The following is a 1,153,433-nucleotide window of genomic DNA, read 5'->3' on the forward strand; positions in this document are numbered from 1 at the left end:
AAAACTGCAAATATCGCTCTCTGAAAAGGAGAAGATGCAGAAAGGGTCCCTGGCATTTAAAGCTGTAACTTGTGTTCTTCTGCCATTATTAAAGATGCACACAGCCATCTGCAAACCATTTATTTTTTGCAGAGTTCACATTGTCCCATTGCTTTGATTAATAAGGAGCAATATTACACCTCAGCTGCTTTTCAGAAAGATGCTATTTTGGAAACCTAATTAATACTCATTCCACAGTTAGCTTGAGGTGTTCGTTAGTGCCAGATACTGAGTTCTTATTTGTTTCTCATTATGTGGAGAGTATTGCTTCTCAATGCCAGCGTTCTTGTTTTGCATTTTGGAATAACCTTTCGACACTCCTGCTTGCCACAGCCCTCCCTTCAGAAGAGCTAATAACACCTGTCATCATTATTTTCACATGCCTGTTAATGTCTGTTGAGGACGTTGTGGGCTATTTACATAGATAGGCTATCCTGCTGCACAGCAAATATTCCTGCTATTTTCTGAACAGTTGGGCCAAAGAGAAAAGCAAAATTTAGAAACTTGGAAACTCAATTAAAATCTCAGTTTACCACTAAGGGTCAGTATATACTAGGCAAATAAATCATTACAAAATTGAAATTGTGGGTATGGCCTAGCAGAATACCAAATAATTTTTCTGCTCAAATCCCCCCGGATTATTTAATAAAAACCACAAAAAATCTACAGCAGTATATAGACACTGAACTTGTATAAACTGCATCAGCCCACTTTGATGAAACAGCCTGAGGTTTAGCAGAGGGTGCACAGATATCTTGCTTGAGATTTGCTCCCAGTGCTGCTATCCTCACAGGAGGATAAAGGAGAGAATAGGGCAAAGCAGACGGCATTTAGCATCAGCTCAGTTGCCAAGTATAATGCTGTGCATGAAAAGGTTAAATGTAATTGCACATGTCAGGAATCAACAGAACAACTGAGGCTCTTTCTGGAGCTCACTCTTGCTCTGAGCTGCTATAGAAAAAATAATAAAAAGAATGAAAAAAGAACATCTGTGGGCCTGGGTACTAACATGGCTGCAATAGGAGAGGAAGAAAGGGGAGTTTGAGGGACAGCATGTTTTAAATGTGCCCTTACATTGTCCCCCCAGGGTTAGTGGACAGACAAAGCCTTATTTTCTGCAGGAATAAGGTCTCTCATGAAAAAAACAAAAAAAAACCAAAAAAAACCCAACTTGTCTCAAAAGAAAAGAAATGAGGAGGAGAGCCCTGCACCAAGCAGGACATTTTGTTGTACAGTGTCAGCTGTACAAAAGCAGACCTGCAGCCTGCACCAGCCCTGCTTGGGTCCCTCCCCAACCATCACAGCCTACCCAGGCCAGCTCTGGAGGGAGCCACCCAATGCTTCACCTCCTGGAGTAAAAGAAATGCTTTTTTTAAAGAGTGAAAACCACCACCAGGCTGGCCCTTGATGTTACAGGAAGCGCAGATGAGCTGGAGTCCCTTCCTTAGTGACTGCCTGGACCCTGGACACCACGAGAGGCCTTTGTCCAAGCACAGGCAACAGAACCTCTCCTGCAGCCCTGCCTCAGAGCCAGTGTTGGATGTGACACTTTTGGTAAAATAACACCAACAGTGCAAGAACTAATGGTGATTTTTCAGTTTACATTACTGGGGAGAAATAATGGTGCTATGAGAAGACAATGGGCAAATCCTTGAACACTTTAGCAGAATTTATAACAATCTTAAAAAAAAAGGCAAGAAATCCAGTAATTAAATTGATACCAGGATAATAGAAGCTTTCCTGTACAGTCCACATCATATTTTCCCAAAGGTAAGTATGTTTCAGCCAAAATCTATGGTTTTTCTTAAGCAAAATTCTTCTCACTTCAGTGGAAACTATACTTTAGAAAGCATACTTTAGAATGCTTTAGAAAGAAGTTTTAAATCTTGACTCTTTATATCTACTTAAGTGTTATCTGATTTTGCGCCTGGAGAATAAACAACATATACCATTCTGAAAGTCAAATACAGTTCAAACTAAATCTGGGTGGGGTTTTTCTCCCCTATTATTTATGAAGTGCAATTATACTCAAGTCCAACTGTCAGCCTGAAACAGCAGGTGATGAATTCTCCAAGCTCCTACCAGGTGCTTTGTGTGTTGCCTTTGAAATGCTGAGATCTCACAGTGTTCAATACCTTGTCCTGATATCCAGTGTTGTAAATCATGTCCATGCTTTCATTTGCTCACAGGTCCTAGACAGTTCTCATCTGCAGCCTGTGGGTACTAATAACCAGAAAAAGCCATTAATATCCAAAGTGATTTATTAGCTAGCAGCACAGAGAGATGGTGTGAGGTTAAACACCAGTGGGGCAGCTTAGGAGCACTGTGGCAAAGAGCAATGTTGTGAAGAGCCTGGTGCTGTGAGCAAGCAAAGCCATGGCAGAGCTGGGACCAGAGCCCAGCTCCTCTTGCTGCCGTTCCACACCTGACCTGGGGCCACTCAAACAGTTTCTGAAGGGTCATTTCCTTATTTTTGTTGTTGGGGACATAAAAAGCTCTCAGTCCTGTAAGTCCTGTAGTGGCTCCTGTATAATTGCAGAGTCCTTCTTTAGTCCTTCTTGCACACCCTTGCTGAGCTGGAGTCATGGATCCTGTCTGCAGTGTTTCTACAGAAAATGGAACTAAAGAGGGCAGGATGCAGAGATACAGAGGGAGGAAAAAAGGGCTCTTAAATATAAAGAAACACTAGTGGACAGATCCTGTTCTCAGCAGGTTTTTGTGGAAGACCTCAGCTTGTGAAATCAGTCAAATCACCATGCAAGGCATAGACAAAAGGCTCTGTGTTTTCCTATATTTAATAGATTTTATTATTTTGTTTGTTTGTTGGTTTTTGTTTGTTTGGGGGTTTTTTTGCTAGCTCAGCCCTTTAAAAGAGATTTGCATCAGTGGAATGTTGAAGTGAAGACAAAACTTTTGTATCAAACAATTAATAAAAAATGACAGTGAATTCATTTAAAAATCTACCATTGATTGAAAAATCAAAATAATCTGTTAAGTGTGACTTTGAAGAAACATTTTTTTCCCTCCTCCACCTTATTCCATTTTATGCCATAGAGTTTTTTTGGTCCAAAAAATAAAAAGGATGGTATGACCCATTCAGCCAAAACCCTGGGACTTATTCCCAAGGTGAATTTGTGCAGCTTGTAGTGCTGTTGCTCACTAGCTCATATTGAGCTATAGGCAGGGCAGGAAGGCTGTCACCTGTCCTGTTTTTCATATTATATATGAACATTTCATTTTATATGTTCATATGAACATTTCATTTTATATGAACATTTCTCTGTAGCAAGACAAACCTTCTGTACAACAATCTTGTCTAAATTAATGTATTATTTATTTTGTACCTTTTAAATCACTTTTATTTACAATAAGCCTTAGATACAGCTCACACGCAGTAGTTAAGCTCTGGCAGTACTGACGTCAGGGAGCCAACACATTTGCAAATTACATTTCTAAGTCATAGAAAATAAAAGAAAAAAATGACTTTAAAATAACAGTTTTGTCTCGGGGCAGAAGGGCCCCAGGACACGTGTGCAGAGCCCCCGGTGGGGACAGGACACGGCGGGGCCGAGGGCAGGGCAGGGGCTCTGGGCTTGGGGCAGCTCCGTGCTGGCTAATGGCCCCACTCCTCTTCCCGCTCGCCAAGTCCCTCTTCTTCTTCTGGAAACACTGACTCAGTCTGACTCTTCAGATGCTTAATCCCTGAAAATATAGAAGTCATGGTTAAGGTTGTATTTGGCTTGCATCAGGTATTTTTTTTGTGGAGGAAGAAACAGAAAACCAAAATACGGGCAAGTTTAATGCCCATATTTGCTCCTTTTTTCACAAATGTCTTAGTTCAATTCATATGGTGGTGTATTTGCAGCAGAGGTATTCTCTTCCTTGAATAAAGGTTCTGAACAGTATTTGCTTCTTTTTTCTTTGGTAAGCCTTGGTCAAGTTTGTGTTGAACACGATTGCAAAGCTGTCCTGAGCCAAAGAGAGAGAGGCTCTGTCCTGACAGAGAGGAGACTGCTGGCACCAAAGCTGTGACCACACTGGATAATTTCTTACTTGGTGAATGTGTTCTTTTGACCTCCAAATACCATGAGGGGCTGGATGAAAAGGGTAAATACCTATCACAGGATATTTGGAAGTTCAAATATCCTGGTTTTGGTTATATCGAGTTTTTCATTTGAGGGAAGTTATCAAGTACGTACTGATGGATGGTTTCAGCCAACAAATGAAGTGGACTTTATGAAAATGAAGAAAATTACAGATATTTCCCTGTCTTATGTTCAGTATAAGGAAGTAGACTTCAATGAATGGGCCTAAACCCATTTTAGCTCTGCCTTGGTGTGGTAGAATTCAAGCTGGAAAAGGAAGCAACATCAAGATAAAAAGATGGCAGAGAGACCAGACAGGAAGAGTTGCTGTTTTCAAAAAACCTAAACAGCAAATGTGCAAGATTAGTCTTGGGGTCTCTCAGTTTATGACAAAGTGGGAACATAACTATTGATCAAAAATGCATGATTTGAACAAATCGTAAGCCTGAATTAAGCTATTTTCTGATGCCATTACCGTCATTGCATAAAATTATTTTTTATTTCATTAAAGATCATACTTAGCTCTAGTAACCATCTCTAACTGTTAGGAAAAATGTTTCTCTACCAGCTCTACATCTAACAGGAGCCCATCACTCTCTGCTGGGCTCTGGGCTCCTCTCTCTCTTTTCTTCCATACAAATGACAGCACACAGTCTCCTGGGAATCTGTTGTTCTGACATAAACCAAGCAGATACATTAATGCTCCAAAGCCACAGCTCTTGTGAGTGTGCCCTGCAATAAGCCAGCCATTTCCAATTAAGAACTGTGATACGTGAAAGTGCTCAGCTACTACCAAGCTCTTAGCAGCTCCTCTTTAGCAACACCCTTTAGTAAGACAAACACTTTGAATATGGTTTCACCTCACTACAGGTTACTGGACATTTGTTTCCAAATTATGTTGTGTTTTTAAGGTAAATTTGTCTGCTGTTTTTTCCTCTGCACTTACAGAGCCATTTCTTGCACAATCCACAGTACTCACCTAACAGCTGCTGTTCAGTACTTCTGTCAGGAATTGCTGGAGCCAGAGTGAATAATTTTTTTAGGGAGCTTTTCAAAGATGAGAAGGGCAGAGTTATGGACAGAAGAGAAGGTATGTCATACATGGTATGATGAAACCACGGAACTCTATTGTTTGTAGGAGTGAAGGCTTTTGGCTGTGTGGTTTAATTGCAATATTAAATATGAAAACTGTAGCAAATGGAGAGAAATTACATCACTGAGCATTACCCATTGATTTTTGCATGGCAAGTAGCTATTGATCTTATTTAATGATTTTTTCATAAGCTCCATTCTGCAGCCTGCTTTCACCTCTGCCAGTCATTTTATGCTAGTGTCCCTTGGAAGTTTCCTTCTCTGGCCAGTAAGTGCCCAAGACTTCATATACTTATATATAAGCCTCAAGATGTTCTCACAGCATCAGGTTGTCAGCATGAACAACTTGGTGTGGCATTATGAAATAAGATGCTCATCTACACAATGGAATAAATTAGTGTGAATTGACATAGAGGAAATTAAATTCCTGTCAGTAACATATGAACATGTATCACAGGAAATGCGGGTAACTGCCCTGAAAAGATACATTTCCTGCACAAAGCTGCAGACTTTTACAGTGCACAAAATGGCCTGGAGTATTAAAAATAGTTAAATTCCAGCCATCATACTCCTGGATTAAAAGCATATCTAGCCACATAACACTGCAGGAGCCCTCAGCGGCTGCCAAGGGTGGTGAGAAGGCAGTGGAGCTGGGCAGGTGCACCCTGGCACATTCAGCCACAGCTCCAGAGCACAGGCTGCCACAGGGGCTCTCCAGCGTGGCTCCAGTGGGGTTACTCAGGCTGTGCCCTGCCCTTTGTCAATATGAACACTGTGACAAGCAGGCAGTGAGGTGAAACCTCAGAGTGCATTGCTGGATCAGCTCAGCATCTTTGCTTAGCAATATCTGAATTGTTTGCTGAAAGGTTACATTCTGTCAGAGACAGTAAATATTCATTACTCAGGTCATCTCAGCCGTTTTTACAGCCACAGCTATGGCAACACTAACTTATGAGAAAGGATATTTCCTTCTCATATTTCCAATCTTTGTACCAGTGACACAGCTCATGCCCTCAGCTTTCTCAGCTAGTAACCAAGAAGGACCAAAATGCTGTAGATTGGGGATTATTTCTGTTCACTGATTGATCACGGTGTAAAGATGGGCATGAAATACAGACTGTAAGATTTTACTTGTAGCAAAAAAGCAAAACAAAGCCAGGATATTTTAGAAGAAATTGTTTGTATCTAAGAGCACATCCCAGTTAGAAACATCAAGTTACTGATTCCACATAAACTGCACAAACTTTACAGTGTCAGTAGCAAATAGGGAGGACTGCAAATGCTGATCCATGGACTCACCCTGTCCCATCAATGTCCCCTTTTCCAGGCAGTGAATTTGTGGGCACTCAGTTTCCTGAAGAGCTGTGCCTGCCCTGTCCTGATGCTGCTCCGTTTCTCTCTCTGGGTGCCCTGCCCTGCTCTTCTTGGGGATGGGGCTCACAGGGTGCCACCCCTTCCACTGTCCCCATGAGCTCCCAATCCCCTCTGCACCTCACCCAGCCCCTGCTTCAGTGTCACACCCTGCCTGGGGCTCTGCTCTTCACCTGGGATGTCTGGCAGCAAAAATCCCCTTCCAGACCAAACACTGCCCCTTCTCACCACTGCCTGAAAATGTTTCATACCAACAATGTCTTCACACTCATCCTTATGTTACTTTAAAGCAAAGTGTGTCTGAACACTGCTAAAGCCAGCAGGACAAGAATTGTTTTTCCTCGAAGGGTTTATGTTTCACTGCAGGTAATTCAATACAATTAATGTTGATAAACAAACCCATAATTCCAAACCAGATTGAGCAGCCATACACAAATATAATTTGAACTGTCGATTCTTTTCAGCTGAAGTCATTGTCTCAAAGAATATTTGTAGAATTCTAGATACTTATAAATTATGAATGGGAATGGGACAATTTTGTGTCATTTTTGCAGTCACATCACATCCATGCTGCTTCATCAGCAGCTGTCTTTTAGCTTCTCTCCATCTAACCAAAGCACCAGCTTAGAAAGCTAAGCAGGGTCACAAGATTTGAAACAACCAAGTGTTCCTGAATTAAATATCTCCTGCAAAAAAAAATTTAAAAATATTCAAGTAATTAAGGCAGCTCCCCATCCTATTTAACACTTCTTCCTTCACTTTGCTTCACTGCCCAAGGAAGGGTGTTGACATTTACCAAACTCAGGATTGAAGTCTGGTTGGCAGCTTGAATTCCCTAAAGTTTGAAGGGTTATTTAGTTTTACGATTTGGAGCTGATCCTCTCTCTATCAAAAACACATTTCCAGATTTGCAGAAAGCAGTGAAAGGCACAGATAAAACAGGCTCATTTTCAGCGTTTCAGAACTCAAATCACTGAAATAATCATGCAAATAGACCTGGCCAAAGAGGATAACAGCTAAATAAAAACATCTCAGCCAGTGATAAATTAATTGTTTTCTATTTTCCTTAGCAAAAATGAGAATATCAAAAGAAATATCATAGATTCATACCACTAAACAGGAAAAAGTATTATTTTTTTAAATGGTACATTCTGGTTTGCGTTTACCAGTTAAATATGTTTAAATTACGTTTCTCTGATGTGTCTTCCTTATAATGTTTTTTTCCCAATTCAAGTTTTGATTTAAAATATGCCAACAAAACAAATGAACAAACAGACAGAAAACACAAAACCCAAACAAACAACAAAAACAACCAAATAAAAAACCCCTCAAATTAACATCACTAAATCCAGCATCCACCACAGGTCTTTGGCTGGGCTGGGTGCAAAGGAAAGCACTTGGGAAGAGCCAAATGAAGCTGGCAGGTCTTCCAGAGCATACATAGGGATGTCCCTGCAGTCACAGGAGAGAACAGCAGCTGCATCAGGTCAGGGGCAGCTTTGGGGCACCTAACAGCATCCTGCCTGGACCAAGGAAAGTCACCCAGAAGATGAAGGTGTCTGGTTGTGAATTGTGAAAAGACTATTTTCTGACTGGATATAAGGAAGAAATTATTCCACTGAGTGTATTTAAGTACTGGTGTGAATTCACAGTGAAAATGTGATGTGTCTCTTCAAGATTTTCAGCACTGAACCAGACAAAGCACTGAACAACCTTGTTAAACTTGGTGCTAATTCTGCATTATGCATCAGGTTGAGCTATGGACTTTCCCAAGGTTCCTTGCAACCTAAATGACTGGATGATTTTATGAAATCAAAACTCAGTAAATGCATCTTACAGTTTATAACAATGTATTAACATTAACTGCCTGGGCTACACATTGATCCACTTGGGAGCTTCAAATGACTCCTTTCTCTGGAAAAGTGATGAAGTGTCTAAGTGCACCAGTCAGACTTATTTTAGGAATAAGATTCCTCTTCACTCCTTAAAACCATGGGGCCAGACTAAATCAATATTTCTGTGCTGATTTTGGAAAGCATACAAACTTGTAATTATGTGCTCCACTGTGATTATATATATATATGTATGTGAGCTATATATGTATGTGAGCTATATTATATACACATGTATGTGAGCTACATATTTCTCAAACACAAGGGGTGAAAATAATGAGATTAAAGTCAGTGAACCTGGAGCATTTCTTTCATGTGACAGATGCACCCAGGAGATCCCCAAAATCTCACACAGAAATTACACCCCTGTTGTGGCCACGTGCATGCAACTGCAACAGAAAAATGTAATTCCTGAGAAGGAGGCACAGAGCTGCTCCTCTGGGGATGAGTCCTGGCACTGCTGCTGGAATGGCTCATCTTCCCTTGGGGGCCTCAGGGCACATCATTGTCTCAGTCACTGCCACAGTGTCAGCCTGAGGGTGCTGACTGCCACTGCCACCAAAAGAATGTGCTCAGCTGCCTGCACATGTAACAGGTTAAGAAACCACTGTGCTAATAAAACCAAGGCCGATGCACCCTGCTTCACAAGAAATGCCTTTCTTGCTCAGCTGGGCATCTGCTCAATGGGAGTGACATGGACTCTCTACACTCCACAAGATGTTTTGCCAGATGTTTCCAGAAATATCTGTCCTGCCTGTCCCTGCCATGAGCACCACAATCTAGCTCTGACAGGCACAGGACACAGTGTCAGCTCTGAAAAGCATCAAATGCTTCCTGCTCTTCCCACCTCCAGCAGAAGCTGAGGACCATCAGAGGCTGCAGGAGCAGCTGCCTGGCAGAAACCTACTGTGACAGAAGCTGAATTATTATTGAAAACTTTTCTTCTCTGTGATGACTTTCAGTTCAACAGAATAGAGCTTCACTAGCCTCCATTCTCGGCACTTTCTGCTTCACAGAAGTTTAGAAAAATCCAGTTTCATCATCTTCAAATGTTCACTGTCGGGTACACACCAGCTACACTGCCTGATTTATTCAAATGCAAGAAATACATGTCTTGTCTTCTCTCTGCCCCATCTGGAGAAGATATCAGAAACACAGCTGGTCATGGAGAAACTCAAAGCTTACCCATCTCCTAGGCATTTCTTGATCAAAAATTTGATTTTTTTGGCTGGAACAAAATTAAATCCTACTATGTATTTTTTTTTAAATTTGTTTTTTAAAACAGCTGAAATGCAGGAGGGCATATATTCCATACAGGAGCAGAACAGTAAGAAAAATGCTATAGTTTCCCAAAAACTATTTTGAGCTTTCTCTTGTTTCCTCTTTGCATAAATGACCTGTTATCTCTCTCCTTCATCTGTACAATCAGTTCCTGAAACCTTTAATCCATTTTTACTTAATTGAGTGGTTTAGATAAGCTCTACTTGCATACAAGTCAGAGTTCAGTGCTTAAGCTTTCATTAGTAACTCTTAAAAAACATTAACCCTACCTGCCTCCCCTTTTTCTCTCTCTACCATTCAGCTCACCAAAAATGATGCTCACTGTTTCCACCTTATCAGCCCTTCTGCTCCCATCCTCCATTCCCTTTGATCCAGCTGCCCTTGGACCCAGTCTCAGCATTCGGGCCAAGTCCCAGTGACTTCCCTCCCTGTTCTTTCCAGCTTGCTGATATCTTTGCCTCTGACAATTTTTGCCTTGGCTCTCCTTCCCTGTGGTTCTGCTGTTGTAATGCCTTTCTCCTTCCCATTCTCTGAGCCATTTTCCTTTCTGTCCAAATTAAAACTCTAGACTGTGTCTTCTTTGCAAGCTCGTGGAAGTCTAAGATAGCACCTCAAAGGGTCAAAATCAAGCTCTTGATCTGAAGCCCTGTTTAAAGCATTCATCTACCATGAACAACACTGTCATTTTTTCCTGGTATTTAGGCTTACACATTTCTGATTTCCACTCTTCTCTAGATCCCCATATCCAATTGTCAGCTGAGTCTTTCATGGTTTTTCTTGTTTAATGCATCCCATATATCCAGACTTTGAAGCTCTCCTTTTTCTGGGATCTTCACTACCACCACATCTCCTTCTCCAAGCTTCATAAATGTACCTTTTCTCCTGCCACTACTTTCGCCCTTGAGTTTCCTCCATTGATTCCCTCCAAAATATTTCAGACTAATGGTGGCTATTTATGCTTTCAAGGAAAATTAAATTTCTTCATATATTATGGGCATCCTCTGTACATAAATCAGGAAATAATACAGCTTTGCTTCTCAAATTGCTAGGCTTTTCTATTAGCATTTTTGTTCCTTCTCTTAAGTTCTGGAGAGATACAACTATCTGCCTCCATGGCTATATCCAAATCCTCAAAGCCCTCAGTTTTGGAATTTCAGAAATACCCGGAGAACATTTTTGTTGCCAACCTGCTGAGACAAAGACTGTTGCTTTCCTCCCTAAAACTCTCTATCTGTTCCTGGGCTGGATTGCTACACCCTAGCTGGGTGTTCCCTGGTGCAACAACCAGCTTCTGTTAAATGTTTGAACAAGGTTTATGTGGCATGGCCTGAATTCCTGGTGTGGGTTCCCAGATGCTTCATTAACCTCAGTATGATATGACAAGAATCGTGTACAGTCATCAGTGGATGATTACTGAGTGTGAACAAAGAGCCAGACAATTGCTGGTGTTTATATGCAAACACAAGATGCATTTTTCACATCTTTTCTTGTGTTTCCTCATGCCCACCCAGCAGAATGGCTTCAGTCTGACAAGCTGGCAGCTATTATTTCATCTGCGGATGCTCACATTCAATAATCAAACCAGATGACCTGTGGCAGGAGGTTAGTCCTGCTTCCAAGCAGATCTGGCAACAAGAGCCCAGCCTGTGTGTCCTGAAGCAGCCACTCTCTTGGGTGGTCTCTAAGCTCCTGGGAGTTCAAAGATTATCAAAAAGTTATCTGTTGCTGCTCTCATTGCAAAGGTTTCGTACCTTCTTGATGATATCTCACAAGCAGCTCCTCACAGCACTGACTCCTTCCTCTCTGCACAGCCAACAAACTCCACCTCTCCTCTCAACCAGCCAACCTGCTCTTTTATAATACCCCTCTTAACTGGATCCAGCTGTGGCCTATTAAGAGCAGACTTGTTCATAATGCTTGATAATTAGCACAGCTGTAACTCCTTAGGGGCCAGATTACCTTCACCACTGTCTCTATTCTCCTACCTTTTATCTAACCACAGTTATCTAGGACACCACAGCAATAAAACACAACAAAATACATGGTCCCAGGCCTTGGCAACTCCCATGTGTATGAGTGAGTGAACAGAAAAAAAAACACAAGGGAGGGAAGGCAAAATAAAAATAAAGGGATGTGGAAAATTTTGCTTTATAGATGTTGGTAACTGTGAACAGTCTGCTTGATACAACCTTTGAAAGTTTTCTAAAATTTGGGTTGTTCTTTGTGGAGAAAGACTGAAAAATGAGGCACTGTGCAACAGTCTCAAGGGACTCTGAGTGGTACCCATGCCAGAGTTTCTGTTAAGCAAGGTTTTACAGAAGCTTGATAACAACATGCAAGGGTGGCCCTTAATCCTGTCGCCAATGAGTTTTAATATAACCAGGTCTTTTCTTTATTACACAGACCTTGGTCCCACTCCTCCAGAAATTAATGAGATTTTCTCTTACTATTGCTAAAGAAAGAAAAGTCAACATAAAGAAAGAGTCATTGATGTTAAGTTCCAGTTATAAAGACAAAACCCCAGCTACTGTTTATTTGCAATGAATTTGTGTAAAATACTGTACAACAGTAAATTGCTGTTGTATGTGGCTTTAAAGTTTGAGATATGAGAGAAACAAGTTGGTACAAAAAGTAGGTGCACTAGATATTTTCAAACTCCTGTTTACATTAGCCTAGAAAAAGCAAAGTCAGGCTGTCATTCTGTAATTTACCATTGATATAAATGGTAAATCAGCATTCAAAGACAGCAGATATGGGGGACCTCCAACATTTAGAATGAAAAGAATCTGGAGCACCAATGTGGCAGTTTAAACTAGGCTGACATTATAGCAATATGGAAATAATAATTAAAAAAACCCTCCATGTGTTGTATTATTTTGTACCTCAGCTCAAAATGAGGAGAAAAAAATTCTCATTTGTGTTGTGATTATGAGACCAAGACATTATTCAGCCTTGCAAGTTCATTTACTTTTTTCCTCTCTCTAATATGCATGACTAAACCAAAACAAATGATCTGAAGCATTGGCAAATATGACAGGTTTATGTAGGTCACATATCTGATCTGGAGCAGATCAGATCATCAGCATATTCAGCAGGTCACCATGGCCCTGTAGAGGTTTGTGAATGATCATTCAGAAATGCAGCAACAAAGTATGACTAATTTTCTAAATGTCTGCTGGTTGCTGCTAACTCTTCTCTTAGCTCAAGTCACACAATCCTCAGTCGTCATGGTGAGCCTTTTAAATGACAAATGTTGAGGCTCATTTGAGGCTACTTTCAGTCAAAAGGCTCACTGTTAAACTATCACAATGAAGACTGTATGAGGGCAGCAAAAATCATGTTGCAAATGTCTGGCTACTTTCCAGTTTGTTCTCTGAGACATCACTTTCCACTTTCCATGTTTCCCTCTCAGAATGGCTTGAAGCAGCACTGGCTCCTTAAGAGTCATGTGAAGGAGCTTCTTGCACAGAAAGGCTTTTGTTGGCCCTCCACAGGCTGGCCAGAACATGCACTGGAGAGAGAGGTCAACTTTGCCATGGCTGAAGGGACTGCATCTCCCATGTACAGCAGCCTAAAGAGTAAACAGAGAGGTTTCTGTTGCCCCAGGCAACTTCTCCTGGTATGGAAACATCTTGTTCTGCTGGTCCTTGCTTCCCCTGCTGGCCCTCAGACTGCAGAAGGCAGCCAGTCTTCAGAGACGAGGTGAAGAGCAGAAGCTCCTGCAGTCAGCCAGCAAGTGGGTGACTTTACCCTTTGGAAAACCAGAAAATATTAATTAGCTGGTTTTGTGGAGGATGGCTCTTGGTCAAATACCCCAAAAACTTGATCAGAAAAACAGGCAGAGGTGGCTTCCACAGCAGTGATGAATCCAGGCAGCGCTGCAAGGCTCTCCTCCCCATGGCTCCTGTGCTGCTCTGACCAGGCAGCTGGGACCAGCAATCAGGAGAGGATTAGAGCTTTTCAGCTGACACTTTTCCATCCCAATTTTTCACAGCTAAAAGACAGGCTTAGAACTGCTGGTAAGCGTGCTTGAATTCAACCAATGCAAGCAGACTTTCAAAGGTGCTGTGCTTTGATGGGTCCTGGGAAGCTTGTTAGATGGTCAGAATCTCCTCTGAAAAAGCACTTGTCTGGAAGCCAGATCTTACTGGGCAATGTGTTCATTTGCTGGAATTGCTAAGCCCTCACTTTTAACATCAGCACCACTTTCAGTCAGGCAGCTGTCTGCCTGAGAGTCAAAACCATAGGACTGGCAGAATTGTTCCCTTATGTCGAAGGATTGCAGTAATTCCACCAAATAAAAGGCCACATTTTCAAACCTCTAATCAGCTGCTCCATAATAACAGAAGTCAAAAGCTCTGCTACTGTCACAAATTATGTGTTAGAGCTCACTGGCCTTAAAAGTTAGTGAGAAGCATTTTCTAAACAGAGCTTCTTTAAATTAAACCATCTTACACTTTCACAGGCAACTTCTGTCATTCTTAGGATTAACCACAAGCTTCTCCAGCCTATGTATCCAGCTGGAGCCACTCTGTAGCCTGACTATCTTAAAATAAGCCAGGAGGCTAAAAGTGGGAAGTAAGTTTTACAGCTAGAAAATCACATCAGCAAAGATTTGGGAAAGCTGATGCTAAAGACAGTGTGAAACAATGCTCAGTATTTCAGCTACAGAAGGTAAGTCTGTTTAGAGGTAGGGACAAAATTTTAGTTATGTAGACTGCTATGTACAAAATAAAATAATTATCTCAACCTATGTGCTGTAAGTAAATAAGGGAAAAGTTAAGGATAATTAGATAAATCTTAACTTTTGGAAGAACTCCTAACTGCTGCATTCTAAAATATAAGCCATTGTTCAACCTCAAATATGGATCAAGTGTAGTATTAGGTTGAAGGCTGTGCTTTATGCCAGAGGTTCAGTTATAAAAATAAGGGTTGTTTCCAGGCCTTGAAATCAGTGAGCATTTACAAAAGCAGTCCTCCACTTGTCTCTAGGAACAAATGCTTTGTTCACAGCTACTGTTCCTTTCACAGAGGATAAAACAAGAGAGTTCTACTCCCAATATGGTAAAAAATTAACTGGTAACTTCTGTGTGAGGAAGTGAATCAAGTGTCATAATTTTATTTCCTCTAATCTGTTCCTGCTAATAGTGGCAACCAAGAACAGTTTCCCCTTTATAATATTTTTTTTTTCTTGTGTTCTTAATGGGAAATTTCTGACTGTCTCTCCTGGCCATTTCTCTTACTACAGCACAGTTATGTCTGTAGATATTTTTGTCCCAAACTCCTGCTTGTGCTGTGCAAGCCAGCCTTCAAAGCAAATGCCTAAGCATTTGTAAGGGATATGCCTTCAACAATTAATTCTTGGGGAAAATGCTGTATTAAAGAACCTGTGCTGAAGGAGTCTGAGCTTTTTGGACCTTACATGGCCTGAGATTGCACCTAGCTGGTCTGTGAGGCTGCACTGTGACAGAAGAGCAGCATCACATTTTATTCATGCCATATGCTTTAACTTGAAATTAAATGACGTCCATTCAAATGGCAATTTTCGTTAGGGCTTAAAAAATATATTGGCTGGCAGAGCTCTTTTCATGGAGGGGAGAAATGGAGCTGTGTGCCTTAGTTCAGGACCTTGCAGTGAGTGGGGCTGGCCATGCCTCACTGCTGGGAAGGGCTGGGCTGGCTGGCCCAGAGCAAGGCAAGCCCGCTGCTGTTCTGGCAGCACAGCCAGCACAAGCAAGGGGAAAAAGGAAAATGCACCTTATCTGCAAATTTCTGAGCAGTAGGAACAAAGCCTAGCAATTTTTGCTGTGATTTACTTACAGTGATTTGCTCCCCACACAAAAAGCGATGCACTTGTCTGTGATTCCTTGTCCAGCCAGCAGAGAGACATCCAGGGCTTGATTTTTAACTAGGCAGTCTGTAGCCCAGTCAGTTTAAGCAGGATGACTTGGTTTAAGCAGGATGGATTCATGCCAGAGCACTTTTAAAAATGACAGTAGCAGGCTTCAATAGCTGAATATTTGCACTTCCTTGAAGTGCACTTCCTTGAAGACAGACAATTTAAATTTGTTCGTGATTACGAAAATAGCTCTGAAATTTTGCCGTTCCTTTTAGGAAGAGAAAAAATACCCACCAAAAAAATTAGCAATACCAGAACATTTCATTGTGCCTAGTTTGTTAAACATAAAAATGTAGACATGCTGCAGGAAAATTAATTTTGTTTTTATACACATTCAAAACACAGTGGAAATTAAGGGGATTTTTCATTTAAAACCTAACTAAAAATGCTTTACAAAACATTTTAATCTCCCCAACTTCATAAGCCATTTCCAAGAAGCTGTATTTCAGGCATTTGTATCTGACTTCATTTTTTAGTGGACAGCATTATCCAGCTGCTCACTTTTTCCTGGACAACTGCACTCTGGGTCTACATTTTTGTTTTTGACTGACATGGGAATTTTTCTGAGGTCAAGAAACCTAAACAGTTGAGAAAAAACTTATTTCCACATCCTTAGGGGAGAGAATCCCTGAAGAAGAAGAGGAGGCTGGGATCCTGAGAAGCAGAAGCCTGAGTATGTGATGGAGTGAATGAAGTCCTGTGTGTAATCCCTGAACAGCTTTTGCTCCTTCTGTTTCACCCCCAGGTCTGGCAGGACACCCCCAGCATTCTGTTCAGTTTATATTTAGATCCATATTTTCTATTTTTGTTATTCTTTTTGTGGGTATTATTTCTTTCCATGATCTGGGGCAGACACAAAAATTATTAGTTAATAACAGATGTAAATTTCTTGCTGAATACTCTGTGCAGCCAAAGACTTTTAGGGCTAGTATGAAAATATTTCCAGTGAGTTTTCCAAATGAAGACAGGAGCAAAATCTTTGCTGGTCACCCAAAATTCTAAGGTGGTGTTTCTCTGCTGTACTTCCATGTACCAAGTGGCTTTCACTTTTAATTAATCCTGTCTCTTTCTTTTGTCAGAAGTCTATAAGCTTCTCTGTTAATTTGATGATTAATTTCCTACTGAGTTAGAATTATAATCTTCTTTGTGGTCCTTCCTATGATGACAAAGGAGACAGGATGTTGGCATCAGCATAACCTCACATCAGTAATATTGTAAATGTTGAAATTACTTCTTCTTTTACATATTTTATAAGCAACTTCAAAATTAGAAAAACCTTGTATGATTAAAGAAGTTATTGATAGGCCAGTGTTTTGCTTATTATCCCCACTGCAGTTGTTTCTTGAGTGGCATACAAATAATAGGCCATTACTATTTTCTTCATATTGCCCTAACAAGTCCAAATTTTTGCTTCTGAGATGTTTTGCTAGCACACAGTGTCACCCATCCAAACTGACACTGCAGAGCTGCCTTGCAGAAGCAGGGAATGTACTTCCACAAAAGTTGTCACCCACTGGACTGAAAGGTGAAGCTTGGATTTGGGCGGCTGTGGGATGGTGTTTTCACTGATGTGGTCATTTCCATGTCGTGAAGGGTTTAGTCTGTACCAATTAGCTCTCATCCAGATCTTTTGGGAGAGGAGAAAAATTAAAGCTTTAGTTTGACATCTCTAATAATATTTTAAATTTGAAATGTTTTCATTTTAACTTGTTCAGCTTATAGACAACTGAAAACCTACCTGTGTTACTGTGCAAAACGCCATAAATTGCTACAATCCAGTTTATTTCCCTTGATTCCAGGGATTTGTACCCTTACTATGTTAACATTGTTCCTTGAAGAAAAGCTCTCAATTTTTCTGGGAAGCACAGTGAGAATATCAGTATATTCAGTTTAATTGGGGAAAATACAGACAAAGAACAGAAAAGGTAGACTCTCCTCTATAGGTTTAGACGCATCCAGATCACTGCCACAGATTCTTTAAAAATTAGTTTTTACTAATTACATTAGTTTTTACTTCTTACATTAGAGTGAGTTGAAATAAAAGTCAGGCTCTAACCTCATTCCACCACTGGAATGCAGGTGAAATGTAGTAATAACCCCACAGATTTTAAGCTGAAATTAGTCAGATTTAATATACTTCCACTCCTTGTAATGTTCTTTCCATTCAACAGTGGAGCTGCACTAGGAGTCACCAGAGGGAGCCTGCATGCCAAAAATCCCACTGTTTTTCAAAAAACTCTTTTCTTTCAGATTGCAAGAAAATGGAAAGTTGAATTTACATAATTTCTCCTCATTGCTGAAAAAAAAAAGAAAAGAGAAGGCTGCTGCCTCCCTTTGCCTCTGTAGGGATGGCCAGCCCCTGGGTACTGGGTGCTAGGCCAGGGAATATATATCCATGGAATAACAATGGTTGTTCTCAGGTTTTGTGAGAGCTGAAAAACCTGAAGTATCCTCCCTTCTGTTTGAAGAAAAACTAGCAGCTACATCAGATGAGAGCTTTTAAACAACATCCTCCTGGCCTGTGCAGCTCACAGGAAAATGAATCCCTTTTCAGGTCCATATGCTAGCTGCAGTATTTCCTGTGTTTTTCTGGTCACAGTCACACACATAATTCATGTGAGCACTCAGTCCTAGCTGCAGGCCTGAAAGGATGTGGTTGAAATCTTCAGGCTGCTCGTGTTCTTGTCTCCATGCCAAAGCTCTGGTGGATGGTTTGGGAACTCTGTGTTCCTGCTATACTGGGCAATGTTCATCTCAAGGGGTGAAGGAAGGTAGAAATTATGGAGGGGAGAAGAACCACATGGCCTTCTGTAGAAAATTTTTGGTTTTGACAAATTCAAATAGGCATCCACTTCAAAAGGAAAAAAAATCAAATACTAAAAACCCAGAAAACATCCCCACCACAAGAAACCCAGCACAGATGGTCCCTAAATATCAGAAGCATTGTTTATCTATGCTTCTCTTAGTTTAACCACAGAGAAGCATAGAGAAACAATGTTCAGAAACAGAGATGTCACCAAGCTAATGTGCTACTGGGACTCAGGGTGAAACCTGAAGTAAAGGAGCTAATGGTAAGCTACTGTCCCTGGAAGAGCAGCTTGTGGCCTGGAGCCACTCTCATGGAAATTGTCGCCCTGATCCCAGGAGGACTCAGAGCAGGTGGTGAGAGCTTGGCTGATGGCTGTGAGCCTGCACCCACTTGCACACGCTCAAAAGGACCAGCACAGCTGATGGAATCGTAGCTGGAAGGTCGTGGGATGATTTTGCTGTGTCAGGCTAATGCCACTCCTCAATGCACAGTGGTGCCTTTCATGTTATACAAATTCACTATTAACCTTGAGCTTGCCTGTAGTCATTCTGTCTTGAAAGCTCTGCCTTTTGGGGGTGGGGATTTTTATATATGGAATTTGACTGCATGGAGAGGAGCCATTAATAGACAAAGAGGGACTGTAGAAATATGCAGTTAGTTACAAATGCAGGGAAGGCTTTTCTTTTGAAGGGCAAATTAAATGAGACAGCAGCCCACATACTGTGGAGATATTTTAGAAATACACTCCTTAGAGAGGCACCTCTGTATGTATATCCTGCATCTACCTGCAGAGCACCCCAATAGAGACTGAGCATTCCCCCACTGCTCCCCAGCCATGATCCGGGCAGAGCTGCAGGAGGAGCCAAGGGTGTGAGTGAGCCCTGACAGAGGCACTTGCCCTCACTGTGTGCACAGTCCTGCCCTGCCTGTCTGGGAGATGGCAAACACTGAACAGGAGCAGCAATGTGTAATCTAGGTCTTCATTCTGCCATCTTGCTTGGGATCAAATTCTGGATTTACAATGCTTTAGATGAAACAGAGGGGCAATTATTATTTATTACAGTAGGGCTGGCTGGAGTCAGTGTCTGCCATGTGGCTTGGTTGTTAACCTCCAGCACAGAACATACAGCAATAAAATTTAATGCCCTGTCAAATGGCTGACTTCATAAGACTCTTACATGTTCTCCTATAAAAATATTATCTTTTCTTCAAAAGCTGCTTCAATTCAGAACACAACACTGCAAAAATCTTTGCAATTTCACTATAAATACATCTTGTAAAAAAAATAACCAGAAAAACACATGCTGCCCTTCCCGGGATTTCTACTTTACATTTTAAAATATGTACTATGACTCCCATATTTTTGTTCTATAGTATTTTATGTTGCTAGCTCTTAAAAGGTTAACTTTTTACTGTCGTCTGTTACTGCTTAGAAACAGTATGATGTTTACACTGCCCTGTATTTAATACAACAATGCTTAATAACACTATTTACAAGTCATAAATTCTGTTTCACAGCACTTTTCTAAGATTAGCTTCTATCATAAAAATAAAGTTGTACCTTTAGAAGGAGGCCTGTTTAGCATTCATTGCACAAGATTAGAAGGAGCTATCAGATACGTGGGTTTCACACTGAGCCAGGTGAGGCCAGCAGAAATACTCCCCCAGACTTTGGTCTGTGTTGGACCACACGTGGTAATTTAGGCACTGACATTAGTGCTCAACACTTCAGGTAATAGTGGCTATAACACAAACACCCCAGTTTTTCCGTGGAACAGATGTCAAGCTTAGTCTCCACTGGACACCTTGGTCTCGCTATAGGTACTGCAATATTTACTGCAGCCAAGGCCAGAACTATTTTGAAGCAGGAGCTGCCAGCTGTGTGAAATGAAATGTATTCAAAGCTGCCAACAGTAAGAAATTAAATACAGAGTACAGCAGTGTCTGCCAGCGTGTTGGGCAGTACCATAACAGTGGCAGCCAACTGAACTTGAGATGGCAGCAATCCGATGTATCCCTGTCACCAACTCAGTGATTCACTAATTAATTTAACTTTTTTTTTTCTTAATTGTATCTGCTGTCATCATCCTACTGCTCAAGTCTGAGGAAGGAGAGAGGAGGGTAGAGGGAGGGGGAAAGAGACCAGGCACCAGAAGGTAACATCTTGGTAAAGATAGCCAGGAAATTCATTCAAGGCCATTCTGCATCAAGTGGTGTGGCTGTTATGCACTGACTAAGATGTGGATAAGAGCAGTATCTAAATGATTAAAAAAAGTAGTTTGGGAAACAAAGCTGCACCTCTTGTGACCGAGTTAGGGACAAGTTAAAAACACAATGATACAAAACTGCAGCACAATTCTTCTATTCCCAGTTCTTCAGCAGGTCCAGACTGTTGTGGGCCTTCCACTCAGGAAATGAAGTGCACTGATGGCATTTTGTCACATCACAACAAGTGAACAAACAAGAGCAGTGCGCATGAAGAACAAGGCTGAGTTTAGCCTTCTGTTAACCAAGAAACAACCCACTGAGACAGATTTTCTACTTAAAAGGAATGTGGTGGAGAGCTGGTACTACCAGTCTAAAGAAGAGATGTTTCTCCAGGGACATGGCAGCTCTGCTAAGGCATTCCAGCCTCAGGAATTGCTCCAAACACTGGACGCTGCCTGGTTTTGTGCAGCAGTCCTAGCCCCCTGCCCAGTAGTTATCACAGCCATTTAGCCTACTGGAAAAGGAAGGAGGTCCAAAATACCACTCAGGACTGAGAGGATAATTGAAAACCATCTCTATCCCCTGTTCTGGCCACATGGCTGATGTGCAGCACAATCATCTTTGAAAGGATCATTATTGGAGAGATTGGAAAATGTAATAAGCTGAGTCAAAGTGACTCACCCACATATAAGAAAATTTTGACTGGGCACCAGCTCAATTTGTGAATTTTCACAGGCCTGGCCTTGATGTTTAGAAGCCTGTGTAAGATGTCTGATGTTATGGCTAACATTAATTTCCTAAAAAATTTAATTTAAGCCCATGTATGAAGCAGAAGTAAAAAAGACATGGTATTTTTCTTTCTAGAATAGTGGGATGTTTGGTATTCTTACACTGATGTGTTTAGTTAACACTAGAAGCTCTTTGCAGAGTTTGCCATGTAAAAAGGAAGCCTGTAAAATGATACAAGTTTTTGTAGTGACTGCTAAAGCCTTAGAAACTTAATTCTTGTGCCACTTGAAGTAAATTTAGCCTGAGATTTTTGTTCCACAATGATTCTCATGGGCTCCAAACTCAGTGCTTACCATACTGACAATAATCTTTAATGTCTCCAGACTCTACCCGTGTTCGTTGTTAACCTTCACTCACAAAGTAATGAGATGCATCAGACATCGTCAAGCTGGCCTAAGGGGTTACAAATTTGGATGAGGGCCACATACTCTACTAATTGCTTCTAATAAATTACATATTTCAGGAGGGACATCATGATTTTAATCATTTATTCTGCATGTTGTTTCCTTTGGAGAGAAGAACAAGCAGGCACTAAACAAGCAGAGCATCCGAAATTCATGGCAGAAGCTAGAAAGAGCTCATTTAATATCAACCATCATTGTAAATACTAGAATTATGCATGTATCAAATCCCTGGGTCTGAACACTTTGGGAAAAGCTGGTGAGTTCTGGTTGTTTTAATGACTCAAACAAAAATAATGTCTTTGAATGTTCCTTAGATTTATAACAGCTCTGATTTAATCCCATTTCAAATCTTGTAGCTGGGGCCTGGCTCAGGAAAAGGCCTTTGTTTTTATGCAAAGAAAAATACATTAGGAGGGGAATTTAAAGCTTTTGTTTCCCAAAAGGCTGAGAAGGAAAACAGTCAAATGTATTTCTTACTTGTGTGGGGAATGACTTTAATTATGATTTGATGGCTCCTCATTGCAAAAGTGGTCCAGTGAACACAGACAGCTACAGTAACTTTCTTTAAAGCCTGCTGAAATTAGCAGGATCTTGATCTGATCTGAACAGCCTCTTGCAGAGTGAACTAAGATGAGTGAAGTTTTCCTATTTCCCTGACCTCTAGCACATCCAGGCTAGCAGACTCACTGCTGATGAAATCCTCAAATCGCTCGGGAACCTGCACTTCCTTCACAGGGGGAGACCTTGGTGGTGTTTAAATAGCCACTAGTATTAATAGCAATAGCTGGTAGATATTGTGGGGATCTGGGACCTCTAGGGAGCAATGCAGGTTTGGGAACAGCTCAGGCTGTCTTCTGTTAGTCTGTGTAAACCTTGCTTCCTGCCACTGCCGTCGGCATTTCCTTCCAAGGATGAGCTGAGCTACCAAACAAAACATGACTACCTGGGAGAAAGAAAACCTGCCTCAGCACGAAGCATGCCTGGGCATGGAAAGCTGCAGCTGCAGCTCTGAGACTCAGATGTGCTCTTTTGATTTTCAAGTGGCAATGAGACACTAAGGAAGCACCTTTACCTGGGGTAAGTGCAATCCACTTCTGCCTTGGCAGTCTAAGGTGCCTTCACTTGGTCCCTCTCTATCCAGACGGGTTATCATCTCATTTTAGACTTCTCTGGCAAGCGTGAGGGTAAAAAATGAGCCTCCAGCAAGACTTCCAGGGGCTCCTCTAGCCCACCAAGCAGAATAATGAAGACATTTCTGAAGATGCTGTTTGTGCTTTGATGGATGGATGGACCTTTGTGCTAAAGCAGCTGGACATCTACTTTGGAAAAGGATCAAAGGATTCTTCTTGGCTTTGTCATACAGAAGAAGCAGATTAGTAAATAGGAAAAAAGGCCTTACACATTGAGAACTGACTGGAAAAGATTGCCCAAGGCAAAAGCAGTGACTATTCAAATTGCAAAACATTCCTGTGGTTGTTTTTATAGTATTTTTCATAGGGAGGTTCAAGCCAACCTTCACACATGAAGAAGAAGACCTCAAAAGATAAGAAAATTTGAAGTTCAGCCATAAAAGTGCATGAATAACAGAAGAAAAACTGACATAAAGAGGGGAACTGGAGGTGATGAACCCGTAGTTAAGATTGCTGCTAAACATAGAAAAAAACCGTGACAAGAGGTGAATCACAACATACAGAAAATAGAATGGATTCCTTTGGTGCAATCTTCAGACCCTGACTTTTGCCAACATTGCATGCTACATACCAGCATGGAATTAAACACTAGTGAGGCAGGTTAGGAAAGAAATATCTGTGAGAGCAAAATGGAAAACCTCTTTGACATCCATTAGCTTTGGTAATATAATACTAAGAGGCACACCATGCTCAGCTGTTATCTGGTTGGCCAGCTGAGTCCCTCTCCAGATTACTACTTAAATCAATAGCTCTCACATTGATTTTTCCAGCACACTGTATTCCAGTAAAAAGAACAATGCCCTGAGATGAGTCAGCTATTTGCTCTGTCTGTAGGAACTCTGGTGTGTTTTTGTTTAGGAAAATAAAAGCAGGAGCCAAAGTACACACAGATATGCAGTAATAAGAACCTGCCTGTTGCACCAGGTTTGCTGCAGCAGCCACAGCCCAGCCTTGAGCTAGGGGAAGTTTCTGTAATGATGAAACTGAAATATTTAGGGATGGTCTTAGACAGATAATAATTTTGAATTTTAGTTTAAGGCAGAAGGAAAAAATATGCCCCCATATATATCAAAGAATAGAATCACAGAATCATAGAATGATTTGGGTTGGAAAAGACATAAAGTTCATCTCATTCCAGCCCCCCTTCAATGGACAGGTACTCTGCCCACTAGACCAGGTTTTCCAGAGGCCCAACCAACCTGGCCTTGGAAACATCCAGGGATGGAAGTCACAGCTTCTCTGGGCAATGTGAATTCCTCATCTGAGCAATTTAACTAAGAGGCTGATCTCCATATATTTACCATGATAGGTAAAACCTCAGCAGTACTGCATTTTTTTGTATGTATTTTCATGAATTTGCATATTTCATGTACTATAGGTCTGGTATTGTAATCAGTCATCACCATTGTCTGATGTTCCTTCTGCTCTTTTTGACCATGCCACCAATTTCCCATTTTATATGGGCTTCCATACATCAACATTATTTCCTCTTTCTCTCTCCTGCCTTGCCATCAATACAGAAACCAGCAAACCTTCTCTCACCCAGTTTTGTAATTATTTCAAGAAACTTACAGAAAACTGTAACAAAACTATTTTCAGCTATTTGGAGATTTGGAGTCAGGCTGAAGTACAGCTCTGCCCACAGTTTCTCTTGATCCCTTTCTGCTGCAGGCATGGAGCAAAGCTCCTGCCATGGCCCCTTGTCTTTCCCACAGCTGCTGTCTCAGCTTCCAGGCTCAGTTCTAGTGCCTGCAAGCTTGGCTTATTTCTGAGAACTTTGAGTTAACAGCAGCTACAAACTACTAAAATGCCCCAGAGGTTAACGAATTAAAATATTTGTCCCTCTTCTCCACTCTATTTATTTTTTCCAGCTTTAAATGTAAGGCACCAGATTCCAGTCTATCCCAGCTTCCATTAGTAACAGCCTCAGAGGGTATGGAGCAGACAAGGAGCTGTGAAGAATTTAATTTTTTTACTTTACTGTATGTCAAATACCATATTATGAATATACTGTGGGAAAAACAGTGCACAGGAAATGTATGAGTATATGCTCAAAGCTGAGGAGGACTGTGCAACTGAGAAGCCTGTTATTCAGAAAATACTGTTGAATAGTGTTCAACAGTATCTTCAACTCCTATAAAAAATCCTAAAATAATTTAAATCATTACAAAACCTCTGTATTTCTCAGTAGAAGCAGCTTTGTGTATTGCATAGCAATGTGTATTTCACATTGCTATATATTTGCCTCACAGTCTCTCAGTCCAAACAAAAAAAAAATCATGTTTTCATATCAGTGAAAAGGAAGAATAATGAATTTTCTAACAAGTAATTTTTAAATTTAAAAGTTCATATTTTTGATAGCAACAGTATGGTAAAGCTGGATCAATCCAGCCAGTTTACAGGAAGGGTTATCAACTTCCAAGTGTCTACTTGTGTATCTGGGACTGTGGTGTAATTTAGGGTGCTAAGGCATGCAGTTCTTGAGAGGAGCTATGAGGACCTGTTTTACACTGCTCTTCATTTGCACAGCATTTGGTTTAGGCTTGTACAGCAAAATAATTCAGCAGTGAGATCAATAGGTATTGCTATCCATGCAAAGCATTTTCCTTCCAGAAAAAATATTGAAATTGAATATCATAAGATTATTTCTAATATCCAGCACACGAACTTCAGGCTATTTTGGCAAACAGAGTCTTGTTCAGGCATCTGAGTGATATTTTAACTGTGGTTAGGACAAGTGCTAGAGAGCTGCAGCTACAGAATGAGACACATAGAACTGGCTGATACGGTAGATTACCTCATGACAGCAGCAGTATTTCACACAACTAATCAGATATCCCAGGTAATAAACTGTGTTAAGCAGACAAATGGAAATTTACGTATTCATTATCTATCAAGAGACACCTGGCAGGATGGCTTTAGACCGCACTCTGAAATAATCCTGCTCTGACAAGTGTCAGCCAGAAGTGCTGCTGAATCACCACAGGTCTTGCTTCACTGCAATCACCATCCAGTCAAATTCTGTTCAGAACTACATAAGAAGCAAGGCCTAAATGTAGCTGTTCTGGTCACTGATGTTTTGCACATATTCCTAAAAAGCATGTTATCCCTCAAAACTTTTATCAAGACTTCTCATTTTTCCTTATCTTCCCAAGAAAATCTTTACACACCCTGTTGTCACATACCCAGAGCACAGTTTTTGTTGCTCTCCTTTTCACAGCTGCCTGGAAATGAGAGGCAGAATAAGGGGGAGTGGTTTCAAATAAGAAACAGAGGGCTCTATGGGGACAGCACCAATAGAATCTACATATTCAAGAAGCTCAGTTCATAGTTTTGCATTGAATTATCTGTTATAGCAAAGTAATCAAAGCATAAAAACTTTTTTTTCCCCCCAAGCAAATACATTTGCCCCTGCAGCAAGATTCTGTGCTGAGGATGGGGAGATGGTGAGCGCCAGGCAGGTGGGCAGTGCCAGGCAGTGCGAGCAGAGTGTGAAGGCAGCGATGGCTGGGCACCACCCTGTGGCACCGCTCCGGTGCCACTGTCCCCCCCAGGAGCCGTGCCAGGGCCCGGGAGGAGCTCACGGTACCTTTGAGGGCAGGCGGGGTGAAGACGCTCTGCTTCCTCTGCTTGGGAGAGGCGCTCTGCGACTGCGGGGACAAAACAGAGAGGGGCAGTGAGACACGGGCACACAGAGAGATTCCTGCTCCTGGCAGCTCCGTGTGCACCCTTCTGAGTGCCCATCAGAGAGCTCCTGAGGAAAACATACCGTGTACAGCTGATGCCAGCTGCCTGGCTGTCATGTGTACAGGATAACTAAGACAAAAATATGTGTTTAATGGACAACCTTTATGGCTCCCAGGCAAAACAGGCCCAATACTACTGAAAATTACCCTTCACCCTATAAAATATTGTGTAACATAAAGTTAGGATAGCCTGTGCTTTTAACAGCCTGCGTAAATGATTCTCATAAGGCAAATAAATGTCTATGTATATTAAAATAGTTGCAAGGTTTACATTAGCCAACATTCCAATTACAATGTAATCAGTGATTATGTGCATGTGTAAGGTGGTACTGAAATATTAATATATACATTTTAATATAAATAAGTGGAAAATCCCTCCCCCTGTACCTTTTCAATGTGTTCTATTAAGCCCAAGATAATAATTTCAGCAGCCAATCACTCAGCATTTAACTGAGCCTCATTGGAGTGTTGTATTTACTTAAACTTTGTGTGGCCCCAAAATCGCATTTATGCACAAAAGATAAATTATTCCAAAATAATGGCAGTAAAATTACATATAGAGTAATAATAGTATTGTTATATTATCCCAATACACATAGAGTAATAACAGTATTACCACATGATATTAATGTTTAGTTAGCAGAAACTAACTGGAATACATTCAGTGCTAAAGCAGAGCAGCTTTGGCAAAATGAAAGCAGCTAAATTGGTGTCAATATTACAGCAACATGAATTATGTCTACATAAAAAGGACAATAAAGCCTCATACAGTACATCCTCAGCTAGCTTTGGAAGACCTAAGCACCATATCACACTCCTAACCAAAAGGTTAAGGGAAAACTGTGTGTAACCAATCTTTTTTTTCCCCTCCTCATTTAATCAATTTCTAGTTGTAGTAATGATGTTACCTTTACCCAAATATTTGCTAAAAATGTCTAATATATACACCATGAATTTTAATCAGATCTATTTCTTCATGGAACATTGGAGACATGTTTCACACAAGTAGGGCTAATCCTATTAACTTAGCTTATCACAGTGGATAGAATGATAACATTTATAAATAAAATATTGTCTTTGGAAAGAGAAAGCTATTTATAAACACTATGGGATAGCTTGGTGAACCTCACACCAGTAAATCTTTATATGTTTGTATTGGAGTTCAAATTTGAACCAATCAATACCTACTGCTATTTAAGGTGCTGCCTGCTGCGCTGAGCAGTGGGTGAAGGAGAAAGAGATCAGGGAATTGGAGGAACCATGCAAGGGGAGGTTAGAAAATGAGATCAGAGGAGCCAGCTTTCAACTCTTGTGCAGACAACACGACTGCACTGCCTGCTGTAGGCTTGACAAGTGATGGAGAGAGCAGAGAGCTGTTGGAATGTTCTTGTGCCCAGCAGTGACCTGCAGATCCACAGAACGCTTGGCTGGGGTGATCCAGGGTCACCTTGGCTGTGCTGTGCTTTGGCAGGGCATGGCACCAAGGCAGAGGGGAAGCTTACCCTGCTACAGGGAGCTGGCAGAGCACACAGCACGGCTTGACACAGCCCTGCTTTGAAAACAACGGTTCTTAAAAGGCTGTGTTACTGCAGATGGCATGACAATGTAAATAAAAGTATCCACCAGGATGAATCAGGGAGTTTCCAAGTGTTTTTTTTAGCAATAGAACTATTTTAACAATAAATATGTTTAGAAAAAATAAAATCACTTACCTCTGCCTGTGAGATGTTTGTTCTCTTCTCGTCTTTTTCTGGAGAAAAACATATGAAAAGAGAAAAGTTAATACAGAAGCATTTCTCGGGGGTAACATTTGTAACTCTGCCATGAACCTACAGCACTGCTGTAAATAAGAAATTGACCTTCTAATTTACAGCTTTTCTTTCTCATTTGTGCATCTCAGAAAGCCAGAGGCCCTGATTAGCATTTAGACATAAAACTGCATCTGAAACCCTTAACTCCCATTTTTGTCTGTGAATAACAGTGAGCAATGGAGTTCCTTCAGCAGCAGGTCCTTTGTCCTGGCTGGCAGCAGGGCTCTGCACTGCACGCTGGGCTCTCAGGATACAGGACTGCTTTGCCCAGGGACTGAGCTTTCTTCTACTCTTGGCAAACGGAGTGAAGCAAATTCACAAAGGGTTCTACTGCACTGAAATGATTACAAGAACCTCACCTCAGTTCAGTTATTCATATACCAATACTGGTACTGAAAAGTGCCTTGCAGTAATATGTAAAATTAACAAAACAAAGCTTAACAAAGAGCTATCTTTCACCTTAAAAAATTTATGACATTACCAGACTGAAATTTTTCCTGAAACTTTTTTACTTTTTTTGCCTTAATTTGCTTTAGGCTACATGTATGGCAGAATTGGCAAAACTTGAGACTTCTATTAAAAATAAGCCTCTGAGAATCTGTATGAACAACTAAGATTGTATGACACAGAGGAGGCTCAAGGCTCTTCCTAACCATGGCATGTAACCAGTTTTTCTATAAGCTAAATTATTTCTCTGCTGTTGTCTTCATGTGGTTAATGGCCAGAAAGTATCTGTCTTCTGCTCATGATTTCACAAATATTTGACAAAGATCATGCAGGATATTTGATACACAGTAGTTTGGAGTCCTAAAATAAAATGTCATTAAAAACATAGACATCAATCTCTCACTGTTACAATGGACCTTCTAAAATTTTCCACTGGCAGATATCAGTGTGTGATTTTCACTGAGGTGGGACAGATCTGTAACCATAGGTCTGAGCAAAGAATTAGGCCTAGGCAATATCATTTCATCTCACTTATTCTGTAGATATTGGTCTCTTGTAGTGTGCCGTGTATGAGGGGACAAGCCAGTCCATGCAGCTGGATCTATCACATTTTCTATCACATTCTTTACCATTGTCTCTGTGCATCTTGCAAACATTATTTGATTTACCAGATTTTTCAATATCTGTATTCCCCATTATCTCTCTCTGAAAGATATTAAAATCACTCAGGGTTAAAAAGTGTAGTTGAAAACAGGGCTGATTACTAAAGCATGATCCCACAGACACAGAATTAGACAAGACAATCAGGAGTTTCCTGCCATTGACATTTGTGTGAACTTTGGTAAGGTCACTGATCTCCTCCTGGACTTCCCTACCTGTAAATAAGTATAGCAGTGTCTATTTCAGTATAGAAGTGTCTATTCCAGCCCACAAAACACCTAGGGGTATGAAGTCAGGCTGGTAAAATGGGGGATTATTTATGTGCTTGCAGCCTTTCTTATTGGTTGCATACCAACACATCAATTAGTCAACATTAGACTTTTCTTTTTTTAATTCAGGATACTGGATTCAGCTTAAATGCTGAAATTTGAATAAATCAGGGACTTTCAGGAAAGAACAATGAAGAGTAAGTTACATGCCATTCCTTCCTGAAGATCTAAATTTGCCCAGATTAAAAATATATTTTGTGAACCCAAGGTGCCGCTTGCATAAGGAACAAAAACTGACAACAGTAGCTTTGTTTCAGGTCTTGATCCTGAGAATGTGCACAACTCCAACCCTTTGGGCTCGCACATTTAGTGTTCTGAGTGGTGTGACACTAAAACTGTCAGAACTGGAATATTTGCAGCCTTTCCCTTCAGCCAGCAGCCTTTCTATGACAGGCAGCTTTGGTAAAAAGGACTGGTCCTGTATGGAGTTAGAGAAACCATTCATATCCACAGGGCAAATAGTGCCAATGAGAAGCATCAGACAATGTGGACACTTAAGGACAACCTGTAAAATCACATAAACAATTTTCCAAATCAGCAAACAGAGATTGGAAAGTAACCTAGGGGACAGAAAGATACAAACTCTGGGCAGGAGCCATGAAGTGTTTCAAGTGAGTTGTGAGATGAAGGGAAAGGTACAGCTGGCTGGTCCTCACAGACCATAACACTGTTCATGGAACACAATATACCTGTATTGTATTCCAAATCTCAACATACAGCTTTTTACCAGTATAACTTATTCTAGGCTGCTCTAATCACTAACAGGACTCTAATCACTCAAGTAATTTCTTGGCAGTTTTTATGTTTTTTGTTTTAAAGAGGTGTAATAGAATGTGAAGACCTGAGAATGGGTTTGTACATACCCAAGTGGAGGTAAGTAAAAACAAGACTGGAGCTTTGTTTAGAGACTTCTTCTCACTCATGCTGAGGAAAAAACAGTCGAGGATTTTCCCTTGTGCTGGGTGAATAATGTTTGAGCCTAGTGTGAGCCTTACCTCATATAGGCTGGACCATCACCTGGCAAAATAAACAGGATTTAAGGTGTTTTTCTGTATCCTCAGATAAATAAATATACAATGAACGGTTCAGTCTAAAGGGTATTCCCATCAATCCATATCTGTGCACAGACTTTCTGAAACAAAGCCTTAGTTTTTTAAGGAAAGTCACTTCTGAGAGCCTATCTGCCTGCACAGACCACTTTCAGAATCAGAGTGTTAAGCTTTAGCCTTTACCCAGGGCCAAACCTCACCCTCTTGCAGGGAAACCATCTATTGTGCATTTCCATAAAGTTAGCACTGATGATAAATGGAAGAACCAAATACTGATCCTAACCTAAATCAGCCAGTCTGCAAATAAATAAAGGCTGAGAGGGAGGCAGGGGGAATGCATGCTCTTTTGGAGTCAAATCCTTTTTTTTTTTTTTTTTTTTTTTTTCCCCCAAGCCATAAGAAACAGCCTTTTCTGATTACACTGAAGAGGGGCATCAGGTACTTCACTAAAAGATAACGTCACATATTATTAAGTGCTAACAATTAAGGGTAGTTTTGTTAAAATATTTGGTGTGTAATTTCCTTCTTGGCGGGGAAACGTGTAAGACCTGCCAAAATAGTTTGAAGAAGCACCAGTAGCTGTGTCCCAAACAGGGCAGGGGAGCTCTTTGAATCTTCACTGGCACGTCCCCCAGCCCTGCTGACCCAAGGAGCTGAGCTCCCCCAAAGGTGTCCTCATCTGAAGCCAGAGAAGAACCCAGAGGAAGGAGGCTGACTGCAGCTGGAATGAAATGTGCTTGGTGGTGCAGATCACTCCTTCCATGGCTCTCCCCTGCCGTGCAAACATCGTGTCCGTGCTGGGGGGAGCTTTGTGGTTGTTTTAGAGTGAGATCAAAATTCATCTGCCTTGCTTCTCCCCCTGGACAATGTTAATGCACTCGGAGCAGCCATGCAGGGCCAGAGGTGACCTGTTTTAGAAGAGCTGGCCTCTGATGTCACCCATGGGCTCTGCAGAGGTCTCATCCAGCAAAGGCTTATCTCATCCAGCTAAGTACCCTGCTTGCTTTCCCCTCAGCAAGAGCAAATAAAAGCCTTTTCTGTGGGATTCAGTCAGGCACTGGAGAAACAGAACAGGTCAGAGGCCAGTTTTTACACCAAAGAAACTCAGTAAGAGGCTGGTATAATTGTTGGAGAAATCTTCTGTTAGAGAGTTTAGAATTCTCCTTGGGAAAACAGCTGAGTAGATAAAAATCACAGGTGGCTGATAGACTTGGACTCAGGCAATTTTAGAAACTAAAACCAGAAAATAAACCTTCATTCTCCTGCCGTTTAGTGGGAGAAAAAGATGAAGTTTTTAAAAATTATGTTTCAGTCATTTCACATTTCAATTTTTCCATCAGTAAAAGAAAATAAGTATTTTTTTATCTATCAGTTTACTGGTGTTTGACTACCACCACCATCTGTATTAGCCATTGGTATTTGTAAAACAAGCTCACTGAACTCTGATTTAGAAATTGACCGACATAATACTTGTTTTTTCTGCTATCACAACTACTTTTCCTTTCTTCTAGAAATCATAGTAAGATCAAAAAGTATTTAATGTTTTCTTTTTGCCACAGTCCTAACTACATATTGCCACATCATCTAGCATCTCATTGCTTTTTACTAAACCACTGAGGTAGGAAAAGAAAAAAAATTCAGAAAAGACCATGATAAAAATGCTGACATAGCTAATTGTTTGATTTTCTCTTGCTGGTTCTTATTTGCCAGTGTTTATCAATGAGAACTTGACTATGGGTTTAGATGTCATTACATTTAATTACAAAGAAATATCCGGGTAAGCCCTCCTGGAGTGAGTATATGTTTCTGAAACTATTCCCATTGCAGAAGAGCTCATTAGATCCCGAGAGCAGCTGCTGTGGCAGGCAGAGCTGGGAGCTCTGCTCCCCTCCTCACTCAAGTGCTGACAAGAGAGAGCCTGTGCTGCACTGCTGCTGCTGCATCCCACTCACTAATCAGCATCTAAATTACTGCCTGGCCCTTGAGGGAGCACTAATAACAAGATTTGTATAGCAAGCATTAATGAAAACATAGGGCAGAGAGGAATTTGCTGTACACAGAGGCATTTGCGTGCCTATCTGCCCTGTCAGGCCTTGCAGCTCAGGTGTGTAGCTTGGGGAAGGTCCCACACTGTGCTGACAGTGCTGTCACCAAGGGACCTCTTGTCCCTCTGTCTCAGAGATCATAGCACAGCTTTTCCCAGCTAGCTCCTGTCTGTAACCAGCCCTTCGTGCTTCATTAAAATACTGCAGGCCAAATGAATCTGCTCTTTGGACATTTCTTTTTTTTCCCAAGTAAATCAGTTTTCTAAACAACCCTGTATTTTCCACCTTCAATATTCAAGTAGCCATTACTAGTACTGAGAGTGGAGGCTGCAATCTCCTTTGTTAGACCAAATACTTCCTCATGGTGCTCAAAGTCAGCCACCAAATGAAAAAAACAATCATTGTTTTCCTCTTGATGCACACAGCAGGATCTGATCCAAACATCTCTGATCATACAGGATCTAAGGACCCCCTTTAAGCTTCACAGACATAAGAATATGAAATAAAACCACGTTTCACAAGCTACAGAGATCAAAATTTCTTTAAAACTTGCATTCTGGTAAACAATCTATTTTGGAAGAAGCTGGAGACATTACAAACCTCAAATGTGAATCTGAATGTATTTGTTTACATCACATGATTCTCAGAAAGGAATTATACTGCCTGATTCACCACCTTGTTATTCCAGCTTCATGCCAGACTCATGGAAATCAGTCTCATTTCACTGGCATGAAACTAGAATACAAGAGTGATGAATAAGGTCTGCAGCCTTACCACAGAGCAATCACGAATTATTACAACAAGCGCAAAAGTCATCCTTCTCCTAAGCATTTTTGTTCCAAATTTTTCATTCTCCCTCCCCAAAATACATGATAAATATTAATAAAAGACAAATTCTAAACAAGTACCATAAATCAAATATAGCTTCTCAAGGTATAGTTTGAAAGAGAAATAAAATTTGATTATTTTCTCCCTTCTTAAAAAAGGACTTACTTTTCTGCCTCTTGTCTTGGTGTGTCATTTCTGCCCGACTTTGTGGCTTTCTAGTTGCTGCCAGCTCTGTAAGGCTTTATTCTGATACTGCCCTGGCTTTGAATGACCAGACATAAAATGGGTTTTGTGGAAAAAGCTGTCATGAAAAGAATAGTTCCATGCAGAATTTTCTTTTTCTGAAACACAAGAGGCCCTGTCCTGCTCCATGAGAGAGGGTCAGGTGAGCAAGGCACTGGGAACAGAGTCCCTGATGTGAAGTCCTGGATATGGGGATAATTCCAGATCTGGAAGGTCTTCACAGAGAGGTAATCAACCCAGGAAGAAAGTCTGTTTGGACACTGATGTAAAGATTTGCTTTAATTCACAACATAAACAATGCTTGAATATGTCTTCCAGTTGCTTTCTAAGCAGCACAAACTCCTCTGGTGAAGGAAATGGAGACAGCTTCCAAAGAATGACTGACTACATAAGATTAACCAAAAGGAGGTAAGTATTTGTTCTTTTGATCTCTCAGATGAGACATTTTCTGGACCAAAGAAAATTCTCTGACTAAATTTCCAGGAGTGACTGTGAGCCAAACTTTTCATGCAATTTGCAGCTGACCAGTGTGGACTCCTGGCACCAGAGCTGGAGGAGCCTCTGGCAGGAGCACAGGGTGTCACTGCAGGCAGAAGCTCTGGATCAGGGTTTCCCTCCACACTGCTTTGAAGCTCCCTAAAATTTACTCATCCCAAAGAGATACTAACAGCAAAGTATTTCTGTTTCCAGCATGGTAGAGTTGAGTTCAATTAGAAATCTGGGGTGTCTGCTACTGTCTGACCCTTGGCAAAGAGGAGTTCATCAGTGCCTGGCTCTGCTGGGTGTTAAGGGGAGCTGAGTGGTGTTTCAGGCAGAATGAGCCCCACGGGAGTTCAACACATGCTCAGTGCAAATCCTGCACCAGCAAAGCAAACTGGGCAAAGGGGGAGGTTGGAGAGAAGTGAAAGACAACCATTTTATCACTGACTTCTTTAGCTCATAAGCAACAGCAAGTTTTGCTATTGACTTAAAAGTAAGTATTTTATCCTACATATACAGCATGAACTGGTGAAAAAAAAAAAAGAAAAGAGAAAAGACAAAATACTTTCTCATTTACTAAATAGTTCTAGAGTTAGTGCAACTGGGAAAGAACCTTAGCCATACATAAACTGCCTCTTAGTAAAAACTCTTGCTCATTATCTAAACTAAGTAATAACAGTCATCTCAATATTCACTACACCATTGAAGGGCCAGGTTAGTACATTCAAATAAGTGAAAATAAATGAGACAAAGTGAAGAAAACTGCTGGGATTACTGATGTGAAATTTAAAATCTTTGGTCTATCGGGAAAGCTGTTAGTAAACTTAAGTCTCAAAATAAGTAAAGTAAGACTTAAAAGATATTTGATGGTCTACACATGACTCTTTTATGCACAGCTACTTAGAATGATTAAAATCTCCCATTTAGATTGAAACACACATTAGGGAAAAAAAAATCCCTTTTTCTAGCAGCAAATGCAAACCAGGATGATACAGATTTTCTGGCGTGAACCAAAAGGAAACTGGACAGCCATCATTTCTGGGTGCCCCAAGCAGTGCTGGAGGGTCAAACTAAACTACAAGGAAACCTTAGAAAATTTGACTTTCACAGACATACAGTACAAGGCAAAGGACAAAGACTGCAAAGTAGACTTAAATCACAAAATGTTGTCTCAAAGTTGTCCAGCTGTGTAGAAGGAGAACTCACCTCATTGTGAGGTTGCATTGAGATAGGGGCTGTTCTGACACAACAGACACCAATAAAGATTGCTATTTGCTGCTGGACCAAGGGCAGCTACCACACTCATGGCATACTCTCACCTGGCCTGAAGCCTGGCAAGGAGAGACAAGACTCACTTGGAGGAAATAGGAGAGCAGTGGAGATAAAAAAGGGTTTTGAGAGGTTAGAAGGCCAGACCTGTCAAGAAGCTGCTGGCAAATACTCAGAGAAACAGGTTCAAAGAGCAGAAACATGAGTCTGCAATGGGTGTCCCCAGGTAAAACAAACTACCTGACTACTAAATTTCTTGTTAAAGATTGCTACTGTTTAACAAATGTACCCAACGCTCATACTCAAAAAACTTCCCAAGCACCTTGCAATTATTTTTGTACATTGATGAAGTCATAAAAGTGTTATTAGTTTGTGAAAAGACTTAATGATGTCATTAAGTTCTCTCAACAACAGAAGGAAGAAAAGTACCTTGAGCAGACAGCTGCCCAGGGCTGTGAGTCCATCAGTAACACTGCACAGTATTAGTAAAGTGCTACTCTCCATCTGCTTGCTTGCTTTAGCTTCAGTCTGTGCTCAAATGACTGAAGAGGCTGAAGATCTAAATACAATACTGAGGCAAAGATCATGTAGTAAAATTAATTATTACCAAAAATATAGTGCAAGCAAATCCCAGGATAAAATTTTAAACCATTTTTTAATAACTTCATGTGCAGGAATCAGTTGCGATGGAAAATGGCTCAGGACTGACCTACCGATCAGAGTCTTTGTATCAGTGTTACAGCTGCAAATGCCATCACTGTGAGTGGTTCCTTTCTTGGCTGGGAGCTGTAGGAATATTCTAAGCTCTAAAATAAAAACCAGCAGCAGCAGCCAAAACCAAAGAAACCCCAGCCAAACTTTTCTTAGCATGCTATAGCTCATAAAACCATTTAAAATGTATCCTATCTGAATGTGTTTGTACATTCTGGAAAGTGACATTTGCCATGGGAGAAGAAAACTTACAAAACAATAAAAGTTTTCCTTAGCCAGTGATTATTATTGCTGTCTTAGCAATTTCCTTCCTTTTGGAATAATACCTCAAGGATTTCAGTAAGAATGCTTTGTAAAGCTAGTCCTGGCCAACTGCTTGTGGCTTGCTTGTGGTTAGAATGCACATGCAGAGAGTTCCTCACATACATGTATCATCTTACATGGGACTCAAGTCAGCTACTAATAATAGTTCTTCTTGGGGGTTAGGACCCTTTTTACAAAAAAGAAGATGCAAATATCAGTTCTGTAAAGCTGTTGCTGGGTTTTCCAGGGTTTCAAAGAGTCAGCAAAACCAGGTTCCATAATCTCATTCTTGCCTTAAGCACAACTAGGTGGGCTGGAACAGCCCAGGGCAATCATTGTTAGCTCAGAATAAGTCAGCTGTAATTTCCAAAGGCATTTTTCAGAATTTCTACCAACCTTACTACATACCAGAGACAGAGGGGACTGTGGCTTTTGTTTCATACATCTTCATCTGTACTGTCACAGTCAGACACACCTTGCTCTGATTTCTCTGGAATGAGCCACATACTCCTATGGGATATGCTGTACACATTAAAGCCCGAGTCACACACCAGCCTGGCATTTCAGGGGGCTTGAAAGCACACCCCTTAACAGGAACAGCCTGCTTGCTGTCTACTGTATTTCAAAAACAGACAGTAAAAACCTAATGTTGGTTAAGATCAAAAATCTTCCTGGTCACAATTCTTTAAAGGTCACAATTCTTTTTTCTCCCCTACTGCCTGTTCCTCCTCCCGCTCCAACCTTTTAGTTCGTCAGTACAATTCCACTTGGAAGAGAAAAGGACACAAACTAGCACTTAGTAATACAAAGGTGTTGTTCTCAGACCAACTGGGCTTTCAGGTGAAATGGCTCCCTGATTGTGCAGCTGTCCTGCAGATCCTGACACAAAAGGGAAAAGGCAGATCATGTGCTTCAGCTGATCCCAGAGAAGCTACTCTGTGGAGGTGGCCAAGGAAAGAGCAGGACAGGCTCATCCAGATCTCTGCTTTCTACCACTACCTGAGAACAGCTATGGCAGGGAACTCCAGAAAGACTTGAAGGGAATGTTATCCCTACATGTCACTGGGTGGTGGAGAAATGTCTAGGTTATGGGGTGTCCAGGTTCCAGGATAAGCCATGCTGTAGGGTGCAATAGAGCTCAGTGCTGTATTGAGCTTTCAATCTGCCTTGCTCATGTCCATTTTCTGTTTCTTATCAGAATGAAGGACATGGCCTCAGGTAGAAAGCACAACCTTTACAATGCACCTTCATCTACTCAGTACTGCTGACTCTGTTGGTGCAGTTTGGTTCCACAAGATGAATAATAGCAACACATCAGTTCTCTGTGGGACATCTGCATGCTGGGTATCCCATGGAAAACATGAACAAAGAAGGAGCAGGTCACTGTGCTTCAATTCTGCTACTCTGGTAGTGTCTTGATCCTCCACTGAAGACATTTGAGAAAATTGTCAGAAATTATTTTAGATACAGACACAGAACTAAGAAGTTTTGAAGGGGAGAAGGAGACAACAGAGCTCCTTTCAATAGACATAAAGCTTAATTCTACCCCAGAACTGCTTTGGTTACTGTAAAAAGAGACCTGACTGGTCCATCAGATCTTGTTTCCACCAGCTGATGACACAGGCAGCTCAGACTCACAGGAAAGCAAAGCTAAGCTCTGAAGCTCCCTGCACTCTCACTGAGTTTCTGCAGCCTTCTGCAGCTGGCAAAACCTTTCAGGACTGATAGGTTCAATTTATTTAGTCTCTGCTAGCTTTAGGTCCAGATTCATTAAATTCCCACTTTTGATGTATTTTGAAGTGAAGCTTCAACTCAGTTATGCCATATAAAGAGTTAAATTCTGTCTCTAAAAGCTCAATAAATGGGCTACCTTGATTGATGCTTTAAGTGCAACCCCTTCCCAATATTCTGAACATAATGAGGTTAGTGCTAAAAGCTGGATTCTCTCTCATCTATCTGCATTATCTATTTATTCCACACACGTCACCATGGTAAATGAGGGCTGCATTAAGTACTAAATAGCAGAGGTCAGAAAAACCCTGTGCTGTATTCTTTTCCCCTCAGCAAGACTGAAACATCTATTAATGGATTTTAGTTTATTACCTGATGTAAACTAAAAAATACACTGAAAATACCAGTATTAGCACGTTATTGAGGTTTGATTTAAACATAATCTCAAAAAACCCCATCTTGATATTCTTATTTTAAAAATTTTATCTTATAATGTTTAAATAGACTCAGTTTCAAATGTTCTCTGAAATTTTTTTCCATTAAATGCCCCTGCCCACAAAGAAAACCAGAATCTTTGCCACAGGCTAAACTAGATATATTTTGATCCAAAGTCTTTTTTTTTAAAATGCCATCAACACCCCAAATTGTATGCTCATGTAGTTGTATTAAATATAGCTTAAGTATTTTGACTATAGGAAGTCATTTCACCTGGGCACTTCATTTTTAAACTAGAAAACACAACATCTATTCTGATTTCTCAGCAAAACAAACTATATGAGGTATTTGGCACAGTGCAAATCTGCAAAGAGCTCCTCTTTACAGACAGCAGAATATTTATCCTTATGAATGCAATGAAGCTAGAATCTGTCCAGCTGACTTCCTCAGCAGGTCAGGCAGCCGTGCCCATGGCTATTCCCCACAGGGCAGGGCTCTGTGGTGCTGTACACACCGAGGTGATAACAAATGTAAACATTCCAAAAGCTTATCAGGCCTGACGCTGAATGATCAAGCAGCTGGAGAGCTGTAACGTGAAGCCATGTACATTAAAAAAAATTTGCAAATAATCTCCTGGGGTGGAAGAGGGCTGTTTCTATGGTGCTTTTGTATAAGGAACAAGGAAAACAGATGAAGAGTACAAAGTTCAGCCTCTAAAAATACCACATTCACTTTCAGATAGTTCCATGGACATTGACCCTTCCAACACAACAGCAATGGGAGGCAGGGAGCAGGAGGAACAAGTAAAATCATGGTACACATTAGAAGTTTATCTGCACTGGTAAATAAATACTTATTTCAATTCATTTCTTGGGTATTCAAGGCTGGAACAAGAGTAATGGATTAATGCAATTCCATCCATACTGTGAGCAAGTAAAGCTCTTGGGGTTTTGGCTTTATGCCCTCTCAGCTGCACCACTTCTCTGATGTAGGCACAAATCTGAGTCCTGGTTGTGAATATCCAACCTCTATTTCTGTCCTCCAGAGCTCTCCCAGGCAGGGTTTGCACCCTGGACTGCCCCATCTCACAGAGGGGCAGTAGGCTCTGCTGAATGGGAGTGACTCATTCTTGTTTTGACTACATTTACTCACTTCAGCCAACTAGGAGAAATTGGTTTATATGGGTAAAATGTACATGTACAGTCAATGAATAAACACGAAAATGAAGGAAGCATGGATAAAAATAAACATGAAAAATTCAGTAAAATAAGTGAATTTTGACCAGAATATACAAAACAGCTTTTTGTTTTGACTGTCCCTGTGTAGCTGTCAGACCCTTCACTGTTTGCTGGCTAAAGAGACAGCCCAGACTCTTTTTGGCCTCTATATGAAATAGTACATGTTTCCTGCTGTTTCACACTATATGGTTTACACAACTGCTAAAATATTCACAGGGAATGTTTATATTTGTGAATTACTGTGTTCAGGACGGCAAAAATTGTGAAAATACAGCTGGCTGCTTTGGTGATAACCCTCAGTCTAGGCACAGCACTGCTCACTGCACCCAACCAACCCTGGCCTTGTCCTCCAGCCTGCTGCCCTTACTGCACTGCAGGGAGCATGACAGCTCTTCTGACAAGTGATGACATATAAAATCCTCATCCTCTCATGAAAACGGAGCATCCCATGAAATGGAACGTTTTCATGAATGATGAAAAAATCCCTTTTTAAAATTCCTTGTTTCTTTCTGAAGCCTGTGAGCTGTTCCTTCTGGGCTGAATAGAGAACAGCTCAAGCACAGGTTCTTGACATTTTTTTGTTTTACTTTTTTCCAAGTCCTTGAGCTTTTACTTTTCATGGAGTCTGTAATTACATTGCATATGTGTGAGGAACTTTAGCCGTGCCTTGTCCCAGGGAATTCTGTGGGTAACCCACATGAAAAAGCATGTGAGCATAGTGTATATAGGTAAGAAAAAAGGGATGCTCTCTGCCACTGAACATTTGCAGTCACATGTCATCCTGCAAACAGCAGGATAATTTCAAGCACAGACATTTTTATCTCTGTTCTGTAACCACTATCACCCGTCAGGTCTCACACAATGTTTACTTTACATATTTCATTGTTTGGCTGTGTCAGATAGTCCTTTCCAGCACAGGCTGAAAGCACACAAAGGCCCTCACTGCCTTGACAAGACGTGCCTAATCTCTGAACATCCTGGTGCCATCAGTAATGTACCCTGGGCTATGCCAGCCCTCTGCTGTGAAGGGACCCAAATGTTTTTCATTTCTTACTGAAATACCTCCACAGACTCCTGGACTGATATAAAGAGAGACAGAATACTTAAATGGCATATACATTTAGCATATAGAAAGACCAACTAGTTTGACCAAAAAAAATAAATACAGCTAATGACAGTTTTTATTCATGTACTGCTTTTCTGTCTGCTCTATTACCACATTAGAAGCCTAAATTTGCAATTGAAAACAGCTGCTATTTGGCTTACTCACTCTCTAGTTCTTGGACCAGAGTAAGCAGTATGTCCTACCAGGATCTCAATAGTCTGAAAAACATATCAGTTTCCATGAACTCTGAGACCAAGAGGTTTCTGCTGAGATTTTTCCCTGAGAAAGTATAGCAGAACTGCTTGACAATGCTCAGAAACACCTGCCTCCTACGAAGTAGGTATTTTCTTGAGTTCAGTTTATTTTGCCTTGGAAGAAAAAAAAAAAAAGTGATCATTAGATCTAAACCCAAATACATTCATTCACCTAGAAGCATGATCCAGCTAATATTAGTCACAAACCTTAATGCTGGGCAAAGTGACTCACATTAATCCCATCAAGAATGTGGTGCTGGTACAGTTTGCATCAGCAGAAAAGCACATCTGTCTGTGGTAATGAGATTTATTGTGCAGGGAAAGTCCAGGAGTGTCTAAAACCAATTTAGCATTAAAACCTCAACTACTTTGGGTCGTCATGGAATTGACAAAGGTGTAAGGACAGATTTTCCTTCCACCACTCACCTGGCTGTGTTGTTTGCTGCTGGACTAAATACTGAGACTGTCCATGAAGCATCTCAGCAGAGCTCTGGGGAAGTGACAGTAAGCTGAAAGGCATGGATCCTTTCTGGATAACCAAAATCAGCTAGGAATGAAAAAGCAAAACTGCTAATGCCCAAACACAAGCTGAGGGCACCTTCCTTGTTTGGAGACAGGCACAGATTGCTTTTCTTCAAGTTATGATTTCCAGCATTCAGTAAGCTCAGATGCACTGTGTTATACTGGGAAGGTATGTCTTATATTGCTTTTGCAGTCATAATATATCCTTACTGCTTTGAAATGAGGTTTGCAAAGCCCAAAAAGGCAGCTGTATTTCTAAACACAAAGCAACATTTACATTACAAGCAAAGATGTCAAAACAGGCAACAAAGCAGAAAGGGGAGTTGGAAACAGCAAATACATAGAAAATTTAGATACACAGAAGTTTATCCTAATGTTTACTCATATTCCAATGTTTCAAGAAGACTAAACACTTTGACATAAGCTGAAGAGCCTTTGCCAGCCAGACTGTTTGATGTTGTGCTGGCTCTGTGACAAAGCCAGGCTGTACAGGAACGCTGGCATTGTTTTCTGATCAAAGTGAGCCCTAATGGTATTAAACCTGAGTTGTGGTCGGACGTGCTCTCTTCCCTCAGCCATCAATTCTCTACTCTGCTACCAGCTTCTTCTTGAGCTGTTGCATTATGATATTCTGCTGTTTTAAAGCATGCTCAAACTTTTATTTCAGCTAATAAGAATTGATATTACCATATTTTCTGCCATGCTGGCATGGAGACAGGAGATTGTGCATACACAGAAAAGGCTGCTTGTGATGGTGATACTCAGTTTCTGTTGACTCCAGGGGTATTGCAAGGGGAAAAGGAAGCAGGAGAGTTTTAACAATTTTTGGATTAAACAATTGTGTAGTGTAATAGTTAAATGCCTTTAAAACTAATCATATGCTTATGTTATTTTTACAAAAGGCAGATGTAGAGCACTATAGCAGGATGTGAGTGGGTTACCCCTGTAACCCATGCACCACCCTCACAGGATGAGATGCTGCCCATTTGTGTAGCTCTCTCACTTTATACTTGACTTTGGCTTCACAGATAGTAAAAGGGTCTTATAATTTCGAATAAAAGGGAACTGATTTGCTATTACAAAATCAAACATCAGATGCTCAGAAAATACAGCTCCACTCATGGCAACTGAAGCACAAGAGATTACAATGACTTCATAATTCAGGTCTCAGTTTGCTAGTGCTAGTTTCTCTGCTCAAATGTGACACAACTCATCTAAGACGACTTTACACAGAACTTACAGGTAGAGTTAATGGTTTCTGCATTGTTATGTTGCTTCACAAGGTCATATTGTCCACTGCAATCACTGTTGCTGCTGCAACTCAAATTTCTCTTTTGTTAACTGTGATTGCACTTCTATATGATGCCAACCAGAGTGAGCATAGGGAAATGTGAGAGTCAGTGACGCTACAGGCTGGATATGAGCTCCTGTAGTCACATTTATCACCTGACTTTAAACCATTCAGTGTGGTCTAACTCTGTCTCCTTGAAAGCAAGGAAGCCAAGTAGACTCTTATAGTTTTTGAGCAGCTGTCATTGGTTTAAAATGACTTAGGCTTAGTAGATATTCCATCTTCACTTTATAGCACAATTGCCTGACTTAAATAGGTGAAGACATATCCCTACCAAAGCTGTAACAGGCATCAGGGATGGATGAGAAGACTTAGTAGAAAACAACTTTTAGATCTTCTACAGAACAACTCAAGCTGAATTTATTATGAAGTTCTTAAATGTCCAAACACATTTTATTGCCTTCTGGTTTCCAGATGGGTGTGCATCCAGAACACCAGAATACCACAAATATGCTACTTTTTTTTCCCAGCTGCAATCAGAAGCAGCTGTAACAGAAGGCTATAGAAAAGTCTGATTCTTAGAGTATGCCTGTCTCTCTTTTTCAAAAAAAGAGAAGTTTAGATAACTTGAGTAAACTTTGTAGGGGCATCCAAACATTTAGGATTGCATTAGGACACACATTTCTAACTCTTGGAAGCATATCCTTCACTAGCTCCTTGCTCCTGATGCAGGAAGTGGAATACTCCAGTGGGTAAAATTCAGGGGACAGGACTCTCATTTAGCCCAGCTCTAATAAAAAAGGGTGGCTCTGTCAGTATCACTGGAATTCTCTACCGCTCACTTTTCCCATTGTTCCAGGGAATCACACTCCTAAAGCAATTTGTTGGATTGTCAAGTTAGCACCCCTACTTCTTTTTTTTAAATTAACTGCATCCATTTGCAGTGATGAATTTACTATTTTTGGAGACAAATTTTATTCAGCATCTCCCTGAATTCTATTCAAAATCCAGAAACTGATCAGCATTTTAGGGTTTAATCAGCAAGGTGTCAAAGAGGCCCTAGGACCAGCTGACTCTGAAAGCTGAAGGCGCACAACCATCTCGGGAGCTGTACAGCACCTTGCAAGATGAAGAACACAAAGGCTTTATTTGGTATTTGCACATCCATTGTAAACCTATCGTCTGCCTTTCCAACCTGGCTTTACTGTCCTTTTACTCAGCAGACTTACAGAGCTATCTGCACACTCCCTGTACAAAACACTTGCCCATTTTAAGGAAGTGACCCCTATGGAAATCTGCATGAACTTCATGGTGAAGGGCAGGAAAATGAAGCTGCTTTGAAAGTTTTAATTTTTATCTGGCTTTATGGAAAATTTTAAATTAGGACAAGGTTATTATTTAGCCAAATAATAAAATCATTAATATTAGTTCCCAGTATCTAGAAAGAACAAATAACATCTAAATAAACAAATCTAAGTAAGTGAAGGCAAATACTAACTCATGGGCTTATATGGAAGTTGGCTGAAACCTGCAGCAATCCTGACTCATAATAAAAATGATTTATTTAAAGACTTATTATGAACATTGCAGGAAAGGTGATAACAGACATGTACCACTTTGTTTACAGTAAAATTTCCTGTAAATTAAAGAGTTCTTATTCTTTGTTTGGTTTTGATTTGGTATTGTACCAAGTATCTGTTTATAAAAGGAAATATGACGGTACAAAGTGTACAAAATGAATTGCAGAAGAGATTAACAGTCAAGGTGAATTTGCTTCAAATTAAGTCCTAGCAAAACAGACAGTGTAGATCCCATTATTATCCTATATAGGTAAAGAAAGTCAGTTCAAAGCAGATCATTCATGCACCATTTTTGAGAGCTGAACTACCCGAAATTCAGGATAGAAAGTTACTCTCCAAAAAGATTTAAAAAAAATATTCAGGTGACTATGAGATATGGCAGGGAAAAAAATGTTGCAGAGCACAACAAAGGAAAAGTTTGATATAAAGTAGGCACTGTGTTCCAAGGGATTAACTATTGAGGATTTTCCCCTTTTTGAGGAGTTTTTTGTTTATAACACTCCCTAAACAGCTTATTAAGGAATCTTTCTGAAGTCCTATTTATATGACAAAGTATGTCTCAACCTCAAATCATCCCATCCCAGGGAATCTTCTGTGGGAACTACTGGATGAAGATAATGTAGTCACAGTTGGAAAAGAATAATGAAATAACACTTTATATATTTTATCAGGAAACTAGAAGAGAACCTGTTTTTCAGAAACAACTCCTTGGGTTGAATTAACCAGCCTGGACCCAGCCTGGTATCTCTAGAGATCAGACTTCATGGATCTCCAAGGTCTCCACCCAGGGAAAGAAAATATTTGTGGATGGAAGAACTGGATCTGGGTCATGTTAATTCTCCTCCTACAAATAACCAAGGTTGACATGGAGGATAAAATTGCGAAATCAGTGACATTATCTGAAGGCCAGGAGTTACCTGTGATCGTGGGGTTTACTCCAAAACATCCTAAGATCTACTGTTTGATATTTAGACCTAAAAAATTAATGCTGGATTTTAAACTCGTGTAGTTAATCAAACCAGTTTGCAGCCAATCCTGTGTATACAAGTTCAGTGGTGTAGAAGGTATGTTGGCACTCACCTGGGGGCATGTGCTCATTCATGATGACGAGTGATGCTGGCGTAGGCCTTCTTTTCCTGATCTGTAACAGATACAAACCAAGAAGAGTCATTAGGGCCCATCAATTGCCACACACACAAAGAAAAGCAAAGCAAAAAATCTGTCTGGTGTCCTCTAGAGTATAAGTGAAAAAGGAAACTATTTCAAGAACAGCAGCACTTCACTGTCTTACTGACAGCTTGTCTGGTCTGACAGCCATCAGGGTCATGCTGCTGCTTGTTTAGAGAGAACAAAGGCATGGGGAGAGCTGTCCAAAATACCTTTAGGATTTGTAATCATCTTGACTTCAGTTTTTTGGATATGTATTGCTGAAAAATATCAGTCATATCTTAAAATATTGACATTTAGCTTTGCATCAGGAAGATGATTTCACAGTTTCTGAGCTTGTATGTGCAAATATGTAGTACTGCCATAGCTCTCTCAAGTAATAATTAATAATATTTTGCAAGTGCATTTCAGAGTTTTGCAGGTATGCCTTCCAATGAACTCATGTTCCAAAACTGTTGCCAGAGGTGTTACTGCAGTAACAGTTCTTTAACTAAAAATACTCCAGTATTTAAGACCTTAAAAAGAGTATTTCCAATATAGCAGATTTTACATACCAATACATAGTCCTGAATTGTTTGTAAACTCTGATTTCTTCAGTTTATCTGGGTAACTACTTTTGTTCCATTAACAGTGCCTGAACTACATGCTATTGGAATACCCTCTTATAATGCACACATTTGCACTGAAAGCTTTGTGTTGCTTCACAAAAGCCTCCAGGCCTGATATTCTATTGAATTTAAGACAGGGACCAGGAGCATTTAAGCTAGAAACCATTCTGACACAAAACCTCAGTGTCAGTGCATTTGTTCTTTTTTATTTGCTGAGCCAACATCTGTATTTAGCTAGGTTCAAATTTTGCTTTCAGAGGTGTAAATGGAAAGTTACATCATCAGGGTTAATGGGTTTATTCTAGATTAGTGTAACTGTAGCTGACTGTAGAATTTACTATTTTAATTTCATCACACACCCACAGTGAAATTGTATAGCACTTGGAATCAAACTCACAAAAAAAAAAAAAAAAAAAAAAAAAAAGGACTGCTCATAAATACCAGGCAGAAAATAGTCTACAGCATTTCAACAGCCATGGGAATTCCAGGAAATCCTAATCCTATGGTTCTCACTGATTTCAGAAAGATGCCAAAACACATTCTGCTTGAATTCATTGCAGAACTGTTCTGTAAGGGATGGACATCTCATAGTTCAGGAGTGCCTACGGACAAATGAGGACCCACAACAATTTTTTTCTGCACCCTTCTAATGTTTTGCATTCAATGGTCACTCCCAACTCATCGTTTCCTGGAAAAGGTCTCTGCCTTTTAAGAGAAAACATCAGGATATTCAGGAAACCAGACGACTGTCTTAAAGGCGCAAAGAATTTCATGGCTGCTGGTATGGAACTTTCAAGGTTATTATATTCCCCAGGTGTCATCCAAAATCAGACGTACCCAAATAGAAGCAAATGTTGAGGACAACTTGCACAGAGAGAAATATACTGGGTCACCTAATTAAGATTTACACAGTTTTCTCACAAGACTGCCTGTGACCTTTTATTAGGCACATCTGCACGTAGTAGATGTGCCTAATAAAAGGTACACAGTAATAGATATATTTTCCTCCTTAGATGTCAGTACTGAGATATATATATATATACATATATATCAGTACAGTGTATATGTATATATTATTATGTGTATCTTTTGGGAGTGAGTTAAAACCTAAAATAGCACACACATTATTCCAAGAAGGACATAAGTACAGCATATTTCCACATGTATATATTTTTCAGGCATGTAAAATACCATAAAAATGACTTAAAAACTGTAAAAACTCATGAGAAATACAGGAAGTAACTGAAATGATGACTATTGTGCAAAATGTTAGTTGTATTTTCTCTTGTTAAAATGCAAGGTAAATAAGATGTCTTCTTCCAAATATTTCTCTTATTTACCTATTATGAACTTTATGCTTTGTTTTATGTACATATAATGCACGTGAATGGATTTGTTGAGAATATATTCATTGAGTGCATTTATGTGAAATGCAAGTATTAGGGTAGAAGCGCAGTTACAGAAAAGGCACAAAAAATATACATTAATAAACCTACCCGAGGTGAAGAAGCCTTATTCTGGCTAGATGACATAGTCTTCTCCCTCTTTAAGTATATCAAACATCACTATAACCTCCAGAGTATTTAATCTACAGTTTCACCAACATAAGCTAGAAAAGCCTTTAGGCCACACATATCCCTTGTGCTCACCCACATCCTGCCCCATTCCCTCCCCATTCCCTTGAAACAGTGAAGGAAACTCATCCTCCTTACCTGCTCAGCTGCCTCGGGATCTATTTGGCTCTGAAACAGGGGCACAGCAAACTGTATTTTTTTGGGGCTGTTGGGCTCCATGGTGATGCTGAGGTGAGCCAGACGAGAGAAGAGCTGGAGCCTGGTGTGTGCCTGTGCCCCGGCACCGTCCCCACGGCCCGGCTGGAGCTCCGCAGGAACAGCTGTAACTCCCGACTTAGCCCGGGAATCTGCGCCAGCCGAGCGACTCCCTTGTTCCACATCCACAGAGATGCCACTGGCTTGGCTGTTTTCTTTTTTTTTTCCCCTCTCCCCTCTCTTCAGCAGCCCTTCAGATCCTCTCAGCAGAAAGCTGAAAGGAACAATAAGCTAATTGTGTACCAGCTCACTTCCACATATGCCAAGCATTCACTCAGAAGCTAATTGAAAATGCAATACTAGCATTGCATGGCCTGGAGCCTTGGGATTTGAAAAAGAGGATCTCTCCACCGTATATTACTAACTGGCTGCTCAGAAGTGCAATGCAAGCTCCCTCTGAGTATTGCTGATGGGCTCTTAATTATTGATGAACACAAATCAGGAAGTTTTCAGATTTTGGGGGTGGAGGTAGCAGAAGGGGTGGATTCAAAAATTCGATCTCTGTTGCAGTGTGCCAGAACCGCTCTCCTCTTTTCACATATCAATTCCCTTTGCTCTTTCAAATATTTTTTTAATCCTACAGTTTTAGACTTTACTAAATCTCACAGGAAGATTTTTGGTGATGATGCTATGGAGTTGCCCACAATTACATGACACTTCTCTGGTGGGTTTGCACCTTAAGCCTGGTTTTCAACTGTGATTTCTTTTGGTGGGCTCCGTTTCACGTGACTCCAGATTTGAGAACACTCACATTTGAGCCAGCTCTCTGGGCTCCCTCATGCTAAGCACATCAACGGGCATCTCATCCTATCCAAGCAAACTGGGATATAGTGTTTACTCAAGATTACATTTTCTCTCCATTAACTCTAGAAAAAGGAAAGATGATTCAGAGTAGTTAAATGACTTTTGGATGACTAAAATTCAGAGACTAAATCCTACTCAAGGGTACAAAATCTGTGCCTCATTCCAAGACCAGGAAAATCATTTCGTCAATCATATCAATATTACTCCTTTGTGAATATAATTGATTTTCACTTGTCATTTTACATTAATTCAAAAGAAGCGTGTGAAACGACATCCAGCAATCATTGATCTAACCTACCTCTTTGCAAAACTCAGAGGAATTTGAAAATGTTCTTTGTTCAGGCCACTGAGAGCACTGAGGATTCTCACAGTTCACCACAGGCTGATTGAGTCACTGAGTACTTTCCCACCTGTGCCAGTGGAGGAGGTGGGGAAGGAGCGAGGATTGTGGGTGAGAACTGGCCAGACACAGAACCAACCAGCAAGGCAGATATGAAATACTTGTTTGGCTTTGATTTTACAAATTAAAATCATGGCACATTATTGGAACACCAGGCTGTTTCTGAACAGAGGCAGGCAAGCACACAGGCTAGCTGGTTTGGGAAGGACCTAATGAAGCTTAGGAGGTGAGGATACACTTTAGGTTAAGGATCCAGTTGGCTCAATGATCAAAAATAACTCTCAACGAAGGCCAAAATTCCCCTCCTCATCCAAATCAAAGCTACTGTGAACCATAGTGGTTCCCAGCTGACAGCTAGTAGCTGGCAACTTTCCTGTGCAATTTCTTATGATAGTTTAGGTGGCATTAACTTAGACTTTTGAATCACAGAAGAGTCTGATTGGTCAGGACCTTCTGGAGATACTTGATCCACCACCCCTGCTCAAAGCAAGGTGTGAGACCAGGTTATTCTGGGACCTCTCAGTCTGAATCCTGAATGTTTTTGGTGCTTAAGTGAAATGCTTAGCTTCACTTACCACAACAAATGAAAGAGAGTCACAAAACACTGATATTCAGCGTTTCATATGACCATTTTTAAGCCTTCACTATTCGTACAAAGACAAAACATAATTTGTTTTACAGACTTCCACAGTTAGAGCAAGAGTGCAATTGTAAAAGTTGTGGTGGCACAAGGAAGCCTTAGGCACTAAAGTAAGAGAGGCACACTCTGCTTTCACCAGGACAACTGGAGAGTTGTTTTCAGGACAGTCTCATTATCCAGTTTCACAAGTCCTTCATGCACAGATGTGCCATTATCTTCAACTATAGCTTCAGGCATACCGGGGTATATATACACACCACATACACAGGGTTACAGGGAGGACATAAGCAGGGATCTGAAGTTGTGGCTTTCCTCTTGAACTTTGATACTTGAAGGAAAATAATGTTTGTTTTTGCCGTGAGATACCGTGAAAAAAATGTTTTCCAGATGCATTGCTACTATAAATATTAATAAATTGTATATTTTAAATATCAAGTTTCTCTAGACAATATCTGTTTTCCATAAAATATCTATTCTTGATGTCTATGAAACAATGTATTAAATTATACAATTGTAATTCTAATGTGTTTTACTGATCACAGGAGCTATAATTGTCACTGCAAAGGCTTAACATTTCTTATGTTAATGATAAAGTAATTTTTAAAACTATATTCAGACAGTAGAAATTTATTAAAGTGTTAAGCACTCAAAGGATTATAACAGTGTGTTTCAGCTCTAGATTGCTGGACATTGCTGCCCAAAGGAATTGTGTTGCAAATGCATTTTTATTAATGGTATATAAGAAAAAAGCTCAACAACCTTACAAAAATCCCAAACCAACAAAACCACTTTTTGGCATCTTCTGAAGGGACACAGACAACAGGACAGACCAAAACACAAGGACTAATCCTTAATGGGGCTGGCTAGGATTGGGAGAGAGGCTCCTAAACAACCTGATGAGGAGGAATTTGCTTCCTGCAGCTTTTCTCCCTGTGCCTACTTGGAGCTGGCAGCCCAACAATCTTCACATGCACTAATACAATAACAGCATTTTTAAAACAGTGTAAGAGGCATAGTGAGAGAGCACTCAGATATAGCATTTCAGGATGCCTACCTTGTCTCCCTCTTACACCAATTTGCAGCATTAGAAGCCTGCAGGCAAAGTGTGCTGGCATTTTCTATAGACTGCATCATAGTCTGGGGAGAGCTGAAACACATTTAAGTACTGACACATCCTTGTAGTTCATCTTCTGTTTTTAGTGCACTCCCCACAATTTCAGTTTCAGATGCCTTCATGATTCAGCTAAAACTATAATGGAATTAAAAATAATAGGAACTGTCCAAGATCTTTCCTTCCTATGTCATTCACTAAGTTCTGGTATGAAGCACTGCCATTTAGAATATCCGGCTGTAGGGATGAGCTGTGGAAGCACTCGTGGCATAGCTCCTGCTTGAGCTACTTCCCTGGTGTCTTAGGAAATGTTTATATCTTGTTTCCAGCCAAAGACAAGACTTCTGGGATGGCAATTCAAGGGTCTTGGTTCTGCACTCTCTTTGCACAATTTTTGTTGGGGCTCTGATCTGCCTCAGCTCCTCTGGTGTGGTCAGAGACTACTGCAGCATCACTCTGGAGAGGAGAGCTGGTGTTCCTTGTAAAACAAGGAGCCTGCTTAAGGCTTTGGCTCCTAAATTCACCAGTGCAGATGCAGAGAAGCACCAAGTTACAGTACCCTGATCCAACAGGGGGCCTTTGCAGAGCAAGGGCTCAGCTTGGATGTGGCAATTCTCCTAGACACAACTTTAATCCCCATTGTAGCCACTGATATGTGAGTGGTTTAACAAAGATATGTTGACCTGTGCTTCCCCTGGGCTCTCCAGCTGCCCTCTCCTCACAGCACCATGTCCTCAGCATGGTGCTGGGCAGCCCAGCAGCATCAGAGGGAGAAACACTGCAGAGCACTCTGGCTTTCTGCTACAGCCAAAAGGGCTTCAACGTGCCACTTCCTTCTGCCTTTTCCTAAAAAACTGATGAACAGCTTCTTCCCTGCCTCTGCCCAGGCAGGGGCACCAGTTTGCCCTTTGGGGCTCTGCACTGTGCCCCACTCATGGGTGCTAAAATCAGACAGAAGCCTTCCAAGAATAAAAAATTGCATATTCAAAATGACACTGAAATTTTCCTTTCCAAACAGCATTGCAAACAGGGTGACTCCCACTGAGCTGCTGGAAACACAGTCTGCTATTTATATATAGAAAATGCAAAGAATTTAAAATTTGCCAGGGCGGTAGAATGCAGAGCAGATCTCATCTGCCTCATGAGTACCAAGTGCTGCCACAGGCAGGTCAAGAAGAAGAACAGAAAGTCTTTCTGAGCAGTGACAGAGTCAGTGGGACATTCAGTGAGAGTTGTTGGCCTGGTTACAGTCTAACCCAAATTTCCATTGCCAGTTCTTATCCATAGAATATCAGGTTTGGACTTGTTTATGTACTAACTATATATGTGGATACATAAAGCCTAGATAAGTAAAAAGATACAGCTATTTCTATTTACACAAGCTTTTTAGTTAAGATAATAAATAATTCCTCAGCAGTATGGCTTTAATCAGAATCAGTTTAAAGTTAGTTTATCTGACCACAGAAGAACTTACACTGCCTATTCCAGTCTTCCTCTGATATTCACAGCTCTCCACACTTCAATGTAATGTACAAACATTTACTGCTAGATCCTATCCACTACCATCAATAGAATACACACATCCAAAACATAGGAAATGAACTGGATTAAAGGGACGTGACCTGAGTACACAGTCAAAGGGTTCTTGCCTAATATGGTTCAATAGTGCAGAAAGCAAAACTCTGGAACTCATTTTAGGAGGGTATTTCGGCAGGAAAAGATGCTACAATTTGCTTCCTTACAAAGAACAGAGTAAATCTAATACATCTTTCAATAAACAGAAATGTGTAGTGTACACAGGTTTGAGAATAAAATTATATTATTTCCATATTAAATCTTTAATGCAAAAGTTGACTGACTATATCACTGAATTAAACTGAAATATAAAATTCAGTTGTTACTGTATTTTTTAAAACAAGAATTAAAATAAAGGACACATAGAAGATAAACCAAGGAATGAATTTCCACAGTTTGAGTCTGATTTAGAAAACTCCTGTGCAAACACACATTCCCAGGCAGAAAATGAAAAGTCACCAAGTACCCACAAAAGCTCCGTATGCCAATTTCAGAACATGTTCTTAAAATTCTCATTTTGAATTTGAGACTCTTCAGATGTCCCTTTTTTCTTGCCTCCTCCTCCTCCCCCTCTGAGAACGTGCTAGACCAAAAGGTATCACAACAATCCTCAAGGCCCTGCCTGCAGCATCTGCAAGGGAGGGACTGAGACACACCAGGCATGCCTGGAGGACAGGATCTGGCTTTTGTGACCTGGGCAAGGTCGCTGAGGCACAATTATTTGCTATTTTCTATAGAGGTGCTGGGAGCAGCAGGAATGGGACTGCTTTATGAGTAGGGACAAGCCAGGAGCCAAGGCTAAGTGAGCTATCTGGTATGAAAATATCACAATGCCTGAGCAAGACCTACCTTTCCTAGATTGAACTCAGGTTAATCTGATCCGTAACCTTCTCTGGCACTGAGGTCAGGCTGACAGGCCTCTCCTTCCCAGGATTCTCCTTCCAACACTTCTTGCAGTGGGTGTCACACTGGGCAGTCTCCAGCTGGTACTTTTCTGGTTAACCAGAACTGATGACAAATGATGGAGAGTGGCTTGGCAAGCTCTTCTGCCAGCTCCCTCAGTACTCTTGAGTGAATCCCACCTGGCCCCACAGACTTGTGAGGTTTTACTTGGCACAACAGGTCACTAAATACTTCCTCCTGTATTGCATGGGGCTTGTTCTGCTCCCTGTCCCTGTCTAGCAGCTCAGGGGGCTGATTGCCTAGAGGATAAGTGCTCTGTCTGTTAAAGACTGAGGGAAAGGAGGCATTAAGTACCTCAGCCTTTTCTTCATCCTAGGTGGCGATTTTACCCCCCATGTCCAATAAATGATGGAACTTTTCCTCATCCTGCCTCTTTTTGTTAATGTACTTACTTTTTAGTATCTTTCACAGCAGTGGCCAGATTGAGTTCTAGCTGAGCTTTTGCCTTGTATTTTTTTTCTACATGATCTAATGACACCCTTGTGCTCTTCCTGAGTTGCCTGCTCCTTATTTCAGCCTCTTTTGTCCTGAGTTCCAGTAAAAGCTCCCTGTTCAGCCAGACCAGTCTTCTTCCCCACCAGCTCTTCTTCCAGCACAGGGGACGGCCTGCTCTGGTATCTTTGAGTTTCCTTCCTAAAGTATATCCAGCATTGCTGGACCCCTTAGTTATTAAGGACTGATTCCCACTGACACTCTCTGAACCAGTGTCCTGAGCAGGCCAAAATCTGCCCTCTACAAGTTCAAGGTTGAGGTTTTGTTGATCCCTCTCCTTACTTCATCAAGAATCAGAAACTATCATTTCGTGGTTCTGTGGTTGAAGGCTGTCTTGAGCACAGCATCTCCCACCAGCCCTTCTTTGTTTGTGAACAGATCTAGTGGGGCACCACCCCTTGTAGCCTTACTTACCAGTTGTGTCAGGAAGTTGTCTTCTGCACACTACAGGACTACCCCCTCTCCTCTGCTGGAATTTCCAGGAGATATCTGGCAAGATAAAGCCTCCCACAAGAACACAGGCCAACAATCGTGAAATATCAGGCAGGCACTTATCAAACAGTTCATCTGCTGTCTCATCCTGGTTGGATGGTCTGTAACAGACTCCCACCAGGATTTTTGCCTTGCTCTCCTCCCCCCCCTGATTCTCACCCACAGGCACTCAACCTTATGATCACTATCCTTGGCTCTGCACAGAACAAACACCTCCTAATGTACAGAGCCACCCTGCTGCCTCTGCTTCCTGGCTCATCTCTCCTGAAGGGCTTACAACCATCATTGCAGCACTCCAGCCATACAAGTCATCCCAGCACATTTCTGTGAGGAACACTATGTCCATGCTGAACAATGGCTCCCAGTTCCTCCTGTTTGTTACTGACACTGTTTGCATTGGTGTGGAAGCACATCAGCTGAGCTATCAATTCCACCCCAGCACTGCCACGCTGCCCCTAGGCCCATCGCTACTGAGCCTGGTCTTCTCTCCCTCCCCCTTCCAAGCCAGCTTAAAGCCCTCTCAAATCACCATTACCAACCCATGGGCTAGAATCCTTTACCCCTTTTAGCCAGTGAGCCCAGTCTGTCTCCAACGAGCCTGGTGCCACATGGACCATCCATGACTGAAAAAGCCAAAATGCCACCAATGGCACAAGGCTTTAAGCCACATGATCAGGTGGGTGCTCCCATTACTCCTACAGCCAACTGGCAATGACAAAGGTCCCTGTCATAGCAAACTTTAGAAAAGCATGCAAAATATCTCTGGCAATACTGTCTGCCTTTATTCACTGCAAATTTGGTTGACCAATATTTATCAGCCACTAATAAATCTGTCTGAATCTGCATATAATCCATACGAAATTCCAGGCTGGCAGAAAAAAAGACAACACTAATTTGCAAGGAAAGTAGCAGTCTGAATCATTAAACAAAATAAAAACTGTCCATGCTCAGAAAACCATTATGCTAAGTCATGCAGGAAAGGCACATGTTCAATAATGATGGCCTTTCCTAAGGCACAAACAATTGTCAATAGAAGTTGATACCAGCTCAACTTAACCTATATGACACACCCACTAAAATAATTTTTTTAAACAGTTTATAGGCATTTCTATATATAAGTGTCACTCAGAAATATTATCTGGAAGTGTCTTTAAGAATGGTAAAGATCTGTTATCCAGATTATGGAAAAACTGGTACTTTTATATCCATTAGTTTTAGTACAGTTTTTAGAAACGTCATTTTGAAATGTCTTTATTTTAAATTATAGCCAAACCTCAAAAATCTGACTTCCATCAGCTGGATGAAAATTTGGCAGTACTTTTCATTTCTCAGGATATATTAAACACTAGGGTTTGCACTGCTGAGATCAAATGTTCTTACAAGCTACATGAAGTACCTCAGAAACTCTGGGACATTACCAGCAAGTGACTTCTCTTGAGGGAGTAGCAGGAAGTCAGGCTGCTGTCTCCATGGAAGATGCTGCTGGCAGCTCCTGCTCAACTGCCACCATCTCCTGAAGTGCTTTCCTCCATCACTCCCTGAGAGCTGCAGCTGTCACCTTTCTTGGAAAGTCGCTGTGAGCAGCTCAAAGGCACAGGACCTACATAAGTGGTCAAGAGTGTTAATTGATCTGGCTGAGGGACAAGGGGAGCAGGCTGAGTAGGTTTTGGGTTTCTGCATTTGCAAAGGAAGGTTGCAGACACGTGGGTCTGGCTGGCTGATCTCCTGTGGTGTTCTGGAAAGGAGCTGCGTGCTCTTGCAAGCTGCAAAGCAAGGCAGAAATCTACTGCAACTACCACCTTGTATGGATTGCCATGTATCAGTGCTGCCAGAGTCGTATTTCAGCTTTTCAATGTGCAGAATAAGGTTTTCAAGAAAGCCCTGCCTCTACTTACAGGGAAAAACTCTGATGAGAGGTCACCTATCAACTTCTTGGACCAGCAACAGAAACCCATAACTTTAAGACAGTGGTTTTAAGTGCCAACACTGCTCTCACATTTCAGGGTCCTTGAATATCTGAAAGCTTTTTGGAAAGCCAAGTCCCAAGCTTTCCTGCTGTTCCCCACTCTGTCTATTGTTTGATCAAATCTATCTTATTTTGCTTAAGAGTAAACCACGCACAACTCAAAACACTGACACAAATTATAGGCAAAATAAATATTTTATTGGTTTAATATACACTTTTTAAAGAAATCAGCCCTTGTGTGTCTTCCTAACACAATTTAAAATTTTATAAACTTTTTCATATAATATTGTAATATTTGAAACTATTTTGATTAAAGACCTTGACATAGTGTGAAGAGTTTTAGTAGATGGAAAAGGCAAAGGAGTAAAGAGAGTTCAAGCACAGCCAAAAGGGATATTACATATCCACTAAATGTCTATTTGGCCACATAAAAACTCCAATGACTTCCAATTTTCTCCATTGGAACAATCAGATATTCACCAGGCTGACTGAAAACACACTCTGTGAGGGATGGAGAAGGAAAAGAGATTTTTTTTCCATTTTCCCCACAATATAAGCAAGGTCATTCATGCATTCCAAGTTGCAAATCCTAATTGCTTTCAGAAGATAGCATTTTTATTGCATTTTGGTTAATATGAAGCAGAACTTCTCTTGGTATGACTGCAAGTAGTCAACACCAAAAAAAACCACCCCAGTGCTTAAATAAGGCACTTTCCTATAAAGGGATGAGCAAACAGCAAGGAAGCGAATAAAATTAGTTAAAAGTTGTCTTCTACACAAAGATAAGGCTTTCAGTGTCAGAACTTTAAGTAGTTTTAAGAGTAACCTCATGTCATTCTACCACTCTGCTCATAGTAACCGCCTCAAGAATTAACAGCAATTTGTGTAACAGGATTGTTTCCTTCTTTTGAAGTGGCACTAAGTAACAGCAGTGGAAACCATTATTGGTTATTTCAAGCTCTTAAAGTGGATCAGTTATTGCACAATAAACACCTCATAGAGGTCAGTGTTTTGGGAGGGGTTGTTGTGGGGTTTTTTCTAATTTTTTTTAAAAAGCTAGGCTGAATGTGTACGTGTTATTTATAAATTGGTTATGTCTGGAAATCTTCAAGTTTCATGATGCATCATTAGACAAAGAAATTAGCTACATAAAAATTTACAACAGGGACATACAAATAAATACAAAACCTTTCAGAGTGACACAATTTTGTGGATGCTTTAAGGAAAGTAATGTTAAAGTGTCTAAGTCCTTACAGATGAACTCAAGGAAAGGTCCACATCGGAGAACCCAGCGCCAAACACAGTAGCCCATCTCAGCAGCTTTAACACTTCCTGAAGCAAAACCAACTTGACACTTTCACCGGTGGGTGCTGCCCAAAGCAGAATCCCACAGCACTTCTGACGACATCCAACCCTAGAGAAAAAAAAGGAAGATGAGGACCTAAATTAGATTTTTGGAGGTCTTTTATGTTTAAGTATGTATTTTGATACTATTCATATCTAAGGCAGGCAAACTGCAGAAATCCTCTTGCATGATGCATTCACAAAAAAAGTCATCACAGAGCACACTAAAACTAAAAATCAAGGACCACTCTATGAAAGCTGACAGTAGAATGGGCCAAACTACCAACCAGCTGACTTTCCAAATCTATCCAGGATTATCAGTATTCTCTGTATTTAATGAACTTCAAATTTGATCACTTATGCTTCAAGGAGAAAATGCAAACAAAGCAAAGAATGACATTCAACACAATTAAAATAAAAATAAAATCTGGTTCTTGCAGATCCCCAAAGATTACCTGTAGTACCAGTTTCACGGCTGTGCATCCTGTTTTGCAGTTGCAGATCTGCTTTGTGGTGATACAGCTGCTAACAATCCACTTACTATTTCTCTTCTTATTTCACCAACAATAGATTCCTTGATCTGAAAGGGATTAGCCAAAGTTTAAAGGCCAGTAATTTATATAAACAATGGATAAAACTAAATGATATTGCAGATATGTTTGACCACGAACATGTACCACTAAAATCCAACTTTCAAAACTGACTGGAAAAAACATTAGAAGAATGAAAAAATAACTGTAAGTAATTTTGAAGTTCTTGCAAATTGTATAAATGAAAACCAAACTAGTTCTATATTTCCAGATGGTAAATATATTTATGTTTTACACTTAGGATATCTGGTTTTATGCCAAGAAAAGAATAAACTTCAAAGTTCTGAAGAAAAAGTTTTAGGATATATACATCAAAAGTATCCCAAATGCACTACTTTTTGACAAGCTGTTATTCTCTTGAAAAGGAAGGCAGGATTGATCTCCTTCACAAATGGATTACACTGTAGAACAGGTCCAAGTCCATGAACATAAGCTGTTGTTTTCAAATAACTGAAAAGAAGACAAATCCTAATTGCATACTTTCAGCAGGAAAAACAAAGAATTTCAACAGTTGCTCACATCATCAATGGGCCACAGGGGTTTAATCTATGCCAGTGAAGGCTATTTTTTCACAGGATTGTGACAGAAACATTTACTCATTAAGTTTTATATAAAACACACCTAGGAGTTTCCAGTTGCAGGCATGTGAGTGTGGCTGAGGCTACACCAAAAAACAGCAGAGCACTGATTGCTACAGCAAAGAAAACAAAGGAGAAAAGGAGGCAAAACACAGTTCTACAAGAGCATATTATGCTGGAAAAGAGCAGGGAATGAAAAAGAAAACCAGTATGGGCTTCTTGCAAGTACAATAAATCTTTGGCACCAACTTATTTTTTTGGATGGTCTTCAGGAGGGACAAGTCAAATACAGTTCCAAGGACAAAGGAGGACAACAACTGTGAGAAGGTGCAGGGGGGTAAGAGCCAGAGCCTGGCCTAAGGTCACACAGAAGCACTCAGCATCCCAGTTAAGCAATACATTTTTCTTTTTCATGTTAGTCTCCCCTTTTCCCGGTGCGTCAAAAGGATTAAGCAACAACGTCAGAAGGGTGGCAGCAGCATTAGCAGCAGGTTATTTATCCCTTGTTCTCTTTGGCAGGCAATTCAATCCCTAAACCATTAGTGTGGCAAAGTTCCTCATTTCATTACTACTTTGCATCAAGCAGAAATTCAGAGACTGTAATATTATTGGGAAACACGTTTCCAGTTGGGTTGTTTGCTGATTAACAGACAAAAGAAAAGCCATTGTGCAATAGAGCCTGTTTCACCAACAGCTGAAAGTCCAGAGGATGTCTATGCTGATGCACACACTGATGTACAAAGCTTTAGAACCACTGTCAGCATAGTAAGGGCTCTGGGGTTTAGAAATGTAGGCACAGGGAAACCTGCAGACTGTCCAGAAGGCATAAGAGAGGCCTCCACCTTTCTTCTTCAGTATCCCATGGGGTCTGTGAGTATGCTACAGAACAGTCATTTTGTACCCTTCTCTCAACAGACAGACGAAAATAAACCTCACTTTCCAAAAAAAAAGCTCATAAAAACTTCCCAAATTAGCATGTAAATGATCTAGTATGACAGACAGTCTTGTAACAAAGTAGAGACTGGAAGCAAAGCAGCTCCTGTTCTATTCTCAGCTCTTCCAACAGCTTCTGGCTTGACCTTGATTATTTGAGCCCTCTGCTTCTCACCTTCCTGCCTGGACAACAAGGCCACCCTCCATTGCCTCTTTTCACAGCCTCTGCTTCCTCCCCTCCAGACTCAGCAAGGTCACTCCTGTGTGCTGAGCCAGCACTGACTCCTGCAGTGACTCAGTGCCACGCGTGTGTCGTGACCAATGGCCAATATTTGCCTTTTTCATTATAAATTATTTAGGGCAAGGTGCACCTTCTATTTGCGCTGCAGAGGGCACAGCCCCCTGCCAAGGCTTCCTCTGTACAGAAGACAGAAAAGCAGTCAATGAATGCTCCATCAATTACTTTTAGCAAGTGAATGAAAAATTGATCATTTGAAAAATGAGAGAACCACTCATTTATGCTACGTTGATAAAACACCAATACTCAATATTGCATTGGAAACACAGGATCACTCTCATTTTTTAACAGTAAACCAGTGACCTCTCTTCCTAGAAAAGAATTACCATTACTGCAATATTATGTTGCTGCTAAATAAAGAACTGATTGAGAGTGAAGTGCACCACTTGTTGCAAATCTGGAGATAGGTGCTCTTCACTGACCAATGAAAAATGGGAACCAGGCTTTTCACAGTGCTTATACTTCTGATCTTTCACAGTGCTTATACTATCTGAAGTAAATTTTCTATAATTAGAATTGCTTCCTACTCTGTTTTCTTCCCATGCCACTTCTTCATGGCAGCAGCTGCTGAGATTTTATGCTCAACATAATAAGATGAGGAACCCAACACCTGCACACATGAACAACCTACAGACATTTTGAGGGATGTTGAGCTAACATGGATGTGAATGGAAAAGGGATGATTCTCTGTCAGACCATCTCTGTCCCATTAAGACTCATTACAGCCTCTTAAAGCAGATGATGACAGGAAAATTATACATTTCCTTCAAGTGTAACTTCATTAAGTTTCATTTATAATGAAGAACTGTTAGCAAAATCAGAACTTCCACTGCTCATAAGCAGAAAGATCTTTAAACTAGAACATCTTTTAAACTGGAGAAGACCAGAGTGAGAGAGCCTCATGGCCCTCCTAGTGACTGTGACTTACACAAGTCAAGCAGTAAGTACTTCATGTGATAATCCTGTGGAGGCCAGGCTGTATTTCATCAAGAGAGCTACTGTTTGCTATTTTAACACTTCATGGTGCTGAATGTTTTTCTGAGGGAGTTAGTCCATTAATGCCAAAAGTTAACACCATGGGTTTTTTCATGGAACAAATAGTTACAGGTCAAAGTTCACATGCATTACAGCCCACCCAGGCATATCACACCCACTGCCTGGCTTCTCCCTCCCCAACATAAGGTCACACAGCTACAGAGAATGGGAGGAATGAGCAAGGGTTTAACATTTGTGAGTGCATACATCAAGAATGCATCCTACCAGATTTCTTTCTTTTGACAATGAAACTGGAATTCCTTAGCTAACAACAGGGCTATTAAAGCAAGGCACCATTTCAATTTATGCTCTGTTTTAACTCTTATGAAACAATAAAGATTTTCCTGATATATGTTTAATACCATGTTCTGGCTCTGCAAAATCTACCAAGTGCTTTGAGCCGACACATCTCCACTCTGACCTGCAAAACTCCTCATGCTGAGAATGTTGAGTTGCTCCAGAACCCACTGCCAATGAAGTCAAACTGAGGGACAATCTCTCTGTGTGCTCAAATATTCACAAAGTGAGTCAAGCTCTCTTGTTTGCTGACTACTCATCTTTGAATAGTAGCCTCTCAGTCCAGTGTTGATTCTTTCAGCATTACAATGTCCTCAGCGCCACACAACCCAAATAACAATCTCTGTGCAAAGAGTACACATCTTTATTTGCTGTCAACTAATGAAGCTAAAGAGGAACTTTCACAGAGGCTAACCTCAGAAAAAATATTGACTGAAATAATTCTGTCCTTTGACTTCAGCGTACTTTTTTTTGTCTCTGCTGCTTTTGGAGTACTTTTGAATTACAGATCTCCTTCCTATCTCAGTTTCTCCTTTAGCAACCCTCCACCATGGCACCACTGCCCTGACACATGGATTTTTACAGACAACCTGGATTCAAAGGCCATCCTGCCTTCACTGCAGAATCAGATGCACAGTGCAAGGTGTGCTAAATATCTCACGTGCCACTCTTCTGATGAGTGGCATGCATCTCATCCATTTCACAGACAAAGCTCAGGTAAAGCTGGTTCCAATTATCCCCAGCCTCAACACACGCAGACCTGGAAGGTACCACAGCATTACAGCCTGGCCTGTTGTACATTTCTAAGCATGACATCTTACCTAGCCTTCAGTGGTCTATGGCAGAGCCATGCAAAAGCTTCAAGGGACAAGCTAAAGGCTAAGTGTCCAGTGACCCTTGGCTAAAGTCTAAGTGCTCCTTGTGAAGAAGAGGGAATAAAATCTACAAATTCTTGATTCCCATTTCTGTATTCAGAGCTAAGTTCGCTCCACTTTTTCACAGGCACTTCTTTTCAGAACAAGTAGTTTCTTTGGCTTCTTTTCCCAGTTATATTGCCAGAGAGCTTTTCTGTCATGCCAGTAACAAAACACACAGTTTTAGTCGTGTTTCTTAACTTGGCCCACAGGAAAAATAACCATCACTTTCCTCACTTTCATTGACTGCCAATAAAACTAGTCCAATACAATTGGTCCAAAATCACTCAAACTCTGAAATAACTTCCCACCTGCCTTCAGCCTGTTTCACTTACATTCCTATAGTCCTTAGTGGTTGTGGTAGAGAGACTAGAAAATACACTTTGCATTTACTACAGCATTGTTTCAGAAACATTACTTCACCACTCAATGAACTCCAGTTTTAACAAGCAAACATGACAGAAATTTTCACTTGGGAATCTGAAATACTGCTGCTTAACCAAGTAGTAGAGACAGCAAGTTCTTTCCCAGCCATACTTAGCTATTAATTTACATGCTAACCACTACCACTGAAGAAAAGGTCCACTGCTTTGCACATAAACAGAGCTGTGGCTCCAACACCTAGTGACGTGTTCTGAGCTTTCAGACACAGCACAAGAACAGTATGGAGCCTTGGCTGGAGAGGGAAGAGAAAACCTCAGTGGACAGGAGTTACAGCCAGCCTTGTCTTTAGGTTTCAGAAAACTCAGTTCAAACATCCCAGATCTCAGCCCCTCCTTCCTCACCTCCCGTATGACTTGTTGCAGCTCCTCCTGCTCCACTGCTTTGTGGATTTCATCAACTGAAGGCATGAGAGGGATTTTTTCAAGTTTGTGCTCCACCTCTGGCTTGGAGTCTGCAAGATCCTCAGAGCTTTCCACTGGCTGTCCAGTGCCTGCTCTCAGCGGGGGAGTTGGTGTTAAGGCAACAGAGGCTCGGTACAACTTCTTGCTTTGACTCTTGGCTCTTCTACCTGTGTGACCAGAGCACACTGAAGAGGAATCCGAGTTTCCATGGGAGAATACCGACTCTGTACCCTCTGCTGGGAGAGTTTCCAGTCCAAGCTCTCCCAGTCCTAAACCAAGTTCAGACTTCAGAAATGACTGCTCTCGAATAAGCTCAGAGACCTAAGGATTCAGAAAAGAAACAGTCCCGGATAAGCAAACAAAAAAGTCTCACAGAGACATAACTATGTTTTCTTGCTATTTATTTAATCACTTACTCATTCCCTCCATGCAACAAATACAGCTATAAAATAAATATATCCTTTGCCTTTATGACTGCAACAAAGAGGATCATGAAAAAGAATGTGCCTTTTTATAGCCAACATAAATAAAAATTGTGGCTCTTCCCCAAGCCACCGACTTTTGCAACATGTAGACATCTTGCCAGAGCCATTGACAGACATACACGTAATGGCTTGATTTTCATTTGTTTGTTCTTTCCTTTCTGCAGTTTTTGAACTACTTATTTTCAGTAGCAGAAAATGCTCAGAAATAAAAAAAAAATAATTTTCCCCAGAAAATTCATGAGGTAGTACCACCATTTGTATCAACTAAATGAAAAAACATCTCACTTCCACGTATTCCTCTTAAAAGCTAACAAGCCTCTACAGCCACTTACATCTATAGTTAAACCTGCTTAAGGAAAATTGCAGCTGTTTTCAACAAAGCTATTTAAGGGAATAAGCATTTCTAAAATTATGTGTCAAATTAATCTCCTGCAACCTATTTTAAAGTAAAGCCTTCCTGGTTCTTTTCATCAGTAAAACACAGAGTAAACACTTACTGGTTCAATGACGTTCAATGGAGAAGGACACGACAAATTATCAGCACTTCTGCTTCCATACATACCCTGAAAAATTAAGTTAAGTTAATGCACTTAGGACTTTCTTAGAGCTCTCAGAAACTAGCATATAAACATGCTGTATCTTAGACAAGTTTCTGTAAAACCAGAAAGTTGGAAACAGGAAGTGAAGCTGGTTGGAGAAAGTTAATTTCAGTCTTTTTTAAAGCTGGCCCTCTTCTATAAAAGGATTTACAAATAAAAAGTTATACATGGTTCAAAGAATGCAAGTTTGGCTTGAGATCACAGTAATACCATATTTTCCTGTTCTTGGGTTTCAATTTTTTTCACCATGACAAAATACTGAAGAGGAAGATGTGGCCTGTGCCTGTGCTACTTCTACAGAAGATGATTGGCTAAGAAAGAGAAATGAAACCCAGGAAGAAGATGTGACACTTTTTGTCTGTGCTGCTTTTGTTTGGCTGATGACAGATCCACAGCACAAAAAGAGAGAAAGAGAAAGTGTATTGCCATGCCACCAATAAACATAGACAAATGCCTTTTATCCCCCTTCTTGTGCTTTTGGGGAGTGTTTGTGGGAGCAGAGCTTCTCCCACTGTTTGTCAGGAAGCCATGTCTTCATCTGAAGGAGCTACAAAAGGCAACAGAGGAAAAAACTCATAACAATGGGATTTTCCCCTTTTTATTGTTTTGGTTTGGGGTTATTTTGTGTGTGCAGGATTTTTTGGTGTGGGTTTTTTTGGTTTTGTTTGTTTGGGTTTTTTGTTTTTGTTCCCATGGACTGGCAGAGCTAAGAAAGAAAGCACACTCTGTTTCTTGGGAAAGACACACTGTGAATGTCTCATCTCCCTGCCCTCATCTCTCAAGAAAATCAGTGTAGAACTCCAGAAAGCCCATGCTCCAAGGATTTTTGACATAAACCCTAGCTACCAAAACTGTGAAAATCCAGGGTCAAGAAGAGGAAAAAGAAGAAAGCGCTGACAGAAGAGGTCTGCCTTTCTCAGCCCTAAAACCCCACAAGGTATGTGCTGACATGTATGAACACCAACAAAGTCACACACCTTTTCCCCAAGGTGAAATACTGACTGAAAATGAGAAAATATGACCCCTGATACTCCCGGCATCATTAGATTCCATCCCACTCTAAGAGTTATAACACTTGCAAGTTATTATTTGTCCCTGCTCATTGCAGGAGGGTTGGACTAGATGATCTTTAAAGGTCCCTTCCAACCGAAACTATTCTACAATTCTGTGATGAACATTACAAAAAACATAATGCTCTTGCAAAAGTAATATTTACTATGTGTGCCTGAGGTCTGTAAGGTGAAGACATGTGCAGACTTCTGAGCTGGTCTTCCAAGGCAAGCAGACGTTCTTCCAGCTGCATCTCCAGCTCCTGTAGCTCCATGCGGACGGACTTCCTCAGGCTCTGCAGCTGATCGGCTTCGAATCTACAGCAAGGCATCACAGAAACAACAAAAGCATTCACTGCACTCAGCTGCAAGAGGTGACTGAGCAGGACAGTGCCACAGGTAAAGGACTTCATACAAGGGAATTCAAAGCAGAACACAGAAATGTTAGCTGAATGCCTACATGGCAAAGAAGTCTTTTACCATTTATAGAAAAGATGTATCAGTCTATAGAAAAAACAAAACCATACAGTGTACCACACAACATTCTCCAAAAATTTTAGCTTTAAATGCAGAAGAAATCAGTATTTCTACACATATCTAATCAAATTCAATTTAAAACTGATAAGAACAAGCACCAGAGAGTAATGCAGTAATCACGTTACTTCTCCTGTGTGGTTATAGATTCGCCAGCACGCACAGCTACGTTTTGGCCAGGAAGCCACAGTCTAAGGCAGCCAACTGATTTCAAACATGTTTACTTTTAAAATGATAGGCCAAGAGCTGATTCAACTAAACTAAATATATAATCAGTTTCAAAAATTGTTCCAGATCTGCTGCTGCTGTAACTCCTGGCGAGCACAACCACTCAGAGCTAGAATATGAATGCCCTCTGTAGCCTGCTGAGTAGCCACTGAAAGTTGGAAAAGTATCTGAATGCTAAGTGTTCATTCTTTATTTACACCTATGAAGATGGGAGTGATCTAAAATCAAACCTTTAAGATTTCTTTCCCCTACAATATCCTATGTTCAAGTATCCTATGATAACAACACTGAAAATCTGCAGCTGTAGAACCACTTTGGAGAAAGTGCAGAAAAAAAAAAATTAGTGAGAAGTAGGGATTGGAAGAAATAAAGAGTAAAAAACTCTAGAATGAAGATGTATAAAGAAAAGAGTAAACAAGATTTTGGAAAAAAACCCCATCTCCAACCCTGTTCAAATTGAAACAAATAGATTTCTTGCTGATTTCAAGAGCAGTAACACATTTTGTGACATACCAGAGTATTTTCTCTTTTTTGTTTTTTAAAAAAATGTCATTTTACCTTTCCTCCTCTGTCATGTGCTGATAAACCGTGGTCTGTTGACGTAACATAGTCAATTCCAAATCCATCATTTGGGTTCTGAATAAATTTAGATTTCTCCTCACCACTTGTAGCTCCTGGAAAGTATTCTGGGGAAATAAAAATATAATAATGAATTACATGGAAAAATGAATTAAAGTTAGTTTGGATCCTGAGCCACATTTGCCCAGATGAGCCCTTTGAGCTAACAGCGCCTCAGCAACTTCAGCACATGATGGAAGCTGCATGTTGTGCCATCACAATGCCTCAAGAAAACAACATTTGCAGCCATATCATACCAGCAAACACATGAAAGTGTATTTAGATTAATTAATTTTTAACATTGTTTGCAGGAAGCTCTCTCTTGCGGACAAAGACAAGGAACTGCCCAAAGTTAGCACAATCAGTGATACATTTAGGATGTTTCCTTGTATTTTATTTTGACTGAGTACCACTCCACAAATAGGGTCACTTACTTCGTAGAGAGGTAGAATGGATGATCTCTGAGTAGTGTAACCAGTGGCAGCTGAAAGATCCTGACCCCTCATCACTGGGTACTAGGAGGAAGAAACAAACAATTTGAAATGGGAAAGGTATCCTTTCCAGACACTCCAAAAGCAGGCACTAAACCACAACCTTTCTGGCATTGAGATTTCTGAAATCTGTGGAAATACTGTGTTGTAAATAGGCAACCTTACAAAATGTCAGCACAACTTCTTAACTGACACATGTGCAACAATTTATGCTTGAAAACTTATTAGTCTCAATTGTCTCAGCTAATGACAAAAAGAACAATTCCAAAACCAGAACTGAGAAAATTAAACTGTGTCCCATTTTGAAATCCTGATTATAGTCAAATTTGTCATGGGATTTTCTTAATTTCTTAGTTTGGGGAATTTTTGCTCATTTTGGTTTTCAATCTCACTATGTTGCCTACATCCAAAGACCCCAGCTTGCTAATGATCTCTCATGAAAACAAGATTGAAGAATTTCTATTTGCGTGTTGCAACAAAATATGGAGCAAACAGATAAAATCCAGAGGTTTGTTACATGTAGAGACACAGCACAACAAAGAATAGCGGAAACAGCAAAAATGTTTACCTTCTCAAACATGAAACACAGCTTGTCTAATATAATTTTGAAAGAATTTAAAGGACTATTTATATGCCATGGAAAATGTGAAGCATGTTCATTCATATAGAGAAGTTTTGCTCCAACATGATCATATCAAGGGGATGGGTTTATCTTTCCTCTGCCAGCTTTCTCTGTTCCCTGTTCTATCAGCAACTTATCTAGTCCTCCTTATTCCCTCTTAAAATCAGAATCACATATTTAAACATCTCAACATTTTCTTTAGCCATTGAGTATGCTATGTGCCAAACCAATCTCTTCTGTGAGACGGATCAAGCCCCCAAAATGAAACTAGTTTAGACAAAATATGGTGGAAGAAGAACAAGTGGGCTAAATGTTATTATCCCCTCCAATGCTTTTTTTTTGACTGAACAAGCTTGAGTACTGGACATAATACAGAGATTTCTTTTTCATCAGAAAAGGTGTGCGTGGTAGAAGTACTGAGCACACTGCAACCTTACACAGATCAAGGCTTCAACTGGTACACGTGGGAGAATTCTCTAGAGAAGGTTAAGTTCTGCAAACACTTTCTCCCAGGCACACCATGAACAGCACCTTGAGCAATGGTTGACTTAAAACACAGGTGACCACAGCTTCCTGCTGCAGAGCTGGTCACAGAATCAAATCTTGCTCTGAGAAGCAAGGCCAGATAATAGAACCAAAGGAAGACTGGACTCACCTCTAACTTCTGACTAGTGGCAAAGTCAATAAAATAACAGGGGCCCGAAAAAGGCCACTACAGCCTCCCAACTGCAATATGGTGCAGGCAGGCGCATGCTTGCTCTTGGGTTAAATGCACAGAAATTTTAGGTCTACAACTGAATAGCATTCACATATTCATACATAAATGAGCAGAGTCTGTAACTGCCTTGCCCATACAGCCTCCAGCAGGAGCTTGCAGGATCCTAAGTTGGATCCTGGATGGCAAAGGAGGAACAGCTGGCAATCAGGAGAGGAGGAGCAGAAGGTGTGCCAGAAATTGGTAAAATTTACGTGCTTGCGTTCTCAAACTTTTCTTCTCTGAGTGATGAGATGGGTAAAATTTCACATGCTCTGACAAAATCAATTCTTAATAAAAGACTGATGGTATCAAGAACATGTTGGCTAGCTCCAGAGTTGCAAGTGGAAAAGATTGGCACAAAACAGCACAGAAACACACAGAGATCAATCACTGACATCATTATTGAAGTTTTGTGACTGTAAGGAAAAAAATGCACTTTTAACAGCTAGATGAGAAGTATGTCAAAGAGAAGAGAAATCAAAGGACTGACCAGACCATTCTGTGATTCTACAAATATGCATTTTTAAATATAAATCTAATGATTCTCATCTTAAAATAAAATAATAGCTGATAAAGAGTACACTGTTCCTCCCTCCCATCCAAGCATATCCATAAAAGCTAAAAAATAAAAAATACTGGAAAAAAATCACTCTAGATCAACTGGAACAAGGAAACATTAAATGCAAAGAAAGTGGAGCATTGAAAAGATGATCATAGAATCACAAAATATATTGAGTTGGAAGGGATCCACAAGGGTCATCAAAGTCCAACTCCTGGCCTGCACAGGACAGCCCCAAGAATCACACCATGTGCCTGAGAGCATTGCCCAAATGCTTCTTGAACTCCATCAGGCTTGGTGATGTGACTCCTGTGGGGAGCCTGTTCCAGTGCCCAACCCCCCTCTGGGTGAAAAACTTTTTCCTAATATCAAAATATCTGAATCTCCCACCTTTGAAAACTTCAAACTTGCCTGTTTAAACAGAAGCTCCTGAAACAGTAGCAAACCAGACATGAACAAAATATCTTTCTTTTCCTGATCTAGTTTAATTGATTCTGATTTAGTTTTGTTGAACTACACAAAGGAACATTCAGGTTATCACCTTGGTTTGGTAAGTATAAAATAAGGAGCCCCTTTGTCCAGGAGCAAAACTAGGCTTCCTCTTACCTGCGAGAGGTTCTGCAGAGAGTTTCTGATGTCATGTAGGACCCTGCGTAGCTGCATCTCCACAGTGGAGGGTGGGTTCATGGCAGGAGGACGATGAGGAACTCCATGCCTTGGAAAGAAGGGGCAGCTGAAGGGGGAAAGCATGGCACTGAAGGAAGAGCCAGAGATGCTTGGGATACTGTGGGTGCTGAGCGTCCTCATGTGCTCACACAGCGGCCTGTCCTGCCACTCTGTGGGGAGGGAATGCAGGGAGCACGTGGAGCGGGACATGGCTGCTGGCATGTGCAGGGGGCAGCTCTGTACCCTGGTGGGACTGAGCTCCTCAGACTGCCCAGCCTGAGGCACCTCTTTCTTGGAGGATGAAGGTGCAATAAACAGCGTGGATTTGCACACAGGATGGCTGGAGGCTGCCTCATCCTCACTTCTGTCATTCTCAGATGCTGCTTCCTTGTCCTCCTCCACTCGTGTGTACTTGTAGGTGAAAGAAGGAGGGCTGCAGAGAGTCTCTTTTCCTGGAGTTAACTGAACATTCACAGAGGACACCACTTTCACTGGATTCAGCAATGCAGTTGGGAGAGACTGAGACCGCCTTAGAGGATAGCCCGATTCAGCAAACCAGAGTCTCTGCTTCCTCAGAAGATCTTTTGACTTAAGCAGAGTGCACCTGGCCTTGGAGTCAGGTGAGCTGATGATCCTCATCTCAGCTCTTTGCAAGGCAACCTGAACTCTGTCCACAGATGATGTGGAGGAGCCATCACCTTCCAGAGATTGCATTGATTTGAGGATATGGTGTGTGTGATACTGAGGAAACTCAAACACACTGCCTTCCTCTATCAGGTCTGATTCTTTGTGCTCACTGGAAATGTCTTCCTCTTTAGAGCTAACCTCTCCTTGGACTGTCTCTGATATATGAGATAACTTGCTTTCTTGTCCTTGATTTTGTTCAGTTTTACAGTCACTAATTTTTCTGTCTTCACTCCTTCTGCTATCAGAAGACGCCCCTACCTTTCGTCTCTCTACTTGAGAGATAATATCCTCTTCATCATCGTCATAATCCTCCTCCTCATCATCTTCCTCCTCCTCCTCCTCGAACTTATCAAAACAGGGCAGTTCCTCGGCTATTGGTGTCTTCTGTTCCTCACTGTGTGATGTCACAGTTGTTTCACTGTCACAGCTGTCAGCACTGCTTCCCATGCCCTGCAGAGACTCCTGAACCTAGGAAAGATAGGAGACAGCAAAGGAGTGACCATACTGGAGACTCAACTACTGCCTTCTCAGGAGTCAGGCCAAAAGTCCAAGAACACCTTCACGGGGCATTGGGGTGAGGAGCAGAAAGAATAATGCACTCAGTGTGCAAGAAAAACTGTGAAGAAGAACAAAGAAACCATAGTATCAGATACATTAGGAGTACAATGAAGTATGCCTTCAAAAGGAGGCTTTTATTTTTCCAAAGAGAAAATTCTTCACACATTCCTTTGATTTGACAATACATTCAATATTCTAAGAAGAATAAAAATGGCAAAAGTGTAAGAGCAAGAAGAATACAATGCTACTATTTTAGGTAGTGATGACAAACAGATAGCTGGGTCATGGCATGGTACAAAGCATTTCCCATTTAAAAGGTTCACAACAGTGAAATGAAGGGTAGCATTAGGAAATGTATACAGAGAAGTGAGGAGAACTGCAGACTGCAGTGAAACTGTGTTACAGGACAACACCAAGAATGGGAAAGCCAGTCTGCCCATAAACGAAGCCTGTTTAAATAAAGAATTGTTGAAGACTGAAAATACCACGTTAGGAAGTTAATCTCAGTTGAAGACCACATCCGGTACTATTCGCCCATTCTTCCTTTCTCCTGATACTTCTTCCCCTTTTCATTCTAAATCACAGTTTAAACCAGAGCACATAAATGAGGGATTTACTAATTTAATAGGTAACAATTGGCAGGAAAAGCATTTCAGAGAAAGGAAAAAAGAAGAGATCTATTCATTGAAAAGCATATTCCTGAAGCTGGCCTGACTCACTGCTGTATTTACAAGTGCACAAGACATTTCCCTAAGAGTATGTGGTATAAAGTACACTCTAGGAAACTTACCATAGCTTATGCATGAACTAGAAATTTTCCCATCTCTATTTTCTGCAGTTTTTGCTGCCATTGGGATATTAATTATTAGTCCCTTCTAAAGAGATTATTTATGACGTTTGTCAGGCAATAGTTCCTTCTCCAACCATCTAGAAGATTTCAGCCATGAATGTCATCTTCACAAGTACATACCTAACATTGCACTCACTAGCACAGCTACTAATTATTGTGAAAGAATGTGCACATTCAGATGGTTTTCAAATTAAAGGTACTATTTGAGCAAAATATTATAATGTGTAGGTGAAATCACGTGGGCAACATGTGTGTCTACCTGTGTCATAATCCTCCATCACATTGTTCAATTATGAGTAAAGCATAAGAACTTGGATGGAGAATTCTGGCTTCTTTGGTAACACAAAACCCCTCTGCAGAATACCCTATCTCAATATCAAAATCTCCCTCAGAAATCTTAATTATGGAAGTCAGAGATGAAAGGCAATATGGTTCAAATTTTAAGTTCTCTCCTGAGTTTCAGAGGAAGGCTATGGGTGCTAGAGTCAGTAATTTAACAGTAGATGGCACTAAATTACCATACTTTTAAGAAATATACTCCTCTGTATCCCCTTCATATTTTCACAGGTTCTCTTCTCCAGCTGCCAAGTTCTCATTTTCCCTAGCTGCATCATTCACCCATATTTTCTGAATTCAGCTCAGCACTTGGTCAGAATCAAGGAGTGAAGGTGGCAGAGGATAGCCTAGCAGCTCCACAGCACAAACCTCATGCAGCCTCAATACCCCTTTTCAAAACAGCGTAAGAGAACACAGAAAAATCTCTTCCCTTTACAGCCAACACAGATAAACTCCAGCAACATTCCAGTGAAAGGGTACTTAGCTGCAACATAGTTTTAGTAGGCTCTTAATCAGATTACAACCAACATAAATATCAGGAGTGACCAACTCTCCTCTGAGTCACATTCTAACATGCCTGTCAACTTCAGTGCATTCACAGCTCTGTAGAGAGCTGGACAAGTATGTCAGATGATCATGCTCTTTGCAGGGACTCAGGATCATTTTTCCCTTTATTCATTATTACTCCCTTTTTTGCTCTTGGAAAGCATTCAGCTGATGTTTAAGGGAGATAAAGACTAACACTGTCTTGGCTTTTATTTTGGTACTCAGTTGAAGAAGTACTAAATCAGAAAACCCAGAATTCCAGTACCAAAATAAAAAAGCAACACTGATGGATGAAGAGGGTAAAAAACTCTTCCTAGTAACTGCCAAACAGCTTTTAAAATGCATGGTGGGAGAAACATATGGTAACATAAGAAACAGTCAGCAGATACAAGCTATAGAAATGAAATTGCTGGAGATACCCAGAATCCCATCTACTCCTTTGGCTGTGGTCTAGGTCTCAGGAATAGCTGGCCTTGGGAACAGGGTCCAACTCAAGGCTTTTCTCTGGCTGACTGACAGGCCAGTCAAATCATGGCTGTTACTCTGTGAATGTTTTAGGAGAACCAGGAGAACAGCGCTCCAAAATACCAGATACAATGCTGTGCAAGCATGTGTATTGAGCAGTCGCCTAAACACCAGTCTGGAACAAAGCTTTCCCTAAGACATGAGGTCTCTGGTCAGCATCACAGCAATTTCTGGGACAAAGATCAAAGAAACTGGAACAAGAAAGAGCATGGAAGGTCAAGATCAACTAAAATTAGTCTATCTTCACAGTAAAGCTAGTGTGAAATTGTTTTCATTTTCTGTCAGTTGGTAATTAAAAAAAGAAAAAAGAAAAAAAATGCAAGGAGTGGAGGAGAGAAGAACATGGGCAGTGGGAAGGCAAAAATGATAAAAAAATGAAACAATCAGCAGAATAGCTATAATCCTTCAAGACCTCAATCTCTACCCACTACTGAGAGGAATCAACAGTAAGAAAAGATACACCAGTAACAGCAAACAGAATATACTGAATTTACACCTTATTCCAGTCCCAAGTATACCCAGATTAACCTACCAGAAAGCCTTTCAAATTTGAACACAGGGACTTGGCAGGTCCAGCTCTGAAAACTGATTTTATAGATCTAGACTGACAGTCACAGTAGCAGTCAAACATCAACATCCCTCCTACCCTCCCTACTGTTTCACACTGATCAGGAGTATTTCAGCCACAGGATGAGAACCTTACCTGAAGCTGACTGAATGGAGAGCAGTCTGTAGAGTCCTCAGCAAAGCCACTGCTGTCAGAGTGCTGACTCGCTGTCCTTAAGAGCTGATCTGTTTGAAACAGCCAAAACCCAACTGCAATTACTTTACAAATCACAGCCTTTCAAGACCAATCCCATTCAATACAAGCTTTCCTTTCACAGCAAAGTAACATTAAATGGTAATACAATTGCTTTTCAGGTTCCACTTTGAACAGAGAAACAACTTGTTTGTTTCAAGCAATATCTCTCTCACGCAAAGCCCTGCTTGTGAAACTTCAAGCAACAAATTTTTACATTTTTCCTTCCTGTGCTGTGGGAAAAAACCTCTGCAGATATTCCCACTGTTGGAGTTCTCCTTTCACAAAACTGAATCACTGATTAATTCACACACAGGCAGTGGAAGAGTTGCTTTTGTTTTGAAAAGTACAGATTTGACACCTCTCCTGATCATGGAGATACTGAAGATCACTGGTCTCCTACCAGCCTACACCAGCCCACACACCCAAAGGGACAGCATCACATGGGCACAGAGGGCCATGGGGAGGACTCTGCCAGCTGCTGGAAAGTGTCTTCCACTGGGTTAGTGGACAAATGCAGAACATCCCTTACACATCAATGGGCAATCTGCCAAAGCACATTTCCAGTGCTCACTTCATACATGAGATAAGAGCCTTCTGCTTGTTCCTTTCTACTCTTATTAGGTAAGCATTAAAATAGCCTAAAGAGGCTCTAAAACCCTAAGTGCTTCCCAGGAGTGATTTCCTCTGGTGCAAGCACTGCACTCACTAAGCAGCTTTGCAGGGAGTTCTCAGCAAGCTCTGCAGCACACTATTGCATGCGTATCATTCCTGACTGGACACAGGAAGCACCCACCAAGTGCTACCTTACGGCACCAGAAACATTTTACTCAGCCTGAGGTGGGCAACAACCTTATCTCACCTTTAGATCTCAGCAGAAGTATAAAATCTTGGAAATGGGAAGTAACTACACTGGCCTGTAGCCCCAGACCCCTGCCACCTTCTCCTCTCCAGCCTTAGGCGAGAGCTTGCTGCCGTCTTCTCAAATGCAGAATTTTGTCCCATTTAAATGCAGTCATATAATTAATCCCAGTTCACAGCTCAATGCATTGTCATGCATTATGAAAACTGTTGGATATTCACAACTAATTTTTTTTAGTATTAATTTTGATAAACATTTTACCAACACAGAAGAGCCTGCACAGCCTGTGAACACCAGTAGAGGCAAACTGCCCACTAAGCTTCAGTATCAGTGATGTCACACAGCTTTTAGGGAGTGCCTTTCAAATTGTGCTGCTGCTCTGTTATCATGGTAGCCACAATATCCTGCGATGACAAACAACTTTTTTACCTCAAGACAGACATCCCCACCCAACTCCCAGTAAGGACAATGGAAATTACTTCCCTGAAAACTGGATCTTATTAACTGACCAATTCACTTAATACAGCTGAAAGAGCAGCCATGAACAGCCTGCCACTGCAGCTGAAGCTGGGGGGAAGCTGTTACCTTCTTCAAGGTGAATAGTTATCTACTTTTGTTGCCAGACACTTCAGCCTCCTCTGTCTCTTTTTTTATCTGGTGAATTTTAATAGAAGAGAAAAAAAAAAAAAACCAAACAAAAAACACTACTGGTGAAAGCCTTAGCCTCTCTTAAGGAAAAGATCCCAATTAGTTCAGATAAAGCAATTCACCAGTGCATGTGTTGGCATCTGTTTTCATGTGCATGTACTTCATTACTGTTCAACAGAATACTGACCTGCCCTACTGCTTCCTTCTCAGTCAGTATTTCCTTTTCAGCTATAGAAAGGAAAATTACTTCTATATGTTTTCTGAAATCAATTCTTGGGCTTTTCAGAGACACAGTACTAAAGTTAAAATCAGTCTTTCAGATAATTTTCTATAGCACTGGTTATTTATGGACATGCTTTCACAGCCTCACAGGACAGATACCACCAGGCAAGGGATCAGCCTACAGCAGTCATTCACACCTGCCTCATTTATCAATGGCAAGTGACTGGCACAGTATGAACAGATTCAAACTGCCTTGGTTCAACCTAAGGAGACCTATCCCCTTTATACAGTTATCGCTTGATTTCTGTGCTACAGAGCTGCTAGGATTTTTTTAACATTCTAAAGCAAATAAGAAAAGACGTTTTCCGAGTAGTCATCTGCTACCATACCTTACCCTGGTCCTTTGCAAGTTCTTAGGGCTCTCCACAACACCACTATGATGTAAATGCAGTAAAAAATTATAAAGAGCTTGAATCTCTACTGAATCAGTAGTGAAATGACTTCTGTAAAGACTGGAAATACCAACTAGTACACTGGAATAAACAGATACTAATGATATCCACCCTCTTGACAAGACTGATCCAGCTATATAGCCTGCTCTACAGCACCTGGATATCTCTCAGATTCAAACAAACAAGGGGAAAATAGGAAAAGACTTCAAAAAAAGCTACAGAGTTACATCTGGCTCTTGACTCAATGGCCTCCTAGCAAAGGAGAACCTTAAGACAAGGAGTTTGAGATGAGATATGGGTCCCCTCTCTTCACCTCGAGTGCAGAAAATTCAGCACCAAAGGTTGGTTTATAAGGGACAGGCTGGGATCATCCCTTGCCCTGTGCAACCCCAGCAAGGCAACTGTACCTTCTGCTAAAAGGTACCACTGCACAACACTGACTCTGCCGCTCAAAGCTACTGTCAACACTGCACAGGGGAAATCTTCTGAACTACTGGGAGGAGGCCAGGGCAGGATAATAACGAAAGTGTGGAAGAAGGAACCAGCTACAACAAACAAAACCAGCAGGAACAATCAGACTCCCATCCCAGTTTAACAGAACACAAATGAAAATGCTTATTGGATTGTTGTTTTAAACTATATTTTAAAAAAATCCAAGTATATTTGGGCACTGAATATATGTTAAAAAAAGTGTATTCATAAATAATCTAAATAAAATGAAAATGTTCTAAACAAAGAACACATGATGAAGAAACAAGTCTGTGGTTTACAAAATGTGAGAGCAGATTCATCAGAGCATCCCTGTCAGGGAAATGATTAGTTCATCTTTTGTAACAAAATAATGGGCTACCAGTGTCAGTCTCACCTCTTCTGTGACATTTAACTGCTCACACAGAAGAGAAGAAATATGTGGAAACTGTCCATAACATTTCAACATTTGTTTCTTATACCTGCAACTTGGATAAGTTCTAATGCATTTTGTATTTTATAAGATAATCATTAAACTAACATTCCCAACTTAACTATGAGGTATTTCATTATGGGATTAAATATCAGTTGTCCCTTCTTTGCATACTGATCACACCATGCACCCCAGCACTAACAAAACCAGCCCAATAGGGAGCCCTGCTGCAAAACCTCTCTGAGCCCCTGGGGATTTCCTTGCATCTGGACAGATAAGCGCAGACTCCCACAAATACTAAATCTGTTCCAGATGTTTTCTTCTCACTCCCCCATCTCCAGCCTCCTGTGGAGCTGCACCCACAGAGAGCTATAAATACAATAATATATTAAGGACAGGAAGTGCTGATGATGTGCTTTCTTTCCTTTCAAGGATTAAATTTGCAAAACCAATAACCGTTTTTGACTATCAGTGTAGGATGCCTTAAAAGAAACAGGTCTGTGGCTACTCAAAATTTCAGAGCCATGTTGATGCCAACAACCAGACATTCAGGAATTGCAGGGTCATGAGAATACCTTTTCCTCTAGGCATTGTACCTGTATTTGTCTTGCTTTTGGGGCATTTGTTTGGAATGGAAAGTGCTGCTGTATGATATGTTAGAAAGAATTTTGGTTTTGCACTAACAAACCCTTCTACTAGATAACTTTGCAATATGCTTTTTTATACTTTTTTATAGTGGACATTTAGCAGTGCTGTGTGTTTGCAAACTAGCTGAAGCTTTTCATTCTTGTGCTCCCAAAAAACAACAACAAAAAAAAATGAGATAAGAAACATGCTTTAATTGCAAGTCTAAGCAACAACAGACTGTGTTGTTCAACTGCAATAGTCAACAGTCAGCCAGACTATTTCAGTAGGAAAGAGAATCTCTTTTTTTTTTTTTGAATACTTCACTTCTTACTAAAGGCCCTCTCAATGGTTTTGCCTTACAAACCATTGTAAATTTCAGAGAAAGCATCCATAGCCCTCTGTGTAGATGTAAAACGACACTGCAAGGTTTCTAATAATCTGTACCAAAGAATACCAACCCTACTAATTGACAAAGAAATACCACCACATAAACAAAGAAGTAGAGAAGTATTCCTTCAGGGGAAGTATTCATCTGGAACAAATCTTTAGTTTATGTGTGCTTATGCACCATAGAGACAAAGCCACTGAAAAAGGTGGGTTTGTATAAGGACTGTCAACTGAAATCACATTGCAACAGAGGACCTGTGGTTGAATTTCATGCTGATCCCACCTGATAAAATTGCTAGTGAGAGTGGCATTTCACATTCAGACACAATGGCCAGCATTTTTGATAACTGACCACTAACTTTGGATGCCTTCTAATTTGGTGAACATCCACACACTGAAAAAGCAGGCTGAAGGGCCTCTATGTTGTCTCATGTTGGACAACTTGCAAAAAAAAAAAAAAAAAGCAGGCTATAGTTTTTTACATTCTGGGTAAGTTCTCCATCAAATGTTCTCCCTCTTGGCAACTTGACTGAAATCCACACAGAAAAAAGTCCTAAATGTTTTGCATCTCCCAGGTGAAATACAATGCTGGTTTCGGACTAAATTTTAGCAAATGTGCAGGCATTGATACCCTTGTCATAGAAAACTCTAGGCAATGCCTGCCTGCCTGATAATAAAGTGTCACCACTAACCTGTGTGAAGTATTTTCAGAAATAGGAGGGACATAGTGCCTGGGAAACATGACCCAGCACAGCCTGCTTCTGTCAGACTGAAGTCCCATTGCTAGAGCTGTTGGTAGCTTTCTGCAAGTACACACAGGACCATTCACTTTTCTTTCTTGTGAGGTGGAAGAAGAGGGTAAAAAGGGTAAAATAACAACTGGGAGCAGAAAAGATGAAAAAACGTATTTTTTCTCCTCCCTGACTGCAGCTCCTGGTTCCTTAACTTGGTTTGCTCTGCAAATCTGGAGAGGCCAGGCAAACAGAAGACCTACCCTACAAAGACTGCACCTCTTTTCATGTAGTCATGTAAAGCAGGCGGAGGAAGGAGGAAGCATGTAAGGAGGAAGTACTGGGAATGTCAGAGATTCAGTTTCTGGCAATCCTTAGTGGCTTATATCTGCAGCAGAGGAAGCTTAGTGAGTACCAGGCTTTGTTGTGCAGAGTACTGATGGACAAGTAGCACAAGATACCACCAATAACCAGGCATCACCCTCCAACACAGCCCAGGGCACTCTCAACCATGTTAATGCAATTCAGCTGACAGTTCACACTGTGCATTTGTGCAAATGCAAATAAGATGATTTCTGTTTCTTTAGACAGGTTTTTCTGCCTCTTTTAAGTATCTAGAGATGCTATTCATGTTTCACTAAGAAATTGCATGCATCTAAGCACCTCCCTAAGTGCAACAAGCTCTAGTTCCTCTTTAATTAAATGTATCAGCTAAAGAATGAACTTCACTTGCTGGTACTGAGCAAAGTAACAATCACAAAATAAACGTAAAAATCAGCTTTATCCCTCTCCCAAGCCACAAAACACATAAATAAGAATTTGAGATGAAAGCACAAACTAAGTGAACCACAACAGCCAGTGCACAGCATTCTCCACGTGAGGGACTACAGTTTCCACGTGGGTGTAGACACACTAGTTTTCTGTGCAGGCAGCCTGCAGACAGAGCAGTAGTGCATAGGAAAAAGCTGCACGTATCATGCAATTGAGGTTTAAAACAATGTAATTTCAGTTTAAATGGGTACCTTAAATTACAGGATCTACTAAGGGAAAAAAATCCCACACAGTCTGAATTAACATTTCAGGCCATCTGAACTCTCATCAATTATACAAAAGTGAAAACAGCCAGTGAGGTTAGAGGGCTGTTGTCTTGCCTGTAATTTGGTTGCCACTTTGTAGTAATTTTCTGTGATTTAGCTAAAAAAGAAATGCAGATCTTTTTTATTTCTAGAGAGAAAACAAACTTTAGAAGCTTAAAATATCTGAATCAGCCTTTCAGAGATGGAAGGACACTCAGCAGGCTGCTGTCCTCACAGATGTTGCAGTCTACTCACCTTTCCTTGACTTGGTCACTGCTAGCTGATGTGTAGCTGAAACGTGAGGTAGATCCCCCTCTGTACTCTGGATCTATCAGGAAGAGGAGATGAATATTTTGTCAGGCCAACTGGAATATATTCCTGTGCTTAAGAATGCCTAAGCTATACACACTGCACATGCAGGAGGAGGTTTTGGTGGTTTTTATCTCCAACTGAACAGCCTATACCGATGGAAGGAGCAAATTGTGATCCCCTTGAATCAATTTTCACCAGGCATTCAGCAATGCTCCTGGAGGAGATCAGTGGTCCTTGGGCAGCACCTCCCACACAGAGCACAGACCTCCCCTCGGCACGCAAAAGACCTGGAAATCACATCCTGTGACAACACAGAGCTCTCAGTTCCTCTTTGACAAAACACAAAAATTACTGTGTGACAACACCTCTGACCACCTTTACACTACTGTCTTTTTCTGGTCAGAACTCGTGGCCCTTCATTTGAATAGAAAGAACAAGTACAATACACGTAGAAAAATGTATCAGGAGGTCAACACTCGTGGACTGTCATCTGCTGTCCTACAACTATTTCCTACAAGCCACCAGTCAGACCCAGCCCCAGCCAGAACTTACTCCAGACTTCACCATACCACCACTCATGGAAATAATTTGTATAAAAAGAATATAATGAATTCAGATCCATGCATGTTTCAACTGGGAAGTTTAAAACTACGTAAAATGAATCCTTTCACTCAATAACTTCGTGAAACATAGTCTTTTTAAGAAAGCAGTTCTCAGGCAAATGTTCAAACAATGAAAAGAATATGCCTAAAATCTCAACAGCGAGGCCTTTGTTTGGTTCAAAACCTAGAAAATGTTCTCTCTTTTTGGGTGTGAGCCAGAAAAAATCTAATGGATCACACGCAAGTCTACATGCACAACCCCCCTATCCAACTATCCCCAACCCTTCCCTCTAATGGGCTGCCAGCCCAGTTTCAAAATTGTCATGCCAGGAATTTATCTCAATTTTTTATCAACTTAAAATGTAAAAATCTAGACTCTGATGTTGATAAGCCAAAATTAGCATTTGGCTAAAGAAGAGCCAAATACTAATTTTATATACTTGCATTGATCTCATGTATATAGCAGCCACAAGAGTGTGTTTCCTTAATTACAAAGGTTTTAAGGAATACTTGGCCTAAACTTTTCACCATTAATAAGTGAGCCTCATTACTTTTGCACAATAAACCTGGTGGCTTCCGTTCTTTTAGGAGATGAAGGCTGTACCAAAGGGGAAAATCCTTATTTCATCCAAGTGCAGGGGACCATAGAAGGGGCTCACCATTTAAGATTAGGAAAAATTTAACTTGTTTTTTTTTTTTGGTTGGTTGGTTGGGTTTTTTTTTTTTTTGTTTGTTTTTTTTTGTTTGTTTGTTTGGTGGTTTGTTTTTTTTGTTTGTTTGGTTTTTTTTTTTAACAAAGACCAACAAGTAATCATACAGACAGTTTAATAAAACTGGCCTTCCAGGAAAGGTGTCTTGATTCTCTCAAACCTCAAACCAGTTTCTGATGGCTCAATTTGCAGCATTCCAAAAGTTAAGCCTCTTCTCATTTAAATACCATGCACCTCCTGTCCTTGGCTGTGAGACAGCATTCCAACCGTGTCCGCAGCACAGTGCGGCTCCTCAAGCACACAGAAGCTCCTTCCCCATCGCTCCAGCCAATACTCATGCTGCTAAGTGACCTTCAGGACTGTCATTGGCCACCTCAGGAGTGGGTGTTTGGGGGAAATCCTGCCCTGACTCACTCCCACACTAGCTATCTTCACAGCCACAGACTTCCGAAGGGCACGCAAACCTCCAAGGCATTTGTAAGCCTTGGAAAGAACTTCCTTGATATATCTGTCATCTTTCTTATGCATAAGAATGCACTCCAAGCCAAGCTAGGAAAACAGGGGGAGGAGTTACTGTCACTGTTTCTAACACAGTTTATTGTTCATTAGACCCTGCTTAGAGACGCACAAAAATAAAATCCCACTGCCAGGAATTGTTCTAAAATGTCTTCAGCAAAACTGAATCCCTCCCTCCTAGCGACCTGTAGGCAGTTGATAAGTATATACTATATTGCATAAACAAAAAATCCACCACAATCCCATCCCATATCACATGCTGTCTTGCCAAAACAGCTGTGTTTATGCCTGGCATCACCACACAAAGTGTGCAACCAAAACTTCGCAAACACATCACACTTGCGCAGAATTCAGCGAGCCTTTCCAGCCAGCTTACTCTGAAGGAAAATTCCACACCTCTTTTTAATATAAACACATGTATATACATGTATGTAAAATACATTAATTGTTATACTTTTGCCCAGGGGCACCAAAAATTGCTTTCTCCTCTGAAATATACAGCAAAATGCATTGCTGCTCAGTCCCATCCAATTGTGCCAATGCAAACATTTTTTGTAGCTACACAAGCTGTATCAAGAAAATTATCTGGCTGAAAACTAAGCCAGGAAAAAGAAATAAATCAAAATATACTGAGTTTCTTTTTCCCCTCTCAACTGGACTAGTCCTTTGTTCTGGTTCAGTACATGTCCACACAACATGTGGGTAGGACACACTGGAATGAACAAGTGCTATGAACCACAAGAGGCTTGATTACCTTTTTTTTGCTTAATGAGTGCCTTCAGCCACAACATTAGTTAATCTAGAAGAGCTTGTCATGACAATATGACACCAGACACAGTACCTACAAATCATCACTTCATAATTCACTGTAAAATTCTGGGGCGTTTTCTATCCACTTGCTTTCTCCGTTTCACTGCTAAAATCACAATATCCTTTGTTTTATATATCCATTTCACACTGACAAAAACTCAACTGCTGAACTTTTAACTTTTAACAGTCACATTGAAATGTGTCCACAAAAGCACCTACTCATTTAAGAATATTGAGAAAGTTCTTACAATTTGAGCTGCAAGTCTATACAAAAATTGCATTCTTGAATCTGTAGGTTGGATGTTTACAGCCTAATAAACAAATCACTTACAGGAACCTGGGAATTAAAATTCCTTTGGGACAATTATCAATATGAAAATGGATATCTGCATATATGAAGATGTTAAAAGATACCTAGCATAGACTTAGTAATTAAGTCATTGCCAAAAATCATGTCAGAGTGACTTTCAATGTGCTAATTTCCAGAGAACAAATAAATCAACTTAAGAATAGATCCTTATCAAAACTGAAAGTTGCACAAGATGAGCACCTCGCACTGTATGAACTCCTCTGTTCATTGCAGCAAAACTCTTGCTTTATTCACAAATTTATCTTTAATCAACATCAATAATACTTCTAGGCAACAAAAGTAATGATTTCTAGTTAACAATTTAAGTAAAGTAAAAACTAAACACACAAGGTTTTGCTGCATACAAAGCCTAACCTAGATTTACTTACACAGGGAAACCTTCCCAGGAGTTATGCCAGTGATAGCAATTACATGAATTTGATTTTAAAAAAAAGAAGAAAAAAGAATGAGAACTTTCCCACTGACTTAGGAACAACAGCAGCAGCAGCACCAAGTTACTTCATTACGAGGATCAATTAGAGCAGCCTGCAACTGCTGAGAAAGCGCAACACTCAGAGAATTTAAAGTATTCCTGGAGAAAACACTGTTAACTGCACAGGAGGGAACATTCCTGTGCTGGCAGACAGGGAGTTATGTAAACTGTATGCACAAAGAAAGTCATGTATCCTCACCCACCTCTTCCATCTCAAAGGAGTCCTTCTGCTGCAGCATTAGGTTCATTATGGACGGGTTTGCCAGGGGAGCGCAGGGGTCTCTCCCTGGTGATGCTGTGCACAGTCTCTGTGTCAGGACACTGCTGTCGGAGGTACTGGAACTGCTGCTGAGGCCTGGCGAGTCCAAAAGACCGGGTTCTTCGCATGGTCTATCCTGGGCACTTGCCAACCTGCCACCCTGCCCGTCTGCTGGAGGCACAGAGCCCTCCTGTGCACAGCCAGCTGCAGCAAGGAGGTGTGCAGGTCTCTCTGCAGCCTTTGTCTGACTGCCGGCTATCTCCTCCTTCACAGGAGCCAAAAAAGAGGGACAGTCTTTCTTTTTAGGATGTTTTGGCAATTTAGATTCATTTTTAACATCATTTTCTTCACTCCCTACTTCAGCTGGACTTTTCCCTTTTTCAACAGGCGAAGGACTTGAGGGGCTGCTGCCATCAGCTTGCTGTGTGCCACACAGATTGAGTTTGGACAAGGTCTTCATTAACCGACTGGCTGTGTTGCTGCGATTCAGAGGGGGAGGGCTGGATGCCTCTTTGCTGGAAGACACTGAATTCATACTACCAATTTTCTGCAAAGGAGTCCCAGAGACTTGAGAATACAAAGAAGAAAAAGCATTGGCCACAGTAGTAAGCACTTCAATCTGACGGAAACGACCTGCACAGGAACAAAACACATATCTGAAGAGGGAATTTGATCATAATGTCTACCCAACCCCACAAATCTCCTCCCAGTTTTATCAGGGGCCTCTAAGGCTGAATGAACACTTTCTAGGCCTATAACATGAAAGTGATACCCTACTATGGAAAAAAAGAATCTTTACTAAATGCACAAGAACAGCATGCAAAGTTACCCCAAATTAAATCAGTGGCATGTGTGTGAATGCAAGTTAATTTACGAAATGCTAGAAAGGAAGTGTTACTCAAATTGCTCTCTCCAGCTACAAAAGGACAGCTATGCCCTCATTTCAGCAGCGCTCATTACTGATCCAACAAAGCTCTTGTCCAAGTCCATAGAAATACTGCCCCAGATTTCAACAATGACAAAAATAGGTCACTGCCACCCAGAAAAAAATCCCACCCAGGGACTGAAGAACACCAGAAACAGAAGGATATTGCTATTTGTTTCAGTGCTCTAAAGCTGCAACAGAAAAAAAATATGAGAATGATACAAACCAGAAGGCAGCATACCTTACAGGATGCCTTTTATTTCCCTCCCCCTCTACAAATCCTTCCACTCACCCCAAGGAGTACCACCCTGGTGGTCATCTCTTGCCTATTTAAGACCAAGCAAGAGTTTTATTATGAATTCTGAATGGAATGTTGCCTTTAGGCTGTAACAGAGTTTTGCCAGAATATTAGATATACACCTCTTTCAGAGTTGTTTACATAGTTAACAAACTCATAAATAAACTGTGCTTCAAAATCATACTTACTTGTTAAAGCAAAACTTGGATTTTCCACTTCCATGCGCTGTATTTGTGCATTCAAAAACACTTTGATATCTATCCCTCTGGCAAATGATGATGAATTAAAAAATCTCGCTGGAATTTTTGAAGCAATATCTGGTTCATCTCTTCCAAACCCAAGGTTATAGAGCACTTCTTCAGGATCTTCCTCATAAAGCTCCAGTAATTCAGAAACACTAGACAAACAAAAGTTGTTAAAAATCTACATGTGTCTTTTAAGATCCAGTCCCTTCTATCAAACTGCTAACTCAGCCCAGTAACCACTGTGGTTTACCAAACTTTTGACTCCTACAACTCAGACTAGTTTTGGAACTGTAGAGATCTCTGCATCTAAAGTTTTTGTTCCCATCATGAGCGCCATTAGCCTAGACACATCACAGATCCAATCCTGTAATTTCTAAAATCAGTCCTATTCTGCAGAGCTCAAATTTTAAAATGCCACTAAAAGTTCAGGCATTTTTAATGTTTAGGTCCATTTGTTACCATTTACTGAAAACCACAACAAAAGACAAACAGAAATTTTCCAAGCAACCAAATGAAAATTCCTTTCTCAGCTACTAAATGCAGCAAGGCACATAAAACAAGCCAAGTCCATTTAACTGAGAAACAGACCTTTTAAGCACAGTTTTACCTTGAAACAGTCGCGCTGCTTTTTCCAGAGCCGGTAGAGTTCATACTTCGCCCCTTCTGATGGAATTGCAGCCTCCTGTCCTTTGCCAGTACACCATTGCTGTCAACACAAACAGAGAGGACTCCTGTGATAAACCTCTTCTGTTCAGCGACTTGATTCTCTGTCTCACTGGGGAGCTAACCCGCCAGCACTGCAGAGTTTCTCTTTTCCCCTTCAGTGTTATCTGGTTTATATTAGCCATGTCATTTATTGAAATACAGAAACAAAAGCAAACCCGGGCCACCTCAGTAAAAATGCACATAGACGTATGACTTTGAAGGCAAATGCGAGCTGAGAAAACAACCCCTGATCTGCCCTCGCTGCCCCACCCTCCCTGTTCCCACCCTCCTCCAGTAAGGAAGCCCAGCCTCGGGTGAGCTGTCCTTGCCCTGCCTTTTCCTGCCTCCCCTGGGCCACTGCCTCTTTCAGCAGGACCACCTCCCCATGCAAGGCCACCCTCTCCACGCCTCGGGCACCCTGCTCACCCCCGACAGAACCTGCCTGGACCTGGCTGGGGAAGCTGAAGAGGCTCCGGGCACAGGGAAAGGAAGCAAGATGAGCTCCAGCCCACACTGCTGGCCAGTCTCCTTCCCAACCCCAAACTATTTCTTCCCTGCATCTGGAGAAGCCGCCTGAGCACTAGGTGGTATCCTGGGTTCAGACATACTTTTCCTGTTAATCTCTCTGAGGAACAAACTGTTCCCCCCCTGAACAGCCACCAAGAAACCAAAGGTGGCAGAGGATTCACCTAAGAGTGTATATTTATTTATGGAGCCCAACCACAGGGGCTGTGCAGTATTCACTGAAGTCTCAGTGGAGTTTTAGTTTCAGCATATTTATTTAGAAGTTCTAAACATCTCTCTTGTCTCAAAGTCTTTTTTCCCTGCTCCCAAAACACGTCTGCTGTGACAGGCAAAACTAATTTTCCCTTCAAATTTCTGAAACAGTGAGCAATCAGTGAGGCAAAGAAGGTTAATCATGCTACATTGCTAAGATGTGTCATTTCTCTGTTTTCCTCCTGCTACTCCAAAATCTATGTCAGGTCTGCTGAAAGAATATAAAATCTTAATTTGTTTTTTTCTGCACCTCCTAACGACTCTTTCTGTGTTATCTGAATCACTTCCTTCATTCTCATGTAAACAGACATAAGCAGAAGAGCTTCAGCTCTGTGGTAGCCCCCAGGACTTCCACCACCCATTCTCCCCTCTGCCCTTCAGTATAAATAATCCTCTGAAGTAAACAAACACAAAAAAAGGATGTTTACCATGTTTCTGTTTGGGTATCACTCCGTAATTGATTAGCTGTAGAGAAAGAAGAAGAAGTTATATCCAGACCTCTTCAGAACTATACTTCTCACAATCAGTATGAAGAAGCAGACAGTGAGCACATTTACCAACAGTCTTGCATAAATCAGGTTTTACTTCTTCCATATGTGATTGTCAAGGGTTTCTAGTATACAGCTGATATAAAAAATGATCTGGTTTATTAATGCTCTGTTTAAAATTAAATCTCATATGGACACACATTTACATCCTGTCATTAATCTTATTACTTGAAATTTAAATTGTGATAAGCTGGTAATTGTTATATAAACCATTTATTGCTTTGCAACTGCAGAATGATTACCAGCTGCAGGGCTGTTCCTGGGTGGGAAGGGGAAGAGGACAAGCAGGCATGCAAAGATTGCTCCAGATGAGAATGTAAAGAATATAAGGAAGGCAGCTGGCCCCAGGGCCAGGTGCTGAGACTATCTGTTCATCTTTTCATCAGTAAAGTAGGGCAGGGCCCTGGCTGCCTGAGCTGTGCAATACATGGACCAAGCGCAGTGAAGCCCTTGGTGCTGATGGGGCCAGCAGATGTGCTCAGAGCTGACAGGGCAGGAGGGATAGGTGACAGGGCTCAGAGTTGATAGACTCAGGAGGGAGTCTGTCTGCCAGGTACCAAACACCTGGTCACCAGGCTGACAGCACTTTCCACAGCTGGATCACATGGGAATGTTCCAGGCAGCACTATTCTTTCAGAACTGAACTTCAGACTTAAACTGTCAATTCCCCAAAGAGGCAACTCAGCATTAACAATTTACCCCAGGAGACAGGCAAGGAGCACGTGTCTGTTATAGCAGCCCTCAGAATCGGCTATGAAAAGAGTGATGTCACACAGAGCCAGCAAAACCCTGCATCTCGACCTACTGTGCCAGCAGGGTAAAGTCAGCAACAAGGAGTAAAACATGGAAACCTCTCAGCCTCTCTCTTGGTTTCAGAGACATCACAAAGAAATGTATGCAAAGGAATGTATGCAAAACACAGATCCCACATCTCTTCTTTTTAATATTCTTGTCTATAATATGAAGGTAAGCCTATCTGCAAGGATTATCCAGTGACTAAGCTGAACATGGGTTCATGGGTTTTACCAGCTCAGCAGTGGGCTGGGGTTATGGGTCCCTGCCCAATGCCCTCTGTACCATTCACACAGGGCTCTGGCTTGCATCTGGACTCAGGCAGTCACTGCTGCACAAGGGCAGCCCATTCATCCCAGCCTCAAAGGGGCTGTCTGTCTGGCAGGGCACGCAGTCCTGCTCCAAGCAGCTCTGTTGTCCCCTTGTTCTTCGATGGGAAGCAAAGCCCAGCAGAAACATCCGCATCATTATCCAGAAAACTCAACCAGCAATTCCAGTACTGGGATCTTTTCATCTGAACAAGCTAAATCATGCTAAAGACCCACAAAAACCAGCAGTCCTTGGAAATTTTAAGGAGAAAAACTGAAAAGAAAAAAGTGACATGATGTACTAAAATCCACTGATTCTTGTGTTCTTGGTCACAGGCTCAGACCCTTGGATTACCATTACACAGAAACTTTTTCTATAAAATCTTTGTGCTACAGGCAATATAACAAGTGGAAAAGACTGTCAATAGGAAAATTTAATCCCATTTAAACTATTGCAGTAAGAGACTAATTTACTGTTTTTCTATTATTATCAGATCAAGATCATCACCAGATAAACGTTTTTTTTTCCCTTAAAAGTCTTAAATCTTTAAAAATTAATGATATTTCCTACCTCCAGGACTTGTCCCACTATTCTGACACTACTGGCAAGACTAACATGGAAGGAAAGAGCTTTCTACTACACCAGTTCTGGCATTTAGCAAAAGCTGTAATTCAAAAACATTTAAAGCTAAACTGGGAGTTTTGCCTTTTTTTTTTTTAAACACTGAAAGCAGATAATGCCTTGTATCCCCTGTCCTACAGATAATCCCAGGACCTGGGTTTGTGAGAGTTTTGTTTTTTGCTATTTTACAAGATACTTCTGTTAGAACAGAAGCCACAGTGCTTTTACTAGCTGGTTTATGGGCACCTCTGATCTATGATCAACATCAAGGCTAGAAGTCTTTTTTTGCAAAGTCCACAGGGAACAGCCACATCTCCTTCCCCTTAAAAAAGGGAAGAGAAAGAAAAGGCAAGCAGCTAGCAACAGAAGAGTGTATATTGTGGTTGATCCAAAATACTTACTCAGCTTTGGTGCTTTTCACTTTTAAAAGCACTTCGCTCTTAATGGGTTTGCCTCGTGGCTGACAGAATTTCATTCCTCCTTTCAGAAGCTCACACATGCCACTCCCAAGGGATTCAGTGGAAGTGGGGCATGCATGGCTGCCAAGAGTAACCCATGGACAAGAAGAGCAAGTAGGAGAAATCATTTTCTCATAGCCTTGGTAAGTGTTCCAGGCTGTCCTGTCATTGTGGGTATTAAAATGAGAGGGCAGAAGCAAATTCAGGGCCGCCTCTAACTTTTGGGTCAGAGACCCAGAGTGTTTAACTCCAGCAATAGTCTAAATAACTTCAAAAACCAAATCTTCCTGCATTTTTTTGTGGGCTTCATCCTCATTTTCTAGCCAGTGCTGTCATTCAAAATAAAAATCAGATGACTGAGAGTAATTACTTTTGCTAGAAAAAGAGTCATAATCTGCCACACCCACCTTCAGCTCCCAGGGATAAGTCATCTTCAAAACTTCCTCCATTTCTCACCAGCATGCCTGAAAACATACAGTTAGCACTTCAACAACTACAATGCTCCAATGTTTTCCTTCCAGCTGCTTATCTAAAGATATTAGCAAGACACTGCATTTGATACAAGAAATAACCAGACTTTATTTACAATCTCTGCATTACTCATGCAGTTAAAATGCATTAAGAAGCAACAAGTTACATTTCAGAACATAGCAAAACGATTTTGAAAGGGAACAACTACAACACTGCTTTGGTTTTGCACTCAGAAACACCTCCAGGTCAATGTGTGAGCAAATTAACTTCAAGTGGGAACCTGGAGGTACCACTCAGCACATCTGTGCCTTCAGCTGCTGCGTTATCTATCCTCCAGACATCTTACCAGGTGAATCCAGAGTCTGAGTCCAGCTGGGGCATTCCCCTCCCACCTTCCTGTACCAGATTAGGAGCTGAAGTGAAGACTCCAGGCACAGCAAGTAATTCTTCTTCACCTTGTCACTACCTGCACATTCCCACTGTACTTTGAACTTTAGTACTCAGACCTGCTCAAATAGTAAAATTTTCAGGCGTGGCAACCATAGTTATTAGAGGCAGAGACTGCCTAATGCTCTCCAGTTTGGAGACAAAATCACCTCCCTGTTTTGCACACCTGGGAGGTTTTCTAGAGCTTACTAAGATCTCCAGAAACCTATTCAGGTTCTTTTCCCCCTTCTCCAGTTTCTCAGGCACAAATTCTCTGCTGTGAGAATAACTCTGCAACACTGACCGAGCTTTGGTTTGCTACTAAAGACACCAAGACTCACATGAATGTCCTTGAAAACACAGTTTCCAGCAAAAGAAATTTCAGTAGGTAAAGCCCTTGCTTACCCTTCAACAGAGGATTGCTTTGCTCATCCAGGGAGGCTCCCAGAGGCGTTCTGAAACCACAGAAGAGATTAACACTATTTAAAAAACTTGCTGCTTCATGTCCTTCCTTACAGCATGTAACAAGCTTGTGATAGCAGCAGTCGTCCCTCCCTCCCTCCCTCCTTTCCTCCCTCCGCCCCCAGAAAGCACAAACATCTGACGACTGGCAATAACTTCCTAAACAACCCCCAGCCCTCTAAATAAATACACCTTGCAGAGAAAAACAACAAAATCTAATAACTGCAAAGCTCAAACGCCTTCAGGAGTAGCAGCCCCTGCTGAGGAAAATCATGGACTTCTCAGCAAAACACCCAGAAAAAACAAGCATAGATTTTTGAAAGGATTAATTCAATCTCATTTATGCAGCAAAAACTGTTGCCATTTTTCTACACATTTAAAACTTTTTGGAGAGAGGGGTGAAAAGCTGTATTTGATGATCAGGAAGAATCAAGATAAAAAATTTTGACAGCTATGTTAGCTGTCACTTCTCAGTTCTGATGCTTTACAGGCTGTTCACACTAGTTCTTTTTTGGATGATCCCTCCCATAGCTGTTGCCTGAAGGGCAGGGGATTTGCCGAACCTCATGGTGCTTCAAAGGAGCAGCAGAAGCCTCACAAATGACAGGTCCAATCCCACTCTGGGTTCACACTGTATTTGTTGATACTAGCTAGATGTTTCCACATCTTGTCTCTCAGACATGTTTAACCAAAGCCTTGTCACTTCTAAGCAGCACAGCATTAACTTTCAACGCTCAAAACAAATTCAGAAATATAATACTCATAAAGAAGGGAAAAGCAGATGATTTATGCACCTACATTATGTATGTTTCATTTGGATTTTTAATTAGACAAACACATAAACCTACCCAAAGACCTGAAAGTAAACAGTGCTCTGATATAGTATTTATTTTGGTGCCATAGCCAAATTAAGCAAGGAAAGTTTGCATCTGCTTTCTAACAGACCTTACACTTCACAACCTTATTTTTCTTTCCCTCTGAAAAGAGCTCACTCTCTCCAGATGCAGCCTGCTGATATGGAGCAAGCTCACTTCAACACGCCTTCTGCAAAGCAAAGCAAAGCCAAGCCCCACCGTGGTGGGACTCCAAGGCAAACAGCCAGAGCATCCAGGTGCATAAGCACATTCCAGGTGACAGGACACACTCTGCTGAGGCTCAGATCTCCTGCATTTCTGGATGTCTGTCCAGTCAGACAGAGTCTGAAAAAACTTAGGCTATATTGTCTAAACCTGTCAGGCTACAAGAAGCCTTGTGTTCTGAGGTAATAACCATGCTGGATGTTTACTCCTTGGCTCTGATGGGTGCACTCCCAATCTTCTCCCTCTCCTTTCTTGGTGACTCCCATGCCTCTGTGTTTTTGATGTAGAAACCTGCTGGCATTGACTTTGACAGCCAAGGTCAGTGCTGCATGCAGTGGCTGGCAGAGAGCAGTAAAAGCATCCATCAAAGCTGGCATTTTCCTTTCGAAATTAAGTCTGTCACCACTACAGCACATTAGCAGCTACCAGAAAAGCATCCTTGTCAACAACCCCTTGCTGCCCTACCTGCACGGCTGCACACAGCTGCCATTCACCCCCTGCCTTTGAAAAACTTGCTCTTAAGAACTAGACAAAACACGACTTTAAACAATGGAGAGGTACCCTAAAAAATCCTTTTGGACAACAGTAGATAGCTCTGCCTCTCTGCACCAGGCTGTTTTCCACCAGCAAGGCCCAGGGCTCTGTCTCAGAGCATCCCTGTGCACTTGGGAAGGTTAGGGCTGTGGGACCCTTCCCCTTGCTGTGCCCTCAGGATGGGATCTCCCTGCCTCACACAGCCTCAAGGCTTCCTCTCATCCCAGAACTTTGTTCAGCTACCAGCCGTGGTCAGGTGGTCTCTCAGAACAAGGCAAGGGTTTTGCACTGTGCTGTGGAAGTGTTTAAACCTCAGCTTTTAAAACCTTATCTGGGCAGAAGCCATGTTTATTTTAAACTTGAGGCAAAAAATCTCTTATTTCTGAGGCATTTAAAGAACTCACTTCCTGCATATCTGCAGGAGATGGCTCATAGATACCTCCCACATCCCCTGTATTACTGGCAGAGTTTAAATATATTCAATCAAAATAATACACGTCATCACAATAGTTGACAAAAATTTCTTTTTATCTATCAGTATAATACAAACACTTGTGCTTCAACTTTAATGAGCTTTCTTATTACTTCAAGATGCCTTTTCAAAGTACTGGGGAGAGAAAAAGAGGCCTTTTTCAAAGGCATGCGATTCCCAAAGCGTGAATGAACCAGACACTTTGAGTAACATCTGACACTTTTTATGCCTCCATAATTCTAATCACAGTATGATAAATACTTGCTTTTTTTTGCTTTTGGGGTTTGCTGCTAGTTATTTCTTTACAAAAATCCCAAAACAACAAAATGGGTATCTATCAAGGTAAATAACATGGGAAATTAGGAACCCTCCTCTCCTCTACAGCAGATGTGAAACAGAGATGCCAAGTAATAAAAGCCCCAAATCACTAACATAAGTATCAAAGGACAGCTAGTAATTCTTTTCATCCATATTAGAACACTATTGATGCCTTTGGAAACAAACAAAGGAATAAAACTTATAAGCAGATCTATTTATGCAGTGGATTGATATTAAGGTTTTTTGTGCTGCTGCCAACTCAAACCAGAAAACAGGATTTTAGAAGTGCCAATTTTCTTCTGATTTCACAAACACCTATAGAAACTCAGAAAATGTGAAGGACTACTTTAGAAAATATGTAACAGAAAAAATATTGTATTCAGTAACTGAATCTTCATTTGTAGTAATAGCTACATGGTAACTTTCTATGGAGCTAACTTGTAAGAATAAGGTTGTGCCATGAACCAGAAATAGCAGCTCGGTTTGTGTATGCTCACCCTTTTTAGCAATCAAAGCTTGACAGCAAAACCAGTGTTATTAAACAAGCAAGAAATTTCAGGGAGAACAACTTACAAATTGTAAATTTCACAATCGTTATTTTTAAACCAAACACTGTAGTATCTGCAGAGCCATTCCGTTGTCCTCTGTTAATGCTGTTCTCTTTTTCTATGTACATTGTTATCTAGATTTCTATACATACAATCACTTACAACACTGCAAATTGAATTATCATTTTTCTGCACATGCTAGCAACTGCTTGCATGTACATTAGGCACAAAAAAATTAAACTATTCTGCAGTTTAGAACACAAGGAACTGTGCAGCCCTTCACAGGCAGCTGGGACTGCATCTTCCAGACATGAACTGCAGATGCTGGCACCCTGCACACCACAGAGCAGAGGCTAACTCCTGCCTGAACAGCATTGTTTAGGAAATCTGGTTTTAAATGTCCTCCTGAGCAGAACACAAGATTCCTCTGAAAATACTTACAACAGTGAATAGCTGTACTTTAAAAGGCTACTATGCAAAGAGAGCAACAGGTTTCACAAACATGACTTACCTAAATTTGTGTTTCTGTATTAGCAAAGGGAAAGTTAACTTTTGCTTCATTTGATATTTGCAAAAAAAGCTTCTCATATTTTGGGAATCAACTGCCAGAGATGCAAGCACATTCCACAGAAATGTATGGTGCCAGTTTTGACAACAGACAGTTACCACAGCACAGGTATGAAACTGCAAGCTTTGTGTTATTACTCAAGATTTCTGGCCTTCTATTAGATGTTCATGTTGTCAGTTTGCAGCTTTGTGCTATTCCTTAAATTCTGTATGGAAATGTTAAGGACTACAGGGCCAGGGAAGGTTCAAGAGAGAAATCCTGCAGATTTAGACACAGTGGCAGCATCAGGAAGAATATCTTCCCCAACGGCCTCTTTCCCCTCCGGTCCTTACATTTTTTTGCCCTCCCCACTCAAAAAATCCTTCCAAGAAAGCACTGAATTAACAATACTGATTTTAAGAAAACTGCTTAGTAGATCAACAGGACAACAGATCTGAGTTAAAATAAGAAAAATATTCTCTCATTCTAGCATTTTGGAAGAATGGTCTGTCAGGTCTGAACATTATATTTTAGGGATTAGTAAATTTCAAGCCTGTAGCTGCCAACACCCTATCCAAGGCACAGCCTTGAAGAAAACTACATGGAGGATCCTGTAGCTATAAAACAACCCACACTTCAGTTACATACAGAGTGAGATCAGTCAGCTGCTTACTGGATCAAGAGATCACAAAGACACAGCTAATCTCAGTGGTAAATTCTTGCCTTAACATAGCTGTTCTTAAAAGGAGAAAGAAACCACAAATATCAAATAGCAGAGGTCTTGAAATATCACTGTCAGCTACTGGAAAGCTAATTGTTACCTTCTCCCCATCAACTCTGCCTCCAAGGGCTGTTAGGACTGCATGGAGAAAAAGACAGGACAAAAGCAACTGCTACTAATGTAGCAGTTGTGCTTTTATGTGACTGAGGATGAAGAAAAAGTAATTCCATCAATACCTGTTCTAAACACCAAAGATTATTTTGCAGTAGTAATAGAAACGCAGAATACATACACCATGCCCCAAGTTAAGGATAGAAGACATTAAAAGACTCAGATGAATCAAGTTAGTCTAAACTGTGGCATCACTCCTGAAGGCCCGTAAGCACAGAGGCCATGCCGCGGAAGCACCGTGTCTTGAAATCTGCACCAAAAACCAGGCAAGGAAACGGCGGAAGCTTTAAACTGGAGCCCCTCGGTGAGAACCACTGCAGCTTCCAAAGTAACGCTGCCTTCCCGACCCGCGGCTGAGTTCCTCCCGCGGCGGCTGAAAGCATTCACGGGACGCCAAGGAGAGGAGCGGTGCCGAGCGCCAGCTCCCCTGTGCCCACGCGTGCTCGCGGCGCCGCTCCGGTGCAGCCCGGCCGGGAAGCGGCGGTGCCAGCGCCGGTGCCCGCTCCGCTCCGCGGCCGCGCCCGCCTCCTTCCCTCCCTATTCCCCTCCCTCCCTCCTTTCCTCCCTGCCCGGCCCCGCTGCCGCGGCGGGAGCACCCACCTGCAGTCCTTCAGCCATATCGCGATCTTCTCGTTGGGAACGCTGTGGCAGCCTTGGGGGCAGAGCGGGAGAGAGAAGCCCAGCGTCAGTAAGAGCGAGGCCGCCCCGCGGGGTCCCGCTGGCCCGCGGGCTGCTGCCCCCGGCACTGACCTGCTCCTGCGGCCAGCGGCAGCTCGCCGCCGCCGAGGTCCTCCTCCTCCTCCTCTTCCTCCTCTTCTTCGTCCTCCTCCTCCTCCTCGCCGCGGGCCAGCGCCGCTGCCGAGAAATCCTCCGCTTCCGACGCCTGCCAGGAGTCGCGGCTCTTGGCCCAGGCCTTCCTCTTCTGGGTCGCCCCTTGCCACTCCTCCGCCGCCGGGGGCTGCTCCATCGGGGCGGCGGCGTCGGCGGGCGCTTCACGCCGGGAGGCGAGTGCCGGAGAGAGCCAGCCTGCCGGGCGAGCGGAGACGTGCCGTCCGTCCGGCTGTCCGTGCGCCCGGCCGGGGGGCGCGGGGCCGCCGTCCAGCAGCCCCCGGGAGCGCGGCCGCCCCTCCCCGCGCTCACACGCCGGCCCGCCCGCCCCAGACCCGGCCACCGCCGCCCCCCGGCCGCCCCCGGCCCCGCAGGTGTCCGCCCCGGCTGGGCGGACAGAGAGCTGGGGCGGGCAGAGCCCGGGCGGCCCGGCTGCCCGCGGTACTCACATGTCGCGCCGCGGCGAGGCGGCGGCGGAGGCTGCGCCCGCCCGGGCTGCGGGCGGCGGCGGCGGCTCTGACTTCCTCATACCGCTGCGGGATGAGAAAACTCGGCGGCCACGTGACGGCGGCGGGGCCGGGGCAGAGCGGGGCCTCCCGCCGGGGCCGGGCCGCCGCCTCGGGCACGGATGCGGGGCACGGATGCGGGGTCGGGCCCGCTGGCGCTGCGGCCCCTCGGGCCCGGCCAGGCTCGGAAGGGCCGCCCCTGGCCTGGGCCCGTAGAGGATGTTTCCAAACTACAAAAGATGCAGAGCAGCCAGGAGGGACTTTGCAGGGTTTTATCCTGGGGGAACGAGAGTGGGGAGGGGAGAGAAGGTTCAAGGAAAAGATACAGGATGTGTAATGGGTACACACAGCCTGACTTCCAGGGGTGCGAAATTAGATCAGCATAGGCTGATTGGGCATGGGCTGGGGGCTGCAGGGACACCAGGAGCATCAAACCCACCCTCTTGAAAATTTTAGGTTTGAAGCCTTTATCGTCTCCTTCAGGATGTACTTAAGCCACCAGAATCAGTGATAAACCCAGCAAAAGATGAACCAGTCCCCATATGTGGGAAGGAGGTGCTGCACAAAAGGCTGCTTTCACTGTGGGGGCCGAGTGCCATTGCTTAAACTCTGTCTCCTTGAGGAGGAGACCAGCCTGACAGCAGCCCTGGCTGGGTCAGGCACTGCGGGCATGGTGGGCCAGCTGGTGCCCACCCTGGATGGGCAGCAGGGCGCTGCCATCCTGCGTGGGGTCACACATCGCATCCCAGACACTGCCGGAGGAGCCCTGCACACTCAGGGAGCTCACCTGCACCCACAGGGCCCGGGAGAAATAAGCATTTGAAAAAGGTCTTTTACATCGTTTTCATGAAAAGATGCTGAGTTAGTAAGCACAAGCAGCAAAATTAACATGTGTTCTCTGGAGATGTAAAACTGGTGCTGGCAGCCAGGCATACGATGTACTTCATGTTTAAAGGCGAATCTGCCTTAGGAAGAAAAAGGTTAATGGTACCCAATCAATATTCTTTCATTATCTAGTTTTATAGTTAAAACCTTTCAAGGAATTTCTGTTTCTTGTTTTTCCTAAACCTCTCTAGCCCACTGACTACTTTACACATATACAGCCTTGGTAAGGTAAATTTCCCCTAGCCACAAGTCAATTTCCTAAACACACTCTACTTTTCTGAATGGTTTGTATCGAAATAAAACCAGAAGAATAGTAGCACAAAGAGCAAACAAAGTGTATTTGTATTTAATTTGACCCTGAAAGTACACATCATTTCTGTGCATGTTTTGAGATGGTATTTTTGAATTTTTTTAAAAAAGATCAAACTGCATTTGAATCTTTCCTGTTGATCCTCAAAATAATCAAATAATTTTCTCAGCAGGGCATGTTTCACACAGTACAGGATTTGCATAAGCTAATATGGAGCGTGTCCTGAGCCACGGGTGTCCCAAGGGGTGGGTCAGAGGGTCCTGCACCCTCCACCACGGCGTGCTGGGGCTTGGACTTTGGTTGAGGCTCCTACAGGTGTATTTATAGTACTGGAATCTTAAAATCTGATTTTTTCTGGCTTTGTTGGCAAGCGCCTAGCACAGCATTTCTTCACCCTAATGGCCCGTATTTCCATTTTATGTGTATGCATAAATAGATGTACCTGTTAAAAAGCGGCCCTTTGAGGTTGAGCTGCCTGGATGAGAGCTGTAGGAGCGGCAGGGAGGGCCTAGAGAAGTTTAACCCCTGCCATTGTTTGCTGCCTAAGAGGGAGCAAAATTTCTTCTTGAAAGTTACAGTTTCACTGGCACAGCTAAGGGTGAACAGTTGCAAGCTAAAAGCAGCTACTGTCTGGCCGTGCCAATACATCCTTAAGGAGTTCTTAATCCACAAATTACTGGCATTATTGTCTATAATTGCTTGTCTGTTGTGACAACACTTACTCAGAGAATGTCAGAAATGTAAACAGCAGCCAATAGCTTTTTGCAGTGAAGTCCTGCCAGTACAGCACTGGGCTCTCTCTGTACCTTCATACCATACCAGCAAAATCCCTTTTGTCTCTATATGAGTAAGGACTGCACAATCAAATCCTATATTAAGTAGAACATTTTTCAAGGAAAATATGTGGCTTGTTATTTCTTTTAATACTTGTAATCAAAAAGTTTGTTCTGCAATAAAATTTTCTCCTGCTTCAGAATGTAATTTGTTAGTTATACTTCAAAGCACTAATTGATTGCACTTAAAAATCACATCATCTGGTCACTTAAATTAGACCAACTTTCCCCCCACACCCCCAATTTATTTTTAAACCATTCAAATTAAACATTATGTAGGCATTAATTAGATCAGGGATAAATTGTGCTTTACATTATGTTATAAATTCCTAAAGGAAGATTTATAACCACAGTGCTATTATCAGTTCTGCTAAGTACTACCAAATAAAAAAACACATAGACACACACATTTTAAGATTAATAATAATTCTCACATTTGTCATCTGGGTGCTGGCCCTGGGCATATGAATATGTGTGTAAATACACAGAGAAATACAATTTAGCCCAAAAAATATCACTAAGTCACTGTCTTTTCTTAAAAGAACATAAACCTTTGAAGTGGACTTAATGCAACTTTTGCCTGCAGAGAATTCTTTCAGATGCAGTATTGCGTGAAAAAATACAGTCCTACATAACTCAAAGATACAAATGATCTGCTTCCACCAGTTCCCATGGGCACTTGTTCCCATGTCTGAGTGCACTGTAAGGAGCATTTTCCTGCTACAGTGGGCTAGGCTTCCCCATGCTTCTGAGCACATCATGTCCCTGCTAGTTCTGTCCATCAGGAGAGCCTCCAGTGTTCAGGAAGGATTACACAATTTATCTATATCCCTCCCTACAGTATGGAGAGATAGGGATAAGCCTCTGGAAACCAAAGAAATATTTCCAGGTGCAAATCTGGGCCTGTGGTAGCATGGTCAAAGCCTATGCTTTGTCCTCTGCTGCCTTCCCAGGATCTGCAGGCATCCAGTGCTGGAGGAGGATTGGAGGAAATGGGTTCAGAATGTTCTGGTGAGATCTGGACTGGTCAGATTTGGAATCTGTTTCCTCTGTTTTCCAGCTCAGCTGAGGGCTAAGCCCACTCCCTCAGGATGACCATCTACAGGAGGAGCAGCCATCAAAGCTCCATTGGCAGATCTCACCACAGGGAAGACAATGTGACAAATGGGTTACACATACAGGAGCTACGAGACTGAGTAATTAGGAATAGGTTTGTAGACAAAAAATAGAAGGAAAATGAAATATATTTTTGAAAAAATTAAACCCCCAACAAACCAAAACAAACAAGAAAAAAATACCCCCCCCCAAAAAAAAAAAAAACAAAAAAATACCACCAAACCCCCCCCAAAACTCTCTCTGTGCCTTATGTCTTCCTTTGACAGGAGTAGTGGGAGTTATTTCACAGGTGTGCATTCAGAGATGTAGTGCAATATGACAAAAACCTTCTGTTGGTCTTTCACGTGGCAGTAGAACCGGTTCTTGACAGGGGGAGAAACTCCATGCTGCTGCCGAATGTGGTTTGGTCCTGGGACTTGCAGCTCCAAGTCAGCAATGTTTCATGACCACAATTGGATTTCCATATTATTGGCAGACAGAAGAGAGGAGGAGCTAACAAATAGTTCACCTTTGCAAGCATTGTTACAAAAAAATATTCCTACATAGTAACAAAACTATGATAAATACTGTGCAGTTATTTGCTTTGGCAGGGTCTGTGTTTGAGAGCTGGAGAATGCATGAAGAAACACACAACCCACTGTCATGCACATCTTTAAAGTTTCCACAGCTCCATTTTAGAAAACGCGCTTTGTCAAATTAAGCAATTTCTTTCCAAGCCAAGATTATTTAAAAAAAAAAAATTTAAAAGTCTGCTGAGGACTCTGCTATGCTGTAAATGAGAAAGACAACCTGGCCAGACATGGGCAGTATTTATTCCATGTCAAGAGAAAGGGCCCACCAGTGCCTTTTGCCATCTTCTGTTCAAATGGCCCACCACAGGGGTGGGCAGTTTTGTCTCCTGGCTTTTCCACCCTGCATCTGCAAAGGACAGCAAAAGGCTGGAAGTCAGTCCTTGCAGAGCTCTTCCAGGGTGTTGGTAGCTGGGAAGGTGCTGCTGCCTTTCTTCAGGCAGATTTGGCAACTTCCCAGCTTCTCCATGTATATCTCACCTCCCTGGTCCTTCTAGGTATGAGACCAACCAGCACCTTTGTCTTCTACAGAGCATCTGTAGTTTTCTCTCTACCACCAGTTGAAATGCCTCTTTTCTTCTCTCTTTTTTCTTATTCTTTTTTTTTTTTTTGGCCTTTTAAGCCATTGTCTATTATTTTAGGCCTTTTGAAGGCCTTTTCTCTCTCACAGTGCTGACACCAAGCACACCCATAACATCTGAAATTTCAGAACTTTTGGGGATTCTCTTAACATAATTAAAAATGGGAACCTCGCTTGTTTTTGTATCATCCTGTCTTGCCAGAACCAACCTGAGTAACCAGAGTGCCATGTTGCTAAGGCAGAATGGACTGTCTCTTTTTATCCTATAAAATATCTATAACATAAGACGATAAATAATCAAAATTGTGCCATAGAACTATAATAATATGCATGCCACAGTTTTCCTAAATTTTTATTTTTAAAATTACATATTTAAAGAGAAATGCTGCAAGTGAAAGATAATTACATCTAGAGTATCATTCAGCTATCTTCCTCTGTGAAGAAAAGAAATATACTTAACTTGGAACCATTACTGTTGCCAGACAGATGTTCTCTCTCAAATATGTAGAGTAGAAAGGATGGAAAGTAACCTGGCAGTTTTGCTCTAATAAATTAAATTGTTAGGACAGTGTCTACAGCATCTACATCTTTGCCAGTCATTTTGTTTAAACATGAGTGATATGCATGATGTTTCTATAAGGTAAGAAAAAAATGCATTAAAGTTAATGCAAACTACATCTCTTCAGGCTCTTTTCAAACCAAACGTTGTCTGGTTTATTAAGCTGCTTGTACTTCTGGGACCGCTTGCAGGAGTAGGAAGGAGGAAAAAGCCACTTCCGCCAGGGCGTTTACAAGAGCTATAGCATAGCAAGAGGAAGTTTCTAAAGGAAGAGCCGGATATCTGTACTGAAGTGGATTACAGCTGCACCACCAAGTCAGATAGACAGAACTGAGGCCAAGTACACATAAATGTGTGAAAACAAGCAGCGTGGGGAACAGCTAAAAGCAGCTTTAGATCTCTCAAGAAGTAAATGCACTTCATGTCACTGAATTATGTCAGTGGGTAGCTGCAATTTTTGATGTTCGTATCTTTACCAAGAGATCAGGCAAAGGAAATAAATCCACAGGTTCAGGAAATTAAGGGGTTTGTTCATTTTAAAGCAAATTCTGTGCATTTTCTCATTCAGTGCTGTCTTTCTTTAAATTTAGTGACTGTGTTCATTCCCTTTCTGAGCACTGCCCATCCGATATTATGGCACTGGGGCCATGTCCATTTATGCATCTGTCTCTTTTACTGTAGGAGTCTGTTCTCTGCTTTTACAGTTCAAATACATTAAGATGGTAATTTCAAATACTGCTACTGCTCATATGTTTTAAATCTTATGTGTTCCAAAAGGCTGATAAAGGGACTACACATAAAAAATAAAGGGGAGAGAGAAATATTTATCTGCACTTAAAATATCTTTCTTTATCTTATCTTTCAAAGGCACTCAGCTGATATTTCGTCCTGTTTCTGCTCTCATTGGGATCCCTGATAAAGCTGTGTGTGTTTAGGGTAATTAAGCTTTCTAAAATGCATTGAGATAGGGAATAGGCATTACACTGTCCACACTCACAGCAAACTGCAGGAATACAAAACAAGGGAACACAGCATATTGAGATCTGAGCAACTTACTCTACATTTCCTTCCAAATCCATTTAGAACACTCACTGAATTAATTTTGGTTTTTGTAATGAATCAGTGAAATAACATTTCATCAGCTCCAGAATGAATACAGTCATATTTTCTATGGATTTGGATTGGACATTTTTGCTTCCATTAAGTCTTTCATCACTGGACCATTTGTAATCTGTCTCTTCTATATATTGCCTATTGGCAGATAATGAGCAACTTCATGGTGCAACCCTTGCATCTCAGTTCTGCAGCTATCTATATCGTGAAGTATAATGAATACTTAGCATTGAGTCCTCTTCCCGCTCTAGATCTGGGCTGAAATTGGCCAGTGAGATCAGGAATTATGACAGGAGGAGGAGAAGAAAAGAATCCATTTAATACCTGTTTTCATAGCAAATGAGATTAGCAAACAAAGTCAGAAAGCTGGCACAAAGGCTGTCCATAGGCAAGCCCAGAGGACATGTCCCTTTCTTATCATCTGCTCGTGAACAGCTCAGGGTGCGTGACTAGAGTTACTTTTGAAAATGTGCTGTCAGATATTTACCCAATGTGCTAATTCATTTCTGAGCTTGACTCAGCTCTAAAATTAATGCATTTCCTTTCCCTGGGCAGTACAAGGAGTTCCAGAGTGATAATAGTATTGACTTTAAGGCGTTGACCAAGTTATCCTATAGCTGTGACAAGTGGTAGAACAAAAAGCATCAGGAGAAAATTCTAAACAGAAACTAGTAAGAGTTCCCAAGCAAAACCACAGCTGAGGTGGGCTAGACAGTCTTAATAAATTCACATTATTTGCTATAAATCTCATTCACTCAGTGCTGAAACATCAGTTTAAATCACTGAGCTCAGAAGGGCATTGGTATCCATTTGATCCATGGCAGCAGTAACATGGGAGGGAGGGAGGGGATCCAGGTGTTACAGCTCTTTTGAGATAACCTTTGGCCAGTAACAGACTGTCAATTAAAAACTGCTGTAGCATGCAACAGAAGAAATTTGTTTCTGCATTTAAAAGTCCAGTCTATAATCCCATTAAAATGAAGCTGGAATAAGAGGAAGAAAATAGTGGTTTTCTCTTGCAGTATGCATTAACATAACTACTCTGAATTTGGGGGTAGTCAGAGAATTGGGTAAAGGCCAAATTTCCTGCATGAAGCTGCCTAATGACAAAGAAGCATGTTTGACTCCACAAGCTCTTCCACACCAATCAATAAATTCTAAAGAAAGATTTATTTATACAATTCAATAACTCCTTGATGAGACACTATGCTATTTCAACTCTTCAGACATTTAATGGTCAGATGGTATCATGCTAAAGAGGATTTTCCAGTCTAACAACTCTATTTCACTGTATGTATTTTTTAAATGTTCTTAAATGGATAGTCCAGTGTTTGAAGTACAGGATATTTCTTTAGCTGACTGGTCAGAAGCTGGTCTGATCCAGTAACAACCAACAGCCATTCCTGGCCTGCAATTCCTTGGTGACTTACACAAATTCATTTGATGTGCTCAGCAGAAGTAGCTGCCACTGGGCAGGAGGCCAAGCAGCGAAAGCGCCACATTTTGCACTAATCAGGTGCTTCATTTATGGCTGGCCAACCCTTTGTGCAAGAAGTCCCATTAACCTTAAACTTAGCTCCCTAAAGGGCATAGCAGAGGCAGGTAGTGGTAAACCTGACACCAAAAATAAATGGGAGCAAAATTTGTCCTGTCTGGAGAAAGTATTCTGTTACAAGGAAGTTCAAGCCTTCTGGTGTTATCAGAGGACTTTATCTGTTCAGCTCCCTTTAGAGCATTAATTAATTCAACTCACATAGTTCCAGTCCCTGAATCTGCCATCAGCTGTCCATATCCATTTGACAGATTAAAATATTAACTGGAATTCCAAGTGCAGTGTCCAAAAATATAAATGCATCTCTTGAAAATTAGCTGTCAGCTAATTTTCCTTCCTTGCTGTGCACTGGGAAGCATCAATGACTGCATGTTCCCCAGGAAGCTGGTTAAATCCACAGAGCTCTTGCTGCAGTTTCCCACTTCCCTGCAGTCAGGCAGCACTCCACACTTTGGTACCTGGGCCCCTCTCCAAGTACACAGTCATTTACTATGGGACTGGTTCAATTATCACAGGTAGAAAATTCAGGCTGGTGGATATGGAAGGGTGAGAAAAAAACCTGTCCAGCTAAAGATGAGGACTCCACCTTTTGTGTAAATAAGTTAGTTTGAATAGGGGAGATGCTACAGAACACACTAGCTGAAGGAAAAGAACATGACATACTTTTCCAAAGGCTCCTATCTGTGCTGCTATAGCAGGACAACTGGACTGTGGTGGTGTGTTTGGTGCACATCCCTCTTTTCAACAAATTCCTAATCTCATTATGGGAAGGAATGGATCAGTGCATTTTGAAGTGGGGCTTCCTGACAGGAACAATAATTTGGTTTTAAAACACTGTTCAGATCAGTTAGGCTTCACTAGCACTGGAAAACACAAATTAAAAAGTCATTATTAATGTTGAAGATTATTTTGACCCCTCCATGAATGGAGGCAGCTGGTTTTTTACCTCAAAACATGCCATTTGTGGTCCTCCCTTCCTCTGTACCACACTCTGTAGAGATGAGAGGTGTTGTACATTAATGTCTGACATGTATCGAGTGCCACTGCTGCCACGCTGATGCCCATCAATCCTGTCCTGCCACATGCAGACCTCTCAGAGCTTTTGACTCACGCAAAGCTGGAGGAGGGCTGTGTATCTTCCTGTCTTCCTACAGAAAACATGCTCTGCACTCCTCAAAACACCCTGGGACACAGCAAGTTTGTGTCTGGGTGTGCCCTGAAGGGACACAAGAGACACTACAGTAGGGTCTTCCTCCCAGAAGCAGTGGAGGTGGCTCTGAAGCCTGCCATGGCACTCTGCAGCTTCAAGGAAAGGCTGAAGTTTTCAATGGACAGGAACTGCTCCCAAAGTGGTCAGATGAAGGTAAGAAAGGCTAGTGGGGGATAAGAGAGACCCCTTCCTCCATCTTCCATCCTCTGAAGGAAGTTCCCCAAGACCATCCAGGTGGTTTGGCGATGCCACAGTGCTAAGTAACACTGCAATAACTTTTTTCTTTGTGGCAACAGTTTTTTGAGAAATGTTTGAATGGCATCACCAAAAGATGCCTCATGGATACAGAATTTCATAAGGTGGATTTGATGAGAGAGGCAAGGCTTACCATGTAGGAAAACTCATAATTTCAATCACCATTACTGAATATATTGAAATCTACACTTCACACAAAACAATGGCATCTCTAATGAGAACGCTCCAGCACCTCAGTTTCACTGCTAGCTTTATCATCCATTCCTTCTCATGCATGGTTTTTTTAGTGGCTGTGTGCCCTTGTGCACACAGGAGAAGATCACATTCACACAGAAAGACTTATCTGTGAAATGCTGAGGTCATTAATCGCATGAAGCCAGCAGAGCACCACAGGAAACATGTCTCCTTGCTGTAAGATGGTCTTGTTTTTGTGCAGACAAAAAAAAAAAAAAAAAAAAAAAAAAAGAGACTGTCCCAGCATTTACTGATATGTAGCTCTTTGTTTTAAAGATTACATGTGAAGGAATAAGTGTCCTGGCACTGGTAAGCACACCATAGGCTAGGAGGCTTTTATTTGCTAGTTATTGTTTGTCTTACAAATGCTAAAGTGAAATGACGCAAGTGCCCTTTTTGTTGTCATATTGTTTGTTTTAGCTTTCATTGGATGCAATCCAATGGTACCTTTACGTAGGCTCCTGTATAATTAAGATAGTGTGCACATTCTCTGAAAGGAAATCATTAAGAGCCTCTCACGGAGAATGCACTGATTTCCCTGTCTGTGCCTTTTAAGTGGGTATTGCTCACACTCCATCAATTAACTTCTTGATAGTCCAGGCAGACTTCAAAAATTAATCCCATGTTAAGCTTCCAAAGCAGCTTTCAGCTGAAAACATTCAAGCTACTTTGCAGGCTATAATTCATTTGCTACAAACATGAATTTCTTGGTTTTTTCCAATTATAAGATGTTCTTCTCAGAAAAAAGAAAAGAAAAAAAAACAGGAAAAAAAAAAAGAAAAACAACCAACCAAAAGCCCAACTTTTTTTTCCGCAGAAACACTTTAGAATCTGGGAGGTTTTGAGGTTTTTGTTTGTTGGTTTTTAAAGTAAAACAAAACAGAAAAACAGCTCTGTAAATCCTCAGATTGGTAGGTGCCTTGGTTATAGATATTAAATCAAGAAATCAAGAGAAACAGGTAGATTATTGGGAAAGGAACTCTGGGGTTTAACTGAACAAAGAGGATAAAGTACAATTTCACTGTATATTTGCTCAACTGAAACTGCAAACACAAGGCATAAACTTTCCCATTGCCTATAAATAACAACCATCCATTGCAACAAACTTCTCCGCCTGTGTGTGTGCTCCCAGCAGGTGAGATGTGCCCTGATATCAGGCTGCCACTGCTGAGAACCTGCCAGGCTGCTGTGCAGCTTAGAACCTGCTCACCTGTGAGCTCCCCTTGGGTGCTCCTGCTCTCAGACTGCCCTGTCCCTGCTACGCCTCACAATGGAAGATGTTCCTCCTCTAGATCTAAGGGGAAAGTCAAGAAAACCTTGTAAAACTAAACCATGCTTGTGATGCTGGAGCAGGAAAAGCTCTGCTGCTGCTGTGCTCACCTGCCTTTATTGGGAGTTCAAGCTGAGGATTGAATTTTCTCATCTTTAAATCCTACCCAAAAATTTAGTAGACTTCAGGGGAGATTTGACATCTAAAACTGGTTTCCTGAGTAATAACAAATAAAAACACAATGTACAGTTACTACAGGCATATTTGCAGATGATCAGTGTGCGACAGTAAAAAATTATTATTGAAGAGGTATTTGGTAAATTCTGAAACCTGCAACTGAAGTCGAAACAGTTGTGCATTAAACCAGGACCTGCTTGACTGAACACGCTTGAGCTAAAATTGTATCAAAGTAGTTACAAAACCTGATTAAACAGGGCTTCATTCCCACATGCAACTCCACCTTGCTGCCTTGGCAGAGTCGTAAACCGGTAACACCCTTTTGCTGGGTTTCACTGAGCTCATTAGCAGTTAATAATAGCAGAGCAAAGGAGTTCAGTTTGTTTCCATCACACTGATGGTGTTTAGGGAATCGATGCCCTCTGACAAAGGGTGATGGTTCAAAAAACACATTTTGCATCAGCTCCTGTTTCTGTCTCACTCCAAAGGCAGCAGCGTCAGCACCGAGGATCTGCTGCCCGCAGTGACAAAATTCAAACCACCCTGCTCATCCACTTCTGCCCGGTGAAAGCTGATTTGCTTCAGAAATAGGTCCCAGGGCACTCAGCAGTAAAGACTGATAAAGCACTCCCACTTCAGAAGTCTGTCAGAAGAGGAAATAAATAACACTAAATACAGATCACTATTTTTTGCAACATCCAAATGCAGACACTTACAAGTCTTTTGTGCATTGATTTGTATCCTAATATATCACTTCTTGAAAACGAATGCTGTGACAGCACTTACATTGTGAATATATACATCAGCTGAGCTTACTGCTTGCTGGAAAGTTAGGTGCTCAGCTTTCAACTGTGGGGCCTTCCAGCTAAGCTCCTATTCACCTCTAAATACAGTGTATAAGGTCTCAAAAACTGTGATTAAGACAATTAAAATAAAGTAGTGAAAAACACCATCCAAACAAGTTTCATCTCTACATCAATGACATGCAAAAAATGTAATTGCAATTGTATTTCAACCTCTCGCCCACTTTTGGAAAACAGAAAACCTTTATTCCACCCCCATTCTTTGCAAAATTTCTATGCTGCTTCTATTTAAATGAAGAAAGAAAAATGTGCAACATTTTTTCAGACCAGTCACAGTATTCCAGCCTCAGGAATTTGTCTTCATGTAAAATCACCACAGCTGCGGGGCACTACCCAAGTATTTTCTACCCTTTGCTAAGACATAGGAAATGGATAAGATAAGGGAGGTGAAAGAGAACAATTCTGCCTCCTAAACATCACAAAAATAAGAGACTGCCAAATAATTCTTGCAAAAGTATATTAAACACTGCTAGATTCTTGACTCTCCTGCTCTTCCTTGATGGCACCAGTTTGCTGTATAAATGGGATTTTAAATAGTTTAACCTTTCCAAACTGTTTGCCCTGGAGAGAGAATTCTGAACTATTCCAAGCACTGCAGGGACTGTCCCCACCAGTTTCCAAGGCACATTATGCATGCTGACACTCCAGAAGGACTTTGGGAGGGAGTTCTTGTCCTTGGGCACAGCCAAACTTTACTCTTAAAAGGAGTGGGGACAAAAAGACACCTCAGAGCTCTGGGCACCCTCCTCACAGGATGATAAGGCAGCTTCAGAGAAAAAAACTCTAAACTTTTTCAAATTGGCCCATTACCCAGAGCTTACAAAAACCACCATGGAGTTGTGGTATGTTTAAGAAATGAATATATAGGTACTATCTCCCAACAACCAATAGCAAAAATTTTTTACAAGTCCAAACATCTTAAAACCAGTGAATTGGGAGAGGCAGTGCTGCTCCTAATTAGAAGTGGCAAGCTGCTTATCCCCTGTGCTGGGGATGGTTTTAGCAGATGCAAAATGTACCTGATAACTTGATTTCTGTTATTGCTTTCCTCTAAAAAATATGAAAATTAAAATAATTAAAAATAAAATGCAAATCTTTTCTTCCAGATCTGCTAAATAAATAACATAATGATAAATAAACAAATGGAATCAGCTAAATTCCTGCAGGTAGGTTTTCTCCTCATAGAGAATGGTATGTGTGCTTGTTTCTTCTGAATTTTAAGCTATCAGATAAGCACTAATAATCCTGTCAGTTATATAGATTTACAATCTGTTTTCCCATAAAGCATTAATCCAAAAGGAAGGAGGAAATAAAGCAAAGTCCCTTTAAGATTGGTGCAGCATTCACCCCCTCAGGCAGTGGATATGGGCAGAAATCTGGCAGACCTCCCCAGGCTGGTCAGAAGACCAGATCTGCTGACACTTGGGACCAGAGCTGCTGCCAGTGCCCCCATCTAGGCTTGCACACAGTGTCTGGGGCAGGCAGCGGGCACTGGCAGCAGCTCTGGCCCCAGGGGTCAGCAAATGTGGTCTTCTGGCCACAAACACTCAAGGCTTTGAAAGGAAAAAGCAACTGGTTTTAGATACCTGAACAGTTGTGCCAGAAGACAAAGAGAGTGATGCTCAAAATTCACCCATTTTTTTCCTTTTATCATAAGCCAAAACTTTGCCATAAACATGCATTATTTGAGAAAAACCATTAACTTTGTTTTGTCTAATTAGCTAGTTCCACTTATAAAAACTTTCATTGGTAAATCTTCACTGATAAATTGCTGAAATCTGAAATCAGATGCACACTCAGCAAAGGTGTTTAGCTTAGCTTATTATCTCATAATAAGCTAAGAGAATAAAATAGAGAAAACCACCTCTTAATTCAAAAGAATTGCCCAAGTAAGCAATGGGCTAGCTATAGTTATGCAGTTTACTATATTAGGTAGGAATCAACTGATTATCAGTTTCCTAGTAACTTTGGAGAATCAATTTACATAATCTACTGGCGCAACCATTTTCTTCCCAGGTGGAAGATGCTTTGTGACTCATGGACTGGCAGCACAGCTGCTTTTTGTCTTGTTCTGTGACCTGCCTGGGATATAAAGTAGTTGTTGGAGCAACAGGCACAGCTGCACTACATCTGAATGCTCCCACTGTGAACTCCAAAGCTGTCTGACAGTTATGCAGCAGAAAAAACACAGAACATGAAAATCTTTGGCACAGGGCAAGTCCATCAGCCCACATGCCAGAGAACAGGTTGGACACTGTGCTGACACTGTGTGAAAGCATCTGCAAGCGGATATTCCTGAGTCTCCAACTTCTCCTGCTCTTTGGACATTTTTAAAGTAAATCCTTTTTAATTTGGCATATTTAGGCCAAAGGCAAACAGTTGATATTGTGGGGTCTTTGTGAAGATTAGCTGGTGAAATCTGAAATCAGATGCACCAAGAGTCACTAAATTGCTGCTCTGCCATGAACAAACCTGTGCAGCCCTACCTACACCCGTGAGGAGAAGCTGCCTGCCAAGTGGGCAGATTGTTTTCTTATTTTCTTTCACATTTTCAGTAATGCATATAAACCTTTTGGTTTGGTGATAGGACACCAAAGACCTATTTCCATATCCTGAAGGAGAACGCTGGAATAGTCTCCATTTTATGCATGGCCTTATTTTCCTAGAAGAACTTTTTATGGGCAGAAAATCCCAACAAACAAGCCTGAAGTACACTAATTTTGAAAGTTCAGGTTTCTGAGTATTTACAGCTAGTTCCTGTGTTTGTACTGGTGATAGTTCCTTTATGGGCTCAATATAGGGGACGCACCATCCAGTGCTCATGAGATCACAGCATCCTGCCAGGCAGGCAGAAAAAACCTCGTGTTCTCTAACTGGGGAGGTGAAATGTCCCAAGAGCGTGAAACCAGGCTTCTGATCTTAATCTTGCTTTCATGGCTACCCTTATACCTTCAACCTCTGAAAGTCCCTCCAACATGGACAAATCCAAAAATACTTCAAGCTGAGCACAGCAGCTGCTGGGCACAAGGACAGCATCTCTGCAGCTGCCCAAACCAAGACAAAAACATCATAAAAATGTGCAGCTACGAGAAAAGGAGCAGAGGGCATTTTCCACTACTATTCTGGAAACAGGGTCTTAGCCAGTGCTATTAGTGCTCCATCAATCACTGATACCACTGTGGGCTTATTTTAGTAAAAAAATATCTTAGAGAACAAATGAATCCTCCTTCCTTTTGCTAGCTTACCCAGATGAAATATTACATAATAAAATATTAAGAATGCTCTTGTAGTAAGGACAGGACCAAATACTCAGGAAAATATGATATGGTGTTAAAAGGAAACCTCCAACCTCCAACTTTCCTTCTTGCATCCTGAAGGAAAGAGTGATAAAAGTGGATTTTAATTATTAACTCGGATTAGCTATCACAATACCTGAGAAATTGCCATATGGAACATATTCCAGTATAGCTTTTACTCTTAATGGCCTCGAGCCTTCCAAGAAACAAAATCTGTGTTACATAAACTGATATCAAAGTGGCCTTGCTTTTCCTTCCCCTAGAGCTACAAATACATCAGCTATGCAAGAGCCATTAATGTGCAGTTAATATGTCCAGTAAAAATTTTAGTGAAACATACTGTGGTTGCTTGAAATAAGTGTTTGGATGGAATAAGGTTATAGTAGTGGGAGACTTGAAGCAGAAATTCCAGCTATGTTACCCTTTCACTTTTATTTGTTCTCAACAAAGTTCCTGCTGCGATTATGGCTGTGCTTTAGGCCGGAGTGTGAAGGATGCAAGGCATGAAGAACTGTGCTATTCAGCCCTTTAATTATTCAACTCAGCCATCCCTAAACATTGACTAGTAATATCCATGAAAAGATGACACCTTCTTTATATTTTGCACAGATAGAAGAAGTAAGAATCAGAACCAATGAAAGGGACATGAACAACACAGGCATTGCCTTACAGTCTCTATGAGGCAGTATCAAGTTTCCATCACTATTTTTCAGATTAATGTTTTGTACTGGAGACACAATTTTGGTGCTTGTAAACATATTTTTCCTTCCGCAAAGTTGTTAAAAATAATAGCACATATTTATATGAAAGCACCAGGATTAAAATAGCACAAGCTGATTTCCTGTTTCTCCAAAAAGCAGTGTGTATGGGCAAACCAAGGCAGGGCTTCCAGAAGTGCTTGTAAAAGGTTAAAGGTCAGTGTCCTCTGATTTTAAGAGATGGGTTTGAGGAGAAGAGAGAAAGGAGAGCTCAAGAGAAATTATTCTGCAGGTTGTGGCCTAGCTGCAGGAGATCTGCTTTCAAACCTTCTTCCACATTCCTTCAGTAAAACAAGCAAGGACCCATCACAGGCCCAGAGGACAGGTATACAGTCACACACAGAATTTTGGTTAGCAGAAGGGGATAGTGGATGAAGTGGATCCAAACTCCAGCTGCTGAGCTCTGGGCTAGTGAATGTGCAGAGCCATAGGGAGCAGTGTGGCTCTGTGCCTTTTCAGTCAGGTATAGCACTAACAAATGCAAGAACTCACTGTTTCTTCAGTGTCTTTTTGCTTACAAAAGGACATTCCTCACTATTTTTCTCTTCAAAGCAAGTAAAGGCTTTTCAGAAAAAAAAAACCCAAACCCTTAAATGGATGTTGCAGAATGTCATGATGAGATTGACTCTAGGAAAGGCATGTTGTATACCAAATGCATCCTGGGTGAGGCCAATGTTTTACCTTTGAATGATGGCATACAGTGAATTCATTGGCAGGCTCAGCAGCCCATACTTCTTTCTGAATAATCACAATCTGACTCTGAGAAAAAGCTAAGATAGAACACAGCAGTAATCCTCAAAGGTTCACACACTTCCACATGTGCACAAGAAGACACAATGGCAAACAAATCCCAAACAGAATAGCCCAGCTTTTATTTTTTTCATAGAGCTCTTACCTCTTCATAACCAGACACTTCTCAGTGTTCTCTACCTCCTCCTCCTCCTAAGAAAGCATCTGAATCAGTTCAACCTAGAGTGGAAGAGGGGCTGAATAAGGGAAAAAAAAAAAACATGTAATTTTGGCATTTGAATAAATATGAACATTGTTTCTGCTGTTTAATTTCTATCAGATTTGGCTTCTCTGTTTGTTGGGTGTCTTTAACAGCTGTTTATTTGCACACAGTTGTGCAAGTTTTTTTACAGCTTGTTAAGTTAGACTTGAGACGACAGCATGTGGTTCCCTTCAGACATAACTAACTTAAAATAACAAAGCCCAAGAATTCCTTCTTAAGAAGCTCAAGACCATTTGTTTAATGTTTGAAAAGAATTAGGATCCTGTAATTTCAGGCTTTGTTATGAAACGGGTGAAAAGTTTCCTTCGTATTACCTGGCTGGATACACTCTGCAGCTGTATCCCACTGCAGAACCACCAAAAAAGTCATCTTGCTCTTTGTGTGCTGGTTGCAGAGAAAATTCTGGATACAAATGTATTACAGCCACACGTAACACACCTTAGAGGAGGGGTGACTGCATGAAAAATAGCTGAAACGTGATGGCTTTAAGAAAAAGACAAACCAACCAGCAAACAAGTGAACAACAGAATATTTTTCATAGCCCCACATTCTTACAGTTTAAGGAAGTGTCAAATCTGGAAGAAAATGCAATTTTACTTATCTTAAGCACAGTAAAGAGAGAAATGCCATGGAGGTGACAGCAGTAAAAACAAGCATTTTCTCAGAAGCCCCTAAAGGGTTTTGCTGTAGCTGAAGGTTGAGAAGAGGGGCACAGGGGTCAGCAATGAACTGTTATAGCCAAGTGCCAGCCAGAAAAAGAAAACAACTGAGACAAGAAAGATATTTGCAGGAACGATAAGAAGTTTTTACTGTAACAAAGGGCAGCTTTGTTCTATGTAGCTGATAGAACAATATTGGCCTTGGAGATCCTTTGATTTTAAAACGGTTCTTTGCTAGGCAAAGATACATTTTTGGCTGTTCAAGTGTGGGCAGGCACTAAGAGAAAGAGGCACAGGGATGTATTAAGTACTGCTCCCTGGCTTGGGAGAATAAGTCAGCTTGAAGATAGCAGAGTAAGAACAAGCACTTCTGAGAAGTCTGACAAGCAAAAGATCAAAAGGCTTCTGCTTCAACTTACCGTTTCCCTTTAATGGCTGTAGGCTGAATACATGATTCCAATCACTCGCTCATGCTTTTTTACCCCCATGTATGGGCATTACATCTCTTCAATCCAGACCTTTGGAGTTTTTCCCAGCACTGTGAAGGCACAGAGTATATTACTCTTTTTACATTTAGCTACTGTATGTTCAAATCAAATACGTCTAATTCTTAATAATGGATACCTTGAACCCACAAGCAGGCTGCTGAAGAATTACTTTGGTTACATAGGAAACCAGTAAAAACTAATACTAGTACTAAAGACATATTTGTGTCCACCTGTTCTGACTAACAGATTGTTGGAGGAACACAAAACATGATAATTTAATCCTGTAGCTTGGACAGAATATTAAAAATATTTGCTTTTTGAAGAGTGAACTTGTGGTTTAATAATGTAAGGAAGGGAATTCCAGCTGAGTTGTCCAGTACCTTCTAATTGAAAGAAGAGATACACCTTATAGACAGCTCCAGTTACAATGAAGTATTGATAAAAAAGAGCTGTAATATTATTTTCAGGCACAAATTAATCTCTCAGGAGTGCCAAGTTGCAATGTTTATAAAATGCCAAGAATACTCTTCCATTTTATAGCGAGTAACTACATTATCTTGCAAATCACATCTCCTCGGGCCTACTGTATTACAGCCTTAACCCACCCCACAGTTTGTCTGAGCATTATGATGACAGCCCCAGCTGTACTGTGCTGAGGCTTGTGGGATGGCTGCTCCATTTGATGGCACAGGGGGAGTTCAGCTGCAGGAATGGAACTGGCAAACCCAAGTCCAGTCCTCACATCCCCTGTGCAGTGAAAGGCTTCGACGCCTGTGGTTGCCATGTACAACATCCACATGGAAGAACACCTGAAAAGCTTCTCCAGGTGCTAGCACCATCCAAATGCCAGATTATAGACCCAATCTGCTTTGAAGTGAATGTCTATATCATTCTCCAGGGAACTAGCTTACCCCACAGGAGCTACTCAGGGCTCAAGACACGGACTCTGAGTCTGCTCTTTTAAAAATACCTTTGCTTTCCCAGCATCCACACAAAATATAGCAGCAGCTTCTGTCTGAGCAACCAGAAACAAAAACTTTTATGTGCCCTAGGGGGAAATCTCTCTTATGGTGAGACCACAGTGCCGGACCCTCTTGGCCCCATGCATATCTTATTGGAACACCATGGCTTCATGGTCTTCACAGGGAAGGGTGAAAGGGTCCCTTTAGCAGAAGAGCTGCAGAGTTTAATGGTTTCCTGTCTAGCAAAAATGTGAACTGCAGTTCCTTTTGTCTGCAAATGGTTCTGAGCTCATTTCTCACATCCCAGCGAGGGCCTCCAGGTTGTTCAATAACAATGCTCCCTTCTGCAACCTACTGTAATTTTCAATGACAGTAGGGATGCAAGTTCTGTGCTTTTTGCTGACCTCCTTTTAATCACTGAATCTTACTAATCCTCACATGACATTTCACAAATCAGCCCCACAGGCAGGCTCTGCATGGGGGATCCCAGGTGGCAGAGAGCCTGATCTACGAATGCAGTGGCTCTGACCAGGCTGAGTGCAGCTCCCAGAGCCTACACAGCTTGTCTGGCAAAAACATGGATACCCATGGATGTCTGGGTGTGTGCAACTACTGGAACTCTTGGAGGCTAATCTTAGATGCAGGTGAATACATCTGGCCTTAATTTGCATTTTTGCTCTCTAGATCTCTAGTGGCCCGTGCCACTGCTCTGGGACAGGCAGCAGGGCAGCCTGGTGACAGCCACCAGCCCAGGTCAGCAGGTGAGTGGGAAAGGGTACCAGGAGAGGGAAAGGTTGCTTGCTGAGCACACGCAGGCAGACCTGGCATTCCTCAGCACCGAGACTGCCGGGGGAGCTTCTGCTCCCCCCTGAGCTCAGAGCTGAGCACCTCGAGAAGCTGCAGCCCTGATCAGCCCCTGAGGTGTGGTACAGAACTACAGAGCACAAGCACCTTAAGCAGCTTAAGTAGCAAGCTGGTGGACTGGGAGTAGAAAGGTGAGACATCTGAGATGGAAACAAACAGCTGGAAATACAAGAAGGCACGGGTGACTGACAGAAGTGATGACTGCAATTTAATAAACAAATACCTCAATTACAAAGTGGAAAATACCATAAAAAGCACGCCACATCAGAAAAGGTTATCAAGCATCCATCATCCATTCAATTAAACATTCATAGCTCAAAGTTAATCATAATTCTTGGCTTGTTAGTCTTGTGAGTTAAAGATTCCGGATTTCCTGGCCCATTTTATGTCAGAAAAAGGACAACAAGACATCACAATCACTGGCATCAGGAAACAAACTCAAAGTGTAGCTACAGCACTCAGAATACATGAACAGAATTTCTGACAGTACCTGGCAGCCAACTTGGAATAGATTTATTATTAGTCTATTAAAACTTTCTGACAGCAATCGTCACTTAAATATGTATCTTCCCTTCTTTTCATCATGAAAATCTAATTCCCTTCCTGAAGGTATAAAGTTATTGGCAGAACTGCAGTGCTCTCTTTAAATGTTCAACATGTTTGAACATCAGCTGTTGTCTGCTGGTACTCTCTATCCACTTGGGGCTGAGCTCGTTCCTCTCCTGTCAGGGAAAGCTTGGTTTACCAGAACATCACTTCCCAAACCTGCAGGACAGCAGGAGGATGCTGAGGCTGTGAGCACAACTCTGCATTCTCCAAAAAAGCTGTCTGTTTCTTGGCAACAGGAAAAACAATCTCTCTCAATTCATGCAGTCTAGTCCACATCTGCTGCTAAAACATTGGAGGGAATATTTGAGCCCTTTCAAATTGTTGATAATGAAATTACACAGACAACAGATTAGATTGTTCATTTGGAAATGGGTGTAATTAATAGCCTGGACATTTTATTTGTACCCTTTCTAAAGTTCATGATTCAAGTTTCATTTCCTTCCCCTTCTGTAGCATCTCTTGCTGCAAAGTTATGAAAAAGAAAGGAGGGAAAGACTTGTTTGGTTTTTTTCCCCTCAAGTAATTCAAGGCAGATTATTGGAATTTGTGTTAAAATATACCTGCTCACTTTATGGCTCAGTAAAAGTCACATGCAACAGCAGGTTTGGAAGGTCATTTGATAGTCTTGTGTCCAAGGCTCATTCTGACCACGGCATTGTGTTTCATCTGGCTATATTTTTACACATATATATTTATTCTTTTTCACATGTTGTTTGTTCTTTCTACTCCTCACACTTGTGAAACACTAACACTTGTCATACTCCTGCCTTACAGTTTACAGGCAGCTCTCTCCATTTTAAGGTTTAAAGAGAGGAGGTGGGAGCTTTGCCTTTTAGGCAAAGTTCAAAAGTTGGCAAATATTCTTTATGAGCTTGTAAACACATTTATGTGACTAGAAGGAACTGTCAGACATTTCTAGCCATGAGAGGAATGCACTCCCCTCAGTCTACTTAATGATATTCTAAATCTCTTTTTCCTACTATGATTTTCATGAACTAATTCAATTTTTAGATTCTTACAGCACAAAGTCACTGCTTAAGACCAAAAAAATATAATTCACAAGTTCATTACTTACCTAGAAAACAATATTAAGTAAATATCATTAAAAATATATACCTTGGGCACAGGAGCTCTAAACTTCTACAAGGAAGCAAACCTTCACCAGGAGTTTCATGAAGGGGCTCCTCATAGAGCATTACAAACATGATTCCTGATCTGCTCTATCCATGAACTTCCTGATATTTTTATTATGTCATCAAGTAAAACAAAAAATAATTCCTATCTTAAAAATAACTATTGCTTCCTACAGTGCCTCTTTTGGAGTGAAAGCTAGAGAAAACTTTGATTACAAAGGCGTAGCTCTTTCTGAGACACTGTTTAATGAAGCCACTTTCGTTTCCCATTGAACAGCCTTTCACACTTACATTTTGTTGAATGACAAACAATAGCCACAGGGAAATTAAACACTGAAATCTGCAGACACTCTGGAACAATATTTGTTTAACAGCTGCCGAACTCTGGAAGTAACAGCAAAGAGTATTATGTAAGAAAATCCTGTAACCCAAACAGACAATATTCTGGTTAACATCACATTGAGGCTCTACTTGCTTCAAACACCAGTTGTTACAAGAAAACAATGTTCTGCTGAGGATCCATGGTGCAGAACTATTTGTTCACTCCAGAAACGTAACAACCTAGAAACGTTCAATCAATCAAATTCAGGTAAATAGATAATTGCTATTGCTTTAAAAGGAAACAAACATATAATACAACAGACGACTTGGTCTTGCTTCACCTTTGAAAAAAAATGTTACTGGAATGATGGATTGTACACTAGATTTTTCCAGTCTTCAGAGCTAAAATTGAATCCATAAAAATAGATCTGGAACCATCAAGAGCTGTAAATGCGGACCTGGACAAAGAGTTGACAGAAATAAATGTACTAATTGGACCTATATTTCTTAGCAGAATGTACCAGATTTCATGCCATGATTGTTTTATGATAGTAAATGGAAAACAAACTGCTATTGTTTAATCTTGGTAAATAAAAGATATTTTTATGAGCATTGACCCAGAAAAAAGTTGACACCTTGCCAAATAGGTATGTTTTTCCACTGCCACCAGACATTTTAAACTAAATTCTGAAGCTGGCCAGTAAATTAACATAGTTTTAAGTGACATCATAAATTGTATGTTTGTTTGGCTGTTACCAGAGATACTTCAAAAGTAACAGTGAAGAATTACCATTTCAAGAGAGGCCAGACAACCTTTATCAAATTAGTAATGCTACTTATTCATACCAGATAGATGACATTTCAAATAATTATCCAAACTACAAATAATTCAATTAAGTCAGTGCAACACTTCAAATCTGGGTATCAAGTTTTACTCGAATTGCTTCAGAGGGCTTTTAGACAGCCTTGTAGAAAATCAATTAGGTAACAGAACACTTGGTAGAAGTATATAATTTTTTTAATAAATCAGTATAATCATCATCCATAACAGTTAAAAATTCCTATTAAAAAAGTTGGAGCTCCCTTATCTACTTTTATGGAGTTTCACTTAAGTACAGTCAACAGTAAAGTTTGAATTCAAGAGACTTGATCATAAATATGCAACTAATGAAGACAAATGCAAGGAGAACACCTTGTCTTCTGCTTAAAAAGAGTACAAAATAGTACCAGTGGGGAAAACAGAGTTTATTCCATTAAACCAAGAGTCACTTTTCCATCAGCTTTGTCAGAGTTACTGCATATGACAATATCATCATCTTAGCTCACCCATTAGTTGATTTTACTGGGATTAAACATGTCAGTTTTATGCTGCTCCAGGATGGATGTTGTAAAAAGAAAATCAAAGATCTTTTCCTGACATATTTTTCTTTCCAGCAGAAACATAGCTGGATAATTTTTTATTTAAAAATTCTATGACTGTCAATTGTCATCTCACTCCAGCCCCTTGAAACTTTTTGACCACAGCAAAAATGGCAGTTTTCCCCCTTTGTGCTGTCCTGAGGGAACTTCTTCCATCACAGCGTAGTGTACATCCCCCTCATCTCATCACCTGTGCATGGTCACAGGTACACGCTGTGTTAGCAGATGTGGGGCCAGAGCCACACAAGGTCCTGAGCCAGGCTTTGCCAGCACCACATCCCTGACACAAGTGAACAATGCAGGGACTCATTCAGCTCAGGGGAGAGTCGGATGGGACAGGCAGAGAGAAAGGAGGCCCTTCAGCAGTTTCTCTTGCATTTATACCTGAGCCCTCTTTCAGAAACACCAATGCTTTGCTCTAGACAAGATTTTTATGTACTTTTTTTTTTCTGTTTAGCAACAGGTAGGTTGCCTTCAGCTACAGACCTCAGTGCACGGGATAAGGGCAGGAAGTATAGAGCTGGCCATTCATGAAGGGTAAAGCCAAAGATCAAGATAAAATATGTACAGTTTCAGCTGCCAACATTGAGGCTGAGCAAGTAAGTAAAAAACCCCTCTAAACAGAGGGATAAAGAATGTCTGTTTTACTGACCTTAAAGGTCCCTTGAGTTGTCTCTGCATTGTAGCACAGGAAATAAGGTCTGGCCTGGGACTGCTAATTTCCCATTTGCTTTTAATCTTCAAGAATATGACAACAAGTTTGATGCTCACAACACCAAACCAGCAAGAAACATGAGCCAACACTAGAGGAAAGACAGGCAAAAGGACTAATCAAAAGCATCCCCCGCACTCCTTGTTCTCTTAAAAATCTGTTAATAGAGGTGTCTTTTTAATGCATTCACTTCATCTGACTGGTTAGGTGTTTCTATCTTTACAGTTCTGTTAACATCTCAGTAACAGAATTTGGCCAGACAATGTTTAACTGTGCTGGACTGCATTTTTTAGCTTCTGCCATGTTGTCCTTTCAAAAGCTGTTATTCCCATAGTACCAGTAGAGTCACTTGGAAGGATCTCTTGGAAGAACACTTCTACCGTGTTCTGTTACCAGAAGCCCAGCATCACGGGACCCAGTTTTCTGCAGCCACTTATGGAGTGTCTAACAAATCTCACAGGAAGTCATATGCCCTGGCTCTATCTATGGCTCTGCCACTTTTGAAATGGATAGCACAGATTTGATGGCATTGTCAGACCTTTGCTTCCTTGAGAGCCGCAGTGCTCTCTCTCTCCCCACAGCTGAGGACCAGCTCCCACAAGCAGGCTCCATCCAGCACAAGGGATCTGGTACCGGGGTGCAGGCGGCTCCTGCTGGAGCAGCTCCTGCTCTCCACTCTCCTCGAGGTTTTCCTCCTTTGTGATTCACTGCTCACACACAGCTGCAAAGGGCATTAGTGGGAGAGATCCAGATGAACATCACTTTGTTTTTGTGACACTGCAGTTTCCAGTTAAGTTTATTTAGGGTTATAATGTGGCCTCTGGTGAAGGCAGAGTCTCAGTCACTGCCTTGACAGTGCTGCAGATGCAGTGAAAAGCCAACACATGCCCAGTGTGTCATGAAAGATAATCTGGATTTCTGATGCATTCTGACACAACCACTGTGCAGCAGCTAATGCTTTTATACAGACACCTCCAGAGAGGGGATGGTTTTGCACTGCCTTTGTTATTTAACCCACCACAATCCATGGGACAGGTGATGCAAACGATGCAAACTGCAGCTGCATTTCATGTGGGTCCTGCTTTCTGATCCACATTATCCTGCTGCCCATGCTTGGAAGCAGAGCAGAAAGACTTGCTCCCTGCCCACACAGAAGTCTGGTTAACTTACTTCAGAGCATATCTTGGGTGTAAACCAACATATATGCAGTGCAAATAACTCATAGAGATTTGAATCCCTTCATGAGAGAGGGAACTTTGCAAGGCAATTAAACAAATTTACATGATTTTCTTTAGATTCTTCTGCTTAATGTTATAGCTCAGACAGCAGTTTCACAGGTAGTCCCTCAGGAACAATTCAGTCCAAGAACTAATTACAATAAACTTTTTAACCCTGGCTAATTTTTTGGTGAATGCAGCTTGTCTTTCTGAACAGTGAAAAATCTTGTTAAGCTCAGACCTTGACAAAAGCAGCAATAGCTCTGCAAAAAGATAGCTGTAGGTACAGTCTGTATGGCTGTTTGCAACATTCAATTTGCAACCTGGACAAATTGACTTTGTGTATCTTGTATGCTCTTATCATACCCTTCATTAAATTTCTCACACCAGCCTAACATGCTCCCAATTCCACTGAAATATTTTAATGAATCACATTCAGCTCCAACTTATACTAGAGATCCCACCTACTTACACAGGATGAAATGCAGCCCTTTTTGCAGCCAACCACACCACAAAAAGTCCCTAAAAGGTTGCCTGTGGTGCCAGTGTAAATTGAAGACCTCCCCAGCCCATGCTGTGCACATTCCCATCCCTGCTAAGTATTTTTAGCAGCATGCCAATCTAACTTCAGGTACTGAAGTGTTTGCTTCTTACATGTTCCTCTGTTTCTTCTACTTCTTAAGATATAAAAATGAAGCACTTAAAAGTTCTTAAATAAATATAAACTCCCATGTTATTACAGGCCATTCTCCATTACAGGCAAAACCTAGTGTTCTCTAGAATCCTGGAGTGGTTTGGGTTGGAAGGGACCTTAAAGGTCATCTAGGCCAATTCTCCTGCAATGAGAGGGGCAAATTCAACTAGAACAGGTTCCTCAGAGCCTGCCCAACTTGGCCTTGAATGTTTCCAGGGCTGGGGGCACCTCCCAGCTCTCCGGTAAGCTGTTCCATTGTTTCACCACCCTCACTGTAAAATTGTCCCACTCGTATCCGGTCTAATTCCACCCTCTCTCAGTTTAAAACCATTGCCCCTATTCCTGACTCAATCCCAGTTGGAGAGAACTCATTTGTTCATCTCACTCTGTGTGCCAGAGACCTCTAGGTCACATCAGGCAGAGCAGTGCAGGCTGCCTGTGCCAGCACAGCAGTGGCCCTGCTATTCCAGGCTCCTCTCCCAGGAGCAGCACATGCAGCAGCTCCTCTGACAGCTCTCAGCTAACACAGCATTTCTGTACAATATCCGTTTTTACTCTTGCGTGCCCAAAAATTTCAGTGGCAGCACAAAATGAATGCAGAACAATAGTGCATTAATGCTTCAAACTTGGGGAGAGAGATTGCCTCCCTTTGGAGGGGAAGGGATCCGTGTGTTCCCACAGTCCTGTGCTGAGGAGGGGGCTCCCCAGGAGGGGAGGGCACCCCTCCACCAGCCCTTCCCCATCTGCCTGCCCTGGCAGGGAGGGCAGAGCTCGGGCTTCCAGCGTTACTTGGTTACTTCCAGTGAAAGGAGCTGGGCTTTGCTCAATAGCCATTGAGTGCATTCCTCAGATTCTTTTCTTCTGTGCTTTGTAAATCGGAGTTGGAAGTTATTGCTGAAAGCACAGGAAGTTTAAAATCACCTTTTTCAGCCTCCTGTCACCTCAGGGTATTTTTGTGACAAACCGACCCAGGCTTGAAGGATGAAACACCTTTTATAGCCCCAGTAACAAAACAATTTACAAAATAATGAATTACTGACCTTACCATACTCTCAGCTGGCACTCTTGGGTTGGTAAGCAGCCATGCCCATGAGCACAAGTTGTGCCCCTGGTAATAAGAGTTCAGCTGTCCCAGGGGCCAAGGGCTCCTTTGTATCCATTGAAAGTGGCATTTTAAAGACCAGCATGGTACATCTCATCCACTGAAATGAAACAAAAGTTTTCCATGATCAAGAACTGCGTTTTCAGTGTTCACCTCCCTACTAAGAACAACACTAATTAAAACTCCCAGGGGAATTCAAAATTGAAATCTGGACAACCGGGACACAACTGTGTCCTGCAGGGATAGAGGGAAAATCCAGATGATTAAGGCAATTGTGATCCACAAGAAAAGCACTTAAAAATATTTATCCTGTATTAAATATTTAACCATAAGCAAAATGAGGAATAGGTCAAGTGTTTACTATAATTCTCTTCCAGAATTTTCTATTTAGGGACAGAACCACAGTCTAAGGGGCAACACACTGACCACTGCTGGGATTCAATCCCTGCTCCAATGCAAAGGGTGCTCCAAAGCACCTCGGCAACATCCAAAGCCATAGGAAAAAGCCACCCTGCACTGCTTGCTGACAGGCAGCTCCTGTCTGTACAGCTTCAAACTTCCCACCTCCATAGCAGAAGGACAGAAGCCCCTGGCAGAGACAGGTGACCCTGAGTGCAAATGGAGAAAAGCCAACTCCCAGAGAACCAAGCAAAGGGCACCAAGCTCTGTGTCACGGAGGGACTGCGGTGCCAGACTGAGCTCCACAAGAAGTCAATGCTAAGTCAGGCCAGGAAGCAGAAATCAGGATTCCTCCTGCCTCTCCTTGGATCAGACCTCATCCTCCCAGAGCTTTCTAAGCTAAGTATTTCAATTTATGGTTTGCAACATATATTTTTTTCTCCTCAATTTTTTCTTCTGATTGCATATTTTTGTAGAACTTCTTCCCTTACTTATTCAAATACTGGCTTCAATTTTCCCAGAAAATAGTTGCTTTTGATTTTCTTGTAGATACTTAGGAAACTGAATCTATAAAGGAACAAAGACCCAGAAAACTTTATTTTCACATTCATTTAAGGATTTTCAGTTCAAAATTGGAGATAAAGGAAGGAGATTTTATCCAAGCAACTTTTTAACCAGAAAGCTACTATAAATTATGAGAGTATTGCTAAAGGTCAGCATGCTATAACCAAATTCCAGCCGGTTAAATTACTGCTATACTGCGCTTCCAAGAAAATCTGTATTCAACATCTGTTTTCTTTACAGGAGATCATTAGGAACAGGCAGCCAGAGTCATAGTCTCATTCTGCACTTACCTCAGGTTTTGAAAGAACAGATCTGTCCCTCTCTAGACGCAAGACAAGATTACAACCTGGCCTTGTAGGACTTGGTCACTACTGTGATGTTTTAGAGTTGCTTTGGAGTCAGACATTACCCAAAAAACAGCATTAATGAGGAAAACAGGAAGGGGAGCTGGAGACCAGCCAGCTCTGCTTCTCATCATTTACACTTGCTGCTGTTCAGACTAATTTTTTATCAAGTCAGAGCAGATTTGTCTTTATGACATAGTTGACAAAAAACTTCCTGAAAAAAAAAAAATCTGTGGCTGATAGTCAAATTAGGAATCAGTGTGGATCCCAGCATCCTGCTACTTCTGCAGAGGTCAGTACTCTAAAAAACCCAAACCCGAACACATGCACATCTCAACGAGCTCGGCAATTACTTAAAATTATGGAAAGCAACTGTTGCTGCCTAGCATGTGCTAAAACAATTGTTTCCCAACACTCTCAATTTGTTTTTCCAAGACCAGCACATGAAGTATGGAGACATCTGGATATTTCAAGGTCAGTATGGTTATGGATACAAATTCAACAGCAAACCCACGTTCTGCTCTGCAAAAGGACAGGCCTCTCTGGGCACAGCCTGAAGCAACTAGACCAGAAGCATTGCACATTTCTCCCACTCCTGCTGTCATGTGCACCCTCTTCCCATCCCTTCCTTGCCTCCTTTTTGGTTCCTCTTCTTGACTCTGACACAAACACAAGGCAAAGACTAAGAGTAAAGCAGATGTTTCTGGATGTGGTGACAATGTTGAAAATGCTCAACCTCTGTCAGTGTTGTCATTATGGAAGTATTTGATGTCACACACAGAGAAGAGTTTTCACAAGTAGAAATACCAAGACACAGAGGGAAAAAAAAAACAACCACAAATAAAACTGAGGGGCATGAGTGTGTCTGAAACGACAAAGTGCCTAACATTTTGGGGGAGTGTCCTTCCTGTGGCTTACTGTACCTCCAACAGCTTTTTCATCCCAGACCTGATGTTGTAGCACCCATCACAGGAGACTGGTCGCAGGGTTGTGGAGACTTTAATTCAAATATATTAACTACCTGTTTTAAAGACTGGTTGGGTTACACGGAACAACAGAGATAAAAACTGCAGAGGAACATCCAAACATCATGACCATCCAAGGTGACACACTGATTTTTTACACAAGTTTTCAAATTATCACATTTCTTGTTTCCTTTATTCTTTCTACATGAACATCATGTTGCTACAGTGCAGACAATTTTAAAATGAGAGTTAAATCTGGGTCTAGTATAAGGAGAAGTTTAGCTTACTACAGGATCTTTTTTAGTTCTTGTTTTGTCTTTGAATTATTTATGACCTTTAAAAAATGTCTATTCCTCACTTGACCCATATGCAGCATATTTACTTACCCTCTAACTGGCTATGGAGCTTATTAAAACTAAGAAAGTTTTTGTAGTAAGTTTTGAGCTGTGCAGGACTATTGAAATTTTGAACCCACATTTCAGATCCTCAAGTGTTTTCAGGAAGAAATGCTAAGGAATAGTTCAGGTAGAATACAGAGTGAACAGGTGGACTATTAAAATTTGGTAGGGCATCATTTGAGATGAGGGAGAAGATATAGAGTAAAACTCAGGCAAGAGCAGGGAAGCAGAAGGATTCGTTATATAGTGCTTTAAAGATCAGTGATATGAAGGTGTACCCACAGCTGCACATGCCCACCAGGATGGGGCTTGGTTTATTTTTCAGTAACAAGGATTATCTGAAATGAGCAGACCAAAGAATCTACTGCTACTCAGCAGTAGCACAGCTCCAACTGCTCTATTTCATGGAGTAGCTGCTGAATTAGAGATTGTTCTACCCAAGGGTGGTCATGGTTTCCACACACTGCACTGGATGTAAAGCAGCCTCCCAAGCAGCCCCAAACTTCCTTTTCAATTTGCATTGTTTTGTACGATTCTTTGCTTTGTTTCTCCCTACAACGGAAAAGAGGATTAAACAACCCCCTCCTTCATAAAACTGAAATTTTTAATAAGCTAAATGCAAAAAAAAAAACACCAACAAAAAACAACCAAACAAAAGATCCCACCAACCGAAAACCAAAAACCACACACCCTTTCACTGCTTCTTCCAATCAAAAAGACAGGCGAGATGTTACCTGGATTTAAATAAAAGTACTACTGTGGTTTCCCCCCGCATAGCTCATCTCTATTAAAAGATGAGGTCGTTTGCACTCACATCCCAAAAGGAACATTAAGGCAAATGCAGTACATTAATGTTAGATTTTAAAAGGTGTGTCCAAGGCAGAGTGTCCAAGGCAGAGTGGCACAGCAGTACACACAGACAGGGACTTTCAGAGGCAAACAAGCATGAGGGCCTTGGCGACAGGACAGTCACTCCTCACATCCCCTGGCAGGCCCCCTGTTCAGATCCTGGGTGATCAGTGAGTGATTGACACGGCAGTGACCACACAAGCTCTTTCTGCAAGGGGTGTTGATGCCTTCACATGGTTTGTGGTATCAGTAGCAAAGCTGTGGTGAGCAGAAAGTTTGACCCATCCTTCATCCCTGGTGAGGCAGAGCTGGAGCAGGTTGGGAAGGCAGGATGCAGAAGCACAGTCAGACCTGCTGTTTGGAAAAAGGGAAGTGTAATGCCACTGAAAGGACCTCACTTCTTTCATGTTACAATAGAGAAGTTCAAATCCTGACCTTTGAAGAGACTTTCATCTGGAGACTTTTTATTTTCACATGGATGAAACAATCACAAGGAATAACCTTTCCTTTTATCCCTCAAGAAAGTTTCAAGCTTAGTTAGCAACAGTTATTTCTATGGCAACAGACAGATATAAACACAGGATTATAATGTTCAACAAAGGATCAAGAAAAGGAAGAAATAGGACTTGAAGAGGGAAGTGTCTGGAAGACCTGAAAAAGAAGGTAGAAAGTTACTAATTTTCTTGAAATTCATATTTCTTCTTACTCTCAACAGGACTCTTTTTGGTAGAAAATTTGAATAAAAAAAGGGAAAATGGCACAGGTCTGTACACTGCTTTTTGCTGCAGGCATAAAGGAGTCCAACAGCTGGGGTCACTGATACTTGGGACAGAGCATGACAGAGTGCCTTGCTTGGAGGGCACTTCTCACAGAATTAACTTTGTGCTAGAAAGCACATACTTTTATTCAGTGAATTCTGCAATAGAGATGCAATCTAAACCACACACACCTGGAAATTTAGAATTCTCACATACACTTCTGCACACTAAATGTAGATGAGCAGGTAACTCTAGTGTTGTCAATCCAAAACTGGTGTTTGAGGAAAAGCACAGATGATACCTTCTAGAGTTTACTTTGCTGTGGGCAAAGCCACCACTCCCCTTTACCTGTGCAGCCATGTGCACCACTCCCAAATGTGACCACTAATAACACCACAGCAGCAAATCCTTGGCTGCTTGTCCCAGCATACAGAGCTGCAAAAACCCTCACACAGTGCTGAACCCAGTTCTGTACAAAAAGCAGGTATTCCTCTCTTGTTTCTCCTTCCATTTGCATCAGCAGGGTCAGCTAGACCCCTTGGCAGGGGCAGCCAAGGGAGCAGCTGCCCCAAAGGGTGCCCAAGGGCCCATCCCCATCACAGCCTGGCTGGGGAGCACCAGGGGCTGTTCCAGGAGAGCTGACCCCCAGCTGCAGAGCCTGTGTGGCAGCCTGGGCCAAACACACAGGGCCAGGGCTCAAATTAATTTTGTGCAGGCAAATTCATTTTGTGCAGGTACGCCCAACCAGCTCAAGCTGCAGTCACTTTTTTGGATTGCTCTACAGCAGACATTTCACAGGAACATCTGTCTCCTTGGGGCCCAGCCGAAGGAAGAAATGTTCCTTTGGTGGTTTTGGGTTGTTTTTAAATCACCACCCTCATTTATCCTAGACACATAGTTCTGCATGAGGCAGGGAAAGGAGGAAGGGAGAGCCCAGCCTGCAGAGCCTAGCAGGGTCTGAGGCACAGCCTGGTTAGCAGAGGGGTCTGGGAAGAGATGGGTACCTGGGAAGCTCCCAGCAGGCAAAACATGAGCCAGGCCATAAAGAAAGCTTTGAGCACTCATAGCTAATCAGGGCATGCCAAGAGAGTGAAGGTCATTCCTCCTGAGACATAAGCAATGAGGTCAGAAAACCTTTTCATTTGTAGAGCTAGGAGGGAAGAGGTGTCCAGCCCACTAAAGAACAATGCAGGAACATCTGCTGCAGGCTGACCAGCCACTGGACAGTTTGTCAGAAAGCCAATAACAATGATAGCGATGAAATAATTGAATAATGTTGCCTAGAATCAAAGTGGAAAAACCATTAAACATCTTCTGAAGCTTGAAGTAACTATTTATTCTCAAAGCCAAGGAGGATTGAAAGAAGCATATAGTGCAGGCAGGCCTAAAGGCAGGAAGGTCTCTGCATCCTTCAGCACCTTTACCAAGAGAGGTGGTGTGCCTCATTATTCACTGGTAATACTCCAGGACTTGGAGCACCTTTTTACTTTTAAAAAGTCCCAGTGAAAGTTCTCATTTTGCTATCCAGGCACAACAAGTTGTCTTTTAAAAGTCAGATGCAAAAGCCCTGCAATATCTTGCTCACAAGTCAATGACAGTAAATAGCGCCAGGCAGAAGAGAATGACAGAGCCCAGAGTCATCACTAACTTAGCAACAATTCCCTGTGTGCCTGGAGTTACTCTCATCACTTCTAAAACTTTAGAAATTAATCTATCTCTTTGCACATGGATAATTCACCCAGAGACTGATTTACTGTACAACTGTCAATGGATCCTCAGTGCTCCCATGCTTTGCCTATTAAAACAATTCCAGTTGCTGTGAAGGACATAAGAAAGGATGACTGTTTCCAAATTGCTTTCCAAAGAAGTGGAAGCTGTCATAATATTTAACCTTTCCTCTATTCTCCCACCGACACGCACCCCTCCCCACCCCGCCCCGCCGCTGGTTCCCACACCCCAGATATGAAGGCAGATAAGGAGGCTCCCCCTCGCTGCTTCCTGATGGTGAGTCACGGCTCTGAGTCAGCCTTTGTGTTCCAGGGAACCTGGAAGGCTTTGAAACCCGCTGTTGATTTTGGCAAAACTACCTCTTCTCACTTTGAGGGTGAAACGATTTACACACATCGGTTTTGGTCTGAAAATAGCTGCTGAGATGCAAACAGCAAGAGTATGGCCAAATATTTTCTTGTCCTTGCACTGCAGGAGCAGAACCCTCCCTGTCCTGGGTCACAGCTGCACTAAAGTGAGCCACAAAATAAAGTGAGCTTAAACCCTGGTGGCTCGAGGAGGATGCACCCACAGCTCCTCTTCTGAGCACAGAAGGCACCACTGCCCATGACTTCGGACACAAACACCTCTACAGTGACTTTGCAGGGCAGCCCCTCTCAGAGATGAGCAAGAAATGTGTTGGATCACTGTCTGCTGCCCACAGTCAGGTGAGCTGAAGCCAAATAGTGCCAATTCCACTCCTGGAATTACTAAGGCAGGCTCCTTCCTGCTCTGTGCTCCCGGTGCATTCCTCCCAGCAGAGTCAGGCACTCTCCAGCAGCTCACATGAAGGGCCCTGGCTCCAGGAGATGCAGACAGAAGTGTCTTGTCACAGACAAGAGTTTGCCCCAGCTCAGTTGAGACTCACCAGTAATGAGGGAAATTCTGGCAAAGACACCTCTCAAGAATCCCTGTGTCTCTGCCTAGCCCTTCTCTGTCTGCACAGATCAGCACTTTGTAGTTATATTTCTCTTGTTCTTGGCGGAGAAAAGCTGCCATATTTTTATTAACGTGTTTGAACATACATCGGCTGCTCATCTCAAACAGTCATCCAGTTCTGTGCCTACTTCTGTATCTGTTTTACAAAGCCTTTAATTAAATTAATTACACTTTAACATACATATTTTCATTTCCTTTTGCAATCCTATTTCAGACATCTTTTGATCTCTCATTGTAATTCCAAACTACATTCCTTCCCTTAGTGTTTGGTAAACACCTTTTCTTGGGCCAGATTTATTAGCATTTAAATTATTTTCTCACTCCAGGACTTGTCTGCTATCCCTTCTTCCCACAGTATGGCAAGTCAGGCCATTTCTAGGTTAAACCCTAAATTCACTGGTAAGTCTTAAAGCATAAGTATGACTGCATAAAGAAAACAGAAAAAAAATTATCTGTAAAAAGAACAGCAAGTTGCTGTACTTCCTTTCAGAGTATAGCTATTGCTGAAGAAATTATTTCAAGGAAATTAAATTTAATATTCTTTAATAGGTGTTTTGCATGATAAGGCAAAGAAACTTGAAACATGCCAAAACACATGAATACAGTTAAAATATCAGTTGTCACAGCAGTTTAAGTTTGCTTCAATGAGTTTTAAGAAGGGTAATCCTTATGTGCTAAAACACAGGACAGATTTTAATCTTAATTTTTAATTTGAGCATGAAAAACAGAAGCAGTTTTCTTCTCCCTACACATCTCTGTGAAATTGTTTCTTTAAAAACAACCTACCAAAAAACAGTGCTACAAAGCACTTTTAACTAATTTTTAAATTCTACATGTGTTTATTCAAAAATTTTACTACTTTTAAAAAATGACTGCACACTTTAAAAACCAAAGTGAAATATTTCAGCTAACCAGAGATGTCCTTTCCACTTCCACAAGTCTTGTCCAAGCTAAGCAAAAAAACCCAAAAAACCAAAAAGAACCGCAAAAAAACCAAAAAACCCAAAACCAAAACAAACCCAAAAAAGCCCAACCAAAACAGTTTGCTCAGTTCTGCACATAAACAACTCCAACAAGTTATGAGGCATCAGATCCTAAAAATTCAGGTACATGTTTCTTAGTTGGGACATTCAGATAGAAGTACATTTGCAATATTTTAAGCTTCATTTTCATTGGCTAAAGGACATATTTCACCATGATGAATAAAAAAAAAAAGAGTGTTAAAATTCCAGCTCTTCTATAAGACTGCAGAGAAAGTCCTTGGCTTTCACATCAGGTGAATTCAAGGGTACGTGGGGGATAAGGGTCAGACCTACTGATGGCAGGCTAAAAGTTTCACATGCTTTTACTTATCTCTGTATTTACTAAAGCAAGTCTACATGCAATATCCTTCTAATGGGGGGTAGAAATAACAGCAGTTCACACCTTTACCTGACTAGAAACAGCTCCATTAAACCACTTCACTGCCTCTGCTGACAAATTCACTTACAACTCAAGGGGATATTTTAGCTGAATTCATTTCCAAACCAAAGACAGGCCACTTAGGTTTACATCAATCAAAATTAGCTCTCATTGGGCATCATATAAGCAACATTAAAACACACATTGTACAACTGGTTTTCGCAAGCAGACAAGTTTTTATCTTGCTAACTTGTTTCTTATCCAAGAGGACAATATTTTAGCTTGAGCCTCACCTACATTCCTTCAAAATGCACCTGCTTTCCTCACTGCCAGTAGTGTGTGAGTGCTGTGAGCATTGCACCACGCTGGGCTCTCTCCTGGTATCAGCAGGTATCACAGACTGGTCTATCTGAACCCCTCGAGGATAAACAAACAGGGCAGGATCTGCTCCTACAGGTCTGGGCTGCAATCACTCCCAAACTTGATTGCAAGCAGAAATCCTGTTCTTCTACAGTGTTTTTCCAATTTATACCTCTAAAATCCCTCAAGTAATTCCCCATATGACACTGATGCAGGGCAGCAAACAGCACATAAGACAATCCTTTGAGGGCCTCATAGCCATTTGTAGACTGAAATAGGATGGAAAAGCAACACGGGAGCGGCCAGAAGAAATGCAACATCACTTCCCACAACAAACAAGCTCTTTTCTATTTGGCCTGCTGCATCCAATCCCATTTTCCTAATCCTCTATGCAGGTTGCAAAAGTGTTCTTGAGACCCAGTGTATCTGATTTCACACAGGCACCTGTAAATGTAGGGCACTGATACCGGGTATCTGGTCTACTTCAGCAGTTTCAATTAACTCCATAAAAACTTATTTGGAGCCTAACCTTTCATTATACAAACAGGACAAAAACAAACTCAGCAGGATGCTGGTGCTTCTATTTATGAAAACGAACCACTGCGGAGTAGTATATGGTCCAACACATCATCATATAAATCCAGATTTCATCTGAAAACAATGACATGCTCTTAAATTACTGGGCTCTTAAAGAGTGACTACAATGATTCTGATGTTAACTTTTGATACAGAAAGTGGAGAAACAAATGGAAAAGATAATTGGAAGACTATTCAAGAATAGGAAAAAACCCTAAAAATAGTGAATAAAAATATACAGTGAAAGGGAAGACTGGGAAAACTGGAAGCTGTCACGATAGGGAATTTCCCTAATGATAATGAATGCAAGAATGAGCTCATAAGCAAAATCAACAAAAGTCAAGGTGACTTCTTGTGAGTTTGAGATTCTCACATTTCTGCCCAATGAAAGATTTTGGTCCTCAGAGCCCCAGGGCCACCTCAGAGGTTTTAGGCTTTTGAAACCAGAATGCCTTCTGAGCATTTGCACATGACTACAGAGCAAAAATCTACCCCAAAACTGAAGGTCTTCTCAGTTACCCCTGAGGAAATGTGCCTTACCCCTATCCCTTAAAATACTGCACATTTTACCCAAGATATATCTAAGGTGAAGTGCTTAGGTGGGAATACTTAAATCTCTTGGAAAAGACAAGGAGAGTTCCCTACACTGCAGGCAGAGAGGTGAGATGCTACTGCAAGAGGTTACCTTATGCCAGAATATTTATGACCCCCTCACCCTGGCTTTTGGAATCCCTTCAGCACAGAGGGAAGCCAACTCATGGATAAGTAAAAGAGGCAATAAAATAAAGACAGATGTGGTCTTCCCAGCTCTCACTGTCCTGCAGGAAAAGACACAAGTGGTATGGAAAGTGCCATAGTTTATACTTCTACATGCCCAAAGTGATTGTGCAGACTGTGGCTAGCATTGCCTGAAGATACTGTTTACTTCATATTTCACAGGGTTGTCATGTTAACAAGCATCTCTTCCATGCTGAAAAAGCTTGTGTGTCAAGAGAGTTCCCCAGTGCTGATGAGCAACACTTAATGCCATTGGATACTACTGATGTGTAGCTGGCACACATAAGCTTCTTTTGCACCAAAACATCAGAAATCCTCTTTTGGGGCCGGAGTCCGTAAGCTCTGGGTATCGTTAAAACATAGCAATTATCACTGATAGGCTCTGGCACAGATTCTTAATTTGCTGTGGGAATGTAAGTCCTAACAAAAAAAACTTTCTTCTGCTGCAATATGCAAGTTTCATATCTTTAAAAAAACCCCAAAATTTGAGTAGAAAAAAGACCTACACCCATTCTTTCATAACTTTCCCTCCATTATTTGCTGTATTCCATTGTTCAGAAACAATGGAGATGCTTAAAAATATATTTTTATGCAAGCTCTTTGTGATAAAAATAACTCCTTTCACAATTCACATTGAAGGGCAGCAGGATTCTTGCTTACCCTTCCAAACAAACCTGCATGTGTTTGAGCAGCTCTTGCTGCCCCACTGTCTTCCCCTCTCTAAACACTGACACAGAGGGAGATAACTGAGCTGGGGGAATGAGCTTGCTGCTTTGTGTGCGCACGCAGCAAAAATGAAAAGTAGGTTGTTTGATGTTGAGGGTGAATTGAACTGATCCAGACCCCATTATTTATGACAAGCAGTACATATTATTGACCAGTGAACATACAATAATAATGTAATCAGCTTCCATCTAAACAATTACCTCCTTGTCACTTCCCATCCAAGTTCAGGAGGTGGCACAGACTCGGGAGGGCAAAGGGTTGCAAACAACAGGCACAGCTCACTGTTAGGGCTGCATTAACCCTCTGCAGGCACATTTCTGGATGCAGCAAGCAGCCAAACCCAGCCCACAGCTGTACCCAGAAGAAGGCTACATTTCTACATTCATTAACATTTGTGGAGTTACTCATTAAATCCTGAGGCAAGTGGTGTGAACCTGTCTCATTCTTCAGCAGATAGATGATATGTCAGCTCCTGTTCACTGGGATCTTAACACCACACGGAGAGCAAGGCACAGGTTTTATATTCAATACAGGACTCTTCCTCACCTTGCCAACTCCAGCTTTGCACTGGAGAAGGAGCCATCATCCAGACTACTCTAATGCAAATACAGCACAACCTGGGACTCCTGTGCAGCTGCCTCTAACTGGCATCCTGCAGGCCAATTCAGCTCCAAGGCCAAAAAATCCTGCTAAGTTTTCTATTAACAATTTAATTAGCATTTCTGAGTATGCTTCTCAGGGAAATGTTTTATCAGAAAGTTACTCTGCCTTGATATAGCTGCGGGGAAAAAGCCACATCCTTAATTGGTAGAACCATATCAATCACATCTCAGTGTATTCAGTCCAGATACTGTTATACTAGCTACATAGAACCTGGTTTGATCAGATTAAAATCGTTCTGAGAAAATAATTTGTTGAGACTGACACAAGAGAAGCTTTAGTAATATCCAGTGAATAAAAACCATCTTACACCATAGTATACCTTTTATTTACAAGCATTGTGTTATGCGACTGAGAGAGCCAGAAACCAACAGGTTTGGCACAAAAGAAACTTTATGCCTTAACCACAGAAGAGAGGATAGGGAAGGCTCTTTGCAGCTCCTTGTTCAGCACTGAGAGCACTCACACAGGAATCCAGAATCCAAAAAATCTTCCAGATTCAGAAAGGACACTGTCCCTCTCACCAGGAAGAACACACTGCAGAAAGGTACTCGAAAGCAGCGTGCCTCAGTCTGCATGTGCTCCCTCACAGATGCTTTCATCGATCAGCCAGGCACTCAGGTTCCTGGGCAGGTTGCACACAAAGGTGGTTTCTAATCCCACATGAACCAGATCCTCACATCCTCGCCAATTCTTTTTGTTTTTTGAAGCAGCAACAAAAAAGTCCTCCCAGACCCTTTCCTAAATCCCTGTTTCCCCACCTACAATCACTTACTCAGAAGAGTACACTAGTGACAGCTCTTTGGCAACTCAAAGGATGGTTGAGTTGAAGAATTACAGTTTCTAACTTCCCCCTTTTCTACTGTAGACCCAAAGTCCTCATTGTTTTAATTTAGAGGAGAGATTAGTACCAACTGTGTTTTGCCTCTTATCTTTGCTAAACAAAAAGGTTATATAATGTTTCAGGAAATGAGTTCAAGTGAATACAACCATCTTTTTCACAGTACTAAATGCTTAAAAAAGAATCTGGTTTGTCCATTCTGGCAGCTTATGTTTATTCAAGACAGACAAGGCACAGGCAGTAAAAAAGCAAAAAAATCCCTGAGCTGTAGTACAAAAAGACCGGTTTAAAGTAATTTTCTTGTCTAAAATTCTATAGCTCTTTAAAACTGCAAAAGCAGGTGTTGCTTAGGCTAGTAATTTTTGTGATGGTGCTAGTCTACTGGCATGTCTGAGATGTTCACAAATTCATATTTTAGAGACAGAATTATTATTTCACAGGCCTATTAAGGACAATGTTAAGAACACAAATAACTTTAAAAGAGTACTGATACACATGACACAAATAGAACCTGCCATAAGGAAGATCTTGGGGTGTTTCAGGATGTATGACTAAGAGGGAAGATAGAAGAAAAGGCAGCTAAAGGCAGCACAGTGAGAGCATTCCTCTCCATTGTTTTGAAATTGTTTATCAGTTTTCCATGAATCACCAACTGCACTTTAAATATCAGTGCTTGTATTCTTCAAGAGACTATAAATACAGCCAGTTTTCTTTGCCTGTTCCAGAGAAAGCTGTGAAAATTGTGACTTCTGTTCCTTATATATAGCAATGATGGGGTGTTGTCACAGGACTGCAAGAATGGGTTTTGCTTTTTTGAGATGTGAATGACAAAATACTGCTGCATACTCTCACATCCCTTTCTGATGGACAAGAGCCTTATCAATCTGTTTGATAATAACACTCTTGATGGTTTTTTGACTGGATTTCTTTCCCTCTTATGACTCCAGTTCTACAAAACGTCACTGGTTGTATTGGTTTGTGTTTTGTAACACCTTGGAAGTTTACATCTGCATGACTCCATTTCAGCTAGTGGAGCTTTAAACCCTTTTGTTGGCTTTTAACAACCTCAGCCGTCTTGTACTTAGAGCTGCACTCAGGTGTTTCCTCCAAGTGAGCAAAGTCAGAGTGGAGCAGCTTGTGCAGTCACACAGCAGAACCAAGCAATTGATCAATCCTTTCCTACACAATTTCTCACAGGATGAAAAAGTGGGAAGAGTCAAACTACTGAGAGCATAAACACAACACAGAGGAGCTGCTAAACAGCAGACTTCTGTCTCAAACACCAAGACCATCTACTTCCTTTCAGACTTCAAAGAAAACACAAAAACCTTAGGTTTGGTCTCCACTAAAAAGCCTTTCCCTTGCAGTGTGATGAACCTGGAATCCACACTTCAACTATCTCATGCAAAGTTATCCGAGGATTTAGATTAACGTTTCTTTGCCAAACTTTTAAGCAGAAAGCAAACAATTCTGTGCATAAAAGAGCACAGTTAAGGAACCTTTACATGCCTGTCCTAACAACAGGAAAAATTAAGAGCAGGGGAAATAGACTTGGGGCTGCATTTCTAGTGTTATCTGAGGTCTACTGATACATTGGTCTATTTTCCAAGCACTGTGAAGTGACCCTTAATATGTTTCCACAGTCAACCTGGCACATCGTAGAGCAAATAAATAATACTGCACTGCAATTGTTTGATGCAGGTCAGATCTTCAAAAACCTGGAGGATGCTTTGAACAGTGATGAAAGAATACTGTGCCAGCCTGTGCTGGGGACAGGCACTGGAATGTAGGTGGAAATGGATAAGGAATTACAAGAAAACCCTACTGAATTGTAGATATTTCTCTTCCATGGATCAATACAATTTCCAAGGAATCAAAGATTTTGAAGAAAAAGCAACATATTGTGTGCATACCTCTGAAGAGAGTGAGGTGGTAGTTGTATAATGCACATACCTAAAAGGATTAAAGGAAAAAAGTCTTCAAAGGAAATATTTGTGCATTTCCTTTTAAATTACTTTATGGGGAAAATAGGTTATTAAATATTTTATAGTTGTGTTCTGTACCAAACTCCATCTGTTTAGAGTTATATTATGTCTAAAGTTTTTTTAAGGGTCATAGTATTTGTAATAAGAATGGTAACTTGACAGTATAACTGCTTTTCATGGAAACCTGTGTGGATTAAGGACTTCCCAAGCACAGACCAAATGACAACACTTTAGGCTGCAGCTGTCCCTGTTCCAAGAGACAAAGCACACAGATACCTTTCCTTCCCACTGTGGCTGCTGGAAAGTTGTGGGGTTTCTGCATTAGTCAGCACAAGTAGAACTTGTTTTTCTCATTAATTGCACCAGCAGGGTATATAATAAACAGCTGCCTCAGAGGAAATAGGAATGAGAAGGGATAAAACAAAGGGAAAGTCCAGTGTAATGAATACAGGGGTTCTGTTCCACCATGTTCATTCTCTTGCTGGCATTTGTGAACAGAAATAAAAATCTCAGTATGCATACAGCCACTAACAGACTGGTGGGCTGCAGTATTCCCAAGGCACATCATTTAGCCCACAGATGAATACTGAATGTGTGTTCCTGTCCCAAAACTTTGCAGTCTCAGTGTAAAATCTGAGGCTATTGTTCAAGCACAGCCTTTGAGGAGGAGTTTCTAAGCTTAAGGCAAGGACACAGATCCTTCCCAGAGAGGTGCTTGAGTAGGAGTGTGCAGTCATGGTCCCTAAAGAGAAATACCCAGATACAGACACAGGGTAGAGGGAAATACCTTCTTTCAGGGGTACCTGCTTTAACAGGAATATGGTTTTCCCATTTCAGAAAAGAGAACATTTAGTATCTAGAACAGCTTAGCAAAAAATGAACTGAATGCCCTCCTACCTTTATTGTTTGTTTTCTCCCCTTTCCTTCAGCTGCCCTACTACAAGAACTGCAGGAGTGGCAGGTTCTGCTTCACATGTATATATACTTCTATAAACAGTGATATAAAATCCAGGCCCCTCACCCTACATGCAAGGAACTTTTCCTTTATTTGAAATGAAAACTTTTAAAATAAATTTTAATGGGAAAAAAAATCCCCATAACTTTCTCCTGGAAACCACAGAGTCTACTTACATTTGAGAGTCAAACACTAAATTTTTGATGGTATTAAACTGAAAGTTTCAAAAAGAAGTATCCAAATTAATTCAAGTGCATTAGACATCCAAATTCTAATGCATGCCAAGTGTTCTTTAGCTGCTTCAAATACCACAGCATAAGTATAAAATTCAAGACCTAAAGTGCAAACTTTCTACCCATAAAGAAAGTGAAATTGCTTAGGAAACCAAGTTGTGAAGCTATTCTCTACCTTACCATTTCCTTCCAAAACGTTGGAGAGGTTTAACTTTCCTCCTTGGTAGGGTTGTGGACAGTGCAAAGGCAGAAAACCATCAGGGCTGAGAGCAGCATTGCACAGCACCACCTGAGAAAGGAGCAATGATCTCTGGCTGTGCTTAAATAGGGCCCAGGCAGGGGGTGTGGGGTCACAGATGAGGCTGAGCAAGGTTGTTAAGCTGCAGCAAGCCCTCTGACAGACACACACAGTATGTGCTTGAAAAATTACACTCTATCTTTCCAGTTTTTCAGGGCATTTTCCTTGCTAATGTAGATGAGGATGCTGCTTTCCTTACCACGGCAATAGAAAGCACTAAGAGGGAAATTTTCAAACAGGCTTGTCAGTGAAAGTTATATTCTTTAATATATCACTTCTGTACTTCCATAAATCTCATCCAGAGTGGAAAAGTTTTCTGAAAAGGGGGATGAGAGGAAGGAGCCTTAAGACTGTTGCTTTTCCCAGTGACATCCCTCTGTCCTCTCTTGAGAACTCCCAAATCCTACGCCAGCTGAATGAACCAAGCTGAGTGCAGTGTGGCCATGGCAGCCAGAAAGAGTGACAGTGAAATGGCAGAAGAATTGGGAGGGAGTAATTTAAGCAGGGAGGAAGAGGCCTCTCCCATGGGCAGTGGTTGTGCACTGGAGAAGAGCCCTGTGCCCCCCTCACTGTTGGTTTTGTCCTGCAGCTGGGCCACCATGGCCGCTGGCTTTGCTGGGCGTGCTCTGGGCACGGTGCAGGGCTCGTGCGACCAGGAGAGTCCCTGGGCTGCCTCGTGTAGTGTGTGGCATTCCTGGCCATAATGAGCTTTGCACTGCCAAAATAAGCTATGCTGTCTCTTTTTAAAACTGTCCCCCTCTCACTGTGTTATTAAAATTATATCAATGTCCCTTCAGTCTATGGGTCAGTGGGTAAATCTGCTGTCAATTACCAAAGTGTGAATGAAATGAAGAACAAATGGTCTAACTTCATCAGCGTTGTTTTTCTCTTCTTCCCCCAGATAATAATACCTTAAAATAGAATGCCTTATTAACCACAGACCTGAAGGTTAATAAGTACATCAACAAAACAAATGTAGTAAATTAAAACAATGCATTAACATTCATTAGTATTTCACTGTTGATTCCCAAACATGCTGCTATTGCTATTGTGCTATTATCAGGCAATAATTGTTATGTCAAAAGATAGGACCCATATGGTTCAATGAGATCCTCTGGGAGCTTCTGCTGTATGAAAGTCAATCAAAAATACAATTCTATAAGGAAAGATGTGGACACAGGAGAGTTGCTGTCAGTATATGCAACCCATGTGAGAGGCCCAAGTGACTGTTTTAAATAAAAGTTTTTAAATCTAGGGAAAAAAAGAAGTGAGAGTTAGAAAACTAGCAGTAAAATCAATAGGTTTGTTCAGAGTATCTAAAACTCAAATGCCAGTCTTTGTCACACTGGATCCTGTTATCCAATCAATAGAAAATACCCTCTAACACCTCAGAAAAATTCAAATTTTATACATATTTTTCTGCACATAATAACAAATCCAGATGAGCTAAACCAGGCTGCACTGAACAGCACTTATCCTCTGAAATACCCACAACTTTTAGGTGAGGCCTGAATAAATAGAAGGTAGAGAACATAATGCACTGAAGATCCCAGCTGAAGTTGTCTGCCATCCAACAGTAAATCCTGTCTTATGACTCAGGTCCTTGTGGTAAACAATTAATCCCATAATTAATTTCTAACATGTCATAACATAGGAGATGGACAAATATCTGGGCTGCCTCTTCTCCTTCAGCTCCCCTTGTCCTCACATATCTTCTGGCCATCCTGCTGGAAGGAGTCAGGACAAGCCAAAGGTATCGTGCCTTGGCTTTCAGTGCCCTCTGAAGTCCACCTGGGACCAGCGTGTCCAAAAGTGCTTTTGTGGCTTGCTCCCTGCACAGTGCTGTGGCACCTGGCTGTGGCAATGCCATCTTCACAGTGGTTATTGCCTCATGCCCTCTGCAGCCTCACCACCTTCTCTTCACCTGCAGCTTTGCCTCCTCTCCGTTCCTTCTGCGGCTTTTCCCTGTGCCCAGGAGCAGAGCAGGTGGTGCCTGCCCTGCTCTCTCTTCCCGTGCCTCCAGCCGAGCCGCAGCCTGTGCAGCTTCCAGCAGCCCCCACTGTCACTCTGGCTGGCTCGTGCTCCCACAGAGGGCTCCTTCATATCTCTGCTGGTGATTCATAGGCTTTGGGGGGCCCTGCAAATGAACAGAAGCCATAACTGTAGCGCCTTGGAACAGCCCTCAGATTACATCACCGTGTTTGCACTTTTATGTCTCCTTCACGAGTTCATTATGAATTTCTGCATGCTCCTGGGGTCAGTGTTTTAAGAGCAGGGGCTGTTGTGCCCAGCTCTATCTCGCTGTTCTATCTGGCAGTTTGTATTTAGCAGGCACACACGGGCTGGGAAGGGTTGCGTAAGCTGGTTGCTATGGCAGGTTTCTATTCACCATCTGCTTGACTGAAAAAATATCTTTTTCAGTTAGCACGCTGGGTCTGGTGTTTGCATCTTTTGTTTCCTTCCAGATGCAATCTCAGAAACACAGGAGGGGCTGTGAGGCTTTGGAGGGGAGGAAAGGCCTTTTGAAACAGCTCTTTTACCCAGCTAAAAAACACATTGTCCCCGCTTGGACACTGCAGGAAACTTAACGTCCTGAAAAGCCACTTTCCCTGTACCCAGCTACTTTCCATGGCTCTGCTTTATCATAAAGGAGATAAAACTGCAAACCTCTTTCTATATATACCTTCATCCTGTTTCTGGGCTGTTTTCCTAAGGAAACCAGGATCTGTGTTCACCATCACCTTTTTCCCTCCTTCCCTAGCTGCTCTTGAGCCTCTGACTTATTTCTGCCCCATTTAGAAGACATAAAATTAAGTTCCCTCATTTCACAGGAAAGGGGAGAGGCCTATTAATGACCTCAATGAGAGATGTGATGTAAGAGTCCACCACTTGCTAGAAACTCAGGAGGCCACTCTGGAGATGCTCTGAATGCCCTCCTCACAAAAAATTGTTTTATTCAGAACTTGCAGCTCAGCAGACTGAAATACACACAAGTAAATCCATAGGAAACTGCTCATAGGACTGCCCTTTTCCAGAAAGTGTCTCTGGCTAAGAATACCAAGCAGAAGCAGAGACTGGACAAGCAGAACCTCCCTACAAGGGCCAGGATGGGCAGCAGCAGCAGCAGCAGCCCAGGTGATGTGTGGTGAGATGTGTATTTCTGGAGGACACAAACCCAGAGTCCTCAGGGGGTAAAGCTTGTTTTGCACATCAGCTTGAGGACAGGCAGGCTGGAAAATCACAGGTGAACAGCCAGAGGAGCTGAGGTCAGGCACACATCATGTTAAGTGCCGAAGCAGCCCCAGAACTGGGATTCATCCGACACCACAGACTGGACAAAAAGGGGAGCAGCAGAAGCCAGGGCTGCTGATTCCCTCCAGTGAGAGCTCCTGAGAGCAGCCTCCCAATGGCCAGGCTGCATGAGACAGGGTGTACACCCTGCCACAGCCCCTGCTCCAGCAGCACTGGGTGTTCCCCACACACCACCTCTTCCTTCCATTCAGCCCGGGGAAGGCATTGCCATGCACAGCCCGCTGCTGGCTCAAGGGACTTGGCACCTTTGCCAGCCCAGCTCCTGGAGGATGAAGCTAAACCAGGCCCCAGATGTTTTTTTCTGTGAGACAATGGGACAGCTGTCGGGAGGAGAGATGTACCAGCCACAGTTCCCCACGGTGGCCCAGGTGCTGGCCCACCAGATGTCACCTGGAAGGTGACCACCAAGGTGATGCACAAAACGTTTCTGAGACCCAGGTTATGCTCTGCAGGAAAGAACCTGGTGCCCTATGCCCTTTGGCTGTTCACAGGGTGTAAGGCAGCCTCAGTTGTTCTTGAGCACATCCCACTGGCAGCTGTAATTCACTGCCATAAGTCCATAAGGACAGATCAAATTGTGTTTTCTTCTTATTTGCTGTTCCCTCAGTCATGGCTCACTGTTATCTAATTTTGCTGGGAGAAATATTACATGCTTCAAGCACAGCACAAAGACTGAAACTTTTATTTTTAAGCTATAATAAACTAAATGTTTAGAGGAGAAAAGCCAAAGGTAGCATCTACTCTCACGGTGTAAGGTTTTAAAGCAGAGCAAGCATACACCTCCTGCAGGATGCATAACCTAAAATTTGCTTTGAGGGTTGTAACTTGTTTACAAGGTTCAGCCAGAGCACAAAGCACAAAGCAAGCATCTGGCCATGATCCCTTTGTGCACTTTAGCAGCCTGCAAATAAGATCTAGCATTTATATGTATTTATAAAGCAAAAATAATCAAAACAGCTTTCAAAGGAAAGTTTTCTCTCAAAAGCTTCTGGCAGCTCATCAGCAGCACTCAGACTGTGCTGTGTGTCTCACAGGCTCCACCCACTGAAGTTGTAATATTACCTACCTCAGGAAGTCAGGTTTTAGGTTATAGGTACACAGATAAGACAAAAGAAGTTTTTTTAAAAAAAAGTGAAATGGGAAAATAGTGGTGCTGCAGTTAATAGAGTAATCCTCTGTAGAGATTCCCATCTGCCTTGGCACGGTCTGGAGGAGGCAAACACTGTAATCTGAGCCATACATACTTCAGTCAACTTCTTGACTTCCAGCTCTGGTTAGGAGCATTGTATCCAAGCAAGAGTGAAGTCTTGAGGAGCAGAACACTTAACACCACATTTCTCCTACTTATGTGGAATAGTTTATTAAAATCAGTTCAGTCATTGATACGTGCTGAGGTTGTTGACCATGGTATGAGCCATGGGGCTCGGCCAGAAATTACCTTTAAGGGAAAAAAACCAATAACAACCAGCAACATGAAAAAAAGACCTTATATCCCACAGGTATTCATTTTGCAGGAGTAAGAGGCTAGACCTGCAATCACAGTGAGGATCTGTCAGTCAGCAGCTGCCAGAGCTGCTCCAACAGCTGAGGGGTCTCTTACGCACCCATACAGGCACAGGACCTCCTAAGCATTTTCTTACATCTTTCATGGAAAGCTTGGAATAAAGTGGAATCTTAAACGTTGTGCTTTGGCAGGGGGATCACAGCCTAGAGAGATGTTTTTGGGCCACAGTACCCAGGAATGCAGAAGATGCAGAAAGGAGGATTTGGATATAGTTGTGCTTCCTGGGAGGATCATGCCACTGTATCCATCATCTGCCAGCCAGCAAAGCTTCCTCAGGGAGTGTTCATTTTGGCTCAGAATGGGATTATCCAGTTCCCACTCTCTCCTTAATACAGTGCATACATTAGAACAGCTGACGTGGGAGAAGATTTAGTTCTTCACTGTCAGTTTCTGCTTTGTGAGTTAGCTGGTGCTAACACCCGGTATTATTTTAATTCTTCAAGGAGACTTGCACCATAATAATAATATTATTTTTATATGGAATATTATGGGAGGTTCATGCTCAGGTCCTTCTCAAACTCTTTCTTGGTCATCTTTAAATCTGAGTGCATACATTTTATATTCAGTAACTACTAAGTGGTAGTTTAAGGCAAGTTTTTTTTCATTCACAATGAATCTTACCTTTTGATATGGAGGTCTCATTCAAACTGGGTTGAATCATTTTGATTTTGCTATCTCAAATCTTTGTTCTCCAATAAAGATATATTTTTAATATGGTTTTCACCTTCTAGAATCTAAAAACATGCAATCTTTCCCAAAGATTACTTTCTTCCCCAATATTTTTAATAATTATTTCAGTGATATGAGTAGCAGTGTGTACAAAACAAGGCAAACACAATCTGCCTGCACCCAAACCCAGGTGGAGGTGCTGTCTCCAGAGCATCCCCAAGCAAGACAGAGAGTAACAGCACCAGGAAAATGCAGAAGAGCCTTGGCCATCTCAGGGCTCTTGCTGAGCAAGATCCTGGCAACATCCGCTTTTATTGTCTGCTGAGTTGCTTGATTTGGGATAAGATAGGTATGCACAGGGTACATGGTGTACAAATAACTATTGCTTGCTTTTCTTCATGATATTTGTGGCTTTGGTTTCCTTTGCAAGGTCCAGCTTGAATCCAACTCTGTGAGAGAAAAACTACCCCGAGAACGGGGAGTGTCTATATCAAATCCACTAATCCACTGGGAAGACTAAATAAGACAATCTTGAAAACAAGAAAGAAATATGTACCTGTGCCTAACAGGTATATATCTCTCTGTGAATAAAAGTAGAAAGCAAATTAAACAAAAACTAAAAAAAAAAAAAAAAAAACAACAAAAAACTTAAAAAAAAAAAAAGAAAAATAAACACTTTTTCCTGAGAAAAGTATTGTAATTAATTCTGAAAATGTATTCTTAGAGAATAGTGTTCAAATCCTCCTAGAGTTTTCCCATGACATGGTAAGGGAGTTTCAACAGGAGTAACAGGATATACAAGTGCATCTGTAAATATGCAGCTGTAAATTAATGACCTACAAGTTACTGGGTACATTGTGGACCGAAATAAGAGCTCAGGCAATGTTTGATGTTGGTTTTAAAGCAGATTTAAAGTAAAAAATGGGACACAGTTCCAAAGAAAAGTTCAGCAAAACCATTTCAATATGTCAGACAGACTACATTTTACTCTCTCCATTCCCAGAAGAGTGAGAGTTTCTCTATAATTTCCAGGGGAAAATCACACATAATATAATCCCTTGGTAAAAAGAACAGACCTCACAGTGCAAAGGAAAACAAACTTTATTCCCCAGGTGAAGATTAAACAATTTTTTTTCTCTTAGAAAACATATCCATTCTTCAAATATTAAGAAAATTAAGGAATAACAGCTACAATAAAAATAAACAAAGAAAACAAATAAAGGTACAAACATATTTTGTAAAAATATGCAAAAAAGTAAAATTCTGTTCAAAGGGAATTTCCAGTCTTTTTTCTTCCCTTTTTTTTTTCTTTTGAGAGCTTGAGTATATGGTGGTATATGGTATAGGTTCCAATTTCTCCCATTCATAATTTGCCAATGGCATCTCTTTTTTTTTCCTTTTGGCACATAATTCCCTTTTTCTGCCCCAAATCCAAAGTCAGCATGTAAAACAAGCCTTTGTGAAGCAGCAGGTTGTGACAAGCAGCTCACTTTTACTATCAAGACAAATGATGTATTAAGGTCGCATGTTAAAAAGCATTAGAATGTGTCCAAAACTTATCCCATATGTTTTGAGGCTTTCACCACAAAGAACCACCAAGTAAGAACATATTTTCCTGCCCAAGCAGACAATTTTTTCCACATCAGCTGAGTGTCTCTGTTGTTTCAGCAGGAGCCTTATTTCTTCCATCCGTGTGTGTTCACTGCAATTTGTCAGCTACAGGATTGGTTTTTTGGAGCCTGAAACCTGAGCACTTCCCAGGAAACCCATAATAGCAGGCCCTAAGTCATGCTTATCATGTGTGGACCACCATTGCTTTGGGTCTTTAATGCTGAATACCCAACCAAATAATAAATTAGATTGAGAGGGAAATCTTCAGGGAGGAAAGAACTGATTCAATTTAATTACAACAACATATCTTGATTATTTCTTGTATTATTACTAAGATTCTGCACTTAAACAAGTAATCTTTGTCCTAATAATCAAGGTCATTTGTCCCTGTGGGTTATTTCCTGTCTGAAACAGAGTCTGGAGCTGTGCAAAGGTGGTGGGCTGAGCCTGTGGTGATGGGAGCAGAGACAGCTTTTCATCAGAGCCATGCAGGAATGCACCTCCTTCTCAACAGTAAAACCTTGCTGGGATCATGCCAGGATCACCTGCAGTGCTTTCCTTAATGCCATGAACACCTGTGAGGACTCTAGAGGGGGAAAGGCAGTGGGCACACCAAGCTTCTGCGGTGTCAGGAGGAAAACCTGGAGACTCTCTGAGCAAAGCACTGGAGTCCTGCAGTTCCTCTGGCACCCATGGACTCACAGATGAGCCCCACAGAAATGCTGGGACAAGCCAAAATCCCAGTGGCACTGTCCACTGGCTTATGTGACTGTTTCTGGCCTCTCAGGCTGAAACACCCAAACTCCACGTGCCTCCCCTCTGCCTTCACTCGGGCGAGGATCCCACGCGGGCAGCGTGTGCGTAAAACACATCAGAGCATTTGAGGCATTCCCATAAAAACTACACTGGTATTCCGTAGAAAGCTGGGCAGACCTCCAGCTATCCTTGCTCCTTCATGAAGACTCCATGATCTCTCTAGGTCCTTTTTGGAGCTTCCCCTCTGTGCTGATGCTTATCAGCACAGGAGCCTGCCTGTGTTTGCACTTCTTCACTTGAATGACACTTATGCACTTTGCAAGGAAACTGCACCATAAATGCAGTTGTGTTGTTGTTGTTGTTATTCCAGTTCTTATTATTAACTTAAGAACTGCTGAAAAATGGGTCGCAGTTCCTCAGGAATGTGAATAAAGTTTTTTCTCTGGGAGCTCGAGGGCGGCCCAAGCATATCGGCAAATGGAGGAGAGGAGTAAACAAGTCACAGCAGAGAAACAGCAGCAGAGAAATAGGAATCTGTTAGCTGCAGCACCACCAAGTGTCAGCACTGAAAACACCACATATCGGGAAAATATCCAATTTCCACAGGAATTGCAGGGGCAAATATTTTTAACCAGCTCATTGGCATCTAAATAAAAACAGTTTAATTTTGAAAAGTTTTGAAAATCAGTTCTGAAAATTGTCAGTGTCAAAGAAACCTGTAAGGCTTCTTCCAAGAGCCCAAATGCATTAAGTTCTGACAAAGTAATATCAGGACTTTCAGAAAATAAAATATATTTCCAATTAATGAGGGAATAATTTTAACAGAAATTTAGATTAAAACTTCTCAGCAATTTAAATGGGTTCGTGTTTGTTAACTATACAGGCACAAGCACACCCCCAAGTACGCAGCTACTGCCGTAAGCTGCAAGGTGTGCAGGAGTCACTGCCTTCAGCACAGGTGGGGATCTGCTTTGTGTCACAGGGACAGACACAGCCCATGGCAGCTGCCAATGGAGGCTGCTTCAGAGGAAATCTTTCTCTTTTCTGAGCGTGTTATGTTATTACACACGTGTCAGAGATACAGCTTGTAGCTGTAACTCCCTTCTCTGTGGGAGGGAACACAAATGCACCTGCTGGTCCAGTGTCACATGCTCTGGCCGCACGCTGACACGCCAGGGTGTTCCCTCAGGGCTCTGGTCACAGGAGATGGAGCACGGCCAGCGGCTCCAAAGGAGAGGTACCTGCCTCTGCCGTGTCAGCAGCTGTCAGGGACTGCATAAAGGTGACACCACTGCTTCTATTCTTCAGGGTGTAGTAAGCAAAAAATACAACTGGTGACTTTTGTTTCAAGCATTGTTAGATTGTCAGTCCCTTACTGCTAGCATTTATCTAAGGTGCCTTTACATACTTCCCAGACAAACCAAAAAAGTATCCTTCTACTCCTTTGAGCTTGTTTTTTTGATCCAAAATTAAAATCTTCAGCAGGAATGAAGAGACATGCTAAAACAAAGAAACTTTCCCAGCCCATCTATTTCCATGGCACATTTTGACAGTGAAGCACTCTCTATTGTTTCATGATTTTCATTTCCTAATTTGTCTTGCCTGGCTGCAGCTTCACACTGCTGTTCATGCCAGTGCCAGTACTGCACACTCCCCTGCTGAGCATCTCTTCCTTGGCAGAGTGGGAGAAGGCAGAGCATCATGTTACCACGGCTTCCAGCCAGTGCTGGGCTGGGAACTGCTCTGGTTGCCACAGGAGGACATCCCTGTCCTTCTGATTAATTATGTCACCTTCTGAAATGGGACAGAGTCTCCCAAGTCTCTTGTGCAAGTCTGAAAACATTATCATAGCTCATGGCAATGGAAAGGAGACATTGAAGTCAAACGCCCGTCTCAAAATGCTGTGGCCAAGCAAGATGAGTTGGAAACCACTGTACTTTTCTTGGGGTGTCCATCCCACGATGTCCACAGGAGCCTGGAAACCCCCAGCACCCGCTGATCTTTGTGTGTCTGTGTGTGTGCCTTCTAGATGTGGATTCCCCGTCCTGTTTTTCAGAGGCAGGTTCAGGCCAGACCTGTCAGCAGCTTCCTGGCTGCATGAGGCAGGGGGAGAGTTCTGTCTCCTTTAACTTCTGAGAGAGCAGCGAGAGCCCCGGTGAGCAGCGGGTGGCCGCACCGGGGTCACAGCGAGCACAGCGGCTCACGGCCACGGCGGCATCCTGGGGACCATGCACCACCTGCTGCCCAAAAATTTAAACTCTTTAAATCCACCGTTACGGATCTCCAGCTAACTGCAACAGGCATCATCTAATAGTCTGGAGTAACCTGCAAATCTTAACTTGCTTCTGCAGAATTTCAAACATTAACACTAGCCCTTACCAAAGCCCAGAAACTCATGGCTACTTTGAAGTATGTCACATCTATCAGTACTAGCCCTGTGTGCACTTTGAAATCCATGCTACTGCTCTCTACTCTGTAACTAGAGCCCTTAAACAGATAAGAAAAACTGTTGCTAAAGTGACTCCAAAATTAAAAATATCACATTAGCTTCTCGTAACTTCAGCTTGGTATTTTTTTGTATGGCTACCCAAAGCCAAATCTTGACCCTAACTTCCAGGAGGGCTACACAAAACTCCAGGTGAAATGTTAATTTTGTACCAGCTCTTTCTCCTCTCTGAAGAGACCTTGCAAGAACACATAAACCTGATCCTGCAGTCCTAGTTGTCTCATATTCCCCTAAAGCCTTCACAAAAGCAAAGCAACACCACTCCTGACTGAAAAGTAAGAATAAGGCCCCAGATTCATGAGGCCAGTCCCCAGTGATCTCATGCAACATTGCCAAACATTACAGAGGATACCCATCTGTGAATCCTACTGTCCTAACTCCTTGTACTTATGCTTACTCTTGGTCTTCTAGAAAGCTCAAGATCACCTACAATTCCTGCAAAATAGAAATACATCATTAAAACCCAGCCTTGAACTTGCCTCAGAGTATCCTACAGATAGGAGAGAGAAATGTGCTGGTCAGTATTTCATGTCCCCTTAATTCTACCTGTAAGTGTAAGCCCACAAGAGGGAACGCAAGACTTAGGTGGAAATTAAGAATAAAGGTATTCAATTATTTTCCTATATGACTGTTTGGGAGGACACCTCAAGTAACCACAGGAAACTGCTGCTGAAGTCTGATTTTCCAGAGCTTGTGCTGAACTGCCCTGTTGCTCATGTAATTTGAATGAGACCACTACATGTTTCCAGACCTACTTACTTGCAGCCTTACCTTACATATAACCGGTAAGATGTCTCCAAAATACATTTTCCAAAACCTAGTGTTAACTGTCAGCCCATGGGTGCCCAAACACGTACGGCTGCTCTGAGTTTGACAAGACATTAACACAGGGCTATGTCAATCCCGTGGCTCTGCAAATCCTGCAGAGCCACGGGATTGACATAGCCCTGCAACTGCAACACTTGTTTTTCCAGATCCTAAACTGAATCTTAACTTCAAACCCTCCTTTTGTTTTATGAATCCTCAATTTTTATGAATAAATTGCTTCTCAGGGACAGTTTCCTGCTTAACTCCGAGAAAGTTGCTGGACTTGGGAGGGAAAAGACCCCCAAAGTCCTGAACTTGAGCTTTCCAGTTCTCTCTGTGCTCAGATTTACAGGTTAAACCCCTCCCAAACCCAGATTTTCGGATTTTCTGTAACATTGTCCAGCGGCCAGGCAGTGGGCTGGCAGTCAGGGAAGGGCTGAGAGACCCGAAGGCAGAGGGGGCCGGCCGGAGGAGCCTCCCCGGGGCGGAGAGTCCGCCCTGCCCGGGAGAGGGAGCTGCGCGCCCGCTGCTGCCCCGGCTCCGCTCCCGCTCTGCCCCGGCTCCGGGCCCGTTCTACCCCGGCTCCGCTCCCGCTCTGCCCCGGCTCCGGGCCCGTTCTACCCCGGCTCCGCTCCCGCTCTGCCCCGGCTCCGGGCCCGTTCTGCCCCGGCTCCGCTCCCGCTCTGCCCCGGCTCCGGGCCCGTTCTGTCCCGGCTCCGCTTCTGTTCTGTCCCGGCTCCGCTCCCGCTCTGCCCCGGCTCCGCTCCCGCTCTGCCCCGGCTCCGCTTCTGTTCTGCCGGGGCTTATCTCCCGTTCTGTCCCGGCTCCTCGCCCGTTCTGTCCCGGCTCCTCGCCCGTTCCTGCCCGGTTCCTCTCCCGCTGCTGCCCTGGCTCTTTACCCGTTGCTACCCCGGCTCTTTGCTCGTCTCTGTACCCTCCTCTCCCGTCCTTTCCCCGGCTCCTTTCCCATCCCTGTCCCGGCTCCTTTCCCATCCCTGCCCCGGCTCCTTTCCCATCCCTGTCCCGGCTCCTCTCCCGTCCCTGCCCCGCTCCTCTGCCTCTCCTGCCCCGGCTCCACGCCCCCGGCCCCGCATCGCTGCCGGGAGGCGGCTGCACCAGCCGGGAGCCCCGTTTCAAACACACCGCGATTATCTGAATCCCAGTCTGACCGCTCTGTCGGTTCATGGCTCTGCAGCAATCAGCTGTGCTGCACGGAGCGCTGCGGGCCGAGCGCTGGAGACCAGCAGCCTGTCCCTGTCCCTGCGCCTTCCGCCAGTGGCACAGCTGAGCGCGACCAGAAGTAAAGCAGCAGGTGAATAGTACCGAAAATACAAATTTCAGTTTAGAATTACCCGAAAAATAAAGGGAAATACAGCGAGAGAAACGGAAATCTATGCAATTGGCACACAATGACAGCAAAGATACAAACTGTGATATTGAAATGTGAGGAAAACAACCCAAATTCATCGAAGATATGACACTGATCATTTTCAAGATGCACACTATATGAAATACAAGATGCCGAAGTGGTTTACTAAGCTATACATTCAGGTGCAACACCATAAATAAATGCTAAAACCACAGAGAAAAACCATATTTTAAAAATTCCTAGAAAATGAAAGCTAAATTCGAAATCTGTTTAAGTATTTAATCGAGGCATACATAAATTAACATATTTTAAATAAAGACAAGGAGAAAACTAGAAGACATCTTCCGGGAGCACAGAGAAAACCCAAACAATAATAGGTAGCACATAAAAAATGAGTAACAGATGGACCAACTGGAGGATTGTGCTTAATGTAATTAACATTAGCACTTACTGGTAACGGTTAATGGTCCTATACCATCACACCTCCCAAAACAAAGCCTGATCAGGGACGCATCAAAAGACATGAAGTGAACCCTGAGGCATAAGTGCCATTTAGATCGTGTTGAAGACATTTTCATCAATCTTCACGAGAAGTAACAGCTATCGAAGAGAGATGTGAGCAAGTTTCCATCCTGTACTCTCTACATTTTCTTAAGTAACTAGACTTTTAGCCAAAAATATTATATATGGCTAATTTCTTCTCATGTCTGTGCTGCTAAATCTGAAAGATTTACATTTCGTCAGCTTTCATTCAATAGTGGAACCTATCTGAAAGCACCGTTCTGCATTTTAAGACAGGAGCATGAATTTACTGAAGTTCTTCAGGAATCCAAAGAAATATTTAGTAATACCAGATAAGTGTTTAAATGGTGGAAATATTAATGTCACTAGAAAATCCTTTGCATTTTTTATTAAAGTTTGAAAAAAGTTTTCACATGAAGTTGCTAAAGTGCCTTTTTGTCAGTCACAATTATAGTTCTATTCAAAATAGAAAACTTTGAATGAACTGATTGTTTATTCAGAAAACAGATGTTATGAATAATAATTATATGAGGAAAAACCCTTTTTGCTCATAAGATCTTGTATTTGAAAGCTTATCAGTGTTGTAGGACTTGAGAAAACTACAATGTGCTTTGCTAGGCAAACCCAGATGGCATTCACTAGGTACTGTGGCTGGTTTCCTTTTAGCTTCTTCTTCATCATGTTTGAGAAGAAAATGAAAAAAAAAACAAAGCCTTAAGTCCTTCCTAAAAGCAAATACTACGGAGGAGAGACACCTTTCGAATTATTTCGTATTCACAAGCACAGAGCCGGTGTGTGAATGTGATTTTTGCTTTCTCGGGTCTGCCGGTAGGACAGGTTCTTCAGTGCCATCTTCTGGTGGGCACGACCGGCAGGGTGACCGCCTGTGGAGCCGAACCTCATGGAGGACTGAGAGGACGAAATGTCAACATAGATATTTATTTCTGCCAACTTATTGAACAGAATTACACAATCTAGCGGCAGATAATTTTTTTGTGTGTGTGTGTATGAATTGTATAATTTGTACCACGATTTGTAATCCTCCAGTACACACATATATATACATATATATGAAAAAAATATATATATTATATTACTTATATGGAAATAAATGGAGAACACAGAGCATTACTGCTTCATGTCTACAATATGGGAGAATTTTTTTTTTCAAATAAATGGAAATGTGAAGATGGGGGTTTTGTTTGTTTTTGGTTTGTTTTTTTTCTTTTTTGAGGGGAGTTAGCTTTCTTATTTTCATCATTCATATAATAACAATTTGCTCTATTGAGTACACAATAAAAGGGCATCTCCATCTTCTCTACCACAAAAAAACAGGCAATTTTTGCAAAGGAGAAGAGGGTTGCTGTCGTTATAATCACTTTATTGCTGACTTCACATCAACTCCTCTGTGCCTTTTTCAATTATATATGTGCTGAGCTGGACTGAGGACAGAGGTGGAGAAAAAAACCAAATTTGTGCTCAGAGATTACTGCACTTGCAGAGCAGGACAGAGCACCCACAGACAGAATCCTGGAGCTGTGTGAGCATGGCATTGTCCTGGCTGACAGGCAGGGGGGCCTGTTGAGGATACAGCAGTGACTGCTGCGAGCTTCCCTGGCCCCTGCAGATCACGGAGCACAGCAGCACCTCTCTGCACATTTTAATTGTGCAAGACAACTGGCAGCTGGTGTAAGTTGGAGATATTCTTCATCTTCTCTAATTTGTTTTGGAAGTTGATTGGGAATGCAGGAGGCAAATGAGCACAGAACTGGCTCTAAGTTACCTTGTTTCACATCCTCCCCCACTCCTCCCACTCATCTGCGCAGCTCTGCCCCCATGGCCATCCATCTCTCCACCACAGCAGTAATACACACAAATGAACTTCAAGCAGGTGCTCCATTTCTTCTCTGTTGCCTGTAGGAAGTAAAATATCCGATCAACTATTTTTTGCTTCCCTTAATATTCTAATGTCTGTATGTCACTAAAGGCTTGTTTTCAGTCTCTTGTAAACTACCTCACCATGATGGTCAAGAATATTATCTTTAATTTGCATCTCAATGCAAAGAAATGAAGATATGTTCTCTTGCACTTAACTGGAAACAAAACAAAGCAAAGCAAAGCCTTGCTTAAGTTGCCTTTAGTATAAAGTCTATTTAACAATTTCAATCCTTTGTAAAAAGAATTCATAGAAAATACTAAATCTTTTTCTCAAATAAATGTTAGCCCTAAGGTTGTTAGAAGCAACTTCTGATGGTTGATGCATGAAGTCCTGTGCCACTAGTGATGGACACTGAATGCCTCCTTCTCTGAGTCTGATGTGGACTCTTGCCTGTTTCTTCCCAAATATTGCTGTGAATCTTTTTAGAGAATTCCCTCCAACCTGGTCTTAGAGAACATCAGTATTTGGATGGATATTTTCTTTTATCTGGCCAATAGAATAGTTTTAGTCAGCATCCAGTTTGGTTGCTGACTAAAACAATTCTATTGGCCAGATAAATGAAAGCTGCCATCTCTTCAAACTGAAAATGTAGATCTAAGCAGGATTGTGTGTCTGTTTTTCAGAGTGAACGAGCACAGGTGACACATTGGGGTTAACTTGGAGTGAGAATGAAACACGTTGCAGATGGACAATGCAATGGGTAGGATGACATGGTCTTAGGCTAGCCAGGGAGACTTCAGCTTCTCTGAAGACCTCCCAGGGATCATTTTTTCAGAGATCTAAAGTAGGATAGGCAGGACTTCCCTTCTGCCATTCCTAAAAAGCTAAAAATGAGGAAAAGGACTAAATACTGTAAATTTAAAATCTGGACCAGATCAAAGGTTCATGTAGCCTGGTAATGATGTTTGCAGCAGGTTAACAAGGAGCAGAAAATGGTGCAGTGCCGCCAGTCATGATGGCTCATTGCAGAACCACATTGCAGCAGAAAAAGTGAGGGTCTCCAGCTATTCCTTTTCCCCCTTTCTCCCTGTCCTTGTTCTCTCCTGGCTGTGTGCTTCTGCTTCTTATCCTGCATGTGTGAAGGTGTTTGTCAGGTCTTCTATGAGCCAATGTAGCCAGTTCAGTGGCAAAAGAGTTTCCTAAGCTGGGTCTCAGGGACACCAGGTCCGTATCAGAGGATGGAGCAGATTACACCAACAAGAGCAAAGGGAAGAGAGAAACAGAGCAGTAGGCAGAGGGAGTGAGCCTTCCCCCCGAGCAGCATCAAGCTGCTACATCTCCCCAGCAGCACACGGTGACATACTGCCCTGCAGTCACCACATGGCTTTTACCGAGCCCTCCAGTGCTACTCGCACCTCCCTTGTCACACTCAGGCTCATTTCCTCACTCCTTAATCCAAGGGTGGGAACACAACAGTGCTGCCAACCATCGGCCAGGCTGACTCCTCACTACTGCTCCCTCCTGTTCACAGCGCCTACTGAATGAGCTGTCCCAAATTTTCAACAGAAAATTTGAAATCAAGGTGATCCAAGAAACTTGTAAGTACTTGTGGGTCTATAGTAAAAGAAATGGACTATAAATTACTTGAGATAGAGTAAACCTGACACCGCTGAAATTGCCAACCCTTTTCAATAATAAATATTTTAGATGTACAAATCTTTTGGAGGTAGAGTTGATGTGAACCTTGACCCCCCAGTTTAAAAGAAAATCAAACAAAAACAAACAACCTGCTGACAGTTGCTTTTCAATTCTGGACAAGTGCAACCTTTAAACTAATTTTGGAAAGAATATGTAGTCATTCTCTTTACTGATAGTTTTACAGAGCATCAGTCTACCTAGAGATGACATGGATACTACAGATGATGGAAGAACTACAGATGATAGTTTGAAATAAATAATTTAAAAATACATCATAATGTTATACTCTTAATATTCAGTTTTAAAAATGGTAGATCTCATTCTCCATTGTCTTGTCATTGGTTTTGATGTTTTTTGTGTTGCTGATAAGATTCTGTAAATACCACAGCATGAAGTCTGAGGATAAACATACAGAAGTACAAAAATCATGGATTTCTTCTCCGCTGCTTCACATGGGAAATTGTCAACTACATATCTGCAAGACATCTGAAGGGTGACCAGGTGAGAATTTCCCACTCCTGTTGGAAGGAGAGGTTTAACACTCATTTCAGCAGTGACCCCATTCTGCAAAGCAGTGGAGAGCAGGGTTATTTCTCTTGTTCAAGTGAACATAAACAACTGGATGCTCCAGCAAACTGACAATAGACTGCTAAGAAAGGGCCAGATGCTGTTATCCATTTGCAAGGGTGAAGAGGGACAAAATGAGTAAATATTTATATTATCATAGTGGCATGTAACTGGAGCTCAGTTGTAGAGAAAACAGTGATTTACAAGCATGTTCCTCCTCTCTCGGGAATCCACATAAACCAAGCAAAGGTTCAGCACTGAGAAAAAAACCTCTGACAAAAAGACTAAGCCAGATGAGAGAGCTATAGGTTTTTAGGACATACTGGGCATAGTTTTCTCTGGGCTCAGATGATGATTTGCAGAGAGAAATGTTTTCCTGGGCATGAGGCATCACAAATTAACAGGAAATATCTACTTGGCACACAAGAGGAGTAAGTGTGCATTGTGGCACACAACTTCCATCCCAGCACCTCAGAAATAGTCCCACCCAGAGCTTTGGGCTAAAGCTCAGCATTAAGGATGTCTGTCTGCAAGATTACTCCAGCCAGAACATCCTTAACTGTTGCATCACTGCCTGCTCATGCCAGAACTCCACTACAGCCAGCCTTTCTCCAAAGAACGCCTGACAGGCTTCAGTGTGGAGACCATTCCTCACCTACTGCTTTTTTCAAGCTTCTCCACACTTCTCCCACAGTCACTTAGAGTCACGGCCATCAGTTCTCCGACACTGAACACCTCACCCAGGCTTGCATCTTCCCTCCTGAAAGATCACAGAAAGTTAATTTTGCACAAGAACATACAATAAAATATTTTGGGGTTTTGATATATTTTTGATCCTCGAGGACATTTGCCTTTGAAAGTCCGTGGAACGTGATTGCAGTTTATTTATGTCTAGGTTGTGCTTGGTTTCAGCCCTAGGCCTTGATATATCCAAACCTTCTGTAGGTGAATTTTAAGATTGTCTCCAGACAATGAAGGGCAATAAAATCACTCTCTGCAGGAAGTGATCTAAGAACAAAAATGTTTTTTTGGATGACAAGATACCCTTTTTTCTGTGAATCTTTGCAGTGAAAGAGGGCAAACAAAGTGTGCTATCTAATACTTATCCTGTCCTTTGTGGATTAGAGGTTGAGACACCTCCTCAAGAAACAGAGAAGAAGCACATCATGTCAGTGTAGCTTGGGATAATCACACTCATAGCTGGGATAGTCAATGTCCCAGGAGCATCTCTGAAAAGCAGTCAAAAGTGGTGACACACACTCTCAGGCATTTGACACAATGTTGTGAGCTAACAGTGATAGTCATGGGGGTAAAAAGGAGCAGTAACAGGAATGGCAGAGGAAGTCAATCTCCTAAAATGTGGTGATGTGTGTAGCTAAGAATATCCTCATATACACTTAAAGTGCTTAGCAAGACTTTCAGCTGAGATGTTACACTGTACTGTGATGGGAAATGATTCTCCATCGTGCCCAGCTCACTGTGGAGCACTTAAAGCACAGATCCAGGTGTGAACTCACTCCAAGAGGTAAAAACAAAGCCGCATTACGTAATAAGATTTAATGATTATTTGAATCTCTTTTTCCATCCCTGTGGATCATTGATTTAACCTTTCTTGTTTTGTTCTCAGGATATTGCTTAAACAAGTAACCATGTTCTGAGATTAGTCAGGACCATTTTTGTGTATAACCCTTTAAGAGCATTTTGGCTTTAACTTTCTTCAATAAAGGAACGCTAACAGAAGCAATAGTTTTGCTAGGAAGTGCAAAATGTTGGCAAAATATCAGATTGGATGGCCATAGGGAACAATACATAAGCTTTTATGTGCACAGCCTGGGGTTCAACTACTATTTTCTCTCAGAGGAAAACAAAAGCAGACCTTTTAAAGCCACCACTAAGGAGATTTCTATTTAGAGAATATGCAATAACTCATATTGAGACAAGATTTTAATCTCAGCAAAGCTTTGGATAATCTGCTGGCACCTGTGTTTGATGCTCTTCCACCCCATTGCTCTGCTTAGACTGAGGCCAAAGGCCAGATCCTGCAAGTGTGTTTGTGGCAACAATCCTGCTTATGTGAGGGAGAGTTTTAGCAGAAAAGAGACAAAGACTGGTCAGGATCTGCCCTTGAAAGTATCACCTGTTAGGAAATGACACCAGTGTCATCATATTTTATATTCCTTTGGAGCCTTGTATTCTTTTTAACAAGCACTGTACCAAGTAACATTGTGCAGCCTTGCGCTGCCTTGCTTGAGGACACAGTGTGAAGAATAGACCAGTCAGTCTGAAAGAACCAGGAGAAAGGTAATATCTAGGATCATTTTAGGAAGAATTGGGAAAGATTTTTTCACATGTAGATCTCAGCTGCTGGAGGCTGTGCATCAGCCTGTGTGTGATCTAGAGAGATTTTTGCAGAGGTTTCATGACACAAGCAAGCAGGGATGGGTTTGGTACTGTGTAGATACCATTAGAGATGCTGTGGAGTCTTGTTGCTGCTGAGGCCTCTGTATCCAACTGAGATGTGAGCTCCAGTTAACAAGAGTGATATTTGTACAAATTCAGCCTCTGCAGCTCAAGGAAAGAAAAAGAAATGTACAAAATAAAAATGGGCTTGGGTTTGATAATTTGGGCACACAGCGAATGATGCTGTAAAAGGGGATAATGTGGCCAGGCATAGGAAAGAAAAGGAAAAAAAATCTACATTGATGTATTTTACATAGATACGTGCATCTTTCATCCCTTAAAAATGAGCATTATTCATTTGAAAGGGTTAAAAATAACATCGGATTTCTCTCCTTCTTTGATTCTGTGATTCATGCATCCCATTTTAAAGTCTACACCCTGTGAAGAGGAGTGCATTACCAAGGAAAGAGGCTTGCCAGGGACAGAAGGTAATTTCCCGTAGCAGGTGCGTACAGCAGGTGGTACACAGTGTACCTGCAACGAAAAGGTAGATTTAGGCTAAGATTTTATTTAATATGGAAAACTTATTGCATCCTGAGCCACTACTGGGGATGTGCCAAAAATCGTGTCTGCAGCATGATTTATTACGTGAAAATACCACCGAACTAATCAGTGGAGTTACTAATTAATACAAATCTGCATTTTTGCATAAGCAATTAGTGCAAAGAGAGTGCAATGAAAGAGGAAGTTTGACTCATTTAATCTCGGTGTCTATTCAAGCGGAAAGACCCACTAGGGCAAGGCACTAGGATCTACATTTGGATTTTTTTTTCCTTTTGATTAGTTAAAGGAACTAAAAGGTCAAATTATCAATATTTAATTCAAATGGAAATGCATTTGTTCAAGAGGAAAGAAAACACTTTATTTAAACAAGGTGGGACTCTGGGGGTAAATGCCTGGATCAAAAATAATTAGGTTTTGCAGTTACAACAGCATCTAAATCCCTTCTGATAAGAATCCTTTTTCCTAATAACAGAGGTGGTTTGACACCGATAGCAAAGAGTGCTGACGCTATTTAAACTGTAGCTCAGGAGGTAGCCGGCCTACCAATACAATTTAGACATTTGCTTTAATGGTACGTACTTCTCTGATTTGGTTTTTTTTTAATCAATTTGAATTATATTTTAAATCTATTGTGATTTTGTAATTGTGTGCACTTGACTAAAAGAGTAATTTAAAAAGCTGATAATTAAACCTTGGTGGTGATGTATTTTCCATTAACTAAATAGAAGTTTACATTTATAGAATTAAAATAACAACAGCATTTATCTAGCAGGGAAAGGCTCAATAAAATTAATACACTGAGTTTTAAGGGGGGAAAGAGCAGAAAAGGCACCTTAATCAGCCGTGCCAATTTTGGAGCGCACTGTATCCTAGAGAGAAGCTACGAAGTGCGGAGCGGTCTCCGCACCGAACCGGTACCGGCGCGGCGCTTCAGGGCGCTGCTCTCCCCCGGTGACTCCCGAGCCACGGCAGCCGGAGCAGGCCGGCCGCAGCTCGGGGTGGTCCGGGCAGTGGGGCTGCCCTCTCCTCCCGTCCCCTTCCCTCGCCGCGGCCTTTGGAAAGGGGCGAGCGGGGGAGCGCCGCGGGCAGCCCCAGCCGCCCTTCCCGAGCCCGATCCCCGCGCTCCGGCCCCGCGGCGCGGTGGGACACAGGGACAGCGGGGACAGACGTTTTCCCCTCTCTTTTTTTTTTATTCGTGTTTTGTGTGGGCGCCTCTCTGGAGAGGGAGAACAGGAAACCTGGCAGCGAAAGGAGAAAGCCCGAGCAGCCCGGGCTAGCCGGGCAGTAAATCACTCGCTCAATTATAAGCGCGGCTTCCTCTCTCCAATAGCTCCAAGCTATTTGGGGAGGCATCTTTTCCCCGCACTCTCGCAGGTGCAATATGAATCAATTATCTTAATTAAGATAATGCCGCAAACCCAAGAGATTTTCATCGGGAGCGGATTTCGCGCTCCGGACCACTGTAAGGCGTTTCCACAGCGCTGCTTCCCCCGCAGCAAGCCCCCCTCCCGCCCGGCTGGGACAGGGCTCGGAGGGGCCGCGCTCGCCGGGGCCGCAGCGGGCCCCAGGCGGCCCCGGGACCGCCTCCTGCCGGGGCCGGGGCCGGGAGGCGGCAGCTGAGGCGGGAGCGGGGGCGGCCGGGCCGGCCGGAGCTTTGTTGGGACGCGTGCGGTTCGCGTGCCGCGCCGCGGGAGGAGGGGAGCGGGGCGGGAAGCCAGCGAGGGAGGGAGGGAGGGCAAAAAGGAAAAAGAAAAGGGAAAGGGAATGAAAATTTAAAAAAAGAAAAAAGAAAAGAAAGAAAAAGAATAATAAAGGGAAAATGAAAAGACAAAAGGGAAAAATGTAAAAATCATTAAAAAGAAATAGAGAGCGAAAAGAAAATCAAAGGATTCGGGAGGAAAAATAAACAGAAGCCGAATTAGAAGCCAGATGGAGAAGGAGGAGTCTGTAGGTCAGGGAGAAAAAAATAGGCACGCTTGGAGCGATAAAATCAAGCGGTTGGGGGGAGAGGAGAAACAGGGAAGGTGGGAAACTGGAGCCGTTGAGCCAGGGGACGGCCCGAGCAGGGGAGGCAGAGCCGACTGCCTGCGAGATCGGGAGGAGAAGCAGTGCCCAAGCAGCGGGAAGGAAGAAGAGAGAGCCGCGGGGCCCCGGCCCCGACGGGCGGCACGGGGCAGCGCCTCGGACCTGCCGGCCCGGCTCCTCCACGGCCCCGCGGGGACCCTCGCCAGTCACGACTGGGACGGGACGAACCGGGCTCGGCGGGTTTAAGCCCCTCTGTCCGACTGCCTGCTTCTTTATTTGTCTCTCTCTCAGTTACCTGCCAATCGACAACGTGTTGATTTTATCTTGCTCCCAGGGAAGATGACTGTGTTCATCACACACAGAAGCACACGAGCACCCCAAAGTTCTCACGGCTCCCCGAGATCCAGTTTTCTGCCGGTGCCCTCCCTCCCAATATTCTTTCCCCAGCGCCCCACATTCCCGGGCGTATTCCCAGACAGACCTATTCAAAGGGACATTTTCCAGCAACCGAGACAGGGCTGGACCAGACCCGTCTCTCTCCGGCGCTCTCCAAACCTGTTCGAGGCTTGGAGAACACCGCCTCCCAAACGCGTCGGTTCCAGCAGCTCCCGTTAACGGAGCCAGGGTACGGGCATGCTCCCGGAGCCTGGAGAAGGCTCTCCAGGGGCAGGGGCCATCCATCGGCGGGTCGGCGGCGGCGCTTCCCTCCCCGCTGTGCCCCGGTGCCCGGGGGTGCCCCGCTCCGGCCCCACCCGCCCGAGCTGGTGGCACACACCGCTGCTGGCCCGCGCCTCCCAGGGAACCGGGCGGCTTTGCCGTAACAAAAAGTAGCCGGTCGCCCTCTGTATTTGATTACCGAGAAGGCGAACATCCCCGGAGTCCCCTCCTGCTGCCCCGGGCTATGTAGGTCACCAACAGGAGAGAAACGTTTTAGAAATAACCCGACCTGGAAAATTATCTTCCAAATCCACCTCCTCAGGGCGGAATGATTTGTTTCGCATTTAAAGCCTCGAGAGGTGAAAATAATTTTATTTTTATTGAATAAATATCAGGATAATGCGTGTGGGTAGCACAGCTATCATGCGAGGGGGCTATCCTTAAAGAGCACCCCTAAGGTTTGGCGGCGCTTGCAAACTCCGTCGAGGCGCTTAAAGACTCTAAAGCCGCGCCACTGGGCGTCTTTCTTCCAAACTTTCCGTTAACCGGCAGCATTCCCACCGAAAACCCGGGAAAGCGAGCCGGCCTTTCCTCCAGGCGTTAGGACAGAGCGGCAGGTGTGTGTGCGTGCGTGTGTCACAACAGCACCGGCGACAACCGGGGAAAGAGGAGGGGGCTTGTGGCGGCCACAGGGCGAACACGACAGGGACGGGGAGTCTCGGGGGGTCACCGGCGAGGGCGGTAGGAGATGTAAGGGTGGGGGGGCGGCGGGGACCCTCGGTGGCCGCACCCCAGAACAATGGGAACAATGCGGCGGTGCCGGTGCGGTGCCGGTGCGGTGCCGGTGCGGTGTCGGTGGCTGTGGCGGTGCGGTGTCGGTGCTGTGTCGGTGCTGTGGCGGTGCCGGTGCCGTGGCTGTGGCGGTGACAGATGGCGCGGCCCGCGGGTCAGCGCGGGCGTGGCGCCTCGGCGGGCGGGCGCGCGGCCGCATACAAATAAGGGGCGTCACGTGGGGGGGGGCGCCGCCGCCGCCGCGCGCCTGACGTGGGCGGCCATATGGCGCGTGCCACCGGGCGGGGCGGGGCGCGGGGCGGGGCGCAGGCGCGCGGGGCGCGGCGGCCGCGCGGTGCCCGGGTCCCGGTGCCGGCCCCCCGGCGCGCATCCTCCGTCCCGCTATATAACGGGGGAGCCCGGCGCCGGGCAACCTCGGGAAAAAAAAAACCAGCACACGCACACACGCGCGGCGCCCTCGCACCGAGAGCTGTGCCGGGGTTATGAGACCGTCACCGCGCAGGAGAGGCTGAGCAACGGAGGTAACGGGAAACCGTGTTTTACCCCCGCGGGAAAAGGGTTCGCGGCGGCTGCCGGGGTGGGAGAGGACCCTGCGACGTCGGGGCGGACGGGACATGCCTCTGCCGGAGCGGCTTCAGATTTTATTGTCACTTGCGGTCGTTCTTGCTGGTGTGTGCGGGCACACCTGTATCCATCCATCTACGTCCGTGTGTGCATACACACGCACACATATATATATATATGCATGTGTGTGTGCGTCCTTACACACATTTACATATGTATATGTGCGTCCGTTTGCATATGTTAATGCGCTTCCACCGATGCTGCTCCGAACTTTCGGCTCCCTCTGCTCCGCGCAGCGCGATGGCCGCGGTCCCGGCGCAGGCTGTGCCTCGGCGGCCGTGGGCATTGTTTCCTCCCGGTGTGCCCGACGCTGCCGGGGAGCGGTCGCAACCCCACGCGGGAAGCGGGGGACCGATGCTCGTTTGCAGCAGAGGGGACGACGGAGACGGGAAGCCGGGGCCGGTGCCGCACCTGTTACCGCGGGCAGGGCACCCGGTGGCAGCCGTGCGGACCGAGGCGGGCCCGGGAGCAGGTGCTGGGCGCCCGCTGGGGCGGCGCAAGCCCCGCGCAAGGAGGCGGCGGGGGGGAGCCGCGGAGAGCGGCGGGGACAGGCGCCACAGGCGCCATCCGTCCCTGCAGGTGCCCTGTGTGTGTGTCCCCCTTCCCCTATTCGGTAAAAATGTTTGAGGATTTTTTCCGGAGAAAAACAAAACAAAACAGCCCACGCTTGGTTCTCTTGCGTCGTGCCGCCCGGGCTGGCTCCCGCACGCATAATCTGCTTATATTCCCCGCTAATATCGGCGAGTTACATAATGGTATTTGAACATATGTCAACTTAATTACAAGGCAGAAACGCGGAGACAATTAAAAGTTTGCCCTGGCACGGTGGGGAACCCGGGGCTTCCCTCGGGAGGGGGCGGCGGGACCGGGGAGCGAAGCGCGGGCCGCTTCTGCCCGCGGGCGGTGGCGCGGGGCCGCGGCCGCTGTTCCGGGTGCTGACACGTCTCTTTCTGTCCCCTCCGCCATGCAGAGGCTCACCATGACCAAGTCGTACAGCGAGAGCGGGCTGATGGGCGAGCCCCAGCCGCAGGGCCCCCCGAGCTGGACGGACGAGTGCCTCAGCTCCCAGGACGAAGAGCACGAGGTGGACAAGAAGGAGGAGGACCTGGAGGGTCTGCACGCCGAGGCCGAGGAGGACTCCCTGCGGAACGGAGAGGAGGAGGACGAGGAGGACGACTTGGACGAAGAGGAGGAGGAAGAGGAGGAGGAGGAAGACGACGACCAGAAGCCCAAGAGGCGGGGCCCCAAGAAGAAGAAGATGACCAAGGCGCGCATGGAGCGGTTCAAGCTACGGCGCATGAAGGCCAACGCCCGGGAGCGCAACCGCATGCACGGGCTGAACGCGGCCCTGGACAACCTGCGCAAGGTGGTGCCCTGCTACTCCAAGACGCAGAAGCTCTCCAAGATCGAGACCCTGCGCCTGGCCAAGAACTACATCTGGGCGCTCTCCGAGATCCTCCGCTCGGGCAAGAGCCCGGACCTGGTGTCCTTCGTGCAGACCCTCTGCAAGGGCCTGTCGCAGCCCACCACCAACTTGGTGGCCGGCTGCCTGCAGCTCAACCCGCGGACTTTCCTCCCCGAGCAGAGCCAGGAGGTGCCCCCGCACGTGGCGGCGGCGGCGGCGGCGGCGGGCGCGCCCTTCCCGGCGCATCCCTACCCCTACCAGTCGCCGGGCTTGCCCAGCCCGCCCTACGGCACCATGGACAGCTCCCACCTCTTCCACCTCAAGCCGCCGCATGCCTACGGCGCCGCGCTGGAGCCCTTCTTCGAGAGCGGGCTGGCGGAGGGCGCCAGCCCCGCCTTCGACGGGCCGCTCAGCCCGCCCCTCAGCGTGAACGGCAACTTCTCCTTCAAGCACGAGCCGGCCGCCGACTTCGACAAGAGCTACGCCTTCTCCATGCACTACCCCGCCGCCGCCGCCGCCGCGCTGGCCGCCGCGCCCGCCCACGCCGCCATCTTCCCGCCCGCCGCCTCCCGCTGCGAGATCCCGGTGGACGGGCTGGCGCCCTACGAGGGCCACCCGCACCACGAGCGCGTCCTCAGCGCCCAGCTCAACGCCATCTTCCACGACTGAGCCTCCCCGCGCCGCGCCGCGCCGCGGGCAGGGCCGGGCCGGCCGCGCCCCGCCGCCCGCCACCGCCTTGTTTACAGGGGGCGGCCCGGCGGGGCCCGCCGCCGCCTCAGGCCGCCGCCTCGGGCCGCCGCCGCCGCGGGCCCCCTCGCCCGCTGTCTTTGCTTCCGCTCCTCCGAGCGACGCTGTAAATTGGGGTAGGGGCATTGGGATCGCGTCAATTACCTGATCGGGATAACAAAATCACAAGCAATAATTAGGATCTATGCAATTTTTAAACTAGCGATGGGCCAATTACAAAATATATATGAAATCTATATTTTTCAACCAACGTTTTACTACTTGTTACCTTTCCCATGCTGAATTATTTTGTTGTGATTTTGTACAGAATTTTTAATGACTTTTTATAACGTGAATTTCCTATTTTAAACCATGCAGCTTCATCAATTTTTATACATATTGGAAAGGTAGAATTATATCTAATTTATACAAAATGATTTAACTAATTTAAACCAGCAGAAAAGTGCTTAGAGAAGTTATGTTGCCTTAGCACTTCTTTCCTTTTCAAATAGATGAAGAAGAAAAAAAAATGCACAATCCGGGCAATTTCTTTCCCATCCAAGTCTCTTTTTTTCATTCTTTTTCTTTTTTCTTTACTTCTTTTTCCTTTACCCCGTACAATAAGAACCAGATCCCCTAGGTCTTGAGAAGATATAAGAACGATAGACTTATTTTCTATTAAAACATATCATTTCAACACATTACTTGCACAAACTTGTATATAAAGATTATAAGCAAATGCCAACACCCTTTTTAAATCGAAAGCTGCTTGACTATCACATACAATTTGCACTGTTTCTTTTTAGTCTTTGAACCCCTTGGCATTCCGTGGTTTTGGTTTGTTGGATTTTTTTCTTGGTTTTGGTTTGGGTTTGGTTTTTTTTTTTTTTTTGTTTTGTTTTGTTTTGGTTTTTTTTAAGGATAACTTGAAGATGTTAATGTTTCCAGGCGCTATAAATGCATGATTTTATACATGTTCACAAAATCCGTGGTTGTCATATGCTCATCTTATAAATCTGAACCGAAATCTAATCAGGTTGTTAAAGTCGGGCTATATACCTATTGTAGTCGATTAGTACGGTAGCTTGAAACAAATTCAAACCATTTAATCCGTAATTAGAACAATAGCTATTGCATGTACAATGCAGTCCAGAATAAGTGCTGTTTGAAATGTAACGCTGGTTCAACTGGAATCAATCTGTACTGTAATTTTGTTTGTAATCCTGTATATTATGGTGTAATGCACACTGGGATTTTAGAAAAAAAAAAACAAACATCCATCCTTTGGCAACAACATAGTATTGAACATTTGGTCGAATGTTGCATTTTTCCTTAAATGTGATTTTTTTTTCTTAGTGTAAGTAATTCCTATGGGATTATTGTTTTATTCGGATAGCTCATGAAAGGTGCGACACTTATTATTTGTAGAATAAAATTGGACTACAAAAAGGACACGGATTCTTTACTTACCTCGAGGAGCACCCGGGGCGGGGAGGTGTTTGTTTACAGCGAACCCGGCTCTTTGCAATGCTGATGTGTTGGGTGAGGGGAGCGGCGCCGGAGCGCGGGGAGCTGCGGCTCCGCTGCACCGGGCTCCCGGGCAGCTCAGCCCGGCCCGGCTCTCCCTGCCGGCCCCAGGGCTGCCCTCAGCCCCGGCCCCGGCCCCAGGGCTGCCCTCAGCCCCGGCCCCAGAGCTGCCCTCAGCCCCGGCCCCAGGGCTGCCCTCAGCCCCGGCCCCGGCCCCAGGGCTGCCCTCAGCCCCGGCCCCAGAGCTGCCCTCAGCCCCGGCCCCGGCCCCAGGGCTGCCCTCAGCCCCGGCCCCGGCCCCAGGGCTGCCCTCAGCTCCGGCCCCGGCCCCAGGGCTGCCCTCAGCCCCGGTCCGGACCCCGGCGTGGCCGCAGCAGGTGCACCTTCCCCCCGCAAGGCAGACCTGGACCCGCGCTGCCGATTCATCGTCCCCTCCTCTTTCCCAGACGGGAAACGTGTTCCTTTAATCTTCACTGATTATATTTGAGGCTTAAGAAACCCGGAGACGCAACCTGCGGGAGAGCAATTCCCCTAATGACCAGGAACAATTATCAACAGGTCTTTGCCTCCGACCATCAGAAAGAGATTTAAGACGTTACCTGAAATACTTTATACGAAACGTGTAACAAAGCGCAGGTATTGCATAAATATTTCAGCTAAACCCAGCAGAAAGTAAACAAGCTTTCCTATGGATGAGGGCATTTTTTTCCCCCAGGAGAAATCAAGCTTCTGGCGCCTACTTGAAAGGTGTTTGTAGCTACGGAAATCCAACGTGTAAGCACGGCAATCCTGTCCTAGCAGTTCAGCAGCCTCTGCTGCCAGGCTTCCCCGTTAAAAACATGCTAAAATTTAATTGCCATGCTGACTGATGCATTTTGAAGCATCTCCCTGCATTTTGCCAGAGCTTGTAGCTCCACACTTGAAAACTGTTGCTGAATCTGAAATGAAAGAACGCAAAAGGCAACTTTTCAAGCACACATTAACATTTCCCAGCCAGTGGCAATACAGGTAAGTGTGCCCTGGATAACCCGAGGGGGATAAATGAATGACGATTTTTCAGATAAAATTGAAAAAGCTGACCCAGGCTTGCATGCCTTTTGGTTATGCGCCTTCTTCCTAAATACAAGGATTCTTCTAGTCAGTCAAGGGGCAACTCACATGCCACCATCTTTTATTCAAAGGCAGGCACAGATGTTCCTTCTGCAGGGGAGGTTTTAATTTATGAAAATGATATTGTTTATGCATGAATGCACTCTGCATAACACACAGTACTTCCATCTGATGAGAGAAATACCACAGAACCAGTGCCAATGTCAGGAACATATTCTGCAAATTTAGTCGCTTAAATGTTTAATGAATATTTGGAAGGCATTTCCAAAGCACAAGAAACCTTTTCAATTACCTTTTCTTTTTCCACTGTTGATAACAAAATTCAACTCTTCCAGCCAATGCAACCTACTTAAAAGATCTACCTAGGCTATCTCAGAATTTGCTACTGAAGTAATGTTTTAATGTTATGAGCAATCTAATAAAGAAAATTAATTAGGCATTTTTGTAACTAGAGGCTCTAATTTACAAATCACTTGTGAGTTTTCTTATTTCAGTTAGTTTTGGGTGGTTTTTTCCCTATCACCACCCTTATAAAATACTGGAGACCTTCCCCCCTCCCCCACTTTGCTGATGCTTGTGATGTCTCCGTGATATTTCTTTCATATTATTAACATCAAGCCAAATGTTGAAATTTCTGCTCCTGACTCCCACAGGAAGGTCTATCAAGGTCTCTTTTAATGGAAAGAATTACTCACACTGTTCCTGTCCTATGAACATATCGCTAATTAACTAAGGCTGTAGTGGGATTATCCAACTTCCGCATGCAGAGAAAACTCTGGGGTTGATTTGTACCCACACACACACACACACTGGGTCAGCCAGCACAGGCCTAAAACTCTATTTTTAGGGCTGCTTGTGACCAATGGCCTTCCCTTCTTTATGACAGGCTTGTGAGAGCAGAAATTGCTCTGCCAGCAGCGCATGCTTGAGGTTAAATCTGCAGGTACAGTATACAAGAAACAGGCATGACTTGCAGCTCTTCCCTTCTCGGTGTTCTGGAACAGCAGAAGAGGTTCTGTGGAGGCTGACTGTGACAGACACAGCTGAGGAGTCTGAAATGGTGGAATTCCAGGTTACAGCCACAAGATGCCTGGGAGGCTGAAGCCTGTGGTTTTACCTAGCCCAAATGAACAATGTGCCTGTACAACATCAGACCTTGGCACAGGGCAAGGTGAAGGGAACTCCATTCAAGGAGAATCAAGATTCCTGAATTCACCAGAAGAAAACAGAGAGCCTCTTTCTCCAAAAGATACTGTTACAGAATATTAATAAACTAACATGGAGAAGCAATATGCAATTCCAGGGGTAATAAGGATTAATACAAATAATAATAAACTAAGTACCGAGAGCAAGAAAAACAATTCTTTCCTATCCTCTGTAATAGTAAAGAAATCTTGCAATTATTTCAATATTGTAACTGATTAAAACTAGATCCACCATGACCTTATCAATTGCTTTTGACATATTAAAAATGTGAGTCTCTTTTTAAAAAAAATACAATACTTCTTTTCAGAGAACCACCTTGTCAAACGGTTTTAAAAATTACACAATTACGTTTCATTCTCTTTTATATATATAAAAAGTATCTTAAGATTAAACAAATCAAACAAATCCCACTAATTTCTCACTTGTTTCTATTGAGGAAGAACAGGAATGAAACTTGGAGTTCTGCCTGGTGCTGTATCAGGCAAAATATGCAGAAATTTGTCTTCATTTCTATTGACCAAGATGGGTTGTATGGTAATTATTTCAGAAATTATAAATGGTTTACATTCTTTCCTTAGCTGAAAATCCCATATTACAAAAAACCCTAGAAAAATATAGCACATAAATACATGCTGAAACAGTGAGATGAAGATCTACAAATACACTAATATCTACGTAAGTGTTTTTTAAATAATTCATATATGTATTTAACAAACTGTCAGAAGCTATGCAATACAAAATTAAAACTGACAATGCTCTCAAAGCATTCTCTTAAGTATTTAGGTTGCCTACAGGGTATGTAAAACATAGAATATCAGCCCTAGTTTTCAGTTCCCTAGCTTGTAGTAGTTTGCAGCATAGTTAACTGCATTTTGCATGAAATAAAATAGAAACAACTAATATTTACATGTTTACCAACACTGCACTGTCACAGAGCAACAGAAAATAAGATTCAGAGGCAAAAATTTAGCTTAAAAAGATAGCATACCAACCTTAATGCAAAGAAAATACAATATATTCTGGTCAATACATTCTCATTTTATATTCTTCTTATTACCACATTTTCTCTATTGTTCTGATTAAGATTAATTTCAATTCATGGGAGTATCAGGAATGGCTGTAACTTCAGACTGCGTTTCTGCAGGTTTTTGTACCTGCATAATAATTTTACTTGTTCTCTTTGCAAAGGTTTGTCCATTTCCTTACCGACTTTTCTTTCTTTGTTCTTTAGGCCTTCCTTCTTTTGAAAATTTGAAGATGTATAGCAAGAGTAATGCTCTCTTCTACTGACCATTTATACCATTTTCCTTCAGAATAATTTATGACTTTGTTTATCATGCAAAAAATTTGGTGTTCTGCTTAATGTCACTTCTTCATCGGAAACCAACTCAACAGAGCTGAACTAATATTAAGAGTTACAAAAGGTTATTTTCTAAAGTAGAAATGTAAGAAGGGAGCATACTTAGGAGGGCTAATTTCTGTGAATGAACAGCTGAAGTACAACTGACTATACACGAAACCCTCATTGTATAAACACACACTGTAGCCAGAAAAACATAGAAGCCAAGGGTGTGCTGCCAACTTCAAAATTCAGGTTTCTCCAGAAGGAAATCTCCATTAGCTGCAGAAAACAAGTCAGCTACCAGAAATGTTCATGCAAAAGCTCTGGAATGGGGACAAGATATTTTCCCCAGAGTGTCCCCTCATTGCTTCTTGTCTAAATTCCTGTTCCTTAGCTTGAACATCACATTTCTTATGAATCCAAAACTGGCCTACTAACCTAATTGCATTTTTACAGACACTTTTTTGAGGTGAGAGAACATATTTTCCAATAGCAAGGTTTACCTGCTTGCCATCCTTCAGTTAACACTAGCTGTACTTCCCTCACTCACTATTTCTGTCACAGTTGTCCTACCTCTTTCTTCACAAGGTTCTTTTGGAAAAGAGTTCTGAGGCTCTCACTTCTTCTTAGCATCTAGAGAGCGAGGGATGCTTTCCAGAAAGAGACAGAGAAACCTTTCTGTTGGTTAAGGAGAGCTTAGCTCCTCTCCTTGTTTCCTGCTACCTCTTCTCTTGGTCTGTAGGATGCTTCCCTCTCCTAGGCCATCTGGTTGTGCTCAAGGCCAGCACCCTGACCTGGGACAAAACCTCCCCTGGGTCCACATTGCTGAGAGCAAACTCTAAAACACCACAAGGGAGATGTCTCCTCCCTCATGTAAGATCTGTGATTTAGGAGTGGCTCTTAACTGTGGTGTCTGCCTTCATCTTGCAGCCATGTCTGTGCCATATCCAGGTCCTGACCCACAAACTCGATATTCTTGCCTGACTTTGGACCTGCCTTGATAACACAAGCTTCCCTGGTGGCTGCTGGGCTAGCACTGACGCTGGCTACTGCCACCTGACCTGACCTAATGACTCTGCTTTTCAGCTTGATGCTGGACCTGCCTTGATACAAGGGGTTTGTCTGGCTGTCTGGGCTCTTGTTGAACTTAGCTACACACAGTTCTGTTTACCTTGGTCAGGTGTATGGGATCCTACCTGACCTGTAATCACTCTAAACTCCATTTCCTTTATGAAGCATCCTTCTCCTACTGTTCCTCAGAATTCCTCCTCTTGTGTTTCTGACTGTAAGGCCCATGAGGCCACTACTGAGCCTCAAAAACCCTGAGCATCCCCACCTGCAACCCCATCACCCAACCTACACATGAGCCTGGAGCTTTATTCAAGTTCCTTCTGGGACTACAACTTTTTCAATTCCAGATGCTGTGTGATGCTGCTCTGCAGCTCAGCCCCAATCCTCACCTGGCTCTGAACCCTGCTGATGCAGACCTGCCCCTGGCTGATGATTTGGGTCTGGGATGGAGTCTAACACCTCCCCAGACTTCCTTGCTCAGGTACTGTTGCAGGTAGGCTCAGGGCTCCTTGCTGCTTGAATGCCTACTATACAATTCCTACTGATTGTCTTGCATCTTCTTTCTCTGATACGAGAACATCACAGAAGATACCACTGATACCATCACATCAATACACACAGCCATTTCTTACAAGAAAGTTAAAGGGAGTTCTATGTGTGAGAGTTCCAGCCATAGCCTAGAAAAATTGATCAAATTACACTGCTGGACTATTCCATGCATTTCCAAATTCAATGTGCAAATCTGAAACTGTTAGAATAACTTCTTTGGAACCTTTCCCCCCAGGAAAAAAGTGTCTGTCTCAGATTTACAAAAAATTGTGGGCATTGAGGATTTGTGCAGCAAATCACAATGAACAGACTTTTATGGTTGTTTTTACTTTGTAGAGTTCTCTTACTATTTTGTGTTTTTATCTAATACATTTAGTACCTTAACTGTTACTGATTTAATAGACTTTTCAAGTAATGCCTGTAAGAAGGTGTTAGAAGTTTTAATTACATCAGTTGAAGGATATTACAAGTCTCTTAGGAACTGCAGTAGTTTCCCACTGGTGGTACTGAAAACAGTATTATTTTAGGGTTCTAAGGCAGTTATCAGTTTACCCTTTCCTCTACCTTAAGAGAACTTATCTGGTGATAATATATAAAATACACTAGGTGGTATAGGCGAATAAATTGTCCCAGAAACAAATACAAATGACTGCAGGCAATTATACAGGGCATATGGCCTCAAAAGAGATTTGACTATATCTAGCTTCATATTATGCTTTATCTTCCAGTTCATGATTTAGCTTTCCTTTTGAATGACATCAGTGCAAACACATTAAAGATAACTGACACCAAATAATAGGCCCAAATTTAATTGGTTCATCTACTGCTCTATCAGAATGATAACAAGGCAAGCTTGTTTGGCTCGCAGTTTTTCTGGCCTCATCACTCATTTTTTTGCTTAAAGATATTTTGAACAAACTTCTACACTCTACACATAATTTCAATTGTTTATATCTTATTCTACATGATAACTTTGCAGTTATAAAAGAAGACCTAAGGGACAAAATAAAAACCGAGGCAATTACTAAAACTTTAAGCAAACATATACCTTATGTGGTTATGTGATTCAGAGAGGCAAATTGGTGAGGGCTGCATTTCAGTAAAAGCTGTGTTAATGGCTTGATGCAAACTGCAAACGGGTTGCATATTTAACAAAAATTTGGAATGTACTTTAAACATGGCAAAGTAATAGATGGAAATAAGTATCAAAAAGTTGTACCATGATGACCTTAAAAATGTGTCTTAAACCCCATCTTCTCAGCTACATAATAAGTAGCTTGGTAGTGGTTTTTATGGAATTATGAAAGAAGGTAACACGCCTTGAGAACATGCATCATCTTGTGAGCTATTGGCTGGTTTGACTGTAATCAACATTTCTCTTCTACAAGGCTAAACATCACAGGATACTCTAACATGTGGTTTAAACTGTGTTTTGTATCCATCAGCAAAGGGCAATGCTTTCAATTTATTGCTTTATTTCTCAGAAGGACAGCTACATTTGTAGTGTTACAAACATTAAAGATAAAATTACTGAACTTCTTCTTTCAGAATATCCTTTTCACGCCCTAGTAAGCCACCATGCCATTATAAAACCTTATAAATGTACAAGTTTAGCCCTTACAGGCTCAGAAGCACCTTATAAATAGGAGTTGGCCCTGTACTCTAACGTGATTGTCATCAGTGAATCTTACAGCAGCTGTGAGTAAAGCTGTCGTACTTCCAAGCAGTGAAGTCTATAACATATAGAGCAAGAGTAAAGTGGTCTTCCTCCCCTGCATGCAAGCTCTGAGGATGAAGTATGACTACACAACCCTTCTGGGTATTATTTCTGCACTGGCCCACTTGATAGCAGATCTGCTCCAGTATGAGACAGTATCAGACTCCGAGTCACTGTTTTGCTGGAATGCAATATTTTGCATTCTTATGAATGAAGGGTACAGCTGGATGATGCCTCCAGCCGGGTTTATGGCAATAATCTGTTTTGCAGCAGAAACGCCAACATGGTATTTACATTAAGGTTATGTCAGATTCATGACTTGTGAAAGATTCAGTCTTTATAATATGGAAGGGCTATTAGAACTTCACATCGTAGTTTTCTAAAGCTAAGTAACAGCAATATTATAATGATAACAGGAAAGTGGAACACTTGAGACTCTGACAAGGAAAATTAATTTCTGCAGCGGGAGCGTTCCTTCCTTGGAGCAGTGAGTGAAGAGAGCACAGCGCTGAGATGCCCGAGCGCCTTCGGGCGCTGTTCCCCGCGGGCAGCGCGCCTGGCGCGGGTCCGGCCGGGGCCGCCCTGCTCTGCCCGGCCCGGGCGGGCCGCGCGGTCCCGGCACCCGAGCCCCGCTGTGCCGCCGCTGCCGCCCGAGGCCACCGGCCCGGCCGGGGCGCCCTCCCGCCGGCCCCGGGCGGTCCGGCCCCGCCTGCGGGGCGGGGCGGGCGCTGCTGGGCGCGGCGGGGCACAGGCGGAGCGGAGCGGAGCGGGGGTGCCGCCGTGCCGCCGCCATGCCGGGCGCCACCGCCCCGCTCCCCCGCCCGCAGGGCCGCGCCCGGGCCGCGCCCCAGGAGCGGCGGCGGAGGGTGGCCCCGCTGGCCGCGGCCCCGCCGGCCCGGGCCGGGGACGAGCCGCTCCTCAGGGGCATCTTCGAGATCGGCAAGAGGAGCTGCGACGTGGTTCTGAGCGCCCGGCGGCTCCGCTGGAGCCCCATCCTGCCCGAGAGCCCCACAGGTGGGACGGGGCAGGGGTGTCCGCCCGGGCCGGGGCGAGCGGGGAGAGGCGGCCGGGGCTCTCCGGGCAGCGTCACCCTAGACCGGGATTGCAGTAAAGTGCTTAAAGGCAGTGCTGTCGGGCACCTCTGTTCCCTTCGAGGTTACTTTGAAGACTGAAAAGAAAAAGAAATTGTTCATAACGCTTTGCGTGTCTTGTACATGTACCAGCTCTCTCTGGCAAGAATCTTGTCTTGGTGGGTTGTTCGAAAGGGACAGAAGGTAGAGAGCATGTTTTCATGGCCTCTTTAGCCCCAGGCAGAGCAGTAAGAGGATTTGATTTTGTTTCTGCGGCATCAACTTTTCCCGGCTTATACCCTTTGGCAGGTACATAAACGAGAGCGCAGAGAGGAGAGTGTGGTTTTGCGGGGTGTGCCCGAGTTTTGTGTTGAGGCTTCTGTTGCAGGTCGTCGTTGCTCTGTGGCGTTCACACGGCAACACGCTGAGAAAGTGTGGATTTGATCAAGTGAAACAAATTATGTACAAAAGTTTAAGAAGCAAAGGAATGCTGCTTGAACGTATCCAAATAGATATTTTTTTTCCCTAGGAACTGTGAAAACATATACATAGTTGTAAAACTGCGTACACACTCCTAAACTCCTAAAAGTGCTTGTTTATTTCAGTGACCTCCCAGTGTTTACATGAAAGAGAAATCAAAGTTGTATTCAGGAATGCTGTTTCCAGGCAGCGTGTTTGCCTTCCGGGACGGCATGGTTACCTTGTCCAGGCTTAAAATACCACGTTTATTTTAGAAGTGTATTGGACAGAACTTAAAAGTTCTTATAGGGAAGATCTCATTGCCACAGAGTCAGCATTTAGAGAAGCAAAGAAGTAGTCAGATGCTCGCAGGTGAAGTCATTATGGTTCATTAGTGTGAACATGTTGGGATACCGGAGCTGCCGAAACTGAGCAAATACACAGTCATGCCCTGCTGTTGACTCCTCTGCTCTGCACGGTGTCACCGTGTTAATGCAGTGCTGCTCTCACACTTAAATACCCACGTTTGAGCCGGACCACTGAGTTCTGATTGCCCCTGCACCCGATGTGGGGCACAGCCCTTCCTCCTGGGGAGCCAGTCTGGGTGTCTGAAGTAATGCTGCTAGTGCTGAAGGCTCCTTCTCATTTGGGACTATCTGCAGGTCTCTGTGTATGGGATCTGTAATGTGATTTATTAATTATTTAGTTCTGCGTGTAGAGCTCTAATACGAGTGTCACTTTATGTTCTGCCTCCTTTAATGTAGGTTGCACTGCCATATATCAGGAACTAGGGTCTGTAACTTTCTTGTAATTGTCATCACTGAAGGATATTAAGGTTCAGACAGGAAGAATAGATTCTAGTGTGTATTGCTCCATGCTTTCAGAGATGGGGAGTATATTCTGTGGTTTGAGATTTGTATGTTTTTGGCTTTTTTTGGTTTTTTTTTTGGCTGGTTTGGTTTGTTTGTTTTCCTAGGAAAAATTCACCCCTCTCAGTGGCTACTTTCATACAGACATCAGAAACTTTTCATAGCTCCTGAAAGGCAATGACGTGTGCAGTGCCTATTGTCAGACCTGTAGCAGATGGCAGGACTTCAGGAGTCCTGTGGAAAGCAGCACTGACAAACTGCTGCCAGTTTTATCAGGATTTGGGCTTTTACTGCACATGTATTAAATATATGCTAAAACTTCTTTCTCTGACAGTTTGGTTTTATACTATGTGGCATTGAGCTGCTGAATAGTTTCATTTTTCAGAGGCTGCAGTTGCAGCAGTCAAATGCAGATTCTGGAACTTGAATGTTTTTTGCTTCCCTCGTTCTTGGCTCCCAGCAGCACTTACCCTGGGGTGTTCTGTACTGGTGCTGGGAGGAGCCATCTGTGGTAGGGTCTCATTCGTAGGTAAGTACAGCAGTGGAGTGTTCAGAGATGGCTAAAGGCTCTCTGGACAAGTCTTTCCACTGGGATTTGGCTTATGCATGTTCTCTCCAACCCAAAAGCTTCCTCATGGTGTTTGCCTGAGGCTCTAAGAGGTCAAGTGAGGTCTTCATGCTTTGCAAGTGCTGCTGAATGTCTCTTGCTTGGACTATGTAGCAATTCTTCCTATTTTGGGGAAAGGTCTTTCTTCTCTGGCAATTGCTACAGTCTGTCAAAATCAGAGAACTTAAGGTAGTTGCTTTGTTCCCTGTTTCCTAATCTCCTATCCCCCGTAGTTCTCCAGATGAATTCCTGTCTTCTTGCTGAAGTTGTCATCCGCAGCTCCGTGGTTCTGATTGTTTGTTCTTACAAGTGTTAGTTTGTGCAGCCCTGGCTCCTCCAGATTCTACCAGAGCTCAAAGCTGCAGCTCAAAGTTCCCAAGCAGGGGGCGTCTGCTGTGCCTGGGCTCATGCCACAGTGATGTATGTGTAGTTCTGCTCCACTGTGCTGTTCCTGGGGGGGCTCTAGGCAGCCTGATCATCAGGAGGACTTCCTTCTTTACTCTGTCCTAGAGTTCTGCAGCTTCCATCTCCAAGAGGTTTTTGGCTACCCATGCTTGCTGATGATTTTTGATGGCTTCCTTTGTTATTCACTCTACACCAAAGTTCCTACCTCTGAAATAAGCATGACCCATTATGAATTTTGTGTTATTTTTTGTTACAGAGCTTATGGCAGAAGTGAGTCTTGGGCAGGCCTGAGGGAGTGAATGTGTCAGGTGGGAATGTGGGCAAGCATGAGGCAGGGCTCAGCTGCCCCCTTGGAAAGGCTGCAGCTCCAGCCTGGGTGCGCAGCTGAGCCCGTTCTCCTCCCTGGAGGCAGAACCCCCTGACCCATAGCTGGTTGCTTGCTCTTAACACTGCACTGGGTCCCTCAAGGAGACACAGGGCTCGCAGTCAGTAGTTTTAGTAGTTTTTTTCTCTAGCTTCTTTCTATGTGGCATTCGTATGTTATAATAATGGAAATTAAGAAAAAGGCAAGTCTTCTCTATTAATATTCCAGCCCTGAACTGTGGAGGTTCTCATACTGAGTGCTGCTTCAAAACTGTAGCAAACTATCTTAAGTACAGATTTGAATATTATATGTGATTTTTCTAAGTTCCCAGAAGATCATTTGTATCCTCTTTATGCATATGGGTTGTTAAATAAAATCTTTAATTCTGATAATTTTTAAAGTCTCCAGCATGTTTTTAGAGTTTGCCACAGAGTTTCTGGATTAACAATAATTGCACTTTTTCAGCAGATTTCTGCCAGGTAGGAAGTGTAACAGAACTGGAAGTTGTCCAGTGCTTTACCAGTATTGATCATCCTGAAAAACTTTGTAAGTGTAATTTCTTGTGTGTTTAGCACTAAACTACTTCAGTTTAGTACTACACTGAATGAGATATGAAGTTATTCTCTGACTAAATAGTGCAGGCTGGGCTGACTATTTGGGTAATAAAAGTAATAATTTGGATAAAACTTGCTTTTTTAAGTATTGAACATAATTTCTAAATTAATTAATGAACTAGCAAATAAGATCTTGGAGCAGTCCAGAGGCTAATATACTATTGAATATATATTTCACAATGAATAAAATAATATATATTTTTATAATGAATTTAAACAAATCAATATATTAAGTGTACTACTCTTATCTATAGTGTGCTATAGTTCTTGTTGCTATTAATCTAAAATTTAGATTTCTAGATATTCTATGTAAGTGCAGCAATAAGGAAAAAGAATCACTGATGTATTTCAACAGTGAAGAGTCAGCAATAAAGGACTTAAAATTAATTCCGAGTGCATAGTGGCCTGTTGCCAAGGCTATTTAGGAACAGATGTGGCTGAAATAGATACCAATAGTCTGTTTGGGATCTCTAAAGTAAGACATCTGTCAGTCTATCGGTCAGTCAGGAATAATGGAAATGGAAACTGGCTGTTACAAAATGTGAATTACTGAAGTTCCAAGAGGACTGAAGTCAAAGCTTTTGATTCTACTTCTGACATGTACAGAACATATTTTCTCTAAGTGGCTTATCTGTTATCCAAACAGAAAAACTATTTTTAAGGAAGACACGTAAAAAAGTATGAAGTGTAACTGAAAGTGAGGTGTTCATGTGCCACATTTATATATGGCTTTAAGATGTGAATTGAAGGAAGAAAGCATGCAGCTTTAAACAATCTCATGGTGTCTGAACTTATAGGACACTCAAATTTTTTTCCAGGAAGTTTGTAAAATTAATGTCTTTTAGAAAAATGCTGCATGAAGCTGCAAAATAATTTACTAATCTACAATGTATTACGGAAATAAGATATACTAATTAGAGGAGTCTTAAAATTTGTTCTTTATTTCAGGGGACTTTTGAACAAAATATTTGTGGTGGGGGTTTTTTTCCCTTTATCAGAAGATCAGTTGATGTGTTTGTGGCACAACTTGGTTTTTTCATTCTTTCTGTTCTTTCTTGTATTTCACACATTTATGCACCTCTTTGCTTACATTGAAAAGGGCTAACATCCTCTGGATACCTAATAGGGCCTTTTATATGCACTTTAATTCTCCAAAGAGAGGGATCAGATATTTAAATCTTTGTTTCAAGAAAAGAAGTTTCTATGCTAGTTCTTGAAAATTCTATTTGTGTGTTCAGGTTTGCATGCACATTAAGTTCTACTTATGGTAGTGAGTTGGATTCTGGTGCTATGGGAATTTGAAATAACAGGATTTATTTAGCTTTCATAGAAAGTAAGCCTTCTTCATGGCCTGTTTGATGCAAAACTTTCTGTTGGTGAATTTGTGGTTTGTGTTATCTTAAAGCTCTTGTAGGCCATAAACACAGCAAGTTTTAGGCTTGGATAAAGATGATGGGTTTTGCTTTTGTGGTTGGGTTTTTTCCTTTGTTTCTCCTGTAGCACTGTGCAATAATTAGGTCTTTGCCATGTTCTATGATTACAGATAAGGCTGTGCTTTGCTTTATTCCTGTGCTCTTGCTGCCTGGGGTGCCTGGCACGGCACGCTGGGCACCATCGGGCAGCTGGCACACCAGGAACAGCCAGGCCTGGCTGCTGCTGGGCTTTGGCCGCTCAGCAGGGGGATTGGGGGAGGATAGCTGGGGATTGGGGGGCAGTCAGGAGCGCTGTGGGGAGGGTGAGCCGATGTGTTATGGGAGTGCAGGGGTTTGGGGCAGTGCCCTGCGCGGGTGGGAGGGATTTGTGGGTGCTGTGGAGAGGGGTGTGAGTGAACGGAGGGGACTCTGGAGCTGTTGCTGGGCTGACAGGAGACATGCAGGGTGATGCTGTGGTGAGAGGGGGGTGTGTGATACAGGGTGAGGAATCACTGGGAGTTAGAGGAGACGTAATAAGGTAATGAGGAGTAGAATGTGAATTTTTTTTTAAAAAAAGGTATCAAGGATCTGTAAATTTCTTGTTCACACAGTAGTTCGCAACTCTTGACTGTGCCTTTTGGGCAAAGGTGTGCAAGAGTCAATTGATGGTCCTGCTTATATAGCATGATGGAGAGAATCCAAAGGTGTATATTAAAAAAGAAGTTGATGTGCTAACCAATTTTTGATGCCCAGGCTAGTGATATTTTCATATCCACAATGATGCTGTAACACTGAGTCCCTTTCTCAGTTTAAATTATTGTTCTTTTTAAATTATTGAAGAATATGCAGTCAAATCCCTTACCTAAGTAGGGATATGCAGTCAAATCTCTTATCTCATTTTCTTAATTATCCTGGTTTTGGCCCTTCAGAAACACTAATTTTTTTAGCCCCTCTTTCAGATGCTAGATGCTGTTGTATTCTTTCTTTGATTATCATTTTACCATATCATCCCTGAATCTGTACACATCTATTGTGCACCTTTGTCTTTTTCTGTTGCATCAAATGATGCCTGCTTATCTTAACTTTTAATCGTAATTAATTGGAAAATGCATGGACATGCATTTTTCTCCTGCAGTTGCAAAATAGAAATAAAAGCAGGGAAGTCTGTCATCTGCTCTTGTTGGAAGCAATAACACTAAACTTAGAGAAACAATTTTCCTCTCCTTGTAAATGTCTTGTTAATTGTGTATGTCACAGAAGCAGCAGGTAAATAATAGATACTGTTACAATTATGTAAAACCCAAACAAATAGATATTGGATAGAAGAAATGCCTTTTTGTTTGCTGTTTAATTTAGTTATATCTGGCTACATTATGCACTGCCATTAGAAGGAAGTTTTTATTCGGGACATGCAGTTCTCCAAAGGTATTTTTATCCTACTAAGACAATTTGTGAAAAAGCTTAAGTGTCTGAAAATCTGAGAACATAACCTGAAGAACAGAGTAGTCTGTGTGCCTTAACATTTGTGGAACTAATGTTTTCCTTTTGAGGAAATCAGTGGTCCTGGTTTTTATGACTTATGTTGTAACAGTATGTGCAGACAAAAAACCATAATGTGTTGAGTATCTGATACATGTATTACCATATTGCCATAAGGAACTGCTATTATGTTAGACACCAACTGATTTCGTGATAGTGTTGGATTTCTCTCACATATGCTTATGTTTTTGTACAGATGATCCTTTAGGAACATCTGCTAGTTTTGTGGTGGTATCTGCTGTTTCCTTTCAAAATTTGACCTTTTTGTCGTTTAGTGCTGTGACTGCTATAGAATTGTGTTTTACCAGGCTCCTTTTCTAAACTGATTCCTGTCTCATAGACATTAACTGTCCATTTTTTGGGTTGTGATTTTTTAAAAACTTTTTAAACTGCTGACTTGAAATAAGTTACTAGAACATCTTCCTTTCAATTGTTCAGGTTTAAAAAATACTGGTGTCTGTGGACTAAAGGTGTGGATGGTACATCTCAAACTATTTCAAGTAGTTTTGGAAGTCTTGTCCTGCAATTTATGAACCCTTTCCCCTTTAGCTGAAGAGCAGATTTGAACTGTAAAACCAAGTGTTATAAAAAAAATTTGCAGTTGTAAGCCTGAATTTTTTGTGTGAGACTTGATGTCAGGTAACCTACCTGTAAGGGATTTGATGAAACACAATTCACTTATGTTTAAAATCTGGTAGAACTTCCTCCTTTCCCAATTTCTCACTTAGTTGTTAAAGAAATATATTAAATCACTGACAACAATTTTTTCAATGACTTGGTGTAACTCACAGGTCTCCAGTCCAGCACGTGGCTATTTCTCACCTGTGTGCTGCAAGTTTAAACAAATGGTCAGTTCATTAACAGAATTCAGTGCTGAACTCTGAATTTCCTGGCTTTTGCCTGTTTGAGCGACGTCAGATGGTAGTTAGTTGGATGCTTTTCAGTACTGAATAGTTGCTGTAGTTGTCAGTTTATTTGAACTGTGACAATATATCTGTTCTGCCAGTCCATACACTCAAGTGAATATAGGAAAGTATTCTTTGTGAGGCTCTCAAAATGCAAAGCAACAGATGTTATGTACTCCACAATTATAGGTATCCTGGAAACAGATCTTTACACAGTGCAGGCAGTCTTGGAAAAACAAAATTTGACACGTGAATGATCAAGTTAAGGGTAACAGCAATAATCCTTATGACTAAATATAATGCTGTTTTGCACATACTGATCTGAGTTTGGGTAATTCTTATGTCACCCTCCTGTCATTTGACAAAAGTTTAAAAATTATCTTGTGGTTATATTATTCTGCATTGTTTTAGTACAGCATAGTAGAAATAGAATAAATATTCTCACTTAAAAATAACATATGAAAATGGCTTTTGAAAAAAAGCCTATGTAATTCTAATGAGTGAAAATTCTTGTAAATAAATTGCTAACAGTAAATAGGAAAAAATTCAAGGTGACTTGCTGGGTTTCTGTGTGGAAATAGCACATCTTTGCCTGGCTGATCTGTTGACTGTTCTGAAGATGGTTCAAAATGAGATTGCTCCTGTCCAAGTCCTCTCCCTGCTCTCCTGTTGGTTGCATGGCCTTTTGGAGACTTGTCAAAATGCTCTGTCAAGAAAGGTACTGGAAGATTTCACACTTGGATGGTTTTGGGTTTCCCAAAGGCCTGCTCTGTCACATCTGTGTAATTTAACTTGGAGTGAGGTGATTAGCTAGGGATCAAAATTATCGTGCTGCCAGTGAATAATACACTTACAGTTAGATGGCTGTAGATGGTGGTAACTCATGTTAGCATCAAACTTTGAACAGATTTTGTTCTGTGGATTCTGCAGCTGACATTCTCTGGTAAATATAAGTGTATTGTATGTTACCGTGATTGGGAAAAGACTGTATACAGATGTATTGTTTTTATTTAAGGAAAAAGAATACTCTGAGTATTTAATGTCAAATGTAATGTTTCTTGGACACTTGACTGCAACACACTCATTAAACAGGGCTAGTAGTAACTGGAGTTGGTTTGGAAAACAATGCTTAGCAGAAAAATGAGTACCTGATCAATGTTTGTTTCTTTTTTGACTGTAGTACAAGTCAAAATTAAATAAAAACTTTTTTTTTTTTTTTTTTTTTTTTTTTTTTTTTTTTTTTTTTTTTTTAGGATTTACATTCGCTAAGTAGTTAATTATTTAGAATATGATGGAAATGAGCAGGTGGTGGTTTTGGAATTTTGTCCCTAGGTGTCACTTATTTTATGGAAACCATTTGGGGAAGGTACAGACAAAAATCAGTACTGAACTTATAGTGATTTATATGTATATGAATGTTTGTCTCACTTAAAGCAGATACAGTTTTTTTCATTAGCATTTAGAATTATCGATTTTTTGTGGGACTAGAGGAATAAAGTAAGTTCTTTCCTACAGCACAACTTCAAAGACATGGCAGTTTTACAGATTTGACTAGGCAAGAGGACAGCGAGTCCAAGAGTGGGGGTAATTACACATAGTGTAATTATTAGTGTATCGATCTCTTACTTGAATGCCATCAGCCTGGAATAAAGATCAGGAGCTGTAGCTATACCATTCCTAATGTGTATGATTATAGGTTTATCATGTGGAAAATGTCATCTGTCACTTAAACAGTTGTTAGGATTATTATGTGAAGGATAATTAGAATGTAAGTAGAGGCTAAAGCAGATGTTTGTATGCTCTATAAAGCAGCAGTTATTTAACCACATCTTGGATACTGTGTGCAGTTCTGGTGTCCTCAGCAAAGGCAATGTGGGACTGGGGAAGGTTCAGGGGGTGACAGTGGGTAAAGGTACATAATGGCTTATGGATGGGAGTGGCAGACTAGGCTGGCATTTTTTGGTCTGAAAGGAAGGTACTTGAGATGGGGTCTGGACCAAGTAGATGGCAGTTCTGCAACGTAAGAAATATGGTGCTTCTACTAAGGCTGAGCAGAACCAGGCTGAAAACCAAATGAATAGCTAAGAGAACTGTAAAACTTGCTGCCGAAGGATTGCTAATGCTAAAAGATTTTGAGGCTTCAGATGGAGATGGAAGGCCTCATTTTACTGCTCTTAAATGTGTAGAAACCACAGTCAGTTCAGGGTGTCCCAAATAAAAACAGGTGGGGAATGGAAAAGTACTAGTGGGAAACAGAATAAATGCTTCCTTTATTCCTTCTCTTCTTTTAGCATCTGTTTATGGCTGTGGTTTGATATAAGATACTGGGACAGATGGAAGTTTTCTCTGTCCTGGTATTGCTGCTCTTACATACCAGAAACCAGTTAAATTATATTTAAATGATATTTTGAGTAAGAGCACACACATCACTAGTCTGCAATTCCACCAGTGCAGTGCCAAGCAAGATTTAATGATAAAATTTGAACTTCAGTTTGCCTAGCCTTCCATTTGCAAGGTACCTCTTTTTATTGGTGGAACAATGCAGTTTAAAGAAAGTATGTTCTTTGCCTAACAAAATATCAGGAGTTAGTTTTATTAAATGTTGGTTAAGAATTACAGTGCAGTAGCAGACTGTATAGGAAACCTGAATTTCTTACCTGTAATTCCCTTGAAAATATTGTTCATATGACTACTTTTAATTATTATAGTATTGGGTTTTTAAATATATTTATTTTTGTTATGGAGAAAAGAAGGTAAGTTCCAAAGACATAGTTAGACTTGGATAGGATAAGAGTCTGAAACAACTGCAAATGTTGTAGTTTGATCAACTTCAGAATAGGGAAAAAGTGTAACTTTGATATGCTTTGAATTTATATTTATTTATCCATAAATATATTTGAGAAGATTTCTGATGTTTACAGAAGAAAACCCTTAATATAAACCATCCATTTCCATTTGTTATGTCAGCCACTGAAAGATGTGTGCCAAGATATCAATACTGATTATTTCTTGAACACAGGTGGTGATAATTTTCTTGCACTAATTCACTTTATGGCTAAGTCAAAGATTATTGTATGATTTGGAACATGTGGCTGGATATGTGTAAAAACTAATATTTGTTTAATTTACTTTTAAACAAGAAAAATAAGTTTAATATTGTGATAGAGGAAGATTTGGATGGAATAGTAACAAAAACACACTGTGCAAGGGCACACTGAAGAGTTTGAAGATGCATCTCTCTGTTGCTGTGTGGGTGCTCTGAACTGGAGTTGCTCCCTGACTCTACCACCATATGCAAGATTGTGATGCTGTGAGTAAAATTCATAGCATCTGCAAGTAAGATACTTACTTCAGCCTCATAGTGGTAATCCCTGTGCATATTGGTGTAATGCTAGCATTGAAAAGTTTGGGGGAGTAAAAATGTGTGTGTATTATGGGAGATTTGAAGTGCATCTCTGTTATCTGACGTGTTTATTCAACAGTGAAGACTGATCAGAAACTGACTTGTTTGTTTGTTGTTATGTGTCAATCAGTAATATTTCTGTTTGTTTTTAGTACTTAGTACCAGGGTTGGGAATGGATATGTAAATGTGACGTGCACATGCAGTTACCATACTGGAGATAGCAGGAGCTGGTGGTAAATGCCAAAGAACTTCCTTAAAGTACAATGGAGAGGTGTGTAGGAAGTTGTTGGTGCATGCCATGATGGAAAGCAGACATTGTGGAGCATTTTAGAATGGGTTTTTTTGGAGGGGTTTTTTTGACAAGTGGCTCTGTTTTAAAGCAGTCAGAAAATAGGTAGGTTTCTGCATATATACTTAGTATACTAATTTAGATTGATATAAAAGTGCAAGTTATCTCTATACTTAATTTTGCATTTCATGATACTTAATGTCAACATTTTATTAATAAAGAATTTTGTGAATTCTGCATGTTCTCTGAAATGCATTTACTTGTACCACAAATGGAGATTCAAAATGGAGATCTCCAGATTTTTGAGAATCTCATGAAAATTTCAAACAATATTTTACATGACTCAGTGCCGTTTATTAATTTCTGAATGATATAACAACATAAGATATTAAAACAACTCTAAAGGCTTCACCTGATAAATCTGAGTGTATTTTAATTTTCAAAATAGCATTACATATAATTTTTTATACACTAATCAGGTATTCCCTAGAATATTTTTTCTGCTAAACATTTTGTAGACCTGTTGATAGACTTTATGCATGTGTGATGCAATGGACCAAAATTTAAATTATCTCAAAGATATTTCTTATCCACAATTTTTGCTTGGCACGGGCGTGTTGCAGTGTGTGTGCAACAGAACAGTCCTGCTGCTCGATGCAGCGAGCGTGCCCTGAGCTCAGTGCATATCCACGGGCACAGGTGGGTGTCCTGGTGGCACCACGCAGGGAAACACATGGCACTACACTACATGGGGCAAAGAGCACGCAGTTGGAATTCAAAATCATTCTATGGATACCTTGGAAATTTGTGCTTGTTCATGTACGGGTTGTAATTTCTGAAGAGGGGGTGCGTGTTGTTGTATTGAACATTTGTGAGACAGACAGCCCTCTAATGTAGTTGTCCTTACTTTCTGCAGAGAGGAGCTATTGTATGAGCTTGTTTATGTCAATATTTTAATAATTTATCTTTATAACTGCTTTTGGCTATATTTATAGTAACATTGGCACCCTGTGTACAGAAGATAAAATCAGTGCTGAAAGGAAACTTGCATCCATCTGGAAGCAATAAACTTTTCTAAAAGACTGCACAGTGTTACTTAATCCTGTGATTTCTCACTGTGAGTGAAATTAAGGTTTGGTTCAGTTGTGTCACATCATATTGGTATCAAATCTTTTGTGAGAGCTGTGTCATAGTGTTAAGCTACAAAAAAAAAAAAAAATTGATGACAGTCTGAGAATGTAATTTCCTCAGTCACAGAATTATGCATCATTGCAAATGGAGTCAATTCTATATAATAAAAAGAATTGTAATGAAGTGTTGTATTTTGTAAGCCTTCTCTTTATATGAAGTGCTAATTTGTATACTGCACAATTGACTAAGAATACCTTAAATACGGTGTTGCGTTCTAAGTAATTTTTGTACTGTACATCTGTCATGTAATAGAAATTATATTTTTGTTATGAAAAAATATTTTATAAAATTAGAGAAATATGAACGCTGTCCATGAGGAGAAAGGAGTAAAAAAAAAATCTATATTATAAAGATAATCTAATAAAATTCTGTGGTTTTTTGGTGATTTTCTTTTAAGTTTGTTACAAGTATGGTGTACATGAACCAAATAAGATTCATTCACCCCTGCAGGCAAAGTGGTGTAGCCTGCATTCTTCCTGTTCCTAAGTGGCAACTGAGCATTGGGGTGAGGGAAGGGGTTTATGCTTGTCACAGGATTCTGGTGGTGCTATTGCCATCTCTTGCCCTTGGGCTAGTGCAGGAGATGCAGATACAATGATACAAAGGATCACAGAGTTTCCTTCATAAATTTCTGAAAAAAAGGAAATAGACCAGAGATCAATGAGGATAAAGCCAGACATGTGGAAGTTTGTGGATGAGCTCATCTAGCAGCTGATAGCTGTGCTTTGATAACTAAAATCATGACTTACTAGGGTACATGAATTATCATCAGTTTACAGAAGGAAATGGACTTGTTTTTAGAATGGGCTGCTTGTTCTTTTTTTCCTGAAGAAAATATTGAAAACCTTTTCCAGAAAAGACTGAAATTCAGATATTTGAGACATATGAATTCCCCGAACACTGGTATTAACAATATGGATGGTTTGTAAATCTGTATTTGAGGCTGAGGCAGATCTGGTGCAAGTAGGACTCCAAGTAAAAGTAGTTGTTAGCTTGTATTAATCAAACTCAGTAATGTTATGTGGCCATAGGAGGCAATTTGCTTCCCCACTTCCCCTTATTTTCTGAAATGACAGAAATAATTGCTGTGATTGTAACATAAATTAGTAGGTACCAAACACTGTGTATGTGTGAGATGCTTTTGAGGAAATGTAAAATTAGGCTCATGTTTCCTCTTTGGGGATCCTTTAGTATGTTTCAGTTCTGCCAGCCAATTCTATTAAATCATTTAGGCTACTAGATACCAGTCTTCTGTTTATTTCAGAAATCTCTCTCAAAATAATTTCCATTTTATGATGGGTGTATGCTTGGTCAATCATTTAATCTGATACATATGTTTGCAGATGTTTTCGGAAATGATGGAAATCAGTAACACTTTTTACCATGTTGTTACTCTGAAGTTTCTACCATAAATCCTCTTACTTACTAAATGAAAAGTCTTAAAGTTTAAGCCACTAAACGAAAGGTTTGCAGCTACTTGTTAAATCATATTATGAAATTAGGCAGTATGTGGGCCATATTCTTAATATAAAATGTAGAGCTTTCTATAGTACATTTCCAGTGACCTCTTTCTTGCTCTGGTGTTAATAAGAAAGTGTAATTATTAAAAGCAAAGCTTTTGCTTCATGCATCCTCTCAAATGCTTCAGGATGGAACCAGTTGTTGTCTGCCTTGCTTCCTTTCAGCTTGCCTTGTTGTTCTAGCATTATTCCCAATAGTGTTATTTTTGAATTCATCATCTCCCTCAAATGTATTTGTAGAATGAAGGGGAAACTCTCCCTTACAGTGAAGCTTTTTCTCTGGAAGAGCATTAGGCCTTCTGCTAAAGCTTCAATCACACTTTTTTGACAGAGGTATTTATTGAATAAGCTATCTGACTTCTTTTCAAACTGCCGGTGTCAGTATGTTTTTCTAATGAAATTCTGCCATTAGCCTGTAGTTAATAGGCAAGGTATTTCACTGCTCTGTGTGAGAGCTGAGTCAAGACACTAATGAAAGCTTGATGGATAGATGTCTGATGAGCCTCATTACGAGAGGAAAGGCCTTTTCCATGGCCTGCTGACCAGGATGCAGCGTGTGAGCATCACTCTGAGATGTGGTCATGCTCACAGGGGAAGTCCCCAAGCCTGGCCTTTCTCCACAAGGCTCCAGCAAAGCCAGCCTCTGAGCTGAACTAAGCTATGCTCTTGTAGTATGGGATCCTCTTTTCTTTTGGTTCAGCCAGAATTAAGTAGTTTGGTGATGCTTGTTCTTTTCAGAAGTTTGCCTATTGCTGTCTTTTAAAGCTGTAGTGAAACCTAACCAAATTTTAAGTGCTTGAGTCTGATCCAGACCAAGATTTCAAGGACTACACCAAATGTTCCCTAAAGCTGCTCTGCTTTCAGTTATTGTTTAGAAACAAGTGAAATTATTCTGTTATTTAATGTAAGCCTTTATCCCATGACTGAGATTTGCATTGGACAATTACCTGGGTTTTTGGCTAGTATTGTGTTGAAAAATTGAAACCTGAAGTACAAATTTGTTTTGGAATTTTATTTTTTAGATATGTCCATTATTCTTCATAAAAATATTATTTTTACAGGTAGCTATCTGTGATAGTAGTTTAGACTTCTTTAACCTAGAATAGCGAATAACTCCTTGTCCAGTGAAACATAACTGAATGTGTAATTTTTGTTTTGTAAAGTGGAGTTTTATTCTGAGACTTATTTTTTTTTAATGCATAAGATGTCACTAGAGCTCTAAAGAATTAAGAGAAGCCACTGTGCATCTTTTCCAGTTCTTACTGACTCTTGCTGATCTGTGTGATCTTTGGGGAGTTAGCAATTGGAAGTGAAAATGCAGAGCAGATTGGCTTAGCCCATGTTGACTTCCTGCTGATGAAAGGAGACAGTCCCAATTCTTCCTTCTTCCCTGCTGTGAATTTTCTTAGCACTCAGTAGCATCTCTAGTTTTACAGGACTTGGGTTGAACTGATTGTACGAAATTGTGTGTCAGAAGACTAAGCAAGGGCAAAAGCGGGCAAGCTCTGTTACTTTAGGAGTTGATTTGACTCAGATGGGTTCTGCCCAGAGCCAGGCTGCAGGAAAAGGGCTGGGCTGAGCAGTCATGGCAGGGGAGCCAAGGGAAGGTGTCTGTATTGAGAGAGGATTAGCAGGAAGGTATTGCCTTTGCTTGGCAAAATGCGTCACTTCTCCCTAAGATTCTCTAGAGAAGGAGCATGAAAATGGGTTGTATTCCTGTCAGATGTTTTTAAGCTCAGTTTTCTGCCCTGAAGGAATACAGCTGCTGCTGCAAGTGAATAGCTGCCATTAAAAGGTGAAGTGAGTAGTTGCACCCTGCTTTTTCTCTCCAGCTCTGCACAAACTGAGATGTATCTCTTCAGCCCCTTGTAATACTTTCTGAGCTCCTTGCTGCTCCCAAGCAGGCCATTGCATGCAGTCTGAGAAGTGTATTTCTAGATTAGGGCCTTGCTTGTGTTAAACTTCTCCTGTAACACCTTTTGAAAGGACTAGAGTAATGTAAAACTAATCTACAAAGAAAAAACAGCCCCTCCCCAACCTGGTCCTGGCTGTACCATCTTCTCCTCAGCTTACTTTTGGCAAGCAGAAACTGGAATTTTGCTTTCTCTGCTTGCAGAAGAGAGTAAGAGGCATAGCATCAAATTTTGCCAGAAGTGTTGCATGACCTATCTTTTTGATATAAGAAATCATTCAAAATTCATGTGTTTTGAAATAGCTTTTCTGTCTCATGTTTAGAGTAGTTAAATAAGTGCTAAATAACCAGAAAAGCTTTACACTTTTTCTTGGCTTTTCTGGCAAGAATGATCATATCTGCTTTTCTCACTGCCAGCCCTTCTTAATCAATAAGTAGCTGAAAACTGTGGAGGTTTTATGAATCAGCTCATGCTGCTTTCTGTGCTTTGCTGATTTACAGTGAGGGCTTAATAACTGGTGGACTAATAGGTGCTGGTTTATAGGCATTAGGTATTATATTAAATATTACTAAACATAGGTTTATAGACATACTGTCAGAAATAATTTAATTTTTAATTATATTTATTTTATTTTTGGGTTTATATTAATCTAGTTATGTTCTATTGTATGTCCTGAATGGTTATTTTGAAAGTAGTGTTCATACAATATAGGATGGTCTATTATCAAGTTTTATGTTTACAAAACATTTATTATAATAATACACTTCATTAATAAGTACTGATCACTGTATTTTCTTTAGTATGGTCTGGATGATTTTTTAAAATTTCTAATTATTTCTGTTAAGTTACACCTTATTCAGCTATATCAATCAACTATTAAGGATGTAAACTTTGAGAAAGTAGAGAGACTAAAATGTGTAAAAGATTTATTTATTTGTTATAGTCAGGAGGGCTAGGTATCTTGCCAAAGGTCATAGGAAGCATTTGTGACCAAGGGAGTCTCTTTGCTTTGTGTCCAGTTCTTGTACTTGAATTATTGTCACATTTTATGTGTGTTTTCTGGTATTTTCCATGTACTCCAGATATTTGTTATGGAAACCAAGTCATTAAGTACCACATCTAGATGTTGGGCTTCTGTGTTAAGGTAATTGTCAAAAAATTGGTTCCTTGTTGAAGCGTTGGTGTTTATATTTAAATACCACATTTTCTTTAAAACTTTTCTATTTTTCAGTTGTACTGCTTTTTCTCTTTGTGTAATTTTCATAAATTTTGTGGTAAACATGAGGTATTTAACACTCTTAACTAATTAAAATTTAGTTTACTATTTACAATTAAACTCTTGTTGAGTGTATTAGTTCCTCATCTTTTGATTTAGCTCAGTGTGGTTGATTCAGACATAATTTTTTTGTTAAGTAAGAGACTAGACTACCATAAATAGGAAAAAGTAGGATAGTCTCATTGCTTGAAATTAGTGAGAAGATAAATAGGGGCATAAAACTTCCTAGAAATTCATCTATCCAGGCGGGTTTTTCTTTTTTTTTTCATGATGTATTTGAAAAAAAAAAAAGTGGACATGTGCAGAAACTGTGAGTACAATTAGCGTCAAGCAGATAAATCCAACTCTAATCCTGTTTACGCTCTACATCAGACAGATGTGCTGAGATTGATTCAGACAAGCCCTTGGCTTATAGTAACTTTTTTTTAAAGTGCCATATATTCTGGTTTTGTTAGATCTTTGTTAAATGTTAAGTGCTGTTAGTTTTGCTCTTCCCTAACGCCTGTAACCTACTTTATGCAGGTTATTCCCTCTCTGCTTTCATGATGACAGGGCTGCCTGGTAGAAGAGATTATCTTTATTCCTTGTAATTAAATTGACTTTTTTTTTTTTTTCAGGAGATACAACAATGGGAAGTGGGTACTGAATTAAATAAATAGCATGATATCTAATAGATGTACACTTAAATCTCTTGCAAGAACAGATGGTACCCAATATCTTTCTGAGTAATGTGAGAGGACAGTTAATGTCCTGAAACTGCTCGCAATAACCAACATGATACTAACGAGCCAGTACGGTTTTCAAAGTTTAAAAAGTATTTAATACAATATGTACTTTATTGTAAAAGTAAGCTTGGTTGTTACCTCATTCTAGAAATATGTTATAAACACAGCTCATGACCTAAATTTTCTTTTTCTCTGTTGTTTTATAAAATTTTACTGCATTTGAGATGGTCTTATTTTCAGTAAGCAGAGAAAATGAAAATTATAGAATATGCCTGGGATTTTATGCAGATTTCATTACAACTTCAGGAAAAAATAGGCTGTCCTAATCCTACTAGCTAATTCAGCATTTCCTCTAGAAATTAAAACTCAAAAATGATAGTTTTTTACAATTCAGCATTCCTAGAGTTTATATCCTTTTCCAGGATGCATCTGGAAATGTATTCCTGTAAAACCAATAAAGTCAGATAGTGGTTTTGAAAGTCTAGTGCTGCCTAGTAAGAATGTTATATTTTAAATATCAAAAGTTTTGATATGCATCTGAGCAAAATAATTTGATAAATACAGAGTAAGAGGAAGATGCACAGGCAAGTAAATAACTGGCTGAAATAGTCATGAAAAGAAAATGCAGAACTTACTTGGCTTAAGACTAAATGTCATTTTATGAAAGCTAGTGGGAAATAAAAAATGTTTTATCAGGCCTTCATTTTCCTTGACTTGTGCAGGATAAATAGACTAATGTTTGTAACTTATATGTGGTGTACATCCATAACATTGGCAGAATAGAGTTCATGATATCCTTAGCCAAACTATGTTAAATCCAAAATATGATTTATTTTAAAGAATGATTCATTTAAAAGCATTTCAAATCAAGCCCACTTAGAATATTTGTATTGGTCTGGGAAAATGAATGTTGCAGCTCAGTTATTGCTACAGAATGGTTGTGGTTATATTTCCTTTCTCCTAAAACATGGAGGTTGTGTGCTGGCATTTTCAGTGTACTGGATGTCTGACAGTGAGACTTTGTGAAAAAACCTAAGCAGATCCCCTCAAAAATTCTGTTCTAAAAGTTAAAACAAGTCTTTAATGTACATGTTAAACTATTTAGTTCTAGATAATTTGGGACATCACCAGTCAGTTTTTCATTTCAGGCCTACAAAGACTATTTACCCTTAAATGTTTTAGAAGAGCAGTACAAATTGTGACAGAAATGAAGATCTTGGGTTTGATAATGTTAGTACCAAGTTTGTTTGTACAATGTCCACTTTGAGTTTGTGTAAAATTGTAGTTCAAATGGAATCATACAGTACTTTTCCCCCTCAGTTCCCTCATTTTTAAAGGATACATTGACTGAAAATACTTTTAAAGCAGTTGTTACAGTACTTCAGGATTTATGTTGGGTTTTTTTAAAGAAGTAATTAGGTGAGTTTTCTCCTGTTTATTTGCTGTATACTTCTGAAAATATGCACTACAGACGATTTCCTATGTACTGTCTCAATGCACAGTACCCTCAATTACTTGTCACAGTATTCCTGCTAAGAGCGGAATGATTTCAGTCCAGTTTTGCACCTTAGTAGCTGATTTATGGAGATATTAGGATGATAGAGTATAACAAGTTGGGAAAAATATGTGGGAAGTATAACAAGGTGATGCTTCTATTTGTCACAGGTTATTTGGTACAGAACACGAGAAAATGAATTGGTTGAGAATTGTGAGGAGATGTCATATTGACTTGAGCTTTAGCTGTGTTAGCATGGCTGAGGAGAAGTCATCCAGGATTCCTGGATGGAGAAATGATCACTGCAGAGCCTCCTTCCAGAAATGATGTTGAGATATGACAGTATCAAACTGTTAAGAGATTTGACAAAGTCATCTTTTTCCTGCCCAGAAAAAGTATGTGACTTTCTGAAACCCTCAGCTTCATGTTGTCTAATGAAGTAGGGGGTGCTGTCCATCTTTCCCTGCGTGACAATTAAAATAGGTTTTCCCAACACTCCAGAACAGCATGTAGGAAATATTCATCAAACAGAATTTGCTACAGTTTTTGCTATTGAGAAACCAGAGTTGTTGCTAGATCTGGGGAACTTTTCTGCTTTCTAGCATTTCTTGCCTTGGGCTACAAAGGGACCTTTATTGATGTGCTGTATCAGATCTGCTGTAATTACAAAGAAAGCAGGGAAGATTTTCTTTCTGTGTCCAAAGAATCTGATACCTACAGGAAGGGTGATATTTTTCCTTCAATTTGTGTATTTGACATTGGTTTTGAGGAATTGGAATGCAGCTCAAGAGAGCAGAAAAAAGAGAAGCCTGTACCATAGTGCCTCAGTTGATACATCTCCAAAAGGCACTTGGAAATGGAGTGGTAGCATCTGCAGCCACAGCACCCACGCCAATAGCAGCCCCAAGATAACAAAACCTTCCCTTAGCTAACACAAATCTCCCCTGGGATGAAGATCTTGAACTGTCAAAAGAACTTTTTTGAAACTGTTTTCCTTGTCTTCTAAACTGAATTCATAAATCAAAAATGTAAGCAGAGGGGAACACAGTTTTGGCTTATTTGTCTATTTTTCCTTGACTCTTTTCTGATACGTTTCTGCTGTAAACACAAAAGGTAATGGTTGTATCAAATGAGAAAATATAGTGAGCATATAATCAGCTTGGGTCATAGCACACTTTCTGATCTATGATTTACAAATATGACTGCTATGATTGCTATGATTTAGATGAATAAAGAATTTGCTTTTCAAGTGCAAATTCGAAAAAAGACTGTCTTAGAGTGTGAAATTTTATTAATTTTTTTGAACACCAGAAAGCTGAGTAAATAACCTCTTTGAAATTGTTTTCTTTGTACAGCTGGATACATAACAAAGTTGGTAAAACAAAAGACCAATGATTGAGGGAAATTATATGCTTTGAGTTTCAATGCAAGCATGAACAGATGCAAGAAGTGAACCTAGAGATGAAGCCGTAACAATACTTTCAGTTGTTACTCCCAATCACTGTAGTAATGCTTTTCTTTATTTTTTCCCCTTACAGGTGATTCCAGTGTGGCTTTACAGACTCAAGAGGAGATTGTTGAAATGAAGGATGTCTTTTCAGTAAAACTGAAACGTCGTCGTTTTGCAGGGCAGAAGAAAGGTGGTACTTTGTTGGGTATCACAATTTTTAAATGTTTGAATAAAGAAGAGAACAAGCTTACAGACTGTGCTATCCATTTAAATAACTTAAGTGAAGATCATTGTCAGTCATGGTTTAGACATCTGAAGGAAATTTTAAATGGTAAGCATTCACTAGAGGTTAATGTCGTATTTATTTCTATTGGCAATACATGAAGCTGACTGAAGCTCAGAAGCATCTTGCCTGTGGAAATTAAAACACAGATATGAATCTTATTTCTGGCAAATGTTTACTACTGAAGTTTTACACGGTGAAGTGTAAAATCTAAGAAAATGACAACAATTGACTAATGTATATGTAAAAATAAAACAAATTGATGTTGTTTTTGGAAGAGTTTTGGAAGCTACTGAAAAGAAGTGGTTTTCTTTATTCTGACTGAAGAGTCTTCTGGGAAATCTGCTTCTGGAAGAAATAACACATTTAGTTGATATTTTCACTTGAAATTGCATGACACCTGATAGTACTACAGTAGCTGCACTTCTGGGAACTCTTCAGGAACATTCTGGTGACAGTTTAGGAAATCCCACTTGAGACCTCCGTATTCTTTAGGAGCCTAATGGGAGAGACTCTCCTCATCTTCGTAAATTCACAGGTGGCAGTGCTCTTAAGGATCTGTAGGACTCTTGTTGCATAATTTGATACAAAATTTATTGACAATAATGATGGGATTCAATTCTTTATTTTAAAAGTATCTTTCTGTGTTTGCCTAGGCTAATGCCAATTTCAGGATGCTTTGTTTAACCAGTTGTAGGGTTGCTTGGTTGGTTTTTTTAAATTTTATTTTATGAAAGCTCTATCAAAATTATGAAAAAAAAATACTCACTGTATAGGGGAAAGAACCCCACAAGGAATCCAAGCCTTTCACTGTAATTTATATTTGAAAGGCACAGCATGTAGCACACTTTTGATTTAAATAACCAAAACTACATCCCTTCCCCAATACCAAACTCTGATTTAACTCCAGAAGGTGCCTCTGTTTACAGATTATAGCAAATTAATATTTTTATTACAGAAGAAAAGCAGTCTATCTTGTGACACGCTATTAGAACTCCAGCTGAATGGTTAAGACTGAGCCAAATTATAGAATTCAAATCTTGTACATCTGTAGTGTCTTTAACAACACTTTGAATAAGAATTTATGGTGTACTTCTACTGAAGTTTCACAAGCAGATATTAAAGAAACAACGTAAGTTCTTAATGGTGCGTTCTTGCATTGTTTGTTTAAAGTATGCTTTGGATTTTCCCAATGAAGATGTGTATTGAAAAGTGCCTTCCCTTTTCCCCTTTTGAAAGACTTTATCATGAAATACCTCAATCTGCAGAAGTGCCAGGATTCCGGTAGATCTCCAGCTACCCATAAAGGCAAAGACATTTGCATAAGGAGCAAATGTCTGTTTTGTACCTAGATTACTCTCCATCTATCAGGAGCAGTGATACCATATGTTCACAGAAAAAAAAGCTGCAGTATCTCTAGCTCAGGTTGCCTTGACCTCGAGGTGCAGTCTGTGTTTTATAGCTTTGTAATTGGAAGCCACCTGAACCTGAAAAAAAAAGTATTCTGTGCAATGCTGTTTCAAGTTCTTGCTTCGGTCTTTCTCCAGAAGCTCAGACCTTGTACAGATGTTTTCTGAATCTCTGATCAGTACATTTTTTTCTCCTTGCCCTCTACTTCAGGAACAAACAGGACTCAGAGAGATGATAAACCAAATGAAACCCTCATCATACCAGTTGTTAATGTGTATATTATTCTAAGTCTGAACTAAAACTATATGATGCAGCTGAGTTCTGTTGATTTCTTGGTGGCTGATATTTCTGTGTGAAACAGTAATGATTTTTTTTTTGTAATAGTGCTGGAGTCATCCTTATTAATGAACTCAAATTGGCTGCTTCTGGTTTTATCCTTCTGAAGTAGTAAATATTACTTCCCTGCACTCCCTCCTCCCCCAGTCTGTCTGATCACAAAGTAATTTTTCATTAACAGCTGCATTATTTACTTGAAGGATTTTTTTTTTATTGTTTCTGGGCTGGATCAAATTAAAAGCAGGTGATTTATCAAAGTAGAACATATATATCTATTTGGTCAATAATATTTAGACATTCTGACAAATGGGAGTACGTGTTACTAACAGGTGTGTTTCCTCTGCAAATAAATTAAATTTCTACTTGTTTACCTTACTCTTTGACAAGTTTTTAGGTTTTTATGCATGTACATTAATTAGGGAACAACAATAGTGAGTTTATTTGTGATAGTATGAGAAAAAGTTTATTTGGAGTTTTCTAATGAAGATTTTATTTCTTCTGAAGTTTCATGTACACAGTTTTCTTTTTACAGTGTGATCTGTGTCTGGCATGACACATGTCATGCCATAAATGGTTTTTCCCTGTTCGTTTTTATTATCCTCACAGTGAGTGTCCTCTCTTGCTTTGACTTTGTGTTCAGAGTACTTCAATTTAAAATTTAACTGAGCTGTAATTTTTTTATGAAGCCTGTTATCATGTAAATGAGCACACACAGATATAAATGTTTAGAATTTAGTTACAGTGACTGCTATTATGGTTCTTTCTGTGGGTGTGTGACAGGGTAACAAAATATATGTACCACCATCTTCCCCTATTTGACAAAGTTCTTATTTTCTGCCTGCTGTTGCTGCTGTTCCAGTGCATGCCAGCTAGATACGAAGAGCTTGCTCACTGATAGAGTGTTCCTGAAATCTGATCTGTACATCACATGTGTGTTAAACTGCTGTAAGATGACCACTGCCATCTTCATGCACCTCTGGAGCCCTGGCTCTGGGCTGGCTCCTGTAAGGCCCCAAAGGACAGTTTAGACAGGGTCTAGTGTGCTGTTATCTTGTGCCAGCCCTGGTGCACACCCCACTATCAGTGATTTCCATTTATACGTCACATCTTTTTGTACAGGATTTACAGGCATGGCATGTGGGGACACACTGTGTCAGTAGAATTCACTGTTTCATCCAAAATCCTCTGCACGTGCAAATACACAGTGGTTCTGAAAGGGTTGAGGCAGGCTCAAAAATGAGAGAAAATGTACAGTTGTCAATGCTCATCCATTTTTTTAACAAGATAAGACTTACTAATAGCTGATTTGTAAAAGCTTTACTTAAAAACTCCTTAAACTAACAAAAGACAATAAATGTGGTTAAGAACAAATGATAAAGTAGCAAAAAAAGCACAAAGTGCATTTTATTTTTATCTGCTGTTCTATAGTATCTATCACACAGGGATTTGATATGAAAGCCTGAAACTTCATGCATGAAGTTTTAATTAAACCATTAATGTTAAACATTAACTTCACTTAGTTAATATTAACAGCGGTGTCTCCATAGTTACATCAACGACTCTGTCTCATGGTGTTAGTTTTTCTCATGTATAATATTCCTAATGTTGTATAAAGTATTTATAAATGTAGGTGGCAATGACATGATTCCAGGCTCTTAACTTTTGTAACATAAACCCATTTTCCTGAGGCTGGGGCCTGAAAGCAGCACAGATGTATGTCTGAGCACAGCGTCTCTGCTGCCCTAGGAGCCTTTGTTTTCGGAACACCCTGATTGACCCACCACCCTTCATGGTTCACTGATTCACTTGATAGATCAAGTTTAAACTAGTGCATATTAGCACATTTGTTAGTACTAGGGGAACAGTTGGCCTTCCTGCTTTAGGCTGCTGGCTCGTTTCAAATGGAGCAGCCAGGGAAAACAATAACGGAATACCAGTTAGGGGAGCCCCAAAAGGCTGGCAGACTGGGATCAGTTGCACACAGTAGTCAATGACATTGATTCATTCATATAGATGTTGTTTAAAGACAATTAAAAGATTATTATTCAAAAACACTTTAAAGAGGCTTCACAATTACATTGTGTGAAAGTTTAGTCTTTGGCTGTTACAGGATATGCTTTCATTAAACTCAGTTTTTTGGTGTGTTCTGTGTCCAGTGCACACCAAGAATGATAAAGTAATAAATTTTGTCATGATCATCCTGTCATGTCAGTTGGCAATTATTTGGCACAAATAAAATCACTTCAGTAGGGCACTATCTCTGCTCAAATGTTTGTGAAAAATAATTCCATCAATGAAATATTTTGTCTCTCTAAAAGCGTAAATTGATATTCAAATAGTCATAAAGAGAATATTTTAATACTTTGAACCTGTGAATTCATTTGTTTCTTGAAAATCTTGCTGGGATTTATGTATTAACTCTGATATGCTTTTTAGCAGTAGCCCAGTATACATAATCATAAATGCAGTTTCTGGTTTAGAATGGTTTAACAAATTAATTTTTCTTAAAAAAATAAATTAAACCATTTCCTCAAAAATCTAGGATTTTTCCCCCACCAACTGAAAAGTCTATTTTCTTTTGCCTCTGTAGGATTTCTTTTGAAACTTTGTATTGCCACCTAGGGTTAAATTTTTACATCTCACATGCAAAAAACATTGAAGTGAGATAGTGATGTTTGCTTTTCTCCCTTCAGTTTTCTCCTGATGCCTGTTTCGCAGAACTGTAACTCACACTGAACGGGTAACAGAAGTTTTGACACTTCGTCTGCTTTCTCTGCTTCTACAAACTGTACTGTCCTGTTCTTTCTCCCTGCTTTGTCCATTGTACTCTTATATTTGTATGTTTGGGGGTGTGATTTTGGCTTGTTTTCTGTAACTTTAAAGGTATAGTCAGATATCCATGACTGAAGTCAGTTTTTACAGTTTTTTAGCTGTGGGTGTTGGTGGGGGGTTGAGTGTTAGGAGGACCAGCTGATCACAGTTTCTTGTAAATAAGATATGAAACATGACAGCACATGTATGAATTTGGTTAAATTTTTCTCTTTTGAAGGAGGAGTCCTTATTCTTATAAGTTCTCCGTTTAATTTTTACTAATGCTTTAGGCAAATGATAAAGTCAGAGAAATTATTTTTTGGTCTTAATATTTTTATAACTTCTAAAGGACCGCAACAATACCAGTTACTAGATTTCAATTTCAATTAAGACATCATGTCTTTATGATTATTATTTGTGTGTATTAATAGTCTTTGGGGGCTTTTGTTTAGTTTTCCTTGTTTGTGTTGTAATTCCTGTAATATGAAATTCCACTGCAGTACATACCTGCAGTGCTTCTTTCTGTTTCCAGAGAATCAAGAAGATTTTAGGTTGGAATGGACCTCTGGAGCTGTCCATTCTAGCTTCCTGCTCAGGGCAGGTGAGCTTCTAATAAAGGTCAGGTTGCTAAGAGCCATGTCCAGACAAGTGTTGAAAATCTCTAAGGATGGACAAGGTCATCCATGGCTGCCCTCACTGTGAAGGGTGTTTTTCTTTATTTTACACTGGAATATTCCTTGTGCCGCTTGTGTCCATGACCTCCTTGTCCCTGCACCTGCAGGAAGCCTGGCTTGGTGGCCTGTGGCTCTCACAGGAGATGCTCAAGGAAAGATTTTGGTGGATGTTGTCCTTGGGGCTGGCCAGGCCGGCTCTCCTGCCTGCGGCCTGCTCCGGCCCCTGCTCTAGGGGCAGCTCTGTGTTGGACCTGCTGCCTTCATCTCTCTCCTGCTGGGAGGCCTGGAAGTGGGGGCAGTTCTTCAGCTTCAGACTCGGGAGATGCTGAGAACAAGGCTGTGGTGACATCCTTTGGACTGCCAGCTGCCCTCTTGTTCCTGCAGCCCAGCGAGGCCCTGCCCTTCCTGGCTGCCCTGGCACCGGTCCCTCATGTCAGCTCCGGGCCCTCAGGAGCTGCCAGTGCTCCTCACTGGAGCTGCCAGTGCTCTCCCTGCTCCCCATCCCACGCTTGGAGGGTTTGGCTGGCTCACGTGCTGGGCTTTGGATTTGTCTTATCGAACATCATCAGGCTTTTCTCAGATCTTTCTTGTAGCTGATCATGGTCCTCATGAACAGCAGCCCATCCCTACAGCACAGTCGCAGTCCTCACCAAGTTCCCTATTTTCTTTTTCCTCCTTTGAAAGAGATGCTTTTGAACACAGGTGCTTGTTAGGCAGGCATTCAGGATTCTCCAGGATTAATTTGCTCTGCAATGACTTGGCACTCTATGCAATATTTTGACATAAACATGGTTATAAATTTTTTTATGTATGATTTTGTGATTATAGCAGCAAACTGATCCAATAATTTCCTTCAGTATATTTAAGAACTCTTCTAAATTTTCTGACATAAACTGGATAAAGAGCTAGTTTTCTGTTCAAGATTCTTTGATGTATTGAAATAAATGGAAAAATTATCTCTGTGACTTCTATAATTATGTTTTGATAATTAAGGAATACTTTCCCCTTTAATGTTGAAATAGTGTTTAGCTATAATTTCTTTGAGTAATTGTTCCTATTCAATTGTTGAGGTAGAATAAGTGGAATGAGCTGCAGGAAGTCCCTGCTGACACTCTGAGGGTACATGTGGCTGCAAAAATGGAAGTAGTATTCTTCATGGGGCAGGAAAATGTGCTTTCATTCTTGGCTCCCTTTGGAGTTGTGGGCTACTACTAATTTTGTTCTTGAATGTTGAAAGCAGTACACTTGCCAGATATTCTAGCTTTTATTTGGCTAAGAAAGTGATAGTCTACCCTGATACTGAAACAAAATTCAGAATTGTTCAAATAAAGTATTTTAAATAAACACCAAAAGAAGAGCAGTATTGCACACCACTGCTTGCTTCTTGTAGCAAAGCAGCGTTGCTGAACTGTGGTAGGAATTCTAGGAAAGGGAATTTGAAAAGTAATGTTATTGGTTTAGTATGAGTTATATACTCTTCAACAAAATGCCATGTTTCAAATAATAAAATTACTTCATGGGATCAATGTGCAAGAGAACATATATTTTTGAACTTCCTTTATGAGAAAATTTCCTTTGGACTGTTTGATTTGCACTCTCAGAAAAGTGTTGGATTGTTGTGTCAGTTTTGTTGGATGTTCCTTTTGTATGCCTATTGGGAGGGAGTCATTAAATTCCAGCAAGGATATGTTTCTGTGTTTGTGGTTTTTTCTTTTTTGGTGCCCAAACGTCACACTTGCCCTGCTCCTGAATCAGGGTTTAACTAGGCTGTGACATATACACTTCTTTTCAGGTTCCTACAGCTGTTTATTAGCTGTGCACACAAAATTCATCAATACTGTAATTTCAAGATAAGTAGTACAAATGCAAGAAGAAATGGAGACTTTTTTAGACTGTAATTTACTTATCCTGTCAAAGTATTGTAATGGTTCTGATTTTAAAAAAAACATTTAAACTGCAAAAATAGTCAGGTTGTGTGTAATCTTGAATGTTTTGTTTTCTTTTTAGGTTTTCAAAACAGACCTAAATCCTTGAAAGTGTTTGTTAATCCAAGCAGCCATAAAAGAGAAGCCACTAGCATTTATTATGAAAAAGTTGCACCTCTTTTTAAACTTGCTGACATAAAAACTGATGTCACAGGTAAGTTGCTTCAGAAGTATAAATTAATCCTTTGTGAAACTAATAGTTAAGCATGTGAGACAATTTGAATTTACTGCTAATCCTTATTGTCTCTGACTGCAAGTACTGCATTTGGAACTCTAGTTTATACAACACAATATATTTTTATTTTGTTCAAAAGTGCTTTAGTAATTTTTTTATTGATTCAGTATTTTTCACCTACAGCAATCAATACCAGTAAACTAGTCTTTTTTTCCTATGTCTGTTATAACTGACTTGAAAATTATCAGTGTCAGCTTAAATTATAAGAGGTCTCATGTTGTAGCTATTCCTTAAATTTCTTATGAACTGGTGACTAGTTCAGGTTGCAGGCCAAAAGTTATTTTGATAAAATCTGATTTAGCCATGAGAATAGACTAGTGCAATAATGGTAGATGAAAATTGTCTTTTTAATTCTATTCCCTGTATCAATGTATTTTTTAACTACTTAGCCTACAATTTAAAGTAAAATCAATTGAAGATTAAAGACACATTAGAAGAAATGTGAAAAAGGTGGTCTGTATTAGAATTCTGTAGCAATGATTTCTTAACTACCCGTAACTGAGAGGAAATGCCAGCAGCTTTATATAAATTTTAATTCTCACAGACATATTTTCGACCTGGAAGGCATGGATCATAGTGTGAACAGACTAATGATGCTGTCATATTAGAAACTGACTTAGCCTTGTTTGGTCACAATTTAAAAAAAAAAGTTTTAATACAAGTTGTGAATATAATCTGTGGAGGTTTTAAAAAATTTTTACTAGTGGAATAAAAACAGTTTTAAGTTTATTTTTTAAATTATTTGTCTTTGAAATTTTAATAGGAGACTACTGAGATGAGCCAGAAACATGTTTAATGGCCTATCCTTTAATTAAGGTTATTTTGGCGATGTTGAAATACTCCTGTGCTTATTAGCTGCCTAACACTCCTCCTACAGGCAAAATGAGAAAACTACATTGCAGTTTTCAAAGCTAGTAGAGAACTAAATAATTAAGAATCATGGGGTTTTTTTAAAAAAGAGGGTGGTGTTGGGTGCTGAGTAGAAGTCCTGCCCACTGGTACCCTAGTCTAATAAAACCAAGCACTTTATTTCAAGTAAATAGAACTGGGTTTTTTCCTCTCATAATTGTTTCGGATTTTGTGAGGTTGGAGCGTGCATCTTGCTGTTCCTGCTGTTTTGGAACATGGCCAATATTAAATAACTGGTGGCATACAAAGGTGTATTAGATACTGAAATTGTGAAGGCTTTTGTACAATTTTTGCACTGAAGATAGTTTACATTTAGACTTTGCCACATACACATATTTAAAAATCATTGGATGAGAAGTTAAAATTAGTTGAGCACAAAAATTTTATAGCAAATTTAAACCTACGAAGTAGCTTCTAGTGCATATAAAATAAATTTGCAGGTTACTAAAAACACTTCAGAACATCAAAGATTGACAGTGGAGTGCTGAAAGACAGAGCTCTCCTCAGCCAGTCTTGTACATTGGTAGCTGTTACTTCCTCTCTGATCAGGCTTTCCAGATCTTATTCTTCATTATAGCTTCTCTTGGAATAAACTTCTTATGTGTTTAGAAGTTTGGAGTGGAAATATTTTCTCCTACCCAAGGACATATGGCAATCTAAAGACATGTATGTAAATAAGTGAGTGCTGAAGTAGCATTTACTTTTTCTAATTAGTTAAAATTTTTGTAGCATTTTCTTTTTTTTTTCCCTTCCCCAAATGGCTTTGTGTGCTACACGTTAATAATTTCAGTAAAAAAAAAAACAAACAAAGGTGTTATGGAGTGGATTGTGTTTTGCTGGGTGTTTGGGTTATTTTTGTCACATGCAGTAAGCAAATCTCTGAAGTGCTTAGAGCTCTAGAAAGTGTGAATTAGCAAATTTAAACTGAAGCAGTACTTTGAACTGTGGCTAAGGTGAAACAATAGTTAAAATATGTCCTCTTTTAAAAATTGGGCAATTTTTTGTGCTGGGATGTGACTGCTAGGATAAGAACAGTGACTCTTCCAAAACTTGAGTTCTGCAAAAGCTCACTCCACTGTTGAGATGCCTGCAAGTACCGGCAAATTGTGATAACTGGAGCTAGTATTTTAGAAATACATTAATGTCTTGCAAAGTCTTACACATATTTAAAGAAAAATAAATAAAGGAAACCCTGACAGAATCCTGGCTTGTCTCACTTCTCTTCTTAGTCTTGACTCTTTTGCTTCCATTTATGCACACTTACAACCTGGATTTTTGGGTAAAAATAACAACCTTCCCAAACTCCTATTTTTAGGGCAGAACCACAAAAGAAAGGCATGTTTGAGAGTTGGACCAATAGCATTGGTTTAAACTTACCATATGGTAAATACCAACAGATAACTGGTGTTGATGCTGGATGAGAAAAAACTGTTATCAGTAACAGTTAATCCCATTGATTTTGGCATTCCATTCTGTGGCAGGAGTGCTAGAATGTTTAGGTGCCACATGAAAGTATCCCCTTTTTTGAAGGTTGAACTAATTTTATATTGCTATTATATTATTTTATATTTTTCTATGTGTAGAGGCCAGGCCCCTGGTTCCTGCTTGCCCTGTGAAGAGGATGTTAGAGTGTTTTTGGAGTATGTGTGACTCTGTTCAAATGAGGTGCACCTTTGGTGTTCTTCCTTCAGAATACTGTCGTCTGACACTTTAGGACAAAACATTATTGAAAAAGAAAATCTTTCTAAATTATGCATTAGAAATGGTCAAAAATAACTAAATAATATTCTTGTTATAATGATTTTGACAAATGAGATCTGGATCCTTCTCAAACAATGAAAAGAGCTTTCTTCCTATTACTGAAATACATTGAGTAGGTTTTTTTTTTTGTTTGTTTTCCCCCCAAATTGGAACAGTGCCAAATATTCAAACACTTAGCTTTTTTTCTAGCTATCAGAATGATTTATACATGCCCTTCTGGAGGTTGTCAAGCCTGCAGAAAACTTTCCAGACATGGTCTTTTTATGTCTGTGTTGGATTTTTCTAGGTTCTTTTTCTACTTGAATTATTCTCTACAGGTTCTCACAAAGTTTTTCCTGAAAACCTCATTTTTCACTGCCTTTTTGTCATGATGTGTCAAAGTAGATCTTCTGTCATTTTCATCAAATTTTAACTTTCTTGTAACTCCCCAATCTTAAGCCTTGAGCAGTTTTTCTACATAATTTCCAAACTTAAGCTATTAGATGCAAAGAGGATGGATTTGCTCTCAATCTGGCTAACATTAGTAATTTTTACTGCCTTTATTGATTTCTCTGTAGACATCAGTTGTCTTTATTTTCATGTCCTTGTTCTTTGAGTGAATTAATTCTGTAACAGTAAGCATAACTTACATTACATTAGGAAAGCACTGAGCATGTTTTCTGTTACAAAATAAATCTTATTTACTGTTCCATTTTAATTAGACTGTACTCATAACTTTCTAAATGTCATCATGTTCGTTTAAAAAGGCATGTAACCTGGTAACCAACTGTATTTTCATGGGAAGAGTTTCTTTCACAGCTAAGCAATGGTAAGATATTTGAACCTTTCTGCATTTTTGCATGATGCACTTTTCACACAGCCTACAGATATTGATAAAAGCATTGTTCCTGTTGGCAATGCAAGGCTGAATATGGTAGCTTGTATAAGGTGCTTTGATATTCCAGAGAGGCCCTGCATGGAAGTAAATTCTGTAAATAATTCCCAAAAGTTATTATAGTGATAGGTGTTTCTGCAGCAAAATGATAAATCTCTGCCTTCTGTATAATCAAAACAACTCTGTTTTTTTTAATTAAGAATTTTCAAAACACCAGACATTAGAACCTTGCTGGTACTGATTGGGGGATTTTGAATTTATAGGGAATATAAACAATTTTTTAGTGTGAAGTGTAAAAATTGTATCACCTTTGTTTTGATTTTGTTTTCCTTCTCATTTTTGGGGAGAAGAGATATATACACGCATTATGTCCACACACATACTTGTGTATTTGTTTAAATAGGAAGAGATTGGGGTATTTTCAATTCTTGTAAGCAGCCTTTGAATAGTCTGTAGAAATACTGTTGGAACAGGTACAGCTATGGAATGATTGTTTTAGACATCAAGACTAATAATTTTAACAGTGTTTAGGAACACTGGAGAAAAGCCTTGAACTATGTGAGCACCAGGGACAGACAAGCATGAAAGATTAATGTAATTTTGCATATAATGATGCACATTCTTACACAAAAAATCCATCTGCAAGTGTCATGTCAGTCAGCAAAAATCTTTGATGGGTGGCTGCAGCTGGGCTGTCTCTTCTGGCAAAGCTGCCCTAGAAAATGCTAAATGTAGTTATGATGCTTCGTGCCATCTGTAGTATGCCAGTTTATCCTGCCTTCACTGGCATTTACAGTACTATACAGGGTATCAGCAAACACAGAGACATCAATGTGGAGTGACAGATTCATTTCCTCCAGAGGCTATGAACTCTGGTGTATACTTGTGCCACCTTCCTCTGTGTGTTATATGCTGTTGTCGCTGGTATTTGGCTTGATTTCATACTTCTGTGTTTAACTCCTCTTATTTTTGATTTAGCAATTTGCATATCCTAACACAAAGGCAATTAACTTTGATTGATCCTGAAGTAATTCTATCTTAACTGAGGATATGCTTATTTTCCTGAAGTTTACCAACTGTGTCAGTGCTAGAACTTGCATTTTGATGCGACAAACATCTTGAATTATCTGAATTTCAATGCATGAAATAACCGTGTGTTTGATAGCAGCTGAAATTTAGTGTTTGGCCTTTAGCTAGCATAACTGTAAAATACAACTTCTCATACTTTTAATGCATTAATGACTTAAAAAATAATCTGAATTGAATTATTCTGTGTTCCTTACGTTGGATGGACAAAATAATGTAAAATTATCTAATCTGCTGCTCATCGATGTTTTCCACAGTAACTGAATATGAAGGACATGCTCTCTCAGTACTTAAAGAATGTGAACTGCAGGCATTTGATGGGTAAGTTGGTTAGTCACTATGGAGGTTAGAAAATCTCATAATTTTTTAAATTTGTATTCCAATCAAAATTATGTGAATGGGTATTTAATGAGTTACACTGCTTCTCATATATATGAAACCTGGAAAATTCAGTTCTCATTAAATACTTTGTTATTTATTAATAACTGAAAACAGAAATGTATCTTGGATTCATAAGTAATGGTAAATAAACATAAAGTTCTCTGAAATATGCTTCATGAGGGTTTCAGTCTCTGTATTTGTAAGAATATAAAGATAAAGAAGAAAAAGCCTGGATTGTATCTTCTTTCACAAATATCTTCTACACTGAGTCATCTTTGAATTGTTTCATCTTTGATCTTTGGGTAGACACAGAGAACTTCCCCTGTAAGTCTTTCTCCAGTAACCAGATCCAAGCAGGAAAAATAGAACCCTTTTGAAAGACCATAGGCATGTGTACCTCTACCTATTTAGCTATTCCTCTTTTTTTTTCAGAGACACAAAAATGTAGAAATGGCAAGACAACATTTTTTTTTAATACATTGCAGTATATAAACAATATAGCAACGCAATTTCTCAGCTTGATTTTATCTCTGGGAGAGTGAGGGTTCCTTCCATGTTAACAGTATGTGAAGTAAACCGAAGTTTATGATCTGCAGTAGAAAACTGAAAGTTTATATCTCAGTGCTTTCTGAAAGTGACACTGCTGTATTAATTCTTTGTCAAAGCTGTTTGTTTGTATTTATAATTTCTCTGATTTCCCCAGTCACTACTCTGTTTTGAAGGATCACAGGCAGATGTCTTATACACTCTATATTTTTTTGCTATCCACTTTTTATTTAGGGACACTGAAAATTGAGGCATTTTGTTAATTTGGCTTTTTACCCGTGACTTATGGCTGAGCTTTGGTGACAAATAGAGAGACTGCATTTGTGATGCTGCTATCTCAGCTGGGTTTTCCTGTCTGTACAGAGACAGAAATAGACAATGCCCATACATACATTTCTTCCCTAGTCAGGAGCCTAAAGTATCAAGGATATTTAGAGTAGCCTGGTTAGTCAGTGCTTAGTGAATAGTTGATTAAGAAAGTTGCATCTGATGGTTAAATAGATGTTTCTTTTTCTCAGGAAGATGTTTCTTTCTCTCTTTCTTCTTCAAGGTTTAAGTAAAATTTGTTTGCTCAAGACTTTCTACTCCTTATGCATAGCAGGCTCTCACTGATTAGCATTGGAATCCCAGGTGCCTGGTGGTGTCTCTATTTACAGCCAAAAAAGGCAACTCTTGATGATTAATGCTAAAACAGTAAAAATCAAAATTAGCAGCATTTTCATGTTATTCCTTGGACTCTATCTACACAGCACTCCGAAATCAGAGGAAAATATATCTGTTTTCAAAAGTTTTAATAGCCAGAAGACAATCCACACAAGTCCTTCTGGGTATACATTTTTTTCAGACTTCAAAGATTAACTGGTTTTGCTACTGTGACAGAGAATTTTATGTCTGGGAATAAACAAAAAAATAAGTCAGAAGAAAGACAATGACTCCTGATTGCAAGCAGGAAGAAAATGTGCTTCAAACTTTTATATTCTATTCTTCAAGCTATATATTGTACTTTTTTATTTAATGTGGCAGTGTTTAGCTAGATAGAGGAAATATTCCTAAAAATTAGAGATGAAAAATCAGCTTGAAAATAATAATAGAAATGGAAAAAAATGTTAAAGATTGTGAGGTAATTGAATTTAAATATTTGATAACGTTAATAACATAATGAGTGTTTTCTTATAAAGATCTGACCAATTTTACCTGGTTGAATGATTGGACATCTTTTCACAACTGCATTCATACAGATATGTGAAAAGAATATAATTTAGATGAAATCCTCCCAAAGTAACTATGATGCATCTGTCATAAATGCTTGGAATGTATTATTCTTGTAATTAAAATATGTTTACTAATTTGGAGAATCACTGTAATATGTACTTAAATAAACAAAAACAAGGAAAAAAAAGGTTTGCTGTAGCAGAGCTTTTAGAGACAAATGCATTCCTCTCTATAGCCACAGCAGGTGGGAGTTTAATTACGTGCTCCAGAAGCAGTGATTAAGTACCTTTGTGCAAAGGATTGCTGGCACTAGGATTTTATACTTTGCTAAATCCCTCAACTGCCTGCATAGTGTATGAAAATAGCTGTTTTCAAGTGGTTTTTCATTTTATTGCAATATTTGGTGAGTTGTTATTGTAAGGGCAATTAAAAGGCATTGGAATGTTTGTATGGGTCAGCATTGAAAGATGTAAAGAGCTTTTCCACTGAGGCACTTAAACATGTGTTTGGTCCTTCAATCTGATCAGTTTACGTGCATGATGTGTGGCAAGGTAAGAAAAACTTTGACAGTTTTCAAGTTTTACTCCTACTCAGACAGAAAGCAGAAATAAGAATGCTTAAGGAGCATTGAGGTAACATTTACTGATCTGACAGTGAAACCCAAGCTTGTTGTTAAAGAAAGAATGTATTCTAGCTTTTTGAAATATCATTATGTATATGGTGTGGGGTAGTTGCCTTCCACTTGTTTGTTCAGCTATGAAAGAGTTTGTTTTGAACTGTTTGGTATTTTTGTTTTGTATTAGGGTGGTTTGTGTTGGTGGAGATGGATCTGTCAGTGAAGTTGCTCATGGGCTGCTGCTCAGAGCTCAGATAGATGCTGGGAAAGACACAGAATATGTATCAAAGCCTGTCAGAGCACCGGTTCCTCTTGGAGTAATACCAGCAGGTGAGAATGAAAGGTACTGTTACCTTTTGTTAGTCATCTGGTTTTAGTCCCTCTGGCATGTTTTACAGTTTTGGCTACTAAAGGCAGTTCTTGATGTTAAAGCTTCAGTTATGTAAGGGAGCTATTGAATAAATGTCCTAAATTGGTGATTTATATTGATTACAAATGACTTGATTTTAAATTGTAATGATAATTTATAGTAATGGCACAGATGAGCTCTTTGCCTGAAGGAAGAAGCTGTGAAAGAATAAAACTAAAACAATTTCCAGCTGATCCATACAAAATCAAGTTTCAGTCTTATTTCCTGACAGAAATGATACCAAATGAAAACTTTGTTTTCTAGATTTTCCTTTTTTGCATCTCCAGTTTTCTTGGCAGAATTCTCAATTGGATTCATGCTTCGGGTCTATTTTAAAATGGTGTCCCAGAAATACATTGTGTGCATTCTATTAAAAAAAAAGGTGTACAAAAAACTACTTTTTGCTTTACAGACATGAAAATATGTCTCTCTTAAAAAGTCATTTTGCTCTTTTATTAACTTGTATCTGGTGGTGTGATTTTGTTTGTGTTGGGGGGTTTGTGTGTCCTTTCTCCTCTGTGTTTGTATTTGCCCTCCTGGGAGAGTAGCTGTGCCCAGCAGGAAGGCTTCAGCAAGAGCTGTTGTGGTTTAAGCCCAGCCACAGCCCAGCCCCATGCAGCTGTTTGATCACTGCCCCACCTGTGGGATCAGGGGAGAAGGGTAAAAGAAGGGTAAAAGCTGAAAAACTCTTGGATTCAGATAAAGACAGCTTAATAGGAAAAGGGAAAGCTGCATACACCAGCAATGCAAAACAAAGAATTCATTCCCTGCTTCCCATGGGCAGACAGGTGTTCAGCCATCTCCCGGTGAGCAGGGCCCCCATCACACGTAACAGTGGCTTGGGAAGATAAATGCCATCACTTCAAGTGTCCCACCCTTCCCCCATTTTATATACTGAGCATGGTGTCATATGGTCTGGAATATCCCTCTGGTCAGCTGGGCTCACCTGTCCTGGCTGTGTCTCCTCCCACCTTCCCAGGCACCCCCAATTTCCTCACCAGCATGGCAGTACAAAGAGGAAATGGCCTTGTCTCCGTGTAAGCTCTGCTCAGCAACAACAAAAACATCTCTGTGTTATTAACCCTGTGTTCAGCACAAATCCAAAACACAGCCCCATATCAGCCACTGGGAAGAAAATTGACTACCCTAGCCAAAACCAGCACAAATCAGTACAGTCAGGGTTGATTCTGGACTACTGTATGAATCACTTCTCTTGAAAAGAAGAGAGGTATTTTTGCATGAACACTACTCTGTGTTGTGGGTGTTTGCTAAGACTGCTTGACATAGTTTCTCAGATGTTTTTAACTGGTAAGGAAAACATTTCTACAGCCAGTAAAACAGCAAATCACTGTTTTGAGTTTTCTACAAAAAAAGGAGCATGTCACTTTGAACTAAGGAAACAGATTTTTAAAATGCTTTGGTTTGGTTTGCACATATAAAAGGAGCATTAGTTGCTTGTAAAGGAGCAAGATTACATCAGCTTTCTCTCGGGTTAAAAAACCCTTGGTAAAAGAGACAGCAATCCCAAAGACATGAAGTAATGAATTTGAGTACAGAAGCTGGGCCATCACTTACCAGCTCAGTTACTGTGAATATCTCCATGGTGCTGAGACAGAATCTCTGCAGCCCCTGACTCCACGTCGTGTGTAGGTCACTGTGCCTCTCATTGGTGCTTTCTCTCCTCAGTTTAAGACAAATATGTCGTGATCAGAAAGGACTTGTAAACCCAAAAGAATTCTGTAGGGTTTCTTACACAGGATAGCATTGATTTTGTGAAAGAGGATCAGAACAGTTTATAAAATGATCTTGTGAGAAACTCCTAATAGGTTCTTAAAAATAATCTGTTGTTTGATTTCCGTATTCCTGATTATCCATGAGGTACTCAAATAGGAAACAGGTAAGAATGATACTTGTTCTCATGAGGATGTAACTCTGGTCAGTTAACTTTTTTTCCCCACCAGAAATCCATTGTACAAAATTATTAGGATTTTCCAGCCAAGTAGAATCAACAACTGAATTACAGGATAGTATTATGTGGGTGGCTTAAAATCTGGTTTTAGCCTCTATAATAAGTACTTAAGACAGCATTTTGAACTTTCAGTCATCTTGATGGGAAGAAGATGCTTTTGAAACAATTTACCTCCTGAAGAGAGAGGTCCAGAGGGGAGTATGTTTTTACTGAAATACTCTACTGAGCTGCCTTATTGTGGTCCAAATCAAATGGATGAGATGTGGGGAAGCCTGCAGTTGTACTGCTGGCCATTAGCAAGAGTGTTTGTTGCTATGGGAACTACTGCTAAGAAACTGTATGGAGGGGGAAACAGAGAAAGGGGAGGGGGATCTGTGGAAGGACATTAAAAAAGCTATCCAGTTGTTACAGAACAAGAGACAATCCATATCTGATGCCTGTGAACCTTTTGCTCCAAAGTGGTTCATATCAATAAATTCATGATTCCCAATTAATTCAGAAAATAAAATATTACTGAGGGACTGTTAATTTCTGTGATATTTCAGGCAAAGAACCAAAATGTTGGTGCAGTTTTCATCAGAATTTTAGCTATGCTTGACTAGGAAGTCATTACATCACATTTATCTGTTTGGATGGGGGAGACATTAACAGCCTTATGAATATTCATGTCGTCTGGTTAATTAAGTTAATTGTACTGCAGAAGTGCTTGCACTTCCAAGGACAATTTTTTTCTCTACAATTTCTGTTTGGTACCTTCATCAGTCATGCTTTACATGACCTGCAGATACTCTGTTCTCACTGCGATGCTTTTGCACTTTTGGTGGAAAGGAGGTAGTAGGAATTTTTTTGCAATGTCAGGAAAATCAGTTGATATTTTGAACAGAATTGCATTTTGGAGTAATAAAATCTTTGTTTCTGTAAAAAATGCTGATGATAGAGATGCTGGGATTCTATGGATACAACCTTTTCACACTAAATTGAGTGGCTGAAGTGAGAACTAAAAATGTGACTTACTAATATGTGAGCAGTGCAAGTCATGGGCATCAAAGGTTTTTAGTCTCTGAAGTAATACGATAGTGTTCAGGGGAACAGTTGTTGTTGGTAAATAATATCTTGAGCTTTCATAGGGGAAAAAAGATTACTTGAGAGTATGAATAGTGGTATTAAAACCATTATTGAATCACCATTAGAATCAGAAAGGCTCATATTATTTTTGTATAACTTTTATAGTTTGTGCTTTGTTTATAGACTGCATGGTTTTGGGTTTACTTGTTTGTTTTGGTTTGGATTATTTTGTCTGGCATCCTGCTTGTGTAGGACTTAGTTAATTAGGCACATTATTCAGTCATTATTGGGATCAAAAGTGCTGATAGGCATGTACTAAGTGGAGTTTTTAGACAATATGATGGTACTTGCTCCCACAAAACTGTGCTTGGTCTCGTTCTTCAGCTTGTGGAAGAGTGTATGTGGTGCTGTTGTTTTTGAACACAGAACTTGTTTTATCTTCTTCGGAGTCCTGAAAGGGTGGGATTTTGCCTTGTTTACTTCTGCAAATGTTAATGAGCTCCAAAGATTTAAGAGAAGGATGCAATTACTTGTGCCTATCCTGTTTAGTAGGAATGAGATTTAAGTCTCATTAAAGTCAGTTGGAAGATTGGTACCGACTTCAGCTGTGGTTGTTTGGTATCTTGCTGCCATCTGCATTGACAAATTACTCTTAAATCAGGATTGCAGCTTAAACTCATACCAAGCTTGATCTTCCAAACTATATTGCACCTTGTGCTCATTAATTAGCTTGATCTTCAGTGAGAAGTAAAACATTTTTTTTAGAATAACAACTGCCCTGTCTTGACACACAGGAAGTAAGCATGGTTTGCCTGGCTTGTAACGATCTGCTGCTTGTATGTGTGATTTCCTTTGTTTTGGAGACAGACTCATAACAGTTGATAAGAGCTGTATAATACTGACTGAAGGAAATATTTGAGTGTTTTTGAGTTACATCTTTAGCTACCTTCACTGGCAAAGCAGAACTAGTTGGATCTGGAAGTTAAATCAAACATGAAGTCATTCAAACGTGAAATATTGTCAAGTCATTCAAACATGAAATAGAGTTGGGCATATACTTGTAGTATTCTGGGAAGAATTACTTGTTAGGTCAAAAGTAGGGTTTTTGCTGATTTTGGGTATCTATTACCTTAAAAGATGTACCTCACTTCCTTCATATAGCAGGAGCACAGAGCTCCTCTCTCTGATGTATGGCAGCTTTTCCATGAAGTTCTGAATTGCTTTCAGAGGCTAAGGTGCACTAAGGACTTAACAGGTGATCTGTGAGATTCCCAGTTATACTAATTTTTTTTATTTAGAGAAATTATTGGAAAAAATCAAAAATATATTCCTGAATAAGAATGGCATGATGCCTTTAAAGCTTTGTAATTATGTATATCAGTCTTTGCAAATTCAGTATTTTTCCTACACTCTGCATGACATCAAAGCAGAATTTGAGGATAAACAAAATTTTTCAATCTGTTACATTATACTTTTTAAGTGCTTATTTAAATATTGAGTGCCTGTTGCTTGACATGTGACAGTATTTCCCTTTCCTCTCTTCTTTCCCCTACTTTAGAAATACAAGTAATTCTTCCATAAAACTTGGGGCAAATTTAACATCCAGAATTGTCAATTGCTGCTGTAGCTTATTAAATAATTGAAACAAGAAAATAATTTGAAAGTCTATGTGAGCTCATTTTCATAAGGGAATGTTAGATTCTAAACTATTCTTATGTAATTTTTGTTATTTTAATTAAACAGTTATTGAATTATTCATCCCTTAATCAGTGGTATGAACAAGTCAGTATTCTGCTTGTTTGATGGCAGTCCTTTATTTTTCCATAGGTGAATTATTTTGCTCTGCTGCTTGGCTAAGTAATGCCACATATGAGAAAAATCAATTTGAATTTTTTTTTAAACTATACCTATTTAGGAAAGACACAACTGCTCCTTCTTCATGATTTTAAAAATAAATTTATATTAAAAAGTCAGCTGATGCACAGTATTTTGTGTCCTAGGTATTAAAGCAGAAGGGTAAAATTTACATATATATCTCCATGTTTCTTACCCAGGTCAAGTGCCTTGACATACCAATCACCACCAGTCATGGGCCTTCAGAACTCTGCTTCTTCCTTTGCAAACTGACAGCTGATTTTCCACTCTCTTTTTCAGCTCTGTGCTGACATTGCTGGGGTTTGACTTTTTCTTCTATTTGCCACCTGATTTATTCACTCCCTTGTTTCAAAATCTGTTCTTCTCTTCTCTCTGGTGGCTGGTAGAACGACTGGCTGCCAGTGTCCAGGCAGTGACAAATAAAAGTGAGGTGGATCAGTTCTGGTGCACTGAGTGCAAGTCACCTCTTTGTCAGATGTCACATTCTGCCTTCCCCGTTTTTCAGTCATTGAGTTCTTACCTGTGATGTGCAGTAATTAATGTTATTTACTATTCCAAGAACCTAAAATGTAGCCTGCAAGAAGCACAGCAGTTATCTTTGACTAGATTAAATATAATTTGGCTTGGAAAATATACAGTTTTACACTGCCTGGGTCCAACCTAAAAGTATTCCCCAAATACATCTTAGATAATCTGCCTTCCAATTCCTTAGAACAGCACTTGGGTATATAAGAAGTGATGATTAAGGTTTAAAAAACCCCAAACAGGCAATATTTTGAAAAGCTTGTTTCTCCCACTGATTTGTTTTTATGGCACTTATGAATGAATTTGCAGAGAAGATTTTATAGACCTCTGGAAGTTTTAAAGGTTTGAATTTAATACTATTCAGCATTTCTGCTCTTAACAAGACAATTTATGGGCAGGCTTTATTTTTTTTTTTTTTTGAAAATGCAGTAATTAAAAAGGCTGTGTATATTTTTCTGGTTATTCTATATCTCTCATGTTTTTTACAGCAGTTTTTTTTCACTTTTACAGGTACTACAAATATTTTGGCCCATACACTCTACGGTATTAAACATGCAGTGACAGCAACATTGCACATTGTAATGGGTAAATATTTTTACAGTCATTACCAGATTATAAATAATAAAGCAGTGTGTAGAAGTTTGTCATAACCACTTGCTCAGTAAAGACATAGCATTTTGCTGTGTCACTGTAACTATATTGTCTTTTAAACCCACATGACTCTATCGTGGGTTTAGCTCCAGGTGCATTTCTTTTAAATACTAACAGTTTCTATAAGAAAGCTTTATTCGTAGAAAAAACTGTACCATTTGCCACTAGGTCTGCACAATAAATGGATTTTGAATGTGAAAATGTAATTATGCTAAAAGGGAAAGGTAGGTTGGTAGTTGCAACCAACATATTTTTGGGTCTTACCAGTAGCAAATATTTTGTCAGAAAATGTTAATTTTACTCTCAAAGCAGTCTTTCTTTAGAACTTTTATTTTAAATTTTAAAAAGAGAAAAAAGAGTGAGATCCCTCCTGAGTATCTCTTCTCTTGGTCTTGCAGTCTGCAGTGGAAGAGCCTTTACTCTCTTTCTCAAGTCATAATACAAAACCCTTTACAGGCAAAATCTAAACCTCTCTTTCTTTAAAAATCAGAGATCCTGAATGCCGTGGAAGATGCTCAGGGTCTATTAAAGAAAAAATGTATATATCCTATCTTGAACAGAATTATATGTTTATATTTTATAAGTGTAAACATGAATACATTCAAACCCTATGTTTAAGAGTTCCCATATATCCTCCAGTACAATGTGCAGTCATTACATATATTTGGTGAAACAGTTGCAGAGATTTATGCAAATATTAGCAATATTACATTTTCCTTGATTCTACTTGTTGAAAATGTGGAAAAAATTAAGAGTCAGACCCTTTGCAGCCTTATGAAGTAGCTAAACATTTTCAAGCATCTGAAATTACTGCTTCGACAGAGTCTTAATTTTATCTGGTTGATTCTGGTTGTGATTAGTAAAACTTCATTTCCTAGAGAGAGAGAGGAGTCTGGAGGGGTTTTTCTCCCAGCTAAAGTAGATGAAAAAGAAATGGTAAGTTGTGTGTCATTTGAAACTTAGGTTTTTTTTTTTTTTTCTGTTCTCTGTCTGTGGAATTTTAGGGCACATTCAGGCAGTAGATGTGTGTACTTTCAGCACTGCGAGGAAGCTGCTGCGCTTTGGGTTCTCGGCCATGTTTGGGTTTGGGGCGAGGACGCTGGCTTTGGCAGAGAAGCACCGCTGGATGCCCTCCAGCCAGAGGAAGGATTTTGCGTTCATCAAAACCCTGGCAGATCTCAAGTATGCCAAGAGATGTTATGTTTTTCTAGTATTTCTTATTTTCTTGAGGAAAGTGAAATAATAAATCTCATAAAAGACAGAGAGAGCAGTAGTTTATTTTAATTTTAGACAGATTTAACTCAGATGTGATGTATATCCCTCTTACAAGTTGAAGAGGAAATAAATTCTGTACATTCAGAATCTCCTTAAAATCATCTTAACTTTGATAAAAGTGTGTCTAACAGTCAGAATACTAGTTTTCATCATAGTAAATGTCAATACTTTTCTAGGCCAGAGGAATGTGAATTATCATTTCTCCCTCTACAAATTCCACAGGAAGACACTCATGAGGAGGACAGGTAAGTAAAATTGACTCAAGCAATTCCGAAGCTACAGAAATGTGTCTTTAAAGAATAAAATTGTACAGATTCTTTACTTTGTTCACATTTAATCAACAGGTGATATTATCTCAAAAAAAATTTCTTTTGACACCTGCACATTTGTACATGTTGTAAAGTGTTTCCTGTAGACTGTTATAGAGGATATTGTTACAAGGCATTCTTTCACTCAGTATTATTGATTTTTTTAGTTCCACTAATATGTTACTTTTTTTATAATGTATATGTTGCTTAAATGTGCTACTGACTTTAATTTTTTTAACCCAAATGTTTCCACCCTTTTAGAAAGAAGAAGGAAAGAACAAAAAAAGGTGAGTTTCTGCTTTTAGGATTTTTTAATCCTAATTTTAAAGTGAACCATGGCTGATTAACTAGAGTAATATAGAATTACTCTGTTATATTTAGGTAGCAAGGATCAATGGCAGAAAATTCAGGGTCACTTCCTGAATGTGAGCATTATGGCAATCCCTTGTCTGTGTTCAATGGCACCAAGAGGCTTGGCACCTAATACGAGGTCAGTATGGGTTTAGAGAATTAGTCATGTCTATAAATTCTGACATCTTACCTTAAGACCTTGGCTTTTCCGAGAATATCAGCCTATGTTTAGGTAGTCTAGTCCCTCTGGACTGGGGGAGGGAGCATAGACTGCAGCAGACTCGATAATCCCAGGAATTGTAATCAGTTTTTGGATCAGGCAAATAAGGTCAAGCAGTCTAACTAGAATTATGAGTGGATAATTGCTGTGATTAAATTAGTTGGCAAGTCTGACTTAAGTAGTAGTCATGGAGCAGTCATCTGTCATAGGATTTGGCTTTATGGGGAAACTTCACCCTTAGATTTAATTTTATTTTTTCAAATATAAAAGTGGCCCTTGTCTTCTGCTCTACAGCCAGCAAAAAATGAAATACGAGTCTTTCTCATGTTGTTAAGGACTAAAGTTCACACTTGTCTTTTTCTTATTGTTATTATTTGGTTGGTTTCCCTCAGAACTTAAGAAACGAAGCGAAGCTTCTACATGCAGGCTTTGGGGAAACAAAGGAGTATGTAACCTGGTTGTTGACACTGACTCATTTTGCATTAGCTCCTTATTGAGAGCCTGCTTTGTGGTGACCAAAGCAGTTCTTAGGTGGTAAATATTTGTGCCTGTTGTATCCAGTTGGCAACTGAGCAGAATAGCAAGTGCAAATTTTGTAGTTGTATGCAAAGTACAAAATTCTCCCTCAAAAAAAGAATGCAGAGACTCATGTGTGTGTACATGAATGTGTACCAAAAACATTCAGGGAAGTTTATGGAATGAGTGTTTTTTCTTTCATATTTATATCACTAGCTGAAATTGGAGAAGGATTATGTGGTATTTTTCTTAAAAATTAATGGCTTATTTAATAGAATTTTACTTATTGGAAAGAATGTAGAACCAAATTATTTATGAGTAAACTCTTAATGAGAAATTTGTTTTGCTCCCAGAGTCCTGCTAATCTCACAGTCCTCAAGATAGTGCTCTGATGCTCTCCCGTCTTAGGAACTTTGTTCTGCATTTATTTTCCAGTCAGCTGGAAAATTCTGATGAGAATTTTAGCTTTGCTTTCCCTTTCTATCTGTTCTTCCCTATTTCTCAGTGACAAGTAATTTTGTGACAACTCCATGCAGTTATTGCAGGTTTGAATGAGCCAGTTTCTCTCCCAGTGTAGCTGCTCAGTTGATCTCTCTATTTTTGTGTGTGTGTGTGTAAGAATACCCTTTGTTCTTTCATCTCTTATTTTTAAAAATAATCTTGAAGTGTGGTCAGCTAATAGAGAAGGAAGGGTAGACTCAAACAGGAGCTTCCTTTGTCATAGTGTATTGACTGTCAATAATATATTGACAGCAAATCTTTTCAGTATGGGAAACAAAAACGTGGCACTGATTGTTAGAGACTCCAGGCCCACTATGGAAGGAACTCATGTGGGTTTCTTCTCTCTCTTCTTTTTTCCTCAAGAGGTTTCTGCCATGTGAAGACATTTGAAGTGGGTTGCAAGCTTTTGCTGCCTATAACACCAGTTACACTGGTCTAAATTTGCAGAAACGTGTCCAGATACATTTAACTGTCTGTTCTATGTGAGCCCTGGGGATGTCTTTTTCACAGCATAGGTGTTGTACTTCACTGCAGATGGGGCTTTTTAGAGAATTAATGAGAATTCTTAGTAATTTCTAAAGATGAAAGGCCCTAGTGCTGAATGCCCAGTAGTCTGCGGTGCCCTTTTATTGAAACAATATGATAAGGAGGCAACTTTTTAAATGTCATCATCACTCTTTCCTGAATCAGCAAAGTACTGCTGTGCCAGGTGACTTGCTTAGTGTTTATGTAACAATTACCCTCCCACATAGTGCTGTTACCATAGTCTGAGAACATTCCTGCTGCAGCTGGTCAGTAGGTGTCTGAACTATCCCTTTCAGTGATGGTAGGCTGCAAGTAATTTTTTTAAACACTCTTAAGATATTTTCCTAACATAGATGCTGAATAAATAAATAAATAAATACATGTGCAAAAGATAGGAAATACACCATCTCTCTCAGGTACTCTTGTTGAACACTGATCTGTCTGTATAACTCAGATGGGACTTAGGCATGGTTGCGTGGATGTTCCAGGTGTTAGTTTCTGTGCCCAGCTACAGGCCATTAAGGAATGGGGTAACTGGCACTAGCTCACAGTCTGAGTCCCAGTTCTCAAAGATGCTAAAATACCTGTGGTGACTGGATACTGAGAGCCACTGAGCATCTGCACTGTGGGGGCTCTTCTTGTTTAATCTCTGGTACACAACTGTTTTACCTCATACAAAACTCTCAGTCCTTAACTTTTATTTTGTTTTGTGAGAGGTATAAATAGAACTGTACTAAGAACTGCTGTGAGAGTGTGATTTGGAGATGGCACCTTTGTTAGGGCAGTGTGGGTGTTGGTGGAGGGGGTGGGGGAACCCATCTGCACTGGGTCTGTGCTGGGGGGGCTTCCATGCACCTTGGCACTGTTTTCTGGGTACAGCTCTGCCTCACAGCACTTATGGTAGCTGTTATTTGTTGCTGGAGAGAAAAGTATAAAGAGAAGTTTGTGATCCCTGATGTTTAAAAGCCACCTGTTATTACAAAAGCAAGCTTTTCTTAGATTATATGTATTGTATTCAAGAAATTATGGCTATTGATAAAGGACTACAAGTTATTATTATTATTACAATGTATGTTGTAAATCTATTGATCCTGAATAACTGTATTTATTGATCTACAGGGTGGGGGTCAGCAAAAAGATTTGAAAAACCATTGAGACTATCCTATTAATTTATTCTTGTAGATTTTAAAAAAAGTTCTTTGTAATCTAGGCTATTGAAGTGCCTGCTATGCTTCCAAATTAATGATGAAAGATAATTATCTTTTTGGTCTGCTTTTCAGGTTGAACAATGGAAGCATGGCTCTTATTGTTGTACAAAATACTTCTCGAACAGAGTTTATAAAGCATCTGAAGAGATACACCAGTGCAAGAAATCAGGTACCCTTAATTTCTTTCTGGTGATTATAAAAAGAACAGTTAATCGTGAAAGTAGACAAGCTGCAAGAGTTAATGTTAGCATTCTCGTAAGGAGACTTAGCTTCCTGTCAGAATACATTAGCCCCTTTTTATCTGATTTTTTTTTTCTTTTTTTAAATCACTAGACTAATACAGATTAGCCTATTTCAGTCCATCTGTTGTGGTTTAAATTGTGTTTCTGTTGTACCATAGTTTTATGGGTGTAAAGCCCTTCCACCACAATAAGGAAATGCATACTGTGTCTGAATTTTGTGTAGTGCAGAGATGAAGAATGCAGAACTGCGGGGACATCGCACAACTGTGTCAGAAATTGGTGAAGTTGCTAATTTCAGCAGGTCATGGCATGATGTGCTGGTAGCAGTGGGTTGTGAGCATTGATTTTTAGCACATATTCATTCTATCTAGTCATGTTTGCAGAACTGTATTTCAAAATTGTACTCATAGTTCAGTTGTGGAAGAGAAAAATGAAGCATTCAAGCACAGATCTTATTGCTGCCTAAAGCCCACTGCATGGCCCAAGCACACTGGTTCTCATTCAAGTGTTCTGGGATTGTGAGAAATCACTGTAACAGGAAGGTTTGGGTTTGAATTCATCTACAGCCAGAGAGTTTGGGGGAGAGATGGGTGAAAATTCAGGTGACAGCACTAATGGCTGAATTGAGGAAATAGCTTAAACTTTCCAGTTATGCTTTTGGAGTAAGGCCTTGCTTTTCTCTCTGCCTTTGTAGTTACAAATCAGACAAGGAGATCTGGGTCCTCCTTTAAGCTTAAGACAACAATTTACTAGAATTCTAACTAGCCTGGTTTAGGACAAGATGACAGGTAGTAATGAACAGAACACAGGAAATAATCTGCTTGGACTTTAACATATTCTGAAAGTATTTGGTATGTGCAAAATATACCCCCTTACCTGCAGGTTGATCGAGTCCAATACAGGAATACAAATGGAACACTATTTTTTTTTCTGAGGCACTATTTAGGATATAAACAACACATTAATCTGTAAACACTAGCTGGAATATATAATAGCTCATGTGGTCAAAGCTTGAGTTAAATGTTCCTACTTAGAACAAAAAATGTGCCAGCTTTTTGATTTCAAGTAACCCATTTTGTTTTAAGCTACCACTTGCATCTTTCATCTTCACTTGCGGTCTCTCTGTGTTTGGTTTAGTTCAATTTTCCCTTTGTTGAGACCTACACAGTTCGAGAAGTAAAAGTACAACCAAGGCTTGAAAGTGGACCTGATGCCAAGGAAAATGTGTGTCTGAATGCAGAAGGAAACTACCCTTGGAATATAGATGGAGACCTAATGAAGGAAGCATCAGAAGTTCATGTCCGGTAAGGTTCAGTATCCCATTTAGGGACCACATTCCCATAACAGATTAGTGCTGCAATCTCAGATGTGTCACATCTCTGCAGAGCACAGATGGTACCAGAGTCAGGTGTTCTAAATGCTCCTACACAGAACTGCTTGCACTGCAGGGTCTGGCCCTTCCACCATCGTTTGGGCCTCTGCCTTGGCTGCCTTGTGTTCATCTTTGGAAAGGCTTGTTATAACTCACATGGCCTTTCCATCCTGGTGCTTTGTCAGCTTCCACTGCAGTTCTCTTCTTTTTTGGTGCTTCACTACTTCTTGTTTCTTCTTTCCTGCTACTTTACCCTTCCATTTCTTGGAGAACAGATGTGTATAATGTGTCTCCATGAGGAGCTCCTTTTGGGACAAGGATTCCTATTTGGAAAGCAGCATGTGTAAGGTTAAGAAAAACATGTAGTTCTTCCATTGTGGAAAACTTAATGCTGCTTGAGAAGTCTCCATATCCAGCATCTAAGAATGAGACTACAAACACATAGGAAAGGGGAGGATTATCAGTGGAATTAAGTGGGCAGCAGCTCATTTTTCTGCAATGCACACAGGATTAGTGAGGACACACAGCCCAGAGTAAGTCTGGCATGTAAAATAAAAGGCTGATCATGTTGTAGGATATATAATATATTCTTCTAAAGATGATCCTGTAGGAATTGTCAAAATGTAATTCACCCTGATTTATTTCCATATAAAAGCTCATACCTCAAGAAGCAGCACACCCATTGCAAGAGTTGATGACACTTGATTGATAAAGTTTGACTTTCTTGCTCCACAGGGTGCATCCTCAACTTATTGATCTCTATGGAGTGAACACTGATGATCTGGAGAGCTCCCAAGTGACATGCAACTGCATATAGAAGGGACACACTGGAAATTCTGTAACAAAGAATCCTGTTCTCACCCCTATGCACAGCTTTCCAGGGTCTGGACTTGTCCTGATGTCATTTGTAGCAGAAGCTTAATTGGTAAGGGTTAAGGTTTGTCCTAATTCTAGGTTTAAATTGCTATTAAATTATATATTTTTATCAGGCTCTATTTAACTGTACTGCAGGTGTTAGGCGTAAAAAGAAGAATTGAAAATTGTTTGTATTGGTCTCTTAAAATTTGGGGTTTGAGAAGTGAAAAATTTTGTTTTCATTAGTTTAGATTTTTTTAGACTGAGATACTTCTAAGTCTGCTGCTGCTATCCGTATTGTCAGGTAACTCAGTTCAGCACAGGGAAGAACCATACCTCTACTCACCAGCTCTAGCTGAAGAATAAAAAAAATTAAAATGTAAAAATAAAAATGTATGCATTTATTTTTTAATCAAGTACTTCTATTCCTACTAATGATTTTTTAATGTTGCCTTAATATTTTTTCTCTCAAAATGTTTCTAGTCAAATAATATAAAAGAATATGTTGAGATCCTGTATGGCTTTTCTTTGTTAAAATGTATTTTAAAAACTGTTCTTTGTATAAAATTAATATTTTCTCTGTCTTAGAATTGAAATGTTACTCATCATAGTTTTTGTTGTTGCTAAGACTAAAGTTGTGATAAATAACTTAAGAGTTGACTTCAATTTTTATAATTTCCTTGTTGGGTATAAACATAATTTTTGAGTGTTTGTTTTTTTGGTATTTTACTTAATATTGAAGACAATTATTTCAGAGGACAGCAAACGAAGACTATATTTTTTCTGGGAACTGGTTTCCTTTGAGATGAATTGTAGCAGACCATATTGTGCCATTTGCAGGACCATGGATAACAAATCTTTTCGTGGTCACTGCTTCAGGAGTGGTTCAGAAGGCAGTGCACAAATGAAAACTGCATTGTGTCAGGGCAAGAGTGAGTTGGTTTAGGTGCTTTCTTCAGGAAGCAGTCGAATGAAATGTGAAATCCAGTTTTGGTATGATGTTGCTAAATCAAGGGCTTAAGCCTTTACAAGAGATCTATAGCTACTATGATTTTAAATAGATGTAAAAATTCTTATCTCTGATAAATACACAGGACTGAGCACTGCACCTAAAGTACTGCAGATGAGGATTTGGCTCCTAAACCCAAGCTGTTGCCTGTTGTCCAAGTCACAGGCAGCAGTCTCCACTTAAAATTCATACTCTATCCCATCAAGTATTTTCAACAAGCTAAGGCAATTCAAACTAAGCTTCTTTAAGTTGTTTAAAAAGGCATTCCAGCAACATTTAGTAGATTTAACTTATTTATTAAATGAAATTTAACAAAAGAATTGAATTTGCAGAACAAACGGCATTCATCTGTTTGTTTGGGGTTTTTTTTAAATAAAATGCACTTGAGTAATAGTTTATATCTTGCCCCCATCAGGACATTGTACATTCATTTTTTGTCAACCTGGTTTATAAAAGCTTCATAAGTTTGCTTCGTATCCTAAGAAAAGGCAGCCAACATATACATGTTAACAATCAAATTTGAATAGAAAGTATACAATTTTCAAGGCATCATTATCACATGTACTGACTTATGTAAACTATTTCAAAAGATAAATAAAATGCTTTTGTTTCACTTCCTTGCATTGTTTGTATTCAAAAGAATATGAATGCTTCTTCCAGTATTTGAGGTATATTTTTCACAGTATGCTGTGATGTCAAGCTAGTTTCTGTTGAAAGGTGTTTTTGGTTAAAGTGCAAAAATTCACTAAAGCCATTTGGAAGGTAAGCATTTCTTGGTTTTCACACATATTTGCAAGAAAGTATTAATTCTTGACATACTTTATTTTGACTTTTTAAAAAAATATATGCACATTCATTTGTCCTTGCACTGTAGATATTAGAGGAAAACATACTCTGGAGTGATCCACATCTTTGGCATCAAATGAAGTGAAAGGAAGATACAAAATGGTCCCAAATACCATTGGAATCTGTGGGTAACATGGCTTTTATGGCACCAAGCACTCTAGTAGCAGAAGTGCTTGCTGAAGGCACTTGCTGTGGGTTTGAGTTTCAGGCTAGTTCCCATAGGATGGATGGTGCAGCTCTGAAGCATTTATGGAGGTGACATTCCATTCTTGGTGCAGTTCAGAAAGACACTCAAGGCCCGGCCTCACGGCCGAGCTCTGTCCTGCTGCTGCAATAAATTCTGTTACTGAAGGAGCTGAACGTTGTCTGGCTGTTCTGGGGAGCAAAGGAAGGTTTGTTTCCCTTGTGGCTTGTGCTGATTCACCAAAGCTAGGTGGCAGTGCAAACTTAGCTAGCTGAAGAAACTTCCTGGAGTAGCAGAGCGGTGGTTTGATCCATTTTCTGTTCTGTCTTTGCCCTTCTGCCGAGTGGCTGCTGAGGGTGCCTGTTTGCATGGTATTTATCTGACACCTTCCAAGAGCCCAAGCTGGCTGTCCAAGTGGCTTCCTTCTTAAGTACTTTCTAAAGTACTTAATCTAAAGATAAAATTTGGCCCATTATGGTTGGCAGTTGGAGTCTTTTGGGTATATGTGTCTCTCTGTTTTGTCAGCTGAAGCCTGTCTTTTTTTTCCAGGTTCTGGAAGAATGCCAGCACTAAATCCTACAATAAGTACTATAGAAAAATCTTCAAATAAATAAAAATAAATACTTGCTTTAAAAAACCCACATAGAAATAATTCATTGGAGAAGTCCAAAACCTTATGGCAGCACTGTCTGAGGGAAGGATGAAACAAGTAATTCTATCATGCTTGCAAGTACCATGTTATAGATGACTACAAATTATAATCTCCAATACTTTAATCTTTCTACAGCTGCATCTCCAGGCTACCCCACACAATTCCCTGCTCTGAATTCACCTTTGGCCTTCCTGGTTCTGGCTTTCCTGGGTGTCTAAGTACCTTCAGTGATGTGGCTGTGCCTGTGAAGCCAAAGCTTACAAGGTTCCCTGCAGAAACCCAGAGCTTCTGAGAGCCGTTTTCTGAGTCCGTGTGTCCTGCTTACAGTCCTAGGGGGTAAGAGCTAATTTATCCTTGGTAACATGCCAGACAAAGATGAGAGAGCATTTCTTCTTGAATGCCTGATCAAAATATTACTGAAACTTTAAAAATAACAGAATAACTCATGGTAATGTGTTTGAGATCTTACTTTCCAGGATTGGCCAAAATGATTGCTTTCTACAAATACTTCTTTTTGGTAAGTAATTCTTCTCTTTATCTTTAGTGTTCTTCTGTCTGTTTGAAACCAGATATATATATATATATACACACACATATATATATATATGGCATTTCAAATATTACTGGGAGACTTCAGAACAAACTGGTTTACCATTTTCATATTAGAACAGTACTGTAAGGTGTATCCTCCACACAGTTCAAGGAAATAAAACAAGTTTTGTAAGAGCAAGTCAGCTCAAGGCTTAGGTTTCTTGTTGCTGATGTTTCTCCTGTGAATTAATCTGAATTTTAATTTCTTCATTTTAAAATCAAATGTTTATTTGCCATCTTAGTCATTTTTGTTCCCACTTTTAAAACTCCAGCTGTCTCTTCTGTTCGTGTCTTGAGGGACTGGTTTGTATTTCCTTTTGAAGAAGCCAATCTGAAATACATAATTTGGAATCTGTTGTCAGCAAATCTTTGTCATCAAATCTAAACCATAAAAGATTAATTAAAATAAAAATGCCTATGTATGGCATTTATGAACTATAGTATTTGCCAGTGCTTTGTCATACCAAGTAATCAAGCTTTACTCATCAATCAAAAAAGTAGGTTTGCTTTTTCTTCTTTTAATTTATGGGAGATTAATGCTCTCCTATATGGAGTAAAGACTTGGGCTTGTGAACCTCAACAGTCCACAGAATCCAGTATTTTAAAAAATATGGTACTAAAATGTTCTGGTTAATTTGTTTCATTTCTACATGTCCATGTAAAAATGATGGATAGAGAAAGTCTCCATGTAGATAAAGAAGTTAACAATCTCTTAATCATTTGTCAGAGGGTCTGCATCCTTATTAGTTTTCTCTTTTAATTAGACACAGAATTGTATTACTATTTATGTTGCAGTTTGAAATCTTAAACATTTTCTACTGGTATGAAACCTTGTTTTAAACTATCAGTCATCATGTGTCAAGTGATATTAAATGTGGAGAACCATTAGACAAAAATGATCCATTTGATATCATTAAAATACACAAATCCTTTGCAAACATGAGATGCCATATAAAACATTGTATGTAAAGGGATTTGTGGTGTTGAGCAACAGAAAATGTTGAACACGCAGAAGAGGAATGAAATGAAAAAATGCAGAAATACTTTTAAAGACCCCCAAGTTACAGGAGGAATTATCTTTCTTTAGAAAGGACAGATCATAATAAAATGTTATTTATTCTTTAACCCAGATCCAAAAGTCCTTCAACAGTGTGAATTCCTGACTTGAAGCAGCTAAGGAAAACTAAAAACCTACCTTCCATAATATAAATGAAAGAACCAATAGCAAGGTAACACCAACTATTAAGCCGAGGGAAATGATCAGTGCAGTAACATGGGATTTTGGCTTTTGGTGGTGCACTCCTTCCAAATAGACCTGAAAAACAGATAAGAAGCTTAGTGCTAACTGTTGTTTTTTTTTTCCTTAATAGATACTAAAAAAAATCTGGGAAAATCAATTAATTTTAAGAGTAATTAACACTATATTCATTGCTGGTGTATAATTATGTACAGAATTGTGCAATATTAATTGCTGTTACTTTTTCTACTGCTGTTACTTCTTCTACTTTAACACGTTCATAAGAGAATTCATAAGACAATTCTTACATATGCAACTTGCTTGTCCTTATGTAGTTCAATAACTTTTGCACTTTTTTCTGGCCAGGCCGTTGCTCTTACTTCAAACTTCAATACTGATGCATCATCCTGAAAAAAAAATAATTCTATCTTTTAAAAAATTACTTGAACACACCGATTCCTGCCCAGCAAAAAGTGATAACACAGCTGCTGACATAACCAGAATTTCACACGAACACACAATGGTGCCTTTTTCTGAGCACAAAACAAATTAGTACCAGAAGCTGGAATGAAGCCAGGTTGGATTTTACTTAAGTCCACATCTATGCTGATTTCTTAGAAAAATACAATCATGAGTTGAAATTAAACCCCCATCCTACATAACCCAGCCAGAATAGGCAAAGCAATACATACAATAAAGTGACAAACTAAAATACATATTTTTGTTTTTCATACATCACCTTGAGCCTTAGCACTGGCAACATAAAATAGGTTAAAACCTAGAAGATTTAGATTTAATCATGTTTGAATCATATTTCACTGTTAGAAAACAAATACTAATACCTTGAGTTTATATGCAGGGAATACTGCAAATATGCCTTGAAATATTCCCCTCAAGTATGAAAAATTCATGTGTTACCATTTGTAAAAGTAAAGGAGTAGCCTCCAGATGCAAGTGAACAGTTGCTTCTTTTCCACTTTCCATGTTTCCCAGCTTGCAATGTATTTGTAAGCAAAGGCTGTCATTTTTCATGCAGTACTGTACAAGGGAGAGAAAGATTAAAACTTAACTTTATCAACTATATAATCTTAGCATTAAAGACAATAGGAACTGACTAAAAAGGATTCATGTTTATTCTTGAAAACTCAGAGTATAACTTGAGGTTGTCATACATCACTGTCATTCCATAGGTGCTAAAGGTACACTAACAAGAGACCAACCTAATTGTTATACAAAACATGTTATTTTTATTAAAAAGTTAGTTATTTTAAGACTGAAAAAGAACAAGTATCATAATTTGTTTATAAATTTAGGGTTTATGTTTACACTGTTATTTCAAAATAGCTTTTATAAATAACGATGAATTACAATAACTCTTTGCTATCAAGTGCAAACAGTGTAATTGGTTGATCCCTACATTTGTACACAGACAACTAGCACCACTTCACACAGTTTTGGAGAAGACAAAAACACAAGGCTGTCTATGATTATGTTTATTGTATCTTTAACATTATTCTTTATCCAAGGCTACCATGCTGAATACTGATTGGACATTCTAGTGTCCAACAGCATCTGTGGCTGTATCTCAATCATTGGATGGTATTTCCTGTAATGTGCTTACTTAAAACCCCCAAATTAACAGTTTTAAAAATAGGTAGGGTTTTTTGTTTGCTTTTGTTATTTTTTAAGATGACAGATTAAATAATGTTGTACTTTATCAAAGACAAGGTGCAGGAAGCAGATTTCTATGAGGACAAAGGCTCAGCAATGCAATGCTAAAATAGCAGTTGTGGTTTGGACTGTGTAGTGGAGTGTCTGATTTGCAGCAGGATCTGTGAGCAGGAACAGAGGGATGAGCTGGAACAGGCCACACATGTATGGCACTCTCCCAGCCTCCCAAATATTTTTAATAGCTTCCCAGCCAAATATGATTTCCAAATATTTTGTAATTCTTGCTTTCCATTAACTTGTATAGTCTTCCTTGGAATTCAGTGATTTTTAACATTTGGGGTTTTTTTTTAATCCAGCTCCTGTTAGTTATGTTTGATGGCAGTGTTTTGATGAGGAAAAGACAAAGAATATTTGATCTGCATACTTCATGTAATTAAAATAAAGCCTGTTTTTCCCTGATGCATCATTTTCTGTTTGTTACTGAATTTCCTCTACCGTTCTGCTTGCCCACTCATTCAGTTCCATATCCCTCTGGCAGTTTTTTGTAGGTGTCTGTCATCCACCCTGACTTCAGCAATGTGTCATTAATTAACTTTCTCAGTTCAGTTCTCACCCCTTTCACTAAAGCCACTTATGACTATCCTGAACTTATCACAGGTCCCTCCACACATCCTTGGAGGATGGCTCTGTGACTTCATTATGTAAGATACACTCTTTTCTTAAGGCTTATTCATACAGTCATTTCTCACTGATGCCAAAAGACAGACCTTACCATGTGCCTCTTAGTAGGCTTTGAAAAGAAAGTGATGACGTCCTTTAATATGTTTCCATTTTTTTCTGCTGCAGTACAGTTCCTGGGATATTGGTTATAGGAGCAGTGTCCAGCTGTTGTCTGAAAATAAATATAACATCATTATTAAAAATGTAAATTTTATTTCCGGAATAAAACACGTGGGGCTGAAGATGATCCTGTTCTAGTTCACTCTGCTTCACCATGGCTAGCAAATCAAACAGAGACTGAGGACCGAGCTGACTTTGTTCTGCTTCTCTTTTTCACAGAATTCAGCTGCTAATACATTAAGTAGTCTTTGCTTACCTTGATATCCAACAGGTTGAATAATTTGGAGTCGCTGGGTGGAAAAGCATTCGGTATCATTATTTCCAAGCTGGTATTTGGAGACATGCTTGGTCCTGCACTGATAACCTTGTGGGGAAGAGGTGAAGAGTTCAACAGTTGAAACTTCAAGGGTAGCTATTCAGGGAACAAAACTGCACATAGATAAATACATAAAACTGCACAGAATGGGGTAGCAGCTGCTCTGTATGCTGTCACCACAGTGATTGTGCTAGGAGTGTTAACATCTTGTTCATTCATCCTGTGGGCTTCCTGAGCCCTTCCCTCCTCCAAAGCTGATGAGTAAGCAGTGCTAATCTGTGATGAGTACCTGAGGTCATGCAGGCTGCCTGCCAGGACAGTGTGCAAAAGGAACTAGGAGAGATTATATCCAAACTCCTGCTTTTAATCCACTGCAGACAAATCTGATGCTATAGGTACTCTGACAAGAAACTCCTAACTCCTTTTTCTTACCATAATTCCTTTTGAAGTGTTTCTGAAAGAAAGAAGCGGCAAGTCAGAACTGCTCTACCATTTTCAATCCTACTTGTGTTAGGGAATTTTTCTCTGATCACTCAGTGGAAGATTTGCCAGGCCAAAAAATGTTTTCTAGGAGGGATTAACAGCAACTCCCCATCACTAATGCACAAAAATTACTCATGGTGCCCTTGTACTCTTCTTAAAACTTTGCTTGCCGACTGTCTAGCCTATCATTAGATACATTACCCTTCAAAACAAGGATGACAGGGTTTACAAAGGAAAACTCTTACATGGAAAGTGAAGTTGATATTTTCCTTCATACATGTCACTGCTGACTCTTTCTCTTCTGCTCCATAAACAAATGAGGTTGGTGACACAAACCTGCAATGGTGTAGAAATTGTTAATAAACAGAATTCCTATGTATCATTAGCATAACTTTCTGCTTCATACTACCTCCAGTAAGACTGGTTGTAAGAAAACACCCAAGTTTGCTTTTAAGTAGATCTAGGAACACAGAGTAGAAATCATCTGCCTTTGGACCAGAAACCCTCTACATTTGTACTCTTTCCTCTGAAAAAGGCAGATGAATCATAAGAAGTCATAAATCCTCACCAAAGCTATGCTCCATGAATGCCCCACAACAAACCCAGATTGTGGTTCATGTTAAGCAAGGAATCTGAGGATCTGCTATGCTCTCATTAACATATCTTTCTGAAAAAGATAGTCCACTTTTTAAAACATGTTAGTCTGTTCACAGACAATTTTGAAGCACCACAGATACCAATGGTCTCATCTCATAGTGGAAAAAAACTCTTACAAGTGTCTAAGTCAGAGCCCAGGACAGCTGTGCTAACTCAGTCCCAGGATTTTTTAGCTATGTCATACTTCTGCCTAAAAACTTAATGAATTTAGAACAGTAACAAGACAACAGTTCTGTGGATGTGCAGGTAATACCAACAGGTGACTCACCCATGAGTATTTAACTCAATCTCATATTTCAGAGGTATAGGTAAAGTCAGCGTGTTATCCAGCAACATGTTCCCATCTTCATTTTTACTACAAAAATGCAAAGAGAGAAAAATCTGTATTGAAGGCACCATCATAAGCTATACACTATCTCTGTAAAAAATATTAAGCAGACCTTTCAGCTTATTAAAATAAAAATACTTAATTGATAACAACATGTCAAGCATTAATGCCCTCCACATTTTTTACAGGTAGAAACCTACTTATTATTTAAATATCTATCACCTGTTTTGTTATTGGTCATTTCTCTTCCTCTATTTGATTTGCTGCCAATTTACTTCCCTGCAATCCTGCTTTGCTAAGCCTTTCCAGTTATCTGTTTTCCAAAGCTAGTAGTATTTTCCACTGAGCAATTTTTATTAGACTTTACCAGGTAGCATTAATGATGATGTTGAGGTCCTCTTCTGCTCTGGTTAACGAGCTTGCATCCAAGAAGAAACTATAATCCAGCTGTAGAACAAATAAAATTTTCCTTCTATTAAATGATAGTGTACCATGACACAGTTTCAATGCAAATATTTTTATTAAGCTTATTAAGAATTCCCTGCCTAAAAAATTCAGAACTAAGGAAATACTTGCTTTTTGTGTCTTCTAGTCCCTTTCTATTGACCTAACACATATGTCCATGGCATTAGTCAGCCCACTTGTCCAGAAGCCAAGCACAATCAGTCAATGCACAATACAAATACTGTTGTCCCTTAATGAATTATTCCAGGGAGTGTTTAAGCAATTCATTTAAAAGTAGCAGGAGAGATACAGACACTAACATGAAAAGAGATGATAGTTGTGAAAGAAGATGAGATTCAGAGATTTTTCCCTCCCCATGAAAATCCTCATAACCCTCAATATTTAGGGTGTTTCTAAAGCTAGGAACTCCATTTACAGCTTACCTTTGAGTTGTGATCCACATATAAATAGCCAACATTGCACTCAAGTGTCACTGCATTGATTTCTTTATCTAATACTGCACAATGTATCTGTTTTTCTTCCTAAAATAAAGGACAAGTTACTAATGATTACAATAAAAAGGTGGTTGTTTTCAGACACTTCAAATTACATGCACACACTAACATTGGGTGCTTTATATTTTCCTGAACCAGGTGTTATTTTACTGATGCCAATATCCAGGACACCCATGACCACTTTAACATAACAGATTATATTGATTATTGTATCAGTTACTTCATCTGCTTCTTGCTTTTACTGAAGCTAAGGCACATGCACCAAACCCAGACCCACCCAGGTTAAAAGCCAACTCACAAAGGTGGATCTGGGGGATACCACATGGAGAACAGTTATTTTTAAAAGGCAGAAAGAGAACACAATTAGATTTATAACTTTTTATAAGCCTGTGTATTTGGGAAAGATTCAATGAGATCTTTGTGATCACTGAAAACATGAAAATCAGCCAAAAAACAGCCATAACATCCTGAAAATATTTTAAAACTTTTTTTTATTATTTATTTTAGATGTTACTGAAATTATGTAAGTCATCTGTATTGATTAAATTGCACTTGATTTAGGTAGCTAGAAGTCTAAGAATTTAAAAATTGATGTTTTGGCAGCTTTTGATGAAGGGGCATAGGTTCAGTATCTAAAGAAACTGAACAATTCATAAACATAATTTGAAAAACACCAGGCTGGAAAAGAAAAATATCAAAGGATTGCTGTTTGAGATATTTTTTCCTTACCAATTCTAAAACTCGACTGTAATAAAGACCTTTAGGGATCTGAACATGGAGGATAGTTTCATATGCATCATCTCCAACATTAAGCAGAGAAATGTTCAACAATAAAGTCTTCACACTTCCAACACCAAGGTACGTTTTCTTATCATAAGGCCTGTAAAAATAATTAAAAGGTAAATGGAAAGTAATTTTAGAATTTGCCTGTAGGCCAACCTACTCTTTTAGGTAGTTTCAGCTGGTTCTGACAAAGCCCAGCTGGAGAGGTAAGGGAAGGTTTTACTCAATTCTGTAACTAAGGCATGAGACCAGTTTATGTGATGGTCACCCCTTAAAGCCTGAAGTGGTTAATGAGAGAGAAAGGAAATTGTCATCAGTCCAGTCGTGCTCCTGGCCTTTACAAGAGCAGTCCTCTCCTTTACAGGCAGAACAGCAAGGTATCACTGCTGCAGTACTTTCAGACATGATTTCAGCATTCACTCCCTGCACTCAAGATGTGGGACTCAGTATGAAGAGGGGCACAGTGAGCATGGCTCTCTTCTCATCTATGCAATGTTCTATAATCATGTTACAAGTACAGACACCCTGTCGGGGGCTCAAAGTAAACTTCAGCTTGACATTAAAGTTTAATTAAGACTTGTAGAAAGGGTGCCTAGAAATAGACATTTATCAGATATTCTGGCTTGAAACCAAAGCATTAGTCACTGAACACCTTTGGGAAAGAAGCTGGCACTTATAAAAGCAACAGAAGGCAAAAGCACTGCATAAGCAGATAGGTTCCAAGACAAAAGCAAATTAAAGAAAAACACAATGTTAACATTTTGGTAGCTTGTCAAGTTTAGGTTAAATTGGAACGTTGTTTTAGCACTTATATACCCACCACTCACTCCTCTTACCCACGTTAAAGCCAAGCTCATTAACAATATGCTGTCACAAAGATGCCTCCCAGCTTAACACACAAGTACACAAAAGCACCAGGTGCACATCTGGGACTACAACAAAGCTGAACTAGAGCTTTTCCCTGGTAATCATATTTCATTCTTCATTAAAAAATGCATGATACAGACTAGAAACTTACAGAGCAGGCCAAAATCTAAGCAATTTAAACAAAACATGATAGTGTACACATGAAGACTTGTTACTCAGTAAATAAAGCATTACATTGCCATCCCTATTTGATTTCATTCTTTTAAAGCCAAAGGTGTTTGCTTTGCTCCTCAAGGATAATGAATGCATTCTGTCAAGACAAAATAAATTATCGCTTCACAGCTAACTAGTTTTTAATCGAGATTCAAGGGGCACAAGGTAATTTAAGGTGATACTTCACACTTTATCAAGATATTTAGACTATTTATTTACACTGCAAATCTGCTACTGGTGCCTAATGTCAAGCAGATATGTTGTAATCTGTTCTTCTTTCTTAGAGCGTGGAAGCGCTTACAAAACTGCATTTCTAATGTCACAAATGCAAATGCTGCACAACCATTCTTTTCATGAGTGTTTAAATAAAATGACCATCCAGCCCAAGAAAATGAAAGGGCTTAAGACTCATGCTACAGGCCACATGTTAAAATGGGCAGAAAGATACTCATCTTCCTCTGAAATCCATGAAGATGACAAAGTTTGTGCTCAGGATCACACAGGTGGGATTAATCTGCATTAGGTGACTGTCAGCATCTTTTGATGCCATTTTAGGTTGTTCAGCCTAGTATTTTGATTTAAGTAGAATCAACTTTAAAAGTGATGAATGACATAAGAAAATCCAAGTTACATGTAAAATAGCTAAATATCTGAGATTCACAACAGGTACAATTCCTCTTTTTGCTCACCTGTATTTCTTACTTTGAAATATAATAGTCAGTAAAGGTTGTGATGATAAAATACAACTTAAAACAATTGTCTCTTTTATATAAGAATATTGTATCTTCAGTTTTATACAGCTGATTGAGACTTCATACAGTACAAATACACTATATCCAGAAAGAGCAGCAGAAATAACCAATACCTTGTCAATTTTTCAATTTTAGTTATGATGTCTGCATATTGAGTGTGCATCGTGAGCGTGCATCTTAGCCCAGTCATATATAAAGTTTAGAACACAATTTTTTTTAAGATGTATTTTATGAGCTGTAAAATCTTCTAATTATGCAATAAGAGTTCTTCAGTCATATAGATTTCTGTTATATTTCCTGGAAGATTTATGATTTATAAATAGTCTTCAATTAAGAAGCTTTACTTCTGTTTTTTTGGGTTTTTTTTAGGGAGTCCTGAGAATTTGCAAATTACTGTTAAGTATATACAAAAGATAAAGGAATAATTTAAATAAAATCTTACTAAATCTTGTACAAAAAAAAAAAAGAAAGCTACATTATACTTACTTTGGAAAAACAACTTTTCCAGAAACTCTCAGGTCAGCTGAACAATTTTCTTGGGAGCAAAATCTTGCAAAAATAAACTGTAAAAGCCAAATTAAAAAAAAAAAAAAAAAAAAAAAAAAAAAAAAAAGAAAAAAAGAAAAAGGAACTTCAGTGTCATATGCTTCCAATAGTGAGTAAGAGTACTTCCAGAGAAAGAAACCCATCACCTAGTAACTGAGCACCAGGAAGTGTCTAATAGCTCTTACTGCTAACATACAATTGAATCAGGCTATGATTTCCCATTTTCCAAACACATTCTGTGCATCCAGAGTAAGAGTGAAGAGGCTTTCCAGACTCAGTCTGTCACAGTGAAACCTGTGGGTGTATGTTCAGACAATTTTTACAGCAGTACACAAGGAGGGCAGAATGTTTTAGAAGATCCAGAACTGATGTCTGTGCAGTCTCTCCTGTAATACAGCACATTAATTTTTGCAAGAGTTTAATTACACAACCCTTAACCTATCCTACTGTTAGAAATGTTTGATGAGAGCAGAGACACCATGAGTTGCAGGTGTTTGTGCCTTGGTCATCAGTATGTTATAGAGCACATTTCTGTCACTGTATTCAACATCACCCTCTTTCTTTTTCTATAACTCTGAGGTTTCTAAAACAAAACTTAGAATGAAAATGAGAAGTCAAAGCATGCCATTTAAAAGAAGCTCTTACATATCTTGGGAGTTCTGATGACCAACTGCATCTCAGTTACACAAGTGACAGAGAAAGCTGAGTTGGAAGGGACCCATCAGGATCACTGAGTCCAACTCCTGGCCCTGCACAGGACATCCCCAAGAGTCACAGCCTGTGCCTGAGAGCATTGTCCAAACACTTCTGCAACTCAGGCTTGGCGCTCTGACCACTTTTCTGGGGAGCTTACCATTGTGAAAAGTTAAAAATTCAGCACATTCTGACTTTCACTGAAGTCAAAGTCTCTTAATGAGTTGGGATTTTTTTGGGAAAAAAGGTTAATTTCATAATTACTAAACTATAAAGAATATACTCTTTCTTTCCCCTCACAAATTCTGTATTTGAAAACCTGCAGTATCTTTACAGAACTAATATTTCAGCAACATCAACACTTCAAGATTAATACCAACACGATATTGTGTATTTAACACAGAAATAATTTTAGAGTACAATTTTATACTGGAAAGTGACTCAGACTGTGTAGTTGAATAGATATTTCAAAGAGTGAATTTCATATATGGGTTCTGAGATATATAGTATTATTTATGCTGGCAAGTTCTCTGCACACACCTTCTTTATTTTTAAGTCATAATATAAATTGTATACAAGTTCTGCAAATATTTTTTTACCCAAAAATGAGGCTTTTTTAGCATTCTGGTTTATTAATTAATATCAAGACTCAATCCCTAGGTGTAGGTCTGGAAAATGCATTCTTTTGCATGCTCTGAGTCAGTGAAGCTTTTTTTAACTGGAGATTAAAACATGAATATTTACTCACTGCACTGGAAAAAAAATGAGAACTCATACACTAACCTTGCTTTTTATAACATCCTTTTCTTTCCTGCGCTGAAGAACAGGCTGAAGTGGTGAAAATTCTTGAACATTTCTTTTCTGTAGAATATGATGCCCCAGACGATAACTCGCTTCAACATGTACAGGAGTCAAGATATCCCTTACATCTTTCTATGAAAATTGGAAACCTAATGAGTTAATCATATAAGACAAAACAAGTATGCTTATGTTTTAAAGTTACAAGGTTGCCCAGAACTCACTAAAACAGCAAAACCTATTTTTCACATGTAAAATAATTCCATATGCCCAATACACTTTCCCAGACATCTTTGCTGCTGAGGGAGGCAATCAGAAATGCATGAAGGCATAATATGTTCAATGACAGCATCAGCCATTTCAGAATGGATGATTCTTCTATGAGGGGACATCTTACTAAATAGCAAGCCTACTTATGTCAATAATCCTGCCTCACACACCTATGAAAGGCTGCATTGCCCAGGTAGAAAAATAGGCAAAGTTAGCTAAAAGGAAGAAAGTTAACCAGTGGAATGAGGCCAGACAAACCCCATGGGTATTTACATATGAAATCAAAACCAGTTCTCCCACAGTACAACTAAATCAAGTCGTGACTGCATTTCATTTTTCTGCCCGTTATTTCCCATTCTGTATTAAAAAGATTGAACTCCTCAATAAATGATTATTTTGTACATCAAGCCTTGCCTGCATAGGAATGTTCAGATCAGAGCCCTGGCCTTCATCTACCTACTTGTGAAAACTGAACAGCTTGAAGCACCAACAGTAACAAACCTGATTAAATTATTCCCTAAGTGTAGGGGCTAGACAGACACTGATTGTCCTTCCACATGGCCACTATTTTAATTCTTATCTGCAAGCTTGTGTTGGCCAAATCACATATTATCTAATTTGTAATAATTTTCCACAAGGTCTTCTCTGCATCTGCTTTATATTACTTCCATTATACTAATTAGCTATTAATTAGCCTTTACTCAAAATACATAAAATTTATATTGTCTCTTGCGAGGACTGTACTTGACAGACATTCACACTTACTTAACTTTAGGAGCTTCATGCAAGTACAGAAACCTCAGTGGGTGGAAGGAGATGCTTATAATGCTATTAATTAAGAATTGAAAAGAAAATTGAATTCTATGGAGAAAAAAAAATCCCTAATGATGGACTATAGGAAGTGATGAGGCAAATCAATTCCTTCCTCCTACACAAATACCTGCTGATGCTGGTACAGCAATCTGTGCAAGGTCAGCTGTCAATCACATCTCTGTTAGTTTACAAAACTCTTCTAAAGTAAGTGGCAATTTGCCATTGTTCCTGCAAGCAACATTCACTGAGGTGCAACTATCAGATGAGATGCATCTGGGAAATTTTCCAGTAGGTAACATAAGCTTTCCTTTCTACCCTGAAGCTTTAAGATGAAGAATTGGCTTCTAATCATGTCACAAACAAAAAGTAAGGGAAATTAAGGAAGAAGAAAAATACATTAAAGAATATTTCCCTGCAGGTTTTTTTGTAGCTGTAGAAAATAAAATTTATTTTCCACTCTTTGTGCAGGATCAACTGCATCATTCACCTTGATCAATGTTTGTTTCAAAAGGTCACAGAATTGCTACCTTGAGGATTTTGAAGAAAATGTTAGGCAAACTAGTCCATTATTTTATTGCCCTTATTTCCCTTTACATCTAAATACTCCCTCTCTTCCCTCCTATATAAGGTCTGACAATAGAGAAATCTATTTTTTGCGAGTTTAATAAAATGTGGTTCCTTTGTGTCCACTAATTTTTATTGTTTGCTGTGGTTTAACACTTCCAAGTTTTTCCTAAATTTTTGTTTTGGAGGACAAGCTTCTAAGATGTCTGATAGAATAAAAATGATTAACTTTTTCTTGTTAATTGAATGACCTTTAAAATATTGTATCCATGTCCTGATTACAGGTTTTATCCCACTTTCAAGACAAGTCACTTATTCCTCTTTCAAGGGGATAGGTCATGCACCAGTGCTCTTCCTACCCCATTTCCACCTTCAGGTTATGGGTGAGTGCTGCACTCCTTGAAGGGAAAAAATCAAGCAAGCCCATGCAATGCTCTTCTTCACACCCTGCTAGCCTTTGGCTCCTTGCAGCAAACTCACAAAGCACACCACACTATAAACCTTGAACTTTTCTAGCAATCATCTTCATCTCACTTCCTATGGATCAGGAATGGGTTCTTTCCTTTTTAGCTGAGTCTACCTTATCTACTCACAATAAAAACAGGAGCAAGACCATACATGTGTTCTTTAATATAGTTACAGATGAGAAATCATAAAAATTACAAGTTTTAAGATTCTGCATTAAGGAGTACATAAGAAAGTTCCACCAGAAATGTTCAGCAGAATATGAATGTTGCATCTTCATGGTTGTTTCCAAACCAACCTCAATCTACATATGATCTATCATGCATAAAAATGATTAAAAAATTTCAAGAATGCTCACGGTCCATCTTAATCACTGTGGTTATTATTATGATTATACATCTTCTCATCAGTGTAAGAGATGGCAGACCTACTGACTTCCTCAGAGAAAGCACCAGAATTAAAATATATTAACTGTGGAAGTTCTGAATACAAATATTTTATTTCCAAAATGATGTGATGCAGTTGTAAACAGAATAAGTTCTTTTGTAGCAGGTCTGCTTTTCAAAGGAGAACAAAGCATTTACAACACAATAGATACTGGAAACTACATTACCCTCATAAATGCTGGATGATCTTTGCAGACAGTAATATTGCTGTAAATCTTTACTTTTCCTGAGATTGTATCATGTGTTCCATTGGAGGAAAAATAAAATCTTGCTTGTGTATCCTCTTTTCTGTTCACATCAACACTCAGATTATAAAGCAGCACTACAAAATAAAACCCAGGGAAAATAATGGTTATAAATCTTTAAGTGTTGCAATCTTAATGAGTTTATGGTAGAAATTACAATTTCTGACTCACTTCCATAAGTACATTCTGTAACATCCATTTAAAAATGCTCTGCTTAAAAACACTGACATAAATCCTAGGAAAAGCTTCTAGTACCCTGAATATTGCTTCATGGCTGTTCCCTAATACGTGCATTTATATCAGGGACAGTTTATGAGGTTGTATTTATATTTTCTACCAAAATCTATTTAGAGAAAACCTGCTTCAGTTAGTTACAGGGCTGACAGTAACTAACAACAAAGACTTAAGTCAACTAACACTGACAAATATTGTTTAATTTCACAGTTTTTTCTATTTAAGTTAGCATGAATTGCTATGATAACAAGTTGCAAGCAAGTTTCAGAGCATTACAGATCTATTACTTCTAATTTTTTGCCAAGGGTTAGGTTACCTACAATTCCTACTAGTACTTTTTTTAAATTAAAAAGTCTTATGTACAAGTCCAGCGAGGGTGACCCAATCTGACTCAAAGCTAATATGAGTTTCAAAAGATCTGATAAAGATCAAAAGACATATAACTTTGCAGTTCATCACTGCATGTGTTCTCTGTAACATACTCCCAAAGGTTGTCTGTTCTCACATAGAAGAGTTGACCAATTTAATTTTATATATCATGTACTTGAAGGGCTGTTTGCAGTTCACAAATAGCACATGACAAGTAGGCTAAAAGCACTCAGGCAATACAGTCAAATTTATACAGTAAATTATGTTAAATTAATTTACCATGAATATTCCCTCTGAAAGACACCACTTCCAGCAATACCAGTTTTTTGCCAAAAGCAAAATATGCATTATGTAAAACACAATACAAGATTTTTTTTTTTTCAGTAATTTTGGTGGGAGTCCTCTTTCACAAAATGCCCCACAATGGTATGATCAGCTGCTTGAGCTGGTTTGGGAAGGATTGTTTTCTCTCTATTGCCATCCTCCAGCAGTCCCATCTGGTTTGGTCTATGCCTGAGAAGATATTTAGAGGACATCTAAATATCACCCTTTTAATGCTGCTGTCTCTCCAAGTAACTCCAGCAGTTCAAGCAGGGATGTGCTCTTATTCCAAACTGAACAGAAGTGTAATGGCTTGATGTTATAGGGTAATCATGATATAGAAAAGTAACCATGTTTTCAGCTTTTCATTGTATACTGAAGTCAGATTAATGGTCTATTAAATACCAGTAGCATTATTTGTAAAATTAATACATATAGTGGATTATTTTTCCAGTAGCTTACCAATATAACCAGGTACCTCTCGTCCTCTATAGGCAAAGCAGATCTTCAAATTCATACAGGTGGCAGGCTGCTCATTTTCCATGCAGTCTAAATTAGTTCGATTTATTGAATTAGAATGTCTTAAAGAAGCTTCAACAATTATCACTGGCTTTGTTCTAAGAATAGAAAAGAGTAACACAAATAATGTCCAGATACAGCTTACAGAATTTCTGCAAAAACTAATCATCCCTGATGATCTATTTTTGTATTTTAGAATAATAATTTTAAAGTTATCTGCATTTTTCCAATAGTTTCAGTTGTATGCAAATTATTTTTACTTCAAAAGGTTACAGAATTATATTCTCATTTTTTCAATGTGTTTACTTAAATGTTTCACTTGTAGAGCCTTCTAGAGCCTAATGACTGAAATTGAAGACATCAAGAATATAATGAGGTTAAATTAAACTACTGAGTTTTAATAAATTCCACTAAAAAAATAGAGTTAAATTGTATAGTCTTCAAAAGTACTGAAACACAGCCATCTCACCTCAGCACCACAGCAGAATCAGAGAAAAATGCACCAACTGCTACATCTGCACAAAAAGAATGTATCAATAACCATAATTTTCAATGGGAATTACTCCTAGGCACAAGCATTTTATAGCATATTCACCTTTTCGTGAATATTAAGACACCATTTTCCCTTTATTTAATAGAAGGTGAGCCCTAAGTGAGGTTAAAGTATTGTTCACTCAGACTGAGAGCCAAGGAGCCCATGACTCCTGTCAAAATCCAGACTCTGGGAAGGCCAGCAATATACTTAGGTTAGCACACTAGTCTGGACAACAAACATGCTTCCAGTGCCCACAGCAGCTCACTGTGACATTTGTAGATGAGACATCTGCTTTGAAAGTATAAATCCCATTTCTCTTCCCCTTGTGCACTATGATCTCACATTTACATTGTTCTCAGTCCTTAAATAATAGTTAGATGACCGTGAAAACTACTGCCTGGCCTCAGCTTTACCTCTTCTTTTTTCTTCCCAAAATATGAGATGTGACATGTCATCTCAGTAACAGATTCTGCTTCTGTTCAAAGTATCAAGTAGCACAATAAGGTTGCTCCCTATGAATTTCTATTCTTTTAAAAATTAAAAATAAACAAAATTGCTTAATTTACCTTGATAACCATTGTTATCTACATCAATGCCACTTGATATGGATTGTCCAAACATGCTTAAGGAATTACTGACTTCTTGTCCTTGTATTCTCTGAGGAGAAAAATGTAAAAGTGAAAATTATTATTGTTAAGCTAATCTCTGAGTTAAAATTTCCAAAGAAAAATGTTAGCAGAACAATCCTGATGCTGAACTTAAATCCCATAAATCATTTTTAAAGCTCCCAAAACAATTTTTTTTCTCTCTTACATGCTATACTATGACTGGAAATCACAGACCACATAAAAATATCCTGAAGTCTGTTAATATACTTCAGATGGTCACACTGTTAAATGAAGGGAAAACCCTCTCAGATTTAAATTTGGGATTGGGTATTTTGCACTGAAAAAGCGTACCTGTGAAAATGATGGTGTTATTCCATCTTTCCTGCCATTGTATATATAAATAGCCCCTTTTAGATTGTCTTCTTGTGGAGCCCCAATTGCCACATCTGTGGAAAAACAATTTAGCAATGATCATTGACTAGGAAATATGACCATTAAACAGTTTAAGAAATGCAAATCTTGATGCCAGACCAGATTTACTTGCCTGAATTCAAAGGCAGTGTTGAACACAGACATAAAGCAAACAGAAATAATACAAACCAGCTCAGTATTCTGATTCTACCTTAATTACTATGTGTGAAAAGCAACAATCACATAGTGCCATTTTGTTAAAGACAAAGTCTATTTCCAGCAATGCTAATTTTGACCCTTAAGAGGTTAAAAGGTTACCATGAAAAAAGGCAAAATAATCATGGTCTTTAAAAAAAAAGGAAAAAACAAGCCTTGTATTTATGGAACAGGGATGATTTTCCTGCTCTTCCCACATGGATTAAGTCACTGAAACACAAGTACTCTTATTACAGTGCCCAAAATAAACCACTTATTTTTCTATGAAATGTCCATAACAGGCAATAATAAGCTTGGAAAGGCATTTAACAAGGCAATGAAGGTAGCTGGTTGGTACAAAGGGATATGTTTTATGCTTAGATGACCTAATCCCAGAGGTGTGTGGCAACTCAAAAAATGAATGAGCATACCTACTCACCAATCCACCCTCAACAGCCCTTACCAAAAACTCCCATGGTTCAAATAGCCAGAGGCTGTTAACCAAGCCATGGAGGGAGCAATGGGGAGATTATTTACACCACCTTGAAAGTCACTATTAATAACTGGGAACTTGCATTTACAAATCAGCAAAAACCTGAAGTATCTGCAAATCAGAAATACTTGATGCTGCACCAAACCAAAATCACAAGAAATGCAAAGCCTCTGACTGGTTTGATAGAGAAATTCTCTGATTGAACACACATTGACTGAGTCCATGCTGTGGTGACTAAACCACATTAAGCACATTATACATCTCTCTACTGGTGAGATGAAAACGGGACAGTCAAGTTGTGCCTGTTACAATTACACACACTTCTTGAGGTCAGATTCTACACCAACACACACCCCCCATTATCTTTACAGGGCTGATACTAATGGTTTAGATCATTTAAGAAGTTGGCTCTGTTCTGCTTTTTAATTACTACAGAAAAATGCTTTTTATTACCCAATTTCTCTTTATATTTTGCTTGCAGCCTTTTTGTCACAATTCTTTTTCCTGCTGCCACTCACTGTATTACATCCACTTTTTATTTCAATATTTCCACAGTGTCACAAACGTGAAGGTTGTTTTCAATATCCCCATGTATTTAGTACTTACTGGTGACAAAGAAGCAGATGTTGACTCCATTTTTGTTTATGATTGTTACAAAATTGCCAAATTGTTCCCCAACCTTCATCTCAGATATTCAATACAGGATTAGTGATTCCATTTGACTAACAAAGGTTACAGATTATGCCATCACTTTATGCTCATGCTCTTTATTAGACAGAACCTAGTGCCTTGGTATGAAATGTCAATGCCTGTGAAGCAGCTGTATTTCAAGTCAAAAAAGAAAAGTTGAGTGCCAAACCAAAAGAATTCTCAGACTTCCATAATCCTCCTGGTTTATTATGTCATTTCCACTGATCAGAGAGAATAAAACCCATCAGGTTTTCTTTGTATTCTTACCTTCAAAGCCATCATTATCTATGTCTCCTAGGTTGGCTATGGACTCTCCAAACCTTGCTGCATATGAGTCACTCCCGCTGAGCTCTATGTTCAGCTCTACCATCTTTGCTTCCTGAAAGAAAACAGTCAATGGCATATCAATGGAATATTACTCAAAACGTTAAAAGTGCCTTGGATACCAATATATAACCCTACCAAACTTCTTGATGTAGAAGCAAGCATTTTCAAATACATTTTATGGTATTTAGTGTAAGAATAGTGAAGTAATTACACTTCCATTTCTGAACCTTAGAAAGAATAAAAAGAAGCATCATCTAATGCATGATCTGTCCAGTCACGTCATTTGCAAAACTGAGGAGAACCAGTCTCTTTCCTGACTGGTACCAGTAACTGCATGCAAATGCTTCAGTCCTCGTTTGTTTCTGAAGGCTTGGTAAGTTGCTCTTCAGATGGCAGCGCAGTGGGAAGCACAGTAGTGGAGGAGAGCTGGAAAGGGGCTGCAGTGGCAGGCTGTCACCACCTACAGCTCCTAGGAGACAAACCCAGTCTGGCTGCACTTCCAGCACTGGTGGGAGGAACTGTGCCACAGCTGACACTGCAGCCTTTGGGGGTGTGCTGTGCACTCCCTGCTGGGGTACTCATCACAGCTCTACTGCTGCTTTTTCCTTATCTGGAAAAATGGGATAAGAAGAGAGGAAAGCTCTTCCTCTTAGCCTGTTAAACCAGAACGGCTGTGTTGCCATGTGTTTTCAAGAGAAAATACTTACAGAACCTGAATTAATATAGACATAAACTCTTCCCTCTTCTCTGATGGTACTTTGCATTGGAGCACCAACTAGTAAGTCTGAGAAGCCATCTGAATTCAGGTCCACAGCACAAACTGCAGCTCCAAAGTAAGAACCAAGCTGTGTGCAGACAAGAAATCATTATTATGTCTGAATTTTGATGAAGAAGCGCTAGATGGTATAAGGTGCAAAAAAGTAATATGATAAGATTTACCTTTTTACCCCTTAGTTCAAATAGAATATTTAGTTGCTTCTCATTGCTAAAAATATATGCCTAAAAGGAAAAGAAAATACAAACAGAATTCAGCAAACTGTAATTTGAAATACTTCCCAGTGCTTTCTCTACAGCATGTGCTAGAGAATCAGCAAAACAGTGCACAATATCACAAAGTACAGCTATCTCCTGTTTTCTACCTGCACCTTTCTTCAGTGTTATCCAGACTGCCTACCCTAATTCCTTATTCAACTTTTCCCCCCATGAGAAGTCATATCTGATACTTGTCTTTAATGTATTAATCTAAATTGGAAGATCATGGGTATTTCTGTGGGGTTAGAGTCTTTAAGCCAATATTATAGACAATTCCTTACTTTACCAGTCTGCTCCTGTTGGGGAGCCCCTCCAATTACTTCTATACTGGATGGTGTCAGAAAATGTCCAGCTCCAACAGAGTATCCTGCAAATCAGAAATGCACTATTCAATACTGGAAATGCTATGTAACAAAGAAAGAATGGGAGCGTGCCTTATAAAAGCTGTCAACACCATAAATTATCATAAGTCTGACATTCAGACCTCATGCAAGTTAGCAATGAAAACAGAATAGAAAGTTTTTAAGTATAAGGTCATTACAGACAGTAAGTTCCATCAAGCAGGAAAAAGTGTCAGAAACACTCATTCCTTCCCAAGAACTCAATTATCTGCCATACTTCAAAAGACAATAAAATAAATTGTGAACACCTTCTGTTAATGTATATTAATGCAAATAAAAATGACCCAAGTACAAGCACTGGAATGTGGAAATAATTGATTCAATTGTTACTCTTTGACTATTATAACTGGATTGAAGAAAAATTAAATGTAGTGCTACTTCTATACACACACAGAGCACCATGGACACAGACATAAAATGTTAGGAACAAATTACAAAAGCCTCATTATGCAATAAGAAAACATTACATCAGCTTTTGTAAATAAATCTACATCACAAAGCATTTCTGTATGTGCAGAGAGATCATAAACAGGACCATATTTTGGTGCAGACATCCAGACACAGAATTGCAAAACAAAGGCTAACACCTGAACCTGTAGCTGCACAAGTCATCCTTACTCTTTCCAGAGTACATTACAGCTCAGAATACAAGACAGATAACATATTTCACTACTCTACATTTACTGAATGACTGCTGATGTTCACAGCATGCAGAGAAAATGGAAAAATCATCCTGGATAGATGAGAACAAGCTTTGAATCTTTTGTCTGTGAAGATAACTGCCTAGAATTCAAGTTCTCATTAAGCCACCTTTTTCTTTTCGTATTTTAATCTAAAAGAGATGAACAGAGCAATTTATCACTTGAAGGTCAACACCTAATTTTTATTTACTCAACAAAAAATTAAGGATGAACCTTAATTTACCTCCTCTGACATTTACTTTCTAGTTATTTTTGTTTTGCTAATGTGTAAACATTACTAATTCTTAAAGACTTTTAAAAAAAGCCAAACATACACAAGAATTACAGTAATCACATAGTTCTCATTTTTCTTTAATGGTATTAAAATGTTTGGCAGGGAAAGGGGAAATCACAAAACTGACCCTTTAAATGTAAAGGCATAGAGAAAAGAAATTTTATTTCCAACTCCACAGTTTTCTCCTTTTTACCATCACTACTGTTTGTCAGTTTTCTGAAATGTTACTTGCCTTTCTCAGATTTTTAAAACTGTCTTCTACTTCATGATTTCTTTAAGGCACATTAAGTACCTAAGGTTACTTTTTCATCAGGGCCAGCTGATTTGAAAGACTGAATAACTTTGAAAATTCCTTATATAGAAGTCAGCTATCTATTACTCTCCAAGAGACTCTGAAGTTGTCAAGAAAATATTACCTAGTGTTATGTATTACAAATATCTAATTTCCTTCTTTCAGTTGTCTGGTACATGAACACCTTTGTTTCTTCCAACTTAGGGAAAAAGCTACAATACTTACTACTGCACTTCCTGTAGTCTTCAGTTTCTTAATTATTATTCTTTAACACTTTAATGAAAAACACAAGTAAAGATGCCCATGTTTTGGTCCCCACCAGTGGAAGAATAGAGTAAGTAGATAATGGTGTCTCCTCACATGCTTGAATTACACTCTGGTCACGATATACTTCCAACACTTGGTAGGAATAATGTTATTCATTACTTAAGGGAGCAACAAACTCAGACTTCTAAGAAAAATAATTTGGTAACAGAATCAACAATGAACAGATTTTTGTCTTGAATAGTTGCAAAGATGGGACTGGTGCTGAGGGAGGGAAGGAAGATACCTTTAAATCCTTTCAACCACACTATGGGTTTTCAACCACATTATGAGGGAAAGGAGCAGAGGTTAAAGCAGCATGAAACTGCAAAACTCCAGGTTTATCACAGCTGCTACTGTAAAGACATACAGATGAGTCAATGGTGCCCTTCTTTACTTTCCTAGAAGGAAAGCGCAAGTTCAGAACTTGCCCCTTAGAAGTGCAAGTTCAGAAGACATATGGCTGTGCTGAGCCAACATGCACCAGATCACTAGAGTAAAGCAAACTCCAGCTGGTATAAGGTCCTGGATGGCCAAAGCAACTAAGAGAGACCACATATGTGTGTGGAAAGTCCTTCCCTAACCTCTCCCCAACACAGTCCTTATACAGGTTTTTACCCATTTGCCTGGATCTGGCTTCTGGCTGTCGATGATTTGACTCATTCATTACAGAAAGTCTCATTCTTATACTCGTAGAAGCAGAAATCTGGAATGAACTTTTTTCCCCTATATAGGTGAAGTACTTTTTCTGCTGATTACTATTGGAAAACTGGAGCTTTCCATTCTCTGAAGCTCCTTTGTCCTGTGAAAGGTTAGCAGCTCCACTGGTGTCTGCTAGGGTGTCTACTGGTGTCTCCCTAGTTCTACTGCGGAACTGTGTGTCTGATCCCCTTTTCCAGCCAGTCTCTCTTCTGCTTGGCTTTCCCACAGAGTCACTGTGGCCTCTGCAGGCTCAGAACTGAATTCTGAAGTCTTAGTTGACTGTGTTTCACAATAGCTCTTTCATAACATATGCCAACTTCCTATTGTCACAGGAGTGGAATCAGAAACAGGAAATGGTTATCCACGTGAACCGGAACTTCGAATGGGAAAATGCAAAACCCAATGGTCACAAGCAAAAATATTCTTGCTTAGGAATTCAGGAAGAACAGATGAGCTTTTCTCAGGGTAGTGAGAAGACTGAAGCTGCTGTTGTTTTTTTGGCACAAACCTTTCCAAACTGTAGCATCAAATTCAGCTAGTTACTTGGGTATAGGTACATGAGTAGAACTTCATGGCCTTGGTTACAGACATTCATAAATGAGGTTTGCCTTCTCACATATCCAGACTAAGATATATTTGCAATAAAAAAAAAACCAAACATTGGAGGAAAGTTTGTTTCTAAAGTCTATGAAAGCTCTTGGCAGCATTGCAGACTTGAGTGAAATGAAAACCATTGCCAATCAGAAGCATCCCTACCTTCTAAATCAAGAAATGGTTAAAAGTCAGCAGTGAGATGATAAGAATAGAAATCCACTGTTTGAGAAGTTTCCTCATTATAAGAACAGAGAGGAAGCCTTATAATAATTAACACAATCAGAACACATCTTTAGAACTGCTCTGGGTTTAACAGTGAAAACACTGAAAAACACCATGCACTCCCCCCAAGACCAGCTATTTAGCTTATATTTTAGTAAAGTGTTAAATACTTTAAGTACCTAGATAACTGCCAAATTTCACTTCGTTATCTGAATCTGTGTAATAGTGGATTGTATTTGCAGTTGTGTTGTACACAAACACAGAACCGGTCCAATAGAATGATCCAGGGGCTCCCATTATAATTAAGTCCTGAAAGAAAAAGTAAAAACAGAGCCATGTTATTCACATTGAAATGTTCACAAAAATAAGTAAAACAAGTAAAACACTCTTCTTTAGATCTCCTGTGAATTCTATGAAATGCTACTGGAGATGCATCTGGCTCAGCACTGGGGTTTACTACTGAATTACAGATAATATTTTCCATACTTCATAAAAATACCATTATTAAAAGCTTTGAACTGTAACAACAAAATACAGCAAGAATCAGGATATTCTCAAATGATTTTTTTAGAAACTACAATCTTAAGGTGGAATGGAGATTAAACAATACAGAATATTACTCTGTAAAGCAAGAAAGGAAGCATTATAAATGCTACATCAAACAGATTAAAGAGAATAATAAAATTTCATCCTCTGCTATACCCATGTCCTTTTTCTAGATGAAAAATAACTTTGGATTTACTAAGGTGTAAAAGTATTCTTGGGAATAAAAATTAGTCTTACTTGGGAATTATCATGCAAGTCATAGCAAGATTCAATTAAAAATAAATTAAAAAGTGATTTTTGCCTCCCACAATGAAATACAGTGTTGATGTTTGCATTTACATATCCACTTTTAGACAGTATACATGAAAGTGAGTATATAAACAGAGAGACTTTTGGTATCTTTAATACACACCTCAATGTAAAAACTAGACGTTCCAGCCTGACATGACCCATGGTTTTCTCCAAACTTTCGTGCATGATCTGGGAATGGGCAAGAAATATTAAAATGGATGAGAAGCACATAGTTGCAGAGCTTTATCATCAGGCCTTCAACAGAAGCTGAGACAACTTAGAAAAAAAAAAACCAACGCCTCCCCCACAAAGTTGGTTTTCATTTCTGTACTAAAGCTAAAAACATTGGTTTCCAGTACATTGCCTTTAGGTACAATATATTATTATAACACCTGCCTTTGAAATATTGTGACTTTAAAGGCTATACTTTCAAAATTGTTCCATGAACAAAACAGCCAAATAGTTTGAGCACCACATCTGGATACTTTTCCACTCCATTCTTCAGGCATACTCTGACAGGCTTATGTATCTTGATTGAACTTGCCCTGTGCTCCACTGGTGCCATGAAGGGTTTGTGTTATTGCAGTCTTAGACATACTGCTTTCATCCTTGCAATCCAACACTGTGCCAGCTCGGCTTTCCTGCAATTCTTTGCTGACTGCCTGCCATCAGGGTTCCCTTCATTCCATACATAGATTTGTACACTTAGTCTCCAAAGACAAAAAAGCATGATTTCACCACCCTGTGTAAGAGTCTCCAAAGCCAGCAGTGGGACATTTGATGGCATTCCTCTGTCTGCACAGAAAAATCAGACTGTCAGCTGATTCTTGCATTGGCAAGGCACAGAGGCACAAGACTGTTCTCCTGGGTGGGTGGTAGATAGGAATGGGAAAGCATGGATGGAAGCATTTGATAGATTCAGGTCTTGACTCTTATTTTTCTCCTGAAGTTCTCTGAGGAAGAACCCCTGAAGGTCTCATGCCACAGCAGCAGCCTTGGCAGAAGGCAAGTAAGGGACAAGGACATGCACTGAGACAGGCACTGCAGCACCTTTGATACAAAGGCTAAGGAGCAGACAGCAACAATCACTTGCAGGTATTTCTACTGCTCTGCTGTGAGACTCTCCAGAGCAATGCCAAGAGTAAAGAAAGGATGGATGTCCTCCACTGGCCTGGTTTTGAGAAGAACACATCCTTCAGCAATGCAGTCCAGGAAAAACGTATCTGATGCCCTGTTCCAATTATTTATTTTGCCTTTTGAAAGCAGATTTTCTTTGAAGTGATAAACATCTTTACACCACAAACTGGGCTCATATCACCAGCACTCAGTCTCCAACCCTTTGGCTGCAGAACACGTGCTCAGAGCAACACAGGCTTTTCACCAACTCTACACCATTCAAATGTGTATCTCACCCTTCCCTACAAAAGGACTCAAGCCTTTTGCTTACCTATATAGCATGGGCATACTCTTCTGCTCAGCTGAGTTCGAAAATCAGGAGGGATGGCAAAACAAATGCCATGTGGCAGTTTGTGCTCATTTTTGACGTAAAACACATTTTTCCATCTATGTCCACAAGCCTGTGGATATAAAACAAACACAGCATTCGACACAGAAGCCTAAGAAAGCTGGCTGCAGTCTGACACACAGGCCCAGTGGTTAATACATACAACAATAGAGCCGCCCTCCTTTGGCTGCCTCGACAAGCTGACACCCAGCCACTGATTGTCCCGCTCTTCCACACACGTCTTCCCACAGCGCTCACCACTGGGATGGCCTAGGAGACAAAGACCAACGCTCTGAACAGAGAGACAAGGTGAAGAACAATGTGGTGGGTAACAGGAGCACCCAAGAACTCTGGGGGGACAATGCAGCAATTTGGGTGTGGTGGATCTGACCTCTGTCTCACGCAGGTCACGCAGACTTTTTACTTTCTTCTTGAGCAAAGGTATGATTGTGGGTGGCCACAGGGAACATACTGGCTCTGAATGTGACAGGCTGGCAGTGAGGATGGGCTTCTCCATCATTACTCAGATAGAAAGTGACATTACACTCAATTCTGGTGAAGAGCTGTCCCTGCAAGTGCTTTTTAGCCCAAATGTTTGTAAGAAACACAAGTAATACCTGTGAGTGCCACCTAAACTCTAGCCTAAAGCAAACATCCCTCCAACTATGTGTCTACTGATAGCAGACTTTAAAACAATCTCTACTGCAAATGGCTATCAAATAAAGGTTGTATAACTGCCACCTCTACTGGGGATGGCAGATCATTACCTAAGCACGTCCTGCATTCTTCTTTCACTGTTGCAATTATTCACTAGCAGGTCTCAGTGGTAGTTCTTTAGTAGAGTTCTTTTTTAAAACCTTGCGAAAACACATGGAAATGTCTTCTAACTCTGCCCCCACAACCCAAAAGGCTACAGTATTGACAAGTTAGCAAACATTTGCTTTCTTCTGGAAAGCAGCAGTGATCCCCATGGTAAGGAGTAGCTACACATTTATTCTAAATTATAAAAAGGAATTTTTTAATTTTTAAGATGTTTGTATGAATAAGCATTAATCAAATTGTTGAACTGGCATTTTCTATGAATCAGCATAACAGTTTATGAAAAAAAACTTCTTATAAAATAAGGAAACACATTAGGTCATTTGAATAAACTCTTGCATAATTTTTAAAACTTTCTCAGATTGAATACAGCTACAGGTGAACCCAAATGTTTGAGGTTTAAGGGTTAGTTTAGTTACCCCAAAGAGGATGTCAGTACAGACCACAGAGTACTAATGCTGCTGGGACATTGTTGGCATGGAAGAAAGCCCCATAAATCACACCCCACACCTTGTCACCCCTTGCCCCACCAAAAAGCCTGCAAAAACTGACCCACCAAGCAAAACACCTGTGCTGAGAGCAGAAGTGGCATTTATTACTGTCCAATGCACTAGAGAGTTTAAACGAATACATAGATTATCCTATTGGCTAATGTCAGAGCTATGAACTTCCATGTACTGAATATGTACTGCTTTTCAGAAACAAGTGTGGACTTTAGTTTTGGAACCGAATTTTGGAGCTATGCAATGGAAAACTTCTAACTTCCTAATGGAGACATTTCCATAGTTTACGTAAATTATGGACCACATTAATATGATTGAAATCTCCTCAGAAAAGGAGGAGATTATACTCCATTATAGTCCCATGTGTAAGAATTAGTCCTCCTTTAAATTGCACAAGGCACTTCCGGTAATTCCCTTCTAGCAATGAGCTCCATCATCTTCTAACATTGACTTACCTGTGGCTTATTTTTATGTGGATTTACAGGAAATAGAAGAAGTAGAGAAGACCAGGGCAATAAACTTAGACCCAAGAGACTGAGACTTTTTATCAGTAAATCAAACAAAACCAGACAATGATGATGGGAGAGATGAGTAAGTTCAGCCTGTCTCAGTGCTTCCTTCCTGTGCCTCTTTCAGAGGCTGGTAACAAGAAAAAGCACCACCATTCCTCAACACTCATTGGATTGCATTCCCCTTTTCCTTTGCTCCTGTATATGTTGATTCAGGATTATTTTGGCCCTCTGCTGACATACTGCCTTATGTTTCCTCCCTTTCTCTGATTGGCAAGTATTCAACCACCTTGAAATTGCAGACTTCTGTGGGAGAGAGAAGCGAGAATCTGACATCCCAGACACCCTGATGAGTCCCTGCTCAGGATATGACTTTATAAAAGCTTTATCAAATGAGAAAATGCAGTATTCTGCACAAGCAACAGAGCAGCACTGCATAAGCTCAAGAGGACATGGCAGCTTGGTTGCCTCAGGGAAAAGGAGCACGTGCTGTCATAAAGTCACTGAGAAATAAGTAATTGCCCATGCCTGTGTACATTACACAGCTGGAAGATACACTTCTGCTACAATCCCCTCTGAACACATCCACAGAAACAATGCAACTGCAGACAGATATGGTCACAACTTATAAAACCACTTCTGGTTTTGGCCTCAAGGATCATAATACACACATTTGCAATGTCATCTGAGAAACCAGTTTTATATAACTTGCTCCAGTGTTTTCCATGCCCAACAGCCTCTCATCACCCACTTTATCCTCCCATAACTCCTCTGGTCCTATTGCTAACTGATGAAAACAATGAAGTCTGCTGCAAAGACAATAAGCCTTCTGATATCCTGCTCCTAGGTGTCAGAGTCTATTTTTACTCACCCAGGAAGTACTTTCTGTTTTCATAGATCTGATGGGTTTTATCCCTCTTACGTCCCTCAAATGACTTCAAGCTAAACATTTTAAATGATACCTGTTTCCATCCTCCTGTAACAGACCTAGGTCCAGAAGATCCCATGTTCCTTGGAATAGCATGGCTGTTTGAAAGATGCCACTTGCAAGGTATGAGAGGTGCAAGCAACATAAAAAAGCCACGCTACCAAAACACAAACTTATTGAAATCAAAGTTGAACAGACACAGCTCTGCCTTTGGGGAAAACCATTAACTGTTCACTTTTCCATTGTAATGATTCAGCTGGGGGAGCTAGAGGGCAATTTGTTCACAGGTTAATTGTAGCAGAGACTTAAAGGAAGGGAGCAAGACTGAAACTGCAGGCAGAGCTTTCTGGCCTTATGTTAAACAGTATGCAGTGAATTTATTGCATTCATTTCTAGCTAAAACTATTTTTCTTCTTTAGACTGGATGGCAAATTTCACAAATTATTTCCTATATATTTTACACAGCTAATCACTGTTTCAAATCTGACAGCAGTGCTACTGAAGAATTTCTGAAACATTTCATATGTCCAAAATTCAATAGGTCAAAACATATAAATAACTTTGTGTAAATTCCTCTGCAATAATCCCTCACTACCCCAAACTGATGTGGGCAAGGATTTGAAACTCAAGACTAGAAGATGAACACTTAGTGCTTCAACCTGATGTACTGTATTTTGTACTTGAAGTTTTGTAATCAAACAAACTTGAAGTTTGATTACAAGCTTCTGCATCTAATATAAGCCATTATTTAAAAATACTCCAAATACAAATAAATCTGCAGTCTAGATGCACTTGACACCATAAACAGAAGTACCAGAATTCAAAAAGAGACTGAAAACTCTTATACTCATCAAGGAGAGATTTAAAAGTGCCAATGAGGGGCTAGGAAGACAAACCTTGCTAGTGTATCTCATTGCTCTTTTCAGATCTTAAACCAGCCCAGGGCCTGCAACATCCTGAAGAACATCAGAATTCTTTAAAGTGTGTCTGGATGAGTTATCCCAGATACTGTGATGACTGCAGCATAAGACTGCTCCCAGCAGCTCTTCTGCTACTGAGGAAGCAGATAGGAACTTGTGACACATAAAAAAACAACAGCAGTTTCGTGTGATCAGGGGCTTCCTAATGGTTCACGAATCCTTCATTAATTAGCTATGGCGGTTTCAAGGCTACTTTAGCGAAAAGGAGTGACAAAGTATTTTAACATACTTATGTCTCTAGGTAATTCACATCCATTTATTACAGAACCACAACAACTGGAAAGCCATTTCTATTGCCTGTTATCACCTCTACTTTTTTGTGACTTATAATTAGAAACTTACCACCTCAAAGATGTTTTTACCAGAACAAAATGCGAATTCAACTGTTTAAGAGCAAGACAGAAACACTTATTTCTCATTGTGCCTCTTCAGCAGTGCAATATATTGCCACATTTTTTTCTAAGGAAATTCCCTATTCTATGAGATCAGAATCCAAACTTGAATGAGTTAGACGAGAGATAATTAAGTTCAGCTTTGTAATTGCAAGTTCTCCTGCATAATTCTCTGATCCCAGATACTATGCCACTTCATTCACATCCCATGTACCACAGCTGCCTTTGGCTTCTTCATTGACCTCAATGACCTGTTTTACAATACAGCACTTCTTTTCAGCTTCCATTTAACTTCAGAAATACTACAGACAAACCTTAGTGATACAAAGATGTCATCTTTGCAGTAATGGAAACCTAGTTTGCAAAAATGCGGTATAACTATTGTTTTTAAAAGTATGTTGTGTACCCTGCAGCCTTCAATCCTGAGAATAGAGGCCACATTAACCCAAGCCTTTGGAACCACAAACTTTTTCATATACCTGTTGCCTCATTTCACTTAGAATCCCTTAAGCTGTTGAAGAAAAACCCATATCATTTTTTAGAGATTTTGTTTCTTCATTGGCGAAATGAGCGAACTGAAAGGCACTGCAGATGTTTGTAATTTTCAAAGAACCTGAAACTTTCAACCCTTCCTTTTCTTTCCTCACACAGTAAAGGTCTCTTTTTACCACCAATCCAGGAACAGGGATTTACTGACTCTTAGCATATGTTACTTCACCACTTTAGATGACCTCTTAGACTTTTTGCAAGCCTCCTCATAAGAAACATGCAGTCAGGAAAAAAAGAAGTTTTTGCTATGTATAACTTTTTAATAGATATAATATTGGAATGAAATTACTCAACAAAACCCCAAAAAACTACTTGGGCTGGTATAAATTTAATTTCCATTCTTTCTAGCAGCGACTGCATGTCTTTTTCTTATAGGACTACACGTTACCAAAAAAAAATAAATTGATAGAACCAGTAATTTATGCACAGATATGTAGAGAAATAACTGTTTTAGTATTTTTTTGGTCACAGATAGCTGAGCTCCGCCCTGACAGCCACCACTTCATGGTGTGCTATATCTTTCAAATATTTTGATAGCCCTTTTCCCGCCCTTCGCCTTACTGGGCGGTGTTCTCATAACGGATGGGATACTCTTGGTCAGAGGGTGGCAGGGTACAAGCTGAGGGAGGTTCTCTCCATAGCATGTGAATAGCACAAACAGCACTGCACGCAAATGGGACAGGAAGAGAGCTCAAAGCAATTCACACGTTCATGGCAACCCAGCCAAAGCCTTCCCCTTTTTAGCAAGCATCAAACGCTTGAGGGTTGAGTAAGTTCAGCCAGTTACATCTCCTAAGTATGGAGACTGTGGAGATAGAGAGAAGCAAAGTTAAACACAGGACCCATAAAAACTGATTCAGTCAAAAATAACTTTGTTCGCCTGAAACTCCAATAAATCTGCAAGCTGGGAGAACCCATCAGCAAGACAACTGTGGTTCAGAGTTACTTTAGGGCGGCTTCTATGAAGAGAAGGCTTTGCAGGAGAAAACATGATTTAGGCACACACTTCCACCCGCCCATCCCTGACCTTATTGCATTCACCCACTGCCCTGAAAGCTGTACCAGCTCTCCGCAGAGCAAGCTCAGACCGAAACTCTCACGGGGCTTTTGACTCGGAGGCTGAAAGGTGCGAAACGGCTGTGGGAACATCTGTCACACGTAACTTCCCCAAACCAAGTTTTGGTGCATGCTATCTCTCTTCATGCCGCCGGCACAGTCGGTGGGCTGTAGCGCCGATCTCGCCCTTCGGCGAGAGGCAGAGCACTCTGCAGCTTAGGGCGGACGGGCCCAGCGCGCCCCGAAAGGCAGCGGAGCCCCGGGCTCTCCCCGCCCACCCCCGCCGCCGACTCACCCAGCTGGAGCTGCTCGCACTCTCCGCTGGAGCTCCCCGCGATGCGGCACCGGAATATGGCCCCGGGGTTGACCACAGACTCGTTGGCGGGCCAGCTGGCCCGGGGCGCGCCCGCCACCAGCCTGCGGGGCAGAGACGGCAGCGTGAGGAGCCGGGGCCAGGACACGGCGCGACGGGACCCGCGGGGGCGGCCGGGCCGGGGACTCACCATCGCTCCTCGCCGTGGCCGTGCAGGAGAACCGAGTAGCCGAAGAAGGTCCCGTTGCTGCCGCGGAAGAGCAGCGCGTGCTGCGTGTCCAGGTTGTAGGGCCGCGCCGTCGGCAGGCACAGGCACAGCAGGAGCAGCGGGGCGGCCCAGCCCGCGGCGCCCCGCGCCCTCCCGCAGCTCCGCATGGCTCCGGCCGACCGGCAGCGCACCGACGCCGGCTTCCCGCCTCTCCGCTCAGCGAGAGGGCAGGGCAGCGCCGCGCCCCGCCCTGCCCCGCCCTGGGTCACCCTCCCCGCGGCCGGGCTGGGGGTGTCCCGGCGAACGGGGCAGTCACACGGCCACGCCGCCACTTCCTCCTGTGCGGCCGCAGCCCCTCGCCCTCCCCAGGCGGCGGGGGTCGGGTTTCTCCCCGCCCCGTCCGCGCCCCCGGGGACGCTGCGGAAGGGACATGGCCCCAGTGTCCCCGGGCAGTGCACGGCCCCGTGGGACGCGGCCACCCCGGCACCGGCGGAGCAGAGAGGGCCGCGTCCCCCTCGCTTCGCCTCGACACGCTTGGCCGGCCGGGCCGGCAAAGGGGGAAGGAGATACTGGAAAGTTATCCCAAAATCTCCTGCCGAGCAGAGGGTGGGCAGCTCCGCTCAAGCGCAGGACTGTGTTGTGAGAAAGGAAGTGTGGAGAAGATTTGTTTTCCTTTTAGATTTAGGAAGAATCCCAGTACCCCTGTGCTGAAAGCCTTCCCCACCGTCGCTGTGCCGAGGGGGCCTTGCCTGCTGTCCCCCGGTGCGGGTATTTGATTCCTGAAACCAGTGCCGCAGAAGCACAGCACAGTGAGCCTGGCCTACCCATGTTGCGCAAGACTGCTCACTGAGGATGGCTCCTTCCTTTCACGTGTGAGGTAGTCAAAACAGTCCCCTGTGGGGTTTTCTACATTTTAGAGTAACTTTTTCACACTCCCGTTCAGTTCTTCAGTTGCTGACAAAGTTAGCAGCCATGCCTCCAGACAGCAAAGGAACAAAAGGAAAATGAGCGTTGTGCAAGAGATCTGGTATTTGGCAGACCTTGTAAGGGCTCTCTTGATTTTAGTGAGGAGCTTTTCTATGTGTGTGTGTGTTCAGCAATCAGTTGCTGACTCTTGATTTAGCTCATACTGAGTTGTGTTTATCCTGAAATCAAGGCTTTAACTTCTGTCTGCAAACCTGGTCTCACTGAAGTCCTTTGAATACCAGGGCTTCCCTGTTGCTATAACAATCCCGTATATGGATGACCTATGTATAATGGTGTTTTGAATGTGAAAAACAAGAACAGGCGAACTTGTAAATGAAAATTTTAGTTACAAAGATTACTTACTGCATCTGGAATAAAATCCAGTATGATTTGTGATATACACATTAGAAATAACAGTGAGGTTTCCCTAATGGAAATTTAGAACATGGCATTTTAAGGTTCTTGGAAAAATACCCCCCCTCTCATTTCCATTAAGTTAGTGGAAATGTGGAAAGTTTCATACTTCTGCAAAATGCTGAGCAACTACCAGAGCGGGGAACTGAGGCAATGCAGAGTGAAACATCTTGTCATCCTGACCACATGCAGATGTGTAGTTTCTGGAATGAGATCAGCACAGTGGAAGATCTGACAGCCAGTCAGCAGTGTATCTTTTTTTTAAGTCCTCATCTCTTGAGCCATCAGAGGGCTGTTCCAGATGACGCTGATGTGGAGCAGTGGCTGTTTCGTGCAAAGGAGTCAAACAGCTTCTCAGCTGCTATTCATCTTCCTTCCAATTACTGACATCAAAGGAGTTAAAACAATCAACAGCAGCTGTGAATCTTCATTTCTACTACTCAAGAAGTTTTCACCCTCATTTTCAAAGCAGCAAAACAAGCAGGATTCAAAACTGAAATGCTAAATTGTGGTTTAGTTGGTGAAAAATTGTAACATCATAGCACCACCATGATGCAGAAACCATGTTGAGATGGTGGCCGGGTTCCTAGCTGACAGGAAAAGGTAGATTGTAAAATTGTGGGATTAAATTATTGGCACATACATAGCTGCTTAACAGCTATGATATGAAATTGAGACCTCTACATCACTTGTTAGGAGGACATGTGTGTGTTGTCTCCTGGACTCTGCTAGAGTGGATGTGATCATGATCCACCAGGCATCAATGAAATCAGTGGATTATAAATTACTGGAGAGTCAGAAATCCATATTTTGAGAAATATTTGCAGGTTTCAGTACCATTCAGGTACCAGACAGAGAGCAGAATAAATGCAACTGACAATATGGAGTAATAGAGAACTTGAGTTTTATTAGGGATTAAGAGAATTTGCAGAAAAGGTGGAACTAACACTGGAAGCCAAGTAACTGTATTTACAAATCAAATATCAGCTATGTATCAGTTTATATCTAAGTTATCCTGAAATAATAAAAAATGTTCTCCCCAAAATGTCTTGCAGCTATTCATTTTCAACAGCACATCTCCCACAGTCCTCTGTGGGTTAATAACACTAGAAGCAAAATATCACAGTGACTCGTGCTTGAATTTTGTTCACCATCTAAGGCAATTTCAGAGGAGCCAGTGGGATGATTTGTTAATTATATTAGTCTGCAGTTTGGCAGCATTTTTTACAGCAGATGTGTACATTTCATCTGACTGTCCTCATCTCTTGCTGCATGTTCTTGAATCATACAGTGCCCCTGTTACACTGATACTGTTCAGTGTCTGAGCAGTGAAACAGATCAGAGAAGTGATCTGGGTTAAAAATAACTCAGAAACACTCCCCCCCCCAAACCTAGATCAGATTTGTCATTTGTATATTCTATGGCTGGCCAGTTGTATTTATAGGGTAGTTTAAACTGATGCTGCAGCTTTAGCAGCTTTCTCAGGTAACAGCCTTAACTTTCTAGAAGTAGCAAGTCTACAAAAGTTAAAACCTACACATCTAACTTAAAATGAAGCAGTTTCTTTCCCTTCTCACCAGTGCTGGTGAGAAGAAGGGAAAGAAAATTACTGAGGGAAGAACATACTTATTGTGAATGTCTGTCAGCTTTCTTCTTTGGAACATGTACTTTTTGAGTCCCTAAGTTGGAAGGCATTTGTATTAAATTAAGTCCTGTGTATGGGCTGGTGTTGGGTAACTGATCACATGACTGCTTTTGCTGTGTTATAAATACATGAAAGCACATGTTGCTAAAAATCTTCATGGATATGGCTGCTTTCAGCTGTCCCTGGTCTCCTGTGTGTCGTGTAAGCCTACTGCTGCTTATAGAAGTGTGTCTCCAAATCTACTCCGAATTTGAAATAAAAACAATCAGTTGTTGAGTTCCTGTTCCTAATTAGCAAGACATGAAAGTTTAATTTTTAAATTGTCTAAGTACTTAAATAGTGGTATTTCAAATTTGAAGTTTCTAAACCTTTCTGATTTACTGAAACATGGAAAATCTAGGGTTTTGTTCAGACCATAACTATGTCTTATTTTTATGTAAGTTTCTCCTCCACCACCCCCCAAAAATGGCAGTGGGCCACAAAGTCTATTATTCATATGCTGTCATCTGAGAAATTATGGAAGGCAAATACACTCTTGCCTCTTACCTCAAGAAACTTCATCTTCCCTCTGCTGTAAGATACATGTGAGCTCTCATGAAGAGCTTGTATTGTCCACTGACAAGTATAATTAAACACAGATGTCTGAGGCACCAAAAAGAAGCAAATGTTAACAAGGGTCTCAGTTTTATCATTTTGCTTATATTCTCTTTAGAGGTCTGAATTTCATTTAGAATCAGTTAAAGAGAAACAATTTTTAAATTTAATCAGATAATAATATATTTACACTCATATGATGACCTTTTAGGAAATTCTTTAAAGAAGTTTTTTCTTCCCTTGAAAAATTGTGCTGCTGAATTAAAGAATGATCTGCCAAAAGAGCTTTCCAGTATTTAAATATAGAATAATGTCATACAGACAAGGACTATGGCAACCTGACTAGAAGAAGCAAACAAAAGATAATTATAGTTAACAACAGCTTAACTAATGACTGCATTTTGATTTACAGATAGGTAGGACTGCAAATTCATCATTATATGTACATGTGTGATTGATGCATCACACATCCTTTTTTATTTCTTCAAATTTTGTCAAAGATTCTCGTCAAAGAGTTGCAAGATCAGACACAACTAAATAACCGGTTCTGAGCAGAATTGGGCAGTAACTTCTTTTCCTATCCCAAAGGAATTGCTGAACTTTTGAAACTTTCCCATCTGAAATTCAAACAAAGAGTGTTTTCATGCACCATTTCTGTGTCTTTCTTTGTAAAAGTGTGGTTCAGCACAGCTTCAGCATTTTTTTATTATTATCACTTTTTAAAACAAATATTTTAGTTAGATCTAATCTTTTTGAGATAAAAAGGAAATATGTATGTTCAAAGAATTTGAACATAAAATAATGTAATTTTTTTTCAAAATTAATACTTTTTAAAATCAGCACTTTCCCATAATTAATTAATGTTTGAACACATTAATCTCTACACTGAAAAAAATTCTGACCATTTATTGATATTATGTTTCTATTTTTTTCATATTTCTATTTTTTCATAGGTTCTACATGTCTGCTGATGAGATCAAATGCAATGGGAATGGAACAGAATCTGAAAAAACTTTGCCTAGATTTATTTCTAAGCTGTAAAGCAATTTGAAGTTAGACAGTGGTCTGTTGCATCTGCTAAGCAAAATAAACTGGAGCATAAGGTAAAAGCACATATCTGTTATTTAAACAATTAGTTTTGCTGAAAAGGTATGAATTAATTTGGCACTTGCCGTTAATGTCAGTTTCAGTTTCCATCAGTGTTTAAGTATGTGCATATGTTAATACAATGACACTGTTTTGTTATACAGGACTGCCTTAATTGTTTTTATTTTCCAACGGTTTCCATATAAGAACACTTAAATGACGGAATATTTTTGAGAGGAATGTAAGGTTCTTTGTTGTCTTTCTCATTTATTTTTAAGAGTTTTTAAAAATAATTTCTAATGAAAAAATAGGCATGGTCAGTGATTGGTGCAAGTTGGGCAATTAATGTTTTAGAAACTGAGTCAAATGATGCTGAGGCTGAAAGCCTTTGGCTCCATAGAAAAAGTAAGCACTATGAAAACAGCCCCAAATTAGAAAGGGTGGATGTGTGTGGACCATATTCTTCCAGCAGTGACAACAGCTAATATTTCAGATAGAAAAAATACCTCACAAGACCTCCTTATTTCTTGAAAATAATTCACCTAAAACCAAAACTGAAACAGTTGTTGGAAGAGAACTGTTGAAAGGAAACATCTGGAGGAAATGCCATTCCAATTTCAGTCTTGTCTTCAGTATACCATAACATAATTTTTCAAGATGTGATACTGTGCTTCATCCAACAACATCACAATGAGATCATACCTCTGAATATGGACTCCAGGTCACCTTTATGAAGGATGGTAATAATTATTTCTGATTCTGCTTCCTGAGAGAGGTAAATTAAAAATATTTCTCATTAATTGGTCATTTCTTTGATGCTAGCATGAAATCCTAGATATGCACAAAATGATTGCTGCACAAACTCCTACTCTATGTGTAGATGGAAGCAGGAGTCTCAAAAGAGGAGCCAGCCCTGAGACTTCAAGAGAATTGCAGAGAAAATCTAAGACAAACCACAGCTAAATCCAGAACAGCAGTATGATAAGAAGGAATTATGGTAGAAGGCAGAGAAAACTGGGTGATTTTTTATGGCTATATGAACATGACACTTTTGGAATTCTTCAGAAGAGATGAAAATAAAAGATTTTCCTAGATTGTTATGTTTCCTATGTAGATATATAAAAATATTTTTCTAGTACTTCTTTCATGGATACTCTTAGTATGATTCCAAAACGCATCCATTCCCCATACTGTATCTTCATGAATTTATTAACCTCTTAGAAAATTAGGGAAAACAAAAATTTTCTGGCAAGCTGTCAGAGCTCTAGTTGTTAAAATGTCAACTTAAAACATTCGTAAGTAGTCATTTGCCAGCTGTGTATCTGTGATTTCACAGTTATCAGGTCCAATAAAAGTTTAGACCCTGACAATTTAAACATTTAAGAATTTTTGTTGGCTTGCAGGAACAAGACCAAATCTGTATTATTGTCATGTAATTTGAAAGAGAATTTTTTTTGAAGTTACACTTGCATTAAAGCAAAATGTAGTAGTATTGAGATTAGGCAGACAACAAAGTATGTAGAGGATATAAAACTAAAAGTTCCTGTTATTTTGCCAAAGTAGGCTGTGTCTATTTGCCTGTTTGTTTGGCTTTTTTTTCTCTCTGTATATACAATGGGCACTACATGTTACATGTTGTTGCTAGAAAACTTGTAATGAAATAAACCAATGAGATGCTGTTTTACTTGACATAGTTTCTCTGAGTTGTTGTTACTCTGTTTTAGAGTACTGCATGTAGTAGCTTTAATATTTTCTTTTTTAGCTTTGCTTTTGACATGACCTAATTCTCAGTTTATTTCTGAAATGTTTTAATTGTAGCTGGATGTATTTGAAATGCATGTGGCCTTTTGTGCGCTTGCAAAATCTATAGACTTATTGCCCAGTAAACACGTACAAACCATGTACAATTGTATTTTAATCTCATATTATATGGGCTATGTCTTCTGTTGCAAAATGGACCTGAGAATTCGTAGCATACTCATGCTTTTCCTTTCACTTACTCTAAAAATGTACATGTTCTAGATACATTGGGATCAGGTCTGAAAAATGTTTTTCCTCCTTTTCAGTGAGTGCTTATTATACCTGAGCAGGTGCACTGCAGTATGTCTGGTCTGAGAAGAGAATACCCTGAGTGCATTTTTTCTTCAAAGAATATTGATATTCAGCTTTTGTGGCTAAAATACACCACTCCCAAAGCAATTGTGTGTTACTGCAACACAATAAATAAGATACCTTAACAAACTTCAGCAAAGGAGTCTTCCCATGAAAACAACATATTACAATTCAGAGATGTCAGTGATTTTCTAAGGAAGGAATAGGATCTATACTTTTCTTTCCTTTTAATGAAACAGTACTTCCAAAAGTCAAGGAAAGGCCATGTGTGTGTCTTGCACATAAGTGGTAGTTTGCATCCAACTATGCTTGCTGGTCTGTGTCTTTGTGGGGAGATCTGTACAGACACAGAGCAGTTACTCTCTGCGTACACATTTGTAAAGGAGTGGAAAGCACAGTGAAACTGGCTGTTTTATAACTCCAGTGAGACAATCACTCACATCCTGGAGGACCGTGCAGGTGTGTGCTCAGCTGTAGCACAGCTCTGGATTTTAGTGAGCTGAAAGTTCAGCTCATACATGAGCTCCTCCTTAGAGGCTCAGTGAGTGGAGCTGTACCAGTTTCCAGCTCTGGCTGGGCGCTGATCCCCAGCTGTATTTGTTTTCTCCCAGCTGCTGCGCAGGGCTTGGCCATGTCCGCCACATGTTCTCTGTGTTCTCCCCCATCTTGTCCCGAGGCCGAGGAGGCTCGGCCGAATCCATGACGCCTGGCAGGGAAGGTGTTGTGCCTTGAGCTTTGAGGAATTGCAGCAGGTTGCTTAGGGCATCCCTGGCAGTCCACAGGCAGCCGGGCGGATGCAGGGAGAGGCTGGCGGCTGCCCTGCCCTGCACGCAGCCGGTTCCAGCTGGTTCTAGCCGGTTCCGGCCAGTTCCAGCCGGCTCCCTCAGCAGCTCCTGAGGGCTGCGCCGGACAGCCATGCTGAGGACGCCTCTGACAGTCCCTGGCAAAGGACAAAGTGCTGCTCAGGTGGTGAGGTGTGACAGGAAAAGAGTGAGGACAACTCTGCAAGCACCAGGGGTAGGGCAGGAGCGGGAAAGGCGCCTCACGTGCCAGAACAGTCTTGCCCGCGGCCTGCAAAGACGAGACGCCATTAAAGGCACCCAGGCCGCGGCTCCTCTGGGACCCCATCCTCGTCCAGTGGATGTGGCCTGGAGGAGCTCCTGACTGTGCAGACCCCAATCTGTAGCAAGCTTTCCTGAAAGAAGCTGTGGCCCTGGAGAGCTCACGCTGGTGCAGAGCTTTCCTGACAAGAACTGTGGCCATGGACTGCCCATGCTGAGCTGGTTCCCCTCACAGAAGCCATGGCTCTGTAGAGCACATATAGTAGCAAGTGACGGGAATTGCACCCATGCTGGAGCCAGTTCTCATGACAGCCACTGTGGCCCTGAGGAGGCTACACTGGAGCAGCTTCTCCATGAGACCCATGGAGAGGAACTTCAGCCCATGGACAGGAACCTGCAGCCTGTGGACGGGATCTACACTGGAGCTGGGGAAAAATGTGAGAAGGAGGAAGAGGCAGGAAGGGGCTGTCCTGTACTCATAGTAACCTCATATTCCCCATCCCCTCTGCACCTCTTGGACATGGCTGGAGGATATAGGGTACCTCTGAATGAAAGAGTGAAATTGGGTGGGTGACAGAAGTGTTGGTGTTGGGGAAGGTGGTGTTTTAATTTGGCTCCAAATCTACTAAAACTGGCATGAAATTATTTTCCCAGAACTTGATCAATCTTTTCCAGATGCCAGTGACTTGTAAGTGATTTCCTTGGCTTTACCTTAACCCCAAAGCTTTTTCATCATACTTTCTGCTCTTATCCTCTTTGAGAGGGACAGTGAGAGAGAAGCTAAGTGGCTCTCTGGCAGCCACACAAAGTCAGCCCAACACAAAGTTCCAGGCCTTTTCCAATTCTACAATATTGCTTTCAGTGTAAATAGACTGGAGCTATAAATTTTGAGGTATAAGCAATATTCAGGACAATTTTCAAGGTATATTTAAATGAATTTATGTCATATCATAACTATATTCTCTGTTTAATTCTCTTACATAATTTAGTGTTTTTTTAAAAAAACCTTTTTTTTTTTTCTGCAGTGTTCTATGAGAGTCATGATAAGCGAAGACTTTATCAAGATCTAGTACCTGCAGAAGAATCAAGCTCATAACTAAACAGTAAGAAACCACACATTTTTGATTTTACAGACTTTAAAGTGATGTTAAGTTTCTCATATGGTGTATAAGCAAAGGTTCAGCTCTTGGTTATACAAATATCTCACTGTGGTTTACAGTTGGTACAATCTCTGTATTATATCTTGTGATCTCACCTCTGGTAGCCCTTTCCTACCATGACAATCCTTCCTGGGACTTTACAGAGGATTGCAGAATTTCAAAACAATTGAGGATCTTGTCCTCTATGTGTGAATTTTATCAGTTTGAGATAAGGTGAGTGGAGAATCTACAGCACAGTATTTATGACATAATGCTTAGAGATATGAAAATGAACCATCATTTTAAGAACAAAAGGTTTTTTTCTTTTAGGCAGAGTACAGTTATCTTTTTATGGTCATGAATTTAGAGCAAGTGAAAAGATTGCTTATAAAACCCCACACCTATGTTTAAACATCATTATAAATCCTATGTGATAGCACTTTTAATTTTATATGAAAAATTATGTTGGTATTAACCTACCACAAAAGGAAACAGCAAAAATATCTTAGCCTTCTTTTTTTCGTGACATATCTGAATCACAGTTCTCTCTTTATTTTTACAGTCAGGATTATTTCATGTGCAAAACTGACCATAAATGAGCATACAGTTTTCACCACACACATGCCTGTGGGGTAATAAGACATAATATCTGTTTTGAAAAATGAGTGTTACTGATCTAAAAAAAATTTCTGCTTACTGAGATCACAGAAGGCAATTTGGAGAAAAGTAAACCAGAATTTAAGTGTCATCACAGACGGATAAAATAAGGTGTTGAATATGTATTTTGTGCAGCTAAGACAAAATTGTGTGTTTCACAGAGAAACAAACTCAGATCTAGAGCTACCAGAGGCTGAACATCTTCAGCAATGGGCTGTGTCTCTGTGACCTTCAGTAGCTGTTACAGCTGTTTGGCATTTCACTTACATGAAGCAGAGATTTTTTTCCCTACTATTCACTATTCAAGCTTAGACTGGGTTTGAAATTCTATCTCTTTTAACTGCTAAGGGAGCTTTTCCATTGTTTTCAACTAGGCCACAGTCTGTGTATTCATCTTGTACTGTGTGAAAACTAAAGTATAATCATTAGATGAAATCAGATCAATGTGCTTTGCAGTGTGATTTTTTGTTGTTGTTTTTTAAGTTTTCTGGCTAATGAAAATTGATTTTCTAATTAAAACCCTCACAAAAATTCTGCCATATTTATTTAAAATATGATTGTGTAAATATTTGGTAAAATGCATAAATAAATGAGTTCTCTAGTTAGATGAATTTTCCCAAGATATTGAAATGATTCCGTGTGTTATAATGTCTTTACTACATAGTATCAGTGTTATAAACCTTCTGTTTTGTGAAAAGATCCTTCATTTTTTTCTTCAGAAGCAGAAGGAAGTGGAATATTGTACATCTCTTCCTGAACAAATTTTGTTTCTGCTGTTGCAGTTACTATGAGCAATAAGTCAATAAACAGTCTCCCTCATGTCCCAGTGATTGTAAATCTTTCAAAGTCGAGTTTAAAGGTCTTTACAAACATAAAACTTATGAAAATACAGAGTTAAAAAGGCAGCCATCAGTTTAAAAAGAAATCTGTTTCAGATACTTTTAACCATTCTACCACTTAGTCATTTTCAAACTTATTGCTTGTCTGAGACAGTGAATAAGGCATACATGAGCAAACCTGATAATCAACCACACTTTTATATTTTGGAAAGTTTGAGTTGGGTATATTTCTTCATGATTACAGTAATAAACTTCTGAACCCAACTGAGTCATGTGCATTACTTTTCTATCTTTCTTCTTGTCTAGATACTTTCTTTTATTTATCTCTGGTTTTCAAAGCCAGAAATGTCTACTTTTTTTGAAATTAAACTTAGATTTGTGTCATCTCAGTTTTCAGAAGCTTTTTGAGTATTCATCTTGTGTTGGCTGCTTCTTCTCCTTTCATGGTTTAGCTCTTGAAAATGCTATTAGACACAGTTTGTGTAGACTGTGAAATCAAATAGCTCTGTTTAGTCACATGTGTCAGTCCAGTAGTACAATTCTGCCCCAAAACAGATAATGGGGTCCAGTGTTCACAGTCACTCAGTTTGATGTAGCCATAAAATGTTAAATATTTTTTAAAGTTTCTATAGAAAGTGCTTTTTAAACCATTAGCAGCTGCAATGACTGGTGGATTTCAGGTTTGTTCTCCAGAGAAGGGTAGAACAATCCCAAAAGTTAATGGTAGTAGGGGCCTGCTTTCCACAAAGAAGAGAATTGTAGCTTTTCAAATATCTTCATGTTTAAATGGAACAAGTTGACTGATGGAAATCTCAGTGCAAATGTTAGTGTTCCCTGAAGTTTGTTTTATTGTAATTTTCTTCTATTAATCGTGGTTCATGTCTGCTAGCTGTTAAGTATAAGCAATAGGTGATTTTTCACAAGGGATTTTGCTTTTCCTTCCTCTGCATATTAATTTCTACAAAGGATAAAGCAAAAAGAAGTATTGGCATTAAAATTTCAGAGAGAAAAAAAGAAAAGAATAATCTGGAAACAAAAATGTTTCCCTTACAGTCATGAATTGTTTGGCGTGTGTAAGTGTAATGAGTCAAAGAATCATAAAACCTTAGACTACCAGATATGAAGGGACTTCAAGGATCATCTAGTCCAACCTTTCTTGGCAAAAGCACAGTCTAGACAAGATGGCTCAGCACCCTGTGCAGCTGAATCTTAAAACTGTGCAGTGTTGGGGAATCCATCACTTCACTGGCGAGACAATTCCAATGGCTGGTTGTTCTCATTGTGAAAAATTTTCCTCGTGTCCAATTGGAATCTCTCCAGGATCAACTTGTAACAATTACCACTTGTCTTTTCCATATGAGTCCTTGTGAAAAGGGAATTTTCATCTTTGTATCCATCCATCCATCCATCCATCCATCCATCCATCCATCCATCCATCCATCCTTTAAATATGGGAACAAGGTGATAAGGTTTCCCCTAAACCTTTCTCCAAGGCTGAACAAGCTCAGTTCTTGCAGCACTTCCTCATATGGCAGGCTTCCCACTCCTTGGATCCTCTTCAGCCTGTTTTCAGGGTTTTTTCTGGGGGTTTTTTTGGGCGTATCAGGGACCAAAACTGAACAGAGTATTCCAAGTGTGATCAGGAAGTAGCACCTTCAGCTGGAAGATAATGCCAGGATACTGAGTGGGATAATGATTTCTTTCTCTCTGCTGGTGATGTCCTTGTTGATGCAGCCCAGTGTCCTTCCTGGTGGCTTTCTTTGCCACAGCAGCACCAGCACTGTTCACTCCCACTGAGCTGGTTGCCCACCAGGATCCTCAGGTCCCTTTCCAGAGCTGCTCCCCAGGGAGATCCCAGCCTGTGCTGTACTTCTGCTTTATGTTTTCCCAGGTTCAAGGCCTTTACAGTTATTTTTAGCCCACTCTTCCAGCCTATTCTGGTCTTCCTGCAGTGTGACTCTCCCTTCTGAAATGTCAACTTCCCTCATCAATTTGTTATCATCAGAAAATTTCATCAAGGTACACTTGATCCCATCATCCAGGTCATTTATGAAAATATTAAAGAGTAATGTGTTCAATATTCATCCTTGACACCCTGCATTTTAAATACAGGAAGATGTAGAACGTAGATACAAATGTAGCTATAGATACAGTTGTATACACACACATACACTTATGAAAGGGGAAATAGCGATCTTTTAAAAGGGTTAAAACTGGTGCCTATGCATCTTTTAAAATTCCGTTTTAAACATGGCAAACTGTGTTTCAACAAGGGCTGTTGTAGCTGTAAAGAGAGAATGCAGCAAGCACTGTGCTACTTACAAGTAGGGAAAGTTTTGTGTAAGTCTGGGGTGATATCTGAAGCAGATTCATAAACACAAAGGAGGTGTCATGTATAGTTCTGGTATTTAGATCAGAATTGCAGCTCTGGATCCAATCAGTTGAGCGCAGGGTCTGACTTCAATAGATGCATGTGTAGGAGTAAATGTTTGCCATCTAAGGCTGTAACAGCCAGCTGAGTTTACAGTGAGCCGTGACTTGTAGAGAAATACACTGTAGTAAATCATGCAGATCATATATTAAAAACCATAACATGCAGCAATACACTTCGTTAGGCACACTGCAGACTTTTATTCCGTGTCTCAAAGCTAAATGGTGTGTGCCTGAGAGAGGGCTGGGGACGAGAGGTCACTGGAGTTAAACTGATTTACACCTGCTGAGAATCTGGTGTGGTGAATTATTTTCAATCACTCCTTGAGTGGTAGGTATTTATTTTTATCTTTCTAAAATGTTTTCCTCCACTTGCTTCTGTTAGCAGTCCTTGCTGACATTAAATATTTGAGAGCAATTTTGCCACAAGTAGGACCAGTTTCAGTGACACCTGAAGTTTTCCCATAAACTTGTGTGGATTATGCAATTTAAATGGACAGAATTCAGTCTTAGCTGCCTGTCATGTTGATCATAATCACAGTTACTTTTTAGAGAGTATTTTTGTAGTCTTTGCACACATGATCTCTGCAACTCAGAGTGTTTGCATACCACACAGCATCTGGCTCGGTTTTTACAGGATCTTAACAGATGCAGGAACTATGTACAACTCCCTGATGTCTAAAAATACTTGTATTTCAGTAATCTCTTGTGCTATAATCACTGTCACATACAAATGTAATAATCATAAAGCATTGGAACTTACTTCAAAAAATCAGAGGAAATGCCCACAGCATGTAGCCACTGAATCTTTTCTTTAACAAAGAAGAACTATTAGAGAACACTAAAGAAAATACTTACTTAAAGTGCTTACTTAAGGAAATATATTGAAATCTTTGCGTCAGAACAATTTTAACTCAAATCTTATTAGAAGTACTTTGAATATCATATTGACCCCCATATAAGAGATATAATCACATATTTTCTTAAACTATTACTAGTATTTGGCCTGCATGATTTCACGTTAAGGAACCTACAAAATTTATTCTATTTTCTTTATATCAGAAAGAAAAAAAAAACTGTGTTTAGTTTCTGTCTGAAATATAGATACACCATTGTAACATAGTGGAAGGAAATCTTGGGCTCACACTTTTAGTATTTCCACAAAAGTATCATTGTCTGAAGTGAATGTTTTGCCTGAATAGAAAGTCATAGACCAGGGTGAAATGCCAGATGAAACAGACTGCTTATAGTAACTTTAACATAAATATAATGTCCAAGAACAAATCACGTGTAACTCTTTCAGATCCATGCAGTAGATCTGAAGCTAAAACTCATCCTTGAGGTAATTGCTGAAAAGAAGAAACAATTAGGTTCTGAAAGAAAACATAAATAGGTATTGAAAAGTTTGCAACCTCTCATCAGTAAAATTGTGTTTGGGGATCTTTGTTGCAGAGAGAATCATAAAGCTAACATTTGTCTAGTTTTTCTGTCTTCTGTCCAAGTTTTCATTGGCAGGAGGAGAGGATTGTTTGGGATTCCCAGGGTTCCAGCAGGACTCTGGGCTGCAGCCTTTGGAACTGGTAACCACTAGTAAAGTAATCACCCCTGGGCTACACCCGCTGAACTGAGAATCACTACATGTAGGTTTTCTGATTCAGGTGTAATGAGTTCTAAAGTGAAAAAAGTAAGAGCAATATTAGGTATGACTCTTCAAGGTAATACAAGGGGCAAAAGTTTCAAGCCAAGCATGAAACAGGTGTCTGAAATGGAGTGCCATGGAGGAGGGATAGAGTGAGACCAGTGTGCACATACAGGCAATCAAAGTGAGAGCAGGCTCTGTGAACAGTGTATATGAATGACATCAAGCACGTCTCTCCTATTACTTGACACTTGTATGTCAAGGAAAAAGGAAATGAAAAATTTCTTAGGCAGCTTACTCAGACCAGAATGAGCTTTGAAATCTGAGGTCTCTATATATTACTTGGAAAGATGTCTCTAGTTAGTTAGATTATACCTTCAGCACAAAATAAAAACAACAAAAAAACCAAACAAAAACCCCAAACAAACAAATAAAAACCAAACCAAACCAAACCTCCAACCGTAAACCCAGGCACTGGATCTTTGTGTAATGACTTGGGGAGTTTAAAGGTAAATGTATGCTCACTTTTATGGAACAGAGAGCAACTAATTAACAGCTAAATAACATGTGACTTCAGTGACCTATCACATATAATTGTGTGCAAATAATAGCTTTACATTTCAGATAATCCATAGGCAATAATTTGTTTGGGCAAGTGTCAGTGAGCAGTGATGAATAGCAAACAAATTTTGTAAAATCATTGTTGGTTTGTGGTTCAGTTCTAACAGGAAAACTGACATGTAGTAAACAGTGTTAATTTTGAATATTCAGCTAATTCTGCTAGACGGGAAAAGATGACAAGGTTTCAATTCTCATTTTCAGCCATTCATTTCTGTGTTGCAAATAAGTCAAGAATGTGCTTCCTACAACATGAGCAACTCTAGCTGTGTGTACAATAATGCAGTCTTTGGTGACGGTGTGATTCCAAAAATGCCAGATGTATAATATTTTCATGTGTGCTTTTCTTGTGAGTTTCATGTTCCAGTTTTTGTCTCCTACAAGTTTTTGTTTTCAGGAGCCAAGGTACACTGGAGAGCACTCCAAATTATCTGACATATTTTAACTGTGAAATTTCAGAAATTTAGAATGAAAATCATAGGATCTGAGAGACATAGGGTAGCATAAATTATTTGTTAATATTCTTTAATTATTATGGGTACTGAATCCAACCTTCAGCCAACAGCTAGTGATGCTGTTTGTCCTTTTTTCCATATTACACAAGTTTGCTCTTTCCCCTTTTGAATCATGCTCAGGTCTTCTACAGCCATCCTTGGCTTTAAGCATGCTTGCATGACAAACCTTTGCTTAATTATTTTTATCATCTTGTATTAGAGATATAGTGGCTGGTAGGGTTACTTAGATGCTCCTTTTGTGGACCCTGCTCCCGGGTGACCACCCAAGGTTAAGCGTGCTCTGATATCCATGTAGAATCAGTTTTCTTCATTGAGGCACAGCTTTCAACACTAAAAGTGTCAACTGCAACCCCACAGAAGTGGTAATTCTCCTGTCTTGTGAATGAGAGCTGCCATACACTTCTGCATCTCAGTTATCAGGATAGCATATGGTGGGGGTTTACTGATTTTTATGCCCTAGTGTAAATTTCATGCACTTTTTAAGCAAAATGAATCTGGGAAAATTCCTCTGAAAGAAAAAGCACCACTTCTGCTTGTAAATAGTATTTTTGCTAAGGCATTTGTCTGTACTAAAACATTTCTCAGCTTTGTGATCTTCTTTCAATGCAGATTAAGATGCTTTTGAGCTGAAAGTAAAGCATAAAATAGAAAACAAAGCGGATTTCCTCTTTATTATGTCCTATGATGCATATTTTTCTCTTCACTGTAAATTTATGGTTTTCCTTACTAACTGAAATATGTTGTAATTCACTCATTCTCATAGCATATAGCACAAAACAGCAACACCAGGAAGGCAAGGCATTTTTGGATTTTTTAATCAACTACAATAAATAGCATGCATATAGGAAACGTGAAAAGACTCAGTATCTTAACTCTGCATCTAAGCTTAGTTTCTTATCTTCTATCTTCTCTTTGCTCAACACTTTACAACACTTTCTTATCTATTATTATGCAGAGTATATTTGAAGCAACCAAAGCTAGGCACTTGCGGAATTGATTTCTAAACTTCAGCAAAACCAGGTCCATCAGGAGGATGTAATGCCAAAATATTCATGCATCTTTTGGTCTTTCTGAAAGTGATTGAAGTGAGAGCAATTTTCCTGTGGGGCTTATGGAAAAATAAAGCTTGTTCACTGCTAGGATTTTAGATTCTTGAGCTAATTTCTTCTTAACTAGAATTTTTGTAAGTTTGCCAAGTACTTTAACCATCTCAGAGGGCAATGAGGTGACAGCAGCTAAAATTAACTATTTGTATTTGGATAGGTCTTTCTGGTCTCCTTCAAACATGTAGTTTGACTTAGTGTATCTCCATGTGCTCAAATAAGCACAGTACTAGCTAGCTTATGTTTCCAGGGATGGGCAAGAAAAAAGTCTTCTGTCCTGCAAAGGTCTTATACTAAATGGTATAAAATGCATTCAGGAAGGTACAAGCAAACCAGCAGCTCAGCCTGTAAAAAGCAGGGAAAATTGTGAAGCACTCAAACTGACTTCCATTTCAATACAGCAATATTCAGGCAACAGGATTCACTGTTTTCAAACAATGAAACATAATTTCCCTCTTCTTTACAAACTTTTAATTAAAACAAATTAAGAGACTTCTATTTCCAGCTTTGGTGATATTTTTTTAAGGGAAGGGAGTAGAAAGGACGGAATGTCTTTTTTTTCAGATTAGTTTTTACCAGTTCTTCCTATTTCCCGTTATTGGTTTTTTGTTCCCACTGAATTTAAACTTGCCCTAAACTACGCCCTGAGAGAATCTAAACTCTGCTGCCCTACAGAGTGCATAGCTGAGTACTTTTTTAAAAGATCCAGGGAAAAGCCATTCCAGGCCGCTTTTTCATAAGGCCTGGGAATTTGGAAGACTGAGCATTTTCATCCCCATATGCCTTGGCAGAGGATAAAATTTTGTGAAGGGGCTTGGATGTAACTGAGAGATTTTAGATATAAACAACAATAAACAAGACTTAAAATTCTTTAAATACTACTGAGCAGAAGCAGTTCTTTTATCAATGAAAGTTATATCTGATTTCAAGTGAAGATCAAAGAGATTATTTTATATAAGTGGTAAAGTGGGCTGATTTCTGAAGGACAGAATAAAATGGGTGGGAGAATGGGACAAAGGAAGAAGTTCAGGATTGCTGGTACATAGTATTTTTTGGTGTATTCAGATGAAGGTTTTGTCAGCATTGTTGTTAGATATGATTATGTTTGCTATCAACAGAAATTAAAATGAAGTTACGTGGGCTGAAAACACAGGAACAAATTTCTAACTCAAAGGTTTGATCAAGTCATGTACCTGTGGGTTGGAAATGAAGCCAGATGGAAGTAGTTCAAGATAAAAGCTTCAGTACCACCAGCTCCCTCTAAAATGTAGGGAGAAAAGAGCTTTCATGAATGTGTGGGATAAATCTGAAACTGTGTAAGTCACTTTGGTTTTGAACAAGAAGAAAAGAACACAGCTTATTTATTCCCTGTTACCTACACTAATTTCTCTCTGAAGATAAGACATTTTCTAAGCAAAAATTTGAGGCATTATTGCACTAATTGGAGTTATCTACATGATAACCCTTGCCCTCCATGAGAAAAGTCCAGATGATGTCTGCTCTAAGCATGACTCCCATGCTGAAGAGGAAGCAGATACAGAAAAAGAAGAGAAAACATTGAGGCTGATACAGCATTTTCTCCATTATCTCTGGAATGTTTTTCTTAACCAAGTATAATACAGTGGTTCAGTAGCAGTAGGTGGAAAAGGAATGAAGGACACAAAGGAAGGTATTTCATCTGCAGATGAATTTTTACCTAGGAGGTCATACCTAGTTAACCCACCAAGTAAAACCTCTTATAAAATGTTTAATGTCTTGCTATAAAAATAGTTTTATTATGTTACTGAACAATGTTGCAACAATGAAACATTAACGAGAAGAAACAAGCATGAACATTTTTGTAAAGTTACTTGTTAAGTATTTATAAAAATGTGCAAACTGCAGAGCTACTGTGTTAAATTAAATAGCCACCATTTGTGACAAATAGAACATATATTATGTAATAATGTGATTTTAAACTGTTTAAAAAATCCAGATAAATGGTGGAGACAAGACCCTAGAGTTTTTCCCACTGAATTTAAAAAAGACTAGGCTACTGATGAAAAAAACTTTAATTTAGCAAATCAGTATCTGTGACATATATGTTGAAAAAAGCTTGATACATGAAAAAGCTAGAAAGAAAATCTCTCTCAGTCATGAGCAGAAGTTACTGTATTGGGGCAGAAATTTCCAATGAGAATCCTTTTCTGTTGAGACATGCAGTTTTAGTTTGGTCAAATTGACTGAAATTTTTAATATTCATTATAATTTTCACAGGGGAAATAAAAAAGAAAGATGTGGTTCCCTGGATTTGGGAATCCTTGCCTGGTCATGCAGCAAAGCCGCAGTGGAGCCAGGGCTGCTTCAAGATGGGATTCTGCCCCTGAGAGAGGCTCATCCATCCCCCTTTGCCCTGGGGACTTTGGCCACTGCAGAGCTGCTGCCTTTCAGAGTGGGAAGCCCACAGAGATGGGTGACCTGCAGGGACAGTCAAAGGCTCACTTAATGTGCTCACCTCATCCTTAGGCTCTGGCTCCAGAGATTCCCGCCTGTCCCCTTCAGTGACCGTGCCAGGGGGTTTAATAAGTGGTTTAATAAGGCCATTGGTGGCTTTTCCTGACCATCCAGCTTAGAAATCAGTAAATCATGGAAAAATACTTTTCCTGGGCATACCTCCTTGAACTCCAAGCCTGTGCTGAGCAAGAGGCTGCAGTACTACACCTTGAAGTCTGGGTGGATGTGGATGTGTTGGTGGTTGGAGCATTGTACTCCCCTGGGTGTAACTTGGAGTTGTGGGGCAAGCCCTTGGCAGGTGTGTGTCTGCAAAGAGTGTGACGTGGTGGGAACAGAAGTCTTGGAACAGAAATCACCAGGTACCTGCTGTAGCCATTTTGCTCAGTGACAGATTGGAGACTTTGTGCCACTGAGTGCTGTGGCTCTGTTCCTGCTGCTGCTGTTTTCTTAATGCCCCATGACAGAACGAAATAGGCTGACACTCCTAAATTGAACTGAATGGATGGACCTTCAAATATCTTATTTTCCTGTTCAAGTTTCAAACAGTTCAACTGCAAAATATATTTATTCATTATTAACAAGAGTATCTGTTGCTACTTAATTTAAAGTGAGAATTAACTAATAAATTGGTAATGAAATACTAAAACAATATAAAGCCCAGGCAACCCAGGAAAGAAGGGATTGCTAACAATATGATTGCTTAAGTTCTGAGAGAAAATTTCTCAACTCTGCTACTAATTTTCAATCTTTGGGGGTTTTTTCTGTAATATATGAGCAGAAACAGATGTTCTCCAATACTAACATTTGATCTGTGTGTAAAGAATTAAGGGTATTATGTACTGTCAAGGCAATGAGTGATATTTAACCATGCAGAGTCCTGTTAACCTCAGACAGAACTACAGTGATAAGCATCTGTATATTGTCCACAAACCTTAGTGTAACCTATTAGGACAGTCAAGTCTCCATAAATGATATGAGAGTATTTAAAGAAACAGCAAAGTTAATTTAGATAATTCCCAACAGAGGAAGGTTTTACTTTCCAGTAGATTTTGGGCCATGAAATAGTTTGCTTTGCATAATTCAGCAACAATTTCAGGTATCAATCACACATTTTAAAATTGAGTCATTTTCTTAAGTATTCCAGCATGTTTAGCTGCTTTTGGTTCTGCAGGCCAGCCTCAGGGTGGGCTTAAATGACTGTTTCTGTTTAAGAGGATCACTGTCTGATATAGTCTTTCTGTTGTTCCTACTCTGATTCCCTTCTTGACCCGGATCAAAGAAATTGGAAAGTTATGAAGTCAGCTTTTCACTTCAAGTTTCCTCAACTACTCAGGCTGGAATGCCCAAGGGAAAAAGCATTTAGCAATGATAGCTATGTTATTGCTGTTTCAGTACTGATCTTCTTGGCCATCAAGTTAGAATAAATTGTGGCAGGGACAGAGGCTGTGTAAATCAACCTCAGGGTTATGACAGAGCAGAGCCATTCTACAGCTCTTACCCTTCCGCAAGGATGTTTTAAGTAAAGTTCCCCTGGATCTAGCATATTTAATAAATAGCAGATCTGATGCTATTACTTGTAAAGTGACAGGGGCTTATTTTATATGGCCTTTGTGAAAGCTCATTTTTGCACATCCAAGTATTTGCTCCAAGTTCCCTGTAGTTTATACAGTCAACATTGGTACCAATAAGAGGAAATTCCCCAGAGCAGCCAAGTTGCTTAAATTGAAAAGAATGCTTGAAATTACTTCTCTAACCCAGCATTTTCCAAAGTCATCACCATAAATCTGCCAAATATGTTCCCAAACTAATATCTTGTGACAGACTATTCCCCTCGTTATACCCAATGGAAGAGACTGTAATCCGTGCCTTCTTTGCATTAACCAAAGAGGCATACTGGAGGGTGTTAATTTAGGAAAGATGAACATGATACAACATTTCATATTAATTTTCAGTTTGAAGAGTACTTATGTAACAAAACAGTCCTAGAGAGTTGGATGCACCAATGAGATCACTCTTAGCAGATGCGCCACTGTAAATAAGGGATTTGTTATCAAATGTTTTATGTCAGTCAGTAGACAAAGTTAATTTGTAATATGCATTAATTAAAAAAGAAAGTTCTGCTCTAAATATTATAGATGAAACTCAACTATTTTATTTATTTGAAGAGTAGAAATCATAAAATCTGAAACCTCTATAAACCTTCAGGAAAATGTGTGCTCAGGAAAAAAGAAAGATTCTGTGAAAATTTCTCCAAATCTGGGTTTTGATGCCCTGAGCAGTTGTATCATAGTCATGAATGTCTCACTGCTAGCTCCAGTCATGTAAATTGGAGTTGTGCCTAAGATGAAATGTTGGATCCACATTTGCAAAGTTGGACAGGCTTTGCTCATGTTTTCAATGGTCTTGTGAGGCTCCTTTACATTAAAGAGAACAGGCTACATTCTGCTGTTTGGAGTAGTATCAGAGGAATGAGATGAGCAGAACAACTATAAATAGAAATAGACAAGGATTAGAATATGCATTACTATGACCTTTGCTGTTCTTAAAGTGAAATTAGACAATGCAGATGTGCAGAAAATTGAAGTAGGATTATGAAGTTCAGAGTCCACTGAAAAATGTGTCTCTCAAAACTGTGAAACATTTATTATCACTAAGGATTCCCTGGATTCCCTACCTACCCTCACCACTCATCAGATGGCACATCTCATCACTAGGTACATCATCTCTGAAGAAGAAGAGTAGCTGTGGACCAGATAGTGTGTGTGTATTTGTATCTAGGATTGCTATAAAGAAAGAAGTTCTACTTGCTTTGTCAGGGCTTGTGGCAAAGCCACCTACTAGGCACTGCTCTACGAAGAGATTTGGAAAAATTCCTGTCACTGGAGGACATTATTTAAGAAAAACAATATGGAGAACAGTGAGTGAGGTGATTTTATTTCATAAAGCTCTGTGTAATATCAGCTAGATGTCGACACTTATGACAAGAGGCAGATTTAACCACTCTTAGCTGATCCATAAGGTCATGTGGCTGTCTCTTCTTGTCTCCCTAGGGCTGGCCCCCCACACCCTCTGGGGTTAGTGCCATGCTTTTTCAATATGTCACAGAAGGGGAATTAAATTAATGGCTTTCATTGTTTTTCCTGGAAGAGAGGCAAGTTTTTTTTATGAGGATAAGCTATTCCTTGTCAAGGGAAACTGGTGTGAAATCTCCTTCAGGGTGAAGCTTTGATCATTTTTCTTACTCTTTTGGAGTTATTTTGATGCTTTTTGTGTAGCAAAGGACAGGCAAGGCTGTAACAGTCAGTTACAAATTCCTTCTCATTGAGTAAATGTAGTTTTTCCTATGTGCTAAAAATTAGTGACATCACCTCTTAATCGTAGTTAATCACTCACCCTAGTATAGTTCAGCTGTGTTTGGACATTAAAGAAAAATCTGTCAGACATACTTACCATTCTTTTTGGTGGCAAAATTATTTTCCACATTTCATTTCCCTATGAAGTTAGCTCCAATAATTTTAAATTCATTAGAAGGAATGGCTTCTCTGAGTCCTCTACCCACCCACAGATGAATGCAAAAAGCAGAAAAGCTTCGTGTATGATGTACTAGGAGACTGTGAATGGCAGGCTACATTCCTCCTTGAGATGCAAGGGAACAATAGTTGGGGGTTTGTACTAACTAGGTTATTAGTAAATATCTTCCCAAGATTCCAATTTGTGTGTGTAAATACGGTTTGCAGACTAATAGCAACTCTTTCTCACTCTTTTCTGAGTTATTTTTAGTGATAACCCCAGATTATTAATTAGCTCAATTACAAACCTGCATAAATGAGGTTGTCATGGTCAACTCAGTTTCCATGAGACAGTTTCAAATACAGCACAATATCATGGCAATGTCTGTCACTGCACCACCTCTGTCCCCAGCTCTGGCTCTCTGACACTTCACACATGATATACCCTTAGTATGAGTACTTAAATGTACTATAAGCTTCACTCTAAATTTAAGATAAACTGACCCTGAGCCCATGAATTGGCCTGTAGCTAAGTAGAGCTGCACATAAACCTCTAAAAAACATGTTAAGTTAGAGATCTCTTGTTTATCCATTTCATGGTTTCTTTAACATTTAATGCTCCAATTAATTTTTCTCCATATTAATCCACATGTCCTTTCTGATTCCCTTGGATTATGTTTTCTGGATTTATGCTTTCTTGATATTTTTTTTTTATTCATGAAGAATAAGGTCTCCTTAGTTCAACAGAATTATAACTATCACAGTTATTGCCACAAGAAAAAGGGAAAAATAATTTTTTGCCATTAGACACCTACGATGCTTGCAGCATCATTTTTCTATGGCATATTTCTTTGTTTTCTTTGTAGAGGCTTATAAAAGCAAATTTCAGCTTGCATTAAAATTTGTTGAATACCTTTAGCAATGCACAGAACATTACACCTAACATATGCTGTCCCATGATATTTCTTTTTATACTCTGCCTGTGGAAAAAGCATTCTGTAAGCATTAATTTATTAAATATTAGTGAATTTTAGATGTGTGATGACATGTTTCTTGCTAGCTCAGGGCCAAAAGCTAGTGCCCTATTTGCAAGATATTGTTTAGCTTACCTAGTTAGCTCCTAAGCCATGATCCATTTAAGCCATATTTAGAAATATTTTGCCATTTTTATTGAATTTTTGTTGTAAATCAAAGGATACAAAGAAAACTCACAATTTTTGGAAGCACACAAGTATAAATGCAACAGACTTTGTTCCCTTGAAATATTTTTTTTTTCTGTAGGTCATATATGTACATGTTAAGCAATTAAAGGAAAAATGTTTACCATGAATTCAGAAGTCCTTAACTTTTTAATTCTGTATTAATGATGTGAGGATATGTCTTTTCATAAGCTTTGTATTGCATATAAAATGCACAGCAAAGTCTTAAAGACATAAGCATGAAAGGATTTACCTCTAATATAATGTAGTAGCAAATACTAATGTAGTAGCAACTTTGATAGCTTAATGGCCTTTTGTTAGTGTATTTGTACTAACAGAAGCAACTTCTAGTGCACCATCAGTATTGCTTAATTCTATGTGTGCAGAAATATAAGAGATACTAGTAACCCTGCTGTTTTTCTACTTTAGCAAACTGATTTGTCAAAATACTTTTTTTTTTTAAATGAGATGAAAAATTCATGTTACAAGTTTTCAGTCAGCAATTAGATCTTGCAAAGCATTTTTTGATAAAATGAAAGAGGCAAAAATCAAGTGGCAAGAGTTTACATGGGCAGCAGTTACTGAGGCAAGGATTTGTGGGAAAATAACAAGTACTGCACAGAAAACATCCTTGCTGATCAGATAGCCTATCCATATTACTCTAATATGTAATAAATGAAAACCCCACACATTTGACAAAACAAAGGTAAGCAGAAGGAAAATGTGTCCTAGGAGAGCCTGAGAGAGCCCAGACCCAGAGGCTATTCCAGATCTGTTAGCACAACTGCCTTTAGACCTCGCCACAGAGCCAGATGTTGCTGCTAGAGTCTTCCCAAGCTTGGCATCTGGGTCCTGGCATGCCCCAGGAGCAGCCTGGGGTGCTACCCCCTCATTAGGGTAGGTGCACAAACATAAAGGCTGGGTGAATTGCTTCTTGTCTCAGCTGAAAGATCTGATTTGCTTCAGAGTGTAGATCCTCTGACCACAAATGTGAAATATTTGAGTAAAAATGTCACAGATTAAATATTTCTCACTCTATATAAAAACATGTACGTCTATTAAATTTGATTTCTCTTTTTTCTATTGGTATGAAGGTCTTCACACACCCACCCCCCTCCCCCAGACTTCAAGCTCTGTGTAGTAGTACTTTCTCTCGATTTATATAAATTTGTAATGGCATTCACGAGGCTTAAAAATTATGAAAATTTTCAGGCTGAATCTTGTAGCCTTTGCACAGGAAATGTCCATCACTGGTTGCTATATTCTGTCTTAAACAGATAGGATTTCACCCACACAATAGGGATACTGAGCAGTAACTGTAAGCCAGATCTTCAGCTGGCACAAGCTGCACTATGCTTAATCAACTTCAGTGTGAAGCTATGCCAGTTTGTACCAGCTGGGCATTTAGCCCTTTGTCTGCCCCCACATAAAAACTGTGTTTATCTGCTTTTATTGAAGCTTTACATTTTCCATGTGAGCATAAGTAACATTTTCACTTTAGAGCCAAAACTGACTTTTTATTTCATTTCCCATTTCTGCTCCATCTCCATCCATCTTGAGAATTAAATGTACACAGGGGAGGGTAAGTAAACTGCTTAGGAACATCTGGGATGCACAGAGTCTCTGTTCCAATCTCCAGGGAGAGCAACCCATTTGCACAATACGTCTGATGAACATAGAGCTATTACAGGAATCAGTGGTTACTTCAAAGATTTAATGGGATATCCAAATCTTGCTGTGCTCCTTTCCCTTCACCCACCTTCAGTGGCTCCTATCTGAGACCAAATAGGTCAGTGAAGGACAGATGCCATATGAGGGACAATGGACTTGGTCTCTGTGCCAAAATCCTGAAATAGCCATGTATTTGCAATTTTCTGGGTCTCCCTGCTTCAGACTGGATGAGATTGCTACAAAGTCAAGTCTGCTTGTGCAAACCTGAATACATGAGCAGTCATGTATCCACCAGTGCTATTGATTTCAACTTCAGTGTCTAAGTGCTCACCACATGAGTAAGGCTTGAACATAATAGCCTTCTGATAGTGTTCCAAGTTTGGGGGGATATATGAAGGTTAATTGAAGCTACAGACTTGGCAACTTGCCTCAAATGGCTGTGTGCCATGGTGTTTGGGGATTTTAGCTGTTATATGTATAAGTAATTGCTCTTTACCAAATGCTTTAGGGAGAAGAAAAATCACCAAATCTAACAATTTAACATATAAAATTCTCCACACAAAAAGCTAAAGCAAACCCAAACCTTCAATATATGTAAGGTAAGCCTTGGCACTGGGAGTGCTATCAGGCACCAAACATCATGTTCCCGCTTCTGAAAGCATTTATCAGCAAATTATTGGCTCAGTAGATTTAATCTCGCTGTACAACAATGATATTTATGGGAAGAGCCAGGCTCATGTTGTATACCTGGAGACCTGGCATACAAAAAGGCAGCAGGCAGACTGAGTCTTTTTAAGCCCATACTTTTCCCATCTGTCTGTCCTTCTGCAGCACTGAGGTTTACTGGACCCGCACCACATTAGCAGAACAAAATGTGTGCACCAGCCACTCTGGGAGAGGGTTTGATATCCAAAGATTCAGCAGATAAGATACAGTGGGTGAGGCATTCACAAGTCAAGCTAATATGGTGAATTTTGAATTCTGAACTGAAGGAAAATGTTCATTTTCCCCATCCTTGCTATACAGGTCTTAACCTCCAGCAAAGGAGTCATGTGAACAGTCTTAGAAAAATAGTGACTGATACTAAATCAAACAGAGTACATCTGGCAGTACCCTTAATGAGTACTGCCAAAGAGGGTAAATTTGTGTTTTTTAAGTTGTGTGACCTTTCCTAAAGCAGTAGATCTTCTCCCAGCCACTGCCTTGACACTGGGGCACTATGGATTTCTCAGCTAGGTTATTGTTGCTCTCATTTTAACAGTTTAAATACTTGCAGTCAAAGCCTGATCATCTGATAATGTATAACAAGAATATATTAAATATTCACGTTACTGTGGTCAGAGATAAAAAAGGGAGTACTTTGAGTCCAAACCTCAGAATAAATACTAATCAACATATTTCCAGGATATTAGGAATATCCTTTGGACTCTGGCATCAGGAGAATGCTATAAAATCAACGTCTGTCTCTTTCTGAGGATGGCAGCATTAGCTCAGCTGTGCCAGTCTGACTGCAGCAGTCAGCAGAAGTTGTGTATGCAGCCACAGAACTGCAACAGAGTCTGATCATCATCCTGATGAAATTACACTGATCTAATTTGCACGCTGTGAAGACATTTGGCACTGGCTGGATCTGAGCCGTGACATCTTCATTGGAACTAAAAGTACACTAAGAAGTGACATTACATTTCATACTCTTTTGTGCCAGACTGTGGCATTTCTTCCTCTTTAAAGGCATTATTTCAAGAACATTTAATTTGGCTTTGATATGTCTGCCATTTTGCTATGCAGGAATGTACTGAGCCAGAAAAGCTCAGCTGTAATAAAGTTTGGCACCATCAGCCCACCATATACCTGCACCATCCTGTGCAATTTAATTGGCATTCAGTGGGTTGATAAATGGATTGGCTTAATGAGACAATATACGTGACATATGCAGGACTCTCCTGAGGAATAAGATTCATTTTTGCACTTCACACATCAACATGCTACAGATACCAACACAGTCACCTCCAGCAGCTGTGCTATAACCAATGACATGCCTTCCAGTGTGCTGACCAATATCTGCTATCTCTCAAACTAGCTTCACATCATTTCCCATTCAAGCATTTTCCTTACTGAATTTTTTCATTGTCTTTCTGACTGCAAAAAAGAATCAGGATACTGTAACTACCTTTGAAATCTCCTGTATAGTGTATATATATATATACAGTGTATATAGTATATCCATATATTTTTCTGGTATAAATCAATAGCCCATCTTCATAGCTTTCTGAGGATCTCTGCCTCCATGTTTAGAAAAAGCTTCTAGTTGTATTTCCAATGTATTGTAGGTAAAAATTAAAAATATTCAGTAAAGACCCATAAAAGTAAATATCAATGTTATGCAGTTTTAAATTACTGTGAGTAAGCATGACCTATTCTCAAAGGCTCATTTGTATGGAAGAATTAGATTTATATTAGAGCCATCTCTGAGCCGAGTCTGAAGATGGAATCTCTGGGAAATTGCAGAGTAGCTGACAAAGGGGAGCATTTCAGTGCTATTACTGTACAAAAAAATTCTGATTGCTGAAAAACTTTATTCAGACATTTTTTTCAAAACAAACATAATTTTGCCATTGTCAGGAATGAACAAAAGAGCATCAGTAATATCAGGAATCTGGTTCAGTGCTTAAAAAACAGTAGTTTCATGGTAGATCTTTGAGTTTTGCCTTCCAGATGTAACCATGAATGTAATCAACATCCTTTGATGTTTTTCACAGTCCTGCATCTTTGGGTTATATATCCTTTAAGAATTAGGATTTAGCAACAATCCAGAGGGCTAATCTGTCTTGCATGGACAAGACAGATACATATCCAGCTTTCTGGAATTTTACAAATTCTTGGAAAACAGAGACAGAAAACATTAACCTGCTTACATAACACATACAGACTTAGTTTCTTAGCTGACCTAAAAATGTACATATATTTGTCCCTTATTTTAGGGAAAAAGAAAAAAAACCCATTCAGTATGACCAAGTTCTCTGTCATCATTACCACCAGGATAATGAAGATAAAATATAAGCAGTTTTATTGATCTGTCTCCTCTGGTGTAATTCTGAGGGCCAGATTCAGATGCTTTAAGTGGAACAGTTGTTTATCAAGATATAGAAAGGAATCATTACCAAAGAGCTGAAAAAATTTGTCAGAATCATGTAGGCATGAGGAAAACTGAGAGCCAGAGCACTGTTTTCCTGTTTTGTCCTTGAGAAACTGTGTTAGGATTTTCAAAGGAACCTTGGGGAATAAGGAGCCAAACTCCTGCTGAATGTACATGCATATTAATACATTAAATTCCTTGTTTCTGTTGGAAACAAGAGCTAGTCCACATGCCCAAGAATGTATACTACAGGAACGGCCAATACTTCAACCTGGAAAAGAAAATTTGGCAGAGGCAAAGAGGTGAGCGAAGCTGCAGCTGGCTGTTGCTGAGCTGTGCTCTGGGCTGTCTCAGTACCTGCCACTGGCTTCTTGTCCATAAGGTGGAAGAAGCCCACGTCTCACTGCCTCTGATTTCAACTGGGTGCCAGTTTGATGCTTGCGATTCTGCTCTAAGGAAAGCCTCATACATGCAAATAAGCCCAAGGAAACTAAAAAATGAAACGGTGTGTGACAGTTTCTAATTACGGCGTAAAAACAACATATGGAAACTTCATTGTCCATTTCATCCCTCAACATGTACTATCAAGTTAGATTTCTTTTGCTCAATCATTCTCTCTAGAGCATTTGGAGCTGTTTCACTTGTATTATATGAAGAAAAACAGCACTTCATATGAGCAATGTGATGGTTTTACTTTCTCTGTCTGAGCTTGTTAATCTCATGGAGGGTTTAAAAAAACCCAACAACCTTTCTGGGTTGGCAAAAACTGTAGTGTTACAAAAAAGCAATAATTTCTAAGGTTTTTTTCATAGATATTCCATCCATGGTAATGAATCATATTTGAAAATGCATAAACATTGAGAATCAGGGGAATAATATAGTATTTAAACACAGCCATGGTAAATGCTAACAAGTAGAGAATGTCATTTACTGATGTGTGTTGATGAGGTACATTGTTGTAGATCAATGAAGGAATAGGGAATATGACTTCTTTTTTCTGTACAATTAAATAGGAGGAAGTATTCTTCTAAGCTTTTAATTGTTTATGCTAGATTTCAAATTGAAATATTTGTGGAGGCATAGGAGAAAATTTGGAGGATATGGTTGGGTCAAAGGAACAAAGCATACATGGAAGTCCCATTTTATATGAGCAAAAGTCTTGCAGCCTTCCCTATCAAGCCCTGTGGCCACAGAAGCAGTCAGTTAATGAATCAGAAAAAAGCTGGTTACCAGATGTCCTTACTTATTAACACACACATTGCATTCTGTAATGGCATTCACTAAACAATCTGTGTGGAGCACAGATCTGCTCTGTTTAAAGTCTCTTTTTCAAAAAAAACACTTCTAACTTTTCTTCCTCTGTGATTGATTTCAGGTTAGCTGTTGTTTAAGATGCTGCCAGGCATTTTGTCTAATTGAAATTGAAATTTCTTCCCTGTTCTGAAGGTTCCTAAGGTACCTAGCAAAACAAAACAGTTTTCAGCATTTATCCTTTTACTCTTCCTTCCAAAATGATAATGAAATAAGATAAAATAAATAAAAAATATTAACTTAAAAGCAAAGCAGGAGAGAAACCAATTCTCTTTGATGGGTTTCCACTGCTGCTAATTTTAATGCCACCCATTGTTCAGCTCTGCAGTCTAATTTTATGTTAATATCCTGAAAGTTGTCAAATCTTGGCAAAACCTATGCATAAATTACACAGAAAGTAGCTCACAGGAGGGGGAAAGTAATGACTGTCATGGTTAGCCAAACCCATTAATAGTCTGACAAGCAATAACCCAAGAGCTCTGGTCAACTGCTGCAGACATCTGTGAAACTTTTGCAATTAATTTTTTTTGGAGGAGGTATCAGCTGTGAAATAGCACATAAGTGACTGATTATTATCAGCTCTGCTGGTGAGGGCAGAACTGATCAACTCCAAGCGTTCATCCTTCTACCACATTATTGGTTTATGAATACAAAAGTTTTATTTTTTTCCTTATTTTCAAGGCACTCTAATCTCCAGAAAGGAAAAAGGAGGAGTAGTTACACATGAGCAGCACTAATACATGATCTTTCATATCAGCAGTTTCCAAAGAATCTTACAGAGGTCATTAGCATTATCTCTGTCCATAAAGTGAAGAAACTGAGGCAGAGTTAATGTCTGTGTGCTCATGCACATGACAGAACATGAGTGAGGCAGACAAATGGATAGAGAGGCTTTCCTGAAGACAAATATTAAGCCAGAGATATCAAGCTCAGTCAAACACTGCTCTAGAAAACTGTGAGGTCATCTCTTTAAAAGCTGGAAAGAGCATGCTGTGCTGAGAACAATGTAGCTCTTTGGAAAATGATTTATTAAGTTTTTGATCAAAGAAGTTTCCCTGAATTCTGGTTTGTAGGCTGAAGGGTCAGCTGAGATCTGTTCCATGATTCCTCCTGAATACAAAATTCATGGGGGAAACTGCTTTATAATTGGGTTTACCTGGTAAAGGTCTGCTGCACTGAAGTGCAGGCCTGTTAAAATTGAAAATGCATACATTTTAGTTTCTGAATTAATACCCAACATGGCTGACATGCTCACAAGTAGCCGCTGGATCTGGAAAGAAGTGTGATGAGCCCTGTTGCATTATTTCGCCTGTTTTTTCCCTCCACTGTTGTATAAAATCTAAAATCCTGATAAGCACTTATTAGTGGTACACAGTATTTTTATCTTTAACAAGATGCCATTACTGGAAGTTTTGACTGAATTAAATGCTACATACTTCCCTAAAAGCTTTTTCTTAGGCAAGGAAATTCTATTTCTTTTCTAAGTTGTCTGAAATGTTATCACTACAGTACAAAATAACCCAGTAGATGCTAAAACCAAAAGCAAAACCTCTAAAAATCCTCAGGCACCATGATTTATATGGAATGCTATACCCCTAAAGAAAATAATTGCTCTCACTAGTATTAATGAACAGATAATTAACATGATAAAATACATGGGGCATATAAAAGTGCAGCCATATCTTATTTTTTGACTACAATATAGATCTTTATGTAGTGTTACAACACAGCCATTACATTTTAGATCTCTCATTTTCATACTTCAGTTTTTCGTTCTGCATCTTGAACTGTGCTAAAGCTTAGAGGACAACACAGAATAAACAGGCACTTTAGCATGTGTTCTGAAAAAAAAAAGTAATATCACTCAAAGATGGGATTTTTAAAACCAAACTTATCTTGGAAAACACAAGAAAAAGGGACATGCTAAATGTAGCACATAAACTGATGCCCACAGTCTGGAAAACAAGTTTGCTACTGCCTTGGGACACATAATTTTTAGAAATAATGGACCATTTGGCAGTTCTGCACATGTCACCAAGCATGGTTGGAAACACCATGGGCTTTGCTTTATTAATATACATGATTTGAAATAAACTCCCTCTGAAATGCTGGAGAAATCCTCAAAACAACTAATTCACGTGACCTTTCATTATTTAAGGCAGCTTTTATACTCAGGCTGTCCTCAGAAAAGATAAATATTATCCAGTCTACAGTTTTTCATCCCAAACTCTGGCAGAAAGCAGTTCTGTGGGATAGAATGCAGTGCACAGATAGGAAACTATCAGTGGCCATTTACTTGGGGTGCTGCCTCTTTCCAGTTACGGCAGATAAAGGAAAAAACAGAATCCTGATCTTGATTCTGTGAGCCACTTCAAGCTGAATTTAGCAGCCATTCCCACTGTAGGAAGTCTGTTTCTAACAGGATAGCACACGCTGCCTTTTCTAGAAGGGTCCTTGAAAGGAGCCTGAGCAACAGCAGTGGCAGTGGAGAGTTCAGGCACTTCCCACCATGCCACAGTCATTGCAGTCCTAGGAATCCCAAAGGTGAACGTGACCAGCACAGACAGAAGTACCTAGGGGCCAGAAAACTCCTTCAAGTTCAGTGGCACCCATGGTGCAGCAAAGTGGGGGAGAGGGCCACCACTTGTTCCAGTTTATTCCTAGGAGCCTCAGCCCTGGCGAGTCCTGTCACTGCAGCAGTACAATCTCTGCCATTGTGCTCGACCCTGTGCCGAGGCCAAATGCCTGAAGGTGCCCTTCTGCCCTTGTGTATCTCTGCAAAGACTTGGACACAATTTAGCTTTTAGTTCCCCAACTGAGCCAATCCTTTTATTCAAAAGCCTCTTTTCTCTTGACCATGGGTTATTTTGAGGAGAAGGATTTGAAGCACCGCCTTTTTTGCCCTTTGACACAGAAACTTCAATAGAATGTTTAGGTTGGACAAAGGCCTGCTCAGAATTAATATAGCTGCACTTTTTGTTGAGAAGCTTATAAATAAATTAAACATATGCACTTTTAAATTGTCTTTTTCTTGATATCTAACTACAAAGTAGGCAAATAAAGAAATTAGATAAAAATAAACAATAATATTTTTTATATATATATATAAATAAAACATGGACAAGGGCAGAAGAAACATCAGGTTTTCCTAACATCAAGAAGATGAGTGAAGGGGATATTCCATTTAAAAAAATATTGTTGTTTAAGCAATTGGGTTTTTTTCCCTTCCCACCCTTTGCCCCTTCTCTTCCCTTTCATGAAGAGGTCAAGATTTTGATTTTCTTTTTTGATCTACACTGATTGTTTCTACACCAGTAAGTTAAACTTACTTGTGACTGCTGTCTGGCATATGGTGTTAAGTGGCCCACATCCATGCAATGAAACTCACTCACTTGTCCAAAGGGTGTTTGTGTTCATGCTACCTATGGGGAAAGGTCCCTGGGAATTGTTTGGAACTGCTGTAGCTGGGAAAACCGGGAGTGTGTCAGGGACTCTTTTAGCATTTAACAGTGTAGACAATCAAATTCCAGTGCTTAGAAGCATTTCCCTGGTACTTTTATGTCTACTAGTCTAGACAGCTACTGTGGTCAAAATGTGCTTCCCCTATTCACCTAAATAACTCCAGTGAAGTCAGCTGTAAGATTGGCAAAAAGAATTCTATTTTGCAAATTATTTCAAGCATTTGGCCTTCATTCTACATTGGGGAAAAAGCAAACAACCTACAAACTTGAGCTTTCAAATTTTCAAGATTAAACAACATTACTGAGAACTATCCAAACAACAAATAACCAAGTGGCCAATATGTTCATCTAGAATGTAGGGTGTCACGTTGAAATCTCTATCTTCTCTGTGTGAGAAAGGCTTTTCCTGATGAGTCATATCCCTGATGAGTTTTGGAATCCAGTATATTGGGAACTCAAAATATCAGGAATTCGGGTGCTCCAAATTGTTTTATTTTTTACACTAGCATGAAACCTTGGTCTGAAGCTGAGGAAATTCCAATAATGAAATACCTTTACTATGGAAAGGTTTTTATAAAGATATCTGGTAATTTACAGGATGTGACCCCAGAAATTCAAAACCCCCCCAAAAACGAAACCCACAAAACAACCCCGACCCCAAATCAACTCAGCCTAAACTTCAGTAGTGGCTAAGACATTTGCCTCAGTAATGTCTCATCCCAGAGCTCACAGGAGCTCAGATAGGTCCGGAATATTCCCAGACAAAAGTTTTTATATTGGAATTAAATTAATTTGTGCACGAATTTAGTGAAGTAAAAATATGCAAAAATATACCAGCTTTGAGAGTAATGTTTTAGAAAAAAATATTATGAAGCATTTGATAATTTCTTCAAATACAAAATATTGAGCTTTTGTTTTGAAAATATTTTCATTTGACTTTCATCTCATAGAAGAAAATCAGAAAATAATTTTATATGTTACTATATATATATACTCACATGAAAAATACAAACTGATCAAACATTTGGGGTTTTGAGTCTGAATATTTTATTTTGATTCTTGCTTGAAAATTTCATTATTTAATTTGCACCTTTTACTCCCAAATGAAAAATAAAATAAATCCCAGCTTTAATAAAGTCCTTTTTAATGGTAGCATAGGGTTTGCATATAAAGCTAATTTTCTGGAAAACAATGACTAAAAATATTTGTTATAATTCTCTGAAAAATATTTTTACTTTTAATCATGCTAGACATGCTTTTTCATTACGGTTTTCCATATGTCAGGTCAGATTCATATTTATTTACTTCAGTTGTTTTCTATAGTGTCTCCATATGGACAGAAGAGACAAATAGACCATAACTGTACAATTTTGGAAAAAAAAGCTTAATATTTCATTGAAAAAAACACCTCTAAATAGAATATTATTTGTGTAAATCCATTTAAACAGCACCTACTGGACACAACAGCCTATACATGAACTTTCACCAGAGACACTTTCACACACAAGTGGTCAGCCTCACACTAAAGCATCAAAGACACAAACCCCATACAATCCATCCACAGTCGCATATTAAACTCACATTCTGTGTGACACAACACATTAGACTTATATTTTTGGAATTTTGGGGGTTTACAGCATTAATTGTAAGCACATCCCTGTGCAGCTTACATCAAGCTGCTGCTGCTGACACTGCAGCAGTCCGAATGTGGCCTGCATGCTCTCACACGCTGTGCCTGCCTTCAGCGAGGGCTTGCTGAGAGACTGTGCGTGACCAGTCAGTCTCTGCAGGCATGGAAACCCCACCCCAGCATAAAAGTAGGCAGTAAGTCTACTGAATTTACTAATTAGTCAAAGGATGGAGGAAAAAATAAGGTGCATCTCTTGAGCAGAGAGCACAGAAGAGAGGGACTTCTGTGTTTGAAGCTATTCACTTGTGTGATTCCAAGAGCAGAGGGGAAAGGGGATCTTGCTCGTTGTGTGATATTCATTCCGTGGGCAGAGAGCTGGCTGATGGCCATTCACAAATACCCCATTAATGCACAGGTCAGCTGATTTCCTACAGCCCTCCTAGACGGAGGCATTTTATTGACACCTGCCTCCAAAGAGAGCATGATGATTGGACATAAAAGACTTGGAGAGCAACAGCTGCCCGAGGGCTACCTGCAGCAACACCCAGCACTGAAGAGAGGATCATGGTGTTGCTGTAGCCACATGGAGGTGGGGCTGCCTCTTTGGAGTCAGCTAGGAGCAGAGCCAAAACCAAATCTAAAATGAAAAATATAAAGGATTTTTTTCTGTTTGAAGTTCTTTTTTTTTTTAATGTACATGATATTAAACTCACATCCTTTGTCTGTAATACAACCCTGCTGCATTTGACATCATTCTATGCAAAGATATTAATGATTCAGAGAAAAATATCCACTGGAGCCTACAATGTTTGTCACTGGCAACAGTGTAGAGTAAGTTCATGAGTTTTGATTTTTTGTAATTGTAATGATCTCAGTTGATGAAATATATTAAGCAAACTGGTAATCCATTCACATTCTAGTACAGGACTTTCAGAATAGAAAATGCAGGTTGGATTGAAATAATGTCAGTCATTGCAGAAGGCTTAACGGCTTATGTTTTCTTTATTATTTTGTATGAAAGTACTTAGAAATCCAAATTCTACTGTGAAATGGAAATACTTTGGAAGGAAGTATCCATGATTAAATGCAGTATAGAATATCCATGATTAAAAACATTATAGAAAAGATGAAATATCAAGGTTACATGCAAAACAGCTAGAATGAATGCACAGTGTCTTAACACAACAGCATTCTAACCTTTTGATTTTATTTTTTTCACAAATTAACATTTAGTATAACATCTGGAACCAGTATGTTGTTTGATTCGTTATCACTATCCATAGGAACAATTGTATAAGTATCAGAACTCTTTTTACATTTTCAAAATACAGCTATCTGCATCCTCTTGTCAGGTGTAGTTTAATATGTAAAATATATGAGATAAGGGGTTCTCAAGTATTCAGCTTCAGTCTACTAGAGTTCAGTAATGTTTGACTTAATTTACAAGATAATAATTGTAAACAGAGCTAAGTTGTCTTACTACATCCTTACATACTTTTTCCTCCAACTTATGAAAGATAAGCAAATCATGATCTCTTCCAGATTTTATTACTTAATAGGAGCTATCTTGCTTGCTGTTGATATCTCATTCTAATTCTCATTTATTTCTTATATATATCTTCGTTAATTGTAATTTAATTCATTAGATAAGAATAAATAATTTTTATCCTCAAGGTCACTAAATGCATATTAAACTTTGGTGTTTGTTTTTTGGGTTCAACAATAGGTTTTGGAATGTCTGAGAAGAATGATGTCCTTACAAACTTGTTTATCAATTATTTTCAGATGGATAAGTTTTTAATTATTAAAATGTAAAGGAGCCATTATTCAAGACATATTTTATGAGTTATGTGTTTCCAAGTCAAATATTCTGATTTAGGGATGTGGATCTAAAGAACTTCAATCTGAAGTTAATCTTTGTAAATCAGGCTAGAGTGGATTAAAATGCAAGAAAGGGAAAAACCTTACTACAGGTTAATGAAATGGACTGAATTTAATCCAAAAGAAACTAAATGATTATAAATTGAAGATTACTGCAGAATAAGTCCACTGTAATCCTTCTATAGTTGACATTGGATGTGTCACTTTCTAAAGACAGGTCTATTAGAGTTTAATTCCTTCAGTGATTTTTTTATTATTTTCCAGAGCACTGAATTGTCTTATATAACTAGTTCACTGCAGTTCTGATAGGATTGAGAAAATCCTTCTCCACTTTGTTTATAACTCATAGAGAATTCTGCACCTTAATTATTTTTAAGAAGAGGGTTGAGTATTTTTTTGCTTATTTTTAAAAGAAAAAAATCTTTTCAACATCTTTCCCTCAATTTCTTTCCCTAAGTAAATTTAAAGTATACGTTATTAGAATAAAATCTTTTGCAAGTCTGGCTTTGATCAAAACAAGCTCGTGCTGAGTGGGTGGGGTGCATGGGATGCAGTTGGCCGTGGTGCACTTAGGACACACCACTGGTGCATGCTCAGCTTGCTTCCTCTCAGGTGCCACAGCCTCTTCCACAGGCTTGCTCTCACTGCTGCTGAATGGCAGTAATTCTGGTCCTTCACTCATACAAGTTTCAGGGAAAAGAAATAATAGATTTATTAATATGTTCTGATTGAATTTTATCGGATTAGGAGAAGATTTAAACTGGCAAGAAAAAATTGGCATTCATAGAAGAAGAAGCAATAAAAGTATTTGTACAACAGCAGTGCAGCAGTGCCATATCTTACCAGATCAGTGCAATTTCACTGATTGTATTGAAGCTGAAGTCAGAGAGGTTAACAGCCAAAACTCTCAACTGTAATTGTGTGCCTTAAAATTTCATATAAATTAATGTAAATTTCTGCATTAACAGAAAAGTTAGCTACATAATTGTTAGGCAAAAACTTTTACTTTTTATAGTGATACATACAGAAAGATTGGTGAATTTATAAAATTCTAGCTGAGAAGAAACTACCATGTTAGAATTCTCATTGCAGTGAAGATGTAGAATCAAGAAAAAGCACACATGATTAAGATAGGGATCTTGTTCTTATTCCTTTAACTGCCTTTAATATTCCAGGGAAGATCCTTAACTATTTTATTCTCCAGTCTCTCCAAGTATTAGTTAAGATGGGGATGCTTCATCATTTTTGCAAACTGTTTTTTATTAATGTGTACATATAAAGTATGTCATATTAATCTTTCTTACTTTCCACTTCTGTTGCAATAAATGGTATTTTTGGTAAAACGGTGATTTTCTTATGAAGATTAGATTTCAACCCACACAGGGTTGATCCAGACAGCATCTCTGTCAGCACAGCATTGCTGGCAGTATGCATTACTAGAAATGCAATGTGAGCTGCACCATCATATGACAGTCTAAATGCTTTTTTATCAACCATTTGGAGAATTTGCAGAATATATCCTCCTTCTGGATGTCCAGAAACATTATGCCCCATGTTCCAGCAATTCTATGGAATTTTGCAGATGAAAGGAGGAAGAAAGAAGATGCTGTTGTAAAATTAAGTTAAACTGCTCCTTTCTTTATCTATGTGAAGATTTTATAAACAAGAAATGTGGAAAGAATTTATAAACAAGGAATGCGTATTATAATAAAAAGCAGTCCAGGATCTTTTAATATCCATGAGACCCCTAGGAGGAAACATTTCCTGGCTTAATCCAGTAAAATTTCTAAAACTGATGACTCTTTCCAGACTGCTTAGTGCAGACCAGTTCTTTGTGGCAATCAAACAGGCTTTATATCATCAGAGCAAATATTTCTGCCTCGTGTTAAGGGTCTGGGATTAGTCTGAAGGGCGAGCAGGGAATTTAATCTCACTAGTATTTTCTCCATGTACTTTCAATGCAAAGACATAACGAACTTCCTGTACGTCAGAAAACTCACTGACACAATAAGCATTTTAAATCTCTAGGGCAACAGACATAGTGATGGATGACTCATACCCAACTAGTCAGCTCTTGAGTAATCAAGTGAATGAAATTTCAAGTGGTAGTGGCTGTATTCTTCATTAGGAGCTCTCACACCTGTGATTGACTTGATGACATCTAAGTTCAAGAGCTTAAGGATTTCTTGAAGAGTTTCGGTGTCACCTCTGATCACTGCCCCAGTATATTTCATTGGTTATTTATGGCCAGAAACCACACCACGTAAAATATCTGCAGAAGCCTGTTCTGCAGCAACTTTGCTGCTTCACAGCTTTGTGTTTACAGCTCCTTCTCCCTTAGCAGCAGTACTGCTGTGGCATCCATGGTCATCTGAAGGCATAGAACATTCTGTCATCTGCAGGACCAAGTGTGTATGCCTATTACTGCACCCCTCATTTGGTCATCATCTGACCCCCATTACTTCTTCCAATATTTGAAAAATATTGCTGACAAGATGCTCCTTCATTTGATATAAATAATTTACTGCAATCTCCTGTGTGCTTTGTGTGCTTTTAGTCTGTTTTACAGAGTATGAAAAAAATTTTCATTGCCTCAAGTTTAAACCAACCTAACCCAAGAGAAGTCTTGTCCTTTTTTATTGATAACCCCTAATAGTTCTTTAAAAGCATGAATCTCAAGGCTGATGCATTTGAAGTCCAGAAAGATGATTCCCTTTGATCACATTACATACCTGATGCCTATTTAACCTACTACTATATCCCAAGAACTGTCAGTCTGAAGAATTCTTTGAAATAGCTCAATCTATTTTCTACATCTATGTTTTCACTTGTCACACCACAGTCACCAGAAACCTTAAGTAACCCAGAGTAAATTCCAGAAATTGGATGTTTTTAAAAGTATATGAAATTTACCCTTAACTTCTTAAGTTAAAAAAATGTTTCCTTACACACATGTAGACACACACACACAGAGATATATGTTCATGTGTTACCACTACACTGCTTAATAAAATCATAAACAAGATAGCATCCAAAGAATGAAACTGTTCATAAGAATTATGGACGAGGTAAATGTGAAAAAAGGAATGGTTCCTCCTCCAGGATGCTTTAAAAAAAGGCTGTGGACCTAATTAGTTGTTTGGGATTAATTTTAACGTAACTCAGAGGGTTGTAAAATGGTTGAAAGCTCTCTCTTTATCTAGCAAGGATAATCTTAAAGAATAATAAAGTAAAAAAATAATAAAAGGCCTTCATAGCCTTTTTTGGCTTTACCTAACAGTATATTCAATTCCTTTATCACTTCCAGAGATGTTCAGGTACTCAGGACACCAAGGGTTTTAATTGCTGTAGAAGCAGTGAACACTAATTTACAGAAAACAGAGAATCTGCTACAGTTTTGTGTCTCAGAATAGATAATCCACAATTCATGTTTTAAAATATAAGACAGGTTAAGGGACATTGAGATGTAGTGTTGAACTTCTCAAATGGATCTAGCTTAATTTAGACAGTATGGTTATGAATGCAGGGAAATTTTTATCTTCCTGAACTTTTAGTTGTTTTTCTCTATGAAAAAAAACCCCTCAAAAACTAATGGAAATATAAGTTAAAAATAAAAGAAATAAGAGTTCTGGTCCAAGGCACTGTTTAAAATAGCAAATGACTGTTGAAGATGCATAACCCTTTATAAAAACGTGTGTGAATCTACAGTTCTTGGAAGTCCAGGCATTTTTGTTAGTAACATATCATGACCTTGCCCGCACAAAATTTTTACATGCACTATCATTAATCATTAGTACTATTAGAGATTCAACACAACATATCTAAATTAATCTCAATTTACTAAAACATTAACATATGAACAGCTATCAACTTTGTTAAATCATAACACTATGACAAAATCTCAGGACCAGTATAACAAACAATGTAACTGAAGTATAAATCTATTTCTACACATTTCCTTTTTTGGAAAAATAGAACAAGTTATTGGTTTTACTATGGTGGCATTTTATTTTGTGATTAATTTTAAAAAAACCTTGTAAAAACTATAAACTCATTTTAATTTGACAAGCATTTGGTAATTAATTTTCAAACAATGCTATGGGAATCTAAGAAGCACTCTTCATTTGACATGTATTTTATAATTTATTTTAAAACAATGCTGCACAAATCTGCAAAGGCATTATTCATTTGAGAGTTCATTAATTATGCAAATGAGTTGCAATTAACAAATCTGTTCTGAGGATGGCATTTGCATAATAATGAACTTCATGTTTGTGACATTATTTAATAAGATACCTTTGTGCATTTTTAAACAAAACACCCTTGTGAATAATTCGGATAAAAATGGACAACCAGTCAGTAACATTAAAAACCAAAATACTACCAAGAGAAACCTCACTAAAATAAATCATATTGCCTAAGCTCTCTGTAATAAAAAGGTATGTAAAAGCTGATTCTTTTATTAGCCTCTCCCTTCCAAAAAGAGACTTTTCATTCATCATGTTTTCAAAATGGTGCTAAGGAATAGCATTGGGAAAGAACTGGTATTTATCAAGACAGCTGGAAATAAACAAATGAATGCAAACACCTATTTAGCATTGCTGCTCTGTGACATAGATTGAACCTCAGCAATGATGGATCTCATTACAATCTTATATGCAGCGTGTGAGCCAGAAGCCTAGAGATGATCTTTTACTGGTTGTACGGTTAGCAAATGGCAGCAGCTTCAAAAACATAATTTGAGTTAAATGTTCTCACAAAAGCAGAATGGCTGAGTAAAGGCCTTTTGTTTACACCTCTGCAGCAGTGAGTTACAGCTCATTGCAGCCAGGGATCTGAATTCCCACACATCCCTGCAGAGCCTTGAGCACCAAAGTTTTTAGGGCAATGCAGACCTGTGTGATAACTGAAGGCAAGATTCTCAGTGTGAAGAAAACGGACTTCAGTCAATCCTGAAGCCTTTGTGATACCTATATTTGTGTTTAGCCCAAGAAGATGTTGCTTGGCAACGCTCTGGCAGAGTCTTGGTCCTCTGATGGAAGCAGTGAATCAGTGATGCGACTGATAAATTCATAGTGGCACCTTCTAGGTGCATTGCCTGAAAGCTCAGAAGGCTGGAAATCCTTAGACAGGGCTTGGATCATTCCCTAGTGCCAGTGACTTTCCTCTGGCATCTCTTATATTTATTATTCTGCCGTCTGTCACTGATGAGGAAGTATTGTTTAGCGTAGCTGTGTGTGAATTCTCCAGGACTCGGTCAAGTGCTTTGAAATGCACATGACAGCAGCTTCCATCTGAGAAAGCATATGCAATAAAGGCAGGCAAAACCAGCATAAAGATATAAGGAAAAAATGAAAGAAATGCCTGCAAAAGTTGTCCAAAATCTAAAGTACTTGGAAAACAAAAATTGGCTATTTTTGGTAGGATATTTTAAAGTAAAGAGTAGGAGGGAAAAAAGGAGAGAATATGAGTAATTTTTTTTATTAAAAGATTTGACTGGTGTTGTGTTCCTGTCCATATTTATACTCAGGAAAGTCCAAGATAAGGATTTATTAACAGTAACAATGGTGGCAAGGAATTTCAGTAGAGAATGATATTCCTTGTGTCAGACAAGATATGGGAACTTCTTATCTGAGAGAACTTACAGATGAGTGGACAAGACAGAGAGAGGATTTGGGTAGGAGGGGATAAAACAGATAAAATAGTGACATTTTGAGATGTCATATTAATACCACAACACTTTTTTGTACCTTTATAAAGATCAAAGAAATAGGGTGTTGTTTGGAGACAAAAAAGACATGGAGATGGGAAGCAAGAGAAAGGGGGCCTGAACAGAAAGGCAAGGCAGAATAACGTGATGGTATCAAAAGGTTTGGAAAACTATCAAAGGTTAGAGAACAGGACATTAAAAAAACAGGAGGGCTCCAAAAATACTACCAACCACTGATTCATGATTAATTATTGGTAATCTAGCCCTTAAACTCCATTCCAAGTGGGATTTTACTCAAAAGAGCTCATCATAGAAAAGCTAAATACATCTCACCTAAACACTTGAGCACTACTCCTAACACTTCCAGCCACATAATTTACTGCATCCTACAGCCTACGTACATCCTTGCACATGTACTCGATAAGTGTGCAAAAGTCATTCTTGGCAACATCTGGAGAAGGCCCTGCTGAAGCCGTTCCCTCTCAGTTCCTTCCACATGGCAATTAGCTGATGTCAACAGCAACTTCTGGATATTTTTGGAGTTTTGTTGGATTATTTTTTTAAAATAAGATGCTCCATTCCTAAGCTCTGGCATGTTCAAAGAACTTATGTATTAACATTTTCTTTTCAGGAGGGATGAGTGGAAAAATTCTGAATTTCAGCCCATTCCATTGAGGTGTTGCAGTGATGCCAGTCTTCAAGGCATCCCCACTTGGTATGGAAGAGAGATCACGCTGCCTCTTTTGTGTGAACAATTGAACAGGAATTATTTGTTAGTACAAAATGAGTAGGGGAGGAAGTTTCAACACAGATCAAATATCTGTTATTTTACATTATGCATGAATATATGGCAGTGTGAAAAGGAAAAACAGAGATATGGTTATTAGATCATAAAAATGATCACTGCTGAAGAGTGACCATGCTTGCTTCTGCCTTTTCCTCTTCTTTTTACAATATTTGTACCATTAATTGCCAGCTCCACTGCTCATATATCTTCTGAGCATCCTTCTCTGTGTGCCCAGCCATGCAATGGTGTCCCACAAGTGTTGGGGATGCTGCTGGTGCTGCTGTCTTCCTTCAGGGCACACAGAGACTGCTCTTTCCTTCAAGCCTGTCCCACTGCTTCAGCTTCAGTCTAGTTCCATTCACAGACTTTAAATGATTTTGATAATCTTCTCCTTTGTGATCCCACTGCCATGAACTAGCCCTTCACTGGAATTAATCAATGATGCTTCACATGGGTGATTTTCAAATGCTACCTGATAGCTTGGTCTTTGTGTCTCTTCCTGCTTCTTACTTCCTGACAGCTTTAACACAGCCCTTTTTTTTAGTCAGCCGGTTATGTGCCATCTCCCTTATTCAGTATAAAAAGACCATTATGTGACTTTCAGGAGCTTTCTGACAATATTGTTTATTTTCAGAAAATGGTTGTGTTAATCAAATAATTTACTTGATTGTCAAATCAGCATTTAGCGCAGTTTTCTTTCTGTTTTAAGATGACTCCTCAGGTGGGATTTCTGCTTGTAATTGAGACCATTGCTATATTAACACAGCATAAGTGCACCATCTTTAGACAGTTTAACACATTCACAGTTGTCTTGCTTAGTAAAACAGCTGGGAAGTCTTTGCTGTGCTATAGAAATTTGAGGTGCTATTTCTAGTATTAAATAATAGCCAAGGATCCTCTCTCTTCTTTATGTTTTGAACTCATTAACTTTTGTTCTAAAAATTTTGCCACTCACAGAGTTTAAACAGTCTTACATGTAGACTCATCTTCTTGCATTGATCATCGACAAAATACTGTCTTCACAAAATACTTGTTTTTTTGTATTAGTTGCCTTTATTAATGTAAATTTTGCAGATAACTCAGTCTACAACTTTATAATTAACTAGAACTCAGTAGCCATTATATGATTCTTAATATGTGACACTTTTATTTTTGTTTTACCAAAGTAAAATTTTAGTTCTTTGGAAAAGAAATAGAATCTTTTCCAAGATCAATGTAAAAGGTAGATTTATCATTAAAATTCTATAGTACCATTGGATCAAGTAGGAAGGTTTTGATATTTTCTCAAGATGAGAGTAAAACTGCACATGAATTTCAGATTTCTGAAATTTTTAATAAACATTATTCTTCACACATAGAGAAAATATTTCTTAAAATTAATTTGTAGACAAAAGAAGCTAACATGAAATTAGATCATGTAAACATTTATTAATTTGTTTAAAATAATTAATTTTAAAATCAGCAATTGTTGTAGGAAAATAATGTATTAGCACTAGTCACTTCATGTTCAAGTTTTCTTCATATGATTCCAACACTGGATAAGACCAGAAACTCTTGGGACAATCTGTATTTCCTAAAGTCTCTTCAGATGAAAACATGACAGGAGTCACCAATTGATACAATATTGAAAACAGCTGGGAATATTAAAAGAATGATCTCAAGATCCAAGAACAGTGATGTTAATAATTTGCTCGTATTTCATGGCATTTATTATTTGCATCTTATACGTCTCTAATGAAACCTTATTGCTAGTTCTCAATGTTTTGGAAGCTTGATTAACAAAAAATGGGTGTTTTTGCAATAGCCAAGGACATGAAAATCTGCATCAAAAGACTGATGATCTGAATACACACCTTGCTCTGGAGCTGCTTAGCTATGCAGATTGTCAGGAACACTTACCTTGGAAAAGGTTTGCAGAACTGGGCTGATGGAGGTTTCAGTTATACATTCTGGGTAGATCTTGAAAATATATAAAACTATATAGGACTGCCCAAAGGGAATAGAGGGCTGCAGTGTTAGCAAACAAACAAAAACAATTTTATGAAGACAGCCTATATGCACTATAAAAAATGCAGGTGGATACTGCACTGGTGTTCTTTAATGGGTACTTGGCTGCAGATGTGCGCAGCAATTTTGGTGTTTCCTCATTGCCCATAAAAGAGATTACTGAGAACTGTATCAGCACTGAATTAATGCAGCTGGGCATAGCCTATGCTACAGCAAAAATGCCACAATTTTATAAGTTCCATAACATTGCTATTAGTAGCTATCCTGTCTACTGTAACAATATCGTGGAGGAGAGTGGGAATACTGAGGTTTCAAGGAAGCTGTTGTGTAAGCTGCTTACTGTAAGCTGCTAGGGAGAGGGAACTGAAAGGTTAAAGCTGCAGCTCTATAATGAGCTGACCATTTTACTGTAGCCTCTGGCATATTTCTACTGTGTTTCACTCCCAGCTATTGACCTTTATGCTGTTAGATCGTGGGATTTCCTAGTTGTCCTATCTTTAACAGTCCTGCAAAGACCAGTCAGGAGTTTAGTACCAGAAAGTACTGTGAACTGATTTTGTAAATAGCTCCTTACTAGCTAGTAGTGCCCTAAATTTGAGGAAGTGATGCTTATGAAGTATAAGATAAAAATAAGTAATTTTTACCTTCTGTAGATGGAGAGACCCTTTCCACTGTTTTGTGCTTGCCTCTTATTTGTACTGAAAGACTAGTTCCCCTAGAATAATTGAATTCTATTTTGTACTGCTTTCCCCCTATGAACTGGCAATGCGTTTTCAAAGGTTTAAAAGCAATAGATTAACTAAAATAATTGAAAAGCCTTTTTTTTCCCTCTTATGTACTCCCTAGCTCTTAGCTATTTCAAATGCTTGCTGCTATAAAGTGAATGTGTAAGAGAGTATAATGAATCTTAGTGGTGTCTATGTATGTCTGTATAAGGCCCTGTTCAATCTCACTAGCTCTTTCAGTGAGTTCTGGAAATCTCTTCTGCATAGTCATTTGTTTCCCATGGTGATCCCTTCGAAAGTTAAACATGGGATAAGGAAAACAACCTTGACCACATCCCATTTTTGACCTCCTTAAAATTCCTACATGCTCACTTGCTGTTGCACCAGGAGATGCTATTTTTGACCAAACTGCATATAACCATGAGCTGAATAATTGACAAGGAAAGAAACAAACACTGTGCTGTGTGTTTGTGAAAGGACATCCAGACTCTAAATGCAGGAGGAGTAAGGCCAGCAGCTGCACTGGTCCTGCTGTGTGGCCAGATCATTTTCCTGTTGTATTCTGTAAATTTCTGTAGCACCCATTCACATGTAGCCTTCAAATCAATGCAAAATTCTTACAAACATGCATGTTCAGAGAGAGCTATTGTCTGATTTAAAGTACATCCTTTGATTTAATGTCTATAATGTTCTCCACTATTTCCAGAAGCTTCTCTTGAGTTATAGTTCTCTCATTTAGTTCAGTATCAGATTTTTTCTACTTACTTGACCACCACACTCTATTTTGTTCAACACATTGAGTAAAAGAGAGATTCCTCCAGCACAGATTGAGTTTGACTCTCCAGGATTGCATAAATGATCTGCTGTGGTGTACAGTGACTGTTTTCACTGGATCTGGCCAGAGTTTCTTTGTGGCACAGAGGAGGTAGCAGAAGGAAATACCCCCTTCCTTTGTACTCACAATCTGTCCTTGCCAGCACAAATCTGCAATTATATAGGCTTGACTGTGGGCAATAGCTACATGTGAAAAATAAATTCTTTGACCTTCATAGTACATGTTGGGTAATTTCAAGTAGAAAAACTTGTCATCAGACCTGCTTAGCATGAGCATGCAGAGCATGTCTTTTTGTATTTCAGTCACCATCTTCACATCTCTTGTTGTATCAGTGTCATTGTTTTTATGACTCACATAATATTTGATTGCAGGAAGTTAAGCTGACCTGTAAAATATCTATTGCTGTTTTTCTCTCCAGTTGTGTTCCTGTTTATCTCTTTAGGTACGCAAAACACTTGAAGACAGACAGGGCAAGGAATTTTCTAGGTCAGAATAGGTGCTTTGAGCACACCATGTGTTAAGGGCCTCTCTTTTTTTTTTCTCAGAATATGAGAAAACATAGTAAGGAAAACCCTGTGTAATAGATGCATATAAGGTGATTATATTTTGCCTTTAACTTGAATACAGATGTATTTGGTTAGTCGGAAAAAACAGATAAAAGCTTTTTTAAGAGGCTTAACTATAACTGAAATTAAGCACCCTTCTGCATTTTATAAATTCTACACATTGAGACACCAGAAGGAGGAGGGCTTTTAATCTTGTTTCCATTCTTTATTAAGATGCTTTGTGTAATTAGTTGCATTTCTATTGGAATAAATGGTAATTTGGAATTCATCCAAATTGAAAACCTAAATGAAAAAGGAGCATTAGTGCTGGGTTGCATGCTAAAAGAGGCAAACTTCTCTAGGGCAGATCTGTTCATGCAACTTGGCCCTGCTTAAATAAAATCTATAGAATCCATGTGGAATTTAAGAGGGAATGTAACACATAGGATGGATGGGAATGCAAAAGAAAACAGATTTTCAGCCAGAAGGGCAATTCACTTACAGTTAAATGAAAACCCCCTAAAACCAGAAAGAATTTTCTATGCTATGTAGAAAGTTGGTTTTGAAAAAAAAAAAAATAACATAAAAGGAAGCCTATAAATAAATGCAAAAATATGACTGTGTGTTTTACATTTTTGAATTGAGTGTGTTTCAGCAATGACTGATACAAGTTGCCAAATGAAACTATGCTGTATTCAGGTGACAGAATTATAAAAATACTCTGGATGCTGCTGTAGGGTATACTGTGTCACTGCTTCCAATTATAAACTGCACCTTGCAGCTGGCTGTTTGTCTTTTCTAAAATATTTGAAAAGCATAAAATTTTCACATATTTATTCAGGCAGTTATTAATATTTTGCCCCCTGTCCTTTTTAAAAATTTTTTTACAGTTAATGATTTAAAGACATTAATCTCTTAGTGCTTTGGGGGAAAATGGCAAATTTTTGTTTAGGGAAGTTGTTACTGATGATGCACATTACCTTTCTAGGGATAAATATTTCATAAGGAGTTTTAGTGCACAGACTTGTGTACATGAACACCAAGCACACAGGACATGATGGACTGGAATATCTCTGAAAGAGCTGTCATAGTCCATTGTGTCAATCAAAGAGCTGGGGTGTGCTTGAATAAATTTAAAAATTCTTGGTGTTAGTTCTGGTGACATTTTGTTTGTGGTGTGAAGAAACCAGATAAGGAAGGCAGAGATTATGGAGTCTTGATACTTGATCAGAAATAGCTTTCGGATTGGTCCTGGTTTTCATAATATGCCACATAAATCATGAAGTGTTCATTTGGCTGTCAATGCTTAATACTCTCCTTAAAACCAGGGCAACTGGCTTTGAGAACACAGCCCATGATGGTTTATATGACAGACCCAAGAGGTCTCCAGCTGCACGTGGATTTAATAGTTCAAATGTTTGTATTACAGCTAAAGAGACAACAAGGCGAAATATGGAAGAAACATCTTTCTCTGTTGTTAGAAACCTGACTTTCTCCCATGAAAGCCTTATTTTCCTTTCTTTATTGTTTTAAGGAAGCACTTTTCCTATTTTTGGTAGTAGCAGTAAATAGAGATGCTGTGTTACAGCTGCACAGGTTTTTTCAAGCTGATTGATTTAATAGGAGTTTTCTGTGATTTAATAGGAATTTTCTACCATCAAATTCTATAGGCAGACTACAGGCCCCTCTTCTACTCCTGCAACAGATTTGAAAAGTTTCCTTCCTTCCATGCATACATGGAGGAATCAGCTACAATTTACTTAGAAGCGAGTTGAGTTGCAAATTTCCAGGATCTTGACAATGTGAAAGTTGGATGTTCTCCATTCAAGTATCGCACTTAATTTCAGTTCTCTGCAGACACAAGACCTACAGTTCTCAGTGATCTATACTAATAAGTGTTTTTATTTCCAGAATTAAAATGAATACTAATGCAGTTTTGTGTGGCTGCAAAACATCACTTAAAAAATAAGACAGCGAGGCAACTTTATGCTCTGCTCCTTGAGCTTTTGAGATGTGCTGTTGGGTATATTGCTATGTAGAGCTCATTGCAATAATCCAATCTGCTTGTGACAAAGGAGTAACACAATTTGAGACAGAGACAGATCTAAAATAAAATCTACATTTTCTTGTAACAAAAATTCTAGCTAGCATTGGATTCTGGACCTAACTGCATTCTTTATCTTGTAATCAGCACTTCTTTGCTGGAAACAATAAAACCAATGAATCTTGAAGATCCTTTGACTATGAATCTTTGTAACAAAAAGATCTTATTCCTACTATGTCCCCCTGTGCTACCAATCTATTACTTTTCTTAGGATAAATGTCTCACCTTCATTTCCAAGTGAGATGTATTCAAGGTGTTCTCCTATAACCTTAGATTTAGGCTAAACACAGGGAAACCCAAGGCTACAACATTATCCGTGTCTGTAACACATCGGACTAAGTGTCACTGCTAGCTGTTATCAATGCAAATTAAAAGACCTGCTTCAAGGGAAGAAAGGTCAGAAACAAAAGCTGGGAAGATCACAGAGGGTCCAAAAGCAGATGAACACTTACCCAACTTTTGCTGTCTAGAAAAAAATCAATTCTTACACTTTTCTCTGTGTGCAGAGTGACTAAGATATCACAGAATAAGTCACAGCAAAAAAATCTAAAATATTCTTGAAGAATGGTTTGTCCTGCCCAATCACAAAAGAATAGGCATAGCTAATTGGATCAGCATTCTGATCACTGAACCCAAATCTCTAATTAGGGGAGCCATGAGATGCTTGGTAAGATCTTTTCTTAGCCCAAGATGATTCAGATGTTAACCAAAATGCTAGCACAAGATGATTAAACAGAAGAGACCATGGCAAAATAAGTAAAGCAACCTCTGACTATAAAATATTGTGCTCATTTCGACATGAAGTATCCTATGGGAAAATGTGGATGACTTGGCCTCTACCAGGGATTGGAGGAGGTAGGCAAATTCAATTTTGAACGACAGGTGAGTGTAAAGTGCATCAGATCTTTGCAGAAAAATATGAATGCAAAACTACGTGAGCATTACATTTTTGGTACTTCTGACTGTTTGCAGCTGCCAAAATTATGCTACTGAAAATAAGTTTGTTTTGTTACATTTCAGAAGTGATCTTTCCAGGACTATCACAATGTACAGCTGTTTTTTCCTGGTTGTCATTACACTTTTTCACATTTCACATCTGTTCTGAGCATATGTCTAGATTAAGTTTGAGAGCTTTTTCATATACACAACATCCTCATATTCTGAAGATACATAAAAGTTACATATTGCTAATGTCTTTTGACCAATATTTTCAACTTGTGACATGCAGCAACTGGAGAACAAATACAAGGCAGTTGTCTACTACTAAGGCAACTAAGATCTTGGACTATATTTAAAAATATCATTTTCAAATTATCCTCTGCACAAAGCAATTATTTTGATACAGCATTTCTTTATGAACCTATTGTAGCTTAACTTAAAACAAGAATATTTTCATGTGAATAATCACCCATACAATATTTTTTTCAAAAATATTGCAATAATAAATCTTTCCATTGCTTCTTTTGCCAGTTTCACACTAATCTTTTCTGTATGGCTTAGAAACTTCTGTATGGATTACTTACCCATGGTTTTGAGCACAAACATTTTCTACAAACATGAACTGAAATTGGAGTGCTTTCTATTCTTTTAAAATGTAGCACTGTACTGGCTTTTCTAGGTCTACCTATCTTTAGAGTCTCGAAATGTTGACTTTTCAATTTGTCAAAGGCATCTGTAGAAAAAAAATTGGCTAAAAATATGTTTTATGTTACAGCATAGTGAAGCCATGAATCACATGGTAACACATTAGAGTGACTAGTATCAAAGGAGCCCATGGGGAATTTAGGAAAAGGTAGTTAAGCAATTAATGAAGATATTTAAAATCCTAATATGGCAAAGACAGCTTTGAAGGCAGCAAGGGATTAATATTTATTTAATAGATCATCAGATTCTGTGCCAAAAAAAGAAATATAACAGGAGCTACCCTGCTCTGAATGCAAACATGCACAAATTGAAGAATATTTTGTGGCAGTAGCGACATCAGCACATCACACTTTGTCATGATAGCTGAGAAAAATATCTTGCCTTAAAGAAAAAATTACCTTTGCTGCTTTTGACTATTTTGGCTGAAAATTACTTTAGTGATCCAAGCTCTGTCACAACACATTGACTGCAATTTTCAATGAGAAAGGAACATATTGCTACTTAACAGAGGTGACATGGGTTAGTTACATGATTGACAGCAGTTAACTGCAACTGCTCTGCAGTATTTTATGGGGTTTGATGTGACCGTCACCTGCAGGCAGGAATGGAACTTTCTAGTTTCCAGAATTGCTGGTCATGTTAAGTGGATAAACTCCATTTAGGGCAAACCTTACTGCTCAGAAAACGTCAGACTTCTGTGTTTATGACAATGGTTTTCAGAAGTTGTTTAAAACTGGCCTTTCCTGGCAAAGTCTCTGAGGTGCAGTGAGTTAGGAGTGTAAAAGATTGCTGTAAAGTTCCATGATTTCTCTTTGCCGAAAACCTGGAATTCATAAAGAGCTCATCTTCCTTAGCTGTACTTTAGGTTTCCAGAACACTCATGTGTTGTCCACCTTCCCAGTTAAAATATTAATGAGGCTGCTAAGGAGAGTTATGAACAAAACTACTGTAATGCATTTGTTTCTTCAGACACAGGAGGTGGGGCTGCTTTATGTCCCCTGCTCCAGGGAAAAATAAAATTGTGTCTAAAAGCTGGCTTGTCTTAAATCAGTTAAAACACAAGAGAACAAAGAGGTGACAACTCTTCAGTGGTTAAAGTTCAGGGAGTATTATATGCAGAGGTACAAAGATGGAAAAAATACAGGCGCTGTTGTCAGACACGCACACAATATGAGAGGCTTCCATGAGGGCAGCAGTGCAGAGACACTGAAACTATCCCACAGCTGACATTATTTCTTTTATTATTTTTCAATAAAAATTATACAAGTGTAATACAGAATTCATCTAAAAACATCAGGAGAGCTATTCTTTAAGGTTGCTTTTGGCATCACAGAGGACTAAACTGAAATCAGTAGAAAAGAATGGAAAGCTGGGAGTCACCAGTTCTCACTGGACCATCAATCTATGCAATAGTGATAAAGCAGATGTGGCTTTTTAAAATTTCTGCTTGGTATTTAATAGTTTTTTACTCCAGCTCATTTTTCTTATACCTTGGCTCTATTATACCCATTGTTTAAATCCTAAGCAACCTTTGTTTTTGACGTTGATTTAAAAAGAATTTTTCAAGAAACACTAAATGATGACATTTTATAAGCAGAGTTCTACTGTGCATTGCTGACAAAGTAGCTTTGCATGTATCATTCTATTTTAAGTGACAGTCTAAAATTTATTGATAAAGATAATGCATTTATAACAAGGTGAATTTAGTAACTACTACCATATATCCTTTTTAGAATCATATGCTAATGAAAAAAGATGTTCTAATAATTAGGGCTTGAGACCACTGAATACAACACCTTCCAATTAGCACTCCCCAGCTTGAATACTACCATTAACATTAAACAACAAAACCAAAAATGGGTATCAATTCACATAATAGAAACTAATTGATGAAGTTAGAGGGTGTGATTATTTGTGATTACTTTACAGTCATGCACTGAATGTAGGAGAACCCCAGTTAGTAGTTAATCTCTAGCTACCTCTTTGAAGATAATGAAATTGGCTTCCTACTGATGATTATTCATTAACAATTAATTCTTTCTTGGTGATCTGCTTCATTTTCAGCTTCTCACCATAAACATGCAATGGAATAATTACAAGTGGAAATGAAAAAGCAATTAGTGGCAGATAATGCCAACATCTGATTAAAACACAGTAGAACAGATTAGCCATTCAGTAACTGCAACTTTGCTGCCTTCAGCAGGGAGATGGAAGTTACCCAGCAATATTACAGTTCAAGCTGTGTTTCCCTTTTATTGCTTCCTTTACATCATGCTTTGCCACATTAAATGTTTTCTTTTATTCTTGGGGGCATCGACTTGTTGTAAGTAATTTTTAAAGATTAAGTATTATTTAAGATGATTTGTCATCCTTCATGTTGACACTGTCAAGAAGGAAGGAATAAAGTACGTAAGCCAAGCCATTTAGTGCACTTACAAGAAAACATTTTTTTTTTTTTTTTTTTTTTAATTTGAAGGAGGATGATTGAAGATTTGCTTGAGTGAAGTGTGTGGAGACAAAGATCCTGGAATTAGTCTCCCCTCCTCTAGATAGTATTTTCTCTTGAACTAGAGAACACAACAAATATATTCTGTTGTATCAGGTGGTAGTTTGGTGTCACAAGCTTGGCTTGTTTTTGAAACGCGCTGTGATGCTGCTGGGCCTATAGATCACTACCTCTGAAATGAATAAATATGTGCTATGACCTTTTAAAATTGTGGATGTAGATTGTGTGGTACCTACAATACCATAATTACCAAACACTTGCTTAGCAAAAAATCCAACTAAGCAAATAAATGGTTTCCAAGAAATCTAAAAAGTTGATGGGTGATCTGAGACCCAAACCTAGAGCTCCTGTTTTGTACACCAACCACAGGAACTGAAAGGCAATATCTCAGCTCAGTCTAGAATACCAGGCTGCATTCTTGCATTGCAAAACCTTCAGCATGGCAAGTTCTCATTCGTGAACAGATATCATAGAACTACTCTCTGGACTATATTTACAAAAAAGCTTACTTTTCAAATGCTGATTAAGAAAGTGACTTGCTGTAACCTAATAATTTTACAGTTCTGCTTTAGGTAAGAGAGTTCGCAAACAGGTGAATAAACAGAGTTGACACAACAAGCACAAAGATGTTTCACTGTCAGAAGTTTCAATAAACTCTTGGTCAGAAAACAATCAATAACATGAAACTACAGGTTAGATTAACAGCACTCTAGGAGTTAATATTTCTTGGTTAGTTTGAAAGGCTGAATGTCATGTTTTCAAAAAGAATGGCTACAAACCATCAGTGTACAGAGAGTTCTGTGAGAACAGAAAAATTCCTCCAAATACATGGAAAACAGTGTACTTCATGGTGGGTTTAGGTTTCATTTATGTTTCATTTAGTTTTAGGTTTATTTACATTTGCTCCCAAAGATACATGATGCAGATGTGCTGAAATATTTGTCACAAACTCATGATTTTCAGGCTGAAAGCCCCTTCTCTGGCCTAAGGACAGGTAGAATGGTAAGGGGAAAGCCTTTCAGCTGCTGTTAGTATAGCAGGTTCTGTACTCACTCTTGTTTTGTAATTTCCTCTCGTTTTTTAACAAGTCCTGGCAAAACCTTTGAAAAGGTGTTCCTTCTGTCTTGACTTCCCTTTCCTTTAATTATTTATTCTGTTTTCTCCCCGTATAAGCTTTGTTTTTACCATATCATTGGTTCTTGCAAGTTCTTTTTTTCCTGCCTAATTTTTTCAATTTTCTCCTTTGCTTCTCTTATTCCAGATCTTTCCTTCATTATTTCCTCTAGCAGGTGAAAGAATATTTTGGGTTTTTTTTACTTTCAGTAAAATTATTTTAAAAATCCAGTAAAATTATTTAAAAAAATGTTTGTCCTATCCACATTTTCTATATTTCTAAATTATCTGTGTGAATTTTTCACATACATTGTCTCATATTCTCCTGGGAACAGTGATTCTAAATTATTAAAAATTTACTCAGACTTTTTAAGGTAACTTTCTCATTCAGATCAGAGCTATCAACCTATTATACTACTAATTTCTTATCCTACACCTTTGCTGTGGAGAGTGGTCATCAGCAGAAAAAACTTTCACATCACTGAGCTTTTCTTTTTACCCGTTAGCAGCCACAGCAAAACCATCCTATCAGTTACACAGACTTTCTGTATTACCCACATAAAATCAGAATTTTAAATATGTGAGAAGAATTAGAAAGAAGCAACAACATTATTCCCTGAAATTTCTCAGACAAGAGAAAACTTTCATTTTGTCTTCTACTGATACTAATAACAAACACTGATCTGAAAAACCCACAGTAAAGCACTCTAACCAAATGTTCTAACCACATATTTGGTGGAGTATGAGCTAATCAGACTAATCAGCCAAACGTCTCGGGAGAATAACGAAGGGTGTTGCCATAGTACCATGTTTCTTTCACTTGGTAAACTTCTTCTTTTTGAGAAGACTTTCCCCTACAGCTTATGAGAGACAAAAACATTCCATATAAAATGTCAGGGGAATCATGGTGGCATTGCACTGATGTGGGAAGCTCCTTTTTAGCACCACCTCCATTCAAGTATACAGTAACATCTTGCGCTAAGTTTTTAAATGTCGGGGGTTTTGGTAACAAAAAAATAATTTATTCGGATTTTTTTTTTTTTTTTGTTTTTGCATGAGCTTTTTTCTCAGTTGACTTGTGTCTTTACACAAGGTTCTACAGTCAGGGCTTGGAGATATATTAATCACATTCAAATGCAAAAAGGAAAATAAATTACTAATTATTTTTTATTTTGTGACAGCTAGTTTTGACCGGCTCTGTGTACTCTGATTTTTTTGCTCTATGTACTAAAATTGTATTACTAACACTGGAAAAGAACTTTCAGGCCAAAATTTGCCTCCTAAGGAAGCTCTTGAATGCTTCATATTTTCACTTAAGGTGTCAAATATAATATATGTACCACAGAAGTGAAGTTTTTAAAAAGTGAAGTATTCGTTTACTACCACAATTCTATTTTTTCTTTATAGAACCAACACATGCAGAGGTAATAGTATGTGTTTTCCCCGTACTTGTTTGTCCCTTATGTGACTGGACATGTGGTTGGCCTGGTCATCCCCATCTGAGTTTCAGGGGTTGGGCTGCTGGTCACTTGCAAGATTTATAACCCGTTTTAGACCTGAAAGCCTTTACTGCAACTATTTATCAGCCACCTTACAGGAAGTATGTTTAGACAGATGACTGTCTCCTTTCTCAATTAGCAGAAACACTATCTGACCTCTCTACTGCCTCGGGCAAGTCAAGATCTCTACCTTGCTACTGAATTGCTCTTTCCTAAAAGGTTTTAGAGAGCACAGATTTATAGTTTTCTCTTTTTTAAAAATTAAAATGTACTGCATGGAACCAGGACATAGAAAGTACATGATGCTGACAAGTCTGTGGTCATTGTGGAGTACAGGTTTGAGTTCACACAGATGAAAGTGGGACTGCTGCTTACTTGTAGTAAGCAGTCAAAACACCATCAGCCACAAACACTAAAAAATTCAGAAAAAAAGGAGGCTTCATTTTTGTTTCATTGGCAAAGAATTATCCAAAATAATTTTCTCACTATCTTCAGCCATTCAGAGATTCTGTAACAAATAATATTGTTACTTTGCTTGTGTTCTCTCTTGCATCATGATCAGCAGATTTCATCAGGTGTTACAGATGACATGTTTTGGGTCTAGTTCAAAGTCTGTCTCATCTGTAGTTTGTATTATTAGCTTAAGATGTTCTTATTTTGGGACACTCACAGCACTCCATGTTGCACTCATTCTTTCTCTCCTACTGAGCATGAGGTTGTGGATTCAGAAAAGCAGGGGCCGACTGTCTGTTCCAGTAAGTGTTAGTTGCTTTCTTCAGACTTCTTCAGCTTTCTTCAGAGATGCTTCTCAGTCCATTGCTGTCACTAAAACATAGGAAGGCATCACCTCCCAGCCAGCCACTCATTTATTGTCAAAAGTCATATTTGACTCTCACCTCCTACTAATTCTTCTCTTTAAATTGTGACTGTAATGGTTTTCCTTTCCCTACGCCTACTTGAATTGTGGAACCATATCCATCATCCTTTTGACTTCTCTGCTGACCTTTCCTTCACCTTCATGTTAGAAGCAATCTTTTTTATTTTGACTTTTAATGCTTAAAACTTGAATCACATCTTAAATCTTCTTCAGCACACATAAGCAGAATAGGGAGAAATATATATTATTTAGAGAGAGATGTTGTGTGGAGACTGGATACAGTGGAAGAACAAAGCTGAAGATTAACATGCCACCTTAAAACCACCATGACTACTGGTAACTGCCCTATTAAGAATGTTAATATGAGATGTAAAATATCATTAGATATTCTGGTTAAAGTAATTTGCCATTACTTTCTCACAGCCTACTGCAACTCCATGGACATTTTGCCTTTTCTGATAAGACTTCATTTAAGTGATGAATACCTTTTCTTCTACTAAAGACTCACTATAGTTTCATGTTTGGAGATCTATTAGTCAGCACCTGTAATCCTCAAATCCTTAGATTAGGTTTAGACTGACATTTACAGTTAGTTTAACAAACTTAGATACAAGAAAACAGACATTGCTTTAAGCCTCTGCCTGTTTCTCATCTGTGAAAATTTGAAGCAATAATGTAATATTTTTTACAGTTCAAGAATTTGAACTAGATCTTCATGAGAAAAGAACTATTTGTCTGTATCTATCAAGTTGCTAATCGCAAACAGTCAAAAACAAACACAAAACCAAAATACAAAACAACCCCACCCTAAAGCAAAGACCGCAACTCTGCAGCTCTGCAGAAGGGTAGGATGTCTGTACGTGTGCAAAAGGGAACGTACTGGAATGTGTTGTGTGCTCTACAGAGCCTCTTTGCTGTCCTTCTCTTCCACTTCTCCCAGTGAAGGAGGAAGTTCTTTCCACTGTGCAGACACCACATCTTCTTTTTTTATCATTGAGATGGAGGTCATGAACACAAAAAACATGTTTTCCCATTTTCCTTTTTTTACTGAATCCCAAGCTGGGCTTTTAGAGGAAGGTTTTCACAGATACTGAATGGCAATGGCAATCACAATGCATATCTCTAGTCAGCAAGGAAGACAGAGATCTATGAAAGTTCTGTGAGTGGATATTCCTGCAAGAGGGAGAGAGAGGGTGCTGTGTTGGGGTCCTGGAGAAACAGAGCAAGTATTTTAAAGTAGGAACAAATGGTGAAAAAAAAAAGAAAAATAGAAAAAAAAAGAAGCCTTTCAATAATTTTGTCCAGTGTTTCCAGGCACTGCTGGCTACATGAACAGATCTGCTGCATTTAGTTTACCAGCTAACAGCACATGGAGCAACACAGAGGTCAGCAGGTACAAATTTTCTCAGCCATACTTAGTAACATGAAAACATTCAGTCTTGAAAAGGCTTCCACAGCCTGTGCTGATCCCCACATGGCTCTGAAGTCAGTGATAGAGCAAGCTTGTTTAAGTAATAAGATAGCAAGTTTCTTTGGAAATTGGTGTCACAGAATCGGTGCCATGCTCCCCTAAGAGCTGTGCGATCCATAGGCTGCAACAAACCAGACTGAACTCCACCCCAAACCCCAACTATCACTCTAATATGCATGCCTGTGCAGAAGGTAACAAGCGGCATGTCTTTGATTTGTAAACTTGTTTTGGTTAGCACCTACTTACCAAACATTGTTACAAGTAGTTGTTACTTACAGATAAGATGAAAACAGGTACTGAACTGCCTTGAAGTGAAATTGAAGGGGAAAAAGATGGCACTGAGGTGTTTTCTAGATTTGCCGGTAGAAACAGCGAATGACAAGTATGTAACTGCTTTCGGAAAATCTGAATTCTCCCAAAAGGGAATATGTACCTTATGTTATTGAAAAGAAGTAGGATCACATAGCTTTCTTCTATTTATATGGTCTGTGGTGGTTGGTATTAGGTAAAATCAGTGCACTATATTCCTACTGTAATGGCCTATTCAATTTATACTGCGCAGATTCCAACTTTAAAAAAGTAAACACAAAATTCCCTTTCTTATGAAAGTGCCATCTGGGGTTTTCTAATAAATGATGTGGAATAATTCACATATTAGCATGTGGGCATTTTTCCCTTGCCTCTGCACAGAATCTTCGAGTCATGATACAGTAATATGATAACGTTTTAATTTATTTATTGACTCAGAAGGTTAGGGTAAGGAGTGAAGCCAGCACTTCTTACAACACAGCGTGTGAGATCCAGATCCTCATTGGAGTGTATACAATAGAGTTGTTCATACATTTGCTGTTTACCCTCCAAAGAAAGTGGTCAATTTTGCCTGAGATTACAGAAGTCTTAGCTTCCTGAGTTCCAGCCTATCTGTTTCCTTGGTGTTCAGCTCCTAGATTTGTTTCCAGTGGATTCTGCTGGACTGTGAGATGCTCATCATCAAAACCTGATCTCACACAAAGGAAACGTCTCAGCAGCTGACTAAGTCTATAAAAGGATTGAAAATAAGCCAAGAGAATAACAGGAAGTAGTTCTAAACTCTAAATATTGATCTACTCAAAGCTTGCCTTAATTTGCCCTACATTTGCAGTAGACTATGGTCCTATTTCCCTCTTAGTTTTTATTTTAAAGAATTTTTGTAGCCTACAAAGGAATCTTTGGTCATGGTAAGAGATTTTTTTTTTCCTATTTCTACAAGGAAATGTGAGATTTCACAGCTCTTTTATCACACTACAAAAGTCCCCCCATGCTGTGCATCATGATCATACAGACACAAGGAAATGAAGCTTACCAGGTTACCCAAGCACAGCTGAAGGAACAGAGTGTACTAAAAATACATGTACAGTGCATGTAAAAATACTCTACAGTTACATGTGTGCACACAGATATTATGTTGTTTTGTAAGATGGAAAAGAAAAATCTTTCCACCAAATGAAAACACTGAAAATGGAATTACAACAGCAGCAGATGTTAAAGCAAATCATCTAATTAAGATGATTTCATCAAGCGTTTTAAAAGACATTTAAAAAGGCAATATAATATTAAGTCACCAGAAGAAACGTTGATTATGCTTGAACATACAGGCACAATAACACTCTAACTGAAGCTGCTCTTTGAAGCGAGAAAACAAATGACACTTTCAAAACTGTTTAATTTTTTTATCCAGCTGTGCTTCACATCCTGCCAAGAAAAACTATACACATTAAAAAATTCTTAAGAACTACAACCCACAACCAGGAGACTACAATTACAACTACCAGAAGTTGTGCCTGGATCAAAACTGCAGAGAGAATTCCATGAAGCACGGAGAATATCTTCATTCAGACAGTGGGAAGAACTGTCAAATGAATTTGCAAACATTGAGAACCTCTTTCTCACCTTCTATTCTTTGCTTGGATGGGCCAAATTCTATCTCAAAAAAACCTGAATCAAAAACTACAATGAAGACACAACCATATGAGTCTGCATTTTAAGTCTTATATTGATGGAAAATCAAAATCAAAAGTCAGAACTTTGTTCAGCTCACTTAGAATAATGTTGGTATAAACTACCTTCCCCTCTTCTTGTGTTTGCTCTTCCTTTCAGTTATACTGTAGGGTGCAGCATCGGGTTTTTACTGTTCAGTGTCATTTTACTGTAAAATATTTAGTGTGGGGAAGTGCGTGGGCAGCCTCCTTATCACAACATCATGTACATTCATCTTCTCCTTTCACTGGGTTGTATAGCAAGAAGCACTCTTGTCTTCATGTCACTTGTCGAATTTTTTCCCAGCTCTTACCTTCTTTATTTTAGAATGGTAGCTGGATAATATAGTGCATATTAATTAAAAATAAGTCAAGCATATACCTCTACTCTCTTCTTTCTATTCTCTGTGAGATCCAGATCATGCTGGACTTCATACCAGGCAGTTTCATTTCTGAAATGTCTCTGGTTCCTCTTTTCTTTTTTGCTTATCATAATTGCTTCTGTAGGAATGTATCATGTCATGGTTTAGAAGAAAAGAAAGAAAATTTTTATTGTGAATGCTACATTAAAGGGTAATATTTCTCAGTGCCAGTTTGTTTTTTGGTTGTTTTTTTTTTTTTTAACCATCCTCATGCCTATTTCTTTTTGTTAGTTTTCCTTTTATTAAATCCTCCTTCCTCAAAGCAGGGCATTACAACCTCATCCCTTTGGCAGAAATCTTTCTATCACTAGTGTCATTCCTAGATATTTCCAAAGGAAGTTTTCCTCTCTCATCTTGGCTCCAGTGGTAGACTACCAGTACAGAAGGTGGGGATTTTTCTTTGCAGAGTAGATAGTCGCAGCATGAGCAAGTGAGCAGGCTCTTCCTAACACCTTCCACAGGGGGTTGCTTACAAGCAGTGCTGCAGAAGAAGAGCTGGGACAATGAAAGAAGGGCAATGTCTAGTGCAATAAAATAAAGTGGCACTTCAGGAACAGAATTTCTTTTTCAAAGATGGCATTCTTGACTGTAAAATTCTTGACTATAAGCTCAGTTGAATTTCACAACAGGTTTGCCACATGGTCGGGGCTCATTTGCATGTTTTGGTATGGATGTTTTCAAGATTGAAATAAAACCATCTTGAGAAAGTTTATATTTATCCCTCTTCCTTCCTGAATGAGTCTGGCAGCAAATCCATTAAACAGTAGCAAACCTTGACTGGAAAGACACTGAAATGATGTTGCAATAGTGGATTTACTTAAAACTATTACAAATACCAATTGTTTTCAGAGGTTACCTCAGCAACAATATGGAGCAAACAAGCAGATTCCGACCACAACAGAGTCAAGTGAAATATTTCCTCTTTACAGACAAATAGTTCATTCCCATATTCACTGACACTACAGAAACTTTTTTTGAAGTGAATGTAGGCAATCACTAGACACACAAAGACTGTAAAATCTGAAAACATTCTGAAAACTAGAAAATATTACAGAAGAAATTTCTTAAAGCAACACCACCATTCTTTTGGTGAGGTGATCAAAACAATTCTCATTTTCATTAACAAGGAAGTTGAACAACCAGTAAACCCTCATGGTGCTGAGAATGACAATGATATTATATGTGTTATTCAATACTTGAATTGGTGATTATTGTTTTGTCATTAAAAACCAACGTATTGATGAAGGGGCAAAATATATTATTTCATTTCATTATACATCAGAGGCAAGGAATACCTGCATATTTAAATAGTCTAAATCAATTCATTTGAAACACTGACATCAAAAGTACTGTATATTTGTACCATATGGAGGGAAATAAATTGTAACTGGGGGCTTGAACAGGATAGATGTGTCGTGGCAGACTGTCACAGCTGCAAGGCAGAGCTTCTTTTCTGACTAACTGCTCCCTTGCATTTTTCAGCTGATTAATGAAAGCTAGTCTACAGTAGAAAAATGTAAGAGCTAGCCACTGTGCCAGCCATCTATTGTGAGTGGATATTTTGGTATGTTGCTACACAGCAGTGGTGGATGGCTTCTCAGAGAGGGAGAAAACTTGTCTAAAGCTGATTCTTGGTGGAAGATGATACGGGAGTTTCCTAGCTTGGCAGTAAAGTTAAACTCTCTCTCTGCTACCATAAGAAAGTGTCTTTTCAAATTCCTAGCTGGAGTCAATCTGTCTCAGCAAAGAAAAATTCAGCCGCCACTACTGGGATTGAAATTTTGACAAAACATTAGTTTTCAGATAGGCAGGGCTTTTCTTTTTTTCTTCTTAACAAGGACATTTCAACCAGGCCCTGTCATTTATATTAAAACTCAAATTTTCATATGAAAAGCCAAAGTTTTCATCCAAACATTATGTATGCATTTCTTAAACAAACCCACACACCTGCTATAGAATTATTAACTAGTCCTATATCTTCATTAGATAAATGTTGTTCTGTTGGTTTTCAGCTAGTCATTAAGCTGGAGTTTCTGCATGACACTACTCATGGTTGCTTAAATGGATTATGAGGTGACATCACAAAAAAATTAACTCAGTAAAAAGTGGCCTATAAACCTCCAGATTGTCTCATTGCCATTTGATATAAGCCACTTTTGTACTGGTTTGAATAACCTAGCAAAGCAGAAAAGCTGCAGCATAATTTTGAGTGTCATTCTGAAAGCCAAGAGAATGAAATTTGTCTACTGTGTTCAGTGTTCCACAAGTGTCTGCAAACCTGCAGCTAAGCACAAAATAAGGCCAAGATGTTAGAAGAACAAAAAAATAGTCTCAACAGTGGAGAAGTAATGTGTTAAACCTCCTTTTTCATTTAGTGTTGAAGGAGGTGTTTGTGGTCTGTGGTGAAAATTGTTTTGGAGTTCTGTGTACATTTTACAATGTTTTTACTCTGTATGAACATGTGTCAGTCAAAGCCCTATATATTGTTGCTGAAGAGGTAGAAAGACATAAGCCCTACAATTTCCTCTCTTAAAGAGCTGGCATTTGTGTGGTTTTGTCTGATGGAGGCACTTGAATGGGATCAGTCTTCTGCTAAGGCGCTCGAGGCAGTACTGCAAAGGTCAAAAGGAGTCTGTTTTTTTTTTGCTCACATATGTGTGAAGCTGGCTCCCATATACTGTGCTCTAAAAGTCTTCTTAACATCTTTCAGCCAGAAATACGAAGCTGTGCTGCCAGTCTCTTTGTGTAAGACTGCAAGAAGGTAAGCTTTGCTTTCACTGTTAGCCAGCCACTGATGAGCTGTGGTTAACATCATGCCACACCTCAGCCAAAAGGTGTTAGCAGGCAGACTGTTTTGGTATGGGCTCATGATTTGCCTCCAGTTGCTTGCAATTCCGGTAGCATACACATAGTCTGAAAAACTGCAGCAAATAGGTGATGAGAAAATGTTGCAAGGGTCATTCACAACACCAGGGTAAATAAGCTGTAAGATATTATACCACACCCCAAGCTGCTGGCAGACTTGGGTCTTCTCACAGCCCTCAAGGGCTGCATCTCTTGCCCAACTCACTGGCAAAATCAACTACAAAAACACTGGTTCCTGTGGAGCTTTACTTAAAAGAGACAAATCTGGGACTGGAGTTGCAGAATAAGAAAACCAAGCCATCCTGTATTACCTATGTAGGACAATGTATCTGAATTTAATTTGCACATTTTACATTTTTCTCACTCATTCCTCTTCCTATCCCTTCTGGCTCAAATAAACCCATAAGCTGTAGAGTTTGCAAAAAAACCTGCATGTCAATAGCCAAGCTGGCCAACCTGAGCATTCTAAGACCTGGTGTGGGGTGACTGACATGTGAGAGGTAAGGAAGAAATGCTGACCCTTTCTGCAGTGTCTTTGGCTTTCACAGAAGTAGTGGCTACTTCAGCAGCAGAGCTTTAGAAGACTCAGGATTAGAAGTGGCTGAATAAAGAGTAAAGGTTCGAAATCTTGCCTGGTATCACAAGAATTAACCACATCCTTCACCTTTAAACTCTAAGACTTTTCCTAAAATTTACATAAATATCATAGAAAGTCTACTTCAGGTTGAATTTCACAGCATATGATCAAGTTATCATCTATGTAGATAAAAGAAATTACTATTTCTTAAACTGCACTGTTGTTAACGGAATAAAACACCTTCATTCACCATTTTTTGGACAGCAGCAACAGGACATTAATCTTTAGGACTTAACCTTAAATTTCCCATAAACTTTCAGTGTGATTGAGATTCAGTCTCTGTCTTTGTAGTTTGACACATTAGAACTCAAAACAGTCTTACTAGAATTCTGAGATAAAAGTGATAGCTAGCAAATTCGTATATTGTGAAAGAGGTGAAGTTTAAAATAAAAATTTCTGTAGAATTCAGCTGGAAATGAAATTTTCTTCCCCAGGTATAAAACTCTAATTTCCTACTTCAAGTGCATACTTCATTTATTTTATTGTCTGTATCACAAGAAACACATAGCAGCAAACCAACCCTGTGCTTCTGCAATGCTCAAAGAAAAACAATTTCATCAAATTAAAACTATTTCACAACAAGAAACTCTACAAAATATACACCTCTGCCTAGTGAGAATATGGGAGAAGAGAGTGAACTGAGAAATGTTTTACACATAATCAAATATTTTCCTGCAAGTGACTTCCAAGGTTATCACTGAAGAATCTATACAAAATTTGGGTTTGGTATCCACACTGTACTGTTGGAAAGCATCTGTTTAATAGGTTTGAGTAGTGAACAAATTTGCATAAGCAATATGATGAAAAGTGGCTAAAATAATCTAAAAATTGAAAAATTACTGATTTAGCAATTTACAAATGCTGGTTACACTTAAGATTCTTGCCAAATCCTCCTAGTCTATATGGCTGCATAGCAGTCAAATACAAAGGATACCTACTTTAAGTTAATATCATCTTTGTAGTGTTAAGCACAACTTACAATTGGTTCAGAGAATTCAAACACATGAGAAAAATATTAATCAAAACCAGTTTAAATCATGCTCAGACTCAAAAGTCCAAGCCTCTTTGTTAAAATTGAAAAACTTCAAATGCACATGGAACCTGGTATATCTTCCTTGAGTTTCAGTGGTTGGGTAATTTCACTTTACTACAAGTGCCCTGAAAATGGAAGATTACAGTCTTGTTCTTTCCAGTGTCATGGTAAACAAGGCAGAATCAGATAAATTTATAGCACAGGGCAGCTATACTGAGAGAGTGACAGCACGGTGTTAGACACAGAAATAAAACTGTGTGTGGTCCTAAACCACTGTGAGTATCTCACACTGTCTCTTTCTTTCCCAGTAAGACATCTCACCTTTGTGTGGCTGAGAAATCCAGCTAGCTCAGCTTCCCACAGCTGCTTACCAGCAAGCTTTTTGCATTAACATGACATTCTGGTCACTTTTTACACTTGTGTTTCACATGTGCACAAACACATTAGGTCTGCAGAAGTTGTCCACAGTCTCTTGACTCTCTAAGCCCTTTTTTTGTCATTTCAACTGTCTAGCAGCTCTGATGTGATCCTCCTTGCCAGGATTTCAGGGAAGAAATAGGCAAACCCTAACTTTGATGGTCAGAGAGTTTATCCCACCACACCAGGCCAGCCCAGTAGCTGCAGTAAATTGTGAGCTAAGGAACTGCCCCTCATGCCTCTTGTAACACGTGGTGTTTGGGTGGATATCACACTCCCTCTTATTGAGATCCTTGCTGCATGATTGCTCAGCATGTTTGGTGAAGTTGCTGGGAAGCTTATAAGTAATTTCCCTTACTGGTATTTTAAGGACATTAGTCAGTGTGAATTCATTCTCTGCTGAACAGGGTGTGCACAAATCTGCCCTAGGCCAGAAGGGCACCTATTTACAATGTACACACATCTGGTTTGAATCACCTAGATCAGCAAATTCCCACCTTGACTGTCGCTGCTTGCATGGGACTGCTTCTAGTTCTGATGATCTGCACACTTAAAGATGTCTAGTCGTTGTTAGCATTATTCTGGGCTGTCAGGAATATCTTGATTCTTTGGGGGGGGTTTGTATACCTCCTGCTTTCCCATCCAAACCAGAAACAGTTTTTCAAACGGACAGCGTGAAAAGGTAGATTTAAATCTTTGCATTAATTAAGAAGCCAAAGAGCGGTGAGCTTTGTTTGGTATAAACAAAACTAATTACTGAGACTGTGGTGATGAGGCAAAGGGTTTTGCCATATACTTTGAAAGGCAAAAAGGAAAAAACCTTGATCTTAACCACTCAACAGTTGTATGATAATTCATGTATTACCAGCACACGGGAAAAGGTTTTAAGATTTGTGTATGTACAAAAGCACTGGTTTTTATTGCATGCTATATTTTGAAAGAGACTCTTCTTAAAATGTACTCATGATACATTTTTTTTTCAGTGTAGTGCTAAGACAAAACAAAGCAACTTTTGTATCAAGGCTTATCAAAAATTGCTTAGGATTTCATGCTCTATATTATTTAATAATCTCTATCTCTCAGTTGCCTTTTTGAAGCAATTTTTAGGACAATTTAGTGTTTCAATAATTAGATTGGAAAAAAAAGGAGCAGTATTTCCTAGAAGTAGGTGGCACAGAAATCAGTGCAGTGGGGTTGCCCTCTCATGCAGTTGAAACATGACAATGTGTATTTTTCTTCACTGCACCACCCAGAGTGTCTTGTATTATATCTTCATTACCAGGTACATAAACTGCCACAAAATATAAAAGGCTATACTGCTTCAAGGCTGGATTTTGTTTGCTCACCTTGATGAGAATTTATTCTCATAGGAATTTATCTGGAATTTAATTATTTATGGGAGGGAATATGCTAATGTGTTTTCCAAGGAGATATATTACAGACATCAACCGGCTGCCTAAAAGTATTTTACAATCATTTCATCATTGTTCTTTTTTTTGGAGACAAAATTTGCTTTATTCCTCAGCCTGTAGTAGTTCCTTCATAATTTATTTTTGCAGTAGGGAAGGCGTTTAAGACCTTTCTCCTTTGATGGTAGTGATAATATTTTTAAGTTGTGTGACTCGGTGGTTTTTTGGCCCTGAAGACCAGTTATAGCCACAAAAGAGGGATCAAAAGTGAAACAGTGCCCTAGGACTGACTGTTAGTGACCAACAGTGATATCACTTCTGCTTTGGGGGAACTGAGAGCTGTGTCAGAGGACTGCCAACCAGATGTGACTTAGGGAAAACCAATGAAGAATTTGAACTGCATTACATCCATGTGTGAGTGTTGAGTTCTCCCCATGCCACTATCTTTGTCTGCCAGGCTCCCACAGGGAGAGTTCACACCTCAAGGCGATGTGTGTGTTTTCCTCTCTTCAAATACACAAACAGGAAGAAGCAAATGATTTCTGAAGGCTTTGGTGCAGCACACGGGGTCTGGGGTCTCACTGCCCAGTCCATGTGAGGGTTCTCCCCAGCGTCTCCCCCTGCTTGTGAAAACCTCGAGGCTGTGGGCAAGTTTTCAATTTGCAACAGTGGTGTGAAAGAGAGGAGCAGAGAGGAAGTGAAAATACAGCATTTAGCAAGGAGGTAAATTCCCATCAGGCTTTCCAGCTGTTGATTCTACCCATCCCAGCTAGACAAATCAAGTAACCCCTGGAGTTAAAAATCTCTGAGTTATCCCATGAGCTGTGAACCCCATTTGAATATGCTATGCTATTTAAATTTAACTGTGAATTCATTAAGTTAAAAGTAGTGGTTTAATATTAGCATATGGGATGGAGAGGAATTTTTAGGATTTTTGGCAGGGGATGTTGTTCAGAGGTTTTTTTTTCAAAATTTCTTTTGGAAAAAAGTTGTTCCAGAAATTCAAGTTGTCAAATTTGGAAATATCTAAGTAAACCAAGTAAATGTCATCACAGGAGAAGTCTTGTGGACTTAAAACTAAGTATGTGCAATGGTTGGTCTGGCTACTACATTTAATCATTATGTTAAAATTATTTAACTAACAAGATTTTACGGTGGAAATCTTCTGTGACAATTAATCCCAAGAAGATTCCCACTCCACTGCCAGTTTATTTCCCCACAGCTGTAGCAAATGTTTTGTGCTATTTATTCTCAGGAGGCTTGTTCTTCCATCCTCTCCACAGCAGGAGCCTTAAGTAAAAAATTTTAGGTGATATTCTTGGAATCACCTGTCCCATGATTCAGAAATAGATCTCAGCACAAGTCTGTAGGATCTTTTTCATTTTTCTATTGTGATTTCTGGAAACATTTTTTCCTAGGTAAGACTTGCTGTAAACACATATCCCATTTAAGAATTTCTCAGATTCAGATTGCCCAACTACCATTTCAACATTTCTGAAATACCTCAAGTTTTCATTTTAAAATGAAATCTTTAGGGCAATTTATTCCTTCCCTGCCCCCATTCCCACTCTACTCATTCAGATTTGGTTGTTAATTCAAATGCCAAAAATCTTTTGCTATGTAAAATGCATTCTAATCTGGCCAGGGCTACTTACAAACTAAATTCAGGCATGGAAACTTATTTGATTTCAAAAAAAGACCAGCTTTTGAAAAGATGGAGACAGTTTGCATAGATAATATACATACTATTATATGTAATAAAATAAAGATAATTCAATATAAGGGTGATTCTTTTTTTTGTATGTTAAATTTATCTTTTTTGACCGTGATAAATATTTTCAGGCTGAAGTACCTGTAGGAAAAATGCACACAAAAATCTCTGTGTAAAATTTGAAATCTTAAAATGGTCAGAAATTTGATAGCAAACAATATATATATGACTTAATTTCATAAAGATTTTAGGAGGTGTAAAATCAGATGTAAACCCCAATATCCATGACACATTACAGGTTCAGAATTTATAGCTGTGGCCCCAGCAGCACTTTTTGTTAATTCCACTCCAACTTTATCAATAATTCTGTCTGAACTACATGTACAAGTGCAAGATTCTTTGATGTCTGGAGACAAAATTCAGCCAAATTATCTCTGGGCAAATTTCTGTCAGCACAAAGCCCTGTGGAGCCGATTTAAAGTCAATAGGAGCTTTTAATGAACAAGAGAATTAGAGTGGCAGGGGGCACACAGGAGCAGTCTGTGCCACCCTTGTTCCTCACTACACAATACCGGGCTTATGCAGTGGGCAGGAAGGAAAAGAAAATGATTACAAAGAACAGCCACCAAAAGGAAGGTTGGAAAAAAAGGAAGAGTGAGAAAACTGCTTGTCCAACCCCTGTTGTGGATAGCACCGTGACACAGGAGCAGAATGGAGGGTTGTCTGTCACACTTTAATATTAGACATTCGTGGATGTTAAACATTCCTAAATGAGAGAGACATATGATCAAGGCAGCTTCACAAAGGTGAAGCAAGAATAAGCAAAGCAGTCCACCAACTACTCTGCTAAATATATTGAGTAGAATACCATAAATGCTGCTGACTTATCCAGGCAGGCTGAATGGTAATTACATCTTTGCTCTCTCTGAGCTTCTGTTTGTGTTCCTTTTCCATCCCAATTGAAACTGAGCTAAAAGTGCTGCTGCAGACTAAGGTACTGTGTCTGCAATAGAAGGAGGGACAGTGATACAATGGCCTAGAATCCCCAAGCAAAGATGAGTGCATGTCATAGGCTGGATATGGCAAAGAGACAACCTCATCTATCACACAATTACCTCTAGGGTAGAAGAGGGAGCCATTTAAAGGGACATAACACTACCCAAGGACTAGGGACAAAAAGCAAAGATTATCTACAAAACTGAAATTATGCAGGAACTGTTAGGTGTATAATGGTTTATAATTTCATTCTGCTTCCACTAAAGTCAGTCTGACTATTTCCACCTGGGCAGAATTAGGCCTGCTGTTATTTCTCAGGGGAAGTTTGGTTAAAGTATGACAGCTAATATCATATTGATAACAAATAACACTGCAGTAACAGTAGAGACTCCAAGCTGTCAAGTTCTTGAAATGGAAGGTTCTACCTAAAAGCCCTTACTGTGGTGTGAGTCGAGTATGCTGAATCACCACATCCTGATGTGTGTCAGGTTTTTGGGAATTTGCTTATCCGAACACTTATTAGGCCTGACCTTTCCTGGCGTCTGAACTCAATAAAGAAGGAAATCAAAAGATACTAGATTATTGATAAGACAACTGTTGAAGCATGCAAATTTGTAGAGATCTCATGTGTCTCAGGAAAAAAAAAAGAATTACTATTTGACAGCTGGCCAGTAGAAATTTCAAGTTTTAAATCTATTATTTGTTGGATGTACTTACAGAATTACCAATAAGCTCAGCGTTGCAGCTGAAAATTCTGCAATGAAGCCTTGATCAAAAAGATACACTTTTCTCCAAAGGTGTTGATTAATTGAAGCTAAAGCTTCTGCTAGACAGGGTCATTTTCCATGGATAAAAGAGATCATGGGTTTGTCCAGAACAATCCAAACTCAAGTCTCAAACTGAATTCAACTTGGTATTTTCTCACAGATATATATGCACTCACTATTCACTTGCTACTTATAGGATGTTGAGCCAAGTCTTAAGTTCTTGCATTCAAGAAATTATTTAGCATTCAGAATTGAAAGCTTTTTGAGATATCTGTCAACCAATACCCCTTTTCAAATTTTTTTCTTAAAATCTTTCTGCCTTTCAAAGGCTGTAAAATATTTGAGAGTGGGATATCAGCTCATTTCCTGTGCCCCTGTATTAGCACATTGACCAATGCCGTCACTTTGAAAGCAGCCCTTTTCCTATTTTCACAGCAGGTTAGGTTTTGAGTTGGGTTTCTGGATTTATTTTGGGAACTATTCTGGGTTTGTTTTTTTTTTTTTTTTGGTTTTTTTTTGGTGTTTTTTTTGTGTTGTTTTGGGGTTTTTTTTGGTTGTTTGGGTATTTTTGTGGGGTTTTTTTTTTGTTTTGTTTTGGTTTTTTTTTTGGGTGGGTTTTCCTTTATTTAGTTTTCCGTGCCAAACACTTACCCAGAGCACATTTCTAATCATGTGGTATTCCCCAACTGTTAATTCCGCTATATCTTTGCCTATTCTCAGCTCGTTATATAAGATTAGTAACCTAAATCATGTGGCAGTGCTCCTACTCTGACTGGATGATGCTGAGTGCCTACTGGGGCACCGATACCTTATTTGCAAATAAAATAAGTTGTCACTTAGTGAAAAGCCAAACATTTGTGTGGGCAGATGTCCATTAGCACAAATGTTCAAGGATTAATCACCAAAAGGGGTGTGAACACTTTTGAATAGAAAAGCAATTTAGAATTCATGCAAACATTTGTGAATAATTTCCCTAGCTTTTCTTTCACTTGGAGAAGGCCTAATGTTTTGATGTGAGACTCACTGATTATTTCGGTGCAAAATGGAGTATTACAACTGAGACATGGATTCAAATTTCACTGAGACATTTACAAGTAAATTTACTTCACTGTACTTTCAGGTTGTACTTTCTACTTTACTGATTGCAAGCTGAAAGCATTTTACAAAGCAGGGCTGTTCACTGTACTACAGTGTAGCCGCTCAGTGCAGAAGTCAAGGACCATTTTGGGGCACCTTAAACTAATCAAATAATTTCTATTTTCAAATCTGTATGCTCTTTTATATACCATATTGTTCAGTAGTATATTCCAATTATTATCTGCAGAGGAATGGATCTTGCACAGTGCTTTAGGAAGTGATCTCTCCCTTAAGGTGCTTATCAAGCATGCATTACCTTAAAGACATTATCTGTGTATCATTAAATGCACAGTGCTTTGTAACAGAAGCTGAGATTTACAGACTACAGAAAATGGTTTTTAAACATGCAGCCTCGTGGAAACAGAGCTCTTACACTTGCAAGACATGAAATATTGCAAGGATCCTGCACGTGAAAATTGGTGTAGGATTGTTCATTGCTGATTAGATGGCTTGTTACAGGTGGTTCTCTCCCTACTGCAGCCAGAGAATGTTAGAAAGAATTTACTGCAGAGAATTTTAACAAAAGCAGATAAGCAAAAAAAGCTGCTTGCTTGATTGTATCAGATAATGGAGCTTTGGGAAAACTTACATTTGTATTAGAGTCTGTAAATCACAGAAGACAATTTACTCAGCTTCTCACACTAATATTTTGAAAGGCAGTTTGTGGATATTAAGAGCTTCATCTTTGGAATAGCAAAGATTTATTTTGAATGAAAGGTACAGAATTAGAGCCCTAGAACTTGATACATGCTTTTAAAGAAAAATACTGCAGTTATATTTTAAGTACATATCTTGCTATAATAATATATCCATTAGTTATAAACACCAGCAGTTGTTCAAGCACAGCTGTTTACAATAATATATGACCTGACCTTCATAACAAATCCATGTAACTTAAAGGAGACATAATGCAATGATCACAAAATACAAACAAGAAAAGGAAGAACAAGGTCTGACCGAAACCAGGAACATCCCTTTTTTTATTATCTCTTTCTCTCTTTCCTCTTCACCTCTGCCCCTATGATTTAATAATTGAAAAAAAAGAGCAGGTTTTTAATATAATCTATGAACTCTTGTTACATGCTTGTCTTTCCTTTGCCCATGGGTATCATCAGCATGAACTAACTTAAATTTTGTCTACAATAAAGCACTATTATAACCTGGCAGTACCACTTAACAAGCTGATAATTTGTATTGTGTATAAAATCTGGTCTTTTTTCTTGGAAAAAAAGGACACCTGCTAAAACAGGGCTAGGAGAGCATCAGTGAGAAAAACCAACCTCCTAAAATGCTCTCCTTGGTTTTCATAGTTGAGTTGAACATCTTGACAATGATCAGATCTAGGGAGAGCTGTCCTGTGGAGAAAACATAGGGAACAGCTACATGAGAAAGCCTTTGTTGATGATGAAAACAAAGAAACAGCCTTTCATTCACCTGAAGGTGCAGTTTGTGGATAGAAAGGAATGAGAGGGAGAGTGCGATAATGCACACCAGAATTGCTGAGTGAGGTGCAACTGCAACAGCTGGCCAATAGCACATTAAAGACAAAATCAGGTTGTGGGATGTGACAGACATTCCCATCTTCCACCCTCATGTTACTTTTGGCATAATGGTTTTGTGTCTTACTGGTGAAGCCCAGTTATGGTAAGACACACTCATAACCACCATTATTCCAGCATCCACCCTATATCCCCTCACCAAATCCCACTGTCAGCAAAGAAATAACCATGGACTTCTTCATATGTGATCTTCTGTGAGATCCCTATACTGGCTAGGAAAAGAACTATAGGAAGAAAACTATGTAAGCTCAGAAAACAAAACCTAAAAAGCTGTCTTGGGCTGGATGAAACAACTCTGTACTGTTACTGACAGTAATGACTACAGGGAAAAGTTATCAAATATGGTTGTTAGATATATTTTAAAAATATGAAAATATTTTATATTTTCATAAAACTATATTTTAAATATTTTTAAATGCCAGGTAAGAGCAGTGCAGCAGTGCTGTGGTGCCAGCAGGAAGTGCTGGGGGTATTTTCCCTCCTGAGGCTGAGGTGCAGCCTTGCTGAGCCCTGCTCTGCAAACCAACAGCTGCAGCGGATCAGGAAGGGCTGCAGCACAGTCAGTGCCCAGCTCCTGCAGGAGCCTGCTCCTCCAAGGGTCCCCAGTGAGCCAGCTGGAACCAGTTGATGTGTTAAGATGGGAGCTTGTGCTTAGCAGTGCTGCTGGGTTTGGGCACAGGCACTGAAAGAAATACAATCTGACTCTGACCGAGTGCTGAAAACACATGGGACTGGGAGTAAAATGAGCTACTGAAATAGTCTGAGTGGAAAATCAGGGCAGATAAAAGCAGATAAAATGCCATAGTGTAAACTGTTGGAAAATGTGCAGATGTTTTAAACTCCTGCTTGCTGAATCTGCTTGTGATGAATAGGGTCTGTGTAACTTAGTATCTGTTAAGAACAGCTTTTGTGCGTTTTATTTCTTGCAATAGTTTTTAGGTCATAAGTGAGAAGACATACACTGACTTTTCAAGTGAGCAAGTGTCCTCATTTTGTTGCATTAATGAGTAGTATGAGAATGTAATTTTGCAAAATTTGATTAGAGCAACATTTCCAGGATCCCACAGTGTTAAAAAGCAGCACCTTTTACTAGATATAGTTAAAAACCAGAATAATTTTTTACAGGTAGTTCCTTCATTCTTTCTAATTTTAAGACAATGACTTGTATTTGCTAAGTCTTATTCTAACCATGGAAGGGCAGATAGAAACATTAGGGCTGCAGACAGCTGGGAAGAGCATTGCAATGCTGTGGTCCCATGATCCGTACGTTTCTTTGTAGCCAGCTTGAGCATCTCCTTGTAAGAGAGAACTGCTCAAAGAAGTATGCAAAATAATTGGTTGTAAGTCTTGAGAGAGTCATACAGAACACCACAAAAATAGGTTAATCTGCCATCTGGATTTTTTCTAGAGGAAATTGTTTTAGAGACTTGTGAGTGAGCTTTTATTTTGAGAACCAAGAGACAAAATATGATCCCTTCTGTACCCATGGGAAAAGATTTCCGCCTAAAAACTGCAGGGAATAAAGAAAGGACTCTTTGGCATTAGCTATGAGTGATGCTGTGTGGATACTCAGACACAGCCCAACATCTGAAAATAAAATCTATCCCTGGCATCTAAGCTAGCCTATGCATTGCTCTTATCTATACTTTATAAACATTTGCAATTTTGAGAAACATCTATTAATTAGTGGGCAGTATTCTAGTAGTGACAATGGTTTACTGTACTATTTATCTTTTTTTTAAATTTTATCTTAAAGAAAATATTTACAGGGTTGTTTTTTTAATTACTAAATATGATAATGCTTCATCAATTCTTCCATGTAGGTCTATAACTATACATAAAATTAATTATTGCCTAATGCAAACAACATTTCACTAACAAACCCTTTAGTAGAGATCAATCCTTAAAGTGTCCAGGATAGAAGTTTACTATTTCAGCTCTGGAACTGGGCATTAAGACTGGCATTAAGACAAGCCAAAGTTTCAATCTTCAGATGCCTAATTGCTCTAATACTATTGAGATTTAAGTGTCTAACTACTTTTACAAAGCTGACAGTATAGAGTCAGACTCTTACTGTGGCACAGAAATTTTTAACTAAGCTAGCATTTCTCAAGTTGCATGAAAAATAGTAGTTGCTTTCCTAAAAAGATCCTATCCCTGTCAGGCTCTGAGAATGTGGAGGCAGGAAGTATGTTTAATATTTCATTCAGTGTGCTGTTCTGGGGGAAGGAAAAAAAACTGGTTCTCAGGATCTTGTGTGCAAGAAGATGGTGGTTAAGGTTACACTCCCACAGCTCATAGGAAGCTGGTGGGCGTAAATCATGCAGTTGGTTTCTGGCGTACTGCCATGGGCGCACAGGTGGTTTGTTGCAGCTCTAAAAGATGTCAGGAAGTTGTCTTCCAATGATAAGTATAGCTCATATCTTTGTTAACATTCCTTTGCAAACACTTCTAGGTAGGACCTGCATAAAAATTTAAGATTTTATTTGTATGTGTTTTGTGTTTGAGTTTCTCGTGAGGCAGCTGTAGAAGCAGTGTTGGAGATTTTAACAGTTTTTTACAATATGGATGGTGAGAAAATTTAACCTATTTAGATCTTGCAAGGAAAGAAGAGTTTAATTGCACAGATGAAGTTCAGATCCGTAATGCATTATGGTCTAAAATCTCACTCCTAAATGGTGGATTGTCAAAGGGTTAAATGAAAGCTAGCTAAATTTTGCCTCTCCAGTATTTCTGGGATTATATTCTCCTCTGTTCATTCTTGTTTTCCCCAGGGGATTTATTTGTCCTTCTGCTGTTTCAGCTAAAGATTCCCACCAAGCGTTTTCTCACTGTGGTAATGGTAGGAGGCATGATTGTCACTGTGTCCAAAATACACCCTCTTGGCTGTGAATTCCCGTTCTTGGGCCCTCCTGTGCTGCCCCTTCAAATGGTGTAAGAGTGCCTCACTTCCTGGGATTTTGCAGTCACAGAAAAGTATGTGCTGGCAGCTTTTCCAGTAGTCAGACAAAAATATTAACTGCAGTTTGAAGTGTCTGAATGGTTTCTGCCTAGGTATATTGCCTTTCCCTTGTTCCTGTGGATCTGTATCTGCTGCATATTTACAAAGAGGAAATGAGAGGAAACTGATCACCAGTCAAGCCTGTTACAGTACTGATGTTTGCAGATTTATTATTTACTGCTTAATTTGGTGAGACAGGTGGTACCATGATTTGACAGCAATTACACCACTTGACAGAATACTGCACCTTTGGAAGAGATAAGTCTTGTTCACTTGCAAAAATTCTTCTTTTGACTACAAATATTACAACTCAGTCAATACCAGGGAATACCAATGAATTATTACCTTCCCTCTTGGGGAATCAAAAGGGGAAAAAATAACAAATAATATGGTTTGCCACTAATAGCAATGATTCAAAGTGAAAGCAAGCTAGCTATTAAGTGTTTTTCTCTCAAAATTCAGCACTTTGTGTTGACATTACAGCATTTAAGATCCTCAGATTTTTACTGATGTACAAATACATTCATCCACTATTTACTTTTTAAGATATGTCTTAGCTTTAGCATATGTTCTTTGACAAATCAACAAATTTAAACCCTATAGTTTCATATAGATGTTGTTTGCAGATTTTACAGAGAATTAGATTGGGACACCTCAGTTCTGACTTGCCATTGAGACCACCTCAAATAGTCATTGATTACACTGGAATCAGAAGTTAGTATTAATCCACAGTCACCAACACTGGCTGATTGTGTGCCCTTGTCAGAATGCCTGAGCTCCTCATGTGTGGAATCTACTTCCCAGCTTTAGAGGACAGGACATACTCCTTGTCTGTGCTTCTCTTAACAGCTCTTCAGAGTCATTGTCAGGATATTTACAATTTTAGAAAAAAATGTTGCTTCTCATTAAGCTTATGATTCTTACACCTAAAACTTTGAGCAACGAAAAATACCAAATAAGATGTATAACATGAAAACATAGAAGAAATAATAATGAACCAGACCATAAGTGTTTCAAACCTGTTTTTACAATCTTATTTTTCCTGAATGTGCTGTTTATTTTTCTATTTAATATTTAAATAAAGTCTCAAGTAGCAATTCTTAAATTGCTAACAGTCATCTCAGCATCACATGAAAACAGTGACAGAGAGAAAGCAGGATTCTGCTCTCATTAAACCTAAGGAGAAATTCCAAGGTGGTATCTGTTGGCAGTGGAGTGTCTTGCTGATACCAATGCCGGTGTTACAGTGTGAGCATTGCACATCACAATGGGACTTCAACAGCTGCAAGTGTGCAAAGCAAGGTTTGCCTTTCCTTGACTCATTTATAATTGAAGGAATAGTAACTGACTAACAGAAGACGAAATAGAATCAGTGATGTCCCTTTGGTGCAAGTTATTAAATGTCAGGTAAGAGTACCAGGTGGTCTTGAGAGAATTTTACCTGCTCTTTAAAAAAATTATTTTATTTCCCTCTTTTTCTCACTACTGCACAGACAATTGTTAAGAAAAGCTTCAAGACAGGAGTTTCTGTTTCTCCTCTCATGATCAATTGAGCTGAGAATCCACCCAGCTCTACTACACGCAGAGACCAGCAGAAGCAATTGTCAGTCCTGAAGACAAAATAAGAAATGGTGGTGGCATTTTTGGTCTACCAGGAAATGGCACAATAGACCATAGAATTCTGCCATTGTAAAGAGTTAAATAATGGATAAAATAACAGGAAAAATATTAAAAGTGTGTTTGTTAATAGTAACTGCATGAAGAAAACAATTAACAAATTAATCCATTTATATGAGAGGTTCCATAACTATGTATGCAAAAAAAAAAGCATTCAGACATATTAAGAAATTATCAAGTTATTGAATACTCTGAAAATTTTCAGTATGTTTTATTATAGTCAGTGTTGCTTGAGTCAGTGCTGCTTCTGGCTTACAATATTCTTAGCAAGTTAAAATCTGTCATGTCTTCACGATATTTATGCCATGATAAAAAAATCTGTGACTTGATGCAGTCTTTCTGTGGTGTTTCTCACATTCAAAAGGGAAAACAGAAATTCCTTTCTATCCAGAGTCCTTTCCCCAGAAATACAGGACCAATTACATATTTTATTTAATTGCCCAGATGACAGCCAAGAAAGACTATTGCTTTCTGCTGAATGTTAAAAGCATAGCAGTAGATACATTTTTAAAGAGTTCACAACCTGAGTAAAAGGCAAAGCAGAGCGCTGGATATGGAGCTGTGGAAAGTCCAAGGGAAGAGTGGAGCTACTTGAGCTGTGTGCAGGGCAGAGGTCTCAGCAATAGCTGTCTGTCACCATTCCAAGACCTTGGTCTGAAATTAGGAACCCCCTGCTGCTAATGGGATGCATGACTCTAATTTTCAGCCATCACTTAGGCCTTTTTATTAAACTTCAGTACTATTATATCTTTCACAATATAAAGAGGTAAATATTAAATGAAAAGAGGGGGAGAATTGGCGGCTTTCAATGTTCTTAAATAGAAACTAGTTTTGTAGTAAGAGGATATTAAAAATATGAGGTGTAATAAATAAAATAATTTGGTTCATTAAATATCAAATTAATTGCATTAACAAGGACAAAACTTTGTTTTCATGCCAGTTAAAGCTGATACAGGGTTACTGATTCTTCTGTTTGACAGTGAGGTGCCCAAAAGATGCAAAATACTGCATCAGATTCTGTCAGTGTTTCACACAGCAGTCAGGAATCTTCCATTTTCCACTATGCTCAACCAACACTACTAGTTATGACTCCCACCTTTGTTATTACTTTATCAAAAGCTAACAATATTTTAAAATGTTATGTTAAAGAAAACAATTTGAATTATATACACCACATTTTTTCTTATTCTATAAGTTCTCTTAAAAAATATGACATGATTAAATTGCTACATAAATTCGCAAGGTAGTTTTTGCAGTTAATTTCTTTTCTTGAGTAGATGACTACAAATGGTGCAAACAGGTATTTTAAATATGTTTTGGGACTTGGTGGTTTTTTTTTGTGGTGCTTGAACTTTTTTATAACTGTAATACTATTCTTCTATGGCATGAAGGAAATTAAATTTCAGAATCAGAATTGCATTAATGAGTACAAAAAGGAAGTATTAGAAGAATGTTTTTTTCTCTATTTTTCAGGCTGCATACAAAAGTAGTATTGGACAATCTGAATTTATGGCTTGCCTTGTACTTGAGAAGAAAGGCTGACAAACTCCTGTTGAATAGCCTAAGGACCTCTGTTCTCAGAGGGTTTTATTAAGACTTCCATACATGGCTTTACATGGAGTCTCTTTCATGTAAATTGAGCAATCCTCAGAGGGTCTCAATTGTATTTAGGATTTATAAACTATACCTTCAACAATGTGAATGTTTGTATTTAAGGATCTGAGAGTGTAAAACACTTGGACAATAGTTTCCCAGAGTCTGCATATGCAGACTTACAATACAGAATATATTTTTCTCATTTATAAACATCTGGACAAACTGGTATGCTGTCTAGATCCCACAGCAAATTAGGGTCTGATTTTTAATTAAGTTTGGCATGCATCAGAGGAGTACATATGTTCAGCACATGTTTTTACCTTATACATCTTTTGCTCCATTACCTATGTATTGTGCGAAATGAGTTTGCTGCTGAATACAAACTGTCCAATTTGCTTTACTTGAAAAAATTTACAAAATGAAAAAAAATCCACATATTTGACAAAATGGTGCCATGATCTTTTTGGAGAGAATATCCATGGACTGGGGGAAAAAAATCACTGTACTTGTAAAATTATTAGAATTAGTTGCCAAACCACATGCACTTTCCAGATGTTGAAACTTCATTGACTGAGTCCCCCAAAAAGGTGTTAATTTCTACCTAGTGCTTGGGAATGAATGCAGGTCTTCTCCAGTGAAACTGGAATAATTTTACTGTTTCAAATTAAGAATAAATAAATCATGTTTTGATACAGTTCTGATGCGGGAACTACTTAGAAATGAAACCATGAAGCTTGTCAGCTTTGAGAATTGTGATTGCAGGTACAATTATAGTGATATATTCTGCAGGAGAACTTTTGGAAATGAGCTTTGTGATCTTGAGTTGCAATATGCTGGGGATTCATCACATGTCCTTACAACTAACCCTAAAGTTTCTGCAGCAAAACTCCTGGCCTGAATCTGCTCCCTGAGCACACCTGGAGCTGCAGAACAGGACATCCCAGAGGACTGCACCCAGGCAGGTGGGACACCATTTCCAGAACTGCTAAATATTGCATAGTTTCAGGAGTAAATACTGCTTTGTCTGTAACCACACGAGTCCCTGAAAGGAAGAGCCACACCAGTTATGGGGTGTGTGAGCTGTCTCTGCCATTAGCACTCAGAAAAGGAAACAGACGTTGAAGATAAGCACCCACTGGCACCTTTCACTTCAAATATGTGGTCTTGCAATAGTCTCATTAGAAAAAATATTTAAATGGAAAAGAAAATACAAAGTAATTTTTCTAATTAGGCTTAGTTTTCTGAGTGAAGGTGAAGCCAATTTGCCTGGGTTGCTGTGGAAATGAGGTAGTCCCAAAAGTAGGAGTATTATTTTTGCCTCCTCAGCCCTGCTGGTCTTAACCAGGAATCTACACTAACTGCACAACTATGTTTGGTAGCTGGAGAAGCCTCCTTTACAGCCTCTTTTACCTTGACCTCTCTAACTCCTGTCCACTCAAGCCCCAAAGAAAGTGAAATCAGGATTCTGTGGGTTCTCCGTCCCAATCACATCCCATAACCTGAACTGGTACTTCCTTGTTTCTAGGGAAATAAGCCCAAGGAGAACCTTATAACTTCATGTTTTTGACTGGCACTTTTCAAACATAAAACCAGTCAGCACTTAAAGGTACACATCCTGCATGCTTATGTGGTTCCAAAGTTTGTGGTTTTGATAAAAAGGATGAAGTAGCTGTGTAATTGTTTCAAAATTCATGTATTTAATATTTTTATTATGACAAAGACTTAATAGGGTTTATTTTACCTTATGTTTCATTCATGAGGCTACTATGTGTATTTACTTTTTAGAGAATGTAAGAACTACTGGTACAGAAGTGCTCCCAAGACATGCCACATTTTAAGTAAACACTCATATAGTCAGAGAAGGGGGAGTTTGCTGCCTTTTGTTTTCACTTTGTAGATTTTTTGAGTTCTTAATGAACGCTGAAAATCCCTAACTCACAAGACTGTTGTGAGGATTAATTAGTGAATGTTTGTAAGACGCTTTGAAGATGAAAGGTGTGATGTAAATGCTAATTATTTATTATTACTATCTTCCTAGTCTTGGACAGATTCAGTTGATGTGGAAGTGAGTGATTGATCTTGCTAAACAGAGGCATGCACAGTGGAGAAGGGCCTTTGCAAGATTCACATTAATAATTCTCCATATGAATCTCAGCTCTGCCTGAATCTCTCCAACTATCCTAACCCACTGCCTCTGCATGGCTTTGACAGTGCCCTTCAGACTAAATTGCTACTCTATGCCAGCTCTGGGCCTGATCCAACAACTCGTGAAATCTGAGAAGATTTTTCCATCATTTTCAGGGAACTGGGCAAAAGGTCAAAAATAGTCTTTTATGCAGTATTTTGGAAAATAACTAAATGACAAAAGCCTGTTTTCTGAAAACTGCCCATACTTGCTCTCTGCATGATTAACTTGATACATACTGTCAGGTTTTGTCAGTTGTGTCAGATCATATTCGTATCATCCAGTTTCCTTTGTGCACAATAATGTGATTCTTTGCAGGTCTGTTCAGCTGTGAATCTGTAGCTGTTTGCTACATTAAATTATGTGCTACTTAGCATCACTATACTATATCACACAGGGCAAAATATTTTGGTGTTTAGGGCATGAGAGCTCTTTGGTTCCCTCTCCAAGAGCACAGCAAAAAGTCGTCTTTGAGGGATGAAGGGTCTCAGCTCCCACTGCCTTCACAATTCAGCAGAAGTTGCAAGCTACAGCCAGCTACCTCGTACTTGCTTGTCTTTGCAGTTGTACCTCAGGAATGTCTTTGTACTGGAAGCTGCTCCCTTCAGACTTCCCATTGTGAGGATGCACTGTGGGTAGTCACCCACGTAATGACCATAAAATCAGAGGTTTGCTTAGAATTGAGATCTCTTTGACTTTACACACCATTCCAGCACAGAAAAAGGTATTAGCACCTCACATCTAATTGAGAATATAATTGCTTAAAGAGAGTCAATGTATACAATAACATTAAACAGAGCAGAATAGCAAACTATTAAGGAAGAGGAAACATAACAGCTTTTTACAAACAAGTACAAGTTCACATCTGTGTGTGCTGTCTGTGTGCTGCAGACAAGTGTCAAGCAGGAGGTAACAGATTCAGACAGGTAACAGTAAAGCTAGAACAGCTCAGACTGGAATAGGGCCTGTGTTGTTCTATTGTTCAGCTGTGTTGCAATGGCAGTTATCCAAGGACTGATATATTCTTCATCTCTTGTAATTATCTCTTGGTATTTTAAAAGGCAGTTTAGATACTCTGTGTGTTCATTCAAATGCAAAAGTAAATCCCAGGCATTCCTATAGCTGATGTGAAATGAGGAGTCAGGATCCATTCACCATCAAAGAATTACAGTAACCACAGTGAAGTGTAATGCACTGAGTCCATCCATTACTTGTGATGTTTATCAAGCAGAGGCAACAGGAGCAGGACCCAGCTCAATAAATTCCAGTCCTCATGGACCACAACGGGTCATGCTACTAAAAACTAAGGTAAGAGAAGTCCTTTCTGTGGCAGTTTGTGAATTGGCTCAGATATGAACCAAAGTTGCTCTCCTCCCAGTTTGGCACCTGTTACCTACCTCTCTTGTGTAAGAGAATAGCACTATGACCTACAAATCCAAAATAAACCAACAGAGAAACTGTTCTGCACCTACACATATGGCATATTACATCTATCTAGAGCTGCACTGGTGCCCTGGGAAGCAAAGAACATATAGACCCAGAGCAGTCCCCAAAGCAAATTTGTTTTCCTGTTGGTGACTCCCAAATGTCACAGTTTGGGATGTTCTAGAGCTTTTGTTCTCAGACTGTGGAGTGTTAACTAAAAATCAGGCAGCAAGGGTGCTGTGTGCACTTACAGTGGGTGTTCTCCCAAGGGAAAAATTTTCATTTACAGGTTTTGTTGGCCTCTTTGTATATCCATTGTATATCCGTTGTATATCCGTTGTATATTCTACATCACCAGACCAGGAAGTAATGTAATTGCTTTCAGTTAGTTTTGTGTTGCTTATTTGCTTTTGATGCTTCTGTCATTATGGAGGTATAACTAGATCACATTAACCAACGGAGATGTTTTAAAATAACATGTAATGAATATGTTGGTAGTGTTGATGCTGCACTTAAGGAAGTTAATACACAGCCATTAAGTTTCTTGAAATCTCCCATCTATCTCAATGAAGGCCTAAGTGCTGAAATGCAGGTAGAAGGTACTTAAAGAACCTCTGTGTCTCCACAGATCTGGCCCTTAATTCATAAGTACTTTTCACAGTAAAATAGGATCAGCCTCCTTAGGAGTTTCCTTTAGTCTCTTACTGCTCTACAGTTCAGTGCCCTCTAAGAACAGATACAAAAGAGCTACTCACAGGGTGTACAAATTCTCAGTGGCCATTGTCACTGCTTGGTTGCCCTTGCTGCATATTAGATTTTAAATGTAGCATTTGTTTTCATCTGATCAGAAAGATTGCTGTCTGCCATTAATAGAAATGCCAGTGGTGTTGTTAGATAAGGATGTCATCAAGATATAAGCATTACCTGTCACAACTATATTTTCAGTTTAAAGATATGACAACTGAAGGAAATTAGACTGCAAGGACTAAATAATTTGTCTTCAGTGCTCTTTAACCTAATAATATATTATTCTGAAGAGCTGAGGAGCCACATGAATCTCAAAGCTTGAGCTTCTGTGTACTCAATGTTGAATTACTGCTAATCTGGAAAAGATTAATTATTGATGACAGGATAAGTATAGCATGATAGACCAAACTAGCCCTTCAGACCACAAATCTATGCTTTTCTAATCTAGCAACAGTTCTTCAATAATATAAAAGTATTTTCTGATGGCTTAGTCAATACAATTACTGAAATAATTAGATGTCCCAGTAAAGATATTACAAGATGCTTTAAAGGAAAGCTATGATACACCAGAAACAATATTGTGCTGCAGATTAAAAATCACTTTCAATCTATGCACGTGGACATCTTGTGCAGGGGAGAGGCTCTATGAGGGAGGAGTGTGGAGGAATGGAAAAACAAAAGCTCAAAGGGGCACATGTAAAAAAGGACTCTTTCCAGTTTTGTATGAGAATGCAACTCAGAGGCTGAGAGCCTACTAAACAGTCTCTAAATCTTCAGCAGAACATCTGGGCTAGAGGTGGGCGGGCACAGCCACTCTGAATCAGTTCTGCATTTACTAATTTATTGCTACCTGCAACAGGTTTATTGCATATTACTTTTCCCAGAACGTTCATTATAAAGGCAAAGTGCATAGGGCATGGCAAGTATATGTGAGGAAATGTCAGTATATTTTATTGGATCCCTGGCAAATCTTCTGGTGAATCCAACTTGTGTTTATTCAGGTTGTATCGTATGTGGGTTTGAATGATGGATAGATTCTCCCACAGGGTCCTACAGAAAACAAACAAAATACTCCAGTAAGTTTGGAACTGAATTTTATAGGGATTAAATGAATAAAAGGGAACAACATGCAATTTCCCATTTCCTGATTAAATACTACAGAATGAACTCATCAAATCTGTATTTTTCTCCAGTGTCTGGCTGGCTTTATCCCCTGTCCCGTCGATAAGTACTGCAAAACAGGGCAAACGAAGGTACAAAAAGATACAAACAATGAGTTTCCATCTTTCATATGCATTAACATACACATGAAAGAAAAATGCAAGGGTTGTGATAATAACTGGAAAAAATCAAAAGACTGTAGCCCTTCAAATTGGACTGTTAACTATATTTATAAATTTATATGTTTGTTCCAGCACTTATATTAATACACCATTCCAAAAGATACTTCCCTACCTAGCCTCCCTGGTATCCAAAGAAAATGCATTTCCTGAGGAAGCAGACAGATTTAATGAAACAATATTAATCTCATGTTTTCTTCTGACTGCTTTCTGTCATATGTTTTTACCTTTCATATCTGCTCTTATTCTGTAACCATATGACTTACAAATGGCTATTAGATTCTGTATTTTAAGATGAGAGTCAGATATATACCACAGAGAAGTTTTCTCAGACAAACAGAAGATTAAAAGTAAATACAGAAAAGAGAAAATACCAGTTTGATCCAAGAACATTCCTTTAGTCAGCTCTTTCACTCTGAGCTGTATTCAGAAAGGAACTCACAGCTGATAACAAACAACCACCCAAAAAATAATAATTTTATTTTTGACTTCAAGTATCATGTTCCCAGAAATATTCACAAGTTTTTCTTGCAGTCATCACAGAAATAAATCCTGGGTAAGTTCCCATATAGTAAGTTATGTCCAACAGTGATTTTGATGGAAGTCCCTCTGGGGGTCAGTTGAAAAAAAGGATGTTTAGTTGACTCTTTTCTCACAGGGATCTATTTTAGGCAGAAGCATAAATAAAAATTTTCTTGATTACTTTTTTCTTTACAAGATTCACCTCCTAGACTAATGTTAACATTTCTTGTTTATATATTTTGGTTGAAGAAATTTAACATATCTGATTTGTTTTTGTTTCTGCTGACGGAAACAAGGAAAGTCTCATTCATGTGAACTAAACATCGTTATATATTGATGTTAAACAAATTATTTTAATTTTGTCAAGAGTACATTATGGATTTATGTTTTGGATAAATTTAAACTGTTCATTTAGCTACCAACTGACTTCAATGATGGTTTCCAGTTGTGTTTAACAGAAACAGTCACTCTGTGGCTTTTGCCAAAATCTGCTTCTCTTCTCTGTGCTTTGGCAGTGCATAAAATTGAAATTATGTATTGTGAATTTTTACATGCAAATTATTCTTCTTTCACCAAAAGACTACCGTAAAGACAGTTTTAATGAAATTTCACATACAGCGAGAAATTTTAGGAACAATAGCCATTATTTGTTTCTGCCATTAACATCAGTATGGCTTTTATAATAGCCATTAACAACAGTATTTTTTAAGAAGTGTGAACCTAAAACTTACGGCAAAACAGAGATTAAATCTGATTTTGGTGACTCGAAACCATTAAATATAAATGAGGCATTTTTTATTCAGAAAAATTTCCAATAAACAGAACAGTTTCTTCCCAGGCCAAAGAAGGAGAGAGCACAAAGTTCAGCACAAGTGCACAGAGTGCCTTAAAGGGAGGTATCTGGAAACTGCATGTGTAGGTGCTTTGGGAGAATTAAATATTCCAGCCAGTGTGTGGTATCCTTCTCATTGCTCATAAAATGATGCTAATTAAATTATGTGATTTATAACTCCAGTTGCACAGAGGATTTTTAGTACCATATTTCTTGAAATATTTTTCTTTATATTTTCATGGAATTCATTTTCACCCTGTCAAATCCCTTTTAAACATGTCTGCCTATCCCTTTACTGAGGTAAACTTTGTGGCAGCCAGTGTGCTTGATCAACTTGCACCAAAGTTAACACTTCTATTTTTACTTATAAGAAGGTCCTAGGACTACAGGCTTCAGAAGAGGGTTTTTTTCCCAGGCATTTGCAATAATGTTAACAATTTATAAACCTTCTGACGTTTTGTGGCAGTCAGATCTTGCTCTGATTTTAAACACTTTTGCTGGTTTTGTCGCTATTAAAAAAAAAAAAATTGAGAAAAATCATAAGAGGCATCTCATTATAAAAATGTGAAAAGCTGAAACAAAGTAAAGACCAACTACTGTCAAATGATAACACAGAGAAAATGTTTCTCTCTAATTATTGTGATATAAACCTAGGCTTGGGAAAATGAAAGACAAAACTAAAATAAAGAGAAAAAATATTGGTTTAGTTGGTATCCCTTGAAGTTACTTTATTACAAATAAATATTAACCATCTGAACCCTGGAAAGGACCTTAGAATTTGCAGTTTGGACTCAAGCTTTCAGAAACTACAGGGATCCACTGAAAAACAGGGACCATCCAAACTTGCTTCATCTGATCAATTTATTCTTTTGATAAGGCAATAATTAATGACAATGATAATGAAAATAATAATAATTATAATAGCAATAATATTGTGATCCAAGGTTCTCATTAAAAGTTTAGGGAAACTATTTCAAAGAGTCCAGCTCTGTAGTTCTTGACCTGGATGAGAATAGAGTCTGCTCTTGGAACTCAGGTCACACCAAATAATGCGTTACAAATGACAATCTCTCTGTCCACTTATTAAAAAAAAGAACCAGTCCATTTTTATGCATTGTTGTCACCTACAGTGGCACTTTAAATTGGAACAATAAACCTACAAAGAACTGGAGCATTTAATACCTGATTTTAGTAATTTTATAGATTTTTTTTAATCTTCTAAAATTGTTTCCCTAATTAAGGCAATTGATATTTACTTTTAAATACATTTTTCAATAAAGACTCTTGCCTTTAAAACTCAATATCTTACATAAATTATAAGAGTTAATGCAAGTTTTTTACCTTTTGCTCTTTTGTTACTATAAGACCAAGATGCCAGGAACATCAACAGGGAGCTGTCTCTTGACATCAATAGTGACATCACATCTTTCTCATGTAGAAATACTATACAATTGATTTCATGATTTACCAGATGGAAGAATACACATTGAAATTTGAAATAACTATAATGTCACTATTGTTTTCATGGTATCACAAAGCTCCCTCAGAAATATCACTGGAGATGCAGCTCTTCTAAGGAGCAGGCTAGTTCCGTATGCTGCCAAACAGTGCAGACTCATCTTCCTGCCATGTGTCTGAATCTTTTCCCTGTGTGGCTATGTGGGAATCCTATAAAAGAGTAACTCTACAGTGTCTTATGGCATATTAAAGATAGGAATGATATGAAGAGGAGTTCTTAAAATGTTACCTCCTTTCTAAAGGCTTAGATAATGGCTATTGATAATATGTGCAAGCTATGAGTAAAGCAATATAAATTCCATTTGGCTCTTTTTTTTTTAACTTAACGTTTTATTGGTTGTTTTGTTTTGATTTGGTTGGGTTTTTGTGTGTGGGTTTTGTTTTTTTTTCATTAAAATGCATATCCTTAACATACAAAGCATTAACTAAATGACTGTGTATTTCAAAAGTTTCCAGACTTTATGAACAGGTCAGGCTTTGGTTAAATATCCTGTTATGAGTTCCTGTTCCCCTGAGTTTAGAGATCACAACAGGTGACCCTATTCAACCACAGTCTCTCATGCAACAATGAACTGCGTTGCTATTTTCAGTGGATTCTCCCATTTCTCTGTAATCTGATTGGAGATGAAGTTGGCTTGTAAAATGATTACACGTTAGAGATATGAAACAATTAAATAGCAGTGCATGCTTTCTGGAAATATCCTCTTCTGATAAATTTCAATACATTACTTTTAGGCAGATAGCCAGAATAATTTTAAAAGCAAATTCTATTTAAAAAATAGTCCATGACACAGAGCATTAGAGTGACCTTGCAAACAATCAGTACAGTGGCAGTAAAGCTGTATCTGTAATACCAGGAGGAATAAATCTTCCCTATTTCTAAAAATAGGCAGGATACTTTTTAACTCATTAATTTTAACACCTTTTCATCTGCTTTCAGGCTTTCAGGCAAACAGCCAAGGGAGTCAAAAGTCAGCCTTTGATGTATCAGTTATAAATCATGGCTTATTTTCACACTAAAAGTTTCTTCCAAAGGTGGAATTTGAAGTCAGTTGTGTTACCTTAAATCCCAATGTGTGAATACTCTCATTCAGAATAAGTGATTTTAAACAGAGTAGAAAGGGATTCATGTGGTTTACATAGTCATGTTACTTGGGTTTTATCTTTCCAAATGTTCCTGTGTAAACATTTAGTCTTGGACTGTGTAGGGTCTGAAATAGCTTGGCACAGGCCTCAAAATAATGATGTTTGGAGAGGTGGGTGTGGTTTGGAATTGTGCCTATTTCTTGAATACCCTTGCTGGATCCGTGTGATTTCCACTGGTTTTTAGGACACTTTTCATTCCCAAATTTAATTTAATCCCATTTATTGTACACTATCTCCCTGTAATAAATGTGTGTTTGCATTGTTTTGAAATTAAATGCAAGGAATAATGCGTTTCATGATGCTAAAATATACTTCTCCCTCCTGGCTTTTAAAATTTTAATATGAATGGGATCTTGACAAAGGTTTAGTGATTAAAAAAGGGCAGATATAAACCTGCTATCATAGCCTTTATGTAAACCACCAGGAAAATCAGATTATTTCTTGTGTGGAGATACCATGTATTTATTTCTAGCAGATAAGGTTCATATGCTCCCCAACCCTGAACTTCAGAGCTGACCTAGGGAGGCTGCCTCCAAGGAGAAGGCAGCTATGGTCAGTTAGCCAGGTGCCATCTGGTAAAATTGTATTTTAAAGAGTAATTGACTATGACATTAGACAGCAAGTAACCTCTTCAAGTTTCTGGATGTCAGAAATAGCAAGGGGTTATTTTGCAAGAGATAATTCAATATAGTGTTCAGCTAAGTCTAAATAACTCCATTGAGACGATAAAATCACAGCGAAGATGCATCCTCTGTATTAAGTTGTAAGATATTTAGTTGTAAGAGTTTAGCTGTGGAAGTGGCTCACACAGCATCCATTTGTCCCTGATGATTATAGGATACAAGTACAAGGGAAAAAACAGGTTTTATGCTAAAACAAGGGAAACTCAGCCCCAGCACATTTATCATCCTGTAGCACTGACAGTCCCTTGTTGTACTGTGAAGATTGGAAAGCATTTCCTCAAGACTCACATTTAAACAGCCGCATAGTGATTTCTGTTTATTTTTGTGGAGTTTGCAAGGCAAATTAGCATGGAACTCTGGGAAAAGTCCTCAGGGAGCCCCATCAGAGAAAAAATGTTACCTGGTCATAGCTGGGCAACTGTGAGCGTAGAGGGAGCAATTCACTTTCCCTCAGTAGCAAGAAATAGCTGCTACAAAAAAGCATCCTTTTAAGCAGTCTGGAAGGACTTTTATTTTCCTCTGTCTCAGAGTCTCCAAATCCTACATGAGTACCCCGAGTGATGTATATTTCTGCTTCCTGTGTGATCTTGAGCTATCCTGGTTTTCTGGACTCAAATACTGTCAGCCCAAGACTGAACTTTCTTGAAACCAATTTGAATTGCACTTAAACAACTTTATAATCTCTGGGAGCACACTTGTAAAAAAATGTTAAGAGCTGGAAAAGCAAACATGCTGACTCTACAGAATATCACTAGCATGTCTCAAGCACAATTATGTCTGTGTACCCTCAGTTTACTTTTCACAATTAAAGGTCATTAAATGAAATTAGTCAAGAGAGCATTTGCAAGCAGAAAAACATAGTATATATAGAGAAATGCTTCTTAAAATTAGTTTCAAGTACTTTCAAGTCCTAATTAATGCCTGGTGAAAGTGCACTTCTTCCTTGTCTCAGCTAAAATGTGATGCTTCATTGCTGTAACAAATGAAAGCAAAATTAGTCATATCAGGAACATGGTTTTAAAATAAAATAGATGCCCTCTAAGGTTTATTTTGCTCAATGCTGCTTTTAAGGAACATATTGTCTGTCCTCAAAAATTCTGGGCAGGAAAATATATGTGTTTGGGGTGGGACAGAGTGGACATTTCCCCAGAAGTGTTTTAGGTGCAGTTTGTCACCAGCGTACTGTTGAGCTCCATTGTGTTGGCAGGTGTGGTTGTACCTTCTGCAGGTGAAGCAGTTTGCCTTCCTTGCAAAGAAGTGTTTCCATCGTCTTCCTGAGCACAAACTTGCTTGCTGATAACTTCAGAGCCAAAGAAACAGTGAGTCACCTGACACAGATCCCACAATACTATACCATAGCCTGGCATCAGAACAAGAGCTGTACTATCTTAAGAAGATGGCAAAATCAACTTCCAGAATCATTCCGTTTTAGAAGAACTAGTGATGAGCTGTCTTTTTGAAAAATGCCATTCAGATTGGGATGCTGAATTTTAAATATTATTAACAATGACCATCCTGACAGCTTCTACAGCTATTCCCAAAATTCTTTCTTGATTTCGTAATTAAACAATGCTAACATCACTAGGACTGAACCTTTACCACACCTGTGCTGGAAAGTGTCTTTAAATGTTGTATCAGTAATTTCATGTCTCAATATAATGACTTTCAAAAAAAAGACTTAAGTACAAAATCATTTTACACATTATTGTCCTGTTCACTGTGGCATTTTCCTTCTCATGTAAAGTCATTCACTTGCTTAAGTTCTTCTCAAGCAGAATTTGAATGCCCACAACAATGACAATACTGCAATGAATTTTATTTTTTGCAATAATTGAATTATTTGTATCTAATCAAATTATCCTTTCAGTATATGTATATGTACATACATACACATATACATACACAAGTAGGTATATATACAGACATATATACATACACACACACACACACACATATATATATATATATATATAAAAGAATATTTGTCTTGTGTTAACATATATTATTGGCTGCTGGTAGTTGGCACAACAGGTGGCTATGACATTTTATGTCATTCTTCTATATTAATAGCCTAGAAAGTCACCATTCATGTTGAAAATTTCACAAACTTAAAAACAATTGCTATTTCAGTCCTAGAGGAGGTTCCATGAGCACCCTATGTTTAGCAGCCATATAATAGAATCAGTTGATGGCTAGGAAGAACAGAATGTGAGGTCATGAATTAGTGTTGATCTGGATTCTTCTGTCAAATGAAATGGTCTTATGGTAACATGAAACTGCTGACTGAATGATCAAGCTCTTACCTTCAAACCAAACTATTGATACTGTCAATGTTAAGATTGTCTATAAAATAAATATTTTAAAAATGCCATGAAGCATCCAAGTTGCTTCAGTTCATACAGTTCAGCAGAGAATTTTTAGCTTTCTTTTTCCTCTCTCCTTCATGTGTTTACCAAACTGTTACAAAACATATGCACTATTTTTGAGGAAGAATAACACAAGCCAAGCAGACGGATCTATTCATGATCAGAATGCAATGGCCTTCATTATATTCCAGTTTGCTTATAAGCGACTGATCGAGAGTTAGCAGATGGTGTTTTCTTTCACCCCTTCGCCTTCCTCTTATTTAATTACTCCAACTTAGTTTATGTGCTGGCTCTATAGTGCCTAATAAGCATGTATATTTGTAAGATCATCACTTCTGTGATCTCCAAATTCATCAATGCTTAATCCATCCTCACTGAACTTGGGTCCTGGATTTAATCTATGTATCTAGGACCAGACCAGTTGGACCTCCTACATTTTATATTGCTCTTGGAGATGTTTCCATCAAACAAAAGACCCAGCATCCACCTAGGAAACTGCAGCACCTGTGGAAAATCAGTCTGGCAAATAACGTATCGTACTTAAGTGTCCTTCCAAGCAGCAGCAGCTGCAGTCAGTAGTGGCACTGGGGCTCTGCAGGCTGCCTCGCTAGGCTGTCAGGGGTCTCCTGGCTCTGCCAGGGCAGTTTTCTGAGGGCTGATACATGGCCAGGCAGGCAGAAATCTTGCACATATGATGCTTTGGAGCTCTACACAGAGAACACTGCCTCTGTTTGACATGGTAATTGGAACACATGCTGTTATTCATAAAGAACAATCCCCTTGCTATTCAGATAACAATCCGTTCTTCCTCTGCCTCTAATTTTATCCCAATCCCAGCCATTACATATGTGATAAAAAATATGGTGGGTCCTGACACTCATCTGATGATGTTTCCTTCCCTCCAAAGTCAGTTCTGTTTCAAACTTAAATATTTCTCACAGACAGAACCTCATCAGCAACCCCTTCTACCAGGAATTTGGTTTTGGTGGATTTACATCAGGTTGTGACTTCTGAAAGCCCTCCCTGGTCCACAGCCTCATGAAGCACAGCTCAATTGCATTGATTAGCAGACAATTCACTTATGGCTGAGAAGATTGAGACTGGGAAGACATGGAGGCATGGGACAAATAGAGTCCCCTTCAATTTGCTTTTTCCTCAGTAAAAACTCAAGAACACTTCAGACAGGAACATAGACAAATCCTAGGGCCTGCCTTGGCTAGAGACACAGTCAGATTTCACTTCTCCCCTGTCTGCTGCCTCCAGTGAAGTCTGGTGCATCTGGGTGTGCAGCAGTTAAATGAAGAGGTTTTTCCCCAGATAGCTTTAAGTATACAATTGTGTCCATTTAACAGAATTTCCGTGGGACCAGAAATTCAGCTAAAAGTTCATTTTTAAACATCAGCAAACATGATACTGACATAACTAGTTTTTCCCATTACTAGGGAGAATTCAGAACTAGCACACCCACAGCACATAAATTCTGGAGAAATTACATTTGTCAAGTAATTGACTAGAGAACATCAAAGACAGAAACTGTGCCTTTGTTTTGAATCAAAATCAAGAGATTATTTTGTTTTTGTCTTAAATCTGTTTTGGCACTCATGTATGTAGCACTAGTGAATTTAGCAATATAGAAACTCTGGAAAGATTTGATTGGTCAAAGTTAATACAAATGTTTGTCTATATGTGGCGTGCATTATTCATATCCACTACAAATGTCCAGCAGATTCCAACAGATGTCCATTTAAGGTGCAGATTCCTGAAATCAGCCAAGTCACTTCAGCAACAATATTTCAATCTATTCCAGGTATTCTGAACTTCTGGAATATTTGAAACTTTATTCTTTTGATTTGCAGCTTAGAAGGCTTAGCATCACTTGAGTTTATTTTCTTCTTATGGGTGTGTTAGGCATCTGGATATTACTAGGCAGAAAAAAAACAGGCTTTCCTTTTTTTTCTTTTTTTTTTTCCCTCCCTTTCTCCTGACTTCATGCTATTTCTGAGCTAAAGAAAAGAACTATAGAGATGGTGGTTTAGAAATCACTAATACAAGACCAAACTTCAATCACTGTGAGAACCCCAGATGCTCCAGTAAACTGGATTTCTGGATTATTTCCACCTCAACAGGGGTATCATGGCCCCATACAGAACCCATGATCTGGTTCATCATGGTTAAGATAGAGTTTTAGGTTTTTTGGCTGGTTTATTCATGACACTGTCACTACAAGCCCTTTGGATAAGCATTTCACGCAGTGGGTGAGAGGTTCAGCTCTAAGGACAGCGTTACACTGCATTAATCCAATGACTTTAATACCTTTACTCCTACTATCTTACAGCGATGTAGCTGAGAGTGAATCAGGCTGAAGATTTTAAGTATAGGTGATTCTGCTATTTTTATGAGGCCCTGCAGGCTCTAATTCTTTGCACCATGTGGGAGCCTTCCATGAATACAGAGTGCCATCTGTGCTTGGGTCTCATTCCTTAAAGAAACATTTAGCTTTCTATTCATCCTTTCTGCATTCCTGGGGCTGAGCAGTGTGTGAGTGTGTTACCCCTTCCTCCCTTGTGTCACTGGAGTTTATTGATCAGCCTCAGGACTAAAAACACAGCAGAGAGCCCTGCTGTTTCCAGTAGCTGCTGCCTATCTTTTGAAGCAGAGATGAATGTTTGAACCATAATGTATTCTTTCAACACAAGAGTATTAAACTATTGTGAAAAATAAATGTGAGAGATTCTCAAACTGGGAGGCGAGAAGGCATTGGTGCATCAGAAAGCTTGCACACCGAGCCTTTTGCTTCAGCTCTTGCAGCCAGAGCCTCTGGTATCTCTGACTAATTCTCTCCCTGATCGCCACAGGAATACTAATTGCCAGATGAAGCTCTTTGTTCAGCTAATGCTCTAATTGTTGCTTAGAAGAGGAATTGTCTCCGGCAAACACTTATTACTAAGGAAATTTGAGACTTTATTTCTGTGGTTGGTCCAGAGGTCTTTGAGTTACAAAGTTACTGAAAATACATGGCTAGAGTCACTGGGTGAAAAAAACCAACCACCCAAAAACCACAACCACATTCTTTCTGTAGTGGGTTGTTCAAATCCAGATACAAAACATTTTACTTTACATCATAGGTGACAACATTCAGTACTTTGTATAATTCTACTGTAACACCAAAACCACAAGATATCAGGAGTTGCAATATGAATGAGAATCCATGAAGTTCAGATTAGCATCACAGTCACATTTGACTCATCAGCACTAAACTATGGGAGCTGATAAAAACTACCTGAGAAAAAGAAACATTAAAACAGAAAAACACAATCTAAATGTAGGTAAACTTTTGAAAGGAATAGCTCCTTGTCTGTGTTTTGATTTGTATCCATCTAGTCTGTACTTCCACGGCAAAATTTAAGAGCTTTTTGATGGACATGGCCACATTTTCTGAAGCACACTAAAACCAAGAACAATAATTTTAATCTGTCCAGGTTTTTCAGTGATTTGATTTGTGATATTCCACATAAACCCAAGAACACGCAGCAGTATAAACACACACACAAATACATCTGGGCTAATAAATAAATAAATAAATAAATTTTCTAAAAAGTAGTAGTTTCTCATGTCTAAAAACCACATCAGTATATAAAAGAGAACAGAATGAAAGTAGCAGAGATATGTATCACTACTACCACTATTGACCTGTTTCCATCAATAAACTCCTGCTGTATTAAGTGTAAAAATAAATCCAATCCAAAAGATTTAATCACATAAGTAATTAAGAATTCAGAGACTTCTTTTATACCTGAAGGTACTTTCCAGGCATCTTTCATACCTTATGGAGGACTCTTTAGTGCCTGCTCTGCTGATTGTGATCCTATGCATAATAGCTATAATGTGTCATCCATTTATTAAGGTAAAGTGTTCTCATGAAAAGTACGATTTATTAAGATTGTTGGGAGCATAAAATAAGACCAGAAAAGTATATATAGATATACACATCGTGCTAATGTATTGGGTAGTGCATCTTAGAGCTGGTTACAGTGCATGATAAAAATCCTATGAATTTCTTTACAGTAATGTTTCTTCCTCTCTGACCTACCAAACATTTGAGCATTACACCGATTTGACTTCTTTTTCATGACTTTTCAAAGACTGATAATACCTCTAACTTTCAGGTTTCTTATGATATCACATAACTCCTGTGGTCTCATCCCAGATTTGCTCAGTGTGTGACTAAGTTTGTGGCTGTACCACCTTTGCACCTTGATAACCCAGTGCAAAAGTTGCAGACACTTATTTCCAAACATAAAACTGCAAGCACTCACTATTCCTTGGGAATGAAGGAGGTGGCTGTGGAAGAAAACCTGTAGGGACAGAAATCATAATGTTTGTAATTGCTTGCTGTCCCTGACCAAGAATGTTAGAGAATTTGTTACTTTTAATACTAATTCTGCTCTTTATGAAGTATGAATTACTGATTAATGAACACCAATCTGTTCCAGCTACATCCTACACCCCATATGGCGTACAAAAAACTCTTACAAAAAAGTTATAAAAAGAGAGCTACTAAATCATAGTCCAGTGCATGACTAAAGTGGAGGAATTATCTAAAATCTCATGACTTACTACATTATTCAAAATAGTTTTAGAAGTGACTAAGAAGGATTCAGATGCTTCTTTGGGAAGAATGCCTCATTCCCCAAAAAGTGTGTTAGCAAATTTTCACAGATATTTAAGGCAATTTTATCTTCCTTTATAGTAGACGCTGGTATTGAGTCTAGCAAGAACAATAGATAAGATCTTCAAAAAATGTTCTACATAAGGCAAAAATTCCCAGTGCTGAAAATATAACAAATAAGAATGGTGTTTTCTAAAGTTGTCAATGATCACAGGACCATATTAGATCATAGAACCATAGAATACTGGAAGGGTTTGGGTTGGAAGAGACTGTAAAAAGTGATCTAGTTCCAAACACTCTTACCATGGCTAGGGACACCTTCCACTAGACCAGGTTGCTCAAAGCCCCGTTCAGCGAGGCCTTGAAGATGTACTTTCTTTCAGAAATGCAGGTATGTCTCTGACTGCTAACAGAACACTTTTTCTTCCCATTTAAAGTCTTCTTTCTCAGCAATGCCAGGAGCCATGTTATTGGGCAGTCTGTGGCAAATGGTGTAGTAACAGCTGTAAACAAGAGCATTTCTAGCTTAGCTATGAAAAAAGAAGGAAAACAAAGTAGCTGAGAGCTGTTTGAAGACCTAGAGTGGGCTGCTAGGCATACATGCAATGAGACATAGCTGTCCTGAGCTTGGGACCATCAGTCCTTGGCTCCTGATTGTCCAGACTGGGACTGCCTCTTCCCTGCCTTCTGTTTTGCAGATCCCTGGCAAAGAGGCTGCGGCGTGGTGAGAGGCAGGCTATGTGTCACAAACATCTACCAAACACAGCACGAACCTGGATGTAGAAACCCAAAGCACTCCTGGCTTTGTCAGTTTGGATATAGCCTTGATGTTATGCTGTTGCTATATGCTATATACACCCTTGTCTGCATCGTTATACTTGTGTCCTGAAATTTGTGGATGTGGGGCTTTGAAACAGACAGCTATATCTAACATCAAGTATGACAAAAAGTCAGGGATTTATCCTATAATTCAAACCCCACACAATGGTTACACTTGCTTTCATAGAATAGGAGCAAATGTGACTACTAGCAGAGACTAGGTAAGTTTTGCATAAGATATACCTAGAGATTAAACCAGCATGTAAAAGCATACAGAGTATAAACCTTTTATGCATTCAGTCTTGTTCATGCCAAAATCTAATTTAAAAAAAAGGAAATTTAATGGAAATTAATATCCAAATATTATTGAATATTAGAAACTGTGTAAAAAGTAGAGTTTTTACAGTAGTGTTCATTTACCTATATACTAGCACTTTGATTGTGGTTTATGGACTAGTTGGTGTTTGATCTATTTGTTTTGTTCAAAGAATACAGGGTCACTAAAATGCTTTCCTGTCATCTGCAAAGAGCCTTTAAAAGCATAGATTCTTTTCTCTCTTTTCAAGATTTATTTTATTTTATTAAAATCATATATACACATATTCCATAATCATTAGTTTTTCTATAAGATTTGAAAGACCTTCAGGTACTGTATGACTTAGGTGCATGTATGACTTAGCCTGGACAGGGGACATAAGGTACTTATCAAAATTCATCCCTACTATTGTGTCTCCTTTTATTTCTGTCCACTATAGCGAAAAGCTTTGTGTGCCCTTCCAGTAAAGGACGCAAGGCTGGCTAGCAGTCAGTGTGACAGAAGGAAAGCAGTGCAGCAGAAAATTGGATAACAGGATAAAAAACACAAGGACCACAGGAAGCCCATCAAAATTGCCTCCTCTTGTCAAAAACCAGACAAGTGACAAGTACAAATATAAAGTATTATCCACAATTCAGTATTTCTAATGATATCACAATTACAGTCCTGCTTCTTATAAGCAACCACTTAACTTTTTAGGCTTGACCTTACAATCGCAAACCAAATGTGGTGTGACAAAACAAATCTGTGGAAGAATTGTTTGCAGTCAGACATCTGACTATCCAGTCCCAAGCTAACTTTTATTTAGCTATTTTCCCTTAGAAAAAAATGTGTTTAAAGAGTACTGCTCAGTCACTGATCTAAAAAACATGTTGACTTAAGACCGTGTACATATTTAGCAATTCCAGATCGTGCATCAGAGTCAGGCAATTTAAATTGTCTGCCAACAGTTCAAGACAGTGGCTAATTCATTACTCACACATCTCTAGTTGGAGTAGTAATTTAAACTCATGTGTGTCATATTAATTGTAATCTTGTTTCAAAGTGACAAGATAAATTTCTCAAGGTACATAATATATTATGGACATAGGTCAAAACAAATGAGTGTCTAAAAGAGATTAACACTAAATACATGCAATATGTCATGTTTGTAAATTAAGAAAGGATAAATTACATTAACATTTAACAGATTGTTCATTATACTTCATCTATGCTTAGGCTTAGGCAAATACTTCTCCTGTATATAAGATCTCTTTAAACAACTCATACAGAATATATAAGATTGTACACTTGGGATACAGAAGTATCAGTTGCCAGATCCTACAAAGAACAGAACACTGTGCTACAGGATAAACAAAACTGGTATCCTGAATGGAGATTCCCTGATTTATTTTTGTTAGTAGCAGGAGTGTTAAGGAAAAAATCAAACATTTTTCCCCATTTTTTCCTTCCTTTCTGTTACAAAATTAAACATGTTGGAGACAAGTGGTTTAACTTAAAAGCAGTTTTGGAGCTTTTCCTAACAAGAAAAGCTTTGAGCTGCTTCACCAGTTCAAGCGATGCACTGTCACTGTGCTTGCAGAGCTCTGTGTCCAGCATGGACAGCAGCAGTGTCGCGTGGGAGCAGGCACATCACTGCCCCAGGTTCCCTCCACATGCAAACCCTTGGCCTCAGAAACTCACAGCAATGGCTTTCAAAGTGCTCCTAGGTAAAACTAATGAAGGGTACAAGGAAATAAATATAACTGTTCCTGTGACTGTAGAATCTGACCTATCAAAGAGTAGTTTACTCATATTTATATTGTCACAAACATGTTAAAAGGAAAGGGCACATTTCTATATCCACCAATATTCACTGATTATATCACAGTAAATAAGTATTTTATATAACTTTAACTCTACTGACACTAAAATTTCTAGTTTTGTTAGCACCATTTCTCTACTAAAATCTACATATAGACCAGTTCTTCTACACTTTCTAAAGCAAGTATAACCCTATTGATTCAATGAAACTGTCCATTGGGCTAAAATAAATAAGTAGGAAGTCTTAATACAACTAATTTTAAGGAATTTACTGAAAACAATAAACATTTCAGGTTGAAATCACTTATCATGCTGATTTGATCAGATAAACTGTGGGGTTTTCCCCCTTGTTATGTAAGGATTCCTTTGATAGACTGAATAATAATGAAAGGATTTACTTAATTCCAGATGACATTTTAATTCATTTAATTTTAGTCACTCTGATGATAACGCTGTAACACTCCTTTCAAATAAAGAAAATCTGCAGAGAATTATGTGCTGAATGGAGGCTTTTCCATCACTAACGCGTGATCTCATATATCTATTTATTTCTGCAGAAAACTGCTGTAGCCTCATACTCTTTAATTACTGCCATTTAAAGGTAATAATTTAAATTTCATTGCTTTTGCCATGTAAATGTCATTCCTTGTCTAAATAAGGTCAGCCATTTAGACATATTGGTTTTGATATGTGTGTCTTCTATATTTCATTTCACTGTATTTCATCTCTTCTTAAGGCATCATGATGTTTCTCACCCTGCCTTACACTCATGCTGATATTTGTCTGTAGGATAGCAGTGTTGTTAACAAAATTCATGTATCAGTCACTAGTCACTGTCATCTCCTGTTATTTCCAACCTCCTTTCTTTAAAAATCTACCAATTTCCATTGGAAATGTACAAATGCTAATCAGAACCAGCAGCAGCTCTGACTGTGGGATAAAGGAATGAAGGAACAGAAATATGTGGGATAAATCAGATTTCATTGTTAATTAATGCAGATGTCAGTACACGTGGGTGAACATTTTTTTCCTTACTTGCAGACCTTGTTTTCACCCAGTGGTAAAAACAGAAGCAAAACTGAAACCTTTATTGCTGCTAAATGTTCAACATGGGCAACAGGCATTCATTGAAAGGGGCAGTGTTAACAAGGCCAATGGAAGAGCATCTCATTCCTCTAGTCTGAAGTCCCTGGGTAACATGGCTGTGGGGATCATTCTGATTAGAAATGCGTCTGCTACATGTTTTGAGCCTAAGTAGACTTTTGTAGATATGTTATTGTCTGCTTTGTGGGGAATCTCATCTGGCTTCCCCAGGGAAAAGATCCTCCAGTTCTTTCGGTAGTTTGCAGTTAGGTTACCTCATGTTAAAAAAATCTCAGACTGGGTGATCTCAGAAAAGCTGGGCCTGCATCACTCTTCCTCTTTTAAGCAGGTAATATCAGACTGACAACACAGAGCAACAGAAACACAAGCTGGAGGGTCACATTTGGAATCAATAATGTCCAAGGCAGAAGAAGGGTCAGCACACATAGGAAGGAGACTATAAAATATAGGATGAAATACTTATAAAACTTTCTAGAAGTCAGTACATAGTTGACCAGTCTAAAAATGTGAAATAATTCCAAAACTAGAGTAAATTTTTTTTTTTCAGTGCATTCTTTTCCAACTGAAAACCGTGGCATTATTTTTTGTCATATCAAAACTTATGTATAAATTCAATCTGACAACACAGACTAAACTGTGTGTGGGAAAACAATGAATTTATAAATTTAACTCTCAGCAGAAGTGTTCACATTCCAGGCAGACATATATCCAATATGCTCTCAGGTTATAATCTACAAGATTAAATTCTTTTATGAACATATCCTGTGAGTTGATAACTGAAGTAAAACTGTTGAATTACCTCCAATGGTCCATTCCAGCTTGATTTTTTTTTGTAAGTTTTGATACCAGATATTTTTGTGAAGTGTCCGGGATCACTGAATCTGCAAAAGGAGCAAATGTGTGGGTGAAAACGTGATCCAAATCTCACCCTCCAGGAAGTTTTAGTAGAAATTACAGGAAAATTTATATTTTTGATTGTTTTAGGCAGATATTTTCAGATTTTTTCCCATGTTCTCTGGTTAGATAGTGAGATGTGTGGAAAGAAAACCTGTGTGCATCGTTTTATTGCTTAAAAAACCCAAATGTTTCATGTAATAAGTGATACTTCAAGGATAAAGTTTGATTCCTCATTATTGCTCTAAGGGCTCTGTAGAAATGACAGCAAAAGCTCAGTGCCTTTAACAACAGAGAAAATTTTTGCACTTTAAAAAATAATTTCTATTTGTAATCAAAATTTTCCGTCAAGTACTTTCTCAAACCTGCTGAAATAAATGGAGATTGTGTATTCTACTTAAATGGGCAGAGAGCAGGGGTCAGAGACACTTTTTGCAGCTGTAACCATGACATATGCAACTTTTTTTACCCCAAGAAATTCTTAGATCTTGGTGTTTTGAAGGCAGTGAAGCCATTTCTCTTGCTTGTTGGTTTTAGGAGAATTTAGAACTACACTGAGCAGATGCTAAAACAGATGGACACTGTCTTCTGGAAAACTGGGAAAAATATCTGATTAGAAAATGTCATGCTATTGTTTCTTCTTAATTTTTCCAGCTGGATAAACTATGAAAGGACATTTATTTATGTCATAATTGAAAGAAAGTATAAATGCTGACACTACTTTAGTCAGTATTACATAGGCAGCTAGGTCCTGGCCCTGCTCCACTACTCTTTTGAAGAATGATCTCGTGTTGGGGAGCCCCTGTCTCTGTTTTTCCCTGGGGAAGAGCATTTCAGGATGAGAATCACAGCAGACTGTAGCTGAGTCAGAGAAATGCCAAATGGGCAGGAAGCCCATTGCAAACCCTGCTCTGACGGGGATAGTGGCAACAACCGGTCAGGCTGACGTCTTTGCTGTATTTTACTCTTTCACCACCTGGGATGTATGGGTTTGAGGGAACTCACCAGGACTGTGAGAAGGAAAGAAGACATGCTACTCCTTAGAATTTTATGATGTCTTTCCTGACTACTGCTAACCCAGGGACCGGAGGTGCTGTTGCTCACCATAAATGTTCCCAAAAGGTCCCACATGCCCTTCCTGCTGGCCCTGCTTGCCATCCAAAGCTGTTGCATGGGGCACTTTTGTTTCTTGCATGCAGCTGTTCCAGCTGCAAGTCCAATCAGCTTGAAAACAAATTTATATTGGTCACTAGTCTAACTTGTATCATAGCCAAGAGTCTCCCAGTACTGGAACTGCAGGATGGAGATCTGCACATGGAGGGGTAACACACTGTGAGCAGAGCACAAGAGGAAAGAGTGAGGGACTTGGTCTGATGTTTCCTCCTCTATAAATGACTCGTGTCTTGTGCTTTGTCTGTAAATTAGATAATGGACTCTTCCATAAGCCAGGTGGTTTCTCTCAGGCTGTCCAGTAACACTGGCTGGTGTATCAGCCAATGGAGCAGTCTCTGGTCTGTTTCCTTCATCACACAACATTCTTTTCCTTTTAACAGCTGTTCCTTCTATTCTATTGTATTTCTCTGCAGTTAGATTTTTACATCTTTCTTCCAAATAACACAAGAAAGAGTTGCAAATAGTTAGAATCACACCCCTATGAATAATTGAATGTGTTCTTGATTGTCTGAATTGGAAAAAGATTACTATTAAGACAGGCTGGAATTCCTGTAAATTCAATTTCATATATAGAAAAATACTTCCCTCATGTCTAAATAGAATACTTTGTTTCCTATTGATACATTTAAAAAAGGTAACAGGAGAGATCTATTTATACATAGAAATTCAATTCTTACAGTAAAAACTGTTTTGATAGTAGAAACACTTTGCTTTAAAATTTTACAGCAAGATGTTTCAAGATTGGATGGTTTTGGTGTTCTACTTTCCTTTATTGAAAGCAATCAAAACGAATATGGAAAATGCTATGTTCAACTCAAATTGGTAATTTGGGGTAAAAACATTTCATCTCCTGTTTGATAGAAGTTTCTTTGTGATGATGATTTAGAGTAAATGTGAAAAATTTGCTTTAGGCTGAGGTTTTTCCTTTGGCAATGTGGATCCACACTGTGAATGGATTCTTAGGATGATGTCTTCTGAGGCAAGCCTGAAACACACTGGAGTGTGCTCTCTGGCAGCCTTTTAGCTTCTGTGAGGTGAAGTGCATGAACCTGTCTAAATGTGAGCTCTTAGTCTGGCAGAAATTGAACCTACTTCAATACAGGCTAGATTTTAAACTGCATAAAAACTTGCTGCATGAACTGTTTAACAGCTTAATAAAAAAATAACAGCCTTTTTTTGCTACAGTTTGCTAAATCCATTTAAAACGATGGTGAACTGACAATAAATGGATCACATATACAAGAATACTTATTCAACCAAGTTATTACCTCGCAACAACATGGCCATGTTATAAGATTGTCATCTGAAGGACAAGAATAAGTTCCAGGCCCTTTAAAGCAATGATTTTTTATGCCAGTGTGCAAACAGATCAAAGAAATTAACTACCATGTTAAGCATATCACATTATGCAATGGAATAAGAGACTACCTTAGAAGCTAGGCCTTTTCCTTCTTACATTTAATTCAGTACAGAAATATTAAATAACCATTTCTTTTCCACTGTGATATCTAGCCACATGTCCTTAATATTTTTCTTCAACAGTAAGTCATATTTTCTGTGGTCTTATTCTCACATAAAAATTACATAGAAGAATTACTGCATACCTCCCAACACATTTTTTATGATGCAATAATCAAATCTAAATTTTTTCACCTCCATAAATATAAAAATATTCTTAATATATTTAACCTTATTCTGCTCACCTTTGCTGAGTATTTTCAGGCATATATGCTTCAGCTAAATCCTTAATTTGATATAAGAATAATACCCATGGCCTTGTTTCACTCATTTTGTTTTCTACATAAATTAAGAAGTGTTGTAGTCTGTCAAACAGTTCTGTCTAAGAAGCCACAGAAATAGGGAGATGTGTAGCTAATGGATTTCACAATGCTTATCTTTATCACAGTATATCTGTGCCACTCTAAACCATGTACCTACCTCTCATCTTTCTTTCCACATGAAGAGCTTCTTTCATGTGAGGGACAGAAAAAATACATAGTCAAAAACTAAGAAGAAACCAGAAATAAACCACTGTGGCTAACAATGCACTGGAGCAGTTCTCCAAATACATCATAGGAGGCATGGGTCAAATGGCCTCTGAGCTCCCTCAGCCCAGCTCCCAGCACTCTTCTAACAGCTGTGAGTTATTAGACCCAAGAGCCCTTCTTAGTGTCATTTCTTATCACAGAACTCTTAACAAGGACCTGATGTTGCTGGACAAGTACTTATTACCCTGCTCCCTCCTGGGTGACATAAGCTACCAAGAGTTCTGGCTCCAATCTCTGAGCTATTGAAAAGTTATTTTATATCTCCACCCTCTTGCAATCCCTTGAAACTTACATACATGAATCCTTGAATGTAATTTTGGGTTCTATGGGATCTTTTAAATATAGTTAAAGAAGATAAACCAAAATTTATTCACCTTGTAAAATTAAGGATCTCATGAATAAGTAAAACTACAGATATAAATTTTTTCAGGAAAAAAAGCGCAGCTCAAACAATTCTGAAGCTGTACTGTTGAATAATTAGATACTGTTAAATTAAACGAGGAAATATCTAAATTAATTTTAAGAATCCTGAACTTCTTTTGCCAAAGAACTAAAGTTCTCTGTTCAACAGAATAGTAGGCAAAAAGTAAAAAGTTAGTGAATTTTAAAATTTTACACTACATCAATGTGAATCCTTTAAGTCTGAAAAATTAAAAATATGAGTCTTTAATTTTCTGCATGTGTGAATGTTTAGTAGCAAAGCACATTCTCTCCCTGGTCAGTGCCTTCAGATATATTAAGGAAGTCTTCTGGAACTAGGCATTGGTAAAGACATATGCTCTAAGACAGCAAGGAAGGAAATACGAGTGGAGTGAAAAGAAAACTGCTTGCCACAGAAAGCCTGCAGTGCCAAGTATTGATAAAAACAAGGAAAACTCCCAAGCTGGTTCCAAACCTCGTAATTTTACTCTAGCACTAAGAAACTGTGTAGAAAAAACCCCATCAATAACAAAAAAGAAACACCAACAAAATCAGCTCATTTTGATAGCTAGTGGTGCTGAGCTACAAGAAATTATATAAATATTTATGCATGTTAGTCATTACTAGAAAATAGATACTTTCAGTGAGATATATCCCTACTGGGATATAAAGAAGATCAGATATATAAATCAAGTCTTACATTTTGCATTAAAACTTGATGAAAGAGCAAAAATATATCAGTTTTATCCCAGAGTAAAAGACACAGTTGTTTTTTTAAGTCCCAGTGTCAACTTAACCATGAAAGTTTATCTGTATCCATACTTGAAGAAATACTAAAGGGCATATGAGGGGTACGTAGCAGGATCATCACATTTTTGATGAAGTTTTAATAAAAAAGAAGATATTTAGCAAGAAAATACAAGGGTGAAAAAGAAGAGGCAAATATCCATCCTTCTTAGCACAATGAGGGACTCTAATACTCATTCATTGTAGAACATAATCACAAGAACTATTGCTGTGTCTTTATAAAAGTAACTAAAAGTCCCCAATTGTTTTAAAAGCTGGGATTTTAAAAGCTGGGATTTAAAAGCTGAGGAATATCAGAATGTGAACCATATAGCTAGATCTCATTATTTGGTGCAGAAATAAAAAAAAAACAGCTCTGCTGTGTCATCAAACCAGCACAGGGTCTATATGCCATTCCTTGCATCATCAGAGAAGCTTAAGAAGCTTGGAAGTAAAACAGACAGAGACCCACAAATTAATGAACTGATGTTTACTCATGTAAATTGACATTTAAAAGAAAAACAGTTATATTAGGGGGTGTAGAGAGGTGGGTGGGCACAGTCTGCATTCTGCAAAACCTGCACTTAAAATTAGTCAGTTACCATAAAGCCTGGACTGCAGCAAGTGAGGCTCAGAGGCTAAAGTACACTGATAATAGAAAGCATGGTAAAATTTGTTGAGGGCTAAAATGCATTTTTTGTAATCCTGTAAATACTTCCAGCTATTATCATTAATGTTTTTATTGGTATGTCAGTGAAAGTGCACACAGATTCCCAAGCTGCTTAGCTTCAAGAAATCAGACCTGTGGGGTTTGAACAGCAGAAAATTAGTCTTTGTAAAATCCTGGTTTATTACATGGAGCCTATTTTGCTGGAACAAACAAAGCATGTCAAATGTCGTCAGCGGAAGACGATTTTAAGCTTTGTCTGAGACAAATTTTGCCTAGCAGGAGTAGCTGGCTTTAACATTTGATTTGTGCCAGTGCAGTTAGTATCTGATCCAATTTGGATGGAAAGTGCCTTTTCCAAATGTTTAGCAGATGGAAGGGTGGTGAGTAGTCACAAGAAACAGGTTATTTCTATTACAATAAATTGCTTGGAAAACCAGGTATTCCTCCACTGCCACTGAAAGATATCATTATAGCACAGAGTGTCTACTGTCAACCCAAGAACAAGGTCTCTCACTCTGCCCAGTGCTGCTTTGTAAAAACCAGTTGCTTTCCAAAGGAGTGAGCTCATTGCTCAAGGCCACAGTTACATTCTAAAGAGCTTTCCTGGCACATTCAGCCATCCCTTCAGAGCAGGCTAAAGCTCATGGAGTGGAACAGGAGACCTTGCCACTGTAAGGACTTTGTGTTCAGGCCTCTCTGTATTTCACTGCTATTTTAAAAATTTCCTATGAATGAAATATTTCATAGTACTTCTGCTGCTGCTTTTAGTATTAAACATAAAAGGTACAAATAGGAAAATAACAGAATTAGTATCTCTTTCTTTTCCATACTGTCACTTATAATTCTCTCGGCATGAGAGCTGCCAGACACTTTGACTCATGCAGTCAGAACTAATATACCAGTGTAAAAATAAGAGATAACTGAGACAGCAGGAAGTGTTCCAGAAAAGCAGTCTGATCTTCACACAGCTTCTTTTCTGCTTTCTTCTACTTGGCATGCTGTATTTTGCAGCTCATTAGTTATCGTATGTTCACTTTGCTCTCTGATTCTCATGATAAATACCTCTGGTAAAGAAGAGCACAGCTCAGAGGATTTGCCTCCCCGTTTTAGGTACACTGAAGAAACTGCTTTTAACTCCATCATCCCTAGTTCCAGATTGAAGTTGTGATTTTAGGATCCTCATCTCATACTCCATTTGCTGCTGCTTGCTTTAAAAAAATTAAAAATATAGCAATAATACAATCAGTTTAAGCTGATTGGGTCCCTAGTATTTATTTGGTCTAAGCCATATCCTTCACATTTTTTTACCTATGCAGTGACAAATGCAGCAAAGGTCATAAGTTTGGAGTACTCACTTAACCCTGATCTGCTTCACTGTCTGTAGAGTACTCAGTTTCCTGTCTCTTTGGCCAATTGAAGAGGAAATTCTCAAAGTATTTTAGAAATACAAAAAAAAAGGTTCTGATTTTCTCACAACTGATCTTTTAAATGTTTCTTTTTAGAAGACGTGAATAATTTCTTAAGTGGTATTTGAGTATTATTAGTATATTAGTTTTATCTTTATTTTGCTAATTCTAGCATGGCAATTCACAGCTGTCTGTGATGGCAGGAAGATTTGTGCCTTAGTATATATCAGCGATTGAAAGCTTTGTGATGCTGGAAGCACTGTTACCACTGTGCTTCCAACCAAATAAGACCAAGGACGGGTGTAAGCATAACTTTGCGAGCAGCACTGAAGATGCAATGTGACCATTACAAAGTATTCTTCCTGTTTCTGTATCCAGAAAATCATCACTGGGTGACAGAAATATTCTACAGGCTTAAACCATAGCAAATATGGAAGGGCAGAATGTGCAGTCTTGTCATTTATCTGTCCTCTGGCTCTCTCACAGACAGATATCCCCATCTGATTAGTTTTACTTATTCTTCAAGTCTAGGTTTGGAGTTTCTCAGTGTTTGGATAAAGCCACAGTAGTGTCCAGTGTTATCCTCCCAGTGATTCAGTGTGTGGAGAGCACTTGCAGGTAGACAAGCTGAACTCTGCAAGATTTATATTCTGATCTCAAGAAGGCACAGCGTTTTTCATCTCCTGTGGGTCATCTTTTTCTATGTATGCATGTTCTTCTTAATATGTAGTAACAAATATATCTGTATTTAAGTCAGTTCTTAAATGCCATGGGAATTGGATTGAGAGCAGTTCCCACATTTCAACAGAAATTAAAAATTAGGAACTGGGAAGACATCCAATACATATGAATTATGCTTCTTCACTTCCGCTGGTTTCCATTTACAAAGAGCCAGAGCTGGTAGTGCCACTCTGAATATTAGAGTCTTACACTCCAGTGAAACTATCTTCTGCCTCCTTATCATTATTATTCCTAGTTCTTACAAAATGTTACAAAAATAATAAATATGAATAATTAAACAAAATATTATTAGCTTCAATATTACAATAGCATTTGCTTTAGGAAAATGAACTGGAAAACTTACAGCCCAAACTTGCAGCTGGCCAAAAACATTTTCCCTAATACAGTTGTTCTGCAGCACAATTCTCTCAAGCGTGAGAATTTCTATTCCTGCCAAATTTTTGACTATTATAATTTTTGTTACAGTTTTAGGTATCCATAGAAATAGCTCAAAACAAAACTTGTCCAACTCCTCATCTTTATGTTATCATATGTAAACATGTAACATTGACCAATGCTGTCTTGTGAGAACATTCTTTAAACATTAATTGGTTTGAAGTCTGCCAGAGAACTCTCAAAGCTATCTGACCAAAAATATTGTTCAAACATATTGAAACTTCTTTGATGAAAAAATATTAACTTAATCTTTTAATTATAAGTTGGGCAGGAAATGGAGCTTTCCACTTTGAATCTGAAATACAACCTGCATAAAAGTCTAACAAGAGAATGTCTTGTCCAGTTTCAAAGAACCAAGAGTAATCAGAGATCTGGTTTGTTTCATTCTTTATAGAAACATTTTTCTGTCATTGTGATGATACTTTAAAATGACTAAATGAAAGAAAACACACATACTGTCTGCCTGAACAAAATATCCAAACCCTGGTTGTATTGCTCTTTGGGTTGTCGTGTGGTTCTCCAGATGCTGATGTTTAAGATTTAATGTCTACCAGCACTACCTGGGTGTGAAGCTCAACGTGTTAATGGGAACACCACATCTTCTACATGATGTGTTACCACTGTACCTCATTCTTTGAAAGTTCCCTGTGATATGGCTCTTTTTAATCTGAATCCAGAATAAAAATATTCTGCCTTTATTTTCTTAGCAACATACTTAGTTCTTGTACAAATGGCAAATGTTTTGAGTCTCCCCTGTTTTGTGAGCATTTTTAACTCTTATTCTGAAGCTTTACTGAGACAAACCTCTGAAAAATGAAGGAATTCCTCGTCTCAAATACCTTCATCTGTGCTGATCAGTGCATTTGTGACTGCGCTGAGTTGTTAACTAGCAGTGGTTCAAAGGTGCTACACAGCAGATTAAGGAATTTCTGGGAAAAGGAGAAAAGGTAGAGAAATCCTGATTTTCTTTTGCCACTGAAATGATTTGAGCTGGCTAGAAAATCAATTTTATTTCTTGTAATTTATTCCATGTGACAAAAAGGCCTTTTTCCTTTGGGCCCCTGTTTTTGTGAGTTCCCAAAAACACCCAAAAACCCCTGAGACCAGTCTAACTCCCCTCCCCTCCCCCATAAAAGGGAACCAATAAACACCCAAAAAACACAGGGAGAGAAATGTCCTGTAAGCAGAAAGAAGAATCTATTTGTGGATCCTAGAAACAGAAATAAACGTGTTCATAAAAAAGAGAAAACAATTTGAAAAGATAAAACTAGACTGACAACAGCTACATGAAATGACTGTACAAAGTGTCTTAAAGTAATCCTTTGGAAAGTGACCATAACAACAGGCTCCAAAATGGGCTTTTAAATGTTTCGGAGGTTTTTAATCACTAGCAATGAGAGTTTCCCGGTATTTACGTTGTGAAATTTTTTATAGTTTTAGAGGAGGAGTGATCAGAAATATTCCTAAATTTAACCATTCTGGTGGCAGAGTAAAAGTTCTCGTAATGTGAAAGCAAATCTTCCTGCTCAGGCAAAAAGATACAATAATTCAAGCTCCGAAGACTGGTCAAATATGGAATATAAACATGTTTTAGACAAGTCTCTTTGTATAAATTAAAAATTCTGCTCATGTCTCTGCCAATGTATCCTTTTCCAGGAATATGAAACTGAGATCTTCCAAATTTGGCTTTGTATGTTTTTAGCAGCTTTTTGCAACTGGACCTGCTATTCAAACTGATACCATAGCTCTGTTTTTCTTCACTGGGTTACTGCAGATTGATGACAGATTGCAAAACAGCTTTATATGGAAAGAGTTTCAAAAAGCTTCCCAAATTGTTAGCAATTTATTTATTTTTCTCCTTACTGTGGAAATGTTTTGGCTCTGTATTGCAAGGTAGCATCTTTAACTGGCATCACTCAGCCAGTTTCAGGCCATTTCATTCTACAGCAGCCCTCTGAGCAAGCTCCAGAAAGGGACCCTTTGAACCTTCACAGTTCTGTCTTCATGCAGTCTGTTATGTTCTCAGTAGAATCAAGATTTAGGCACTTCAAATCACCTGACAGGAGTCAGACATGAAAGAAATATATAGAAGGGCAGTATTTATGCAATCTATACCATACTCTGTCATCAAATCCCAGTCATTGTGCATGCTCTTGATGAACCAGAGCCCTTTCCTGCTCTGCCTGCAATGTGGCCTTTATCCCCCTCTTTTCTATTAGATTTGTTCCCTTGGCATGAGCATGGCCCTGAGCAGCACTGAGAGCAGTAGAGGGGAGGAGCAGTTGGGTGGGAGAGTTCTCCACCATGAGCTGCTTCCCTTGACAGCCATGCAGGATGCACATTGGGACAACCATGCTCAGCTCCTGCCTTGCAGCAGACTGGAGGAGAAGGAACAGTCACTGTTTCACTTGTGACAAAACAAGAAGCCAGCCAATACCCCTATGTGCGGGTTGCTGTGCAAACAAAACATTGCTTCTAACCCCAATAGCAAGGTACTATATATGAAGACAACTCAGGGGGGAAAATAGCATTTTCTGTATCTTTACATGAAAATGTGAGAGGTTTTATCCTCAGCTGCTCAAGAAAGAGATTTTGACAAAAAAAGAATCAAGAAATAGCCATATGCACAGGTAATTTTTACCCATAGAGTTAAAACTGACCACAGGAAACAAGGCCTCTGTGGTTGAGGTAATCTCAGAATTAACACATAAGGCTGTCACATCTCAGATCTGATCTCTGTAGAGACAGGTGGTTCATGAGGTGGTTCACCTCAGGCCTATGCTGAGCTTTCTGCTTGCAGATATAAACACCTCCTGGCCTTCGTGGTTAACTTCTTCAGTGCAGCTAAGGTTTACTTCCAACTTTTCTTTTTTCTTAGCATTATCTGTATGAATATCTTATAGCTTAGTGGTATGCTAGTCTAATTAACTTTTTTATTCTATCATCAATATGTTTATTTCCTTTGAAGCCAGGTCTTTGAAAAAAAAATGTTTCTCTAGAACTTAATTATTTGATCTTTTTCTCTGGGGATCAACACAAAATGCTTCCAAATATGTGAAATAATTTGTAACCTCTTCACTTTATTTAAATACCCAAATTTTGCATTTGAAAAAAAAGAAAAAAGAAAAAAAAAGTTTCAACACCAGATAGGCTAACTCTGGTGTGTCTCCCCAAAGAAGTGGCAGCTCTAGTGCAATGATCCCATTTCACAATACCAGTCCCAGGGACCTGCTCAAAATCTATTGGCAAGGCCTATCATGGAATCACGGAATCATTTAGGTTGGAAAAGACCCCTAGGATCATGGAGTTCAACCATAAATGCCAGGTACGTGGCATGGTGGTGCCATTAACAAGAACACTGTGTCTGAACTGAGATTCCTCTGGATGAATGTTGCTGTCTGTCATAGGAAAAAATAGCTTTGCCTGGTGTCAGGGAAAGCATCTACAATTTAAAATGTAAATAAAAACATAGTATGTGACTTGTGATGGGTAAACATCTTAAAAGGTCATGCCAAATCTGTGCAGACAGAAGGTGATCAAATTCAATTTCTGAACCCCTTTAAAACAGGAATTAATCATAAATAACTGTCTCCACACATGCTCTTCCTTCTCTGTGACTTTTTATTTAGCCAGTCACTCATTGCATGCAGCACTCAGCTCAGTCACTGAATAATTGACTTGCCAGGTTTTGTTTGTTTGTCTGATGTGTTTCACTTCCCCTGCAAGTTCTCCCCCTTGCTGCTGGATGGCCCACTGCCTCTTTTGATCTGGGATGCACCATTGCATATTGAATTTGCTGGATTTAAGGCCAAAATGTAGCAATTGACATCCACAAGAGTGTCTGTAATCCACGTTCAGTAATTTAGGGAAATCAAAGCTGCTGAACACAAGGAAATAATGGTAGGGATGGAACTTAATCCTGCAGGGTACCACTGAGGATTATTGTGTACATTTTCACAAAGCAAATGAAATAAACAATGTAAGAAGGCACAGACAAATTTATTCTTGCATGATAGCCCCTTCTTGGGTCCCTAAGGATGCATGCCCATGATTATGAGAGGCAGATGGAAGAATGTACAGACAAGCATTCATCTGCACAAAGGAGATCATCATTCAACTCAGACTTTCCTGAATGTGCTCATTCACTGCCCACAACTTGAACTCCTTTTAACCTGCAAACAGCGGGTGGAGCTGAGATTAACTTCTCCTTGGGCCCAGGGATCTACCTCATCCACCTATGGCACAAAGTGCAAATCATCACGTCCCCTGGGACATATCACACAAGGAGCTGCTGGCTCAGAGAAGACAGGCTGGGCCATCAGTCACATTCCAGACTCAGTAAACACTGATTACACACCAGATTTGCAAGTAAACAAGACCAATGTAGGCCTCTTTCTTCAGATGAGCTGTACCTAGGTGTGGGCACATACTGAAGTACCCTGCGGAGTCACATAGACTCCATCATCTGCTGGTTCAGAAAAGATATCTTCAATTGCTTCAAGTTTGGAGTGATTCCAGAAAAAAAAAAAAAATAAAAAATCTATTTGACCATCCAACATACATTTGTAGCTACTTTTTCTGCATAATTCCTAAAAAATCATGTGTGCTTTTGAAAGTTTTTCCAACCTACTGGTTTACTTAAAAGGGCTTAAAAACTTTGAGACAAATCTGCTTCTTTTCAGCAAGTCCTCAGCTTGCTCTATTTTATCATTAGTACCGAACACTTACCTTGGAAGGTAGATATGAGAAAGATAAAAATACTTTCATGCTGCAACACTGGTTTCATTGATGAAAAAATTGGAAATTAAGCAGAGTGCCAGAAGGTAGGGATAGATTCAGAAGCTAAATGCTTTCCAGTACTTTCAAACATAAATATCTGTTAGATGAAAGCACAAGACAAGAAAAAGGAAAGACCATATGGTTTCAATGCTGTCTATGTGAAAACAATGCCACTCTTAAAAATTAACTGATGATCTTTCTGAATTAGATCAGACATCTTCCTGCCATTGAGAGGAAGAAGACATAATACTGCATGCCACACAGCATGTTCTAGAAAAAAGAAATCCTTGCATAAAACATATATGTAAATAAATTATTCTACTGATTCTAACAGCTATTTTTATAGGCATTCTTGTGTTTTATTGGTTTCTTGGGAAGAGGAAGAAATAAGATAAAATAACTATAGGAAGAGACAGTTATGTCCCAAAAATGGATTTCCTACAAGCTGTGTAAACAATTTATACTGAAAACAAATGAATTTCAAAAAGGTTTAAATATTAACTTTTCAACAGAACATTTACAAGAAACTTTCCCCCCTCCCCTCCCCACCAAGTTTTGGCTCTCTTGGAACAAAAAGTTCACAAATCTCTGCAGCCTGTCTCTGAGTTTGACATGTTAAAAAATATTGGTTGATCTCAGATTCCTCGACTAATGCAAGTATTTCTGAATGGAAATGTCAACTGAGTTGCAGAAAGAAAAGCGCTGGACAAGGTTTCTGGGACAACCTGGGAAGATTGCACTGTATCAGGATTTTCACATTTTAGAAATTGATGGTGACCCACTTTTGGGTCGCCTTTGGAACCCAAACCTATCTCTGGATCAGTTGACCTCTTCTGGAGGGAGGAAAGAAAACCTGTGCCTGATTTTGAGTGTTTCCTCTTAATTCCCTACAACCTCGTAGCTATCAGCAGGAACTGCTCAGCCTAAAGTGGATGTGGCATTGGCTTGACTGCAGGTACTGGAGTGACTTGAGACCACTGCTTAGGGCCTGCTTTCACTCTTCTACCTTGGGAAATCTGGTCTGCTGCTAAATCATTCTGCTCTGCGAGAACCTCTGTGAAACCTTTTCTTTCTACAATCCACATGATGACAGCTTCTGATTTCATCAAGCATATTGATTTGATATTCCTGAGTTTTACATTGTGCACAGGATTGTGACAGATGTTTGGAGCTTGATTTTCCAGCCACAACCAATGTGAGCCAGGTGAAATCACTTGTAAATTTTTAATTTGTACTTGAGGGCAGTGCCAGGGCTCAGGCATATGGGGCTGCATGACTGGGCAGTTTGGCTGAGCCCCTGCTGCTGTTGATGGTCTTCACAGCCCCTGCAGTCTCCAGTGTCATTCACAACATTTTTCCTGTAATGCTGACACGTAAATAAGACTGTATCCACCAAACCTAAGCACTGAGGTTTTGCTTTCAGTAATTTTCACTGCATTCAGTAATTATAAAGAAAATATACAATTCCCACATATGGTGGTCAGAAAGATTCCATCACACTTTTTGGTAGGGAGAGAGAGCAGCAACCAACCCAATAATCATTGAAATTGAAAAACTCTCTGAAAGGCCAGAGACATCATCAGTGTTTGGGCCAGATTTCCATGTTCAATTTTTCCGTGAGAAACTAGGTTTACATGTTATCTGTGTTCATGCTATTTACAGTACCAACTGCTAACACACATTCATAATAATAGTGGTGTGTCCAGCTGTGTGCACTGCTGAGGGATAGAGGCAAAGAGGTTGAAAACACAGCCCAAATCCTAGCTATTTGTGGTGTTAGGATAACAGAGTAAGGCTGACAAATGGAGAGGAATATAAAAATTGTTCTATTTATTTCCATATGCAGCTTTCTGTTTATTTTATGTATTCTGTTACTTTTCATTTCTTACGGATTAGTCAGTAATCTCCCAAGGGATGGTAAACTTCAGCAAAATCAACTTAGCACTAGAAACGGAACTCCTAATGAGCTGAACATTTACTTTGGTGTTTCCTTATACAAGCCACTCTTTAGTAACAGGAAGTCTCATGTTAAATAAAGAAAATGTTAACTGGAAAAATATAAGCTACATTATGTTTTGAGAAAGGCCTTGAAGTTCTTGTAGAGTAGCAAAAGGATGTAGCTTCAGTTTCTTCCCATATCTGAATGTGGTAACTATAAATAGTGAGTAAACTGAAGCACTTGAAAAAAAAAAAGAAAGAAAGAAAAGGTATGCAAGAATAGCACATGATTAAAACATGAAAAGGGACTTTACACCCCAACACCTCTTATCTAAGGGAGCTACCTTGATCATTGAGCAAAGACCAGAGCCAAGATGTTTAAAAGAAACACCTAAATTTCTCTCATGATTATCATAACACATACTTCTTTTTCTCAGAGTTATTTTTACTCATTCCTGAACATAAATTCATTACTTTAATATTGATCTATGAAAAACCAATAAAAGTTTTTCTTCAATAATCTGAAGATTTCAGCTCACAAAGTGTTTGTCAGTCTTTTATGCTGGTCCAAACAGAAAATGTCCTCTGAACAAAACAGAGATAAAGCAAGAATGAAACAAACCCAAATAACTCGTTGGAGGTGAAAACATAAAACATATTTTCAGCCTCTATTTCTGTCTTAAAAACTGCAGCTAGGTAAGCTCAATCTGTTCTCACTGTGATGTGAAAAACTGAAATGTTGGATGCTTTAAGAAAGTAGCCATTAACTTGGACTCTAAAAAAAAAATTCTTTATCCTCTGTCTATGCAATGTGAAAGCAATACCCCTTGAATTTCTGACACTTGTCTGTGTTTTGTTCTGAAATTAACATCTTTTTGTTTAACCTTGTTTTGCTATGTTGTCCATTTATTAATGCTGAAATCTTACAGTTCTGATTTTCTCTGTTCCTCTCTTGTCCCTTAAGATATAAATCCAAAACTTTATACATCAGACATTTAAACCCAAAGCCTTTATTAAAGTTAATGAGAATTTAAATAATCCCAAGGCCTTGCTTTTTGTTTTTACTTTTGCTTGTCCTCTAAAGTGCACTGTACTGATCATCTTTGAATTCCTAAAGGCCCCATCACAAAGGAAATTCGGAATGAAAGGACAGCAGTCTTCTCCTTTTTATAGGACACTATCTGAATGAAGACAGAAAAGGGATTGATATCCATGGCCTTGTATTGAAAAGCTGGTGCAAATGCTGTCATTAAAAAAGTTAATCCTTCTTAGCAGCTGAAATTATATAGGGAAACAGCCCCTGTGGTAGCAGGATCTCTCACAGAGCTTAGTCTTCAATGAGGAATGCTGACAGGGAATTTCATTCTGCATTTCAGTGACTCTGCAGTGGAAAACCATAGTGTCTATTCCACTGTTTTTCCTCCTCTTTCTTCTGTAGTGTCTGGATATTGAGGTGAAAAAAACCCAGATTCATTCTGGCTAGCTCTTACTCCAAGAAGTCAGCATTTCTTGCTGATTTAATGAGAAGCATGAAAATTCCAGTGAGGAAAAGCCTCACTCATATATTGCAAAAACCAGTGTGATTTGAGTACATACATTTATCTGACTCCTTTGAAAACCTTGCCTAAAAATCATTGAGGGATCTGCAATGTTAGAATATATAAAAGAAATTTTAAAAAGTAGGGAAATATCGAACAAAACAAAACTCTGAGAGTAAGAATGAAACTTTCCTTTGGAGGACAGATGTGCTGACTAGTAAATCACTAGTAATTCCTGTCTAACAAGAATTTCTTGCTGATATAGTCACTTTTTTCCTTTTTTATTTCTTTTTTTTAGTATTCATAGGCAAAAAACAAACCACCTGAATAGGGGTTGGATTACCTCAAGATCTCAAGATGCTGAATAAATGCTATAACATATTGGTCAATTATCAACTTTATTTTCACTCCAATGGAGCAGCAGAAAATATCTACACTATTATAAAAACAGCTATTTGCTCAGCAGGATTACTTAATGGAATGATAAGAATTAAGAGAGAAAACCCTGCTGCCTTAGCACAGCAAGAAATAATTCCCATGGCTTGAAAAAGAATTTGAGAGGATAAGACTGCTAAATATGGCCATTTAGTCAAGTAAATATTCTAGAAAACCCATATATTATCAGCTGAAAACACAATTACTAATTAAGAGTACATACAGTCAGATGCTCATAAGCTAACTTCCAGGAGAGCACTTGTAGAGTGACAAAAAGATGCCCCTATGATGTTGGTTTTCCTGTTCATACAAAGTTGTCTTTTATTTCTACAAAGCTGATAGCTAAATATAGTTGCAAATATAATTAGTAGTCAGCAGTTGAGCATATATTTATACAAGTGTAATCTTACAAATACTATAATACTTATTATTAAATTCATAAGGAGTGCAGTGCTGTCTGTATTTCTGATTTCTTGTTGTTGAAGCAGATTAGATTTAGCATCATCATTTAATTTTGCAATAGGTCAACAATAGAAGTAACTTAATGAGGGTTTTGTTTCCTTAGTAACCTCCATTCACAATGAAAATGTGATACTTGGTCTGTAGATTTGGAGTAAAGTTCATGTTCCTCTAGTAAAAGAGTTTTGATTTGTATAGAGCTGTCACTCTACAGGGTAATTTCAGAGTAGATCATTCATGGCCTTCTTTAACTGCCTGCTGAAAGGATACTTCATTTCAGCAAATAGTATGTCCATGGTTTCTGAACTTTCACTGAAAACTTATCAGACTAGATGTAAGGCTGCATTCTGGTATATGACAGTAAGCATTGTGCCCCAGGGAAAAATACCCACAACAATACTATAAAAATATTAAAATTGCCTGCATGTTGCTCATGCAGCTCATGGGGACACACCGGAGGGCAAACGATGTTAATTTTGAAGCCAGTGCATTTGAACTAGAGAGACCTGAAAGCCAAAGAAGATGCCAGCAGGGAGGTCCACAGCTCAAACCTGGACCCAAAAGCAGAAGCCATCATCTAAACCACAAATCAATGCCAGGTGGGGGCTGAGCTGTTGACTTCCCTCCATGGCACAATAGGGATTATTTGGCCAGAGCACCTCGGGGGCTCCTGTTACAGACAGGCATGAGGACCAGAACTGTCATCACCCAGTCAAAAGATCACTCCTCAGGAACTGCAGAGGAGCAGAAATTTTACATTGAAAAAAGGACGTCATTCTCCAACTATCTATATGAACCCATGAATTTGTTTCACTGCTTCCCTGCAGAACCCAGTACTTTCTAATCTTTTCACTGCAATCCTTATACTGAACACAAATAAACTAAGTGTAGGCAGAAAACACTTTGCAGTGTATCAGGAGAGTATCCCATAGAAACAGATTAAGAGCTGTTCTAGAAAACCAAACAAGCCTTTAAATTAAATGCAGCTTCGCTTTGAAGTTGGTGTACAAAGTGTTTTTGATGCCCTTAAGACGCCTTTCTCTAAACAGAGGTTCCCATTGTGACATTCCTGTGCAGAGCAGTAACAACATGGGTTTACTCTCTGTTTGATAATGTTGCGTGCCTTAAGTCTGACAACATTCTCCACACTGTGTTGCCTATCAGTACTTTGAACAAAGCTCTATTTTTTCACTTGAAAAGAGTGCTGATGCATTATTAATCCAGGAATAAAATTGTGGGTTATCAAACAGTATTTTAGAAATTGCTCCCAAAACACTGAGTTTTACAAACCAAATTTGAAATTTCTTAACAGTTTCTAGTTAAATATTAAGCATCATTTGCACAGAGACACTGTTGTGCAGTCAGTTACAATGCAATCTAAACAATATCTAAATGAAAATTCTATTATTTCTGCTAGTTGTAATCAATTGTTATTCTTACTATACCCTCCCAATTTGAGGACCAAGAATTCAGCAAGTTTCAAGGAAGCTTTACAAAATGAACATTAGCTAACAACATAAGGTCTTCTGTTCAGGAGAGTGAAAGAAAGACTGACAATGAATACAGCAATGGAATAATCATCTGTTGAATAGTCCATTCAAAATATTTCTCAAATTATTAATAGACCTTAACTGAGTCTTCTGGCAAATTTTCAGTGGTATCAAAGCTGTTATCCTTAGCTGATTAAGGACATCACATATAAACAATTACTTAAATGAGGATTTGTAAAAAGAACAGGAAAAAATGTTGAAAAGATATTTAGGAACCTTATTTTACATGTATTTTTTAATCCTGACTTCTTCATGACCTACATGAATGCAATTTGGCTGAACATTAGAGCTGCTTGGATCTGGATTAGCTAATTTACTGAGATAGCTTAATCACACTCCAGACATGTCTCTCTCATCTATTAGTTGTACAGAAGCCTTAGAGAAATGCAAAGCTTAATTCAGTCACTTCCTCTCAAATACAGATGCTGAGTGTGATTGATCTGTGCCTTCTTTTATGGTGGGGTGGTTCTTCCAGGCAAAGCCCAGCCAGATAATCACTTTGATCTAACTGTGCTGCTGATTCTTGACAACAGGCAGCCTCTGTTTCCCCTCTCAACTTCACAGAGCTCTTCCCTATAGCAAAGAAAAAGAAACTATGGCAAGGTCCTCATTGCACCCAGTGGGACCAGCAGCCAGGTTAAGGGCAGCATCCAACAAAGATCCAGTTTTGCTTTTAGCAGCAAATACAACTTTTTTAATACCTCAAAGACTACAACATAAAAAATAAATGCAGTTCCATGTTGACTTCTCCAGATCACCATTTCATCCCCCTCTACAGCCCAGTTCTCCTGCTAGCTGAGGTATCTCCGTACCCCAGTGAATTGCTTGGTGTGGATTCTACATCTTGCTTCAGACCCACCTTGAGCCAGCCCCAACACATACCCTGCTGCTGCCCTGGCTCCAGGAAACAGCAGGGACCTGGGGCTCTGATGCACAGCAGTTGTGGCAAAAACCTGTTCTTTCCCTGAGTTTGGGTTTTCAATGTCCTACTGGAGCACACTTCCAGATTAACACATTTCAGTATGCCTATGTCCTGAACAGAAGCTGCAGTGGCTAGTCAACCTTGTGGGAAGTCAGCATTGTCTTCTGACTTCTTGTCACCAGTAAAAGTCTCAGGACTGAGTAATAACTGCTCAGTTCTCTGCAGACGCAGTCATTAAATGCTATCTTGTACAGCAGGTTTTGTTATGGACTTTTTTATAGACAATGCCAAAAATGTAGAAAACAGATCACTTGGAATTCCAGAATATCTGGCAGTCCCTGAAAGCAGTTACCCTGCTAAATTAATGGCCTACTGCTGGTGGTTAAAAGAAAGCTTCAATATACTACTATCACCTCTACAGGCTGCTTCAAGTAAGCACAAGACCCTATCCTTCTCCTGAAATTTGCTGTCTATATTTTTGTTCTTGGCAAATTTGGGCACTCCTATCATCTGTAAAGCAAAGTTCCAGATGTGTTTGCTGACACTTAAAAGCTCATAAGTATATAATGTTTTGCTTGTAGTAATGTTTACATGATTAGGTACATTTTTAATTAAAAGTAGCAGAAGACGTTAGATCATAGAAATTAAATAACCGCCTCATTGACTGATTTATTGGAAACATTTAACAAGAATATTTTACTCCAATAATGGTGATAGCACCAGGTTCCTATTTAATGTACGTTTTCAGAGATATTTAGCCCACAAATATTTCAGAATTATCTCACACATAATATCAAGTTGTTATGAAGAAACTGTGTAGCAATAATCAGAAATACGAGATTTGAATTACTAATACATCTTTTCCCCTTTTCAATTTAGGTTGGGAAAGTTTTTAGAAAAAAGGGTTCATCTTCTTAAATGTTAAACAGAAATTGTAAAATTTATGCAAAGATTGATCAAATTAAATAATTTGAAGCAGTGGTGCTGTAAACAAATGCAATAAACTTAATCAAAGCTTTAAGAGATTATATATGATTTAAAGTTAGCTTCAGCTCCTATGCCATCATAATTTTTAAGGTAAAGATATATTTGAAGTGATAAGCCACGAAATTCCAAGAAAACTTTTTATTTTCAGTAAATATTGAGACTAAACCACTACTTCACTTTTTTTTTTCATATCTGTTCTCTGCATGCATTTTAATCAGAAATATTATTTCAATAGCAAAATATGGTAAACAAAATCAAGTTTCTCTTGTGATCAAAAGATCACCCATACATTACTTGAGTCAATGAGTTTTGTTTGTAAAGGTTTTGTCTTTGTGAAATAGTTCTTGCCAAATAAAGACAATGCTACCTTAAGCTCATGAAAGGTGAATCCAGAAATTACCAGCAGGTTGCCCCCAGATGCCAGGTATCCATCAGGTTTACCTCGGGTTGCTTTGTTTAACCAGCCCCACACATCATCTGATCGTTGGTATTTTAAAAAAGGAGGTGGAAAATGGGGAAATCCTTTTCACTGATTTTGAATCACAAATGTCTGAAACTGGCATAAAATGTAAGGTGTTTTATTTCACTTCTCAGCAGTCCCTAACAGCAATGATGATGTTAATGCCAAATGGTTCTGTAATAACCACAGGAACATTGTAAAGTCAGTGAATTAAATCACTTGGGCATTACTTATGCTTGTATTACCAGAGCCTTTATCTCTTTGCAAGCATTCATTACCACAGTGATTCAAAAATAAAACCAACTTCCCAGCCTTCTTTTTAATTTACAAGAGATTAAATAACTATCTGTTTGAGGAACATGCCCTAGCTCTGTAGCTATTTGTGCATACAAAACCAATTTAAAAGCAATAGAGCAAGCTGGCAGTAGTACAACGTAATAGCTCCTCATTTTGTAATACTACCCAGAAGTCTTGCTCAAGCAAGCTAAACATTCTTCAGTGATTTTCAAGTATCTGGGTTTACCTGAATTATGGGAAATTTTGATTCAATATTTGCAGTAGAGACTACAGACAAGATGGAAAAATTTGTGGGGCATGACAGCTCTATTCTGAGCCAGTTCTTCTGACATTTCTACAGTTCCAGCACGGACCTGACAAATTAATACCTCAGGCAGGTTGTAACTTTGAAGTTAAATGTGCAATTTGTCCAGTTGAATGTAAAATATTTTCATGACATGAACTGCCTGTGAGGCAGCAATTCATTTACAAGACTACAAGATAGAAGGTTTAATATCAGTCATATAAATGGCATTTTGATCTTTTTCCATCCTGAACAGAAATACTTGTTGGGCCTCCTGGAAATCAGCGATATGATGGTCCTCAAATGCTTTCATTTTTTAAAATTTGGATATCTGATTCTATTACATGACTAGGAATTCCCTAGTGACAATTTTCCCAGTGTTCACGAAGATAACAAATCTTTTTTTTAGAGGGTGTGTAGGATGAATAAAATTAATGTCAGTTGTAGGAAGAGGACTGCATGTGAATGCAGTGTGAAACCAATAGAGCTCAACTGCTGAGCTCAGAACCCTGACTGTTCTCTCCTGCTTGTAATGTTAAGTTTGCATAGTTACAGAAAACAACAGAAGAGCAAAAAAAATACAGACATCTCTCAACAATTTCTTTAAAACAGAGAAAATTATTAAGACTGAGATTTTGTAGCAGGAACTTTTGGTACATTTTTTTTTATAACAGTAAGTGTAGACTTGCATATCATTAGATACACATATACCTGTGCATGCGTACAAATATATCTGCATATATTGATTTATGAAACCATGAGCTGAGAGATCACCCATCCATCCATTATAGATGTACACACAGTATCCTAACACAAGAAGTCTGCCATTCTTTCTGGTGAAGAACAGTCCAAAACATTCTCTTCAAAGGAAAGGATTGGAGACAGATTCTACTGAGATTCTTTTTGCTTCATTGGGAGCCAGAACTATCTTATTCTCCATTATTTTTTTCATATCAACATATCTAAACAGCCACTGAAATGAAAGGACAATTCTCAATAAATACAGAATTTCACTAATTGTGCTAAAAACAATGTGCAAGATATCTCTGTGAAGAACAGAATCAGATGTAAGGAATAAGTTAAAATATAGCAAAATATCTTCTATTTCCTTTTGTCAACAACAAAACTGTTTTGTCAAAACAGTTTAGTTTTGCAAATAAGTTTGGGAGTAATAGAACTGAATTCAAGTTACCTGAGAATCATGCAGATGAATTCTGACATACACATATATGTGGCTTATGAATAACATTATGACCTAATTTATTTATTAACTTGCTATTCAAATTTCAAAGTGACAAGGAAAGGCAACCCATTAAATTCAATTTTTGTTTCACAAATTGCACATGCATCCCAACTCCATAGCCAGATTTGTTATTCACTCAAGCAGTGTTTAGTACTGAGAACTTCCTGTGAAAATCCTGGCTGCTGGCATCAGAGCCTGCCCCAGTCTGTCAAGAAATGAGACAAGAAAACCTGCACATCAGCAACCATGTTCAGCAATAATGCCAGATGTGAAGCTCTTGTTAACACTGAGTGAGATCCTGGCCCTGAGGAAATCGATGACCCCAGACAGGCCCAGCCCCCTGAGACTTCCCTTTAACACAGGGATGCTGCTGAACGTGTTAGCATTGATGTGCAGCTGAGGAACAGAAAGCCTCAGAACAGACAAAGCCCCAGTACAGACAAAGCACAGACAGGTTAGTATAGTGAGGCAGTAAGCTGCATTTTAAAAGATGTTTGAATCAATTGCTATCAAATGATATGACAGCTCATATTCTATTGCTAGTTACCAGTTATGTTAAGGCATTGTCCTGAAAATGGTTGGTTGGATAGAATAAATCATAGTGGCCCTAAATTTCTACTTTATTATGTCATGCTGAGTCTTACAGAATAATCTCAGGGCAATCTCTCTTTTTCCATTTAACATTATTTTTTGAGTTATTTTGTCTCTCTCATATTTTTGAAGCAGAAAAAACTAATGGAGCAGATGATCATGGCAGAACACTGATTTCAAATAGGAAAGTGTGAGTCAACCTGTACAGAGATGCAGACAGAACAGATTAGCAAAGAACACTGACCCTCTGATCAGGAATTCAAAGCTCATGTAAAAGGGAAGCCTGTGAATGCTCATGGGTATTTCAGACAAAGTGAGAACGGTGAAGTTGCACCAGGGGTCCGATAGCAGCGTTACCCAGAGGGAAGGAAGCAGATATTTTTCTGGTGCCGGGGAGAGGCTGCAGCACCTCCCTTGTCCCCTTTCTACCACCCACAAGGAAACATAAGCCATGCCATTTTGTGAAAACATGTATTGCAGCATCTGAAAGGTTGAATGCAGCAAATATTTTATTCAAATTCACAAATACTTTTTTTTTTTCCTTTCAGAAGTAACATATAAATGTAGACAAGGGCTGCAACATGAGTCTAGAATGGATCCATGAGAGTTCCTTAGCCTCCAAAGGTGTTCCTATAAGTGTGACAAACCAGAGAAATTCAGAATAATGATTACACATCACATTTCTGGTACCATTCCTTCTCTAAAGAGCTTTTAATGATGTCTGGATCTTGAAACATGCAAGATTTTTTTTGGCACCTACAGGTTAATTATATGTTCAGGTAGTATCTGCATACTACTATATCACTGTATTCAACTTTGTGCATGTATTCATGGAATTTAAAGCAGAAAGGACCATCAGATACTGCTGTTTCATGGCCTGCTAAACACCTGTTAACCCAGTGTTCTGACAATTACTAATGTCTGTCTTGAATTTAATTAGAGTCTATCCTGCTGCAGATCATCAGTTCTTTATTTGAAGGAAAAGTGTGACCATAAGCACATGACCTTTAAAAGCAGCTCATTCTAGTTGTTCATTTAATAACATCTAATGTTCATCTAAGGTTGCTCTAGCATGCCTCATTTAAATTTCCCTGGCTTCAGCTTCCAGGCACTTGTTCTTCTCATGGATTTTCCACAAGGTTAAAGAATCTGCAATAAGAATTTCTTCCTTTCATGTGGCAGATATTTGTGCATGGTATTCAAGTCACCTCTTTTCAGTGAACAAACTGAATTCATTGCCTCTCTAATTCAATAAGTTTTTAAAAATATATGTTCTTCTTGAGTGTCACTGCTTTCCAAGGTTTAGTTTATTATTCTGGGCTGGAGTTTGCACTCCTAGTCCCTAGACATATTTTGCATTTAACTCTATCTGAATACACTTTGCTTCAACTTTCCCAGCCTGACTTTGCTGGGATTCACCCTCTGCCTATTGTCATCTGCAAATTTTACTTACAGTAATTTTTCCAGTTCATTGGTGTGAATATTTATGTGCCCTGTACTGGGCAGGAATGGCTGCAACTCCCTGAAACGACTGCATAAAAACCTCCTGCTTTAGTCCAAAACGAAAAGTTAACACTGCGCTGTATCAATAAATCTCAGGTGGTTTTATTAGACAAGTCTAAACAAATACCTCTCAATAGGAAGGGTACATCAACTATCTGAGTAAATCTTGTTACATCTATGTTGGTGCAGAATGATTTGTTAAGTTCTGCCTTTCCTGAAAATTTTTTACTAAGTTCTCCTGCCTACTTTGAGTAATCTGGCAAGAGAAATTTTTCTTGTTTCTGCCCCTTTTAACATTTTCCAGCTTGCTAGCTTTTTTGCTTCTGCTGTTATGCTCTCATATTCCATAAATATTATTTTAAATTGACTATTTTTAAAGATATTTTTAATTTTTAATTCAAACAGTTAAGCAAATGCTCTATTTTAGTTTTCTTTGAATAAATGTTTCTCTTTTTTTTTTTGTTTTCCTCAGATGTGAAATTGTAAATACTTGTGCATGTAGACGAGTGTACCTCAACTCACAATATGATCATTTACTCACATATTCTTCTGAAAATTTCTGTACTAGCCACAAATAGTAAAAGACTGATGTTAAAAATATCTTTTAAAATAAACAGAAAAGCCTCACAAACATTACAATTTGAATGACAATATAATAAATTCCTAAGCTGTTTAAATAAGAAAACGTTTTAAAGAGAATATTTAGTTAACAGAAATCAAGCAGTATCTCCTGCTTTATAATGCATAAAACCTAGGTCAGTCAGTATAAGGGTTTTTACTCTGTATGCAATGTACAAATAAGGTAAACTCAAATAGCTCTTTACAAAGTCAAGTCAAGTATTACTCTCTCCAGCCAGAAATTTCCAAGGGTTTTTCTCCTCTGCTTTAAAGTTTCAGCTTTGGAAGTTCAGTTTAGGAAGCAGATGAAGTGGCATTCATTTTGAGGTCAGACAGGGAATGATTTTATAAGTGAACACAAGTCCATGCCTCCTAACTTGAAAGGTTTCATTGTGTGCTTCACTAGGCTTTTGTTGGAGTTTTGGTTTGGTTTAGGCATTTGTTTCTTTATTTTGAAAAAATTCTTATTCTGAAATTACTAATATAATGTGGGTGGAGAGCAAGACCCTGTTTCTCCAGTTCCCACAGAAAAACTGCTGGGATTAAGGGACATCTGTGTAGGGAAACCAATGTCTTGTCTCCTGTGGTTCTTTGAAACTGACACCCACTTAAATTTTCTTTAGGCTGCCAGAGAGCAAATAAACATTAAAACTTTTGGGTATTTTTCTCTGTAAATAAAGGAACTTTCATAGATACTTTGGTTGAAACACTGCCTATTAAGCTCTTTTAGAGCCTACTGTGGATGATAATGATGTAATTACTGTCCTTTTAAGGCTATATTTTCTGCATGATAAACTAGCAGTTACCTAATTAGAAAAATTTTGGACACAAATATTAAGTATACAATAGACAAGTCGGGTCAGATAGGCAATAATGGACAAGAATTCTGTTGTTCCAAACCAAAATGTATCTAAAGGCAGTGTTTTGTGCATGTGCAAAACATGTTTAAAACCTGGATTTTCCTTTAATAAGATAAAACCATAGCAGATGCTAGTTTGGGTTGAAAATTGCTTTGTTGTTTTGTGCATTTATTTTTAAGTTTATTCTAGTTTCCTACTCATGTAAATCTGCCATACCAGGTGATACATTGTGAATTCTATTTTTAACCTAACTCATTGGAGGGATGGAAATGTATCCAGTCTATAGAAGTATAGATGACTTATTAATTACAGTGTAAGAACTTTCCCAAAAAAGTAAACTTACAGAAGTATGGAAAGAACTTGGATCACCTTTCAGGTCCAGTGGGAACTTAGCTTTCTCTACATTCTTCGGTCTTCAGTCAAGGATTTGTAGGACATGCAATCATTACTATCATGTGATTGTAGCCTGCAACAAAGTCTGCAAAGGGCATGAAAGTTAGAAAGTTGGAAGTTGGAAATCAAATCAGACCCTCATAGTGTGGGCAAACATTTAAGTAAAGCATTATAAGTTTCGTATTTGGGGAAAATATTAAATAGGTCTGTAATAACATGGGAACCACAGGAACTGAAGAAAGAAGTGACCCAGAATTGGCACTGAGGTAAATGTGTTAAACGAAACAGAAAAGCAGGCCCATACCCACCTAAAGTGGAGTGGGTAACTCAAGTGTAGGATATTTTATTAGGATCCAGTATCTGTGGCATGAAAATCCTAGCACAGGCTTGTCTGGAGAGCCTGGCAGGAGAACAGAGATTAGCCTGCTGTGAAGAGGGTGTGGGGCCCTGGGGAACATGTCCACCTCAACAGAAGCTATGGTCCACCAGTGGCATCCCCGTGATGACACAGCCTTATTTTGATGGTGCTGGAAGAAACAGAGAAGAAAGTGTCTGGCCAAGGGCAGCTGGGGCAGGAGATCCACAGCTCCTGCCCAGGAAAGTCCCTGATTTCGCTGTGATGGAATCAGCAAAATGTTATTGTTGGAAAAGTTTCTGTGCAAGTACATGAGAACAGAGATAATCTGTGTATTTGGGGTTATTTTACTTTCAAATTAGAAGAGTAAGCAGCATGTGTAGGAAGAGTAACTGTCTGAGCTGATATTATTTAGATATTGTTAGCAGCCCACTTTCCTGAATTCTCAGGTCACTATTACACACAAGTGACCACAATATCCAAAAGGCAGTGTATGTAAACATTTGGAAGGGCAATTATTTTAATTCCAATTCCTTTTTTTGCTCCTGAACCATAATAGCAAAGAATCCAACTGTTTTTAAAAACCCTTTCACAGACATTTTAATGATTTTTTAGTGAGAAACTGGCATTTACACACGCATTTTTGTAAATGAAAATCATACCAGCTTCAATGTCAATGAAAATATACTATCCTATATCTTGGGATTTGCCTGTGTCCTGGGAAGTGCCCCTAGAACAGTTCTGCTGTAAAAATATTCTTGCCTGGATCTCAAGCTGTATTTGATGGTTATGTTTCCCATTTGTGATAGAAACAGACAACTTTCCTACCATACACATTTGTGAGTTCATGAACTATGAGAGGAAGTTTTCATATTGTGAACATCTGGTTTTTTTCCCCATTCAGCTGCACAACTACAGCTGGTAAAGACATGAATTGAGCTGTTAGTCATTTCTGAAATAAAAATAGATACAGTCTATGACTTTAAATTTTAGCTACGAGCCTTTAAGGCATTTTATTCCACTACATTTTATTACGTTAACTTACATAATTACAGGATTCTTATTTAAGAAACTATTTTAAAAGCATACAAGAAAAGCACAATCTTTTTTTTTATTAACTAAAACCCCTTTTTAATGGACCACCTTCCAAAGATAACTGATTTTTTGACTCTTCTATCATTGACTAGCCAGCACACCACAGACAAAACATATGGCTCCAAACAGTTGAAAAACTGGCATGCTTCTTAATCTTTCTACAGGAAGCCCTGATTTCTGGAAGTCATTTCATGTAATGGTGTGAGTTAGGTGTGGCCTGTGCTCTCTCCCCTATATTTAGTGCTAAGCAGTACAATAACATATTTAAAAAAATCTAAGAAATACTTATTATGAACAATTTTATTTGAGAGCTAATTTCAACACAGGAAACAGAAATTTAGGCATTCTTCTGAAGAAACAGTGGTATTGGGCAAGTTTATCCAGTGGAGACACACATGGAAAGAGTGCTTTCCAACCCATCAACCTCTGCTGCATAAATGCTTCCCTGTCTGGGATATCTGGGGATCTCCCAAGTGAAAAGAGTATGAGCCAGGAGTGGGATCAAGGACAATGACATTATTTCCTCTGTGACTACTTCACAGTTAATGGTTTTCCAAGGCCTATATTCCATGTTGCATTTCACTTTCAATAATCCTTTAATTCAATCTAGTGAATAAGCAAACCAATTTCAGGTGACTGCAGGTGACCTAGGTGTTTCTTTTTTTGAAATATACTTCTCACCTCCTCCAGGAACTCTAGTGGCATGAGTATTTTTACAAGGTTTTGCAATGATCAGTGAGCTCTCCAGTCCATATCAACATCTTCAAGCAGCCCCTAAGACAGCTCATCAGGTGCCATGACAGCAAGCACTGGCAATATTCCTGTAAACTCAGTTTTACAAGAAGACATCATATATCAGCAATTACAGTCAGTCTCAGTCTTTGGAAGATCAGATAATGGAGAAAAGAATGGCTTCTTTAAAATGAACCTCACAAAGAGAGGTGATGTTGAACTGTGAAGGAGATACTCAAAGATGTGTTTGCAGACATGCTGCAGTCCTTTTAATGGTACACTTATATGACTTAGTGGTTAATACACCATTGTAAAAGTCATCCAAGTAAGGTGCTCTGCTGTATCTGGTAGTGGAATGTGTCCCTCCCTGGCAGATGGTGGCTTCATCCTGCATATGTGTCTTCTCTCACTTCTTGGAAAACAGCAGCACATCTGGCCATAAAACTGAGTCTTTAGAAAGCACTGATAGAGACCAGATGAGTATGGTCCCCTAACCATTTGTCTCCCAGGAAGCCCTTCCCTGTATCTGCACCTTCTCTTCCTGTTTGTAAAACTTAGGAAGAGGTTTAAGGCTGGCAGAAGAAATCCTTACCATAGGGCAAAAATTCACCTATGCAGAAGACAGAGTTTTACTGAACTAATCTCAGACTAAAGAACAAATCTGCTTGAAACAGAACAGCCACTGCAGACAATCCTGTCTTTTCTCATACAGGTGCAGTAGGACAGACCTGTGTTATTTAAAAGGGAAAAAAAAAGACACTAAAAACTCACAAGTATTATTTTTTCCCTTAAAGACAGAATAAATAAAGAAAATCACTATATGATAAATATTATGTGACTTAGTACAGTACTTACTCTGACTGCTATTTAATGTGGTGGCAAGCATTTGTGTTAAAGCTTGTGTCATCTGTTTTGCAAATTCACCTCATAAAATGGACACAGAAATGTTTTTCTGATAACATTTTCCCATAAGTGTGTTAAATGGTCTTTCTGTTTACAAAATGTGTGAGTGAGACTCAGTGTGGGAGAAGTCATCACAGGAGTGCAATGGAAACTTGGACGAAGAGGAGAGCATAGAAATCATTTCTATCCACTGGCAGGATCAGCTGTCCTCCCTCCTCCTGATCTTTCTTGTTCTGCTCTTCCTACCCCACTTCCTACTCTCCTACTGTTCTCTTGTTTTGAATTCCAGCATTACACATCTTGTTTAACAATTCCTCCCTCTCCTGGAGATTTGAGTTAACTTTGATCACCATCCTCAAATATCTTCTCTTCAAATATATTTTTTGTGAGATACTTTCAAATGGGAAATCATGAGAAGCTGGATCAGTATAAGAGAGCAGGATTTATCTGACAATAGATAATTTTCATGAGTTATCATTTACTGTAGATAAAAAGAGAATAATTGCTTGAGTCTTGCTCCACTAGGGAATGGTATTTTGCTGATTTTTTATTTGCCCCCTGTCTGCATACAGGAAGATAATAATACACCTATTAACTTCCTATGTTGAAGAAATTAATAGTCATTCATATGCACATTTCCAAACCAACTCACTCACCATTTGGAGGTTCTTGATATTGACACCTCTGTCCAGGCCTATGAAATGTGAAACAAATGCCACCTATGCACTTTCGAGGAGATTTTTTTCTTTTCTCTTTCAGCAAGAGCAAGAGCAAGCCGCTTCTGTCCTGCTTGCTCTGGCAAAAAGCTACAAGTATATGCAACATATTTATTTAGCTGAGATATGAACCCAGTGCAGAAGCTAGAGGAACTGCTGGTGTCTTATTTATGGGCATAAAGATTCATTAGCAAAATTCACTTTTTGGAAAGATGTGGATGTATTTAAATGCTGCTATTTTTCTGTACAGTGTTGTCAGCTAATGAAAGGGAGAATCTGGGTGGTGTTGATGCACTACATGAAATGGTGGGGAAGAAAAGGCTGATGGACAGAAAACTGATGCTGCTGTAGCTGTGATTAAGTGAGAAGTAAATATGCAAAACCACGTATTGGTATTTCCTCTGATACATCTGCCTCTATGGCTCCTATGACTGGAGCATCTGCACAAACTCCCCTGCTTTTACTCTGAAGATTGCAACAGCTGCTGTGAGAATTACTTTATTTTCCTGCACTGCAAAATATTATTCAGTATTTCTCACAAGTATTACAGAAGACTTGAATGCCCACACAGATTAAACAGATAGTATTTTTCTGCATATTTATCAGCACAATATACAATGGCATAATGAATGTGTTGAGCTTCCTTTTGAGAAGCAACTCTGGTGTTGCAACTCAAAGCCTAATAAAGAAAACTTAAGCAAACATTTCCTGAGGTTTTTGAAAAGTCCAGCTGTCTTTTCTAAAGTTGAACTGCTCCTTTCCTTTAGCCTTTACCACACCCTTGATGAAGACTGAGACCTTGGAATTGCAGGGGTACCACTAGTACTCACTATGGGTGAGCCCCAAGCACCCTCACTATTCTGCACAGCAGTTTGGACAGGGTATATCACTTATCATATATCTGACCCAAAGGGAATCACACAGAATTTGAGCATGAACCTGGCTTAACTTTCCCTGTTGATGTGATTCCTTCTGGTGCAAAATATGACTGTACCCCCTGTGGCTCCTGTGGGCCAGCTCCTGAAATCCTGCTAAGAGTACACCTAGAGCCTTTAGGTTAGGAACTTCTTTGAGCAAGTTATCAATATCTTGAAGGCAAATCGAACCATATCTTCTTTTCCAAAGTGTTTAAGTTTTAGTGAATCTGGGATACAACTGGGAAGCTAAAGGAGCCCCAACAACCATCTCTAGCTCAATCAGACAGGAGGCACAATGGCAGCTTCAGGGCCACCAGCAGAACTGCCTCAGAACCTGTGAAGAAACCAGTTGCATCTATATACAGGAGAAATCTTTGCCATTTTTGCCCCTGAGACTTTTCTGAGCTTGGACAGGAATCTGCACTTGTACGAATGTACTCGCAGCATCCGTCTTTTAAAAAACTTATGTTGTTAAAAGTATCTTTTAATGTTGTTAAAAGTTCAGGAGCAGAAAATAAATGAGTAAATGGATCAGTGACTGAAAATTGAAATTGGTTTTGGAGTAGCTTCTCTCATTTTCTCAAAGACTAGCTAAATAAAAGGCAGTGGACTTGACAGACTCCTCTCAAACTACTAAACAACATATAGAGCATGCAAAGGTTCCAGGAAATATTTGGTCATGCTTTCATTCCTTCTAAGAGAGCACAGACTGGTGAGAAGGTCACTCCTTGATTAGTGTAGAATTTTATTATGCTTTGGTTTTAATTTCTATTTAATTATTAGGGGTTTTGGTGATTTCTTTACGGCTGATTAGATCCTTGAGAAGAGCTGTAGTGAAAGCAAGAGTTTGCTCCAGATTTCAGAATGGAAAACCACTTCTTTGAATGTATATAATGTTGATTCTTGTCTTTGATTTTGCTTTAATTTTGGATGTTAAAAATTCAAATTCATCTTTTTCCACCATATGCTGGCCAATAGATTTCTACAGCTGCCTAGTGGGAAACTGAGATCAAAACAGTCATTCATCTCCATTTGTTTAAATGTCACTTTCCCCCACTATCCTCTGATAACTCATGCTTCCATATGTCTATCATGAGGTCTCAGATTATGAGGAAGGCCCATATCCTAGGAATGCTCGACCTCCATCCCATCTTTGTGGTTTCTATTGGACAAACTTCTAGAGCTGGATGTGTAAGATTTTTATTGTTTTATCTCAACAGATGTGACATTGTCCATCAAAATATAAAACTCTTTTCCTGAAACAGACTCCCAGGAATAGCTCAAATCTGTTACCAGTTAAAAATTCTGATATCCATTGAGCACCTTTTTTAGGAAAAAAATGTATTTTTAAACTTTATGAACTGGTCCTGCACATCTTTTCAAGTTTATGTTTCTTTCATTAGCATTTTTTTAGGTTTGTTCAAAATTATTTGTCAGTTTATATTAGCTCTGTAGATCAAGCACAATGAATTGGGTGCTTAATTTAAAATTTGACAGGCATTGATTTCTTTTAAAATCTTATGAAGGTTATCTTCCATATGACTGAAATTTGTAGCATTGGTGTTCATTTTTCATCACTCAAAACATTTGTGTAGAAGAATATTCTAAGATTATTTAAGATAACTAATTTCCAATCAAAATTCCAGAGGTTCATACACTTTTGAAGGTACATATTTCAAAAAATTTCATTTGTGAGGCTGGAAATGATTCCTTGAGTAACATAGAAAAGATTTCAATCCATAAAGAAGTTGGTATGCTAAACAAAATGGAACTGCTTTGGGAGCAAAGGAATACATTTCAATGTTTAGATAAAAACTCCCTTGAATTTCACAAGACAGAAATGTACAAACATCCCATCTAACATTTGGCTGTATTATATCTGATATCCTGGATTACTACAGGATGAGAGGCTGAGAAATTATCTCAGGACATATGGAAATGAAAATGTCTTCAGATCCATATGGGAAACATCTCTGAGAGCAGAGAAGTGATTTGCAGGCTGGTGTTACTTCCTGTGGGAAAAGAAAATTTTTTCTACAGGAATTGATCTTATCCTGTGTATTTCCAAAATTTGTTCCCAAAGTTTTATATATGGATGGGAAAGTTTTTCAGTGTCTGCTGATTCTACGTTTGGCTTTCATACTGATTATAAAATTTCTGTTAGCTAATTCTCTTTCTTCAGTGAAATTGTTTGGCTGGTTTGCATTCTTTACAGAAGTTATCTTCAAAATGGCTGGACTCAATTATCTTAGAGGTCTTTTCCAACCCTAATGATTCTATGAATTTTCTCTTCCTTCACATGCAATGTCTTTGAAATGTTTAATCACGTAGAATAAAACTGTTTACCTAGCTCAAATCAACAGCAGACTAGAGACTAAAGTTTATCCTAACCATGCTAGACCTTATTTCACAAGTACCTTCAAACGAGTGTATGAAAACCTGCCAACACTGAGCAGTTCAGAAGTGGGTGTTTAACAGTCTCACTGAGCCCAGACAGACGAGCTGACGTCTGTGGATAAGCTGGGCACCACCAACCAGCAGGAGAGGTGAGCCAGGGCTTGGTTATCTGAGCTCTCAAAAGAGGAGCATCACATCTCTTGCCTGCAACTCACATAGCTGTGGTGGGGCTGATAAAATCTGAGGCAAGGACTGAGGCTGCCTTCAGGACAATGCCCTTTGTTCAGGAACAGCAAACACGAGGGCACAGTGTTTGCTTACACGTACACATGTATATATGTGAACTTTTTTTGCCAAATGTACAAAGGGAAAGATCAAGTGATTTATATTTTTGATAAAAATATCAAAACCTATTTGAGGGAAGCAGTTAGAAAAACTAGTTATCTAGTTATGTCGGGATTGCTGAGATTACTGGAGAGGATGAGAGGAGGCATTGTGGCATTGCTTCCCCACTGCAGCTATCTGAATAAAACCAAATGTTGTCAGCCTCACTTGCTGATAAATTCAACTTTGTCTCTCAGTATCCAAATAGAAAAAGGAAAAGACAGTAAACCATTAGGCTACTGGTCATGCTGCTAGTTGCACTATCCACCTGCAGATATAAAGAAACTTTTCCTTCTTACCCCGCAGATATTAGTGTGTGCAATAAGAAACACATATAACATATTCACCCTTTACAGGATAATTTGTTTTACATTGCTAACATCTGTGAAGTCAGTAACCAGTTTCAAATGCTGACAAAGGTATTTTTTTGCCTCATGTTTTGTACTAAAGAGAAGAATACTACCGTGTATCTATCTGGCAGTTCTCACCTCTGGCTCTCAGCTTTAAGTAATACTTGGTACCTGAAGGAAGAAAATCTAAGCACACTCCTACTGCTTTTGCCACATGTCAGGAAGTGACACACAGTGCTGAGACTACATCTTTATTGCTTCAGGCAGCATAGACTGGAGAGCAACTGAATGGTGCCAGCCCCATGGCTCCCCCCTGCACCCCAGCACCCCTCAGGACACCTCCAGCAGAGCCACAGGCATGCCCAAAGGTTTAGTGCATCCAGCAAGGCCAGCAGCACCTTGTCTGTCACCTGCTGGCTGTGGCAGTGCCCACTTGGCCTTACTTAAGCCACAGCTGTCTACACAGGGGAGCTGAAAATTAGCTGAAAAATGGCCTGCCTGACTTCTCTGCCAAGCACAAAGGATGGAACTTCAGTCTGACACAATGCAAACAGCTGGGTGGCTCCCAGTTAAACACGTGGGACAGTGTGAAAACACAACAGTCACCCAGGATGTCCTACATTCTGCCATTGCTCAGGGCTGCCCTCAGCTACTCTAGTCCTTTAGTGAGAATCAGGGCATAGATGAGAAAAAATTCAACCACCTGTGGATATTACAAGTGCACTGAGGAGGAGAAGAATTATATGCCCCTGCCTTGTTTTATTTCTTGTGACGTGCATCACCTTACACCTGCATGTGTCAAAATGTATTATGTCTCCTGGTGCTCTGGGTGGCACTGAAAGTGTCTGTCAGGCTGCAGAAGTAGCTTACTCACGACAGACCTAAAATGAACAAGAGAGAAAAATGCAATAAGTTTCCAAGGCAGGGGACCCAGCAGAATTTACACTTTAGTCTGTGAAATCATGCCAGCTGGGACTTCTCTGCTCACAGAAATGCATCCTGAGCAAACCACCAACTATTTTCCTCAGTTGTATCTAATCTCTATGAAGCGATGAGCTGAACTTTATTAAGCAAGGGAAAAGAAAAACAATCAGTCAGAACTAATACTTTGTTAATTCAAAAGATTTGTGATGTTTGAGGCTTTCAACTGCAAATTTTTCATTTGGCTGCCTCAAACAAGTATAAATGCATGTTTCTGCAGAGGGAGTTATTCTTTCATACTTCACTACTGCTAAAATAATGTTAAATTGATACCATTGAATATATAGTGTAAAAATGCTAACTTTTAATTTAATTTCCTTTATATTGTTTAGATTTTAAAACTTGAATTCAAACAAGAATGATGTTTATCTTTCCATTTAGCACTTTGTAAAAGGAAAAGAATCTTAGAAATATCTAAAAGATCCAGTTAACCACAAAAGCTCATATCTCACTGAGATGACTGGGTACAAGAATATGCAGAACTGTTGCAAGTGGCTGAATTAAATGACGGAAGTAAAGAGCAATATATTATGGCTGAGTTATATTCGTGACTGTTAAGTGGCAAAAACATATCCCTCTTTTGAAAAAACAGCCAATATATCTTCTATAACATGTATACACTAAAAATGGGAAGGAACTCTTAAAATACAACATAGATTTTTCTTCCTTCACTCACGTCTTTATTTTGCTAAGCTTCAAGCAGTTTTTATTTGCAAAGCCTCTCTGGAGTTGTTACACTGGAAGCTTAGCAATCTCCTGCATACAACTAGCTCAGCTGAAGCCTTGTGGGCTTGCCACTTGGTGTAAAAATGAAAGGCACCCTGATGCCACAGAAAGAACTTTATAGCTCTGTAATAAAACTCCTGAAGTGCAAGTAGGAGGAGCCAGGACAATGGCTAATTTAGGAGAAGCAGGGATTGTTGACAGGCAGAGCAAGTATCTTTTGTTAGACCAACCAAGAAAAGAAAGTGGGAACACATCTGTGTTCAAGCATACAAACATGAGGTTAACCAAACCCAAAGAAGGGTTCACATCCTGCAGTTTTGCCTATTTTCATACAGTTTAAACATTTCTTTCAGGTATTCTAATAAGATTACAAACTTTAAAAAAAAATCAAAGTAAATGACATATTTCAATGATCAGTAAAATATTAATTGGCTGATTAAGTTCCCTTCACAATCAGGCTCTCTTCATCTCTGCCAGCAGGCACACTAGAAAAAGTCTCTACTTTTTCAAGTTGTGGGTGAAATAGGCCTTTTTAATTCTATAGCAGAAGAGTATTTTGCTGTTCATGGTGTGGATTTGAAAGTGGTGCTCCTTTCAGTCCAAAAAACCAGTTTCCTCTCACTTGTAGTTAAACATCAAGAGTTTTACCTGAAGGATGATTTTTTTCTGTCTTCATGCAAGTGAAAATAGGATATACAGTGCAGACCAGAAAACACATGTTCTTATTGAATTCTAACCATTATTGGTTTAGTTTTGATAATGTAAAGATATAGAAACAAAGACATACAAACTAATACATTTCTTTTAGCCTATTTCCATGCATAGAAAGAAAAGAAAATACAGAAGCAAATGTGGTTCTGTTTCACTTTTTCTGCACTCAGCACCAAGAAATTGCAATACAATAATGAGAGCTTCATGTGTGCTTTTGACAAACATCTAGTGATAACTTGTGGTCAAGGAAGTGGTTTCTGTTTTGTACAACAGCAGGTACAAGTGGTACTTGAGTGGCTGCTTGAGTCAAGCACAGAATTTCTGTAATACTAAGAATGAGAAGTCAAAATAAGTTCAGAAGCAAGTAATGAGAGATACACCTTTTAGTCTGCAAGGCACACTTGGCCCTAGCTGAGTGAAGAAAGGACACAAATAGAAACTTCTCGTAGCAATTGCATACAAAAGTTGCTTTGCTCCCAGGATTTAACCATCCTTACATTGATAGTGTCTCCCTTGTCATTGTTTTTACCACTACCCCAAGCTGTGCAAATACAGAACTTCACACTACATGAAGTTCACACACATATTTCCCACCATTTAGCCCCAGTGTATCAATACATACATATTAGCTTTCACCAGAATTCAGCGCTGATATTTTACTACTTCAAGATTGTCCCAATTTGGCTGTTGTGCTTATTTGCACTTCTAGCAGGCCACAGTAAAACCATAATTTACACCTTTCAAGGGAGAAAATTCAGAGGCAAAGAAGGGAAAGGTGTTACTGTTCAAAAGCTGTCACAACAGAAACTTAATCAGGGAAATACATATGAAAGGGAGTGTGGGACAGTACGTGATGACAGCCTCTTGTTGCCATGCCTGTGCACAGCATGAGGCTTCTGCATCACACTACTTCTGAGCAGCTGAGACACACACTCTACTTTCCAGGTGTCGGAGCTCGGTAAAGCAATCTCTTCATCATCTCACTTCCTCTGTAATGTGATCGAATCCGTCATTCCTTTTGTTATCTCCTTTTGTGTTTGCTTTGCCTTGTGGTAATTTGCTCACTGCAAAGCAGGCAAGTGCTTAAAAAACATACAAGGCTACTGCAAGTTAAGTCATACTTATCAGATGTGCTGGTAATGAATCATGCTGACAGATTGGCTCTGTTTACCTTAAACAAACTGTCAGAAATTTTCAGTACACGAACCAAAGCATGGGAAAGGCTTTCAAATACACACGCAGATCAGATCATAGCCCAGCACTTTATATTTGCATATTTCATAAAGGTATCACATGTACATTTGCATGTAACAGTCTGAACATGCTGCTTACAAAGATATTTGGTATCTCTACAAGAGAAAGCAATTAAGATTCATGTAGCTAATGGGGCAGGAGTGGATTTTCTTGCACTTGTTCTGCTCAGTGAGGCTGTCTGAGGGCTGCAGGAGCTGCTGCAAACACTGCTCTGGTTCTTTCACTGCTCTGTCTCTCTGCTTTGTACCAGGCTCCCAATGGTTTTGCATGGCCCTGTGCTGTGCTGTACTACAGACGGGCCGTGGGAGCATGTGGTAATGAAAAGTATGGGGGAACATGACAGCACAGTCTGCAGGAGTGGCCAGAGCACTCATGTGCCACAAAGTAATAAGCAGCATTAAAATGTTTGTTAATTTGCTTTACATTGCCTGGGAATATCCCGCTCCATAGAGGGCTGTAGAATACAATCTTGCTTTCCTTTCTCTGCTTCAGCCTCACAATTGTGGTTCAAAGATCCATTTTCTTAGTAATTTTAGAGACATTTTTTAACTTCTTGAAGAGACACATTCTCTTGACATGGTCATATTTCCAAAGCCTTAAACAAACATGCATACAGCTATGTTCATGTACAGTTTGTTTTCTGTGTTTACCTACTTGCCATAGACACCCCTCAGCACATAGCTATATATTGTGAAACCAAGGTGACATTCCCAAAAGTATCCTTAGACTCCTGTGATTCCATTTCCAATGCTCTTAAAAGAAACCCTTTCTTTGTCATAAAGATCTCCTGAAATAATGTATGGCCCCTCACTTTACAAACCCCAGTTGAAATTTGTGATTGCAAGTTCAATACTGTAAAGTCTGGGGAAATAAATAGTTCATCGTAAAAAATGTATCCACAGCCTTCCCAATATTAAAATGGAAGTCAAGTGGCACAATCTAGAGCAGAGGAAGCAGCAGAGGGTTGTTTTGTTTTTCACTTCTCCTCAGTTTATTTTTTGTGATTTCTACCTGTGAAAGTAGTCAGAAAGCGTCCCCTGAGGCTGTGTGGCATCATGACTGACTTTCCTGAGCAGGCACCACGCCCCAGATGCTCCAGATCTGCACTTACCCAAAGGGGCTGGCAAACGTTAAAAGTGTGAGCAAGGTTTCTCACTGGAAATAACTACAGCTACGTTTCAGGATGGGGAATGTCCTGATGAGAAAGGGAATACTGGTTACAGCTTATTTTTGTGTACAGGAAATAATTTATGATTGACTTGGGAACCCAGCAACATTGTTGGGATAGGATGACTTACATGAAAAAGGCTTTCCAGGGCTGTGTTCTTCTCTAAAAACTGGCTTAAAGCTGCAGTGCCTGTCGCTAAGTCTGCCTGTTCCCCAGAAAACCACAGCTTGTTTGCATCCAGTACCACTGAACATGGCAAATAAGGCACTCTGAAGGGTTCTGTGGTTAGAAACACAGCAAGTGGATGTGATACTAATGCTTATTTTGTGATTAAGATACAGGACAGGTTTGCAAATTGGCATCTCTCCACGCTAGAAAATAATTAAGTAAAAATTAATTGCCTCAAGCTATTTTGCTGCTGGTGAAAAATCAATTTGTTTATATAAGGAAAATAGGATGGATCAGTAAATTCTTGACTTTAAAGGCAGTTCTTTGCTGCTAGGTGAACAGAGCTCCTGACTTCTTACCCAATGTGTAGTGCTACAACCATCAGCATGTTTATGAAAGGGACTAAGAAGACTGTGCTATGACTTTCTGTGCTTAACTTTCATTGTTTTAGTTTTGTTTCAGTCTCAGTTTTGTGATTTCCAGCCATCCTTTACCATAAGCCAAGAGCTGCAGAGCGAGGGAAGAAATGGTGAGTTGTTCTAGCCAAAATACCTGCAGTATTGTGGCTGCTAGCAACTTCCTTTCCCTACATTTATGGGTATCTGTTATTTAGGGGGAGACAAACCTTTGTAGAGGACAAGAAGAGAAAGGTCTGGAAAGATTATTCTGGGTCATTCAGACAACCTGCAGAAATTCACCAGAAGGAAAGAAATACAGGCAGAAGCAAAAGCTGCCTGAAAGATTTCTTTATATAGATATTTCTTTCACTTTTTTTTTTAAAGCGTTTAGCAATAACATTTTAGTTTTGTAAATATGGCAGCCAGAAATTTTTCTATTTCTGTATAGCTTTTCACATTCATAAATTGGGAAATAATGTGCCACTTGTCAACTCCAAATGAAAATGCAACCTTCTGTTCCCTCTTGAATGGTATTATCTATATCTATAGTACAGGCTACAGGAATGGAAAAAAACCAAGCTAAGACATTCTCCCTGCTCTATGATACTAGAGCAAACTACAAATACATTAAAAATATCCCCTTACAGTACTTTGCATGTTATATAAAATCCTGGAAATGAATTGTCCTCAGATGGCTGATGCTTTTAAACAACAAGCTAAAATGAAAAAAGTTTCCAATGGCATTCACAGTCTGTGAAACAGACTCTGCTCAGGCTTCAGCTTTGGGCTCAGCATTTAAGTGACTGAATCTGCCAGTCACCAAAGGGCCCTGGGCTCTTTCTTGTCTCCTTGAGTTTGTTGACAGCAGCTTCTCAAGTCTGCAGCACCCAGATTCACCACCTACACAAACAGATGTACACAAAACATTTTAAGTAAAATACCTTCAACAGTGGTTTGGAAATAAGCTTTTTCTCATGAGATGAGAACAAAATTGTTGTGGAGTATTTTTAACACAGTTACAAGTATGTTTTTTTAATGGCTCCTTCTCAATTTTCCTTTTTCTTACTGAAACCATTTTTATTCAGTTCACTGATAAAACCACTGAAAACCTATCATTGAGACAGCATAATAGGACACTTTTTACATCACCAGAGAAGACACAAGCAGAAGAAAAAATTTCACAACCAAAGGGTCTAGTGTGAGATAGATATGCTAGCATCTGCTCTCCTGGATTTATTTATAATATTTAATGTCTAGCAGTTTCAGTGGAAACTTTCAAATCTTGACAGCGGAGTGGGATGTCCCCAGCTGCATATAAAAATGAAAGATCCTGTTAGTTAGCAATTTCTTTTTCCAGTAATAGACCCCTGGTTAATCAGATTTTCAGTCATATAAGGCACAGGAGATGAAACAATTCTGACCCTTTTTTTTTTAGATATATTACCTAGTTCACTGGAGTTTTTTGTCTTTCAGACAAACTTTCTTGCAAGTAGCTTCAGGTGTCTCATGGCAAATTTCTGTTCATTTAGTCATATTTGAACTGTCTCTTTTTGTGTGTTCTGTAAACCCCTAATTCTCCCTCCATTTATCTCTTCCTCGTCTCCCCACTACCACTTTTAAAAAGTAGCATTCTGCTTTTCTATGTTGCTATGGCGACATTTACACTTGCCTATTGAAGGCAAAATATGTGGCTTTCTAGCATATTTTTGTCAGCTCTTGTGTTAGAGGGACACACAGGGGAATGAAGGCAATTGCAGACAGAGCTTTAGCAGCAGACTGCAACTTCATTTATCAACATAAAGGGCATTTAAGTGTGCCTAGTATGGATTTACCTATGTGTTCCCCTAAGACAGATTTATTTGTTTAGTCTTCTGAATCTTCTTCAATGCAACAAAAAATTAAAGTAGAAACCATGACGACTTCAGAGCTGCCTCTCTCTCCTGCCTTCTCTTATGCAGGCAGGAAGAACAGCAACATTCACAATGGCCTTTGTTTCTAGACCTTGTCAACTCCTTACAGAGATGGAGAGCAACTAAAGGCAACCAGAGGTTCAAAAAGGGTGCAAGTTACTTTTTAAATCAGAAGGCAGAGACAAAGAGAAAAAGACCTTTTGTTTACCCTCCAGTTTCTCAGAACAAGGCCTTTGAAAATGCACATTGCACTGCAAAATTATAGGAACTAATGCTTGCCCCTGATAAGAGTGACAGTTGATTCTATGGGCAGAGAGGGGGCTGTGCTCTCTTAGCAGAATCCTCACTGCCTTGCCAATGACTTTCCATATTGTGAACAGACTGACTGAACTCTGCCTCTTCACAGGCCTAGGAGCTTGCTGGCAGCTGATCTACAGAAGTAAAGAAGAAATCTCCTCCAGAGATGGAGGTTTTGAAACAATTGGGTCTTTATTGGAAATGCAAGGAGCTAAATAAAACCTCCCTTCACAAAATGACTGGGTCTCCTACTGCAGCCACAGGATCTTATTTAGTGAAATAAGTCTTACAGATTTCAGCACTCTGTGTTTGGAACATAAAAACAGATGGAGACATCACATTCCCTCCAAGCAATAGAGCTGGGCTGTCTTAGATGATGCTTATTTCAGATCTCTTTAGAAGATATGCAGCAGATATATCTCTACATTTCTGGCACTGTTAGCAATCTGAACTGCCTTCTCCTTACCAGGATGTGGGAGCACGGTCCTCTGTTTAACAGAACATATCTCTGAAACATACTAACATATTAGCTCAAAAAAAACTTGTTCTTGCTGAGCCTGTCCTTGCTTGGGAAAATACCAAACTCTGAACACAGCCTACAAGATGCTAAACCAGGTTAACAGACTATAGAAGTAACACATTTGAAAACAAAATGTGTTTTATTTAAGGAGATTATAAGTATGTTCTCTAGGTTATAATGTTCTTCGTTTTGTAGTGGTGCCAGGTGAGTGGGTTTAGAAAACTCACTGCAGTCACAACAAAGTCCTATGAGAAGCATGAAACTCCAATATTAATCTAGCCTGTCTGAGCACATCATGAATTCTGGGGGAACAAGGGCCTCTCTTTCTCCAGCACTGAATCCTGGATTGTTGACTGATTTCCTATCACACTCACACACAGAGATATCCCTCAACAGAATGCAATCTAGACAGACTGGCAGTTAAATAAACTGAATGTTATCAATGTAGAACAAACATGATTTAGCATGCTCAGAGGCCAAATCAAGTTTGCACAATGCTGGTGACAGTTCCACTTTTGGCAGAAAGGCTGGATACTGGCAATGTCTCTTCGGCACCCATCTCCAACTGCAGAAAAACAACTTAGCAAAATAAGAAACAGAAGGTGACTGCAGCTGTCATGCAGAGAACCTGATGATCTCCATCCCCAAAGGCTGAGGTCTAAGTCACATCTCCATTTCTCAGTTCCATTTTTATTGCCCTGTGCCTTTCTGTCAGTGACAGCAACTACTCTCTGGATTTGATTAGTGGTGTCAAAATTGTAACCACTGTCAGCTTCTTAATGTTTGGGGGTTTTTAATTTAAAGATTTATGTTAGAATTGAATCCTGCCACCCTGAAGGACACTGATCTGAAGAACTCAGGTTTTCTACAGATTTCCAGCATCTGGGAGATACAAAGCCATTACTGAAAGAGGCAAGTTTTGCACACATCATTAGCATGTACTACATTGATGATGGGAAGTGTTGTTCCTGTGTAACATGAGAACTCAAGGGAAAAGACATTTGGAGTAGGGGCCTCTCAGTTTCCAGACCTTTAGTCTTTCAGAGGGCCATTTTTGCACATGGTCATTTCTGCCCACTGGAGAGCAGAGAGCAGCTCTGGGTGGGATGTGCTGTGGTGTGGTCCAGGGCACACAGGCAGAGGGAAAACCCTGGTGCCCACACAACAGCAGAGATGAGGCGCAGCACGATCCCCCTGTGCCTCAGTCCTGCTCCCTCTTTTCCAACATGTTTTTATGCCCTTGCACAGATTGACTGTGGCACATTTATATCCAGCAGTGCTACTCTACAGCAGGGAATTCATGTTGTGAATTTATGGCTGGATTATGTCCCTCTTTAAGTCACCTCATAGGACAAAGCTGCTGTAACACGTGGTCCTCACAGCACTCCTGCACTGGAAGCAGGCTTGAGTAATGGGCAGTAGTCTCACTCAGCCTCTGTTAATGTGTTGTCACAACAAACTCCTCTAATGTGGTAAGAAAATTTGGACAACACCCTTTTCCCTGAAGTAAGCAGATTTAAAACTTGTATTTCAGCTGAGCGGTTTAAGAAAAAAAAAGGAAATGTAGTACACCTTTCTTCTGAAAGCATATTTTTGGAATCTAAGCTGTATATATTTTGGTTCATGTTATATCATTCTGGTTAAAAACTCCATTATAAAAAATCCACAACATAAATATAAAACAGCCACTTGGGTTTTTTTCTTCCCCCAATTCCTCAGTGACATTACTGCATGTATGCAAATAAAGCCATATTTATTAGTCCACAGTACAGTCTCTCAGCTCATTTTTTCTGTCCCAAGAGAGCAGTCTTGGAATTTCAAGTTTCCTAAATCAAATAATAGTAAATAAAAAACTTCACACTAGAGACAGGGAGTATTACCAGTTCATGCTAAATTCCCTATTCACAAGTACTAGCTGCTGTACCATCCTGTGGTGACATAACACTTTGTATATTCCCAAAGGACTAAATGATCTGTACCTGTAGATCCTACCAAGCACATATCATAAGGTATTGCTTTTATTCAGATTGTGCAAAATATCAGTCTGGAGGCACACACATGGATGTAGAGGTTACAATTGGTGAATGCCTGACCCATTTAGGGTGTGTTGGTTGCTGTTTTGTTTTTATCAAGAAATTGGTTGCTCTGTTTTGGTTTTAAAAGCCAAACAATGAAACTTTAATAATCAGCCATGGGAAACAGTTCACAACCTGACATTTCCATGACAAGAGGTATCTTGATTTTCAGTCTTAATTTTCATTCCTTTAATTTCTACTTCTTAATTATTTGTTGTGTATGTCATGCTGACTACTTTCTCTCCATTATGTGGCTGTAGTCCTGCACATATTTATGTATACATTTAACTTTGTTATCACAAGGCATATGAGATAAAGGTGGTAAAGCAATGAGTGTGTTTATGTGTACAAGGTGTTGGGCATCTAAATATCCTCAAATATCTCTTCACTCAGATGGCTACAATCTCCTTAAATGCTGCATTGTCAACCTACACTTTTTGCCTGCATTAGTCTCCTGTCTGAAAGCAGTCCATCCACATCATTAATCATGCACTGATTTTCCCCTGTTAAATATCGTGTCTCTTCAGTTAATCAGGTATCCTAATATGTACACACTATTCCACGTTTGATTTCTTTGCATCTTTTCACTATCATATAGCACTCATTCACACGGTTGGTCACAACCATTGACATACATCCATGTTCAGAAAGACACAGCTCCCAACTGGAAATGCTCCAGGGTGAACCTGTCTGATTCTCTGTTAAGACAAATCAGACAGGTCTAAAGGTGCAGTATATAAAATGCTCTGAACTGCAATTATCAATTTAATGTAATTCAGAACCTTTTTCACAATTAAAAGGAAATTAGGAGTAATAGAAGTTCAAGGGATCTGTGATGTTCCCACATACAGAGAAAAAAAGGCATAAGGAATAAGTAAATAAATAAATAAATAGGAAGTGCACAAATATTAAGTAACAGTATGGTAATCACTTTGAACAGAGAAATATATAAATAAATCCTTATTTAACCCTCATTCTTACACTCTTTTAATGTCTTTCTCAAGTACAGAGGATCTGGCATTAATGTCCAGCAAATCCAGGCTGTGCCAATACAATCCCTTGTATTCAGCTGATATTATTATCAGACAAGTAAAAAAAAGAGTTGTATGGGCTCTTCCCACTACTGTAGCCTCTGCAAGCAGTAGCAGGTGGAAAGTGTTAGAGCAAATACACAGTGCTTTTTTAATAATGATTTTTCCACACATTATAGTACATTTAAGTGCTGTGCTTGCTCTTTAAGACGGCCTCATCTTGATAATCAATGTAGCCAGTCTAGTGAAGTGCCACTTCCCTGCTGTGAGAAAGCACAATTCCTCTTACTACCACAGCCCCCTGCTGACATGTTTTACAACATTTAAAGAAGGAAACTGTTAAACCTTACTTCTCACTTTTCCCTCAGTGCAGACAGAAATCTTCTTTCCTGCTGAGGTTTCTGTCTTGAACTAAGAGCCGTTAAGATGTGCCCTGACTTTTACACTGAGCATTGCCCTAACTTTAACCTTGTGCAACGGTTATCTTAATTTTACTCAGATTTTTGGATCTGACTCATTCAATAAGACAAACTGAAAGCGTCTGGTAAAAGAATAGATTTCCTATAAGCTCGGTAAAAAGGTCATCTTACCAGGCTTTCTTCAGAGGCAGCAGGAGTCATTCTTAGTGCACTGACATACAAACCCCATCTAGTCAGACTGGGGCATTCTTGCTGCTGTAAAGAATGTAAAATGCAAAGAGGCTGTGCTTGGAATTCTGCATCTGCAACGTCAGGCACACGCCTTCATGGCATGAGCCCCACTTCTCACCAGCAGCATTTTTAAAGAGGGAAGGGAAAAGTGAAATATAGGAGTCGATAAGTGAAATATAGGAGTCTGTCAAGCTGAATAAGCACTGTTAATGGATGTTAAAATTATGACTGAGAAGATGAGCAAGTTTTATGAGTGTGAAACTTTACCTTGACATAATGGGTAAAGTTAAAGCCCGAGGTTTTTATGCCATTATGAGAGGCTCTGCCAGTGAGCACTGTAACCTAATTAGTTTTGATGCAGCAAATCAGCAAAGCCACCATTGCTTATGACCTCTGCCAAGAGCATGAGAGAGCCAGACAAATGAAGCTTAAGATGTTATTAGTTGTTCTGTTCCAAAGTTCCAGATAAAATATGACAGGATGTTGTTGCTTGACTTCGGCATCAGCTCTCCAGATGGCACTCAGCACTGGCTTGTAGCGAGGCTCGCAGGGAGGCTGCCACATTGTCTCTGTCAAAACGAAAGTTTTCCAATTACAAAGAGATAATTTGAAGAGATGCAAACTTAATCTCCTGAACGAAAGGTTGCAAGCTGTGTAATAGCAGTTGAGGGGAGAGATTTCGCATAGTTCACTTGCTGTAAACACTGCTGCTCAGGAAAGCTTTATTATCCTGCCTGGTGAAACAAAGTAATCAGATGCTCTTGACTCTGTGCGTTAGGACAGCTGCGGCTGGACACAGCCGCGGCACAACCTCTCCGGTGGAATTAGTGGGTCTGATCCATCTGCAGGGCTGTTTGCGATGATCAGGAAAGAGATAAAATGGTGTAAGATGAATCTAAAAGGAAAATCAGGGACTTTTGAATTAGCTGGCTGAGACCTGTACTTGTATTTTATAGTAGACCAGGTAATTTCTGCCAGTTTGGTTGAGGTGTGTTTTTTCTCAAATTATTATGAAATCTCTAGTGGATAAAAGAAACAGAATGTCATGCAAGTGGGGAACTCGTGGAATGTTTTAAAATATCTTCATATTTATAGCACTGTACCAGGCATGTTGAAGTTATTCAGCCGCCACTGTGACAGAATGACAAAGTAATGGTTTGATAACAAGCAGAAACAGTATCTAACCTGAAGATCATTTTGAGTTGCTGGGAGCATTGGGAATTGTATAAAGGATAGAAGACAGAGCAAAGAAAATATCCGCCTCTTGACCTAGGTACACAAAGAACTTTTGAATGAATGTACCATGTTCAATTTGGAAAGCTCTTAGTAGTAAGGCTTTTATATTTCACTCAGTATCACTGAGTGAATCACAGCTGTGCTTTTCAGAGTGTGTGTCCCTTTCCACCTGACACTCTGCTGACAACTGAAAGCAACATGTTTCAGGAACACTGTTTGAAATATGTGAACACATGAAATTCCCTTTAAGCATAAGAGAAAGTCTTTACCTAGTGAGGATGGTCAAACACAGGAACAGGTTACCCAGAGAAGAGAGGCATTCCCATCTCTGGAAATACTCGAAGCCCAGCTGGGTGGGCAGTCAACTACGTCTGGTTGACCCAGACTGAGCCAGTGGTGGCATTGGACTAGCTCTGGAGACCCCTTCAGCCCCTACTGCTCTGAATATCTATGAGTCTATTCAAATTATCATCTACTAAAAATTATTATCTACAACAAACCAATTTTAAAAGAAAGTCACACTCTCTCTGCTTATAGGGAGGTGCACATAGAAAATATGCAAATGCAGGCAAGTAATATAAAACCATGAAGCAGCAGGATTAGTTTTGATTCCCTGGTTTCTAAGATGAAACTGTTCAAGCAGCCCCACCAGCACAAAAAGCAGGGGGTTTGTTGCCAGGACAAAGGCAGCATGAGAGCAGCCCTGCACCATTTTGGGCACTGGCAGCCTCCCAGAGGGCTGAGCACTTTGTGGGTATCCAGAGCCTAACCCAGCCTGGCTTTGGCACTTCCATCTTGCCCCTGGCCTGGGTGCTTCGTGCTGCTGCCATGAGAGGGGTCTGGGGCAGCTGTCTGTGTCTCACTGGGGCTCTGCCAGGGAAGGGAAGGGGGTAAGCTGAGAGAGGGCTTTTTCCTCTTTCTGTTTTTAAAAAGGCTGAAGGACAGTGAAGCTGTATGAGTGGGGCAGAATGGCAGGGGTGGTCAGAAGGAGACCCTACACATCACAAAGTGGAGTTACAATTTTCTCTCTGAAGGATGAGATGGCAAGAGAAAAGGACTTGGAGGTCTACACAATCTTCCGGATTGCGTTATCCAGAAACAAATCTCCAGATGGATCTTTCGGAGGGGTATTTCTGTGCTTAGTTTTCAATTTAGTCCAAACAGGCAATTCAAAGTCAGCAACTTCTGGCTTTAAGATGTTCTTTTTTCCCCCCAAATTCTGTATTTGTACACTAGCTATGTCGGTACATGGATTCTCTTGACAGTACACTAATGGCTGTCATAATTGCCACTGTGACTTAGCCGCAAATATTTAGTAGGTAAGAAATACTCTGCTTATTAAAATGAAGAGGAATGGTGACATATTGCATAGGCAGAGTCAAAAACAGCCTCATTTTCACAGATGTTACTGTCAGTAGTTTATCTTTGAATACTGCATCTTTTTTCCTCTAAGTTAGGACAGGACTTTCACACAGGTACGAACAGCCATGGCAGCCTCAGGGATGCCAACATGGAATGAGAGAAATCCGGGAAGCAGGTCATTGAATGGCAGAAGGCCTTATCTGCAAAGGGTTCTTCTGGTGAGAGCAGAATACTTTGAAATTTCCCATCAGTGGCATAGTTTGAGATACTGAAATCCTGAATCTGAAGAGAAATGTGAGAACATTTTCACTCTTTTGGAGTAACATTTGTTCAGACAGCCAAACATGGCAAAGGTGAGTTAGAAGATTTTCTTATAATTAGAGTATTTGTCTTCTCTAGGGGCCAGAATGCAACTGTCCCAGATTTTATTCATACATATAGTTTTTAAAAAAATGCACCCTTCCCAAACAGCTGTACCCAAAAGTTGAAATAACTTATATTGGAAATGGGAGCTGCACCATGAAAAGGGGATCCTACAAAAGAGCACCAAGTGGGTAAGAGACTGCTATTAACTGCCTTGTAGGCAGCAGCAAGTTGGTAAATGCTCAATGGAAGTACGAGGTGTGCTGGTGGGTTTCCCCAGGGGACTTCATGCACAGAGGGAGCTCAGATGTCCTGAAGCAGTTTGCTGGGGCTCTGCTCTATAAAATAGGGAACAGATCACAGGCTATGACTGCAGCACAAGCCCTCATCTGATGAGTGAAGTTGTGGGATGGACATGGAAAGCCTATAAGGGAAGAAAACTCTTGCATGTTTGATTTGGTAGAGATGAGAAGGGTCTTTTTCCTCATCAAGTTTAATGTTCCTTCAAATGCAGAGAGGTAGAACAGCAGATCAGGGCCTGCCACTTTTGCCTGGTTTAAATTATATTTTCCGTTGTGGCTAAAAAAAGCCAAGGAAAGCATCCTACTCCAAAGTGTAGCTATAAATTCAACATTAATAGAATAGAATAAGAGAAGGATATTTCTTTTCCCCACTGAAATAGCAGGGTGTATAAATCTCCAGTGCAATTGAAGGAGGACTGAAAGGAGGGCTCCATAAATGGGACTAAAGAAATAGATAAATATAAAATGTAAAGAGAGGAAATCAGAAATTCATGCACAGAAAAATGAAAATGTCTAAAGCAGAACAGCTTGGGGGAAGTGATTCTAGTTTCACATAGGTGTGGATGAGAACAAAAGAGTGGTGAAGGGAAACGCCCTACAAAGTGTACATATGTATTTACTGAAATTTTTGTAGAGCTATGGGGTTTATGGTTCTAACTTTGCATTGTTCACAAAATTTGCAAAACCTTTTGTCTCTAACCATCCCTGCACTATGAATTGTTCCCTGCTTTATCTTTCTGAAGAAAAGTTCTTTTTTTCCTTATTGAAGAAAAATAGGCTTGATGCAACAAAATTTTTGCAAGAGCACATCAATTTTCATCAATTTCATGGGAATTATTGAAAATCCCCTCTGTGCTTTTGATCAGGTGAAGCCACTTTGTTCTGGCTGCTCAGATGCTGATGGTGGTGCCCTGGAAGGCACACATGCAAGTGGAAACACCAAAATGAAAAATCCCGATCTTCTCTTAGCCCACTGTCCAATAAAATTCCCTTTGGTATTCGTGAAGTTTGTGATTTTTTTCTATTCCACAACTTCTGAAATGTCAACTCCTAATTCTGTTTTGGGATGAAAGGACATTCTGAAATGTTAAGCCTGGTATTTGTTCATGTTCGTGCAGCAGAGGCAGAGAGTTCAAGACTTAAAATTTTCTTTTGTTGGACATTATATATGGACAGTATTTTAATAATAAGATCCTGTAGCCTGGTTGGAAACATTCTTTCACAGCTGTTGATGTGTTAATCCAACATGGGAAAGAGAAACCAGAAAAAACATTTCAGCCATAGGGTTTATATTTTTAAAAAATTAGAATGTCGTTTAAAGCTGACAGCATGTTTACATCTGGATCCTGTATGATAGCAATTGATACATTTAATCTGGCATGTGGCATAAAACAGGATTAGATAAGGTTTTCTTCTTAGCCATGCTTCTCTTGTGCAAAAGAATATTTATAACAGTGTTCCAAACAAATCACATCTCAGTGCTGGATACTGTGTTGAAATGCATTGTGCATCAGCAGTATTTTCCAAAGGTTATGTTCCTGTGATTTGTGTTAATTAGCAATGAATTGACTCTGGAGTAGATGACATGCTCAGGAGCATAGAGGTTTGAGTTTAAAAGCTCAAACTAACCAGATCATTCCCCAAATTAGTTGGTATGAATGCATCTGAAAAAAATAGTTTGGAACAGGACCCCACATAAAATTTGATCATTTGGAGCTAGATTATTCATAATTGAGAAAAAAATATATATTAATGTGAACATTGGGAAAGACTGTACTTGAAATCCTAGGCAAGGGCCCAGGAACTACTTTATTATTTGATGTTTCTTATCCAATTGACTTAATCTTCAAGTCCTCCCAGATTCTGAAACTGCACCAACTTCTATTTGCACAGTCCTTTACAGCTGCTAATTTCTGTGTGCTTCCCTCCCACCTCCTCAGCTCCTACAGCACTATTCTTCCCAAACTGAACACACAGGTCCTGAGCATTATTTCTTTGTGAGAAGCCTAACTAATTTGTAATTATGCATTCAGCAGAAACCTTCTTCCTCATATCCTCATGCTGAGCATCTCTGTGTATGTCACTAGAGTAGCTGACACTGTGCTGGGGACTGGAGTGCCTGGCACTGTGGTCCCCTGAAAAATAGGAAAGAAAAAGAGTGAAATGTGAACCAAGGGAAGCTGCAGTGTGTATTACTGATTGCTGTCCATTGGAACTCACTATCCAATACCTATCAGTGATGAGTGAGGGGAATGGACACTGAATATACTTTCCAACCTGCAGTAAACAAGAGTGAGAAATCATGCCTCTACATGTGCTGCAGGTACACATTCAAATCCACTTTTAGGTAATAGACACATATATGGAGTTAAAAGAGATAGGGAGACCATGCTGCTAGTTTTTCCCTAGGCTACAGGTATAAAAACAGGCAATATTTGATGCTGTGAAAAAATATGCAACTCACAGCCTAGAGAAAAAATGCAGCTGTGTTTTTATATATGTCTACTAAAGACTGGAAGGAAAAATGCACATTTCTGTAGCTATTAGTAAGCCCTGCTGACATCATTCTGTCTGAATAAGAACAAATAAATATCATGAATATAGAAATAAGGAAATAAAACAGGATTTGTATTTGAAGAGAGAGACAACTTATTTCACTATATAACTTGAGTCCATTTATAAGTCATGAAGTCTAAATGAGAGAGCTAAAGCACCAGAGACAGGTAATAAATAAGGCCTTAGAAATGCCTGCTCTAGCATGTGCCTCTCCATCAGGAAACGGAAGCAATCAGTAGAGAGGAAAATTGACCAGACACTGACAGGAGATAATGGACTTATCTGTTAAAGGAGTGGAGATAATATAATGTTTAATATGACATTCCTGATAACTAATCAGGAAGATCTACCTGTACCATATTTCCAAGGTTATTTGTAATTGAATGCAACTGGATATCACTAGAAAGCAATGTGAAAGGAAAGGAAGAACCACAGTTGTTCGACAGGAGCAGAGCACCTTCAAATCTGAAGACAGGGTCCCCATCTTAAAAAGCTTACAGGCCCCAGTTTAGGACTGATTTATATTTAAGAAAGCAGTTAAGCACTCTGCAGGAAGAAGGCAGCTCATTTTGCTGAGAAGGGCAGACATCTTCCCACTCCCCTGTCTCTGTGTCTCTGCCCCTGCTCACAGCTATGCAGTCTCTCCCATGCCTGTGCATGAGCTCTAGCACATATCTGACCCCACACTGAGCTGATGTAATGTAAGGCAGCTGCACAAAACCACATCTTTTTTTCCCTATATTCCTTGTTTGCTGGTTTAATGAGTTGGGTTGGCCTGTCAATCATTTGTCAGCTGCTATAGGGCTGGAAATTGCAGCTCTCAGTGGGCACAGTCCTCAGTCCTCAGTGCACGGTAGTAGCCACTGAATGTGTGGAGAAGAGTGGGGCTGACAGCGCTTCCTTCCTATTGTCCTAACAGTGTGATGCCTGATATATGTTGAATGATTGTTTTTTCATTTAGTGTAGGCTCAAATCCCCACATCTGCAGCAGTTCAGTATCTGTTGGGTTTGGTGCAGCTGGTATAGGGACAAGAGAAAAATTTAGATAGTGATGTTCAAATCTTTCATGGAAGACATCTGGGCTACTCATTGCACATACGTATAAAATCAAATACTTATTTTTTTCTTCTTACCACTTTTTTTCTCCATATTTTCAGCCTAGGTGGAGTTCCTCCAGAAAAAGAGCATTCATTTCTTAATGCTGAAGGCATTTAAAAAAGATGTATAGGGCAAGCAAAGTGCCAGTAAGGGTGTGTAAACATTTAAAGATGATGACTAAACTGTGGTATTGATTTTTTATTTATTTTCTTTTTCAAAATACATCTTCATTCATTTAGAAAAATGACAGCATATTTTGGGCACTTACTGGATAGCTCTGTAAAAATAACATTTTGTCTACAACAAATAGAGTTGTGGTACTTCTCTTTTTTCATTTACAGGCACTTTCTGTGGCCACTCAATCTTAGACTTCCAGTCTTCCCATAATTTCTTAATTTATTAAACAAAATGTGCAATAATCCAACAGTTTCAGAATCAGCTTTGTCCCTAACCCTAGTCCTTTATCCCTAACCCATCTCAGGCTGAGCCTGAGACACCTGGCCAGGGACCAGAGGATAAGCTCATGCAGAGACCAGTCTTTGGGCAGCACAGCCTCTCCCTTGGTGGCCTCCATCCTATAGCTCTCCAACCCAGGGCCAGGCTTTGTCTGCCTCCCAACCCCACCCCTAACCCTAGTGGGATGAGAGCAATAAAAGCCCAGTGGGCTCAGAAGATGGCAGGATGGAAGCCAGGAGGGGAAATCTGCACCTTCCTGTCCATGTCTTTTTTCTCACAGTTGAATGACCACCCCTTTCCCTGGGAGGAGGACGAGTAGAACTGTCCATCTGTCAATCTGCCACCAGTCAGGTCTAGCTCCAGAATGTGTTTTATTTTCTTTGCTCCCACTGTCTTGCTCCTCTTGTTCACAGAAAAGTTAGACAGACTTGTCTAAGCTTTTGGGTTTTATGCAGTTGGGCTTTATTTCTGCCATTTGCATTGTGTTGGATTTTTGTAGCCACAATGGAGGCTGAGCTGGCCCTCAGTTATGGGCTCTCTGAGGAGCACAGACTCCCATGCTGAGCATAGCTGGCTCCTTGCCACCTGCTCCTGTGATAGAGGATGGGTGTCAGAACAAAGCTGGCGGCATGAATTGGCATGATGAGGTGAGAAAGTAGGGTGCACTGTGCTCCAGCTGATGCTTGCCAATGTAATTGCCCTTCAGGCAATAATTCTTGCCAGTGTGATGGCCTCCAGGGACCTTCTGCATGCCAGCCAGAGCCACTTCTGCTTCCCCATCACTCAGCCGCCGTGTTAACCTTATATTAATTTAAGACTGAAGCGCTACCTTCACATTAGTATTTCATAACAACCAATTGAAGGAAATTAACTCTTCTTTCAAAATGCTTAAAGTGGGTGGTAAAGAAAACATTAGTGAGGCTTGGGAGAAACATCTTTTGTACTGGTGCATACGCCACTAGGAAGGTGTACTCATCTGGTGCTTGCAGCCTGCTTGGCACTTACTACAGTAAATTTGTTGGTCTTAAACCAGCAGAAGCAGCTCCCAAAGCCTCTTTCACAGTGCATCACTAAAAATGGCTGGGAAGGAGAGAGTCAATTGTACGACAACGAAAGCAGAAGGTACTGTAAATTTAAGGGTGAAAACAGCAGGGGGACAAGACCTGAAAATTCAGTTCCCTCAGTTGACTGTAATGAAAAAAATCATTAGTCTTAGATTCCAAGAGACAGTCAGATCCTCACAGCAAAAGTCAGTTCTGGCAGGTGAGAGCAGGTAGTAACCTTATAGAATTTTAAACTTTCCTGTCTCCAGGGCTTCATGTTTCACAAATGTGTGCATTGCAGGACACTACCAGGACCTCCTCCACTCCCTCTGAAGAGCTGGGGCTTTAATGCCAAGGAACAGCTTGTCAAATTGCTCTCAAATAACTTTTTCATTTAATTCTCATTTTGTAGGTACACAGTTTGTGGTAATTGGGAGTGGGGCTGTGGCTGAGTCTCATCCCCAATGGGCACAGCTGTGTAGGACAGGTGATTGGTATTGAAGGTAACGAGCCATGGAGTGCCCAGGGGCACTGACCAACCACCAAAGGGAGCAGAGGGCACACAGGTGCAGTGCATCAACATGAGAGGCACACAGGTGCAGTGCATCAACATGAGAGGCACACAGGTGCAGTGCATGAACATGAGGGTATAAAAGGTTCTGCTGAAGAAAAAGAAAGAGCAGATGCTTTCACCCTTCTGAAGTGTCATGACAGTACTTTGTATGGGCGGATGCTTGAAGCCTTCTGATGTGGTATGGTGTTACTCTTTTGGGCAAATGCTTAAAGCCTTCTCAAATTGTATGGTGATACTCTGTGTGCCATGGCCACCTCAGCTGTGACATATGCTGGACATCATTTTGTGAGTGTTTTTATGTTACTGTGTGGCAAATGATCCTTAGCTCTGAATGACTGTCATTTTACCAAAAACTGAGTTGAGTTGTGAAACGTTCATCCTTTCTTTGTAGCTCCTCCTTTAACTAGAAATTTAAAGGTTCACAAAGCCTAGCTAGACTTAACAGCAGGTAGAAGGCCCAATACTCCAAGGGAGTGAGCAAGAAGGAATGGGGCAGATAGGCCATGCAGTGCCTAGGGTCAAGTATAGTGTCATGAGACCTCCCACAGTACTGCCCTGTGTCCAACTTCCAACCTAAAACCTGGTCATTTTTTAACCAGCCTTCTAACCTGCTGCTGACTGTAAAAATTGCTAAATGCTTAAAAAGCCCACAGCTAGGCAGTACTGTCTCCTCCCAATGTAGTCTGTGGATGTAGCACAGGATTTCCAGCACATTTGCAGACAGTACAACACATTCAAACATAAATCTCACAATTTGCATCAAACATCCTCCTTTACAGTTTATGGCTATGTAAATGTCTTTAATAAAAACCCTACCACAGGAAACATCTTAAGACAACTGCTATTTCACAGCTTCACTACAGGTTCCTAATATAAGTTAATAAAGCAAACAATACCTGATGTTTGCAATGGTAATTGTGCAGGCCTCACTGTGAATGATGGCTAAATCCGATTGTGCATGACTTCCTTTGCAGAGTGTCTGAATTATAGTGTAGGTTGAAGCCTGCAAAATCAATGGCTGCTATAATCACTCAATTAAAGCCTTTGAAAATCATTAACAATTTGGTAAATTTAAAATACTTAACCATACGTCATTTTTAAACAGAGAGTGCCAGACCAGCACAACTCCATTTGTTACACTGGGGAACTGCTGCCAGAGGGGTAAACAGGAACAGCATCAGGCACTATGGCTGAGTAGGCAAGGGTATCACTGGAGCTGAAAGCTGAGAGAGGCACAAGTCACCTCTGTGAGCTTTCCTCATTTACAATGTTTAGCTGAGGTTACCCTTCAAGTGGCCAAATACATGTCAAAATCTTGGAAAAGCCTTGCTGGCCTACAGAGCAGTAGTCCCCTTACAAATGCCACAGGTTTGGATGAACTCTGAGCCCAAGAAGCAGAGCGGACTGCAAAGGAGGAAAGGAAGTGGCAACATCAGAATCCTTTGTTACTGAGAGAAAACCAGTGGACAGCAAGGCCTGGTTTTAGAGTGGGACGTATGAATGAATGTGGCCTATAAAGAGAGGGAAAATAACTTACTGATGCCAGGAGTCTAATATTTAATTTCCTAAACAAAATAGAAATTGAATATGATATTTTACTCCATCTGGACTAAATCTGTCCATCTGCAAAGATTTAGCTTTGAAAAGTAGTTGAAAATATCTCTTATGAACTTGCATGTTTATTTTCTTTGACAGCCTGTTCTTTGGAAGCAGTGGCATCTAAGTGCAGCAGCACCACTATTCTAGATATATGGTCCGTCTGTCTGAGAAGAAAGAGACACTCCGAGAGAATGAGCAAGTTGACACTGGCCAGTGCACCAACCCTCGCGTTCCCCTAGGGCTGCTGGATTTATGTAAGTGCTATTTAACTTTGTGGAACTAAGCAGCTTAATGAACTTGAGAGAGATGGAGTATGGGGCTAGGAAGAGCTACTTCACTTAATCTATTGCAGCTTCTAATCTTTAACAATTTTGGGGTAAAGCTACATTTTAAAGCGAGTCGTCTGTCCCTAAGAGCGCAACGCGCGGTGGTTGTCGAGCAGAACAGGCAGCAATCCATCCCCACGGGCAGGGAAAGCCCCGGGCCGCGGGGTCTCGCCCTCCTGTACCCAGGGTGCCGGTGCGGGCTCGCAGCCCCTCCCGCTGCTCCGCCGGGCGAGGGGAGCCCGGAGCGCAGCTCGGCACAGGCGGGGCTGGCGGCGGCGCGCCCGGAGCGCACCCGGGCTCGCCAGTACCCGGTGCGGCAGCGACACCTCGCGGCGCCCGGCCCGCCCCTACAACTGCGTCCGGGAAAGGCCACTCGAGGGAAAACTTCTCACGGGCTTTCACTGTTCCCCTGCCTCGGTATTTACTTTTTTTTTTTTTTTTTTTTTTTTTTTTTTTTTTTTTTTTTAATTCCCATGGAAAGTTGGGAAATTAGCTGGACTAAACAAGGCCAGCACTGGACTTGTTTTGCCCTAACTTTAGTTTTTCTATATGGTTGAGTCCAGACACTAATGTTTTTCATTTAAGAACGGTAATTCAGGTCATTTTTATAGTAAAATATCCACTGAATCAATGAATGAAGCTTAATTGATACCTTAATGTTCTTCATCAAATCCATACTGATGGAAAAAAGCTATTTGAAAACAGCAACATGTAATAGTGAATAGAACTAAAATGTTAATTTTCTGTGATAACCGATCATTCCAGTGAAATGGCAACACATTTGCTTCCCAGTTAACAGGGAAACCTAGGTAGGAGCAGAATAGCATACAGTATTTTAATATTTCTCCTCAGAAACTGACTATGATTTTAAAATTGTTTGTCGCTTAAAGTCCACTGCCTATAAATTAGGAACTGTAAGTACTGGTAACTTTTATTTAACATGTAGTCAAGAGTCTCAGCTTGGTGCAAGTTTTCACAAAAGTACATTTAAAACACTGGAATACATAAACACAACCCTAGACTTTTGCACTTGCACAAAGCTGCCTTCCTGAGTGTAAGAAATGCCATCACACTCCACTGTACCTCAACAGTAGCTTCCTTCCCCTCCCATTTATCACTTCTACACTTGCAGCCCCACTATCGCTGCCTGGCACTGTGAATGCATGCTAGGCTGCAGATTTCCAGCCCAACTCTATCCTTCAGACAAACATCCAATGGCTGTGTTCAGAGGAATGATCTCCCACAAGATTTGTGATTCACCCTGTCTACCTATATGATATCCAGGAAACTAATCTCCAGGATGACAGCTCATTCAGCACTCTGGAAATTTACCCACGCTGAGCTCCTCTTTAAATAATGACCTGACATTTGTTCTGTAGAGGGAGACAAAGCCCAGACTGATGAAAACGGTTGGCAGCTGCTTTCATTTGTGCCATTCAGAAGCCAGATGATAATTTGTCCTCAGGGACCCATCACTTCTTGGCAGTCAGACCTGTCCACTGCACTTTGCTATTACTTTTGCTGTTACCTCCCACCCCTGGTGCATGCAGCACACACACAGAGTCAATATGCACAGTAGACTAAACTAAAATTTACTGCCAAGAGTCATGAAGGATTTAATGTTTCTGAGAAGTGGGAGATAAGATCACATATTAATTTGGTGTTGATAAATATAAAGCAGTAGATATTGGGAAAGACGTGTTAGATCTACATAAAAGGTTAAATTAGCTATTGCTCAGAAAAGAGATCCCAGCCTCTCTGAAGAGTTTAATGAAGGCATTAGCTAAGCAATAAAGCATTCTGAACTAGTAGGCAAACAGATCAAACCAGAAAACATTGTTCCAGGTGAACTTTGAGTTCATATTTTGCATGCAGTGTGGAGCTCTCATTCCTTTAAGTTAGCTAGAGAAGAATTACAAAATGTACAGACAAGGGTGACCAGGATCTTCAGATATACCTTCCATATAAACACAGATTAAATACATGAGGACTTTCCAGCCTGGAAAAAAGAGGTTACTAGGAGGTGATAATGATGACATATAAAATCATCAGTGGGATCCAGGAGAAGAGATGTAATTATTCCTTATTTTTCACAGTATAAAACTGGAAGACATAAAATGAAGCACTCACATACCAGATTGTGTGAAATAATTACCTAACAAAGTGCTTTTTCACACAGCCAATACATACCTGTAGCACTAACTGTCAAAGGATGTTACGGTAATAATTTAGCATGGTTAAATGAGGTATTTACCTTGGACCACAAAGTTAAAAAAATCCTTCCCAATACTTGGAAACACTATATAAATAGATAGGGCCATCCACACCTCAGCTGTGGAAGAGTGATAGCAACGAGATGACTCTATGCTTTTATATTCATGCATGTGGTCCCACCACATCTTAGATCCCTCTAAATGCAGAGCCTGTGGTCCCCATGAAGGGAGAAGATATATATTTCATACTATGCCTCTTCTATCTATCCTGACAGTTTTTATTTTTAAGGATCCTCAAATTGTTGCTAGTGTGTTGGATGCCATTTCTTCTACCCAGCAACAGAGGAAGTCATAGCTGCCCTCCAGAGACATGCATGCAGAGAGATGGGGAGAGACAAACTGAAGCAGGCTTCCCTTTTTAAGGATTAAAAAAGCAAAAGCCCCGGTGTTCCAGCCACTATTTTCCAAGTACATGATCTGCTCTCTCATCTAAGCTGAACACTTGAATGTGTCTAACTCTCACTGCAAGGTCAGGCAGCAGTACAGGCAGCCATGCCCTGCTTCTCCCTTTGGAACCAGTGCTCTATTACATAATCCCTCCTGTGGCACTGGAACCTGTCTGCAGCCACCTTCAGTCAGGAGTGGTTAGTGAAGGAAAGGGAGTGGGGGTTCAGCCTTGGAGTTGCTGTGCAACACAAATGCAAGTGGTGCCACCAAGGAGAAGTTGAAGGGATGCTGTGCATAAAGCAGTTCTCAATTGCATCTGTTTCCCTGGCTATTTTGGCACAGGCTGCCAAAATACAATGCTGGTTTATGGCTGAGTCAAATGACACTTTAGTCACACTACTGTCATTGTCCTTTGCAACTGCTTTAGTCCAGGATTCCTGCACAAGCCTTCCTTCTCCCACATAAGTATACATCGATGATTTGTGCTGAAGAAAATGCAGACAAGGTGGAATTCCCTCTTCTGCCTGGAATCAGGAGTCCTTCCTTTGCTGCTTCTGCCCACGCAGACAAAACCCCCGAGGCACAAGGCCATGAGCTTTTTGTAGAAGCTGCCGTGGTCTGCAGCTTTCTTCCCTCCAGCACTGAGGGGACTCGGGCAGGGCCCTGGGGAAGCTGTGCAGCCAGGGCTGCACTGTGGCTCAGAACTGCACCCAGCCACCGCAAAGCCCTTCAGCTCTGCAGCTTTCCTGTCATGGTGCAGGCATGTGAGAACACCTCTGAGAGGCCACAAATCTGGTTCTCACACGTGAGGGTGAAAAAAGGAAGAAGCTTGGTCTCATTTTCAGCAATACTAATGGCCAAAAATAAGCTGGTACAGAGCAGGAACTGGTGTACCACAAAGCCTGAAAGAGTTTCCTTTTCCCCCAAAGGGTAGGGAGGGAGCAGAGCATGAACCAGATCTGGTGCAGTTGCTTTCCTTACAAGGCTGCACAAGCCTGGCCCATGGCTTGGGCTGCCCTGTGGTCTTGCTTTCTATGACTCCCTTCCTGTACTTTCCTGGCTATAGACTTGGAATGATCACTACTCAGCACTGATCAGTGAGATTGTCTCTACGTCAGGCACACCACACATCACTGAGATACCAAGAACATGTTAGTGCAGAAACAACAAGGCTGACATTTATTAGCCTCTCCACTGTATGCAGTATTTTTATTTTTTAAACACATTTACCTATCCCTTCTCATTTGCTCTGAATGTAGCCACCAGCTCAGCTGAAGAGGTGCTTACCCCTCTTTATTCCTCAGGTGTGTCACAGACTGGGACTGCTGGTTTCCACACCAGATCTCTTTATGCCAGGTCATCATGGATCCCAGTTTGGGCAGCTTCCCAGCCAGATGCACGCATTCCACATTCAAATCCCAAAGAGAACAGAAAAAGAAAAGCCCATCCAAGATGGAGAAGAAGAGGGCATGCACAGTATCGTCAGCTTCACACAAAAATGTCATTTCAGTTCACTGTTTCCCAAATACAGAGCCCAGTGATTGGTGATAATTTTCTGTTCTATCTTCTTAAAACTGTAAAAGAGGATCAGTGCTATTCTTTGGTAGCATACAGTATTCACCCCAGCACAGCCAGGAAGGAAATAGTTTGAAACACCAGATGCTGTTTGCAACCAGTGCTTTGGATATATTTCCAGCAGGGGTTTCTTCCCTCCCCATGAAAACAGACACACATTCTCATTTAACAACTAATTGATTTATTTAACAATACAAATTTCTTTCTACTGCATGGTTTAGCAGAGAGAACTTGAGAAACAAAATTAGCTTCTTTTCTTTTTCTTTTAAAGTTTAAATGTTTACACAAAAACAACCTTTACTTCCGTAAATATAAAATTTACACACAAAAAAAAAATCTACATTAAAAAAGAACAGAATCATGACAAACCAACAAAAAAAAGAAAAAAAAGAGGATGGGAATTCAGTGTAAAGGATCCAATTGCAAGGAAGGCAAGATGGGGCAACACTAACAAGGCATCCCATTTGTACACCTAGGTGTCTGAAGTTGTAGGTACGATACAAACCCAAAATACATTAAAATTAGAATTAAAACCTGTATTTTTATAGCAGAATATTTTATGATATAAATATCTGTAAATTCTGTAGGCAACACAGTTAGTGCATGAACTCCATAGCTTGCTCTCCCCTGGAAGGTCACTGGAGTGGTGTAGGAGCACCCTGTGGCCCACAAGTGCACTAATGGTCAGCAGGGAGCAGACTTCAGACGTGCAGCCCAGATGTGATAGCCCCTTGTTTCTTTGCCAATCTGTGCTATTTCTCACACATCCAATGACATGACAAGAAATTCTGGTCACCTTCAGCAGTGATTTCCAGCACTTCATCTCCTGGCATTAGTCTGTTACCTGACTTAGGCATATTCACCTGCCAGATCCCGTTTCTCATTCCCTTTTGCACTTTTTAACCTGAACTCTAAAGCTATCTTGTAGCTACCAAGAGAGATTGGCTTCTAGGTTGAGATATTTGGGATACACAGTTCTTCAAGCCACCTTCAGGCATCTGTAGAAATATTTAAAGTAGGGTGGACAATTCATGGTCAAAGGTTATGTGATACAAAAACCAGGGACCTGTATAGTAATGGTTAATTTTAGATTAAATCTTTAGTATTTTCTGTATTGATTTAATATTTAAACTTAACATTCAGCTTTCATATATTAAATGAGCAGAGCATCTTATTGATGCAAGTGCTACATTATCTCCAAAAACACCAGGTAGTAAGGGAGACTGCAAAATTTAAAATTAAGTGTAATTTTAAAAATCATTTAAAGGAATCAAGTGTCTTTTTTTTTATAATCAACACTGTGACTGGCAAACTATAAAAGCTTAAATTATAAAACTATTAGTGACTCTACCTTTTAAACTGTACTATAAAGCTGTATTTTTGTACTTACAGATGTTACAAAATTTCCAAGGCAGGAAGTGAAGGGGGGAAAAGGTAGTCTAAAACACTTTTACAGATTTCATTTTTACTAAGAAAGGTTATATCCCCCACAACTGTTTTTATGTCATATAAATCTGATTAAATTCATTGTACTCCTCTCTTTTCTGGGTAGATGATACAGTGTTCAATCATGCTTTGGAAGACCTTTTTCAATGGATAACTCAGTTCTCTAGGTCAGCAAGTCCAACTTGCTTTACTCAGAAAAAAAGCACCAGACTATCTCTAACTTGGCCATCCTCCTGCAAAAAACCTTTGTAGCAAGACTGAGGCAGCCTGTTCTGACAGCAGGACTGGCCCTGAAGCAACCAGCTACATTAACTTCTGGAGTAAGCATATGAAATGTGATAATTTCAACTTGAGAAAGAGCTGAAAAGTATTAAATTTCAGAGAATTTTAGAAATTTCACTTCTTCTGTTAAAAACAAACCAGGGAAACTTAATCCACAGGTGTGCATTAAACATTTAATAGCAAGTCTTTGCTTATGTATATTAATTTAAAAATTATCCACAGGGATCTGTGATACATTGGCCTTGCCTTGTTACTATAACTAAATTTATTAAAATATTAATTTAAAATAGGAAAACAAAGAAACTACTCCTTGGGGAACATGTTTATTGTGTTTGAGATGATACACTGGGTGCTCTCTGAGCTACAAAGGGAAAAAGGAAATCCTTTCATTACAAACTGACAAAGGTAAAAGTTAAAACAGTTTCCACAACAGCATGTACCACATATTGGAAATAGATCTGGGTTTAATACAAATGACATAATTCCTAGTAATCTACAGCTACCTTTAATAACTTCATACAGATAATGAATTAGGCTAAAATGCACTATAATATTTGGTTGACTTCAGGAACAGTATCCTTAGTACATCACAAAATACATTTTGATATCCCAAAGAAGCAAGACTTGCAAGTAGGCATTTTAAACATAACTAATCTACAGCTACAAACTTCTACTCTTGATAGCATTTACCTTTTTGGGGGGCAGTATCCCAGTCTTCAAAAGGATAAAAGCAGAGTAGAATCAGTATAACATATACACAGAAGTCCGTATTGTAAAGGCTATAAAGATTTGTTGCACACTGCAAAGTTGCCTTCTGCACCTTCACACTGCACAAGTAGTTTGTCATTTATGTTGCATATCTCTTGGTCCACTGTCTGGCTATCCTGTCATGTTCTGCTCTGTTGGTCAGGTATTGAGTGGCTATGCTTCCAACCAGAGGGTCAGCTGCAAAAGGCATGAGAAAATGCATCACAATCCATCCCACAAGTAACAAAAAAACCCCAAGTAAAAACATCGTTTAAAACACAGCTTCCATTCCAAAATATAGTTTAGACCACAAATATAGCGGAGCTCTTATCATGTAAGAGATTTTCAAGAAAGCACACATGAACAAAGCACAACAAACAGAAAAAGAAAACAGGAAAAATCTATTGTGGTTATCTGCATATGAATGCATCTTGCCTCGGGCAGGTGCTCTGCTTTCAGCCCTTTGCCTGCAGGACAATTCAGCAGTGCTGCCTGGCACCCTCCTGTCAGGGAGGTGCGCATGACTAGAGTGAGTTAGAGCATTAGGGCTGCAGGACACACCGAGGGGGGCCCTTCAGGAGCCATCCAGCCTTTGTACCCAAGAGGCTGATCCATTTCTCCCTAACTGTGACCACTTTCTGTAAATGAACGGTCCCTTAGCACTATTGCTCAGTTCCTGCCCTGACCGCAGCCAATTAGCATCCATTGCCTAATGACACTGGTCACACAGTTGCTGCTCCTCCCCTCCCCACAGGATCAAGGAAGTGTCTTTGAAAGAGGGAGAGTTCTCTCTGAACATCACCTCCCTCACATTTGCAAGATTAAGCCTTTCAACTGCTGTCTTAAGAGACTTCCTGCAGCCTCTTCCGACATGCAGGATTTATAACTCAGGAGAATGTTGCTCCTTTCCTGGACTGAACACTCATTTGCTGGACCTCCTTCAATACAGACCTTCAATGACATCAGCTTATTTTCTCCATCATATCTTGGAAAAAAAAAGGACTTAGTGCTATTTACTTTCTTTGTGTCACGGGAGTGAAAAACATCATTAAAAGAAGGACCACATCCAATATGGAGTGCTTAATCGCAAATTAAAATAAATATTAAATTTTATTTAATCTGCATGCAATCAAATATACAAATTACACTCCATGGCAACTAAGTCAAATGACTGAGAGTCTCTCAGTGAACTATCAACTCCTTACCTGGGTTGCAGTCTGTCAGAAGTGAACAAATAGACAGCAGAACCTTTGAAATAGTCAAAGCAGGGCTCCAGTTGTCTTTCAGGATATCCAGACAGATGACTCCCTGACTGTTGATGTTGCAGTGGTAAATTCTGGTGCGGAAAGTAACCTGAAATCACAGCATAAGAGACAGAGAGAGTCATTCAGTGCTGCCATGGGATGGTGCCCCTTGGCTCCAAGCAGCCTGTGGGATTCCCAGCTCTGCAGAGCTTCTGCAGATGCAGCTTCTCTCTGCTTGCTTTCCAAATCACAATTGTTCAACAGAAGAGTGACTATTTTCTGTAGCCTGGGCTGCCTTTAAGAAACCTACCATGATGAGATTAGGGGCATAAACTGCTTTCACACTGGCTCTCTGTACGGTACCCACAAAAATAAGGACCTCCTTTACAGTATGGTAGCTATTTAATGAACATACCACACGTCAGGAACATTCTAATCACAAATGTAACTTTACTGTAGTTTCTGAAGGTGAAGAAGTACACAGAATTTGTCTGCATGTGCAGTATTAGCTGATCTTTTTCTTTCTTTCAAAAGCCTAAATACAGACCATGAAAATTAGTCTTGTTAAATTAACAATGAAATATTTGTCCTTACCTTCATTAGGCAGAATATAATATACAGCCAAAACAATGCTATTACACTAACTAAATCCATCCTTAAATTACTTCAGATTAATATGGATAGAGCATTTGAACATTCTGCACAAATAAGAAGTGAGAAATATGTAACTGCTTTAATTATACAAAGCACAAGAACATATGGAAATTTTTCTTTTTCATACTGATTGGAGGGAGTGGAATCCACAATATATCCTGAAAATTTAAAAACTATCATGCTCAAAAAAAATCTACAAGATTTGAATGAGGAATCTGTCAAAAACTGTGCACCACTTCAGTATAACATTCGTAATTCAGAACATATTAATACAGAGTGTATATCCTTTAAGTTGCAATCATTCTAGGAATGAAAGAAGGTATTCAATTTATAGTAACATAATTATGGCCCCCAAGGTGTAAGTCGTAGAAAATCTTGTGTAGTAAAATGTATTCAGTCATGAGAGTTTTGCAGTGTCTTTTCTGGTGACTTGGTGAAGAGCTGTAATTTGACAGTAAGGGAGGGGAAAAGGGAATGACCTTTAAATTCTTTCATATCCATTAGTAAATTACCATTTATTAGGTGTCCATGTTATTTCTGAGCAAGGAATTGACATTTTAATGTAAGTTACGATTAGTTTAATTTAATAAAAAGAGCTTTTGCTCAGAAACATTATCAAACAAGATTGCTGATTTTAGCAGCAGTAAATAGACATTTTAAAATAATGGAAATTCATCACATTAATTTACCCAATTTTCAGTCACAATATAACGTTCCAGTTTTCTACATGACTTTATTTGAGCTTTTTCTTATTTTTTAAAAAATTACTGATAATATTTATTACAGAACCTGGCTCATAACAGGAAAAACTATTATGCATATATTTTAGTAGCTAGAATGACAAGAAGGAAACAAGACGGTCTTGTGTTGTCTTCTACTAGAACTAAAATTTCTTGAATCTCACCTGTTGATCAGAACTATCATCTCATCTAACACTTGGTGAAGTCTGGAAATCAGTACTGACAGTGGTAATCAGGAAGTAAATTAGATGGGATTTTTCTGAGACTGCAAGCCAAGATTTTGGACCTTGTAGTTTTCAAGACAGCATAAACAAATTTGATATTCAGAAAGTGATGTGCAGTCACTTGGCTGCAAGCTACATTCTTCTCACATGAAAAAATGATAAGCACAGTACAAAACCTTACTCTTACCTTTGGTGGCTTGAATGGATAGTCAGATGAAAATGTGATATCCAGGAAGAAAACGCCTCCTTCATATACAGAACCTGGAGGTCCAAGTATAGTAGATCTCCATTCATAAATGTTATCTCCTTTAGGACCGGCACTGTGTAAAGAAAAAAGAGGAGAGGGAAAGAAAGAGTCAGATGTTACCTTTGAGAGAGGCATTTAATGGGTTTCCTTCAGCATTCATTTACTGAATAAAAACCATTTTGTTATTTTTAACACCTGCCCAATTTCCAGCTGATTTCAGTGGACTAGGTGTTTTAAACTGGCACAAAAGCTGGGTACTCTGCTGTCCCTTTGAAGATACAGCAATGAAACGGAATGACCATGCACTACTGGTTTTTCACTGTCCAAAACATATCCCAGATCTATTTTCTTGAGTATGTCATTGCTCTGAGTTTCCACATCATCCTTTCATCACCTTTTCTACACCACCCTTTCCATGCCATCATATTCATACACAAAAGGAGTTTTACACCTTGACCACATTCATCTTCTCCGAGCATTTAACAGATCACACCTTCATAAAAAACGTAGCTTTCAAGTATATTGATACACATTTATTGCTACTTGTTTCCTAGGCTAGAGTGAAATGTTATACCCTTGGGCAGCAAAACTGGGGAAGGGTGAGAGAATCAAGTAACGTGGAATTGAGCTTCTTGCAGCAGTCATTCCAAATAACTGTTTCTTCAGGATATATTTGTGTTATGCCTCTGGGCAATCAGCAATGAGACAACGAGCCAAAAATATTTTATTTTAAGAATGCATTTCTCACTAGGAGAAGGGTTACTGTATAATTAATTATTAAAGGTTTGAAAGAATGGATAATGACCCAGCATTTTCTCAACTTCTGAGCTGTCACTAATGCTATTATCACACAGTAATCATCTAACATCCTCAGAAAAACCCCTAACCAAACAATAAACCCCTCCACCTTGCCCCCAAAGGAACAATCACCAAAAAAATCAAATCTTCAGCAAGCCTGGATAAAAATTAACCTAACCTTCCACAAAAGGTCCTGAACCCACCCTGCTGAGAGCCAAACTTATTGAACTGACTGTTATGGAGAGCAACAGCACTGAACTCATGCAGACACAGTGGCTTGATCACATTTATGCAGATAAGCCAATAACACAGCACTGTAAGAGATCCTTTCAGTTTTCCTCACCTGGGCAGTTTCCCAGGCACCACCTCCATTTCCCAGACATGCTGAAGCAGCCCCATCCTTCTCCCTCTGTGGTGCCCAGGAACAGGCCCCGAGGACTGCAACACGTGAATTGCACATGAAGCGAGTGACAGCGCATGGCACCCCACTGGAGCCTGGGAATTGGTGGTTTCTGGAACTGCTCGACACACAGAGGAAACTCCCTACAAATAGAAGGCTTTTCCTATGTCATGTCACCTCACATATTTGTCACAGATACGTTTGCAGTCTGTAACACAACATGTTGGACATCCATCCTTACGAGGTAGTCAAACATGGAGATATTCATCCGAGACGAGGAATGTGAGCAGTCTGCACTATGGATCTGCAATCCTCCCCCTGCCAAAATGTAGCTATTTTTACATTAAGATCATATTTGAGAAAAAAAATGCTAATTTTGATTAAGAATTCACTTTCAATTCATAATTTTCCAAGATGCTTTTTATCTTGTAGACATTTCATGTACCAAATGTTGCAGTTCTTTCACAAACAGGACAAATAATGGAATTTGGATGACATCCTAGTTAATTAAAAACAAAAAATTATTTTATGAAGCTAACTAGATTATTTTATGAAGCTGTAGCTATTTTCCTGTTGCCAAAATGAAAGCAGGTAACAATAGAGTGCTGGCCTCCAGAGCACAGCTAGGGAAAAAAACCCTACAGGTGCTGTCAAAAATAACATTTGGATGTAAAATCCTACTTTCTATTTCCAATGCATACATAAAAGTGGAAGGAAAATACTAGATACATTTTAAGGGGAAAAAAAGGGAAGTATAGAAGCAAACAGGTCCATTTTTGGTAATGCAATGAACCATTTGTACCATCAGTCACTCCAGAAGATAATTTTATTCACGCTCCCTATAAACCAATTAGTGTAAGAACTGAAAATATTGGGGCAATAACGACAACATTTAAAACCCACACAGGGCACTGAAATGTTTCAATTAATTCTTGACATTCATCAAGCTTACAGCTAATTAGTATTGTGCTTGAAAACCAAATTTCTGTGGATCAAATCAATTTCAGTATAAGATGACCTATGACTGCTTTATAGTTTAATGCAGAGGTTAGTGCTCTTGTCCTGCATGTCAGGTACCTTTCTTTCATACACCGCCAACGGCTGGACACATTTCAATCAAATTAATGAAATTGATGTATCAAATCAGTGACATGTTTCAGCCCAATGAATCAGTCATGATCAAGTGCAGCACCAGTGCAGGGTCAAACTCTCTGGTAATCACTTACCAAGTCAGAGCTAGGGCATCCATGAGCTGGTAGCCACAAAACACAAAATCTTGGTGGAGCAACAGGTCCAAATGACAACTTCAGTATTTTGGCTACAGAGCATACAAGTGCAGCCCATTGCTAACAGCCTGCTGTCCTCCTAAATTAGCTTCAGAACATCACAAATTCAGTAAAGGCACCAATACTTCATTCTCAATAAAAAATCCACTTGATTAATTTTTTTACAATATGGGCTGAAAAATCTCAGACAAAATAACAAAGCAATTTAATTGAAATGACAAAATATTATTTGCAAGATTAGGGGGGTTTACTCCACACATTAAAGATGGATTGCTTTTTAAAAATAAATTAGAGTTAACTGGCTGCATCTGCTTCCTAAGCAAATATTCATTATGCCACTTCACTGAGGGATATATACCTGATTCAGATAAGACAAAGGATTTATGACCATGCTGTAACCAAGCTAGTTCATGGAACAGATTTAATTTACAAGTGTGACTTCAGATGGTAAATTTGAAAAGACATGAGGTTAAACTTGAGGGGCCCATGGGTTCACAGCAGGTCTGTCAAACCTAACTCTGCTGAACCCTGGCTCTCAAGTTTCCCGAAGATGAAGGACAGCCTTTCCAGAACAGTGTTAAGAGCATTCATGCGGATGCAGCGGCATTCAGACCCGCAAGAAGCCTCTTAGACTCCCAATGCAGTGGTTACAGAAATCCAAGTTCAGCTTTTATTGCAGCTTATTAAATCAAAATGCATTGAAGCAGCCCATATGGAACTAAATGCAGGACAAGAAACTAGGACAAGAGATTTCCTATCTACAATGTTACTGGTAGCACTTTGCTTTCTGCATTTACTAAATGCACTGCTGTCAACAGCCCTTCTCTAAAACGCAAGGCTCTAAATCTGGCAAGAGAACACAATTTCTTAGTACCAAAACTGTGCTAATGGAGAAGAAAAAGGATGAAAGAAAATGTTATTTGGCTAAATTTGATGTTAACTCTGTGTTATGCTTTATTATGATATAGAATATGGGTCTGCAACAACATACAACTGGGGGAGGGTGTCCTTGTTTTTGCTTTCAGCAGTGAAGTCTTTCAGATTCTAAAAGCCTTATGAGAAATGTCATTGGTATCATAGAACTAAAGGTCTGCTGCTCTACATCTCAAAAAACCACCAGAGGTGTCTACATGGCACAGGGTTAAGTGGTGGAATATTTTTTCACATTCTCCTCTCAAAGTCTCCACCCTCAGGTGTGATACCCAAGCAGGCAGAATCATAGAACTGTAAAGGTTGGAAAAGATCTCTACTCATTATTACAAAGGCAGCAGCTAACAGACCAAATGGGGCACCTAGGGTGAGAATGATGTAAGGAAAGACCTTCCTCCATCCTTCCCAACGTTGATTTCAAAATGAGATTCAGCCAAAGTAAAACTCTTGTAAGTTCTTTACAGACTGCTCAGCCACAACTCTGTCACTGTGTAATTTTTACAGCAGAGTAAGTGAAGACAGTGCTTTAAGAGAGGGATAAGACATCTCTTTTGATTTTTCTTATTTCAACTGAAAGCACAAAGTAAAGAAAGAAAAATGCCCTCAAGCATGTTCCACAACCTTGTGCTTGAAAAATCCACTTCATAATGCTACAGTATAGTGAAGTTCTACAAAATCTTCAACACAGCTTTGGAAATTGACTTTTACAAATCCTGCTGGAAGAAAGACACTCAGGATGTTACCAGGACAAAAGTCTCTGTTTTGGACACCACTGTCTCAGCTAAAGCTGTTGAATTATCTAGTTCAGTGCGACACCACGAGATTCTAAAGGGGCTGTGACAGATCCCACCCGCATATACCATTCAGGTAAATATGCAGACCCCATCTGCAGGGAGTCTGTCTGCTGCACCATCTCAGCTTCTGAGCTTGGTGAACTCATTTCCAGTGAAAGAAAAATGCCCCAGGCTCAGGTAACTTCAACTTATCACACAGGTGGAGATTCATATTTACCATGCAGGATATCTAATGTTTGCCCCTCAGGCTACCCAGACAATCAAGACAGAGAGAAGACCTGGAACATCTAAATGCTCCCTAACACCAATGTGTTCCATCTCTCCAGCGACACCTACCTTTCACCAACAGCATGGGGAACATGGCTCCTCACTCAAGCTGCTAAGCTCAGCACTTGAGAAAATCCTCCTCGCCCCTCCATGCAGTGAGAAAGTGAGTTAAAACAGAGCTAGACAACCATATCTAGTAGCACACTACCTTTTTATCTAGCTACAGATACACACTGTCATACTGCTGGTAATTAAAGAACAAAAAATCATCTCACAAGCAACCAAAGGATCTCTGTCTAGTGCAAGCTTGCTCAGTGAGGCCTGGAGAGAGCACAAATCACTTAGCAATAGTTATGTTTTAATGTCAAGCATGGGAATAGAAAATGCTCAAAATATTTTCTTGCTTTCATATTTTCAACATTTTGAAGAAAATTTGTTCATTATCCTTTTTTTTTCTTAATTCTCTTTTCCAAGTGTGGAGGCACTCTTGTGGTTTTGGTGTCGAGTGCAAGAAAGGAAATGAACATTAATTAAAAGGCATATGTTTGTGGGTGGCTTTCAGTTCTATGACCTGTGACAAGCATGGATAACAATGTCCATTTTCTTTATTTTTCAATGCCTTGTTTACAAGGCTCTCTGGAGTGCTTATTCTCAGCATTCATATTATCAGTACCAGTGCCTAAACACCGCTATTTAAAGAATCTGGGTACTATATCCTATAGACACAGAAAGCATTTCTGGTTTCACTGGTAGGAGCTACAAGTATAGTCCTAATTTTAGGATTACAGCATTTTTCTAAGGTTGGACACATGAGGGCCGTCTATAGCAATGCATCAAAACTGTGCAGAAAACACATTTTGATAAGGTGCTCACTATTATTAAGGTTTATATGTTATGTGCAATTTTTTACAAAGAAAAAGTTTCTGTCTATTGCGTTCTTTATATCTACAACTGTTTCTATTTTACTTGCCACTGAACTACCTCCCACATTTGTTTGCTGGAAAAGGTTATTTACTGCTTCTAGCAGATCTACAGAGGCTCTGTGGAATTGAGGCTATAAGGATCTAGTTCAGTGTACAAATCTTTCCTTGTGTTACCTCCCTAAAGTCTATAATGTCCTTATGATTGAAATCTAGAAATTAGCATTAAAAAAAACCAAACCAAACCTATTTTTACCTTATGGATCCCCTGATAATTCAGCTGGTTGTGAAGCAGTGCAGGACTTGTGCCCAAGGACATGGTTCAATGCAAAGCAAGTGCAACTTGAGAGCTCCTCAAAAGCAGTATGGCTACTCCAAGCAAAGTGCTGATCCAGCTTAAACTAACTTGGCCAAACCATACACGTTCAAAACCATCCATGGATTATTAGCTTCATGCTTAATCAGGTGTCATTTGCCCTCCTGCAGCCAGAGCAGGGCATGAACTTTACTTGCTTGCTCTGGCTTAGAAATGTAACCACGTGGCTATGTTTGGTTCAGGTCACACTGTACCACCAGGGGACCTCAGCCAGGGCAGATCTGCTATTAATCACCCTGAAGGGAAAGATGTGTTTCACACCACTAGAACCTCCTGTGCTAAACTTGCCATTGCTGTTGTTACCAAAGGAAGCTAAGTAACAAATCATTTGCTAATTCCATCAAAGCTGTAATATGTAGAAAACCCAAGAAATGTATTTTGGAAAGCTGACAGTTTTCCCACTGCCTAAAGCCCCATTAAATTGGTTCATTGCTACAACAGCTTTAGATTACTTTTCTCCTGCTAGTTCCTAGGACCTTTCTTGCTGCAGTTAGCAGTCTGTGCAGGTCCCTTCCATCTTCCAGAACAATCCAAGCCTATTATGGAGGCAGAATTCCTTTAACTTTTCTTTTGAAAAAGTAACTAAATACCAGAACACAATTTGCTAAATTACAACAGAAATACTTAACTTAAATCATGAAATGAAACACATCAGATATTCTATGTCTATGCTCCTGACAGAGGAGTTGTACCCAGGCAATACACAAAAAAGTTTACCAAATGTGAGTTGTTTCTGAACACAGAAATCTCATAGGCATGAAGAAATTTAAAATAAAACAAATGTTCAGCAGGAACTAACTTGAAATATGCACAGAAATCCCTCTCATATGCCCACACTGGAGAAATTATCCACACTACCTAATAAAACACAGAGCAGGACAGTCAGTAAAGGGAAACATTTCCTGCTAGTCCACCATGTGTTCGTAATAACAAAGCTTTAATTTAGCATTAAATAAAAGACCAGATCCCTTTCATCACTGTTGAAAGACCTGTAGTGCTAGTGTCAAAACACTATTTTCTTGCTGTTGATATAAAACTCAATTTGCACTAGGGCTAAATCATTGAAGAATTTCTTTCGTTGAAGGAATTTATCTAGCGGGTACACAGTCCCCATTTTTCTTCCAGTCAAAATTACTGATGAACCTGGGTTTAGCAAACATGGAAAATTTTGCTTTTCTTCTGTGAGAGAGGATCCTTCTCAACTCCCTAACACAAACAAAACTCATTTGGGATACACACATATTTTGTTCTTCATTATGTTTAGCCTCCATACTGATTCTAGCAATTCACACTGAAAGAACCACATGGTACCTGAGATCACATGGTATCTAGTTTAAGGTGTCCACCCACAAATACATCCAGAAGATGTGTGCTGTGGAGTATGACTGCAACATACAACTCCCAAATCCCAGACCACCACCTTACCCTCAGGAGATTACATTATTAGTAAGTCATTCAGTTGTTCTGGGGCTTCCACGTGTTTCAGGCATCAGCCACCTTCACCCTTCACTGCAAAATCTTCACGTCACAAAGCTAAGTGACACTGACAAATCCAGTTTAGGACTTCCTCCCAATATTTTCAATAACATTTTTAATGTCAACAAAGAGAAAAACCTACTGTTCCCAACATCCCTTATGCACACCTTTCACATGAAGGAAGAAAGAAGTTGAAACAATTTCACTAAAAGACCTAATTAAAAATACAACTGGCCTTAAAAATGTCGTAAACTTATAAATACTCATGCCTAAGAACAGAAGTGGGCAGTTTTCAACAGAGTAAGCCTGCAAGTTAACTAAGCTATTCAAATGAAATCCCCAGCTAACAAGCTACACCAAATACCTGTTAGGCATTTTCAAATGTATTAAAAATGTGACGAATGTATTAAAAAAAATCTACTACCTCTCTGCAGATTATGTTTTATTTTTTAAGGAAGGTACCTTCTTCCAAAAATTGAAAGGAACATCTAAAACCAGTATTTTTCAAGACAGAAAGCACATAGATGAATTAGAGAATCACCACCATCTGATAATTCAAGCCTCAAGGCAGACTCTGTGATTAAACTTGTGAACCGCATTAATGTTGTGGAAAAATCTGATTCTAACATCATAAAAGGATAAAGTGAAATTTATAGAACATGATTTATTCAGGAACTTCATGAAGGACCAAGAAAGAAAGAATTGCTGAGAAGTCATCTTCACTGAAATGTGTGTGTATCCACTTGTCAAGAAGATGAACACTCAACATGCCTGGTGCTCCTCCCACAGTGGAACCTCCTCCTCTACCTCCAGGATGTCCAGGATTTGGTTTCTCTATCACTTCAAAACAACAAAGCTAGAAGCATTTCCCCCTCCTCTAAAAAATCAGCTTTCAACTTCAGCAAAGAAGTTTCAGCTTGCCCACGCAGTAGTCAAGACAAGATCAGCCAGTCAGATAACCTTGCCTCCATTACCACACATTAACACTCTGAATAAGAAGCACCTACTTGGGGATTTATGACTTCTAATGCATGTATATCAGTTCTGTAATAAGAGCTGTTTCATACTAACTCCCTAAAAGTTAACCCGTAGTGAGGAGTGAATATTTTCATTTAAAAGAAGCCTGTATTTTCAGCATCTAAGTCAGTTCTTGGTCCAGCCTTCCTAACCCTCTAGCACAGGCTTTCTCCAAATGTAATCCTTTAAATATGTTCTTCCTCCTACCTCTATTTCCACATCAGACTGTACAGCATAACAAACCAGAAAATGCTGTACCACAGCTCCCTGTGTCAGATGCCTACCTTGAAGCCATAAAAGTCTGATGCAAATCTCTGTAACTAGAAAAAGGCTGTATTTCTCAAAAAAGAATTGTTCTTTCCCAGCTCATACACCAAGTCTTTCTCCAGCTCGCATGCAATATGGACACGCTCTCCAGTCCAGCTCCTTTCCAGACGTGCTTGGGGTTACCATGTGGACTAGCTGAATTAATTACCTGTTTTGAAGGGGCATGAATCTGACTAGACAAAACTCAAAAACTTTGTTCAGCACAACAGTTCAATGTTTCGAAGGTTTGTCTTTAGTTATGTCTCCACACTGGCCAACAGAATTTCCTACATTGAGGGTTGATTAAATGAGCTTCTCACTTTTTTTTCTTTTTTCACTGAAATGAACACCACAACTCTGGCTATGAGCTTTAAACTCTGCTTAGAGCAAAATGATGACAAGCTTCACATTCTGTGCAGGGGACAAGTTTATCATTGCTGACAATTTTTACATATCTCATTTATTATTTGATATTAATTGCTTCGTGGTGCTGAGCAAGTTGAGAAGTAACCAGCGACTGCTGCCAAGACTCCTGGAAGCAGCAGCTGGCTGCAGACTGGCTTGGATGCCAGCACCAGCACAAGAACTGCTGCAGTGGGGAGGAAGGCAAAAGTGGGGGCTGCAGCAGCTCAACCCAAACTGGCTTAACACATGCTGGAATTACACTCTGCATGTGCAGCTCCAGAGCTACAGCAGGGATAAAGTCAGGGCTCAGGATCCTCTCTCTGACACTGTTCCACAATGTTCATGTAGTATGGGAGTTGTAGAGTGACCCAACATTATGGGCATTATGGGCATATGGCCCTGTACCAGGACAGGGCAGGCTCCATTTGGGTTCTGAAACATTAGCCACACAATGTCCACTTCACTGGTTAAATAGGAGTGCTTGGAGAGTTTCAAAACAAATCAGCTGAGGATAAGAATCTGTTTTGTGTAATGCAGAACTGGAGACAGATGAAGCAACACTTGGTACAGAGAATATATAAATGTAATTTGTGGATAAAAAGCATTAAAATACCCTGGGAATACCAACCTTAGTTCCAAAAGCAGAGCAATTCAAAGGAATAGAGAAAGCATCATGCATACAAATACACATAAATCAATGTCTGATATGAATTTATTTTGCTCCACAAAAGTGTTCTATACTAAATAAAAATGTGAAGATAATAATTTCAGGGGAAAGAAAGGTCAATAATCATCTAAGTGAAACAAGCCTCACCTAGTAAAATCTGTTTATTGAAAATCCAGATCCAGCCCAACTATTGCTTTCTCTACCAATAATAATTTCATATTCAAAGCAAATATTTTCTGTGGATATAGCTGTAGTGTAAGGAGCAGAGAGTGTACCCCTCTCTAAGGGTACTCCACTGCTTAGGACAAGCTAGGGAATTTGTGACCCCCATGGAATTCTGCTGTTGAGCTTGGACCACTGGAACCCCTGGACTAAGACATGCTGGAACTCCATTGTGAGAAAAGTCATTTTCTCTCACAGCCCAGACTCAAGGCAGCTGTTGGGAAGTGTCATTTTACCGCCTGCAGCAGATACAGAAGCTCAGACCCTGGGCAAATCAAAAGCACATGGACAGCACAGACACTGGGTGCTAAATCCTTCTTTCCAATGGCTCAGGCAGCTGCTCCAGTCGCACCACATTCAGGAATTAGATACTGCTACAACACAGACATGGAATGGCTGTGATCTTAAGAAAAAAAGGCTCACGCTGTGTATGGTTTTTATTTGAAGCTATAAGCATGATTTATCAGTGGAGATAATGTCTACTGCACCAAAATTCATCAGGTTATATACAAATTAAGTATAATCTCTTCCAACATGTCCTAATATTATATATTCATACGTAACTCTACTTCCTTCATATTTTCAGTCAGTTTAATTTAGTGAACATCATTAACCACACATTGGCTTACATTTGCAATCTAGGAAAAGTAATTTTCTTTCTGATAACAAATCTCAATAAAACTCTTTCTCTGCTGCAAATGCCTAATTTTTAAGTAGTGCACTGCTATAAAATCAGCTTAAGACAGGCTGTCTGCTCATTGCACTTAATGGACTCAGAGCTGAAAAGATAAACATTTTTACTAGTAGTGAGTGTGCTGGGACTGCCTGCTGATGTTTAGATGGTAAAATATTTGTAAAAAAAAAAAAGAAGTAGTAAATATATCATTTTGGTTTTGACCACTTTTACTGCAGATATCTAAGACAAGATCAATATCCTGTTTTACACAAAGAATAATAAACATGACAGGGCAATGACTTGATGAAAGTACCTGCACAGGTAAGGGGCAGAACAGGGTACAGCAGCAGTCTCCCAAGTGTCTGACAAGTAACCAAAGCACTGGGTCTCAGCAATTCCCATTCAGTGCTTGAAGGTTTATACATCTGAACGTCAGAAACCCCACAAACATCCCTTATCCTTTAACCAGGTGTAGATAAGTGCTCCCAAGAGACAACTTACAAAACTAACTCAAACGGCAAGTTTTCTTTCTTGCTTAAATTTTCCTTAATCAAACAAACAAACAAACAACAAAAAAAAAACCCCACAAACAATAAAAACAAACAAAAAATCCCCCAAAAAACCCCCACAACAGTGCTGGAAACTAACAATAGTAGTAGTAATAATAACAACAACAATAATAATAATAACAAAAGGATCAAGCTCTGGCCTGGCTCCAGGTGCCTTGCACCTGAGCGTGCTACCTTACTTCCCTGGAGAAGGGTGCCAGGTGCCAGCTCCAACAGCAGTGCCAAGCCTCTTTGGCATTTTGGGCTGGGCAGGGGAGTAACCAGCCAGTCACACTCCAGCACCTCCCAGCTGTGGTGCAGCCACTGGGGAGCACAGCAAGCTGCTGGGGGCAGACTGACACATTGACTCAGGCAGAGAAAGCCATAAAGAACTCTTTGATAGCTTCTTCCCTTTCCCCACTGTGCCAAGCAAATGCCAGAACAGAAGACAATCCTGCAATGGGAGAAATGCTGGACTTTTTTTTGGTAGGAGTTAGTTTTCCAAAGGGGTAGTCATAAAGTCATAAAGCTTTCAATAGGCCACTGATAATTTGTGAACACAAAGATCCAGCTTTTCAGAGTCAGGCTTCATCTCACCCCTGTTCTCCATTCACCAAGCAGCAGCAGCTTTCACAGGGCAGGACTCCATAAGAACTGGAAGCTAATTACCAGATGTCTTGGAAATCTTTCCAATCTGCACAGCTTCATCCAGTTTCCAATGCTTAGCATTAGCTCTTTTGGAACCTCTTCATCCTTATTTTGTGTAACAAATTTTCAACAAGGCAGGAGTTCTTTGTTCTCTCCTAATAAAACAACCTAAAATGTTAACACTTCAGCATGAAACTAATGAACTAAATGCACTTTTCTAGAGATCTGAGCAGACATACGAGCATTTCCAGATTTATGTGAAAACATTTTTTTTCTGGAAGAAGTCCTTTAGGCTGTGTTTTTAAAATAGCTTCAGAACAACAAAAATTAATACAAACAACAGTTGTAAATTATCCGTGTTTTGCCAAACATATGGCCACTCAAGTGCTGCCACTATCCACTTATTGAGGATAACCCAAAATAAAATCTTATAGGGGGATGAAAAGAGAACCAAGGACCAAGTCAGACATTTACTTAGATGCAACAGCTTCGTCCACAACATTTTACTGCAAATAAATGATAGTGGCAATGCAGAGCACTGAGCATTCAAGTCGACAACTTAGAAGGATGGAAATTATTTTAAAATGTCTCCTCTTGGGGGATATAGTGAAAAAGATGAAGAGTTGATTGAATGTTTCTGTTCCTGCAGTACTGCTGACACAGGAGACCGTCAGTTTGATACAACCTATTTCACAGGGATACTTACCAAGTAACTGGATGGATTCTGTACAAAGTGGGAATATAGACCCCAATATAGACCCCATTCACATGAATCCTCCAGCTGGCAGAATTGGGAGGGCTTTCAAACACCACAGAAAGCAGCTGGCAGCATCTCTGTATGTGCAGCTGATTGCAAAGCAAATGTCTGACCATGCTCTTACTGTGCTATGGAAGGGGACGTAGTAGGAAATGTATCCTATGCCCAGAGCCAAGAGGAATGGGTGACACACAGATTTTTGATAGCTGTACGATGGCAATGTCCTGTTTAACATCAACATTGCTTTATTCTTTGGACAAAAGAGTTTTCACCTTGGGCAAAACACAAAGACTGCTGAATGCCACCTGTAGAAAGACTGTCATGACTAAAATTGGAAGCAATACCTTCACTTTTATTTTGTACAAATTCTACCCTGTGGATGTTGTCAATTACATACTATAAATATAAGTAAACTTTATCAGCAGTCATTTTTAAATGTATTTCGGTGCATGCATTTTAGGTAATAAGCCTACAACACTCTGTACTCCTTGAAGACTGAAGGTCATCTGCTACAAGCATCATCTTACCTCCCTTCCCCAAAATACTAACTTAAGTACCAAAAATACGGTTCTTAGCAGATGATAGTCAAAACCATTCAGAAACATCAACGTCCCAAACCATGTGATACATAAATCACAATCATAATTTGAGCTGGTTTTTGAAGGAAACACTAATATTCACTGAAAAAACTCTGTGACTAAAAGGAAGTGGCAAACATAGAATTAGCTGTGTTCACATGTGGATGACTATCCAGGAAGATTGTGATGACACGAAGCTGCCCTTTTAGCAGGCACAGAATGACATAATCCCTCTGTTTCTGGCATTGCCCAAGCAGCAAAACTTGGAAATGACTGGCCCCTTCTACTACAAGTTACATCCTCTGTGCCTTTGGGAGAAAGGAAGAAGCCCCATCCATTCAAGGCAGTGCTGCTCCTGAGCTACACAGCTGTGATCAACTCAAGGCCAACATGGGCTTCCACATGGGAGTCAAAAGTGTAATGCTAAAGTAGCAACACTGTTTTTTTTCAACCAGACTAAAAGTAAAAAACTGTTTAGAATATATTCTATGAAGAGAAGTACTGCAAAATGTGGTACTATTCTCCTGCTGACAGTCAACGCTGAACTGATCTATCAGTCATTTCTGACTTTTTCCACAAGCTTTCCTTGTCAATTTTGGCAATCCTTGGCAGCTTTCAGGAGCCCATCCTAAGTTTTTGCATATTTAAAAACAAAGAAAAGATTTACACCATTTTCCTTTAGGGCACTTGGCTCCCCAAGCTATCCTGAATACCTTAAACACTTATGTGAGTCGTCTTCTTTTTTAAATGTTAACAAAATTCAGTCGTTATAACAGCAATTTTATGAGTGTGGCTTTTTTAAAAGATAGATCACCTAGCATGCTCTGAAGCAGTCAGTCTACAACACTTTCACATGCCTTTCAAACACTTCAGAACTTGCACCTCCCTTTCAAGATCTGCCCTGGAGAGACCTCCAGCACCTGGCATGACCTCAATAACCAGTGACTCATCTGAGCCATGGAAGATGCAGCAATCCATGCCTTATGCAGGGCGTTAAACCACTCAAGGTATAAAGAAAGTAATTAGCAGTATGAAGTGGAACATGTCATGGTGATATATTTTTGATGATGCTTCTTTGTGTTCCTCTTTCCCTTTTGAAACCTTTATATATACTCTGCAGATTGGCATTTCTGTGCTTCTTGGATCAACTTAGCGGTTATGCAAAGCCTTCCTACGAACAAGAATTACATTAGTCACTTAAAAATCAACTGCCTACACAGTCATAAACTAATCCACTCAGCTCAATTATATTTGAGCTACAGATCCTGACCAGACCTGCAGTGTGATGTGGGGAGAACTTTGTGGAGCACTGAAAAGGGTGAACCTGCCAGACTCTGGAGAGAGAGTGCCATTGGGATGCCTCTTGGAGACCCTCCCCACACAACAGGAATGGGGCAGCAAGGACCCACCTTGCAAATATCCCAGTCTTCAAAATCCCTAATGCTCTGAGTCAGGCTCCATCCTCAAACCCAAATAGGAGCCAGGAGGCAATTTTGCTGGCACTTCCAATAAAGTGCTGCCTAACAAAGAGGCACAGGCTGGATTTTAGCTTCTGAATGGTCTCTGGGCACAGCTCCAAGCAGCAGATCATAGTCAAGGAAAAAGGTGAAGCAGGAATGGCTAAGGGCTGTATCTAAACAACATGGTACATTTGATATGCCAAGCACAAATAATCTAAACATAGCTGTCTATCTGGCATCAGAAAGCAGCCAACAGAGAAATAAATCCCAGCTTTTAAACACTGACTTGCCTCCAGCTTTATCTACTTGTTGATTGACTAATTTTGACAAGTTTGGTCCACAGAACTAATGTACCATTTCTGCAGACTGTATGTTTCCAGCCTCCTTATAGTTCAAATTTTCAAGCTCTTTACACCTTCCCACTCTATTCACAGCCTTCTCAACCTCTCTTCAGGAATGCAAGGAAAAAGTATGTCTTCACAAAAACTCAGCCAGCAGAGACTGACTGTGGTTCTCCCAGAATGTGCATACGTTTTCTCTACCTCTCTTCCTCCATCTGGCTCAGCTGAATGCCTCCCATCTCTTCCAAAAAGATCTTCTGCCCTTTCCTTGAATAAGCCCCTAGTAATCCTTCTGTCACTCTTCTTACAATGAAGGCAATCCTCATCCCATGAAGACAAAATTCCTTTTCCTAGACAATCCCTCAGATTCAAAGAAGAAACATTAATTATAAATGACATAGTTACATGCTTCCTATCTGTTGAAAATACATATCAGACACACAGCAATACCAAAGTGTCATTCACCATCACTGATTCCAACTTGCTTGAATTACTCACCTTAGACTCATATTCAAACTGGAGGAGTTTTATTTACAAAACTTTACTTCTGAGCATGCCATACAACTAACAGCAACTACTGAGAACTAGAGCATTTTTTCTTCCTGAATTTCTAGTCAAATGATCCTCTTTTTCTGTAGTTGTGTGAATCAATGCTCACAGCTTATTGTGGACAACCAAAAAAACACAGCTGAAATATTAATAATAAATTTATTTTGTTACCTCGCTGGCTAGAGGATCCCAAAACCACACTGGGTGGCAGACACCCAAAATGAGGGTGCAGGCACCGTCAGGCTCAGCCCAATCCCAGGCAGGGCATCAGGGCTGCTGTTTGCACCCATCTATCAAAGGGCCACGCATGCATGGGTTAACACCATGCTGTGATTTTCCTCTCTGCTTTTTATGATCTCTGTTTTGATCTCTCTCCCAAGACAGGGAGCTCAAGCATGTCTGGGAGAGGGCCTCCAAGTTTCTGTAAACACCTGTGTGTTATCTCTACACAGAAATTCCTCTTCTCAAACAGACAAAGGATAAACAGCAGTAGGCATAATATATGGTTTCCCACACTGTTATTCTCCAGGCTGTGGCATTCTCAGCTGCAAGGTCACTTGATGGAATCTACCATCCTCTGTGCCATTCTTCCACTTTCAACCCTTCCCTCCCCACACTGGCAAAATACTTCTTAGCTGGTTTATGTCTGCTGTGTAATATGAAAATAATAATGTTTTTACTATAAATTAGGTCTAAAGAGGATGAGTCTAAACAGCCTCTAGCTGTTTGCATCTTAATCTCAAAACTATATCCATGCAAATCTGCTGCAGTTACCTGAAATACTTTGATCTGTTAACAGTGTTTGCATTCCTCCTGTCAACATTTATTTTTCCTCAAAAGCCTTTATTTTAAATCTAGAAATATTCCAATAGTAAGGAATAAAAAAGGAAAAGGAAAATGAAAATGACAAGGAAATATTAGAGAAGATGATTAAATATTCATAAACTAGGTAATGCTAAATTCAAAGTTACACATGTCAACTTTAAGTCTAAACTCTCCTATAAGTTCCTGACATTCCCTTTAACTGCCTGACTGTACACTCTGTCTTATATAATGTTCCACAATTTCAGAGACAGCACCTATTAGTAAGACAAATATTTTGTACCTATAACATACACAGCAAACTGTCTATACCCAGCTTCCTGCCAGTCAAAATACCAAAATACCAGAGAACAGCTATGGCTCACATGCCAAGCTGAGTTCACCACTAACATCCCCTGAGAGAATTATGAGGGTAACTGCTAAAAGGAATTACATGTTATATAACCGTTAACTTTGATAAGCAAGAAAAAGTCTTGGAGAATAGCAGGGCCTTTTTGCTAGGAAAGATATCAAATTAATGCCAGTGTCATAACAGAAGAATGAGGCAAATACACAAGAAATAAAATATAACGGGATGTATTAAATGCACATGAAAACAGGCAAAACCAGCATCCTCAATTTGAAAAACAAACAGAAATTTAAAGCAACTCTACAGTACAAGACAGTAGTATGTACAATTTTAGAGATTCTGCAATCAGCCTGTTTGCCATAAAAATACATGTACACATTCAGATTTGCAATTGTTTTACACTTGGGTATTTGCAAAGTTGTCCAAGCAGCAGCAGCAGCTGCATTCTTTCTGAATTTAGTACTCCAAATCCTCATTTTTTTGTACGAAAGCCTAAAAGTGGTAAGACATAAAAAAATCCTCTGATTTCTTCACAGTCAGTTCTCAGCCGAATACGCTGAGAGTTTCCGTGCTTGCTCTCAGCTCCCTGACCACAATGCTTGCCCTGCACAGGGCTGCTTCCCTGCCTCCTGCTTTCTTTCAGATACACGACACTGATATTATTTTTCTACAACTTGTATCTAAATCAGAGCTTGAGATGATACATGGCAATACTCAAATATTCACAAAAAGACAAAGGATTGAATAATTTACTCTGCAGACCCCCACCTGTGAGAATGTTTTTCATCTGTAAAGACATTATCTTATCTACTCTCTGTCTCAATAAACAAAACTGTAAACAGACCTTTTTCTAAAACACATAACAGAAACATTTGATTTCTTTTGATTTAGTTTTCTCAAATACTTCACTTTTACTTTAGCTGAAGACTTAGATTCAAAACATAGCTGCATTACTGAAGAAGACAAAAAATGATCCCAGCAGTAGCACATCTGAACTAAAACAACTCTCCCTGAAAGACAAAGAAAGTTCTTCACGTGCTTGAGGCTGGATATCCCAGTCTTGCTGCTCAGACACACCCACAGAAGACACACTGGCAAAAGCACACACAGCACAGTTAAAACTTACAGAAACATTCTCAGGAATTTCTGCACAGCTACTGAATTATGACTGGATCCTTCAAGAATGATCAGGCTCCAGCAGCCTCTCCAGAAACAAGCAACCAGAGTAAGGAGGAAAGAGCAGCAGGAAAACTCCACTGGTGTATGGTGTGCACACGTAATATAGAAAAATGTTAAAGTTCCCTTTCCCAAAACTCACCTCAGTGCCACACTCTGCTCTGGGAATAAATGACACACCAGTGCTGAGGGAGGCAGGAGCAGGAGTTCATGGTGACTTCATGAATGAAGTCTGGAAACAAGCCAGCTGAGTGCTGCATGAATCTGTTTCCCTGCCCAGCATAAGACAAGTGATGCTGAGAAGTTAAAGCTGTCTGTATGGTGTTTATTGGCCTCTGGGCCATGCACTACTCTGTAGCCGAGAGGCATTTTCCAGGTCAAATGCCATCTCCAGACTTCAACAGGTCCTACAGGTGTTGTAACAACAATAAGCCAGAAAGACCCAATGCCCAAAAACTAAACCTACAAATTCTATGCACTTGGCTGTTTTGTTTTGGTTTTTTTTTTTTTAATCACAGAAACATGAAAAACAAACTCTGCTGAGGTAGAGATTAATTTGGTATTTGATAAAGTAAACTGGACTCTATCAGTTGACTCACTGCATTCCAAGCCGCTGTTCATCAAATGGAGCTACTCACACAGGATTTTAAAGAAAGTAAAGTCTGGAAAGGGGTCAGTACTGTTCCCTCAGCCTGCCTCTGTACCTTCTGCACCAAAAGGATGGACAAGATGCCCTATACAAGAGCTGTTACTAGTCTTAGATGGGAACACCTGCTGAAGAAGAGGTTAAAGATGTCATTGCCCTGAGAGATGTACTACACACACAGGAACTAGCAACACCCAGTCTTAAATTTGACTCCAAGGCAACATTCAGCATCTTTTCTGTGTGCTGACACAACGTTAACTTTTGAAGCCTAATTATGATCATTGAGATTTCAATAAACTTACTCCACTGTTGAACAACAAACAGAAACATGTTATCAGGCAGGATTTGTTCAGAGCTGCCAAAGAGATGCTTGGCATGTCCCACTCCTCTGTTCCTTTCAGTGGGGCTGTTCCAGGACAAACACGCTTTCAGAAAAATTTAAATAGTCTGGAGCAGCTGGATGCAATCTTGATGCTTACTTAGAAGTGCAGCATAAAAAGCATGTCCAAAAATGAAACAAAAGCTGTGTGCTCAGGTCCAGACTTGTGGGAGGAATTCACATGAGTGCTGAGGAGCTGTCAGCAGAGCATCAGTGGGAACTTGTGGAAAGGAGTGGAGCAGAGAGGACCCTGTTCCCGGTGGTTATGGAAAGTCAGGCTCAGTTTTACTATCTGGGAAATGTAACAAATGCCAGCAACAGGAGGTCAACTAAATAAGAGTCTTAAAATGATAAATCAGATCAGAAAATACACAGTATTACCTTCTGTTCCTAGAGAGGTTAAGAGTTTATGTTGTCTGGAACAATTTTAGAAACATTCCATGCAGAACACACTACATGAGGAGATCCTATTGTCCCCTTTTCTAAAGATTTATCAGAGACCTTGATTAGCCTCAGGTAACCAGGGGATCTAGGTAGAGGAGCTGATTTCTCAGCCTGAAGCTGGACTACTCACTACCTATGTCAATGTGATGAGCAAGTTTAGCTCTTGAGCTGTTAATGGCTTTTAGTGGCAAATTCAAGAAACATGCAACAGGGCAGGAGAGAGGGAGGCAATAAAGGCTAATGAAGATCCAAAACTGAGGACATTTTCCTACCTAGAGGCTTTCTGGGTAGATACCCTCCCAAGTTTAATGCAGGAGGTTGAAAAGCTTTCAGCAGAGCTATTTTAATCTGCAGCACTTCACAGGATGCGTGCAGGGTATATAATGGTTGGTATGGAAATATTTTGCTGGCATAGGCTATGCAGAGAATTATTAAAATGAACAAGTGCATTCAGTCCTTTTGGCCAAATTCTGTTCTCAGTCTTGTCTGAGGCTCAACTAATGTCACTGATGTCACTAGAGTTGCTTTAAATAAATACAATGTATTATACTTTGGACACTAGGAAATGCTAGTAAGAATCAATTTACTTGGTTCAAAATTCATTAAAAAATAGCAATTTGCGCTTTTATCTAAGGCATAAAGTACACTTTAGTGTATATCTAATAAAATAAAAATAATTAACATTTAACAACTAACAACTAAATTATTAATACTGAAAATGTATAACCAATGAATTAGTTTAGTCAATGAATTAATAAACAATGTAAAATGAGGCAATAAAACTAAAAATTAATCAGACCTCCAGTGCTTTAGATAAAAATCTATTTATAATTTCTTCAGACTGTTTTACAGAAAAATCTTTAAGAACCTCTACACTCTCTCCAAATAAGATACAAAGTCTCTTAATATAAGATACAATCTCTTGGCATAAGAAACAAAATCTCTTCAGGTTAATTCACTGTTGTTCTGAGCAAGGGCAAACCCCACAATCTTATTATTTACTTGGTAAACAGATTAGATTCATATTCAGCTATGGCGTTATATATGCATGTGACAACTGCTGGCATATTGCTCTGCCAGTGCTTAAGAGTGTTTCTTTACCAGTTAAACAATCTTTCCAGAAATAAACACATATTTTTCTGTTATCACAAGCTATAAAGCAGTTCAAGAGCCTGAAATGATCTTTTCATTAGTTTGAGATGCTTAAGGATCTCAGTACTGAAACATCCCCAATAAGCCTTATGAGTCAGGAAGCTAATAAATCCTGCTCTCCCATTCCCCTAATGAGAATGCCTAATAAAAATGTAAACTAATTCTCTTGACTGCCACTATCCTGTCTACTGAATGAAATCTTCCTTTTCCTCACCATATATTTCTATAACTTTAAAGCTACAATATATTTACGGCTGTTTGAGATTACTCAGCCAATGCCACAAGCTGGCACTAGTTTCTTAACTTCCCTCATTTTTTTCCTTGGCTGAGGCCAGACAAGATCACCCGCCCTGCTAGTGAATCCATCCTCTTCAAGTCAATACTGTAATAACCTCAGCCAAGTCCATCCTCCATCAACAAAGCAATCACAAAGCCCTTAGCTTGCAATATTTCCTTGTTGGAGGTATACTTCAGTAAATTTGAATTATCCATTTGATTATAAACATTTATGGGTTTTTAAACTCAAATGAATATTAAATAGACTTAAACTGTGCTTTCCTTCCTCTCTCTGTAAATGTCTCCTTGTCCTCCTAATGCAAACAAATACAGACATTGCTTCTCCCCACAACATTTGTCACTGTTAGCAGCCAGGAGAACACTTCTGTCCCCAGTTCCACCTACACAGAGGTCCTTGCTGAGCCCTTTTCCTGCATTCCCAGGGTCTCTGCAGGGAAGTAAGAGCTCAAGCAAGCAAATTTACCTGTCCAGCAACAAAAAGAAGACAGTGGAGAATATTTCAGCTCATTTTATGCCAGACTTGGAAGCCAACTAAGAATTCCAGCAGGACCTCTGGACAATTTGAAAAGCTGCAAAAAACCAAAATAATCCTGAAGCCTTCAACTACAAGCCAGGAGTTAAAAGAGAGATTCAAGAAACCCTGTGATTATGCAGAAAAGCAAGTTATCTGGAGAATGGGTCAGGAAAGAGCTGAAACAGGCATCATTCTCACACATGGCCAGTAACTGCAAAGCAGAGCCATGCCACCCATAGCAGCCTTTTACCTCTCTCTGGTCTAAAGCAGGATCATGAGATGTCTTTAAGGCAGAGTTACCACGGTGGAAGCTGCCAGAGAGAACATGAAGAGGATGAGACTGTTGGAGAAGTGGGCTGCCTTTCAACACACAGTGCTGGAAGCAAAAGCAGGTTCCTTTGGTCCTGATCAGCCATTTAAATTGCTGTCAAGCCTTCTGCTAGGGAAGTGTTTCTCCAAGCTCTCTCCTGAGGGAATACATCTTACCAAGGGCCAAACAGGGAGAAGACTGCCAATCTACTCCTCCCCTCTGCAGACTGCTGCTCCTTGCACCATGGTGAGCACATGGAAATAAGTGCTAGGCCCTCAGCTACCTATGGACACAGAGGACATGGCTGGACAAACTGAACCTTTAGGTGTGCTTCTCCACACTTTTGTTGGGCGCTCTCCCTCCTACTACCTCACATTTGCCAAATCACAGGTTCAGAATGGACTGGCAGGCACCCAAGCTTGTTCCTGGCTCTCACAGGTCAAACTGCCAAAAGTACTTTCCCTGGACACAATGATCCTCCCCCTCCTTGTCTCACATCTAACAGGCTGAGTGTCTCCCTGGTCACAGAGAAGGCTCCCAGGCAGAGACGGTGTCTGGGAGCTCTGTGAACATCAAGGGAAAGCAGGAACTGAGCACCATTAACTCCTTTGTGCATTTGTACAATAGGAGTTAGACCACTTAGGAGACAGCCTCCTTATTTGTTTACTGTAAGGGGCCTAATGCATAATTAGGCAGAGGGCCCTGCCCTTCCAAGTCCCTCTTCCTTCAGCCTGTGCTCTAACCTTTAGATGAAAAACACACAGAAGAAGGGAACTTAGCATGTTTTGCCCATGTAATATAAGCAGGTCTGGTGGCATCCCTGTCTCCAAGGAGAGGATAGCAGCTGTCTTGCTGCTTCAACCTCCTGCTCCTGAGTTGATTCACACAGTGTTTGAAAAAAATAAAGTCACAACACAGTGGGTCAGAGCTGGGAGACAGGCCGAGCATCTTGTGCAAGTGACATTACACTGTTCTGCATACAAAATGTCCTGCATCATCCTGCATGAGACTCAAGTGTTTCCTCCTGACAAGCTCCAGTTGAACCTTCTAAGTAATGGGGTTTTTTTTAATTAAAAAAAAAAGAAAAAAAAAAAGAAAAAAATATTTTACTTGAGTATTGATGTTTTCCTGGAGTACTGGAAGATACAAAGCAAGGGAAGAGCTCCTTCTCAGAAAACATTCTGCCAGGACCCTCCTGTTGTCTTCTCCACACAAGTGCAGGGTGTGGAGGAAGTCCCCCTCAGGGGCACTGACCATCCTGCCTTTGCTGTTCTAGACTCTGCTGTACTAACACAGCTCCTCGCAGGATCCAGTGACAGTTCTGTACTGAAGGGCAGCCTTCAAGATGAACTTAGGCCAGCTGGTGTTCCTATACAGTATTCATGCCTCTGTGGAGATCTGCTTCTGGCACTGTGTCAGGCCTGGCAGCTCACCTGAGCCTTGTGCTCCTTGCCCTCCTGCCAGCAGCACAGGAAGGGGAGCTCACTGCAGCACTGCCTCAGCCCTGCTCCCAGTGCTGCCAGGCACACCCCCATTCATAGGGAGAGCACCTCCCAGAGCCAGCAGGAAACCAAGGCAGACCCCCTGGTAGATGTCCACTGCCTCCAAGTCTGGTCTATACTTTTCAAATATGCACATGACTCCATGCGAGAGCTCGCTGATACCACAGTGACCCTCCACACGGCCCTGCCTCTGCAAGGGCTGAGGCCCTTCTCAGCTCCCAGCTACTGGCACTTAATATGACTTTCTTCCATGTTCACAGAACAGACTCCACAAAAGTCATCCAAATTGCTTGGATCTGAAAAGACAGCTGGGATGAAATCACTGACAATCATAAAGGTGTGTTTCAGGTGCTGAGGACAAGCCAAAGTGTTTTTTTTAATTATTGCAACTGATTAAAAGCCAACAGAGAAGTTCCCATGACTGGCACTGAGTTAAGCCATCAGATCTGTTTTATATGATTTCCTACAATGCTGACTTTACACAGTCAGTATTGTGCAGCTCAGCCCTGTGCAGAGGATGACAGCTTCTGCAGTGATGGTAGCCACAAGTAACACAGATCTTGAAGTCTGGTTTTCACAACCAGTAAAAACTACATTTGCTTCCATTTGGCATTTTTCCCACCTTCCTGGAAATGCCATGGTTAAACAGTTAGGTTTTCTTCCAAAAAATGGTGATTTAAAATAAACATACACAGTTTCTTTGAGAAATGAGAACTTAATTCTGATTTCAGTGATCATATAACTGCTAGAGGAACAGCACTCAGCACCCAGGTGCGGCAGACAGACACACAGAACAGTGGCAGCTGGGCAGCCATCTCCAGACAGTGCCATTCCTGCCTGGTGCCTGAAAGGGACTGATGATCTTCTGGGGTGAGACATCCTAATTCTCATCTCCTCCCACCACCACAGATATGGAGACATTTCCTATTCAAACACAGGAGCTGCCAAGGAAGGGAGTGAATGAGGAGGATCTGCAGCAGCAGGATTATAACGTGCTCCTGTGACAGAAGAGGGCAGCTCAGAAAGAAACTGACTCCTGATCTGATATTTTATTCCACCACTCATCCAGATTACAGCCCAAAGCATTCACAGTGTACTGTGAATTTGAGCCCCCTTTGGGTCATTTCCCATTTATGTGCACTGCTAATGAATTCAACAGCTGCAAATCAGGGAGGGGAAAAGGGAGTTTGAGATCTATGAGAGCTTCATCTGGCCTACACCTGCACTTCTGGCATATATGCAAAGTGCATCCAGATCATACTCTCTTCACTGTAGGTAGGGAACACAAGAATTGCCTGCATCTATCATGTGGAAAGTGTACTTAACTGACCTCTACCAAGGACAAAGTTCCTCTGCAAGACACTCTGAAAGGGGTATGTGCCACCTCCCTGAGCAGAGCAGCAGCCTGAGCCCTGTTTCCTAACTATGTCTGACCTGGAGGAAATCAAGATAAGCTATCCAGATCTCTTTTCAAACCAAGCAGGAGAACCATTGGCTACTGCAGATAAACCCTTCAGTGCAAAAACGGTCCTTCTGGACATGACTTTGTTAGGATTAGCGCAACAGGGCCTCTGAGAAGCATCCCAAGTAAGAAACCAAAAGGAAGTATTTGTAGTGTTGAGGCCTGTACAAACAGACAGTGCAAATGAACAAGAGCCCATGATGCCTTTCAACCCTCTTACTTACTGGGTAGTGCTAGGGTTTGCCCATCCTTCTCCCACATGTGAGCCCAGAGCCACTCCTGCCCTGAGCATTACACCCTTCAGCACTTACTGATGACAAAAGAAGGTGCAGTTTACACTTACTTTTACAGCTCCATTAAAAGGTGACCTGCAAATAAAAAAAAAAATCAAGCACATTTAGTATTATGTGCTGAATGCCCCCAAATAAACAGGATTAAATGAGCATTCAGCCCTCATGTAAAATTTAGATGAAAAGACTGGCACTGAATGTGTACTTTGATTTCATGCTCATGAAACAGAGTCCTTCCAAACAGCAATGTTCTGAGCAGTTCCTCAAAACTACTGGCTCCACATTTCTGCCTCTCCCTGCTTGCAGAGAGCACAGTGGGATGGAGGTGTGGCAGAAATATTATCCCTCTGAATGGCGTATTTCTGAAACTGCAACAAGAAAGCTGGCAAATCAAAGGGACAGCAGGCAGGCTCTAGCTCCCCTTCTTTCTCTTCCCTTACCCTGCTCAGGCACCAAAGTCCAGGCTTTCCAAACACACTGACCTGGCACTGGGCTACACCCCCCGTGGAGGCACTGGGGGCTCAGATGTATTTGAAGATGAGGTTTTGAGGTCTGGTACAAATTTTAGCAGTGCATTGCACAGCTACAGGTAGAGCTTTTCCCTGTAAAATAATGAGCACAATAGCTATTTCCCACTTGCAGTCCCCAAGCTGGTTTCCCCTCCTCTTTCTGTGTTCGGCCCTGCTTAACTGACTCCCCTCCCTCAGACCCAGCCTAGCCAAGTGTTTCTGCAGGCGCCCAACACCCAGTGCCTTCAATGGGAGACAAGCACGTGCCTCAGTACGTTACTGGCTGGGGTGTTCCCATAGATACCTTTCCCACCAGTGTTCTTTTGTACCAAATTTTGTACCTTTATTATCAATTACCTGGTATAAAGTGATCAAAAATGAGCTCATAAGGGACTTGATCACTTTATAGCTACTCACATTGTTCTGATTTAAAAACATGGCTATGTAAAAGAAGATTAAAGGTTTTCCTGTCCTGGTGTTCTTACACTGCTTCCCCAGCGCACGTGAGGAGCTGTTAAGCATTGTGCTGCAGTTCTCAAACAACCTTGCTCTCTTCCCACATCTTATTTGACATTTCTCTGAAGTGAGGCTTTGCAAAGAGCCACCTTCACGTACAGAAATACACTACACAGGTTTCCAGAAAGTTGTTCAAATAAGGTCTAGCATCTAGTTTTAAATCTCTGTTATAAACAGAAGTTTTGGTGACCAACTTCATCAAAAGCATCTGGTACATGCTTACTGTTTCTTGGTTTCTTTAACTTAGCTTTTTTATTCCTCATTCTTTTGTGAAATGTGATACTGCTTTATAGGTGTCCAAACTGTAAACCCTCACATTATCCTACAACTAGTATTCTACCATAAAGTCTTTAAAAATACTGTTTTGTAAATACAAATGTTAAAACAACCAGAGGTGTGCACACTCCCTACATCTAAATGCATAACTACAGGCAAACTGATTGACATTATCTAGAAATATTATTTAAACTAAGAAACTAAACAAAAGAGTTATACCAATTCCTGTCAACAATAATTCTTTCATTTTTAGTAGACTGATAAAGACATCTGCAATGGGTTAAGAAATAATTTAAAAATAACTATAATGTCAAGCAGGAGATCTTTTAAATTAAAAGTGCTAGTGAACTAAGAAAAGGGAGTAGGTTATGCCAAATTCTCACTTACAGTTTAAAAGAGGCAGGTGATGGAGCTGAACTGAAAGCCTAGAACAAAAGCTGCTTGGTTCATCATTTCTCCTTACCATCCTCCTGAACAAATCCACCTACCTGACATCTTTTTGCTTTCAGCTAAATACACTACTCATATGAAAGGCAGGTTTCCTCCAGCCTTGCCTGGGAAAAGCACACCAGAGAACAGTGTGCAGGCATGATCATGCCCCACGTGCAGGTACAGCAGTGTCAGGTTAGTGCTGCTGCCAGAGCATGACTGACCACTGACTAAACAGAGGAAACCAGCCAGGAAGAAAAAAATGTGGCATGGTGTCTAAACCACAAAATAAACAACAGAATAAAAGCCCCAAACAACACTTTTGGATTTTTTTGCTGTTGTCTGTAATAACAGTGGACATCCTATTTTATAAACACATGTCGTACCAGGAGCTTTCTATAAAGTAAGACTGGCAGAATTTTTGTTGCCCGTTTCCTCTGGCATCCTCCAAGCAGTCCTTCTGCTAATATTTCAGCATCCCATTAAAGACGTATTAATTGTGTACAGAGAGAACCATGCATGAAACAGCAGCACAAGCTCTGGCTGAGCCACAGTCCCTCAGCACACAACTTCAAGGAATGTTCAAGCAAGCCAAGGAAAAGCAGAACCAGCAGAAACTACAGCACACTCACTACTCGCTTAAGAGCTGCAACAGGCAGAAGTTACACTTCAGCACAACACCCTCTCTTCAACAATTAGAAGCATGATTGAAAAGGAAAAAAAATACCTAAGACATACTCAGTGAAAGGTTTAAATGTTTAAATTACTCTACAGATTTACGTTAATTTCATTTATTTTCAGACTCTCAGCTGTTAGACTACTAGGCAACGCCATCTAGTGATGCTAGCCAAAAAAGTCATGCTTCATTCTTTGTTGAAAAGAATCACTCTTTAAAAGGTTCACTCTTGCAAAATTCGTTTTTGTGGAACCACAGGATCAAGAGGTGCAAATATTTCAGTACCCATAAGCATTTTCAAACCTGCAGCATTAACATAGCAAAAAGGTCTGAGCTATTTTAGTTATCCTGAAGTAATTTCCAGAACTGACAGCACAGAAATTGAGTTGGGTTAATCACATCACAATTTAAAAATGCACACAATGTGTAGTGTTGATATGATATTGGGATACAGTGCAAAGCCCAATAAATGACCTCCAGATTTGGAAATACCTAGAGATATTATTTGTATGATAAAATAATTTACCTAAATTTTGAAGATTTCTGTTTTTATGTGTAAAATATGTGCTTGAAAAATGCTATCCGTTACAATTTTAAGGAAAAAGAAACCCCTGTGTGGGTTTAAACTTTCTTTTTTTGTGAACTGGAACCAGTCAGTCATCTGCTGGTGATAGCTGTGAGCTGTAATTAGCTTCTGGTGGAAATTGCCAGCAGATGCAACTAAAAGTTTAAGTCAATTGGCTCTGCTTCCTCCTTACAAGAAAATTGGCATTTCAGGGCTGCATTCCAGCATGATGGATCTTAGAAACCAAAGCTAATTTGACAAGAAAGGGAAGTGTCCCTTTTCCTGGTCTGCTTTAACCCTGAGCATACTGCATATTCCTGCCAAGGATTATAATTTTTTCTGTTCTTTTGTTTGTTTGGGTTTTTTTGGTTTGTTTTTTTTTTTTTTTTAATCCGCAAAGAAAGTAGCTATGATTATATAAGAAATATTCCACTGAAGAAAGGCCAGTGTTTAGTCCCAATTATTGAAATCACAGCTGTGAAGATGGGAGAGGAAGAGGATGTAAAAAGTCTGCAATGGTGAATGAAGGCAGCGTGTGAAACAGGACTTGAACAGGAAGCTCAGCAAGCTTAGGGACATGAAAAGCCAAGCAAAAGCCTGAAGCACCAGCACTGCAGCTGGTTCACACTCAGTCTGAACCATTGGTCTGTGACAGTTCTGCACTCTGGCTGCACCACACTGCACCCTTCAACAGTTCCACAGCAAATGCAGCACGGGTATTTGCTCTCACCCTGCCTCCTACCAGTTTCCTGCTTTGATTAATATTTCATTATTTCAACATTCAGGCTTGATCAGCCTGTAGTGGTGTATGGGTTATGCATTCTTGTGACCTGTCCTGATCATGTCCTTCGTATCTGTTGTCAAGTAGATAGTGAAAGTTCAGCCATGACAAGTAATTGGTATCATTGCTTTGCCAGCTGGGCTTTGTACAAGCCTTGCTGGGATTTAACTTCCTAGACCTCAGATAGTAGAGAAACTTCACTTCCCCAAAGCCACCGTTAGTTTGCAATGACCACATCTAACACGTAAGTGTTTTTCAATGAGAGGATATCTATTCACTGAGTGTTGGAACTTCTCTTCAGAAACAAAAACTTCTTAACACATCAAGTAAAAATCTACACCTCTGTGTCAATGGCACACAGGCACACCTGCCTTATCGAACCAGGCAGCATGAAGAGAGGAAGGGTTTCTGCAGGCTGCCTTTCAGCACCCACTTCATCTGCACACTACAAAACTCAGCTGATGATGTCTTCAGGCTCACCAGAAAGTAAAGTGATTTGGGATACATACGGAACTCACATGCAAAACATACTAAATACAGCACTTACACAAACGCTTAATGGAACAATGAGGAGTTTTGTCAAGCAGAAACTCAAAGTGGCATTTTCTGACACTGGATAGACTGGTCACATTGTAAACTACTGGAAATATGCAGATCTTGCTACAAAAAAAATTATACTAGTGACTGTTTTGATGCATTTCCTGAGGAGACATGCAGTGACTGCACAGCAGAACTGCCACAACGATTCTCACTCCAGCTGCCCCATATATGTACAACTCTCTCCTAAATACCTTTGAATGCTCACTTTTTAACAGATCAGCTTCTCAAAGATATGTTAAATGGTGGTTATTTACCACAATTTTTCTAGCAGATGAACCAGAAAAAACATACATGCACATGCTTGAGTACATTATCCTCACACAATATTGGATTTTTCACAAGGTTTAAGAGCACTCTTAATAATTTGATTTCCTTTAAAAAAAGCCCATTTTAATATCAACCCTCTTCCAGTATGCTATATGGCTTTAGCTAGATGGGATCCTTTCCCCTCCAATTCAGAAGGAACAAAAATCCTGTAGATCTAATCCTGCCTACAGGATAACTTGTTCTCCTTTTTTTTAAAGTTAATCCTTACTACTTAATTATAAATCTAGTGTTTTCTGCAAAAATGGGATCTTTCTTAAGTACTCTTCTGTTCTGTCTTCCTCTGAACTGCAAACTATTTACCAAGACTTTTATCACGTCTTTCTTGTTAAAGTTATTCTTCCCACTAAACAAGCAATAGAACAAATCCTGATTTCCTCTTAAAGCAGTGGAAAAGCAAAGCTTCTGCCAAAAAAATCTACATAGCCAAGATTGCTAGCTAATGTACCTTCATTGCTCTTAAGGCTAAAGCATGTTCCACCACACAGGAATCCATCCAGGAGCTGAAACTCTCAAGATAACAGCTCTTCAGGCAAAAAAAGGAGCAAGATGCTAATATCTGTACAAAGAGAGGTAGCTAAAACTGGACTCATACTTAGCCCAAGGATTCCCTGCACACCTAAGTGCTGTGGAGTGCTTAGCCCTGCAATATCCTGGTTTCACACTGAGTGGCTCCATCCCCAGGTGGGGTGGCGTGGCAGGACACAGAGCCAGCCCTGCCTCAGGTGGTTCCCGATGGAAAGCAGGTGGCTGCCAAACCAAATGTGCTGTGTGCAAACAGCACCTGCACCATTCTCCGCCTCCGTGAGACACCATTCGCGCAAACCCCAGCATCATCTTCACCCAAAGTATCCATCTGGGCAGAAATATGGCTCACAGGCTTTGCTATTCCTTTTGAGATCTCAGCTCAGTTTCTGTATGCTTGCTCTCTTCTAAAGGCAGAACAAAGAGAATATTTGGCTTTAAAAACGTCTTGGAAACTACAAATGAAAAATTGCATTACAAGTGTACAGCTTTAATTACATCTCTCAAGGGGATGAGATAGCATTTCTGCATCCCCATCTTGTCTTCTCTCTGCCCTGGAAATTCGTAAGATGATCGGAGGTACAAATGTTCATAATTGTGGGGGGAAAAATAACCTACATTACATTCCTAGCAGATCATGTAAATAACAGGATGTAAAGTCTCCCAAAATTAGTTTACATTTGAAACATTTTCAAAATATTGTTTTAGCTGGGTATAATAGACCACCACAAGATGTGACACACAGCAAACACAGGGCTGCAATTAAACAGCTGGCAAACAGCCAGAAAGAGATAAAGGCCCAGGCTGTCACTTGCTAGACAATATATATGGCTATTTTGGCAGCCAAAATGAATGTGATAATTGAGCCATGACACATTAAAAAGGCACACAATTTCCAAGGAAAGAGTTCCTGAGCACTAAACAGGGAGCATCTACAGTGTGCTTACAGCCAAGCGCAGTTTATGAGTAATAACAAGAGCGGCCTGATGACAATTCAGCGGTGCCAAGCCAGCCTTGTCTCATGCACTGCACCACTGTATGCACTGATTTACCACAGACACAGAAATACAGCAGTCAAGCCCACAGTGGCCTTCAGAAACAAAGGGAATCTGAAGAGTGTGGGCACGGACTTGAAATGTTTCTCTGGATGTTTTTTATACTAATAAGGATTTCGTACAGTAGCAGTTCTATTTCCAGAAGTCACAGTGACTTGATTTGACTTCAACATCCAGAAAAGGCTCAATTGATATAATTCAGTTTCAAAATAAAAATACACAGTAACACATGAAGAGTAAGTAACTCTTCAAAATCATACTTTTGCTCTGAGGAAAAATGACTGTTTTGTCTATGACATGAAGAACCTTAACATTGACAATAGCTGTTTGGAAGACAAAGTCCAGGAGCTTTTCTAGTGTTTCACTGCATGCTTTATTAAATAACCTAAGGACACAGCAAACAAACAAATGTAGCAAATGAAGACATGGTTTTAAGTTAACACCCAACAGCTATATACAGCTTCCTATAAATGTACTCCATCAAATTAACATGCTGACATCAATTGCATTTCCTTCTTGAGTAAAGGACTTGAAAGCTATACTCGGTCAGTCCCCAGCCCATTCATTCACTAACCTCCCACAAAATATAGGATCTTCAAAATCTAAAATTATGCTCATATAAAAGAAGGCTACATTTAGGCTCTTTTTCATATTTTCATAGGAAAATCCCTATGTGGAGTTTACTTCCAGATCTTAGTCTAAACTTAACCACATTAGAGGTGTATTCAAATAAATAAATTGCATGTGTAGCTTCCCCAGTCAAAAGGTGCAGTGCATCAAGAGAGCTTACAAAAAGGGTAAGAACCCACTTGTAGATCCATTCACACCAGTGATATCTAGAAGACAACTGCACAGCTCACCATGGCATCAATACCAGTGAACCACAACTGACCTGAGGGATACTGGCAAAACTTCTGTAAATTATCCCCTGTACAAAGCATCAAAGAAACAGAGGAAAAACTTTGGAGACATTAAAACAGGGTCTCTTCAGTGTAAATTAATTTTCTCAAACAAAAGTTTGAAAGTGCTCTAAACCATTCAGATTTCCTCAGAAAAAACTCCCTATCCACCTCAAATAACCAACACAGACTTCCAAATCCAACAATCAGAGCAAACTGGCATTGCCATACTGGGCCAAAATAAAGAACCAGAATCAATACTTGACTTTATACTAAACCAGTACAACTACAATAATTACATAATCTACTTTTACACAATTATCTTTAATGGCTGTGATAGTAACTTCATTAAGTGTGAGTAAAGGAAATGGAAAGGCTTAAAGATGAGGTCAGAACATGCACTTTTGGCTGCTTCCTCAGGAGATGCATCAAATATGTTATTCGTGTCTAAGGACAAGCAGACTCTTGAGGGTGGCTGCAGTGCCCAAAAGAAAAATGAAATCATGACATGCATTTTTCTGACCCACAAATTAGAAGAAGTATAAGGGGACAATTGCAAGAATAAATTAGTTGACCCTCATCTGAAAATTTCATACGATTACATTCATAAATGGCATATTCTAATAGTGAAATATATTAAAGAAATATAGTCTTAAAGTTTTTTTGTCCCCAGTACTGCAGCAGACACACATGCATATATAATCCCCCAGGCTCTGTCAAGCAATGTTTTGTAGCATCCAAAACAAGGCCAATTCACATTCCCTTCGGAAAAGCATTTAAACACACACATGGTTTCCTGGAAAAGGTGACAAAGGTGGGCTTCCTCTGACTCAAGGCCACAAAGCAGAAAGGCAGTAATTAAAAATGTAGACACAAAAGAGGAATGAAGAGAAATAAGTCCCAGTTATTTAACATACTTCATATACTTGCCCCTTGTCCAAATATCCTATGTAATCTCAGTAAAAAAGAGGTTTTGCACAGATCTTGTATCCAGCCTGATTGTGAACAGACAGTTATGGAAAGAGTTTCAACAAATTAAATTGCAATAAAAAATTAATTTTTCTTAAAGGTTAGGAGAAAATAGGATGGAAAACTGGTTTAGGACAAGAAACAAACACATTTAAGTAGCTGTGCAGTGTGAGAAACTTCAAGGACTGTGAATCAAGGACTGACAAAACTGTGTCAGGCAGAAAGGGCTGAGTAACTCAGAAGAAGAGGAACTACCTACTACAAGTAGTAGTTTATTTACACCTATCAGGGAATCAGAGAGTGTTTCTCATTATGGCAATGTTAACTCAAATCAACCCTTGGCCCCTTGTAACGAGCTGTAATTGCAAAAGAAAATTTGAAAATACAAGGAATTACAGGAAAACTTTTTAATCTTCTGCTGCAGAGAGTAGTAGCTCAAAAAAAGGTATGTCCCAGTATAACGCAAAGCACTAATCCTCCCCATAAAGCAGAATACCCTGGAGTAGATAATAACATTCTCTGTGAGGTAAATCCTCTATTTATTTATACTTTGGCACAGTTTCCAAGAGTTTACATTTATTCAGTAAGCCAAAAAATTACTCAGACTTATTTTTTCTTTTTATTTAACATATAGAAAATGGCAAAGCTCTGAGCACCTGGACCATAATTAAATCTATAATTCATATAGCAGCATGAAGACTAATACATAAATGAAATCTACCTGCCAGAAGAATTAATAATATTAGGAACAACTTACTGCAGATTCCAAAAATGAGAATAGAAAGGTTTTATAGTAAAGCTTCTGTCTTTCAAATTCTGTCTTTCAAACTTCCCTCAGGAAAACCTTTTTCCCCAAATTTCTATTCCAGTGGTGATCCAGACTCCACCATTAAAACTTTAGAGGCCAGAAAAAATCTCAGAGAAACTACTGACAGACTGAGAGGTGCAGTGCCCATTAGCACAGGCACTGGAGCCACGCTGCTACAAGCACAACACGGCTGCACCACCAGCACGCTGGGCCCAGCACTGCTCCTTGGCAGGACAAAGAGGTGCCCTGGCTCTGTGCTGCACTGCTGGTCCCTTTGGAGCAGAGCTGGGGTGCCCCAGGAACATGCTCACTCCTAACAGAGGTTTCAGCTTCTTAGGAATACATGCAGCTGGTGCAAATTCATACTGCAGTTTATCCACCCACCTAAGACAGAACAGCGCAATGGGGTGTTCCTGTGTCCTGCCCTGCATCCAAACTGGATAAAAGCCAGGCTCTGGCTTGCACCTAGCTAAGAGACTGTAGTTACAACTCCAGCAGTGCCAGGATGACTCACGGGGCTTTGCACTCTGCCAGATGACTTTGAAGGGAACAGAGAGTTGCATATGGAAAGCACAAGCAGATGCAGCACAGCATCTCCCAGACACTCGTCAAGCACTCAATGCTTATGGCATCTACTGCAAAGCTAACCAGAACTGACCCCTTGGTCTGCGATCAGCAACCAACTTCAGAAAAAATCAACAGAATTACTTTCAGAAATAACATTCAGTGCACTGCATGGTCTGCTCACTGCACAATTTAGAGTTGCCTTTTTTTTTTTTTCATTCAGGCATCAAAAGCCAATGGCTCTTTTAAAGTTAACAAACATGGAACTCTTCTGGGCATAAATGGATTTGGACTAGGACCTTGGGCAATACAGTCTCTCATAATTACCTGTTCTTCACACACTTTCAAGCAGCAGAAAATCCAAATGATATTTCTATTGGTGCATTTTTTTCAAACAGCACTCTTATGTTCCCATCTCCTGAACCAGCTGCTATCACACTGGTGGGCATGTGTCATCTTTACTGGAAAGCTGCCCAGCCTGGAAGGATGATTTTAGCAGGGAGGTATCCAGCTTATCTCAGGTGTGGGGAGAGGTGTGTTCACAGTCATTCCTGTCTCCTTACTCCCATGTTTGAAAACAAAAAGAGCGTACAAGCACAGCTGAGTCTGACAATCCAGATAAGAGATTTTATTTATATTTATTTTTCCAAGGTCAGAATCTGAGAGTTAAGAAAAATTAAGTACATCAACTTGCATTTCTCAAAAAAAAAAATCAAAAAACAACCCAGAGTTATCAAAATCTCTCTTACAGTCCTGCCTGAATGAAAAGTGGGCAGTAGCCATGTACAGCAAAAATATCATGCTGGCCTGCAGAGAAATTCAGAGGCAATGCAAACAGCATAAACAGCATCCAGAATGATGAAAAGTAATTTCTCAGAGTAGTACAGCTCACATTCGTTTCCATTTTGTCCATTCATGACCCCACCTTCTCTACTTCCAGGAAGGCACACTGTTTACTGAACAGGAATTTTGCCAGGATGCCCTTTACATCTGGGAGAACCACACGGTGCTCAGCCTACATAGCTGTTTTAGTATCGAGAGCTGCTACTGTTAGCTTGCCTTGTAACTGATAAGAAATGACTTTGCTTCTTCTATTCCTAAAACAAAAAACCCCAAGCAGGCTTAACAGAAAACAAAAGACTTTAAATAGAGCTAGTGTGCAGTATTACCATGAAAAATAAACCAAACAAAACACTTGAAAGTAAAATGCTTTCACTGCATTTGTTTCAGAGAACCTTGAAAGTAACCGACTTCTCCACATATGGATCTGTTTAAGGTTTGCTACTCTGTATTATCAAACAAATCACTGCTTTGTTTTGATGATGTCCCTTTCACTTCAGAAACTTGGTTCTTTTTTTAAAAAAAAACAAGTTGTGGTATGTTTGCTCTGGTATAACTAAGTACACCACCTGGAATTCTGCCTTATTAAAAAAAAAGGAAGAAGCAAATCACACTCAAAATACACAACACCCAGGTTGCTACTGCTACTCTTCATACTACTCCAGCTATCCAAGACTCTGTGGAAGAAGGGGAAGGTGGAGCTAGGCACTGCCTGGCTGTATAAAACTTGTATGGGTATCATACAAAATTTCTACTCCAGACAAGAAACATTTTTTCAGCCACGGACTGTGCTTCAAAGAGTTTATCATGTGAAGACCACCCTCTCAGATTAATGTTTAATCATGCTTGTAGAATTTTAGGTTCTACAGTATTTCCAACCTTTTGCATAAGAATATATATCACATGAGTAATGCTTAATATGCAGTAGGCTGTGCTGTGTAACTTAGATCACTTAGATTTGCTTCCATGTGAATACAGATTTAGAGTATTCAGTGCAAGTTGATTTTAGTCTCTCAAGACCTCTTTTTGCCTTAGCTTTATAGAAATCAAACCAAAACTCATTATTTTTCTTCTAAGTCCAAAGCTCTGAACAGAAGACCATATATTTGCATAAGGATGTTGGTTCTTTGGGCCCTCAGGGCGCAGAGGGAGATGTTGCTAAATCTGTAATGTCCAACTAGAGCATTTGCCATTGATATTAATGAAGTAGATACAGCTATGCCCTAGGTATCTATGAACAAGTTAGGACAGGCATTGATGGGCAATGACAACACAGAGCTCTGTGTCACAGAACCATCCCTGCACCACTCACTCATCCCTCGGATCCTCCAGCCTGGATGAAGTCTCTGATGTGAGGATACCAGGGAGAAGGACAAACACCAGCTAAGGTATTCACAAACCCGAGGCAGTGGGGACACAGTAGACAGGTCCTTAGCCAGAAAAGTTTTATTTGGGGAGGAACCTGCCCAGTCTGCCACAATAGCAGCCTTCACAGCAAGAATCACCATCAGCTGAACATCTTTCCTATTGCATAGCTACTGATCTATTGAAACACTTTCCACACCCTCTAAAATCCACTCTGCTCAAAGCATTTACAGCATAAATGCTTTACTGAAACTGCAAACAAAAACAGCTTTCTGCTGCTGTCTTTTACAGAAAGGAGAGCACCCAAGTTTCATTTGTCCAATGAAATCTGACCAGCAGATGCTCTACTGATTCACTCTAACATTTTGGTGACTTCTATGTCTAGGCTTCAGAGTGAAGTGATAACCTGAGTTCAAACCTAAACCACCTCACTGCAGCTTCAAGCTCAACAAACTAAGCCAGCATTGATTGAGAAGCCTTGGCTTTCTGCAGCACCTGTACTGCTAAGTTAGTCAGTAGTACCTGTGCCCAGGCCTGAGTGCTGGGCACAGCCACCTTTGCTCAAGCTATGTTAAACAAGCTCCCAAAAGACAGGCTGGCTTTGCAATGAATGAGAGCCTTAATTTTCATACTGATTTCCAGCCCTGCCACTGAAGCTACATGAAGGGTTTCTGGCAAGGGAGGAACTCACCTCCAAGACAATTCGTTGTGAATCCCTGAGGCTGGCCTTTAGCTTTGCCGTCTGTTCTCTGACTTTGCTGGCTACCTTCCCAGCTCCTGCACCCTTCTGCATGCCTCAGAGAGGAACTACTCAACTTTATAGCAGCATTAACTCATCAGCTGGAAACCTGCCAGGCTCCTTACATTTTCACTACAATCGTCTGAGCTCTGATTCCAGAGGGTGCCTCGAGACAGGATCCATGGTCACAGACAGCACTACACAACTGCTTTCTGATGTGCTTGATCCATTTGGGGTGCTGGGCAAGATGCATTAGTGCTTGCATAGCTACTGCAAACTGCCTCTGTGTAAGCACAAAAATGCCCCTTGTTTTTGTTTAGCTCAGTGTTAGAGATACTCATGTGCCTGTGGAACAAACACGGAGCACCCCAGCACAGAGCTTATGAAGTATCAGCAGTCAAGATCTCCTGCAGATCTACTGTGCTATTTGCTTCTCACAAAGGTGACACACTTCTGGAGAGCTGAGGAGATGTGCCTAGTTTATTTCTAGTTAGCAGAAGGTGACAACTTTGTGCAATTAAAGTAGGATTAGGTAACAATTAAAACAAAGCCAAAACTGGGTGGAAGAGGGACAGAGGGGAATAATAAATCAGCAGAAAAATCACAGGACATTTGCTTTTTTTGACTGACAACAGCACAAAATCTGTGCACTTGAAGTGACTTTTTAAATAATTGTTGCTGCTGCTTGGAATCATAGCACCTGTATATCTTCCAGGATGATTATACTACAAAACCCTGACTAAATTACAGTTTTTAAATGAAGTGAAAATCACTTCCCCACAAGCTGTCCTTTAGCATTATAATTTAAATCCAGTATAAATGCTAGTTTGGTCAAACTGGTCTTTAAGAGGTCACTTAGTCTATTTCCTGCTTGAAGTAGAAACAACTGTATCTAAACTGCTCCTGTCAGTCCTTTGTTAAAAACCTCGGCCAATGCAGACCCACCACCTTCTGCACACTGTCTTTATGTCCAGGTACATCGATATTAGGTGTTCATTACGGCAATTGAAGTTGCTTTGCATAACTACCAACCCTGGACTAGCAACAGTTGCCTTATTTCCTTTGCAGAAACTTTCTTCTATACCTGAAGATCTCATCCTTTCTCTCCTTCTTCCTTCAAAGCACATGATCCTCAAAGAGGCTACACCTATTGTGAAGAACTGCTCCTTATCCAGTCTTTTTTTCCCCACAGATCTGTGCAGCTGATTATGCCTACTAAAGTGCTGTATGTTGCAGTGCTCATTATTAAATTACACAATATTTTTAAGGTCACTTCCTACATTTGCCCCCATCACTTAGCATTCTAGTCCTGTCCTCCAATGTGCTACAACCCTTTCATCCCCACGGTTAACTCAAAAGGCAGTATTTATGTGCTCTAGGCCAGTATACTCATCAGTAAGGAAAACATCAATTACTAGGGACTGTGAGATGGTCCTCTACAGATTCTTCCAACCTCAAAGTGACTCACTGCTAACTACAGGTCACTTTGGTGTTTAACCAAAAAAATCTTACCCCTCCTTTGTTTCTCGAAGTGATGCTTACAATGGTAGTTTAATCATTGTCAACTAAACTTGTATCTGAGTTTCTAAAAGGTTTGGTCAGTCTCTTTCACACTAAGTGCTATAGAATAAATAGCTGCTCCAGCCACAGTTCTGAACTAGGTAACAGTATAGTGCACTCTCTGCAGAGGGAAAATTAATCCAAATTAATGCAAGCAGGCTAGGACTCATTTATCACCAGCAGTTACTGGCTCAAAGTGAGGCATCAATGTAAAGGAACAGCACAGCTCCTGGATAGTTTAATGGTACACATGCCCCTGTCTGAGATGGCAGCTGGATATTCCTGCTCCTGCCTACCCAGCCCTGAATTCAGAAAATATGCTCAAGGTATTTTTCATTATCTGTGTATTACCTATCTCAAAATGTTCCCCCATCTACGCAAACCCAAGTTACACCAGCTCCAGGAAACCTCCACACATCAGTTTTATAGGAATTAGGGAATTTTACATGAAGGGTTTGATGCTGTTTAGTTGATTCTCTTGTACTTGCACGTTGTTAAATTGAATTTGAAGTAGGTCTCCCAAGTCTGTAATAGGAAAGAAACTGATACACAGAGACAAGTCAGTGTGAGGGGGGAGCATTCAGTGCTAGGACCTTGCCACACATACTATTGATCACAAACCAAGTAGGACAAGCTGGCAGGGGTGAGCAATGTGCAATTTGAGTGTAAAAAGAAAGAACTATACATATACATGGCATATTTTAACCAGTTTTATCACAGAGCCTGAAGGGCCTTTGTACAGTTATACAAATCCAAAAAGCAGATTTGTCCTTAACTCCAAGACCCATTACTTGGCATTTTTCACAATTTTTTGCACAATACCTAAAGAATTGTTTAAAAAACTGGTCAGGCTTTTCTATTGTTGCCAGATAAAATTCAAGACATAATGAGCATCAATTCTTTAACACCAGTAGCTGAATAAAAAGTGTTTGAACTATTTCTGCAACTTTATAGTAGATAGACAAACATTAATTTTATTTTTCTTTTCATTCTGATAGTAGTGCTATTAAAAACTAGCAAAGTATCTATATAATCTTTGGATTAACACACAGATTTCAGAGCAGGTAGGACAGTACTGTGAACACTGCTCACGCAAGTGTCAAACCTGCAAATCTGCAGGCATGAAAACTTACTCCCATGAGTAGATATGTTGATTTGTGCTGCATAACCCTCTCTTAATTATGCCACTGAGAATACTTGCATGAAAAATTCACTGTGTGGGGTCTGATAAAAACCCTTGGTTTATAGCTTGCAGGAGGTCAGTACTAAAAAGGGGAAAAAAACCCCAAAACTTGAGGCATTTTGAGTTAGTGGATCTGTCATCTAGTCTCAACTGAAAAAAAAGTAATTTAAATATTCTCACAATTCAAAACGTTCAGGAGTTACACAGTCTTTCACTAGTGCATTTTTTAAATGAAAGTATATTAAATAGCAGTGCAGTCTGGCTCTACTTAACACTTAAATATTTTACTGAAATGCCTTTCTAAATTTGCATCATCCCTCTTCCTTAAGCAGTTTCACTCACTACCAGCAAATAAGGTAAAAGCCACACTGTAACATAAAGGTTGCTTCTCCAGCTGGACAGAAATACAAAAATACCAGACTTCTGATTGCTATGCTAAATTACACCATTCTTTCCTACTCTGACTATAGTCTTCTGGCTAGAAAAAAGGAAGGAAAAAGGGGAAGGGAAGAAAATGCTTAGGAGAAATAATTCTAGATAAATCAGATATGGGCAATACTAAAAAGTAGAATTTCAATATTTATTTGAGAGTTGCTTCAAATATGTTTGTAGAAGAGCAATGAACCCTCTTCACTATTTTTTTAACTGTAAACTTCTGTATGGGGAAGGAAGTGTTAGAAATAATCTTGTGGGTTGTATTCTCGAAACCATTCTGCAAACTTCAGCTTTCTTTTCATGTAGAATGCATTTATTGCACTCAGTGGTGACAGTGCTGGGTAGGGAGAGACAATAAAAAGCATAATGTGTCACAAGATACATTATCAAGTAGAGTTTGGGTAATTTTTTTTTTTAATTTTGCTCGTTCAGCTTTAGTACAAGCATTTGGAGACATACTCTTCAACATAACTATGTCTTACACACCTTAATCAACTGCTCTTCTATAGGGAACCATTTAGTGCTCACAACTGGGTTTTCACTGCAAAGGTGGAAACCAGAAAAATGGACAGATTTTTTTTTTTCACTGGGATTTAATATTTAGTACTATGAAGACATTTGCCCAACAAGACATTAACAGAATAAACACAAAACTGCGGGACTTACACCAATCTGAAAAGTCAACACCTTGAGTGGAAGAAAAAAACGTACATGTGAAGAGGGGCACACACTTGTGCTACTGTATAAAGACCTGCTATTTGACTGCATGCAATATACTCTTTCTCCTCCTGATTTCATAAAAGCAACAGAATGCCTGGTTTTGACAAAGGGGAGATGGAAACTTACTATATTTGAGAGACAAAGGAATGGATTGGCTTATTCATATCCTGGTGTGTGTGGCAAAAAGCTTTGTGTGAACAATGCCTACTCTGAGAGGAGAGAGGAAAAACCCAACAGAGTTCATATGAATCACCTATTTAAACCATTTAAGCAAACTTGGATGATTTTTTTTTTCTTTTCCCTCCCTGGGGAGCATTACAGAGTAATCACATGAATCTGCTTCACTTTCTGACTGAAGTAGTCACCTCCGTGGCAGAACTGGAGCAAACCACAGCTGTGCAGTAACATCTTCAACAGGCACAACTGTTTGCAGAGTAAACATTTGCCTATAACCTTACTGCAGACAGAGTATGTTAACAAAAGGAATGCTTCTACGAGCTTAGCTGCAGCACTTTCCTCACAAACACAAGGCTTCATTAGCTCAAATTCTGCGCTACCTCTGCACGTGGACGAGCCTGCACCACCAGCACAATTTTTCATTGCTCCTCATTGTTTCAGACAGCTCAACTGAAAGAGCTTAAATTGCTGGTCTGAGGAATACCTTCACAATATTGCTTTAAACACATACTGCAGTGCTCCCACACTGATGGAATAACAAGCACAGTCCGACAGTTACAAACATCTGGATTCATGGGTCCATAACCAAAGCAGTAATAGTGTTCGCCTGCCAGGGTTTTGCAGGCATTCTTCCTTGTGTCAGACTCCAGACCCTGGCGTTGGCAACACTCTGCAGGGTGAAATTAGCCCAAGATGTGGCAGTAATGAAAGGGACAAATGCAGTTCTTAGGAAGCAGAAAAATCCTGTATTAAACCAAACCACTCACACATCTTCATTCCATTTGTTCTTAGTCCACATACTTTGGGAGTGTTATTTTAAAATACATAATTTCAAAATTAACTACTCATAAACCATCAACCTATTTGCAAGTCTAGGAGAGGCTACAAACAGCAAAATCATCAACTGCCACCTTTTGTAGTACTTCTCAAGAAATCACATTAGTATGTATTAGCATACAAGGCCTGAAAAAGAAATAAGAATCAATAGTGTAATCCCTGTTAAGGAAAATCTTTCCAAGAGACCTATAAGGTCAGGCACTCACTGGCTAGAGGATGAGACAGAGCAGTGAGCCTTTGGGGTGATCCAAGCAGCTCTCCTTCAGCAGTAAGTCCCATTTCCCAGCAGCTACAAAGAAAGCAAGTTGCTTCTCTGACCAGTGCTCCAAGGCATGTGTTTTGCCTGGCCTTTCCACTTTACTTTTTTCTTTTTAACCATCTGTTTTCAAATATCTGATTTTCACTTTAGTAAAGAGAAAAGATTAAAGCAAATTTACAGCACAGGGTATAAAAGACTACATTCTCCTGCTTGCCTGGGAAAGATGCACTATTTCAACTCACCACTTTTTAAACCACATGAATTAAGCTCTGAGTGGATACACTGAATTTGGTGTTTGCATTCATTTCCTGCAAAGTTTACACTAAAGTGGATTTGCTGTAAATGGGCTGTAAACTATAAACTAAGCTGACATGAGTGTTATTAAATAGAACTTCAGAAACTTTTCCACAAAGAAGAACAATATTTAATTTAGGAATGGAAATGTGGAAGAGTGAGCAAAGGAAACTGGGAATACACATTTTTGTTATTGTAGATCAGCAGGGCAGCCAGGAACAGCTGAAGGAAGCTGCTATCAATCACAGCACCCCTGGGAACAGCCCCACTTGTACCATCCCTAAAATCCAGGAAATACAATGAGAGCTGGAGACAGCAGTGCCCTGCTCCAGCTGAGCTGCAGGTCTCAACAGCAGCCTCAGACAAAACCTTAACTGCAGAGCAGTGACCTCTGATCTAAACAGTTTTATGCTATGAGCTGAAAATAGTTATTCCAGATATGCCAAACTTATTTAAGAGCATCTCTGCAGCCCAGATTTACCATGCACTACGTACAAAATCTTTGCAGCATTTACCTGAGAGTTTGTAACAGTGGGGTTTGGCACACTTCCACACCTTGAAGTATATATAAGTGCTTGGCCATGGTTTGAAACTGAGCTGCCTAGGAGCAATAGGGCCAAGATCTTTTTAGCTTTGCTTTATGCTATTAAAAGCACAAAAGAAATTAAATACAGCACACTGCATCAAGTAGCACAGCTTTGAGTTAAGATGGCAAAAGCAAGAAAAAATGGAATCAGATACCTGTCCTCAGTTTACCTGTGTGTCCTAGAGCTATGGCGTATGTTGGACAGTAAATGACTTGGACTTTTCTGTAGAACAGGAGAAAACATGAGTGGAAAGCAGCACTTAATTTTTCTCCATCTTTAGTGGCCTAAGACTGAACTGAATTTTATTGGCTTTGATGCTTTCTCTTTCTTGAAAATCACAGGAATTTAGTACTACTGCATGTTAAGGAGTAAAGCTATCAGCATGTAGATATTAAGTTTTATAGCTGGTACCCCCGAGATGCAGCTCGTATTCACTGCTCACAAATGTGACAGCATGATACATGACAACATGATTTTTTCAACAGTTCATTGTCCAATTAACAGAATCAGAAATCAATCCTTACTGTTGAGACAGGCAAGCAAAAAACTACTGTTTAGTCAGTTTTACCGTGCCTGTCATTCTGCTATCCCAGTGCCTAAAACAGAAGTCAGTGTGCAGCCCAGGCCTGCTCACCACACCCAGGAACGGGGCTTTCTTGGGTGCTGGCATTTTTATAAAGCAGATGTTACAGCAATGGATGTTACTGCAGGAAAAACAACTGCTGGGGAAATCTACACCTCTTTTGCATGAGAATCACAGCGCAGCCAGTCGGTGTCATTCTAAAGTAGCTAAATCAGCCTCGGGTCACTCCCACGGGGTGACTCTGGGCAGTTGCACTAGCAGGTGAGAAGTGGCAGCAGATATCAGTGTTTAACATGATATGAGAGAGCTCAACATATTTGTACTTCAGTATTTGTACTGCATCCTGTTAAAGTAACATTTAACATTTTATATGTGCCACTACTGCATTTTAAAAATTGCTAATTTTTCATTACTTATGTAACTGAGTAAGCAGAAGGACTATCAGCATCCAAGAGCATTAGTTGCCAATTGTATTCTTGTGAAGTTTGCAATATGTGGACTGCAAATAAGATTGTGCTCTAGAACTGGAAAAGAAACAACTGTACATGGAAAACTGGTTTTGGGAGAACTTAGACACCAGGTTTTTATTTTTAAAGCACATGTGAATATACCCAAATTATACAGGCTTTTGAATTTATTTTTTTTACTAATTCTTTTTCTTTCACAATAAATGCAATTAGTAGCATCCTGCTGTTTGTTGCATGATGAGCAGTGAGCCTGCTGTATCTGGCTGTAGCCTAATCTGTGCTATACACCCCATAAGAAAGTAAAAGTGCCAACTGTTTCTGCACATAACACACAGCTGCATTTACTTCTTGGTACCAGAAAGGCTACTTCTAACAAGTCAGTTTCAGTGGAACAGTAAATACTTTGGGCACTGAAACTCCGTTCAAACTGTTTATCATGAATACCCAGATCTCCTGTTACAGAAGCTTGTTTCTCTTGTAGATTTTTTTTTTTTTTGCCAAATGTAAAAATGCACTTATCATAAAGTTTTTACTGAGTAAATCCACTAAATTCCTCTTAAAAACACCTATGGGAACAGAACAGATTTCCTCAATGGCAAAAAATTGCCCATTTTTATCCTACTCTCTGTAGGAAAGAAACTTGAACAATTTTAGACACATTGGGGGGTTTTCATCATTCTGAACATAATTCCTGGGCATCTGGCTGTACCAGCTCACAAGCAAAATGCTCTGCAATACTCTTGTGCTAATATGAGAGGAACAGGCTTTGCCAGGGAGCCAAGTATCAGATAGTGCTGCAGAGTGTGAAAGCTTCTCTTCTAAAAGCTGTAACTTGCTGTACCCGAAACTGCTACAATTATCTTTTTGGCAACTGTAAGCAAAGCGACAGGGTTCTATTTCATTTAAATACTTTCTCTTCTGCCATGCCCCTTTGATGGTCCAAATATAAAGTGCAGGACCAACACAGAACTAGATCACAGTAATTTATTTAAAGTTATCTAAAGCAGTTATTTAAAACCAAACCAAATGCTTCTCCCCACAAAAAAACCCCAGCAAAACAACAACAACAAAAAACCAAAAAACCATCACAAACCCCAAACCCTAATCAAACAGAGCCACTGACCCTACATGCAAATACATCAGACTGCCACAGGCAATCTACAGCACAGTCCTCAGGACAAAACGTCTTCACCACAAACTCAATAAAGCAGCGCTCTAGTTTAGCCCCTGTGCTCATGGATTAGTGAGACAGAGGAACAGCTCATATTTTATCAAATTCACAAAACATCCACCAACTATTCAAAAGCCAAACAATTCCAACACAGAATCAGAAAGCATTTCCAGCATTTTTTTAAATGGCTCAGTGTTACACGAGTTATTAAGATACCTTCCAGTCAGAAGTCTTACTGAGATGCCTCAAATGAAAGCAACATTATTTAAAGCTAGCTTTACTGCAAATCTGAACACTGGATGATCACAGCTAATGACAATTTTTATGCATCCTTTAAACAAAAGTAAAACATGCAAAAGATTTAAAGAAATCAGCTAACTGTGCTACTATCTAACTTTTCTACAGATCAAGTGCTTCAATTCCAAACCACGACTTTAAAACTAAATCACTCAGCCTTCCATGCTTAAAATTTCATTTCCTAAAACCAAACAAAAGTGCTTCCCAAGTTGGGAACTTCCTTAAAAATATTCTTTATCAAGAGACTACAACTTGGACCAACAGACACATAAATTTAGAGGCAACACTTCAGTTTATCTGTTAAACAACATACTAAAAGAAAGCATATAAAAGTCACATACAGTTCTTTACTTCAGAATTTAAAGATCACTCTAGAAACTCAGCGCTCAAAAACCCAGTTCAAACTACATGCAGACATTAAGTTGAAAGCTTCAGCATATTTTGACATTCATATAATTAATGTTTCACAAAGGTAGTGACCAGCTATGAACAACAAACAGAACAGATTTCACTGCGTACATCAATCACTAATGACTACACCTCCAACATGCAAACAAAATATCAAACTTCAGTTTCAAACGTTTTGTGTGCTTGTTCAATTCTCTGTATGCAATTTCTGTCTAACAGTCACCCGTCGTAAACACTAAGTTTGCCTTTTGTTAACCTGAGCACATTAATTTCCTACCACCGACCACAATTTAAGAAGCCATTACATACCTGCAGTTAGGAGGAGGATCAAGGGTTATTTCAGCTAGCTCCTTCTGGATTCTGTTGGTGAAATGAGAACAGACACAAAGCATTTGAGATAGTCTATAGAATAAATCAGGGAATTACACTGCCCTCTACCACCATGCAGTTAAATGCAAGATTGGCTTTGCCTTCAGTAATGCTAACATGGCTGCTTCCTCTTTGTTCTCAGAGGCATAACCCAAATCCCACAGCTGAGAAACTTTGCAGCTTTTTTCCTGCTCCATGCTGCATGTAAACAGAACACTTACAGCTGAGCTGGGTAGAAATTTCCCACAACTATTCAGAAAAGTAACTCTTTTTCACATCCGAGCACTTTTTACCAGGGAGATTTTCTTTTCAAGCTAATATGCAAATGAGGCGGGGGTGGGGGGGGAGCCTTCACAGGCAGATTTGACAATGACTTTAAACCAGACCTACAGGACCTGTGACTGAGGCTCAAATGAAGCATGCTGGCAGCAGACACACTCTTTTCACAATATTTTACCTATTACTTTGCAGTGTGTTTAAAAAGTGGATTTGCAGATCTGCCAGGCTGTCTCTGTTACTGGAATAATCTCTCTGGATCAACTTTGCCTCTCTTCATACCTTCTGCTGCCTTTCCTCCTGCAACCTTATACAGTAGCTGTATTTATGTGATAAAAATTGATACAATAACTTGAAATAATTTGTGCATAACTTTACTGTATTACAAACATTCACAAGGAGTTAAGATCTGAAAAATGAGTACTGAAAACTTCCTGTCAATTTAAATTTATTCAGGTACATAAAAGGTGCAATTTCAAAACACACATGGTTAACTCCTCTTAAAAAGATCAAGATTTCTCTTCACAAAAGGACCCATAAGAGCAATACTGTAAATTTCATGCAAATAGCAGGTGTTAAAAGGTGAGCTAACAGAAACTGCTCTGGATGTCCTTGCATTAATACCAATAAGCCCAGTCAGCCTACTGAACTATCTGAGATGCATGGAATTAGACTTGCAACAATTAAATGAAGAGAGTATGGGAAAACTGTGTCAAAAACCTGTATCTTAGGCTTGTCAAATAAAGACAAGTAACAACAAATTACAAGTGCTACATAGTAGTTGCAAAACTTTTTTCTCTTTAGCCAGTCCTATTTCAAACCAAGTTCAAAAGTCATCAAAGCCATGTAGCCACTCTCTGCAACAATTTTAACATATTTCAAAAAGAATTGACTAAGTTTAAATCCAATACAAGATTACTGAAGTGTTCATAAAAGTCAGAACTACAACAATCATGCTGAATAAGCAAAATTTGAAGCTACTACAGCTATTTTACAACTTTTCTTGTTATAGGATACTTGTAAATGTTTTCAAAGAAAAGCAACTCCAGGGAAAGAACTGGAAAGTTATGTTTCATCTCCAAAGACAGCTGGAATTAAAGAATTTAAAGTTTGAGTATCTCACACAACTGATCTTTGAGAAAATTACCAGAGCATACATTTTGAGAGCCAGACTGCCAATAAACTTATATGCAAATGAAACCAATGCAACCAATATAACTAAACAAGCTTTCTGAAGATTCTCATATTTAAAGGTAGAGGCTGCTACCTGTAGAACGTCACAGTTTAAATCCACAGATCCTAAGGGAGAAAACTCACCTAAGTTTCTCCCAGGAGAATGGCAGAATGAACCCATTCCTTCAAGGTGCATAAGGCTCTCCTGTGCATCATCATGAAAAGCTCTCATAAGACCCAGAGAAGTCATTGGGGTTTTATGACTTCTTTAATTAGGCAGCATTGCCTGTCATCAGTCTGACCATAATAAAATACTCCAGGAAGACTCCACCCTATACCAATCAGGCATGGAAACCTAACTCGGGAAAAAAAGCGCCAAAGCTCTCTCACACATTTTTGCAAATACAGAACATACCTAGGTGCCCCCTGCCAGTCAGCCTGTAAGTTACCAAGCTCTGTACCAACTCTTCAAAAGACATAGGGCCATTCTATGTAACTGTTACCCCAACAAGTCTTGGATTAATTAAAACACTGCTTAGCAGGCTCTTGTCAACTACCAAAGTTGGTAGTTCACTCCCTTCCACACAGCTTTACAAGAAGAATGACTCTGCCCCAACAAGTGCAGGGCAAGTACTGTGACTCCAAATGCTGCACAACAATACTGCAGGATGTTCCACTCCCTCACCTTTTTGCACTAGTAGATAGCTTAGCAGTAGTTTTGCTGGATAATTTGGTGTTCTTCTTCTGCTGGGTGGCAGAGGGTTTTCGTTCTTCTTGCTCTTCAGGTTCAGGTGCAGGTGGATCCCTCTGATCAGCATCTGAACTACCACTGCTGGTACTTGGACTTTCATCGTCTGACCTCTGCCTATCACTGGACATCGTGGGGAACTTTTTGGGGAAAGAAAAGAGGCTGAGTTAATACACAAGGAAGGACTCTCTCTTGTCATTCCCCAAGTTCCACTCACCTCTGCCTACCACTGGGCATCATGCGGAACTTTTTTGGGGAAGAAAAGAGGGGGAGTTCATACAACAGGCAGGACTCTCTCTTGGCATTCCCCAAGTTCCAGAAAACTTTGAATAGGTGACAAGTCAGTTTCAGTGAGAAACGAATCAAAATATACTTCCTTGTCTCATACCCGGGGACTGGAGTTTGACAGCTACAAAGCAATATTTACACTTCTGAAAATACATATATTTCCAATTTTTAAACCCACTCACATTTTTTTCATACTTTAAACAATATGCCAATTGTCGACTTTGTTCTAAGACATGAGACAGATTTAGCAGGGTACTTAGGCAATGAACATTAATAACTTATGACACACTGTAAATAACAGACCTCACTGAAAATGTTTTTTAAAAAGTCACTAATAACCTGTAAATATTTACACTGGAGCAGAGCATTTTATTTGGTCCAAACGCCAGACCCCCCACTCTTTCCCTCTCTCCGAGAAAATACACTGCCAGTAACACTTGGGTTAATTTCAGATGGAAATGTACACTTGCTCTGAGCATTTAAAGGGCTGGCACGGGGGGGAACGAGGTTTGCTTTTTTATTGGTGGTAGCCTTTTTTTAGTAAGGGGAAAAGCCCCGCGACGCATTTAAAGCCACTGGGGTAGCAGCAGCCCGGGTTATTTACATGGCCAGCAGCGAGAACTGCATTTGGCCACCACAGAGCTGCCGGAGGGGGAAGAAGCATAATTCAAACTGCACCTTCTGCACAGCTCTCCCCGCCGCCGCTCCCCGCGCAGCTCCGCCAGGCAGACCGACATTTTTCCGCCGATCGGGAAAAGCGGGGGGGGGGGAAGAAGGAGGGGGCTGCCCCGGCGGCCGGGGGGGCCCGAGGAGGAGCGGCGGGAGCTGCGGCAGGGCTGGATCCAGGCGGCCGCCCGGCCGCGCTTTGTGGGGAGCGCCAGCCCGCCTCGGCTCGCCTCGGCTCGGCGGGCGGCGGCGGCGGCTCGCCCGGCCCCGCTCCGCACCGTGCGTGTGCACCAAGTGAGGCGTGAACTCGGGCCGGCCCCGCGTCCCCGGCCGCCGCCAGGCAGCGAGCGCCGAAAACAAGAACAAAGCTCCTCTACCAGCCCCCCCGCCTCCTCCCCGCCTCCCCCCACCGCGCTCGCCCAGCCGCCGCGGCGGCCGCCTCGCCCGCCGCTCCCTTACCTTCGCCGGCGTCCTGTCCCGCTGCTGGGTCGGAGGGGCGGGATGGCGGGGGGCCGGGCCGGGCCCGCGGCGCCCGAGGAGGGGACGGAGGCGGCCGGGGGGCTCTACGGCGGCGGCGGCGGCTCTGTGGCCGGGCAGTGTGGAACATTGAGAGCCGGAGCAGGGGGGGACGGGGGGAGGCGCGGTGCGGCCCCGCGGCCGGCGGGTGGCGCTGGCGGGCCCCGCTCTGCGGCGCGGGCTCCCGCGGCGGGCCGGGGGGCCGGGGCGGGGGGCGGCGGGCGCGCGCCGCGGAGCGGAGGCGGGGAGGGGGCCCGGCCGCCCCCGGGCTCTCCCCGCCCCGCCCGGGCTCCCCCGCCCGCCCGCGGCCGCCGGCGGAGCTCCCGGCGAGCGGGGGAGGGGAGAGGGGGCGCTCGCTCCCGCCTGCCGGCCGCCGGGGTGCGCGCAGGCGCGCTCCCGCCGCGGCCGGGGGCGCGCGTGCTCCGGGCCGGGCAAGGACAAAGCGGCGGCCCGGGAATGGCGGGGGCGATCGGCCCTCGATGGCCGTTCGGGCCGGCCCGGCGGCACCCGCAGCCGTAGCTGAGCCCGGCTGCCGAGGGGCTCCAGCCTCCGGGCCCCCGCGGGACTCGCCGGGCCGGTGCCCAGCAACGGCGGTGCCGGGGGCCGTGCGGTCTGCAGAGCGCTCGGCCCCGAGCCTCGCACCTCGCACGGCTCGGCTCGTGCCTTGCGGCCCGTGTCAGGGCCGGGACGCACGCGTGAGGGACCCTTGGTGGTTCCTTACCCGCCGCCACAAACGCCTGCCCTTGGCACTTTGTCGCACATGGGAACTGGAAAAACACCGGCCACGCTTGTAGCCTCACCGCTCCGAATAGAAGTGTTCAGCATCAAAACCAGCACACCAAATCACAACTGTTTTGTAGAGGAAAGGGGACAATTGATGGCAATTGTGGTGTCACAGAAAGGTGGTGTGGTATGGAGATGCAGTTTGTTTTCCGGCCCGTTCCAAGTGCACCGTGGTGGCGTGCACTGGAACAGCTTCTCACGCTGTCTGCCCAAAGCAATCCACCAATTTCCAGAATGTAAATACTCCAATCTTAGAGCCTGATCACGCTGACATTAAAATCCAGTTTCTTTATAAAAGATCTTATCTGTGAAAAGTAGATGAGGTTGAGGTGGTGAATAACTGCCTTCTGCAGAGAAGAAATTAGCAAGTACTATAAATGTTTGTGAAATTTACATGAAATCTCAAGACTAACAGTTGCTGTCCAGCACAAGGGGTTTTGCCTGGATAGCTTTCATCATCAACAGCCTAATGACTTAAAACTACTGTGTTTTCTTAGCTTGTGCAAGATCAAGGGCTCAGAGAGCATATACCATGCTCTAGAGGGAGTAAACAATTGGTGTGTCAAGGAATGTCCTTCACTGGAGTTAGCTGAAGTAAACTCAGTTGAAAAGTATGCTGAAGATTTGGCAGGAAAGTTGAATGATATGATGTGGGGGAACACTGGAGGTTTGTTTGTTAAAGTAGGCTATAGAGAATTCCCAGCTCACCACTACAGGCAATTTGCCCCTGAGGTATGCTGTAGAAAATTCCTAGCATAAACAGTATCTGGCATGATGAGCAATCTGGGCATAATTAGTAAAAGGAAAACACAGCAATATCAAAAATCTATCAGTCAGCACTGAGAGCCTTTCCCCCTCCTCTCCTCCCATTCTGTTGATGATGTTCAAGACAAAGCTTGCTGGAACTTTGAAAGTCAGATGAAAATTACTTCAGGTGAAAATTTTCAGTCATCCCAAAAAAGTAGCAGAAGAATGTATGTCTAGAGAAGGAAAGTAAGTAGATTGAACAAGAGGTGTACACACCACATCAGCTACTACATCTGTGGCTTTTGTGGCTTTCAGGATACAAAGTGAAAATTAAGAAAGCCCATTTAATTGAAACTAACAAAAAAACTATTCTAGATTTTATTTTTTCCCAGCATTTTTTTTACTATATTAAAATGAATTTACTACAGCAATGTGTGGACATAACAGATATTTATTTCATTGAATATTCATTCATTTGACATCAGGTCTCAAAGGATGACACTTTGTTCTTATGAGGTTGTATGTTCCTTGGGTGTGTTTGTTATTCACAGAAAGAAAGGGTTCTTTCTTTCTGTGTTGTCATCCACAGAAAGAAGGCTGCACTGAAAGGTACAGTATGAGGGAGAGGGAAAAATGCCAATTTTAGTAGCCATTGTTACAAATCTACATCTCTGTGACTTTTCATATGCCTCGTAATCTGACTTCAGTGTAATTTCAACTGATGTACAGAATAATGAATGTGTTTTCTCTGTCAGTTTATTGTGTGCTCAAATTGTGGAAGTGCAGCTGGCATTGCAGAGCCTTCCCAAGGAAATCCTGGGCACTCAGGTTCAGGCCTATATTTTTTTCCCAGTTGCCTTTCTTGTTTGTGTTTTGTTGCTTTTGTGTTCTTTGGGTTATTTTTTTAGAAGCCCCGTTTGCAAAGGTGGTAGATGTTTTTTGGGTTTTTTTTTCCAGAAGCCCAGTGTCTTTTTGGATCTGTCTCCCTCCCTGTTCTGTCAGAGCACAGATATGAAGTTTCTGTTAGCACACAGAGGTTGAACAGCTGCCTTGGACTGCACAGACATCTGAATTTATTTTTTTAGGTTTAGGAATTCACAGTTGAGTCTCCTGCATCTGACATGAAGTTCTTAGATAGCAAACAATGGGACCAAAACTAGGTGAAAAACATTTTGATCTCCTGGTCCCAACCATTTTAAGGACACACAGGTGCTAAAATAAGGCCAGCATACATTTTTTATGATTAAGAGCAGTTCAACTGAAAATTCTACTTAATGTTTACAGTTGTGTACCTCGTCTTTTTTATTACAAAGTCATAGTTTCCTGACAGGAAATTCATCACTTAGAAATGCATCTTTCTGTCCTAAGTGTATTCCCATTCCAGGTTGTGTTAAAGCTCCTGTTGGACCCCTACTACAGTGCTACAGATAGATAGGGACAAGCTGCAGAACCAGGAAATGAACAACTTTTATATTTTTTTAAGCAGGTGGTGTAAAATTTAGATTTTGGTTGTTTGTAAGTAATGTCACAGTAGCAGCTAGTGCTCCTTGTAATGTAGCTCTTTTTCAAATATTCAGTGTATCTTGCCCCAAGATAATTAACAGTTTTAACAGAGAGTTGTAGGAAGGCAGATGATGCAAAAATCTTGGGCCAAGAAGGGATGTAGTGACTTACAGGAGGGAGTACAGGAAGCCCACAGTACCTGCAGCTCATCCTGTTGTGCCTTCACCATAACTTTTGATTATTGATTTGACATTGTGATGCTGTGGATTCTTTAGGGTTTATGAAGGAAAAATAAGCCCCTAAAGAGCAATGTCCCTCCTTCATTTGTGTTCTCAAGAATTTACAGGAACAGCAGAGGTAAGTTTTTGAGAAAGGCAACGTGGCAGTGGACAGGAACCAGCCATTAGAGAGCCACATCCTGGTGCCTTTGTCAGCTGGTGTTTAGCCCATCTGTTGGTTTTGTGTTGCCACCTTACAAAGTTTGGCATGGGAATATGGGGGAGGAAGGATGGGAAGGGGGCTGGGAGGAAGAGATGAAGGCAAGAGCCAGAACACTGCTGTGCTTCAATTGTTCTTGTTTGAAGAATGACTTTTTGGAGGCTGCTGTAGCTCAGCAATAATCTTGAGACTGCTGTAATGCAGCCAGTCATGAGGCCTGGAACTTGGGCTTCTTACAGGACTTTTCAGAATATCTTTCCTTCTCTGAAGCCTTACATGCTTGAATAGAATCAGGAGAATTTTGCTGACATTTTTTTAACACGGGAGTTAGCTGTTTAGCTAGGATTCTTTATAATATTGAATACTGCTGTATCTAAATCCACAGAAAAATACTTAGCATGCACTAAAGCACTACATCTATTAATTAATCTTCATTGTAATCCTAAGAAGTAGACCATAAGCCCTACTGTTCAGCATACATTGTGTTTGACAGTTGTATTTTACACACTGGAAGACTAAATGGCCAGTTGGCTACTGGTTTTTAATGGCAGATTAGCATTAGGTGCTTAAAAACATAACAGATAAATGCATATTTTCAAAGCACAAAGTTATGTGGATGTGTTTGTTTACAGTGTTCACATGCAGTTCTTGTGTTCTGTTTTGTAAATTCTTTCCTTGTGTGTGGATTATTGATGCAAGGAAAAAAAACAGTGGCCCTTTGGAGTTCCTGTAGTCATTCATATTATTTCAGTGCTGTGCATGTCAAATGAGTATCAGTGCTTTAAAAAAACCCATACTTTATTTTTTGTTGAAAGCAGCTTGTATTCACCAGCATTTAATTGCTATAGTTTTCATTTTACTTGGAAAGCTTTAGGAAAAATGAGAAAAATTAGGGAAAATTAAGGTGGAATTGTTATTGGCTACTGGACAAAATTAATTCGACTAGGCCTAGTAAAATTTACACTTCCCTGTTACAAATAGAGACGTTCCATCCCTGAACTATCTCAGACTGAATTATGTGTAAGTCTACACACAAGCATATGTCTTAGTGCTATCTACAGACTGCTTAGATTGGAAACCTTTGGCTTCATAAAAGCTCTGGCTCCAAAAGACCAAAGTTTGAGTGAAAGCAGAAAGTGAATAGGCTGGTAGTAATCGAGCTGATATCCTTATTCATGTCAGCAAAGGGAAGGCAAGATAATTATAAAGCCAAATTCACCTGACCAAGTTGAGGTCAGAAAGAAACGTACACATGAGGCAGACATTATTCATAAGCTGATGGATGTTTTTATAGAAAAGTAATAATTAAAAAGTACCTGACTAAATTGGCCCATCCTGAGTGTGTTATTAAGAAAAAGGATCCTGGACAGCTCCTTATTGCCTCAGTCTGACTAACCTGTTTATTTCCCTGGGATTAGGTGAGTAAAAGGTTTCCTTCATAGCCTTTAGGGCTGGTGACAATTGCACAAATAGCTTTATCTGGTTTATCAGCATTTTGGCACTTCAGCCCCCATCAGGCTCTTCAAATTCTGACATCCCATCCAGGAAGGGACCTATCAGCATTTAAAGAAAATCTTACAGATTTCCTGAGAGCCATCACACCTTCTAGTGATGAGTCACAGTGCTTTACATTTGCCTGCCCGGAAAGCCAGAGACACTTCTGAAAGCACCCTAATTATAGGGTAAGGCCTCTACATATTTCCCATTATCATGTCTGCACTGTGTAAAGACTGGCTTGACTGATGCTGTTTTGCAATAAAGAAAAGCAATACCTTTTTTAGCCTGTGAAGATCAGGATTACCAAAGACTCCTGTGGAGTAGCTTTGTGGCATCTTGCTTTTTTGACTAAGAACAAAAAACGATCTGCATTTGTGCACTCCCTTCATGTACAGGAGCCCTGATCTCCCACAAAGGGACAGGAAAGTCAAGTCAGGGCCCTATCATGATAAATCATCCCTGCAAATAACTGGGCAGGGCTGGTCTTCCACAGCCCTTCCTCAAGCATGCTGGGCAGTGTCTGCAATAGCAGAGGGCGCTGCAACTCCCAGCAGTTTCTTTTGTGCCCTGGTCAGTGAGACTTGTTCCTATAGTGGGGACTTGTGTCCAGTGTTTCCAGTTGCAGCAGGAGAACGGATCTCCACCCATGGTGGTGGGGAGGGCTGAGACAGGAGGGCAGCCTCAGCTAAAGTGTTCTCACATGGTTGGTCTGCTGCTGGAGCAGTTGCATACAAGTGGAGAGCCTGAGTGGTGAGGTCTCAAATAATTGCAGCTAAAGCCATTTAAAATGGAAAGTCAGGCCCTGGAAATATACTGGCAAAACTCAAGAGCAAGAAAGGATTGGATCCTCAGGGCAAGTGGAGGCCTTCTGTTTGTCATTCAACATGTTGAACTGTTTCTCTGAAATATTTGAGTGGTGAAGTGGTGCAAACTTAGAATTGAGCTGCTTTAATGTTACAGTAATTTTATCACCCCCTCTGTGTGATGTCAAGATGTGACTGTCTTCAAGTAGCTCATTTAGTAGCTCAACACCAGCCAGAAAACTTTGCGCAGGAAAGAAGTTGTGATTAGCAGGTGTGAGACCAGTCTGATTTTAGTCTTGTCCCATGGTTTCAACAACAAACTCTTCTTTGAGCTTTTGTTCCTTTTTGTAGTGAGAATTTCTGTTTTATAATTTGCAGCAGCACCCTCTTTCTGAGTGAGAACTGAACCAGGCGCTCTCCGGAGTCCTTTACTACTGCTCATGTGGCTGGGTGGCAGCTGAGAGATGAGCATCCTTCCTGGCCAGCCACTGTGCTGTTTCTCCTGTGCTCCCAGCAGAGAATAAGAGACCAAGGATGTTCTCTGTGCCCCTCTGGAGCACAGCTGCACTGCTGAATGAAGGTATTTCTCAAATTCTTTTTGTCCTAAGTAGCTATTGTGCCGTTTCCCTACCTTTATTCACACGTATGTCAGCAGACTGACTTCTGTGTGTTTTCCAGTGCAGTTATCCCCACTGCTTCTGGAGTCCTCCTACACAATGCAGTGTGGTATTACAGTTTGTACTTTGACTTACATTGTTTAATAAATATGTAAATTAACCTACTCCATCTCTTCAGGTAGGAGACTTGTATGACTTCACTTGTGTATCACAGAATATGCTATTCATGAAGATGGCACAGTGGGGCAGGAACTTGAGGTGGAAGTTTAAAAAACAATTAGCACAATGAAAGTGTCAGTTAAAGCCTAAATTTAAAGTATGTTAATGTTTCCAACTGGAGTTGAGCTGAAATGATGCTCCTGTGCAACACTGGTGAGAAAGTGTAGGAAATGCAAGCTTAATTCATACCAGCTCTGCTTGGATCAGACTACCTGTAGTATTGCCTATTCATACTGGAATTTCTAACAGTTATTGTTTACTACCATTTGGTATGTTTTCACTAATATTTAACGTGAATATTAACATACTGTGGTTTTATGAGTGCTTTTGGGTTAAATAAAAATAGAGAGCACTGTGCTATGGCAGAACAAATAAGAACATGGTGCTAACTTCAAAACAGCAGAAAAAAATATGCCAGTGAAGCTGCTTCCACTCATCTAACATCAAAAGATGACTTTACTTTGTACTGTATCCATGATCATGAAAGGCACCAAAAAAATCTCTCAGGGGTGTTCTTATTCCTAAGTTACCTTACGTTGTTTTAATTAATTAGCTAAATGGAGATCATTATTCCTGAGGTCTGCTTATTTTTGCCTCTCTTTCAGCCATGTGTGAGAATGAACTTCTGGCCTTTGCTGTCAGGCTGATCATGATTTTAAATACTAATGTTCTTCCTAGTAGACTGTATTAATCCTACTGGTAGAAATTTTAAGAGAAAACATCTTGGTCAATCAAATTAATCTAATTTAGTTAATTAATTCTAACTGGAACACAGGTTAAAGTGTTTAAATGCCAACATATAAACAGATGGCCACGTTGTTTTGAGAAAAGCTAGTAACTCCCATCAATGCCTTACATATGATATCTCCTAATATCCAATATATAGTTATCTGGTGCATTGGTGTGGTACTTTATTGTCTCAGTATCAAATCAAGGATGAAGGAGATATAGAACCAAAATGGTTCAGTTAATCAGAAGTATCAGCATATCCATTTAATAATTTTGCACTGTGCATTTAAAAAAAAATATGTTTTTTTATTTGCTTATCTTTCTCAATCTTCACATTAAAGTATTATGGTGCTAATATAGCCCTGGCTGAAACACTTGTTTGATATCTCTTTCAATGAAGAAATCCTGAAACAAACAAAACTCTTTTTAATTACATATTATTTTTCATTGGTTTCTTGTACCAAGGAAGCAGTGAAGTCAGTTTTACATCCACAAATTTATCTTTCACAGAATTCTACACAACAAGTAAACATGTAAATGGATAAAGAGTTTTGAAAGTGCAACACGACTTCTTTTCTTTGCATTTTTTCTTAGCAGTTACTATGCTATTGATGGGATCTTTCTGAACTATTCAAAGGCACGGTTCATAAAAGCAGAATGCAGGTTCATATCCAGCACACTAGGAAGTGCTTTTGTGCCTGAGGATCAGGGCTGGCAAGTGATAATCTCTGGTTCTGCCCCCTGTAAAAAAACAAAAATGAGAAATGAGTGGGAGAACTTGAAGTGAAAGGGGAAGGACTGTACTGTAGGGAGACCTGAGCATACTGAGCAGAATAGGTCGACCTTCTGTGGTGGGCACTAACCATGCAGCAGTCACAGGACTTAATATATTTCAAAGAAGTGGATAGATTTCTGGGAAAAGGCACTCCCTAGAAACGTACAAACTGCTTGCTTCTGATTTGGGGTGATGCCTGTCCGCCTTTGCTACAGAATGCTTCAGCACCTGCCAAAGGAGCTGAGAGATTGCCGGGGTCATATCTGAAGAAACAAGCTTGTATTTTGTTCAGAAGTGTTTTCAAGTTAGAAACATTTCCTCATACAACAGAGCTTCCAACTGAAAAATAAATAGAAATAAATAGCTCTTTTCTGCCAAGCATTAGAAAGGGGAGATTGCTATTCTGTCTTTGGGTGTACCTGCTCACTAATAGTTACCCTGCTGCCTGGAATCTAAGAGGTTTGCTTCCCACTGTAGGCTGGCCCTCCACAGAATTTGGGTCAGTTTCAGAACATCATTATTCAATTTAAAAGATTTGTTTTCTAGTCACTACCTGGAACAGCTTATTTTCAGACAATGTTCTCTCCTGCCATCTACTTTACATTGTGAGCAGCGTTCCTCCTAAACTCAAGGGTAAGTCTCATGACAGCAGAAGACTTCTGAGGCCCTTGCAGAAACAGAGAGGAATGATCACAACATTCAAAGCCTTCAGGGTAAAGTATAACATGTTCCTTTAGCTCTGCTAGCCCCACAATGTACTCAGCTTAAAGCATCAATGAAGAAAACAGGAAAGTAGAAAAGGTCAGAATGGAGAGTGAGAAGCAGAAATAAGTCAGGTAAACCCTGTCTGGGGGAAGGAAAGAGCAAATTTAGAATTATGGCCTGTTGTAATATTGGGTATTAATTTGTGAGAGAAGATCATATACTGTGGGAAGGGCAGCAGAGATTGACAGATGAGATAGATAGCATTGCTGCGCTCTGACCTCAGAGTCACAGAGCCATTCTGTGTCTGAGTTCCCTCATCTGTAAAAGGAGAATAGTTCCTATTTATGTTTCAGGGTCCTTGGAACCATTAATCAGTGCATATTGTTAAGGCTTATTGAGACCACCAGTTGGAAATACAGAATAACCTGTGCCTTCTGGGCTGTCTTTTGCATGGCTATCTAGTCCAGCCAAAGTAATATTAAAAACAGGTACAGAATTTAAAAATTCAAAGTTTGTTGAAAAATAATCAGTTTTAAAATTAGGAGAAGAAAGAGTTGTTGTTAAATACATTTAATTTTAAGGCAGGGGAGCACTACTAATACTCTCCCTCCCCATTTCCGTGAAACACAATCAAGCCTCAGACTTGACTGCCCAGGCTTCTTGTGGGACTATTTTCTGGAAATAGAATTTACATTTTCTTTTGAAGGAAAGAGTTCATTTCTTTTCAAGAGCTGAAAATGAGACACCAACCTCACCCTTTCCCTCCATATCATGTATTTTTCCTGCCACCAAAAGAGAGAACTGTTCAATAGTGGTTGTTATAGGGAAGGTCAAACTATGGCATTTTTTCTCGAAAAGGTGCAATCGGGAAACAGAGATCTCAACTCTGTAGGGGAGGTGATGCAAATAAAGCTGCAGCCCTTATGCTCCTCTCTTGATGTCTGCCCTTCCGCAGTTATGTGGGGTGGGACTTGCACCAGTGATGTGGTTGTGAAGAGCATGGTGGGCATGGGCAGTTATGGAGAGCTTTGCTTTTACATCGTGTTCAGCACTACCCACCACAATGCTCTTAATAGCAAGGAGACTGCAAGAGCTGATGAAATGTTCTGGCCGTCATCAAACCAATGTCAGGAACGGATTAAAATAATTCAGTTGTGTTTTTAGGTTTTAAATTAGCATTAAACTCACAATAAATTACTAAATAAAACCAAGACCTTTTCATCGTCAGATCAAGTTGTGATCTTTACAATTATTCACATTTTTATAACATTTCCAAACTAGTTATAGTGCCAGTGACTATTTACATTTACTGATTATTAGTTACTCATCAGCTGTCACAGAGCTCCATAACTTCTCTCACCATGACCTCTTTCCCAAGGCAATCCTGGAGCATGAGGCTTCTTTAATTGAAGATTATTTTCCAGCATTGTTCAAATACCTATTCAGAACAGCTTCTCATTCTTGCAGTTTCAGTATGCAACATTCTTTCTTTTTGCCCTCTCTGCTCCATCTTGGAAAATACCAATGACATCCAGAGCCTCTGATAACTGCCATCTCTTATGTCACATGAAATATAAAGATTTTTTTCTTTTTGTATGTTCCATTGCTTGCATCATTCCTCTGTGCTCCCACAACTGCTATTCTCCACAGGAGAATTTTTCAAACTGTTTGTTACAGCCCCCAACAAACTTCCAGTGGATCACGGGAGCTGTGGATTTTTAGACTCTCATCTTAAAGAAGGAATGAACTACTTTGACTGCCTGACAGTCTACATCTGGATCTGCTATATAAAGCTAGTTTTCACTTCCTTGTCTTGGAAGTGCTGAGCAGATGCTGTTTCCTCACAGAAGTGGAAGGACTGAGTGGATAAAATCTCCTCTGAGATGTCCTCCTCTTTTTCCTCACATAATTTACATGAAGATGAATGAATGTTCTTGCAAATAATTTGAGATTATATCCTCCAGAGGGTCTAGTTGCTAAGTAGTGTCAATCTTTACTCCCCAAAAGCTAGTTTTTAATCTTCATATTCTCATCCATTATATATTTATTTCTTTTTATCTTCTCTGAGTTTTTTTGTCTTTCTTACTTTCTCTTTGTGTTTGTTTGCTTTCATATTCTTAAGTTCTCATGTGTCAGGTTGGCCACCCACCTCACTGCCTCATTTAATCTTTCATTCCAGCTCTTTCCATTTAAGTGCCTGCTTGTCCAGCCTTGTCACCTCTCACCAGAATAAACCAACGGCTCCTTGTTAGCTCTTCTGTCATCTAGTTTTAAGACTGGTTTTTTTGATTGGTCTGTGATTATACTGCACAAATGCATTTTAAGCCTTTGGCAAAATTTGGAAGAGGAGTAAAGGATTTAAAGCATCTTTAAGTGCCACACAGAAAAAAGGAATTTATTTTGTATTCATCTGAAAAGCAATAATGCAGTTTGATCTTATTTTTCCTAGACAGTAGAAAATCCCTGCAGAGAACTGAGGGACTCAATGTATTAGGTATTACAGAGATTACAGAGTAAGATAGTCTTAGTCTTTCTCTCCTCCATGGACTCTTCATAAAGTTTGATTTGGGGTTTTTCCACAGACGCAGCCTTGAAATTTTTTCTCCTGTGGGTATTCTTTGGTGTCCAATAAAAAGTGAACTTATGGTATATCATTAATATTATTGAGTACCAAAACCAGTCAGCCATAATGTGCAACTCTAATAGAAAGAAGATTTAATAGACTCTGATATTTACAGAATTTCTGGGGACTAGTTTCTTAATGTATTGTATTGTTTAGATAATAAATATTTTGGATAAGGCATCATCTTACCATCTTTGGGGTTTTTTGATCACTATGTTGTGTTGGAATAGTAAGTAATGGTTATAGTTATAAAAATGGTTCTCAGAGTTTTTAAACATTTCTATGTGTTACATATGTTTTCAGAAGATTAAAGAAAACACATGCTTTCAGTTGCAGTGCCTTTTGACAGTAGTAAGTTTAAGGTTCCTTAACACATTCTTGGAATGTTTCAGTCTTAACTTGGTACTATGAAATAAAGGTGTTTCCCAGGAATACAGAACAAGTATGAAACATGTTGTAAGAAATAATGAGCAAAAATAAGTAATATACCAGTTGAAAACAAAGCAGGAAATACCTAAATCACTTGACATGAATTACAGTAAAGTAGCTGTGCAGTGCATAATGATGAGAAATCACTGTGGTCTGCAGTAGAATGGACCTGCAATGAGCAAGCCCAGATCCTACAAAAATAGTGGGGAATCACTCCTGGCCAGAAATAGGTACTGGAAAACACCAGAAAACATGTTAAAAAACAAAAAGCTAGGTTTTCATAAAGATAATTTTTAACAAATATTCCTGGAGGACTCTTGCTGCACTGTGTAAATCACTGTATTTTGTTTGATGTATATATATAGAAGCAGTGAGTACATGTGAGATGTTTTCATACACACACACTCTCTAAACTAAAACCAAGGATATAGAAAAAATTGGAAATTTTACTTAGTTGGACTTAGTGACGGTTAAATATTAATCTGAGTAAAAATGGGAAATTTTTTTGCATCCTGTGCAGTACTCAATGTTCTGTGTGTAATTATTCATTTACACCTGTGTGGAATGTCGCAATTCTTATTTCGTAATATTTTGCCTCGGTTTAAGTTATACCATAGCTGCATGGGTTTGGCAAAGAAATGATTTTTCTTATTTAGTTATTTGTTTCCTCAGATAGAATATATTAAATGTGTTTCAGACCTATCTGGTTCCAAATATGAATAGGTTTTCAGTGGCAACATCATATATCTTAGTTGAAGGAGTGAAGAAAATGAAGAAAAAAAAAACTGTTTTAACTCCAGTGCAGTGTTTTCATGTTTCAGCATACTTGTGTTCCCTAGGTGTCATGTAAGTGATAAATTATCACTTTTGACAGCAAGCATATTTCTATATTACCTTCTTCACAGAAAGTGACTAGTTATTATTTTAATTGCTCTCTGGCCTCTGACTCTGAAATTCTTGAACACCATAGAATTTCATGGACAGGTTTGCAGGGAAAAAGGCATAACTAGATCATAAGAGGGGGACAACCGTGTGTTGTATTTTGAGTCAGTGTTAACTAAGTGGTTAATACAAATCATTTCAATTAAAACCAGTTTGTTTTTACAAACCTGCCCTTGTCAGCCAACATCTTCAGTCATTAGTTTGCTTTTCCTTTGAAGATTCTTTCTCTAGGTAAAAAACTGTGTGAAATATTACATGTGGAAAATTAACCCACAACATATTCCTGTTTTAGGGAGCTCCTTGTAGATTACTGTGAAAGCTGAATCCCTAGGAATTGTCATTTTAGCTAGGAAAAACATGTATAGATGATACCAGTTGAGTCACCAGATGATGATCTGGTGGCTGGAGCTCCTGTCCTTTAAAGACAAGCTGAGAGAGTTTGGGTTGTTCACCCTGGAGAAGAGAAGGCTCCAAGGAGGCCCTAGGACACCTTCCAGTACCTAAAGGAGCATGCAAGAAAGCTGGGGTGGCACTTTGTACAGGGCCATAAAGGGACAGGAGATGGGGTAATGGCTTCAGACTGATAGAGGGGAGATTTAGATTAGATATGAGGAAGAAATTTTTCGCTATGAGGGTGGTGAGGCACTGGAACATCTTTCCCAAAGAAGCTGTGGATGCCCCATTCCAGAAAGCGTTCAAGGCCAGGTTAAAGGGGGCCCTGAGCTGCCTGGTCTAATGGACCCCTAAGTGGGGTTGGACCTAGATGAGCTTTAAGGTCCCTTCCAACCCAAACCATTCTACAATTCTATGAATTCAACACTTCCTTGAGCAGCACAGACCATGGAGAATACCAAAGTTGGTTTTACTGTCAACTTTCCATGCTGTTGGTAGCACTTAGACTATTATTGTTATCCTGGGGGAAAAAAAAAATTGAGGAGGCTGATTTAAAATTGGTGTAAAACCTGAAAGATTTCATTCAGACCCAATTTGCACAGTTTAAATGTTTGATTTCCATGGAGTTGCAATGACACTGCAGCAGGTCTGGATCTGGATACATGTTCCCTGCCAAGAGCAGTTGTACTGCCAGTGGTTCTCTGTGTCAGTGTGTGTCAATTGCCTCTCCTGCTTTGCCAGCTTTTGGTGTCACTAAATTGCCAAATTGCCTCAATGCAGAAATGTAGCTGTGATTCTGGGATGTAATGGCTCCTTTATTTTCTTAACTATATTCACAGTGTTGCATGCTGCTATCATCCCTTTGGACTGCTGGGACAATGACTGAATTTAGACCTTCAACAACAGCAGTTTCAGTACCCTAATTAAAAATGAGATTGTCATTGCTACAGTCTACATTCATCACACATTGATGTCTTTGATCACATCCTCTCTATCCCAGCCAAACCTACGTTACTGTTTTCTTTGAGGACTGATGTGCAAATTGAACTCACTGTTTCTGATGTAAAAGCTTACTTGAGTCCCCTTCTGTCCCCTAAGTTTGAAGTCTTTTCCAGTCCACAGATGAGCAGTGCTAGCCTGTATATTCTTCTCTACTTTTCTCATTCATTATTTGCCAGAGGTATAAATCAATATCCAGAGGTATAAAATCCAGCAAGTACAAGCTGTGCAGAAAGCACTTAACTAATTAAATGTGGTCATCTTTTCCTGAAGAAAAGAAGTCAGATGTTTTGATAAACTACTCACTTAGCAGCAAGAAACAGAATATGTTAGTTGGTGTCTCTTCCATATGTATTTCTTCTCTGATTATGCCAGAAACAGCTGTGTTTAGAAACCTTTAACCTTAGGAAATGTAAAATTCTTAATTTACCTAAAATAGGAAATCATCATTTTCTGTCTACAAATGCTATGAATTGAGTATTTTTTCTAGGTGTATTCTGAAGAAATCAAGGAACTTATCCCCTGAAAATTTTTCAGATGTTTGAGAACACTCCGGTCTTTATTGTCTATTAGTATGTATCTGCTTATAAGTGAATTTTTCTGTAGGCTGTTCAGTACATATGGAAAAAGGTTTTTAAACGTGTAAAGAAAAATTTACATTTTTTCCTTGAAGACCTAATTTTTATTCTATGTAAACAGAAAACATTCCCTACAAAATCCTCTATGAGATGATATATTTGTATTGTACTGTATACAATACTGTATAATATATCCTGTGTATAACTGAAAAAGAAATTGGTAGTAGCAAATTATATTTCTTTGGAATATGGACTATTCCCTTCAGATGAATTTGTCTTTTCAACTGAATGATCTCTAGTGAAAATATAAACCACCTGTCTTGTAAGAGTAGCACATTGAGGAGCGATGATGTCTTTTCACAAGTCACCACATCATCATCCACACATCATCTCCTGCTGAACACAGTAGTTTATCTTCAATACATAAATTCAGCATAATTTCAGGAAGAGAGATTTATGTTTGACATCAGGAAAAACTTCCTAGCCCTAAGATTACCACACCTTCCTAAGTGCAATGCAACAATAAAGCAGGTTGTATGTGAGATTGTGGAGTCGTTGAGGGTTTCTGAGAAGGTGCTAGAGGAAAACATCTATCAGACATAGGTTAATTCTGCTCTGGAGTAGGGAGATATACTCCTGTTATTCCAGTCATGATTGTCTCCCTGTGGCCAGAAAAGCACAATTCAACATTGGCTCAAAGATGGAAAAATTAAAGCATTTGACATCCATGAGAAAATTAGATTTTTCTCTTAGCCAGAAAGGAAAATGTCAGATGTGAGAATATCCAATTTGTCCTCAAGGCTACACTTGCAGATGACAAAAATAATGAGTGTTCTAGATTATTCCACATTGCCTATGGATCCTTTCATGGAGGAGGAGAAGAAATCTCCACGCAGGTGTGGCTTCAGACAAGGCACAGATGTTTCACCTGGTAGCCAGGACATGCCACAGAGCTGATCTCTTACAGGAGCCCTGTTTACAGGACTGTAGGTGAAAACTGTTGTTGCTTTTGAGTGAAAACTACTTGTTGAAGGGAAAACTTCTTACTGACAGGCTTGTGGGCTTTCTTCTCATCTCTGCTGCATTCTGCCCCAGTAAATCAGGCCCTGTGTCAGCATAAGTGTTTGTAGATATTGTGGAGAAATTGTTTCCCAAAATAACCCAGTGCTTACATAGTGTTTTGTATCGCTATGTATGCTGCCTACTTCAGTCATTTAATACTGCCCTCTATACTATGTTAATCTCTCTGCTTAGGACAGCATTGCAGGTGTTAGGGATGTAACAATTTTTAATTTACTGACTTACTTTTTGTATAAACTTAGAGATTTACTTATCATTTCAATATCTGCCTTTATACCCATTTCATTGAATACTGCCTCACCTTCTGAACATACCTTTTAATGCAAGGTGTGATATTCATACACACTGATTTGTCAAGCATGACAATCCTCTCAAAAAAACTTTTCTGAAGTGTTTGCTATTAACAACAGACTTGAAATATTTAAATGAAATCAGTGAGCAATTTAAAGGATTTTCAAAAAGCTTTGAAAATTAGAAGTACCTGGGTAGAAAGGCTTAAAAAATTTCTTTCAACTATAACTTTTAGGTTGCTATAGCAATGTTGTAATACAGTCTTATTAATAGGAAACTACCTAAATAAGCCTTTAAAACTCTCTAAAAATGTGTTCAATATTTTTAGTGTCAGTGCTACAGATACCAAGCTAACAGATCTGAAGACATTGGCCCCTTTGTTTTGGGTTGCTTCAAGCCAGGACGGAGCATCCTGATTTGATCTAATTGTTTAAAGGAAATGGTTATCTAAGTTTCATAGATATTGGAAAACCCTGCTTCAATCTTCAGTTCTTATTTGCATGCATCAACTGCATACACATACACACATACACAGCTCTTCTGCTGTGCACATTGTCTCCTGAGCAGTTTTGTTGCTTCAAATGGTGCCTGGCTTTCATCCCCTTGTTAGAATGTCAACTGCAGATTGACTCTATGCTGTGTGCTCTTTTTCTCCTCCTTCTGATTCCTATCCCTCCCAGTGTGCTAGTGGCTATACAAGCCCCTGGAACTGAACAGAAACAAACCATAGAACACAGCAATATTCCACTAACTTTGGGTGAAGGGTCTGTTGGGGGCTGGGGGTTGTAATTGCAGCACTTCCTGTTCCTGTTCCTAAACATAATAACGAGTAACAGCAGGTAAGATGTCACACTGCATGAGCAGTTAATACATTTTTCATGCTCTTTGCAAAAACCTTTTGAATGTCCACCACTGCTTTGAGGTAATTTCCTTCAGGAAGGAAATATGACCACTGGGACCAGAAAAACAGCCTGTCCCAAGCCCTTAGAAAGAGTTAACTCCATAATCCACAAGACTTGTATTCACAGGAGCTATTGCAATCTTGATTTTTTATTGATGTGGACAGTTTATAATATTTTGTGAGCCAGGCTACTTTTTCAAGATTTTAATTTCTTCCACTGTTTTATACTTAGTGAAAGGTGTAAGGGAGTATAGCAAACAAGAAAAAGTAGGGAAATGACAAGAATTGTTGATGTCATGACTCACTGATTTACCCAAATTCATAAAGCTCTTTGGTATAGGGAAATAATTTTTTCTCTTTCTGTACTGAAAACAGGACATCAGATTATAGTGTTGATGATAGTCATTGAATCCACTTATTATTTTAAAAGTTAGTAAGTACTGAATAAGATGAATGTTTTCAATTTTGCCTTTCAAGATTTTACACATTAACCAGAAGATACTTAAATCACTTCTGTAGAATAGGACACCTTTTCAGGAATGTTCTTCTGATTCATTAGACTTCTTAAAAATTGCCATACTTTCAATTTTTTACTAGAATCACCCCTCTGCTTTTCTCAAGCTTTTTTTTAAGGAATTGTCATTTAGCTTTACTTTTTCTCTTTCTGGCCAGAACATTTTCATATGGCTTCTGAAGGTGATAATCACACATTACAAGAAAAAAGCAGTGCTGGTATGTAGAATAATTGATTTTATATTCATGGCTTCCAACCTAAAATTCAAAATAATCATTGTAGGTGCTGATTAAGGTTGATTGATGATGATTGAGATCATTAAGATGATGTATCTTTGTAACCAAGGGCTGACAGGGGGACCAAGGAAGGACTTCTGTTGGTTTTTGATGCTTACTCTTCAGATTTACCTTAAGAGCTTTTGACAAATTAAGCATTCCTGGATAATTATAATAATTCAGATAAAGTTTTTTCAGAGTTGTATTCTACTGCCTTGGGTACTTTTGTTTTTTTTTATGAAGATTTTTTTATTATGCCTCTTTCTTAGCGAAATTAAGTAAATTTCAGATGTTTCTTTTTTAAAACCCAAAGGTTACTAATTATATTCAATATTATTTTGCCTTAATTTTGTGAAATTTTAATATTTCTATGGGACTTTTTCTCTGTGAAATTCTTAGGGTTATAGCTAAAAAACAGGCCTTTCTTATTGACTTAAAGCAACACTGCAGTGCATTAACTTCCACCTTTTTGTCTAGTCTCTGTATATGGAGTTTCCAAATATTTACTAAAATTTAAGATACAAATAATCATTTAGACATACATATGAAAAGTGTATTTTTCTTTACTATTTCATCTCTGTTTTATATGGACATTCTCAAGACAGAATAACATCCTGCATCTGCTTCTCTCTCCCTATTAAAAGCTGATTATATGGACAGCCTAGGACAAGTAGGATGCAAAGGTATTTTTCCACCAAGCTGTGAAACCTAAATTTGTGATTACATTTCCAGGCTGAATTTGCTAAGGAAAACAGAATCATGTAGCTGGCCACTTTCAAAAATCAGTTTTCAAATGGTCTTCTAAGATAGTTTGACCTGTGACTCTTTAAAAATGCATTAAGAAATATTTCTGTAATTGAGAGACAAAACTTCAGGGAGCTATCTGAAAGGAAATTGAGTTTTGTAATGACCAATAAAACACCCTTATGTACTGTAAAATGATTGCATTTTTAATGCCAAAAATTAATAAGAAGCTATATATTTATTAGAATTACTGTAGTAATACAAATATGACTTTTTAGGTATCATAGAACCTCTTAGCTATCTTAGTAATTTTCTGCATTAAATAAAACCTAGTGTTGATAGCAGTTTTGGATAAACAAAATTAAACTAAAACCTTGTAGTTAGCTCTCTTCCTCCATCTGAAGCATATTTGCTATTGTGTACATGGGCATAAATTCATGCCTAAAAAGGATTGTCATAAATCATCCTGACCTAGCAATGGAGCATAGAGAAAAATGCAGCCCTAATACCCAATTATTATACAAAAGTATCTGTTTGAAACCATTGCCTATGTTCAGTATATCTCAGCACCGGCTGGCAATATTCATATCAAATTCTAGAGGATAATAAGTTAAAAAATAATCAATAGTAATTTGTCATTTAATTTATTACTACTTCCTCAAATTCTAGAAGAGTGCTTGATATAATCAGCTGAAGATACATGATGATAATTTAATACATTAATAGTTAGAGGCTTGAATTGAAGCTCTCCTTTCAGGGCTTGATTATACATCTGTAAAATATTTCTTTCCAGCTACATTAATTGGTAATTTGGCCAAAAAAAAATGAAGCAAATTAACTTCTAATAATCATCTTTTACTAAATGTGTTTCTATCTTCTTGAGTATGGAAAGGCAGAATATTTAAATGCATTTTCTCCAGTGCACAGTGGGCACTTGTGAGACTCTGCCACTGGGCCCCTTGTCTGGAGCCTGGCCTTGGGACCAAAGGCTGTGTCCCATGGTGCTGGCTCAGCTAGGAGCCTTCCAAACGCCATCTGACTAGGCTGGCCCTGAGTCTAGCCTTACACTCAGTTCCTGAGGTTCTTCTGGACTCATCCCTGCCCATAGCAAAAATCGGCTGCTGAGTCAGGTGATGGGGCCACAGAATTAAACACTCCTTTAGGATTCAGGCACTGGCTGCAAGCATCTTTTGGTCAGTAGGTGGAGTTGGGTAGGTCTGGGTTTGGGACTAGCCAGGTCTGTGGATCCTAGTGCTGGATTGAGTTCTGTTGGGTGTTTATGTAGAAAGACAGGTCTGACTGATTAACCTGAAGAAATTGGTAAGTAATTAAAAAGTTAATTACTATTATCCTTGTCTGGCAGGTGACCAGAGCAACAGTCAGTTTGCTATGGGATTAGACTGAACTTTCAAAAAGAAGTTTAGGACTACAGTTCTCTATTTAAGATGTGTCAAACAAATACTATTTCTTCCTTCACCTCCCTTCTTAATTTATCACATATGAAAAAAAAAAAAATCCTCAAAGTGGCCTGGCAATGGGTAAAGGAAGACCTGGAGGCTCAGCTCCCTCCAATAATTGGAAGTGATTAAGGACAAAAGGACAACCAACAAGCATGCTACCAGGATTTGGCAATATTCTCTGCCTTCTGAAATAGCATGCTAGTACTGCTGGTGAGACCATCCATCAGCCCCACTGACATTAAAAATGTGAATGACTATTTCTGGAAAAAACATTTGCACTATTTGTATTAGTTCTAGTAATAAAAACTCATGGCAGAAAAAACCGCTCCAATTCATACTGAAGCAATTCACACTGACGAAATGTTTCCGTGGAAAAGATGAACAGAATAGCCAGAAAGAAATTTCTAAGAGCTACAAGGACTGTAACAAAAGCAGACATTGTGGTAGTAGAAAACAAATTGCCAGCTATTGTAAATCCTATTATTTTCTCAGTGTGCCTAAATAGCATACTACCAGGACTCCTACTGACATTACTAGCATGGAAATAGAATATTATTGTGAATGCATTTTCAAAATATTATAGAAGCCAATAGGGTCCACGTAACTGTCTATAGAATATGCAATATAAGCTATCAAGCTCTCCCTCTCCTTTTGAGCCAAGAAAATGTGTTTCTTACACAGAGCGAGCCTGATTTCTGGCCAGGCCTGTTTTGCCACAATAAATATAAGTAAATAAAAATAGTGTATTCGCAGCTTTAAAAGATGTTTTTACTACCTGATTTCCATTTGACTCATGCAGTCTGCTACAGTGTTGACATGTTTCAGTTTCATCACAAGACTTTTCTCTAGGTGAGGCATGTTTTGAAGAAATGCGACAAGTCATAGCCGAACATTGTATCCATCCCCTCATGCTCACCCAAGATCAGATTCTGTCTTGGATACAAAACAGGTGACTCAGTGCTGTAATGATGTTGAGAAAAGTTTAAAAAAAAAACCTTTCAGAAACAAGTGTTTTGCCCAAACGTGTCCTATCTATCAAAATTCTTTCCTCCCTCCATGCTAAATTGTTGGTTTATACACAGCTTTCAAAAGAAGTGAGAGGGTTTTTTTAAAATCTCATTTATCTTTCCTGCTCCACAGTTACATTGTAAAAAGCTTGGTCATACTTCAAAAGGCTTTCATTTTGTTGGTGACACATTGAGGAAAGTGTGTTCACACACAAGCGCGTGTGCTTGCACACACACATTCTACACTCTCTAGAATAAGCTTGCATCAAAATATTTTGAAAAATTTCTAAGAGATTTACAAGTTTTAATGATCAAAACTGTTTGAAGATTTAGATTCTAAAGTAATTAGAAAAAACAATTTTTACAATTAAAGCTGCAGAATTAAATCACTGGCAAGTACAGAGAAAGATTTGGGTTCACCAATACAATTGTAAATTCAATTCTTACAGCTCAATTGTTTTCACTGTCATATGACACTATAGAGATGTCCTCATTTCCTGTGAGAATTTCACAGTGTATTAAGATACAATAAATAGTTTGCTTCAGATATGTATCTTTTTAAAAAACAAACCCATCAAAGTGCTATGTAAGGAAAAATATGCATAATTTTAAATTCTGATTACGCATACACTCTGATACCTGTTTCTTACATGATCCTAGAGATTTCAATTTTTTCAGGTTTTTTTAGCTCACCCTATAAAATCCATGGCGAAGCAGTCTCTTAAAATCATTATTTTGAATAGATGGGTAATTTTATTGAGAGATAAAGCTTTTAATTCAGAGAATTTAGCATTTAGTATTTCTCCATCATTTTCAGCATAGAAGCTTTTCTGTCACTGTAAAACAATTAAAAAAATAAGTTTTCTGTGGCCAGTGGTGGCTGGTTTTTATTTGGACCATGTGCATAAAGCCTTGAATTTTCAGTTCTTGCTTTTCAATTTTAACATGAGTAATTCACTTAAAGTTTAAAGGATTCCATGTGTGTTTGCAAGAGGGAGCTGGGGCTGCATGAAAATAGCACGTATATAAAGACTTGGGGAGATTGGCAGCACTGGTTTTGAAATTATAATTTTCCTGAATAAACTCAATCATAAAACTTTCATTATGATTGTCAAGTCCATTAAAAGCTCATAACAAAAAATATGCCTAAAATATTTTATGTGAGACAACATTTCCTATTTCATGCAGCATCAGGAAGATTTGAGGAAAAAGATCTTGCCACTGCTGTAGGTAGAGTTTTGGTAAAATTCTATAGTACCTTCAAGACTTGTTGTCTGTGTGTGCATCTGTGTCTCTGTGTATTTAGGACAATTTTATTATAGTGCACCTTTGTTCTGGTAAAATTTGAAGTCCTGTTTACAGTGAGAATTTCATCATATGTATATATTGTGAGTACCTTGTGGGAGAGATAAGCGGTGCCTTCACAGGAAATTCAGTGCAAATTTCTCATTGTGCAGCTTGGATTTCTCAGCATGCATATCCAGTGTGGACCATTGAGTACAGCAGCACACCTGAGGGAAGTACACATGTTCACATGAGCAGCAGCGTGCATGCAGTACCAATAGACAGAGAACAGATCATCAGTGTGTGAGGCACAATAGGTTTTATCTTGCCTGATAAATATTTCTCAGCTCATTCAAGAAAGAACAAAAAATTTAGTAGCCTAAGTTTCAGGTTGTGTGTAAAATTAATTGCAAAGCACACACAATTACACTTTTACAGCAGATCTTGCACTTCTTTATATTGCTGGAACATCATGAGCCATGCTGTGCACATTCCACATCAGGTTACATTTTTTCACAAAATACATATTTTATTGCACCTTCCAATCTTTCATGCAGGAGTCTCAAATCTCCTATGCAAACTTCAGGAGATAAGTGTGAATCCCACTACGAAAGACTCACTCCATATTGCAGTATAATTTGGACACTACAGCTGAGTGAAACCTTAAATGTATGTATAGATTCAAAATAAATATGTCATACGAGCATTTCTAAGAATTTCAAAATAGTACCAGCAGTGTTCTCATATACCAGCTGCAAAAATTAATAGATTTTACATTCTAGCATATCCCATACCTGCAAGTGAAAGCACACTTCTGCCCACATACAATTATTCACTTTTTTTTCAAAACAAACAGTGAGGAAAAATGAATCCCACAAATACAGAGTCATTATGAGAAATGTAAACAGTTCAAATGAGACACAAGTAGTGTTTGGATTAGGGAGTGGAAAGCCACTATCCTGCACTTAAATACAGTGGTTAGACAGCTAATGTATCAAGCAAATTCCAGCAGCTTGGAAATGCAGGCACAAAAAACAATGCAAATTGAACAACTGTGATGAATAATTGAAATCATACCCTTAGTGCCAGCTTCCCTGCACAATTTTGCAGCTTGACACAGATTCTAATTTTACAGTGTTTGTACAACATGAATTTCACAGAACACAAGTAAAATTATCACACATGGAAAAACTTCTTCACAATGGGGCTGTGTATGGGTAAATGCCCCAGCAGTGTGCTTTAATCTTTGACTTTAGTTCTCTACTGATGTAATCTAGTAAATAGAATTAAGAAGTACCTGCTAGAGACAGATGTCACCTGTTCACTTCCAGGTGTTTCAAATGCATCCAGTGAATTTGTCTGCTCTCCCTGCAGCTTGTACAGTCTTGATAGGATATGGGTTTTGTTGAGGACATCATGGGTCGTGTGTTCTACAACCATATTCCTGATTGTTGTTGCACAAATAGCTTCATCTTGATGCTAATTTACATTCAAAACAAACTCTGAAAACAATGAATGGAATAAAAAAGAGATCATAGCATGTATTTATTAATGGTATCTGCTTTAAATTCGGAGGAACAAACCTGTTTTATCAGTATATAATCTTGCCTCCTGACTTGGTAGCTGTTTGTTCTTCCTCAATCCTAGTAATTCTGAGGGAGCAATGACACATACTAGAGTACATTTCCTCCTGTCAGCCAGCCAAAGGATTAGAGCTGGAGCTGCTATTCACTATCCAACCTTAGCATCAAAACAAGTTGTTGTTTTTTATAAACTACAGTTTGAATTTGCTAATAACAAAGGCAACTCCCAGTGGGTGTGACAATCATGAGATAATCAGCTTTAGAGGATTAGAGGACCCCAGGGGTGTGATTAGCTCAGGTTGGCCAAGCCCTCTGTCATGAATTAATTCAGAAATTAATATTTGCATTCTAATACTGCATCTTAGTGAAACTGATTTCTAGCCTACATTTTTTTTTTCATTAGGAAAAGCAATTCACATTGCACAAGACAATTGGCAGCTGTGGTTAATGAAATGTGAGATGATTAAGCAATAAGGATCTGAATTTTGTGTGATTTACTTCTGCCAATGATCTTTCAACACAAAGAACACATTCATTGTTATTTTTAGTGTGCCTTTTTCCCACACTTTCGTTAAATGATTGATGGAATATTTTCAATTCATTTGACTCCATGGCTGACAATCAGATAACGTTTCCTTCCATAATTAGCAATTATCAGTTGTACAGAAATACTGAATGCCATTGGTTTTGCATAATAAACAAAAACCAGAAGTGATGATAGCAAGTTTGCTGAACTGAAAATATACCTTTTGTGCACTTGTCAGCTATTTGGGACTTTGGAACAGGGTTCCTTACTTATGGAGACACTGGTGAAATGGCCTATATGTTTGACAGTCACATTAAATCCAACCAGGCAAAATTGTCACCTGAAAGACATTCAGCCAATATGTTTGATAAAATAGGCTAGAGAAACATAATCTGACAATGCAGCAGTAATTTAAATCTGTTTTATCAAATAAAGGAAAATAATTATGTGCAATGAGAAGCAGATAGAGATTGTGTGGCTACCTTTTTTGCTTTAAGTGAGATCATTATGTGTGGAGGATAATAGACAAATAGCAATCATGTGGGTGCTTAGTGTGGCTTGCATGTGTACTCCCTCTCTTCTTTATATCCATTTGCCTGCTGGTTCCACAATCTGTTCTTTGGTGTTGGCAATTCCTTGGATACATATTTTTTGTAGCCTACTTGCTATGATCATGTGTCTCAATTTCAGTGTCTATAAAATGAATATGATAGTGGTGGTGAACTCTTGAGTGCCTTGAATTTAGTTACAAAAAGCATTAAATACCATCAGTAAAGAAGATTAATTTTACAGGTTTTTTACCTGAACTTACTTTTTTTTCTTCTCTTTGGGGTAAATAAAAATAATTCTCTTCCAGTATTGATTACATTCCAATCACAAATTGCTCTTCAGCTGAACAAAAATGTCTTATAGTAGTCACTTCTTTCTGCTTTACCGTGCCATTCTTCTGTCATATCTAACAAATATGTAATCTGTTTATAAAATGGTGACCTTGAATTGTGTTAGATTTTTCTGTTACATTCCCTGGGAGAAACTGATGATTTTTTTTTATGTTTACTTACATTGTCTGCCTAAATACTTCAAAGCACTCAGCAAAAGCTGAACTTTTATTTCTTTACCAGTAGTAGCAATAGTCATAGCTGTAGCCCTGGTGACAGAAAAGCAGTAAAATTGTGTAAAAGCCGATACTTAAGCCTCTTAGCCTGAGTATTAAATTGTTCTTTGCTATGTGGACCTGGAGAAAGGAAAGGAGTAGAGACTGTGGCTGATGGGCTTTCATGGACTTTCTTGAATCACAGCACATGTTAATCCAAAACCTGAAGGTTAGCTACTACTTTGTTCTTAATATTTGCATCTGTCTTGTTCCCTCAGGACATTTCTGTACTTAATATCCTTTATTAGCATGCTAAATGGAAATTTTAAGGGAGCTTCTATGGTTCTGTATCCTTGTTGAGGTTCTCATCCCTTAAATCCCTTTTGCAACCTGTTTGTCTTTCTTGTCCTGTTAATCTCTTCTTCAGTGCACTCCCACCCACTGAAAAATTTATCCATAGGTTTCATGGTTTGAAAAGTGTGTCTTAAAAGCTGAATATCTAAGTGGAGTGGTAAAAATCTTATTGGTATATATTGCCATAAAGCATTAAATATAAAAGTAGACGTCTTGTGAACACTGCAGTCATTAACAGCCCATGGCTGTGGAAAAGTATTAGACACAATTCCAGTTTGATTTTAGTGGGTGCACAAGCGCCAACTAATAATTCTGGCTCCTGAGGAAAGATGAAGAAACAGCTTTTATAACTTTAAGAACAGCACTTTAAGAACAGTGAATGGTCCTATCTTACACAATGGGAAGCAGTCAGTAGTGGAGGCAGTGTCATTGATACCATTGCAGTTCTTCCATGATTAATACAGCACACTGCCAAAATTGTATTCTGTATTCTGCCTAATTACTACAAAGTCTGTTTGCATTGTACAAGGACAGCACCTTCCTGAGGTGCACATTGCCAGCCTCGGTAAGGGAGAGAAGAGGAATAACTGGGCTTCTTCCAATATGACTGCAGCCAAAACCATCACTATTTGGGATTTTTTCCCTGTAGCCTTAGTCAACAAAACCTGCAGAGTTGCTGCCTGTCAGAGGACAAGCTGCTGCTGTACACAACAGAGCAAATAATGCTGCCAGAGCGAGAGTGCTTTGCAGGGCTGGCCCTCTGCTCCTTCAGGGCAGCCCCCGCTGAGCCGGCTCAGATCCAGGCAGCAATGACTCAAAGGAAAAAGGCAGCAGAAATCCTGAAATAAGAGGGTGTGAGAAATTGCCCTGTGTCCTATGTGGGCTGTTTCTGTGCAGAGGTATTTGTTACAAACAGAGGAGTAGAGGGACGAAAACTTAAAGCTGCAGACATATGTGTCCATCATGACATTCATACTGACAGAAATGTGGGTTGAAAACATGCTGGGGACTTTTGAAATTCCATGATGTTCCTTTCTGTATCTACAGTCACTGCTGTGTTTCAAAACTGTGCACCTTAATGCTTCCATTTCAGGTGGTAAAGTACTTTGCAGGTTCCATTTTTTCACCATTATTAAGTACTGGTTCCCTTGATGTATAGGAAACAGATTGGTTTTTTTTTATGTTTTACAATACATATCGGATGATTTGCACCATACCATTTTAGCATGATATACAACTGTAGTACAGCATCTTTTTGTATTTCCCTTAAAAGGGTAAAGAAATCTTTACAATTTTTTAAGCTGAGTTTTATCCAAATGAAAAAGCATCGACTGCATCCAATCACATAGCATGGATAATAGGTCACTGAACTGGATAGATTTTTCTCAGGCCCTTAATGGTGTGATGAGCGTGGATGTGAAATTCTTGCTGCACATGTTACAGATAATGGATTTTCAGCTGTCACTCAGAAAAATATCCTTTCAGATGCTGTATTGTGTTTATAACAAAAAAAAAAGTTTTGATCTTTTATTAGAATAAAACTTATGGCAATTTTTAAAATAAATTTATTCTGCAACCAACTTCCTAAGCTTAACTGGAAGGGTTAGGGTAGGTAGCAGCAATGCAGCAAATATGATAGAGATGGATATCTGGGTTTTCTAATGGTCTTTTAACCATTCTGCTGTTTGACAGCAAGGGCATAGAGAGGATCATATTTAGCACTCACTAAAATACAAGAAATCTGGCTTCTGTACCAAGTGTGGTTATGAAAATATTCTGGAATTTGTGTGTGGTGGTCTAAGTTTCTATTTTTGGGCAGTCACAGCCAGAGCAGTTTCCACCAGTGAGTTGGTCAGAGGCATTGAGGCACTGAGGTAATGGTAGGGAGCAGCATCTGAAATGCTGGGGGTCCTTCTGGTGCTCAGCCTGTCCTCAGTCCATGAGTATGGGCCACATCCTGTTACCGGGGTCAGCCATCATTTCTGCTCTGGCTCTGTGTCCACCCTGACCCTTGTGTGGGAAAAAGTGGATTCTTGGAATTTCACACAAGAAGAAGTTACAGAGGAGGATTTAAAAGACAAGTACCCTGAGCAATATTTATAAACCATGAACTAAAGTTTCTGGTCCTCTTTTGCAGGATCCAAGATGCACAGTGGCTCAGGGGATATTTGCAGAAAACATGCAGCTGGCTTGCAGGAGATGGATCTTAACTTTTAATACAATTTCTGTATCCAGGACTGAAATTTTCTTTGAAGAGATGGGAGTTCACTAGGTTTGTCTCCTACAAAAGTAAGTGTCAATAGCTAAGCCTTTTGTAAAACTTTTCCTCTGAACAAGGGGTTTTCATAGAACCATGCAGAAAATGTCCTCACTTAGCAATAATAGAAAGGCCTAAATAATTCACAAATTATTTAAGTTGTCTGTACCCTCTAAAATTTGTAGAAAGGTCTTTCAAAGACACCTTTTTAACTGTAAAAATGTGCTAACTTTGAAATTTGTGCAATGTTTTAGCACTGTTCTACTCTTCCCTCACACAAATTAATTGTAATTGTACTCAAAATAATTGGGTAAGCATCATGTACACTTGCAATCCAACATTTGACACAGCTCAAATGCAGATTAACTTGCATGGTTTTTTGCATTTCTCTCTCCTGGTAAAGAAACTGCCAAATTCAGTGTTTCACGTTCCCAGAAGATTTTTCTTAACAAAAATGTAAGTACTAGATATCCTGCTAATCTGTGTGTAAACACAATGCTGCAATTAATACGTAATAATTTTCAAACCTATGGTATAGGGTCAGTTTCCAGTAAGCACCCAAAGTATATGTAATTCTATGTGATGATTGTAATACAAATGTTCCCACAATGCAGTATGCTAGAGAAAAACGCATACTGGTTTTCACTCCAAAAAAAGTGAGCATGTCCAAGCTGATGTTTAGTATAGAAACAACTTTGCAGTGTGCAGTGCTGCAATGTAATTATGAGTCAATTTAGAATTGTTGCAAGAGCTATTTTGCTATTGTCCCTCCCACAGTAGCAAAAGTAATTCTCTTTCTTTTTAGTAATAATTTCTAGCTGATCAGTATTCTGCTACCCTCTCCCCCTCCTCCCCACTTCCTCCTCAAAATATAGAAGTTTTGGGTTAAGAACATAAAAACAATGACTTTTATTGGTATTTATGAAACAATTTGTTCTACAAGAAGCTGTCCTTTCTGGAAAGGTGATAAATCAAAAAAACATTTCATGAGAGGCACATCATGGGACACATACATCTTGAAATATCTTACAAGTAAACTTAAATATATGCATTGTACTTCAATTTCAAAAAACCTCCGGTCCTTTCCTAACGTAAGTCTTCTTTCAAAAAACAGAAGTCTTTGAAGATGTATGAGATAAGATAAGACATTGCTATCAGCCAACACCCACTTGAGAAAAACAGCCCGATTCACCAACTGACAGCAAGGTTAAAAATGAAATTTGATCAAAAATTTTCTCCAGAATTAATTAACTGAAGGATAAAAGCTGATTTTTCAAGGCTAGACTTTCTCAGATTGTTCTACATTTATTTTCTGTGTTTTAATATTGTGATGACAGTTCTACGTCTGTCTGCTAGCAATGTCCAAATCCCTTTTGATTACTTTTAGAAGAAGCAGAGTGGCTGCTTAGCTGCAGGAAAGGAGCAGAGGCACAGATCTTCCTGTTCTCTGCTTTGCCTTGTTTGGATTAGGAGATGACCAGCTATGGATCTCATAGCTGCATTTTGGATTTCAAGAGTGGAAACTTTTAATAATCTTTCACTAGAATAACTTTTTTTAAAGTGATATAAATTGTCTTCTTAATTGTCATGAAGTTGTTTGTTTTCCAAAATTATGCAGGTTTTTTTCCTAGTGTCTATAAAAAAAATTAAGGTATAGATGCAAACATTGCAGCTTAAGCCTGTCTCTAATATGTGTCTATTGAAGGAAAAGTCCTTTGCAAGTGCATTTAATTCTTTGGATTAAAAGTTGAAAGGTGAAAGTAAAGCACAAAAGACTTTGTACTTCCAATTCTTAATAATTAATAGAAATATATCTGAACGGGAAATAGATGCAGCTTTCTTGACAGGAAGAAGAAGGTGAGGTGAGACAAATTATGCTAAGACTCTGCATTATAATTAAAATTTCTAATTGCCAATTCTAAAGCATACAATTTTTAAAATGCATACTTTTAAGGAAAAATACTGTTTAAAGACAGAAGATCATCGGGTTAGGACTCAAAATAAAAACCCCTTGATGAATTTCTGATTCTGAGTTATGTCTCTACTAGAATTGGATGATGTAATAAATTAATACCATAGCATCACAACTTAATGATTATTATCCTACTTATATATACTATTTCCTTGAAAAGAAACACTTCTCTAAATTCTCTGGATGAAAATCAAACCTATTAATATTAATGAATTTTAATAAAGGTAATTTTAGATCTTGCAGTCATTCATAAATTGAAGCGGAAGCTGTCTTCAGAACAAACTTTGTATCACTCTAAATAAAATACAGGGAACTGAATGAAATGTCTGACATCCTGTTGAAGAGGTCTGGGTTTAACTTTGCATATCAGGTTTTTTTTGCATCAATTTATCAATCTTCTTAGTGACAATCCTACTATTGCAATGAAGCGTGACTTCACATGCCTAAAGTTCATACTGGCCTTAATCCCACTGGTTAACAGAAGCAATGGAAAAGACCCTGAATAGAACAAATAAAGTATTTTAACATTCAGAAAAAAATATATGAATTTGAATATAGAGTGATTTTAAACAGCTCTGGGATCTCAATTTGCCCCCCATTCTTATAAGATTATTGCAAGTACAGTTTTCATTTTAAATGGTAAACACACTTTCTCTTCTTTTTCCATTCATTCATAAAATACTGGATTTTAGCTTCTATTTCCTCAGGAAACATGAGCTCTGTTAGCATAAAAGTCTAATGGCAGACTGAAGGTAACATTGTGCATGGTGTGGTATAATCTGTTGTTAGCTGCCAGGGCTGGCTTCTGGTGATCTGGTAAACTGGACCAAGAGGAGCCCATTACATGCCCAGCAATATTTCATTGCTACTCTGTTCACTGGAGGGACAGTAAAGTATGACATTGGTTTCTGACTGTTGAGTTGGTGGGCCAGAACCTTCCTGGGAAAGATGAAATATGGCAATAATCTTGTAAATTTGGAAGGGTTGACTGCTGTCATCACTAGAGAAAAGTTGTTAATTCCCATCCCATTCCACAATCTAGATGGCTTCACCAGCTATCCAGTTTTCCTAGTGTGAATAATTTCCCTAAAATATGAGATAATCATGGAAACTAGTTGGTCTGTGTGGCAGGGAGGTGGGAAGCTATTACATCTCTCCAGTCTGCGCTGTTACATGTGAACAGGTTTCTGGAGCTCTTGAATACTTTAATTTGTCTCATCTCCCAGAGTTTGATCAGCAAAGGATTTTAGTTATTGTAGATGAGTTTTCACTGATACAGGGGTGTTTAGTCAAGTGTGAGATGTGTGACACTGGATCTCAGCTTAGAAAATGAGGTATTCATCGAATTTAGAGCATCTTCAAGTTCAGTCCTGATCCTAACGTGCTGAAGCAGGCCAAGTATGAATGAGTATAGAACAGGAATAAGGGAAAAATGTTCCAAATTCTTATAGTGGTGAAGCTCTGAGAGAGATTTTTACTAAGAAAATGATTGTCTTGAATTCAGAACTCTGTTTCAGTAGGGCATTGATTGCTGTCAGTGTTTCAGTGCTGGAATACTGGCCTTATTTGTCTAAAAGTTTCCATCTTGTGTTTCTAAGGCTGCTAACATGCAGGTATGTATGTATTTTCACTCACCTGAACTATAAATCTGCCTATAAATCAGTGGGAATATTGATAGTTCCACTTGTTAACATGATTAAAGGCTGGAAGGATCAGAGCTTTGACTTTCCATAATTTAGCAAAAGGATCTTATAAGTGTGAACTACTAAATATTGCCAAAAATACAAACAGTTTCTAAAGTCCGCTGTGGTACACACAGAGAAGGTTGTGATCTCACAAGAGAAATCAGAAATCTTGAGGAATGTTCATAGAGTGTTTTAGAATTTTCTTGTTTGCTTCATCCCTTAAAAGAATGAAAGAACTTTGGTCTACCAAGTTGTGTGATTTTTAGTTTTTCTTGAGTTTTGCATTTCACTTGCATGCTTTCCATGTGAGTGCTCTTACCAGGGAACAGAGTGCATCCTTAGTAAGTGTCCTTAGTAAAGCTGAACTTCACAAGAATTATTTAAAAGTACATCTCCAACTATAATCACACATTACTTCATATTAATACAGGTTTTAAGTCTGAGTAGATTTTTTAGTATAAAAAAGCACCTTTGTCTCTATATGAGTCAAGTGAATAATTCAATATGAATAATTTATAAGATGAATTGTGGTTCCTCTTTCATGTACCACCTACGTGAAATAATTTCATTTATTTTACGGTTTTTTTCCTTTTAAATTCTGAGGTAATATGCAGATCTGAAAGCAGAGCTTCCTTACCTAATGGTGCTTGGTCAAATAAGATCTATGTTTCTGTATCTTGAATGGATGAGCAGAATATAAATATGCTGTGGAAGCAGATGTTATAATTACAGACTTTAAATCTACTTTTGACAAACACTGCTTAATATGAAACCTGTTCTCAGAATTATTACCAGGAGTAACATGAATAGGATAAGATGCTTACATAAATCAAACACAACAGAGTAATCAGAATCATCTCTGAATTCCCGTGCAGGTATTTTTGTGGTGGATTCTCTTTTGGAACAGGTGAAAGGAGGTGTGCTGCCCGTCCCAGAGGTGCTGAGGTGCCCTGGGCGCAGGGCAGAGAGCAGGTGCTGCTCTGTGGTGCCTCCAGAGTGAGCAACACCAACCACAGCCACAGCCATGGCCTGGCTGAGGCAGCCCCAGCACGCCCTGGGTACATCCAGCACTGCCTCTGGTGAGCAGGTTAGGGCACTCTCAGTCTATTTAATGCACACCAACAGCCAGGACAATTCCAAACTGCCCAAAAGAAAGAGGCAGGAGCTGCCTTCCTCCTATGTCTGTACTCTGTACCAACTCAGAAAGAATCAGGCCTATGACACCTACTTTATAGAGAATTTCAGACTCTTAATCCTATTTAAATTTTAATGTGAAGGCTTGTTATAGTTTCTATAATTTGAGGCATTAAAAGCAGATGAAGCATCTTTAATCATAAAAGCTTCATTGCTCTAATTTATGATACCTGCCTTTTAAGCCCCACCATAAAGTGGATTGTGTTTGGGGGAATGATAGTTCTCAGTAAGCAGATATGATCCATCAGGAAACTTGTTTACATTAAAACATTTTGACAGCACCAGTAATTAAACCTGTTTCCCAGGTGCAGAGCAATATTTTAAATGCCCCTGTGGCTACAATACCATTCAGGTTTGTCTGTCTTTCTCCCTTATCATCTATCCACTGCAATAACAAGATAATGAGAAGATGGGAAAATATAAGGAGGACAGGACCAGCAATTAATAATCTAAGTATACAATCAGAATGTTAAAATATTATTTTAACTGATTTGTGTATTAGTTTGTATGACACTGAAAAATTACTTTGTGCATTTCCACATGTTTGCTAAAGAGTAATAGGAAATCATGGCACCAGTGCTTGCTGCTGTGAAAAGTTATAGCCTAACATGATCATGTCTGACTTTGAAGTGACTTGGCTCTAGAACATAGCTATGCAGAGCTTTTATGCAGACAGCATGTGATTTTTTTTTTCTGTGAACCTTGCTTTGAATAACAGTGCATGAAAACTGGCAAACCCTAAAACCTGATGAGCTCATGAAACCATAATTTGGACAAGTGCTTACTTGTGCTATGAAGGCAAGGGTAAGATCTATTTGACTTAGACACAACATAGTTCAGATGCTGCTCTCTGTCAGACCAACTAAATTCTAACATCCCTGCCGATGCTAACTTGCTACCTATCAGCCTCCATCTTAAAAGCCCCAAACTGACAGGTAACCATCCACTTATTGATATTTTTTTGGGAATAGCCAGTCAGTTCTGTTCTTCTCTTCATTGGCCAACACAACAGGCTGTGCTTTTCCAATCTTGGAAACCTTTGGAGAAAATCTTTGGAAGAAGATTTCCAGACATGAGTTTACTTTTGGTGTTTTAATCAACATATCATTTTGGTATTCTGAAGATGAGGCCCTGGCACATGTAGCTGTTTAATTCTTTCCTGGTTTTTGTAGGACTGTCAAGGTCTCTATATCAAAAGTGGACAGGTTGGTCTGGGAAATCTGATTATGTTGTGAGAATGTTGTGACTTCTGGCAGTGGGCTGAAAGCAGAAATAGCAATCCATCATGAGAAGTTTTGAGAGGGAACAGGACATTCACAGGAGGTGTGAAAAAGAAAGCATTTAACACTACCCTACTGCACAGCCAAATATGTTGCTCTTTCCAATAAAGTATTTTTTACAGCTGATGCACAGAGAATTTTACCACTTGTAAATGTTCGAGAGCATATCTATCATGTACTTAACTGAAGTATTTATCACTTAAGAACACCTTTAAAAATATCAGAAAGCTATAATTTTTGAAATATGAAATGTCATCATTATTATTGCTACACAGTTTATATGCAAATACATGCTTCCCCCGAAGCTTGAATTCACAGAAAATTAATTGGAACAGCTTTTTCCCCTTTCAAGTATTTTTCCCCCATATTGTGAAATAAGACATTGCACAAAACTGGCATGTCACTTGTACAATCTATAGTTATTACAATACAATCTTAAATGCTAAATCAGAAACCCCAGGATGTCTTTATATTCAGTGCTAATTGAATAATTTCTGTGACTGCTCACCAGCTCTGCACTGTGTCAGGAAATTATGTAGAAATATTAGTATCATGGGTCTATGCCTGGTGCAAATGAGAGTAACATCAGACTCAAAGGGATTTTTTTGTAATTATTACTTTCTCTAAATCTATAAACATACACAAATATTTGTTAGAAGCAGAAGTGATTCTTCACCATCCATTTTATCGATAACGGAAGTGATCTCATTTAGCACAGCTATCACAATCATGTTTTTATATATATGGTACAGAGGCTATTTCTTTAAAACCACAACACATCAGATCACCTGAGACATTCCTCTTAAAAGAGAAAATATGATCATTATTCATAAAGCTATTTTCAGAGGGCATAAGTTGGCTCTATGTGTCCTAATGCCTCTACATGCTGCTCAGCTGAAGTGCAGCACACTCATTTCTATCTGGGTTTCTAGGGTAAGAGGCTGCCTGGACCACCAGAGAGCTGGCAGAGTGACTCCCAAGCAGCATAAGGAATAGGAGTTGGGAATACTTGTAAAAACCTGTGTTACAGGAAAGTTCACAGTTTGCAACAATGAACTTGTGTTTGTTGTACAAAATGCCAGCTCTGTGCCCCACTGTGTGCTGGTGTTGTATCTGTTCAGTGTTTATATACAAACAATCAAAGTACTCCTGTAACGACGGGACTGGGTCATGTCCTGTCTTGTTCATTGGGGAATTAATTGTACTTGTTTTAGAGTTAGCTGTTAAGGAGATTAGGAAGGTGAAGCATAGCAGGGTGGCTGTGGTTGCATGGCAACTGGAAAGAACAGTAACATCTGGTATTCTTAATTTTCTTAGAACCCATAGGTCTTTGTGCCATTGTATGACTATGATTATTTCTACAGCCATGCCTCATTTTTGTTATTTGCTAGCCAATAGGTAATGTCCTTGATGCTACCAGTTGACCCAGGAGCAAAGTTAGATATAACATTGGATGCTGTGATGTTAAAGTCAGTTTCCTAATTGCCAGGCAGAGTAAGCCCCAGAGGACACTCCCCAGCAGCAGCATAAAGGAAAAGGTCTTTCCTCACAGGAAGGACTGGCTTTGAGGTCAGTCAGCCAGTGCTGTTAGCTACTTCAGCACAGGGTGTGTCTCCTGAAACAATCGACCTACTTGAAGTTTTGTTTACTGTCCACCTGCAGGACTATTTCTTTCCTTTTAGGAGGGCAGGGGGACCGGGCCATTGTCACAAAAATGACTTCTATAAGGAAAACTGCATTAAGTGGACTTTAAATCCTCTTCCTTCATAATTTCCTTACTTGTGCCTCTGAATGTTTTATGCTTTATTTCTAACAAACAAAGGAGCCTTATTAAAGCAGTGCTTTACTTCATTCATTTTTGAAATAAAAAATCAATGAGTGATGTGGTGTCAAATGTAAACCAGACTGGTTTTGTTCATCTGCCTTTGACATTTGACATTACTCCCCCACCACATGGCTTTGTTCAGTGGTTACTTTAAAATAAAAGGAATAACAGGGTTTTCCTACAGAGCTTCCCACTAGGGTGCTGCAGACATCGGGCAGACTCAGCAAGTGCCAGAGCACTTGGTGGTACAGAGCCTTGGAAAACCTCCCTGGTCTTGCCACACCAGGTACAAGGTCTATTTTAAGCTCTACTTGCCTCTGTGTAGGCATCCAAACCAGCCCACTTCTAGGGCAAAGCTGCTGATTTATCAGACCTGACTGACAGTGAGGCTTTGGAGAGCAAAAGCTCGAAGGGAGGGTGAACATGCTCCCCACACCACTCAGCACCTCTCTCCTCTGGACCCACTGATCTGCTCAATGCCAGACAGAACAAAAAATGCCAAAAGCATGCCGAAGCTTCCTTTTCAGCCTGAACTCGTTGCTGGAAAGATCAAGCAGAGACCTGGAGTTTTGTGAACATGAACCAGGAAATATTTTCTTCAGTCACTGAACTTCAGTGAACCTTGTGTGTGTGTTTGCCTGGCTGCTACAATTGTCATTGTCTCCCAAGAAGCTGAGAGCATTTTGAAAAAGCTTACAATTGTATAAATGCAGCAAATTAATTTCTTATATTTTAAAATACTGACTAGACTAGAAGATTTTATAACTGATGCCTAAAAATTTCCTTTTGCATATTCTGCCTTTAAAACTTCATTTTATAAAAACACCTTTGTAAATCCTCTTTTGCTATTTCCTATTCATCCTTTTGTTCAGATCTTTTTGAGACTCAGCCCAGATTAGAATTCATCATGTCTAAAAAAAAAAGAGATGATAAAGGTATTCTTTCTTCAATGTGCATCTCCAGCCTTTCTTGACAGGCTGTCAAGAAATATGTCTCTAAAAAGCCAGGTTAGATCCTCAGAGACAACCAGTGATGCAGTTCTTAGTAATGTGCTAAAACCCAGTCAGAGTACACCTTATTGTTGCTGTGTGCAGTGATGTGACATGTGAGTTATTTGTTTGCTCTGCCATAAGATAGCATTAGGGGATATAGTGTGAACAGATCACTCATTTGTGGAAATATTTATGGTGCTGCTTTCGAGGGATCATTCAATTCGAAAGCAGATGGCAAAGCATGGATATTCATGGGCTATTTTAAAAGCTATCTTAGGTAAAATGTTTTCACACAGAGCAGCTAAAGCTTCTAACATTCTGATATTTTACAACATTTATTACTTAATGTTTACATATATTTACAATAAATCTTCATAAATGCTACTCAAGCAAGAATTTGCTAGTTCCAGTTTTTATTACAGTATATCCCATGAGCTCTTTATAGCTCAGGCCCCTGACCCTACAAATATCTACACATGAATTAAATAATACTCAGCTGAGGGGGGCCTGCTATGTGCAGCAGTGGTGCTAGCATGGCAGACTCTGGGAACATGTGATGTGTGTCAAGATTTTCAGCTATCTCATGACAGCTAAAAGGAGTCTAGCTCTAGAAGTGATGATCTCGTCTGCTCAGAACTGCAGACTCATTCTAAGGTGTTACTTTGAGCATCCAGAAAACAAATCTTTTTTAAAGATGATTTCCAAAGGCCTTACTATTGTGAAAATACAAATTCAGGCAATGTACAAATGTGTAGCTGTTTTGGTAATTCCATGTAATTCTTGCCCAACCACTTGAAGCCTAGCTTTCCATGGTTCAGTGTTTCAAAAAGGAGGCAAATAAAATTCCACTATTCATGTTGAATTGGAGAACTGATCTTTTTCATGGAATAGGTGATCTAACGTGTTAAAATGCCACAAATTTTTCAGCTTCTGTTGTTGGTGTCCCTCACCTGGCATTCCCTGGGCTGCCTCTTCTCTTCCTTACTGCCTTCTGCTCCTTCAGGAGCATCCACATGCCCTTTCCACAATGTTGCTTTAGTCATCCACACACTTAATTTTGACATAAAAGGAAAAAAATTATCAGAATGTACTTTGAAATTACTCCCCCAGTAAAACTTGTGACACAGCACTTTGCTTTACCCATTTCAGCTGTGCTCACTTGCAGCACTCCTTTCTCAGCTGTCTGACATTCAGGAGAGTCCCCATTGCATTGAGGTGCTTCAGGTGTGAGCTCTGTGCCTGCCTTTGGTGGCTTCTGGCCCTGGGTCCCAGCTGGGGCTGGTTGGGCTGTTCCCACTGCCCAGCTGTTTGCAATGAGCAAAAGAGCTGTGTCAGAGCCTGATTGGGTGGGATGGGCTCAGCCTGGGGCTTTTCCCAGAGCCTGGGGGAAAGCGGGTGTTTGGCTGCAGTACAGGAGCTGCTGGGAGCACAGGGCTGTCCTCAGATTTGTATAGCCTCCTTTCCACAGGATGGGTAGGTAGGTTATTGTGGTTTTATGTTTCTGAGGCTGTCAGGTTCTGCATGATGAGTAGCTTTGATAGAGAATGTAGGAGCTGAAGTGCATTAGGCACCACAACTGTTTCCTAAGCAAATGATATTTGAAGTGCTTGGTTTTAATTTTTTTTTTTGTTTGTTTTTAATGTGTCTGTATAGATAGGGAGGTATAGTGCTGAGTGTGGGTCAGATTTATTTTGGTTGTGGTTTGTCAAGTTTCTGAAAAACTACTGGTACTTGGGTTTGACTTGCTTGAACTTTGCTGAGTTGAATGTCATGGTTCTTGCACCACTGGAATATCTTCAGATGTTAGGGAGAGGTTTTTGTCCTTTTGGGTCTAGTCTTGTTATAGTGCTCATGGTAATAAAATTTTTTACTAGAGTACCCTGCTTCTTCTCTCTCCCTCATCCACCCCAGCCTTAGTATAGTTATTTCATGTTAAAGCTGAAATAAGGCCTATGACTGACTGTGACCTCCTCGCCCACTGTGGGCTGTGCTTGTTCTTCAGCAGTGCCTTTAGCAGGGGCCCATTCTTCAGACCTGCATCCTACTCATTGCTCTTTTTCCATCTTTTATCTTCTGCAGCCTCACAGTGCTGGTCTCTTTACTCTTTTTTCTCCTACAAATTGGACTATCTCCCAGCTAACTGTAAATATATTTGGTGGCATAGCAGGAGCAGTGTATGCTCTGGGAAATACCTTGCGATGAGCATTCAAAGGCTGATGTAGAGTATGTACTTATATGCATATGTATGTGGTGTTTATTAAAATGTGCTTGAGTAAGTATTAATAATGGATACAATGCTAATCTTTGTTATGGGTTTTCAACCCACTGGGGAAAGTGGAGTATAAACTGCAACTTTAAATATTTCCCTGTTGAGAAATAGGTGGATTACAGCTACTGCAATGTGCTCACTTTTCAAGAAAGCTATTAGTTAAATCTCATTAATGCCATAAATTGTCTGAAGGAGATAATATGCCTCTGAAAAATGTTCTTAAGTAGGTAAGTACTTGTGTATAGCCATGTTAACAACATAGCAGAGATGGAAGCTGTTCTTTCTGTCTTAAATGCAGTATCTCTGTTATCTGTACTTTTGGAGAAAGACCTGGTATTTGCTGTCCTTGTTCACTTTGGCCCAACGTGGCACTGACTTTTGTAGAAGACGCTGAATACTTAGATTGGCTAAGATGGTGTGCAGCGTGTGTGTGCTATTTGGGTTAAATTGTTTAAGCCTGGTTTCCACCATCATTCGTGCTCTGTGGTGGTTTGTGCTATGAAAGCCTGTGAAATATTGCAGCAGGACTCTCTCCAATTCCTCATCTTGCCTGACAAAAAGAATACTAAGGGGCAAAAGCAAAATAAACAAATGAGACTCAGCAAAACTTACTGACGCTGCACAATATTGAGACAGGCAGTCTGTGGTAGACTTTAAATGAAACAAGAACACAGGGGACTATATTTAATTTAAACACCACTCATCCTAAAATAACTTAACGTGCAGAATGATTGCTGTGCAAACACTGTAATAATATAGCAGAGCTGTCACTTCAGACAGTATTTAATAGGTTCTGGCCGATTTCATTATTAACACTTAGAACACTTCATGAAAAGTGATGAAAGTACTGATACATAACCTGTACTGAGATCTCCAAGATCCCACAGAACATTTTTGTAGCTACTGCCTGACACTTCTCAAGGGGGACTGCAAATGGTTGTGAACTTGAGCTGTTAGCAGCAGATGCCAAAACTCCTCTTGTTTCAAAATTGCAAACAAAGTAGATGAAATGGGCTTCTCACAGCTTTGCTTCCATGCGGTCTGTGTGGAAGCCTCATAAGGGAGATGAAAAGCTTCTTCCTGCTGTTGCAAATGATTGGGAATTACTTTCTCTCCTAATTTAAATTTATATTAAGACCGTGCTGATATATTGTACTGGCATAAAGATATATTGAAGGAATAACCAACCCAAGAAAAAATACAAAAAAAAGACTGTAGCTGCAGAAAAAGTGCCTGCAGTTGTGCTGTTCATGTTTTATTTTTACTACCCTGTGTTCCAAAAGTTCTTTTCCATAACACAGGTCCTGATGATTGTAGAAAGAAGCAGACTAGCCAAAATTTTTATAATAATTGATATTATTATACAGTGTATAGACACTGTAATTATGGTACAAGTATGAGAGTAATACTAAATTCATTAGAATTCCTGTGGTTTTTTTCAGGCTCCAGAAATAGACTTCTCTTATAGTGGGGGAGAGTGTGTGGGTTTCTGTTTGTGTTATCACTGGGCATTGGTGGAGATGGTTGATATAAGTTGATATAAGTGTGGCTGGGTTGATGGCTGTTGTTAGTAACAGCTGGCACAGGGCTTAGTCCAGGGCTTGATCATTGTCTGAAGGAGCCATAATGGAATCCCTAGAGAGCCTGGGTATTTCCTTAGCTCCTGGCATCAGCTCAAGCCATAAGTCACAACTTTCCTATGTTGAACTACAGCAGCTGGTAAATTTGTGTAGTTCCAACAGTGACAGATTGGATAGTGTTAATTTGGACTTGGAGATCTTAACTTTAGGTACCCTTGTGCTGGCACCTGGCCTGGAATAAACATGAGCATGAAGCTTCTGGCCTTCCAGGCAAGAGAAGTAGATGGGAGATATGAGGCCAGTGGTGCAGAAGACCCCTTGGGTAGGACATTCGTTTTCTGCCTCCTTCAACTTCTATAAGTATCTAGGAATGCCTCAAGGCATTTGACTGGTATTGAGTGGTCATCTAAGTTACTGTGTTCTCCTCTGAAGCTCATGTCATGAAATTGAGACAACACTGGTTAAAAGGCTAGGGTATCACTAATAACTGAATTTTAATAATGAATTCCCAGCTGAGGTGTCGCCACTGGATGTTTTAATTTCTCTTTCTGGACAAGTGCATTTCAGATAACAATGAGGGTGAGAGGATGGCTAGATTTTCTTAAAGAAAAAAAAAATTAATGGCCCCCCCAGTGCTTTTTTTGGGGTGTTGCTCGAATGAGACATAAACTATGGAATTTGAGAATCTCTATGATGTAATGGTGCTGAATATCTGCAGTCTAGAGGTTGGCTTGGTTGGGCTTCCAGCTTATGTTCTGGAAGCATTTGGACATAAACCATGCTTGATTTAAAGAAAAAATAATGCTTAGTTTTTCAGACTTCATATAATGGTTTGCATGTAAAAGATAAAATCCAAATGAGCTTGAATCTTAGGTTAATGCACATTTGTTCTATGCTTATAGCAAATGGACTGCAAGCCCAACCTTTTCTGTGCCTCCTTGCACTCTTCTTAGTTCTCCTGAGCTGTCTGGCTCCTGTTGTAAATGAAAGCTTGGCAGGGTTGCTTGCAGCAGTAAAGGGCTATGGGATCAGCCCTGTAGTGTGCTGACAGAGATGTGCAGCCTGGCTCTTAGGGCTAGTGCTGGCTCAAGCAGAAGGGAGTTCTTGGTGCTCAAAAGCAGGAGAGGCAGGTTGGGTGCTGCCCCAGTGGGAAGGCAGCAGGTGAGGGCTCTGGTGGAAGACCTGAGATGTGGTGCAGGAGGAGCCTGGTGCCTTCTCTGACCTGGGCTAGGGTGAGATTGATGGGGATTAGGAGAGGGCAACAGGAGGCCACTGCTTAATCTTGTTCAGCTCTTAGGGACACATCAACTAAACTGGGCTTGCTCATTTAGTAAACTATTAAAGATGTAGTCTTCAGGGTATTTATTTCAGGCAGTTCTAGTGAAGTAATCCTTTAATTCCTCAGAGTAAATGCTGATGAGGATTTACCGCAGACCAGGCTGTGTGGAGGTTACTGTGTGAGTGGTTATAGAGTATGCTTGGGAGCAGTGTGGCTGCTGTCCCTTGGGGCTGGACAGTGGGACATGCAGGGTGTCCCCATGGCAGGGCTGTCCTCTGTGGCCTTTGATGGCTGTGCTTGGGAATGCTTGTGTCTGAGCCTGGAGAAAGGGGTTGGTTCTGCTTCAACTATGGCTGAAATCACTCCTCCTTTAAATGTTGTGCCGTTTCTTCCTGTTGTGCATGCTGCCCAACATTCTCTCCTGTGCCTTGATCTTTGTTTTCCTGGGTTGTTCCAAATAATGAGAGAAGCAGCAGATGAAACCATGGTCTGATGTGTATAATTCAATTTCAGCACAGTTCTGTCTGTATGCATTATTTTGCCTACAAAATCATAATGGTTTCTCATTGTTTAGGCGGGGATTTCTTCACTCTGTACCGAGTGCTCTGCACTTAGGAGGCCAGGAGAAGGCCTGTGCTCTTCCACCTAGTTAAAATGGATGTGTAGTGCTTGGATTAGCTACATCTGCAAGTTAGGAATTATTTACCCTCATTTTGGTATTGCTGGAGCAAGTAAAAAAAAAATCTGAAGGGAGCTGCAGCCTGTGGTGAGCAAAGAAATGGGACTTTACTGTTATAACTCCTTTTCTCAAGGGAGCAGTTTTCCTGGGAACACCAGGGCAGTGTTGTTGAGACTGCATGATAGGAAAGCAATGTGAGTAAAATCTTATGCCAATACTTTGGATGGAAAGCTTGTTACAGAATGTGTTTTGATATTAAAAGTGATGACCTACCTTATGAAAAGGAAATTATTACCTGCAGTGGGAGAACATGTAGGTCCAGTAAGTAACTTATTTTTTCTGGAAATTTCTTTGCTCATGGGAAATTTGTTAATGGCCAGAGCATGCCTCAGGTTTGAGCAGATACTCCTGGTCTCTCCCTGGCACTGCACTGCTCTGACTCCCTTCTGTAAAATGTTAATCCTTGTGGCTACAGCATTATTGGCAAAAATCTGATATTAGAAGTTGGTTCTTGGATAATAATAAATCAAAACCTGGAAGTACTGGAAAAGCCGAGTTGCATAGAAACTTATAGCAACTTTTCTGCTCTGGAGGAAAAATGAACAACTTTTACCAGTTCCAAGTTATTAAACTAAATTTGAAGTATCCTTTTCTAATAAACTGGTTTTCTTCAACTTCTTCCATTTCTTATCTCAGATATGGAGCTGATTTACATGGAAACATTTTGTGTTAGAAGTCAGAATGTGTTATGTTTTCTTTCCATTGACAGAAAAAAGTTAATTAGAATTTTTCTTGAAATTAAGTATATTAGAAGGCATTTGAAACTTTTAATTGACTAACAGAGCATTTTTTAGTTTGAAATGTGCTTTTATATATAACTAAAACATACAAACAGGTTTTGCATTATTTCTGAGTAATTGCAGTCCCTGAAAGATCCCATAGTTGAAATAAGCTGTTTTAGTTTCATATTAGAAGCACAAAGATATTGGAAGCAGCTGTTCTTCAGTTTAGAAATAGTTTGATTTGAAAAATAACGTCTTATTACAGAGGGTAAAAGGAAATATTTTGACCTATAAAATTAAGTAAGGTGTTTCATGAGTTCTAATACCAGTAGTCATGCTTAAAAATGACAATATTTGTGACTTAATCTGACATATTCATAAAGCTTGTGACATGGCTCAATGCAATGTGTTGTATTAAATGTTGTCATTGACCTTTGTAATGAAATAATATTAATAATAACTATAAAATTAAATATAGAGATTTATTTTAAAGTATTGAATAAAATTTTAAATTATCCTACTTCTGGAAATTGTTTTGAAATAAAAATGCAGATTGATACAGTTTGAGTGATACAGGACAATGAATATATGCATGTTTCTGCAGCCTCCAAATACCAGGGTGGTGTTGGAAGTGAGTCAAGGCTGTGGATACTTTGTAGTCTCAGCAAAGCGTGAAGTTTAGCCTTTTGGGAGTCACTGGCACATTCCCATTTAACTCAGTGAGGTGAGGATTTTGGCTGTGGCTCCAAAAGCAGCTTTGTCTGAGCAGTTCCCATTGCCCTTGTGGAAGAGGGGTCACAGGAGGCCCCATTTCTGTGGGGACCTTGGGCTGTGCTGGACTCTGGGCAGCCGTGGCAAAGGCTGGAGTGGGGACAGAGGGATGTGCTGCAGAGCAGGGAAGCCCCGGTGTGACTGCCCTCTTTTCTTAATAAACCATCTCTGTATCTAACACTGACAGGCATGGAAACCTCAACTTGGTATGCCTAAAACAGCAATATTGACTATATTCTGCAGCACAAATGTCATCTGAGTGTTTGAGGCCTAAATGCAGACCTTTGAAAGTGAGGACAAATTGATGTTAAGGCCAGCATGTAGCAGCCTCATGCTTCCCTTACCCTGTTGAGATCAAAGTATGAGGTTACCCAAGTCAGTGCTTCATTATTGGGAGGTTTTTATTTAAGCTCTCTCAAGGTATTAAACTACTGCCTGTTAAACTGATTCTCCTTTTCTGGTGATTAAATCAGTAGCAGATTTTTATCTTGGAGTGGACAAGAAGAGAAAACACCAAGGACAGTGAAATTACAGCTTGAAGTACCATAGAATGATTTGTGTTGGAAAGGACCTTTAAAGGTCACTTAGTTCAACTCTATTTCAATGAGCAGGGATATCTTCAACTAGAGCAGGTTGCTAGGAGCCTTGTCCAGTATGACCTTGGATGTTTCTTGGGATGGGGCTTCTATCACCTCTGTGGCCAGTCTGTTTCAGTGGCTCACTGTACTTGTAAAAAATTTCTTCTCTATATGTAGTCAAAGACATTTCCTGTGGCAAAAGACAGCCTGCCAGCCTTCTCTTGTACTTCTTGCTGGCTCCATCTAGTACTTGATAGCCTTCAAGAGTCAGTAAATTCTGAAGAGCTCTTGTGTAGTTATCTCCATTTTTGCAGAGGAGAAAAAGAGTTGGAAAAATTACATGCCCAAAGTCGCAGAGGAAAAACAGGGAAAACCAAGCATACTTGTGTTCTGTGATGCTTCTACCTACTGGCTGCTCTGCCTAGTTTTAGATGGAAAACACTGCTTGTCTTTCTCGTGGCTGTTACTGGGATGGAAGTTTTTCATGACACCTCGTGAGAGCAAACTGGATGGGGAGCTAGAGACCATCACTATATATAGAGGTATTTTCCAATGGCCTTAACTGCTGCCATTTATCAACAAGCTTTTTTGTAAGGTTTGTAATGACTGACTTTTTCTCTGTCACTGCTAGTTGTTTACCTAAAAAAACCAGGAGTAAATAAGCAAAATTATCACTGTTAGGTAAAGAAACAAATATTCAGAGTAGAAGTTATGATAGTTCCAGACTTTATAACCCTTAGGGTATTTTTGAAGATGGATAATATTGCTTATGTAAGCTGTGCTACAGATGGTATTTGTGGTCATTAGTTTTGTGTCATATACAAATCTCAGCTTTGGTCCACATTTGCCTTGCTCCTCTCACCATTTCCTTCATGTCCAAATCACTTCTGTGGAGAAATCAGAACAGCTATAGTGGTGGTATTGTTTATTTTTTCCAGGGTCTTTGTTTCCCACTGCATTAAGTATGTGCAGTACCAGAATCACTTAAATACAGTTCTGGGAGGAGATGTTTGCCTGTGACCACAACTGTTGCTGCAGAGTCTTTCCACACCTTCTTTCCTAAGGCTCAGCCTTGCTCCATTTTGCAAGTGTACTTGTTTAGTCAGGACAGATGAAGGCCAAGCACAGTAATGTGTTGTGGTGAACAAATAGTTCATGCCTGCAGTGACATCTGAGTGTTCAGCAGTCTTCACCTGTTGTATCTCTCATATCTGTGTTGACCAATTTCCATTATGTAGTTTTATATGACCATATAATGGTTGTATCATCAAAAGATTATTTTTAGCTAATTTTTTACTCACATTCAAAGTGGACAAATTAATATACCATGAGTTTGTGTATTTTTTTGACTGCTATATTTGGACCTTTTTATATTTGCCTTCATAAAATGCTACAGGTGTCTTGGATACCTTCATTAGGCACTTAAGAGAAGACAGGAGTTTTACTCATTAGTGTTATCTAGCTGCTTATCAGACTTGCTCTTGAGTTCTGAGCATGTTGTCCTGTTATAGTAATTGGGCTTTTTTCTTATCAGGTTTGTGTAGCATTGTATTAGAGCAGGAATAAAATGGTTTTGAGTAGAAATAAAAAGGAGCATGAATAATACTCCTGTGTTATAGAGAATTTGTGAGGATTACGGTGTATAAAAGACATTTATACCTTTAACTGATAAAGGTATAACAGGGCACCACACTGAGAAACTTGATGATTCGGACCTGGCAAAACAGTAGGGAAAAATAGAAACCCTCTAGGGATAAAAGAAGGGAAGGTGTTCCATGGGGATACCCCTGCCTTTGTGTCAAACTATAGAATTTCCTGCTAAACTGAGATGTGTGGACAATCTGCTACTGTCTAACTATCAGGAAAAAAAGGGAATCGTAGATCAATTTGTGAGCCTGCAGTGGAGGTGACACAGTCAAATGCAAGGTAAAAGTAGCTATTGACATAGGTCAGTGCTGTTGGAATTTGTCTGAGGAATTGGGGTGGAAAAGTCAGGCATAATAAAAAATGAAAGCTCTATACTTGTTCTTCCACAGCTTAAATGCCTTTACATGTGAGTTGGATTTTTGGTCTCCACCACCCCCGTGGTTGCTGGTGCTGTGTGGTAGAATGACAGGTCTGTAACCTGGCTGCCTTGTATGTGGTACTGCAGGAAGGTCAGTGCAGAGGGAAGCAGGAGGGACAGTTGAACATGTGTATTATTTACAAGGCTTCCTATTGGTGAAAGTGGGGAAAGGCCATGGGGAGCCAAAAAAATTGGGATGTGGAAAGACCAAAGCTGAGAGGTTTTTTTTTGTTTGTTTTTGAAACCACTAAATACAAAGGCTGTTTCTAATCTCTGTCCTGAAATATTTTCAGTAGGGCTTAACTGCTTGCTGTGGAGTAGGATATCATGTTAAAGAAGGAGGATCAAACTTTTATGGGAGTTCTTTCTGACCAAATATGACACCAAGAGCAGTACTCCCCCCTGCCAGTAATAACCCCAAGGTTGCATGCAAGGTCCTAGGCACCACATTTTTCTGGGAAGAAATAGGAGCTTCCCAGTGGAAGCTGAAAAGGTGATAATGGGGAGCTGTCAGCCAAAAATTTATCCACTAGGAAATCACATACTCTGCTTCTTAAAATTGCAGTCAAAAGTAATTTTATGCATCACCAGAAATACTCTAAAGAATTAGTGTACTTTTAATGGTTTAGTACTTATTCATTTGGATCCATGAGAGATGGCAAGTCCAAAATAAATGCCCAGTCAACTGTAGTGAAGATCTCACTTATTGTAGTGTGATTGAATAAACAGAATAGTGCTCACCCAGAGTATCTGACAAATACCTGTGCTGAGCTCTGGAATTAGGTGTGATGGCTCTCCATACTGACACTTACTGGTACAGCAGTGAAAGCATTAATGTGCATCTGTAGTCTGGTTAAGAGTGAGAATTTATCTGTGCAGAGCCAATAGCTGTAGAGACCTTCATTTCCTCTGCATGTGCCTGAAAAACCTGTGTGCTCTGGCCACTCTTGGCTCTGTCCTCTCTGCAGCTCCACATATGGACACTTATTTTTTTTGGGGGGTGGTGATCATGTCAATCTGTGCTGCTCTGAGACCAAGAGTGTTGTATGAGACTAACAGTGCATGACTCTTAATATGAAAAAAGAATGTAGTCAATGTTTTAGATTGAGTAAATGCAATTTATTTTACGGTGGACAACAAATCTGATTCAGCATTACTGAAGCAAAAATTAGCTGCACTTATTTAAGTATTTTGATATTGTTGATAAAGGGGCTTGGCTAAGCAAAAACTGATTTTTTAAAAGTACTGATTTTGATTTAATTGTTAGAGGATTTACTATTTTTTTTAAATTTTTGTTTAAAAAAATAATCCATTGCAAGCTTGCAACCCTTCATTGAAGCAGTCACTTGTTATTTGTTATTGTTCAGTATAACTGTTTCTCTTTTACAATAACTGACCTGTTTGCTTTTGAATATTAACTTTTTCTGTATAAAGAAGAATTAAATCTGGTTGTTTCTGGCAGAAAAACTTCCTTGTGAACATGTTGAAAAAAGACCTTATAAACATTGTTTTCTACAAAACTTTGAAATTGATGTGCGAAGTGCATTAAATTTTGGTAATTGAAGTAACATTCCAGTTTGATTCATAGAACTTAAAGACCATCCAGTTCTGCCCCAGTCCCTGTCAGAAAGAGCTACTTTCCACGAGACCAGATCCCATTCAATCTGACCTTGAACACTTCCAGGAATGGTGCATCCACCACTTCTCTGCTGGCACCTGTTCCAGTGCCTCACCACCCTCACAGTGAAGAGTTTAGTTTTGCATCTAACCCAGACTTAGCTTTCAGTTTTAAGCCACTACCCCATGTCCTATAGATCCACGCCCTTGTAAAAAATCTCTCCACCTCTCTTGCATGCTTGAATCATCATGGTAAGTGTTTTCTGGATTCCTTCTGAATCTGCTCAATACTTGGGAGCAAAAAGAATTTTTTCAACATCAGCTAATTTTGTCAAATTACCCCTGCCCTAAAACTGTAATAGGTTGTTTGTACCACTTGGGTTTCCTTCCATTTGAATAGTGAGTGGGATATTGCCATTTCTGAGGACTCATGTGGTACGTGGTTCCTTTTGTGCACACTAGCTTTGTGTTTGACAGGTGCAGACTCCTCTTATAGAGGATCTTTAATGCCCTGATGAGATCATGTCTCTTTCATTCAGGAAATACAGGAGTAGAGCCAATTCTGACCTGGGCTTTACTTCCATTTGAAACCAACCAGTTTGGTTTTAAATGAGGTTGGAATTTGGCCTGAGTTTTGTATGCTTTGAAGCAGAGGAAAACAAGAAGTGATCTCATCAGATATAAAACCTGTAAAATGCACTCAGACTTTATGAATGCAAACTTTGAAAAAAGTCTGACCTAATTTTAGCAACCTGAGACTTTATGGGCAGTGTCTGAGTACATTAATGAGTGGGCCTTTGTAAGGACCATTGTTTAATATTTTACAGGTGCACTCCAAAAGAATTTCTGGCCCTTGAGATTTGTTTTATGATTAGTTTGGAGATTTGCTGAAAAACTCTGCAACACTGCAGATCAGAACTAACTTTTGTCTCTTCTCAGAGAGACATCAGCCCAAGTGTGGAAAAGTAGAAAGGCCAAATGACAAACTATGCCAACTAGGTCTTGCTTCCACCCTCTCCTCCTCTTAAGTACTGTAAATCACTACTTTCTATTACTGCTCTGTTCCAGGATGTCATGCCACTCCATACTCTTTCTCTAGAGTTGAGAGCCTTTTACCTTGAGCCACCTAGAAGTTACCCACCCTCATCCCCTTGTCCAAAGAGGTGGTTTTTTCTTTTGTGGGTTTTTTTTTTTAATTATCCTTTTTCTTTTTCCACTTCTGCATAAATAGATTGGAAAATTGACAAGTCAAGATATTTCCACCCTGGAAGACCAAGAAAAGCTATGGTCTGATAGAGCTATACACTCCTTTGTCATGATTGTTTATCAAACTTGTAACAAATTAAAATTCTTCTGGATTTAGCTGTTTTTGTTTGGAGTTTTTCCCTTTCTGAATAATTTTGGTTTTTAAAACTGAGATGGTTTAGTGTGGTTTTTGATGTGGTTATGGAAGCAATATAACACTGATAGCAATAGTGCCTAAATGAATCTCTAATGTCAACTACAGTATTACAGAGTTGGGATAAGCCAGCAAAGGAAGCTGTTTCAGTGCAGCTCGCAGCTGGAGCTGATGGCTGAGAAGATGGAAAGCCATTCCCCCTTTGGATCTCAGGCCAGCTAAAGAGCCCTGGCCATGTGCCAGTCCCCATTCCTTCCTCCCTTCCCTGCCAGAGACAGGAGAGCAATAGTAAATACTGCCAGATGTGGAGACATCCTGCTGTGGGGCTGTGTCCAGGACTGGCAAGGACCCTTCTCAAACCACCAACTGCACAGGAACTTGCCAAGCCATTGCAAACATGGTTTGAGTAATCCCACAGCCTCAGTTTAGCTCCTTTGTGGAAGGTGTTTCCACCTACTAGTTTTGAGATTTTAACGTGCTTTTTTTAATGTTTTTTTAATACCTCAGATCTTTAGATTGATGTAGTCTTTACTTCAGCTTAGGAAAAGCATCACACAAAATAACGGTCTTGAGCAGGTTCGATTGCTTCCACCACTGATTTATATTTTTTTCTCCAACATTTGGAGTTTGTCACCATACCCAAAACTGCAAGAGCAAGTTAGAGAAACTTAAGCATCTTCCTCAGAAAACACACCTTTCCCTTTTTCACCTTGTTCCTTGAATGCTGGTTGACAGAAGAAAAGGAAAAGAATCTCTAGTGGAATAGCTCGTGCAGTGGAACAGGGAAGTTTGAGGTGATCACCCTGAGCACTTGGGCTTCCAAGTTTGGGATTTCTCCTTCAGAAATTGTTCTCTTCTCATAATTATAGAATTCAGTCCAGCACAGTAATCCTGACTTTGGTGATAAGTGGCACATCTTGCCTGGAGCACTTAAATTCCTGAGTTGCTGATGCATTTCTCATGTACCTTCCAGACTTTGAGGTAGATGAAAGATAATTATACCATGGGCTGGTAGAGGAATGGGAGTTTTCTTTTTCTTGGTGTCTACTCTGTCTAAAAAAATTGACTGTAAAGCAAAGATTAAGTGTGGCTTCCATTGCCTGGCATTTTATGACCTCATTGGCACAAGAAATGCTCGCAGATATGATAATAATGGCAATTTTTAAAGCCTCCTGAAAGTATAAAAGAAGTAGTTCTTGCCAAGACCTGCCTACTTCTAGCATCTCCAGGATATGGAGATGCAGATAGAGCCATTATTTCTGTGAAGGTAGGGTGTCCTGGGAAGCCCAGTCATCTCCAGATGTAAAAGTCTCCTTTCTGATTAGAAATGTTTGGGTTTTTTTTGGTTTTGGGGTTGTTTTTTTTTTTTTTCTGCCAGGTTGGCACTGTTTCCTTGAGTGTGTGATATCTCTGCCTCTGTTTGCCTGTGATCAGTGTGAGTAATCATTTGAATGATGCATCACATGTACCCAGTTTGTGGAATACTGTTGTTCATTATTACATTAGAGTTCCCTTCTGCAGTTCTGCAAGTGCACTTCAGTAATTGCTGCTTCATATCTTGGGTCCAAGTATTCTCCTGGTCAAGAGAACAGGCATCATTAATAACACTCCCTATGCAACTTTCCAAGGTTCCTGCTCCTGGCAAGCAGCTGGTCTGTGCAGCCTCTGCAGCTGGAGCTTTCAGCCTCCCAGCAAACAGCATTGAGCGTAATTTCAAGATGAGTCTGCACAAGGCAGAGCAATCCAAGTGCCAGATAGTATTGGTATGATTGCAAAAAAGAGGAAGGAATATGGCAAAGCAGCGTGGCTTAGACAGGCAGTCATTTCTCAGAAGTTCTCCAGAAGTTGCTCTGTAGCTGAATGGAATGTTGTGGGATAGAGTTGTGCAGCTGAAGCTCATTGCCTGTTTTTATCAGTAAGTGAGGTGACAAGAGTGTCCTGTGTTAGACGTGGGTGTTCAGGCTGGCCAGCAGCCTGTGAGAGGACAATGCTGGTCCAGGGCAGTTTCTGTTCCAGGCAGTGTTTCATTTTTCTGATACTGAAATGCATCCAGTGAGAAGTGGAGCAGCACAGCTGGCCTGCTGTCTGCAGAAAGCCAAGGAGGATCTCTGTAGATGGGACAGGAGCTAGCAGGCAGCCTGCTGATGAAAAGCTGCTGTTTCATTGGCAATGTGTAGTCCAGTACCTGAGATTGAAACTAATACTTCAGCAATGAAATATTCTCATTTTATCTGATCCGTTATAGGTCTTATGCTATAATAATTCAGGATAGACATTTTTCTTATGATTATTTTTGTATTGATTATAATCTGATTTTTACAGATTTAGCACAGTGGCTGAAACTGTAAGATGAAATAAACCTGACTATAAACCACCAGACTGGTCTTTGTTGTATACATCCTAGCTCTGCCTATAGACAGGCAATAGGCTTAGATATCAGCAAATCTGTTTAATTGTAAATAGTTTGCTAATTTGGGTTTAGGTTTGTAGAAGCAAGAATAATTTTCAGTAGTATTGAGCTGGAATTTAACATTTAGAAGAGCCCTGTCTTTGCCACTTCCTCTTCATTTTGTGTCAGGTGTTTCAGCCTCCTTTGTAGTATGAGCAAGAGATCTACATCATACAAAAATATACTTTCCTGACAGTGCTTTCTGTCTTGAGTTGTCTTTTAGTGATGCCACTAACATGTGCCTATTTATATCTTGCTCTAGGGCAAGGTATGCTTTCTCTGTTCTGAAATGCCTTTTGAAATTTCAGGCATTCTTTGCTCTTTTGCACATCCCTTCACCCTTTATTTTTGCTACCTATTAATTGATGTGCCATTATCTCTTCATTGGTTGGTTTAGTTTCCTGTGCTCATTGTTTCACTAAATATACAGGGACCATTCCAGAGATCTTTGTGGGGACAAACTGCATGCCTATCTTGTGGCTCATCCTTTTTTCATAGGCCTCTGAGTGCTGCAGCTCAGCAACAGTGTAGTTTATACATGTATGCATGGTTAACTTGCTGCAGAACCCCCTCTTCCTCCAGTGGTGCAGCTATGGCCAAACTCATCCTTCCCTGCAAAGACTTCCATGTCCTCCCCTTCCTGCCCTCACAGTGTTTTTATAGATTCTCAAGTTGAATAAGATATAGAAGTAGTTTCGCCCCTTTGCAGAGGGATTATTAATTTGGTTTGGAGTAGGTAGCTCTGACCCACCTGTTACCTCCTAGCATCAATCTTTGAATCCTGGTCAGATGGCAAATTCTCAATGTGACAACTGCTTTTGTTTGAGCTGCTGGGGCAGTTCCTCTTAACTATGCAAAGGCCATACTTTGAAAGAGGAATTTACATGCCTTGACTTATCAGTAGACAAAAGAAATGTGTTTAGAGAGAAGTGGACAGCAAAGAGGAAATACTAATTTTTAGTGGTTTCAGAACTCTTTGGAGTTTTTCTTTACCTACAGTGTCTTTTCTAGAAATTATTCTAAAACTTAGCAGCTCACTGAAACTCAGTTTTTTTTCTACATGCAGAAAAACTAGTTTCTCTTCAGGTTTATTACGCTGAGGTGTGTGTATGTAATTTTCAAGGTTTGGTTTTACTTGCCTTGGTATCAGGCCTAAAAAGAGAGTCTTTATATTAATTTCTGTGGATTTCTGTGATGGAACTGTAATTTTAGGTGGGCTCATTGGGAAAAAAAAATTTGAATGAACCTTCCATGCTACTGTCATCTTTTTGGGGGCAAACAGTAATGCAGCCTTGATTAACTATAATTAATCTCATGTTTAAATCTGAATGCACAAGGGAGGAAAGGTTTGCTCAGATACTTACAGACTCCAGAGGAGTGAAACACTAGCTTAGTTAAAGTGAAATTTTTGAGCCATGTGCTCAAAGGAATTTGTGTGCTAATGCTTACATCTTTTCTATGGGCATTCATAGCCAAGCATGTATGTAGATATGAATGGGCAACATAATTCATGTACTTTTGGTACTAATTCCTGTACTTTATGTACGGGTTCATGTAACTCAAGTTGCTTAAGTTTCTAAAATGTTCAAAACTTACACCTACACAAAGTTAACACATCTCCTTCATGTTCTCAGCAGATTAAATGAGTGTGTGGTGGAAGTGCATATTATTCTCGTTGCATTATCATTTTTATCTATGTAAGTACAGATGCTTTTTGGTGTATAAAAAAGCTAGATACCACTAGATGATGAAAGAGATGATTGTATCTTTGTCCTATCTTAATTTTCCACCAAAACACCTGACAGGCTTTTTATTAGTTAAATCTTGCTTTTCTCTTCAGAGTAATGGCAAGTGCTTTTTGCCCTTTGAGCCAGGAGGTTCTTTGAGTCTATTTCCTTGTCCAAACTCCGCTTCCCTCTGAGGACCTTGGCAGTTTCTCAACTGCTGTTACAATTCTTTCTGCAGCGTGAGGCGGGGATAATGGCATCACTAATCTCACCTTCCTAGCAGAGTGGGAAGAATGAGCAGTTACAGTTTGCAAGCTGCTTTTATGATGACATGCCTTATTGGCTCTAGCCTCATTCTCATTGAAGTCAATGGCCAAAATTATGTACATAGCGTAGTATTCTTCAATATGCATGCATTTGCAGCCCCTCCCAAATTAAGAAACAAAATCCCCGAAGGTGTGAGACTATCAAGGAAACAGAAGCAAAGAAACAATCCCTAAATTGTAGTCAGGAGTGTATAAATTCTAAATATGTTGTATCTATAAAACCTGCTACGTTATTTTTATTAAAGTTTAAAAAAAGGTGACTTGCTTGTCTTCTGAGCTATATAGTTTACTTGAGTGACCTAGGAATTTCTGAGAAGCAATGAAGAATGAATTTAAATGAAGTAATCTATAATGAACCTTTCCATATATGCTTCTGTAGTTGTGTAATTATTTGAAATATTTCATCTGGCCAATAAGCGTGCCACAAGGATGAATCTTAGAATATTCTAGAAGACATTGTATATACTCAGATGATGTTTCTGATAACTGATCTGTAGTCCTTCATCAATAGCCTTTATATATCATCTACAGATAATTGAGCTAGACTGCTGTTCACAAAGCTGAAGACATTGAAAGGAGGAAGGGCTGTATCATTCACTGTCTGGAATCCCATTTCAGTTGTCTACAAGAAATAAAAATGACTTTCCTGTAGCCTTGTACCACGCTTTTGTGTACATTGCCTTGCGTAGATAAGGTTGGATTGTTGTTACATCTGAGTGAGAAGCAACTCTTTTTCTTGAAGCTGCATTTATGCCTGCTAGGAGTGTCAGCAGGACACACTGCTACACCTGGCCTCCATCCTGAGGGCTGGGAGCTTAGCTCACACTGTCACTTGCTGCATGGGACTGTGCACAGACTGCCTGCAGGAGTAGGACTCAAGCCTTTTAATTTCTGCTTTCTGTTAAGCTGTGAGACTGCTGAAATGCATCTAGCAGATTAAATACTCGGCAATATCACATCTTTTCCCACCAGCACAGAAAATTAGTGTTCTCAGTCATTATTGAGCGAGCAAGTAAGTCAACTTTATTCTAACCTCTAGTGAAGTACAATATTGAAGGATTTTGCAATGCAAAAGAATGTTTCCTGCACAGCCTAAAATAAAATTCAAGCATGTTAGTTACAGAAAGAGGCCCCAGTTCTTAAATGGAAGGAAGTGCCTTAAACTGTTGCGTGATCCAGTACATGCATAAGATCCTCTTGGACATTTGCAGCAGCTTTATTTGCCAAGATCTTATCCTCTAGTATAGCAAAACCTTCAGTTTTCAGTAATATTTCATTTTATGATCAAGCTACACAGGATTATTATATTTAGTTTGACAGGTTCTCTTTTTTCTTAAATGTCTGCTCAGGGCTGTGTTCACTTTTACATCAAGTATCATATATGTTTCACAGTAAGAGTATATAGTTACTGATCCTTGACACCTTTGCAAAACACAAGTATATCTATTGGACTATTGCATGTACAATTTTTTCAAGCAAGTTCATCAAGGACTTGCTATGCTTGAATAAAAGGAAGGTTGTGTAGAGGTAGTGGGTAGCTTGGATCTGAATTTAACTTTGGGGAATCGTAAGCAGTTTCTTTGAAATCTCTTTGGTACTGGCTCATGCCTCAGAGTTCAGCACTACTTTTATCTACTTTAGAGGCAATCCAGGTGGGACTGGATCCTGGGTGTTGTTAACTAACAGAGCTTTATCAAAGGAAGTGTGCTGACTTACACTGGAAGAGGCACTAGCTCTCAATATTTTTAGGTCTTGAGCCTATTTGCACAAGTCTCATTTCTTTTATTACCAATGCATCACTTCAAGTTTTTAAAAAAGTTTAAACACGAGCATTGATCTTAGATCTAAGAAATAAAATTGTAGGTCCTTCAAATATTTACATAAGAAAATGAGGTGCATTTGGGGAGTTAAACCAAGGGGTAACCATATATATAAATGTGGTAGGAAAATACATCATCTTAAGATATTTTTCCTGACTGCTGGGGGAAGGAAGTACCACTGACATGTTAGTAAACTCTCTCCTATTAGGGGTGCAAGCCTTGTGCAGGGTTGAGATAAGAAAAAATTGATTAGAATATTATTGCAGGACAAACTGAACTGTTGCAAACCATTCAACCTTTCTACTGCTGTAAGAACAGATTAATTTTCTCAATTAAAATGCCAGACTGTAATATACTCTAAAATATACTGGGAGTATAGGTCAAAAGTAGGGAATATAATGGCTGAACTGCTTCATTACAGCTGACCTGCTGAAGTCTTTGCAATCAGTCTAGTCTCATCAAGAGTTCTATCACTATGAATGTACTTGTTCTGCATTACAGCTTCAAGTTCATTCAACATTACCTGGTCTGTGTTGGATATAATGTAAGCTGAAGCTCAAAGTTGCAGCTGTTCTGATTTGTCTCTGATAACCATCCTGTTTTTTGTTAGTCTCCTCACAGCAGTAGTCAAACTTCCTAAACTTAATTTGGGTACAAAAAGAGGAAAGGCACCAAACTAAGTTTTGTTAGTAACATGACAGATGTGATCAGCTTTGTCTAGCACTTCTTCACTGCAGTTCATGTATTTAAATCCTGTGAACTGGTGGGGTTTTCTCAGGTGTCAGCCTGAGGCATAGCGACCATCTCATTTGCTCCAGAGAGTGTAATATAAGTGCATTGGGATTGATTTCTAGTATGTTGATTTGGGATACAAAAGTGGATGATCTTGTGCTGTTCTAAGTGGGAGACAGGCTTTGTTGTAAGCAACCTTCTTCAATAGACAGAGGATGACATTTCTTCCTGGAAATGTGTTCTAAGAATTCTTTCAGAAGCTTGTGGGGATGAGATTATTTCATCTTGGGTCACAGCTTGTAGCTGATCAGATCTTTGTGTTTTTATGAGCTGGCTTTTAGAAAGGATCAGGTAAATTAATGGGTGAAAAGTGGTTAGCTTCTGCTGGGTGAAGAGAGACTGAGATGATTCTTGTGCAGTAAGGAAAAGTTTTGAGGGTCTTTCATTTCCCGCATGTCACAAGTGTTGGCCTACTTGGTCTACACACCCTGAATTCTCCTGATCCCTGGTTTTCAGCCTTGCATGAAACAAGTTTATTTCTTCTGTCATTGACTAGAACAATCATAACAGTATGTTTTGCATAAATAGAACTGAAGAGTTGAATAATGAGATTGCTTAATAAGCATTTGCTGGTAACTAAAAACTGTTGCTGCATTTGTAGAAGAAAAAAACGATGTTCTGGAGAAGATCCAGAGATGCTCTGTGGCCTGGCCTCCTTCATAGGGACCTCCAGAGTTCCTTGGTTCCTTGGCTATTTCATGCTTGGGAGCTCCAAAACTCTTATATTGATGAAAAGGCAAAGTCTTACCATTAGAAGCTCTCTCTTCACACATTTAGTCCTTGATACTTAAATACTTGGGTTTTTTAACCAAAGGGATGAACTTCTCTACTGAGGTAAACTTAAGTTGTGCTCAGATTTGAGCCAGCTCAAAAACCAAGAGCTTATTTAAACGCCTCCTGAGCAAGCAAGATGGTACCTACAGTCCTGAGGCTGCTTTGGTAGCTTTGTGGTTAGAAGATGACTTCTGCAGGTCAGAAATGGCCACCCTGTTTATAATCTGTATTTTATTGTTTTGCACTGCTGTGCCTGTTCCATAGAAGGAAGCTCAGGTGTGTGAGAGCTGGTGAGGACCAGTGCTCTTGTCCTGGGCTCCTCCTCTTCCATAGCCCTTCCCTCTGTCTTGGGGATAGGCTGGCAAATAAGGGAAGCTTCAAATCCAGTTGTGTGGATTATGCATTTATGGAGTTGTAACAGGATTTTTTGTAGCTGGAAAATGACAGCAAAACTCTCCTCTTCTGAAAAGACTTTGTTAATGGTATTTTATGTGAAGCTGAAGAATGACAACCTTTTCATTTCTTTCATTTCTTCTTGTTAGCACATTACCCTCTGTATTGATCATGTCGTAAGGATGGGAAGATCCTACTGTACTTTTAAAGTGTGGAGGCTAGAAACCCTACACCTTTGTCACTTCTTCCACATTTTTTGTTTATTTTTCTAAATTGAGAATAAAGATGGAGTAAAGACAGTAAATAATTAACTCAATGATGAACCATTTCTATTGGGCTGCCTTTCCAAGCAGAACTGCATCTTACACTTTAATGTATGAGGCTATAAAGGTCTGGTAAATGGTTTTGTTAATTATAATATGCAGCAAATAAGGCTGCACCTTCTGCCAGAAATGGTACCTTATGCTCCTTGATCACTGTTTTCCTTCCTGGACAGTTATATTATTTAAATAAGTGGCACTTGAAAGCAGTTAGGGAGAGCCCATGGTCCAAGAGGTGATTTCTGAATCACCAAAAAGTATAGGTCGTCTAACTTAATATACAGCCTGTGTTCCAGAAATCAGTGCAGTGAGGGAAAGTCTTTTGATTTTTGTGTTGCAGAAAAAATCTCTTGTGGGAAAAAAGTAGCTCAAAGTAGTATTTTGGTGAGTAGTAGTATGTGTTATTTGCTGCTGCTTTTTGCTCTGGATCTGGTGTTATATGAATGTTTAACAGAGCTTTTCTCTTGTAATGATTGCTGAACCAAGGGTGCATTTTGTTTTTTTTTTTTTTTTTTTTGAGAAGTCAGTTCACAACAGGATTAGTGTGTCCCTGTGTGCCTCGCAGCAGGGGAAAGCCAGCACATGCAGATGGCCAGGACTTGATAAAAACAGGGGAGGGAGGGAGGGGTCCCTGAGGCAGGGCCCCTGCTCCCCTGAGCCTGTCCCTGCAGCCCCACGATGTCCTGACTATCCACCAGCCTGCTGGGCTGGTTCTTGCCTGTTCCTGTGCTCTCTGAGCTGGGACCAAAGTGTCAAATAAAGCAGGAGCTGATGCCAAGCCCACAAAAGAACGAGTGTGCTATGCATGTGACAGTTTTTAGCTTTTCATGTTGCTCTGGGCCATGCAACTCCTGGTATAAATTAGGGGGGCCTGGGAAATAGCTTTGACTATTTCTCACTATAACTGCTTATTTTTGTTTCTCATCCTTTCAGCATAATTTTTACTGAAATAGCTTTGTATAAGATATTCTCGCCTCGTCCCAAGGAAATACTGTCAGATTGTTCCAGTCTGAACATGCAAGTTAGGCTGATTGAAAAATTATACACTTCAAATACCAGAGGTGCTGTGAGCTCATCGTTTCCAGATCTCTGTTGCTGGAGATGTGGGGAAAGAACAGATGAACCAGATTAATGTCACTGGCTTTCCATAACTCCCAGAGATTTTCTTGGCAAGTTTCTTTTTCCAGCAATTTTCTCAACCCTCTTCTGTTCTTTAATTCCTAGCTCCTCTTTCCCAAGAAACAGAAGCCCCTTTCTAGCTTTCTGTGCTCCTCTGTGGAACACACCCCTTACCCTGGCAGTGCAAAGATGCTGTGCCATGCCTTTTTTCAGGACTTGATCAGGCTTATGTGGGGTAGGGACTCGTTAGTTAAGGGCTGGTGAATCAGCTGTGGGAGCAGGGATTTCATCTGAATTCCACATTTCAAACTGTGAGAAGTTCAGCCTATGTTCAGCTTTAATTTGTGTGTAGATGTATATGTTACATAAAGTAGCCTGAAGTGTGAGTATTCCCTTATTGCAAGTGCATGAGTATTAGATAGAACTTGTCCTTGAAATCATCTTTGTGGGTGTAGTTTTGGCAGCTTGTTTTCACTTGATCAATTTTTGGTTGTTTGGGGGGGAAAAAAGATATTTTAACACAGATATGACCAATTAATCATTTTCTGTTGGCATTACGTTTCTGCTGATATCAGAATTTGAATGCTTCTTTCTCAGCCTTTGGTTAATGTACCCTGAGTGCCCTTTACTGAGCACCAGTGCTTGCATGTGCCCTTACTTCCCGTAAGTTGTGTGCACCAGTTCACTGCGAAGAGGCACCATGTGTGTCTTTTCTACATTTCATTTGCACACCTTAATGGCACTCAGAAATTTTTACTCTTACCATTGTGTTCTTGGAGCTTTTTTGCCTTCCAGAGTGGTGGCTGCACTTTGCAGATGCTGGCTGGTTTCAGAGATGGGGACAGAAGCAAAATGCTTTTCTGACTTTAGTAATGTGTTATTTGCAAGACCTTGCATGAATTCAGCAAACAGAAAATGTGCTTCCCTTAGCTCATCCCACTTTGTACATTTTGAATATATAGCCAAGTAATACATATTTTTGTATATGTATTTGTATATATATTATACAAGTAATACATATTAGCCAATAAATACATATTTTTGGTGAAACCCTGTTCAGTGGTAGAGATGTGATTTTATCTGCTACCCAGCGGATTCTGCAAATAGAAGCTCTTTCTTCCTGTGTCGTTAAGGGCCCTAATCTCCCTCCATCTCTGACCAAATAGATAAGAGGTCAAAACAGAAATATTTGTGACTGTCTTTCCTGCTTTTTGATAAGACACATATGATGAAGTTGCTGGTGCATAGATATGAAGAGGAACATGTGAGTTAAAATACATACCCACATAGTCTTAATTCTGTGTCCTGGAAATGCCTCAGCACCCTTGCAATACATAGATTTCTCACTTTATTTTTAACTCTGCTGCATGAAAATTATCTTCCCTCTCAGCAAAGTCTTTTGTCCCATCACAAGAAGGAAGGCCATGCCCGCTTAATTCTGCAATTGTTGATGTCCTTTGCATGTCTATCTCTCTCATGTTCCTTGCCACAAATTGTGATGCTTTTCTAGCTGTCATTAATCCCAGAAATTGTGTCTGTCTGCCAGCTGACTACTAACAGTCCCTCTGGCAAAAACCTTTCCTTAGCTGTGACACATGTAGTCTACATAACACTGTCCTGAAATAAGTTGCTTTTGTTTCTATGCAAGACTTAAAAGTTTTGCTTTTAATCATACGTGGAGGGTCCCCTTCCTTGTCTTCACCCCATGAGATTGCTATTTCTCTGATGTTTTTTCACAGCACTGCAAAGCTGCTTTATGTAATCTCCCTGCTGCTCTACACCTACATCCCTCCCAGTGAATGCAGCTGACCTGTTTGTGGATAATACCTTTTGGCTACTTCAGCTTCAGGGCTGGCTGTGAGAGGGCCTGCTGTGTGTATCTTTGCCCTGGCTTCATACTTTTGGTCTGAGTTCCTCCTCATTTGTGTCATCTGCAAGGCTGGTTCACAAATTTTCTGGTTTTGCTCTATATTCTAGACAAACTAGCATAATAAGAATGCTGAAATGAAGTTAAGGTGAAGAGTCAACCTGGCAGCTCCTGGAGTATGGCTGACAGGCTGCAATAATATTACACTGCCGATGTAATACATCCATAACAACCTTGGAAAAGCTTCCCAAAGTCCCCAAAGGGGACTGAGAGGGAAGAGAATCCTATTGAAAAAATATAAGCAAAACAATCTAGCCTTACTGCAAAAAAAAAAAAGTTCTACTACCATCAATAACTTTGTCAATAAATCTATCTTATAAATAAAAAATCATCAGTTTTTCAGTGTTTCTAATAGAAATGGATGCTGTGGAAAATATTAACATTTATTGCCCTCTTTGAAAACATTGCTGTAGACATTCAGGCAGAAAGTGTAAATAGTAATTCCTCCATTGCTGCACTCTTCCTGAGCTATCTGGTTTGTCTCCTTGAAAAAAGTTTTACTATTATTTTTGAGTATTCTCTTCCCTCATTCATCCTTAGTTATATTTCCTGGAGTTTTGTCTCACAATGGTTACCCCATAACATTGTACATAGTTTTGTTTCTTTGATATGCAAGTTTGACAGCAAGTGTTCAATAGCAAAAATCATTAGCTAGGTACATCTGGGTAAGCAGAATTCAAGAGATAGCTATTTAGTGTATAAGTCACTGACTCAACTTTTCAGATTACCTTCCTCCTTTAAATGCCAGGAGTTGCCTGAAATGCTGTGGGTGGTTCTTTTGCTTCTGTTTTCAGACAGCTCATATTTGATCATTTCCTAATCTACTGCTCTTCTCACCTTGGACTGAATCCAAACTATTTTTTACTTTGATAAGTAAGCCTATCAAAAAGTCTGACTCAGACAGTGGTACATTAAGCCACCACACATCTTTGAATTTATTTATTGCATAGATTTAGCACTGTCCCACAATAATGCATTCTACAAGCTAAAATTTAAAAGTTTATCAGAGGTGGAGGGCACACAAAATAATAGAAGTTCTAGAACAATATAGATTCTGAATTCCATGAAGATAAAAGAGCTACAATGTGCATGCAGAATGGTGTAAAAACTTCATGGACCTTAAATAACACAGTACAGTGAAGGAGTGTTGCTGTGCTGTAGTAACATGTGCTCATGATTTGAGGAGATCTGTCCCAAAGTGTGTCACTGTTGTAACCACTCACTGTTCAGAGTGGTGGGGTGGATTAAAACATGTGTTGTTACATAGAGCACTGTGATGCCACTGTGGCAATAGATCAGGAGAAAAACTTTGTCTGTTCTGGGCAACTTTAATTCCTCATGGTAAAAAGCCCTGTGAGGCTAACCTGTCCAGGTGTCCCTCCTGTGGATTGCTGTTGGTGACAGGATCCCCCAGGACACCACTGTAACTTGCTGGGCACTGCTGTCATCTGCAGGCAGTGCTGGCTCAGACTGAGCAGGCACAGAGCCTGTCCAGGTTGTGACAAGCTGTTTGAGCTGTGACAACCAGCTAGAGCTGGATGGTGTGAAAATGACCTGTGCAGTCATCCTTGGAAACAAAGGATGGTTTTCTTTTCCAGTAAGTGCAAGCCATGTGAGTTAAATGGAGAGACTGAAATACCCTTAAAATCCCAGAACATGATGGAATCATGGTTAGTATTTCAGAAATACACATCTTATTAGTTCATATGAACTCAGACACTGTAATCATTCAATGTGATAGGGGAAGCTGGGGGCTTTCCACTGGATTTATTACTATCAACTACTTATGGAAGGGTTCAAAAATCTGTCTCAGTGTTTAAATGTTGAATGCATAACTGAGGACAGACACCTAACAATTCATAGCTGGGGTATAATCAGCCTTGCAAGTCATAAAACAGAATCCTTCCTTTTAAAGTGGTGGTTATGTCTAGATCAAAGGTAGAGAATTATGCCGTATGCTCAGCTTGAGAAAGTGCCATTCAAGAGGTTAACACAAAATTGGAAGCACAATACTTATGTTTAGTGTTATCTACTATCTTCTTATGTAGAAGCATTAGTGAGTGTTTACAGCCAGCCATGCCAAAATTCACTGAGCTCAGAAGAAAGAATAAAGGAAACCTTAAACTGTGGGGTTTGTATTTTAAAGTGATGACCTAGAAGCAGCATCATGTTAACTCTGTGTTTCTGATCTCTGGGTATTGGTGGCTTTGCTGGCTTTCACAGAATTTTGAACAATAATGTTATGTACATGTGTCAGCCCAGCAAACCTGACCCAGGAATCAATAAGTATGTACTGGGTTTTGTGGCCCTGGTGTCAAGGGTGAAAGTAGTGACTGGGTTTGGACAAAGGCCAGCTGCTCTGCATCATCTTCAGATCTTTGCCTGTTCTGTGTGGTTCCCAAGACCACAGAATTAAAAGGTGTGTAAATGTGATATGACTTCTTCATGTGCTTTTAATCCACATTTATGGAGATCTTTTTTGAAGTCAGAACTAACCAGCTTGAATTTCAAGTTTCTTGGGGAGTTTGAAAGAGAGGTAAATAGAACTGTTTTACTCTTTCTGGAACAATTTTGGCTGTTGTTGAGATTTGGAGATGATGGAATGTGGCTTTGCTCTTTAAACAGTCACTCTTCAGAGTACAAGTACATCAGCTGGAATTCCTTCTCTCCAGTCCTTTGATTGTCTGTAGTCATCTGTACTTCAAGATTTATGGTGCCTTCTGTAATGAGAGAAATTTTATATAATATATGCTGCCTTTGTACTTTATACACTAGAGCCTAATCCAGCTCCTAGTCCTTTGAAAAATGCCTTCATGTCTGCCTGCCTTTTTCAGATCTTGGGCTTTCAATGTGTAAAGACCAATATTTTTAATAGTCTTGGCCTATGTTCTTTCCTGATGAAGAACTGGTAACCTTAAAAGTTGATTGTGAACCAGACCCAGTCAGAAGACCTGGTGGGCTGAGTGCATAAATATGTATGTACACAAACAGGCTTTTAATGATGGTATGGGAACTATCTAGTCAATCTATTGATACAGTAATGAGTGTAAGAACTGCATGAATAATAGCTTCTAAGTTTGGTATTAGGGCTGGTTAGTGCTATCTTGTGTGATGAATCGTTATTATGAAGTCTAATCATTACAAGCTACAGCAGTGTCTCAGGCAACTTGGCATAATTACCCTGTGTTTCTCCAAGAAAACAGAAAGCCTTCTTTTGTCTGGCAATTGCTGAGTAATTGCTGAACAGTTGTGTTTGTGATATGAAATAGAAATGATACTGTAATATTTGGTCTTTTGTCTAACTGCCATCCCCAGTTATCTGGTTTTTGCTTTTGTTATGGTTTTGGTTTGGATTGTTTGCTTTTGAGGGTTTTCAAAAATTTGTTTGGTTTTGTTGGTTATTTGGTTTGCCTTTCCAGTTCACACAAAAAAATGCATCTCCTCTTATTGGTGTTTTATTGATAGAACACACTGTTCTGATACTGCTGAGTTTGCTGCCTTTTGTTTAGCAGTTAAGACCCTAGACTTGAGAGAAAAAGTCCTCTCCCCTGAGATTTGGTGAATAGTGAGCAGTTAGAGTAGATTCAGATGACTGAGACTTGTGCCATGAAATTCACACTTTGTGCTGTGCTTCAAAATTGAAACTTCCACGAACTTCTGAAAGTCTTCATCGCTACATGTGCTATCTAGGTGGCTGTTCTTGCTGAGTATCTGATGCAGTCGTTGTGTATTTTTGGGTTTTCTTTTGGGTGTTTGGGGGAAAGAGCCCATTGTTATTGTATTATGAATTGACATTGCGAGAGTAATCCTAGCTTTATAGGAACTTTGGAAGTAGATAAGTCTTCCCAGATCTCAGTATCTTCTCAAATATAATTCTTGTTCCTCTTCAGTTTCAGGAACATTGGTGTTTTTTCACTGAACAAAGTCCCAGTCTTCTGTCTATAACTCAGTTTATAAACTTAGGGGAGTAAAACACTGCTACAGAGTAGCAAAGAAGTTGCATTTGTCATTTAACTTTTAAGCAGACCCTGCATTTCATACCTAGGTAGTGTTTTACGTAAAATGTAACATATGGATTTATGTGTAAATTGGGTAGAAAAGCAATAGGAAGGACAAGACATCCAGTTAATGCATAGGAGTATTTGCCTGTGGAGTGTCAAGTATGTGTTCTATGGGTGGGTTATGAGAGACTGAATGGAAGAAGAAAGGCCTTTGCAGGCATTCCACTTGAGCCACTGTCTGGTCAGATAAATGCCTCTGAAAACATGATGGGAAACATCTTTCCCTGAGACAGACTATTGCCTAGACTTCAAGGGATTTTGTTCCACTTAACCTCTAATTTGGGAGTGCCATATGGCATGCTGTTTTAAAAGCTGATGATTCCTGTTAGATGCAGAAGATTTTGGAAAATGATTTTCACTAAGTGAGCAAGAGATGGAGCACTCTGTATTCCTCATACATCCAGCACTATTAAAGAAACATATTGGGGCAGACAATAAACATTGCTTAAATACTGTTTAGTGCTTCTTGCAATACCTTAATACCACCATCTGGTGAGCTGAAATCATGTTACAGCTTATTTGTAGGTTCTTTTATAAAATTTAATGGGCTTGTCTGACAAGGTTTTGACCGGGGAGCTGAACCTCCTAAAATGGGATTGTGGTGTGAGTGCTGAAATACTGCATGTTTGGCTTGCTTTGTTCCCTGATGCTAGCTGGGTGCACTAGAAGAGCACTGGGAATTCTCATCTCATGGGTAGGATTTTTTGTGCCCTGCTCAGCCTGTTTCAGGCTGCTGAGCCAGTGGAAGAAAAAACTGCAGCTCCTGTTGCATTCTAAAAAACTTGTTGCTGAGTGACTTGTAGCAGGTGTTTTTTTTTTTTTTTGGATCTGACTGATTACACTTAGTTGTCTTGGGATGCTTATCTGATCTCAGCTTTTAGGTCTTCTGAATTTTATGTCATGAATCCGAGCCCCGTATTTTTAAGTGCGTACTAAATGCATCAAGTTGATCAATGTCGTCATAATGTGAACTTATTTAATGAATGTTCTTTGTGCTTGCTTCTAATTCCATCAGGTAGTGATAAAAATCCCCTTTTTAATTTTTTCTTCATCAGTTATTGATGAATAGGTTCTTAAACTGTGAAACAGCTCTCCCAGACTGTCCTTCTGATTCTGTTCCAGCTTAAACATATTTTTGGTTTGGAATAAAACATGATAATCCAACATTTTTGAAAAGAAAATGGACCTGACCTGAGCCTGGCATTAGCTGCTGTTGCTCCTGTTGCTTTGAATTGCATCCAATTTGAAATGAAAGTGCTACAGAAGACACTGGCAAGTGCAGAAAAATATATTGAAACAGTTAAATGTTATGCTCAGTTTTTCTTAATTGTAATACTTTAAAATACCATAATATGAAGTCCCAGACTAATGATTAATTGTTCATCATTATCAAATAGCCCAGTGGAAAGAAAGGTTTCTTTTTCACTGACAGAATAAAAGGAAGGAAAACAGCTGTCTTGGTTTTTATCCTGTGGGGAAGATTGTCATTATTATGACTCAATTTAGACAATTTGTTATTAACAAAGACAAGTTTAAGAGCAAGGACAAATGTTGATAGCCCCAGCCTGCGTGTTCACACTCTATTATAGTGTAATTTCTTTGATAATAATTTCTCCTAGGAACAGGAGTGACCATGTCCTTTTAGCAAGAAATCCTTTGCAGCTGAAAGGAAAAGGCAATGTATCCTCCTGTGCTGTGACCTAAGGTAAAAGATAAGATCAGTCTAAAACAACTACTCTTTAAAGGGTATTTATTCCCTTATATACCCTGGGAGAAAAAAGTACAGTAGAGGAAAGGAAAATTACTTTTTTACTCTTGACTGAATCATCTCTTTTCAGTGTTTGTAAAATGCAGTGTGATCATTTCATATTAAAAAGAAATTAATTTTTCTGTTAGGCATTGTGGGACGCATTAACAGTGTGCTGAAACGGCATTTAGATTTGTCCAGCAAGGGTTACTTTTTAAACCTGCTTGTTCACAAGTCAACCAAAATAATGATAAATAAATTATCCCATTTATGGAACAGTTGGATATTATGGACATCTTATTCCATGGAGATAGGCTTTCCAATTTGTTTTTCTAATAATTCTAGGAGTTCTATAGGATGGAAGGACTCTAAATTAGGTTTAAGAAATGGTCCAGTGGCAATATATAATAGCATGGATCCCTGTGTAGCTATTCTTACTATCTAAAACATCTTTTTTCTTTGACATTTTTCAAATTAATGTTCTTTGAAACTTATTTTCTTGCTTTTACTAAGTGGTTGAACAGAAATTGTAATTGTCAGGATAACCACACTGTTTTTTTTTTATTTTGTATTTTATGTATAAATGGTTTAATGTTTTACTCCTTCCTAAATAATCTTATCACTTCCAAGCATTGATTCAAGCTTCAGTGCATTGTGCTTGGACCAGTTGCCTCGGTTTTCATCATTTTTTTCTCACTCTTTTCAAGTGGGAATTGCTCAGCTGTCTGTTTTGTAGCACTACAATATGTTTTACTAAAAGAAGGTTGTGTCCCTCCCAGCCTAGGGACAAAGTGTTCTCTGATACTTGTTCTTCAGTGATATTGAGCAGCACTTGTGTGCTAAATGTAGCCTGGGAGAAGTAACCTGACCATAGTGCAATATCTTACACTGCCATGAACAATGCTTCCCCATCTCCAGGCAATGCTTTTAACTGAGTGCCACTGTTGCAGTGGGAAGCAGGATCCTGTCATGGTGGAGAATCTGGAGAAGTGTTTGCCCAGCATCAGCTGGAAGCTGAGAGAGACTCCATGTGCCTAAAATGTCTTGAGGAAGGATGTGAGATGTAAATTCCCAAGTGTGGTTACTAGAGGAAAAGGAAGCAAATGTAATGTGGTTGAATTTAACTTGGTCACAACGGCCGAAGACTTCATCTCTTACTATGTTGGAGTGAAAGCCAGAGGTGGTGGAGGTAATTTCAGTGGCATGTGGTACTTTGCCATTTGCAGGTGGAAGTGTTTGTGTGGAAAGAGGATCATCTCAGACCTTAGTGACACAAATATAAATAATATCATTCCTGCTCAAGTATAGTAGTATGCAAAAGAACACCCTATGTGACTGTTACTTAAGCAACAAACAACAAAAATGTAGAAAGAGCTTTTGCTTTTGCCATAAATTGTGTGCTAAAGGCAGTTTGTGTTACCAGGTTAGAAGTGCTCTGATTGTATGGTGCTGCCTGATGTGTCAGCTGGTGCTTGATGTGTTCTTGACATCAACAGCTAAATGGGACCAAGAACTCCTAAGTATAGCTTAATGTGCCCTCTTGCTAGGCCATTTCCACCCAGATGTCTGTAGGACACACACCTGAAGGAGGAACTTGGCTTTGGGAGCAACACCTCTAGGAAGAGGACCAGCAACAGCAGGATAAGCCACAGCAAGAGGAGCTGCACCCCCCATCAGTGCCTGGGACATGGGAATGGTGCCGGCAGCTCCTCAGCAAGGCTGATCTGCTAAGTGTGTGTGTGCCTGTGACTGCGCAGAGGGAAGAGGGAGCTTTGTCTGAGGGATGGCCAATTAGCTGCCCCAATTCCCCATTCTGGTGTGTTAAGCAGTGTAGCTTGCTCTGGACTTCGTAGTTTCTTCATCCTTGCAAAAATAAAGCATCTTCTGCCCCTCTCCTCCCCTTGCAGATGCTTTCTGCTGATCATGTGGAACAAATGCTTCTTCCCCAGATGTTTTTGCTTTCCCTTGGTTGTATTGACTTGAGAAAGACATTGCACTGTTGTTCTGCTCATGTCTCTGCTGTGCCTTATCCAAACCTGCTATTGACATCTGCTCTTGTATAGTGTCTTGTATAGTGAGAACAAGGATAATGGGCTAAGAAAGTGATCTTGCAGTAAGTTCTACTCCTGCTTCCAATGGGGACAAGATTTTCTTCACTGTCCCTGTGTATTTTATTTCACATGATTATTGATATTGCCTTCCAATATTTATCATGTTTGGTAAAGTAATTAGGCAGTGACAGAGGAGCTTATTCAGTGCATGTTTTTGTGGTGAATTGATACCCTTATGTATAAAGAACAATTTTACAGATAAAGTTAGACAACCAAGTTCACCATTATGTAGAAAATCACAGCTGCTGGAACAAGGATTCCCTCTCCTTTTTAAATTAAAAAAAAATTACATGGCATTTTATATCTTCTGTTGTAACACAGGGATTAAAAATATTAAGGACTCTTGTGCTTGTTTGAATACCCAGAACCTGAAAGAGCACTGCTGATTACATTAACTATGTGTTCAAATCTGAATTATATACAACAATATCAGGTAGGTATATAACACAAAGTTGTGCATTCAATCCATTTGACTATCACTTTGATAGTGCTAATGATAAATTTCAGGTTCCTTCTATATAATGAACGATAAAGTATCCTGTTTTTAAAAGGTAAAATGAACCCTTCAAACAGCAGTGTTCATACATATATTTTTTTCAGTCTTGAGAAAGCTTGTTGAATAGTCAATAGAACAATTGTGCATTTAATTGCTAATCTGTTTTATGTTTTATTAAATCCTGAGTGTTGTTTTCCTAATTCACTTACATGGTAATGGGTAATCAAGTAATGATCAGTGGCTCATAATTTAAAAATAGTTTAATTGTGTGGAACCTTGAAAGCCAAACAGTACCTGACATCTGAATGGGCAATTATGAGCACACATGACTTTTCCCCAAGAAACAGTAGTTGTTTGTTTGGTAACTGGTGTTTAACTTACCATACCAGATGATTTCTTTCCAGTCTGTTCTTCTGTAAGCTGACTTCTGGACTTCTGTAAGCTGACTTCTGGACTGAAAACTCTTGGGCTTGAATTTTTTTTCCATGATGTGTTCCCATGGGTGTAAAGCTTAGTACTGGAATATAGCCCACTTTAATCCAAAGGTGGTGAGAGGGAAAGGCACCCAGGATGGTTTTTATTGTTCAGAAAAAGAAATGCCAAGTCTATCAGGCATGGCCAAGCTCTAGACATTGTTCATGGCAGAGTATGAAGTGCCATCTAGTAAGGGCCTGAAGAACTATGGCTTGGATCTCAAACCCTGCTAAGGAGAGAGGGGAGGGTGAGAAGCCAGTGAGCAGCTGATGTGTACCAAAAAGCAACTGCAATGAAACAGTTACTGAAGGCATGAACCTCCAGTGCTGTGCTGGTTGCAGGTTAGGTGACCCAGGTGTGTGTGCCTGTGCTGGTGTCCCCTGGGCATGCTTGCTCACCTGTGCTTAGGTGCCTGTCTTGGTGTAGCTGAATATCCAGTGATACAAAGAACAGGCTCTGCATTAGCAAAGACAACTGGTTAGCTTGCAAAGAGAATTGGGAGAGAATTTTTTCACTCAAAACTAGATTTTTATCATGGACAAACTTCCTTTCCCACTCCTAACAGTAAGGCTTTAAATCAGCAGCCTACAACCTGTTAGCTCAGAAAAAGACAAATTGGGAGTCTGCTTCTAAAAACTGACAGTGTCAACTGAGGTGTTATTTTATAGTTTACCAATTCCTCATGTAGATATTTGCATGAAACAGTAAAGGAAACAATGCATGAGTGCAAGTCAAAGCACAAATTTCATTTCTGGTCAGACTTGTAGTTTTGTTTTACAGAAGATAGTAGCTCATTTACATAGTGAAGCATTAGAGCCTTCACCTTATGTACAAAAATTTCAGTTTGCTTTACAAAAATGTCTATTATTTAACAGCAGCATTGAAATTGTTCACCAAACACAAAGCCCTCAGGGACAGCTGAGCACACTAGAGGTGTGGGCTGACAAACTGCAGCAGCTTGCAAAGGCTTATAATGAAAAGCTAGCCACTGGGTGGTTGAGAGCTGAATTTGTTATCACTATATTTAAACAAGGAAAAAGAAAATATATGGCAAAATTCTTGTTTTCTTCCACCTGTGTTTAAATCTCAGAGAAGGGCTTCAGACAATATTTAGGGAGTATGAATTTGTAAGTAGGATGGCAATAGGTGCTTCTAGAAGTTTTCTTACTTTTGAAACTATCAGCTTATAAGATGCTTCTGCTTTCTTCTTGGTTCAGTAGGAGAAAATAGACTTATTTTAAAGATCCTCCTCTAGTAAAAAAAACCCCAGTGTTCTTATTGTGATAATTCAAGGGACACAGAAGAAATCAGAAAATTACTCATTATGACAGGAATAAGCTGGAGATGTTTCCTATTTCCCTAAGTATTTGTGGCTCCATCTTTTAAATATGAGGATTATAACGCTGATGCATTACAATGTATTTTGGAAAAAAGTAAAACCCCTACAAATGCAGAAGAAATTATTGCAGTTCAAAATTTGAAAATCTTAAGAAAGAATCAAAACATGCCAGTGGCATTAGCAAATTCTCAGAGTGATCTGACTTCCTTCCATGGTTCAGGACCTTATTATAGAAGATGGCAAAACATATTTAACATTAATTCAATTGCACACTGTAAAACTCAGTCCTTATTTATGTATGACCAAGTAACTATGTTCCTCCTAGATAAAGTATTAAATAATACTATACTTCACAATTAAATAATCACTATTGAGAAACAGCAGGTGCAATGAAATAGAGAAAAATGGAAAAATGAGCTATGTAAGCTGACAGCCACTGATTAATGTATACAATATTTAGAAACAAATACAACAAATTAGGTGTCAATGAACATTAATCAGTTTTGGTGTTGAATTGGGGGTAACCCCAAAAATGTAAATTTGACATAAATGTGTGTTTAGGATATACTGAAAATTAGGAACATGTGCTCTAAAATTTTTAAATGAGCCAGGTATTTTTAGGTGGGCTACAAACAACAGGATTAAAAGCCCACAGGGTGAATCTAAGCACCTAAAGGGTTGCTTTTCTTTCAGCTGGTTCTGGGCCCGAATGCATTCTTCACTGAAATGCATTTGCTTTGTGTGCAGAAGAAATGACTGACTTTGCCTCTCAGAAGGTTTTATTGCTGATGATCCTTTGATTCAGCAACACTGTTCCCTTCAGGGCATATTTTTGACTCAAGTCTTGGCTTCAAAATAGTTGCAGGTAGACAGCACACCTTTATCCTATGGGATGAGGCAGGATTTTTAGGTGAGCTGGCAAAGCATTTATTAAAGGAATGAGTCATAAACATTCTTCTTATGTGCATCTCTCAACTGACTGGACTCTGGTTGTCCCACCAGGTGCAGGAGCACTGGGAAGGTGTAGGGCAGCTCAGGGGGGCATTTGCAGTTTTGTGTGGTCCTGGGGCTGCCTGGGCGTGGGTGGCTACTCAGGTGTGAGGAGGAGAGAAAACAGTTATGAATATGGCAAGTTACAAATTGTGTTTTTACAGGACAATTTTTGCTAAACAGTCACTAAACTCAGAGCATAACTTACATGAGAATTTTGGTTTTCCCTGAAGATTTTTTTATTAGTGCTCTAAATAAAAGTGGAGTGCAAGTCCTGAAAAAGTGGAGGTGATTCCATAATTGAGTTATTGATTTGGGTAGGAAGGTAGAAGATGATGGAAATTGTTTAAATACCATTGTCTTACTGCTTGTTACATGCTCACTGTTCTGAGGATTCAATTCCCTGCTTTGTTGTTTTCTTGTAACTAAAATACAAATACTGTTATATTGTAATACAAGTACATAATGCTGTTCAGACCAAAAATGAATGGCAGACAAATTGCATTATTGCTTCTACATGTCCACTGTGGCTTGGTGTTTGCTGAAGATTAGAGTCTATGAGCAAAGGAAGAATCCTGTTAGAAAAATACCATGGAAGACTTTAGTTTGTTTGTGGCACCTGCAAGCTGCCCTGCCCACATCTTGCTTTTAAAGATTTTGAACTGTTTATTTTAATGATGTTGCCTGTGCTGCTTTCAGTCTTGCAAGCTGTGTGAGCTTAGGGAAAAGAAATTAAAAGTTCTGTATTTGAACTGACATTGTGGCTTAGGTTTTTGTTTTATTTTAACCTACACCTTCAAATGTAGGAAATACCAGAAGCCTTGCAGTGTAATGTGCATAGCTGAGCTTTTGAGGTCTGGATTGCATCAGGAAGGAGAGGAAAATATTTTAAGGTACAAAAGAATAAGGTTAAAACAAGGTTTAATAATCCCAGCACTTTGCATCACTGGAAACAATAAATACTGCAGAGATAATTGTGCAGTTCTGTGATCAAAGATGGAAGAAAAAATGCAAATATGTCCTGAACCATTAAGATGTTAAAGCAATGTTTTCAGCATCACTGTAGCTTCAATTGTATTGAACTGTGAAGTTGAGTACCACAGAAGTAAATGCCAAGTGTGACAAAATAAAATGAGAGGGAGAAATTAATGCCAAATGGTATCATCCAAAGCTATTAAACAAGAATCAGACACAGCTACAGCATTCACTGTGTCTAATTCACTTGCATGCACTAGTTCTGAAAAGGAATTTAACTGCATTTCTTCTATCGTGGATAGCACAAAGGGTAATGCATGAAATAATTGCAGTAATTGCCCCTGGGTTTGGAAGTTGTATGTGAAAAGCAGGAATTCCTACCTTGTTTTTGGTGGGTTTTTTTGTTTGTTTGGTTTATTTTAACAGTGAGAATAAAATCCCAACTTTTTTTTTTAACTGATGTCTGTGACATAATTCTTATTGATTACTATTTCAGAGTATTGAAAATATTATGACTCATGGTCCACTAAGTGTGAGGCCTGTTGTGCTGTCAATATGGAATAAGACACAGGTGCTGTCCTCAGAGAAACTGCCATCCAAAACCAGTATAAAACAGGTGGCTCATTGAAGCAATTTCATCCAAGTGATATCTCTGTACGGAGAAGTGGTGGGGTTCCAGAATCTCAGAAGGTAGAGGGAGAAAGAGAAAACAAGTTACCCCAACCCTTCACTACAAAACTTGGACATAAATGGATCAGCAGCTGATGGTGAATTAGCATTATCTGGTTGGGTCTGTTCTGAGCTGTGCCTGCTCTCTCTCCCTCACAGCCACATGGAAAACCAAATGGGAAAGTTGGCTCTGGGGTCCAGGGTCCTCTTTGGCCAAGCACCATCTTTTGTAGAGCACATTCAGGGAGTCAGTCATAAATTTGTGTATGTACCACTTGCTGAGATGGGTGTGAGAGCTGCTTTTGTCACAAAAATCACTCCCTGTGCTGCCACAGTGTCTCGTGGTACCCGTGGTACAGCTGCTTGGGAGAGCCGGGGCATGCTGTGCTGCCAGCAGCAGGAGCCTGGAGGAGCATTGCTGGAGCCACTCTTACCTGGACTTTGGCTCTGGAGCTGCAGGAGGAATATTGTTCATGACCCAGTTTTCCCTAACTCTTCTTTTTGAGCTGTTCCTTCCATTTCTTGTAGCTTTTGACAGTCAGGAGCCCTCTTGCACTGCCTTGGAGCATTCATGACATGCAGCATTGAAGGATTAGAAAGACTTGTCACTGTTGGATGGAGTGGACTAGGATTCCATAGGTTTTCTGCATGTCTTGCAGCTGAAGCCCAGAGAATCAAGGCTCATGTGTCTGCTCTGTGTGTCATAAAACATTTCTGGTGACATGAGATTGCTGAGCACAAAAGAGAAATTACAAATATTGTAAATGAAATGTGAAGCTTTCTCTGCTTGATCCTTGCCAGAAGGGGACAGATCTCATCTTTTTCACGTGCTGTGCTGGAGAGCAGGCTGCAAGGCCACTCAGCAGCAGGAGCTTTGCACCTCAAACCTGGAACAGGCTAGATGCCTGATCACTGAAATTGCAAAAAGACACATACTTTTATCCATTGCATTTTAAAATAAGGGTCAAGCCTGCTGCTTAAAACATCTTCCAGCATCTGGTTTCTATTCATTTATAAGCCCTATGGAAGTGCTTTATTTTAAAATGGTGTTTGCTGCTTTTTGTTGGTATTTAATGTGAGAAATTAGATATGTATCTTAGGCACAGAATTATTTTCCTGTGGCTTTATAACTTTAAATCCCAGTATCCTGTAGTATCTAAAGCATTGTCACTTTGTGGAACAGAAGACACTACTCATTTTGCACAAGTGACAAACCATATTCTCAGTAAGTCTTTACTCTTCATATTTGTGCTGTAGTTTCATTCTAATCTAAAAGGACACTTGTTTTTAGGGTGTGTAGTTAGTTGCAAAAAGCTGCTAAATGGTATTAAGATCTCATTTGCTGAGCTGCTGTTTTTAAATAGCATTTTACTCTACGTGTAAGTCATGCTTTTTCTGCGTCTTATGGTCCACAGCCCTTGAGTTTTTTCAGGCACTTCCAGATGTTCAAGATGTGAATGGCACTCAAGTAATGAAATAATGATTTCCATGCTTCGTGTTGCTCATGGGTACATTAATACTGTCATGTTAGTAACACACAAGTTAGCAAGCCTTGAAACTATCCCTCAGAATCTCACAAAGATTCTGTAAGAAACAGGGTAGTTGAACTTTGCATTTAACAGTTACTGCTGCCTTTTTCTTTTTAATAAATAGAAGTCATAACTTAAAACTAGCTAAAGAGAAGATCATTCTTCTGGGTGAAACTTTTTTCACAATTTTTAGCAATCCTATGCTAAAAGGGAAAAGAATAAACAAAATCTAATTGAACAACAAATATAGTTGCAGATTTGTAGTGTTCATATGCATGGCCTCTCTAACCTGGCCTCTGGAGGTAAAAGAATTGTCCTTATCTTGTATCATGTGGTAAGCAGTTTCTTGACTGTGGCTTGATGGTGAATGTCCTTGGGTTGTAATATTAAGAACAAGTTTACATGCCTATAAACTCAGTTTAGATAAACTTGATATTGCAGAGGGTATCTTGTACAATAAGTCTGGATCTTGCTGTCACTGATGTGAAATACTGGTTTTCTATCCTCTCAAAGTATATTATTTGAAGTGCTAACTTGTTAAGACACTTAGTAATAGGATCTTCTTGCTAAGTGCAGAAGGCTCTTCCATTAATAGAAGAGCTCTGAATCTCATGTTGTCAATTTTGGTGTTGCTTGCCACCTTTACTGAAGGTTCTGTTGCCTTAGTGAAGCTGGCAGACAGCAGTACAGCTCCGTGCTGTAGGGTACCCACTGCCAAACCCAGCATCTTCACTGGGAATTGTGTTCTCCAGCAATTCAAGCAGAGGCCACAACTGAGGCTCAGGCAGTAAATCTGAAACCACTGCAAATAGTTGTTGGGTCTTACCTGCTTTGACAGGATACATAAATAATTTCTCTCCACCAGAAGGGCTCTTAAGTATAGAAGGACTGACATAGTGGGTTAGGTATGACTTGAGATGTTTAGCTGAAAGTGATTTTGTTGTCTGTTAGATGTAATTTTCAAATTGAGTCTTGGGGAAGGGTGACCAGGGATGAAACCTGATTATTCATGTAATCTCTAATGGGGAGCACCTGAACAGAATTTCCTGGTTTAATATGATGCCTTTTTGACGTTTCCATGCTCTCCTTTACTGGCTGTGAGTTTGAGACATTTAAATTAAAAAGTTCTGATACATCCTGCTTTTATTATTCTCTGTTCTGAGGTTATTTTGTCCATTCTTTCTGTGGGAGATTGACCAATTATTCCTGTCAATTGCTGTAGTACAACATTGGGAGAAAGGAAACTGTGGTGTTTATGGGTTTTTTGGCCATTCTTGCCCAGTAATACCCTTCTGCTGGCATTTTAAGAAGTGAAACATGGATTCTTTAGAGAAAATGTGGAGGGGGGGGGGTGGTGTGCCAGGCTGGGCAGGGCTGAGGGAAGGTCTATTTAATCCAGAACTGAGAAGGACATTGGTGCTCTGAATTTCTAATAATCATTTTATTTGTCAAGCTCTACAATTGTGAGCAGTGCAAGCTATGCAAGTGTTGGTAGCAGAAATAAAGCATTTTGTGTGGCTTTAAAGAGATTTTTTGTCACCAAATAGTGCCTCCTACAAAATGTATTCGTTCTTTTCACTGCATCAATATAATTAGTTCAGTCTGTTAACCAGCATTTCATCTAATACTTTCTTCTGCACTTACTGACAATACAGTTACAAAAAAATTACAAACCAACTGAAAACAATGCAAATAGATTTGTTTGCTGTTTCTTCTACGGTGGCAGTTTGCCAGAGATGACATGCTTTGCTAAATGTCACTAACTATTATGTATTTAGGACTTAATTATGCCTTTAAGGCACTGGCCCTTTCAAGGAAGAGTGGATAAAATTGCTTCCTTGAGAGCTTTGAGCCACGCTCTGCCTGAGAAAACATGACTGCTGGTCGCGTGGTGGGAAATGAAAAGGCGAGTTGATCATCTATTCGAGATGATGGAGCATATGTTCTTGCCCACACCTCTTAGCTCTGCTGATGGATGAGTTATCTCACTGCTTTGGGCATTAAATAAACCTTGATTAAAGCTATGTCTGTACCTGTAGCCTCAAATGCTCTTTTTATCTAGAGCTTACAGTGGGGAAGAAACTTTCAAGCTACAAAGTCTAAGACCCTTAATACTCCTAGATTTTTCTACAGTTAAACATAATGTGGGTGGCTAATTTGAAAATAAAAATACTCACTTTGGAGGCTTTTATCCAGCTAACACTAAAGCAGGAAGACTGAGGGGGGTATGAATCTAGACTGGGACCTTGGATCTCTAAAGAGACTGTTGATCCAGGACCCACAACTGCTGCCAACTTCTAATTCTTAACTTCTTGAAAATATCGTATTTCATAGCATATTTATAAACTTCAGAATGTGTTCAGAGGCAACTCGTGGGAACATAGCTAAATCAGGATTATTCTGCACTGTGGAAGTATGTAGGATGTAGCTGTTGAATAATTTAATGCTTCTTTGCTCTATCAACTTTTTAGTCAATCCATTTTCCTTAGCATTTAGTCAGCTCTCAAAGGTTCCCTTTCAAAACTCAAACTATTACAAGCTCTTGCAGATGTGAGTCTAAGTGCTATCAGCAGTACTGGATTTCCCAAGAGCTGTCTCTCATGTCAGGTAATTTCATTTAGCATTTTAAATCTTTAGTCAGTAACTCATTGACAAAAATAGTATCTCTGCTTTAAAATCTGCATGACCCAGTTTACAAGAGCAACTGCCTAAGCTGAGCAACAGTGTCCAAACTTCTTCCAGCGCTTCCCCGTGGTTCACAAAAATGCTCTGTGGAGTAACAGTTTGTAGGTTCAGGAGGCTGACAGCTGCCCCTTCTCTGCCAGAGAGCCTTCCACCTCTAATGTGAGCTTCCTCCAACTCACCTCTGCTGGATGTCTTCACTCAAGCTCTTCTCCAGGGCTGAAGTGTTTGAAGAGATGGAAACAGCATCTGTCTTTGATGGCACCTGCTCCCCTGCCACCAGACACTGGTTTAACACCTCTGCTGATTTCTGGAAAACTTTTTGGAGTTTTTTTGAGTAGTTAAGCCTGCTATTCTTACATTTATAAAAATTAGAGGTGATTGCAGTAAATCCTTTAATGTGTGTACTCAAACACATCTGGGCTAAAATATTACAGCTTAAAAGAAAGTAACATGTGCTCTAGTCTCAAACAGGGTCTTGCAAACCAAAAATAACAGAACCTGAGCTCTAATTAGTAAAACAGAGGTACATGTCACATGGATTTCTTGATTTTACCCTTGACTTCAACAAAGGAAAAAACATCCTAGAACCATTATATATTCCTTGCTGCAATATAAACAAAACACAAATGCACTGTAACATACTGTCATCAGTGATATTTGTATTAAGCACTGGGTTTACAATGGTACATAATTTATTATTGAAATTATATTTAATTGCACTGAAATATTACTCACTGCATGCCTCTTCCCATTCTATTATAAATGCATCTTAGTATGCTCCCTGCTTGCAGCTGAAATAATAAATGATTTCATAACTTGAGTTATTTGTGGGATACTGGAAATAGGTTTTCTGTCAGTACAGAGACATTTTATGAACTTGTTATGGTGTGGGTATTCATTACTTCCTCTCTTCTGGCAGAAAAAGTCTCTGGACAGTAGTATCAAGTACTTAAATATTTTGGAGGAGCTAATGCTAAGAAGAATATTGAGGGTAGGCGTCAAATTATAGTTTTGCCCAAGATTCTAGTTTTACTGACATGTATTTAATAATACTTTACTAAATATCTTCAAATCTGTACATTATAATTACAGCTTTGTTCTTGTGTTGTAATTTCATTGTTCTCAGTGCTTTTAAAACAGATTTTTCTCCCTCCGTCATGAAATTTATCAGTGTGTATTAATAATGGGAAAAAATACATCAGTTGTCATGAAAAATACTGAAGTGGTGCCACGTCTCACAGAAAGTGTTTTCTCAGTACTTAGGTGAAACACAAGCTAACACTGATGCTATAATATTTTGTTTTCTAAACAGTAGATTTGCTATGTAGTAGTTTTACAGACTATTAGATTCATCTTAATAACAAGCTAATATTCCTCTTCTTGAAATGCTATTAAGATTACAATGTGAGAGGCACAAAACTTAAGAAATTGAGTTCAACAAAGCTATGAAACCCAGACTAGGTATGTTAGTATATGGCATGATTACTGCTTTCTTTCTGTTTTCTAATTCTTTCTTTTCCTCTTTTCTGCCCTATTCAACACTTTCTGTGAAAGGTATTTTTTTCTCCATCTTTCAGTGTGTGGTTGCATGTATTATTAACTACTTGCTATTCTAGCCCTGCCATAAAAAACCCCAGGCATGTTAATGTATGCCTAGACTTGTGTATGGCATGTCATCAATTGTGGTATTGTGACAAGTATTAATGAACTCATCCTTAAATTGGATCTATTATGGGAGACTCTGTGTATGAGAGAGAAAAATGTCTGTCATTAGCTGTAGATACATTTTAGACATGAGGCTATGAGATGCAAGGTTAATACTATAAACTTGTCTGACACTGGGAACTCAATGAATTTTATTTTTGAAGTACTTGATGTCAGGAAACTTTTTACAATCATAAGGTGAGTGCATGGGTACTTGTCACTTCTGCAAATCACTCTGTAGGTATTGGTAATTTGGTGTCTGTAGGTGTGGTTGATGCAGAGGAAACATGAAGGGCTGTTAAAGATTAAAGGATTGTCAGAGGAAGTCAGAGGTGGTTCAGTGCTCAGGGATGTTTGTGGTGGGTTAGTGCAGGGCCTGGATAACAAGGTGGCACCAAACAAACCTTGTTACAGAGGTAGAGCTGTCAGGTGGGTGCTGGCAGCAGCTCGGGCATGTGTACAAGCCCAGCTTTGGAGCTATACCCTGCCTCTGCCTGGGGTGCAGGGCAGGCAGAGAATTGTGGGGTGATAACAGTTGTCCAAGCAGTATTATGCTGTCATTACTCTGCATTAGCCAACTGATGACTCTTGGAAATTGTCCTAGACTTGTATGCTCTTGGGCAGAGCTTTTGAAGTTGGGAACGTTTCAGGAATTTTACATGTGAAAGAATCGGTTCTAGGAAGTAGTCAGTACCAAGGTTTGCAGTGCACACCTGTGCAGTTTGAGCTGATGCAGTAACTCCATGAGAATAGGGTACTGAACAAAGATGAAATGTGCTTTTGGCTTCAAGAGAAAGGAGCCTCACCCTCTCATTGCTCCTGGTTAATTTACAGCTGTGTAGCAGTGCAGCTTTCAGTGGGATTCTGCTTCTGACACTGTATCATCTTCAATTACTGCATTTGTCCCTCCAGCTGCCAGTACCTACCTGTGCCCTTTGCCAACACATCTGTATTTCCCCATAGTGCCTCTTATCCTCTATAGAGATGTTTCTTTGCTAAATTGTTCTGACATCTTGCCTCACTTGTTATTTCTTGTAGGTTTTTTTTTCCTGTGCTTGAGTAATATTCTTCTTTACCCCTCTTTTTTTGTTTCTGCAGTTTTCAGGTGTCAAGAAAACTGTCTCCTCTCCATTACTCCTTGCTCTTTAGTCAGCTAATCTGTTTGGGAACAAACTCCAGAAGGAAAAATAATGGGGCTTAACAGACAGCAGTAAGGGCAACAAAATTTTACGTTTTGGATGATCAGGCAGGTAAAAGATATTAAATGCTCAAATAGTTTCATTCCATAGTGGTAGATCCCATCCTTTGATCTATACATCAATAGATGACCCTTTCATCTATAAAACATATATTTCTAGTCTGAAATATGTCTATAGTTAATAATCCTGTTTCTCTTATGCTTTTGGCCATTTAAAGAAGGTTTAGGACTGTATGGTTTTAGGGATCTGAATGCACAACTAAATAATGATTTCATATGCAGACTATTTTTTTTTAATTGCTGATTAGTGGTGGATTAAATTGTTGATCAGGTGGCTGATTAGTGCTCTGGATGCTCTAGATGAGATATAGGGCTAAATGTAATGCATTTCAGTGCTTTAAAATTAAAATCTTACACTAGGGCCATTAAAGGACTCTGGATGTTCTCACTGGGTGAGTCAGTTCCCTCCCTCTTCTCTCATATCAGAAGACCTATCTCTGATCCCATAATTTGTACCATTAATTAGCAATGACAATGCAGTGACCTCAATGAAAAGTGAGTTTTTCTTTACTGGAGTGGTGTACATTTGAATTTCTGCTGATTGGTGTTTGTCAATTTATGGTTTCATACTTTTTTTTTGAGGACTTTCCCCTCTAATTCTTAACAGAAGTAGTAGAGATGGTCATTTCAGTTTCTATTTGTGATGATTATAAATTTGTTGCCATGGCATTAATCTTACTAACAACATATAGCTTACAGAAACATTCACTAACTTTATATGTAGCATCCTAGAATAGTGTTTTTACTGAAGTTGTCAAATGTGCCATAAATTTTGGCCTACTAAACTAACAAAAAACAGCTTCAGAGTCACTGTCAGGTGCAGGATTACAGAGTAAACTGTCTCAATTTGTGCTATCTGTAAAACTTCGTTTTCAATTGGAATACAGAGATAAACTTGGCATGTTTTGTCAGCTAGTGGAAAATAGAAGCTATTATCTTTTGTTACAAGCAACGGTGACAAGACCTGGTAGCAAAGAGCAACTCCAGAAAACATGATTAAGAACATATAATGCCTTCAACAGGTAAATTCTAACCTGAACTAAACTGTATCCTAACTGGAGGGGAGTGGAGGATCTACCACAATTAACACATAATTTGACTGCTTTTATCATAAAAGAGAACCATAAATCATGCTGGCTAATTACAACCATAATTAATTCATTGGTGATAAAGTGTGAAGTCTGCTACCTTTCCAGGTTCAGCTTTGCAGAATTAAATGTTCCTCTACCAAATATAAACACTTGACCAACTTAATTTGTCAAAGTCCCACTTTCTGAACTCACTGTGCTTGGTTAGCAGAGATTATCAGCGCTCTCTTCACTTGAAGGCTGAGAGGTTGAGTCTGATATTTTAATTGGAGACTGATACATTTTTACTGGTCAGAAAAAAATCCATTTTCACAGGAAGGGGACAGGATTTAGCAGTAATTATTCTAAATACTTGGTCATTAGTAAAAAAACTTTGAATGTGAGTATTTTTAATACCCATGAACATGTACTGTCTTAGCAAAACCAGATCACTTATAACTGCAAATAAGGCAAAAGATCTGAAGTTTATTGCAGTGTAAGGGTTTCCAAAGTAGTAACAAGCCTGTAGAAGGTGTTGGAGGGGAAGGGTCAGGGCCAAGAGGAAATTTTGCTATGAGGGAACTTTATAAAAAGAGTAGAAATAAGGGGAGGGGAGTGCCTGATTTTTCTAATTTTTCTTTAAAATCCTGTTACACTAAGTGTTTTTCCTTTGCCTTCTTGAAGCAGAGTTTTATCCTCTAATGTATTAAGCTGGCTTTTAATTTTGAATGTCGTCTATCATGTAACAAGTATAAAGATTTACATTCTGAAGGAAGTGATTTGATTTTAGTGAAGCAATATTTTGACCTGAAAAATGCTGTTCCGGAAACTCATGGGATAGGAAATGGTAACCCCATGTGGTAATGACACTTGGAGCTGTGCTTGACTGAGACAAAAATAGGTTTGGTGGCTGGTATATTCCTGCAGCAAGGCTGCACTTTAATCAGGATGAAGAGGATTGTGCAGCCAGGAAGCAGGATGATGTGGTGTGAATTTTACCTAATGAATTCATGTCTGTTATCTTGAGGAGAGGCTGTACTGCTTACTGAAGGCATTCAGGAAGGATTGAAGCAGGAGGAGGGAGATTTTTCTCTTGGCAAACAGTTCAGAACTCAGGCTGTCCCAGATACTGTTAGATCAAGGATAAAATCTATCACTATGTTCCTGTCAATTTAACCATGCTTTGGCTTTTCTTCTCCCTTCTTCCATGTAGCTTCCCTCCATCTGTCTTGTACTCTGGATAACAATAACCCTTTGCTCTGTCTCTTCTGTATTGTTTTTGTGCCCCCATGTGTCCTTGCCCCACCAGTGCTCTCCTGCACAGCATTTCTAAGACCTGGGCATTCTCTCATATCCATACTGTTTCACATCTTTATTTCTTAAACATCCTCCTCCTGGCCCCCAACTCCTGCAGAGTTGTTCTTGATTTTACTTGTTGTCTGTTCTGCTGCTAAAATACTTTCTGGTCTGCTTGTGCTGCCAGTTCTCCCAGTTTCTGCTCGCCTGCCTTTCTTTGGCTCCTTCTCAGTATTGCAACAGTCAAATTGTCTCCTTACCTTTCATTACACGCTCATTAATGACTCTGTGCCTCCTGCCATGATTGTTCTATGGCTTGAGAGGCAACAGACCTGCAGGAATTAAAGGACAGCATTCAGAGTGCTTGTGGACAAAGCAGAACCAAATGAAACCCAGGACTGTGAGGAATTAGAGGGGATTAAAAGACCCTCACTGCAAGGGCAGTGGGCAGGGGCTAGCTTGGAAATCACAGTGTTAAGGACCAAGAAGGAGAAAGGAGCAGGATATCCTTTAATGGCTGCTGAAAGGGGTCTCAGCCAATGCTGTCCTGCTGAAGAGGGACAGTCACACTTGCATCAAAGGTTCTCCCACCCCTCTTGCCCTGTCAGCAGCTTTCCCACAGTATGCATTGACTTGGGTTAGTTTGCTGATTCAGCTGCCAAATGAGGGGTGGGGAAGCAATGGAAATTATCATAAAGCATCTCTTTAGAAAGGTGCATTTAGTATTCTGAGGAACAAAGAGGAAGAAGAGTACCTGGAGGAGAGAGTCTGTGTAGGAGGGATTGCTGATATTTTACTGGGTCTTAATACCTCTAACAATGGAATGTGAGGGGGGAGGAAATATATCAAAATAAGTGGGGAAGGAGTAAAATACCCCATCCTTCCTTCTCCCCAAAACAATTAGGAGGAAAAGGGAATGAGTAACTAAAAAAAAATCTGACAAGTCAAAAAATACAAAACAGCTGCTGACTGGAATTTTGCACATGCCTTCAATCTATGCCTTCAATCTAAGCAGGAAATTATTTTACTGCTGGTTTGGCTCCCCTTCCTTCTCTACCTCCTCTTCCCTCATTTCACCCCCCATCTGTCCTGCCCTTTCATTCCTGAAGATATCTTTTTTGTAAGAGTGGTGATCTCTTAGTGTACGATTACAAAATGCTGAAGATAACAGGACCTTGATCTCTGCCTGAGGCCTCTACCTGTCTGCAGTGACATTTCCAGTGAGTTTCTCCAGACAAGGACATCTCTGCAACCAGAGCCCCATTTATGAGGGATACAAAAATAAGCCATGCTTACCAAGGACCCGCTTTCAGCTAAGTCCACTTCCAAATGAAAGCATTCATTTAGGCATATGGATACTGAGTGTTAGTTAAATTAACAGGTGTGCCTGCCTTGAAGTAATAGGGCTTGATATAGTGGAAAAGGAAATTTAACAGAAAATATCCTCAGCAAATTCAGTCTTCTCCTAATTACATTTTACATATAAATACATAGACGTGTTCAGACTTTATTAGAAATGTTACAGTATTTCAATCAGCAATCATGACATTTTAGTATGAATTACTGATAATTAGCACATATGTAGTAAGTACCAGGGTATGTAAGTATAGCAAAATTCTGAAAAAGGTGATATAAAACATGTTAGAGAAAATTCTACCTACTAGTTAAGTCTGAGACAAGGCTCTCTTCTTAATTCTGATCTTTGCTTCAAGTCCAGATCTAGTTCATGTCTTTTGTAATATTAGGGTTATACAGCAATCAACCTCACTATATTTATTTCATTTGAATCCTCATTTTCCCATAGTCATAACTTTCATCTTTGTTTTCTTCCACCCTGACAATTGTAAGAGATCCTTTAAGACCATGACCAAATTTTAGTAGCAAATCTATTTGTCATGTCTGAGTAGCTTCTTAATTACTAGTAAATTGTTTGATGTCTTATCTTAATTGACACTTGAACTGTACTGTCAGCTGAGTGTGTTTTTGTAACCCAGCCAGCTTCCATGTGGAAAATCAGCTCTGACAAAGCTGGAAGCCCTTTACACCTTGCATATTACTGGGGTTTAGCAGACTTTTTACTGCCAACATGCTGAACACCTCAGAGTGATTATTTGTCTTTCAGATGCCACAGATTGTCTTTCTTTGGTATGTGCTCACAGCATTTGTTGGTGCTCTGGGCAGATTTGGCCTCAATATGTCTGAATTCTTTTCTCTTGTGTGCATTTGTTTCCTCATTAATGTTTGGTGGTTTCTGTGAGTTCTAATTATCTTGGAAAAGAGACTGCTTGCATGGTGGTGGGGTTTTGCCCAGCTGACTGAGTTGCTGCCAGGCACAGCCCAACCATCACTGTTCTGGAGGGTTTTTTCTCTGTGCTGAATGAAGTGCTGTGTGTAACACAGCCCTTATTCCTCTTGCTGAGTAATAAAATAGAAAAATTATTCATTGCAACTCATCACAATTAAATCTTGGTGTATTAAGTCTCTCTCAATGTCATTTGAGAACTTAAAAATGCATTTTAATAAACATTATTTCCATAGTAATTTTATAGAGAAAATGCTTACTAAATTATGCCTGACTGTATATTCAGCTTGCAACTTCTGTGTTTTGGATTGCTGAAGGGACTAGTGCTAGAGAATGTCTTGCTTGCAGCAGATAGGTAGGAGAGCTCACGTTGTGCTTCTTGCTGGTGTCACCCTGGCAGATACAGGCTATCAAGCAACAAACCACAAAGAACAAGAAAAAATTAGTTGGATATTTTAAAAAAAGTCAATGAAAAGAATAGAACCAAGAGAATTTTTTCCAAGTAAAAGTAAGAGTCGAGCAGAGTTGAGTTATGAGCCTGCTCAGCACGCATTTGTCTCCCCCAGCCCTCTTTTGCATTCTTTACTCAGTAACATCTGTGGTATGTTCTATAACCTCCCCATGCAGCAGTATTTTAATGCTACTTGTCATCCTCTTGAAAAGAGGAAGAAATATGATCAGGAGACAGAATGAGAAGCTAAACAACTGCCTTCTAAAGTGATTTTAATACAGTGAGGAATTGAGTGCTGAGGTATTTTAATAGAACTAAAAAGATTTATTGCTGCTTTGTCTTAAGTATTAAGCTACAGCACTTGCAAAGTGTGGTGTCCTTTGTTTTGGAAAATCAGGATCTGGTGTTTGAGGTCTAAATGCAATTGCAAATAACATTTTTCATTCTAAAAAATTAAAATCTGGTATTTCATCTACTTATTGTCTTTCCCTGAAGAGCAAACAAGACTAACAATCTCCATAAGACTGCTCATGATGCAAGTTAGATCCTCAGTGGAAATGCAAGTGATAGGTTCTACTCCTACAAAGGAAATGAAATTTTAAAGTAAAAACACTTGTTCTGATTTATGTATTTCTTACCTTTATTTGACAGTTCTAAATAGAACCATTAAAAAGTTGTGTAATAAAAATCACTTGTTCACAATGCAAATTATTAAGAAATTTGTTTTTTATGTTGAAATTGTCATGTAAAGATGTTTGGGTTTGTTTTTTTCCTAGAGGAGCCTTCAATAGTATTTCTAGAAGAAAACTAGAAAGAATACTAAACCTATTAGTTAATGGTTATAAACAAAAGTATACCACAGGGAGAATGCAGGTACTATGCAAGGTATCCATTTCAGAAAGCACATATCTTTTCCCCAGAAAATAGGAGCACCTGTCTTTTCTGTTTTACACGTAAATTTGTGCAGTAAATTGTAATTCCGTTGTGACTACCTGGTGTCTGGACTAGGAAAATAAGTATTCATCTTATCCTAATGCACTGAAGGAAGATATTTAAATTTTACATTCCTTTCTCATTCCATTTTTAGCATCAAGTTTCACTGAGATATTTTCTCTCTGCCTTTTGAAGAGCTTACTGCAACTTCAGAAAATCTCAAGACATCAGAAAAATACTTTTTTGTGATCCCTTTTGTTTATTTATAGAAGATTACTTAATGGAATTCATTCTTTCCAACTTGTACACTTATTTAAAAGTCGAAATCCAGTTGCCAAGCAAAATAAACACAGCAGGGTAAGCTGCTGTGGAAAAACAAGACATCAATATGTAATTTTGTTGAACTGACAAAGTGAAATCATAATATTAACCTAATAATAGTGTCATGGAAAGACAGTCATGGCATTATTTAAATATTGTAATAGATCTGTAGCCTTATAAGAAATTCCTCTGGTTTGCCAGAGAGATGCATGTTTTCTTCTTTAAGTAAAGGTGTTGGTCATTTGTAAATGAAGCAGCATGTAGTAAAGGAGGTAAGGCAACTGGCTTTGTGCTAAATATTCTGTAATAGCCTTGACTGCCTGGGACAGGGGCAGTCTTGAATGTCTTGCTTTCAGTGCTGTTCTGCAGAGATCCCTGACAGGTCTTGTACCTGCACAAGTGCTTTTAGTATAGCACTGTGCCTGCAGGGGCACATCAGGCTTTCATACTGATCTCAAAAGGACCTTTTTTAGTAAAATGCCCATAGAGAGGTGCATAGTTTGGAGACGCAAAACTCTACTGATGGTTGCACTGTAATGAACCAACATAAACATGCAAGTAGCAAAATTGCTTTGCTAGATTACAGGTATTTCCACGTTATTTGCTTTTCTTAACTGATCTATAACACCAAAAACTTATAAACTGATCTGTCAAAACCTGGCCAACAAGAATTCCTGAGGGGGGAGATTCATGCTACAGTGGAGAATGTTTTTCTTTTTTTTTTCCTTGGGAAGCTATGTATCAGATTTAGTTGTTCCAGCCTGTGTTGGATTAATGACACATTGAGCAGAAATAAGCAGAAATTGAAGCCTTTACTGTTTTGAGAAGTTTGAGAACAACTTAGTTTTTGTTTTGTTTTCAGGAGTTTTTCAAGTGCCTATCTGGAGACCCTGTGTTCATGGTTTATAAGGTGGGATTTGCATTTTTAGGAGATAGCCTGCTTTATTTTGTACAGCTAAATCTGTGTATAAAACATCACACTGCCTTTCCCAGTGAATCTGTTTGAAAGGATTTTTGTCATCCTAAGATGTGGCACTGTTGATTATCAGGGCTCAAAATCTGCAGTCTTTGAGATGATGGGCAGTGTTTTACATAATTGAGCCCCTTCCTGTGCACCAAATATAAACACAAAGGAAAAATTCAGTCTTTCTTCTGAAATAAATGTTTGTATTGGACTTCTCCAGCATAAGTGCATAGTCCTGGATTGCCTGCCAGAAATGGTGAGCCCAAACACAACACTATTGAAAGTGTTTCCTTTAACTGCATTGTCCTTGTGTACCAAACAGAGCTCTAGAATTGAGGGTGCCCTGTTTGCTGTCCTTGCCACCACAGGCAGCTAGGGCACCTGGTGAGCTGTGAAAGCCAGCTGTCCCCAAGGAAAGGATTTACAGAATAAAAGTATTGCTTGAGGGCTTCCCACAGGTGTGAAAATACATTATCTCATTAACAAATTAATTCAGGATTTTAAGGCATTTAGGATTTAAAGGATATGTCTGTTGTTATCAAAGCACAACACAGCACTGCTCTCCATGCAATGCTGAGGAAGAACAAGCTTTTGGTCTCTTATTTCCCTCTCTGCTTAGCTGGTTGAGAAGCATGTACAGCAACACATCTGTGATGTTTCTGTCCTGGCAGCAGAATTGACAGAGCATGGTGTCTCCTGTGAGTCAAGATGATCTCATGTCCTCACACATTGGCTTTTTGGGATTAACAGAGCCTTAAGCAGTGCCAACTTCTGTTACTGTAGCCCAGATAAAACTTGGCAGTTCACTGGGAGCTTTAACATATGAGATGGAAGTGCTTAGGTTAAAAGAATAACCAGGAACTAATACTGGAGAGGTTGTGCAGGTGCTTCTCCTAATAAAAGCACTAATGCCTTTCATATTATGCAAATCCCATTGTATTACACATATATAAACTGTACAAATATTGTAATTCCCTCAGTAATGGAAATAATGTGCTTTAGGAGGGAAAGGTCTTTCTTAAAGTGATAAGGCACTGTGCATAGAGCTGAGATGAGAATAAATGAGCATATTATAAGTCTCAAGTTATTCTTCATTGTCAACATTAAGCTGCAAGCTACCCTAGAACCTCATGTTTCATGGTTTTTAATTATTGTAATGTAAAGCTGCATTCTTCTGCCTTTCTGCTGTATCTGTCTCATGCTGCTCAATGAGAGATGTGCTACTGTCACGTGCCCTCTGCAAAACCTTGACAAAATATCTATGAGTATATATGTGCGAGAGTTTCTCCTGTAGCTGCTGTGTCTTAGCACATGGCAAAGAGTTGACAGCCCAAAGTTCTCAGCTGACAAATCTTTCCACTCTCCTGACCAGTCCTTCCATGAATGCTCTGCCAAGCCGACACCTTGGCAAACTGCAGCACCATTAAATACTGAGTTACACAGCTGAAAGGTAGAGCAGGTGGTACCAGTCACTAAATATGAAATGCAGATTTTAAGGCAGATGTGTGTCCAGGCATGCTTTATTTCAAACTATAGAAAGGCAGTGGGACTTGGTTTGCTTTTTTGGGGGGTATTTTTTTCCCAGCTAACCAGAGCAATCCAAAGTCCTACTCCAGGCTGTCAAAATTCTGTTCTTGTATATTTTTGTTAAATTAATTGACTGTTACCAGAACTATGTTACCTTATGGGTCACATACCAGTGAAGATCACATTAGCTATTGGCTAAAACCTTACTAAGAGTTTTTGAGAGAGAGCTGTGTGCGATTTGAAGTCAGGCAGCAGTAAATTGAAATTGCCCATTGCAAACAAAATGCCTTTTCTGTAACAGCAAGTGTCCTCATCCTGGATTTCTGTGGAGGGGTAAGAGCAACACAGGTTTTACTTAATGACAGCTTAACTAATTAGCATTTGAGCTTTATGAGACTAAATATGTTATGGATGTACAGGTTAATATGTAAAAAAACCACATCAATCCCTATGAAATCCTTAGATATGTCTACCTGCCATTAGGAGTGTAATTCAAATTAGTGCCTTATTAAGCTCCTACAGATTTAGTTTATCTGAAGCAATTAGGTTTTTGACAACTTTAAGGGGTGGATTACTTACACACACTTGTAAAAAAATGTTGGTTGAAAGATGGATGAGACCTCTTTACAGTACTTCAACTGTCATAAAATGATTCAAAGGCTTTTTTTTATAGAGAAGTTATTTTAGTTTGATTTAAATTCTATTAACTTTTTTTAATTCAACCATTATGACAAAACTCGTTGTCTTCTACTTTCTCATAAATGACACTCAGTTTCAGACCAGTGAGTGGTCGGGTGCAAACATAGCAGCTGCTTTATGTGGGCCAGAGAATTTGTGCTATATTATCTTGCCTTAAATCTGTGTGATTAATGATTTCAATGTGAAATCTGAATGTGGAAGTGACTGCAATTATGTGATGAGCAAAGGATCAATTTCACTTTACCAAAATTCAGAAGTCTCTCCCCAGTCAATGAATTTGCAGAGTAATTCAGGATGGGACTGTTCTTGAGGGCTTTTTGTCTTCTTGTGGGGGAAACTCTCCTGTCCTGGAATAGGAGGAATCAGAAGAGAAAAGCTACAAGTTGATTAAGTGATTTATTCCTCAATGGTGAATTTCTCCAGCTTTTTTTTTTTTTCTATAGTATATCAGAATGTGTCTGGGGGCCTGATCACACATAACCCAACCCTTGAGGAAAACTTAAACTGTAATATTGAACATGAATTCAAATCCAATTTCACTAGATGTGGGAAGAGCAATGGTTAATATCCACTCCTGTAATCTAATTATGCTGCAGATCATATTCTTTGCCAGCATGATAGCTAGTAACCAGATCTGTTTGTCTTATCCTAAGTGTTAGTTGCCTACTGGGGCAGCAAGTCTTTGAGTGTTCAGGGCTCAAGTGCTCATGTGCTGGGCACCTTTCAATTAGACAAGGGAAAAATGTTTTAATAAGAATTCAAAACCCCCCTCAAAAAAAAAAAAAAACAAAAAAAAAACCCCAAAAAACAAAAATAATAAAACCAAAAAAAACCCACCACAAGCCCAACCAAAACCAAATAATCAAAAAAGCTGCTGCACACAAAACAAACAAAAACCAAAAATTCAAAACTGGCTTTTTTTAGGTCATTCTGAATATACTCTTAGAGATACTGACTGAAAATGTGGTATGTCCCAGCAATCAACTGTGCTGTTTGTATGACAGAATCCATCCAAACAAGCACTTGAGATTTTATAAAAAACCAAACTATAGTGGTTTACGCACTTGAGCTGTGCAGCTGTTTCCCTGTTCAAGTTCTTCAATAAGAGATGCCTCAGACTGTCACTAGCCACTAAAATTCATTCCCAGTACTCTGAGAGCATGGTTGTATGAATGAGGCTATTGTTGCTGATAAGGCTGTTAAGAAATTGCTGAAAAAAAACTGAGGAAATCATCTTGTCTGTCTCAGTCCCACCTCCCCTAAATTCTGGGTGTAGTAACAGTCTGATGCATAACAGCTCATTAACAGCTTTGCTTTGTGCAGAGGGTGAAATGGGGAGAGAAATCTGAGTGTCCATTACAACAGTGAGGCCCACAGAAGAAGATTCAGTTAGCATTAAAAAAATGCAGTTTGCTTCCTGAAGTACTCTTTAGATTTGTTTCATGCAGATAGACCAAGCTGATGTTTAGAACCAAAACCGACATTTGTGGAGTTACCTGATTAAGCATTTCACTCTTCCAGGAGAAATCTATTTACACTTTTTCATTATTTTTTCACGTTATTTGGTGTTTCTTGGTTTTCTTCAAAAGCTATTTTCTCCAGGCTCCAGCTTTTGTTAGACAAAGATTGCTTGTTGCTTTAGACTTGTGACTTAATTATCTGCTATATTTGCTTTGCAGTTTAATGCTGACTTAATTCAATATCACTATTAATTCACTAATCTTACTGTTTGAACCTCTGCTGTGACTTAATTTGATAGTTCTGTAACATTACCCATCAGATCAATAGAAATGGAGAGCATTTCAAATATTTCTTGAATATCAACATCAGCTTCATTATTGCACATTTCTGAGAAGTTATTGGGGAAAACCATATGAGGTGTGACCAGTTGAAATTACTCAGGTCCCCTAAAAACCTCTAAACTGGTGATGCACTGCTGGAAGTCTCACATCTCAAATGAGCAGACAGCAAAATCTGAAACAGGTGATTTGTGGCTCCTCCTTACTAACCCTGAAAGTTCTAGCAAATTCTCCTTCATATATTCCATCCCCATCCTGGTTCTGAGAAGGTATGAGCTTCTCATATTACCTGTTTTGCTGCCTTTGGAGGTCTTTGTTCTAATCAGACACTCTCAGCTGAGGGGATTTAATCCAGCTAAGGTTTCAATGCACTGATTGGTATGCAAAAAAGCATTATTGAAATAATACTAATAATATTAAAATATATTCAGTGTTCTGTGTCAGATAGAAACTTTGGCTTTGCTGCTGGCTGCCTCCCTTGATACTAAAAAGCTGAAGGAAATGTAAGTTCACTTTCTGCCCTGGGGAAAAACCCCTAAGTTTATATTTCCATCTATTTGTGAAGTAGACAATAGAAATATTTCTAATTAGGAAAAAATTGTCAGGCAACTTTACGTACTGGTGATTACACACACCGGGCTGAGAGAGAAACTCCCTTTGGCACAAACACGGAGTTGAAATGAGCTGAGCCCTTTGCTGGTGTAGCGGAGCTGGTCACTTTGGAGGTGCAGGTTGTCAGTGCCGAGCTGAGGAGCAGCTCAGCAGGACCTGCCGCAGTGCCTGGCAGGTGACAATGGAGCAGAGCCATGGCATCATCACCCCTCACTGGACAGCAGGCAGTTGTTAAAATGGTCACATTTTGGTGGAAATTCTGCTTTTTAAAGGGGAGGACACCACAGCTGCTGTGGGAGGGTGCAGGGTGGCTGTGCTCTGGGCTGTGTGCCTGTGCTGCAGGGCTGGTGCTGGCAGGGGACACTGCCAGCGTGGCCTCGGGCACCCTGCCTGCAGTGCTGCCACTGGGGCTCTGCTCCTCTGCTGCACAGTGTGTGGGTTTTTCACACATTCACCAAGATGCAAGTTGTGCTGGATGTTTCTACCAAACTGACTGATGCATTAGATCAACAAAAATGTCAAAGAATTAATATCATAATCAGCATCCTTGAAGTTGGCTTCCTTCAAATTCCTCATTTCTCAGGGTGTGAAAACCTGCTCTTTTGGGGTCTTACCATTGACATTTTCTAGTCAAGAAGGGATTTCTATTGAAATACTTCTCAGCTGCTCCAAATAGGACAGTGCTTATTGATTGCATCCCTGTAAAACAGACATTTGCTTCCTCTTCCATCTTTCCACTAGAGGAGTTTTATTTCATGTATGGGAAGATCAACTGGAGCAAGAAAAGGGAAGCGTGAGATGGGGATTCCTGTGGAAGATTAGGCAGTTATGTAATTTAAATTACTCTTGCAATAAATTTTTACAGAAAATGAATTAGGGAGGCAGTTTTTATGAAAAAGGACTTGTCATTTTTATTCATAATTTTATTCATAATTTTTATCTTTTTCCTCTTTTGATTTTTCAATCTGTATAGGATTAGTTTCTAATTAATTCAAACTCTGCATAGATTGGTTAGTGACTTTTAATCTTTGTACTCTTCTCCTTCTACCTCTGAGGCTTGCTGGTTCATTTTAAGTTTTTAAAGAAATATGCTGCTTACCAGCTTTTTATCTGCTACCACCAGTCATGACACAGTATGAAACTGAAAGCAGCTGTAATCACTGAGTTCAGGTTTCTGGATAATGACCTGGCCTGTATGCTGAACAGCAGTTAGAGCTGTATTTGTGCTCAACTACTCAGTTGGTTAGAGCAGAACAGAGTTCTGTCACAATACTACTACTCAGGTAAACTAGAAAAAAAGGAAAAAACGTAATAATATATATTGGTGTTCTTGTTTACTAAATTCTTTCTCTTATGAATACCTTTTTAATTTCCCTGGAGAGCTTCAATATATTAAAGTGGAAAAATTGTATTCAAAACCATGAAATTATAGAGCAACTTTGGTAAAGCAGAAGCAAGGGTAATATTAAGAAGATAAGGGTTAATTTTTTTTTACTTTGAACACATGACACATTCCTTTCAAAGTTATCCTGCTCTCCCTGTGACTACAGCACCCCTATTGACATCAACTGGAGTTTAATACAAGCAGATACTGTTGAATAGACTTCAAGGGAACCTGTGTGATGATCAGGGAAGAGAATTTAACTCTTGCTTCTTAGCACTGAGGAAATAAAAATGATATATGGGAAACTCCACTTGTATTCACAGCTGGCAAGAGCAGCCTTACATGCACTCTATGGCCTGATTCTGTTTCCAGGGTAAAGAACAGATACAACATTGATCTCCAACGATCCAATTTAAATGAGGGCTTATGATATCAAAAAGCCCCCTCAGGAAATGGCAGGAGTGCAGAGGCAGGTGTGGCTGGAGTGTAAAACGTGTCATCCTATAGGAAGGGAATCTAATTACCTTTCCCAGACAGGAGGAAGCCCTGAAGTCTGCTCATCTGCACTTTTATATCTGATGCTTTAAAAGCCGGTGGGAACAATATTACCTTAATATTTTTAGTGGCCACTTTATCCCAGCAGACCTTATACTAGATCAGACACCATTAATCTGAGTTACTCAGGCTTTTCAAAAGATTTAGTATAAAATGAGCAGAAAAGTATAAAGCCAGCAGAAATGCAGAGCGTGCCATGCCTGGCTGGGTAGAACTGTGTGTTCTGCCTGGTGCAGGTCAGGCTGGCTCCTCAGCAGCACCAGCTCTGCAGCCCTTGACTTGGGAACCAGCCCTGTGCACCTCCTGCAGAGTAGCAGTAGAGAAAGCAGCATCACTGAAATTCACACCAAATGTTAATTTACTGTACAAGTCTTAGGAAAGGTGTGTGTGTGTGGAGGGCCCCGTGCCCAAGAGGTGATCAGGGCAGGGCCTCATTGATTACAGACTGCATGTGACATGTAGGGGTTTTTTAAGGTATCTTTGGAAGTTGCATTTAAGTCCCTGTGTTCTGCAGCTGAGGTGGAAATGACAGCACCTGCTGTCATGTCAGGAAATATTTTAATGAGGGTTTTTGGCCCATGCATTTTTTACTTTAAATTCATAAGCGGTGGTAATTGCCCAGCAGGTGAATATTGGAAAATCATGAGTGGTGTGTGTGACATGTCACAAGAGCCTGCAGTTGGGCTGATTAGTGCTGACAAGAGAATTTTCCTAATCCTGTGCTACCTGCAGGCTGGTGCTTCTCATTTTGGGTTGATACTGAAAAGCAGGAAAACAAACTTTTAGGGGATGTCATTGTGGTGGGAAATATTTTCATCCCTTGTGTTCAGTGGGTGTGTGACCCCACGTGCTGTTACCACCCTCTGTTGGCTGTCACTGCACTAAATGGCAGTGGAGCTGTTACCTTTTTTCACACTCCAGCATATTTTAGTAATGGACACTAGAAGAAATTTCCTTCCAAATAAAGAAGGAAAACAAACATTGTCTTAGCTGTTGCTGGAGGTTATAGTCAAAACATTGTTTTCTTATCACTTGATAGAAACAAATCTGGCAAAATATTGATGTGCATGTTGCTTTACATCTATCTTTGTCATTATTCATAGCTACCCCCACCCATAATGCTGAATTTCCCCAAGTGCCATCTGTCACTATCGTCTGTGATTAAAAAAAAATAATTAGAAATTGGTTGCAAGATTATGTACAGCATCTGTGGGTGCAGGAGCTGTGATAAAACTGTCCTTGCTATTAATTTTGATTGCAAAATCCTACAGTGGGTAGAAGTAAAGAATAATCTTCCTCCCATCATAGCAGTGGATAGCTGAATAAATGAATGTAAGCTACACCTGCACATAAAATACACATCAATGTACATTGGTATTTAAGATCTGCTTTACTCTTGCAGTTTTTTATATTTCATTAGTATACAGTAAAATTCAAGAGGCCTTCATTAAGACTGCAATTCAATGGCAGATTGGCCTACTGTGGAAAAAAATTTAGGATGCCACAGCTTTTATTAGCACTTTAAAAATTGCACCAAATGAAAGTTGACAATTTTTGCATTTTCTTTCTGAAAATACAAAGATGCTCATTATGATTTTTCTGCTCCCTATTTATCACTCATCCATCAACTCATATATGAATCAGTATTTCCTTTAATATGGAAAAAAGAATTGAGACAAAAATTCTCAAACAGAGTGAATTCTTTTAAATGTGTGTATGATCTCTTTATGCAGAAATCCTTTGCTTGCACAAAAGGAGCTAGAATGGAAAGAGAATGGTTATAATACCACCTCTGACAATATATGAGTGTAAGCATTACTGTGTTTTTAGACCAGATCCTAATAATTAACTAGTCAGTCTAATCAAGTAGATATCTTAACTTCCAGTAGGGTAAATATAATCTATACTTTTTAGGAAAAATACAAATGTAAAGGTATGTACTTTGTTAAAAATAATAATGCTGTTTACAGAAGTATTCACAGATTTCTTGTTGTGGTTGATCTCATAGGCATAGACATCACCTTTACAAAAACATGTGATTATCAAATGGCTTTGAAAAAAATTTTATGGTGGTGGTCTGTTCTTGGTCTAAATGTTGATTTGTTTCTTTTGCTTCTGGATAAGTTCTGCTGTGAATAACAATGGGCAGTCATACATCAAGGTGTCTAAATCCATAGTTCTTTATAGTGGCCAGAACCAAAGGTGTATCTCCTCTTTCTGGAATAAAGCCAGTGGCACAGATTTCAGAATTAGTAGGTATGAGAATCAAGGACATGAACCTCTCACTTGATGCCCTTATTGCTTCATTAATCAAAGTACTTAGCTCTAAGCCCTTCTCAATTTCATCTATATCTTGGGCTAAAGTAAATGTCATAAGAAAGGATATTTTTTCCTCCTGTTAAATCATCTCAGGCTACCACAGGAAATTCTCATGTTGTGTAAGAACTGAAAGTTTTATCCTTATAATATACATTTCTTCCATCAAATGAAAGGTACACAAAGATGATTAATCCAAAAACCCTTGGAGTGTTGTACTGTGGGCAAATAATGTTTGTGTTTGAACACCTAAAAGTGGTGTAATAGTAGATATAGGTTAACTCTAGCAAATTGTGGAAGCAACTTTCATATGCCAGGAAAACACACTTAACTTCTGAAAAGTAAGTTAAGTGAGCTTAGAAAAATATTGAATATTATGGTTCATTGGCTGCTTCTGTTTGTGTTGCTTAGTCATAAAGAAACAGGTGTGTTTAGTTTTAGATCTTTATTCAAGTCACTAGAGCACACATGCCAAATTGAGATGTATTTCATAAAAAAAATCAGCTCTATCTCCTCTAAGTGTTCCTTTTGTTCAGAAGTAAAAGTTGATATTGGTTATAAAATAAGCCCAGATTTAGCATTGCTCAGGTCTGTCATTTATCAGACTCATTTCTGCAGGAGCAGTAATCCTGTGAGCTATCTGTGACATTACTGTAGGCACAGCACTCTCTAACAGTGAAACCCAAACCAAACTCTGGGGAAATGCTACTGCAGGGGGAGAACTTTGAGTCTGCAGCAGCCTCCAGAGCCAAAGGAATTTTGGCTTCAAAAGGTCAGAGTAGGGATCTGCTGGTACTTTGGATTCAAGAGACAGTTTTTCAGCTCTAGACAGGAAAGGCTGAGTTTAAATGACTGACTGCTGGATATCCCAAGAGAGGAGCTTTCATGGGGAGTAATGAGCCACAGAGGAATTTGGGAATTCTGTTTGTGATGTGTGTAATAGGGATGACTGAGGCTGGGCCTGGGCAGGGATGTAACTTGTGTTTGCTGCCAGGAGCGCTTATTGACATTCAGGTGTGATGAAAAGTGCTGTTAGCTCTTTTTTTTCTTTTTTTTTTTTCTTTAATTTAGTCTCCTAACTCTGAAACCTCTTTTCTCCTTGCTCTTTATTAGCTTAGACTTCTGATTTGGGCTCTCCAATCTAGAAACTGTATGGTTTTGCCACTGTTGCTGCCTGAGATATGAAGGGTGTTCCTCAGACTGTTTTCCCTTTTCTAACTGAAATGCAGACTGCTGCTGAACAGAGTCCTTTGACTGCAGGGGGTAGAGGGAGAAATCAGAAAGAAAACCTTCTTTAAGAGCTAAACTACTTTGTGATTTCAAAACAAAATAAAATTTATACTATTCATCTTTGTATTAGAAACCTGCACATCTTGGGAAGTGGAAATGTTTTTACAGTCTGGAACAGATATGAGCTTCTTCCAGCCCTTGCTCCAAGCTGAAAGTAGGGTTTAGGTGCATCAAGTATACTTCTGAATAATTTTTTTTGATTCATAAAAAGAAAAAGGCTATCATGTAAAAGTATGGGGGCCTTTTTTGTTTTTCACCTTGATAGAAACAATAGGAACTCTACAGCAGCCCCTTCAGTGTGTTGCAAGGGCCAGGTGTCTGTGGAAAAAGTCCCATCCCCTGGAGTGCTGGGCATGTTAGAGCTTTGTCTGACTATGTGCTCTGTAAGGTTTTTCTCAGTTTTTCACTTAAATCAGAGATAAAAACATAAAAATACCATTTGAAGGGCTGCACATCCTTGCAGAACTGGATGGATTTACACCATGGCATCACCATAGAATTTTTCTCTGACAGCCTTGTTCAGGATATGCAAAACATTCTTAAGCCTCTCTGAGCTCAAATGGCCTCTGACAGGGAGTTTTATATAAATTGACTCACTTCTCATTAACTATTTTTGAATGGAATTCTCTATGGTTTTGGAAATGTACATGGCAGCAAATGCTTCTTAGTGCAAACTGTGTCATCAAAACACGGGCAGGGATGGAAGAGTAGTGGTTTTTTTCCTAATGGTGTCATGGGTATCTTGCAAAGATAACGCCTGTTTTTTGGGTCAGTGCTGGGTCAGTGAATAACACAGCTTTGGCACAGCAGGCTGTGCTTCCTGTTGATTTGCTTCTGTGCTCTAGGGACAGTTAAGTATGTAGAGGGACAGAAAACAACTCCTCTTGATGGTTAGAGGACTTGCTTGTGACAGCTTAAATCCTGAACTGAAACTGGAGGGCAAGAGCAGGGTGTCCTGGTGCTTGTGGCCTCTCCTGCAAAGGCACAGGGTCACTCCTTATTGGAAGGTGCTTCTGGTCCCTTGTCTATTCAGTATGTGCAGGGTATTTATTCTCTCCTATATTCATGTTTTCTTTTCCTTGAGAGAATGGGATGAATCATATGACCCAAAATAGAAACAATTTTTTTCAAGGAAAAACCTTTTCATTCCATCTAAAATGTTTGTTTGTATTTTGAAATCTGATTCCACACTAGCAAATTGATTGTTGACATAGGTGAAATTCAGTGTGTGCTCGTTTGTTTTCACAAACCTTCCTGACAGCTTATAGTAAGGTGTTATCTGAATTAAGACATTTTATTCTTTATAGAATCCTATAATGGTGGTAGATGCCTTGTTTTACATGAATTTGTAAAAGCTTTTTCCAGCAAAGCTATGAACTCAATAGCCTTGAATAGTTTGGCACTCCTGTAGCCTGGCTCTGGAACTGAAGATCATCCTTCTTCTCCAGAGGTTTCCTGAGTTTGTCAGCAAAGCTGAATCATAATGCTACATTTCTCCCATGCATTTCCAGTCTTGTGTGACTAAGGCATGAAATAAAACCCAGCACCTTCTCCCTGTGGTACCTGGGTGGAAGAATATTGTCCATTGTACCTGTCTGTGCCAAGAGTTCATTATGAAGGGTCCCCTTTGGATGAAAATTGGGTTTTCTGTCCATAGAGTTTCTTCAAATCTGACTCTGAACAAACCTTTGGCTTTTGATAAGATAATTTGCCCTGTCAGAAACCAGGAGGGTGCTGTCTCCAAGAAGGGAATGAATGTGGAAGTTTTCTCCAAGTATCTTGTGCAGTTGGTTACAGATACCAGTATGTCTCAAGGGTAGATTTCCACAAAGCATGTACTGGGTTATCCTGCTCTGTCCATGATGAAGAAAAGGTACAGTAGAGATGGCATTTAACTCTTCCTCAGCACCAGTCATGTGTGTCTCCCAGTGAGGCTCACAGAAGGTCTGGGTCTCTTTTATATATCCTCTACAGTGTAGATGATCAGATTTTGTCTCCTGATAATTGGCACCTATATCAGAAGTTCTGTTCAGGTATTTTAAGTGAATGCAACAGATGAGCAGCAAAAAATATTCAAATCCATTCCTAACATTATTTAGAAAACTTGAGTATGAAATCAAACAGTATTTCAGTAAAAAGAAATCTTTAGCGACTAGGCAGTAGTTGAATATATAACTTGATTTTTTTTTTTTACTCCCAAGTGGTGCTTAAAGCAGAAATACCTAAGTACTATGTATTTGAGCTAAAAATGTCTCCACTTGCACAGACTTGTAAAATAGAGGCACAACTCTAATTGTTTAGGGTTTTATAAGAATATTGCCACATCCTCAGATTTATCTGATAAAATCAATTCATAATGAAATCATTGCAACTTAAGATATTTTGTCTTTGTGAGGAGCAGTAAAGCTTTAGTTCACACTCTCCTGTTTTTAGTCTCTGCACAGCAGGGAGTCATGTCATCTTTGCATTTGTAGCTCTTAGTTTCAGCTGTAACCCACGGGACAGTTGCTGAGACCAGGAAAATGGAAGATTTTTAATAAGTAAAACTGTAGTGTCCAATTAATAAGTTTCAGTGGTGCAGCTGGGATCCTTCTGGCTCTAGAAGAGAAATCTGTGAGAGTGGCTGCTGCCAGCCTTGCTTTGGGACTGATCCCCCAAGACCATGAAGAAAAGAGTTCAGATATAATATGTCCACTTTGACAGAGTAATTCTTTCTCCACTTCAGGATGCGCCTAATAAAAATTTGAGTGCACAGAAGTTGGCTGTGCACCTCTAGAAGGCCTGTGGATTTTTAATTGCTTGATGAGCTAATCATTCCAAAGAATTGTATGGGAAGTGACCAAGGTGGAGTTAAAACACAATTCATTTGCCCATTTTTGTACATCTTAGCAGATAAAATTTAGGCTTTGCCTTTGGATTTAGGCAATTTTAAAATTTTATAAATTAATAATCAAAGGAAATAGCAAAACAACTTGCTTGGTGCTGAAAAAAATCCATATTTCCATGTTGGGAAGCTTTTGATTTTCCCAGTTTTTTTCTTGATAAAATAATATGATCTGTTTAGCAGAAGTGAAGGAACAGTTACCAAGTTTTAGTCCAGATGAATCTGCAGGTTTTCCTCCCAAAGAAGTGTTTGCCAAAGCTGTTCACATTGCTCTAAGACAGGGGCAGTGTCTTTTCTGTCTCGAGGGACAGAGATTGAACAATTCCTACTGTGCTCTCCATCAGCTGCTGGTGGCAGAGCCCTGGCAGCAAACCCACCTCCTCCTGCAGCTGGTGAGTGGCATCCAGGTTGTAGGGTGGCTTCAGTTCCTGCAATGATGGAGTTTGAAATGTCCTGCCAGAAAGGCTTTCTTCAGAAGGTGGAGGCTATAAAAAGCATCCCCATAGCAGGGGATTATTCTTCAAAGTAAGTTGGATTTTTTTATTGGAGTTCTGTCATTGTATGTGAGCGCACAGGGATCTGCTGCTTCCTGGGAATTTAGAGACCTAACTTTGTATGAGAGAGATTCAAAGTCTTCTCTGGCTTGAATAATTCTAGCATGAAAGTAACATAGCTGTGTTTGAAAATAGGCTAGATGAAGAGAGATGCTGGAAGTGCTGGAACTGTGACCAGTGTGGCCCAGCTAAACAGAACTTTTTTCACTGCATGGGCTGGAGATGCACATTTCCCATCGGTGCCAGCTGTCAGGCTGGTCTGGGAATGAGTGTGTCAGTTCCTGAGCTTTTCTAACACTTGCTCAATCTCTCATCTATTTCAGAGTATGGCCAAGCCAGTTAAGACACTTTACAGGTTGTAACATGGATCACACTCAGCATGTGGAGGCTCTGAGCTCAGAGCAGGACAAGCCCCATTGCCTTTAAGGGTTCATACAGCATGCCAGGACAATGGCTCTGTGGGGAAAATGACTCCATGGTTGGAATGCACAGGATGTAATGCAGGATTGGGATGCATTTCAAAGAGGATTTCTGCCTAATGTTTACTTGAAATACACAGACTCACTTAATCAAAGAAGGAAAAGTGAATTGAATAGGTTCAGTGTACCTGGAGCAAGTAATTAACTATTGGTTTTCTGACAAGATCAAACTTGATGGCCAAAACCTTTGAATAGCAGCAGAAAAGAGAAACTGACTTGATGAATTAAACCTCAGGAGTGTCTTCCTCATCATTGCTACTGTCAGGGAGATGGGAGTCAAGGTGGGCAGGAGGAAGCGGTGGGGGTGCAGTACTGCTCCTCAGAGAGCAGGGAGTTTATTTCAGGAGAGATTGGGAATGCAGTGAGGGCATTCTCAGAGGGGAGTTTTAAACCTGCTAAGGCTTGTGAAACAGACCCAAACCCCACATTTTCCCATGGGTGTTTTTCTTATCCATCATGTTCCATATCAAATGCCAATAATAATGTTAATAAATTATGCTGTAGTCCAGAGAAGCTCGGCCCCTGCAGTGGCTGCTCCTTTCCCTCCACACTTGTTTATTCTATAGTCCATGTATCTCATGCATGGTCCACTGTCCCTTCCATCCAGGGGTGAAAAGACACTTTTGGACAAGTCCCATTTTTTGCTTTGGGTGCACAGGGCCTGCAGCACTTCTTAGGAGTTTATCCTGGCCAGTGGCTGGCACACTTCTTGCAGCATTCCTTAGGTTGTCTTGTGCCAGGCATGTTGTTTCTCAAGTAGTAACCCAAATTCATAATTTCATCTTGTCTTTTTCATGACTCTCCCCTTGTTTCTCTGGAAAGACAATGCAAGAGATGTGTATTGTTTCAGATACTGGTATTTCAGCTGTGCTATGTAAACATAACTACATTTAGAAAGTTAATGTTGCTATAAAATCTGAGTATATTCTCATTTTTCTAATATTTGAGCTGAAAATGTGATATTAAATTATCTTATTTATCTTTGTACTTAAAGTGTGTGTAAAAATTAAAAGCCACTGCTCTTTAGAAGCAAATATCAGTCCACTTTATCTTCCTGATGTACTGTAAACTGCACACACAGAGGAGGTTAGTAGCTGAATGGGGGATGATTATGAAGATGAATGAGTGGCCAGGAGACAGAGTCAGTTTAATGAGCTGAGCAGTAAGGAGGCTGTAATTTTTATAGATTAGCACTGAACTTGTCACTTACTGGATGATACAACAACTTAGTTTCAGAATTACAGTATGTCAGAAATGAGCTCAAAACCAGTGGCAATCTGATTATCCTCCATGTAATCCAAATTACAAGTTCTCCTGGATCTGTATTACCTCTTCCTAATGGTATATCTGTCACAGGTAAGAAGCAGACACCAGAAAAGCGCACAATTACTTTTGTGCCAGATGATTATTTTAAAATTCCTTTTCGTTCACTTTGCTGTAGTGGCAGAGCCTCTGAGCAGCTTCCTATCCCTAGGCTCTCTTGTGCTTAGTCAGCTCACACCTCATCAGATGCCAATCCTGAGGGAAGCAGCAATGTGGGAAACAAAATGATAAATGTCCAGGACCACCAGTTTCCTAGAGATGTTGATGATACAGTGCTTTCTGTTGTTACTGTAATTTTGTGATCTTGTGCTAGTCTTTAGCAGCTTGCTAAGGCTCTGTGGGTTTGTCATCAGGTGTTTTCTTTTTTTGGATGTTCCCAGTCCAACAGGGCCTTTCTGTGCACTGGTTTGGAGGCAGAAGTTTGCTATGTTATATGTTATGTTTGCTATGTTATATGTTATGTTTGCTATGTTATATGTTATGTTTGCTATGTTATATGTTATGTTTATAAGTTATCAACAACTGCTTGTTTTAGTGTCCCCAAGAAACCCCTGTCTCCTGGTGTCATTGGGTGCCTAGTGCCTTGACTGACCACAGGGACTGCTGCAGGCTGGTTCTTGCTGTAGTTCTGCTTGGTATGGATGAGCTGAGGACCTGGTTTCTGCTAGGAATGTCAGGAGCAGGACAAACACCTAGGCTGATTTGTTTTTCACATGCTGAGCAAAAGCTGTGGGCCCTCAGTTTGGCACCATTCCCAAAGGCATGATGCTTTTGATAATGGCACTGCTTCTGGAGTAGCATACAAGGGATAATTATTGTTCCATGAGCAGATGACAGTGTTGATTTCTCCCTCTCATAATTCACTCAGGCTATGTGCTGATTTGTTGGAAGAAGCATTTTGGTTTTAGACCGCTCTGGGACAAGGGGGAAGGCCACATTTGGGTTTGTTAAGGTAGCAGACATCTGTAATTTTGGAGATGGCTCTTATGGTCAGCTGTAGACAAGACTGTTGGGACTCTGTTTTTGGTGACCTGAATCCACTTTGAGTCAAGTCCAGGTCATGAAATGGTGCTCTAGTTCTCTGTTCTGGCAGTGTTTCCCTGTGCTTTACAAAAATACCTACATTGGCAGTGTGGGGAGTTTCCTGTACTGTTACAAGATTTTGCTACTTGTGTCTGCTCTCAAGCCCTTCTCTTGTGTGGTTTACGTTTCCAGTGAACACACGACTCTGTTCCTAAAGCTAAGCTCTGTCTTGACATTTACACTGCATGTGTGCAGCAAAACTTTGTTAACCAGATCATCAGCTTTTCTTTCCTCAGCCCCTAACCTACCATTTCACAATAGGAATAATTTTTACTCTTTCCTTTTCTACCCATTAAATGAGAGCAGTGATATTTTCCTTTCTCCAGCCTTCTGAGAGTTTTCAGCCACCACAGGATATTATGTAGGCACTATTAACACTGTGCATCTTACAGGTAAATCACTTCACTTGTAGCAAATGCACTAACTCAGCAAAGCTGGTCTTAAAATAACGTTATCCTGCGCCATGTAAATGAGCTTCTTGACCAAACAGTTTTATTGGCAATTGTCAGCAACCAAAGCAAGATGGCTCCAGCTGCCCTCAGATGGACACAAGTCCTGCTACTCTTCACCCTATGCTTATCCCATCCTCTCAGTTTCTCTTCTGCTTCTGGATCATGCTCTCACAAGGGATTGGCTCCTCATGAACAATCAGTAGTGACTACATGCCTCTTGATGACTTACACCAGCAGTGCTTTTTAAAAAATTATTTTCCCATGTGCTTACTGAGCATTAGCAAAGTAACAATGTTAATCTGTAAACCGAGGACCTGAACAGATGAGTCTGATATTTTGTTGTGTATGTATGTAATCTTGTCTTTTAAAATACAAGTTCCTATTTTTAAAGTGATTCATTTAAAAAAATCAACTAAAATGAAAACACGAAGCCCCCTACCACTTATTGACCTTTTTAAAACCACTGTACGCCAGACCTTCTTAAGAGATTTGGCACTGACTTTTTTTTCATAATGGAAGATTCATTAAGGTCAGTTATAAATTTGCTGCAATAAATACAGAAGAATTAAGAGCTCATCAGCATTACCACAGCATAATGTTCAGCGGATTGAATTATGTACTTAGAAAGATGAATCTGTGGCAATTGGCAAGCTTCAAGAGGAAAGCTGCATGTGAGCATGGACATGTGCATGCACATGTGTGAGAGGAATGGCAGAGGAAATGAGGGGAGGAAAAAGGAATTTTAAAAAGCAAACCATTTTTTTCTAGCCCAGTAATATTTAGAGTAGACAGGATAAATAGTACAATTGTATTCTCACTCAGTGCCTTGTAATTGATGTTTCTGGTGGTAAATGCTGTGGTGTGACTGGGTGTCTGTCCTGCTCTCCTCCCCTCCTGGCTGCACGCTGTCTTTTGAGCCATATTTTGTGCAAACAACTGTATTGATGGTGATTGATGAAGAAAGTGAGAGGGTCAGCCCTTTGCCTGCCCCCTGGAGTAATTGGGCTGCAGTTTGTTAAAGGGTAAGAGAAGAGATATTAAAAATGAAGAAATGCACTAAGTGGGTGTGAGCTGTGTTCCCAGCTGTTCACATCTATTCAGTAATACAGAGCATCAATCTAATTCTCCACACAGGGTAGGAGCATGGCAAGTCAAAAGCCTGTGATAGGCAGTCCTCACCAGCAAGATACAATGTTCAATTTAAGGAAAGATTGAAAAACATCAGTCTTCCCTTAAAACAATTTGTACAGAATAAATTTTGCACTTGCCAGCTATTCCCATGGAGAGAAACTGATAATAGGACAGAGAAAATTATGATTTAGGATTCCCAGGATGGGATTACTTGTAATAAAACAGGAGGGAGGCGGGAGAAGGAAGGAGAACTGACAGTAAGCTTAATGTTAATTCAGAGTGCTCTCAAACCCCTGGAAATTCAGGGCTGAGGGTAGTGGACACCTCTCAGCATCAAGATTCAGTCTGAATGCAGGCTCAGCACAGTGGTGGATACTGGCTCCAAGTGCCTCAGCTGGAGCTGCTGAGTGCAAGATCCTTTAAAAACTTCTCCTCCAGGGCTTGTGTATCCTACAAAATAATTCTCTGATGAAAACTGGTGTCAGGTGCTGAACTAGTGCCTCACGCAGCTTGCCTTTTGTCTTTCCTTCTGGCAAAATCATCTACAGGACATGTTCAGCTGAATCTATGCTGAATTTCCATATTGGTAACAAAAAAATTCTCTGAAGCTTAAAACTAGATTCTGTGGTAGGTCACCAAGGGCAACCCTTACATACCACCTGCCCCAAATGTCTTTGGGGGATCTGAGCTGTGTGTGGGTAAAGGTAATGACACTGGAAGGCATTTTACCTAGCAAAGGCAGCACTGATGCTCTGACAAAGCCTGGTACCAGAGATCCCCTGGTTAGGGTACAGAGAAGAAGGTGCCCTCAGCACTAAAGGTAATGAATCCATTTAGAAGATCTCGTTGGTGTAGGCCTGTAACAAGTCCCAAAGTCCCACAGGGCTGGGAGGCAAAGCTTATTATTTCACAAGTTGCATGTCATTTACCAGGCCTCTCATAATCACAGAATTGAAAAATAAAAGATGAAATTTGGTTTCCTCACCATAAAATCAGTGGTGTCCACTGGATTTAAAGTCTCTGCCCCCAGATCAGCAGCTGTGCTCTGCGTGGCTGAGGAGCTGTATCCTACTGTGCCTTACAATAACAAGACTTAATCTATATTTTTTTCAGAGCTCTATTTTAACTAAAATGTATTGCTCTTATTCTAATTTTAGCATTGTTTTAGTAGGTGAGACTAGAGGTTTTCAGAAACAGGTTTTCTCATCAAAATAATCTTCTGTATACACTAAATGACATTTACGCATTTCTGAAAAAAATGTTAGTCTTTTTAATACCATAAAATAAAATTTCTTCCTTTAGTTTTGGTCTTTAAATTTCACTGTTTTAAATAAGTGATTTTTTTCTTTCTGTGACATTGTCATTTTCTTAAGGCTAACCATGACCTGGAGAAACAGAGTAGAAAGCATTCTTGGGGTGATGTGTTCCTCTTAATGGTGTATTTCTCTTCTCCCACACAGTGGGCAATGGTGATATTTTGATTACTGTCCCTATGGAAGGCATACTGAAAAGTAAATAGATCCTCATAAAATATGTTAGAGTTCTTGTTGTGGTTAGAATGCAAGCTTCAGGCCAAGTTTCCTAGAAAAGGCCTGCTGTTGAGCCATAAGGTGCAAACTTGTTGTTTCCTAAACTCCTCAGAATTCTGCTGGATCCAATATTAGCCACAGGCTTGATCATCAGTTTGTCTAGAGGATTATATAGATATAATTGAACCTTTATACAACCTTGTTCTGCAAGATTGAGTGTGGAAACACAAATATACATATAAAAATGCATTATTTGTTTTGTTTGTGACAAAGACTAAAAGACTGATCAGTATTATTTACTTTGTAGTATAGACAGTGCACTATATTAGTGGTTAAATCTGTTTTGTAAAACAAGATTTAAACAATTATATTGGTGAAATAATTATTAATTAGAAATTGGAATTACTCATCCTTATCAATGACCATGGGCAAAGGTCTTTCACTCAGCCTAAAGGAGTAACCTTGAGCATTGTCCTGTTTGGGAGCAATCTCCACATGCACTCCTAGAAGGGGGTGTTTTAGAAGTCTCTGCCCTTAAAGAGTGAGGCACCCCATTCTATAAACTGCTAGCCTGTCTGTCATATGGTTCCCTGCACTAGCTCTGTCAGCTCAGCAGCTTTAGATCAGTTATCAGTTCTATCATTTGCTGGTTCCTTTGACAGGAACTTTGCCACATCCTCACTGGTGCCAGTGTCTGCGGAGGAAACAACATTCTTCACATCCTCAGGATGTTTAAGATTGGTTTTGATGGATCAGGCTGGTTTCAGCATTCTTCACCACCAAAGCTGTATGACCCACACCCCTCTCCATCTGTTGCTGATAACTTTTGGAGATAGTGTCAAGTTTGAATTAGTTCACTTAATAATAAAAAATGCTAGTTCACAAGGAACTAATTGTAAACTGAAAGATCTCCTTTAGGGATATCATCCCTGCTCCATAAGTATGGCAGGTTTTTAATGCTTTCAGGAGAGATTTAAAAGAAGATCTAATGGTCAGATACTGTTTGCTCTTTGTCCATGTGTTATACAGTGCACTGAAATACATACTTACAATTTTATCATGCTTTTTGCTTTCTTTTGCCTGATACACAGAGATGAACTAGCAAAGCAGACCCCATTTAGCTGCATTAGTCTCACAGTAAGGTAATCAGATAGTTAGAAATGTCATCATAGACTTGCCTCAGCAGAGTAACTTTACTTTTTTCCCAGCAATGCCCCTGTTGGAATAAAACCTGTAGTCAGGAGAAGGGTGATTAACAAGGGTATATTATGTAATTACTGCCTGGTTCAGATTACTAAAATTATGATGACAGTAGTAATATAATTAAAGAAAAATAATTAGTCTGAAGTAAACAAACCAAACCCATTCTCTGCTGCCTCCCTTCCCCTAAAATAACCAGCCAGGGTCTAATCCTTGGGGAGAGGTTTCTACTCCAGACAAAGGCAGACAAGAAAAACAAGGAGATCTCTTTTCATTTGCTGAGTTCTCCCTGCCTTTGCCTCCAGGCGCAAAGTCCTGGCAGTGCTGGTGCCTCCCTTCCTGCCCTCGTGGGTGCCCCAGCCAGTGTCCCCAGCAGTGTGCCTGGTGGGACAGAGGTGGCACCAGTGTGGGGGCTCAGCCAGTGACTGTGGGAGGCACAACAAGGTGCTGCTGACCAGAAGCAGTCTGAATTTGAGGCCTATGCAAAGACCTTGCCTGGTTTTAATCAATTAAGCCAGACTTCACATTTGTGTTCAGCCGATAATTAGCCAAAGAGTTGGTTATGAAATCTTCCGTGGCAAAATTGCCAAGGCCTACTCTGATGTCTGGGAAGGTTTTAAAGACAAGATTAATGAGCCAAATGTGCTTTAAGATCACAGAGAAGCTAAAAATTTAGGGCAGGTACTGGTTAATTACTCTCAGTGGAATATGGTGCGGATGACAATGATAATGGCAGTCTGAATGGGCTGACAAATCTTGCTACTAGGCAGAGAAAATTATGATAAATGTCTGCCTAAAGACTTGACTTTAAACTCTTGCTGACTTCTCATCTGAAGTGCATTCTCAAGAGGTCCGAGAATTCAGAGGCTTCTTGCCCAGTTACTCTATGCTGAACTTATTCTGTGTTTTTAATTTCATATTTGAATATTTTTTGTCTTTCTGTGGCTTCTTTTGATGATGGAATGACTGTGAAGTACAAGTAGCTCCTTTGTAGCGAAGAGTATTTAACCACAAAATGTGTGAAATTTCTCATTCTATTTGTTGCAAGTATGACATCATGTGAATAAATTCTGCAACATTTCTGTATTTTTATTTGAGATGTGGAGGTTTAGATTTCAATAGTGAGTGGTTAAGATGATTTTGTTCATGGAAGTGTGTGCTGCAGCCTGAGCAGGGAGCAATCACACATGCCAGGGAGCTCGGCAGCACAGCCACCACTGGGACTGCTCTGCAAGTCCCCAACAGGCAGCCAAGCCAGAATCCAGAGGTTCTCACCCAAACCCTCACTATTGGCTGCCCTAGGTAGGAGTGTTACAGCATCCTCCTTCACTCAGTGAACATTTTAGTCAACGTACACTTCCCTGGAGGATATTGATTACTGTGTATTACAGAATTTTTTATTAAGCTTATCTAGGTCTCACAGATACTGTGGGTGTGATAAAAGACCTGAGCTTTGAAATTGGATATGACTGCACCAAGGAAAAGATGGATGTATCCTAAGAGGATAAAAGGGATGTCTTAAAGGGATGAAGTTATCCTTGTTATATCCTATTCTTTACATGACTAGAGCTGCAAAGCAGAGGATAATATTTTTTAGAATGTTGAAGTGACTTGAGAGTCCACATTTGATTCTCACAAGTGACTTTACTCTTGTCCTTATATGCTTCAGCCTTCAAACTATGATCAAATTTAAAAGGAGTAAGCAGTGGAAATAAAGCTCTGATAAAAGCGACCACCTCAGCTAAAGCTGCTGTTATCCTTTTCAAATCCTGGCAGTACCCATGCCAACCTAAGTGTGCTAGATGTGGTAAAACAGGGAGCTGATTTTACTCCTTCTCAGGGCAGAGCGTGACAGTCATCCCTTTATACTTTGTGTTATGGAGTCAACCAGGTGCTCCTCTCTTCTGTCTGTGCTGCAGACTTGGATTCCACTGTGAAGCTCTTATTATTCAGATAAATCCATAATTTGAAAGGTTTATAAAAGCATTGCAGCCACTTCTTTAATTGTAGCGGGAGAAAGAGACCTTGAAGAAGCCAGGAGGAAGAGGGCTGCTGTTCCTTAGGGTCTGGTGCAGGGAGCTCAGCTGCAGTGCTGCTGGCTGCTCCTTTCCCCACACGCTCTCCTGAATGAGAAAAGCAGGGAGAGTCCTGCCCTGGAGCCAGCAGCTTTACTGAGCATTCCAAAGGCCACCCCAGGGTCCCTCTTCAGCAGCCACCGACCACGGCAGGGCTGCAGTCGCTGTTTGTATTTAATGGCTTGGCAAACAAGGCCATTTGTATAATAAACATGATTAATTTCCCATGCTATTATCTTGGTCCCTCTCCTTCTAATCCCTTTCAGATCCTTCTGGAGAAAGATCTAGCACATTTGCTGTTACCTCATGCTGTTTTCTAAAGCTCCTGCTTTCCCTGTGAAGATCCCTGCTTTATCATCCCTGAGATAGCAACCATTTCCCTTACCCTCTGGTCCTCTACAGAATGCAATTTAAACTACACTGGTATTCCCAAAAGAGTGAAGCTTGAGCTTTTACTGAGATTTTAATTCAAAGCAAACACAGAGCTAAGCCATGAGCTGATGTTAAGTATGGTATAAAATGCAAAAATGTCATTTCTTTGCCTCTCCTTCCATTTAGAAGCATCAAAACGCTTTTATTTCAGCAATAAATGCCATTTTAAGAATTAAGATTTTATATATTATGTTTGGCAAAGAGGATTAATTATTCTTCCTGCTTAGTTTCTATTCAGGCAATCAAATGACATTAAGCTAGTTTGCTCTTCACTGTTTCATTTAAAAGGAAAAAGAGGGATTTCTGTTTTTCACATACAATACCTAGATGATTCATGTTAATACAATTTGAAGCTATGTGAAAATAAGGCATTTCACTAGGGATTTTTGTTCCTTTAAAACCTGATTTCTGTTTCCTTAATACATTGCTCTTACACACCAACCTTTTTTGGTATTTCCCAGTATATTTATTTTTTTAAAAAACGTCTTTGAAAAATAGTTCTAGAGCTGTGGTCACTTTATTAAAGATAATAGGATGGTCCCCAGCTGATGGTCTGGGTGCTTCCAGGATGTTTGCTGACACTGGAGCTCAGGCTGACAATGAGGCCAAAGGCAAAGGGAATTCCAGTTCTTTTTGCTTGTGAGTATGGTCCAGGCTGAGGGGCCTTAGAAGGGCCCTCAGAATGTATTTTTATTTTGATGTTATGGTGTTGGGAGGGCTTGAGGGAAAAGGAGTGAAAAATCAAGAGGTTGTAAGTTCTTTCTGCAGGGACAGAAAAACCTGATTTCATGCAAATAGAAGTTAGTGAGAGCTTGAAACATTTATACAGACTGTATTTTTTTAAATGTTTGCTAAGAAGGTTTCACACAGAAGGATATCCTGCTTAGTTAGCTCCAAGAACCTGTTAGATCATCAAAATGTGCTCTCCTGTGATTTCTTTGCCTTCCTGCTCATTGGTAGCCACAAGGGCAGCAGCGCAGTCCATTCTGGTGTCCTGGATGAAAAACATAAAACCACATCAAAACAGAAACCCATAAAACCATATCAAAAGAGGAAAAAAAAACAAAACTGGTCAAGAAATCATGCAAAGAAAACAAAGACTGAAAGTTGTTGTAAAATCTGTAGCACTTATACCTCTTGGGATCATTGCAGAAACCTCTGTGCAACACCAGGCCCTGCCAGAGGGTGCAGAGAGGATGCCTGATGCCTCCTGTTCTCAAAGGGCTGCCCTTCTCTGGTCCCACTTCCTGAAGCCAAGGGCTGCTGCACCACCCCTGCCAAGGCTCACCGTGCCAGGAATTCCCTTCCCAGGATGGGTGTCTCAAGGAGAAGCAGTTCTGGGACTGCCCATGCTGCAGAGAAACACGCCTAGGGCTCCTCCTGCAGGGACTGTGCTCCTGGGTGTTTTCTTCCTGTCTAAACAAATGTCATTGAGGATTAAAGAATGGTTTGGTCTCAGTATAGGAAAACAAGACAGATAGAGGTTATCTTGGCTCATCCAGCTCATTTGTGCTTGTGAAATTTAGTCCCTTTAAAAGGTTCTGGTAGTTTAATCTGTTCCTTATCCCACTGATCTTCCAAATAGAAAAATGCTAACAATATATCTTACTTGAGCCTTTCAAGCCATCCTTGTGAAACACTTTCATTTGCAGTGTAATGAGAACTATCAGGTATTATTGTTAAGGGCTGCTTCAGTCCTAGCTGGATACCAATTCACCTCTCGAGCTTGAAGAATAGTGTATTTCACTCCATATCATTTGCTCATATACGAAGAACAGACTTTGAAATAGTCTTTTTTTTCCTCTCCTTTTTTGTTTAGTTGGAAGGATTGACACTAGAAAAGCTCATTTCATGAAATAAGTAGTTCTTGAAGTGATGGGTAACAAAGGGATGTGCTTTAAAGTGAACAGCAACACAATTCTGTAGTTATCCAGCCTGTGACATTAGGTCTATTCACAAAGTGCTGGAAAGGCTGGAGTCAAACTCCCATGCAATCTCTTGGAGGCAGGCTGTGCTCACTCCAGCATACCTGCCAAATACATGTGAGGCATTCAGCAAAGAAAATACATGTCACTTCATCTTTTCTTCTCTGTTTCTGTCCCTTTAATTCAGTGAATTTATTTTTATCATGTGCACTGGTCAGAATGCATTGGTGGCTGTATGGAGGGCAACAATGTTTTCTCTCTTCTGTGTCTTGGGAAACTGACTCAGAAATCCAGAAAGATGGTTTCTTCCAAGAGGAGGCTTTCTGGGGTCAGCCAGGATAGCTCACAAGGTAGCTGATTTTGGCCTTAACGTTATTATGATACTAATTTAAGTGAGAAAGTTGTCAAGCTCTCCTAATTGTAATTCGTTAATCCTTTCATTTTGGTTGGTTGTTTTGTTTTTGTTCAATGTTTGAACAATAAGTCACATCTTTTGCATCTTTTACACTTAACTCCTCGCTTTGCAAGCAAATGTCTTTGCTCACCCAAAGAACAACTGTAGCATCACAAGTCAACATTGCTGCCCTGTAATCCTCCTCTAGCTAACACTGCCACAAAAAACAAGTGATGAGAGCCAGGCTGGCAAAGTTGTCATGGTGAAAAGGGGACAAAAACTAAGGCTGCCCTTCCCTGGCAGAATCCCAGCTGGAATGCAGCACTACAAACACCATCTGCTTTCTCCTGCAAATAAGCCCTTACAGGGTGCAGTGGGCCTGCCTGGTGGAGGAGGAGGAAAATTCTGTCCCTGTTTATCACAACCACTGTGGATTTGGACTCTGCCTTTGCTTGTAAGTGCAAATTACTATTGACTCTACAGCATGTAACTGAGTCTAGAACTCGAGCCTGGTTAGCACTTTCTCCATTTGTGACCATTCAATGACATCATAGAATCAGTAAATTGGAAAATTCCTCTAAAGTCACCAAGTCTAACTGTTAGCCAAACACCACTTTGCATCACCAAACCATTTCTTTTAATTTTTATACCAATAGTCTCAGCTATTTACTGAACAGTTTAAAAAAATTGAACAAGTAAACAACAATCAAACAAAAACCCAAACCAACAGAACACCAAATACTCCTCCCTCAAAAAAAAAAAAAAAATCCCAAAACCAACCAAACACAAGCCCTTCCCTTTTCCTCCTCCAAAAAACCCAAATAGAGAAGAGCACCACCTCACAAACAAAAAACTCCCTCCAAAGCGTTATAGGAAGGCTTTTGGAAATACAAGTGTCCCACTACTATGGTTAGTGAATAGCTAACGAATTTCAATGTCTCAGCTCCTCAAACTTTTGAAAATTTCATTATGGTAATATCTTTTAAATTTTAGAATAATGTCTGCAAGTGACCACTGGTTCTTGAAAGCTTCCTGTATGCATGTTGGTAGGAGCAAATACATTCAGAGGTTAAAGCAAGTTTGCATGTTACTTTAGGAAAAAAACATGTCTTTGAGCACTGCTAGTGTCTCCACTTCTCTTGAGTAAATGTGAGCAGCTCACTGTAATAGCTGCTCAGTTAAAACCAAAATTGTCAGTGCTACTGGTGCACTCCTTTAAATTCATTTAAGTAGTAAATGAAATGGAACCTGTGACATTTCACTTAAGTGTCTGAAACTGCTCGAGCAGTAGCTGCTTTGTCTTTGATGCTCACATTTAAGGCTTCGCCAGCCTGGGTCCTGCCATGCTCAGGCTCTGTCCTGGAGAGACATTAAATGTCCCTCTCTGTTTTGTGGCTGGAGAATTTCTCTTTTGCCTATCACTAAAATAACTGGGTATTTTGGTTAAGAAATCTTACATTTTGTCTTCTTATCCACTAAAGCTCCCTTTCCTTCTATTTTTTCCAATTATATATTGAAGAAACATTTTTCTAAGTAATTTAGTCAGTGACTGGAGGTTCTCAAGCCTTTCTCTGATTTCCAAAAATCATATAAAGTGCTGCCACTTAAGTAGGAAATGAATACATATCTCTTCTGCCTTGTATTCTTCCCAGCCTGAGAACACACTTTGCTCTTTTGTCCCTTCTAATCTCAGGCTATCAGGAAAGCTTCTATTTCTTCAAGGCTGATATGATTTGAAATATCTTGGTTTAATCCAATTTCCCTAAAGACTTAAGGGATTTTTCTTCTTGAATCTGAAAAATTATCATTCTTTGAAAATAATTTGTCCTTCAAATGCAGCTAAAAATTCTGCCCCGTTTCTCCTTATTAAAGTTAACAGATAAAAAGTCTCATTTGCCAAAAAAAAAATACTAAGCCCCAAATTGCTGTTTTGTTAAGTTCTAATTCAATTATTATGATTGCTATTAAAATTTGAGGAAGGGCAGAAGATTTATCAATATTTAAAAGACAATCTCTATATCCAGACTATAATATTCTGGGTGATAGAAGCAGAGATTCAAGATGTGTGAGTAAATAAGCTATTGACATCAGCAAAAAACAAAAGATCAAATAGGTCACGAGTAATAGATAATCATATATTATCATAAAATTAATTATTATTGGTTATTGCCTCAGATTAATCTTGGATAACTGTTACTCTCTCTTACTATTGAACACTTTATATTATTAGCTAAAAGTTAATTGCCATCTCTATGGAAGCACTTCACCATATACCTACATTCATATTAAATTACCTAGTTGTTTTTCCCTAAATTCAGTCTCTTTTGTAAATCAAGTTCAACTTTTTCCTTAAAGTGCTTTCCACCTCCTTTCTGTTATTATTTTTCTTGGCATATGGAAAGCCTTTTAAAATTTCATGTATGCATTTAAATCAGGTTCAGTTATTCTTCAGGTCTGTATAATTTAAGGACATTTATTTTTATCAGGTTTTTAAGCTTTGACACCTTATATGTATATATGTATTTATTTGATATCTTATACATTATACATCTTTGACATATTTTGACATCTTATTCTTTGGTATAATTGCCTATTTAATTCTATACAACATTTAAAAACCACTGCATGTTGTAAACTGTCCCGTGAAGGTTTCTTTACGTGTTACATCTCTCTATTCAAGCTCACGTGTCCTACATGTAGTATTTCCATCCCGAGGTTCAACAGGACCCGCCCAAGTTCAGTTCTCATTGCTCAGAGCCGATGAGAACTGAACCAAGTGTGCACTCCTGCTTCAGACCACAAGCTTTGACACTCTGCTAAAAATCAGCGGCGCGTGCCGAGCCCGTCGGCAGCAGCCGCAGCTCGGGGCGGCCGTGCCAGCACTCGTGTGCCAGTGTTTCAACTCATGCATGTTTCCCAAGTGGGACTTAAATGGATTTCAGTGTTACTGAGCATGGTATGTTGGAGGGGGGAAAGAAATCCACCACTTATGGAATCTTTGTGGAATTGTTTTAAAGGTTTATTTTTACTGATGTGTTTTCTTGACCTCTAATGATGGAGATTAGGAGAAAGCACAGAATGGTCGCTCATAAAACCAGAGGATTGAGGTTTTTAAGAAGATAATTTCCTATTTTAAAATTACTAAAAATGCAGAAATAAGGTTAAGACAACGCTTTTGATAAGAAGAAAGGTTTATTTTGACAGTAGTCAGTTTTCAAGGAAAAAGTTTTCTCTACCTTTGTGTTGCACAGAAAGTGTAATAATAGAGTTTTGATATTCCCTAGCAAAAATAGAATTATTGGTCACCAGAATTATTGTGTATGTGGTTTAGACAGTTATAATTTTACATTTACATTATAAGCTTCATCTGAAGGATTTTTTATTTTTTTATATGCCTGATAAGTACCAAAATATTTGGTCGCATACTAAAACTTTTTTTTTTTTAAAGAGTAGAATTGCTCATGCCTTCTATTTACCACTTTTTGAATGATTGCTCACAATGTATGGTAACTGTATTGGTTCATCATTCTTAGGTCTTTCAATTACTATATTATATTCTTTCAATGTTCTCGGGTAATTCACTTTGATCACAGTATACGTCTTGATTATTTTGTGAGTGAATTTGTCTATCAAGGAGATCCTTATCATCAACAGAGTCCCCAATGACTCCATCTAAAAGGAGCCTTCATGAAAGCAGTCTGCACCTTGCTGGATGTCATTTGCCTGATATTTAAGTCCTGCCAGGAAATGCTGCTTCCACTTCTCATGGTAGATGGCATCTGTTACAGGTTTTTATGTAGATTTAAATTAAGAGCTACAACCAACTTCCATAATGTTTGGGGAATTTGGTTTTGTGATAGTGGATTGTGGTCTGAACCAGTTATCTTCTGGGAACCTGCAGGTTTTTGAGTGTAGTGTTTATGAGAACAAGGAAATTGTATTTTCTGTGCAATTTTAGGTTCATGAAAACACTACTAAGAGCACCTCCACTGGTGCTGGTGGACAAGCACAGGGCATGGCACGGCAGCAGCCTCAGATCCACCCCACCAGCTTCTCACCAACTCATGGTGTCCCTGTTGCCACAACATTCTCATTTTCCATATTCAGGCATGGAAACATAATTTCTTCTTGAGCAAAGAAGGCATCTGATATCCTATTTCCATCCAGTCAGAGGCAGCTGGTGGCTCAGCCCCTATGGGAATGTTTCTTTCACCAGCTCCATTAGGCTCCTTTCCTTGTGGCTCACTTTGTCCCTACCAGTCTTTCCAAGTATAAGCTGGCTCCAAACACAGTAAGTGCTTTACAGTCACATGGACTTCTATCCCCCAAAAGTTCCTGGGTTTCCCAGGCACCTGCTGTAACTCAATCTGTCTTGGTGGCAACCACAACTGTCGTGAACAAAATGTTATTTGGCAGGCAAGGGCAAACAGGTGTCCTGTAGCATGAAGGCACACGTGTTCCTGCTCTCTTGTAGCCCTCTGTGCCTGAATAAATCAGTGCTCCATGAAGCAGAAGGCTGGAATCAGAGCAGTGGTGTGGAACAGCAAGGCATAGGCATTCAGACAGCATTAGCAAGGCTAGACGGTAAATTTGGGAAATAATAACAACAAAGAGCAATAATATCTCTTTTGTAGCTCTGACTGGGAAAGAAGATTGTGTGTCCTCACCTCGAGTGATGGCAAAGCCACAGGGAATGCAAACAAAGCAACAGTCATGTGTGTGGTGGGGCAGCACTGCGTGAGACAGAGCTGAGTCCTCTACTTCATTACAAGGCAATGAACCTCTTTCACTTCACACTGAGATCTTGGCTCTGGTTACTGTATTGGCAACAGAGTTGTGCACAAGCTACAGGCAGCTTCAGGGAAATAGCAGGAAGGCCCCCAAATGTATGAATTAGAGTTATCCAGATGGGGCATTACACAGGCTGCATAAGCATCTGATGATCAAGGCAGGACATAATGATTCATATCTTGGAGCAATTCCTGGAATTACCGTGGGAAAGCTTGATAGCATGGTCCTGTGACCCACGAGGCTCTGAGAGGTGTTAAAACAGGAAATTTCACGGAAGGGAAAAAACCTCAAGCTGCTTTTGCTGCAAAGCACCTGTGAAAACAGGCAGGACTTTAAAGCAAGATTTAAAGTTCCTGCTAATACTACTATTTTGTCAACATCTTAAAAGGGATATTTAGCACCCTGACCTTAAAACGTGGCACATGTGTCAGCAGCAGCCAATTCTGAGATTTCAGGAACAAGACTATCCCTGTGCTACCTTGCTGTACAGGATACTAAGTCCTAGGAAAATTCTGGTGCTGAGTGGAAATGGGTGTTTACAAAAAAAACTGCCATGAGGATGTGCAATGAACATAGCTGTGAAAAAGTTAAAACAGGGTAAAGATTAACATCTGATTTATATGTGATATTCACAATCTCCAAAAACAGGAAGTGGGGGGAAAACAGTTGCTGGGGAAGATGAAACTCCTGCAAGTTCATGTAGGTAATCATAGGGTTACTCCCTTGAAATTGTGGACCCTGGATATGGTCCCATGGTGGATTGGCTGTAAGAACACTGCCCAAAAGCAATATTGTGCATGTGTAGAGAGGAACGCTAAAGTCTGTGCTCCAAAACTTATCAGAGGTAGGCAATTACTGGCACATTTTTTCTCTTTCTAGGAGACCTACTTTATTTGTAACAAAATGGATTTCACTATAAAACAATACTGCCATTAGTGCTGTGTACTAGACAAAATTAATTCCACTGTAATCTGCTCTATAGCTATTAAATATAGATGTTTCTACAGCTATGGAATAACTGCGTGGTTAATAGTTTCTGAAATGTAAAGGAATTCATAATTAGCAAGGTAACATTGCTATAAAATTGCCCCAGTTGGGTATCTTCAAACTGTAGGCAGAAGCAGCTCTGAGGGATACAGTGACAGTGTTACCAACTCCAGTGCTGGAACTCCCACTAGCAGCAGGCTGGGATGCAGTTGTCCCAGCGATCTGGCCAATGAGACTGCTTTGGAGTGATGTTCTGTGGAGAAAGGAAGGGGTGCATGGACAGCTGCTGCTGACAGCCCAGGCACTCAAGGACTGCCTGTAGCCAGATGGCACTTCTGTCTCAAACCCATTTCACAGGTTGCTGGTGCATGTGCTTAAGGTTGGTGTTTCTTAGCAAAAGCCAGTATGTGGTATCCTTTTTTATGTTTAAGAACCCACATCCATTGTCCAACTTTGCTGAAAATAAGACACCAAGGGAAGAATTTATAGCATCTCCAGTACCATCACTCAGCTTCTCTCTGGCTGTTTTCTAGGTGCTGGCACGTGAGCAGAACCTCCTGCAGAAGCAATGCTGCTTGCTGTGCAGGCTGGCCACAAGCTTGTAACTCCTGGGCACCTGTGCTCTGTGGCAAGGGGCCAGACAACTTGGGAGCAGGCACTGCTCTGTCCTGACAGATGGGGATTAACGTCCCCAGGCGTAACAAGTCCTGGCCCTGTACACCGTGTATCAAATATCTGGGACAAGATTCTCATATGGGGCCATCTTAGCTCGAGTCCATAGTGGGTTTCCGCTGCGCCCTTTAGGAGATTGTGCTGGCACTAGTCTGATCCCATACTGTTTTTCTAAAAAGTTTTTAGAGTTTTTTTTAAGGGTTTTTCAGAGAAGCCTGACTGCCTTGCTAGTCCATAACACAAAGCAATAGGGCAGCACGGTGGACAGGGAGGTCTTACCAATATTTTGGGGCCCAGGGGCAGAAATCTTCCAGTTGATGGGAGAGGAACCTCTTCCTGGATGTCACAGCTCCAGGGGTGCTCAGGGCATCCCCTTCTTTGCTGATCTCAGCTCTGAAGTGGGGAATTAGGACAAGTCACCCAGCCAATATCAGGCCAAGTGACAGGCAGAGTACAAGCCAGAAGTACAGCTTTTGTAGAGAAAGGATCAATAGCTGGACATGCATTCATATTTATTATTACTTTGATGTAGTCTTCTGTCAGAACAAGAACAGATGTGCTAAGGCTCATCATCAAGACTGTAGAAATGTGTGCAAGGTTTATTAATTGATGAAAAGTTAATACAGCAGGAGCAGGACATTGAAACTAAAGTGAACCAGCTCATCTGCTAGAGTATAGTGCAAAGCATAAATGATAGTGCTAAAACACCAGTGTACATCAGATATTAGCTAACCATATGGCACTTGTTATGATTGTAAAATATTCTTGGTGCATGAACTCTACTTGTTTTAGAGAAAGATGCTTTTAAAAAAAAGTTTCTTTTTAGCTCTGCTACTTTTCTGGCATAATATTTCCAGTCATCTTTTGATCTTTTGCCATCAAGAAATATATGGCTTAAAATACAGATCTTATGGACCTTGGGAATCCTGCTGCTGACCACTAGCAGTAGCACATCTGGATTTTAGTAGAGTAAACATTAGCAATGGGCTGGCAACTGCTAAACTTGGCACATTCTATCTATGGAGATCACAGAGAGAAATGAAATTGTTTTCTTTTAAAGAACCTGGATACTGGGTATTTTCTCAAGATGTGTTTTCTGTCAGCACCTTAGAAATGTTTCATGAGAACTGAGCTATATAATATACTGTGTGTCATCTTAGAAAGTTCACAGAGATCCACTATTGAGTTCCCACATAGAACATGGCATTCAGAAGCTGCTCAATCTTTAGGTAAATAACAGATGAATAATGCTGCTCTGGATACACAAAAAAGCCTCAGTTTCCTGCAAAGTGCACTCTGAATTCCAGGCTACCATTTTCCATTTTGGCTGGTCCTCTCCCCTCAGGCCCAGGGTGTACCTTTTGCTTCTGCTATACACCTGAATGCAAAGACCAAGCAGTTCTCATGGTTTTGTAGCATTTCTGCTCATTCAGCTTACTCTTTATAATATTTCTGTCCCAGCAGGAAATAACAAAAACATCACTCTCTAGTAATCTGTTCTTGGAAGTCTTGTAGCACAGTTTATCACTTGAACAGCTCAGTCCTACACAGGTAAAACCAAATATTTTTTTACAATTTTTGTGTCTGTAGTACAAGATTCTAGGTCTCAGGATAGAATTACAGCAAATGAAAATCTAATACTGAGTTCTACTTATCACTACCGTATATAATTATCAAAATCCAAGGGTTATATTTAAATGGCTGCAGGAATTTGGAGAAATGTTAGTTATCTCCTCTTTTTTCTCTTGGATAGAGAGGATAGAGACACATTTCTTCTGCCGTAGCTCCTCAATCACTTGAAAGTCACCAGGAAAACAAAAGGTTATTATTGCCTTCCCTGCAAATGCTTAAAGCTTGATAGCATTCCACCTATTCTTTTACACTGCAAAAGAAGAAATAAAATAAATTTATGTCCACCTTTGAAAACATCAAAACCAAAATTATAATTCTGTTAACACATCAAGAAGAAAGAAATATTGCTTCACAAACTGCAGCCTTTGAAATTTTGACCCCAACCCTAGCAGGTTTCTCAAGATACAAGCATAACACAGGAATTTTTTTTTCAGAGAAATTTTTATTATCCTTGACTGAAAGTCTACATTTTGTTCTTATTTTGACATAAATGGGTATTGCAGGAGTTCTTTTATGAAATAATACAGCATTTTTCTCAAGAAATGAGATGAAAATCTGGGCCAGTCTGTCAAAATAACAGTTATTTGAGCACTCAGCACGTCATAGTTATAACTTGATTTCTCAGTGAGAGCTGCTACTACAGTTATGTTCTGAGTAGTGGAAAATATTCTTGTGTCTCGCAAGCTGGCTCAACACATTATTGCTAAATGCCAACTCTTCTGTCCCTTGATAAAAATAAGTGAAAATGGTCTCTGACCCATCCAGATTTCCTCCCTGCCTATGTCCCAGTCCTCTCTGGTGAGTCCCAGAGCTGCCCTGCCCTCTGCACCATTGTTTCCAGCCGGGTTGGCTGCTCTGCCCCTGGCTGGCAGCAGGCCATTGTCACAGCTTCCCAGCCATGGGCAGCTGGAGCCAGGCACTGCTGATGCCTCTGGTGGGCCCAGAAGGGAGACAGGGCAGCAAACATCATGGCCCCAGTGTTAGGGGCTCAGCAGAGCAGTGGGGCAATGGAGCACCATCACCATTTGCTTTTACCAAAGTCTCTTCATAGATGGCGTGTGCACAGGAGGGTTCCCTGGGCTCCATGCAGGTTGGAAGGGAAGAGGGGAACCCATTGGGCTGGTACTCTGGCCTGCTGCTCTAACCAGGAGTGCAAATGCTGTCAGGGCTGTGTGTGCTGATGTTTTCTGATGTGGAGGTCACTCCAGAAGCACTTCACAATCATGCTTGGGGGTCATCCACCATTTCATAGATATTCTAGAAACAGCTCTTTTTCCAGCATAAATAAACAGAACTACCACCTGCATCTGTTACACTGCACAAAGGTTCACCAGTGCCCTTCCAGTTTGACACCATCAAGCCCAGCAGGTGCCACGGGCCAGTGTCCAAGCTGCAGCCCCAGAACCCCTCTGGAGTCGCACACCAGTCATGTAGCTCAGGTGCTGTGACCATAGCACATGAATTGGTGAAAGGCTCTGCTCTCCTAGGAGCAAAAGAGTCTCCTGTGCAACACAGAGCAGAGCAGCCATGGCAGACAACGAGGCTGGAGGGGCTTCTGAAACAGGTCTGGGCAGTGCTCTCAGGGGCATTGGTCCCCCAGGACAGCTGCTCACACCTGCTCATCTGTCACAGCTCACCTGCAAGTAGCCCTCACAGCCCCTCTTCTTCCCTCTCTTCCTCCCTTCCCTTTTCCAGCACATGGTGTGTTGCATGACATTGTGATTTTGGAGATTAGTCTACGATCAGAAAAATTGGTCTCTCCTGCCTGTGTTTGAGAAATTATGGTTTTGTTGAAGAAGGAATTGCAGTATTTGCTGCTGTGCTGAAGGTTAATGCTCTGCTGGTTCAGACTTGCTTCCTAAAAGGAGGATCTGATGCAAGTTATCTTTAGGAAACTAAGAATTGCTGTACTTTTTACACTACTATTTGATGTTTGAAGCTTACTTAGCACTGAAGAATGGTTGTTGTTAGCACAGATCTGGATATGATATAAATAATGGCTATGGGAGTTGGTTTTAAACTGAAACTTGATGCTTGACATTATTGTTTGAAAACTTGTATTATTAAAGAACAATTTTATGAATTTCTACATCTGTGCATTAACCCCCCCATCAGCCTGATCAATTAAGCAAAATAGTTCCAAATTAATAAAATTTAGATCTTAATCTCTAATAGTTATGGTTTTTCTCTTTCTTTCAAGGATATGAAATTTTATTAAATCTCACAAAATATTGAAACAGGTTGAAATGGAAGAAGTTAAGAAATTAACTCATTCAAGTGCTAAAAGCCATATTTTGTCATGCGTTCTTTTCTAGGGCATGTTTTTATCACAAACAGATTATTTAGTTGGATACTTAAGTATATGACACTTTGTATGCAATTAAAATAGGGTTATAGGAACCTTAATACTGCCATTTTGTTAATTTCTTTGGTATTTAGATTTAATTTAATGTTATGGGATTTTTCATTTAATTAGAAAAGCCAAAGTTTTGCAAGGAAGTAATTCCTGAATGTGTGAGTGTGCATGTGTGTTTCAGCCTGCCAAGCATCCTTGAAACATTCTTAAAAAAATTTGCTGATCCAGTAGGTTCTGCACTGTATCTGCCTAATTGGAATAAGGTCTCTCTAGGAAAAAAAAAAGTTGATTCCAGACCTGCTAATCAGAGTTTATTTCCTCTAAAGTATTTCTTCAGATCTTCCTTTAAGAAAAACATGTTATGGTAGCTCTCTGGTGTGGTGCTGCTGAGAGGTTGAGTATGTTGACATGCTTATGTGAAAACTAAGAGAGCTGGTGAGAAGGTCTCCTTTGTGTGACAGCTGAAATCCAGGAGTTATGAATCTGTTTTAAAGGATGGTTTTGGTCCTTGTATAGTATTTTGTGTCAGACCCCACATCTCAAGCAGTAACGCCCCAGTTATACCTCTATGGATAAATGCTGAAATGATCAGACTCTTTGGAGGATGGGTGCCACTACCATGCTTCCGGACTAAAGGATGGAAAATGAAAATGGTAGATTTCCTTTTTAGGCCAAGTAGATTGAACAGCAATGGCCAAAGTGATAATTGATGACAAGGAAGTGAAACAAGGACAAGAAGGGACAAATGTTAAGAGAGCAGATCTTTATCTTGTGGGGGTGGCATCCACAGCATGGAGCTGTGGGCTAGAAATGGACATGAGGGCATAGAGACGATTCTCTCTATTCTCAACTCTTTCTAGTGTCAAAAATTTGTGCATTTTAAAATTTGGTTCTAATTCATATTTTCATGAATTACTAGGGAAGAAAGGATTTTGAAAATTAACACCAGGAAAAAATGCCAGTGGGTAGAGCAGATGTCATGATCTTTGCTCTTTAACAATCTGTTTTTAATGGCAGTCAGGACACAGCAGAGCTTCTTTCTGTGACAGATTTGGCTGCCACGTGAAGTATGTTGTACTTTTCTTTGTATAATGGGAGGCCAGTTGAAGTTCCCAGGATCACACTATAAATCTCTCTCTTTTTTTTTTTTTCGATTGCAGGTTAAGCTAATTAATACAATACTGTCCCATGAATATTTATTGGCTCTTGAGACATAGAAGATAGATATCAATTAATCTGGAGCAATGTATACTATTAGTTAAAGAGCAGATTTTACTTCATGTTTTTCCTGCCCAAGAGATCCAGGTCTATTTTCTTATCTGGAAATGAGGTGCCTCAAAAGACAAAGCAGAAATAGACAGAAAGGTCTGAATTGTCATGAATTTCATTTATATCTTCAAAATCTGTTTTGCACTGTATCTGTCTGATCAACATATATATATAAATTAACATAAATAGGAGGAAATATTTGATTTCATTTTATTTTGACCATTTTTATTATTTTTAAAATGCAGCTAAGGACAAAAGTGGCCTTGTGATCCTTGGCTGATAAAGAAGCTGCTGCTGAGTGTGTAAAACTGGCATTCAGAATTCAAGCTTCGCTTGATTTTTTATTTTTTTTTTTTTTTGCCCTTTCAGGTGCATCTAGTATGTCTTAAATTGTGCCACTAGGGGTTTTTATAAAGCTGAAGATAATTAAGAGGCACATAAACTGTGATATTGGTGTAAACTTCAGACACCTGAAGGATAGTAAATGGCTCATCAGCTGCATTGTCAGGAACAGCAATTTTCAGAGGATTGTGAATCAGTTTAAGAGATGGATGGGTAAGATTTTTTTCAAGACAAAAAATGAAGTTTAAAAGAAAACAAACTAGAAGACCTAATCAGAGTACAAATGCTTTCACTGTTGAAGGGGTTACTGCACTTGTTTTTGGTCTCAGGTTGAAATAGACTTTCACAGAGTGTGAAAGGACACACACAGAACCCACCAAAAAACAAACCAAATAAACAACAGCAACAAAAACAAGTCTAAAAAAATAGAAAATAAGACCCACACAAAAAAAAACCCTGAAAGGAAAGTTGAAACAGAAAAGTAAATAGTCTAGGTTCACTGTCCTAATTGACTGAGGCACAAGGAAGAAATGCTACAAATACAGAAAAAAACCCCTCAAAAAAACCTTGACAATATATCTTTAATATCAACTAAAACTATCTCGGTTCTTTATTGAGTATTTTCAAAGTGCTTCACTAAAGCTGTAACAAATTCTACTAAATTCTAGTATAAATTAAGGACTGCAGAGGCTACTGTAAAAATTGCATATTTCTGTTGCTAATTCCCTCCTCAGATCAGGTTGTTCAAAGCACCAGGTCAGACAGGCTTTGAGCAACCTGATCCTGGTGAAAGATACCCCAGTGTGTGGCAGGGGGGTTGGAGAAGATGTTTAAAGGTTTCTTCTAACCCAGACCATTCTGTGATTCTACTCCCAATACTGCCTTATTGATTCTGCTGGAGATATTCGAGTTGCTATTTTGTAAAAATGTGAAAATCTGGATTGCAGGTAGGTAGACGTACAAGATCTCTTTACCACTTTACCTTGCACAAGGTCAAATATTCCTCGGTGCCAGAATAAAGCCTGTGACGGATCCAAAATCCAGCTTTTCAAAGCCCTAGGAAATACTTTATTTCACACAACCACTAAGTGAATAAATCTGTATTGTGTGTGGACATAAACACAAAACAGGCTGAAATTGAGTTATTTCTTTCTATTTGTTTTTAAGCAGCATTCTCCTTAGCTGGTGGACTGTAGTACTTCAAAAAAAACCCATACCCCAATGTCCCCTCAGCCACATTGGTTTCTGCTATGCTCTGTGCAAACCCACTGTCATCAAACAAGAAGAGGAACAGTTTTGTGAGTCAGTCTTTCCATAACTGGGTGCATTGGTCACAGTGTTGGTGGCAGACACAGAGGGGGTGTGGATGAAGGATGTAAAAGGTCTACTCTTCCTTTCTTTCTCATCCCTTTTTTTGTTTGATATATACATGTGTGTTTTAAAATCGCTAGGCTCTGTATCTGGAAAAGATCCAGATTTTGAAATTGTTCCTCATTTCTGTGGCTTTGGACGAAGCCTTGACTTGGTGGCAGCCTTGTTGCACTGCTGGTGCATTAGTGAGAAGCAATGGTCACTCCTGTGAAGAACACAACTTTTATTGGCAAAAAACCTGCTTGGCTGCGTGTTCAGTAGGCAGAGCAAATTTCACTGTTCCTAGGAATTAAACCTTAAGACTGTGGCTGTCTGAATATATAAAAGAAGACATTTGGCAATTTTACTGGAATCATAAACTATGTATATTACATTGATAACACTAATTGTTACTTGAGGGATTTATTAGCCAAAGTAGTTACTTTTCTTGAGTATCAGGATTCAAAACTCACTGACAATTTCTTCTTGCACATAAACCTCAGGGGTTATGAAATCTTATTAATTGGGAAAGTGTAAGACACAGTTAAGCCATGAACATAACGAAGATGTTTCCAGTAATACACTCCTGGGATACAGATCTGTGCATTTCAACGAGCTGAAAACTTTCTGTAGCAATTTCTGTTCTGTGAGCAATTACTATTTAATTCATACCACTGAACTTCCTCAATCAACAAATACAAGTGTGATGAGATCATGGGACAAATGAGTATATTAAAGATCAAGAGAAGATGGATAATTTTCAAATTACTCTTACTTTGAGAGAGACAGACAGTGGGAAGGCTACTCCATACGTCAGGGGTTAAGACATGCATCATTTTTCCAGCAGCTTAATGACTGAGCTGGGTATGATTTCAAACATTCAAGTGAAGAGCCGTCAGTGTGCAGGTGTGCTGTTCTGCTGTGACATTTGTGCAGTACAAACTGTCATTCCCAGGTACAGCAATGCTGGCAGCCTTATCACCATTTAAATGCAATCATGGGCTTCTCTCCACTTGTGACCAGTGGAGTCTGTCATGGTCACGGGGAGATGCTGCATGTCCTGGCAGGGCTGCTGCTGGCGTCCTTCACACTGGGATTATTTTAGATGGACTGCAATGAATGTGTTATTTTCCATTTGTTAACACATGGGGACTTGTAACTCTGACAACTGCGAAAAATACACTCATTTATATGATGATTACTCTTGTTTTGTCCAATGGGATCTGAAAACACATGCTCTTATCTTCACCTCCTCTCTTGTGCCTGCGTGGTCCAAAAATTGGTGACAATTGCAGTACTAATTGTATGCTTTCTTTGGCAGCAAGGAAAGCATTTCACTAGTATTTTCTATTACACTGAATTCCAGATGTGAAAATAAAGATAATCCATATTCTTTTACAACATAGAAAAAAGAATTGTAGCAAAAAACCCCAAAAACTTTCTCTTTTTTTTTTTAAATTTGATCAGAAAAATTATTTCACACCTGTTTCTGGCTTGAGTGGGTAGGTTAAATTATTGCAATTAAAACCCATTGGAAACTAAGAGTATAGTATAGTATTATAGTACCTTGAGCTACCCTAGAGAGCTGGCACAGTGTCAGCTGAAACAGGCAAACAAGTCTGTCCCCCAATACTCAGCGTTCATGACTAACAATAATAAATGTCTGATAACAATTAAATTTTAATTGGAGGTGTCACAACAGAGAGGAAATAATTAATTTAAGAAATTAAATTATACAAAGTGAGATGATTTGTAAATCAATATTGCTCATTTGATTTCATATTTAAATAATTTTATTTCATAGTAAGGTAATTCATTTTTTTTTTTAATAGGTCTTTGAATTATTTTCTTGTTTTATTTTGTTAGGTGTGAATCTGGTGATTCCTGTGTATGTCTTCATCCTCCTTAGTTTTGGCCTCAGGAAAAGGGGAAGTTCCCTGACCTGTATGGAGAGAGTGGCCACAGGCCAGTGTTGGGGATGTGGGAATCCACGTACCACAACAGACCAGGCAATAATTGCAAAACTGAGGATTTCCATCTCAGTAGCCCTATAATAGGTTTGTTTCTAGACTTCAGTGTGCCTTTTTGAGGGAACAGTCGGAAATTAGTGATCTTGCAAGACGGGCTGGGACACTTAACAGAGCACACCACAGTGATGCTACTGAATATCTGGATGGAGTTGAATTTGCCACTTTTGAGCTGCTAATCACTAAGTAGCTTGGACTAAGAGTTCACTACTAAAGCTTTCCTTTCTACACGGTAGCATAACAATTATGATCACTATAGATTTTCAAGATAGTTTCTCTGATAACAAGAGATAAAAAAGGCTTAATGTGAGTCCCATGGTAGAGTTTGCTTTATTTTCCTTTGGTCCATGAGAGCTTTAATTTGCTGGCTCTTATCTCATACTGAAAGATTCCTCTTTTCTGTGGACTCTGGGGATAGGGGAGGATGACAGTTCTGAGGGAGCTGCCTGCAGGCATCATTCCTCAGAAGTTCCTATGGTGGCAGTTTTACCTGTTGTTTCAATGCCTAGCACCAGGAGTTAAAAGAAACCCATTCATCTTTGAAGGTGAAAGAAGCCTTGTCTCATGCTTCTTGCAGGTTTTTATTTTGCTTCTGTCTTCAGTATGCAGAACAGAAGCCTCTGTGCGTTCTGGAGTCCCCTGGCACAATTTTGTGCCTGGCAAAGTTTTGCAGGCTTCCTGTTTGATGACTTCCACTGTAAAATCATGAGTCTCTACAGCCCTCAGGATGGCTGCTCTGTCATTCTGGCAGGATTGTCTTCTGCTGCAGTCTCCATGGGTTTCACTAGTGCTGCTGATTGTCAGACACTTTTAAGACATGCCCTTGGTGCTTTGTTGAGAGGCACGTGCACATCAGCTGAGTCAGCTTGAAGTCATTAAGCCAGAGAGAGAACATATCCTTGATCCTTCCCCAAGAAATCTCCAGCCCCCAGCAGCCAGAACCTCTTTTTGACTTGTGTGGAACTTCTGGGGTTACTTACATTAGCCCCTGATCCCAGATATTTTGGCGTGTGAAAAGTTAATTTTGTTTGTGAAATTAAAGGAAAAATATTGCTTTGTGCTTCCCCTTTTTTGCCCATGAGTGGTCAGCCCTTTTTGTGCAAGACTTCCCAGAGAATGTATGACTCCAGCTGTTCTCAAAAGGCTTTAGGGACCTTTACTGGCCAGAAGAAATCTTGCTCAGTGTTATCCTCCCCAGCTTCTCATCTCACAAGATGGAAAAGCTCTTAGCTGTCTGCTATGACATCAGTCACATTTCTTCTTTCTTGGCATCTGTAGGGCTTTCTTTTCATTAGAAATTTTATTCTTGCCTCCTCGTGGTCCTTTTCTGGGGTTTTGACTTACTCATATTTAGTATTTGTACTGGATTTCGCATTTCCAGAGTGCCTTGAAGCTAATGAACTCACCACATAGATTTTACTGACATTTTTCACAATTGTTAGTGGCAGACTTGGGAGTGTGGTGTAAGAATTCAGTCTGATATGTTGATGTTGCTCTTTAAGATAAGCACAAGCATCATATTCTGGAGGCATTGATGAAAAAAGATGAAGCCTTTACTCTGGTCCTATTAGAAATGTTTCAAAAGTTATTTGATGCTGTCAGTCCTCTGTTCCTAGTAAGAGATTTTCAGCAGTGCAATATCTGACTTCTCCTGCATTTTCTGCGTATCAGACCCATGTAGTTTTTGGCTTTCCCTGTATGCCTGTACCAAACTGCTGTATTGACCAACGTTCAGTGTCTCACACTGAATTTCATATAATAATTTCAGGAGGTCGACTGTTTATTTTCATTGGTATGGCTTGGACTTCCTGGTGGTTTAAAGCAATGATTGTTGTTGCTAAGTATTCCGTTCATCATAAGCTGAATTTACTGGTTCACTCATGCCTTTGTCCAAGTCTATCAGGCAATTATATCATATTTGGTCTTAATACATCTGGTATTAGACATTGTCATCAGATATCATCCCAGTGTGTGACTCCCTTTACCCTGACAGTGGTTTTCTCAAGGCTACCCTGAGTAATTCATTCTTCTGATTACTTCTGGAGGAGCCGTAAACATCAAGACCTGATCTTTTCATTCTTGTCTGCAGCTAGCTCTGATGTATCTACTGACTCTCTCCACTCTTCTCCTCTAGAGCCCCAACAGCTATGTTTGCTGGCCGTGTTGTTTTACAGAGTTCAGGCAGCTGACTGTGACTAATATTTTGGCCACTGTACTATCACATTACACCATTAAATGTCCACCAATTATTTTTTAAGCAATTTGCTGTGGATATAATATTAGAAGAGGGGAAAGGAGTCATTCTCTTCAGAAATGCTGCTTAGCACCTGTGAAGGGAAAATTCACCAATGCACGTGGAGTTAAGGATAAATCTGAGATTTGTGGAGTAACAGCTGCTTCTTTCCAATGGAAGGGGGGTCAGCAGCTCAGGTAACCCTGGCATAGAAGTTGCATTTTGTACAGTTGTTTTTTGGTCTTCTTTTAGACAACATAATACAATCTGTGCAAGGTAGAGTCTGAAAGCAAGCACTGAACCCATAAATAGGATCTTTGCAGCAGTGTTCAGTGGGTGGGTGATTTAGGCAGAAGGCAACAAGCACATCTGATGAGGTTTGTTTGCTTCATACACCCATGTTTCTGTGGGGCTGGAAAGCACAACTGCTTGTGCTTCGTAGCTGTTCGTGTGCCCTCACCTTGTCGTATGAACTTGACTTCATGTATGTTGATTTTTCTGATAAGAACTCCTGACATTTTCGCTCTTTGCTTGTTGCAACTGCCACATCTTTGTTTCATTGTGCTTGGCAGCTTTCACAAATACATTTAGCCATCTGTGGTTGTAGACCAAATATATGCCTTTTCTTCACGTGTTATCGTCAACATTACTGTGACTAATCTTTAGCACTGGTTCCTGCATCATTCTAAATAAACAAATGAGAGTAGCTGTAGCTTGCAGCTATCAAAATTCTTTCATGGTTTGTTTAATAAGAAATGATATGTTTTTTAGAAGTTTGAAGAATGAAAAGAGGAATACTGGAAAACCCCTATTAGATTAATGGGTTGTACAGATCTCCGCTGTGATCTGTTGCAAAATTAACACAGGCAGCTGGTAATGGCTTTCATTGCCATGGCAGAGCAAGAGATACGTCGTTCATAAACTGTTTGTTGAATGATGTAGTCTAAACCTATGCTTGTGTTAATCCATTGTGATCAGGGAAAATCATTCAGTTCAGTTGAAAGAATGCACTGGGTCTGAGAAAATGGAACAGATTTAGAAATTGTTTGTAGTTAATGATGTTTGTTGATTGAGCTTGGGCATTATTACAGGCAAATTCCTCCTAATTGGCATTCAATTAGGAAAGAGTTCTGAAAGTGTTTTAATCTGATGAGGTACTTTTGGCCTTATTTCTACATTGAGAATCTTTACTTATTTTGGAGTCAAATGTATTTCTTACAGATACACAGACCCAGGTATTTACTTGCAGACACAGTATGGGGCAGAATATATGTATGAGATGCATCAAGATAAAAAAAAATACTGTAATATTTAAATCATTCTCTGCTATAAAATCTCACATGACCCAAACTTGTTCTCATTGAAGTGACTTCAAGTCTGAAAATTAGAATGCCATGACAAAATATTTTTATTGCCTGTCAATGAATATATGTATTCACATTTAAGGGGGCCATTATAGAAAATTATTAATATTTAAATAGACTTTAAACAAAAAAGCAAGCTTAGAATCATCTATTTTAGAATAGGCATTTTCCCCATTTATACCTAAATCAGCCAGAAATGTGAATCCCTGAAATGTGCAATCCCTTCCAAACAGAGCTTCCTAACAACCCTTCCTGCCGATGTAATCCACCCAAGCTACACTCAGTTTTAACATTTATTCTTCATGATAAAAATATGTTCCATTTTTTTTCCAATTGGTTCAGACAAAGTGAATACACTGATCCAGAGAGAAAACACCAATGTAAAGTGAGAAATAAAATCAAGGTAGGACAATCAACCAGTAGCTTTGTATCAAGAAGCAACAAATTTGTACAAAGCCCCTAACTTCCAAGGTCAGAATGACCTAAAGTGAACTACCTTTTTTAACAATTTACATAAAAAGCAAGGAAAACAGCATGAAGAAGTGTTTTCTGGGGATGTTTCATATAGGCACCATATGTGACAGTCACAGCACTGACAGGAAAAGACAGAGACATTGCTTTAGGCCACAGGAGAGATGGTGCTTTCCTGGCACACACACAAAAAAAGGATCATGTGAAAATATATATGTTTTGTAGCCCAAAAAGAAATAATACCATGGAACTTGTAAAATACAGATTGCAGGCTTTTCCAACAGTGATATAAGACCTGCAGACTCTATACAACAGTGGGTGCAATTTGGTTTTCATCAAAGTGAATAGCAGGCGTATCTAATGGCCTTAAACTGTGTTTGGATGTAAGAGGCAATTTTTTGGCTGTTTCTGAATTAGGTTTGTATGTATTGGCTGACATTTAGGAATTGATGTCCAGCAGGCTGATAGCTCTGGATCCTGCTCCCTGCACGTCAGCTGAAACAGAAGCAGAGTTTCATCCCAGTATCCTGTACAAAGGGGTGCTGAATACTGCTGCCTACTGTCAACACACTGACATCAAGTGGAAATGGGAAGGGTGGAGCTGTGGGCCAGATACAGTGTCAGAGCTAGCAGTGCCTACTGGGAAAGAAGCTTTTTGAGGAATACAGTGCAAATTATTGAAGCACTTCTTCCTCTTGCATTGTCGTCTGATTTGAAGAATCGAGTGGTTGCACACGCCAACAGTAGGAAAGGTTAAATGCTGATTCAGTGCCACAAAGATTGTAGGATTCACATGACTGGAATGAAACTGGGTCTGTAATGCACACCTGGTTCAGCATATAGTGAACCAGCAGAGTATAGCCAGTCTAGGTAATCTACATTCCCAGCCATCCAGAAGCAAAGCTGATTAAGTTTCTCGTTAGGTAGCCACACCAGGTGTTTCATTAACCATTCTGGCCAGTTCTTGAGGTGAGAAGTTGTGAAGCACTGGCTTTACCTCATGAAATCTAAAGTAACCTGGACCTAGGAGAACTGCTCTCAGTGCAGTCCTTGAGGGGGCTTGTGCCAGGGAGATGTGAGAGCATCTTCAAATTGTCAGAGGGAATTGCAGGAATAGCATGTGCCCTGAATACTTTCCTCAAAGCTCTTAGCAACTTTGCCAGCTCTCAGATAATTCAGGTGCACAATCTTTCTTTTGGACGTTTTTAAGGGACATGAGGGATTTTTTTAGAGTTGGCCTCCATGGGGTGTTTAACTGCCAAAAGCTATAGGCTATATTTGCAGGGGATTTGTGAAGGCACATATACTTTGGAATAGATTTGGAATTTTAATTTGATGCCCTGATAATTTTAATGTTTTTTATCATTAATATCTGGACTAAATTTAAGTTTGCATTTTGGTTTCTAAATATTAAGAGTCTGCTTTAGAGAGCAACGCCTACACTTTTCAGTCTTTCACATTTACACGGCTTCTTAAAATTTGACCTCTCATTTGGGAGCCTGTTACTTGGCTCCCAACTTCTCAGTGTCAGTCTGCATTTCATTACCATATTTAAAAAATATATATTTTTTCATCAGGTCTTCCCCAGAGATCTAGTGCCTTTTTACTAAACTCATAGGCAGATTTTGAGCTACTACTTTAAATATAGACATGCCTATAGCTGCTGTCTACTTTTCATCTGTCTAGAAGAAAATAAAATCAACATTTCCAAATTTTTGCATATGGTGACAGCAGATCCTATAGAGGTTGGAAAATCATTGTAGACTATTGATTTTCTCTCAACAGAAAAGCAGTATGTTAGCAAGCACCATTCAGCATTGCAAAGTAATGCAAATGAATGCACAACAAGCTTCCTAATTCTTCTCCTTGGCACAGACAATGCATTTTTCCAGAGTGCAAGGCCTGAGGAACAAACCTTGTTACCTGCCCCCTTTCCCAAGAAAGAGGTGTTAACTCCACACCGTGTGCAACACTCATTCTCCTGCTGAGGGTGGAGGTTAAACATCATTCTCTGCCTTCTTGCAGTAAGAATATGAAGTTCCTTTGAAAGCTCCCTGAGTGTTGCTCTTTCAGCACACAAGATCTCAGTCTCTGTGGGTGCTCCCCTACTAAAGTATCTTGTGGTGTTTTTATCCAGATAAAAAATATCTCCATAGCTATGATAGTGGGACTCTGAAAATTCTCCTCTTTTCTTTCCTCAGCTTTATGTTCCTTCAGACAGTCCCAATGCAGACATATTTTTCATGTCACCATTATGAAAACATTTTGCAAAATATTATGTTTTCTTTAATGAGTGAAAAAGAATTTGATTTCCCGTTCATCAAGCAATGTATGTGCTGCCTTAAATCACAGTTTGATAGATCTCTGAATGGCATGAGTAATTAACAGCCCCTTATAGGAGCTCTGTAATAACCAGTAACATCAAAGGGTAGGAATAAACCAGAAAATAAACCAATAATTAAACCAATAAATCTTTTAAACATAAATGGATTAAAAGCTCCTTTGAAAATAAGCATATGCACTAGCCAACATCTAAATGATGGACTTTGTCCAAGAAACTCATATGATGCTGAACAGAAGATGCAACAAATGTCCATCACACAATGGGATTAGTCTTGGTGGTTTATGTGATAAGAAATACAAATTCTGCCTGGCAAACATTCAGTAGCAAAATGCCCCTGTGGTTTGAAACCATGCTGGTCAGGCTGCAGATCAGTCAGTAGTGCAGATCAGTAAGAGCAGGTCTGCAGAGCAGAACAGTTGCTGATGAAGACCTGACATCCTTATTATGCATTTTTCATTCTTTTATTTGGACTTGTCTGAACTTGTCTAGTTGGTAAATCTCTGGTGCTGTTGGGAGTATTGTGGATGCACTGCTGGAGAATATCTTCCAGTTGTTTTATTCAGTTTGTGTACCTGGACACTGCTACATGAAGCAAACATGAGGCAGCAGGGTCTACAGCTAAGTTGAATTCAAATCTTCTTTCCCCATCTGAGCCAAAGCAAGAACACAGATACGCTCTTCAATGAGAAAGGACAGAAAAAGTGCCCTTAAATACTTGCTGCTCTTGGGATGTCTTACTGTGCACCACACTTTCTCATTTTGGCATTAGAGCTGCAGCCTTGGTTTCCTGTATTGCTTGGGTCGTGTCGGGGGGAAGTACAAGGTTTTATAATTAGATGCTATCAGGACTGGGCTCAAAGTAAATCAAATTCTGCTGCCACATGGCTGAAATACAGGTGCTTTACACTGGTGCAGGACTGTGCCCTGAGCAGTCACCACTGCACTGCACAGGGGCTGGCTGAGATGGGCTGCAGAGGTTGCATCTACAGACACACTGAATTTACAGTCATTTCCTAGGCTAAAGCTGAAAGCCTGTCAATAATTATCACATATGTCTCAGTATTCCATAAAAATCTGAAACAATGTGGCGGGAAATTGTTTTGATAGACTTGAATCTGATAGTGCAAACTTTGTTTTTTTAGAAAGGATATTTCAGTATTGATATTCCAAAGTTGATATTGAATCTAGAAGTAAAAATATGTGTGTTATAACAGACTCGAATGACTGGATAAATATTGCTAAGTGCTGCCTCGAGAATGAGGGTGTACTCCAGAGCTGGAGTACACCCACACATAAATAAAAATGCTGTCTGCTGGGAGTTCTTTATTGTGTTTAGCACAGAGCTATAAAAGTGCATTTAAATAGGGGCTTTAATCACTATTTTATGCTTAGATCTTTGAATGTACAGAAATTAGAACCTCACAAGCTCAGTTCACTCTTGCGTACTTAAATACATTCAAATAATTTTCTTACAGTCTTGTGCAAAAAATGAAATTGAAAATCTTCAGCTAGTTTTCTTAGGATAGTTCACAAAGATTATGGAGTTTTGGGTCCAGGAAAGACCATAGCCATGATATAATAAAAACAACAGTCTCTTTACTAGGCTCCACACATAGATACAATTGCAGCCAAAGGTGTTATTTTGTTATGTTTTGTTAAAAGAGATCTAGATTAAATCAGGACAAAACTTTGCCAATAAATGAGCCATTTCAAGGCACAGACTTGTCATGTAGCCTAGCCAGCTTACAATTGTGAGTCACGTATTACAGAGATACTCAGAGATTCTTTTGTTTCTTTGTGCCCCAAATGTTCTTTCCAATCCTTCCTGCAGCAACTCTAGAGCTTGTAGGCTTTGAGAAGTAATTTTAGGATGGTCCCAAGGAGTGAAGTTGAAAATAAATCTGTCTTAAAACAATAAATGAGATTGTTTAGTTGTGTTTTCCACTGTGGGGTTTTTTCCCCCCCTCAATCAGTGAAAATTTAGAGACAGTTCCCACAGTGTATTTTCTACAAGTCATTTTGTAGTTTGGTGCTTGCTTTTTCTGTTTTCTGCCTCTCTGGCTTTGATATTTCTTTTATGAAAGTCCACAGAATTTCAATATCAAGCACAACAAAGCAATTATTTAAACTGTAGATTTTTTCCCTCGTTGTCTTCATTCAAAGTATGGCCAAACATCAAGATGAGTTTGCAAATCTAATTTTTATTCCTTCAGTTCAAAGTCTAAACTTTCCTAAAATGTACATGCTTACACTGACACTTGTCTTACAAAGTTTGCTTTTGATCAGCTACTCCTAATATACAAACTATGACACAACTGATCATAATTTTATTCAGCAACTAGAATTGGCAGTTTAGGAGAGAAAAGAGAAGGATTCATACTTTGTAGAAGTATCTATCCTGTATTATTCTATTGTGCATTTCATAGAGTAGGAGTAGCTGGGAGCAAAAAAAATGAAAAGTGTTCACAATTGCTGGAAAGATTGTTGCAGATCAAGGTGCATCACCTCTAAACCAAAAATGCCCTAGTATAAATCTGTTCACTTTTAGCTCTCTTTGTGGTTTTGCATGGTTTTCTGGCAGAAACCTCAATTGTTTAGCCCTGGTTTTGGTGATCCCATATATGTGGGGTCAGTGTAAAGAATAATATAGCTGATGACCAGACATCTATGGTACTTTGAGTTGTTAGAAAGTATTAGGAAACAAAATGCTTTTAAAAGTATGAAATAAAGAATTTTTGTCACAAAAAATTATTTATGCTTAGTTAAATTCTTCTAAGCCTTTCAGGTTAAAACAAGGGTAGATTCATTCCTGATTCTTGATTTAAACTTCCTTGAAATTCAAAACCATATGACACAGCTGGTGGGGGAAAAAAAAGGCAGTATCCTTTTGCTGAGTTTTTCAAATTGACTATGAAAATTTATTAAACTGATTGGAAGTCATGACAGGAAAGTGGTTTGGGGACCAAATGTCCTTTCAATCATTGTGGCAGCTCAGGAGAAGAGGCTCTGCATGGTGATGAGCCAAGGCTGGTTTTGGCATGCTTGTGAGTGCAAGGCAGAAACCTTTACTAAGTGCTTAGAGAAGATTTTCAGCAGTCTTGGCAGGTCCTAGAAGATGTTGCAAATGACAAGGAGCAAAAATGCTCCCTGCAAAGTCAGAGGATGGAGAGGCATGCAGTCAGAGCCTTTGGTAAAATGAACGGAGAGCCAAAGGGCCCCCATGCATTTCTCATTGACTGCTCTGTGATGGGTTAGTTTTGAGAATAAGATGTCCTGGTGTCCCTCTGAGGTCAGGGGAGGGGGGATGCAGAACTCCTGTGTGTACCATTCCTGGGGACCAGCTCAGCCTCTCCTCAGCACCTCCCAGTGGGCTCCAGCCCAGCTTCAGTGCATGTTGCTTTGTGCTCCGTTCTCTGACCCCTCAGGTATAAGCAGTTCAGGAACCTTGCAGATTTTTTGTTCTGCTACAAGTTCTTTTGGTGAACACAGACTCATGTATGTGTGCCTGTTTCCCTGTACATGAAAAATATCTGGGAATGAGATAAACCTTATTTGTTTGGAAAAATATGCAATTTCTATGGTATTAAGGATGTTCTATTGGCAGACATAGTCCCTATCCCTGTCGAGGGCTGGGCAAAAAACTGAGCTGGGCATCAAGAGATCAGTGGGGAGAAAGGGGCCCTCCATGAGGAGCCTGTTAAAGTTCCTTCTGCTGAGCAGATAGCTCTTGTGTTTCATCCCAGTGGGAGTTTTGCTATTCCCATGGCTCCATTTTTATATAGAAGAAACTGTAATCATAAAGCCTTGAGTTTGTAAAGGCCCAGATCACCATTACATGTAGAAGAGAGGGGGTTTTTCTGCTCTGCCTGTGTGTGGTTCTGCTGCATGGTGATATCCTGCTCTGCAGAACACCTGACCTGCAAAAGGTGTGGGGTATTTGTGCACACTGTAGGAGATGCATGTGAATGAATGCCACTGGGAATCAGGTATCTCTTCTGTTCCCCTCTAATCTTTCAGGTGGTGATAGGCCTCTTTCACTAGATACCGAAACAGGGAAATCAAAAACAACAAGATCTGAGAGCAAAACTCTTGTTGCACATCAGGGAAAGCATCTCTGTGGTATCAGTGGGGTGAAACCCACTTCAGACTGCATTACATGGGGGTGTGCATTGAATATAATCACAAACACCCAGAATTATGCATGGCCCTGTCAGCCAAGGTGGCTCCACAGGGTCTGATGGGTGCCTGGCAGATGCTGAAGCCCAGGGAGGATTTTGGCTGCCTGATGTGCTGTGTGTGCTGTCAGCAGCAGCTGAGCAGCATGCAGCCCTGTTACGGTACCTGGCTCTTTCCTTCCCTGAACTGCCAGCCAAAGCCTCAAGCAGAGATGCCTTTCTAGAAAGGCAATCAAGCCTGTGTGTGCACCAGGGTAATGTTCTCTCTCTGACCTTTTCAAGCTCCCAGGAGAGATGAAAAGAATTGAATCCTTGCCAGGGGAAGGGTTTAAATTGACATGACAATTCTGGGATTAAGCAGCTGTCTGCCAGTGCTTTCAGTAGCAAAAACTGCATCTTCTTCCATTCATTTTCCTGTCCTGGGTCCTTTAGGATTGCTGTTAAGAAAAGTTTAAATTAGCTTTGTTTTCATCCTTTATAAAAGCTACTCTTTTTTCAATGTTTGCACTTAACTAAACAGATAAAATCAATCTTGCTGTACAACTAGGACAACTCCAAAAGAGGGAGATGGGAAAAGAGTGATTTCTGTGTCTCCTGAGGTGTACGGACCCCAGTGTCCTTTGCCAGTGAGGAGGCACCCCTCTGCTGGGGAGGAAGATTCCTGCAGAAGGGCTGGGGCAGAGCCAGACACCTGCAAGGAAACTTGGTGTGTGAGCCAGAGCCACGGCTCGTGGTCATGTTGTGCCTTGTCCTCCTTGTGTGTAGTGCTGATATAGCAAGGAAGAGAAGCCCACGTGAAGGATCAGCACATGCTGTGTACTGCATGCAGGTTTTACTGCGCTTGCTACAGAATTAGGTCTGTCTCCTTGCTGAAATTTGCATGTTAAATTGCAGGCTCTATTTCCTTCTTTATTTTAGTAGTAGATATGCCATAAAGAAGTCTGGTTTAAAATAAAGTGGTTTATTTCCTTTCTTCTTCTTAAGAAATGGTAAGAATCTATGAACAAGTGTGTTTTTTTCTTTTTTAATGCTTTTATATGAATGCTTTTGCTTTTTACTTATGTGTTGATTCTTTTTCAAGTTTTAAGTATGAAATGCAGTTGATCAACCTTTTCTGAATCACTTTTATATTTTCTGTTGATAAAAAACAACCCCAGAAGGAGATAGTGTGGTGTGGTAGCATGTGCAATAGCCATGTACCAGTGCAGATCTATCAGCAGCTGCCTTATTTCTCCCTCTATTAAATCATAAGTGACTGCAACTCTTACAAAAGTTTGAAAACCTCAAAGTGGTAGAGGCAGCAGCTGTAGTAATGGCAGATGGTATGTGGTTTGTCAACACAAGTAACTTGGATACTGAAGGCTGTATTGCACATGTTGCCTGGGAAACCTATGTGCAGCACAATGGGTTTGTAAAACCCACTATGCTGACAGAGTGTACCTCTGTATATAAGGGTAAAAACAGATTTCCTACCAGCCCTCAGCCAGGAGGGTGACTGGGATACCAGGGCACATCACGATGAGCAGAGTCACAACCCTATGCAAGCTTGTGTTTCTGGTGTGCAGCTGGGACTGGGGATAGTCCCTTTTATTACAGGCAATTGCTTATGGATCTTTTTTTCTTCATGAATGCTTAATGCAACACGTAATTAAACATGGCAGGTGAATGCCAGGTCTGGAATTAAGACCTGAGCTTTACTGACTTTCATTTTAACACTCGTATTCCCAGGCACTGGGAAGGCTGGGAAGTGCTCTTGGCACAGGCAGCTGAACACCTTGGCTGGCACAGGGAGCAGCTGCCCTGCTGGGAGCCCATGTGCTGTGCTGAGCTAGGAGCAGGGCTGGGGTAGTCACTGCCAAAAACTGGCCCCTGCCACAGCATTACCAGTCAGAGCAAGGTCTTGATGTTGTGCTATTGAAAATGAAGTTGTGGTTTTAATGTTTCCTTTATTTATTTTTTCTTTGGTCAAATAGTCAATCTGTTGCTGTAGGGGACAAATAAGAAAGAGTAGGTAAGAGTGGAATGGGATTGCTCCTTGTGGGATAATGCTGATAGACTTGGTTTTCCATTTTTCAAATCTCTTAATATGCAAAGGTGTCCAAAATGTCATCAGGAAAGAAAACCCCAATAAACGTTAAAATGAGTTTGAAATATTAAGCTCTATTTTTATATCTCCATAGTTGTAACCAGTACTCCACCTCACCCCAGTAAAGTGAAGGCCATGGAGAGCTGCCTCTCTCTCTGACTGCCCATCACAGCCTTCTGTTTCCATCTGAAAATGTTCCATGCCATTCCTCCTCCATATGTAATCAAGTTTATCATGGGGTAAAAAGTTGTTTCATTGTATTTAAATGCATAAACACTTTTCAAAAATGTGTAGTTTGAGAGTGGTGGGTTCTCTTGTAAATATCTGAGCTGTATTGATTATCAGTCGGGATATTTTTTAAAAACACAATCTTTTTTTTTTTCTTAAAAATATTTTAGAATAACAGGGCTTTCAAAGCTTTTTTCAAAACAGTTTTTCTGACTCATTTTGTTTGACCAGTAAGCTGTAATCAATTATTAACAGAACTTCCAGTGGGATGCATGTTTGGACACAAGTCTTTAGTTTGTCAAAGAGCATAGAACCAGGGAAAGACTTTCTAACCAAATACTATTCCCTGAAAGTAGTGCTTTTCTATAAAAAAAACATGCCTTAAATCTAAAGCTGACTTGAAGCAGCCCATTTCAGGTCATGGCACTATATCATCAAGGTTTCAGAAGTGTTGAAGTGTATTATTAAAAAAAATTGAAATAGTGTTACTATGTTTTGAGGGGCTCAAAATGTCCCGTTCTTCTTGCAGTTCTGCTTGGTAATATTTTCTGAAAGTGGGACTTGTCACAAAAAGGAAATTTCAGACCTTGTTTATCTCTAAATTCAACCCATCCTGCATACACAGAATGACCCATAATAACATTTATTAGCCATGTAAAATGCTGTATCATCTAGGTGGCTCTTCTGCAGTTGCTTCCTCTAAAGGAACAGTACATTTTCACATTGCTTTGTTATTGTGACAGTTTTGTTCTAATTATAACTGGTCAGATTCAGATACCTTAATGGCTTTGCAATTATTAAATTTAACCAGAACTGAGCACACTGAGACCATGGTCACAGACTAAGCAGCCAACCCTGCTTCTGTATGCTGTGGTCAGAGGACATAAGGATGTTTAAATCAAGGGAATTACCCAAAGAGCAAATATGATCCACTATTTTTACAGACAGAAACACAGACTCAAGGGAGTAAAGGTAGAGGTATACATAGCTGTCATAATTTAGGAGTCACAGTTGTTTAAAATTTTAGGTTTTCTATGGCAAACCTCAGCTGTCACTACAGCTATTATTATTATCATTACAAGTGTTTTCCCAAACCAGGCAGTATTTTAGGCTGACAAAAGCTTTCCAAGTCTTTGTTTTCTCATTGCACCTGTATGGTGCCCTCTGCACCTGCTGAGTTGAAATCCTGCTTTAAAATCTGCTGTAGTAGGAAACAAAGTCTTTGGCAGAGGAAGACAAGTGCCCTGGAGAGGATGGCAGCACCTCTTGAGATCTAAATAAACTGGCACCTGCTGAAACCTTAAGGATCCTGCAGGTGTCAGTTGGGTTAACCTTTTGTTAATCAAAACCCAACCCCGGTAGTGCAAGGTCAGCTGCGGAGAAGAGGTCAGGGCATTGTACTGGTAATTACAGCTCTGAACCCGCTCTGGAATGGGAAAAGTGCCATCACAGCAGGCCAGGTCACTGCAGGTTCCAAGGATGCTGCCTGTGAAGGATGTCCCTGTTCCCTGGACCCCTCTGCTTCCCACCAGTGCTGGTGGCTCTGCCCACACCCTGTGCTGGGGCTGGGGCTGTTCTTCATCACTCAGCCCCAGGAACAAAGCTTTCAGCAGCTGATCAGTGATAATCTTGACAATGTTTAAAACTGTGACCTGCAAGTGGGCTCATCACTGGCATCATAGCTCCTGACCACAGAGTTCTTGATAAGATGCCCACTGGAACTCTTAATTTTAAGGTACTTCAAGAGAAGAGTTTAAAATATGTACACTGCTAATGAGGGATTGAAGGCCTAATTAATGTTGTTACGCTGATGTGTTTGTCCTCCATTTCCATCCATTTGTCTCTGAACTATGGCTTCAGAAAAACTGATTTATTCTAGTGCTAATAGACTAAAGTACCATAAATCTTTGTCTAATCAGTCTCCCAATTGAGGAATTGTATTTAGTTTTATAGAAATACCAGCTGACACATTCAGTTTCAAAAGCAGTTACATCTAAGTGTAAAAATCATTCCCTCTTCCCTGCCCTGTTGACATAAGTTCCTTTACAAAACTGTTATGTTTGGATAAAGATCTTTTCACATTTTTAAGGGGTTTCCCTTCTCATATTACGAAATAAGAAAAAAAAGTAGACCTTTTGTGGTATTTAACTGCAGCAATGTTTTTATATGCAAAATATTAATATGATTTTTTTCAAACTCATAATTATTGTTCAATGAAGATGGTAAGTAAAAATGAAAAATCAAACTTAAAAGCTTTATTTTGAAGTTGAAGAAAGAATTATGTTTTATAAATCTGGTTCGCAGAAGAGCGATTTTATATGATTACAAAATGGTTAGTGGGAAGACAACCAGCTGAGGAAACAGCCAATATGACTAATAAGCTGTGTTGGAATCCAAGTTGTTGAGGTGGTGAAGCATCATTAACAGCCACTTGTGACCAAATACAGCTAAAGGAGAGACTGCTTATCCAAAAACTTCTACCATTCCTTGAAGACTCTCTAGGATGACCAGGATGATGAGTGGATCTGCAGGAATGCAGACCAAAACAAATGTTTTTACCACATTTTTTACCACGTTTAAAGCATATAAAACTTAAAAACGGGTTGTTGGATTATGCCATCCTATCTTTTTCTAATATAGAGTAAGTTGTCTCTTTTAAGAGGTATTTACTAGCCTGTCACTCTTCCTTAAGCACATTGTAGTTAAAGTAATTTTTATAAGTAATGGAGTTGCAGGTATTGATCACTTTAAAATTGCTACAGTTTTGCATAATATGATATTGACAGCTAAGCTATGATAAAATTGCATGTTGTATTCTGGTTGAGTTGACAGGCCAGACTTCTCCCCAGAGCCAGCATGGCCATCAGGTACTGCTGCCCCCCACAGGGAAACCTCACTTGGCTCTTCCAGCAGGTCTCTGCAGACAGGGTTTGACTTGATACCAAGCACAGCTCCTTTTAAAACTAGGTTTGAAAAGATGACCCTGATTCTCTAGGACATCCTTTTGTGGCATGTTAAAAAGCATAGATTTAGGGCTGACTGCATATATATGAAAAAGATGTGGACTTCTGAAAATGAGAGTTAGCATTTTTTCTTTTTTTCCTGAAAGAGTCTTCCACCTGCTTATCCTTCAGCAACACTCAAAATTATATTTAGGTTGCAATTTGTACCTCTGGTGGAGGGTGTCAGATAATGTTCTAAACTTGAGCACTGGTCTGACCCACAAGGTATCCTTGAACGCATTTTTTCCATGTAAATGAAAAAATTGCTTCTCCTTTTCCAGAGTTCTAATGGAATTAATCCATTGCTACAGGGATTTATTAGGCTGTTAATTATCTTCTTACAAGTATTGCAATTCATTTACATTTCTGATTATGACGCTTCCTTGTGTGCCTTTTGAACTTTTGTAATTTTATAATTACTTGGGTAAATAGTTAGGACTTAGAGCCCCACCACATGTTCATTATGCATCCAAATTTTTCCTTATCCTTATTTTGAGACACAAGCACATCAACAATAGAGGACAAGGCTGTATATTCAGAATACCTTCCTTCCAGATATGCCAAGGGTAAATGTTCCATTACGGAGAAGAAATGGTCTGTGCTTTACCCAAAACAAAACAAAACAACCAACCAAACAAATACAAAACAACAACAACCAAAAAAAAAAAAAAAAACCCAAAACATAGGGTAAATGTGTAAGAAGAAATATAAGCACATTCCAATGCAGACATTGCTACACAAAGACCTCTGAAATTACAAATCTGAGAACACAATCCTGGAAACATCTCTGTTGACAGTAAAAGAAAGCAAATATTGATACTGTAAGAAATATGTCAGACTTATTCAGTATTTAGTTGGGATTCATAGCACAAAGCAATTAGCTCTAAATTCATCATGTAAAGAGTTAAACTCTTGCATATTCTCTGCTGGCAAAACTAACTTTTAAGACCAACACAAAAATGGTAATTACACTGACATTTTACCACAGTTTTCCTGTTTTCACAGACTTCCATCACAGCCTTCACTGCTTTATTAAAAATTTGAAGAATTGAAAGGACTATTGTCAGCAGACAAAAAAAAAAAAAAAGAAAAGAAAAACCCAATGTGATACTTCAAGCAGAAACATCCAATGCAGTGCATGTGCTCCTATCCATCATATCCATTCAGATCTCATGGCATAGTCTGTCACCAGTGGCAATCAGGGTCTTGATTACACCATTAAAATGTCATCTGTCTTCTCTGTTAGTGAAAAGTGGAGAAAAATATTAGCTGTTATTTCCATCAAATTGGACAACCTCTGTATTTTACACATACTCACCTTGAATATAACTTTTAAGTAAATTCAGTTGATGTTCACTTCTGGATGCAGGAACTGTCAACTTGCATTCTTGCAGTTGTTATTTTCACTTAACTTTTAATCAGGAGTCTGCATCAGATTTCCCACCACAATTTAATGCCATTCATTCTATAAGTTTTTAAGTAGTCTGCATCTTTTGAAAGGTATTCAAACAGTTTTTTCAGAAGTTGTGTTTAGAGACAATAACTATCTAGGTGCAGTTAGAGAAATCATTGTTGTGAATAAATACCAGTTACTGAGCTGACAGACATACTGTGAGATGTTTGATGTTGTCCTGTTTTCAGCTAGGATGGAGTTGATTTTCTTCCTAGTAGCCAGTACAGTGCTATGTTTTGGATTTGGTATGAAACTAATGTTGACAACACTTTGATGTTTTGGTTGTGGCTGAGTAGAACCTTTTTTCTGTTTCTCCTCCCCATCCCAGGAGAGAGTGAACAAGTGTCTACTTGGTGCTGAGTTGCTGGCTGGGGTTAAACGTGACAGGTGTTTTTTAGGTACTTGGTGTAATTTAGTATAAAAACTGTACTTCACAATCTACTAATGGAAAATAGTTTTGTGATATCTATTAAGAAAAATAAGATAGCTTAATTTGGGGGAAAAAAGATGGGCTCATTTTTATGTGACCCTCTTTTTAAGTGTAGTGTATTTAAGATACCAAAACAATAGCTGAACTGGTTATTGCATATTAACACATGCACAGGAATAGGTTTCACTTCAATATAAGCACTGATGCTGTAGATCTGTGCCAGTGACAATCAGATAATTGTAACTATATCAGTGCTCCATGGATTTAGTGCTAGGATTCATGAGTGCCTGTGTGCTCTTAGGGCTGCTCCTAAGCTAATTGTGAAGAAGATGCACTCAGAGGCTCCTGGGGTCAGGTTTCTTGTAACAAATATTTCAGGTTCATGTTGGGAGGATGACATAATTCTGTAGTGATTATTGGGTTAGCATTTTGTAGTGGTAATTGAACTGCTTGTATCTTTATCTTTGGGGTATGAATGAGAACATCAATGACATTCCTTTCTACAAGTCTAGCTGTGGTATGTGAGATCAATCCAAAATTTTTTGCTGAGGTCTTAGTGGTATTCTTCATGTCCTAATTGAGAGAGATTGCACCCTTGATGATTGTGTCACTGTCACAAACGTGTACTCTTTGCAAGATATTGCTGATCTGATCTAGGTTAGACTCTATATCACCTCTAATTGTAATTTAGGCTCTAGTGGTTTCTGATTTTATGTCACTTTTCTGTTAGGCTATTGCTATATATTAGGTTTAAATAATCTTTTTAAAATATATTCATATTGAACTGTCTTTACCAAGCCTCTCCCATCCAGTCTGTTTTAACATGAAACACCTATGCATTGATGCTGGTGATGGTGCTGACTTTTAGGTCTTTCAAAGAATATTTGTAACCATCCTTACATTCTGTTAAGCATTTTAGATGTTTGATTAAATGGGTGCTGATAAACAGAACAAGACAAGTGCAACATAGTCTGCCAGTAATTCACCAAGACCACTGGGTTATTTGAAGAAATCAATACCTCAAATTATATGACTGAAAGTGTTGAGAAAAGGGTGAGGTTCCACTGAAAACTTGCACAATAGCAATAAAAATACTAAAACAAAATCAAGACACAAATTAATCTCAGGCATCTTACTTAATACCATGTCTGACTATCACAACTTAGTCTGTTGACATTGTTTTTATTGATCTATTTAGTATTACAATATTTAGAGACTCCTCTGTGGCAAGATGCAACATACTTGTACATTTGCCTATTGCTAGAGTCATTGGGAGTCCTTATTCAGAAGACAGGTAGGTTCAAAGATGCGCAAGGGAGATCAAACTATTTTCCAAGATTCCAATAAAATATTTTCATGAATTCAAATTCAGCATAACACCACACAACCAGCCCTCACATCTTATACTGCCCTGCCACAAATATGCACTAAAAGGCCGTGATTTGCAGACTAGCTGCAACTCTTGCTGAAGTCAATGAAGGCTGTGGTGGTTTGGCACCACTCAGTTTCATAATCATTCCCACCACTGAGAAAATAATGTTCAATGGAGAAGCTGTAAATTAGAAAAAATCTACAGGTTCTCACCATCAATGGAGTTAATGATCCTTCAGTCTAAATACAGTACAGTAAATAAAGAATTGCCCTGCAACTGAGATAAGAGATGAAGCTTAAATTAATATTACTCTGGCCAAAAGACTGAATTCAATGTAACTATTGCCCAGTGATTTGTTAAGTAGAGATTCAAATGCATTCTTTTTATGTAAAAGTCCCGTGTATATTTTTAACTGCATTCAAACACAGTTCTTAAGCTTTCCTCTGAGAACACCAATTCAAAGGTCTTACAGCTCAAACTTATATTAAAAAAAAAAAAGTTCAACTTGGGCTATCATGTATAGGTTCAAATCTATTTGGTCCAAATCAGTTTGCTGTGAGTGGATACAAAGAGCAAACCAAGTCACAATAATTGGATAATGTAAAACATCTTAATCATGGCTGTGGCTTATTTACTTCATAGCTGCAGCTGGTGTTGTGTACCCGTGTACACCAGTTAAAACCTATATGTCGGTCTTTCACTTTCTAAAGAGCTATTTAAATGGATGGATCTGGCCTGAAAAACACCACTGTATTTTCAACCTTCAAGGTAGGCTGCTAATGAAAGACAACTTTGTTTCTTTTTAAAATACAGAAAGTGAACTGCCTTTCATCAAAAAAAGGGAAAGACAAGCTTTATCTTAGAGGATGATACTATTAACCCTCAGACTGGCACTTAAGGAGTGAGAAGCTTTCCACATCACATTCTGCTCATTGTTCTGTTTCTCACGGTAATTCCTCCCGCTTGCAGCCGAGTCTCATGCTGTGCTGTGCTCACCACACAGCAGTGTGCCAACCCACACACCAGTGCTGTTTGTCAGGGCTGGCTCCCTCACACATCCCAAACCCTGAGCCAGTCACAGTCCTGAGCCTGGCTGCAGGGAAGGGTGTGTACCTGGCCTCCGTAGGAGGCAGTGTGGGCATGCAGAACACGGTCTGCTGGTCATTTGGAGCAATCACAGCATATATATTGCACCTAAATAGCTCCAAAAGTTCCTGCCCTAGAGAGCTCTGGGATCCAAACCAGTTCTTCAGGACTGGCTTTATTTCAGCTCTTTGATTGGGAAGAAAACTGAAGGAAATGAATGTACTGGCCTTCTTTGACTGAAAAAAAATGCTGAAAATAAGAAAGGAGTTTATAAATCTAGTTATGAATATTATTACTATCATTTTATGTACATGGGTTATTAAACAGCTGTCAGGTTTGCTGTGTTTGGCTACACTGTGAATAGTGTCTTGCTTTTTGGAGACATGCTGTTTGCAGAGCTATGCTGTTCTCAGGTTAGAACTGAAACTCTGCCACTGACATGAGCTTCAGGATGTATTTATTATTAATACAGAAAATCCAGTAATGTTGTGTGCTTGTGAATTAAAGGCAAAATCAAAGGCACTTTAGCTGTCAAGACCTTAGTTCAGAGCTCTCAGTTTATCCTGCAGAGAATGACAATGTGTCATTGATTTCTGAAATGGAGCAGGCAGCCACCTTCATTACCAGTCTGGCAACTTCATAGCTGTGCTCAGTGGCAAATCTAGTGCTGGTTCAAACCCCATCTGGTGCTTCCCATGGCAGGCATGTTGTTTTACACTGCTCCATCACTGAACACTATCCAGGAAAACACATCTCTATTTTCAACCGCTTCCACTTTAAGTGTCCATAAGACACCACAGGAGGTATCTTCCTCAAGGGCCAAGAGATGGAGTTCCTGGCCCATTAAGGAGGTGGGAGAGTCTCAAAGCTGGTGGAAACACCTAGCCAAGAGTGCATCAGCAGAAGGGGCCAAGCAGTCAAGCTGGCACATCTGTGTTAGGAAGGGCCTGTGTTAGGATTGGCCCCTCAGCTGGACTCTCCCAGCCAAATGCATTAGCACCTGTCCTGCATCTCTTCATTCCCTTGCCCTGAACCTCTGCAAGATAATCTGTGTCCAACGCCGGGGTGTTCTGAATACACCCAGTATTGTGTTCAAATAGCCTGCATCTCTCCTTCATCCTTACCTTTATCCTTATGCCAAGCATTTTCTGTCAGCTGGTTCAAGGCTTCAGAAATGCTCACAGGAAGCGCTGGACAAAGGGATGTTTGGGTGGAGCATGCTGCACCTGGTGCTGATGGAATGGTTGAACGATTATGGAATGTGCACATCCTGTGTCTTATCTGAGCTTGAATCCAGGCCCATATGTGACCTTAAATGTGACATTTTCTCCCCAGTTCCCATTACTATTGTCCATCTTATTTTACTAGCTTCAGTCAGGATTTACAAAAGGACTTTTCAGGGAAGGCTTCCTTCCAACTCTGTGTGCATAGTCTTCTGCATTTTTGTTCATTTGATCTATGCTTATGCTATATATCATCACAGAAAAATGGGTAATTAAAAACACACTTAATTTCTTGCTAATTGAAGGTTTTCTGAGTAATTCACAAACCTGGATGATTACCAACAGCAGGCAAATATTTAGAACTGTTAACCAGCATCTAAAAGCATCAGAAATAGCCATCTGGATTTACAAAACTTCTGGTCCATCTGTGTAACACAATAAACATCGCTGACTTCAGTCAGGAAGGGCACAAAAGCCTGCTCCTTAGAAGGAAATGTTATGTGTTTAGGAGATGCTCTCTGGGCTTTCCTCTGATTACTTCTGCTGTTGGGTGGAATTCTGCTCTAAATCTGCTTTTGAGGAGCTGCTGGTGATGCTCAGCAAAGCCCTGCCTGCACCACTGCCAGCAGGAGGCAAAGGAGGGAATGTAATAACACCTCAGTCTTCCTCTTGAGAGGGCATCTTAGGGGCTGGGAAAAAATGTAGCAAGGTGTGGATGTTCACCATCTGGAGACCAACTCCAGACTTGCTGATGGGCCTGGATTCCTTCCTTGGCTTTTTTTTTTTGCATGGTTTGGGCATGGCTGAATCAAAGCAGAGCAATGTCATGAGTGTGGGAAATTTGGAAATGAACTGCTGAGCCTGGAAGAAACAAGCCAAGAGCTGTCAAAATGTAGGGAAAGCCTGCCTGGACTGTCTCCAAAGAGATTTGAGACTAAGAGCAGCAAAGCCATCTCAGTACATCGCTGGAATGAACTTGCAGCATGGCAGAGTGCCCAGGTTAGAGATGGCATCAGGGCTCTGTTACAATCCATCTGCAATAAATGGAATGTTTAGTTTAATGCAAGAACATGATGTGTCCTTCTCCAGAAGGAATCATTGTCCTTCACCCAACATTGTGGATGCTGTAAAAATCTCCAGTGGATCCAAGCAGGGTTTTCCCTCGGGGCAGGAGAGGCAAATGCCATAAGCCTCATACCAGTTACATCATTTCTGCAAGAAAGACATTTATAGGTGATAGCAGATGTTTTTACTTGTCTTATTTCCTCCGAAACTAAGAGAAATATTATGTCTTGTTTGATGATTTTTGTAGCAAACATTTTTTGTTACCTCTGCATTTCATTTTGTCCACAAGGACAAAGTCTTTTTTCATCCTTTGCCAAAAGCAAGAAAGGAGAAAATAGTTCTCTGCCTCCTTAGCCTTTCTCTCCTCTTGATCACTCAAGCCTTTGTTATCTTGCCAGACAACTGTTACCTGCTCTAGTGCCACTCAGTCTCACAAGCTGTAGAGGACAGCACAGCCTCCTGGGGAAGCCAGCAGCTGAAGTTTTGGCTATTGTTTGGATAGAAAATCACCCACCTGTGTCTGTGTGTTAGACCTTGGCAGGGTACAGTCAATGGAGAAACAGCCTATTTGAAATCCTATTTCATTTTGCTTATGGTAAACAAATGAGCCATTCAAAGAGAATGTGATATTAGGAAATTATCCTCTGCTACATGCCAGCTTCAAATAGACCTCAAACAGCACTGAAAAAAATCAGGAAATCTTCTTTGCTGTTTCAAAATAAGGTACTGAATTTTACTTTATTCTCTAGGTGATGTGAAATTTCAGTCATACTGCAATGCTTGGAATCTAATATTTGGCTCTTTCACATCACTCATTACCTCACTGAATCCCACATGCCAGTTTTTTAAAAGGTTTGCTTTTAAGCCTTCCAAGGACAAATATGTCTTTAGCAACATTTAATGACCCAAAATATCCCAGAGAGAAAACACTTGCTGTGCTGTTGGCTCCAGTAGCTGCACTGCTTCTCACAGGATGTGAAACCACAGCAAATTACAGTGGCTGAGATGGGGACAAGCTTTCATAAATCCCCCTTTCTGTAGTTGTGACTTTGTGACTTGCATTGTCTCTTCCCTTTTGTTTTTGTTCCTCGAGTGGCTGCAGCCTTTGTTACCCAAGCATTTTTCAGGGATTTGGAATTATTTTGAGATTTGGCCAGGAGGCCTGAGTAGACAGCCTTAGGGACAAATTCTAATTTTCCAGCCTCACTGGAATCCCAGACTTAGGGAGGTAAAGGCAGTGGCCTTGTCAGTGGAGTATTTAAGGAAAGCCCTCCAAAGCCTGGGAAGGAGAGAGCCAATGGTAGGAAGAGGAGCTGTGGACAGAGTTACAGTGCCTTTGTTCTCTCCTGCCATACAGGGGACTTAGCTGCCAAGGCTGTGTGTTTTTTAAAGACAGGTAATGGATATATGATACAGAATGTAATGTGGAAAAACAGGTGGTGGCTGAAGGAGGAGGAATAGCTGCTTGGGGTAGGAACATCAGCTCTCTGCTGCCCGTTCACAGAGGTGTGATCTTTCCAGACTCCAGTTTTCACAAGGCAGGACCAGGTTGGGGAATGCAAACCCAGTTACCAGATTATCTAAGTCAGTATTTAGACATAAAAATACTTAGAAAAGTCATAGCGAGGGTTGGAGGGGGATTTGGTTTCTTCTATTTCAATTTTTATCTCAAAATCTAGGCAAACAACAGCACACCAAACTAAAATGCTTCTTTTTCTGTATCAATCAAAATGTTTTTCAATGTAGGCAAGAATTATTTGCCTTTCTTCAGAGAGTGCAGCACAGTCAGCTGAAAACACAGTGGGTCAAAATGGCCCAGTAGGCAACAAAATGCAGCGCAGAACAGAGCTGGGCAGTTTCTCAGCTGAATAGCTGGGCAAGACCTCTGAAATACTCACAGAAAAAGAGCAAATGACATTGAAATAGCATGTTCAACAGCATTCAGTTAAAATTTAACCTTCTAAAAGATGTATTGAAATCACCAGCTTGGAATATGGCTCACCTAATTTTACATTCTGAAATGCTTGTCCTGCACTCAGTGCTGGGAATAGGTTTGCTGCTGAGACCATCTCTGCTGCTTCTCCATCCACTTTATTGGCCAGTGTTCAAATTTTATTTCTTTAGTTAAATTTTATGGTTAAACATTATGTATGGGCACACCTCATTTGATCTGTTATAGCCATGGAGTTTAGCCAATTTATGGCAAAATATCCCACTTCTGTCATGGAAGGGATGGGATTCACTGAATTAATATAAATTCCTTGAGGCAGTAGCTACATCTGAGCAGCAGCAAGGGGAACCAATCCTGTTATAGTAAGATAGTTCAGAATACTACAAGTTCTGCCCTTTTCAGCATGGTAAAATTCACATATGATGCATCTTAAGGTGAATGGAATCTCTTTCTTTGGTGGGTAGATGATGGAAATTATTGATGTATCTGCCTAATGTGCTGTTCCCTTGGCAGACTGCCTAGTCTTCAGAGGATAACTGAGCGCTTTCATATGCTGTTAGTGTTTTTTTCAAGGGTTCTCAAATCACATACAAACCAATTCTTGCTCTGCAAGATATATGTAATGGCATTGATCTTGGAGGGTGGTGGTCACACCCAGCCAGGAGAGAACTGGGCCCACATTCTTTGAATCCACTGCATGGTGAAGTAAGATCCCGTTCCAGGAGGTGTATTTCATGGGTGCAGAGTGCCAGGACTGGCTGCTCCAGAAGGTGCCTTTCTCTCTCTCAGATATATGCTTCTGTGCCTATTTTTTAAATGCAAAATTAGCATTCTTACATCCCTCTCAAGTGATAAATTTCTGCTACTAAAGTTGCACCCATGTGAGGCAACGAGGGCCATGCAGACACTGTATTTTCAAAGCATTTAGTACCTTTGCTCTGTGCTCTCCAACTAAGCAAAAGCTTTAGACTCCTCTCTTTGCATCTTTTTTTGCCAGGTTTTATGGGGATATGTAAAGTGTGAGTGGCATGCCAACACCTAGCAACTGCTTCACATACATGTGGAATTGAATACACTCTAGAGGAGCAAGACTATCAGAATAAAACTTTAAAGAACAAAAGGTACAGGGTGGACAAACTTCCAGATATCTTTACCAGTACTTGGGTGATCAAAGGGTGTTCTCCCTGCCCACATGCTGAGTACACAGGCAGCAGGGACTGCCAGCACTTGCTGCTTAACTTCCCTTCTTTGGGTCTGGAAAACGTGAAAGGCATTAAGAGTGAGTTCATTCAATCTCAGTCAATAACACGATGAGTTTGCAAGTACACTCCTCTCTGTGTGTGCATTTGTGTTCTGGGATACTTTGGGAGCATGTCTGTATTTTGCTTTCTTTGCCTTCACATGTGACCAGAGTATGTAGATTATGACTGCTGACTCTTGACTGCATCAGCGCCTGCAGCCACATATTCACTATATCTGCATTAGATATAACTGGACTTGTTTTCATGTGTAATAGTATGGATGTTTCTTCTTCCATTGTCTCTTGTAGTCTATCTCCCTAACCTTCCTCCCTCCTACTGTCTGCTGAGCTGGGGCTTACAGTGCCTGCTTGGTGCAACACGTGGTTCTTCTGTGGAAACTTGGTTTGCATCCTTCCATTTCCATAAATTCTTTCAGTTCAGTCCTTTCAGTTCAGTCAGTGGTCATGTGCTCACAATTGCCTCGACTAAAAGACATCCATTCTCACTGTGGCTGGTTGAGACAGTATGATTGGCACTTTTCTCGGCAAACCTTATATTTCTGAAAAGTTTCCCACATTATTATACATTTCTCCTCTGTCATTAACCACAGTGTTCTTCTATTTAATGTGATCAGCCTACAGTACATTTGGGAATCCGTGACAGAACTTTCCTTCATTTCATTTTGAGAAGTGTGACTTGCATAAACTTCAAGAGTATTCCTGCCATTCCTGAAAGCTCCATTGTGCAGCTGGAATTTATGGATGGGGATATGTTGATGCTTTCTTTTTCCCTTTTACTGTGCTTGGTGTTCCTGTAGATGCCAGTCTCCTTTTTGCCCTATCCATCTTCAGGTGTTTCCCATGGGATAATGGAGCTCTCTTTGCGATACACACAGCTCCACTGGCTGTCCCTATCAGACTGACCATGTGATGGAGGTGGAGCATGTGCTCTGGAAAGGGCACCTGACTGGTGTTGAGTCAGGTCTGCCACACAGGAATTGCTTCTTGTTTCTCCATTGTTTCCCTGGTGCTTCTTTTCCCATCTTGTTTTCCAAGTATTTTCTGTGGGGATTTTTTGCTTTTAAATTCATCTGTAATCATGGCGTGCCGACTGTTCATATACCAAGCCTAATATACCCTTTAAACTTTAGCAGACATCCTTCCTTCCTGCCTGCCCTCCTTCTCTCTCTTTTTTCCTCTTAACTGAGTCACTGTCCTAGTGCTGAATCTAAGAAAACTGAAGTGCCCAGTGAGTCTTCCCTAGAAGAACAGGATTTCATTAAACACTGCAGTCTGACTGAAGTTCCTAAAAGCAATATTGGTAAGGTTTTTTACCTTTTTTTGAAGGACTCTATAAACCATCAGTCCTCTCCAAAATGTATTTTCTCCCTACTTATGCAGGCTTTGAAAGCTACTGCCTATGCTTTTACATTTTAACTTGGAAACCACAGGAAAAAAAATGAAATGCTCAAGGCATTTCTAGATTTAGATGAGTTCAAGTAAGCACATAAAAATAATTCTTGGATGCTGCACTTCATCCCACTACCACTGATTTTCTCGTAGAACTAGAAGTTCTCCTGAGGAGGGGACAAATTTTGTTTAAAGACCAAATGCAGATGAGAGAACAAGCCAGATAAGGACTGCAGCAGGTATTCTTGCTTGGTTTTGTTTCTCCCTGGCAGGAATCAATATTTCTTTAACAGATATTTGCCTTTCAAGGCTGTTTTTTCCTCATCTCATCCCCAGCCCCTTCTGTACCTGTGCCATCTTATTGAGGCTTTGATTCAGCTCACACTGCTGAGAGTAGATGTTGAGAGCATGGCCTTGGGTGCTGCCTTTTTAGTGCTGGGATTTTTGAACAATTCACTATGTCTGTAAGAAAAGTGCCAAAGCCTTCGATGGAGGAAAAGCAAAGCAGCTAGGATGCAACAAGCAGTTCTATGAAGGTGAAACATTGCAGGACTTTCACCTTAAACTTGGCCTTAGTTCAGTATGTTCCAGGAAAGTGGTGCTTTTAGGGTTGTTTTGACATTTTTGTCATCAAGTGAAAAGACGTTACGTAAGCTGTTTCAGTAAAATTACACATATTTTACTGCTGTATTGCCATTATTCTTTTATCTACAAATTTTGCTGTTGTCTGTTTTTTCCTGTTTATTCCATTAAAGTGAAAAAAATGTACTTTTTATGAAGATCTTTACTGGCCTATTAATATTCTTGCTTCTGTTCTGCTTGGCCTTTCTCCTTCTTTACAGACAGCAAACCCTCCACCTCAATTCCCAATAAACTGGTTCATTAACTTGGTGTAGTATTTTGTTCATTTAGACTATATTGTGTCACCTTTCATTGCAGCTAATCTCAGTGTTGAAGTTCAATCCCCTGTGTGGGTTCTGTGTGAGATGCTTTGAAAGTTGTTTTAAAGCTATTTGGGGAATTCACAGCATCATCTTCTCAACAGGCTCCAGTACCATCTCTGAGCTCAGCAAGAGTACACTACACATTAAATTCCTCATTTTCTCTGGGTGGAGGGAACTCAGAAAATCCTTATTCTGCAAATTATAGTTAATATTCTAGTATAAAAGTAAAATTATAGTTAATATATCCTGTACACATTAAATTTTAAGGGATAAATTCTCCATTCATTTCATGTGTGATTGCTCCTCTTTGACATTAATTGGAATTCTGTGTAAAGACTGGAGAGAGACCATCAGTGGTAATGTAAATTGAAGCAAGTCTCTGATACAATACAGCTCTCAAAGAAAGAGTCATTCAAGTAACACTGCTGCAGTATTCAGCTGTTGTGTGTCACTAACTAAAGGATCCTCTGGACTGTTAATAATTCTGTAGTAGGATGGTATAATCTACTGCTACTGCATCAAGGTGTTAAATATTATGAGATCAGGGTTTTCTGTGGCAAATATTTGAAATTGTCTACATAAAATGGACTGAGCTCTGTTACAGACTCACAGCTCACCACAGTGAACCGAGAAGGGATGGCTTCAGTGTAGTTTACAGCACCTATAAAAAGTGACTGGAAAATTGATAAGAAAGATATTCGTTTTCTGACTTGTGCATCTTAGTCAGCTGAGCTGGAGAAAAATCACAAGAACAGCAGGGTCTGACTGCTTCCTTATGCAACTGGCAGGAAAGAAATCCCTCTTTCTGTTGACAGACAGCTCGGTGCTGTGTCGCTGCGGCTCAGCGGGGGAAGGCAGCGGAGGGGATCCGGGAGCACAGCTCTGTCCTTGCCACGCCCGGGGCTCTGACCTCCACCGCCCGGACCTGCCCTGCTGGGCTGCACAGCCACGGCCCAGAAGGAAGCCTCCCTCACGGTAAGGCTTTCCCACATCTTAGGGGAAAAAACCCATTTATATTGTATTTTACTCCGTCTAAGTCCTTCCTTTGCAATGGTGCCTATAGCTGTTATTGTCTTTAAGGAGTTTTTCCTGAGTGGGATCACTGCCCTGGTATCATTTACCATGCAGCCACACCAGAGAGAAGAGCATGGAGTTAAGAGGGGCACGGGGGATGCATAAGTTGACATTACTGCTGACAGAAATACTCATTTGTTCCAGCTTTGATAAACTTTGCTCCTTGAAAGCGTTCCTTCCAAACTCACTGCTTCTGTAGGACCTTGAGCGCCAGTGGTTCTTTGTTACAAAGTGTATTAAAACAGTGCAAAGACAGCCGTAGACACCTTCAAAGAGAGAAATACAGCACTTGGCACTTCTGCTGTGCTCCTCTATTCTATTTGAGTTTAATTCTCTCAGTGATCAGTCTTCACTTTTCCTCTACTTGATGAAATGCACCCATAGAAGTTAACTGCACTTTCTTAAGCACACACGTACGCAGACCAGGATTTATTTGGACTAAACATTTATTTCCTTTTTAAATAGAGTTAATTGCTAATTATCTTGACCTAATTAACAGTAGTGAAAGCAAATTCGCTCTCTCCCAAAAAATTATTCCATTAAACAAAACAGTTCTTTCTAGTCTCTGCTTGTTCTGGAACCAGCCAGGATGAGGCACAGTCATTTGTGTCTCAAAACAAATGACTGCAAAGGGGGTAGATTTGCTTTTGTCAGTTTCATGTTAATTGACAACCAATTAAATAAATGTAAAAGACAACCAAAGCATCTGGCCTAGGCACGGTTTTCACTGAAAGATGAGAAGCACATTTGAAACAGAATGTTTGCACGTGCTAGGAAGCCTCAGTCAAATATCAGAGTGAGGAGGTGGTGGGACAGGAGGAAGGGTCTGTGGTGTGCTGTACTTTGAACTGTTTACTGCAATCAGGTTGGGACTTATTTTGACTATGTTAATGAGTTTTTTGCTCTACAGAAGTAAGAAATTGAGTATTTTCAGGGTTCATTTTAAAAAAGAAAAAAAAAGTAAACCTAGTTCCGCTATTAGAATATAGTGTGGTTTGAGGTTTTTACAATATAATTTCATCAGATTGCTATAGCATTTAATACCACAGTTCATAGTAAGGCTGTGATGAAAAGCTGTTCTTTCCAGTCTAGAATAAACAAACTTTGTACCTTTAGTTGTGGAATAGCACTGAGGGGCAGAAGCAGAGGTAGGTAAATGTTTCTACTGTTTTTCAGGTGAGCATAACTAATAAACCCATAAGTGGAGAGATTTATTTTTATTTTCAAATTTTAATTATTTCTGATTGACCAAGTTAATTCTCTTAACTATATGAAAATGTGGGGAGGAGAAGAGAAGGGGTTCTTTGCAGCAGAACCATGAGGTTCAGCCACAGTATTGCTGATTTGAAGAGCAGGGGAAATAAATCTGGGGCAGGTAAACAGATTCCCTGATAAGAAAGAGAAACAATCTGTATTGCTCTTATCTGAAGATAAGTACAAAGGAAAAGATGGGGGAATATTTTCTAGGTTTTTTTCTGAGTTGAGAGAAAAGCAGCTATGATTCTGTACACTTTTTTCCTCCACTTTAAATTCTCACATCCCTTTTCTCCTCCCAAAATGGCATCTCATTTCCACTCATTCGTTTCCTCCTTAGCTACGTTTCAAAAATGCTATCAGAAGCCTCATACCATAAATTATATCACTGTATTGACGAAATTTACTACAATGATTCCACAAGAATATTTAAGTTTCTGAGAAAAATAACACAAACCTTGTGAAGGGCAATGTGTCTATGTTATGTGTTAAATTACAAACCCTCAGCACATAAACCTTAGAGTTCTGGGAAATGGTGTATTTAAGCCCTGAAATGTCCCCTGGAGAGGCAGAGAGAGCATCACTGCCTGGGCATGTGCCAGAGCCCTCCAAAACCCAGCCCAGGCACTGCAGGCTGAGAGCATGGTAGTGAAAGCTAGCTAAGATGTAAACCCACACCTGCTCCAAGAGCTAGAGTTTGGGGAAGTCTTACACTGAATACAACTGAATCTGTGAAAAAAAGTTGCTGGAGTAGCTGATTTTTCATCATAAAAGCCTCAAATGGTACTAATGCATTGCTGAAGTTTAATATATTGACATTTGACGTGAAAGCAAATGTATATCCTCTTACACCAATGTGTTCATTTATACAGTGCTTAAAAGATTGCAGGCTAGGGAATAGTACTTTAAATGAAGGGGGAAGCTTTACACCTGTTATGCTAGCACTTAATTCTTTCTGAATTATATTCTGAATTCTTTCTGAGAAGGCTGTTTTTTAAAATGTATGTTTATTTTTAAAAAGCTTACACTGAAAAATAATCCTTTTGACAACCCTATTGTTCACTATTCACTGAATAACTCCTAATATGTCTCTCTGGGGGTTTTTATGCTTGTGCTTTGTCTTGGAATACATTGCTGTTTTGTCAGCACCCTAATATCCATGCAAAACCCTCAGTATGTGAAGCTGCAAGAGTGCAAATGGTGTATTTTCAAAGACTTGCTGAAACTCAGGTCCTGGCTTTGGGCTTCCTGTGGCATTATTCTCTTCTGATTATAATTCCTGCTGGTTTTACATGCTGCTTCTGCATTTTAAGCCTAGTGAAAAGGATATAACATTGTGCATTGTTCCTTTCTTAGCCAGTATAAAGAATTGGGAAGTACAAAAGTACTTGCTAAGTTTTGCGGTTTTTTTTCTTAGTGTATTTCTGGCAGATTGGGAGTGCAAGGAAGCTTGGCTTTGGCAGGCTTTTCAGGTGAAATGTAGCTACATCTGAATTTGGATTCCCCCAGCTTGGTAGATTTTACACTCATAAGGTGATTCAGAAAGGGTACTCTGGGGTATGCATGCTCTGAGTGTGCATATTTGTCTTCCTTCACTGCTATTTTTATAGCTTCTTTCAAATTTTTGCCAGGATGACAGTGTTTGCATATGGCCTACTTTGGTTATTATTGGATTCTTCCTGTTCCCCATAATTGACTCTTTTCTGGGATGCCATGTAAGATGCCTGAGGTCTTTCATATGTGTTATTTAAATATTTGATCTCTTCCATTAGTTTGTCTGCATGCCCTGTTCTGCTCTAGAGCAATAACCTCAAATGTTTTCAAGCCCTGTAGCATTCTGTAAATCTGCTGACAGACAAGAAGTACCTAGTGGGGAGCTAACTGGGAAATGTCACCTGTGCACAGCAGTGCTAAAGTCAAAAGCATCTTGCAAAGGGCTAAGGCCTCCCTGCCACAGGGTAATGATGGGAGAAGATCACACTCTGCAGCTGTTTTGTCAACTGGGACAGTTGATCAGGCATCAGTGTTCTGACCAGTGCTGTCAGCTGAGTTTTTCTTCTAATGTAGTTTTGATCTTATTATCAGCCAAAGTCTGCTGTACCCTTGCCATGTTTTAGGATCTTGTTTGAACATTATTTTGCACTATTAGGTAAATTTCTTCCTCAGCCACCATCTAGACCTTTGGACCAAAGTAAAATGTGGGAAATTATTTAACTTTTATAGAAGTGCTTGAAGAATTGGGATGGGAATCCAACATCAGCAATGTTTGAACATGGAGATATTTTTGGAATTTGGGGAAAAGGTGAGTGGTGGAGAAGGGAGAAAGAATCCAGGTTATTGATTCCCTAATTATGAGCAGGTCATGTCAGACACTAAAATCAATAAGCTGTTCACTCACATTTCTGCATGACTGGAGCACACTGTGAGTTATCATGGTGTATATTTTTATTTAAACAGCTGTGTACGTGACCTTACATAAGGTCACAGCCAGTGAGCTAAAGCATGTTGCAAGTGAAATTTCAGTGGGTTATCTGCTAGCTAGTGAAATTATACTCTCATGTGACTAAGCAATTTAAGGTAAGTGTTGTAGCCAAGAATCAAAATTCTTCACACTGTAAAAATATTTCTCTGAGTTCATTCAAACATCTAACTATTTGACTGGATCATAGCCAGTAGCTAACTGAACAAACTTGTGCTTGTATAAGCTGAAAGCAATGAAAAAGCTATTGCTAGAACGTGTCATTTTGAGAACATGTCTAATTCTACTCTTTAAATACAGATTGTTGGACTCTGTCTCTTATTTTTCAATCAAAGTCATGGAACAGCATTCAACAACTGGGAGGCAATTGCATAAAACACAACATGTATTCTGGAATGCATTTTATGGGGGGAAAAAACCCCAAACAACAAACAAAAAAGGATCACCTCTTTAGCAGGCTCATGTTCATACACTAGTTTATGAATGACTAATGATGTCTGTGAATGTTGTACATTGACATCAAATAGACATTGTATTCACAGCAAACTGAAGCTTTAAAAATCCTAGTGTATCAGTCAGGTGCCAGATATTTTTGGGCTTGACAAGCCAATATTTCATTGTGGTGTTGATTTTTTTCTCTCTTTTCTTTTTTTCTTTTTAATTGCTCACTAAAAATTTTTGCAAGCAAGAATAGGAGGGGCACTAACAGTATGCAAAATAGGAATTATCTTACTAATCTGAAAAAATGAACACTGCACTAAAAATATCTGAGCTGCCTCTTTCAAATTTACTAGCAATATCCCGCTCGGGAATGGTACAGGTGCTAACGCATCAGTTTAATCTCAGACATTAGAATTAAAACCTGCTTCAGTTCAGATAGTGGCATTAAAATGTTGCTCTTCCTAGGATAATAAATCCTGTGTCCCTTGGCTCTTATGATGAGGGGTAAGACTTGAGCCTATTCTTTTAATTAGGACTTGAATACATATAAAAATTTTCCCAGTGCTCAGTATTTATCCCAAAACTCAAAACTTTGCTCAACAAAACTGAATGCTCTGCATTAATTCTACAAATTTTGGTTTAAAGAGTTTTTTACAAGATAATTTATTTTGGGTCCTTAAGGAAGTGTGGAACAATACAGGTATATGTATGTCATCTAATAGATCAGGCCTGCTCTCTCCAAGCCAGCTAACACAACCGCCATGATTGTAGGGAGAATTCAGCTGGTTCCACAATAATTGGAGGTAGCAGCCAGTATGGAACTGAAGAACATCTGCCTCATTCAAGGAGAAGAACTGTTCAGGAAATTAATAATGCTGTGTACTGTATTTTAAGAATTAATCTCTGTGATAGAGAAAGCATGGACATAAGATGACCGTTGCAAAGCAGAGAGGTTGTAGGATAAATGGAAACAGGCTTTCCAGAGCAAATAATCTTTATTGCTGCTGTTTGCTCTTTGTAGCTTGATTTGCATCCCCTAACATTTGAGTTGTTTTGTTCACTGGCTGTATTGCTGGTGAATTTAGGAAAACAGAATTTAGTTCTTTTAGGCACAAAAAATTATAGCTTAAATAAAGGATTTTCTCCTATGCTTGAAGTGAAGTAATATGTGCTGAAATATTCTGTTGAGTTGAATCCAGAATGTTCATCATCTCATGGGATTCATCTCCTGACAAATAACTCCTTTGCTGCATGTATCTAGAGACTAGCTCTATCTAGCTAATGTACAAGAACTTTATTACCGCCCAAGTTTTTGAAATTATCAAAATCACCATGCTAAGGAGTAAAGTCTGGTTGCGTAGCATAAAATGAGAGTCATGGAGTCATGTTTCAATTCCCTTGAAGTTTACTTGTGTAGAGGTTATGGCAAATTATTTTGCATTGCTTTGTGATACACAGAGCTTCACAATTGTTCAGCCTGGAGAAGAGAAGGCTCCAGGCAGATTTTAGAAAACCTTCCTAAAGAAATCTGCAAGAGAGCTGGAGAGGGACCTTTTACAAGGGGTTGTAGTGACAGGACAAGGGTAGTGACTTCATGCTGAAAGTGGGTAGGTTTAGGTTAGATATTAGGAAGAAATTCTTCTCTATGAGGATGGTGAGTCACTGGAACAGTTTGCCCAGGATGCCCCATCCCTGGAAGTGTTCAAGACTGGATCAGATGGGGCATCTTTGAGCAAGATAGTCCAGTGGAATGTTTGCTGCCCATGACACAAAGGTTTGAACTAGATTAAATTTAAGGTCCCTTCCAATCCAAGCTATTCTCTGATTCTAGGAAAATATTGGTATTATGTAGTGATTTTTCTGCAAACCAGCTTGATTTTGAAGAGTATCAATTAATGTAATCACCTATAGTGATGAAAGAATGGCACCTCTTTAATTTACCAGCCCAATGTTTGCAGTAATCTGATTGTCATTGTAGTAGGTTTTCTTTTGGAAGTTCCAGTTCTGATGTAGCTGCTTTGGAAGGTGTTCAGATGTCTGAAGCTGAAGCTAGATGTCTGCTGTGCTGAAAGTCTGAGCTGATTTGCTGAGCAAAGCAGATCAAACTGTGGGCCAGAGTTAATCTTGCTGAAGGTCTAATTGTACTCATGGCTGGCACTGAAGTGATCACAAACTCTAAAGAAGCCATTGAGAATATGCTGTCTGGGTTTAGGCCACCTCTTTGTACAGCCTTGCCTTCTTCCCATCTCTCTTTTCCCATATTTCCTTTTATCTGGCTACTGGATCATGCTAAAGCCAGGGAAGGTGAGCTGGGAGAACTCTCCTTTACACACTTTCAAATTCCAGCAGCCAAAATGAGCATTAGGAACCAGTGCTGTGAGTATAAACTTCAGGCTGATCTGTGACCATGCCCGAAAAGAGCAGTAGAAAGGTCTCACGAGACTCAACTGGCCTTATAATGCTTCGTCTTGCCCATGTAAATCAATGTTCTTATCAAACAAAGCTCAGTGTTGAAGATTATCTTGTGCTCTTTATTTACAGTTCATTTCAGCAAATGATATATTTTTTTTGTCAGACAATGATCAAGAAAGCATTAATTAATTAATTAATTTCTTCTTGCAATTATCTTTCTTTTCTATCTAGGCATATCTGTGATGCATATCTGTCATATTCCTGAGCTCTAGAGTGTCTATATAAAAAATGCTGATCCCATTCTTAAGCCAGAATTCCATAAATCCAAAACTTCTTAAATAAATTTCAAGGGGTGTATGGGGGTAGGTTTGTTTTGGTTTGTTTGGTTTTTTTTTTTTTTTTTTTAAAGCAAGCATCTTCTAAAAGGTCATCTAATTGTTTTCTACTTATTGTCTATTGATTATACTACTATATTTCAAGTAATTCTTCATCTGATTATCTCTAAGCACTGCAATTACAACCAATTATCATAATATAGATGTTGTGTAATTTTGTTATATCCAATGGTGACTCAAAAACTGATATACCTGAAAGCAGAGTCCAAATGATTATATTTTGTTCTACTACTGCAGAAGTCTGATGTAAGGCACCTTCCCTGATCTCACGTGAAAAAATGCTCACTTCCATGAAATACATTTTCTCATAGGAGATGAAAGGTGCAGTTGGTAATCAAATAGAGAACCAATTCAGACTTTGTAGTAAAAAAAAACCTTAAAGTTTTTGTTGCTTGATCATCAAGAATAATACTAGATTATCTGACCTTGAGATCTCATCCCTAAGCATCAGCTTTCCAGAGAGAAACTGAGTAACTCTAGACTTGGGCTCTTCAGAAGGGAATTCAGAGCACTGCCTGCACTGACAGAAAAAGGGTCTCAGGGAAACTAGATTTCTTGGTAAAATTAGGTAACTAAATTCAGATGGGAGAAACACTCCTTTTCTCCTAAGGGTTAAGCAGACAGACTAATTTCCCTCGATAGAGCTTTGCAGGATTAAGGAATATAGTTGTTTCAGACATGGCAACCATGTGGCTTTCATGTGCTTTTACCCTTGTGATTTTCCCCAAGTAAGGCACTGTTTTTATTCACTAGTTTGCAAGCATGACATTATCTTATTAGCTATCTGGTCAAGGTCCATAAGTAGCCTGTTTCTGTCCAGATATGTCTATCAGAAGTAGAACATGGATTTCATAGCTCATTGTCTTCTAATTCAGTAGAAAATGTTCAACCAGCTACCCAGTGTCTGGTGGGATTAATGATACAATGTTACATATTTTATAGAAACAATTCAGATACCCAAAAAGAAGACACCAAATGCTATTTCATATGAGTGGGGTGTCCTGTCCAGCCTTTGCCTGCTGCCTCAGAGCAACTTGGATGTCTTCAATGTACTGTATCCCATTGCCAGCCCTGCAGAGAGGTCACTGCCACCCTAGGATATCTCAAATGTCACTAGACAAACAGAGTTGAGCAACTGAATCTCACCTTCTCTATCTAGAATAAAAATATTTCATTTTAACAATACACATTGGTGTGATATCGTCACTGAAATGTTCCATCTTTAACAAAAGTAGTTTCCAAGCTGTTGGCATGTCTGATGGAAACCTCTAAGCCTATCTTTTAAATTGTTGTTCTGTGCATTTGGGGGTTTTTTGCAACCCAGAACTGAAAAGGCAATTCCTTAGCAAATGTGGCCATTGCTTCAGGAAGCAAAACTAAATTGCTATGAAGCAATTAAATGCCTAAAGAAAAAAGGCTTTGGAAACCAGATTAATTTTGGTACCATTATGAGATATTGTATTATTCACCACAGAATTTTGGTGTCATGGCATTGAATTTCAACTGGAGTTTATGGGATGTGACAATTAACACCAAATCCACTTTTGACCTGTAATGGAGGTCTCAGTTTAAAGGTTTGACAGTCAATAAAGTTGTCATATCCAGAAGAACTTCAATAAATAAGTTAGAATGGTCACACAAAATATCTTGAACTGAATAACAATGCTCTTCAAGTTTAGTTAAAACAATCAACTTCAGTTGCTAATTTTCATGTTGGGTTTTATGTTCCTTACACAGGAAGTGCAACAAAATTGCTGATTTCTGTCAAATACCTCAGAGGGTACCACTTGTGCCATGCTCTAGCAAGTTTTAAGTCAGTGCAATACAGTAGATGTAAAGCAGAAAAGTGAGGTTTCATAAAAGGGGAAGGGGGGATTGTTTGTTTGCTTTATTAGATAAACTTCTTAAAAACAATGAGTCCATAACCTGAAATATTTTGGGGGAAAAGGCTATCCTCTATAGAAATGATTGATTAATCAAAAGCAGTTCTGCTTTGGAAAAACATTCCAGAAAAATTTGCAATTACTTCCTTTATGGGATGCTTTTTTAGTACATTTTCTTTGCCATATTGCTCTGCTAACTTCAACAACACCCAATTCTGTTTCAGTAAGGTGCAATAAATCACGGCTGGAAAGGTATCTGCAAAGCAAATGTTCCTCCCAAGTCAAAAAGTCAAACATCTAGACTGCAGCTGCAGCAGATTGAGGTTTCTTGTTACTTACTGCACCTCCAGTATAAACTACAGGCTTCTTCAAAAGAAGCCAGGGAAAGCTCTTTCACTGTTGCACACTCATCTTTTGGAATGTGCTCTACAGAGAAGTGTTGATAAAAATTAGAAAATATATTAGAACTCTTTGTGGTAGCACATAATCACCAAAAATAAAATATGCCCCTATTTAAGATTAAGGAGAGTGTTGCCATTTCACTCCATGAAGCCAGAACTAGGATGCCAGACTGGCTGCTTTTTATTAAATGAAGTCTGGAGTTTCTTTCAGATTGTTCAGAACCGACCCTAACCAAATCTTTGATCTGCTACATGTTACTAGCAAGAAAGAAATAAAACAAATTGAAAATATTGAATTTCATTAAAGTTAGCATGTCAACATATACAAAATAATAATTTTCTTTGTGGTGCTTTTTCTGTTGTGACATTGAAATTCAAAATCATACTTGATATCATTTACCACAGTGTTTCTCCAGTAACAATTAAAGGCTCATATAAATTGAAATAAATCTACCAATGTTTTACAGTCTACTCTGAAGTTTTCAGACTTTTCCATTTTTTTTTTTAGTGGATACATGTGTAGATATGTCAAATGTTCTTGTAATGGTTACAAATACCCTTGGCCTCGTCCAAAGGTTGTGTCTGTGAGTGGCTCCTGCTGATGTCAGGTGCCCTGAACCTGCTCTGTTCCTCTACCCTGACAAAGCACTTAAACCAGCGCTTCACTTCAAGCACAGAAATAGATGACAGGCATCAGAAGGCTAACCTTGTGTGTAAATAATATTTAGGTTATCTATCAGCTCTTTACAGGAAAAGAATGAGCTTCAAATTGTGCTTAGGCTTCCATAGCTTCAGGGGCAAAAGTCACGTGAATCAATAAGACCCAGTGCATAGTAGAAAAGGGGGTGAAATGCTCAGATAAAGAAAATTTCAGTTTCAGAACACAAAATTTATTGCAACTTTGACCTTGTAAAATGCTACCAAGAGAACAGATATTGCTGGAAATGTTGCAGGTGTCAGGTGTCATTACAGCCAATAAATTCAGGAAATAGTTGATGGCTTTATTTTGGTATTGATGCAGGGGGGTTTTAATTCAATAACTTGCAGGGTTTTTTCTCAGCTACATTATCGACTAGGCCGATGTGACCAAACTCAGCCATAGAGAATTGTTTAAAATTTGTCATGACAAAGTACTATATGGGTTCTGGATTTTAGCACAGAGAGAAACAGGCTTAGCAAACCCAACATAACTGGGAAGAAACCAGGCAGACAAAGTCGGGTGAGGTGTGGACTCCAGTAAATCCAACAGTTATAAAAGGACTGTGTCGATGCTGGGCAGCAAGTCATTGATAAAAGTTGGTTTGAGATCTATTGTTATCCAGCAGAGATAGGTGGGAAAAGTGCAGTACAGGCAGCCAGAAGATCTCTGCCCAGAAGGCCCTCAAATGAGAGGTGACAATGTTAATGGAAATGGACAGATCTGATTCTTCTTTAGGTCATCTGTGTTCTCAGCAATTCCAGTCACTTCCACTTTCCTTCACTAGGATTTAACATCATTTTCCAGCAGCCTGAGTTAGCTTTCAGTCCAGCATTAGGAGCCTTGCAGAGCTTTAGCTGGATCTGCACAACCCCTGTAACTCTTCACTGAAACTCAGCAAAAAGTTTTCATTGTAATTGGTGAGTTCATATAGATTTGCTTGGGTTTTTTTCCTAAACAAACTAAATATATTTTCCTAAACAAACTAAATATATTTCAAAATGAAATATCTGATAGATTTTAGGTGTTTGGCATATCTGTCTTGCAAACTCAAATTCAATCATAAAAAGATGGTGAATTCTTAACACAGTAAGAGTTTGCCCAGAAAAATCAATATTGAAGAATGACAGCAAAAAGAGTCCTATAAGTAGTATGACTTTGCCATGTACTCAAGTATTTTTGGAGCCCAGACAGTACATTAGGAAGTGACAGATTCATGTAGTTTAGCTGGTGATTTATAAAGTTTGCTAGCTGATTTAATAGGGTGCTAGAAAGCGTTGTTGTTCAACCAAGTAAAGAGAATCATAAAATGGTAATGAATGTTATGACAGTTCATGAATATTTCATTTGGGGTCTCTTTCAGATGCCTGTTAGTTTATCTCAAGATCTAGGAGTATATTGCATATAAATCTGATAGGGAGTAGAACTGCACAGTACGCCAAGAGACAGGCAGGAGAGGTTTGGTGAGAGCAGCACGTGTTTGAACAAGGGTCTCCAAAGCACAGTATCACAGTTAGGTCCTCTACAAAGGGGTCAAGAAATGTGAAGTATCCTGGGCATCAGGCAGGGCTCTCATATTTATTTGCTGTTTGTGCATTAAGAACATCAGGTTGTGCCTTTCAAGCTCACCATCCTTACCCCGTGCCTTCTGAGAGGACGGGTTAGCTGTAAACTCACAGGAAAGCTTTTGTTGAAAAGGACGAAGGGATTCCCATTTCATTAAGTGTTTCTTAAGAGCAGCTTACAATGTGGACAGACATCTTTAGTAAGATCAGGCTGTAAAAAAGTCCTCCAACTTTTCACCTTTAACATCCCAAAGTGTGGAATGTAATCTTTCTGCTACTTTAAGTCCTGAAGGTCTATTTACCCTAAAGGTCTATTTACCCTGTAGTCAATTATGTGTTCCATCATTAATTTTGTAATAGGTATTGAATACTTAAAACTAAATCATTTGTGTGATCCAATGCCAAAGATAAAGAAGAAAAAAAAAGGAAATTTTTTTCCAGATGAGCTAAATTGCAATGTCTTTTGATCCACACAAGCAAGATGGACCTGCTTCATCACAGCAGTGCTGTCCACCAGAAGGTAGAAATTCTCACATTTCTGTTTCCTTGGCTGTTTCCTAGTGATAAACCCCTTTTACAATGGATTTCCAACTTAATGCATTCTGATGGCTTGCACCAAATGAAGCAATGAAAGAACAACATGTGAGGACAGGTCAACAACAGCACCATGCCAGAATTTCATTTTAATGGGAATTACACACTCAGAAGGGATCAAAACAAATATGAAGGTCTTGAAGGGGCTTACACAGGTGGTTTATAGGCTTTCTGTCAGTGTTTGCTTATAAAACCAGACTGAATCCCATCCCACAGCCTGAAAGCTGTGGGAGGAAGGGTTTTGATTCAGCTAATAAATCCTTTCAGTGGTAACCTGTGGAATCCAATATTCAGCTTCAGTTTTGCATCTGTGGGAAAGACAAATTTGTGCTGAGGAGGGAAAGGCTCTATTTACAGTGGCTTCAAAGGAACATGCTAGGACAGATTCTCTGCCACTGAATGTGTTGGGGCTCAGCTTTGTACCAGTTGACATCATCTGAAAGACAAGGCAGGAAGGGCATGGCATGAAAGCTGTGAGGCCTTGCAGTTAGTCTGGTTAAATCATGTTTAAATCTGGTTACATTTGTGAGTGGCCTCAATTCAGTATTAAAATCTCTGTAGCATAAATCATTATTTACTTTCAGTAGACAAAACCTAGAAGTTCATAAGCAAGTTTGGTTTTACCACATGAATTTGCTGCTGCAAAACAAACAACAAAAATGTGTGACCTCCCTAGTTTATCACGTTTCATTATAACCAGCATAGGCAACTGTGGTGCAGCCTCATATACCTAAACTCAAAGAAATTTTTTTTTCTATTATTATTGCATCTTGGACAGTAAAGTATGCTGAGAAAACAATGCCCACAAATTTTTCTGTGACTTCTTCCAAAGAAGTCACCAAGATGGACAAAGAAATTTGAAAACATTTATGAAAAATTACTTGTTCAGTTCTGGTTTGTGTCAAGGGCTGCTCTGCAAACTGGAAGGAGAGAAAGATATACTGTCCTAGCAGATTTGACTTATGTTTACAGTAATTTGTTTGGCCACTGTTTATTACTTAATAATCAATCTTTATTATTACATTAATTCTAATTGGGATATGTGAAATATGCAGTGCATTGACCACATGACATCAGTTTACTTGCTGAATAATTTAAGCTGTTTCCTTCTAATGCCTTAGGCTGCAATATCATTAGTTTTTGGCTGTCCTAATATTCAAGTTCTATTGATGTTATTTCACTTGTTATTACCTTCTTGACATGAAATTGTTTTTCAAATATGGAAATCTTGCTCAAATACTTCTACATGACAGAATCCTGCATTAGTCTATAATGTATCATAATAACAAAAGAGTGCAACATAAAGCACCTGATTTGTTTTCTAATCTGTGCCAGCCTTCACAGTAAAGGGGACAAGAGATGCCAGAAGGAGAATTTTGGTCTGCATATTTTTATATATTCTTATGCATTTTTACAGAAGGCAGGGAATAATCTTTCTGATAATACAGAGGCAGCAAATGCACAAGTAGTAAATGGACAGGGTGATTTATTCCACTTCACACTGCTTTATAAGCAGTATGTATCACTCCTGTAAGTCGTCTTCTGCTTAAAGAATTGTAAGAAATATATCTCACTATTACTTTTATTGATAAAACAGACAAACCACCTTAATTCATTCTTCATCCACAGCCTTTTATCACAGCATGGTTGTGATTAGGATTCTGATCACCGTGTGCCACTCTGAGATTGAGAGGCTCTATCTACTCATCTATTATTCTTCACGAAGCAAAGCTCCAGTGTACCATCTGTTTTCTTACTGAATCTTGCATGTAGCTGCAAAGAGCTGGTCACCAGAGATTAAGTCTGGCAAGCAAGCTCTTGGTTTGCACAGGGATAGCTAAGCATTCACTGCTATTGGCCTCTTTAAGTTTCAGATGAAATACACTACTGTTCTCTGATGTATTTCAATTTTTATTTTATCTGGTATTTATTTATGTATGACTTTTATTTAATTTTTATCTGATCATAATTGATTCTGTATTTTTCTTGGTTTTTTTTTCCCAACAAAAAATCACTTGGAAAAAACCCCAAGGAGCCATAAATAACCATGCTTTAATTGAGGAGAGGTCTGTCGTGCATTTCATAAGATCTGGATTAACAAAGGCTGTTTTATGCTGGTGGTGCCTGCCCCTTTCGACACAAGGAACAGAAATGGTTCCTGGTATGAACATTCTCAGATAAAACAAGGTAGCAGCAGCCTGCTGGACATAGCTGAATATCATCATCCTACGATTCCTTTTCTTCACCAGGCTGTATAGACGCCTTTGCTTTGTTTTAGGAATGCAGGATTGACAGGAAGCACTGAATCCCCCAGTAATGCAAGTTTACATGAGGCTGTACACAGTTAAGGGACAAGGGGCTGAGCACTGTGTAGGGCTGGGATGTGGCTGTTTGCAGAGCCCCCAACACCCCTGCCCTGTGTCTTCTGCTGAACAGAGGTGCAGCTCTACCAGCTCACTGGTGCTGAGCCTTCCCCACCTTCCTTGAGGCTTCTTTCCTTTAAACTACACAATTCTATTGGAGCCTCACAACCTGGAGTATTTTATAATAGTCTGTGCTATTCCCCAAAGAGCAATAAAAAGTAGCTTTTGAGGCTCCTCTTTTTGATCCATTATTTAGAGCCTAATTTGTGCTGTCTGCAATCCCCACATCAGTGCCAGTGGTCCTGCAGTTCTGCAAATTCCCTTCAGGACTAGACTAAAATCATAAATCATTTTGTAGGAGGTATTTAGATATCATCATAGAACAATTTTTTTCAATCTGCTCCTCTTACCATGGATTTGATTTTCATAGCAGAGAAAGGGCTGTCTGAGGAAACAACTCTATTTCTTACTGACTCTCAGCTTCCAGATTAAATTTTTACTTGGCAACAAAACTTCCTTTCCCAAGATGATGGTTAGACTGTATTGGTCCTGGGCTCAACTCAAGCAAACATTTGTGTTTGTACAAAACCTGGCTATTTTCCTCATATGCTCAGTAGGACAATGGGAACTGAGCCAGACAGAGTCAGCAAGACCTGGGTGGGTTCTACATCAGCAATGCAGGTTTTTAGACAATGTCAGTAGTAGCAAGTGAGTTTATTTTTGTTTCATTCCTGTAAATGACAGCTTTATTATATGTGCACACACTTGAGCAATTAATGTAGTTTCTCTTTTTTTTTATTCTTTTTTTTTGTCTCCTTCTCCAGCAGGAGTAAAACCATTCTCCTCTTTAAATATGCCAAGGCCTCTTTTCACTCGGATTTCATTCATTTTGTGATATCCAATGTTTTGCCTGACACAGCAGGCCAGTGAAGCCACATGGCAGTCTGATACTGCATCATGATTCATTCAGAGGCTGTAGCTGCACACACCAATTGACAAAACTCGTCAGTGGCAGAGTCTTTAGCCCCAGCACCTGGCAGTCTAAGTGCTAATGATGCTGTGTGGTGCACATCCGCAGAGACATGGGCATGCTGCTGGCAAGACTTGAGCAGAGCTTTTGCAGGCTTCATCTCTGCATCACCAAGGAATTTTGTGTGAGCTTTAAAGCAGCCTAGAAGGCAAAATTATTGAGTGAGAGGGTGAGGATACATTTGAGAGTGTAAGTTACACAAGAGGCTGCATAACTCCCCTTCCTACTGGGTGATGGGCTCTCGCCGGGGGCTCCAAAGGCACACAGAGGTTTGATCCCTACTTCAAAGACTACAGGCATGTCTTAGGTTAAGTAGTCCTTGAAAAGTTCATCCAGAATGCTGCTCAAAGGAACACCCCAGAGATATTAGCTGTAATGCTGTATTATCTTGTTTCACTACATAGTCCCTTTCTGATACATTTTTTTTCTTCCCTTCCCTGGCCTGTTCTTTTCTTAATTTTGATGTTAAGTAGCTCCAGGAACAGGAACTACAAGATTCCTGAAAACACCCAGAAGAAATTTTCTCTAAGTTTTCAAGCAGGAGCTAAGAATCCCATTGTGTGCATTATATAAAGAGATGGACAGAACAAAACCTTTCAAAGACACCAAAACTGAAAAATAAAAAAGGCATGTCAGAAATTAGTCAACAAAAAAGTGAAATTTAATCATCCATTTCTCTGGGAACTATATAAATTGGCATCAGTGCTAAAAGTACAGCAGTTTGCTGTCATTTATGACTCTTACCCATGATTCTGTGAACTGGTTATGAAAAAGAGCAGCTAGAAATTATTCACAGTAGGACTAGAAGTTGTTCATGATATCTAGAAGGACAGACAAGGCAATGAAGGGTCCTTTTTTCTCTGACCTATGGTCTCCAAAGCAGCAACAGTCCCAGACATATGAACTTCTGTTTCTCCCAATGCTGGTTGCCCTTCTTTGTGGGTGTTTTGTTTTGTCATCCTACCAAAAGAGTTTTTAATCATTAACACCAGCTGACAAAACCTAGCATAATCTTATGTAACAGCCGAAAACAATCACCACCATTGGGGTGGTTTGCCACAGAAATCATCACTTATATTTTTTACTCAGGACCTCAAACCCTGGGATATCATGAGATGACAAAGCCATGTTAGAATTTGGCCCAGTTGAACCCATTTATGTCACTGCAATGATGCCCACCACAGTGTGGTATTGAGTAATGCTTCCCCTGTGACTGGGTGCACTCCCACAGCCCTGAGGCTGGATGAGGCTGCATGCAAGGGAGTTTGTCATCTGAATTCCTGCAACCCTCCCCCTACCCCATTCATGCCACGTCTGACTTCTCTCTACACTGCTGTTTGTTTGTCTGGGGGGTTTTGAATAACTATCCTTCCATTATTAAAATCATTGTTGCAAAATGTATTGCCTAACCAAATCTATCATGTCTGAAATAATAAGTGAAAAATTAATTAAAGGGGATACCTGCTGCTTTCAGTTCTGATATCAAAACCGTGTGTGACATAATCCCACTGGTCAGAAGCAGCAGAGTGGGCTGCTAATGCACGTGTTATCTGTGAAATACAGCTATTGCCTTTCCACAGATTGCTTGGGGGAAAACTATAGAACAGTGAATTCTCACATTTCAGACTCCTTCTTGATAAAAATAAATACGTTTGATTATTCAAATATATGCTGATTGAAAAACAACATTCAAAATAGATGTTAAAAATTGAAATGGCAAGATGTTTTCATGCTTAGAGCCTGGAGCATGCAAGGTTCATATTCATGATCGTTTCTGCATTAAAGACTCTCTATGGCACTGAACAGCTCTGTCAGGTCAGATGCTCAGAGTGGCCACACAACATGGCAATCAGCTTGATGGTATGAAGATCCTTAAGCAGCTCTTAAGGGTGTGGGTTTGATCCCCAGGGTCAGTTTCTTGCCTCTAAAACAGCAGAAATTTGTTTTATGTTTCAAACTGTGCTTTGTAGGTACACTGGGAGCAAACACAACACTTTTGTGATGAACACCATAGATGTACATGAACATCATGGATGTAACAATCAAATTTCTAACTTTGCTGTGCTCAACACCCAGGTCTGAAATCCATACAGAAGTTGAAAAATTGATATCAAAAATTTAAAGAAAATAAAACTGTAGAAATACAGGAAGTACAGATTTTTATTTAATAAAAAAGAAATTGCAATTAAAAAAATACTGTGCTGAACACCATTCCATTTGAAGGGATTTAATTTTTGTCATAATTATTTGAAAGCACAGACAGTAAAAATGCATGGACTTTATGCATACAACATGGCTAACTGAAGCTACTGTAAAACACATCGTGATGGCAGCTGGAAGTTGTCTTGTCTAGTAGGGAAACAGTAAGTTAGAAAAGCAAAGTTGAAGCTTCCCTTTTTGTGGTGAAAACTAATCCTTGTCTCTTAACCTGTGGCTTTTATCATGAAATGTGTATGAAGGGGATGAGGGAGTTTAGGGGGAAGTAAGGCAGTGAGTACATACTTCATTTTATTTATTTAATATCTTGAATTATTAAAAGACAGGTGCTGCTTGGAAGTTTTCCATTGTTGTATGAACTATCAGGGATTGAACCATGAAGGATTAAAAAAGAATGAATTTTGTTATATTTGGATGCAGAGTGAATAGAAGCCTACAAATACATGATAACAATATGAATAGCCATAATTATTTTAGGATTAATTCCTTTTTAAACACTAAATGTAGAAGATTGCAAATTAGAGGAACTTTTTGTTAAATGACACTTAACTCTAGGGCAAACTCTCCTGGTAGGCTGGTAGCAAGCTATAGTGGTTTTAATCCATAGGTCACTCACTTGAACCTGTCTCAAAATGCTAATGATTGGTGGAGGGTCAAGAATCTCTTCACTGATCTAGAGACTTATGTTCAGAAAAGGGCAAGAAAATGCAAGAATAAAATGAAATATCAAAGAAAAATTTTAAAAAAAAGAGAGAAAAAATTATCTTCTGCACCATAGTGAGGATCAGGGACAAAATACCAAAAATATTCTTCCTTTGAAAGAAAAGTATTATATTTACTTTTCAAATAGTATATAGTACATTAATAGATTTAAAAATAGCATTATAGTGCAGGGTATGTCCCTAATTAATGAGTGAAAGACTGTGACTTTACTATCCACCTTGGACTAGGAATTTTGATTCTCATCTTTTCATCTAATGATAGTATCTTTGTACATGATATTAGAGGTTTTTTATTGCTCTGTGGTTTGGGGTTTTTTTTTCCTGGGCATGGACTATTGAACTAGAACTAACTAAGATTTGATTAAATCTCTATCCTAAGCTGTGTTTGACTCAGAATAGAATAAATTCTAGAACAATTGCTCTGTGCAGAATTCCAAGCTGAGGAAAAATAGAGCCTTATTTAGTCCAGCCTCATACTGCGCTCCACTTTCAAATATTGACTATGAGATGTCTGCATTTCCAGCATGAATTTCTCTGCACAGCATCCTCACACAAGTACAGGATCAGGCCTTGGAACATAACTATTTGCAGGCTGCTCTTGCAGTTCCTGTGGCATCTCCCTGCTGGACAGTCTCTTTTGCAGTCAGTGGGTTTTGCATTCTTCCAACTCTCAGCAGAGAAATTATGCCAGTCACAATTTGGTCTGCAACTCTAGAGTAGGGGGGGCTCCTCATTTTTTGACATGAGAATTGTCTGAGAAAAATAATAATGTTTTGCTTGTTAATTTATTAAGCCACTTACCTGGAAGGCACTTTGGTATCCATCAGGCTCCACTGAGAGCCACCTCACAGAGCCCTTATTTCTGTCACCTTTGCAGGGATAACTCACTTGGTCATGCAGAGCCAAGCTCTGATTCATCAGAGATAATTCCCTTTTCACTGCTCTGAGTGGGCCAGAGGCCGAGCTCCCATGTGGGTCCTGGCTCTGCCAAGCACACACCCATGTGCCAGCCCTGCCTGGGACCAGGGACACCTCCCACCTGCTGAGCACCTGGGTCTGCACTGAGCCAGTCTCCTCTTCGTTCCACCCTCCTCAAAGGTCCTTTCTCCAGTGCTGGACTCATTTTTTACGGTGACATTATTTGAGGTCATCTAACAGGTCAGGTAAAGAGCAAACTTGGAACTAGAATTTCTTAAACATGCAGTTGGATAGCAAGTGAAATTTTTGTAATTAATGTAGTCTATTAATTTAGATCTTGAAAATCATTCAGGACATCATGTTGTCAAAGACATTGACTTTTTTGGGTGTTTTTCAGATAAGCTGAAAATGCTGCAGCTCCTACTTTCCTCTTTTGCACTACTCTTTTCCTAGCAGAGTAAGGATACTATTTTTTTTTTTGCAGTAGAAAAAGATGATATTTTATTCTTCTAACTTTACTATATCCTCTTTCTCTACTTAGATCTCTTAGTTTCTGGCAGGGTGTGACTAAGTCAGTGATTTTCTTTTGTTGCAGCCCAGTTTCCCAATAGGTTGTTGGACCTGTTTCAGCATTCTTAGTTGCCCCTCCCTCTGCTTCTGATGGAACTCACCTTGCTATCCACAGTGGCAATGGCAGACATAAAAGTAAAAATAGGCAAACTGGCATACAGATGCTGACTACACTGCCATGATGACGCTGTTACATGTATTCTGGAAATTAGATAACCTGTACAGGGCATTATTTTCAGGTTGTTAACAACATTTTGTGACATTTTGACTCCTGAAACATGGTAAATTCAAGTACTGTCAATAATTAAATTCACACCATAATTCCTGACTATTTAATAAAAAGAAATTTCTCTTTAGCAAGTAAAATAACAAAATGATGACTGTGGGCAGTCAAAGATTTTAATTTAATTAGTATTTATTGATCCAGGACATGAATCCAGCTATATATAACATACAAAAATCATATCTGCTTCCTTCTGCCAAAGTTTACAAATGCTTTCTATCCTTCTTTGTTGCAATAGCTTAGATCTTCAATAGGACCACTAACGGCCATGTGACCTCAGAGGTGCTCTCTTGATTGAATGATCTTGACTTCCTTAAGTAGCCCTAAATGCATAATTTTTTGTTAATTAAGCTCTGGATAGATGCTTTTATTCAGCAAAGGGTTTCAGGATGCTGGCGTGTGCAGCTTCTGGGATGATTAGATGATTATCTTTCAGGAGGGCATTGCTGGACCATTCTGCTTTATAGTTCATCACCATTATCTCTCATTAAGAGTCTAGTCGGCACAGAGAACAAGGAAGGTTTTCTCATCCTCATTATTTTCCAAGCCACTAATTCCCTGACAAGAATATTTGTAAATCCAAGTTGTTCATTACAATAGCTAGATGAAAATGTGACCTAAAACTGTTGCTGTATAAAACAAATTACAGATTCTGACATAATGGTCATGTTTTTCATAAACTGAAAAAACACTATCTTGTACTTAAAGCCTAGAAAATACCTTTTAGGTCACATGTATTTATGTACCTAAAACTAGAAGTTACTGACACTTTAAATCAAAAGTAATCTGTTGTCTCTTCGACACTTCTTTAATCCTAAGAAGTTTAGAGACCATTAAATTATAAAACTCTGTTATTAGATGCAGTAAAATGGGGTCAATCATTTGGCAAGCCTCACCCAGAAAGTAATATCAATCTATTGGAAACTCTGTACATCTTATCTGAGAATAGATCAATTACAGGCTAAAAATCTCCATGGGCTGTATTTTTTTCGGTTTTTTTCTTTTTTTTTAATAAGCGATGTAATTTGAATGTGCTGCTTTCAGACTATCAAAAGGCTAAACAAGCCATACCTAAACTTTCATGTTGCTATTCTGGTTAATGTTTATATTGACAAGTATCTGGCAGGAACAGGCATGAAATGCTTCACTCTACATAATGTAGCACCCTGGTAGTGTGTGCTCGGAAAAGGAAAACTGGACATTATGCAAACAGACTCAAAATGAGTAATTCACACCTCCTCTCCAAAGCACTTACAGTAAATACAGTAAATCAGGAGGCTGTCTGGGTCTACATGTCACAACACAAATGTCCAGACCGAGACTGAAGAGGCTGATCTGCACCCTCTAGTGACCCAAACTTGTTGAAACATTGGCAGCTACAAATTACTAAATTACTTGGAACCTTTCTCCCCTAGTCAAGACTTTTATTGATCTATTACTGCTTTAGGGCAAATAACAAAAAAATTCCATAAAACTGGGAAAACTGGACTGCACCAGGATATGTAGAAGCCTCCATGGACCTTAGGCGTTAACTTCTCGCAGGTGCCAGCCCAGCTGTGGGCAGCTGTACAAGGTGCAAAACAGGCCCATAAAATGTCTGTGCCCCCAGCCACCCATCCCAAAAATCTGCAGTCCTGGCTCACACCCCAGGGGAATCTGTGAGCTGCAGGCAATCCCTGCAAGGGAGGGCTGTGCCACTGCCAGCTCCCTGCAGCCATGCAGCAGGATTGCTGCATGGATTAGCTTGGGGCAGCCTTGAGTGCATGTTCCAAAAATAAAGGCAGTTATAGTAATCTGCTGTGGCAAGCGTGCGTGTGTACGATACGCACTTACTGCAAGCCTAGTGATTTAATAGGATTAAATTCTGATCAGCAGAGAGAAGATTGATCATAGTAATGAGAAGATGGGTAGAGTACATCTGGCTCAGTGGCAAACTGGCTTGAGGAAGAAAGTGATACAGTTCAGTGTACATTATGAAGGAATCATATTGGACCTCAGGCTTATTTGCTATATTAAGTGAGCAATAGTGTAGGAAAATTGGATAGGCTTGCATTCTCCTTTTTAGGTAAGCATCTAATGCTTTGCTGTGATACTTTATTTGCTTTTCAGTTCTAGGCATGAAATGAAGTGTTCAAAATAATACGGTCAAAAAAGCAGATTTACAAACAGAGAAGAATTCCCAGACCAGTAGCAAATGTAGTACCATATAATGCAGTGTTGGGTGAAGATTATCACAAAGCAATTTTCATGGCTGGATTCAAAGTGTGTGTTTTCAGTAGCAGTGAACCTGACAGGGAAATCATCTGAGAAAGAATAGACTCCCAGTGTTGCCAAAGTCCAAGGCAACTCTCCAAAGAGGACAGCTCACAGCATACAGATGAAGTAAAGGAAACTACAGGGGGTTAGATTCTGGGAAAGTACAGTATAGGTGGTCTTTACTTAGAGGTAAAGCAAGCAGAGAAAGTTCAAGCAGTGGACTCCAGGGAATTACCAGGGAGAATAATTAAAAATTTGGAGGAATGCTAATGTGCTGAACTAAGGAAAAGAGAAAATGTAAAAGATTAGTGAAAAAAAAAATAGATCAAGGGAGTAGAAAAGACAGTGAAACCTGACAACTGCAAATGTGCTTTCCTGCCCTCCTGGCATCCTCAAAATTGATAAGCAGAGATTGGCAGAAAGCAGGCAGTGCATCCAGCATATTGAAGTGCAACTGGCAGACACTTTTAATGAAAAACAGTAATTGGAAAATGTTCTCTTCAAAACTACTTTTGCCGGAGGTGTTTTGTCAGGTTTCTTTTCCTGTTCTATTTTGTCTTTCTAGAACTTATTTGTTGGCGGGGCAGTTACTATTGGTGTGGTGGGGTTTTTATTTCAACGTAGCCATTCTGTCACCTTTGCATTGCTGCATTTCAGTTTTGATTTACTTCTTGGAAAGTGTAATAGAACTTCAGTTAAACCTGGAAGTTTATCAGACATTGAATGTGCAATTTTTAAACTTAGGAAAAGTCTTATCAAGAAATCAATGCATGAGTTCAGGAAGTGTAAAAAACTACTAATCAAAAGGGGAATTAATATGTTTTTCAATAGTTGCAAACATCTTCTTTATGACATTGTATTTTATTTTTACCATGTTTAGTAATAAGTCTCTACAAAGGATCCAAGGGTCCATCTTTTTCTTAGTTCACATCCTGAAGCAGAAGCAGTAAATAACAACTTCCCTAATGTTCATTATCTGATTAAAGAAATTGAGGCATGTAACAGTGCAGAGGTTAAAAGACAGGGAGGATTAAAGGATGAGTGTAGCTAATTAAGGAAACAGCCCTGCAAGCAATTACATACATGGTTAACTTTAAGCACTTCAGCATTAATGGGACTACTCACATGCTTAAGTTAAGCACATGTGCTTGTGAACTGGAGCTTGAAGACCACATCCTGTGAGAGGTTGAGGACGTTTTAAACATTGAAGGCAACAGGATTGCCCTGTTCCAGCAGGAGCTGTGGATATGGAGCACTTCCCAGTACCAGGCTTCAGGACTGGGTAGCACAGGCTAATTGGGAAGAGGTTGCTCACCCAGGTTTCATGTTGAGTCTATGTAAATACTGGAGAGCATTTCTTTTCAGAAACATTTTGAATCAAGCCTTCATTGATAAGCATTTACTTTTACCTCTCCAAGACTAATACTGAAATTAAGAATGTTTTCTACTCTATCATTCAGCAACAAAAAGGGTAAAAAAGCCAGGTTGAAAGGGATCCATTCCACTGGGGCATGTTGGTACAAAGCACATACGGTGCCTACAAGAAGGGGGTTGTGACAAAGTGAAGTTTTACTTCTCAAGCTCCATTCTGAGCAGCAGCATAGAGTGAGCTGCTTTGTTCACTCCCTTGGGCTCTTGTCAAGGTCACAGCACAGCCCAGCACAACCAAAACCTTGTGCCCAAAGGACATATAGCAAGTGAATCTACATTTAATCCACTGTTCCCTAGATTAAAGTCAGTGCCCCTTGTCTGTCCTGTAGTGATTTTTTTTCTTATTTAGAAAAGTCAAAGAATCATTGATCGAGCAGGATTTTTTCAGTTTGCCAGTTTAAATTTTAGAAGTACAAGTATCTGTAAACTTAAGCAAAGGAATCAAATGTAATTTGGTCACATCTTCTGATAGTCTTAACTGCCCATGCTAGCTGGGAAAATATCTCTTGCATTGTGTTTGGTTTGCTCTTTCCAAGAAGAAGAAATGGCTGTGGATATCTTTTTTTACATTTGTTTATTTTTCTTCTCCTGGTGTGCCAAAAGGAAAAGGCTTGTTTGGCATCACACTCTGTGTCATTTATGGTCTTTCTGTATCATTTCCAGAGAAAGAAATAGTTGTTGACACTGATTTGGAAATCAGGATTAAACTGTCGGCATCATAACTGCCAACAAGTTGAGCAGAGAGTAAAATGATGAAAAGTGAGAACACAGCCTTATCTTAGGCAGAGTATATCTCAGTGTCCTATGGTTTCCTCAGTTGGAATCCATTAAAATGTCTGCTTTGTATTTTTTTATTTGTTTTTCAGTTCAAAGGAGATGACCTTTTTTAAACTAGGCACTGTAGAAACTTCAGTACTGGTGTTTTCTCAGCTGCTGTCCTCACCAGTGACACTCCATTAGTAGTGGCTATTGTGCAAATTCAAAGGCAGGGAGAGGAAGGCATGGAGGAGAGGAGGAAATGATTGATTGACTATCGGAGAAAATGTCCTTTGACATGAAACTCTTCATTATTGTTGATTTGACTGTCTGAGGCAGTCCCTGAAGAGAGACTCAGAGAGATGGGACTTACAGGGATGGTCCCTTCTCTTCTCCTGGTTCTGTTCCACTTTGGGGTGCAAATTCTGGAGCAAACAAACTGGGAGATTTTACATGCCAGTAACAATATATGCTGCTTGGCATTAAATTCCTACTCACTACAAAGATCTGTCATTTCACAGAAACAGCATTCTCCTCACTAGTAGCAAGTTTTTCATACCCTGCAGGAGTAAATAGCTTTACCCCAAGAACTCCTCCCAGAAGGTGAGATTGTCCTGCCTTCCTCCTCAGCTCTCACATTAGCCAGATAATGCTGGCAATTACTTCTCTTCTGGCTTTTTTGAGAGAGTGTCCATTAGCAAGTCAGATTCTCCCCATTGTGTTCTGTTGCCCCATCTACATGTTCCCATGTACATTTTGAAAATAAATGGGTTTCCTTAATAGGTAAAAATCACATTTAACATTTTCAGCAGTACCTTTTATGAACGGGTAAGTTTTACACTGCTAGTGTGGATGCCCCTGTTATTAAGAGAAGGGTCAGGTGACATCCCTCTTTTCTGCAGTCCTTTTGTCACAGTTCTTCTTCTGCAGCAAAATTCATATCAATATACTGCTTTTTGGCAATTTTTAGTTACATTTGAATGTGTACTGCCACAACTCTAGTGTCCCTGCAAACAGGAGAGGATTTTTTCCGTCGCCTGTGCAGAGGGCAGGCAGCTCCCCTGTCCCTCTGGGTGTCAGCACCTGCACATCTTGCCCTCACCACCCACCCCTACACTTGTCCCCAAAAGGCTCTGCCTGACCCAGGCTGTGCACAGGGCTCGGCAGGGGTGTCTCAGAGCTGGTTTCTGTGTACCTGAGAGGCCACTGCTGGCTCCTTCCCCTTCATGGTTCCCTTCATTGGACCCCTCCGGGCTGTGCCCCTGGGAGCCGAGAGCATCTGCAGGGTGCTGTGTGCCAGGCTCAGCTGGCCAGGCCTCTGCCACAGCAACCTGCCAGAGCAGCAGCAGAGAGGAGAACCTGGCCTTTGCTCTGCCCTGGAGTTACCTCTTAGAATTTCCAATGACAGTATCTTCTAAAGGCGCTAATTCTTCTTAAACCTTGTGTAATTCAACATCAAAGATCATATCCAGCTGTGTTCACTATTGCTTTCTTCTCTCTTCAGATCCAAATCTGTCACTAACTGCATTTTCAACTTTTTCAAGTTCCTCTGTCTTTTGAAGTGTCACTATGCCTGTGTTCCCCACAGCCTATTCCCCAACCTGCTTTGCACTGTTATCAAGGACTGAGCGATCCTTTGTCCCATATCCTCAAAGGAATATTTCAGTTCTTTCTTTATCCGTTTCTGAGACAGCTCTGTCCCTTGGCCTGTGCACTTCTTAATTTACTCTTAACATTCAATGCATTTTTCTATGGGCACTTAAAATTCACTCTTAACTTTCCTCATTTCAATCAACATTCACACAGGGACACTTACATGTGTCTTGAATTGTCATTTTATTAAAACCCTTTGCTCCTTTACCATTTCAATTACCATTTTGTATAATATCATTTGCATTTGCATGGTACCTTCACCCATAAAAGACAAAAGTTTTTATTCTCCCTTAACAGATGGGTAAAATGGAATCACAGAGATTAGAAAGATGTCTTTGCAGCTCAGTACGACTATATGGTCTCCAATTCGAGAGCTTAATTACATTAGAGGAAAATACTGTAAGCACAACGGATTGACATGTAAATCACAGTGATATAAATTACAGATCTGAATCATGGAATCTTGATTTGAATAACTGCATTTAATCTTAGTTTGCATTCGCACTTTCCCTTGTTATTCTAAAAATGTTTGCCCTTAATGGAGTGCATAATCATTCAAAATTGCAACTGCACATGGCCTTTACTCCAGGTGGAGATTGCTTACTGCACACTGTTCATACATGTTTATTTAAGCAGAAAATTAAACATATATTTATTCAAATTCTGTTGTAGAAACCTTAAATTACATTAGTTCACTATGTCTTCATTTTTAGTAGACAAGCTGTTTTTTTAATTTGTATCAAGCTGAATGTACAATTACAGCACACAAAATGTCCAAACTGAGATTTGGAAATATGCTGTTAGTAACCCCTTTTTTTCCTTAAGCATCAATAGCATCATTTATTAAAATATATATTAGCATTTCATTTACATTGACTAACTTGGTGAATGGGAAGCTTGTTTCTTGTCACTCTAAGTGACATATTAGGACTCCAAATCTGCAGTAGAGGTCTAATGAGATTTTCAAAACTGCACTGACAATCAAGCTCCTGTTTCCAAAGGAATCAATGGATACAAGGTGACTTGTAGGTAGGTTTGAAAATTTCCAGAGGCATCTGTTTGCAAATGTTCTCAAAAACCCGTGCTGGGGACCTTCAGTTTTCTGAAATTAGGTGAGTTCATCCTCACTTGCTGTATCTGTTCATGGATTTTGTAATAACAAAATAGGCTGTTCTTTTCAACTCAAAATTGATCTCATTGCTGTGTGTGACTTATTTGGAAAAGAAGCACATGTTCTCTCTGCTCCTGCAGAACTGCAGCACAGAGTCACTTGGCCTAAAGCTTTTCTGCAGTCCTGAAAATACTTACACCTACAAAAGTAAACATAACCTATCATCTGTGCTGCTACAAAGATAAATATAGAAGGTATTAGTAGCACATTATGTGGGTTGTTAATAAAGTGGTTGAGATAAAGTAAAACTAAAATAATGTTCTGGTGATACTGCATATAATTTGAAAAGCAACATTCTTCAACTCATAAATGAGTTGGGTCTTTATTAATTTAACAGGATTTTGTTTAGCAGTAAATTATCTAAGTCTTAACATTTGCTTGGATACATAACATTTACTCGGATACATTAAATTTTAAATAGTTTTTTAAATTATTTTACTTTTTTTTTATTACTTCAGTGAAGAAATATTTTTGTCATTTGTTCTTCCCTTGAGCTAGCACTGGACTTCAACAAACTTTCCAGAAACCCTAAACCCTAGTTTCTGTTCATGGTTGTCAAAACCCTCTTGAAGTCTCTGAGAGCTGCAGTGATTCCTCATCCCTTTTCCTCTGCAGGGAGTTCTGCTATTGCTTATCCTCTAAGTGGCTTTTATTAGAAAATTATTAACAAGTTTTTCAGAGTATTTGATCTTTCCCCAACTAACATAAGGAGAAAAAACAAATCAGGGAAAAAAATAGAGTAATTTTCTGCGCAATCTGCATGCACAAAGTGTGTCCCAAGAGACGTGAGAGGAGACAGAAATGGCAAAGGGATGCCTGAGGGAGATGAGATGGGTCAGCCTGGGCACAAGGGGAAGATATCCCTGTGGCATTAGGGAATCACACCCTTTCAAGCATCTGTGCTGCCCATCTGGGGACCTCAGTGCTGCAAAATTGGTGTGTACCTTGGACTGGCTGTGCCCTGAGCAGGACACCCCTGGGACTGGCTGTGCCCTGAGCAGGACACCCCTGGGACACTCAGCAAAACAGGTGCAGCTGCCCCTGAAATCCCCTCAAACTGAGGGAACTCCCCCCAACAGCCTTGTGCCAAAGGCTCCACCAAACCCAGACACCACAAAACATTCCCCACCAAAGGACGTTTCTAATGATGTGACAATTGTCATGCTGTGTACAAAGAAAAGTACGTTTCAGTTTGACATACTGAGAATTACTATTTCATTTCTAACTGGTAATTTTAAATAATTCTCATTTTATTCTACAGAATGACATTTTAAGAGCTTTAAGAATGAAATGTTTCATATTTTAATCAAAGGAAATGTTTCATTATGTTTGGGGTTTTTTTCTTTCTTCCCTCTTTCCTTTTCCTTGAAGCTTGCTGCAAATTTGAGCTCTCTTTAGTTTTGTTTCAGGTTAATCCTATACAATTTTCATTTTGACAGATCTTTAGGCAAATCACAGTATCAGTTATTTATACAGCTCTGTCTGTTAAAGCAGTGATATTCACTGCTCACCGCTTTAAGGACAAATTGAGGCCCTAATCCTGTAAAGACCTACCTATTTTTATGGGCAGAACTGCTTACTGAGCATAAAGTTAATCACATTAAGCTTGTAAAGCACTAGAGATCCTAGAATGGAAAACATTAGAGATGTGCAAAGTAGTATTTTGACTTTCAAACACTTCTCCCTTCCTCTGCCTTCTCCTATTGAAGGATGGGGGACTCACTCAAATGGACTAAAAAAAATTAGAATCTCAGTTTTGCATATTTTAATTCATGTTTTGCAAAGAATATATTCTTTATACTACTGTATGTCAGTTTAAAATAATGTCTGTCTGCTCAGTTCAACATCAAATATTTTATTTTGATCATTAAAAATACACTATTTTCTACAAGTTCAGCATAGCCCTGTGGAGACATGTAGACAATTATTGCTCTCCATAGTTCAGAAGGTGCTCTCAGTAAATCTTTTTACAGCTGGGATAATGCCCTATTTGCTCTCCTTTCTCTCCTCCCTGTTCTATGCAGAACTCAGATCCCAGAGCTACTGACAAACCAAAAGATGTAGTGCTCTTTGCTGAACCTTTATTGCCCTCTCTCCCTCCCAGAGAGCCTGGGAGCCTGCTCTGTGTGGACTTCACTCAGTGTCACAGGTGACACTTGTCAATGTCCTTTTTTTGGTATGTGGGGGGACAAAAGTCTTTCATCAGTCTGAGAAGGTTTTCCATTCAAACAATGGAGACACAATGAGGTATAGGCTTCATCTCAGGTTTTTGCCTCAACCAGAGTTTGAAATGAACTTTCCTCAAAATTCTCAAAATATATTCTAAAAGAGTAGGAGATGTTGATTTTGGCATCCCTTGGGCCATACTGCTCCTAATTTCTTTCTTTTGCTCTAATTTTCATCCTCTTTGCTGTAATTTGGCTGCACTTTCTCATCACTCAAACAGAGACAGCCCCTGAGACCTCCACACAGGGTACCTGATAGGTACAGGAAACAAAAGGTGTTGTTCCCATGCTGGGCAAGACAGAAATAGAAGTGAAGAGATAAAGCTTCTGCTTGGGCTGGGAAGTCTGAGAAGCACTGAAAGCTGTAAGACATGCAGCTGTAAATCCACTCATTCACTCAGTGAAAACAGCTGGACTTTGGTGTGAGTGGCACCAGGCGGGCTCTGCGGCGCAGAGCATCCCCTGTGCACGGTGACATTGCAGGGAAGCTGTAACAAACCTCAGGACAAAATGCAGATTTATCCTTGGGGTAGGAGTGCAGGTTTGAATGTACACAGATGACTGTTATCACCACAGCTCAAAGGTTACCTGTGGCTCTGGCAGGGCAGGTCCCCATGTGCACATGGCCTTTATTGCCTCTGCAGCACTGCCAGGGCAGCCTGGCTGCCAGAGGCTCCAGAGCACACTCAAGACACGCTGACAGAGGGAAATTTTTGGCTGGTGGAGCTGCACCACATTCCTGACTGACATAAACGAAGGCAGCATTTTTCTGCTGACATTGCTTGAGCACACAGAACAGGTCTGCCAGTGTAGCTGAGAGAACTAGAATTGTGGGCTAAGTTTTTTATTTAAAAAATAAGTATCTATCATGATTTTTTCCAGAAATGTCAAAAATATGAGACCAAAACATCCTAGAATATAAAAAAATGTAAGTCATGTATTATAACTAAAAAAAATCTCATTATTTGCAGTAATGGGGAAGCACAGGTCAGGATTTATTTTTTTTTTATTTTTCTTGCAATGAGAAACATTGCTCTTTGATTTGTAAGAGCCCTTTCCTTGTGGCCTGAAGCCAGGGGAGTCATATGTTGACACAAGTCTCTATTACTTGGGCAGAGTCAGGGTGTAAACATAACATTTGCTCAAAGGTTCAAACTTCTTTTTTTTAATCTTCCTTGTACTTTTCAGGAAATAGGTGAGTATTGGTAGCTCATTTTTTAAGCACCCTAAGTATTGATTCATCAAGCAACAAAGAATTTTTTTCATTAAAGCTTAAATTTTCATTAAAATTTATGTAGAAAATAGCATGTTATTGGCTGGAAAACACAGGAAAAAAACCTCTCCATGTAAATCCTCACGATGTGTCATTAGCGACAATCCTAATAAAAGTTATCTCAACCAGAAGATTAAGGGATTTTTAACATGTAAATACAGACGCAAAGAAGAATTTAGACATTTAGGTCAGGCTTCCTATATGAGTAAATATATTCTTTAATTTATTAATGAAGTTTAGAATCTTGTTAAATTGTTTATTAAACAGAGCTTCAGTATCTTTTATGTCTGTAGCTGAATGTATTTTAAAGAGTTAGAAAGTCAATACATGAAAGATTAAAACCATGTGATCCACTAGTCTCTCACAGCAGGGTGGCCAAGTCTGCTCCCATTAAAGCTGTCATTGCCATGGTACCTAAAATACCAACACTCACAGACTGAGGGAAATGTACACATGAAGGTTTTTAACATTACCTATGAATATAAAGGTAACCATTAATAGTCTTGCACATCAATGTTCTGCTGCAAACGCCCATCTTCTAATTTTGTGCACATTCCAAACTTACTGTTCTAGGATTTGGAGGAATTTTTATCAGTCAGGCTGATGCGAATACAAGGCACCTTCAAACAAATTGTCACTGTAGTTGTGTTGTGTGCCCACTTCTCTCGAATCCCAAAGTTTTTCTGCACAGCTTGAACAACACACTCTGTTGCTGATAAGGCACTCAGAGGTGACTGTATGTTAGAATAGATGAAACTTTTTTAATGCCAGCATTGTTTTCTTAGAATAGCAACCTTTCTGGTTGAAATTTTGCTAGGTTGTTTTTCTTTTTTCTTTTGCATATTGTGTTTTGATGATAAGCATTTCAATCATTTTAAATCAGAAAGATTGAAATGTCATTTTTTTTTAGAATAGATGATACAAAATGTAAACAATTACAGCATTGAAGTTGAATTATACATAAGTGGCAGCTCAAGTTCTCCAATATAATTTCATAACTTTGTCTTACATCTTTTATAAAGAAACTGTGCAGATGGAAGACACTTTACAAGGAAGGCATTGACATGACAGCGATTCCTTTATGGTCCTTTATGTAAAGATGTCTGTGAGGGAGGTGTCAGGTGAATACAGAGTTATTTAATAGCTTTTATCTGTTTATTCTAGTTGGTAAATATGTGAGTGTGCAAGCTTCTACATAATGTATCTATGTAATACATGGTGTATTTTAATACCTAGGTATCTATTGAAATTACTGCACCTTATGGGAGTGAAGTATAGCAAATTTTGGCATTTAAACACATTAGAGTAAGCTTCAAGCAAGTAAGAAAAAAATGCTGTTAGCAAGTGTGTTGTAGCACAAGTGACCAAAACAATTAACACTGAAGTTAAATCATGTGCTATGGCCATAGACATACCAGGGGAAATATCTATAGCCATACTTTTGACCAGAAGAACCACTGTTATTCCAATTTCTCACAGGCCATTCTGCCTCCACATCATCAATCTTTATAAGCACATAAGAGCAGTAAATTAATGAACACGTAATGTGTTTAAGCAATTCACACATAAATTTATGAACATGCTGAAGTTTGTGTTTTTGTACTTAGAGCGTCATCTAGTGGGAAGTTGGGATTATGGAACATCCCTTCCCTGTTTTTTCAGCTCCAAGTAGACTGGTTTGTAAAAAAGGAAAATAATACAGCAGAGCTAGCTATGAAGTGACAAAGCTTTCTTCATAATTAAATTTTACATTGTTATAAAAAATAAAAATCAAACTACAGTATTGGAGTAAAATCAAATTCTTGTAGACTTCTGAAAAATTATCATATATCAATATGTCAGATACAGGCAAGCTTGCATATCTCACAACAAATCATTGCACATATAGTTTTAAAGTATTTTATTAATATTATAATAGCTATACAGTGGAAGAACTGTTGCCCCTCAAATTAGAATCAAAGCTTTATTCTTTAAATAATAACTCAAAAGTTGGGATGTAACAAATCTATTTTTAATATTTACAGAAAGAATAGAGTTTTGCATGAGGAAACATTCAGAAAAATAATTTGGTGAGCATCTCCTACAAAATCATGCCTGGACACTGTTTCTTCTCTGACATAGGGACTCAGGCAGGTCAGCTTCTCTAAAGTCAGCTTTCCTTTAAGCCTTAAAAATAAATAGCTTCCTTAAAGGAATAACATTCAGTTTAAACAGTTACAACACAGCAGAATTACAGAAATTCGTCAGCCAGTCCAGATTTCTGCTGTTTTCCGCTATGATGCTACTTCAGACATCATGAAGCAGAGTTCATTATATCATTAATTCATAAGGATACAGTACTGAATTGCTGAGTCTAAATAAAAATCTCTATGGGGTGCTACTGTATTTTTTTTTTCATGTTGAAAAAAAAAAAAGGAAGCTACCTGGACCACTGACTAAACTTTAAAAGGATTAAAATACCTGCTGGAAAATTCAGAATGTATCAAATTCTTGATGGAGGGGCTTTTTTTTGTGTTTTTACAAACTTAAATGGTTATTTGAGACATAATTATCAAAGTGCTATAAAAAAGGCAATCTTAGAGGAAGTTCTGACCAGATAGAAATGGATTGGAGCTTGTGTGTGTGAGATACTGATGTTTTTTCAAGTCTCCATGTTGTTTGCAGATCCAAGTTCTGTGCAAACATCTTTCTTCTTTGCCAAAGACCTCAAGATTTTTAAGACTGGGGATGAACTTTTTAGTAGCAGGGCCTGTAGCAATAGACAAGGGGTAATGATTTTAGACTGAAAGAAATTAGATTTAGACAGGACATAAGGAAGAAATTTTTATGATGAGGGTGACAGAACACTGGAACAGGCTGTCCAGAGAGGTGGCAGATATCCCAACCCTGGAAACATTCAAGGCCAGGTTGAGCAGGGTTCTAAGCAACCTGATCTACTTGAAGATGTCCTTGCCCACAGAGATTGGACTACAGGACTTTTAAAGGTCCCTTCCAAACCATTCTATGACTGTGTGTGTTTCTGTGATTTGTCACCATTTTCTTAATGGGGACAGAAGAAGGTTCAGTTAAATTTGAGGCTGGACTGAAAGATCCATAATATCTCGGGACTAGAAATTGATGGTTCCTCTCTCTGGAGGGCCATCTTAAAGGAAAGCTGTCTCACTGTAATAAGAAGAAGAGGTGTAGAAAGACATCAGCAAGGGAAGAGGTAGCAAGAGAAACAGAAACATAAAGGAAAAGTCTGATAAATAGAAAATGTCATGAAAATTAATAGACAGTAGGAGAGAAAAAGGAGACTGTACAATGGGAGAAAACAGGGGCTGAAAAAAGTTCAAAGAAAATACTAGCTTAACCTCAGTAACCCACTCATACTGTAAGGGCAGAGAATCTCATTTAACATTTCTTAGGTTTCAGAATTCATTGTACACTGAAAGAATACTTGATAAATTATTTAGACAGTTTCAACTGAGACTGGAAAAATCCCAGCCTGTCAGAAGCTAGGTTAAAAAAGGTTGATGCTGCATAAATAATTTACTTCTTTGGGGACGAAAAAAACATACAAATGCTGTGTCTAGAGTAGAGAAGTGCTAAACCTGCTGAAGCTCAGTAGACATACAGGGGATTTAAACCAGCACTACAAACTGAGTGCTCTCATTTAAAAGCAGAGGCTATACCATAGCTAAGTTATCAAAAGAAACTCGACATTAAAGATTGTACAATTCATTTATTTCATACATGCACACTTTTAACACCACGAGAATAGTCCAATTTAAAAAAATATATATATAAGCCTCTTTTTTCAGTGATTTCTTGTGGCAACTAATTTAAGTAAAGTGAACTTATTATATCAGTGTTGGGTTTTTCTTAATTAATTAGCTTCATTTCTATAAAAGAGATATCCTCCAGCTTCACCACAACAATCCACTGTTCTTAGCAGATAGTTCCTGTTCTAGTCAGAATTGCTTAACATTTCAAGGGAACCAGGTCATGGGGTTTGTTTGTTTTTACATAAAGTAATTATTACTTTTTTATTATTATTATAGTATTTTTAAGAGAAATAACCATGGTAAGAGAGGAAATGAATTTTTACATATATATTTTATTATGGTTTTCATTTCGGTAAGCAGAGGTACAGAATTTGACAACAATGACCTTCTATTGCAACATACCAGCACAGTGTAATACTCTGAGCAAAGTCATTTCAGTAATATCAGATGTACAGTGGACACAGAAGCTGCCAACTTAGCTTTGCTGGCTGTCACAAGTCAACACTTCCTAAAGACACCGTTCCATAAGGAACTTCTGTCCCCTGTTCCTCACTGAAGTCTACAGAATCTGAGGAGATTCAGCAGCCCAAGAGGGATAAGGTCCTAAAATAATTCTGTCCTTGCTTCTGACCACTACAATCCCCCTCAGACAAATAAAAGTCAGCCTATCACTTAATTCTGTGTATGGTCAATGTGCTCCATGTATTGAATGATATCAATAAATGGAAATATTGCTCTGGCTGACATGTATCAGGGCATCTCAGATTTGTGGCTAGCAAAGAAAATACTATAAATCTGGAAGGTGATTGATGGATTAAACCTCTGCAGACAGGAGTTAGCTAAAACAAAATACCTCAAAACTCCTTCGTGTATGCCCATATATAAAACTGGAATTCCACTTGTCTGCCTCCTACACAGCCCTGCCAGCTCACCAGGCACAGCCAGGATATCTGCACATCAAAGCTGCTGTGCAGTCTGCCTTGATACTTGTCAGTAGAATTATTGTGTGTTCCCTGTGTGAAGGAGAGGAATTTAGATGTTCAAAGTATCGCTTGTGAGAGCACACCAGAGCAGCACACCCTATAATTTGGCTGACCCGTGGGGGAGGCTGGGGGAAGCAGAGTCTTTATGACTTTATTAATTCCTGAGAAACTTAAAAGCATATGGCCCCAGCTTGACAACATCTACTGCAGGCATGGCCATGGCCCAGCCATGTGCACCCCGTAACCAAAAATACACACTGTCTCTCTTCAGTGCCCTTAAAATGCTCCTTTAACTAATTCATGTAATTTCCTTCTGTTGTACTGATGTGAAAAAGATTCCTTTGTTTTGACCTATGAGTCTCAGTCACTTTCAGCTCTGAGGCTCTGCCATCATCTTATGTCTGGGGCTTTAGCCAAGGAGAGTGGCAAATCCCTGCCCTCCTCAGCCTTTGCCCAGGGACCCCTTGGGTGTTTCATAGACTTTGGGATGGATCAGAGGCAATCATTACTATCCTGATTCTTGTCAGCTCTGAGGTCTGTGTTCAGTAAAGATGCATAACGCTCATCACAATAGGATTTGTCTGAAACACTGGCTTTAATTTGGTATCTTTTTTCCATATTAAATATTTTTCCTAAAAGAGCTTAATGAAGAGATAATAAGAGTTGGAAGTTTTCTCTTCTGCATTTACAATGGATATTTTTACTCAGGTAGTGCTCAAAGTAGAGATATATGTTCCAGGTTGTCTAAAAGCACTGTGGATGAAGAAAATGACCACCCTCAGGTTTAGTAGCAGAGCATTTATATGTAGGTACAACAACAGCTTGTAAAGTCATATGGACTTTGCAGTAGGGAGTAAAGTGGGGAGCAAGACAGTTTCCCTTTTAGAGCTATCTTCCAAAATGAACTGCCAAATCTGCTGTCTATGATGGAATTCTCCCATTTTGAAAGACTAAGCTCAGCTAGTTCAAACGTACTGCAAAATTCAGCTAATATTTTCTATTCCTGAATATTTTTTAAAAAGCAAACTTCAGAAAAATCAAGCAATTCCTTACTATTTATCCCTTTCAAATAAGGCTTTATTCTTTGCTTGTCATAGATCAAGGGGTTTATCAAGGTTTTTATGTATTAATTTACTATTTTCCCCAGACTTGTCAATTTGAGCATAACAAATGGATAAAGGTAAACAGCACTAAATAATTATAATAAAACTGAACAAAAAGAAATGGAGAATTAATGTCCTTGTTAAGGTTGATGTCATGCTTTGCTTCCAGAATTAGCTACCTATTCAGTATTTATTTTCTTCACATTTATTTACATGTTCTACCAGAGAGAAAAAAAATCACTAGTGGGTAAATATGGCACAGGATTTAGAAGTCTGTTGCAGTGTTATTTTTTTTCTTCTATAGACCTCTAGTCACTATATGGGAAAATACTGACATGGCAAAAGAAACAGAACTCTTAATCTCCTCTGCCTTTTATTAAGCTAATGAGGCTGAAGGACAGGCTGCCTGGGGAAGGGGTTTCAAGAGTGCAGATCCCCACCTCCAAAACATCCCACTGTGCTACTGGGGTTCTTCTGTCATGACAACTGAGACTCAGCCACTGATATATGTGCCACTAAATTCTCTGTGCAAAAAAAAAAGGGTAATGGCACACGTCAGGTGGGAAGTGTAATTTTTTAACTGATACAATATATTAGTACATGTTCTTAATTGCTTGGTTGTTGGTGTAGGAGGTAAGACGCAGGAAGGAGATGGAGAGGGACGTTGTGGTGTGTGTGTTTCCAGCTTGTTCCTACAGGATGGCTCTCACAGGGAGGGTGTCAGGAAACATCATTTTGTCTAAAGTGATGTAGCCCATCACTAACCTGGCACAGTGCTGCCTTCCAGGCATCCCACTGGGCTCTGCTTCAGTGCCAGCGCCCGCAGATGCCAGGGACCGAAATGGAAACACGGACACCACAGCGGTCACTGGAACCATAATCGCGGGGGCTGGCTTGGGGAGGAGTATTTAAGCTGCGTTTTGTTTCTGTTCTTGCATGGCTGCATGACAATTACCCCCTCGCACGGAGCAGCCCCGCCGCCCGCCGGGCGCGCTCCGCCTTTGCTCCGCGCCCGTCCCGCAGCAGCGCTGCCGGGCCGGGCACCGCTCCCTCTGCCGGGCCGGGCACCGCTCCCTCTGCCGGGCCGGGCACCGCTCCCTCTGCCCCGCCGGGCACCGCTCCCTCTGCCCCGCCGGGCACCGCTGCCTCTGCCCCGCCGGGCACCGCTCTCTCTGCCCCGCCGGGCACCGCTCTCTCTGCCCCGCCGGGCACCGCTGCCTCTGCCCCGCCGCTCCATCTGCATCGCAGTGCCAGAACCGGGCCGAGGAGCGCGGCTCCATCTCGCTCACGCCAGAGCAATAATTGGTTTCAGGCCTGAGTAAGTCTATTGAGCTCAGCCGAATTTCTCCCGATTTACACCGAAGTAACCAAGATCAGTTTGTGACCTCTCTGTAAGACAGAACATTATTACAAAGTATTTGTCCCTTTGCATTCATGAAGAGCCAAGGACACAGTGCTTTTCTCATTTCTATTTCCATCTTTCCATTATGCACTTCTGTGACAACCTCTTCTATAGATGCTGGCAAATGACAAAAATGGCAAGGAAATACAATGGGAAACATTTACACTTTTATATGCATAGCTGTATAATTACTAAGAAGAAAAAAAATTTCTTGGCAGAGTGGAATTTAAAAAGACCCACAAAGCTAAAGGCAGTTCTATGAAGTTCTGTCTTTCTGCTGCCTTCACTCACTTTCTTCCCGTATTCATTATTTTATTATTTTACGTTCTCATAGAGCAGTAAGGTCAATATAGTGAGCCCAGCTGCTGGCTCCTAGCTGAGACTGAGCCTTTGAGGTGGAGAGTGGGATCTGACATTACTGTATATTTTACTGAATACTTTTTTTAGCTAGTAAATAAAAAGAGATGATTCATGCTTTTCAAGAATGGACATTTTCCACCCTCCCGGAGGTTCTTACAAGCTGACTGAAGAATAATTCAGATGGCACTTGAGAAGAATTGACTTCCTAAAATCCTCACCATCCCTGCAGAGGTGCTTTGGTCCAATTTTAAACAGGTATTTAGTTCACTGTTTTTGTTCAGCTTTTAGATGCTACTCATTTTAGTGCATCTTTCTTTGCAAATCCCAGAATAAAAAGAAATGTTGCAACTGCACAAGTCAAATCTGTTTGAAGAGAATGTATTGTAAAATTATCTCAGCGTTCTTTTTATACTGTGAAAGTGGTGACAGCGCTTTGATGTGGAAGGGATGAGATACAGTAATCTGAGGGGCTGCTATGAAAGGAACGACATGCTTTAAGCTGGAACTGTACAGAGAAACACACAGTAATGACAGCTTCACACAACACCTAATTTGATTCTTTCTTTGCACCACAGTGAATCTTTAAACCACATCCACCTGCTAATGAGCAGGGAGGCTTCTGAGCAGAGGTCACCTTCTCCCACTTTTGTAAAATTCACTCCATCCCGCTTATAAAACCATCCATTTGTCTTTGGTGAGTGTGCTGCCACATAGAAATCAAATCAAGAAAGGGAAAAATTAGTGCCTGTTTTTGCAATTGAAATTACTTCTAATTTTAAGTAGGAATTACTTCTCTAGATAGGGGAATTAGTTACAAATATTCCTAAAAAAAAAGGAGACCTCTTCCCCTCTGCCCCAAACCCAAGCAATTAACAAATGCAGAGCTGGAATCCTGGAGTTTCAAGCAGGAGTAACTTTACATACACACTTGCAGATCATTGCTGAACCAGCAGTGACTTGCGTGGGATTGTGCTTTGGTATTGCCAACTCCATTGGGGAAGGTTGACTAAAACTGGTGAAAGCAAGAAATTTCAAGAGCAGAATTATTTTCTGTACAGAGAAATGTCATGCTCACCCATACACTTATTGAACGTTCATATTTGTCTGGCTCAAAGCTAAAAAGAGCAAACTTCCAGATTTAAGGCAAATGTTGGATTTTGAATGCTAGAAAATAAATGCCGCAAGTTATTTCTATATTTATGAATGTTAGATAGTGAAATATTTCCTAAAGCTCAGAAATTTGTCAGATTATTAACCAGAACAAAATAAATCCACTGCATTGCAGATAATGCCCTGAATGCCTAGTGAAAGGCCATGCTGATTAGCTGTACCACAACTTCCCTGTGTGATATTAATCACAAAACACAAGGGACTCACCCCAAAGTGTCTGCCACTATCACAAGGCACCTAAAAACTATTTATTTAATTTTCCCAGAGGACAGTTTATTCTCCCAGCCCTAAAGTACATGCTGTGATGCTGACTGGAAAAACTAGACACGTTGTGTCAAAGCTATGAAGATCCATAAAATGGTTATTAAAAGAGTAGATCTTTATCTACATGTAATTGAGAGGCCAGTATAACCTTTAAAATATTAGTATATGGATACATTTGACAGATAAATTACAGCATATTTCTTTTATTATTAATAATTAGTTCCTAATTAGTTGTAATTCTAATATAAGGAGGAATAATTATGTTTCTAAACTCAGTGAGCTAAAGCATGGGCATACTCTGTGACCCAAAAGGAGTTTATAATTTCTATGTAAAAATATTTAGTGAATATGTAATGAAGCTGTGGGAAGCTGCAGGATCTGGACATCTCCTATGGAGAGAACAAAGCCTCATGTCACAGCATTAAGCTTCATTCTGCTGCTCTCCCACAACCAAGAAAACACTTTTATTCTTTGTAACTTGGGGGTACTTAGGAATGCTATGATTTAGTTTTTCTGTATGTGTTTTATAGTACTTCCTTTTTCTCACACACATCTTCATTCAGGCAAATCTGTGCAACTCAGAAACAACCACATCTCACCTGAGCAGCTGCCTGCTTGATCTGAACATTCTCTTGTTACTGCATTCCTGCTCTGGCACAGATCTCATCACAACACAAGGCTCTCACACTTATTTACCAGTCTGAAAAGCTCTGCATATCGGAGAGTTCAAAATGCTGACTTCCATCCCTAGATCTCTCAGGGGCCTAGGACCTGGCTGAAAAGGGTCTGTAGAAATACACCAGAGAAAATAAAGTTACTCTGTTAAAGAGAGATATTAGCAGGCTTTTTTGGGGACACCATGCCTACTATTTAAACTTCTGTTGCACATGAAGTCCTGAGGTGTTCCTGTGACAGGTTACTGAAAGTTATTTAAAGCAAATATATGCTCATAGCTGGGGTTTTTATTTCATTTATGAGTTTCAACTTCTGGCAAACCCATGCAATGAGATGGAGAGAAAGACAACAAACTACCCAAAATTCTGTTTGTAGTAGATGGTTTTCAGGGTCAGAGAAAGTAGTGATGACTCTTGACCCTTAAAAAATGTTTAAAAAAATTTATCACTTCAGGTTGTCATAAAAACCTGCCTCTCAGTTTTAGAGGCTATTCAGGATTATTTTTGCATATATTTCCTTTATTTTAGCAAAATACCTACTAGCCTTGGTGTTTGTATTTTTATGACTGCTGTAACTAAAGCTGTTCCTTGTTTATTCTCTCTTTGTTCTTGTTCACTTCACGCTATCTTTCTTCTCTGTTTATCCACACACAAACAAACAAACAAACAGTGCTTCCTGCTGCCTCCCAGACCACTGCCAGCTGTCCTGATGTCAACTGGCAAAGGACAAAAGCAGCCCTGCCATAAAGACCTTTGCTGAGAAGTTGATCTCTGCAGCCTCCTCCCTTTCTTCAGAGTGCCAGCAAAGATAGCACAGCTCTCCAAACTGGAACCATTAGAGGAATTCAGTCATTTGGTTAACTTTCTATTATTGGGCATAAAACAAGAAAACCAAAACACTCTTTCAACTATTCTTCAAACCAACACCTTTGGTTGCAATGCTGGGCAGAATTTTTATGTTCAGAGATTAATATACTGATAAATGGTTGACTTAATTTTCTTAAACTGTCCCTTCCTGGTTAAAAAAAAAAAAAAAAAAAAAAAAAAAAAAAAAAAAAAAGGAGCTCTTGGGGGCACTGTTTCATTATAAAAAGAAGGGGGAAAAAAGCAAAAAAGATTAAGATACTTCTCAGAAATTAATTTCCCACAATGATACACAGTGATACTATTGAGAATAGCACATAAGTGACAGAACTACTGTTGGTAAATTTTGGTACTACGAAAACTCCTCAGTGTCAAAATTAATCACAGTGTCAAAATAAATCAAGGTAATTCATAACTGCAGCTCAGAAGCAGTGTAACAATATATTAGGGAATTTAAAAAGGATTTCCAGGATTTCATTACAGGTAGGAGGTGGGGGGAAAGTCCATATTGTTGATAAGAACTCACATGGTGGAAAATAACAAAAGCTATTGGATTAGGTAGAGAAAAAAATAAGAAAACATTTTCATTTCCAAAGAATCTGTGTCTAAAAGAAACAATTCTAAAAATAATTAACAAAACACTGTATTTCGTAATAATCCTTATACAAGCAACTTACTTATGGTCCAATTCTTGGAAAAAAACCACAACAAAATCACAAACCCTCTAATCCTTACTAAAATATACTGGCAGGAACACACACACACACACACACACACACACAAAGAAAGCGTTCATATCCAAAAGCCACATTACTTTCAAAGATTAACATTATATCAAATGAGATTTCTTAATTTGCTTCTATAGAGTAAATCCAGATTAACGCTAAATCATCCAAGTAACAGTTAGGGAACACCTTTTGTAAGTTTGTGTCAGTTGATGCTTCTTGATCTGTGGTCTTTTTTAGGACTACTGAGTCTTAAATATATTGGATCAGGTGGGTGTTTATGCTTCTTTTCAGCTCAGTCGAGGGAGGAGGCTGCCTCTCCTTGCTTTAACCTACTTTCTCTGCTAAACTCATTTTGCTTCATAAGCCCCATGGAGATTTGAGAGGCAAAGCCAGTTTATTCCTACAGGGGTCCCACTTTGTTCAGAAATATTGCCAAAGGCTCATTTGGAAACCCTTCTCACAGGAAATAGGAACATTTGCAAAATGTACCAAATAGGTACTTTGCAAAAACCGTAAGGACTCAACTCAAAATAGAAAGGTACAGTTAGCAACCGTAAGAGGAGTGTACTGCTTCTCTTCAAATATAACATCTGAGGAGAAAGCCCATCAAAAATGAACAAAAGTAATTAATATTCATCACATATTCAAACATGGAGTGATTCTCATCATTAAATATTGTCTAACTGTTTGACGCTTATTATTTATAATACAATATATTCTGTTTCTGATTGGAGTTTACCACACGTTCTGTAGCTGAGTTAAAGAAAAATACTCGTTTTGTGCGCAGCTTTCATGTTGCATTTTATGTCTTAAAATGTAGAAGCCTTTTCACCATGATGAAATAGGATGGAAGAGTCACAATTACATATTTTGAAAAAAAAAATCTCTTTTTTTTTTTAAATTTGTAAAAAATCCAAGTATATGTTGCTATGCTGGGATACCTCCTGTGCAGCAGGACACAGAGGTGACAGATGGAGGGTGCCACCTGTATCCAGACAGGGTTTCTTTGGCACTCTTCAAGATCACTTTGTACATTCACAAGGGAACACTGTCATTATTTTATTGAAGACAAAATCTCTCTGTCCAGAAGGACTCCTGAGAAGAAGACCATTTTTTGACAGTGCTCAGCTGCACTCATGGTGTCCCCAGAAGATTTGTGAAGTGAATACTTCACCACAATTAGGACAACAAAGACATATAACCATTCCAGTAACGGATGGCTGAATTTCCTACCCTGGTTAGGTGAGAGGAACCATGCATGGCCATGGTGCTGCAGGGAGGAAACAGTGCTTGGGATTAGAATTTACCCTAAAAATTAAAAAAAAAAAAAAGGAAATCTCTTTGTTGAGTACAATGGGTCTTCAGGTCATCCATCATACAGTCTGTTTCTATTTAGACCATACAGCAAATCTGTTCTAGTGTTTCTATGAATAGTTTGTTTCTTTATTTATTTATATATTACTTATAGGAGTTCATCAAAATAATAGTGCAGTCAATTTGGCTTTACTCCATTAGCTGTGCCTTGGTGTTTGAAGATCTTCTGATCTGCAGACCATAATGATAACTAAATCATCAAATAACAATAATCTTGCTCCTCAAGTTGCAGTATCCCAGCCCTTTGGAGAAATACAGCCATATGCCATAGGAAAAACAGTGCCCATTTTTAGCACAAGGAACACCAAGATACAAATCACATCACAGGCAGAGTTAATTAAGTCAGGCACCTACTGCTTGCCTATAGTTTGTAACAGCTATTAATTTGAAGGTCTGCTGTAGTGCTAAGATGAGGTAATTAACTAATGCATTGTGTGACATGATGAACACATTACTAGAGGGGCTTGTTACCCTGATGTTTTTGGGATAACAGAGTAAAATTTTAGACAATATACCACAGCAGTTTAAAGGGGAAAAAATGCTTACAGGTCTTTCTTAGACAGAGTGAGAAAAAGGTCAGGAGCTCTTACCATTGATTATAGAGTGTGCAGAACCACACTGCTGTTAAAACTATCAAAAGAGCATCAACATTTTGGCACCTATTTTTGTTAGTTTGAACAAGTAATTTTGGCAATTGCTGTGATTTTTTTAAATTATTTGCAGTATATATATACACAGGAAGTCTGCATTTTGTTTAAAATCATATTGAATTACATACATGGTGTCACTATCACTCCAAAGGAATTTCTTTTATCCCTTTAGTGCACCTATCTTATTGACTGAAGTTATCTTTTTTTCCTTGATTGACCTGCTAATTCTTCTATTTCACACCACTAGAAAATTCTTTGATCCATGGAAAGAGACATTCTGAGTAGGCTAAAGAACAATTCCTATGATATGAAATAGGATTGAAAAGATTAAAATGAGAGACAGGAGACAGTGTGCAGGCTCTGCCAGGATTTAGACCAGCTACACGCACAAATCAGGTAAGATCCTAGGATCACTTTCACCATGGACACAAGTTGATCTCATATTATAAAAAGCTTCTCTTTAATAGAATTGAAATGTATCACTTCCAGGAAAATCATAGTGGCATCAGGTTTTGTACAGTAACTAACAGTTAGTGCAACACTTGTTGGCTGCTACAGAGGAATGGAGTATTTTACTGCATATATGCGTCAATTTAAAACTGGTTACTTTTCTTGTTACTGTACTCTCTTGCTTTTATTGTTTCAAATATGTTACTGTTCTGTATACAGCAAAGCTCCCTGTGAAATACTTCAGGAGGTCTTTCCAGTGTTGTTATTATGTTTCAATGCTGAAAAAAAAATGTTTTCCACCAACTTTCTGTATTTTTAAATCTGTTGTAATTAACTCACATGCTGGATATGCTGAACATCCAAGAACTCCAAAGGATGCTTAATGTTCTGCCAACACCTAGATATTTTGTCATGACATCAGGACCATAAGAACTATCCAGAAACCAAAAAAATCCAGAATAATTAATTAATATATTTTGTCCTTTCCATGCATTATGAGGTATCATCTACCCACCACGTGTTGGTGCTTTAATCTCACCTGAGATTCATTGGGAGCAGCCAACAGCTGTGGTCAGAGAGCACCTTTCCCTCTGAACTGAAGAGATGAAAGATGAGCACAACGTACAAATGCCAGCTCAGCAGTGAGAAAGAAAGCTAAAGAACAATTTCTATGATGAGATAGGATTGAAAAGATTAAAATGAGGGATGGGAGCTACACTAACATGCTCAGCAGTGAGAAGCAGCTACATGACCTACAGCATGACTTGTCCTTTAGTTCAAGTCATGAGTGGCTACTTCTGCTCAACGACGTCAGCATAAAAATGCAGATGACAGAAGGAACAGAACTCTGTGATTTTTTTTTTCTTTTACCTCCTGTATCATGCGTTATTGTGATACAATCACCAGGTTAGTGCAGGAAGGCAAAGTGCATTCATTAGCCTGTCCTCTGGTTTCTGGGCACAAACACACCTTCACACTCAGCATCATGACCCCACCACGGGGTTCTACTGTCCTAGCTCTGCAGAAAAGCAGAGATATTTTTTTCTTAAAGGTTAGGAGATATAAAAATTCTTCACAGATGATAAAAAAAAATAGCACAAAGGAGCAAAAACAAAATTGAAAAGGGTTTAGTTGCTAAAAAAGGATTTTAGTTGCTAAATAAGCTAAAGCTGCCAAATGATGACACAGTTCAATTAATCGTATAGCCCTAAAATTTTAGGCAGATATTCTAACTTCAGGGTGCTGGCTGTAGAGTGACACCTTGGTTTGATGAAGTCTTGGAACTGTGGAAAAGAACCAACATTCTTCTGCAGTGTGTAAGGACAAAGTGAAACTGAGGACATGAAAACACCAGTTCACAGCCCAGTGACCTGTACCTGCAGCACTATGTCTGGCTCCACTCCATACCACTTAGTAGGAAAGGCTTCAAACAAACAAACATTAATAACATTAGCAAGCAAAAACTCATTATAAAGAAAGACTCTTTCTTGCCAATCTGCATTCACTATGCTTTTCTTTTCTGAATAATTGCTTACTCTGTATATTAATTTGAGGTTAGAATATGCCTGAATGGACAAGAATTGTTTTCGATCCCAGAAGCTGGTTGGAGAAGAGCATTGCCTCAAAACTGAAAGAAGGGAGATTTTAGGATACAGACTAGGAAGTGCTTTAAACAGTAGCTGAGTGGATTTTTTTACTACTATGAGAAGCAGCTGAAAGACTGCCATTAAAAATAATAGCAAACATATGTGATGTGTTCTCACACAGACAGAACTGTGTGGAAGTTCAACATATGATCATCCCTGCCATTGAGCTCAGAGGGATAGCTTCACTTTGATGAGGTTTCAAAACACACTGCAGGAGTCTGCTGGTGTTTCCTTGGGAAAAACAAATTTTGTGATGGAATGTGATGAGTGTCACGCATTGGAGGTATCAAAAGAGATATTTCTTAGTATTGTAAACTCATGATTTCCAGCAGTTATTAAAATGCAATGGTGAGGGAACTGCAGAGCTCAGATATTAGATCCCTCTGAAATAATGGTGTTTATGTGATGTAAGACCTTTCTTTTTTTTTTTCTCTCTCTCATATGTTGCTTCTTAACATTCTGCATCAGAGATAACTCCTGCCACACAAAAGGTAACAGTAGAGTGGGGATTGCACATCCCTGACCCACTCTGCTACTGAACAAGTTCAGCTCTGCTGTCTCCAGCCTCCTTTGCTGGCTCACCTCACTTAGGTGACCTTAAACTGAAAGCACAGAGAATGAGATTTCTCATCTCAGCTAATGTGCAGAGTAATATCCCACAGCCAGCAGATTGCAACAGCTATCTGGAAACAAATTTGGAGCCTTGCACAAGCTTGTAATTCTACAGCATGCTAAAGGTCACACTGATTAACTTGGATGGGAATTAGCTGTGTATAAATTCCTCACTCCTATAAAGCAGGCAGGAAACCAGTCTCAAATCCATCATTCTGAGGTTAATTAGTAAAGCAATACTAACTGCAAAATCTCAGTTACCAGGATAAGCTATTGGAGCAGCTATCAGTGGTTTTTCAGAAGTATTAGGTACTTTCAGTGAGCAAGCCTACTGCTCACTTGTGGAGCTACAGCTGCTTCTGCCAGGAGAGGCGCCAGCCCAGGGAGTGCCATGTGGATGATTTTTAACTCATATCATTTCCAACACAATGACAAAAACTGCCATGGGAAAACAACGACTAAAACTATGTTTCCTGTGGCTTACTAATGGACTATTCATGCAAAACATTAAGCTGATGAATGTGAATTTGTTGGATGCATTAGCCTTTCTCCCTTTGAGCAGGTTTCAAAGATTACAATTATGTCTGGTTTAATTACTATTAGTCTCAATTGAATTGTCAGTTCTTTCAGCATTTTCAGTGTGTAAAAATTTATATTTAAAATTTGCCTTATCAGGAGGCAAACTTCTCATGTTGGTTCAGTTTTGTATGAAGTGGGCATTATTGTATTTCAAGGCCTGATCATCATGCTTACTTAAGGAGAAGAATTCTTTGTTGATTATTGCTGTTCTAAATACACATAAAGCCACTCAACATGAATTAATTCCTGTGTGGTTTTGCCTTTGGATTTTTTTTCCAGACTCCATAATCATGTTCCATTCGAACTGTAATTTATTTCAGACTGAGACAGAGATGAGAGATCCTCACCATTCCTTACACCCACAGAGTAGCTGCATGGCTCCTGCAGGATGATCAGGATTGCTCCAGTTGGATGCTTCACCTGAGTGCCTTCCAGCCAATTAAGGAGTCCCCCATGCTGAGCAAGAAGTTGTGGAAGACACAGCAAGCAAGAGAATGTGCCTGCATCCCTGTTACTCTCTAGAAGTCAGAACCCACAGGCACAGCTCTGCTTGAGACTCTGGGATCCTGAGTGCAGCAGATTCCAAAGGGCTGATCTGGGATACTCAACCTGCACTGCATTCTACCCCCTTAAAGCACTTGGGAAGTGCAGGCTTTGTCATTTCACTCTCACAGAAATAAAACTTGCATCTCTTAAAGCATTTACCAAACCACAAGACTAGACCCACTGTAAAATTGAAGCATTCTCCCTTCAACCTGATGAGGAATAAAACCAAAGTGTGACCCACTGCAGAAAAGGGACTCTAATTTGAGCAGAGCAGGGAAGAAATGAGCAGAAGGGACTTTCACTGCATAATCCAACAGTAAAAGCATTAACTTAGGAAAGGAGAAAAGGGAAACCTCACTTCACTGCTTCTGTTCAGCATTAAATGCCCTTTTCCTTGTTCAGTGAATCCCATTGCCCCAGCCCCTTCTCTGCTTTCCACATTCAAGAAGAAAACTGAAGAATTTAAGTCACCCCATGTTATTCAGCCACTCTTAAATCACAAACATTTCTCAGAGGTTATCAGTAGCCTCCTGGTGGAGGCACCTCAAAAAAGACCTCTATATTTTCCATCCCTGTCCTCAGGCTCCCTCTGAGGGAAAGCTCAGCTGTCCACACTCTCTCTCCCAGGGCATTTGGAGGGACAGGCTGAGGGATGGTACATGTGCCATCAGCCACAGGGTGTCCCTCTCAGGGGAGGCTGCTGCCACACTGATGCCATATGCCTTTTTATTTCGTGACACCTGTTTACACAGCGTGAGGCAGGGAAAAGATTACTTTCACAGCGGAATGGGAAATCATGGAGCGCTCACTGGCAGACAGTGGGCTCAGGGAATATCTTGTGAAAGCATTTAACAATTCATATTGTCAGAACGGGTACAACCGTCCAAATACATGCTGTTTCCAGTCTCCTGTGTAAGAGCCACATTTGCAAATTATTAAGCCAAAGAAATTATATCACTTAGCTAAAAGTTATAAGCAGAAAAAAAAATCATTCACTTTTTTAGATTATTGTTTCTTAACATCTCCATGTTGGTTTTGAGCAAGCTGTGTTTTGCTTCCTTGACTATTCTGCTTAGTATTGCAACATAAATGAGAAAGTTGACTTTTATGACTTTCTAAATTATAATAACTATTCTCTCCTGAGCACAGAATATTTGTATCTGTAACAATATACAGGGTTACAATGGCATTGCTGGCCTTTGGAAAAGTTTGAGGACAGGTTTGTTCCCATTTTGTGACTGCTTCAAGTGCTGGGGAGCATGAACTGGTACATTAGTTTAAACCACAGTGGTTCTGAGTTAAAGTGCTGCATAGCACAATCTCAGTCATGCTCTTTTTCTCCTACTCTTCTGAGATCATAGTGACAGAAGGGCAAGACAGTCAGTTTAAATCATGGGGATTAAGTTTTCAACTGCTGCACCACATTGACCAGATCTGTCCAGTCATCAATGTCCTCTCCTCACTATGCTGTGATTTTTTTCTTTTTTTGGACAGTGAGCATTTGAGCCTGTACTAATTGTTGCAATGAAAACAGTGCTACAGGTGCATTACATGATGTGACAAAACATAAGTACTCCGATGCCCAGTACGTAATAAATAAGTTGATTTAACAACCTCCAAAAAGAAAGATATGTAGTTTTTTCCAGCTCTGAGAAAATTTCATTGGCATGTTCATCCCCTCAGGAAACAGCAGGGCCCAGCAGGTGTGGAGGCACAGGACCTGTGCGGGGGCACGGGCGGGCACAGCAGTGCCCCACAGCTCCATCACTCACGGCCCTGCAGGAGCCGTCTGCCTGTGCTGCGCTAGTGCCTTCCTCACCCTGATCCCTGCCTCATTTCATTTACCTCACCAGGACTGAGAACTAACCATAAGCATTTTAAGACCTTATGTAGCATTTTCATTTTATTCATCCCCTTCCTATGCGTTTAATTACTTTCCAAAACCCAAACACATCTGTGCCTATAACCAGCCAGAGGCTCTCTGTTCGCCTGGATCCATGGTGCTGCATTGGTTCAGAGCTCACGGACCCCTCTGGCGCCCAGCACAGGGCAGTGTCCGCTGTCTGTGCTGCACAGCTTCCAGCTCCGTTTGACCCACGCCGTGAGGGACAGGAGTGTGCGCTCAGCTGCTCTCCAAGGGCAGCAGTGTTTAACCCGATTTGTCTGCTCTGGGCAGACCTGCACCCCTCAGGGGGCGGCTGACTGCTCCCTGCTGGCTACACGTGCTTCTGACGGGAAACGTGCGCAGCGTAGCAGCGGGGTGTTTTACCCCAGGATGCTCCGCAGAGGACCCCACACCGAGCAGTTTTTATCTCTTGTCACCCTCAGCGAGCGCGCTCCTTTTAAACTGAGGCGGGGCCGGCGCAGCGCGCGGCCCCGCCCCAACATGGCGGCCGGAGGGCGGGGCCGGCCGCGCGCTCTCCCCGCGCCGCCGGAAGTGACGGGGTGCGGGCCGTGCGCGTTGGTGGCAGCGGCGGGAGGTGCGGGGCTCGGCGGGGCCGGGGCCGGGGCCGGGGCTGGGGCCGGGGCCGGGGCCGGGGCCGGGGCCGGGGCCGGGGCTCAGCGGGGCTCCCTTCCCGCCATCCCCTGGGAGCCCCCGGGTCGGGTGTTCGCGGCCTCTCCTGGGCGGGCGGGCGGGCCGGGGCCGGGAGCCGTGCGGCGGGGTCGGTGGGCAGGGCCCCGGCAGCCCGGCCGCTGGCTCGGGGCCGGCTGTGGCGGTGAGCTCCCGGCTGCTGCTGGGCCACAGGAAATCGGAATAGACCCCGAGGAGCCTTTTGGTTTAAGGATTTGTGTAAGCGTAGCTCTAAAGGACAAAGTGAAGGTGGGTGTTCCGGCACCGTGGGCTGTCGAAAGTTCCTGATTGTCCTCCGTGTGTTCCAGGTGAAATGGTTCTCTTGCGCTGAACTCCTTGGATTGCCGCGTTGCTGCGCGTTGAGAACTTTGTGAAAACCAGGAAGTCAAGATGAAGAGCAGGGTGACACAAGTAAATGTAAGTGTTCTTGAACCTAAATTGTAGGCTTTGATCACTCCCATGTCACTGGTAATTAGGGCTGTAGTTGTTATTATTTTAAATAAAACTTCCTGAATGCAAAGCGAGTAACATCTGTAACAGACAGCAGCTGTTTACAAGATAAATACTGCTAGGAATCAGTAAATTAGAGCTATTTCTATTTCCTGTTGTCCTTGTAATCAAAGTCCTGAATATTATTAGTGTAAAATTTTAATAATTGGTCAAAACTGACTGAATGCTGATGGTTCAACAGTAAGTGTAAGCATGTAGAGGAATTGAGCAAGATTTTGAAAAATTTAACAACAGTCTTGAAAGATACAGAGACAGTAAGTAGCAGTTAATTTGACAATTGTATGTCATACTATGCATGTTAAAACTTTTCCTTTTTAGAACTATATGTCCCATTTCTGAGTGGATGGGGGTGATTTTTGGGAAAGCAAGAAGAAAAAATTTAGAAATGCTGTTTGCAAAGTACACCAGGTTTGGGACATGTTAGCAGAGCAATACTGTTATGATGCACCACCTCAAATCTGTGGTATTACTCTGCCTGTTTGTCCAGAGTTGGAACCTGCATCAGCTTCTTCACTATTTTAGACCCAACTTCTCTGACTTGAGTGGCTTTTAGTAGGGATGCTTGAGGGGCAGTTTAATACCTTCTCCTGTTTTCCCAGTCTGGTAGTGCTCCCTCATCTGTCAAAATAAGCCAGCCAGCAAAAGCACACTGTTTGGACACTTTGAGTTAATCATTTTGATGAAAATGGACAAGGAAGGAGAACTAACTTGTGGCAGAAAACCTGGTCACAGGGAGCTGAGGGTGGCAATTTCTTCAACGAGCATAGCTCCTTTTGCAAGGAGATGTGATAAATGGCAAATACAGAAACAGCCATAGCATTGTTTTATTTCTGTGAACACTTGTCTTTTTGGTTCTGCTTGGGCAGAGACAGATGATAAAGAACCCATGAGAGTGGCTCATCCTAAAAAGACCCAGTGCCTTCTTCCCATCTGCTAGATAGGATTTAAATACAGGAACTATTTTGCGTTATTCAAAGATTTTTTATTACCACTTTCTTGGAAGCTTAGGGTACAGACTGGCATTATATTACTGGCTGGGGGAAAAAAACAACTTAAGAACTTTTCTTACCCTTGAATGAATTCAGTGATCTGCTCTGTCGTGTAATGATCATTGAAAGGGTAGAAAACCTTGGTGAGTATGTGAATTTCTTGTAGTAGCTCTGCTGTCAAAGATAATGTGGCTCTAAAGTTAAACAGGTGGACATAACTTTTATAGGGATGCATGCTCCCAGGGGACAATGCAACGCCCTTCTTTTGTATCCTTACCTTGATGTGGGCAACCGAATGCTGGATGTAATTTTAGCAAATTGAAGTGCACCCTAGGAAAGGCAACATTCTAGGACATGTTATAGTGGCCTCAGAAATGCAATTATTGGTTTGCATATATACACAGCCCCCCAGTTAAGTTTTTGGAGATAACAGCTGCCCTGCTTTTTATGGAAGAGGTGTCATTATATTCTGGTCACCCAGAGTTTTAACTGGTTCTTGGGTGGGGCAAGAGTTGGTGTGCCAGTTGGTGGAGAGGGTGCTGCTTCAATGAACGAGCTGTGTTGCTGCAGGGATTCCATCAAGGTGCATAAGGACATGCTTTTGTTGAGTTTCTGCTTCAAGTGGGGTGTTCCCTGTTCCACAGATAATCACTCTGTGACATGGCATTGTGGTTCTGAAAAATCATAAATAATATTTTAAAGGAAGAGATGACCCTTGCAATGAAAGTACTCATGTTACAAATGCTGCTGCTTGACTCTACCAAAGTGGTTTAGAAACATGTTAATGAATAAATTTTCTGTTTGTGGTAGATGCTGTCTCATTCTGATCTTGTATAACTCCATACTTCTAAATGTTCAACACATGGAATTCGGTGTGAGCGTTTAAGTGTGTATCACATAATCCTGCAAATTGCCAAATAAATCAGTGCAACTCAGATGTTTGTAATGTATGAAACTAGGAATGACTCGTGAGCAAATAAATTGTGATTAATAAAGAGGGGAGGAACATAAGGAAAAATTACTCAACAAAGGAAAATTTCTAGGAGAGAGGAAAGACACTCTTTAAGCAAGAAATGGTGGAATTCTGTTTGTGGTATTGTGTGTGGTACAACAAATGAAAATGACACCTGAAAGAAGGAAGCAAAAAAGGCAGACCAGTGGTCTATCTACTCTAGTCTCCAGCAGTAATTAACAGCAGATGCCTTAAAGAGTTTAGGAATAGGGGAAACTTTAAAAGATCTTGCCCATGTACACTCCCACTCTCTACCTGTCTGCAGCTTCCTGAGCCAGATCAAGTGTTTTGGTAACCCTAGTGGATTTTTCTTCAGTGTTTGTTCAGTGCCTTGAACCTGTGGAAGCATTTGGCATCTGCAGCAGCCTGTAGCAGGATGTCCAGCTGTTTAACTGCTTGTTCCTGGAGAACCAGAACCTCTCCTTGTCACACCTGACTGCCATCAGCTTTATTTGATGGCCCTCCTAGTAAAGGAGTGGGAACTGAGGCATGGTATGCTTTGATCTGAAGATAGGTGCTCACAGTCATGTTTGGGCTTGATATTTTTTTTTTCTTTCTCTTTCCTTAAAGCATGGTTCCAGTCATGACAGGAAGGAAAACTACAGTTCCCGACATGAAAGTTTGTCTCCAGAGGACAGGTAAAATGACTGATATTTGTATCCTTCAGTTCTGTATATATACCTCACATAGTGAGTTAGAGAAGTTAAAAAAATCATCAGGTTATGTTTCTTTTATATATTACCATAACTAAGTGGTAAAAACCAAGTGTAGATTTAGTAAAATACTTGAGTGTCAATATAACAGTAATTAAATGGATTTGTTACTAAAACTTAGCATTTATTTAAATTATCATGAGACTTGAAAGTGAAAATTACATGCTAGATTTTTGCTTGAAGTCACATATTGCTGATACCACAGTTATAATTTTTGGGCAAGATTACTTTATGCTGTACAGGCACAAGAAAGTAGAAAAAAATGAATACATGTGTTCCAAGGAATGCAAGCTGCTGAATTTACCATTGATATTTGATGTTATTACTGTTAAACATTTAATTTCAGATTCTAGGAGCTTTCTTTTACAGTGCTTCTTTGATTTTTGATAATTTTTTCCTGATGGCAAATTATTGTTAAAGTAGTCCCTTTTATTGGAGTGACACAAATTTTGAAACTCACATTGCAGAATTGGAACACTTCTGCATTGTTAGATTATATTGCAAGTATATATTAATACCATTGCTTTTCTCAGCCTCTTACTCTAAGTTTTTGTGTCTTGGGTTGCGAGTAGGGATATGGAGCGTGATAGGTCTCGGTCTCCGTCTCCCAGGAAGAGGAGGTACTCTGATGACAGCAGATATGATGAGGAATATTCAAGACAGGAATACTATGATGACAGAACTTCAGATGGAAGGTCTGGAGCCCTTTCTTAATCAGTAATGAAATACTTGCTTTTAAAGAATAAAATGTGAAAGCTTTTCACGTACACTTGGGTGTTTAGTGGGTGTGTTTTTTCCTTTTAGAAGGATGGAAAGGGGGAGAGACAGACACTATGAGAGATGGGAGGACAGAGAATATGATCGACACTATGAGAGATGGGAGGACAGAGAATATGATCGAAGGAAGCAGAGGAGATACTCGTCACCTGACCGCAGGAGCCCAGAGAGGGCGACAGGCCAGAGCTCACTTGCTCAGGATGAGACCACCTCAAAGAAGAAGAAAGAAGAAGTGGATCCAATCCTCACTCGCACAGGTGGTGCATATATTCCACCTGCCAAGCTCAGGATGATGCAAGAGCAAATCACTGATAAAAATAGGTGAGTTGAAAGTTACATAGTAGGTTTTTGCTGCAGGCAAAACAGTTAAGGCATTTTGAGAATGTTGGGAAAGATGGGATCTATTAAGGGTTGTGATCATTGTTTTGAAGGTATATTTTTATCAGAAGAGAGATAAGAGAATCAGATTAAATTGTACCTGCTTCTGCTGCAACGTGGAAATTATAAAGTAAAGCAGGATACTAAATGTAGCTAGGATTTTTTTGGGACATCTTACAAAACAACATACTGGGTTTTACCATATCTGCAGAGAATTACACTTCAGTTTATCATGTTTGTTCAGTGGTTTTCTAGTGGTTGAATGTATAATTGTGAACAACTCTTCACATTTATGCAGTGAATATTTTTAATTTATTTTATTGATTAAATAAAAATGTGAATATATTATTTTATTTATATACATATATAAATTTGCTCAGTGCAACTTCAGATTTATACATTATTAATTTGTGATACTCTGCAATAGCTTGGCATACCAGAGGATGAGTTGGGAAGCCTTGAAGAAGTCGATCAATGGTCTTGTCAATAAAGTGAACGTTTCTAATATAGAAAACATCATCCATGAGCTCCTTCAGGAGAATATTGTTCGGGGAAGGTAAGCCTTAGTATTTTACAATAATTCTTTTGCTTTTCTGGAACATGTACACTCTTCATGTGTATGCTGTTGTGTGTGCTATTAGTAGTGGGGTGTTAGATCTTAGTATTAACCTTAGGCCATATTGTCCTATTTGGAATAGTCCCTTACTTGGGAAAGGGATTGTGTGCTTGGTGGAATAGAAGAGTGCAACAGATGGTGTATATTTCCTTTTCTTAAGGTTTTCCCAATGCATTTTACTTGAATTACTTGTATTTACAGTTGTCATTGTCTATCTATAAAATGGCACCATTCCCCTCAGTTTGTTCTCTACTTCCAAACTTGCACAGAAGTGCATTTAAAAGTAATGACACAAACTTTTACCTGGCTGTCAAGTCCTTTCCTGAGGTTTTAAGTAGATGATGAATAAGAACTGAAACAGAGCATTTTCAGTGGAAGCAAGAAGTAACTAATTTCAAAATGGAAATATTCTATTTTTGTGCACTAGTATGAAGTGGGTTCTAGTCCACTTGTCAGTGCCAAAGTAAGTAGGGATAAGGTCCCTGTGCACTTTGTATTTATCACTCTGTAGGAGTTTTTTTTAGGATTTCAATAGACCACAGGGAAGGTAGATTTGGATATCAGTGTGTACTTTGAAGATTCCACATTTGGAGGTTTGTTTTGTTTTTATGCTCACCCCCATGTAGTTGAGTAATACAGCAAAAGTCAAATTCTGTGTGCTTCTAAGCATTATAAAAAGCAAAATTGAGAGAAAGGGAGGCAAGGCACAGATTCTTCTGAGTCTTACTTGATAATAGATAAAAGAGATCATTTGAATAATAAAAGAACTATTGTCTCATGAATCCTTTGTTTACATTCATTTAGGCTCTAAGTAGTATTTTAAAATCAGACTAAGTTCAGTTAAAAAAGGGATAATTGCAGGATACAAGATGGCTTTTTGCATGCTTAGCATTTCTAAGTGTAGCTCTAATGCAAACAATTTAGTGAAAGGTTAGGTAACAGTTTGTGAACTTTTCAGTTCAGAAAGATTTGTGCAACACATTTTGCAACATTCCAGTTGTGGCACGACAAACCATGGTTTGAAAAAGATGATCTGGTTTCTTCCAGCTATTCCAGCTGCACAATACTATTTCATGTAGTAAATACTGAATAAAAACATTACATGCTTTATCACCAGGAAGGTCTTTAAAACTTGCTTATTTTTCCAGGGGATTGCTGTCTAGATCCATTTTGCAAGCTCAGAGCGCCTCTCCGATTTTTACTCACGTTTATGCAGCTCTGGTGGCAATCATCAATTCAAAGTTCCCAAATATTGGTGAATTGATCCTCAAGAGGCTGATACTGAATTTTCGTAAAGGGTATCGCAGAAATGACAAGGTATGTAAAATATAAAGGAGCAACATGCTGAAATGTGGAATTCTGCAGTGTAACTGTGTCAGGTGTGTTCAAAGGAGCACAGCCAAGACATGGGTCAAGACCAGTCAATGGGACATTTAGTAGTATTAGAGTATCCTGAAAGTTTGAAAACCTATTCTGGATTGATACTGTGATAGTTTGGGGTTTTTTGATTTGGGCAGGGGTGCTTAATTTTTTTTATTTTTGAGTGTACAGTCCTTATTGAGGAAAAACTACCAGTATCCTTAAATAGCTTCATGACTCTAATTTGTTTGTGAGATGCATTAATCTATAGCATGTCTGGGTTAGGAATTTCTTCTTCCATTTGTTAACATTTCCTGGTTTATTTCTTTTGCAGCAACTCTGCCTAACATCTTCAAAATTTGTTGCACATTTGATGAATCAGAATGTGGTATGTTTCTTTGTTTCTACTCAATCCAAACCCTGTATGGCTAATTTTTGGTTTAAGACAGCAGTACCGTAAGTGAAGGTTCTCTGTCTCTTCTGAAAATTGCTGAAAGTGTGAGTGTGGTGCCTGCTTCAAGTTGTTAAGTTCTCTTTATAAAAGATACTGGAAATTGCTTATGCAGTTATCACCACTTATCATTGCACTTAGGCTCCAGAACTTCCCAAGATTTCATGTGTGTGTTTGGGCTAGTATTCAGGCATGTCTTGAGGCAAAACAAGGATCATTTGGGGCTGTCTCACAGATCTTAAACAGAATTTTCTTGCAACATGTTGTGTGTTAGCAGAAGTAGACTCAGTTGCATCTAAATCAACTCCAGTCTACTTGTTCATGTGTCAGAAATCAGGATGCTCTAATTTAAATAATGTCAAGAAGCAGTGTCTCAGGAATGTGTTGGGAATGTTCAGCATTTTGGTAAAGGGGTAATCAATCTGAGATGGAAGATTTGCTTATATGCCTGGTCCTGGAAGATCTTATTTAATTATAGATACAATGCACTTAGAACAGGGTTCTGTAATCCAAGTGCTGATTTATTTGCTTCTTGGAAATGCATTCTGTTAAGTTTTTAATGGCAAAAATTTTTCTTAGCTGGTTTGTTCACTTCAATAGAACAATCACATTCTCTAGAAAATTGGTGTAAATACTGCTGGTAAAACTGGATTTGAAGTTTGACTTCCTTTTAATCGCCTTGCCCCACTACTGCTGCCTTGTGTGTGATTAAACTGCTGTATTGTGGCATCCTGAAAGGCTGTACAAGTCTGTCCAGTAAATGACTCTGGTGATAATGTAATATTCTGCATTCTAATTCTTTGCTAATGCTTTTTCCACAGGCTCACGAGGTTTTATGTTTGGAAATGCTCACTCTGCTGCTCGAAAGGCCTACTGATGACAGTATTGAAGTAGCAATTGGATTTATTAAAGAGAGTGGGCTCAAATTAACAGAAGTTTCTCCTAGAGGTATTAATGGTAAGTACAGTTAGCCAAAACCTATCTTGGCATTGGTATTAGTAAATACCTTTCATGTTTACATTTCTCTCTTTTCCCAAGCAATCTTCGATCGCCTCCGACACATTCTGCACGAATCGAAAATCGATATGCGCGTTCAGTACATGATAGAAGTCATGTTTGCTGTACGGAAGGATGGCTTCAAGGATCATCCCATCATTCCTGAGGGATTAGATCTAGTGGAAGAGGAGGATCAGTTTACTCATATGTTGCCATTGGAAGATGACTACAACCCAGAGGATGTTCTTAGTAAGTTAGAAATGAAAGATAATTCCTTAACTGCATTCCCCAAGAAAATAAATTCAAGATGAAATATTAATAGCTTTCTTCAATTTGTGTTTAAAATAAAGATTCTCTTTTATTCTAAAGATGTTTTCAAGATGGATCCGAACTTTATGGAAAATGAAGAGAAATACAAAATGCTGAAGAAAGGTAGGGATATTTGTGTGTATGCACAGCCATTACCTATGGCATTTGCTTATTCAGCTGTTGCTGCCAACATTTATTTACAGTGGGTGATATTTCTGTTCTATAAAACTCATTCAGTTCACAGACCTTTCCTTAGTGTTTGTGCTACTCAGTGTTGTTGCTTCACCTGTGTTTCCATTCAGTTATATCATTTTGGCTTCTTCCACCTGAGACATCCTTTCACTCTTCAGGGGTGGGATCAAGGGGGTTTTTGTAATGACAGTACTGTGATGTGTGTTCCATTAATCTGGGATACTGCTCTTTCAGAAATTCTTGATGAAGGTGACACCGAATCTGAAGGAGATCAAGAAGCTGGAAGTAGTGAAGAAGATGAAGATGATGATGAAGACGAGGATGAGGATGGTAAGTGTATGACTGGCACCTTACAAGCAATTGATTGAATGTAGATAAACAGGAAAGAGGAGCTCAGCTTCTTAGATGTTTTGCAAAACTGAGATGCCCAAATGTAAGGAGTTTTCCTCTTCAGTTATTCTCAGATCTAAGTGTTTACTAGCAAAGAGTATAAAAGTCTGAAAGAAAGCATTCAGCACATTCAGAAAAGGAAAAGCAACTTAGCCACATTATTGTTGACAGTATCAGTTTGAGATATTGATGATTTCCTTCACAGTATCCTTGGAGAAAAGCCTTGCAAATGTAAAACATGAAAAAGAGCAAAATGAAAACTCTTGCTTAAACTTTTCCATGCTCTATCATATTTTTAAGTCACTTTTAAAATTAGAATGGATTTTCTTACAACTGTATTTACATCCTCCACATCTCACTTGGAGACAATACTTACTCATTTTCAAATAATGTATTCAATTCCCTGGAAAAAACAGTGATGGATAAGCATAACTGAAATTTTTGTGCGACTGCATGAGTAATGGAAAAGCCAGTCAAGTATTGTTCCTGTACAATACCAGGAATGGATTTCCTTACTAGTTTGGTGGAATATTTCATAGCAGAGAGTGGAATAGAATAGCAGAGCTCCCAGGCTCATGAAAAGTATCAACATTCCCATAACTTCTCATTTTTTATGCTTTTACCAAACTTTACAAGGCTGAAGTAGTGAGTATTTTACAAATTGAAGTGTTCCCAGAGCAGTTTGCTTCAGGATGATGCCAAAAATTGATTAATATTTCTTGTCAACATTATTAGCAAACCTAGAGGTTGCAGTGACTAAGAAACATGAAATGTCTTTAAAAGAATTACCCTTTTAAAACTGTCTCTAAATATTTAATTTTGTTACAGATGAAGCAAATACTGATTTTTTTCTTTATCTGTAAAAATAAACATAAAAAAGTACATAAACCTGCAAACAGTCCTAAGTACTTCTAGAAAAATACTGTGCTACAGACTCAGTGAATGGTAAATAGAGCTGTCCTAAAAAATTACTGCGTATGTCTTCCTTAGTGTTTTGCTCTTTACAAACCCATGTTTTTCTCTTCCAGGTCAGAAAGTTACTGTCCATGACAAAACAGAAATTAACCTGGTCTCCTTCCGTCGTACAATTTATCTGGCTATTCAGTCAAGGTAAATATAAATTATACACCTAGGAGTGTAATTCTTTTGAAGTCAGTGAACTGTAATTCTTTCTTTTAAAATTCTGTCTTAATGGGCAATTTAAAAGGAAAAAAAAGTAGGGAAGTGGTCTTTATGGAGCCTGACCTGTCTGTGTAAAGCAGACTGTTTTCCAGATTCTAATTCTAAGTTGAATCTTGTTTATTTTAGAATGTTTGGGTAGTGGACTGGGACTATTGCTGTAATGAGAACTTTCTGAGTAAACAGAAGTCGGTGATCTTCAAATTTTACAGCATCTTGAGAATTTATGAAAAAAATTTGAGTCTCACTTAGATATTCTTGTAGTTTGTCTCCACTTCAGAGATGGAGTTCTTTTGCCATCCGCATTGTTTGGAAAATAAGTATGCAATTACCAGCCCTTGTAGTTATGAACTCCACTTGGAGTTTGTGGCACAAATATTCCAGACCTGCTGGGTGTAGCTTCTGTGTCACCAGGCTGAGAGGAGGGATTGATCCCCTGCAGCCCATAACACTGCAGGTCCGATGCTGCATGATGAGTGCAATGATGTAGTTGTGGTGTTGATCATTAGATGTATGAATTAATGCCATACTGAGGGTATCAAAGGCTCTCACATGTCTCAAAGTTACTGTTCAGTACTTTCTTGCCTTACTCAAACTTGTTCATCTGATGTGTGGGAGCTAAAGGCTTTCAGAGCAGGATTGCAAAGAGGAGACTGTGGTATATATTGCTTTTGGAGCTGGTGTGAAGTGCTTGCATTTCAGCGTCTTTCAAAATGTGCAAAACAAGCTCCCACGTTTCTGTTTTATTAAGTTTTGTAAGATGATGTGATAGTAATAATGACTTGGATCATCTTGTTTTCAGATTTCCTGCAAATGTAATCATTTTGGATTAATTTTCAGATAGAAACTCATGAAATACAAAATGTTTATTAAAAAAACCACAACAGCAATAAAGTTTTAGCAAATCAAACAGCTGACATGCTTTACTTCAAAACATTTGAGGATTTAGCACCAATGATGATTCTTAATGTACTTTAGGAATGTTTTTAGCATAGCATATATTGCACAGATAATAAGTGTTTTTTTCTATTCAGCTTAGACTTTGAAGAATGTGCTCACAAACTGCTGAAGATGGACTTCCCTGAAAGTCAGACTGTAAGCCTTTACTCTTACTCTTCTTGTTACTAACATAAAGATACAGTACTATTGTAGTATCTAAAAACCTTGCTCACATTCCACGACCTTTGGTATAGCAGGCAGATGAATGAGAGTCATTCCTTACAGCTGTTGTTCCTCAAAATTTATTTCACAACCTTTAGAGCAAATAGACTGACACACATTTCATAAGCAATTTGTCTTAAGCATGTGCTCCTTTCTGTCAAGCAGCACAAATGTCTGCTCATAGTCTTTTGAAAAGATCTGTTGTTTGGACTGGTGAAAGTTCTGTCCTATGACAAGAATACAGCACCATGACAGGGTTCTGTCTCTGAAAGGACTCTGGGTTGAAGGTAATATTTGCAGGGAGCTGAAGACTTTGTCAGTGGGGCTTGAAATTTAGCACAGTGCTATGAGTGTGTTGTTTTGGTGCTTTCACAGTAAGTGAGTAAACAGCATATTGAATTAAAGCAGTTTTGAATGATTGCTTTGAATGATTTTGGAGATCGTGAGACTAAAGTCGTTTTGTCCTCAGACTCTCTAAGATCAATGCAATTGCTGTGTTTTCAAATAATGGAAACTGTTCTTCATCCAGTACTTCTGTTCAATACTGGTAGAATGTAAATACACATCTAATTTTCCAAGCAGCTTTTCAGACAGCTGTAAGCTGTTATCATAGGAGTTGCACTTGGGTGAGCATTTTAACTTCTTGTGGCTTTAATTATGAGTTTTATTTGAAACTGTGTGTGTAATAAGTAACTTTAGTATAATAATAACTAGTAAAGGGAGATCTGGGCTACACTTAGGTATTCTTTGAGAACTTTTTTGCCTATAATTTTTACAATTCTTGTACTGTTGCTTGTTTCTAAGCAATTTACATAGAAGTAAACTAAGAACCGAGATTGTGAATTTTTTAATCTAGTTCTCTGATTCTGTACATGAAATGCAATATTAAGCATGCATAAGATTGTAATTCTCAGTGAAGTATACATAACCTGAAGAACTCTAAAGAGAAAAAAATCCTGTTGCCCAGCAAATCAATTCAGCTATAAAAAATAGACAAACAATCTAGAATATATGTACTAGGCCATACAACACAGTTACAGTGCATAAGACTACTTGCTTGTAGTGAGAACTACTTAACTCTTAGGATTTAACACCATGGCAGTCTCTGTCAGCTTCTAACTTCTGTGGGCAAAAGCTGCTCAGAAGAAATAAGGGAAGGAAAAAGAAAAACCCAACAATTAGTATCAACCTACAATTCAGTACTTGTAGGAATCACTACAATTCAAGATTCAAAACTGTTGTAAAACTGTCCTCTTACCACATGGGGCTTCTACTTTGTAGAGGCTTCTATTGATTTCTTTTTTCCTTAAGACTCCTAACTACCGTTCACCTCGTTTAATTAAAGATATGAGAGTTTTGACTTGCTCATTGTATAGAATTAAGCTCCTTTATGGGGATAAAAATCTTAAAGAAGAAAGACACTTCCTGATCATTGTGAGAGCAGAAGGAATAAGAAGATGTAGGCAGTAAAATTATTCAGGGGTTTCTAGGACTTCAGTCTGTACATGTGGATAAAAAAAAATTGAATACATTCAGCAGGAAATTTGTTTAAATTAGCTGTCAGTTTTTAAGCTAGAAAAATCACCTTTTATTCATTCAAGCTACTGTCTTCAGACTGAAGCCTTTATTGAATTAATTCCCTCTACCTTTATTAAAAAACAAGCTATTATTGAGTTTGCAGATGACACCAAGTTGGGCAGGAGCATTGATCTGCAGGAGAGCAGGAAGGCAGAGGGGTCTGGACAGGCTGAGGCCATTGGTGTGATGTTCAGTGAGGCAGGGTGTTGAGTCCTGCCCTTGAGTCACAACAGCCCAGGCAGAGCCACAGGCTGGGGCAGAGTGGCTGGAAAACTGCCCAGCAGCAGGAAGGAGCCTGGAGGTGCTGGGCAGCAGATGAACATGATCCAGCAGTGCCCAGGTGATCAAGAAGGCCAGTGGCATGCTGGCCTGGATCAGGAATAGCGTGGCCAGCAGGACAGGGGCAGTGACCATCCCTCTGTACTGGGGACTGAGGCCACACCTGGAGTGCTGTGTGTGGCTGAGGGAGCTGGGCTGCTTCAGTCTGGAGAAGAGGTGGCTCAAAGGGGACCTTATCACTCTACAAGTACCCAAAAGGAGGGTGTAGCCAGCAGGGTTGGTCATTTCTCACAGATAACAAGTGACAGCACCAGAGGAAATGGCATCAAGTTGCACCAGGTGAGGTTTAAATTAAATACTAGGAACAGTTTCTTGACTGAAAGGGTGGTCAGTCTTTGAAGCAGGTTGCCCGGAGAAGTGGTGGAATCGGCATCCCTGGAAGTGTTCAAAAGACATGTGGGTATGGTTTAGTGGTGAACACAGTGGCATTGGGTTTATGGTTGGACTTGATCTTAGAGGTATTTTCAACCTTCATAATTCTCTACAACTATTATTTTAGCCATAAAGCACTTCTTGCTTTTTTGGTCTGCTTTACTGAAAGCTCCAGCAATCTGCATTTCAGGATGTTGCATCTTATTTCTTCACACTTTCTGATTCAAAGCTTTAAACAGTCTTGAGAAATTCCTGAAATGTTTGCTGAACTCTTGGGTGAACCTGCAAACTTTGTTTATGCTTATTCTCTGTTCCAACTCCTACTATGAATGGCAGTCTTCATGAGAAGCAGGAACTAGAGCATTTAGCTGAAGTATTCTTTAAAAATCAGGTGTAATTTAAGATTTTCATTGCAAAATTTTTATTCAAATCAAATCTGATTTTACAGTAACAGTCTGCTTTTCTTCTGAAAGGCTTCACTTAATAAAGCAATATGTATTAAATTTTGTCATAAAGACTGTTTTCCACAAGCTTTGAGTAGTACATTGTCAATTACATACAATCAAAAAACTAATCAGAATATCTGAAACCTAAAGACAGATGCATACAACAGGTTTGAGACTAGTACAGTCTTAATGACCATCTTTCTGGGTAACTCTTCCAGAAATCTTCATGTGTAGAAACTTCTGGTGTGATTATCAGGGTTGAGTTTAGAAATACATTAGCACTTTTTACCAGTGGTCAAAGTATCAGAGCATCGTGTCGCATTAATTTCTGTGCAACACAAGTTGTTTGTCTGTTTAATACCAGTAATGGATCTATCACCCAGCTCTGACTCATAGAAAGAGGATTAAGGTTCAGATGGATAATCTGTGGACTGGAACATAATACTGCTTTTTGGCATTGCAGTTTAGGACCAGCTGCTGAGGAGTCACAGCAGTCCTGTGATTTTTTTTTTTTTTTTGAGGGAAAACATTTAAAGTGTTATTTCATTTCTAAGTAAATTTACTAGGAGTGGGTTTGCTTTTATTCATGTTATTTAGACCCAGCTGAAGCCCACAGATCAAAAGTGAAATAGCTTTGCTGTCTGTACTTCAGTCTGTGCAAAGCTGTTCTAAACAAGCCTTGCAATTGCTTCTTTGAGCATATGTTCAGTCTTGGCAGAGCTCACTGTTTTACTTTTTTAAAAAATACTGTTATTATCTCTGTTAAAGCTGTGTTAATCCCATGTATTACCAAAGAAGAAAATTTAAATAAATGAAAACTGTAGTTAGAGGAGTGTGGTATTACCGGTTGTTCTGGCTTCTGAACTGTGAGGAAAAGCAAGCAAACAAGCCTGGCTGAAGTGCAGACAACTAAAAATAATTAAATCGACCATACATTGTTCTTACTCTGTGAAAATGTGCCTAAAGTGGATTGGCTTTTAGGCTTTTCTTCTTTCTTGGTTTCTGATAAGAACTAAACTTGTATAAAGAAATGTATAAATTAAATTAGAGCCTCTTCCAACACTGTGCATATTCCAGATAAAGGTAATGCGTCACCAGATTTTATTTTTTTTTTACTTGAAATGAAAAAAATTCTTGCAGGCACAGCCTTCTTGAAAGAATTATGCATGCATCTGACACATCTCCATTTTTACGGGGTGGTGTCACTTACTCAAAGCAGTCCTAGTTGGTGGTGTGGGAGTGTCAGAGTCTCGTGTTATTTATGCCTTGAGTCTTGAAGATAACACAAGTACTTAGGTTGGCTTGATGTTTTCACTTTGAGTGAAAATATAGTTCAGGAAACTGATGTAGAGCAGGATGGTCTAAGGCTGATAATTACATTTTGGTCTAATTGATGATTTCTTAGATACATTAATTTCTTCTCTAATTGGAGGGCATTGCAGCTGGTAGGTTTAGCAACTGCACCATGATTAGTTAATTAGTTCACAGCCTTGCTACTGGCTGTAAAAGATAATCATCCTCAAGTAGCTTTCCTGTCTTTTGATGTTGGCCTGAGGAGCAGGATCATTCTAAATTTCCATGATTTGTCAATTTAAAAAAATTATCACGTGCACATACCATGTTGTGGTATTTGTTGATGTCTGCAAAGTGAAGGTACAGAACCCGTACGGAATTAGGCTGTTGTGTTACTGATAGCAGGCATTAGAATTCTGCCTAGATTTTGGTCTTCCACAGATTTGTGTAGGCATTTAACCTAAGGAGGTGGAATTGCTCAGTGAAATCACTTAAAGTGAAGTTTTGCATGTGCAGCCTTCAGGCAGTAGGAAAGAGATACTCGGGGACTTCTATGTATTGTTCCATTTTTGTGTGTTGCAGACTGTGTAGCAGCATGATTTAAAATATGTCCGTCCTTATATCCAGTTAATGATTCCAGTGTAAAATATTAACTCTGATTTACACAAGATTTGTGATAACCATATTCAGTTTTAAGCATATGTTGCTCTAAACAGAAAAGTGATTGAGCAAAAAAAGGGGACAAAAGCTGAGGAAGACCATTAGCAGAGCACAGGACAGACATGGAGACTTTGTAGTAGCTGCTAAAATCACTGCACATAGCTTGACAAGAAGCTGCCTGCTGCTGAAACACCTTCCGTGGCTTTGTCAGCTTTGGCTCTAAGTGGTAACTTGACAAATTAAGAAGAGAAAGCAGAGATGCTGGGAAAAGTAGGCTGTGTGATGGTTACACCCATTAAAATATGCAGCAGTAAGGAAAGCTTTAAGGTAGTCAGTGGGAGTAAAATAGGCATCAGTGAATTAAACAAGAAAAAAGAAGTGTGGCATCTGTAAAAGCAGTGAAAATACATGAAATGCAAGGCACTCGTTTCACATAATTCCAATTTCACATTGATTTAAATGAACCTGAGGCCTGCACTAGGTTTGCTCCTGGCAAACCAATTCCTTTAGTTCCGTGAAGAAACTTCTAGAAATGAAGTGTTGACATTGAAAATGTTATATTTTAAGAATAGCTTACAGGGTGGGGATGTCTCATGATGGCTTCAGCTTGTGTATGCAATGGATGGAACAGAGCTGTGGGCTGGCAGGGGAAGGGGGAAATGGCATCACTTGCAGCCATGGAGGGCAGAAGTGACCTCCACGTGGAGGCAGCCTGGGGGTCAGCTCTGAAACTGGAGTCTTGGCTGAATGCAAATCTTACAGAAATTGCAAAAAATGGTGAGAAGGAGCAGGGGGAGTACTTACTACTGTGATCAGAAGGGGATAAGTTACTTTAGCACTTCTACCTGCCGTGAACACAGCCCTTGTGTGAAGCTGAGAGAAGATAGATTGGGCAGGTTTTGCTTGTGTTTTAAAATTGTAAAACCAGGAGAAAAAAACAAAACAAGTCTGATTTTTCTGTCTTTTCCTTTAGCATCTTTGAATGTATGATGGTACGTGCCATGTTAGGTTGAGTCACAGTTCATCTAAACTGTTATTCTGTTTGGGTAAGAGCAGGTAGAGACTGCTCAGGGAGAACTGTGAGAAATGTGCTGCATTTAGAAGGAGCTTTCTCCTTGTCTTTTGTCTTAGCAGTTTTGGGAAGTGCTGTTGTTGTCTGTGATACAATAATAAATTCAAGATCCTCACAAAAGATGATTCACCATCTGTATGAGATGGATATTTTGAAGTGTTTTACTTCATGATTGGATAGCTATGTATGCTTTCTTAACTAAGCTGAGTAGTTAGTTATTGAGCGATGTATGAAAATAGTTAAACAACACAATATAAAAATTGCCTGTAAAATTGGGGAACAAATTATTTGTGGTCTTCAAAACAAGTGATGGGCTAAATAACAGGCTCTTCATGCCATAAACATCATTGGGAGTACAGATACTAGTTCACTAACTTTTGAAGCTGTAAATTAAGCTAGAATGGCCATCTGAGCTGGTTGCATCTCTCAAAAAGTAATTAAATAATTGTAAAGTTTGTTAATTTTAAATCTGAAAGACAGTTACTCTAGACCTAACCTCAAATTGTTTGGATAACACCAGCAAGAATATCTTTATGGGCAAACCTTATATTTGTGCATGTGGTTATTCAAGATACCCTCCTAGAAATCATTGTAATATTTAATTAAAATGTTAAAATATTTAATTACTGTAAACCACAGGGGATACCAAGGCTATAATTGCATTTCAAATGAGGAAGAAAAGTGATTTGTTTTTCAAGTCTTCCTGACATTATTAACAGTGGCATCAGCACTTTACCCTTTTTATTGTTAAAAACTGATTAACTGCAGCATTACTGTAAAATGGGATAATATAAAAAGTTAATATGCATTTTAATACATCACATTAACACTGTGCGACAGTGTTAAAAGGAATGCCTCTAAACACATCTGTAAGTTTATTTGATACATTACTACCTTGTTATTTGGAGGAGTGGTTTCTTTTCTTGTTCAGCATGGTTGGCTTTTTATTTGTTTTGAGCTTTTCTGATGGGCAAAAATGTTCCTTCTGAATACTTGCTTGGAAGAATGACACAAGTGGGAGAACATGAAATCCAGTATGAAATCATCCGGTAGTTTTTATAGGAATGTTACTATTAGTTTAAAGAGAAGTTGAACTAATAATGAAAGATACATGACTGACAGCCAGAAACCTATTTGGGTGTGTCATAAATTGGATCACACTAGGGAATTGGTCTTAGGAGAAAACAGTAATAAAAAAGTGAATGGGCAAAAACTGCAGGGCTATTTTAAGCATTGTGTAACTTCATGGCTTTTAATTTGTATAAAAACATTTGCTCACTTGCCTTAATTAATGTTGCCAAATGTACCCTAAACCAATTCACAGCTGCATTACAAGCTGTGTCTCAGGCAGAATGTCAAGGGAATAAGTTTGGAATATTTCTGATTTTGGAAATAACTGCTAAGAAAGGCATGTTGTGTTTCCAAATGGTTTGTCTGTAAGCCATTTTAACACTTGGAAGTTTAAAAGAATTTTTATTTTCTGTAAATGCAGGGATTGGCACTATTTCAAACAAACAAAAAGAAACCCTATGAAGAATATCACAAAAAGAAGCAACTGACAAACAAAAACAAAACCACGAAGAAAGCCCTCAAAACCTTCACTTTGTGCATTGTGTTAACACATAAATCTTAGTTTAGGCAGGAGAGGAAATCTGAAGAGCAAAAGTTCATATTTACGTCTCAGAGAAATTCAGAAAACTACTGGTGTTGCCAATGAAGTTTGATGTAAATACTCTTTTCAAAGCTCACATCTATATAAGGCTTCCTTCAGTTGCTTGGTATGTACTGATAGGTTTTTTTGCTGCTACAGTGAATTTACCTGGAGAAATTTTCTTTTTTTCATAACCCAGAAAGAACTCTGCAATATGATACTTGACTGCTGTGCTCAGCAAAGAACGTATGAGAAATTCTTTGGGTTACTGGCAGGGGTGAGTTCTGTTTCAGATTTTGTACTTTATGATCAAAAATAGAGTGAAACAATTAAATTTTCTGTGTGTCAAACTTAAGTTTTAATGGATAAATAAAACAAATAGTCTTTTTATCATTCTGAAAATGCTTATGTTAGTTGATTGTTTTAGTGGATTGAATTAGCACTTTGATTGTAAAAAGCATAGTAAATGCCAAATGAGAGAATTCACTTTCTTTTTATGTTGTTCCTTATTTTTCCTCCCTTTTTTCTCATTGTGGTAGAACAATAAATCATGGCAAAGAAATGGTAAAAAAACATAATAGTATTATGAGTTACCAGAAAATAGCCTTTTTACAGTGCTGAAGAGTAATCTTGGAGACTCTTGTAATTTACCACCTTGTTCAAAGCTGCTTAGCAGGTTTAATTTAGAGCACAAGATTGAATACTTACTGTCCTGGGCTTGGGGTGTTTTGTTTGCTCTTCAATAACCAGCTAACTCTCTGGTTTTGTGTAACTAACTGCTTTTAGCTGCAGTTATTTCTTACTTAAGGTTTCCCTGTCAATAATATTGACATGTCTGAAGAGTTAAGGTGAAGTACTTGTCTTCTCAAGGGAGCAAGCTGTGCTGAAAGGGAATGTTTCTTTCCATTTCTATTTTTCATCCATTATTCCAGGAAATCCTTTTGCTGACAGTCAGTTACAAAGCAGTAACCGTATGAATCTGCATGATCAGATGAATATAAATGTTGATTTCTATATTCTCTGAAATGTTTATGTCCAAAATGTCTTACTCCTGCTTCCTGCTGCCTCTCTAAATTGAAATAGTCATTTAGTGATGAAAAAACTTTGGGTTGTATCAGGTGAAAATACTTGATGTATAAAAGTCAAGCAAAATGCTGGATAATTTGCTGTAGTTCAGAATTGATAATTACTGCTTTGCAATGCAAATGAGTTTCTTACCTTGGCAAACTGCTTGAAGCTATAAAATATATCCATTTGAGTATTTGCTCTAATTCCAAGGGTTATTTAAAACAGAAGTCTTGCAGTAAATATTTACACCATTAGGTCACTTAGTTGTAGGTTATTTGCATGTTTAGTGTTTTGTTTAAAGTGGTGGTTTAAATGTTACCATGTTGTCTCAGCGTTTCTGCATGCTAAAGAAAGAATATATGGAGTCCTTTGAAGCCATTTTCAAGGAGCAGTACGACACCATTCATCGTCTGGAAACGAACAAACTGAGGAATGTGGCCAAGATGTTTGCTCATCTCCTGTACACTGATTCGATTCCCTGGAGTGTAAGTTAAAACAAAAAGCCATTGTGCTTGAGCTCCAGTACTCCACAGAAACATACAGTACATTAATTCTCATTAATTCTAGTATTATTCTACAGTTTGTAATGACTTGTGGCAAACTGGATTATCTTAAGTAACTTCACAGACACTGTTGAAGAATTCTGGTTTGTTCCATCTCCTTTTTTCCCCCTCTTGTGTGTCATCATCTTCTCTCCCCATTTTTCGGTAGTTGATTTAAGCTATTATTTTAGGGAGTTGAGCTGGAATTGGTTGATTAAAAAGCACTTCTTTTGGAAAAGAGTTTTGAGCTTCTAAATTTTGATAAATTAGAAATTGTATTGAATTATAAGACAGTTAAAAATACTGTCATTTTATTATTTAAATACCTAATAAATAAAAGCAGTCTCACATTTTGATATATATTATTATATAGCATTAAAAATGAAGAAATAAATATCAAGGTAACTTCTCATATTGTTTTGTTCTTGTTTCATAGCCTAGTCTGTCATTCTTCAAGCAGAAATAAATCAGTCCAAATATTTTACCTCTCCTGTATTTAAGTCCCAAATCTCTTATACTTGTCAGAAGTTCACGCATCTGATTTTGTCTCATGGAGCTTTCCTAAATAAAAAAAAATCCTTAAAGAATTACTAACATAAATATGATCAGCAGTTTCTCCCATGTGATAGAAAAGAATTTTTGAGAAAGACAGTCTTGACTAGAATTTATGAACCTTGGGGAAAAAATATCAGTCTTTATTAGTTATTTCAGGAGGACAAAAGTTTCTAAGATAAGAAAAGAATTTACATTAAAACTTTAATGCTTTTCTGAATATTTTCAGGTCCTTGAATGTATAATACTGAGTGAAGAAACTACCACATCCTCCAGTAGAATTTTTGTCAAAATATTCTTTCAGGAACTCAGTGAATATATGGGACTTCCAAATTTAAATGCAAGATTAAAAGATGTGTAAGTTGAAATTTTATTTTCAAAACTGTAAATTTAATTAGGTTCTTTATCTGAAAACATACAGCTAAGAACTCTGTGTTCAGGTTCAAGTGAGACTGCCCTTCTGTAACTGCAGTACTTCAAGAATAAGTTCATATATAGATTTAGTCATTGCAAGGAGTCACTTTTGAAGCTGAGTGCATTGCTGTCATTTTGGGTTCAAGTACGTGCATGACTCTTTGCAAGATGTATCTGTTCCCCCTCCGCCCCCCAGTGACACTCAGCTACTGTAACAATTTCCAAGTGTGAGTTTATTTTTATGTATTGTCAGCTGTATAGCTGCATAATAAATGTTACTGGGGCTTCTCTTTCTGGCAAAACTGAGGAAAAAACACACAACTATTAGTAACAGTTTCTCTAGGATTACTTACTAATCCTTAAATGTAGTATACCTAACATTCTTTTAAATCTGTATGAGATTTAATGCGCTACATTCTGACAATGTTACTTGCAGTTGCTTGAGCTACTTCCTCTAAGTTGGGATTTCTTCTGTGTATGGTGAAGAATTTGGTAGATGCTTTAGTTCATGAAAATTTAATTTGAAACTATCCCTAAGGCCTTATATGAGGGGATTTCAGCATGGATCCCTAATTTTTGTGCTTCTTGGTCAGCACCTGTTATGCTTTGCTATCCCAGGCTGCTGCAGTTCCACAGGTCACTTCAGGGCTTCACAAAGTTGGGGTTTCTGTTGTCATTATCTGTCATTATGTATGAGGCTCTCCTGTGTGTGAAGTTTATGTTGTCATGAAAGAGCAAGTTTTTAAATAGCATTTGATTAGATGCATCACAGGTACAAACAATGAAAGTGTTGAAAAATGCACAAACAGAAAACTTTTGCTTTCTTGTGGAGATTCATACAGTTTATTTTTCAGTTTCTTTATGTCAGTGGGAGTGCTGAGCTGGCATGGTGTTTGATATAGATGTTTGTTTTCATCAGGACACTGCAGCCTTTCTTTGAGGGATTATTGCCTCGGGATAACCCAAGAAACACTCGCTTTGCCATCAATTTCTTCACTTCTATTGGCCTTGGAGGACTAACGTGAGAAACACTTTTCTCATTAAATATTTACCTTCATCTTCCCTCTCCCCCATGAACAAAAAGATAAAATTGAAGAACAATTTTTTCTTTTCTTTTTGCTAATTAGGGATGAATTACGGGAACATCTTAAAAATGCACCAAAGTTGATCATGACACAGAAGCAAAATGTTGAGTCATCAGATTCCTCCTCATCTTCAGACTCAGACTCTTCCTCAGATTCTGATTCTGACAGCAGCAGTAGTAGCTCAGAGTCATCGAGCAGCAGTGACTCCTCATCTAGCAGTGACAGCAGCAGTGACTCAGGTATTTCAACACCAGCAGTACAACTATTTTCTTTTCTTTTCTTTCTTTCTCAGATATGTTTATTGTTCATCCTGTGTATACTTCTTTTGAGGAAAATGTGGCTATAGACAGTGGTCATTTCTCTGTTTTAAAAACTAATCTTTTTTTTAACTTTATGTTTTAAAATATTGAATATTTTCCGAGGAAATTTATTTTTGAATTTGTACTCAGAAAGACAGAGTTCCATTTTTAGAGACTTAAATATATGGAATCATTCGTTTGTAGATTACTTTTTTCACACAATTGATATCTGTTGCACTCTACTATGACTTCTGTTTATTGGAGGATTGAGGGATTAGAGTCATTCCCAATATTTTCTCTGCGTTTACTGGTGAACTGTAGAGACTCATGTCTACATCTCTTTTTTTCTTGGCTTAATTAAGTGAGCTTGATACTTCTTGTGTCTTTCCCTGGAAATATGTGCTTCTTCCTTCTTTCCTCCAGAAGCCAGTCCTTCAGTTCTAGCAATGTGTTTAAATATTGTTCTCCATCTGAGTCCCTATTTCTAATTCCTCTGCTTCAGGAAAAGACGGTGTGGCAATATAGGGGAAGTTCTTGTCTGTAGAGGAATTTCCAAGGAAGCTTTTTCTTATAATTTATTTTGTATTTTCATGCATTATAATTAGCGTTTAGTGTCTTATACTGTTGTGCTGATGTAGAAACTTCTATTAGACATGAACTGTCATAAACATTGCTTAGTCTTTAAAGTAGTTGCTATTATGAGTGAGTTTGTGCAGTCTCCCCCAGTATATATAGCAGGAGCAGATGATAGCACAGCATGACTTCCTGTAGCACAGAAGTTTGCTGATTCAAAGTTAATTTGATTTATTACATGTCTTTGAAATGAAAATGACGAATAGAATAAAAGCAGTGTGAACTGCTCCTGCTTTGGAAATGCAGTTCTGCTCTCCAGCACAATCTCCTGTCCAAGGTGGAGCTGTGTGTCACGGCTAACAGCATTAGTGACGACAGCACGGGAGGAGGGCGCAGCCAAACAGGGTCAGAGGAGGCACTGCTTCAGCACAGAGCCAGATGGTCCTGCAGGGACAGCTGCAGCTCTGCTGAGCTGCTTGATAGCAACCAGAGGGGTCAATCCTTAGTGACAAACCAAGTCTGCAGTCTGGGACTAGGAACGGGGTTTTTCAAAGTTTAGGACCTTCTGTTTTACTACTTGCCTTTTCTCCATTGAGGAACACGTTCGTTAAAATTCACATCTTGATACCTTTGCAGCCTGCTTACACTTTTCAGTTCCTTGTGTACCGTAATACAGTGGTCAGAACACTAATTGGAGACAACAGTAAGCTTTAATGGTTAACTGAGTTGAGGTTCCATTAGTGATTGTACCTCTAAAGTCTTCCTGTGTTGGCAGCTTTTTAAATCTATAAAATTACTTGGAAGACTTATGAGGCATTTTTCAGAGGAATGTGTGGCAGTATTTCAGTCTTGGTGCAGTGCATGAAAAAAAAATAGAAAACCTGCTGATCAGAAGTTGAGCTAAATTAGAGATTACTGTCGTACTGCCTGTTAATGCTTGGAACTTCATCACCTTGCTCAGCTCAGCACTGCCCTGGGGAGGTAGTTCTAAAACAGGTCCAGCAGAGGATAAAATACATCTGCCATCAAAGCAGCTGGTTCTTTTCTGTTTTCTCAGGTCTTTTCCTATGTACTGGTGGATGTAAAATAGTATGGAAAACACTGCTTAAAAAACCATAATGGATTAAAATGTATCTGAATTGATCCATCATTGCATTTTAACAGAATGTCAGCAAGCCTTAGTTCAGACACGAGCCTAGACAATTCAGATAATGCATGTACTAATAAATCAGTTCATGGCTGTGATATTTTCAAGAGGTGATGAGAAGCAGCTGATGTGATTCTATAGTTCATGCACTAAGGTGAATGGTTACTGTAAATGGCTGTTAGTGCCAAATACTGTCGAGTGGAAGTTAGTTTTAGTCTTGTTGACAAAGCTATCACTATTCCTCCTGAAAAATGAGCCTGAAGGCCATTGTTATAGTGCTGCAATACCATTATCTCAAGCCATTTCATCCTACCTCTTTTTCCTCGTGGGATAGTGTTGGAGATTTTAGCTCATCTGCTGTTTTTCATCTCCATTGACTGATAAGCTTTTCCAGGAAAAGTAAATGATTTTGAGACTGGATAGTCTGGGAAAGGTCATCTTCCTAGAAACAAAGATTATTTGTGAGGGTGCTTTGGTGTATGATTTTACAGCCTATGCCTGGTCCTTGGGTACAAGTCAGCAAGAGGGTGATGACAGGTAGAAATGTTCAAAAGACAGGCATCACATGCAGATAGCAAAGGGATAAAAATCAGGAGTTCATTATTTTGGACCCTTTGTCCAGATACATGTGCAGAAATGTTTTCTGGCAAAAAACACTCTCTAGAACTCTTTCTGTAGTTTAATAAATTTAATATACTAAATTAAAATGCAACCTTAGTTCCATAATTTGTTATAATTTCAGATGTTTCTAAAGCCAAAAGGAAGAGAACACAAAAGAAAAATAGAGAATCTGAGAAAGTTTCCAGGAAAAAACAAGAAAGGAGAAGGAAATCACATGAAAAGAAAATTGGAAGGAGGCAGCAAGAGGAAAGAAGTGATACTGAGAGCAAATCAGAAAGAAATCACCGACATCTAAGAGAATCACACAGGAGAGATGATGGTTCAAAGTACCACCACAGAGATGAATCCAACGGCAGAGATGGTTACCACAGCGGAAAGGATAGGAACCATGACAGAAGTAAGGATCCAGAAAATAAACACAGTAATTCCAAACTGAAGAAAGCAGAAAGAAGAGCTTCTGTGTCTGATGATGAAAACTACAGACATAGGAGCAAAGACGATGGACATCGGAGTAGGAAAAGAGAGCGATCCAAGTCCCGCGAGAGGGAGCGCGGGCGCTGCAGCCCGCGGGAGGAGGAGCAGGAGGAGCGCTCCAGGAACGGCTCGGAGAGGCAGCAGCGGGACAAGGGCAGCCGGCACCCCGAGGAGCACCGGGAGCAGCACCGGGAGCCACGCAGGAGCGACGACCGGCGCAGGGACAGCTCCCCGCACCGGCGGAAATGAAACGCGGCCGCCAAGGTGCATTCCCGAGCTGGTAGAACTGTATTTTAAAATCTATTACTGAAGTTTCTTTGAAAAGAAGATTTTGTACAAAGTGATAGTTGGCATTTGTAAATTTTACCAGACTTTTTCAAATTTTCAGTAACGCTTTTTTAAAAAAACTGTATCATTGAATCTTTCTGTTATGTTCATTGTTCGGAAAGACAAAGCTCTTTTATTTTGTGAATAAAACAGTAAGATACCAGCAAATTGGGTATTTTGTCACTTAGTTTCAAGTATTTCTAATTGTACCTTCACAATCTAAAAAACCGTTGGTTTTTTACTTCACTTGTTAAAGTGAAAGCCAGATGCTGAGGCTGGGGTGAAAATGTTAAGAATTTCAGACTCCAATGTGAATGTTATGTGAGAAAACGATAAAATTTTCAAACAGGCATTCTATATCTGCATGTTCTTTCAACCTTGCAAGCATGAAAGCCTTTTGACCAAAATTTTCAGGAAATACTCAGTTGATTTTTTTTTTCTTCAAGACTTAAAAATTGAAAACACAATGTTGCTGTTTTAAATGTCACATGTGAAAGTGTGTCAGCTTGTTCTGTGACTTTTCACAATGTTTTTTAATATTGTGACATCCTGAGCTAGTTTCACTTGTGATCTTTTTGGAAAAAGGGTTGGTTTGGTTTTTATTTTTTTAGTTGTGACTTTGATTTCCACGTCTTAGTCTTCAACTCTATCCCTACAGCTGGAACATTTAAGGAACTTCTTTTCCAGTATATAAAAACAAGAAAGGAAAACAGGAGATATCTCAAATCTTTTTAGATGTTTTGAAGTGCTCAAGTGTTTTGGAAGCAGAATTCAGAAAAAAACAACCCTCAGTTAGTGCACCACTTTATGATATAAAAATGTTGTATCTGGGGTCATGGGGTACAACTCAGTCTTGATTTCATGAGAAATTAATCAACATCATCTGGTTAAGACTAATTCTCAATAGTAAGTTACATAAAAATTTGCAAAGTCTTCAGGATTGAAATAGGAAATAGTGTGGAGGCATGGTCAATAGGAAAGAGGTGGTAGTTGCAGATTATGCAGTTATTGTTGCTGAATGACATTTTTTTACTTGTGAAATGAATACAATTGCTGGACACAAGAGAACTTTCATAGTTCATGTGTAAATCATATTTCCTGTATAAAGCATAAGAAATACATTTGAGCTGTTTTATAACAGAAATCAGAACCATTCCTAAGGAAATAGATCAGTTTTGCCTAAATCTTGTCACAGCATTTTTCTAAGAAAAATGTCTATTTTTTTTCTGTATTTGACAGAATTTATTTCTGCAACCTTACATGTAAAAAAATGTTTTCAGTCAAAAACATTTTCATAGAAAATAAAGTTATATTGTAGAATAAAAAAGATTTCTATCTTGTTAAGGCACACAGCTAAAAATACTTTGATGCCATCATGTGTTACATGTTTAAACTGTTGGCTTTTTGCCCAAGGCACATCTCATTTTCAAAATGATGTGTGCATTTTGGCAGTGTGTTAAATCCACAAAAAACGTAATTTAAAAGAATGTTTTCCAAAGAGAAATCTGCTAATTCTTATGTTTCTTTGATAGCTCTGTATGCACATTATTGAAAAGAATCTATACTCCGTAATGAGAAATAAATTAACACAATACATGTGAAAACATGTAACATTTATTCTGCAGCATCCTGTGCCAGCAGTCCAGTGTTTTACTATAGAGTATCTGTAAAAGCATGATTCTTTTATAGCCTCTGCCTGATCACTTGAATTTGCTACTTTGTGATGTGTTTTCCTTGCCATCTTGTGTGTAATTTTATAGACCTAAACCAGTATATTTGCCATTTTTGTTTTCTAGCAGTTAAAATTCACCTGCGGGCTCGCCTTATGCCAGTCTGCTCTACAGACTTGTCCTCCTGCCCTTGATTTATTTTACTGTATTTTTTACAAGGGAAAGAAGTCAAAATACTCTGTAGTATTCAAAATGAGGGTATTCCAGGAGATGCACAGTGCCATAAGAGTTGTGGGGGTAGTTCTCAGTTGCTGTAGAGCTGAGTGACACTGGGTGGTCTGGCCTTGCTTTCCTCAGCAGTGACAGCTGATTGTAGACCCCGCGCAGTAAAGGAGTGACTCGTGCCTCTTGTCTGTAATTAATACTGGGGCTCTAGGTTGTGATTGGAACAGCAGTTTTGACTGAGAAACTTCAAGAAGTGGAGGTACTGTGATTCTCTTCACTGTTTTGTTCAGTTCTTCATTCTTGATACTTAAAACCAAGGTTGCAACACCTTGGTCTTGGCTTGGGAGATGAGTGGTAGAGGAATCTGGCAGACTTGACTGAGCATCAGAGATTTGTGGGAAGGAATTTTTGATGACCTGCTCTGATATTGCATGCTTAAATCTTAGCTTTCAGATGTGGTTGTAACATCCCCATCCATAGATACAGCGAGAGAGGCTGCATCCCTTTTCTAGGAGTGCCTGGCCAAGTTCCTGAATTTCCTCACAGTGGTGGTGTGAGGTGTTAAAGAGATGAGCTGCTGACGCACCCAGCAAATTCCTGTTGGTGGAGGAATAAATCTTGACTGAAGCATTTGTGGTATTGGTAAGAACTGTAATTCTGCTCTCTAACTATATTTGGAGCAAGGTCTCCAAGTGTGGCTGTTCATATGCTCAAATCTAAAGTGTTTTTGGGGGGGGGGGGGAAGACTACCACTGTTCAGGCTACATTGTTACGTAAATCATCAAAATACAACCTCACAGTATGAAAGCAGATAAATTTTGGGGAAAAAAGTTAGTTTAAAATACACCTAAATTACCTTTAACAGATGATGCTTTCTGAAGCACTTTTAGTTGCTGTTTAAGCAACATTGCACTCTTCAGATAGCAGATAGATAGTTCATCTCCAGGACTGCATAGGAATGGAGGCATGACTACAGTCATGTTTTTCTGCTTGTGTTACGTTAAATTAATTTTATAGTCAGATCACTTACATACTGAAATTCAAATTCAGTTTTTGAATATTACTGGTAGTGCTAACTAGATGTTAATGGTACAGTATTTTAACCTAGGAGCATGGTATTCTCTAATTTACTTGAGGCTCTAGTAGCATAACCCTTCTTAACTTAAATGCAGGGTGTACTCTAAAATAGCTTAGTACATGTCAGACTCCCAAAAAACACATGAGCTAGGGTGGGTGCTTGAATCTCCAGTAGCAATTTAAATGCCTGCCTGCTATTACATTGGTACAGTTTTATAAATATAAAAGAAAACAGTAGCTTATCCTCATGTATCATTCTTAAACTACTTTGAATTGTCTTTCACTGCTGAGGAAAGCATAAGGCTAATTGTCTCAGACAATCTAAAAGAGTAGGAGTCTGTTATTTTATGTGAGCAGAGAATTTACTCCAGTTACTCTAATAACAGGCAGAGAGTAGGGAGACCTGTCCTTCAATTTCTTTTCAGCAAGATTAAGTATATTTTTTAAGATGTTTTAAATTTGTCAATTTTTTTTTTAAGAAACTGAAATCAAAATGCAGACTATAAGGGGGTATTTTTATTAAAACTAGGCAAAAAATGAATTACAGATTAAAAGAGGCAGGAGGAAAATACAACTTTACAAACTGGAAAAACTTTAGGTCAGTTAGGAGATGTTATGCTCTTTTTTAGGTTTTCCTCAAGTCTGTAATTTGGCTGAGCCTAGTTAGGGATTTTCTTTTCTTGTCTATTCATGAATGTCATCAAGCATTTTTCCTTTAACTTCAAAACAAAAAAAGGGGGAGAGGATGCAGCTTAAAACCTTGGTATTGTTGGCCCAGAGGATGCAGCTTAAAACCTTGGTGTTGTTGGCCCATTAAGAAAACTAACTGCCACCTTTTGACTGTTCAAGCTATGTCCATTTTGAGTATTTTTTCCCATTATTTTGTGAAATAAAGGGGGCACCAAAATCTTTCCTGAGGCAGAAAATACGGTGCAACTTTCCTTAAGGTGGTGAAGGAAAGAGCAAGGATGTGCAAGAGGATGTAAAGCTCTGTGAGAGAATTTGTTCCCAGTGTCAGGGTGCCCATGACAGGTAAGAAGTGAAGTCAGAGCTGGTTTTGCCAGGGCTGCTGGCACAGGTGTCTGGGTGCAATGCTGATTGGTTTGCACTTGGTGGCTGGTATTGTTTCTTAATTACTTAAACAAAATCTTGACCAAATGGTTCTTAACCAAATCACTCTGTTGAAAACTGGCGATCCCTTTGCTTTTTTTTAATGGCTTACCTATTGCTTTTGAGGCACTTTATGCTCTTTTCACAAATCTCTTGTGAAATTTCACATTCTGGGTGTTTTGTATCATAAAAAGCTGTGTAAGAATTCCTTTGTTACTACCTTACCTAGAATGTGGTATAACTTCAAGATTCCTTGTATTTTCAAGACCCTATGAATAAGCTCATGCCATCATATAAAGACTGGAACTTTTCAGCACCTTTTTCTTGCCCTGGAATAATACCTAAGGTAATTGGAGAAATATTCATTGATTTTAAAGGGAGAGGAATAAGATGTTTGATGTAGTCACTTACAGCTCCTGCCACTGTGTTGCCTGTATTGGTTTTGCTCAGTACTCTCATTAGGCTTTTCTTGATTTTCTCCTGCTTCACGTAGAACATTTTCCTTTTTTTCCCTGTCCCTTTTGAATTTTATTATCACATGCAGTGTTAGCCATTTAGAAAAGTATAATGCCACAAATACATTAAAAATTTACTATATATCACTTGCATAATGCATCAAAAATAATCTTTAAAGGACAGTTTGGCTGAAGGAACACTGTGTGTCACACCTAGTGTAAAGACCAAGCATGCTGCTTGCCTTCTCCTTACCTCAGAATAATGAGTTACAGGGCAATTGCAAATTTTATAAGGTTAATCAGTCTTCCATTTGTTAACATTCCTTTCTGATTGCCTTTGTTTTGCACTGCCTTTGTTAGGAAGAAGCATCCATAGAGTTTTACAGGTTTCTGAATTTGGATAAAGAGGTTTTGTGTCTGCCAGTGTGCCCTCAGAGGAGCCACAGTGGTATTAAGTAACAGCAGAAAAAGTAAAGAGGGATCAACATCCATTAGAGAATTGAATCCCATAGTCCTCTGTGTGCCTGTAGGGAATGCCAAGAGTTGGTATTTTCTTACTACACAATCACCTGAGTCTTTTGGCCATAACCACTCCTGCAGCAGTTTATGAGAGAGCTGTGCACCTCTCAGCCTGTTTATCCATCACTTCCACCTGGGCAGGGCTCTTACAGGAGAGGTGCATCCTACCCTGCCCTGCCTTTCCCAGCACTGCAAAGTGCAGAGCTGGGCATATTATGCTGCTGCACATTTTGCTGATTTTTTGCTCTACTAACATCCCAAGTAAGATAAGCAGGAGATCTGCTCAGCTGTTCCTGCACACTGAGGAGCCACAATGGCTCTTGAACGCTGTGTCTCATCTGCCATGGCCCTTTAGGGGTCATAAACAGAGAACCCCTCAGCGTACAATGAACTGAAAAAGCCTCTCCTGGCTATAGAGAGAGCCCAGAGAGAATAACTTCATTGCACCAAAGTTCGCTTTTGCAAATGCTTTCCTCCTTTTCTCCTTTCCTCCTTCATCCTCTTCCTGATTTTCGGTTATAAGTGAATGTCTTTATGGGAAATTGTGAAGTGTCCCAGTTTTTCATTTGATAAATTAGAAGAAACTGGAAAAAATAGTGTAGTCCAGCAGTGTTGTTGGAAGATTCCACTGACAGTTAGGTAGCTGACAGCAATCTTGTCTTTTGCTGTTTCAGTCCTAGTGAGAATGCCCTCCTCCCTCTCACACCACCACTCCTGCCTGCTAGGAGCTTTAAACACACTTCTTCACAGAAATGCATGCCAACACATCCCTTTTAAACTGTCCTCCCCTTCCTATCTCCCAGGTGTCCCTCCTAAAAGAAAAGATGGTCACATCTTTCTGTTCCCTTTTAAAAATTGTATTTCGTGCCCCAATTCTGGTGTCTGTATATTCACCTTGAGAAGGAGGCTTAAGTTGCTGGTAGGGTTCAGGTGGCCTTCTTGTCATCCTGTCTGTTTGTTAATCTGTGTTCACAGGTCTCAGGGAGATTTATGATGGACAGAAAGTTCTGGTTTTGGGTTGAAATAGCAATTTTTGGGTTGAAATAGGCAATTGAAAAGTTGGTGTATTAGATCATATTAATCTAATACCCCCAGACTGCTGAGGGTGCAGACAGCCTTTGTGGCTTCCCATGAGGAAGGAAGACTTAAGTGATGGCTACCTGGAATAGAATGCACTCTTTTAATGAATATGCTTCCTTTGTTCAGGCCCTGAGGTTGGATTTCTGTTCCATAGGCTCTGGTTCTTTGATTAGATTCACAAGGTTCTGCCATACACTTCATTATGAGTCACCAGAAATGGGACATGAAAGTGCTTAAGAAAAAATCGAAGCCAAGTGACTTACTCAATCAGTGATTGAAATGAGAAACTGAAAATACACATTTAGGAAAAAATAAAGTCCCTTTGCAACTCTGTTCCTTCCTGTCCTCTCTTGTCTGCACAAGAAAAACCTTGTTAGCCTTCTTTGTAAAAGAGACGGTGGATCAGGCTGTTTTGATCACTGTAGTTGTTTGAACCGGGAATTCTTTGAGATGTCATCCACAAGTGCTCTGCAGCCCATCATTTTCTGCAGATTGTGTGCATTTTGTGATTATGGCTGTGAGGAGAAACTGTGAGGATGGGCTCCTTGCTACGGCCATGCGAGAGAAGGACATGTCCTTTGAGGAAGGAACCTCAGGCTAAGTTATTCATCCCCATGCATGTGGAGTTGGTTTGTTTGTTTTATGTTGCAAAGAAATCCTTTCCTCCCACTTCATTTTTAGCTCTCTATTTACAGGGGTGCAGATGTGCTGGAGAAGTGTATTTCAGTTCTCCTCATATGTATAAGCACACACACTTGCATGCAGTCTTCTATTTTCATTCTCTTGTTACGCAAGGGTTTAAAATTAGTTGTATTTGTGAATTAATATAGTTCATTGGAATAAATTTCAGCTATTTTTACTCTGTAATGAGCTTTATCACCATGCTATCTGGATAACTCACAAACACTATTTTTCCTCTATACCCTGTTAACGGTGTAAAATATTCATAGTCTTGATGATGTGAAATCTGGCTGGGAGAAAAAATGGTGTGTGGTAAATTAACTGAGGTTCTCTGCTGAAACATGGTGTAATATAGTGCCACCAAAGAGGAAAATATCTAGGTTTTGATAGTACTTTGTGACAGGCACTTCAAAAGGTGGGATTAAAAAACCCAGCATTGCTAGTGTTGTATTGTGCTGTCACATCCTGAGGTTTTATACACCTGCAGTCCTACTTTGCAGGAGTAAGTGAAGCTGAAGCTTCACTAGAGCACTGTGCATGTCGAGATGAGGCTCTGCCTCGGGATGCCAGGAAGATGGGTGGGGCATCCTGTGGTCTGTGTGCCTCTGATTACCACTGTGCTAAAGAGCAAGGCTGGATTTAGTGCACAGGATTTCTACCCAAAACTCAAGGTCTGCCTCATTTTGATTGCACATAGAATCAAAAGCTTCCTTTGTTTCACAGTATTTATAGGAAGGCTTCATTTCCTTAATTGCAGTTTCACTGTGGTTTATAAAGAAAATACAGCATGAAGAGTCATTGTTTTTATGATCTGTGTATCATGCATTAGTCGAGGGAGAGTGAGCTTCAAGGTTAGTTGCATGGCAGTTGTCATCAGTCTGTGAAACTCTCATTTTGAGTCACAGCTTTAATTTGCACTTTAACCCTACTGTTGGCTTTCATTTAGTCTTATTTTATTCCCTAATAAGTCCAGTCTCTTCTTTTTCATGGAAGACCATTATAGTCTCCTTTCATAATCATAATTTAAAGGGGGAATAGAGAAACTCATCTCTGGAGGGCCCCTCTTATTTTCTTAATAAGCTTTCTGTCCCCACTATTGTTCTGAATTACATGTGAAATACTTAGTTTCTTATCAATCAGTGTTTCAGAAGATTCCACAAACCTTGTAGACTATTCTTGTAGAATTGTCAGAAAGAAAAAAGGCTGTAATATGTTTTAAATGTATTGTTTTCATTTTCATTGAATGTTTCTCCTGTTAAAAGATAGAAGTGCTCATTTTCTCTTCCATATAATATTCATTATTGCCTGTGTTCAGGGCTAAGTGCTTTTCTATTCATCTCTTCTGTAAACATTTCTTTAGCATTTCACTTCAGAAGAAAAGCCTTCACAGCCTATAATTGTATTTATTGCTTCTCTCCTTTCTCTCTCACACTTTTCCCTGTGATTCTAAACTGTTCTCTGGGGCCATCAAACAGAGCATTCTTGTTGATGGGACCATACCACTAATTTTCCAAATGTCATTGTATTTTCTGTTTTGTGTTTGTTGGATTGTTTTTTGCTTTTCCTTATGCTGTGGAACAGTCTGTTCCAAATAATGTTTGTTTCTTGACAGCGACTGAGCTGTCCACAGTGATGCTCTGGTCTTTCTTCTACAGCTTGTACACCAAACTTGTATGAATAATTCACAAGATTTCTTCTAGTGTCCATTACTCTGTTCTTTTCAACAAAGACTTTCAGCTGCCAATGTTTTGTACTTTCAATTAACTTGAGTTCTTTGCTTTTCTGTTCACTTTTGTTTCAAGTAAGCTGAGTGGCAGCTTGCTATACTATACAGTGCTACAACATGGGTTTGGGATTGTTTCATTGTTAACCTTTTGCCACACAGAATATTGACCATGTCTCTGTAAGCTGTCTAGCACTGCGTCCCAAATCACAGATCTCTTACTTCACAACTGGCTGCCTTTTTTAATAGCTTCTTATGTGGGACTTATTACAGGCTTTTTTGAAAGTCCAGACAAAGCAGATTATTCCAAGTAGATTCCTATAATTTTAATTGCATTTAAGTTAATACTTTTACTTTTGACTGAATATCTATCACATATCTAAAAATTAGGTCAATCGTTTCCCTAAAGACCTTTGATATACAACTGACTGCTTGAATTAAAGGATTAAATTGCCAAAGAAAAGATGAAAATCTTTCCAAGAGGATAATTCAAGGACTTTAGTTCAAATACATTTAAAAAATGTATTTAAAGGGAGAGGAAATGAGTAAGATAAAGAGACTGGGTGTGAAAAATGTTGTGAGTCCAGGTGGTTGAGCAGCCTCATTTGAAATTACTTGAGGAACAGCTTGAGTTTAATTTGTTTCATGCCAAGAACCAAAGAACCCCAGTGAAATAAAATATTTTTTATTTATTGAAAACTATCTTAATCTCTTGAACTGCTTAGTTCAATCACGAGTAGACGTTGCAGAGCTGCCGTGTCCCCGACTTGCTGCAGCAGGTGACAAAAGCAGGAGGAAGCGTGGAGACAGCATCACTCCCTGTGGATTTATCAATCCGTGCGTTCCCTCGGGCGCCAAGGCCAGCTCCTGGCCCAGCGCAGGGAGGATGTCACACGCACAAGGGTGGAGAGCCGGGCAGGGGACACTCCTCGGCCCTGCTTCGGCAGCGACCCGATGGAAGCCGGGGCAGGGCCGGGCACTGCAGCCGGGGGAAGCGCTGCTGGCAGCAAATCCGTGTCCAGAACCAGCCGGGGCTGAGCCGGCTCCTCGGCTGGTGCAGCCCTGTGCAGGGCACGCAGGGACCGCCGGAGCCTGGCACAAGCTCCCTAGGGACACAGGGAACAAGCTCCTGGCTGGCTTCCTGGCTGCAGAACGCGCTCTCTTTGGGTTACACACGCGCTTTGAGAGGTCAGCATGTGCCAGAGGAGCTTAGAGTTGGGCAGCCAGGGCTGGCTTTGTCTCCCCGATCTGTTCTGCCGAGCCTTCGCTCCCTTCTCTGCTCAGATTTGAAAGCAGTGATTACTCATGAAAATATTTTTGGGGGGCCCGTTTAGAGTCCCTCATTCTACTGCAAAGAAAGAATAAACGCAGGTTCTTAGGCAGAGCCCATTTCCCCACTATGGTTCTGTCTTGGAGGTTTTAAGCTCCAGAGGGAATTGGTGGAGCATGGATGGTTTTGTGGGATGATGGCTGGCGGAGACAATCTTGTCATGCATCATTTCCTTTGCAGAGACACGGCAACCTGTCTCTGCCATGCAGTTGCCAGAATCCCTCATATTTTCAAAACAGGTGATTTTCCTGTGTGTTTACTGGGGGAAAAAAAAAAAAAGAAGACAGAAAATTTGCCCCTAATGAGCTAAAAATTGTGAGAGATAGGGATTTTGTGTAGGTGGAGATGTGAGCAGTGCATCACTTAGTTTTCCTCTCATTCTGAACCCAGAAATAATTAATTTGTTTCTGTCGTTATTTCCAGCAGGGATTTCTTGTTATAAAAAATTGCGACTACCCATAGTCATGATTCTTTCCTATTTGCCCATGTACATAGACATTGTGCAAATGTAAAAAAAAAAAAAAAAAAAGAAAAAAAAAAAAATTAAAAAAAATATATAAAATTCCTGCTGCTTTAATATACCTGGATAGTTTAGCATAAGGAACGCTGTTTTTCATTTCTGCTGAATTCTGCTATAGCCGTGACTGCTGATGTCTTGATCAACTTAGTCTTTCATTTCACCTTTACAATGGAGTTGGAGGGAAGAGGCAAAGATTGAATGCACATGAATCATTTGGTAAAAGATCCTCTAGGTTAATAGCTCATTACCTTAACTCATTTAAATTCCACCCAATTCATTTCTCAACATAATTACAGAGCAGACCAACTTTGATAAAACCTTCCTAATATATAAAGTGCATTTGTTGTTGTGTAGATAAATGTGCATCTGCACACTGAAGCATTCTCTTATCTGCGTGGAATGCAGAGTGTTCATTAGTGTTCCCTTGGAGCTTCCATCAAACAGGCATGGTAGGAGCTCAAGGGGAATTTCCTTCCCCCTTTTGACATAAGCAGCAAATCTGCTACCAAAATCTGCACATCCTCCAAAACCTACACTAGACCTTGAACAGCCCCCAGAGATCCCTCTGCCTTATTGTTATCCCTGGGACTGCTGCTGTATTTCCTTCCAGCCACTGGTACTCACAACACCCAGGAGACCAACTCGCTCTGCAGCCAGCAGAGGCCTCATGAAGAAGAGACCTCCCGATGTATTTTTCACTAGTTCTGAGGAAGCACAGAGCCTGGCACTGTTCTAAAGCAGTGCCTCAGGCCTGCCTGCCCTGCAGAGATTCTGCCCTCAAGGGGGGCTCAGTCCCATCTCCCACAGCCACCGTCCCTCTGCTCTCTGAGGAGCTTGGTGTGGTAACAAACCCACCGGTATAAGGCTAAGTGCAGATGAGTTTTTGCAGCTGTAGCCTAAGCAGTTCTCTTCTGAGATCTGAGAGCTTCCTGTTCTGCTCTTTCTTTTGCCAGTGCTGAAGCCACTCTTTTTCAGTACGTGCTAAACCTCCTCAGAGGGAGAAGGCAGATCTCATGGTAGTGCACTTTTTACATTGCACATGAGGTTTGATTTGCTTCTCTGTGGTTACACCAGATGCAATTTTGTTTGCAGGATACTATTTTAGTGACTGTTCTTTTTCTGGGACTGTGTAATCATATGGAGGCAGCTTTTGATCTGTTTAGTATATAATTAAGCTCTATCTATTGCTGTCTTTTTTTGAGAGAGAGTAAACTAATGAATGAAAATGTGCTAGGGAAAAAATCAACTTTTTCCAGTTGAGTTATAAACCCTAAGAAATCATATGTAGAAATTAAGTTTTGATAGAATTTTCATTATTATTCTCCTAAAATCTTAATGTAGACTAACCATCCAAACAATCTAAGGAAAGAATAAATACTTTAAAGTTGTTGTGTGTCTCAGTGGCAAATATGGTTATTCTAGGGCTGTAATTTTTTAAGGCTGTGGAGCTGTATATTTAATAAGCAGCTAATTAATTATACATTGCACTGGGTATTTAAAATATATAAAATATATAAATCACAGTGCTGCATATTAAAATTAATCTTTAAAATGAGTAAGCAGTCATGTTGGTGAACTTAAGTTTCCCAAAGTTACTTCACTGTGTTACCTGCCAACTACAATTTAGTAATCACAATATCACTCTTTCACCAATAGAATAACTCAGTTTCAACACTATGCATGAAATCCCTGTGCATTTAAAAAATGGTATATCCACATAATATATCCATCCCTCCTACTACTTAAGCAGAAGTAACTTCCTGCAGCTCAAATGTATATGTGTATGCAGGCATAAAACTCCACTGAAAGTAAGGAATCAGAATGATCTAAATCTTGTGTAGTGTTTTTTTCTCTTCCTATGGTGTTCCAGTGGCACAAGCCTGCTCTAGAAGGTGTCCAATTACTGTTCCTGTAGAGTGATTCGTGTGACTCATCCAGTGTGTCAAGAGGCATCCACCCTATTGATGCAATTTCTCACATTTCTGCTGAATTTAAGCACAGCTGCAACTTGTCCTTTAAATATTCTTACAACTGCTCTCCATTCAGGTTTTGTAACTATTTCAGTTGATTTGCATTTTGTCCTGTATTTTCATGAGTTATCTTTTGACAGAAAAGGGGGGAAAATTTTAGTATAGAAAAGGAAATGTTTCCATATGAGAGGGAAGTTTTGATATGCTGTCTCTCTGCTGGAGAGGAAAAAGTCAAACTAATAAACCTGTAGTCAAACACTTATAAATTTCCATAACTGATAGTCTGGCCCACACTGTCCACTAACACAAGTATTGCTAGTACAAGTTTTAATGTACAGGTGACATGTATGCATTTATCCTTTTCAATAAATGCTCTTGTGCTGCCCTCCTACACTGAAATATGCTGCAATACCAGCACAAAGCATCTAACAGAAGTGTCTGCTTTCAGGCTGGTTTCGTGGCATGCTGTACCACCTCAGAGGAACAGCTAGCTCACGTCACCTGGCTTGCCAAACTTGCACTGGTCTTGTTTGAGACAGAGCTGCAGTTGGAGCCAAATCCTCTTCTTGTTGTCAGTCGGGTAATTCCCCTTGGGGATTAATTACAGAGGCTATTATTTATTTTATAGTTCTGGATGATGCACTGAGATTTCATACTGAATAGCATTAATTCAAGTGCTTGCAACCAAGGACACAATAAGTTTTTGTAATGCTTTGTTTGATTCTTATTGTTATGAGAAGGTCTCGAAGCTGTTGTAAAGCACCTTCCATCACCACCCCTTTTATTTGACTCCACACTAACTTTTACAAGGTAAGCTTTGGCTATGAAAAGAATAAAATATTATAGTTATCCTTGCTACCTTTTTCGATCTACAGCCCAAGATAGAAGATGACTAGTTTCCCATGTGATCTAAACCACTAGCACTTATATTGGATTTTCTATTTCATAGTTTTCCATCAGGGGAAAAGTGCCAAAATTATGCTGCATATGCTTGGCTTCTTGTCTGTCCTTGAAGTGGCAAATCTGTAGGAGAAGAGGCTGCCCTTAGCCAAAAAAATTATTTTTTCAAGTCTGATTTTCTTGGAATTGTAATTTGTTGCACCATTTTTATATAAATATAAAATTTTTCAATATGTAAGCATCCTTGCTTTTTATTCTGTGACACCAAAATAACAAATGTATTCGTTCAAATGTCTTATACTACTCTTCTCACAACTCCTCATTTCCTATGCTGTGCAGGATATTTTATATGTGTATATATAATACTGCCATGCAGTATCACATTTTAAAACAGATGGGAACTCAGGAGGTGACTCGGATCTTTCACCTGTACTTTAAAGAGATACTGCATAGTTCTTATCTGGAAACCCCTGGTGATTTTTAATGGACTCAGGTTTAGGAACACTGAGGAAAGGAAATATTCTAATTGGTTTTGTTTTTCAGCTGAAGAACAGTTTGTTTCTATGTTAAATGAAGTAGTGAAAACAAATAGCATGCCATCTGGCTAGCCTACATGGGTGCTTTACCAGGAGATTTTCAGATGTTCCCTCTGCCAGTTTTCAACTTAAGTCCTGTGTTACTGACGTAGTTTCTTTACACCGTTGTTCTTTCCTGTTTAGGAATTATCTTGTTCTTGAACTGAATTAGAATTTTAAAAATTGTACACTGTTTTGCAAAGATTTCCCCAGTCTGTTTTTTGAATTATTTATCCTCTAAATTAAAAAATCTCCAGTGTTTCCAGCATTCACAGTAAATTGGTTATACAGAGAAATAGTCCTCCATGTTATCTGTGAAGCTGATATTCCCAGGGGGCAGGGTAGCATTGATGAACCAGTGAGCTCTCAGTCTTGGAACAGATTGTGACTGAAAGGAAGGGTTTAGCAGCTTTTCTAGTGCTTGGAAAGATGTCATATGTTTTTCTTTAGATCACTTTTTTTTCTGCTTCAGTTTCTCAAAGCAAGAATATCCTGCAAAAAATAAAAACATTTAACATAGCTGGGAAATGAAGTACAAACATAATTTCATAAAACCTTAATATTTATTGCTGACTGCAACTTGCAATATTATTTTCTCTTAGTATGAAACAAACATATGTTCACAAATATCTTTGAAAATAACTGTGAGCATATAAATGACAATAAATTTGTGAAGAAGCATTCATTTGTGTTTCTGGTTCATCTCTTTGCTGGTTATGATGATGGTGCACATACAACTCTAATCACAACTTAGAGGTGTGGTTCTCTGAGCATGACGTAGATAATAAAGAAAATTCCTTGTGCCAAACAGCTTACAATCTGAATCCAAATAATTTTTCTCAATGTGCAATCAAGAAATAGAAATACTGTCACAGGAATTAACTGATCTGTCACACAGTACAAATAGCATAGTTATGTAAGATCAAATGCTTGGCAGATATTTACATGTGTATACTTTATGAACTAACTTATCAAATAATTTGGAATAATTCAGATAATTTGTAGGCACCCTTCCCATCTGATACTGAGCATTCTAAATATAGCTAGCAGACACAAGTTTAAAAAAGGGATAAATTTGAGTCATTAAGAAGTCAAGTGAGATGCTTAAACACACTTTAAAAATGCCAGTAAATTGGAAATATGTGGACAAAAATAAAGAGTAATAGAAGTTAATAGCAAATTTCAAAAAGCATCTCAAAAGAACAAAAACCCAAATCACTGTCCTCTTTAAAAAATAGAGTGGTTAGCAAGTAGCGGGTTGGCTAAGTAGTTGCTTTGTCTGTTTATACAGGGGAGGCAGATGGAGATCTGCTAAATCTAGGATTGTTTCCCCAGAGGCAGTAGCAGGGAAGCTGGAAAGTGTACAGGCATAGAAGTTATCTGGTTATAAAATGTCAGATTTCCTTAGAGGAACCAAAACTCAAGACATGCATACAGATGTGAATTTTAAATTGAGTAAGGGAATCTATAAAGTTTCTAAAGTCTTTAAAAAATACTTGATCCAGAAACAACTCTTTATTGTAAAAAAACAAACCAAAATCCCCCAATGAACAGGTGACAAACAAGGAATTGCATACCAGTGGGAAAAACTCAAACAAAGTCTTTTGAAGAAAGGTTATGAGCAAATACCAAAATCTTCATTTGGTAAGGGACTGGAACATGGATTCAGGCACAGAAGATCTTAATTCAGTCATTATTTCTTCACCATAATTTTTCCATTCGTAAAAGTATGATTTTTAACTGTGTTTTATTAAAATTCAGCTTATCAGGCCTTGATTTTGAAGACTATGGAAATTACTAGGTCTCTTCAGGAAAAAAAAAGGAAAAAACAACACAAACCAAACACTTCTCAAGTTCCTTCTTCTCATGTACATGGTGACAAGGCTATTACTGTCTTAGAATGGGTAGAGTGCAAAGCAAACACAGAAGGCTGCCCATATTCACTTAAAGCCAATCTGACTCTAGAGAATCTGGGGCAACTGCTCTGGGAAAGAAGATGCGTCGAGGTAATCACTTAGAAACACCTCTCATTATAAAAGCATTGGTACTTAATGGAGGGGAAATACTGAAATTACTGTACCTGTAGTTTCTGTATCTACATCTGGACAGTTTCTGAAGTGTCTTTTACTGAAACACTTCTCAGCAAAGCTAACTTTTAATAGGTTACCACTGGAGAAGCCAATTGAGAAGAAATCCTGGAAATGCTTGGTTTATTTCCACAGAGAAATACTTGTGTAACACGCCTTGAAAGTATCTGGTTTTGTTGTTATTCCTTTCATTATTTGCCACATGGGATCACCAAAAAGGCAAATCAACATTTGGAGCATTAGGATACTATTTTCATATTTTGCATAGACAACAAACAAACAAGAAGTCTTTAGTCATACCTCAAGAACCTCTGGTCCTTAGAGGCAGCTTATTTTTAAAATGGATGATTGTAAAATATTACTCAGCCTTAATTCTCACAAAAAGGTATAACAGTCAAACAAAAAGGAAGGCTTCCTCAAAATAAGTAGTAGGCCTTTCAGATATATATAAAAAATAGCTTAGTGGGAGAACACAGCAGTTTCCTTGTTTGCTGGGGACAGAGAAGATTTCTGGCACTCTGTCTCTTACAGGGTGAGTCATGAATGTGAGGGTTGCTTGAGGCTTCCCAGTGGTGACCTCTCCTCATAAAATGATATTTAATGTCGCCCAGATGTAATATTACTGCTGCCTTTTGTAGAAAATATTTCCTAGCTCTCAGGACATCCTGAATTGATTTTGGGCTGCAGGTATCCCTAAATTTTTTTTTTGCATGTACGATTCTGCATGCATCTACAAACAAACTTGTGTCACATTAAACATAGGTTCAGTGACAGATGTTTTAGAAAAGTCATTCACGTTTGTTTTGGTAGACCCAAATTTAAAGGTCTGAAGTGATAAAATGCAATTCTGATTCATACTCAGCATGTCTTCATACTCTGTATATTCTTACTTAGGATAAGATTCCACCTCTGTCTGGTTTTATATGTTTTTATGCAGATTTCCAATAGAAATGCATCCAATAGCAGCCTCTCCTTTCCAACAGGTTCCTCCGAATTTACAGACCTGTTATCTCCTTATAAGATCTCCCAGGCTAAATGGTCTTTCTGTTGCTCACATCACTTTTGAAGTTGTTTGGATATTTTACAATTATTCTATAATTTCATAACTTCTAGTGTGCTTTCAGCATTTATGGAGATGAAATGTGACACGTTGATAATACAGATCACAGGACATTTAACATTTTTCACCCTTCACACTTACACAATCTTGTAGACAACAGGATTTGATAGGGAGCTGGAGGGAGTCCTGATTGTTGAGTTGCACAGTAGAAGACAGCTGTGAAATGCATAATAAAGATGTGTACAATTGTGGGTTAAATTTTGCCATTTCTGATGAGAACTGGCCCTTCAAAGACAGGCCCAAGAGATACTTTTGCAATCAAGTGTTTGAAACCATATACAATTATCACTCCTCATTACATCTCTCTATAGGAAGCTGATGGTTAGAAGTCACTGAAATATCTTTTTTTTTTTTTAAATTATGAGCCACTGAACAGGAATGTACTTGTTCTGAAGAATGTTATACATTTTCATATCAACAGAAAATACAGTGAATGGTCATTTGCAGACCACCTTTCTATTTAAGACTGAATAACATCTCTGTGGCAACTACAACAGCTGCTTACATAAATGAAATAATACTGCCTGGATGCAATATTCTTAGTTCTTTAGAATACCACACAAAAGTTGAATATGAGGAGAAAGTGGCTGAGTTTTTGTCCAGTCAGAATTATTCTGAGATTTCTGAATGTTTTGGAGACTGTTGTGCTAGTTTACTGCAAGTTTGTCTTGAAAAGGGCTAAAAGATAGACAAAAGATAATAAAATATGAAAATTTTTAATATTACTAATGCGCAATCATACATGTATGTGCCTCTCCAAGATAATCAATTTGATCCATTTGTCATCTGACTGATCCCAAACCCTCTCTGGGTATTTTTGTTGTTGCTGTTCTCGTTGTTTGCTGCTGAAGCAGGTGTGTACATTCAAAATTCCTCTACCACTTGTCCAACGTTCCCAGTTTCAGTAATGGATTTTTCCTACTGTGCCATCTATTCTGCTGCTACAGATTCAGACAAACTCAGGACTTCTGAGGGAAAAAAAAAGTGTCCTATTTACAGTTACTCTTTCTCTCTGTAGGAGACCAGTAAATCTTTCGAAAACACTTAGGCATGCTTTAAAGTTCAGATTTCTTCTGAGCAAGAAGTTCGTGGTAGGTAAAACACCAGAAGAAGGGCTATATTCATGTTTTTATGGGATGATTAATTCAAACTCTCACAATTTCCTGTCCTGAGTGCTAAAAGAACTTATTGAACATAAAACTGTAAACAAGGTATGATGCAATTCTTAATGGTATTAAATATCACTGCTCTTCTCCAAAAGCTGAAATTAAAGTTCAGCAAGAAGTTTTTCTCCAGTGTTAAATGTTCTTGTTTTCCTTCCTGCAGAAGGATAACAAATTAAATACTGTAGGATTCCCTCTGTTTGCATCACATTTTCCAGGAGCAGTGTTCAAACTGTAAAAGCTAACTCAAATTACAGAAATGCTGGTAAGTTTCTTACACTTAAGTTTGCATTGATTTTGATGTTTCTACCATGAGCACTATTGTTTTTTTCTCAAGTACTTACAAAACCTGGTGTTTTCTAGTGCAATGTTTACATTTAGGACACAGGTTTACATTTTACAGTACAGAGCTGAGGAGCAGTGGCTATTGATTTAAAGCCCTGACAGGAGCGCTGGGAGGCTGGCTACAGGTTTCTGTGAACTCGGGGAACGAAGAGCAACCCCCGACGACCAAAGCTGAAGGAGCAAGCGGGAGCTGTTCCAGCAGGGGACCTGCTCGGGGATTGTTTCTCGCGGCTGTGGCCCCGGGACGAGGCTGCGCTGCCGGTGGCTCGCCGAGCCCCAGCGGCTCGGGGCGCACTGAGGTGGCCGCGGCCGGCCGGCGCTGGGCTCGCAGTGCCGCTGGGCTGGCGGGGAACCCCTCCAGCCCCCCTCGCCTCAGCCGGAGGCTCCGCTCCGCTCCGCTCTCCCTCCCCTTCCCGGCCCCGGCCGCCGCTCCATTCCCGGCCCCGGCCGCCGCTCCTTTCCCGGGCCCGGCCGCCAATCTGATCCCGGGCCCGGCCGCCGCCTCCACAGGTGCGGGGCCGCCCCGCCCCCGGCGCGAGCGCGCAGGCTCCGCCCGCGTGCCGACCCCGGCCCCACCTGAGCCCGCGGGCAGGGCGGGGACCGGGCACGGCCGGACGGACGGACAGAGGGACAGACGGGTATACAGAGGGACGGGCGCCTCGGGAGAGCCGCGGGGCTCCGGCGGAGTTGTGCCGCGCTCGCTGCGGTCCGGCAGGAGCGGGGCTGCGGCGCCCGCCGGTGCCGCGCTGCCTCCCTCCCTCCTTCCCTGCGGGCGGCTGCTGAGGTGAGCGGGGCGGCGCGGGGTCCCGGCGCGGACCTTGCTCCGTGTCCGGGCGCGGACCTTGCTCCGTGTCCGGGCGCGGGGCGAGCCGGGGATGCGCGGCCGGAGCCGGAGCCCCGGGGCAGCCCGCCCGCCCCGCGGCCGCCGCCGGGCAAAGTTTGGCGGCCGCAGCCGCAGGTAGCGGCGTCCCCGGGCTGTGCTCCGGGCCGGGCGCGCTGCCGCCGGCTGAGCGGCGTCTCCGCAGCATCGCCGGCTTGCGGGGAGGATAAAGCGCGTCTCTAAATAGGTCAGGGGCTTCGGCAGCGCCTGGGATTTGCGTAACGATTTTTGTTGCGTGGGAAAGGTGCGGGGCTCTGCTCCCGGGCTCCGAGGCTGGACCGAGCGCTGCTTTCCTGGCGCACGGAGCGGCTTCTTAGAAAGAAGTAGTTGTATGAGCACTGCTCGGCTTTCTTGTTTAAATCCCGACGACTTCGGCAAAGTTAAATTTCTTCGGCAAAGGAGGAATTAACTCGCATGAAGGAGTCATCCTTGATGAGCTAATTACGCGTGGTGAGTGTAAGTGCTTTGCATCGCAAGCCCGGGGACGGTGATGGTATGCTTGAAATGTTAAAGTTTATGTCCTGTTGACACCGTTTCAAAATACGCAGAGAAGCAGTAGGTACGAGATTGTATTTTCTGCAGCTACAGGCGAGAAATGCCCTTGTTTCAGAGGAATTGTCAGAATATTCATGCATGTGTGAAGGCTTGGGTTTGTTTTCTCTTGTTTTTGACTCTTGATCAAACTTGAGAACTCTTTTCATGGGTTTCAAAGGTTGTGAACTTGGCATTAGATCTATATTGTTAAACTTGAGTGGGAAATCTATAAATGGAAAAGTTAGAGAAGTGTGGCACTCTGAGCCCTCAGAAGTTTCAATAAATCTTCAAATCCCAATTTAACTTCAGCTAACTATTATTTATGGGACGAGAAAGATGATAATTTTATTTCCATACTCTCTGCTGCTGTTTTGTTGCTGCCTTGGACAAAGTACAAAAAGGAGATACAAAAGAAGTCCTGTTGCTGTCAAGAACCTGTATGTTTTCTTATCGGAACGAAACGTAACCTGAAACCCAGTGTAAAACCCTGAAGTCACCGGGATGCACCTGTGTGATTGCAGCAGGTGTGGATGAAGCGCTGCTGCTGCAGGTCCAGAACGAGAGGCAGTGGCAGGATCCTGGTGGGATGCCCAGGCTCCTGGATTTAGCAGCTTCTTCAAAGCTTCTGCCTCTCGTGGCAGCATTGTGCTCTCCAGTGGCTGCAGACACCCTCTGCCCGGTTAGTGCAGTTCTGAAAAGAAGGAAAAAGTGTTTCTCTGTGTAGTCCAGAGCTGACACGAGACTGCTGTGTTATTCTGCTTCTCCTTTTCCAAAGAAGGACTCTTGCTACTCCTTTCAGTTAACCAGGTTAGTAGACTGCTTAAAGGGAGGGACAGTGTTTTTCCTGTGCTCTGTTTCTAGGCTATTCCTCCATAGTTGCAAACTTTTCTCTGGTGTTTGGTCTTGCCAAATGGGTTTTTTGTACCTCAGACCTTTTCCAGTGGATGGGAAGTGATATGCCTGTGTGAAATCTGAAGGTGGAAGATAAACCAGTAGTAATGACACTGGTCACATTAATAACTTCCTTGTTTTGGTTGCTTTAGGGATTTTTTTTTTTTTCAATTGTTTGGCTTTCAGTTTGTTTTACTTAGAAAGGCAACTATCCTGTTTACAGAACATTTTCACTCAGTTATCAAGGTCTTACTTTTTTCTTTTTTTTTTCCCCAGTGAATCATATAGCACATATACAGATGCTTGGTCAAAGCTAAAAGTATTAACAAAAACCAGCAGGTGTCAAGATGTTGTGCTGACTTGCCTTTTCATGTACTAACAGGAGCTGTCCATCCCTCCTGTGCTCCCTTTGCTCCCTTGTGCCAATCTCACAAGGGATCAATATACTCACATCAGCACCTGTTTCTCTTAACTGACTGTTCTTCACTGTTTGCATTTATTTTTTTTCATCTTTTGGATTTCCTCAGCTAAGTTTTACTAGAGAGGTTGTCTTCCTCCTCGAGTATAGTTGTTCAGGGATAAGTATGTATAAAAGCAGCAAAAAGCCTTGTGGAAGATAATCTTTTGGGGGAGTGTAGGCTTGTTAGTTAATTAGCTCTGGAAGTCCTAAGATTTTGAACAGCAATTAAGATTACTGCATAAAACATAACAGATGTTTTACAGCTCTTGCAGTTTTTCCTCTTCAGGTTATCACAAGGGATTGTGGTTTGAGAATGTTTGCTCTCTGAGTTTGAGAATTTATGAGATGGGGCATTCCTGTTATTTTCAAAATGAGCATATGGTACAGTTGTGGCAGTCTCAAATCTCAAAGCCTTAATCAGGCTGTGTTGGGATGTAACAGAGTACGGAACTGGAGTGCAAGGTGCTCTCTAGTGTACTGAAATACCCTGCAAAGCTCAGGTCATCTGTGGTTAATGGGAAGAAGAGATGACTTTGCAGTCTGAATAGCTTGCTTTCTGAAGTTCTGCTCTTTGTAATATGCCTTAAGCCCTTTGGAATTCCTTGAGTGACAATTTGGAGCAGATATATTTTGGTTCTGTAACTTTTGCGTTGCATTCAGAAAATTGTAGTGCTTAATATATGTCACCCATCAAGATACAATTGTGAGTATTTTATCTTATGTGATCCTCAGTTACCTCTGATGCAGTGAAGGTAGAAGCAGATGTTAAATGCCATAATACCCCAGTTAATAAAGGAGGAATTTCGCCAGATACATAGAATGCACTTGAATATTTTATCCTCAGGCTGATGAATGTACAGAGTTGAAAGAATTACAGGAATTTCACTCTCTTACGTGACTGTAACATCCCTCTGGCTGCATAGGTTGCTAGATTTTCACCACATACTCTGCCTGCCTAACTGCAGATGCAGCTCAAATGCTGATTGAAGGGCTATTTCCTATTGTTATTTTGCCTACATGTGAGAAAGGTACAGGTTCTTTTCAAATGTAAAATTTGTCTTTTTACTGCAGTTTCACATGATCTTACAACAGGAAGTTTATGATTTTCATTATTTAACAAAGGCCGATGTTTTAAAAACAAAACTTCTAAAACTTTTTGAAAACTTGTGTCCTAAGGATTTAAAAAAATATTTTTTTCACAAAATTAGCATGTTTTCTGACTTTATGTAATTTACAAAGCAAGCAGAGTAATTATGTCAAAAATTGTCTCTGCACTGTGCAGTGTTTGATGTTATTGTATATTGTTGGAGAAAGTGCTGCCAAAGAGTAGCTAGTATTCTAACACAGTTACATTCAGTGAGGACACTGAAAATTATGAAGAAAGCATTGCTTAATTTATGTTATTGGTAGTATGTTGGTAAAAATAACAAAATACTTGGTAATTTGTTCTGGTATAAGGTATCTTTTGGTGCTAGGAAGTGAGGTTCTAACTGTTTTCCTCAAATAAAGCCTTTTTTTCTGATGTCCTGCAATATATCATGTTCCATGAAATCATGCTAGTATTTCCCAGAGTGATTAATCATGCCCATTACCTTACACATTTTTTATTTTTCCTTTCTAAATGATTGCTGTCCTCAGATCACATGCAAAAATTCTTTTCAGTTTCTCAAACATGGAACTTAGAGCTTTAACACATTGTACATTTTGAGTGCAACTGTGATTCTTCTTATATATTAGCTAAAGCTGACATTGCTTTCTATAAACATATTAATTGACATGTTAAAAATTCATTAGACAACCTGAGCTTCCAAGGCTTGTAAAAATAGAAGCCTTGTAAACCAATCTAACTATATCAGTGCAGCCCCAGTCTGTTCCTTATCAATATTGGTACCTTAACAATTTGCTGCTGCTGAACTACCAGACAGCTCTTGTAGTGACAGGTGATGCCAATACACAATGGGGGATGTTACAACTGTGTTGTTTACATTATTGATGATTGTTTGAATATGAGCAAGTTAACCTGTTAGGAAAACACTGGTAATGCTTCTCTCCTTAGAAATGATTCAATAAAACTTTGTTGATTGCCAACAACTTTTTTTGTTTATTAAACATTTATAATAAGGAATTTAAGAGGGAGCAGTAGCTAGATATGTGAGTACAAGCAGCAGCTTTAGACAGCTGAAGTCCATTTTACTTCACTTTATATACCTACATGTTTTTCAATTACATAGCCATATGTAACAAAAACATAAACAAAACCATTAATGTTTCACAAGTTTTAAAAAGTTGTGAGATTGCATTGAACACAGAAGTGGCATTAAATAGGTTTCAGTTTACCAATAGGTGAAATGCACTTTGTTTGTGGTAGAATGCAAGTTATGCACCTTGGTTCACAGTTTTCTACACCTGGTAACTTTCCGTGTTGATGATGTGTTGTGTACCGGTGAGATGCTGTGATGCTGAAATAGACCAGGCAGCTTCTCATCGCTCTCTGCTTTCTGCTGGCAAACTGTTTGGTGCAGACATGCCAGTGCTGAAAGTGTGGGGCACACCTGCAGCTCGGTCAGTCATTTTGCATGTGAGGTGGGTTAGTCTTGTCTCCTAGAGCACACTGATGCACACTGAGAGATGTCTCACAGGCTCCTCCTGCAAGCAAGGCTCAAAGACTTGCTCTGCTGTAGTATCCATTACTTGCACCTGTGTGGAGGGAAAGTCATGCCTAAGACTCGGGCAAGTCTTGTGTGTGAAGGAAGTCTGTGTAACTACCTACTGCAGGCACTGAAGAACAGCCACTGAAATGGCAGCATTCAGGTCAAGAGAACAAAGTAAAATGAACTTGAGGTGAAGCTTGAATTATATTATGACTTCAAAAAGAAGGTTTTCTTTGTTTTGTTGTTTATTTTTTCTGTGCCATTATATATTTATGGTTTCTGAGGCCATTGTAATATCATTGCAGTCAACCTGCTGCCATTCTACAGCCAGTGGTCTCACACTGAGTAGTTCCTAATTGAGTTATTTACTGGGGACTGGTGTAGTGTTGCTTCCTAGCAGAGCATGTGCTTCAATGAATCTTTAACACTTCTCAGTGTTACTGAACTTGTAAGATCTAATGAGTTTATAACATAGCTGGTTGTGATGCTTGTTCTTTCGATATGTACTTTTGTAGGTACCAGAAAGCTAAACATAAGGGAGCAGTTTGTTTAACAGCACATGCCGTTGTATTTTAATTTGACACTTCTCAGTACATCCCATTTAGATATAGTAGCCTATCAGGTGTCCTTAGTCCTAATATAATTTGATACAATTTCAAAGATTAATTAGGTTAAGAATCAGTGATGTGGCAGCCAACATTAGTGTGGTCTGCTTCAAAATGGAAATGAGGAAAAAAGTTTAATGTGATTTCTATGTGATGTAGTTTACACTTTACAGTGTCCAATTGTATCTGAAATAATTTTGATTAAAAGGAAGCTTGTTTTCCTAAGCCAAAAAAAAAGCAAATTAAGCATTAAGATTCATTATCAAGGTGTATTCCAGAGAAGGTGAATTTGGATAAGATAATAAGTAAACACCCTCAAATTCTTACTCTGCGCTGTGCAGCAAGACTTTCCAAGATGATGCAGGAACCTCCTAATGGGATTTTGTAATGAAAATACTAATAAAAGCAGAGGAGTACCTAGTCTCTTTCTTTGCATGACTGCATGTGACCAAAAAAAGAAATTGCATAATCTTTCTTCCTTTGGCCACCTGCTAGTAAGTGGATGCTGAATCTTTTGACTTGAAATTGCAAATGCCTGTGCGTGCCTAGGTGCACTTCATCTTTCTGTTCAAATGAGATTATTTAATATCTTACAATTAAGAAAACCCCTCATGAATCTGCATCAAAAATCATGGGAAAAATTCAGCCTTTGTCTGTTTCTGCAGTCTGTTGTCTGCAATGCAGGTGCAGTCTATGCCAGGCAGATGCTTATTTTGTAGATGGTGGGGTCTCTGCATAGCAAGTACCATGTTTGGTACTTACCTTGGTCCCTTGTTAATCAGAGAATAAGAATACCAATATTTTAAACCTCAAACAGCATTTTGAGAGTTTAAGACTTGCAAGGTTAAGCATGTGAAAACTGGGAAATGCAATACAACCTTAGCTGGGTCTGTTAGTGGGCATAATCAAGAGTAACTTTTGTTTTCTTCTCACCACACTTTCTGCACAGCATGGGTAATATGTGCTTCAACAGTTGTAAAAGAAATTTTAAAAATCTTTGCAACACTTCCATGATAGAAATAAAAGAGCATTCTCCTGACATAAGGAGAAACTTCAGCACAGAGAGGGCTCTTCAGCAATGCCAGTGCTTGGGCTGAGTCCTGGGGTGTGGTGTGCCAGACCTCAGAACAATGTAGGGTGTGATCACAGCAGAGCTGCTGTCTTGAGCAGCAGCAGGAGCATCCAGCAATGCTCCATTAGAGCCTGAGCTCTAATACAGCAACTCTGTGAACTCCAGCCTGAATTCTCCACTCAGGCTCCCAGCAAAGTCATGTGCTAGAGGTGAGTGATTTAAGCAACTTGCTAAGCATTTCTAGCAGCTGTGTGGTGGAGCCCAGGCTGCAGATAGATTCTGCACTGCAGCATGTAAGTGCCTCAACAGTGAGAGAATCTTTTTCTCTTGTAATCTCCTGCTTTTTTTACAATTTCTGCAGCAAATTACATTGTTTTTTTTTTTTTTTTAATGAGGTAGCTGTTCTCATTACTTTGATTGTCTTGACTAATCTTCAGTCTGTGAGGGGAGGGAAAATCTTGTAACTTAAAGAGCCTATTAGTTGGATTTCTTTTAAAAAGAAGCTATTCTGCCCTAAGGAATCATGGTAAGTCTTGAATTTTTTCATCAGTGAGTGCTTTTCAAATTGTTAAAACTAGAGCCTGGCTTCTGGAGCTTCTGAAATAAAGAAATTTTGGTATATGTGGAGTAGCATTAGGCTTGATGTGCTTTGTGTTTCACTGGTACTTGCTCAGGTATTGTCAGACTCCACTCTGGAGAATTTCATTTTTGTGTAGACAGGTGACATCAGAAACAGCAGAACCTCACTGTCAGGTTTGACGCCTCAAATGGCCTAATGACACTCCTAGTCCCTTAAGTAACGTGAAAGCTTTAAGCACATATGGATAGGGATATTTAGTGCTATAGTCTTATTCTATATGACTATTAAATGCTGACAATTAATATATAGTCTGTAAGTATATAAAATAAAGATGGAAGTCATTCTTCTTTTTAAAGTGTCTGAAACTGCTGAAGCTTTAGAGAATAAATCCTATAGGGAGTGGCTGAGAGAGCTGGGGTCATTAGGCCTGAAGAAGAGGCTCAGGGGTGACCTTGTCGCTCTTCACAACTCCCTGTTGGGAGGCTGTAGCCAGGTGGGAGTCAGCTTCTTCTCCCAGGTAACAGGAGACACAGGATGGGAAGAAATGACCTCAAGGTGTGCCTGGAGAGGTTGAGGCTGGACATCAGGGAGAATTTCTCCACTGAAAGGGTAGTTAAGCATGGAATGGGCTGCCCAGGCAGGTGGTGGAGTGACCATCCTCGGAAGTGTTCAAGAAACAACTGGCCATGGTGTTTAGTGCTGTGGTTTAATGGACATGGTGATGTTTGGCCAAAGGTTGGACTCGATGACCCTGAAGGTCTTTTCCAACCTTAATGATTCTCTGTTTCTATGACTTTTACTGATCAAGGTTTGAATAAGCCACTGTAAGTAAGCCACTAAGTCCACTGTACTCAGGGACCCCTTCTCTACTGCAGGCAGGTGACAGATGCTCTGGAGCAAGTGATGTTCCTGGAAGGCTAGGCAAGACCCCCCTACACTGACATTTTCTTCTTCTTTCGAACAGGTTGGAGGAAACATTCCAAGCAACCTCTGCTGTCCTTCCTTGGCATGTAGGTTAGTCTCACAATCTTATGCATGTTACAAAAACAGCTTAAGAAAACAGACAATGGTGCTTTACAAACTTCAGCATAAGAGAAATTTGTGTTGATGATCATCAATAACAAATTTTTACAGAAGTAATGTCAACATCTGATTATGTTGTCAACATCATAATTTGGTTATATTGTCAGCTATGCTAACTTGGTAGATTGGTTGAGTCTCAATTGTCCCCATCATAATTACAATCTATTCTGTAATTCATATAGGTTGGGGCAGTGAGAGGTTGACAAAACAGATGTGGTATAATCTTTTTTTTACCTTTTTTAGAGAATTTGCATTAGCCAATATTTCTGCATATAACCTGGTGGTGGCATGTTGTTGCAGTGTAAAAGATCTGGAAGAACCACGCTATTGGAGGAACCCTGTGCCTCTCTTGTGTTATTCAGTTCCCAGAAGCTTTTCACCTTTTTTTTCTTAACTGTGAATTAGAATATTGATCAAGTTTCTGTATCACAGAAGAAAGAATCTGACTTTTTTTTCTTTATTTTAAGTTGAACATCTGGATCTTGAGCAAGGAAAGGAGAACTTCCTTCTTTTTTCAGAGGGGAAGATTTACACTAACCCGATTTGGCGAATGGTTAAAACTGAAGGAAGCGTGCTGGCGTTGAACCCCAGGCACACGAGGCAGACACAAGGGCTGCAGGGAGCCTGTGGCTGACAGGGGTGTGTGGGTTTGCAATCTCTTCATGCAGCACCACGGGTGCTTCCTGCCACACACAGCTATCACAGCGCTGCCTTGCCATGTGGCTCTGATAGCTATGGGAATTGTCCCAGGCAGTTGGGAGCCAACATCATGTTTCATGCTGAGCATGGGGCTTGGCAGGTTTGCTTTTGTGTGCTTCTACCATATAAATGCCTTTGTAATATCAACATGATGGAGTGGCTTATGTTTTTACAAAGCTGGAGATCACATTTTGTGTGACACTGAATCAAAGCTTTGAATGTTTCTGATTATGTATCTTTTTAGCATACATATATGTTCTTGAATCTGTTCCCATCATTTATTGTTGTTACTGTTGTATGGTTTCTTCCATCTTGTGAGAACCCTCAAATTCCTTTCATGTTAATTACTTGTTGAAAAAAGCTGATTTTTTAAAAAATTTCTTATGAGGTTGAAGTAGTGGCTCTGGGCCACAGAAGTACTTTATATTGTTTAAAAGGATCATTTCAGTTTGAATTTCCAAATGAGGTAGTTTGTAAAACCCAGCACTGCTGCTTTTTAAGAATTGTCAGAATCTCTCCAAAATGCTTGTTACTATTTGTATCCTTGAAATTTGTATTTAATGTTTTCATGTATACATGAAACTTGTATTTCATGTTTTTTCGTAAAGCCGCAGGCGGAACTTAATTCACTTATCAAAGTGCTCCCAAATGCTTTTCAGAATTAGTAGTGAATATTAAAAACTTGCTCGAGATTGCTTTGGATCTTTCAGGTGGCAGGAGTGTGAGCTGTGGCTTTTGTGGCCTGACTGCAAGCAGCCCTGCCTGGTCCCTGTCACTTCTGAGCATCCTCTCTACCTGCTCTTTGTTGTCCCCTCAGGCAGCTGGAATGCCTTAGCTTTGGTCTTTCCTTCAGCAGCTATATTTCTTGGCTCTTCTAATTTCTTAACTGCTGTGTTGGCTTGTTGAATGTAGTATGTTCTAACTGTGTATCTGACCCATGCCTCCCTTCCTGATTGCAACCTTATGCAGCAGATTTCAAGAGTGACCAGCAACTCAGAGTTTCTTGGAATATCCCAGTAAAATATGAATCACCTTATGGATGGCACCCCATTTTTAATAAAAATTCTTTTGGGCCCCTTTTCCAGTCAGTGAAGCCTGAAATAAAAGTTTAGTTTAATAAATTCACTCACCCTTTTTTTCTTTTTTATTTAATGGAAGAAAAGAAGAATGCCCTTTAAAAATAAAGCTCACTTGTCAAATGTGGGTATAATTTAGAGTGTAAAAAATATTTCTTCTTCCTTTTTTTAAGGTATTTAGTGGGAAACCATAGTTGGGAAAATGGAGTGTAAGACTACTATGTAGGTGCTTGGCTATTCCTTGCAGTTACACATTGAGACTGATGAATAAGTATATTGTTTAAAGAAATATATATTGGCAGTGATTACTCTGAGATACATTCTTTTGCATTTGATGAATTGCTTTAGTAGCTACAATTATTAGATCTCTGAAAAGAAGGTGAAGAAGGAATAGAAGTTGAACATATATCTGTTCAATTAAAAATCTTTTAGAGAAAAAGCTCTTGGAATTACTGGATCATCCTTGTGCTCTGTTTTCATATGACCTCAGTGTAACAAGTTTCTCACCCACCAGTGCATGCTCTAGGTGTCAGAGTAATATTATACATACATAAAAGCCCTCTTGGGTTGTGAGATACATATTTCAGTTAACATCTCTGCATCAGATTTACCTCTATCCCTCCAAAGAAGAGCTTTTCCGACATGATTGCATTAACTAAGAAATCTGGTATCAGGAAATGATTTTTTTTTTTTTTCTCAAATGAGTATTGCCTTATTGGTAAAGGAATTCTGTAAATAGCCTGAAGTGGTTGCATTGAAGTTTAAGGGCTGGATTTAGATACATTTGTATCTAGTGTATGTAGAGATTTCTGGGGTTGTGAATTTCTGTCTTCAGAAGCATAGAAGTTGATGCTAATTAGAAAAGAAGTAAGTTTGAAGACTGTATACAAGACTGCACAAGGCAGAATGATCTGTTAGTAAAAAGGGGGAAAAAAAGGTGAGTCAGGGTTTCATGGGGCTTCCCTGCTAGGAAATGAAATATTGATGTTTTTCAGGTTACAGTGCTCAGGTCTTAGAGAAAATGCCTATCTGCTGGAAATATCTTTTAATATTTTACAATATATTATACAAAGTATGGCCAATTTTGGAGTTGTCTGATATGCAACAATGCGGAATTTTATGCTTAGCGGACTCTTTAATTAGCTCTCATTCTGTCTCACATGATTTATAGCTTCATGACTCCAATGTAAAAAGGATATATGACTTAATGAAGCAGAAAGCTGTAGTGGGTTCACACCTCTGGCTGTTTAATGGTTTCCTGGAGGAAGGGGAATGGTTGTGCTGCAGAAGAAGCTGTAAGCATCTCCTCATTTATTATGGCAAGGATGTAACAGTCCACGTTGCTGTGACTTACAGTTGTTTGCCTCCCTGTCACATACACAATTCATTAGAGTGAGGAGGCAATGTGGCTCTTCCATAAAGCATAAAAATAGCAGGTAAAATAAGAAATGCAGATGTAATCTTTCTTGTCCAAACTGAGTTTAGTGCAGCTGTTTGATGTATCTGGAATCTTTTTCTTGATCCTAGAGAAATAATGTTTGTGTGATATAATTTCAGTAATGGACTGTAAAACCTTTAGTGGCCAACTGTTTTTCTTAGCTAAGGAATTTTGGGGGTGGGGGTGTTTTCCAAATGGCTACTCTGATCATACAAATAAGTTTAGAAGAAAGAGGTGATTTTTGCTGTATTACTCTTACATCATAAGTTTCTCTACTTGTGCTTCTGTTAGTTTCACATATTTGTCTTTGCAGCATCTTTGATGTAGGGGCTCTAATTTTCTTAATTCCAGTACTGTAAATTCAAAGCAGTTAATTCTAGATTCTTAATAGTTCAAGTGGTCTAAGCATAGCTTCTGCAAAGGAAGAGGGAAAAGAATCAGGGATATCAGAGAAATGAACTGCCTTCAGCCTTTGGATCTCCAGAAACAATTTGGTTTTTTTTGGGGCAGCAGCTTTCAGTAATTACTATGGGGAACCCTCTGAAATGCAGAAGGAGAATAAAGCCCTGGCTTTTGTTTTACTGTGCAGCTGCATGGTGTTAAATAATTACCACCTTCTGCCAAGAGTACAGTAACATTACAGGTATGTCTCTGGCACTGATGTCTGATGCAAACAGATTTTAATTCCTGAATCTGTTGTGATCTGTATGCATTTCATACGTATTTCAGGAAGTGACCATTCCTTATTTAGCTTGTGGTCCTATCTCTATGGACCCACAAAGGCTAGAACCTTTCCTGGCTTGCGTCTGAGGGATGGGGTTTGCCCTTAGAGTTTTGCAGGTACCTCTCCCTTTCCTCATTCCCTTCCTCTTTCTCTCTTTCTTCTTATTTTTTCCCTCTTGTGAAGTTTGGACTTGCTGCTCTTAATCTGCTAGAACTGTGTGGTACCTTTCCAGTTTATACATGAACTACTGAGTTTGTAAAAAGACAATAACCTCCTCCCATGATGGGCGAGATGGTTTCTGACATAAATTCTAGGATTCTCACAGAGAAATATTTTGCTATTGCCAGGTGTTTATTAATTAAATAAGGATTTGTAGAATTTACAATTACTTCCTTCAAATATCTGGTTACTTTCTCACATTAATAAAATTTCTTTCAGCGTTTCTGGACTTCACAGTCTCTTCTGGAACCAGCACTCTTTGAGACAGCTGGTCCAGGAATTTTTAGCTATCTAGGGAAAAAATAGCAATTCTCCCCCTCTTTCCAGTCTCCTCTAAACACTTGCAGTGGCTGTAATTGTGCAAGTAGGCTGTGCAAGTCATTGTTGCATTTGGCTTTTGGGCTCTCATATAGTCCTTTTCAATGTCAGTAAAAGAGAAAATGTGCTTTGCTGTTTTACAATTGCAGTTTGTGCTTACTTCATGTTTGCAGTGAAACACAAATACAGTATTCAAGTAAATATGCAATTTCATGAGGTTCTGGTAGAGTTTGAGAAATTAGTGAAAAACAAAGATTCTTTCTCTTGGAAAGCTAGACCAGTCCTCTGTATTTGGTAATTTGTTAGGTTATAATTTCAGAAGTGAGTTATAGAAGGCTTCCCAGCACTTTGGAAGTTGTTGCAGTTTCTGGGAAATCTCAAACAAGCTGTGGTTTCTGCTGGACCTTTCGAGGAGGCTGTTTTGTAACGTGTAATGGGGATCTTGCTCAAAGTACCAGGAACATCACAAGGGCTATTTTCAGAGCAGAGTAAGGAGTATACATGGCATTCACTGAATAGTCCTGGAGGCTTTTTAAAGGTTTTGGTCAGTGTGTGACTGTTTTAAACCAGAATTTTGGTGGTGGTGGTTCCTGACTCTCTGTGTGTGTGTGAGCTCACTCATCCCTGCAAGGTAGGCTGAGGTCACCTACTGAGAGCAGCACTGCCTGTGGATGAGGGCACCATGAGAAAGTGAACTTTTGCTTAGTTCATGACCCAAACTAGAAAGAGTTTTACTTAATATGAAATACAAGCACCTGTGTTGAGGTATTTTAAGTAAACACATTTATATTTGTGTAACTTAATAGCTACAGATGCAACTAAGATCATCCAGCACCTTAATTTTTCTTTGGCAATGTTTTCTCCAATTCTGAGTTGTCCTGGCTTAACTTCAAATATGATCAGTTCTGTTTTACATAGCGGGTATGTTTTGTAGGGAGTTGGCATTTTTGTTGGTAAGAAATATAAATGTTGGTGAATATGTGACTATAAAATAGCGACACTGATAATACCTTTATGTACAAAGCTGTTTGCATACTTGCTGTCACCATGAGGTTATTACTGAACTAGTCAGCTGTTTTTATTCCCATCTCTGGCATTTTTTGAGGTACAGATAGGTTGATATACTTGGCTCCAGTCATGCATGTATAGTTGCATGTGTGGGTCCCTCCTTGTCTAGGGACTTGGTCACTGATACACCTGTGCAGAAGCATTTGTGAGATCAGAGCCTAAGCCTATTACTGCTAAACGTAATTAGATGCTAGGCTCGCCCTGGAGCACAGCTGCTTCCAAGTGTCACTCAAGATTAACTGAAGAACAAGAATGATTAAGGACACTTTACCTACTGAATACTTGGAAAATCATTCTGAGGAGGCAGACTTTTAAAATTGATATCCAGGGACTGTGAGCCATTACTGAACATGTAATTCCTTACTGAAAAACGAGTTTTAAAGTGTTCCTCTTTTAAAAAATAATTACTTTTCCTGTAAAATAACTTGATCAAAAAGTAGCATCTATATATTGGTATATTGATTGTTTTGCTGCTGATTTTGCTGAGCGGTGCTGTTTACGAATAAATCTTTCTTCTTTGTGTAAGAAATTTGAAATGAGACTGTAAAAGGCAGGCTCAGTATGATCAAATCAAGTGTTTCCCAACTTGAATGAAATATTGTATTAAAATGGCAAATGATGGATGCCATACTGGCCCTGTTTAGGCTTGCTGTGTTTTAGGAACCTTGGGATTAGTGTTTATCTGTCCCATAAAGGACACAAATCATTTAGATTAGAAGTAATCTGATTGTATTGAAGTACAAATTATAGCACAAAGGCCATTCAAGTGGGTTAAGTGACCAGGGTTGGTAAACACCATATGACTGCTGATTGGTCGATGAAAGAGTATTAACTGAAAGATAATGATGGATTTTAATCCAAATCTCTAAAGCGCAACAGCTGTAGTTCCCAAATGAGTTCACTCACTAACAGAGTTTTAGGACACTGATTTATTTGTTCTTATTTCTCTTGCACAACAATTACTTTGAAAAATTACTTATTTTTCCTGTATAGAATATAGCTATTCCACACAGCTTTCTTAGATTAGATTTCTCTTCTACTTTCAGTGAGTTCATTATGAGTTTTTTTGCATTTTACATGGAGAAACTGCAGGTTTTTATTTCAGCGTTGTGCAATATGCTAGGGTAAATTGTTAGGGTGACTTGGTTTAGGAAATTCAGCTGATACGCTTTTTGCTCATGTCTTTTATGAACATAGTATGAAACCTAGTTAAATGAAAAAAAAAGGCAAACTGGTGTTCCATATGAATTTATTTCCAGAATGCTTACTGATGTTAAGGCCTAATGCTTATCACTGACAATAAATTATGTGAATTTATGTAGTTTTATTTATTTCATTTATTTATGTCTATATGTAATTTTAAAATGAAAAGTGCATAAATATGACATTATGATATCCTAAGAGTGAGAAGTGGCAGCTGTTTAGGACCACAATGTAACATTGTTTAGAATGTGAAATGAAAAATGTAGGTAGACTGTGTTTATTAATTACTTCAGTGTTGGGGCAATGCTACCTTTTTTGAGTTGTTATTGCAATAAGAACTTTGGTGGAAAAGTTTCATATTCTCTCAAGTTTTCCCCTCAAATTTGTGCTTGCCCTGAAATAAACATGTTTATTAAAAGAATCAGATGAATGTCTTCAAAAAGAAAGTAATTTAAATTCGTGGGTTTCCTGGTCCATCTGTCTATTGGCTTTTAAAAGGTCAACAAGAGACCAGATGAAGTGGTACTTAATTATTGTTTATAGTCTAAGTAGTCAGAAAGATGAAAAATTGTTGAAGTTCTTCAGAATGATACTGTTTCATCTTGTCTGTCTCTGTATCTAAAAATGTGTGTGATAAAACCATTCCTCTGTTGTTATTCAGGATTTATTTAGATAATCTAGATATGCCAGGAGCAGGCATTAGATCAGCCTGTGTACTGTCCCTACAGGTTGTTTTGAGAGAAAAATGGAGTAATTGGTACCTAAGTAATGTTTTGTCCTTTTGATGTAGACACGCCTAATGCTATAAGTGGTGTAAGCAGGTATGGAACTTTTCCTTTGGATTCACAGTATAGTTCAAAATGTTGTTAGGAAAACTGCCTGGTAAAGAAGCTGAGTCCTTTATATCCATTCCTTTGTAAGGATATTGTGGGATATCGCTGAACTCTAGTTGCTTTCCTAGAGGAAATCTACTGCTATGGCAGATGAGTCTGTTTCTGCTGACAGTTCAACTGGGCTTTCTTCATTCATTTGTTAGCTAAGAACTGATAAATAGTTAAAAATAATAATGTGGCATTTAACTGACAATTTGGCCTAATGATTGAATTTGCTGTTTTGCATAAGCTGAATTAATTACAATAGCTGTGGACTCTCACTTAATTGCCATACCTAATGAAGCATAATTAAATAAGAATTTGCTTTGTATATTGTTTAGAAGTATTTTATAAAATGATCTAGTGATTCCTAACCTTCCTGCTTTTCAGGGATATGGGAGCATTAATACTGCAGTTGCCAAACTGAGTGTCCATCTGGAGTTCAGGAAACTGATTTAATTAATGTTCGTGATGATTTCAGACTGACATGGGTGCAGAGAAGAGTTCTGGCCAGAGAAAAGGAGATCCTATCTTGTTATGGAGAGACTTCCTTAGTCTTGGAAAATAAAGGAATTATATTATCATAGAGTGTTTTGGATTGGAAGGGACCTTAAAGGCCATCAAATTCCAACCCCTGCTGCAGACAGGGACACCTTCCCCCAGATCAAGATGCTCAGAGCCCCATCCAACCTGGCCTTGAACACTTCCAGGGACAGGGCATCCAGAGATTCTCTGGGCAGCCTGTGCCAGGGCCTCACCACTCTCACAGTGAAGTAGTTTAGATTAGTTATAACCTAAACTGTCCTCTTCTAGTCTAAAGTCATTACCCCGTGCCCTTGTACAAATGAGAAGGTTGTGGGAACACGGGGGAAGACAAAACACTTTTCTGATGGCTTTATGGACTGAACTAGCAGGGAAAGAGAAATTAAACCATCAGCCAGGGTTGACCCAAAATCAGTGCCTGGGCTGTATAACTAAATACAAGTCTGATTGTTCAGGGTTTGTCCTGGAGGAAGTACATGAGAACTAGAATTTAGGTGTGGTTTTGGTTTTTTAAGTCTTATGTTTCTTACAGTGATAAAGCACAGCATCAGTCCAGAGCCTGATCAAGTGCATGGCTGAGAGAGGATAAATGCTTCTGCCTAAGCATTGTCAGCTCTGAACATTCAAAAATCGTTTCAGATCTAGAAGAAAATTGAAATTGGTTTCTCTTTAATTCCCTTCTAGTTTTTGAGCCTTTAGGGTTCATGTTTTCAGTCAGCTCTGCCAGGATTAGAAGGATATTTAAAAAGCTAGAGTTCCTGGGGATTTTTATGACTGCATGACCCAGGCTTAAGAAAAATGCCTAATACTGCAAGATATAATTCTGAGAGCTGGCTGCCCTGAATTTGTGAGTGGAGAGGTGACATCAGATTGATAACTTGGATTTTACTAAGTGAACCTTTCCAGATGTTTCATGTTCCAAAACCTCATGCTTGTGGTGCCAACACATGAGGCATATTCAACCTGCTGGGTCTTTTAAGGCAGTAAGTGTGTTTAAAACTGTCTTTAACAGAAATTGTGTTCAGTTATCAGCTATTCAGAAAAGGACAATTTGAACACAGATCAACTTGGTAAACCAGTGTGAGAGAGAAAGATCTTCATTAATTGGAGGATTCAATAAAAAATTTTCATTGCAAGGATGTTTTGTGTTACAAAGTAAATGTCTGCACATTGAAAAAATAATGGGTTTTTAAAAATTTCTTTATTAATAAAATGTTGAGGAAATTTAAAACCACCAAATGTCTCCAGGGAATGTGACAGCTCGGACGGGGAGAGAGCTACTGAAATAAGGCATAAAAGTCAGCTTTACTGCAATCTTAAAGTTGCAAAGGGCTTTGAAAAGTGAATGACTGGAGAGAAATTTCTCCTGAGAATAAAATGGGCTTCTGAAAGATAACTTGAGCTCAAAATGCTTAAGTAAAAGCTTCTTGTTGTGCACCTCAGCATTTTCTAGTGTAAAAAATATATATTCTGCCCACGCTTGCATCTTCCTGGGGGTTATATTTATTCAGAGGAGATTAATGGCCAATTTTCTGTGTGACTGCCATCATCAGAAGTTTATCCCTTTGTAAAATGACTTTTTTTACTTTTTAGGGGAGCAGTATGCATGAATTTCTGTGAAGACTTCAAACAGATAGCTGTAAAATGACAGGTGGAATGATGTTTATATCCCTGAGCAGGTGCCAGCCTTGTATTCTATGCAGGATGGCAACACAAGACTGACTGTGACTTGTATAATTTGATGACAGATCATTTTGTCTTAAATAACTGGTATTGAGGTTTAAACACATTTATGATTACCTGGCCATTTAATAAAGTCATGTGTTCTACAGAAAGCTGCACTAGGGTGCATGGATTAGTGAACTCTGCAGTAGAGGAAGCAGTCTGGGATAATTTAAAAGAGCTGATAGTTCTACAAACATTCATTTGAAGAAGGGTAAGCCAGCATACCTAAGGAGCTTGGAAAAACTACTTTGTTGCCCCTCATTGCCTGTGGCTGCATGTGCTGTAGTTTTCCAGATTTTTTTTTTCTTAGGTAGTCCCTGCTATTTCTCAGCAGCTAAGCTGTCCTTTGCAGTTGACTGATGTACTCTGTTCCTCTGCCCTTTGTGGTCTGAGTGCTGGAGGAGGTGATGCACTTGTGCTGGGCTGCAGGAAACTTCCTGGAGCATTTGCTCTGGGCCTCCTGGAGGATCTCTGCAGGTGCAGCCATGGGGGCTGGAGTGCTGGGGACAGTGTAGGGCCCCTGCAGAGACCTTTGCAAACCCTCTCCCTCATTACTGTGCAGCACAGACCTTCATGATCTCTCTCCTTTGTGTCCTGTTCTTCTGATGTTAATGATTTAAAGGCAATTTGTCCATATTTTGAAATTTTACTTCTTAAGGGTTCAGCTTAAACAATACTTTTTTTTTTCATCCAAGCAGACAGTGATGGAACTATTGTATTTGTGCAAGGGATAATTCCCTGCCTGGGAAAGGTTTTTGTGTACCTGGTTATTTAAAAAGATTGGAAAAATGCTTCTGTGGATGTGTTTTTCTATTTTCTCTGCTTGCTTTAGATATTTATCAGTGTACAAAAAGAAATTCAATTTGGTAATTTAAAAAGAATGCATAGAATTATTTTATCTATTTTGAGTTCATAATAGATGGTATTGGGGAAATGGCTATATTAACCATCTATAAATGGATATGACACATCAAGTGAGTTTATGCTGGTTGTGAAGCAGGCATAAGATATCATACTAGTTCTGCTTTTTAATTGTATTTTCTTCTATATATATATATGATATGTCAGTGCATGAGCAGGAGGATAAAACTACAGAGGGTAGGAAAAAAAATTGGAACTCGGCAAGAATTGATGGAGGACCAGCAATCAAAATAATAAGAGTATCATTTTGTAAATGATCACAAGAAAAGGAGGCAGAAAAAACATCCTGATGGCAAGAAAGAAAATTCCTAAAATTTTCTTTCAGGGCAAGGCAAACTGTAAGTTCTGCAGAACTGCTTCTTGGTCTGAGGTTCCCTCTGATCTTGTGGGCCGTATGTGCCTTTTGCCACTGATCACAGTGAGAATCCTTAGCTGCTCCCAGGTCGGTAGGTGGAACCAGCAGAACATTGTAACTTTTCTTAATTTACTGTGTGTCTTCCACAGTGCAACTTACTCTTATTTTATTGGGCAGTTAGAAAGCTATAATGTCCTGATTTGTCTGATCCAAAATAAACTTGAACTAATCTAGTAGGTCTCAACAAATCTTCTGAACTTGACAGCAGATGGCACATGCTTTTTATTTAGCCCTGCATATACTATCTTGGTGGGTGGTAACTGCCTTAGGACAAAATCAGCATCCCACCAGTCACCATCTGGGACGGCAGATGATATGTGGGACTGTCATGAATAAGCATTCTGATGTTTGTAAATGTCTGAAGGAAGACACTGCTTGTTAACGTTGCAGTTGGTATGCAGTCACCTCCGTGAGAAGCACACTTTGTGCAGTAATCAGCAAAAAATGAATTGTGTGCCTTGGGTTCCTCTCTGGAATATGGGTGGGTGTAAGTCGACTCTTCCATAATTTGTTCATTTTGATGGCAAACTTGAATGGCTCTTATCTTGACAGACCTTTAGTCTTCGTCACTGCTTTTGTGTTAAAAATTGTATACTCTTTATTACTGTGTCAGCAGTAATATTTAAATGCCTCGTACTGCATCATAACTGATGCTGATAATGAGCACAAATGCATGGTATGAAATGTGCCCTTGCTTTGACAGTGTACTCTGAGTTGATGGGGAAATGGAAGGGATGGTTTGGAGAAAAAGGTGTGAAATTGCTTGCAAAAAGCACTTCATAGTTTTGTTCCAGATGCAGGAATGGAAATGCACATCTTCTGGCCCTCCTCTATTATGGGTGATGAGAGATGGGGACAACTGAGCTGGATCAGGAGCCAATTTTGTTGAGAATATGAAGAGTTTATACAGGATTCTATTTTTGGTAACAATTTCTCATTGGTTACTCATTCTTCATGACATCAGTTACCTGGTAATCATTACAAAATTTCACAACATACTTTTTGGTCACTTCTACACCAGGGAGCAGTTATCTGTGTGTGTGTCTCCCATGGTTTCTGCCTGAGATATCAGGTTTTTTTATTAGTTCCATTGTACCTCTGTCTCGTTCTCCACACTCTACTCCCATTTTACCTTGTTCCCCGAGCAAGATGCACACAGATATCTGAACCATGAGGATATGCACAGACTACTTGCCTCAGCTTCTCTGTTCCTGGTTCTATGCACTAAGGCCCTTTCCTGAACAGAAGTGCTTTGAGAAATGTTTTTTAGATCTGGTATTTTGGAGGGGCTGCTTGTCATTTATGTGACAGGTTCCTTATGTAGAGTATTTTAGACAGTAAATCTGGCCTTGTAGGAAACTCTCAGTTGTATCAAGTGCAAACGTCTTCAAAAGAATCTGTGCATGTATCATGCAACTTGATTTTTACTGCAGTTACAACATCCAGTTTGGTCTGTGTTATTAATGCTTTATTCACACTTAGCTGGTCTGTGTACCAGCTGAAGTAGGTATCATAGAATCAGAATGGTTTGGGTTGTGAAGGGGCCTTAAAGACCATGCAGCTCCAACCCCCTGCCATGGACAGGGGCACTTTCCATGAGGCGAAGTTGCTCAGGGCCTCATCCAACCTGATCTTCAACACTACCTGGGATGGGGCAGCCACAGCTTCTCTGGGCAATCTGTTCCACTGTTTCACCACCCTCATAGCAAGAAATTCTTTCTATTATGTAGTCTAGACCTACCCTCTTTCAGTTTGAAGCCATTACCTCTTGTCCTCTCACTCCATAACCTTGCGACAAGTCCTTCTCCAGCTCTCTCATAGCCTTTTCAGCTGCTGGAAGGTGCTCTAAGGTCTTCCTGGAGCCTCCTCTTCTCCAGGCCAAACAACCCCAGCTCTCTCGGCCTCTCATTGTAGGAGAGGTGTTTCAGTCTTCTTTGACCTTCCTGTGGACTTTCTCCAGCAGGTCTAATGCTCTTTGTTTGTTAGGGTCTGCGGAGCTCTTTGAAACAACAGTTTAAGGAAGTGCTGTCTACTTTAGCAATTCAAATAGCTGACTTGACTATTATTTTTTCAGTGCCTCCTGAATACTTGGTGTAGAATATATACAGGAGTGCAGGGTTTGAAAAGTTTATGCAGGTACAGTTTGTGGTAGTTGGGAGTGGGGCTGTGGCTGAGCCTCATCCCCAATGGGCTACAGGTGTGAAAAGCAGGTGAGCAGCATTGACAGCAATGAGCCATGGAGTGCCCAGGTGTTACTGACCAACTACTAAAGGAAACATGAGGGGCACACAGGTGCAGTGCATGAACATGAGGGTATAAAAGGTTCTGCTGAAGAACAAGAAGGGCAGATGCCTGGATCCTTCTGAAGTGAGGTGGTGTTACTGTGTATGGGCAGATGCCTGAAGCCTTCTGATGAGGTATGGTGTTACTCTGTATGTGGGAATGCTTAAACCTTCTGAAATTGATGACATGGTTATCAATGGTTATAGTGATATTCTGTGTATTGTGACTATCTCAACTGAGACATATGCTGTGACAAGTTCATGCTTGTTCAGTGGTTCTGGAATTGCCATTGGACCTTTGGTGTGAAGGTTTTATGGTACAGCAATATATTGCCTGTCTTCATGGATTGTTGATTATTATGTATGATATGAAAATAGTGTACTGATTTTATGCAAGTGAATAATAAAAAGAAGAAACCCAAACAAACTGCCACATGAATTCTTAATTTAAGTATTACCTTCAACTTAAAATGTAAATGTTAGGGTCCAAAATTTTAAAAAAACAGATTAAAGCAGTAATATGGCTGCACTGGCTGGCAAGCACAGAAATGAGGAATGTCTGCCAAATTTGTATGAGCAAGTGCGCTCCTTCTCATGGCCCTTATTTGAGGGGAGAGCAGAGCGGATTATTTACAGCATGGAAACACATGCATGTCCTATTTCTGGATCAGAGTGTGAAACGTCAGCAAAACTAGCAAAAGGCTGGCTCTTCATTTTTTTGAATGGAGGTGTGTTTTTTGGTGTGGAATAAGGTCTTCAGAATGCATTTTGCAAGCAACAGTTGCTTAAAGCCTGAAGTGACTGGCAGCTCGAGTTTAGGAAAGGTCTGTGCATGGGAAGGCAGAATTAGGGAGTGGCTGTATCTTCAACTTCACCAGACATCTCTCTGAGTTCAGTGGTGGCACAAAATATGCTTAGTTGTGGTTCCTTTAAATGGGGAAAAGGACAAGCAAGGGTTAAGTTCAGGTCAGTGCTAACTTTAACCTGGCCTGCCCACAGGTGGCTTCAGACTAGGTGATCCAATATTCTTATGGTCTGTCACTATGAGCTGGGTAATATTACTATAACTTGATCATAAAACTTCAGTAATTAATAAGATAAAGCAGGTGTGGTGTACCTTTATAGTATAAGACAACATTGGTTTCCATATTTTTTTCAGTTCCAAAAGAGAATCAGTTGTTTGCAAAGACAATGACAGGCTCTTAAGAGTGATGACTAATCTGGGACCATCTTTTTAGGAGCACTTTAGGACTGACACTCACTGCCACTAATCATGCTTGCAGTTTTCTGTTCTTAGTGCTTCCAATCAGGCTGATAGATCTCAATCTCACATCTTTTTCTGAATGTGGTGTGTTCTTTGTTCATGCCCAGCTATTATTTTCACACAATCATCAAAGCTCTTGTGTCCAAGAGTGCTTTCACAGCATTACCAGGCTTTATCCTGAATTAATGATTTCCAGTACAACTTATATTCAGCTCCTAGCATTGTCAGACTTGAGAACAAGACAGCCATCTACTAGGCTTGACTTTGTTGTGGCTTCCTTTTATGCTGAGATGAATTCTTGATATTTTTAAGAAAGTAGGAAATTATTTTGACTTCCTGCGACCAAAGATTGATTTACTCTTCAAATGTGATTATGCTGAAGCAAGATAAAGTAACATCCAGGTACATATACTCTGTAGAAACCTCAGATTATGTCAGCAGGTTTTCATCTTTATTTTTGCAAGTTTATGCCATGAACAGCTTTTTTAATAAATAAAATAGTTGCTTCACTAGAAGCACCTTACATCTTGAATCAGTTGTCCAAACAGTTAAAACCCATGTGTTTTGCACTTGGCTTTACGTTATCATAAGCTTCTTAAATGTATTAAAATAATGTGTTCTTTAAAAAACCCCTGTTTTCTGTGGTCCTTTTATTGTTGAACACAGGTTCAAACTGTACCCTCTACAGCATTTTCCCTTTATAAGTTTGTGTTCAGCTCTTTCAAGTTATAAAATCTGATGGAGATACATTTAATTAATGTTGTATTTCTCTAGGGAGAAATACAAGGAGTTCTTTGATTTAAATAGTACTTGGATCCAACTTTGAAAGTTACAGGTAAAAATCCTAACCTAGCAGCTTTGTAGAAAATTCTTAGAGGCAATAGAATTCAATTTATTTATTCAATTTGTTATTGATAAGACAGTTGACTGTCTCAAGAAAGCAGATTATGAAAATGGCCAAAACTGAAAATATACATAAGGAAACTCACTTTGCTAATTTCTCCTTGGAAAAAATTTAGCTTTTTAAAATTGAGGCTTTGCTAAAATAACTTGTAATTTTCATGTTCAATCTATCAAGGTATCCTATTTTAACTTTTTTTCTTTTCTTTGTTCTATTTTCCCCTGTTTGGCATTTGGGTATGTTTTGTGTTAATCCTGCTTGTATCCAAGAAAGAGCTAAAATAAGTCTCTCTATTTTTGTGGTTTGTTTTTTTTCTTCTTCCTGGGTGTTGCTTTACAAATACAGTATGTTTGGGATTTAGGTCTTTAATAGCAAACTAGAGTTCCTGGGTGAAATAGGATCAGATACAGACAATCAGTGATGGCTGGTATGAAATGGACTTTTTTTTTATGAGGACACTAAAACACAGACTGGACCATGGAGTACCTGATGGAATTTGTTACAGACATCATACCAGGGGTAGCACTGTGGATATTTGGATCATTATAAGGACTTGTTCAAAAGATTTGTTATAGAGAAAGCTAAGGGAACTGAGTAGCCATTTTCCTGCAAGATCTACTCTCCCTGGTAGGTTTCTGCATGTGGTAGGGGAGGGCAAATGTTTAAAATGACATCAAACCATGTGTTGGACACTTTGGGCATCTAAATATTCTTCTGTAATTAGCTAAGATTGCTTAGAGTGCAAGTTAACTGAAGGTAAGCAGTGCTTTAATGACACACTGCTGAGCAGAAGGCACCAACTTGTCAAATGGTTCATCAAGCAAAATCGTATTATGATAATTCTGTAGAACTATCTGTTTGTCTTGAAGCATAATCCATGATAGCTGTCTGGACTCCAAACTTGGTTAGCCTGCTTGGCAGCAGTCTGATGTGTTATGTCAGGTGAGGATATATCTCTTTGGCAAATAAACTGATGTGTAAATAGATTTGTGTTAATGCTAAGAGTGCCAGAAATCTGTGAGTATGGGTGCTACAGAGGAAAGGATCAACCTTACAATCAGAGCTAACTACAGATAGTGGCACAAGCAACAGCAGTCACTGATAACCTCAGCTGAGAGTCCTTTAATTTGCTCCAGTTTAGCTGAATTCACAGTCTAGTGCAGCAGGTCAAATTTTGTTTCCTTAACGTGGAAAATTTCAAGTCTAGTAAAGCGAAGCAAAACACTAGCTACTTGAATGCTTCCAGTTTTCTGAATTACCTTGTGCTGAACAGCTAATGTTTGTGTTGTGAAACAACCATCTGTTTTTATAGTTTGAAGAGAATCTCCTTCAAATGTTAAATGCTCTAAAATGTGTTAGTGAAGAGGCTGTCACCATTCAAAACTTTTCATGTGCAGTGAAAGCAAGCTGAGTTTCTATTCCTCTTTTTATTGATAAACTAGCATCAAAATTAAAGCTAAAAAATAACTTAGCCCAGTTTGGTCTGTGTACTGTGACCAATTGTCTTAAAAAATAAAAATATATTTACTTTTCTGAACCGTCCAATTTTTACTGTAACTTTGAATAAAAGGATTCCATGTTTTTTGTAAGCAGAGATGAAATACATAACCAAGAGTTGATCAGATATGGATGGACGGATAATAAATAGTTTGACAGGTGGAGATGTCACAGAATATGATGCCTCCTTGAGGAATTTCAGAACAGGATGAGGATTAAACATGGCAGTTCTCTGTTTGGGTTTGTATTGAAAGAAAGAGGAACATATCTTTGGAAACCAAATGGGTCCCTTAAACATATGGGGGTTTTTTTAAGGCTGGCTTCAAAAGAGTCTCTAGTGCTTTTTTTAACTCTGTAGGATACTGAGCACAAGGCACTATGCATATGCTGTTCACCACAGTATCCCAAAAGAACTTGTTGCCCAGATGGTGCAAACCATATGCCTCTTGATAGTTTATCTGTGTTTGGGAAATACTCTCTCAAAATACAAGAAAGGTCATAAGACTTGTAAAAAACAGCTCTAATGAATTTCTTTTAAATAATGCTCTGGAGGTATTCAAAGCTGGTTTGTGTATTTTTTGGGGTTGGGATTTTTGTCTTTTGGGAGTTGTGTGTAAATGTTTTATGGAGGAAGTAGGGAAGCATAGTTGCTCAGTGAGACCACAGCTCTTAAGGCATGCATGCAGACTTTACTAGTTCAATGCATAGATAGTTTTTCTCCATTGGAGATGCTCAAGAGGACTACAACACAAGGCTGGTCCTGTGTCTCTCTCCTCCAGCTTCTCCCAGCTGTCTGAATGAACCTTTTTGGAAATGTAACAATACAGAAAGCCAGTTAATTTTGGTTTTTGTTCCCATGTCTTCAGCAACTCATTTGATTATTTCCAAAGGCTAAAGAGAAAATTCTCTTTGCCCATATGTAAGTTTTTAAAATACGTTTTCTTTTTTGCTTACCTGGCACAGATCCACAGAGGAAACGCAGTCTAATTACATTTCCAGCACAGTGGTTCTTTGAAGTATGAACTAATTAGGAATGGGCATTGCAAAAGTTTAGACCAGCCCTCAGAAAAAGAATGCATCATGTAACCATCACTAATTCATTAGGATAACCAAAGCTTATTTCCTTTGAGTAAAGATTTGCACATTCTCACCTACAGCACTGTACTATATATAATACTTCTTTGTAGCTCCCTGAAAGCACAACTCTGTTTAAAAGTAAATTAGCCAGCCAAATTGAAAGGCTAATTGCCTTGAGCTTCAAGTACAAAGGATATCCACGCTTAGATTTCTTTACCAGCTGCAAGAGGCTGAGGGAGATGTGTTTTCAGAAATCCTAACAGGGTATCTCATTACACTTCAGAATTTTAATGTGGTGTCATAAATCACTAACTTATTCTTGCTCCAGTATTGTTTGCAGAGTCCATTGAGATAGATCAGTTCTGTGTACTGGGGAGGAAATGTGATGGAAGGACAACCCTGTTCAGTCTGGTAACAGTTTGTGTCAAATACCTGAAAAGGTCTTATTCTTTACATTGGTTCCTCTTATGATTTTGATCATAAGAAAAATTAATATATCTGGCTTGATTCATAATTTGTTTTTGCAAGAGAGAGACTGATGGGGCACGTAATCTCTTTACAGACTTAACATTTCTCTGGATCATTTCAGCTGGATATATGGATGCTCTCTGCAGGAAATGTTTCCTGCTTTGTTTCTCTTGTTTTCCCATTCTCCCCTTTCAATTTTTAATTGAGTCTAATCCTCACTAAGTAAATTCAGTGACAACCTTTGCAATGTGTATGTCCAGTGTGATTCACAGAATCACGTCCTTTTTGTATGGATAATTTTAATTTGTGGATATTATTATGTATCAGCTGCTGCTAAGAGTTGGCTTACACTGTGCTGTGTTAAGGTTATACAGAACTAGAAGCTTGCAGGATTGATCTAATGTATTTTCTCCATATGATAATTCCCAACCATTCTACCTTTTCATGAACTCATATTCTTGGTCTTATTCTTAAACCAACTTCTAAATACTTCACAATCCTACCTATAACAATGACTCTAAATTAATTTTTGGTTTCACAGAATGTAATGATTGTGTAACTTCTCTTTATTCTCAGCTCACTGACTGTAGTCTCAAGTAGCTGCTTCTGTTACATGATAATGTTATTGAGCTATGTGTAAACCTGAGGAATGTAATGGCTCTTTTCATATCTGACTCCTGGTGGGTGAGAACAAGTGCCACCCAGAACCCATTCAGATAGATAGCCTTTTAAAGAAAGGTTAGCTTGTACAAAATAAACCTCACTCATGGTGACATTCTGCACTGACTCTATGCAGAATTGTACTTGTGCTGGATGTTCTAGAACCAGGACATTTCAAAGATGTGTTTTTCCAACCTGAACTTGAAAGAAGAAAGGAAGGAGATGAAATTTTGAAAACAATGGAAACTTTCCTTGCATGTAATAACCTTTCTAGTTTTTGAACAAATACATACACCACAAGATGTGCTCACTTATGGAAAATCTGTATTACTGTGTGAAAAATGGCCATAATTTAAAATTTCAGTGCATGTTTGCCACAAACAATTTTGTTTTAAAAACTCTAGAAGAGGCTAAGCAAAGCTTTTCAAACACAAATTATTTGCTTTACCAAATGTTCAGATCTCCAAATCCCAGGAGGGTGAGGGCTGGGATTTCTGTAAGGAACAAGCAGATTTCTGAGGCTTGACATGGTCTTGTCTCTGGCTGCACATACAGGTTCTCTCCAGGGTTGGATTGGTCAGAGTATGCAGCTGCAAGCCCTCCTATGCTCAATGTAGGCATTTTCTCAGAAGTGATATGCATCTGCTGCTCCCATCAGCTGTTGGGAGGTCATGGCTGCTTATAATCAGGCCACCTTTTAATTTAGATGCAGAACTTAAGGCAACGAAGGTTGTTTTAAAATTTCAGCTTGTGGTTTTTAATTCTTAAATTAGTAGCAAGAGATTGCTTCAAGGACTCATTTGTCCTGTGTATGCAACTTTGTACTAAAACTGAATTTACACTTTTTTTTTTTGTTTGGTTGGTTTTGGGGTTTTTTTTGGGTTTTTTTTTTTTTTTTTTGTTAAAACAAGAGTGTACCTTGGCAGTGATTTCTTTTTATTTATTTGAAGGTTGATTTTCATTCTGTACTGGCAGCTGGGATGCCTAAGGGTGCAGGTGCAGTGTGAGACTCCTTGCTGTGCTCAATTGTTCTTTCTGGGTGTGTCCATATTTATAAATCTTTTTGGTGATGCACTTTTGAGGCAAATGTTCTGATTTTTCCCATGTACCCTGCTTTGGCCCATAACTGAGCAGAATCAGACTTCACCAAGGTTTTGTTCCTTTGGAGGAAAGGAAGCAGAAACATGCAGCCCAGGAGTGTTGTGTCTTTTGCCGCAATGCTAATGCAGTACCAGCCCAGAGCTTTCCAAAATAGCCCTCCTTGGGAAGGCTTTGGTGCTCTTACAGGCAGCTCCATCAGTCTTCCTTTTGCTCCATGCAGCTTCCTAAGGCAGATGTTTCCCTCTTACAGATGAAGAAGATCTTAAGATTATTGAAATAATTGCTGAATGATGTTTTGGTTTGTTTTCTGTCTGCAACCAAACGTATGAGATTTCTGACAGGCCAAGAGTTTTAAACTAACATATTTTATTCTATAATGGTTTGTATATACAACTTGTAAAAGAATTTTTGTTTCAGAACATTTTACTTCAGAGAACAAAAGCCACAATAGTGATGTTGAAATAAATTATGGAAAACAAAGGGACTGGGGAGGTTATTTATTGTTTGAAACACATTGAAAAATAACAAATACTGGAGCTCTAAGGAGATTAAATTTTCAGATGAAAATGTTATCTTAGCCCAGCTGAGTGAAGGATCTTGGTTGCTTGCCTTGAAATATGAGACAGACTTAAATGATTTAGTGTGACAGTCTCTAGCCTAGGTTTTCAGGATCACCAGTGTTTTAACTTAATTAGGTACCTGTGTGCTATGACTATTTTGAATAATCAATTTAATTTTTATTTGATGTGAGTTATACCTTATGTATTGTTAATATTGTTTGTTTGATAACAGAACTGTCATCTATAAGAAACAAAGACATGAAGTCTATTTACCAGACTTGATCAGTGAGTTGTACTTGAGAAGGAATCTGTGCCAACACTAAAATGTTAAGCATGGGTTATGAATGTGATGAAATACTCTATCCTACCATAGAAATGACTATTTCTGAAGCTTTTTCTGTGTACACCCCTGTGCCAGAGAACAGAACAGACTTTCTCTTGGTAATAAACTTAACTGGATTATGAGAGGGGTACTCTAGTGTTACTTGTGAGTGCTGCACTCATCTGGGGAGGATACTGCTACTTTTGGTTTTAACGTTTGTGTCTTTCAGTGCTCCTGCCTAACAGAGTCGTAGGTGTACACAAAATTCTGTGCTGCTCTGGTTCCCAGGCTGGAAAAGGGACCTTGTGTTTGAAGTATTTTGCTTTTGAAACCCCAGCATAAATGCACTTTTGCTTGGAAAGAGCTGCTCTTGTGCACTGCTCTGAGCCAGCCTTTGGGCATCCAGAGTATTTGGGTGGTGGGGGATAAGAATAAACATCAATTTGTGTAGCTAAGAAAACAGAATTATTTTCTGTGTGAGTTACCCTAGACCCCCCATTTCTTCTCTGCTGTTTTAGCACCATATCTTAAATGAAATATGGGCTTTCCCCCTATATATATATATATATATATATATATATATATATATATATATATATATAAAGCTGTGCTTTGTGCAGCTTGATGAGGTTTTTAATTCTCTAGGGCAAGTTAATATTTCAGGTTCTTGGCTTGTTGTTCAGGAACTGTCATTTACCATGATTTTGTGTAGTTTGCACAAGACTGATGTTTAGCTGACTTTCCTCTGTACAGTAGTTTGAGTTGTGAAGGTATTGATGGGCTAATACAGATTACATACGATCTTTGTATGAAGCTGAAGATTTGAATGTATGTGAAAGTGGAAAGGTTCTATTAGTCTCTTTTGAGCAGTCTGCTGTCTTCCAGTGTTTCCATAACATTTTTTGTTGGCATCCTTTTTGTTGAATAATTGTATTTGAAGCAGTGGGCACTGCTGTAGTCATTGGAAAATGAAAAACTCTGGAAACACTAAACACTAAAAGTGTTTAGTAAGGCAGAAGAAATGTATTTTAAAATAATCTTAACCTCTGCTACAGATCCAAGAATAAACCTGCTTTAAGATAGAGAGTTTGCTTAACAAAATAATGAGTTGTTGCAAGTTGCTGTGCAAAGACTATGATACATTGCCAGCTTAGTATTTCTGAGCTCTGTGGTGTGGCACAAATGCTTTTATTTCTATATTAAGCAATGCCTCTGCCGTTTGGAACCTTATTTGTTAGAACTGGTTGCTGGGTCATGCATTACAGCATTTCAAAAAAGAAAACACAGTTTTAATAGCAAGGTCTTGTTGCTCTCTGGTAACAATTTTGTCTCTTTTCTTTGTAGGTATGAAGCGTCCATTAAGTCCTGACCACATCGTTGAAGATGGGATTATGAATCAACCAGCTGTTCTACGGGCCTTTGAAGAAAAAGGACTGAGGAATGACAGACAGGATTACCAATTAAGCAAAGAAAAAAAGAAGATACTGTTTTCCTTCTGTGAAGTGTGCAATATACAGCTGAACTCTGCAGCCCAAGCTCAAGTTCATTACAACGGGAAATCTCACTTGAAAAGAGTGAAGCAGCTAAATAATGGAAAACTCCCTACAAGTACAGCTCCTGGCACTTTGTTTGCAAGTACAAGCACAGGTATGTAATTGTGATGTTGGATTTTGGTCAAGAATTCTGAGGAAGCTTTTAAGCCCTATCTTCTCCACCCAACATAACCATTAAACTTAGTATAGATTAATACTAGTAGTTAATATTTTGCCTTGCTCAGAATTATTGGTGTATTCCTTTTCCTGTGAAGCCAGGTGGTATTAAGGCAATATTCCATTATTCCAGGCAATATTTCATTATGTGTTGGACCTTGAGATGTGATCTATTTAGAAGTAACTCTTGTGGATCCAAACACTTACACATTTTGCCATCTTCTTTTGATTCCAAAAGAAAGTTCTGGAGAGATGCTACATGCACAGGAGAAACTTTTAAATGAAATCTAGTAGTGGAAGGATGGAGGAGGAGGGCTGGAATTTACAGGCCTGGCCCTTTCATTCTTTCTGCTTTCAGCCCTCGGGCTTTTAACCACTCATCCATTGAATCAGTTTAGGTTGGAAAGGACTTATAAGTATTTCAAAGTAAGACTTTTTACTTACTAGGAAAAACAAAAGTCTTGGGCAAAACACATCTAGCATGCATAATGTAAAGATACAAAGCACATGATATGCCCTTTTGTTTTTTGGGGGGAGTTTGTTTCTTTTTGTTTTAGTGTTAGACTCAGTTCATAGCTACTTGAGAAAAATCTAACAGATCTTGAATCTTCATACTAGAAGCTTTCCTAATTGTAGTATTTGTTTTTATTTGCTACATTAAGACATTGGCTTTGGTTTATTTTGTTTTGTATAGAAACGGCAAGCTGCATTGAAGGGTTTAGCTTTTTTTCTTTTTTCTGGTTTTGTTTCTTGTTAACTGAATTTTACTTGTTTTGAAGTCTGTGGTACTGTTCTGTTTGATTTAGAACTAAGAAGTGCGTGAGTATCACTTGTGTAAGGCCTGTGATTCAAAAGATGAAATTCCTATTGAATAACATCTAAATTCATTAATTGTGAGCATTTTTAAAATAACTGAATATCTATGAGACATTATGATTGATTTGAGATTCCTCTGTGTGTGGACCTACAATGCAAACATATAAAATCACTTTCTATTTTTGTTGCTTTTTGTTATCTGAACTCCTTGATCTGATGCCTTTGCTGTCATTCCTGGGGATCACAGCTGATGCTCTGGCACCATTACTCAAAGAATTCTCTGATGCTTAGAATACAATTGTTTGCTGGAGCACATGCTTTGGGGTTACTGCATAGCTTGGGAGTCAAAGTTTCTTTGTTCACTGATCTCTATATTAGACTATTAGTTGTGTACTAGTTATGCTGGTCTATCTGGTGCATATTGGAATAAGCATTCTTTTTTCATGGCTGAGGGATATTGTGTTCATAGCATTTGGAAGAAATGCCTTACAATAGACAATTTATTATTACTGTAATGACATAAACAATTCAATATACTCCACAGAACCAGTGGGAGAACAAGACTTACTGAGATGTAGTTCTCAAAGAACATTTTCCAAAAATAACCAGAAATTAATTTTCTTATAAATTGACATTATCCAGGTTCAGTTTTAATCCATGTCCTCTGGAGTGTTATTACCTCTTGTAATGGAAGTCTTCCTTTCCCCTTTTTTCAGCTAACATTGTAAATAGAACTTATTGTGCAGATGGTAAGAGAGCAATTATATTAATCTCACCTCACCATTGAATAGACTTTTTTCCACATGCAAAGGAAGCAAATAGCCCTCTCATACATCACTGTTACAGCTGCACCCTTCTAACCAAGCACCTAGTGAACAGTTCAGCACACCTTAGAATACTTCCTGCAAAAGTTCCATCCAGTGTCAGGTTGGAGTTTTCCTCTGTGTTCAAAAGATAAATGTGAAATCAGTAATATTCCCACTGGAAAATGAGGTGACTGTAAAATATACGTGACTGTAAATTCTCCTTGACAGTTCAGAAACCAGGATTACAGACCTGCCAGAGCTGTCTTGATTCTGTGTGACAGAATTGATGGATCACTGACTCCAGTTCTCCCTGACACCTGGTGGACTTTGTTATAAATAGAGATGAGACATATTTTCATATTCATTCTGTTTTGTGGTCCTCTCTGAGACAGGTGGCCCTCAATTGTTAGCAAATGTCCTTTTAACTTTTGATTTCTACTGTGCTTTACAAATTTGTTGCTCTTAACTTGCTGGTAATGATCCTTGTTTTACTACTGTTGGAATGTTTAAGATTTGATACCTGGGATTCTAGGTCCTGGCAAGAATACCTTTAATTGTATAGATGAAGAGCTTTTATATATTTAGTCAAAATATAATTTTAGAGATGAGTTTAACGTTACTTCTTTGTATTTAGAGTAAGGGTGCAATTGTGATAGGATTTAAAATATATTTAGCAACAAATTTTTCTAAGAAGTTTCCTCTATTTCTAGTTAATATTGTCTTGCCAGTTATTGACATATACAAGTTCTTTTGCTGTTGTACCTCTACCTGCAATTTAAATTACTTCCTAGCAAGCAAACTAAAATGGAAAGTAAATATTTAAGAGCTGTTTTTCTTTATATTGCCACAATCAAGAAATTAATGTGTTACATTAGGCGACTTTGGTGATTTCATCCACTCATTGAACTCCTTTTATTTACATTGGTGTTGAAAGCTGGGAAAAAGGAGTATTCTGCTTGGAAAATACATTGCACGTGGAGAGCCTTCCCTATTGCCTATGTTAGTGGTATTTTATTACCAGCCATGTCCACCAGGTCTATTAGTGCAACTCAGGCGGCAGTTCCAGTGCTGCCACTCCCGGGGCCATCCCGACCCTTGTGCCAGGCATACGGACGTACAGACAGGCTTAATATATACGTAAATGAACTCTCATGAGAGTAAGAAAGTGCGTGTTTGCCTTGCAGCTTAAGTTGGAAATTATTTCATGTATTTCCTATGAAGAAAAAAGGAAAATAAAGGGTGGTTTCCTGCAGCCTTGGGGAGATGCGTTTGGAGTGAGCCTGTTTAAAGCTTTGCAGTGAGCGGGCCTTGCTGGAGCCTGCAGCACATCCCGGCTGTTCTGGGTACCTGGAATCCACCTGCACGAGAAGTGAGCGCAGGGCAGGAGCTTGGCCTGGAGCCTGCTCGCCTCCTCTGCGCTGCCAGCGAGCTAAGGAGGAGCATTGACTGGTTAATTTGGGTTTGCCGGGGCCGGGCGGGGGCGATGCTGGGCGGCAGAGCCGGGCTGCTCGGCTGCGGTCCCACGCGATGGCGCTGCAGCCCGGGCCGTGCCGAGCCGCGCCGCGCGTTCAGCATCCCGGCGTGCGGGAGAGCTGCGGGATGCTCCCGGCATTCCGGGCACCCTGCCTGCTGTCCCTCCCGCTGCTTCCTCGGAGGTGACACCGGTTTTGCTCCAGGAATTCTCACTGCTTCCTCCATGGGGTGGTATCTCCTGGTGAGTCTCCTGGTTCTCTCTCCTTTCCCCCATGTAACGTGGGAACAGTTGGTGTAGTTTTAAGGAAGTGTAGTAGAAATGCCTGTTGAAGTCCAGATTTTACAAATCTCTGGAAACGCGTAGGGAAGTTTGGTTTTTGTTACAGAAGATGTCCAGATTTAAAAGTGCGCAAAGGAGAGTCCCTTTTCCCTGGGTCCTAGGCTGTTTTTAAGAACACATGTGTTTTAGGGCACTCATGAATGCCCAAGTGATCTTTCTGCAGGTCTGGATGGAGGTGTGATTGGCATGTCAGGATGCAGTGTATCCTGGAAGCAGCTCTGCCTTCTTGTTCTTGAAATCTGTCGCCTTTTGTGACAGTTTTGGAAATGCTGTGGGACCCTATACCATGACTCTTTGTAAGGGACAGTGCTGCAAGTTGTTAACACTGCAATACTGAGGAAATAATCACAGGTTGATTTCCTGAGGTGTTATAAACACACAGTTTTGTGATCTGGTTCTCAGCAACGACAGCCGGGGATTTGTTAATTCAGCAAAATAAATACATGAATTACTAGACTTCTGTTGTGTTTGACACTCAAATCGGGTCACAAAAAGGGCCTAGTAGTGGTAGTGGAAGGGTGAAGGTAAAACATCAGTTTTGGGCATGGGAGAAAAACAAGGGAGTATGGACAAGGCAGGGCTTCTTCCACTTTTGGCAACAGAGATTAGAGCTTCTTTGTCTCTTTGTGCAGTGCCATAAAAATTTGTAAGTCTAGTCAACCTGTCAAGTTAATGGAGGCAGGGAGGCTTACAGTTAAAGAGGTCAGATTATTCTTGGTAGGATCCATGGACTGTATAGCTAAGTTACATATTAGTTTTCAAAAAGAAAAAAATAGAGATAGCAAGTGTGAATAGTATCTTCAGCCAAAAAATTAAAGAGACTATTGATAGATATTGAGAAATTATACTGAAAATATTCCAGTTAGCCTTAGATCTGATCAATGATGGTTGGTTACAACAGAATGAATCTGCAGTGCACTGCTCTCACTTCAGTGGACTTTTTCCTTGGTTTTTGTCAGAAGAGTCTAAACCTAAATGCAGGTTTTTGTATGTAGGTTTTAATCTTTATATGGGCCAAAACTGGCTTTCTGACAGGTACCTTAGTTGCCATCTGAGACTGCTTTGTGCCAACATAATGGAGTACAGAACTTTTGCTTACTTTAAACCTCTTGATCTAGGTCCTCACTTCCTTCTCCATGTTTGTCTTTCATTAATCTAAAAAAAGACAAGGATAATCCGATTTTTATTGCAGAAGGTCTTTATGAATTATTCTAGCAAGTACTCAGAGGAATGCAAAGCAGCAACTAAAAGTATCTTTAAAAAGTTTCTGACCCGAGTCCTATTAAATGTATGCATGCATGGCTATGGAATTAGTACACAAGTCTGTAGAGAGCACTGTGAGCTTACTCTTTTTTTTTGTGTTTGGCCAAAACCTTTTTTAGACTAGTAGGTGAGCACTTCTTCTGCCTTCCACATCTGCTGCCTACAGCCCAACCTTTTAGCAGTTTCAAGAAAGCTGCTTCTGTGGGGCCACAAAGTGGAGCAACTCCTCAGGGCTTCCCCTCTCTGTCCTCTCCTGAGAGGGAGGTTGCTCCATGCTTTGCTGTCCTACTCTAGATAAAATACATTTTTCTTTTTGTAAAAAATTATACTTTCACTAAAAAGCAAAACTCTGCCCAATATAATAGAAATAATAACAGAAAGAGTTACATGCCTATAATGAAACATGGCTTAGTGAGCTGTTGGGAAAATCTTAGTATTTCACTTCTTGCTACAGGGTGAGTTGCCTTTTTCCTTATTCAGTGGTCTCTTGAACAAGATTACATTTGGTAGATGGTACCACATTCTTTGCATCACTTGAGTCTCTTCCACCATTTACTTAAGAAATAAGTAATGGTACTTAACATTTTTCTAATAGTATGAAATGTATTTAGTATAAGTAATTGCTGTTTTTTCTTTCACAGAAGTCATCATAGAAACATAGAATGTTCTGAGTTTGAGGGGACCCATCAGGATTATGATTACCTGCTTTGAAATTAGGCAGATTTATTGTATTCTTTTTGGGCACTGAGTACTCCTCACAAAATGCTGATGGTGAGAGTTCATACCAAGGCCCAGAACTGACATTAAAATTAAAATTTTTTATTTGCCAATGACTACACACTATATCTGTAATATAGTTCTTTGGGTAGCTGCACTGTGAAAGTACTGGTGATTTGTATGATTGTGTGAGCTCATTGGTAGTCTTCAGGAAAAACATGGGGAAATATTTTTTTTTAAAGTAATTGATAAGTTAATCAGAAAAAAAATTTCAGAAATTTCCTAATTCCCTAATGGCAAATTGAAAACCATAACTCTTTTGAAGTAAGTAAGAGTTATCAGACCAAATATTAATTTCTAGACTCCATTCTCTTGGAGGTGGGGAACACATGAATGACATTAAGCAAACAAAGTATGTACCTATTATGGAAAAAAAAATGGTTTATACGCAGTGATGCTTTGGGTTGGAATGTGGAAGGATTTCAAAATAAAATTGGACAGTGCATTTGGGACCCTGGGCCACTACTTTGCATAGGATGTATTCTTGTAGCAAAATGCCTTCCTGGACAGTTTAGCCTCTCTTCAAGGGCAGTTATGCTGTGGTAAAAAGCAGCATTTAAGACATCAGAAAATCAGATGTTTTAGAGTCTAGGACCAAAAATACAACTGCTTACTAGCCATGGTTTCAAGCTGAGAATGGCTGCAGGAGTGGTGGTGACAACTTCTGCTTTAGTTGGGAGCATATCCCTTGTCATTTAACCACTTGGGGCATGGCCTGGAGAGTGCCTGAAATCAGCCGAGTTGATGTTGCTGCAAGAATTTCTTCACTGTCTCACTGGAGGATGTGATCCACAGTTTACAGGTGTAGACAGCTGAGATGAAAAGTGATCTATAAATTCAGTCATTTTTATTCGTGTGCATTTCTAGCCATGATTTCTGTATTAAAACTACTGGAAGAAAGAAAATAATGAAATCAGGTTTGTTGATTATTTTTACCTTGTAAAAGGAAAACTGATATCTTCACTGTATAGTAATTTTTCTCATCTGGGATCAGTCCTGTCAAAATTGCTCTGATAGCTGTCTCATGACCCAGCAGTATATTTGGATAACTGTGCAGGTACTATAATAAAAAACTCCTCTGTCTTTCCATTTCTTCAAAGCCTAGTTATGGTTACATCTGTCTTATGCTGTGTATTTCTGGGTCTGAGTATGCACAGCAACACATGCTCTCTTACGTTTCTGGGGAAAGAAAACCTATGAAGTACCTGAAAGATAAAAAATATGTACACTGTGAGAAGTCCATGTGGGAGTAGCAATTTAATAAGCCATGGAGGTTTTTCATAGTAAGTAATTTAAAGTTACTGCTATTTTGAAAGAATGAAGAGATTGGTCATGCAATTTGATGCTTTTAACAATATTTTTATTTTGGTAAAAATATTTAATCTGCTAGACTGTGCAGGTCTTTGTTGGGTCAGCATTCTAAATGTTTTCCCCCAAATATTTATTATACTTTTTAGTGGATATCCTGGTTTTTAATATGTAATGGACTTCATCTGTTACATGGTTAAAAAATACTTAATTTGCATAATTTTGAATTAATCTTATTTAGAAAAGCTGTAAGGAATCATTAATTTTTATTGTTGGATTCCCCCCCCCACCACCCCCCCCCAATAATGAACCTCATCACAATACAGGCTGCTCATTCTCCTCTGTCTTGTGTTCATTGTAGGAAAGACAGAGCTATTTTTAACATTTACACAGTCTAGATAGATGATTCCTCGTTCTGTGTGGTTTGGAGCTGAAGCTGTAGAGCCTTTCATAATCATATCCTTTTATTTTTTTATGGTTTGCTTGAATTTGATCTCTGTAGCTGATTCCGTGCATTGATAATGAAGGCTTGGGTTGCCTGATTCTCAGCATAAATTCAGGCAGACTTCTAGTTTGACAGGGCTCTGTGTTTCGGTACGCATGAAGATACAGAACTGAAATTGCTTTGCTTTCTTTACAAATGACTCAGAGTGTGCTTGTCCTTCCCTAAAATGTTGCCAGCGTGTGAAGGATTTTCAATGAGCAGTGCAATAAGCCGGCATCTGGGAAGGTTTGAGGCTGCTCTGGTATAGCAGTGAACTGTCACACAGATGATCAGGGCTGGAGCCAACACTCCGTAGCACCGTAGATCATATTGGTCACATACTGGAAGTTTTGTTTATGTAACTTGGTTGCTGTTTAACCTGCTTAAATAGTATTGCCATAATGTGGAGTGGGCTTCCCAGTAGAGGTGAGTCTGTTTTTTATTATTAAACTCCCCTGAATTGCTTTGTGCTACGACATTGAGTGGATGCTTACATGTTTGGCATTATTTCTGTGTGCAGTGCATTTCTGTTTTAGTTATTCCAGTGGACAGGATAATAAAAAAGGCAAGGCATATAATGCATCTTTTTCTTCTCTTCTTATTTCAGTATTAAAAGTAACTAAATATGTGGCAAGCTCCCTTTCCTTGCTTGCTGTTTGCAGAGGGCATCTTTCCAGTAGGTGACTTCCTATGCATTTTAAATATTTTTTGAATGTCAGTGATGCTGTGTTATTGTTGTAGAAAGAAGCTTATTAGCAGTGTGAATAAATATCTCTTACCAGAGCTTTCTTTCTGGCTTGTTAAATCTCAAAGTATAGTTACAATGATGTGTGAAACACAAGAGCTGTTGGATTCTCCAGATAAACTAAAAAAGTGAAGAATGAAATAAATTGTATACTGGGTTTGACACATTAGATATGTCTGTCATTGTTAATATTAAAAGTTATGATCTGTCATGCCCAGAACAGCTTCCAGTAATTCATTTGCACTGACAGCTTTCTTTGAGAAGGGTATAAAATTACTGTCGCTTCTCCCTAACCAGTTAAATTTGAGATTTAGTGCACCAAGTTTTATTTAAGGGAACAGATAGTGTGCTAAAGGTAGCCTGTGAAGTTCTAGTAGCAAATCTTTAAGCTTAGAAATATTATCATAAACTAAACAGACTTTGTACTTGTGTGTTTAAAAAAAGGGGGTTTTATTGAGAATTTCACCTCTAGCAGAACAAAAAAAAATTAGTTCAGCTGAGTTACTTATTAAGCACTGCTGTTATGTGAATATTGAGTTGGTGAGGTGAGACCTTGTATGATGATATTTGTGTGTGCTGATAGTATTTTTTTTAAATAAAACAAGGAAATACACTGAAAAATATTTATTAATTTTTTTCTTGCTTGCTGTAGAAATGTCTGTGCTTACTATGTAAAGACTGCTGTGTGGTTTGTTTTTTTTCCTCTTCTGAGGAACTAGGACAGCTCATGCTTTTTCCTGCTAAATATATTTATGAGGCAGCTGTTTTATAGCTTTCAGCTCCAAAGTTATAGATAAGTGTGTATTTGTTTGACAGAAGATTCGAGAATTTCCATTTACTGCCAGTACATGTAAAGCTTGGCTAAGCAGACTGCATCAGGAGCACACACCATTTGTATTAGCCAATCTGTCTTTGCAAGTCCCAGGGCCACTATCTTGCTAGAAGCCACTGTGTGCTTTTGAAAGCATGAAATTAGTTTTATACTGAGCACATAGTTTCTCATTTAGCAGTTCTTTTTATGGTAATGGTCAATTTATGGTTCCGTGCCAGAATTTTGGTGTTCTGTCAAAGCTGATAGCTTCTGCTAAGGTGTTCTTTGGAGATAAAGACAAACAAAATCCAAAACAACACCCCCAACAAAAATGCAGTTTGTGGTGGTGGGGATCCTAGGGAGATGCAAATAAAAGAAAGTTCTCCCAAATGACCCAACTCTTGACATTGCTGATAGCATTTTGGAATTATTTTGTTGTAGTATTTCAGACAACATTTGTCATGCATGACATGAAATTATTAATTGTTACCTTTTTATACTTCATAAGTTTTTTTGTTTGCTCTTTTTTTTCCTCCTGTGACATGTAAAATTGCTGTCTCTCAATGCTAGTTTTCGCTATGTGTTTATTTAATGATTAAGGTCAAAATGCACTTGAAAAAATGTATATGAAGCACCCTAAATATTCAGGATGATTTTTAGGTAGGAGCCTATGTTTAGAATACCTTACAAGCTTTTCCCTTTTTTAGTAATCTGTAGAAGTCAATATAAGTTGTTACTAAAACCTTTTTTAATACATATAATTCATACATTGATGAACCAACTTATGTTTAACCTGTGTCTCATTCTTGGCAGGTGTTTGTTGTTCTTCTAACTATGCCAGATTTGTGACTCTTCCTCACTAGAAGCTGTGCTTGATGAAAGGTTAAGGTGGTTAACATTGTGCACTTCACTTGGGTTGCTCTCTCTAGCCTACATAATTCTCTCTTGTATATAGACAATTTAAAATAGCATTATTTTAAATCTAGGTCTTCACAATTCTGACTTGATCCTGAAATAAGCATTTGTAATAATGCAATGTTTGCTCAGCTCTCTCTGCAAGGAGCAAAATTTGATGTTGCTTTTTTTTTTGGTGTAAGATGTCTGGCTCTGGAGCTGGTAGTGTTTCTTCTAAGTGCTGAGGGGAGATCCTGTTCCACCTACTGTTATGCCTTCCTGGGATAAGAAAAAGCTGGAGGTCATAGTTCCCAGAAGTTAAGAAGTAAATGTAGGCTGGAGCACCTGTTTTTCCTTACTGCATCATCATGGAGGAGAAGAAGTAGAAGCTGTGTAGAAGACTGCCCTTTGTTTTTCCAAGGCACTTGGAAAGCACAGCAGTCCCACTGCAGCAAAGCTCCCTTTTCAAAACCATGTTTGGATGCTTCTGTAGTCAGGCAAGAGATGCATACTGGCAGCTTAAATATATATTGTTGTCATTTTGGGACCTTTGAGTAAATTTGCTTGCTACTCTTCAGTGTGTGTTTAAAGGCTACCAGGCAGAAAATATTATGAACATTTGGAAAACAATGTATGTGACATGTTGGTACCATGACATATAAAATTTATTTGTGTAAGTGCTTGAGCTAGAATGCCTTTCTTTGTCCTTTTATTTTCTGGTAATTCTTTGTATCATTATGAATATAATCTTGCCAAATTTCAATGTGGTTGATTGTTTGTTTGAAGATGGTTTTTGCAAGGTCCTTTTACCCTTAAAGATCTTGCATCTTCTCCAAGTGTCTTTATTTCTGCATGTTTCCCCTCCTGCCATTTCTTACTGGTAGTTCAAGTGAGAGGCAAGATTTGGTGTGCTTGTTGTGCTGGCCAAAACTACTTCACTTCCTGGTGTGGAGCTCTATTTCTTCTGCATCCATTCTCTAGCTCTGTCTGTATCAGATTCTCAGTTTTCACATGGCACTGTAATTTTAATTTCTTCTCCTTTGGAAGACATCAGTGTTAAAGTATAGTGACCTTTTGCATTTTGGGAGTTTTTAGGAGGCAGCAGCTTCTCTACTGCCAAGATTACTTTACAAGGAGAGTCTGAAGAAGAGGAGGCTAAGTTAAAAGGAAAAGAAATTATTGGGGAAGTGGTGTGTTGTGAGCAATTCCATGTTAGTCACTTGACTCTGGGATCCAAGTCTAGCTAAGCTCTCAGTGGAAATTTTGAAATTTGCTTTTTTTTTTTTTTTTCTTTAGTGGAGGTCACTGATGAATCCTGCCAGAGGAGCTGAGTGCACTGAGAACTGTGCTTCACTGTGTCAACCCTGTTGAAGCTTTACTACTGAAACTCAAGTTTATATGTTTTTTCCTGTCTGTAGGTTAAAGAGCCAGAGATGTTCTGGAGGTCTCACCCACAATGTTCAGCCAAGAAATTATCTTTTTTTTTAATATGCTTTCTGTTCTCTTGGAATTTGAGCAGTGCTCATAACATGACTCTGAAGGGAAAATAAACTGAGTAACTTCCCTCTTTCACATATGCTTTTTTGTTCCTGTAAGGATGTTTTTTAAAATTATTTTTTAGTTGGAAGTGAGGAAAGCTGGGTGTGTTTTGATCTCCAGAGGTGTAAGGAGAGTGCTTTTGTATTGATACCAGCAGTCAGGGCAGATGAAAGGCTGAATTCCTTAGCCTTGGGTAGGTTCAAGACCTACAGTGAAGTGTTTGTGTCTCTGACTGAGTAGTGCAGATCTTGGGAGGAGATGAAGTCTTTTTAATACTCTGTGAATAGAAGAATACACCTTCCTTAAGGCTTGAGGCTTTAAAATTCATAGAGTGTGCTACAGGAGCTACTCGAGGAAAGGGATATGGCTATGAAAACTCAATGGACAAAATATTCCCTTTAAGCAACTTGTGAAACTGTCAGACTTCGGGCAAGATTTTGTGTTACAATGCCTTTGGTAATACCACTTGTTAGTGTATGGGTTGCTCTGGATGGTGTAGGAGGTCTGTGTTCAGATCACCTGTGTTCAGGTAATGAAAGGATGTTTCCATGTCAAGGGACTTCTGAGGTTACTGTGGTGTATTCAATTTTGGATTTTTTTTGCTTGGTTTTGCTGTTCGCATTGGTACTGTTTATATTTTCACTGAAGTAGAAAAGGCAGAGCAGGTCTCTGGTGTGCGAGTTTCCCTTTTGCTTGTTTCAAGTCTTCTGTGATGACACAAGTTGAAATACAGTGCCTGGATTTGGAACTTTCACCTGGGGGTCTCAGTTTTCTTCAGGATATTTCATAGTAGGGGGAGAGATGAAGGGGAGGTAAGAAATCCATGTAGGAAGTTCTTAAAATTGTCTGGTTTTCTGCTCATGCTGGATTCAGAATTTTCACACATGTGCATCTCCTCTGGCTCAGACTTGAGTGTTTGCCATGATGACATCCTGAAATGTTGTTGTGACTGGGTATTTAAATATGAGCAGAAATTGAGGTGCTTTTTTTATCAGGTGATCAAACCTAGGTGAAACGTGGAGAAACTAAAGAGGTGAGGAAGATTCATAGGCTTTAGAGTGGCACATCTGGATAAAGAGTCACAGAAATCACTTCATCAAGAAAAAACAGACTAGTTGGAAAGGAGAGAAGATTATTGTTAGGAATTGCAGTTCATGTATTGTGGCCAGGTTTGTTAGTGGTTCCATTTGAGCCTGATGCATCTCTAGCAATGTTCTGAGTAGTAAAAATCTATCTATTAAGTAATCATTGTAGTAACCTCTTCTTGATGAAACACAAACAGCACTTAGCTCCTGTGTACCCAGGTTACTTCTGCAAATAAGATTTAAGCTTCTCAGTCACTTTGGCTGCTGAGTTAAGGATGAGACTTTGAGAAAAGCCAAAGCTGAAACACCAGGAGGGTGTTGACTGGGGACTAAATCTTTATGAGAACAGCCTCAGGTTTTGGGTATTTTAAACATGGTTATAAAGAATGGAAAGTGGTATAGTTCCAGATTTGTTTTTGGTAGCTATTGATAGAAACAAGGACAAATCTAGCAGAAACAAATACAAATATTGTTCTTTTATTTTATCAGTTACAAGCATTTACTCATTTTAATAATTCACCCTCTCTAATAAGTATTTCTCCATGGGAAAATTGTCTTTTCTTTCCGTCTTCCTCCAAACAAACACGGCAACTTTGTTTCAGAGATTTTCACTACCTTTGCAGAAAAAAATATTTGACTTGATTTTGTTCAGTTAAGTGTATATTAGACTGCTACTCTGGTTGTTAGTTATTGCAAGGTATCTATGTTTAATGTGTTTATTTTTGCTTAAATTCTTGGTAATTGATGGAATGCCATGCACATACTTTTCCTTAGACTAAATTCAGTTGCTTTATGCGTTTTTACAGTTTTGCTTCAAAAATACTTGTTATGATTATCCAGACTTGAAATTAGTGGATGAATTGGGCAGATAAAGCTATCTGTGTTTTTAAAGTATTTCTGCTTTATACTGCTTTCCTCATTTGGAAGCTTGGTGTTGCTTTGATAGATAGCACACTACCCTGACTGCTTCAAGTCATCCCTGTGCAAGGTCGATGCAATGCATCAAAGCTGTTTTAACTGCTTTAAATAACCAAGATAAGAATCCTAATCTCAGGAATTGTTGTTCATTAATTGAATATCTGCAGAGTGGGGAGCAGGGCTGTGCTGTTTCTGCTGGTTGCACGTTAGCAGTCTGTGAGTCTCATCCATCCCGTGCCCAGGGTGACCATTCCCAGGACCGAGAGCTGTGTGCTGTGCACAGGGGAGCTGCTCTGGCCCCTCTCAAGGAGCACCCACCTGATCAACACTGACCCCTCTGTGGCAAAAGCAAACTGCTGGAACAACGCTAGGAGTTTAGAAATATATGGGAGTCTGGATGAAAAACGGCAATTTTTATTCTGTCTTGAGTGGTCGAGTACATGTAGCTAGAAATTACATATCCTAAAATATGTCATAATAGCAGCTTTTAGTAGGCAGTTGAGTGATGATAAATGGCAAGAAACTGCTGTGCTATTGTGCTACCTGGCCTGAAATTGAAAGCCCTTTACTCAGTGTATTATTTTCTAGGCCATCTATTGCATGAACATGTTTACTGCCTACTTTTAATAGAGTTCTTGGGTCAGGAGAAATTGTTATGCAAAGTCAAGGTTTCAGGAGTTGCATAGGTGGTAGAACAGCCAATTGCAGTGCAGACACACAGAGGAGGAGCCTTTGAGGAACCATAATCACTTAGAAATTTTCTTTCCCCCTTTCTTCTTTTCCCTTTGATGTTGTTGCTGGATGTTAGTGGAGCATGATGGCACTGCTGTGGTGTGGAGCAGTCAGCTGCCAGCACAAAGCGAATTCTGAAGGGACATCTACCAATTAACTGAAAATAATGAGAAAATTATTATTGTCACACTAATCAAAGTTAAGTTGTTACTAAGAAATTTGGAAGTCAACGCATTTGTAAGCCATGTATGGTCTAGTATGACAGTTCTGGTATAAGCAAAGTTAGAATCAGTGCATCCACTGGAGCTCACAGACTCTGAGGACTGAAGGAATCCCCAAGCCTTATCTATTCCACACTACTGGACAAAATAATCTCTAGCATTAATTCCTTTAGGAGAAGAAATTGCTTTCCCAAATATGCAAATGTTTGCTGTTAAGTCCAATAAATCTGCAATTGAACTAGGACACATTATTTAGAGACACATTCAAGTTCAATTTAAGGACTTCAGGATGTGATCAATTTACTTGTTAGGCTGCTGAATTGTTTAAATAAACCTTTACCCTTGCAGTTAAGAGCTGTATCTTGCTGCCAGTTGGAATTTTCTGATTATGTGCTAGGAGGTCCCTTTTCCTCTCTACTATTAAAGAGCATCCATGATTAGGTACATTCTTCTAATAAAATGGCAGGGAATCTTGATTTCAAGTCCAACACTGTTTGTATTAGGATGCAATTACAAGCAGGGATTGTGTAACGTTTGAAAAGGTTATGTATTCTTTAATAACATGATTTTTCATCAGTGGCCTCAGTGACTCGCTGATGAATCAGAATGACAACTTTGCCTCCACAGTCGTGGACTGTTGGATCCTGGTGTTTAAAGTCTGCACGACACACTTGTAACTGGAACAAATACTCTTTCAAGCAGGAGTGAGTTCATAAAGCTCTCTTTCTTTGCATCAAGTTAGAAGCATGATACTGATACTTCTCCAGGTTTTCTGGACTTCTGTTGTCTTTTCCTCTCCTGTAATTATTTTCAACTAGCAGGATCAAGCTTTTCTCTGTGAAAAGAGAGTGAAAGGAGAGTAATTTTCCAGTTCAAATTCCTTGGTTGTGGTATGGACTGCTTGTTTTGCTTCTTTTCAGAGGCTGGACTCCATTGTAATACTATATTTTAAATACTGAAACGCAGCTATGTAGCAACTCTGTGTCCAGTGCTTGGTACCGTCTGGGATGTGCAGTGAACTTTGTCACTCAAAGTTATTTTACCAATTCAAAAAGAAAAAATGCATAATATTTTAGCTTAATACTGATGTAGGGTTTGTATTGGCATAGCTTTATCTGATTTCCTGTACATGATGTGTGCTTATCATGTTGCCTAATTTTCTTGGTAGTAGTTTCAAAAGCTTTCATTGATCAAAAGCATACCTCCAGTGAAGACAAAGTGGAGAATAGAGAATCTAATCAACTTGTAAAGAACTGTGTGTATGATTTACCCGACAGATGTTTCCCTACAGTTTTGCCTAGGTTTTGGGCCAAGAATATCTGTAATCTTACCATGTAAATAATTTTGTTGAGCTTTTGGTTTTTGCATACATTAGTACTGACACTCGTGCTCATTAGCCATTGTCTTTTTCTCACTTCATTGTATTGTTTAGAGACAATATCATCCAGAATTATGTTCAGACTATTATCCTTGGAATGTCTTTACCTCCTTTGGAGCATGTCCCCAGCAGCTACATCCATCTACCCACAAAGACTTCTTTCTGTACTTTGTGGGAAGAGTGGGAACCATAGCATAAGCATACTAATTTATTTGGACAACCAGTTCCTGCCTGTTTTACCCTTTTACATGAGGTTAAATGCTTACAGTTGGGTTGCACAAAACTGTCTTGAGAAGATGTACTGTTAATAGGCTTGCTCCAAAGCCTGTGACTATAATACTAATACTAATATTTCTAGTACTTTGCAAGCTGATGTTCAGTATTTCTGATTCCAGAGAGTATGCTGCCAGAATTTTTTTTCTTGATACTAAACTTTCTCCCACAGAAGTGGGAATGAAAAAGCTCTGTGAATTTAAGTATTGCTTGGAATTTATTTCTGCAGTTTGCTTGAAACTTGACCTTTATCTAAGCTCTTCTCACTTCTGGATCAGGATATGTGTATCTGTATTCAAGATTTTGAGAGTGCTGCCCATGGATAAAAACAACATGGCTTGAGTTCAAGAACATTATTTTGTAGCAGTATCTAAAGTGAAAATGATCAAACTAAAACAGAAGTAAAATTTTATTTTGCACATCACTGAATGTCACTCCTGAACTGCCTGCCTTTTCTCCTGCTGTGTAAGCCTTCCCTCTACTTTCCCCTTCTGAAGTCAAGGAGTTACCTGAGGAGTAGTTTTTTTTTCTGAAACATCATCTTACAGGAACTGTTTTAGTTCAAATTTTATGTAGTCACGAGGTTGTATTTTCTCCCCTTCTCTTAGATTTTTCTTTTAGCATCAGGGTTTGTAATTGATTTTTCTCTACAGTGAAGTAAAAATGTCATGTACTTTCCTGTGGCTTGCATTCCTTAAGCTGAAAAATTAACTAAAGTCTAACTTCGAAAGTTTGATTTCTTTTTCTTTGGTAAACAGCTATTATTTTTAATGGATCTTTTTAATTGAGGTTGCTAGTAACTGCTGAGGAAAAATGCTTTATTTTTTCTTTTTTTTGTAATGAAAGCATTTATAGAAAGATGAAAATATTTTCCTTCTAACTTTCCTTCACAAACTTGGTGAGCTTGGATTGCTTCCTCTAAAATAACAACACATGGAAGTGTTTTTCCTTTCATCATCTCTCAGTGGCACATACATCTGAGGCTTCTGATCTTTGGCTTAAACTACTGTTAAATTTTCATTATAAATGTGCCACCTACTGGAGCAAAAGGCCCATCAGCAAATATTTATTAATGTTATCTTGTCCCAGACACATTTGCATAGTAATTTCTTGCTAGATTCCTGTGCTTATGGTTGTCAAATCTACACTGCTTTTTGTCAGCCTCACCATAGGGTATGAAAATGGTAATAAGAATTGGAGGGGATGTGGAGCATAAAGGTTTAATAACATGCCTTGGAAAAAACAAAAAAGAAGAATTGATATGCTGAATTATAATGAAAGATACCTGGCTGAACCTAATGTCCAGTAAGGGAATCTTAAATTCGTAGGTACTCTAAATATTAATTTAATGATGTAAAAAACCTAACCACCACTTAATTGTTCAATGTAGCCTTGCAGCGAAAAGAAAATTCAAACAAGATTTTAGATTATGCAATAGTTTTTTGTAGTTGTTTTTTTAAAAACTTTGGTCTTGTCTTGGTATAGGATTAATCATGTTCGTCTTTACAAATGAGAGGCATTTTGCTTGGAACTTGTCTTTTGTGTTACCATAATGAAATGAATGATTATTTGTATTGCATATATGTCTTAAGAACTGCAGTTGTATTGTGCTAGACTTGTACAGAATTATGGAAAAGACTTATTCTCAAAATTTTTAAATCTGCCTTTGAAACATAAGGCATTAGGCCAGAAGTGCAAACCAGAAGAATAGAGAGGTCTAGGAAAAATTTCTTTCCTAAACTTAAATTATTTTCTTGATGTTTCTCATGAAAGTGAGTGCTTTTTTGGCAACACTTGATTCTATCACAGTAGAAAAATGTCTAATATATGAAGAAAACAAAAAAGAGGAGCTTTCTGAACATTAATTTGTTTTGCTGCATTAAATATTAATATTAAATTTATTTTTCCTGTAGGACAGTCTTTGACTTAGGCAGGGTTGTCTTTTTATTAATTGGGCTAATCAAGATGTAGCTGATATGTTAAAGAGACAGCTATACAATTTGATGGATTTCCTTACACAAGTTGCTGTTTTCTTTCCATGCCTTGCAAGTACAGCTCAGCCATGAGGGCATTTGGTTTTGAAAAGGAAGAATGAGTCAAGGAACCACCCTCAGAAAATGAGTGTGCAGTCCAACAGGCTATGAAGGAGGAGACAGGGAGCCAGGAGCTCTCTGATCTCCTCCCATCTCAAGTTGTGCTGCATGTTGCAAACACACAGGTTTCCAGGTCCTCAGTGTCAAATGCAGAGTCCAACCTATACTTACTAAATCTTACACTTCCATTATACTTCAACCAAAATATAATTTACTTAAATTTGGAGTTTTTAACACAGATTTGTAATGATGATAATCAGTGTCCTTGTACACTGCCTGCTCCTTCTTTTCATCTGTTTAATCCTGTTAAACTGTGTTTTGCTCTGGATGTGTTGGGATGGTGTTACATATTTATTTGGTCAATATACCATAGATAAATGAAATGCAAGTGTCTTGATAGACTGTCAGGGATGTTGGAGTGAGTGCTGATATGGCTCTGTGGCACACTGGGATGGCACAGTAATTGGCAGGAGATAGTAGCGCAATACTTTTCTTCAGGTCTTTAACCTATTTTTCTGTGTTCAAGGGGGAAATGGAATTTCCTGGTCATAGATATTACATTGCCTAAATTATCTTTTCTTTATTTGATAATTGAATGGCAATTTAATATTTCTAGGTGAGGGAAATTTAGGTTTTATGTTGAGTAGTCCTGCTTATGAAAAATATAAATGACTTTCTTTTTTCCTTCAGTAGGTGATGATCAGAATGTGTTGTCTGCAGTTCTGTGCAACAGGCCAGGGTGTGTGTCTGGCATCACTCCAGGCAGTGAACTTGGAGTGTGCTGGGGCAGTGCTTCAGGAAGCATGCTGCTTGCAGGAACAGTGCTCACATTTCCATTGGCTGGGCAAGTAGGAACATCAGCTGGAGTCATTAATGTTGTTGTCTTTAGGGGTGCCTGTAGCTGATCTGCCTGCTTTCCCAGAATAGGACAGTGAAGCCAGTAAATAAGGCAATAAAATATTTCACACCTAATAAATTTCATAAACCAAAAGCAAATAAAGTCTAGGCAGTTCTAGGAAGAACACAGTTGCTGCAAATGTTAAGAGATTAAGGTAGTATAGGCAAGACAAGGGTAAGAAAAAGCACTCCTATTTTTATAGGAGGAGGTAAAGATTGTATCTTGGGAAACTTCTGAAATGCTTCAAAATGCTTCAATAATGAAAAAAACAGAAAAGGGAAGTAAATCCTAAGCAATGTCTGAGAGTAAAAACATTTAAAGTACATGAATGTTACTTAACAAAATATGTGGCTACAAGAACATATCCCAAGGAGATATTCAATATAAGTAGAATAAATCATTACAGAAGAGAAATGTAAAAAAAAAAAAATCTAGTCCTACATACATTTTTATGTGCATATGGAATGGATTCAAAGCCTGTTCCTTCAAAACTGGGCTTTTAAGAATAAAGAAGTTAATTTTCTGTTATTTACTTCATTAAAAATGTTGTTCAAAGCATGATTTGATTTTTTTTGTCAGAAATTATTTGGGTATTAGTTTTTTGTCTAATAGGTTATATCAGCTGTCCTTAATTTTATCACTTTTACAAGCATATATATGTTTTGACATAGTATATGGACATGTAGCATTGAAAAATAACTAAAAATAATTCCAGAGTACAAAACTGAGGTGGGCAGAGAAGTGATACAATAGCCATCCTCGTGTATTGTAAATTATTTCAGGGAATTACAATTGGAGTTGTGTATATTCATAAAAAAGGGCATAAATTATTTGGTTCTTGTTTCAGTTTGTATCCTGTTATGTCCAAGCACAGGAAGTTTGGAATTTTCCTTTGGAATATGCAAAATTCAGGATGACAGTCTAGCAGGAGTGGAAGAGATAGGCTAGTTGAAGTCATTGAGAGAAATACGCATTACTTGGTTCTTTCATAAACTAATGTGGCATTTTCCTTTCAGCTGTCCAAAATATGACAGTTTTTGTAACATTAGCATAAACTACTAAAAAAAATCACTTTTTGGAGGGACACCTGGAAGTGTTTTGAGAGTCAAAGGCCCAAACTTTTGATTCCTGAAAATAATGATGCATTTCTAGGGTAACCTCAAAATAAAGAGGTTTGCTTGCCAATTATATGTTGTAGCCGTAAATAAAACATAATTTTATTTCTCTTCCAACCAAGAAAAAATATTTGATAACTACTTTTCAGTCATTCATATGTAAGCTAAACAAGTGCACATAAAATATTCTATCCATGACATTACATGCTCCTTATCACTGTCATAGTAAATGCACTTAGAATTGCTTGGAGATATTTTGAGAATTTTTTACTTGCAGCTCTTCTCTCCTGTGTATAAGAGGGAATTGCAAGGAAGGTTTGAGGAAGTAAAAACATCAAGGTATGGGATGTATTTTAGTGTGGTAGGGGACTTTAGGTGTAACAAATTTGAGTGTGTCTGTGTCTCATGCTTGTGGCATTGTGGTGGGGCTTTGGATGTCTTTTTCAGCCTCATTAATGGTGACCTTTGTGGCCCTTGGCAAGCCTTAAAAGTATTTCCACTTTTGTCGGCTGAGAATGACTTTGCTCTTGTCAGCATCTTGGAGGACTTTCAGACTCACATGCTATCAGAAAAACTCCCTCCAGACAGCACTCCTCATGAACAGAGATGGCTTCAGCTGGGCTACTGGGTATTGCTGACTACTGGAATGGTCCTAAGCTGCATTTGTGAAGCAGGGACAGCCTTCCTTGTTTAGTGTGTTACATAAAGGCTGTTCTGCATTTATTCAAGTGCAACAGATTGCAAAGCTTCTCTGCACAGGTGAAATGACCTGTTCCTCGATGATAACCATGGTTTTTGCATTATGCAAAAGGAAACCTGTATATCCACTCATGTGAGCTGAATTTTTTGTCTGGAACATTTGTTTGGTATTTTATCATTTGAATAGGTATTTTAATGTTGTGCAGGGTTCCCAAATACAAACGTGTTTTTCTTTCTTCTTTGTTTTCCAAATATAGCAGTTAAGTACCAAATTGCTGAAAATAGAAGCTAGGTAGGCCAATTTGCATCCATGGCAGGTGTTGCTGTCTACTTCTCAAATGTTGTCTCTGGTGTGTCATTAAGCTTAGCTCAGCAGTGGCTGTTTCAGAGTGTGCACATGATGAGCAGGCACACTGTGCTGTCATTGCTGGTACTTAGTCCCTTTATAGGCAGTACCAGTCTTCTGACTTTATTAAAGGGAAGCTGCTCCTGTTTGCAGAGCTTGTTTGTATTTTCAGCATTAAAAGGTTTATGATAGGGTGGCCATCAGACAGAAATTTCCCATGCCAGGGGTGGCATAAGGTGTGATCTGCTTGTGACAAAATCAGTTGATGCTCGCTTTTAGTGGCAGAAGGATTGACAAGGGGGTGGAGGGGCTGCTTTGCAAAGAGCCTTAAAAGTTTGACATCTAAACATGAGCTATGCCAGGGCTTGTCGTTGTCAGGTGATGAGAGCTTTCCCTCCACTCATCCTTGCAGCAGGTTTTGGTGTGTTCAGAGTGCAGACCTTCCTTCAGCCTGTGCAATGGAGGGGTCATCGTTGGCTGCAGGCCAAGAGAGTTAATTTCTGCACTTCTGTTTAATGAGTTAACATCAACCCTAATGCAGATTTTCATTCTGGCTTAGATGGTTGGGCATAATAAATATCCAGATGCTGTCTTCCATTATTTGAGCATTATTTTCTCATTCTCCTCAGCAAGCTGTGCATTACCCAAGCTTGATGGGGGTGTTATGTACACTAAGCACAGCCTTACAGCAGTGCAGCCCCACCAGGTGCAAGAAGTGGTGCTGTAGACAAAACCAGAACACTGACACCTTGTAAAGCAAACCAGAAGTTGCACTGCAACCAGGGTAAATATTTGGCTAAAAATGAGCCAGTGTGTAAGGCTGTGCTGTAGAGACTCATTAGCCATATCTGAAAAGAGCTCTGAAGGACAATCCTATTGATTTTGTTCTTATCTTGATGACCTTGTAGGTTGAGTTAATGGTTTCTGAACTCAATTGATGAGTTTGCGGGACAGTTCTGTTTGTCTCCACTCAAGGAGAAACGCAAGTGGTGTAGAGTTGAAAAATAAACTCTTGTGATTTTGTTCACTCTCTTAACCTTCAATATGTATTTTAATTTGCATGGGTGTTGAATCAATGTAAACATAGTAACTGTGTAATCTAGACAAGACTGAAATGTAGTTCATCTGCATTAAATTACTTATTTCTCAAATCTTACAACTTGGAAGTCATCTGGAATTACAATAGGCATCATCACACTTGGCTGATAGACATTTTTAAAGAAGCTGGAGTTTGACAAGGATGGGAAAAAATGAGTCTGGTCTTACTGTTGTAAAAACCAGGCTGTTTCTCACCGTGGTACTCCTGGTGTGGCTTGTAAGGCAGAATTTTTGCGTTTCTGTGGATGCTTGTACCTGGAGAGGAAGCCATTCCTTCGGGACACTAGGGCTGCAGAATCATCTTGGGGAATGATCTTTTGTGCCAGATCATTAGTGATTTAAAAATTGTCACAGCTTCTGTAAATCCAGACATAAAAGCAAGCATGCAGAATTTCATGTAGCTACTGCTAAGATACATCCTGATTTTCAGTTCCCACATGGCATAGTGAACTTCACCTTCATACATAATGTTGTTAAAACTTGGATGTTTTATAGATGAAGAGGCTGTTGCTCTCTTGTAAATGTTAACTATGAGAGCAGTCTGCATAAGATCAAGAGGCACTAAGGGATAATGTAATTGGTATTTGTCAAACAACGGTATCTGTTTCAGAATGAAGATTCATGATAGAAAAAAATAAGACAAAGTAGATCTCACAGTTTCAGCATAATTAAGATTTTTTGCCAGTGGTTATTATGGGAAAACTTTCTTAAATATTTTACCCTTACCCCTTTGAAAGTTTTGATGTCAGATGAGCAGGATTTTCATTCTGCGGCTACTTTATTAAGCTCTGATTATTAAACTTCTAGCTAGCAAAGAGAACCAGAGCTGTAATTAGCATTTACCTGTTTTTTTTCTCTTTCCTGTCCTGATGGAAAGATTCATAAGATAAGGGGAAATTTTGTTAAAGAATTAACTGTTTTGCTCTTACTAAAAAGATGAGAAAATAACCCTAATAAACTACATAATATGTAATTACATAAAGGATATATAAAAAGTAACATGAGGTATAGATTTAAATTATGTAAATAAATCTGCTCTTGGTAACTTGCTCATTAATATTTTCTTCAGCAAGGTGGTTAAGGGTGCTTAAGTATGACATACTCTGCTCAGGCAAGGAGCAAAAATAAAAATAACAAATTTAGAGAAGGTATAAAGGGGAAATAGGGCTTGCATTTTTACAGGTTTTTTTTTTTCATTTCAGGTCAAGTAAAATTAGTGATAATATGTAGAGGCTTCTCTATAAAAATTCCATCTACTGTGACCAGTATTAAAGCTCTGTTTTAACAATATTGACAAGTAAACCCTTGACCTCTATATGTTACTGAGAAGAAATCTTTGAAATAGTCTTAGCAACATCCACTTGAGTTATTATTTGAAGATGTCTGTGAAGAAAACTTGTTTTAAGGTGGATTCCTGTATTAATGAGCTGGTCTCTCATTTCCTGGGCCAGTATAATTTAGCACAAATTTTTTATATTGCCTTTTTCTTTCTCATTTAAGTGCCAGTGCTGCTAACTCTGCACTGCACAGAAAATGGTTTAAAGGGGGTGTAGACCACTTGGCTGAGAATTTATTATGGTCTGTCTTTTTATCTTATCATGTTACAGAGAAGAAATGATGTTGTGTTGCTTTATGTTAACATGTAACAGAGAGAAGATGATTTAAGTCAAACAGTAGCCAAGACTGCAATAATGAAGTTCACATGAAGTAAGGTAGAGAAGATGAAAGAACATGTGTCAGAGTACTGTAATATACTGAAAATTGATAATAGCTTTATTTTGGTAAGCTAAATTTCTTCTGGCTATTCAACACAAAAATGAGAAGTACAAGATGAATAAAGAATTTGGGTTTTGAATTTGTTTGTAAAACTAAGGAATATATGTCATAATAATACACAAGTCCTATGCAAAATGGTAATAAGACTATTCCCAGGTGAGTATTACTGTCTATTCTGCTAAAAGAAATGTTTTGTCTGAGTAAGAGGAGCACAGAACATCTGATGTTATATGCTATTACAGCTAGTTATAATACAAAAGCACTTTTTGGTCAATATTATATGAGAGAACCTACAAATTGTATGAGAGGTCTTTTTGTTTCCTCTCATGTTTCAGCATCTGAAGATATGAAATTATTTCATATTCACCTTTCCAAACCATGATATTATGTAATAATTTTATTTGAATACAGAAGTGGATTTCCTATATCACTTTGACAGTGCAGCTTCAGAGAGTATGTGGAGCAATGCAGGTATTTAAAAAGCCTTCTAACTGAATTGCTCTTGGAACTTTTAAGTATTGAATATTTTTAGTCACAGTATTTTGAGTTGTGATCATTTAGTGAGAAGAACAATGTCTCCTCCGTCTCAGAATTCTCTACAAAGAATGAACTAATTTCACATAGTCTGCAGGGATTTTGGTGAGTGGCTGTTAGCACTATAGATGGCCACTTTTCCTTGTAGATTGACTTAATGAGTATAGATTTAATGAGATTTCTTAATAGTATTTTTATGCTCTAGAACTGTACATATAGATCCATCTGTTACTAGATATAACTTGACCTTTGGTGGACTGTGTTATGTATATTATCTGTGATCTGGAACTTGCTTAAGCAACAAGCACTGCACAAGCAGAATAGCAGAGTTGTGGAAATCGTAATTTCATGTCTCTATTTTGAAAAGAGTTGAACAAGAGGTAAATTCTCTGATACAATTGTGTTATTTTAATTTAATATGCTTGTGACACATTTTTGTCAGTACATCAATTAATTTTTTTAATATATTTTTGGTATCATCAGCTTATATGTGCATACTTTTAACTTTATCACAACAGTCCAGGTTAGAAGGGATCTTGAAAGACCATCTGGTCCAAGCTTTCCTGGGAAGGGTAGTCATGATGAGATGATCTAGCAGCTTGTCCACATCTTGAGACCTCCAGCAAAGAGGATTCCATCATGATCCTGGGGAGGTTGTTGCAGTGAATTCTTCATCTCACTATAAATTTTTCTCCTATCAAGATGAAGCGTCTCCCAGTGTACTTCTCACACCTTGTCTTCTCCATGTGGATCGTCATGGAGAGAGAGCCTCCATCCTCTTTGTGACTGTCCTTTAAATACTGAAATTCTGTTATGAGTTTCCACCTAAGCCTTCTCTTTTCCACGGAGAAAATTCCAACTTCTTCAGTCTTTCCTCATACAGCAGGTTCTCCAGACCTTTGACCACCATTAAGGGCCTTCTTTGGACCTCTCTGCTCTGTGCACATCTTTCTTGGTTTGTAGGGGCTAGAACTGTACACAGTGCTGTGGGTGCAGCCTGACAAGCGCTGAGTAGACTGGGACAATCACATCTCTATCTCCGTTTATAAAGCCCCTGTGGACTGAGGACTAATCTTAGTTAAGATTAAACATATTGGTTTTTTCATACTGAGATTTCAAAGTGATTGAAATGGCCAGTGTTACGTTGTTTTGCAATCTCTGTGTTGGGATACTCAGCCAGTAATGTCAGCTGTGGTTTCAGTTTTGTGCTCTTCTTTATATGTGAGTTATGTGGATGGATGGTGTCCACTCCTCTGTAAAGGAAAAGCAAGGATATCTGTCTTCCTCAGCAAGTGGATGTGAGGTTGCAAGATGTATTTCTCTGCTGGTCTTTGTCACTCTGTTACATATATGAAAATAGAAGGTTATGTGAAGGATAGTGTCAAAGCTGCTCTGGCTCTTCCTGCTTCTCAAGTTTCAGTCTTGCTCCAAACCTGGCTCTGGTAAGGAACACTTGTCTCATTAGTCAGTTTTTCTCGTCAGGAGCCAGCAACGCTGACTAAAACAAATTAACGGGAACTGTTTGGAAAGGGTACACAGAAGAGTGCTTTTGTGCCTGACACCAGAGATGTCCAAAACCAAAATAATGAGTTACCTTTTTGCTGATTTCTTAATGTGGAACTACTAATATTTCACAGTTCTGTTGCTGCCAATCTTATGTGTTTATTTACAATTATGGGAGAGAATTGCTTGGCTGAAGGATCAGTTTATTGCCAAAGATGACAGACATTTTCTGTAAGGGTCCTTTTCTAGGTTCAGGAGGTACTCACATCTTTGTTGTGATATATTTGAGAATGGCAGTCCTGTGCAGGTTAACCCACTAAAGACAGAATATGCTTTGGTGGTTTATTATTCACACTGGTGTTGAAGGATGTAAGCTTTTGGCTTGTAGATTTGACACTGAGTTAATTATGCAGGCTTTTCCTGTCTCTGAGTTATCTTTTATGTGAAACCTATGTAGTCTCCTTTCTCAAGTAGTTATTTTCTCATGTACAACATACATTTAATGATTTGAGATGCCAAATTAAACACTCACTTACCTGCATGTGTGTTGTTTTTCGTAGAAGTCCAGTCAGTTTTACTCTTTCTAGAGTTTCCATCTCAGCAGCAAATATTTTAAAGACAATTCTTAAAGATCTTATTCTATGTCTAAAAAATATGAAATAGAGACGAGGAAACATAAGATTAAGTTATTCTAAGATAAACCATTTCTGTTCATCTTTTACCAAGTGTGATTAACCACTAAATTTTCCCCTGAAATCAATGAAAATTAAAGGAGATACCTGACATGCTCAGTAGACCAATGGGCATGAAAACCTACAAATGTGTGCAAAATACAGAAATAGTAAGATTATATCCTTATTAAATAATTGTAGATACTTTGAAAGCAGGTGAGGTTGTTTCTTGTACTGCCTGCTCACTAAGTGAAGTCACTTGTTAATGTACTTGTTTTGACCAGCAATGTTGTAGAGCAGACAGCAAACCCATGCTACGTAGTTAATCTGCCCAGAAAATACTTAATTTATATAATCCATCTATATGTTTATTTATATAAATTTATCATTTACCATTTGTTTCTAAAGGAGACATAGAAAATATCTTATTGGAATTTTTAATATGTTGGTAGCCATTATGATCTCTTTCCCAGGTGTTTAGTATGGTTCTACAGCTGTCAAAATGAGCAGACTTCATAAACTGACTCGTTTACAGAAAATGGCCCTCTGCTCAGTTCAATTAAAACTGCCTTTCTAAACTTTCAACTTTCTATTTAAGAACAAAATTATTTGATTTTTTTAAACTGCCAAATATTGAGAGATATCCAACTTTTTTCGCTGAGCCCAGAAGACCAGACATATGTATGCAAAGTGAGGGAATTATTAATGGTAATAATTTCATACATTGGTAGAGACATGATGTATTCTTTTATCCAGAAGACATTTTCAAGGAGAGAGTCCTTTTGTGTTTAAAAGAAAAAGTAAATTGTTTCAATTCTCTATTAAATTTAAGTGCTGTGGTAAGGGAGATACTGGCTGTCCTGCAGAGTCCATCTCATTCAGTCATCTCATTTAGTTCATCAGGTCCTGGATGTTTGTTCTTCGTGTTTCCTTGTGTGCCAGTGCAAAAAGCTTCCCCGGTGAACTGGCCTGCTCAACAAAAGCTGTCTGGTAGTGTCACTTGCAAGCTGGGCACATGTAAGCCCCATTCACTTTGGTAGGTTTTTCCTGTGTTTTTGGGGGGAATCCAGCCTGTCAGGGCAGCCTAAATTAGTACTGTATTAGCAGAGGTGATTGTAACTGTGGTTCTGTACCATTCATTTAAAGGGAGTTTGGGTTGTGATTTCTTTTAAGGGCACCTCAGACTTAAACTGAGGTGAAGCTGAAGAATTGCAGAAAGACAGCTGGCCTAGTTTTCCAAGGACACAGCATCTGCAGTTTCTTTTGGCTTCTCTGCAGTTTCAGAGGATCAGTGCTTTGGGAAACTGGGTTGAATGGCAGATAATAGTGAAATAGCCCTCAGGAATAATCATCATATTAGGGAAGGCTTAGTCAAACGGCTCTACACTTTGATATTTTTTATTTAGTTAATAATAAAGTTGAAATAACCTAATTTGAATAGTATTTTTAAATTAAAAATGCATATGCATGTCGGTTGTATTATGAATAATGTGATTCTTATCTGTTTTCTGTATGACGATTAGAAGCTCAGTTATGTTTTTATGGGAATAAATCTGCATCCTGTCATGCATTGCAGTATGTTGGTACTTTGCCAAAAGGGTGGCAGACTGCAGTGCTATGAATCTGTTGAATTCCAAACAAACTAATTTCAAGAAAATCAGAGAAAATACCTGCCAGTCTTGACTGAGCAAATCCAAATTACTTCAGTCTATGATTAATTAAATTAGGTTGCTTCACAATTCATAACTGGTGCCTGGAATGACCTTACTTAATGCTATCAGTGCTTTAAATGTACCCCCTTACAGAAAGGATGTCCTCTATGAGCATGTTGTCCCAAATGGATGAAATGGGTACATCTCAGATGCCCTGAAGGAAATACATACCCAAATGAACGTGATGAAAGGCAGCTGAGGTATCAAGGAAGAACCTTCAAGGTTAATATTTCAAAATTAGTATTTGATCCAGATTGAGAAAGGGAGGATGTCTTCTATACAATGCAAATATAATGGAACATATATGTGATATGTACAGAATGCTTATAAAATATAACAGGATTCAAAATTAATGTTTCAGGATGCAGCAGTTGCTCTAAGATGTTGCTGTGGTTTTTGAACTGTAGTAACATAACCTACACAATTTCTGTGATGTTTTTAGAACTGCTAGCTTTGGAATCTGCAGAGCAAACTGATGGAATTTTCCATTGAAATAAATAGGTGGAGGTTTGACAGCGCAGCCACTGCTGCAGTGCTGTTCCTGGAGTTGGGGTGCGTTGTTTTTCTTCTATCTGACGCCTGGGGATTTTCAGCCAAGTTTCCATGTATCTTGCACTTGCTCATGCACAGCTTTGGGAGCATATGCTTGTGTTTGTAGTAGATGTATATACGTATGGAGTCTCAGAAATATTGAATGACTGCGTGCATCTGTGAACCTGCAAACCTTTGGGGAGGGATTTTAACAGGTGTAAATCTACTTCTAATTCTGATGTGTCTGAACACATGCCATCTCTGCAAAGCCCATGTACACATTTGATAACTTTGTGAAAAAAGAAGGCTGGCAGCCAAGAAAAATTAACCCTATGTCTTTGTGTCAGTTAAGTAGTTTAAATGACTTTCACACCTAAGGCTGAAATAAAAATGAGCTACTACTTGTCACCATGCTCTGAGAGGCTGGTCTCTTTGTTGAGTAACAACATCCATCTGCTTCAGAAAAAAATTTCCTATAGCAGTCTGTGTCGTACTACATGAATCCAGCTGCCTGACCACAGAAACAATCTGCAGTGCAGTGCAGATCCCTTGGTCAGCATCTCACAGGCATCTTCCACGTCCAAAATAGCCCTGGCATGGGTTTTGTGCTGGGTGGTTCCGTTCCGTCAGCTTTCTCCCTGCCCGTGGTCTGAAATGTAGTTATGCTGATGCAAGAGTGTATTTTCTTTCCAGCTGGCTTTGAAGTGGGTGCCATTGATCTGATATTTTGCAGCTATGCTGAAACCCAGACTTCAGGATGAGCTTTTGTGCAGTCGTGGGGGGAGGAGAAAAAAGGGGGAGAAAACCCCAAAAAATCCAGCTACTAACTCAAGCATCAGCATAAAGGAAAATAATTTGGTATGCAGGAAGAGAAAACAAAGGAAGATAAGCCAGTATGATCATAGTTATGAACAGTGGAGTGTGAATTTAAGTAGAAAAAGGATAGATGGAAAGACCAAGAAAAGGAAAACTGAGAAAAAGTGACAAACAGAGAAGGGATTGAAGGGTAGGGAGTTTGTGAAATGTGCAATTCCTCCCCAGCTTGAAGAGGCTGTGTGGGAGAAGATTGGAGCCAATATACAGTCTACAGAACAGACATCTCACTTCACATTTACAGAGTATGGGTAGAAATTAAGTTTCTTGGCTTTGCCCATTAAACAACTCAGCCCCTGAAGGCAGGAGACTTTCCTCAGCCTGTTTTATGATTCTGGATGCTCACAAATGCTCAGAGTCATACTGTGTCATACCTGCCCACAGTTGAAACACCTGGCTTAGAACTAGGCTGTACAGACTTCTACCCCTGTAATTTATCAGAAGTGATTTCACCTGCAGAACTTCCTGTTGTGACCTGCCATTAAACAAGAATGTCCATTCAGGAGGGAGGTGGTAAGTTAAAATCTGAACAGAGATATTGATGTTATGGACAAATCTTCCAATAAGATCTCTTAATTAGTGAGCCCGTGAGTCATGAATGGTGTTATTTAATGTAGTTTAGTTTCTTTTTTCTGTTTCTTCTTGCATCAGGATGCTGTGCTTTTCATAACTGAATACTCAGATGGTAATTTGGAGTCAGTTTGAGCTGCCAGCTCATCTTGCAATATACCTGGATGCATTGCTTATTTCTTATACCTTCCCTCAGTAAAACTGTCTTGATGCTTTTTTACCTATGTTCAAACTGTTCGGATATTAGTCCCTGCAAAAAAAAAAAAGTTTGGTTTGTTCAGCATGGGGGGTAAAGGGTTTGTTTGTTTGTTTTGTGGGGTTTTTTTAATAATCCCTGAGGCTCTCAGTCACTGACAGGATTTGAATGTATTTTTAAGCTAAATAATGTCTCAGAAGGCTGTATTGAATTTGCCTTTTCATGTTGGTGCTAATGTGTTCCTCATTTTTTATTGTTAATGCAACATTTTTGTGGCTGTGACCCACCCTGCTTCTATTTGATGACTTGCTACAGCCTGTTATCCATAACAACAGAGGATGCTGACTAAAAAAAGTTATCCACTGGAAATTTTTATAGCACCCCTCCCATGGCCTTTATAGGGTTTTCATATTTCCAGTGCCAACACAGTGGATTTCAAGTGGATTTCAAGTTAAACACAGTCTTTCAAGGTATTCACCATAGTGAAATCAAATAATTTCCATGGAAATCAGGCAGTTGTTATTACTGGTGTAAGCATACTCCACAATATGCTCCCCTGTCCAAGCTGTAGAAAGTTCTTTCAGCAACCTGAATCTGTGTACCCTGCTCCCTTTTCCTCTTTTTCTGAAAGTGCTTATGCCTTTACTTAAGGACAAAAGCTTCCCCAACCTGACTGTGCCCAATTCCTTGCATCACAGTTGGGAATTTCTGGAGCATGAGTGTTGCCTCTTCCTCAGGGACAGAGTGCTTTGCAAATGGCACTGGGCTGGTGAGTCTCTGAGGGTTTTGTTTGTTTGGGGTTTTTTTGATAGTGTGTCATCACTATCATTTAGAAAAATACATATGTCAGGAGTAATGTCACTGGGATCTATCTGTTGGAATGGAATAACTGCTTTTCAGCTCCAGTGAAGATGACTGAACTGAGTAAAATGTAAGTAAAATGATCAGAATAGAACATGCTTAGTAGAAGAGACTTGTCACAATGAAGTAGTACATAGCACATACTTTCTTTTTGACTTTGAGAAAATTACAGATGCTTTCATTCACTTTGCATAGAAGTTAATGTATTTGTCACAGTACAAGTTGATGTATCTGGTTTTCTTATTGCTTACTTGAACTATAATTTAGGTCAAGAATTCTTTCTTAATGTATGTCTGGGGAACTGTTGGTACTGTGTAGCTTGATGTCATTTTGATACCTCTCACCATTATTGTAATACACATATTAAAAACAATCAAGTATCTTAGGAACTCTGTCATTATGATAAGTACATATACTTATATAAATATGAACTTGGGCAGCAAATGCTGGAGAAGAGATATATATGACTGTTAAAATGTTGCCACTTTCAAATGTATTGTTTTTTCAATTCTCAATTTGTATGAAGGTTGTACAGAAATGCAATGTGGAGTGTGAGAACTGAAAGTTAAGAGTCTTTCAGAATCTGTGTGCCCATAATAAAGAGGAAGGGGTTAAAGATGTCTCATACATGGCATGGGAAATATAATTTTCTCCAGTGCTTTGGGATACAAGATCCAAAGCGGAAAATAAGTTTGTCATTCTCTCTTTTCCAACTGCACTGAAGTAACAGCTTATTGGGATGACTCCTAAAACATTTGCTGTCATCTAGACATTTTAATGACAAATTCTTAGATCAAAGTAGCAAGTGAGGTGGGACAGTGGTGATTAACGGCTTGAACAAAAATAGGTTTTACTGTGTATTTATAACTGTAATGTCATGCCTTAGATATTTGTTAGAACTTTGAAGGCTGCATACCTGTAGAACTGGTTGCAGTCTTTGAGGCTGGAGAAAGATTTAAGAATTTTTCTGTGAAGATTCCTGCTCAGGGGGAGAATTAAACTGACATTAAGTTCTTATGGCTGCACCATTTCCCATCATGACAAAGGTGCATGTGTTAAACAACATGACATCTGGTTGCTACGTATGGAAATACTTCTATGCTTCATAAAAAGGGGAATATATTTTTCATCTCACCAGTGTCCTGGGAGGAGCTGTTGAAGTTAAAATGTCATCTTTGAGGATATGCTGTAGGTAAATTTATTTTTTTTAAATACCATAAACTAGAACAGGAATATTGTTTTATTACTTCATCTAGCATTCAATATAATGCCAAGTTTAATGGGTGTATAGGCGCTTGTGAATATGTGTGTAAGTTTGATACATCTCTGTGAAGTAGATATTCAAACAGAATTTGCTTCATGTAAGTAAAAGTACAAGATACCAGTAAGAGCTGGTAGGTTTTAGTGGTCCTGTCACATGCATTTCAAGAATATGTTTGCCATGAGGCATCTGCATAATCTGGGGCAGAGTTAAATACTGCTTTTCTGAATTGTCCTGGAGCCAAACGTAGTGAGGGCTGGGTGACAGGAAAAGGAAAAGCTGTAGTACGTATATGACTGTATGTGAAGATGTCTTGGTGGAGGTTAAAATTTAAGAGTTTAGGAGAATACAGTTGCTTGCCTCTGCTTTGAGTGTCTGTTTGTACCACAGTCCACTGTCATTAATTTGATGAGGGGGAAAGACTTAGAGGAGGATAATTGAACTCCTTTGATAGAATACTTTTCTATTCTGAGATGTTTCTTGAAAGCCCTGATAGTTCATCATGTTTTGTGAAATTTATCTACTGCGAAAGGGATTTAACTGTTACCCACTGGACATGTAAGCACATTGACTATGTCTTTTGCCTATTCTGTGTACCTGTACAGTACGATCAGGTTGTTCTACCTCACCTCTCACTTTTGTTTTCCTCCTTCAAACTGGGATGATTCTTGGGGATTGTATTAAGTGCAGTGTATTAAAACACTACTCAGGCATGGCCAGCAGATTTCTCAGCGTGTTTGACAGGGCAGCAGTATTCTCCTGACAAAGTTAGTTCACCTCTGCTTTGGGCCCTGCTTTGAATTTTAGAAGCTAAGTATGGGTGTTTTGGCATCACCACGCTTAATAAAATGTGTATTCCTGATCCTTTATTCCAGTAAATAGGGAGGGGTAGTTGTTTTCTGTTGAATAAAGGTCCTTCCTTTTACATACTAGTCATTGGTTTAGGTCAATGTCTCTAGAGGGTGTTTCTAGTTCATTAGTGTGGTATTCCACATATTATAAATTCATTGAAGTATTAATGAAATTCCTTCTATCTGAGATCATAACAGTAGCATTTTTTTTGTTGAAAACATGTGTGAAAATATTAGGTGTACAAAGTTGAGAATCAAGAACCATGATAGGTAATAAAATACAATAAGGTCAAACCTTAGCAATGAAGTTTTGTCTTTTTCTTAACTTTTATATCATTACCCGATATTGCCCATTTTTTTTCCTTGACTGCCCTTTAGTGAACATTTCCTGTAACAATTCTATATGTGGCTAGTCTACAGTGCACTGAAGAGAAAACCTTGAGAACAAGAACAGCAAGAGTTGCTTGTGCATGAAAAGCAATGGACAAAACTTAAAGGATCCAAGCATGGCTTTTATGAATTTGACAGTAAGATGCTATTGCTGTTTGGCACTAAGCTCTAAAGAAGTCCAAACTGCTACATTTTGGACTTCTTGGAAAGATGATTTTTCTCAGTGCTTCATCCAAAAATACAGCACATCTACAGAGACTGTCCATTTCTCTTGAATCACATCCTGACAGTACAATTATCCAAGTTTCTAATCAGCCAAAATACAAGCATGTTGTATTCCAGTCTGCTAGGGAGCCCGTATCAAAGCAACATTGAAGGGGGGGCAGACATAGAATCTAAGTGAAAAAAACCCATGTTTTGGGAAGATGTTTTTGGATTCTGGGTGACTTTTGTTTGTTAGTAAAACATTTTAGCTGAGATAATAAGTAACCTATTGAAAGTTCTCAAAATGTCACTTCTCCTGTCTCCACAAAAAAGAGAGAAAATACAGAGGGGAAGAATCTAAAGTACAAACTTCAGTTTAAAAAAAAGACACCAACTGAGCATCTTGGAAGTTGAGCTGTTCAGTGTCAGCTTTTCTTTCTTTGACTATAAGAGCTGCTTGTGAATGACACCTGAGTGCATTTGCCCTCAGATAACCTCTTCAAGAGGCCTGTCCTTTCTTGTAGCTCTGTGGTTCTAATATGCATACTTTTGTGGTGTCTCTTTCTCTTCCCCTTGCTTAGATGTGTGGTGTGGGTGTGACACTTGCAGTGAACATTGGACCACTGTGTTCTGGAAGGTCAGCACATCATAGCTTTTTGGAAGCAAAAATGTTTGCTTTTTTTTTTAATATACTCGTGTTTTTTTGCCTATTTTGCTTTCATCTTAATGTTTTTGCTTTCTTTTAATCTCTCCTTCTGGTGTATTAACCTTTGTCCCTTCATTGTGTTCTTCTGGCACATATTATACTGCCTTTAAACCTTCCCCCCACACCTTTCTCCTCTGTATTCCACTTTCTCCTTTTTCTCTTCCAGCCACCTGTCCTCACCCTTGTGACTCCTGCATCTATAATGCAGGAGCTGCATGACTGCCTCAGACTGCTGTTCCAAAAGGAGTTGCTGTTGTCCTGCTTTCCTGCTCACCCCCAGCACCTCTGTTGTGCTGCGCAAGTGCATTGAATGCCCTCAATACCCAGAGTCCATCATGATCGTAGTGTGGGGGCCTTCCGTGCTGTTAGGGAGCTCTGAAGAGGCCTTCTCAGACAAAAACAAAGTCAGGGCATCTCCAAAATCTTGGGACAGTGGCTGTCAGTTGAGTAGATGGGAGTTAGCATTGTTTAAAGGGTGGGGAAGTGAGAGTTGCAGTTAAAGCTGGGAGGGTTTGTGGTTGGAGATCCCATTTTAGATGTGAGCTAGGGGGCAGGCTGACACATTAAATCTGAGATTAGGGTGTCCTAAAACCTTTCTCTGAAACCAAGGTCTGGCCTTCCATAAGACAGGGTGTTCTATGCTGTTAAGAAGGAAATAGAAAGGAGCTATGGCATGTTAAACTAGATAAATTGTTAAAACTGGCACATTTTCATGGTTTTACAAGGAGCTATCAAACACTGCCAAAAAAAGGAGACCCTGCAGTTATTGAGCAAGTAGAAGGGGTGAGGGAGCTATGCCTCCTGTTTGGGGGAGTTACAGTCCCTGCTGTTTTGTCTTGCTCTAATGCATAAACCTACCACGTGCTTATGGAATGTGTAAGACTCTTCTGCAGCTAATGGTGAAATTATAAAAGAAAATCCTTGAGTCATCACAGAAAATGCAATTATTAATATTACTGTCAGCATGAGAGAACAGAGTATTTATTGAGAATACTGGTCATCTTGTGAAGTCATCAGAGTCTATATAAAACCCACATAAAATTTCACAGAAGTTTGTTGTTGCCAATTCCAAGTGTGCAATGAGAATGAGTCATGTCTTCCAAGATTTGCTTAAAAATCAAAGAAGTTTATTTTTAATTTGGTTTGATTTTTATTTGCCTTTTTATGTCAAAACTGATTAGTTTTTTCCACTGTTCTCAATGCCCGCAACCCATTTTTTTTTTTCTTTTTTTAAGAAGGGGATTTTTCTAACTAGAGTACCAAATATTTCAGGACATGTAACAAAATTATGTAATTACTGCTAACTCATATTATCAGGTAATTATAAAAGTAATCCCGCTTTAGTAGAAGGGAGGAGAAGGAGGCTATAGAATAAAATAAGATTGAGCTGAATTTTCATAGGTGCTGTTTTGAGTAACCAACAGTCACATACAAGAGAAGAGTGTTGTTACTGGAACAGTATACTTTATTCAGGACTGGGTGCAAATATAATCTTGTCACAGAAATTCTGTCCAGTATTTCTAGAGGCGTGGAAATTTCTTCCATTAAATTTGCTTTTTAAAGTCATCTTATACTTGTCTTCTCATTCCTTCACTTTTGTAAAAAAGCAAATGAGAAGATTAATTAAGTCTTTATATATTTAACACAGAGCATTAAAGTGGAAGGATTGCATACAAGATTTCTTCTGTGATCTTTAGTTCTCTGTGAGGAATTATCTGACGTAACTGCAAACTGCATCAGGTAAAAATCTGTTCCTAATGATGCTGGATGTCTTCTCTGTCTTTTTTATTTTTTAAATTATTTTTAATAGCACTCTTTCTATCAAGTATTCTTACTAGGATGTGCTTGAAAAAATTCCTTTGAGTGAGTCAGAACTTCTGTGCAGACTCCAGCTGAGGTGTACTGACACAGCACATCCCAAAGTGAGGGGCTGCAGATTAGAGAGGTTCCACTTTGTTTGAAGTTTAATCTGAGTCCCAGATTTGAGACTGTGTGCCTTTTCCCTCTGTAATGTGAAGAGGGATATTTTTTTCTTTTCATAGCAAAGGTTAATTTTAATTTTGGGCAAGTAGTCTGTGGTCAGTGTTACTGGACAGTAGGTACTTGCCATGGTAGCAGCAGCATTCTGAATGTTTTTATTGTGTGTCTATTGGTCTTGTAGGTGACTTTTGAGCTAAATAAAAAGTCACAAAACGGCTCCCTGTTTGTATTTTTTTAAAAGAAGTCTTTTGTGTCAGAGCAGATGAATTCAGCTGTAATGAAATGAAACATGGGAAGATGAAACATTTACTTTTGCAAAACTTGCCTACCCTGTATATTTTCCTTGACACTTGTATTAGTTCTGTAAGGAGTTTTTCTCTTGCTGAAAGATGGGCAACTAATTTAAAACCAATTGCAGGACAGATATACTGAAGTATATTAACTTTAAAATTTTACAGAAGTGACTGCTTTCTCTTTTTTTATGGGTTTTTTACCTCGAATTAAGGTGGCACCAGCTGCTGCCTGTCTGCATCACTTGTGCATAGCCTGGAGAGGTGTCATTCACCAATGGGAGTGAAGTAGAGTGCCCCAGCAGCTTTGTGGAGCAAGCCTTATTTCTCAGCAGCACAAGTTCAAACCCTACTCAAGGCTTGCACTAACTCAAAAAGGAGCTTGTGAGAACATTTCTTTTGCTAGATCCATTGTGCAGAACTTTCTATTGTGCTGAACTAACTGTAGAAGAGAAACATGCTTCTGGGTAAGTAATTCCATGTGGAGGCTGAAATCTGTCTTTCAAGCAGCTGCATAATAGAGTGCTGTATGCTTGCTCCAGCTGTATGGAAGCAGAAATGTTTGCCTGATTTATTTTTAATAGCAATCCATTAGTGAAAGCTGTACTCATTTGCTGCAGTTAAGGAACAGAGTAGTCAAATTTGGAAATCTTAGCACTGTGGGTGACTGTGATCTATTTTTTTGGATGCTTTTTATCTTTGGGTAAACTGCAGCAAAGAAATACAAATGCCAAAATCAGCATTTGAACTTTTTTGCCTGTTTAGATGGTAATCGTGACATTTTTTGGAGGAAGGCTCTGAGTGAAGTTTTTTGTTCATCAGTCCATTGGAAGAATGTATTTCTTAAATATGAAAATAAATATTCCTTATTTGTGAACCCACTGGTGGTTCACTGTAAAAAAATTAATGCTTAATTATTGCATATCTTTAATTCTCTTTTATCATTATGCTGCTAAAATCTGTTGACTAACATTATTTATATAATAGTTTTAATAAACACAAATATTAGCAGCATTTGAAATAGGGAATACCTTCAAGTGTATTTTAAAGAAGAACTTGGACTTATTAAGTTTCTGAATTGTTAACATGTTGCAGATTATACAGCGTTGCTTAACTGCAGTGTTAAAATGTGCATGATGCATTCAAAAAGTTCCTCTTAGAATGCCTTGTTACGTCAAAAACATAAATGCTCTCTTCTATCCTCAATGTCCTGTTTATAGTTACATGATTAGCTTGTAGAAAAAAACTTGAATTTTTTTTTTTCATTCAAGGCCACCTTGACTGAAGGAATGTCATTGTTAGTTTTTCAGCTGTTGAAATAAATAGTAATAGAATCCTAATTTTCTGTGATTGGAATGTTTAAATTACTTTTTGTTCTGCATAAGCATGATCATCCTTGGTATGGAGTAAATTACAAAATTACATCTTATTGGATTCCATTGCTTTTAAAATGACTATAATGTAATATTTCTTTTACCTAAAATGATGAGTGATTATTGACCATAATTTTTTCTTACTGCCGCCTTATTTAACTTTCTTGTTTCTAAAAACAAGAAGAAGGCCTGGAGAGGTGCTTTTGTGAGGCAGAATTTAAGATGAGTGCGGAATTTACCTTTGTCTGGTTGAGTTTATGAGATTTCAGCAAATCAGGTTGCATGTTTGTATGTGCTTCAGGGCTGTTAATACAGCTACTTCATAAGCATTTATCCCTTGTCCTTTTTCTCTTCATCTATGTGTCTGTGACATTGCTTCTATGTTTTGTTTGATGATCATGATTTTATACCTTGGGTGCTGGTATTTTGTTGTAGGGAATTGCTGTCTGGTTTTTCTAGATCTTTGCTTCTCTGTCACTTTGTAAGTTCAGATACAGTCACAACAGCAATTTGCTGTGTTGCACAGAAATACATGTTGCAGCAGGTTTAGCAGAGACGCCTGAGAGAAATCTAGTGATTTGTTTGTTCCTGTTGTTTATTTACTTGATTTCGGCAATCTCCATTTGGAGATGTGTTAATTCTGTCTGAAATTGGAGCAATCCACATCTTCCATTCAGCCTCAAGATGCTTTGTTAAACATTACCAGATACAGTTTCCCTGCGCTACCATTGTCACAGTAATTTCCAGATTTACATTTATCTTTGTCTTCCCAGTGGCTTATCTGAGAGCCCACAGAGCAGGCTACTCTGCAGGGCAGTGCAGACAGCCCAAAAATCTTGGGTCCATGCTGGTCAGGCATCATCTGTCTGCAGCTTTGGCTAGTAGGTGGCAAGCCCAAAAATGCTCTGCCAACTGAGAGAGAAAAGCGAGAGTCCAAAAAAATGGTGTCCAGCCTTTGGGGACAGTTGGACTGGGATGAAAGTAAAGGAGAAAATTCTGTCTATTCAGAAAGTGGACGACGAAAAGAAAAAAGAAAACCCCAATGAACAGCAAACCCCCAAATGAACCAAACTCAACTAAACAAAAAAGTTCCAGTTTTAACCCATCAGAACTGCTTTAATCAGAACATGCAGCTCTGTTACACTGAGAGAATCTGTTAAGGGAAACCTTGGAAAGTTGTGCACCAAATAAGGTACAAATTTTGGCAAGAGCTGAGCAATACAAGTGCTGGCAAATGGGGGCGAGCATCTGACCCGTGCTGGTACCAGTGACTGTCTCGACCCTGCTGTTGAGGGAGCAGGGACCAGAACTGAGTCACAGGGACAAGAGACAGCAGTGGGGGTCAGCAAGGGTCGTGGAAAGGGAGGGTTTGAACAGGACTCTGAACTTGTGGGAGGTGTCTTGTGGGAGTAAAGAAGGATAATCCATACATACAGAAGTAGTTTGCTGTCACTTTCCCAAGGATATCTTCTAAAGACAGTAATTTAAAAAGGAAAGATGAAGCCACACATATAGGTAAGCAAGAATTTCAGTAATGCAGCACTGGTAGTGAACAGTGTTCAAACAAAATTGGTGTGAAAGGTTTGTGTTTAGATAGATGAATATCCCAGATGCATGTACAGATTTCTTGATTTTGCACAGGAATATTTGGGTTTTTTCAGTACTTGAAAATTTGGCCTTTGGGGAGAAGATGCTTTTATGTGCTGTAATACTGAAATATGCTTTGAGCAAAGTTCAAAATTATATTCTGTGGCTGTAGAGAACATTGACATCTTTTGGATGACTTATTCAAATATTCTTATGGTTGATGGTGTATACATATTTGAATAAATTCAGGAAAGATTCATGAAAAGCTGTTTCAATCCAGCACTACTGTAAAGAAACAGAAAAATCTAATAATTTCATCACTTAAAGCTGCTTAAACCTTCAGGAGAAAAAGCGTTACTACTTAAATTTCAGATGAAAGGAGTGTTTTGTGAATTCATCTGTGTCATGTATTCATACCTGAATTAAAATGAGCCATGATGTACTGCACTTTCTCAGGAACATTACATAAACTTCCTTGTTCTAAAACATGCACAAGTCTGAAATGTGCAAACAGAAATGAAAGAAACTTTGCAGTAGTTTCTCCACAAGCAGGAAGCCTAATATTTACACAACAATAAATAGAGTAAAGAACATGGAGACAAGCAGCACTCTCTCCTACAAATGTTGGTTTAACTGGTAAAAGAAGGTAGGATCTATCTGAACAACAACTCACTTTTAGCTAGACCTGTTTGTTTGGGGATGGGTTTGGCTTCAAATCTGCAGAACCTTGTTGGCCATGGTTTGGAGTTGTGCAATTAAAAGAAGGGATTGTTTTTCAGTATGTTATATTTGGAACAGTTTTCTCCTGCTTTAATTTCTGGGATTTTGATCAGGTCCTTCGGTAGTGTTTTGGTGAGACTAATGAAGATTAGTTAAAGAAAAATCTGATCCTGATACAGCTTGCTGTGCAGAAAAAACTAGGTTTTTTTTGTATGATTAATCTACATATTTTTCTAACTCTTTGCCATCATGTTTATTTGTTTGTCCTGTGTGCCTTTAGGGAGATTTGTGTCCTCACTGTGGGAGGGAAGGTAAAAGTGCAACAATGCAATGACCTCAGTGCAAACCAGAAAGGGACAAAAAAGGACAGGGGACAGTATGCTTTTATTTCTCATTATTCCCTGACTAACAAGCCTAATGTTATTATCTCACAATAAAAGTTGGCAGTTTTCAGTTCAAGCAAAAAGTTGCTGAATCCAGGAACCTCTAAGAAGAAGCTAAATGTGTCTTGTTTTCATTATCCTTCCTCTGAGAACTCGGAAAAGTTTTTCCCTAAGTTCAGTGGGTAGGAACAATTGCTGGTCACATGTGCTACCTACAGAGAATGGCTTACAGAAAAACCTGCCTGTCCTCAAACCCCTGGAAAAAACCTGTCCACTGGAATGAGAGGAGGCAACTGGGATATTGGGGCTGAGCTAAATTTTTTGGGTTTCATGTCCATGCAGAACTTCATTTGTATTGCTTTCTTTTTTAGCACCATCCTTGTATGGCTGTGCTTGTGTGGTAATTGTATAAAAAGAGAGCGTTTTATGTGTAGCTAAGCTACTACTTCTGAAGTGATTTTTATTTTTTCCCTCTGCTTTTAGAAAGTATTTACACAGTAACTAAAATGTATGCCCTTGGTGATGCTGTGATTTATGCTAATGTGAAGTTGATAAGTACAGAATCAGATTGCTCTTTGTAGATTCTTATGGGGAACCTGCAGAAAGAGCTTTCAGAATAGAGGAAAGAAAATTGCTGCGTTGAACAAGAAAGACAGGTAACCAGGAGCAAGGTATAGGAAGACTTGAGCTTTCTTTTGCATTGGATGCCTTTACATTTAATAGTGTATGTATTGCTGTACAGTGACAAAGAGGAAGAGTTCAAAAAGCAATCATTCATACCTTTCACCAAATTGCACAAACCCACCACACTGCTTAACAGCTTAGAATGGTGTTCTAAGCCTGTGGAGTAGCCTCTTTTGATTGATTGAGAAAAGGCTGATAGTAGTAAAACCCCAGAACAAAACAGTGCCCTCCAAAAGTGCTAAACTTGTCATATAGTTCTGTTCAATTTAAAGTACTCTTTGTTCATTGTTGTAAATAAACTGAATTAGAATATATCCTTGTATATAATATATACATTTAAAAATAGGATTATAAGTATTGCAGACTCTGGGGTTTTAAACTACTTTTATGTTGCTTAAGATGACTTAGGAACACAGCCCTACAGGGTTATTGGGAAAGTAGTTCTTGCTGCCATGGACTGGAGGCCTTCATGAAACTAAAGGGCACAAGGCAGTAGTTACAGCAGGTGGCTGTCACATAAGTCAGGCACAGATCAGCTTCTCCTTTAAAAAGTTCTATATATTTATCAAGCAACATCCAGTGATTACTTTTTGAAAGGAATGTGGAAATATATACTTTTGTCTACATTCCTTAGCTTTTTAGGTTGTTGTTTTTGTGGTGTGTGGGGTTTTTTTTTGTTGGTTTTTTTTTTTTTTGGTTGGTTTTTGGTTGCTTTTTTTTCTTCAGGAGATTTTAGGTTTACTTCAGGGTACATAACAAATGAGAAGAATTCTGAAAAGGTGGCTAATTCTTAATAGAGTTTGGCAATACTTCCAGGCCTGCTGTTAGGCTGATTCATGGGTTTTATTTCCAGTGCAAAAATGAACCAGTTTTTTGATATTACCAGCTCCTTTTTAGTGACTTGAGATACCTTATATTAAAATCTGCCACCATGTTGTGGTGGCACAGCTGAAATAGGTAGAAATGTCAATAACAGGTGTGAAAAGTAGTTCTGAAATGGTCTTTGAAAACTTAGCACCAACTTCCTAAAATGCCAGGTAGTATGACAGCAGAGCAAGAAAGCACCTGAAAAGAGTAATTCAAAGTGTTTAAAGCTTGTGAAAAGATTGAGGAATAAGGATAGACTCAGTCCTATGGTTTAACTGAAAAAAGTAATTATATGCTTGTGTGATTTTGATGGCAATGAAAGAGTAGCTGTTCAGCCAGTAAAAGAGGTAGGGAATACTGGGAGGTGAGGGAGAGAGGGTGTCCATCTCTCTTTCCCATTCTTTTTACAGCTTAAGGCATCTGCTGAGCTATAAAGCTGGACAATCAAGTTTTAGAATGTTCTCTGTGACTGTTGTACTTTACCCTGAAATTTATCTTGTAATGCTGGTGTTGTTGGAAGCGTTGCTGCCTGCTGCAGTGGGATGAGGGGCTGGCCTCTGAAGAGGTATGTTGTATTTTTGAGATGCTTTGAAACAAAAGGCTGATCACCACCTCCACTGCCCATCAGCTGCTTAATGTGCTGCAGGTCACACTCTCACAGGGCTCATGCTTCTGCTCAAAGTGCCATGGCTGGCTTGCTCAATGCTTATTCTTTACTCACAAGATTTCTCTGAGGCTAGTGGCATTAATCTAATGGACAAGGGCATGTGTGAGAATAGAAATAGGATCAACAATCCACAAAATCTGGTCTTTGTCCAGTTTAAATGGAAGATAATTCATAAATGGGAGGGGGTATTTTCATTTTAGTTTTGCATCTTGAGTGCAAAGGAGTCCATGGGGAGTGATGTACATTTCTGATTAAGTAGAATTCTAGCTGTAGAACAAAATTAATCAGTTTTTCACTGAGCATACTCAACAGTAAGGGATATACTTCAAGATGAGCAGTGTTAGAGACTACATAATTACTTTTGGCTCTTTAAATTTTAAAATTATGGTAATTATCACATTTAAAATACATTTTTATAAGTTTTAATATTAAAAATACAATTGAAATACAAGTGAAACTGATATTGAAACTCATGAAAATATGCTGCACTCACTAATTTCATTACTTTCTGATTTTCCTTTAAAAGTCCTAAGCTATTTGATTTTCCTGCCTTTCCCATGGGTCACTTTCCTTTTGCTTTATTGAATAGCTTGCTTTGGATATTGGTTTTCCCAATATTGAGCTTTTGAAATACCATTCATTTCTTCCATCTCGTCATTCCTAATTATAACCACGGTGTATCAAACTAAGGGACAGTCTTTGCTTACAGTATTTATGCCTCCAACATTTGTGGTCCAGCGAGGGGTTCAGATAGTAAATTCTTTTTCAATTAATCCTGGTATTAGAGGTAGGAATGGTGTTGCCTGGTTGAACTGAACAGTCTTAATAACCTTATTAAAATATTTACTTTAAAATTGTTTATTTCAAGTCAACTCACAGATACTTTTTGAACTGTACTTTCCCCACAGTGAGGTTATGACTGGTTGTGACCCTAGTCACCAGCATCATAAAGGTGACACTGGGAATTCTGCCATTTGGGTGTTGCTGTTCCTTTGTGTGCAGCAGCCTTGGAGCTACTTTTAGTGGCATTCTCTGTGCATGTGTGGCGCTTTGAAACACGTTTCATTACATGAGAGGTCTTTAAGCCAAATGCTTAGTTCCAGCAGCTGTAAATGGTATCACTTTACTGTTTAGCAGTCTGCCTGTGGGATATTAGGAGCACTGTCATTTTATTTTGAGTCCCTGTTCAAGTTTGGCCATTAAGAAATAGTATCAAATAATGAAAGGGATGGGATCCTATTACAGCTTAATAATAATGGAGCAAACAAAAACAAGTAACTATCTTTCTACAGGATTCCAATCAAATTAAAAGTAAAGGCTTACTATACTGTGGTGTGATACTTAAGAGCTAGTGATAATCTTAATGTTCCAAAGATACATTACCAGGATCTGAGTAGCATTTTGAGTTAACAGGAATGAGCAGCTTTTGTGAACTGGGAGGGTGAATTGAATACAGAAAAACTAACCACAGAACACACATTCAAACTTTTTAATACTTGGTCTAAATAGGAAAGATTTATCCAGATGCATTTAACATTCTGAGTCTGCAAACCTATGGATTTGTTTTGCTCCTAGCTGGAGTTGTAAGATTTGGGAAATCCTTCTGTTACAGCTCCCTAAGAAGTACTTTGAGATGTAGTTATGCAAGTCTAACAAAAATTAGGATCTCTGCATTGTCTTTGCTTTTTAAAATTAAACAAAGGAAATGCTTCTACTTGAAAGAGAGGAATTGCTTCATGTAAATCCAAATATCAGGGATTGAAGTCCTCGACCTTCAGTGCAAAGAAAATGTAAGAAATATTAAGAAGCATAACAAAGTTTCTACAAAGTCGGTATTTTGTATCCAGTCGTGAGTCATTCAGTACTTAAAAGTTATGTAATACTGTCAATTATGAAAACAAATCCAGGAGGAATTTGAAGGCCTTTCATCAGAATTTTAAAACCATGATACCCTAAGGATTAATTCCCTAAGGAAATATGAACATAAGCAATGATGTATTTGCTATTGACCTCTGTGAAAATATACAAGCTCCAATTAGATTGCATCTGGAATGTTTGTTCACACCTAAAGGATCAAAAAGATGAAAGATGGACTAGGTAGAAGGGCAGCAAGGTTTCTTAATCTGAGCTGTGGCAAGGCCCTTGCACGGTGGCTGTGGCAGCTCTGCCATGCTCTGCCCAGCCCCCTTGGTCCAGGGCAGCACTGCAGCTTCTCTCAGCCAGGCTTCTTGAGGAAAAGGCTTCCCACATCTGTGCCTTCACACCAAGGAAGTCCGCTTTGCACAGACTAGTGCAGCAAGGAACTTGTTAGCTAATACAGCATTGACAGTGGTTAAATCTCTGCTTTTAGTAGTTATTGCTAGAAGTTTCTGGATGATCTGTAGGTGTGTTTGCCAGTTTCTGCATAATTTTTTGTTTTTGTGATCTGATAAACTTTAAAAACTTTATGTATTTGACCTCTGTTTACTGTTTGTCTTAAATTCAGTTCTCCCTCTGCATTTATGTAGTCTGAGAGTCTACTCCTTCACCCCTGGCTTACCCAGATACTGTTCTTTATTTATGGTATTTAAAAATAGAAGTATAGGAGCTGAAATACTAGGCAAACTGCTACCACTGCAAGTCAAGAGTTTATAATATTTTCAATCGTGTGAAGGAAAGATTCATACTTTGTCTGAAGAAGTTACATGTCTGGTTTTTTCCCAGGTTTCCTTAAATAAATTAAGCTGTGTTTCTCATAGATACTAGTGCAAGGTGCCTCACAACAATTTTGTGTGAATAGGTACTAAGTTCTAAATACACACCATTTCATTATGCATTATTCACATGTTGTGAATGTATGTTAATCTTCAAATACAACTTGTCTTTGGTGTTATCAGTGTCTTGTTTTGTTTCTTTTTGAGTTCCATCTGGATTTTTTTCATTGAAAATTCTTTTCCAAAAGTCTTTCCCCTATAAAATACAGTGCTTTAAACTGAAACCTTTTATTTCCTGTCCCATCACACATTTCTTTGATTATGTTTCAGGGAAGATTTTTTTGCTCCCAAGGTGAGACCAATTCCAAACATGTTTGATAAAAATACCATTGGGACTGAGTCTGAGGCTGCCACTCAACTTTCTTTTCCCTTTGAGTTTTACCTCATTTTATTGTGTGTCGACTTCTTTGCTTTCCATTCAGCCTTGACTATGGGGACACAAGGATCAGAAATGTCATGTGGTTTATCATTATTATTTTCATCCTCATGGGAGGTGGTGGACTCACCTTCCCTGGAGGTGTTTATGAAAAGATGGCCTGTGGCATTTAGTGCCATGGTTTAGTTGACAAGGTGGTGTTTGGTCATGGGTTGGACTTAATGATATCAAAGGTCTTTTCCAACCTGGTTAATTCTGTGATTATTATTACTAATACTAAGATCTGTCTTTTCCCTTCACCTCTCCTTTTCAGAGAGGTGTAGAATTGACTTGGCAGTCTGTCAGCAGTGATGTGCCAGACTGCGTTTCTGTCTGTAGCTGGGGCTGTGAGGTGGCTCAGACTCAGAATCCAGCGGCTGGTGCCCAGGTCAGCCTCCTGCTGCCCCTGATGGTGCTCTTCCATCCAGTGGGCACATTGTGTGCTGTTTTTCGGCATCCCTGTCTCAGGGGCTGCTGCTTCTCTCCTCCATCGGAGGAGAGCACTTTCTCTTTTGGAAATGAGCTTGTCTTGCTGGGTATCTGCCCAGGTGATTTGCCTAAAATGTGCTATCTGTGTGATTGAGCAAGCCTAGAGCAGGACCTGCTGAGGCAAAGCTGAGGTTGGATAAAGGTAACTCCTGAGTGGGGAAGAAGCCCATTTAAAATATGGTCTTGCCCTCTTTTTGATGAAGTTGCTTTTATATTCCTACTACTTGTTTGTTGTTGTGATTGTTTGCATCTTGTCCCTTAGGATCTTCTCCCATCACTCCCTAGATGAGTGGTGTCTGAGATGCTGAATTGTATCTTCTCTCTCAACTGATAGAAAATTACTTGCTCAAAAGACCAAAAAGTAGTGTTTCTTAAGGATTTTTTTTTCCATGTTAAGCACCTTTTCTGTAGATAAGAATTTTTAAAACTAGAATCAATCTGTGTGCTTAATTTCAGTTTATCATTAGAATGTTCTCACTCAGCTGGAAACTCCCAAGCTGGAGGAACAGACCTCCACTGTTACAGCCTGCCTGCCCTTTCATATATTAACATTTAATATTTCTGCTCCTGTGTGAGCTCCAAAGTCAATTCAAGGCTTCTTAGTAAAAGCAGATTTTGTCCACTGTGAGCAAAAGCTCATGACTGTCAGTGTGAAGTGTTCTTTCTGAAGTGTCAACAAAATGTATTTTGGCACAGAGGCCAGGTTGTTGAAAGCTGAGGGTTCACAAGAGGCCATGGTGGAGGTGAAAGGAGCCTCAAGTGGGATGTCAGGGCTGTGAGAGCAGAGGCACGGGGATGAGAAAATTCAGTGACTGGGAAAGGGCATGCAGGAATCTTTCAGAAGGTGAGGAGGAGGAGGAAGAATCACTTGTATCTCAGTTTTCCTCCTTCTCTTCTGCGTTATCCCCTACTACTTGTCTTGCTGGAATATTCCTCCTGACTGTTAATTATCCTGCACCCTACAGGAACAGATAAGTCAGGGTCTGCTCATGGGTCAGGGAATGGAGTATCTAAAGCTGCTCCTGGTGCTGGAGGAAGATCAGGCAGCAACCCCTGGGAGGAGTTTTTGTGGTCATGCTACCACCAAGGTGTGGGGAGCAGGGCAGTGGTGTCAAGTTGAGGGTGAAGTGAAGGCTCTTGAACAGGAAAATATTCTTTCAGCTGTTCCTGACAGCTGCTAGCTCTGTCTGTGGGATGGCTTTGCAGGACAAGGTTCTGATTTATTGCATCTTGTTTGTACTAAACCAGGGGTAATCTGGTATTTATAATTATCTTTAGAAATTCTCTGACTTCTCAACAACAGGATTTAAGGTAGAAAAGGTAATGTTTACTCTGATGCCATGCATTTTGTCCACTCAGGAACTGTGGGGAGATAGAAGGACTTCAAAACCTGGGACTGGAATCTGAAAGATGCCAAGTATCCCAGGGCTGAGTGCCCTCAATTCCCATCAGTTGCAAGTTATACTGTAATTTGAGTTAATGGAGCAGTGAGCAGTGGGATTCAGCTGTTAGTCTGAGCTCCTGCACATACTCTGTACAGGAAGGGTCGTACTGGAGAGAAAGCAGATCTGTATGGCCAGAGGAAAAAATTCAAGGAGGGAATCCTTAATTTTTTTCCTAGGTTGTGTTGTGTTTCTATGGATGAAGAAGCACTTTGTGTGAGGTGGTGAAGCACTTTACTTGGTGAGAAAGATGAAGCATGAAGCTTCTTTATTGCCTACCATTCTGAGACATAAGAAGAGAAAATATATATGTAAGAAGAGAGACTAAGGTAAGGGTTTTGTGCAGTGACTGTTTTATCTTTCAGGGTATGGGGCTGGAGACAATGTCTGCTGTGTTTATCTTGTGCCACAGCAGGGAGACGGTCTCCTTTGCCTCTTCAGTAGCAGCAGAACTACAGTGGGCAGGAGGAAACACAAGTATCTTTTGTCTTTGCCTTTTATTTTTTTTTCTTTGAGCAAGGCTCTGACACAAAACTCACTATTGAAAATAAAATTCCATTAGAAACTGAGACTCCGTACTGGCAAGTAGCATCCTATGACTAAAGAGTAACCATTTCTTGAGAATTAAGATTGCTATTCAGCTGTTCTTTTGTCTCTATGGCAACTTTAAGCAGTAACAACAAAGCAGTAGGTGATGTTGTCAGCCAAAAATCTGTAATGTTCCAGGGATTGTTGATAGCAACAAAATGGATGCCAGTGCAGGGTCACTTACAGCCAGTAATTGATACTGCACCTATGGCTGAAGTATAACAGCATGGGACACTTTGAAGCAGAAAATACACCAGAGAAAGTAAGGTTGATGCAAGTGGCAGTTTTTATAAATTATACATGAAATCCTGCTTTAAAATTCAAAACTGTGGTTTACCTTCCCTAATGGAATGACTTGCATGAAAAGTGAAGAGCTCCTTGTATGTACAATATATGCCACCTGGAGAGCAGCTCAAGCTTTCTTCTCAGTTTCTTGATGGAACAGAGAACAAGAGCTGCTTTAGAAAAGTGGAGTCAGCTCCTAAAGGCAATAAAAGTTGAAGTTCTCATCTAACTTCAGTGTTGATCTGGAAAAGGAAGTATGCTAAAAAAGAAAAAGCAATGCTTTTCTTAAAAATAATAAAATAAAAAGTGGTTGGGGTGGGATTAACATCAGTTTTTTATCTTAATCTCATGGTGTTGGATTTGGAGCTTTTACTAACATGTAAAATTGAAAAAAATTCAGGGGGAAAAAGCCATGAGAAAGACTGAACACTGCTGAGACCAGTGCTTGAAACCAACTATGAGAGAAAAATTTTTAAAATTATGATTGATGTTAAAGCAGGGAGAATAGGCATTATAGTAGGTTTTATGTAGAGACATGCTAAATAAGGAAATCCATTCTTAAGAAAAAGTAGCGGCAGATGTGTTAAGTTAATGAAAATAAAACTCTATTATTTTGAGTAATTTTTGTCTGATATTTGACAAATCTATGTTAACTGCTGGTGCTGGATAAACTGTGGGAATTCTGCCTCTTAATATGTAGGTATGCACGTTGTCTGTGCAGTGTGTACCGAGACCCCTTTTGCAATCTTGAATTAGCTGAATTTGAGTGCCGCTTTCTCCAGTTAAAGTATTGTGTCAGTGCTCTGTACTTTGTCTCACTGCATTTACTGAATGTGGGGTTCCCCGTTGTTTGAACTGTCTGTTATCAAAGAAGGCTTTTCTCCTCCATGAGAAAGATGGAGGATGGAAAGAGCAACCAGCTGCTCTCCAGAGCTTACTTGGCAGCATCAAACAAACCCTGTTTTGATGCAGGCAAAGAGAGCAGCTTCATTCACTGACAACAGCACGGGATACCACCTGATGTCTCTCTCAGACTTCAGAAAACTCATGTGGTCCTTGGTTATCTAAGGCTCCAGTTACACCTGCTTGTGCCCTTCTTAAATGAAGATAATGTTAGTGTATTTTATTCAATTTGTTGTATTCTAATAATTTAGCCTACTTGTACTAAGAAACACATCCAACTCTTGCTTGAAGTTTGATTTCCTTATTTGTTTTTGTTTGTCTCAGACATTAAACTTTCTGAGCAGTCTTTTGGGTCTCATAGTGTATAGATAAACCCAAAGCATGCATTTAGTTCAAATAACAGAGTTTCTGAAGTTCCCAGTTATTTAGACTTTCTTAATACTCTTAATGAAACTTATATTCTAACCTACATCATCATCAACCTTTCAAATGTCAACATATTGTGTAACAAAACTTAAGCTGAGCTCTTACAGCATGTATTCATTTTTTTTTTTTTTTTGCTTAAAGCTTCTGCTGTACTGTTTGAGACCAGATCAGGTTAAGGGAACCACTGCAGTGATGTGATTAACAGTGAAACATTTCAAAGGAGTGCACTGTTACAAGTTATTTATGTGCTGTTAACAGCTCCCTAACAGTCTTGTGAAAAGTTCAGTATTGCTTTGCATGAACTAATGAAATGTTTGTATTGCTTATTTTCTCCTGTGTTATTTGTTAAGCTTATACAAACGTGCATCCTTCAAAAGAAGGACCAATTAAGAAATCTTTGTAGTCAGCACTGATGTGCCCCTTTACAAGGGACCTCTTCCAGATCAGGGCTTGAACGTTGTGTGAAGCTGCAATGATGTCAGTGGAATAGTTTCCAGGAAAGCTCCCAGGACAGCAGGCCACCATGGATGGGGTGGGGACCCTCAAGGCAAGGTCTCCTGCTGTGCTGTGAGAGCAAAACCTGGGCACATGGTGTTGAGGGGAGATACCAGTGGCATGGGGAAGAGTGAGGCACCCTGCATATTCTACCAGTTTTGCTGTCAGCACATGACTGATGCCAGCAACTAAGAAAACTGTTTGGGGTTTTTTTTTTTTTTAATTTTTAACCTGCTCATTCATTTTTCTCATATGTTCAACCATATGTAAAGCAGTACAAGATGAGAGAATAGTGGGAATCTTTTTAAGAGTGAAATCAGCTTGGGTAAACATTCTTGATGAGATTAATTGATATGGGTCACTGCCAGTGGGGGCTCTGTAGTTGCCAGGGCACTTAATGAAATGAGCTTTCTTTTAATGAGGGACAGGACAACAGCAGCTCATGAGACTGACAGGCTCCTTTTTAGCAAGGTGGTTACGTGGCAGGTAGTGGAGGTTTTTCTGTACCTGTTTGCTCTCCTGAGAAGGGCAGTTGTGTAGGTAAAGATGCCAAATGTATGTCTGCCATAGGAACTGAAGGCCACCAGGTAACTCCAGCCTGGCCTCCAACTGAGCAGTGCTGGCTTCAGTCAGTATCCGCTCAGGCTGGATTCTGTGAAGTCAAATCTGCTGACTTGATCAGTGAAATTTTGTATCCCAGTTTAGTCCTCTTTCCTTTGCTTGACTTTGAGGAGCATTTCCCTTTTGATGTATTGTACATGTTAAATCTCACCAATTCTGTAAGTTGTTCAATCTACAAGCAAAGCTGTTATTGCACTAAATTCCAGCCCTATAAATGCTTCCGAAAACTGAAAGCTGTATATAATTATCTTTTTTCTTTTTTTTCCTGTGATTTATCATCAGTGACGATTTTCTTTGTAAGCCAAATACATATTTATACTTTTGTAACTCTGGCTTTTCCAGCATAAGCAAAACATGGAGCAGTGGGATTCCAGACCTTTAAGGGAAAGTGGTTGATATGCCTATATTGTTTCTTCATTAGACAGAACAGTTTTTTCTTGCTATTGAAGGATGATCCTTGAAATGCCTAAGCAGTTGTTATAATTCCATCAATTATTCTGCATCATTAACTGCTATCATCTTTCTAATTATTTTCCTCTATATTTTTTCTAAGTAATTAACGTTCCAGACTATGAGCAAGATCTTGACACTTGTCATTATTTTCTATCTAGTCTGCAAATATCACATAATCTTTCCCACCATTCCTTGAACTGTGATGTATATTCAGGATTTTTGTAGCTTCTTGTCAATAGATCTGTTAAAAGATTGTTGGTTTTTTTTGAGATAAACATGTGTATGGAGAATACACACAATTCCATGGAGCCAGTCTTTTTTTTTTTCCTCTTCTCTGCCAGCTTTTCACTTACCTGTTCTTCTGTTCCCACTGTTTTGAGTGCTATTTATAGTAAAGTATTTTCAAATAATGTGGTGTTTGATTGACGTTGTAGATTTAAGGTCTATTTCTTGTTTTATTTCATATAGATGGATTGGTTGACTTGAGATTCCATGATTCAATGATCAGATTTTTATCAAAATGCTTTGATACACATAGGAATAATGGCTGAAACTTGCTACCGCTCTAGAAAGAGTAAATATAACTTCTTGGATAGATGCAACCTTTTTGTGTTGCCACTTGCACAAATCCTAATGTCCCCAAATGAAAGCTCCTCCTGCTTTTTGCTGATTCAGCTCCCAGTGCAAGCTGGTTCTTACAGATGATGTAAGGGACGTGGCAACCAGCAGCTGTGCTCAGGCTGTTTTATCATGAACTTTGCTAGGAATGCATTATAAAACATTACCATTTAAAATGAGATACAACTGATATTTAGGAATAAAATTTGTAAATCTTGTATTTACTGTGAAGATAAGCAATGCTGCTTTTGACTATGACGCACGCTTGTCCTTAATATGAAAATAAAAGTGTTCCATGAACAAAAGCTCCCAGTTCCATTACAGCTGTGGAACTTTCCATTTCATGTGCAGTGGTACCATGACTCTGTACAAATTGCTTTGACAAAAATAGTATTTATATGAAGTGGAAAATTCCACTTGCAGAGTGAGAGGGAATCTTAGCAACCTTCTTTTCCCAGAATTTGCAACTATTCCTGTATTGAGAACTACTAAATTATTCAATTGTCAACAACCAGATTTGACAGAACTGTTAAAAGTTTTTCTGCTTTACTTCTCCTCAGGAATAGGTACATAATTCCAGAATTAAAATAAACACTGTTAGTGTTTATATTGTCTTCTGCACTTCAAATGGAAAACACAGCAAGTACCATCAGAAAATAAAAATTCAAATTTGAAACAGAAATAAGTGTTTGTGTTTCTCTAAGCTAGAGCATTTTACTCTGTATAGAGATACAAAGAAATATACAGCTGTTTCTCTCAATTTCTATGTCATAATGTTAAGCTTTTGACAAGTCTGTGGAGGAAGGACTCACTTTTTTGCTGTAAAATGGACCCAATAAAAGGCATTGCATTGGGGTTCTCATTAATGTTAGCTGGTAACATATGCTTGGGGTTTTATTTGCTTCTGTGAAATTTTGTTTTATTGATCTCTTTCTCAAAACTCATGATAAAACTTTCTGAAAGATATGGCATTCTTGAAATGAAGCAAGGCCGTGCTTGTACTTCATAAAATAAAAATTTGACACTGACTATCAATACCTTATTGCAAATTGTCTTTAACAAGTGCAATCATGGTTGCTGGTCATCTAATCCTCTCCTTGCCAGTGTAGAATTGCTTCTCTTGTACATACAGCACTTTTTTCAGTCTTGATACAAATGCATGTGCTGTTGAGAATCTCAAAATCTCTTAGGAGATTATTTCCGCACTTTGGTTCAGCTAAAAAAGGCTGCCACCATGAACATTAAATATCTCTCAGAATAATCTTGGTGTCAAGAAGCTTTCCATGATGTTCTGTTTTTCTCACATCTCTTTATTTCAGTTCTCTCTGTTCTCCAAAACCTTTCAGAATTCTTCACCTCAGAAGTCTTTTAAATACCTGTACCCCCTCTAGCCTCTGTATCTGTCATGTATTGTTCCAAGGGTGTCCATATTTAACTTTTTGTGTTTTTTAGACTTCCCAGAGCTTGCTTTACCTCAGTCTCTTTTCAATTTGTAAATCCTTTCCCAGTTAAAAGATACCTGCTGCTCATCACAATAAGCTTTATCAGAGATGGACTTATGAGTCCTTCCTTCATGTAAAGGACACATGGACAGTTTGAGCTTTGTTCCTCATGCTGTGACCAGGTTATTAGGCTTCTATTAGGCTTTTTCCTCCTTCACCTTAATTGCTACTCAGGCAGGTCAGTCCCTTGCTCTTTCAACTCAGATATTATTTGGAAGCACATCAAGTGTTTTTACTATTTATACCTTTTTCTTATAGTTCTCACTGCATGACCAAGGGCACTAAAATTTTTTCAGACAAAATGTCCAGATTTTTTTGTTTTCTGTAGTTTTTTGTCTAAGTCTTTTTAACTCTGCACCACTGCCTGATAGAGAGGTTTATCAATCTATACCTAGCCCAACATACGAAGACTGGGTGGTTTTAGATTGATTTACAGATTTTCTCTGCTGTTGTATTTGAGCATGTATGTACAGAAATAGATATACAGGGCAATGCTCATCATGTTCAAACCTCTGTTCTTATAGGCACTGAAGTTTGAAATCTCCAAGTCAGCTGCAGTTTTCTGATGCTTGCCACACTGGAATCCAGTTGCTCTTATGATTTCTTCTTATTCCCATTTAAAGTTAATTTTTTGTATTTTTCACAGTGGATCCCAAGAATGAAATAATTTACTGCAGGTGAGAACTCATTTCACAGGATGACTGTTTCTCAGTTTGTGTTGAAGGCATATTTACTCTTCTTTTTTCATGTTAAATGATTGCTTCTCTGAAATCCTTTGTTGCAAACAATGCTGTTAAAACTGGGGAGGGAGAGAAGAAAATGTTTATGGTTGCTTTGTATTCTGGCTCTGGTGTTGTGTAAGGACAAACCAATTTTTTTTTTCCTTTTCTTTCTTTTTTTTTTTAAATTCCAGTTGAGGCATTAGTCACAATAACCATTTCATGTGTATTCCATAATTCAAGTGTGTTCCATAAAGCATTTAAGATATGTGACATACATTTCTGTTCTTTTATAATAGAAAACATATTTGAGGATTAAATTTCACTTTGCATGATTTTTTTTTTTGGTGCAACTTTGAAAAGTGTTTAATAGAAGATTTTTGAATTTTATGTCCAAAAAGGTGTAGAAGCCTGAAATTCTGTGCTGGCAGAAAACAGTAAGATTAAAAACTCTCTTTGCATTTCACCTTTGGATGGTGAAATGGACCTTAAATTAAAAAAAAAAAAAACAAAACAAAAAAAACCAAAAAACCCCAAACAAACAAAAACAACAAAAAAAAACCCACAGGGGGGAAAAAAAAAAAACCCAAAGAAAACAAAACTCCAAACCGCCAAAACTTGATAGATATTGCATCTTTGAGATTTAGAATAATTTACCTTTTTCTTATAAATCTAAGCATTTTCCTATTGGCAAATGGACTTACTCTTGTATTTCCTCCAATCTGACTATACTTTTCAAATGGCTAAGAATCTTTTCTTTGGAACCAGCTAAAGTCATCTTGCATCTTCCTGGTCAAAATGCATAAAAGCAAGTTAATCCTAAGTTCAGTTATCTGATCTTCCTTCTGCTGACAGACATACACTGTAGTTATGGAGAAGTTTCTCCTAGACTCAAAATGAATAGTTCCACAGAACTGTTTTGAAAATTCTGGAAAAAGGACACAGAAATTACAAGGGTGTAGGTGCCACCAGTGGAGGTGGAGGGAGATCACTTCTGCTTCTCCTGGAGGTGACTGTATAAAAAAAAGTGGGATCCTTCTTCAGGTGATTGAACTGCAGAATACGGGTTCAGAGCTGTCTACTTGATCACCTGCTTGGGGAACTCCAGCTCCTGAATTAGGGACTTGGGTTAGAATCCTTAGGTTATAGGGCACTGAGTGTATTCTGGGGTATGTTTTCACTCTGAAAGGCTGTACCTACTGCGGAGATTCGTGGCATATTTTAAACCCATTCTGGAATGCATGATGAACTGTGAAACTGTCTGGTGCATCCACAGAAACATACCAGCCTTGACATTAACTAAGGAGCCAGTGTTTGATCCTTCCCTTGCAGACTTAGCATGCTAGTGTAGCAGATATTTATGTAAGAAGTTATAATTCAGACATCTGCACAGAGATGGAGGGAGAGTCCACTAGAAGTGGTAATAGAGGACTGGGTGGGCTGTGATGCCCTCCCTGCACTCCACGTCACTCTGCACAGCTCCTTGCTGGGTTCCTCCTACAGGTTCTGCCCTGTGGAATGTCAGTTGTTCTTTCCAGTCAGTGCTGGCATGTGTCATGCCCTCAGTGGGTTCCTCTGTGCAGCACTTTGAGAACTATTAGTCAGCAAAGAGCGTGCAACACTTTCTGTGGATGTAGATCAAACTGACTACATGAAACCGGTAACAAATTCTTTGGTACCTTGTCTTGCTATTGCTTTGCACTGGGGAGATTCACTATGGTGTCTGACCTGGCAGCTGCTGCTTCTACACAGAGCTCCTCCAGCTGAAGTTATTCAGCCAAATTTCACACTTGTACTGCTGCTAATCCTGGTGATTCTCTGGACTTAAAAGGAATGATGACAGATTTGCACCAGTGTAATAGATCCATGTTTGAATTATTTGCCAGAGTTCTTTATATCACACATCATAGCCCCATATCTCATGTTTATACAAGCAAGCTTGCTTCTCTTGATTTTGTAAATATGGGCAATTAAAAGGGAAAAGCAAAGTTATAATACAAAGTATTTTAAAGATTTCTTTGTCTCTAAACATATACTCATCAAATGCCTTCAACTGTGACTTCAAAATCTTACATGAATAATTCTTTCTCCAAGACTCTGGGTAGCATTTCAGTGTTTTTACTTTCCCTTTTGCTGGGAGTGGTATTGTAGCTAATAGAAACATCACTGGGGTTGGAAGCCACACCTTGGCAATAGCAGTATTTTTCTTCCTTTGTGATTTTTGCCTTTTCTTTCCACTTCACAAAACCTAAACACCCTTTCTTTGAATGATATAGTTTCAACTCTCATTGTTAAGTTTGAAGATTTTAGAAATACAAAGTCATATTTCAAACCATATGCTTTCTGTTAAGTGTGCATTGCCTTTCAGTCAGAAAATCCTCTCTTCGGTCTTGCCAATCGCAAAGTATGAAGTGAGGTTAGAGATGTGTGGTACTCTTGAGAATTAATAAGAGTGTTTTGAATGTGAATTTGAAGCCCAGTGCTTGGGAATTTTAGCACATTCTTAAATCAGGCAGCAGAACAGGGAGGAAAAAAAAGTGAAGGGCTCCTTGCTTCTTTCTTACTACTCAGAATTACAGGCTCAATTATTTAGCACAGTATATAACTGGGGATTTAGAAGTGAGAAGGAAATACGCTACCTGTTCCAGGAGGCAAGCTGGAGTCCTTCTGATACTTAGATTCATCTTTAAAGTAGCATTTAGGATACTGAATATGAAGTACTGATTATTGCTTTTGAAATTAGAGTGAAATCTTATTTTTAAGATAGTGAAAACCATTATTTATTAGAACTGAGGGGCTGCTACTTTTTAGTTGAAGAAAAATGACAGAATAGCCATCTTGCCTGGTTTTTAATTATGCAGCAAAATGTTGCAACACGATAACACACCAAACAACCAGTAGAGAAAGCAGTTCTGAAAAGAGGATGGAGGGTTTTTTTCTGTAAGATATCCTTATCAGGATATTTCTTTTTTGTCAAGCATACTGTAAGGGTTTGAAAGTTCTTCTAAAGAAACCCTAATAAGAAGGCAGCTGCAAACTGTCTCATGGCAGAGGCAAGTCAGGAAATGTAGCAAGAATAATTTGGCTAAACTATAAAATTCTTACAGACTCAAGCACAAGAGCTGTATGTAGGGATAGGAAATGGAAATGGGTTTAAGTTGCTAAGAATGGTGAAGAAAGAGCAACATGAATGTGTAGGGGAAAAAATAGAAAATAAAATAACACTGAAAGCATCAAACATAAAGAAATCTTTTTCTAAGTGCACTTGCAATACTTACGGGATACCAAATTAAAATTTGGATTGTTTGGATTGTCAGATAAAACCAAAAGTTTGGGTTGCATGGAGCCAGTTTGTAATTACATTTTGTTGGAAATATCAGTTATGTTCATGTGACAGTTGCCAATATAAACAAAAAAAAGCCTGCAAGACCAGGTCAGAGTGTATCGGTGAACCAGAATCTTCAGCGCACTGGCTCTGACAGACACACGACAAGGATACTTGCAAGGATGAAAATGCAGATCTGTGGTACTTGTAAAAGAGGCTCTAGAGCAGTGAGAGAGCTGATGGGGTCACAGTAATTTTAAAAGAGAAGAAAAAACTAAGTTTAAGATCTAATAGGTTATGTTCCCTTTGAAGAAAAGGGAAAATGAATTATGCCAAAGTATATAAAGGAAATCAGGAGCTGAGTAATGACCAATGGAGCACATGAGCAGGAATCCCTATTCTGGGAATGCAGGACTGGTTTGCTGTGTTCATAAGGTGAACTTGAGTTAACACTGCCGTGTTGTCAGCTTAAACAGGTACCATCCTGAGAGAAATAACCAGAAACACAATGTGGCAGGCATGAAATTTGACTGTTACACTGCAGGCAAGATGAGGGCTAGTTCAGATGAGTCTGGATGACAATAAAATACATTGATGCTCATCAAAAGTTTTTCTTTTCTGCTGCCACCAACTTGGTACTCTCTGTTTCCCAACCATGACTTCAGCTCGACCAGCTCACTGGGCTGCTTGAAGGCAAGTTTCTCTTTTGTTGGTTTGTGTTTGTTTGCAACTGGTCTGAGTCCCTGCGCTGGCTCAAGGGGAGTGTGAGGAGAAGAGGAGCAGTGAGGCTGCCCAGCCTGCTCCTGGTGCCATCCTGGAAAGCAGATACAGGCTGCACAGTACATTTTCAGAAAATGCTTTCAGATTCTCTTTATTTGTCTTTATTTTCAGCATAGTGTTTGATTAATTACATTTAGTTTATTAAATAAATCCTGTTAAAGTGATATCAATTAGTCTCTGAGAAACTAGAAGAAAAAAGAAGCCTTTTTTTGAAAGGCTTATATCAGTTGAAGTACTGTTCAGTCAGTTCAAATGTTAGGATAAAAAAAATTCTTGGTTGGTTCAATCTCAATTTAATTTAACAGAAACATTCTCTTACCTGCTTCTCTTTTTCTGTTTTTTTTCTTCTCTCTTTCTGAAGGTAAGCTGAGGGTAGAATTGTCAAAGTTCATATCATGCATTCTTTCAAAACAAAACAGCCTTAAAAGTCTTTATGTCTCAGCCTTGGCAGGGCTGGAGCACTGCTGCACCACACAGCAAAATAAGGTTTGTAGTCAGATACTGGTGTCTAATTAATGTTCAATAACATCACAAATGTGGTGGTCTGGGCTAGAAGATCTGTTAATTTGAAATCTATTGTCTTCCTTCTCCCTTTATAAATAGAGGATAGATAGCATATATTTTAGTTTTATAAATTTTCAAGTTCTTACTCATCAGTGCTGACTTTGAGAATAAGTAAAGCAGTGCACCTTAACTCAAGAGAGACAGGATTTGTGGACTTTGATCTTCTGAATGCCATGACCCCATGCTGTCTGTAACCCTGTGCTCAGAGGTCCCCTTTTATGAACTCTTCAAAAAATTCAGACACCATTTCTTTTCATTTTTTTGTTTCTTTTTTCTCCCAGAAGTTATTTTAAATGCAGCTCTGTAGCAGACAGCTAGCTAGCAACCCTTTTAAGTTTAATTCTAAGAAGAATAGCAGGGAAAAAGCCAGTGAAATTTAGTTTATCAGTCTTTTAGGTTATATTTTCATGTCAAATAGCAGTCTGCCCTCCTTCCAGGGTCAAGTTGCAAAAAACTCACATAATCAGAGAGTATTCTGAGTAGGAAAGGACCCACAGGGATCATCAAAGTCCAGCTCCAGCTCCTGCACAGGACAGCCCCAAGAATCAGGGGGCACATTTCAGACACACAGTGTGCTCTTCTCACAGATCATCAAAGCTAAACACACAATTACAACAGCCCAGGTTTGTTCAGGCTTGATAGTTGCTCACTATTTCATAGCACCCGAAGTCACAAAAGAGCACCATGTTGAAATGAAATTATTATTTACCTGAGACTTAGCTGTTTGTTTATATGTGCATATGTATATATTGAAGTGCTGCAGAGGTGGTGGATTATACCCTTAGTGACTTAACTAAGTACCATGGCACTGATGAATACTGGGAAGCCTTTACAGGACTACATGGACTGTGTTTTATTTTACCTTCTGGCTTGCTAAAATCATTCATGATTGTGTGTCACAGCAAAAACATATGAAGCTTCTGAATATTGTAAGCACTGGTAAATTTTTAGTACTTGCCTTCCTTTGGTGAATGACCTACCTTTAGAAAGCTGGAAAAATAATGCAACTCTTGTGCTCTTTCCACAGGCAGGTTCAAGTACCTTTCTTTGTAGTGTTAGGTAAGAGAGGTGCTAAGCCTGGCTCGTACTTTCATGTGTGGAGTGAGGTCTCTGCACTATTTGTTTCCAGATATGGTGCTACAGGATGCACTGGTCACTTGACCTCGGACTTGTCCCTTGCTGAAGATATTCAAGAGTGTGGGCTCTGAAAAGAAGTAGATGTAGTATGTCACCTGATTAGGAGGAAGTTGAAATCTTCCAGGAAATCCTATGAAGATGTTCTTGTTGTTTTAGTTAGGGGCAGCAGCTAGAAAAAACCTGTACATTTTTGATCTCTTTTGGACAGGTGCTTGTGCTCTGCCTATGCTGTGGCAGAGCAATTAAATTCAGTGTGGAACGTGTGTAAACTACATGGACAATATCGTGAAGCTTTTTAAATCTGCCTTTCTTCCCTGTATCACTGTTTTTTATTTCTAAACAGAAAGATAGTGGTTCTTTTAAAAGCATGTGCCTAGCTGTGGAAGTGATGGCAAGTAAGGGGAAGATTGTGATTGGTGTTATGATGGTTTGGATAGAAAAGGGGTGGACTGAATGTACAAACTTCTTTTGAAATGTCTGAAAATCTGAAAATTATAATTGGAAGGAAAATAGATTTCATTTGGTGGAGACCTGGATTTCCATTGCCAGTATTTTCAAAAGATCTCTTTGAATAATGTAAATTAGTTCTTGCAGCAATCTTTTATCTGAAGGATATTTACAGGGCAATATCAGTAGAAAAACTTTAAAAAGAAAACAAGAAGCAACTTGGCTAACTATATTTTGTATAGGAGATTGTGTATTGTGCAGGAAAAGCAAATGAGGCATTAAATTCTCTGAGCTCTGATGATGTTCAAGAGCGTTGGAAATTGTCTAATGTGGTTAAGGGATTAGACACATCTGTGAGGATGTATGTGTCTAGACCTCTCTTACCTTTGTGCGCAGCACTACTGAGCTGGTGGGTTGGCCTATTGAAGGGGAATAAGGAGCAAGAGACCAGCTGCAAACATAAATCTGTTTGTCCAACAAACAACAAAGGATTCCCTCAGCAGCATTCTTGGTGACTTATTTGGGTTTTGTGGGTAACAGCTCAGTACCTCCTGAAAGAAAGCCTGTGCTGAGGCTCACTGAGGGTTAGATGGTGGCACCAGTGGTGCCAGAATCATGGGTAGCAGTTGGATTTTGAGAAAAATCAGCTTATATGAGAGCTGAAGGGATAACAGACTCAAAAAACTAACTACAATTAAGTGCTTTCCTCCAAATTATGACGCTTTCAAGATAATATATATTGGGCTATTTTGTTCTTGTTCTTTATGAGGGAAGCTGCAGTTTGTAAGAAAACTTGTGTTTCCTGAACCAGAAGGGAAGGGAGTGCAGTGCTTAATCCTGGGACAGTTACAGGCTTGGTGTCCAGCACCAAAGAAAAACAATGGAGATTGTTACAGAAGAGGCACCACTTTCTGGAAAAGAGAGTAGCTTCAGTAGGTGTTACCTGATGTGTTTTCAGTCAAGGGTGGCAGCAGCAAAGCAAACACCTTCTTTCACTGCATTTGTGTTGGGACAGTACAAAAGGCAAGGGATGGGGGCTGGTTTAAATAAATCATGTAAAAGGATCCTCAGGATTTCAGAAAGATCTCCATTAGTCCAGATGGCAGGAGAACAGAGGGCTGAAAAAGATGCAGCTGTTTTTTCTTTTATACTTGGAAAACTTCAAAGTGAAAGCAAGTCCAAAGCAATGTTTCCCAGAAGTAGATAAGAACAGAGGAGAGGGTAATGCTGCTCACTCAGTCTGTGGAGACTAGGGAGAGAAACTTGACCCAACCAGAGGATTCTGAGAAAAAGAAATAGTGATAGACTGCAAAACTTCAGCTGACCTTAATGTAGGCCAGAGCATTGCATTTATTAATAGTTGTTACTGGTTTATTAGAAAAAACCCAGCTTACTGAGTTTGATCATGTTAAGCCTTGACATGGCACTCTATTTTTCAGTCAAACAGTCTGGTTTGCTTTAGAAGTCTAGAGAATTATCTCTGTTAAGAAACTAATGACAAATATTTCCATAGTATCTACAGATAATAGCAAATTGCAATTGCACTCCAGCCAGCATGCCTCTTCTAAATATAGTAAAGGATGTTTTGTAATTTATTTAATTGCTCAGACTTGACAAGGAGCCAGTGCTAACAAACTTGCTTTGATAGCAGTGTAGTGCTTGTGGCGCTCACTTGGCTTGGGAATGTAAATACTGAGAAAAAATGTGTGAAATGAAGAGTGAAGCACAACTGCTGTACACTCTGCTGTTCACCATGCAGGTGTGCAGCCCTGAGCCACAGGAGCGACATGGAAGGGACAGCTGCATGAGGGAGGGGACAGGAGCGAGAGTCACCCATCCTGCAAGTACAGCAAGGACAGGGCTCTTCCTGGTGTTATGGTTGGGAATTGTAATGCAGTTATTTAGGGAAAATGCAAGATAATCTGTTCCACTTCTAATTATTTTACTTCCCTTCCTACTCCATCCGTTCTGGTATCTTCCATTAAAAACCTATGGGGATTACAGTTGTTATTGAAAGATATTAGACAGGCTGCAAGAAGAATAAGATGTTTCAACTTTCAGCTGCAAGTAGAATACCATTTTTTAAAAAATAATTTTCTAAATATTCATCTCTAAAATACTGAAATTCCTGTTTCATATTGTTTTGTCTCAATCTTCTCCCTCTGTAGCTCCCCTCTCCCCGGTAGACATCATTATTTGTCCATATATGTGATTTTGATATACTAAATGTAGAGATAAGGGCAATAAGTATCCACACAGTTTTTTTCAATACTCATACTATTATAAGAGAAATTTTCAATATCAATTTTTTCATTGTCTTCCCATAAAGTAGGTGCATAATATTTATGATCTCTGATCTTTTTTTTAATGGCCATGCTTCTATCATAAGGCTTTGGAAATGGAAAATAATTAGCTAGGCAAAGGAATATTAACAATTAATCAAAGTCAAAGTAATCCCAAATAACCAACTAGTATTTCAATGAGGAAGGATCTGATACAATGAAGATATGCTTACTTGTAAAGTATTTTTTGTATTTTTAGAATTCTTACATGAAATTATATGCAATATATAGCTATACAACTTTTCTAGATGAGTTATATGTAATTATAAGTATTAGGTAAGTGATGGTTGACTTTTTGGACTGACTAAAAGCCATTCATTTCAGCAGCACCGGATTTCAATTTATTTTTGGTGTTCGCCTAGTTGGTGGAAGCCTACGTGCATTACATGGAAATACCCCATTCCCAGGTATCCCATTTTATACAAAAGGAGAATATGGAATTCTGATAATTCTGTTTTTTAAATTCATCAGTAAGCCAAGAACTCTTCCATTGGTATCTGATTAACATTTAGGAGATGTGAATACAGTGCACTCTCCAGGTTTTAAAACATGTGTATCACTAGCTCTGATGCTAATCATGTCAATTCCCAAAAGAAGCTGCATCGTCATTCATGAGTGTTTTAGTTGGTGTGGTGCCCAGGGGGCAGAAAACTTGTTAGCATTTTTCCTCTTGTCAGCTAGGGGCTGTGCCATGTCACATAGATTCTGGGCTTCTGTTTCAAGTTACTTGTAAAAATAAGTTGTCAGAATAGGAAGTTATCTCTTAACATCACATTAGTTGGGGAGAACCTGTTGAAGTAATGGTCTTATCTCTCACGACTTCTTTTGACAGACTGGAATCCATATGGGTGTCATAGGTCTCATTTCTCATTAATACCATTATAAGGATGAAGTGTTTGGTTTGCTCAGTGAAATGTGGAAACAATTAATTAATTCTGTATTTACTAACTTTTTGTGTATAAGGGGAGTGCATGTGTTAGTATTCACCTTCAGGAGTATTATTAATGGGATACTTCTAGAATAGATTTTTCCTTAAGTGTTTTGATATCAACACCTGCTGTTCAGAAACTCAGAATTATTTTACTTGCACTTAACTTGTTTTTTATCTTGGGCATAAACAGAAACAGCTGACATCCTCTAATACCCTTGTATAGCTGTAAGTAAACAAACGAAATTCGCAAGTTTCTAAATCCTCTAAGCTGATCATACTGGAATGGAAAAATGACTAATATTAAGCATTGTGAAAAATCTCAAGGGCTAGTGTCTTATAAATGCCCAAACAACAAAATGTAGTGACTTGCAAGTGATTGATTTTTACCTGTCAGGTAGGGGGAAATAAATTGTGGGGGAAGCAGAACTGAGGCATGAAATTATGCAATAGGGGATCAGATAAAAGGGAAAAAAAACCTGAATCTTTCATCATTTAGTTAGGTAGAGGGATTGTTATAAACATAATTTTTTCTGCATATTGTTCCAAATGGTTGCATAATAAGCAAGTGTTGGAAAGTATGGTGTACTTTGGGCTAGTTGGGGGTTTTTGGGCTTTTGTTGTGAGTCATAGGCAGTAGAGCTGGAGAGATTTTTATTCAATATGAAAGCCCTAGGTACTACCTCTGCCTGTAACCTGTTTATAAAACTGGATTTCTTAGTCACGTGCAGAAGTAAATATTTCTGAAAATGTTGACAACTTCACTGACAAAACAATAAACTGTGCTGACACTGTAGGGTCCCAGAAAAAGCTCCTAGGTGAACTCATGCAGAATTGTCTCAGAATCCTTCCAGGGAGCTGCTTCCACCTTCTGGAGCTCAGAAGGAAAATGCTGTAACTGGAGATGACAGTGTGAGGTCTAGAGACAGGGTGGCTGTGCACACTCTGGCTGCAGTCCTTAACTAATTCAGGAGCAATTTTTCATCCACCCTCAGAGGGCTGCTGTTGGCTCTAGCAGTGTCTCAAAACCACAAAGGTAAGGGAGGAGAAAGCCCAGAACTGATCCATCATACCAGTTACATTGCTACTGTTCTGGGGCCAGATAAGACTACTCCACATTACTGCAGAAAGTAAAGGTGCCTCATAGCTCAAACTGGTCAGGGGTGAAAAAGGCAGCACAATGTGTCCATAATTGAAAACTGCCAGTGTCATGCACATAAGTAGTTGTGGGTGTGACTATCTCAATGTCCCTTTGGAATTTTCCCAAATACTGTTATTGGCATAAGTTAAAACAAAGGCAGCCTTGTGCAATGTGAGGTGGATGTAGATTGTCCAATGCACAGAAATTTGTCACTCAAATACTTTTATTCAGTCCCGAGCATGCTTACTCTTCCACTCACTTGCTCTGAGTGAGGATTGCTTCTTTTGATGGGAGGATTAAAATACTGTAATAACATCTTAGGTAACAGGAAAACAGGAGAGATTTGAGTATGGCTTCAGATTTCTCTATAGTTGCCTTTAATGAAGACATTGGAGCAGAATGCTTTCAAGTCTGAAACATGATTCATTTCTTTAAGTAAGCTGAAATAATTCACAAATGTGTTTTATGTGAGTATGTTTTGTGATGGAATTGGAGGTTTTTTTGTATAATGGTCTAAGAATGACCAGATCTGAGGAATTAATGAGTAGGCATTACACTTTCTTGGTGTTTTTCAGTGACAAAGAAATGGTGAGAAAATCACAGAAGTAATAGCGTCACAAATAGTTTTCAAAAGGTACAGAGAGCAAAGCTGTGAGCTCAGATATGACTGATCTTGGCACCACTTCTACTTGAAGAAGAGGATGAGTGAGTTTTTACCATGGCCAAAGTTAACTGTGATTCCCTCTGCCAAAGCTGCAGTCTTGCTAGCCTGGAATTCTGTTTTTATTCTTTGAAGCTGGAAAACTGGGCGTGTTGGTAGAGATTCTTCAAGCCCCTGTGTCACCTGTCCCCTTGCTAGCAACAGGCTAAGGCTTGCTTAATTGGCCCTGAGGACATGTCTTGCCACAGGAGTGACAGATACAAGACCTTCTTATTGCTCCCCAGAAATATCACTTGCACTGCTTAATCCATTACACTTTATTTGTTAAGGCAGATTAAATTTGGATAAAGATTACAACCTTCCTAACTTCTGTAGAAACATCAGTGTCCCAGTGCATTGCAGTGTATGCAAAGCCATGTCTACATGGCTAAAGAGGAGCAGCACCTGTTACACAAGGATTGTTTGTTCAGATAAATATGTGTAGAAAGAAAAAAAAAACTTTTAATAAAATGCGATCTATTGGGTCATCTGAAAACCTCTTTTCCTCCTCTTTGACAAGTGTAAAAGGGACCAGTGAGGATCAGTGCCTTTTGCAAAGTCTGTCCAGAGCTTGCATTCCCAGTACTTAGATAATTCCTGCTGTGGGAGTCAAAATTGAAGTTATAAAATACTGTGTAACAAGTATGAAGCTGAAGTAAGCAAATGCCTGTGGAATAAATATAACTGCTCTTTCTTGTAAAGACTTACAGGTAGTTTAAAACAATCTGTGCTTGACATGGTAAGTTGTCTTTATCATTAAAATGCTAATGAAATTATAAACATCTGTTAAATTCATTAAGATAATGAAGCTTGTCAGCGACAACTTTTCTGTGCCAATATTCCGGCTTAGTTCAGGTCTGGATAAAGATTTGGTGGAGTAGTGGTGAGAATCTATTTGACAGTTGGGAGCATTGCCAGGGTAAAACTGCCCTATTGCATTTGATTTGATGATTTTTTCATGAAGTGCTTCTACTTGTAATTTAGGGCACCTTGACCTGATAATTCCATCAGAGGCTTTCAGAGGTGAGTCTGAAAGCTAAACTTCAGTCCAGCAGGGTTATCGATATTTGACTGGCAATTGTTGAAGTAGTAAATTGGCAAACAAAACAAACACATATTTTGTGATTAATGCCTTTACTAATGAGTCCGGTAGGTGTATATATTTTCTTTTCTGTGTGGGCTGCAAATGCATTCTAGTCTCCTGGTTATAAATTACTCTGGCAGCAGAAAGAACATGGACTGCAAAACTAGAGAGAGATTTCAAATGTCTTTTTCACATGAAAGATTCTGTGCTCAACCAAGGAGTACAAAGAAGGTTGCATTTTTTTCAGTAGGATGCCTTAAAGATTTTATGCCACATGCTTTCTATACGTTGAATAAGGACAGCATCAGGAAAGGAACTTTGATTTCAAATGTCAGTCACAATCAGAGTCTATTCTGGGGCTTTTTTTTCTGTAAAATTGAGGCAGAATATGTAACCATAGCTTCATTGAAGTACATTTATGTAAAGAGAGGATAGGTTTTCTTTAACTTCACAGATCTTTAATTGCTTATGAACTTCAAAGAGAAACTTGCAGAAGTTAGATTGATGATGGCCCTTTAGGTAATTGAATACAACGTAGTTCCTGTTTGAATGCAACTCTGAAATCCAAATTATGTAAATCTACAGTTTCAGAACCAGCTAGTGGAAATAATCATCATTTTTGCATTTGAAGATACTTTTTTTGGATAAATTCTCTGACACACTCCTTTCTTATTGATTCATCTTTTCCATTATGGATAGGAATAAGAAACTATAGGCATGTTAGCCTTTAGCTTTTTGACGTTTGTAACTCCACTTGAATAAGCTTTGACGTACAGTTAATTAGGCACTACTGTCAATTAATCTCATGGGCTTGTGCAGGAGCAAACTTGACATTTATGAAAGTATTGGGATAGAAGAAGGGAGAGAATATTCTGGGAAAGTTTCTCAAGCATATTTTTCCTTTCAAGTTGTGCAGCTCTGTTGGAATGGTATGAAACATTCTCTTTGCATGGCTGTCATTGACCCATCTTTGTGAAATCATGATGCTTTTCCTATGGAAGAAACAGAGAATAGACTACAGCCTGCTATTCATGTGCTAGACCATAATATAATGTTTACTATGCTGCAGCTGAGATAAAATGACTGTCTCTCCAGCATCAACAAAATTGGAGCTCAGGGCTAGTTATAAGTGTTTGTTCATCCAAAAAATCCATGCAGCCCCATCTGGCTTCTGAACTTAGCTTTCCTCTTGGATACCATAAGATGGGCTTGAAATTGTGACTGTGGAGACAGGACAGTGAAAAGGAGGAAAATCTCTCCTTTGCCTTCAGTTTTGTGTGTCCTTAACAGGCAGAAAGGGAGATCCCTTAACAGAAGACTGGTGCTCACACAGCCCATACAGATTGCCTGGCATTTTGGCAAGTGGATACAAACGATTTTATGGGAGAAGAGAAGGAAGTTTGCTTGTTTCCTTTTCTAACCCCTTCTTCTAGATCCCTCTCAGTCCCCCTCCCCTTCCCTGCTGCCCATCCCCTTCCTGGCTGGGTTAGAAAAGCTCAGATGTCTTCTATGAGGAAAAGCTCAGGCATTGTGTAAGCTGTGCTTGAGACAAGGGAAGCTCCTAAGAGGCCTGTTATGCTCCCAGCTGCTGGCCACTGATGAGTGGGAGGAGGAGGTAATTATGGAGAAATTGTGACAGAGGTAGGAGAGACAGAGTGACTCACCCTCCTTTAGAGGTGTGGGACACTTACGTTCCACTGCCTGCTCCTGTTGGTGTTGAATTATTTATTCAATCCAGGAAGGAGACACTGAGGGTTTTTGGTTTGTGGTTTTGGTTGTTTGGGTTTTTTTTCACTTTGTATTTCAATGAGGGAAATTTTATTTGAAATCTATTTTGTATGGTTTCAGGGGAAAAAGAATACTCCCACAGGCATAGCTGGGAGCTGTGTGCTAGGCACACTTCTTGTGTGAATAGGGGAGATAGCTAGTTAAAAATGAATATTTAGATGTCTGTGCCTGCCCATTGTTTTGGGATCTTGCTGGGCAATGATTCTTAAGTGTATACAGAAAAAAATTCAGCATATAGACTTCTATAAAACTTTTGTTTGGAGAGCTCCAATTTATAAAATAGTAAAGAATTGTGTTCATCTGTATGCTAGCTGATTATTTAATAGTTGGCTGTTTTCTAATATTTACCTTGCACTGTAAAAGAGACAAATTTTTACATGTTCAATGAAATGTTTGTGTAGCACCTGATAGTTAGTCAGAAGTGGGGAAAAAATAACATGCAGATCACTATTTGGAAACAAACCTCTGGATTTCAGCATTCATGTATTGTCTGTGCTGGCTGATCTAGTAGGCAACCATGAATTGCAAAAGCATCTGACTTTCATGGGCATCCATCCTGGTGTTTTTTGGCACAAGAAGAATTTTGCAGCTGTAGAAAGGATTTATTCTACCTGCCAGTGTGATTTATATACCATATGTCTTCTCTTCAGCTTCTGAGTATCCATGGCCATAGGGAAGTGCTCTGCCTCGTCTGTACTGTGTGTAAATAGGTTCCTTTTAATGATATTAACTCCTACAGAGCCTTTTCATCATCCCCTGTATAATTTTTTTCTTGGCAGTTGTGTCAGCTATACTGTGTGTGTTGCAGAAAGGAGAACACCATGAATTCCTGGTTTTGTTTGCTCTTGGCAGGCACTACTACACTTCCCACCCTTGTGCGCACACCTACCTTGATGATGCAGCCTTCCCTGGATATCAAACCCTTTATGTCCTTCCCTGTGGACAGCAGCTCTGCTGTTGGATTCTTCCCAAATTTTAACACAGTAAGTAAAGGTGTTTCCACATTTAGTTTCAGTATATGCCTTCCAATCTGGTTCTAATATCCAGTACTGAAGCTGCCTTAAAACAGTGCATTGCTTACGCAGTTCTAGGGAGCCCTTTTATTCTGTGCCATGGTGGTTGCTTTTCCCATATATGCAAGGCTTGGAGGGGTGTCCAGCCTTCTCACTGTGAATGGGGCTGATTGATTTTAACTTGGTCTCTTGAGGAGGTGTTTGCACGTTGACAAAAACAACCCTGTGCTATGCTAAACATTTGAGAAATGATAGAATTCTTTGGAGCATTTCTTTGGACATGTGTATTTTTATATGCTGTAAAAAAGGGAAAAATAAAAGCTAATGGACAGACAGGTGTGACAGGTATGACCTAAATCCTACACTGCTGTGAATCAAGCTAAGTCTAATAAAACCAGGAAAGCAACTGGAGGATATTGTTAATTTTGTATAATTTCTACATTCAAGTGTAAAACTGCACAGCCAGCCAATGTGAAAAATTTGAACCTGTTATTTTAACTTTATGGTAAAGCATCTTGGGGATTTTTTTTAACAAAAAAAAAAAATTGCCAAAACAATACTTCTGTGGTTCTTCAAGTTCATCAGAGCAGCAATTAAAAAATACTCTCTTCTTTACTTCTCCCTATCAGCTCATAAAAAGGCAATGAGTGTTATCAAATGCTTGTTTGCCATCATATTTTAGCTTAAATGTTGAAGCTAATGGCAAGAGGAAGGAAACTGTTGTAATTTCTGCCCACTCAGCAGGTACAGTGTGTTTGTAGGTGACCGTCACCTGAACTGCTGCACGCTGCGCTTGTCACTGTGGCTGCGGGGGGGGGCTGAAAGGGGAGCAGTGCCACCACCACCACACAGTCACCTGCTGAACCCCTGCCAAGTGTTTCCTTTCACAAACTAACAGTCTGTCTGAAATTAGAACAGCAACAGCATTATTTCTCCTCCTTGCTGACAGGCCTGGTGCTACAGCATCCGGGGATGTGGGGCGGTTCTGGGGTGACATGTGAACCAGCATCTCTCATGTGACAGCAGCAAATAGTACTAATTCAGAATGCAGAACATGTATGTGAAAAATGTGCCTTTATCAGGGTCGTGTAGGGATGTGGATTTGTACAAAGACATGAAAGATTAGGAAAAAAACAGGTACGTTAAAAGAGCAGACTCAAAACTCAATACCATATTAAGGAAGCGGTGTGTCATTACCATATCTAGACATGATGCAATTCATATTAATTTTCCAGCCTCTTCCTAATATTCTCAGGAATTTTGTTTGTTGCTGATTTGTTTGCTTTCCAGTTGCACAGGTTTTTTAGGTGAGCTTTTTCACAACAGAACTGAACTGTTTTTCAGAACAGTTCATTATGACTCAGGGAAACTTTTCTTCAGAGATGTAGTTTTAGAGTCAACTAACCATTATTTCATTTCTGGTGGTATTACTGAATATCAGAGTTGAAGTAGCCTCTAGAAACAGATTAATTTATATATCTACACTGGTTTTTCCTAGTTTATATTTATCTGGGTTACCTTTCATTTGCCTAATTCGGGACATGTTTATCATTCACAACTGTCATTCCTTCCCAAACTTTTGTAGGTTTGATTAGAAATTAGACTTGGGGTAATAGGCAGACATTACCAAGTTGGTGTCTACTTCCTCCTGTGGAATTCTTGATAATTATGTAAAATTATGCTGCTATACACCACAGACATTGCATATTTAAACTTTTTATTTTAAGAAACAGTGGTTCAGTACTTCTCTATTTCTAATTTGCAGACCTTGCCATTTATCTTGCAAGTATTGATTTTCCTTAAGAGTCTTTCACAATGCCCTTCAAAGCTCATTGGAGAACTAAATCATTCATGATTATCTACTGACAGGCACATTGAATGCTAGCTGTCATGCACTTCCTTTATTTCTAACTTAGCACAACCTTTGCAAATGGAGATTTCTAGGTTTTGTATATGTAGTCTTTTGTTCTTCCCTTTTTCATTCCAAAGTGGTGGCAATAGTATGTGAAAGTGTTTAAAACAATTTTTCCAGAAGATGACTTTGAATTATACAAGTGAAATCCAGTTGATCCATAACATATACATCATCCAAAGAGCCATGATCTTTTATCTTATGCAGGAAGTGAATATTAGAAGAGCCAAAAAAGCCATCATTTGCTTTATGGATCAATCAGGAAATCCATACACTTCATTCACAGGAGGACTTGTCAAGGACTGCAGGCAGGGAAACCTCCAGTGTGCTTCCCTTCATCTCTTTGCCTTCCAAGGGACTGAGGGGACCCTTCTGGGTGCTGGTTGTACTTGTATGTGTTCACTGAAGGTGGCAGAAAGAAATAGTCTGAGACAAAACTTCTTTGGATCCACCTGCATTCTCAACGGCTGTCAGAGACAGAAACATTTTTCTAAACCTTGCCAGGAGGTGGTTTCTAAATTAACATCAGTAGCCTTAAAACAGGAAAGTTTTTACATGGGAGCAGTACATAAATAACTACCAAGGCAGAAGAACAAGGTAAAATGTATTAACTATAAACATCTTCAAAGGAACACTCCCTACAGTTTTTTTTCCCAAAAGAACTTCTCTTATTTATGGAAACATATTTAAAATCTGGAATAAACCCTTTCTTATTTAGTTAACTTTGACAGTTTTTAGTTCTGAAAACATCTGTGATTCTCCAGATAAAACCTTAGTGTTCCCATTTTGTTTGTGGAAGTGTTTTGATCCCTACCTTCTCTCCACAAGGGGTACTTTCTGCTGAAGTAGTGAGCAGACCCTGATTTTGTAAAAGAAATTACTACCCCAGTCCTATCTTATTTTCTTTTTGGAATTGTATGATTTAGTTTAAGCCATTTCCCCTTTTCTTCTATTTAAATTATCAATAGTTCTAAATATGCTGTGGATGTATGTATAGTAATTGCCAATTCATGCCCCAATTAATTTTGTCTTTGTTCATTAGGACTTATTATGTAGGAAAAATTATTTGGAGAATGATTGTACTCACTGGATATGTATCTTTATTCCTCAGTAAGGGGAATAAAACTTTTCTGTTTCAACAGATCAGTCAGAAGGGGATCTTGTAAGGGCAGGATGAAGGATTCCAAGCGAAGTGGTATTGCAGAATAGGTGCTGTCTTCCCTGGTCTTTTCATCTCAGCAGCAAGTAGTTTTGTCAGAGCAGCAGAGGCATGATCAGGCTGTCAGTGTCTGAGCCTCAGTTGCTGCCTGGAAGGACAAACCTCTCTGTCAGAAATGCTGCAGCATCTCGTTTGTCCTGGCATCAGGTTCCAAATGGTCTTGCTCAATACCCCTGTCTGAAATGCAGAGCTTGAATCAAATTATCAGCTACTATTACTTAAAGTGTTCTTGTTTATAAAAGATTAGGAATCATCATGATAGAAACTTCCCAAATTGGTACTTCTAGTTTGAGATGGATGTGGTCCAGAAGGTATTAAAGCAGAGTTCTTTTTCAGCACACTAAAATGACTCTAAAGATGCCTTAACAGGTTAACAACTTGCATATTGATTACATTCAAAAATATGTAAATCAAGTATATAGTGGAAATCAAAGCTAAGTTTACTGTGATCCCTGTTGTGTGTTTATTATAACATAATCTTGAATTTTACACTTGCTGGCTTCTACCACACAGCTTTACCTTCTGTACCGTTCTCTCTCTAAACCTCCCTGATTCTTCATCTCCTGTCATCCATCTTGTGTGCTGAATGATGAAAGGATACTTTGTGATCACATCATGGTACACATGCTAAAGTGGCTGAAAGCCAGGATTTATCTTGCAATGTCAAGATCCCCGATCACTTCATGATCACTGTCTCCATCTCCTCATATAAAGTTTGTGTACTCCCCAAAAAAAGAAATCTCAAAACTTCAGCACATGCTGCCTTGTCCTGAAATGAGAGCAGTGCTACATGACTCACATTAAGTAGTACAGCCAGGGACCTGTCAATCTGCACAAAAACATTATCAGCAGCTTCTCAGATTCTATCATCATAGAAAATAATCAGCAATTCATATGCTTCTTTCTGAGTTTGTTATGGCCTCAGGGGTAATCAAAGATTAGAGCATCTCTTGTAGCTTTCACATTAGTGAAACATTTTGCATCTAACTAGCCCATGATTGGTTTCTAAATGCTAGTTCATACCCTTCAAGTTTTAGAGGACACATGGGTTAATGTGGCCTCTTTATTCCTTCAGTGTCTTATTTCTCTGCAAGCAGCTTTATGCTGATTCTTTATATTAGAGTTCTCTCAGTCCCCTTGCAAAGTGGACCAGAGATATTTTACATCTGCCAGTGAAGGTGAGCCAGCTGGAATGTGCTACAGGAAGGGAAGAGGAGCTGACTAGTAACTCGGTCAGAAATTTCTGACTCTTCTCCAACATTAGCCCTGCCTGGACTAAGTATCCCTGGACTACCCCCAAGACAACTACAGGGAGGAACTAATTTTCTCCTTCCTCTTCTGCATTTTCAATTATTACTCACATTTTCATTTGCTGCCTATCTCTTTCTCATTTGAAGGGCGCAGTAATCACCAAGGCAGAAGCTGAGTTCAGCAGATAAGAGCACAGGGCACCCGTATCACCAGCTTCACTCGCCCCTCTGTGCCAAGTGCCTCTTCTGCCTTTTTGGCAGGACACTGTGGCTTGGGAGCTTTCTCTTTCCTTAGCAGGGTCTGAATTCAGCCACTTAACACTCTGCTGCAGTGCCAAAGTACGCTTTGCAGCACAGGATTGTGTATGGCAGGAACTGATTACAAATGCAGCCAACTGGATGTTGCCAACCCGTTATCTACCATCCTTTTTGTCCAAGTACCCTGTCCCTGTGCTATGAATTCCCCTTTTCCCTTTTCTGGAGTGGTGGAGGGAAGTGACCTTTTTTGGTCCTCTCCATCTGACTCCATAGAGGAGGTAAAATTTTTTAAGAGCCATACTTTACATTCATTAACTGCACAGAAAGGAAATTTAAGCAATTGACTTAGGAGTGGCGTTTTGCAGGGTAGCTGGATATTTTTCTTGAGGATTTTTGTTGGTTAGGGTTTCTTTAATTAAGAAACGGTAATGTTTTTCTTACAAACCTCTTATATATTTTATAATAATGCAGGCACACAAGGACTTCGGGTTTTCCTTCTGTTCCTCTTTTGAAAATTTAAAAATGTTCCTATTTCACTTTTAGCTGTTACAGATATAAAAGTCATAGCCAGAATCATCCTATTCACAACATGAGGAGTCATCCTATTGTCATTTATTAAGGGAAAACAAAAAGTAATAGGCATTTTCTGAGATACAGGTGAGGAAAGCTGAAATTCAGGGACCACATAAGCCCAGATTCTGTGAGCACAGACCTCTGTTCTGTGGCTAGTCTTTGCTGTCTCTTGTCCAAGTACCTGGCTACAGAAGCCCTTTACTCTCCACGTGATCATTTTGTCAATTTTTTGTAGTCCCTCTTCTTTGTACCCTTAGGCATTTTTTACCAAACCAGGAATCCCTCTTTGTCTTTCTACTCGTTTGAGGCAAAGCAGCAGAGAGCTCTTTCAGCTGTGGTAGTTTTTGGAAAAATTCTTCTCAGCCTGTGGAAGCCCTGAAAAAATGTTTATTGGAGGTGGTATATTTTTCCCGCAAAATACCTGAATCTTTTCCTGAAACTTTCAAAAACCTCTGAACTTGAAGAAAACACCTGATAAGATACACTGAGTTAGATATGGGGGAAAAGCTGTCAAAACCAGGGGGTTGTCAGTTGAATTTGACAGATTTTTCAGTTTCTGGTATTTTAACAGAACGGTGCAGGTTCCCTAGTTCCTGTCAGGAATCTCTCCAAAAGCAGCTCTGTGAAATTGGTGAGCCTAAATGAGCACTTTTCTGTCTATTCTTCTAAAATATCATACATATAATAACAAGGGGGAAAAAGTGTTTATTAAAGGAATACAGTCAGGCTTTAAGGGAGAATCTCTTCAAACATTAATTATTTTACAAATTTTCCTATTGCTTTTGTATTTTTTTTGAAGAGTAGTTGGGTGGATGAGCTTCCTTCTCTGTTGCCAGATAGGGAAACCTGTCTCCAAGGAGAAAGTGCACTGACACGCACTGGTGAAGAACAGAAGTCACCAGGTGCAGCCTTTCCCTACTCCTTTGCAGGCGTCTGGCATCCACCAGGTGGATTTTGAAAAATGGTTTCTGAATTGCTGCATTGCATCCATTATTGCATGTAAAACTAAGTAGGTCATCCTAATTCTTTAAAGTACAGTTTCTGTGTACAAATCCTACAATTTGCTGAGTCCTTCATAAAATCTGGTCCTTGGCTATGTGTTTTATGTCGTTCTTAACAGAAAGCTTGGAGTTACTCTTTGTTACGTTTCAGCAATATTTATTTCATTTATTAGTCAACACAGGAAAGTTCAGAAGCATTTATCTGCATTGAATTGCTTTCTTTTCAAGTTAATAGTATGTTCCTCATACAAGAAAGCTTTTTAAAGAGAGAGGGTTGTTAATCATAAATATTTTAGGCATTAGGTAACTGAAGGATGTTTTGTAAATAGAGAGTGATTAAAACATCTCCCTTCCAAGCAAGCAGTCACAGAATGGTAGGTTAGGAAAAGTAGCATGTGTTTTACCACTCTGCTTATGAAGGTTTTGCTAGTTCCTAATTACAAACCTAAGTTCTACAAGTTCTAAGCAAAATTCTAGAGCAGCTTTAGAGAAAAGTAATTCTCCATTTTTCTGATGAAGTGGCTGCTTTTGCAGCATCCTGGCTTTATATGGGGAGCTTCCCTGCTGTGCCTTAGACCTTTGTCATATTCTTCGGTGTAAAATTGAATTGTTGTAATAATTATTAGTTTTAATATATTATAAAAATATAGCTGAACTGTGACTTTTGTCATAGTCATTCCTTCAGAATGTGGGTGTACTTGTAGTCTTTTACTCTAAATGCAGTCAATTTCATGGCAATCTGAAGGTAATGGCAGTTTTAAGCTGCCCTGTGAACCTTTGATTTCCTTTGCATGCCTGGAGACCAGCAACACATAGATTTGGAGCACTGGCCAGCTCATTTCAAGTGACAGAGCAGGGCTGATTTGAGTAGCTGTGCCTTTCTGACTGGTCTTCTCTATATTCAGTCTTTCCATTTTCACCATGAACTTCAGCTGCTTCCCCAGGTTGCCACTTGGGAAAGAGGATCTCATTTCTTGCTTGTGTATTTGTTAGGCAAGACAGGTTTCTGCCTGCTCTGTTTTTCATTTACTTAAATCTAAAGAAAAAAAATCCTCACCAAACGTAATTAAAAAACCCAAACCAACAGACTTTGATACTATATTGAATTTCGGAGTGGGCTTAATTAGAGGATTCCTTTAAAGATTCATATCTAAATACAGTGCTTTTTTAATCAAAAGCATTTTGAAGTTTGTTTATGTTGTGTATGTTGATAAAAAAAAACCAAAACAAAACCAAGAAAAACAAACCCAAATCAGAAATTTCATTATTAATTTTTAAGTGAAAAAGGCCTCATTTCTTATATATGGTGAAAAGCAGAAGACAGCTGTGAAAATAGTTAGGCAATTCTTGGTTCTGATTTGCTTCTCACTTATATTTAGCCATTTTATACATTCATATTGAAGTCTCCATATACACATAAATTCTATCCTATTAGGTTTTTTTTTCAGTATGTGAAAAGTAATGATATTAATTCATTTCAGAAGACTAGATTTCTTGTGTCTTTATTCTCTCCTGTTCACAGAATTAATCAAAAGCTTTGAGTTTGTCCTTAACCTCTCAGCATAGTTCAGAACTGTCGTGGAAATTCAAGTGTACCTAATGCAATATCATTAATCTTTGTGTTTTGGTGTTCTGGAGCAGCCTGGGAGCAGGAAAACTCATCAAAACTTAGAGCAGACTTTTAAGTAGAAAAGGGTCACAGCTAAGGACTATCTCAGAGATGAAAAGGAAAATCAGGAATCTTGTTTGCCCTATGTGCTGTCTAAGCTCCTTTTCTGAGTACAAGCTCTTAGGCTTGAATCTCTTGGCAGGATTTTGCTGGAAGGTACTTTTTTGTGTTATTTTACCTATTTATATTATTTTACTGCCAGTTGGTAATAGGTATTGTAACAAGAATAGTTTTACTCTCAGAGTATGTTATTGGTTTGCTTTTCAGCAAGTCTCAAACTACAGTATGTTTGGTTTGTTTTTTTTTTCTGGATCTGAAGGCAAAGCAGTAATTTTTTTTGTTTACCTGAACACAGCTGAGTGCTCTGAAAAACAGCAGCTTTAATAATAAATAGCAGTTATATAACACCTATCAGATGATCCTAACATGTTATTTAGACCTTTCAGCTTTTTTTAATGGGGTGGCAAATATTTTTATCCCCATTTTACAAATGAGTGATATAAGACTCAGATGAAATGACTCATGTATCATGTACAGTTAAACCTATGAGCCAGCATAGCCACAGAGGGAAAGAAAACTGTCTTATTCCTTGAGCTTGACATTGGATTTGGACTTTACTCTTTTTCTCAGGTTTGGTCTGTCATGGTCCCAGCAGCTCATTTTACAGATACAAACAAAGTGTTGCACAATGGTAGAGTAGTAATTTGGATGGATTAAAAAAGAAGCTGCCCAATACATAAAGCTAGTTCAGTTTCATGTAACAAAAATCACTGAGCCACAGATATTTGCTTTTTTTACTTCTTCTCCATTTGTTTGGTGGGGAGTTCTCTTTTATCCTAAAATATTCTCAGCAGCTTTCTGTTTCTTTATTTCACCCATAAAAATATCTCTTTTTGTTTGGAGCAGAAAATTCAACAATTTTTACCATAAAGTTTAAATCTATTTTTGGTGTTCTCATAACAAACTTAATCCTTTAATGTATTTATATCCTTACTTGAGAATAAGCCTTAGAAGAAGCAGAGACCAGATTTAGAAAATTTTTTTTTGTTGTTCTTTGTGTGGTTTTTTTTGGTTTCTTTTTTTTGGTTTTTTTTTTTTTTTTTTTTTTTGTGTGTGTGTGATGGCTCATTAATTTTTTCTTTGGGTCAAGCACTTCTATAGGAATCAAACATTACATTTTCATAATCTTTTATAACAAAGATTTCTAAAACAGCAAACAGAAGTGGTATTTAATTTTCAGAAGATTCTGAAAATTTAAGACTAAGAATATCCTGATTATGATTTTCTAACTCAGAAATTATTTTTAACATGCAATAAATATACAAGCATGAAGGGAAGGAAGGGTAGAGGAAATGTTCACAACACTGAAAAAAATAATAGCAAAAATTAGCTTTAAAGTGTTTTCTCAGTTACCTTTTGACCTCTGTGCTTAATCATATCACATTACATGGAAAGAAGAGAGGTAGGAAGAGTTGAGAGTTTATTTATCTTTGATTTTGATTTTTAATATCAGTTACTTGATTTAGGCTAGAGTAGTGCAAAGAAGAGGCCAGAAAAGCAGAAGGTTAGAAAATCCTTGACTTTCAGTTGTTCCTTTTGCTTGTGTTGGTCTAACCCATGCTTTCAGAACTAGGTTAGGAGAAAGAAAGTTCTACTGAGAAGACTGGGATTCATCAGTAGCCTCCTGATCCTGGTCTGATAATGGTTTGCAAATTCCTGTGTGCAAACCTTACTGAAAGCAGTCACTGCTTCAACACAAGATTCCCAGTGTGCTGCAGTTGTAGCCCTCTCTGAGGCTGGGTCAGAAAACATCCTGAGAGAGAGAAGGATGTGTGATGGTGAAATTGCTGCTGCTAGCACACAGGAGGGATAAATGTGCATGTCAGTAAAGATTTAGGGCTCTGCTTCCCAAGTCGATGCTGAGGAAAGATGATGAATGCATTTCTTGTTAAAACAGAACTTAAGTGATTAGGTAGCTAAGGAGAAAGTATATTTGAGCATGGGTTCTGACTTTTAGTGTCTGGGCTTCAATGGAGTATTGAAAATCTGCAAAGGAACTGGAGAAAAGCTAGCAAATGATCAAAGTTTTTATTGTGAGCACCTTAAGGAGTTTGGTTTATCAAAGAGAAGGTTAAGAGCTGCCATGATTGCAGTGCATGAGTGCCTGCACTATTCAGAAAGTATTTGAGGTTCGAGTGACCTTTAACAGAGAAGCACAAGTAGATTGAGTGGCTTATAATAACACAGCAAGTATTGCTTCCACAGTCATGTAAATTTAACTTGTTTGGAAACTCTTAAATCAAGCTGTTGAGATGGGGTTTTTTCCTAAAATTTAGGCTCTGGTTGACCACAAATTATTGGACATTGTAAAAGGAAGGGCTGAACCTTTTCAGTGAATGAAATTATGTCATAAATTTTTCAGGAAATCAGCTGTAATGGTTCCCTCTGGCCTAACCCAAATCTGTAAATCACTTCAGAAATCACTTTCCATATTCGGTGTGATTGTGAATACAGGCACTCAAAGAGAATCAGCCTCTTTTTCATTTTTCCATGCAAACTTCCGAGGGGAACATGTAAGAGGGTAGCACACCCAGAGGCTCTGCATTATACCATAGGACTGGATATAAAAATGTAGGGAGGGAAATTTAGCTGCTAGGATCTGGAGATGGAAAATTGGTCTCTGAAGTCCAGGGACATAGCCCTGCAACTCTGTTAACAGAAATAACGTGGAATTTGCAAAAGCTGAGCCTTAATCTAAAAGGAGAATGAGGAAGCTGAGTTTATTATTATTTCAAATACTTTTTTTAAGATATAAAGGTTATTTTCAGCTCTGTGTGTCCTTTTAGTGGTCTTATACTGAAAATTAAGTAGAAGTGCAAACACCAAAGGTATCTCTTTCCTTTTTTGTTTTCAGTACTCTTAATTCAGCAACTCTTCATGGATAGCTGTAGTATCTGATGTTAACAAGTGAATTACAGCAAGATTTTTGGGTTTTTTTAAGAAACTTCCTGCTGATTACACTGACTAGTAGCAGTGTGTGGATGTCCCAGCTATCACAGCCACTGTTTTCCTCAGGGAAGTTGGAGCTTGCTGCCAAATTGAGGGGACAGACAAACACAGTGAGATGTTGCATTCAGAGAGATTTGCCTTCAGAGTACAATGCTGTTGTTGTATTTTAGGAATCATGTGTAAGGGAAGGGAGATGCTAGTCCCTGGGGTCTGAATTCTTTCTTAGTGGATGCTTATTTTACTGCACTTGGGGAGACATCTACTCAGCAGTTTAAAAAGAAAAAGTAAAATCATGGACTTTGTGTAACCTGAGTGTTGCTGGGTTCAGTTTCCCTGAGATCCAGATTTCATGCTCTGTGCAAATGTACTGTGTAAGTACATTGAGAGCCTCCTTAAAAAAAAAAAGTGATTCAAGCAACCCTCAGCTAGACCACAGGACTGCTCTAAAAAAACCTCTATAATGTAAATTAATTATTCTTTTTGTTCAATGAAGTATTTGCACAAGTCTCCAAATCAGCTGCTGAGAATCTGAGTCACCCCTGGTTTGGTTACAGGCTATTTATGTCTGCCTGTTTTTTAAGGACCCCCAAAATGTTGTGAAGAGCATAGGGACAGAGGTGTAGGGAGGTAGTGTTTAGAGAGCTGCAGGCTCACACTACAGAAATACATCTCTGGAGACGCTCTGTGCTGCTCAAGGAGAGCTGATGCACAGGGAATATTGATGGCTTTCCTGCTAGAAAAGAAAGTTGTTCACATCACAGAGTGATTTATGTAGGGAAAGACCCTGAAGATCATTGTGTTCAGCCATTGAGGCAGCGCTGCCAAATTCACAAGTGAGCCATATCCCTCAGTGCCACATGTACGCATCTTCTAAATATCTTCAGGGATGGACACTCCACCATTTCCCTGGGCCATGTTGCAATGCTTGATAACCCTTTCAGTAATACATTTCTCCTAATATCCAGTCTAAGCCTCCCTTTGTACAGCTTAGGGATATTTCCTCTTGTCCTGTCATTTGTTACCTGGGAAAAGATAGTGACACTCCCCTTGCTACAACCTCCTTGCAGGTAGAGCTCCATCAGCAGAGCTGGCACAAGTGTTCCTGATGCAAAATAAACAATGAAATGTGTGACAGAATTGCAGTGACTTGAACACTAAATTATGCCCAGAATTAGTCAAATGAGAAATATGTTCCCTGTTGGAACAAAAGCAACACAAACGTGCAGAGAACAGATTTTTGCTGGTTTGTGTTGGCCAAGCATTACATCACAATGTTAATGTTTCTGATTTTAATGCTGAGCATTTTTAGTATGTGCTTTGCTGAGTATGTGTATTCACTTCTGTCACTCTTTCAGTCATTGTAATATGTACAGTTATGGTGGGGGTGTGTATATCTGGCAGAATTTATGATAAGCTCCAGTGAATGATCATTCTCCACAGTGGCAGTGTGCTTGGCTTTCATAACAATTGGAGCTCAGACACACAGGGAGTTACAGAACTTAATTTAGATGTTGCACTGGTAATTTATATATGCCAGCAGGTTTTTGGGTTTGTTGTGTGGTTTTTTTTTTGTTTTGTTTTGTTTTTGTTTGTTTGTTGTGGGGTTTTTTTGGGGGTTTTTTGTGTGGGGTTTTTTTGTTTTGTTTTTTTTTTTTTTTCTGGAGGGAAATACTGGATTATATTATCATTTTGTTCCACATACAGTTTAAAACTTCTCTATCAGAGTAAACCAACACAGTATGCTGAAGGCCACTCTCTGTGTTTTTCAGAAGCTTATTACACATGCTGGTTAAGTGATACTGAGTCACATCCCTTATGCCCACTATCAGTATTATGTTTACCAAAGCTTGTCTAACAGTTAACTCTGTATTTGACCCAAGACTTACATCATGGTAAGAGGTAACAGGACATTCATTGCCAATCACAATTTTAAACCTTACTCAGGTTTAAGGTTATGCTTCTGTTACTTACCTCCCCTCAGGATCATTGCAGTTTATTTCTGAGTCTCACAAATTGGTGTTTGTACAGTCTGCTGTATGTAAACAGATCTTTCAAAATAACCAGAACTTCAGTTTCACCAAGCAACTTCTCCCAACACTTCTTTTTTCTTTCGTCTTTTTCCTGTGCCTACTTCCATGTCTGTTTGTAGTCTGGTTCCTTTCCCAGGAGGGACCAGAAGAGTCTGTGGTACCATGATACACAGCGGGGCAGGGAGAGTTTCTGGTAGCAAGAATGGTAAGATAATTCAAGGATGAATTGCTTGAATTACTGATGATAAGGTGTAACAGGTCATCTAAAACTGGCTTTGACCTGAGGACTAAAAGGTGGAAAATATGATGCAAGTTTTTAAAATCCATTCCAGGGATAATGCAAGGGCAAATGAATAGGTACCTCAATAAAAGCAGTATATTAGAATACCTCATCATGTAAACTGCCTGTAAAGTGCCAACATAATTCCTTTGTAAAGATAAATCCTTATTTACAAGCCTGTTTAAAAGTGTCAACAAACATGTGAATAAGGATGTTTAAATCCACATAGTCTGAATTACCAACAAGATTTTTCACAAAACCCTTTGGCATAGATTTTTTAAGAAAACTAAATTGGCATAAGAAGACTCTTGCATGACAAAAAGATGCTTGGGAGGTAAGGAAATTTGAGCTGAAGAAATTTGCCGTTGGCAAAGTTGTCCAAGGTAGTGAGGACTAAGAAGGACAACAAAAATTGTGAAAGACCTTGATAAGACTGACAAGCTAGACAATAGTGGTTGGTAAAGTTACATCTAGATATTTCTAAAGTGAGGCATATGGAAGTAAAAATTCACAAAACTTGACATAGAAAGTAGTGTGCTAGGAATTGGCCATGAAGACTTGGAGAACTCAGGTTTATACTAGTGGTTCCTTGAAAACATCAGCTCACAGTTCAATACGAATCTACCCAGATCAGCTCAGAGTTCAATACTGCTCTAATCCTGTCCATATTTTCAGTATATTTACTTGAATTAGTTGATTTTTTTGGTAGAATTGAGGTGGGCAACAAGAATGTAGAAAGGAATGGAATGATTTCCATACACAGAATGACTGAGTAGCACAAAGTTAACTTGGGATGTGGTACAGATGTCGTAAAATTGAATTTTATGAAAGTATATTTAAACAGAAATAATTTCTTGGCACTGAGGACTGTAGGCATTGGAAGTACATGCAAAGAGTGCAAACTGGTTTGCATCAGTTTCAGGGGTAAGTATGCAAGAGAAAGTCACTGGAATTTATCAAATACACAGAAAGCACCTGAGTCTGGAAAATTTTTGGTGGGAAAATATGAAAAAAGCAGTAGGAAATATAATGTCTGTGCTGCCCCTCTTCTGTCCTGGCTGTTGCTACACTTGTATTTTCTAGGTGCCTTTGAAGTTCTTGCTGCATGTCTCAGCAGATATAGAGTATTTCTGTCTGAATTCTCTTAGTCCTTGCTTGCTTCGATAGTTTGGGTGGTTTTAACAAGACTCATTGCAAAAACGATGGTATCTTCAACTCTCTTGGAAACACATTTTTAAATTTAACTTTTTATTAAACCAATTTAAATAGGAGATCAATACTAACAGGTTGTTAAACCTAATTATGTCTACCAGAGCACTATGAATTGCTTTGTTAAATTCCCCTGTAGCATAAACAGCATAGTGCAGATTTTTATTTGCATTTGTGGTAGCTGTTAGCTTCTGTTATTATTTTGTTTTATAGATCTGGTTCTTAAATACTGGTGCTCCCCACTGGGCAAACTATGCTGCATCATTTCCTAATAAATATCTCAACAAATAATTCTCTCCCTCTTTCCTACTCCCTCCCTCCCTGCAGTGAAGAGCCTAATTTTGTGTAGGGATAAGATCAGTTTACCCTGCAGCATTAATCTTCTAACAGAGAGATACTATTTTATTTTTCCAACGTGCTGTAATCCAGCTCAGTTTCTGATATATTTACAGTGTATTAATTGTTAATGTTGTGCTTCTTGAATTCTAATCATGACCAGCCTGCATGCAGGGCTCTGGGTTGGGGGGGATCATTACCCACTCCCCTGGGGATCACAAGTGGTACTTTCTGGAGGCAGCATGAGCTGTATTCTTTTTGTGGGTTTTTGTTCTTGTGCTGCTGCATCTGTTTGAAGCTGGGACGTTGTGCACAGTCTGCACTGTGGTTGTGAAGAGCCTTGCGCTGTGGATTGTTACGTGGAGTGCACAGAGGAGTCATTGATCACTGCTTCTTGCCTTTGTATTTTGTTTAAGCGGGACTGCAGACACTTGTGGGTATTTTTGCTATTTCTTTTCACCGATCTCAGACACTCCAAATGGTTGAGGTACTTTTGAACATTACTGTTTTCTTCTAGATTAACTGATTAACACTTAGTATTTAAGTTGAAATGTAAAGCATATCTTACCTTACATTTAAGAAAAAACCCGGCCAACTCTTCCCTAATAATACAGCAATATTTTAACATGTATAATAAATATAGTACTATGTATTGATTGTCATATCTATTATAAAGTGGATGCTCAAAAAATTTTTTTTTCTGCATGTATAATTTTGATACGCTACGTAGAGTGATGCCATAAATGGTGCAAGTCAGAAAAAGGAGGTTTTTTGTTGTGTTTTAAGCTTTTAGACTTTGAATTCTCATTGTGTCCTAGAAATAGAAGAAGCAGGTAACAAGGGCATTTATTTCAGGGTTTTTTTTTTTATTTTGTCACAATTCATTGTAACAACAATGCATAATTAAATAATTTAGTAGATCATTCCAGATGAAGTGGTTTTACTTTTGTATTGTCACCTGGTACCCCTGTGGCAATGAAATACAGTATTTAGGCAGGAGATAAACATTAAATTACCTCTCTGGAACATTTTTCACTAATGCCATTTACAAAATCATGCATTTGGTTTAAAATGAATGCAGCAATAAATATATGTAGCCATTGTAAAAAAAAGTGTTTAATGTTAGGTAATATATTTGAGGAATATATTCTTACAATGCAGTAATGTTTTTATTGGATTTTTTTTTTGTGTGTACATATATGTGCAGAAAATCCTCACTAGTGTAGGCTTCTCAGGAACCTTAACATTTGTACTAAGAGAGAATTAGTCTTTATCTTCATGTTTAGAAAGTCTAGAAGCAGGTAATTTTCTGTTCTAATTTTTCAGGGGATCAATTACTTCAGCTGTTCTCTCCTCCTTTTGTAAGTCAGCTTAGTACCAAGTGTGTCTTATGTATCACCTGGGATTAAACAGGTGATGGTTTCTTCTAATAGTACTGTAAAGGAAAAAAAATATCACTGTGGTTGCAAAACAAGCTTCAGGAAAATCTGACTTTATAAAAATCAAATTATTTTCTTCTGAACTGGTTTAAAAACAAAATGGGGAAATAAGAACTTATCTTTTGTTGTAAACTTCCATTTTTTTTCCTCCTCTTCTCTTCAGAATCCATTGTTTATCTTCAATAAGGATGAGGGACCACACATACATGGATGCTCATAGGATCCTTTGGGTTGGAAGGGGTCTCAGGTGTCACCTGGTTCAACATCATGCTGAGAGCAGAATCAGTTGTGAGACCAGACCAGATATTCTGCTTTTTCTTTAATTAGAAAATTTGGTTTGAGTATTTTTGCATCAGGAAATGAATTTTAATCTGTATTCATGTCACATCAGGAAGAATGACACGTTAGGACTTAGGCCTTGATACAGTGGCAGTTCTGAACTCTGTTTTCTGAACACCCTGTGTCATTGCCCAGAGCACTCTGTGATCCTGAGCATATTCATGACCAACAACAGTCCTGGTGTTTAGCAAAGATGTAAACAGTTCTTGGTTCCTGAAAAGGTTCAGTCAAATTTAGGAGTAATACATTCAGATTTTTCCCTTATTCCACGTTTCTTACAGTGTTAAAATGTTTTCTGAAGCGTGCTAAGTTTCCTGGTGCAAGCACTCCCTTCGTGTTCCTCCGAACTTCAGCCTTCCCAAGGGCTCTGTCACTGACCAGTTCTGCATGGAAATGCTTGGGGATTGCAACCTCTTTTCCCAGCAAGTGCTATTTGCAACAGAGCCTGCAAAGGACCTCCTTTCACAAAGAGATCTCCAGGAGAGAGTATTTTTCAAATAAGTGCTAATATTTGTCACTCAAAGGAAAGCATATAGAAATAAATGACAGTGACTTGCCAAGGTGCACAAGTGGCTTCTGTACTGTGTCTGTTGGGGCAGTGAGTGATAGGGGAGGGCTTTCATTTGCAATTCAGGTGTGGTAGGGGGGCCCTGCAGCCCAGAACACGTGCAGGGATGGGGAAAGAACTATTTAGTAACCTGGGGATGACAGCAACAATGAAGCTGCTTTTTCCTCAACAGCTTTGGCATGCTACCAATTCCCTAACCTATGTTAAATCTAATTATTGTGAGGACTGGAATCTTATTTCACCTGTTTATCTCAAAAAAAGAAAAGAGCCTTCTGCTGGAAGTGTTTGTTTGGTTTTTAATTTTTCTTCTGTACTGTTTATTGCCCTGAAAAGTTGTAAATTGGTTATTGTTTGTTCTCCAGATGGATCCTGTGCAAAAAGCAGTCATAAACCATACATTTGGAGTGTCCATTCCCCCAAAGAAGAAGCAAGTCATTTCCTGTAATGTCTGCCAGCTTCGTTTTAACTCTGATGTGAGTATTGCCAATTTCCTTCCTTATTTTTTTTTTAATTTGGTGCATTAGGTATAATTAATCTAAGTCTCTTTTTCCCAAATTACTCGTTCCATTTCTACCTGCATTCTGCTCAGGCTGGTGGGTTTTTTTGTCCACTCAGAGGCAGAAATCCATAGAGCATGAACTCTTAATTTTCTTGGATAGCTCTGGCATGATATCCAATGCCATGTCCATAGGTGATATCCCATTTGATGGTACAATAACCTTCAACAGGTATTGCAAAAATAAATGTTTGCCTGAGGTTTTTTTCTTAAAAAAAGGTGGTGAAGCAGAAAAGATTCCCAGTAAGTTCTCCAGGTCATATTTGATTTTCTTCCAGAAGAAATAGCTTTTTCTTGTTGTTTGTATGTCCTTGCTGATATGTCTTTCCATTTCTGAATGAAGTCACTCTTCCAAAACTTTCATTTATAATAAATATAAACACTTAGTTCTAGCTGTCATTTTGAGCATGAGAAATTCAAAGAAACTGTTTCCTGGAGGTTAATTAAAAAAAAAAATATAACAAAAGAGTACACTGGTGTTTTTAAAATATATTCCCATTTAATGTTTCATCCTAAGTCACTTGAAAATTAAAGAAATTCAAGGAAACTATAATAAGATTATAACCTTTGACAGTTAAGGACTATGTATTTGTTCTAGGAGACTCTTACTATTGTCATCGAGTTAATAAAAATAAACTCAAATTTCCAGATTTTTTTTTTTAGTCTCGAGGGTAAGAATAAATCCTGAAGTGATGTGTTAATATTATATATTTTTCTATCATAATTTTGGTCTCAGAAACAGTTTGTAGGCATCTCCTCCAAAGCCTTTGGGTGTTTTATGCTCCTAGACATTTGCAGTAAAGCACCCATACACATTACCCTGGTTTTCTCTGCCTCTAACATTGCACTTTGAAAAGTGTCTTGTGAAGTGTTTTCCCCGGTTTGCCTTTCTTGTCTAGGCTGGTGAGGATTTTGAAGCAGTGCTATCTCAGCTTCAAATTGATTTCTAAATCTGTCATCGTTTGACAAGCTTATTAAACTTCCTTTGAAGTGGCAATATCTGCTTAGTTACCTGATCTCGGAAGTTATATTTTAAATTTAGTATGCTTGTCTTTCTACTTTAAGGTTAAGATTTAAGGGGAAAAAAAATCTTTTCTGCTCTGACACTTGGTCCAGGTATGTCCTTTTACTAATAAAATCAAGGAAACAATAATATTTTTTAAAATTTTCTTTGGCTTCATGGATCTTGCTGCTGAGGTGGATCTATCACCAGTGAGATGGCTCAGGCTTCCCCCACTCTTCCCTCTGCTCTTCAGGTCAGGGTTCCTCTGATGATAGGACCTGTCCCCAGAGGGGTCACTCACTTTGTCTGTGCTGACATTCAGGTGGACAAACAGCACTTCAGGCAGATAAACTGAATCACAACTCAGTGTCTTGAAACAAACAAAAAAAGAGCTGATATGTTATATCATTTTGTGCTTCTGTCAACCAAGCAATTTTTCCTGTCTAGACTTACAAGGTAGAACTAAAAGTGCATATAATATTCTGCTTTAAATAGTGGCATCACAGAAGTATAGCAAATTATATCTACACTTCTTCTGGGCCAGCTGTATTCAATAGGGTGATGTGATCTTTCTTCCTAAATTTGATAAATATATTCAGCTGTAGTTAATAGAAAATACCATAATCCTTTTGAAATGAATGGTTGTAAGAAAGGATGAAGCACTGTGGCTGTGATACTTGACATGCTGAAATGCAGCACCTTACTTTCTACAGCAGTTTAGTTTACCAAGACATCCACAAACAACACAGAAATTTGATTTTGGAAAGTGCTAAGTTTATAGCAGTGTTATGAATACCAGAAGATACTTAAATATAAATCTAATTTCACGATTGTTTCATAACCTCAACTTCCAGGAATATTTGGAGAATGAGTCTTCATAATGTAATCTATTTCAAAAGCTTTCTAGCCTTTCATTGCATTATTTAGCTTCTCCAGAGAAATAAGATGCTAAATTTTTCTTCAGGTTCAGTCATTTAATCTAAGGAATTATTTATATAAGCATTTTTTTTTCTGAGAGTGAGATCCAATTTTATTTGGGTGTTATTCTCACCTATCCAAATAGACACCCCCCCCGCCCCGATAATCTGCATTATTATTGTTTCACTGAGGTAATGGTAGTGAGGTTTCAACCCTGCAGACTCACAGTTCTTTCTTAGCTTGCTGAAACTCCTGCACAGAAATAAAAGTCTGGACTCTGCATGTATTTTTCTTTTTGGTCCCTTTGGACCAAAAATAATGTGAAATTATGCTCAGGGCATGGAATAATCTTTACAATCTGCCCTTTGTTTGCTGGCTGGGGAAGAAGGGAGTCATATAGGTGTGAATGCTGCAACTACTGAATCTTTCAGGAAATCAGTTCCGCCATGTGACATGCTTTTGAGCAGCATCCAACTCTGTTAATCTGCATTAAAACTTCAGTGTAGCACATTGCAGAATGAGATTTGTAGCACAGTCACTCCACACTTTCAGTTTCTTCCGGCTCTACAAGGCTGACATACTTCTTGTTTTTGATAGGCGTTCCATTCCTTTGAACTTTCTCTGACCTAAATTATGCAATTAAATGAAATTAAAATGGCAAAACTAAACTATTAAGTGTCTTTTTTTTATTCTCCTAAATGAATTTCATTTGCATGGTGATTGAGGATGCTGACCTCATTCTGGTGGGGGTGTTTTATCAATTGCACAAGAAACAGACAGTGGGTATTCATCTGTGAGAAGAAAATTAGTTTCCTTGCCTGCAATCTTTTCCGTGAGCTGTGGACACTCACTGGTCTGAATCAATACACCAAAAAAAAAAAAAAATCAGACTAGTCAATTTGTAGTTGTCAAACCTACCAGTAAATCAATCCAGTGAATTACAAAGGTTTTGAGTTTCTTTTGATTATGTGTCCGAATGTTTAGCTTTGGTGAGAGTGTTTTGGCATCACATTCAGAGGCAGAGATCTGCAGCTGCCTGCAGGAAAAGAAAGATCAGAGATGGGAGGAAATTTTACAATTTAAATGTTTAAAAATAGGTTGTCTTGAGTGTGGGATTGTACATGTTGAAGTGATAACTTTATTTTCAAAAGTAATGCTTGTGGAATGGCTTTTTTTTTTCTGACGTATAATTTGAATAGTATTTTCTAACTGAACTCTTCAGGATCTCCCAGTCAATTTTTAAAAGTACAACATGAAGAAAACCTCTGTATACAAATTCTTAATTTTATCTACTCTTAACTTGATATGTCTGCCCTCTTCCAAAAAAAGAAATGGTAGTATTTGACTCATACTTACAGACATTTACCATCATACTCTGCCTGTCCTTTTTTAATATTTTCAGCTGCATTTTGGTCAAATTGGAGGTTGTCTATTTCTGCTAATAGATTCTGCTAAAAGTAGTTTGGACACTTCTTCCAATCTCTGTCAGCTCCAGGAGAAACTGTAGTAAAGAAGAGATGATCCAAAGTCTCACAAAACAGAAAAAAATAAAATGTCATCTCTGAAGTAACAGCAAACTAAAGTTGTATTAACAGCCTGAACTTTGAAGTCCTTCAGGAGAATTATATCTGTAAAACTGGTATCAACATTACAGCAGTGATAGCTGGGGTTGCCTTCAACAACATTTTTTTTTGCATGATCTGCTTAAGATACCCTAGCTGGAGCTCAGAGGGGGATTAGGTGTCTAAATCTGAGTGTTTTGGAGTATCTGAGGGGCCTGGGACATGCACAGCAGGCTGAGTAACTGACAAAGGACACCCGAGGACATGCCAAATCATATGGGATGCCTGCCTCTAGAGCTGAACGCCCACTCATTCAGTTTGCCTTCTGGTTTACTTTTCCTTCTTAGGCTTTTAATTTTCTTTCTTTTATTTTGAAGGGAGCAGAGATAGAAGCAGGATGTAGTGAGGAGAAAAAGCTTAAAAGTATAGGAACAGAGGAAGTGAAATGGGCAAAAAATGTGAAGAGGGAATAGAGAAAAGGTCTCTTTCCTAAACTTGTTTAGGAGGTGGTAGAGACCAGGAGTCCAGTACTGTTGAAGAAATCTCATTAGTTTAGAAATCTCATTTTATGAAGGATAGTGTTATGAGGATTGATATTAATGAGGTTGATTGAACAGTATTGTCAATGAGGTACTTATTCTAGTCTGCATAAACATTCTGTTATACAGAGGAACATACTCTTTTTGGAAATAGTTAAAATAAAAAAATAAAAAGCAATATTATCCATTAACAGTTGCAATTGGATGTGCTTCAGTGTTTTGGAATAAACACAGGTATTTCCATCTTTACATCAAATTATCTGTAAACACCATGTTACTTTTTTCATTTCCTTGTGGTGGTGATACAGCATGTGCAGCAATGACTAATGTGTCAATGAACTTCAAGCTATGGTCTTGTGTTATAATCCAGCTCAGAAAAAATGAGGAATGCTCAGTTATATTTACTACCATGACAGACCAGGCAGTAGAAGAGGAAGAATCCTCTCCATGGAACAGATTGTGATTGTGAGTCAGATTTTACAGTATGTGTATTCCACCAAGAGGAAGCAGGATATACTATGAAAGATCGAGCTTGACCTTTGAAGAAATACTTTTCCTTTTAATAATTCTGGGATTAATTACATAGTAATTATGTAATTATGATGATAATAATTCTGTATACTACAGCCATTCCAGCAAAACCAAAAATCATCTTGAGTGAGTGTCCTGGTTCTGCCCTGGACAGGGCTAGTTTTTTGCAGTAGCTGGGAGAGACATGGCCAGGGCCTGGAGACTGTTCTACACCATCTCCCATCCCTGCTTGGAGTAGACAAAAGGGGCTCTCTTTAAGAAGGGGTTCCTTCCACTCACAGAAATGTGGCAGATGGAGCAGTCCCCTATTATTTGTTGTTGGGAGATTCTTTATCTTATAACTTTTGTTATTAATATCATAGTTCTTACTTCTCATCTTATCTTATTGCTGTTCCATTAAATTGTTCTTGTCTCAACCTGGGATCTCTTCCTTTTCTGCCTCCATTTGGAGGGAGGAAGGGAAGTGACACATGATTTTAGCTGGAGTGCTAAATTGGGGAATACCATTCCTAAACCACAACAGTGAGTTTACTGAATACATATACCAGTAACAGGGTCCAGTAGCAAGAGGGCAAGGGTGGAAATGGCTCTTTTTTATGCCATGTAGACTCCTTCTCTGCCTACCCCTGGCTCGTTCTTCCTCATTCCTTCTGGCCAGCAGATGAATCTGCAGCATTTTCCTCAACTGGTGTGTGGCAGTAAGTCTCCATCAGCTGTGGAGCTTTGGCCCCAAGGTGTCTATTCTGTTATGGCATCTGACACTGTAGCTTGCAGCCATAAGGGAAAAGTGAGTTGTAGTTAGAAGGATATTTGTTTGGTTTCTGCAGAATTTCTCTTTTCTCCTTCTGAATCATTACCTTGTGTTCAAGTAGTTTCTCTGCTCTTCTCCCTAATTATTTTTATTTTATTGTTTAATCTTGAGGTTGTTAGGATTGTTTAGCCTGGAGAAAAGGAGACTCAAGGGTTATCTTATCACTTTCTATGCCTACCTGAAAGAAGGTTGGAACAAGGTGGGTGTTTGTCCCTTCTCCAGGGTGCAAGTGATAGGATGAGAAAAACTGCTTCAAGTTGGTCCAGGGAAGGCTTAGACTGGCTATTATGAGAGACTGCCTATTAGGAGAAATTTCTTCACCAAAAGGAAGTTGTCAAACGTTGGAACAGACTGCCCAGGGAAGTGGTAGAGTCATCATCCCATGGAGGGTGTGGGATGTGTAGGGACATGTTTTAGGGGTGAACATGGCAGTGCTGTGTTAACATTTGAACTAGCTCTCTGAGGCCCTTTCCAACCCAAAGGATTCTGTGAGTTTTAGGAGTTAGGCACTATACAATACTGCCAGTACTAATCTAATCCCTTTTTCTAACAACCAGGCTTCTCTATATCCAAACTTGAAAATGCACGATGCCGGGCAGTCCATGTGTTATTGTTCTGATTTTTGTTTCGCGGTGTCTTTTTTGTAAACAGATTTTGTCATCTGTTGATCATACCTAAAATAAGTGAAAATGTCTGCTTCCCTCTGCACGCTTTCTGTTTCTTATAGAAAAGTCCTTGGCTGTGGTACAGCCTGGTGGACACTGTCTTGTTCATAGGGTATGATTGGGTTGAAAATAAACTTGATTGTGCACAGTGTGTTGCTGTGTGGGTAATGACTGCAAGTCAGCCCTGATTTTTGGTGTCACCTCAAAAATCAAGAGATGACTCAAAAATCAGGAGGAAACACCTTGAGGCAAATCAGAAAAGCAGATGTATCACTTTGGCATTAAGAGACAATGAAGGTGATCTTGTTGTTGAATGCATTTAAAGCTAATAAAGATGATGTGATGATAGTGTTTATCTTTCTAAAAAGCCAGAAGGCAATTTTTTAAAGTTTCGGCAAGTATTAGCAAAATATGACTTTGCAGAGTTAAATAAATCATTCATGCTGTCAAAAGGATAATAAACAAAATAATCAATAGCATCACATAAAAATGTACAGAACTGTCATTGTCTTCTGTCAAACATTTTACATTTTTCTTATTTATAAGACTATATTGATTCTTTGGGTATGGAGGGTAGTGAAGCAGATAGGAGGTAATTAAAAGCATAAATCTCAGGAACTTGTGAAGGTAATTTTCTGTTTTGTAGACAGAACTGACAAAATGATGAAAGTAGTTAGCTCCAACATGACAGAAATACCGCATGATTATAGGGTACAGGGTTATAACATGATGGAAGTTCTGTTCAAATAACAGCTATTTAATGGAGCTTTTAACTAAGTTTGGTAAGGTACTTTAAATATGAGTTGACTTTTTACGACATGGCTGATATTCACAGCTCCTTGGTTTTTCTATGTTCTTTTCAATAATAATCTGCTTTGCTATTTTGAGCAATTAGGTTTTAGAAATCTGTAAGAATCTGGAATTGAAAACTAATGCATAGCTTTGGTGTAAAAAATGTATGAATATGCCAGGTTTGCAGATTTCTTCAATTACATCTTTTATTAATAACAAATGAGATAAAACTATATTTTTCAACACTACTTCCTAATTTATCATGCAATTTTATTAGAGTTATGATTCTAGTTTAAATTCTTCACAATTTATATACTCAAATAAATGTGCATACTCTTACAGAATGGTTCTAACAGACAAACTAAGTGATCAAACATTTTGTAGACATCTTACTATTAGGAGAGCTTTCTACTTTAGGATCTGCTGTGAATTGAAATAACAATATGTTACAAACATAAATACTTCTCTGCCCCTGTTTTGCAGTTTCCTTCACTACCAGGACCACTGCCATTGTAATCAACTTGATGTATAAAAGTGGGCAGGAACACAGGTGTTGAGAGGTTCTTTCTACATTATAAATTATGACTAATTTAGGACGTATTTAGTTTTTTTAGCTTGAATTTATGTAAAAATTTTTTTGTGCTATGTGGGAAAAAATTCATCTTTTTAAGTACTCCATAACCAAATGGAATTCTGGATTATTATATATCTATTCAGTCTTACAGTTGTTTCCTTTTCCATGGTTGAACTGTTACTGGCAGAGGAGTTTGTTTTTCATTAGAGATTACCAATTGTATCAACATCAAATAAACCAGGATTTGAAATAGAATCATTGAGGGTGGAAAAGACCTGTCAGATAATTAAGTCCAGCCACCACCATGTTCACTACTAAACCGTATCCCCAAGTGCCCCATCCAGGTGGTTTTTGAACAGTTTCAGGGATAGTGACTGCACCACTTCACTGGGCAGCCTGTTAGACTTGCTGTTGAGAGCATTTCCCATCCAGGGTGGAATTCCTACTTTGAGAAAGTGCAGTAGCAAGTGAGAAGAAATAGGAGCTGTGAGCCACCTCTTTCTGTTCCATTTAGTTGTGGCACTCACCCAATATTGCACAGCTCAAGGCACGAACCTGCATTTCCCACATGGATACTTCAGAGTCTCTATTTCTGCATTTTTCCTTCTTTCTGTCCATGTAGATCTACATATATTTAATTGTACATGTTAATTGCCAGACTGGAGGATGTGGTAGCAGATTCAAGCATTCAGATAAATGATGGTACAATTGTCTTATTTTCACAAAGACCTAATGCGGGGCTACTTCAGCTGCCCTTGAATAAACCTGTAAAAAATCCTGGTCTCACACACATATGCACTGAACCTTTAGATTTACTCAAGCCTTTTATCAGGTTAATGTTTCTTTTTGTAGCAATAAATTCAGTTAATTAGCCATTCACATCACCGGTACATTCTAAAACTCAGTCACTTGTGAACTGTCAAAATGAATCATGTGGATTTCAAATACACTGTCAGTCATTGCTCCTGATGAGGAATATTCTGTTATCTTTTGTATTACAGTCTTGCCTGTAGTTCAGAGTTTTCTTAAAGGTAATACTGCTGTCAATGAATCTATATGATCTACTTGTTTCCTGGTTATCTAGATCTTTTCAGTATATGCAGACTTAGAAACATCTTTAACTTTCTACAAAGTAAAGCTACTGAGGTTGTTTAAAGCACTACAATATGCTGATGTCATGCACATTTATTTTCAAAAGCCTGTTTATACGTAGAAGATAATTTAAATTGTTGATTTTTATTAAATGCAGTCTAGTATATAAGGCTATTGTATGTAGTCATACAGTTTAACATCCTGCTTAGATTTCAAACTTAATAATTTATAGTTGCAAGTAGCAATTTTAAACGAAGTATTGCATTTGTATAATTTCTAAGAGTAGAAAAAGCTATCCTTTCTTACAGCCAAGTCATTAATCTTTATGATATACAGGCTTTTTAAAAATTAAAACATTCATAAGGTTTGATTGGTTAGGGGTTTTTAATTGGTACTAAAAGATTGTGGCTAGAACTAAGGTGTATAAATTTTAAGGCGTATAAACTAGAAAAATTATGGGGGAAAATTACATAGTTGTCTGTCAATTATATTAAGTATTTGCAACTTCATTTAAAATACAGCTATTCACTAAGCCATGGTCTTACAAATATGTAGGCATATTTTTTTACGCCATAAAATATGCATGCTACTGATCAAGAAGTAATTCTAGACAGATGTATAAACACTTTTTTGGAATTAGGCCTGTCAGTACAAAGGTATTTTTTACATTCTGGTTCATAATGTCACATTTATAGTCACTTAAAGCTCTTGTTCATTAAACCTTACTAGCCAGTACTTGATGACCTTCTGGGCTGTCTAATAAGTAGGCAGGTTCTTTTTTAAAATGTTGCAATGCATATATATATCAAGCTAGTAGATCACAGTCAGTTTTAGATTCAATTCAAAATTAAATTTTCCTTTCAGTTAAGGAATTCTTTCATATAAATATTTTCTTATTCCACTTTCTCAAAAAGTGTCATCCTAACCTATTAATTTTAAAATTGTAATAATGATAATTCAATGGTGAGGTTTAATACTAGCTATGTAAGTAAGAGATGTAACTTAATATTTTTGAAATTAAAAATAAATATTTAAATAATATTGAGTTGTGGCACAGATAAATTATTTTACTGTAGAATGAATTAATCCCTACAATAAATGCAGCTGTGTACACTGGAATAAAGTAGTAAAGTAGTTGGCAATTAAAATCATTATAGTACATGAGTATAGAAAGATATTTTGAGGTAACAAATTTTTATTTTGTTTTTTCCTATTTTTTAAATTTTCTTAAATATTGTTTTGCTGGCACAAAATTTGCATGAGTTAGTTGTACTTGAAGATGATCAAAAAAGCACCTTCAGTATCCACTGAAAATATTGTATCCCAAAGATATTTATTCTTAAGTTGACCTTATATTTTAGTGGGGGGTTATATTAAAATTGGTGAAGTATCTTTCTTTTATGCACATAAATTTGGAACCCTATGTGTACACAACTTCCTACTGATTACCAGAGCAAATGAAAACAAATTTTCAACTTCTTGCTTTAACTAAAAATGAAAATTGTATACATCATGACTTATTTCAAAGATAAATCTAGTATTTCAGTGATATATAAAGCTCATAGCCTCTGCTCTAGTGTTGTATTGTGTCATGAGCAAGTTTTACCTGAGACTTGGAACGAATATGTTTGCCTTTAATATAGGGTGCTTTTGCAAATATTTTATATAATTAGAGATATTAAGGATCAAGAAATTAATAATCACAATAATTGGTATCAATAATAATCAGAACTTGAGTTCCAATTTCAGATTCCTTCAGCTGCCCTTTTTTCTTTTGCTTGCTATGACTCCAGAAAACTCCAAAGGTTTATGTAACATGGTAATACAGCATTTCAGTTACCAAAAGGCAGCTGAATCAAATGATTATCCCACAGTGCATAAAAAGCAAACTCTGAACTTCAAGTGTATCTCAAAGAACTAGACAACAGTGCTTATGTGGTTGGGAAAGATTGCTTCAATTCTTTAAGGAATGCTTCTCTAACTTCATGCTTGGAAAGAGTATCTGTGTTTCTGTTCACAGAACAGAGATGAGTTGAGAAAGTCTAAAAACCAAAGATTTAACAATATCCAGCCCCTGGAACTGAAACTTGACCAAGTCAATGTAGAAACAAATAACTGACGAAGTGAGTCACTGAAACAACTTTTAAAGGTAGATTTTTGCATCCCCTAACTACTTTAAAATCCAACTTGGAGAATCCCACCTGTTCCCAAAGGAATATGGTCTAGGTTGAGCAGTACAGAAGAAGGATGGCATTTCCAAACCCCTGCTTAGACGGATCACAGCAATACTTTTTGGCCTTATAACATACAGCTATGAATTTGATAGATTATGGTAATTAGAAAGATTAAAAATTAGTCCATTCACTGTGTTTCCGTGAAGCTTTGCTTGTTGTTATGGAAATCTTAATTTTAATTCTGCCTGGGCTTGTTTGTTCTCAACAGGTCTCATGTACACTATATGAGGATTGAATGAAGGGAATCAAAAACTGTAGTAGGTTATTACTGATATTGCAGGCATCATTATTGCAAATATCAGCAGAAAGGCTTATTATCAAGAAATTGACTTACTAAGCCTTTCTCTTGAGTGCATTTATGTCTCTTATGTCATAGCTTTGGCCTCAGGCAGCATATGATCCTATCAACAGCACACATATGCGTGGAGCGCATAGAGTTCAAATATTTAAAGGGACATCATCAACTTGAGGATGCTTGAGTGGACAATCTTGTACTTGCTATTATTAAATTTAAAAGTATTGGACTGGAAAGGGTATACATTCCCCCCAATTTTTGGCTCCGCATTTTTGTACATTGGAATGTGTGAAGAGTTTATCGAATTTTGTTGGTGGAAAACACCCCTTCTGGTGCATCATGACACAGCTGCAAAGCTTAAGAGAAATGGAAAAAGCCCAGCAAAGGTGGACAGAGACAGGATGGGACTCCTGTGCCTCATAAGGCACATTGGCATAGCAGGGCAAAAACAGCACTGTGCTCCTTTGCCCGCATTCAGAACTGGACAGATCCAACCAGAAGTTGACAAGTGTCCCTTTAAGTAGTGCGCATAGTACTAGTGGTATAGCTGGTTAGTTGTTTCTTTGTAATCCTTAAATTGTGTTTGTATGCGTGTTAATATTCCAAAGGTTTTAAAATCAAGAAATATTTTAATAGAAATTGGTGAGTAAACTCTTTGCTGTTTTTATAATAAAGTTTTTAAAAGCCATCTCACTTTCAGAGGAATTCAAGATAAACTAATTTAGCAGCCTTTCTTACGGAATGTTTGCTTACTAAAATCTCCTGTGAAAGGAAAGATGCACCCACAACAACATACACTGTCCTTCTGAGATGGAAAGCACTGTTTCATGGGCTGTAAAATCACTTAAGAAGTTCTGGTGTGTGAGAACTTCACTCCTCTATTTTAGCAACAATACTCCTTCAGTTTAATGGTGCCAGTTACCTGTGTGAGGACTCCAAGATGCTATCTGTTCTCTTGCCCACTCCAGCTGTCTTTACTCTTCACTTCTACTCTACCACGTGATAAAGCTGTTATTACATGCTGTCCCAAGGTGACTGTATTGTAATGCCCATTTCTGCTGGTCTTAAAACAACTTTCCTCATTATGGCAGCACTCTTTATGGAGCTCAAGCATCTTAGATGTTATAGTTGCTCTTTATGAAAAGCATGTGACTCGTTTCATGGCTCGCTTCATTTAACACAGCAAACTAAATAAAGTAGTAGATAATTGATTGACAAGAGAGAATGAATGTGGTTTTGCATGTACACAGTGAAAGTTTACTTGCACTGATGTTTTTATATGCCAGGTACCAAGATGCGCTTAGAAGAAGCATGCTTTCTCTGAGTGTTTTAATTTGAAGTAAACAACAATATTAACTTCTTTGGTTAATATGTAACCTTCAATAGAGGCACCTAGTGGTATGCCTGAAATGATGTTTTAAAATTGTGTTTAGAAATATTAATAATGCAAAGCTATTGATGAATAGTACAATGTCATGAAAACCCACTGGTTTGGATAGGACTTTTTTCTTGCCCATTATTTGGTAAATTAATTTATTAATAAGTCAAGAAAAACACTTAAATTCATTAGCTGAAATTTCCAAGCTTTGGAGTTTGTATTAAGTATGTAGTTCCTTAGTTTTGCTTCTAACAAAGTGGCCTGATTTCTCAAGGCATCCGATTCTATAGAGTCAGGAACAATGAAGGGGACTCAGTATCACTGAAATAAATGGGCAGATATTTGTGTCTAGCTTTAGCTGTGCAACTTCAAAAACACTGACCTAGTTTCTGAGGACAGTTTTAAGGCAAAGGTGAAGTAAACTTTTCAGTACATATTTATGCTGTTCTGTTTGGGCAGATTAAGACAAAATAAATAATAATTATTTTTAAAAGCCCCTCTTCTCCCTGTCCTTCCGATTCCAATTTTCTTAGTATTTAGAAAGTAATATTCAAGGCAATTTATGACGCAATCAAGACTGGCAAGTATTTAGTTTTCTGTTGTACTTGGGTCTACTGAAGTTTACAGGTATGGTGTTTCCTCATTTAAACCCATATTTTTTGATCTAATAGTCAAGTAATATTTTTTCAATTGTCTCAGTTGCTGGTAGTATGAAGGTTTAAGTATTTTATGACATCTGTATTAGATCAAACAAAGGAAAAATGGATTATTTAATCATGTTTCAGCACAGTACATCTTTCTAACTGCAAGTAATAAAGATTTGGGAACACCACATAAAAATTGAGAGCATCTTTCTGAATTGGATGTGTTTACATTTGTATAGTCCTTTAAATCTTTTAAGCACCATAGAAGTAAAGAATTACATTAGGAGTGACAGAGCTTTATATAATCTCGAAGCCTCTTTTTCCAAGTTACTGAAAACATGCTATATTCGTTAAAATCCTGTCATTTGAATATATAAGAAGTCACATCCATGAAAAGTGTTCATATAAAGCTACTAAAAGTTTTTAGGTGGAATAATATGGTGCCTACTATTGAAAGTGTCACTTTTCTGCCTTGCCATCCGTTGTATTATATACAAGTGCAAAAAAGAGTGAGCCTGATTTGTTCTCCTTTGTAGAGCCAGGCCGAGGCCCACTACAAAGGAAGTAAACATGCCAAGAAGGTCAAAGCACTAGAGGCAACGAAAAACAAACCCAAAGCTGGTTCTTCCAAGGACAGCGCAAAGGTTAACACGGGCTGCTCCACCACGCCAGTCACAGCCAGCATCTCTGACAAATCAGGTCAATGAAAACTTTTTGTTCTATACATCCTTTACTTTCTCCTTTTTTTTGTGTGTTTGTATGAGGGAATTTGGTTGCATGATAGTGATTCATGACTTGTCTTTTCTAAACTATTTACTATGCTTTCTTGTACAGAATAGATTTGTTTTGATACTCTCAAATTGCTATTTCATGTCTGTGAAACAACTGATGTCCCTGAAAGTTACAGTATTTTTTTTAAAACCTATGAAATTTACTATTAAAAAGTATGAATGTTCTTATGGCAATAGTGGATGGATGTGGGTGGAGGGTGAATTCTGAGGTTACATATTTAGCTGAAGCACAAGAAACCTTTGTAAGAAATTTTTCCTTTCTGAATAAGACGATCTTGCTCTAATAGGAAAACACACCTACAGGAATGTGAAGCCTTGTGGCCTGGGTATTTCCTGACTTTCACAGCTCGTTAGTGCTTCAACATGATTTTTTTTTTTTTTACCCTCCAGATGAGTAATCTGAGGAAGGTCAGCAACACCAATAGCAGCAGAATTACTTGAGTTTCTGCTCTGTCAGTGTTGTATTACTGAATGAAACAGGAGACTTCCATGAACTTGCTGACAGTGTTATTCAAGAGAAGGCCTCTACTGTGGATTACCCAGCTGTCAGTCCAGTAGACTACTGCTGATAAATTTGCTTCTGCCTAGGGAGTCATTTATTATCCTCTTCACCAGAGCTGATCTTGACTCAGGTGCCATGAGGTGAATAACAGTTTTTTGACATGTGCATAAAAAATGACCCAGAAAAATCCAACTCAAAAAAAGTATCAGTGTCATCCTGCTGTTTTTACAGTGGCTTCAAAATTGTCTGTGGGTCCTTAACAATGATAGTGGGTGCCAAATTTTGGGTTGATTTTCCTAGCAAATCACATTTAGTTTTGAGAGAGATGAGCTGAGTTCAAGTAGCATCTTCAGGTAAACAAGACATGCTACTATAAAACAGTAGCAATTTGACATTGATCTAAATATAATGTAGGCTATTGAACAGAAAGATTTAAAATATGTAGTAAATATTTTGCGATCTGTATTGAAAACAGCTTTGTTTAAGATAGGTTACTGATCCAGGTGTACATGGTGAGAACTCAGACAACAGCCAAAGTAAAATATCAATTAAGACTTTAGAGGACTTAACATATTAATTAATCTGTGGTAACATAATTTTATGGCGACCTCCCTCTCCAATGCCAAATGTTGAGGTTCATATAGCAAAGGTTTAATCATCCTTTTCAAACTCCATCTTTTTCTTCCAGAAACCATCTGGACCTGTTTTGTGTTTCCTTTGCCTATTTCAGACTATGAGGTCTGAATTGAATTATTTTCTTTCCTCTGCAATGTATCCAAAAATCTACATTCAGTTTTTGATAAAGTAATACAACCTGTCAAGAGGGAAACCTGCTCTTTTTTTTCCTGTTTTGACAGTGTGTTATGCTATTAATTACTCTGTACAAATTAGACAGATTACCATCTGTGTCTTTTGGATTACACCACTGCAACTGTTTCTACATTAAAAATAATTCCCACTGGCAATTTAGTTGAACACTTTCTTCCCATCAGGAGAACAGTGGGATTCTGTGTGGGAGAGTAAGCTCCTCACAGCCTCTTACCGCTGTACAGGAGACTGAGGATGGGATGTTTGGGAGGAAAAAACCTGAACTTGAAGCAAATTTTCAGTATTTGTATGGAAAGCTCATCACAGAGATGGGGAACCACTTGAAGATCAGGGCTTTTATCAGACTTGGAGCAAGCCATAGTTTTGTTCATCTGCAGTTTCCCTTACAGATATTATTGTCTATCTATTCTTTCACATGTGTTTATCTCCTTAATGTAAAGCTTAAAAACCTAAACTAAAGCAGTCACTAAGTTGCCATTGAGTAGTGTTTTGGACTTTTTTTTTGGGGGGGGGGGGGGGGGGGGGTGGGTGGGTTGGGTTTTTTTGGTTGGTGGGCTTTGTTTTGTTTTGTGTGGTTTTTTGTTTGGTTGTTTTTTCTGCTTTGGAGCAAAAAATTTACTTATGCCACTTTTTCTGAATCTTTTAACACAGCTTTCGTTGTCTGAGAAATCTGCTAGCACTAGATATTAACGTTTTGAAATATTTTAATTTTCCTTACAAAACTTTCCTTAGTGTCTCTAATACTAAGAATTTCAGTTAATGTGTATATGTGTGTTCTTTTTTTATCCTGATTTTTGGAGGAAATGAAACTTATGGTCAAATAATCTATTCCTATACTTGTTCTTTTCTGACTGCATCTTCACAATTTTGATTATATTGCCTAATGTGCAGAAACAAAAAAAAAAAGGACATAGAGATTTTAATCCTATAAATCCTATAAATAAGTTCTATAAATCCTATAAATTTGATGAAAATTGGCTCCTAGGTAGAAGAGAAGGTAATTATTTATGCTCTATCCTGAAAGATGCTACCACATGTTTTGCTTGACCTCCTGAATGACTGGAGACTCAGCATTCAGTATGGAACAGTTGAAAGTGTGTATGTGTGCTGTAGGTCTGAAAAAATTGCTTTAGAAGTACATAAACTAAATGAAATCAAGGAAGGAAGAGAATTAAATTCCACCACTTGGGAAGCTGTTGTTTAGCCATTGTACTTTGGAGAGTTCCTGAGAGATGTTCATCAAGTAGTAAATAATTTCTGATATCCTTTTCTAGTGTATGGAAGAGTAGAAAGAGAAGCTAAATGGACAAGACCGATATAAGTTCTTGTGATATTTTTTATCTGCTGTAGTTCTACAGGTATTGGTGCAGAAAGGGTAGGGAGCATTACAGTAAACTGATAATCTGCAATTATTCCCTTACATAGGTCTGCTAATAAAGGAGCACAACAGGCATGAGTAACACCCCTTCTGATGTGCTGTCATTTTGAATGAGATAATGATGAATGATTTGGAGCTCTCCAGACAGAACAGTTGTTAAATATTGAACTAAAATGTCAGGTTAAGTTTTCTATACAGCCATGTGTTCTTTGAGTCAGACATAGCATGAAGTCCAAAACACTTGTCAGACGTCACCACTATAGTACTAATAGGAAAAATTATTTCACTGTTAGCTCATCTAGTGATGAATCTATCAAAGGCAAAACACAAATTCATCCAGCCCTTATTTTTCAAAACCTATGATGCAGTGGTCTCTCTACAGTTGCTCCTTTCAGCTTGAGAAATGTGGCTGCTGGTAGAGATAAAAAAGTTAAATTAATCTTTAAGGTTTTTTGGATATTTCCAGAAGAACATGGGCTCCTGTAGGCAAAAGTGGCCTCAGCCAAATGGAAAAGTGTACTGTGGTCTGAGCATGACATTGTGAGAGAGTTCTTCCCTGCTATTGTTTTAGTATGGTGTGACTTGGAAATGGCATTTGTAGATTAATCATCAGCAAACATTTAATGATAAAGCCACAGTGCAGGAACGGTGCAGGTGGCTGCACCCTAAGTGGATATCAATGGGTTTAACTCAGCAAGTTTGCACTCTGTTTGTTATGTGGTCTCATTGTCTAAGCTCACAACTCCTTGCTGTTCAGAAAACTTATTTATTAATATTTGTAAATACCACCACCCTGCCCCATTCACTCTGCAGGCAGGAAAAACATCACAGATGGTGTGACAAAGCTGTTGCTCTCCTACTATAGCTAGGCCATCTCTGCTTGTCCTGACTGGTGTTTGCAGATTGGAGGTGGCCATAGGAGACGTATCCATAACGTGTCTCCCACAGTTTCTCAAACCACACAGGAAAAGTCCAGTAATGGCTATATAACAGTTTTATATGCTAGAAAATCACTGCTGTGAGCCTGCAAGCTTTTTCACAGCTGCTTTGAGATGTGGTTACAGAAGAGCTGTGTTAATAGCACTGGAAGCTGCTCCTGCTGGGGTGGGTTGATCCTGGCTGGATGCCAGGTGCCCACCAAAATCACTCTGCCACTCCCACCCTCAGCTGAGCAGGGGAGAGAAAATATAGCAAAAAGCTCATGAGTCAAGTTCTGTCAAACATCAGGGAAACTTCTGACAGTTTCTCACAGAAGCCACCTCTGTAGCCCTCCCACTACCAAATCCATACAAACTCAGTATAGAGTAAGATTCCCTTCCCTCCCAGTGGAAGCCCAGGGTTTCCAAAATGGCTACACAGAAGGATACAAATATGTACGGCATTGCTTTAGGAAAAGGCAGGGGTAATAACCAGTACACAACATAGTTTAGAATATTTGAAGAGTGGTTTAAATGTAGCTCTAAGAATGCAATAGAAGATGGTGTCTGTGACCCAGGTCAGCATAGTCTAGATGCTTACAGTGATGAATCCTTCAGGAATGCATATGATAATTACTGGATTGAAATGTCACTGTTTACTTATCAAGTAAAGAGGAATTCTTTGATCCTACTTCTAAATCAAAATAAATAGTTCAAAATGAAGCATACAAATGATGTGGTATCAACTTCTTTGCATTTTGCTTTGATATGAAAATTGCAAAGTAAATGCAACTGTTTTAAACTACTCAAGAGTCAAAATCATATTTCAGATTATAAAAGATAATAATTTTTGGCCTTTGATCATTCTCTGTATGTTCTATTGGCTTTATGCCCATTTGTGAAATGATAGGTACGGGTATTTCAGGTTCAGTCTTCATTGCAGAAGACTCTGTTACTTGGGAATTAGTAGGTAGAGATAAACCCTTTGGATTCTCTATGAAACCCCATTTTCAGCTGGCAGGAATATGATAATTAATTGTCCCATTAGACAGGATTGGCAACTCCAAGCTATATCAGACTTAGAAAAGTTGACCTTGTGGTCTTGCATGTGAGTTTTAGTTCATCAAAGGGTGTCTGTGAAATGCTTTGACAACAAAACTGACTGTTTTTATTCCTAAAGTAGTGTGCAGCATGTTGAATCACATTTACTCAGGAAGCTTATGATGGGTTGGATTTTTCCAGTGTCCCCATTGCCAGTGGTGTGTATTCATCAACTACCAATGAGGTGAAATGTCCCAATGCGGGGCTCAGTTTGTATTTCACAAGTCCACCATCAGGACACTCCCTTACTCTAACTTTGTTTGTTATGTGATCTCATTGTCTAATGAGATCACATTGTCTAGGCAGTCATTGCTTGTTTTAAAAATCTTTCTGCCAGGGCTCAAATTCTAAACCTTTACATATGCAGCTCTTTACTTGGACTAATGCAAAAAATGATACCAGATCTCATAGCAAAATTCCTTTTCACCTCAACGTTTGTTTCCATTTATCCCCTTGTTTTGCGCATATTTTAAAGGAGTGGCTTGTTTACATAGCTCAAGGAAACTGTTTCTTATCTGATCGTTTAGAAGTAGCTAGGAGCCAGAGACATAAAACCTCCCCAGCTGAACTGTGGTGTATCTGTCCTGGGAAATTCAAGTTAATTTGTCACACAGATACCATTATAAGAATCTCAAAGCCACAGTGTTTCTAATTATTCTTGTAATTTTGTGTAATGCACCAAAGACCTCTAAACAGATTGTGACAAAGTTGATTTTTGAGGGCGGGGCAGGGATAGGAAGAGGCTCTAAGAGAGGAACAAGACAACGATGTGTTTGACTTGCTGTCTTCCAGAGTGTCACTGTGGCCTATTTAGAGGTTCTGCCTTATGCCCTTCAAAGATGCTGGTGCTTATGTCTGGCCTCCTTCAAAGCTGATGAGCCTCATCAGTTCTTCACATTTATGCTGACATAAAGAGTTCTGCTGAAGCTATACTCCATAAAATAACTATGCATCTGTGTTTATGTGGATTCAGATAGTGCCTGCTAAGCACAGGCATATTCCTGTTAGATAAAGGTATTAGTTTACGGTCAGCTAAGTAGTAAATTCAATCTCATTCAGCCACCAAGGAGAGGCATTTCAAGGGCATTTTTCCATTACATCCTCTGAGGTAAGCTTTGTTCCTTTTTGATTCAGCCATTTGAAGATCCTTCTACATTGCCATCTGTTGAATCTCTATCCCCAAAACAGAGATAATAGCACAGTATAGAATTCTCTGCTTGACCACAGTGTTTTTATAATTGATAATATAAAATATTATTAATAAATGCTCATAAATTCCTCACAGTTACACTGTTGCAAGAACCATATGTGTACTTACATCCATGGTACATGCAATGCTAGTATTTTATTTAATAGTAAATAGCTTTCTGGCAGATAGTTTCAGCAGCTCTTTCAGGAAGTTGCAGTTTGGTTTGTGCTCTTAGGATGAAAGATGAGCCAAAAGAAAAATTAGCAAGTCAAAGTCTGTGAACAGGAAATCATTATAATAGGTTGAGATCTTTAAACATTTTCTTCCCTGCCAGCCTTACTGTTCATACTTTTCAAAAGTGGATATTCAAACCTCATCTTCCTATGTGTGTCTAAATCTGAATGGTAAACCAGTCATACTGTGTATTTTGCTGTTGATAAGCTCCTGGGAAATCTTTGGTCTGTCTATAATGCTAGCACATTTCAAATTCTGCACCTCAACTGAAAAGTGATTATAGGTGCCATTAACTGAAAAACAAGCTCTGCAGCTGACACATGTACATTGATGAGCTGTTGCAATTCTTGTTCAAACTGGAAAAGGCAAAAATTTTCTCTCTTCAGTTATTGTAGCAATCAGAAATATATGCAACCAGAATTTTCCTTGGAAGGAATGATAAGGTTTTGCTTTTCCTGCTGTAAAATAAGCATAAGCTTTGGATCAAAAATATATTGTAAGATGAAATAAGACTCTTTTGAATATTCTGCTCTGTGCCTGAGCATACATGTCCTGTATCATTAAAGCTAAATACTTCTAGTAATTCTACTTACTCAAGTTCTAAAAACATGAATTTCAAAGCGTTTTTTTACCAGCATTCTTAAAACGATACAAAGCTTTTCTTTCTTTGAGAAGTAGAGGTAGGCATTTGGCCCAGCAAAATTGACTCTCCTACTGTTGCTGGACGATGGGAGCAGGGCCAGGGATGCTATCAGCTTCTGGGATTTTTTTTTTTAGCTAAATGTATGTGGTCATTTAAAGAATCCTTTCGTATACATTGAATCTTTCAGTACCTTATTTATACTGTAAAATCAGGCATCTCTATCTCTTGGCTGTTCTGTTAATGATTAAATATAGAATTGCCCATTGAGTATCCCAAAAGGATGTTCTTAATAGGATGATGGTGATAAAGGAATGATAGTAAGGTGAGTATGAAATAACAATATAACTTGATAAAAAGATACCTGCTGGTTCTTTTGGGTTTTTTAACAATCCTGGGAGAAATAATTTCAATTGTGTTTAATACTTTCACAACACTTACTGAAGCAACATATTCCTAAGGAAATAAGACAGTTCTTCTGATACCAGATATGTATTTTTCACTGGTACCAGAGAATAAATAACAGTTATTCATACAATTGGTAGTTGAATAAAGTTTTTTCTGTGTTCAGTTGTGTGAAGTTAAAGGCTGTGTTGAAGCTGTAGAATTTAAGTTTTCTCCTTTTCTCTGAGCCCTTGAATGAGTTTTATGTCCAAATATAAAAGAATAGGCAGGACCAATGCTGCTTCAGTGGTGAAGGGGGAATTATACTTCATTCTCTGTAGTAGAAAAATTATTTATGCAAACATTAGGCTACTCATTATTTCCTTATTACTTGTTTTCAAGGAGAGTGTTGGTTAGACAAGTTATATCTGAAATGCAATTTATTTGTCAAATCTTGAGGGCATGACTGAATGCTCACAGTCCTCAGGCAAACCTGCTACAGAAGTGGGTGAGAATGCACAATTACAGATGTCATTTAACTGAAATGGAGACAAGTGTTTCATAGCTGAATTTAACTGCAGTTCTGCCTGGGCAAGTACCGAGTGAGTAGTTCAGACACAGGCCCACGACAATTTACTTGCAGAGTGTGTCAGTTCTCCTTGATTCTTTTATTTAGATGCTCATAAATTTCATATTAAGTTCTAAAGCACTTCAGCATCTGAGCATAGAGTTTTAAGATTTTTCTTTTGCACAAGCAGCAAGTGAAATATGTTGCTAGTAATATATTTCAGATTCATAAATGGTGGAGCCAATGCTATTTTTACAGCTGAGATGATGAACTGAGACTAAGCAGAAGTGAAGGATCTCTGGGTAAAATACTATATGTTTTTTATAATCTTTGGAAGTTATTTTTCTAAGTGTTTCTACATTATTAAAAAGTTTAAAAGACAGTGCAATACCATAAGTTTACATTCCAGGACATCAGAAATAGATGTAGCAGGATTTGGAATGGGAGTGTAAAATATTTTCAAAATAATAGATGTCTGGTGTCAGAAAAAGATAAGTTTATAGCTAGCAAAAACATTTGCTTTCACCAATATATTTTGTAATAGCAAATCTTATACTGTATTTCAAGCTTTACTCACACTGCATTAAAATTTTCCAACTCACAGTTTTTCCTATTCCAGCCCAAACAGACTGGCATAGCTCAGAAAAGATGAAAGTAAATATGCCTGGCTATAAAGTAACAGAACCCTGGAAGACTGAGCTTTTGGATGATCTCAGTTTATGGATACTCTTTAAATTAGCATTCACACTTCTAAATGTGGTTTAGATCCACCTTGTTTTCAGTTGTAGTGCTATTGATATTTCTGATTTTTATGAATAAACTTCTAGTGATAGTTTTCCCAGCCTGTCAACATGTCACTGAGATATTGTACTCCGGGAAATTGCTCTGTATTGGTGTTTGTCAACAAGCTGATTTTCTCCAGAAGTAACAGATCTAAAAACTAGAGGAGGAGGAAGCCAGGAATTGTAATAACCTCTTTTCAAATTAGGAAAAGAGAAGTCTGATACAATGTGCATTCTGTAAAATATCATTAAAGATCAGCAGGTGACAGAGGCACAATGCAAATGGCCTTATGTGAGTGTTCAAAGTTTGTTTTCTCCAGAAGTATTACATACACACCTGTATTTTGAATAACAGTACAAAATCAACCCTTCTTATTACTGTAGGTTTTGCACTGAGAAATTGCATTGTGTTGAAGTATTAAGTAAGAGGCTTTTGAAATGCCCTTTGTTGATACATAACAATTTTGCAGTTATTTTACTCTATGTTTTATATGTATGTTCCAATGTATCTTTTCTTTCCCCTTCCCCTGCTGGTGAGTGCATACAGATTTTTCTTGATCTTGTCTGTAAAACAGATCAGCCAACATAAACCATTCCCTGAGAATCTCCAAATGTGTAAATAATTGATTAAAAATCATAGGCAATACAGCAGGATCACCTCTGACAACCCAGTAATTAAAGCAGCAGGAGCTTTCAGTTCAGGAATGTGTACAAATAGGTACAGGAATAGATTTTGCAGGGCAAGGTTTTACACTTGTAGAGCTACACGTGCTTCTGAATAATTTCTAATTCTCATCAGTCCACTTTCATAAAAATTAAACCCAACCAAAATTGCAAGAGCAAACCTTTTTTAACATTACATCTTTATTCGGATCAGCACAAATATTTCACACTCTGAAGAAAATGCAGGTTCCCTTGTAAGAGCCTTTGGTATGCCAAATCAGAAATAAAGTATCTAAGAAATTGTCAGCATTACTGCCGTAACATAGCCATGCAAGTGACACTTCTGAAGTAAAAAAAGATAGTTGGGTTCATCCTGTTGGAGAGTACTGATGCAGTTAATCAAATAATCATTCTAGCTACTAAGTTCACCTAATATTGCACAGACATCCAGACATTTCCTGATGTACCTTCAGTATCTTGAGAAAATATGTTGCAGCTTATTTGAGGGCACATTTGTGTTTGAGAGGAAAAGCTTTATATTTATAACTTCAATTTTTTTTTTCATCTTTTATAGAGACAAAATTTGTTCTCTTCAGCATGTGCCAGACTGATCCATTGCATTATGTAAAACTTAGCTCTTTTTCATACATGCCTGAAGTACAAGAAAACACATTTTACAAAAACAAAATGCAATCAAAGGGTTAATAGATACACTGTGCTGTCTGATTTGCATGTAGGTTTGCAGTGGAATTTTTCTAGAACAGAGCCCTACGGGTTTTTCAGCCTCATTTCTCAGTAGACTGCACAACTGGTGAGAAAGTAGGTATTTTCTCTGACAGCCATTAGAGTCTCATTATTCAGCAAATGTGCAGATAGAACAAAAAATATTGTGAAATACCTTATCCAAGTTTGCTAACTCCATCTTAATGAGTGTGAAGAAATAATCTAATGCACTTTGTTGTTTGTTTTGTTGGGAGGTTTTGTGCGTGGTGCTGAGATGCAGGAACAGAGTACTTAGAAATCTGTAAATGTGAGTACTAGTAGCTTAATTGCTGTCCTGCTATTGTCTTTATGGCATATATTACTCAAATATATGCCATAAAGACAATAGACAATATTGCCATAAAGACAATAGATATAATAGATATAATACTCCATCATAAGAAAAACAATTAATTGTGTGTGTGTACTTTATTCCTCTATAGTGCTGTGAACCAGAACAAAATGCTTTCTGTGAAGTACAGTGTTTTGAAACCTGCTTTTCTTACTGGAGCTATTGTCTGACTTTCTATTCAATAACTTTTCTGCTAATACACTGAAAGAGGCCCTTTTCATCCTGGTAATTCAGTCTCTGATGATCTCCTCCCTTCAAATCTTATTTCAGGCCAAGGAGATGTACAGCAGCTCTTGTTTCTAATATAATTATCTGTGGGTGTTCTTGTTCTATTCCCAGGACTGTGTTCTAGGGTAGACCCTGATGTTTGGTTAGACAGTCCTACAAGTACAGTGTGACTAAATCAGTTTCCTCACCTTGATTTTATTATGTTACAGTTTCTTAACGCCTCCCTTAATTACATTCAGCCAGGCTTGTTATCTTTGACCATGATCTCTCTACTTTAATGGTTTTTGGTTTTAATGCTGCAAATTTTGTTACAATATTTCTATTGCTATTTTGTTACAATATTGCTATTGACTTTTCTCTCGCCAGATTTATGTCCTTCACTTTCAAAGCTCTCCGTACCTTTGTATGTCTTTTGTAATACAATTTCAAATGTTGTCTTGCACCTGACACACAAAGCCATTTGAAAACAGCTTCTGATACAGCTTCCTGCTTTGTCTGGACCTATTTGTGAAGACTTCCCTGCAATCAGCTGCTAAACTTACTTCTTTCATTCTCACCTTTAAAAATTCCTCTTATTCTGTGATGGACTGAAAAGCAGGAAAACGCTTGTGAGAAATTTGGCTGCCACAATGGTGCCTGTGTCAGTGACTGGTTGTCGTGTCTGTCTGTGGTTTCACACCGTCTGCAGTGGTCATCTCTGCCCTTCAACTGAGCATTTTGTCTGGGGAACAACTTCTGCGTGCAGACAGCTTAGAACAGAGAGGTCAGCTGGTGACTATTGAGTAACTATTGGAGTAACTCTCCTCTCTTGTTGTATGTCAGTGGACATACTTTGTGAAGTGTGGGAAAAAAATGTAATTAAATTTGTCACTTTTTGGATTTATTTCCCATGTGCCAAGCATTTAGCGTGTCAAATTTAAACTGAGAATTTTGTTTTTCAACAGACAAATTTTTACTTTTCGTTTATGGATAGCTTTACTGATAAGCTTTTCAGCAAAATTGCTTGCATTGTCTACTAGTGTAATTAATGCAACTGATTTTACCTTTTCTATGCCGTTGTTTGGGGCAAGAACGTTTAATACTCTGACAATGTAATGGATTTCCTTCTCCCTTTCTGTAATCACTATATGCTTCAAAAGTTGTTTAATGCAGCCCAGTATACACAGGCATATATGGAGCTGTTGAAATTACAGGGAGAACCTGGTAGTCTGTTTTGCTCAGTGCAGCTTTTCCACTATGGGAGATACATTTGCTTTCCCTCAAACTCTCTCTTAGTCTCCAAAATCAACACTTCAAACTAATACCAGCTCCCTGTAGCACAACTGATGTGAACACAAGATTATCACAAGCCAATCTTTGCACCACACTTTCAGTATCCCAAAAATATAATATTAACATTTACTTTCAGAAATCACTTTTGATTTTAGTTACCATAGGAAGTGGCATAGTCAGAAATCAGTTGAAAATGTACAGGATCACCAAGCAGTCCTTTTTTTAAAAGGTTGTTCTTTCAGCAGTGATGTGGTATTGAAAGGCACCACCATAAACAAGGCTGATTGAACCAAAGGCTTTGCCCCTAATTGCGCATCAGTTGTGTTCACTGCCTTTATGGCCCTGATAACCATGACTGAGTTGCACAGCAAAAAAATTATGTGACTGGTTTAGGCTGGAAATTGCACTGCATATTGCATGGCTCTTTCCTTCATGTTTTTCAAGAAGAAAAGAAGCATATGTTTTTTACTATTTTCTTACCTTTACAAAAGAGAATAATAAACATTTTACTGCCAAAAGTAATTTTTCATTATGATCTCTTCTAACTTGGCAATGTGCACTATTGTGCAAGCAGGAAATATGAAATTATTATATAAATATATAATAAAATATATAAAATATATATCAAAACAATAAATATAAAATCAGATTTCTATACCTAGGATGGCAAATGAGTAAACCTCACAAAAGAACTTCAGTGCAGGGTTGTAGAGCAGCAGTGGCCACTTTGCAGTGTCTGTGCTGCCCTTTTGCTGTCAGTACTTAGTGCACAGCGGCTGTTCAGTGCCTACAGCTGGGGGATGCAGTGAAGGACGTGGCACAAGGGAAGGTGTGAAGCTGAAGCTGCGCAGTGGGTGGCTGTAAGCAGGGCATGGTCTGTTCCCAGTGGAGAGCCAACTGCATCACAGTCAGTTCTGGGCAGCTGTTCTCAGTGCCAGCATCCTTTTCTCTCTGTGTGCCCAGCCTTCAGCGCAGGCTGGGCACAATGTTCCTGGTGGGGAAGAGAAGCAGGCAAGTGCAAAGTTAAACTTTTTTATTACATGCAGACACACACAAAACATGTCTTTTCAGTAATTGAAACATTGTTCTGTTACTGTCTAAGCAAGAGTGAATTTGTTTATTTATTACATACAGCAGAAAATTTGACAGTTTGAAAATGTGACAATTTTGTAAGGGATGTTGGGATCATAGCAAAACTTCTTAGCATATGGATTGGAAAGGGTTCTTGCAAGTGTGTCACATCATCAGTGCCTTGGATATTTTAATTCTGACTGCTATTTGAACAATCTGTTGTGGAACAGAACTTTATTGTAAAGATGTTTTATGTATCATCAGTGATAAAAACTGGGTAGGTAGGCATGCTGAAGGGCGTAATTCGCAATGAATATTTTGATACTGAAAACACTTTATTAGATTTCTAAATCTATACATGAGTTTTAAATTAACATTTTTATTTTTATCAAGAACGTACATTCTGAATTAAGGATCTGAATATTAAGTTACTCTTTTTTGTTGTTGTTATTGAAAATAGCATGTATGACTTCATCATCAAGTCCATATAAACTTTCTTTCTAGTGTGCACCAAAGCATCACTAACTCAAAAAGAAATAAATGCCATTAATGGGTAGGACCTATTCTCCACACCACAGCAACTGCAGTGAGAGTGGCATGACCTGCCAAGGTCAGTGAGTCACTCCAGCTGTCGAGGTGAAGCAGTAAAACCTGTAGGTTTGAACCTGGGAGGTGTTGCCCTGCAGTGTCCTGACTTTGGTACTCAAAATGAGGCAGTACTGATCAGATAAATGAGTCTTGAATTTTAACGTGGCGCTGACACAAGCATGAGTCAAACAAGCAGAAATATGTGAAAACAACTTCAAAGCAGAATTAAAACAATGTAATGGATGAGAAAAGCATTGATACTACCAAGCCCAAAGCAATACTTAATGAGCTTGCTTTAGTTATTTTCCCTGGGCTCTATTTCAGAATAAATCCAGGCTTCAGTAAGAACCTGAATCATCAATTTACTTTTCTGGAATTTAAGACACATGAAATATGGCTTTTCTGCATGGAAAGTGAACATAGGGAAACAGTACAAATTAGATTTTGTTGCACTTGAGTTTTGGTGTGAGCATTTCAACCTGACCCTGGTGCAGATTGAATCACAAATACTCCCCTCAGGCAGTAGTGGTCTCATGCTTCCAGCTGTGCTCTGCTAAGCTTCGCAGCAGAACCTGGTGTGCCCATGGTCCAGGCAGGATGGACTCACTCCTCTCACTCTTGCACTTATTTGGGCTCTGCCTGGCTCTATTGGTCTTGAGCCAGGTGGAGTTTAGAGCAAATCTGAGCCTATGCTGAATAATACCTTCAGAAATGGCAAGAGAAATGCAATCCTACAGCTCCATCTCACAAGTCACATCTATTTTATAAGGTGGTGATAGTTGGGAAGTATGGGTATGCATGCAGCCATTGACAGTTACATTTTCATATTCCTGCATGCAGATGTTGTTAGCTCTGGGCTGTAAGTACAAATAAGAGAGTAGTTGTCTTTGTGCTTTGTATAGACATGCAATTTGCATTTCCTGTGCTTTGCACTGTTGAATAGTTGGCATTTCTGTCTCAAGCATAAAACTGTAAGTAATGGTGTTTTGAATTATGTGGATTGAAACAGTAAGCTGTTATCAAAAGCCCATTTGGAGAAGTGCAATTTTCTGATTTTAGAAGCCAGGAAAATGCAGTTCTGGGCTGACTGCAATGACAAATACACACTTAGCTCCGTGTACTTTCTGTGGGAGTTCAACTGTATAATAACCTTACAATGATGATCTTTGAAGATGTTCTGCATTAAACATTTAGAATGGTGGAAGGAAACATTAATTCATAGAGGGGTGTATGTCTCTCCTTATACATTCCCATCGATGAAGAGCTTATTTGTGTCAGGAAGCTTTCCAAATGATGGAATTATTATGTGAGCTGAGGTTCTTTCCAAAAGCTGCGATATTGGCAGAATTGAGCCCAGCTGCATGCTGGTAACTTCTCTCTGGTTTTGTAGAAGTTTTCTTGTTAGTGTGTATACTCCAGAATTGTTGGAATATGAGTAGTGAAAACACTAAATCTGGGGAGTATCATAAAATCAACATACTGCATCAGCTGTTGACCAGCTAAGTGAGGAGAAGTGGGAAATGAAATCTATAATTTTTTCAATCATCTGTTAAATTCAGCATTGGAAAACCATCACTGTGATGGTAATTGCTGGCCCATGTAAAATGGATTTTCTTCCATATCTTGGGATCTTACTCCACAGACACTTAATGGCAAAACAAGTAAAGTCTGCTCCCTCTTGTTGTGAGGGAGATCAGTGCATGCAGGGGCTGTGGGCTGGAGGGTAAGCACTCTGCTTGTTGCACAGGGGTGATGATTGCTGTCTCCAGGTGGTGTTTCAAAAGCACCAAATTTTTATCCTTGCATTAAAAAAAAAACAACTGGGGAACAACATTAAAAAACCCCAAAGCCAAACTAGAAGTGTAGTTAGTTAACATACAGCCTGCAGTTATGTAGGTGTATTTTTCCTTTAAGGCTTGAAATGCAAAATACTGTGGAAACTTCCTTTATTCCATTTTGGTTCACATGTATCCTGGTGTTACGCCTTTTGCAGTTTGACATAATATTACATAGAAAAAAACCGAACAACAACAACAATTCTATTTTCCAGTAATGTAAATTTGCAAATGACAACTGCTCAGTGTGTTTCATTTGTAGATGTTAGCACCTCTGAGAATTTTCCATATTGAAAACTCTATAATTTAGAATGTTAGCAAATGCTATTTATTGAAACTGTATTTTATGAAGACTCATAAGTCATATAAAGTATTCTAGATTTTTGCAGATGTGACATTACTATAGATACTTTAAAAAGTGAATAGCCTATGAAGTACAATTTAACATCAGTTTCTTTTGTCATACTTTGTCAATCAAAATACCTTCAGAATCTGGTTTTAACATTAATTTGGTCATAATTGTAGTCTTTGTACTGGACTATTTTGTATGTTTAATACAGTTCATATTGTGTAATTTCCAAGTATTTTTATTGGGCTTTTTCAAAAATAATAGTTCTTTTATTAGGGTTTTCTTTCTCCTGGTTTATAACAATCTAAAATTGATGTACTGCAATGCACTTCTGGGAAATATGCCAACAACTGTGGGGGTTAGTTTCAGGATGGCTATTCATAGTTCATACACACGTTCAAGTGTTCGCTTGAGTGGGTACAATCCTGTTTTCTGAGTTCTTGGTAGCACAGTCTTGGCCTGATACACAAAGACATGTTAAGACAGAGTCTGGTAGCTGTAAACATAAAGTGCAAGGGTCCATGTTAAAAAATAAATGTTCTAAATAGAGCCTAGTTTTACAAGTCAGTTCAGCTCTATTTCAAATTAAGCCATGGGTTTCAAATGGGGAGGCTGCTCTTATGTAGATGTACTTGCTTAGATGATGAAATTTGATTCCAGCTGTTCAGAGTAACACTTATTCCTGTCTGTTTTGTCAGGGTTGCTCATACCAGCACCCCTGCACTGCTCCCCTCCCGTCCCGTGCTAGTTTTGGACAGAGCTTGTTTTACTGCTGGCAGCTAATATGGCTTGTGGTCACAAGGCCTGCAGTTGAACAGCTTCAAATGCAATGAGCCCTTGAGGGGCAGCATGTAAGCAGGGAGCCTTTAAATACTGGCTCTGGCACAAAGTTCCTCTGTAGGCACAGCTGGGACATTTTATCTCGTGCTTTTTGATCGCCATCTGCAAAAGGAAGTAATACCTGCCTACCTGCCCCATAGGAGCAGAGGTGATTGACTCATGCCTGTGAAGTGACAAAGGAATGCACATAGAAGTCACCTGATCCACAAATATATAGGGAGTTGTTCATGGAAAAACCTGAAAATGTTAGCAACTGTGTTCATGTGTAGTGCTATAACTCCTGGAACTGAAATGAGGAATGTATGTCAAGATAGTGCTGAGCCTTTCAGTGTCCTCCCAGTGACTTTGAGAAACTTGAGCCCTTCCAAAAGCAAATGTATTGCTTTTGAGAAATATTTTTTAATCCTCAGTGCAAAGCCTTGCTTGTTTCTGAGTGCTGTCCAGTCCTTAACCCTGGCTTCCTTTGGTACTGCTTGGGCTCCTTTCAACTGGCCATGCCTGCAGCACAACAGCTGCCATGAATTTGGTGAGCCCATTGGTATTCACTGGTAACTTTAAAAACAGAACAATCACCCCTTTTTGTCAAATTACACACATTTCGTGGCAGGCCTTTTAACAAGATTTCAAGGATTCTACTCTCTTCTATAAAATGAGATAAATTAGCCTCCTGTTGTGCTATGTTTACTAAACCCACAGGACTATTACTGTATGCTTTTTGTATGTGTGGCATAAAACAACAACAGATGTATTTTGTTTCTTTTAGAAGATAAAGGGAACGAAAAACCCAACAGTGTGAGTCAGCAGCCCAATGCAGAAGTGGATCCTTTTCTTCCCAAACCTGGAGTGGCGCCTGCAGCACCTGCCTCATCTTCCAAGAGCACCAACGGAGCTGCTAACGCAGTTACTGAGTCAGAAGAGGAAAAAGCCAAAAAACTACTTTACTGTTCATTATGCAAAGTGGCTGTGAACTCCCTTTCACAACTAGAAGCCCACAATACAGGTGAGTATTCACATGGTACAAGTCAGCTGTGTATTAACATTTTTAAAATTCAATATTACAGGGGCGTAGCCACACTTCACTGAAGTGTCTTTTAGTTAAAACTTACAATAGCAAGTTAAAACACCAGTCCTGTTTATGGCAGTTTCCTGTGTGGTTTTTGATATTCTATTAAAGCACTCCCTATTTTTTTTTTAACTGTTCTTCGTGTACTCTCTAATTTTTTAGTTGACAAAATCCCTACAGTTCATGTGAACTAATCAGATCCCTTCACACCTTCACACTGAGGATCACAGTGAGATCATAGTGGTTTCTACAACACTTAAGGTTTCTAAAATGCCACTGTTTTCTCTCTTTCATGTTTCATCTCATTATCATTAGTATCTGTTATTTGCAGGTAAAACTTGGAGTAATTTATTTGTTATTTGATTTTTTTATAATTTTAGGGTGGGCTCATTAGGTTTCCTAGATGTCATAGAATCTTCTGATTATTGAAGATTTGTTACGTGTCTTTTTTTTTTGGCCACAAGCAGCAATTCCTAGTGTGCTCTGTCTGTGTATGATGTACTGGTGATGTAAAACTTGTTAACAAGCCATTGAAGCTGGTTTTACAGCTGTAATCCATTCTTGAAATGGGTAAAACAGCCGTTTCATCTGAATCGGAGGATATTTATTGAAGTATTACAGTTCCTAGGCAGGTTTTGAGGGATTGCTGTGGTTCCTGCCCAGTGTTGGCTAATACCCTTTTCTTCTATTCACTGGCTCTGTGGAATTTGGCAGAAGAATAAGCAGCAAACCCTTTGGCCATCCAGTCACACACTGCACCAGACAGTGTGGTCCAGCATGCCTGCTGTTCCCTTTTTTGCACAAAGCTTTTGGCTTGCCTTTAGATGAAGGATGCAGGAACTACAGTATGCAGGAACTACAGCGACTGAAACAAGAGGGATCATTAGTCCCAGTCTGTGGTGACTTTAACCATTCTGTCTTGAAGATAAACGTTACAAAGTCCCAAGGCTGAGGGAATGTTTTGTGCTGCGGATCATGAACTCACCTGCATCCCTTTGCCCATTAGGCTCCAAGCACAAGACCATGGTTGAAGCTCGGAATGGTGCTGGTCCCATCAAGTCTTACCCTAGGCCTGGATCCCGAATGAAGGTGCAGAATGGCAGCAAAGGCTCAGGACTGCAGAACAAGACATTCCATTGTGAAATCTGTGATGTCCATGTTAATTCAGAAATTCAGCTTAAACAGGTAACTTGCATGTCTCTGGAGCTCTTTGTTGGTTGAAGTTACACTACAGTGTTGTAGGTGCAGTGTAGGATAGGACTGTGTGAAGACATGTTGGTGAATATTGAATGAACTTAGTATTTCTCATCTGTCTTCCCACAACTATTTCTAAATATTTCATCACAGGTCAACTTCACCTTATTATTTTAGTTGGGAAAAATGGGCTTGATAGTTGTAAAAGCAGAGGTGTGGGTATCAATGAATGGTACAGCAGATCTCATTTAAAAGTTTTCTGTGTTCAAGATAGGGATTTGAATCTTCTTCTCCTAACTATAAGAAATTCTGGGGTAAGGTTCCCTGAATTCATCTTTCAGTGCTGTTTTCAGTCTGCTCTAATAATGTTTAATGCTATGTGAGAAGGAAAACAGGACTCAAATCTATTGTTTTGGGACAATCACCAGTAGGGTAATACTGTAGATATGTCTGAATTATGTAGAACAACATTAGCATTAACAGTGTGGCTGTGTTGTTGTGGAGCTGTTCTCTGTCTGAGCCAATTAGCCCTGGGTTCAGAGCTGTGCCCGTACAAGTGCAATGATTCTGGTACCCAAATGGGAATCTCTGACTGGATGGTGCTGTGCTGTGTGAATGTGTCCTCTCATTCCCTGTTTTTTAGTTAGCTCCAAGATAATTTTAAATGCATGTGTAGACATATCCCTGGGTACTGGTTCTTCCTTCAGCTAATATTGAATTGTTTACACAACTGAACAGTATCAGCAAGATGGAAATTTACCTGTTACTTCTGAATATCCCTATGACCTAGTAATTATAGCTCTGCCTTGTTTAAAGCTCCTCAAGTTGAAAAAGGAAATACTAAATACTAAAATATCAATAATTTGCAGAGCCTGTCTTGAATCACAAAATATGCTGTATTTGATTAGTTTCTGATTCTCTGTTTGATATGCTCCAAATTGTTATGTTTAATTTAGCAAAACTCATCCTTGCTCTCAATAAAGAACCTGCTTTATCTTACAAACAGGGGCTTAGGCATATCCTGCTGATAAATCACTTTCAAACTCAAAACCGAGAAATGTTTAAAGAGCTAATTAAATGTGAGGATATTTATTTCAGCACATTTCCAGCCGAAGGCATAAGGACAGAGTTGCAGGAAAGCCTATGAAACCTAAATATAGTCCTTACAACAAACTGCAGCGCAACCCAAGTATTTTAGCAGTAAGTATTTTTATTTCTCATCACTGTCTGTGTGAATTTATGACCCTGGGGACTCCCACCACACAGAGACAGGAACATGACAGACCTGATGCTTCTGCAGCCTCTCTTGCCCTGCAGGCTGCGTCTGCACAGGAATCAGATTTGAAGATAGTTATGTGTTCTGTCTGCCCAGTCCAAGGCATGCAGACAGCACTGCAAGTGTTATTTACTGCTAGAAAGAAGGGGACAATCAGTGGAATGGGGAATGAACCATGTGCCCCATGGAAAAGTATTGGCTCTGCTGGGCAAGGGCTCTTCTCTTTGAAGGCAGGAATGGGTATACTCTTTTTGCACACCTAAGATAACTCTAAGTTATGATGGATGCAGTCAGGGAAAAGGACATAGAATTAGGATATCAAGATATTTTTAAGATATAAAAATACTAGTGCTCATACTCTGCATACAGCAAACCAGGATGCTGTGTGGATATATGAGTTGGTGCAAAAGAACCATCAGGTGTTTAGGAGAATTCTGTATGTTCAGGCCATGTCTGTCACTGGCTATCAAACACCTCTCCTGTCTCTGTGCCACTAGCTAATCCCTGTCATACCCACCTGCACTTCCAGGAATCCCCCAAGCTGGTCCTGCTGATCATCTGCAGCCAGAGTTCAGGGTTCAGTCTGGCTTTAGCACAGCACAGTCTGTATGTTTATTTGCTCATGACACAGCCATTGTTCATTAGAGAGAAGTGCTTGCCACCTATGGCACAAAAACCAGTTTACAGGTTGGAAAGAAACAGATGCAAATGTGTGTAGGTAAGAGAAAGCATGTGAAAAGCCTGTAAATGCTAAAATATTGATATGTCTTTGTAATTGTTTAGAGGCAAATGAAAATGCTGTAGGCTTCTTTTAAGTCTTCCCACCTGATAGGTTCTGGCCATGCTAATATTCATAATTTTGTCATCTATTGCCTAAGGAGAGACCACCAGTTATAAAGGAAGGACCATGAGTATTTTTGCTTCCACAATTGAATGATTGTAGTGCAAACCATTTTCAATGAGAGATACAGATATGAGTACATCTATTTCTGATTTTCTGTTTCACCACAAGCACCAGCAATGCTTGTAGATCCTATGTAGAGCCATACATATATTTCAGAAAAAAATCTTTTTGGCATCAATCTAAAATAATATTTCTACTTTGAAAAGAGCAGGTCTGCTTTGGAAGGTGCCAAGCTGACTGGCCTGATACCACCTTCCCATCTTGCCCAATCTACTTTTCTACAATTCATTTTTGCAAGTGGAAAATTTGACTTTTTATATTGAAGTCTTAATCATGAGGGTGTTTTTAATATTTCATGTACACAGTTATAATTTATATAAAGTTACTCACTTGCAAATTCTGCTTCTTTCTAAACATCAGTGAGATGGTCTCTAAACTCAAGAGATCTTTTTATCTTTAGATATAGGATTAGGTTGCATTAATTACCCTGGGTGTAAGAGGACAGTGCAGGTAACATTTCTAAGCAGCTGGTAGGAGGTTTCTGTGAGAAGCCACAGTGTTCCCTGTGCCAGGGTTCACTTTTTCCCTTGTGCAAAATTGGGTGTTGAGAGAACTGTATTTACATTGCTTGTGTGTGTATGTTTTATTCCAGGCAAAACTTGCATTCCAGAAGGACATGATTAAGCCGCTGGCACCTGCTTTCCTCTCATCTCCTCTTGCTGCAGCTGCAGCTGTCTCCTCAGCTCTGTCCCTCCCTCCCCGGCCCTCGGCATCCCTGTTCCAGGCACCAGCAATTCCGCCAGCCCTCCTCAGGCCAGCCCACGGGCCCATCCGGGCAACGCCTGCCTCCATACTCTTTGCACCGTACTAATTTATTGATGTGAAAAGAGATAGCTATGGCCAGTACAAAGGGCAAAGGAAAGCAGGAAAGGGGTTGAGGTTTTAAAATGTTTCTCTTTTGCAATGCCATCCAGCATGACACCTCATTCAAGCACATCATAAAATCCGTCATTGGCAGCACTGCGTTTTGGAGTCTAGACAACTCTGTCTTCTCTCTGTCTCTATTTTTTAAAATCAAAATAGTGTGATTTGCTTCAAAATTAAATTGCTCATAAAATTTGTACCATTAAAGATTCATCCATCTATTCATTTTTTCTTTTTTTTTTTTTTCCATTTGTATGATGCACCTTGGAATCAAGGAACATAAAATATTTTCCTGACAGACTTGAAAACTAGGGTCTTCCTCACACCTATGTAAATACTTCTCTGAAAAGCAATGGGGTATAATCTAATGTGGAAAAAAGGAAAAGGCAGATGAACCAAATGCTTGATTGCAGATAACATCTCAAAAAAGAATTGCATCCATTATATTCATGTGCTCTTGTTGACAGGGACTGTGTGCTGTCCTAGACCCCAGTACTGGTGTATCTTGTGTAGTACTACAGATGTACCATGTCTGATTTTAATATTTTTTGTTTCTGTGCAAATGTTTGAAAGCAATGCAATGCTGAAGCTTTTGTTTCTTTTGTGTCATACTTTATTTAGAGAAATCAAGAATAGAAAGCCATATAACATAGAGTTAAGATTACTGCTTGTTTGCTACTTTCATTTAACTTATTTTTGTTGTTTCTTCACTGGTGTTGCTAAGCAATGTTTAAAGAGAAAAAAAGCTTTTAAATTACACATTGCCACAGCTCACGTGTTGTTCAAGAAGACAATGGATCCGTGTGTTTGTACGTAAATATCCTGTTTTCTTAATTTCTAACTAGTTTCCTTTGTAATGATGCTGCATAACATTGTGGCTCCCTAATGCAATAATGTACAGAACATAAAATATTTATAATTTAGCATATTCTCTGTTTACTGAATATATTGAAGTAATGTCCCACCTATCTTCTTACCTCCCCAACCCTTTTATAAAGGTGAATCAATATGCAGTGCTCAGACTGGAGTCATTATATGATAATGGGGACTACAGGTGGAAGGAAGGAAAAAAAAAAAGAGAATTAACTTTTAGAGCATCTTTATCAGCAATCCATAATAGTAAAATGTCTGTGTATTTTTTTAAATGTACCTTTTCAATAAAATAATAAGAAAATTCTACATGCTTATTGTGTTTTAATTGTTACAGGGAAAAAAAACACCTGAATCAAATTTAGCTAAAGGAGTCTTTCAGGAGCAGACAAAGCATCAGAGTTGCAATAAAGTGTAATTACAGAACCTGTGTTTGTTTCCCATGTGTTTTAATGTCTCTTCCTCACTGCAGCCTGTAACAGCCTTTACTGGGACTTTTTTGCAGCAAGACTGTAAACATTCACTACATCAGAGTTTCAGAGGAAGATGCAGCAGAGACAGGTATGTGATTATGTGAGTGTTTTACTGTACAACCAAAATGCTACACCATGGTTGCGCCATTGCTAATGGAGATTAAGGATTAACTTTAAAACCAGCCTGGGCAGACTTGAGATTGGAAGCAGATCACTTAGGAGCCAGGGATTGCTCTGGAGTGTGGGCAAAGCATGCAGTTGCTTGACCCAGCAGCAAGCTTTTGAAGGGAAGTGTGTGGGGAAGCCTTGAACTTACCTTTTCTGTTGCTGAAAAGCTTAATCTATTCTTTAAAAGCCTGCTCTTTGTTAATAAAAAATGGAAAGTAAGGAGTACAAGAGTAAAAAGACTCAACTGTAAGGTTGTTAAGGTTAATACAAAGCCAACAGGGCCATTACAAATCCACGAAGGCCAAGAGAAAAAAAACTTCAGAAACTTTATAGTAGAGATTTTACAGACCAAGATATACCTCATAGTAGCAACATTTTACAGACCATTTTCTGCAAGTGTAATTCTCTCCAGTTACCCTGTTCTGTGGAGCTGTCAGTTGTTGTGTGAGAGGATAATTCACAGGAAAACCACCTACCAAAGGGTAAGTAAGGGAATCCAAGCTTTTAGCATCCTCTGGGAGAAGAGTTGACTTTGTATTAATTTTGTGGACCCTGACACTCACAGGGTTACAGGCAGACACCCTGCCATGTGCATCTGTCCGTGCCTGGCTTTGCAGGGAGTCAGATGTAACTGCTTCGCTCCCTTCAGAGGAGTTAATCCTGTCAGGAGCTGTTGCTGTCCAACATGAGCTAGGTTTACTGAACTCTGTATTTTAACTAGTTCTTCAGGAAACAAGAGTTGTCTGTGTATTAAAACAGTATTTTTTTTCTTTTTATATTCTACTGTTGATGTTAAGAAATTTAAAGTAATTACAGGTTTCTGCAATTGAAAATGTTCCTCTATGAAATACAAAAAAGGAGGGGACTGGCTTAAGTGTTTGTAGATTTCTTGGACAGCTGATTATTTCAAAGAGTATCTTAAAATGGAGAAATATTTGGGTCACAAAGGGTAAAGGAATGTGTTATGTCATTCAGCAATGAAAGGAATTAATTCGTAAAATATAAGAAGCTAAAAAATGTGATTATGAACCAAGGAAGATTCTTAATCAAAACTGTGTGTTAACTTATATTTTGTGTGCTGAACTCTGCTTGCCACCAAAGTTTTGTATACAAAATGCAGGACCAAGCATTTGAGATGATAATTACAGGAAAAATGGTAAATCCTCCCATTATGCCTGCTGGCATCTCTCCTTTTAAAAATGAGCTTTGCAAGAGAAAGAAAAGTTGTATCATACTTAGACAAACACAGCAGCTTTTTTGTAATGTTAGGATACCTTCTTCTGAAGTGTTACATCATGACACTTGGCTGGCTATGAAATTCATGCATTTGTTGTAACAGATAACAAGTATGGCAATATAATATTGGCAGTGCAGTTAGCTTTTTGAGTAAGTTATCAAATGTGGAAACCACTAAGGTAATAAGGTTACAGTAATGGGATCATATCCTTTGGTACATCTATTATTCTAGATTTGGTGACTGCACTCTGAGCTGCAAGTTGTTCCCGTATGAAAAGTCAAAAGTTATAAGGGCACTCTGTGGGTTGGGGATTATCACCTGGCACTGCCATCTTTCTGTAGCAGAAAAAGAAGGATCCAGGCTAGATACAGATACAGACACATCAGCAGGAACTTTCTGCTGGGATGAGTGACTGGATCATGGTCTCTGTATCACAAAAGATTTTCACAAAGGGTTATCAAACAGAAATGTGGTCAACTAGTCTGTGCAGATTGAAGATTTATATCTTTTATAGACTATATCTTTTATAGATCTTTATATCTTTTATAGACTGCTTTTTTCAAAAAGAAAAATAATGGTGATACGGTCTTCTATAGCTACTGCAGGTTCACTAGTGTGTGTGTCTCTCATTTCTTCAGGTCAAAATGTAATAAAATCTTTCCTTCCAGCTCTGGTCAAATAGCAAGAGAAGACAGGAGCTAGCATGGACATTGCCCAGTCAATATCACCTCTTGGACTCTGATGATAATGTTACACTGGGCCCATCTACTTATAACTAAAAGGCATTTCCTTTAAGAAAGAGGCTTTTTCATTTAAAATAAGTTGCCTTGTTTTACTACCTTGCAATCTGATCTTGAGGTATGAATTTTATGGTGAGAAAGTTTTGCAAAAGATTTTGTCACATTTCTCTGGGGGGATAAAAAAGAGCATGGTGCTTTTAAATTCTGCAGGAAGTGTTCCCCTTTCTTTATGGATCTGGCAATAACCCAGTGAGCTTTACTTGTATATCTTTTGAACATGTCACCTTGAATAAGTGAGGTACTTCACTATTTATTCATGCCTGGTTGGACATTAAATCTCCACAGCCATCATCTGCTCACAGTGGTCACAATAATTTTTCTTACTGTGGCTTCTATATTTTTTAAACTATTTTTTGCTTAATGCTCTTGTTTCATGTGACAGCTGAAACATCCTCAAGTATTTCTTGGAGTGACCATCATTTCAGGTAAAACTAAATTTTTTTGAGTGTCTGGAATTCTTCTATATTACAGTGTTATTATTAAACTAACACTGTTTTAGAAATGTTTATATTTGGTTTTGTGTCGTATTCATATTTGTATCAATAGGGTGCTGTGCTGGATGCCAAGAGCCAGGTCCTGCTGAGTACCTGAAGTGGAGGAGGCCAACCTGAGACTGCTGCCTTTGAAAGGCTGCAGCTGAGGGAGGTCTCCTGGGACTGTGGAAAGGACAACTTTATGCCTGTCTTCAAAAACGCCAAGAGTGAGGATCTGGGCACATGGAAGCAAGTAGGTGGGTGGGACTTGCCAGCGTGGGTTGACAAAAAACCACATCCAAAAGGCCTGAGTGCTGCCTGTCTGCACAGCCAAGGGGAGCCAGGTGCTCTGAGGCTGCCTTTGGTGAGGCTCCAACACCGGCTCTCCCACAATGCCAGCAGGCAAATGTAGGCACCAAAGGCAGGGGGAATGGCTGCAGTGAGCTGTAGGACAGCCTGGGCCACCAAGCTCCAGGGGTTGGACAGCTGCTGGCAGCCCGTGACAGCTCTGTCCCTTGGGCCAGGAACACCAAACACACTCTGCAGGACCTGGGCAGGACAGGGAGCCCCTGGGAATCTGTGCAGTGGGGTGGGGAGTCCTTGGGAAGGACACCCAGAGCAGGAGCCTGCTTTTGCAGTGGAGTGCTGGAGAGCAAGGCTGCCCTCCAGAGGGACCTAGGCAAGCTGGAGACCTGGCTTGATGAGAGCTTGGGGGACAGGGGACACACAGAGATGTCAGGAAAGGAGCTGGGGAAGGAGCGTGCTGTGCAGTATGGCTGGCTGGCCAGCAGCAGCAGGAGCCCTGTGGGAAAGGGCCTGGGCAGGCAGGGGACAGCCAGATCTGTGGTGAACAGAGGGAACTCGGGTCTGCAGTGAGCCCTGGAGGCAGCAGAACCAGGCTGAATACAGTGCTGTGGTACCAGAGCCACAGGCAGCAGCTTAAGGGATGTACAGAGCTCCTCTGCACGGCTGCACCCAGAGGAACGTGTCCAGCCTGGGCCTTCTGGTGTGAGAGAGACCAACAAATGGGAACAAGTCTGGGAGAAGGTCACAAGGTGGTCAAAAACCGAGCACATCTTGCTTAGGAAAGTGAGGTGGGTCTGTTGAGCCCAGAGAAGGCTTCAGGAATTCTGGGCGGTGTCCTCAAGTGTCTGACCTGGGGTCACAGGGAAGAGATATTGATGTTTCTCAGAGAAGCACCATGAGAGGCTGAGAGAAGGCAGCCAGAAGCTGCAGGAAAGAATATTCTATGAAAAGAATGTATATATGAAAAAAGGTTTTGAAGTAATAGTGGGTAATGCCTGGAGCAGGTTGCACAGGAAGGTTATTGCAATATCCACCCTGGAGTAGGTGACCTCTAGAAGACCTGTCATCCTAAATGAATCAATAATTCTAAAAGATAATAAGGTCTGCTGAAAAACCAAAAGTAATCATTGTATTACAGGGCAATTAACAGCTGACGGAAACTTTACAGCAGTAAATACTGACTGATAATTCACAACACAGTGGGCATCTGCTATGCCTGAAAAAATGAGGACAAACATCTTGCCTGTAACAGGCTGAAGGAGGCTGTACCTGGAAAGGTGAGGCAGTCAAAGTGGCAGCAAGGGGAAATTATTTGTAGTGCAATATTGTTACTGGATTTTGGAAGGGCTGAGGTTGTGTTTTTCAGAACAGAAAAAGGACCTTGCAGTAATTGCAGTGTGATGTGTTTCAGGCCTTTGTGAGTTTTGCTAAAACAAATACATCCGTCTTACATGAAAGTATTTGACTGTAGTAGTGCTGAAAAACATATTTGTAACAAGATGTTAGCTACTGTGAACTATTTTGCTAGGCTAGAAGCAGCCACAGCACAAAGGCTTCTTTTTCAAAAACTACAGTTTGCATTTTAGATATGCAGTATATTTTCAGCAGATTTAAATGCTCAACATGTTCAGCAGCCAGTTGGTTCTGTCAGACTACTAAATCTGACCTACAGCTTTCAGGATACTTCAGGCAATGAGCACCCTCTCTAGGGCTCCAGATCCAGACACAGTCTCGTCCAGCAAGGGACATTTCCATTTTGTTTCCCCAGGATTTTTTACTTTCTTCAGGAGGTATCTTGCTCATAAAAGATGTCATTTTTGGTTAAGGTTTCTCCCCAGAGCCATCCACCCAAGGTACTTCTCAATTAAACACTTTTCTCTCCTCCAGTTGTGAGAGGGGGAACACATATTCCCACTGTTCAAGGACTGATTTCTGCCATCCAATCTCTTGTCATCCCATGTCTGAACCTATTGCTGTATTGTCCTGCCTCACCCTTTGATTATATCAGCTGGCTCTCTCTAGCTCCTTCCTTGACCACATCAAACCATGCCTTTGTTTTTCCAGCCTTCTGTCAGGCTCTTAGGTATGAGTTCTCATAGCTTGTCAAGATGTCAGCTCCCTTCTACATTCCCTGAGTGAACTCTGTTTTCATTAACCAGTAGGTGCTGGTAAGATTTTTCCATTCTGCCCTTGAATTTAAAAGTTCAACTCCCTAAACTTTAAAGTCACCAAAAGTCCAGCTTCAATTTCCTAAAGCTCAGTTGTGGCGGCAAAAATCCAAATCCACCTTCTACCCCTCCCCTAAAATGAACCACCACCACTTCAGGGAGAGTAAACTGTCATGAGATTTTGTGATGTCAGATTTTAGCAAATAAGAAAGCCTAAGAATAGGGGACAGCATAACAGTGACTCTTCTTATTTTATCTGTCTAAACTCTGTCAACCTTGACTACACTAAGCACATTTCCTGGCAGATACGATGCTTGCCTTAGAGGGTCAGTGATGCCTGCAAACTCTTGCTTTTCAGGATATATTATCTCCTCAGAAAGGGAGGTGGTAGCTTGATTCAAAACTAATTTTCACATTGAACTGTGCCAAATCAGGTTTTTGTATGCAATTTGAATTTTAAAATGTTCTCCAATGTTTTCTGCAAAGGCTGAATGAAAAATGGATCTTCATTGCTTGACTTCACTGGAGATGCTCAGGGGCTCTCACAGTTGAACAGTGTGAGTCTACCCCTTAACCACCAGGGCAAAGGAAATAGTGGGGGTTTGTTTTATGTGAGAATAAATGCTCTGGCTCACCCCTGCTCTTTCTTGCTGGTGTAATTCCAATGGGAGTTATGCTTCTGTTGGGAACACAATCCAGCCACCCTGGCTAACAGCACCATTTGCAGCATAGCCATGCTATGGAAAAGTTAATTCTCCAGTGTCTCAAGTCTATGCCCCCTCCTTTCCAGAGGTTTTTCCTGCATCTTGCCTTTCTCATCTGATTGCAGAGGCAATCAGAGTTCATGTAGAAAACCCCATCCAGTATGAGGTTTACCTGTGACTTTCCCAGGTGTGTGTTTGCTGCTGAATTATTCATTCCCCATGGAAAGGGAGATGGGAAGAGGAATGCAATGTCTGACCCCAGGCTGAACTTCATTAGCAAATGCTTTTTACCTGTGATGGAAAAAAACCAAAAATCCCAGACTCCAGTTCCTTGCTGATGCTAAATAGACTTTGTTTATGTTCTCCCCCTTCTTCAGTATCTGTCGTTGACAACTACATGGGAGCAGGAGACCATGCAAACACAGGTACTTTTTACCATGTGTGCCCTTTGTGGTGCCAGACAAGGAACCTGGCTCGTAAATCAGCTTCAGGGGTTGCTTTCTGTAAATTGTTTAGTGTGGGAGAGCCTGATTAGTGGTAGCAAAGGCACCAGAATTTTTCAAATGTAGAGGGTGATAAGAATTACATCCATATTTTCAAATGAAAAAGTTAATTTTAAAATTATGACTTGTTCTCTCCCTGGGACTGAATGCTGGGAATGTTCTGGTGTCTTCTAAATCATCAGAGCTGGCCTGCTCTACAGTCCTCTGTCATGGGAAAAAAAGCATTAAATAGTTTTAGGCTCCTTCTGAAAATACTCACCTCCTTATATATGTTGCCTGCCATTGCTCTTATCTATTTTTCAAAGGAATTCAAAGGAAATTTGAGACCCTTTAAATTTGCATTGCAACAGCTTGCTATGTGCTAGGATGATGCTCCAGCAGTTCAGGGAGGAGGCAGCAAGATGAGAGTGGGCAAGGTAGGCTGCAAGAGAAGAGGGAGCTCTCCCTGCACTGCAGTGATGTGTGAGAGGTGCAGTGCATTCACAGGCATTTAAGGAGAACACATTTACAAACATGACTGTTCAGTTTTTGTTTACACTGTGAGTAAGAATTAAGTTGGGATTTGAAATGCACTTAAAAGTTGTCTTTAAGTGGCAACTAAAGTGAAGACTTACACTAAAGAGCAGTTTTACAGATGCTTGATGGATGTTATGAAGTGGACCAATCCTCAGTGCCAGGAACTTCACTACTCCAACCCACTCTACTGGCATCTCTTTTTCTGTGTCTTACAAAATATATTGGCATGCTAAAACAGTCAATTTCTTTTCTCATTTTCTTTTGCTAGGGCTACAATTTTAACTGCCAAATCTTACCCTGTGACTTGAAAAAGCTCTGATGTGCAGTAAGCTCAGAAACCTTATTCATTTTCCACAAGGCACATTTACATTTACTATCAACATCTCCAGAGTTGGAAAATGTTCCAAGTCAAGGAATTACCAGAAAGCAATGAAGAAACTGGGATAGTGATGGTTATTTCTTTCTATTCACATGCATGTGTTTACTTTAAAGTAGGCATTCAACTCCCTACTTCTATAACACAGAACAATGATATTGAAGATAGAACTTTAATAGAACTTGAACTTTGTATTGACATGGCCAGACATCCTTTAAAACATGCCATGTGGAACATTTATTCCTAATTCAACCACATCTTAAAATATCTGATTCCTCCAAAATATACTTGGATGTTTCCAGAGAGTAGGGTGAATGGAAATAGAATCCAGAGAGCAAATAAAGTTTCTTTTAAGAAGGTAGGTACAAAAAACTTACAATCATTCTCTTTCATTTTAGGAATATATTTCACCACATTGTCAAAAGAATTATCATGACAGATAGAGAACATGAAAATCATCAAACTTCTTTTGGTTGGTATTTGGAAGGTTGATAGTGGTGATTGTTCTCACCTTCTCTCAACTCTTGGCTGCATCCTTTCTACAAGCAGTTCACACAATGGTGTGTTCCAACACATCAGCTACTTGCTTTCTAGTTTGATTTAAAATAAGAAAATTTTGATTCTCTGTGTCTCTTTAAAATGCAGTGGAGACAAAGGGAGTTTTTTATATTGCGTGCTCATGAAAAGAAACACCGGGACCTTAAAACCAGCTAGTGATTTTTGGAAAAAAAGGAAGACACGGGCAGTTCTAGCAGGACTGAATCAAAGCAGACTGTGAAACAGACTGCCAGGGCCCTGTGCTGATGGGAAGTGAGCCTCTTGTCCATTATCTGTTATTAAAGGGAATAGCTGAGAAAGTAAATTGGAGATCACATCACAGTTCTCTTCTTTTTCTTATAACAGCAAAGATGAACAGTGATGCCATTCTCCTCAAATAACTGAGTGTCCTTGCCACAGCTTTTGGAAATCTTGAATGCTTGGCTTCTCTGATCTTTGGCACTTATCCTGCAGCTCATGACTGTGATGCAGTCAGCCCACATGCAGGGCTGCCTTGGTGTGGTACACAGCCTGGAGCCATACATTAGCTGATCTCTATAAAGTATGGACAGGGATTATAAAGAGAAAAAAAATCAAACTGTAACAGCAGAACAGTTTGACTGATTTTCTTATTTCTCCGTACTGTTAAGAAGGCATGATGCTTGGTCTGCATATACTGCTGATAGAGGGATTTTTCCCCTATTCCCTGGGATGGATCTTCTTATTTCTAGCAGCATTGAAACAAGTAAGCAAACAAAATGTTTCTGCTGTGTTGAAATTCAATTTTCAGAGTTAAATCTTGGAATAACAAGACTGACTAGACTCCCTTTAGAGGATAAAGAAGCCAAAAAATTAACAGCACCACTTCCCAGGAGAAATGCATTTCTTCTTGGCACTGATTGAAAGTGTAGAGGGTAAATGTGAAGCTCCAAAGACATCTCTCTGTAGGCACTGAGAATTCTCTGTAAGGAATTGAGAGCTGCTGCCAAGCATTTCTGCAGTTCCCACCGAGACTTCATACCAGGAGGACAACAACAGACCAAAGAAAAGCTCAGTAGAGCTTGTCACACCTGGAACAGCTAAATGTAGGTTTATAATATAAATATTCAGTCTGCTAAGAAACTTTCAGATTGATTTAAAAAAATAAACAAAAGGAAGACTAAATATGATTTACTGTTGCGTGCAAACTTCACACTGCACTGAGCACCCTTCTTTGGTTTCCTTTTTTTAGATGTATTTTTATGTATGGAAAATACTTTTTAATATTCTCAAGATATGGATAAGTTGTAAGAACTCTTTGAGCTTTTTAATTTGGTAGAATCTGATTTTGTAGTTAATTGTATTTTTAATGAGTCCTCCCATACTCTCATTGATCTGCCCAATGCCTTTTCTTGGAGATCCAGCCTTGGCTGTGCCTTGAGACTAAAGTACACAGCTCAGCCCCATGTTCTGACATGGCCTTTGCTTGAGCTCCTGATGAAGGGAAAATACAGTAGACAAAAATGTCATAGAACTTCTGCATAAAGGGATTTCATCTAAGGAATTTCCTTTCCTTCACTAACCCAGGAATGAAGGAAACCAGAAAGAGGGGGACTGGAAAGAATTTCACCCCTAAAATCTGTAAGTCTCTGGTGAGCAGAATCCTTGCAACCTCACTGCAGCTGTCTCACCAGCTGTGCTCCTCCCGTGGTCATGCCTGTTGAAAAGAAAATCAAGAATTTTAGAAATTCTGACTTGATGTGCAGATAAAGACTAACAATCTGCGATTCCTTCTAAAGTTCCATGCTACCTTGAAATGCAAAACTAGGAATAAAAGTCTAACTCTGTTGAGTTGCACTAGGGATATTTGATTTATTTTGCATCTCAGAGTAAAAGAAGTAATGCAGATAGATGGATTTTCTTGTGGCCAGCTGATGTTATTTTAAGATGAGTGCAGTTAAACTTGCATATAGCTTTTTTTTTCCCTTTAGCACTACAGCTTTAAGTTGTAGAAGTTCTGAATGTCTGCAAAACTGAGTCTACTAAGGCTGTGTTTTAAATATACTACATGTGCAAGAATTATTTAATTAGGAGAACCAACACTGTTTCACTTAAACAGACTAATGAGAAATATGTCACTAAAAGCAAAAGATACTTTTCTTAAGCACTTTGCTGATTACTATCCTAAAGTAATTAATTACTTCAGTTTATTGTTATAAGTCAATAAAATTGTTTTCCACAGAACCTAATGAGATATTTTAAAATATAGTATATGATAAAATCTTGCTTGTGAAAAGACATATTAAAAACTTAACCTGAACTGATATTTATCATGATGTAACAAAAATACTAGTGATTCTTTTATATAGGCAAATACTTTTATACTTAATTACAACCCATAAGCTAAATTGGAAAGAAAAAGCCCAAAAGCCAAATGCGAAGTCTTAAATCTGGAATTATTTACTTAATCTGGAACCAAGTTACACTTGGCTAAGATCTGTGAACAATGGAGATGAATATACCATGATGCAGTTAGAAAATATTTATGCCTCATAGTACTACAAAATTCTGTTGAAAATGTTCTGCTGAATGAAATTATTGCAGTTTGAAAAAATAGGTGGAAATCCACAGCACCTTAAGCTGGAGAACCAATTAGGTGTAAGATCCAAGAACCTCTCAAACTGGATTATGATTGATTTTCTACAGAAATTCCAAACATAACTCGGAGTTGACAATGGAAAACTAAAGTCCAAAGCAAGTTGAACACGTTGGATTTCACCCTGGACTGGGACTAGGACTTCCCTAGAGCCCTAGAAAGGTGCAGAATGGTGGAAATGGTACCATGTGGATTGCAAAGGACAGTCACCCACAGCAGATGACATCTGGCACAGCACTTCCTTGGATATCATCAGAAATACCCTTGGGAAGCCACCTGTGATCCCCCTGCTCATGCAGGAACCAAGTCAGTACTTGTCTGCCTCAGCTGTGGCATCCAAAGCCCCTGGTGGCAATTCCTGCTCCTTGTGTTCTTGTCCAACTAATAAGTGAGTCAGAGGGTGTAAATGGATATCCACCTCTCAATATGTATGCTGTGTGCCAGTTTAGGCTCATTAGCCAGTATGTAATTATGCCTGATTTCACATCACTCCTGAACTTGATCCATTAAGAAAACTTTTATTCTCTGAGACAGCAATAACTTGACCTTAAATGAACTGAATGTAAAATTGCCTAGTGATTGATTTTTCAATTCAATTATTTTTCCTTCAGAAGTTAAATTTAAATGTGGCACTTTACAGTCGACAGAATCTAGGTCAAATAGATGGGATATTAATAATAACTCATCCTGTGTGAAATCTAGGGTTATACTTAGCAGTAAATTCAGCTTATGGAATTCTCTGAAGACTGGATTTTATGTAAGCAGCCATCTCATGCAAGACAAAGGCAGAGGCCAGAATTTCCCAGACTTTTCAATACTGGCCCGGGACCCCTTCCTGCCTGGTATGCTTCCTTCCTCTCTACCAATACTGGGCACCAAGGGTATGGGAAGCAGAGGGTTTCTACATCAAGACTCTTTTTTGCCTTGTTTAATCAGCTTTCTTTCTATCCTCATAGAGATTGACTGAAGAAGACACTGCTATTCACCTTGCATAAAAATAACTGCAAATGAAGACATGTTCAACAAATGTTGTCCCCCTCAAATCCCAGAGGGAAGCAGGATCATGTGCTGGCCCAGCCAGAAGCCAGCTGAGTTAAAAGGTGTTGGACAGCATCCAACCCAGCTAAAACACCTCAAAAGGGAAAAATCCAAAACCTAGATCTATCAGGAATGAGAAATCAATTAAAATGTTGTATGAGCTGAAACAAAATAACAAAAATTTGTTATGTTATTTAATATGTTAAAAATATGTAATTTATTTGTGCATTGGCACTTGTCTGAAAGACACTAAAGACTTTAGTGGTGCTGGTCTTTCCTTACTGCAATGTACTTTCTGCAGATTGCTAGTAGATGATATCTAGGAATGCAGTGGCCATGCCACCTTGGTACCCTGCTGGCTGGGCTAGTTTTGCCCCCTTGCAGACAACAAGGGGGATAGCAAGATCCCACAGTGCCTGGCTGCCTGGGAAAAGTGAGGGCAGGCTTATTCCTTTGTATCAGGTGTCTAATTAACAGCCCTGGGGAACACTAATTCATCCAAGCTTCTGGTTGAGATGAAAAGAAGGAAGTGCCCTATGCAGTAAATTAATGTAGAAATGGAGAACTGGCCAAGTGATGGCCTACAGAAGTGGGCAGGTTGACTGTGACAGGTAGAAACAGCATTGAATATTTTTTGTTGGAAAAAACCCTGAAAATTTGGAGAGGGGGAGATAGAGAACAAAGATGAAGAGCTACATTTGCTTGGGGGAAAATTACTTCACAATCTACCAGGAAGAGAGGAAGGAAGTAAGAACTTTTAAAATGAAAACCTGCAATGAATGAGTGTGTTCTATCTGATGCCTTTCCAATTTGTTTTTTATCCTGTAGATCTCGTGGGAGTTCTAATGGCCAGTTGAAAAGCCTTTAAGGCCAGACACAAGAAGAATGACTTTTTCCAAGCTTGCTAATGAGGACTGTAAATCCAGGCGGACTTTGGAATAACTCCTAGAGAAACCAAAGGTAGGCTGGTGTCACCCACCACGTTGCAAACATCTGGAGCGTGTGGTTTGTATTCTGTTGCTGTAATGCAAAGTCTAGCTCAACAAAGAAAGCCATGAGGAAATCAGAAGTGTGGCCCCCTTACTACTGTGTCAGTTTGTTGGCAGCTAATGACACCCCCCCATACACCTCCCCACGCACACCCCCGAGTTCCCAAATCCTTCAGGAAGCGCGAGCCACGGTGCTGGTGAGCCTTCTGATGACACCTGGTGGCAAAATTGGAATAACACACCAGAAATGGAATCATATATGGGTGCTAGCCCTGTTACTGAAACTAAAGGGAAATTAAATCCATGGGGAACTAATGTGAACTAGAGGTTGGTGGAAAATAATATGCTAGGAATTAAATGGAGACGATTAATAACATTACTTTAAGAGGCAAACCCAGCTCTGATAAATGTATTACATATCTGTACAGAGCAGTCCTTAAGGAGGAGCCATAACCAGCTCTACGGGATCAGTTACTGCCTGCTTAAAAAGAACTGTAAACAGCAATAAGAGAGGATTAATTAGTTTAGTTCAGTGAAGTTGTCTCCTTGGATACCATTCAAGTGACTTCCATCATTGTTCATGTGAAGTAACCAGGAACATGAGCATCAGGGTAATAAATACCTGCATTCCAGATAAGTATTTTTCATGTGAATTTGATGTGGAATAATCTCTTTTCATTTTGAGTTTGCCTTGTAGCAGGCAGGGAGAAGGGGGTAAAGAAGGAGCCTGCACAGGGCAACTTTTCCCAGCATTGTCTAGAACCTGTCAAAAGTGGCCAGGGAAGAAGCCACAGGCACCTTCCATGAGCTGTGGGCAGGCTGTTTGAGGATGTTACATTTATGTCTTTTATTGCCAAGCTGGATCTGTGAGACTATTAAAGTGAAACACCAGGTACAAGCCTCAAGAAAGCCTTTTCACTGATGAAAGGGTTTAGTGCTCTTACTTTTGTTTCATTTCTCAAACATGCTCCTTCTACACCTTGCTGATAATTTACTGAGCAGACTGTCATTGCTGTCACAGTTCTTCAAAATACTCCAGATGTCTACCCTGTCCAACACAACTATCCCACTCACCCTAAAGGTTTCCATTATGTGGCTTTTAGCTGTTCTGTGTTGTGTGTTTATGTGCTATCCTGCCTTGGCTTTATGGAAACAGCCCTGAAATCACCAGAGGAGCTTCAGTTTAGCTTTTAGTTGCCATGTGATGTCTGCTGATGTATGGTGTGGATTGGGAGATGTGTGCATAGCACAGGAGGCTGTGACAACCCTGCTGTTCATATTTTCCTGCTCCTCTCCTGCTGTCTGACACGCAATGAAAGCACTGGGCTGCATTCAGCCTGCCATAGCTACTGCTGAGGGCACAACCAAATTGCCAGTTTGGGATTGCTCAGCCAATTGAACCCTCATTTTAAAAATGTAGTAACGTAGACTTCACAGAGAAGCAGTGAAATTAAATAGTTGGGTTTCTCTCTGTTTTAATTCTCTGAAAATTTCCTGGCTAGTCAATTATCTGGGGGCACCAGCCTTAATGATTTGTACATGATGACACGCATAGCTCCATTCTCGTATCAGAATGTCCTCATTTTCACTCTGTAATATCACAGTTAAAGGTCAGCAACTATTTCAGTATCAGGACTATAAACTAGAAAAGAAAGCAAGCAGGGAACTTCCAAAAGTTTCCATCCTCCCACAACCTCTCAAAAATTTCTTTATGTTGGGACAACATCCTCAACTTTAAAATCTTGTTTTGCGACTTTTTATCTCATTTTAATATTTTCCCATGGATGAGTAACATATCAGTCCTGCTTATGTGGAGTTTTTAATAATTATATTATTTAAATAGGTCAAACAAAAAAATTGTGAAGAAGAAATAAAATATTAATATCTTCACAATATGCAAGTGAGGTCTGTGTCCAAGCTCTAGCTATAAGCAAGAGTTAGTTATTTTTGCTAACAAGTAAGGAGAGGTAAATGAGAGCCCTTGTCTTGGCTTAGATAGCAGAGGGGGATATGCAGAGAGCTGTTTGCCCTTAGGGCTGAACTGGATCTTTACACCCCCTGAGGTGCTGCAGCCCCCCATTCATCCCTGCTGCTGCTGGGACAGGAGCTGCAAGAGCAGAGATTTGCACAGGATGGGTAAGGAAAGGGTGCAGCACTCATCAGCCCCCATGCAACATCTGCTCTATGCCAAGTCTCCAGCAGAGAATAATGAAATAACCTGTGCTAACTGAGGTTAGCACAAGAGGCAATGAGCTTAAATTCCAGGAAGATTTAAATGAGATGTTAGGGAAAAATTCTCATGGTTTGGGTGACTAAGCATTGGCATAGACTGTCAAGGCTTTGTTCTTAAAACCTACAACAGAGGAGATTTCACAATCCCTCAGCAAACTTTTGCCAAAAAATGACTCACTGCAGCGGAATGCGTTGACTGATACCTTGAGATCCCTCACCACTCTCGATTTTAATAATCTGTATAAACACAGTTCATTGATTTTCTGCTTTGTTCAATCATTTGACATCTAAGCCCCAGTAATTACATCAAACATCCTGTATCAGCTGCTCGATGGCTGCATTGCACAGTACTCAGATGCATTTTTACTAATTGGCTGCTTCTCTTTTATTATTTAATGTGTACTAAGTTTTAGTCTGACTCATAGAGAACACTTCAAGTACGAGAGCCAAGCAATAATTAAAGCTGTTAAAAATACATTACAGCAAAAAGTGGAAACCAAGAATGATGACTGGCGCATTTGCTGTTTTTTTCCCAGAAGCCCCCGGTGTGAAAGATTACATGGTATCAACAGCTCAAATAACAATGGGGGCTTGTGGCCTTCCTGTTAAATAAATGTATTTCCATCAAGAATTCACTATTTTTTTCTGGAAAATATTAGTAATTCAAGAGTTAATAGTAACTGTGAAGACCTTTCCCCAGACTAGCAGTCTGGCAGGACCACCAGCTTCTTACAGCCTTTCTGCTCCTTTTCCTGCCAGATACCTGGCAGCACAGAAATGATATCTACAGACAGTGACCATCAAGGACAGCTCTTGACTTAGAGGGACAGCTTGTTAACTGAAAATTCATATAAAACTGAAGTTGCACTGGTATGAAAAGTCATCTTTATTTTGTCTACAGGAAAGATGAAAACAGTTATCTGGCTCTTGTTGTGAAATGTGTCAGGAAAGCTGCTGGGGCTCAATTTTAAGGAACTCTGTCTCACTTTCCTGCTACCTCTAAATTAATAAAGACCCCAAGATGTCCCCATTGCTCATTCTGCAGCTGCTGGAAGGGTTTATCACAAATACATTTTTCAGCATCAGTCCCAGGTCTGTCTGATGGATAGGGAAACATAATTTGGGAAATAAATATTTACGATGCATAGTCACTTGGAATTTTTTTATTTATACATTGCTCAGTAGAGATGCCCATTAAACAGTAAAACCAAAACTGTGCTAGGTTTCAGCATTTATGATTCATCCACTATGGAAGACTTAAATCATCAGCCCATTAAATGGAATGATTCTGAACTAAATCATGAAGTCTTTTTAAGTGTCAGTCGTTCAAAGAAAATAAGTTTGTTACATTTTTTGCATTGAGCAAAAAGGTTGTCTTGAACACAGGACTTACTGTCCTTCAAATACCAACAGCAAAGCTTAGAATACCTGACACTGGAGGAGTAGCTACTGCAGCTGACATGTTTGTAGAGTGAACCATGGGTTTCAGCAGTGATTTCTACCCAGCTGTAAGGCCAAAAGGTTTCCAAAAGTCACAAGCTCTTTGCAAAAAGCAGTGTCTGTCACACATACTGTGAAAATTGTTGTGCTGGGCATAAGGAGTTGATTGAAAAACATCTTCTGCCTGGCACTTTACTTTTTTGAAACCCCAGGTGCATATTTTTAATGCAATTTAACCTTTAAGAGAAATAGTCATACCTGGCCACCAGAAACTAACGTTATTAATCTCTAGCTCTGCATCTCTCCTCTGAATGGGAAATGATTGCAGGTAAAATAGCTTCAGGTAGGAAGATGACTCTGTGTCACTGCAGCAAAGCATTTCATCCTCTCCTCCAAGGTCAAAAGATACTTCTTCAAATCTACTGACAGGAACCAACTTAATAGACAATAAATTTGTCTTAAATTAAATACAAAGAACATAAGAAAATGATAGTAAATAGTTTAGACAACTAATCATGCTTTCTTTCTTTTAATGTACAGTGTTGGGAAAGCAAACTTTCTGTGTGAGGCTGAAGCATCTGCTTTTCTGGGATAGGCTGAATTACTCCTCAATGTCCCCCACAGCATTTCTTACCAGTACTTTTCTTTCAAGTGGTCTGACTCAGCAATCAGGCCTTCACTGTCCTCATTATTGCTTGCACACAGAAAAGATGATCTTGTCCCAGAAAACCTACAGCTGAGGCAAATGACAAATAAATTGATTTAAGGAACTACTTTGGGGGCTCTGGAGGGAAATGAACTGGACAGAAGAATAGAGGATAATAGATAATAATAGAAATGGCACTTCATGTAACTACGCTATCACAATCTCATCTTTCTTCCAGAAAGACCTGCCTGGTTTTGCCTATCCAGCTTTTGGGATTATCATCCTAAAATAGGAAAGTTTAACAGTCTATTGTGTCCTTTTCTGAAGCGAAGGTTTGGAATGAGGCATGGAGACATGAAGAAGAGGTAATGAACTCTCTTTAAAGAGCAAGAGGAAATCGAGCTGCAGGTAGTCTTGGCTTTAAACATGACTGGCAGAAAACCAACCCAGAACTCAAACCATTCTCTGTGCTTCAGTAGTCCAGGGAAAGTACCTGTTTCCCACTAGGATACTCATACTTTATTTACCTTCTTATGTGGAGGTCTATTTCTGTTTTCTTGGAATTAAATACAGCTGAATTTCAGGTCTTTCAGAGTTAATCCAGCTGCAAGTAACAAAAGGGAAATTAAAAATTCTGAGAAAAAATGTCACATGACTATGTTGGAAAGGTAGCAAATGCTTGATTTAAACAAAGATGCAGTCATAAGAAAGATCTCTCTCTCAAGTGGCTAGAGGTTTGTGGGACTGACATGACCTCTGAAAGTCAATCTGTCAGCTGCTGGTGCCTCTTGTGAAGGACTCGACCCACCCTGTTCAGTCCGACAGCAAGACTTTCATGTTTGCCATTGCTGTAGACAATACCCAAGTCAGCCTTTCACACCTGTACTACCTCAGTGACAATTCTTGCAGTGTTCAAAGACTGAACGACGAGGTGGTTATACATTGATATTCCTCATCTGAACCTCTTAGAATGCTCATATTTCCATCTAAGCTTTTGCAGTCCTGTTCCACTCCTTTGCTTATTGTAAGCCACAAGTTTGCACCTCGATGAAACTTTCTATGGCATTCCTTGCTCTCCATGAGAATCTGGGGAGGAAACTGCCACTTGTGAAGTCCAAAGGTAATGAGAGCTGCTTCTGGCAGCAACAGGCTGGGCTAAGAGCAGCAGGCAGAAATCGATGCTGGGTGCTTGTTAGCTCCAGCAACTTAGGAGAGGTGCCTATTCTTGTTCTGCCAAGTGCAAATGAACACACATTCCCTTTAAAATGCTTGATGCTTAATTGAAATTTAAGACTAAGAGAAGCCCAGCTCACAATCCTTTTTTTACCTCATTTTTCTCTCTCTTTGATACTTGAAAAAGACCCTTTAATTTCTCTCTTGCATTTGACAAGAAAAAACTTGTTTTATGGAAATGTAGAATATGATAGTGGCAGACCTGCACCACATTAAACACTGTGGATTTTTGTTTCAAAGTTTTGAAAAAAATTAAGTTCATGGAGAGTTTTGAGGGATGTTTTACCCTGAACTGGTTTTACCTGCAAACAAATTTGAAAGCAAAGCCCAGGAAGTATGTGGAGTTTATTGGCAAAAGAGTATTTCAGTAGAAAACATGAAATGAAATACTATTTTTTTCATTTTGATGCATTTGATTCCACAGAAAACTATTAATGAGTTGTAAATGCCAGCACTTTTGTTAAAATGTAACATAGGAAATAATGTAATAATTAAGTACAGAAACTAATTTTGGTCTCTGATATTTTATACTTAAGACTCTTCTGGCAGTTGAAGGTGATATATGTATAATATGGTTCCTGATGAAACACTGCTCACTTATAAAGTAAACTGCAGTGCTACATTTTTCAAATTACCATAAACATAATTACCTCCTGCTAAAAATCCAAGTGATAATTCATAGCATCATTATTTTCAGTAAAGACTGTAATTTCTTTCAAAATGTGATTAGTTCCTTCCTAAATTATAAAAGTCAAGCCAAAAATGTATGTTAGATTGGCAAACATATAGAAATTTTATTCTGTGTGCTCCATGCCAGAGTGTACACGAAACCTTCACCTTTTAAAGTAAATCAAAGAAAACTTTAAATCCTGCCTGGGCTGGTAGGGAGCTGTGAAGAAGGAGAGGGATCCAGTCAAGCGAGAAGGGGATGATGTGTTTGTCCATATGAGAAGATTTTAACAGTGTGCATAAAACTCATTGGCCAGCAGAGGTGTCTCTGCTTCCTTCTGCAGCAGCCAAGTTTCCAGTTCTCCAGAAAGCCCATGAATGTTTGTGGTTGTTCTTTCCCAACAGAGGGAGCAGAATTTCACTCCTTGTAAATTAGTCCTGTTGAGGTGCTTTCTCTTCTCCATGACAGGGATGGTACTTACCTCCAAAGGCTTTTGGTCAACATACCATTCTTCATTTTCTTGTGTCTTTCTGCCCCGAATACAAAACAGAGAAGAGGATAGTCATCAGATTCTAGATAACACATCTTCAAATCTAAGTTAGACTGAGCTTTGATTTTAAATAGTAGAAGCTGATTTAAGGATGTTCAACAGTTGGTGGTGCATGCAGCAAAGACAGCCCTATGTATTTATGCACATTGAATGTCAATATGGTATTTGCTTTTTTTTATTCAGCTCAATTTGCTTCTAATTTTTTTCTTCCTTTACATAATTTCTTTTTTTAATCCTCACTGGTTGCTAAGTAACTGTAGCAGTATTGCTGCAGATGTGCAATAGGCATATCTGATTACTGTGGTGGTCTTTCTTTTCAGGGAAAAGAAGTCTTTCAGTAAAATAAGAACAATAATGAAAGTAATGATAGCCTGATAAAAGATAAAAGTTTTTTCTTATTCCAAATTTTTGCAGCTATTCATACATTGTGTCAGTCAATGGTAGAAAGTATTTGGGAGGAGAGCATTTTTCTTAAAGGGATCAATCACCACAGAACTACCTCTCCTAGAGATTTATACTGCATCGAATATGACATAAGGCAGTCTTGTCATAGGCTGCACCTGTGGTGGGACTTTCTTCATAGCACACTCATGCTAAAACAAGGTAGGCCAGAAGCTGCAAGATCATGGGCTCGCATTTTTGGCAGCTTCTGTAAATATTTCTGTGTAGATCATGAGTCTTATCGCTGACCAAGTTCCAGTACTTCTGCCCATGGAGGCTGGCAGTTTCTCTTTGCTTTTGTCAGTACAGCACTCCACTTTACCCAAAGTTTTATGGAGATGTAATGCAGGTGACTCTCATGACAAAGTGAAATCTCTCAGCTCATTTTCATGGCTGTTCACAGTTACTATTCATGTGTCACAGGTGTCCTTTCTGAATTCATCTCCCTGAGCACTGCAGCCCCCCTTGGGCTCTTGGTAGCCAGGAATCTGCACAGCAAGCAAGGCCCTGCCTCTTCCCTGTCACAGGCAGACAGGGGGCCATGATGTTGTTTACTGTCTCTGTCATCTGTTGCTCCTCTGTGTAAGAGAACTGTGTGTGAAGTGCAAGAGTTAAAATCCTAATTGAACACTAGCTTGGGAGGAAAATAGCAGAATGCCTATGTGACAGTGAATGATCGCTCTACTGATAGATTTCATTTTAGCATTTACTAATTTGGGTGTGTTTGACGTTGTATCTGCAGCAGGATGTTAGTGTAGATTTTTAGCAGCAATTATACATGGATATATTGTCCTCTTACTGTAGGAAGAACAGAAGAATTTTAATTGTTGACATTATTCAAAACTAATAAATGGCATTTTGAAGATGCGGATATCATAGTAATTCTTAACTTTTTGTAGCTGGGTTAGGATGGTTCCATTTCTTTTGTCTTTTTGTATTCAGTTTAATCAAATGTGTCCATTAAGTGTAGGATGCGGCATTTGAATTCTTTTAGGCAGTGCTTGCAGGAGATTGATTTTTGCCTGTGTTTGCAGAGAGTGAAGGAGTTTGCCCGTGTAATCTCCAAAAAGGTCAAATCTTGACTTAATAAATGTATAATTCAGGAACATAAACCTCATTCTTTAGGACATCACATTAATATTTATTGGGGTCTGAATACTACAAAGACCTGCTAATTAGCTACAGAATCTTTTGTGTGTTGGTTAAACTGGCTCAAGAGGGATTAAAATTGCTTCCATTATGATAAATCTGCTAAGCAGTGGACGCATATTCCCATTAATTCCTATGGTTCAGACTAGTGTGTAGGTACATCTTTCTGCCATGACTAATAGTGGTTATGACATTTTTAATAAATTCAGTGAAGAATATTCACTGGAAGAACTAAGAGGAATAATTTGCTATTGCTGATAGTAGAGTAAGAAGCAGGCAGCAGCCGGGAAGCCCAGCAGGAGCTACCCAGCTGCATCTGGAAGAGACACTGATTGTCCCAATCCATGCAGAGCAGGAAAGGAGCAAAGACCAGAAAGCAGGGCTAGGACTTGCTTAAGGGAAATGACCCAGATATGCCAGCAGAGCACTAACAGGCTGAGTTTTAAAAGTATGGAAAAATAAAGATGGCCACTGTATTGAGAGAGTGAGACAAAAGCAACTCTGAAACTGAAGCAGGGAGAAGAGGGTACTGTCCAAGCAAAGGGCTGCTGTGCACAGCTATAGTTGCAGTACTGCCTAGGTGAGGGAGAATATGTCTGTATTTTGGGTACAAACACCACCAGGCTGAGCTGAGCCTGTAACTCCACAAGACTCAGTCTGGATCTGGCCCAGAATAAGTACAGCTATATTTGCATAGTGCCAGCCCTAATCAAATATGTCTTGCTTCTGGTCTTTGTTCAGCTGTTTTTCAAATACCTTTGATTACAAAGTTGTGGGTTGGAAAAGATAAGATTAGATAAAGCAACCAGTGATTTCAGTATTTTTCTAAAGTGGGAAAGAGAATGTATGCAGTGTAACAGTTGAAAAAATCTTGGTGCCCTGCTAAAAAATTCCTGGAATGAGTAGGCTTAAGAAACACTTGCAACTAAAGGCTCATGCCTTATGTTAAGGGAAGAAGCCACAGAGTCAAAACTGAACTGAAAAAATAAGTGGGCAGGAAGACCTAAAAAAGAATCATATTGCTCAGAGGACACTAAGCAGAATCACAAAAATCACTTTTTTCCCCTAAGAAATGTGGCAGCTGCTGTTCACAGGCATGTAGAGCCATGCGGGGATAAGAGTATGTTCTGTCAGCCCAGGATCCTACAGCTGAAACTGCATCTTAACATTACAAGTGGTGATGCAGACCAAGGTGGGAGGATACTGAGGAGGCAGGCTTATGTCTCATGGGGAGGCTGAAGTGGAGAAAGGGAAGTAAGCACTATATATGTTTGAGGAAATTTAAGAGAATGCACACAAATGTACCTGTAGTTGACCAGTTTAAACCTTGGAGGCCCTTTCTGGATGAGCCAGTAAGAGATAAATATTGATGGAACTTGTCTGACCTTGAATCAACAAAAACTTTGTCTTCACAGAGCACATGGCATCTGGAAACAGAGTGATTCAGCTGAAGAACTTTACACCTCTGTGCAGCATCATCAACATTGTGTTAACTCTGGAGAGATGATGACATTTAAAAAGATACTTGGATGCAGCTGTGGGAATTTCAACTCCTGTAATTTTGTTTGTTGTTTTTTTGGTTTTTTTTCCTTCTGACAGGTTTTATTCTAAAGCAGAAAAATATAATTTCATAAAACTTCATTTAAGTCCCATGCTCCAAACCTTCATGACTCTCAGTTTTCACAGAAAGGGAGAATAAGGGGAAGGGAGCTAGCCCATCTGCATAAAGTATTTACCCAGAATCCTGATGGAGTAAAACCACAGAGAAGTGCTCTCTGCTCTTTGTTATTGGCACACAGAGAAAGTCAGCCCTCAGAAAGCTTCAGCTGCATCAACTTTCAGCTCAGCACTTCCCTACTGATGCTTTTGAGCCATCATAACAGGAAGAATCAGAAGGACTCCAAACAAAGTGAAGGTTCTTCCAGAAGCTGAAGAGCATGAGAGAAATTTTGGATTAGCTCCAAGAGAGCTCTTTTGTCACAGAACTAAACAGAGCTGAAAGAGTCATCGCTGGCTGAACTGAAGGACAGGGTTGGGCAGTGTTCCCAAGAGGCTGAAGCCTCTCTGCAAGCCCTCTTGGATGGTGCTACACAATGAAAACCATGCACCAAGCAGAGAGGTGGTAGCTAAAAGCATACATGCCTCCTGCAGGCTCTTTTTGGTGAGTGAGGAGTCAAAATAATGGACAATTTCTAACACTAGCTTAAGGGAATGTGTTATCTATCATCATAAGCACGTTGCTGGGAGCAGGGTTGGGTTGAAGCTGTGTTTGAATATTAATGGTAATCTTTCTTCCCAGCCCCAAGAGTACAGTGCTTGGAAGTGGGGAACAATTTAAGAAGGCTCTCAGGGTTTAGTGGTTCCACAAATCCTGGGATGGTGTATAAGGACACTGAAATGCATTGAACTGGGGTTTTTTTTCTGATTATTTGAATCAACTAGGAGAGAGCCTATAAGATTGAAACTTTTATTTCTTGCTAACACATGTTCACACACACGATGTCATTCTGTTGAATTGTTTCCAGAAGATTAATTATTCTTTAGAAAGATTTTGGCTTTCTCTGAGGACAGTTGCTACTTTTCTACATTAGAGAAATCTTTTGTCTTTGTTTAGCAAATAGGTGCAGTGGGGAAATACTTGCCTGGGAAATTACTGGAGGGAATAAGATGTACAAAGATCTCGATGCTGCAGTCCAAGATAAACAGGACATTGTAATACACTTAGCAAATGAAAATGCAAATCACAGAAAAGTAAAGCAGGAAAAAATACATTCCCTTGCCTGAACATTCAGAGAAAGGGAGGGGGGAAGGTGTTTGACAAGCACATTATTTTCAGTCTCCTGCTAATTTAGTGTTATCAGAATTGCTTGTGGCTGTCATTCCATGAGCAAATATATTTGTAGAAATGCCAGTAGTTTCAGACAGATGATGCTCTTATCAGAACAAAATGTGAGTACTGTGAGGAGACTTCAAGCAAAAGATAACTGGTAGAAGAGGTGTCCAGGAAGACTTCTTGTGCTTATCAGGAGTCTGTTCTTAAAACCTAATCAGTGTGGTGTTAAATTATTAGCTACAGCTAAAGAATCTAATTGGTGTTTCTTTGTTTGTATGTGTGAGTTTGACTTATGAGTATGCTTAGCTTCTCTACAAGCTAATGATGAATTAACATCTAAGCAATGAGATACAGTCAAGGCCAATGCAGAGACAGAGCTGGCAAAGGAGGAATTATTTTTAAATTGTAATGGCTCAAGAAGTAGCCATACAACACTTTGAGACTTAAGAAGCACAAAAAAAGGCAGGGGGAAAAAAAGGATAAAACCCACAAGTTAAGGGAAGAAGAAATGTGGAAACTATGAAGGAAGAAATTTGAGAGAATATGTAGAAAGAAAGAGGAATAGAAGTGAAGGAAAGAAAGATTGTGGGGAAGTCTGGAACATAGATGGACAGAAACAGCTTTGCAGAGGACAGAGAATGGTATCAGTAAAGAGACTAAAGTAAGAGAAAATGGAAAATGAAAAAATAAAAACAAGCACTAGAATTATGGAAGGCATAAGCCCCATTCCTAGCACTGCAGTAACTGAGTGTCACACTAAGGATTGTCCAAGGATTTCTGCTGTAACCTGTAACTATGCTAACAAAATCCACGAAGCCTTGATGTGCCATTCATGCACAGTGATGTGTATCTTTGTAGGATGAGGCTGCACGTAACCAGACTGAGAAGTGCCTTGCCTACAAGCAGATATGTTTCCATGGTATGATCCCAAATGCAGCTCAAGGGTTCAAAGCAGGCTTTAGGTCCCCACCAAAGAAAATCCCTCTTCCATCTGTTTTGGGCTACTAAATTACAGATTTATGACAAGTATATGAGTCTGAAGGATTCTTACAAAATAACAACATCTCTGGAATTCATATTTTTGCTTACCAGATACAGTTTAACAAGTCTTCTGGTACATATGATTTTACTCCTGTAGGAGTAAAAGGCTGTGTGAAAATCTTATATATATATTTAATTCTTTTAATGACATCAAAATTTATATTCATGTTAATTTTCAAGTAGAATTTTTCTTCCAGTTTTACGGAGACAGAGCAATCCAAATAAATGCACCCAACAAGTTCTCCTTCAAATTTCTACTGTGTGGATACCAAATAGGTGCTTTGAAAAACAAACCTCCAAATATTCCAAATTTCCAGAGCTGGATTTGCATTAAGGGATCCCTCTGCTAACAATACCACTGTCGGCCCTATGGTATGTTCTATAGATTGTGATGCTTTTGCCATGGATTATTGATTGGGCACTGCAGTCAGCAGAGCTTTAGTGATTCTGCTCCTGCCTTTGCTTACAGCTGTCTGCAGACACGTGGGTATTTGCTCCAGCCATCCCAGGGCAACTGTGCTTTCCAAAGCATTAATCACTGCAGAAGAGCAAGGAGAATAACTGAAGTCCTGTGGGCATTTGAAACAGTTCAGCCCCACTCTATACTGTGAAGGCAGTCAAGCTTTATGTGTTATGAGACAAATAGAAAATGTTTGAATAGAGTGTGTGGGGAGACAAAAGTAGATTAAAAGCACTCACAGCTCATAGCATTTTTTTCCAGGCACTTTGTGTTTAGACAGGGCGAGAGTATACTTTAGATAGGCTCCAACCCAGCTCTGAGGATTGTGGGGAGGAGGATTTCCTTACTGACTGCATTGATGGCTCTCCTGCTTTCCAGCAGTGCTAATTTCATAGGCTCAGGGACCTTCAGAGACACATGGATACCAAGCTTAAGATAACAGAGGTCTGGGCTTATTTTTCCTTGAAATACGAGTTCATTAATTTCCATGCTCCTACAAATGGGGGTCAGTTTAGGTCTGTTGCCTGACCCTTGAAGCCTCTCAGCAGACACTGATAGTTTGTTGTTTGCAAAATGCCTTCTAACACAGGTTTACACAAACAAATTAAAGAATGTAAAAATCTCACCTGAAACTGCTACTGCACCTGTATGTGCTTTAGATGACCCCAGAACAACAGTGCTACTTACAAGTCACTAATGTCTAACATCTCCCAGCTGCTGCAACCTGCAAGACTGAGGTGTTCCCACAGGATGAGAATAACAGCCACAGTCCCAGTACAAGGGATGAAAGAGGATTGTACATTATATAGTGGTTATGTCTTGAATACCTCCCTTCTGCCTCACTGCTTCTTCCTCCCTGCTTCAGTAAAATATTTTTCTAATATTTAAGTTCATCTGCCATTTGCAAATGGGAATAATTAGTTCACTTAGTTTTCTATTTTCAAGTTCCAGTGTATAAATTTAAGCTGGTGTTTATTAGAGACTTCTGAACTTAGAACTCATATATTTTTGCTGTCAGTAAAAACCTGACAGAACAGTTATACTTCCCCATCTTCATAAACATGGTATTTCCTAAAATATGTTGCAGCTAACTTTTGATTCTAAGCTTTAATAAATACTCAGTAATGTTTGAGAAATTCCATACGCTGCCATATCCTTCCTGCAAGGCATCATTGAATCTTCATATTTGTTCTTAGACTATATGTGCTGATACCTCTTCTCTTACTACAGCCTGAACACATGCTCTAGCTGTTTCTAACACATACAAGTTCATCAAGTGCCTCACTCTTGTTTACAGCATGCAGAATTATGTTAAATGCCTCTGCCATACTCAAAAGAGTGGCTTATTTTTCAGTGGAGATTTTATGTCTAAAATGAGGCACCAGAAGTGATTGGCAATTTGAGATCAATTTGTGCGAGCAGGTTACATTCCTCCCCTCTACTTTCCTCTGAGGTCAGGGATGCAATTGGTAAAGGTGCTTATAATGCACCTTCCTCATTCTAAGTGTGGGTGCTTGGCAGGATATTCTTCACAGGGATCTCTGATGGCTTTGAGATGCTTTCTTGCTCTTACTCTGAGATGTTCTGGAGTTATTAATTTTGAGCCATAAGGCTTGGCACATTTGTTCTGACTTTTCTTTAAAGAGGAGAAGGAATAATGAACTGTAGTCTTTTCTGTGTACCCTGGTTACTAGCTATTGTTTGTGGGAGAAATTAAATAGATTTAATTTTCATTTTTGCAATCTGAAATGGCTGATAGGACATGGTAGTTAGCATCCTTAAACTATGCTAAATTTCACAAAATAGGAGAAAGAAATCTGCAATTTAACAGAACTAGCTGGTAGTTCAGGCATGATTTTTAAAAGATATGACACCTACTATTGAATAACTTAATTTTATTTTTCATTTAAATATGCATGACTTGCTGCATTAGTAATGCATGAAAATATACCTTGTTCTTTCTTATAAAGTTTTTCTTAACACTCCTATCTGTAATCTCTGCCTACTTTATGTTTGAGGCCCAACATATAAACCTCATTGTGGACGGATGGAATGTAGGAGAACAGAGATAGTGATGAAGGTAATTTCACCCCTAAGCAGTTACAGCTGTGTTAATTATCAAGAATTAGGAACAGGCCTGCCCTTAATAGGCCACAACCAGATCCAGTTAGGATGGGTATTGTAAAAGAGTAGGTTGGCTGGTGGAGAAGTGAGATGGAGCCTGTTGGCTGTGCTGTGAGGAAGAAGGAGTCAGTGCTGCGAGGAGCTGCCCGTGAGAAATCACCGAGAAGGTATGGAGCTTTTGCAATAAGATGACAACACTTCATGTTGCGGTTTTTCGGTGATTATTGAGATATTAATTTGCAAACTGTATTTCTGTAGGCCTCTGCCATGTGTTAATCTCTCAGTGGAAATGCTTGTCTGTTATTTAGATCACCATACTTTTCTAGATCACTTTCCGATGCTGAAGTTTCTAAGTGATCAACTGTTACTTCTAGTAATACAAAAATAGCATGTCATTACCATTTAGCACCAACTGCAAGGATTTAATTTTAAACCATTTCTCCTTTCCCTGACTGAAGAAATGCCTCTGCAATAATTTTTAACCTTTCATCAGCATAATTGCTAAATAATTAACAATGGTTAAATCATGAGAACCTGAGAGATTTGAAATTTATTACTGAAGTATATATTTCACCAAAGCAATGACCTATAAGCATCTGCTTAAAAATAAAAGCAAACTATAATTACTAGCAGCAGCACTAAGTCTTTTTATGTGCTTATTCTAAGTCAGCTGCCTTCGGTCCTATGTTAGGGCATAAAGATCCATCTCACTGCAAAGAGCTACTTGAGTGCTGAGGCTGAGCTTTCCTTCTCCAAGGTTATCTCATAATGCTTTGCAATGCCTTCATTTTCATTAATACAAATTAGTTATTCCACAGAATAAGCCATGGAAAACAATGTAAAGGCTCTGCAATACCTTTCTATTTTTATAGCAGATATTAGTTCCTTTTTTCTGTTAGCTGAGCTGATTTGCATTTGCATGCTGAGCTTTTCTTCAGTTTCTCCAGTCTTCTCAATGAGCTCCATGTGCTGATTTTGGATCTGCCTTTTATATACCATTTATGAGCTGACAGTCCTCAGTCTCTCCATCCTCTCTGTGTCCCAGCTCTGTGAGTCATCGGGATTTATTCACTCTCCTTTGTCTCCTAACTTGGGTTAAAAACTGCACAGTCTGCTGGCATCCTGATGACCCATTAATCTGGCTTCCAGCAACGTGGGCCCTTATGTCCTCTCCTGCCCTTTGTTCCCGGCACTCCCATTCATTCTCTACTCACCACAATCCTAACATTTCTACTGCAGCTCTGTGTAACAAGGGGAGGAACTGGAGCTATTTGCTGGTGGGGGTAGGGGAAACCATGGGAGCATGAATGTACAGCATAAATCTGTCAGAAGCCTGGCTGATCCCTAAATGATTTATTTTTTCCAGTTCCTCCTTTGGGTAAATGTTTGTCTTCCAAGCAGTTTTTGGTAAAATCATGGAAAGTTCACAGTGACTTTCACTCACCATTTTGAGAGTGTGGATATATCTTATATCTATTCACATACCTGCATCTCCCCTGTCCACAACATTCTTTCCACCTTGGTAATGTTTCTGGTGGTGAATGTGACTCGACAGCTATAACTACCCTTTTGAGTTGCAATTCCCAATTTCAGTTTCATCCAAGCATCTCAATAGCCACTTCTTTCTTTCTGCATTCTTTCATATATTATAGTGCCATTCATATTCAGTCAATTTCTTTTATTCCTGAAGTTTTAGGGGAACTAGTGGCAGAGAGCTTGTTTTGTTCTGTTTTTTTTTTTTTGTTAGAGGTTCCAAGTACACAGTCTGCTGAACTATCAGTAGTGTCTTTACAATTCTGATGACCCTTCAATCCTGTCACTTTATTTATGCCTTTGAGCTGTTTAAATCAGAGGCACCTGGGTGGAAACAAAGTGAAGTGGCCACCTGAGCGTTTTTACAAATAAAAGTAATGTGTCTGGTGCTTCAACTAAATCCCCACCACTTCCTCCCAGAGTATTTAGCACAAGGGTGTTCAGCAGGCTTTGGCTTTGTTGAACACCTGCTCAGAAAATTTGCTGACTGCCAGAGGCCCCAGGAGCACAGCAGCCCCTTCATGCTTGCTTTTGAAAATGTTGGTCTAACACCAGCACAGCACTGTGATCCTCTCCGACAAAGTCCTCTAAATGCAAATTTTAATTAATGCCATTTCCTCATAAATCAGTCCCTCTAGCTTTGTAATTATCAGCACCAGCTCTGAATTGTCATTACACTTCTCATATTGATGTCCAGATTGAAAGTGATATCTTCCTGTGCTGCACAGGAAAGGATTATCACTTAGCTGCTCTATCAGGGATCTGAGAATAGGATATGAAGCTGATTAGCACACCTTCCTCTCTCCTGTGCACAAGGTTCCACCACTGCAGTTTTCCTGCTATAAAGCTATTTAATTTTTATTCCTCATTTGAAACAACCCAAAGAAATAAAATCTTTGTTATGCTTGTGCAGTGCTTTCATTTATAGCTATTTTTAAGGAATGCTAGAATGAAAGTTGAACCAACATCAGCCTTATTTTATTGTGCAGTTCACAAATAATGTGGCCATAACTGCTGTTTCCCTTTCCTCCTGTGCTAACATTTTTGCAGCCTCCTACTTTTTCTGAGCAACTGAAGACCTCTAGATCAATAAAAAGAAAGTGATTTTTTGCTGGAATGACATACAGATGCCTAAGCTTTCAAAACCACTATGAAATAATTCCCCTCTAGAGCAAAAAATATGTGAAATTTGTTGGCAAGAAAGTTTCATGTATAGCTAGAATTTTTTTTAAAGTATGTTTTTTACATTATAATTATATGGAAGATAATTGCGTGCATCCTGTTTTCATTGCCAATAAACAGAGCTGCTTTATTGATTTAATTATGTCCAAGTAAAATGCTTCTATTAGGTTGTTTAGTTTCCTTATGATTGGATGTAACTTGGTTATAACTATTATATATATTATTGGTGGTGTTTATTGTTAATATAATAATGAAAATGATAATCTTATTGAAAAGTACAATCCTTTTACTGCAACAAATGGTAAATATTTTGCATCTTTCATAAAATTTATTTCCAGTTCTTTTGATGGAGAGTCTTAGATTTTTGTCAAGTGGTGAGAAAAATCTATTGTTTTGCATTTAAACCTTAACTTAGAAATGGAGATTACATTTTTAAAAGATTGTATAGTGACTCAGTACTCGGGATACTGTAGTTATTATCAATTTTGGGAGCTATGCTCTGCCAGGGAAACCTAAAAAGTAATTGAAAAAATGCATAGTGGCCACTGATAAAAATAAAGATATTAGTTAATATGCAGAAGAGAAATACTTTACATTTATTCAAGGGGGAAAATTTTAAGGCATAATCTGTATTAACCTTAAGTATGTTTCACTTAAGTGTGACACAAAAATACTTAGGGTTTTATTTGTTTTCTGTTTTGCTTTGCTGCAGATTAACTGCTGTGAATGTTCCAAACTGCATATCCATGTCCTGCTCCATGTGAGAAGCAGAGAAATGCCACACATTTTCAGTTCTCATCTGAGAGGGGTCCCCGCACACTGGCTCTGGGAAGTAAAGTGCCTTTGGTTAGAGGAACTTGGGTCTGGACTCAAATGGACACTTTACAGAACAGTGGGGTCCAAAGAGAGGTTTGTTGGTTTGACTCATCTTTCACTCAGCTCATTGTGCCGTTCCAAAAGATTGCGGGTAAATGGAAATCTGCTTTTAAGTCTTTTATATTCTGTGCATACTTATATGGTTTAAAGGTGATCTAAAGTTCAAAACTGCCAGTGGAGCTACAGAGATATTTGAGATGAACAAGGCTCCTTGTCACCAGAGGCAATCTATACAAGATTTACACTCTGATGCAAAAAAGTATATCTATTTCTGCAGATATTTTATTGAAACAAGCAACTTCATATACATGAGTAGTCAACTTCGAACAAGAGCACTAATTGTACTGGTGAGGCTCAGCAGGACTGAAACAAGAATTATGAAAAGACTTTTCTTCCTGTTCTATCAAAAATGGTTTAATTTCTTACAATGGGTTTAAAATTAAAAAGAACGAAGGAAGGAGTTATGTATAACTTGCAGGGTAATGTTGTGCAACTGAAAAATTCTGGTTGATGTTTAAACATTTTTTTGTTACTAAATATCACAGCATAGGTGTAACCTGCTGCATTCCAACAGAGTTTGACACGTTCAAAACCTGGAATATTGAAGGGCCCTTGAACTTTGCTGTCACATCGGGGTGAAGCCATTTGAAAAATGGCACAGAAGGAGCTTAGAAAACCTCGGCTAATCAAATTTGTCAGACAGCAGGAAAATGTTTGACGAGAAGGACTGATACCAGGAAAGGCACAATGGACCGATTGAGTACTGTGAGGGAAGGGCATTTATGACTTAACAGGAAGGATTTACTTTTTAACTCAGGCTAGAGTTTGATGAATATTTCCTTTGATGAAAGTGCTGGATAAATCAACTTTGTAGGGAGGGAAAGAAGCTGGTTTTGATCTTAGTTATTTCTCCAGCCTAGCTCACTGTGTGACAGCACAAATTAAAATGCATGACAAAAGGTAGTGGCAAGAAGGGCAGGTGAAAGTGAAGTTAGGGCTTATCAAAGTCTGTCTGAGTTGGCCTCCCATGGAGGAGAGCCTGTTTGGAGAGACATGTACTGACAGAGGCATGGGTAGGCAGAATGGGTGCATTGAGAGCGCTTTGAGTAAACCCAGAGCGTGCTTGGTAGGAGGGAGAAGCAGGGAGGAAACCTAAACAGAGAAACGCGTAATGAAGCCTAATGTTAGCAGACAGCAAAGCTGAGCAGGCTGCTTGCTTCCCTCGTGGCACAACACTGAAGTGTAGACTCCAGGCACCAAGCAGGTCAGCAAGCCTGAGTTCAGAAAAGGGCTCCACTTCAGCAAGAGAGGGTGCTGAGAAGTTTTATAGAAGAGTGGGCACTAGCACTGGTGACAACAACCGGCAGGCAAAAGGACCTCCTCCTGTGACCGCTCCCAGGTGGCCAGCCAGTGAAAACATCTGGGGCCTGCTTATCCTGACTGAAGAAGGTTTAAAAACATACTGGTTTTGACTGCATGCACTTGGCATGCTCATGAATTTTAAGAAGGAAGTTCATCAGGACAATTTGCTGCTATGTCAGGATAAAGAAAACTGAGAGTTTAATTCAATCTGCTCACTGGTACATGGGAAGAATATGAAGGATTTTAACTATCTTTTCTTTAGAAAGGATCATTTGCTGATATAAAATTTGCTATGAGTCTCTAAGGGAGGAGGTTTTATCTTTTTTTACTTATAGAAATGTAAATTTCCACATTTTGCAAAATTTTATGTAGAGTAACTTAGTATATGATAATATTCTTTAACAATATTTGTTTTTATCAAAGGTTTTCAGTATTACCTTATTAAGTAAAAGTTGTTGCATGATTTTACTAATCTCTGCCCTATTTTCTTCTCACTCAGTATGAGCTGTTCTGAAATTATGTTCATGTACTAGAAGACGAAGTGCCAAGTACCTAATTTAGTACTCAGCAGTTACATCCAAATTTCAGTTATTGTATAACACCAAATACTCTAAAGATGACACGTTCAAGAAATACTTGCCTCAGACTGGAAAATTATCAGCACTTTGGATTAGACAGTATTACTCAAATTCCATTTAAATTGCACTTTATTCTCAAGGTGGCCTGAATGACTTTAACAACCTGTTTGTAATGTGTGTGACCTCTGTGACTAAGATAAATATTGTAGCCTGACTGCCCACAATTGTGCAGGAAAAAAATTATATATATACAGGAAGACTTTTACAAACTACTTGTGAACTATGCAAAAAAACCCAACAAAACAAGGATGATTCGGTGGGATTTTAAAACACATATGTAGATTAGAAACATGTACTGTGATTAGGCTCCCAGGGCTTTTAGATGCATTTGAAAATCCTTGCCATTCTGATAAAGATTTCAGAAATCATTTATGTTAAGGATAAACATACTTCATTATATTTGAAATTACCCTTTTAAAATGCATTAAAGCTTGTACACAAAGGTTTTGATAAAGCAGTAAGAAATATACTCCATGCATTCTGACATGCTTTATTTTTTAATTACAGCTACAGGTATAATTACTTTCTTTGGAAAAATAGTTGGATTTTTAGCCATGATATTCTCTCTGTCTTGAAGAGAACTTCTGACTCTACATGAACATTGATTATTGAGTAATTGAACATCAAATAACACTGAATCACTATAAAATAAGCTCCTTTTGACTCAAAGTGTTACAATTTAAAGCTTATACATGAACATAATAAACTATGAAGTCAGGTTGCTCTAAGGATATCTATGCAGATACAGAGAAGAATTATAACCAGCTCAGCCATTCACTCCTAAAAATTACTTTTCTCTGGAGGTGAAGAGCCCTATGTCTTATTGCCTCTAAAAAATACCTCATATTATTTATCCTCTTGCAATTCACTTTTGCTAACAATGATTGTGATTAGTATTAGTGTATAACCTAACCTTGAAGGATGCTGTTGTTTGTAATGTAAGAAATTCAAGCCATATGAAGAGGAACCTATGCAGAACCTTTACTTATTCATATAAATGAACAGTTTTTGTCAATGTAGAAAGATTAAATTAGACTTTGAGAAAAGGCTATTATTGGGAAACTCAGTTTATCCTCTTTCCAAATACTCCCCTTATGGCCCTCTAAAGAAACTTAGAGAAGAGTTTTTTTTCTCAAGAAGGTGCTTGGTAACATCACCATGTTAGAACTGTGCTAAAATGTAGAAACGCACAATAATGCACACAAAAATTGTAAAGCTGTTTTTTTCTAAGACTACACAAAGTAACAGCTACAGTACAGGACACCCAATTCTCAATCCCTGACCAACACTGCCATATAACCTCTTTTATGCTGTGAACATTTTGCTAATAGTTAAATTTGAAGCTGGAAATTAAATGTAAATCTAATGTAAGCAGAAATGGTGGTGGTACTGAGTGTGGCTGCCTCTGCAGTGCTGATACACTCCATGGCTGAAGAGCAAGGCAGCTGCAGGGAGATGGCAATCAAATCTCATTAGAAAAATCCCAATTATTTCATTTTTTTGTGGTGTAAGCAGAAGAAAGCATCATGGAGCTGCAAATATGGTTCCAGCAGAACATCAGGTGCTTTGTAGAGGAGTCATTCAAAGTGTCATTGACCATAATCTCTCTCTGTGTTACTTCCACAGTTAGCACTTCAGAGTCATGTCTTCTCACAGCTGCTATGCCTCATGTGATAACTAGTGTGGTAAGTACAGTTCCTCTTCCTCAGCAAACACCAGCAGTAACCCCTGATCAGATTGAGCCATTGGGAGACAGAGTATGCTGCAGACATCCCACCAAACCTGCTCAGTGGTATGGCACAAGCACCTAACAGAACAAGAAAGCTGGTCCTTGTGTCCCTCCCCTGTGGCCACAAACATGACCTGAGACGTGCCCATCTCCATTCTGCTTCTGTGTACCTTCTGACTGAACCTACAGGATCAAGAGCCCTGCCCTTGTATCAGGTCATGTTTGTGGCCACAGGGCAAGGACATGAGAAGCAATTTTCTTGTTATGTTAGGTGCTGTGCAGAAAGGAAGTTGTTCCCCCTTGTATCAAAAATGCTCAGGGTCTACTGCCAGCCATAAACCATTTTCCCTTCACAAGATGAAATAAATTTCTAAGGAATCCATCTTCATATTGAAGAAATCTGAGCAGCAAAATGCTAAGCACAGACAGCTTCCTTTTAAATATTTAGAAATAAAACCTTTAGGCTCCTATTTTTTTTTATACAAGAAAGACCAAGTTATGGAAACTGTATTTCACAGAAAATAAAAAGTAATTAAAGAAAGTAACAAAAGTCACTGCCGAGTTTGCTGCAGGAAGCACAATCCAACAGCCTCTAGTACTTGGAAGGATATGATGAGCTCAGGGGATACTTTATTGTTTCTACCTGAGCATTAAGAAGCACACGAAAAAAATCCACAAAACACTCCAGATTCTTCATAGTCTTGCAAAGTTTCATACTGCGCTATCTCATTACAGGCATGTCATTTATACCTTTAAAAAATGAAGGGTTTATCTTTTTTACATATAATTGAACTGAAGAACTTCAAAATTATGACAAAGCTTTTAAAATATTGTTTTACACACCCTCTGATAAGTACAATAAAACATAGATCCTTCAAAACCTGCTAGTGCTGCCTACACAGAGTGCCAGGCTTTCAGCCTGTGCTAGTCAGTAAACAAAATCTCATGGGTTTGGGCTATCTGGGACTCGAGTTTCAAATTCTATTAAGAGCACAATTTAGGGCTTTGTTGTAATTGTTTCAGAAGAAACAATCGCTCCTCAGTTCAGGATTAAAACCTAGTATTTGTGTTTAAAGGGGCATTTCAAATCTCAGTGCTAATAGGTGAATGTGATTTACCTTCAGAAGCCAGTGAATGGTAGCTCATGAACTGAATTCTGCAGATCTTTTGTTTGTTTCTGTGATGTTTTGAGTGTGCACTGAATGCTTGTATTTTTCTGTCACTTTCACTTCCCAAACCTCCTGATACTGTTTATCCTCATGGAAGGGGCTTTTTCCACTGTTTTTCCAACAAGAATCTGGCTCTATGACAAATACATAAGGTTTTAAAGTAGTAGATGTCTCTGCTTCTTACCTGTGAGTATGATGATACCATCTTGTCATGATCAGAAAGCTCCATATGGAAAACATTCCACAGCTTTTATTTACAATTCATTGCTGCCAGCCTATACTTACCCCACTGCATGTAGTTATTTGCTTATTTTCAGTATATACCTTTTATGAACTGGACTGCTCTGTAAGTTACATCTCTTGCCAATACATTGGATGCTGCTGGCTTACATTAACCTAACTGCTCACATTCATTTTTGTGCTAAAAGTGAAATCAATTGCTTATCTCTTGCAGGGAGATGGGGAAGGAAGCAAATAACAAGCGAGGCAGCAAGGTAAATCACTCCAGGTAGAGAATTTGCAGCCCACCAGGTGCAAGGCTGTGCCTAGCAGCACCTCCCTTGCCCAGAGGCAAGTGGAGCAAGAGAGAAGGTGTATCACAGGCCTGTGGGGTGCTGCACGGTGTGACCAGTGTGCACCATGAGTTGGTGTCCAGTAGAAGTGTATGGGGGTTTTGTTTGCTTTTGTTTTTTTTTTTTGGCTGATTTTTCCAAAAGTGCAACGATTGAAGCTGGGAGCAGTAACTGTTGTGAGAGCACTGCTCTGCCCTGTAACAAAGGCTCTGTTGTGCTGGCACACAGCACAGTGCCCAAAGCTCAGGATGTTTTCAGCCTATTTGCTTTCATTTGTATTGCAGTTAATCTGGCACAGCTGCTGGAGAATAACACCATATATTAAGAGTCATTTTAATCAAATGGATCCTTGATACTCTGATTTCTTCCTACTGGCAGTTTGCATGGAAAAGGCAATTAACCACAACTCTAAACTGATGACATGACCTTAAAAAAAAATTATGTCAGATTCTGTCCTGGCAACTCATTCAGAAGAGTATGCATGGAAAACAGAAGTCACAAAACCTGTTGCATTATCTTTACATTTAAACTAGCATATCTCCAACCAGAGGACAAATGAGTGACTTTTGGGTAATTGTCTCTTAGGGAACGCACTGCAAGAATTCTGTCCCTCCTCTGCAGGAGAAGCCTTTTTCTGTCCTTGAGAAAATACTCCAATTGGGAACAGAAAAATGGAGAAATATGGTCTATGTCCTTTTGGCCTTTCCCTCTCCCTCTTCCCCACTCCTCCCCTCTCCCAAAAGTAACCATAAGAAAATTTATTAGGATTAATGAGTTCATGTGTACTGGAAATTTGAGATCTACAAGGCAAAGTAAAACCACCCAATTTATAGTATAGGCTATGTGCTAGGAATGGTACACAGAGTGTAATAACTGCACTGTGGAGGATCTTAGAAAAATTCATGTATGACATTCTTATTTCATCTATCAGCTGTAGTTTGTTGATTTTTGTCTTGCTCCTTTTAAAGACACATGTGTCAGTGAGTCCCACTGAGCTTTCCCATGTGCTGGGCATCAGATCATTTACCTAGTGGTGTGAATTTGTCCTTCAGTCAGAGCTTACAAAGATACAGCCTGAGGGATCTCAAGTAAATATTGATGAATAGTGAAAGCTTCTATTATCTTTTGCCCACAAGTATGCAATAAACATAAATGTAGAAAAGTTCCATCTGGAACATTCTTAAATTATTAGTGAAAATGCTTAAAATATTGCTAAAGTTTTCCTCTTTTAATAAAGTAAAAAAAAAAAAAAAAGTATTTGGTTCTGTACAGCAATTACTTTTGTTGGGAAGCTGATGAAGATAATTTATCTCTGTTTATCTCTACAGGTTGTGAAGGAAGTAATTTTGCCCTTCCTCTTTGCTGCTGCTGTTTTAAGTATTCTTCCAGGAAAGAAAGGTCCAACAGAGAAGGTATGTTCTCAAGGCTGGCAGGCCTTGGCTGAAAGGCCTCATCTGCAAACCTGAATGACAGCACCTGTAGCTCGTGCATGTCCAGAGGGTGGTGATGCTGAGAGAGGGACAACTTTCTGACTTAGCAGAGTACCACAGGCTTGCCGATAGTGACGGTGAGGGCGATGGCTGCAGCAGATGTTGACTGGACAGCAACCAGGAAGGGTGGTGAACAGAGGAGGTTCTGCAAACTCCTGTTTTGAGGGAAGAAACAAAGCAGTAGCTGCCTCTGTGAGCAAGTTTTCATACTCAGAATGATATTTGGTACATTATATTCAACTGCTTTGGAAAAAAAAAGGAGCAAAATTATGGTTAAGATAGAGTTTGCAGAAGCCAAGTTTTAAAGAGCCTTTAGGTCACCTGATGATGTATTCAGCTAGGAGATTTAAGATTCCAATCTGTCAGGTGTCCCAGCCAGCTTTCTTCACCTTTCTTTGTGCATTTTTGCCCCTGTTATTTTAATATTGGCATGACAGAGTTTTAGGGTGTTTGTCCAGGAGCTAAGACAGACAAAGAGTTATTATCTGCCATCGGAGGGGGAACAAAATACATGTCAGTGCTGAATTGGAGTAAACGATCCTCGTGGATCCCTTTTAACTCAGGGTATTCTGTGATACAGTCAGGGTATTCTGCGGCACTGTGAGTGCTGAAACGTTGGTGTTGAACGGCCCTGGGGGCAGCGACACCTGCCTGAGGCACTCCCGGCGTTCACCTGGGAGCCGCTGTGCTCGCATTCAGCACGCACAGCGCGTCTCTCCAAAGCGCAGAGCCAGAGCTCTGTTATCTTAACGCGGCTGCCGCGCCGCAAACTCCGCAGTCGGACAGCCTGCCGCTTGTCCCAGCTGGCTGTTTATCCCGCCGGTCCGTAGCTGCGGGGCCCGGGCCGGGCGGTGCCGCGGCCTGCGGGCGCAGCGCTCGGCACGGCCGCATTGTCTCCGGGCGGGGCGGGGCGGGGCGGCTCGGGGCGAGCGGCGGCTCCGTGAGGGGCGGGCGGGCGGCACCGCGGCTCCGCGGGCGGGGGCGGCGCTCAGCGCGGGCAGCGGGGCGGGGGCGGGCCCGCCAGCGCCCGGCGCTCGCCGTCTCCTTGCCGACGGAGGAGGGGTCGGAGCCGCCCCCGTCCCCAGGGGCTGCCGCCGGGCTAGCGAGGCGGTGCGAGGCGGCCGAGGTTAGGCACCGCAGCCCGGCCGGAGCGGGCGGGTCCAGGCTCCGCCCCGCGTCCTCCCAGCCCGGGCTCCCGCAGCGCCGCATCGGGTGAGTACCCGCGCTCCGGAGCGGCTCTGCCCTGGCCCCAGCCCCGCGGAGGGCGGCGCAGGCCCTGCGGCCTGGCCGCGCTTTGTTCGCGGGCGGCGGTGCCGGCGCCGCGGGGCGCTCCGCTCTGCCCTGCGGCGGCGGCTCCGGCTCTCCCGGGGCGGCGGGGCCGTGCTGCGGAGCAGCCCCGGCTGCGAGCTCGTCCCGCTCGCTGCCCCGCGGTGGGTGCCGCTGGCGTGCCGGGGCACGGCGGGTCGGTGCGGCCCAGGGGAACCCGTGCAACAGGTTCGGGCATTGTTCGTGCCGCCGCGACGGACGTGGCGGCGGGGGGGCTTCTCAGGGGGGCTCCCGAGTGGCCGCCGCCACGGAATTGTTGCCTTTGTGCGGGCGCCGCCGCGGGAGTCGCGGCAGGCCCGGCAGGGAAGGAGCGGGCTGCGGGCAAGGGGAGGCAGGCGGGGGCGGGAGTTGGCTCCCGGCGGGGATTTTGGCGGTGCGCGGCCGCCGGTCCGGCCGGCGGGCTGGGGACGAGTCACGGCCGTGTCACCGCCGCGGCGTCGGGCGCTCCTGGGTTTCTGGAAGCGCTGCCTGGCCGGGAAGCTGATTCACTGCTGAAGACGTGGTTGCTCATGGCTGTGGTTACCCTTTCTTTGATTTTTGACAGGTCTATTGTCCAGCAGTTTTGTCTTCTCCCCCAGAATTGTGGTGTCCCTTGCTACCCCCTCACAGAGCTTTTTAGCCAGGCAATTGTATGAAGGCGATGCGCTAAAGCAACTGTTTTTGTTAAAGAATTTAAACGAGTGTATGGAAGCAAGAGTGGAAACAATTAGGAGAGAGTGGTTCTTTATTTTTTTTGACTTTTTGTAAGTTTTATAATGAGCAAAACTGATGAGGTTTATGTGGATATGTATTAATATATGCTTTTGTCTGTTGCTCTCTCATCTTTCTGCATCCCAAAGGAAATACTGTTCCTCTCCATTTTTAGTATTGCAGTGTCTGCAGTACCTTCACAACTGGATCCTGACTTTGTTCATGCATTAAAATACACTGTGATGAGGAAGTACTGGGTTTTCCCCCCTTTTCTCCCTTCCATGGCATCACCTGCTAAGATTCAGTGTATAGTAGATAATGAATATTGTTACTACATTATGGGATTACTAATAGTTATTACTTACTGTGCTAATAAGGGTTCCCCTTTATCTGAATGTGAGCATTTATAGTCCTAATGCCATTGTCTGTACCAAACAGAAATTAAAGAGAGAAAGGGGGGAAGGTGGACTGCAAAATAGAACTGAAGCTTGCTCAGAGAGGCCTACGGCTTGGTGAGGTGCTGGTCACGCCTTGCTCTTTCAGGAGAAAAGCAGCAAGGCAGAGCACTGTAACAGGCTGCTCAAGAGAGATTGTGGAGCCATCAAACCTCCTGCCTAGGCTGGGTCACCACCAGCAGTTGCACAGCAATGTGTCCAATTGGGGTTCCATTAGAACCATTCAAATAGATGATCTCCAGAGGTCCCTTCCAATCTTAATAATCCTGTGATTCTGTGAAAATCTTCCACCAAAACTAAGGGTAATTACAGTGTGGTTTTGGGGGTGGATTTTCGGATTTTGCACAATTCTTTATGTCATTGATTGCTGCTTGAGGAGTACTCTGAAATCATCTCAGCTGACTGTTTTTCCTGGAGTACTTTGCTAATAGATGATATTTTGTTTGAAGCTTAATTGATTGGTGACATCAGTTTTCCTAGAAGTACAGTTTAAATGATGAAATAGATGTGTTTTTAAATTTGTGGGCTGTAATTCTAAATTGGCTATGGATTCAGATTTCTCAGTTAAGCTTATGTAAACAGAGGAAATTCACATGGTTCTGTCATTTTCCGTCAACAAAATAAAGCAGTCAGGTGAATTTCAGCTCAGTTTCAGTTGGCTGTTGCTTGAGAGTGGTAGTAGGAAGGGAAACCAGAGGAATTTCTGTTAAGACCTTTAATGCAGTGCTACCTAACTGTCAGGAATCTGTAGGAATAGATTACAAAGATGAACACCTTCATTCCCCAGTGAAGATGGGTGGGGAAATACAGAACACCTTCAACAGGCAGCTTCTGATAAAGTAGGCAGAGCCCACCCTGGAAATGATGTTGTAGAATTTCCAGTGTGTCTATACTTAAGCTGTCTCAAGGACTTGCTGCTTGTATTTTTTTCCCAATCTATAGATGTGTCCTCTTGCCTTCTTTCCCATCTTTTTGAGGCTGACTAGAAAACTTTCATTAATAGAAGGGTGTTTTTAATTTAAAATTTACTGTTAGATTACTGTAATAACTTATCTATCAAAATTAATGTAAAACCAGTGAAGTGTGTTTGTCATCTTGACTTTGGCTTTCACAGAGTATATACTAATTTGAACTTTTGGGGTTTTGTTGTTGGGTTTCATTTCATGAGTGGAATTTGATCAGGTTACAAGTCATCATGCAAGTTTTACAACATTTGATGCTTATATGTTAATTCCACATCTAATACAAAGAGGGACTATTTATATTTTCTTACTCAAGTTATACATTTCCTTGTAAAATTTTGTAGTAGTGAGTACTTTTGTAGGAATACCTCCTTCCTCTCCACATAAAAATCTACTAACAATGTTGTATTTTCAATTAAGCTTAGAACTTCATGTAGGTTACCTCTGATTGAAAGCATACTACAGGGATTCTGGTTCTTGTTACTTTCCCACTGCTTCCGGTGCTGCCTCAGGAGCATTGCCTGCTAACTATAAACAATGTTGATGTCTACCATATGTTTTGGTAGAAAGTGCAGGATTCCTGCTGTCCCACTAAACTCAAATGCCTAGCTTACTAGCATTTGTGAATATACAACAGAAATGTTGACTCCCCTATCATATAGCTCTGTAAGAAACTCTTGTTTTCAATCTCCAAGGAAATAAAGTTTTAGATTGAGTAGCAAAATCAAAAAATATGGTCAAATACTTTTTCATTTAAATTTACAGAACCTGGGATCTGGAGCTCAAACTTGTAACCCTAGCAGACAGTTTTGCATTCCAGTACCAATGGTAAGTAAAATAGGTCTTTTCCAAAAAACATCTTTGTAATTTTCATGCATTGTATTTGGTTCTTATGAAGCTCTGATACTGATGAATATACTGCCTAGAACAATATCTTTGCAGTTGGTTTTGTAGAAACTTACTTCGGCTTTCACTCATGCCTTCTTTAACTTCTCTGCTTTACTTTGTTTCCATTTTGTGACTTCTAAAAAGTCTTTAAAAGGCTCTATAACATAAACAAAACTGATATTAAAGTTAAATTAGGTTGTTTGGCCGTGCAGCTTGTGTTCCTGTGTCTCACTTAGTGGTAGTGTCTCACAAGGAGAGGAGTGGCTGCAGATGTGTTAGAGGGTGTTTAAGACTGGAGATAAGTGAATTCTACATTTAAGAGGGTTCTGTCATAGTGGGTGAGAGTAAGGAAAGAAGTTTTAATAGCATCAAGGTAATTGTTGCTGCTCTGATGGTGTTGATAAGCTTCTGCTGGAAGATAAGTGAGAGACATGGGAAGCTTGATTGAGCAAGTAGAAAAATGTGTTGGCAAAGCTTTTTGCTCTTCAGACTAAATAAAAGAGAGATTTTTGAAATGAGGATAACCTTACAGCAGATGCTAAACTTAACAAGGAAGCAAGTGGAAATCAATCTGGAGTGTTGTTTTCCTGTTTCCAGGTGAGAAGATGAACTGCTGCATTTTGGACAAGCTGAAGTTTGGAGTGCTGGGATGTAAAGAACCCATTAAGAAGGAAATTACAGTAGTTAAGAGGAAATGAAGGTATGACTTAGGGCTTTGCAGAAACAATAATTCAAAGGAGATAGATGTAGTGGGTACGTGAGAGTTCAGAGCCAAGATCACTTCCTATGATGTTGGCAGAGTTGTATTTGAGATGTGTTCTGAGTGAGGTATCGTGGAGGATAAGCGTTGACCAGACCAAGTAAGGCCAAAGCAAAAATGTGTTCCAAGAATAAAAGAAATGGGTTTGATATTAGCTTGATGTTTTGGTCACTAAATTATATCTATGGCTAAACTTGAGACCTCAGTGCAGGTTGTCTGTTTTCTTTCTGCTGTTGTTATGTTTGCTAATTCTTTCATTTTGCATTCTCACTTATAATAGAATCATTGGAAAATGTATGAGTGTTCATCTATGCATGATGTTCCAGGCAGCAGCTTAGAGAGCTTGATTTTATTTTCTCTGAAGCATGTGACCATTTACGTATTGGTTTATTGATTTATTTGTTGGTAGTGGAAGGCTGCATGTTTTATTTTGAGGGGGTAGGAGAGAGGGAGAGATGTTGTGATTACTGCAGGTGGTTGCTGTGGCTGATTAAATTTGTGATTTGCAGTTGACATGTTCAAAATTTTTAATCTGAGTGCAGAATTTTTAATCTGAGTACAAAAACTGAAGACATCAATGAAAGTTAAGATTCATTTCTCCTGTACTCACTAATTTAAGGACAGCTTAGATAATTATTTTTGCTCTGTACAGCAGTGAATTCATGGATTTCTGAAATATGTGAATAAGGTATTTATTTATCAGATCTGGGATATTTCAGTGTCTTGTACTTTCATGTTTGGTTAACATCAGCAAAGTTTTCAAGTTATTTACTTCTTATTGATGGGATTTTTATTATTACCCTTATCATGGATACTTTGTGTATTGTGCAGTGAGGACACAATGTTAAATTTTTAATTTTTTTTTAAGGTGGTGGAAATTGTTCAGGGTGTTTCAAGGCCTACACAAAATCATACTCTTGAGCTGGTAACTTTTTGATCAGGTAGCAAACCCAGAGCTTTAGGGGTTTGTAAACAGACTTTTTATTAGCCCCTTCTTCTTTGTCATCTTGTTTTGGTCAGTTTCCTCCACTCCAAAAGAATGACTGCTTTTGTGTCTGCTGCACAAGATGTCTTTCAGTGTAGGGGGGCATTTCTTTTTTTGCTCCACTCAGTGGAGTGTCACTATGCTGAGCTGGGAATTGAATCCTGGGGCCCTGAGCCACATGCAGTTGTAACCAATGCCAAATATGTGTATTGTTATGAAGTGGTAGATTGTTTTCTTATATAAGTGCTGCAAAAAGAACAAGAAGTTCTAATCTTGCACCCCAGAGGAAAGTGTTTTTCATTTGTTCCAGACTGCCAGCAGTTGCACTCATCAGTACAGCTGTTTGTCTTTTGACTTCCCTGCCCATGGCCTGGATTGTCCAATCTCATTCCACCCGCTGTCCTAGTTCACTTTATGAAGTACCGAAGGCATAGGAGCTTTCTGGTCTTTCATCACAAACTGGTTTTGGACAGTTCCTTAAAGAGCTGGTGATAAGGTATTTATTTTTCCATGCACTTGTGACTTGTATGCTAGTTTGGTTTTGTTTGTTGGGGGGTTTTGTGTTTGTTTGGGGTTTTTTTAAGAAGTGAGAGTTAGGAGAAGACTATGTAATTTTATTTTACTATCTGTAGGTTATTTTTCGTCCCCCTAACCTCATGAAGTATTTCTGTGGTAGAAGTTGCAATCCATGTGATTCTGTGCTATTCCCTTGTGACTTCTGACTAAGGAAAATTTTAGGATCTAAAAATTAGAATTTTCTTTTAATGAGTTTTAGGGCAGTGTGATGAGGAAGAGAAAATGTCTTGACTATGCTTTGAACATAGCATTTAATTGACATATTGCTGTGCAGAAAGTGGTGGAAGAAGCAGCCTCTCAACTTGGATAATTTTCTCTATTCTCTGGTTACTTGATAGTGTTAAGTAGGGTGGGACTACCAGATGATTGCAACTTCTGCTGGTTTGGCTGCCTGTTGTAAGGGAAGGAGTGTATGAAGTAGATTGGTATTCTGATGCTGGTGGGCAAGCTGTAGGGTTCTTCAGGGGGGTAAATGGTGTCTCACTGTATGACAGAGAATGGCACAATGTGGCAGGAATGTTGCACAAAAGGGAGTATGGAGATGCATGCAAAACCTGTGGCTTATTCTTTCTAGCATTCTAGATTAAAGAGGCCTGAACACTGCTATAACTTAGGATAAACCATGTGTGTGGCTCAGACTGGGGCTGGAAAGGGTTGAAAACTCTAGCAAGCTGTCAACTTTGATGTCTCGTGTTGCAGCATCGTTATGAATGTGTGCATGTGTTCCTTTGGGTTGGGCAAGTTTGCTCTCTGAACATGGCCAGTGAGTCCGAGTCTGTTTGTGGAGAGCAGAGGTGCTCACTGCTGCACAGCACCCATGGCTGGCCCTGTTCTGTGGAAAGACTGAGGTGTTGGTATTGTCTCACAGCTGTACCTGCAGGTGTTATTGTGCATCCTGAGTTACATTGTTTCTGTGCTTGGTACTCTTGCTTTTTTCCCCTCTGGCACTTGCTTGAAGTCTGAGGAAAAGCTCTGGCTTTGTGTGAAATGAATAGTTCACTGTGATCAAAGTTAGAACTCAGACACACAATGACTTTTTCTTCTCAGATGGCATGACCTCTTACTCACCTGTTCTCCATTTGCTGGTTTGCTATTCATTATATTGCTCATCACTTCCTTTTGTTGCTTTTTATTTCACTTTTTATTTCACTTTTCACAGAACGTTGAGGGATTGAAAAAGGGTGGGAAATGAATATGGAAGATGGGTTAAATAGAGGAAGTAGTGAACAGACAGTTCTTCTGAATTCTATTATTAACTTTAGTTAGAAGACAAGTTAAGCTTTGAACCTTCAGATGAAAATGGAGTGGAATTGGAATTTTTCCAAGCTTAAATTTGTTGTGGCTGTGACAATGTGCTTTTGAATGATGGTGTAGCATCCTGTTTACCTCAGCTTTAACCCAAGTCAGAGCACATTTTCAGTGTGTTCTTTGAACTGCCATGGCAAGTTGCTGAGTTAGGGTACTAACAGTGCCCGTGTAATGGAAATGACATTGAGTGATTTCATCTTGCTTTAGAGTTAAAGCAGCTTACATACTTGTGAAATTAGTCTGTGTTTTTTATTTTCTGACTTCTTTAGTGTGAATTAACAGGTTAAAGAAGATCGGGAATTTTTTTTTTTTGCATACAACTTCAGACATAGTATAAAACTTCTGTGGGTTTTTCTGGATAGTTTTTACTGATAGCAAAAAAATAAAAAAATGCAGAAGTGGTTGAAAAAAGCAAAAAATTTGATATTTCTTAAATATCTGAGGTTACCTTTTCTCTCCTGCGGGCTCTAATGTTACATATTTATTAGTGCTGCTCATAATATCTGAAAGAGTAAAAACCAAACACTGCATTTGCATATGTAAGCCTATGTTCCTCCATCAGGTTTTATTGTTATTTTGAAACTGTCCAGCTGAGTAGCCAAGTTCCAGGTGCTTTTTAATTGAAGACAGCATTAACTAATAAATATTTACAGCCTTTTTCTATTTTTGGGGCAGGTTTATGCTTCTCAAAGTACCCTGGGGCATCAGCCCTGGAGACACCTTCGTTTGTGTTCTCTTTGTGCAGCTTTGCTGTGGGAAAGATGACATCCTTTAATGTAGCTTTAAAGGAAGGTGAAATAATAATTTACATAGATAATTGTGATACTCAGCTTTCGTCCTGTCTTTTACATGTGGATTTTATTTCTGTGTGGAACAGATGAACTAGTTTTAGGCTGATTCAGGGAAAAAGAGGGTAATGGTTTGTGGGTTGAAGTTAGCGTCTGAAAAAGCCTGTGTGCTGGCTTCAGAGAATTAAGATGTTAATTTTGAAGGTCTGCAATTCAAAAGTTGATCTAAAAGAAAAAGTGTTTTCATTCTACATGATTTGAGGCTTTTTTTCCTTTGGTACTTCAGAATGTCTATTGTTATTTCTGCTATTGTTTGTGCCTGGACTTGCAAGCTGCTACAGTTTTGAACCTAGCTGCCCATCTGCTCCTTGGTTATTTATAGGCAGATTTGTGGAGCTCCTTCTAATCCCTCAAGTCTTCAAAAACATTAATGAATTAAACATCACAATACTCTTGTAAAAAGAGAATTAAATGGAGAAACTGAATGGAGACTAAAAGAGGATAAATGACTTGCTGAAAGCCATATGTATATTTCATAGCTGAACAGAGAATAGAAACCAGATTCTTTTTTTCTTACTTCTAGTCCTGTGCTTGACAGACCAGCTACATGCTCTTGTGAGATACATGTTCAAAGAATGAAGAAATAACTTGTTCTTTGAATCTTGCAACAGATGCTCATGTGCAGACTCAAGACCTTGCACCATGTATTGAGAGTATTAAAGGTTTCAGGTCTAACAGACATGAATAAACATGTTAATATTAATTCTCATTAAGCCTGAATTTGTTTTGATTGTTAATGTTTTGGAGCAGTGGTTTCTGCTGGGTTGCTTAGAAAGAAAACACCTGTTATTTGCAGGAGAGCTTCTCTCTGGCATCTTAGTTCTACTTGTCCAGTCAACCTGTCCCTCTTCCCCTGTCCCTAATAGACTTTTACAATGGCTTAAAACAGTGTCTGGACATTGGTTCCTATTTAGTTTTTTTAATTCAGTGGCAGTGAAGATGGATAGCACAAAACACAGGCTAAAGTTTGCATTCATCAGAAATTTTGCGCTTTAGTGAATTACACATAGTATTTATTGTGTGTGAGTTTTTCTGATTTTTGGCTGGGGTTTTTTGTTGTTGTTGTTTGGGGGGTTTTTTGTATTTTTGTTTGTTGTAGAGCATTGTTTGTTTTTGTTTCAATTTTGTTGTTGGAAGAACTTCCAAAATTTTAGGTGTGTGGAGTAACACATTGTAATTTGCAGTTGTTCCAAAGTCTAGAAATGGTGGAGGATGCAGCCTACTAAATTGTGATTTGATTTCACATTGGAGTGTAGCTTGAAATATTGTTTTGCAACTTTTACCTGTTCTGTAATTTTTTTGAACTATTTATTTACTTTTTCCCATTCTCTCCTTAATGTATACATGTTTCATGTTTGTGTGTAAGAGAATTTTCTCCACAAATTGTAATAGTTTCTGCTTGTCAAGAGGATTGGAAGAGTTTTCTATTTCACTGAAATGCCTTTCAAAATTTAGGTTTTAAATATAAATATTATGCAAATTTAGTGTTGCCACCTTCTTGTGGAAATCTTCAAAAGAATGAATACACTGTTGGAGACTGACATTGCTCTGTTGATTTAATGACCTGGAAGCCTATGTCATTCTAAACAAGTTCAATGAGGTTCTTCAAAGTGTATTGAATGTCTTCAGGAAACATGTTAAGTAAAAGAACTACAAGTTCTACAGTTTGCTCTATGCTATTTGAAGGTGTTATGGTAAAGTAGATTCTAGGTGGGCACACAGCACTCTACATTGTTTCTGAAATTCAGCAAACAAATGTAATCTTTTTGTTTCATATCTGTAACATTTCATCATATAAAAGTTATGTTCTTTTGGTTTGGAAGTGATAAAATGCAGCTTCCTGAAGTATTTCACTTCCTCTCATGAAATCTGCTCTCTTCAGTGCTTTTGCTTTTCTTTAGTAGCTTTCCTGTGTTTAATGAAACCAAATGGGTTTTTTATTGATGAATAGACACGGAATCTGTTTCATTCAGCTAAATAGTGGTTAGATATTGAGCAACAAGTCACTCTTTCCTCATGCTAAATTTAGAGCTTGATGGAAAATTTGAAGAGCGTGTCGTTTTATCTTTCTCCAACAAATTGAAGACTTTGCATATATTTTGTAGGTCTAAATACATTGCAAAGGTACAAAGCAGTGTACCTTTTCAAAACATCTTTAGTAGCTCCTGTTGGAAAGTAGATGCCAGCTTTCTTGAAATGGTTTCACTTTCCAATATTAAAAAAACACCTTTTTTAAAATTCATCCTGAGACTCTTTGGATGTCAGAAACGGAGAAGGATGCTAAGCCTGTTTTTTAAATGGAGTATTTTCTTTTTTTCTGGTATGTTCTGATAACTCTCACCAGAGCAGGTTTTCTTCTGGATGGAAAACCTATCAAAGCTCTCACAGAAGAGAGGTAATTGTACACTTCAGGAGCTTGTGGAACAAAGGCTAGGTGTTTGGAACTACCAGCAATTGTTCTAACTGGTCTGACTCACCTCCCTCCACTCTGAACAGAATGCTTCCTTTGGTTCCAGGAAGTACTGAATAAAAGAACTATTTTGGTGCATGGACAGTGCCACTACTGTGGCAGAAAGCCAAGCGATGCTTTCATATTAAATAAATAGGTCTTTTCAGAGCAGAAGAGAAACATGTTCCCTAGAGTCAGTAAGCTGATGCAGACTTTTGTTCCTGTGTGAAAGTATGAAGATAATGAAGTGTGTGTAGGTTTGAACTTCCTTCATTGATTATAATAAAGAGGCATTTGTAATAATTTGGAAACGTAACCAGGGGAGGAGGGGGAAAAATAATTCAGGTACGTGTCCCACATCTTGAAAAAAGGAAAATTAAGAGAAGTGCTGAAGTTAAAAAGCTTACACAGGGTGGTTTGAGAGACAAAAAATGACTATCCGAGTAATTGAGTATTGTGTTTTATACAATAAATAACTACAAATCTTTGTCTAAAGCATACAGGAAGCTTTAATAGGATGCTTTTTTGAGTAGTTGTTCAAAGTGCAGGCTGTCACGGGACTCAGTTTCTTGAGAGAACTAAAAGTTGTTTGTTTCCTTCTGTAATATGTGAAGTGTGAAATCTATAAAATTGGCAAAAATTGCATTTCAATATGGAGATTTTGGGATAAGAGGTAGGAATGAACATTGTGACACATTACACATTGGAATGGGAAGAGACAGTAAAAAGCTGTTGAAATGTTTTTTCTTTTTTGTAATAATATGATCATTCTTTTTTGTTTATTATGAAGCTGGTTGTTTTAACATGAAAAGGAATAACTATTTTACTTCAAGTTATTTGGATTTCTCTGGATTTTTTTGTGGTTTTTTTTCTAAATAATTTATAGTTTTTATTCAATTAACTTCCCCCATGCTAGGAAAAAAAGTTCTGTTTGTGTGCACTCTGAAATATCCAGAGGGAGAATTCCAGGTTGCAGTCTGAAGCCCCGGGTCTGGAATGAAAAAACAAAACAAAAAAAAAATCTATTTTGATCTGTTTTTATTTTGACTGATATTGGCAAATGTCTTGAATTGAGTATTTCTGAGCAGAATTAGATTTTCTAATTATAAGGATTGATCTGTGGAAGTAGCACCTCAGAAAGTTAGAAGCAGATGCCAGTTCCTACTTTGTGTTGGCAGGAAGAGGAGGTTGCAGTTCAGGCATCCTGTGCATTTGTCAGTGAGGCAAAAAAGCATCATGGTGAATTGCAGTTCATTCACAGTGCAATAAAAATTGTATGAGGGTAAGGAGGAAGCAAAAGAAGCAGGAGCATTTCTGGGTTTAGATTATAGGTAGGGTGTAGTTATTCAGGCTGTTGGATGTTTTTCTTCACCTGAAGCCCTGCTAATGGCAGGGTAATGGCAGTGTCCTGACAGAAATGTAGCATATCATATTTAGATAATTATTATATTCTTGGTAAGAGCAGACAGACTGTACAAAAGCACAATCTTATTTGCACTTATTTTACATCTGAATGAGCAAACAGATAACCTACCTGAAAATTAATTAGGGTTGGGAAATGGGATTTTATATAAGTTATCTTGTTGTCCTTGGTTGAGATGTTGCTCTGGTTTTTGCGATTGGACTGTTTGTCCCCCGCAATGAGGGAAAAGAAATCTTTAATTAAATATTTGTATGAATAATGCCTATAATAATGTTTTTTCTTAAGTTTTTACAGTACTTTAGATTTTTGTTACAGTGTTCTGTTCTTCCTTCAGAAGAATACAAAAGTGTAACACTGTGAAACACTGTATCTGATTTCCCATGCTTGACAACTTCAACTTCTTGTGTTTCAGAGCTGTGGAAAGTATCTGAAGTAGAATGGAAGCCTCAGTAATATTACCCATTCTGAAGAAAAAATTGGCATTTCTTTCAGGTACAATTTCAGCTTTCCTCAACTGATTCCACCCTGCATAGTTTGGATGGGATATTTAAGTTGGTTATTTGTATTGGCTGGATGTATTTAACAAAAATGTGTTGTTGGTTAGTGCTTTGTCATATTACATAAAGAATCTCTGGAACCTTTTATCTAGTAGCCAAGGTGACGGTGTTTAGGACTTGCTTTTGCTGTAGCTTGTAGCTCAACCCGCAAAGTTGTAAAGAAGTTTCAGTCTGTGTAAGAGACTGATAATTTAATAGACATCCAGAAATAATCCTTGCTGGTTTACCTTTTTAGTTTTTTGGTTTTTCTAAAACAGAGTGAATGTTTTCAGGATTTTCTATAGAAAATTTTTCTTTCCTTTTCACCTGTCTTTTCTCCAGCATAGGAATACATGGGAGCAGAATTAGCCATGCATTGCAACAGTGTGATTATTGCCAAGAAGTTAATTCAGGGAAGGTTGTAATTATCACTGTATTTATTAAAACTTCCTGAATCTTATATTGAAGATTCTCCTCCCTCTGCCAGAAAAAAAAAAAGGAAATACTTCAAATGGTGAATGACAATCCCTTGCTGGTTTCACTGCTGTTGTAGGTAGCTGTGCTAGTTCTCGGTGTTTGATTGTCTGATCTAGTGTCGGTAGGTAACTTACAGAACACTTGTCAACTTCAAAAACTGACAACTGTTGCCATAAATGTTCTTCTGGTTTAGTTTATTTTTGTTTGTTTTTAGCCAGTCTAGTTTAGCCTGCTCCAATCACCTGAGAAGTGAAACCTGCTCTTTTTGTTAATAGAATTTATTTTGCTTTGAATTTGCGCACTGTCTCCAGCAATTGCAAATTTAACAATTCCTTTTTTAAAAACAATCAAACCCCTAAAACTAAGCTCGCATGAAATCCTGGGACAGTTCTTCCACAGTAACAGCAGATGTGTAGTGAGTTGGTTGTTCAGCATTATATTGCAAGGGGATATTCTCATTAACTAGAGTGCATTTTCAAATTGCTATTAAAGCTGCCTGATCCGTTTCAAAATACTGAGATTCTTAGTGGAAAGTAATTTGAGTGGCATTTTAAATACTAGGAACCATTTTGGACCTATGTATTTCTGAGTAGGTTTGATAATTTTGGAATTGGTTAGTATTAATGGGTGCTTTAATTTAATGAATGGCAAAGCTTGATGCAGCAGGATTTTTTAGCATTCTTCAGTGTAAGTAAAATGGCTTGACAGACATAAATCAGTTCATCATGTCTCTTTACATCAATTTTACTGTATAGTTTCATTAATGATTAAAAACATATACTCAGAAAAACAGTATTTTAGGAAAGCCCTGCAGTGTTTATGTGCTGAAGTCTGTTAGAATTTTTGAGTTACATTGGTACCAATAATGTTGATCCTGCCTTTTTCTGGAAGTAAAATGGTGGTTTCTAATGGAAATCCATGGCTGCTGTAGTTTTCATGCTGATAAGTCATTACACATAATACAGAAGAAAAGGCAAGCTCCTAAGTCAACAAAAAGCCTTGAACAACCACTGATGCAAAATGATCTAAAAAATTTCTTTCTTTTTTTTTTTCAATTTTTCTTTTGTAATGCTCTCAGTTGCTTTCCTTAGCAGTGTTTACAAGCTGGGGGAAAAACCTGTCAGTTGTTACACAAGATGACCTGTCATGAAATAATAATTTAGATAATTATTCTGGTCTTTTTGTGAAATGTCAAGAGATTATATTTCTGGGATTTAGGTTGTGCTTTGTTTAGTCAGTTCAGCAAATGCTGTTTAAATCCAAGCATTTTCCCTTTTTCTCTGCTTCCTCACTCCAATTTTCAGGCTTTTTGGCATTTAGAAAACAGAAGGGTGGACAGTCTGTAAATAACTGTTGCTTTAGATTGTTTCTGCTGGAAGCATCTGTCCATTTGTCCTTTCTCATACGGCACCACTCTTCAATTCTTCAGTTTAGAAATACAGTTGTTAAAAAGTGTGTTGCTGTTTTCCTGCAACAATTCTCTAACAAAAGAGGAAAGAAAGGGAGCACAACTACTGCAATGGACCACTGAATATAGTAGGTCCTTTACAAAAATGTGGAAAATATCTATGTATCAGTGGATCTTTAAAGCTCCAGAGTTAGAGTGTTTGCACAGCTTTGGAAACAAGGAAAAAAGGCCTGTTGCAATTAAGATTCTAACATGTTGTGTAACAATATGTTGCATGCACCTCATGGATGGGGAGAATTCTTGTCAAATTATGTCAGCATATGTGTATGAGTCTGCAAGCATTGCTGTGCTTGTGCCTTTTCTTGTTTCTGCACGGCTGTTGCTATTCTGTAAAAAGTTGTTCTTACTGATCAGATGGAACTTCAGTTCTACTGAAGAACTTTATGAAGCAAAAGCATAATTTGCCTTAGCCATGTGAAAAACAGTTTGAGAATAAAGATGTTCTTTTTTAGATTATGGGAATTCACTTTGCTTGATTTTTACCCAAATAAACCTGTGATTATAGATGTCTTTGTGCAGTTTTTTTTAAAATATAGAGAAGATTGTTTAGTAATTGACTCCTACGTGTGCTTAAGTATGTTGTGGTTGTGGGGTTTTTTTCCTTAATAAAATAGATAATATATCAAAATTTACTGTTTCTAATATTGTTTGTATAAGTTTTATCAGAAAGGTTTGAAAATGCAGATGAAGATTATGGCAAGCAGTTGGAAACACATATCTAAATTGTAGGGAAAGTCCTTTTCTAGGAGCTCCAGTTGGAGCTTCTGGGTCATGTTCAGCTTGGGAGTGGACTAGGTTTCTGGTCGGCTGGTAGTGTAGAACGTCTAGGAGATGCTTCTTAATAATATAATGTGAAAATGCAAAAAAAACCCAAAAAGTTTCTGGAACACTTGATTTGTGTTGTTTATATTGAAAGTATTAGATCAAAAATTGTGACAGCTGTGGATGTGGGCTATGCTCTGATGTCCTGGTGATGTCTTAAATATCCGTGTGGTGAGTGAACCTTCGCAACTGAGAGGTGAAATACCAGTTGAGGTTTTCACAGGAAGTTTAAAGATTCCTTTTGTGATGAATTGGGAGACCACTTAACTGCAAACTATTTGTTCTGCTTAAACCTCATCACATTAACTTTGTAATTATTTTTTCTCTCTGAAACAGGAGGGAAGGACAGAAGGAGTGGCCTCATTTTGACAATTCCATTATGCCTTGAACAGACGAGCATGGATGAGCTGAGTGTCACACTAGACTATCTTCTAAGTATACCAAGGTGATTTGGAAGGCATTCAGAGCTGGTTTTTTCCCTCCAGTTTTCTTCCCAGAAGGAATCTTTCTATTGTTTTTAATTTTATTTGCTCTTCTTTAACAAATTAATTTTATGTAAATGTTTGTTTAGAATGTGATACTGTCTGACTGAGCTAGAAACACACATCCCAATAAGCTAAGGGATATGTTCTAAGGCTTGTCTGTGTCCTTTTGTGTCCTTATGTTCTCCTTTCTTTTTTCATAATTTCTTTTTAATGACAATGCACTTAAATTGCTAAGTAAATTAATGAGCCATTCCAATCAAGCTCCTAAGCTTGCAAGGGCAGCATTGCCCATTGTCCTTTCTGTGCTACATGCTTTGTAGCTTTTAGGGCTTTAGTTTAAAAGTGCACTAAGTTAAAAATATAGCTTTTCTGAAGTGAGCAGCTTGCGGTACTGCTTGAATGTGCTGCCTAACAACTGGAGTATGCTGTCATCCATAGCTTGCTGTAAAATCATTGTTGTTCAAGTTCTGTGCATGTGCCACTGACAGCTTATAGTGACAGTTTTTGATCCTGGCTTAGTTACCTGTATTTCTGTTTTCTTAAGATCTAGGGATTGATCTTTATAATAATTTTTTTTTCTGTCATGTGCCACTGCTTTATAAAGAAAAGGAGCCTCTCAGATGAATGTTTGTTTTTGTATCTTTTCAAATCTCTCTTCTGGAAACAGAGCAACAGTGGCATACTAAAGATATCCAGTGTACTTTGCATGTTTTAATCTATAAATGTTTATAAAACACATTTAAAGGATTCAGTGTTGGGGTTTTTTTGGTAGATTAGAATTTTAAAAATCCTGATTGGTGAGACAGAAGCAAAGAATAAATTCAGGTTATTTAAAAGTAAAACTTCAGGAGGTATATGAATATACTGCACAACGTTTTAGTTGTGTAAGCTTTAGGGTTTTTTAAACAGCTTGTTCTCTTTTGTGAAGTGGTGAAACACCAAATGGTCATCCACACAAGTCATGTCATTGACTTAAGGACTTGGCCATATTTGTGGAACAGATGCAGGCATTCTTGTTCTAGTAAGCATTAATTATTCCACAGTCTCATCCTGATCTATGTCTTTACATACATTAGTGTAACAATAACTGTCTAAAAGCTGAACTAAAGTGCTCTTTGTATTCAGTAGAAACTGGGAAATCTATTTGAAAGTGAAGTCAGTGTTCCCACATGTAATGCTCTGGGTCAGTTGTGGAAAAAATTACCTCTCTTCTATGGTGGCAGTATGGAAAAATCATTGTCATTTTGGTTCACATGTTGTTTTTCAGTGGGAAGTGCAAACTTTGGCCTAAACACGTCTCTTTTTTTGTTCTGGAAAGACTTGCTGAGCAGTGTTTGGGGAAAATAGGGCTGAGGTGAGAGGTATTGTCCCGAACCCAGATAGCTGTTCAGATGCATAGTACTTTTTTCCCCAAGTTCTGTGTGTAAGGTAACATAATATGTTTGACTTTTAATTCAGTTGTGTGTGGTATATGATGTAACTACAACTGAGATCTGCAGTCTAGTGTGGATTGCTGGCTGTGTCCAAAATTTGAGGCATAGCTGCTTCCAGTGTCTTGAGTAGAATTTCTTTAGAATATGTGTGTAAAGCCATTCTAAAATTTCAGACAACTTATTCCTAGTATTGAAGTATACAGTTATGCCTTTCTTTGATGGTATTTAAAATTCTCAGATTCTGAAGAGGTTTGTTCAGAACTGAAGAAAGATAAAAGTGGCAACATTGATGTTGTCTGTTCATACCTAAATTTGCTTCCTTTGTTGTATTCTCTCTATTGTGGCTCAAATCACCAAGTTTTTTGCTTTTTATTTTAACTTGCATACAAACACTTGCATTGGCTAACCTTTCTAGAAGTAGTAGGTCACTTCTAGAAAGTAGGTCAATCAATTTGATTGGTTGTCTATTTTGTTGGGTTTGGGGGGTTTAAATAGTGTTAGTAGTAGAGGAGCAGATGCTCATACTGCTCCATTCCAGTGAGCCTAAGGAAGTTATGTCTCGAGATGCTGTAATGACACTCTTCACCTTATTCTTCAAAGCAATAGCATCTTTTGAGTTGGTTTTGATTGCAAATTGCACTAGTGAAGCCTCAATGTTCAGACTGCTTCCAGAAAAATATGTGTGATCTTAGAGGTCCCTTAAAACCAAAAGCTTTCATAGACTGTTTAAACAGCCAAGTTGAATTATTTTTTTCCTAAATAGTAAAGTGCCCTTTTTTTCCCTCCTTTTTTTTTTAAACTTCAAAGTGAATTTGTCTTCCACCCATACCTGATGAAGCTCAGCTTAAAAATGAAATAAATAACAGTTAATTTCTTGTTGTGACACATAATGCTAACTGTTGCATGCCTTGTTTTTTGTCAGCTAAGAAGATCACAGAAGTAGCTTTGTTTTATAATTGCAGATTTGGGAAAGATTACATAATGCTTTCCTACCTCTCGTAAATGTCATGGATTTTATTTGCTTATAACTTTGCCAACACAAGAATTTCAATCTGGCACATGATATCTAGTGTGGTAACTAACTTTAGACCATGGGCTCACTTGCAAGTCCTCTTCTGGGTGCTCCTTGTAAAAACTGGCATCCCTTTGTTGTCCTTATGGCACTGCAAATTGATCTCTTTTCTGAGGATTTTGTCAAGTTAACAGTTATGAGGCCTTCTCAGAGTTGCTACAGTTTAAAGAAATTATGAGATATACTTCAGTGCTACTTAAAAAATGTAGTTTGTAATATCTAATAACATGCTGGAGCATTAAAATTGGAACGTTTTTTATAAATGAGTAAACTTAAGGTTTATAAGACAGGGTTTCTATAAGGAAAAAACAGCTATGCAGTTTTTTTTACAGGAGGCTTGAAATCCAAAGTTGTCATGACATGACACTTGTTAGAATGCATTTTATGTTTTTCTAAGTGGTTTTTTTTTCTTTTAGTGAGAAGTGTAAAGCTCGAGGATTCACTGTGATAGTGGATGGCAGAAAATCTCAGTGGAACGTGGTAAAGACAGTTGTGTTAATGCTCCAGGTAAATAAATATTTATATGTTCATAGTTGACTGATCAGTTTTATGGTTGTGAGCCCACTGGCTGTGTTATTGTAGAGACAGTAATTTCCTTAAAATGTGGTTCTGTGCAGCAGGAAGAAATTCTGAAAAGGAGAATGCTACAGCTACATCTGCTTTCTGAAAAGCAGATGCTACAGCTCACTCAAGAGACAAATTCTTTATATGCTGAGAATACACAATTGTAGACCTTTTTCTGAAATGGAGGTTTAGTTAAAAAAGTACACAAATATACTCCTGGCATCACCAACTCTGAGCAGTAGGAATGTGTGCAGGGCTACAGTTCACACAGATATTGCAGCTGAGCAGGTTTTGATGCAATATATGCTGTACTGCCTGGTTTCCTTTGCAATAGGGTATAGTTGACTTAGTTGTGGATCATAGTTCCAATCACAAATTATGTTCTGCATGCTTCAAAAAGTAGGAGAAGAAGAAAAGTGACAATTTCCAATTAAAAAAATCTAAAAAAAATATTATTTTAACTCTTCAGATCTGTGGGCTTACAAATAGTCTTATTTCTGGTGGACAGTATAGATTATTTTCTGGTCTCAATGATCAAAGAAAATGTGAGATACAGCATTTCTACACATTAGAACACTTGGACTATTACCTTTCTTACTGCACAGATGGTTCCTCTTTATCAGAGCAGTTTTCCTCTCAGGCTTAGGTGAAGCCTCAGAAAGTGTGTCACATACAAGTAATTTCTTTTTTTTTTTGGTCCTGCTGGGTCATTGTTGCTTCTGGGTTTTGAAGTCAAGGTGTCTTTCACCTATTCTTGACTAAGATGGTTTTCCTATTAATAGAGTGTTTGAATCCCTTGTGTTCAGATTATGATCTTGACTGGGTTTTGCTTCAGCCACTGAGTGGTTGTGAGGTTCAGTGGGAGCTGCAGCTAGTGGGGAAGGTCAGCTCTTTGCCCAGGCTCTTATTTCCCTGCCTTCCTGGCAGCACTCATCCTGCCTCTGCAAAGCTTGCAGAAGCATGGGTTGCACATCTGTGTCTTGAGTTTGAGAAGTAAGCAATAAAGATGATTTTCCTGTGTGAATTGATCATTTGTGCAGATCACATGAGATTTGTCTGCTTCATCATTTGTAGTTCTCAAAAACACTTTTGTGTTCAAAATATTATCTACTTGTAAATAGGTTTTGCATAGTTGTTAAAATGGTTGCAAGAATGAAATGGGGTTTTTTGTTGCTGATTTCTTTAACTTCTTTTGAATTAATTTTTTATTAATAAAATTAGGTATTTAAAGAGAAATCCCATGGGTTGTGTCACCTTTACATCACTACTCTTAGATCAACTTTTACTTATTGCTATAGCTGATGAGTTTACAGTAATCAAGAGTCTTTGTTCCTTGATCTACATTCAGTGTGACATCATAAAATCAATATAGTAGATGAAATTATTGGTTTAGTCCGAGAAATGTTTTCCTGGTAGTATTTTAATGAATTAATATGTGGAAATATGTATATTCAACCTTTTTATTTTAGTCTAAGTAATATGTGCTGAAGAAGTAAAGGATATAATCTTGACATGCAATCTGATAACAAATACACAATTTTTGCCTAACTTTATGATTATTGTTTTCTTCTTCATAGAAGAGAACATTGGTGGAAAACTTTGGTTTTAACATTTCTTCTTCTTTTTAATGAAATACTATAAATTAAATAAAGTCTAGCCAATAGTTCATTTTTCTGTATTAACACATAGACTAATGGTCTGTCCTTAGGACTGGGAATAAAGAGGTTATATTTTTTCAGTTTTGACACTGTTTGCTATGAAATCTTGTGGAATGTTACGAAGCAGGATGGAGCAAATATGTGATGTAGATGAAGCAGACTTCAATTTCTGTCTGCAATTTTTACGTTCTTGTATAAATGATGAAATATAAGTGGAATTCAGTTCTATGGTAAATGCAGGCTTAATCTTGAATGTTTTATTTATTTTTCATTTGTTTTACAGAATGTTGTTCCAGCTGAGGTGTCACTTGTTTGTGTAGTAAAGCCAGATGAATTTTGGGATAAGAAGGTTACACATTTCTGCTTTTGGAAAGAGAAAGATAGACTTGGCTTTGAGGTATGTTGAGCTTTTGTCTACTTCAGTCAAAAATACTGTTTCTGAAATACTGATGTAATTGGATGACAACTAAAGTGTCTTTAAAATAGCTGTATTCCTGATGCTTTGTGGATAACCTTAACAAACCACTGTGGCTTTTTAAATTTTTCCTTTTTTAATGAGACTTTCTTCATTGAATATTCTTAACTTATAAATGTGTGGCATTTTATTCTTTGCTTAGCAAGACAATAAATCTCTGTGATAAGTATTGTTTTGAGTCAGAAACAGTTGTACAGGATTTAGTGTGAAATTTTTCTTGACTTCTCTAATAGGCTTTAGAGATACATGGTGTATGGTGTCACTCTGTCAGCTGTAACCATTCTGACAAATATCTTGTTGGTATTGCATGCATCTTCTCTCATTTTGTGAGTTCTTTGACATCAGGAACAGGTTATAGATCCCTTGCCAAATACAAGCTGACACTGTTCTCAGTTGTGAGGCAAAGTGTGTACGAGAGACTATGAGTTAATGTTAGCACTTCCCTTGTTATCTCTGTCTGGGAGGTTAATGGAAACCTCAGTTTTCCCTGTCTTTTTAGAAAATATCTGTGTCATCAAACTTTCCACTCTTTTTTTTTTTTTTTTTTAAGCCAATCTTGTTTGAATTACAACTGGCATGTAGCATGCAGCCCAGTCACGGTGTCTTTAATCAAAAACATGAGTGTGGTGGTGCCCACTTTTATAAACTAGCATATTGTTTGGAGCCACATCCAAGATGAGAATTTAAAAAGAGTCTGAACTAACCATCTGTACTCAAAAATATTATATAAGAGCTTCTGGTTAGAAGTGACTTAAGTTTGTAGTATTCAGTTTTTTAATTTCAGTTTTGTAGCATTTCAGTTTTATTCAGATCTTTCACAAGGTAAGGTAAATGTCAGAGTCCAGAGAGCAGCAGTAATAAAGGCAAAGCCCCTCATTAGAAGTCCCTACTGTGTGATATAGGCTCTCTTTTCCCAGCTACACTCCTGTAAATAAACTTCTTGGGTAAGTTCAGGAAGCCTTTGAAGTTGTGATATGAAAGTATGTGACATAGCAGCAGTTAGTGTATATATGATGGTGTTGCTAGCTTGGAAGTTAGTCTTTCTAGAAGATTCTTTCTGGATTTTTCTTTAACATGACTCAGCTGGAAAGCAGTTTTAGACAAATAAGCAGAAAGCTTACAGAAAATACATCAACAAAGCAGGGGTGGTTTTACATGACTAGAGAAGGATTAATAAAAGGATTTTTTGTTTCACTTTAAGGTTTGGCTGTCATTAAATGATAATCCTTTAATTAGTAATCTTAGTAATTTTGTAAAGCCTGTTCTGTGCTAATAATCACATTGGCATTGTTGGTGTTGACCACTGAAATTATGTACCCAAACCTTTTGGTTTCTGTTACTTGGTTACAATCAGGAAAGCTATTTCAGTAAAAATGACCCACCTTCTCTGGGCTTCAAATATTTGTGTCACAGACATATATCTTTCCTCTCTTCCAAATATGAGTGCAGAGCACTGATAAGGCTATGGAAGGCTCCAAATCATGCACAAATCTACAGCTGCATAATTTTGCATTACTGGCAGTAAAAACAACACCCAACTCATGTTTTGGATCGTGGGTTAGATTTGTGTAACTACTAGGAAAATTCAGGATTGGTTTTGTGCCAGTGAAATAATTATGAACTTAGAATTGTAATTAAAATATGAAATCTTTTTATTCACTTTGGTGTAATTTCATTTTATTTGAAGTAAATGCCGTGTAACTGATTTCTAATGGGACATCACATCTACCTCCTGTTTCCTACTACCTGATCTGTTCTTAATATCTTGCTTATTATTCCTATATGAAGCCATTAATCACAGTGTCTTCCTTTCTGTTCAAAGGCAGAGATCCTCTGCTTCAGAGTGAGATGTGGTGATGATGAGTTGCAAAGCACTGAAAGTAAATGTGGGAACTGAGATCAAACAGTGCTGGGTGGATAAGTACAAAGAGGTGGGCTGATTCAGCTGAGTAAAAGTTCATATCTTTATTTCTGGCTAGTATTAGTGTTGGTTTTGGACCTGCCTCAGGACAATTCCCATTTGTCCTCCAGCAGAACTTTGTTCTGTAACTTCATTCCTCCCTTAGTAGCAATCAGTTCATGTGTTAATTGAAGCAGTTTTATCTGGTCCTGTGCCACGCTTCATAAGAGGAGAGTTGTCTTAGTTGTTATAAAGCTGTCTTTCAGCTGAATGTTGCATATATGACACTGTAATACTTAATACTGTTAATACTTTAAAAGATTAAAAGAACAGGATTTGAGTATAAAAATTGCTGTGTTTTAGAGAGTAGGGAGGTGGTGCTTTTTGTTAATATATTGTACATAGTAATGTGACACAAATCACTCTTTTAGTAGATGTAGTGTGTTGTATTTGGGTGTGAGCTTTTCTTATTAGAGCAATGAGTGTAACTGAAAGAAAAAAATTACCATAAAAATAGAAGAAGTGTACAAATTTGTACACAATGCCAAATTTGCTATCGATTGGTGGGGTTATTTTGCACATGTCAGTCATTTAAGGAACTTAGTAGAAAAATAATCTCTGAGCCTGATTTAGATACTAGATCAGTACTTTGAAAATCAGTTCATCAGGAGCAGGAAAGAAGATGATGTGCTTGCTGTTCTTATTATTGTGGAAATCAGGGGGCAAAATTTTAAAAGTTCACTGAGGATGTGGAGAATCAAAATTAAGTTCATGAAAAAAACAGATAAGAGAATGGAAAAATCGGGTGGTAAACTGCTATGAATTACTTGAAAAAAATTGGAGTGTGTAGCATAAGGATATTGATAAACCTGAAGTCCAAAAATCTGAGTCGTTCTAAACGCTTCACACTTCTACTGTAGCAGCTGACAGCTCTAACTCTCTAGTAAAGAGTGTCAGAAATTTCTCATGATGATTTATCTGCAGCATCTGCTCTGAAAAATCTCAAGTATGTAATTTACCTTTTAAGAATTATGCTAATGAGCAGAGTATTGCTCCACAGAATAAAGAATGAATAACACTTTGTAGGAAGTATCTAATTTTTGTCCATTTTCAGTTCAGTGTTTTAAGACCAGAATTTATAGTTTTTGTGAACTTTCCTAAAAAGGCATATATGAGTTCCAGTCAAAATTGTTTATTTAATTGCATCTCCTTTCATCTGTATGCATCTCTGTTGCTATTTTAATATGGGAGGCAGTGGGTTCTTGGGTAAATTAGGGAATTGTCTATGTGGAGCTGGGGCATGTAAGCCTGCATTTATGTCACATCCTGAATTCTGTCCAAAGAAAGTGTGTTGAAAAATGCCAGAATCTTTGCCCATTTTCTCTTCTCTGGCATGTAAAAATAAGTGTGCTAATTACTGTGAGCCCAGGAGGGTAAGGTGAGTGGGTGGGTAAACCACAAGTGAAGGAGGCAGTTCCTGGGAGTGGAGTTCATCTTGTGTTTATCTAGGTTCTGCCAACTGCTCTTGGGTTTCTAGTATGACAGATTTCTATGGCACTGGTCAGATAAATATTTACCTAGCATTTCTTGGTGTAATGTGAAATAAAATGATCTTTGTTTAGATTAGTGCTTCATATTAAACAAATAATACCCTATGCTACTCAGCGTTTAATCAAATAGTGTTTCAAAATATGGATTGAAATAGTATTTGGCATCAAAAAATAGGACTATTCTCCTCAGGAAGAGGTAGTCTTTGCTTTAGTATTCTGTGCCAATGAAGATCATATTTAGATTACTCTTGTTTCAATTTTGTATTCTCGAGGGGCATGTGTATTGTTCTCTTTTGGAAAGTAACTTTTCAGATTCAATAGTGTGGCTGCTCTGATATTACATACTTCAGAAAAAAGCTCCTTGTTACAGAAATTTTACAGCCTTCTGTTCTGTACCTCCTGGGTTTGACTCTGTGACATTTGTATTAAAGAGCTTTTTTATTTCTTAAGAGAGAAATTAAGTTCAGATGGATGTATTTAACATTTTGGGAGCACTTTTACATGTCCTCTTGAATATCTAGAATTTCTCTCTCTCGTCTTGACTTCTGCCTCTATCTCCTTGTAGATGATCAGTGAAAATTGCAGAAAACAGCAAATGACATTGAGAGGTCAGCTTACTGCAAACAGTATTTCAAGCTTTTTTATTACAAAAGATACATGTTGCATGAGTCAAAATAATCTATTTTCACTGCTGAGAAATAGAATTTTGCACTTAAGGCACGAGACTTTGCAGTCCATGTTTTTAGCTTTGTCTTTCTTTTTTTGCTTGACAATTTTTACAAAGGTTGTTTTGATTTTATTAAAATATACAACACTTGTACTTTTCCCAAAGCCCTGTTCTGAGCTATTTCTTTAAAGGCTTTCACAGGGATTTAGCAGGCCAATATTGTACAGATCAAGTTTGCTGACTAGAGTAGAGCAAGGATGAGAGCTGCTAGCACTCCTCTGGGTTTTAAAAAGAGCTGAGTGCAGATGATGATTCCATGACTGTGGTCAGTAGCAAACAGGACACGTTTGAAACCTATTGCCACTGTGAGCTTATTAGCTGTCCCTGTTGTCAGAAGTGGGTGGATCAAGTGGGAAGGGAAGCAAAGATTAAAGGATTCAATAATTTATACTTTTTTTTCCCTGTTTTACCATCTGTCCAGATCTACTTGTTTCTCCCTTGGGAAATTTAAGCTCTTCATATTAACATCCAGCTATAATCTGCTGTCCAAAGGCTTTTACTTTGGATTATGAAAGCTGCTTTTTTTCCCCCCTCTTTTCTGGAGTCAACACAGTTTGACTTGGGAAATAAAGGAAAACAAAAAATCATTTCATTTGCAGGCAAACAGGGTTGTTTCTGTTTTTATGGCTGTAAATTACCTTATCTCTACCTGTGGTAATACTTTGAAGGGTGACATTCAAAAGCAAGAGTGAAAGACTAACTCATAAGGGACACCATTTTCTAGGATGTGGTATTTTGACATCTATTTTCACAAAAGGTCAAATATAATTACTCTCTTTGGATTTTGAAACATTCTGGAAACCTGACAGCAGAAGTTTGCTGAGCTTGAAGTAGAGTTCTGATCTGCAAAAGTGAAGTGTCTTCTCACTGTCCACATTGCATTTTTCAACATTTTTTTTCTTCTTTGGCTCTTGGTCCATGTACTTATGGGCTATTAATCTATAGTAGCTGATTTATTAATTTAAAGCATATAGAGGATGTTAGGTTAGCATTGCTACTACTTCAGGTTGAGAGCAAGAGCTAAGTTCTGTTCAGGAGCCGTCATTTCTGCCACAACCTAGTCAAAAATTCAAATGTTTGTTTACATTGTGAAAAGTTCACACAGGATTTTAGCAGCTAGCCCAGTGAACAGTCAATAAACAGTTTAAGAAAGAAGTGTTTCTTAAATGAGAAACCTAGAGAATGAATGGGTTTGGGAATAATGCTTTAAGTTAGAACAAGGTTTATTAATAAGGTAGAAGTTTTATTTTTCAGAGTTTTTCTAATAAGATGTACAAAATTAGGGGTTCAATCAAATCTCTTTTCTGGGTGTTTATTTTTTGTCAGAAGATTATTTTTCACATGGCTAACATTTTTTTTTGTGTGCAGGCTTTGCTCTTTCAGAATTTTTTTATTTTAAACAAATACCTCCCTAGTGGAAGTTTATGAGAGCTATCCCTTGCCCTCTCTCCTTCCTGAAACATCTCAGTTAAAAAAATCTCAAGTGGTCTCAATGCAGTCCATCTATTTTGCCATGCTATTTGGGTCTTTTCAGAACTTCTATTGCAGTAATGAGAAGCAGCTGGCCTGTTTGCTTTAGTTCCTATACCAGAATGTCCATACCAAAATTAGTTTTCTTTATTTTAATGAACTCAGAGATGAATGTTAAAAATTACCTAAACTATTACGTGTGCCAAAAGAAGCAAGAACAAAGGCTTATTTTTTTCTTTCTTGGATGTCGAATCCTCTGGGGTTTGGGCTGGTTACTGGCATTACCTAAAGAAACTACTAGCCAATTCCATTTACAGCAGCTATGTACCATTAAGAGTACAGGACAATAGTGTATATTTGGATGTTGCTGAAAGGTTTTCCTCTGCAATAATAGACCATTTGTTTGGAGCTACTCTGAATTCTGTAGTTTCAGTATCTGCAGGGAAATGGAACTGGAATAGAAGTCTCTTTCTAGTTAGCTCTTTCCACATAGTCTTGTGCCCTGCAAGAGTATGTGGATGATTTGATGGGTTATGGAAATTTTCTTTTCTTTTTTCTTTTGTTTCTGGTTATATATTCCCAATATGCCTGCTTCAGTAGAGTGGTTGTCTTTGGTTTTTTTCCACAGGAGCTATTCCAGGCATAGTGTATCATTCATCAAAGCAAGCTGTGCTGCCAACTTTTGGTTTAGGCTTATATGAATAAGGCTCATTCAGGAGCTTCTAGAATGCAGAAATGAAGGCAAGAATTCAGTTTTCCACCTAGCAGTGGACCTATGTTTTCCCGTATGCCCTGATGTAGCTGATGAACTAGATTTGTTTCCTGGGTGAACAACTCGGGCTTTTAAGCATACCAAGATTTGAATTTTGGACTACTCATGGAAAGAGTATGATTGATCCAACTTTTGCTGGGCATATTTGCACAGTAAATGCAGGCACTTAACTTTTATGGCACAAACTCACCTCTGGGACTGAAAGTATTGCTGGAGAGTGATAAAAATACCGAGTGCTTTGCAGTATGATAGCCTTCTACTATATTCATTTGAAATAAATGGTGTGGTATATGACTTAATCACAAAACATCAGCTCCCAGCAGGAAAAAGGATATCCAGGGAGCACATTGGTTTTTCCCACTGTAAATAGGCAAGGTGTTAGAGATGATGCATTTATAGGATTATGCATGAGGCATACACTGCATGTCAGAATTACCTGTCTGGTTGAGGCCCACATTAATTGCAAACAGCCAGATTTCATTTAAACATTTAGCACTAAAATGACTCACAGAAAGATCTGCTCTGTATCTCTAGGCACATTTCTCAGATACTTAAGGAAAGTATGAACATTACCTACAAGTGACCTCTTTTATTGTTGCAGGTTATTTTAGTATCTGCTAACAAGCTGACACGATATATAGAACCGTGCCAACTAACAGAAGATTTTGGAGGAACTCTCACCTATGATCACATGGATTGGTTGAATAAGAGGCTGGTTAGTTATCTGTGTTTTGGGGTTTGGGGGTTTTTTATGTCTCTTTCTTGAACCCTGAAATTCTTATTTGTGTAGGAGCTGCAAAGCATGTAAGAAATGGTCACATGTGTAGTTGTGCAGTTCATTTACATGAATAGTCTTGTGATAAGTAATACTGCCTTTACTCAAGGGATGATGAAGCTAATGCCATCAATTTGTTGTGCAACCATTTCCTTAATGAAGCTCTTTTAGTAGCACTAACTCTAGAAGAGCCTGAGTCTATGGTATAGTTGCTATAAAGGGAAATTGGCTGCTGTAGGAGAAGACCAAAACAAGGAGAAAACATCTGGACTCTGCAGATCCTCCTGGGTTCTCTTAGTTCTTGGTTCCTGTGGTTTTAACCTGTCCTACACCAAAACCTCTGTCAATGCAGTTCCCTCAGCAGACCAAGAAGCAGTAAATGTCCAGGAGCAACTACTCTCTTTAATTATTAATCAACACAAATGTAATCAGCACAAATTTTTTAAGCAACTGTTGGTGTGCATAGCTCTCCAGAATGTTCTTAATCTTTTCTTCATTGGTACTTGCTTTTCAGTTATTTAAATAGAATTTTCAAAACAATATTAAATCTTCATTGGCACAGCATGTTCCCTTCCTGTGTAATCTGTTCTGAAAATGTGTGTCTCCATCTAGGATCTCAGGTTGGGATCTCCAGGTGTGTTGCAACTGCACCTGCTTTCTTCTGAAATTTTAAGTCGTCCTAGATAAGTTAAGGAAAGTTCATTGGCAAGCTATTGATTAATAATTTAATAACAGCAAAAATACCTGAAAGTTACTGTGCATGTCATGTAAGGCACCCAGTCATTCTCAGCTCTGTTAAAGCAAAACCAACCCTCAGAAGTCATTACGGAGGAATTGTCTGAACACTGCACAGTGTCTTGACTGTACAGGTGTTATCTGAGATCAGAAGCCCCTGAGTTCAATGAAACTGATGAGGGTATTTTATTCTATGTAATCTTTCTATATGATATAATACAATACATTTTTCTTTTATTTTATTCATTACAATATGGTCCATTTTAATAGTGAGTAGAAGCTGGAATCTTTACAAAATTATTTTAATCATTCAAAGTAAGCTGGCCAGTAGTTGTGCAACATGCCTTGATTCTCTGGCATTATTAAAGGCTTAAATTAAGATGCAGATAAATATATCCCAAAGATCTTACAGGTTTTGCAGATATCTTGATTTTTTTCAGTATTCATTATAGTCAGTGTAATATTTACTATCTCCCTAAAGAATCTCAATGCTCTTAAGGGTTTTATGAACAAAACTGTTTTCTGTTGTTTTCTCCCTACCATCGCAAGGCTGGGAAATAATTACACCATATAGAGACTGAAGTATACTAATGGAACTACTGAATAAATTTGCAGTGATGCCTTCAGCTAGCTAAAATTATTCCTTTAATTAAAACCCTCCTCTTATTTAGGTATTTGAAAAGTTCACTAAAGAATCAACATCTTTGTTGGATGAGCTTGCTCTAATTAACAATGGAAGTGATAAAGGAACTCAACAAGAGAGAGAGAGGTATGTTATTCACTTTTTGAAATCAGTGCTTTTGGACTATAAAATTTCATTTGAATTTCAGAAAAATACTGGAAAAATGATACTCCTTAAATACCTTGAAATGTGTAAAGAAATTCTAAACCTTTATAATGTAGACTGAAAAGTATGTGAGTGTGTGTGTAGATGGATGCTCATTCGACTGATTACATGCACCTCCACTGGTGTTTCAATTTAATGAGTTGAAAAAGTGAGGACTTCACTAACTGAGAAAAAACTCTAGTCTTTTAAGACTCTTAGGTAGTTCCAGTTTTAGCTGAAGTTTTTAGTGCTACTGTAATACAAATTTTAATTTTTTCTTTTTTTTTTTCCAAGATCAATAGATTTGAACTTCCTTCCATCAGTTGATCCTGAGACGGTATTGCAGACAGGTATAGTAAGTTTAAAAATTTGAATGTTGGTCAGTAAAGTGACACAGTTCATTTTAGGACCCAAGTGGAAGGACAGAGGGCACAGTTGTTATCTTAGCCATCTTCACAATGTAACAAGCTTCTTGACTGCTGTAATCTTTGGGTTAAAAAAAGTGATGTTAAGAAATGGAAGAACTCCAAACATGTCTTTTTAAATACTTTTTCTATAATCCCACTAACATCTTTCCAATATTACCATAACTTTGGGAATGCTTTGTTTCTTGCTGATGTCAATATATTTGCCTTATAGAATGGATTCATCTCAGTAGCTATTAAATGGTTACCATACAGAAATAATTTTGCTGCACAATTCTGACAATTTGCATCAGTGTAGTTCTGAGATGATCATCTGTCAGAAAAGTGAAGCTTCTTCGGCTCTCCATTCAGCATTAAATGATTTGGAATTCTTGAATGTGTTTGGTTTAGGGTGAATTTCCTATTTACAATGAAGTATAATGGTCTATTGATTTGGACTGGATTTTTTTTTTTAATTTGTGTCTTTATGGAATAAGTAATGCATAGTGTTAGGTGGTGATCAGAGTCTGAGTGCTTAGAATTTTTACCTTGTAGCCTCCTATAAACTAATGTGTGGATCACATGAAATTCTTATCACACTGGCTTTATGTGCCCTCTATGTAAAAATTCAGCTTATCTAGATGTGGGATTATACTGGTTTGAGTAAAAATGTGAAACAATTCTTTCTTACTCTGGTCTTTGAAGTGTCTGTAGACAGTGTCACTAGGTTTTAGCCTAATTGTGTATCCTTGTCTAATAGTAAAGATATTTGGACAAAACAACACTTCAATTTTGTGTAAGCAGATGGCTTCTTAGCCCATTAGCTTATATGCATTCTCTGTATTCTTAATTCTGGTAATGAATTTTTTTTCGAAGTTTCATAGCTTCCATGGGACTGGATGGTCCTTATGGCTCCTTTCCAATTCAGCATATTCTGTGGCTAAATCATGGGAGTTTTTAGAGTCAGCCTTTCTCTGTTAGAGTCACTGTACTGAAAGGCTGAGAAAAAGAGAGTAAACTCTCCCCAATTAAATTCTTATCTCCTAAGGACAGTTGTGAACAGAGAGTTTAGATAAAAGACTTTTGTCTTTCATAACTACAGGTACTGTTCTTTTCACAAGCTTGAAATCCATATATATGGGTCTGTGGTTAATAGAATTTGATAAGAACTTAGTTCGAAAAGATGGTTTTACCTGGAAAAATTGTGATCCTTTGCTGCTGAAACAATACAATAAAATTTCAAAATTACCCCAATAGAACAAACTTGTAAAAGCCTAAGTCTGTTTGCTCTGCAGCTGTCTGTGCCTATCTCTGGAGTGTTATAAAAGATGAAATTCAAGATGTTTGTGCTATAGTACAGCAAAATGTATTTGAGTTCTTGAGACATTTCCATTTCATAGTAATATATGCAGAGTAATTTAAAGTTGTTTGCTGCAATCTTCAAAGTGCCCTTGGCATTTTGAATGTCTCAGTTATAGCAGTTGAATTTAGTCTTTTGTTTCTGCCTTTTCCTTGAAGTATTACTATTACTCAAGTAGTAGGTTTTTTATTCTGGTGAACTGTTGTGATTAAGACCTGCAGAACTAATGATTTCCAACTGGTAGTTTCCCTTTCACACTAACATCTCTTCAGTGACCCAACGCTGTGTTATTTTAACTGTTTCACTGAGCCTTTGAGGAACAAATCAATGGTCTGGATTTACCTGTAGTGTTGTGTTTACATACTGAGAACTTTAACACAACAATAACATTCTTCAAACACTTTAAGCAAAAGATTAAATAGTCAAAACATACTATTTTTGTGTATATGAAAGTCACTACATTCTAGAGAGTGTGTACATTGATGCTTAAGAGCACAAAGGGCAAGACAGGTGAGAACAGAATACTGAAAACATTTATTATAGTTATTATTCAGCTTCACACTCTCTGTGAAGGAGTTGTACTTTCTATAAAAATCCTGAAAGACAACAGAAATTATATAGTCAGATGTTTAGTGCCTCCAGAGCATTCATTCAATATATGAACATGAATTGTTTGAGAGAAATACTTTGGATGCTACTCACCATTTTTGAAGTGAATCAGAATACTTGAAAGTTGTTTCAGACTCAGGATTGTACTTTCAATTTTCCTTACATTAATCAATGCTATTGTCAATTTGAATGTTAGTCACAGTATCTCCTTTATATACCACATTTCTTTTCTTCTGTTTTATGACTGATAGATCCAGCCCCACAAACTGCAACCAAAGCTCTGCATGAAATTGTATCATTAAATGTGCCCAATGGATGAAAGATCATTTAGCTGCAGAAATGCACTGCTGATGGTTTAAAAACAGGCAATCTTACTGCTATTTTTTATGGGTTATGTCTTTGAATCTAGAATAACCACATCATTCTGTGTATTCCTGAAGGTCACGAGTTGCTCTCTGAGTTACAGCAGCGGCGGTTCAATGGTTCCGACGGAGGCGTCTCCTGGTCTCCGATGGACGATGAGCTGCTGGCCCAGCCGCAGGTCATGAAGCTGTTGGACTCCCTCAGAGAGCAGTACACCCGCTACCAGGAGGTTTGTAGGCAGCGAAGCAAGCGCACACAGCTAGAGGAGATTCAGCAGAAGGTAATGCAGGTAAGCTTGGAGCTCTCCTTCGATGCGGTGAGGTGGAGTTTTGAGCTCAAGTCCCAGACTGATTTTTGTGAAAGTCAGAGAGGAGACCTTCATGCCTCCTGTCACTTCACAAATGTCAGTGTGCTGGTTTCACACAGTGCTTTACATTGTGGCTGTCACAGTGACTTTCCAAAGGCTATTCTGATATGTAGAGCTTGCTATAAACGTGCTCTCTTGCCTTGGGGCTCTCCCTTTGCTGTGCACTGTGGCAGTGCATGGCTGCATTTTTGGAGGTGCAAATGCCTGCCCTGCTGGCAAAGAGAGGAACACCTTGACTGAGCATCAGCTTTGCTTGAGAGTTGAAAACCTTCCCCTGCCCACATCATTTAAAGTTCCTGTTGCTGAAGATAAGCTACTATTTATTCCTTTATTTGTCTGATGCTTGGTGGTTTAACCTAAGCTCAAGTGCTTAAACTGTCTGTATTTCTGGAACATCCTGACAAGAATGAATATAAACTTCCTAATCAATTGCATGTTAAAGGTCATGGTGAACTGGCTTAGTCCTTTGGAAACAGCCATGTAATTAGCACTTTTAACATTTTCACAGCAGAGTCTCAGTAGAGAAAATCAAGGTAATGGAATTAATTTATTCTTCTTGTGTTTATCACTTGAAATTAGATATGTGTATTTTTAAGATTCTGTATAGTTTGAATAAGCAGAAAATTGAATAGATAATTGCTTTTAACCTTTCAACATTGGCATTTCTAAAGCATGAGGGAGTGCATGTCAAGTAACTTGCACTTTACAGCATTGTAGATATGGGTAAAAATAAAAACTAATCAATTTTGAGCTGTCTAGCATTGAAAATATAAATCTACTGAGGAGGTAATTTTGATTTCTATGGTAACTAGATTACTGTAAAAAAAACCCTAAAAACCATATGTCATTTGTTGATATATTGAGTTGGAAGTATTAAAAATATGAGAGATTCATATAATCCTATATAGAGCATATCAGCACAGCTGTGGGTATAATCAGGTGATGGGTTTTTTCTGTGTTTAAGTTTCAGTGGTTGAATAAGACGTGGTTTTTATTGTACTTTGGCAAACTGACATTGTTAATGCATTTAAGTGGAATAGTTTACCATTATTCAGCCTCATTTTGAAATATTTGTAGTAGAAATGGTTACTTGTTTGCTGTGTGTTCACTACAGATGTTACCTGGCAAGTGAACTGAGTTTCAGTGCACAGGAAGAATGTGTTATGCTCTTTTGCCAAATGAATCAGCTTTTTTTTCAGTGTGTTTAAAAGCTTTCTAAATGGCATAGAAATATTTGAGAAAAACTGACTAAATCTGGGAAATTATTTCATTTCCTTTGGGTTTACAGTAGAAAATTAGGCTAATAGGAAGAGTTAAAGGCTAAAAGTAGGAAGCTAATGATGTACAGAAGGAAGCCAAAAGAGGAAAAATGCCATGGAATTTATTTTGACAGAATAAACAGAAGTTGCCATATAACAGTACTTGCAGTACTTTAATTAGAGTGGGTGTTTTTCCCCTTATGTTGCTGGGTTGGTTTTTTTTGGTGTGTTTTGATTTTCTGCTAGCTTCCTTTACAGTTATATTCATATTTCATTATTTGTATACCATCTTATATTGCTAACCAGTCCTGGATTGCTTTTGTGTTCCTGTTTCAATTTCACTATTTGCTACTTCTCCTTACTGTGGTGTGCTTAGTTCTTACTGCTATCTCAAAGCCCTCTTAATCCAAAACCAATTCTCTCCCTTATGCTTTCAGTATCCTACCCTCTCTTTTGAATTGCCCCTTTTGCTTCTGCTTCATGGTTTTGTTTCCCTCTCTTTTGTCTTTCATTTTGTAATGTAAAGGCTGCAGTGATCACCAGATGCTTTGTAAGAAGCAGTTTTTCTAAATGCTGCTTATTATTGTAACTCTGTAGGCTAGGATAAACTCTGGCTTTGTCCTTCCTTAGGCAGAGGTGTTAATTACTATTTTTCTAACATTCACAAAAATAATTGTGACCTCTTGCAGTAGTCTTGTCATTAATGATTTTAAAGTTTATTTTATGAAAATTACATCGCGTTTTTCTGCATGTCACCAATAACTCTTCCCTCCTCAGTTTAGGCATCTGTCACAGGAACAGCCATGTGCTGGCCTGAGCAGTTGCAGAGTCAATGCAGTAGTTGCTGGAAACTTGTAATGGGGAGGTGGTCTTGGCCAGACAGGGCAACTGCTAAGCAGTAGCTTTGTCCACTGTTTCAGACTTGCATGAGAACTGTCATTTCCATGTCTAAGTTTTCCAGGCCACTCTGACCTTAGAGGGGGACATCTGGGTCCCTTCACTTCTAGGTCAGTTCCATATTTAACCCATAACAGCTGTGCAGAGGTGCTGAGCACAACAGGAAGTTTCTCTTTAAACAAAAAGAACCTGCAACTGTAGAGTCTTAATTTGTCCTAGAAATGGTAAAAGCAAGGAAGACTGAGAATGCTTTTGGAACAGTGAATATATGCTCAGAAACAGTGCTTTGGCATGGGGCAAAAAAGGGCAGTGGGAAGGCAGATATGTACTGACTCAGAGATGGAGTGAGTTGAGTAGCCTTCTGTAATGATGATTGTTCTTGATTGCTGTTGCAGGGCAGTCTGGCAGCACTAGGAAAATGGTCCAATTAGTCCCTGTTTCATTTGTCTTCATGGTTGTGGGGTTACATTGTGTATTGTATTATGTTTCCTGCAAATCTGTGTGAAGCTGTTTTGTGATTGATGTTTAAACAAAACTAACATTAAAGACAGGAAACTGCCTTCCTATGCCTTTTTACTAAGGTTCAGAATCTAGAGGTATTCCTGCATTTCCTTACTTCAGGACTGCAGTAGTAGGTGACTTCTGCACTTGGTTTCATTGCAGCAATCTCGGTTTCCCAGTTATTTAAAAATTTATCAGGAAACTTTCCCTTATATATCATCTGATAATTCAGATTCGTGTAAAGAAACCAAAATCTGAGACATTTTGCTTTGCTTTGTGTAATATTTACATTAAAAAAAATAGTTTCAAAATAACAATAAAAGAAATCCAATACTGTAGTCCAAAGTTGTGTTGCTGTGACCCTGTAAAGACAAATTCCATTAGGTGTGGCCTCAAAAACTTAGTAACAGGTTTCTGTTATTTGAATAGAGCAAGTTGGTGTGTAAGTTTAATTTTGAAACAAGTATGTATCCTATACTTGACTGTTTATTCAGCAAAAAAAGGAGAAAGCTCTCAGGTGTGAGGCTGAATACAGCTGTGCATTGTAATCACTTCGGCAAATAAATTTGTGGTTTGAACACAAGAGGTCCATTATCTGTGTTTTGAGCTCTTTCATTGACAAGAAATATGAAATTATAATTCTCTACTTGAAAAATCTTGGCATAGCTGCCACCTGTTTTCATGGAGCTGACAGGCTAAGGTTAATGAAAAGTAGTTTCTACTTAAAACTTTGGAGGATGTGAATGGATTCAACAACAAGATTTTTACAGAGCTGAAAAGATCTGTTTTCTTCATAAACATGCTTTTTAAAATTTCTGCTTGTGTTGCAAAATTCTGCTCATACCAGTTTTTGTATAATTGATTTGCTACTTTGTTTTTATCATCTTTATCTTTCTGACAGGTTGTCAATTGGCTTGAAGGACCTGGATCAGAGCAGCTAAGAACCCAGTGGGGAATAGGAGATTCCATTAGAGCTTCACAAGCTTTGCAACAGAAGCATGAAGAGATTGAGAGTCAGCACAGTGTGAGATTTCCCATACCCTTTTAAAGTATCAAAATAATTCTAAGTACAGTTAGTTATGAGCAATGTATTTTGGTTATGACTGTCTGGGAGTTTTGCATAGTGCATGATGCTCTGAGTTACAGAGGAAATTACCCGAGCAGTTATAGAACTAATATGGTCATATTATATATATTTGCATATTAATTTTTTTCCATTGTAGAAAAATGCAGATTTCTATCTGTGATTTGTCTTGGGTTTAGTGTGTTACAGTAGTTCTTAAATTTTCACATAGAGTAGAAGGAATAAATTTACTTTCTCCTCTCTGCCAAAATATCTGACAAGTCCTGCACTTATCAGGTGCATAACTTAATGTTTTTATCTCTATTAGACTACACTTAGCAGTAGCTGAAACTGGCTTAAGACTTTCATTGATCAAGACCTTAGATATACTTTATGTTCATAATGAAATCATGAGGATGCTATTTTGTAACTACACTAACTTGATACCTTTGCTTCTAAATTTGAATACTTCCTAAGCTTCAGTAGAATTTTATCTTTCCATCAGATGATTAACTATAATTACATTATGAATATTCAGTGCTGCCAAAGGGAGTTTTGCTCGCAGTGCTGTTCACCTTTTCTGACTTTCCTTGATATAGACACCGGCAATTCTGTCCACTTTTCCTAACTTGTCATTGCTTCAAACTCTTCAAGCATTGTGGAAATCAGTACCTTCTGAAGGGTAAAACGTCATGCAGTTGGAATCCTAATTTGAAAGGAAAAAAAAAACCCACAAACACCCTAGACTACCTATCATTGACAAAAATAAATTTTACTGTCTTTTAATTACATTGGTATTTCAAACCAAAAAGAGAAAACAAGACTGCACCTACTTAGTTTTCACTTGGATATCTGTAACAGAGAACTGTGTTTTAGCTGGGGCTAAATGCAGTCCTTGAAATCATTGAAATCCCACTGAAGTTTGCAGGCTGCCCTACAGTGTGCTGAAGCACTGACAGCATGGAACACAGCTTGGTTCTCAGGTGCTGGCAGGTGATTGTAGAAATAAGTCAGAAATATTTTATATCAAAAAGTAATTGGAAGACCACTGTCCTGCCTTACATTTGGATGCCTCTTCAGAGATTAAAACCATCTTTTGTCAACAGCACTAGAAAAATGTGCTTAGACTTTTCCTTTGATTTTTAGTGTATGCTTCCTCTTTCATTGTTTTCCTGGTTCTTCTCTCCTAATAATTGAATTGACAGTTTGTATGCTTGCTTTCTTTCATCACCTTCTGTTTAATGTTGATTGTAGTATTTTGAAGAGTCTTGCAAAAACATTTGATTTGTTTTGAAGATACTTTTTTACTTCAATTTATTCTGAAGTGACAAAAATAATTTCCACAGGATGCGTTTTTGTTTGTTTTTTTTGTGGGGAGAGGGTGGTTGCATTTTGAGGTGGGGGGTAATTTTTTGATAGTTTTATTCATGAGCAATGCACTGGAACTGGTTTGGTTTTTTTTGCGCAGGTCCTTGCTCCATGGGTTTGAGCTGTCACATAAAACTGTGCCTAAGTTCTCCCATGAAAAATATGAGAAACACACTTTTATACCTGGTTTTGCTGGTATCTTAATTTTACTGAGAGCTTGATCAAAATAAATTGCTGCAACTCTTACTTACTTTAATGCCTAAAATAAAAACTAAAAAAAAAAAACCCCACCAAAACACAAAATCCCTAAACTTTTTTCTTTTTTTTTACTTCTCATATTATAGTTTATATGTCACATTTAGATGGATTTGTATGTTCAGTGTCGAAGAGCTGTTTTTGGGAACTGATTGTGCTGAATCTGTGTATCCATAGTACACATGTCACAATGCAAGATTTTTTTCATATTGTGTCATCATAGTTGCTCCTTTTGGGACAGATGAGAAATTTATTCTGCTCTTAAATTTTTGGCTGATTGCTAATTTAAGTTTTTCATTGCTTTATCTTTGTTCCCCTCCTTGCTCTTTTCATATTCTTTTTTTTCTGTGAACACATGGTAGAGGCAGCTCTGGGAAAAAAGAAAAAAAAATCACAATATGGATATTTATACTCCGTTTTGCATGATTTGTAAATAAATGATGCAAAAGCTGAAGACATAATTTACAAAATTCTAAACATCCCAATAGGAGCAAGACAAGAATACAAATTAAATCAAATATTGTAGGCCAATAGGTGGTGCTGTTCCACAGAAATGCATAGGACACTTCAAGGTCAAAATTAGAGCTGTTGAGCAAACACATTTTACTTTACAGGCATCTCAGTCATGCAAGAGGTGAATGTGATCTGGATGTGTCAAGCTGTTTTTAAATCTCACCAAATTGTTAAATATTTGAACTATTTTCCTCTGCAAATATACTAACAGGACAACATATCTAAATCTTATGTATGTATTCAGTAATCAAGCCATGTGAAAAACAAATCTGTACATTTTGAATTAAATAGTATAAAGCTTTCCTTATTAAGTAACAAGGATCATTTTGAAGTTTTTGTGCCTGGACTCTCTTTTGTTCAGAAGATAGAGATTACTTCCAGTTTGTCAACAGCAGTATTTTTTCTAAATATTTTAAGGAAATTATTGCTAGTTTCAATCATGTCACTGAAAGTAAAACTTGTGAACAGCTTTTTATAATAGCTGATCACTTGGCAAAAATGATTGTTTGTTTCAGTAGAACCAGTACAGACATGTAAGCATTAGGAATTTGTTTTAAGATGGTGAAATTCCTTTTTTTGGTGGAAGTTTGTGCTGGGACTAGGAGCCCTGCATTGAATTATTCCCATCTTTCTGCACTAAATTTTTTATTCTACAATGTGTGTATTAACATCTACTAAGCACTTCATTGAGAGTTGATTTGAAATCAGGAATATTTTTTCCTTCTCTGCGAGATAGTGCAATCTGTAATAACCTCCTTTTTCAATCTGATTATTTATTAGCCTGCAGTTGGATGTATACCATTTAAGAGAAATAGAATTGTATTTGGCATTTTTAATGTTTCATCTTCTTGTGTTTCTAGGAGTGGTTTGCTGTTTATGTTGAGCTTAATCAGCAGATAGCAGCCCTTCTAAATGCAGGGGATGAGGAGGACCTTGTGGAATTGAAAGCATTGCAGCAACAGCTGAGTGATGTGTGTTACAGGCAGGCCAGTCAGCTGGAATTCAGGCAGAACCTATTACAAGCAGCACTTGAATTCCACAGTGTTGCCCAGGATGTAAGTGTTTCTTTTTAATTTTTTAAGGCAGTGTCAATAAATTAGTGCCTTAGTATTGTAAATGTTGAATACATTGGAAAAATATTCAGGGAGATGAGGGGAAATATAATGTCACTTGGAAAATTATGTAAGTCGTCATTTACTGTAATTGAAACACTGAGAAAATTGGCTCCCCCTTGTTTTGGGAGGGAAGTACTTTTTAATATGTCTTACATTTCAGTACTATTTGAAATAAAAAGGTTACTAGTTGAAACTACTTTTCACCCCTCTTTTTTAAATTAGAGACATGTGTTAATTTAACTGAAATTTGTTGTACTTTTTGTAGTTTCTTTTTTGTAAAACGTCATGTTTGTATCCTGTATTTTTCTGAAAAACCAAGCAGAATCTTGGCTTCTACTCTCCCACCATTTAGGGATGTGTGCCCTTGGATTTCTATGAGGCAGATGAGTCATTTATCTTTCATCTTGACTTTCATTTCCTGTAGCTGCAAAGAGAAATTTGAAAATGACAAATTTCCAAACATTTAGAAGATTGTAGACCCAACCATCTGAAGCTCAAACTTCTTTTTAAATACCAGCATTTATGTTCTTACATTTTAGTTGTCTCAACAATTGGATGGTTTACTAGGAATGTTGTGTGTGGATGTAGCACCAGCAGATGGAGCATCAATTCAACAAACATTGAAACTACTGGAAGAGAAATTGAAAAGTGTTGGTAAGTAAGATATTTCTTCATTTCAGACACACACATTCTAATGAGTGCATCACAGAGGGAAGAAAGAGTAATGCCTTTTTAAAAAATCACCAAAATAGCAGGGAGAAAAGATCTTATGACTTCTGATTCCTCACTATTTAATGTTCTGCTGAGCTACTTTGGGCTGGCTTATGCCATCTGCTGTGTGGTAGTTTTGTCTGGGGAAGTGATCTGGAGCTGTTATCTTTTAAATGTTTTACACCTAATATATATATTTGTTATATGCCATTATCATGCATTTCATCTGTAAACAAACTTCTTTCCCCCATTAATCTTCTTTAGTGACTTAGGATTATAGTGTTTAGATGATCTTTTTGTCTCCAGAACTGATGCCTTGATGATTAAGGTTTTATCCACTCAGTTTAGAATGCTTGTACTGGGTGTTTTGCAGTAACTTTGAATGTATGTGTTAATAAATGGCACACAGAAGGTTGTTACACTGTCAAGCATATGGAATTATTTCAGTTTGAAGGGGTCTACAGTGATCAGCTTGTTCATTAAGTTGTGGGAGAAAGAGCTGCAAAGAAGAATAATTTATGGTAGAAGTAGGTATGATTGGAATAAAACAGTTTGATGCATAAGTGAGATTTTCCTTCAGGAAAACAGATAGCAGAGCTGCCAAATAAGAGATGTAATACCAGGGGTATTACATGTAAAACCAAGGGTTTACAAATTTCAGTGTAGAAAATTGTATCAGCCATATCAGATCTGTTATAAAGTACTAACTTCTGCCAGCAGTGGAAGAACACTTAGGCTACAACTGCTTAGCAGTGATAAATATTTTAGGAATTACATAGCTGTGTGGATGAAAGACACTAATTAGCTATGTAAATGCTGAAAAGCTGACAGGCTGTCAACTTCTGTTCCTTTTCTTATTATCTGCTAGGTCATAAAATAGCAAAGCCTTAGTTCTTTGTTAATATAGACAAATGGGAGTTGGAAAGGACAGTGAAGTACATCATAATGTCCTTGTCATTTTCCAGGTTCCAGTCTTCTTTTCTGTATAATTCTGTTGCATTTTCTCTCTCCATTGAGGAAAAAAACCACCAAAATTCTGAGTGATCACTGATCTTTCTTTTTCCTTTCTCTTATTAGACTTAGGCTTGCAAGGCTTGCGTGAGAAAGGTCAAAGTCTTCTTGATCAGATATCTAATCAGGCGTCGTGGGCCTATGGGAAAGATGTGACCATTGAAAACAAAGAAAATGTGGACCATATCCAAGGAGTGATGGAAGATATGCAGCTAAGAAAACAAAGGTAAGAACAACAATTCGAGTAATTAAGATTTTTGTGTGTTAACAAGCCACTTCTTATACAATTTAGTTTGTTGTAAAGAGCCCATTTTGTTTCATGTACAGTTAAGGGAAGTATTACAACTGTAAATTGTATTTGTAGTATATTTGAATGGGACAGAAACTTCCCTGACTCATCTGTTGTAGTGTATTCCTAAAAACAAGCACCTTTTATATTTTGGTACTGGTTGGAGTACTTGAATGCTTTTCCTGTGCTTGTAAATGCTCAAATATTATACATTCCTTTTATATGGAGTTATGAAAATATGCAAGAGGTGTCTTTTATATGTTAGCAGTTTGAGATGGGAGTAGAACATAATTACAGTAGCAGTGATGGGTGTAAAATGATGTATTAAACAGCCTTGTTTATCCTCTTTATCACAAGTTCTGTCCTTTGAGTGTGATATTTCATTCCTGAAGATAGGAAGACAAATGAGGTAGTGTTGGAGAGGGCAGGGTGCAAAATGGAGGCACAGATTACAGATTTCAAAAGAGCAGATGATGAGATACAGGACCATGCAGTCACCCTAGGACATGGGATTTGAGTTTTGGAAAATCATATAGAGTAGTGGATGATGAAAAATGTTGGAGGGAGTTGAATTTATAAGAAGGATGGATTTTGCTATCATCCTCTCCCTCTAAAATGTGATTATTTGTAATTAAAGATGTAGTAGTACTGGATTTTCTGTAGTACTGCCTTTTTTTTTTTCTACTCAACAGTGTGAAAGAATTAGATGCTATTGCCAGTAATACTGCTGGAAGCCCTGAGACATTGCAGTACTGTCCATGGAGAGGGCCTGGTGTTCAAGGGCATTAGCTGAGCAAAGAGGTGCCTCTAGGCCACAGCAAGGTCTAGTGAGCATCAAATTGCCCATTTTACAAATTAATCCCACTGTCCTTAAATTGTTTTGTTAGAGGGCTTAGTGTAAGGAGCTGTGTGTTTTGGTAGTGCTTAGAGAAAATACTGTTTTACGTCTGCCCTCTGAATCCTATTAATTTAAGCAATACTTGTGTTTAGAGGGCCAGCTGCAAAAATCTACAGAGGACATGTCACTGTGCAGTAAAATGGCAGTTGGAATTCCATACTGAGAAAAGAGATGTACGTGGGAGAAGGGAAGACTTTGTATACACAGTAATGGACTCTGAATCAGCTGTGAATTGAGAGATAAACATTGGAAAACTTGCAGAAATTGCTTTAGTGTTCAAACACACAGGAAAAAGCAAGTAGAATGCCAAGAATTATTAATAAAGGAATAAAAAACTGAAAGAAGAATGTCATTGTGTAACTGTATAGATTGGTAGTCCGTTTCTGTTTGTGTTACACAATTCTGGTCTGTATTCTCAGAAGGGTTACAGAATTGTGGGAAGTCAGAGGACTAAAACATCAATAATATTTCCAGACAAAGGTATGAAGCAGCTTTCAGATTGTGAATGATTAAACAAGGTCATTTAGCCTGGATTAGAGACAAAAAAGGAAAAGGACTAACTATCTCCCAGTAGCATGCAATAGTATTTTTTGTGACATTTTTTTTCCCAAGTTCTGTTGAATCTTTCTTGTTATTTACAAGATATGTTGCGTTGTAATGTTTATTTTAGGGGCATTTTGCTGCTTTATTTATGATTTTGGAACCTATAAACTGTTTTCCTGCATTATTAGAGCAGATGATGTCCTTTCTGTAAGCATTGCAGGACATGTAACAAAACACAGCATGCTAACAAACTGTTCTTTGGAAGACCTTATGTTTGTAACCAGTTTGGGAAAGATCATGCACACAGTCTTTTGCATTTGCTTATAAAGCCAACTGTTGTTGACATTAGTAATTCCATTTGCACTGAACAGGAGCGTGAGTCTTGCTGTCTACTTAGTAGGCTCTGAAATTGAAGTGGAAAGCATTCTGTTAAATGGACTTTCAACACTTTTATTGGAATTCTGGAGAAAGAACTGCAAACTCTGCTCAACTCAGAGCAAGATAATTAGAGTTAGTTTTTACATCAATTAGATTTTGAAATGCTTCCTGACAAGTAAAGCAAAGGACATAATCATATAAAGGTTCAGATATTACCATCTGTAGTCAGCTAAAAATGGAAAAATGTATTATCTTTTGAACAGCCTCATTGTATTCACTGAGAAAACTCTGCCCCCAACAAACAATACAGTTCAGAATTATGTCAGGTTGAAGCCCACTTTCATCTGAATTTTAGTAGGATAAAGTCTGTTTTAGCCACATAAGCCTCTGTTTTGCAGAGCTTACCAGTGCAGCAAGGTAAGGAACCTGGGATGCTGCTGCAAGACCTTGTAGTGGTCTCTGGTGTTACTGTCTCCAGCTTAGCCATATCAGGAATCTTGAGGATCATGATTTTGGTGACTTGGAGTGCTCAGTTCTACTTATTGCAAGTTTCTTATTGATGTCTGCAGCATGAGGTATTTTGGCCATGATTAGCAGCTTTGATCATCTTTTCATGAGTGCTGGTATCTTAACGTTTCTGACTTGAAAACATTGCTGTCAATGTCAGTATTTTGTGTCTGCTGTACATGTGTTGATGAATCTTTTTGTGCTGCTGTTTCAGGTGTGAGGATATGGTGGATGTGCGGCGACTGAAGATGCTTCAGATGGTGCAGCTATTTAAATGTGAAGAAGATGCTGCTCAGGTATGGAAATACCTCCAGAATTTCATCATTCTGATCTTTGTAGTCCACTGGGTTAATTTATGGGGGCTGGTAGTTTTACAGTACTTTTTTTGCGACGTTCAAATGTAGTTTTATTTAGGGGATATGTTAAGTGAAAATAAAGGCTATAGCAAAGTCTGCAAATAGTATATTTGGGGATTGAATACATGATCTACCAGCTTGTTACCGCTCATTTGATTTTTTCTGTATCAAAAGTATATGCTAGTACTGAAGTAACGTCACTCTTCTGGTTTAATTTCTTTTTAATGTATTAGTTTTTATTCCTTTGGCTTGTTTTGAAGGCAGTAGAATGGTTAAGTGAACTGTTGGATGCTCTGCTGAAGACACATATCCGACTGGGAGATGATGCTCAAGAAACAAAAGTTTTACTGGAGAAACATCGAAAATTTGTTGATGTTGCACAGGTGAAATGTGTTTTGTTTTTTTTTAGCAATATGGGGTTTTGCAGTTTCACATCCTCTCCTAAACAGAATCAATATCTGTATGGACAGTCATTGAACAGCTGTCACTGGTCTTACTGGTTTGCCTCAATGCCTGAGTGAAGAAATTGATTGCTGAAGTTGCTGATGGGCCTAATGAGATGTGGCAGTTCCATCAAGAGCAACAATGCTGCAGGTCACTACCTTAGTTAACCTTCACATAAGCAACACAAACAACCAAAGTTCATTGGCTTTTGAAGATATATCTCAAACAGTCTTTAAAATTACTTTTGACAAGCTAGGCCAAAGCACCTGGTCAGATGTTTTGTAAGTTTTTTACTGCTTTTTGGAATGTCTAATTTGGACTTGTTAATTAACAGATGTGATGTTTTCTAATTCTGCCTGTTGCACTGGAATTTCCTCTTTTGATAAATAAGAGTTGATGATGACGGGCGGGTCATTTGCTGTTGCAGTGATGTGCCTCAGGGCACCTGGATGCTGGCTGACCATAGACATGGTACCAGTGGAGTCAGGGAGACAGTTCTCTCAGCAGTGGATGTCAAGTATCCCTTGGAAGATCCAAACAGCTATTCAGAATTCTGGGGAAGCTCTCTTTTGCCAGTATGAATGCTAGGCAGCAGCAGATATTGGATTTTTTTTTTTTAAGAGTGAAAGCACTGTTTGGTCATTACAATTTTATTCTTACTTTATCAGCATTTTCTAGTAGACCAGATTAGTTCAATGTACTTTGTGAACCTGAATTGTGGAGCTTCCCTAAACTTGCCTGCTCTTGTTGCTTTAAGATGCTATTTCATTGCCAGGCCAAGTGCAGGGTTTTACATGCCCTTACTCTCCCATCCCCTCCAATTTTTAGAGTACTTACGATTATGGGAGACAGCTACTGCAGGCAACAGTGGTCCTGTGCCAGTCCTTGCGATGCACTTCAAGGTCCTCAGGGGACACACTTCCCAGACTGAACAGAGTGTGGAAACAGTTTACAGTGACTTCTGAAGAAAGAGTTCACCGGCTGGAAACAGCTGTTGCATTTCATTCAACTGCTGAAAAGGTGAGTGTGGGATTTTATTAAGAAGAAAAATTTCTTACCTGAGTTCAGGCAAACAAAATATAAGAAATATGAAGTTGCCAGTGTGTACATTTACTCTTTCTAAATATTTTTTTAGAAACAGCAGAAAGAAGTTATGTATATTTTTCCAACCATTTACTTCAGTACTTAATGTAATAATTTTTCATGCACCTGTATTGGTATAGAGCCCACTTAACAAAAAGGAGAACAGCACTCTTCAAATGGGAACTCTGATATTGATGATAAAGCATTTCTTTATGCCTTTTAGACTATAATTCTTAAAAGTCAGGAACACTTCTTTGTGCAAGGTATGATACAAAGTTATCAGGTGTTTTAAGTTCTTTGGAGAGTTAAAAGGTGCGTTGCCCTTTAAGCTCTATGGATTTTGGATGGGATGACCTTCTCACAAACTGTCAATGAGGGCAGCTCTTGCCACTTTAGTTTCCACACATGCTGTCTTGTTCCATCTTGTATTTTGCACCTGGCAGGGTTTGTACGTGCTTTCTTCCTGAACACACCTCTGCCTTGGTATGGTTTTCACACTCCTATAACCAAATGTCTCACTGCTGCGCCCAGTCAAGTGATGCAAGAGGCACAGTGGAGTGTGAGCAGTCAGCAAAAAAGCGATGAGGATTGGTTGCTATTCAGTACCAGCTTGCTGAAGGGGAAAATGTTGAGAGTTTTCAAATGCTTAAATTTGAGACAATGTCCTTTAACGTAGGTCATGAGGCCTTTTTTGTCCACAGCTGCTTTTTTTTGTGAAGTGGTGCTTTAAAAAATCAGTTTAGAGTATGTATCTCAAATATTGATAGTAAAATTGCATATAACTAAAAAAAAAAACAAAAACAAATGTTGCACGTGGTAAAATAAATTCATTCTGTCATTGAAAGAGAGCATGGATTCAGATTCTTTTGCTCCTTGGTTTTATTCATTTCTTATTTGTATTAGTGGAAGATACTTTGAATTTGCAGGCATTGGGAGTTGGTGGAGGTTCTTGAAAGCAGAAATAGATCATCTATGCTTCCACAGATTTACCTGATACCAAATCAAATTTCAGTGGTTTATAAACTCCTAGAAGAGTAGAATGCGTCAATCCATATTATGAGCATTCTTTCATTATTGCAGTAGTTAATTGCTGGGTTTAGGCAATCTTAAGTTTAAAGAAAAGTAAATTAATGTCTGACAAAACAATGCTCTTGTTCAAAAACCTAATTCTTCTTTCACTATTGGACATATATTAATGAGTCTGTGTGGAAAATAGACTGTTAATATCCATGTTGCTTTGGAAAAAAGTGAGAAGTGGCAGAGTGAGAAGTGGAAGAAAATAGAGTACTGAGCACTAGTATTGGGTTACAATCCCATCTGGAAAGACTTGCATTCAGATTTTTTTAGTCCTACCTGTTCTATGCCAGATGTGGATTTTAGTTTTGAAACCTGTTGTAAGGAGTCTTCATTGACCATGATGTTTCCACTTTACATTACTGTCTTGTATGTTTAATGATGTCAGTCACTATTTTTATGCATTTCATATTTGTTACAGGAATATTGTCTAGGAAGACTGCTTTTTATTCCCTCTCAGAAATAATGTAAAACGTTCTAATATAAAACACTGGTAGCCTGAACTGTCCTCTAAATCAATATTTTCTTTTCTTGAATTATATGTGTCGGTTGATCTCATGTGAATGTGTCAGCAGAAATGCCAAAAGAGCATTGACTCTGACAGTTAATGGCACTTAAAAAACTGGATGCTATCCCGTGTGTACTTTATTCTGCATTTTCTTACTTTTGTTAAACAGATTTTGCAGGAATGTCCAGAGCAGCCTGAAGCTTTTTATGAAATGGATCAATTTGATGAAATTGAAGCAGTTGGGAAATCACTGTTGGACAGACTAACAGTGCCTGTAGTTTATCCTGATGGGTATGTAAAATGGTTTCTGATGCCTTTGGAATAATGCTTTTGGTAAAGTTGTATAGTAGTCTCATATGCAGAAGAATCCTGAAGGCTTACTGCTGAAATAGAAAAGTGAGCACGTTGTTTTTATAAAATTTGAAATAGGACCTGTCTGCTTTTTATGAAAAAATGGGAAATAATTAATATTAATGCACTACCTTTTTAAAGTAGTGACTTTTTCACACTGAATGATTATTAGCTTTATGCAGTCTTATCACCAGCACAGTATGCAGAAATAACAGAAGAATGACCAGTCCCAGTCTCTTCTCCCTGAAAAAAGATACCAGATGAGAATTACAGGATTTCTATTTATTTATTTGCGGTTCTATCTATCAAAGCCGTTATATTAAAGATAAATTTATATTTTATTTATTCATTAAACAAAACAGTACTTTTCTCAAGAATTATTCATATTAACTTTAAATTGGTAGTTCTCTTGAGCTACAAAAGCGAATTGACTTTGGAATCTCAGCCATAATGAAACTCAGTTCTCGGTATTTAATGGTATCTATTGTTATGCTGAGCTTGTAACTAATTTCTACCTGAGTTACAGCCAAGCTATGGAGCAAGTCTGTGGTATGTAGGATGCCACACCATAATGAAAAAGGTCTGAAATAAGTATATTGAATTAGAGGCTGAAACCTTATGAAGTAACGTCAGGCAACTGCATTAAGGGTTACCTGAAGACTACCTAAAAAACACAGTTGCAGGAAGCTGGTCATGAAAATTTATTGTTATCCTATTTCCAAAATGCCATATGCGTTCTGCAGTGTAAATCCTTCAATACAGAATGCTAATCATGAAGATGGGCTCAGGCCTGAATTAGTAGTGCTTTCAATAGTGTGTCTGAAAGTAGTGGAGAATTTTAGAGCTGTAGGAAAAAACCCAAAACAAACAAAAAACTGACCCAAAACCAGATCAAGAAGTGTTTGTTGAAATACTTTTGTGTTACTTCTGTAAAGCAGATTCTAGTGACCTGGTAATAGTAACAGCTGTTCAATCCTGAACATTATTTTTGACCCCTCTGGCATTTCAATTGAGTTTTGCATATCTCCCTTCACAAAAATGGTATGGTAGTTGTCCTGTATCTCAGGACCCCCTGCTCATCATCCTGGCATTCTGGTTTTGGAGTGTTTAGCAAATAGTTTGCAAACAGTTTGTTCATTATTAGAAATAGTTTGAGATTTAAGAACATGCAAAATATCATAAATGCTTGGGGGTGTTTTCATCAGCCTGTTCACCTCTGTAGACTTCTGCCAGTACCTTTTTGGAAGTTCAGGTCATTGTTCCCTGTCCTGCTCGTGGCTTCTGCTTCTGCTCATGAGGAAATGCTGTGATCCATGTGCAGTTATCCAGTCTGACCAGTTACCTCCTCAACTGAGTCTATTCCTGCACAGAATAACTTCTGTCCAGTTTTGCCTGTCTGAAAGTCCTTTGTCCTACTGCCATTTCCAAAGGGTACAGCTTCTCTGCTTTGTAACAAGATTTAATACCTGTTCTTCTGAAACACATATTCTGTTCAAACCCTCTCTTTGCTGACAGCGTGGTTAGTGCTTTCCCTAATATTTCAGCTGTTCTTTTTTGTATTTGAATTACACAGGCATGTATTCCTTTCAGTTTGAGAGGTAGATGGCATAATTTGACAGCATGTGGTTGACTTAACCTGTGAAGACTCCTTTAATAATGCAGCAATTTTATAAACTCAGAATTCTTGTATAGACAGGTATCATAGATTATCACAGTATGCAAAATTGTCAGATGGACTTGGGAGAGAGCCAGAGAAGGGAGGTAAGAGAGAGCTGGGAAGCATCCAGTTGTGTTTCTAGAATAGTGCCTTGCTGTTCAAATGACAGAATAGTTTGGGTTGGAAGGGACATTAAAAATCATCCAGTTCCAATCCCTCTGCAATGGGCAGGGACGCCTTTCACTAGACCAGCAGTGTCTCACCATCCTAAAACTTCTGTTGAGAGTGTCTTTTGGATATGAAAGGCTCCTTGAGTATTTGTAAAAATTTCATAAAAATTTGCTGTTAAGACTTCATCAATAAGTCTCCAAAGCTTTTTAAAGGTGGCTTTTAAATGACAAGAGGAAAAAGTGGCTATTTTTCTTATCTGCTTTGTGTTTTCTACTCCAATTAACAGGTGTATTCATGTACTGACTTACTACTGATAATTTATTGTGGTTTTGGTGTTTTCTAGGTCTGAGCAGTACTTTGGGAGCCCAAGTGATATGGCTTCTGCAGCAGAACACATCAGGGAGAAGATGAAGTTAGTTAGCCTGAAAAAGCAGCAGCTGAGACAACCAGAAGCCACTACCCCAGAGAGCTAATACTGACCTTGTCTATGAATTCATAACAGGACTTCAGTTTGTAATCCAGCATGTTGTTTGCATATTACAGAATTTGGTATAATATATTAAAATGCATTTCACAGCTGTTACAAATCTCATCTTTTTTTCAAAGTAAATGTTCTCAGCATCTTAATACTGTACATCTATCAAGCCATAATTATTTAACATGCTATGAAACCATAGACTCCAAGTATCTTATGAAAAGGAACTGTAAACTTTGCACTGAAATTTGCTGTAAAGCTTTACCTGACCTGTCAGCTGCTTCTTAGTTAGACAGCTGATGCAAGCTTTGAGTGGTGCTAATTAAAGTGTTAGAAGTTCCATATTATGAAACTCTAGTTCTTTGCTTCCCCTATGCCCAGGTGATGTAGTAATTTTAGACTGTGAGGAAAGTACCTGCAGTGTAGACTGTGGTAACCCTGTAATTTTAATTTGAAAGACTTAAAAAAAAAAATCATTTTTATTGTGCCAGTATGCAACCTGCCCATCAGATCTTTGATATATCAAATTCATTAAACAGATGTTTTCCTATTTGTATTGATAATGTATTAAAAGCTGTTTGTGCTTAATAAAAATCATCTTTTTAAAATCTACGATAAATTTGTTCTGGTCTGTATTTCCAGATATTATTTATGTTACATTTTTATCATAAATGGTAGTAAAAATAATTACTCTCCCAATATGTTTAGAAAGTCTGTATAATTTTTCTTATGAAATTCATTGTAGCTATAAGGGAACTGCTCTTGAATATTATTGATGGGTGTGAAAGTCCTGGCTATTTTTTTCTTTCTTCCTGGTAGCAGTACTTGGACAAAAGTAAGATGGTATTTGCATAAGTCAGTGTTATATTAATCATAGTTTTGTTCCCTTATAAGACTGGCACATCTAAGTCCTTTGTTTCCCTTTGAATGGAGAATCTTGTACAATGTGAATATCCCTGTTGGAACCTTTGCAGTTAAGGGTTTTTGTCTAATGCAAGAGAAATTAACATGAGGTTCATAATTTAAAACCATGAGAGTAGTAATAATGAAATTTATTCAGAGAAGGGAATTGGATTGAAACCAAGTCAGCTGTGTGCATGGCTTGGTTAAGTTCTTAATCTTCAGGGTGCAATCTGGAGACATCAATTATTATATTTTTGGAAGATGGTGTGGGATCTGACCATTTTAGAGTACTGTGTGTGGAACAAACAACTGAAAGTCTGAGAACTCTGTTATCTCGCTGTACTTTGCTCACAGTAAAGATAATCTCTCTTCCTACAGGTATTGCTATTACTCTGCAGATTTTCCTGATGGATGTGCCTTCAAATGCTCTATTTACTTATTTTTCTTAGTTTTAAGCATTTTCTTCAGAGGAAAGTGATGTTTCAAATCAAGCCATTTGTTAAGAAACAGTAATTCCAAATTAACGTCTTTCCTGTAAATTCAGTGATAAAGGTATTTTTCCTCTTTGGGTGTTTTGGCAGAGGAAATATAATTTTTTTTTAATATTTGCAACTTAATGCAATGTTAAGATATTACATTAATATTAGTTTAAAACTAACTGAAGTTTTACAGACCTTATTTATAAAGAGACTTTTTTGATATAATCTTTTCAAATTTAATTTAGTTGTTTAATTGCATTTGAGAAAGCTGATGTTATTACAGCTAATATTTGGAGGCTATAAATTCATTTAGAAAGAACCAAAACAGGAGAAGTATGCATACATTTAATATAAAGTGCAAACACATAAGTAAATTAATATAGTTATTACTAAGCACTGTGTCTCCAGTTCTGCAGCATTTGTAAATTGAATCTGCTTACGGTAAATAATGGTCTGCAGTATAAAATCTCATTAAAATTTTAGAGTAAGCATGACAAACACTTTAAATTATTTTCAGGGTTTTATTTAATTTGGGGGGTTTTAAAATTTTTTTTTTACTATGCTTAGAGGCACAATACTGTATGCAAACCCAGGGCAGTATCAGAAGCCCTTCAGTCATTCCTGTGACAGCTGCATGCACAACTTGGGACTGATGACTGCTCACCCCAGTAACCCTGATGTTAATTTTGGCTCAGTGTGTGTAGTCCAATCTTGACGCTGCTCTTATCTGTCCTTTGACATTCCTAGGGGCCAGTGGATCCTGACTTTCACCCCGTTGACTCTAATTGAGTCTCTGGTACAGCATCTTGGGCTGTGCCAGCTTTTGCTCTGCCTTTCTGCTCTCTTCCTCTGGAATTCCTTGCCTTTAGGCAAATCAAGTGTCTGGTAAAGGGCTGTTTACCAGCACTTTGCCATTTGCCCATTTTCTGTGTATCAGGAATGAGGGCAAATAGTTTTGTAAGTCATGTTGCATGAGGGTCTGCCAGATATTTCAAGTCCTATGAACTCTGAGACTTCCTAGCTTACTGAAACAATAGAATAAACATTTTCTGTTAATACTGCTTTTGAATGTTACTGATTGAGAGAGGGATTTTTGTGCTGGTCTTTACTCTTACTCCATCCTCTGTGGTTTTATTTAGTACTGAGCCTTTAGAACTAAACAACCTTTAATAGCCCACAAAGTCAATGAGATATAAACTTAATAAAAAGCAAAAAACCCTCTGCTCAAGTAATCCATTGTTACTTGTCTGTGCATTGACTAGTGCAAAAAGAAAGGTGGCTCTACTTGTAGCTCTTCCTCTACATTTTTTTGGTTGCAAAAATAATTTATGCAATGGAATTCCAAAATATGCAAATATGGTTCCGATTTTTTAAACAGAGATCACGTGCATTGGAGGGTACAGTGCTGCAAGGTGTGAGATGGGGAGATACCCACAGAAAGGGAAGGATTGATTGTAAGGATTGTAATTGTTATGCCCCTCAGTACATTACAACTAATGACTTGGAAGTGGAGTCAATCCTGTTCCTGGTAGTGAAACAAGCACCAAGATTTTCTGTGTTCCCGTTAGCCAAATTTGGATGTATTTGAAATGTTTTAAAATATAACTGTTTTGTTGGTCTTGCTGGTAATGTAATCCTGAGTGTGCAGCTTTGTGACAGTGAATGGAAAGGTGATCAACTCGGTAAGTGCCATCCCTTTTTCCTGGGGTGTAAGTTGCACAGACTGACAATCATAGAAAATGCTTATACCTGCAAGATCTTTTATGACAAAATGTGTGTGTACTGTTGTATTAGTGTCCATTAAAATGTTTGGTGCTGTTCAGCACTTAACTTTTTCTATTGTGTTTAGTAGGATTAATGGGGTTACATTTTTCTTGGAAAAGAAATAGATTTGGACCATGGGCTTCTGTAGGTTTGTGTGAGTGACTGATTCAGCGTTCAAATAAAGCCACTCTGGAGGTGCAGCAGTGGGTGGAGAAGGGCTGTGTGCAAAGCAGGATCATATAGCACTTCTTGTTCCATCGTGCTGGCCAAGGATATCAGTGCCAGCTGACAAAAAGATGAGGGGAACATTTTTTTTTCTAACACAGTAAAAATACAAAAGTGTCAGTAGGTCACAATCATAAAGGAAGGTTGTCTTGGGCTTTCTGCAACAGTAGTGACATGTAATGGTGTTATAATAGCCTCTAGTTTCTTGAATTCCTACTAGAGGATAACTTTAATTTGTTTAAAGAGATTATTAGGGAGAAGGAAAGCTTTTGGAGGTACAGATGAACTTCTTTAATAGCTCTGAAGCTAAAATGCTGAGAAATGGAAGAATGCAAAGATTTGGTGACTTCTAACTTCTGAAGGATTGACTTAGTATCTCTACAGATTTTTGTATTGGTAAAAAGGGAGTTAGGACTGTAAAATGCTAGGTTTTTAGGTTTCTGTTCTAGTTTTAAAAAATATCTAGTTTAAAAAAATGATTGAAACATATAAATATCCATACAAATGTAATAGCTGCAAAAGCTTACCTGAATGTGAGCTGCATAGCCACAAAATCTTTGAGTATCTGGAATTTGCATAACATGGTTCCAACTAATTAATTCATTCCTTATCTCTTTGGAGAGGTATTGTCTTTTCCAGGTTTGTGGAGAACTGATACACTCTGAAATAAGATAAAAAGGCAAATAGTCAAGCAGTTACTCTATGTGTGGTTCCTTGCACAGTCACTGTGAGTCTCTGTGGATTGGGTTTTCCGTAGTGTGCCATTTCCACAATTTCCTGGTGTGTAACAGTGCAGGCAATTGCAGAGTTCCTTCTGCAGAATCAAAATCGGATGTTAGGAAATTCTTATGTGGTATCATTTTTAAATTATTGATTTCACAGACATCCCACTTTTGTTTCCTTCAGTTAAATAGTGACTAATGCCTGTCAAGACTGCATCTTCATTGAAAATTCTATTAAAAATCTAATTGCATACCTTCTGCAATGCTATGGACTCAAGGAGTACTTCAAGATATTTTTCATCTAGGTTTACTGTGTGAAAATACAGTTAAGACTAAAAAACCACAGAAAAAGGAGATGGATTTCACACTTTGATTGGGTCCCTTTATACAGATCTCCTAAACACATGGTATTTTAGGACCATTTTTCTGTGATTCCAACATTAATTTGGAACATGAAAGTGAATCACTGGAGGAACTTGGGAGAATACATCTGTTTCTGTGAAATTGGAAGACAACATATCCTATATCAAAGATGTTCATCAAAATAGATGCTTGTGTGACTGTAAAATTTTAGTTATGTTGATACAAGAATTAATAGAAACAGGATATATTAAACAGCTTTTTGTATTTTTAAAGCACCAATGAAACACTTGAGCTCAAAATAGCAAGGAAAATTAATGTAACAGCCTTCTCTTTTCCTGTCTGTTGACTTTAGTTTACATGGGGCTCTATTACAGCAAAAATTACAGAGACAAGAGGAAGTCTGAGTCAGGAGATAAATACCTCGTGTGCAAAAAAATGCTTAAAATTGCATATGTGCTGAGGAAATATATTGGAAAACGTTACAAAGGAAAGTGAAAATCCCCATTTTGAGTTCGAAAAGTTCAGGTAATTTTCCAAATACTAGTGATATTTACAGTTTATAGGCCAAAGAGCGGGGCTAACATTTCTGACTTTTGAATCATGAAGAAAAGCAAAGGAAACTATTTGGTGTCATTTTGGGATACATTGAAAGGTTGTTAAGTGGAAACAATTGGTTGTGTTAGCAAAAGTTGTGCAGATAATTTACATTCTTTTTAGTGCAGATAAACCACATTTTTTAAATAATAATGCAGTTTCATTGACAGTTTAATGACAACATTGAAACATCAAATGTGCTGTGATTACTGAATACCAAGGAGAAACTACCTTTTTGTGCCAGGTAACAGACAAAATGTGCTTGAAAGCTTAATTTAAAATTATTACACATTTTCATTTATCGTTCTACAGTGTTAAATAGATATTTTTTACATATTAGAAGCCAATTAGCTTTTCCACCAGCAGCTAGCTGATAATTGCTATCAGACACCACTGATGCAAGCTCCTGTTGGGAAATCTCTTAATGCATATTGTATTTGTCTGTAAAGGGGGAGAATGCTGCAAGCTCTGTAAAATATCCTATTGATTTACCACATCTGTGCTTAAAATGCTTCAGTGGACCTAATGTAACCACCCCTGCTTTCTAATACTCAGAACATAAAACTCTGTGTTTGAGAAGGCAGATTTAGCCCCAGATTGTGTGTCAAACTCCTATAGCAAACCATGCCACTGACTTCATGGCCCAGGTCACTGACTCCTTTGTACATCCTGCTAAACGTGGTGTCCACTTATGAATACACTTGGCTCTTCTGAGGATCCCAATGGTCCAAATCCCTGTCTTGTGCTGTCTGCTCAGCTACAATGCTGGCACTGTCAGAAGGGAACATGCATTATGTGGATTAGAAAACAGTGAAAAAGGTTTCATGGTAGCTGTAGATCCCAGAGCACACACAGCAAGGTGCTTGGGCAGCTGTGTAGATGTGTATTGTGCTTGGAATAAGGCTGTGACAGCTCATGGCAGAACAGCCTGAGACTCCAGTGAAGTCCTGAGAATTGCTGGCTCCATTTGAATGGATATAAATGTTTATTGGTTGGGCCTTAAAAACTTCTTGAGCCTTTTCCTAGACTTTACACCAAATGTTAATTCTAATAATCTGTAAATGAATAAAATTAGGTGGAGAGGAAAGCTTATCTTAGCTCTAAGAACAGACTTTGGAGTAACTGAGAGAAGACTTGTAACTTGAGACATTGTGTGTCTGAATGAAGAATGAACAAATACCTATCAAAATCCTGATTTTAATTTGTTAGTGTTCTCCATTTTGGCAGTTGCAGCCAATGTGTTAATTTCAGAGGTGTAATTTTCAGGCATGGTTCACTATGCTTGGTTTGCAGTGAATGAGTTGCCATCTCAATTTTGGGTTTTCTGCTTCCCATGTTCATTTTCCTAGCATGAGTTGCAGATGCTGGGTGAAAACATATTCCCACTGTCATTGCTGAATTTCCAGGCATGCCAGGACTGCTCATGATTCCTGTGCCTCACAGGATAAGAGGCTGCAGAGTTCCAGTGGGCTGTTGAGCTCCAGTAGAATGTTTCTCTCAAATACTGTGCCAGGATTTATGTGTGATAAGTGTCTTTTAACATTCCGTTCTCCCCTTAAGGTTTTTAGACCACTAGGAAAGAGGAGATTTCATGGTGCCTCAGCCATTTTCACAGGCAAGCCTTACAGCATGGTTACTTGATATTTAATGTGATTGTGTGATATGAGTCTGACTTTCAGAGACTTGGGAACAAGCCATATCTAAACTGGTACCAAGAGCAGCCTGTTCTTTTTCTCAACCTTTGTATCCAGCTCTGTGTGCCTCTATTGGATGGTACATAACTGCAAGCTGGGCTCAGCAGGCTGAGGATTGTGCAATGTACTCAACACATTTGAGTGCCACTCCACGTATCAGTGGTGATGATGTGAACGTGATGCCCACTGTCTGCTTTATATCACTCAGTGCCTCTCAGAGCATGGCCTTCCTCCTCTGCTCCTCCCCAGGACTAATGTATCCAAAGGAACACAGTGATTTGTGACATGTAAGCCAGGGTTAATATTAGTGCTTTGCTTGAAATGGCATCAAAAGGCTGCAGTGAGCCACACGTTCAATGAGCCTTGCTGGATTTTATTTCCACTCATAGCATGTGGCCAATTTGTTAGGTAGCTGCTGTTTGCAGGCATCATTTTATGGTGCATTGCCTCTGCAGAACCAGCCACACATGAAGAAGCCAGGGCATTTGTTCCTGCAGGTGGTAGAAATGTGCACTAATTTAGTGATTTTGTATTTACTGTTAGCTGTTACCTCCTTTCTAGATATTGCTTTGTCATCTGGATTTTATCAGAGTATGTCCACATGTCTATACCACTAAACTGTTCTTCAGCAGCAATTTCGTCAAAGATTTTGCAAGTGATCCAACAGACATTTAAAGAGTGTCTTCATTGTTTTCCGAAGAAGAGTTTGCTTCTGGAATGAAATGGTTGGTACTGCCAGTGTGTGTTGGAAGGGGGTGGCAGCTGCATTCCCCTCTTCACAGTGTTGCTAGAAAGGAAACCTCGTCAATATTAAAGAGTGGCAAGATATTATAGTCATGAAAATTGTGCACACACACGGAGGATATAAAAGTGAGTCAAAAAATGGAGGCAGAGATATAGTTAAAAATAATTTTCTCTTGATTTAGCTAAATAAATAGCCCACAGAAATTGTATAATTGTAAAAAATTCTAATATTCCATCATGCAACTTGAGAGGATTACTTAAGAATTTTTTTAAAATCTGAATTATACTGTAAAACATATTGCATAATTTTAAACAACCAGTGCAAAAACAGACAAATATGAAACAGTGGAGATTTGCAATTACAGTAGCAGACTACAACAATTACAACTGTTATTATTTTAAACTTTATTAATATACACCTCTTTTACCTCATGGCCTCAAAGTAACATGCTGATTATGGTCAGTTGCAGATTAGAGGACAGGAGCACAGTGGAGCAAAAACCCACTGCACAGAAGTGACACCATGATTCTCCTGTAAACTTTCCATAAAAACGTCCATGAATTTTAAGTATGGCCAGTCAAAACCTCAATCTGGAAGTTATTTTGCATTATGAGAGTTAAAACTCAGCATCCTAGCAATATTATTATTCTCAGTGAGAGCAGAGGACTGCTTACAGGCCATAACATCAGGCAAATGATGCCTGAGAATGTATGCCACAGGACTTGGCCTCCTGAACTCTAACACTGAAATTCAAAGCAAGAACCTTTGTGCCATTTGAAAGATGCAAAAGTTTACAGTTGTAGTTGGTTTGGTATTTCCTCTCTTCCCCAATACCATTATATATAGAGTGCCTCAAGTGCAGTTTTGTTTCTGACTGCAAATTTCAACTATGTTTGTCTGCCATTTGTCTCCACGATGTGAAATTATCACATCTTGTATCCACTCTACCATTAAATCTCAATTTTTGTCCTTTTTTCAAACAAAGATGGTGATTATTGTCCCAGGCAAGTCTATTTTCAAGTGTGAAATTTCATGTAATTAACCAATGGGGATCCTTAATCAAGGAGCTGACTGCAGAGCTCACTGGAGGACTGGTATTTCAGAAGCAGCTGGTTTGAGAAATCAGACAAAGCGATCAAAAGTAAATTATTCTGCAATTCACAAGAAAATACTTCTGTCCTGACAGAAACATTCAGGACATGTGACAAAGCAAAGGCATACAGCATTACATATACATAACCTGTATAAGGAACCTGAACAGACTCTCGGATGGGAATGCTATGCCAAGATGGGCTTTCAGATGTGGAATCACAGCATGGGAGATTCCAAAGGAGTGTGCACCTTCTGGAGCTGATCCAAGGTCCTTGTCCCTGGAATCTGCAGACAAATCCAACAAGGACATGCTGGCAGACCACTGCTACAGCCAGGTAAAGGTAGTGTTACTCTGTGCCCATCTCTGGGGAAGAGAGGCTTCTGGTGATATTACAGGACTGGGTGCAGTGGTGTGGAAAAGCGACACCTGACTCTGGCCTGGGAGCATGGGCTGCTATGCTTTTGAAATGAGTCCCTTCAGTACCCCCAGCTGTGACAGAAATCCTCCTGTAGCAGTCCCCTGTTCAAGTGCACTTGTCCAGGTCTGACTCTGTGTAGGACGCTTAGTCCTGGTGCTCACAAGTGAGCCAAATGTGCAGAGCACAAGTTAACACAGCTCTCTATTCCTCATGGTCCTAGTTCATAGACTATCGAGTCCTTTCATGGGGAAAGACAGGAGAACACCTTGGAGTCTTGTATATTTGTGAGGAGGGAAGGAATAATTCCAGGAACAGTAGAGGCCCAGCTGTGAGGACACACTGGAGTAGCAAGCATGGGCAAGGATGTCTGATGGCCCATTATGAGTTTGAAGGACATTGCTGCTCACTGAGTAGTATTTCAAACAAAAGCTGAAGCTTTTATTATATAAATGAAAGCTTTTCATCTCTCATTTTTGCTATTACTTCTTACCCAAGAAGACAGCTGGAGGGTCCCATCCCTGTCTCATCCACCCAAGCTGGCATAGAGCAGTAGGCGATGACAATTTTTCAGTAACCAAGACCTACAGAGAGGGTCAAACCCTCAGAAGAAGGGAGGAGAACACCTCACTTTTCAGGTTCTGGAAGAAGAAATCAAAAGCACCAGCTATGACACAAGGAAGGTAATGCTGTCCTAATGACATGAACATTACATCAGCCTGCATTCATCCCATGCCCAGAGCTTTTTTGCATAGTTAGACCATAAGAAAAAGCCACTCCAGGAGTCAAAAGAAAAAAACAAAAACCACTTTGAGGCTTTATTTTCTTGAAGTTTTCCACTAGGATAAGCATACATTCATTGTAGATGATGTCCCCACAGGAGTACACCATAGTGTCTTGTAGTACACACTGTCATGCAGCCAGCTCTCTCATCATGGTGTCCCTTTGAAGAAGCATGAAGAACACTGATCTATGTAAAGTCCCAGTGATGAGTTTTTGTCCCTTGAACCTTTTGCAGCAATGTGTGACCAGAACATACAGAGAAATCCTCAGCAGTGTCAACCTTCAAGTAGCAGTTATACAGGATGGACTTATCTTCTTAAAACAAAATAAAGCACACTATCTATAACCCCACTGATAAATGACTTTTTTGAAAAGGATTCTAAAGCCTCCTGGTTCTCTAATACCTAAAATTCAACTGCCACGCTGAATATTTCTTTTCTGGATAAATATCAGAGGTGTGAAGTAATGTTCTATTACAAGTGTGTCTGGGAAATATATTTGTGTAGTGTTCTAAATTTAGCCTTCTGAAAGTTGTGTAACTCAACTTTTCTGAACAATAGCAACAATATAGTTTTTGTTTTGGCGTGGTTTGCATGACTGTATCTATTTAATTAGTCTTCTGTTAACTGAATGGCTTATACTGATCTTTTTGCATCTGCTGCTAATTTCACTCTTAAAAGATGACCCTAAGAACCCAGGTACACTGCTTGAACTCTCTGAACAGTCTGCGTGATTTTTAACTGACGTTTTTATTTCACAACTTTAGTACATACATCTGTATTTATGTATAAACATTGAAAAAGATTAAACTGAAGTAGTCTTTTAATACAGCTGAAATGTAAATGCAAGTTAAACACAGAAAATAGAGGCATGGGGCCAAAGTACCCCAAAGTTACCTTATTAGTGGTAGTTTGTAGCTGCCCTGAGAGTTCAATCTACGTAGATTACTAATCTGTATCTTAATCTTCCTTCTTTACAGAGAGAAAGGGTAGCCTGTCTCACGTCTATATTTGGTGCAGAGTGCATACTCCACTGTGCTAACACACCACATCAGGAAGGAATTTCAAATGCTCCCAAGGAATTCAGTAACAAAAGTCCTGTTGGCTTTCCTTTCATGCATGGGCAAGGGAACATAGTAATCCTGTGTAATAAACTCTTCTCTTGCTGCTGCTGCTGGAGCCTCAACAACGGACTAATGACCCCTCTAATGTCTCTTCACCCTCCTGACAGAGCTGAATACCCTGGGCCACCGTCTTTGCTGACAGCCTTTCAGCTGGGCTGACTTGTGCCTGTGCCACCTGTGAGCTGCTAAAGGGCTTCACTTTTGCATCCAGCAGGGTAGAGCTCCACAGACTGTGCGGCATTTGTTTTGGACAACACCCAGTGAGACAGAAATGTTGAGCTTCTCCAGGGGTGCTGATGGGGTAAGTCTGTTCTCCAGCTGATTCTGTGGAAACTGGAGAGCCTCACTGCCTTTCTGCAGTAAATTTAAGAAGATGTGCTGATGTTTTTACCTGGAACATGAGAGAAAATAAGACATGATCCCTTCTCAATTCACACTTGTGAATTGTTCTCTGTTTTTGTTTGAATTTTTACCCCATTCAAAAATTAAAATTTTCACTGTCTATATTTTGCCATTTTATGTAGACTTGAACAGTTCTCAGGTCACTTCTTTCTTGTGTCTTTTCTCTAGCTATCACTTTGAGGAAAGGTGTAAATCCAGCTTGTATTTTTTATTGTCTTTGACAGCAAAATCAAATTAAACTTGCTAAAAAATATGATAGCAAGTAACTAACATCTTCCAATTTGAAGAAATCTGTTCAAACAGCTTGACTTTGAGATACAGCTGTTAATCACTCAGAGCTGTCAGTGGCTTCAGAATTATTGCAGGGGCCCGTGTTCCCCTCTCTCTCTTCCTTTCCTCAAATTACTCTTTATCCTCTTCCTCTAGTTATTGTTTTATGAAACCACCTCAAGGTTATCTGCAAGTAAAGAATCTGAAGAAAATTTTTTTAACATGGTATTAGTTTTAACAAGGAAAGGAACTTCTTTCTGAAAGCACTAATGTGTTAATCCATTCTCAGAGCAAGAAATTTGTTTTGCTGCAGGGGTTCTTAAGTGAAGAATCCAACACCTTAGTTTTTTATGCTGCCCATCTTGAATCATGTGCTAAGATAACCAGATATGAAGGAAGCAGATTGGATGAGTGCATTACTGCCAAGATGACTATTACTATTATTATTATTATTATTGTTATTATTATTTCTGTATTTCTGAAAACAGGACAGTTGTACCCTCTTCTAGAATTCAAGCCTAATGAATAAAATTGCAAGCACTCCCTCTGTGCTGCATACCCCTTTATCTTGTATATAAGACTAGTAAAGAACTGGAAGACAATTTTTTAAATAACAGATGCTAGAAAGAATGGTGTTTGTTTATATAGCACTTAGAATCTGGAGCTCTAAATGTAAAGGTTATATGAGCTTTCTTAAAATTAATGTGGAGGCTGAAGTGGCTTTTAACCCTAGTTAAATTTGCTGGATTTTTCTATCATTCAGTAAATAGTAGAGATTTAGGTACTATTTCTTATTTACAGGTTCTAGGTACAAATAGCATGTAAACTTTGTGGAAATTCTCTAAGATCCATAAAGAGGGATACAGGGAAGAGAAAGCTTCAGGATGAAAGAGCAGAACATGATAAACTGATGACCAGTGGACTGAAATGTTTCAGCTGTCATTGCTCCCTATGTCTGTTTACTGTACGGGTTTTTTAAATGTTGTTGTCCCTGGAAGCAAACAAACAGTGATTTTTGCTCTTACCATTGCACTGAATTAGCAGTGTTAAGGTGTTTGTTGGTTTCTTCATTTCTGATACACTGCTGGCTTTAGTTAGCAGTGTTTTCTTTTTTTTCACAGAGATGTTCAGTGTGACAAGGATAACTTTCCTACTGGCAGTTTCTCTGCTTTGTGTGATGGTGCTTTTTTGCTAGCCTTTCCTTTTCATGCTGATTTCTTAGTGTGGTATGAAGTGTATTTGGGACAGGTGACGAAGGAAAAAGAGTAGAAAAGTTTTTGCTGGGGGTGATGCACAGAAAGAATGGGAATATACAAGAGTAGAATTCTTCACTATACTTTGATGTTTTAAAATAAAATTAATCTGGAACTATGTTTCTGGAGTTGAAACAATACCCCAGGCAACACAGACTATAGTTTGTTCTTGGAACTTTTTGCTGGAGAGAAGCAGGTTGTCTCTTTGACTTTTCACTTTTTCACAGCTGTTTCCTTGCCCTTTCCTGGGACTTCTATGCTTTCTCTTTCCATGGCAAGGATGGGACAACCTCCTTTTGGGGCCAGCAGGGTCCTGGGCTGCTTTAGAGTTGCCTTTTCCTAAGTTCCTGAGCTCTCAACTGACACAGAAATGCCTTCTGCCTGTGCTGCACCTCTGACCTACTGAAGTTAGGGCCAGACAGGGTTAATGACATTTTTCTCTCCCTCTTGCCCTTCTCAAAGCTCCTGTCCTGCCTGCAGGGCTTGGCAGCAGTGACCCCTCACTGCTGTGGGGGATCCAGGCCCCTGTGGGTGCCCATTGCTTCCCCGTGTCTGGGTTTGTGGGGGGACAGACTTCCCCAACCCCAGGGCCCTGCTGGGGCTGTGGAGAAGCCTGTGCAGGTCCTTGCCCTGTCTCTGGATGCAGGAATTTGGGTTGTGCCCAGCTGCTGTTGGTCCTGTCCCTCTGGCCCTCAGTAAAAGAGGAAAGTGTGCAAGGGCCACGGTTCCCTTCTGTTTTCTGTCAGCCTTCTCTCCAGGGCAGCTCTCTGCAATAAAACTTCTTTCAGTGTTAAGAAAGAGATGATATTCCAAGTTACTGTTCCCCACAGGCCATCCATGTACTGTCTGACCTCTGTTTCCTGCCTGTGTACCTAGACTGTTGCCAGGATGGTTTTTGTCATTCTTGGTTTGGGGTTTTAGGAACAATGGGGTAACAATTTCAACCAATTTTTCACCCTAGAAACATATTCAACCAGTGTAGGGTAAAAAAAAGAGACTTCTTCCAGGAGGAAAATCCACCTTTTGCTCAGTGCTCATCCTTGATGTGACCTCATGACTGTTTTATGAGCCTGGGGAACTTGCAAGGCTGCTTGCTTTCATGCCCTCATTCCTGATGATGCCTGGACATGGTCACTGCTGAAAAGGTAAGAAGGAACACAGGAACAGTAAGAAGCAACAAGCACAGTCTTGGAGAGGACTGATGTCTTTGTCCCTGTTTCAGGTGGGGCTGTGGAAGCAGTATTTATGGAAGCACCTTTTTGCAAGCCTCATGAAGCCCAGAAGTCTGAGGGATGCTTCCTTCCCTTCTTTGCTGTGTATGCCTGTTCCCCCAGGTCTGGGACAGAAGGAAGAGGAGACCTACCATCTACAAACCAGTCCAAGTGAAGCACCTTGTGGTTTTGAAGCAGCAGGGAGTGACCTTTGTGTCTCTGAGGCATTTTCATAGTGCCCCAGCAGCTTAAAAGCTCTCAACAGAAAGAAACTTATTTCCAAGAAAGTCAGACCCTTTTTCAATGTATCTCTATCAAAACTGTGAATAGCACACTTTGCTTGCTGCACATGAGGAAAACCTGTGGATTGCACACCCTATGTGTTAGAAATGAAGTGAATGTTATAATATTTACCTATCAAATCCTTTTTATGTACAGTTGTTTCAGATAATACATGACATTATTTACACTAGAGAGACTCAATCTTTTTTTCTGCTTTCCTGAGATTGTTTCCTTTGTTCAGTTTTGTTGTTTCCTGTGGACAGCTGTTGACTGTTCCTTTCCTCTTGTCATTTTTACTCTCTTCTTTCACACAGCAGTAGCAAAGGGAAAATATTTCTCTCTCCTGACACAAATAGCCTACCTTTTTCTGGCTGCTACCCGGATTTTTTGTTTGTTTCAGACAGAGGAACAGACAGATAAGTAAACAAGACAAAGAAAGGCATGCTTGTTAAATTTTGCTCCCTTGGACACAGCTGAAACTGCTCATTGTGCAATGCCAAAATCCTCTTTTTTTTGTCCCCAGGGTTATGTTCTAAGATATGTTTTGATTCCTTGATAACTTTTCTCTGCCTCTACTCTGATGTTTCCCTGTCTCTATCTTCTATGCGTAGCATAAAATGAATAAATACAATATCTGTGCATTTGTTATCAGACATTCTGAATCACTTGTCTCTGTTGTTACCAAATTTGCTTATAGTCAACTTCTTGAATGTGGCATTTTTCCCTTATTTCCAGCTGTCAGCACTATGAAAAATGATACCTCATTTAACTTGAGTGAAAAACAGCTCTTATGTCTGGCTACCCCTGGGAGTTGATGGATTGGCCCAACTTGTGCCATGAAAAAATACACTTAGAATGCTCTTCTGAGAGAACAAAAACTCAAGGACATAATACCAAAATTGGTTTGTAACTCCTTTTGTAAGAGTAAAAAGAGGTTTGCCTGTGTTTTCCTAATTAGTTTTTCCAACAGCCAAGTGCTGTTTGTCCTCCAAGTGCAGTCCTGCCTGCAGGGTAAAAAATCCAAAGTTTGTCTTCTGGAATGTTTTTTTAAAGCTGGAGTATTTAGCAGGTTTTGTAGAATGGATCTGTCTTCAATCCAAAATAGGGCTCTCTTATGTTTCTATCCTGAAGTTTTCTGTAGGACTTCTGTCTCCCAGGTTTTGTCTTGGCATTAATTATCAAATTTTTGTTCTGCCATACTTATTGCAGGAATGCATACAAGTCCCAAGGAGATCTGTCTAATATTTCAGTGGCAGGATCCCTGAGTCTCTTACAGCAAGAGTTTCAGAAACTGTGTGATATTTGTTCCGTGGTTGGCAGCTTGAGGATTCATGGTTGTGTTTTGATGCAAGGGATGGATTTCTGTTTTCCAAGCTCATTTTGTCCTGCACAAACCACAATAAAGGGCTTCTTCGTATCCTGTTTGAAACTCATGGTTTGAAGGTAGTGCTCAGATTAAGAATATAATCTGCTAATAATTGGAGGGAGGAAGAAATGAACAAACAAAAAGTAAAATCCTACCTTGACACATAAATCGAAATTCCCTGTCACTACCTTAAATTTCTTCTAATCCAAACTATTTTAGAATTTGCTTCCAGATCTTGGTTCCATTGCAGGTGTGCATGTTCTTTTATTTAATTATAAATCTGGTTTATATAAAAATGTATTTAAAAGTTACATATTTTTAAACAAACCAAACAAGCAGATGCTTAGAGAATACTTATGCATGCAGTTTCTTGGGTGGAATTGTTTTTCCAAAGTGACCTGCAAGCCTAAACACCAGTGTCACTTTCTCAGCTGTTCTGTGGAAGGAAACTCAGCAGCTGCTGTCCCATAGTGTGGGCTACTTGTGGCATGCTCTGGACTAATGGCAATAAAATTAATATGTCAAACCAATATTGTAATCTAAATGTGTCTAATAATTCCCCACACTGAATAAAAACCTTAAGCAGTGTTTAAGCAGTATTAGAGAGATCTTCCTTATGCTCATTTAGAACAAAATGGAGACTCTAGAAACAATTTAAGATTAAATTGTAAAGCAGGTAAATTATCTTAATCTTAGAAATAAAATATTCCTTAAGAATTCAAAGTGCTTGGTTTCCTTCTGTGATTGTTATGGTCACTAACTTGGATTAAAAATCCCTTGTTTTGATTTAGCATTTGATATATATACACATGCTCATCCTGTTTAAAGACTGATTCAGCAGAAGAATCATGTTGAACATATATATTCAGTAGTTAGTAAGCGAGAAAGTATTTTACTGGCATAAAATGAAAATATAGATTTGATGGTTGCATGTTCGAAACCTCATAACATTGTGTTTGTTAGTATAGAATCAAAGGTAATTTCTTTTCTAGCTGTTGTAATTTGAGAACTTTTTAAAATTTGGTTAACTGACGTCAGGTGATGTCCATGGAAGAAGCCCTTCACACTTCAGATGGTGACAAAGAAGAGCAGGCAGCTTAATGCTACCAAACTAGGGGTGTGTCAAATCTCTCTCAAGAATGATAAACTCAATGGAGCTGTCTATTTTTAACCTCCTGTTCTTTCCTTTTGGCAGACTAATCAGTGTTAGCTGAGCCGTTTCACTGAATGAATCCAAGCGACTCTGGTGCTTTCTGCAATGAGCAGTGGACCCTGCGAGAGCGGCTGGAGCCTGCTTTGATGCATGCAGTCCCATCCTGAAACACGATGTCAGAAGAAGCCAGCTCAGAGCAGAAGCCTTCTACAACAACAGTCAGCTCAGTTGCCGTGCAGGCTGGGGATGCCAGTATTGTTATAGCTGTGCTTAAGGTAAGGCAGCAACTGCTGGCATGTCTGCTCTGGTCTTTCTGCTGCTCCGTGATTAATGCTTTTAAATATTCTGGGCAAATGAGTAGTTAGCATAAAATGATACAGCAAGGCCATTTGGTTAGTCAATATCTAATAGACTTGGAAGTCAACACTTGTTTCTGTTCACAATTACTCTTGATAGCTTTTGGGTCACCGGCAGGTTTTTTTTCCAATAGGATAAATAGTTTGGTCAAAACATGCTGGGTCTTGGAAGGAGTTCCTCTTACTCTGTTTAAAAAGAGTTAAATGAAGAGTGGCATAATGTGTTTAAAGCATGATGATTGCAGTTAAGCCTCCTTGAGTTACTTTAACCTGTACTCAGCAATAATTTTACACAATAGGTGGCTCTACAAACTCCACAGACTATGTATTTTTTGGGAAAAAAATAGTCTAAACTTAATAATGAGTAGTTATTTTTGAAAGCTATGAATCCACAGTTGTGTGTGTTTCAGTAAGCCCTCGTGTGCACACAGTTGTGCCTATAAGCACCGAAAGGCCTGTTTTGTGAGCTGGAATCCACACCTTCAGTTGGCATAAAATTCAGCATTGGGAGTAAATCTGGATGTTAGTAATGAATCTCAGCTGAAATTTATTGGCAGTTTGATTTTTCATTCTCCAGGCAACCTGGAAAACGTGCTAGTCTCAGCCATTAGAGTCTGTATGTAATGCAGAATAAGGTGATAATGAGTTGAGTTGTCACCTAATTCAGGTGATTATTCACGATGGCTTACCTCATTTATGGGAAGGTTTTTTTGAGGTCAGTTTTCACCCTTCCTGTGAAGCGGTCTGCTGTTGCAGGGGAGCAATTTCATTGCAAGGAGATTCAAGTTGATGGTGAAGTCATTCATTTTCCCTCTCTGTGCTGTGGAACCATGACAGTGGCATCACAGTGACATCACAGCTTCGGTCCTTATCGGCATCCTTTGGTCCCTGTCCCAAAGGCTAGCTATTAAATGTCCCTGCTGCTACTCTTGTTGCATATATTCACTATAGAGGTACACAGGACCTATGCGGTAGAAATAAGATTGGAGGCTATAGTTTTTTGCATCTCCTGCAATATATTTTTTACTTCTGCCTGCCCCACTCACCCACCAAATTCACTTAACCATCTGCATCATCTTCAGCTGAAAGGGGAGATGAGTCAGAGAAAAAATTTTGGCTCATTGTGATCATTTTACTCTTCATAGGCAAAATCAGCATTGGAGCACCTTCTGGATAACACTAGTCTGGGATTTTGTCACCTGTTTCAAATGAAGTTTGTACTGTATTCTCTGTGACTTCATTGTGTGTATGGTCCCTGTGCTCCTATGGGCATGGAAAGTGTGTGTGAGCTGAGAATCTGTGTGAGTAAATAAATGAAGGAAACCTTGTGTTTTCTGAAGGCTGTAATTTTTTGCTTATTACAGTGTGGAAAATGGGTGAAGCTTCAGCTAGCTGAGTCAACACCAAATATATTGGAAATTGGCAGCAATCAAGATGAGACTAAAAAACTACTTCAAGATCATGAATTCCTCCTATCCAAGCTGAAGGTAAGATGTGATAAAACCAGAAGAAAATCCTCAAGTCATTACAGTTCAGGTACAACAGCTGATGTAGCTGTCTGTGCCTCCTATTGCAGTATGGTAGTTGGGTTAAACTCACATAGAAAAAAACGTATTCAGCCTTTGTCAGTGTAGCAGATTTTCAGTGATCCTTTTCGGTTCCTATCAATTCAGGATATTCTATAATTCTCTGGAAATTAGGCTTCTTCTCAGGAAAAATATGCTTCTGACAGCAGCAGGAAAGACACCGTTTTTTCTACTTTATACATCAGTGTCAAGTGAAAAAATCCTATAGCCCTCAGTAACTGCTAAATATAAAGGAATGTCAATTCATTTTTTTAATTCTCCAATGTTGTGAAAAGTCTGATTATTTTATAACAGCTGCAAACACAAGCAAGCCTCTTGTAAATCTGAAGCAGATATTCCACAAACATTTAAATTGAACCTTAATTGATGTAAATTGCATTGGGAATAACACTAGGATTAAAACAGTTTGTAGGATTAAAATATCTTGTCTTGGTCTAGGAATATCTTAGTTAAGTAACAGCCCTAAAATCAGATTTTGGCATTCCAAAGAGCAGATTGTAGGAATGGAGGCATTTGGACACTGAGTGACAGGCTTGCATGAAAGAACTGAATAATTTTAAGTGTAGGTGTTTGACACTGAGAGAAGTCTGAAGTCGCCTAAAAAAAATGTTTTAATATTTTTTGTAGGGTCAGTTGACTTTACAAATGCAGACAAATGAATTCCTCTAACTTCTTTGAAGCTATGTACAGTAACTTATCTATTTAATTTTTGGGGGGATTGCATAAACTGAGATCTGATAGAACAAACATGATTTGGATGGGATCAAGTATTTGATTTAATACCAATGACTATGTGCTTACCCAATCATTAAAAACATCCAATGAGTGTGAAGGAATTCAGTCCAGTATATAGAGAATTTAGCTAATACAGTGCAGTGTGTGGATTTTGAAGAGTATGAAGAATAGAATTATGGAAAAACCCACCAAACACCCAAATCCAACCAAAATACCCAAATTCTAGAGAGAGGTGGTTTTGCTTTCCTTTTTTATGCAAAGTGCCTCATCCTTATTGTCACTAATGCAACATTTGGGTGTTCTTGGAACAAGCTGCTGTGTCCTGTTTGAGCAATTCAGAATTAGCTGAGTTCCTACATCCTGATGACAGCAAGAAGTTGATTATTTTTCTCCTAATTTTCAAAAATAAATATTAAAGAGCGGGAAAAAACCCACAGTAATTATCATCTTTGAAAGAAACTCCCCTTTTTGTAAGAAAAAGTTTCAAATAACATTTTACTATCAAGTCAAATCAGATTGGAAAAATTTATTTTGCATAAACTTGTAAAGAATGTTTGTCATCCAAATACATTGGGAAAAAATACTCCTTATTTCATGGTCTATGCCTGTGGTCCTTGGAAAATTCAGCATTGATTAATGAATATTCTATAAAAGAATTAAGTTCAAAATTGCTACTTTTTCCTCAATAATATGAGCTGTGGTAATAAGGGACTGCAATGTTATAATTCTTCCTGGCTGTGTATTTTTCAGCCATGACCATTTATGACTTATAGTAAGTTGTTAACACTTGTCAGTGATTACATAGTCTTATGTCACTAAATCCACTCATATAAAATTTTTCTAAGATTGATTCTCAGTTTTGGAAATATTGTTTATAGTAATTCTTTTCCATTTGGCATTTGATAATGAATTATACCCTAGCTGTGTGAAGATGGTTAAGAGGCAGTTTGAATTGCTTCCCCATTTCTTTTTTTATTGTTGTAAAAAAAAAAAGGAAAATAAATCCTGACAGATACCCATACTTGATATGGGTAATTTTGCTGATTAGACTAACCCAATTAAAAATTTCAGGTAAAAATTCTTGAATGAGTAGTGATTCAATCATTAAACTAGTCCTGCTTAAGGCAAGACTTAGATGATTCATACTAAGTACATCTTTGGAATCAGTAGAGATGAACCTATCAACTTTTAGAAGATAATTTATGGAATAGTTGTCCATTCTGGTATTATCCCCTGTTCTTCTGTAAAACTCATTCTAGGTTTTGATCACCCCTTTGCTGTTTAACTTCATTGTTTTCATCCCAGTATATTTATTGCAAGTTATAATCAAAATAATCAGGCAAAATTCTTCTGTCAGCTTAATATGTTGAAGATTCACAGGTGTAAGTAAGGACAAAATCTGGCAGAGTGATCAGTTTACATACAGTACTTCTGATGCTAGAGGAAAAGGAATGTAATCCAGCTCAGTATTTCAGGGAATTGGTTTTGACTTAGCAATGCTGTCAGGGTTAAAAAGCCCAAACAAACAGTTTGACATTTAGCAAGGCAGATGGTACTTTAAACAGCATTTGGAATAGATTTGTTGAAAGAGAAAACAGTAATTTTTAGAAAAATTTTGAAGCTCTTTTAATGTTCAGAATTACAATGATAAAAATTGGTGCGTGGTCTTCAGGGCTGTAGGGAAAAAGACATCCAAAATACTTGGCTTTGATAGAATGTACTCTAGCATATTCATAACTGAATTACATTTGTTCCATTAAATTTAGGAATTGGGAACACCCTACTACTTTAAAAAAACCCAGAATATAAGTTTTGGAAAGGGCCCCATTTCAAATGTTTATGGATTAGGAAGCAGATGTGTTATTATTAATAGAGTTGAAAGAATAAATGTTGAACAGGAAAGATTAAAACAGAGACTAAACAGAGAACATGTATACAATATTTACACCCAGTTAAAATTCCCCTCAGCAGTCTCATCTAATAGGTTCTGGTTCTAAGCTATTATATTCTGTTTCTGTTTTGCTAAATCAGACTATATCAGCAGCACCAGTTTTGTTGAAACCATCAACTTCTGTGATTTCATGGATGTCTCTTTCCCAATATCTGACTCATCCTTCCTTAGGTAATTTTCAGGAGGTTTATATGTTCTGGAAATATGCATATGTTCATTTGGATGTCTCATTCTTCACAATTTAAAAAGAAAAATGAGAAGAATCAAACCTATAAAACCTGAGACAAAATTTCCAGGAGGCAAGAAGATATAGATTGCACTTTGCATAGATGTTTCTCTGCCATTCTCCTGTTGTTTTCAACATAAGCCCTACTTGGAGATAATATGATTTCTTAGTGCTTGGATCTCTCAAGATTATAACTCACTGGATCTTCTGGGGAAAAAAAAAAAAGAGTGTGTGTGTGTGTCCATAAAAATGTTAAAATTCCTAATAAGGCATTCTTGGTTTGCTTCCAAAGTTCTGGTTTTTATCATGAGAGAGACTGTGGCAGAACAGCCACAAAACTGAAGAGAATCTAGCCCATAAACTTAAGATTAAAACCATAATTGTTATTAATTTTGTTCATGAACCTGAGGATTGCTCCTATTTATTTTATTTTCTTTAATTCACAGCGCTTAAATTGCAAAATATTAATTTATATGCTAATAGCCAGGAGGAAAAAAATTAGAAAATTACATTCTTTAAAAAGCACTAATATAATACACTCATTTTTGCACTTGATATATTTTAAATAAGCCTTTCAGTTATTTTAAGCAAAAATATTTTCAAGATGCTTATTTTTCAGTAATTTTGTTATGGAAGAAATTATTTGTTAATATTTTCTGAATTATTGGCAATTAGTTGTTGAGGTGCCCAACAGTACAGTTGGCAGCAAAGTTCAGCTCCATTTTTATCAAACCAGAGCTGACTTTTGCAAGTAGTTAAAAAAAAAAAAAGGAAAAGGTAAAATGTAATAAATATCTTTTTTTTCTGTGGTAGTTCAGCTAACTCATCAAATTCAATATGTGTATGAACAAAATTTTCACCCAAATAATATTTGTCTTGGGGTAGCTTTATGACTATTTTACGGACTTCAAGTTAACAACTGTGTCGTATAATCTCAGCACTGCCTTTTAGCACTAACTAAAGGTTAATTTTAGCAGCATCTCGGTGCTAAGAGAATGGGAGGGTAGTTTACACCTCTGAAAATTCCAAGTTATGTAGTCAGTGTACAACAACTCAGGAAAGGCAAAAGATAATTTCCCCCTCTCATTCCTTGCTCTTTTAACAGAAAGAAAAGTGCCCCAACAATGGACAAATTAATACAGAAGTTATACTATCCAACACAACTTACATAAAAGACTTTTCTGTCTTTGCTGCAATATCAGAGGAAAATGTGCCCTGAGAAGGAGTGGGGAGAGAGGTGTGGCTGCACAGCAGCTGCATCACCAGGCAGGGAGCATTCCTGCTGCAGGCTGGGATTGCACCCACCCAGTATCCCTTCAGTCCATCTGAACCAGAACATTGCTGCCTTTAAGCCACCAGTGCTCTTCTTTTGGTGTGGTAGAATTAGACATATCATAGATATTTAATAGAAAGTGAAATTGGTCTGTGGTTTTCAGAGCAATGCTTTTTTGGCATGGTTTTACTGACAGCAACAGAAGCTGCATGTTTGCATGAGCTCCTTTTTGACTGCATGCTAGGCATTCCTTGTGCTGTCAAGCCTCATTCCAGCTTCTCAGAGTCCAAGGAGAACTCCACTCTTCCGGTTTTTTGTGTTCACAGGGAGTGAAACACGAGATTCCAGGACTGTTTGGAATAATTTTAAGTCTTTGCTGGAAAGCTCTGTTAAGTTGACTTAATTGATAAAAACCTCATTAAAATTCAGGTTTCAGTGAAATAGTCTGTTTACCATAAGTCATCATTTTTTTTTTTGATGGAAATACATTTTTCCTCTTGCTAAGTTTGCTTCTAGATCAAGAGATACAAGTTGGAAAAAAGGAAATACCAATTGGATATTAGGGAAAAAAAGTTTGACCATGAAAATGAGTTCATTCTAGAACAAGCTGTGCAAAAAAGTTCTGCAAAACAGAAGTTCCATTGTTAGGAATATTTAAGACTTGAAGGGCAAAGTCCTTGAGTAACTAGACAAAGGGGTTAGACAGATGACCTGAAGAGTCCTGTCCAAATTATTCCTTGGGTCTGTGTTTATAAAAGGGTTATTTTTCAAAGATAAAAAGTAGAAAACCTGTAGTATCAGTCCTCTTTAAAAATAAACTATTCATATATGTAGTATATAGAAACTAACACAGTTAAGGATAATTTTTTTGCAAGTTCACAGTAGCTAGTGGCTTTGACAGTTGTGGGAACCATAATTTTAAACTTAAGGCAATAAAACCATAATATCACTCTGACCATCTTAGGTATTTGAAACGTTTCTCAAACAAAGAGTAGTTTCCTGTAAAATGTTTCTCTCTTTTTTTTTTTTTATTAGTCTGTCTTCTCAAAAAGTAACTTTTTCTGTTGCTGAGGAAACAGACAACATGATAACTCTTGTGATACTATATTAGTTTTTTTGTAGCATTACAGGAGCTATTATTTGAAGGCAATAAAATATACACTCATTTTAAATGAGTGAACCATTTAAACCATGCAATCCAGGCTAAAGAAAAAATTAAGCCTGTATTTGAAAACTTCCATTAATCAGTTCTAAACACAAAAAGACTATTACACATGAACAGCTTCATAGGTTTTTTTTTGTGTTTTTTTTTTTTTTTAAACGTTATGCACGCTAGTTTCGCATTTCATTAAATGCTGCAGTTTGGTTTGCTTTAACCTTCTAATTTTCTTTGGCTACATTTGAATTAATCTCATAGTAACTGAATTTTAACAAGTGCAGGGAGCATGACTGATAACCTTTGAAGAATATTCCAGTTTTCTCTGTGTTTTAGGGATTAGCTATTCCTCACAGCTAATCAATTACTAGAAAACAGCCTACTTGTCAGGGATAAATGGTAATTAACAACCTGTTCAGAAAAAAAGGCTTCTAAAAGAAGAAAATCTACTTCTGGGTCCTATACCATTTGTGTAGCATTGATCTTGCATAGTTAGGAAAGATTTAGCATTTGAAATATCTTTTAAATATGCTGAAGCTGATGTAATATTAGGATAAAAGCATACCTAGTTTTATTTCAAAATATAATATAGTCAGCTCTTTGAAAACTAGTCTTTGCCAAGAAATTCCACATGGAACTACCTCAGATGTCATCTGGTTTTCTACAGCATATTCAGACCAGCTGTGAAAGTGGCCTAATATTTTGGTAAAATTAACCTTGTAGTGACAAGCAGTTTGGGTGTAACGTTCTGAGAATATTTTACCCCTTTTTTAATATCAGCATTGTCATGACTATAATGCTTCTCATTAACTGATATTAAGATGTTAAGTTAGTAAAGAGACTATCAATATCTCATATACTCATTTAATTCCTGTTATATTCGTTACAGAGCTGTTCTAGAATGTTAATACCTCATGTTGGATGATTAATGAATGCTACTACTTTTACTGAGTTGTTATGCATGTAACAATTTTATGCCTCATCAAGAAGGAAACATCATAAAGGCTTCTCTTAGAGTTGGTTATCAACTTTTTATCCAGTAGTATATGAATGGTCGTTTCAATTGCCTAATAAAAATTTCTTTTCACATTACATATTCATGTGGTAGCACCTCTAATAACAAAAAAAGTGACACTTCATTAATTCATGCTCATGATAAAACCCAGGATGGGGGTTGGGAAGAACAGAGAACAAATTTTAATCAATTTTTCTGACACACTAAAGATTTGTAACATAAGCTGGAAATGGGCCGGCAGTTATCTTTCTTGTGCTGAGGTTAATAAAAGGAATGAAACACAGAAGAATTATTTTGACAATAGTGCATTATTATTTGGTGGCCAGCTTAAGCAATGCAGCAAGCTGAACTTGAAATATTATATAACTTAGGTGTGATTTTTTGGAGAATGTGTTTATGCTTAAATCACTCTTATCTGGATTGCATTGTAGTAATCAGAAACTTATGAGTAAATTACCTCCCAAACTTCTAAAACTCATACTGTCCAGTAGTGTAATATGATGGCATATGAAAGAGGAATCAAAACATCTGCATTGCTACCACTTCCAGGAGGACAGACTTGTGTTTATGGAGATGTAAAAACATTGGAGTGTAAATATTAGAGAAAACATGATATATTCTCTTAAATCTTGTTTGTATGTGAATTTTAGAAAACTATTTCCTCTTAAGTGCAGATGAAATTCAGAAGCTTGTTATAAGAAATAGCTACAATACTATCACTAGGAACTGGAAATAAAGCAGGAGTAGAAGGTTTGTGGCTCCTATACAGACCCACTGTAAAGATATCCTGACATGGGTATCAGCACAGGGATTTGGATTTTGTGTACAGATTTCTTATGTTTGTTTTGTTTTGGTATATTTCCTTCTCAGGCTCTGGAAGACAAGGTATGGGACCTGCTGCAGGAAGCAGACAAGGTTGCAGAGGAGAACAAAGAAAAGAGTCAGGTTTATGATGCCATGGCAGAGACCCTTGGGGATGCGTGGGATGCACTCATAATTATGTTGGAGAAACGACAAGCACTTCTGGAACTTACTTCAGTGTTCTTTGAAAACGCTCTGGAGGTTTGTATTTAAATCAAATAACTGTTGATTTGAAGCAGCTCTCATCTTACAGGTACTCTGACCATTGTAATTTTAATGTGTTTTATATTGTTCATTGCATTCCTAAAGGTTGAGGCAAGCAAGAAAATTAAATTCTAAGGATCCTTCCTTTTCAGCCTTTCAGATAGTGCAGGATGAAGCTGAACAAAACGCCATGTAGAATTTAAGAAATATTTTAGTCACAATGTCTCCCGAATTTGTACTTTGCAGAAAATGCCAGTGAAAAGTGGAACTGGACCCAACTCTAAAATATGTATTTCAGTGGCTAGGAATATTCTGCAGAATAGCTTTCATTCCTTATGATTAAAATTATTTGGCATTGAATGAACTTATTCTCAGGTGCCTTCACTGATTATTGGTCACTGAAAGTTTTACACCAAAATATCCAGAAGTTATTGTAATTACAAAAAGCAAACATTAGTCTAACTTGACAGCACTTTACCTGAGACTTTGGTGTACAGATGGACACCAAGAAACGAAAAACTGTGTCATCGGTGTTAACCCATTTCTCTCTCATCATAATTCACTGCTACACACAGGGAGCCAAAGAAGAGAGGGATTCCATACCCTGCAGGTTTTTGCCCACTCTGTGTAGCTTCATGATCAATGTCATCACATCCTGGAACTTGAAGAGTTTAATAATTCTCCCTGATAATTTTGTTTCTGTATTATGCTAATGCCATCTATAAGTTGCAGAAGCAAATACTAACTGCTTTAAGAAGTCTAAGATCAACAATCTACTAATTATTGTGTGCTGATAATGTGTATTATACAAAGAAATTAGATTTGGCATAAGGCTTTGTAGGAAAGATGATTCACAAAGTGACAAACTGTAATTACAGATTGTGTCAACTAAAATCCTTCAATCCATCAGTACCTGAAAGAAAAAAACAACTCAGAAGGTGCATAGAGGCCACAAAGCATCTGTATCTGGCATTCACTGAAAAAGCCATTCTCCAAGAATTTACGAATTCTCATGAACTTTCCCAATAATACCAAGACTGATGTAGTTATGCAAAACAAAATTACTGTGTGCTTCTCCCTATCCTTTGTTTCCTTAATGTAGTTTGCTGTTAAAATTGACCAAGTTGAAGATTTCCTGAAAAATACTCAAGAGTTTGACAATATTGACTCTTTGAGAGAACTTCTTCTGCAACAAGAGCATCATACAAAAGGTACAAACAGAATACCACTCCTGACAGCATGTGCTTGTGTGCTGACTTCTTGAGGGAATAATTTTATTTTTTCTGTGTGTATTAAAAAAAAAATTCTATAACAAATACGCAAATGTTCTGTTTGGAAAAATATAACTGTGAGAGAGATTTTATCAGTCTTGCTGAAAGATGTGAAACTCCTGGTTTCAAGCTAGCCCTTGCATCTCACCTTCAACAACTTTCCTGCACATACCTTTGACCATAAGTTTTCATTCCCGCAAATTCTTTTTTTTTATTCAAGCTTTCATGTGAAGTACCTTCTGCTATATTGTGGCATGTTCAAATCAAAAAGAGAAAAAAGTTTCTGGAACCAATCTAATTGTGTGGCTGCTTCTGACACCTTTCCAATTCCATATGGTTCTGCATTTTGTATAAGTCTTAAGACTCTGTCCTTGTAATTTTAATAACATTTTTAAATTAAACTTGGCAAAATATCAATCATAATTTATTATTCACTAGTGGAGCACTAGCTAAAACAGTTTTAGCTACCTTGAACACCAGGTATTCTTCCTGGGAGGGTGAATAGAGAATCAAACTTGGATAACACTATTATGGGTTTTGGTTCATCCAAATAGATCTTCATGGGAGCAAATTGTTCACTGCATACCAATTTAAACTTAAAGTATCTGGCAGCAATTTGCTGCTGAAAAGACTGTCTGTAGCTGTAAGCATCAGATGAAATTATTTGCCAGACAAAGTCTGCTTTGATGGCAATAAGCCTTCCCTCAGATGGAGGAAAGTAGCTGCAATTTATTGACTTCTTATTCTACCCTAAAGTAAAATAAGATTTTTGATAGCTGATATTGAGTTATTTGATAAAAAACAGTGCTTTCTCCAAGAAGGATACTCTTTACCTGCTCCAAAGAAAGGTGGTTGAAAATACCACCCTGACCAAGTATTGACTATACCAGTATATGATAAGTAGTTTATCACAAATGCTTATCACTCCTGAATTAAAAAAAAAATAACACAAAGGAACTCTGAAATGGAATTTAAAAAGTGAAAACTTATGAAATATATTTGTTTACCCATTTCTATCTTTGTTCAATTTTGGATGGACCGAAATGAAACGTTTCTGATTAATACCACTTTTCTGGAAGGCAAGAAGCAAAATGGACAAGCTTGTGGCAGTGAGCTCATGGAAACTAATCTCTCTTGTTATCCTTGGTGTCTGAAGAACTAGAGGCCTCCCACTCTGCTTCTTCCCTGAGTGTTTTTTGTGAGAAGAGGAGATTTAGGGTGCTTTGCCTGACTAGTTGCATCACTAGTGAAAAAGTGCAGCAGGTCCTGGCACTTGGGAAGCAGGGTAGAAAATTCCACTTCAGCTTTCCCACAGGTTGGGAAATCAACAAAAAGAGATCAGTTTTGAGAAAACAATGATGCTTCTGGCTTTTGTTTTGGTGACTCTCAGTACACCATCGTATGTGTGTGTGTGTATATATGTTTGTGTATACACTATTGTACCTTCGTAGGTTTACGTAAGAGCTGTCCAAATTGAAATATATTAGCACATATATATATCTTCTAAAGTAAGCATTCAAGTTCATGCAATGCATGAAAATACATTGTGGTCATGAATGCAAATAGATAGCTTGAAAGATGCTTGAGTAATATTTGAAATATGGTCCTAGAATCACAAAGCACTCTGGGTTTTCTCCTGATGAAATTCTGTTCTTACAGAACTTCTGGAGAAGTCATTTGCTCTTTTAAACAAAAGCCATGACCTAACTCAATTCATAGAAGAATTCAAATGTGAGGGGCCAAATGCAAATCCAGAGCTGATTCAAGGAGCCCACAGCAGCTGCTTGAAGATTGACAATCTCCTTGAGATGCTGCAAGACAGGAGGCGGCAGCTGGACAAATTCCTCAGACATCAGCGCCAAGGACTGGAGCAGGTTCTGCAAATTTGTTTGTGGCACCAGCAGGAGACCCAGGTAACACATGCAACATCAAGGGAAATCACAGTACAGAAAACAACCTAGCAACTGTTAGACAGTACAAACAGAAAAGGAGCTTAAATAGATTTATTAGACCTATATTTCTGGGCTACATCTCTTTGAGGAAATCCTAACTTTGAATGTTTGATGTTAGTGGGAGTTAAAGGAATACAGAGAAAGCAGAGTACTGGAGACATGCTCTGCTGTATTGACTCTAAGAGTAGCTTTTTGCTCTTTGTGTTGCTTCTGTTTTGCCAGGCACAACTGTGTAGTCTAGAGGGATGCACAATCTGTGTGTTGTTTATCCCTTACTACCAGGTTATGAAACACTGAAAATGCAACATCTCCCTTTGCTCTCTAACTGGAATGTGATGATCTGATAGTCATGATTGTAACACGTCTTTTTCAGAATTTTCAATGTGTGAAAGCATATTTATTTTACATAGTTTCCTTTATGGAAGTGTCAGCATCATATTTTGTGATATCTCTTTCATTAATGAAAATCAAAGGCAGATTGGATTATTTTATGCATAATTAATTATCTTTGGAAGAAGAGGTAATTAATCTAAACAATAATTACTGTAAACAAAAGATAAAATCTAATTCTTGAAAAACAGGAGTGATTTTAGATTTCAACCAATCAAGGAAAACCACTGTCTTTTTCAAACTGCTGTGTTAACCTTGTCTCCTTTCCCATACCTTCCGCAAAATCACTGAAAGTGAAATTCTGTGTGTTTCTTGCTTATAAAGCAAGTTAAGAATGCTCAGCCATTCCTTCAGAGCTAAGGTTTCACAGTGAAATCACTCAGAGGTATTAGCTGCAGTGGAAGCCAACTGATTTAACTCACTGTAATGGAAAGGAATATTGCCAAGTGGTAAAGGAGTGAACACTTTGCTATAACAGGGTTAAAAAATTACTTCTTCCTCTGCCTAACATTACAGAAATACAGGTTTGTTTTGCTAAACAGAAACATGATAAAAACCCGCCAGCCCTAATTTGCAAATAAATTTTTATTTCCCTTTTTGCACAGTTTTTGTTGTCCATTCCATTTATTTGTTTTTTGATGAACCCATAGAAAATATTCTGTGAAAATGTACTTCCAGGAAAAATGTTTCAGTCAGTAAGTACACATCTGGAGGATATACTCAAGAAATGAAGGCTTAGTGTTAAAATAATTCCCTTACTTTCCTAGGTCTCTTGGACTCATAATGTGAGCATTTTTTATGTGTAACTGAAAATACTTCCAATGTATTTTAAAGGGTTTTTCATTTGTTATAATTGCTTAAATTTATTAAAAATAGCATGATTCTACATAAGCAGATAAAACAACAACAACAAAAGATTTCCAGTGGGTTATTACAATCTGTAGTACCTAGAGTACAGAAATTCTTAGTATGCTGACTGTGATCTAAATATAGTAGTGATTTTCCAGACTGGAAATATTGGAGGAAGTCTTCCTGATACCAATAACTAATTCTGGATACTATTTTAACTTGTGGAGCTTCACTCACGAATTCTTGCCATGTGTTGTTTACAAAGAAAGCGAGAGGTACCTACTATGAATCAAGCAGATATAAATGCAAGTAATTCTGTGGAATTTAGATGATTTGTATATTGCATGTTTGCTGCACATACTTGCTGAAAAGGTTTGTAAGATGTAATAAATTTGTGAAGCTACATAAGATTATTCTACAAAATAGTATCCCATTATCTTTACTGGGTTTTTCAAGCCAGGGATGGAGAGGTTCTATTAGGTCAGAAATACACAGATTTGTAGTATTTTACTGTATGCAAGTGTTTAAGTCACTCTATGTCAAGGGAGAATGGACAATATCTTTATGGTATGAAAAATCATGCCTTTATTTTATGCATGGCTATAACCTGATTCTTCTTCTACTGTGTTTACAATTTGCTCAAACTTGATGAATGCATTTTTGTCTGTTTTGTCACGTATATCCACTATGTGCTTGCTTTGGTATTAGTCCTTTCTGTCTGCATTTCTTCCAACACAAATAAGGGTTTAAATAGAAGCATGAATGAAAGGAATGAAAAGGTGAGGCTTTTCCTTTTTTAATTAAATTGCCTTGTACATATTTTTTTTAAATGGACAATAACTTCTCAAACTCCTCATTGAGTTCTTTTTATTATTTAATTAGGTAACATCTTGGTATAAGAAAAATATCAGAGATTACTTTCAGAAGCAAAACTTAGGCTCATCACTATTGGAAAATGAAGAGTTACTTCAGGAACTTGAAGAAATGGAAGTCAAAGTGAAAGTAAGAAATACCATAATTTGTTGGTGAAGCATCTTTAAAAATGAGTAGCAAAACATGAACTTGGGCATTGAACAAGCGTGTATAGGAGTAGACATTTTGTAATGTACATGAGATATATATCTCTATATGTCTAAATTATTTTAGTAATTTTGCTTCTTTTAATGCAAGGCCTCCATGTTTCTCAGATTTTTTTTTTAATTTAAAATTTTAAAAGCTACCCATAAGTTAGAAGAATAATCCTTGATGGTGTTTAGTTGGTTTTTCAATTTAGTGATCAATTTCCACACCGGTAATTTACATGTAAAATCCTGAGGTGAAAAATAAAGAAAAGGAAATTTTATTAGAATTTTAACAAATGATAGTGTTTACAAAGGATAAAACCCCAACCATTTCTACCATAATTAATTGTCAGTGAACCGAGTACATGATTGGAAGATGTATTTGTCCATGTATTTCTTGTGAATAACAGTAATTGAAAATGCTACTTTCATAGTTAATATCAGTTTTCCAAAAAAATATATCTGTTACCACCACTCATAAAAGCAAGATGAGATTAAAGAAAATGTTGCTGTAAGAAGAAATAACTTTAGTATGAAATAAATTGCTTATATTGAGAACCTTATTTAGGTAACTGTGTTGTGCTGTAATCAGGTAAGTGCTGTTGCTGGGTCAGGACCATTCCCCAAGATATCTTTTTCATGCAATTGAATTCAGATAACCCAGATGACCAAGGAGGTCTTTTTCATCCAGAAACCATCCCAGTAGAACTAAATGTCTTTTTAAAGGTTATTGTATTGATAGTAAGAGGCTTCTGATTGTTCACAGACCTGTTTCCCTGTAAGCTTTGTCATTAAATGTCACATGTTTGCCTGTTTGCATAATTAACAGGTAACTGCTTCAAGGCTGTCATGAAAACAATACAATAATATTTCTAATGCTTCTCCAAGCAGCATGTCAAAAAATACTTTTTTTTTTTTTTAAGGGAAGATGAGCATGTAAAGATAAATTCTTCTGAACAGATCTTTGACACAAGGACAACAGATAAACCAGTAAATGAGTACACTATGGAGTGTTTTCAGAGAGAGACACAACAATAGGTGTTCTAAAGCATTGCTGAATTTTAACCAAATAGTCATTAATCTTCCCCACATTTCATTATCAGAGGCTATTCTTGTAATTTGCTCTCTGAATTAGAAATTAGAGTGCAAGTGCAGAAAACAATATGCATTTTCATTTTGTATAATAATATTTTTCATGGTTGAGTATCTAGGAAATAACTTTTAATAATAACACTTATTACAATTTCACCTAAAAATTCTTCTCCTGTACATTATGTAATAGATCATTCATATAATTTTTAATTAATTTCCTTTTTTAATGAGGTAATTTTAAAATGTTTAGCATTAAACATTTTTGTTATGCATCCATGTGAATTATTATTTCGAGGATCTTATCTTTTTAAGCCTTCTGCATTTCTTCCTACCAGCATGTTCTAGCAGAGGGAAATTAAATGCTCGAAGGGAATATTACTGAGCATGTTGGTTTTGCTTATGATGTGCAGAAGAGTGGCCAGGTTGAAACTGGTTGAAACTGAAATTATAATTGAGAAAGCTGTGAGTTATGGGGCTTTGAGAAAGCTGTGAGTTATAGGCATCAGTTTTTGCAGCACTGAACTGCAGATGTTGAAAACAGTATAAAGGAGGTACCTGTTCCAAAGCAGCATAAATAAATCTTTTCAAGTAACATTTCATATGTGTGCTGTAGCTCAGAGCAAAATGCTTTGTGTAGTAGATATGCAGAGCAAGTTTAATGTTGGAAAAGCAGACATTTTTTTTAAGTGGAAATTTCCAGTGTCTGAACTGTTTCACACAATGTGTTTACTCACGTGTATTGTTGCATTAAGCTGAACAGGAGAAATGGTTTCTTAAGTTGTTCAGAGGCCAGCCTAAGAGGGATTTACAAGCTTAGCATGTAATTTATGGGACTGGGCTGAGAGGAGAAAAGAGAATGATTCAATGTTGTTATTATTTTCTCAAGCTGGTGTCTTATTGTTGAAATTCACCTTGCTAACATGTAAAACCCATAAAAACATTGTCACTAGTTTGTAAAATTATCAAGACCAAAAAACAAACCCAAGAAATCATAACTGGGGAAAAAAGCCCTCAACCTTCACAGACTTTAAAATAATCCTCCTGCCCCCCATTCCTGCAAGGTTTTCCCAGCTCCCCCCACGCCAAGATTTGCGAGAAGAGGCACATTTAGGAGCTCGTGTTTCAATGAGGGTGTGCTGGCACTGGTTACCTGCTTGCTGTCACATTTCTATGTGCCCTGGAGGTGCTGGACATGGTAAAGAAGAGCTGCTAGCACCACTTTGTGGCCAAATAATTTTTAACATATCTCAGCAATTTTCTGACTTTGAATTATTTTTGCTGTTTCTGCTTGTTGATTTTATCAGTTCACTGTTAAATACACTGCTACAGCCATTCACTGAACTTCCCAAAAGGCACATCATATGGTAATGGTCATAGCAGCTCACAACCCCTTGTGGTTTTATTAGTGCCCACTACTTCTTTTGTAATTTGACAATAATAATATAATATGATTGTATTGGTAGTTATACTGCAATGTAGTTTCTGAAGGGAAAAGCCTTTTGAATATTCACAAGGACTAAATTATCAATGTGCTGATGTATGCAATGAACCAATGACAGATTTGGGGCTCAGAAAAAGTTCAGTTGTGGACATTTTTGCATACAAGAGAAAAAGCTAACTTATCACATATTCTGAAAAAAAATGCATACTTTTATATTTCATTGACTTATATTGTATTTTCTGCTTTATCTAATATATGGATCGTGATCTGAAGTCAAATGAATGAGCTTCAAAATTTTCTGAGCTTAAGCCTAGAACGTTACAGGGAAAAAACTTTTATACAGCTTCTCAGGTTTTGATTCAAAGTCCAAAAGTTTTATTGTATGGACAAGAAAAGTCAATTTATCCCACAATAATTGTTTAATAACAAGATAAATTTTTAGACATTTCTGCATTCTGCCCCCCCCCCCATTTTTGCTGAATATTTTAGAAGGCAGAAAAATATTCAAGACTTTTAATTAAAGCTACAATGTTTTTAATTCATCAATTTTAACACTCTTAAAAATACCTGTTTAATCAAAGAACCTAGAAAGGACTAAATTTCCTTGCCAAATGGAGTAGTGAAAGCAAGTTTTCAAGACTCACTGCAGTGAGGAAAAGAATAGTGACAAAAGCTAAGGAGGCACATTCAACATGTCAGAGCAATTCACAAGCATCTCCTGGTAAATTGAAAAGTCAGTGTAAGAGTAGGCTGTGTGTTCCTTTCAAGCAAAATGAGTAAGAAATATGTTTGTGCTGACTGGCAGATTGTTATGAATTTAGCATGTTGAGGTCTGAAGAACAGAAGAAGCTAACTAAGATTTTTCTGCTGATTTTTTATGTCCTGTTGATGGAAAGCCTAGGCTTTTTATGTGTAGAAACATTTCCTTATAAATAGAAAGCTGAAAATGAAGCTGTCGCTAGCTGTTTTATAGAAAATTTATCCAAGTTTGAGGAATGTTTCAACAGGCTAGCAAATGAGTCTAACTAAATTTAATACCCTCAGAGAGTGTGCAATGTTGTAATGTTTGTGGAATGTTTTAAAATATAAATTACTATAATAAATTGGGAATTTGAGCTTGTGTGAAAACTTGAGAAGAGCCTAGCCTCAGTATAAACAAGGCAGGGTTTAATATCTGCTTTTAGATCATCTAAAATCTGCTGTTGGGCATCTTGTACCAAACAAATTTATGCATTTTGTTACAATTAAATACTCTTACATGGAATAATTTCACTGTAAGTTGATTCATTTTCTTATAATTATAATTCTTATCATTCTCACTGCCACTGGAAAGGTTCATGATCAGATAAGACAGTGATATTTTTTGAGTGGACTTAATATTTTGTGTAGGAAATGAGGAAAACTGTACAATGGAGAGTGGCAAGGATGATGGCACAACCTGCTGTAAGGGAGGGCCATTTGATTGAAGTGATTACCAGACATCTCTTAGCAGAAACTCTCTCACTGCAAGCTGCTATTATCTAGGCAATATTTTGATTTCTTCTTGATTAAATAGGTGGGCTGAAGGGTTGACATGAGAGTGTGGTCTTACCAGGAGGTTTCTTGTCTTTATCTTGACCATTTTTCACAGTAGACATCTTAGTAACTGCTGGTCCTGCCTGTGAAACGGTGTCAAAGAATGTAGAATGCCACTGCTGGAAACTCTTATCACTAAAACCCTCCTAGTAGAAATACTGCATTAAGTAATGATAGCTTTCATGCCTATAAGAGTACACATTTTCCAATGCTTATATTATTACCGTGCGGTGTATTATTTTTTCTATGTGTAATTGACTAAAATGGATTTTTTCCCGCTAGGAATGGAATTACACTGTGGAACAACTGGAAGGTGAAGCATTTAGGATCTTGCTTTCAGAGGACTATACAGAAAAAGAACATCTAAAACTTTCAAATCAGAAAATCTGTCTGTTACAAGAGGAAGTGTGCCTCCATATGGAAGAAAGGAAAGCCCTTCTGCAAGAGGCCAATGACTTTTTTCAGGCTGCTGGCAAGGTAGGTAAGAAGCCAGGCGTGTAGTAATAACCTGACAATTAAACTATTAGTGTGTTCTTGAAGGCTGGTGGATGTGGAATTATGCAAACAGTAGGCTAAGCAATTTGAAGTGTAAAATTACAAATCAAATTTCCCTTTCCATATGAATTTTTGCCTCAAACTTCTATCCAAAATGGCAAATCCATTCAAAAATGTATTCTCTTTTTTATTTCCTTTAAGTGTATTGAGTGCTTGGTTTCAAAATAAGGTATCTGGGAAATATTTTTTTCCAAGAATTGCGCTTTGAGATTGTTTTATGGGGACACCAGAAACAATGCCTATTCTTGCAGTGGTCTCCACAGGAGCTAATTATAATCACTATTATTAATAATGCAACGGGGTTTTTTTCCAAAAATCTTTCAGTTAGAAGACTATTTAGAAAAGTTTATATTTTAGGGTGTCCAAAGACCAAACAGTCCTGTATTTTTTTCAGGTATATTTTTTTGAGATCATTTATAGAAGTTTTAAAAACAGGTGATTTCCAAGGATAGTTCCAACAACACAAATATTGATAACATATGTTTTTCTTTTTTCTCTTCAGGTACTTGATGGTCTGGAAAGCATTGAGAATTGCCGTAAAATCTCTATTTCAGAAGGCTTACATTTACCTATATTGACACTGAAGTACAAGGAATTGCAGGAAGCAATTAAAGGTTTTACAGCAACCACCATGCAGAAGGGACAAACTTTAGTTAACAAAGCAGATTCCCACAGGTATTAACATAAGTTTCTGGGGAAACTAAAGTACTGAAAAAACTTATTTTGAACATGTCAGTTTTACAAAAATTCTTATGATGGATATAAAATTAAGTAAGAAATAATTTTATGGGTAGGGAGAGGGGTTAATATCAAAACTTCAGTTCTTAATTGTATGAGGTAACTTCTTTACAATCTAAAGAGGAATGCCTCAAGTGTTCAGGTTCTGAATTGTTCCCTGATATTATGGTTTAAGTTATAATGCAAGCCACTGTTTTGTAAATTGTTGGGGCGGGGGGGGGGTTCTCCCATTAAAACAACACCCTTAAGAAGAGGTTGACTTAGAATGCATATGACATTCTTTTTTCAGCTACTGTAAAAACACTGAAATATTTTAGAGTCCAAAGAAAACATTCTTTTTAAAGTAGAACTGGCATGCCATATATTTTCTCTTTTAAGCTCTTCCATTTGTCATTTTAGTTTTTAGATAGTATAGCTAGAGTGAAAAGGGAAATGAGCTATTTCTCAGTGAATCAGACTATGTGTCTTGTGAGAAGTAATATATCTGTCTTGTGAATCTACCTTAGACACTAGTGACAAGATATTTGTTTGGAAATTTGTGTTTTACTAATTATCAATTTTATTTGTATTAATTTCAATATTTTTCTTGGTTATTTTTCTTTTAAGGGTAACAGTTTAAAATTCATAAGTTACTCATACAAATCAACAGAATGAATGTTGGGTTCTTTAAAAATCATAATCATCCTCTATGTTGAGCAAAAAAAGAGAAATGACAGTTCTATTTTTCTATTTTAGCTCTTGGGTTGCAGGAATTCAGAAAATGATGGAATATGTTCAAAAAAAAGTAGATCAATTAAACAGCCAGTGTCCAGATTATGAAGAATTTACTTTGAAGAAACAACAATGGATTGCCTCACTTGAAGATCATCTGAGTAAGGTACATCAGATTCATAGAATGGTTTGGGTTGAAAGGGACCTTAAAGAACATTTCATTCCAACCCCTCTGCCATGGGCAAGGACATCTTCCACTGGACCATGTTGCTCAAAGCCCCATCCAGCCTGGCCTTGGATGCTTCTAGGGACAGGGCAGCCACAGCTTCTCTGGGTAACCTGTGCCAGGGTCTTACCACCCTCACAGTGAAGAATTTCTTCCATGTATCTAATCTAAACCTACCTTGTTTCAGTTTGAAGCCATTATCTCTTGTTCTGTCACTCCAAGTCACCCTTGAGCTTTCTTATAGGCCACTTTAGGTACTGCAAGTGTCTCCTATAAAGGCTTCCCAAGGTCTCCTGCTCTCCAGGCTGAACAGCAGCAGCTCTCTCAGCCTGTCACCACAGGAGAGGTGCTTCAGCATTCTGATCATCTTTGTGATGGTTGTCATCATCGTTGTAGCACATCTTCTTAGTGCATTCATGAACAGTGCATTCTATTTCCATAACTTAGCTATAGTGAATATTGAAGTTGAATCAAATAATAATAATTTTTTTAGACAGAGCACAGTTGTAGTTAAAATGCTGAATGCTCTTATTAACACAAAGGAACCAAAAGCTGTTCTGAAAAATTGAGCCATTTCCACAAGAACATTTTACCAGTGATGTTCAATTAAACATGCATTTGCTTGGATAATGAACTATTACAATTTGTTCTTTTGGAAAAGAAGTGAGCAATCAGTCCTGTGACCCGTAAGCAGGTTTCTTATACTGCTTCTGTCTTTGGTTTTATGTGGCTGAAGATAAAAATAAAAGTGTGGCAAAAATTGAGGTTTAATAAGCATTGTGACTGAACCACAGAAAATTTTCAGTAAATCTGAAGGAGACTAGATTCTATTCACTACAAAAACTCCTTTTGTTAATTAAGGTATTGATGCATCAAGGATATGACAGCCTTCTTTAAACGGTTGAATGTCATATAGTACTACACACCTTTTAAATGACTTGTCAGAGATGGAATAGACAAATAGCTCCTGAATAAGTTTCCATGTGTAAATTCAAATTAAAACATGTATAGTCTTTTATCAAGGTTCACATGAAGGAAACCAGGAGTGTAGATGAGAAAAGTAAATCAAATTTAATGACTAATAATTAAGTCTGCAATCTGATATTTTGTATTTGCATGATGCTTATAATGAACCATTATCAATCAAATGTGAATTTAATTTACTGCAAATTGGCCCTTTTCCAGACTATTTATGTGTATAGAAATGATGTCACTATCATGTTGTGGATCTTAACATAAAAGTTAAATTATGGAGGCAACTTTTACTTAAAATATAAACTTTAATTTGAACATAATGTTTCAATGTGTTTGCTCTAATCACTTTGTTCCCAGCCTTGCCTTAGAGAATATTGTGTCATTGCAGTGAAGAGTGCTTATTGCTGTATTGCTACCAAGCAATACACTTTTAATCCCCACTCTCTAAAGCAAAGTATCCCAAGGAATCTGGTGCCAAATTCAATTGCCCCTCAGCCTCATATAATAAAGCTGAAATCTCAATTAGCAGCCAGTTCTTAAGAAAAATGTTAAATGTAAATTCACATGTCTAATAATAACCATGTGTGTTGTGTCTGGCATCATCTGCCTGTGCTCTTCATAATCTGTTTTGTTATTATTATAGTGCATACATAATACCTTAGTGACAGTGGAAGGGAATTCTATACATGTATCTGCACAAAAATAGGTCCCTTGCCTTGTCAGAGAAGCTTTAAATGTACTTTCTGAAAAAATCCTGGAACAGAATCAAAGTATTTTTGCCAGGACTATAATAGCAGGATTATAAGGCAGTTGTGCCATATTGAAATCACAAGTCTCAGATACTTAGGGTAAAGGAAAGCACTGTCAATAAAGTGAGAGGAAACAAGAAGGGGTTTTGATCACGCATGTTGAAGAAATAGTAGAGTTTTTTTATATATTGTAATTCCCGTATTTCTCTGCGTATACATGATATTAAAGCACAAGTTTTACCTTTTCTTAATTTCTTCTCTCCATCCCATTGTTTGGGGTTGAGGAGTGTGTGTGAGCAGCTGTGTGGTACAGTTGTCATTTGGGTTTAAACCACAATGTTGTGCCTAGAAACATAATCTATGCACCAACAGAAAAGTGTTACCTCATTTTTTTCCTATAAAAAGGAATATTATACTGGTTTATGATGTCTACTTATATAAATTAACCATGTAAATAATACTTTCAAATAAAGGTGTCGCAGTCAATTAAAAAGCTTGCCCCGATGCTCGCAGTTGGAATGGAGATTGGCTCGTATTTGTGTGACTCAGAAAGAGTTTTGAACAAGCACCTTGAACTGGCCAAACAAACAAAGGTAAAAAAACCTTTCAATAATGTTAAGTGCTTTTAGAAACAAATGCTTGCTGTATGTAATTCTAAATAAGGTAAGCAGTTGAGAGTTTATTGTAAAGAAAATAGGTCCATGGTTTTTTTAAAACTGTAGTGAATGAACAAAAAGATAACATTACAGTCATTAAATCACTGGTTTTCTCCACTGTCTCCATCTCACTGTGTGATTTGTTACTGCCTCAGGATCCTCGTACCAACTCTCCATAGGAAGACTCTTCAACGTGGATTGCTACTCCTATGTGAGGCACCAGGTTTAGTAATTGTCTAGACAGCCAGAGTCAGAGAAAAACCTTCTTGTGGTTTATTGTGCCAAATATAAGGGATGAACTGGCAAAAAAGAAAAAAGTAGTTCCCATTTAGGGAAGCTGTGAAGGGGGCTGTAAGGACATCCAATGGTCATGTTGGGAGTGCAGCCATTTGATGGGAGCCCTGCAGCACTCAGCTCTGTCACACGTAAGGCTATTTTTAGGTCACATCCAGGGCCTTTCCCACTCTCTGCACTATCTGGAAGTGGGTTAAAGACACTTGAATCCCTTCCACAGCCTTGGCATAAGTGCATATTTCAGCCTAAGCTGAGCAACATGGCAGTGTGTATTTTAGGAGTATCCTATGTATTTTCAGTACTTAAAATTCCATTGCCCCTGCAGAGTTCTTTTTTGTTTCAGGCAACAGCTTATGAGGTCCAAGGGATGGATCTGTACAGTACCTGTGGAAACAAAATTCACTTTAAAACAATTCTAGAGAGCACGTAGTAAAAATATTAAAATCTCAGCAGATGAGCAAGAACATCTTTTTGTTCCTCAAGACTTTATTATAGTTTTAAGTGTCTTTTCTGCAATTTTTTTTTCATGTCAGAGTGTTACTTTTCTTTGCTGCAGTGTCTGCTTTGCCCTGACAGATATATAAACTCTTATAATTCCTATACCTCTTCTAACTATTCCTTCTGGGGACTGTGATATGCCAGCTTTCAAAAATAGCTATTTCAGTAACTACACCTATAATTTTTAGGAAAGAAATGGATATTTCTGTGATTTAGTCTTCATTGTGAGCTCTTTTTCAAACAAGTAATTAAATTACACATAAAAAAAGTAATTCTAATGAAAATTAACAATGTGATATCAATATTCACTGCTCCTTTCCAGCTATTATACATTTTTTTCTATGCTTCTACCTTCAAAGGAAACTTCATGTGAACTGAAAGCAGCTGAGGGAATCATCAAAAACATGGAAGAGTTGGAACCTGAGCAGGTGGCAGCTTTTTCTAGCAGAGCTGACTTTCTGGATAAAGAGCTGAAAAAAATTGAAAAAAATATTAGTTCAAAGCTAGAAATTCTAGAAACTTATGTGGCCTTTTTACAGTCAGCTGTAGAGGTATGAATTACTTATTTATTCTGACTAGACTGTAAAAATCTTACAATTGAAAAATTTGCTTCCACTGTAGGAAGGATTGTAATTGATTTAGATTTTTCTCCTCTGCACACGTGCACTCTCATTATATGCTTCCATGTAGGTATTCTAAATGTTAAATTTACTGATTTACTTCATCTAACTTTTAAAAATGTCCTATGATATGTTCATAGGGATCTTTGTTGCTGTCTTACACTACTTCCACTGACATGCTAATTCATTTGATTGTATTTAAAAATGAAATAAAAACCAGCTCTAGCGCAAATAATAATCAATTCAAAATCAGCATAATTTTGGTAGCTGTGCTAATGGTGTCTAGGACAGTTAATTTTCATTCTGATTTGGATTCCATTTTAAGATTCTATAATATGGCAGCTGTTCTTTAATATTTAGAAAGAAATTGGGGATGGAATGGAATCTGTCAGCCATAGTGTTTATTCAAAATTAGCCATAGTGTTTATTCATTGCATGATAAACTACAAAAAAATATTGTATTACATCTACTTCTGATTATTGCTAACTTTGGTTACTTCATATTAAGCAGATCAATGAAAATTAGTACATTGATATACTGGTACATAAAATCCATCTAAGAATATGTGACAGAAATTGAGCTAATTGCTGCAACTGTCTGCTTGCCATCTACTGGCTAGCAAGTTATTTTAAACTATTTATTATTTGGTGATTGTAAATATTTTAGGAACTCATAGATCTAAAAATTAAGAGGAGATTCAGAGGGGGCTATTCAAATTTATAATATCTCTATAGCTTCTGATTATAGCACCTCAAGTTTTGGCTTGTTTTTTGATATTTATTTAATGTCTTTTTATAGGTGAATGATGATATTAAAAATCTGAAGGAATTCTATAATTCAAAACCCCTACCAACAAACAGAGAGACTGAAAATAAAATTGCAATAGAGTCAGCTAATACTCAGTGGCAAAATACTATAAAGAAGACTTTTTCCACCGAAAATATGGGTTGCTGTTTTCTTAATTTAGTAAATGTGGTGAGTATGATCTGATAAACCATTTTGAATATTTTATACTTGCGTGTGATGAGGTCCAATCCTATTCCTATGCCTGATGGATTGTGTACCTAGTTTTAGAGGGACTAATGCTGATATATACTTTCAGAAGAAGAAAGCATTTGGGTGCTTGTGGTAAAATAAAAATTTTTGTGGTTAGCACTGACAGAGCCCTTATTGACCCAGTCCATGCATAAAAAATGTAATACATGCTCTTATCTGTTTTTTTCATGTTGGAAAGCAGCATATACTCATGCACAATATTAAGTTTATTTTACTTCCACTAAGAGGCAGGGAGTCTTTATTGACTGAGTGTATGGATTCTTCTAAAGAAATGGATGTTGGAGCTACTTCCTTGCAGACAATCTTTCCCAATGTCTTCACATTCTGTCCAACAGCTACACTGCCTAGGCATCCCTGTTTAATTTCCCAACAGCACTTCATGAGATGATCATTTGAGATGTGCAATCGTTCCCTAAGCTACACATCTTCAAGAAATCCAAATTAATGAGTACAGCCTGAATACCCAGCTGTTCTTTCTGCTTTTATAGGACACACTAGGGAGCAGTTAGACATTAATCTGGGAAGGGGGAGGTGGTGTTAGTAAACTACAGCAGGATGCAAGGTGAATTGGAAAAACCAGCTGAGGCAGGGAAGGTGCTCTGGCTGTTAGTGTGGCTGCAGGGTGTGTCCCTGCTGGATGCTGCCAAGCAAAGGTAAGACAGTCAGAGTAATGGCAGTCACTTAAAACCTTGACACATCTTCAGACATTACCTCCATAAATTCCTGGATATGTGTTGTCACCATATTTTCTACTACTCTGTTCCCATGATATTCCCAGAGTTAGCTTTTAAATATCTGGAAGATGTGGATCATACTAGTAATTTACAAAAACAACTTCTCTTAGAAAAAAATATTAAATGGGAAAACAGCATGACACAGTTTTCTGATATTTGTCATAGAGGTTCTATTGAAAAGAGGAAAAAATACCAAATCTTTAAACACTAAACACTTTAGCCCTCCTGTGCTTCAGTACTACTTTGTTTACCAATGCAAAGGGGTGGTCTTTTCTTCATCTACTTTGTTTTCCCCTTGCTATTTATTCTCCAAAAGGTCATTTTGGGTAGTTCTGTTTAGTCAGAAACTCTTATTCTGTCTGAGTGTGAAACAGACATCAGATGACAAAAATTCAGTCATTACTGACCTGTTCTATGCTTTAAACTCCAGCTTTATATAAGTCCTCAGTTTAAAAATTCTGTTAATCTGTGCCTATTTCTAGACAATATTAAGGGAAAAGTGTATTTAAAAGCATATTAGAAAAAAGTTACACTAGAATAATTGAGGTTTTATTAAGCTTTGTTTAAAATTATGAGGTTTAAATTGTATGTTATAAAAATATGTTGGGAAAAAATTGTGTCTGCTTATTTGCCAGGTAAATGAGAGGTTAATATTAGAAGTAGAAAAATCAATAAAAGTAACAGAAGATATCATTATTAACCTGAACAAAGAAAGGAAAGAGCTGACTGATCTTTGGGCAATCTGGAATTTTAAAATTACTCAAGTAAAACCCATCAAGCAACAGTGCCAGATATTTAAAGAACAATTGAAAATCGTAAGTAAAATAGCTAAAGAAGAAAGCAACTGTGGCAAATATTTCTAGATTGTTATTAGCTTGTCTGTGGCTCTCTCATCAACTGTTATAGGTATTATTTAATAAAGAGTGATGATCAGTAAGATCTGATTCTTGTTCATTGTCTGTTCTCTGTTATTCAGTCGGTCATCAGCAATCATGAAATGTTTTTGATCTTTTTTTCCCTTACTCAAATGCATACAAGTCCAAGTCTCCACTTCAAATACTAAGTTTTAATGAAGTTTAATCAGTTCTTTACCAGCAGTGATGTTTTTAAATTCTTTTTAAAAACGCCATTTTTTTTGAGACTGAACAGTTGCTAAACCAAACTGTGTCTTAACTGTAACTAAACCGAAGTCCAACCAGGTTCATGCAGAAAGAGGATTAAAACCTTTTTGGCACAGGGAGAGTGTGCAGTGTTCTTTAAAAGAAACACTATTTGGGCTAGTGGCAGAACCATCTGAACAGAACAGCACATCTCTTATCTCAGAAATCTGTGGCTGTGGTCCTGCAGTCCTGGCGTCTGAGTTGCTTTTTTTATCACCCTTGTCACTCAGAAGGTTTCTGACAGAGAAGCTTTGCTGACAGCATTTGGGTGCCTGGTTTGAGGAAGGTTTTGTTACAAATTTAGCTTTGACTTTAAATTTGGGGTTTTTAAAATTTATTGCAGTTAGAAATGCTGAACTTTTTGATTCTCTTTTAGACTACCCGTGGATTAGAAATTCTTCAAGAGGCCCTCCAGCTTGCAGTACCAGTTGATCTTGGAAGTGACCTTTTAATTGTTTTGGAACTACAGAAAAAGCTGAATCAAATGAAGCCACACTATGAGGTGAGAAACCGAGCTAGTGGAGTGAAGGGTACACCAAAATCTCTTTTTGGTCCCGTGAAGATCCACATCCTCAGTGACACCAGACAGTCCATCTGGGTTTGAAGTGTTTTGTGTTTTACAACAGTTTTCCAGGAGGAAGTGTTTGTGTGTGTTTATAAGGTAGGGGCAAAGAGATTTTGCATTCAATGTCCAGAGAATGTCCTGTGCTGTGTTAGCTGTGTATCCAAGGGACACACAAGCACTGGGCTAGTGGAAGCACAAGGAGAGCATCAGCTCCATGCTTTTGAATTTAGAGCAGGTCAGAGGCTGAGGTACATCATAGTGGCCTTTCTACCTCCTGTGAATACTGTCTCTGAGTTTGAGCAATTCACTCTGCCATTGCCCTTTAATTATGTTTGACTTGTTTTCATGCAATGCTGGGTGATAGCTGAGATTCGTGCCTACCAAAAAGTACTGAATGTGGTGTTTTAAAGTGCAGGGATTGACTTCTCTCCAAGGTAATTTACCATTGTTAGGTGGTTATTTCATCAAATGTAAAGGAAAAATTGCAATTTTTGTGCAAATTGAGTAACTTCTCTGACTTTTGTTAGCAACTGAATGCTGAGCTTGAGTACCTGATCAAATTGTTGGAATTACCAAGCCAGAAAGGATTTCCTGTGAAAGAGAATTCTGAGAGAATAAGTGAGCTTATTCATTTCCATCAAACTGTAAAGGATGCAATGATAGAATATGATGAGATTTTCAGCAAGACAGTCAGATTCCATCACATTAAAAAAGAAGTGAGTATAACATTTTGAAACATACATTCTTCCCACTGAATTTAAACTCATTTTGGTTTCTGATGCTTTTCTTTTCCTTTCACCAGAGAAATAAAATTAATCAGCCTGGTAATCAGAAGTAAAATGTTGGATCTAAAACTGCATGAATTGTTTGAATTTAAAACTCAGATCTGAAACCAATTTTAATTACTTAAACTCAAGGGTAAGGAAAAAAATTAAGTTATTTTAAACAGACATTGATTTTTGGTTTTTGTATATTTCAGCTGGAATGTCTATCAAGATTAGGAGAACTGGATATTCCTGAAATATATGGGGACCCTGAAAATGTGCACCAGGCTAAAGCCTACCTTGTGAATTCTCAGGAGAAACATGCACATATTAGACAGCTATATACTCTACTTATTACCCAGGGAGTGGATATCTTGTCTGCAGTGCAGCAACCTGTGAGTATAAGTAGAAAGATTTATGAAATCAAGGATAAATATGAAAGATTATTGGCCTTATCTGGCTGAATTTTAGATGTGCAAATATGTATTACTACTCTGAGAAAAATAGAACCTTAAGAAAATTAATCTTAAAATATCATTGCTTGGACAAAAACCAGAAGCCATAATTTACTTTAGTATGTTTTGTGAAGTTCAAGGCCCTGATGGCAATTTCTTTATATTGCAATCCTGCTATTTTATAAAGGTTGCTTTGCAGATTTATTCTTCTATAAAGAAAGATAACATAAGAACAAAAGAGGAAATGTAATAACCATGTTACCTTATCAGTGGATTCAAGACCAATTTGCATGACAGGATGAATATCATTTTAGAGAGGAATTATTTATTCAGGGAAGAATTTTCATTGCCCTGTATTCATTCACTTACTGAGAAAGCAAGGCTTTCCTTATGATTTGGTTAGATCATTCATATTGGCAGTCTGCTCTTCAGACACCATAAATTGATGGATGGCAGAAAGGAGCTATTCTCCCGGTGGCAAAGGACTGGAGGGGGTCACTCCCTCTTTGCTCAGAGAAGACACCACGTTTAGATTGTGGCTTTGACCCAAAACTACTCCCCAGACTATGAGTGACTGAAACTGCTGTGTCCTTGCTCTCCTTCCAGTGGAGGTTTAATAGTTTACTCTAGCCCATTGTGGCTGGCAGTGCATGTTCTGCCTCAGAGATTTTCATTTTGGATTGGTTAAATCAATACATTTCCTGAGACTGATAAATTTCTTTGTCTCTTTCCTCATTAGAATTGCTTGAATGTTTCTGTAAAGAATCTGAAGCAAGAACTTGCTAGATTTGAGTGTGATAGCATAAACTGGAGCTCCAGAGCTGAAAAGTATGAGGAAGAGCTGTCACAGTATTTCCAACACTGCACCACTCAAGAGGATATAAATGAGGTAAATGACATGAATCCCAACTCATTGAATGGCTGTTAAAAGAGCTGTTGTGTTCCATAATATACATTACTGTTTACCATTCCCCTAAATGCTTCATATGTACACAGAAAAACAGACTTTCATTTTAGCAGCAACTTTGGATCTACGCAACAGTAATCTGTGGTTCATGCCTCTGCTGTTCAGGATTCTACCAAGCTGTTGGGCTGGCAATAAAATGCTTTCACTGTACCAAGAGGACTGGAAATAGAGCAGCTATATTTTCTTTGGCTTTCAGCTCAATCAGATTCATCTGAAACACGAGGCTTTAATTTTTTTCTTATGAAGCAAGAGTTTAAACAAATGTAGAATTTGTACTTGTATTGCGATTGTCAGGACATTGGAAAGAACTTTCAGCATTTCAGTGAAAAGTTCAGAATAATCTACTACTAACATTTTTTCAGAAACAAAATATATGCTTCAAAAACTGCTAGGAGGAAAGGAAATGTTCATTGGCACAAGATATTAGAATTAGCATTATGGAACTTAGGTTAGGAATAATTACTCAGGTAATATGACTATCAACATAACATCTTGGTAGGCCAAATACAAATGAATTTACAAATTGGACAGCTACATTCATTAGATGTCTCTAAAAAAATTAATTTAGGAAAAAGCATTTCAAAGACCTAACTTTCCCGGACTGATACATTAAAATAAGAGGCTGATGGGCTCTATACTTGATGTTCTGTAGATTTTCCTCCTCTGCATTTGTGAAGTACAGAAGGTGGATTGTGAGCTGGCAGGATTTTCACATTAATGTTTCCTGTAGCATGAAGCATATGTAATAAAAATACAGGACATTAAAAGTTATATAGTCTTATTGGTTAAGTTAAAATCCCCAAATCTAATGATATCTTGTACATAAACTAGCTGAAATATACTAATTTGGCATGTGGGTGTCTTTTTCTTTAGGTTCTTTTTGTATTATAGGTTAGCATAGAAGATGAAGGTGTTTCCAAAACAAATATTTGGCTAAGGTGCCTGTATATGCATTAATATACTGCCATTTTCTTTTTTTCTTTTTCTTTCCATTAAATATTTCTAATTCTGTTTAGGGATCAAGAAATCAGACACCAGACTACTTTGAGACTATTATTTATGAGTATTACCTTCACTATATTAAATTTTGTCAATTTTTTCATCAGGAATTGAATATTGCTAGTATGAATATTGCCAGACTTGTTTAAACTAACAATTTATTTACTATCTACTGTGTCTAAGCAAATAAATATTTCATGTGCCAGCAGCAAGCAGCAGCTGTTCATGGCTGTCACATAGTAAACAGCCAACCAGATAATTCAGTTGTGATTTACCAGTTTACAGAGCAAACTTTAAAGCTGATTGAAAGTATTTGGGATTCTGCTGTAAATACTTACATTACTTATGTTTGATGTGATTAATTTAAGTGTGTAAATACAGCATGTGAATTAGGGCTTAGGACTTAGTGGTGTTTGAAGAGATCCTTAGAGGACATAGCAAGTTCCCTGTGTTTGTAAGGTATTGGTGCTTCTATAACAAACAAGGAAACAAATACAGAAATTTATAGACAAGAATACATAGCATGAGTTTTAAACAGCTTTGGAGGAGACAAGAGTAAAATGCATGACTTTTCTGTGCCTTCTCTAATTTAAAGAGAATTTGAAAAGGCAAAAATAAGTGTATATATCCTCAACATCTTTGAGAAGTATGAGGAAAGCTCATCTTTGGGATCTGTCTTTGCCAGCTGGGGCTTCTTTTTTCACGAGGTAGTTTGGGCAGCAGCCTCTGAAGAGCTGCACCTCCACAGTGTTGCACTGCAGTCATTTGTGAGCTCAGCCTCGGGTACACTGATACACTGGATGTAGGAATGATGCTCTGGATCTGTTCAGGGGATTCTGTGACAACATTAATCACCCATGATAGCTTTTGCAATGAAAAAGCCTTGCCTTTAGGTGATCACTTTAAAAATGTCATTTATGCGTGTCCATGTAAAACTTGTCAACAGATCCTGAAGTAGGTTCACAGCTCTTCCCAGTCACCTCATTTCTTTTTCACCGTGTCATTATTTATATGCTTATGGAAAGATATGACTGGAAATATGGGGTTTAACCATAAATGGTAATGAGCTATCTTTATTCACAGGTCAGTAAGAACTGATATGTAGCCACATTTCTCACCTTGTAATTTATTCTGATTGCTGCCCCAAGAATCAAGTAGTCATTAATGACTTGAACAGATTTTTTTCCTACTTTTTGTTTTCCTGTCTCTTAATCTTTGTGACTGAAAATCTGTTTTCAGCAACCTGCTTTTAGGGATCTTCTGATTATTGATATTATGAAAACTTTTGTATATGATTAGAAAGGGAAAGGGGAGGGATCAACAGCATTGAAGTTTCTTCTAGAGTGGTGCACACAGCAATCAAAGCATTTACTGGAATGGCACTGTTAACAAAAAAATGTTTAAAGCATTTTATAACTTGATTTTTCCATTTATTTTGTGGTCCTGTGATAAATTGAAGCAATTGGTACTTAAACCCCTCTCCTCCACTATCATTCTCCACCCATGACAGGGCAACTATAGTTAGGAACAGCTGCTTGACTAAAGACTCTGACACAATAGACAAGGTACAAAGTTCCATTAAAGCAGTGGGCTGAAGTCACTGAAGCATATTTGGATGCATAGTCCCTTCAGTATTTCTTATTTAATCTTGCAAAACTGAGAAAAGTTTAGATTTCTAAAAATTGGAACCCCACACTGCCCTTGCTACAGTTGCTGATGATAACAGGAGCTGTGCAAATGCAGTCTGGTGCACAAGTCAGAGCTGAATCTGGTTTTTCCACTGAGGCTAAAAGAGAAGAGTGACAGCAGCTGCAGACCTTTAACACACAAGCTATCATATCTGAAACAAGGAGATCTAATTTCACATACTGCTACGAGGAGAGCCTCTGGCCTTATAAATTATCTGTGTGTGCACAAGCCAGTGAAATAAACTCTTGTTCATCTTTTCTTTCCCACAAAGTTGAAGCAGCAAGTAAGACTCTTGTTTTCTGAATAAAAAAATATTGTTCTGCAGAAGTGATTATATTGACAGAGGGCTTTTAGATAGACTTTATTATTCTGTGTACTTAGGCAGGATAAAGAGCTTAAACTAATTGGAGATCACAGGGCCAGTGATAGAGTTCCCTTCATTTCCATTACACTGAGAGAGCACCATCTGTTTATTCACTGCTGAAATAATGTGGCAACAACCCACTAGATGAAATGAAAATGAAAAATATATCCCTTGATGGATTAACATTAGTATATAATAATAATAATAATGATTGATTGTTAGCTGTTCCAATAACAGTGGCTGCCAAATAAGCCTTCGTTACTCCCTGGATTCTTTGGCATGAAGGAGGAGGGGGTGCAGGGTGTAGTCTGCAGGATTTTTTAATATTAAAAAAGCCTCAAATACATATTTAGATATCCAGTTGTAAATATGATCTGAACTTGTTAACACTACTTAAGTAAGTTCTTTTCATTTTTGTGTCTGGAGTAACAGATCCTAAAGCATTAGAATTTCTGCATTTCTTCATATCAGTGGCTTTAAATAAATGTAATTTTACATAATTTCTTAATTATTAGTATTATACATTATCCTCAAAGCAGAATATTAACTACCTAAAGAATCTGAAATTGTTAAAATCAATATGTTGGTCATTTTTATATTCTTTTATTTCAAATTTTACAAATTAATTACAAATAATTTGAAAATGTGATCATGGAATTGCAAGGTAATTAAAATAGTACTGATTTTAAGCAGGTTTTATACTTGTCTGATTCTTGTATCTCTTGCTTAAAGACATTTAAAAGCAACAGTAATATCTGAAAGGAGTTTTTCAAGTTGCAAATACAACTGGAAGTAGCATAGCTTTCAGAGAAAAAATATTAGGAAAACTATGCTTAATAAATTTCATAGGCCTTTAACAATGGTTTGTCTAAACAGTTTTGATATGCTTATTTATATAAAATTGATTATGAAAAAAATGACGTATGGTTTATTAAAGGCCCACTTGTAAGACAATATTAAAGGAAACATAATTGTCACTTGAAAACAAAAAATAAAGGCTATAGCAACCCTATATTATAATTAGTTCCCATGGTAAATAAACACTGGGTTTAAAATTCTGTTCATCATAGCTCTTCTTTTTGATATGTATTAAGCTCTTTCTGGTAAATTGGTAATGTGTCTGATCTGTATGTGTGTAAATGACATTGCAGCTTTCTAGAGCTTATCAGTGTAGTTCCTATCATTCTGGCACTTCATAATATTTTCTGTAGATTAAAGAAAGTGTAGCTATATTCCATCTAACTGAAAAAAGAGTTTTAGAATAAATTTAATATAACTAGATTTAATAGTAGGTAGCTGGTATGAGATCATCTGCAATGTCTTGAAAGGCATGGACACATCAAAATTGGACCTACCAGTTCATTTAATTTATATTATTGTAAGAATAATTTTCCCTGATGTTGGGCTTGTTGCACCAAGTCAGTGCTGACTGGCAGAAGTATTCTCACACAGTACATCTAGCAGTAGCTAGGCAAGGCTCTGTATCTGTTAGGAAGGATCTCCCTGCTGCCACACTCAGGGCACAGTTTGAAAGTCAGGTGGTCATACAGCCTGCATCTTGATCCTGCAAAGAGCTGTCCTCCTCTCTGTGAGTATTTGTGCTAGGATGTTTGGATTTGTGTAAAATGAAGCTCATGTATTACTTCTTTTCAGAAGCAGGACTTTTGAAAAAGGGCTGAGGAATGGGACTTTTACACGGCTACTATTTCTACTAAATGGACTAAAGTATGTGAAGGGCATCAAACTCTAGTTAAAAGCAGTGGAAGTTCCTGGACAGGACTTTTTCATAGATTGTCTGAGTAATAATCTCATCCCTTGTTCCAATACTTTTTGCCTCAGTTATTCTGTAAACACTTTTCATTCAGAATGCAAAAGCAGTGATTTAGCAAGACTATGAGTTTCCATTACTGTAAAGAAATTCTGACAACTTAGGGTTGCTTTGAGATGGCATAGTATTACTGACTTCTGCATTAAATTTTCAATGTTTAAATTGTCCATTAAACAGCTCTTGAAAAAAACTAAATTGATGTGTGGTGACTTTTTTTTTTTTTTACTAACAAATATGTTTACACTGTTGCAGCTCAGAGAATCATTCAAGGATCTCAAAAAGAAATTCAACAATTTGAAGTTTAACTATACGAAGAAAACTGAAAAAGCTCGAAATATGAAAGTACTTAAAGTACAGATTCAGCAAGTTGATACATATGCAGAGAAGCTACAGGTAACAGAAAATCCAGGCTTAGTAAAGGCTTCACCAGTTTAATTTCTTGGCTGATGCCAAACACATCATAGGAGATTGGTGCATCACAAAATGTGTTGTGCACTTCCCTCTTACTTTTCTCATTATATCCTCCCTGTCTGTATTGGCTGAGACATTTTTCATTGTTCTGTACTGCTATTCTGCCACTTACTTCAGCGAAATTATGTTAACTCAATTCCTGACTTCACTCCTTTAATCCACCATTATTTTTCTGTTTAATCTTTTATCCTTCTGCCTCTATTGTGTAACCTAGTCTTTCTTCTCCTTAAAGAAACCCAAAATGATCATGTCTTGCATCAAGCTACTCTCTTGTCTTTCTGATTTCATCATGTAAAAAGATGAACTTTTTTCCTCAGACCTTTTGGTTATATTCATTGCCTGGAGTTGATCATGTCCATTTGCACCTTGGAACCCTGTCAGCCTCACCCATTTTTTGCATTCACCAGAAACTTTTCCTTCAATGGCCTTTTTAGTTGCAAGTCATGCATGACCATGTTTTATTACTACAGATATTTGTTGATTTTTAAGCTGAAAAAGTTAGCTCAATTATACCTTTAATAAATATATTTTATATCCATTTTAATCAGCTTTGCAGAGGCCCTCTAGTTTCCTTTGATTTTTGAAAGAGCAGCTTGTAGTTTTTAAAACATAGGACAGGAAATATGTTTGTATGGTTTTCCCCTGCTTTTTTATATTAAATTTCTAAAAATAGAAACATTTTGTTGCAGTTTTTAACATTGTTGTCTGCCTTTTAAACAGATTCTTAAAAAGAAGATGGATAATTTAGAGAAGAAAGTCATTGACCCTTTTGCAAATGAACCTAAGGCTAAAGTTCAAGTTCTCTTGGGCTCAATCAGTGACTTACAGAAACAGCTGAATGATTTTAACACGGTTGTGGAAGATTACAAGCAAAATCTGGACCTCATGGAGCATCTGCAGCAGATGATGAAAGAGGTACTAGTAATCCTGACATCCCCACCGTGGCTGTAATAATGATCCAGGACAGAGACAGATAAAAGTGCTTTAACTGGCTCAAGGTTAATCTGTACTTTCCAAAAGTAATCAATCGGTGATTTTTTTTTTTTTGTTTCTTTGTAAGTTTGCTGTGAAAGGGGGAAATAAATGTGCAGTGTGACCACATTGGTGCAGCTGGGGCCTCCAACTCCATATGAGCAGATGACTTTCACAGTCATTCAACATGTCTATGATCATACTTAGGAGCTCAGTTTCCCTAAGTAAGCTCTGAGGCAATACAGAAAGTGCCACAAAGACCTCTTTGGTAGCCTTCAAATTATGAGAGGCAGGTTTATCACAGTACCCACTATGGTTTATGTAATGATGGAACTGAAATGTAAAATACTCAGTTCCTTAATAAAAGAATATTTTTTTGGTAAACTAAATTTTTTAGCAAACTAGATTTTGAAATATATCTATTTTTTTTTTCCTGAACTTCAGTCTTTTTTATTGGACATTTCCGTAACTTTATTTTAATGTGTCTGAGAACTGTCTCATGTATTGTCTTTTTAAAGGAAAAATGTTTGTGACAGTATTATAACAGTATTTTCCCTCTTGCTCTATTGTATTGGTGCTCTTGCCAAGGAGCAAACTCATCACTGTTTACTTTTAGAAATAACATTGTTCTTATCTCTAAAGGGGTCTAAGTGCACGACAAATTCCCTTAATAATGAATCACAATACGAAAGTTTTGTTTGAGATGTTTTCAGTGTCCAATGACCTCATCAGTGTGTTCTTACACATACCATTAGCAAATAAATTTGTTACTATTTGTTGAATATTTACATTTTCAAATTCCCCACTTATTTAACAGAAATAATTTCCTAAAGCTAGAATTTAAGACTGCCTTTTTTTTTTAACTGAGTGTAAAGTATCACCTTTCACTCAAAACTTTTCTTGTAGCAAATAGGCACAGTATTAAATGCTGATTTCTACAGTAGCCAGAAATGGTGATTTTTTTGCCACTTCCTGTGATGATGCAGTACTGATGGTTCTGAGTGAACACCAGATTGTGTCCTGTTTTGAGTATTGTTAACCAAAGATGTTTATTATGGGTATGTTCTAAAGCCCATTCTTGTCAGTAGAAAGATTCCTAGTGACTTGAGTGATTTCTGAGACCAAAAACCCTCTCTGCTTGAATGTTAAAGAACCCTTCTACCCTTACACAGCTACAACTGAGGCCATAACATGAAGTTTTTGAAATTAGCCAATTGATATACAAAGAAGAAAGAACTCAGAAATAAAACATGTTTTTGCAGAACCATTAAATAATAACCTCACCACGCTTGTAAGATGAGCATGGGCCTAGTATTTAATGAAAATTTAACAGCCATTAATGCTTGAAGCACCATTAGTAATGAACAAATGTTGTTCAGGTTAAATTTAAGTCAGAATATTTAAGACATACTGTATGCCACTGATTATGAAAAGTCTAAGAATAATTCAGTCTATTCTTCAAGAGCTCGAACTGCAGATAGTAATTCATTATAATGCAGTTTTTTTATCCCTCAGTGTCAATTTTGGTTTGACGATGTGAGCGCAACAGTGATTAGAGTTGGCAACTACTCTGCAGAATGCAAAACAAGAGAAGCAATAGAGACTCTCTACAAGCAATTCAATAAGTTTATTGAACCTGCAGTGCCTCAACAAGAAGAAAAACTTCAGCAGATTATGGACCTTGCTAGACAGTTATATGGTGAGGAGATAGCTGGTAATGTGCTGTGGGGACAAAATGCAGTAACTTGGGATGGAAGTAAGCAGACTCCTAGATTTGTCCATTTAAGTTGAAAATCAATGAATTTTTTAAAAAATAAATGTTTTAAAGTATTGATTGGAAAAGGTGAAGGATTTCAGAACAAATATTTAGAAAAAGTAAAGATATGAAAGTACTCTTTCAGTTTGGTATCTACTTGGTTTTCTGCATACAGCCTGAGTTCACCTTGAAATCAAAATGTCCTTGCAATATTCATGAGCTTTGAGTTAAGATTTCATGGCTTAAGCTCTGTCATAACAGACAAGTCTTTAAAGCCAGAGGAAATTATAATGATATACCTCAGTGCTGAATTAATTTTTGACATTATAACTGTAAATAACTGGTAGGATTTGATTGTCAAATTTTTATTAGCAAATAATTTAGACTGCTATTTAGATACTGTATTTGCAATTGTATTAATTTGGAACATTGTTGACCAAAAAAATTGAAAGTCAAAAAATTTTGTATTTTGCCTTTTTTTTTCCTACTTGTAATTTTTATATACTTTTTAAAGTTAATTTTTCCAAAGATAAGGTGACAATCCAAACACACAGGGATTTTGTGTAGCCTATCAATTCAAGTAGTAAAGCTAAAAACATTTCAGCAGTCAAACTAGGCTTTTAAATTCCTCTTAATTTAGTGGAAAGAATTTTTAGAGAGCACAGATAATTTCTTTTTTTCTTCTCTCTCCTTTTTTTTTTTTTAAGCCTTCTCAATATTTTAAACATTCCTATCTGCAGAAAAGGAGATAACAGATTTTTGACAATAGCTGATTAGGAAGAGTAGGAGAAAGAAGTTGCTTGGTGTCCTTTGAGTCATTACATGGGGAAAAAGCTTCTCCATCCTGCCTTTATTTTGTATTTCTTATAGCAGGGATCTAAGTGCCTCCTAGTTGTATAATATAGCAATGAGTTTAGGGGACACTTTATGAGGTCAGCATCTTTTAAAGCAATATTACTAACCAGGGAGAAGGCCTGCAGAAACTAGGAGGATTCATCTCAACTAAGCCAGTACAAGCTGGGAAAGCACATTACTATGAATGACAGAATTCCTCCAGCAAAACAAAACACAGAAAAATGTGTATATTGTAGTACCTCGAGGTAACAAATTACATGGATTGTTGCATGTCTGTTTGAGGCATTCTGTCCTACTTTCATGCTGTTTTGCCTTTGTAGGTATTGAAGAAGGAAAGAAGTATGTAGAAAAAACTGTATTAAAGTATGAAGAAATCATGAATTCTGTTGATGGGTTGTGCAGATCTCTGAGAGAGCTTAAGGAGATAAAGGTATGGTTTTTTTAAACTGGAGAATGTATTGGATCTGCATCAATTTATTGTGCTTAGTGTCTTAATCAGTACTTTTATCGGATCATCTATGGTAGCATGAATTACTTCGTAATTGTTCACTTTTCTGTTACTCTAGGTGATTGTAATGAATCAATGTAGTGCTACTTGTTTGGGCACCAAATATTTCTTCTGAGTTTCTTTTTCTTTGCTTCTTTCAGAACTGTTACTCCTTTCAAGAAACCTTTAGGAGAAAATGTCAAATTTTATTTGATAATCTAGAAAAATACTTTTTTTTCATACTTCTTCTTCCTTTGATATTGTAATATAGGCAACTGCAGAGCTACAAAATGCCAACCAGCCTCACTTGGCTCCCTCTTGGAAAAGACATCCTGAAAAACAAGTTGTGTTAAAACCAAAGTAATTTGAGTTAGAAAACCTTGCTTTAACATAAATATTTATGAGAGCAGCATTTTCAGTTTCATATTCTGATAAACTGCTCTAAAGTGTATTTAAAAGTAACATATTAACTGAGGAGGAATTATGGAAGACTGGTGATGGGGTAGATGATTAAGATTCTGTCTACTCCACCCCCTCCATTCTCAAAGTAATATCTAAAAAATCTCCTGCATGCAGCAGCAGCTGTGAATGTGAAAAAATTAAGATGCTTAAACATCCTGCTTTTGTTGGCACTGAATGTTGTTTCTCGTTTCTTTGATGGAATCGTACTATAAAATTGACAAACACTCAAAGTATCCATTAATACTCTTTAAAGGAGTAAGAGATGCCAAAACCATAAATTAATTCCAAAGGTCATTAGGTGAATGGGAAGAAGGCTTTGTCTTGCACTGTGACCATATAAGAAACCTCAACATAAATGCCCATTCTCCTCCCCATTTTTGTATTTCATAAACACTATTGTGTGCAGGACAGTAGTCCCAGGTTCTGTCAGAAGGGGGCTTGAACCTTTCATCTTTTCTGCAGCAATGTTGCATGATCTTTTCAAGAGAAGTGGAACTAATTTTACTACTTTATTTTGACTAATTTCCACAAAATCATTGAATTTGTTTTACAATATAGTTCCACAACTATTTGAAAGGGAAAGTTTGGGGTTTTTTTACATTATGTGGTATTCTAAGATTTAAAAACTAATATTCTGATTGATCATCAGATTCTTAATTAGCCACTGGACTTCTTCAGTCTTATAGACTGAAGAACTATAGTCTCCTATAGTTTCCCTGCCTCAGAAAAGATCCTGTCAGTTTCAAAAAATCTTGTCATTGCTTGTCCAAGAATTAATTAATTAGGTTTTGCTGCATTTTTTTTGCCATAAGCAATTTACACCTGTGCTGATGACAGATTTTCACTTTGGTGTTTTCTGTGTTGTACAGAGCATAAATCAGTGTGAGGCTAACAATTCCTACCTTCTATTGTGTATAAACTTACTTAATTTTCTCTTCTCATGGCAGAAAGTTGACTTTTCTGAAGAGTTGATTACTGTTAAAAAAGAAGAAAGAAATGGCCAAGAAGCATGTGAGACTGTTAAAGAAGTGGAGCTAAAGCAGCAAGTTAGTTCAGTTAATTTTTCTTTTAATAACTATAACTCTTTCTTAAAAGGCTCTATGCATTGCTAGAAATGTTTTTGTTTTTCAGTCTTAAAGCCTCCATTTGGATGGGTGTTATCAGTGTAATCTTGGTCAATTGCTTTTCAGTTACCTCTTTCCCTTCTATCCAGTCCACATATTCTCCCCTATGAATTTTTATTTTTTAGCATTTTTTACATGCCTTGTATATATTTTCTAAAAACTATTCCTTTCGTAATCTTTTACTGATTTTCGTTTGGTCCTATAGTGACAGCATTCTTAACATAGAGGTACTCTTTGTGACCATTCCTCCTTCTTGAAAAATAGAATTTCTTGAACTTTCTTTTTTAAATAGAAAACCTAAGGGAATATAGAAAGTAGCAGTGGAGACTGCTGGTAGTATTCCCAGAGCCCAAGACTTCCTATGATGCCTAGATACAAGTTAGGAAAATATTTGATTTATAAGTAATATTCTATGAGAGAAACATAGCTCCGAATATGAACTAAATAATGGTGGAAATGATGATTATTTGTTCAATCATTAAAGTCTTAATCAGGAAAAAAGTGGGATTTTAAAACATTTTTCTTTCAGATGGCAGCAGGTGAATTGCTTGCAAATTCAGAAAGCACCTGTGAGAAGAGAAGCAATACTCTATCTCCTACAGGCACTAAACAAGTATGTGTTGTTCATACCAATTTACATTTAATCAGATTGATGGGCATCATTGTGTGCTCTCAGGGGGGTTCTACTCCTTAATTTGTTGCGTATCAAAAGTGAGGACTATTGTTATATTAGTAAGTTTTGAATTTATTCTCATTTACAGTGTTACCAAAAATCTGACAAAACAAGCACATAGATTCAGTTTAAAAACTGTGTGAGTAACAGGAAACAGAGAAACAATGATGGAACACAATAGCAGCTGTCAGTAGTTCAGTCATACCAATATTACAGCAAATTATATTTGACATCACGTCAAATATAATTTGCTGTAATATTGGTATGACACTACAGAAGAAATAACAAAACTCACCATCAAATAATCATCTTTATCCTCATCTCAAAACACTTAAGTTGGATTTCAGGTGTCAAGATTCTCTGCATCAGAGATCACAAATAATACTTGTATCCATGTTGAGGACAATTCACAAAACACAAGACAAGACTGAGTATGCATTTAGAATTATAAAAATCCAAACAGGCAAACATCTTTTATTCATGGATATACAATAAAAGAATATGAATGTTTCCAAATAATCAATGAATAAATGAAATCTCAGAAATACAAGGAAAGCAAAGCCAGATCTATGAGGTTATGAGGTTAATTACTTTAGCTTAAAGAATATTTTGAAGGCTGGGGATCCTGGACGTAAATGTAAATAATTTCCTATGGAAAGTAGTCTGATAAATTGGAGTGGGTTTAAGTCCTTGGAAAGGAAGGATCCATTGGTAACAGATTTAGAGATCTAAAAATTCCATTTTGCAAACTGCTAACGTAGACAAATACTGCAAGATATTAAACAGTGATGTTTTGTAGAAATTCAACTAATATAATTCTCTTCAGTTCAATACAAAATGTCCTGTAATCTGCTGATGAGCCAAAATTAAACCTAATTAATTTTCTTACCTCCATTCCAAGTCAGTGGGAGTTTCAGCATTGACTCAGAGCCCAGATTTCACTCAAAATTTTGTGACTGCTCCAAAGAGCGTCCCTCAGGAGAATCACTTCAGCAGATGTCCATAGCTCTATTTTGCTAAGCCACAGCTTTGTCAGTCCTCATCAGACCAAGTCTCAGCTGCCAAGGGGAGAAATCAAGGGTATGTGAAACAGCAAATATCATATGAGGGTTGTGGCAGCTATGATGCCTCTACCCTTTTCATCACTCCATACTTCACTTAAAGAAGTAGCAGGTTCATCTCACTACAGCCTCGAACAGTGGGCCAGCATCTCTAATTTTGTCTGTACTGCTGCGAGCTGCTTTCCCAGTATTAATTTGCTTCAAATATAATCTTAAAAGTGTGCTAGGCCTTCTCATGGCACATTGATCCTCCTGCTTTTTGGTCCATGCTGCCAAAGCCTGTGTGGCAGCTTGCTCACTCACAGCTCACCTGTCATTCTGTTCCACAGCATTTTCCCCAGTGTCTTCTAAAATCTCTTCAGGGGTCAGAGTTAGGGGATGCTTGTGGGCATTTTTATAGTAAAACTTGAACTTCGTCTTACAACTGAATTGAATTTTTTAGTAAAATAGGCACAGTAAAAGCCCAACCTGCTTGCAGTCATTTTTTCATAGGTCTGGCATGAATCACATTGCTTTGAAACAACAAAGGTAATAACTTGGGAAAGCATCTATATTATAAAGCTAACAAGTCTAAAGAACCAGGGCACATATGAGGTTCTATTACTTCTGGGTGTTTTAAAATTTTTTTGCACTAATTTTTAGATTGTATTTAGAGCACTAAAGGAAAAAGAAAACCAAAACAAATATACCACCATACTCTTGACTGGATACTGCCAGAGAATCCTGTTTTGGAAAGCAATGAAATTCAGTGTATCACCCAATATATTTGAGTGGGCAGTTTATAGATGATAGAAACACTGCTTAGCAGATTATACATTTGTGTGCAGAACTCAGCCAAGAGAGAGTAGCTTAAGGAAACATTATGCACAACTTTGCTCAGAGCCTTTGCACAAATGAAATCAATCTGAATAAGTGATTACATTCACACAAAAAATCAAGAGGCAGAGAAGTAATTAACAAAGCAGATGACTTTGATGCTTTGTGATTAAAATTAATGCACTTATGCCTCACCCAATTCTCTTTGAAACATGATGAGAGGGATTTTTATTTTTTTTTGGATCCAAGTTAACATTAAAATAATTTTTTACATTTCTTTTCTTTTAATATTTGGGAGGATCTTTTAACAGCTGGCAAAGTAAAGAAAAAAAAAGAAGGAAATATAAAATGCTTGGAAATGTTATAGAGGTGCTGCCTTTATTATTTAACGTTTGAGCATGACTGACAATCCCTTTTCTCGAAAGAACAAATCCAGCAACTTGGCTGTTAATATATTTTTATTGCTATGTAACTGTGTCCCTTTTAAATGCAATTAGACTACCTACTCCTCCTCCTCCACCACCTTTCCCTTGCAAATGCTCATATAAACAGAAGCTATGGAAAATCCACAGGTTGCCCTTTGTTTATGAAAAGGTACTTCCTGTTTTATTGTTACTGTTATACTAAATGCTTATACATAGTTATAATAGTAATTTCTAGAATCTATTTGAGCAGTTTGAAATTTCAATAAGCTGCTGCAACATTTTCTGATTAATTGTTTTTGCCCCATTTCTTTCTGTCTCTCAGAATACATCAAGCTCAATTAGAATATTGTTGCTAGATTTTGCATGACAAGGAGATGTATTAAATGGTAACTCTTTCTTTGTTTTCCTTTCTCTTCTTTCCTTTCTCTTCTTTCCCCTCCTAGTTGGAGGAGAGGAATATATTGGCTGATATTTCAGTTATCTGTCCAGCTGGTGAGGATCTTGTTTCACAGGATACAGAGCTGTCATCCTCAGCCAAAGAGGATACTTTACAGACCGAATTCCTGGCAGAAGAAACACCCTCTGGAGATGAATATGAGTGTATATCACCTGATGATATATCTTTGCCACCGCTTTCTGAGACACCAGAATCCAACCTCTTACATTCTGAAACAGAGCTAGAAGAGCAGCTCTGCTGTAGTTCTCATAGTCTGCATGTCAGTTCCTATAGCTTGCAAATGCAGAAAACCACTAGAACAGTAAAACTGATGGAAGCACCTGACCTCTTAACAAATTCTGCTTTTGCTGATGCTACAAATAATAGAATGGAAAGCCCATCAGATCACTTTCAAAAGTTTTGTATCTCTTTAACAGATTCTGATCCAAAAGTCAGAGCAGTATCTCCTTTGACTTGTAGCTCACAAGGAATATCTGAAACTAGCACTGCTTCCTGCCTTATAAAAGCCAAACCAGTAGATAGCATGATGAGTGAAACATGCAAAACACATTTACAACACCTTGAACTTCATAAAAGCATGACAGAAATGCAAGAAAAATTGCATGCCTTGAATAACTGTACTAAACCCCAGGAGAGGCTGCATGCTTTGCCTGATGCATTCTCAGGTTTCGTGTTTCAATCAGACGCCAGCAGAAGCTGTCAGAGGCAGATGGTGACCCGAGAAGAGATTAAAAGTTCTTCAGAAAAGAACAGCATGGCCAGCCTAGCTGGACAGGCGCCTAACTTCTCCCAGCTTCTGTCTAACAAAACCGTCACGGAAGGTTCTCCGGTAACTTTGGAAGTAGAAGTAACGGGATTCCCAGAGCCTACACTGACATGGTGGGTAGCTTGCAATGAGAAATAGTAAATACACCTATAGTGAGCCACCACGAACCTTTCATAACCAAACCAGTTAATCTGTAGGCTAGAATAAATGCCTTGTATCCCTTCTACTCCACACTTCTGCATGATTTCCACCTTCAGAATTGTTTTCAACAATTAACCAACTTAAAATAATCTCTCTGTACTAAATTTTAGTAATGAGAGTATCAAAGTACTGCAAATATGGCCAGTGTTTTCAAGCAAAATCATCATACAGTTTTCATATACTGGAATATGGCATTCTACTTGTTCAATGCCTTCTTAAAATCTTTGCACGCTTCAGATTTACTACAAATAAATTCACCTGCATTTTCTGAGCACCACGTATGGACAGACACATAGATGTGCATGCACACTGAAATATTTATATAGTCACTATGTAGATGGGGACACATTTACACGTATGTGAAAGTCAGGTATTAAAACTAAGGTTACATGTTAAAAAAACCCCACCTAAATATCTACACTAAGAGAATCAGTTTTATATCATATATTGGTGTGCATGATCTATCTCTCTCTTACTTGCTATGTGTCTATTTAGATTACTTTATTATTGGATTTGTGAGAAATACAAATGATGTAATGTAAACATCTGAACTCTAAAAATTCCCTGCCAAAGGGAACAGGGACTGAAAGAGGGGAAGGATTTCAAGATTTTTTTCATAGTTCTATATGCTGTGGCATGTATTCCTCCAATTTTACCTCATTTGTCTTTTCTCCACTTATTCCACTAGTCTTTCAAAATGGAGGGCTTTCTTTTAATGTATTAAATTTAAATATGCCTCTTACTGGAAAAAAATTGATGTTAATATTATTACACACTTAAAGAATTAAACTGTACGCTTTTGTTAAACTGAAAGTTTTTTCAGTGGCACTGAGAAGAATACTGGACACTGCAACCTTGGTGCTATACTCTGTTGGTATTAATAAAGTTACTGTGTTTTAAATACCAGTATTGTACAGACTGAGGAGTATTATTGGTGAAACAAGATGTTAATTTTATTATAAGAAAGCATTAATTTAGCCCAAAAATATATACACTGTTGACAGATTGTCTTTCAAAAAGATAGCATTCAGCTGGAATAATTTTGCAAATTATAAATTCATGAAAACAAAAAAAAAAATTATGGTTTTAGTTAAAAACTCACCAATAACATGTATATTGTACTGGTGTAGAAATTTCTTTGGATATACATGTGGAAAAATATTTTCCTGTTTGTGTCAGGTTAAATGTAGCCTATGCTAAAACATCATGGGGCAAGGAGAGGCAGAATTTTCTCTGTTTTCCATTTTTAAATCAGGAGTCAATACCAATACATGGTGACAGATCCTCAAGTGTTATAATATAACACCAGTTCACTGAAGTAACTCTTGATGCATTGTTCCATCCTGTTTGATGATGTGAGCTAGGTAAATGTTAAGTGTGCTGGGATGGAGGAAGGTTCTTGGCTGTCTTTTATACTAAAGATACAAGTTTAGAAAGTTTGTTTGTTGGTCCTTTAGAGCCTGTTCATGAGTTGGATGTGGACTGACTCACGACCTCATTAGCAAAAATGTCTCAGCACAAAACTGAGGGCCCAGGCCCCCATGTTACCTATCTAATGCTGCAGTGAGAGACTTATAGCTTGTCTGTTGAAAACCATTTTCAGAACCAAATTTTCTACTGTTAAGAATATATCATCCAGTAACTTGCATTGTTTAACTGTTCATGCATTTTGACAGAGTAAGTTTAAAACTGAGAAATGAGAGTACAGCAGTTCTCTGTCTCTTGCTGTTGTTGTAGCGTTACAGAGATTTTCTGAATTTGCAAAGTTCTGTGTGGAGTGCAGCAATAAAACTGACTTGCAAACTGACTCTCTGCTTCAGGTACAAGAAGGGCCAGAAACTGACTGCAGATGAGCACTTAAAGCTTTTACAAAAGGAGACAAAGCATACTTTGTTCATTCAGAAGGTGTGTGATAAAGATGCTGGCCTCTATGTTGCTCGGGCTAAAAATTTGAACGGCACTATCTCCTCAAGTGCCATTCTTCAGGTGCAAGGTAACAGGCCACCTATTGCAAGAATAGACTGGATAATGCTGTGTGTCATCTATATTAGTGTTTCACTAATGTACTGGCTATTCACAAAATAAGTACAATATTGACTGCACCGGACTTAATTAGCACATGTTAAATTTATTTTCTTACACTGCTTTTTCACAATATATACCAAACCACTTTTTATGGCAAAATGGACATATTGCTTGTTTCTTTATTGCCAGTATTCTGTGTTTATTCTACTTTCTCATGGTGATGTTGAGAAAAAAACTTTACGAAGATTTTTCTAGAGTCTGAGGTTGAGTTTTGCTTTCTAAAATGTAGGCATTCCAAAGCATTGGAAACAGTTTTAATGGTTGTAGGTTTTAAATGTCAGTGTAGAGCCAGGTAGAGTGCTCAGATTGCTGTATATTTTGGGATATGTCTTCTCTTGGGATGGGGTGTGAAAGGTGTTGGAATTTTTTGAAACATAGAATGTATTTTTTCCACCGATGTGTTTGCTTGTATGCTTACAAAAAATATTTTTAGGACAAAGCTTTTCAGTAAAGGTATCATACCATTCATGATTGAACTAACAGATCAGATTTAGGTCTGGCTCAGCCCAGCATACAATTTCCACAAAGGAAAGCTGCAGTAGTTCCAACAGTTTGGATTGTGCTACAGAACTGACCCAGAATCATCAGGATTTATGTAAGTGGCATCTAGCACATAACAGAACAAATGTTTACAGAATGAAACATTCCAACATTCCACTCTGCTTAAATAGATGTCTGTGATACTTACTCTGCCTTCTTACAAATTTAAAGATAGAAACATTTCTAATAATCCTCTAAATTGTTCATATAAGACAAGAAAGTTAATAATTTATCAAGTGAGCATTTGCACTCATTTAAAATTTTTAACACACTGATTTCAAACAGAATCAACCAAGTTGGCGAAATATCCAAAAGTGTATTCAAATTTAAAAAATAAACATAAAAAAGAAAATTCAGTCAAACAGAATTATTCTTTAACTTCAAAACAGTAAATCCAAACAAATACTTTGTTCACCTACAGTTTGTATTTCCTTCTTGTCAAGGACAACCACAAATATATTTTTTAATTAAAGTTCTAATTTTTTTACTATTACATAACAATGGTGTAACAATGCCAGTGGAAGATTCAATTTATAAATCCTCAAATATATCTTCATTCTTTAGCCTCAGTATTTGTTGTACTTAGAGAGTAAAAAGAGTTGACAAACAGCTACATTATTTTTCCTGCAACTTTTGATTACCAGCTTTCATGTTACAATTGCATTGCTGTGGAAAATGTTTAAAGAGGAAATATTTACCTTCTCTTGCATAATTTGCTGGAATGAAGTAAACCTTTTACTGTGTAGTATGCTATGAAAAGAACATATATTGTAATTGCTGAGGGTCAGACATTTTGGCCTAGTGACTGCAACATTAAAAAATTCCTGTGACTTTGAAAAAGGAGAAGTTCTCATGATATAACCTCACATCAAAGAGAGGGAACAGGAGGAGGAAGTGGTGAACAGATGGGGAAACACAGTAAGTTCTAATAAACTTGGTATTACCCTTAATGAACCACTTTCTAACTTCAGTCACCTTCCAAAAAATATAGATTCACAAGAATTTTCTCAGGTATAAATTTCACCTGTTTTCCTGCAGTGTATTTTCCATTTCACAATAAAGATAATTTAGATCTTAATAAATAATTGTAAAGTATAGACTACCTTTGCTTGTTTGTTTGTTAAAAATTTCCTCTGAGAATTTGACCGTTTCTGTGAATTTTAGATAAGCAAAAGTTGATTTTATGAGTATGGTATTGCATCTACTTTCAATCAGGAATAGCTTTAAATGCACAGTTTTTAATGGGTGGTTATCAGCCACAATTTTAATTGCTGCAAGAAACAAGATTTCAAACAGAGTGATTAGAGATACTGGATTCACAGCAGGACTCCAAAAATCTCATGGTTTTAATGTTCTGCTTTGTAAACAAAGACATAATCAACACTGGTTACTGCTGTGCTGGCAGTCTGGATTTAAATACCCTTTATTTAAGGACTCAAATGAGTCCTTAAAAAAATTACTGGAAAATTCCAGCTGTGTTCTGGTTAGATAATCCAAAAAAAGGGAAAAAAAGTGACAGTGATGTAATCTCATGATGTACTAGTATTTCTTTGAAGGAAAAAAACTCACTCATTCTGTTGCAGCAATAATCTTAACATAATGCTTCCCACTCATTGTTTTTTTTAATAGTTTATACTTTGCATGCTTTACCTCTTCCTTCTTTTAACCATACTCCAGAGCAGGGAATACATCTGGGTGTTTTGTACGGCTCTGGTTCTTGGTTCACAGCTCTGATTTCCCATCATTGCAGTCACAGTTTTGAGCCTATGGTTGCCTCAAGACCGCAAAATGTTTACATCTTCCTGATGGCTCCCTTATAGAGAGGATTTAAACCTCAGTCCCACCATCCTTATAATAAAGACGTTAGGCACAGAACTAACCTACACTCCCTTCCTTCTTCCCCATATGAAGACACCCTTTAAGAAAATGGTGAAAGATATTGCCTGAATACAAGACATGGAGTTGGGTGAAGGTGTGTTTACACAAGGTACCTAAATTTGGAGGGGGAAAGGAATTAATTATTTTAATTTTTCAAAAGAAGCAGCCTGTCTGAGGTCACAGGTTTGAGTCAGTAGGCAGAGGGAGGATGAGCCATTTCCCAGATTGGATCCGATGTGGCTGGAGCTGCCATGGAGAAGGTGAGTTCCTTTCAAATGACTTGTATGGTATGCTTACTTCTCCACCTTTCTCTGGAGGCTTTTCTTGGGTAAAGGAGTCATTTTCATGTGTGTATTATCATCTGTGGTCCAGAGGAACTGTGTCTTGAAAAATTACTACCGAGACTTTAAAGAGGTTACACATGGTATTCAAGGAGACTGGAGCTCTGGGATTACGGATATTTCAGATCAATTGGGACATGAGACCTGCTTAATATTCCTAATAAAGGAATCCTTCTGTTTGTGTTAGGAGCTTGACTGAGACAAAATCTCAAAACAATAAAGTGCACTGTTGATTTAGAGTAATGCTGAGCAAATCCAAAATCTCTAAGCAGCATGGTGGGAATCTGCCTAGCCTAAATTCATGGAGAAGACAGGGGAAGTTCATAAAATTACTAATATCACATTTCAAGACACCAGAGACCAGAAATTACGTGCCTAGAGTAAATAAATTGAGAATAACTTTGAAGCAATTTAATTTAAAAACTGGCTGTTAAAACCAATTTGGCTTGACCTGCACGCCTGTGTGTGAGAGAGGCTTCAGGCAGGGGTGAAGGCCGTGTAATAGACAGATGAAGGGGGACTTTGCTACTGCAGTTTTTGCATTGCTCCAGGTTGATGATCTTTCTGTGCTTATTCACCAGTTTGCAGCATAACTCTACTGGTTCCTACAGATAACTCATGGAATATTGAATACTTGACAAAATTATTGTCCGAAGCTGTAAGAGTGGTATTTCAGTACCACTGGCTACCTGATTATTTTTTTCCACAGTGGAGGAACAGATCTGTTCTTTCTAACCTTGGTGGATGTGGACATCATGGGTTGTCCAGCCAAGAAATAATTTGCAATTAACAAATTTTCTTCTGAGTTTTTGTTATGATATCATGGGAAAACCATTGGTGAAAAATAACCATCCATTCTATTTTGAAGGTTGCTGTCAAATGATAAAATCTTTACAGCAGATTTTGTTGAGTGTCCGTGCCAGAAAGAGTTGTAGGAACTGTCACTTCATGGTTTTATTTGCACATACTTTTCCCTTTGCTTTCTAGAAACTGAACATTTCAGTTTTTATGTTCTGCTGCCTTACTGATATAAAGTCAAGATGTGGTCTGATCATTATTACTGTTACCTTTCCACTAAGATTTTTTTTTTTTAATGGTAAAAATCATTCTGGTATGAGATGCAACATGACTACACAGGATAATCCAAACTGCACAAGAATTCCAGCCAAAATTATCCCAAGGAGTGGCTGAAGCCCACTTAATGTTTTCTGCTGGAATATAAGCTAATCATGTACTATTTGTGACCTATTGCTAACTGCCTTCAAAGAGTAGACAGGGGTGTAAAATTGGTTCTCCTACTCGAAGTGAAGCTGGAGATCTCAAATTTCTGGGTTTCAGGTGCATGTAATGCAGTGGGGGTGGCAGCTTGCACATGCTAACCTTCAGCAGCTAAGAACTGAGTTGTTTGAGCTGCTCTGGCTGGCTAATACTGAGGTCACACAAGGTTAGTACAAATGTGGGAGACTAAACTTAAATTCTTCTGCTTTGCCTTGCTGCCTCAGTCCTGCAGTACCTAGGAAGAATAGAAAAGCAGCTAAGCCTGAAAGCTTATTGCAAATAAGAGCTCACCTAAGAAGTGAATTTATTAATGCAGTGGTCAAAATGTCTGCCTCGTGATGCCAGCAGGCCCAAATTTGGCAAAAATAGCCTTTGGCTCAATAGATTTGGGTTTAGAAGTTGGTGGGCACTTGTGTGAGATAAGCTGATTTTGTTTCTTAATAGCATAAAGAAAAAATGTTTGTCCTTAGACAGTACAGTAATGGTGGCATGGCAGTTCCAAACTGTGTCATTTACCACACGCTTCAGTACCTTTATATTTCAGAGAAGGCCAGTGATAACTTTCGTCAAATATTTTGGAAATGTGGAACAATTTATATTAAAGAGGAAGAAGGATGCATTCTTTGTGATAGAGATGCAAAAGGATAATTTTTATTATAAGATGTCTTCATGTGTTGTTCTTGCATAAACATTTGCTTTACATTCCCTGTGTCAAGAATACTTCGTTCTGCGCTTGTCTTCTCTTTTTACTGTAACCTTCTAGGTGGAATATAAGTTGAACCTCAGGTGGTAGTACAATGATTCAATAAATCCAGCTTTACAGCTCATTAAGTTAAAAGTCACAGAAAGCAATGATTTCATTCAGTACAAACTGATGCTGATGATCAAAATTTCTTCAGTTTTGGTGGGTTAATTTGTATTGATCAGTCCTTGTCATGGTTCAGGTGTCATCTGTCCTTCCACAGTAGGCATGAGGCTAGCACAAAATCAATCTCATGTGCTTTGGGTATTGCAATAGAAAAGCAATTACATGCCCATCCTTCATCTGAACCAAATTTGTACTGGATAATGTGGTAGCACATGGTTTCAATATTAATGATGGCCAAAATAATGATGTGGTCAAAGCAGCAGAGAGGCATCATTCTGCCCTTCATTAGCTGCAAATATCAATTTTTAAAATCTCTTCAATACCTGTTTTTTTAAAAAAATAAATAATGGGGGGAAAGTGATGAAAGTGTGTTGTACAACAATGCACTAAATTATAAAATTTGCTCTCATGATTTTGTCACTTTAAATTTGTGTGGAATAATTAATCTTCCTCCTTCACTGAAACAATAATTCCCACAGACTTGCCTAATATCCTACCAAACAACAAGATTCTTTAACACTCCCATGGAACTAATACCACTATGCTGATGCATGAAATTCTTGGGTGCTTAATATCCATGTTTTTTAATAAATGTTACGTTAGAGAGATAAACTATATATGGCAACTGTCTTGCAAACAAGTTATTCTCAGTTCCAGACATCAGTAAAGGTTCTCTTTGTCTTTCAATGTGATAAATTTAACCAGAACAGATTATTTTCTTTAGTTGCTTTGATTGTGTCTTTTAAAACACTGTGAATATTGATTTGATTTTTTTTTTCCAGTACAAGGAGAACAGCCAAACTTCATACAAAAGTTTGGACATAGAACTCTGCAAGAAGGAGAAGATTTAATCCTGCATTGCACTATACATGGAAAGCCCAAACCACGTGTCTGCTGGACAAAGGATGACATCCAAGTGGTATCTGGAGATATCAGTGTATGTTTTGATGTTCTTGAAATTTTTCTTGGGAGAAAGGTAATTTATACTGCTTTGTGGTACTAATTATCCCCTATGTGCATTCTCTTGTTTTACAGATTGAGAAATTAGGAGATACCTATTACCTTTTAAAAAGAAATGTAGTCCTTGCTGATACTGGGAAATATATCTGTGTTGCCAGCAATGAAGTTGGAAAGGCACACTGTTCTGCCTTTGTGACAGTGATAGGTGATTTGTCCTGCCAGCTGCATGCTTTTTGGCACCCTCTTGCCTTACTGCATGAGCAACTAACGTACATGTTTTGTTTCAGAGAAAAATACACCTCCCAACACTTCCAGTGTAACTCAGGCTAAACCAGAGTGTGAAGATGGATACTTTTCGGAAGACGTGAGTGTCACCACAACGGAGCTGGTACAAGCCCAGGACTCACCATGTAAGAGAGAAGAAAGGCCAGTGGCTAAATGTACTCCTGTAAGGTAACCTGCATCTTACACCATGCTGCAACTTGTACTACTGCAACAGCTGTAAGGACCTTAACTCACAAAGCACACATCAAGCACTCTTCCTAAGCTATGAATTTCAGGGCAATGTACATTGTGTGCATAATATGTGACTCCCTTTTTCACTTAGTTCTTCATCAAAAGACATGTAATTTTAGATCAAAGGACTAGTAATACATTAGAAAATGGAGCCTATGCAAGATATTTATGTTTAGTGAAATATTTTTTTGAAATCTAGTCATCTTAATCTAGATATTAATGTAAGATTGAAGAGCTTAAAACACAAAGTATTACAGAAGTTCAAATTGATGCAGCTATATGAAGTTTCATGTACAGAATATATAAGCGAGATTTTCTACTAGGCAAGTCTTATTCTGAAGCATAAGTAGCAAGGCTAATGAGACAGGAACTTTCATTGTTCATTAATTGATTAAAAATAACAATGCTTCCCACTGGGTAATTTAAGATTAAATAAATGAGATACATGAAGTCACTAATCCCTGTGACTTTCAGCACGGGATGAAATCTTGCCCCATGAATTTAGGCTCTGGTAAAAAAGAAAGAGCATTTTTGTCTTTAAATTTCTGAGGTTTATCCATCTAGATGTAGCACAACTTGTAAACATAAAGGAAAGGTTTTGCATGTTTTGATTCAAAAGCTCTGCTCTTTGTGAGCTGCCTGTACACTTTGCTTCATGACCAGCTGACAAAGCATTGATCCCATATATTTTGTTCAGGGTTTTTTTATAGCAGGTATTCCTAAGCAAAAAGTTACATGCCAGATGATCATAATTTTACAGAAGTCACATAGAGAATTCAGTATGATTAAAACATGTAGACTGTATGGAAAGGTTAGATTTATCCTAATTTTTTCTCTTATTTTCTGTTGTTTATAGCTAATGTCTTCTGGTCAGTAAGATGAGATTTAGAATATTTTATGTTCTCTCTGTAATCACAGTTTATTTGATTTCTAATCTTTTATTTTCACAAAACCATGAAGAACTGTTGTGCCACCATTAAAAATATGAGCAATATTAACTGACCCTTTTCTAACAGGTTTAAAAAGAAACTCTGGTTTCAAGGAGTGCATCTTGAACTTGAAAGGCCATAAGAGATTAACTTCAATTTGAGACATGGTCCCATTCTTCTGCCTGATGCAGTGGAACGGAAGATGGACTGAACTGCAAGATGCCTGATTCCTGAGCATGTTTGTGTTGTTTGCTGTGTCCATTAGTAGGTATTGGCCATGGGTGAGGAGCAGATGAATTTTGGGTGCTATCCAATATATATCTAGATTCAAATTTGTATTTTGTTTCTTTACAAATAAATAATTATTAAAATTCACCTGTGCACAGCATTTATTAGACAGTGATTTCTGATTTCTTTTGGGTTTGCTCTGGATTGTTGGGCAAATAACAGAAGGTGATGATGGGGAAAAGAAACATTCTCCTTCAAAATTGCAGATCTCCTTGGTGATTCACTAGTACCCACTGTTGTATTCTTCTACAAATTTCATCAGTGATATTAATTCCATCAATAGGTCTTCCCCGTAGCTATTATAGAGAATTAGGATTTAAAAGAAAATTATCTTGTAACTACAAAATTCTTCAGTTTATTAAATACTGTTAGTTGTCGTATTTCTAACACCTTTGAAACATTTTTCAGAGGTCACCCACCAGAAGGAGTGGTTACTTATATCAGCAAACCTTGTCTAATGCTTTCTTAGCAGCAGGAATGTCTTCAGAGAAGAGAATGTCTCTCTAAGTCAGCATAATGGAGCAGTCTTCCACTGCAAGCTTCTGCTTTCAGGACTAGATTACTGTGACAATACAGTCCATTTCCAGTTGGTGCCTGCCATCGCAGTTCAAAGGAGAGGACTAAGAAGTGATACTAGTTCTACCTTCAAAGCACATTTAGCCAAGGACTCTTCAATAACAGAATTCCTTAGGAACCACAGTGTCTATTCAGGGTATTGAAAAAGGCCTGAACTGGAATTGAATCCTTTGGATTGTAGGCCAGTCATTAGCATGACAAAGCATTAGCTTTGTCTCCATCTCTTGCATTCAGAGTTTAGGTGTGTTTTCCAATTTATTGCAAAGCTTCTTGTAGAGAAAGACAAGGACTTTTGTAGTGTCATCCACATGCAGCATTGAAAAAGGTAGTTCAGGAAAAGCTCCATTTTGGATGGCTGTTTGGGTGCCACAACAGTAAACAAAACAGTTGCCCTTGCAAATAACATTTCTCGAGCTTCATCTGTCTGATTCAGATTTTCAAAGTCCTAGCTTTGAAAATTTTGTGAAATGATTCACACTCCTAGGACTTTTTCTTCAGTGCTCTCCCAATGGCTTGGCCAACACAGACACACACAGATTCCACATGTACTGTGCATTTCCATGTTGTCCATCATTCTGTCACTCTGTACATGCACATTGATTAGACCTACTCTGGTCTTGCATACCACTGCAATGCACTCACACTTCTCAGTGGGAGCAGATAGGGATTTAAGCAGTGCAGCATTTTTGTGATTCATCCAAGTAGATGTCATCTGTACAAAATTGTCACTGAAATAACATATTTAAGAATTGCTTAAATTGTAATATTGAAACATTAGACATTTTTCTTCATCAAGATGCAGTTTGGATAGCAGAAACTTAAATTTATCTCCAAGTTAAAGTACAGTCAGAGAGAGGAAATGAGCTGGAAAAAAAATATCATGTACATGTCTTCACCTGATCACATAAATCACTTGCTTGACGTTATGGAAAAGTCAGTGGCATCCTGCCCACAGAAGAGTCACAAGGCTATGTATATGTGCACATAAATATAGTAGCTGCAGACTGAAGTACTTGCTCTGCATATTTACTTTGTATCTCTCATGGATTTTTCCAAAATGGAATGAAGACAAGTGTCAAACATCTTATAGATCCTATGCAATTACCTTTCCCAAATAAGCCCCTCGTTTGCATGTGTTATTTAGATTTAGAGATGTCATAGAAAATACTGTGTTTCTAACTGTACTCACATTCAGAGGACTGAAAAATTACATACTAGATGTCCATCCCCTTCTTCCCCCCAAATTATAAACCCCCTAAAATTAATGTTCTTTTCTGAGCTGGAACTTTTTATTATGGCATATATGATTTCCTACTCAGAAATTGATTCCATAAAAATGAAAGTGTAGAATTCAATGCTTGCTGATCTTGGATGCTCATCAAATTTAAAGTTTTGGGTTCTTTTTGCTTTTCTTTGATGGTTAGACTATGAGAAAAAAATTCAATACTTAGCGGTTTTTTCTCTTGATTCACAAAACATAACTCAGGAAAAAAGTTTCAATGTTTCTTTAAATAATACATGGGGCAAACCAGAAATCTGTCTATCTGTTCTTATGGTTTCTACTGTTACAAAACAGTAGAAAGTGGTGTATATAAATAAATAAAGATCTATCAACTTTCTTTGGCCAATGAGTAACACAGCTATTGCTTCAAATGTTCCCAGAGAATGGATCCATTATGAAAAATGGTAAGTGTGTTTCTTTTCATTTTACAAATCATTGATGTCCACAGATTTATTAAAAGGTTTCCAAAATTGATGAAATATATGTATCTATTAAATACTAAGGACTGCCTCAGTGTTAGGTAAAACTTGTTCCCAGTACAATGATGTTAATTGCTGTTTTGTGGTAGGAAATGGAACACCTAATCAGTATGTTCTTTACTCTGGGGGCAGGTTTTGTTAGTAGGGCCTGCTCTCTAAAGTGAAGTGCTGAGAAGGCAAATGTTTCTCTTTCTTCCTTGTTCCATATATGTAAATGTATGAGGATGATGCATAAAGAAATAATATACAAGGAAATCTTGTCAAAAGCCACATCTGTAAATCTCCTTAGGTATTTCAAAGGAGATCATATAAGTGACTGCTATCAAGATGAAGTTAGTGAATAGGAGCCCTGATAATGTGCAGTTTCCAGTAAGTTCTTCCCATATGAAGCAGATAAAGTAATTTCAAAGCTCACTTAGTGCCTTAGTTTTGTTTTCTATTTTGGAAGTAACTGAAAGTGCCTTCTTCAGAAACATTTTTTTGCAAGCAGGTTTCAGTTTGCATTGAAAAAGGTTGTGGTATCTTGCATATTCAATTACAGTGGCTCAGATAAGCACCTGAAAAGGCAGCAGCCTTTCAAAAGCCAGTTGCAGCATACAAATGTGGATGTTCTTGTGTATACAATTCAATTAATAGGCTGTGTTTAAGGTTCTAAAATTTTTGCTACAAAGTACTGTTTATAGTATTAGCAGGGAAAGAGAAGTTGATAAGGGTGGCGGAAGTTTGATTTAAGTCAGGATTTAGTGGCTTGACAGTTTAGAATATTTTAGTTATTTCTAAGCTTAAAGAAAGTGGGCGGGAGAAGGGAAAGTAATTTTTTTCTAAAATATACTTGGAAAACTGCAAATTAAACATGAATATATTATATTAATATCTTTTGGGTTCTGTTTTGTTGGTTCTATAAGGACGTAGGACAGCATTTTTTCAGTGAGAAGTTTTATGTGAAGTTCTATTTCGTTACTCTCTTGGTTCACATACTTGATCAGAGGAGGGAGTAAAATAAAAATAGTAATTGAAAAGAGATATAATAGTTATTGTATAGGAAGGAACAGAAGTGAGAAGTGAGGGAGATGGTAAAAAATGGAAGGAGAAAAGGGAATGGGAAAGGTACTTGGTTTTCTTACACCATTTGCAAATTGGCATTTGTAGATAGACTAAGGGACCAGGTAAGAAAGCAGGATTTATGTTACACTGGGTGTGCAGCTACTGCCGAGTACACTGGTAGTACAACACTAGTAGTGTTTGACAAATAATGAACAACAGTAAAGACTGTGAATTTTTAAAAAAAGTATTAGGAAATTCCTCTCAAAAACACACAGTAAAAACTTGCTTAGGTGGGACTTTGAAATTTTAAGTGTTCAAGAAAGAATGAATTCTGTCTTTGACTAGAGTCTTCAGCTTTCAAGGCATCTTCTCGTGGGCCTTATTAAAGCAGCTCCATGGATCAAGTCATTAGGATTATTATAATTAATCAAAGTGATTCACACAGAGACTGCAGGTGTCCATACCACAATGTTTCACTGTGTTAAATATCATCTGCTACTCCTGAAATGTGTTGTGGCCTGCAACGTACTACATGTGCTAAACATTGGCAATATAGAGTTTACACTTCCAGCAGTAGCAGACTGAAGCAGATGTTGAAATTTTCATAACTATCCCAAATTTAAATGTCTTCCTGACAAAAAAAGTCTTTTTCATTATCCAGATCTGAATTTTGTTTGATGCTGGAGCAAAGAAATAATGTCATTTTATACCAGCAGTGTCTTAGCTACACAATAAGACTGAAGTCATCCTTCTGATTTTTCTTGTGGGTACACTATGTGATACAAAACATGTAGAAATCATGTGATATCAATGTGACAGAAGGCATGAATAAGTAATTCGTATTTCCTTGAAGATGAGATAAATATTCCACTGTTCTGAAATTTCATTTCTGTATTTAAAGCAAAAAATTGAGATGCTATAAACTTTTGTTGAAATGGAAACAGATCATTAAAAGCAAATGTAAAAGTTAAAAAAATAAGGAACTTATTTTTTAAAATACAACATATTTGTGTTTGAATGCAGGAAATTTTTTCCCTTGTATTCCCTTGTAACTATTGTTATCAGTCATTGTTGACTTGATGGAAATAGAAACATATGAAGTTCTGACCATCTCAAAACTTTAAAAGTGATAGGTTTTGTATTTCTGTCATTCAAAAATGATCATATGTTCATAAGCTTTTAAATTTTTTATTTATTTAGACATCATCATTAAGCTGGCTGCATTTTTTAAGTTTGCAAATACTAGCCTGTGTTTTTCTTCAAGTTTGACTTTTTACTATTTAAGTGTTTAACTACAGAGAAAAACAACTGTTTGCTAACTTAGCAGGCCTCTGTTCAGAAATCGAAATTTTATACCCTTTACATAAGTTTCTTTGAACATTTTATGTCTTTTAATACAAGCTAGATTGAGCTCCCCCAACTGCATAGAGCTGCATTTGCTGCCATACTAAGTCTTGTACAGAGTGACTAGGCTCTCTGAAATTGATTTGCAACAAGAAATTAAAAATGAGCCGTAGTGCTCTGACTTTCAGCCACTGTGAGAATTCAGGTAGTACCAGGGTAGAGACTGCTCCTCCAGTTTGTGTTGCTGCTGCTACTGCTGCATGCCAAGAGTAGCCATGAGGTTGCTACCTTATGGGATGGATGAATTGACTTTCTGATCAAATTTCTGAAGTTATTTTACGAGATAGCAGCAATACATCATTTCTTATTTCTTCTAGATCTGCAAACTACAACATTAGGGCTCCCTTGCAGGAATCATAGCAGTGAAACCCTCTTTCTCTTCTTGACATTTTCTGCCTCTCTTGCTGGAGGTTTCCTCCGGGTTGTTTTCAAACACAAGTGCAGCTGATAGCACAAAACTCCAATCTGTGTTTACTTATCTGGGTGTTCTCAGGGAGGTCCTTTTTGATGTGAAACTTTGTAACTACAGATTGAAGTCCTCCTTTTACCAAACCAGCTAAGCACATGCTTGATTTTAAGCAAGCAATTTTAAGTAGTCTTATGTGCCAGTTATGTGCTTTAAGAGTTTGCTAGATAGGGAAGAATAGAGCCAGGCAGATGAGATGGTGTGGTAAAACACCTCCCATTCCAGCCACAAACAAGAGTAGTCTAACTCTGATGTCTGTTTCAGAAGCAGCCTCTCTAAAGGCACAATTAGCTGCTTAGCGACAAAGCTGGGCTACTGGAGTTCATAAACCAGTGGAATAAACAATATGGAACAGTATGCTGTTCCATATTGTTCTGAGGCGTGCACAAGGCCGACACAGGTCTAGAAAAAAGCTGTCAGACTTAAAATCTTCTTTCTTAAAAATGACAGAATTTGTCTGTGTTAATTTACTTTGACAAAATTTGTGTTTCTGCACATTGTATGCTACTGTTTGTTATGCTGAACTGCTTGGAACATCCAACAGAAAAATTTTGAAGGAAACAAAAACAGCCCTAGAGAACGAAATCTATATATTAACAAACAAAATTTTACAATTCAAAGTTACGGGAAAAATAGTTTAAATGGTGTATTCTAATAGTGCAAGTGCAGCCACTTGTCTGAGCTCAGCTTACTTATTTAGTCTGGTGATTGACATATGCATTTGGTGTGGCTTCTTGCATGTTTTATAATGAAAGAAAGTAAGACTGAATCTCACTTGTCCATATGCCTGCTAAATGCTTTTTATTGCTTTCTTTGTCATGTGATTATGAATTAGGAAATTTACAATGTAAACTGCACTTGGTAAACTAAATTGAATTATAAATCAAAAGCTTTGGAATGGCTGAGGTTTCCTCAGTGAATCCCTTTTGTGCCTCCAAAATTAGCATTGTCAATCAAAACCAACAGGTGGTGTATGGTTACAGAGAGTGAATCCCCTCTCGCAAGAAACTTTCTTTCAGGAAACCAATCAGAACAGACACTGACATGATGAGGCAGACGTGTCAGCAGGGCTGGGGTATATAAAGCGAAACAACTATGTTAGCACTTCTGAGCAGTCGTGCATTCCCCGCCTCGCCTCGGGTGTAGGGATTGCAAAAAAACAAAACTACACTGTCAAGACTGTGTAGTTTTGTTTTTATGATTAGAGGCTCTTCAATTCTCATGCTGGGATTGTCTAAAAAAATCTTACTCTGGATAAGGACGTCGTTCAAGAAGATTTCGTTGGGCTTAGCCCACTCTTGCAGGCACTTTGAGATATCAGGTTAGTAGCATGTTTCTACTGGTGTAATAAGTGTTTTAGCAGTCATTAATAATTCTGATACAATCTATTATTTATAAATTTTCTCACAGGGGGTTATAGATTTCAGGGTATAGACATGAAACACTTAAATTCTCTGTCAAGGTTATAGCCTTAATTTCTGGAGTAAGCTTTGATAACTCTCAGCAAAAATGTTTTTTTCCAGTGTATTTTATTGATGAAGACCACATAAATTAAGATTTTAAAAGCGCATGGAAACATGTGCTTAACTTAAAAACTCCTTTCTCTTGGGAGTGTTCAAGGTTATGCTGCTGAGAGATAAACTGAGAAGCTCCAAGAATAGCTCTGATAAAATGCACATGGTATCAGCTAAGTGCTGATGACTTTTTAAGGAAAACAACTGCTAAGGTATCAGTTACACGGCAGCTCTGGAACACTTGTCTGCTGTCATTCATGGCTGCGAAGGTTATTTCTGGAACATGACATTTTAGATGCATACTTTCAATTCTAATTATACAAGAAGCCTTATAAGATCAGATCTTCATCACCAGAATTTGCTTGGACAATGAAATGTAGACACTTTGTGGGATCTCAGTGGAAATTATCCTCAATTAAATTATTTCTGATCTCTTCTGAAAACTACATATATATATACATGAGCTTTCATAATGTTTAATTGTATTGTAAAATTATTCCCATTTATTTTAGCTGAGCTTCAAAACATGGTCATAACTGAACCTGAAAAATCCCAATTCAATATCCAGTTCTGCACTTATGCTCTTATTGCATGTATGCATCAGGCCCTGATTTATATGAAGGAGCCCATGTAATTAAGAATTTTCACCCCTGTGAGAGGTAGAATAAATTTGACTCATAGTGAAAGAAACTTTACTTTCTCATTTTTAATTTAAGCTTGGGACTGTCACAAAATCAGGCACAAGAGCAAAAGTAAAAGGAAGTTAAGATGTGAGTAAGTTTGCCTTGAAATATTGTGGGATTTTTCTGTTTGTTGACACCAGATATGTTCTGAGTGAAATTTTTTAATGAGAAAAAATGTAACTTTAATGGATGTATGATAATATTACGAAGATAACAGCTACCTTTTTAAAAACTGTACAATTCAATATCAGTTAATAAATAGGTCACGCAAATATAAAATATCAACACACAAGCTTTTCTAGTGGCAGTGTGTTGTTTCAAAGTAGGGTCTTGTGGCATAGCAAAAGAAAGCAAACTTTATTTCAGATTTCATATGGCTTTGCAGTTGTTCAAGCCATCAGTGTCAGTGGCTACTTTATATCCTAGCTCACATTTCGAAGGTGGCTGTCTTTCCATATTCAAAATTCCATTGAGATACTCTCTAAGAAAGAGGAGAATTTTATCTGCATCTTTAATGCCAATATACTTCTGTAAAGTGAAATTATTCACTACTTACAGAGTGCTTTTAAAATAGAGTATTTTGGTATTTTTTGCATTTTTGCATTATTAATAACGCAGCATTTAATATATTATTATTAATAATTTGATAATAATGCATTATTTGCATTAATAAATGAAATACATTGTAGACTTCCACATTTCTTGCAATTGCTTTTTAGTGACCTATTTGTCTTGTCATTGCAGAAGTCCAAATATTTTGCACCACCAAAATATTTTTTAAAATTACCCAGGGTAATTTTTCCTGTCAGATAAAACAAGTTAGCAGACAAAGAGAGGCAGCCTGAATGACCTGTGGAAGGTCACACAGTGAGTCAAGCAGAATTTTCTCTCCTGCTGCATACTTGCAATGCCAAAGCACAGCTCCACTAAATATAATGGCTTTCCATCTACTTCAGCCAAGCATGTTCCAAGAGTAATTTTCTATACAAATTTGTCAAAACCCACAATCTTTTCATTTCACCAGGTCGTTGTGATTTAAAACTGAGAAGAGTAAATTCAGGGAATAGTTACATATGCTCTTTAAAATCTTGGAAGAATTGTGTGAGTATAATAACATTATTACCATTGATATCTGATGATGGGGTTTTTTTGCTTGCAGAGTGCCTGTAAAGATGACGACGAAAGCACCAACATTTACACAGCCGCTACAAAGTGTTGTGGCACTGGAGGGTAGTGCCGCAACCTTTGAGGCTCATATTAGTGGTAAGGTTTTGATTCATTCTTCCAAGATTTGTTATTGTTTAGCACTAATTTCTCTTCTAATGTTTATGCTAAGAAAAATGACGACACTTTTCATAGATTCATAATCTGGTATGAATGGGTAAAGATGAGTGCTGAAATACAGATATATATCCATGTCAGAGAGTGCTGAACAGCTCCTTTAAATGTATATGCATATAAATACATACTGTGCTTATGAGAGAACTTCATGTGGCTGCAGAAAGGATAATCTCATTTGGATGATGACTAGGCAGAATTAGAAGTCAGGGTACAAATTAAGGTTTATGTTAGCTCTTCCAAGACCTTTTGTTAAGCTTTACTCTATCTAAGCTGTATTTCTGCTTCCTGTGCCCTTAAATTTACTTCATTCCAGGGTTCTAGGATGGGCATTAAAAGCACAAATTCTAGGCCCAACTGGCCACTGAAGAGGGCAGAAAACCCTAGTGTGCTAAAAAATAGATGTGTATGGTGATCATGATGTTAGCACAAGGCTGGATTAATATAAATTGCCTGTGCAATTTTAAGATACCATGCAATTTAAAGGATACTTGATTTCTCCAGGCTACATACTATTCAAATAACCTATCTTGTGCAAAACACCAAGCAAACCCCTGAGATAGCATTACCAGAGACCCAACACCCTGTTCTAAGAGTGTCTCTGACCTCGCCAGTGACTAAGGAGAAATGACATGTGTTCCTGCTGGGGGAATTATATTGTCTTACAGGCATTAGCAATGTGATGATCCACATACCATAAAGCACTACTCAGATGCTCTGGGACAGGTGCAAACACATGATCTGTGTAACTATAAAGATCTCTGACATCTATGGTCCATGTATTTCATACTTTAGTCCCTTTGCATGACACTGGCTCACACAAGGTGTTTGAACATGTCCTGCAGTCTCCATCTGTGACATTTTTTCATGCCATGTTCTATTCTCCAGTTAATTGCCCTGATTTTCTCTTCTTGCCTCTGCACTGTAAATTTTCTGGGTTTTTTTCTGTTTTTACAATACTCATTATTATTATTATTACGAATACCTAAAAATATAAACAGAAAAAGTTAGGAGGCTAGTATTATTATTCAATGTGATTTTGGCTAATTTCATTTGTGTGATATTATTGAGTACTGGGAGGGGAACTTCATTTCTTACTAAGTGAAGATACAGCAGTATTTCTAATAGCATATGCCATATTTGTATGTTAGTCTCAAATATCTTGTGAGTCAGCCTCTTGTTAGGTTTTTTTCACGTTGTAAGATTCTGGTATATCCTTCCTACCCTAAAAACATCCTCCTGGTTTGAAAGATCTGACAGTGGCTTGGCATTTAGTTTTCCAGAGCATAAAAAACAAGAAAGGCTTTTACTGTACCTAATTGCATAAATAAAGGACCTCACAGCTTTATCCTGCTTTAATGTCTACCCTTTCTATCTGCAATGAATTATTGTGTGTTTAAAAATCAGATTTTTTTCTCTAATAACACTGGTCTATTATATACAAGTCAAGTATTAATACAGAGCTACAGTTCAAGTGTGAAAGCTCAGTTAATCTAAGAGTATCAAGAAGAGCTTAGCAACCACCTGAGATGTAATTTTGCCATGTGTAAACTAGAACAAATGAACTGTGCTGCTGTATTAGAATGTGAATTAAGTGTCACATTACAAAGGGATGATATCAGATGAATATACCCAGCATGTAACAGAAAGCACAGAACACACAAACCCTGTTATTAAAAGCAGCAAATGCCAGAGCAGCCAGGACACTGTCACAGGAGGAGTCCTACTGGGTCACCAGTGACTGAGTCATGAGACAAGAAAGTCAGAACTTAAAAAGTTGCTGGCCTTAGAACAGTGCCAAGCTCATGTCTCCACAGTACTGATCAAGTTTGAATTTTGTCATAAAGAATTAACCTGTGCACTGCTTACCTTTCTTGAGCTGGTATTTTCAGGTATTACTCAGCACAAGACAGCCTTTACATAGAGCTTATTTTTGAAAGCAGCTCACAGATCATACACAAGTTGGCAGTCCCTCTCACATCGTTGTCGGGAGAATCTTACTGAATCAAATTACTTAAGTGGTGAATTTGAGACACTACAGGTCAATTTGCTTCTTTTTGGTATTAAAGTTCAAAAAACCTGAAGGACAGTTTAGAAGTGAAAAACAATTGTCCTAATCATTAACAGTCAAATCATAGTATTTGGGACATGTAGAAGTAAAACCCTACTTCATATAGATCAAGCACATATAGGTGTAATCTGAGTTAGATCTTACCTAGCTCTGTGACCTGGGACTAGCAGAGTGCTAGTAAATTTGTGGAGTTGAGTTTTAAATATAAACTTGGGCTCAGATTTCTAAAATGGCTTCTAGCTTTGGATCCCTTGTACATAGCAGTATAAGACATCAAAATAGACTCAATTTTAAAAGTGCAGGCCTTTTTCAACCTGCCACAGAAACCTCAATTTTTGCTAATCATCTGCAAGAAAATAGAACTTTTGACAATGTTTCAAGAAATTCACTCTTGAGGACATGATTTGGGAGGCTGCCTAGCTTAAAAAAATTTTAAACTAATTTTCACAAATACTGAAGACACATAGTTCTGAATGAAATCACTGGGATCTGCTGCATACTCTGTTTATGATGATAATGCCCAAGTTGCCCTACACCAATAGCACAAAATTGAATTATACTATCCCATCAGGGCTGTTTGATCACTTCCATCTGTGAAATTAACAGTGCTTAAATGTACTCTTACCCTTTTGATTTCTAATCCTCCCTAACACTGTCCACATTTGCTTTCTCTGTGTGTGTATCTCCTGTTTTACATTTCTCTAAATATCAGTGCTTTACTGTGAATAAGATTTTAAACTTTCCTAACAATTCTGATGGGACTGCAGTGAACCAGTGAAAGCCTCAATCTACGTATCAGTTTCTCTTTCAGTTTAGTCTCACACAGTCATTTTTCTTGCACATCAAATTCCCTAATAATTTATTCAATTTATAGGAAGGATATTCTAGAAAGGAAGCAGAATCCTGTGCCCCTGGGATTTTCCAAACCACAGACATTAGAAAGGGTAAAATTAATTCATCTGTAAATGCAGTCTCAGTTCTCATTGCTTAGCCCTCATGCAGTGGAACTGCTGATTTGGGTTGAGTGGAGATATACATGAATTTGGGAGAATTTTAATTTTGATATAATGATGTTCTAGAGCTACAAAAAAGACTTTGAGTTGGAACCATCTCCTTAAATTACCTGTTCTCCTTATGTGGTTCATATAAGAATTTTACTTGTTCATCAAATGGATTTAAGTTGCTCAATAAATTTGGCCGAGAAGACCACTGAGAGGAGAATTTCCACAGGCAATCTAAAAATCACCATTTAAAACCAAAAATCAACTGTTGTTAAATTGAAATTTTTCTGACCCAAAGACTTGCTCATGACCCTAACAGAAAAGAATAATATATTTGAACAACAGTTGATTCCAGATGACTGCTGTTGATCGAGCTCAAAAAAATCCAGAAAAAGAAATTAAAACCCTCAAAACATTGCTAGCATTTGATTTTAATGTCTACAGAGTCACTTTTTCTGTCACTTCATTTTCTAAAGCCATAGTAGTGTTAGTACATATGCTTCATTTGGTTGGAAGTACTGATCTTTACATTATCTCCAGACTACTAGACTGGATAAATATACTAGCCATAATCAGTCCTACTGAGATACTAGCAAATACATTTCAAAAATACTTCTCATTAATTATTTCATCCTCCTCGTGAATTTGATGAACTTCTATTTTTTAGTAAGATTGCTAAACACTACATTTTTCTCATTATTCAAGTGATTTACTAAACGCAGGAGCCAGTGCAGCTGCCCTATTGCTCTGTGCATTTTAAAGAACTTTCTAAAACCAAATTCCTTTGCCACTGTGCCACTGGACATATATCTGTGCCTATGGTGTTCTGCTCCACCACAACTGTGTATACACGGTAATTTTTTATGTCTGGCGTTTCATAATGTCTTGATCTCCATTTCTCTTCCTTTTTCTGTAGGTTTCCCAGTTCCTGAGGTGAACTGGTTTCGGGATGGCCAGGTTCTCTCTGCTGCAACTCTGCCCGGTGTGCAGATCTCGTTTAGTGATGGCCGCGCTAAACTGGTGATCCCCACCGTGACGGAAGCCAACAGCGGGAGATACACTGTGCAAGCCACCAATGGATCTGGGCAAGCGACTAGTACTGCTGAGCTGCTTGTCACAGGTACATGGCAGCTAGAGAAAAACACCTCTCTCTGCCTGCTAGCAGTCTGATGGAAGAGTAACACATAATGAAATAGTTCAGATTTCAAGTACATGATCAGCAAAAAATAGCACAAGCTTCTGGTTCAGCCCTTATACATGCAGCTCCTTATGGTCTCTCATGCTGGCTACATTGAAATTGCCCGTAAGAGAAAGGATGAAGTTCTGCAGGATGGAGCCATTAATGATATCTAATGGTATCAATGATATTTAACAGAATAAGTCACATAAAGTGCCATACCAAAAGACTGCTTAATGCCTATGGTTGCAAGCAATGTATCTGTAATTCTAGAAACATTTGCAATCATAAGTGTAATCAAAAATATTATTTCTAATGTTTCAGAAGGTACTATCATCTGTCAGTAGCATCTGAATAAGAAATAGACCTCACACAATTCTAGTAATGAAAATATCTAGTACTTGCCATTTTTTTTAACAGACACTATTGTTTTTCTATTTACTTCTTCAATAACAATGCAGCTGCAACAGCACCACCAAACTTCTCACAACGACTACAGAGCATGACTGCAAGACAGGGAAGTCAAGTTCGACTTGACGTGAGAGTGACTGGAATCCCTACACCTGTGGTGAAGTTCTATCGGGATGGAGTAGAAATTAAAAGTTCCCCCGATTTTAAAATTTTACAAGAAGGAGACCTTTACAGCTTAATAATTGCAGAAGCATATCCTGAAGACTCCGGCACCTATTCCGTAAATGCCACAAATAGCGTGGGACGTGCTACTTCAACAGCTGAATTGCTAATTCAAGGTAACAGAGCTGAAGCTGCAGGCCATGGAAATCAGAACATTAATGGTAGTGGTGAAATATGCACCACTTCATTGCAGTTATATCAACAAGTTAATTTATAATTTCTTTCTCAAGAATTATTAACTTGCTGTAAAAAAAGCAATGTTTTTGAAATTTGGCAAAGATTTTTGTCTGAGATTTAAAAGGACCTTTTCTCCAGAATGGGTCTTCTTTAAGCAGAGGATGTTGTTGACGGAAAAAGTGTGGGATACCTTGAGTTGTTCTCATTTTGGTCTGTAAATCTGTCAAAGTTTTATTTGCAAGTTTGCTTTGATAGAATAGATAAATTAGACTGCATAGCGGTACCTAGTCTTGTGAAGGAGGCTGGTAAGGATGAAGACAGTTCTTAGAGAATTGTGGCAGAGAAACATGCTACCCAGAGCAGCCTTGCTTGGATTTCACCTCAGTCAGGCTTAGATTCTCTGTAATCATTTTAGATCCAGGACTGATATGAAGAATCTACAATGATTGTATTTTGTTTTGCTTTGTTTGAGGTTTTTCTAATGACTTGTTAATGCAGTAACATTGTTTCCACTGTTTTCCCAATTATCTGTCTGTAGATATTGAAGGCAAACCAGATGGTTGTTTAATTATTTTTCTGTTGTATATGTAAATTTCTATATAATTGGAGTTGACCATTCATTTATTTCTCTGTTTATTGATTGTTGCCATATGCAATTCTTCTGACCACGTTTTCTTTCAAAAGGCGAGGAAGAAGCCGTTCCTGCTAAAAAGACAAAGACAATTGTTTCGACTGCTCAGATTTCACAAACAAGACAAGCCAGAATTGAAAAGGTATAATTTTAAAAAACAAAGCAGGTATGGCTAAGATGTGGAGGATTACTTCTACAGTCCCTCACCCTAGTTTTCCTTTTCTTGTTTTTTATTGTAGAAGACTGAAGCCCACTTTGATGCCAGATCACTTACAAGTGTTGAAATGATTATAGAAGGTGCAACCACCCAACAGCTCCCACACAAGGCACCTCCACGAATGCCTCCTAGACCTACATCCAAATCACCAACCCCGACAACTGCTGCAAAAGCACAAATGGCACGACAGCAATCACCATCGCCTGTAAGACAATCACCATCACCTGTAAGACATGTCAGAGCACCAACACCTTCACCAGTAAGGTAAAATTACTATTCTTTTGGGAAATACTGCTTTTGGAATCACTTTTACATATAGAAGTAATGCTGTAGAATGAGAGCACAGTATGAAATGAAAGAATGCACCTACTTATTAATGACTGGGTTTATTCTATGGTGAGCTGTAACATGCTATAGCATTTGCCACTGCTATAGAAGCGTGGGTTGCCTGTGTAGATTTCTATCCCTGTTGTAGAAAATCCCATTTGATTGCTCTACACAGAGCCAAAGTAGCACTCACAGCTCCATTTCATGATGAAACAGAAAAAAACCATTACTTTAGATGAACAGAGAAAAGAGCAATGATACTGATGAGTGGCAAACAGAATGAAAGGATATGTGAAAAAAAATTGAGCTCTTGTTCCTTGTATGTGCTGGTAACAACTACAGAAATAATATTTTGAAAGTAGGCAAGCTAAATGTGGTTATGGAAAAATTAAGTTTGTCTCTACTATGTAGAAGGTCTAGAGAGGGAAAGTGAGTGATTTGAAGAGCAAGGCTCGTGGTCTGGAAGACACAATGATGTCTGTGCTGAGGGGCAGGTAAAGCAAAGAATGTTTTGAAAGTCCTGCAGTTTCAGTATCCTGAAGCACCAGCATCATGGAAGGAATGTCCCCAAGCTGAATGCTCAGCAGAGCCCTATTTAAGTAGCCAGAGTTGGGTGTGCTGGTCAATTTTACCCCACTGATAATAACTTGCAAGGACCGAAATAAATGGATCAATAGCAACTAGCAGTAACTAAAAAAACTGCATAAATGAGCAAGGAATTCAATAGCGACATCTAGAGTACATATAGAAGTAGAAATTTGCCCTCCCATGCTAGTCAGATCCCTTTTAGACATACAATACGTTATAAAAAACTAAATCTAAAAATTAACATGATGCTGCTGCCCCCTACTGCTGCTACTTGTTAACATTCTCTGGGAAATGCAGCACAAAAAGTTCCACTCAAAGAAATTCTAAGTTAGAAGCCTGTTTAAGAATTTTGGAAAATGCTTTAAAACTGTCTGCTAGGATTAGGACTGAATTTTTGGAACATCAGAGTTTAGAAACTAGCACTTTCCAAGTGGATATGAATTATTGTGTCTGAGATCTGTAAATGTAAGTGCAGGGAAAAATATTAGGTACTGATAAGAAATTTGCCTGGATTATGGGTACATATATGGGTGACACATGAAAATAAGATGTCATACAGAAGTACAACCAGTTGTTTTGCTAGGTGGTTGCCACATGACATTTTTCTCAAGACTGGTCACAATTATGATTTTGTCTCTCAACAGAGACTGGACCATGAATATATGGTGAAGCTTGTGAGCCTTTTGTATTATTCCTATTAGAAGAATTAGGGTAGAGCAAATGCAAAATCATTTTTATACTTCAAACATATTTGGCTGACTGAAATTTCTTTTGCCACTTGTTCCTGTTTCTTTTTGGAAACTAAGCTACTACAAAGACATGTTAAAGTTATGAGAATGACAACAGTTAAGCATAATGTTAAAAAAACAAGTTAGTGCAATTTACAAGTAGAGCCTCTCAAAAACCTTTCTTAAAAATGAAACTACATGTTACTGGAGATACCCTTTATGGGCAGTGAGTTCAAGTTCAGGCTGAAGTTGTTTATACAATTATCACTCTGTGGCAGTAGAATAATGATATTGTTACTCCTTTTTTTTAAAAATAGGTCAGTTTCTCCTGCTGGGAGAATCTCCACCTCACCTATTAGACCAGTGAAATCTCCATCTCCAATCCGTAAACCACACGTAGTGACAACAGCTGGGGCTGATGTCCTTCCTCCTTGGAAGCAGGAAGGATATGCTGGAACCATGGAAGCCCAGATGAAGGAAACAAGAGTATCTACAAGCACTACCCAAGTCACTGAAGAACGATGGGAAGGGAGATACGGGGTCCAAGAACAAGTTACTGTTACTGGCACTGCTGCTGGCGAGGTGGCCACTGGTGCTAGAGAGGTAAAGTCTGTTTCTGGAAAAAATATTGGGTCTGGTTTGTGTGGGGTCTCACCACTGCTGGATAGATCTGCTAAATGGAATCTGAGAGGCTATGTGTAAAACCTTGTGTGCATCTGCTGTTGAGAGAGTTCTGCTGCAGATGTGGAAATGCTTCTTTGCAACATTCTGTCTCTGTACTTGTTTTGTGCTTTTCTGAATGTATGCAAAATATGAAAAAATGTCTTTTGATGTGACTGATATAGGTGAGAAAGGACAGTGAAAAAACAGCAGCTATTGCTACAGTTGTTGCTGCTGTGGATCAAGCCATGGTGAGAGAACCAGCTCCAAGTGTTGCAGAGCAAACTACTAAAAGGACAGCAATGACTGCAGTCCACGTTCAGCCTGTTCATGAGCAGGTAGAAATAGAGCACAGACATTCTATGATTTCCCTTTATCCCTTCATCCAACACACAAACAAGGCATGATTCACTGTGAGGAATTAACAAGATATTACCCAGTGCACTGCAAAAGCATGCATACTCATCTAGAACACCCAGACTGTAAAGGAATGCTCAGGTTCACTTACACCATTGCATTCCATCATAACAGGATTGAACTAATTACTCTTTTTAAGTTTAAGGATGCTTTCTCTGAAAGTGATCCTCTCTTCTCTCTTCTCCTTTATTCTCTAACATTATTCTTAGAATGATGAAGTTTTTTTCTCTAATATCTTGTTTATAATTTTCCCACTAGAAATAACATATTTCTCCCTTACTATTCTTCCTTTACTTGAATTCCTCTCTTACTTTTCTTTCTCCTCTTATTTTGATGATCAAATTTTAAAAATGAATTCTAAGGCTTTGGTTTTTTTGTTTGTTGCTACAAAAATCAGATGAAAAAGGAGGCAATGGTAGTAGTTACCAGTGAAAAAGCCACAAAACAAACAGTGATATCGAGAACTAGAGAAGGAGTTGTAACTTCACAAGAACAAAGACACATCTCTCCTGAAAAGGTGAATACAGATTGTACCTGAGATTTTTTATGCCCTACCTTGTTCAAAAATCTGATATCTCATACAAAAGACAAGCCTATGAAGAAGAAAAATGAGATACTGTTATTATTTGTCCCTTTTATATATGTTCACTCTTCCACTTTACAGTGTGATCTTTTTTCTGTCTCTTCTCTATGATTACTCTCTTTCACTTTTTATTTCACTTCCATTTTTATTTGTACCTAAGAATGTGATCGATAAAGTTGCAATAACCTCTCTTTTCTCATATATTATATAGTAATTTACTAGCTAGCATTCTTGATAATTTAAAGAATTGAGATGTAGAAACAAGCTCTTAAATTTAGTTGGGGGCCGGGTGTGTCTGTGTTCTGATATTGTCTCTAAGGTTGCCATTTGTAGCCTGCTTTGTCTGTTGGCAGCACTGGGGGTCAGAAAAAATGGAGGAAAAACTCATTCTGCATTGAAATAAATTTTGAAAATACAAATGAGTGATTTGAATTCAGATTATTTTAACATGTGTTTTATCAGAAAAATGTGATTTAATGGAAGATGAGCTTTTATAGCCAATGTTACATTTGCATTATAGTGTGAGGAAGAAAGTGTAACCTCTCTTTAAAGCACTAAAACAGAAATCCACCTGGGCATTAATCTGAACTTAGCATTTGAAGTCTTGTCCAATGAAAGTTTTGTAAAACTTATTTTTAATATCTTGCAAGTGATTTTTATGCAGGACAGTTTTTCTCTGAGCCAATTTCTTTAGTACTGCTTTCAGCAGCAAACCAAGCATTTGTGCAATGTTTTATTATTGTTATGTTAAATGTTTTGTACAAAGTCTGTTTATGTTTTTATTGTTGTTTCCAGACTAGATGATTTCAAAATACAGAATGTGACATCTTTGCTCACTCTCTATGCTCTTTTCCAAATATAAAATCACATACCTTATATCTTAAAATAAAAATAAAATGTTCCTTATCTGTAAATGTCCAGGTGAGAAAAGAACCAGAGAAAACTCCAGTACCGACAGTAATAATTGCCACAGACAAAGCCAAAGAACAAGAAAGAATAACAAGAGCTAGAGAAGAAATATCTACCAGACATGAACAAGTGCACGTTGCTCATGAACAGGTAAATAAATGTTACAATCTTTACTTCATTGAGATACTCTGGTTTATAAAAACTGTTAAATAACTTTCCTGTCCTTCTTTACGAAGAGATTACTACACAAAAACTTTGTGAAACCAGGTATTCCAGGCCACATCTCTGCAGGTTCAGTGCTACTGACCTTATAGCAGTTCTGTCTGCAGAGGAGTGAGCTGCCCTTCTTACAGATCCTTCAAGCATTAGGGCTTTTATTGCCACAGTACACAGAATTTCATCTGATGCTTAATGACAAATTTATCTCTGAAAGTAGAGTTCTGAATATAAATTTTTAAGGTTATTTTTCACAGTATGATATGTAGTGTGGAGCTTGATTTAATGAAGTTCATATTTGTGTGAGGACTGAATACATCTGTTAGACCATATTGTGGAATCACCCAACTGATGGGCTTAGCTATTAAGTCAATAATACTAATTTCTATGCAAACAGTTTCTACAAAACATAATGATATATTAGGAAAATAGGAAGTACGAAGTTTCTTCTCTCATTCAAATAAAAATCAGTGTAATATATTAATAACCTTGCATGAACTTGTCTCAGCATATAAGATGGGCTGTAACTTGAGTACAAAGGTATTGCTCCAATTCTGAAGTCATGTTTCTTTCCTGTTGATATACGTCTAGAAACATTATCCTGCTTTCCAAAAAAGTTGTGTAATCATGACAACGGGCATAATCAATTACTATTATTTTTCTTTACCATAAAAAATAGATAAGAAGGGAAGAAATGAAACCTTCAGTACCTAAAGTAGTAATTACTACCGATAAACCTAAAGCACCGGTCATAATATCGAAAAGTAAAGAAAGAGTTGCCACCAAACAAGAACAAGTGAGCATAACACGTGAAAAGGTGAATAGCACTGTTTTAGCCACATTTGGGTTTTATCCTTCTTTGCAAAACCCCTGTTTTCCTCAAAAAATACTAACTATACATTTCCAGCTCATTTTTTCTAAGATTATTCCACTTACAAACTTTTAGATCTACTGCTAATTAGACTAAATTATTTCATCTTGATCTTCCTCTCTTGTTTTCATTGCTCATAATTATCTTTTGACTGATGTTTGGAGTGGACTGACTGACTCCTGAGATGCACTTTAACTTTTTTTTTTAATCATTACTTTTATTTAAATAGGTGCCAGGGTATAACAATACTTATCACTATACACATAACACAGAGATGTGTGCAGTGCACAAGGATCTAACCCTTCAATCTCCTTCCCTGCTCCCATTTTAAAATGTTCTCTCATTGTTCAAATATCTTTCAAGACTGAATGTAACTGAAACTTTTGTTTCTGCTATAAAAACTAGATTAAAAATTAAGCTGAGAAAACTACTGTAGTTCCAAAAACAGTTGCCACTGCTAAAACCAAAGCACCAGTCACAGTGTCCAGAACTGGGGAAGAAATTACAGCCAATCCACTGTTACAATTTGGTTTATCTGAAAACCTTAACTTTTAAGATCTACTTTGGTACAATAGAATGTTGTCAAATTAATTCCTGAAAACATACCCATTCAGTGGAATGGATTTTCAAGTAAAAGAGTCAGTAAGATGAAGTTTCTAGTGCTGAAGAGGTTTATATCCCACCCTGCTAGGAAATGTCACACTTTAGGCTATAGTCTGATTTCTCTGTGACAGTCTCCTCTCTATCACTGGCTTTTAAACAACATTTATTTATTCAAATTTCTGACTCTGCAATCTTTTTTTTCTACTTGATGATTCCTTGTAACTTCATGGTTGTCAGATGAAACAAGTTCTCTTTACTGAGGTATGAATTGTTCTTTGTACAAAACTAACGTTAACATCCATTCAGGTCTGTCCAGTCTGTTACTTATGACCATCAGACACTTTTTGGTACTGCTTTGTTCCAGTAGGATTCACACAGTAGGAAAGATCTACAATACAGTCAGAAACTCTTACATGTGGAAAAATAGCATAGTTAACAACAGCTGTTATTTAAAATCTACCTACAGTGTAGTACATTCATAAAATACTCCTATAAAATATAAGTAAATGAGCCAAGTGTATAAAACTCACTCAGAGAAGTCAGACTGCCAGGTGAGTTCAGTCCCTTGTTATATGATGTAAATTTAGGGCCAAATTCAAGCCACTATAACAAAATTATTTGGAAACCAACAGTAGTACTGAAAAAGAGGTTCCTGTTACCTAAACACTGCTTTAATAAGAAAACAAAATCTCTGTAAAGGATCACATTTTGGCCTCACCTAAGTAATTTTAGTTTAAGCTGGTAATGGTTCTAAAATCAGTATGAAATTATCTGTTAGGGGTTTTTTTTCCCATTTACAAGGCATACATATCATATGCTCTGTTGCTACATCCACATCAGTTATGACAGCAATAACAACCAGTAGTAGTAGTCACTGTTATCTACTGCTGGCTGACTGGGCAGAAGTTTGGACCATAATGACAAAGTTGACAGTATTTCTGAGTTATTAAAAACAAATAGTAGTCCTGATACAAAAGCATTCTTTTCAAATTATCAGACATCTCAGTCTCCCTTCTTTTGTAAAATCCTTTAAAATAGATCAGTACTGAATTAACAGCTATATTTGATGTAAAAATGTTTATGGGTCTGTTTCTTAGTAAATACATTCAAAACAGATGTTAGATGCATTTTTTTATCCACAAGAGTTATATGGAGCTGATGAGCATACTTTAAAACTATGTGCACATTTACCTACCTGCATACTCTTAGAAAAGTGGACACAAATGTGGCTGTAAAGTATTAAAATTAGTCTTGAAGACGAATAGTGATATGCATAAAACACAGAAGCACAGATATATTCTGAATGTGCAGAGATATCCCTTAGAGAATATATTTGCATTTGAATTTACTGATTCTTAAGAGTATTTACAGGTGCATACTTTTGATCTTTTCATCATGACTTTCGCAAAACCATACAACCTCTCTTTGGAATATACTCAACATTGTAACTGTTTGTCATATATACAAGTTTTCAATATAATTATGAATATGTGTGTAAATTCTGCTGATGTTATTTGCAGACTCAAGCTGGAAAAAAGGCTGAAGCTGTAGCTACAGTCGTTGCAGCAGTTGATCAGGCACGTGTTCGATCACCCTGGCAACCAGAACAAGCAGATGAAACTTATGTAAAGGAGAAAACTTTGGAATATGGTTATAAAGAGCACACTGTAACAGACCGTGGTCCTGAGGTCCCAGCAGAACGTCATGTTGTCACCAAAGAAGTCAAAACAGTCTATGTTCCTCCTGAGAAACATATCTCAACTCCTGAAAAGCAGGAAGTTCATATATCAAAAGAGGTTAGACTCTTTTTACATTACACTCTTTTCCAGAAACTATGTCCCAGTGAAATCTGTTTCAGTTTAAAGAGCAGCATCACTTTCAACAACTTTTTTCCCTTACTTTGTGTAGATAAAAAGAACAACAGAGCTTGAGAAAACAATTCACGTTGAACCGCCACGGCCTCGCACAGCAAGTCCTCACTTCACGGTCTCCAGAGTTGCTGTTCCTAAACCAGATCATACGTATGAGGTAAGCTGAAGGTATCCAAGAGGAACAGCATGCTCATTTTCAATAGATCATCCATTCCATTTGGAAAAATCCATTTGGATCTTCCCCCACAATCCAGTGTGGTGCTTCCCCAAGAGGAAGAGTTGTATGCTCATTGCAGTTATTTTTGTTGGCTTGTTTGACTTATAAAGAACACTGCTGTAAACAGACAAATGAGTTGCTAAAATACAATTTGTTGTTATTATTTCTTATTTAAATAATGTTATAAACTGTTTGGGGATGCAGCTTCAGTACTTAATGACATACAGTGAAATTGTAGATATTTGTAATGCAAGTTATATTTTTAAAGAGCAGAAGTATCCCTCTTTAATCTTATTATGTGCATCAGTACACTCCCACACTGCTTTTTTCTTCCTTGCTAATTAATACATGCTAAGCTAATTTTTTGAATAGAAAAAAATCCAGACTGACTGCATAATATGATACCATCAGTTTTTCTTCCATTTTGCTGTTGGACTCCTTTACGTAGTATTAAAATTTTCCAGTTATTAATTTTCTCATTCAAGCATACTTTTTTTCTTCATCTGGAATTTAAAAATTATTTTCCCCAAATATGATTAAACGCAGATATAAATATTTTTATGTATTTTTAAGAGATTCTCCACCTATAAAAAGATTTTGAAATCTCTTCAGTTTTTTTAAACATTGCAAGTTATAGAATTAGTAGTATTCTTTATTGCAGTATTAGACAGATTAAATGGAAATCTAAGACTTCAAGTGAAGAAACAGAGAGAACATTTATGTGCTGCACTTAAGAGCTTCTTGACCATGTAAAGATCAAATTCTATTTGAAAAAGAAAATATTTAAATGTTAGACAGACCAAAAATAATGCAGGGATATTATATCTCTGGCATTCTACTACTGCAATCTAAAACTACTCTTTTTTTACATATGGCTTTTGCAGTGTCAAAACCAAGTAACTAAGGAAGCAACTGCTGCATATGCAATCAGCTCAAGAAATGCATTCTCTCCTTTGAAAATAAGATGACAACAAAGCTGTAACTCTTTTTCTTCTGTTCCCTAGGTTTCAATAGCTGGAACTGCCATGGCTACTCTGGAGAAAGAGCTATCAGCTACTTCTGCCGTGCAAAAGATCACCAAGCCTGTGAAACCACCCCAGCTAAAGCCTCATGAAGTCAGGACAAAAGCAGAGCCAGTTGCCCCTCCACAGTTTCCCTTTGGAGAGGCTGCAGAGACGTACAAGAGTCACTATGATGTTGAGACTAAAAAGGAGACAAGCATTACAACTGAAGCAGTGAGGACAGAACACTTGATGCTGCATAAAGAAGGTGAAGCAAAGGTATGTTTTCAAGCAAATTTCTGTCACTTTGACTGACTTTCATCGTAAAAATATGGAATAGCCTCACTTTTTTGCTGTCTGCTTATCACAATTTTCCACTTCTAAAGCATTCTCTTGCCTTTTATTTTTTATTTGTTTTATGCAAATGCTTGTTAGGACCTAATATTTACTTATGACATGCAGAGTTCATATTACCTGATTTATTTTCTTATTTAAATTATACTTTGTTCATTATTGTCCTCTAAACAACCTAGGTGACAGAAACTGCCAGAGTTCCTGTACCTGCAGAAATCCCTGCTACGCCACCCACCTTAGTCTCAGTAAGTAATTTGTATGTACTGTAGGCGAGTTGCAGTAGATTTTCACTCATTCTGTTTTCTAATTTTTATTGCTTGGTACCTAATCTTTAAAAGCCACTAAAGCCATAAAAAAATTGCCTTATTTAATCTTTTAAAGTTTAGATCTTTTTAACACTAGATTTACTCAGTGATACAATTTATCTCTGATCAACGTCTTGATGTTTTTTATGGTAGTGATTCTTCACATTTATATCACATAGTAGGTTGATCTACCTGCATAAATATGAACCTACCTTTTCTTGTTGTTAATAACAGCAATGTTCAGAGACCCTAAAAGCCGGTTTCAAATACTTCCCTTTGGAAAATGCCTTTTTTTCCCTGCATTCATTGCTTCACAGAACAGTGTTTTGAAGTAGACGTTAAATTTTCCATTCAAACAGGTCTTAGATATTTGAGTATCTGCTTAGCATTGAAAAGGTATACTGACTGTGATGCTCAATTTTTGTCACACAGGGCCTCAAAAATAAGACTGTGACTGAAGGTGAATCTGTGACTCTGGAGTGCCAAATATCTGGTCATCCTCAGCCTACAGTGATGTGGTACAGGGAAGACTACAAAATTGAGAGCTCAATGGACTTCCAGATCACTTTCAAAGCAGGACTTGCTCGCCTTGTGATTCGTGAAGCCTTTGCAGAGGACAGTGGAAGATTTACCTGCACTGCCACCAATAAGGCTGGGAGTGTCAGCACTTCCTGCCACTTACATGTGAAAGGTAAGTATATTTATAGAATCATAGAATTGTTAAAGTTGGAAAAGACCTTTGAGACTTTTGAGAGCATTGATTTCAATCAAAACTTCCAAGTCCATTGCTAAACCATATCTCTAGGTGCCACTTCTACATGTCTTTTAAATACCTCCAGGGTACAAAAGGTATTTAAAAGTCAGCTCCAGATGACTCATGGGCTACTTGTTCCTTGCTTGATAACCCTCAAAAGCCTAAAGAAACCTAAAGAAAGGTTTCTTTATATTCAAACTAAACCTCCTTTGGTGCAATTCAAGGACAGTCCCTCTTGTAACTGTTAATAATTTTGTTAACTGTATATTGCTTGTAATGTACCTTGGACATTTAAAACATATGGCTTGAGTTGTGTTCTGGGGTTATTAGATAAAAGGGATGTCAGAATATGAGGAAAAGGCCGATAACTACATATTCTTTTTATGTGAACTGAACTCATTGCTTAAGGCCTATTAAGGCATTTTAAAATCCACTTTATCAAATTTGCCTTTTAGTTACTGAAGAAACTGAGACTCGAGAAACCATTTCTGAGAAGGCTGTTACAGAAGAGAAACGGTAAAGTTACTTTGCTAAACAGACTGCTGCTATCGCAATCATTATGTTCTTGCATTCTGTTTTATGAGAGCTTCAGACATCAGCTCACTTACCTGCACTGAAATCTCATTTCAGCTATGTGGAGACAAAGGACATTGTAATGGAAGATGTCTCTGCTGCAGCAGAGGAAGTATCGGGAGAACCCATACCTCCTTTCTTCATAAGAAAACCCATGGTACATAAATTAATTGAAGGTGGGAGCATTATTTTTGAATGCCAAGTAGGGGGCAACCCAAAGCCACATGTCTACTGGAAAAAAGGCGGAGTTCCTCTCACGACTGGCTACAGGTATTGTCAATACATTGCCCAAAATCCATCTTAACATAATTTTTATGCATATTTAATTGGCAATATCATAATTTGATTCCCTCAGTTATGCTGAGCCAAATAACATCCTGATTTCTGTGAAATAATTTTTTTTTTAATGTAAAAGTTATAGACTCATGTCTTAATGTGTGACTTTAAAAGGTCATTAAGTTTTAAAATATAAATATTCAAAGGACTATAAAAAATATATACTCATATGTTATACTTATAAACAAATCAGGAAGAAATTTTGTATTTGTTTTATTCTGTCTGTGCAATATTTGCATTCTCTCTAGTTAAGTCTTGTCTGTAGAAAGCAACATAATTTCTAGCTGAGAAAAAAATATTACATTTGAGGCATTCTTGAAATGATATGATGACCCATACTAGGACAAACTGTGTGCATACAGAATATAACATTTTATTGTGTCTGATAACTGGACCTCTGATAGTTCAGTACTGGTGTTTGGAACCTATTTATTTAGTGACAACAAAAAGACCAGTACTCTACTTTCAGCATGGTTATTTTTCATATGATGCTCTGTATGCTCATTCATTCAGTGAGGATTGACTGTAAAAGTTTCTCTTTTTGTGCCTTGTACAAGTTAAGAGTGTGTCTAACTGTAACTAAAAGCAAATTAACTAAAAATTCTGTCCAAAATTATAGAGACTTTTTACTTTTATGTTTTCTATAGATACAAAGTGAGTTACAAAAAAGAAACCGGGGAATGCAAACTTGAAATTTCCATGACTTTTGCCGACGATGCCGGAGAATACACTATTGTTGTTCGTAATAATCTTGGAGAAGCTTCTGCAACGGTCTCCTTACTAGAAGAAGGTACATTTTAGATTAAGGAAATGGGAACAATATTTCTTAAAATTAACTTTCAAATGGCAAAAATTATTTTAAATTGTGCTGCAAATTCTTTGCAGTTTAGTTTATTCAGTTCAGGGAACCTAAAGGGAGATCTAGTGGCTCTGTTTCTGCAAGACAAAATATCTGATATCAGGCCCTTGAAGTTTGTACTTGTTTTCTCCATTCAGCCCAGTGAAAACCAAAAATTTATCAAAATTAATCTGTTCTCAATTCTTAGCTGATTACGAAGCCTACATAAAATCACAACAAGAAATGATGTACCAAACTCAAATGACTGCATACGTACCGGAACCTAAAGTGGCTGAGGTAGCCCCACCCATTTCCTATGGCGACTTTGAAAAAGAGTATGAGAAAGAACAAGCTCTAATTAGGAAGAAAATGGCAAAAGATACAGTGATGGTCAGAACTTTTGTGGAAGATGAGGTATGTCTATCCCTCCATACGAATTTTGGGTACCAACATTTTACTGTACAAATAATTTATTTGCAAGGTCATTATTTGACACAGAAAACTAATTTTATGGTCTTGCTTTTTTTTATAGGAATTCCATATTTCTTCTTTTGAAGAAAGACTTATCAAGGAAATTGAACTCAGAATTATTAAGACTACCTTACATGAACTTCTCGAAGAAGATGGAGAGGAGATGATGGTTGATATTTCTGAATCTGAAGCTGTAGAACCAGGATTCGATTTAAGATTAAAGAACTACAGAACCTTTGAAGGGACAGGAGTTACCTTCCATTGCAAGACATCTGGATACCCATTGCCAAAGGTACTCCAAATCTGTATAACTTTTTTTTTTTGTAAAAAATGTGATGCTCTACTTGAAAAAAATCTCTCAAGATCTCATTGTCAGACATTCTACATTATGCATAGGAAACAGTGACTTTTAAAAGAAATCCAGTCTTCTGGTTTGATATCAAGTTGAATTTTCCTTTTGTCCCTTAATAGAATAGAGTTAGGTTGGTTAGCCAGTTCAGAGGTAGGTTGGATTTACCAATTAAGTTGGTCTTGATTCTGAGTATCTCTGAGGTAGCCCAGACCAGTGGGGAACACAATAGCAGTCCAGCTGAGATTACTTTGCTCTTCATCAAAATGGGCTTTATATCCATTTCTAGCTCCAAAACTTGTCTTTCAGGTTGCTATGTAAACATCTTACACTAGTCTTACCTATTTCAAGTAAAAAATGTTAATGTTTAACACATATATTTTGGGCTGTGATGTTTCCAGCTGAAAAACAGCAAGTTGTAATATCCTGTATTTACTAGTCATTAGCAGATCTTTGCCTTTAGGAGAGCTCACATAGCAGTCTACTGTTTCTTTCCATGCAGGTGGCATGGTACAAGGATGGCAAACGTATAAGACACGGAGAGCGCTACCACATGGAACTGCTGCAAGATGGCAGCGCCACTCTGCGATTACCTGTTGTTTTACCTGAAGATGAAGGAATTTATACTGTCTTTGCAAGTAATATGAAAGGAAATGCCATTTGCTCAGCAAAACTCTATGTTGAGCCAGTTGCACCTACAGCAACTCCAGGTTATATGCCAGGACCCGAAGTTATGAGAAGATATAGGTAGGTGCACAGTAATATAATTTTATGAGACTTCAATCTGCTGTGATAGTTCAAAAGCTCATTACACAGCAGTTAAATAAGCTTAAGCTATTGGAGTTTGCACACCTCTAGAAAAGTTCTAAATGCTGTTTTCATGACTCATATAGATTTATGTGCTAACTTTTTGTCTGGATTTCCTTTTAAATAAGCAATACAGTTCCCAGAGTAATATAATTCATATGCATTTCCAGCCACAGTATCAGATTTACAAGCTAAATAACCATATTTATTTGTTAAAGTACTCACATTTTTGAAAAAAATCTTCTGCGCTTGGAGTTTGTGTGGTGTGCAAGTATTTTTTCCTGCCCTTGAAATAGCTGTATTTCTATGACAGAAAAATTTAGCATTGCCCTGTCCTGTGTTCAGTCTCCCTACACATACACCCATGCTCAAACGTACACAGGATTGCACTATCCTATTTTGATCTGTGCACTATCCAAAACCCAAAAATTTCCTTGGCCGTAGTGTATCCTAAAACTACCCACCTCTAAAACTCCCATCAAAAACTTAAAGAAAATTGACTACAAATAAAAATTTTTTTTTTCCTAATTTCTCACAGATAAATTGGCCAAATTCTTTAAAACAAATGATGAGAAAGGCAAAGGTTGAAATCTCTTTGTCATGTCAGTCCACTGCTATATGACATTGCCACACACATCTGTCTTATCTCTTTCTTCCAGGTCTATCTCTCCACGGTCTCCAAGCCGCTCTCCTGCCCGCAGCTCTCCTTCTCGTTCTCCTGCCCGGAGATTAGAAGACACTGATGAAGGACAACTAGAGAGACTATATAAGCCAGTTTTTGTGCTGAAACCAACATCATTTAAATGTTCACAGGGGCAGACAGCAAGATTTGACTTAAAAGTTGTTGGCAGACCTATGCCAGAGACATACTGGTTCCATAATGGTACATCAGCCTCATTTTCATGAAGAAATAATATTTTAAAAAATTTTTTGTGTCTCATTGAGTCTGTCTTGATTGCAACTGTTTTCTTTTCATCTGTATCTGCAGGCCAACAAGTGATTAACGACTACACCCATAAAATAGTGATTAAAGAAGATGGTACCCAGTCATTGATCATTGTTCCTGCAATGCCTGAAGACTCTGGAGAATGGGCTGTCATTGCTCAGAACAGGGCAGGCAAAGCTTCAGTCTCAATGACACTGACTGTAGAAGGTATCTCCTGTATTTTCTATTATATTCTGTATATCATATTATTTTTAACAGTCTGATAAGTGTTTCTTATTTAAAACCATGGCTTTTTCATTTCTTCTTGTGGTAACTTACATTTGCTCTTCCAGCTAAGGAAGACCTAGTCAGACCACACTTTGTGGAAAGGTTGAGAAATGTCAGTGTGAAGGAGGGCTCTAGACTGGAGATGGCAGTGAAAGCTACTGGAAACCCTAATCCTGACATTGTATGGCTCAAGAACAGTGACATCATTGTGCCTCATAAATACCCCAAAATTAAGTAAGGATTTTTATTATATTTAAATCTATTGAAATTTAAATTTTATTTAAATTTTGTTTAATTTTATTTAAAATACTTTATATAAGTTAAATAGTAAATAATCACCATCCTGCAAAATGCTTCCTGCAGTTTCACAGAAGGGATTCACTTGGGGCTTTTGCATTGCAGCAAGGATTACAGATATAAAATATTTTGTAGGATTTACTCAGTATTTTTCCAGCCTGTGTTTTCATATAGTTTCTAAAAGCCATCACAGAGATTTACTGAACTTTTCTCTGTATCTGATTTTGAAGACCTCTGCAGACAAAACTATCACAGAATTTAAGACTGGTTTTTATTCATCCTCTTGGTTTGATTCTTAAGCACTTCGCTCCCAAACATAAATAAACATAAACAAAATGTTTATTACCTCCAGAGACTTACCCTTGGAGGCTTTGAACTAATTTGGAAGAAGGGCAAAAATGAATGACAAAGAAGAGAAAAAGAGTTAATATTTTTTTTATCTATTTCAGGATTGAGGGAACCAAAGGGGCAGCTGCCCTTAAAATTGAATCTACTGCCAGGCAAGATGCCGCATGGTATACTGCTACTGCTATCAATAAAGCTGGACGGGACACTACCCGCTGCAAAGTAAATGTTGAAGTTGAACACACAGAACCTGAACCAGAAAGGAAATTAATAATTCCAAAAGGAACTTATAAAGCCAAGGAGATTGCAGCACCAGAGTTAGAACCTCTCCATCTGCGCTATGGTCAAGAGCAATGGGAAGAAGGGGATCTCTATGACAAAGAAAAGCAACAGAAACCATTTTTTAAGAAGAAGCTCACATCTTTAAGGCTCAAACAGTTTGGACCAGCACATTTTGAATGCAGGCTTACACCAATTGGTGACCCAACCATGGTGGTGGAGTGGTTGCATGATGGCAAACCCTTGGAAGCAGCTAACAGACTCCGCATGATCAACGAGTTTGGGTACTGTAGCCTGGACTATGGGGTAGCCTATTCCAGAGACAGTGGAGTGATTACCTGCAGAGCGACTAACAAATATGGTACAGACCACACATCTGCTACTCTGATCGTGAAGGATGAGAAGAGTCTTGTGGAAGAATCCCAGCTGCCAGAAGGCAAAAGGGGACTCCAGCGAATTGAAGAGTTAGAAAGAATGGCCCATGAGGGTGCTCTACCTACTGTTGCACTCGACCAAAAGGAAAAACAAAAACCAGAAATCGTTTTGGTTCCTGAACCTGCAAGAGTCCTTGAAGGTGAAACAGCACGTTTCCGCTGCCGTGTGACTGGCTATCCTATGCCCAAAGTCAACTGGTACCTCAATGGACAGCTCATCCGTAAAAGCAAAAGGTTTAGACTCCGTTATGATGGAATCTACTACCTGGATATTGTGGACTGCAAATCATATGACACAGGAGAGGTGAGAGTCACTGCAGAGAATCCAGAAGGCTTTATTGAACATAAGGTGAAACTTGAGATCCAACAGAGGGAAGACTTCAGATCTGTTCTTCGTCGTGCTCCTGAACCCAAACATGAGCCTGCAGTTTCAGAACCTGGGAAACTTCTGTTTGAGGTACAGAAGGTAGACAAACCTGCAGAGGCAACAACCAAAGAAGTGGTGAAGCTGAAAAGGGCTGAAAGAATCACTCATGAAAAGCTTTCAGAGGAATCTGAAGAGCTGCGTAGTAAATTCAAGCGCAGGACAGAAGAGGGCTACTATGAAGCCATTACAGCTGTGGAACTTAAATCTCGCAAAAAAGATGAATCGTATGAAGAAATGCTAAAAAAGACAAAAGAAGAACTTCTTCACTGGACCAAAGAGATCCCAGAGGAAGAGAAGAAAGCACTTCCTCCTGAAGGCAAAATCACCATTCCAACAATCAAACCAGAGAAGGTGGAGCTTAGTCCAAGCATGGAGGCTCCCAAGATACTTGAACGAATTCAAAGCCAAACTGTAGCCCAAGGAACAGACGTACACTTCCGTGTGAGAGTGGTGGGAAAACCTGATCCTGAATGCCAGTGGTTCAAAAATGGCGTTCAGATTGAAAGAACTGATCGTGTGTACTGGTACTGGCCTGAAGATAATGTTTGCGAATTAGTTATCAGAGATGTGACTTCTGATGACTCCACCAGCATCATGGTGAAAGCAGTCAATATAGCTGGTGAAACTTCTAGCCATGCTTTCCTGTTAGTACAAGGTAATTTCAATTCTTTTACTCATCCTACTGCTCGTCATAGTGTGTTAAGTCTGTTTGGTCAGTGCACTGACCAAATTGATTGTTATATATTGTTTTGCAGCCAAGCAGTTAATCAGCTTCACCCAGAAGTTGCAAGATGTTGTTGCTAAAGCAAGAGACTCCATGGCAACATTTGAATGCGAAACATCAGAGCCCTTTGTCAAAGTGAAATGGTTTAAGGATGGAATTGAGATTCATTCTGGAGACAAGTACCGGATGCACTCAGACAGAAAGGCTCACTTTCTTTCCGTATTAACAATTGACATGTCTGATGCAGATGACTACAGCTGTGCACTGGTTGAAGATGAATCTGTAAAAACCACTGCAAAGCTCACTGTTGAAGGTAAGAAGCATACAATTCAGTACCATGCCATACTATTAAAGTGAAAGCAGCTTCAGAAGAAATAAAACTATTTAAGCAGACATCTAATACCCTTAGAGACGTGGAGGTGCTTTCCTACTTTTGGAATCCAGTATGAAAATTTAGAGATGTATTTATGTAAAATAGTTACACTATATATCTATATATATTCCCTTAGGTTCATTTAATGATTTTTTTTTTCCAGGAGAATCTAATCAAGCTTAGTTACAAATGTAATTATTTGCCTTTAGGTGCTGCAGTTGAGTTTATTAAAGAACTTGAGGATGCTGAAGTGCCAGAATCCTTCTCAGCTGAACTTGAATGTGAGGTTTTCCCAGAAGATGCAGAGGGGAAATGGTATCATGGTGATGTTGAACTCACTTCTAGTCTTAAATATGTGATTGCATCTCGCCGTGGTCGCCAGACCCTCACTATTAAAGATATTAATAAAGATGATCAAGGAGAATATAGTTATGTTGTTGATGGAAAAAGGACTCAATGCAAACTGAAGATGAAGCGTAAGCATTTCTTAAATTGTCCATATACTATCATTTTTCTATTTTATTGCATGTATTATAGCTGTATCATTGTATCCCAGAATGCTTTAATGTTCCATAATGTTCAATGTTCTGCCTCTTATAAGTATTAATTAACTTCATTTAATTCCACAGCTCGTCCCATGGCAATTCTTCAAGGACTTACTGATCAAAGAGTCTGTGAGGGAGATATCGTGCAACTTGAAGTCAAAGTCTCCCTAGAAAATGCAGAAGGTGTCTGGATGAAAGATGGCCAAGAAATTCAGTCAAGTGACCGTATTCATATTGTGCTGGATAAACAATCACATATGTTGCTCATAGAAGATGCCACAAAGGAAGACAGTGGAACTTACTCTTTTAGTGTTCCTGATCTCGAGCTGTCAACCACTGGACAGATCACAGTGTACAGTAAGTCACTATGAAGATTTTAAGGGTGTGTTTGATTTTTGGCTCCTTTAGGATTACATTTTAAAGACATAGTTTTTCTCACAATTAATATTTTTGTATTCACAGGTGTGGAAATAGTGGTGCCTCTAGAAGATCTTCATGTAATTGAAGGAACAAAAGCCATCCTCGAATGCAAAGTTTCAGCACCTGATGTGTCCTCCTCAAAATGGTACCTAAATGATAATCAAATAAAGCCTGATGAACGTGTGCAAGCTGTATGTAAAGGTGCCAAACAGAGGCTAGTGCTCACCAGAACCCATGCATCAGATGCAGGACGCTATAAGCTAATGGTTGGCAAAGTGGAAACAAGCTGCAATGTCACAGTTGAAGGTTGGTGTCTCTTAAGAAGCACAGTTCTTTGTGAAATGATTTTTTTTGAAAACAAAACTAGTGGAAGCAACTAATAATTGTATAATTTATTATTTTTATAGAAATTGAGATTATTAGAGGTCTTCATGACATCACCTGCACTGAAACACAGAATGTGTCCTTTGAAGTCGAGCTCTCACATTCAGGGATTGATGTAATTTGGCATTTCAAAGGCCAACCCATAAAGGCTGGTCCTAAATATAAAATTGAAGCACGTGGCAAAATATATAAATTGACAGTGGTGAAGATGATGAAAGACGATGAAGGAGAATACGTCTTCTATGCTGGAGAGAAGAAAACATCTGGGAAGCTTATAGTAGCAGGTTAGTAGGGTTAAAGTCCAAGGTTTTTATTTCACTGTGATTTAGAAAGCACCCAATGGACTTGTAGCAATAGTGCTGTTCCAGTGGGAATTTCTTTAATTTATCCTTTTTTTTTTTATGTTCTCCTTGCCTTTCCCCTCATCTTTTGTGATTAGTATAATTTGAATTCTCAAATCTGCTGTGTTAATACATTTTGCTAGATCAGAAGCACAGTATGAAACGCTGTATTATGCTTTTGATGTAATTACTGCTAAAAAGACGTTTTGTCCTGTGTGTTCTCAGTATACCTGTGCTGATGATAAAACAAAAGAGGATAGAAATAAGAAACATATTTTTGTAATGTTCAGGTCATACTCTATTCCTGATCTTTCCCAGAGCTCAGAATGACTATGGGCATGCTACAAATTAAGGCAAAGAATTCCAGCATCTACTTTTCATTTCTGTATGGGGGAAAGCTGAACAGCAACACAACAAAAGAACATTTTCTTCCCAACAGGCGGTGCCATTTCAAAGCCTCTCAGTGACCTGACTGTGGCCGAGTCCCAGACAGCTGTTTTTGAATGTGAGGTGGCCAATCCTGAGTCAGAGGGCCAGTGGCTACAAAATGGTAGACCATTAGCTACGACAGATCAGTACCGTGCTGAATCTGATGGTGTAAAAAGAAGGCTTGTAATCCCTGTGACGAAACTGGAGGATATGGGGGAATACAGCTATGAAATAGCAAGCTCAAAGACATCTGCCAAACTGAAGGTCGAAGGTCAGTATTTTTTATAACTAACTGATGTCTTTGAGACTTATTCCAGCCTCACTCACTATGTCTTGGACTAGGCCTTAAGACACAAGCAAAATAAAATAAGTTATATAAAAAACCCAAACATACAAAACCCTGAGCCTATCCAACAATGGCAAAAACTAAACAAGCAAATCCCCAACCAACAAAACAGACAAATAAAACCCCCAAAACCTCAGAAACCAAACATTTCTCATGGATACTATGAGTAAAGCTTTCATGCTGTGTTCCCAGCACACCACTTTGCTGGAAACCGTATAAATTACTATATGCATAAAATGAAACACCTTCATTCAGTTTTATTAAAATTATTATATTTACTATAGGCTTTAATTTTGATCTATTTTGTCAAGTATTTTTTTTCTTTTTTTTCCCTTTTTTCCCTAGCTGTTAAGATAAAGAAAACACTAAAGAACTTGACTGTGACAGAATCACAGGAGGCAGTTTTCAGTGTAGAACTGACCCACCCAGATGTGAAAGGAGCTCTATGGATTAAAAATGGTGTTGAACTTGAATCAAGTGACAAATACGAAATAACAGTGAAAGGAACTGTTCACACACTGAGAATCAAACACTGTGTTGTCACAGATGAGTCTGTTTACAGCTTTAAACTTGGAAAAATAGGAGCAAATGCCAGACTTCATGTGGAAAGTAAGCCATTCTGGTTTGAATATTTGCTGTAATGTGTGTTTTGAAATTCAAATCATACACAGTGCTGAATATTGCTAACTTTTTTCCTCAAGCTGTCAAGATCATCAAAAAGCCAAAGGATGTGACTGCTTTGGAAAATGCCGTTGTCTCATTTGAACTGAGTGTTTCCCATGATACTGTACCAGTCCGATGGTTCCATAAAAATATAGAGCTTAAACAAAGTGATAAATACAAGATGATCTCTCAAAGGAAGGTTCATAAGCTTATGCTGCATAACATATCTCCCGATGACGCTGGGGAATACACAGCTCTTGTTGGGCAAATTGAGTGCAAAGCAAAACTGTTTGTGGAAAGTAAGTATTGTAAGAAAGTAATTATATGAATTGTTACACCAACACTGAGCAACTTGACCTGACACTGCATAGCCTGTTACCCTTGGTTTTTTACAGTCTTCCAAACATACTAACTTTTAGAAAATTCTCTCTTTTTTTCCTATCCTTTTAGGCATACACATCACAAAGACCATGAAAAATATTGAGATCCCTGAGACCAAAACTGCCTCTTTTGAATGTGAAGTTTCTCATTTCAATGTGCCAGCTGTCTGGCTGAAAAATGGTGTGGAGATTGAAATGAGTGAAAAGTTCAAAATCGTTGTCCAAGGGAAACTCCATCAGCTCAATATAATGAACACAAGCAGTGAAGACTCTGCAGAATACACTTTTGTCTGTGGAAATGATAGAGTCAGCGCAACCCTGACTGTAAAACGTATGTAAAAATTAAATTAACCAGACTATTTTACAGTTACCAGTAATAAGTTTGCATTAACACATGGACTTAATGAAATTCTGAGAAAACCAGCAGACTATAGAGGTGTTTTTTAACATTCAATAGCCTCAATAGCATTCTTTAAAGAGATCTAGATATGGTGAACTTGAAAGTCAGATCCTGTGTTCTTCTCTTTAGGCCAATATGCCTAAATGCCAGGTCACCACAAGAGACTGAATTTGGATTCCTATGCCATTCAGTAGTTGTGGGGCATTTAATTGGAATACTGATTCTGAACACAAAGTGTACTTTTTAAGATTTCCAAAATCATCTTGAAGAAGTTGAGGCATCTCCAATCTGCTTAACATGCATTTAAAAGAAAGTAAAATAGAATGGAAAAAATCAAACCATGTCCATGTCTTTCCTTTTAGCCATCCTAATTACCTCCATGCTAAAAGACATCAATGCTGAAGAGAAAGATACAATAACCTTTGAAGTTACTGTTAATTATGAAGGCATCTCATATAAATGGTTAAAGAATGGAGTAGAAATAAAATCAACTGATAAATGCCAGATACGAACAAAGAAGCTTACACACTCCCTCTCCATAAGGAATGTGCATTTTGGTGATGCAGCAGAATATACCTTTGTTGCTGGAAATGCAGCGTCATCAGCCACTCTATATGTGGAAGGTATTTGCTCTCTTGATTTCTATGTTTAGTGATTTCTTGGGCTTAAATGACGTCACAGCACTCATTCTACTTTTTTCTGCCCCAGCTCGTCACATTGAGTTTAGGAAGCATATTAAAGACATCAAAGTGGTGGAGAAGAAGAGGGCTATTTTTGAATGTGAAGTTTCAGAACCTGACATTCAGGTCCAGTGGATGAAGGATGGGCAAGAACTCCAGATTGGTGATAGGTAAATTATTGCTTGTACACCATATTAATTTTTGGTGTGTGTTTTCCCCTGGGAAAACTCTAGCTCACTTTCTTTTCTGATGTGCTCAGGATGAAAATTCAGAGAGAGAAGTATGTCCATCGTCTCATCATTGCTTCCACAAAGATGTCTGATGCTGGTCAGTACACTGTAGTAGCAGGTGGAAACACATCCAGTGCCAATTTGATAGTGGAAGGTCGTGACATTCGTATCAAAAGTGCCCAGAAAGATATTCAGGTAAGGCCTATACAGATGAATAAATATATCATAGCTTTTTCACTCAAAGAATAATGCAAGGGAAGAGCAATAATATCTAACCAGAGTCATAGCACAAAAAACTCTAATCATAAGGTTAGAAGCACAAAAATCTATAATCATTAGGTTAGAACCTTCACCTAAGAAACTGGAAAGTGAGACCAGAGGAAAAACCAATATTACTTCTATTATTTATTCTTTTTCAAAGGTCATTGAGAGACAAAGAGCCGAAATTGAATTTGAAGTCAATGAAGATGACATTGAACCACAGTGGTACAAGGATGGTATTGAGATCAACTTCCAATATGAGGAAAGATACAAGTATGTGGTGGAAAGGAGAGTCCATCGAATGAGCATCTTTCAAACCACTTACTCTGATGCTGGGGAATATACTTTTGTTGCAGGACGGAACAGGAGTTCTGTTATGCTTTATGTGAATGGTATGTGATCCCACAACCAATGTTTTGACTGTATTTTTTACTCAGTGGTTTTCTGATTTTTTATATGGCTTCTCTGGAATTCTAACTCTTCAAAGAAAAAAAATTTCAAAAAGATCATTTGGAACACTACCGAATTCCTCACGTACATAGATGTTTCTTGCCCATTGAAGTAGCTGCCTAGTGGATGACAATACCATAGTGGTTCTTTTCCCATGGAATTTACTTAGGCCAGAAAATTCTTGAGTCTAAATAAAACTACTTTGTTCATATGGAGAGATATGCCTTTCCAGAGTGATCAACCTAACAATTATTGGACACATTTTACCAGAAACCCTTACCCCAACACAGCTAATTATGTTAAGGCACTTGCTGCTAAATCATTCCCCCTGTATCAAGAATGAGGGCAGGTTTTCATAGACACAAAAGATTAGGAATAATAAGGGTTTGTTTTGCTTGTTTAATTCTTTGCAAATAGTTTTCAATCACTAATAATATCAATAATGAGATTTCTCTCTCTTTCCTTCTTTCTCCTATCTCTCTTTGCCCCCTCACTTTCCCCCAATTTTCAGCTCCAGAGCCACCCCAGATTATTCGGGAGCTAGAGCCTACTACTGTGGAGTCTGGCAAACCTGCTCGCTTTTGTGCTATTGTATCAGGCAAACCCCAGCCCAAAATTTCCTGGTATAAAGATGATCAACAGCTTTCTCCAGGTTTCAAGTGTAAATTTCTTCATGATGCACAAGAATATACTCTATTGCTTATTGAAACTTTCCCTGAAGATGAAGCAGTGTACACCTGTGAAGCAAAAAATGACTATGGAGTAGCCACAACTTCAGCTTCACTTTCAGTCGAAAGTGAGTTTCCCGTGATCTTAATAATGTTTGTGAAATTAAATTTTCATTCTTCATCTTTAAAAATCACTTTTTTCTCTTTTTCTTTAGTCCCAGAAGTTGTCTCTCCCGAGCTAGAAATGCCAGTGTATCCACCTGCTGTGGTAATACCACTACGTGATACTGTTACATCTGAGGGACATTCTGCTTGTTTTCAGTGCAGAGTTACTGGAACAGGTGCGTTTAATGACATCCTATACATCTCTCCATCTCTCAAAATTTTTCATCTTGAACTCAGAAAATAATTCAGCAATATATGTGCTCAGATCAGTCTTCCCCTAGAAGTACAGATATTTGATACAAACACGCAGCCAAGTGTTAACAGTTTCAGTCAAAGCATGGAAGTTTTAAACTGTCATAAACATATTAAGTGTTTCTAAAAATATCTGTTTGTCATAATTTATCATAGTTTATCTTTGGAAACTTCTCAGCATTTTAAATGCTAACTGATGTTGGAAAACTGTCAGTGAGTAAGACGCAGAGTTTCGTGGGGAAAAGCAGTACTGCATCAAATGAACATGACAGAATTTCTGAAGATAGACACTGCCATGTCCTTAATTACACAAACTGACTGAAACTGTGACCCAACCTTTCTCCTAATATTTCTAAGCATCATTCTGCAAACACTAAACTCTAGTTACTTTCTTTATCCTGGCATAAAAAGTGTTTGCTAATTGTTAAGTGTAGATTTTACTTGAATAAGTTTTTTGATTTAGAGACATCGAATGTCATTCTGCAATTAAAATATCTTTGTCCTTGACACACAGTCAAATAAAGCTAATTTTCTTCACTTAGAAAATGGCCTTGAATATGACTACTAGAAAATATTCACGTAGTAAACTGCAAATTACGATCCAGTTCACAATCCAAAGAATTTAAAATTATTTCAAGATAAACAAAACTCCAAATTTAAAAATAATCCTATGTGACAGTGCTATAAAAAAATGGTTATGCACACACACACACACACACACACACATATATATATATATAATTTGCATTACCATCCCTTGAAATAAAACTCCAAGGTTTTAAAAAAAAAAAACCAAAAAAAAAAAAACCAAAAAACCAAAAAAAAACCAAAAAAAACCCACAAAAAACAAAACAACTTTACAGGAAATTTGATTCTGCTTCAGAAAATATGTGTTGGAAATATTGGCCCACCCTTTGTGCCATGCATGCTAGTGTAATTTTTTTTAATAGAACCTGCACTTAGAGCGCAGGATATAAGCATCCTTTCATCTAGATCAGCCATCATAGAATCACTGAGGTGGGAAAAGACCTCAAAGATCATCAGGTCCAACTGTTAACCCAGAACTGCCAAGTCCGGAAATAAACCATAACATAAACCTAACTGCCAAATCTACATGGCTTTTAAATACCTCCAGGGACTGTGACTCTTCCACTTCACTGGGCAGCCTGTTCCAATGCTTGAAAGCCCTTGCAATGAAGAAATTTTTCCTATTGAAAATCTCCTTTATTGAATACTCTATCCAAATGCATTTGTATACCTCTCGCTAGTGTTATAAAAACCTTTTATATTAGGTTAGGTAACACATGATTGCAAGTACAGTTGTTTAATGGTAGGCATTGTGCAACTGGCAATTGAAAACCCTGCTCTGATAACAGCAATAGCACACTACTTGAGTAACAACATATGATTCATGATGTAGTACAGAGACAGATGGAGAGAAAAAGCTAAAATCTGCTTTAATTTACTCCTATGTCTACAGGAATCTATACAATAATACATTTTATATAGAAATATATAAATCTTTCTTGAGAAATATGACAAGTAATATTTGCAACAAAAAGAGGGAAGGTGCTGTGCTTAGCAGAGGAATGATCTGTTTTAATTTCTTAACCTGACTAACTCAAGCTAAATATGATATAGCCTCTTTACTTATGCAACTGTACCAAAATCACATTTTTAAAAAAGATACTTTCTCTGACTTTAGCCGTACCAAAATATTTTTACATGTTTACACTAGCGGACTCAAGGAAGAATGATTTTTACTCAATAATATATCAGCACAAGAATCAGTTTTCCCATACAAATATTTCCAGTGCACAAATCAAAACCTAAAGCAACAAGTAGGTCACTTTCCACTCATCATGCTTTACCAGAATAATACAAGGCACATTGAAATGTAGACATTTGAATGTAATATTTCTGAAATATAAAAATAGCATTTACTTGCTAGTATAACATCATAACTTAGACCTTTCTGTTTTCTGTCTTTTGCCTGAGCAGACCTGAAAGTGTCTTGGTACAGCAAAGAGAAAGAGATCAAGCCATCACGGTTTTTTAGAATGACTCAATTTGAAGACACTTACCAGCTGGAGATTGCTGAGGCTTATCCAGAGGATGAAGGGATCTATACCTTCGTGGCGAGCAATTCTGTAGGCCAAGTGACCAGCACTGCTACCTTGAAGTTAGAAGGTACACTGTGCCATTAAAGAAGTTGTCTTGTTCAGGTCATGTTCCAATAATCATCTTAATATACACTGATACTGATATGTGAGTTGTTGTCTGTCATGTTGTCTTTTAACTCAATTAATTGCCGCCATTTACAATGTCCACAGCATACATTTATGTCTCCAAAATATATGTCATGAACAGAAAAAATTTTTTTCATGTTCCATGCCCCCTTTTCATTTACTCCAGTCTTAAAATTTGTCATGCACCAAAGATGGTAAAAACCTTCTTTCTAATGGAACTTTTTTGCTTACACATTCTTTGATTTGCCTTGTGAAGACAATCTAGTAGTTTTTGTATTAAATAAATTACTTTGAAGGTTTTGAAAAACATCTCAAATAGAGGTATGTAACAGTACTCGGACAACTGAAAAGAAATATTTTACATTCATATGAATTAATGAAACATTGATCAAAATTTTAGAGCAGAAATACGGTTTGGAGAATTTGCTGTTCTATATTGTTCTTGATATTATTTAACCATAAATATTTTGTTTTCTTTTTGCAATAGATTTTATAAATGATGAATGAAAATAATTCATGCTGTTAAGTTGCGAGTTAGAAAAAAAAAATTGAATGAGAGAGAAAATTCATTGTAGTGTAGGGTAAGAAATTAAAAGTTGGCATGCTTCTTTTCAGGATTTAAAAATGTTGAAGAAGTTACATCAGAGCCCCCTTGGCATGTTTCTTCATCTGTTTCACTTAAGGAGGAATCTGTTGGCCAAAGGCCCACCTTTATCCAGCCTATTTCAAGCTGCAGGGTATGCAGCGGGGAATCAGTCAGATTTCAAGCTAGAGTCTCTGGCAGGCCCAAACCAAAAATCCAGTGGTTTCATAATCAACAACTCATGTTGCCAAAAAAAGACTTAGTTTTCCACTTTGATGAGTCTACAGGCACAGCTATACTGATAATAGTAGATGCTTTCTTAGAGCATGCTGGCCAATACTCTTGCAAGGCAAGAAATAGTGCTGGAGAAACTACTTGTACAGCTACACTTACAGTGACTGCAGAAGGTAAAGCCCCATTTTTACTTCAAAGGGATTCAATTTGTTGCATACCACACTTTATGCTGTTACTAATTTTTTCATTGTTTTGCACCTTTTCTTTCACACCTAATATTAATAGTACCCTCAGTAACCCAGCCACTCTCATTTCTTGTCTTTAAGCTGTAACATGTAGAAATTTTCAAGTTTGAAACTCAGTATATAGGTAAAAAAGTAGAAATGCTTTAATTAAGGCATTTAGGATTTTAAAACAAGTGATTTAGTGATCTTTATAGCAGTGATTGAGGTATTTTGCACTAACCTGTAAGAGATAAAAAAAAAGATAAAAAGAAAATACCTCCTTTAAAAGTGCCATAAGTTTCCAATACTAAAATGGACCACTTTGGTGAAAGAAGAGAGAAGCACCGAGTATCAACTGCATGACTAGCTTAGGCATCACTTGTCATTCATACATGTGAATGGATAACTTCTGTGTCAACAGAGTAGTACGTCTGGCATGCTGTGTTTTCAAAAGAAGATCATTCATTTTCATCCTCCATGCTGTTTGATTTTGTTCAGAGCACAGCCCAGTAAAGTTCTTTAGATACTAATGTTGTTGTTTTTGTTACTTGGTTACACAGTGCAAGCCCTAGATAGGCAAAGTTCTGGGAACGATGTAAAAGACTCTATCCGGTCAGAGTCTATATCAGAACTTCATGTTTCTCCTCTCACAAAGAAGAACATTGAAACTTATCAAAAAGAATTTAAATCAGTGCAACAACCATCACAGGAATTGTGTGTACAGGTTTTTGAAAGTGTATCAGAAAGTTTGACCATGAAGGCTACATCAATTGAAGAAATTAAAGCTGTCCACACCTCAGTCCTTTCTCAAACATCTCAGAGCACCAAAATCTCTATGATGACCTCTCAGGAAAAGAAAGATGTCCCTCCAAAGATTCTCTTGCAACTCAGAGACCTAACTGTGAAATGTGGTGACACTGCTCAGTTCATATGTGCCCTAGAAAATGAATTCTATGAGTTTCTTTGGGCCCATGAAGGTAAAAAGATAGCATTGTCTGAAAAACTGAAGATATCACAAAACGGAAACGTTCTTCTGCTTACAATCCTAAATGCCCAGCTGTCAGATCAAGGACTGTACAGTTGTACTGTGTATAATGACTGTGGAGGCACAACAACTTCAGCAATACTAACAGTCAAAGGTGGTTATCTGACTTTTAACATTATCACTTACTTTTTGTAGCTTCATTATAACTGCCTAGAGCTCACTCATATTACCTTTATTATCAGCGTTTGCTGGAAAAAGCTGTAGTAATAATGCTCTATTATGTTTTCTGTTTTTCCTGCACATTTACAGCTCTATTCCTAAGTGACAGGCGCAGTACTGGGAAGCTAGTACTGTAATTTTGTGCCTCTTCCCATAAAGTCACAGATGTCTCAGGCTTTTTATTCCTCATATCCTTCGTGACATGCAGTGAGATGTAAAGAAAAACAGGCTTGTAGGAATTTTTATACTTTGTTAATTCCTGAAGCAGGAGTTTAAGGAAGAAAAGAATGCCAAATACAATTTTGAATTAGATACCAGGTCATTTCTAGCTCCTGCATGTTTCCAACAAATCCAAGATTCTAATTCCAAAGTTAGCAATATAGGTTAATGTACTCAAAAGGATTAATGGGTGCAAGTATTGTATTACTACAATACTAAAGTGTCTTCTACCTTTCACTCTTCCTAATATAGAAGTATTTACTTTTCGCTTAAACTCCTTCCACCTCTTCCTGACATCCATATATTAAAATGTTAGTAGAGTCACCACTAGTGAAGACCCAAAATGTATTATCACCACAGGTGATAGTATTTCTAATGAGTTCAAAGGAATCAAGACCAGAAAACTAAGATGAATAATGAAAAAGGCATTGACCCTGTTGATCTGGCTCTTAATTACTTCTTTCTTCACTACTGAAGCTGCCAAAAGCACTTTACATAATCTTCTGTGGCTACTTTCCAAATTAAGGCTCTAAATTAGAAGCAAAGATGTGCTTTTTTTTTTAGTCACTGTGGATCAAGACTTGGTCCCATGAGAGACCCACAGGCTTAACTGGTACCTAGAATTAGCCGAACAGGAATAGAGCTCTTAAATGTGCCATCACTCATGTTTAATAGCACTGTTTTAGCACTAATATACAGCATATTCATTCAATACTAATTACTGGGGTTTCTCCCCATAAGTATAAGGATGTTTTTTATTCCTGCAAAACATCTGACCTAATCCTTTTCCTAACTTTATTCTTACCTAGCAAAAGAAGCACAAGCCAAAGCAGTAACAAAAATTACTCTTGAATCAGATTCTAAAAGCTTTAAAGCAGCCAAAGATTGTCAGTTTAAAGCATCTGAAGTTAAGCAAGAGTCTTCAAAGAAAACCTCAAGCTTGTTTATATCTACATCCCAAAGACCACATGAAGCTGAGAAGCAAAGAAACAGAGTATACTATCCTGATGTTGTGCCATGTGAAGAGATCACAGAAACTGACGCCAAAGCACCAGAGTTTCTTGAAACTCTGCCTTCAGAAACCACTGTAAAAGAAGGAGATGATGTGTTTCTCTTTTGCATAATGAAAGGTGTGCCTACACCTTGCGTAGTCTGGCTGTGCAATCAGCTAATAGTTGAGGAGTCTGCACTGTGCTCCATAAAACACGATGGGCCACTGTGCAGTTTAAGATTGTTGAAAGTTGGTCAGGACCAGGAGGGTATATACAAGTGCAGAATAGTTAACCCTGCAGGACAAGCCGAGTGCAGCACCCATCTGAAAGTGACAGGTTGGCAACTGCATGTTCCTTCCAAGTATCAATTCCTCATGCATAGCATCATAATTGCATTCCACTATATTCATTCCCTAGGAGATGATAAAGAACGAGAAGTGTTTCATTAGTCTGTGGATTGTTGAATGTTTTCTTCAGGGATTTATGGCATGATAAAGGCATGTTGTTTTAGGAACTTTCCCCCACCCTGCAAAAAGAAAGCAAATCTTACAGAAAAATATATATTGCAAACAAGTTTGCAAATATTTGATTACTTTATTCTCAAAATTTATCAAGTGTTTGAATTGTTTGGCATGCATTTATGTGTGTGTGTGTGTACATGTGGATTTATGTCTATTTGCAAAAGAGATGGGACATTTCTACTATATAAAATGTTGATTGGCACATTTAACAACTATAGCTCAAAAATCTTTGTCTTTTTTATTCTAGCTCCTGAAAAAATTGTTCATGAGAAGCTAGAGGAAGAGGTTGAAATGGAAGTGAAAGGTACAATAACTAATGAGGATAATTATTACCAGTAATTTGTAATGTTGTGAAAAGGTTTTATCAGCTTCCATGAAGTGTCTGATGGGGAAAGATGCAGTATAAAGCATATTGGAACACGTTGCATGTTTGTTTTGATATGCAAAGGGTTACCTGCATTACAAGGTTATTTAAGTTTTAAAATATGTTTAAAACTTCAAATCTATAATTGTGCAGCCATATTTTTAACTTTTACTTCATGCTTTGCAGCTGTTCACAGAGCTCTTATATGTTCAATTTCCTTTTGAATGCATGGAATAGTTTACTTCAGAAGGAAGTTATACAAATCTTAATTGTATTACTTTTAAACAAGTTAGCAGCCTAACATTAATTGGTTCAATGGACACTACTGGATGGATAGATGAAGTATACTAGAGAGCATTTGTTGTTTAGGTTATGTGAAAGCTACACATTCCCATTGATTCCTCGCACTTCTTTTTACATACATTAATTCATCATTATACATCTCTTACCCTGGCTTGCAGATAGCATACGTGGTTCATGTTGCTTGCTTTTTCCCCCCGTGCATAACACTGTGAAGTTAGTGGCTGTATTAGTTCGAATAAACGCCTTCTCATTTCATGTTACTTACTTTTTAAAAAATATATTTCAAACTATTTTTTTAAATTGTTTGAACATATCTACAAACAGAGGGGTCAGAAAGGGCGTTTATTCTACTGTCTGCAAGTCAGGTAAGATTTTCTTCTTTGCCACCCAAAGACACACAGCTTTTCCAGGCAACAAAAACATATACGCAGAAGAACATGTTATTTTGAAATTCTTTTTTTGCTTGTTCAAGAAGAAATTTCCAGTCTGAAGAAAGAACAGACAACGAACGATTTTCGTGTCAATCTTTAAAACAGAGCAAGGCGTTGCGTTTATTCGAACAAATATGGTGAGTGAATTACTTTTTTTTCCTGGGTGTGTGATGAAATCTGTTGCATGCCCATTTTTTATTTCAATATATTGCTATTTTTTTACAACAGGTGGTAGGCAGAGCGTGACATGTTTTAACCCAGTCTCTTCCTCTTGCAGAACAGCGCAGCGTGGACTGCGAGGGACGCGGCACAGCGGCGGTGCTGGCTTGCCCCCAGAACCGTAAACCCACCTTCACTCAGGGACTGAAGTGTAGGTCTGTCTTGGAGGGGGACCCAGCATTTTTCCGCTGCAAGCTGGTGGCATGCCCAGCGCCGCACATGGCCTGGTTCCACAACAACCGGCCCGTCCTCCAGGACTGCCGCAAGGTGATTCGCACCGAGAGCACGGAGCACACGCACTGCGCCAGCCTGGAGCTGCGGGACGTGCGGGAGCACGACGCTGGCAGCTACCGGGTGTTTGCCATCAACAGCGAGGGCTCAGCCGAGTCCACCGCCTCGCTGCTGGTGGCCCGCGGCGGGGAGCGGCGGGGCTGGGGCTGCCTGCTGCAGCAGCGCCGGGAGGAGCGGCTGCGGGTGGTGCTCCGCTGCACCGGCTCCCCCTTTGACAAGGGCCAGGAGGCTGAGCCCGGGGACCTCTCACCGGCCCGGGGCATGGTACGAACCATCCGCTTCCAGAGCCTGCCGCTGGGCGGGCCGTGCCGCCCCGGGCTGGCGCACGGTAGGGAGCACAGGGCTGCAGTGGTTAATGCTGAGGAGCTGCTGGATGAGGAGATCCGCTGGAAGCTGCAGAAGCTGCGGGAAGCAAAGAGGGCGGCACTGAAAAAGAAGCAGGAATGCCTCATGTCCGCGCCCCAGGAGGCACCTGCTGGGAAGCCCAGCCCACTTAAGGTGGCTGCCAGAATGGTTGGCTCCAAGCCCCTCACAGTGCAGGTAGTGAAGCAATACTCCAGGTCCAAGGACCTGGGGGAGAGATGGCAGGTGCAAGGCGGGCTCCTGGAGCCCTGCCCGCCCCTCTTTGTACAGGAGATCAAGCCCCAGGAAGCTGTTGAGGGACAAAGATGCGCTTTCTCTTGCCTCTTCCATGGCCGCCCGCAGCCCACCGTCACTTGGTACAACAACGACAAGCCCGTGGGGCGCATCCAGGGCACTGCTGTTCACACCACGGGGTGCTGCTCCACGCTGACCTTCCCATCTGTGCTCCCACAGCATGGTGGCACTGTCACCTGTGTGATCTTCAACCCACTGGGCACAGTCAGCACCTCAGCTGGTCTCCATGTGAGGCGGCGAATGCCAGCCTATAAGTACACAAAGAAGGAAAAGGAGGAGATGAAAGTGGAGGAAAAGAAAGAGGAGGAGAAGGTGAAGGAGGAAAAATGGGTGAAAGAGAAGAAGGAAGAGGAGAAAATGAAGAAGGAGGAGGAAGAAATTGGTCTGGCCTTTGCAGCAGAGAAGAGACTGCTAAGTGCAGTTCCAGACTCAGACTTGCTGTCATTGCCTGTGGAAATCAAAATCACTGCTCCCACTCCGACGCCAGAGCAAGACACAGAGATGAGAGAGATCCCACGACTCTCCTCAGAGCAGGCTGCTTCCACCATAAAGCACAAATTTAAGTTTTCATTTGATATGGGAAATGAGCCACCCCAAATTGTGGCAGAAGCCCCAGCACATATTCATTGCTGTGAAGGAGAGGAAGTGGTGTTGGAGTGTGCTGTGTCTGGGCAGCCCCCACCACTTGTGAGCTGGTCCTTGAATGGCCAGAGCCTCTCTGACAGTGGGAGACTGAGGTTTGAAGAGGGCAAGAATGGCACGTACCGCTTACACCTTCAAGAGGTGTCTGTCACAGACGCTGGGCGATATTGTTGTGTGGCCACAAACGTGGCTGGAACAGCACAGACTGCCTCTGAGCTGACAGTGCAGCCCAGGGCACCCAGGCTGTATACCAAGGGTGAAGGTACTGAGGAACGGCCTGCCATGGACCATGTTCTGCACCTCCAAGGCCTCAGCATACTTGGTAAGGGTGAAGAGGAGCAAATTGCATGCCCCAAGGAGGAGGAAGCCCACCTACCCTGGTCCCTGAGGTTGTCTCCACCTCCTGGTGAGCAGTTGGAAGATTGTGAGGAAACACCTCACATCAAGGAAAGTGAGATGGAGGAACCAATGGTGCTGGATATCAAGGAAGTTTATGCAAGGCAGGAAATGGGCAATACAGAAGAAAGGGTGAGTTATACAGATGGTATTTCTGAGATGAGGCAGAACATAGGAAAAGCTGTCTCTGAGGAACACAGCTTTGGAATTGATACCACTGAATTGCACCCTGCTATATCCAGGGAAGGATGTGAATTGGTGGCCAAGGATTCAGGTCACTTTTCTGAGGAGCTGGAGCCTGAAGGAGGCAAGGTGCTACCACATACAGATACCCTGTCCTGGGACATCTTGAAGTCACCATTTATGGAAGTGCAAGGGCAAATGCATGGCCCTGAGCAGTCTGCTGTGATAGGGGAGTGTAAGGATTTATCATTTATGGAAGTGCAAGAGCAAATACATGCTCCTGAGCAGTCTGCTCTGGCAGGGAAGGGGACGGATTTATCATTTGTGGAAGTGCCAGAACAAATACATGCCCCTGTGCAGTCTGCTCTGGTAGGGGAGTCTAAGGATTTATCATTTATGGAAGTGCCAGAAAAAATACATGCCCCTGTGCAGTCTGCTCTGGTAGGAGAGTCTAAGGATTTATCATTTATGGAAGTGCAAGAACAAACACATGCCTATGAGCAATCTGCTCTGGCAGGGGAGTGTAAGGATTCATTTGTGGAAGTGCAAGGGCAAGCACGTGCCCCTGAGCAGTCTGCTTTGGCAAGGGAGTGTAAGGTTTCACAATTTTTTGTTCCTATATCACCTGTGGTGCAAGACAGAAGTGATGTCTGCACAGAGTGTGATGCCCCTGCTGGGGAGGCAGTGACCACTCCTGATGTGCCTCTTGTGGAAGAGCCAAGTGTGCCCCACCTGCAGGACCACATTGCAAGCACCCCCACAAAGGAGGAATTTGGCTTTTATGAATTCTATGCAAGACAGCAACAGGAGGAACAGGACAAGGAGCAAGAGAGATCAGTTGGTATTGAACAGGACATTAAAGCTGACGATAATCTTTGTAAAGAAGAAGTGATTGATGATGGTGGTGCTACACACTGGAAAATACAAAGTGACAGGCAAATGCTGCAAGAAATGGAGTCTGATGTATGCAGCCCTTCTTTGAATCTAATCCCCACTCCTCCTGGCATAGAAAACTCAGGTCAGGTTTTTACTGAGGAAGCTGAAGTTTGTCTGGAAGAAGTGCATTTCAGAGAGCAGCTCTTGCCCTCTGAGCCTGACACTGAGATCATATTTGATCTGAAGAAGTTTGCAGAGCCTTTTCCAGCTGCAGAGACTGTGCAGACAGAACAGACACAAACCCCCACAGCACTGGAAAGTGTGGAGGTCATCACTGGGAGCATCTCCCCAGAGCACCAACATGGTCTGCTTGAAGGAGAGATGTCTCTGAGTGAGGAGCTGCGTGAGAGCTACAGGATGCAGCAGGAGGAGGTTGGTGCCCAGGAAGAGGAAGAGCCAAGAGAAATCATAACAGCTGATTTGCAAACTCCTAATGGGGACCTTGGCAGTGTCATGATACCTGCTGAAGAGGGACATGCTGCTGAAGAAGTTCAGGAGTCAAAGATGAGAGTCTGTGGAGAGGACTCACTTCAGGAAAAAATGAATGAATTTTTAGTGGAGCCCACACCAGGTTTCCAAAGAGGAGTTCAGGAAACACATGTGTGGGAGAGTGGAGAACGACTGGAGACCATAGACTCCCAGAGTGATAGCTTCATTATGGACTTGAAAAAAGCTGCACATGAAAAGAAACCCCAGGCTGGGCATCAGGCTGAGGAGGATGGTGGTTCTGGCACAGAAAAGTTCTTTGAGCCAGGAAGGAGCAGCTTTACCTCTGAGATGGAAAGCACAGATTCCCCTGAGGAGATGCTCAGAGACATCCAGCAGGAGCCAAACACAACCAAGGGATTCTCTTTGGGGAAACTCATACTTGGGTTAGTAATGGATGATCCTGTGGCACAGAAGGAGCAAAGGAAGGAATCTTGGGACAAGAAGAGGATTCCCACTGAGGAAGCCTCTGAGAACAGTCTGGATGGAGAAGAAATGTGGGAGGATACTTCTGCAGGTCCAGAGCCCAGGGCTGTTCAAATCTCAGAGCTGGAGCCTGATTTGTCCCTGGCCAGTTATTTAAGATCCACTGGGATATATGAAACTCCAGCTCTCAAAGGCACAGTTCAGAAGGAGCAGCGAGAAACTATAACTTCACTGGAAGTGGAGGAGGTTACCTTCAGCACGGTTTATGATTATTACAACAACCATCAGGAATTTGCCCGGCCCTTCTCTCCTGAGTCAGAAATGTCTATAGAGCTGGAGGGTGGGAGCAGAGAGGAGTCACCCGATTCAGACCGCTTCTACACACCTCCCTCCTCTGTGGAAATCTTTGAAACTGCTTCATCAGCATCCTACCACACGCCGCTCAGCACGCCCGAGCGCTACTCCACACCGTCCGAGGGCTCTGGGTACGGCACGCCGCCTGAGCGCTACTCCACACCGTCTGAGGGCTCTGTGTATAGCATGGCCCCGGAGCACTACTCACCTTTCGAGGGTTCAAAATGCAACACACCCTCAGAGCAGTATTTCACACCCTTTGAGGGACCCTACTCTGCATCAGGGGACAGCACGCCGCCAGAACGCTACCGGACACCCACTGGGGAGTATATGGATGCCCTGACCATGCTCCCTTTCTGTGAGAGGAGGGAGAGGAGGCATCAGCCTCCAGACCAGCCCCAGTCAAATGGGTTTATGACCCCCTGTGAAGCCCTGGAGCCATCAGGCAGGGACATGCCACCAGCATTCCTCAAGGCATTGAGCGGGAGGAGGTTGTATGAGGGCAGCACACTGATGTTTCTGGCTGAGGTGGTGGGAGTGCCCAAGCCAGGAGTAAAGTGGTATCATAATAAATCTCTGCTGGAGCTGGATGACAGAGTGCAAATAGAGAAGGATGGGGACAAATACATTCTGGAAATCACTAATGTCCAGAAAGCTGATGAAGGACAGTATCTGTGCCATGCAGTGAACATTGTTGGGGAAGCTAAAAGTATTGCAGAGGTGGAAGTTTTGCCTGAAGATGGACGGTCACTGGCACTGCCACCCCCTGTCACTCACCAGCATGTTATACATTTTGACATGGAGCAAAGCACATCTTCAAGGTCCCCTTCACCACAGGAAATCCTCCTGGAAGTTGAGCTGGATGAAAATGAAGTGAAAGAGTTTGAGAAGCAGGTCAAAATCATAACTAGTCCTGAGTTTAGCCCAGACAAGAAGAGCATGGTGGTTTCCCTAGATGTACTTCCACTTGCGTTGTTAGAACAAGCTGCAGGCTTGGCAGCAGGGGAGAATGAGGATGTAAAAATTGATTTCCAAGTAACTGAAATGCCTCCACGCTTTGCTGTGCCTGTTACAGATACTGAGGTGAGAGAAGGCTTGGATGCAGTCTTTGAGTGTGTTGTAACGGGTACTCCTGTCCCAGTAGTTCAGTGGTTCAGAGGTGACACATGTGCGACACCTGGCACAGGGAAGTATGTTGTGAGTCAGAAGGAGGGACTTCACAGTCTGAAGATCAAAAGTGCAGGACCTTCTGATAGTGGCTTGTATCGCTGTCAGGCAGTTAACAGGCTGGGAGAAGCAACGTGCAAAGGCTCCCTTGTGGTCATGGCTCAGCAGGAAGCAAATGCAGTGAGCAGTGAGACAGTCCCAGGCTGTGAACCACACAGGCCCCAGAAGTGTGACTTGCTTTTGAGTACAACTGTGAGCCCGGGTGACCAGTCAGAAATAGAGCTGGAATTTGAGTTTGAGCCACACAGAGATGACTCAGAAAAAGCAATCCAACTGCTCGCAGTGACTCAACAAGAGCAGGAAGTGGAAGGGGAGAAGCATGTCAACATTAGTTTTGATGTGTTTGCAGAGCCATCCGAAGAGGAACGGGTTGAGTTTAGGGCAGAGGACTCAGAGAGCTGCAGCTTTGAGTTCCAGGTCACAGAAGCTCCTCCCAGATTTGTGAGGCTCATTTCTGACTACAGTACATTTGTAGGTGCCTCAGTGTGCTTCCAGTGTCTTGTGACTGGTTCCCCCCGTCCCAGTGTCCGCTGGTACAAGGATGGGGTGCTGTTGGAAGGGGATAGGTACTGTGCACAGGAAGAGCAGAACGGCTTGCACAGTCTTACCATTGAAAACCTGATGCAGAGTGACAGTGGGCGGTACAAATGTATAGCTACTAACAGGGCAGGAACTGCTGAGACCTGTGCTGTGTTAACATTATACTGAATTTCCATAATTTATTTCGGAGTCTGTCTTGAAATACCAAGTGTTTTTATGATGTTGTTCACTGCAGGTAAAAATGCAGCACTCATTTTAGGGGCATTGTTTTCATCTCTTTAAGGATGAAGACCACTCTGTGGGCATATTTGTATTTCACTTAGATTTGCCTTCTTTGGGAATTTAAGTGAGATTTAATCCATGCATAGATTGTGTGCACACTTTCTGCACTGAGGGATATTTCAGACTCCTTCTACGCTCCTTGCTCATTCTTGTAAAGATGTTTTAATGGACACTCCTTTGCGTAGGACTAATTTTTTTGTGTAATGTACATATACCTGTGCGTCTGTAACAGTGCAATCACTATTGTTTTATGTAGGCTAGAAATCACCTGAAAATGTAGACACCATCTTTTTCTGGTGACCTAAAGGTATGGAACACTGACTTATGCTCGCTGTTTAATTTGGGTATAGTTCTGTTAAAGAACTCCTTAAATTGGTATTTCCCCTTCTCACAATGTTGTGTCAGAACATGATTCAAGTCCTGTTTATGGTCTCTATTACTGTAAAATTTTTACATCTATGGGCCTCTTTTATGGAATTAAATGTCTTTTTTAAGTCAATGAGTTATGCTGTTGCAAAGAAAAGCAGAGCAATGGGAAGAAAAATGAAAATTTTGCACTAGTAGAGACTGGACAGGATTTTCTTCTCTATTACCAAGTAATAAACATGAAAGCGTATTTTGTACTGTATTTTAGAAGTTAAATGGAAAGGAGAAAGGGAACATAATAATAACAAATCAATTATGTTACTGTAAATTCATTACAATAATTTTGGTTGTCCCTGTATTCCAGTGTCATTCGTAAAAAATGCATAGTAGTAAAAAAGTAAGATATTTTTATGCAGTATTCTTGTTTCACATTAGAACTGCATCTCTACATATTCCTTTTTTCTTTCTCTCTTTTTTTTTATTATTAAGAGCAGTTAAGTGTGCTATGTATCGAGATGACCAGAAATAAGGGGAATATATTCAGTTGTTATGTGTGGCATTTTTTCAGCACAGGAGATTTTTTCATAAATGTTCTCAATGTGAATATATATTTTTATATTTAAAGTAATGCTAATATTTAGGAGGAATCAGCAGTAGCTGACATAATTAAATCAGAATTAAATCTGTTTTACATAAGCGATGATAAATTGATTAAGAAAAATCTGTTAAATGGAGGAAAGTTATTAATTAACGTTTTTCAGAAACTAAATTACTCTCTAATGCACATACCAGCTTTCCAGTCACCTGTATGTCAAGATGAGATCTTGAGTTCAAGATCCCTAAGCAAAAATTGGTTTTACTTTGTTTACCTGTTAATGAGATTCTTCCAGTTATTTACAAATTGCTGCCAGTTGCCTTACAAACAGTTTTAAGCAGAGTGGTGACTTTAAGCATAAAAACTACTCCTATACTATGTTCAGTTATGTTCATACCATTTCTTATTTTTGAGTTTGTTGTGTCCTCACAGTGAGACCACCATGTCTCAAAAAAATTTTGTCTCCTAAGACTATCTCATCACTCACATGGGATACAAATTTTTGTTCAAAAGATTCACCTTGCCCAATCATGTTCCCTGATAAAAAATTAAAATCAGGAGTGGCAAGTTCTAATAACCCAGTACCTGGGCAAAATGACTGTGTTTAGGCTAATGCAAATGTGTCACTTCAGTGTCTTCTCAGTCATGACCCCTTGATAAATATTTAAGATTTTTATATTAAAAGACAGAGCTAATTGTGCTTTCTGTCAGGTAATGGTGGCAGGAAAGAGAAGCATGACTGTCTGGCCCAATGTTGTGCTGGGAAAGAATTACTCCATGATGTGTCCTTAATCCATTCCTTGTGTAGATGTGTAGCACTGACTGGTTCATTAGACAGCAGAGGTCTTTAGGGAGGTTGGCATGAATTGTCTGATGTTCTATGTCAGCTGTGATGTGAGGGTCTTTTAGTTCCAAAGTCAAAGAGGTCAGAGGCCCTTTGATTAAGTCCTGCGCAGTTGTGAAGTGTGTTTATTTTGCACGTAAATATGAATATTTTTAGAAGAAAGAGGCCCGTAACTTGGTTTTGGAGCCATAAGCCACACAGGTCCAAGTTCATATTCACATCTGAAATATATGGCCAAGCATCTTTATCTCTACCCATGTAGTGGTGTTTGTGGTTTATGTAAATTTATAAGTCTTGGTTTAAGTTTCGTACATTAGCCAGGAGCACCTGGTTCACCTAAGCTACAGTTATTAAATGTGGAGTAATCCTAGGTTTGAATGAACTTAGTCTGGGACAACTGGTATAGCTTGACTATCTCTTTTCAAAATTTTGTGGTTTTCATAGGAATCGAAAAGCTCACAATTTTATTTTCAGATTTAATATTGTCTTCATTTCTACAAAACAAGTATCTTAAAAAAAGAAATATGTCTATTTGACATCAATGTATATTGAATGTTACATTGTATCTTTAATTTGTGAAATAAATACGAAATTATTTAACTCCATCGCTTATTGTACTTTATTCATTCTACAAACATATCTAGAATATGAAGAAGTATCTGTATAGTTCTTCTCTCATAAATATCCAGGAACAAACAAAAATGCATTCGTTTTTGCCACACACCTGTGTATAAAGCATTCTCCTGAGCTAACATGGGTTTTACTCTGCAATTTTTATATTTTTTTTTTTATTTTATTGGCCTAATTCTGCCACCCATTCTCAAATTTATTTGCAAAATTACTTAATTAATTATTTATTATTATTCATTATTATTAATTATTTGCATAATTAATTACATAATTAATTATTTTTAAAAGGTTGGTAAGTAACGCTGAAGGACTGCTGTAATTTTTTTTAACTTAAGCATTTCTTCTCTGCAGTTAATCATTGCATGCACTGTGCTATGTCATTTATATGATGGCTTTGTGGCAAGACTAATAATTACTAAAACCAATGAGAAAGAATTGGGTGACAGAGTTTGTTCTTTTTTATATTTGTTGTGGGAGTGCAGCAAAAATTTTTATCTCTTAATAAGTTTTAAAATTGAAGACTGTAATTGAGAAGCTTCTCAATTACAGTGTCTAGAGACATTAATCCATTCACACTTTTATTCTTTTTTAAAAAACTCGTATCTGTCAAGTACTCTGGGCCTTTACTGATAAAACTTGACTTAGTGAGGACAGCAGTATTTGATTTCCAAAAGTTTCCCTTGCATCGTGCTTTTCATGAGTTTTTCCATTAGTGAAATTTCCATATTTCACTGATATTTCTCTTGTTAAATATCTGCAGTGATGTTCTTGCTTCTGTTTCCTCTCATTTTAAGCCACTATTGTAACTAAAGTTGTCTAATGCATATATCTATAAATTCAAAAAGGCAAGAAAACAAAAAATCTTAAAAATCTGTTCTCTTTTTCTCTGACATTGTGGGAGTTTTATTATGCCACATCTTGACAGGGAGGAGTTCAAAAGCAGAGATTTAAATCTATTATATTAAATCAAGGGTTTAGACTTGTGGTGTTTGTAATAATGATGCTGTAAACTTAAGGATCTAATGACAAAATCAGGACAAAGTTGTTAAGGTAGAGGTAATCTTTTGGTGTGCTAGACTAAAAATAGAGTTTAAAGAGATGAACTATGCATCCGAAGAAAGGTTAGTGTGCTGAAAAGATTGTGGGTTTGTTGGTTGGTTTGGTCAAGGGGAGCACAGGATTCAATCCTAATTGTGGCATTCTGGTTTTTTTGTTGGTGTTTTGAATTATATCAGGGCCTTAGCACTATTCTGCTGTACTTGTTTGCATAGGTGTACATACAAATATGTATGACATATACCACTTTAATTATATCTGTGAAATGCATCAATGTTGCTTGATATTTGCACGGTGCACCCTGGAGGGATATGCCTAACCCATACTGTGATGTCAGGTTTAAAGACACACCCATCCTGATCAAGATAGGAAATTCTTAAGCAACCTGACAACACAGCATGTCTTACTCATTTTGGCAGGCATGACAGCAAGGAGACAACACAGACCTCCTCTTTATTGCAGGCTGCTGTATAGTATTGAGAAAGCCTCCAGCTATAGAAAAATAGATGGCCTAACACTATGTATTGCTATCTACGAGTGTTCTCATAGATACTCTAGTAAAACTAAACACTTTTTTTCCACACAGACGTCACTAGGTCTCTTATTGCCTCTTCTGAGGAAGGAAGAAATGAAGGCTACAGCAGCGGCCTTCAGTTGCCTGATAGAGAGAAAACACTTGAATTTGAGCCTGGAAAACCAGTTTATACCAGCAAAGCAAAGATGGAAATTGAGCAAGAGAGCAAAGCCCCTGTTTTCCTCAAACAGGTCTCAGATGTTGAAGTCTGGCAGGGAGATGTAGCTAGGCTCTCTGTTACTGTTACTGGCAGCCCCACACCCAAAATTCAGTGGTTTTTCAACAGTAGAAAGCTAACTCCATGCATGGACTGTAAGTTAGTATTTGCTGGCAATGACCACAGCCTCATCCTCCCATATGCAGGAGTGCAGGATGCAGGTGAGTATCTGTGCGTGGCGAGCAATGCACACGGTGAGACCAGCTGCAGTGCCCAGCTCCGCGTGCGCCAGAGACAGCCGGGATTGCCCTGCTTTTCCAGGGAGAGGGAGCTGGGATTGCCCTGCTTTTCCAGGGAGCCAGACAGCGTGCAGTGTACACCGGGCTCCATGGCAGTCTTTGAGTACACTGTGCTGGGGAAGCCGTGCCCCGACGTGCTGTGGTCCAAGGACGGCGAGCGGCTCTTCTCTGATGCGCGTCGCTCCATTGCTCAGCACCCTGACGGCTCGGGCTCTCTGACGGTGTGGGACTGCGTGGAGGAGGACACCGGGCTCTACACGTGCAGGGCCGTGAGTGCCCTGGGTGAGGCCACGTGCTCTGCTGAGCTCCTTGTGCTGCGCCAGGAGCTCGCTGTGTGCAGGCAGAGCCTGGCCTTGCAGCACTCAGCAGAGGCAGAGGAGAAAAGCCCTCTTTTCTATGAGGAGGCTGGTGAGCTTCCTGCAATGGAAGAAGCATTCAGTCTTGAGTCCATGAGAGAGCCTTCAACCCTCCTTCAGCTCCAAATGAGCCAGGAAGTGTGCATGCTGCCCAGGGAGGGTGTCTTGCCTGGCCTGCCACCAACCTGTCTGGCAGTGCAGAGTGTTGAAGAGATGCTCACCCAGGCGGCCACAATACAAGAGAGCAGTGGGCTTCTGGCAGAGCCTCTGGAAGCCCTCCCTGCTGGCCCCCAGGGTGTGGTGCCTGCAGCAGTGATGGAGACACAACTGCCAGGCTGCCTTGGGATTGTAGCTGCACAGATACTTATGCCCAAAGAGGAAATCATCCCCAAGGCAGCAGAGCAATTGGCTGCTCTGAAGACAGAGGCTTCCCAAACCCTTCTACAGGTGTCATGTACCACTGAGAGCCATGTCATGGATGGTGACCATATCCAGATCCTCGAGGGCTTTCAGATAGCACAAGGTGAGCTGAAGGCTGAACCAAGTTTTCTCTCTGAATTGGCCTTCACTGGGGGCCAAGCTGTCCCCCTGGAGAACATTTCTTTCCTGGAAGCAGCAAAGGAAGATTTTGCTACAAGAATACACGAGGGACAGGCTGTGAGATTTCCCTTGCTACTGGAAGAAAACCAGTCCATGGAGGAAGAACATGTTGATCTTTCCAAGCCACTCACAGAGTGGCAGAGGACAGAAAGACAATCCCATGAAACAATGTACTCTCCTGAGCTCCAGCCAAGCCAAGTCCTCAACAAAGACAGTGAGCTCACTGCTCTGGTTCCCAAGAGCTGCAGCTTAGACATAAAGTCTCAAATCAGAAATGCATTGAAAGCTGCGGTGGTAAGTGGGGAAAACCTCTTGTTTTCAGAATGGTTGGCTGATAAGGAAGATGTTAAAGTACAGGCAATAAACATCACCAAGGAGAATACACATATCTCGTGCACATATGTTGTGACCACAGGAGGATGCAGTCCCATAGAAATCCAAGTCTCCTTGAGAGAAGTGAACATTCAGACAGCTGACCAGAAAACAGTCTTGAAGGAAGTTTTCTATTCCTTTCTTTGTGAAGATGAATGCTCCCTGACCAGTGAAAAATCCCAAGCATTGCCATTCTCTGCCAGTCCACTTCTCTCAGGAAAATCCTATGATGAAATCTTTGAGCTGGATCCCCAGCAGGCTGAGAGGACTATGGAGGCAGAAATACAAGTGGAACACCCTTTGTCTGCGCAAGTAATCAAGGCTGAGCATGGTCTAATCAAGGATGTGGGTGCAGCTGTAGCCACTGCTGATGTAGCCTCTGCAGATGTTCTTACAGAGACAGAAATACTGAAAAGAAAAGAGAAAAGGGAAGAAAAATGTGAGGAAGTAGGCAGAGAGGGTCTGGAAACTAGAGGCCTGGAAAGTAGAGCTGGAAAGCAAGAGGATGAGGGCAAAGAAGGTTGTCCCTTCATACACAGCAAACTGGTTGACACTGTTGTGGAGGAAGAGGAGAGTGTCAGGCTGGTGTCTGTCATTACAAATGTCAGAGAGGTGAACTGGTACTTTGAGGGTAAACTGGTTTCTTCAGGGAACAAATTCAAGTGTTTGCAAGATCAGGACACATACACACTAGTAATAAGCAAAGTGTGCGGGGAGATTCACCAAGGAGAGTACACCTGTGAGGCGCTGAATCAAGGTGGAAAAAGAGCAACAGCAGCAAAACTCACAGTTGTTAAAAGAGGTTGGATTATGGGGATGAAATAATCTTTTTAATGCACTGCTCTACTAATGAACCTCCCCTACTATGTGCATCTTTGGACAGAGATACAATATTAATACCATCATTCCACTAATCAGAGGGTCCTCTTTCTCTCTGGATTGATGGTCTCCTTTTACCACATTGCAAGGCCTCTCACTTCCATTACCGCAGTCTTTGGTCAGGAACTTTTTTATTTCATTGCACTAGCATGTTCAGAACAAGGCTGTATCTCAATCCCAACCATTTCTCCTGTTATTGCCTGAGAAATGGATCCACTCTTCCCATTTTGCTCACTGCTGCACCTTTTCTCACACCTTAGAGTGCACTTCTCCTTCACACCACAATTTCTCACAAGTCCAGAATAGATTACTATATATTTATATCCTATTGCTATTGCGCATTGCTATGTCACTTTGTTTTTCCAGTATCACCACTGTTTCCTGATGTCATTATGCACTGTCAGACTGTCTGTCCACTGAGTCTAGTACTGCTTTCATTTCTTACAGATATTTTTTTCTTTTACAGTCACTTTATATGAATTGAAAGTATGTCACTTTTTTTTTTTCAGTCAGTCAAACACTTAATTTCAGAATGTCAGCAGACAGTGTTTTGAGTTACTCTCTGCTTCTAATTTCAGTTGCACCGATCCTGAGGAGGAGGCTTGAACCCTTGGAAGTGGCTGTAAATCATGTGGCCAAGTTTACCTGTGAGGTGGAGATGGCTCCCAATGTCAAGTTCCAGTGGTACAAAGCCGGACGAGAGATATATGATGGGGACAAATACTCCATTCGCACCTCCAACTACCTCTCCACACTGGAGATCCCAAGGCCTCAAGTTGTTGACTGTGGGGAATATAGCTGTAAGGCTTCCAACCAGCATGGCAGTGTAAGCTCCACAGCTGTTTTAACAGTAACTGGTAAGTACAGACCTTCAAACACTTCTCCTTTTCCATAAAATACCTTGGTGCATTGTAGTGCTTTCACTGCTGTACTTGCACATATTTATGGTAGCACTCTTGGTTGTCATCATAATACATAATCCATACCTAATTTTGGCAGGTACAATCATAGAAAAGGAATAACTTTTGAGAATGCTGTTTTTAGGGGCTTTCTGTATGAAGAGAAGGGAATCAATATGAAAAAGCTTCAGAGGAAAAGAAAGAAGGGGGAAAGAGAGAAGGAAGAAACAGCATGGGATTGCTTTGTGAATTCATTCTTGAAGAAGGTTTATTTCACAAGAAACACTTTTAAATCTGATTTCTTGGTGTAAAAGTCACTGTGTGATTATCCTAGCACCTTAAATTTATCTTGCAACTATACTTGCGATGCAGGTTATGCAGATGTGAATTTCACAAGAAACACTTTTAAATCTGATTTCTTGGTGTAATTGTTACTGTGTGATTATTCCAGCACCCTAAATTTATCCTGCAACTATATTTGCGACGCAGGTTATGCAGATCTGCATACCTGAACATCTTTGTGCCGTGGCCAAAGGGGAGTTCTGTGACTGGGGAAATAGGTCTTCTTAAACAAAAGGAGATTTAAAGGTTTCAGTTTTCAAATTTTTTGTCTATTGAGAGCTATACAGTGGGAAGAAAGAAACAAACAAAAAGCCATAATCTTTTGGGGGTTTCTTTTATGATGGCATTTTTAACTCTGACTTTTCTCTTTCTGGGAGGAGTCCTTGTGTGATCTTGGTTAAGTGCTAGGTGCCAGGGACTAGAAAAAGGTGCATGAACAGTGAAATGTATGCAAACTTGCCCATCTTGAGAGAACAGTAGCAAATATGTCAGTCTTGAGGGAGGAATTTTGGGCTTTTTGTTTATTTTCCTTTAGTTCGTACATTGCTCCAGAGATTCAAAATGACTTCAAGCTCTGGAGCAATACTAGACTGAAGAAGTACAAAGCCAAAAGCCAAAATTTATAATCTTTAACACCTCTTATCTCCTTCACTGCTGTTTTCTTTTGCTTAAGAGTATTCAGTGATAAGCTGGCCTCTCTTGCTCTTTGTCTCTGGCAAATGTGGCTCAGTTCCTCACCTTTTGATAACATTGAACCCCTTTGTTTTGCAGAGGCATTTCCGCCAACGTTTCTTACCAGACCCGAACCTATTACTACTTTTGTTGGCAAAAGTGCCAAGTTCCTGTGTACTGTTTCGGGCACTCCAGTCATCGACATCACCTGGCAGAAAGATGGAGCAACTATTTCACCTTCAGACCACCATAAGATCTCCAAAGTGGAAAATAAACATGTTTTAGAAATTTCCCTTCTTACCACTAGTGACAGAGGGGTTTACACTTGCAAAGCTTCCAACAAGTTTGGGGCTGATATTTGCCAGACTGAAATGGTCATTATAGACAAGCCCCACTTCATTAAAGATTTGCAGTCAGTACAGTCAGCAGTTAATAAAAAAATACGCCTTGAGTGTCAGATAGATGAAGACAGGAAGGTAACTGTAGGGTGGACAAAGGATGGAAACAAAATCCCTCCAGGCAAAGATTATAAGATTTACTTTGAAGACAAAATAGCCTCACTTGAGATTCCTCTGGCTAAGGTCAAGGACTCAGGCCACTATGTGTGTACTGCTTCAAATGAGGCAGGAAGCAGCTCCTCTTCTGCCAGCGTCACAGTCAGAGGTAAGATAGTTCTATGCCCCCTTTATCTTTTGTCTTCGTGGGTTCCCCATTTCTTCTTTCACAGGCAAAAGACTTCTTTGAGCTGAAATTACACTGTGAATTCTTCTCAGACCTGCCACCTGGTCCATTCCCTGTAAAGTCTTTTCCCTTGCTGCTACAGTGCACCATGTGTTACTTCAGTATTTCTTACACCAGAGGAAATCAAGAATTGCTCCTGCCTGCAGGGGAGAGATGAATGAAGAGGGAAAGCAAAACTACAGAAGCTGCAGCTCAGCAAATATTATGCTGATCTCTTGTGAAGCTGTATTTTGTTCTTGCTCTGGGGAGCAATCTTTCAAAGCTTTGTATTACAGCTTTCTTTCCTTTTTCCCTTTTCCTCTTCCCTTTCCCCTTTTTACCATCTCTTCCCCTCTCTTCCCTTTTTTTCCCATTTTCAGAACCACCATCCTTTGTGAAGAAGGTCGATCCATCTTATTTACTGACCCCAGGAGACTCTGCACGCCTTCAATGCAAAATCAAAGGATCTCCTGAAATCCAGGTTACTTGGTTCAAGAACAATAAGGAAATCCATGAAAGTAACACACACAGGATGTCCTTTGTCAATTCTGTGGCTGTGTTAGATATTTTGGAAATGAAAGTTGATGACACTGGGACTTACGCATGTGAAGCTGTCAACGAGGTTGGAAGTGACAGTTGCACCACTGAAGTGGTTGTCAAAGGTCTGTCCTTCTTGCTGCTGCCAGTCACATTCTTGAGAAAAACCTTCCTTCCTTTTTTTTTTTTTTTTTGGCATGGTTGACTAATTCTTTCTTACTGCTTTTATAGAGCCTCCATCTTTCATCCGAACACTTGAACCTGCAGAGCTAGTGAAGGGAACAAACCCCATTCTTCAGTGTGAGGTTGCTGGCACTGGACCCTTTGAGATTAGCTGGTACAAAGACAAGAAGCAGATTCGCAGTAGTAAAAAATACAGGTTGACCTCTCAGAAGGCTGTTATTTCTTTGGAGGTGTCCTCATTTAATAGTGCAGATGTCGGTGAATACGAGTGTGTGATAGCTAATGAAGTCGGGAAGTGCATGTGCAGTGCCACATACATCTTGAAAGGTCAGTGGGAGAGAGAAAACTCCATTTCCTGAAGGGATTGGCAAAAACCTCTTATTTCATAAAATGTCTTTTCTTTGGATTTGTGGGAGGCTGGGGAGACTGGGGACAAGAATATCTTCTCTTAAAATTCTGTGTGTATCTTGAGTCTTATCTGGCATCAAACCTGTGAATTTGAAGAACATTGATATTAATGGGCCATTAGCTCCAAGCTGGAGAAAGCGCTTTGCCAACTTGCCTGCTCTTTTGCTGAATTTTGACATGTACTGCACATACTGTCTTACAAAACTGTCTTTAAGTAGCAGATTTTATGTGATGATGTAATAGTAGATGAGTATTTTTTTCTTGTCTCTCTTCTTTGAACTAGAACCACCATCTTTTGTTAAGAAAATCGAAAATGTGACAGCTCTGGCTGGAGATAGTGTTACATTACAGGCTGTGGTGAAAGGGTCAGAGCCTATTTCTGTGACATGGATGAAGGGCAAAGACATTATTAAAGATGATAACAATGTGCGAGTGACATTTGATCACGGTCTAGCAACACTGCAAATTACCGGAGTCCAGCTGAGCTCTGGTGGCAAATACACCTGCGTGGCTGAGAATGATGCAGGAAGTCAGTCCTGCTTTGGTGAACTAGCAGTGAAAGGTCAGTGGAGAAGTGCTGTGATCCCTGCAGTCTCCCACCTGAGAGGAGAAGAAATTTCCTTTTGTCCTTAACACCAGTTGTTTAATTCTGTTGTAGAACCTGCCAAAATAATTGAAAAAGCTGAAATGATCCAGGTTACGGCTGGGGAACCAGCTATTTTGGAGTACACTGTCACAGGCACTCCAGAGCTGAAAACCAAATGGTTCAAAGATGGAAGGCCACTACCTGCCAGCAAAAAATACAGGATCAGCTTCAAAAATAACATTGCCCAGCTCAAGTTTTATGCCACTGAAATGCAGGACAGTGGTGAATACACCTTTGAGATATCCAATGATGTGGGCATCAGCTCTTGTACTACCAGCTTCACTGTGCTAGGTTGGTACTGCCTCTTTGCAGAGAGCCCTGTTGCTCTGCTCTGTGCCTAACAGAGCCAGAAGCAGAACAGTACTCCTGTTTTGCTCATGAATTTCTTTCTGTCATTTTTTTCACTCTCAACAGATCGCACTCTCCCTCCCTTCTTTACTAAACCACTGAAGAATATTGACAGCATCATTAGTGCCTCGTGCCGCCTAGACTGCAAAATTTCAGGCTCTCTCCCAATGACTGTCTCATGGTTTAAGCAGGATATTGAGATCACTTCAAGTGCCAAGTATACAGTACACTTTGCAGAAGGCTCAGCATCTTTGGAAATAAAACACCTAGATGCAAATGATGCTGGGGTCTACATTTGCAGAGCCACAAACTCTGCTGGTAGCAAAGAGAGCAGTAGCACTTTGTTTATAAAAGGTTTGGCAATTTGTTTCACTTTTCTTGGAATTTTGCTTATCTTGTGATAATGCTTTTCTTTCCCAAAATACAAGCCCTCTCTTACTCTGCATTTTTTTCCTTTCAACGCAATCCAGAGCCGCCCAGCTTCACTGTAGAACCAGAGTCTCAAGATGTATTACCTGCATCAACTGTACATTTCAAAGGAATGTTTAAAGGCACAACACCACTGACAGTGAAGTGGTTTAAAGGTGATACTGAGCTGGTGACAGGAGGAGCCTGCTACATTATGACAGAAGCATTAGCAAGTTACTTGGAGCTTTATGCAGTCAAACCAACTGACTCTGGAAAATACACCTGCAAAGTCTCCAATGTAGCTGGTTCAGTAACATGCAGTGCAAACTTATTTGTGAAAGGTTTGCGTTCTTACTCTTATTTAAAAGTCTGGCTGCTGGATTAACACAGCAGCACTCTTTGCTGTGTTCTTTGTCCTGAACACTCTTCTTAAATCCACAGAACCTGCTGCCTTTAAGGAGAAGCTAGAGCCGACTCATCTCATAAAGAAAGGTGGATATGCTGAACTGACCTGTGAAGTCACTGGTACTCCTGAGATTAAAATCACATGGTTCAAGGATGACAGAGAGCTAAAAGAGAGTGACAAATACAGGATATCTTTTACAAAATCTTTGGCAATACTCCATGTTTCAGAAGTTGATACTGAAGACAGTGGGGAATACATTTGCGAAGCCAAAAATGATGCTGGAAAAGATATCTGCAGTAGTGTTGTTACAGTCAAAGGTGTGTGTGACATCCAGCCACACAGTTTGTATCTTTAGACTCAGTACAGTGGTACCGGCTTCAAAAGTATGATTAATGCAAATTGCACTTTCTTTTTCACACTGTAGAGTCACCTTATTTTAGCAAGGAGTTTCAATCCATGGAAGTCTTGAAGGATTCTGATGTGGTTTTGGAGTGTGAGGTGCTTGGCACGCCTCCCTTTGAAGTGTTCTGGGTGAAAGATGATAAACCTGTGCGGAGCAGTAAGAAGCACAGAATAAGCATTGAGAAATCTGTGATTAGCCTTCACGTTTTCAGGTTTGATGCTTCTGATGTTGGGGAGTATCAGTGTAGAGTAACAAACGATGTTGGGAGCTGCCTCTGCCGTTCAGAGGTCACGCTGAAAGGTTAGTGCAAGGTGCAGAACACCACTAGCATGCTCTTATCCCAGTGTGGTTTTCCATGCCACACTGTTTGTTACACACCAGACTTGTACTTACATGCCCACTTTCTTTCTGCCAGAGCCTCCACAGTTTTTGAAGAAGATAGAAAACATTAGCTCCCTTCGAGGGGGAACAGTTGTGTTTCAGGCTGCTATTAAAGGTTCCTTGCCCATCACTGTGTCCTGGTTGAAAGACAATGATGAAGTGATTGAAGACAACAATATCAAAATGACCTTTGTGAACAATGTTGCCACTCTTATGGTGAGATCTATTGAGCTGAAACATGATGGGAAATATTTCTGTCAGGCTAAAAACGAGGCAGGAATTCAGAGGTGTTCTGCTCTGCTGACTGTCAAAGGTTGGTCTTACCCTGAAGGCTTGCAATGATCTGGGACAGTTCCCTTGCGGTTTTTACAGAAGTACTTAACACTCTATCTCCTTGTTTACAACAGAACCTGCTACAATTGTGGACAAGGCTGTGTCAATAGATGTGACTGAGGGAGACCCAGCAACCTTGCAGTGTAAATTTTCAGGAACAAAACCTATTACAGCCAAATGGTTCAAAGACGGCAAGGAACTGACATTGGGCCCAAAATACAAGATCAGTGTTACAGATACTGTCTCAGTCTTAAAGGTGCTTTATGCAGATAAGAAAGATAGTGGAGAATACATTTTTGAGGTTCAAAATGACGTTGGGAGCAGTAGCTGTTCTGCCAGCATTAATGTCCTAGGTGTGTATGGGCTTTCTCTTATTGTTACTTTTAGATACCAAATCTTTTCTCCTGTGCTGACATGTGCCACAGTCACAGTTGAATTTTTATATTTTGTTTTTTTACTCTGTCTTGGATAGATCTCATTATACCACCGAAATTCACCAAAAAACTCAAGAAAATGGACAGCATTAAGGGGTCTTTTGTCCACCTGGAGTGCATAGTGTCTGGTTCGCATCCTATAAGTATTCAGTGGTATAAGGATGGCCAAGAAATAACAGCAAGTGAAAAGCACAAATACTCTTTCCATGATAATACTGCATTTCTGGAAATAAATAAACTGGAAGGCACAGACAGTGGCTCTTACACTTGTGAAGCAACAAATAAAGCAGGAAGCAGCCAGTGCAGCGGGTTCTTAACAGTAAAAGGTTTGAGTTCCTTCTTTGTCTTCTGTTAGGTCTTTCATACATAGTTTTGGATTTCCCCATCTCAGAGTAATCCCCTTTCTTCCTTTTTGCATGTTATAGAGCCGCCATATTTTGTGGAAAAACCCCAGTCTCAAGAGGTTGTGCCCAATGCTAGGGTTCAGTTCAAAGCACTGGTGAAAGGGTCTACTCCTCTGCAGATAAAGTGGTTTAAAGACAGCCAGGAGCTCCTCTCTGGAGCCAGTCGATCTGTCTGGAAGGATGACACTTCTAGTGTTCTGGAGCTCTTCTCAGCCAGGACATCTGATTCTGGGAGCTACACTTGTCAGATAAGCAATGATGTGGGGACTGCAACCTGCAAAGCAACTCTGTTTGTAAAAGGTGTGCAACCCAACCTTCTAATTTTTTGGTCTGATTTTTCTGTGCAGTTTTGGTGGGAAGGGGAGGAAGCCTTTTAGCCTTTTTTTTTTTCTTTAAATTTTGGGGGTTTTTTTATTTCTACCTTGAATATTATAAAACCTCGACTTCTCTGTCCATCTTCTAGAGCCCCCCAGATTTATTCAGATGCCAACTTCCGTAGTAGCTTTGCGTGAAGGACAGTCCACCACTTTTGAGTGCCAGGTAGTAGGCACGCCAGAGATCCACGTTACATGGTACATGGATGGAATTGAAGTGACAGACCAAGCTAAGTACGGAATCTCCTTCATAGATGGTTTAGCCACTTTGAGAGTCACTCAAGCCAGAGTGGCAGATAGTGGGATTTATGTTTGTGAAGCCCACAATGATGCAGGTAGTGAGAGCTGCAGCGTCGAGCTGAAAGTAAAAGGTTGGTTTTGAACATCTTGTCATCTGTCACATATCTGGGGTGAGGAAGTAGGAGATACTTCTTCTCCCCTCAAAACTATTTGAGGTTATTATCTACTTTCCCCTCATTCTTTATAGAGCCTCCAACCTTTGTTCGGGAGTTGCGTCCCACCGAGGTAGTGAAGGGCTCAGAGGCCACACTAGAGTGTGAGGTGACTGGTACTCCTCCATTTGAGGTGAAGTGGCTGAAGAACAACAAGGAGATGTTCAGCAGCAAGAAATACACCATCTCCACCAAAGAATCAGTATTTACTCTTAATGTGACTAACTGTGACGTCTCGGATGTTGGTGAATATCAGTGTATTATATCAAATGAAGGTGGGAGCTGTTCTTGCAGCACAAGACTCAGCTTAAAAGGTCAGTCCTCTAGAAAGCACACCTCAAACATTATATGCCCAAGCTAAAGTGTAGCAAGTGGGATTACTTTATATGATCTCTCTTTCTCCTCTTCCCTTTCCATGACTTCTCTTCCAAACAACAAACAATACTCACACTGCAGAACCACCATCCTTTGTCAAGAAGCTGGAGAACGTCACTAGCATTTTGAAAGGTGATGCATTCTTTCAGTGTGTCGTAGCAGGCGCCCAACCCCTATCTGTGTCATGGATAAAAGATGAGAAAATACTAGAAGATGATGAGCACCACCACATTACCTTCGAGAACAGGGTGGCCACACTGAAGCTTACTAATGTTGACCTCAGCCACAGAGGGAGATACACCTGTCAGGCAAAGAACGAATCTGGCATGGAGAAGTGTTTTGCTTTGCTTTTTGTACAAGGTGTGTACAAGGTGTAACCTTGATGAGTACTTGGAAAGTCAGTTCCCTACCTACGAAGCTAACTGTTGTAATTTTTATACTTTTTATACCTCAGAGCCTGCACAGATAATAGAAAAGGCTAAATCACTTAAAGTCACTGAAAAAGACCCTGTGACTTTGGAGTGTACTGTGGCTGGGACACCAGAGCTCCGAATAAGATGGTACAAAGATGGCAAGCAGCTCCTGCCCAGCAGATACTACACAATGAGCTTTGAAAACAATGTGGCCAGTTTCAGAATTGAACCTGTATCAAAGGAGGATAGTGGCACATACAGTTTTAAGGTTGAAAATGACTTCGGAAGTAGCACCTGTGAAGCTGTTCTGACTGTGCTAGGTTTGTATTGCCAATCCATCAAGGAGGGAATGAAAAATAATCTCCATGAAGGATAAGCAAGGAGTTAACTTGTGTGTTTTTGCTACTTTTTTTTGTGTGTTGGGCAGATCAATCAATTCCTCCTGTATTTATCAAAAAGCTAACCAAAAAGGATACCATTCTGGGATCTTCTATCCAAATGGAGTGTAAAGTCTCTGGGTCACTCCCAATTGTTGCAAAATGGTTTAAGGATGGAAAAGAGATAACGGACAGTGCAAAATATAGAAGCCTGTGCCATGAGAACACTATGTCACTCGAGATTGCTAACCTAGAGCTGGCAGACAGTGCAAATTACACATGCAGTGTCTCTAATGTTGCTGGAAATGATTCTTGCAGTGCTGTCCTGACTGTGAAAGGTTTGAAACTCTTTTATTACTTCTTATTTGTGTTAAATGCTGGGAAAATACCTTAAATCTTATGCTAACACTCTTATACATCTTAATGTTAACACTGGAAACTTGGTCTCCATGCTTGCCTCACTGATTTTCTTCATTCTTAGACATTTCTGATGTAACTGTGTCTTTTTCTTAAAAACTGCAGAGCCACCAAGCTTCTTAGTAAAACCTGAAAGCCAGCAAGCCATACCAGATTCCACAGTGGAGTTTAAGGCCACACTGAAAGGAACACCACCCTTTACAGTAAAGTGGTTCAAAGAAGACTTAGAACTTGTATCTGGTCCAACTTGTTTCATTGGGATTGAAGGTTCAACTGGGTTCTTAACCCTCTATTCAGTGGATTCTTCTAGGAGTGGGCACTACACTTGCCATGTTTCAAATGACGTTGGCAGTGACTCTTGCACTACAACACTGTTCGTAACAGGTGTGCACTCTTTCTTGTTGTGTTGTTAACTTTCTGTCTACTTCTTCTCCTTTCTTTTTGCCAAGCCCACCTTGGTGATCTTTGATGCACTTCCAAGTGAATTCCCTACCCTGTGTTTGCAACCCACCATTGTTTGGCTCTTTTCCCACCATTTTCTCTCCGGTATTAGCTCAGACCTTTCTGACCCCACTTTTTTTGGTTTTTTAGAACCCCCCAAGTTTGCTAAGAAGCTAGAGGCAACAAAAGTAGTCAAGCAGGGTGATTCAGCCCGGCTTGAGTGCAAAGTAAGTGGATCTCCAGAGATGAAAGTAGTGTGGTTCAGAAATGACCATGAAATTGTTGCCAGTGAAAAATTCCGGACGTCATTCATTGACTCTGTGGCGGTGCTGGAAATGAACTATCTCAGCACTGATGAGAGCGGTGACTACATCTGTGAAGCTCACAACCCTGCCGGCAAGGCCAGCTGTAGCACCAAAGTCACAGTGAAAGGTTAGCTGTCCTCTTGTTTTCCAACTGCATCCTATTTTTCCCCTGGTGGCTGTATCCCTTAGAAATACACAGGAACATGAGATTAATTTATTTCAGGACTGCCCTGTTCTTCATGTCATGTTTGTTTCTTGATGCCCCCTCATCTTCTCTGCCAGTGTCTAAACAAGAGAGATGTTCTTAATGCAGATGAGTCCTAAGCTAGTTTTTCCCCAGTTCTATAATTTTAATATCCAAGACAGTTCATAGTGGGAATTGCTATATTGAGAAGCTTAAATACGAAAGAACAGACACAAACTGACTAGTGTGAGTTTTACACCTTGTATGGGAGATGACTACCAGCTAAACGAGACCTGTACCCTCTCTGGCAAAGGTCACCCCTCTGTTTACCTTTTCTAAAGACGAGCTAAGGGCTCTTAATGCTCACCTTTGTTCAAGCTCATTTCATACTGTGCCCAGAAAAAGAGGGAAGTCTTGCCCATCCTGTAGATATTCTCAGCAGTCTCATTTTCCAGAAGCTGGTATCTGTAGACTCTTTGTTGACCAAAGAGCTTCAGACTACTTTCTAAATGTTCCTTTCTTCCCTTGTTAGAACCTCCTGTCTTTAGCAGAAAGCCTTCTCCAGTAGACATTGTCAGAGGATCTGAGGTTAGCCTGGAATGTGAGATTTCAGGAACACCTCCATTTGACGTTGCCTGGTACAAAGACAGGAGACAAATCCGCAGCAGTAAGAAGTACAAGGTTACAGCCAAAAACTACCACACAAGCGTTCACATTCTTAATGTCGAAGCTGCAGATGTTGGTGAATATCAGTGCAAAGCACAGAACGATGTAGGAAGTGACACTTGTATTTGCACTGTGAAGCTGAAAGGTAAAGTACTGGTACCTGTGTCTTCTGCAGCACTCCCAGGGGTGCTGCATTGCTCTTCTTTGCGGAAGCACTGTGAGTATTTACTATAACTGCGTATTTCTTCTTCAGAACCACCAAAGTTCTTGACTAAAATAAACAGCATGACAGTTGTGGTTGGTGAACCAGTAGAGTTACAAGCAAGAGTGGAGGGCTCCCAGCCAATTTCTGTGCAGTGGCTTAAAGACAAAGAGGAAATTATCAGAGAAAGTGAGAACACAAAGATCACATTTATGGAAAATATTGCAACTTTGCATTTTGTGCGCACAGAGACCAGCAGTGCTGGAAAATACACCTGTCAGATCAGAAATGATGCTGGAAGTCGTGAGTGTATGGCTACCTTAACTATTCTAGGTAGGTGAAAAGCACCAATTAATGGAAGTTTCTTTTTAAAGTTAGAAACTTGGTTATTTATTATCAGCTGTATACTTATGCGTTTGAGTTCAAAACAAACAAAACAGAATCCTTCTCTCCCCAACAAGCAGAAGTCAGGTTCCATATTTCCAGTAGTCTAGCAATACACTTGGAAGGAACCACTCTATATTTCTGTCATGTCTTCTGCTCATGCCTGCTCTAAAAGAGAAATTAAAATATTTTAAATAATTTTAAATTAAAATATACTTTAAAATTATTTAAAATATTGAAAAATATTTTTACTTAGCTTTGGAAAGCATCTAAAATTTGCAGTTTAGAGTAACAGAAAGGATGGAAAAAACCACTGTAAAAAAACTCCACATCCCCATGAATCAAAATTTTCTTAGTATAAAATGTGTAAGCCCCATCTCATAGTGCTGTAATACTTACAGCTAATACTTATCAAACCCTGTTTTAACCATATATGTTACCCATCTCTCCTTCCAGAGCCTGCAGTCATTGTAGAGAAAGCAGAGCCAATGAAAGTTACTATAGGAGATGCCTGTACTTTGGAATGCAAAGTAGCGGGCACGCCACAGCTTTCCACTGGGTGGTTCAAGGATGGCAAAGAACTGACCAGCAGCCAAAAATACAGAATCACTTTCCTCAATAACGTATCTACACTTAAAATTATGGATGCAGAAAAGGAAGATGGTGGATTGTACACTTTTGCTGTGCAAAACGACGTGGGGAAAAGCAGTTGTACGGCATCGGTTGATGTTTTAGGTTGGTTGGGTAGCTTGTCTTCTATCTTTTACAAAAGCTTTTTTTTGGCCATTCTCTGTTCTTTATTCCATTCCTTTACTCATTTTCTCTCTAACTGTGGATTTATTATGTTTTCTTATGCAGACCGAATCATTCCTCCTTCTTTCACAAGAAAACTAAAGGATATCCCTTGTGTTCTGGGTTCCTCAGCACTGCTGGAATGTAAAGTGTCAGGTTCACCTCCTATTTCTGTTGCCTGGTTCCAAAATGGACTTAAGCTAGTCAGTGGAGAAAAACATCAAATGTCCTTTTCAGATAACCTATGTATTTTAGAAGTTAATTCACTCAGCCACTCAGATACTGGCACTTACACCTGCAAAGCTACCAACACAGCTGGCTCAGATGAATGCAGTGCTGTATTGACTGTACAAGGTGGGTATGTGATGGTCAGAAAGCTCTCTGAGCTATTCTTTTCTCTTTCTCTCTTGAAATTATCTGCAGTCTTTTGTAAATATTCTTGGGGAAAATTATTGACAGAAAAAATAAAGATTTTGCTCTTTATCTTCAGTAGGTGTGTGGAAATACCAGAGCTATGCTGCAGCAATTTGTCTTATCTATCTTTTTCTTTTGTGTATTTAGAGCCACCTTCTTTTGAGAGGACCCCAGAGCCTCTGGATGTATTGCCAGGCACAAGCATCACTTTCACATGTGTTGTCAGAGGAACCCCTCCTTTTAAGGTTAACTGGTTTAGAGGGGCCAATGAACTTGTGCCAGGGGACAAATGCAATATCTACTTGGAGGAGTCCGTTGTGGAGCTTGAGTTATTTGATGTAACTCCTCCCCAAAGCGGAGAGTACACTTGTCTAGTGACTAATGATGCTGGCAGGGTAAATTGTACAACACACCTCACAGTAAAAGGTTTGTAAAGATGATGTCTCTTCATTTACCTTAAATTATTGTTTCCTTCTCTCCATTTGGCATGTTGTGCTCAACATTTGTGACTTACTTTCATTAGAGCCAGCTGTCTTTGTAAAGAAACTGAGCGATCAGTATGTGGAGCCTGGCAAGCCCATCATCCTAGAGGGCACTTACACAGGCAGCCTGCCCATCTCTGTGACATGGAAGAAGAATGGCCACACCATCACACAATCTCAGAAGTGTAGCATCACCACCACAGAGAAATCCTGCATCCTAGAAATACTTGACAGCACCAAAGAAGATGCAGGAGAATACACTTGCCATGTTGAAAATGAGGCAGGAAGAGATGTTTGTGAGGCTGTAGTCTCTACCCTAGGTGTGTGCTCCCTTTGCTTCTTTTCCTTGCCTTTTTTTCAAGTGTATGCTTTTCAAAACCTGGCACACAATAAGCCTGTCTAATTGCTTCTCTTTTTTTAGAACCTCCCTACTTTGTTACGCACTTGGAACCTCTTGAGGTGTCAGTTGGGTCTTACACAACATTGCAATGCCACGTTGCTGGAACACCAGAAATTACTGTGTCTTGGTACAAAGGTGATACCAAACTCAGGTCTACTCCTGAGTATAAAGTGTTCTTTAAAGACAATGTTGCTACACTTATCTTCAACAAAGTGGCTAGCAGCGACAGTGGAGAATATATCTGCAAGGCAGAAAACAGTGTAGGAACAGCATCTACAAAGACTCTCTTAACGGTTCAAGGTGATGATTTTATATTAGCTTGCTAAAACTCTTTTTGTCTTGAAAAATTATAAAAAAGTTGCTCCCTGGGGTGTATTTATCCTTTACTTGCTTTCTTTCAGAACGCAAACAACCACCTTCCTTTGCAAGAAAATTAAAGGACATCGAGCACCCTGCTGGTTTACCCCTTAAGCTTATGTGTCGGCTCAATGGCTCAGAGCCCATTACTGTCACTTGGCACAAAGATGGAGTGCTGCTAAAGGATGACCACAATGTGCACACATCCTTTGTAGATAATGTTGCAGTGCTGCAACTGGTGCGAACCGAGATGAATCATACTGGGCAATACTCCTGCACAGCCACCAATTCTGTGGGCACTGCCACCTCAAGTGCTAGGCTCACAGTGGCAGGTGTGTTGGTTTATAAAACTTTTACTTGGATCACAGGTTCCTCCCTCTATTTCATGCATGCAATGGTATCTATGTGTTGGATTAGCTTTTTTCTGAGGTATGAGTATTACATGGCTTTCTTGTGTTTCTAGAACCCAAGCAAGCACCTGTCTTCGACATCAAACCACAATCTATTGATGTGCCTTTTGGAGAAAGTGCTGATTTTGAATGCCATGTTACGGGAGCCCAGCCAATACACATAACATGGTCCAAGGATGGTCGGGAGATCCGAACTGGAGGAAATTTCAATATTACATTCACAGCCAACACAGCTCACCTTCGAGTGCTCAGAGTGGGTAAAGGAGACTCTGGCCAATACACTTGCCAAGCTAGCAATGAAGCTGGGAAAGACTTCTGCTCAGCCCAACTCAGTGTCAAAGGTATTAAGTCACCTTTGTTTGTGCATTTTCTTTTTCTTGGGTAAAGTGATCTCTCTTTGTCTTTGATCTTCTACCATTTCTATAGAAAGTACCATTTCATATATAGAAAACAGCTTTCCAGACTGCAGACATAAATCATGTAATGACCTTCTCCCATCATACTGTGTAACTGCAAAAATCTTATGTGTCTGCAAAATCTCAAAGGAGAAAGGTACCTGTGTAAACCTGTTTGTCTGGAGAGTTGAACTCACACTGCTTTTTACTTTAATAACTATAATCACTGTGGTAGTCACTCATAGCAATTGCTATATGGAAAATTATTAGTAAATACAGCTTTACCTTGCATTTGATAACAACTTCAGTTGGAGTTCTGAATTGTTGATTTAATCTAGACTATGCATCTTAATCTTAATTAATCTTAATGCAGTTTAAAGATGTCTAAGCAAGTGAAACAATCCCTACCGTGTTTCTGTTGGTCCCAGAGATGAAGAGCTTGTCAGATCTTTCATGTTGGCCTGGGAACTCTGTTACTTGTTACCACTCAAAGTTAACAGCAAAATTTCAATTGGGTGGAGCAACCATTCTTTGTGTATCTTTTACCTCTTCGACTGTCTGATGCAGCAGGGTACAAAGCTTGCAGAACACAGTTTTAGTTGTTGTCTTTGCCTTCTTTTCCTCATCTTCTGTTATTCCCTTGGAAGGAAACTGTGGTTGGAGATGCAGTCAACTTCTGTAACAATTTTATTTTTGTGCTGTAGTACTCTTGTGCGTCCTGGAACACTTGCTCAGTATTTTAAATTTCACATGGCAAACAGGTAGGTTGTCATTCTCTACATACTTATTCTGTCCTGCAGAACCTCCCAAGTTCATCAAGAAGCCTGAAGCTTTGCGATTCGTGAAGCAGGGAGACACAGTTCAGCTTGAATGTAAAATCAGTGGCACACCAGAGATCAGAATCGTGTGGTACAAAAACGATCAGGCACTCCAGGCAAGCGACAGGCTGCACATGTCCTTTGTGGACTCCGTGGCAACGCTGACCATCTTGGGTGCCACTGCTGAAGATGCCGGGGATTACATCTGTGAAGCCCACAACTCTGCAGGCACAGCCAGCTGCAGCACTTCAGTCACAGTGAAAGGTTAGCACAAGCTCCAAACTCCACCAGAATCCCTGGCTGCCAGACCTGCTCCCAGCTGCATTGCTGCTGCAGCAGCTGGTGCCTGCTGGGCCAGTGTCTCTCCAGCTGCTCTTGCATTTAAGTGCTGGTGTGTTTAAGCAGCAGAGATCAGGCAGGAAATAGTGATGGGTGTTCAGCACTGTGCAGTCATTCCCTCGTCTTCTCATTTAAGTCAGTTGCAGGATGAACAAGGCAAGCTTTTCAGATCACAATGGAAGCATGGACTAGGTGGAGCACCAGCCATGGTGAGGAAGCTGGGAATGCTTTTCAGCCATCCCTCTGCCTCCTTTTTATACACAGTGATACTGACAGGAATGAAATTTAAGAAGGAAGAGGAGGCTGTGTAGCTGAGCTTCACTGACTGTAGCTTTCATGACTAGAAAGAGTGGGGGGAAAGATGGAATGTAAGATGGAATGTCACCCTAGAGTGCAGGGAGAGTAGCTTTTGGGAAGGACACTGAGCACTGATTCCAAACAGGTGCAGAAGTATCACATTTTCTGCCCTTTGGACTCTGAGTGCTGGGATTTTTTTAGAGGAGAGGCTACATATTTAAAAGCTAAATATGCGTTTACAATATAAGCGTAGGCTCCCTTCCTGAATATGTTGCTTCCTGCTACTGTCCAGAAACCCACCCAGCAAAGGAAGCTCACACATTATGATGTGATTCTTTTTTTATAGAACCACCTGTTTTTAGCAAGGTGCCAAGCCCCGTGGACACTCTTAAAGGCTCAGATGTTATCCTTCAGTGCGAGATAGCAGGGACCCCACCCTTTGAGGTGGCTTGGTTCAAGGACCGGAGGCAGGTCAGGAGCAGCAAGAAGTTCAAGGTGACAGCAAAGCACTCCATTGCCAGTCTTCATATTCTCAATTTGGAATCTCAAGATACTGGAGAATATCAATGCAAAGCTATGAATGAGGTGGGAAGCGACACTTGCACCTGCCCAGTGAAATTCAAAGGTTTGTATGCTAGAGGATCAACATCACTGCCCTCTTTTCTTGATCTCCTGGCTGTCGCTCTTCCAAGCAAGCATGTATGATTAACTGTCCTCTGCCTCCTTGTTTTTGCTATCAGAACCTCCACGGTTTGCCAAGAAGCTGAGTGACACGGCAATCTTCATCGGAGAGCCAACTGCCCTGCAGGCAGTAGTGGAAGGATCCCCACCAATTTCTGTTGTCTGGCTCAAGGATAAGGGTGAAGTTATTAGGGAGAGTGAAAATGTTCAAATGTGGTTTATGGACAACATTGCAACTCTTGAGATTGCCAGTGCAGAGGGAACTGACGTTGGAAAGTACATCTGTCAGATTAAAAATGATGCTGGCATGCGGGAGTGCTCTGCCTTTTTACAGGTCCTAGGTGGGTATAGCCTACTGCACTATAGGTGATACTGTGTCTTACAGCTTGCACAGCTGGCTCTACCAGCCTTTGCCTTCTGCTTACACCCTGTGCTTACAGGTTTGTGAGTAGATTTCCCTGTGACACACAGACCCCTCCCTTCCTATTTCAGAACCAGCAGTCATCTTAGAGAAGACCGAGCCGATCACAGTAATGGCCGGCAATCCTTTTACCTTGGAGTGCAAAGTAGGAGGAACGCCTGAGCTTATCACCAAGTGGTACAAAGACGGCAGAGAACTAAAGAGTGACCGCAAATACCAAATTTCCTTTTTCAACAATATATCCACTTTGAAAGTCTTTTCTGCAGACAGGGGAGACAGGGGCTTGTATACTTTTGAGGTGCACAATGAAGTGGGGGACAGCAGCTGCACTTCTTCGGTTGATGTTTCAGGTCAGCTCTATGTCTTTATTGCTCACCCTTGTCTTTAAAGAAAACTTTTATTTTTTCCCCTTTTCCTTCTCTTGAATGAAACCTCAACACTTGTCTTCCTGTTCTTCTGCCCTGTCCTACTTAGATCGCCTCGTTCCCCCTTCATTCTCAAGAAAACTAAAGGAGACAAATGGGGTGCTGGGATCCTCTGTGCTGCTGGAGTGCAAAGTGTCTGGCACAGCTCCCATATCTGTGTCTTGGTTTCAAGATGGGAATGAGATTGTTAGTGGAGAAAAATATGAAATCTCATTCTTAGATAATGTTTGTGCTTTGAAGTTGAATTCCCTGGATGTCACAGATACAGGGTCATATACGTGTGTGGCAGCCAACGTGGCTGGATCTGATGAATGCAGTGCCTTCTTGACTGTACAAGGTCAGTGGAAGGATACTGCCATGCCTTCAACAAAATTCTTCTTCCCTCCTCTCTTTCTTTTATCTGGTTTCCTGTATTTTCTTTTTCATGGTTTGTTTAGTTTGGGGGATTTTTGCCATGGTTTCTTTTATTTTTTCTTTTTGACTCAATCCTGCTCATTTTCCTCCCCACAGAGACCCTCCTATTAACATCTTTTTCCCTCTTTCACTTCTTTGCATGATCCTTAGAACCACCTTCTTTTGTGAAGACACCTGATCCCCAGGAAGTTTTGCCTGGATCAAATGTGAGATTCACCAGCTACATCAAGGGCAGTACTCCCTTCAAAGTGACCTGGTTCCGAGGCATCAGGGAGCTGGTGCCAGACAGCAACTGCGCCATCTCTCTCAATGAGTCTGTGGCACAGCTGCAGCTGTACAACGTGGAGCCAGGCCACAGCGGGGACTATGCCTGCGTGGTCACAAATGATGCTGGCAGTGCCTCATGTACAACACAGCTCTTTGTGAAAGGTGTGTTTGGGTGTGTGCATGAATGCACAGTTATCTTCATTCACTCCCTCCCTGCAGCTCTCCCACATCTGTCCCTCTTACTATTGATTCATACCTCCCCACAGAGCCTGCAGTCTTTGTGAAGAAATTAAGTGATTTCAGTGTGGAGCAAGGGAAGTCCATTGTGCTGGAAAGCAGCTACATTGGCACCCCTCCCATCTCTGTCACCTGGAAAAGAAATGGGATGCCCATTGCTCAGTCTCAACGCTGCACTGTTACAACTACTGAAAAATCTGGCATCCTTGAAATCTTCAACAGCACAAAGAATGACGAAGGCGAATATACCTGTGAGGTGGCAAATGAGGCGGGTGGGGATGTTTGCCACAGCCTTGTCTCCATCTTAGGTATTCATCACCCCTGATCCCCCTAACGCACCCCAGTGATGCTCTGCCTCTGCTCACCACTTTCTCTCCTTCCCTAGAACCACCTTATTTTGTCACGCACCTGGACCGTGTGGAGGTGAAGGTTGGCGAGCCTTTGACCCTAAAATGCCAGATTGGCGGTTCACCAGAAATCAAGGTGTCCTGGTACAAAGATGACACCAAACTCAGATCAACACAGGCTTACAAAATGCATTTCAAGAACAATGTGGCAACACTGGCATTCTCTGCTGTAGAGGATAGCAACATTGGAGAATATATCTGCAAAGCAGAAAATAGCATCGGCTTTGCCACCTCCACAGCTTTGCTTGTTGTTAAAGGTGATGGGCCAAGAGCCACTCTTTTATGGCGTAGTTTGTAGGAACTCTTTGTTGTCTACAGAAAGGGGGTTTTATTAATTTCAAAGATAATTAATTCAAGGTTGGCTCTTACTGATAGTAGTGGTTATTATTTTTTTTGCAGAACGTCAACTTCCTCCTACATTCACCAGAAAACTTAAAGATATTCAGGAGGTGGTTGGTGCCCCGGTGACATTTGACTGCCGCATAACTGGCTCAGAGCCTATCCAGGTGTCTTGGTACAAGGATGGGGCTCTCTTAAGCGACACTGATAACATGCAATCAGCCTTCTTAAATAATGTTGCAACTTTACAGATCTTAGAAACTAGTATGGATTACTGTGGCCAATATACTTGCTCAGCCCAAAATGCTCTGGGGACTGCCTCTTCCAGTGCCAAACTTCTCCTTACAGGTTTGTAGATGACACTTTAATGAAAATCTTTTGTATGTCTTTGCTCTTTTACTTCTCCACCCTTCTTCCTGCTCTACCCATTGTATGGTGGCCAAGGGACAATGGGCAAGGCATGGTGAGGCAGGCTTGGTGGTGAGCTCTACCATGCTTTCCTCTTTGCAGAGCACCTGCGACCTCCCTTCTTTGATGTCAAGCCAGTATCTATCGATGTGGCACTAGGGGAAAGCGCAACCTTTAAGTGCCACGTGACTGGTTCTGCTCCCATGAGGATTACTTGGACCAGAAACAACAGAGAGATTCGTCCAGGCGGCAACTACAAAATGACACTGGTGGAAAACACAGCCAGCTTGACAGTCCTAAAAGTTGGTAAAGGGGATGCTGGACTCTACACATGTACTGCCAGCAACAGTGTTGGAAAGGATGCGTGTGCAGCTCAGCTGGCTGTACAAGGTACTGCTGTGGGCTCTGGTGTTTATGAGGCTTTCTTTGCAAGGCAGGCACCTGGAAAACACATTCTGACCTGAATGCAGACATGTGTGTGTCTAACAATTTTTACAAGAGGTTACTCTGAGATGTCTTATTTCACTTAGATGTTATTGTAACTTAAATACTTACTCATATTTCTTCTGCTCTGGTATTGTACCTGATTTTTCTTCTCAAAGGGATTCTTCCATTGAAACATTAACTCTTATTACTTTGTTGTGCCTTTATGAATGGTTCTGTTGGACAGAAAAATCTGTCTTTCCAAAGTCTTTCTCCAGCAGTGACAGTCACTAGGTTGCCCAGGGGAGGGAAAGGAAACTGAGAGAAATTCAGTTCACTTATGAGGCTTAAAGGTATTTTTACTGTTATGTGCAGCTCCTGCAAATAGCTTTGCTCTTTCACAGACTGAAAACATTGAAAATTGCTCTTCTAAACAGCAAAGCTGGGGGATCTGAGAGCACATTTGGTGACAAATATCCTGTCACCCACCCAACACTTCACCTCTCCTTACAGTGTGTGGATCTAAAAGTAAAATCTAAATTTATGAATGGCTCAGACTGTCTTGGTGCAAGTGACACATGTATATTAGTGCAATTTCCTCAATGTAGGTGGAAACATATTTATAGCTGTTCTGGATAATTCAATTTTACTGATTTTGTAAAAGAAGGAATGTAACATACAAAATGCATCGAAAAATTGTAGCAAGAAATCAAACCTCTTTAAAAGATCTGAAGTTTCTTTCCACCACAGTAATTCTGTTTATTATAAATTATATTATTGCTAATAGCTTTATTTGAACACCATTACCATTTGTAAAATTATCTCAGCTGACCTTATTTTGTTTTTTACTCTTCAAATCTTTATTTGTAAAATCCTGAGGAGTATTATTATTTTATTTTTTGATCCTGAATTTACTGACACTTCTTAGTGTCAGTATTCTTTAGAATTTGTGCAGTTTCCCCAAGGCTGTAAAATTAGTGATGTTTATTGTTTTCAACCAATTTCTATACAACTTGAAAGGTCAATCTCTTTGGGTGCACTGATTTGCATGTGTTTCATTTGAGCATATGCTGTCTCACTTCTATGATATGCAGCCTTTTGTTTGTAGAATTAAGAACTTTATTTTAATTGACCTTGAAAACCTCACAGCTTTTAACTTTCTCACTCTACCATCTAATGTTCCCAATCTGTAGTTTTAATAATTGCTTTGTGTTCTAGAATGTCTTTGCATTATAAATATATACCTTACTAATGTGTATACCCTCATTTTTTGAAAGGAGTGGAATCAGTGTGTGACTACTCAGCAATTGTTAGTATGCAGATAGATAATCAACTCATTCTCAAAATGAAATCTGATAGTAAATTGCTAAGGTTCCAAGAGTCCTGGTGTTAACAAATCATCATTTCTATTTTTAGAAACTCAGGAAGTTTTGTTTCTAACAACACAGGATGTTCTGCAACTGTCCCACAGGTTGAAATAATCCAAAATAAATTAGATATTCTTCCTACACTTTACAGTCACACAAAGAGGCACTTTATCCTGTTTTGCAGAGAGATGTTTGTTGTGCCCACATTAGCTCCTGGTTTTACTAGTTACAGCTTTGATCTGTGAGCATTCTGTCTTGTGATTCTAATCATCTAGATGGTACTTTTGATGAAAAGTATCAAACTTCCACTCCTTTCCCTTCCTTATGGAACAAAATGTAGCCATCTGTTTTACTTTTCAATCACAGGACATTTAACACCACTTCTATAAAACCAGTCATCTCATAATTCTCCTCAGCATGATTATTTCTAAGCTTTTTTGTTTGCTACCTAAGCTTCTTAACTTTGATTCCTTATGTTAAACTTCATGTTTTGCATTAAATCTGTTATAATGCAGATACATTCATTGACTACAATAATTATTAATCACAGGATATAAAGCAATTGCTATAATACTCAACATAAATGCTTTTAATAACACTTTTTGGCTGAACAGTTGGATTCTTGCATTTGCATCAGGCATTTTGATTACACATCTATAACAAGAGCATATTTTGTAAAGAAAACTACGCATATCAACTAATCTCTAGTGAATACATACAAGGAGAGGTAAAGTGGGTCAGCAAACTAAGGAGAAACTCACTGAAATTCATATAGAAAACTTGTTTTCTTCTTAATCTGGATTTTGGGCCAACTTGAAATAATCTAAAAAAATTTCATAGCAATTGCAAAATCAGAATTTTTGCTTAAGTCCCTAAACTTTACAGTTTCAGTTACACATCTCCCTGCTTATTCAAACAATTAGTGCAGTTTAAAGCATGATCTCTCCTTTTTGGCTTTCCAGAACCACCAAGGTTTATTAAGAAACTAGACTCCTCAAAACTTGTGAAAGAGCACGATTCCACAACGTATGAATGCAAGATAGGTGGATCTCCAGAAATCAAAGTCACCTGGTACAAAGGTGAAACTGAAATCCATCCCAGTGAAAAATACAGAATGTCCTTTGTGGATTCAGTGGCAGTCATTGAAATGCACAACCTCAGTGTTGAAGACAGTGGTGACTACACTTGTGAAGCTCAGAATGCAGCGGGTAGTGCAAGCACCAGTACTACACTGAGAGTAAAAGGTCAGAATCTCAGCTCTTGCCTTCTCTTTCTAACATTAAGGGTCCTCCTTTAGGAAAAGCTCTTAAATCCCACTTTCTTTTGTCAGAGGTCAAAACCTACCTGAGTAGATGGCAAATCTCTTGTCTGTTTTTGATCTCTGTGGCAGCTCTTTCTTACCTATTGTCTTTGCTATTTAGCATCAGAAGAGTTACTTCAATCTTCTGTCTTCTTTAATCTCTTTTGCTTAAATAATACAAACAATAACTCTTTTTTATTTTTTCCAGCACCCCCTCTTTTTACCAAGAAGCCCCATCCAGTTGAGACCTTGAAAGGGTCTGATATTCATCTGGAGTGTGAGCTTCAGGGCACTCCTCCATTCCAGATTTCATGGTATAAAGACAAACGAGAAATTCGGAGCAGCAAGAAGTATAAGGTCATGTCTGAGAATTATATAGCTAGTCTTCACATTCTCAGTGTGGATACTGCAGATGTTGGTGAATATCACTGTAAGGCTGTAAATGATGTGGGAAGTGACTCCTGTATTGGCTCTGTAACACTAAGAGGTTTGTACAAAGATTGGCATCTTCTTGGCATTTCTTTGTTCCTGAAATTCTTCTCCTACTTTTCCGCTCCTGGCAGGGTTCTTTACTGTTAAATATCTTCTCTTAAATAGCACCACCAACCTTTGTGAAGAAGCTGAGTGATCTCACTGTCGTAGTTGGGGAGTCGATTGAACTGCAGGCTGCAGTACAAGGATCACAGCCCATTTCTGTTCTGTGGTTAAAAGACAAAGGGGAAATCATCAGAGAAAGTGATAATCTTTGGATCTCCTACTCAGAAAACATTGCAACTCTGCAGATTGGAAACGCAGAACCAACCAATGCTGGGAAATACATTTGTCAGATAAAAAATGATGCTGGAGTTCAGGAGTGTTTTGCCATGCTGAAAGTGCTAGGTTGGTAGCATGAGATAAAAAAACACAATGTGTTTTAAGATGATTTGAAACTTAAATTTTAATCATAATAATAGCTATTTCGTTGTTCTAAAAGTTTTCTGACTTGCATTTCATTGCAGAACCTGCAGTCATTGTAGAGAAGCCAGGCCCAGTCAAAGTTACAGCTGGAGATTCTTGTACTCTGGAATGCACAGTAGATGGCACACCAGAGCTTACTGCTAGGTGGTTTAAGGATGGTAATGAACTGTCCACTGACCATAAATATAAAATCAGTTTCTTCAACAAAGTATCTGGACTTAAGATCCTCAATGCAACACTAGAAGACAGTGGAGAATATACCTTTGAGGTGAAAAACAGTGTTGGTAAAAGCAGCTGCACAGCTTCAGTGCACGTTTCAGGTTAGTTGACTACTCATTCTGAGTCACCTCTGATCCTTTAGTTCCTCTACAAAGCCTTCAGATAGCAAAGTGGTTGTGGGATTGGCAACCTAAGAGAGTTGTATAATCTTAGAAGTACTTGGCATGACACTTTGACAGGCATCAAATGCCTACCTAAAATCTGAGGGGCAGGAATTATTGAAAGGACTTGATTTCTTCAGCTTTAATCTACATATTATCTTCAACAGCTGGTGTAACATTTTTGCTTATGAAAAAGAATGGAAAAAACAAAAGTTGTTCCTCGAAGATTATGATTGAAAGTTCCAGCATATCCTTAACTATTGACTATTTTTTAAATACTTAGCTGTTTCAGAGTATATTGCCAAAGCAGATACAGGAAAAGGTCACTAATTTTATTATGCACAGAGAACTTCCTGCATTTAAGAACCCTGAATGGTAATTTCTACTTCTTTTTTTTTTATTATTATTATTATTTTGAAACAAATGCAGATCGTATTATACCTCCTTCTTTCACAAGAAAACTGAAAGAAACTTATGGTCAGCTGGGTTCTTCTGCTGTACTGGAGTGCAAAGTTTATGGGTCACCACCCATTCTGGTTTCCTGGTTTCATGATGGACAAGAGATTACCAGTGGAGAGAAGTACCAGGCTACTCTTACAGACAATACATGTTCTCTGAAAGTGAATGGACTTCAGGAGTCTGATATGGGAACTTATTCCTGCACAGCTACTAATGTAGCTGGGTCTGATGAATGCAGCGCATTTTTGAGTGTTATAGGTCAGTATCAGTAAGAAGCCAGAATCAGAGCCTAATTTATTTTCAGAAAGAGTTAATTTTTTCTTTGTTGAATATTTCTGATCACTGTGATCTTCAAAGGAAGTTCAAATATACTTATTTTCTGTCTGTTTTATTTGTGTACTTAGAACCACCATCTTTTGTGAAGAAGCCTGAACCACTGGATGTTTTATCTGGGGCAAACATAACCTTTACTAGTATCGTAAAAGGTTCCCCTCCATTGGAAGTTAAATGGTTCAGAGGCAGTGTTGAGCTAGTACCAGGACCCAGATGCAATATCACCTTGCAAGATTCAGTTGCAGAGCTGGAGCTGTTTGATGTACATCCACTTGAGAGTGGAGACTACACCTGCCAAGTCTCTAATGAGGCAGGGAAAATTTCTTGCACAACACATCTTTTTGTCAAAGGTTTGTCCAGACTACTGCTTCTTATGCTTCTTAAAGATGATCTCTTGGCTTTATTTAATTTGTTTTCTTCCTGTTGTTCATTATAGAACCAGCCAAATTTGTGAAGAAGGTGAATGATTTAAGTGTAGAGAAAGGGAAAAACTTAATCTTGGAATGCACATATGTGGGTACACCACCAATTTCAGTGACATGGAAGAAAAATGGAGTGAAAATAATGCACTCTGAAAAGTGTAGCATTACCACTACAGACACATCTGCCATACTGGAAATCCCTAACAGCAAACTAGAAGATCAAGGGCAATATTCTTGTCATATTGAAAATGATTCTGGGAAAGACACTTGTCATGGTACAATCACAATACTAGGTGCGTCAAGCCAGCAGCAGTTCAACAAGTGTTATTTGAACTACTAATGGTCATCATGCAGTATCTTTTTATGCTAATGGTGTGTCTTTGTCCTTCAGAACCACCTTACTTCATTACACCCTTGGAGCCAGTGCAGGTGTCTGTTGGGGATTCTGCATCCTTACAGTGCCAGGTTGCTGGAACACCAGAAATGATTGTGTCATGGTACAAAGGTGATACAAAGCTGAGAGGAACTGCTACTGTGAAAATGCACTTTAGGAACCAAATTGCTACTCTGGTTTTCAGCCAGGTAGACAGCAGTGACAGTGGGGAATACATCTGCAAAGTAGAAAACTCTGTTGGGGAGGCTTCTTCATCATCTTTGCTCACAGTTCAAGGTGAATATTTCAATTTTAAATATAAGGAAATGGCCTATTTTTCTGAAGTATGCTTTGCTATTTCAGAAAACAATAATTGCCTCTTTCTCGTAAAACACTTTACTGTTTCTTGATGTGTAAGGTACCCTGTGATGTGGTACTTTCTTCTACTAACAAAAGCTTACCAGTAAAGCTAATTGAAATAGAGCACTTACTGACCACAACTCTTCTGCGGCGTTACAATCCTCTGTATCTTCCATCCCTGTTGAGGATATTGCTTTAATTGTTTCCAGTATTAGCAGTCCTGAGGCTCATTGGCTCCAAGATAAATAAAAAGAGACTTCTCTTCCTGCAACCATATGCACAGGGCTCTTTACAACAAGTTCAAAATAAGTGATATGCTAAACAATATTTTTAAGTGGAAGTTATGAGCAAAAATCCACCATACTCTGCAGCATATTAGTGATTATTGCTGAGTACAGCAAGAGGTGCTGGTGTCTTCTGGAAGACTTCACTGTACACTTGTTCTCTTACAGAGCGTAAACTTCCTCCTTCTTTTACACGAAAATTAAGAGACATTCATGAAACTGTTGGCTTACCGGTGGTGTTTGATTGTGGCATTGCTGGCTCAGAACCCATCGAAGTATCTTGGTTTAAAGACGGCGTGCGTGTAAAAGAGGACTACAATGTTCACGCGTCCTTTGTAGATAATGTAGCAACTCTCCAGATTTTGAAGACAGATAGGAGCCTTATGGGGCAATACACCTGCACAGCTGTCAATGCTATTGGGACTGCTTCTTCTAGTGGCAGGCTTGTCCTTACAGGTTGGTGGGCTGTGAAATATTTAATGGAAATGTCTTAAAACTGAGTTTTGCTTTATGTATGGATTTAATATTGTACAAGAGATTCTTCTTTCACACAGTTTTAAAGTAAACTGAGATTTTTAAGTGACGGGGTTTTATTTCTTTCACTCTTCAGAAGGGAAGACTCCTCCATTCTTTGACATCCCGCTTGCACCTGTGGATGGCATTATTGGAGAAAGTGCTGATTTTGAGTGTCACGTTTCTGGAACACAGCCTATTAGAGTCACTTGGGCAAAAGATGACCAAGAAATTAGAACAGGAAAGAACTATCAGATCAGTTATGTAGACAACACAGCCCATCTGACCATCTTGAGAGTTGACAGGGGAGATTCTGGAAGATATACATGCTATGCTAGCAATGAAGTTGGAAAGGACTCTTGCACAGCTCAACTGGCTGTTAAAGGTACTGAATAGATAACACATTGTGTTTATACTTATCTTCCTTCAGTTATAAAGGAAGTTGGGCCATTACTGCAAGATAACCTTGCGAAAACTTTTGGGATGTAGCCTGAGAGTACCTATCTGGAGATACCTATGAATCTTGTATGGGAATTAGGAAGGGTCACACAGCAACAGGAGGAGAAATGAAACATTTTCTTTGGCCTACTTTCTCAACAGGCTCCGGCCTATTTCTTTCTTAAGATCTTGACAAAACTCTTGTGGTTATTTAAATGGTGTATGACTTAAATCAATGTAAGCAATTTTTTTTTTTTTTCAAACAGGAAAACACAGTGACAATGAATGTAAGAGCAAGGCTCGTGCTGTTTATCTTAGCATAATTTCACTTTAAAAATATATCCAGTTTAAATGAGAGAAAATATCAATTCCCCAATGTTCAAATTTTTCTTGAAGCATTGTCTTTAGGATTTTTCATCTCAAGATAGATTCATGGAATTTATGTTCTTTTTACAGAACGAAAAACTCCTCCAACTTTTACTAAGAAACTGTCTGAAGCAGTAGAAGAAACAGAAGGGAATGAACTTAAACTTGAGGGTCGTGTTTCTGGCTCTCAGCCTTTGACTGTTGCTTGGTATAAAAATAATCAGGAAGTCCATTCAAGTGCTCACTGTGAATTATCTTTCAAAAACAATACCTTGCTTTTACATATAAAGGCTGTAGAGCAATCAGACGCTGGTTTATACACCTGTAAAGTGTCCAATGAAGCAGGAAGCGTGTTGAGTACATCTTCTGTCGTTATCAGAGGTTGGTTGAAGTCTTGTTTTCTTTGCTTCCTGCTTAAAAACAATTTATTTGTTTTATTTAGCTGCAAATATATAGCATCTCTCTTATAAGCTGGCTGTACTTACCTTAACAGCCGTGTTGTGTCCAGAGATTCACATAAACCAAAAAGTAAAGAAATTATTTTATTTTTGTGATTTTTTTTTTCAAGGAGAAGCTTCTTTTTCACTATTTGCTATGACTGATTTAAAGTGAACATCAAAATCTTTGTGAAATTTTTGTTCAATTTTTAATCATTCTCCTTCAGTGGAGTAACAGGGGGTTTGTGCAATGAAATCTAAGCTCAGGCACATGTACCACATGCATTGTGGTAGCATGACACTTTGTCATAATAGTATTGCAAGAAATTGCAGGTTTATTTCTTTAAAGATTTTTATATAGTTTTGCAACCTAATAGTGCTTTTGTTCTCCTACTCTTTTTTGCATGTAAGGTTCTTGCTGAGAGGATAAAGATATTTCCTGTATGTTTATGTAGCAGATATGCTGTCATGCTCTCACGATATTTATTCCATTTTATAACATCATGATTGACATTCTCAGCCTTCTGTTTATCATCCTCCATTCCTTGCCATTGCCTCCTTAGTAATCACATGTATCATCTCTCTCTTATATTCTTGATCATACTTTCCCGAGTATTCACTCAAGCGTTTTCATATTCCAGAACCTAAAAAGCCTCCAGTTTTTGACCAGCCTCTTCAGCCAGCAGCAGCAGAGGAAGGTGATACCCTGCAGCTTAGCTGTCATGTCCAGGGATCGGAGCCAATCCGGATCCAGTGGCTGAAGGCAGGAAGAGAAATAAGAGCTTCAGACAGATGCAACTTCAGCTTTGCTAATGGAGTAGCTCTTCTTGAACTTGCTGCAGTTACCAAATCAGATTCAGGAGAATATGTATGCAAAGCTTCAAATGCAGCTGGCACTGATACTTGCAAATCTAAAGTGACAATCAAAGGTACAGTAACATGGAGAAAATAAGGCATATGACAAAAATGTCAACAAAAACACTATCCCACTTTTTTTTTTTCCTGTGGAACAAAAAAGTTAACAATCTAATAGCAAACACTTATTTACTTTTAGTTTTTTATAAAATCATAGAATCTGGTAAAACAGAATATTTAACAATAATTTATATATCAATAGTGACATAAATGCTGAAAGATCAGTGTCAAATCAATAATACATTCCTACCAAAGAGATTAAAAATTTATTTTCTATCTAAACATGAAATTTATGAAAAATGCAAGCTAAATGAGTGAAATTACTTGGACATGCATGTTTTATGGAAAGGATGCCAAAAGTGGTGTTTATTAAAGGAATATACAGAAGGAATTTGAGCATATGGCCTTAGAGGCTAATTGTTTTAAGACTATTATAGCTCTAGGACATTTTGACCTTTTAGCTGAAAGTAAATAGTGTCTAAACATGAGTCCTTCTGTGTAGTTCTTGCTTCTTGTGTCATAAAGGATGCAAGAGCCCAGCAGTATGCACAAATATTCCTTTTCACTACATGGTTAGCCACTAGGCTAAGGGCTAAGTCAAACCAGGAGAATTCAACAGATCACTGTTATGCAAGTAACTCTTACTATATAATATCCAGAAATAGAATGAAAAGAGAAAATCTCACTAAAAAAACTTATCTATTTTTGAAAATGAGGCTTTCTATTTGCATATCTATCTATGCATTTGCATCCATGGAGAGTATAAATGGCCTGACTGAACAGTGCAGTATAGTCCATTGTGGACAATTTCATCTGGAAAGTAAACTGAAAGTTGGTTAAAACAATATAAAAATATTTTGCATTTTTACCTCTTGCATAGTATTTTGTTCCATCTCGGGAATGAATTTCTTTTTTACAATTCCTTCAGAAACATCATCACCTATGAACATAAACTATTACATGAAGCCATCTGTTGTAACTCTCTGACTCTGTTTTTTTAGAAAAACCGGCAGCTGCTCCAGCAGCTAAGAAAGCAGACGTGGAAGGCAAACTTTATTTTGTGTCAGAGCCTCAGAGTATCAAAGTCATGGAAAGTAAGAACTCTTTTCAAAACAGTACAATGTCTTCTATTTGCCTACACCTTTTTTTTGAGATGATGTCCCTCTGTCATAAAGAACTGGAAAGACTTAGCTTCCTCATTTGCATCTTTCTGCAGAAACCGTTGCAACATTTGTTGCAAAAGTTGGAGGTGATCCAATTCCAAATGTTAAGTGGATGAAGGGAAAATGGAGGCAACTCAACCAGGGAGGCCGCATTATAATCCAGCAGAGAGGAGATGAAGCCAAACTAGAAATAAAGGACACAATAAAAACTGATTCTGGCATGTACAAATGTGTTGCTTTTAACCAACATGGTGAAATTGAGAGGAGTGTAAACCTGCAAGTTGAAGAAAGAAAGAAAGAAGTTGTTGAAGGAGATCTCAGGGCAAAACTGAAAAGGTATATTGAAAGTTTTTATGGATTAATTTGCTATCAACACAGAAGAATTTTTTTTTTATTATGCATCTCAAAACAAGATATAATTTTAAAAAAATTGTTAAATAGGAATAACTGTACTAAAAATAAAAGCACCTGACTAGACTAAAGGATTCTACTGCAGAGAGCAGCTCTGAGGTGATTCAATATTTCATTAAACAGCTTTCTGGAAATAAAATGCTGCATAGTTAACTTCTGTTATTGATTTGAATAGCACTCCAACAAAAAGAAAAGAAGAAGAAGAGCAACCTATTGATATCTTGGAACTTCTCAAAAATGTAGATCCCAAAGAATATGAGAAATATGCCCGCATGTATGGAATTACAGATTTCCGTGGCCTCCTGCAAGCCTTTGAGTTACTAAAGCAAACCCAAGCGGAAGAAAGCCATAGATTGGTAAGATACAGTGTGACTGCACCATTGGTTCTCTTAGGAGTAATATGTTTCCCTTGAGCAGATGTGGTGTCCACACTCTGGAAGCTCTGAAGTTATGGTGTGTGGAGAAATTTCTAGCTCCTCTTTAGATCTTTTACAGGCAGTTCTCAATGTCTTGCATGCTCAAATCCAAGAAGAAAACATGGGCCTTCTGGCTAAGTAGGTTCTGTCTTCATAACTTGACTGCAATTGTTAGAATAGGAAGATTTCCTGTTTACCATACAGTTACATAAAATTTGATGTAGGAATGAATTCTGTGTTGGATAAACATGACAGCTTGACATTTAGTATCCTTTAATCTTTGAGTATATTCTGCATTCTTATAGGAAATTGAGCTCACAGAGAAAGCTCAAAGGGAAGATCAGGAGTTTGATGAACTTGTAGCTTTTATTCAGCAACGACTCACACAAACAGAGGTAAAACATTTTTGGACTGATTTATGAAACATTTACGTCTATAACAGGGGAACTTGAAATTAACTTAAACTAATATTTTCCAGCCTATTACTCTGATCAGAGACATTGAAAATCAGACGGTTTTAGCAGATGAGGATGCTATCTTTGAATGTGAGATTAAGATTAACTATCCAGAAATTAAACTGTCATGGTACAAGGGAACACAGAAACTGGACTCCAATGACAAATATGAAATTAGAATTGAAGGTGATCGCCACATACTGAGAATTAGAAACTGCCAGCCTGAAGATCAAGGCAATTTCAGAATAGTGTGTGGACCACATATTGCCAGTGCCAAGCTAACTGTGATTGGTAAGTCTCCTTCTGAAGTATATATTTAAATTAGTTTACACTTTATTTATTCCACTCTCTGATCTCTGTTAAAATGTATGTTTTAACATGCTAATAGAACCTGCAGTTGAGCGGCATCTTCATGACACTACTTTCAAGGAAGGAAAAACATGCACACTGACTTGTCAGTTCTCTATCCCAAACGCCAAGTCTCAGTGGTATAGAAATGGGAGACCCATTAAGATAGGAGGGAGATATTCAACACAAGTCTCTGACAAAGTGCACAAACTCATCATCAAGGATGTTAGAACGGAAGACGAGGGACAGTATACCTGCAAGCTTGACAGTCTAGAGACATCGGCAGATCTGGCCATTGAAGGTTTGTAAAGATGTAGAATCTCTTTCTTACAATAGTGACACTTTCTGGAGGTTTCATTAGCAGAACAAATGAAAATAAAAAGAATTTCTGAAAGACAGATTCCAAAACTTGGAAATAAGAAATTTTACTGTCCTTTCTCTTCGAACAACATGTGACATAGTTGTGCAATTCAATTAAGTGTATTCTTCACTAAACCATAGTTAACAATGTCCCATAGCCCACAAGCAATCTGAATGGTACTAGCTTCTATTTTCTTTGGGACTCTTATATTTTCTTTGGACTTTTTCTTAATTATTCTCTATCTTTAGTTTCCTTAATGGCTTCTCTTACAAAACATACCTGCACAGCAATCTTGTTATAGTTGAACTCTTATGTCTTCTAGTTTTCATTCTTATCTTCATAGAAGGTGGCATCCTTTTTTCTTACTCTACTTTTTTTAAGATCTATTGCTATTATCTCATTAAAATTTAGCTATTTTGATGGCAACAATGAGAAGCATTCAGCTACAGTAAATGCCGTGGTGGTGCACAACAATTGACAGCAATATTTTTCTTTCTAAAAACAGCGGAACCAATTCAGTTCACCAAGAGCATACAGAACATCGTTGTGAGTGAACACCAGTCTGCAACCTTCGAGTGTGAGGTGTCTTTTGATGATGCAGTTGTGACGTGGTATAAAGGCCCCACTGAACTGAGAGAGAGTCCCAAGTACAGCTTCAGAAGTGAAGGTCGTTGTCATTATATGACTATTCACAATGTTAATGCAGAAGATGAAGGTAAAAATGCATGAAACAGTTGTGCTAGTGGCATTTTTTATAATTTTTTTGGTCTGGTTTTAAATTATAAACTAATATAAATATGAACATTCTTGGCGGCTGCAGGTGTGTATTCTGTAATTGCTCGTCTTGAACCAAGAGGAGAAGCAAGAAGCACTGCAGAGCTCTATCTTGTAACCAAAGGTTAGCAAATTTTCTAAACAAATTTGTGATCATAACCATGTACAAATTTGTTTGTTTGAAACATGATTCTGGAAAAATCAATAGTCCTAAAAAAAATCTAATATTTCTTTGCAGAAATCAAACTGGAGTTGAAGCCACCAGGTAAAGTCCTCAAGCAAGACTGGCATAAGATCTTGTCAATGCTCTGTCATAAAATTAAAGCATTGCTCTGTTTTTTTATTATTTTCAAATCTTTTTTTCCTGGTTAGAGTAAGTATAAACCACATCCTGAAAAAGTATTCCTCATCCACAGACATATGGAACTATTATTCTCATGAGCAGTGGCAATGAATACTGAGACAAATCCATAATCAGTGACATTAATAGGAACCCCATTTTGTACAACATGGAATTTCCCATTCTCTAAAACACACAAGTTATTTTTTTTTAACTGCTAAGGAATAGAACAATGGAGATGTACCAATTAATAGATAGGATCTCCTCTGTGCACTGAAAAGAAAAAAAACAGCTAAGGGGACAAAATAGGTAAAAATCACCTCCTTATGATATGCAGTGATCTTTTTTGAATGCTGTTAAGAGCCTACTCCAAATGTTGCAAGAATTATTTAGAAATAAAACATAACATTGTATGGGCTGGTTGAACTGAAAAGTTAATACAATTAGGTATCTGTTGGTTGTCTAGCTTATGCTCAAGGAGCAAGCTACAATCCTTTTATGTTACAAAGAGAAAGATTAAAACACCATCAACTATTATCCTTGAGGAGAGCACATTGAATTTTTTAATTGGTAGTATTTATTAAGTCAATTAAACATTTTGATTTTCTAGATGTTCCTGATGCCAAGGTTGCAGTTCCACCTCAAAAACCAGCTGAAGGTAGGGTAACAAACCATACTTGTTCTGTATCTGCACTAGAAGGCCAGTGGGAAATTCAGAGAAAAATCTTAGCTCAGCAATAAGATCTAGTTCATTGTCCCTGTGAGCAAGGGATAGGCTTGGATAGGCTTCTTTGCTGTGTGGAAGGCAAAAACTCTGCGCAGGTAGTGGTAGGAGTTAATTTAATTCTCTTAAAAAGAGAATTTATAAGAATTTTTCTTTAAAAGAGAATTTCAATTCTCTTTTTAAAAAAAGCATATTTTCCATTATGTTTTTCTATCAGTCTCTTGTTCATTTGATCTTCTTTTTATATCCATCTTCCTCTCTGATAATTTTTTTTAAATTATAATATTTTCTTTTTGCCACAAGAAATATCTTTTAAACAAGTTGTCTGAATTACTGCCTTAAAAATATTCTTTTAAAGCTGTACATTGGATTTTATGTTTATGGCAAGCAGTCTCTACCCAGGCTCTGGTTTTGGACTACAGGCTACAAAGAATATTTATACTTCTGTTACATTCAGTAGCTTACTATAAACACAAGCGGTTTGAACTTCTTGGGTTTTTTCCCAGGATAATTTGGTAAATGCTTTCAGTGGCAGCAGAAAGGGAAAGATTTGATATTTAGATTAATTACAATCAGCAAAGATAGGAGAGTGATGGCAGCAATAAAAATAAAACTGGGGACATTCAGGATTCAAAAAAGTAAACTGGGGATTCCCACTCAAATTATATTTATTCAGCTGCTGTAAACTCTCAAAATAAGCACCATGTTTGTTTTTATTCTGCAGCTGTAATAAAATAATATAATCCATTTTACAAACAAGGATTTTTTTTTCATTTACAAGGAAATATCAAACTTAAATTTTGTTCTAAATATTTCATTTTTCCTACAAGCTGCCCCTATTCCCATTCTTCTGCCTCTTGTTCCACCTCCAGAGGAGAAAAAGCCAGGTAAAAGTCCTTATAGTATTTGAATACTATGCTCATGTTTTATTATGGCAGTTGATTTTTGGATTTTTGTTTGTTTGGCTTTTTAGAGGTTCTTAAGGTTTTTTTAATTTAAATTTTGAAATCCATTATTTTTAAGCAGAGAAAAAGGTTCCATTAAAGAAAGTCCCCCAAAAGGTGGTTAAAAAAGCTCCTGAAGAAGTCCTGCCACCTAAAGGTAACTTTTTTCCTTTGTTTGTAAACTTTTTTAAAAAACTAAAATTACCTTGTGGAAACGGGGTGTTTTGTTTTGAAATAACTTAAATCTATCACAATTGTTTGATTTCTGGCTTTATGTTATAAACATACATTTAAGATCCAAGCTGATTGTGACTGCCTAAAAAATACTCCCTTCTTTAAACCATCTGTGGGGGTAAAATACTTTCACTAGATGTGAACATCCAATATGCCTTGTGAATTCCACTATGATATGAATAATCAATTTATTTATTTTAAGTTCCTGAGGTGCCGCCAGAGAAGCCCAAAGAGGTCAAAATAACATCCATGACAAGGAGAGAGGAGATACATGAAGAAAAGAAAATACATGAAACACCCAAAGAAACTTATGAAGAATGGGAAGAGGATTATGGTGAGGACCATGACTATTATGTCAAGGAAGAGGGCTATGATGAAGGGGAAGAGGAATGGGAAGAAACTTATGAGAAAAAAGAAGTGTCTTACGAAGAAAAAAGAATAATTCATGAAGAAGGTATTTGAATTATCATGTCATTTTATTTATTCTCTTATCTCATATTTATTATTAAGGCCCCAACATTTTGAACCAGGCAACATTTGTTTTGTTTTGTTTTTGCCGAAATATCTGGAACCATAATATGCTGACAAATTTTAAGTGACACTTGATGATAACACAAGATATCACAAGGTATAGATGCAGATAGGAATGGATATATTAGAAATTCATTGCCAATGAACTTTGCAGGTCTTTGAAACCTAACATGAGTTAGTAGTAAGGATATGTGTCATTTTTAGTTTTTTGGCTATTTCTTCTATAATTTTCCTGTGCTCTTGATATACTTAAACATTTCACACATTTATTGATTGATGTTAATGACTGTATTTTGCAATTTCTTGCATGTTATAACTGTCTTGGGGATTAACAATACGTATGCCTCTAGGATCAAAATTTGGCTCTGATGAGAAAAATGAAACTTGGAAATAAGCAAAACATTTTACTTCAACAATTGGATCTCCAAAACTCTGTGTGTGTTTTTAAAATTCATGAAACTATAATGGCATAATGAGTACCTTTCTGTCTACAGAGCCTTTAGACAACGTATTTTTTATCATTGAGTGATGTTATTTTTTTTAAGTGACCGAAGTTCCTAAGAAACCTGTGCCTGAGCGAAAACCACCAGCCATTATAGCTGAAAAGAAGGAAAAGAAGGAAGTAACTGTTCAAAAAGGTATGACTTTCCCACAAAACTAACAGGAGTTAGATTCAGATATGTAGATTGAGATCTCTTATGTATCTCTTTCAAGCTGAATGGTGCTGGTTATTCATATTTCCTTGGAAAGAAGAAAATTCTCTTTATGTTGGACAGTGAGATGAGCAAGGGTCATGGCAACTCTTCTCCCACCTCATTTCTGAGCTCTCTGCTCAAAGGTGATTGAACCAAAACAAAAATTGATGATTAAATCAAACTGAACTTCAGTTATCCTTCCTTCTCCCTGTATATTAGCCTTGGGCATGGGTGTAACTTTTAAGAAATTAAATGTTGCCCTTCTGGGAAGCCTTACCACTTAGATCACTGCATATCTCTCAGGGCACACCGGCCCTCACTGCCATCACCATTCACCACCATTAAACAATGCACTGAACAGAGCACAGGATGCACAAGGTTTATGACATCCTAAACCAAAACACCCGGCCAGTTCTACCTGGTTTGTACCCAGAAAACTATTTACAAGATTACTTAAACAATAAATCTGTCTGAATTACTTGCAGTTGTCAAGAAACCTGTCGATGAAAAAGTGGAGGTAACCACTCAGAGGGTTGCAGAAGAAAAAGTCAAAAGGGCTGAGGGTAAATACTGTTTTAATTACTGTCTTAATGTCATCTTTCTGTGAAAGTTGTATCTTTTGTTTTGTTTCTTAGCTGATCTGCATGTGCTTTGTCTTAACGTGGTCTGATCAATTTTTCAATCTTTGAAACATCTAATAAAAGCTTCCTGAATTCTTAAAACAGATGATTAAAAGCTTTTTAGGGGAAAATACTAAATGCCAATATTAACTACCAATGCTTTAAGAAAGGAAGCATGTATAAAATTTCTGTGGGTGAAATAGTGTGTTTCATTCTAAGCTGAAGATGTGAAATCCCTGTCTTGTTTAGCATTCCATTTTGACCCATCTATCAAGATGCTTTGGTTACTTCTTTGGTTATAAAATAAATATGCAACCTTATTCTCTTAGCAGCTACTTCCTTTTGTGTAGCATTTCCCATTCTGCAGCAGGATTCTGTCAGCTGCAATTCAATAAGTATCAGGAAATTACCTGTGTGCTAAATGCCCTGAGTGCCTTTAGAATATAGCGATAAAAAGAAACAAACACATTTCTTATGTTGCTTTATGTGATTCTAAGAATCCTGACTTAGCTGATGAGTTACATTGTTTGTCATGTTTGTTGTATTTTCATCATTGATAGATTACTGTAGACTTATTTTTATCTCTTTGCTAAATGTTTGACTGAGTAACAAAATTCTAACACCAACAGTTACCAAGAAAGTTCTGCCACCAAAACCTACACCAGTGGTCGTTGAGGAAAAAGTTATGAAAAAGGAAGGTACAGATCAGCATCTTTGAATTGCAGTTTACACTTTTTTCAGCACCCAATGTGTTTCTGTGCTTCTTTGGAATATGTGGGCCTGTGTGTATGTGTCTGGATCCATAGGAGTAGTCATGCTGTGACTGCTCTCAGTGTTTAATTCATATGTCTACCATGCTTTTGTTTTTTATAAAGTCTGTTTTTAACACCTTTGTGGTAGCCTTTTGGTTCTTGTTTAAAGAGCCTACAGTCACACTGCAGTGTGACTTAGCTTTTTCTTCATCTATTCTGCTTGCTGGCCTAACCTTACATAATAAGTACAATTGTGTCCCCATGGCCAAAAATATCTTTGAAGAGCCACCTTTAGAATTCTTCTGATGTACTATTTCCAAAAGCCTGTGCATGCATTTTGTTTCACATGTTAGGACTAAAGGTGTCTGTGTCTTTAGTCTTTAACAAATACTAAATATTATACTTGTGTGCTTGTTCTGTGTTCAGTATTTTACAATATGAATACTGACTGTCTAAATATGTCTAAGACTTTAATGTGCAATATCAATAAATACCTGATAAAAACTCACATGCTGACTACCACTAATGTGGATCTAGAATATTAAATACTAAAACAAAATCCTATCTTTAAAGTACCAACAGTAGAAACATGGACTGTTTCAGAAGAAAAGATGTCAGTTTCTGTCCACAGAGAAGAAGAATATTCATATGATGATACAGGTATGTACAAAACCAAAAGTCTGTGTACCCAAATCAAAACAATCTATCAATCCTACTATACTTTCTTTCGATCTATTTTTATGTATGGCAAATTACATATTTAGACATATTGTACATTTGTCTTTCGGTATGCCTTGCTTTTTTTGTCCATTGTGTTATGTAGCTTTAGTATTATTTAGCTTAATAGATGGAAATATTTCAACTATTTTATCTTAATATTGTTTAAATACTTTTCTTTGAAGAGCCAACAGAGCATGAGAAAACAGTTGAAGAAAGATTCTTTGAAGCTGTTTACCCAATTGAAGGTAGTTTGATTATGGATGGGAGTCTAATAAGTATCTGTTTGCTTGTTTGTTTTAATTTGAATCAAAATTCATTGTGAGATTTGCACATGTTGTTCATCTTCTGTATTAAATTTTTTACGTATTAACATATAAGTTTCAGATAATGATATGTGTAGTGTACACACATAACATCTTCTTGAACATTTTTAGATTTACTATGGACATTGGTATTTTCTATCTCAACATTTAATATCTTTAAAATTCCTATTGTAGCACATAGAGAGGTTGAGGAGGAGGAAGAAGTTGTTTCTACGGAACTGGAGATCTCTCACGTTGAAGGTGAATAAGTCTTTGCATCAACATCTGCTCTGTTTTTCTGGACTTTCACATTGTCTGTCTGTAACACTGTTTACCAAAGGATAGCATGTCAGAACTGAGATCTTTCAAATTCACTATGGCTCTGCTCTCAAAGCTTCAAACCTTATTGCATTTCTATCTTATTCTTCTTCATGACTGCTTTCAATAATTCCTTTAATAGCTTTTTGTAAGATGAGTTTGTTGTATCTGTTTGATAAAACATATTAATTTTTGACATTTAATGTTTGTTTATACACCATGTTAAGAGTAGCCGACTGTGGTTTACCAATTATTTTAGCTGTCTCCTAAATGATCACCACCTATCTTTTAAAGTGCCTGAGATACCAAAGAGGCGTGTTCCAGAAGAGAGAAAGCCTGTTCCTGTGCCTAAAACAGAAGCTCCATCAGCTAAAGGTATTTCTACTGCTCTAGTTAAAAAAGAAGAAGCAAAGCCGAAACAAATTTTCTTTCTTTCTTTCAAATTTTTCATGTTTTCTTGCATATATTTAGGAATTTTCTCTCTAAGTGTCTTTGTTTTTTGCACTATGTCCATATGCATTATTTGATTTTGCATTGTGTCCGTTGCACAGTTTCAGTTTTTCAATTGTTCTATAACTTACAGCTTGAATTTGTCTCAGCTTAGGTCCTTCTCTTTCTTAGCTATCTCGTCCTTATTATTTCTGTTTAAGCTGTGCTGCTTCTTCAAGCAAGTGTAGAGTGTTTTTACTTCAAGAGAGTAAAATGAAAGGTGCTAGTGCAGTGATTTTAACATAGGAGTTTTACACTGTATCATAATGTCTTTCCTGTACTGTCCACATTTGTCCAAAGGCTAAACATAGTATTGTGTCAGTTGCAGTGCTCAGATCCTTGTCCAAGCACTGTCTTCATTGTGTAAAACAATCTTGGATTATTCAAATCT

General features: G+C 39.0%; 12 protein-coding genes and 11 long non-coding RNA genes across 62 annotated transcripts; 14 read left to right on the forward strand and 9 right to left on the reverse strand.

Moving 5' to 3' along the window:
- Window positions 1-3,066: 3,066 nt before the first annotated feature.
- PPP1R1C (protein phosphatase 1 regulatory inhibitor subunit 1C) lies at window positions 3,067-48,880 on the reverse strand. Its single transcript, XM_064434271.1, has 5 exons — window positions 48,624-48,880; window positions 46,217-46,277; window positions 28,518-28,555; window positions 26,649-26,709; window positions 3,067-3,741 (listed from the first exon to the last, which is right to left on the reverse strand). Exons 1-5 carry the CDS (start codon window positions 48,702-48,704, stop codon window positions 3,653-3,655), a joined length of 330 nt encoding a protein of 109 aa, XP_064290341.1. The 5' UTR covers window positions 48,705-48,880; the 3' UTR covers window positions 3,067-3,652.
- An 8,479-nt stretch (window positions 48,881-57,359) lies between these two features.
- On the reverse strand, window positions 57,360-97,855 carry ITPRID2 (ITPR interacting domain containing 2). Of its 4 annotated transcripts, none has more exons than XM_064434273.1 (19): window positions 97,588-97,855; window positions 97,061-97,336; window positions 96,911-96,962; window positions 91,864-91,913; window positions 90,969-91,025; window positions 88,262-88,298; window positions 86,959-87,057; window positions 86,295-86,503; window positions 84,828-85,516; window positions 81,088-81,160; window positions 74,831-74,919; window positions 70,566-71,780; window positions 67,965-68,045; window positions 67,471-67,598; window positions 66,318-66,468; window positions 65,000-65,065; window positions 63,958-64,338; window positions 58,981-59,107; window positions 57,360-58,594 (listed from the first exon to the last, which is right to left on the reverse strand). In XM_064434273.1, the coding sequence occupies exons 2-18, from the start codon at window positions 97,275-97,277 to the stop codon at window positions 58,997-58,999; spliced, it is 3,705 nt and encodes a 1,234-aa protein (XP_064290343.1). In that variant the 5' UTR covers window positions 97,278-97,336; window positions 97,588-97,855; the 3' UTR covers window positions 57,360-58,594; window positions 58,981-58,996. The 4 variants fall into 4 exon arrangements, with proteins under 4 accessions (XP_064290343.1, XP_064290342.1, XP_064290344.1 ...); XM_064434272.1 differs by having other exon boundaries at window positions 57,360-58,597; window positions 58,983-59,107; window positions 97,588-97,853; XM_064434274.1 differs by lacking the exons at window positions 96,911-96,962; window positions 97,061-97,336; window positions 97,588-97,855 and adding an exon at window positions 96,432-96,730 and having other exon boundaries at window positions 57,360-58,597; window positions 58,983-59,107.
- Window positions 71,774-74,341, forward strand: LOC135308798 (uncharacterized). The gene is made up of 3 exons (XR_010369171.1): window positions 71,774-71,886; window positions 73,288-73,459; window positions 74,161-74,341. It is a non-coding gene; the product is annotated as an uncharacterized LOC135308798 (long non-coding RNA).
- Window positions 97,856-126,703: 28,848 nt separating the features above from the next.
- LOC135308799 (uncharacterized) lies at window positions 126,704-140,957 on the reverse strand. Its single transcript, XR_010369172.1, has 2 exons — window positions 140,094-140,957; window positions 126,704-128,289 (listed from the first exon to the last, which is right to left on the reverse strand). It is a non-coding gene; the product is annotated as an uncharacterized LOC135308799 (long non-coding RNA).
- Window positions 140,958-164,289: 23,332 nt separating this feature from the next.
- On the forward strand, window positions 164,290-166,747 carry NEUROD1 (neuronal differentiation 1). Of its 2 annotated transcripts, XM_064434278.1 has the most exons (2): window positions 164,290-164,430; window positions 165,504-166,747. In XM_064434278.1, the coding sequence occupies exon 2, from the start codon at window positions 165,513-165,515 to the stop codon at window positions 166,605-166,607; it is 1,095 nt and encodes a 364-aa protein (XP_064290348.1). In that variant the 5' UTR covers window positions 164,290-164,430; window positions 165,504-165,512; the 3' UTR covers window positions 166,608-166,747. The 2 variants fall into 2 exon arrangements, with proteins under 2 accessions (XP_064290348.1, XP_064290347.1); XM_064434277.1 differs by lacking the exon at window positions 164,290-164,430 and having other exon boundaries at window positions 165,498-166,747.
- A 9,216-nt stretch (window positions 166,748-175,963) lies between these two features.
- On the forward strand, window positions 175,964-228,640 carry CERKL (ceramide kinase like). 2 transcript variants are annotated; one of them, XR_010369173.1, is made up of 14 exons: window positions 175,964-176,200; window positions 196,782-197,024; window positions 204,215-204,346; window positions 209,315-209,378; window positions 212,000-212,142; window positions 218,166-218,240; window positions 219,311-219,488; window positions 219,758-219,826; window positions 220,151-220,176; window positions 220,271-220,379; window positions 223,283-223,379; window positions 224,590-224,756; window positions 225,560-225,749; window positions 228,506-228,640. XR_010369173.1 is itself a non-coding variant. In XM_064434280.1 (13 exons), exons 1-13 carry the CDS (start codon window positions 175,978-175,980, stop codon window positions 225,639-225,641), a joined length of 1,608 nt encoding a protein of 535 aa, XP_064290350.1. In that variant the 5' UTR covers window positions 175,964-175,977; the 3' UTR covers window positions 225,642-227,301. The 2 variants fall into 2 exon arrangements, 1 of the variants encoding a protein (XP_064290350.1); XM_064434280.1 differs by lacking the exon at window positions 228,506-228,640 and having other exon boundaries at window positions 225,560-227,301.
- On the reverse strand, window positions 226,969-261,059 carry ITGA4 (integrin subunit alpha 4). Its single transcript, XM_064434279.1, has 28 exons — window positions 260,711-261,059; window positions 260,503-260,624; window positions 254,635-254,741; window positions 254,415-254,544; window positions 253,089-253,156; window positions 252,310-252,439; window positions 248,923-249,008; window positions 248,549-248,608; window positions 248,317-248,454; window positions 247,550-247,661; window positions 245,845-245,939; window positions 245,452-245,542; window positions 244,820-244,865; window positions 244,294-244,448; window positions 242,830-242,984; window positions 240,090-240,239; window positions 238,554-238,630; window positions 236,182-236,332; window positions 235,381-235,479; window positions 234,861-234,940; window positions 234,434-234,520; window positions 233,754-233,844; window positions 232,966-233,073; window positions 232,642-232,761; window positions 231,117-231,236; window positions 230,507-230,605; window positions 230,157-230,276; window positions 226,969-229,292 (listed from the first exon to the last, which is right to left on the reverse strand). The coding sequence occupies exons 1-28, from the start codon at window positions 260,893-260,895 to the stop codon at window positions 229,200-229,202; spliced, it is 3,075 nt and encodes a 1,024-aa protein (XP_064290349.1). The 5' UTR covers window positions 260,896-261,059; the 3' UTR covers window positions 226,969-229,199.
- A 428-nt stretch (window positions 261,060-261,487) lies between these two features.
- On the forward strand, window positions 261,488-266,970 carry LOC135308804 (uncharacterized). The gene is made up of 3 exons (XR_010369174.1): window positions 261,488-261,605; window positions 265,301-265,450; window positions 266,256-266,970. It is a non-coding gene; the product is annotated as an uncharacterized LOC135308804 (long non-coding RNA).
- A 1,634-nt stretch (window positions 266,971-268,604) lies between these two features.
- LOC135308807 (uncharacterized) lies at window positions 268,605-689,320 on the forward strand. Of its 2 annotated transcripts, none has more exons than XR_010369176.1 (8): window positions 268,605-269,043; window positions 269,632-269,709; window positions 420,230-420,387; window positions 486,646-486,847; window positions 508,526-508,677; window positions 639,593-639,752; window positions 684,427-684,575; window positions 687,746-689,320. It is a non-coding gene; the product is annotated as an uncharacterized LOC135308807 (long non-coding RNA). The 2 variants fall into 2 exon arrangements; XR_010369177.1 differs by having other exon boundaries at window positions 687,787-689,320.
- On the reverse strand, window positions 403,583-419,835 carry LOC135308811 (uncharacterized). Its single transcript, XR_010369183.1, has 4 exons — window positions 419,431-419,835; window positions 409,812-410,113; window positions 409,485-409,568; window positions 403,583-403,961 (listed from the first exon to the last, which is right to left on the reverse strand). It is a non-coding gene; the product is annotated as an uncharacterized LOC135308811 (long non-coding RNA).
- Window positions 424,853-480,668, reverse strand: UBE2E3 (ubiquitin conjugating enzyme E2 E3). Of its 5 annotated transcripts, none has more exons than XM_064434281.1 (8): window positions 480,440-480,668; window positions 478,964-479,166; window positions 476,770-476,820; window positions 455,096-455,120; window positions 445,352-445,500; window positions 430,219-430,351; window positions 428,375-428,522; window positions 424,853-427,367 (listed from the first exon to the last, which is right to left on the reverse strand). In XM_064434281.1, exons 2-8 carry the CDS (start codon window positions 479,155-479,157, stop codon window positions 427,270-427,272), a joined length of 798 nt encoding a protein of 265 aa, XP_064290351.1. In that variant the 5' UTR covers window positions 479,158-479,166; window positions 480,440-480,668; the 3' UTR covers window positions 424,853-427,269. The 5 variants fall into 5 exon arrangements, with proteins under 5 accessions (XP_064290351.1, XP_064290353.1, XP_064290352.1 ...); XM_064434283.1 differs by lacking the exon at window positions 480,440-480,668 and adding an exon at window positions 479,993-480,239; XM_064434282.1 differs by lacking the exons at window positions 445,352-445,500; window positions 455,096-455,120 and having other exon boundaries at window positions 480,440-480,651.
- LOC135308808 (uncharacterized) lies at window positions 464,253-474,670 on the forward strand. Of its 2 annotated transcripts, XR_010369179.1 has the most exons (3): window positions 464,253-466,766; window positions 467,035-467,250; window positions 467,386-474,670. It is a non-coding gene; the product is annotated as an uncharacterized LOC135308808 (long non-coding RNA). The 2 variants fall into 2 exon arrangements; XR_010369178.1 differs by having other exon boundaries at window positions 467,035-474,670.
- Window positions 488,441-504,571, reverse strand: LOC135308810 (uncharacterized). Its single transcript, XR_010369181.1, has 4 exons — window positions 504,416-504,571; window positions 504,130-504,334; window positions 502,945-503,059; window positions 488,441-488,573 (listed from the first exon to the last, which is right to left on the reverse strand). It is a non-coding gene; the product is annotated as an uncharacterized LOC135308810 (long non-coding RNA).
- On the forward strand, window positions 519,001-549,598 carry LOC135309437 (uncharacterized). Its single transcript, XR_010369711.1, has 3 exons — window positions 519,001-519,070; window positions 547,940-548,025; window positions 549,018-549,598. It is a non-coding gene; the product is annotated as an uncharacterized LOC135309437 (long non-coding RNA).
- On the reverse strand, window positions 593,673-595,779 carry LOC135308408 (uncharacterized). 2 transcript variants are annotated; one of them, XR_010368843.1, is made up of 3 exons: window positions 595,640-595,779; window positions 594,090-594,371; window positions 593,673-593,949 (listed from the first exon to the last, which is right to left on the reverse strand). It is a non-coding gene; the product is annotated as an uncharacterized LOC135308408 (long non-coding RNA). The 2 variants fall into 2 exon arrangements; XR_010368844.1 differs by having other exon boundaries at window positions 593,880-593,949; window positions 594,244-594,371.
- LOC135308809 (uncharacterized) lies at window positions 677,935-682,628 on the reverse strand. The gene is made up of 3 exons (XR_010369180.1): window positions 680,489-682,628; window positions 679,531-679,619; window positions 677,935-679,158 (listed from the first exon to the last, which is right to left on the reverse strand). It is a non-coding gene; the product is annotated as an uncharacterized LOC135308809 (long non-coding RNA).
- Window positions 689,321-690,400: 1,080 nt separating the features above from the next.
- Window positions 690,401-726,281, forward strand: CWC22 (CWC22 spliceosome associated protein homolog). 3 transcript variants are annotated; one of them, XM_064434286.1, is made up of 20 exons: window positions 690,401-690,492; window positions 690,893-691,001; window positions 693,666-693,733; window positions 694,381-694,503; window positions 694,613-694,906; window positions 695,391-695,519; window positions 696,728-696,896; window positions 697,273-697,326; window positions 698,211-698,346; window positions 698,428-698,634; window positions 698,755-698,817; window positions 699,121-699,216; window positions 700,305-700,386; window positions 701,490-701,550; window positions 709,227-709,304; window positions 710,428-710,580; window positions 711,419-711,546; window positions 712,523-712,624; window positions 712,731-712,927; window positions 715,450-726,281. In XM_064434286.1, the coding sequence occupies exons 2-20, from the start codon at window positions 690,975-690,977 to the stop codon at window positions 716,049-716,051; spliced, it is 2,769 nt and encodes a 922-aa protein (XP_064290356.1). In that variant the 5' UTR covers window positions 690,401-690,492; window positions 690,893-690,974; the 3' UTR covers window positions 716,052-726,281. The 3 variants fall into 3 exon arrangements, with proteins under 3 accessions (XP_064290356.1, XP_064290358.1, XP_064290357.1); XM_064434288.1 differs by having other exon boundaries at window positions 694,616-694,906; XM_064434287.1 differs by lacking the exon at window positions 690,401-690,492 and adding an exon at window positions 690,641-690,803.
- Window positions 726,282-735,286: 9,005 nt separating this feature from the next.
- Window positions 735,287-891,254, forward strand: ZNF385B (zinc finger protein 385B). 15 transcript variants are annotated; one of them, XM_064434293.1, is made up of 9 exons: window positions 735,287-735,317; window positions 766,133-766,435; window positions 836,597-836,727; window positions 854,212-854,322; window positions 867,980-868,142; window positions 885,481-885,717; window positions 886,787-886,965; window positions 888,073-888,174; window positions 889,807-891,254. In XM_064434293.1, the coding sequence occupies exons 2-9, from the start codon at window positions 766,135-766,137 to the stop codon at window positions 890,023-890,025; spliced, it is 1,443 nt and encodes a 480-aa protein (XP_064290363.1). In that variant the 5' UTR covers window positions 735,287-735,317; window positions 766,133-766,134; the 3' UTR covers window positions 890,026-891,254. The 15 variants fall into 15 exon arrangements, with proteins under 15 accessions (XP_064290363.1, XP_064290360.1, XP_064290361.1 ...); XM_064434290.1 differs by lacking the exon at window positions 735,287-735,317 and adding an exon at window positions 735,328-735,463; XM_064434291.1 differs by lacking the exon at window positions 735,287-735,317 and adding an exon at window positions 735,795-736,009.
- A 27,494-nt stretch (window positions 891,255-918,748) lies between these two features.
- LOC135308818 (uncharacterized) lies at window positions 918,749-929,820 on the forward strand. Its single transcript, XR_010369185.1, has 5 exons — window positions 918,749-918,857; window positions 922,118-922,314; window positions 925,908-925,966; window positions 927,634-927,673; window positions 929,080-929,820. It is a non-coding gene; the product is annotated as an uncharacterized LOC135308818 (long non-coding RNA).
- Window positions 929,821-930,280: 460 nt separating this feature from the next.
- On the forward strand, window positions 930,281-980,798 carry SESTD1 (SEC14 and spectrin domain containing 1). Of its 7 annotated transcripts, none has more exons than XM_064434311.1 (21): window positions 930,281-930,453; window positions 933,440-933,502; window positions 934,160-934,262; window positions 935,618-935,803; window positions 942,324-942,403; window positions 945,551-945,659; window positions 948,621-948,711; window positions 950,710-950,823; window positions 957,922-958,035; window positions 959,502-959,599; window positions 959,951-960,006; window positions 962,470-962,672; window positions 966,318-966,440; window positions 969,476-969,670; window positions 970,270-970,384; window positions 971,519-971,678; window positions 974,282-974,363; window positions 974,684-974,806; window positions 975,696-975,887; window positions 977,702-977,823; window positions 980,055-980,798. In XM_064434311.1, exons 5-21 carry the CDS (start codon window positions 942,349-942,351, stop codon window positions 980,182-980,184), a joined length of 2,082 nt encoding a protein of 693 aa, XP_064290381.1. In that variant the 5' UTR covers window positions 930,281-930,453; window positions 933,440-933,502; window positions 934,160-934,262; window positions 935,618-935,803; window positions 942,324-942,348; the 3' UTR covers window positions 980,185-980,798. The 7 variants fall into 7 exon arrangements, with proteins under 7 accessions (XP_064290381.1, XP_064290376.1, XP_064290378.1 ...); XM_064434305.1 differs by having other exon boundaries at window positions 930,287-930,453; window positions 962,470-962,681; XM_064434307.1 differs by lacking the exon at window positions 930,281-930,453 and adding an exon at window positions 930,468-930,735 and having other exon boundaries at window positions 962,470-962,681.
- A 10,273-nt stretch (window positions 980,799-991,071) lies between these two features.
- CCDC141 (coiled-coil domain containing 141) lies at window positions 991,072-1,046,872 on the forward strand. 5 transcript variants are annotated; one of them, XM_064434316.1, is made up of 27 exons: window positions 991,072-991,390; window positions 997,069-997,301; window positions 998,747-998,869; window positions 1,006,195-1,006,386; window positions 1,007,492-1,007,600; window positions 1,009,320-1,009,573; window positions 1,011,734-1,011,853; window positions 1,016,303-1,016,497; window positions 1,017,078-1,017,250; window positions 1,018,049-1,018,190; window positions 1,020,448-1,020,567; window positions 1,021,782-1,021,973; window positions 1,022,842-1,023,018; window positions 1,024,469-1,024,648; window positions 1,025,370-1,025,495; window positions 1,026,086-1,026,274; window positions 1,026,538-1,026,717; window positions 1,027,517-1,027,666; window positions 1,032,877-1,033,017; window positions 1,033,816-1,034,010; window positions 1,035,583-1,035,766; window positions 1,036,999-1,037,108; window positions 1,038,575-1,038,673; window positions 1,039,281-1,039,364; window positions 1,042,170-1,042,326; window positions 1,042,867-1,043,062; window positions 1,044,971-1,046,872. In XM_064434316.1, the coding sequence occupies exons 2-27, from the start codon at window positions 997,200-997,202 to the stop codon at window positions 1,045,233-1,045,235; spliced, it is 4,155 nt and encodes a 1,384-aa protein (XP_064290386.1). In that variant the 5' UTR covers window positions 991,072-991,390; window positions 997,069-997,199; the 3' UTR covers window positions 1,045,236-1,046,872. The 5 variants fall into 5 exon arrangements, with proteins under 5 accessions (XP_064290386.1, XP_064290382.1, XP_064290384.1 ...); XM_064434312.1 differs by having other exon boundaries at window positions 1,042,170-1,043,062; XM_064434314.1 differs by having other exon boundaries at window positions 1,042,176-1,043,062.
- Window positions 1,046,873-1,047,002: 130 nt separating this feature from the next.
- On the forward strand, window positions 1,047,003-1,052,989 carry LOC135308820 (myosin light chain kinase, smooth muscle-like). Of its 2 annotated transcripts, none has more exons than XM_064434319.1 (5): window positions 1,047,003-1,047,913; window positions 1,050,923-1,051,077; window positions 1,051,176-1,051,305; window positions 1,051,388-1,051,510; window positions 1,052,633-1,052,989. In XM_064434319.1, exons 1-5 carry the CDS (start codon window positions 1,047,862-1,047,864, stop codon window positions 1,052,704-1,052,706), a joined length of 534 nt encoding a protein of 177 aa, XP_064290389.1. In that variant the 5' UTR covers window positions 1,047,003-1,047,861; the 3' UTR covers window positions 1,052,707-1,052,989. The 2 variants fall into 2 exon arrangements, with proteins under 2 accessions (XP_064290389.1, XP_064290388.1); XM_064434318.1 differs by having other exon boundaries at window positions 1,051,388-1,051,553; window positions 1,052,633-1,052,988.
- A 45,563-nt stretch (window positions 1,052,990-1,098,552) lies between these two features.
- Window positions 1,098,553-1,105,945, forward strand: LOC135309328 (uncharacterized). Its single transcript, XM_064435479.1, has 3 exons — window positions 1,098,553-1,098,571; window positions 1,099,612-1,105,286; window positions 1,105,515-1,105,945. Exons 1-3 carry the CDS (start codon window positions 1,098,553-1,098,555, stop codon window positions 1,105,857-1,105,859), a joined length of 6,039 nt encoding a protein of 2,012 aa, XP_064291549.1. The 3' UTR covers window positions 1,105,860-1,105,945.
- The last annotated feature ends 47,488 nt before the right edge of the window (window positions 1,105,946-1,153,433 follow it).

This window comes from Passer domesticus, chromosome 10 (genome assembly GCF_036417665.1).
Source record: "Passer domesticus isolate bPasDom1 chromosome 10, bPasDom1.hap1, whole genome shotgun sequence".
Lineage (NCBI taxonomy): Eukaryota > Metazoa > Chordata > Aves > Passeriformes > Passeridae > Passer > Passer domesticus.

Coding starts and splice junctions, on each gene's coding strand:
- SESTD1 (XM_064434306.1), top strand. CDS start 942,349: ATGGAAGCCTCAGTAATATTACCCATTCTGAAGAAAAAATTGGCATTT. Junction 948,712..950,709: donor CAGTTGTGTTAATGCTCCAG/GTAAATAAATAT, acceptor TTTGTTTTACAG/AATGTTGTTCCAGCTGAGGT. Junction 966,441..969,475: donor AGATTGAGAGTCAGCACAGT/GTGAGATTTCCC, acceptor TTGTGTTTCTAG/GAGTGGTTTGCTGTTTATGT.
- ITGA4 (XM_064434279.1), bottom strand. CDS start 260,895: ATGCGGAGCTGCGGGAGGGCGCGGGGCGCCGCGGGCTGGGCCGCCCCG. Junction 254,742..260,502: donor GTGCGAGCAGCTCCAGCTGG/GTGAGTCGGCGG, acceptor TTTGTCTCCTAG/GCCATCCCAGTGGTGAGCGC. Junction 242,985..244,293: donor AGAGGTACCTGGTTATATTG/GTAAGCTACTGG, acceptor TTTATTTTGTAG/TGCTGCTTTATAATCTGAGT.
- ITPRID2 (XM_064434273.1), bottom strand. CDS start 97,277: ATGGAGCAGCCCCCGGCGGCGGAGGAGTGGCAAGGGGCGACCCAGAAG. Junction 88,299..90,968: donor CTTATCCCTGGGAGCTGAAG/GTGGGTGTGGCA, acceptor CTTTCTCTACAG/CTAATCAATTACGGAGTGAT. Junction 66,469..67,470: donor CACATGACAGAGGAGGAAAG/GTAAAATGACAT, acceptor GCCTTGCTGTAG/ATTCGAAGCCGATCAGCTGC.
- LOC135309328 (XM_064435479.1), top strand. Junction 1,105,287..1,105,514: donor ATGCAGTGAGCAGTGAGACA/GTCCCAGGCTGT, acceptor CCATCCGAAGAG/GAACGGGTTGAGTTTAGGGC.
- CCDC141 (XM_064434312.1), top strand. CDS start 997,200: ATGTCAGAAGAAGCCAGCTCAGAGCAGAAGCCTTCTACAACAACAGTC. Junction 1,025,496..1,026,085: donor AAATGAAGCCACACTATGAG/GTGAGAAACCGA, acceptor GACTTTTGTTAG/CAACTGAATGCTGAGCTTGA. Junction 1,037,109..1,038,574: donor GAGAGCTTAAGGAGATAAAG/GTATGGTTTTTT, acceptor TTCTCATGGCAG/AAAGTTGACTTTTCTGAAGA.
- NEUROD1 (XM_064434277.1), top strand. CDS start 165,498: ATGCAGAGGCTCACCATGACCAAGTCGTACAGCGAGAGCGGGCTGATG.
- CERKL (XM_064434280.1), top strand. CDS start 175,978: ATGCCGGGCGCCACCGCCCCGCTCCCCCGCCCGCAGGGCCGCGCCCGG. Junction 209,379..211,999: donor GAACTGCAGGCATTTGATGG/GTAAGTTGGTTA, acceptor GTTTTGTATTAG/GGTGGTTTGTGTTGGTGGAG. Junction 223,380..224,589: donor ACACCAGTGCAAGAAATCAG/GTACCCTTAATT, acceptor TGTTTGGTTTAG/TTCAATTTTCCCTTTGTTGA.
- UBE2E3 (XM_064434281.1), bottom strand. CDS start 479,157: ATGTCCAGTGATAGGCAGAGGTCAGACGATGAAAGTCCAAGTACCAGC. Junction 445,501..455,095: donor CTTTTAATGGAGCTGTAAAA/GTAAGTGTAAAC, acceptor GGGATTGTCTAG/GAAAAGGAATTTTGTCTTCA. Junction 427,368..428,374: donor TCTGACAGACTGCAACCCAG/GTAAGGAGTTGA, acceptor TGCCTTTTGCAG/CTGACCCTCTGGTTGGAAGC.
- CWC22 (XM_064434286.1), top strand. CDS start 690,975: ATGAAGAGCAGGGTGACACAAGTAAAT. Junction 696,897..697,272: donor GGTATCGCAGAAATGACAAG/GTATGTAAAATA, acceptor TTTCTTTTGCAG/CAACTCTGCCTAACATCTTC. Junction 712,625..712,730: donor ATTGGCCTTGGAGGACTAAC/GTGAGAAACACT, acceptor TTTGCTAATTAG/GGATGAATTACGGGAACATC.
- PPP1R1C (XM_064434271.1), bottom strand. CDS start 48,704: ATGGAGCCCAACAGCCCCAAAAAAATACAGTTTGCTGTGCCCCTGTTT. Junction 28,556..46,216: donor GAATGAGCACATGCCCCCAG/GTGAGTGCCAAC, acceptor GTTTTTCTCCAG/AAAAAGACGAGAAGAGAACA. Junction 26,710..28,517: donor CAAACATCTCACAGGCAGAG/GTAAGTGATTTT, acceptor TTGTCCCCGCAG/TCGCAGAGCGCCTCTCCCAA.
- ZNF385B (XM_064434293.1), top strand. CDS start 766,135: ATGAAGCGTCCATTAAGTCCTGACCACATCGTTGAAGATGGGATTATG. Junction 766,436..836,596: donor GTTTGCAAGTACAAGCACAG/GTATGTAATTGT, acceptor TGCTCTTGGCAG/GCACTACTACACTTCCCACC. Junction 886,966..888,072: donor CAGAAATTCAGCTTAAACAG/GTAACTTGCATG, acceptor TATTTATTTCAG/CACATTTCCAGCCGAAGGCA.
- LOC135308820 (XM_064434318.1), top strand. CDS start 1,047,862: ATGAGCCATTTCCCAGATTGGATCCGATGTGGCTGGAGCTGCCATGGA. Junction 1,047,914..1,050,922: donor CTGGAGCTGCCATGGAGAAG/GTGAGTTCCTTT, acceptor TTTTTTTTCCAG/TACAAGGAGAACAGCCAAAC. Junction 1,051,078..1,051,175: donor TGGTATCTGGAGATATCAGT/GTATGTTTTGAT, acceptor CTTGTTTTACAG/ATTGAGAAATTAGGAGATAC.